Here is a 998,002-nt window from a genome sequence, read left to right as displayed (position 1 = left end):
TACCATTTAGGTAGTAAGGGGGAGGGTAAAAGGAGAGGAATGAATAGGGCTGTTTAATGTTGTAGCCCAACTTCCTGTTGCAAGAGAGTTGGAACTCAGGTAGAAGCTGGCCATTGTTGTATTCATTCAGGGGAAAGTCTTTTTGATGTTTCAGCAGAAAGGCTAGCATGTTTTGGGTATAGGCCAAAGCCCAGCCATTTCCAAAAAGTTGTTCCTAAATGGCTTCCAGTGCTTAGTATCTTTGGGGCAGGAGGAAACCTGGCCCATCCGTCACTGTGTAATTCTCATGAGAGGATTTGTTTCCACTCTTCCTTCCTTCAGTTTCCACCCTTCCTCCTGTTTTGCACCCCAGTGCCCAGTTTGGCCCCCTTAATTTTTCTCTTGGCCATGTTGCTCAGCTTGCGGGATCTTAAATTCCCCAACCAGGGATCAAACCTGGGTCCGTGACAGTGAAAGCGCCAGCCCTTACCACTGGCGTGCAGGCATGCTAAATCATTTCAGTCGTGTCTGATTATGCGACCCCATGAACTGTAGCCTGCCAGGCTCCTCTGTCCATGGGATGGATTCTCCTGGCAAGAATACTGGAGTGGATTGCCATGTCCTTTTCCAGGGGATCTTCCCGACCCAAGAACTGAACCCGTGTCTCAAGTCTCTTGCATTGGCAGTAGATTCTTTACCACTAGCACCACCTGGGAAGCCCCCTTACCACTGGACCACCAGGGAATTCCCAATCCCCTCAAGTTTTTAGTAGGGGAGCTGGTGACATTCCCTAATGAGACAGTCTCCCATTGCCCCACCATTCATCCTAACAAAGCTCTACATATATACACAAATCTAAGAGCTATGAAGATCAGTTCTCTGACCTTACAAAGCAGAAAAGTAATAAGATAGGGGAAAAGGTGTGAAGTCAAAGTACAAATATACCAGGTCCCAAGTCACACATGCCCTAACCCTTCAGGCCTGACTTCTCAAACTATGCATGTCGTCTTAGGAGAGAGCTTTTCACCTACTACAGTTAAAACAAGCGCAAAGGGAGAAAGTCAGCTGTGCAATGAAGAGGCAAAGACAGAAGACTAAGTACACTCAGGGACACACTGCAAGATATTCACAGATACTGTGTGTCAGTGTGTACCAGACACTGGGCTCTCCTTGTAGCCAAGGCCAGGGGACCTTTGGTAAGCCAGAGTGGGATAAAAGGTCATAGAGTTGAACTCAATCCCACAGTGATACATGGAAAAAGTAAAGCTTGGCTCTTTCCCACCATGCTGGATGTAGCACGAGAGATCCTAGGACCATACAAGCATCTGTGAGGGTACTGATCTACCCATTTTAGAAAGGTAGGTTCCCAGATAATCGTATTTTTCTAATACGGGAATTAAGTGGATTTAAGGCTGGGTTAGCAAAGTGAACCTGATGCCTGACGAGATCAGTCTGAATGATGAGCAGGATTCCGAATTACTTTCTTAGAGGTGTATCCTATAGGGCATGCATTCAATTGCAGTAAAGTGGGCTCCCTGGAGCTGGAAGTTTTCACCTAAGTCCTCATCGGCCTTCCTCTACTCCTGGTGAGCTGATAAAGGACCTCTCCTAAACCTAAGAAACAGACAGTCAAGTTCAACCTTCCCATTCACCGACACCAACTTCCTCTTCATTGGCTCACGTGCTGTCAGAGCTAGGAGAGTTGGGATCACCTAAATCAGTCTCCCAAGTGGTGTTTTATCCAAGGTCACAATGCTGCTTAGTGTCAGCTGGGGTGAGGAGTGGCTTGGTTCTCCTCTATGTGGGACAGCCCAGCATAGGGAAGTGGGTCCAAAAACCTCCCTGCAATGGCTGATGATGGGGAGCTGGCTAAAGACAGAATCACTGACTTTGATTAGCAGGTGAGTGAGAAGGCAAGGAGAGAATTAAACTTAGGATCCAGGGGGCTCAGATGACCTCTGGGGACGCTGTAACTGCCTCAGGCTGCTCTGAGGAATGAAGAGCTAGCCTGGGTCGACAGCCATTCCTCGCTGGCGCTGTCTGGCCTGAAAAGGTGACTGGGGGAAAGGGGCAGATTTTTATCCAGGCAGCCGCCCTGGGTGTGGACACTGAGTAATAAGGAAAGAAATGCAGTTCAGAAGCAAATAGGGAGGAGCTACACACACTGAGCTCTTCTGAGAAACCAAAGAGGCTGGCAAGCAAGCTATGCAGCTAGAGAGATGGGGGCTGTGGATGACTAGGGAAGGAGGAAGCTGATCAGAGTGGAAAGACAGATGGGAAAGGTCAAGGACTTCGGTTACTCCTTTGAAGCAAGAAAAAAAGAGGCAGCTTCATGAGAGTAAGTTAATTCAGGTCATGGGAGTGAGACTGGGCAAAGTTATTAGTAAAGACAGGCAGAGTTTTTGCCATGTGAGTCAAGAGCCAGCTGGATCTGAAGGCTCCTCCCAGAGCAGAGGGGCTGGAATGCAATCAGCACCCCACACAGAGGACTCTAGGTCCCAGCCAATCCCAGCTCACAGGTAAAAACAAGGCTGCAGATCAACTTTTTAAAACCCAAGGTATCAGCTGCCTGCACTAATGACTGGTGCCCCCCAAGCCAAAAGAGGGTGTGACGCCTGGAGCAGTGGCCTCCTACTGGCTGGACCACCCTGATCCAGGGCACAGCTCCATGCCCACAATAGGATTTCTTACCAAGGGACCAGGGCCCATCAGGAGAGTCTATACGGGGCAGTGCTGGGGACACCCTACACTCTCCAGGAGCCATGTTCCAGCCAGTGACTCTTCCCACTTCGAGGCTGGAGGCCGGGATAGGACAGACTCAACCTGTTCCCCGGCCCCCAGCCCGCTTGAGTCCCTGTTCCCATCAGACACCTCACAGGGCAGGAAGGGCTAGAGCTCACCAGCCATCTCTCAGAAGAGTTACTCTGTGGTAACTCTAAACCATTCACTAAACACAGTTAGGTCCTTAAAACTTCCACCACACACCAACATAAATGCAAGTGTTATATGCAAAACAAAATGTCAAAAGAGCCATAATAAAATATAGGCAAACATTTTTCGGCTCCAAGGGTGATGAAAGAGGTATCTACCCATAAAGGCAAAGAAAATATGAAAGGAACAGTTTGACACATTTGATTATATAAACCTTCTAAAAGCTCCTTGACTGTAAAAACAAAACCACCATAAACAAAAGGAAAAGGTAAATGACAAAACGGAGGAAGATACTGGCAAGCTATGCCACGGCAATTTCAGTAACAAAATGAACACTTGGATAGAAAAGAGAACATAGGACATAATTTAAAATTCACAAAACAAAAACTATATGAACTTAAATATATACGTGAAGATGTTTGACCTGGCAAATACCATAATAAAACTAAAACAATGAAAATATTCTTGCCGATCAGTTGATAAAGGATTTTTAAAAATTAGCCTTCTGGTGCTACCAAACATGTGGTAAAGACAAGCACTTGTGGAAATGGTAAAGGAGAACAGCTTTTTCAGTGAGCAAATTGGTAATATACGGAAAAGCCTTTAAAAGCACATTATCTTTTCTGCTTCAGTAATTCTTACACAAATTTATCCTAAAGCAGGAAGAAAACACACAAACATTTCTGTACAAAGATATTCACTAAAGCATTGTGTACAAAAGTGAAAACCAGAAAATCTCGATTTCCAATAAGGAACAACTGGTTTCATGAAGTGCCGCTCACAACACGGCATGTGAAGGAAACAGGATATAAACCAAAATGTTACCGCTGCTTGTCTTCGGGCAGTGCAACCTCTAGTAACTTTCATTTTCACAAGTTTTCTGACACACAGGTTAATTTTATAACCAGAAAAGTTATCACAACATATTGCTAAATGAAAACATTTATAAAACAGTAACACAGATCGTTGATTCCACATTTGCTGTTTAAAAATATATATGTATATAAAAATGCTAAGATAACAAAATGTAAAACAACTCCATTTGAGTAGTGGAATTGTCAACTTTTATTCCTTCTTTTCTAAATATCTTCTAATGAAAACATTGCTTTTGTAAAATGAAATTATGTTAAAGGGGGGAAAGTTCTGGTGTGCTTGACCAGGAAGAGCCTCACACGAGTCTTGGTCTCAACTAACTTGACCTGTGGTGCTGGGTCTACTTCCCATCCTAGTTTTTCTTCTTCTTTCTTTACTCCTCTCCCCAACCCCTTCCCAGCCTGCTCTTCCTGCTGCTTAACTCTGAAATCCCCCAGCAACGGTTCAGGCTACCCTCACAATCCAGGTGAGAGACACAGAAGGGCACTAAGGTGGTGGTACCAGGGTTGGAGGAAGAGGCTGGAATTGGGAGGATCTTTCTCAGGTGAAAGAATTTTAGACCCTAGTGGTGAAGGAGAGGGAGGAGCCGAGATTTCTATTCTGGACAGCTGGCTGGATGGTGGTGGAGAATACTGGAGACGCAGGTGCAGATCAGTTGAGTTAGCACAGCCATGGTACCGGGGGTGATGTCCGACAGGCAGTGAGGCATGTGGAAGGTGAAAGTTCAGGAAAGGCCTAGATTTGCATGTGAAGAATGCAGGAGTGAGCAGTATAAAGTCATGGAGTGGATAAGGTTGGCCACGAGTGAGAGAAAAGCACAAACCAGGCCCATGGCTACTAGAATCTTCGGGATTCTCCCTGTTAAGAGGTGAGGAGAACTTTTTAAAGAGGTGGGGGAGGCAGCAACCGGACTTCAGTGTGGAGGCAGCAAATATTAGGTAAATTCTACCCCTTGGTGGTAGAAGAGGCCACAAACTGATGGTCGACCAGGTTTCTGTAAAATACTGAATTCGTTGTCAAGATTTACCATCAAGTAAACTCATAAATCTGGATTTCCGGCTTTCCTCAAGAAATAAGAAGTTCCAGCATCACGGGGCAGCTACCTCTGCACGGCAGTAACCAGCAGGCATCGAACACAAGTTACTGGATAGTGGCAGTGCTCCACCAGTGGGAGTGGGAGCTCCAGCCCTTCTTGTCTGGCCCCTGGGGTAGAAGATGAGGAAATACTTCCCTTTGTGAATCAAAGTGTCCATCAATGAAACAGAGGCCGGTGTTTGCTCCAGAAGCCCCACATATGGCCCCCTGAAGGCAAATCATGGGACAAAAAGACTTCAATTAGGGATCCTGACCAGACTGGGAATGCCCACTTCCCAGCAAGAGACATGGAGCCACTGGAATCACACACGTAGGGGGGCAGGTTACCCACTGTCCCAGGCTCAGCGGTGCTCGCAGGGCAGCTTCCCCTGGGGGCGGGCTGGCTGCTGGAGCCAGCCAAGGCTCCCCTAGCTGGGAATTTCCTGGCTCCATTTCTTCCACTCTCAGCCACACTCCTTGAATTCCCACCAGATGGCACGCAGCCTTTCCTTTTCTCCAGATTCACACGGTCCATTCCCTTACCTGGGGAAGACGACTTGCTATTTTTTATGATGAATGTTACCCTTCTGTAGCAAGATCTGAGAGTCTATTAGTTTTTCTTTCTGTAAGTGAAATATTTGATGCTGCCTAAAATTTAAAAAAAAATCCTTCTTCCCCTTACTATACAATTATGCATTGTCAAAGAGTCATTACCTAATTATCAGTTATTTTACATTGACTCCCATCCAATGTGTGCTTGCACTAGATTGTGGTTTCACTATCGACTTAATTATCTGTACTACTGCCAAATAGAAAATTCTATAAAGATTTGGTAGTGTAAGTTAAGAACTAATTATAAGCAATTTCACTTTATTAAAGCTTGCTCATTGATCAAAGGCTAGAAAATAATATGACCTTCAAATGCTCAATGGCAAAGTTGGTTAAGACTTGATTTTCTCTTCCCTGTGTCGTATCATCGACGCTTCCTTCCCTAGAGATGGGTCCATCGAGCCCAGGAGTCTGTTTCCATCCTAAGTGTAGCGCTTGTGACGAATCTTGAGATTGGTATGAAATCCCTATCTCCTATCTCTGGACCTGAGGTCAAGTCCCTGTAAATAACCTTAGGGCAAGTCATTTAAGCTGTCTGAGCTGCCACTTCTTTACGCAACCACACAGGGACTCCATGCCTCTTTGCGGGGATATTAAGTCAGACGATTGACATAGAAGACTGACAATCAGTATTGGTTCCCTGTTCATCCTCTCACTACACAGAAGTTTGGATTTCTGCTCTCAGTCAGAGTGGCAGTCTATACTTGCACTGACACACTTGAGGTCCTGGCTTTTTCACCTGAGTGAAAAGATGTTCTGACCAGAAACTGAAAACTCAACAGAGACTAAGAAGCAATGAGCCTACCCCTTGTTTATGGACTCTTCCAAGGGGCTTTAGTATTCCTCTCACTTAACTACTGTTACGACTCTTGGAAGTGAGAATCCAGCACCTTTTGTATGATGAAGTCAAGCCTCAGTGAGAATGACCGACCCTGTAAGTGGAACTGGAATGTAGACTCAGGTCTGATGAACTGTGAAGTCTGTGCCCTTCTGTTTTCCACGTCCCTGCACTTTCTGGCCCACTCTGCCTCATCTCAGTTCCCTGGATCCTAATCAGCACCTGTGATCCCCCACTTCCCTGAAGAGAGCCTGGAGTCTCTGACGGGCGGGCGGAGAAAAGGTTGCACCTCGGAGAGCATTCAGAGGTGCAAGGCCTTCAGTCACAACATGGTCCCCTGGAGTAAAAGCAAAGCCTCCAAAAGGCAGCATTAGCCGTTCCAAAAGGGAGCATTAGCTGTTCCAACCAGCAATTAAAAAAAATAAACTGCTGTTTTAGTCATTTGGGTGAGTCATAGCAGAGGATCTGAATGTCTTTGCAGAGCAGAACAGGAACCCTCTGGTATGTGTATGAGGTCCCTCTGCTCACAGGGTGAGCCCCCCGCAGGCTTCCTTAATATGCTGCTGGCACGAGCACCAAGAGGTTTGTACCCGGGAGCATGAGAAGGTTCAAGACCATCAACGCCCTGCTCCAGGAAGGAGGCAGAGGCCAACCCATCCTCACTAGTGAGCCTCCTCTGGGTTTTTACTGGGCTTAGTGCCCATTCAGCAAACTGATTCTCCTGAGCGCCAACTTCTCCAAAAGAGATGTGGCTGTGAAAGTGCTGCACCTTTGAGACTTGACTTCTCTCAGAGCACTCCTCAGGAAGGCTGAAAGCTGCTTCTTTCTTAAGATTCTATTATTCTTCCTGTGACACAAATAGTAGCTTTGGAAAAGTTACTATGTATTATCATGAAACTTCCCCCTCCAGCCCCCCATTAACTAGAGACCAATAAAAAGTTGATCCAAAGGACTAACATAGCCTGGGTATATTTTATAGTAGGACAAGTGGAAAGAAAAAAATTTTTTAAATCATCCGGGACCATAAAGAAACAAAAAGGTTGAAAACTTATGCCCAGACCACAGGGTGGTGAGTTTTTCCTTCTTTCTTTCATCTAAGTTTTTTAACATAAAAACATACTTGCTTACCATAAAAATATTTATCTGAGTAGTGACTGGATATTTCAAGAAAATACCAAGGACAAGATTTTATCCACACCCACCGTGAAGCTGATAAAAAAGCCAAATACGCCCTCGTGTGGCCGCAGCAGAAAACGCCTGGGTTCAAGTAAGAAGGAGGGGCTTCTTTTAGGAGGCCTAGAATTTTCTAAAGGCCTTTGCATCTTTTCCACCCCTTGCAATTTTACTACACTTCAGAGCTTAGAAGCTGCTGTACTCATATGGTAGGCTTTGACAGGTTTCATGTTTTTAAAAATACATACTAAAATTTTAAGTATATATCACCTACACACTCCCTTGAGATTAGCTGAAACTCCACCACAGAGATACCGACCCTGTGAGGACAAGCAGTGATGCTCTGGTGTGTGAATAGCTGGGCAAGGATGTGGGGTGAAGGAACCCACTGCTGGAAGCAAAGCAGATTCCAAAGAACAGAAGCAGCTTATTCCCCTCCTTGGAAAACAAGTCCTGCTTCTGTTCCCACTTTGGTTATCAAGAAATCAGATGCCCAGGCCAGGGACCAGAACAGAATTTAAGATAATACCACAAAGACTGAATTTCATACCAATCCATCAACATGAACTTGACCTCCAGACACTTAGGCAGTTATCACTCAACATTATGACACACAGGTCAGTAATCTACTTCTTTAAAAAAAAAAATTTCATTTTCCCCTTTTATCAGAGGTGTAGGCTACCCCATATCACACAATTATAAAATATATGCGTAAGTGAAAGGATTTTTAAATGTCTTTTAAAAATGTTTCAATGTTTTCTCATTAGATGGAAATAAACTATTCTTCTCAGAGAAGGAACTGAAGACACACAAATGCAAAAATGGCACTCACAGTTCTAGCAGTGGAAGGTTCTGTCGTCACATGCTTCTTAAATTCTAAGAGCATTAGCTTAAACTATAAAACATCTTCCACAGCACCAAGCCTCAAACCTGGGGCATCAAACATACACAGACATAAGACACCTCTTTTGTGCTTCCAGGTCCACAGAGGATCCTCTGGGAATCTCTGAGTACTAGACTTAACAAAGGCTAATGCTATGGCTGGAATACATTGTGAACAAATGAGGAGTATAAATAAATAATACACTCCTGTGACAACACGGAGGAAAAAAGCATAATGTGAATATACAGAATGAACACAACCAAAGTTGAACCCACACACTCACACACCCCATCTATAGAAAGAGATTAGTGACTAGAAGGAAACACTGAAATACCAACAGTGGTTATGCTCCTGAAGGTTGAGACGAGGGGTGACTGAAGCTGTTTTCTCCTTTCATCTTTCCAAATCCTTAATGAGCATATACTACTCCTTTACAGAGAAACAAACATGCAAACAGTGACGACTTTATTGAGTGAAGAGTTGTTACCTAACTCACTTATCCTAAAATTTGATCAAGATAGAAACTAGGCTTGGGCCCAGCATACGACTCTGATGTGTCATGAGAGGTGAGGAGAGCAGGATGGTGTGGGTGGATGGAGGAGATGACTGGACCACCGGAATCCAAGGCCCTCTGCTGAATCTTGGACTCTGTAGGACCCTGGGCATTAAGTTTCCTTTTCCTGTCAAAGATGAGGCTGAACCAGCATAGCAGTTCCTAATCCCCAGTGAGTTAGTAGCTCCTCTCTCTAAGTCGGGGACCCTTGTCTCCAGAAAAAAACCCAAACATGTCCACAGAGCTTTTGGAAATAACCTAGGAGGCTCTGGGTTCTCCAGAGGTCCAGGGACCAGGTTAGAACACTGGTTGGTTTGTATGTTCTCTTCTGCAGCTCTGTCTCCACTGCCACGAGGAGGTATGATATGGTCCTATTTCCGTTTCCAGTATCTTTGCTGAAGGACTGGTCTAGCTGCTGCCAAAGTATGCCAAGGTCATCAGTTTTATGCCCCAACCAACAGCCACCTTTCAAAAGTGTCGCTTAACTACCCCGCCACAGTCTTCTTTGTAGACAGTGAGGAGCACTGGCACTGTACTCAAAAATTTCAGGATAAATAGAACCCTCGGCTGCCGGTATAAAATCAAGCAGTGAAAGTCAAGCACAGCAGAGGGTAACCGAGACACCAAGAGGACTAAAAAGAGACGCCTTTCCCAGAGGTATTCCTGCTGAGCCCTGAACACAGTTACCCTGGCCTCAGAATTCTCCAATGGCAACAGGTAAACACAGAAGGGATTACAAACTCCCCTGCCAAAACTGTCTTTGATTAGCAATAACTTATCTGCAATAGATGACACTTTCTTAAGCAACTTACTACATGTAAGTATATCTTGCTCCATTTCTCATTTCCATCACCAATAACTTACCCATTCAAAGAGAAGAGGGTATCTTCCCCAACCCCAGGATTCAAACAGGATTGACAGTCTTCAATTCTGAATACTCTTATATTAGCTCCATTTCAAACATCAAAACAAATTAGAAAAAAAAATCCACACCAGTCAAACTGCTACAAAACAGTTCTTTAAACAGGTTGGAGGCATGGGTATGGCTTCATTCTGCTGCATCGCAGTTATATCTGGCAGTTTTGCTTACCTAATTCTATTTCTGAAACAAGCAACATCCAAAACAGACAAGAGTCAGGAATGTGCCAATTGTCTCCGACGTTTCCAGGCACTCCCTGGTCAGTCCTTCTTCCTGGCATTACTGAGCTTTCTCTCCCTGACTCTCAACAGGCTAGTTCCTTTCTCAGGACTGATACAGAGGTCATCAATCGTATGTACCCAAAGTTTTTAGTCTTGAAAGTGACTTTAGAAGAAGGTACAGGGCTATCCACCCTGGTATACCACCTCCATGGGGTGGAGGGGGAGGAGAGCAGGGGTGAGAAAGTCACCCCTTCTCAGGAAGCAACCAAGGCTGACACAGAAGGCAGGATGCACTGTTAAGTTCTGACCAGGATCAGACTGCAAAAATAATCGTTTTGGCCTCAGAAAACCAGTCTGAAGCCAAGGTGATCAGCTTAAGTCAGGTTTAAATCCCTTATGAGTTTACCGATGGCATTTTGTTGATGCTGATCACAATTCTTTCTCTGAACTACCACACTACAATGCCCTGTTTTTTTTTTTTTAAAGGAGGGGGGCGTTTAAAAATGGACTCATTGTTGGTTTTTTAAGACAACTCCACATAATGTCACTAGTGGGCTAATGATGGAATTCAGCTTGCCACCCCCCACTCTTCAATGCAAGCTGCTTTACAGAACTTTCCCAACTGTGCGAGAATTTTGGAGTTAACTAGCAACAAGCCTAAAAACTTGGTTACGTATATAAGTACAAAGCTGGTTCATCAGATCCCTGTTCTGGCCCTCAACCCAGTGCATTTCAACTAGGGCGTCATCTACCTCCTTCTTAACGTTTATCAGACACTTGAATAAGTAACGTCCAGCCACTCCCTGGAGATGGTTCCCTTTTTCAGACACTGGGCTGCTGAAGGGCTCAGGAGCATCGTGGTCCTGGGCTCCATTGCTAGAGCCTTTACAACCTTCCAGAACCTCCATGTCCCCCTTTTCCTCACTCTTTTCATCCTCCGTGGGTTCTGGGTTTTCCTCCTGGGAAAGTGAGTCCTGGCTGGGGCCATGGCCCTCCACAGTGGCAGACACACCTTCCAGTGGGGCAGGCCCCCCCGGGGTACTCTCCTGGGGGCCCTGGGCCACTTCCTGGCTACTGCCAGACTCTTTGGAGGGAGACTTTTTCTCTTCCAAAGCTTCGATCACGTTCTTGGGAGCTAAGGGCACTTCTCTCAGTTGTCTCACTCGGTCTCTTTTCTTCCTCCTTAAGTGAATCCAGGAGTTTTCTATGGCCGTTAGGAAAAGGCTGATTTCCTCCTTTCCACAGGGAACTCGTTTATGCTGGACCTGTTTGGAGGAAAAACAGAATTTTACAGATCACTTTTCTCCTCTGAAAACTCTTTTAAAAAAAAAGAAAAGAAAAAAGATTATTGTAAGTACTTCTTCAATGTGCTTATCAACCAGGTACCTTCAGATCGGTGAGGATTTTTTCAATCCATGTTGTCACAACCACGATGCCTTCCACTGTCTCAGGGCCCAGAGATGATGCTTTGAGGGCTAATTCTTTCATCACAGACCCCAGGACTACAAACGTAATGGGCTTCCTTGGCTTCTCTAGTTTTCTTCGCTTACTGGGTGGTGACTGAAAGAAAAAGAAGGCACAGGAGAATAGGGGAAGGTCATCCAAATAATCAAATCTCATGCATTATAATGAATTCAGCTGGGGGAATTTCCATGACCTTTGCTACCAACTGCAGAGCCCTAAAAAAGAACAAAGGCCTTGGTATGTTTATTTTTAATACTTAAAACAACTCTGCAAAATGGGTTTACCATCTCCCCATTTTATAGATGGGAAAAACTAAGATACAGAGCAGTTATGGAATCTGCTTGAGGTCACATGGTTAGTATTTGTAAAGTCAGGATTTGAATCCCAAACCCAGGTACTTTCTGCCTGCGTTCTATCGGTATGTAACTCCTCTGGTTACTAAATGTCCTTCATCTACCTGCTATGCCCAAAACAGGCCTATGAACTATTTCCTTCAAGGCAACTCAAGGACCCCAAGGGCACTGTGTTCCTTTCTATTAAAAAAAAAATGCATGGCTTAAAAAAAAAATGCATGGCTTAAAATCACCATCATGGAGCCTGAGTTGATACGTGCTGAGGCTTGTTGAAAGAGAGCAGCTGGTGAGTGGCAGTTTGTGAGATCACATGCTAGGAACGACCAGGGCACCAGGATCGCATGGGTGGAAGAGGACGCTGAATCCAGGCATGTCAGGGCCAAGCCAGTGCCCACCTATGCACTGCCTCTTGGCTGGGGAGAGGGGACACTAGCACCCACGAGAACAGTGGATTTGAAAGCTGATTCCACGTAACTCAAGACTGTCGTCTTTCTTTAAATTTCAAGCTTCAAAAGTGAATCACACTCTTACCACTAGAGGGACTCAAGTTCCATTTTAAAAACCAAATGACACTGCTGTATTTAAAGCTTATTTCTTTCAAGTAAAAGGTTGCTTTTTATTTTTTTTAGTTAGACTCTTAGCTAAGATCATATAAATTATGGACACTTTAAGAGACTGACCTGTAGACACATTTCATCAAAATTTGAAAAAGAATTTAAGCTAATTCTAAAGTTAGGATCAAAATGAGCAGGAATTATAAGGCTCAAAAAGAGACAATACCCTGTCAGCTCTGAAGATCTTTTCCTAAAAAAAAAAGAAGTATTTGATAATTGTGTGGCTGTGAACTCTGACTGTGCCTGGAAACAGCGACAGAGCACATAAATACACATACAGTGAGGTCCAGTTACTGAGTGAGGCCTTATAGGAACTAACTAGCAACTCCCTACCCCCATATACACAAGAAAATAGCCAGTTTATTCTATGCTAGAACACTTTTAGATGGTATTTCCTAGAAACAATCAACATTTTCTCTCTATACCAGATGTTAACTAATAAAAAAGGGAAGTTAGAGAATAGAAAACAAGCTTAGAAGAAACGGACCAAAAACAAAGGGTGTGTGTATGAGTAAGAAACCTGCTCTTGAGAAATGAACAGCAGACTCTAAGCCCTGAGGTCTGAACTTGCTCAATTAATGTTTCAGGCAAGATGAGACAAATTCATATGGGCACCAAGACAGCAGCATTGTTATTACTCAATCACCCAACATAAGAAACACAATTTCCCTAGTTACTGAGAGCCTAAACTTTGCACTGAGGAGCTTGAGATATGATTATTAAGCTAGGGGTGAAAAAAGATGGTGGTATGTAGGAGGAGGATGGGAGACAATAATCAAACTATTCTTTCCACTTCCCGACACCCAAGGCTGTTACCATGGAAAGGTCACCGTCGCAGGGTCATGCCTGACAGCACACCAAAGGTCATCTACAAATATGGCTGGAAGGATAGCGCCTCCTCTCTCTTTGGACAGAGGGCAATCATCTGTGCTCACAAATTCCAACCAGCAACGTGAAGATATTGCTGCGTCTGTCATTTCCTGCAATATTCTCCTCCAAAAGTAAGGATGGGCTTTTCTAGAACTTAAAGGACTTCTAGAACTTAAAGGAGAGAAATGCACCCTCATCAAACTTAACAAGAACTCTCTCAAGGACCCACTTTCAGAAACAGCAAAACAGACAGCTCGTTGCTCTATACAGTCGGTAAAAACAAGACAGGGAGCTGACTGTGGCTCAGATCATGAATTCCTTATTACCAAATTCAGACTGAAATTGAAGAAAGTGGAGAAAACCACTAGGCCATTCAGGTATGACCTAAATCAAATCCCTTATGACTATACAGTGGAAGTGAGAAATAGATTTGAGGGACTAGATCTGATAGACAGAGAGGCTGATGAACTATGGACAGAGGTTTGTGACATTGTACAGGAGACAGGGATCAAGACCATCCCCATGGAAAAGAAATGCAAAACAGAAAATGGCTGTCTGAGGAGGCCTTACAAATAGCTGTGGAAAGAAGAGAAACGAAAAGCAAAGGAGAAAAGGAAAGATATTCCCATCTGAATGCAGAGTTCCAAAGAATAGCAAGGAGAGGTAAGAAAGCCTTCCTCAGCAATCAATGCAAAGAAATAGAGGAAACCAACAGAATGGGAAAGACTAGAGATCTCTTCAAGAAAATGAAGACTACCAAGGGAACACTTTATGCAAAGATGGGCTTGATAAAGGACAGAAATGGTAAAGACCTAACAGAAGCAGAAGATATTAAGAACAGGTGGCAAGAATACACAGAAGAACTGTACAAAAAAGATCTTCAGACCCAGATAATCACGAGGGTGTGATCACTCACCTAGAGCCAGATATCCTGGAATGCAAAGTCAAGTGGGCCTTACAAAGCATCACTACGAACAAAGCTAGTGGAGGTGATGGAATTCCAGTTGAGCTATTTCAAATCCTGAAAGATGATGCTGTGAAAGTGCTGCACTCAATATGCCAGCAAATTTGGAAAACTCAGCAGTGGCCACAGGACTGGAAAAGGTCAGTTTTCATTCCAATCCCAAAGAAAGGCAATGCCAAAGAATGCTCAAACTACCGCACAATTGTACTCATCTCACACGCTAGTAAAGTAATGCTCAAAATTCTCCAAGCCAGGCTGCAGCAATACGTGAACTGTGAACTTCCAGATGTTCAAGCTGGTTTTAGAAAAGGCAGAGGAACCAGAGATCAAATTGCCAACATCCGCTGGATCATCGAAAAAGCAAGAGAGTTCTAGAAAAACATCTATTTCTGCTTTATTGACTATGCCAAAGCCTTTGACTGTGTGGATCAAATAAACTGTGGAAAATTCTGAAAGAGATGGGAATACCAGACCACCTGACCTGTCTCTTGAGAAATCTGTATGCAGGTCAGGAAGCAACAGTTAGAACAGGACATGGAACAACAGACTGGTTCCAAATAGCAAAAGGAGTACGTCAAGGCTGTATATTGCCACCCTACTTATTTAACTTATATGCAGAGTACATCATGAGAAACGCTGGGCTGGAAGAAGCACAAGCTGGAATGAAGACTTCCGGGAAAAATATCAATAACCTTAGATATGCAGATGACACCACCCTTATGGCACAAATGGAAGAACTAAAGAGCCTCTTGATAAAAGGGAAAGAGAAGAGTGAAAAAGTTGGCTTAAAGCTCAACATTCAGAAAACAAAGATCATGGCATCTGGTCCCATCACTTCATGGGAAATAGATGGGGAAACAGTGGAAACAGTGTCAGACTTTATTTTTCTGGGCTCCAAAATCACTGCAGATGGTGATTGCAGCCATTAAATTAAAAGACACTTACTCCTTGGAAGGAAAGTTATGACCAACCTAGACAGCATATTAAAGAGCAGAGACATTACTTTGCCAACAAAGGTCCATCTAGTCAAGGCTATGGTTTTTCTAGTGGTCATGTATGGATGTCAGAGTTGGACTATAAAGAAAGCTAAGTGCAGAAGAATTGATGCTTTTGAACTGTGGTGTTGGAGAAGACTCTTGAGAGTCCCTTGGACTGCAAGGAGATCCAACCAGTCCATCCTAAAAGAGATCAGTCCTGGGTGTTGATTGGAAGGACTGATGTTGAAGCTGAAACTCCAATACTTTGGCCACCTGATGCAAAGAGCTGACTCATTTGAAAAGACCTTGATGCTGGGAAAGATTGAGGGCAGGAGGAGAAGGGGACGACAGAGGATGAGATGGTTGGATGGCATCACCGACTCAATGGACATAGGTTTGGGTGGACTCCGGGAGTTGGTGATGGACAGGGAGGCCTGGCATACACGGTTCATGGAGTTCATGGGGGACACGACTGAACTGAACTGAACTGCTGCCTTGTTATACCAGAACAAAAATGAAAACTTCTCCATCTCATATATGGCTCCTTTACCTTGCATCCTGGATCCAATGTTCCATATATAATGGTCAATCAACAAATCTGGTATTTCTGAAGATTTTTAGTGAATTGTTTTCACTCTCTCACACACACATTCTCAGGATTTAGTTTTACTCTTGGCCATGCCACACAGCTTAGGAATCTTAGTCCCCCAACCAGGGATTGGACCTGCACCTTTCTTTGGCAGTGAAAGCGCAGATTCCTAACCACTGGACCGCCAGGGAATTCCCTAGCTTTATTACAGAAATTAGGTAAGTGCTCAACAGACAGAAAATTTATACTTTAGAAACTCTAAAAGCTTTTAAATGATTAAAGATTAACTTAAGTCTGGCTTATAGCAATCATTCCTCATCCTTTTTTGCTCATACTGCAAATTCTCAGTAGGCAGGGCCAGAGTAAAATACAGGAGCAGGTCCTAATAATTTAATAGTTAAATTCAACCCCACAAGTTCAACAGCAGGTAACTTTATACCCTCTCACAACACTAGTAAATAGAAGCTGTCTGTTTTTCCCCAATTGGATGATCTTAATTTGCTAATATGCTTTTAAATCTCAAACCACAAATATTTTCAGTGAAGAGTGCTAAACTCAAACTATCATAGTTTAGAAGACAAAGTAACAATGTAACATTTTAAAGCATAATTTTAAAAAATCAATAATGGTTAATTCAGTTTAATGTAAAAAACCAGAAGGTGAATTTACAACTGATTTGGGGTTAGAAGATGAACTACTATATCACCCAGCTGAAATTACAATGTGAAAGAAGTTTGGTGGGGAGTTGTAAATTCTGCAGAGAACACAGGCTTTGTATATTTTACACGGCAAGGATTCAATGAATAATCATCAATATGGGAGGAGCTTCAAGTGTTACCACACTGAAACCATGAATTGGACAAAAATAGTTCTTACATTTTTAAAATATGCTTTACCTAGCAGAGCTGTCTTTTTTTTTTTTTTTCTTTTAAAATATTTATTTGGCTGCACATGTCTTAGTTGTAACATGCGAATTCTTAGGTACAGCATGTGGGATCTAGTTCCCTGACCAGGGAACAAACCCAGGCCCCGTGCATTGGGAGTGCGGAGTCTTAAGACCTGTCTTTAAATTACTTAAATCTTCACTCTTCCTTTAATTTCTAGACCTCAGTGGTACAACCAGTCAGAAGCCTTTCAAATCAGGTGTAACCTGATACAAATCTATGTAGCATTCGCCATTCTGCTGATGCTCTGCTGCTAACTACGGCTAAGGTAGAACACAGGTCTCCCTCATATCTGCAGGACAAGAAGAGGGTCATTCACTAAGATCTGCTGAGCATGAAGCCACAGCCTCCACGATAAGACAGAGCAGCTTCCAGAATGGTCTTGAGGGGAAAGGCGTGCTCCTGCCCACCACATGGGGGTCTTCCCTGCTCTGCCACATTCTGAATGGCTACCGCTACAGGTCCTCCAGGAACAAGCCAAGTGTCTGTGAGCTGTTACTCAGCACAGGCTACTATTTATGGAAAAATAAAGCCAAGGGGCCACCACTGACACCTGGCTGGAATACACACAAGAGGTGCACTGGGATGGACAGTCAGATCATCTTGCCTTTTTCACATGTCTATTAGCTCTGCTGCCATGAAGTGGACTAAGTATTTTGCTCTCTAAAAGTGTGGCTTCTTTATTAACAGTCCAGTGGAATTTCTGTTGTTATCTAATCTGACTGGTTGCTGTTTTAAAAATGTCCTGTAATCATTCCTAGATATATGTAAAAACAATACAAAGTAAAAAAAATAAAAGGAAAAAAGTTTATGTAGAATGTTACCTATCTAAGAAAGTAGGTGGCTATAACTACATGTGTATTTTCTTATATTAAAACAACCAACCCAACTAAAAACAATGGAAGGATAAATTAGAAAATAGTTTAAATAGTAACCCAAGGAGAAGAGGAATTGATTGGGGTGAAAGAGACAAGAGAATGAAGCTTCACTTCTAACAGTATTCTTTTTGAGATTTGATTTTGAAACCACGTCTGAGTATCTTTTACAATTACCAAACAAAACTAAATACCACATACAAAAAAAGAGGCAATCCCTAAAAATACAAAGTAAAATGAAACACCTTTTGTAAATAAATACGAAAATGGTTACAGATGAAATAATACACTCTTAAGATTTGCTTTAGAATCATCAGGGCAGCTCAACATTACTGGGACATCAAATACAGAGGCGGGGAGAAGGAATGGTGGGAAATGATAATACCATATATTTTACTGAGCACCTACTATATTTATCAGGCACTGTGTTAAGTACATTTAATCCTCAAAACCTGATGTGGTAGGTACTATCAGAAACCCCCAACTTACATATGAAGAAACAAAAACTTAGCTCAACCTAAAGATAGACAGTTTCTATACACTCTGCAATAGTTTTAGCGTAATCTACCATGCCACTGGTAAACAAAATACCAATACAAACTATGTCAGAAGTAAGTTCATGCAGAATGCAAATGACTGAAAGAGATAAATCCAGGGACTTCCCTGGTGGTTCAGCAGCTAAGGCTCTGTGCTGCCAATGCAGGGGGCCACGGTTCGCTCACTGGTCGGGGAACTATATCCCACACACAGCAACTAAGAGCCCGAATGCTGCAACTAAAGATCCCGCATACTGCAATTAAGACCAGCACAGACAAATAAATAAATATATATAAAGATAGGTCCAGAGAGATTTCTATGGGCTGCATGGTTAAGAAGGCTTTATGCAGAAGTTGGAATTGAGCTGGGCTGCAGTGAAGGGAAGTCCACAGAAAGGATCAGACAGAGAAAGGGCTGTGAGCAAAGGCTGTAATGACAGTCAGCAATGACCCTGGCATCGTGAGAAAACTGTAACTTCTAATACCGTAGAAGGCAGCACAATCAGGAAAACAGGAAGTGATTAGGATGAAAGAGAAGTCAAAGACAGATTTGGGAGGAACAAGGAGCCACTGAGGAGCCATCCTTTCTTTGAAAGGCGAGCTCAGGATGAATCCAGGTGACCATTACATGAAAGGTGGCTGGGATGGGTTTACAGCAAGGTGCTGAGGGGCTGCTGAGTAGGTAATACCTGGTTAAACTGGAACAAAGGGCAGTCCTTGGGTAGCACAGTGACTTCGAGCTTAGGCTGTGAAATCAGACTAAGCAAGGCTTCAACCTGACTTTTTAGAGTCTCCAATTTCCTCATCTAGAAAATGGGGATAATACCACCCACTTGTTATTGTCAGGTTTGAATAAAATGACATAATGTGTGTGTGAAGCATTCACATCACAACAAAGACTATCTCTGGTGCTTGACATCTACTACACCGATTAACATTATGCTTGCAATGCTGTTCCTTAGTAGAAGTTCTACATCATATTCCTTTTAACACTCAACAAATACTCACTATGCACCAACCAAGAATTAGACATCAACAATTCCTCCTCCATGAAGTCCTCCCAGACTGAACCATTTTCTTTTCTGAATGCCCTAATTCTCCACCATTCTGGTTCCTACCATTCATTTCAGTACTCACTCATATAAACTCTTGTATCCATACTTCTTTTTCATAAAACTAATCACTGTAAGTAATAGGAAGTGGTATCTTATTTCTTTGGTATTATCACAATGAACATCACAATAAGAAAAGTAACAAGAGAAGGAGCCTTAGCTTTGGTTTTGCTAAACAGCTCAGATCCCTAACCATCACATCTGTTTTAGAGCATAATTTATAGTCTGGTATAGTACTGGTTTCTGAACCATGTCCTCCCCCCCAACCCTTTGCCACACTGAGCAGCTTGTGGGATCTTAGTTCCCCAACAGGGGACTGAATCTGCACCCTCAGCAGTGAAAATGCGGAGTCCTAAACACTGGACTGCCAGAGAATCCCCTCTAACCATGTCTTAACAGGAAAACCCCGTCAATAAATAAAATCAATACATAATACTGACAAAAGCAGATCAGCTCTGGTTAAAATGAGAGAGAGCCCTGAAGTACCAGCCTGATACCTGTCTCCAAGTGTCATCCCCTGAGCACCTACACGGAATCCCTCTTCTGTCTGGAATTAGTTTGAGAACATGTGGACTAGGAAGTGGAGCACTGTCAGAAGAACCCCATTCTGACACTAACAAGGCTACCTAATTAATTTGACCCCTTCCCTCCATCTGTTCTCCAGAAAGCCCTCTAGTTATGACTCCCTGGATAAGAAAGACCCAGGCTCAGAAGAAATGTGTTGAACAGAGGGGGCTCATTTTTTAAAACGAGAGTTCCTGGGCAATGCTCAGACCAAGAGTACACATCATTTACTAGAGTCATATTATTTCCCCTTTTTCTTTTAACAAGTGTCAAACTTCTGAAAGCAAAGCAAAGCTAAAATGATGCCTTGAGCAATGCAAGAAGCTAGGACAAAGAGGCATTCTAAGTGACTTGCTAAAATTCTGTAAGGAACAGTCCTTATGATATGCTTCCTTATATTTGTCATCAGTCGGAAATGAACAGACACAATTTTATCAACACTAGGACTCATCTTTTGGCTGTTAAAATAAATCCAGATGAGAGCAATGGGCTTAGTGTGGGCACTTGAATCAGCAGCAAATTAGACTTTTTCAGCATTCAGCACCAACAGAAGCAAGCCAGTAGGCCTGAGATAAGTGAAAACAGAAGTTGCCATAGTAACTTGCACATTTACCCTAAAAAGGCGGGAATGGGGGTGGGTCGGGGAAGTAGGTCAATGTTTCTGCTTAACCAGCTCCAGTCCTTGGCTTCCTCTCCTCACCTAAAGCAGCATGCTCCTTCCTCCCCACCGTGACCGACAGGAGCAAGAGGAGGAAATGAGATGACCACTTCAAAAAGCAGGGAGTACTGAGAGGTCCAGGTAGCGAGAAGGAGAACCAAGAGGACAGCCCACTGAAGCCCTCCCGAGTGCCCTGGGATTACTCCTGGGAAGGCAGCTGCTGATCAAGGGCACCAGTGCTAAGAAACTGTTGCTGGGTTACCACAAATCAGAAATTGCCATTTTCCCTGTAGCAGTTTAAGTGCATCTAATGGAACACTTGGGAATGCATTATTAACAGCTTTGGGTTGGGGGCAGTGCTGCGGAGGGATGAGTACTCTGGCATGGCAGAAGCCTGGGGCCCTTAGCAAGAGGCATTCTTTCATGGCTGAAACTATGAACAGCGCTTGAGGATGACCTAAAGGACAGGAGGGAGGGAGGAAGGCTTAGCTAATTCCTTTTCAAAGTAAGCTGGTTTTACTACCACAGAAACACAGTGCTCTTTGATACTCTGATCTGAAATAGCTGCTAATCCAAGAGGGCAAGTGTGTCGCTGGTCCCTGAGATGGCCTGGAGGGTGCCAGAGCTCATTATCAGCTCTTCTGCCTGTGGTGCCGACAAGTGCAGAAAGCAGGTTCAACAGAAAGCGCTCGGAAACAGGTGCAATTCCATTTTCCTGCAGCTGTTAGTGTCTACAAAGGGAAAAGCTAGGGTATTACTAACGATTTTAACCATTTGGTGGGAAAGCCCTGGTATGCTTATTCTAGAGGATGACAGAAAGGATAATCCCTCAGGGAGGTCAAAAAAAGCACAACCATCTTTGGTAATCAGTGAGTATTTCAAACACTAACCTCTGGATACCCTGTTGCATGGCACAGAGGCAAGTCTGGGCTCCCATCAGACAGGCCATTCAGACTTGACTGGGAAAACTTATTTCAATCCAGCAGCACACCTAGCTGCAGAGTACAGGGAGGGAAGGCTCAGTTTCAAATCTGAGCTCCTGTATTCAGAAACATATGCAAATGGTCCCCTCATCCTTCCGCACATCTCTAATCCTCTGCCCTACATGGAGAAGAAAAGAGGCTCACAGTTATAGCAACACTTAAGAGAGACTCTGGAGACAAAGTGTGGCCAAGATCTTGGGAAAGGAGCACCCAGGACAAGCATATGGTGTGGACAGGGGACTGGAGATGGTGGACAGGACCTGGTACGAGGCCTCCATAAATACTGTGGGCAGCAGCAGCTCAAGCTGAGCAACGTGTGAGTGAACATTAAGGCAGACCGCTCCAGGCAACAAGAAGTCAATCCTTCTTCCAGGGGAAAAGTGAGAACAAACAGATGCTATTCTATCACCACCTCTTACACAGCCTAGAAAAATTACTCCGGCTAAACAGTTCAGAAACATTTTTCTTTTGCGTATAGCAGCAAGCACAGAGGACATTGAGAATTTTGTGGATCATAAAATTACAGAAGAATGTTCACGGTCAAGCACATGCAAAGTAAACAAAATAGTATAATGAACTATATCACCCAGCTTCAAAACTCATCAATATTCCAGTGCTCATCTGAAAGTAAAGACAGGACCGTTTACTTGAACGATCTCTGAGTTTTACACATCAAAAGCCTGCATCCCAAATGGCAATTTCTACCTCCACAGGAACCCTAGGAGACAGCTACTCTAGGAAAACAGCAGTGATAAAAGAAAATAGACTTCAATTTCAATTCTTGAGGAATGTCCAACAGAAAAATCATACCCACAAGGTGTTTGTATTTGAATTTTTTAATTACTAAAAGATGCATTTCCAACTCATTTACATTTGCTGATTAAGAATCACTGAGTTGCACAGATTCAGAGAGAAAGGTTTTATGGTCACCACAGACAGCCTTCCAGGACTGTGCCTGGTTTACAACCACTTTCCACTGTGATGTAAGCATTTGGGGCAAACTTCAGGGAAACAAGACAGTACAGATTTAGTTGATTTATGACCTACTAAAACCCACCATGTACTGGATTTCAGCAAAGCTAAAGGAAGGTCTCAACTTACTGGTACTGTTACGTCATCATAAAAACTCCAAGCCAAAGCCCACCTCATTGTCCGACCCTGGCAGAATTCAGTATAGGTGACTTTAGGAACCTGAAACCAAAAAACACAGCATCGAATCATTCTATTAGTTCTACTAATATGTTTCAGGCTGCTGCCTCATTTTAAATTATAGGTTGGTCTTTCTTTTTATCAGTTAACAAACACTACCATTCAAAAACAGCTATGCCCAGCTGCCTAATAACCAATGAGTAAATCGTTGTTGTTCAGTTGCCCAGTCATGTCCGACTCTTTGTGACCCCATGGACTGCAGCACGCCAGGCCCCCATCCCTCACCATCTCCTGGGGTTTGCCCAAGTTCATGTTCACTGCATCACTGATGCCGTCCAGCCATCTCAACAAAGTTGTAGGCTTTTTTCGTCCCATGAAACATGAGAGACAATTTATAGTTCTGGCTTCAAGGTTAGATATATGAAACACTCAAAACGCAGCCCTTCAGAGAACTACTAGTAAAACGATTCAAACGTTCTTTTGTTTTCTTTTTTTAGGAAAGAGAGCCTCCAAAGCCTGGCTAGATATAGCTATGTAGTCTCCATTTTAAGACCTTAAAAAAAAAAAAAGACTTTATTTTAATGATTTGCAAAAAGTCCCTGTTAGCCCCAAAATGACATCATTAAAAAAAGTAAACAAGCAATGGACAAGCAAAAATAAAACAAACAAAAAACACATTTAGGGTTTTTTGGTGTACAGGAAAATGTTATACTTCAAGTACCATCAAATGTGGACACACCGGAATAGTAATGACAAAGCCTTACCCCTTGTATGCGAAGTTCTTCCTTCAGAGGAGCCAGGCTGCATTTCTTTCCCAGCATGCAGCTATACCATCTAGGGGGGAAAAAAAAGCAGCCAAGTCAAACACTGTTTATGTGGTTACATTTTTACACCAAGCATTACTCAAGCCAACAAGATGAGAAGAGTAGCAAACAAATACTGAGTTAAGTTACAAGTGACAAAAACAAGAATTGTATATAATGTATTTAGACAGAGAATAAATCTAGAGAAGGAAAACATGCCCATAGCAACTTAAACAAAAAGTCACTTAGCTTCTCCAATTATTTTAGGGCTATATGTATGTAGAAAGAGAGAGAGGTCTCACTTATAATGCTCAGAATGAAGGCCATTCAGCTCTGGGGCAGAAATTAGTTAATAAATAACAAAAACAAGGATACACACCCCCCTACACCATATTAAGACAAACTGTAAAATCTAGCATGATCTGTACTTTGAGATATGCACTCACCTGTAAATAACTTAAGAATATATATTGCACTAGTTTCAACAGAACATGAAATCAGTTTTCTCTATAACAAATATAAACCCAGGAAAGGGAGCATGAAGATGAAGTGAACTGGTTAAAACATAAAAGGACAGACTTTATCTCTTCTGATTATTCTAAAAAGTTTGTATAAAGTATAAAATTTATACGGAACTTCTGTTTCAGGCTATGACGGATTAGTAAGAAAATTGCCATAAGGAAACTGGACAAAACATATGAAATGATTTTTCAGAACTGAACAACTGCAGTGAGGACCTATGATCTCAGAGAGAAAAATAAGGTGAGCCTCACAACTGCCAGAGCTTACTGCCTGGAGGAAATTTCCAAGCTGCAATGCAGGGAAAGGAAACTAATATAGAACCCAGAAATCCTGCTGAATTGTTGAGACAGACTGGAGCTCAGAGAGGCTGAGGCAGTAAGAATTTGAAGAGCAAAAGAGAAGAGAAGGAGCTGCACAGGGAGAGAATTCTGGACGTCTGCAGAGGAGTTCCCTGGAATATTCTGCAGAATAACGATCTGTGTGTGTGGGGTGGAGGCTGGGGAAAGAATTCTCAGAAAACAGTAAGCTGAAAAACTCCTGGATTCCAGACAGCGAGGACTTAGTTTTGTGGTTAGACAGCTAGTTTGTGGTTCTACTAGCTACAGCAGAAAGCCCTTGTTAAAAAAAAGGGGGGCAAGTAGCAGAATCCTGAAAAGGATGCTCCTTTTAAGGGGGCGAGAGGCTGTTCTGTATCTGCACTAATAAAGCTTACAAAAACAAGACCTGAAAAAGGATCCAACTGATCACAAGTAATATAAGTAAGCAGCAAAACAAAGTCCAAAACTCATTAAAGGAATACAATGAAACAGAGCACCCCCAAACATCAGATACACAATGTCCAGCATTTAGTCAAAAACTACCAGATAGTAAAGCAGCAGGAAAATGACTCACAACCAGGATTTAAAAAGCAATCATTAGAAACAGATGAAGAAATAAGAGACGACGGAATTAGTAGACGAGGACATCAAAACAGCTATTAGAAATACATCCCATAATAAAACATGGACATGAAGAGGCAAAGAGGGAAGGTATAAAAACTAACCACATGGAACTACAAGACATGAAAATTACAATATCTCAAATAAAAAATTCACTGGATTGGATTAACAGCATATTAGACTCTGCAAAAGAAAAGATGTATGAACTTGAAGACATAGCAAAAAAAAAAAAAAAATCTGAAATAAAGCACAGGGGGGAAAAAAAGAAAAAGATGAAAAAAATAACATAGCACCAGTGACCAATGGGATAGTATCAAGCTGTACACATAACTTGAGTTTCAGAAAAGAGGCAAAAGGGGGACAAAAAGTATTTGAAAAAAAAATCAAAATTTTTCCCAAACTGATAAAAACTATAAACATATTTAAGTCCAATGAACTTCACACATTAGAAACATAAAATAAAACCACATTATATATTTAAAATAAATAACCAACAAGGACCCACTATATAGCACAAAGATCTTTGCTCAATACTCTATAACAACCTAAATGGGAAAAGAATTTAAAAAGAATAGATACATATAATGGAATCTCTTTGCTGTACACATGAAACTAACATGACACTGTTAATCAACTATAAAATATAAAATAAAAATTAAACCAAACCAAACCACACTAAGGCACTTCATAATCAATGTACCAAAAATCAGAGACAAAAAGGAAATCTTAAAATCAGGGAGAGGGTAGAGACACTTTTTGTTCAAAAGAAGAAAGATAAACATAAATATTTAGTATCAACCTCTCATCAGAAATAATGCAAACCAGAAGACAACAGAACATCTTTAAAGGACAGAAAGGAGGAACTCCCTGGTGGTCCAGTGGTTAGGACTCCATGCTCTCCCTGCCAAGGGCCCGAGGTTCAATCCTTGGTCGGGGAACTAAGATCCCATAAGCCATGTGTAAGAAGCAGGAAGTCACCACTTTGTCTTAACAAGAGCTGAACAAACTAAAAATCAACTCTTCTTAAACCCATGACAGAAGTACTCATAGGGCCTCTAAAATTGGAGATAGGCAAACAAATACAAAGAATCACAACTTAACTAAAGCAGAAACCCACCAGCAAACGTCTCCATGGGAACAACCAGTGCTGAGGCAGAGAAACCTGCACTGAAACTGACAACCTGCTGGAGACTCAGCACTGACGAGTCTGAGAAATAAAAACTCCAGGGGTACCCACTCATTAGGGTCCCCAAGCTTTTGTAAATATTATCTGGGAGCTTGACCAGGTTCTTACAGTGAGTAAAAGGAAAAATTCCCTTATGCTTCTGGCTGGGGAAGAGGAAAAGGAACCATTTTGAATTAGACTAGGGCAATCCTGTTCTTAAAAAAGTCTGCCCCAGGAGAAACTAATTAGCCAGAGCCTGACCTCTTGGGGTTTTATCAGAGCCTAACTGACCCAGAGGAGGGGTATCATCCAACTCCAGCCTACTCTAGGCATCCTTTCCCACCAAAGCAGGGGAAAAAAACTGAGAAGCATGTGTGTAGATCACAACCCAGAGGTACGGGGTCACTAAAAGGATAAAACCTACTCGGAGGACTACAGAATGCTTCCCCTCCTCCACATCTTACCATGGCATTACTAAAGACCTATAAGAGCAGTTCCTTTCACCAAGTACATCATGTCTTCCTATTTTAATTATAAGACACACTAAAAGGCAAAAAAACAAAAATAAAAACACAACAGTCTGAGAGGCAGAGAAAGCATCAGAACCAGACATGGCAAGGATATTGGGTGTTATCAAACTAGGAATATAATAACTATGATTAAGATGTTAAGGGCCCTAATGGATAAAGTAGACAGCATGCAAGAACAGATGCGTAATGTAAGCAGAGAGAAGGAGATTCTAAGAACCAAAGAAAAATGAAAGAGATCAAAAATGCTGTAATGGAAAAGGACAACACCTTTGATGGGCTGATTAGTAGATTAGAGACAGCTGAGGAAAGACTTTAGTCTGGGGATACCTCAATAGAAACTGCCAAAAGTGAAAAACAGAGAGAAAAAAAAAAACCAACCAGAATATAATATTCAGGAACTGTAGACAACTACAAAAGATGTAAAATCTGTGTAATGGAAATCTAGAAGGAAAAGAAAGAGAAAAGAACAGAAGAAATATCTGAAACAATAATGACTGAGAATTTCCCCAAATTAATTGGGTCAGATACTGAACCACAGATCCAGAAAGCTAACAGAACACTGAGCAGAAAAAAATATTCAGAAACTGCACCTAGGTGTATGACTTTTAATAAAATCAAAGACTTTTAAAAAAAAATCCTCAAAGAAGTCAGAAAAAGATACACCTTACCTGTAAATTAGAATTACATCCAACTTGTGTTAAGAAACTATGCAAGCAAGAAGAGAGAGAAGTGAAATACTTATTTCATACACAGCTGACTCCAGAGCAAGGCAAGTTATCAAGAATAAAGAGGGGCATCATTCTAAGCTAAAATGGGGACAGTCCTCCAAGAAGATATAACAATCTTTAATGTGTTTGTACTTAACAGAGCGTCAAGCTACATGAGGCAAAAACTGATAGAGCTGCAAGAAGAAATAGATGAATCTTCTATTAGAAATGGAAATTTCAATAACCCTCTATCAGAACAGACAGATCTGGCTGGCAAAAATAAGTAGAGACATAGTTGAACTCAACAACACCATCAATCAATTGGATATAACTGACATATATAAACTATTCATCTTCTCACACGGAATATTCACCAAGATAGACTGCTCTGAGCCATAAAACACATCTTAACAAAGTTTAAAGGAATAAAAATCATACATCTGCTCTTAGTCCACAAGGGAATTAAACTTGAACTCAGTAACAGAAAGAGAGCTAGAAAATCCCCAAGTACTTGGAGATTAAACAATACATTTCTATATAACACATGGGTCAAAGAAGCTATCTCAAGAGAAATTAAATAGCATTTTGAACTAAATGAAAACGAAAATACAATTTGTTAAAGTTTATGTAGTGAAAGCAGTGCTTAGAGGGAAATTTATAGCAGTGAATGAATGCATTAGAAAATAAAAATCTAAAATCAATCATCTAAGCTTCTACCTCAGGAAGCTAAAAGAGTAAATTAAATCCAAAGCAAACAGAAGAAATAATAAAAATTGAAATCAGGAAATCAATAGAGAAAAATCAATTATGTCAAAAGTTGGTCCTTTAAAAAGATCAATAAATTCAATAAGCCTCTAGCCAGGCTAAGGAGAAAAGAAAAAACCAAAAGAGAGGACATAGATTCCTAATATCAGAAATGAAAAGGAGCAAAGATAATCTTTTCAACAAGTGGTGCTGTAACTGGACATCATATGCAAAAAAAACCCCAAAACCCAAAACTATACACAAACCTTGTATCATTTACAAAAATTAACTCAAAATGGATCACAGACCTAAATGTAAGACATAAGACTCCTAGAAGATAATATAGGAGAAAATCTAGATGATGTTGGATTTGGCAGTAACAGTGATTTAGATACCAACACCAAAGGCAGGATCCATGAAAGAAATAACTGACAATCTGGACTTCATTAAGCTTTGTGAAAGATATGTCAAGAGCATGAAAAGACAAGTCACAGACTGGGAGAAAATATGGAACACCTATCTGTTATTTGAAACATACAAAGAATACTTATTAACTCAACAATATGAAAACAACCAATCTGATTTTAAAATGAGCCAAAGACCCTAACAAGATACCCATCAAAGAAGAAATACAGATGACAAACTAGCATATGAAAAGACGCTTCATATCATATGTCATCAAGGAAACAGAAACTAACGAGACACCCCTACACACCTATCAGAATGGCAAAAATCCAGAACACTGACACCACCAAATGCTGGTGAGTATGCAGAGCAACAGAAACTCTCATTCTGTCAGTCGAAAGACAAAAAAGGTCAAGCCACTTTGGGAGTCTTCCAAATATACTCTTACTACGTAATCTAGCAATCGTGCTCCTTGGTATTTACTCAAAGAAGTTGAAAACTTATGTCCACACAAAGATATGCACACAGATGTCTATAGCAGCTTTGTTCATAACTGCCAAAACTTGGAAGCAATCAAGATGCCCTTCAGCAGGTGAATGGATAAATAAACTGTGGTATGTTCGGACAATGTAATATTATTCAGCAATAAAAAGAAACGAGCTGTTAAGACATGAAAAGACATGGAGAAAACATATATACATAACTGAGTTAAAGAAGCCAATCTGAAAATGCTACACAGTGTACAATTCCAACTATATGGCATTCTGGAAAAGGCAAAACTATAGAGATGGTAAAAGATCAGTAGTTGGGAGGGACGGGTGAATAAGTAGAGCACAGAGGATTTTTTAAGGCAGTAGAAATATTACATATGATATTGTAATGGTGGATAAATGTAAATACACATGTGTCCAAACTCACAGAATATACAAGACCGAGGATAAATTTGAATGTAAACAATGGACTCTGGGTGATAACAAAGTGTCGAAGTAGGCTCATCAATTTTAACCAATGTCCCACTCTGGAGAGGGATACTGACTGTGGGGGAGGTTATGCATGTATAAGGGCAGGAGTAAATGGGAACTCACTATAACTTCCCCTCAATTTTGCTGTTCCTTAAACTACTCTAAGAAATAATCTATGTACACCCGAAATTAACACATCATCTAAAGTCCAATAAAATTTATATATATATATATATATGTCTAACACAAAAGAGAGAGAGAGACAGGAACGACCAATAAGCACATGCAAAGATGCCCCATGTCACTGGTCATCAGGAAAATGCAACTCGAAACCAGAATGAGGTATCACTATAAAACCAATAGAATGGATAAATTTTAAAGTAATGACAACATCAAATGGAGTCGGCTGGAACTCTCATACATGGCTGGTGAGAATGGGCAACAGTACAGCCACTTGAGAACAGCCTGGCAACCTGACTCAGGAATCCTATTCCCAGGTATTTACTCAAGATAGAGAAAAACGTAAGTCCACGCAAAGACTTGTTTGCAAATGTTCATAGTGGTGTTATCCATACTAGCCAAAACCTGAAAAGGGTCCAAATGTCCATCAACTGGTGAGTGGATTAACCAATTCTGGTAGATTCACACAATGGCATACTAAGCAATACAAAGGGAGGCACTATGGATACAATGCATGTTATATGAAAGCCTGTTTTGCATTGGGTCATTTACAGTAATGAGGAAACAGCCACAGAAAAAGTTTATTGTACTAACAAATCCTAGAGACCAGCAGAAATTGCCATGCAGGGTCATATGGGGAAGACACTAAAGTGGTCAGGAAGCAGGCAACGGGAGTGAGGGAAGTGCTTAGGCCATGGCCTCTATTGGGGTTTCCTCAGGACTAGCAAGGCAAGGCATGGGGTACAGTTTAGGAACAGCTAGTGTGAATAACCTCCATGGGCTCTGGGCTGTGGAGGAGTCCCCAGGCTCCTGGCATCCAGCCCTGGGATGATCAGGCAAAGGAAGATGCCTTCCTGGGCTGAGGGGGCAGATAGAGTAGGGAAGGTCTGGGCTTGCAGATCCAAGGCTCATTCAGGCTGGGTCCTTTGCTGTATCTAAGAATCGGTGAGCGCAGAGAGGGGCAATCTCCCCTAGCAAGAGCAGTCAAAACCTCATAATACATAGAAAATTAAAAATATTTACAATACAAAGCTAGACACAAAGATCCATTTATTTAAAAGTCTAGAACAGGCAAAACTACTGTGATAGAAAAACCAGTGATCACTAGCAGTTGGGTAGGGTAGGAAGAGACTGCATAGGGCCACTAAGGAACTTTTTTATGGTGATGAAATTGTTTTATATCTTGATTGTGGTGATGGTGATGTATACACTTGTCAAAATGCATCAAATCATACTCTTATATTGGAGAAAGTAACCATATGCAAGTTATACCTCAATAAAGCTTATTTAAATATACAAACTTCTAAATATGATCTACCTTGTATCTTCAAACATAAAGAGTAGTAAACAATGCAGTAACGCTTTGCATATTTCTTGCTTTACAACATAGCTTAGTTACACTGCTGCTGCTGCTGCTAAGTTGCCTCAGTCGTGTCCGACTCTGTGCAACCCCATAGACGCAGCCCACCAGGCTCCCCCATCCCTGGGATTCTCCAGGCAAGAACACTGGAGTGGGTTGCCATTTCCTTCTCCGATGCATGAAAGTGAAAAGTGAAAGTGAAGTTGCTCAGTCGTGTCCGACTCTTAGCGACCTAATGGACTGCAGCCTACGAGGCTCCTCCGTCCATGGAATTTTCCAGGCAAAAGAGTACTGGAGTGGGTTGCCATTGCCTTCTCTGTTAGTTACACTAGCAATACATAATCTGTATCCTCCTTTTTTCCCCAAGCATCATAATTACTCCTATGTCATTTGAAGTTCATCTAACTGCACATTATTTTTAAAGAGAAATTTCAGACTAAGGGAATACACATTCAACATTTACTTGTTTATATGTAAAGTAGCTACTATGAAGGTGAATTTTATAGTCACTAAACTCAAGTGGATTTAAGAGCCTCTAAAATCACATGCCAGGTTAAAACTATAAATAATTGTTTTTTCCCGCCATTTTTATAAGTTGAAAATGGTTGAAGATTGGCAATTTCATATGGTTCACCCTAATACATTAAATAATATGAATGAAAATCTTAATTATAAAAGCATGACAAATACTATTATACTGCTTTAGAAGTAGTGTGCATTAACCAATAATTTATTTGTTTTTATTGTTTATGGGTTCAACAACAGGTAACAATCCTTATTTTATATCATCAATCCTTTTCCAGGTTTGAAAACACAAATAAATAATTGTTTTACCTAAACTACTTTAAACAAACCTGGGTAAATTTACTTAGAGCCTAATCTATTTCATTTGGCAGCTTTACAAGGTTTGAAAGAAAAAAAATATGGTCCCTTTAAGAAGGCAGTGTATAAATGGAGAAATCATTAAGCAGGAATTAAAAGACTTCGTAAGTTAGGAAGGAGTAAGATGGAGAAATTAAAAGCAATTCATGCTCACACAGTAACAGTATAAAATAAGTTGATTAACACCTTTCCTTTAAAATTAGCATTCCTGAAAAGATTAAAAAATTTTTTTCATTGAAGTATAGTTGATTTACAACGTCTTAGTTTTGAGAAAAGGAAAGATATTCCCATTTGAATGCAGAGTTCCAAAGAATAGCAAGGAGAGATAAGAAAGCCTTCCTCAGCGATCAATGCAAAGAAATAGAGGAAAACAACAGAATGGGAAAGACTAGAGATCTCTTCAGGAAAATTAGAGATACCAAGGGAACATTTCATACAAAGATGGGATCAATAAAGGACAGAAATGGCATGGACCTAACAGAAGCAGAAGATACTAAGAACAGGTGGCAAGAATACACAGAAGAACTGTACAAAAAAGATCTTCATGACCCAGATAATCACAATGGTGTGATCACTCATCTAGAGCCAGACATCCTGGGATGCAAAGTCAAGTGGGCCTTAGAAAGCATCACTACGAACAAAGCTGGTGGAGGTGATGGAATTCCAGTTGAGCTATTTCAAATCCTGAAAGATGATGCTGTGAAAGTGCTGCACTCAATATGCCAGCAAATTTGGAAAACTCAGCAGTGGCCACAGGACTGGAAAAGGTCAGTCTTCATTCCAATCGCAAAGAAAGGCAATGCCAAAGAATGCTCAAACTATCGCACAACTGCACTCATCTCACACGCTAGTAAAGTAATGCTCAAAATTCTCCAAGCCAGGCTGCAGCAATACGTGAACTGTGAACTTCCAGATGTTCAAGCTGGTTTTAGAAAAGGCAGAGGAACCAGAGATCAAATTGCCAACATCCGCTGGATCATCGAAAAAGCAAGAGAGTTCTAGAAAAACATCTATTTCTGCTTTATTGACTATGCCAACGCCTTTGACTGTGTGGATCAAATAAACTGTGGAAAATTCTGAAAGAGATGAGAATACTAGACCACCTGACCTGCCTCTTGAGAAACCTGTATGCAGGCCAGGAAGCAACAGTTAGAAATGGACACGGAACAACAGACTGGTTCCAAATAGCAAAAGGAGTACGTCAAGGCTGTATATTGTCACCCTACTTATTTAATTTATATGCAGAGTACATCATGAGAAACGCTGGGCTGGAAGAAGCACAAGCTGGAATCAAGATTGCCGGGAGAAATATCAATAACCTCAGATATGCAGATGACACCACTGTTATGGCAGAAAGGGAAGAAGAACTAAAGAGCCTCTTGATAAAAGGGAAAGAGAAGAGTGAAAAAGTTGGCTTAAAGCTCAACATTCAGAAAACGAAGATCATGGCATCTGGTCCCATCACTTCATGGCAAATAGATGGGGAAACAGTGGAAACAGTGTCAGACTTTATTTTTCTGGGCTCCAAAATCACTGCAGATGGTGATTGCAGCCATTAAATGAAAAGACAGTTGCTCCTTGGAAGAAAAGCTATGACAAACCTAGACAGCATTTTAAAAAGCTGAGACATTACGTTGCCAACAAAGGTCCATCTAGTCGAGGCTATGGTTTTTCCAGTCATTATGTATGGAAGTCAGAGTTGGACTATAAAGAAAGCTGAGTGCTGAACAATTGATGCTTTTGAACTGTGGTATTGGAGAAGACTCTTGAGAGTCCCTTGGACTGCAAGGAGATCCAACCAGTCCATCCTAAAGGAGATCAGTCCTGGGTGTTCATTGGAAGGACTGATGTTCAAGCTGAAACTATAATACTTTGGCCACCTGATGTGAAGAGCTGACTCATCTGAAAAGACCCTGATGCTGGGAAAGATTGAGGGCAGAAGGAGATGGGGACGACAGAGGATGAGATGGTTGGATGACATCACTGACTCAATGGACATGAGTTTGAGCAAGCTCCGGGAGTTGGCAATAGACAGGGAAGCCTGGCATGCTGCAGTCAATGGGGTCACAAAGAGTCAGACACGATGAGCGACTGAACTGAACTGTAACCTAAATACTGTATCATGAGTCTTTTTTTTTCCCCTTTCGGGCTGCATGGTGTGGCATGAGAAACATCCCCAACCAGGGATCGAACCTGCACCTCCTGCAGTGAGTGGAAGCATGATGTCTTAACCACTGGCCTGCCAGGGAGTCCCTTAGCTTCACTTTAAAATATATATGTATATTTATTTGGCTGTGTCAAGTCTTAGTTGCAGCACACAGCATCTTTAGCTGTGGCATGCAAACTCTTCCTTAGCTTCACTTTTTAAAAAAATGTCTGCCCATTAGATCCTAACTACTCTCAACAGGCATCCTGTGACAACTAATCAAAATGTAAGTAGGAAAAAAAAAAATGAAAAGGAAGATCTAGTTACCCAAGAGACTTTGAACCCATTATGCTATTTTAATGATGAAAGTAGCACTCCACTCATTACAGCATTTAGTAATTCCTTTGGGACAGCAGGTTTCAAGAAAAATTATTTTGAAATTATTTCGAATGTACAGGAACTGTAAGATTAGTGCAAATAATTCCAGCATACTGTGCACCCCGATTCACTGCACTTCTCCCATTTGCCTGCTCTGTTTTTTCTAAACCATTTGAGGGTTAGCTACAGACATTATCATGCCCCTAACCTTAAATATTCTGGCATGTACAAATTAAAAACAAGGACATTCTCTCTTACAACCACAGAACAACGATCAAATTGAGAAAATTTAACACTCATACAGTACTATTATCTGGAATATGGTCCATACTCAAATTTCACCAATTATCCCAATAACGTCCTTCATGTCAATTTTCTCCCCTGATGTAAGATCCAATCTAGGATCATGCATTTCATTTACATGTCAAGTCTCTTTAGTCTTTAGTCTCTTTCAATCTGGAACAGTTCGTCTTTTTTTTTTTACTTTCATGACCTTAATATTTTTGAAAAATTGTCTTACAAAATCTCTCAAGTTTGGTGTGTCTGGAATTTCCTCATAGTCAGATTCAGGTTAAACATTTTGGGCCGGAAGAACACAAAGATGCTGTGTGTCCTTCTAGGCAACTTGTATCACATGGTGATCATCTGGTCAAGATGGTACCCTTCAATCTCTCCACTATGAAGTTACTATATATTTCTTTGTAATTGAGAAATGCTTTGTGATTAGGGAACTACTTTGAAACTATGAAAAATATACTCTCTACAAATTATCCATTGTTGACTCCTCCATGAATCAATTACTATAATGATTCCAAAATGGTGATTTTTCTAACTTGATTATTCTTTCTACATTTATTAGTTGACATTCTAATGTAATAAAGAGCTTTTCCTTTATCCCTTATGTACTTCATTTGTTTACCTTGCTCAATGTGTTACAGTCCATTATCATCATTATTCACCCTAACCTTGCACTATATCGTCCCATATTTTGCTTGAGCTGTCTCCATGTTCTTTTAACATTTAATACCATAAAAGGTATTATCCCAACTTATAGACAAGGAAAATGAAGTGACTTACCCTTTTATAAAGGCAAGTCAAAGTTTGCAGTAGAACAGAATAGTCTATCAGCTGGAAAATTAACTAAAAGTTCAGTTATGAAATTTACAATTGTTCCTTGCAACTACCACTTACAGCACCTTGTAACTATACTAGCATCTAGTTTTTAAAACCAGAAAAGGAGGCTGGCTCCACATTAGAATAAAGTAACAGAGTACTTTTAATGTTTCCTTTCAACATAGAAGACTACAGCAGTTAAATCTGCTGGATTGCTAAAACAGAAAAGAGTTAAAATTACCTATTTACTATTCATTATTATTATTTATTATTCATTATTATTATTAATTACATCAAATATATATTTATTTAATTACACGACTACCCTATGAGGCATGATGTAGCTATCATTATTTCACTTTATCAATGAGAAAACAACTTTTAAAAATCAAAGAACCATATTCCAAAAGGCCCAGATTGTTAAATTTATTACCTAGCACCTGGTGATGATCACCAGATATGTGGATTTTACCCACATCCAAGAAGTCCCCACCATCTGGCAGGGGGCAGTAGATGGAAAGGAAAAAGCAAAAATGGGGAGTTAAACCAGCATTAAGTTGAAACTTTGTAACTCTGGTTCCTGGAAAAATCATAGAATCATTGCCATAAAGGGTGTCAGCTATAGTCAGTAATAAGAGCGGAATCCAGGCCATGAGGCGTTTGATATAGTCTGATTTATTTAGGTTAGGTGAGTGAGTCTCTAAAAAGGAAAATGCTATTAAGTAAGCTCAAGTCGCAGGCACAAAGAATGAAAGGTAAAGATGACAAGCACTTGTAAATCTTCATCAATGATAAAAAGGCTGTCTAATAATGACAATATGTCAATTATATCTCAACAGTAAAGAAAAGGCTGTGCACTTAGAAGTCTAACTGCAGGCTGGGCTACAGCGGCTGCACGGGGTGGTGGAAAGGGGATGAGAGCAGAATTAGAAGATCTGGGCCCAGATTTCTAACCTGTACAACTAAGAGGCTGGATAACCTTCTCTCCCAAGGGTCTCCCAGCAGGAAAATTCCTTCAGATACAAAACTGCAGTTGCTGCTGAGCGTGACTTAGGTGAGGCACCTGGAGCACCACCACTGGAGATCAGTCCAACAAGTACAACTTATTTCACTCTGCAATGTTACACATTTGGCTTAATTTCTGTACTTCTTTGGGAACAAGAAGAAGGTTAAGAAGATGGTCGAGTTTAAATACTTTTAATCTCTCATTTTTTCATAGCTTCAAAATATGCAGTTTCACAGCATTTTAAAATTTGAGAGTTGCATAGTGGTATAAACTTTATGTCAACAAAAAAATATTCAAGAGGGCATGAACTGATTCCTTTCTTCCTTTTATCTTCCCTCTCAACCTACCTGAGTCCTAACAGAGCAGACAAGACGGCTGAACCCTTTCTTTAAGTGGACTGTAACTGGTAATTTTTCCCACATATAACACCAACCTTGAAATGGTCGACTCTTCAGAAACATGATTTGTTGTTTTCAATCCCTCAGTCATGTCTGACTCTTTGCAACCCCATGGACTGCAGCACGCCAGGCTTCCCTGTCCTTCACCATCTCCCGGAGCTTGCTCAAACTCACGACCACTGAGTTGGTGATGCTATCTAATCATCTGGCACTAGCAATTTACCCTTCACAGCAAACATTCACCTTTCATTCAATCTTAGGGCAGCCACAGAGCCAGGTACAGGCAGACTTGGAACACATTGACCAATTTCTCTCCCTTAGAATGGTGTTCCTTTACAATATACTTTTTGTAGTTCAAATGGAACTTTGGAAATAATAGAAATTTACTGATTAAAAGTCTCCTGAAAATGACCTTCCCCATTTTCCTGGGTGACTCCAGTTCCCTCAAAAGCTGATAGATACTGAAGTGGCCACATGGCCCTGTTTACCTACTATCATGAGTTTCAGTGCTGTTACTTTCTTCAAGTTTAATTTACTTACTCACACTCTTCTCAATACTCAGTATAATTTAAGTCTCATTCTTCCTCACACCCTAATGTATCATTGAAGAAATCGATTAAGGCAAAAATATATTAACCTTTGGCTTTAATATTGTGTCAATTTTCTGAGAGGCAGATCATCCAATAATCCAGTTGCCTTCCATGTTTAAATAAAATCACATTTAACAAATCAGGATATGTGTTGATTTTGGAACTGGCCTTCTACTAAAATAAACAACTTTAAATGCCTGTAAGTCCAAAAGAAAAAAAAGGTTTCCCTAATTAGGAATTCTAGTTCTGAGTATTCACCCAGAAGAATTCAAAGTAAGGTCTTATGAAATATTTGCACATTCATGTTCCTAGCAACATTATCCATGACAGCCAAAACATGGAAGTAACCCAAGTGTCCATCAACAGATGAATGGATAAACAAAATGTAGTATATACATACAGAGGAATATTAATATTATTCAGCCCTAAAAAGGAAGGAAATTCTGAAACCTGCTATAAGATGGATGCATATCGATGACATGATGCTAAGTGAAAGATGGCAGTCATAAATCATATATGATTCCACTTATATGAGGTACCTAGAACAGTCAAATTCAGAGAGACAGAAAGAAAACTAGTGGTTGCCAGGGGAACCACTATGGGAAAAGAGGGAATAGGGAGTAGTTGTTAATAGGTATAGAATTTTTTTAGTTTTACAAAAAGAAAGAGTTCTGGAGGTTAGCTGCACAACAATATGAAATACTTAATGCTATTGAACTGTAACTTAAAAAAAAAATGGTTACGAAAGCAAATTTTACATTATGTGTATTTTACCACAATTTCAAAAAATTCTTATGTCCCAAAGCTAAATCCCAGGACTGAGAGTCCTTTCAGTTTGAACCAGCACATTGTCCATCATTTCAACAACATTTGGCAGGGTGAGAAGTCAAGCAAGACAAATAGCTCTGAGTACCTTATGTTGCTTAATGACAGGTGTGTTGTCCGAAATCATTAGCTTTTAAAAAGGAGTAGCCTTAACTCTCTTCTGGAACTGGTTAGGGATCTCAGTTTCCCTTCATTAAGTTCCTGACAGTTCAATGTCCTCACATCTGTCACTGTTTGGGAGACTGATTCCAAGAACATGAATTGCTTCGAGGACCAGGCAACAAATTTATTCTGGTTCACAGGACAGAGCTGAACCCATCTGTTTTCTAATCAAAAGCCATATTTGAATCAGTTTTGCTCCATCACAGGACCACACTAATGGGAGCAGTACAATCATATGGTATTTTCCTCCTTTCTATCCATTAGTACACATGATTATGGGAAACACAAATCAATTAAAGGCATGACAGCACCCTCAGAAACGGGGTCTTTGCAGACTGTAGGACCTTCAACCAATTCCATTTTTATCTGTTAATTCTTTGGACCACAATGATTCATTTCCTCTAAGTGATTTCATTTTCTCTAAGTGACATGGTTTCTTTCTGAATTACACACGGGAAAATATTCTTACCAACTTACCTTAATCTTTTTTTAAGCTGTAAACTGTCGTGTATGATCCTTTTAACAAACTCTAATTCACCTCCTTCTGCCATGATCTCTGTGATTCCTCCTGTATTTACAGAACTGGGTGGGGGTCTTCGAGGATTTCGAGAATTGACTCCCTGAACAACAACAACAACAAAAACCCCAGTGAAAAATTTTTACACCTTAAAACCAGGTCTCTGTAACCTAGTTCTAAGTATGAAGAAGTAAGAATGCTAAGTAAGAATGCTTAGACATAATTTCAATTTCCAAGTACCATGCTAGACTTAGGATTTAAAAATCATATAACCACGGCATTTGAAACAACTAAATTCATGTAAATATTCCTTCCCTAAAGGGTCTTTACCTTCCATCTTTGTGATTAAACATACTAACATTGTATTTTTTTATGTAACAATTCTGTCACTTTTTCTTTATGTTTTCTGTCTTGGTATTATATACTGAAAATATTCTGCCCAAAGACTATAAAAACATTGAATTTTGTTTTCTTCTAGTACGATTTCACTTTTAAATTTTAAATATTTAATCCACTCCTACCTCACATCATATTTAAAAAAAAATCCAAGTAGAACAAAGATTTAAATATAAATAGCTAAAACAATAAAACTTAGAAGAAAACATAGGAGTAAATATGCTTCTTAGCTATGATACCAAAAGCATAAGCAACATCAAAAACCAGATAAACTGGTAAAAGTAAAAAAAAAAAGTAAAAACTTCCGAGCTGCAAAGGACACTGCCAAGAAAGTACAAAGACAACCCACAGAATGGGAGAGAATATTTGCAAATAATATACCTAATAAGGGGCTTCCCTGATAGCTCAGTTGGTAAAGAATCCGCCTGCAATGCAGGAGACCCTGGTTAATTCCTGGGTCAGGAAGATCTGCTGGAGAAGGGATAGGCTACCCAGTCCAGTATTCTTGGGCATCCCTTGTGGCTCAGCTGGTAAAGAATCGGCCTGCAATGCAGAAGACCTGGATTCCATCCCTAGGTTGGGATGATTCCCTGGAGAAGGGAAAGGCTATACCCACTCCAAGGGACTTGCATATAGAATAAAGAATTCTTACAACAATAGTCAGAAGAAAAATAGCCCAATTCAACTGGGCAAAGGATCTGAACAGGCCTTTATCCAAAGAAGATACACAAATGATCAAAAAGTATGTGAAAAGATGTTCAACATCATTAGGCATCAGGGATATGCACATTCAAACCACAATGAGGTACCACTTCATACCTCCTAGGATAGCTGTAACCAAGAAGATAATAACAAGTATTGACAATGATGTGGACAAACTGGAAGTCCCACACACTAGTTATAATAAAAAATGGTGCAGCCATTTTGGAAAACATTCTGGCAGTTCCTCAAACAATTAAACACACAGTTACCAGATGACCTAGTAATTCCACTCCTAGGTATCTACCTAAGAGAAGCAAAAACATGTTCATCCAAACACCTGTAAAAGAATACTCGCAGCAGCTTTGTTCATAATAGCCATAAAGTGCCTAAAACCCAAATGTCCATTGATGAACGAATGGATTGATAAAAGGGGTATCTCCATACAATGGAATATTACTTGGCAATAGAAAGAAACTAATACATGCTATGAAATGGGTGAACCCTGAAAAGATACTATGTTTAGTGAAAGAAGTTAGCCACAAAAGACCACAGATTTTATAACTCCATTTTAATGAAATGTTTGAAATAGGCGACTCCAGAAACAGAAAGTAGACTAGGACTAAGGGGGCTGCAGGGAAACCAACAGTAACTGTTAATGGATGTGGGGCTTTTTTTGGGGGTTGGGGGGAGATGATGAAAATGTTCTAAAATTAACTGCGGTAATGGTTGCACAATTCTGTGAATGTACTAAAAATAATAAAATTCTACCTTTTAAGTAGGTGAACTGATGGCATGAAAATTACATTTCAGTAAAGCTGATATAAAAAGATATTTAATTCTGGTGCCAGTAATAGTCTATTTCTTCATCTGGAAGCTCATTCTACAAGAATATTCATTTTGGAAAATCCAGTTTACACTTATGGCATGTGTACATTTATGTGTATATAGAATATCTCAATATTTTTCTTAAAAATGTACTCTAAAGTGAAGCCGCTCAGTCGTGTCCGACTCTTTGAGACCCCATGGACTGTGGCCTACCAGGCTCCTCCGTCCATGGGATTTTCCAGGCAAGAGTACTGGAGTGGGTTGCCATTTTCTTCTCCTAGGATGTGGCTATTTTAGTTCTTAAATTTATCTGCATCAAAAGCCAAAATTTAGATTTCCTAAATCCTGCCTTACTTCATGCTCCAATCTAGAATGTGTTATTGCTAATAAATTTCTGTCCACCTCACCCCCAACTCAAATTTGATCCATGTGGAATTTATTTTGTTATGAGGTATGTAAATGGTATTTTAGAGCATCTGAGTGATTCTAAAAACAATTTATTCTCTCAAAGTTTTAAGCATACACACTACACCTTGTTTCCTCTGACTAATATTTCTATTAACTTTTCTTTAGATGAGGAAAAATTAGGTTAAATCAATATTTTATTGATTTTCAACAGCTTAGCTATTTTCAGCCAATGTATGAGCTGCTTTTAGCCATTTTCATGAGCAAATATATTTTATTTTATAAAATCAATATACTCATTTCAAGTTGGAACACTAAATCAGCCATTTGTTTCCTATCAAATGATAGCTGGCTGTAAAAACAGTGATCTTTCCTTAGGCCAAAAAGCCCAATGCAGGAGTAGAATGTAACCTAAGTTGGTCCAATCAGAAGAAATCCAAACGTTCAATGGTTTGAGAAAGAAAAGAGCTCCCTCCTCACCCTCTCCCACTCCCCATATATTACTCTGCCACAAGTAAACCAACTTGAGAACAGAAACAACCAAGGGTCAGATCAGAGCCAAAGGGAACTTAAAAAAAGTCTCAGCCTTGATATTATGATGAACTCTTTGATCAGACTGTTTCTGAGGTTCATGCTATTACTAGATTTCTCAGATACATAAACATACAATAAAGCCTTTTTGGAAAGTCAATCTGAATTAGATTTTCAGGTGCTTGATACCAGAAGCATTCTAACTGATACAGCTTCCAAAATAAACATTGCTCTTATCTTTGCAAAAAGGAAGACTTAGATAAATATTCAACTACTTTAAAGGAGAAGATGTTTTACCTTGGCTTCCAACTGATTGGCAAAAAAGGGAGGGTTGCACATGCAAAAGTCATAGATTATCTCAGATTCTTCTTTAAGAGCATCCATCAGGAGTGTCTTCTGTGGTACTTTAACCACTAGGAGAAAAAAAGAGAGACTTAACTACTATTAATACTGTGACAGTTTTCAAATATGTCCACAAATTCTTCAACACTAGTCCCTTCAAGAGGTGATGTTTGATCTCCCTCTCCTTGAGTGCAGCTTCACTCAATGACTTGCTTTTATTGAAAAGAATGATAGAAGTAACAGGGTATCATTTCTGAGGCTAGGTCATAAGGAGCAATATGGCTTCCTCCTTGCCCTATCTCTTAAACAACTTGCTCTATGAGAAGCCAGCTGACATGCTCCAAAGATGCTTAAGTAGCCCTGAGGAGAGATCCACATGGCAGTGAACTAAAGCTTCCCGCCTACAGCCACGTAAGTGAGCCATCTTGGAAGCAAATCTCTAACCTCAATCTTTCAGACTACAACCTCATGAAAGACTCTGAACCAGAACCACCTGGCTAGGCCACACCCAAATTCCTGACCCACATGAATGATGAGGTAATAAATGTCTACTGTCTAAACTGCCAGATTTGGGGGTAATTTATAGTACAGGAATGGAAAAAAACTCATTAACAATATTTTAGGGGACTTCCTTGGTGGTTTAGTGGCTAAAACTCCACGCTCCCAATGCCATGGGCCCAGGTTCGATCTCTGGTCAGGGAACTAGATACCACATACCGCAATGAACTGCAACTAAGAGTTCATATGCCACAAGAGAAGACCCCACATGCCACAACAAAGATCGAAGATAAAAAAAAAATAAATAGAAGATCCTGTGAACTGTAGCTAAGACCCAGTGCAGTCAAATAAATAAATATTTAATATATATATTAATATCTCCCTTTATGATATGTTTAACACTAGTAAGAAAAGCCTATTTCTTAGATAGCCAGTGTAAATTTGCTGCATGACTCAGGGAGCTCAAACTGGGGCTCTGTGACAAACTAGAGGGGTGGGATGGGCTAGGAGGGAGGTCCAAGAGAGAGGGGACATATGTTTACCTATGGCAGACTCATGTTGATGTATGGCAGAAACCAACACAATACTGTAAGGCAATTATCCTTCAATTAAAAATAAATAACTTAAAAAAAAGAAAAGCCTATTTCTTCCAAAGAGAGACATAAAGTCTCTTTAATGCCAAAAAAAAAGAACTGCCTTTTATGTAGACAATAAGCACAGAAATAAAAGTAAAAGCTCTACTTGAATACACTGTTTAAATTAGGGCACCCCATCAGTCTCTTATGGTACTTATATAACTTGAAGGGGCTTCCCCAGTGGCTCAGTGGTTAAGAATCTGCTGCAATGCAGCAAACACAGGAGACAAGGGTTTGACCCCTGGGTCAGGAAGATCTCCTGAGGGAGGAAATGGCAATCCACTCCAATATTTTGGTCAGGATAATCTCATGGACAGAGAAGCCTGGTGGGCTGTAGTCGGTGGGGTCACAGAGTCGGAAATGACTGAGCGACTTAGCACAAAGGAGATTTGACTATTTGTAGCACAGTTCCATGTACTGAAATAAAAAAAGATGGTACAGCTTAATCAATAGTGGGATTTTCTTCCTTTTAAAATCTTGGTAACTAGGTTATTTCATATACAGCTGGTTCTCATTAGCAGTAAAGTCACCACAAACACTGAATTAGTGAATACTGAACCACTGACTCCTAAGAGAAATACAGGGTTAGGTAGCTTCAAGCCTCTGATCACATTTTCATCACCCGATCAATATATATCCTATTTTATGTATCTCTGTTTAAAGACACCTTATTTAATATACATTACTGACTCATCAACATTGAACTCATGGCCAACAGTACTATAATATGTCTGAAGAAAACTTACCTGACACACGTTATTTTCTGTAAGGCACATCACAGCCTTCTTGTACTTAGGAACACTAGTACTCAAGTACTATGTTTAGGGGCCATTAAAAACAGCAAAATCACCAAGAAACAGCACAGAATTGCAAGAATAAAAATAGTGGTACTAAATAGACCATGAAAAGAACACTTGTTTACAGTGTGGGAGTTGAAAGGAGACAGCAGGGAAAAGAAAAAAAAAGACAGCAGGGAACGCACACAGTGGGTGATTCAAATTTTTTCCCATTTTGCACATGTCTGTGAATGACCACAAAAGAACCACAAGTATTGATTTGGGGGCTAAAAATAGCCACATGTAAGCAAACTTTAGCAAGCAGGCAAATTCACAAACACAGAGTCCACAAATTATGAGGACTGACTGCGTTCACTCTGTTTCTGAGTTGATTCTGATAACAGCAGCAAACCCAATTACAATTGTACCAAATTTTAAAAAATTACCAAAGGTTGTATATTAAAGCAAAAGATAATGAGATGTGTTAAATTAGAAAAACAGGTTAACAAACAAAACTTGAAAGGAATATTGATTCTGCGGAGCTAACCTTTTATAAGATCAGATAAGTTATTCTGCTCCACATTCTTCTTTGCATAGTTGAAGCACATATCATCTACTTCTGTTGCAAGGAAATACCAGCCGTTTAAGGTTGTTCCAAGTAAAGGATAGATGCAGGATGCCCCAGTACCTAGTGAAATAAGAATTCAATACACATTGCACACACCTGAGCAGAAGGTGAGACCAATAAGCAAAAACACCATTCTTCTTTTCTTAGAATCCTTGTAGCCTTAACAGCTTAAAACAACAAGCTGGTACTGATTATACACATATTGCAGCTACTGGTTTCATGTATGTTAGTCTTACATCATAATTAGTTTCAAATTTCCTAGAGGAGAGAAACCTTCCTGCCCTCATTGTATGCTGTATGTAAAATGAAGTATGGCTGGTGATCAAGAAATACAAGACTGACTAACTGAAAACTGTCAAAACAATTTAATTTACTTTATAAAAAGTCTTCATTTTAAATCTCTCATGAAACTTAATTTTCTTGAAAGAAATCAATGTAATTTATTAAAACAGCACAGGAATATCTTAAAATAGATCAACATACACATCCCATTCTACAGAAGCAGAAAAAAATACACAGAGTATAAGATTTTTATAATATTAAATCACCCAATTTCCCACATATCTATCTGTAAGTTGTTACTTGAAGGAAACCAGAAGTAAAAAGGATTTATTTCTCAGATGTGGAAGCATGGAAAAACATTTGATCCAGGTCCAAAACATCAGTCACTGGCTGGTCCCACCAGAGTTTCAAGGCAGACCTTCAAAGGCAAATGCTCCAGGCAAATATCTCTCTGACAATTAGGGTTTTGTCCTAAACTTGCATGTAGAAACTCTAACCATAGACAAGCATATACTAACCACAAACAATTGCCACTGACTGATCTTGGCCAATGAGATCCTAAAGAGTATATTCAAGAGAAGAAAAGCCGGTGTTTTTCCCAGAGGCTTACAGTAGTCAGCCCACTTTCCAGGACCACATTTTGGTGCCAGTCTAGTCTTAGAAGAATTTAGCAGGAAGAACTAGAGGTCAGAGAAACACCTAACCCAGAGGAAAGTGACGGTCCTCTTACTGCTTCCTCATTAAGTACTCAGAACAGGCTAGTAAAAGACACGACAATGACTGATGGCCAGAACATTTAAGCTCTTTTGACAGTCACAGTGATGCTACACTTACAGTCATGTTTACTAATAACATCCTGGCCCTGATGCTACTGGGCAAACATCTCTGGGGGATGTGGGAGGTGGTGAGGGAAGGACTGGTAAAAGGTACTCAAGCTCCTCTCAGAATTCACAATTATGTAGACTCTGCTAATCATTCCGGAAAAACAGTCACTCAGAATAAGGAAAAGTAGCACTTCCAGCTCTGTAGGAAAAAAAAAAACTCAGAGCAGATCCCAGGCCCTTGAGTCTCACACAACAGCCTCTCTCTTCGTACTTCAACTTCATTTAAAAGCAAAAAGAAAAAGGACATCTCCCTTCAGCTGTCCAAAGATCAGGTGCCATCAGGGTAATTAAAAAAGGTGAAAGACCTGGCCTCTGCCAAAAAAATCAAGTTTCTCAATTCTTAAGACCAAAAGACTTGGATTCTAACATTCTAATCCCCTCAGAAAGCTGAATGGCATTTTTAAATGGGTAATAATCCTTGCAATGATAAATAAAAATGGAAAGTGTATAACATAGAATTAGAGCAAACTAATGGAGTCTGGGGGAAGAATTTATATAAAACCCTAATTAGAATGAATGTGATTTCAGCAAGAGTGCCCCTTGTGAAGAGCTAAAATCCATTAACCTTCTATATCCCCAAGTGCTATTTTAGAGGGTTTGGGGCATAATTAAAATAAATTAGTACTAAATAGGCTCTCAAGCTTTTTAAGCTTTTTATAACCCATCAGCCAATCTTCTGCGAGGAACATAAAAGAAACTTTTTTTAAACCCCATTATTTTTACCTAGTGCTTAGTTCATATCATGTGTTCAGAATTTTGAATGTTGAAAGAACGATGTATTTATCCATCAACATTCAACAAATCATTTAATGAGCACCTACTGTGTGCCAAAAACATTGCTAGGACTTTGAATGTTAAAGAATTAATAACAGACTCGGTACTTTGCAATCCGGTGGCAGAGAAAAACATTAATCAATCAGACAAGTGAATGTGGTTTTCAAAAAACTCCATGAAGGAAAATACAAGGTTTTCTAAAGTTCATATTCAAGGAACATATCTTATGCTGGAAAGTCAGAGAAGGCTTTCTTAGAAAATAAGGCTTGAGTTGACAGTTCAGTTCAGTCACTCAGTCGTGTCCAACTCTTTGTAACCCCATGGACTGCAGCATGCCAGGCCTCCCTGGCGTCCATCACCAACTCTCGGAGTTTACTCAAACTCGTGTCCATTGTGTCAGTGATGCCACCCAACCATCTCATCCTCTGTCATCCCCTTCTCCTCCCACCTTCAATCCTTCCAAGCATCAGGGTCTTTTCCAGTGAGTCAGTTCTTTGCATCAGGTGGCCAAAGTATTGGAGCTTCAGCTTCAGCATCAGTCCTTCCAATGAATATTCAGGACTGATTTTCTTCAGGATTGACTGGTTGGATCTCCTTGCAGCCCAGGGGACTCTCAAGAGTCTTCTCCAACACCACAGTTCAAAAGCATCAATTCTTCAGTGCTCAGCTTTCTTTATAATCCAACTCTCACATCCATACATGACTACTGGAAAAAACATAGCCTTGACTAGACAGACCTTTGTTGGCAAAGTAACGTTTCTGTTTTTTAATATGCTGCCTAGGTTGGTCATAACTTTTCTTCCAAGGAGCAAGTGTCTTTTAACTTCATGGCTGCAGTCACCACCTGCAGTGATTCTGGAGCCCAATGTTTCCCCAACTATTTGCCATGAAGTGATGGGACCAGATGACATGATCTTAGTTTTCTGAATGTTGAGTTTTAAGCCAACTTTTTCACTCTCCTCTTTCACTTTCATCAAGAGGCTCTTTAGTTCTGCTTCGCTTTCTGCCATAAGAGTGGTGTTATCTGCATATCTGAGGTTATTGATACTTCTCCTGGCAATCTTGATTCCAGCTTGTGTTTCATTCAGTTCAGCATTTCTCATGATGTACTCTGCATATAAGTTAAATAAGCAGGGAGACAATATACAGCCTTGCCGTACTCCTTTTCTGATTTGGAACCAGTCTGTTGTTCCATGTCCAGTTCTAACTGTTGTTTCTTGACACACATACAGATTTCTCAAGAAGTAGGTCAGGTGGTCTAGAATTCCCGTCTCTTTAAGAATTTTCCACAGTTTGTTGTGATCCACACAGTCAAAGGCTTTGGCATAGTCAATAAAGCAGAAATAGATTTTTTCCTGGACCTCTCTTGCTTTTTCGATGATCTAACGGATGTTGGCAATTTGATCTCTGGTTCCTCTGCCTTTTCTAAAACCAGCTTGAACATCTGGAAGTTCACGGTTCACATATTGCTGAAGCCTGGCTTGGAGAATTTTGAGCATTACTTTGCTAGTGTGTGAGATGAGTGCAATTGTGCAGTAGTTTGAACATTCTTTGGCATTGCCTTTCTTTGGGATTGGAATGAAAACTGACCTTTTCCAGTCCTGCAGCCACTGCTGAGTTTTCCAAATTTGCTGGCATATTGAGTGCAGCACTTTCACAGCATCATCTTTCAGGATCTGAAACAGCTCAACTGGAATTCCATCACCTCCACCAGCTTTGTTCGTAGTGGTGCTTCCTAAGGCCCACTTGACTTTGCATCCCAGGATGTCTGGCTCTAGGTGAATGATCACACCACTGTGATCATCTGGGTCATGAAGATCTTTTTTGTATAGTTCTTCTGTGTATTCTTGCCACCTCTTCTTAATATCTTCTGCTTCTGTTAGGTTCATACCATTTCTGTCCTTTATTGTGCCTATCTTTGCATGAAATGTTCCCTTGGTATCTGTAATTTTCTTGAAGAGATCTCTAGTCTTTCCCATTCTATTGTTTTCCTCTATTTCTTTGCACTGATCACTGAGGTAGGCTTTCTTATCTCTCCTTGCTATTCTTTGGAACTCTGCATTCAAATGGGTGTACTTCCCTTTTCTCCTTTTCCTTTCACTTCTCTTTTCACAGCTATTTGTAAGGCCTCCTAAGACAACTATTTTGCCTTTTTGCATTTCATTTTCTTGGGGATGGTCTTGACAAGTACAAGTATGGGAAAGAGTTGACAAGTACAGTAGAAATGAGAAATAATGAGGTGAAGGTGGGAAGCTCCAGGCAGAGGGAACAACATGTACAAAGAATCATCATGTCTGATTAGAAGAACTAAAGACAAGTGTAGAAACCAAAAAATAAGAAAAAGACTATAAGGAGAGGGTTTGAGAGACCTAGAGGGGCAAGAATCAGACAATGAAAATTCTAATAGGCCTACTAAAGGTTTTGGGTGTTTATCACAGAAGCAATAGAAAGTCATTAAAATGGTAAACATAATAATTAGACATAGGTTTATACATACTTTCTGGAATGGAGAGGCAACAGAGCAGATGAGAACAGAGTAGTTGAGAAGCTATTTTGTAGATAGGGAGACATGATGGTGACTCGGACTGGGATGGTGGCAACTGAGATGGAGAAAAGTAGATGATTTAAGAAATATTTAAGAAAGAAAAACTATTTAAGGGTAAAAGGTGATAGACACTGTCAGTGAGAATGGAGAGAAGCGAAAGTCAAGGATGACACAGTGGACTGTGAGGGAGCTGTTGAAATAAGGAACAAAGGAAGAGGACCAAGATTAGGAAGGAAGAATTTGAGTTTGGTCTTGGACACTGCAAAATCTGAGATGTCTTTGATATATCCAAGTTTCTCATATATTTGGGACCAGAGTTCAAGAAATGTAATCTGAGCTGGAGGAATAAACAATCTGTAGGTTGTCTGCATGGAGGTAAAAAATAAAGTCATAGACATGAATGAAATTGCCTAGAGGTAGAGTGCCAAATAAGAAAAGAGTTAAGACTGAGCTTCAGAAAGTCTCAATATTTAATAGCCAGATACAAGAAAGGAAGCCTGAAAAGGGGAAAAGAGTGACTAACAATGAAAAGGGAAAACCAGAGGAGTCTGGTGTCATGGAAGCCAATGGAGGAGAGTGCATTTAAAAGAGAAAGGAGAGGTAGGTAAATGCTGCTGGAAAGGTCATGTACTATGAGCCTTGAAAATGTCGAACATTTACTATCACCCAGAAGCTGTCTCCTATTAACTATATTTAGAAATAGAGCACAGAATTTTTAATTCAATTCTTCATTCTTTCTATAAAGAATTAATAAAGGCCAACAGATTAACAAATTTTAAACTCTATCAAAATGAAAACACTGGCTATGACAAACATATATTTATAATTGCAAAACACATCTGGCTTCATTTCCTTCTTTTTCTCTACTTATGTCCCCAAATGAATCAAACAGGACAGTCTTCTCCATTGTAGAAGTTTACAATTAAGTGAACAACTTAAAAGCCTTTTTCCTTCCTTTTAATTTTGGATTAAATACTCTCTACGAATAATCATCTAAGAGATTTCTAAAAGTATTCAGACCCACATGATCTTTTATTAAGTGGCCATCACCACAACATCCCAATATGGGGACTTCTGTACTAACACCAAATAACTCAGAGTAAAAATAGTGCCCAACAGACACAGATGTAAACATGGTGATCTGAAAAGCTAAGAAAACAGGAGCCCCACCTTCATTCTGCACTCTCTTACCCCCTTGTGCCCTGTTTGGGGTTGACAAACCCTTCTCAGAGAGACTGACAGCAGAAAAGCCCAAGTGTACCAAAAAAGGACAATGATATCTGTAGCCAGTTTCTTTTACACAACAAATACCCAGGAGTTTTCAAAGAACTTGTAAAGACCTCGCAAAATTTATGAAACTTAACAGTTAGCCAAAAGAGAATTTTAAGCCATGTACCTATGTCAATTCCTCTTCGGAGAGTACTTTTGTCAGAGTCCTGATGACCGATCAGATCTTCTACCCAGTGAATATAGTTGAGTCTCAAGGGAACTGTAGGAATCAGTCTCTCCAGAGGAATATCGATAGAAAGTCCAAAATCTTCCCTTAGCAGAGTACAAGTCAGAGCTCTGACTGCTTCAGGGTCTTTAAAATTAAGACTGAAAGGTGGAGAAAAAGAAGTAAAGCCGATTAGTAAGATATGCTATGCTGCAAAAGCTCTATGGCAACCAGGCAGTACCAAACACCCATTTGAATTTCCTAGGAGATCATGCATAAATAGTTATGCAGGTGCATTCAGGGCAGTGGCAAACACACATGGGTGTGAAACAGTCACAGTATATGAGAGGCAGCATAAATTTCCTCCAAAAATACTGCATCCTCATACATGAAGCATACCAGACCAGAGTACCTCAGTTCCAGTTCCTGCCAAGTTGTCTGCGTACTTAGTTATGTGACTTTGGACAAGTTATTTAGCCTCTATGAGGCCATTTTCTCCACTGTAAAATGGGGATAATAATATCTACATGTAGAGCTGCTGTGTGATAATCTGTGAAAAGTACTAGCATAATGCCTACTACATAATAACTCTTTCACAAATGCTGGCTATTTTTATATCACCAATTAACATGATTTGATAGTAGCAGCATTCTTTGAAAATCATACTTAAATGTGGAAAGAAACCAGTATAAGATGTTTAATAATGAAAACAGGTTAACATATTTAAATACAACAAATATTACAAATATTATATTTTAAATGTGACTAATTTTAGCAGGCTTCCTGAGTAGTAATTTACATACTACAAATTCATCTATAAAGATACAATCATTTCTCATGTATTCACGGAGATGTGCAACCATCACCACAATCCCATCCCATCACCCACAAAAATAAACCCTGTACCCATTTGCAAGTCATTCCTCATTTCTGCCCTTGGCTCTGGGCAACCACTAAGGTAACTTCTGTCTCCAGAGATTTGCCTTTTGTGAACATTTCATACAAATGAATCATATAACATGTGGTCTTTGCATCTGGATTCTTTCACTTAGCACAATGTTTGTGAGGTTCATCCATGGTGTAGCATGTATCAGTGCTTCATTTCTTTTTATGGCCAAATAATACTCCATTGTATGGACGACCACATTGTAGTTTATGTATGGGATGAATAACCACATTGGCGTTTTGTTTACCCACTTACCACTTGATGGCCATTTGGATTCTTTCTACTTTTTGGCTGTCATGAACAATGCCACTAATAAATATCCACATACAAGCCTTCCCACGGATGGGTTATTATTTCTCTTGAGTAGATATGGAAGAATATGTCATATGACATATTTACATTTAACTCCTTAAGAATAGTCAATGTAACTATTTTGAGAGGCAGGAAAAGTGTTGAATGAGATGAAGAAGTAACTGTGCAGCAACAAAAATGCTGGAATGAAATCAGGAAGATAAATAACTTCAAAAATGATTGACTTTACATTAGGTGGGGATTTATGATCTTTTAAAGACAAGTCTCCATAAAACAGCGGGAGTGGAAGTCTGCTGCATAAATATTTGCTAGCAATAAAAAGTCTCATTAAAATATATTAAGCCTATTTAACAGGATATTAATAAGGTCTATTCCTAGGCATCAGAGGTAGATATATATTAATTTTGTCAATTGTGGAGGCTGCTGCTGCTGCTGCTAAGTCGCTTCAGTCGTGTCCGACTCTGTGCGACCCCATGGACTGTAAGCCTACCAGGCTCCTCCGTCCATGGGATTTTCCAGGCAAGAGTACTGGAGTGGAGTGCCATTGCCTTCTCCCGTGGAGGCTGATAAAAGAGAGTTAATCCAAGGGCAAGCAACCATGAACACAGTTGTTGTTGTTGTTTTTTTTTCATGAACACAGTTTTGCTTCACTCAATAGCACAGCAATTGCCTCAATCAATTTTCACATTAAAAAATAAAAAAGAAGAAGGCTAGCACTGCCTTTGTATTCCTTCCTTAATGAAAAGCAGTACAAAAGCAGGTTCAACAAGATAAATTATGTAGCAAAAAAATAAAAAAATAAATCTATAAAAACTTAATTTTTAATTCTAACAAGAATATCCTATTTTACTCTTTTGAAATCAGTCAAGTATTCGAAAAAGATGGGCCAACTCCACTTCAGCCTTTGACTGTGTGGATCACAATATACTGTGGAAAATTCTGAAAGAGATGGGAATACCAGACCCCCTGACCTGCCTCTTGAGAAACCTGTATGCAGGTCAGGAAGCAACAGTTAGAACTGGACATGGAACAACAGACTGGTTCCAAATTGGGAAAGGAGTATGTCAAGGCTGTATATTGTCACCCTGCTTATTTAACTTATGCAGAGTACATCACAAGAAACGCTGGGCTGGATAAAGCATAAGCTGGAATCAAGATTGCCGAGAGAAATATCAATAACCTCAGATATGCAGATGACACTACTCTTATGGCAGAAAGGGAAGAACTAAAGAGCCTCTTGATGAAAGTGAAAGACGAGAGTGAAAAAGTTGGCTTAAAACTCAACATTCAGAAAACTAAGATCATGGCATCTGGTCCCATCACTTCACGGTAAATAGATGGGGAAACAGTGGAAACAGTGTCAGACTTTTATTTTGGGGGGCTCCAAAATCAGTGCAGATGGTGACTGCAGCAATGAAATTAAAAGATGCTTACTCCTTGGAAGGAAAGTTATGACCAACCTAGACAGCATATTAAAAAGCAGAGACATTACTTTGCCAACAAAGGTCCATCTAGTCAAGGCTATGGTTTTTCCAGTGGTTATGTATGGATGTGAGAGTTGGACTATAAAGAAAGCTGAGCGCTGAAGAATTGATGCTTTTGAACTGTGGTGTTGGAGAAGACTCTTGAGAGTCCCTTGGACTGCAAGGAGATCCAACCAGTCCATCCTAAAGGAGATCAGTCCTGGGTGTTCATTGGAAGGACTGATGTTGAAGCTGAAACTCCAATACTTTGGCCACCTGATGCGATGAGCTGACTCATTTTAAAGACCCTGATGCTGGGAAAGATTGAGGGCAGGAGGAGAAGGGGACGACAGAGGATGAGATGGTTGGATGGCATCACCGACTCAATGGACATGAGTTTAGCTAAACTGCGGGAGTTGGTGATGGAGAGGGAGACCTGGCGTGCTGCGGTTCATGGGGTCGCAAAGAGTCGGACATGACTGAGTGACTGAACTGAACTGAACCCCACTTCCTTCAATGACATAGTGATGACAGTCAATTTTTACACATGGAAAGAAGTTCACATCAGAGTACCATACTAAAAACATTCAAATAAGTTCACTTTCTTTATTCTACAACAGCAGCCCAATCTATTACTAATCTAGCCCAATCATTGCTAGACACACAAAAGGAATATAAACCCATTCTGATGTGTATGTCCAAGCCTTACAACCTGAAATGCAAAATTTCAGAATTTTTCTATCGAAGCAACAATAACCTAGATACCTTATAAAACAAATGATGAAAAGTATTCTCTAAGAGCAGTACCTACTGACAGAATCACCAACCTAACGTTTCTCAGTGTTATTATGCACTGGCATTTTGAATAAAATTGTGAAAATCAGGAACTGCAAACTGAAATATTTACCAGCTACTACTCAAAATGCCAATCCTTGACAAGATATGTCCTTGTGCCAGAACGTAAGTCAACACACCAAGGAGAGTCACGACCAAAGACATGTCTGCGGAACCACACCTGTGGCACAGGTCCTCGCCTTGGTGGTCAGTAACAAATAGTTTGTGGTTGAGCAGCCAGGCCAATGGCTACACCAGTAGCATTAAGCCAGGTGACATAAGCCACCATTTCAAAGGGGATGGTCACCAGGCAGTTCCAGGTAATTAATATCAAGTGGGTTTGCCAGCCCACCTTTGCCAAATCTCTAAAATTTTCTAATGAAACCAGGAAGCTGTATCTTTATATGAAATTTTTCTGATTCTTATAATCTATGTGAACAATAAATAACTTGAAGTCTCATACAACTCACAGGCTGAAAGGTGGCAACTTCTATTGTAGAGAGTGGAATAACAAAGTTGGGTTACCTGGCTACTCTGCACTTTCAAAGTAGTATAATAGTGTTTCACTCATTTTAAATACTACTTTGCTCAACCGAGTTATATGGACCAGGTCAGAATTTTTTTAATTTTTTATTTTTTTAGGTCAGAATTGAGAGGCTGTGATTGCTTCATTCCTTTATTTATTCAACAGATATTATATGTCAGCTATGTGCCGGCCATTGTGCAAAATACTGGAGATGTTGCAGTAAGCAAATACAATCTCTCCCTTCATAAAGCTGACAGTCTGGTAGGTATTAATTCCCAGAATCATTCAAATATACATAAAATTGTCACCATGATCAATATTATAAAAGTATAGCTACACTGTGCTATGAAACCTACATACTAAGTGGAACTGCCTTGGGAAGGTCAAAGGAGGCTTCCCTGAGGACTAAAAGTAGAATAAAAATTTAACAAAGAACTGAGAGAAGGGAATGTGGATGGCATTTTAGGGTCCTAAGTAAAGAGAAGAGCAAGCGCAAAGACCCTGAGGCAGGAGAGAACTTACAGGGTATCCCTGGTATTGAGAGACAGCCACTGTGTCTAACATGCAGAAAGCAAGGTAAGCACGCAGGGTTTAAAATGAGGCTGTAGAGGAAGAGAGAAGCTTGATTACAGAGGACCTTATAATTATGGTAACCATATAATTTTATCAATTAATCCAAGACTCTTCTGAAAGTGAAAGAGCTATTAATCACATCAGGATAATTATAATCTATGTTATGGAGTTAGGTCTAGTATGGAATCAAGATGGACCAAGTGGAAGCAAAGATGCCAATTAGAGAGCTACTGCATAAAAGGCTGGGCAATAGCAGAAGTGGCCAAGACAGGGAAAAGTGACAGCAATTTAGACACATTTACGAAAGAAAACTTACAAGATTTGTTGATGGACTGATACGCAAAGTGAGGGAGGATGTGTTTACAGACGTCTCCAAGGGGTCTGGCTTGTTCAACAGGACAGTGCCGTTTGCTGAATCTGGGAACTCTGGCAGAGAACCATTTTTGAGGAAAAACATATTTGAGAGCCGTGTTTGAGACATCCCAGTGCAGATATTGAGTAAACATGATCTCTAGGTATAGAGCTCAGAAAACTGATCTGCACAAACAAATGTATAAGCTATCTGCAAACAAACAAATGAGACCCTAGCATGGGTGACAGTGTCTAAGGAGAAAACACAAAGAGAGGAAAAGCGCTTCCCACTAAGCCTGGAAGAGTCCTTTAATGGCTGTATGTACAACTGTTACAGATGAAGCTACATCAGGAGACAGAGAGGGTGGAAGAAGGAAAACCAGGAGAGTGTGATCCGATGCCAGTGACACCAAGGGAAGAAGGTGTCCATGAAGGGTTAAGAGTGTCAGCAGAGAAAACTGCTTCTCAGAAGTCAACTGAAAACTGAAACTGGACTTAGTAATGTGACACCTTTTCAGGAGCTGCTTTTGGAGTGGTGGAATTTAGAATCTACCATGAAGTGTGCTAAAGATTAAGTATGGTATGAAAAAAATAGAGACCAATAAAATAGATAATTCTTCAAGAAGGTGAGTTATGCAAGGGAGAGAGGGGGCAGAGTGACAGGACTGATGGAGAAGTTTCTTTATTAATTTTTTAATGGAAGACTTAAACATGTTTAAAAGTCAATGGAAAGTCACATAGGCCACATACTCTGATGTGATTTATAAGAAACATCCAAAACATGCAAAGTTTTAGAGACAGAAAGCAGATTAGTGGTTTCTAGGGGTTGAGGAGACAGAGTAGTGGGGAATGGCTGCTCAATGTGTTACAGGGTTTCTTTTGGGGGTGATGAAAATGTTCTGGAATTAGATAGTGGTGATGTTTGCACAACCTGTGAACCTAGTAAGAACTGAATTGTACACTTTAAAATGATGATTTTATATGTGAATTATATCTCAATTTTTTTAAAACTCAAAAGGAAGAAGCTAGTTGATAGACTTTAAGTAAAGGAATTTACTGGACTATGTAAGGTTCTTGAGATGGGGGAGGGTAGGGAAGCCAAAGTACACATGGCGAATTTAATTGAATTAGAATATAATAATAACAGTTATAAAAATAGTAACAGGTTGTCAAACAGAAACAAAAGCCAAATGTATGGCCTTTTGTTTACTTTCCACCAACTCATACCTACCCACAACTAAATTTAAGAATTTTTTTTAACTTACCACACCTGTGGTCAAATAAGCAATGAGACAGTAATATCATATAAAAACAAAGACTCTGGAGCAGTTGTAAATGCCCTTTACTGTTAACCCTTTATTAGCCAAAGAACCAAATTCCTGTTTACAAAATAGTAAGAAACTACCTTGATCAATCAAGTTGATCTCTTAAATACAGATTCCTATTTTAGCTGACGAGCAAATGACAGGGAAGAAAAACTTAGTCATCTAAACTCTCATTTGCTCTTTCCAAGGACAGTTAAGAGTACTCCAATTTTTCTAGCTAAGGCCAGTGACTTACCCTAAATTTGGTGAAATGTAAAAAAAAAAAGTCCAAGAGTAAGGGAACCGGTTAAATATAATTAAGCTTTACAGAAAAATTAGGAACAACCTAAAAGTAGTCAACAGGGGAGTTGACTGAATGCATCCACACAAGGGAACACTTTTCAGTTGTGAAAAGCAGTAAGACTGGGCTGATCCACAGTCTTGTATGAGGAGGGTTCTTTAATACATTAAACTAACAACAACAAAAACAAAACCCCAAGTTTGGGAAACAGTATATATGTACATTATAATCACATTCTTGTAAAAATAAAAATAAGACAAAAAGACCCTCTATATGAATACACACAGAAAACAATCTGGAAGGGTGAGAACCACCTCTGGATGTGGACATTCTCATATTTTTGTATTATCTGCATACATATTACATAATATCACCTTCAAAACAACAGTAAGTGTTTTGTAACTATATGGAAAATGGTTAAGTCAAGTGGGGGTTAAAAAAAACTCCTTTGGGTATACTTGTATCAAAATCACAGCTACAAAAATTACCTACCATGTATTAGTAAGTCAGGGCTTAGAAAGCAAAAGACAAAGTAATTTGATCTCTAGGGTGGAAGAATTTTTTTTGACCTTTTTTTCTTTTAGGTATGCAACATTACCACTATAAATGTAGGTAGGAAGGATATATTTCCATAATTTTCCCATTAACGTAATGGGAAATACTTGTATAATATATAAATGTTGGTATAATAAATTTTAAAAATATCTTTTTCAAAAAAGGAAAACAGATCCTTGGTTCCAGAGTACCTGTTTTCTGTGAAAGTGGGCCAATTCTTTTGGAGACTAAACCAGAGTATTTCCCACACTGACAGCAATCACCAAGAGATAGTTGTACAGCTTGAACATTAATTACATGGCTTCATGAAACACTTGGAGCAAGAGAAACAGCAGTTAATTAATATTTTCCTAGTGCCTTCAAACAGAGTTGCTGTTTATATAAACAATTCTCATTATTTTAAAAAATGTGCTTACTTTGATGGGATAGAACATATAACTTACTAATAAGGAACTATATCCTAATCACCAAAAAGTATAAGACATCAAGCAGAAGCTAGTCTAATTGAAGAAAATAAACAAAAATGAATGAAGAGCTGATTTTCAGATTTTGTTAGCTACACGAGTGGTTGTTTACTTACTTCTAAGAAGTAAGTAAGTAAGTGTCTGTTTTAAATACAGACACTAATCTGAGGGTTGGAAATCTTTTTGTAGGACAGAAGTGAAGTCATCCGACTTCTCTAGTTAATTATCTAGGTCACTTTAGTACCCTGGGACATTCAAAATTCCTGAACACAGGCAAGATCTTTTTTCATTCTCATTTCTGAGAGCACAGGGAGGCACAGGGACTAAAATTAGCTCTCATGTGGAAATTAGCAATTTATTCCATCAGTCTTTGTTGTTCGCTTAACACATCCAGCTCCATAAAACAAAACAGCCTATTGTCAACAGGCTCATGCCTGATTTCCCCAGGATGACTCTTGCCCTGCTATTGATGAATACAGTATCACCATTATGGATGGAGTTTGGAAAGATACATTCTGTAACCATGGTTAAAGTAACAAGCATTGTAACACTGTATAGGCTGAACCTTATGTAACAACCGAGGCCTGAAGCCTCCCCACCTTACTCCAACACTGATTTCTATTCATTAGGTCTTCATTGACGTGCTAAAAATGGTACAGTCATAAACTATGATACAGCCCTTCAATACTGGGACTTTGGTTTTGAAAACAAATCAGTTAAGTGTCATACTCTATTCAGACTCAATTGACAGGGCTCAAGTAGACTGCAGGATGTTCCTATGGGGCTGGTTACTGTGGAAAAGCACAAACTGAAATCTAATTGCAATGGTCAGATATGATTACAGCAAAGCAGTGACAGATGCAGGAAAGAGAGAGAGAGAGACAAAGGGAAAGAGATCACACCAGCAATCCTTAATATCTTATCAAGTATACCAGGCTTAATAACAATAAGAATAAATATCTTTTACTAAGTGTCTCCAATGTGTTAGGTCACTTTGCACATGTCATTGCTAACCTTTATGACAAAAATCCAAAGTATGCCCTTTTATCCCTCCTTATGGGAAATTCAGTCTCAGTAAAGCTAAGAAAATTATCTAAAACCTCACAGCTGATAAGTAGCACTCTCAAGACTGGTCCTTAGGATAACTCATTCAGAAGTGCCCCTCTTTCAACACCACACCCTGGTTGCGTTCAGACAGCACTTCAGGGCTCAGCAAATAAATGACACTTCAATCCATCTCAGGTCTAATGTTCTGTCTGGTATTCCTTTTCAATCACTAGCTGGATTTGTATTTTGGCCATACTTTTTTGTGTATCTTCTTGAGTTAAGTTAAAGTAGTTAAGTGTTAGTTGCTCAGTGCCTGACTCTTTGCGACCCCATGGACTGCAGCCCACCAGGCTCCTGTGTCCATGAAATTTTCCAGGCAAGAATACTGAAGTGGGTTGCCATTTCCTTCTCCAGGGTATCTTCCCAACCCAGGAATCGAACCCGGGTCTCCTGTACTGCCAGCAGATTCTTTACCAACTGAGCTACAAGGGAAGCCCGTTAAGTTAAAAAGCCACTATAAAAATAAAGAACATGCTACTGATGCATATAATCATAAATGACTCTTACCTAAGTAAGCAAGAAGGGGGGTGATGTCCAGAAGGAGGTAGGTCGTTTACCCTAAAAAAAGGACATCTCTTCTACTTCTATCATTTGTGTGTTAGTCACTCAGTTGTGTCCAACACTATGTGACCTGTGGACCGTAGCCCCCCAGGCTCCTCTGTCCATGGGATTCTCCAGGCAAGCATACTGGAGTGGGTTGCCATTCCCTTCTCCAGGGGACCTTCCCAACCCAGGGATCAAACCTGGGTCTTCTGCATTGCAGGCAGACTCTTTACCATCTAAGCCACCAAATCACAGATCCCTTATGTGCTTATTGCCAACTTTAGATAAGCTCATAATCGCCCATTGTTAAAGTAAGAGAAGTTCTCCTCAAGTTTGCTTCATCCTCTTTCCATCCCCTCACAGACAAATTTGCTCCTCCTTGCAAAAACTTTTAAAATTACCTTTGCCGATCACAAAACAACCACTGTGAACACCAGGTTCGTGATTTTAAGTCCTTTTCTATGCACAGCATATCTGCAGATACTTTGGTTTCAGTCTGAAACAAAATCATGTTTTATAATCTGCAATACCCATTCCCTGGGCTACGTGGTATTCCACTGTAGGGAACTGCACTGTAAGAATATACAATTTTGGAAATATAAATTATTTCCAATTTTCCTTGTTATAAACAGCTTTGGAATAAACATCTTCAAACATACATTATTTCAGTTAAGTATGCTTTTAGAACTGTAAAAGCTGCAATCTTACCAGCATTTTATCACTATGCCTATTCAACTACATTTTTGCCATTGATGAATAGTGTATATTTTATCTTTGCTAATTTGGTCCATTTGTCTTTCTTCTTTTGTTAATTGCCTATTTTTATCCTTAACCTATATGTTAAGGTTTCTTCCCTTTTCTTCTTGTCTTCTAAGAGTTTTTCATATTAAGGGAGCTAATTCTTTGCTATATGCTGTAAATACTTAGACTGTATGTGTTGTCACCTTTTACTGTTTCTTGATATGTAAAAGTTTTTATTTCTTAGGTAGTTGAATCCATAAAATTTCTTTTACGAATTCTATCCTTGGAGTTTACTTAGAAAGACTATTATTCCTCTACCCAACATTCAAGAGTTCACCTATACATTTTTTCCTAGTATTTAAATAAAATAAATATACTGAAATCATTAAACCATCAGGAATTTAGTTTGCATAATACATAGGAAAGGGAATCTAATGCACTTTCCCCACAGATGTTCCAACTGCATCTATTAAAAATCCATTACTAAAATAAATAAATAGATAAAAATCCATTACTTCAAAAAAAAAAAAAGTTGTCTGTCTAGTTCCACCCTTAACAATCTGAAATGCTCTTATTCTACATTATAGTCTTTACATGGTGGGGTGGTATCTTACTTAGGAGTCAGGTTCTAAAGTAAGCATGTAGAATGAAAATCCAAAATAACAAACACTGTGACATCTCTTTAATCATTCACAGCACTGTTAACGTTCACATTATAGGAACACACAGGAGTCAAGACTGATTAAGAAAGCAAGATTCACCCTGTCCACTCTACACTCCCTCTGGGAGGTTCAGTACTGAGTAGAGTGCAGGCTGGACTCACTCTGTTTAATGTGCACAGGCTGTTTAGACGTGAACGCCACTTTGTACCAGACGATGGGGGCCCCATTCCTGTGGCAATACTTCGTTAATGTTTTAATTCCTTGAACTTCACAGTATACTAAATATCCATCTGGGAGAGTTTACACTCCTTCACCTTTCCATTATCTTTAGAACATTTGCTTTGAGCATCTTTTCTTTGAACAAAAGAAATGTCACGTCATTTTCTCTCCCAAAAACCTCAGGAGGATTCTGATTTGGGGAAGAATTGACATATTAACTTTATTGAGCCCTCCCATCCAGAAACACACCGTGTCCCTAGATTCACTGTCTCCCCTAGACCCCTGAGAGCAATTCTGTTGCTTTATGCACACTGTCTTAACGTATTCCTTTGCCGAGTGTCTGCCTATTTCTCTTTGTTACTGTGTACGGGATCTTTTATTGTAATTATATTTTCCAACAAGTATCTGGAAAGCTATCAATTTTCCTTTATTTACATACGTTTAAAAATATATATATGTGTGTATTTCGTTTAGTAATCATTTGAAAATTTTTAGGTGATTCTCAAATGTTTCTTCAGGTAGACAACAATCAAGCCATCTGTAAAACTGCAATTCTTTTTCTTTCTAATCTTTGAACTCAATAAATAAGAGAAGCAGGAGACTGAGTTAGTTCCAACTCAGTCACTTCTAGTGTTAGAAGCTTGTGCAAGCTATTTAAAAAGAATGTGTGTTCATATTTGTAGACTAAAAAGTTCAAAATATATTAAATCAAACCCACTGATTATATTATTTAGGCTCTCTATCAGTAGTTCTTAACCTTTTCTGGGTCAACTACCCTTTTAAAAGTGAAGTTCTAAATTACAGGTTAAAGCTTTAAGCCCTTCATGGACAGAGGAGCCTGGTGGGCTATAGTCCATGGGGTCGCAAAGAGTTGGACATGACTTAGCGACTAAACAACAACTCCAAGAAAAAGAGCATATATAAAGAGTATTTTTGCCTTATTGTCTTTGAAGCATTCACTGATCCTCTGAAAATCCCTAGGCCATTGTTGTTTATTTTTATCTACTTGGTTTGAACTACAAAGAAAAATGTCTCTGAATTACATCAAACACTTTAAGTCTTCTGAAAGTTATTCCTTTCAGAAGACAAAAGACAAACATGTTTTCTTTTTTTAATAAATTGAGGCTTTTTTGTCTTCTATTTTACTTTCCTTTAATTTGGAGGGAAGCCTCATTTCTAGCATGATTTTGCCCATTCCTTTATTTTTTATCGGCAAGTTTTAAGTTTTGAGCATGGCATCTATAAATGGCGTATAGTTAAGCTTTCAAATAATTAGGATCTCATGCATTCAACAAATATTTATTGAATGTCTATTACTTGTCAGACACCCTTAAACCATTCAGATATGTTGTGATAACAGATCTTGTGGTCTGCTCTGAGTGATTTTTTTTAAAAATACAAATCTTAAAGCCATCTTAAAAATCTAACCATTTAAAAAATCTTCTTCTGGTTCCTTAAAGTCTGAGCAATCAAGTTCATTCTTATTTGCATGCTACGAAAGGCTCTTTGTGACCTGTTCTTTGTCTTTCTTTCAGTCTCATCTCCCAGTATTCCCTAAGCTGTTATCCTATATCCACTTCAGCCCCATTTAATGCAGCTCTGCAAATGTACCAGGCCTTTCACAAAATTCTGTTCTCTACACTTGGAACTCTTCCGCCCTTCTATTCAGCCACCAGAATTCAGTTCAAAGACCAAGGCCTTCACTAACACCACCTCCAAATCACCGTGGGTCCTTCTCTTCAGACTTCCGTTCTCAATTGTCTACCCAATGTGCCCCCAAATGAAGATGTATCATCTCCCCTAAACCAGCTCATTCTGCCTTGTTCCTTACTGCAGTAAATAGCACTATCACCTAATCTCTTGCTAAATTGAGGTCACTTGGCTCATTCTTAATTTCTACCATGTCCTGCTAATCCTATTCATCAATTTCTCTCGAATTCATCCAGTGATCTATATCCCTCCTCCCTCTACCAAGTTAGGCCATCAGCATATCTAATGTGGATTACTGAAACCAGTCTCTACTTACTCACTTATACTTCCAGTCCTAATTCTCCCTGCAATCCATCTTCTACAGTGCTCCTAGATTACATCTATCTAAACAATTCTGGTCCATCCTAAAGGAGATCAGCCCTGGGTGTTCATTGGAAGGACTGATGTTGAAGCTGAAACTACAATACTTTGGCCACCTGATGCAAAGAGCTGACTCAACTGAAAAGACCCTGGTGCTGGGAAAGATTGAGGGCAGGAGGAGAAGGGGACGACAGAAGATGAGATGGTTGGATGGCATCACTGACTCAATGGACATGGGTTCGGGTGGACTCCAGGAGTTGGTGATGGACAGGGAGGCCTGGCGTGCTGCGGTTCATGGGGTCGCAAAGAGTCGGACACAATTGAGCAACTGAACTGAACTGAACTGAACCAATTCTGAATGCTACTGCCTTGCTTTAAAACTTTAGTAGATAAGGATGGGGATGGGTAATTCTGAAGACACAAGAACTCCCTGCACATGAGCCTAAGATAAATTCCAAACTTACGGCCTTATACAGCACTGCAAGCATCACTCTCTCAGCCTCACCTCCTGTCATGTGTCCACCACATCTCAGCAGCTTTTCCAGTCCCCCACCACTCTGTGCTCTTCGCACATGCCACTCCCTCTGCCTGTAACACTCTTCTTTCTACCTGGCTCATTTTTCAGAACACAACTGAGACCACCTTTCTGTTTCAAATTATTCTCTAAATCCCAAGGTTGGGGTCAGGTTTCTCTTCTGTATTATTTCACTGTGTGCTCCACAGGCTCGGCCACACTGAAGGCTAACTGCTTGTTTATTTGTCCACTTCCTCCACTAGTGTGTCAACTCCAAATATGGCCATGAGCAGGTCTTTCTTGTTTACTACAGCTTTCCTAGAACTTGGCATAAAAGAGTTAAAATCAATTGATATTTAATAATTAAGTACATAATTTTAAAAAAGCAAAAGAAAAAAAATTAAGTACAGAAATAAGTATAGAGAAGAAACAAAGAAAAACAAAACAGTATTTGTTCTAAAGCTACTAGGATAAATAAACCTCCACAGACAAAATTATGAAATAAAGGTTTAAGAACAATGGTAGAAGTGACCTAAACACAGAGAAACACTAATTCAGTATCTCAGGGTGATCTCCGAAGTAAGGTGTCAAAGATGAATCTTTAGATCTCTTATTTAAATATATTTTTAATTTCCAGTTTGAAGCTTGTTTTCTAAGATGCTTAATACAGTAACATGCTGAGTAATATAAGCATTCATACATGGAGCTATGCTCAACTTTCACTGAGTGAAACAGACAATAAATCACAGTTTGAAAGCACACTTGGAAATCACAGTTCTAGGGTATTTGAGCTAACCTTGTGTATTGGTGGGGGGGGGTGTCACAGATCTCTTTGAGAAACTGGTGAAAACCAAGGATTATATCCCAGAAAAATAATATAAATACATATATATTATATTTATATAGAGAGAGTGTTAGGATTTCTAGGATATCTTGGCCCCCACGTTCAGTCCCGCCCTGGGGCCTCCACTTCTATAAGAAGTCCGCCAGGAGGAAGGACGAGGTCAGCAAAATGCCTCAAGTCTTCTGACCCTATTGTTTCCGACCTTCCCACTTCTCTCCCCAAATCCGGCTCTTCTTCCTCCCCACAGGTGAATCAACACATTTTCCCCAGGCAGGCTTGAGATGTCCACCCTCCTCTGTAACTCACACAGAATTCAGGATGGCAGTTAAAGATCTCCTTCTCAAGGGTGTAACACAAACATCAGTTATTCCCACACCATTATCATCATCTCTGCCATTTCCTGAAGCATCATACTATTATTTTCTTAATTTTTAATAATTAACTTTTAAACTTGAATTTAGTGACATCCTAAGTAATACTGAAGTGAAATCAGTTTTGAGGTCCTGGTTATTATTCTCCTACCTCACAACAAAATAAATATACACTTAAAATAAGGACCTTAGACCCCCACGAGGTCTTAGGGCACAATCCTAAGGTTTCTGCAGTTACCCTGGTGAGTAAGCAATAATCTGGACATCAAGAGGTTTTTTTTGTTGTTGCTTTCTGGGGTTTTTTAGTCAGAAGGAAACTTAAAAGCCTTTGGTCCAATCTTCTTATTTAATAGATTAAAAAGCTAAAACCAAGAAAAGTATTCAGGTCTACTATCAGTCCAGTATGCTTTCCACTACATGGAGTCCATTCAAATTACACTAGAATAATACTGTATCAAGAATTCTTCATCTGTTACCTACCTCACTCTTCCATTCAGATTTATCTGAACATGCTGCTTAAAATCTGGATATTTGGTTGCCAGATATGCAAAGTCAGGAGGTTTGTCCTTGTATCTATTTCTTGCATGCATTGATTTACTCAGAGCCATCTTTAAAAAGAAAAAAAAGGGGGGGGGGCAATCAGCATATTTAGTTAAACAAAATCAACAAGAAAAGTTGTGGTTGCCAAGTCAACATTTATAGCCAACACATCTTTGCTAATCAAGTGAGAAAGAAGAAGCTATATTTTTTAAAGTATATAACAAATAAGCACATGAAAAGATGTTCTATGTCATTAGGGAAACACAAATCAAAACCATAATAAGATATCAATTCATACACCTTAGGATGGCTATTATTACAAAAGAAAAAAAGAGAAAATAGCAAGTACTGGCGAGCATGTGAAGAAACTGGAGCCCTCAGGCATTGCAGGTGGGAATGAACATGGTATGACTGCTGTGGAAAAGTTTGGTGGTTCTTTAAAAAATTAAACATTACCATATGATCCAGCAATTCCCCTCTCAAGTATAGATCCAAAGGAATTGAAAGCAGAGATTCAAATAGGTACTTGGAATGTTCACAGCCTTTCCATACTGTTCATGGGGGAAAAGCTGGCTTAAAACTCAACATTCAAAAAACGAAGATCATGTCATCCAGTCCCATCACTTCATGGCAAATAGATGGGGAAACAATAGAAACAGTGACAGACTTTATTTTCTTGGGCTCCAAAATCACTGCAGATGGTGACTGCAGCCATGAAATTAAAAGATGGTTGCTCCTTAGAAGAAAAGCTATAACCAACCTAGACAGCGTATTAAAAAGCAGAGACATTACTTTGCCAAGAAAGGTCTGTATAATCAAAGCTATGGTTTTTCCAGTAGTCATGTATGGATGTGAGAGTTGGACCATAAAGAAAGCTGAGCGCCAAGGAATTGATGCTTTTGAACTGTGGTGTTGGATTAGACCTGAGTGTCCCTTGAACAGCAAGGAGATAAAACAAGTCAATCCTGAAGGAAATCAGTCCTGAATATTCATTGGAAGGACTGATGCTGAAGCTTGAATACTTTGGCCACCTGATGGGAAGAACTGATTCACTGGAAAAGACCCTGATGCTGGGAAAGATTTAATGAAGGGAATGACAGAGGATGAGATAGTTAGATGGTATCACTGACTCAATGGACCTGAGTTTGAGCAAGCCTCAGGAGTTGGGGATGGACAGGGAAGCTTGGTGGGCTGCAGTCTACGGGGTCGCAAGGAGTTGGACACGACTGAGTGACTGAACTGACTGAATGTTCATGGCAGAGTTATTCACAACGATTAAAAGGTGAAATGCAACCTCATGTATCCACAAGCAGACAAATAATCAAAATGTGGGACGTATATACATTGGAATATTATTCAGCCCTAAAGGGATGAATTTGGACACATGTTACAACATGTATGAACCTTAAAAACATTATGCTAAGGGCAATAAGCCACACACAGGAGGGCAAATACTATATTATTACACTTATATGAAGAGCCAACAATAGGCAAATTCATACAGAGTAGAACAGAGGTTACTGGGGGTGGGAGGAGGGTGGAATGGTAAATTACTGTTTAATGGTATATGGTTTGTGTTTAGGATGATGAAAAACTTATAGAAATCGACAGTAGTGATGGTTGCACAACACTGTGAATATACTTAAAGCCACTGAATGGTACATTTGAAAAAGGTTAAAATGGTAAATTTTGTTATGCGTATTTTACCACAATTTTTAAAAACTTATATTCAACATACAATGAATCTTCTTCTTTTAAACCAAGGCAAGAAAATTGAAACTATTCCCTTTAAAAGCATCAAAGTGTGACTCCCCTGGTGGTCCAGTGGCTAAGACTCCAGGCTCCCAATGCAGGGGCCCCAAGTTCAATCCCTGGTCAGGGAACCAGATCCCACACGCTGCAACTAAGACATGGTGCAGCCAAATAAATAAATAAAAAATAAAAGCATCAATGTGGCAGAAAGCAATATAACCTACCACCAAGAATGCTACAGTCAGAGGTTAGTTTTCACAGTGGTCTTGAACGGACTATTTGGTTGTGCACCATGAAGTCACTAAAGTTCAAAAAAACATCTTTTTCTTTTTTTAACTTCCTGATTTCAAACTATACCAAAAAACATCTTCTATTCCAACTTCTTTTATAAATTTCAGTCTTGCCATTTCTAGGTAGCTAAAACCAATTGAAAACAAACATAGTAATTTTGTTTTCCTTGAGAATACACAGAAGAAAAAAGTTAACACATTTATAGCAAGAAATAAAAACCATAAAAAAAGTCACTGCAGTAGTTGAGTAAATCTCTAAGCAGTTGGTAATTTTAGAAATATTTTAGTGTGTATCTCTAGATGGTAGGTGATTTTTCTTTTCTTTATATCATTCTGCATTTTCTACTTTTTTCATAACACACATTCATCTAAATGGTACTATGTAAGTCAGAATCCTAAGAGTCACCTGATAGTTCTCTATCCCTCTTGTATTCCAAAAAATTAACAGTCGTATGGATTTTACCTGCTAAATATCTCTCAGATCCAACTATTTCTCCCCAGGCTCACCTACAGCAGCCCATACAAGTCTGCCCATACTGCTACAGCAGCCTCTTAATTGGTCTCCATGAACCCACACTTTTTCTCCCCATGCCTTTTTCCACCGTGCAGTGATCATTTCTAAACACAAATCTCACCGTGTCCTCCTCCCATGCCCACTTGCTCAAAACTTTACTTTTAGGAGAAAAACAAAAAACATTACTTCAGCATACATACAAGACCCAGCACAGTGTGGCTTCAGCATCAGCTGAAGTCTCACCCTTACTCTTCTTTCTCTCCCTCCACTCTGGCAATAGGGTCTTTACACAGATTACCCCTTTTGTCTGTAATGTTCTTTCCTCCCCCTCTTCACCTGATTAATTCCTACTCATCCTTACTACCACAATTCAAGCATCTCTTCTTCAGGAAGGTCTTTCCTTCCTTAATTTTCCCAGGTCAGCCATAGCAGCTACTGTAGCCCTCTCTGAGGGCATCCCTGGTGGCTCAGTGCTAAAGAATCCACCTGCCAATGAAGGAAACACGGGTTCGATCCCTGGGTTGGGAGGATCCCCTGAAGATGGAAATAGCAACCCACTCCAGCATTCTTGCCTAAGAAATCCCATGGCTAGAGAAGTGTGAACACTACAATCCAAGGGGCTGCAACTAAACAACAGAATCTCCTAGCAATAAGCACATTTCCTTTGCAGGCTTTGTTAGAGATGTAACTTTACATGGTTATAAATGTTAACACTCTAACTCAGGTTTTTAATAGATTTTCACATTTAAGAACCATTTTCAAAAAAAGAATTGTCTTCATTACCGACAATCGAAATCATGCAGCTAACTGCGCACCAGACCACTCACTTGAAAGGCTCAAAAGCACTTCATGCACAACATGTCCAAAATGAAACCATTTCTACCCACCCCAAATAGGTCCTGCTCTAATCTTCCCTATTTTGCTGAATGACACCAAGATCTTCCTCATGGCACAAAAGCAAGAAATCTTCAGCACCTTTTCTACCCCACCTCCTCCATTCCAAACATACTATGTCCTGAATATTCTGTCTCCTAATTATTTCTTGGCCCTATCCATTTTCTGGAGAAGGAAATATCTTCCTTCTCCAAAAGGATACTTCCAAAGTATCCTTTTTTCCCCCCAGAATTTTATTTCATTTTATAAAATTTCAATCTTATTTATTTTTTAATTGAAGGATAATTGCTTTACAGACACTCCAGTATTCTTGCCTGGACAATTCCATGGACACAGGAGCATGGGGAGCTACAGTCCATGGGGTCACAAAGAGTCGGACATGACTGAGCAACTAACACTTTCACTTCACTTTCATCCATTTTTCACCCTTTGCAACTCCACATTTCTAGGCCAGCGATCATAATCATCTCTTTCTTGGCTGACTACAATAGCCTCTAACTGATGTCTCTCTAACCACTCTTGCCCCAACAATCCACTTCATCCTGGTGACAACATACCCCTCCTCCCACCCCAATGCAAAACTGAACATTCCTAGGTAAATCCCTTCAGCGGCTTCCTAAAGCTTTTAGGCTAATGAAACTCAAAATAATTAACAAGGCACACATAAATCTATCCCTCCAAACTCATTTGTTGCCACTTTCTCCTCCCTGTCCGGTGTACATCACGGAACACACATGACACTCTGAACACATACGGACAAATTAAATTACAGATATGGTAGAATCACTTCCTTCATTATTCAACCCTTTTGATCCACACTGAATCAATAAAGCCACTTCTTTGCTAACGGAGCTCCCTATACAGGTAATGGGTTCTTAGCTAAATCTACCCCATTCCTCAGAGTTTAACTGAGTGTCAGTCCTTACCTGGCATCAGCCTTGTCACTCTCCACTTCTCTCCAAACTATTCTCTTTCTGGCTCATTCTGCTGTAGCCACACAGGCTTCCTTGTCGTTTCTCTACCAAGTCTGGCACACTCCTACCTCAGGGGTTCTTTACTTGCTGTTTGGTCTGCACAGGTTGCTCTTTCCCCAGAAGACATACATGCAAGGTACCCTCAGCTTGTTCAGGTCTTTGATCAAACCTCACTTTCTTACTGATACCTCTTCTGAGTACCCCCATTTAAATGAGTAGCAAGTGAACCCTTTGTCTCCCTTAGTTGCTTCAGTCTTCTTCATAGAACTTACCATCTGACATTCCATATATTTTACTTTTTAAAATTTGCCTTGCCAGTAAGCTTCAGGAGGGAAAATACTTTGTCTATCTTTTCCACTGCGATATCCTAGAGCCTAATGTAGGGTCAGGAGAGTAGGTAAGCAATAAGTGTTTTTTGATCGAAAGCACGATAGAACTCTTACACTGTCCAGGGCACTTAAAACACAGAACTCTCATTTTTGATAAGCAGTCCCCATCTTGAGTCTCTAAAAGGCTCAGGCCTAGGACTGGAACTTTTTCTTCCGGGTTACCCAAGTCAGTGCAGAAAGCCAAGGTGGCAGACCTTCATTTAAGTAAGCTGACGCTTCCACTTTCTTTAATCTTTCCCACCTCCATGCTTCTGTTTCCTTGGTTCCTCCTGACCCTTAATATTCCTCTTCAACTATCACTTGTTACTTAATACACAATTCTGTAAAATAATCTAAATTCTGCTGTTAGAACTTTTAATTCCTTATGCACACATCCCTACCACTTCTAATTTACATTTTCTCTCGTCTCCCTTTCTCATAAATCCGACTTTTTCCACAGTTTCGCCACTGCCAGTTCTCCATCTCTTCCACTCCTTTCACGTCCTCACCTTACCTACTCATACAGTCTTCCCGCCTCAGTTTTGGATCTCTCTAAACCGCCTCCGCCTAGGGGGTCTTTCCTATTCAATACTAGTCTCCATTCTATTTGCAAACTCCTCCCACCCACCCCACCACACATACGCCCCCGCGCGCGCACGCACGCACGCACACACTCACAATCAGATCTCTCTCCCTAGATCCCAAAGCCAGCGCCTCACAGGCCCAGAAACCGGGAATAGGGAACCTGGGTGCTACAAAGGGTAAGTGGACTCGCAACCCGTATGAGTGATATTAAGTGACTCACCTCTGAAGTCAAAAGTTCCTGCCAGACGACTAGTCTAGTGTGGACCTTTACAACTCCAGAGTCTTAACCACCCGCTGCGCGAAGATCCTAGAAACGCAGATGTTACGCTCCCAGTGCGCCGCCATCTTGGGCCTCCATTCAGCTTCGTGATTGGACAAGTAATCCTCGCGAGATCTGTGGCAGTTTCTGAAGAAAGAAGAAACTGTCGCGAGACCTGGAGTTTGCGGCTCTTTCTGTTAGAGGGAGGGGGGCGTGCTAGCAAGCTTTTTTAGAATGTTGTGTTAGTTTCCGGTGTACAGCATAGTGAAGCAGTTATCCATATAAATATATTCACTCTTTTTAGGATTCTTTTCGCATATAGGCCATTGCAGAGTATTGAGTAGAGGTCTCTGTGCTGTGCAGTACGTTCTTAGTTTATCTATTGATTTTTTCTATAGTAGTGTGAGCCAGAGGTGGCAAGAATATACAGAAGAACTGTACAAAAAAAATCTTAATGACCCCAGATAACCGTGATGGTGTGATCACTCACCTAGAGCCAGACATCCTGGCATGCAAAGTCAAGTGGTCCTTAGGAAGCATCACCACAAACAAAGCTAGTGGAGGTGTTGGAATTCCAGCTGTTGCTTCTAGGTTGTGTCCAGTTCTTTGCGACCCCATGGACTGCAGCACACCAGGCTTCCCTGTCCTTCACTATCTCCCTGAGTTAGCTCAAACTCATGTCCATTGAGTCAATGATGCCACTCAGCCATCTTATCCTCTGTCATCCCCTTCTCCTCCTGCCTTGAATCTTTCTCAGAATCAGGGTCTTTTCCAATGAGTTGGCACTTTGCATCAGATGGCGGAAGTATTGGAGCTTTAGCCTCAGCATCCGTCCTTCTAATGAATATTCAGGTTGAACCACAGTTCAAAGGCATCAATTCTTTGGTGCTCAGCCTTTTTTATTGTCCAGCTCTCACATCTGTATATAACTACTGGAAAAACTGTAGCTTTGACTATATGGACCAAATCCTAAGAGATGATGCTGTGAAAGTGCTGCACTCAATATATTATCAAATTTGGAAGACTCAGCAGTGGCTGGAAAAAGTCAGTTTTCATTTCAATCCCAAATAAGGGCAATGTTCAAACTACCGCACAATTGCACTCATTTCACATGCTAACAAGGTCATGCTCAAAATTCTCAAGCTAGGTTTCAACAGTTTGTGAACTGAGAACTTCCAGATGTACAAGCGGGAATTAGAAAAGGCAGAGGAACCAGAGATCAGATTGCCAACACCTGTTGGATCATAGAAAAAGTAAGAGAATTCCAGAAAAAAGTCTACTTCTGCTTCATTGACTATGCTAAAGCCTCTGACTATGTGGATCACAACAAACTGTGGGAAATTCTTCAAGAGATGGGAATACCAGACCACCTGACCTGCCTCCTGAGAAACCTCGATGCAGGTTAAGAAGCAACAGTTAGAACTGGATATGGAACAAAACTGGTTCCAAATTGTTAAAGGAGTACATCAAGGCTGTATATTGTCACCCTGCTTATTTAACTTATATGCAGAGTACATCATGCAAAATGCAGGGCTGGATGAAGCACAAGCTGGAATCAAGATTACTGGGAGAAATATCAATAACCTCAGATATGCAGATGACACCACCCTTATGGCAGAAAGCAAAGAGGAATTAAAGAGCCTCTTGATGAAAGTGAAAGAGGAGAGTGAAAAAGCTGGCTTAAAACTCAGCATTCAACAAAATAGATCATGGCATCTGGTCCCATTACTTCATGGCAAACGTATAAGGAAACAATGGAAACTGACAGACTTTATTTTCTTGGGCTCTGAAATCACTGCATTTAGTGACTGCAGCCAGGTAATTAAAACATGCTTGCTCCTTGGAAAAAAAGATATGACAAACCTAAACAGCATATTAAAAAGCAGACATATTACTTTGCCGACAAAGGTCTGTGTAGTCAAAGCTATGGTTTTTCCAATAGTCATGTATGGATGTGAGAATTGGGCCATCAAGTAGGTTGAACACTTCAGGAAGAATTGATGCTTTTGAACTGTAGCATTGGAGAAGACTCTTGAGCATTCCTTGGACTGCAAGAAGATCAAACCAGTCGATCCTAAAGGAAATCAGTCCTGGATATTCATTGGGAGGACTGATGCTGAAGCTCCAATGCTTTGGCCACCTGATTGGAAGAGCTGACTCAATGGCAAAGAGGCTGATGCTGGGAAAGATTGAAAGCAGGAGAAGGGGACAACAAAGGATTAGATGGTTGGATAGTATCACTGACTCCGTGAAGACTCCTGTGCTGCAGTCCATGGGGTTGCAAAGAGTTGGACACAATTGAGTGACTGAACAGCAACAAAGCGTGTATATGTCAATCCCAATCTCCCAATTTGTTCCCACTCTCCCCCCCTAGTGAATTTCTGTTCTGTACATAAATTTACGTGTACCTTATTTTTATATTCCACATTTAAGTGATATCATATTTTTCTTTCTCTGACTTCATTATGACAATCTCTAGATCCATCTATGTTGCTGCAAATAACATTATTTTGTTCTTTTTATGACTGAGTAATAGTCCCTTGTGTACATGTACTACCTCTTCTTGATGTGTATCATTTTTAAAGCCTTTACTGAATTTGTTACAATATTGCTTCTGTTGTTTATGTTCCGGTTTTTTGGCCATGAGGCATGTGGGATCTTAGTTCCCTGATCAGGGATTAAATGCACACCCTCTACACTGGAAGAAGTCTCAACCATAGGACCACCAAGGAAGTTCCCAACCTCTTCTGTGTCCATTCCTCTGTTGATGGACCCTGGTTGTGTCCATGTCCTGGCTATTTTAAATAGTGCTGCAATGAACACTGGGGGTGCATGTAGCTTTTCCAATTAATTTTCTCTGGATATATGCCCAGGAGTGGTATTGCTGGATCACATTGTAACTCTATTTTTAGTTGTTTTTTTTTTATAGGAACTTTCATACCATTTTCCACAGTGCCTGTACCAATTTACATTCCCACCAAGAGTGTAAGAGGGTACCCTTTTCTCCACACCCTCTCCAGCATTTCTTGTTTGTAGATGTTTTGATGATGGCCATCTGATACCTCATTTAGTTTTGATTTGCATTTCTTTAATAATTAGTGATGTTAATAATCTTTTCACTTTTTTTTTTTTGCCATTTATATATATCCTTTGGAGAAATGTCTGTTTAGATCTTCTGCCCATTTTTTGACTGCGTTGTTTGGGTTTTTTTATATTGAGATGTTTGTGTATTTTGAAAATTCGTTTTACTTTTCAACTTGGCTTTACTAATTTTTACCCTCCTCTGGTAAGTAGAGTGAGCATTTGTTTCCCCATTTTACAATTGAGACAAAAAGATAAATGGCTTTCAAAAGGCATGCAACTAGTTACAAAACTAGGGCCAAAGGCTGAGCTTCTGCACCCCTACCTAGTAGCTCTTTGTTTTGAAAAAAGCTTTCCTGGGTCCTAGTAATTAATGTGAAAGCTTCTGGCAAACTGTTGTATTAATAATACAATTGAGAGAGACAGTGAAGACCTCAGCTTCATGCATAACTGAATGTACCTCTCCTCTAGTTGTCACTAGAGGAGAGGTGAGGAAGTGTTTTCATTATTTGTCGTGTAATAAAACACCCCCAAAACATATAGTTTATTTTTTTTAATTAAAACTTTTTATTTTTAACACCAAAAACATTTTGTATTGGGGTATAGCCAGGTAACAATGTTGTGATACTTTCAGGTGAACAGTGAAGGGACTCAGCCATACATATACCTGTATCCAATATCCCCCAAACCCCCTCTCCTATCCAAGCTGGCACAGAACATTGAGCAGAGTTCCATGTGCTATACAATAGATTTTTGTTGGTTATCCACCAACAATAACCCAGGTTTTCCTGGTGGCTCAGTGCTGAAGAGTCCGCCTGGCAGAGCAGGAGACATGGGTTCCATCCCTGATCCAGGAAGATCCCACATGTCAGGAAGCAAGTAGGCCTGTGCATCACAACTATTGAGGCTGTGCTCCAGAGCCCAGGAACCGCAACTACTAAAGTCTATATACCCTAGAGCCCATGCTCTATAACAAGAGAAGCCACTGCAATGACAAGCCCACGCAAGGCAACTAGAGAGTAGCCCCCACTTGCCCACAACTAGAGAAAGCCAGTGCACAGCAAGGATGACCCAACACAGCCATAAATAAATAAATAGAACTGTTTAAAAAAAAAAACAAACACACTCCAGTATTCTTGCTTGGCAGATCTCATTCAGAGAGGAGCCCGGTGGACTACAGTCCATGGGGCTGCACAAGAGTCAGACACGACCTATTGACTAAACAACAACTCAATCTTAAAGAAATTCAAATTAAAATATCATCGTAAATATTTTATCTAAGGGAACTGGATCGGTCGTAAATGGAGACCAGTTAGGTAGAACATGGTAATGCAGCCATGAAAACGGTGTTCTTAGAATGTTTTAAAATGATGTGGGAAAATGTTTATGTTCTAATGTTAACTGTAGAGAAAAAGGGATTATCAATAGCCTGGGAAATCAACTGTGAAAAATGTGTGTACGTATGTAAATAAAACTAGAAAGAAGCATAACTGAAAATAAAAACAGTGACAGTTTAAAAACAACAACCATATAATTAGCTCACTGTGAAATCTAGTCTGGGATTGCCGCTGCTGCTGCTAAGTTGCTTCAGTCATGTCCGACTCTGTGTGACCCCATAGATGGCAGCCCACCAGGCTCCCCCGTCCCTGGGATTCTCCAGGCAAGAACACTGGAGTGGGTTGCCATTTCCTTCTCCAATGCATGAAAGAGAAAAGTGAAAGTGAAGTCGCTCAGTCATGTCCGACTCTCAGCGACCCCATGGACTGCAGCCTACCAGGCTCCTCTGTCCATGGGATTTTCCAGGCAAGAGTACTGGAGTGGGGTGCCATTGCCTTCTCCGAGTCTGGGATTAGCCCTGCCATTTTTCTGCTGGCCTTACTGTAGGTTGTAGCATCAGCTGGAGACTGGTTCAGCAGGAATGATTGGGCCTCTCTCTTCCCGTAGACTTAAATTCTCTCCTTCTCCATGTGACTTTTCTACATAATCTCTCCAACAGAGTAGCCAGATTTCTTACATGTTGGATTGCGTGTGTGCATGCTGAGTAGCTTCAGTCATGTCCAACTCTTTGCAACCCTATGGGCTGTAGCCCACTATGCTCCTCTGTCCATGGGATTCTCTAGGCAAGAATGCTGGAGTGGGTTGCCATGCCCCCCTCCAGGGGATCTTCCTGACCCAGGGATCAAACCTGTGGCTCCTGCGGCTCCTGCATTCCAGGTGGATTTTTTTTTACCACTGAGCCACCAGGGAAGCCCCCCATGGTGGCTTCCCAAAAAAGGCAAAAGTGGAAGCTGCAAGATAGCCTCAGGACTGGTGCTTTCCCATATTCGATTGGTTAAAGCAAAGGGCCAACCCAAATTCAGGAGTAGAGGACTATGTCAGGGTACCTTCCAGTACTGGAATGTATGGTTCATTGGGTCCCCCAGTGGAACAGAATACTACAGAAAGTTTTATGTCTTTAGTTGGTAGTGATTTTTTATTTTTAAATTATCTAGTGCTTGCTTCTGGAGAAGGCAATGGCACCCCACTCCAGTACTCTTGCCTAGAAAATCCCATGGACGGAGGAGCCTGGTAGGCTACAGTCTATGGGGTCGCTAGGAGTGGGACACGACTGAGCGACTTCACTTTCACTTTTCCCTTTCATGCACTGGAGAAGGAAATGGCACCCCACTCCAGTACTCTTGCCTAGAAAATCCCATGGATGGAGGAGCCTGGTAAGCTATAGTCTATGGGGTTGCTAGGAGTCGGACACGACTGAGCGACTTCACTTTCACTTTTCCCTTTCATGCACTGGAGAAGGAAATGGCAACCCACTCCAGTATTCTTGCCTGGAGAATCCCGGGGATGGCAGAGCCTGGTGGGCTGCCGTCTATGGGGTTGCACAGAGTCGGGCACGACTCAAGCGACTTAGCAGCAGCGGTGCTTGCTTCTGGAAAGGTAAAAACAGAAAATGGCCTTGGAGGTATGACTAGTAAAGTTGAAAGTGGACTGCTGGTGAATTTCTGTTAGCCTCAAACAGATTGCCAACTCCTCTGTGGGTCAAACCAGAAAGATAATAGCTCTGCAGACAGGGATTTAAATTAAATTAAAGCCAGGGCTTTAATTCTGCCCCCACCACTTACTAACCCTTTGATTATGGACAATTTACTTAAACTGTTCAAGCCTTGATTTGCTCATTGTGCAAATCTCATAGGGTTGCTGTGAGAGGTAAATTAAAATATATATATAAAACATTTAGCATAGGGACTTCCCTGGAGGTCCAGTGACTGTTTATCTTTCCCCCCCTCACAGCTTGGGGAATTTTGGTTACCTCACCAGGGATCAAACCCAGGCCCCTGGCAGTCGAAGGACAGAGTCCTAACCACTGGATTGTCAGGGAATTCCATGTATCATTAAAAAAATTAAAACTGTATTAAAGCAACAGGTCTTATCTAGGAGTGCACATCAGAATCCAGGGAAAGCTTTTTTAAAAATCCACATACTTTGATCCCACTCCAGGAAATTCTAACCCAGTGGGTCTGAGGTGTGACTGACAGCAGTATTCTGCATAGATATTCGTAAAAATCTCCACAGGTATGCTGTGTACCTTTGGTTGAGAATTGCTGTTTTTAGATAAACCTCATGAACTCCTAAATATCCTATATATAAACCTAATGTCCTGGGACTTACTTGGTGGTCTAGGGGCTAGGACTTGATGCTCCCAATGCAAGTGGCCTGGGTTTGATCCCTGGTCAGGGAACTAGACCCCACATGCCGCAACTAAGAGTTGGGATACTAAAACTAAAGATCTCGAGTGCTGCAACTAAGACCCAGCACAGCCAAATAAATAAATACAAATGTTAAAGCTAATGTCCTACCAAGTTTTGGCTCCCTGAGTGCAAGTCCTATGTCTCATTCATCAGCCCACCCGCCTCCCCAAGTACATAGCCCTATAAAGGGTTGGCAAGTACACCTGCATTGAATCAAGCTTGAAATGGTATTAAATGACAACTTTGCTCTATTTTAATATCTTTACCAACTTTCCACCTACTATTGACCATAGTCACCAGTCCAGGGCCCCCTCTTTGCACCCTGCAGCCCTGAAATCTGCAGCAGGCAAAAGGAAAAGCAGGAGAAATGCCAGCCCTCCTGGCATCAGTAGCTACAAGCCTGGTGCAGGAGCTTTAGGAAGGCTGGCCTCGGAAAGCAGGCAAGGCTGGGTTCTGCCTAACTCTGGCTCCAAACTTCATTTTCCTCACCTGTAAAATGAGAATTACAGCACTGGCCATACCTACTCCCCAAGGATAGTGTGAGGCTCAGAAGAGGGAAGAGCAATGAGTGTGCTCTGACATTGTCCACCAGCACACACACTTAGTGTGTTAAAAAGCAGAGATATCACTTTTCTAACAAAGGTTCACCTAGTTAAAGCTGTGGTTTTTCCAGTAGTCATGTATGGGTGTGTGAGAATTGGTCATAAGGAAGGCTGAGCACCGAAGAGTTGATGCTTTTAAATTGTGTTGCCAGAGAATGCTCTTGAGAGTCCCTTGGACAGCGAGGAAATCAAGCTGAGAGACTCCAGGTTAGACATTTACAACTGGCCTCCTTTTTGAATTTCAGGAGGCATGAAGAAGTGGGCTTCAAGCTGGATACTTAACAATTGTTAGCATTTCCTGAGACAAGAGATAGATGGGCTTCAGTTAAGGTATTTACAATTAGCCTTTTGTTTGACCTCCAAAATGGATGTAACAACAGAAACAGGGTAAATAGCCAGTGTTTGTCTCTTGTAAACACCTTAAGGTAGTAGTCATAGCAAGGACAAAGAGGGGCAAAACCCTGTTTGAGTAAAGGATCAAGGGATCTCCACTCCTCCCTCTTTTGGGACAAGGGAGACACTATACATGCGCAGAAAGATTCCTTGTAGGTAAAAAGTCAAGGGATAATGCCAGGCCATCAGGAGTCTTGCTCCTCCCAGAAGCCTTCACTTCAGGATCCATCTTGGCAGAGGGGTGCATGCACACCCAGAAGAGGATCCCAGGGGAAAAGAAACCAGATAATTTGCCTGAAGGCAGACAAAGGCCCATATGAACTGACCTATATGAATGACAACAGCCTCTTTACGGTGCTCTGCCTCACTGGAGGGGACATCCATACCCTTTCTCTCCGGGTGTGCATCTTTGTCTTGCTTCTCTCTTAACAAATTGTTTCTCCATGTGCTCTCCCACTTGTTGTTCTGCTGTGTCTCTAGTAATAAACTTTGTACCTGCAGTTACAGCTTTTGCCTCCAGGATAAATGCATTTTTCAGTGCGGACAAAGATCCAGGGGAAAATAGCTTCTAGCCTCTAACCCTTGCTGGTCTGGTGGCTAGGATTCCTGGTTTTCATCCAGGCTCAATTCAGTTCAGTCTCTCAGTCGTGTCGGACTCTGCGACCCCATGGACTGCAGCATGCCACTTCCATGTCCATCACCAACTTCCAGAGCTTGCTCAAACTCATGTCCATTGAGTCAGTGATGCCATCCAACCATTCAGGCTACCCAGGTTCAATTCCTGGGCAGAAAAGTAAGATTATACTTCACACCACTGCTCATTACTGTCTCGCCATTGATCAAAATCAGTCAATCCTAAAGGAAGTCAACCCTGAATATTCACTGGAAGGACTATTGCTGAAGCTGCAATATTTTGGCCACCTGATGCGAAAAGCCCGATTCATTGGAAAAGATCCTGATGCTGGGAAAGATTGAAAGCAAAAGAAGGGAGCAGCAGAGGATGAGATGTTTAGAGGGCATCACCGACTCAATGGAAATGAATTTGAGCAAACTCCAGGAAATAGTGGGGGACAGAGGAGCCTGACGTGCTGCAGGCCATGGTGTCACAAAGAGTCAGACACAACTTTGCCACTGAACAACAACACACACGTAAGGGATTGTAGTAGCTCTTAGTACTTCTGAGCCAGGGTCGCTCCCACAGTCCCTCCACCTCTGCTTCTAGAGTCCCAAGGGTCCGATATGCCTCCCAGCAAAGGCAGTTCAATCAGGCAACCATTCATCATGTACTGAACCACCAGCTGCGAAGAGGTTACCCTGTGCCAGGCACTGAGGATGTAGAAATAGACCAGGCCTGCTCTCAAGGAGCGCCGAGGTCTCTGCTGGCGTGCAGAAGAGGGACACAGTTTGGATCCTGTGTGCACTGTTTGAAACGAAATAAAAACAACTTCGGAAACAATCGCAGATCAGTGGAAGAGACAAGTGAGGAATCATAGCCTTGTGAACAGGGAGGGTTCGTGCGGAGCCCAAAGTGTGGGCTTTAAGGGAAGGGGGCAGAGCTCGGTCAAGGGCGTTTCGTGGAGGCGGGGCCGGCGGATTCCAACTCCCCTTTGGTTCGCTTAACCCTCTAATCCACCCCCACCCCGGGTTCCTTCAGGTCCCCGCCCCTCCCCCCAAGTCCCGGCACCCTTCGCCCCGCTCCCTGGCATCCCCCAGTTCCCTCCCGCCTCAGCCCCGTCCTCCTCCAGTTCCTGCGTCCTCCAGGCCCTTAAGCTCGGTTTTCCCCGCAGGCCGCGCCGCGCTGCGCCGGGCGAAGGCCTCTGGTTCTCCGCGGCCTTCGCCCACCCCCGCCGCCCGGCCCGGGACCAGAAGGCCGCGAAAGCCGCAGACCACTGCCGACAATTCTCCGCCCCCCGCCAGCCCCCTCCTTGCCGCTGGGGCGGGGCCGCGGCCGCCCGCGTCTCTGGTCCCCCGCGCATCTCTGCCGGGGGCGGGTGGGCAGGCGGGGTGCGTAGCGAGACGAGCTCACTCGCGGAAGGGCCTGAGAATCTGCCGCTGAGACAGCGCTCGGAAGAGATGAGCTAATGTTGCTTTTCTCTGAAATCCTCTCCTACCTGCTCTGCTTCATTAGGCTTAATTAAACTGCTCATTCTGGGAGCTGGAGGGGCGTTCCCATTCGTCCGCGTTCAGGAGGTTGTCCTCTACTAATATTAAACAGCTGTTCTAAGTGTTTATTACTGCCAGGCGCTGTTGTCTGGGGCTTCAAAGACGTTCTTTCTTCTCCTTCACAACCACAGAATAAGATGGGGACTGTGACTGCCCCATTTTAGAGAGGAGGAAAACTAAGAATTCTGCAGAAGGTGCGGCAGTAAGTTAGTGGTGGGAACAGAGCTCGAACCAGAGACTATCTGGCTCGGAGGCATCTATTTACCTCCACGATGTGCTGTCCCCCCAGCACCTTTCCAGAGCTTATGAGCAAGGGACTTGGAGCAAAGTGGGTTTGCGGCCCTTGAGGAATGGAAGTAAAATGTGCACATTGGATTGTTTTTGTTTTTAAGTACCTTCAACTCAAAAGACATCTTTTTTTAATTGTTTAAGGAAGTTTGAATTGGGTGTTACAATTGAACGTGTCCTTACTGCGACCGAATTTACATAAAGCTATTTGACCATTTTAAAGTCTGCAATTCAGTTTTTATTATATTCACAATATTGTACATCCATTACCAGAACATTTTCATCACCCCTAAGAGAAACCTCATAACCCTTAAGCAGTCACTCCTCATCTCCCTCTGCCCCTAGCCCCAGGCAACCACTAATATACTTTCCATCGCTATGGATTTGCCTATTCTGGACATTTCATATAAATGGAATCATACAATATGTGACCTTATCCACTCTATGGATATACCACATTTTACTTACCCATTCATCAGTTGATGGACATTTGGGTTGTTTCCGTGTTTTGGCTATTGTGAGTAGTACTGAACTATTTCTGCACAAGATTTTGTCTGAATACCTATTTTCAGTTCCATTAAAGTGGAGATGCAATGGTAAAGACATAAAGTCACTCTTAATAATTGTATAGCATTCCACTGGAAAGATGTACTGTAGTGAAACTGACTGGGCCTCTGCCAATAGGCAGCTATTTTCAGTTTCTCTTTACTGTAAACAGTGGTGGGATGCACATCTGGTCCACACAGATGCTACAATTTAAGGGGTCTTATCCCTGCTGCCCTGGGGTACAGTGGGAAGTACAAGGGTCATGAGAAGATGGGATTTAACTCTTTGTTTTTAAAAATATTACGTGTTTATTTAGTTGGGACTTCCCAGGTGGTGCTGTGGTAAAGAACCCACCTGCCAACGCAGGAGACATAAGAGACAGGGGTTCCATCCCTGGGTCAGGAAGATCTCCTGGAGGAGGGCATGGCGACCCAATTCTCCAGTATTCTTGCCTGGAGAATCCCATGGACAGAGGAGCCTGGTGGGCTACAGTCCATGGGGATCGCACAGAGTCAGACACTACTGAAGTGACTTAGCACAGCACAGCATTTATTTAGTTGCGGTGTGTGGGATCGAGTTCCCTGACCAGGAATCAAACTCGGGTTCCCTGAATTGGGAGTGTGGTGTCTTAGCTACTAAACCACCAGGGAAGTCCCTCAACTCATTCTGTCTGGAGGAGGTGTTGGGAGAGTGTCTGAACTTGCCTGGAGATGACCTTGGCTTGACCTCCCTGATGGCAGTGCTTACAGCAGCAGCTCCCAAACCTCAATGTGCACGTAGATCACCTGGGGAACTTGTTACAGAGCAGGTTCCTGAGATGAACCCCAGAGAATCTGCTTTTTTTTAATAACTTTTTTTTATTTTTTAACTTTTATTGGGGTATGAAATACCCCATTGTTACAAATCACAGTTGATTTACAATGTTGTGTTAGTTTCAGGTATACAGCAAAGTGAATCAGTTGTACCTATACATATACCCACTCTTTTTTAGATTCTGAGAATCTACATATTTAACAAGCCTCTCAGCCGACTTTCATGTAGCTAGCTGGTAGACCACACCTGGAGAAATACCTACAGTGGAAGAGAAAGTGGAGGGAGGTAAATAGTGTTCACTTGAGAAACAGGAGAGGCTGTTGGGGGGCAGATAGGGAGGAAAATTAATCAGCCTTCTTCAGTTACCCCAGGGCTCCAGTGTGCTTTGTGTTAGGACAGAACTAACAAATCTACCCACTGGCCTTCATTCTCCAAAATGATCCAGGAATTCTGATGGTCACGTAGACCCTAAGACCCCCAGTCTATCTCTAACCTGTCATTTCCTCTCTTGTGCTCAGTGTTACTCAGCTAGGAGCATAGGGATACACAGAAACATCTCACCACGTTCACTGGGGCTTTAAAAAGATCATGGGCTCAGGCTGGGAAAGATGGGAGCGCCCCATGGTCACCAGCAGAGATAACCAAGGTTAGGGATGCTGCTGGAAAGTGGGAGAACACCTCCGAGCCTCAGTGAGGGGATGGAGTGCAACAGGAACTCTAGTGAGTGAAACATAAATGGGTCTAACCATTCAGAAAAACAGTTTGACCCAATAACTCCACTCCAGGGTATATACTCCTTAGAAAGTCGTATGCTTGAACTCCAGGAAACATAAATATCCAGGATGTTCTCAGTAGAATTTCCAGAAGAGGAAAAAAAAAAAAACTTGAAAGAATCTAAATGCCCTTGGACAAAAGAATGGACGTATTAATAGTGGCATAGTCACACAGTGGAACACTATGCATATTTCAGTTGAGTGAACTGTACACACATCAGCGTGGATGAGTCCTGGAAACATAATAAATGAAAACAGTCATTACAGAAAAAAATACATTCTTGTTAAATTAAAAATATAAGCAAAACTATGCAATTCATTGAGGATTTACGTGTGAGTAAATATAAAGGAAAGCAAAAGACTGTGGGATGGCCTTCTCTGATGCTCCATGGTTAAGAACCTGCCTGCCGATGCAGAGGAAACGGGTTCGATTCCTGGTCCGAGAAGATACCACTTGCCTCAGGGCAACTAAGCCCTGTGCCACAACTACTGAAGCCCGTGACCTAGAGCCTGTGTTCCTCAACAAGAAAAGTCACCACAACTAGAGAAAGCCCGTGTGCAGCCATGAAGACCCAGGGCAACCAAAAGTAAATAAATAAAAAGATCGTAGGATAAATTCAGATTAGTGGTCACCTCTGGGCAAGGTAGGGGATGAGAGCTTTGAACAATGGTGGTGTGTTCTAGCTCTTAAGTTGGGTGGTGAGTTCACAGGTGTTTGTTTTATTATTATGCATATGACTCTATATGGGCTTGCCAGGTGGCACTAGTGGTAAAGAACCTGCCTGCCAATGCAGGAGATATAAGAGACATTGGTTTGCTCCCTGGGTTGGGAAGAACCCTTGGAAGAGGGCATAGCAACTTATGCCAGTGCTCTTGCCTGGAGAATCCCATGGAGAGAGGAGCCTGACGGGCTATAGTCTATAGGGTTGCAAAGAGTCGGACACAACTGAAGCGACTTAGCACATATAACTCTATAACATATATTCTTTTGGCTATATCAAACATCTTGAAATTTTTAAAATGAAGAGAGAGAAAGATGAAATCCTCTAGCCACTACTGTGTTCTCTCAAGGTTATTTAATTCTTGGGTCCCCCCATCTCTCCTCCAACAGGCACTGTAGACCAGAAAGCAAGATGTCAGGCCCAAAGAGACCAAAGGAATGTTGCTCAAACCCACTTCCATCTCATCATTCGGAGACCAGGGCAAGCCCCTGTTCTGCCCCTTCCCAGTCTGTTTCTCATAGACTGTGTCTATCACTAAGTAATGGAGAAGGCAATGGCACCCCACTCCAGTACTTTTGCCTGGAAAATCCCATGGACGGAGAGGCCTGGTAGGCTGCAGTCCATGGGGTCGCTAAGAGTCGGACACGACTGAGCGACTTCACTTTCACTTTTCACTTTCATGCATTGGAGAAGGAAATGGCAACCCACTCTAGTGTTCTTGCCTGGAGAATCCCAGGGACGGGGGAGCCTGGTGGACTGTCGTCTATGGGGTCGGACAGAGTTGGACACGACTGAAGCGACTTAGCAGCAGCAGCAGCAGCAGCAGCACTAAGTAATGGCTTTTTTTTTTTTTTAGACCTAGTCAGGCTGACTCCATGCTTAGTTAATAGGGCATTTTTTCTCTGCTGATAGCAGGACTATACTTAGGATATTGTTCTTCTAAACAAGCAAGCCATCCTACCACCTACTTTTCTTATCTGAATGCATCCCTAGCAGCCACTCTACTGAATCTGCCAGTTTCACATCTGTCTGCTTCTCCAGGCTTCCTTTGGCATCCCTGATGAAGTGCTTTCTCTCTTCCTTTCTTCCCTGCTTGTGAGCTCAGCACATCTGGAGCTCTCCAAGGCCTTGATTTTTCTCCTTCTGCCACGTTTCCTAATTCAAAGACCACCTATCTGTCAGAAGAGGGCAGAGCTCCTGAGACGAGGTTTTGCCTTGACCAAAGCAGTTGAATGGGTTAGGTGGGTTTCAATGCCCTGTCTTCCTCCTACCTGACTGTGTGGCCTGGGGTAGGCCCCTTATCTTCACAGATCCTATTGGTTTGCCTGTAAGATAGAGAGAGGTTCTTTTTTTTTTTTTTAGTTTCACTGCACAGCATGTGGGATCTTATTTCCCTGACTAGGGATTGAACCCTGCCCCTTGCGTGGGAAGTGTGAAATTCTAACCACTTGACCATGAGGCAAGTCCCCAAAGATTTCCTTCTTTCTTCTTTTTTTTAATTCTTTATTTGACTGCACTAGGTCTTAGTTTCAGGGCTTCCCAGGTGGCTCTAGTGGTAAAGAACCTGCCTTCCCATGCAGGGGACATAGGAGATACAGGTTTGATCCCTGGGTCAGGATGATCCCCTGGAGGAGGGCATGGCAATCCATACCAGTATTCTTGCCTGGAGAATCTCAGGGAAAGACGAGCCTGGCAGGCTACGGTCCATAGGGTTGTGTAGAGTCAGACATGACTGAACCAACTTAGCAACAGCAGCCAAGTCTTAATTGCAACACAAAGGATCTTTTAGTCATAGCATGGGAATTCTTCCTTGCAGCATGTGGGATCTAATTCCCTTCCCTGGATTGAACCCATGACCCCCTGCACTGGGAGCTCTGAGTCTTAGCTGTCAGACTAGGGAAGTCCAAGAGAATATTGTCTTTGGGGATGCTGATAATGTGTGAGAACCATTAAAAGATGGATGTTAAAGGATTAAAAATGGATGTTAAAGTTCATCTAGTTTCACCCACTTGTCTTCAATGGAAAAACTAAGCTGAAGGTGAGGAGGAGACCTGGATGGACTGGGGATATTTAGTTGGCAGGTACCTAGAACCCAGGTCTCATACCTCTCCATTACCTTGCCTCCCTGATACTTGCTGAGACACAGAGGTGTGGCAGGAGAAACCTACAGCCAGTTGCCCTGCCCTGCCCGAGCTCCATCCAAGGTCCAGGTATTCAACCTTAGAAGATGTTGCTTTTCAAACTACTGATGCTGTCTGGGGGTGGCAAGAGCTCGCCTCACCTGTCAGCTGGTCCATTGCACAACTTGGCAAGTTAAGGCCTGAGACTCTCCTTCCCACACCAGGCTCAGCTGTAGAACAGGTCAGGTTGTAGGGAACAACAAAAGACTTGGGTACTCCCCGGGTGGTCCAGTGGTTAAGACTCCACGCTCCCAATTCAGAGGGCCTGGGTTCAATCTCTGGTCTGGGAACTAGATTCCACACGTTGCAACTAAGAGCCTGCAGGCCACAACTAAGAACTGATGCAGCCAAAAAAAAAAAAAAACATTTGAACACTACCCCTACCTTTCCCTCAGACCTTACTCCCCACTCCCTGCAGGGGTTGTGGTACACTGAGGGTAAAAGAGGCCTGAGGAGAGGAAACAGGAGTGGGGAAAGCAAGCTTTCTGCATGAGCTAAAGGGGACGGGGCCACTCCTCCTCCTCACCCCTAAATGGATATTCTATTTGGGGGAGGAAATTTGTGGACAAGGTAGAAAGGAAGAAGAAGCTTTTGGCCTGGTCCTGCTTTCACTCCATGAGCTGCGAATTTGTCTTCAAAATGGAGGTGAGACATTCTCCATTTCAAAATGGAGGAGGAGGTGAGACAGAGAGCTGAGTTGGTCTGTGAGGCTGCCAGTGTGGACTCTAATGGAGGCAGTGGAAACTGGACTTGGTGCAAAGATGTCTGGGGTCCCAGTTTGACCCCCTGACCCATGAGGCAGCAAACATGGAGGCCAGGGTTGTGCACAGCCTCTCCAAGCTCTGGACTCATGCAGGCTGCCATACTTCAGCCCCAGTCTGAAACAGAAGCCCTATTCAGGAGTTCCAGCAAAGGCACTCAGCAATCCAATTAGAGGTTGTTTTTTCTCTTCTATTTTTTTTTTTTAATTATTCAGCTGACATACATGACTACAGCACAAAAGGGAGTTCTTTTTTCGTTTAAAATTACAGTATACACAGCAAGTCTGGGCTAGATCTTCCAATCTGAAGATCTAGAAAAGGTATTAACCTTTTCTATGCTGTTCCTGTCTATAGTGCGCAGAAGTCCTGTAATTGAAGCCATGCCTTTCAGTCACTAGAGGAGTCTTTGTAGCTGCCAGAGACTTCAGCTCCCAAACTCAATTGTATTAAAAACTAGAGCTCAGTTTTGGGGAAGTTTCCCAGTCCCATAGATTATGTACAGTTTGGTGGTGGTGATTTAGTCGCTAAGTTGTATCTGACTCATGCAACCCCATGGACTGTAACTTGTCAGGCTTCTCTGTCCATGGGATTTCCCAGGCAAGAATACTGGAGTGGGTTGCCATTTTCTTCTCCAGGGGATCTTCCCAATCCAGGGATCGAACCTACCTCTCCCGTGTTTCAAGTGGATTGTTTAATGCTGAGCTATCAGGAAAATCCAAGTACAGTTTGGGGAAGGCTTTTGTTGGGGTGGGGGTGGGGGGGCCACCAGGTCCTCAGGCATTGATCCCCACAGGTTGAAGTGCCTCTGTCAACTGTTTCCATTCCAACCTGGGGACCTGGGACTCTGTCCCTGGATGCAGTGAGCGGCCGCAACCTCCCTGAGGACCCAGCCTTCCTGCTCTCAGTCTCACAGCTCTTTCCTTCTTTCCTTCCACCAGCCTGAGGGGAAATACTGATGTACGATTATTAAAATATTTTTTAAAAGACTTATGGTAGAGTAACGTATGGGTTTTCTCAAAAACATGTGAAGTACTGAGATCTAGTGGCAGATCTAATAATTTCATACTTTTGAGGTAGTGATATACATAAACAATATTTTAACATATTGCAATAATCATAAAAAGATCTGAAAATAGCTCATTTCTCTGGTAATGAAAGCAATTTGTTGCCTACACTCATAATTGAAGGAAACGCTATTTTTCAGATACAGGTTAGTGAAAATAAAAAATGCAGGTTTTTTCCCGTCCAAGTTCAAGAGTCTAAGGTCATAAGAAACCTTGGTCAGAAGAAATTCCTCTCTTCTCAATCTTTATTTCTGTTGCCAAAATCTTGGCTCTGTGCACCAATGCCAAATAGGAATGTGGAGACAGAGTTATGGAGGAGAAGGAAAGAAGTGGCTTTATTACTTTGCCAGGCAAAGGGGGAACACAGTAGGCTAGAGCCTCAAGAACTGTGACCCCTTCCCTGGTGAGTAGGGAAAGGTTATATAGTCAGGCAGGCATATGTACAGTGACAGTTATATTCTTCTGCAAAATTTTAAAGGGTGGGGTTGCTGACAAGATTAGGATGTGTGCAGGGCCTTAGGAAAGACCCTGATGCTGGGAAAAATTGAGGGCAGGAGGAGGCGGGGGTGACAGAGGATGAGATGGTTGGATGGCATCACTGACTCAAAGGACATGAGTTTGAGCAAGCTCCAGGAAATAGTGAAGACAGGGAAGCCTGGCGTGCTGCAGTCCATGGGGTCGCAAAGAGTCAGACATGACTGAGTGATTGAACAACAACAACAACAAAGGGCCTTAGGTGGTCTAGTCTCCTAATATTGATGAACCTTGGGGCTTCCCTCGTAGCTGAGCTGGTAGAGAATCTGCCTGCAATGCAGGAGACCCCGGTTTCATTCCTGGCTTGGGAAGATCTGATGGAGAAGGGATAGGCTACCTACTTCAGTATTCTTGGGTTTCCCTGGTGGCTCAGCTGCTAAAGAATCTGCCTGCAATGTGCGAGACCTGGGTTCGATCCCTGGATTGGGAAGATCCCCTGGAGAAGGGAATGGCTACCCACTCCAGTATTCTGGCCTGGAGAATTCCATGGACTGTATAGTCCATGGGGTTGAAAAGAGTAGGACACGCCTGAGCGACTTTCACTTCCTGTTCTGGTCCTTTAGTCTTGCTGCAGGTAGTTTAACTGCTTTCCCTTCTTTGATTAGCAAATGTTCTGCCCTTTGGAACTGAGAGGAAGGTCCTGGAGGCTGGAGTTTTGCCTATAAGAAATGGGGGACGAAAAGACTTCTGGGCCCAGGAGTCCCACAGGGCCCTGCTTGGCATCATTTCTTCAGAGGGAGTCACGAACGATCCCTGAGACTAGTAGCACAAGACCTGTTATCTGCTTGATTGAAGGAGAAAGTACATGCATAGGTTAATACCTTAACAAAAATTTTCCATCTTTACTTTCATCAGGGTTTATTTACTCCTAGTTTACACATACTTCCCTGGTGAATCAGATGGTAAAAAAAATCCACCTGCAATGCGGGATACCTGGGGTCGATCCCTAGGTTGGGAAGATCCCCTGGAGGATGGCATGACAACCCACTCCAGTATTCTTGCCTAGAGAATTCCTATGGACAGAGCAACCTAGCGGTCTCCATGCGGTCCATGGGGGTCACAAAGAGTCAGACACAACTGAGCGACTAAGCACACAGCACACCACACAGCACAGTTTTCGCACAATCCTAACATACCTGAGAGTCTCATTTTTTAACTCATAGAAAAAATAGGAGTACATTTCAAAATGGGAAATGTTGCTATTAAGAAAACACGTTTGTCATACCCAAGGTGTTTGCAAACAGCCTGAAATCAGAAAATTGGAAAGATTTAGTGTAGAAGCAAATAACTGTATTTTGATTTCTCTGAGCTAATAATATCTAATATTCATCACTATGACCCTATATTCCGAAGAAAAAGCTAAAGAATATATACTCGTTCATCTGTACTTCGGAAAGAAGGGATAAAGTATACTTAGCATAATGTCCAAGCAAGATGGTTTTTAAAAAGAGTTAAAAATAAAATAAAGTAGCATCTTAAAAAAAAAAAAGATACCCTCAGCAGGTTTTTTGTTGTTACTGTTAGCATATGCATGGTGAAACCCTCCTCCTTTTTACTGAAAAATCAGTCAACTCACCAATACTTACTTTCTGGGTGTTTTTGTTTTTATTCTTGTTTTTTAATAGTAACCATCATAATGATAGTAAGATAGTATTTCCTGGTGCTCTTGATTTGCATTTCTTTAATGGTTATGATGTTGAGTGTATTTTCATGAGCTTGTTGGTCATTTGTATATTTTATTCAGAAAAATGCCTACTTAAGTTCTTTGCCCATTTTTTAACTGGGTTATTTGGGGATTTTTTTGTTGTTGTTGAGTGGTATACCTTTTGGGATTATTTTATATCCATCTTTTCTGCATCCTGATATTTAAGGTGTGCCTACTATAAGAAGCATATGCTTCCTTGTTAATTCGTTTGAGAATCTTTTTCTTTTAATTGCAGTATTTAGTCTAATTGTGATTGTTATTGTAATTGTTATCCATTGTTCAGTCACTAAGTCGCGTCTGACTCTTCGAAACTCCATGAACTGCTGCAGGCCAGGCTTTCCTGTCCTTCACTATCTCCCAGAGCTTGCTCAAACTCCTGTCCATTGAGTCGATGATGCCATCCACCATTTCATCCTCTGCTTTCCCCTTCTCCTCCTGCCCTCAATTTTCCCCAACATCAGGGTCTTTTCCAATGAGTCGGCTCTTCGAGTCAGGTGACCAAAGTATTGGAACTTCAGTTTCAGCATCAGTCCTTCCAATGAATACTCAGGGTTGATTTCCTTTAGGATTGACTGGTTTGATCTCCTTGTAGTCCAAGGGACTCTCATGAGTCTTCTCCAGCACCACAGTTCAAAAGCATCAAATGCTGCACTACAAATTACTCACAACTGAACAGCTTAAAGAACAATAAACATTTATTGTCTTACACAGTTTCTGTAGGTTATGAATTTGGGAGGAGCTTAGCTGGGTGGTCCCATTAAAGGATGTCTCAGGGTTATTTCATGACATCGAACATTCAAAGGGTAACATGTGGGAAGCTGATCCAAACTTAGAAAGGGGTATAACAATTGGCCAAGTCATAGAAAATGTGCCTGCTTTGTATCACAAATTATATGAGAAGGCAAGCACTAATAATCTTTTACAAAGAAATAAAACATCTTAATTTTCAATGTTTCTAATGTTTTAAATTAGTGTACTGAGTAAATGTTAACTTTCCTTGTATTTTTTTCATTTTCTTAAACAGTTATAATGGGCTTCCCTGGTAGCTCAGATGGTAAAGAATCTGCCTGCAGTGCAGGAGACCAGGGTTTGATCCCTGGGTCAGGAGGATCCCCTGGAAAAGGACATGGAAACCCAATCTAGTATTCTTGCCAGGAGAATCCCATGGACAGAAGAACCTGATGGGCTACAGGCTATGGGGTTGTGAAGAGTTGGACACGACTGAGCGACTAACACACACACAGTTATAACTGACAGCAGAGTTTTTAATGTTTTAATCAAACTAATTAAAGGTCACAGAACAATGATACTTTTTCTCACTGATGTTTTTTCTCACTGACTATTAAGATTGCTATGCATGATTTCAGCTTTCTCAGTCATTTTTATGGTTCTGCTTTGCCACGCAAAGCAGAGATTGTCTGTATATATTTATTACCGGGATTTGGATTTACATAATCTTGGGAGCTGGTTAAGCAGTTTCTGGAAGGCTTTTGTCTTCACGTCTGATGCTGGAGCTTGAAGTCCACAGAGCAGGCAATTGGAAGGGGAAAATGGTTGTTATGTGGAGAAGAACAAGACTAAGGTAGAATTTACAGCATGAGCTGGAGCCCACAAGGACCTCTGAAGTCCATGTTGGTTCTTATTGCCTCAAATGTTGATAGTGTGGGCATTCTGCAGAAGCCAGGGCTCTTTGCACAGAACCAAAGGCACACACCTGGCCCAGGAGTCAGAGAAGCTCAAGGAAGAGTAAGGAGAAGGTGAAGCAGTTACACACATGGCTTCTGCCTCTTGCTGATGAGGTGAGGCAGCAGGTAACCAGCAAAATGTGTCAGCTACAAAATGGCTGCTGCTTCACTTCCACCCCTCCAAATCTACCACAAGAAACTCCTGGTGGCCCATGCTAACTGGAAACATACCAGAAAGGGAATTCTGGGAAATGCAATTCAGCCCAGCAAAGTTAATACATTTCAAAGCCATTGTACTTACTGTATAGCTTAATAGTTATGGACTCAGGCCCTAGAGTCAGACTTTCCAGGTTTGAATCACACACAGTTCCTTTATTTCAAGCTGTGTGTTCACGAGCAAGTTACTTAGTTTTTCTGTGCTTAGTTTCTTTGACTCCAAGATTAAGATATAGTAGTAGTACTTATAAAATTTGTGTGAGGTTTAAATAAGATAGTATAGAGACACTCTTGATATATTATCAGTAAGACTTAGCCAATTGGAACAGTTCAATAAATATCAGGGTTTGTTTTTTTTTTCCCTTAATCTTAGGCAAATTATTTATTTATTTATTTAAGATTGTTCCTCTCAAAATACAGGATCTTAGTCCCCCAACCAGGGAATGAACCTGTGACCCCTGCAGTGGAAGGGCAGAGTCTTAACCACTGGACTGCCAGGAAAGTCCCTTGGGAAAATTATTTAATCTTTCAGAGCCTCAGTGTTGTTTGTCTGTAAAGTAGGGAACTTCTTGGCCTATTTTAAGACTTCTATTGAGGATCTAATGAAATAACCGGGAGAGAGAGGATACCTATGGCTAATTCATGTTGATGTTTGTCAGACATCAATACAATATTGTAAAGCAATTATCCTTCAATTAAACATTAAAAAAATATTACATAAAAATATATATTTTTAAAATGTGAACAGAGGTGATGGTGACGACAAGCACCTTTCTTAGCTCCTTCCAGCCTGAGGACTTATACCTACCCCAGTGACGAATCTAAAGCAAGCTGTTTTGTGAGTATTCATTAGAAAAGTGGTTCTCCAAGTGTGCCATTTTAACGTAAGATGTTAGGTGGGAAGGAGGTGGTGTAAGAAACTCTGTGCTATCTTTGCAGTTTTTCTGTAAATCCCAAACTATTCAAGGTTTTACAAAAAAATAACAACTTAAAAAAGAAATGGAAATAAAACTTAAAAGAAGAAAATGATTTTCAAAGTTTAGCAGGTATCAGAATCGCCTGCAGGGCTTGTTGAAATATACCTTACGGGGCCCCACTCCTAGAGCTCTGATTCAGTAGGTCTGGGGTGGGGCCAGAGAAATTGTGCTTCTAATCATCAGAGCCGAGACTGCTGATCTGTGGATCACACTTTGAGAACCACTGACATAAAACTGAGACTATATGAATTTTCCTGTATTTCTCGTGAACACAGACTTGCATTCATCATGGCCCGTCATTTCTTGGCTCATTCAGTCTATGACATCAGCCAACATTTACTTCCCGGGCAAGAAGAAGGAGACAACTCATGACCTATTCAGTCACTCAGCAGAACAGTTAAACAAGGCCTGAAAAATCCTTTTTATCTTCCCCCTCTTTTCTCCAATCTCTTTAAGTCTCCAGGCTGTAGATCAAGCTATGCTTAAAAAAATACACACATATATGTATTTAGAGATATAAGTTTCACTATAAGAAGAAGGTGCTGATGGAGGAGAATTAAGAAAAAGAAAGAAGAAAAAAAAATTACCATCTGCTTTCCCATCCGAAGACAGCCAATTAATATTTAATTTTTGTACATTTACTTCTTGAATTTGATTTCAACTATATGTTATGAGGTTTATCTCTTTTTTATTTTAATTTTTCTTAATATACATATTTTATTAAAGTACAGTTGACTTACAAACTTTCAGGTGCACAGCAAGCGTGGTTCAGTTATGCATATACACATATATTATTTTTTTAATTATTTTCCATTATAGGTTATTACAACATAGTAACTATAGTTCCCTGTGCTATAAAGTTTTTCCTTTAAACATTGTTATGATCAAAAAGGACATATATTTTTATATTCTGCTTTGTCACTGATTATAAACATTTTATATTACTATACAGTATTTATACAGTACTTGTATCATAATACAAACATTAAATGATTGCACAATACTGAAATTGTTCCTCTTTTATCGAATACTCCAGGTTTTGCTATTTTTCACTATTGTAAAAAGTAAAAGAAGGTTCAAATTTCACAGTTGCATGAACTCAAGTGCAGAAAAATACAACTTCCTTTATTTTCCTATAACTGAACTAAATTTCTTTCTTAAACCCCAGTTCTCTAGAACAAAAAACATAAACAATAACCATAATCATTTCTAGGTAAACCCAGTCAAAATCAGAATCTTTCTACTCTTTCTTATTCTTCACCTCTCTGCTGCAGAAGGAATTATGCAAATATCACAAAGGAGTAAATGAAGAGGGGCCAACCTCTCCTTGATCTTCATCTGCTTTGTCCCATGGTGGCCTCTTATTCAGTATAACAGGTGAGCCCTCCCTGTCTCACTCATAGAAAGGGGGCAGTGGTGGTGTTGTGCCCGTGGAAGTTGGGAAGGGTCGGTCCCCCTAGTATCCTGACAACCTGTTGATGTGTAGCCACATCTTATCTGCCCATGTGACTTCTCCTAACCCAGCCAGGGGTCCCCACCTCCCACCCCTGCCAGGAGTAGGGTGTAGAAGCTGGGAGAATCTGTTTCCAGTCCCAAGCCTAGACACCCAAAGCTGTCATTTCAACTCCATGGTGTCTGCACCATAACAGAGGGAGATTTGCCTAATAAGGCTTCTTTGTTGCCTGCCTAAACCTTGCCTCAGAAACAATAAAAAAGGTTTACTGAACTTCAGGTGGGGTCAGATACACAGTTCCTGCTGTTCTGTTTCCTCTTCAAGCTCTCCACCTGCCTTTCCTCTCTAAATAGGTCTTATTTTCTCTAATGTGGAGGTGGGGAAGATTCTTTTTCACAGTAGTTTTGACCTGTCTCTTTCTTCATCTTTTGGTCTTATACTTGAGTTTAAAAGCCAGCTCCCCACCCCACACTGTGCAGCTTGCGGGATCTTAGTTCCCAGACCAGGGATTGAACCTGGGCCCACGGCAGTGAAAGCACTGAGTTCTAACCACTGGATCACCAGGGGATCCCCAAGAGCCAATATTTTGTGGACTCTTTTTTTTCTAGGTGTCCTCAAGTGAAACTTGAGGAATGGAGGGGCAGAGGGAGGTGAGGATGAAAACAATGGAGGGATGGTGATCTTGGACTGAAAGGGATTTTGGGGAAGGGAAAGAACACACCAGTTATGCTCTTAAACTATCATCCTGCCTCATAAAAATGCTGCAAAATACTGGGGTAGCATCATGGCACCTTTGACAGACAGGGTGGAGAAGGTGTGAATGAAGGCCTGAGGTCATTAAGGGAGACAAGGGGAGGTTCTGGAGAATGAGGGTGGAGAGAAAGACATAAACATATGGTCCACCCTTGGAACAATGAACTATGAGTAATTGCCTGCCCCTCCTCCCTCAGTGAGTAAAGACCGGGAGAAGGCTTTGACACACTTAAGGTTGCCCTTTCCAGCCCACAAGGCCAATGATGATTGCTGAAAACAACTAGTTTATTCAGACAGTCCCTGCTCCTCACAATCTGTCATTCACTTATCAATCAATCAATCTACATAAACTCCTTACGTGTATGTAATTTAGATGTTTTGTTTGTTTTTTATTTCCTTTAAACATTGTCCCAGAAGTGAAATTACTGGGTCAAAGGATAAAACTTTTTGTAATTCCCATGTTAAATAATTCGATGTCTTAATACAAAAAGTGTAGAACTGTTAACTCAGAGGGGATCAAGCATCAGACCCTGGTGGTAAAGAATAAATTGGTATGATCTTTCTGCAGGGAAATTTGTCAACATGTCAATATATGTACCACAGTTTGACCTAGCACTCCACTTTCGGGAATTTATCTGAAAGAAATAATTAGACAGATATACAGGATGTATATGCCAGGAGGTTCAAAGAAGCATGTGTATAATAGTTAAAAGTAAACATGGTTTAAATATCTAATGATAAAGGATTGTTAATAAAAAAAAGTACATCCGTATGATCAAACATCATGCAGTCATTAAAAATTATGACTGTTTCAGAATCAGTATTGACTGAGAAGAAAAATATATTCAAGATATAGTGTGCAGTGAAAAAAGCAGATTAGAAACAAAATCTTACATAGTATCACCCCTTTTAAATTTATATTGTGTTGTTGTTGTTGTGTAGTTCCTCAGTCATGTCCAACTCTTTTGCAACCCCATGGGCTGTAGCCCACCAGGCTCCTCTATTCATGGGATTTTCCAGGCAAGAATACTGGAGTGAGTTATCATTTCCTTCTCCAGGGAATCTTGCTGACCCTGGGATCAAACGCACGTCTCCTGCATTGTAGGAGCCACCAGGGAAGCTCCTCACGTTGTGTAGATATGCACAAAATAAAAGACCAGAAGGAAACACACCAACATATTAATAGTGGTTATCACTAGGTGGTGGAATTATTTTCTTTTCTTGGTTATTCTTTTCCATATTTTTTACCTTAAATTACTTTTAAAATCAAGGGAAATAAACACTGAAAGATAGCATATATAATTAGGCCACTTGGAATGTTATTTTATACATTTTAATTTGCTATTCACATAATCACCTATCTGCACTGGAATCTGTCTGCACTAATTTCTTGGGCTTCATACTATTTTTTTTGGCCACGTCCCATGGCATGTGGATCTTAGTTCCCTGACCAGGTCTAGAACCTGTGCCCAGTGCATTGGAAGTGCAGAGTCTTAACCACTGGACTGCCAGGGAAGTCCCCTTGGACTTCATACTTCTTTTCATTTCATTCAACTCAAGCCCTGCTCTTCCTCTGGCATTAAGTCGGGAATCCCCCACCCTTGTTCCCCGTCTCTGGTTGCCTCTGCCTCCTCCCACAGGCCCCTGTTCTGTCCCTACCAGGCTTCCTTACTCCATGTTCTTTTCAGAAGTGGTGATACCTCACTGAAGTGGTTCAGCCTGGAAAATCTCCAAGGACAGTTGTCCTTAACTGACCTTCACTGCAGCCAGACTTGGAGGTCACAGTCCTCTGCATTGTGGGGCCCTGGCGTGAATGAGGGTGCCAGCCAAAGTGGCACTTCTGGGGCACTTAATAGATCAACCAAAGTTCACTGTCAAGTAATCACCTGGGTTGGGCCATTAATGGGTGCTGATAAGTCGCTGAGAAGGTCTGGTCTTCAACCCTTGGACTCTAGCCATGGGAGGGAGGACTCAGCAGAACTCAAAGTCCTGCTAACTTAGCTGGCCAGCTCTACACTTAAATCTGGACATTGAGACTGAGGCAGGGACAAACAGCAGGGAAGCTTCCCACAAGCTCAGGGGGCCATCAAACCTCTTCCCCCAGCTGAGGACATTCACTTTCCCTTCTGATTTACTTCACAGTGAAATGTTAGGGCTGATATCTTCTTGGTGACTATCGATCACGGGCTCATATAGGACTATGGAGTTAGAAAGGCCGTTAGATACCACCTGCTCCAAGCCTCTCCTTCTGCAGCACAGAGAAGCCAAACCATATGCCCAGAGCTACTCAGTTTATGATGCAGCAGGTAGCAAAGCCCAGGTTTCCTGACTCCTAACTCAGAACTCTTGCTTCACTGTAATACTGTTTGCCTTCTTTGCAAATGGGGTATTTCTAAAGAACACTGTTGTGCTTTGTGTCATCTTACCCTCAAATCAACACTGACTCAGTATGAGACTGTAAACCATCAAAACTAGAAAATAAATGAGTACAATCTAGTCATTTTATTTTTTAAAACTTTTAATTTTATATTGGAGTATAGCAGATTAACAATGTTGTGAGTTTCAAGTGGACAGCAAAGGGACTCAGCCATACATATATGTGTGGCCATTCTCCCCCAGACTCCTCTCCCATTCAGGCTGCCACATAACATTGAGCAGAGTTCCCTGTGCTATACAGCAGGACATTGTTTGTTATCCATTTAAAACGTAGCAGTGCTATACCTATGACTGATTCATGCTGATGTACAGTGGAAACTAACACATTATTGTAAAGCAATTATCTTCCAATTAAAAATAAATAAGAAGAAAAGAAATAAAAATAAATAAATTTAAAAAAAACGCAAAACATACCAATGTGTATGTTTTGATCCCAAACTCCTTAACTGTCTCTTCCCCCAGAGAGATTACCCAGGATCCCTTGGCTGTGCAGGTCTGGAGCCAGACCCCTAGTGTCATTCACAACTGTTTCCACTACAAACTGCCCAGGCCTCAGCCAAACAGGACTGGACCCCACAGAAAGCAGACTTTCTGCTTTCTCCAGGTACACATAGTCAACAAGAACTTCTTAAACAGATAACTCTTCTCCACTTCTTTTTCCTCCTTCCTTTAGTTTCATGTCCTTGTCTTTAATTCTTGGGAAGATAAATGACCCAGCTTGTGCAGATAGTGGTGCTAAGGAATGCAGATCCCAACCTAGGAAGAAAGAAGTAAGAGCAATAAGAAGCAGAGCTAGGATGTGTGTGTGTGTGTGTGTGTGTGTGTGTGTGTGTGTGTGTGTGTGTGTGTGTGTGTTGGGGAGGAAAATCAGGCTGAATCTGAAGGTGTTATGGGAACAATATTTTTCAACTATTATTTCTTTTTCATTTTTTGTGACACTGAGTGGCATGTGGGATCTTAGTTCCCAAACCAGGGATCAAACCTGTGTCCCCTGTATTGACAGTTCAGTCAGAGTCTTAACCAGTGGACCACCACAGAAGTCCCCCTTTCAAATATTACTGAGATTGTGATCTAATGCTTCATTTAATTAAAGGCAGAATGTTTGAAATCAAGATTCTTTTCTTTGTAGACAGTTTGAAACTCTGAAAGATATGTGTGAGTGATTTGCTCATCTGTGTCACCAAGGACAGACAATTGCTAAATTGTAGCACAGAAAATAGAGAGTCAGTATTCTGCCTCCAGGTTCTAGGCTGGTACATGTCTCCATAATCCAATATAAATGACTGCCCTTTCTTTTTCTGATGTCTCCAGGGATACGATATCATATCCCTTCAAATATTCTCTGAAGGATTACATGCTGAGCAAGAGCAGGAGATGGAATACTCTCGTTGCCCAGGGCTAGTTCATGTACCTCTTTTGGGACTGAGGTCTGAGATCAGCCTCACCAAGCCACACGGATTGAAAGTGAGAGAGGTGATCCTCCAAAGGAAAACTGGGGGAAGTAGACAGCAGGGCAGGCAAGAACAGCTCTTCCCATAACAGAGACAATGATGAGTCTCTAGAGGTGATCATGTGTTAGATAGGGTTGATGGACTCTTCAGCATTTACTCCAGTGGTCCTTCCTCTGTTGCAGAGGCTGAAAAACTAGAGCTACATTTACTTCCCAGATTGTATGCAGCAAGGATTCTGGGTACAAATTAAGCCCTGCCACTTAGATGCATTTCTGTGATACTTGAAAAGCGGATGTGACGTGGAAGTCATGCCATGTTCTTGTTGTTTTGGACTGTTTGCTTCTGGCAAACAAAGCCATGAGATGCCAACATCCAGTCTCCAGGTTCAAAGATGTTGAGAGGAAATTGTGGGGGCAACAATGGCAGAAATCCACATTCCTGTGTCCAGGTTGGTTGGGGTGAATAGCAACAGCCTTGTGGTCTCAGCTTTCTGGTACTTGGTTTCTAGCTAGAGAAGTATGTCCTAGGACTCACCGTTCTAAAGGAAGACAGAGGGACTGACTCCCCCTGAGCCTTTTCCACGTGCCCATCCATGGATTTGGTTATTGCTGATTTTTGTACTGAATCCATTCTATTTAAACACTGGAGGGGACTTCCTTGGCAGTCCAGTGTTTAAGATCACCTTCCAATGCAGGGGTTGTGGGTTCAATCCCTGGTCAGGAAGCTAAGATCCCACATATCTCATAGCCAAACAAGCAAAAACAAAATATAAAACAGAAGCAATATTGTAACAAATTCAATGAAAGACTTTAAAAATGGTCTGGTTCAAACTTTGCACCCAGAACTGTAGTAAATATCAGAAATTGAATAGCAATAACGGCTTTTGAAAATGGTGCAATACACAAATAAATGCTTTTCCTTATTAAAATAAATAAATTAGTTACTTAAAATGGTCCACATTTATATATATATATATACATATGAAGTAAAGTGAAAGTCGCTCAGTCGTGTCCAACTCTTTTCAACCCCATGGACTATATATATAGTCCATGGGATTCTCCAGGCAAGAATACTGGAGTGGATAGCCTCTCCCTTCTCCAGGGGATCTTCCCAACCTAGGAATCGAACTGGGATCTCCTGCATTACAGGTGGATTCTTTACCAACTGAGCTATCAGGGAAGCCTGACATACATATGTATATATATATAAGCACTGGAAGTGATTGTGTTTGCTCACCTGATCCCTGAATGATACAGCTGTGTGGGTTGAAGAAGCACCTGTATGGTTTGATATGACCTCTTGCCTTCTTGAGAATTACTGATGTAAAAGAATAATGACATGGTTCAGGATACGCTAGAGATAAAAGGAAATTACAAAGTTACCAATACTGTAGTCTGAGTTTCTGCTCTCCTTCCTTAATGTGCTTGAGTTTATAACCCAGATGTCTGCCTCCAGAGATTGCCTCTATTTTCAGCCTTCAAGAGTCATGCTTTCCTGACTATCCAAATAGAATGACTCCAGCCTCTATTCCATGTCCTCTAGTGACCATCCTCAAAAAAACTCCTATGATTTTTCAAGGGGCTCATTAGTGTCCTGGACAACTTGCAAAATTCTGTATCTTCGCTTTGTTTTCACCCTCAATTTTGTTCCTTGCTGGACCACCTCATTCCTTCATTTCTCCAAAAACACTGCTTCGCCAACCTCAAACTGTGTGCAGCAGATTTTTACTAAAGATGTGAGGCTTAGAATCACTCTACAATCTGGGTGATAGCTCCAAATTCAATATTACACATCAGTGCGTTTTCCCTCCCTAATACACTTCTTGATCCCTATGTGTTTGCCACCTCCCCTGGGGCTGCACACTAGCCTACCATGTGACTTTGTGCGAATAAAAGGAAGATACCTGCTTTGAGTGGAGCTGATGTAAAACATGCCCCAAAAGAACATGTGGGCAACTGGAGATTTGTGCTCCATCTTAACTGGGCAGTTGCTACTCCATTCCAGCCGATTGCAGCATTGCAGGAATTCCAGCCAGGGTTGCTAGGCATTACAAAAAAAAAAAAAAGCCAGAAACCTAGATTTTTATTTAGAAATCCTCTACTTCATTTGTTAGTAACTAACAGGCAAATCAAGGTATTTATTAAGTACTTACTATATGCCAGGTACTTCCTCAGCACTTTATTTATTATTTTAAACATGAATTTTAAAAAATATATTTATTTTTATTTATGTATTTGGCTGAGCCGGATCTTAATTGCAGCAGGCAGGATCTTTAGTTGCAGCATGTGGGATCTAGTTCCCTGACCAGGGATCAAACCCGGGCCCGCTGCACTGGGAACAGGGAACCCCAGCCACCGGACGACCAGGGAAGTCCCCTAATTACTTTATAGGTATTAATTATTTTGTCTTTAGAACAGCCTATTAGGTAGTTACTATCATTATCTGCACTTTACAGATGAGGAAACTGAGACATAGAGGTTAAGTTGCTCAAAGTCATATGGATAATAAATGGCAGAACACGATTTGGTTCTAGAGACCACCCTCTTAAACTATCATGCTTTTCTGCTATGAACTAAATTTGGCCAATGTATTGCAAGTTTTTGCTGTTCGTTTAGAGACCAGTGCTATCCTATAGGGAGAAGGCAATGGCACTCCACTCCAGTACTCTTGCCTGGGAAACCCCATGGACGGAGGAGCCTGGTAGGCTGCAGCCCATGGGGTCGAGAAGAGTCGGACACGACTGAGCGACTTCACTTTCACTTTTCACTTTCATGCACTGGAGAAGGAAATGGCAACCCACTCCAGTATTCTTGCCTGGAGAATCCCAAGGACGGAGGAGCCTGGTGAGCTGCCGTCTATGGGGTCGCACAGAGTCGGACACGACTAACGTGACTTAGCAGCAGCAGCAGCTATCCTATAGAGTTTTCTGCAATGACGGAAACATCTTTCTCTGTGCTGACCAATAGGGTAGCCACTAGCCACATATATCTGTTAAGTACTTGAAACGTGGCAAGTGCAACTGAGGAACTGAATTTTTAACTTTATTAAATTTAAATAGCCTCGTGTGATCAGTGCCTACTGTGTTGGGTGATGTGGCTCTAGACTCTTTTCCTCTCTCAAACTCTCTCTGTCTCAGTTTGTTTCATGCCTTAATTTTTAAATTTTTTTAAATTTAATTTTACAGTCCTTAATTACTACCATTTTATTGCTTGCTTTTTTTTTTTCAAAAATACTGTCTCCCTTTTCTTAACCATACTCTGGTGGGGCAGGAGGAGGTGGCATTTTTTATATTTGTAGATTCATGGGGTCCAACAAGCTATTTTCCTCCACGTAAGAATTATTACTGAGATAGGAATCAAGCTACTCTCCTAGGGGTAGAAATGCAACAATCATGGCCTTTATTTTCTAAACAGCACTTTCCCTCTTTGATGTATTGAGAAATATAGGAAAGATTGTGAAGCTATACACCAAAATGTTAATGGTTATGTTTAAGTAGAAGAATATATTATCTTTCTTTCTTGGGCCTTTAAAAAACTTCTACGATGAACTTAGGCCTTTTGAAATCATTTAAAAATAGCTATAAAACAATTCTCTTCAGAGTTCCCAGGAGGTCAGCAAAGGAAAGCCTCAGGAAGGGAGCCTCCGAGGGGCCCAGAGGGCAAGGTGGGGGAGGGGCTGCAGGATGTAGGGAAGGGGGCCTGCGGGGGGAGTGGTCAGGGAATGGAATTTAGAGTCATAATAATCAAGACATGAGGTACAGCTTTAACCAAAATTGGCTTAAAAAAACATTGAGGAGGTAGAAGAAGAGGTGAAGGAAGAGTTAAATTCTCTTCCCACTCCAGTATTCTTATAGCCTGGAGAATTCCATCGACAGAGGAGCCTGGCGGGCTACAGTCCATGAGCTCGCGAAGAGTCTGACGTGACTGACTGAGCACACCAGAAGAAACAGATAAAAAATGGGTTAAAAGTGCTTGGATCTGAGGAGCTAGACTTGGGATGAAAGTTATGGGAGCAGAGAACTGCTGTTTCACCTTTAGGCCTTTTTCTTTTATTTAAATTTTTAGCTTTTGAGTTCTGTACATATGTTATTTTATCAAAGATAAAATTTTTAATAGAATGTTTTAAAATTCCCTTTGATGATCAGAAAACAGGTGTGGCGCTACCTCGGATCCTCTCCTCCCAGTGATGTCAAGCGGATCCCTGCTTCCTGCTCTCATCCTGGTTGGGCCACATTTTTGTTGGGCACTGTGACCAGGATGAGACACCTCGCCCATGCAGGCTGAATGACTAAGCGGGCGGGAAAGGACTCCCCCACACATCCCTGCGGCTCTGACGGCCACATGGCAGAGGCCCTTTCCACAAAAAAAAAATCCAATGGTTGAGGCTCACACAGCAGCAGCACGGTCATCTCAGGAGGACCTCTAAGGCCAGAGGACACTGCTGGAGAGTAGAGGAGGGAATGAGCCCAGGCATGGTTCTGTTTGTTCGTTACTTTGACCCTGTGTGTCCCATTGGGGCCCAGTGGTGAGCCAGCTGCAGCTGGAGGTGGGAGAGCTTCAGGGAGACAGACAGGACCTAGTGTTCCCTTGGCTTTCTGCTAAAGAACCCAGGGACCCAGACAAGTTCACAACATCCACCTAGCCCTTCTGTCTCCCTCCAAGTCCCTGCCTCAACCCGGCTGGAGGCAGACCACTTAAGGAAGACAGGACAAGGTGCCTGGACAAAGCTCCCCTTCTTCTTTTTTTTTGTAAAGGAAATTTGCTTTTTTTTTTAAAATTTTTCCAATGTTTTTAAATTGGAGTATAATTGCTTTACAATGCTGTGTTAGTTTCTGCTGTACAACAAAGTGAATCAACTCTATGTTTACATATATTCCCTCCCTCTTGAACATCCCTCCAACTCCTTAAGAGCTCCTTTCTTGCTTCTCCACTTTCTTGCCTCTAGAAGCATAGCCAAGGAGTCCTTCTGGGAACACTGATTTTGTGTGTGTGTGAAAGAGAGAGAAAATACACGTATCATAAAGTTTGCCATTTTAACCATTTTTAATTATGCAGCTTGATGGCATTAAGTACATTCAGAGTGTTGTATGACTATCACAGCATCCATCTTCATTCTCCCCTCCTCCAGCCCCTGACAATCATCATTCTACTATCTGTCTTTATGAATCTGACTACTCTAGGAGCCTCATATAAGTGTACTCATAGAATGTTTGTCCTTTTGTAACTGGCTTCTTCACTTAGCATAATGTGTTCATTCATGTTGTAGCATATTGAAGAATGTCTTTCCTTTTTTAAGGCTGAATGATAATTCCATCATACATATATACCACATTTGGTTTATCCATTCATCTGTCTACAGACCCATGGATTGCTTCTACCTTTTGGCTATTATAATTAGTGCTACTATGAACATGGGTGTGCAAATATCTATTCCGGTTTCACTTTCACTTTTTTTTGAGTATATAGCCAGAAGTGGGATTGCTGGATCACATGGTAATTCCATGTGTAATTTTTTGAGGAATTGACATATCATTTTCCATAGCAGGTACATCATTTTACATTCCTACTAGCAATAACAAAAGGATCCCAGCTTCTCCACACACATCCAACATGTGTTATTTCTGATTTTTTTTTCTTTCTTTTTTTTTCACTAACAGCCTTTTTTTTTTTTTCCGGCTGTGCCACATGGCATGTGGGATCTTAGTTCCCCAGCCAGGGATCATGCTCACAGCTCCTGCATTGCAAGCTTAGGGTCTACCACTGGACCACCAGGGAAGTCCCATAATAGCCACTCTAATGGATGTGAGCACTGATTTTTCCCCCTCTTCTCTCCCAGTCTTTCTCCATATGTCAGAAGTTTAGTTATAATGGAAGACTATGTGTTGATTTAGACTGAGCTGTCTGGAGATGCCAAGGCTGCACTGGGAGATGCTGAGCTAGCTTGAGACTGATAGGCAGGACTAGAGGAGATGAGGTTTACCATTGCAGCCTCATCCTGAAACAGACTTGAGCAATGGTTAATGGCACTGACATCAGAACCAGAGTCTAGTTCAAGTCCTCACTCGGCTTCTTCCCAGCAGTGTGACCTTGAGCAAAACATGAGTTTCTCTAAATCACAGCTTCTTTCTCTAAACAAATGCAACTCTGTCATTTGCACCTATATTTGCAGGAAGGTACGTAGTTCCATAAGCAGATGTAACATGCTGGGGGTCTTCTTAGAGGAAGAGATGCTTGGATTGAATTAGCCAAGAAGAGAGTGGGATGGAAAAGATTTTCAAGCAAGGGGAAAATCCCATGCAAAGCCCCCAAAGTGAAAAGGAATTTGGTGAGTTGAAAGGAAGAAAAGGAAGACACCCAAGATGTGGGTTTGATCCCTGGGTCAGGAAGATCCCCTGGAGAAGGAAACAGCAACCCACTCCAGTATTCTTGCCTGGGAAATCCCATGGACAGAGGAGCCTGGCAGGTTACAGTCTGTGGGGTGGCTGGGACAGAAAAAGCAAAATGGGAAGTGAAACAAAATGAAGTCAGAAAGATGACCATCACAGAGTCTCATAAACCAGTTAAGGCTGTTGGTATTTATCCCAAGAGTAATAGGGAGCCATTGAAGGGGTTTCTGTGAGGGATTATGGGATTAGATTTGCTCTCCCCCGGCTGGTAGTTCTATTCACCTGGAATATAGTTCCCATCCCCTGGACCCCAAAATGGCAACCCACTCCAGTATTCTTGCCTGGAGAATTCCACAGACAGAGAGGCCTGGTGGGTTGCAATCCATAGGGTCGCAAAGAGTTGGACACAACTGAAGTGACTTAGCACAACCCCAGAATTTCCTAGAGGCCAGAACTGTTTACTTGTGGATAAGTTTAGGTTTTGTTTTTTTGTTTTGTTTTTTTATTATTTTACTGTTGTTGGAAAATATATAACATAAAATTTGCCATTTTAACTTTTTTTTTTAGTTCTACCAGTTTTTTGCTACCAACCCATCTCCCTCCACCCTCATGCACGTGTGCTCAGTCATGTAACCCCATGGACTGCAGCCTGCCAGGCTCCTCTGTCCATGGGATTCTCCAGGCAAGAATACTGGAGTGGGTTGCCATTTCCTTCTCCCATTTTAACTATTTTTAAGTGTGCAGTTTAGTAGCTTTAGTTACATTCACAGTGTTGTGCAACAAATACCAATATATAACTCTATTTTTTTTTTTTTTTGAGGTTGAACTTTTGCACTTGTTAATCATTTAACAACTGATTGTTGGATTGCACTGTATTATTGCAGCAGTCACTGTATGTGAATTCCTAGAAAGTGGGCTGTGGGCTGCGAGGAGAAGTTGACCAAGTCTGAGACAGCTGCGGCCAGCCTGAGGAATGTCTCACCCAAGCCAACAGGTTTGCCAATCCATCAGCTGTCACCAGATGGGTCATCTAGTGTGTGCTTTACTTATGAGGAGGAATTTTTTCTCCAAACTGGGTAGAAACCAGAGTTAACTGATGCTTGATCAGGGAGGCCTAGCGTGCTGCGATTCATGGGGTCGCAAAGAGTCGGACACAACTGAGCGACTGAACTGAACTGATCCCTTCCAGGGCTTCCCTGGTAGCTCAATGGTAAAGAATTTGCCTGCCAATGCAGGATATATGGGTTTGATCCCTGGATCAGGAAGAGCCCCTAGAGAAGGAAATGGCAATCCACTCCAGTATTCTTGCCTGGGAAATCCCATGGACAGAGTAGCCTGATGACACAGTCCATGGGGTTGCAAAGGAGTCAACACGACTTAGCGACTAAACAACAACAACAACAGGATCTTAGGAAAACATTCTGCCCTTGTTGATCTACCAGAGAATGCCAGCGATGCAGGGAACCGATTGTCTGTGTCTATCAACCTGGGGCAAGCAATTCTCCCAGTATATACAGTAGTGTGTCCAGGACACTTGAAGCCCCAGGATAGACAAAGAACATCTGCCTGCAGCATTTACTTGACTTGATGGGAAATTATTTTCATGCTTTTATTTTTAAATGAATTTCATGTATTAGGAGACAGAAAGTAACTTCTGATGCATTTTAAGGGTGAACTGGGAAGCTTTAAAGAAATCATATTTACTTCTTTGGGGCTTACTCTCCAATTTCCAGGAATCTGTCCCATTCCCCAGATGAGAGTGGTATTTTCGTATCACAGTTTTTGAATAGACTCTTAAGCCAAATGGCACAGAGTCAGACTCTTCTCTGTCACTCCTTAGTTATGATATCTTGGGGAAATCATGAGTCTCTGTTTCCTAATCTATAAAACAAGAAGAATCACTGTATCTAACTCAGAGTTATTTATATGCTTAATACTTGTAAAATGCTTAGGACATACCAAGGATTCATTTAAAGCATTATTACTCGTATTAGTAGTAGTATCGGTTAGAAATGTTTCAGATCTGTGACTTTTAAAAAAGTTTTTAAACTAAGGTGGGACTTCCCAGGCAATCCAGTGATTATGACTCTGTGCTACCCCTGCTGGGGGCCCAGATTTGATCCCTGGTCTGGGAACCAGGATTCCACAAGCCATGCGACGGCCCGCCTCCAAATTGTTTTAACTTAGAGTACTAGCAGTACACTCTGCTGATTGTAAAACATTCAACTAACAAAGAAGCAAGTATAGGAAATCATGAAATTTCCTGCTCCCCCTAGATTCTGGTGACGAGATGAGAGGTAAACACAGATAACTATTAGGTATCTATTCCTCTTTCTGAATATTTTTTGAAAATTCAACAATCACTTATCAAGCAGAAAGTGTTTATGTACTCTGCACCACTGTTACATTTTCAACCCCACTCCTCTGTAGAGCTGTAGGGCATCATGGCTGTAATGTTGATAATGCCTTCTTGCAGAAACTTATGACAAGTGGCATCACTGAGAACGAGTGGCAAAGAGTGTCTCCAGACCCAAATCTGTAAGCAGCAGCCACTCTGCCTACAAGCTTAGTCTGGGAAAGTCACCTTGACAAAGGATCTTTTATGGAGAATGTAATCTGATGAGACTTTGAGAGACTGGGGAGCCCCAGGAAAAACGGTCTTGTGTTTTTCTTTGGTTCTGCTTGACTTCAGACTTTCATGGTGATTTCATGATTCCATACTTATGTGCAAAAGGAGAATGATTGGAGACTGAAGCCTGACTAAAGCTACTAGTCCCTTTTTTTAAAATCTATTTTTTATAGAAGTTTGATTTTCAATGTTATGTTAATTTCTGCGATAAAGCAGAGTGACTCAGTTATACACACGTATGCATTCTTTTTTAGATTCTTTTCCATTATGGTTTATCCCAGGATATTGCATATAGTTCCCTGTGCTATAGCATAAGGCTGCTGGTTCTGCTTTTTTTTGGCCGAACCCTGTAGCACACAGGATCCTTGTCCCCTGACCAGGGATTGAACTTGCAACTGATGCATTGGAAGTGGAGAGAACCACTGGACTGCCAGGGAAGTCCCTTTCTTTCCTTTTCTTTTCTTTTTTAAGGCTGCTAGTTCTTCACTTCTACTATTCCATTCCCTCCCTCTCTACTCATTGAGAAAGCAAAGTAGAGAGGGTCTCCAGACTCTTTACACCAGTCACTTCCTCCAGGCAGCCTTCCTGTGTCCTCCACCCAGTGTGAATCATGTGGCCTCCCATCTACTTGCATAGTATCCTCTAAACTGTGTTGTGACTTCAGCTGCACTGGAGTATGATGTTGGTTTGTCTGTTTTCTTCGTCAAATCACATCTTTTTTTAATAATGATTTTATTTATTTTTGGCTGTGCTGGGTCTTGGTTGCTGTGGGGGCTTTTCTCTAGTTGAGGTGAGTGAGGGCAACTCTCTAGCTGTGGTACTTGGGCTTCTCATTGCGGTGGCTTCTGTTGTTGCAGGCACCAGCTCTAGGGCACACAGGCTTTAGTAGCTGTGGCATGTGGGCTCAGGAGTTACAGCTCCCAGGCTCTAGAGCACAGGCTCAATAGTTGTGACACGTGAATTTAGTTGTTCCATGGCATGTGGGATCTTTCCAGATCAGGGATTGAACCTGAGTCTCCTGCATTGGCAGGTGGATTCTTTAACACTGAGCCACCAGGGAAGCCCCATATCTTCTTGAGGACAGAAAATATTCCTGTTTTCTTTTTATACATAGGTCCTAGCATATGGCACATGATATTTACTGAATGAAAATATATTGACTAGCTGGTAGGAGTGGCCATTTGTTTACAAAGATGGCTGCAATAATTTTTCCCATCCCTATATGCAAGTCCCTTTGCAAAATGACTTTGCACCTCCCATCAAAGAATGGGAATTAGTCCTTTACTTCTTGAGTCTGGGCTTGATCAATGAGACATTAGCAAATATGAAGCAAGCAGAGACTTGAAAAGTGCTTATGCAAAAGGGCTTACTCAGTTTAGGCTGTGGCTATTACCCTGAGACCAAGATGTGAACAAGCCTGCGCTGGCTTGATGAAGAGGCCATAGGTAGGAGAACTGATGATGCCCAGCCAGCAGCTTGCCTACTGGCCAGCTGCCAGACATGTGAATAAGACCATCTTAGACCATTCAGTCCAGTTAAGACCCCAGATGACTACAGATAGATGAATGACTCCAGGAAAGGCCAGTAGAAGAACCAAGCATCAGATGATCATCATATAAAAGAGTCTCCTTGAAAACATCCCTGGATGAAGCATTCCAGCAACAACAACAAAATACCTCTAGCAGCTTTGAGATACACAGGAAGTAATGTGACTTAAAACAGGTTTGATGTTGATAATGTTTAACAGATATATACATATGTCAAAGCTTATAAATTTTCATACTTTAAATATGTGCATCTTATTGTATGTTAATTATACCTCAATAAATCTGTCAAAAATTTGATAGGGAATATAAATATAAGCTTGGATTTTACTGATCTAGGGACAGTGGTGTGCTGGAACTGGCTCATTCAGCTTGTAAGAGCTGATGGTTATATTTTGAGTAAGCCAGTTGTTAAATGCAAACATCATTCAGATGAATTTATATACCCTTATTATGATGTTATATTATATTAAAAACAAAAGTAAGAATACTAAAAACTCATTTTACTACATTTTACTATTATCTATGCTTGTGAGGTTATTTACATCTATTTTAATATGCATGGTAAAAATATATAACTGTGTCCTGTTGTTCCTCTCTTTCTTTCTCCATGTCCAGTGATGTCACGTTGGAAGCCTTGAATTGGCCATGATGAAAATATTTACATCATGGAAATTGAAAAACATTACAAATAAGGGCTTTCCCCGCCCCTCAGTTGTTAAATATTTATCAGCACTAGACTATTTAGGGGTAACCAGAGGAGAATGAAAATAGATGTATCTTTTAAATCAACAATGGAGAATTTACATATCAATATATATTGAATTTATATAGCAGTAAATAAATAATTAGAGGAAAATGTGTAGCTTTGTAATAAGATAATAAATTTGGTTGCTTCAAGCCACGAAAGTTTTTGCAATTTGTTATAGCAGTAATAGGATACCAATACACAATGGAAGCAACAAAATTATTATTATTTATAGATAGTATAATCATCTATATATAAACCCAACAGAATCAACAAATTCTCAGAGGTAAATAGAATTTAGCAATAAGGCCAAATAGAAGATCAATGTGCAAGACTCAATAATAATAGATGACTAGATAAACAAAATGTGGTAATATATCCAATGGAATATTAATTAGCTTTTAAAAAGGGTAAAATTCTTGTTTCTTAAATTTTATTGATGTAGGGTTGATTTAGAACATTGTGTTAATTTCTGCTGTACAGTACAGTGACTCAGTTACACACACATATATTCTTTTTCACATTCTTTTCCATTATGGTTTATCACAGGATACTGAATAAAGTTCCCTGTACTGTACAGTAGGACCTTGTTGTTTATGCACCCTATATGTAAGAGCTTACATCTGCTAATCCCAAACTTCCAGTCTTTTACTCTCTCTTGGCAACCACAAGTCTGTTCTCTGTGTCTGTGAGTCTGTTTCCTTACAGAGTTCCTAATGACCTTGTCTCTGCCTCACTCTTAGAAATAAAGAGATAAGAATCAGACATTTGGTGGAGCTCCAGTGAAACAGAGATACTGCAGAGAAGATACTTTACAAAAAACCCAACTATGATTAACATTCCCAAAGTGCTTGGAGAGATATCACATTTATGAAATAAGAACAGGATGATTTTTTTAAAGGAATATTTAGCAAGTAAGAAGCATTACTTTAAATAAAAAATATATAAACAGAATGCATTGGAAGGTAAAGCTCAAGAAATCTCCTAAAATGGAGGCCAGGGAGTGTGATAAGGAGAGGAAAGAGAAAAAAATTGCTGGTTTAAAGGGTCCAACAACTAAATAATAGAAGTTTCAGGAAATACAAGAACAGAGAATAATAATTGGGAAGAAGGTATTAAAGCATGAGGTAATTTTCAAGAATTAAAGGATGTTTTCAAACAAAAGATGCTGACCAATTGCCCTTCATGATTATTGAGGAAAGACCCACGCTCAAGCCAATCTTCATGAAATTTCAAGACACTGGAAACAATGGAAATCTTAAGAGAAATGAGACAGGTCACACACAAAGTGTCAGGCATCGGAATGATACTAAATTTATCATCATAAATGTTGGCAGATAGAACACAGTGGCAAAATACCTTCAAAATTCTGATGAAAAATTGATTTCCAAACTAAAAGTCTGAACAAACCGTAATTCAAATGTGAAGAGATAATAAAAACATATTTGAACATGCATGACCTCCAAAAACACATCACCCATGGAAGTAAATTTCTCAGTAAGCTCCAGGAGGAGGATCTCCACCATCACGATGATACCGTGGGTCTATGTAACAGGGGCTCCAACAGAGACCAAGGATGGACCTGAAAGGACGTTCAGTTTTTCAGTGGATCCTTAGAATCACTCATCTATTTTGGAGCAGGAGGATGGAAAGCTTCAGAGGCAACATCGCCAAGACAGCTGTGTTTGACTAAGCCGAGAACAGTTTTAGACTCTCTCTAAACTGTTCTCTGAGAGCAGTTTTAGAGCTGCTGCAGACTTTGAGCATGTGATAAGTACGTGGAAAACCAACCAACAGAGCAAAGCAAGGTCGTTTTAATGTCAGGGAAAACAGAAAGCTGTTAAAGAAAGGACACTTCAGTGTGGCATATTACTATATGACTCAGCTGTATTACATGGTTATAACAAGTTATGCCCTAAGTACCCATTTTTAAAAATTGTAAAACTATATTGGGAGGATGAGAAAGGATGTGTTTATGTGTCTACATCTACTGTAAAATAGAGCAAAATCCTATTTCGATAGTAAGAAAGCAATAGATAATATCTAAAATAGGAACATTATAAAATGACAGAGTAAACATCTTGTTTAGAGATATGGAGAGAAACACCAGGAGAAAGAGCTAAGAGGGTGTAAGTGGTGGCTTGTGGGGACTCTGGCTTGAGATATGAGGATAGGGCAGGGGATTGCTGAACCTTATTATAAGCCTTGTAGTTCTGATTTATTTTAAATATGTGCACTTATATTACTTTAAAAAATAAATTCTCCCCAAAGTCTGTCTATAAATTAAATACAATTCCATGCAAAATACAATCAGGATTTTTTTTTTTTTTTGAGAAATTGGACAAACTCACTCTTCTCAGAGTAACTAATTTTATTTTGGAAACAGAACAACAAGAGGGAACTAGCTCAATCCAGTTTTATGCTATAATATAAAGCCATAGTCATAAGGTCAGGATGGTGATGCTGCGAGATTAGATACATGAACCAGAGGAACAGAATAGAGTTCAGAAATAGACCCACATATCTATGGGAATTTGATATCAGATGACGATGACACCACAAGTCAATATGGAAAGGACAAATTATTCAGTAGATGATGTCAGAGGAACTATTTCACTATTTGGAGAAAAATAAAATATGATTCTTATCACCTACCATACACTAATCTACTCTCCAGAAGAATTAAATATCTATATGTGAAAGACAAGAGACCATGGAGGGAGGGAGGAAGAGAAGGAAATGAGCTAGAAAAATGGACAAATACTGTCAGTGGGTAATTCCCAGAAGGGGAAATGTAGGTGACTCACAAAAGTAAGAAGCGATGCTCAAATTCACTGGTAATCAATGAAAGGCAAATTAAAGCAATGAGATATAATTTTATATCCACCAGAGGGACAAAACGAGAGTTAGAAAATAGTGGGTGATTAGGAGAATCAGAGAAATGAAAATCCTTTTGTCATGCTGGGAGTGCCAACGGGTACAGATGTTCTGGAAAGAAATCTGGCAGAACTGGGGACGTCGAGGATGCAAAAACTCAACAACCAGCCATCCCAGACTGGGGGATGTGCTCCAGAGAGGTTTCCGGTCCATAAAGAACCATGTGCAAGGATGTTCACTCAAGCTCTGTTGTGAAAATGAGGCGTTGGGATCATCCATGGTGCCATCACTCTTGGAATATTTGGATGCATCCTGGGCAGTGCTGTTCAGCAGGAGGATCTATGAGTTAGATGTACATGCAGCAGTGTGTGTTGAGTACTGAAACAAAGGAAATAGAAAAAGATCCTCAGACCAATACAATTATGTAAATTTAAGACACATGACAGGGCAGCAGTATGTGCTTTATAAGAATACATACACATCCAAGAGCGCATTTCAAACACATAGCTCTGCGTGTTTCTGTGGGAGGGGATGGAGGTTGTTTACCAAGGATAAGGGAGAGGTTAAAATAAGCAACGGCCTTGCTTACAGGACCATGGTCACTCTGAACTGAGGAATCTAATGAACTCAACTCAACATGCAAGGTATCCCCCAGCCCCCAACATTTTCAGCAAAAATCTCAGGGGAAAGCCTTGAGGATTTTGCAACATAATTTAAAGCTTTACTGGAAGGCAAAATAATGAAGAAAAGTTAAGAAAACTTTGAAAAAGAAGACCATCTAAGAATGACTTGGCCTCCCAGATAATAGAATGTATAAATAATGCAACAGTCACTAGAACAGTATGTTACTGGCACAGGAGTAGACAGAACAATCAATAGAACAGAGAAGAAAGGGCAGAAATAGACCCAAGGACTTAGCAAAAACTACTAGATGGTAAGAGTGGCATTTCAATCAGTGAGGGAAATGCTGGATTTAACAACAGATGACTAATGATTCTGGGAGGAAATGAGAAAATATACACAGGGTTTGAATGTCATTTTTGCCACTGATTAGCTGTGTAATTGTAGACAAGATATTTAACCTCCTTAAGCCTCATTTCTCCCATATTTAAAAATGAGGTAATAAAAGTGACAACCTCATATGATTATGAGGATTAAAAGAGATAATGGGTGTTAAAAAATAAAAACATGGTGCCTATCACACAAAACATGCCTCTTAAATGTTAGCTATTATTATATCTACCCTATCCCACATGCAAAGTAATGTACAAAATGAAACCATAAACGTTCCAGGAAGAAAATAAATGAGTATTATTATAATCTTGGGGAGCAGAGGGACTCTCTAAATATGACCCTAAGGGTGGGAAACATGAAGGAAAAGATAACAGTTCTGACTACAAAAAAACAACAAAAACTTTTTTATGCCAAATCCCACCACCAAGTTAAAATACAAACGGCAAACTGGGGGAAATAGTTGCAATACATATGATAGACTAATGGTTAATAGTCTTATTAATCAACAAGGGAAAGATGGGAAGAGCAATAGAAAAATACACTAAGAACATTAAAATTAAACAAGTGAAAAGAGATTACAAATACAGAAACAGAGGGGGAAATGTTTAGTCTTCCTAATAAAAAATGCAAATTAAAGTGGAATCTCATTTTTCATACATCAAATTAATAGGGTAGATTTTTATGATAATATTCACTTTTACTAACTAGAAAATGTAAGGCACTAAACCTGATAAGCCAAAGAAGGAACACCTTATCTGAAGGGAGTCAACCCACCAGCAGGTCAGCTTTTTGTGGTTTATGTGGCCAGGTTGGAAAAGATGAGCTTGACCTAACAGAGCCCTCTCTCAGGAAATAACTTAGAAGGAAATTGTTAATTCAAGACAGTCAGTTTAATGGAAATGCCTGGTAGAATCAAAGATGGTGTAGCATGTTTGTGAGCATGTGCAATCCTGAGTTGGGAAGAATTAGACCAGGGGAAGACAGTTCCAAGGGAGCTAGAAGGCTGAGCAGATATACCTACAGAAGCAGATTAACCATCACAGAGAGGTTCAGAGGATCACCGGTCCCAAAATGACTGGCTCCCGCCCTTCCTCGAGGCTCCTGGCTCATTTGTGCTTTTCTCCAAGTAATTTTTTACACTAAACTTTCATCTAGCTTTAGCTATTTCTTCTCCTTACAACCGAAGGAGCTTTGACTAGAACACAGCACTGGTGAAACTAGGCAAAATGGTTGCTTTTATCTGTGTGGAGTCCAATATCAGACATCTTAAAAAACACAGATCTAGGGGACTTCCCTGGAGGTCCAGTGGTTATTAAGACTTCACCTTCCAATGCAGGGGGTGCAGGTTTGATCCCTGGTCAGGGAGCTAAGATCTCACATGCCTCATGGCCCAAAAAACCAAAGCATAAAAACAAAAACAATATCATAACAAATTCAATAAAGACTTTAAAAATGGTCCACCTCAAAAGAAAAAAATCTTCAAAAACAGATCTTGTAATTCCACATCTTGATCCTCGGGATAAGATGCTGGAACTGGATGGACTGTAACAATTTTTTTTAATGAAGATATAATCAATATATAACACTGTGTAAGTTTAAGGTGTATAACAGATTGATTTCATACATTTACATTGCAATACAGTTGCCATTGTTAGCTAACACCTCTATTGTATCACATAATTATCCTTTCTTCCAGTGACTAGTGACAGGAACAGTTAAGATGGAGTCTCTTAGAAAGTTTAAACTTATAGTATAATTTTGTTGTCTATATTCCCTATACTATAGGTCTCCAGGACTTATTTGTTTACTAGTTACAAGTATACACCTTTAAACAACATCTCTCCCATTCTCCAACCTCCCAGCCTTTGGTAACTATCCTTATACTCTCTGGTTTTTTTAGTTTGTTTTTTAAAGATTCTGCATACAAGGGGTATCATACAGTATTCACCTTTCACCGTCTGATTTACCTCACTTAGCATAATGTCCTCAAGGTCCATTCTTGTTTCACAAATGACAGGATTTCCTTTTTTCTCATGGCTGCAAAAACAGAATAATACATACACACATATATCTTCTTTATCCATTCATTCGCTGATGGACACTTGTTTATCTTGGTTATTGTGAATAACACAGCAATAAATGTGAGAGTGATCTTTTTTCTATAACTTGTTTTCATTTCCTTCGGATATATACCCAAAAATGGGATTTCTGGATCATACGGTAGTTCTATTTTTCATTTTTTGAAACATAACAATTTATTGAGGTTTCACGATATGTACTAAGTGCTTTACTTATATCATTTTATTCTTCACAGCAACCTGAGATTAAAAAATGCTTATGCTTATTTTACAGACGAACATACTGAGTTATGCAACATTCATGTGCTCCCCCACGTTTCCCAGTCCCTTGCAGTTGGGTGGACCAGAGGTGCTGGTAGAATAGAGCCCAGCGTGGTTCTCCAGCTCTCCTCTCCCCTTGCATAGTGCCCAAAAGGTCAGTGTCCAGATGGGGCAGTGGATTCAGCATCGGCCGGGCTTTTTGAGCAGAGTCCCTCACTTCCCCCACTGACCAACATTACATGTCAGATAAACACTAAAAATAAGAATAAATCTTTGTCTGTTAGGCTACCAAGATTCAGTGTTTGTTTTGTTTGGTTTTAATTGCAAAACAACCTGACCACTTTCACATATCCAAGAGAGTCTAAGTAACTTACCTAACAGGACACAGCTGGTACATAGCAGAGTCAGAATTCAAACCCAAGTCCACCTGTGTTCTTTTTAAAATGTTGTGGCAAAATACGCTAACATAGCTTCCCAGGTGATGCTGGTGGTAAAGAACCTGCCTGCCAATGCAGGAGATGTAAGAGACACGAGTTTGATCCTTGGGTTGGAAAGATACCCTGGAGAAGGGAATGGCAACCCACTCCAGTATTCTCGCCTGGAAAATCGCATGGACAGAGGTGCCTAGCAGCTACAGTCCATAGGGTGGCAAAGAGTCGGACATGACTGAAGTGACTGAGCACATGCTAACATAAAACTTACCATTTAAATACTTTTTAAAATATTCATTTATTTATTTAGGTTGTGCTGAGTCATCATTGCTGTGTGCGGGCTTTCTCTAGTTGTGGTGAGTGGAGGCTACTCTCTAGTTGTAGCACACAGGGTCAGTAGTTTTGGCATGTGGGCTCCAGACCACAGGCTCAATAGTTGTGTCACCTGGGCTTAGTTGCTCCGTGGCAAGTGGGATCTTCATGGATCAGGGATCAAACCCTCTGTCCCCTGCATTGGCAGGCAGATTCTTATCCACTGTACCACCAGAGAAATCCATAAACAATTTTTGTTTTAATGTATACTTTTAAGTGGTGTTAAGTACATGTACAATATTGTGTAACCATCACCACTTCTCATTTCCAGAACCTCTTTTATCATTCCGAAGAGAAACTCTGTACCCAACAAATAAGAATTCTCCACTCCTCTCTCCTTTGGCCTCTGATGACCTATTCTACCTCCTGTCTCTATGACTTTTCCTTTCCTCGGTGCCTCATATAAGTAGAATCATACAATACTTGTCCTCTGCACTCTCACGTTTATTGCTGTGTTATTCACAATAACCAAGATAGAGAAACAAGTGTCTATCTACGAATGAATGGATAAAGAAGATACATGTGTGTATGTGTGTTTTGTTTTTTTTTTTTTGGCCATAGGATCTTAGTTCCCTGACCAGGGATCGAACCTGCACCCCATGCAGTGGAAGAATGGAGTCAACCACTGGACTGCCACGGAAGTCCCTCTGGTATGTTTTTTTTTCATATAGCATAATGTTTTCAAGGTTCATCCACATTGTAGCATGAATCAGAGTTTCATTCCTTTTTAACAGTTGAATAATATCCCATCATTTGTATATACCACATCTTGTTTATCTATTCATCTCTTGATGGACATCTGGGTTGTTTCCACTTTTTGCCTATTGTGAATCATGTGGCTGTATGTGTTTTAGTCCAGCTTTCATTTCTTTTGGGTACATATGCAGGCATAAAATTGCTGTGAAAGCACCTCTCTATCCTTTAAAAATTGTCCTTTTTATCTGAAACTTGCTCAGCTGGGTTTCTGTTACTTACAACCCAAGAGTCCTAACTATTACAATGGAGGTAAATTTAGTTACCACAGAGTAGAAAGACCTGGCCTTGAACTGACTTGTGGGGATTTACAAAGAGAGCTGGGGACTTCCCTGGCAGTCCAGTGGTGAGGACTCCATAATTACAATGCAGGGCTCTGGGTTCAATCACTGGTCAGGAAAATAAGATCCCTACTGCCACATAGTGTGGCCAAAAAATAAAATAAATAAAATAAATAAAAATAAAAAGAGAGCTGACTTTTTGGGCAATGGGTGCTATACTGCTACTGCTAAGTCTCTTCAGTCGTGTCCGACTCTGGGTGACCCCACAGATGGCAGCCCACCAGGCTCCACCGTCCCTGGGATTCTCCAGGCAAGAATACTGGAGTGGGTTGCCATTTTCTTCTCCAGTGCATGAAAGTGAAAAGTGAAAGTGGAGTCGCTCAGTCGTGTCCGACTCTTAGCGACCCCGTGGACTGTAGCCTACCAGGCTCCTCCGTCCATGGGATTTTCCAGGCAAGAGTACTGGAGTGGGGTGCCATTGCCTTCTCCAAATGGATGCTATAACCAGGAGACAAAAAAATCTCTCCTCTTTTGTTATTTATAAAATAAATTAAATGAAAGGATTAGGCCAGCTGAGTGAACAACAGCTTGTATAAGAAGAACAAGAGAGAGTATTACCCAGCTTAAACTAGTATTTGTTTCCAACTGGGAAGGAATAGGAAGGAGGAGTGAAGGAAGAAACTGGAGTAGAAGGGAAGCCAGTGGAGGAAGTAAGGAAAAGTCTGACATGGTGTGGTGCCCAGAACATCTTTACACATTCACATCACATTTGGAAACACCTCCACCTTTGGATAAAAAATGCTGGTCCACTGCCAAGAATTATTTTGTAAATTAGATACTCTCTGTGAAATTAGCCTTTTGACACATTTCCAGCCGTTTCTCTGAAGCAGCCCTTGTGAAATCCTGATTCTCTCTTTACAAGCAGAATTTAACACTGGGGCCTCGTGTTTTCTTCTTTGCCCAGAGTCTGGGTTTCTTTCCTGTGTTCCTGCTTTGGCCATTAGCTGTGATGAACAGAATGAATGATGCACAGAGGCGGGTGGGGACAATGGGGTTGATTCATGGTTTGGGAAAACAGGCAATTGTCACAGAGCAAACACTGGCCCTCCTTTTTGCCGGGGACATTGCAATGTGGGGCTGAAAGCATCTTGTTTGGATTCTTCCAACCACTGGATAAGCTTCTAAACGACAGGTGCAGTGTAGGGTCCCCAGGGTCCCCAGGGGCGTTTATAACAATCCTGAGATATGCTGGCCCAGTTTGTGTTCTTTGTAAACAAACAGAGAGAGGTTATTCAAACAGCTGTTAATTTCATTAAGAAGCCTCATTTTTAGGTCCCAGAACAGGCTTTCTTTTGATGTCAGGATTATCTCTGAGTTTTATATTTGCCTCCACTCTTGTTAACTTAGCTAGGATGTCAGGTGCTCAGCTTACATTTGGGTTGGTGTTTTGGCTTGGACTTCAAAATGAATTTTCCTTTAGAGCAGATTGAATCTGACCAAAATTAATCTGATTGATAATATAGCACTATATATATGTTTATCGACATCATATTATGTGTGTTGTTTGGTGGTCTTTTTCATTGAGCACCCTAACATGAAAATATTCATTTGTCAACACACTTTAATCTACAATATCACTTCTCATGGGTGTGTTGTGTGTGACTATATCAATGAACCATCATTTCTTTAACTTGTCCTTTGTTGTTGGACATTCATATTGTTTTCAAGTTTTCATAGCTATAAACCATGAATCAGTAAAAATTATTGCAGCTAAGTCTTTATACATTTCTTTATTTCCCAAGGGGAAAAATCCTGGATTTTGATTACTGGGTCAGAAGAGATGCATGTATTTAATATTTTTCACTCATGCAGAGAAATTGCCCTCCAGAGTACAATTCATACTTCCTCCAGGTATGAAGTACTTTCCTTCACAAACAGACTCTCTAGTCTAAACTTTATCTAGCTTATTTTGTTGGTTTTACCTAGTAAAATGATCATATAATATTCTCATAATGACTTTAGGGGGGTTTAACTTACCAGGTGTGCAAAAGTGCCAAGAATTATAATATTTCATTGTTGGTGAGAATATGGATAAGTGGGTGTTCTCAAACCCTCTGACTGTAAGTATTTTTGAAGGATAATTTGAGAGTATCTACAACAATTTTCAAATTGCATATCCTTTGGCTTAGCAATTTCAATTCTAAAAGACTATCCTTCATAAGTGAATAAAGATATGTGCATAAAGTCGTTTATTGAAGCACTTTTAATAGCAAAAAAATTTAAACAACTTAAAATTTATCAGTAAGGTATGATTAAATTATAGTGCATTTATACTATGAAATACTGTGAAGCCATTAAAGAGAAAAAGATAAATCTCTAGTACCAACCTGGAAGTCTATGCGCTTAGTCCCTCAGTTGTGTCCGACTTGTCTATGCAAGTCCTTTGTCCATTATTTTTAAAACAGTTTTTGATACGGACCATCTTCTTAAAGTCTTTTATTGAATTTATAGCATTGCTTCTGTTTTATGCTTTGTTTTTTTGGCCACAAGGCATATGGGATCTTAGTTCCCTACCCAGGGATCAAACCCACACCCCCTGCAATGGAAGGTAAAGTGTTAACCACTGGGCAGCCAGGGAAGTCCCCCTTTGTTCATTTTTAACTCAAATAATTTGATTTTGCATTGCTGAGTTGTAGGAATTCTTTATATATTTTAGATATTAACCCCTTTATCAAATATATGATTTGTAAATATTTCCTCTCATTTCACAGGTTAACTTTTCACTATATAATTACTATTCACTATATACATAACTATATCTCTATATAATATTGGCCTATATTTCTTCAATGTTATTTTTGACAAGCTTATTTACTACTGTGCTTATACTAACATCATTGATATCTTTCCTTATTCCCACTTGCAATTGTTTTAATTGCAAGTCAAATTCAAACTAATTTAAGAGGAAAAATTATGGGAGGGGGCAGTGATTTACTGGCTCACTTCTAAATCTTAAAAAGGGAAGGGATGGATGTGACCTCAGTCATGACTGGACCCAGAATGTAGAGTCCATCAGGTTCTTTCTTCTCTTTGTTTCTTGTCTATGCCAGTTTTCCTGTGTGGGACTCGTTTTCTCCTATCGGCATTTGTCATAGACAGGAGCCACAGGCAGTTCTGGCCCCAGTCAGCACAAAGAACACAAGAATACGTTCTCCTTGTAACAAAATTCAGATAACATAGAAGCTCAAAAGTAATCAGTGTAAATTTCCCCTCCACACCAGCTGAACTGCACAAATTCAGGGAGTGCCATTTCTTCATAGTTTATGTGAAAGGCTATATACTCCCCAGAGAAAAGTGTGTATTTGTATTCCAAAGGGGTAAGCCCGTTTTTGCCTGCTCAAAGAGCCATCTATAACAGATACAGTCTCTTGGGTTGTCAGCCAAAGGATGGGCATGTTCATGACCCCAAGCTCAGCCAATCAAAAATCTCCTTCCTTATAATTTGAACATTGATTTGGAAAATGAAAACACCTATTGGAGTGTGTTCATTCCAAAAGCGGTAACATGAGGAACCTATCCATTGGTTATTTCTCAACAGTTCCCTCGGGCAGCACAATTTCTGTTTTTCTGAGACCCAATTCTTAATATTTTCTTTAAGTCTCTGGGGAACCCTAATTATTCAATAAACTCTTTCTATTGTTGTTTTCTTAAATTAGCCATTCTGTTTGTGTTGTTTGCCAGGAAAGAGCCCTGACACATAAAACTGTATATTTATATACAATATTTTTGTTTTTGTTTTGCCGTAAATGGGATTATACTACATGTATTGTTCTACAATTTGATTCTTTTCACTTACTTATATATCTTGGAGATTTCTCAATGTCAATACTTCTATTGATCTACCTCATTCTTCTAGATCTCTTTCTTGGGGTATGTGTCTGTGTGTCTGTGTATGTATTTAAAAACTGGGATTACTCTGCACACATGGTTTGTTATCTGCTTCCTAAATTTAAAAAACTATCCTAATCATATTTCTGTGCTCATGTATGGATATAAGTTATGAGTTTTAATGGATGACTACTATGTCATTGACTGAATATAAATTAATCTATTTACCACTTCCTTAATGGTGGCTGGGTTGTTTATACTTTTTTTGATATTATAAAAAAAAGCAACAATGAATATCCTTGACTAGACACATAGATGTGCATTTATCCTATTTTTCCTTTAGGATAAATGCCCAGAATTAGCCCTGCTCATTTATAGTTGTATACATTAAATTTTTTTAAATGATTAATTTTTAATATGTATATATGCCCATGGTAAAAAGTTCAAACAAAACAAAATATTCAGAGTATCAAGGGAGTTAATACTAGGAATGCAACATGGTTTAACATTAAAAAAATGTAATTCACCTTATTAGCAAAATTAAGGAGAAAATGATAGGATCATCTCAATAGATGCCCCAAAAAAGCACTAACAAAATTCAAAACTATACATTAATGATTTTGAAAAACCTCAGCAAATTAGAAATGGAGATTTTTAATCTGATACAGAGCATCTGAAATAAACTTCAGCTGACATGGTACTTAATAGTGGACCATTTTCCCCTAATACTGGAAACAAGGCATAATGATTAGACAGAAGAAGTAAAACTGTTATTATTTGCAGATGACATGATTGTGCATGTTGAAAACACTATGGAATCTACCCAAAAAAGCCCTACTAGAACTAATAAATGAATTAGCAAGATTACTAAACACAAGATCAATATACACAAATCAATTGCATTTCTGTATACTTACAAAGGAACTGGTTTACAATTCAGCAATTGTAAAACAAAACAATATTTACAATAGCATTAAAAAACATCATATGGGGACTTCTCTGGTGGTCTGGTGGTTAAGACTCTGTGCTCGCAATGCAAGGGGTGTAGGTTTGATCCCTGATCAGGGAACTAGGATCCCGCATGCAGCCTACCAAAACAAAATTAAAAAAACAAAAAAACACAATATGGAGAAATAAATCTGATGAATCTGCTGAAAGATATGTAATTTCTTCTAACTTAAAACTACTGAGAGAAGTTGAAGAAGATACAAATAAATAGAGATATACACCATTTTTTATATGTTGGAAGACTAATATTAAGATATCAATTCTTTCAAATTTTGTATATATATTTGCTGCAATTCCAATCAAAATCTCATCTAAGATTTAATTAATTAATTTTTAAAATATTTACTTACTTATTTATTTGACTGCACTAGGTATCAGTTGTGGCATGTAGAATCTTTAGTTGAGGCATGGAGGACCTTTTTAGTGGCAGCATGTGGGACTGAACCCAGCACTGGACCCCCAGGGAAGTCCCCAATTATATAACATTCTTAAACTGACAATTAAGGGAAGTAGCTGTGACTATAAAAGAGCAACATGGAGGATCCTCTTATTGATGGAAATGTATCAATGTCAATATCCTAGTTGCGATATTATACTACAGTTTTGCAAGATGTTACCATTGGAGTAAGGGGTAATGGTGTAAGGGATCTCTCTATTATTTCTTATAACTACATGTTAAACCACAGTCATCTCAAAATAAAGTTTAATAAAATATTTAAAAATAATGAAGGATTGTTCTATCCAAAATGCCAAAAGTGAGAAACACTAAATGACAGGCAATTTAGCAATCATTGAAAGATGGTGCTTTTGTAGCACAGGGATCTCTCCTCAATACTCCGTAATGACCTATACAGGAAAAGAATCTAAGAAAGAGTGGTTATATGTATATGTATAACAGTCACTGTGCTGTACAGCAGGATCTAACACAACATTGTAAATCAACTATGTGTATGTGCTCAGTTGCGTAGTTGTGTCCCACTCTTTATGACACTTGGGACTGTAGCCCACCAGGCTGCTTTTTCCACGGGATTTTTCAGGCAAAAAAACTGGAGTGGGTTGCTAATTCCTCCTCCAGAGGAGCTTCCCTACTCGGGGATCGAACGTGCACCTCTTATGTTTCCTGCACTGCAGCTGAGTCGTCAGGGAAATCAACCATACTCCAATAAAAATTAATTTTGAAACGATTGTGTTTTAAAGACTGCTTAATGACATGGGAAAATGTTGATTTTTTAACCTTCAATTAAAAATGATTACGATTCAAAACTTCATTTAAACCAATTTTGTAAAAATATGACTTACATATCTGCAAAAAAATGGGCAGGTGCATATGATTTTTTCACTGTGGTTATATCTGAATTGTGGGATTACTTGTGACTTTCTCTTTTAATGCTCTCTGAACTTACCATTTTCTTTTTGCTATGGCATAAGTCATAAAGAAATGAAATAAGGAAATAAACATATATCTAGTGACATAGAAAAAGGCAGACTCACAAATAAGCATGTGGTGGTTTGTGAGACAAACAGGCCTTCTGTTCTGTATGAATTACCATCTCACCTGTGAGAGTGCTCCTATTAACCTGTCTGCAGTCCTAGAAGATGCAGAAGTGTTTAAAACAATCTCCAATTCATAAGGAAGAAGTCTGGAACAAAATTTTGTATACTTTTAAATATACATGTGTCAAAAGTGATTATAGAGAAAAGAATATTATCTTTATCTAAGGACTGTGCACTGTGGTCCAGGAAAAAATAGAAAGTTCTGGATATGTAGCTGCAATCTGTTCACTTTAAAGAAAGATGGAGTTAATGTACTAAATTTTTTTTAAATGAAGAAATGCAGAATTCCCTGGCAGTCCAGTGGTTAAGACTCGTTGTTTTCCCTGCCTTGGGCTGGGGGCCAGGGGTTAAGTTCCCTAGTCAGGGAACTAAGATCCCACAAGCTGTGCAGCACAGCCAAAAATAAAATAAAATAAAATGAAGAATCTTGTATGAGTTCTGAATGCTGTCACAGATGCACAGTGAGATGACAGACATTTCGTCCTGTTGGTGTAGTATATCAGAGGGGGTGTCAGTTTGTGCCTCCAAACTCCTATTTCAAACAGGGAAATTCTGTTTTAGTTTACATGTATATGCGCATTCTGTACCATATTTTGTTTGAGAAAAAAAAGCTTTGGAAAAAAAGAAAGCATAAAAACCACGATGTAGGGTCTGTCTTGATGTAACTTAGCATTAGTGGTTTTTTCTGGACCATCATTTAGAGACCTGGAATTCAGTTCTGGCTTTCTCTGCACCGTCAATAGGGGAAGAAGGGACAGTAGGAAGAGCAACAGGGAGGAGGAAAAGAGGACACTACTGAAGAGAGAAAAGTTCTTTTTGGAAGATGAAGGTTATTGGTTTATGGTCTGTGCATGCTTGTTCGCTCAGTAGCGTCAGACTCTTTGCGACTCCATAGACTATAGCCCGCCAGGCTCCTCTGTCCATGGAAGTCTCCACACAAGAATACTGGAGTGGGTAGCCATTCTCTTCTCTAAGATATCTTCCCTACCCAGGGATCAAACCCTGATCTGCGTTGCAGGAGGATTCTTCACCATCTGAGCCACCTGGGAAGGCCCTTATGGACTTCACAAAGACAACTACAAGCATCCCATTAGCAAACAGGACAGACTAGTGATCAAAATACTTGAAATCTTCCAGTCCAGTCTTCCAGTCCATACATTTCTACCTTCTTCCCTCTCCAACCCTTCACCCTCCTCCTATCCCTCTCTCACATGCCCATACACTCGTTTTCATCTACCCTGGAATCACTTGTTTCCAGAACTTTCTTGCCTTCCACACTTATAACTCCACGCCTTTGCTTAAACCACTTTTTCCACTAGGATCGTCTTTCCTTCAGACCTGTACTGCCAGTATGATAGCCACTGGCCACATGGACTACTAGGCACTTGAAATGTGGTTAGTGTGGACTGAGCTATGTTGTAAGCATAAAATACTCACTGGAAGGACTTCCCTAGTGGTCCAGTGGTTAAGACTCCATCTTCCAATGCAGAGGGTGTGGGTTTGATCCCTGGTTGGGGAACTATGATCCCACATGCTTCATGGGCCAAAAAAAGAAAACGTAAAACAGAAGCAATACTGTAATAAATTCAGCAAAGACTTTAAAAATGGTCCACATCAAAAAAATCTTTTGAAAAATATACACTGGATATCAAAGAGTACAAAGAAAAGATAGAAATTAATTTCACCTCTTTAAACTTCTTAAAATGTGGCCACCCCCAAATTTAAAATATATATATATGGACATGTTACCTCAGCATTTGTGAGCCCTAGTATTTTAATCAGAATTATACCAACCTCAGTTATCTTTTAGGGCAAATGTGTTTATTAGAACAGACTATTTAATCAAATTAATTATCTGATCTATTCTCTACTTTGCAGAGTTAAACCACTTCCAGTTTTTCTATTTTTACTTTTATTTTAATAAAATTATTTCCACTGGGGAAAAATTCTGGTAATTTTACAAAGGGAATTTGATTTACTTATCAAGGTTTTTCTTTCAGTCTCTTGTTTATCTTTTCCTATTACTATGAGTATCCTTTTGTGGCCATGATTTTCACCACATACAATTCTCTTTGGTTAAATTTCACTGTGTGCAGTTTTAGCCATCCTGTGTATCTGCTATGCTATGCTTAGTCACTCAGTTGTGTCCGACTCTTTGAGACCCATGGACTGGGACCCGCCAGGCTCCTCTGTGCATGGGGATTCTCCAGGCAAGAATACTGGAGTGGGTTGCCATGCCCTCTTCCAGGGAATCTTCCCAACCCAGGGACAAAACCCAGGTCTCCTGCATTGCAGGTGGATTCTTTACCATCCAAGCCACCAGGGAAGCCCATTCTGTATATATGTCATGCAAATTATTTCTACTAGTAATATTCATTTTAATTGGATAAAGGACCAACTATTTACATTAATTTTTAAACTTATTCATGAGAAAATAGTGGGAGATCTCAAATAATTCAGGATAGTTCTACTGTCAAAGATTGCTTGACTGCATTGCTTGCCCAGTTTCTCCAGAACTTTTAATTACTCCATGCTTTTGGTGAGCAAAAATCATACGGCAGGGGGACTTCACTGGTGGTCCAGTGGTTAAGACTCCATGCTCATAATTCATAGGGTCTGGGTTTGATACCTGGTCAGGGAACCAGATCCCAAATGCCACAACTAAGAGATCCCACATGCTGAGTCAAAGATCCCATGCAGCCCAATAAATAAAATAAATATTAAAAGGGAAATAAATATTTAAAAAAACGAAAGACCAGGGTCAAAATATCCTAAGAAGAGTCTTTTTTCTTTTAGAGATACATACTAAACTGTCAATTAGTAAAATAATGTGGTATTTAGAATGTGCTTCAAAATATGAAGGGGGAAATGAGTGAATGTATAAATGAAATAAGAACAAGATTAGCCATAGTTTATAATTGTAGAGCCTGGTGACGGGTATATGAGGGTTAACATACCATTATGTCTTTTATATATTTGAAAATTTACATATGAAAAAGATAAGATAATATGTAAAAGGTAAGGACTTTTTAAAGTCTTTAAGGTCAAAAGACATAATCAAAATGTGTTCTTGTTTTTGGTCTTTACCTTTATCAACAGCTTCTAAAATAAAATCCAAACTCCTTACTATGTTCTCAAGGCCCTGAACTATCTAATTCCTACCTGTCTCTCTTATCTTCTCTCCTGCTACTTTCTTTTCTGGGCTTTTCAGGGAATAAATCATGAAGGGTGTCAACCTAAAAAGATGCACCACGTGAGAGTTGCAAGTTAAGTTTTATTTGGGGCAAAATGAGGACTGCAGCCTGGGAGACAGCACCTCAGACAGTTCTTAGGAACTACTCCAAAGAGGTAGTGGGGGAAGGTCAATATAAGATTTTGGCAAAGGAGGAGATCAATTCAATCAAGTGCTTATTTTACAAGAGGTTTCTTCTAGTCACAAGGAGCTGATATCATCATGAAGGGATTTAGTGCTTTTCTAGATATGAGGACCATGAAGAAAGCTGAGCAGCGAAGAACTAATGCTTTCGAACTGTGTTGCTGGAGAAGACTCTTGAGAGTCCCTTGGACAGCAAGGAGATCAAACCAGCCAATCCTAAAGGAAATCAACCCTAAATATTCATTGCAAGGACTGATATTGAAGCTGAAGCTTCAAAACTTTGGTCATCTGATACGAAGAGCCAGATCATTGGAAAAGACCCTGATGCTGGGAAAGATTGAGGGCAGGAGAAGGGCATGACAGAGGATGAGATAGTTGGATGGCATCATTGACTCAGTGGACATGAGTTTGAGCAAACTCCAGGAGGTAGTGAAGGACAGGACAGGGAAGCCTGGCGTGCTACAGTCCATGGGGTCGCAAAGAGTCAGACATGACTAAGCAACAACAACAGATATGAGGAGATGCAAGGATTGGGATCATGAAAGCAGTTCCTGAAAATATCTAACTTTCTAAAGACCTGTTCTACTAGTTTCCCTGGAGCACAGAGTGCCTAACTCTCCACCCTGGACTCCCTTCAGGGCATGTCGAAGGTCAACAGCTGGAGCAGCACAGGGTTCAATCTCCACAGAGGCAGATGGCAAATGCCCCTGGCAAGCGCCAGTATGTAATTGACAAGGGCATCCCCTGGACCATTGCAGTTGAGGACTCTTTTCTCACTATCATTTCATTCCACCTGCCTGGACTTTCTTTAATTTCCTGGGACACAGCGATCATCTTCCTGTCTCAGGGTCTTTGCCTTTGTTCCTTAACCTAGAATGTTTTAGCTACATAAGTCTCTCACTCATTCCTCTGACATGTCTTCTCTTACCACCCTCCCTCATGTGATCCTTTCTATTTATCTCCATTCCAAAGTTGTTTATTGCCTACATAGCTTTGTCTTTTTTTTTTTTTTAACTTTAGGGTTCACTTAAAAAAAAAATTTTAATTAGAGGATTACAATGTTGTATTGGTTTCTGTCATACAAAAACATGAATCAGTCATACGTATACATATGTCCCCTCCCTCTTGAATGTCCCTCCTATCCCCCACCTCATCCTACCCCTCTAAGCTGTAAGAGGTCACCAGCTTGAGTTCCCTGTGTTGTACAGCAAATTTCCCCTGGCTACCTGTTTTACAAATGGCAATGTATATATTTTAATGCTACTCTCTCAATTCATCCCACCCTCTCCTTCCCCCACTGTGTCCGCAAGTCTGTTCTCTATGTCTGCGTCTCTATTGCTGCCCTACAAATAGGTTCATCAGTACCATTTTTCTCCTTATTGTCACCTTTTTTCTGCCTTCTACCAGAATATAAACTCTGTGAATTCAGGGATTCTGCTTGTTGCATCCATTGTATATTTTCAGCATCCAGCACAGGGTCTGGTACATAGAAGATACTCAGTTAAATATTCGTTGCATGAATGAATAAAAATTGTAGCCATTTTTATTTTTTATTTTATTTTTTTGTAGCCATTTTTAAAAGTTTGCTTTACATCACCTCCTTCATAAAGCTTTGAGTCCTCTAGGTAAAAATTAATTTTTTACTTTACAAGGTATAGAGACAAGCATAAAGGGTAAGAAAGTTTGCCTGGTCTACTGTGGTGACATCTAGAATGAATTTGATGCATTTTTTGTATTATGTTAGCATTTTAACAATTATTATAAATGTGTGTCTATATCATATGTAACATATGATTTCAGATTATGAAGTGCTGCTTCTAAATATTTCTTCTATGTCCAGGCTGTGAGTTTCACCTCCTTTAATAGTCTGTAATTTGTTTCTGTGGCCTCCCAATGTACATGACACATGAGGGTGTCATGATGCTGAGATGAAGAATGACTGGTTTAGTTGGACTTGCCCTCACTGACATGTTCTTGCTTTGGGGAAATGCAGGTACGCAAATTATTTAGCCAAAATGAGTCTTGCCCAGTTGGGTCATGGTTTTCTTTCAAATGGGACACATATGCCTGACAGACACTGATACACATAACCTGTATGCCTGAAAGCTACCCTCTCACAAATCGCTAATTGCTTTCTATCAAGTACACACATACAACAATGTACACTTACCCATAAACAGAGGACAGTTTCATTCTCAACGTAATGTTTAACATTTGTGCCCATTGTAAACAGATTTTTGCTCTGGAGCTACTTTTAGAAGACATTTTGTCCTCTCTCCAACAGTAATATTTTTAGAGTGTTTCTTCCAGTCCGCTTATTTGCAGAATTGTTTAAACTAACACTAATTTTACTGCAGCAACCGAAACAAATGTTTCCATTTTGAAAATGTCTGCTGGAAAAACAAAGATTTGCAATTCAAATGAATGGGGAGATTGTTACATTGTGGTAAGTAAAATGGATGTTTACACTTACTTTTTTTCAAGAAACATCATCCAAAATATTCGTTATTAAATGTATCCTGAATGGATATAGTAGGTTCTGTAGAAGTCTTTCTTATGAATTATGATTAATAGCACAGATGGCCTAATTCTCCATTCTCAACAGACAAATGTTTATTAAGATGGATCTATCACTTTAGAAACTGAAAAGAAAGTGCACAGAACCAGAACACATCACTCCATATTAAGTTAAGCACACAACAGTTTTCTTTTCAGAAAAATTATAATCCAGGGACAGTTTTTATGCATTTCTCCCAAGTGAGTCTATTGTTTTTTGAAGGATTGCTATAGAACTAAAACCTGATCTCAATTTAATTCATAATTACCTAATATACATTTTAAAGTATTTTGATTACTTGAGTCTACGAGCTCAAGGTATTTGGGTTAGTGCTACCTATTTGTATTAAATCAGTGTTTATAAATGTGATTCTGATTTCTGGGCAATTTTGTTGGCTTTTAGAACATTCATTTAAGAAATAAAGAACTGATATACTCAGGTGATTAAATTTTAATACTGTGATGTCAGGCAATAACACACACTTTAAAAGGTAAAAATGAACTAAAGATGGATTCCTAGGACAAGGGATGTTAATTTATTTCAACTTCATTGACTGTTACTGGATGTGGCGCAGAACAAACTTCTGTGCCTCATTTTGTTGTCCTTGCCCAACCAGAGAATCCCAGAACTGTAAACCTGGAAAAGCCATTCCCGAGACCATTTGATTTCCTTCCCTGCCTTCAGGAAGGGGAGAACCCAAACCCTCCAGGCAATTCATTCATATTCCTCTTGAACATCTGCCGAGTTAGAGACTTACAACCTTCTTGAAAGGAAACTTATTTTGCTATCAAGTAAAAATAATTGTTACATGAGTTGCCTGTGACTCCCTACTAAAGCCATATACTATACATATGCAGCATTTCCTAATTCTCACAAAAGCCTTACAATTTATATATTAGGTCTATTTTACAGAGAAACTGGGGCTAGAGAGAGTAATTTAACCAAGGCCACACTTCCTTTATGTGGCTGATCCAGGACACACATTCAGGTTCTGTCATTAACCCAATAGTTCCTCAAAGGTAATGTATTTACCTACAAAAGGAAAACAATAAAATCAATAAACACAAGCCTAAACCTGTATTTCAGGAAAAGAGTTTCTTCGGACAATATAAATTAGTGATGAGATGATCACACTAGATAACTCTTAATAAAAGAATATTCCACATAGGATAATTTAGAACCTCAAATCTGGCCTCTTTTAAATCAAATGTCTGTGTGGAACACATTTGACTACAAATCTCCAAGATCTGCCATCTATTTCAACCCCCCAAACAGCAAACACACACACACACACACACACACACACACACACACACACACACACACACACACACACACACACACACACACACACACACACACACACACACACACACACACACACACACACACACACACACACACACACGTGAGCGCGCGCGCTCAAGCCTTGTAGGGATAGGTTCCAGGTCTTTCTTTGGGCATCAGTTTCGAGACTTCCAGAGTCGCAGATGTGTGTATGCCTGCGTGTGACTAAGGAAAAGAATAGCTGAATCACATCTGAAAGCGAATTTTCTCAAATTAAAAAATCTCTAACAGCCAGGCATCCCAGCAGGCTTTTAACCTCAACAGCTCTTCTCCCCGAACTAACCCAATCTACTCCCCCTCCCCGGTCCGTGAGAAATAAACCCGAAGGCCGAAGGTAGAAGGGGCGACATCCTGGCCCGGGCTCCGCTTTCTGAAGCCCATCCGGGCCCGGAATCCACGGTGCCAGATGGTCCCTGCTGTTGGCAGGGGAAAACGGAGAGATCTCCGTTCGCGAGCAAGAGCAGGGCGTGGAGGTGAAGACAGCCGGAGTTCGCCAGGGGCCGCAGCAGTCAAACGAGGGTATAGGAAAAGGTTACTGAGAACCTTTGCCCAGGTTGCAGAGGCGTGCTGGGAGCGAAAATAAGCCCCTCTCGCGCACACTAGTCCGCCCGACCTCTCTACACCGCCGAGCCGATTCAGCCCGCCAGCCCGCTAGCCCGCTAAGCGGAAGGCAGCGCGGCTCAGGGCCGGGCCCTGGCCCGCGCATGCGCCGCAGCCCCTCCTCCGCTCTCGACCCCCCTCCCCTCCCTTTTCCCCGCAGGTCTGGGGCGGCGGCGGCGGCGGCGCGGTGACGTCAGGGCGTTGGGGCAGCTCCTGTGACAGACGGAGCTGGAGCGGCGGGGCGGCGGCGGAGTCCGGCGGCCGAGATAGCGAGTGAGCGAGCGAACGAGCAGCGACCCCGGGGTCCAGGGAGCGAGAAGAAGAAGGAGGGGAGCGCTCGGGCGCGAGCTTAGAGCCACCGCGAGCGCCGGGCTTGGGCTCGAGCCCCGGAACGGCTGAGGAGCCCGCCCGCTCCCCTCCCCTCCCCCTCCCCGGGACCGGGCCCAGCGCGCCATCCTCCCCCTCCCTCCTTCCCTCCCTCCCTCCTTCCTCCCTTCCCTCTCCCTCTCCCCCTCCCCCGCCGGTGGATGGGAGTGAAGGACGGAAGAGGCCCTGCGGAGGCGGCGGTGCAGCGCTCCGGTAAGACGGGCGAGGGTCTGCGCCCTCCCTTATGTCTTCTCCACCGCGCTCGGGCGGCTGCGGGCCGGGCCCGGCGGCCTGACGATGTGGCTGCGCCGGTCCCCTCCCTCCCATTCTCCCCTCCCCCTGCCGCCGCCTCCTCCTCCTTCTTCTTCTCTCCTCGCTCTCAAAATGGCGGCCGCGACGGCCGTTGAGTGAGAGACACGGGAGGAGGGGGGGGACAGGCCGGGTAGGGCGCTGCCCTCGCTCCCCTCCTCCCTGGCCCGGGTTCTGGGGGTGCCAGGGCCGCCGCGGCTCCACCCGCGGCCTTCCCCGGGAAGGGATCGCCTTCCTCCCTTGGTGACTTAGCAAGAAAAGTATTCTTGGGTAGGAAGGGCGTGGGGAGCAGGTCGCTCTCAGATCTTGGGGAAAGGGTTCGGCTCTCCTCTCCCTGTCCGCGGAAGACAAGCTCCGCAGTCCCCACCCCACCCCGCGGCTGGCGCTCAGGGACCGGGCTCAAGCCGCCTCGGCACTGTCCACCGGCCTGCAGGCGTTCCGTCCCCCACCTGTCCTTAGGATGGAGTTGACCTGAGAAGGATGGTCCAGCCTTTCCCTGGCCCCCCTGTGCGGTGGTTCAGCCCCTGCACCCACTGAGGAGGAGCGGCCTGACCCCACCGAACGATCCGCAGCATCCACCCACCAAATCCGGCAGGGTTTTCTTTTCTGCCGTCGGCTCCTTCAGCGGGAGCTGCCTTTTGACGTTGTAACACTGAGCTTCGAGGCCCTCAGCCATTCTCCTTCGAATCTCCCCACTCGTATAGGAAACGCACTGCCTGCCTTAACCTCCCAGGTGAGAAAATGCCTTTGAGGTGGTGGGCAAATTTTAATAGTACATCTCTAAACAGAAGAGTGGAGAGGAGGAGGTTTTTCAGTATCTGAGACAAGAGAGAAAGGTGGCTTGGCTTTATTTGTTGTTCTGCCTTTCTTCCGTGACTTAGCAAGAAACTCCTTGGGAGGAAGACAGGAGATTTTCTTTTGGGGTTGCCGTTTGGGTCCAATCTCTATCAGTCTTTTGGTTAAGAAATTGTGCTTTGGAAGCGAAGAACCAGATTTGTGGTCTCCATTCTCAATGGGCGATGTCATGCCAAGGTCCCCCCCTCCCCCTTTCCTTAAGAGGCAATCGGGAGAGAAGAAAGATATTACTGTTATTCCTACCTCTACTTTAACACACAATCCTTGAGATTTATAAGGTTTTAAAGGCTAAACAAAACAATTGTGCCGTTTTTGGTAATTCTATTTTTGTTGGGGGGTGGGTTGTTTTGTGTGAATTTGATTTTGAGCCTAGGGCGGAGGAGACCGTGCTTGGGCCTTTCGTGCCAGTAATGTCATCTCTCCCTCCCCTTTTGCCACGGTAGTATTTGCTTGAATTTTTTTTTTTTCTTCCAATTCCTTTTTTGCTTCAGCAGAGCTTGATTGCTGCGGGGTTCAGTCTTTTAATCAGGAAAATTTCCTGGTTGGGTAGGTCAATAGTGATATAATGTTGAATATATTAAAAGCTTTTACTTAAAGAATTCTGATCTGGGTCTAAAGCATTAGCTACCTTTTAATCTCTCGTGGGTATCTTTCAGGACACAGTTTTGCAAAATAATTGGCAGTTGCAAATTGCAGTTTTTATTAAAGCATAAGAGTGATCTCTGTCTAGAGTGATTTATTCTTTCATGTTCTATTATAAATGATCATTGTTTGGATTGTTCAAAAGGGGAGGATCTATCTCCTAAAACAAAGCTGTTATTTTTATAAATCAGAATGGAACCTAATTTTTCACAAAATATTTGTTTATCTTGATTTTGATGGAGCTAGCCCTATTTCCGTGCCTCTCCCACCTCTTTTTTTAAAAATGGGCTAATATTTGTGGATGCTGTGAACAGCCATTGAGCTGAGGAGACTGGGTGGAGTAAGAGAGCAGAAGCTGTGAAATGCTAGATTGCCCTTTCATAGCATTTTTCTCTTGCTTATGTTTTGTAAGGTTATTTGATGCTAATTGGTGCTACAAAGGCATTTCTCTGTAGTAAATCTTAAAATCTCATGTTTTTAGTTTCTACCTTTTTTTTGCAAGGTGGAGTAAAAAGCACTGTCCCTGCTCTAACGCTAATACTTATTGTCTGTATATTACCTATATATATACGTACACATACACATTCATATATACATACTTAATTTTTTTTATCGTTTTGGTTAAGTAAATATAAATTAATGAATGCCAGAAATATTGGCAAAAAACAGAAATATTGTGAAAATCTAATAAGGACATTACAGATGTTTTCTTTAGGTTTATTTGCATTGAAACAGTAAAATCGGTGATTTTTAAATAATGAACAACAAAATGAGTAAGAGAGGATAAGGTAGTTTGTGTCAAATGTTCTTTATATAGACCCTTTCTCTTGTGTTGTCCTTTCAAAGAGATCTTTTAGTAAGGTACTGCCCTAAGAGGGGGTAGGTAGGTCATTATAATGTCATGTATCAAGCATTCGTGTGAATAGATGTTCTCAGAAGGATGTCAAATTGATGTTGTAGATGTGGTTTTGATGGGCCTTATGACTGTCAGTGTATGATACATTTTTTATTTTTGTTATTTTTAACGTGATTAAAAAGTAGAAGGGTTCATGTGGCAAGGAATGAGGGTAGTGTTATGTGTCTAACATATCCTAACCCTTAGTGTTTGTAGCTATAAAAGTGTACTAAGAGCCGAGATTTTTCAGTAGATGACTAGTTGATTAGGAGTTTAAAATAATTTGACTTAAGTTTGAGAGCTTTTACTTCCAAATATGTATCTGGATATGTTTCTGATACATGTGGCAGAATCTTTTACTTAATTTGGAGATCAATTTTTTTAAATTCTTAATAATCCTATACTTATGAAACTTTTAATGAGATTGGGATGGATTAATTTTTTAGTAGAATTACTTGGTATCTTTTTCCAGATACAGTTACTCTGATATATAAAAAATCTAGAGATGTTTCTGGAAGGGAGAAATCAGTATAATTTTGGTTTTCCAGCTAGAACATCCATGTTTCATTGTTGATATTTTTTCAGTGTAAATGTTTCTCCCTCTTACGCAATAAATGATACTGTATGTATGACTTTATCTTACAGCTCATATTTTCAGTGTCCAAGAAAAAAGAGGATCTTTTTGTTTACCTGTGATTCATATTCTTCACAGTTTGTCCTCTTAATAAGTAAGCCATAGAAACTATGGAAGTTATCATCATTAGGATGGAGATATCTTAAAAAACAAACGCAAAGTAAAATCTTAGGACAATTGGAATGAATTTTCCAATTCTTCCCATTGAGTTCTAAAGCAGTGAGTCATGCACCCTTCTGCCAAAGGGACCTGAGGTTCGGTTGGTTTTAAACCACGCCTGTCATGTCTACTGTGGTCCTAAAAGAGATTTCTTTATTTCTTGCCTGTAACTTTCTGTTGTGAAAATGTTTCTTTATAACTGGTAATCTGTTTTCATACACTTTGGAAAGAGAGATAGTTTAAAGTAGAAATTCTTTGCCACTTTTACTGTACAACTTTTTTATAACTTAAAAAGTTGCTGTATTAAAAATAAACTATACAAAAACAAACAAAAAACTGATGGTATATGACTTCTGAAAAGAAAAAGCAAACCTGTTCTTCTGGTGCTTAGCTTTAGAGTGAATCTTAGTTGCTGAAGGCCAAATGTTTTGAGAAATGTGTATTTCAAGAAAGATGCTGTATTATATAAGCCTACTACTAGGTAAGTGCCGTGAAGGCTTTTTGAATTTTAGCTTTGTTGCTGGTTTGACATGGCACTTTGGCTAGTCATTTAAGTGCAACCTTAGTTTAATTTCTGCTATGTGTATAATTTTTAACCTTGTCGTGGCAGTTACAAATTTTAATTGTTATTTGTGAAATGCTTTATGGTCTTTGGATGCAGATACTATAATGACTTGCTATTTTGATCTGTTGTTTTCTCTTTAAAAGATGGTGGCTTTTAGTTGAAACTTGCCTAGTTAGATTGATCTGTGCATTTGTCAAAGATACTTCTGGAAAAGTATCCTCTGAAGCTACTGTCATCTAACCTAAACATTTTCCTAGAAGTTTGTAAACATTTGAACATGGCATTTCATTTGTTCTGTCAGGTACTTTTTGTGAAAGAATGGTATTTTTATGGATAAGAGAACTAAAATTTAGAGAATTTCTTTTCCCAAGGTCACATGTTGGGTTAGTAGCTAGAATGAGGTAAATACTGTAGTCAGTGAACCACTTGGGTATTGCCTTGCATAATCAAACATTCTTTTTTCTTTTGACAAAATGGACTCTTTTCATAACTTTTTATGTTTGCTAATTTCTTTTCTAAAATGGTGAGAACTGGTAGCATTTATTGCTTGCATCATTTAAGTTGGCATTTATTCACATGATCTTATATTGCTATTTTGCTTGTATAAGGCATTTGAATAGGAACTTCCAGAAAATGCCTAATACTGCTTTATCATAGTATATTTATAAGTAAATAAGTGCTGCATACATACAAGTAATATTAATAAGTTAATATTAAATCAGTATTTAAGTACATACAAGTGTTATTAATAAGTAAATAAATACTTTTTAAATTTGATTGAGTATGGGGTTCTGTGAAAGGATATGTGCTATCCTGTAGTGGCTAACTTCCAGGGATCTCTCTGGAATTAAGGTGAATAAAGGAAAAGTGTTCATATTTCCTTTACAGAGATTTTATGTTGTCCCAGGAACAAGGTAGCACTTCTGACATAGTTGTTTCAGGGCCACAGAACACTCACCTATAAGAAGTGAACTTACCCAGCTAGACAAATTGCATTTGCATTTCTGCTGTTTGCATTTCAGTTATCTGTTCCTTGAGCTCTTATGTGCTGACTAGAATTACTGACAGTTAACTGAGGCTGATAAGATTTTTCTGAGACTCTTTTGATAACTGTGAAATTAAGAATCTGGGAAATTTTTAAGGAATTTAGCTGAAAGCTTATGTTTTAAAGGATTTGTATGTTGTAGATTTAATTCACTTTTAATCTCTGACAAAGATACAAGGATATGTTTTATGATATTAGTATTTTGTGTGTGTGAGGCATCTATTTTCTCTCATCTTTCCTTCCATGTTTGTTTATTTTATCAAAAATATGCTAACTGCAGAAGAAAGGAAGGTGAAGATTAAGAGTCAGTTGTATTGGGAACTCCCTGATGGTCCAGTGGTTAAGCCTCTGGGCTTTCACTACTGAGGGCCTGGGTTGGGGAGTGTTGGGGAGCCTACAAGCTGTGCAGTGTGGCCAAAGGAAAAAAAAGTTAATTATATTGATTATTATTTACTATTATTTTTGTTATTTTATTTTTAAAGGGTGGGGAAAAGCAATACATTTAGCATTAGCAGAAAAAATTAAACAAAGCTGTTGACTAAAACCGAAATGAATATTTTAGATTCTAATTCTAACTCCATCATTTTTATCAGCTATGAAAGTGTGTTAGTGGCTTAGTCGTGTCTGACTCTTCATGACCCCAATGGACTGTAGCCTGCCAAGCTCCTCTGTTCATTGGGATTTCCCAGGCAAGAATGCTGGAGTGGGTTGCCATTCCCTTCTCCAGGGGATCTTCCTGACCCAGGGATCTAACCCAGGTCTCCTGCAGTATAGGCTTTACTGTCTGAACCACTAAGGAAGTCTCTGTGAGCCATGAGCAATAAGCCTGTTTTTTTACCAGTAAGTGGATAATGTTGACAGTATCTAACTCATAGGGTGGTTGCTATTATTGTATAAAAGGCCTATAAACCCTTCAGTAGATATTTTTTATTGTTAGAGACTTTTTTTAAGTAAGAGAATTAACATACTGTTTACTCATAGAAGTAAGCAATAATATAGCTCTTATAGTTTAAGTAATGTGCTTATTTTATTATTTTATTTTGGGCTGTACTGGGTCTTCGTTGGCTTAGTTGCCCTGAGGCATGTGGAATCTTAGCTCCCCAACCAGGGATTGAACTCATGTCCCCTGCATTGGAAGGTGAATTCTTTACCACTGGACCACCAGGGAAGTCCCTTGTTTGTGGTTTTAAATATTAAATAACCCCACATTTTTCCTGTTTTCTTTTTTAGAATACCTTTTTATTTTGGGATAATTTTAGATTTGTAGACAGGTTGTAAAGATAGTGCAGAGAGTTCTTGTATATACCCTGCCCCTAATTTCCTCCATTGTTAACATCTTATATTTCTGTGGTACATTTGTCAGTCTTGGTATTTCCTATTAGCTAAACTCCAGACTTGATTTGAATTTCGCTGGTTTTCCCTTAGCGGCCTCTTTCTGTTCTAGATTTAATCCTGGGTACCACCTTGCCTTTGGTTGTCTTGTATCCCCAGTCTCCTCTGGTCTGTGACAGTTTCTCAGTCTTCCCTTGTTTGTCATGACCTTTACAGTCTTGAGGTCCTGGTCAGGTATTCTGTAAAATGTCTCCCAAACTGGGTTTGTCTGATGCTTTTTCATGATTAGATGGGTTGTGGATTTTCGGAAAAAAAAAATACCACAGAGGTGAAGTGCACTTCTCATCACATCATGTCAGAGGCTGCATGATTGCCACAAAACATCACTGGTGATGCTCACCTTCATCACTTGGTTAATGTAGTGTTTGTCAATTGTCTTTTAAAGTTACTATTTTTCCTTTACCTTTTGGAAATGAGTCCCGTTACATGCCCTGGCAGGGGGAGTATCGGTTTACATATGTCATTTGGAATTCTTCAGTAAGATAGATTTACCTCCTGTTCCCCATTTATTAAAACAATTTACATCCATCAAGAAAATTTTGTTTAGGATTTTAAATATTAATTTAAGTAATCCTCGTTTTATTCACATATTGTTTAAAACATTTTAACAGTGGTTTGAAGAATAAAGATCAGAGAAAGCCTTTGAAGGAGCTACATTTAAGTGAATTATACATCCCTGTAGAAATTACTCTTGAGAGTAAAGTTCAGTGTTGGGATTTTAGAGAAGAGCTGCACGTTTTGGGACTTGTTTGGAGGGAAACTGCTGTGATCTGAGAAGCAAAGCAAATAGGGCATCTTATTCATTGGTGCTGTGCTAGTATTTGAATCGTGCTAGTATTTGAATCCTCCTTGTTCTTCCCTTTCCCTCAGAAAACTTGTAAATACTGAAGCAGAAAACAAAATATTTTTGACTGACTGGACTCTTTAAAAACAAAACTGAGATCTATGTCCTGAAGGAGATTTATTTTATATTAAGGAGAATTTATAGTTTGAGTGCAAGATAATTCTTGAGCATTGCAGTTATTACAGTTCTTGGCAGTTTTTTAAAAATTTATTTTTATATTTTATTTTTTAAATATTTATTTATTTATTTAAATATTTATTATTTGCCAGGTCCTAGTTGTGGCATGCGAACTCTTGGATGCAGCATGCAAACCCTTGGTTGTGGCATGTGGGATCTAGTTCCCTGACCAGGGATGGAACTCAGACCCCCTGCATTGGGAGCTCAGAATCTTAACCATTGGGCCACTAGGGAAGTCCCTAAAATTTATTTTTAATTGAAGGATAATTACAATATTGTGTTGGTTTCTGTCATACATCAACATGGGTCAGTCATAGGTATACATATGTCCCTTCCTTCTTCTGCCTCCCTCCCACCCCATCCCACCTGGCAGTTGTTTTTATATCTTGCCCTTCCACTGTATTACTTGTACAAGGGTTTTTACTTTTAAAACCCTTATTCAATACTATTACTTGTTTTTGTTTCTCTTCTAAATTTTCATCAATTTTTCTGTCCAGCAAACATTTATTTAGATATATTCTAAGCATTGGTGATGCAAACATGATTGTCAGCCCTTGCCCTCAATGATCTTAGAATTTATAAACACATACTTAATGTGCAAAGGTAGAATAATGATGCTAAAATCAAAATATATTCTTGGCGAGATGTTTTCAAGGAGGTCTTCACAAAGATGTTGGTTAAACACTTTTGAAGAAATCTTGTTGCGTTGTTTGGGGAATTAATTTGTACCTAGGAGAAGCTCTATACAGTCAGCAAAAACAAGACCAGGAGCAGACTGTGGCTCAGATCATGAACTGCTTATTGCCAAATTCAGACTTAAATTGAAGAAAGTAGGGAAAACCACTAGTCCATTCAGGTATGACCTAGATCAAATCCCTTATGAGTATACAGTGGAAGTGACAAATAGATTTAAGGGACTAGACCTGATAGACAGAGTGCCTGATGAACTATGGACAGAGGTTCGTGACATTGTACAGGAGACAGGGATCAAGACAATTCCCATGGAAAAGAAATGCAAAAAAGCAAAATGGCTGTCTGAGGAGGCCTTACAGATAGCTGGGAAGAGAAGAGAAGCGAAAAGCAAAGGAGAAAAGGAAAGATATTCCCATCTGAATGCAGAGTTCCAAAGAATAGCAAGGAGAGGTAAGAAAGCCTTCCTCAGTGATCAGTGCAAAGAAATAGAGGAAAACAACAGATTGGGAAAGACTAGAGATCTCTTCAAGAAAATTAGAGATACCTAAGGAACATTTCATGCAAAGATAGGCTCGATAAAGGACAGAAATGGTATGGACCTAACAGAAGCAGAAGATATTAAGAACAGGTGGCAAGAATACACAGAAGAACTGTACAAAAAAGATCTTCACGACCCAGATTTTCACGATGGTGTGATCACTCACCTAGAGCCAGACATCCTGGAATGTGAAGTCAAGTGGGCATTAGAAAGCATCACTACGAACAAAGCTAGTGGAGGTGATGGAATTCCAGTTGAGCTATTTCAAATCCTCAAAGGTGATGCTGTGAAAGTGCTGCACTCGATATGCCAGCAAATTTGGAAAACTCAGCAGTGGCCACAGGACTGGCAAAGGTCAGTCTTTGTTCCAATCCCAAAGAAAGGCAATGCCAAAGAATGCTCAAACTACCGCACAATTGCACTCATCTCATATGCTAGTAAAGTAATGCTCAAAATTCTGCAAGCCAGGCTTCAGCAATACATGAACCGTGAACTTCCAGATGTTCAAGCTGGTTTTAGAAAAGGCAGAGGAACCAGAGATCAAATTGCCAATATCCGCTGGATCATCGAAAAAGCAAGAGAGTTCCAGAAAAACATCTATTTCTGCTTTATTGACTATGCCAAAGCCTTTGACTGTGTGGATCACAATAAACTGTGGAAAATTCTGAAAGAGATGGGAATACCAGACCATCTGACCTGCCTCCTGAGAAACCTGTATGCAGGTCAGGAAGCAACAGTTAGAACTGGACGTGGAACAACAGACTGGTTCCAAATAGGAAAAGGAGTACGTCAAGGCTGTATATTGTCACCTTGCTTATTTAACTTATATGCAGAGTACATCATGAGAAACGCTGGGCTAGAAGAAACACAAGCTAGAATCAAGATTGCCGGGAGAAATATCAATAACCTCAGATATGCGGATGACACCACCCTTATGGCAGAAAGTGAAGAAGAACTAAAGAGCCTCTTGATGAAGGTGAAAGAGGAGAGTGAAAAAGTTGGCTTAAAGCTCAACGTTCAGAAAACTAAGATCATGGCATCTGGTCCCATCACTTCATGGGAAATAGATGGGGAAACAGTGGAAACAGTGTCAGACTTTATTTTTTTGGGCTCCAGAATCACTGCTGATGGTGACTGCAGCCATGAAATTAAAAGACGCTTACTCCTTGGAAGGAAGGTTATGGCCAACCTAAATAGCATATTGAAAAGCAGAGACATTACTTTGCCAACAAAATTCTGTCTAGTCAAGGCTATGGTTTTTCCAGTGGTCATGTATGGATGTGAGAGTTGGATGGTGAAGAAAGCTGAGCGCTGCAGAATTGATGCTCTTGAACTGTGGTGTTTGGAGAAGACTCTTAAGAGTCCCTTGGACTGCAAGGAGATCCAATCAATCCATCCTGAAAAAGATCAATCCTGGGTGTTCATTGGAAGGTCTGATGTTGAAGCTGAAACTCCAATACTTTGGGCACCTCATGCGAAGGGTTGACTCATTGGAAAAGACCCTGATGCTGGGTAGGATTGGGGGCAGGAGGAGAAGGGGATGACAGAGGATGAGATGATTGGATGGCATCACCGACTCAATGGACATGGGTTTGGGTAGACTCCGGGAGTTGGTGATGGACAGAGAGGCCTGGTGTGCTGCAATTCATGGGGTCGCAAAGAGTCGGACACGACTGAGCGACTGAACTGAACTGAACTGAGTCTCATCAGTACCCCTTAGTTGGTGAGGAAGTTACACATAGTTATAGTTAAGTATGGCTGGAGTGATGGTGAGTATACAGAACACTGCCCTGATATGACCTGTAAAGCTGGGTGGCATGTGGACCATTTTCATTTGCAGACTCCGTCTTAGACTCAACGCAATACAAATTCCGTGGTTGGGGGGGCACCAGGGGATATCTGCATTTTCAGTAAGCTTCTTAGTTGATCGTTTTTGAGAAGAACTGTTTTTGTCCTTGAGGTGGCAGAGGGTGATTTTAAGTTGTGATCAGTGACATCATTATATTTCCCTTTTAAAAAGGCAGCTGTCAGCATGGCCGAGGATGCAGCTATGGAGTGGATGGAGGCAGATAGACCTGTAATAACTATTTAAGAGACAGTGAAGGTTTAAAGAATGGATTCAAGAGAGATTGAGTATGTATAAATTGGTAACTGATTTGATATGGGAAGTGAGACAAACAGGGAATGAGGAAGGTGAAGAATTGAGATTTGTTTGTTTGTTTTGGTTTGCGCTGTTGAGCAAATATGGGTGTTTGGAAGGAATGAGAAAGAGTTGAAGGAGAACCAAGGTTGGGGGAAGTGTTTTTGGTTGTTGTTTATGTATGTTTTAACAGGATAACCATTAGGTGTATTGGAGACTTGAGTTCTAAAATATTTGATATTTTTTTGTTTTATATGTCTATCAGTATAATTAATAGTAGGATTTTTTTATTTTTGCTTACTAACCTTATGAGGCATTAAAAATTCATTCTTTCATCAGAATGTATTCAGTGCACTCTTATGAGAACTGTGCTGAGGTGCTAGAAAGTACTCCAGACAGGGGGCAAGCAGTAGTAAAATAATAAAGGTGTCAAAGTGAGGAGAGGGAAGGCGTGCATTACAAGGTACTCAGTGTTAACTAGAGTTTGAGCAAAGTGGGGCTTGATTAGAAGTAAGACTTGAAATGTGGGAAGGGACCAGATACTAATCAAAGACCTTATACACTGTGTTAAGCATGTGGACTTTGGGAAATAGGTGCAGCCTAATGCAATGATTAAAGGCCCTAACTGTGGAGACCAGATGCTTGTGTTCAACTCTCCTGCTTACATAGCTCTGTTGTATTACACACACACATACACAGAGTATAAAAGCTCCTTATTTAAATTTTCATAGGTAGTTATGAGGAGTAAATAAACACTTCTAAAACACTTAAAGCAGTGACTAGCATACAGTAAGTGCTATTTAAATATTTGTTAAGTAAAAAACTAGTGTGCCAATGAACAATTGTTTTTAAGTAAGTGATATGGTCAGATTGTATTTTAAATAGATAATACTAGGGCTCAGTATAAGATAAATGTTAATAGGCCAAGACTAGATTTCGATAGACCTGTTGGAATTAAATTAGGCCAGTCCAAGGACTTCCCTGGTGATCCAGTGGCTAAGACTCTTCACTCCCAGTGCAGGGGGTCCGGGTTTGATCCCTGGTCAGGGAACTAGATCCCACATCCCACAAGTAAGAGTTGTGCAACTATTAATCAAAGATCCTGTATGCTCCAACCAAGACCCAGTGCAGCCAAACAAGCAAATACTTTAAATAAATTAGTCCAGTCCAGGTGAGAGCTGATGGTGTGAACTGTGGTGGTACTATTAAGGACAGACAGAAAAATTCAACAAACATTGAAGTGTTCAACCTGGCAGATACAGTTAATTTAATATAGAAAAAAGAAAATCAAAGCTGACCCCCCTCCCCAACAATATTCATTAAAGTACTTTAATGATATCCTCTATGCTAGTGATATTTGAGGCTTTGGTGTATATTATGATACTTCCATAAAAATGAGAACTAATGACCTCAGATAGTTTTTAATTTCTCTGAATGTGTAGGCCTTTGCTGTTTTTCTCAGTAGATGGAGGGAAATTTCTCTTTAAAGATCCACTACTATGTGTAAAACTCTCATTTAACCCAAGTTCAAAGAGCCAGAAAGCTTAAATAATGATTTTATTGTGTTGTTTTTATGTTATAACTTTATATTAACATTTATGATTATAAAAATATAGCACCATAGTAATGCTGTAAAAATTTAAAGTGGCTGCTGAATCATTAAAGAAGTTAAAATTTGTTAATTCTATTATAGCTATAATTTTTCATTGTTTATTCATATATGATAAATAAACTTGGATCGGTACAATAACTCATCACGTATTCATTCCTTTGATAAATCTTACTTCTCTCTTCCCTACTTTTAGATTTGTCAAATTCTAAGAATATTTTTTCATGCCATTCAGTTTTACAAAAATAGGAAAACTTGATTGAAATTAGAATGTTCTCTAGAGTCTTAATGAAATAATTAAATGGGTAGGAAAGTCAGTATCCTTCTGTAGTCTTTTAAATCTGGGTCCTGGGTCATAGTGGTGGACATCATGTATGATATGTGTCACGCTGTTTCAGGGCTCATCAAATCTCCTTACTAAAGATGGTTGAGAAGGATATTTAAACCAAATTTTGAATGAGTAATTGGAGTGGACATGGGAGAAGGTCATTTTAGGTAAAGCGAAGAGCAACATATACAAGTACAGAAGCATGAAAAACTATTATGTGAATGCTGGAAGTAATTTGCAGAGGGAATTGTATAGTACATGTCAGTATGAGACTGAAAAGGTACGTATGAGCCAGATAGATAGAATTTATAAATTCTGGGTTGTTCCGAATTCTAGGCAATTCAGAAGGCATAGTTTCAAGCAAGGTGAACATTATAATCAGATGTAGAGTTAGGTAGTTTAGGTGGCAGTGAGGAATATAGATTGGAGTTTGAAGGTCACTTAAGAGGCTTTTTCAGGAAAGAATGATTAGTGCTTGAAATAGTGACAGTGAAGGTTGTTGACTGGAGACAGGTTTAGGAGGTAGAATTGTGAATGGGTAGTGTGTAATGTGCTGCAGTGGGAAAGAAATCACCTGCCAATGCAGGAGACGCCAAGAGATGCAGGCTCAATCCCTGAGTAGGGAAGATCACCTGGAGGAGGAAATGGCAACCCACTCTGGTATTCTTGCTTGGAGAATTCCATGGATGGAGGAGCCTGGTGGGCTACATACAGTCCATGGGGTTCAAAGAGTTGGACATGGCTGAGCAACTGAGAACACAGTGTGTGATGAGGAGAGGGAGGTATCAGAAGACCTCTCAGATTTGTGGCTTGGATGTCTGGGTGAAATTGAGAAGCTGAGTGTCATTAGCCATCCATAGCAGAGAATAAAAGGAGGAATTATGTGGAATATTACATAAAGCACCAGATTAATTTTCCTGAACCATAGTTCTTCTCAAGTTGCTTTCTTGCGAAAAACCCATTGCCAGCTTTTTACTGTATTTATTTAGTCAGCTTTGTATATGAAAATGCAAAGGGTACTTTGCTAAAAACATATTTTTTAATCCTAAATGGACACTCAAGGACTTTTCTTTTGTGTCCTAGCTCACTTTTTCATGTGATGTCCTAGCTCACATTTCAGCAGCTTCACCTGTTTCTTATTGCCTGCCTTGTATATGGTGATTCAGCCTTAAGATACTTTCTTTTCCTTATGGCATTTTCGCTCTTTACCACTCCATCCATTCTCTTTTTTCTCTGTGTACCTTCTGACATATATATCCTTCAAATTTGCATACCAGGTTCTTCTTTTCCAGGTAACCTTCTCTAATTTTTTTTTTCACTTGAAAGAAATTTTCTTTGAATTCATAATTTTAAGGTATCTGCAAGTATTTTTTTCTTGTTATTGTTGTTCAGTCGCTAAGTTGTGTCTGACTCTTTGTGACCCCATGAGCTGTAGCATGTCAGGCTTCCCTGTCCCTCACTATCTCCCAGAGTTTGCTCACTCATGTCCATTGAGTCAGTGATGCCATCCAACCATCTCATCCTTAATCACCCCCTTCTGTTTTTACCTTCAGTTTTCCCCAGCATCAGGATCATTTCCAAAGAGTCAGCTTTTTGTATCCAGTGCCAAAGCAGTGAAGCTTCAGCTTCAGCATCAGTCCTTCCAATGAATATTCAAGGTTGATTTCCTTTAGGATTAACTGGTTTGATCTCTTACTGTCAAAGGGACTCTCAAAAGAGTGTTCTCCAACATCATAGTTCGAAAGCATGAATTCTTTGACACTCAGCCTTCTTTATGGTTCAACAGCAGTACATGACTACTGAAAAAACCATAGCTTTGACTACACAGACCTTTGTTGGCAAAGTGATGTCTCTGCTTTTTAATATGCTGTCTAGGTTTGTCATAGCTTTTCTTCCAAGGAGCAAGTGTCTTTTAATTTCAGGGCTGCAAGTCACTGTCCACAGTGGTTTTGGAGCCCAAGAAAATAAAAGTCTGTCACTGTTTCCACTTTTTCCCCATTTACTTTGAAGTGATGGGACTGGATGCCATGATCTTAGTTTTTTGAATGCTGAGTTTTAAGGCAACTTTCATTTTCCTCTTTCACTTTCACCAAGAAGCTCTTTAGTTCCTCTTCGCTTTCTGCCATTAAAGTGGTATCATCTGGATATCTGAGGTTGTTGACATTTCTCCACAGTCTTGATTCCAGCTTGTGAGTCGTCCAGCCTGGCATTTCACCTGGTGTGCTCTGTGTATGAGTTAAATAAGCAGGGTGATGATACACAGCCTTGACATACTCCTTTCCTAGTTTTGTTGTAGCTTATATAAATTTTTACCTGACATACCAAGTGAATACTTATTAAAGAGCCTAGAACAGTACCTTGCACACAGTACTCAGTAAGTGGTGCTTGATATTTGGTGATGTGAAGATGATTAAGACAAGTTGACGTAATAGCAATAGGGCTGTCTACTTTCTGCCTTCTTGTGGTGGCAAAACTGGTTTGTTTTCTGTCCTTGACACTAGAAAAGCAGTATCTCTTTTTATATTGATGATGTATGTAAGAATGCAAAAGGTAGTACGCCATGTCATCTTCAAAGTGAAATTATAATTTTCTCTTTGTATATCTTCACTATTCTAGAACTCTATGGAGGAAGGTAAAATGGTAGACAAGCCCTTAACACTGATGAACTCCTTAAGCTTCACCACAGTTGTTTGATTTATGTGGACAAACAGGCTTAGGAATTTTGAAAATTTGCCTGAGGTCAGTTTGTAGTTGATATTTGAACCTCTACTATTTGACTTGAAAATTCTACACAGTAGGACCTCAAAAGTGTAGGCTTGATTCCTTCAGGGCTTTCATACCATTTATATATTCAGCTTGTTTTAAGAGGGCCCGTCATGGGATCTAGACGTCATTTCTTTTAAATTTTATTTTACATATTTACAGTTTATTTTTATTATGTATTATGTCAAATATGCAGGAGAAATACCTGCGATGATATAACAGAATATCCACGTAACTACTACCTGAATTAACAGATGTTAACATTTTGCTTTAAAGTTTTTGTTTTTAAGAAATACGGCTTTATTACAGTTAGAGTTGATACCCACTTTCCAGTCCTACTCACCCTCCCTCTTTCTAGTAATAAAGTTCTTCCTAAAGTTTGTATATATTCTTTTATTCTGTTTTTGTACTTTTTCTATTCATAAATGTATCCATAAACAGTGTATAATTATGTTTAGAGTTTACATGAATGTTATACTGTATATTCTGCAACTTGTTTTTTTCACCTAGAAAATGTTTTCTAGATGTATTGATATATGTATATCTAGTTTATTGTGCTAAATAATTTCTTATATATAATCGTCTCTAGTTTGTTATGCCTATAGTACAGAAATAGGCCTTTAAATTGTTTTCAGATTTTCACTGTTACATACAATGTTGCAGTGACCATGAAAAAGGTGTGTACAGATGATAAATTTTGTTTTTGTTTCACAGAGTTTTATCTTAAGGTTGATTAAGTATTTGTTCTTTAGTAATTTTTATGCTTTGAGTTGAATAAATAGAATGGGTAATATTGTTGACATTGGTTTTAGACCATAAATTCCTAGATTTTGTTGCATTTTCCTCAGTCTGTTCCAGAAAACCTATGTTTAATTCAGTATTGAGCCAGGGGTTGCACACTGATGGCCTTTATGATGAACTAAGTGTAAATGCATTTCACTTGTCCTTGCATAGTTAAAATTTTTTTTGAGTCATTATCTTAGAATTAGGTTTTTTGGATTATCCTGAAAAATTGGAAGCTTTGGCAACAGTGGGGCCCACGTTTTCCTGTGGCAGCAGTTGACCTAAGCTGAGTCACAGCTGCCCTCCTTTAGATGGGCATAAACTTTCCAGTGAAACAAGTTCCTACCACTCCGTTATTGTTTATTATTGCCCTTGTACTGTTTATAGTGAAGAAATACTTTCCTGTTGATGTCTTTATAAAACATGGGGGAAAGGTATAGCTAGAGAACTGCAGTAGTCAAGAAAAAGTACTTTATTCAGAGGCTGCAAATGGATAGTCCAGGATTCAGATTAAAAATATGTTTTGTCTGCTCGGTATTTCTGTTTTTAATTAGATTTACTTAAAAAAAAAAAAATGCAGTTCTACCACTGTTGCCTTATTTCTGGCTGATTCACACTTTTACCTGCCTAGTTAGTCTCTGTATTTGATTTGTAATCTATTTAAAGCAGTTTATAAAGATACATAAACTACAAGATACCACAAGTTAAAAACAAAGAGAAAAAAGAAACAAAGGGTAGGGATAAAACGGAATCAGAATCTAGGCCAGAAAGGTCTATCACAATGGTCTTCCTGCAGGCAGAGAGCACAGATTCGACTGAGCTTTCTATGAGGTGGCAGGAGGAAAAAAATACCCGTTAGGTTGTTTTTTATAGTGTCCTTAAGATAAAAGTGTTGAACCAGTTAGTTCAGAAAGGTCACTAACATTTGGCACTCTGGAACTGTAATTTCTCATAGGCGTCCTCATAAAGAAGATGATGTGTAATTATTTCCATCATCAACATCTCTAAGGTAGATACATGTCTAATGTTTAACAACACTCAATATGGGAAGACCAACCACGTCATATGAGAGTCTAGTCTGAATGAGTGGGTAGATTGTTTGACCAATGGATATAGTTTCCCTCAACCCAGTTTTGATACATATTGAGATTAAGCTTCTTGGCAAGTACCTGAAGTGCGGGTGTTCCATACATCAGGCACAAACCATTTATATGTAGGATTTAAGTAGTTTTTTGAAAACTTAGTTTTACCCAAATAAACTTTGTGGGAGTGCTTGTAGATTCCTATCTGCTACATTCCTACCTTGTTCGAAGGTGTAAGGAGCAGCATTCTTCCATGATATCCCAAACTGGTAAAGTCATTAAGAAACAGAGTTAAAGAAAAAGGGGATCAGTACACAGGTCTGTTTTATGCTGCTGAAAACCAATTGCTTCAGCAGACCATTCCTATGACACTGGACTCCTGGTAAATACAAGGAGGTGTTGTTTTTATTTATGTCGGGTAATAGATATGGCCTCAGCTTTTTAGCAGTACTGTATTTTTCAACTGCTTAAAATAATTCTACATTTGGTTATTTTTTTCATATTCAACATATTATTTTCCCTTCTTCTAAAACCTGCCTTAGAAAACTGCCAGTCATTTCCATCTTTAGCCTTTCAGTTCACAAAGCTGAATTGGTCAGTCCTTGGCTCACATTATACTCCATCACCCCTTCCCTGTCCCCACTCTGCCATCTCACTATTAACTAGATTGTACATTCTCTTGGGGATGGATTGCATTTTATTCCCCTTTATTTACAGTAAAACTTCATATCACAGAGTCCAGCAGCATAGTCAATGAATGATTGAAAGGCTATGTATATATAGCTCACATTTTCAACTGTAGTGTAAGTTTCTTAAGACAGGGACTATCTAAGTCACATCCAGCTTTTCATAGATGAGACGCAGGTTACATGGGACACAGATAATGTTGTTTGATTTGTATGCTTGGTACCTGGTAGATCCTCAGTAAAAAAAAACCCTGAATAATTGACACTAAGAATATAGCTACTTCTCAGTTTTCCAGTGGAGGAAAGCATTGAATGTGGATAGTAGTAAACTGGAAATCAGTTCAGTTGAGATATAATGAAAGTTTTCCAATTGGATTGTGGGCAGTAGTCTTTGGTGGTAAAGATCCTCTAAAGGGGATCCACCTTTAAGACCAAATTCATATCCTTGAGAAATCCATCTTTAAAACCAGGAGCAAGTAGTAGACCAGGTCAAAAAGAAAAATCACACTTTTGCATAATTCCCTTTTGACTATAAAGCTCTTTCCCCCCCCAAGTCATTGTTAACTGCTTCCATCCTAGTCCAGGCCTCTCATACCTTCTACTTGTAGCCTGCCCTTTCTCTTTTATCTCCTGTATGTTATCTCCAAAACAATCATGGAACATTAATTTTAGAACATTGATCTGTTCTTAAGGATTGCAGTGATTCCTGCATTGTTATAATTTCTTTGGGCTGTCTGCATCAGTATTCATTGTAACTTGTACTTTTTTAAAAAAAAGGCAACAGAACAATATGTTTTCTGTTATTGTTTGTATGCCTAGAAGTATTAATAAACTTTTTCCTCTGAATTTTAAGGTAGTGGATTTGTGTGTGTGACTTTGATTAAGTTTATCTAATTGTCACTTGTCCTTTGCATTTTTAAGCAAAAACCAGAAGAGTAGTTAATATGTACATTAGAAGATTAAATGGTCTTTAATTTTTAAAGTTTTATTATCAAGTTGAGACAGCCAGTTGATTTTCTACAGGAGTTTTAAATTGATTTACTTTTATGACATCAGTGTTAAATATTTTAAAAGAAAAAAATTATATCAAATCCAGCTCTAAGCAGCTGGATTTAAATGTATTTTATTGCCCATATTTCAGAATCTGAAAAAGAATGATGAGAATAAAGTGATACAGTACATCTTTTATTTCTGAGGACATGGTAAATTTTTGTCTCAGTTTTACTGTGATTCCTGTAGCAGACATTTAGAAATGCTCACTCGGTCCCTACTGTGTGTGGATTACCATAATATTTGGTAGAGACACAATGAGGAATACATCAGGTTTGCAGCTTTGGAGGGGTGTTGAGGAGACAACATCAAGGCAGATAATTACTGTGTGCTGTGAGAAATGTTAAATATGTGTATGTACAAAGAACTATGAAATCTCAGGAGGGAATTACTCTGGCTGATTTTTTTTTTTTTTTTGTCAAAACTAAGTCCCTCAGCTAATTGCTGAGAGCTTTGCTAGTGGTGTTTAAATACCATTGATAAGCATTAGATTGAATCTTTGGAATTGCCATTATTGACAGTTTTATATGATTTAACTCTAATATGTATGGCAATTAAAAAAACATAGTTAATACCATTTGCTAATACTACTTGACAGTGGCTATATAATTGATATTTTATTAAAATAAAGCTTTTGAATGTTGAAGAATACTGAAGAAATGTGCTGTTTTTGGAAAACATTTTAAAGCTCACTTGGTTTTTTTTTTTAATCATATATGAAAGAATTTTATTGACTAAATTGCTTTGGAGTTATAAGTTATTTTATAATTGCTTATAACCGTGGAAATATACTTAGTTGATTTGGAAAATTTTGCTTTCAGGGCTTGACTCCGTTCAAACGCTAGAGAGGCAGAGAGATTCAGTTCAGTGTTTGCCCCTGATGAGATCAGTCTGGTACTAGAGATGGCATGTATATAGTTATAAAGAATGTGGGAGGCAGCCCAGGGTAAAATCAGTGATTTTTCAAATTTATCTTAACAGTGGAAACTTCTCCAAAAAAACTTGCGTGCAGAAATCCAATACATGAACAGATTAAAAAACAGAATCCTGCCCTCTTGGCTTCCCTCTGTCCTCATTCCTACTGTTGGAAACCTTTTGTGTGGAAGTAAAAAGCAAACTGGATTTGAATCCTGGCCCACCCACTGTTTAACATTTTGACCTTGAATACATGCTCTAACCTTAGTGAACTTGTTTCCTCATCTGTTAAATAAGTGTAAGTGGTGTTTTTTTGTTTTTTGCTGAGAGTTGTAAGAATTAAATATTTCAGGGAAAGAGCCTAGCCTATAAAGTCATTCTGTAAATGGTAGCTGTTAGGATTATATGTACATGGCACAGTGAGATTAAAGACTAGGCAATAGGCTGCTCCAATGAGAATGGTCTAGCCAAAGAAGGTTTCACAGAGGTGGTGATGGGTTGCCTTCAGGGTGAATCTTGAAGGGAAATGGAAAATTGCAAGACATATGGGTGAGGGGGCAGATACCCAAAATGAAATATTTCTATAATGAAGACTTGGTCATGAGGAATGCTGCCTCTTTATACCTTTCTGGAGATGATGACCTCACCTGAATTCTGCCTGACTTTCCCTTGCATACTTTGACTCACACTTTAATTTTAGGCAGACTTAAGCCAGGGTGAGAGTCGCTGACTTTCCTTGGTTAATTAAATTGGCTACTTAAGTAAAGGAAAAAATATGCTAAACCTGAATTTGTAAGCCATGTCTTGGTTATAATGTAATCATGCATTTATAGACAAGTTCTTCCTAACTGCAATTGCATTGTGTGCTGTGCTTAGTTGATCAGTCATGTCTGACTCGTTGTGACCCCGTGGACTGTAGCCTACCAGACTACTCTGTCCATAGGGATTCTCCAGGCAAGAATACTGAAGTGGCCATGCCCTCCTCTGGGGGTTTTCCCAACCCAGAGATTGAACCCAGGTTTCCTGCATTACAGGCAGTTTCTTTACTGTCTGGCATACCAGGGAAACCCACCAGGGAAGCAATTGTATTAGTGTATTGAAAATTAGAGTCCTATGTCCTCCTTTGCGGTCTTAGTGTAGATGTTTGTAAATATTTACTTCAGTAGATAGGAAAGGTGTTTTTTGTTTTTTGTTTTTTGCTTGAGATTCAGATTAATGAGACTACTGCTGTGAATAAATTGCAGATGGATGTATTTGGAGGAAAAAAACTTAGAAAATTAGTTCCTAGGAAAAGCTAATAAACTCATAATTGGATACTTTTTCTGCCTCAACAGTGATTTTTCTTTTTTATAACAGTCAAATTTTAGGTAAAACATTTCAATATGATAACAAATGAAGGGGTATTAAAGTAGAGGAGATATGGAAATATTTATTTTAGTTTCTTTATCTCTTCCTCTGCATCTGTGTGTGTAAAATTATATAGCACTTAATGTGTACCAGGCACTGTTCTAAGCACTTTCTTTACATATGTCAAATCATTTAATCTACCTGACAACCCTATGAAAGAGATTCTACTGTTATTAACATTTAAAGTAGCCTCTGCCGAGTAACTTCATTTATTTAGATAAGGGGGCTTGCAAGCTATGCCTGACAAGCTGGGTCCTCCCTGCAGTTTTTAGTGGTTGGAAAGAAGCAAAGTAATCTTTTGTAAAAATTTATTTTGTAAAAATTTGTATACAATTCCGCTTCTAAAATAATTTCCGATTTTAATTTTATAAATTAATTAAGTTACATGAAATTGAGATTTCAGTGTCTATAAAATTTTGTTGATACAGAGACACAGATATTCCACATATTGTTTATTGTTGCTTTCTTGCTGCAGAAAACATAAGGTCAGCAAAACTTAAAATATTTATCAATACTGTCTATCCATTTATAAAAAGTTTGCCAACCTGGTCTAGATACAGAGAAGAGATAGGATGAGACAAAAGCAACAAAGTAATAAAGTTACAAAAGAATGTATCTTTATTAGAACATTCCAGGAAGACTAAGACTAGATAGAGTTGTGTAATGAACAAGCCAGCAGTATTTTCTTCTTGAAGGATTAAAAAAAAACTTTAATAGCAGCTTAACTATAATGAAAAATGCTTAGTTACTTCAAAGTGTTGTATTGACCTTTTTTTCCTGTTAGTATAAGATGTCTCCTCAAGATATATCTGAAGGGCTTTGTAAATATTTATTTGAATTTGGGTGACAGTTGTTGCAGTTTCCTTTGAAACCTGAGTACCTTGGTCTCCTTATTTGATTTTTGCCCTTGGAACTCATCTGAGTTCTGACTTTGAAGATTACTCGATTTCCCCTTCTTTTATAATTTTGCCTTTGGCCCTTTAGGACTGGTTACAGTCTGTAATGTTGAGTATATGGTTCTCTACTGAGGATGTGCATCAGAATCATCTGGAGAAAAATTTAAAATCTCTATGGCACCTCAGAATTGCTAAGATAAGGCCTAACATGATTATTTTCAGAAAGTTTCTCAGGTGGTTCAAATGTAGACTCATGGTAAAAATCCATAGTTAAACCCACTTCTCCTTCAACTACTTTTAGTAAATCTAATTTGAAAAAAATACAAATGTGGCATTCGTTGTTTTGTGTCCCAGAGGTGTTTCTCAGCCTAAAGAATCATTGCCTAAATTTATGTAAACTCATAGTAGAGGTCACCAGCATCAGTTTGGTGAATTCATTTTTTATTTTGATGTCATTCAGTATAATAATAGAATGCAAGTTGGAATTTTTGTTAGAGAGCAGGTAGTATAATTCAGTATTGTTTATTTTTATGAGAGACATATTTGACATCATAGAATCCCAGTGAATCTAGAAATAATGGATTCAGTGAAGTAGAACACAGTTTATAGGAGACTTAATATTTTAAGGAGGAATAGTTTATATTCCAGGACTTTTGTTTTGTCAGTGGTTCTGTCAGGCTGTATGTCTGTAAAACAACCTTTTAAATAGATCTTTTCCTCTTTCATTTAAGTATATTTTGACATCAGAGTGAATTTAAAAGAAAAAAAGTGACCTGCAATTTCTAAAAGCATATTAAAACAGCAGATAGTTGTCTTTTTTCACGTTCTGTTTCACTGTTCATAGACACAAACAGTTGTATCACACAGAAAGCTGATTTGAGATAAAAAGCAGTAGGAAGGGATATACATATAGTCAAATCTAAGCAGGTCAGAATTCCACTTGCAACCCTCAGGTGTTCAGAATGACTTCATGCCTTAAGTCAAAGAAGAGAAAGATTTTAATAAACAAAGAAGCAATCTTTGAGCATGTGTCAACAGGTGATCAGTGTGGGGACAAAGATTATATCTTGCATGTGTTTGGTGGGTGTGCTGTAAGAATGAGAAGGCATCCTGGTTAATGTCCATAAAGGAAAAGCCAAGAATGATGAGGTAGACAGGCCAAGAAAAAAGAAACAAGGATAGGAAAGAGAAGAGCTGAAAAGTCAGCAGTAATGAGATGGTGCTTATAAGTTGCAGTGGCAGTGGATATCAAAGACTCCACTTGCAGTGGAGAGAGTGACAGTGAAACAGAGGATAGGAGAGTTCTCAGTTATCTGTTTTGCACCTCAGTAGCCTTTTGTTTGATGCTGAAGCTGAAGCTCCAATACTTTGGCCACCTGATGCGAAGAGCCAGCTCATTGGAAAAGACCCTGATGCTGGGAAAGATGGAGGGCAGGAGGAGAAGGGGGCAAAAGAGGATGAGATGTTTGGATGGATGGCATCATTGATCCAGTGAACCTAAGTTTGAGCAAATTCTGGGAGATGGTGAAAGACAGGGAAGCCTGGTATGCTACAGTCCATAGGGTTGCAAAGATTCGGACACGCTGAGTGACTGAACAACAAACAAGCCTTTTGTTCAGGATGTTTCTCTTGTCTATTTTAAGTAGGACTCAGTTTTTTATATTTGATAATCCTTAAGGGCATTGATTTACCTGGTGAGTATCCAGGGAGTAGAGTTTAAGCAGTATGAGGGGTGAAGAGTATTCATTCCAATAGAGTTTAGTGATAGGCTAAGGCTATCATATTAATGTCTGCTACATTATTATAACAGAACTGAGGGCTTTGAGGCATATTATTAGGGTTCTCCAGCCAGACACCCAGTAGGATTTATGTATATATCGAAAAGAAAAAGTGACTGCAGTCAGTCTCTGGGAGAGGGAGAGAAGGGAGGGAGAGATTTTAAGGAATTGGCTCGTGTGGTTGTGAAGGTTGGCAAGTCCAAAATGTAACTGGCCGGTGACCCAGGGAAGAGTTGATGTTGCAACTCCCAAGTCCAGAGGCAGTCTGCTGGCCTTGCAGATCTTTCTTTTTAGGCCTTCAACAGATTGGATGAGGCCCACCCACATTATGGAGGGTAATCTGCTCTACTCAGAGTCTGCTGATTTAAATGTTGATTTCCCTGGTGGTCCACTGGCTATGGGTCTTTGCTTCCAATGCAGGGGGCCCAGGTTTGATCCCTGGTCAGGGAACTGGATCCCATAGGCTGCAGCTACGAGTTTTTAAAAGAGAGAGAGAACAAAATACTATTTCTACTTTCTTCAGATTTATAATCTAAAGCAGCAGAGCATCTATTTGCAACACTTGCCTTTAATACTAAGAGTTACTAGACTTGATATTGGTATGAGTAATTCTCAGTGGAAAAGGTGGTATCTTAATCACTGGCCCAAAACTAATTGAAAAAATGCAGAATATTTTGAATGTAAATTTTGGATGAGTGACTTACATCTTGCAAAATGAGATATCAGTTCAGTTCAGTCGCTCAGTCGTGTCCGACTCTTTGCAACCCCATGAATTGCAGCACGCCAGGCCTCCCTGTCCATCACCAACTCCCAGAGTCTACCCAAACCCATGTACATCAAGTCAGTGATGCCATCCAACCATTTCATCCTCTGTCGTCCCCTTCTCCTCCTGCCCCCAATGCTACCGAGCATTAGAGTCTTTTCCAATGAGTCAGCTCTTCGCCTGAGGTGGCCAAAGTATTGGAGTTTCAGCTTCAACGTCAGTCCTTCCAATGAACACCCAGGATTGATCTCCTTTAGGATGGATTGATTGGATCTCCTTGCAGTCCAAGGGACTCTTAAGAGTCTTCTCCAACACCACAGTTCAAAAGCATCAATTCTGCAGCGCTCAGCTTTCTTCACCGTCCAACTCTCACATCCATACATGACCACTGGAAAAACCATAGCCTTGACTAGACGGACTTTTGTTGGCAAAGTAATGCCTCTGCTTTTCAATATGCTATCTAGGTTGGCCATAACCTTCCTTCCAAGGATTAAGCGTCTTTTAATTTCATGGCTGCAATCACCATCAGCAGTGATTTTGGAGCCCAAAAAAATAAAGTCTGACGCTGTAGTCAGCTATAACTAATAGGAAAGTGAGGAAATGGTGTAGCTATTGGAAGAATTTTACTTTTACCAAAAGTGAACTGTGCCTTCACTTAGTCCATCCCTCAATGATGACCCAACCTGGTCCTTTTTTGCTTTAGTTTTGTTATTGCTTGCCAACAGCAGGTCCCAGTGAATCGTGGGTCTCCAAGCTGAAGGAGTGTAAGAACAGGTGGACAGACACTAAAGCCTAGGTATTTGATGAAGAACTTTCAGTGATCTAGCATTTTCAAATTTTGGGGGTGGAGAAAATCTAACTTCTTCATATTAATTAATCATACAGCACAGGATACTGCAGGGACCATTAGTGTTTTAATTACTTTTGACACTTTTGTTTTATTAGAAAACATCCTCAAAACTCTAGAAGCTTATCTCTGTAAGTGGAGAAGTGAGGAAATCACAAAAATTGATGTAAGGAAATGAAGTTGCTCTTGGGGGTACTTTGTTGTCTGATTCAGTCTTACGGAATTAAACTGTAAGTTTAAAATTTTAAATTTGGGGTGTTTTTCAGAATAGGCAATGCATTAATTTCATAGGTAAATATACTTTGTTTTATTATTTGACTGTATTGCAGTATAGCATTAATGATGTAGTTTTAAACTGTTTTTACGTAGAATAATAGTCAAAGTCAAATATTGAGAACTTAGAGAAACCAATAACCTCATGTTTGGTGCCATGATACTGAGCATTACTTGGTGAAGTGATGAAGAATTTGCTGGCACACCCAAAATGTCCACCACTATTTAAGTGGATGAGTGATGGTCCTCCTTTTTACTTCTGTACAGTGAGGACTGTGCAAATCAGAACATATATGTGTATGTTCTGTTGGGTTAATTATACAGAAATCAGGATGATTTTGATGGTGCACACAATTTGGGAATGATGAGGGGAAGAAAAGACAGAACAAGTGAAAAAAAATTTTTATCCAGGGAGCCAGGACCTTGTTTTAGGAGATGACCAGTTTTCATTTCTCATGAAGCACAGAGTTTATTGGCAAACAGGATATTTTTATTTAACTCTAGAAAACTAGTATGAAAAAGGTACTCAGTAATTCTTGACAATAGCTTCTGCCTTTCCTCATTGCTGTATCTGGACTGTATTATTTGTATTAGGGTGCAGAACTATAACCTGCTGTTCAAGGAAGGTAGATAATCTGCATTGCTGCGTGACAGTTTCATGAGACCAGGAACCATTGGTAATCCCTTAGTGTAAAAGTCTTAGGTGAGTTTCTTAAACTCTTCTACATCTAATATTAATAATAAGTAAACCTGACAACTAGCATTCTTTATGTCAGTACACCTCTACTGTTAACATGTAATTGGCTGTTTATGTTTTCCCTCATGTACATCCTCTATATTCTATATTGTTTTCTCTGTTTCATAAACTCCTAGTTAGCAAGAAACAATGTACAAAATAGATTATTGATGAAATAGTATTTTACAAAAGTTTTGATAAGTGTGAAACCTATGTTATTAACACACTGAAACAAAAGGAGAGGAACTTAAATTAGTAATTCACTCACTCCGGTTTTCTTGCCTGGAGAATCCCAGGGATGGCGGAGCCTGGTGGGCTGCCGTCTATGGGGTCGCATAGAGTCGGACACAACTGAAGCGACTTAGCAGCAGCAGCACTACTAAGATTATTTTTTAATACTCTTATTTCCTGTTGTCTTTTTTTACTTTTCCCCTTTCTCTTTCTGTGGTGAGGTACTTACCTAAGCCATAATAAACAATGTTGTCTAGGAGAGTTGCTTAGGTATAGCAGAAAACTGTATGTTGTGTTAGAATATAGAATGTTTAAGAATTCTGCATTCCAAAAAACGTACCGAAGAAGCCTCTGTTTCTAGTGCTCAGGCAACACAGATCTGATCTCTAAGAATGTCTGGATATTGACATGCATGCTAATGGATAAACCAAACTCTTCTTTGAAATATGTTTGTGATATATACAAGTAGCTTAGAGGGGATTGTTGGAGTACTGCCAAAATATATTTCAAAAATGATAAGTCTTTTCACTCATTATGTTGACTTTGGAAGGATTTGTGAACCCCCTTAAAATGCATGCATGTATTAATAATATTTTATCTTCATATGTACTTTTTTGAGGGAAGAGGTCTTGCCTCTTCATCACATTGTCAAATGAATTTAGTGACTCCCCAAAAGATTTAGGATTCCTCCCCAGGTTGTATGAAAATACTGCCTAGTTTATTTGTACTGTTGGTTATAAATATAGATTGATCATAAATTGTAATGAAAACATTACTAACCTATAGTAGTAAATAATAACATATAATTATAATTAGCAAATCGAGAAGTTTCAAATTTAATTATCCTACTCTCTGACATACCACCTTTCAAGTAGTCTCCTGGGAAATAGAAAACTCTGCTTTCTTGATCCCTCTACTCACTGTTGGCCTTTTCAATTTTCACTTTCTGCACAATGGCGTTTAGGCTCTTTGATCCATTGTTTCCAATCTTCTCAGTATTCATTCATCACACATACCCTGTAAACTTTCAACCCAATCCTAGATCTCTAAATGTGTGACTTTTTTGTGTCTGTAGCCAGACAACTGCTAAAGAAAAGTCACACGTTTGTAAGATTGTCACCACCAAAAGTTCATGGTCTCCAATCTTAAAAATGTCCATCCTGTACTTGCTGTTGTGTTTCTTTGCCCTCTCTCTTCATAGCAGCTATTTCAAGCCACTTAATGCCTTCTTCCTTACTCCCCCTACCCAGCAAGTGACCTCATTTCCTGTTTTCCTGAAATAAAAAGATTTCACATTTTTCTTCTTCATAATACAGTAGAAGAGGTAAGTCATCTTTGGATCTAGATCTCTCATGCCATTTTCTTCCTCCTCCTCCCATTGAGTATTTCTCTATTCTGATTTTTTTTTTTTAATATGGAAAACTTCAGACCCATAAATGAAAGTAGAGAAAATTACCCATTCACGTACCCATTACCCAGCTTCAACAGTTATCAACTCAAAGCTAATATTTTTTCATATATATCCCTCCATCCACTCTTCCAGAATTTTTTGAAGCAAATCCCAGACATATCATTCTACTGATAAAATTTTCATTGTATATTTTTAAATGACTTAAAAATTAGCATAATACTGTTATCCCTTGAAACACTCACAGTTATTCTTTAATATCATTAGACATTCAGTCAGTGTTCACATATCCCCAAATGTTTAATTGGTTTGTTTTACAAAAATTATTTATTTTATACTAAAAATTTTAGATTTAAGTAAGGTCAGTGTATTCCAGTGGTTATATCAATTATCTCCTTTAATCTGTAGGTTTCCCTTTCCAGCTCTCTCTCTCTGTCTCAATTTCCTTGGAATTTATTTGAAGAAACTGGGTCATTTATTTTATAGGGTTTTTCACAATCTGGATTTTACTGTTTATATCCCCGTGGTGTTTTTAACATATTCTTCTGCCCTTTATGCTTCTTGGTAATTGATAGTTGGAGCTGGAGACTTGAACAGATTCAGATTTGATTTTGTGACAAGAATACCTTATAGGTGTGTGGTGTTATTCTGTCAGGGGATGCATCATGTCTGGTTGTTTCTTTGTTTGCCTTTGGTTAATTAGGTGGTGAAAACAGTGATACTAAAATTATTCATTCCTTTATTTCTCCTGTGTCTTGTTTTCCTTCCACCATTAACATTTAAGCATCTTGCTAGGTTGAGAAAAACAACAATCCATAAAACTGCTTTTCAATATTTCCATCTGTTTCTCAGATATTTATGGTACCATCATCTTTACTTCATCTTTGTGCACTTATCAGCCCATTTGTTGAACCATGCTGAACCATGCTCTTAGCATTTTGCTGAAACCATTCTCATCAGTGTTATCAGTGAGCTCTATAATGAATGAAACAGACCCATTTCATACCTTATTTTTCTTGACAGTTGGGTAACTTTGGGTACTGTTGATTGTCTCTCCTTGATATTTCCATATTGACTTGTAACATATTCCGTCTCTTTTTACTTTTATCTCTTTAATTGCTTCCTCTCAGCCTCTGTTGTAGACTCTTTAAGTGTTGGTGTTGCTCTGCCTGGCTCTAGTCTAATTATACCATCTCTAAGCAGGTAAGTAACAAATCTTTTTTTCCCCCTTAGGTTGGCTCTTTTTAGAGCTGACATATCTAAAGATGGAATGAGTCACACTTCTTCATCCCTTCAGGGGTAGTTCTACTTAGTTCAGCTTGTTTCTAATCTAGAAGTTTTTTGGGTTGACTCCTTGACTGACCTTTTACTCTCAGCCTCTAGTTCTCTTTACTGCTGCTATTCTAGTGTAGATCTCCATCTTGATTGCTGCAAACATCTTATCTAGTTTCTTCCTTTCCCGTCTTTATGGTTCGAGAGTGATTTTTCTTTAAAAGGGGGGGGGCTCCCCATTATTCCTAGGATACATTGTAAAGACCAGAGCTTGTTTTCTGGCCTAGCCTGTGCTTATTATCTCTTCAGCTTTATGTTGAATCATCATCATCTGCTATTTGGAAATACTTGTCACACATTTCACACAGTTTTAACTGCTTGGCTGACTCTTCCAGAAGACTGTAACTTCTTGAATGTAAAGACCAAGAAGTCTTTTCTTTTCCCTCATTAAACATGATGCCTGGTTCATTGTGTTTAGTGTATGTTGAATGGATAAATTTGTGCAGTACACTATTATATTCAGTGATTTCTTTATGTGTATATATATATATATATATATATATATATATATATTTGGCTGCTCCAGGTCTTGGTTGTGGCATGTGGGATCTAGTTCCCTGACCAGGGGATGAACCTGGGCTCCCTGCACTGGGAATGCAGAGTCTTAGCCACTGGACCACCAGGGAAGTCCCCCAGTGATTTCTTTATATGTTAGTTTTATCCTGATTAGGTCATGCTAGTATTCTATTACTATTGTAATTCTTGTACATTAATTTGCTTTTTTTGTCTAGAGGTAGTCTCTCCATAGTTAAACTGAACCTTGTAATGTACATACTATTGTGGAGTTTTTTCAATTTTGCTGCTTCTTTTTTACTCTGATTTATATGATTAATGGCTCTGTCAGTGGGTTACTGTTGCCCCAGATAATAGAAATCTGTAGACAGTTCACATAGTCACCAGCATAAAATAATCCTATTGAACCTTCTTGTCAGAGTATGAGTTCCTAGGTGGTTTGGCTTGGTGTGACAATTAAGACTTAGAAAAGTGAGGCTAAAATTTAAGTATTCAAACCTGTGTTGACCCATGCAGTTCAAACCAGTCTTGTTCAAGGGTCAACTATATTTCCCAATTACAGTGGAAATTCTGTCTAGCTATTTTTTTTTCCAGGATATCACATACTTTTGTTTTCATATGCCTGTTCTAATGATTTATCTTAGTAAGAGTGATAGTAAATAGTTGGTGTGATAATGAGATCCTTCCATGTTTAATTTTTTTCCAGACTTATTTTTAATTGAAGGAAAATTGTTTTGTCTAGCTATATTTGTACAGAGTGATAAGACAAACTACTTAAACTTTTACAAAATAGAGGAGATTGAAGAATAATTCTTCAAGAAATAATTCTTGATTTTTCTTTTACCTGCATTTATTCTCATTGAACCGATCATGTGTTGCAGGTATAAAGGGCTCTGAAATACTAACAAGAGAATTGGGTTGTTTGAGTACAAAGACGTATGTATTCCATTCAGTTTAAATACATACTTCTTAAGCATTGAACAATGCTGAATTATTTCTTGATTAAATGTATTGGTTAAGAAGGCATTAGATTGCTAAATAGTTTGTTTACATTATAAATAATATCAGCTATTGTAAGATTAATAGTTGCTAACATTCAATCTTGAATTTACTGTATTTATGGTTAGAACCTTTGACTTGTGGACAGTTTGTGAAATGCTTATATTTGTTACTTTTTTCAGGTAATACTTTTTGTAAATTAGAAAATTTGTTTTTGTCATTAAGTAAAAACTGTTTTCTTCTCTAGAAGTTATATGTTCATATTTGAAAGTCAGTAAAATTGAATAATGTTGTTTTGGCTCAGTTAACTGTTAAAGATCATTTAAAATACACAAAATGACTGTTTTGGCATTGATTTTCACAGTAGGTTAAAAAACATCATCTGGTATTCATATTACCATTATAGTAAACCTCACCTTTGAAAGTGTATACAGCAAATAATAATTTAAAAATAATTTAAATTCTAAGTGAAAGAAATAATCTTTCTCTCTCTCTCCTTAGGTGGAATGAACCTTACTTGTTGAATATCTCCTGGTTACGCGTTGGATTCACTTGTGAAAGAATCATTTTCCCCTGCGTGGAAGCCACTTAGTGGCTTATTTAATTATAAATCCAGGGATTGCAAAGCTTTTGGATTTTCCAGAGGAGGGACATACCACTATATCAAATAAGCTTGATATTACAGCCAAAATGGTGCTGTCCCAGAGACAACGAGATGAACTGTAAGTTTCTCTGTTTTGTGTGTTGTTTTTTTTTTTTAAAAAAAAAACTCTCATAGAAGACAAAGTAGTAGATTAAAATACAGCTTTGAGAGATGTATTCTAAATTAAAACTGTTATAAGAGCTCAGATATTGGTTTGGGTTACTGGTCTGACTATTAGAACTCGGTCTTATTTTGACATAGTGTTATTTACTCTTTTGACATTATCATGTGTACTTTTGAAGCAGAACAAACAAGTAAGTTATTTGGGATAAGTTTTATTCTAAGCTTGTCTTAACTATTTTATGTTTAATAGGAAGGTAGGTGCTTCAAAGCACTTCAAATTTTTTTTTGTCTGGAATCCATGTATTAGAAAAATGAAATCTTTTATGTTATTGTCACTGCTAATGCCTTTCCTTTTTGTCTTACTATGTTTTTCATCTTTTATCATCCAATGGCTATTGTATATGAATTTTATAAAGTGGCTAGTATAGTTAATGCAAGAGCATTAATGAAAACAGCATGAAATTATGTGACTACTGCTATTTTATAGTGTCTTAAAGCATCCTATATTTTATAGCATTCTGTTTTTATAGATGAGTATTGGAGGAACATTTTAACTTCATATTCCAGGTTTTCTTAGGATTTTCCTGTGGGTTTTAAAGAACTTCATTTGGAAATAATTTCAGATTTATAGAAAAGTTGTAGCATTAGTTCAAAGAATACTTACTATACGTTTTATCCAAATTCACCTGTTATTTTTTTTTTTTTACCATTTGTTCTATCATTTGCACCCTAGCCATGTGTAGTTTTTTAAAAACCATTTGAGAATAAATTGCATGCATGAAGGACCTTTGCTCCCAGATACTTCATTGTGTGGTTCCTAAGAATAACTATACTCTTCTATAAAACTACAGTACAGTTAGCAACTTCAGTAAAATTTAACACTGTCACTATTTATTTAATGTACTTCAGTTTTGTTGCTTGGGCCAATAATATCCTTTGTAGCATTTTTTCCCACTCTCTGACATACCATGAAGTCCAGGACAGGGTTTATTTAGTTGTCATGTCTCTTTAATCTGGAACATTTCCTCAACCTTTCTGTGTCTTTTATGGCATTAATATTTTTGAGTAGTATTTAAAATTTTTTCTTGTTGAATGAGAGATTCTTTAAATTCTGTAGTGCTTTATAATTTTCAGATATTTCATACATACAGTTTCATATACTTCCATGATAACCCCTTTTGCCTCTCCCCACCGATGACCAACCACTGGCTTATTCTCTGTGTGAGTCTGCTTTCTCTTTTTTTTGTTCCATTCACTAGTTTGTTGTATTCTTTCAGATTCCACATATAAGTGATATCATACAGTATTTGTCTGACTGCCTAGTGCCCTCCAAGTCTGTCCATGTTGCTGCAAATGGCAAGGTTTTCCTTTTTTGGGCTCAGTATTATTCCATTGTATATATACCACATCATCTTTACCTATTCATCTGATGGTGGACAGGTTGCTTCCATACCTTGGCAGTTGTCAGTAATGCTACTGTGAACATTGGAGTGCATATACCTTTTTGAGTTAGTGTTTTTGGAGTGGAATTGCTGGGTCATGTGGTAGTTCTATTTTTAGTTTTTTTAGAAACCTCCATACTATTTTCCACATTGGCTGTACCAATTTACATTCCCACCAACAGTGTTTAAGGGTTCCCTTTTCTCCATAACCTTGCCAGCATTTGTTATTTGTGAGTCTTTTATTTTTTTTTTGGCTGCATCCTGTGGCATGTGGCATTTTAGTTCCCTGACCAGGGATCGACCCATGCCTCCTGTGTCGGGAGGATGGAGTCTTAACCATTGGACCAACAGGGAAGTCTTTTTTTTTTTTTTTTTCAAAATAGAGTGTTTCTCATTTTATGTTTTTTTCCTCATAATTAGATCCAGTCTATGCATTCTTGGACAGAATACTACATAAATAATTTTGTATTCTTGTCAGAATATCATATCTAGGTGCATATAATGCCCTTCTGCCCCTCAATGATGATGTTAATTTTGATCCCTCAGTCTCAGTGCCTGTTGTTTCCATTGTATAGTTACTGTTATTTCCTCTTTAGCAAATAAGTGGGGAGACACTTAAAGATGATGCAGACATTCTTCTTCCTATCGATATTTCTCCCCTAGATTTAACATCCATCAATGATTCTTGCCTGAATGATTCTTTACTACAGTGGTTGTAAAGTGATGATTTTCTAACACTGCTACTCATTCTGTATTTATTAGTCAGCACTCAGCATTTTACTATAATCAGTGCACCTTCTTTTTCTTTCTTTTATATATGTGTCTTTTCATTATTGGTATTAATTCACGGGTTCTTAAATTTCCAGTTGTTTATCGTTCATTACTATTGTACTGTTTCGGTGCTTGAATTGTCACAGATTTCCCATAGGAGCCTCTTCAGTTTGCTCTTTTATGTGCCTCTATCGTTTTTTGTAAGCACTTCCTTACTTTCTAGGATAATAGAATGTTCCAAGCTTATTGTTTACCTTAACAATTTGTTTACGGTAACAAGGGTTTGCCTTAACCCTAGAATCAGCCATGGCTCCAGGAAGCCCTGGTTCTTCTTAGTGAAAGTGAAAGTCGCTCAGTTGTGTCTGACTCTTTGCGACCCCATGGACTATACAGTCCGTGGAATTCTGCAGGCCAGAATACTGGAGTGGGTCGCCTTTCCCTTCTCCAGGGGACCTTCCCAACCCAGGGATCAAACCCAGGTCTCCTGCATTGCAGGCAGATTCTTTACCAGCTGAGCGATATTTGAGATCAAGATATGGGCATTAAGTGTACTCATTACTAGGGATGTCTTTGCTTCTGGGCCCTTTAAGTAGACAGAACTAGGAAATACATATATGTGTTAACACATTCAGACTCCCTAGCTCGTATTTGTGCTAAGGTTTCTCAGTCTTTGCACAGTTGACATTTTGGGCTGAGTAATTCTTTGCTGTGGGGGCTGTCCTGTACATGCTTGGTTGTTTAACAACATCCCTAGCTTTTGCCCACTATATGCCACAACCAAAAATATTTCCAGACGTTGCCAGTGTCCTCTGGGAGGACTGTAATACTTCTAAAATAGTTTCAGAATTATTATGCTCATACCAGTGAAAAATCTCCTGGAAAGGGTCCAGAGTTTGAATGCAGTTCTTCCCCCATCCATTCTACTGAAGACTGAGAGTATATAATGAAATACTCAGTGTGTAAGTTACGTAGATTCATTTTGTTTTGTGTTTTCTCTCCCTCTTCATGAAGTTACATCATTCATTTGAAATACAGCTGGGTACATCTGTTCTGTTAATAGTTTTTCCAGTTTCTGTGTTTTACATTGCACCTGCTTCCCATCTTTATTATATATGTTTTCTTGTTTCTCCCTTCTTTCATAGTTAAAAGGTAGCATACTGTATGTTCTCTTTTGCATTTTACTTTTTTTCACTTAACAGTGTCTCCTGGAACTCACTCATGTCACTTCATAGATATCCTTTTCTTCCCGCACCCCTCCAATAGCTGGATAGTACTCCACTGTTTATACACCAGTTTTTCAACCATTCTACCATGTTTTAACATACAGGTAGTTTCCACTATTTTGTAATTGCAGAGAATATTGTAATAAGTGACCTTGCATATGTACTTTTATCTTATAGAAGGCATATCTGGTTTTTAATCATTCTTGTTTCTATCTTTTCTTTAGATAGATTTTTTTCTTCAAGTAGAAGATTCTTCTAAATAACTTGTGAGAGCTGACTGCAAGTCTTGCTTATCACCCTCATAATCAGGATGAATATTTAAATTATGGCCAAGAATAGAGCTTTTAATTTGTCTAAAAATCAGTTGAGAAGGGAAGAACCTAATTTCAGGTGGCTAAGTGTTTACAGAATTTGAGATAAGAACTGACTTGAAAGTGTTCATCAAGCAAAGCAGATTTGTCCCACAGATCTAAATATAAATTTAGGATATGGATTTAGTGTCCTCCAGTTTTTAGGAAGGAAATGAAATGAAGGGTTTTGCTTTTTTTTCCTGTTTTTGAAAATGATCTGAACACATATTTACTATGATAGCAAGAAATAAATGTTTATATGCTTCTTACAAATAAGATAAATTTTGGCACCTCAGTTGGCCTTTGTAACATTTTAGCATTTCTAAAAGTTGGCTAGCAGTTAGACTATAAAATTCTTTTAGTTTTTTTTGGACTAGAAGTGAAATTGATTTTTTTACAAACTTGAAACATAATTTGTGATTCAACCCAGCAAATGTGTATTGCCTACCTTCTGTGTTCTTACTACTCTAGGGCATATAAACATGAGTAATAACATGAAACCATTTATGTGGATATGACAGACATCTTTATAGATAAATCAAGGATGGGAGAAATTAAAATGATCCAGTTCTACAGCTAGTAACAGAGGTAGTTTTCTGACTTTAAATTCACTATTCATTAAACAAAATTCCGTTACCAAAAGTAATGCATGTCAAAATGTAAACCTAACTCCCCACTTTCTCAGCCCAACTTTTGAGAAGTGGCCACCATTACCCCTATATAATTTTTTTAAGATATTTTTCATATGTTTACAAAAATTGCATGAAGATCTTTTTTATCCTTAAGATTTATAAGATAGACTTATACTCTACAACCTGTTTTTAATATTTTTTGTCACCCTTCCTATCTGTTACTGGTTCATCTAATAGCAACTTTTATACATCTTACACCTCTGTTTCTTTATCAGATTTTATGCGTTGATTCTCTCCGATGGAAGATGAAGGGAGTCTGTTATTTTTATGTTGTCCTGGTTGATGATATTTGTCCTGTTTGATGTTCACTCCCTAATTCTTTTGTGCAACAACTTTCCTGTTGTATTTTTTAACACCTATATTGAAGTATAGTTGATATATAAATAACTATACACAGTTAATATGTACAATTTGATGAGTTTGGACCACTGTTATATTCTTATTTTGATTACTCTATTGTTGGGTAGAGTTTGTCATTATGTACCTTTTCAAGATGGACTCATAGATGGACCTCTGTGGGTCTTTGCATGCCAGAGAATACTTTTTTTTGCTCCCAAAATGAATAAGTAAAAAGTGAAGAATTTTTAGATTACACGTTTTTCCTACTCAGTTATAAGTATTAAGGGAAAAAATTGCCATGTTTTAGATTGCAAAGAAAATCTCAAATTCCAAAAAAGCAGAAATCACATAGGCCTCATTTGCTGATCATAATGATATAAAAATGCAATCTATCCATCTAAGCATTTAAAATATATACTTCTAAATAACTGGAATAAAGAGAGCAAAATGAACCTTAGGAAGTGAAGAAATCAATAATAGGGTACTCACATCAAAAACCCCTAGGATATATAGCCCACATAGCATACAGAAAATTAGATAGTCTTTAATGAATCTTAAAAAAAAGAGAAATGAACTTTCAAGAAAAAGAAAAAGCCTAAAGGAAGCAGAGAGTAGGAATTAATAAATAAAAGCAGAAATTAATGAAATAAGTTAATTATGGCCAAGTATGATTTATTGCAAGAATGTAAAGGTTTTTCAGTGTTTAGAAACCTGTTAGTGTAATTACTATATTAATAAACAGGAGAAAAAAATATGGTTAGTCCAGAGAATATAGAAATTGTATTCTTAATACCCAATCCTTACTGTTAGAAGTTTTTTAGAAAATAAGAAATTGAATATTTACTTAATTTGATTAAGGCTTGTTGCCAGAAACCTGCAGACATTAGAAATATCAAGTGCATTTCCATTAAAGTCTAGAACAAGTTCAGAGTTCCTATGTTCCTGCTACCATTTAAATTTGTATTTGAGATTCTAGCCAATGCAGGGAGGCAACAAAAAGTATTAGAACTATAGGAAAGGAGGGAGACCAAGTGTGTTTGTAGGTGATAGCATGTGCTTAGGAAATACAAGAGTCAACAGTAGCTTAAAAATATGGTATATTTATGTGTGTCTCTACACATAAAGATGTCTATAAGATCTTTTGATAAGTCAAATAATCTGGTTGCTAAATAAGATGGTATAATACATTTCTGTTAAATACCCCCCCACACAACTGTTCATTTCTTTTGTGCCTGTATCTGTGTAGATGCACAGATAAAGGCCTGAAGTGTTAAGCATGGTTACTTCTGAAGAGAAGAATGAAATTGGATAAATGTAGAATGAAGATGTGTGCCAGTATTGTTTCAGTATTTTAGAAGACAAAATATATTTATTTTTTGTGTGAATAAAAAGTAAAAATTTGATGGGTTTTCTTCTAAACAAAGTAACTATAGATGATGATTAGTCTCTGACATTATAGGTTGCAATGGAGAAGTGTTAGATCAGCCTATTTCTTTTTGCTTTTTTGCCTAGGTACCCATTGTATCTGTGCACTTGTTCATGTTCCCCAAGCTAGTTTTTTTTTTTTTTGTCTGTGTGGCATGCAGGATCCTAGTTCCCCTGATCATGGATTGAATTCCTGTCCCCTTGCAGTGGAAGCATGGGAGTCCTAACCGTTGGACTGCCAGGGAAGTCCCTAGATGTTCTTTGGTTATATTGTATTGTGTCTTTTGGATTCCTTTTATTTTAGTTTTATGTTACCTTAGATTTTTTTTTGAAAGTGTAGAGTGTTCATCTATAATTTTCTGCTGCTTCTAGGGGTTATTCTTTCTCTCTGTAGCATGCTTTCCTCTTTTTACTTGCTTTGTTACTTTTCCTCTTCTCTCAAGAAAGTTTGCATGGGTCCTATGTGGAATTTTTGAGTATAGTTCTGTTTTGTGGAAAGAGTGATGAAGCTGGAATATCTTGAAATTGAGTGTACTTTCTACCTAATTAGTATAGTCCTTTGCTCTTGGGGCATTTTACCTCTTAGTTTTCCAGGTCCTTCTTAAGTGAGCTAAATCTTCCTCAAGTCATCTCAGGCCTTTTTTGGATAATTTATTGTTTGTCTTTGTTGGCTAATTCTGGCTGGCACATGTAAAGCTAATTCCCTTAACCCTTCTCTTAAATCCCCCTTTACCTGTAGACAGTGTCACTGCCCTAAAACTCCCCCTTGATTGCTTGTCCGTTGGCGTCTCCAAAGCTCCTGGAAACCACTGATCTTTTTACTCTAGTTTTGCCATTTGTGGAAAGTTGAAATCACATGGTATGAGGCTTTTCAGAATGACTTTTTTCAATATGCATTTTGAGGTTCCTTCATGTCTTTTTGTTACTATATTTTTAAGCTGTGTTTTGTTTTAGAAAAGACTTCCCTGGTGGCTCAGACGGTAAAGTGTCTGCCTACAATGCGGGAGACCAGGGTTCAATCCCTGGGTTGGGAAGATCTCCTGGAGAAGGAAATGGCAACCCACTCCAGTATTCTTGCGTGGAAAATCCCATGGACGGTGGAACCTGGTAGGCTACAGTCCTGCGGTCGCAAAGAGTTGGACACGACTGAGCAACTTCATTTTCACTTTCATTTTTGCTTTAGAAAACTAAACCTCTTCAGTTGTTTGAGGGATTCAAGTTTTTCCTATGCATTTATTGTAACATTGTATATATTTAGTGTCTATTAGAAAGTGACTCTGTCCTGGCCTTTAAAAAAAGAAAGTAAACATCACAAACTAAAATTATATCTGTACATAGGAGTACACTGCTACTTGTATGAATTAGAATCTCTTAATACTTGGCAACAAAGGCAAAATATATGAATTGAGTGCTGGGACTGAAATGAGACTATAACTGTAGTTCATACCCTTTCAATTTCAAATTTTTTATGTTAAACTATATTTTCACTGACTATAAATATAAGTATATATTTAGACATACAATTCTTAATATGTTGCTTTCATCTAGCTTGTTTTGAAGTTCTGCTGCCTTTATATTTCCTTGGGGTGATAGAGTATGAGCCCTTCTGAGTCTTCAAAGGAAGATTAAAGTATTCTCAGTTTGTGTTATATTTAATCCCTTTATTCTTTGAAAGCTTTTAATTGAAATATTTCATTCAGTAGAATGCATCATATTCTGATCATTCCAAAATAACAAATAATGACTTACAGTCCATGGGGTCGCAAAGAGTCAGACACGACCTAGAGACTAAGCACACATACTGTAGGAGGTACTGGTATTTTCTCCTGTTGTTAATGTTAGACTTGTCAAAACAGTAACAGTAAATAAAACATTTCATTTGTGAAATTAAACCAAGATTATAAAATTGCTTAATGTTTCAAGATATACATTTCAGCATTTATTGAGTGAGATGTAGGCATCTCTAAAGGTAATAAAGATGTGGTCATCAATGTCAAAATTGTTGATTTTCTGTCGAACTTATACAGAGCTGCAGAACTTTTATTGTGTCGTGACATTTCGTTTCACTGAACTATTTGACTATATTTTAGAAGATTGTATTGAAAGAGAAGTCATACTGAAGAGAGGAGGGCAGTGCCACAAACACAATTAAGGAAGTTGAGAAAGTTGTATGCTGAGTGGCTCCTGTTTTTTTTTGTTAAGTTGACGGTCAGCTGAAAGGTGGGATACAATTAGATATTTGAGAATACAAAAAGGGGACTAGGGACAAGTGAATGATTCATCAGGCAGCACTGGAATGACAACCATATATTATGACTTGACCCATACCAGTTTTTTTAGCCAGGTCATTGGGGATGTCTGTTGTGAATATGATCTGATTTTAAGCAATCTTTACTTTTATGCTTTAGGGCTTACTTATGGTGCTCTTTGTTTATTTAGTTAGTATCCCATCTAATCTTCCTATATGCTTCTGATAAGTAAGTCTTTTAAAAATGTCACTTAAACTGCTTTTTCTTGCCTTGCATGTCCTTCCTAATGTTTCTGTCCTATCTTTCAGCCATTTCTGTCATACCTTAATCTCATTTCCAGTATTTATATCTGTTATTTACGTGGATCACTTTTGGAACAATTTTAAATAATAGTGATTATAGGCATTCTTTTCTTGTTCTTGGCTTTAATGCATATATTTCTAGTGTTTTGCCGTTAACAATATTATTTATTGGTTGAAGGTTTGAGGGATTTCTTTTTAAAATATTAGTAAGATATCTTTTTTAATATTAATGAAGACCTTTCTGTTGTTAAGAAATGTTCTAAAATCAAGAATGTTGAAGCATTTGATCATATAGACATTGAGATCTTCATCATATTCTTATTCCCAGTTGCCCTCCGTATACCAGGTACCTGTTTTACTTAATGATGAAGATAAAAGTCCACTTACCCTGATTTACCTAAATTTTATTTTCCTTTACTTCATCACTGCCAGAATTAGGTCTCATTGTAACCTCTTGCTGTGCTTTACTTGTCCCAGGACTGATAGTAGTTGAATCCTGGCCTACCCTTTTGAAATATATTCAAGTGTGATGATAAAGGATGATTGTTACAATCCTTTGTCAGAGCACAGGAAGTTGGAGAGGTATAAGACCTATGGCCAAGAACTTACCTTATCAGTACTGCTCTTTCCCCAAAGTCTCAGTGGGTGACTGTACCATACTTAAGAAACCATGTTACCTACCTGTCTGAGAGTTGGTTAATGTTGTATGGCAGCAGTGTGTGGAATGACCTGCAATAGTGTCTCTGCACTTGCAGTGAACTTTATTCACATCTTCACCAGGACTATGTAATTCATCTTGGTGTTTGTCTAAAATGGCATTGCCTGGGTCATTGTGAGGGTTGTCTTCTGGAGCAGGGCACTAAAGAGGATGATGTGCTCCTGGTGGCATGAACCTGCATGCTTGATCCTGCTCAGTTTTCTCATTATCCTGGTGGTGTGCCCTCCTAGCCTGGTAGGGCTCCCACTTGCATAGGGCCATTGCTGCCTATTAGAGCAGTGCACATTAACCCCATTGCTTTCCTCATTCCTAAACAGGTGAGATCAGTGTGTCTTTTGTAATGGACCTGGTAAGAAGACATCTATTTGTCAGTTTTTAACTTAACCTTGTTTTTCCTCATATAAACAATAAAATTTAACTATTTATAGAATTCCTAGAACATTTTTATTCAGCCTTAGAGTACTATAGTACACAATTTGAAGAAACACTGTTATTGTCATTTTGGTTTCAGAAGACCTGAATTTTGATTCTCAGCTTCATCATTTATTAGCCAAAAAAAAATCAGTTAAGCTCTGTGAACCTCGGTGTCTTTACCTTTGAAAAACAGCTTCCACCTCAGTCCCCTGTAGTGCATGCTCTATAATTCTCTCTGCTTCAGTTTATGTTGGTAAGAAATGCTGGGGAAGCTGAAGTATTCTGCTTTTATTGTTGGTGTTATCCAATCTTTAGAGTCGTTTTTGTTTAACTAGCAGTTCATACATTTAGAATAACTTTTGATACTCTTATCTCTGTAAGAATATGAGGTTGTGTATGGGTTGGTAGTGGTGGGATGTTATGTATAACTGATACTACAGCTACAAAAATTATCTTGGGGCTATAAGAATGAAGAGCATGTAGGAAGTCAACTAAAATGCTTAAAATACAATCCTTGCATTTTTAATAAACTCAAGAATAGTTTAGAAAAACAAAATCTCATTTATTATTGTAGCAGTTTCAAAGGAGAGCAGTAGACTATGTCCAGTGTGGTACTGTTCCATATGTTAGTGTAAATTCTAATCAGTTCTGTTTGTTCATAGATAAAGTCCTTCATCTCAGTTTGTTCTATTGATTTTAGCCATTTTCTGTGATTCTACGTGGCTTTATTGGTTTTGGTTCTACTCAGAATGACCTGTTGCACTTCTGTGTGAATTTTCTTTGATTCTAGTGATACTTGTTTTTCTTCATCTCCAAAGGCTTAGTAGATTTACTGAACTTGTGTATTTTCTCTGAGAGATTACTATAAACTTATGCTTTGATGCCCTCCTGTTTTCAAGGGAATGTATGCATCTTACATCACTTATAAGTGATGAAGATCAACTGTGAATCAACAACTGAAATTAGTAGCAAACTTTAGAAGCACCCTTTAGGCTTTTGTTAGAACCAACAGATTCTTCAGTCTTATTTATTCTTTCTTTATGTGACAGTGGTACATCTTGCCTGCGTTAGAGGTTCCACGTTCTCTGTATCAGTTTAGTTGGCTTAGATGTTGAGTGGCGAGATAACAGGGGCAGCGTTGCTAGTTACTTGGCCATGGGAACCTGGTATTTGATGTGGAAATAGAATTGACTAGACTGTTCTGGGACTGGGTTGTAGATTTTGTGAATCATCAGTATGTTGTACTTTCCCTAATGATATCATACACATTTAAACTTCAGTTTTATTTGCTGTATTTTTGTTTATATTCCCTTGATCTTTGATAGTTCGGTATTATGATATTTTAGACCATCCCCAAGAAAAAGAAATGCAAAAAAGCAAAATCGCTGTCTGAGGAGGCCTTACAAATAGCTGTGAAAAGAAGAGAAGCAAAAAGCAAAGGAGAAAAGGAAAGATATACCCATTTGAATGCAGAGTTCCAGAGAATATCAAGGAGAACTAAGAAAGCCTTTTTCCTCTTTGCCCTAAAGTGATCAGGGCCAAGAAATAGAGGAAAACTATAGAATGAGAAAGACTGGAGATCTCTTCAAGAAAATTAGAAATACCAAGGGAACATTTCGTGCAAAGATGGGCTCAATAAAGGACAGAAATGGTATGGACCTAACAGAAGCAAGAAGAGGTGGCAAGAATACACAGAAGAACTGTACAAAAATCTTCATGACCCAGATAATCGTGATGGTGTGATCACTCACCTAGAGCCAGACATCCTGAAATGTGAAGTCAAATGGGCCTTAGGAAGCGTCACTATGAACAAAGCTAGTGGAGGTGATGGAATTCCAGTTGAGCTATTTCAAATCCTAAAAGATGATGCTGTGAAAGTGCTGCACTCAGTATGCCAGCAAATTTGGAAAACTCAGCAGTGGCCACAGGACTGGAAAAGGTCAGTTTTCATTCCAATCCCTAAGAAAGGTAATGCCAAAGAATGCTCAAACTACCGCACAGTTGCACTCATCTCACACGCCAGTAAAGTAATGCTCAAAATTCTCCAAGCCAGGCTTCAGCAATACATGAACCGTGAACTTCAGATGTTCAAGCTGGTTTTAGAAAAGGCAGAAGAACCAGAGATCAAATTGCCAACATCCATTGGATCATCGAAAAAGCAAGAGAGTTCCAGGAAAACATCTATTTCTGCTTTATTGGCTATGCCAAAGCCTTTGACTGTGTGGATCACCACAAACTGTGGAAAATTCTGAAAAAGATGGGAGTAACCAGACCACCTGACCTGCCTCTTGAGAAACCTGTATGCAGGTCAGGAAGCAACAGTTAGAACTGGACATGGAACAACAGACTGGTTCAAAATAGGAAAAGGAGTACGTCAAATCTGTATATTGTCACGGTGCTTATTTAACTTATATGCAGAGTACATCATGAGAAACGCTGGGCTGGATGAAGCACAAGCTGGAATCAAGATTGCCGGGAGAAATATCAATAACCTCATATGCAGATGACACCACCCTTATGGCAGAAAGTGAAGAGAAACTAAAGAGCCTATTGATGAAAGGGAAAGAGGAGAGTGAAAAAGTTGGCTTAAAGCTCAACATTCAGAAAACTAAGATCATGGCATCCGGTCCCATCACTTCTTGGCAAATAGATGTGGAAACCGTGGCTGACTTTATTTTTTTGGGCTCCAAAATCAGTGCAGATGGTGACTGCAGCCATGAAATTAAAAGACGCTTACTCCTTGGAAGGAAAGTTATGACCAACCTAGACAGCATGTTAAAAAGCAGACAGATTACTTTGTCAACAAAGGTCCATCTAGTCAAGGCTATGGTTTTTCCAGTGGTCATGTATGGATGTGAGAGTTGGACTGTAAAGAAAGCTGAGTGCCGAAGAATTGATGCTTTTGAACTGTGGTGTTGGAGAAGACTCTTTAGAGTCCCTTGGACTGCAAGGAGATCCAACCAGTCCATCCTAAGGGAGATCAGTCCCGAGTGTTCATTGGAAGGACTGATGCTGAAGCTGAAACGCCAATACTTTGGCCACCTCAGGCGAAGAGCTGACTCATTTGAAAAGACCCTGATGCTGGGAAAGATTGAAGGCGAGAGGAGAGGGGGACAACAGAGGATGAGATGGTTGGGTGGCATCACCAACTCAATGGACATGAGTTGGAGTAAACTCCGGGAGTTGGTGATGGACTGGGAGGCTTGGCGTGCTGCGGTCCATGGGGTTGCAAAGAGTCGGACACGACTTGAGTGATTGAACTGAACTGAACTGAATGCCGTGTAATAGCTCTCTTTTTCTAATCTGTTAAATGTAAATACAGTTACTAACTAGATATTTAACTTTCATTGGATAGAGAACACATGCCTGATATTCTCAAGTCTCACTGCTCCTCCCCAACTCCAGTATTTTAGTGTTCATTTACTGTAGAGTGGAATACTGAGGCTACTTTAAGTTCTGCTAAAGTCAGCAGGGACCTCTGAATAGCCAGATTGCTTAGACACTTTTTAAACTATACTTGACCTCTCTCAGATCTTTGTCACTGGTAGTGATTTCCATTTCTTTGAAACATCCTTCTCCATTGGCTTGCTGATGTCTCTTAATTCTTGTACTATAATAGGATTCTTCACTTTCTGATGGCTTCTTAAAAAGTTTGATATCTGTCAACGTTCTGTCATTTACTTTCTACTCTCCTTTTATCTTCCCATTATGTACCTTCTTCCAAAGTGTCTTTAACCATTTATGGTTTGAAACACTATAACCTATTTACTAATTTTCCCAAATTCTTTTCTTACATCAAATCCATCTCTTAAGCTTCTGATCTGTATATTCAATTACCTTCTTTATCATATATCTTTACTTAAATGTCTTATAGCTACTTCAGGTCAAAAGGTTTAAAACTGAACTAATTATATTCCTGTCTCCCCCTTTGTTTTTTTCCTCTTCTTCTCCTATGTTTTCTGTCCAAGTAAATGTTACTACCATGAACCAAAAACTTGTGAATCAACTATTTTCTCCCATCTCCCACATCTAGTCAGTTACCAAAACAAAAGCCTAGTGGTTAAAAGCATGAGTCATTCTTAGTTTCAAAATTTTGTGTGTAGGCTGGTCAGAATGCCCATCATTAAAAAGTCTACAAATAACAAATGCTGGAGAGAGTGTAGAGAAATTGAACCCTCCTATGTTGTTGGTGGGAATGTAAGTTGGTGTAGCCACTATGGAAAACCGTATGGAGTTTCCTTTAAAAACTAAAAATATAATTACTGTATAATCCAGCAATCCTACTTCTGGTCATATACCTGGACAAAACTATAATTCAGAAAGAGGGTACCCCTATGTTCATAGCGGCACTATTTACAAAAGCCAAAACATGGAAACATCCTATCCATTCATTGGTAGATGAATGAATGAAGAAGATGTGATCCATACATACAATGGAATACTACTCAGCGATAAAAGAGAACGAAATAATGCCATTTGCAGAAACATGGATGCAACTAGAGATTATAATACTAAGTGAAATAAGTCAAAAAGGGAAAAACACTATATAATATCACTTATATGTGGAATCTAAAATTATGGCACAGATGAACTTATATACAAAACAGAAACAGACTCACAGACTTAGAGATCAGATTTGTGGTTGTCAAGAGAGAGAGGGGGAGGGAAAGAGATGAACTGCGACTTGGAGGTTGGTAAATGTAGACTATTTCATTTAGAATGGATATACAACAAGGTCTAGTATATAGCACTGGGAACTGTATCCAATCTTCTGGGATAAAACATAATGGAAAAGAATATTTTAAAAAAGAAGCGTGTGTGTGTGTATGTATAACTCAGTCACTATGCAGTATAGAAGAGATTGGCACAACATTATAAATCATATAAATCAGCTGTATTTGAATTATTAGAAGTTTGTGTGTTGGACTTTTTAAATTGCAATATAGATCTACTTTAAAAACATTTATGAAGAGGTTTAGTATATGGAAGTATATGAAAATGGAACAACTCCAGTTAAAGCAGGGAGGTGTAGTGTTCCACCTACTTGGCCAGTTTCTTCCCCACCTGCTCAGTAAATATTGATGGGAATTATTATCCTAAATTGCTTCACTACCTGTTTTATGACCTTGAATGTATCAGTCTCTCAATTGTGTAATATAGGGGTTATACACTTTTCTACCTAATTTAACAGCATGATTTTAGGATCAAAAGAGGCAGTGAATGCTGTTGTTTAGATTTAAAGCTTTATAAAAAGTTTTTATACATGTTATACCTCCTCACATAGGCCTCTCTTCCAAACACTGTTACTTGGGGGGTTAGGTTTCAACATAAGAATTTGTGGGGTATACAAATATTCAGTCTGTAGCATCTTTTGACTTAAATGTGAAGATGTTTGGAAAGCTCTGACTCTATGAATACTTATTGGTAACATTATTTTAAATGCTGAAACATTGGAAACAACCTGTAAGTATAGCAATAGATGATTGGTTAAATAAAATTTGGTACATCTATTTAATTGTTTGAATGTTAACAACTATGATATCATAAATGAATATTTACTGACAGATTTTCAGTATATTGAATGAAATGAACAGATTAAGTTACTTGATTAAAGCGTACATGGTGATGTGAATGTATAGGCAAAGAACATGGTATGAGTGACCTATGCTGACCTTTGTTAGTGTTAATCTCAGAATATTGGGATTTTTTTTTTTAGTAAGGAAAAGGATATAGTTTCTTCTCCTTTTAATATTCTTACCTAGAAAAGTATCATCATTTATCTATCTTTCCTTTACCAAAAAAAAGTCCATTAAGATAACAATTGCTATAATTTGTACGTGTTACATGTACATATTGTCTGTTATATGAGCTTCAGAATTGTAAGCTGTGAGTAGTGTGTTCAGGCGAAGTTCCAGCACTCAGGCTTGATTCTGAGGAAGGAGTAGAGCTGCAGAGGAATAGTGAATATTTACAAATACTACATAAGATTTTTTAAACTCTTGACGTTTTTCCCTTTATTGCCTGGAGAAGGAAATAAAGCTAATCGATAGATGTATTTTAGTGTCTTTGTTTTCCTTACCGTTTGGGATATTCTTACCAAAGGGTAATTTACTTGTTGAAGGTTAGTTTGTTTGTAATATAGGCTTTGACAGCACAGTATTTGAAATTATTTTGAGAGAGCCATTGCCTTCCTATTTGTATTACTTCAGAAGGCCCAAGTAGAACTGCTTGGAAATTACAAAGTAGTACTGTTTACAGGTTCATGTAAAGAATTTATTTCTGAATGAATCAAATTATCCATTAGTAAAACAGGCCAGAAGGTACAGGCTTGTAAGAAGCACACACAGACTCACAATAATACTACTATACTTTCTTCAATCCCACGACCCACAAATGTGATGTTCTAACCTTGTAATTCTAAATTAATTTCTCATTCTAGGATACTGTACTGTTTGTAGCTTGTGCCTTTTTCCCACCCACTCTCATGGTTTAAAGTTGTCTCTAATATTAAAATACTAATTATAATTTTACCAGAACAATTCTCCCTGCAAAACTGAATTTCATTTGCTAGTCCTTGAGTGTCTGTAAGAATAACAAGTATTAATAGTAAGAGAGGGCTAAGTGTAAACATGAACAAAATTGATAATTACTGCCGCAAAATGATAACTAGTTATATAAGCCAGGTCTTGATCTTACAGCTTGTAAGGTAAGCAATGCATTAGAAATATAACTAAAAGTTCAAGAATAGTGTTACAATCTTATGGATATGCTATGAAGGGTTAACTATTTTAGAGGCTTTTGTGGGGGTGGTGGTTCATTTTCTTATGAAATGCTTGTATGGTTTGAAGGGTAATCCTCTTAAAAAAGAGTGTCTTAAGGTTTATGAGAGTTTTTAAAAAATACTTTCTTCAAAATAGAAATGAGAGTTTATTAAGAGGCATTTGAATTTGTTGTCTTTCAGAAATCGAGCTATAGCAGATTATCTTCGTTCAAATGGCTATGAAGAAGCATATTCAGTTTTTAAAAAGGAAGCTGAATTAGATATGGTATGTTTGACTTTTCACAGTTGCTTGTATAGTTAATGAGTAGATTTTACTGAAGTATCAGTTGTTAACAGTCACCTCAGTTATTCACAAATCTTGTCATTTGTTATTATGGTTTTACTTGCCACTAAACCTGAAATTCACCCACCGACACACACCTTCTTTGTATAATCAGATAATTTTAATAATGTTTGGGCTTAGAGATTGAATGGTGTGTATGGCTTGAGCTTTTGTATTTAGCCCTTTTTTCTTTCTTTCTTTTTTTTTAAATCTGCTTTTTTCTCTAGAATGAAGAATTAGATAAGAAATATGCTGGTCTTTTGGAAAAAAAATGGACATCTGTTATTAGATTACAAAAGAAGGTAACAAAATCTTTTTCTTTTAGTTTTATTCAGAGTATTGTATTAAATATAAACTTTGAAAGTATGAACATAATAAATTCTTTTCTGCATTAGCAATTATGTTTAACCTTAAAAAGGTAAATAAAAATACATTTCTATGCGTTATGACATATACAGACCATTCCTGGTACATTGCTAACTTATGCAAACAGGAGTACTGGCTGGGTTGAATGTAGTACAGCCCTGACTTCAAGGAATTGATACTGAAGAACCCATTTATACACCTAGATGGGAAGAACACATGGAACCAATATGATGCTAGGAAAAGAGCACTAAAATGTGCTTTTAGACATTTCATTTTCTTCTCTGAGCTTTGATCTGTTAAGTGAGGGCAATAAGTAATATTCTGGCCCTAAAATTTGTACTTTCAGTAGGCAAAGTTAGAATGAATAATGTTGTTATAACATGATTTAATCCATAAAAAGCCCTTATTAGGAAAGTGCCTGGCACATAGATGTCAGTAATGTTAGCTTTTATTACGAATATTCTGATTAACACGTACAATGTAAACAAAGTTTGGAAAGAATTTACTAAGGGTGGCAGAATTAGAAGAGATCGAGATAGGTTTCCTACTCTTCCTCAAGTTGTATCCAGCACCTTCCAAATTCTTCTTTGAGTCAAGGGGTTAAGACACAATTGTATTGAGTTTTTCTCAGTGTGCAGTTTTGTCACCGCACTGATTTTAGTGATGTGTAATAAAGATAATTTTCAGTTAAATCTAACAAATGCTTTGTAAATTGCTAAAATTTTATTCTGCATATGTGGATGCAAAATAAAGGCAGTTTTAACAAATACCAAATATACAATTTTTATCAGAATCTACCTGTATATAACTGCTGTGTATTCATTCTTAAGGTTATGGAATTAGAATCAAAGCTAAATGAAGCAAAAGAAGAATTTACGTCGGGTGGACCTCTTGGTCAAAAAAGAGACCCAAAAGAATGGATTCCTCGTCCACCAGAAAAATATGCATTGAGTGGTCATAGGAGTCCAGTCACTCGAGTCATTTTCCATCCTGTGTTCAGTGTTATGGTCTCTGCTTCAGAGGATGCTACAATTAAGGTGGTTTTTCTTTCAAAATTGAAAGATGTACAATAGGAAAATTGTTAAAAGCAACTTTAATGTTAATTTGAGAAAATTGGGTGTCATCAATTTAACATTGGACAGTAATAGGTCACGTAGCGCTTGAATAAATTTTGTTCTTGAAGACTGGAAGTATAAGTATTTGCCTTATTTATAAGCAGAAGTGATAGATGCAAATATAGGATTATAAAACTAGTAATTCAGGGGATGAATATATTGTGCAAAGGAATTCAATAGAGGACTTATTTTAATATTTTTTAAATCAGGGAAAAGTTGTTTCTATAGTTTCCTTTGATTCAGACACAAGACAGTGACAGTTGTATAACCACGTACAGAAAGATAAGTAAAACATGGTTTTAAAATTTTAAGTAGGTTTCTCTAGCTAAAGATTATTTCAGATTAAGTTCTAGATTTTAACTTTCATTTGTAGAGATATAGCTAAGAAAATGTGAGTAGAATGCCAAGATTGTATTTATCATATAGCAACAGTCAGCATATAATGCAGGCATGACTTAAATGTATATACTTAACCCATTCTTCAAATCAAACAGGTTGTATGTTTTCCTTTTGTGGTTTCTTTAGTTTCTAAATCAGTGGCTTCCTTTCTTCCTGTGGGCTGGTGATTGATGGGGCGTGCTGCCAAGTGATTTGAAGAGAGTCTTGTATACATATTTGCATTACGTATTTCTGTAGGCTGAGATGACTACCTATCTAATACACTAATATGTTGCTATCTTTCAAATTATGTTGACATGTATTTAATTTATTAACTTCATGATGGTCTTGTCTACTAAAAACTGCACCCCTGTCATGAAGCATGGGGTTAAGATAGGCTTGTCAAATAGATGGAGAGCTCAGTCTTAACCTTTGATTTTGCAGCAGTGATATAAAAACATAGACAAAACTGCTAAGGTGCCATCTATTGGGTCAACTTGACAATATTACAAATGGAAGTTTTAGGAGCTTGATATATAACCATAACGCATATCTCAAAAACTATTAGAATTCTCTCTTCCATTTAGTCTTTATTTAATGTGTACACATAGCTGTTAATGACAAGCATTTGTATTATTTATTTCCTTTTTTGATTAAACTTATTTTAGAAATACTTTTCTTTGTTTCTAATGATCATTTTTGGTCATTTTTAATGACAGTATTTTAATTGCATCATTTAAATTTCTGAAACATTATTTCTGGTTGTCACTTAGAATTAGTTCTTAAATATTAAGAAAAATAAACAGCAAACAAAACTGAAAAAATACCTTCAATTAGTAAAGCAGAGGACGGATTGCCAACTTTATAGAGTTCAGACAAGTCTGATAAACAGTAACATCTCAATAGAAAAAAATGGACTATAGGACATGAACCGGTAATTCATAGAGGAAGGAAAAATAACCCAACAATAGAGCTTTGGCCTCGTTACTAATAGTAGAAAATGTTAGTCACTCAGTCATGTCCAACTCTTTGCGACCTCATGGATTGTAGCCCTCCAGGCTCCTCTGTCCATGGAATTCTCAGCAGAACCAACAGTAGAGCTTTGGCCTCATTACTAAGAGTAGAAAAAATGTAAATAAAAATACATGTCAAATCTAGCAAGCTATTTTGCTTTTTATTTTTTACTTTTTGGTTATCTTATTTTATTTTTGTCTGCTGGGTGGGCATTGCTGTGCTGGCTTTCCTTTAGTTGTGGCAGACAGGAGGTACTCTCTAGCTGTGGGCATTGTGTGAGCTTCTCGTTGTGATGGCTGCTCTTGCTGTGGAGCGCGGCTGCAGCAGTTGTGGCGTGTGTGCTCAGTAGTTGTGGCTCACAGACGTCAATGGGCTCCACAGCATGTGGAATCTTGCTGGATCAGGGATCAAACCTGTGTCTTTTGATTGGCAGGTGGATTCTTGACAACTGAGCCACCAGGGAAGCCCCCAATATTTTACTTTTTAAATGAGAATTCCCAGTTGTGGTAAGAATTTGATGAAGCAGGCATTGTCATTACATTTGATATAGTCTTACAGGAGAACAATTTTAGCAGAATATATGAAGGGCTAAAAAACTTAGTTTTTGACTCAAAATTCTTTTTTAGGCATCGCTGTCTAACCTAAGTATTGCAGAATGAGGGTGGATATTTTTCAGTGTTCAAAGGTTTTCACTATAATATTTTCTATTGTAATGAAAAAAATTTAAACATAATTTAGAAAATAATATGAATTACTTCTAAAAGAACATTTGCTAGTAAGTTTTTAATGGCATGGAAAAATTCTTACGATAAGACACAAAGGGAAAAACAGGTTAATGAAGTATACCGAGTCACTGTACTTTTTAAAAAAAGAGCATAGAAAAAATGGAAAAATCATGCCATTGGTAGGATAGTGAATATTTTTATTGCCTTTATATCAGTACAATACATATTTTTTTATTATGAGCATTTATTTTATAATCATACAAAAGGTGAATATCCAGTACAGAAAAAATTGATTATCTTTAATTCCTGACATTTATAAACACTACATTACCGTGTTTGCTTACCATTTATGAAGAGACACGGTTCTGGGTATATTTATTAATATTTTAGAGGAAGATGCTTCAGTGTTCTTTAATGAACGCATGGAAACAAAGTTAACTGAAATGGAAGTGAACTTCAAGGTCACACCTTACCGTTCAGAATGTAAAGTATATTCACCTGAACTCGTGGTGTTGAAACAATAGATATCAAAATGGGTAAAGATAATACAAAAAAAAACCCCTGTAGACTGATACAATAACATTCATGAACATAAATGCAAAATCCTTAACAAATTATAAGCAAATTGAATCCAGCAGTTCATAAAAGGGGTAATTAATATATCATAACCAAGTAGGGTTCATCCCAAAATGCAAGATTGGTTCTATATTTAAAAATTAATTGGTGTGATATACCATATCAGTTAAAAAAACATAATAGGTTCAGGAAAAGCATGATAAAAACAAGGTAGGGAGGGAGCTTCCATAGCCTGATAAAAGGTAAAGGTATCTGGTAAACCCACAGTGGACAAAATGTTAATACTTAATGGTGGAAAGCAGTTCTTCCCCCTTGAGTTCAGGGATCAATGACCACTTAAATCCACCTTTGTATTAGAGTGCCTAACCAGTGCAGTAGAGAAGAAATAAAAGGCATACAGATTGGAAAGGAAGAAATAGTACCTGCAAATGTTACTTGCAGATAACATGATTTTCTGTGTAGAAAATCCCAAGGATTCTTCAGAAATTTGCTAGAACTATGACTGAATTTAAACAGAATGCCAAGATATACGGTCAGTATATGAAAAGTAATTATTTCTATAAACTAGAGTAATTGAAAATTGAAATTCTAAAATGCTATGATAACATCAAAAACTCCTCCAGAATAGTTAAGAATACATTTAAAAAGAAGAAGAAGAATACATTAACAAACTGAAAAAAAACCTAAACATACAGTAATCACTTCCATGTGGAAATAGTTGAACATTTAAATGATAAAATTCTTACATGTTTATTTTGGGGAGGATACATAAATTTTCTATAAAAGAAATGTTTTTAGAGGATATTTTTGTGTGCAATTTTTTTTTTTTTGCGTAGTAGTAATTGTGTAATTTTGTGCTTTTTTATGTAACATTATTGTACACATGCCATAAATTCCTTACAGTAGCAAATTTTATATCTATGTGGGAATTTCCCTAATATTGGATGTTTAAATTGTTTCTAGATTTCAAAATGCATTTTCTAAGTTTCTTTAAATTGGTTGAAATACACCCTATCACAGATATATTTATTATGATAAGAATGGAATCAGCCATTTGATTTTAGAGCATGTACATAATTAGTGTTAGTTACAGACTTAAGACTAGCATTTGACCACCAGAATAGAAGTTTAGTGTGTTCTTGAGATGTGTTTATAATAATAATTTTTCTTGATAGTTCATTATTTTTATCATAGAAAAATTATCTTTAAAAATGTGACTGTGGCTCAGTGCTTTTACATCAAAATGACATATGCTTCTGTTAATCTGCTATTTAAGGACAGTTACATCTTGTGAAGTCTTTCCTTGGCTGCTTAAGATGTCTGAGCTCTGCTTGTCTAATAGAATTGGGTATTCCTTTATCATTCCCCTAATACTCTACATATAAATTCACGTCATAGGCTCATGAAAATTTTTTTTTTTTCTTTTTTTGGTACTTATATTTACTTTTTAACTTGTCTGTTGCCTGCTGTCAGGCTGAGCCGGGACTCTGTTCTGTGGCAGTCACTAGCATGATTAGATACATGGTGGATGCTTAATAAATGTGGTTTTAGAGGTTTATTTAATAATTGTTTTTCTCTATAGAGAAAAGACCAATTTATGCTTGAAGATGTGGTGATTCTAAGACAGTTATCCTTTGTTACTTGCTCGGTTAGTCAGTATAGCGCCAGACTGGCCTGCCGAATGCAAATGTGAACTGAGAAAGGAATGATGTGATGCTAACCGATTTTCTGTTCACTTGACAGGTGTGGGACTATGAGACTGGAGATTTTGAACGAACTCTTAAGGGGCATACAGACTCTGTACAGGATATTTCATTCGACCACAGTGGCAAGCTTCTGGCTTCATGTTCTGCAGATATGACCATTAAGCTATGGGATTTTCAGGGCTTTGAATGCATCAGAACCATGCATGGTAAGGGGTAGAGGATAGCATTTTGATATTGGTTTCTACCATAGTATTGCAGGGGGAAGAAGGATAATGTTTTCTGACGGTGTGCAGGTTCCCTTCATTCAGTCCTTATTGTGTCAGTGGAGGAGCATATGATATAGATAATCCATGGATAGTCATGGTCATTGAGAGTTGTCTCTGTTTCGAGGTTTTAAGTATCTCTTCGTGCTTGCGTGCTCAGTCGCTTTAGTTGTGTCCGAGTCTTTGTGACCCTGTGGATGGAGCCCACCAGGCTTCTCTGTCCATGGGATTCTCCGGGCAAAAATACTGGAGTAGGTTGCCATTTCCTTCTCTAGGGGATCTTCCCGACCCAGGGTTTGAATCTGCGTCTCTTGTGTCTTCTGCATGGCAGGTAGATTCTTTACCTCTGAGCCACTGGGGAAGTGTCTCTTAGTGGTTATAAAATACTTATTTTCGCAAATATTTTTGCATGAGAAAAATTGGCAGGGCATGTATCTGTTCTTGAGAAAAAGAGAAAATGAAGTTACTAAAGTTGTTTTTTTCTTTCTGTTTTTCATTTTTCTCAATTGGGAAACTGAAGTTAGAGAGTAGATATAGTAAAAGCTGGAACCCAGGTTCCCTTGCTCAGTTTTTAATATCACACATACACTGTAGTCTCATTGTTATCTTCTCCTTGTCCTGGAGACTATTTTCTGAAGCAGTTTGGCTTTCTGGAAAGAGCATAGGCTTTGAAATCAGATACCTGGATTCTGAGTCCTACTTGTTTACTTATGGCAGTAGGAAATTTTAACCTCTTTAATCTGTAAGTTTAATATATTGAATTAAGAATTGAAGCCATAAGGCCTGTTGTGAGGATAAAATGAGATTGTATGATTGAATCGTCTGGTTTAGGACCTGGTACATAGGAGGTGGTCACTACATAAGGATTTTTGTTTTTTAAAACATGATGATATAATATGGATGTTTGGATTTTATATAAGGAACACATACTGTGTTAATAATAAACTATTTTTAAATAGATTATCCAGTGATGTTAGCACGTGAGAAAGCTATGCAATTACATAGATGGTGTAATTTGAATAGTATGCCCCCCACTCCCTAATTTAAGTGCATTAGGGAAGTTTACCAATTAAAAGAGTTTTATTGAATCTTTTTGTAAAATCTGTTTTGTTAGGTAGCCTGTATCTTATTGCTCTGACTTAAAGAGTTCTTTCCCATCATTGTGTATTCCTTTAAATGATGTGATATTTAAGAGAATATTCTGGGGCTTTTTTTTGCCATAAGATAGCTAACTAGCATTATGAATAATGTATTTTATTTTATTTTTTTGCTCCTGTGCACACCAACACAAAAAAGAAAGCTTTCAACCACTACTTTCTACATAGAGGCAAATGCCCATTTTTCTTATCTATTCTGTTCTTCTCTGTAAATCTTATTTCTATTTTATATCTTAGAATAGCAACCATGGAAATTTTTGTTTTTGTTTTTGTTAGTGCTCAAAAACATCCAGTGTATTAATATATTCAAATGCTGATGGCACCAATTGCCTGTGATTTTAACACATTGACTGAGGGTTTTTGCAGAAATGAACACACTATGGCGTTAATAGGTCTCCAGTCAATAACGTGTTAAAACAGTTTTGCAGGTTGAAATGTAAATTGAGCTGGCTGCTTATTTCATTGTGAATTGTTTTATTAAGTTACTAATTCCTTAACATTCCATTACGTTTTTGTGTAAATCCAAGTTTCTTACAAAAATATATGGACTCCATTGTATTTAAAGTAGCTGTGATACTTGAAATCCCATGATGAAATCTCATGGTAAATTAAGATTTAATTGCTCTTGGTGATATATTGCTTAATATATTAACTGTGTTTTGTGTTTTAGGCCATGACCACAATGTTTCTTCAGTAGCCATCATGCCCAATGGAGATCATATAGTGTCTGCCTCAAGGGATAAAACTATAAAAATGTGGGAAGTGCAAACTGGGTAAGTAAATTTAGTTGAAAAGGCATCAGCTTAAAGAAATAATATTCAACAAAAAATCCAAAACTATGTTCTGATTGTTCCAGTAAATTTGGCTGTAACCCAGAATGATTACCATAACAGCTACATTTCAAAACTTGTTTTAATCTCTAAATGTCTACCCAAAAGGAACAGAGAAATTATGAAAGAAACTCTATATCCTTGAGAGCCATTTTCTATGTAATGGCTTATTTTCTCTGTGGTCTTCTTTTAGGTGATCTCTCTGAGTTGAATTAAAATGTAAATAACATTTGTGCAGGTATGCCCCATTAGGCTTAATTTGGTTGTGCTTAGAATTACATGATTGTTATAATAAAACCTTAACCTACTGGTTTTGTCCAGATTAGTAAGAGCATGCCTTTCCCCCAACATGGCTAGAAATATTTTTGTTAGGTTTATTGTGTGTGCTTAGTTAAAAGATTATATTTCTATTTTTTTTCCTTCTAGATTTTGATTTGGTTAGCTCCTTAATGATACTTCCATCAGCTTATTTTAACTGATGTTTGACTTTCCAGCCTGTCTCCCTCTTTTATTAACCAGGAATGTATGTGTATTCTGTTGACTTGCATATGATACCAATTCTCTTTGTTCCGGTGCATAGCTAGTTTTGTATCGCTTCTGGGAAGGGTCCCAATGATTGCCATTCACAATGTAAATTATTATGTATTTTTACAGCTACTGTGTGAAGACATTCACAGGACACAGAGAATGGGTACGTATGGTGCGGCCAAATCAAGACGGCACTCTGATAGCCAGCTGTTCCAATGACCAGACTGTGCGTGTGTGGGTCGTAGCAACAAAGGAATGCAAGGCTGAGCTTCGAGAACATGAGCATGTGGTAGAATGCATTTCCTGGGCTCCTGAAAGCTCATATTCTTCCATCTCTGAAGCAACAGGATCTGAGGTACTATATGATTTGTGTTATTTCATGATTTTGTGGCTGTTATTATTTGAGAACTTTAAATGACCTTCCCCGATTCTCTGTTTCATGCCATTAATGCATTATAAAATCTGCATCCAGAATTCTGAGTCTTGAAGTTCTTTCCAACTTGCAGATAAATGTGTTTATATTTTTTAAGTAGTGGTTATTGTTGCTGTCAGTTGACCCTTGATGTGCTAGGATTAGGGTAAGGAAAGTGGTCATTTAAATTAATCATGAATTAATTATAATTGTCCCTGTTTTAAGAGTATACCAATAGAAAATAAAACTTATGGGAGAAGTTAAAGTCATCTTATAGGAGAATAGCTTTTCTCAGGACTTCAGTGGTGGTCCAGTGGTTAAAAGACTCAGCTTCCTGATCAGGGAACTGAGATCCCACTTGCCATGTGGCATGGCCAAAAAGTAAAATCAAGAATAGCATTTGTTTTAAATGAAGAATATTTCATATGGAGGCCTCTGATATTCTTGATCATTTGTGCTCCTCATGATTTCATTCTTTGTAATTAATACTTCTAAAATTACAGAATAATTATTTCTGTAAATAAGTTGTATGAGTCAAAATTGACATTTCTTTTTTATAGTGACGTTCCTGTTGTGGGTTTTTTTTAATTTTAATAAATGAAGACTGTCTCACCCTCACCTACCCCCACCAGTTATTTTTCAAAATGAAGCTTTTTTGGTAATCTCTTCCTAATTGGCTGGCTAGTTGCAGTTTCAGGTTTGTTGTTGTTGTTGTTTTTTTTTTTTTTTTTTACTGCCACCTGGTGGTGGTTACTTGCCACGTCATAGACTCATTGCGGCTGGGATAGTAACCGCTGCTGCTGCTGCTAAGTCGCTTCAGTCGTGTCCCGACTCTGTGCGATCCCATAGACGGCAGCCTACCAGGCTCCGCCGTCCCTGGGATTCTCCAGGCAAGAACACTGGAGTGGGTTGCCATTTCCTTCTCTAATTGGGGTAGTAACAGTAGTATCCAACTCTTTGTGACCTCGGATGAGTAAGTCCTGGATGTCTAAGGTACAGCGTGGTGACTGTAGTTAACAGTACTGTATTGTAGACTTGAAATTTGCTGAGAGGGTACATCTTTAGTGTTCTTTTCACAGAACACACACAAATGTGGTAATGTGAGGTGATGATTGTGTTAATTAGCTTGATTGTAGTAATCATTTGTATACATAGCTCAGAACATAAGTGGTATGCCTAAAATATGTATAGTTTTTATGTGTCAAAAACTGTGTTTTTACAAAATTAGAAATACAGATCATTGTTGGGTAGTTGTCATTTAAGTCACCTAACTTCTTGCCCAGGAAATTTGATTTTTATATGTTTTCTATAGACTAAAAAAAGTGGCAAACCTGGGCCATTTTTACTGTCTGGATCCAGGGACAAGACCATCAAGATGTGGGACGTCAGCACTGGCCTGTGCCTTATGACCCTGGTGAGTCTGCATAAAGTCACGGCTGCTTCCGCATTTTTACTCTGTGCATATCTTTTGGGGTCAGGTGCCCTGTGATTTCCTAGTAAATCTGAATTGTTTGAAGTTCTAAAATAACTTCTTTATAAAGATACTTTTTGGTTAAGAGCATGGTTACAGTGATATGGAGGTTATTTCTATAGAACATTACATTATACAGTGGATCTGCAAAGCCAGTCAGTGCTAGGAGGGAGAGAGTCAAGCCATTGTATCTCTAAAATTATCTCCTATGGAATATGTGGAAAACAAATATTACAGACTCATTTATATTTTTTGAAACTGTGCTTCTTGATCTCATTATATTTACTTTTAAAATGAATCCTTTTAACTTACTATCTATTCTCATGTTCCAGTTTTATTTGGTTATTTTAAGCATTCAGAAATGAACAGTATTATTAGCTCTATGACTTGGAAATCTTTATTTCATTTAGGAGCTTGTTTCATCTAGGTTTTAGTATGAGGGTATATAAATTATAAGAAGATATTATGGACTTTCTTGTTTGCCTTCAGGAGTTCTAAGGGAGTCCATGGACATTAATCCAGTGGCAGCTTTTATACTTTGGCATGCATGTTTGTTTAGAGGTTCTTTAGGTGTTAATCGTATCTTGAAGTGACCATCTATCTATGGGATATGGTAGACACATATGGAAGTATCATCAGGACCTGACTGGCATTCTTAGAATGCTAGATTTCTAATTAAAAAAAAAAATAGATACGCAGTATATTTTAAAAAGAAGAAGAAGAACTGATTAGAAAATTAAGCTTCCCTCTTAGTATTCTGAGCTGAGTTCAAATATACTATCTTGCTGTTTGAAAACATGATCTACATTTAAAAATCAGAAAGCATTTCCTCTCTTCTTCTGGCAACACAGGTCACCATTAATTTCCCTGGAGGTTTCTGCCTCCTGTTTTTCAACTGAAAGAAGATTCTTTTTTTCTGCTTTATTTTGGTGTGGCTCCAAGAAACGTGGTTTGATTTTCATTGAATCTTCTGCAACTCTAGTGATTGATGGTGGCTTTTAGAGATCACTGTAATATAAAAGTGTTTTAAATAAGAGCAAAGAAGGAAAAGTAAACCAAGGCCAAAGATGTATTGCCTTGGTCATCTTTTTTTTTTTTAACTATTAGCTTTTTTGGGGGGTTCTTTTACAAAAGCAGTATAGTTTATTTACACTGTAGAAAATTTGAGAAATAAACAGAAAAAGGAAAGAAAAAAGAAGAAAATCACCCTCAGATCACTTTACCATACCTACTAATAACTACCAAGTATATTGGATTAGAGCCGTCCATTAGAACTTTGTGTGTTGATGTTCTGCGTCTGCACTGTCCAGCATGGTAGCAACTAGCTACAGACAGCTATTGAGCATTTTAAATGTGGCTGCTGCTGCTGCTGCTGCTAAGTCGCTTCAGTCGTGTCCGACTCTGTGCGACCCCATAGACGGCAGCCCACCGGGCTCCCCCGTCCCTGGGATTCTCCAGGCAAGAATACTGGAGTGGGCTGCCATTTCCTTCTCTAATGCATGAAAGTGAAAAGTGAAAGTGAAGCCGCTCAGTCGTGTCCGACCCCTAGCGACCCCATAGACTGCAGCCTACTAGGCTCCTCCGTCCATGGGATTTTCCAGGCAAGAGTACTGGAGTGGGGTGCCATTGCCTCCTCCGTGAAATGTGGCTAGTGAGACTGAAAAACTGAATTGTTTAATTTAATGCTAGTTTATATTTAAATAGCCATACATGGCTAATGGCTATCCTGTTGGACTGGACTATTCTAAACTTTCTTCTTAAATTACTATGTAGATGAATATGGTGGCTTTTTAAAAACGTGAACATGGTATACTATACATACTGCTTTGCAGTAGACTTTTAACTTACAAGGTATGTGGCATTTGCTCATGTCGTTAGATATACTCAGTACATACAGTGCTTTGTTGAACATCTTTGTTAACTAGTTAGTCACCTGACACATTCTTTATTATTTCTTAGGATAAATTGTAAAAAATGGAACTGCTGGACAGGGGATATAGGTAGATGAATGGATGAATAAAGATATGCAATAAATACCTACATATCCTTCATCTAGAGTTGCCAGTTGTCAACATTTTCTTTTCTCCATGTGTGTATTGTAGATTTTGCTGAACAGTTTGAAAGTTACCTGTAGACACCATGACACTTGACCCCAAATATTTTAACATGTATTTCCTAAAGGGTATTTTATAAAACCTTTATAAAGTTGTCACACTGAAGAAATTTAATACATTATATATTTAAATTTTTTCTAGTTACCCTAATAGTGTCCTTTATAACTATTTTAGCCACTATCCAGGAGCTATAAGTATTATTATGTGTTGCATTTACTGGTCGTATCTTGTTAGTTTCCAGTTTCCTTTAATCTAGAAGGATTCCCTAGACTTTTTTCCCCTTTTGCCTTTTTGGCATTGATGTTTTTAGTGCACGTAGTTTCAATCCACTTTGAGTAATGCCTTAACTATTTTCATAGATGCTGTTTAAACTATTTATCCCTTTATTAAGTCATACACCTTTTTGTTTTTAAGGTGGGTCATGATAACTGGGTACGTGGAGTTCTGTTCCATTCTGGGGGGAAGTTTATTTTGAGTTGCGCTGATGACAAGACCCTGCGTGTGTGGGATTACAAGAACAAGCGATGCATGAAGACCCTCAATGCGCATGAACACTTTGTTACCTCCTTGGGTATGTACGAGTTACGTGGTTTCTGAGCAGTTAGGTTTTGGAGTGCCAGACCTAACAGTTTAATCTGACCCTATGGATGTTTCCAGGTAAGAAATGAAGATGGGCTTTCAGGGCAGAATAGAGAAGACAGGTTAAAGAACCTTATGGATTCCTACTGTTTGTTTGAAATTCTCCTTTCCTTAACTCTCTCCATCATCAGCCTTATAATAAAAACAATTACTTTCTCCATTGTATAACATTGGTTTTGGAAACTAGAATTATGAAGAGGATGCTTACTGACCACTCTGATGGGTAATTTTTCTTCCCTACTAGTTTGTAAGTTTCTCAAAGGAAATCTTAACCTTTTTCCTCTGGCACGTATATACTACCATGTCTGGGAACTCAAGAGAATTGTATTTACAATTAATAAACATCCTCAATATCATCTGGACCTGAATTTAGAATTTAAGATAGTAAATATAATACACTAGGGTATTATGGATCTAATAATGAAGATGGAGCAGTAGAATAGAGCTAATGCTTAAACCTTATAGAATTGTTGGGAGGATTAAACATGAATATAAAGCATTAGTACTAAGCCTTGAACATAGTAAATGTTCAGTAAATGGCTGCATTGAGGCTGTCCCTGCTGTTAGAATTCAGTGTTTATTCAACCTCAGTTGGAAAGAGGATAGCGGGGGAGGTTATTTTTTTTTTTTTAGAGATTTAATATAGGATTTCAAAATTGTTTCAGTTTCCCTTACCTAGTTGGTAAGCTTGTGATATATCTGCTTGGGGTGGATGTGTGGCTGAATAGAGGAAAAAATGGGTATTCCTGGCATTTGAACGTGTTATTTTGTGCCTTATTAAACATTGTTTGTGACTCAGTCTGATTTTAAAGTAAGCCTTTTCTTTTTTTTTTTTTTTCAGATTTCCATAAGACGGCCCCATATGTGGTAACTGGCAGTGTAGATCAAACAGTAAAGGTGTGGGAGTGTCGTTGATTGAGTCTCATTTGGCCCCTCCTCCCTTTTTTCCTCTGGATGCACTCTGATGATACCATGGTTACCCCATCGAGCTCTGTTTAAATAAATATTGTCCTTTCATGTAAATTATTCTGGATGTAGATTGAGCTTATTAAATGTTACACACAAAGTATTCATGCATGGTGAATCCAAATTGTATACTGTAAATTTACATACGTTGTCTAGAAGTACCATAGGGTTTAAAAACCTGGGCTGGCATTGGTCACACCAGGCCTAAGAAGGCAGAAGTTGAATAAATTGAACTAGGGCACTAAACTGAATAGTTGACAGTGTCATTTTATGTTGGATTATTAATTCCTGTTTTTCTTTCTGCTGTCTGTTGGTGCCTGACTTGATGGCCTCATTTGGGGGAAAGTGGTGGTTATTAGGGCTTTTTCTGAAATGTGTATCTATGTAACATCACTTAAGTGTGCTTAATAAATCTTCTTTAAGGATGTTAGATAATAAGGCTACAATTCAAAATCTTCTGAACCATCTATGTAATTAATGGGGATTACATATTGGAATTTTTGTCATGACACATTTGCCAAATCAATGGGATACATTTGTTTTGGCAGCCTATCAAGCAAAGGCTAGTGGTATATTTATGTAAGAAAATGACTGTAAATCTGAAATAAGAAAAATCTCAGCAACTAATAACAAATCATTTATTTCATTTGGGTCTTACTGCTTTGTAAACAGGTTAAAAAAACACTGTAATACTCTAAGCTTCTCTTTTCCACACTAGACACACTTCTAGCTGTATTCTCCATACTATTAGACTGTATAGTGATGTGATTTCCCAAGTAGATTTTAATCTTCCCATTGAGTGTGTCATGGTACAAATCACTATTTGTTTTTGATGTTTTTTAGGGATGTGCAATGTGCATAACATTAATGACAAAGAAATATTGAAAAGGTTATGTTTGCCCATTTTAAGGGAGTGGGAGAAATACAGCAGTTTGTTCTTCAACATGAATCTGATATCAATTTGAACTGTGTTTTACAAGTTTATTAAAAAAGACAGGGTTTAATGGAGCGTGCATAAAAATGTACTGTGTTTTCACTTTTTGTTTATATATAAATGTTTATGAGTATATAGGCCTATCTGTAAGTGGATAAGTCTGTATATATATATATATATCACACACACACACAACCTCCATGTCCTTGGGTCCTGGGTTTTTGAAGAAGTGCTAAAACATATAAATAGAATAAATCTTGCTGTGGAAATACCATGCTTTAGAACAAATCCTTTTTGATCCTAACGCTTCTGAAAACTAGGTCTGACTCTGTGGGAATTTTTCCCAACTAAAGAAAATCACTTCCATTATTACCCCCCACCCCCAATTTGGCTGTTGAGCATTTTACACATCCCTGATATATTGTATATTGTGATCCAAAGTTACTACAAGTAGGTTTAAGAGAATTTTTATCTGTGACTTTGGAAACAATATTCCATTGCAGATTAATAAATAATCCCACTGCTTAGCTAACCAACATTTTTTTTTTTTAAGAAGGTCATTTGAAAAGTTAACAGAACAATGAAATAACAAAGTTTAACAAAGAAATTTATCTTGGATTGCATTTATCCGTTTGTGTAATAAATGATTTTTTTTTTTAATATTCTTTTTAGTATTCAGTGGAAATTTGGTTCCTGAAAAAGACAAAGGGTTAGAGTTAATGTCCTGTAGATACACACACAGAGAATAGGCCATATATTTACTAGAAGCAGCTTTATGTCTAGCTTGTGTCTTTTTGTTTGTTGGCTTGTTTGTTTTTAATAATTCCTGAGCGATGTCTCTGGAAGGAAAAGTGTTTTGAAAACTAATGACTATTTTTGAGGACAAAAATGACAACTTAAGCTAATTTCTTAAATACAGTAGGATAACTTTCAGGACAATATTGCCTCACAACCCTGCTCACATTGAGAAATCTTTTTTTCGTTTCCCCTTAGCTGTTCTGACTGGATTTTTCTACAGAAGCTATGGAAGATTATCTTTGTTCTCGTTTGCTGCTATTTCCTGTCCTACTTTAAGAAATATAAATACATAGAAATGGTGCATCTTTAACATTTGTTTGTACATGTATAAATGTCTTGTATTTTAATTCGTTTTTAGCATGTAGCAACACGAATTGTTCAAGGGTAAGCCACAACATCTAGAAATCACTCCTAGATACGAACAATAAAGGAAAAAAAATGGTACCGATTTAGGAGGAAACAAAGCCGCTGTCGCTGGGTTTTCTGTGCAGCCTGCAGTGACTGACACACGAGGAGAAACTGTCACTGTAAACCAAGTCATCCTTGTTGGGAGAGTGCCACAGCCTGCTGCTTAGTTGAGTTCCCAGACATCCTCCACTTTCGAAGCAGCGAACGTCGAATCTCAGGGATGGTCCTCAACTGGATCCAAGTGTAATGAGCCCTGTTTGAATAATAAGGGAGGGGGAGAGTGATCCATCCACAATCCGGAAGCAGATTTGCAGAGGTTTCCTGCACTGTTGTTTGACACTGCCCTGTTGATGCCCTTTCTTCCTGTTTCCTGCGTTTTCTCTGTCTGCTGTCTAACCCTGTGCCTTGCCTGGGATAAGTACAATGATGAGGTTACTGGTTTGGATTGTAAGTAGAGGAATTTATTAATTGGTTTAGAGGTTCACTGCTGCTTTGTCACTTTCTCAATCAAATTGGCCACTTATTTAAGAAATAAAAAGCTGGTAGAACTGCATCCTCCAATGATGATTGACCTTTTGTGTGTGTGAAAAACAGACATTCCAGTGCCACCCTGACATAACGTGCCCAAGACGTGCTGGCCGCACTCCTGGCAGTGCGAGCCACGGAAGCTGGTTTTAGACATGGCTTGGAGAATAGTTGCTTTTTGACATGGCATCTTGCACTTTAGTAGGAGACTGAGACTGTCCTGTTTTGTCTGTTGTGGTGTGACCAGTTGTGTGCCCAGAGCACTGCTGTAGAACTTACTAGTGTTAGCACATTGTCCGGGCTGTGGGCACTCGCTGTAGTCTCCGGAAGCTTTGGCTTTAGGTCACCAAGCCCAGTCTCCTTACTGCCAGTGCCCTGCTCTCCTGTTTGCCTCTTCTGTTTCTATGTGAACTTCCAGATAATATCACTCATTAAATAGTTTTTTTTTTAATTTATTTAAAGAAAAACTATTTAGAAGAATATTTCGTTTTGTTGAGTGGTGGCTTGATAATCCTTAAGCAACTGAAAATAAAATTGTCGAAGGAAACAACACTGAAAAAATAGTTTCTTCTCTGTCCAGCTGTATATAAGTCCAGTGTGTTAACTAATCTAGATGATACAAAGAAGAATCACCTGGTAGAGAAGCAACATGTACAAAATCAGTGAAAAAGGTTTCAGTTTTTTTCAGTGGGGTGGGGGGAGGGCAAGCTGGATTTGCAAGTCACGACTGGACTGAACTGGCCTTTTAATCTTTCCACTCTATCATGTAAGTAGCTGCTTTCTTGTCCTGCCGATCCTTCAGGCGTCCCTAAAGCTCACTCTGAAGATGGTAGAAACAAACACACAATCTTCGAGTTTAGAAGTTGATCCTGACACTGACATGAAGGCGAAAGTTGATTTCATGCGAACGAACAGTTACAGAGGTGGAGATTGGAGAAAACCGTTCCCCAGATTCTAAGAGTTAACTGAAGATATTGACACAATTAAAAAAAAAAATCAGTAAAGGAATGTATATAATATTGCTCTTGTGTTTTACAGTAAGATTTGTTGCTCTCAGACTGTGTAAAACAAGATTTATTCATGTTTTCTGCATATTAAAAAAATCTTATTGTACCAATTGGTAAACTATTAAATGCCTATAAAACTAGATGCGATTTTTATTTTTCCGGTCTCTTTGTGCACAGATTTAAAACCTTTTAAATTGAGTCCTAATAGGAAGCAGGGTTGTGTTCACCAGTCATGGGGAGAGTAAGAACCAAGTTGCTGGCAGGGCAGCAGGGCCTTACCTTAGGACAGGGCCAGCACTGCCTTTGCTGTCTGCTTCCTTCACCCGATTTGTGGCAGGGAGCTAGGAGTACAGCTGCAGCGGCTCGCACAACCCCTGGGTCGAGCAGTTTCAGACCGCTTTCTAAGGCTCTGCCCTTCCCTCCAGCAGCTGTTTCTGACAGTGGCTACAGCTGAGGCCAGGAAGGACCTTTTACAACCCCCTTGCAGGGCCCCTGGGAAGAAGTGACTCTACTGCCTTTTGTCTTGCTTGTGAGTGAGCCTTTTTATTTTGTGCAGTGGTCTTGGATTCTTGGAGATAGTTAAGTCGCTCAGTTGTGTCCACTCTTTGCAACCCCATGGACTGCAGCATGCCAGGCTTCCCTGTCCTTCACCATCTCCTGGAGTTTGTTCAAATTCCTGTCCATTGAGTGGGTGATGCCACCCAACCATTTCATCCTTTGTCACCCCCTCCTCCTGCTTTCAGTCTTTCCCAGCATGAGGGTCTATTCTAATACTGTTTTAAGTTTGGTTGAAATGTACCAAGAATCCCACCCTTTTTTCCCAGATGCCTCACAGCTTTTTATGTGCTGTCTTTCATCCCTGTACTACTGCCCAGCTAGCACCCATAGCGTCTTTCGGGCACCTGTGAGGTCTCTCAGCAAAGGGCAAGTTGATGTAGTGGCTTCTCACTGCCCAGTTGTCATCCTTTTAGGAAAGTGGACTATCTACCTCCACCCCTCCAAATGAGAGGCTGGGCCAAGAGCACCAAGTGATTTGCTTGAAGATGACAGTTTCCTGGGCTTTGCAGCTTTTCCATTTCCTCCCAGGGCTCCTCTTTTCCCCTAATCTGAGATTCAGATGATGAGCCTGACCACATTCCTTCAGGGTGGAGTTCCAGCTTGTCACTATCCTGAAGTGCACCTAGCTGTTCAAAACCTACTGGTTTGTCACACACCAAGCTTAACAAGACTGATGGTTGCATGTGTTCCTGGTGCAGGATGAGGTCAGGAAGACTTGGTGGAGAACAACTGGTGCTGCATCCTGGGTGTGGCAGCTCTGCCCGTTAAGTCAGGTGAACCTTGTCTCGCGAGTAGACGGGCAGTTTTCCACTGCTGAGGAACCAGACCCCTTAGGAAATTGACTCTGTGCTCCCCATTCCAGCATCAGCGTCACCTGGGACCTCATCAAAAATGCAAGTTTTCGGGCTCCAGCTTAGACCTACTATATACAGCACATGCTTAGTCGCTTCAGTTGTGTCTGACTCTGCGACCCTATAGACAGGTGTGGTGGTGTGTGTGTATGTGTGTGCAGTTGTGTCCAACTCTTTGCAACCCCAGGGACTATATAGCCCACCAGGCTGCTCTTTCCATGGGATTTTCCAAGCAAGAATAATGGAGTGGGTTGCCATATCTTTCTCCAGGGGATCTTCCCGATCCAGGGATTGAACTCGTGTCTCCTGCATCTCCTGCATTGGCAGGCAGATTCTTTACCACCTGGGAAGCCAATGGACAGGTGAGATCCCCCAAATCTATTGTAACAAACCATCCAGATGATTTTGATTCTGGTAAGTTTGGGAAGCACTGATCTAAATGGCTGAACTACGTTTTCATTGAAGAAAACATTAAGACAAAAGTCACTGGTCCAGGGGCCCTCCAGCTGGGGTTTGAACTCAGACCTCTACTTTTTCACTGACAGTTTGACACATGGCTTTGTTCCTTTGTATTTTTTTTCTTCCCATTCCCATCTCCAGTTTATTTCTTATGTAAACACATGGGATAGTTACATTCAAGGAAAAAGGGCAAGCATTTTCTCTTACACCAAAGCAAAGAACTGCCTTTCCAAGATCTTTTATACGTAAATCCAGTAAATGAAGGGGCTGAACGGAAACACTTCATTTTTTTCCTCACCGTATCAGAAACGTAACTAAAAGTGAATTTTTGAGTGGATAAATTCAACACTTTACTTTGCCATCCTCACATTTAAAAACTGCATTTTCCTGAAACTGTTGAGACACATCATGCAGACACTCCTAGCAATGTTTTGAGATCACTCTTACTAAGAATAATAACCATCACTTTCTCAAAACACTTGGTCATCATCCCCACTTGGTCACCAGTCCTCTGAATAGAAGTGAGGATACCTAAAATTCGAATGCCTGTCAGGTGTCAACACTTCTCAACACATCCTCTTCCTCACATAGAGCCCCCTGCTGGTGGATATTAGCACATTTTTACCTACAACCTACAAGAAAACAGGCTCACTTAGGGTGAGGCCATACACATGCCAAGGGTATGGAGCTAATGAAGGAGTAAACTAGGATTTGAACCCAAATGCACTAGCTCTTTCCCTTAACTGGTTCTGCTTATATTAAGCATAAGCATCTAATTAGCTATTTAAGTGTAAGGAGGGCCTTCTGACATCTTTCAAACATTCTTTAACCTACTTTTGCTGCTGCTAAGTCGCTTCAGTCGTGTCCAACTCTGTGCGACCCCATAGACGGCAGCCCACCAGGCTCCGCCGTCCCTAGGATTCTCCAGTCAAGAATACTGGAGTGGGTTGCCATTTCCTCCTCCAGTGCATGAAAGGGAAAAGTGAAAGTGAAGTCGCTCAGTCATGTCCGACTCTTAGCGACCCCATGGACTGTAGCCTACCAGGCTTCTCCATCCATGGGATTTTCCAGGCAAGAATACTGGAGTGGGGTGCCATTGCCTTCTCCCTAACCTACTTTTAGTAATACAGGAAAGACCCTCATCCCACCCATCCCTGAGGCCCTCTCTGTTACCACACAGCCAACTCCACTGTGGGGTGACCATTAGGAATGGGGTAGGTAGAGGCTGGGAATGGGTGAGAACTGTTGCCCACACATGCAACACAGAAAGGCTCCTCAGTCATTCTATCCGAAATGACTATTCTTAGGGTAATTGTGCCCTGAATGGCCTGCATCTCAGTGAGTTCTTTAATCAATGGACTTGCCTGTTTAACGTGGTTGTTTGTTTCCATTTGAGGAGGCCCCCTGGTCCTCTGTAAGGTATCCTGATCATGCATCCTTTGTTTGATTGCTAGTGTTGACACTGGAAGTCGGGACCAGGAAATACTCAGGCCACATCAGGATACCTTATTCTCACCTTTAGGATATGTAGGAATTACTCAACTAAGTCTACCAGTTTTCTCAATATTCATATTTAAAATGAAAATGATGCCACCGACAGGGGCTTAGTTTCCAAAATTTACAAACAGTTCATACAACTCAATTACATAAAAACCAAACAACCCAATCAAAACAGGGGCATAAGAACTAAATAGACATTTTCCCACATACAGATGGCCAACAGGCACATGAAAAGATACTCAACAAAGCTAATCAAGAGAAATGCAAATCGAAACTATAATGTAGTATCACTTCACACCAGTCAAAATGGCCATCATTAAAAAGATTACTGGGACTTCCCTGGTGGTACAGTGGTTAAGAATCCACCTTGCAACACAGGGGATGCTGGTTCGATCCCTAGAGGGGGAACTAATATCCCACATGCCGTGGGGCTACTAAGCCACAACTAGAAGGTCTGTGCACCACAATGAAAGATCCCATGTGACATAGTGAAGATCCTGTGCACTGCAACTAAGACCTGATGCAGCCAATAAATAAAAAAAAAATTAATAAATGTTGGAGAGGACGTGGAGAAAAGGAAAACCCCCATACTATTGGTGGGAATGTAAATTGGTGCAGCTAGTATGGAAAACAGCAGGGTGGTTCCTTAAAAAGGTAAAACGGTTGCCACATAATCCAGCAAATACCATGTATCTCTTATGTGTGGAATCTAAAATACAACACAAATGAACTTATTTACAAAACAGAAACTTACTCAGACATAGAAAACAAAGGTTACCAAAGGGAAAGGGGGGTGGGAGAGGAATAAATTAGGAGCTTGGGATTAGCAGATACAAACTACCATAAATAAAATACATAAACAAGGTCCTATTGGCATCTTCTTGACCCAGCGATGGAACCCAGGTCTCCTGCATTGCCACCAGATTCTTTACCATCAGAGCCACCAGGGAAGCCCCCATTGTGTAGCACAGGGAACTATATATTCGATATCCTTAATAAAACATAAGGGAAAAGAATATGAAAAATAATACATAGATCTATGCATAACACTTTGTTGTACACCAGATAGACAACACTGTATTAATAAATCAACTATACTTCAATTGAAAAAAAAACAAACAAGACTTCCCTGGTGATCTAGTGGTTAAGACTCCACACCTCTTCTGTAGAAAGCATGGGTTTGATCGCTGGGGGAGTTCTCCATGTAGCCTGGTGCGGCCAAAAAAAACTGAGTTTGGAGGGCAGGAGTGAGTGGAGACAGATGATAGAACTTAGAAGTAATAATTCTTTTAAAACTATTTTTTAAGTTGCAAAAGTTAACACCATGTTAAAAGAAATGCAACCAGGGAAGAAAAGGAGAGCAGAAAGTGCAAAGCCAGCCTGGGGGCCACGAGGAGGCACAGGTGGGCGTGGCTCACACACCTTCCACCTCATCTCCACGAACAGATCTGCATGCCAGTTCTCACACTAAATCCTTCCTGGATGCCACTGTTCACCCTTTCTTAAAAAATCGAACTCTGTCAACCAATAGGAGAAAGGGTAGATATCACACCTCTCTGTCCTTCATAAAACAGCCTCTTGTCATTTGGGTTGTCAAAAGGCGCTGGCCATCGCTAATAAGCTTAAGGGATCAACCATGAAAAATGGGCCTCTCAGGTAACTGGACAACGGTAATTAAACCTGATCCCTTCTCAGCTTTTACAAGGTGATGCCCCGACGTCCACCTGCTGTGAGACACGTGACTAGTGTTCACAGGATAAAGGCTACAAGGGGCGCATGTTCAGAATACAACCGGAGACTGTAAAGGGGTGGGAAGCGGGCGGGAGGGAGCATCGCTAAGCAGAGCTTAGGAGGAAATCTCATGCTGTCAGGGACGTTTCTTCCAGTTGGCTCAAGAAAACTAACAGACATCGGGACTGGAATTTTTGTTTCCATAATGTCACACACAAAGCACTCTCCAAGTATTCAAAGAGGCATTCGAGTTCCGCACAAGGCTGCGCGCCTGTCTGCGCAGAACTACGTAGGGCTGTAGACACTTCTCGAGATAGGTCTCCCTACAACCCTTTCCTCCTCTTCACAGGTCTTGCCCCTCCAACCCACCTAAGGTGGGCTCTGCTTCACCCAGGACATTAGATCTCAAGGGCCTACATAGGATGGCGAACTTTAGACATCCCTCTACTCCAGTCCTCTGGGGCAGGGGGGCGGGGTTGGTGCCCAGTCCTCCTGGCAAGCACAGGGACAAGGGTGATGCCCAGTTAGATGTGCAACAGCCTATCAAGGCCTGGGGGCTCACTTGGAAACGCCCCTCACCCCAGCCAGCACCACACAAGAGTTCTTTAGAGGAGACAGTCTCCTTGTTTCCTCTCTGATGTTCATCTGTGTGCCCTTGCCATAGGTCTAGTCACCAGCAGACTGGTAAACCCCAGCTGGGCACCTGCGGCTCTGTCCACCCCCTTCCTCCCACTTAAGTGACATTATAAGGATAACCCTGAATTTGACCTAAAGAGCTTTCAACTCCTTTTACTAGGTACCGCTTCTGGCAACAATCCTCACCATCGAACAAGACTGGTACAGAACACGCAGGAGAGGCTGGGACAGCAGGTTTCAAAAACTCACTTTATTCCAATGTGAAATGAAGACGTGATGGTTTAAAAACAAGAAAAAGTTCTTGATCAGCCGTGGGGATGCCTCACTTGCTAGCTCCCACCCACTCCCTTTGAAACAAGGTGTTCGGACAGACCATACTCATAAGCAGCTCCCCGCCAAGCCACCAGGCAGAGGCCCCAGCATGGGGACAGCTCCCTCCAGTTCAGAAGGGCGGCCGTCTCCCCCCACCCGCCGAGAAGCAGCACAGGCCAGCAGCAGAGGGGGAGCTGGGGCCCGTGGGGGCCACAGCCTTCTGCAGGCCCCTCCCTGCCACCCCCAGGGCTCCTCTGTTGAAGGCGCCAGTGTGACCGAGGTCCAGGTAGGGAGCTAGGCTCCACCAACAAGTAATCACTCCTGTATTTGTAACTCTTCCCCCAGGATCCATGATTCAGCCCTAATTCCCCTAGCCCCCCCACCCCACCCCCACTGTGCGTTAGGCAGCTGAGGTTCAACAGGGAGAAGGATACATTCAGACTAGACCCCAAGGTTAGCCCCAGCTGGGGTGCAGGGAGCAGGAGGCAGCATCTTCTGCTGGGGCAGAGGGCCAACAAGCCAGGGCTGGGCACAGGGGTATCTGGGGAATTGTCCCTGCCCACCCCCTTCCCCACTCCCAGCACAGCCAGGCCAGGTCCCAACCACGATCAGTAAAGCTGCTGCGGCCCTCACCCCGCCACAAAGCTCAAGTGCTCCCCAGTCCTCCGGCCCTGCCACAGAGCTCAGGCCACCCCTCAATCCCAGGACACAGGAAAGCGCCCCTCTTTTTGGCTTCAGACCTGGACTTAGCCACGTCGGACCCAGGGGCAGTGGCAGCAGAAGCAGCAGCCGTAATGTCACACATACAAATGACCTGAGAAATCCCATCCGCACGTCACTCACTGGGGACTGGCTTGGGGCTATGTACAAGTCAGGAAGGACGGATCAGGGCACTCGCGGGCACGGACGTACTTGCACACACCTGCTCGAGGATAGGGACCCGCAGAGGCACCTGTCCCCCAGCTGGGAACTGATGCCCACACACTCTGTTCGCATGTCTTCCATGAGGCCTCTGCAGCATGTATTCATTGAACCAGTGCAAGAACATCTCAGGGGTTCAGGCAGGCCTGGGTCCCAGGAGGATGCTGGGGGTGGGGATGGGGTTGGAAATGTGGAGGAAGAGGGACTTGATTCCTCTCCTGATGTGCAGGGCGTGCCACCTTCTCCTGGAGTCTGGATCACCGGGGGCAGCTGACTGACTGACTGTCCGTCTGTCTCTCCCTTTCTACCCCTGGAAGCTTGGGGAGGAAGGATCCTTGGCAGCCGGGGGCCGGGCGACCGCATCCTCTGAGGCCCCCGCGGGCTCCGGCTCGGTAGCCATGGGCTCCTCAGCCTTATCCCTGTTTCTGCTGGCCTCCTGAAGCTGCTGCCGCCGCGCCACCTCAGCTTTCAGATTCTCCAAGTCTTTTTGGCTGAGTAGAAGGATGGGGCGGAGGGTGGGCATCAGGGTGGGCTTGGGCCCTCCGTCACCTTCCTGGCTTTGCTTCAACTTAGGGCAAGATCAAGCTCTGCACTTTCTGCAGTGAAAGTAAGAACTCCACCCACCTGCCAGCCTCCAGTGAAGGCCTGGCTCCCATCCAGCCTTCACACCCAGCCTAAACCCTGTGCACTCTGGCCGCTCCTATTGCTGATCACACCCAGAACACAGGTGCAATGTGGAGCAGGTCTGCTGTAAATGCCTTAAAGCTGACTGGACCAAACCCAGGCCCCATACCGGTGAGAGGGAGACAGGATAAGGGTCTTTGGAGGGCAGGGTTGTTGCTGCTTGTAGAAGAGCTGCACAGGGACCGCCGGGGCCCAGCGCTAAGGCACGTCGCTACACTGACAGAACAGGAGCTCAGAGAAAGAACGAAGCTGCTCTTTACATGCCTGCTGAGTAGCTTCAGTTATGGCCAACTCTGCAACCCTATGGACTGTAGCCACCCAGGTTCCTCTGTCCACGGGATTCTCCAGGTAAGAATACTGGAGTGGGTTGCCATGTCCTTCTCCAGGGGATCTTCGCAACCCAGGGAACCAGCATTTCTTTAAAGTCTCCTGCATTGGCAGGAGGGTTATTTACCATTAGCTCTTTACATACTGACATGAAATGATCGCCAAAATAGATTTAAGTGCAGGAGAAAAATACCTATGTGCCTGGTTTGCTACAATTTTGTGCCTTAAGGGGGAAAAAGGGGCAAAAAAGATGACAAATCTGTGTTTGCACCATAATGCAGAGTATTTCTGGAAGGAGTCACTGAGGGCTATACTTCTCAGTCTGAGCCACCTCAATCCCACAGTTAATAAATCAGGAAAGTAAAGGCCAACGTCCAAGTGGGGCCTCACCTGAGAGGAATGAAGAGGATGCCGTTGATGACGTTCAGCTGCTCCAAGACACTGGCCATGCTGGGGGCTGTGAACTGAGGGGCGCGGGGAGCATGAGCCACCGAGGCCGGGGAGGGGAGGAGCCCACCCAGCCCCGCTCGGAAATCCACCTTGAGGGGCGGGATGTTGGCGCTGGAGCCGTTGCGGTAGATCTCGTTCATGGTGCGCTGCAGGGCCACGGCCTGCTGGGTCAGGCACTTGAGGTACTCGGAGCTCTCCTTGGTCTTCTCGTGGTCCTCGCCCAGCTGCAAGGGGCGGGCGGGAAGAGATGAGGGCCGCCCTCATTCCCACCCTTGACCCCGCCACGCGCCCCGCCCTGGCCCACCTGCGTCTTGTAGATGGTGTAGCCTTCCTTCTCGTGCTGCAGGGCGGAGCGGAACTCGGCTTTGCTCTCATAGACCCGGGCGACCAGGTGGTGGCTGCAGGGAGGCAGGGTGCGGGGTGGGGGGCGAGGGAAGGACGTGAACGGGCTGGTGGGCACTGAAGGGGGTGTGTGCGGGCTACTCTAGATCCCACTCCGGGATCTCTCCAGGGGGAAAACGCCAAGTCCAGGACTCAGAGAAGAGATGGAAGGTGAGAGAAATTTCCTCAGGAGTCAGATGGAGGGCAGAGTGCTGGATCCCGCGCCCTCCCTCGATTCAAGTGCTTTCTGGGACTCTGTGGCCCGGGGTCTCCCTGCCCCCTGACCCAGCACAGCCTCACCTGAGGGCCACCTTGAGGGACTTGGGCCCGTGGTACTTGGTGCTGACGGCCAGCGCATTCTCCAGGAAGCGCAGCGATAGGTCATACTCCATCACTCCGTGCAGCACCAGCCCGATGTTGTTCTGGGGGCAGTCGGGAGGGCCCTGGTCAGCTCCCACTCCCCTGGGATGGAGGCTAGTCCCGCTGCCCCTCCCCAGCACTCACGTCCAGCAGCGCCATCTCAGGGTGGTCCTCCCCGAACACGAGCAGTGTGAGGTAGCGGGCGCGGTACAGCAGGCTCAGGGCGGTGGACAGCTGGCTACTGGCAAAGCAGTACAGGGCCAGGTGCATCTGCAGGGGCAGACCCGGTCTGGTCAGGGCGGCCACCGGCCCCGCCCCCTGCGCCGGCCCCGCCCCAGGCGGCTACTCACATATTCCTGGATGGTGTTGGGGTGCTCGATGCCCATCACTCGCTCGCTCATTAGCACAGCCTTCTGCTGGTTACTGAGGGCCTGGGAGAGGTGGGGGGCTGTCATCCCCAGGTGGCACCGCCCCACACCCCATCTGTGTGTCTTGCCCATGAGCCTCCACAGCAGCTCAGGCCTCTTCATCTCTGGCTGCAATTTCTATTTTTACTTTGCACCAAGGAGGCAAAGAAGTCAAAATCCAGCTGCTGTGACCAGGGAAGTCACATCCCACCCCGAGGCTGCTTCACATTTTAAAACACTTGTCTTAAAAAAAAAAAAACAAAAAAACCCCACTTATCTTAGTCTATGCAAACACATTCATACAAATCTAAAGTTGTGCTAAAAATAAAATATTCATATTAAGACAGGGAGACATATACAGGCAAAAAAACACAAGAAGTCCTATGGCTGGAGGCGGGTGGAGCACCTGCAGTGTGCCCGCATGGGAAGCAGTCTCAAACCCCGGGGCTAGCAAGGCAGGTGAACACCACCAGGCCCCGGGTACAGCCAACAGCATAGACCCTGAGCAGCTTCCAGGGCACTTACAAGGTACTGAGTGAGAATGTGCCTTTGGTTGTCCCTGTGAAGGGAAGGAAGGCCCTGCCATCACTCCCACTGTGTCCATGGGCACCACAGCTCACCCCAGGACACAGCGGTTGGGGCAGAGGGACCTGGGGGGCGGGGGAGGGAGGTAGAGGCAGAGCAACCACATCCCAGGGTTTCCACCTGCTCCTCCAGGCAGGGCCCGGAGTAAGCAGCATCTCTGGGATGACAGGGCTCCAGTTCTGCCTGCCTGGACACCCCCATCCTGCTGGGCCAGGGGGGTGAGAACACAAGCTGGGGCCCAGCTGACCACCCCCCAGAAGGTGCACAAGCCCACCTCGGCGTAGTCACCCATGATGTAGTGGAGGCGGGCAAGCAGGCGCAGGCAGGCACAGATCTCCACATGCATGGCCCCGTACACGTTGTTAAACAGGTTCAGGGCCTCATTGATAAGCTCACAGCCCTCCTTCAGGAAGCCTGCAGGGCACCCAGGGGCAGAAGGTCAAGGCTGGCCTGGGTTTGGGCTGGGGAGCCCTCTCCACCGCCCCACCTCAACCCCCACCCCCCCCTGCCGGCCGCACCTGGCACGCACCCTGCTGTACTTTGGCCTGCCCGCTCTGGAAGAAGTGGAAGGCGTCTGAGGCCTTGGGGTTGACGTGCTTGACCACGGGGAAGATGTTGAGCACGTCCTCCTCCGTGAAGGCGGGTTTGTGGCGGCTGTCGAAGCTGTACTCCTTCAGCAGGATCTGGGGGCCCCGCCCGACACCCACAGGGAGCCTCAGCCCAGGCTCATGTGGCCAGCACCGCCCCACCCGCTTCACCCGAGGCCCTGGGGACCCTGCAGGACGCTCTGAACCGGGCCCACCTGGATGCCGGTTTTCAGGGAGATTTCCCGCAGTAGCGTGATCTTCTGCAGCCCGTAGGTGTCCACGGCCTGGTCCACCGTCTCACTGGGGAGGAACAGAGGGTGGGCCTGAGCAGCCCAGCACCCGTCCACCCTCCGCCACCCGAGCCCCTAGGCACGGGGGGCCTCTCTCCCACTTCCCCAAGCAAGCGGTCTCCTGCAGCTCCCCCTTTCTCTTCTCCCATTCCTCTGCTGGAGACCTGCACCGCCACACCCACTCACGCACCACTCGAGGCTGAAGTCAAAGTAGTTCTTAGCCTCTTGGCAGATGTTCTTCCAAAGCTCCTGGGGGGTCATGACGGCCCAGGCTGTGTTATCCGCTGCCCCTGGGGGCCGGTTTCGCCTCCTCCTGTTCCTCTTCTTCGAGATGAGCTCGTCGGCGGGCAGGTGGGCCACGGGGTTGGGGTAGGAGCTCAGGAAGCAGTTCAGGAAGTGGCTGATGGCGGCCGAGAGCCCAGAGAGCTCAACCCCCTGCAAGGGAGGTGGGACCGATGTCACCACCCGGGCTCCCCCAACACCTCCTGAGCCGGGCTGGAGGGAGCGGCAGTACCTGTAGGTACGTCTTGAAGATGTGCTTGGCAGAGCGGGTGATGAGCTCTCCGATGCCAATTTTCTGCACAGGTTCAGAGAAAAAGTGGGGTGTCTGGGTTGGGCTCCAGGTCTCCAGCCCAGCCCCCCGACCTCTCTCCATCTCCCAGCCACCCCAGGCACCACTCACGTAGATGTGGTCCAGCTGGTTGCGGGCCGGGCTCCGCATCACCAGGTCCAGCACCTTGCCCAGGTAGCGCATGTTGATGCCACGCTGGCGCATCACCTCGGCCAGCGTGGCCCCATCCATGGGCAGCACCGCGTGGTCTGTGAAGTCCTTCACCTGTGGGCTGCAGCAGGTCAGGCCCCCCCAACCCAGGCCCTCTGCCTCCTCCTGCCCCGGGTATTCCCAGTGGGGGCTCCCGCTATTCTGGGGCCCTGAGGAAGGAAGGGACTAAGAGCCCCTGCTCCCAGTCAGGAAGAGGAAAGGGGAGAAAGGATGCAAGCAGTAAGGATGTGAGCTCTCATCCCTGGTCTTCTGCACAGGCCATGGTCACCCCTGTGACTGCTGGGTCCACCGGCGGGGAAGCAGCAATGAGGGGGCAGCAAGGCTCCCCTGTGACGGCACAGGAAGGAGCAGGGCCACAGCTTCACTCTGAGACTGAGCCTTGCTTCGTGGGCCCTGGAGCAGCGGGCACGGCAGGTTCGGCTCAAAGATCGGGGGACAAGCACGACACCCGAGCTCAGGGCCACCTCGGCAGGGAGCAAGCCCTCTGTACACACACAGGGACTCCGTATAAAGCTTGTTGGGGGTTAGGGGTGGGTAAAGATGCTCCCACGCCCTCTGTCTGCCATCCCCTCACACGGGGGCTGTAGAGGACCAGACCCCCGCTGCCAGCCCCCAAGGGAGGGCACCCAGAGCACAACTGATGCCTCCCTTGGCCTCTTTGTGTCAGAGGCCCTATTCCGGGAACGAGAACTCCCCCTGCCTGCCTCGGAGGTCAGGAGGCTTAGGTCACTCCAGCAAAGGCTCCACGAGCTCCCAGAGGCGAATGAGGCCCCAGAGCCTGAAACCCCCGCCACTCCACCCCCACCACCCACTGCTCTGTGCCACCCCCTGCCCCACCCCCGCCCTCACCAAGCCAGGTATCTGGCAGGAGAGCAGGAAGGCAGCCGCGTCTTTCAACAGCTGCTTCTGGTCCCGAACCTCCTCCTGGCAGGACTCGGGGAAGCGCACTCCTGCAGGCGCGGACAGCAAGGAGGTGTTAGCCGGCAGAAGAGAGGTGGGCACCAGACAGACACACAGATAGACAGCAGCACTCAGGTAGGCAAGCAGGCCCCCAGCACCGGGGCCCCGGAGGACCACTCACCTGGCGAGAAGATGTCAGGGTTGAAGCGGACATCGAAGGCCGTGCTGCTGATGGAACCCACTGCCTTGCATGCGTTGCGGATCACCTCCCGACTCCGAGGGTCTGCTGTGAAGACACAGCCTGTTAGGAGCTGCCCTGCCTCCCCCACGGGTTGGGGCGGGTAGCAGCCTGAGCCTCCCCTGGCCTGGGGCTCCCCCAGCAGCCTCACCTGTCCCGTCGTCCGAGGCAATCGTCTCTGCCAGTTCCTTCACCTTGGCCAGGCCACTAGCACTGCTGCCCTCCTCCTCGCCTCCCGCCTCAGGGGCTGGAGGGTCTTCAGGCTTGGACTCCGAGGACGGGGTGTCACCGTTCTCCAGTGACGTGGAGCTCTCCATCTTGCTGGCCTTCTGCTGCATCAGCTGTAGGGCTGCCAGCTTCATGAAGAGCAGGTACCTGGGGCACAGTGGGTGGGACGGAGCAGGGGATGGGAGAGGAGCGTCTAGGAGGTCACCGGTCCGGCAGCTTCCTGCTAGCTGCGGGCGGACCTGAGCCAGGCCCCAGCTCCCGCCCTGCTGGGGTTAAGGATGTTGGGGCCAAGGACACATCCTGTCCTGTCCAGGAAGCAAGTGTCCACACATGCGTACACATGCCAGCCCAGCCATTCTACCAGGTGGTGGCAAGTCACAGCAAAAATGGGGATCTTCCTAGACAGGAAGATAGTTGGGTGTGTATGTGGGGGTGGGGGGCTGGCTCACCACCCAGGCCAGGGCTCCTGAGAGCCAGGGACCCCGGTGGCATTTTGAGAGGGAGAATTATTCCTGGCATGGGACATTTGATGGGCTGACTCCTAAGCACTGACCACCAGCAGCAGGGACCCCACCCCAGGGCCACAGCACTGGGAGGTTCAAAAACACCCAAGCAGATTTCCACATGCTTCTTGAGGAAACAGCACCACTTTAGTAGAAAGCCACCCATCTCACGTTTCTCATCTACATGAAGCACTTGGGCGTCAGTGTGGCGGAGTTTGATGCCACAGGATGGGCCCAGATCTTGCTCCTCACTTCCCAAAGCCTCCCCCATCTGGGCTCAGACGCCAGCACCGCCCTCCCTGCCCAAGGCTGCAGCCACCGGCCCACCCCCCACCTGTGCTCCACGAAGGCGTCCACCAGCTCCTGGCGCAGACAGCACAGCTTGTGGCGGTGCGCACGGGGGAAGCCGGCGCGGGTGCACTCCTCAAGCAGTGCCTCGCCAGGCACAGGCAGGAAGTTGAGGTCAGGGGGGAAGGTGCGCAGCAGGTCCAGGATGTAGTGGCGCCCGTCGTTGCCAATGATGCCCTTGCACTCCACGGAGGAGCAGAGCTCCACCTCCTCATCCCGGTCGTTTAGCACCCGGTGCCTCAGGATCTTGAGGGGCCGGCTCGTGCGCTCCAGCAGCTCCAGGTACCGAGGGTGCGACACCACCGTCTTGCCGAAGTCAATGGAGCCATAGATGACACTCTGCTCCTGGTCCCGCTCCAGGATGCCGGGGATGATGGACTGGGCCGTGACCCGGTAGCCGCGGTAATCCACCACCACCGTGCCCAGCGTGTACAGCCCCTCCACGTCCACCGCGTTGTACGTGCGCACGCCGTTCAGGTCATTGGTGGGCGCCACATAGGCCGCCACGTCCCCGCCGAAGTCCTTGTAGTGGTCGCGAACGTCGAAGCCCAGGCTGAAGAAGATGTTATTCCAGATGAACATCTGCATCTTGGTCTCCTCGCTGGGGTTGATAGCCATCACGTTGCCATCAATGACCGCCATGGCGCCCCGCGTGGCTGCCGCCGTGAAGTCGCTGTGCACCTGGGGGCCGGAGGTCAGAGGGTAAGGGAGCCGCGGTGTCCGTTCATGTCACCTGGCCAAACTCACCCGGGGCTGGCGGAGGTAAGCAGGACGAAGTTTGCTCACACTTGGAAAAGTGCCAGAAACCCGTTAGGAAAAAATGTAACGCATGGCTTCCCTGGTAAAGAATCCGCCTGCAATGCAGGAGGCCTGGGTTCTATCCCTGGGTTGGGAAGATCCTCTGGAGAAGGAAAACAGCTACCCACTCCAGTATTCTGGCCTGCAGAATTCCATGGGCTGTGTAGTCCATGGGGTCACAAAGAGCTGGGCATGACCTGAGCGATTTTCACTTTTATCAAATACTCAGAGAGACAGCAGAGCTCAGTGATTACAGAGGGCAGGAGGACTTGGGTGGGTCTGGGATCCACCAATTATGTGCCAGGTGATCTCTGCTGGATCACCTCTCAGATCTGTCTTCATGTCTATAGATGACATAAAAGTATCGACCTTCAGGGCATTCCTTGCTGGTCCAGTGGTTAAGAGTCCACGCTTCCACTGCAGGGGGCATGGGTTCCATTCCTGGTAGGGGAACTCAGATCCCATATGCCTAGCAGTGCAGCCAAAAAAAAGCCATCGCCCTTTATAAGGTGTCCAGGAGATTACAAGCCTACACGGCACCTGGCCCAGCTCCTGGCAAAGTGAGCACCCAGGACATTTATATTCCTTCACCATTCTCATCTCTAGTAAAATTATGGGAGATTTTAAAGCCTTTTTTTTTCCCCCTGAAAGCACTGCTTTTTCCTAATCTCTGTCAGCAAAAGCACTGAGGACATCACAGGAGGACACGTGTGCCCAGGTCCCCATATGGCTGCGTTGGGAGGGAAATGGGCATGGGCACCACTCAGCCCATCCTGGAAACCAGTGGGAAGGTGGCAGGCGGGCCTGAGGCTGCTGGTCAGGCCTGAGGGGCCACGGGCACCTTGAATATGGCTCTTTCTCGCAGCAGTCGCTCAGGCAGGTTCTTGCGAGGCAGCTCCCGTGTGGTCTGCAGCTCCTCGTTCCAGTCCCGGGTCTGCAGAGGGACCAGGAGGGACAGGCCAGCTCAGCCTGAGCCCCCACCAACTGCTCAGGGCAATCCTGCCGCCCACCACCCTGTGCAGCCCCACAGGCCCCGAGAACCCAGCCTGGGCCTCGCAGGGGAAGGGAGAGAGGAGCCGGGGATGGCTGCAGGCACCTGTCCGGGAATGTGCTCCTCGTAGCCCAGCCGGGAGGTGTAGGCATCCTCTGCCCGCACGCAGTCCATGGCATGCTCCGCCTGGGGGGCTGTCCAGCTGTACACCTGGAATGGGGTGGCAATCCTCTCGAAGGGGTGGCGCTGGACCCTGCGGCGAGCAGAGGAGAGATGGGGTGGCCCAATGAGCCCAGAGCCCTTCCCTGGGCCCCTTCTTTGAGGCCCCACCGTCTCCCCACCAGGGCTCTGTCCCTGGAGAGTCCAGCAGGGGCGCACAGCCGCCTGTCCCAGGGCTGCTGCCTCGGGTGGGAGGCTCTGCGGTGCTGCAGGCCCAGCTTCTTAGAGCAGAAGTGCTAGATTCCAGGCCGTCCAGGTCACCCACCCTGGGAGATGAGGGACCGATGGGCCGAGGCGCTACCTTTTCTTCTGTAGGGCAGCAAAGTTTTTTTTGAAGGTTGGGCTGATCTGGTTGAGCAGCTCCACCAGGGAATGGCTGAGGAAGCGGGGGCTGGCAGGCTTGGGGTTGAAGTGGTACGCTGTGGACCTGCAGAGACAGGGCGATCACTGTGCCGTGTGCCCCCCAGGCGGCTCCCCGCGGGCTCCCCACGGGCTCGCACAGGGACTCACTGGTTCAGGTAAAATCCCCGAGTGGAGGCCGTGATGCTGACTTGCCGGTCCTCAGCCGTGATCACGAACAGGTACATGAGGTCCCCGTGCATCCTGCGGTTCCCGGGGGGCGGGTTCCAGCCGCTCATGGTGAGCACCTTCAGGCACTGCAGGGGCTGCAGCAATGGCCAAGTGTGAGCAGGCTACACTTCCTCGTGGGCAGGCCCCTGCCCCCGTGCCCAGAGACCAGCTCCCACCTTCCAGTCCCGGTTCTGGGGCTGGAGAGGACACAACGGCCGCTCCCGGCTCCCAGGAAGGATGTACTCAGGTGGTGTGCAGTCGATGGGGTCCATCTCCAAGCCCTTCTTCCGCTTCCCGCTGTCTGAGGGACCCGAGGCTGGTGGTCAGCACACGACCGCCAGGGTGGCCAACACCCTCCCCAGCTCAAGTGGCCCTGGCCTGGGTGCCTCCGGCACTGCCTCCCTCCAGTGGGAAGGCTGAGGCCCCCAGGCCCCTTCGCTGGCCCCAATTCAACTTGCTCCTAGCCCCTCTGCCCAACCGCCAGCCCCAACGCCTCCCGCACCTCCCAGGTCGCCATCGGTAAAGACGCTCAGGAAGGACAAGGAATTGCAGTCAACCCCATTGAAGGCATCGGAGGGGTCTAGGCTCTTGAGCAGGTCTCGAACGTGGCGCACATGGATGCGGGCCTCTCGCACTGTGTACGGCTCTGTCGGGAGGGGGAGGGGCAGGGCGTTACCAGGGCAACAGCCTCCCCAGTGGAGAGAAGTCGGCCAGATCACAAGCAGGGATGGCATTGATTTTCAATTTTAGGTTTTCACTTGCAGATTCTCTTATGAACACCTAGGCTGGAAATCTGCTTTCCACACACATATCTGCCTATCAGCAGGGATCCTTGTTTGCAAAGAACCTTCTGCCAAAGGGCACAAGAAGTACCTCTGGAAGTGCACACAGGCCGTGGCGGCCCACAGAAGTCCACTAACTCTCTGTCCACGAGTGTCACAGTGGCTAGTTCTCCGCTAGCTAGTTCTCCGCTTCACAACAGGCTCAGTCCAGTTCTCCCTGGGCAGCCCTCCCCCGGAGCAGCCAGAGGATTTACAGGACTCAACCTTGCTTCCCAACTCACGTTTCAGGAAATCATAATGAGGGCTCTTCAGAGGCAGGTGGGAGGACCCATAATTGGATAAGTCTGGGCACGGCCGAGCTACTTTTCCCCCACATTCGTTCTTTGGGTTACATGCCTGGAACTTCTGTGCCACTCTCCCCAGGTGACCCAAGTTTATGGGATCTTTTCTTTTTTATTTTAATAAACAGACCAGCCTCATCATGCCAGCTGATTGCTCCACACAATTGGGCCTGACTTTCCTACTCACGAGCCATGAAACTTCAGTTTCCTTAAGAGACTGAACTTTTATCGCTATACAATTTGTATGGGCTGATTTCAAGTACTTGCTTGTTACTGGTTTTTTTTTTTTTTCCAAATCATGACTCTGATAGTTAACCCCTGAAGTTGGAGGGTGTGCCGGAGAGGACCAGAGAAGCAGACCTGTGCTCCTGTCCTGTTGCCACAAGTCCAACACTGCCCCAAGCCTCTACATGCTCATCCATGACACAGAGATACCAAGATGCCAGCAGGAGGGGCGGGGTGGGGAGAGTGCCCCCTGGCCCCACCTCCTCGTGTCCCGTCCAGGCAAACCTTCCACCACGCGTAGCACCGAGCCCTCCTGTAGCCCCTCCACGCTGCGCAGCTCTGAGAAGTGGTCCAGCATGTTGCCGTCCAGGTGCAATGAGAAGCAGGTGCGGTGACATGTGTCTTCACGGTCCATGAGCACCTGGTGGATCTCCTGCACCATCTCCTGGGGGGATACCTGCCAGGGAGAAGGCCCCCACCACCCTGGTGAAAACATACTGGTTTCCCCCAGCCCAAAGTACCTGGGTCCCTAAAATCAATGCTTCAAATACCATTTTCCCCTTTGTGGCTTTTAAAGTCCAGGCCCTGCCCATAAGTACTGTGCCCATCTGCACTTGTGTGTGTGTGCATGTGTGCAGGGTGTATATACATGTGCAGGACAGAGCCTGGCCTCATTACTCACAGGCTTCAACTATTCCTGCAGACTCTGAACACAGCAGAGATGTAAGAACAAGGAAAAGAAAACAGCCATCTTGCCTCCTCCCTATGACTTCCCCTTTCAGGAAAGTGTAGCCTGGGGCTGAAGCATGTGGGTCCAGAAGATGCAAGAGGCCTCATCTGGTTCCCCAATGAATCCGTTTGCAAGACCTCTGGGGAGGCTCTGCTCTTGGAGACGCCCAATTCCTCTCTCCTCCCAAAGTAAAAGTGTTCGTTGCTCAGTTGTGTCTGACTCTTTGCAACCCCATGGACTGTAGCCCGCCAGGCTCCTCCATCCATGGAATTCTCCAGGCAAGAAAACTGGAGTGGACAGCCATTCCCTTTTCCAGGGGATCAAACCAGGGTCTCTTGCATTGCAGGCAGACTTAACCCTGAACCACCAGGGAAACCCCTCTTCTCCCAAGCAGACAGTCAAACTCCAGCCAGAGAGTTGACATACCCGAGGCTGGGGAGCCCTGGGACCCCAGCACTACCCAGCCACTACTGTACCCCTCCCTAGACAGGGCTGGCAGTCCCAGCTGGGATCTGACCCCTAGCAATGGGGCGACAGTTTGAACCTGGACTCCCACGTCCACCACGTGAGTGACCTTGGGAGGCAGAGGACCCTCAGTTTCCTGCCTGCGACCCCGTCCTCATCCACCCTCACAGGCCCTGGCCCCCAGCACCCCTCCGCTATCTTACCTGGAGGGAGAAGGGCTCGATCCCGGGAGCCAGGATCTTCACTGAAAAGCCTGTGTCCTGAATGACGATGACTTCCTGTCCGGGGGTCTCCTCTCCCGGCTCGGTCTCGTCAAGCCCGTTTTCCCGGGGTGGTTCGGCAGCCCCCTCTTCCTTCTTCAGGCTCTCTGGGCAGTCCCCATTCAACAGCATGACTGAAGGCAGCTCTGCAGGGGACAAGGGGGCTGAGTCAGATGGGCCTTGCTGGTGAGGTCTGCCTCCAGCCAGGGTGGGCACCGCCCTACAGAATGGTGTCTGCCTGTCCTCCCCAGACCTGGCCCTGTGTCAGGCCCCGGGCACACAACTCCTCCCAGCACCCCTCCTCTGGCCACCTGCAGGCTCCTGCCTGCACCCTCCATACCCTGGGCACTCGCTTCCCATTTCTCCTCAGGAACCCCATCTGGCATCCATGTGATTAGGCCCCCCAGACAACTCTCCTAGAGTCACCAATGCAAATGGCTTCAACAACCCTCCCCACATTCACTTCCCCCTCTTCCCTGATGGACACTCTGGTCCCATTCTGTCCAGCTCGACTTCTCCTGCAGTCCAGCTGTGGGTGTCCCAGGTCCCAGCCACTCCTCATTTCCATCTCACCCTTATCTGTGATTCCAAATGCCCTCCCACCTCATGGCTCATGTGACCCATCCAGGCTTCGATCCAGGTTTTCAACGTGTGGCCATCCCCAAGGCCTTGCTAGATTCATCTCGTCAGGGTGGAATTTACCATCTTCCACAAACCAGCCTCTGCTCTGCAAATGCCCCCGCCCCGACCCCAACCTAATCGCAGGACAATTGCAGGCCATTTTCCCTATTTCAAGAATACCACTTGCTCTACACCTGAAATTAATAACATCGCAGGGACTTCCCTGGTCGTGCAGTGGATAAGAATCAGCCTGCCAATGCAGGGAACACAGGTTCGATCCCTGGTCTGGGAAGATTCCACATGCTGCGGAACAGCTAAGCCCGTGTGCCACAACACTGAGCCCATGAGCTGCAATTACTGAAGTTTGTGCGTCTAGAGCCTGTGCTCCGCTAATAAGAGAAGCTAACACAGTGAGAAGCCCCAGCCCGTAAGATAAAGTCTGCTACATATTACGCCAGATAAAGCCTGCGAGCAGCAATGAAGACCCAGTGCAATCGAAAAAAAAAAACAAACACCTTAACACTGTAAGTCAACTGTACTTAAAAAAAAAAAAAACACCCAGTATATGTACTAGTCCTAACTATGTGTGTATATGCACATTTACATCTTTGCCAGTAGAAAGACTAAAAGACCCAGGATTCAGTGGCTTTCCTTGAATAGGATTAAGAGTGATTTAACCTTTTCCTTATAAGTCTGTACTTTCCTTATCGTATGACACAATTGTTTAACTAGTGTTTATTTTAGGGCATGATTTAGGAAAAAAAATGTATGAGGAGCTTTTTGAGAAAACGAGGATCCTGAAACTATAGGGAGCAAATTCTCTGAGCAACTTTGTGAACTGTTCATATTTTGTACTTGAAATCGACAAGTAATCTTCATTTTCATGGTATGACTATATCCTTAGATGAGTAGCTTAAATGTGATCCAAAGACAACACTTGTGCTTCCACGAATGAAATTCTGGTCACTAGAGATAATCGCTTTTTGAAATAAAGTGCTTTTTAAGTTGATGTTAAATGTGACCATAGTAAAAACATAAAATGTTTCAATTAATGGTAAACCTGCATAATTAATGGTTAATATGAGTAAATGAAAACCCACAGAATCAAATAAACACAGCCAGTTTGCCTCTTCCATAAACAATAAAAAGGTACCACTTAGAATGTTATAACACTCTCCACTGTTGACAGGGTCCAAATGTCTTGGGTCTAAAGTCCCTCTCAGCTCCTGCGTTCTCTCCACAAGGGTAGCTACCCCAAACTACTCAGGAATCTCAGAACAGGCCACACATCTTGCCCCCTACCTGTACTTTGGTGTGCTGCCCCCTACATACCACTCCGTCTGGCAGGCTCCTACTCATCTGTCAAGACCTAGGTGGAATAAACCTCCTTCCTGGAAGCTTGACCAATGACTCCTGACAGCAGTGTCCCGCTGCACTTGGGGTGGCTGTTCACACTAGCAGCTTGGTCTCCCTCCTTCAGTCCTGCCCACTCAACAGAAAGGCACTAAACTAATGAATTAATTACTGTAAAAGCCTAACATCTGTGAATAGCAATGGACTCACATGTGGGGAGAAGAGGCGCAGGTGACAACACCTTCCATTTCTCCCCAGGAACTAGGGGGAACAGAGACCCCCCACCCGACCCTGGGGAGCAGAGGAGGAACTCACAGAAGCCCTCCAGCACAACAGGGTGCCACCTGGCTGCCCCGTCGGCCTGCGGGGCCTTCCCTTCTGGGTTCACTTCGCAGCCAGACTGGCCCCGCGCTTATCTGTGAGCTCCAGATAGACCAGCTCACCCAGGTCTGCTCTGGACCCCAGTGATCCCCTCGGGACTCCACCTACTCGTCCCTACCCTGCTGTGAGAGGCAGGGATGGGGCACATCTCCACAGAGCTGTGTGGGCTCTACCTAGACCCATCATCACCTCAGGAAAGGGTAGAAAAGTCCAGATAAGCCTGGCATGTAAGGGCACACGGGGGGGGGGGGGGTTTGACGTGGAGAAAAGCCACTTCCTCTTACCGCGTCCCTTCAACTTAGTGATAAACAGAACTGCCAGGCACCCAGATACAGCCCCATCCTCCTCCCAGCAAGAACCACAAGGACCTCCCCTTTGAGTGAGCCCACAGCCCCAGGCAGGGTGACCCCCAGCCCCTGGAAAGTGAGCAGCCAGCCCAGAAGGGAGAACCTGGCTGCCTCCATGACAATGCAGACAGAATAGGGGGGTGAGAGATGGGTGGTGGTTGGTCAGTTTTCAAAATGCAGCAAGAGACGTGACAGACATGAGGCGGCCTTCCCCCCATTGAGTCCTTGAGAAAGGCTGTGCTGGCTGACGAGCTTTTGGGACGAAGGCGCCCCCGCCCAGTATGGCATAGCCGCTTTGAGGTCTGAGACCCCAGAAGTGGGAAGTCAGAGACCTGGACCCAGACAGGTGTCCTGTGCTCCCTGAGTCCGGGTCGGGAGGACAGAGGAGGGCCAGGGTGGTCATAGCTCTCGCTCCCCTTCCCTGGCGTGGGTACTCTGCCCAGGAGGCAGGCACCATACACCAGGTTCCCCCCCAGGGGGCACGCAATGCCTTACCAGATTTCAAAGGCACGTGGCTGGTTTCCAGGGGCCTCCACTCCCCTAAGGACAACCCGCCCTGCACTTCCTCTTTCCTCCAAAGGACCCTGAGGGTCTCCCTACAGCCAGATCAAAGCTCAGTGACCTCCCCACAAAAGGCCGGCTCACTGCCCCCACAGCCCACCTGGTGTGGTCGGCCGCCGCCCCCTCCTGGGTTCTGGACTCACAGGACCTCCATGGCAGCGAGGCCCCCCACTCTGCTGCTCAGGCCCGGCACTGCCCGTGTCCCTCGTTCCGGGCTGTGCCTCCACCCTGGCCCCCAAGCAGCTGGTCGGCCCCGGGCTGGAGCTCTGGTTGGCTTCGGGTTTCAGTGGGGCCAGGCCTGCTGGAGCGGCCCTGGGAAGGGCACACTCCCCCTGCCTTGCATCCCGCTCAAGGTCGGCCAGAAGGACGGCCGTGGGCCAGGAGGCCCTGGTGGCTCCAGGACCCCGAGTAAAGCTGCCACCAGGGCTCAGGCCCGCCTCCCTGGATCCCTCCCAAAGGGGGTCACTGCTGGTGAAGCAGCTAGTGGGGCAGGAGGACCCGGCGTCTGGACTACCTGGGACCCTCCGGATCGAGGGCCCCGGCGACTGGCTGGCAGAGGTAGGGCCCAGCAAGGGGGTCCTCTCCTCTGCCCCGACCCTAGTGGAGGTGGGCAGGACCGCTTCCGCCAGCTGCCGGCAACAGCTGGCGCAGACCCGGGCCCAGGCCATGAGGTGGCCACCCCTTGTCCACTGGCTGCCGCTGAGCGCCCTGCCTGCCTCCTCCCTGGGTCAAGTGGCCGGCAGGGGCCTCTGGCTCATGCTGCCCCCTGCAGGTGACCTGGCAGCTCTCCCCTTCCTGGGAGACACCCGCTCTGGTGGGAGGGGGGATGGGCCCCCAGACTCCCAGAGGACAACTGCACCGGTGCCCCGGTGCCCCGGCCTCCAGCTCCACCAAGGAGCTGGCAGGCTCTGACTTCCCTTCCCAGCAGCCCCTGCGCTGCCGGGAGAAAACCAAGTCTCTCCCCTGGGGAAAACAGAGCTGGCAACAAGAGACCCAAGGCCGAGCGGCGGTGGAGAAGGAACATGCCCAGCCTCGCCAGGGCGCCTTCCCAGGGCCTCTGACTTGTTGCCAGGGCCCAGGCAGGGCTGCTCCGGCATCCATACTAACCAGGGTGGGGGCAGGGAGCCAGGCCTCTTCAGGCCCCCTCCCCTCCCTTCCAGCCCTGAAGGGCTGGCATGCAGCAGGCCCTCGGCTCCCTGCAGCCCCCACTAAGGGTTTGTGGCTCGCACACCCTAAGCAGATGGTACAGAGGGCCAGGCAGGGCCCCTCTGCTGCCACTACCCTCCCCAAACACGCCCTAACCCTCTGGAGAGGAGGGCGGGGCAGGGAAGCCTGGCAATGACCCCTGAAGAGCTGCTTCCACCACCCCCATCCTGGTTACCACAGAGCCAAGGCTCACTCTAGGCCCAGGTCACGGCAGGTCCCTCCATCAGCTCGACCAGCCTATCTCACTTGAGGACACTGAGACTCCAGAATGTTAAGTACGAGCAGGCTGCCCAAGGTTCCAGAGGCAACAGGCAGCCAGGCTAGGTCAAGAAAAAACCAGGTCTGTCAGCTGTCCAAGCCCAGGCCTGAATGCCACCCCCTAGGCTGTAGCCCCCACCAGGTAAAGAGGACCCCCTTCCTCTATCCATACCCAAGCCTCCACACCCACGCCTTCTTACCCCAGGAGGAAACCCCTGAGGATCTGGGCTGTAGGGAAGGAGAGAGTGATCCTCTGCAGAAGGGGGAGGGGTTGCCCAAACAGCATGGTACACCCCCCCAACCCCAAGTCTTCACTGGCCAGACCAGAATGAAGAGATAAAGCACAGCCCTGCCCTGGCCTGGAAGAAAACAGATCCAATGGGCAGCAGAGAGGAGTTAGAAAAGAAATGTAAGCCATCCCAAGTGGCTCCTGTGTGCATTCTCCAGCCTGGCATGGCCTCACTCAGTAGACTGTGCCAGGGCTAGGCCCCGCCCCAGCCAAAACCTCCGCAGGTGAGGCTCCGGGCAGGAAGTAAGGCCTCATAAGGGATCATCCCATCCCAGGAACCTGGGGCTTCAAGAGAAAGGGGTAGGGGCAGGTAGCCTAAGGAGGGCCCCAAAGAAGTAGGCATCTGCTTGCCTCCTTCCCATCCCCACCCAGGCCAGAATCAGGTCTGTGGGGCCTGGGAAGGATCTAGTGTTCCCTGAGCTGCTCTGCTCAGGCCCACCCAAAAGAAGAGCTCTGGGGGGTACCATCCAGGAACTCCCGTAAGCCCCCAAGCTCCTCTCCAGTCTGCCAGCCTCCTGCCTCTCCGCTCCAGGCCTCAACTTCAAGCAATCCTCCCCTAGGCAGAAGGAACTCACCACCATAAACTTGAAAAACCTGCCTGTTCTCTTAACCCCTAAAAGCAGTTTTATTCCCAAGAAGCTTGGTGCCCCCCCACCAACTCCCTCCACAAAAAGCCTTGATCATTTCCTCAAGGGGGCTAAAGAGTCTTCCAGAGCTGGGTTCTGAGGTCAGAAACCTGGATGAGGGTCTGTTGGGAAGAGTCTCCATAAAAGCCCCATCCTCCTTTGAATCAATTCAGGCTGGCTGGAATTCAAGTCCTGGCTCTATACAAGCTTCCCAGAGGGTTCGAGAGGGTTCGAGAGCCCATGTTCCACCTGCTAGTAGGCTTCCAGGTTCCCCTAAATAAACAGCTAGCTGGGTGTGCCCCTGACCCAGACTGCCCCGAACAGAGTCCCTCAGAGAAATTCTCCAACCAACTCTCCCCTCTCCTGAGCCCTGAGTTCTCAGCAACCCAGCCCAGCCCACATGCTTCTCCCAGCCTCCTCTAGGACAGGCTAAGGCAGCCTTGGCAATCTGGCCAGGAGCTGGAAATCCAAATGCTAAATGGCTGTGCGACCTTGGGCAAGTCGCTTCATCTCTTCGGGTCTCTCTGCTGGAGAGGAAACCATCCTGCTCTTATCTAGCGTGCTCCACTGATTCAGACAGAACCTCACTGGGGTGAAGCCTGGCAGGTTGGAGTCATCAGCATTTGTCACTCTGCCCAAACCTTGGCCTTCTTCAGGCAATCAGCGAGGCTGCCACAGTACCTATGCCCCACTACCAGCGAACCTGGCTGTGGTCCATTACAGGGCCAGAGAGCCCATCTAATGCTGCTCTGATCCTGACTCACTGAAGCTGGGGAGGGAGATGAAGATGACAAGTCTCTTTTGAGGAGAGTTGTGGGAGTGGAAGGAAGGGTTAGTTCCGCACTCCCACGGCCACCCAGGGCAGAGAGGAACATATCCCAGTTCTGAGGCTCTGAGAAAGATTTGGAGAAGACAGCCCAGTGGCTGGGAAGGGGCTTCCGGCCTCAGGGCTGCAGTCAAAGGTGTGATGCAAGGAACAGAGGAAGCCCCGGAGAGAGGCAGTCTCCACCAGAGAAAAACTGCAGCCACTCCCAAAGTCAGTGCCACACAGTCCCCACGGGGAAGAGTTGAGAGCTAAACTCCATGCTGACGACCTTTGCCTTAAAAACAGCAACTCTGGGCTGACCCACTTTTCGCAATAAGGCGGGTTAATGATCAAGTTCTGGCACAAACACTACCTCCTGCCAAGGAGTTTGGCTTTGCCCCCATACACAGGTAGACATCGCCCCCCAAGTCTGTCCATCAGGCCTATATCTAACAGGGCGGAAATCAGAGTCTGCATAACAGGGGTTAAAGCCTTGCCTCTGGGAATGAACCACAGAAACCCCCTCTCAAAACACACCCCACCAACTTGCGGTCTTCCCACAGACCAAGCCTGAGAAGTCCCAAGCTAAGCCTAACTCACAAGGCTGCAGCCAGGTGCACAGGGAATGCTAGGGATCCTGACGGCAAGGGGGTGCTAGACGGAGCAAGTGTCAAGTGACCCCAGTCGGGGGAGTTCCCCAAGCCCGAGCGCGTAGGGGGTGGGGCCGCCGAGTCCACCGATCTGCGGAGCCGGCGCACCCCAAAACCGCGTGTACGCGCACGTGTCCCCGCGATCTGGCACGCGTGTGTTCGCCGCCGCTGCCCTCCCCGGGATCCCACGTGTGTGAAGTCCGGGCCGCAGCCGGGGGCGACAGTGAAGGTGACCTTCAGGGCGGGGGTGCCCGGTGGAGGGCTCGGCGAGATGCAACCCTGTCAGGCGCGGAGAAAAGGCGGCGGTCCCCGCGCCACCCCAAACCCACCCGCGCACTCGGCCCGGTCCAGCCTCCCGCCCGGCTGTCCCCTGGCCCCGGCCCCACTCACCCGCTGCGCCTGGCCGCCCCTTGCCACCGGCCTGTGAGCTGGGCTCCCGAGCGCTGTCCGCCGGAGCTGCCGCCGGCAACTCGTCCGTTTTGATGACCATGGCGGCGGGAGCCGGCGTCCGCCTCGGCTATCCGCGCCGCCCGCCGCGCCACTAACCCAAGTGCCCTGCGCGCCGCTGCCGCTGCGGGAAGGACGGAGTCACCGGCCCACGTGGTGCGCGCTGTAGCCTTTGACCCCACCGCCGCTTCTCTGCCCCGCCCTCGCGCCCGGCCCGGCCCACGAAGGCCCGCGAGGGACAAAATATGCCACGCCTCGTTCTCTGTGTACCAACGCGGTGAGTTTCTGGAATGCCTTAAAGGGAACGCGCCCTGACTTTGGCGAGAAATAGGCTTCGGGAGCCCTCGAGGGGCGGGGCTACGGAGAGGCGTCCTTGCGGTTCACCGCCCGTCGGGCGGGCGCCTTGACCTTGGGTGGAGACTAGTCTAGGACTGCTATTGCATACTGTCTCCTCCCCCAATGGTTTCCTGTTGCAAGTCTGCCAAATGACCACGCGGTCTGTAATCTGCAGTGGTAACCTGACCCTCAGCGACCCCTCGCCTAGCCTCCCGTTGCCCCTCGAAGGGGTGGGGCTGGGGTGCCCAAGGTTTCTTGAGGAGGGCGTGGAAGGTAGCCAAAGACATGGCGACGAGAGGCAAGGTGTTAGGTGGCTAATTGAAGTGTCAGGGCCCACGAAACTTTGTGCTGAGCCACAACGGGGCTCAGGAGCCTGGACGCCCCACCTCCCTCCACCAGAGTCCTTGCATCTGGGCTGGTACTTATCTCCAATTTTGAGTGGAGGAAGCTAAGATCAAGGTAACACGGAGAGAAAGACTTTAGCTGGGCCAGGCTAAATCCACAGCCTGGACACTTTACAGTCATTCATGCTTTCAGATGTTTGCGGCCTGTGGGGACTGAGAAGTTAAGTCAGAGAATGCTGCCCAGTGACATTTTACCAGGTCTTGCCAGTGAGTTGAAGTTCTTCAAGTAGAGAGTGGAAGGGTCTTCCTTGCACAGGGCCAGGAAGCCATGGGGGAAGCCCTTAAGACATATTCCAGAACTAATGGGAATTGGGAAGCTGCAGCTGCAGAGGTGGGCTGGGGCAGGGCTAAGGCCTCATAAAAATTGCAAAGGAAAGTGGACTTTGTCCTGGAGTACTGGTGATGGGAAGGAGAACCAGTGAGAGGCATTAGGCATTTAAGCAAGAGAAAGGAAGATGAGAAATGCTTTGGTTGCTGTGTGAGGGATAAGGGGCACTGAGCGAGAGAAGAGGGAGATGAGTTTGGACTATTACACAAGAAGGCTGGAAATAAAAGCAAGACCTGACTACAGCCCACCACATGGAAGGGGCACAGTCAGGTGGTACATGAACCTGACACAGAGTTGGACTGGCGATCTACATCCTGCAACCTTTGCCTTGTCTCTTCTCGAAAACTTGAGTTCGATGCATGATACAGAGTGCCCAGGGCTGGTGCACTGGGATGACCCAGAGGGATGGGATGGGGAGGGAGGTGGGAGGGGGGTTCTGGAAGGGGAACACATGTACACCCATGGCGGATTCATGTCAATGTATGGCAAAACCAATACAATACTGTAAAGTAAAAAAATAAGAAAACTTGAACAAGTCACTTAACTTTCACTCCTCTGAATTGCAGGAGCTTCCTCGGTCAAATAAAAACATCCATTTGTTTAGCCTCTCACCTAGTTGTTGGGAGGAGATAATGGTCATCAAAGCACTTTAGATAGTGTAAAATACTTCATGATTCACTCTATCTTGTAAGCGAAGCTTTCGAGAGCTCAGTGCTGCAGGAAGATCAGAGATGAACCAGACCAGGGGACTTCTTGAAGTCAAGAACTGTACTTTATTTATCTGGGTATCCCCAACATCTCCCCAGAGCTTGCTACATAGTAAGTGTTTAATGCACAGTAGTTGGTTAAATGGAGCACCTGGGTATAGGCAGAGTCAAGCCATCCTTTAGAGGCCTCCATGGGGTTTCACCTTCAACCCCATCATTATTTATAATATCTGGGCTTTCCGTGCAGATATTCCTTTTATGTGCTGTATCCTTTGACCTTTGTATCCAGAGCTTCAAACTGTTTCTATGATGCCTAGTTGAGACCCACCAGGCAGAGCACCAGCCTCTACCTTGCCCTAGCCTTACTCCTGTGTCCTCCTTATGATCAAGGTCTGTGAGTGCCTGCTGTCAGTGAGAGCGCTAATGACCAGTCTGTCCAGGGGCCTAGTGACTAAGCAGTCCCGGCAGCCTGAGAACCTGCAACTTGGCTCTAATGAATCTTCCCGTTTCCCTGGCAGGCTCCTGTTAACTCCCTCTCCATCCTCAAGGCTGCCTGCCCGGGTGGCACTCCCTGTCTCTGTCTTTATGGCCCCTGGGTAAAGATGCTAAGTAAATACAAAGGGGGGTTTATCAAGGTTGAGATCTAGCCTATATAATTAATCTGTTTGAAGCTTCCCACCTTCCTAATTATTGTTAAAATGGATGGGCCCATTCAGCTGGGCATAGTTACTTCCCCCCGTCATTTTCAGAGTTCCCAAGAGGGTGGAGAGGTGAGCTGGAACCCAACCCCACCCGATTGCAGGAAGGAGTCCCCTAGCTCAATGGCCTGATTCTAGGAACCCATAAGAGAGGAAATGCTCCACCTCCCTTAACCCCAGCCTGTGCGGGCAGAGCTGCCTGGAGGAAAAGGGTGACAGTCAGTCTCCAGATCTATGAAATGAAAGGATTGAAAAAATGATCTGGGACTTATCTGGTGCTGACACTGCACGTCTCTGCTCTGCGGTGTGACTCTGGGCTCAGCCCAGCAGCCCCAGAGGAGTCTGGGAGGACCCTAAGGCCAATCCCTCTCCACCTCTTCCTCTCTCCTGTTTCTCTACTTGAACATGGGGATCCCTGAGTCCTGGGTAGGTGTTTACACAGTGGGGGGGCCGTCCCTTCCCTAGCTGCCTGAGATTAAAGGCCAGGGACAAACAGAGGCTTGGGCCATACTTCCTGGACTTATTACAGGTCTGATCTTAGCTCATCCTGGGCTCAAATCTGATCCCCAGAGGCTGGAGCTAGGAACTGAGATGGGGTGGCCAGGGTTGCCTGTCTCCCGCACCGGGGTACACTGGGTAGGAATCAATATGCAGGTAGGCCCTTTCACATCTGTGGGATCTACACAGGCAGGTTCAACCAACTGTGGATCAAAAATAAATAAATAAATTTTTTGTCGGTACCACGAGGCTTGAGGGAATTCCCAGAGCAGGGATTGAACCACAGCTATGAAACTGCAAACACTAACCACTAGACCACCAGCGAAAGTCGCTCAGTCGTGTCATGGACAGTAGCCCGCCAGGTTCCTCTGTTCATGGGATTTCCCAGGCAAGATTACTGGAGTGGGTAGCCATTTCCTTCTCCAGGGGATCTTCCTGACCCAGGGATCAAACCCTGGTCTCCTGTAGTGTAGGCAGATTCTTCACCGTCTGAGCCACCAAGTAGTCTAGACCACCAGGGAACTCCAGAGAACTCTTCAAAATATATATATTTTAAAAACATTCCAGAAACTTCCAAAAAGCATAACTTGAATTTGCTGCAATGGCAACTACTTACATAGTATTTACATTGTATTTACAACTATTTACACAACATTTACTTTTTATTTACAATTATTTTCACAACATTTACTTTGTATTTAGAACTCTTTAGGTAGCATTTCCGTGAATGCTACACAAAGAACTATTAGTAATTTAGAGATGATTTAAAGTATAGGGCAGGACTGAGTATTCCCAGCAGTCGAGTGGTGAGGACTCCGAGCTCTCACTGCCAGGGGCCTGAGTTGGATCCCAGTTCGGGGAACTCAGTTCCCACAAGCTGAAAGGTGCTGATCTCGGTGAGGCAGCCGTGAGCAGTGGTGTGAAGTGAGATCTAATTCCCTACCCAGGTATTGAACCTGGGTAGCCCGGATGAAAACCAGGAATCTTAGCCACCAGACCAGCAAGGGCTAGGAGCTAGAAGCTAATTTTCCCTGGATCCTTGCCCCCAGTAAAAAACGCATTTATCATGGAGGTGGAAACTGTAAATGCAGGTACAGTTTATTATTAGAAACATAGCACAACAACAAGTGGGAGAGCACACGGAGAAATGGTTTGTTCAGTTGAGACAGGAGCAAGGCAGAGATGCACAGAAGGAGAGAAAGTGTGTGGGTATCCCCCCTAGTGAGGAGGAACAGCAAAGTAAAGAGGCAGTGAGCTCACATTTATAGAGGTCAGTTCTTCTGAGTCTATGTCTTCCTTCAGGCCAATTATCTGGTTTCTTTTCCCACACCTGACCTACCCTGGGACCCTCCCCTGGGGTGGACATGCACCCCGCAGCCAAGTTGGGTCTTTGAAGTGAAGGCTTCTGGGAGGAGCAAGACTCAAGATGGCCTGGTGTTATCTCTTGACTTTTGACCCACAAGGAGCCTTTTTGCCCATGTGTAGTGTCTCCCTTGTCCCAAAAGAGGAGGAACTGGACATCCCTTAATCCTTTACTCAAATAGAGTTTTTCCCCTCTTTTGTCCTTGCCATGACTATTACCTTAAGGTGTTTACTAGAGACAAACACTGGCTATTTACCCTGTTTCTGTTGTTACTTCCAATTTAGAGGACAAACAGGAGGCTGATTGTAAATGCCTTAACTGGAGCCCACCTATCTCTTTGTCTCAGGGAATGCAAACAAGAGGCTAGTTGTAAATGTCTAACCTGGAGCCCATCTATCTCCTACATCGGTGTGGCCAAGAATAAATAGATGAATCCAGCATAAGGGAAAGTGAAAAAGCAAAAGTCACTCAGTCGTGTCTGACTCTCTGCGACCCTATGACTCTTAGCCCGCCAGGCTTCTCTCCATGGGATTCTCCAGGCAAGAATACTGGTGTGAGTGTCCATTCCCTTCTCCAGGGGATCTTCCCAACCCAGGGATCAAACCTGAGTCTCCTGTATTGCAGGCAGATTCTTTACTGTCTGGGCCACCAGGGAAGCCCACAGTATAAGCCCACAATGTGCAAATACTATGGCTTTTTTTTTTTTAGCCTCACCACAGGACTTGAGGGATTAGTTCCTCAATCAGGGATCAAACCCAGGCTCCCAGCAGTGGAACTGCAGAGTCCTAACCACTGGACCACCAGGGAATTCCCAATACTATGTCACTTTATATCAGGGACTTGAGTAACCTCAGATATGGTATCTGCAGAGGAGGGGGGCGGGGGATAGAGTTTGGGGGAGTGTCCTGGAACCAATCCCCTGTGTATGACTATATGTGACCTGGTCTATCTCCATCCCTGACTCTTTCACTATGTGACCTTGAATAAGTTACTTACCTTTTCTCAATGCCAACTTCTGTGGGAGAAGCATCATGGGAAAAGAGGCGAAAGTCTCAGGTTTGTGAAATCAAGCTCAGATACCACTGAGTCTGCTAAACTACTTTTCAGTCCTGATAGCCGGAAACAGTCACTCCTCCCCACCCCCCGCCCCAGAGTTCTGCAAACATTTTATTCAGTGTACTTTATTAGTTGGGGTCCACTTGTTTCTCCCCCAGTGATTGCTCTTGGATATTGTCAGGACTCATGGGATTTGTTGTTGTTGTTTATTTGCTAAGTCACATCCGACTCTTTCGTGACTCTATGGACTGTAGCCCGCCAAGCTGCTCTGTCGATGGGATTCTCCAGGCAAGAATACTGGAGTGGGTTGCCATTCCCTTCTCCAGGGGATCCTCTCAACCCGGGGATCGAATGTGTGTCTCTTGCATTGGCAGGTGAATTCTTTACCACTGAGGCACCTGGGAAGCCCACTCATGGAGTTCACAAAGCACTAAAATCCAACTCAAAATGGCTTTTAAAAGTGTGCCCCGAATTGGAGGAGGCTAAGAAAAATATAACTAAAGGGAGTGAGACCCCAGATGGGATCCTGGAACAGAAAAAAGACCCTAGGGGAAAACCTAATGAAATTCAAATAAGGCTATGGTTTAGTTAATAGCCATGTCAGTTCAGTTCAGTCGCTCACTCGGGTCTGACTCTTTGCGACCCCATGGACGGAAGCACACCAGGCCTCCCTGTCCATCACCAACTCCCAGAGCTTACTCAAACTCATGTCCATTGAGTCGGTGATGCCATCCAACCATCTCATCCTCTTTCGTCCCCCTCTCCTCTCACCTTCAATCTTTCCCAGCATCAGGGTCTTTTCAAATGAGTCAGCTCTTCGCATCAGGTGGCCAAAGTATTGGAGTTTCAGCTTCAACATCAGTCCTTCCAATGAACACTCAGGACTGATCTCCTTTAGGATGGACTAGTTGGATCTCCTTGCAGTCCAAGGGACTCTTAAGAGTCTTCTCCAACACCACAGTTCAAAAGCAACAATTCTTCGGCACTCAGCTTTCTTTATAGTCCAACTCTCACATCCATACATGACTAGTGGAAAAACCATAGCCTTGACTAGGTGGACCTTTGTTGGCAAAGTAATGTCTCTGCTTTTTAATATGCTGTCTAGGTTGGTCATAACTTTTCTTCCAAGGAGTAAGCGTCTTTTAATTTCATGGCTGCAATCACCATCTGCAGTGATTTTGGAGCCCAAAAAACTAAGTCAGCTACTGTTTCTACTGTTTCCCCATCTATTTGCCATGAAGTGATGGGACCGATGCCACGATCTTCGTTTTCGGAATGTTGAGCTTTAAGCCAACTTTTTCACTCTCCTCTTTCACTTTCATCAAGAGGCTCTTTATTTCCTCTTTGCTTTCTGCCATAAGGGTGGTGTCATATGCATATCTGAGGTTATTGATATTTCTCCTGGCAATCTTGATTTCAGCTTGTGGTTCATCCAGCCCAGCGTTTCTCATGATGTACTGCATATAAGTTAAATAAGCAGGGTGACAATACACAGCCTTGACGTACTCCTTTCTCTATTTGAAACCAGTCTGTTGTTCCATGTCCAGTTCTAACTGTTGCTTCCTGACCTGCATACAGATTTCTCAAGAGGCAGGTCAGGTGGTCTGGTATTCCCATCTCTTGAAGAATTTTCCACAGTTTATTGTGATCCACACAGTCAAAGGCTTTGGCATAGTCAATAAAGCAGAAATAGATGTTTTTCTGGAATTCTCTTGCTTTATCGATGATCCAACTGATGTTGGCAATTTGATCTCTGGTTCCTCTGCCTTTTCTAAAAGCAGCTTGAACATCTGGAATTTCATGGTTCTCATAATGCCATGTACCAATGTGAATTTCTTGGTTTGGATAATTGCACTATGATAAAATAAGATGTTAACACTAGGAGAAGCTGGGTGAGAGACATACAGGAAACCTGTATCATTATTGCAATTTTTTTCTATGTCTAAAATTAGGTTAAAATAAAAAGTAGAAAAACCCCCACAAATTAATGCTGATCATTTAAAAACAAAAGTGGGAGATGAGCTTATTGGTCTATATAGCTGAAAAGGGAACTAGTATATGGATTGCAGGCACAGCTGGGTCCAGGCAACTTAATTATCAGGAATTGTCCAACAACAAGGTTCCTGCTGTATAGCAAAGGGAACTACATACAATATTATGTGATAAACCATAATGGAAAAGAATAGGGAAGGTAGTATATATATACACACACACATATATATTTCAATCATTTTGCTGTATAGCAGAAATTAACACAACATTGTAAATCAAATGTATTTCAATAAAATTTTTTTAAAAGGTAGAATTAAATACTCATGACAAAAAAAAAAAGAGTTCTCTTTCTCTGTTTAATTTTTGGCTGCATGGCATGTGGAATGGCATGCGGGATCTTAATTCCTTCTACCAGGGATCAGACCCACATTCCCCTGCATTTTAAGTGCAGAGTCTTAAACACTGGACTGCTGGAGAAGTCCCTGTCTCCCTCTCTCTTGGTTTTACTTTTTTGTGGAGACTCATACTCGGGTAGCTCCACCCCTGGGGCAAATGGCCAGTCTTCCAGGATGATGTTCTGCCATTTTAGCCACCGAAGAATTTTCCTGCAGTAGTCCTGTTTGTTTCCCTGCTGTATCCCTAACACCTAACTTGTATGTTAAATGAAAGGTTATAGTATGGGTTCTCATCGGCTTAGAGCTGCATGCCCACCTCTAACCCAATTAGTGTGACCTGGGTCACATGGGTGGGGATAGTCCCCACCCCCAACACATGCATTAACATGCCTGCATGCTAAGTTGCTACAGACGCGACTCTTTGTGACTCCATGGATTGTAGCCCTCCCCCAGGCTCCTCTGTCCTAGGGGTTCTCCAGGCAAGAATACTGGAGTGGGTTGCCATTGTCTTCTCCAGGGGAACTTTCCAACCCAGGGATCCAACCCCATGTCTCTCTGTGTCTCCTGCATTGGCAGGCAAGTTCTTTACCACTAGAACCACCTGGGAAGCCCATGGACTAACATGGGAGAAGGTACTGTTATCAGAAGAAAGGTTGCAGGCAAAACCCACATGTCCTCTGCATCCTTACACTGCCAAGCTGGTGCTTTTTCTCCAGGAGCCATCAACAACACAGACCTACACTGAAGATGTGTGGGTCTGAAGGTGCTGAGTGTGCTGAGCTCCCAAACGGCAGTCCCAGGACAGCTCTCAGGAGCAGAGGATAAGATTAGGGCTCTTCTCTGGGACGCTGGGCTTCTCATAGCTGCATCAGATGGAGATGGGTGTCAGGGAAGGAGAACCAGCGTTGCCAAAGATGTCCAGAAGCCCAGGATTGCTTTTCTGCCAGAACAATGGGCAATTCTAGGCATAAAACCCTTCTGATCTATCCCTGCCAACCCTAGCCAGGAGCCTCTGATCTAAGGTCTTGCTTGTTCCCTTGGGTTGGGGTGGTATGGAGAGAGACAGGGCTAGCCTGAGCTTCAGGACATCTCAGATGAGCCTTGTGCCTTATGTGAGGGTTACCCATAAAGGGACTCGGGAGTCTCAGCTCCCAGTCTCACCACTGCCTCCCCCGCAACTGGCTAACTCCCAAACCATTCTATCTCCTCCACGTCCTTTCCACAGACCTGCCCGATCAGGTGGTGGGTGGTGGGGTGGAGTGCCCAAAGAAAAATGTTTGACTTCTGTGTTTTTCAGGTATTTTATTAAGAATAAGGCATATGACAGTCACCCCTAAAGCACAGGGCTCTATTTCTGTAGGTGAGTGAATACACTCTGAAAAGCATTGGATTAAAAAGCGCAGCCAACAGAGAACTTGGAGCAGGATCCCTCTGCCGTGCCTGTGGGGCTCCTGCCAGGTGGTTCTGAAGCCTCGCAGGTCCCCTACTCAAGGCTAGCCGCTCAGCAAGAGAGTGCTTAGAAAATCCTGGCTCCCCACAAAGAGAAGGTGCTGCTCCACACCTTGGCTTCCTTCTGCTCCATCAGAGGGACCTCTAGTCTGCTGCTTGTTTTGGGGAAGGGCTACCCCATTTCAGCCCCGGACTGGTCCCCCAAATTGCAGGCCACTGTGAGCAGGGGCAGGGGCACAAAGCCTCACGCTGTATTGCCCACAGATCCCTGGCTGGCTTCCAGAATGGGGAGGGGTCCCCACCTGCAGCTCCTGGCTGCAACTAGGGCCCCTGAGTGTCCGTGTCAACACACCCCTCCCCCAATGGGATTCGTGCAGCAAAGAGGGGAGAGGTGGAGAGGTGGGGGGGACAGGGAGAGGGAAGGCAATGTCCTTTCTAGTCACCCAAACTTTTCAGGGGCTCGAGGAGGTGGGTCTCTCCTTTGGCAGGGTGGGTCCCCCAGGCTAGCAGAGGGGGAGGGCCAGAAGCTGAGGGCAAGGCTGGGGAGTTCCCTGCCACTGAGGCCACAGGCAGACCACTGACCCCCAGTCTTATTCATTTTATTTGGCGCCCCGAGGGCTCTGGAGGAGGAAAGCTTCTCATCTATTATTTCCAGGAGAGGGATGGGGAGGGGGCATTTCTGTTGCAGTTGGAACCCTGTATTTGCTTTGGACCTTCCCCCAGCCTGCTGAGTGGAGGGGGGAGGGATGGTTGCGTTATTTCCTTTCCCAGGCACCGCCCCCCACACACACACCTCAGCTGAGAGTCAGTGAGTCAGCTACCCCAGCACTCCGGACTTTCATGGGGGGCGGGGGGCAGGGATCTCCAAGTAACAAGAGTCATCTCTGATTGCTGGAAGAGGGACAGCACAGGAGGTGCCGATGTATCACTTGGGGAGAGGCAGGCAGGCCTCCAGGGAGAATGGTGGGGCACGGGTGTTGTGGTGGCCCCCAGCCGGGCTCCTTGGGTACAGAGGAAGGAAGGAGGAAGAGGGCTATTGCTATAGAGCCGGGGGAGGCCAGGTGGGTGGAGCTATGGCTTTTAGCGGGTGGGTGGGTGGATAGAGTACTTCACCATCTCTGTAGAAGAACTGATGTCACAGTCACCCAGTTCACCCCAAAAGTATGGTTGTGGAAGATGAGGGTTTGGGTGGGCGCCTCCAGAAATACCCCCTTGCCCTCCTCCTTCCCAGGGTCCTAGGCCCCTTCAAGTGAGCGCAGCCCCGAGCAGAGAGAGAGGCCTCCTCAGACATGTTCTGAAAAGGAAGGCAGCAGGTCAAAGGTCAAGGGGTCCTGAGTCACCCACACCTGAGGGGAGAGAGAGGGCAGAGGTACAACCACAGAGACTGGGGAGCAGAGAGGTGGGAGCAGGCAGAGCAAGGACCCTAGGCCACTCCCGCGGCCCATTAGACTGGACAGCACTGTCCGTCCCCAGGGCGCCCCAGTGGCGGACACAGACCAGGCCTGCTTATTGCTCAGTGGTCTCAGCAGTCCCGAGCCGGGAGGGGGCTGCACGTTTGTCCTGCTTCCTCTAACGTATACAGTGAAAGGGGGTGTAACTGGGGATCTTCCCCCCTTTTCTTCTTGGGCCGTGATGGGCAAAGGGTTCATCACCCCCTGGAGACCTCCCAGACCTCTGGGCAACAGGCAGAAGTCTCAGCCCCAGGCAGAGGGTCAGGACCTGCTGGGATGGGGCGTCGTGAGTGAGGTCAAGGCCTCTTCCTGCCCCATGTCCTCCCTTCGTGGCCCCTGCAAGACCTCACAGGCACTTCGGACTTGATGCACGACCAACAAAAGAGGGATGGCACGAGACGACAGGGTTCTAGGGATTTGTCTTTCCAGGCTGGACTCGGGTGGGAGCAGTGAACCGGACTGGAGCTGCACTTCCCGCCTTTGGTCGTGAGGGGGAGCTGGGGAGAAACGCGTTAGGAGGTGGGGCAGTAGTCTTCCCGTCTGCCACTCCCCAACCTAGACAAAGGGCACTGAACACCCCGCCGCTGTCAGGTCTGATAGGATGGGGGCAGTCCTGGCGAGGGCGAGGCTGGGGCCTAACCTGCGTTCCCACCATCCCCCCGCCCACCGCCCCCAGCACACTCAAACTTCTATCAGCAGTTGCCACTTCCAAGAAGCAGGGCCTCTCTTCCTGCCTCAGGGTGCAACCAGCTAATTAGGAAGCTGGGCAAAATTAGCACCAATAAACAGGACTAGGGAAACTCCCAAGGCAGCCTTCAGGTTCCCAGCTACCTCCAGAAAACAGTTTCTAACCCTCCCATCAGCCCGACTCTGGCGTGTCCTTGGAGTCTACATACCCGGGAAGAACTGAGAATTGGGAGTTATCTGCCACCAAACCCATTCTGTAATCTTCTCTAAGGGTCTATGGGTGCTAATTTCCAGAAGTTCAAACTTCCATAAGTCCACACTCCCCTCACCAGAGGCTGTGGGGGAGGCGTCTTCTAAAGTGTTCCGTGCTCACCTGTAAGGATCTATTAGCAGGTTGGGGGAGGGGGGCGGATGTGGGGAAGAAGGTCCAGCCTCTAGACCCCAGCCCGAACCGCCCCTCGGAGGCAGGCTGGGAAGGAAGGGCGGCCGTGCAGGTCTGGGGGAGGCCTCCTCGCAGCGGGGAGCTGGAAGGCCTAAGGATTCTAAGGGCCATTCTGGTTCCTTTCCGTAGGCCAGCCCGGCCTCCCCGCTATGGCCAAACGATTGTCACTTTCCTGGGTCAGGGCGTGACTCCCGCCCCGTCCCCTCCCAGTGGCAGGGTGGGGACCAGATAAGGATCGGTACAGTGAGTCCTCTCCAAGGAAAAACAAGTGCCTTCGCTGGGCCCGGCGGAGGAGCTCCCAGGCGGGAGAGGAGAGCTCAAAGCTTCGGCGACAGCTCAAAGCTTCGGGAAATACAAAAGGCGGGGGCGGCTGGAACGCGCGGGGGAGCAGGTGCCGCCTCCGCCCGCTCCCTGGGGGAGGGACTGGCTTCCTCGGCCCCAGGGACCCGCCCCAACGCTATCCGCCCTGGCTCGAGCTGAGTCGACACCCGGGCCAGCCTTTCCCGGCTCCCCGCCCGCCCGCCAGCCCCGCGCCTACTCCGGGTCCGCGGGCTCACTGGGCGGGCGGCGCGCGGCCGGCGGGCCGGCTTGGTCCGAGGGTTCCTGGGGAGGCGGCTGGCGCAGGCTGCGGCCGCCGGGCCGCTGGGGCCTCCGGGCGTAGAGGAAGAGCGCGGGGTCGGGCATGGCTTCGAGGTCGTCTGGGACGCCGGCCGCACGCTCCCAGGCGGCCCAGTCCCGGCCGGGGCCCTTGGCGGCGGCCTCGGCTGCGGGCGGGCGGCGGGCCCGCTGTGCGCGCCGGCGGATCCGGGGCTCGGCGGTGGAGGCGGCGGCGCAGGGCCCCGGGCGCGGAGTCTGCAGTTTCTGGCGCGCCGCGTGCAGCTGGCAGGAGAGGTAGGCGGCCGCCTCGGTGTGCTTCTGCAGCTCCGTGCTGAGCACGGTGGCTCGGTGGCTGCGGCGACGCAGCTCCTCCAGGAAGCGGCGCTCCTCGGAGCGCAAGCTGCAGCGCAGCGCCGACACCAGCGCCTCGCGCTGCGCCACCTCCCGCCGCAGCTCCGCGTTGGCTGCCGCTCGCTCCGCCAGCTGCGACTCCAGCGCGCGGCACTTGCTCTCCAGCTCCCGGGACGCCAACTCTGGGCAGGGGAGAGGGAGGGGAGAGTCAGGGTCCACGCCTGGCCGGACCTGCGCAGCTCACCAATCGTCGGAGCGAAGCCCCGCACCTCCCCGATTGCAGGTTCCGCAGCGCTCGGGCTCACTCCTACTCTCCTACCTACCTTTTTCCTCCTCCCGGCTCTTGCCTCATGCTTGCCCGAGTCTCTAACTCTTCCGTGCAGCCCTTAAGAGCAAACCCTTCCCAGACCAATTATTCACTCCACGACAATTTGTTGAGCCCTGACTCTGTGCGTCGTGTTGGGGATTGCGGATAGGGTGGATAATAATTCCTCACGAAGCTCTCAGTAAGGACAGTGGGAAGTGTACATAATCACAAAAGAATGTGTAGGTGCATGTGTGACACCTGCCAACACCACGACTGTCACAGGAGACTGTGACCTAATCGGAGAAGGCTTCTCAGCAGAGAAACGAAGAGGCTAAGCTCTGACAGATGAATGGGAATTGAGTAGTGAACAGAGAAGAGAAGGATGCTTCCCACGGAAGGAAGGGCTTGTGTAAAAGCCCTGTGGCAGGAGAGACACAGGAACAAGGGACTGAAAGAACTGGGAGTGTGAGCGGAAAAGGGGAATCAGTGTGCTGTGAACCTTGCTTCCTTCATAAAGAGCATTTATTACACGTTTTACTTGTTTATTGTTTGTCTTTGTCCACTGCACTCGGCTTCAAACCTGGATGTACACTGGAAACATCCAGAAAGGTTTATTTATTTTGAACTTCGAAGCTGTAGCTTCTGAGATTTTAGTTCCCTGACCAGGGATCCAACCTGGGCCCTTGGCAGTGAGAGCGAAGAGTCCTAACTACCAGGGAATTCCCTAGAGAGTTTTAAAAAACAGTTTCCTGGGCCCTAACAAATTCGGACTGAATCAGACTCTCCCGGGGTTGGACCAGCACACTGGTGCTTCTTAAATCTTCCCTGGTGATTCTAATACGCCCCCAGGGTTGAGGACTCCTGCCTCCTGAATCATAAGCTCCATCTCAGCCAGGACTGTATCCCAAGACTGGCACACGTGAGTACGGGGATATCAGTAGCCGAAAGGTGACCAAGGGAAGGTAAAAGGTGACTCTAAAGGGGATAGGAAAATTCCCAAGTGATTTTCATAGAAAATGAGAACAAAGCAAAATAGCTCTTAGGCCCAGTGACAGAGAGGATAAAAACCAGGACACTGGGGACTCTTCCCTGGTGGTCCAGTGGGTAAGACTCTTTCGCTCCTAATGCAGGGGGCCTGGGTTCAATTCTGGTCACGGAACTAGATCCTGCATGCTGCAACTTAAAAAAGAAAAGTCTTGCATGCAACTAACACCCGGTGCTGCCAAATAAATAAATAATATTTATTAAAAAAAAAAAAAAAGCAACAACCCAAGGCACAGGGTCCAGATGATCCCAAAAGCCGTTTCAGAGAAAGGACAGTAGGTAGAGTAAAAGCTACTAGTATGAGTGCATGCTCAGTCATGTTCGATGCCTTGCGACCCTATGGACTGTAGTCCGCCAGGCTCCTCTGTCCATGGGATTTTCCAGGCAAGAATACTGGAGTGGGTTGTCATTTCCTTCTCCAGGGGATCTTCCCAACACAAGAATCAAGCCTGTGTCTCTTGCGTCTCCTGAACTGGCAGGCAGATTCTTTACCCCGAGCCACCTGGGAGGCTCCAAAGCTACTGTTGTCACATAATTGTTCTTTCCTGATATCTGAGGATGCGCCTCCCCTTCCTCCAAGCACTAGGCACCAAGAGGTTGCCCACAACTGCCGCTTATAGTGGGAAGAATTAGTTCAAGTCCATAAGTATTTAGATCTTTATGCATGAACATGTAGGTAATTTGTAGGGCTTCTAACATTTTACCTTAACCTTCCAGCCTTTCCTGTGCCTAACTCTTGGTCATGTAGCTGTTGATCTATAAGCAGCACATCCACATGGCAAAAAGTCCATTCTTAAAACCCTTCTGGCCAAAGAAATACTACTTTTGTGGTTCATTTTAAATCAAGCATTTATCGAGTCCCTCTCCATGTCAGGTAATGTGCTTGTACTGGAAGGCAATGGGTAACACCCAGTCCTAGTTCTCAGAGATCATACAACCTGGGGATTAAGATCTGAACAATCCAATCCCTCCCTTTAAAAAAAATTAATTGTAGCAAAAAACTAAATAGCTAAATGTACCATCTTAATCATTTTTAACTGTGTGTTAAAAATGGTTAAGGATGTGTGTGCTTCGTCAGTCAGTCATGTCCAAATTCTTTGGGACCCCCGTCAGGCTTCTCTGTCCATGGGAATTTTCAGGCAAGAATACTGGGGTGGGTTGCCATTTCCTTTTCCATTTTTAGCTCTTAAGTACTATTAATATACCCACATTGTTGTGCAACAGATCTCTAGAATTTTTTTTTCTTGCAAAACTGAAACTCTACACTCACTTGAATGCTATCTCCCCACACCATTCCCCATTTTATGGATGAAGTGATAATCTATAAACAAACACTTTAGTGGAACTGCTACACTCACAAGAAGTCCTGTTTCTGTAAAATAAAGAATTGGCTAATGTGCAGTTGTCTCTTTTCTCCTCTTCTAGACTAAGTTCCTTGAAGTCAAAGACCTCCTATTGCCATCATGTTGAATCTTGACATTCAGCATCCTGGCGAGTGTGAAAACTGACCATAAGAATCACTTGCACAAGAATGGGAAGATTGGGGAGGTGGGTCACAAAGGAATGAAGTCAGGCACGTGGACTTCCTGGAAACCATCTCCTTCCTGCTTTCATTTTCCCAATTTGGATGGAGATAGGGATACCAGGCATGTATGTATGTATAGTGGCACTGGTTGTTCACTGCAAAAGGTCACCCAGCTGAGTGGGCATGTGAGGCTATCCCCAAGTCTCGACTGGGGATGGAGAAGGCTTGGGTCCTAAGTGGTGGAGAAATGGTGACCAGTTGTTCTCTTACCTTGCTGGTGCGATTGGGCTTCTCTCATTTCCAGATCATGGGTCAGTTCTGGGGGCAGAGATAAGAAAAGGCAGTTGTGTGTATGTTAGAAACAGAGAGCGAGTTATGTGTGTGAGATTAAGAATCACAACCCAGTAAAAGTGGCAATAAGGATGCTCAGAAACCATCTAAACCACCCCCATACCTATTTTAATGCAGCCCAGAGGGAAAGAGATGAAAGAGAGGTGTCAGAGGCACAACCTAAACCTGATCTGCCTGATTCTAAGTCCAGAGATCTTTCCAATAGATCTTTCCAACTCTGTGTCCTGAATTTGGGGATTAATTCAATCCTTGTGGGACGGAGGCTTGTTTCTGGGACTGGTGGTGGGGGGAGTATTTGCCCCTTTCCAGAGGTGATGTACAAATATTTAACACGCCAATCAATCAGAGCCAGTCTCGGGGACTCCTGCTGTCCAGGGCACAGACCTTTCAGTGTCTGTTGGTGGGTCTGGGAAGGGTCCTACTTGGCGTAGTCGGTAAAGAATCCTCCTGCAACTCAGGAGACTTTAGTTCGATCCCTGAGTCAGGACGATCCCCTGGAGAAGGAAATGGCAACCCACTCCAGTATTCTTGCTTGGGAAATCCCGTGGACAAAGGAGCCTGGTGGGCTACAGTCCACGAGTTGCAAAGAGTCAAACCCACCAATTCAAACAAAACAAACAGACATTTCTCACCTCCCACTATGGTGGTGGTTTGGTTAGTCTGGGAAGGCTGGAGTGTCCTGGGTGGGCTGCTTGGGGACACTAAAAGGGGATTCAGGGTGGTGGCTATTTACCAATAGGACACATGTGTTTCACTGGTTTCCCAGCCAGTACTGCTGTGCCTGGGTTCTTTTCTAAACACAAGCCCTGCCCTTTCTAAGTCTTGGTTTTGCCACATTCCATAGGGGAGGGAGAGGAGCTTCAAGGAGGACAGAGCTACCTAGTGAAGCAAAGCCTGCGTGGCTTTCAGCCTGGTGCTGAGGGCATACGCCGGTGGGGGGTGGGAGAGTGGCGGGGAGCAGCCAAGGGGCCCCCCAAGGGCACTAGTGTAGGAGCAGTCTCCTCTGCCAGTCCCCAGTCCCCATCCCTTGGAGCCCAGCATGCCCCGCCCCTCAGCCAGCTGAGTCTGATTGTTTTTCCAGCCCACTCCCTACTCCACTCCATCCTGAACTCCATCAGGGCTCAAGGGCTGAGAGAGGGGCAGGAGGGAGCCCAGGAGGGGCAGCTGCCTGTGACAGAGGGCACCTCTCAGGCTCACCTGCATGTACCTGCGGGAATGCTGTCTGTGCCCAAAGGGAGAAGGTGTGAAGATGGGGGAAGGTAGCGGATCCCCGGGTCCACTGTCCGGCAGTACCAACAGAGAGAGAGACTCACCTTGTGGGCCCTCCGCCTGCCTCTCCTCGCTGCCCTCACCAGGCTCTTCTAGATACCAGGGGCATTACCGAAGGTGCCTTCCCTGGGGAGGCCAACTGTTTCCAGGAGACAGAGAGCCTGGAGTGCCTGGGCCTTCTGCTGTGACCAGAGCCTAAACCTCCCCCAGGGCTTCCTGGGGCCAACTTGGCCTCTCCTCCAAGGCCCTGGGATGTAAACCCGGGGTGGCCCTGGACTAGGTTTGGGGAGTAGCCCAAGGGACTCTGGCTCTGTCACTAACTCCCTATGGGCTTGTTTCTCCTTAGCCTTTAAGCACCAGAGTTGGGGGAGGGGAGACAGAATCCTAGCTGGGCTCCACTCCCTCATCCATCAAATTTCCCTGCCCCTCTTCCAGCCAGAGTCCTGGTGGTTTAGATGAGTGTGCTGTGAGGGCATGGGCTTCCCAGGCGGTGCTAGTGGTAAAGAACCTGCCTGCCAATGCAGGTGATGCAAGAGATGTGTGTTCGATCCCTGGGTCTGGAAGCTCCCCTGGAGGAGGGCACGGCAACCCACTCCAGTATTCTTGCCTAGAGAATCCCATGGATAGAGGAGCCTGGTGGGCTACAGTCCATTAGGTCACAAAGAGTCGGACACGACTGAAGCGACTTAGCAGGCACCACACTGTGAGGTCAGATACACTGTGTGACCTCGGGCCAGTGACAACGCCTCTCTGCCTCGGTCTTCTCGGTCTTCTCACCTATGAAAGTGAAAGTGTTTGTCGCTCAGTCGTGTCTGACTGTTTGCGACCCTGTGGACTGTAGCCCGCCAGGCTCCTCTGTCCATGGGATTCTCCAGGCAAGAATACTGGAGAGTGGGTTGTCATTTCCTTCTCCGGGGGATCTTCCTGACCCAGGGATCGAATCTGGGTCTCTGGCATTGCAGGCAGATTCTTTACTAAAAGAAAAGAAAGAAAGGGCTCAGTCTAGCTGAGTCAGCTCTTATTATCATCCAAGCTACCTTCCCAACCAGAACACACCCACCTACCTCTCAAGCCCCTTTATTTTGAATTATCACGCCTTCTTGGGCAGGTTCTTCCCTAAGCCCTGCCCTCCTGGTTCCTATACCAGCCCCTTCTCACTCTTATCCTTTTTCCACTCTCTGGATCCCTCTTTAATCTCCTTTTAAAAACATCTCCTTTGTCCTCTCTCCTCTCCCCGTCTCTCCTCTACCCCTTTGAGGGAGGGCCTTATTCAGTCATTTCAGCCCCAGGAGTGGCTGCTCCAGGCCAGCCCAGAGTTATTTTTATCTCCTAATCAATAACCAAGAGGCTGCAGGCCCATACTTGTCTGAGAAGGAGGGTGGGGGCTGAGGGCCCTCTGTTCCTGCCTGTTACACTTTCTTACAGAGGACGAGATGGTTGAATGGCATCACTGATGCAATGGACATGAATTTGGGCAAACTCCAGGAGATGGTGAGGGACAGGGAAGCCTGGCATGCTACTGTCCATGGGGTTGTGAAGAGTTGGATACAACTTGGTGACTGAAAAATAGCAACCCATTTTCTTGGGATCCTGGCCTGCGTCCTGAGTAGAAGGACCCTGGTCTTCATAATTATTATGGAGCAAAAAGAAATTAGAGAAACAGCTACAGGGTCTTAGGGTTCACTTGTGTCAATATCCCTTTAATGTCATTACTACAGTAAAAAAGTGGCATCAGGCAGGAGTGAGATGGTGTAGGGCATCCATGCCCCTAAGGGCTGGCCTCTGCTGCCTGCCAGGCTTTGGGAGAGAGGACAAGAAGTCTGGTCTTGGCAGGTGGCAGCTGAACCCATATATGGAGCTAGAGGGGACTGTGGTAGCTGAAAGTCAGGACTGGTGGTTTCTCATGCCATACAGTGAGAAGCCAGGTGGGTCACTCAAACCCTTTGAGCCTCAGTTTCTTTCTGGGGGAGGGGGAGACTCCCATGAGTAGGGGAGGGAAGGGAGGTGGAAATCTGAGTATGCAGAGGAGAAGATGGGTGGAAAGCAGCAGAGGGGACTTCCCTCCGTGGTCCAGTGGTTAAGACTCGGTGCTTCCACTGCAGGGGGAGAGGGTTTGATCCCTGGTCAGAGAACTAAGATCCCATAAGCTGCGTGGTGTGTCTAGAAAAAAAAGCCACAGACGCTTCACGACTGGGTATGTGGAGCCCGAGGTTCTAATCCTGAATCTGATACATTGTGAGGCTCACTCTCTCTCTCTGGGCCTCAGTTTACATATTTGTACAATGATGAGACTGGGCTGTTCCAGCTGAGACACTGAATCACTGGCTCTAAAGCCTGTATTTAAAGATGTAGGGTGAGTATTTGGGCCAGAGCCAAGCCTCTGAGAGGGTCATGCAGCTGAGACTTGAGGTCCAAGAGTAGAAGTCAGGCATGAGGTTTACATCATCTCTGTCGCCTCCCTCTGTTCTGCTTACAAATCTGACCGATTGCCAGGTCCCTCTGCATCCCACTGGTCCTCCCCTTTCATCCCATCCCCCTTCATCTCTCCCCTGGACCTGTCACTAGTCCCCCTGCCTCCCTCTCCCACCAATTCATCTGCCATACAACTGCTGGATTGAGTTTCTTAATGTAGCTTGAGGTTGCTCAAGAACCTTCAGTGGCTCCCTACTGCCCAGGAGGACAGGCCAAACTTCTTAGCCATCCTGATACTGGTCAAGGTCTTCCATGTTCTGGCTGCAGCTGTATTTCCCATCAGCTTTAAGTAGAGGGTAATCCAGTCAAATAGAACTTTTCATGAACTTTTGATTTCCTACCTTCTGGATGTTGCCTTGCTGTTCCTTTGCAAAGCTTTCTCCATTCTCATTGCACCATAATATCTCAGCATGTCTAAATCTTACTCAGCCCTCAGGGAGAGGAAGTGCTTACTCCTCGGGACAGTGTGGGATACTTGGCCTCCTCATCACTTATGCCTCAAGCTGAACATGAACCTGCCTATGAACTGTCAGCTCTCTTTATTTTTGTGTATCTCTTTTAATAAGTTTATCTCTTGATCATGACACACAACACATGGGATCTTAGTTCCCCGACTCGGGATCGAACCTGTGGCCCTTGTGGTGGAAGCATGAAGTATCAACCACTGAACCACCAGGGAAGTCCAAGACTGAGGGCTTCTTAGGGCTGGGAGGTGCTTGAACGTTCCGCGTGTCTCACTTCCCCAAGACTCAGTTTCTTCACCAAGAGAAAGGGGTGGTGAACACCTGCCTGGCTTAGGGAGGCTCAGGGTGGACACGCCATCAGAGACAGTGCTGCTGCTGCCAGCGGCCCCCCAGCATCCCTCCAGGCCTCACCCGAGCAGCGTTTCTGCAGCCTCAGGATCTCCAGGTGCAGGTCTCGCAGCAGGGCCATCTGCTCTTTTTTCAGGAAGCTGATGTGGCGTTGCACGCTCTGGATCTGATGCTCCAGGGACACGGTATCCATGGCAACCCAGGCCTGGGCCCCACCTGGGGAGGATAACGAGATGAACCCACATTTCCTGGGCCCATCCACCCTGTCCACCTTCAGATCCTTTCAATGATCTTCAATCTGGGGTCCTGCTCTACTAGATAGATGATTCTGCCCCTGAAGTCGTGTCCCCTGTATTTACTCACTGAAACTTCTGAAGCAAGTGGGTGTGTTGGCAGGAAGTATCATTATTCCCATTCAACAGATGAAGAACCAGAGGCTCAGAGGGAATGACTTTAGTTCCTTGCCCCCATGGAACTTTAGCCTCTTCTATATCTCAGCAAGCAAAAGGAACAGAGCAGCAAAGTCAGTACAGAGAGACAGAGATTTGGGTTCTAGTCTGTTTCTTAACCAGCTGTGTGACTTCGGGCAAGCCCTCCCCTTCTCTAGGCTCTTGGTTTTCTCTTGGGTAAAATTAAGGGATTGTCGAGAGGGTGAATCCTGAACCCTCTCCAGCTCTGCCATCCCTCAAGTTCAAGGGTAATCATCAGTTGGCAGGACTGATGGTTAGAGGGCTTCCCACGTGACTCAGTGGTAAAGAACCCGTCTAGTAATGAAGGAGATGCAGGTGATGCAGTTTCAATCCCTGGGTCAGGAAGATCCCCTGGAGGAGGAAATGGCAACCCACTCTAGTATCTTGCCTGGAAAATCCCATGTACAGAGGAGCCTGGTAGGCTACAGTCCATGGGGTCGCAAAGAGTTGGACACGACTGAGTGACTGAGTACAGCACTTGATGGTTACAGCACAACCCTCCTCCAATTCAATTCCATTTCTTTGACTTAACCTCAACCCAGGGCTCTGGGCTCTTCTAGATCACAGAGGAGGAAGGTCTGATGAATGTTTCACTAACACTAAGTCTGTGGGCTGAAGTCAGGTAGTAGAAGCCCTTTTCCCAAGGGGAGTGGGGGAGGGTGATAAGGAGACCCAAGGAGTAGATCCATGGTGGAAGCTCTGACACCCTGATGGGAGAAGAAGACTTACATCCCTGAATCCTAATGATGGCCTGGCTCACCAGCGCCCCCTCTTCTGACCCTGCCCCTGTCCCCGTGAGTCTCTTCTGTGATGATCAGCGTCTTGGGAAAGCATAGGCAGAGGGCAATGGAAGCCCAGACCTCTGACGTCCAGGACTCAGAGCTCATGCCTCCTCTGCCAGGGACTCCCAAAGCTTGTGGAGGCCTTTCCTCCACCTGCCCTAGGAATGCCTGGCCAGCAGAGAGGAAAACCAGCTGATGGATTGTTCTGTTTAGCAATGGTTCCTTCAAACAGAATTTCTGGTAAGCCTCTGCAAATCCAGATTGTCATTGGTAGAAGCACAGCCAGCAGGACTGAGAATGAGAACCTCACATTCACAGGTTCCTCTCTCAGGACCCCCTTTTCTTGTACCTCCAAGGCTTTCCTAATCCAACCAAGTGAGCTTTCATTTCAGCTGGGTGGGGGCATTCTTTGGTTTGTGGGAATCACTGGTTACATTTACTGACCACTCTGCTACGTTTAGGGAACATCATGCACATTAATTTACTTCTGCCAACCACTCTTCAGTAGGTATTACCACCTCCGTTTCACAAAGAAGCAGACTCAGAACGGAAGTGACTTGTGCCAGTTCACACGCCAGTAAGTGACAGCAGATCCAGTTCTCCAACCAAGTCTTATGAATCCAAAGAAGTTTCCCAGTGTTTACACTGAAAACAGTCCTGTGTTTGAATCCTAGATCTTTTGGTTCCCTGCTGTGTATTTTTGGGCAAGAAAGTTAGGGACTTCCCTGGCAGTCCAGTGGTTAAAACTTTGCTTTCCAATGCAGGGGGTGAGGGTTCGATCCCTGGTCAGGGAGCTAGGATCCCACATGCCTTGGGGCCAAAAAACCAAAACCTAAGAAACAGAATGAAGATTGTAACAAATTCAATAAAGACTTTAAATATGAACCACATCCAGAAAATAATCTTTTCTAAAAAAAAAAAGAAAGTTAACTTCTCTGAACCTTGCTTTCCCTTTCTATACAATGAGGCTACTCATAGTAACAGTCCCAGGATGATTGTGAGGGTTAAATGAAAATAGAAATTACAGAGCATTTAGCAGAGGACCTGGCTCAATCAATGCTTCATCCCTTCTCCTCTCTGTCTAATGTGTAAGGAGGTTAATTTAATCCTTGCCCACATTTGCTCATTTGCTCATCATTCATTCATTCAGTGATCTAATATTACCAACCACTGTGCTGGGTACAGGGACACAGTGATGAACAAAACAATATTCCTGCTTTCTATTCTCATGGAGCTCACAGGGTGAAGAGGAGAGAATCAAACAAATAAATAGGTGCATTCAACAAACAAATAATAAGGACTTCCCTGGTGATCCAGTGGTTAAGAATTTGCCTTGCAATGACAAGGATGCAGGTTTGATCCCTGGTCGGGGAGCTTAAGATCCTACATGCTGAGGACCAACTAAGCCCACACTACAACTAGAGAGTCCGTGCACTGCAATGAAAGATCCCGTATGATGCAGCGAAGTTCCTGCCCACCACAACTAAGACCCGATGCAGCCAAATAAATAAATATGAAGCAAACAATACAAATAAATTAAAAATGACAACCTATAAGAGCCATGAAAGAAATCTGCAGAGTAATGTGTAAGAATATAAAGTGGGACCTAGTTTAAATTAGGGGTCAGGGAAGGTCTCCTTGTGGAAATGATTTTAGGCTGAGACCTTGTGGCAAGAAGGATTCCAAGATGATCCCCAAGATCCCCAGCCCCTGGAAGACACACTCTCTTACCTTATCCCCCCTCCTTGGGTGTGGGTGGGATTGTGAATATGACGGGTTTCACTCTTGTGATTAGGTTATATGGCAAAGGTGAAGGATTTTACAGATGTAATTTTACAGAGATCTCCAATCAGTTGACTTTGAGTTAAAAAAAAAAAAATCAGATTATTCTGGGTGAGGCAGGTTCAAAGGGCTCTTGCTGTAGGAAGAGATCTGAAGTCTGAGAGAGATTTGGCTGCTGGCCTAGAAGCAGGAAAGGCTTCCCAGGTGGCTCAGAGGTAAAGAATCCTACTGCCAATGCAGGAGATGCAAGAGACACAGGTTCAATCCCTGGGTGGAGAAGATCTGGAGTAGGAAGTGGCAACCCACTCCAGTATGCTTGCCTGAAAAATTCCATGGACAGAGGAGTCCATGGGGTCACAAAGAGTCATGACTGAGTGACTGAGCAGGCATGCACACTAGAAGGGAAAAACTGCCCAGCTGTGAGAGAGCCTGTGGAGGAAGCCACAACAGGACCTGAGCGAGGCTTCTAGTTGCTGAGGATGGTCCCTGATTGACAGTTAGCAAGAAAATGGGGACTCCAGTCCTACAGTTGCAAAGAAACAAATTCTGCCAACAACCGATGGGATCTTGGAAGCAGATCTTTTGCTAGATGAGTCTTCAGAGAAGGATGCAGGCCCACCTTGATTTCAGGCTTGGGAGACCCTGAGTGGGACCCAAGTAGAATCTGCCAGACTTCCCATCCTTGGAAACTGTGAGATAATAAATTGATGCAGCAATAGAACACTAATACAGACTTGAAGGAGGAGGAGGAGTTAGAAGTAAAGGGAAGGACATCTCAAACAGGGAATAGCATCTGTGAAGCCCAGAGATAGAATAATCATGATAGCTTACATTTATTGAGTGCCTATTATGTGCCAAGCTTTTTTTTTTTTTTAAGTTCATTAATTTATTTGGCTGTGCTGGGTCAGTTGTGGCACGTGGGATCTAGTTCCTTGACCAGGGATTGAACCCAGTCCCTCTGCATTTGGAATAAGGAGTCTTAGCCACTGGACCACACTGGAGAAGTCCTCCAGCTTTGTGTTGAAGTGTTTTATGTGGTCTTGAGGAAGGGAGACATGGCCGCTGCTGGTGAAATTTGAAGTGTAAAGTATTAGGGGAGAGTAGCAGGAAGTGAGGTTTGACAAGTGAAAGATCTCCCAAGGACTTGTAAACTGTGTTAAGAGTTGTGGATTAATGCTAAATGAATTGGGAATTTACTAAAGGACATTAAGCAAGAGATGAACATGATATGATTTGCATTTTTAAAAGACCATTGACTGTCATGTGGAAGGCAGATTAGAGGGAGCAGAACAAACAGACTCGAGGAGGCCAGCTGGGAAATAGAGCGGTTGTCAAGGTGAGAGATGATATAAGCCTGGACCTGATGATGGAGGCAGAGGTGGAGAGAAGGTCCAGGTGTATTCTTGGGGGTAGAACTGGCAGGATGAGGGAATGGGCTGGATTAGATCATGCTCATGGCGAAAGGGACGTCTAGGATGTCTCCCAGCTTTCCAGTCTGGGAAACTCAAGTATGAAGGCACATTTACTGGATCTTTCCTCATTTCTTCATCTTTCCCACTGGACCTCTTCTATAATCACTCCCTCCATGATCTCATTTAATCCCATGGCTGTAAATGCTATAGGATTGGCCAAAAAGGTTGTTCAGGTTTTTCCATAACATCTTACTAAAAATCCAAATGAACTGAATGAAAAAAAAGAACGAAAAAATCCAAATGAAATATTATGGCCAACCCAATATTTATATGCTGACCCCTAAATTAAATCTCTTAACACCACCACTTGGGTATCTAATAGGTCCCTCAGACTTAACTCTCAACGCTCTCAAGACCATTCCTCAAGTCTCAATACTGAACTCTTATGATTCCTCCTTCAAGTCTGCTCTGACCAGGTGTTTGCCATCTTGATAGAGAGAACTCAGTTGGTCAGGCCAAAAACCTAGGAGTCATCGTTGATTCCTTTCTTATATTTTACAGCAAACTTGTTTGCAAATCCTGTTGTCTCTACCTTCAAAAAAAAAAGCCTAAGGACTTCCCTTGTGGTCCAGTGGCTAAGCCTCCGTGCTCCCAATGCAAGGGGTCCAAGTTCGATCCCTGGTCAGGGAACTAGATCCCATATGTCCCAACCAAAAGTTCACAAGCTGCAACTAAGACCTGGGGCAGTCAAATAAATAAATAAATACATTTGTTGTTGTTTGATGTTTCCCAGGTGGCTCAGTGGGTAAATAATCCACCTGCAACATAAGAGACACAAGAGATGTGGGTTCGATCCCTGCGTTGGGAAGATTCCCTGGAGAAGGGCATGGCAACCCACTCTAGTATTCTTGCCTAGAGAATCCTATGAACAGAGGAGCCTGGCAGGCTACAGTCTATGGGGTCGCAAAAAGTAGGACATGATTGAAGGGACTGAGGACTGTTGTTCAGTCCCTAAGTTGTATCCGACTCCTTGTGACCCCATGGACTGCAGCACGTCAGGCTCCCCTGTCCTTCACTATCTCCTGAAGTTTGCTCAGATTCATGTCCACTGAGTGGGTGATGCTATCTAACCATCTCATCCTCTGCTGCCCTCTTCTCCTTTTGCCTTCAGTCTTTCCCAGCATCAAAGTCTTTTCCATATATACACACATATGGGCTTCCCTGGTGGCTCAGATGGTAAAGAATCTGCCTGCAATGCAGGAAACCCAGGTTTGATCCCTGAGTCAGGAAGATCCCCTGGAGAAGGGAACTGACAACTCACTCCAGTATTCTTGCCTAGAGAATTCCATGGACAGAGGAGTCTGGCGGGCTACAGTCCATGGGGCTGCCGAGAGTTGGACATGACTGAGTGACTAACACACACACACACACACATACACACACACTCCATACATACAAATAAATACCTACACACATAGTAAAAAAAAAATCCTAAATCCAGTTGTTAGGTAGTTAGAATAGGAAACAGGAGTCCAAAATGGCAGTGGCTGAAAGACAAGGAAGGGAAAAGCCCGCGAAAATAGAACAAAGGAAGGTTGAAGGAAGGTCCGAGGACTGGAGTGAGGACTTAAGGTAGAACAAACAACATTCCCGGCTAGCCCAGTTTGCATAGGGCAGGCCCAGGGGGAGGGGAAAACACATAAAAAGAGGAGCCACAGCTCGCTCTCTCTCCCGCGTGCTGGGGCGCTCTTCTCTTCGCGTCTTTGGGTTGACATGCCCTCACGCCTCGAGGATGGATTTTCCTGCTATTATCTAAATAAAATAGAGCTGTAACAAGGAGCTATAACACTGATTTGTCTAAGAGCTATAACACGGTCCGTTCGAGACCTGAGAGCTATAACACGGTCTAAGACCCGAGAGCTGTGATGTGCCGAGGGCTCTAATGTCCGTCACTCCAAATCTTTATTGTGACGAGACAGAACCGAGGAGCATACACTAGCCTGACACAGTCAAGTCTCACTGTCTCCATTGCTGTCACCCTAGTCCCAGTCCCTGCCATCCCTCTGGTGAAAGTCGCTCAGTCGTGTCCGACTCTTTGTGACCCCATGGTCTATACAGTCCATGGAATTCTCCAGGCCAGAACACTGTGATGGGTAGGCTTTCACTCCTCCAGGGGATCTTCCCAACCAAGGGATCAAACCCAGGTCTCCCGCACTGTAGGCAGATCCTCTACCAGCTGAGGCACCAGGGAAGCCCAAGAATACTGGAGTGGGTAGCGTATGCCTTCTCCAGGGGATCTTCCTGACCCAGGAATTGAACCGGGGTCTCCTGCATTGCAGGCGGATTCTTTACCAGCTGAGCTACCAGAGAATCCCGCCATCCCTCTGGTATACCCCTGCAGTGGCCTCCTTCAGCGAATCTGATAACATCTCTCTGCCCTCAACCAAAACCCTCCCATCTCACTTAAAACCAAACCCAAAGTTCTTCCGAAACCCAATCGCCCCTGGCTCTGTTTGCCCTCTTCTCGGACTGTTCCGTTACTGGCTCCACCCTTCACTTTGGCTTCCTTCCTTTTTATCCAACTTGCCCACCACACTCTAGCCTCAGGGACTTTGTCAGTGCTGTTCCCTCTTCCAGAACTGTACTTCTCCAGGATATCCTCAGGGCACATTCCTTCCCTGCATTCAGGACTTTAGTTCGGGGCTCTTTTCTGATTTGTTGTTGTTTAGTTGTTCAGTCACGTTGGACTCTTTTTGACCCCATGGGCTGTAGCCCGCCAGGCTCCTCTGTCCATGGGATTTCCCAGGCAAGAATACTGGAATGGGTTGCCATTTCCTTCTCCAGAAGATCTTCCCGATGCAGGGATCGAACTCTGGTCTCCTGCGTTGGCTGGTGGATTCTTTACTGCTGAGCCACGTCTCTGATTACCTGATTTAAAACAGAACTGTTAGGCAGGACGTCCCTGGTGGTTTGGTGGTTAAGACTCTGAGCTTCCACTGCAGTGGATGTGGGTTCGACTGCTGATTAGGGAACTAGGATCTCACATACGGAGTGGCACAGTCAAAAAAAAAAAAAAGGAAAAGAAAATGATATAGCATTTATATATATAATAGAACCACTGGGAATTCCCTGACAGTCCAGTGGTTAGGACTCCACACTTGCATTGCTAGGGTCCAAGTTTGATCTCTGATGGGGGAACTAAGATCCCACAAGCTGTGTGTTGTGGCCCCCAAAAACAAACAAACAGAACCCGCTGTCACTCTCCATTCCCTATTTTTTTTTCTCATGAACTTACCATCACAAGAATATATCACATTTTTGCTTATTATCTGTTTCCCTGGCCAGACTGTTGGCAATAAAAGATGAAGGACTCTGTTTCATTTCTTCCTGTTCCCTAGTACCTGGCATAGACTCTGGCAAATAGGAGCTACTTAGTAAGTATGCATAGAATCCATGAATGAGTGAATTTGTGGAGCTGGGACAGACTGATAGAGAAGCAGATTTACAGAAAAGGTAGGTTCCAGCCTGAGACATGTTAGATTTGACATGCTCAGGAGACCTCAAACAAGGAGAAATAGATGTCAAGCAGACAGTCAGTAATCTGGTGCATAACTGGTGAGAAACAGGTGAACTATGTCTGTGCTATTGTATATCTACGTTGTGATGTGCATGCCTATGTGTCTGTACCTATACCTGAACCTGTGTGCATGCCTCCAGGAGTGCACGTATGTGTGTGTGTGCGTGTGTGTGTGTGTTTTGGGAGAAGGTTCCTGCTTTTCTTGCATCTGTCTGTCTACTGTCATGCACCTGGAAGATGAAGGCGTGGGGACCTATGCTTAGGATGAAGAGAGAAAAATGTCTGTTCCCTGCTGCTGAAATGCAAATATTTCTGGAGGGTAAAGCCCTCTCCACACAGCCCTGGAGATCGGACCCTGGCCACGGTGAGAGACTGAACCAGCCAGCTGTTTCTGCACCTTCCCAGAAGGACTTGAGTGTTTGCTTCCAACCAGGCAGGCTGTTCTTCTCAGGGCAGAAATTTGGGTCACAAACGATCTTGGCAAATATTCTTTCTTAGACATTATTGTTTAGTTTGTTTGGGGGAGGGCAGGGGATGGGGTGAGGAAGGAGGAACCAGGGACAACACAGATTGCTGTGTTGCTGGGGAATCACAGGCGCTTCAGAAGGCCCAAGCCAGGAAAATGTCAGATTTTTGCAAAGACGCTCAGTGCTGGAAGCTCCAGGTTTCAGAAGATGTTCTTGCCTGAGGACTTGATCCAGGCCAGTGGCAGTGGATGAAGGGTTAGAGTTCTCAGTGCCATCTTCTCTCCACACCCAGCCTGAGATGCTCAAACTCACAGATAAAAAGTGCTTGGTGAGAAGGGTCCCTGGCCTCTGTCCACTGTCCTGACCGCCTCAGGGCCTGCATTGTTTCTGCTGCCCACCTTCTCCTACTGCGCCTAGTTCTTTCTTTGAATTTTCTAGTTTGATTAAAAAAAAAAAAGTTCATTTTTAAGAACTGTCATCAAGAATGAAAAAAGATCTGTAATACAAGCTTCATAATTTATAGAGTTAATTCCAAGTATTACATTAAGAGAAATTGTTTTTTTGGCCGCATTGTGTAGGATGCAGGATCTTAGTTCCCTGACCAGGGATTGAACCTGCATCCCCTGCACTGGAAGCATGGAGTCTTAACCACTGGGCTGCCAAAAAAGTTAAAGTGTTAGTCGCTCAGTTGTGTCCGACTCTTTGAAACGCTATGGACTGTCGCCCCGCCAGGGTCCTCTGCCCATGGAATCCTCCAGGCAAGAATCTGGAATGGGTTGCCATTCCCTTCTCCAGGAGATCTTCATGACCCAGGAATCAAACCCAAGGTCTCCTACATTGCAGGCAGATTCTTTACCATCTGAGCCACCAGAGTCCAAGTATTTTTGACATGCTTCTCTGTTTGAAAGTTACAAATATTTTTCCCTCTTGGTGAAGTTGGTGGGAGAAATCTCTCAGGTCTCCAACCATCAACAAAGTGTCAGGCCCAGGAACTCTGTGACCTTGGCAAATTCTAACTTTGAAATTCTAACTTTCTAATAACTTAGAAATTCTAACTTTCTAAGGCAAGGGCTCTTGATCTCTGAAAATGAGTTCATTTCCTGCTTACCTTTGTGGAGTTTATGGGTACCCCTTCCTTCTTCAGCTATCTGCCTACCACAGACTGGACAAGGAAGAAACTGTAGTTCTCTCTCCTCTCCAGTTCTTAGAGCTTGTTGAGTTGAAAGAACCACAGAAAGTACAGAATCATAGCACTCAGGGCTCAGAGAATCATCTCTATCAGTGTTTTTCACATTTTGCTCCATAGAACCTGAGTTCTGTAAAGGGGTCTCAGATGTTGCCAAGAGGTTTGAGAGCAAAAGACAGGACTGGAAGCTTTGCTGTATTTATTCTTCTTTATATGATGGGCTTGTGCATACAAATTCATTGGAGAAAGGGCTTCCGCTAACCAAAAGTCTGAAGACCACTTATACAGCCCAATTTTTCCTTGAGTAGCTGACTTCCTCCTTTCCTTAGACCTCCTTCCCTTGGTCTCTGCTGCCCCCATCTCTCCCTCAGGCAGACACCATGGCTGGGAGATGAACCAGAATTGAAACCTCTTGCTTTCTGCTTACGTGGAGTTTGTATTGTCTGCCACGCTGCAGCCCCTGACTGTTTCTCTTGTCCCAGTTTCAATTTCATACTTGGGTTTCTTTTCTCTTTGGGACTGAAAATATTTATTGAGTCAACACATATCCTTGCACTGTTCTGAACACTCAAATACCCATATTTTGTTCAGATTCTTTAAGTATGCATTCTTGTTTCGTGTTAGCTGCTCAGTTATGCGCAACTCTCTGCAAACCCATGGATTGTAGCCCGCCAGGCTCCTCTGTCCATAGAATTCTCCAGGCAAGCATACTGGAGTGGGTTGCCATTCCCTTCTTCAGGGGATCTTTCCAACTGAGGAGAATGTTAAAGTATGCTTATCATTCTTATACTCTGGGCAGGTATATTAGATAAGATAGGCATGGTAATATATGGATAAATAAATGAATTAGTATGTTCTTTATTTTTCTTGGCCATCATTCCTCTTCACTACCTAACTCTCAGGTTTGGAGTAGGAGGGAGAGCAGGAACTCAAGAACTCTTTCTCAGACATGGATGCACAGGTAACAGTATTTATTATAATAATCATCAGGGGAATTCCCTGGCGTCCAGCATTTAGGACTCTGAATTTCCACTGGAAGGGGCCTGGGTTTGCTCTTCAGTTGGGGAACCATACAAGCCATGTGGCTAAGTTGAAAGAAAAACATCAGTGCATAGGTAAAAATACCTATATAACAACGAAAAATGGGTGACACTGCTCTTATTTTATGAATATTAACTTATTTATCATTTTTTCTTTTTTCTTTTGGCTGTACCCGCTGGCTTGCAGGATCTTAGTTCCCTGACCAGGGATTGAACCCAGGCCCTCAGCAGTGACAGGACTGAGTCCTAACCCTTAGACCACAAGGGAACTCCCTAACTCACTGATCTTTACAGCAACCCCGCATTGAAGGTTCTATTAGTATATCCTCTCCATAGATGAGGAAGCAGAGGCTCAGAGAAGTTAAGCAGTTTGCTCAAAATATACCACTACAGTGCCTGGTAACTGGGAGCACCCCACTGGGGGTTCACCCTGGCATTTAAGACCCTTCACAATCTAAACACAGTCCACATTTGCAGTCTGAACTCTTCTTTCAGATTCTACCTCTTACTGCTAGCCATGGACATCCCCTCACTATCCCCCACCCTGTTGCTGCCTCCTGAAACCTGACCCATCCTTCAGGGCCCTGCTCCAGCGCTACCTTCCCCATGGAGCCTTCCCTGGCCCACCACACCAGGCTGGCTCTCCTTCCCTATGTTCCCGGGTATTTTGCCTTGTATCACACTTTACTCTGTGTGTCTGTGCTCCTGTGCATGTGCAAATCTGGCTTCTGCTTTAAGCCATCAGCTTCCTGAGGGCAGGGCTTCACCAAGCCAAGGCAGTACAGGTATTAAAAAATAATTACTCCCCCTCCCCCAAGTCCTTGGCTCTCCAGGGGACTTGCCTTGGGAACAAAAAGTCAGCCCTTGACAAATGTCTGGGACTCTCTGCAGGGTGGGGGTCACTTGGTCAGTTGTGGAGCCACAGTTCCGGGGTGGAGGTCTTGTGGTCTTCCCCACTCCGGGGCCCCTCCTCCCCCCAAACCTCTAGGCTATGGCTCCCCTCTCCACTGAAGATCCCTAGAGCCCCGACCTCGGTGGAGCTGAAGATCCAGGGACACGGGGAGTGGGATGCCTGGGGAAACGGGAGCCCCCACCCCCTCAGTCTTAATGTTCTGCCCTGCTTATGCCTCGAATATGACTCCCAGCGAAGGCAGTGGGGGGATGTGGAGACTAAGGAGGACGGGGAAGAGAGGTACCCAGGGAGGACAGGGAAAGGCAGGCGGAAAGAAAGATGTGTGCGGTGGCAGAGGGCAGGGGGTGGCGGTGGCTCCACCTCGGGCCGCTGTGGACTCTTCGCCAGGGCCAGGAAGGGTCGGAGTCTGGGCGGCGGAGGACAACTTCTGCCAGCAGCCCGCGGGTCCTGTCCGCCTCCCGCGCGGCTGTGCGCAGCCCCGCGCCCGCCCTCCCGGGGGAGCAGGAGCCCGGGTCGTGCGGTTCCCCACCCGGGCGCCCACCCCCCCCGCCCACCGGCCTCCTCACCTTCGGGACCTGAGGGAGAGACGGGCCAGCGGGGCCCTGAGTCCGGGCCAGGCTGTGTGGGAGGAGGCGCTCTTCTTCCCCGCGCTAGCTGCGCCCGGGGTTCCGCAGCGCCAGCCCGAGCTGTGGCGCCATCAGCTACTGCGAGGCTGCCGAGCGATCGGGCCCGGGCTCCGGGGGGCTCCCGGGCGCCGAGTGCGCGGGGCGGTGGGGGGGGTCCGGGGCGGGCTCCAGGCGTAAACACCCAGCAACGTGACCGGAACTGGCGAACGAGCAGTAGGGGGGGAAGGCGGGGGGCGGGAGAGATAAGGGGGGAGGGGAGGGACCTGGGACTGGCGGGGAGGGGCCGTGGGCGGGGCAGGGGGGAGGGGAGGCAGACTGAGCGCGGCCGGGGGAGGGGGAATCCCGGGAGTCCCGGGAGCCCCGGGAGCCAGGCCTAAGGACCCCGACGGACTGCCGAACTCTCGGAGCCGCCTTTGACTGAAGCTGGAAGGGAAACCCGGGGAACCCGCCGGCCACTTGGAGAGCAAGGGCGCGGCGGGCGTATCAGCACCGTGGACAGCACCCAGGCCGGCAGGCCGCGATCCGCTCCGCCCCTCTGCCCACCCGCTGTCGTAGAAACCTGAGACAGTTCCCCACCCCTCACTCCCACCCCCGCGCCAGGTCCAGGGAAGGGTTGGGATTGGGGGATGCGAACCGACCAAGGGTGAGAACATCTACCCTGTGCCTCAGATCTCTCACTAGCTGTGTGACCTTGGGTGAGTCACATCACTTCTCTGGGCCTCAGTTGATGAGACATCCTCTTTCCCTCTATTTGCGGGATCCTAAGAGCCAAGAGAGAGGATCCTTTTGAAATCCTAGAGTCCAGAAGATTGGAGTTGATCCGTTCTCACTATGCCTTGGGAGGTTTCTGGACTGCTTGGCTTCTGTTTCTGGGTCTACCAATACCTTCCTCCTTCCAGGGCCCAGTCCCCTCATCTGTAATATGGGATGATGATGCTCTATGCAGCTCGTAAGATCTTTGGGTTGTCGTGAGGATTAAATAAGTTAATACATGTTAAGTGCCTGAAACAGTGCTGAGTGCTCATTAGGCATTGGTGCTCATGATGGCAAGGGACCAGGTGCACTGAGTGTGTGGCAGGTGGTTCAGAACTGTCTCTGGGTAAGTCTTTTCCATCCCTGCCTTAAGGGACTGGAGGAAGGGAACGAGGGGCTTCAGACTAAAGGGTTGATCTGGCTTTTCCCACTCTGTTGCCAGCCAAGAACTTTCCTCCCTACCCTCCTGGGCCAAATGTCCAGAGAAATCTTCTGCCTTTGTCTCTGGAATTGCGAGACCTTTGCATGAGGGCCTTGGGGCAGGTTCCAACAAATCACTGGCCTCAAGGTCATCCTGTCTTTTCTCTATGGATCTCTTTGCTCCGTCTCCTTCCTGGTCAACTTTTTTTTTTTTTCACATTAAAACTTTATTTTTTAAAAAATTATTTTCTAAACTTTTTATTTTGTATTGGGGCAAAACCAATTAACAATGCTGTGATAGTTTCAAGTGAATAGCAAAGGGACTCAGCCATACATATGTATGTATCCATCCTCCCTCAAAGTCCCCTCTCCCTAGTCCATTTTTAAACCTTAACTGGACTTGGATGTCAGTAGATGAAGGTTTTAGCTGCTCTTGGCCCACAAAATTGAAGAAATCACCCTCTTAGTTGGCTTGACAGGCAGTGGTGTTCAAAGGCATCTCAAATCCCACTGCGGGAACTCTAGCCTCCGGCCGTGCTGTGAGTAACCCCTCTTCAACCCTTCTCCTCTGAGGAAACCCTCAGAGCAGAAAGGCCAGCCCAGTCCTGCTTCTTCATCTCTTGCTGTCCCTCCTGGGGCAGCATTCCTGTGCCATGTATTGTATGTGTGTGTGTGTATATGTATGTCTCCAGCAGGGCTATGGGTCTGCTAACCCATTGATTTATCAGTTCTGATGAACTGAGATATTTCTAAGAAGAATGAAAGGTATGTTTTGTATCCTGAAAACTTGGGCTCTGGTCTGAGCTCTGTTGCTTATTAGTTGGGTAATTCTGGGAAAGTCTTAACCTCTCTAAGCTCTACTTCCTCTTTCAAATATTAAAAAAGGAACGGCAACATCTACTTTGCCAACAGGATCATCGAGCTGAGAGTGAAAGGGTTTTGTAATGTTAATGTGTGTGCAGATGGAATTGTTATAACTGGACATCAAATGGTTTTCTCCTTGATCAGTATCAAGATGGATCCCGGGACTCTGGTTTTTTACCAGCTGGAGGAAACAGCTCCAGATGTCTGTCTGAGGGGTGGCCCTGACTGGTCATGGGTGGGGGACCTCCAGCTTTGCCACAGTAAGTTCTTCTGGCAGAATCCTGCCCTGGGCCAAGCTCCCAGCTGGGCTTCTAGGGCTGTCCATAGGACACTTGCAACATCTTTGGCTGGAAAAAGATCCATGTGTGAGACAACAAAAGATGTGCACAAAAGCATCCAAGGAATAACTGAAGATGATGAACCAGCAGAGTTAGGGCTTGGACTTGCCAGCAAGGAGACTTAGGGGTTCCTCCTGGGAGGAGGTTAGCAATCAGTCAGTTAGCACATAGAGTAAAGTAATGTTGAGCAAAGCGGACTGCATGGCCCTATATCTGATGTTATGGGGACACTTAGAGATATATGATGACATATGGAGATGATGATGTTGCAAACGATAATGTTGATAATAACAACTTTATTAAGCATGTTCTATATGCTAAGTCATCTACTAAATACTTTAAAAGAATCTTATTTCTATTTTCAAAATTAGACTTGTAACCAAGTCAAAGAAAACTAAAGTGTATAAAAACTGAATCTCTGGCCTCAGAAGTTTTGAGTTGAGCACTTTACCCATATAATCTCTCTCAGAGACAACTTCCCTGGTAGTACAGTGGATAAGAATACACCTGCCAATGCAGGGGACACGGGTTTGATCCCTGGTCCAGGAAGATTCCATATGCGAAGGAGTAACTAAGCCTCTGTGCCACAACTACTGAGCCCAAGCTCTGGAGCCTGAGAGATGCAAGTACTGAAACCCACCTGGCTCGATCCTGTGCTCTGCAACAAGAGAAGCCACTGCAATGAGAAGCCTGTGTACTGCAACAGAGAGTAGCCTCTGCTTGCTGCAACTACAGAAAGCCTGCACCCAGCGATGAAGACCCAGTGCAACCAAAAATAAAAAAAATTAATGTAAAAAATTAAAAAACAAGAAACTTCAGGGAAATCCTATAAGAAAGATTTATTCCCATTTGTAGGTGGAGAAAATAAAGCTCAAGGGAGGTTATATTTGACACCACCTAGCTTGTAAGCAGCAGTCAGGATTCAAACTCCAGCCCCATCAAGGTCAGAGGTGGGCTTCATCAAGCCCCTCAGTGAGGAGGTGACTCCAGCTGTAGCAGAAGGCACCCACAGTTGCCAAGGGCTTTAGTGGAAGGTAAAAGCTTTGAATACCAGTGGGGAGAGTGAGGTCTGGGTGGCAAAGAAGGCTCGGAGTTTCCCTGTATCTCTTCATGACAGTGTGGAATAGTGACTTTCTGAGTTCTGTTTGGGTAACAGCGCTATTGGTTGGTGTCCTGAAAGTAACAGACAACACATTTAATCCTTTTTTTTTTTTTTCTGGCTGTGCCAGGCAGCATGTAGGATCTTAGTTCCCTGACCAGGGACTGAAACTGTGCCCCCTGCATTGGGAGCTTAGAGTCTTAACAACTGGACTGCTAGGGAAGTCCCAGACAGCACAGTTAAAATGAATCGTTTGAAGAGAGTTAAGAGACTGTCTACAAGGCTATGGACAGAGTTTAGGAAAGAAGAATACAAAGAGCATTACCATCCTTAGGCTTAGAAGGACAAGACAAGGCAGTGATGAGATTTCAGAAAGGATGTATTTGGGGAGAGGGCTACCTGGCAAGAGCTGCGGCTTCCCTTAAAAGAAAGTATCTGGGGACTTCCCTGGTGGCCCAGTGGTTAAGCATCCGCCTTGCAATACAGGGGACAAGGGTTCAATCCGTAGTCGGGGGACTAAGATCCCACATACCTCAAAGCAACTAAGCCGGTGTGTTGCAACTACTGAAGCTGCTCTGGAACCTGCATGCCACAACTAGAGAGTCTGTGCACCATAATGAAAAAGGTCTTGCCTGATGTGACAAAGATCCCGCATGCCGCAGCTAAGACCGAAAGTGTTGGTGTTAGTGAAAAGTGTTAGTTGCTCAGTTGCGTCTGACTCTTTGCGACCCCGTGGACTGTAGCCCGCCAGGCTCCTCTGTCCATGAAATTCTCCAGGCACGAATACTGGAGTGAGTTGCCATTCCCTCCTCCAGAGAATACCCAGGGATCGAACCCGGCTCTCCTGCATTGCAGGCAGATTCTTTAACATCGGAGCCATCAGGGAAGCCCAAATAAGTATTTTTTTAAAAGGAAATGTGTGGCGCACAGGGACCTGGGAGGGAGCTGAGGAATCAATATGCAACCTCACTGTCCTCTTGCTCCCAGTCTCCTTCTGGTGCCTTCTTCAGCCAGTCCCAGTCAGAAGTCAGCAGTTAAGGGAGTCCACTGGCACGGCCTGTACAGGTAGACTTCCCAGGACACAAGCAGAGTAGACAAAGGTGTGGAAAGTTTCCGGAGAGAGGAGATATCTGGTACAACGTTCTTCAACTTGGGTCCCATTTGCTGTTCTCTGCCAGGCTGCTGCCCACCAGTGATGGTGGGCACCAAGATGCTCCAAACAGGGGGGCAGGTGGCAATGTTACAGGGATACCTTCTTTTCTTCAAAGACTCTGGCCATCTGTCCTCACCCCCAAAGACTACCCAATCTGGGGCCCTTGGGATGTGGTGGCTAGGATTGGGAGCTCTGAGACCAGACACCCAACCAGAGGTTACTGTGGATAAGCCTCTTAGTCAGCTTACCTAACAAATGAAAGATCAAACTGAGGCAAGGCCGCACTCTCCTCAGATGGCTGATTTGGATCAATTGTTGTTGTTGTTTAGTCGCTAAGGCGTCTCCGACTCTTTTGCGACCTCATGGACTGTTCTGCAGCCTCCTCTGTTCATTTGGAGAAAATGGTCCCTAACATCTCAGCAGGCTTTTGGAGTTTCAGATCATTCCTAAATCACTAGAATGGCAAAAAGAATGAGCTCTGGGTGTGTGTGTGTGTGTGTGTGTGTGTGTGTGTGTGCGCGCGCGTGTGGGTACACTAGGTTGCAATTCAGGTTCAGACACACCACCTCTGCCTCAACCCTGCCCACTTCCTCACTCCTCTAGGGCACAGAGCTCAGACACTCAGCTGACGGGCTTCACCGAAGGGATCTGAGAGGTGCCACTGCCTGTGCCTGAAATTCTTCCATTCCAGATCGCTCTCCATGATCTTGGGCAACAAGCTCCCCAATTCTTTGATGATCTGGTATAATTGTGACCCCTCTTTTCCTTTATTTTTCCCTAATTTTGTATTAGTTTTACCACATGTAATGCTCCACATTTTGCCTAAACGTATCACTTCCTTCAGCCAGGCTTTTAAAACGTATTTATTCATTTATTTGTGTGCACTGGTTCTTACTTGTAGCATGTGGCATCTAATTTCCTGCCCAGAGATGAAACCCAGGCCCCCTGCATTGGAAGCGTGGAGTCTTAGCCACTGGACCACCAGGGAAGTCCTGTCAGTTCTTTTAAATATTGTGTTTTATTACAGAAGCATTTACATGTCTTCATTCACTCGTCAATGCGTGTGTATTAAAATTAAAAAAAAATTTCCCTCATTATTCATTGTAGAAATCTTTGGAATTCTTGATAAGCAAAGACATAAAAATAAAAGTTCCCACTTTACTTTCCAGGCCTAACAAAAAGTAACATTTGGCATTAAAAAAACTCTAACTATATAAAATCTTAATTATATATAATTTTATCATCTCATTTTGTAGTCTGCTTTTTGGCTTAGCAATATAGCATGAACATTTTTCTCCTGCTGCAGTGTTGTTCTTTGTATTGATAAAGTACAGTGTACTGTATCTATCCATATTTTTATTGTCTGATAATTCGATTTTTATATTTTTTAATGGTATAAGCAGTAATGTTGTGAGTATCTTGGTAGCTTTATCATTTGACAAGTAACTTGTTGTACTTCTTCTTATTGCACAAAATGTTTGCTTAGAAAAATTAGGATATATGGGTAAGAAAAACAATAAGATAAAAATCACTGTAACTTCACCTACCCAGAGATAAATCACTTTTTAAATATGTAGTTCTTCCAGATTTTCTGCAAGTATATTAATATACTAGTTCTACTTGGTAACACTTTTTTTCATTTCAAAATACACCTTGATTTTTTCATGCCAATAAGTCTTTCTTAGTAGCTGTATAATGTATAATGTTCCATCACATGGGCATGCTTCTTCATTTATTTAATCTCCTGTTGGACTTTTGTGTTGTCTTCAGTTTTACTCTCTTTGCAAACAATGTTGCAATGGACGTTCTTCTACAAAGACTTTTTACCCCCCCATTTCTTTTTTTTTTTAATTTTTATTGGAGTATAGTTGATATACAGTGTTGTGTTAGTTTCAGGTGTATAGCAAAGTGAATCAATTATACATATACATATATCCACTCTTTTCTAGATTCTTTCCCCATATAGGTTATTATAGAGTATTGAGTAGAGTTCCCTATGCTAGACAGTATGTCCTTATTAGGTTATCTATTTTATTTTTTAATTTTATGTTTATTTACCTTTTAAAATTTTGGCCACACCACGCAGCATGTGCAATCTTAGTTCCTTGACCAGGGACTGAACCCATGCATTGGAAGGCAGAGCCTTAACCACTGGACCACCAGGGGAGTCTCTCCTCCACATTTCTAATTATCTCCTTAGGATGAATTTCAAAAAGAGAAAATTACTAAGTCAAGGGATACACACATTTGTTGACTTTTGATCATACTGTCAAACTGCCATGAACAATAGTTGGACTAATTTGTACATCAATCTCAGTCATAACTGGGAAAGTCTACTTCCCTTCTCCACACAAGCCCTGCAAGGGATAATTAACAACAATACAGCAACAATCAACTGTTCCAAATTTGACAAGTAAAAAAAGTACTGTCACACTTAAATTTTCAAGTACTTAATTTACAGTAATATTAAATTTAAAAAATGTGTCTACTATCTATTTATATTTCTTTTGTGAATTGTGTGTTCATGTCCTTTGCCCCTTTCTCTATTAGAACATTTATCATTTCTTATTTCTTTATACTAAAAGCTTTGAACATTAAAATTTTTTACTGTATAGTAAAATGTATACAACATAGAATTTGCTACTGTAACTATTTAAAACAAATAATTTTATTTGTTTATTTATGGCCATGCTGGGTCTTTGTTGCTGCATGGACTTTTCCCTAGTTGCAGTGCACAGGCTTCTCATTGTGGTGGCTTCTCTTGTTGCAGAGCTGGGCTCTAGGACACCTGGGCTTCCATAGTTGCAGCACATGGGTTCAACAGTTGTTGCTCCCAGGCTCTAGAGCACAGGCTCGGTAGCTGTAGTGAATGGGCTTAGTTGCTCTGCCATATGCGAAATCTTCCCAGATCATGGATGGAAGCTGTGTCTCCTGAATTGTTGAGCCAATTCCTTACCACTGAGCCACCAGGCCCTGTTGGCCGCCGCCCCCGGCCCCCGGCCCCCGGCCTGGCCTAGCTCCTCTCGGCCACGCTTCTGTGCCGAGCCGTCAGCAATACGTGAACCGTGAACTTCCAGATGTTCAAGCTGGTTTTAAAAAAGGCAGAGGAACCAGAGATCAAATTGCCAATATCCGCTGGATTATTGAAAAAGCAAGAGACTTCCAGAAAAACATGTATTTCTGCTTTATTGACTATGCCAAAGCCTTTGACTGTGTGGATCACAATAAACTGTGGAAAATTCTGAAAGAGATGGGAATACCAGACCATCTGACCTGTCTCTTGAGAAACCTGTATGCAGGTCAGGAAGCAACAGTTAGAACTGGACATGGAACAACAGACTGGTTCCAAATAGGAAAAGGAGTACGTCAAGGCTGTATATTGTCACCCTGCTTATTTAACTTATATGCAGAGTACATCATGAGAAACGCTGGGCTGGAAGAAACACAAGCTGGAATCAAGATTGCTGGGAGAAATATCAATAACCTCAGATATGCGGATGACACCACCCTTATGGCAGAAAGTGAAGAAGAACTAAAGAGCCTCTTGATGAAGGTGAAAGAGAAGAGTGAAAAAGTTGGCTTAAAGCTCAACGTTCAGAAAACTAAGATCATGGCATCTGGTCCCATCACTTCGTGGGAAATAGATGGGGAAACAGTGGAAACAGTGTCAGACTTTATTTTTTTGGGCTCCAGAATCACTGCTGATGGTGACTGCAGCCATGAAATTAAAAGACGCTTACTCCTTGGAAGGAAGGTTATGGCCAACCTAGATAGCATATTGAAAAGCAGAGACATTACTTTGCCAACAAAAGTCCGTCTAGTCAAGGCTATGGTTTTTCCAGTGGTCACGTATGGATGTGAGAGTTGGACGGTGAAGAAAGCTGAGCGCCGAAGAATTGATGCTTTTGAACTGTGGTGTTGGAGAAGACTCTTGAGAGTCCCTTGGACTGCAAGGAGATCCAATCAATCCATCCTAAAAGAGATCAATCCTGGATGTTCATTGGAAGGACTGATGTTGAAGCTGAAACTCCAATACTTTGGCCACCTCATGCGAAGAGTTGACTCATTGGAAAAGACCCTAATGCTGGGTAGGATTGGGGGCGGGAGGAGAAGGGGATGACAGAGGATGAGATGGTTGGATGGCATCACCGACTCGATGGACATGGGTTTGGGTGGACTCCGGGAGTTGGTGATGGACAGGGAGGCCTGGTGTGCTGCATTCATGGGGTCGCAAAGAGTCGGACACGACTGAGCGACTGAACTGAACTGAACTGAGCCACCAGGGAAGCCCTCGTAACTATTTTAAAGGGTGCAATTCAGTGGCATTAAATACATTCGCATTGCTGTTCAGCATCACCGCTACCCATTTCTAGAATTCATTTCATCTTGTAAAGTTGAAAAGCTGTGCCCATTAAAACTAACTCCCCATTCTTCCCTTTCCAACCCCAGACCTTGCCAGCTATCATTCTACTTTCGGTCTTTGTAAATGTAACTACTCTAGGTACTTCATGGAAGTGAACTCATCCAGTATTGTTCTTCGTGACTTGTTTATTTCACTTAGCATAATACCTTCAAGGTTCACCCATGTTGTAGCATGTGTCAGAATTTCCTTCCTTTTTAAGGCTGAATAATATTTCGTCTTATGTGTAGACCACATTTTGCTTATCCATTAATACACTCATGAATACTTGGCTTGCTTCCACTCATTTGCTATTGTGAATAATCTGCTGTGAATATGGATATTCAAATACAGGCATATATATTTTTAAATCAGTTTGATATTTGCCTTTTAACTTTGCTTACTTTACTTTTGTGATGTGCTAAGTTTAAATATTTTTATTTTAGTCAAATCCATTACTCTCTTTCCATAAGACTTCTGTCATTGATGCCAAGCTTAAAAAAGTCCATCCCTATTTTAATATGACAATACTTACCTATGTATTTTTTTGAGTCCTTTTTATATATCTATGCATTTACATTTATAATTCATCTGAAATATACTTTGTGATGTGAAATAGAAGCCTTTTTTCCCCCCTGTAAATTGTTAATTGTCCCATCACCATATCCCTCACTAATTTGAAATACATGTACTACACATACACACATCTGGGGATGTTTTTAGACCTTCTATTCTGTTTCCTTGGTTTCTTTGTTAATTATGTTGGGGAAGCTTAAAGAAAGGATACTCAAAGGCAATTGCTAGCCTCATGCTGGACACTATACTTAAAGGTCGAAGGCGAGCTGCCAGTCTTGTCTGTTACTCTTTCCCTGTTTCCTTTTACATATTGTTTAGGTTTTTCATTCCTTGTTGCTTCCTGTCAGTTCTTTAGCTGAGCCCTACTGGAAAGCTCAGATAAAGATTCTCAGGATTTATGTAATCTTGATTTTTGTTGAACCTTGGGGAGGATGCCTATGGATACGGTGACAGATGTCAGTAGCATTTGGATTCCCCTGGAAACGTGTGCTGCGCTCCTGAGTAGGGGCCCCCAGTCCCTAGTGGGAAGATAAGCTTCCAGAGCTCTACATCCAGAGCAAGATCTTCTCCTCTTTGCGTAAGTTTCTCTCCTGCAAAGGATGTGGACTGTCCTGACATGAGAGGCAGGTGGACGGCACTCTGCAGCCTGCAGACAATCTCTATAAACATGTCTAACACTCAGCTCCTTCAAACCAGGCTCCAGTAATGCTGTGGGCCAGGCTGGTCTCTACTCAACTCAAATTAACGTTCTGGGATGAAAGTAGTTTGAAGGCCTGGGTAGAGATGATCCTAGGGTTTGGCAACGTTCGGGGCCAATGCCATAATATTTTATTGTGAGTACTGTGCTCAGACGCTTCAGTCCTGTCCGACTCTTTGTGACCTCATGGAACTATAGCCCGCCATGCTCGTCTGTCCATGAAAATTTCCAGGCAATAATACTGGAATGGATTGCCATTTCCTCCTCCAGGGGATCTTCCAGACCCAGGGATGGAACTGAAGTCTCCTGCCTCTTTTGTATTGGCAGGCGGATTCTTTACCTCTGAACCACCTGGGAAGCCAATGACTGTCGTCTTAAAATAGTTCAATAATCTGTAAGGAGCATCAGTTTTTATTTAAGCCATTTATAGTAGTTTATTTGGGGGCATAACTTTCTGGGTAGGTGGAACAGGTGTCATAGGAAGTGAAACAGTGAGATTAAGTGAATTTCCTCGAGTCACTCAGCAAGTCAGGTAGAATTTGGAGAACTTGACTCCTCGTCCAGTGCTCCAGGGCGAGTCCGCTCCTCTGCGCCTCTGCTCAGGCTGGGCGTGAGTGAAGGCAGTGGGGGACCGGCTGCGGTCTCGCGGCCGCGGCGAGGAGCGCGGTGACCCAGCCCCGACCGACTCCAGGGGCGGGGCCGGCGGCCGTCCCGGGGGGAGATCCGCGCGGCTGGCCGCACCGCCTGGGCTCCAGTCGAGTCGCCTCGCTCCCGCCCCGCCCGCCGGACCCGCGCTGCGGAGCGCGCCCTCGGCACTGGCCTGCGGCAGCCGGAGCTGCTTCCACGGTGCGGCCGGTGGCGGGTGGGGAGCGGGCGGCGGCCAGGAAGCATGGCGGGTCGCCGGGCGCCGGGGGAGAAGCGCTGGCAGCTGGTGCGCTGGTGAGTGGGCACCCGGTGGGCGCGGGGCCTGGTGCCGGCGCGAACCCGCGCGCTGAGGCCGGGCGGAGCGCGGGAAGGAGCGGGGGCGCTGGCTCGAAGTTTCTTCCCGAGCGGAGGCGGCGGGGCCGGGTTTAACTAGAGGCGCTGGGCTGCCTGGTCATCTCCATCCGGCGACCCTGAGCCTGGTCTTCGCGGTTCTCCAGAGCGATCGTCGCCCGGACCCCGGACCCTGCCCCCGACGTTAGGCTTTGGGGGGATCTCGGTGTTCGTTAGCTCTCTTTCTGCAGAGGGACTCCCCTTCCTACCCTCAAACCTTCTGCCGTTCTGATTCGGGCCACGGACTGGGCCCCGAGGGGGTACAACCTACAATTCTCATCTCGCTAGTTCAAGGAGATGCCTGAGTTCACCTACAGGCGTACTCGCGGCGGTGGGCACCCTGGGGATGGGGGTGTTTGAGAAGGGGGGTCCTAGGAGGTGAGGGAAGAGGTCCCTGGGTAGCTGGTCGTTGCCCCTACCCCCACCGCAATCCTGTCCAGGCTGGGAAATCAGAGCCTGCGGTGTCAGGTTGCCAGACTGCAGGCCAAGAAGGTTTCAGACGCATCACAGAGGAGTCACCCGGGTTGGGCCCAAGTCCCGGTTGTCCTAATGTTCAGGGCTGTTTCATTCAGGGATCTGACCTCTACTTGGCGGGACTTAGAATGCAGGGCAGCCTGTTCAGCCCATCCCTGTCCTGGAAGGATTCTAAGACTGTCTGGCTGGGACCCCTCCTCATCTCAAATCCTCCCATCCACACTAGGGCCAGGGGCATCTTTGAAGAAGAATTCCAGGACACTGCTTGCCAGCTACATTCTGTAGCCTGAATACAAAGAACACCAATGATATCCTTAATAATTGCAACCTGGCTTCCAGAGCCCTTCCTGCTGGCTCTACTACCATAATCAGGCATTGATTCAGTTACTCTTTACAGCGATACTCAGAGGAAGGTATCGCTGTTGTTCAGACCTTTAAGTCGTGTCTGACTCTTTGTGACCCCATGGACTGCAGGACACCATGTTCCTCTGTCCTTCACTATCTCCCGGAGTTTGCTCAGATTCATGTCCATTGAGTCAGTGATGCTATCTAACCATCTCATCCTCTGCCACCCCCTTCTCCTCCTGCCTTCAATCTTTCCCACCTTCAGGGTCTTTTCCAATGAGTCCTCTCTTTGCATCAGGTGGCCAAAGCATTGGAGCTTCAGCTTCAGCATCAGTCCTTCCAGTGAATATTCAGGGTTGATTTCCTTTAGGAAGAGGGCATCCCCCTCTTACAGATGAGGAAACTGGGGCTCAGAGAAGGAAGGTAGTTAATCAAGGTCACCCAGCAAGCAAATGACAGAGTCAGGGTTTGAACTCAGGGTTTCCCCAGGGGCTTAACTCCTCCTCTTCCTTTTTTTTTTTTTTAAAGTGTTTATTTATTTAGCTGTGTCTTAGTTGCAACAGGCAAGATCTTTTCATTATGGTGCTCAGACCCTCTAGCTGCAGTGCAAGGACTTAGTAGTTGCTCACTGGCTAAGTTGACCCTCAGCATGTGGGATTTTTATTCCCCAATCAGGGAGGGAACCTATGTCCCCTCCATTGCAAGGTGAATTCTTAACCATGGACCACCAGGGAAGCCCTTCCTCCTCCTTTTTGCTTCTTAATTCCTGAACGCTGGGCCTGGCTGCCATTCCAAGATCACATTGTCAAAAAAATCTCAGCATGTCAGAGCAGGAGGGGTCAGTGGGTTTCCAGCCTGCTCAGTCCATCCTGCTCTTCAAGAATTCCAAGAATCAAAGTCCAAATAATCAAAATTATCATTTAGCAGTGGAGTTACTCTTCAGATGAAACCCCAATACATAAATCAGATAAAAATAGAGTTAATCTGTCTGAAGAGCTGGTGGGGAGTGGGTAGTTACTTGGTGCCCTCTCCCTGTAGAGAAGGCACCACCCTAGGACCCCAGGGCCTTCCAGGTCAGTTTGTGCAGTTTGATTCCTTTCCTCCCTCCACGGAGGAGGAAACAGGAAGAGTCTTAAAGGGGCAAAGCTTGGATTCCTGGTCTGACTCTCTCTGCCATGATGTGTGGCTGGGTTGGATCTTGGGTTGGACCGGATGAAGCATAGATCGTTATTAGTACCCTAATTAGGTTTTGGATCACCTTTCACTCTTGGGTAAAAAAAGCCTATGGCTTTGAGAAGGTCTTGAAGACGTGACTTGAGTGGTCAGACTGCTTGGCAGGGAGCACTCTTGAGGACAAGACACCTTCTGAACTCCATGGCATGCTCCCCACATGATCAGCCTTGGCCTCTGCTTCCTGGATCTCAGAGTGAGTCCGTTTTCTCAAGTTAAATTGGCTTAAGAGTAAAAGGGAGTATTGGCTCCCTTTTAAGAGTATTGGCTTACAGATCTGAGAACATAAGAACTTTCCATGTTTCAGACAAAACTGGATTCAAGTGCTCAACTAATGTCACCAAATAACGTCCTACTCTCTCTGTCCTTTCTCTTTCCTCTGTTCCCTCTTTATTCCCTTGTGGAAATAAGGTGGCTCTCAGGAGTTGCAGGCAACCCTCCAGATGAGCAAAACCCTTCCGGAAAAAGAGCCTGTCTTTCTCAGTGGTTCTAGCAGAAGTTTCAGAATGTCATTTCATTGACCTATTTTGCGTCACATGGCCATCCTTCAGCCAATCACTGTGGAGTGGGGGATGGACTGCTTAGATTGGCCAGGCTGGGTCATGTGCTCACCCTGGAATCTGGGGGCTGGAGTTCCACCCAAACCACAAAATTTTGAGTGGAAAGGAGGGTGGGGTATATTCTTTGGGCAACAAATATGTCTGATGTTTACTTACTCTTTTAGAACAGCTCTTGCTTTGAAGGTTCCTCCTCCAAATTCTCCATAAAGTACCAAAAACTAGGTTAGGATTTGGTTGGGTTCATCAGATCAAGTTATTAAATATGTAGGACTTTTTGGCATTCCTCTTACTGTCTGAGGGCCTGTTGCCCAGTTTTTGATGGTGGGGTTTTGGATCTGGGGGAAGGAACTGACAGAGGCTACAGGCTAGGGTTGTGTGAGTACTTGAAAAACAGTGCAGAATGCTCTGGCAACATCCTTTTGACTGGCTGTAAGGTATTCCATTCACAGTTGAACCATAATTTCTTCGTCTAGCCTCTATTGATGACCTTTCAAGGAATTCTGAATATTTTGATATTGTAAACATTGTTGCAGGGAACCTATACCCATGCAAACATGTGGAAAGATAACGGTTGGATGTATCTCCAAAGTGAAATCGCAGAGTAAAAGGACGTGTACATTGTGCCAGGCCAACTTGATCACCAAAGAAACTGCACCATTTTATGGGCTTCCCTGTGGCTCAGATGGTAAAGAATCTGCCTGTAATATAGGAAACCAGGGTTCGACCCCTTGGTTGGGAAGATCTGCTGGAAAAGAAAATGGCAACCCACTCCAGTATTCTTGCCGGGAGAATTCCATGGACAGAGGAGCCTGGTGGGGTACAATCTGTGGGGTTGCAGAGAGTTGGATATGACTGAGTGACTAACACCCACACTCACATATTATCTCCAGTGATGTGTGAGTTTCACATTCCCCACAATTTTGCTCATACCGGGAATTATTAATCACAACCTTTTAAACCTTGGTTCATGTTGCTGGTGAAAAATGGTTTTTCGTTGTTTTAATTTTCATTTCTTACAGAAGTTGATTTTTTTATGTTTATTGGTCATTTGTGTTTCTATTTTTGTAAACTACTCATTTAATTTCCTTTTTCCTTTTTCCTCCTGTTGATTTCCTCTTTATATATTTTTTTCACATTGATCACCAAAAGCTCTTCATCATGGAGATTAGTATTTTTTATTTTTTAGTAAATTTTGCATTTTATAACAGCTTTGCGTGTGTGCATATATAGTTGCTCAGTTGTATCCAACTGTTTGCGACCCTTTGGACTGTAGCCTGCCAGTCTCCTCAGTCCTTGGGATTCTCCAGGGAAGAATGCTGGAGTGGGTTGCCACACTCTCCTCCAGGGCATCTTTCCGACTCAGGGATTGAACCCAAGTCTCCTGTGTCTCCTGTATTGCAGGTGGATTCTTTACCTGCTGAGCCATCGGGGAAGCCCTTAGAATGGCTTTAGATTTACAAAAAAATTGAGAAGATAGTACAATGTTTCCATATACCCCATACCCAGTTTTCTGTATTATTAGCTTCTTACACTAGTATGGTACATCTCTTACGAAAATGAACAAATATTGATATATTATTATGGACTAAGCCCCATAGATTATTCAGATTTCTTATGTCCTTCTTCTGTTATAGGGTCCCATATAGATATCACATGGCATTTAGTAATTAGTGTAATTTACTCCTCTTTGTTGTGACAGTTTCTTGGACTTGTTTTTGATGACTTTGACAGTTTTGAGGAGTTGTGGCCCTATTTTGTAGGATGATGTTCCTCAATTGGGATGTATCTGATGTTTTTCTCATTATTAGATTGGAATTATGAATTTGGGAGAAGAAGACCACAAGGATGGAGTGTCATTTTCATACATCATATCAAGGATACCCACTGTCAACATAGCTTATCAAGGGAATTCCCTGGCAGTCCAGTAGTTAGGGCTCTGTGCTTCCACTGCAGGGGGCACAGGTTTAATCCACGGAGGAGGGGGGACCTAAGATCTTCCCTGCGACTGGGGTGTGGCCAAAAAAAAGCTTGTTGATGTCGACTTTGACCACCTGGCTGAAGTAGTGTTTCTCAGTGTTACTCCCCTCCCCCTTTCCATAGTGTACTCTTTGAAGGAAGTTACTCTGTGAAGCCCGCATCTAAGTAGAGTGGAGCTGTGGTCCACCTTCCTGGGGGTTGAGTGTTTACATATATTGTTTGGAATTCTTCTGCAAGTGAGATTTGTCTCTTTCCTCTCCATTTATTTAATTATTCAATCATTAATTTATATCAGTGTGCACTATTAGATATTCACTTATTTTAACAGCAGCTTTATTGAAATAGGATTCACGTGCCACACAACTTACCCAAACTGTAAAATTCAGTGGGAATATATTCCCAGGACTGTGCAACTATCACCACAGTCAATTTTAGAACATTTTCATCATCCCCGAAAGAAATCCCATAACCTTCAGCAGTCCCCCTCCCCCCACCCCCAGTCTTAAGCAACCACTAATCTTTCTCTCTTTATGGATCTGTCTATTCTGGACATCATTTCATATAAATGGAATCATACAGCACGTGGTCCCTTATGACTGGCTTCTTTCACTTAGCAAAATGTTTTCAAGGTTCAGGTTTCAGTGCCCGCCTGACCTATCCCAGTGTTAAACTGAAAAAATAGGTGTAACCTCTGAAGTGCCTGACCCTTCTCTCTTTTGGTGATGGATTGCATCCTCCACCCTGGCGGTTTCTGCTCCTTCTCTTCTCATTCCTTTCAGTGTCCCTGATCGTGCCCAGGTCTTGACTCCTACTTGCCCAGCGATAATCTGAGGAGCTGGTTCTTGCTAAAGTGTAAATGGCTGTTAGTGACTTACAAGGTTGACCCTCTGCAGTATTAATCTCCTGTGTACTGTTCAGTAGAGTTTCAGGTATGAGACAAGTTAATAGGGAAAATATCTGGGGAGGGATGATGTTCTGTTTTCTTATAGTCGATGAAGTCCAGTGCAGCCAATCCTACCTCCTAAGTTAGTAAATTGGATTCATTAATGGAGATCATCTATGTCAGAGCAGTCTGTGGAAGAAACTTCTCAAGAACATAGTGAGTTGATGACTGTGACTGTTGTGATTTTTTACGGCAAACTGGCTCAGTCGACTGGGGAGCTGGGTGAGAGTGTTACAGGGACTTCAGAGATGATCAGATACAATCTTTGCACTCTAGCAGGGAGACAGATAGGCACATAAATAACTCACGTACGAGCGGGCAGAGAGCAGCGTTGTGATCAAGGTTAACCAAAACATCCCCGGAAACTTGGAACCACTTTGGAGGCTGGCTGGGGGCTGGGGACAGATTTTTAGAGGCAATGTGGTTTGAGCAGCTGGGCAGTGTGGAGCAAGACACAGATGGAGGGAGGGCAGCTGAGATCTGGGCACCGCCTGAGCAAAAGCTCCAAGGTAAGAAAAGGCAGGGCATCTTTAGAGAACTACAAACAGATTGAGAATGTAGGGGTGGGAGTGGGAGGGAAGGCATGTCATGGCAGGAAAGACTGGAGGGGAGCAAAGTGGGGAAGAATTAGACCTCTCAGGTGAGCAGTTTGGAGGACATTTGATATGTGGTGGGAAGCCCCTAACCTTTTTTGGCCAGAAGAGAGGGTGACAAGATCTGTGTTGGGAAGTGGGGGCTGGTATGGAGGAGGAAGAGGATGTGTGTGTGTGGAGAGAGGACTGGATGCCAGGGGATGAAGGTACAGAGGAGGCTGCTGCTTCCTGTGTGTGTGTGACCTTGGATGAGTTCACTTCCATCCCCCAAGTCTCTTCTTCCTTGTCTCTGAAATGGGATCAGCCAGTTCTGAGGGATTTCATGTGAAGCTTGGAGCAGAGCGTGCAGGGAGAGGGTTTGTCTGTCATGAGTAAAGCAGGTAAAGCTGATGACTGGTGAGGACAGATGAGGATGTGGTGGGGTTTAGGGGGAGAGGGGAGGCGATAAGGATGACCAAGTGGCAGGAGCTTTCCTCGAATTATCTCATTTAATCCTCTTAACAACCTTTCGAAGTGGGTGGTGTTCTTACTCCAGTTTTGCAGACGAGGAATCCAGGACTCATAGTGGAAAATCATTTACCTGAAGAAGGGAGGTGGAATCCAGGTCGAGGTGCCTGCAACGAGAGGATGACAGTCCCTTCTGCCCTGCCTTGGGGAGAGGAGAGGAGGGGTGGCTGGGGCAAGGAGGAGGAGCACATTTGGAGGAGCCCGAGAATGGGGAAAGGCATAGACATTCATCATCACAATAGGATGGGATTAATCAGGGAAGGCTTCCTGGAAGAGCCAAGTTATTATTTTTTTTTTTTCAGGAGTCACGTTTTGAGCCAGGTTTTACAGGACAGGAGTCATCTTGAGGCAGGAAGCAGAGGAAGGTCATGTCCCACAAAGGAAAGTCATAAAATCATGATCTTCCCTCCTAAACTTGTCCTTGTCCAGTGAGAATGACACTGCAGCCAGATGCCCACACAAACCAGAAACTCAGGAAAAACTTTGTTGCCTGTCTCCCCTTCACCATGTCCAACTCGTCCCCAGGTCCAGATGACAATTCTTCCTTCTCTTACTTGAGTCCTGCCATGTCTCTCTGTTCCAGCACTGTCTCCTGTGCAAACCAACATTGTCCCATCTGAACCCCTGCGAGAACATCTAACCTGGCTGCCTTGCCCCTTTCCTCCAGGACGATCTTCCTAAAATGCCTGTCAGATCATATGGAAGAGAGTGAAGGGAGGCAGGTGGGGACCAGATGCCCTGGTTTGGGAGACCATAGGAGCAACGGAAGCCCTCTGCCCTCCAGCAACCCGCATTCTGGGAAATCTCCCTCAACAAAGAGCCTGTGCCAGATCAGGCAGTATCAGAGTAGCTGCACAATTTGTTTTTTTTCATAGCACTTTATACAGTTTGTTATTTCATATACATACACATAATTAAAGATTTGTAATAATAGGTAATACCTCTCCTGTATAAAAAGGAAAGTCGCTCAGTCGTGTCCGACTCTTTGCGACCCCGTGGACTGTAGCCTGCCAGGCTCCTCCGTCCATGGGATTCTCCAGGCAAGAACACTGGAGTGGTTTGCCATTTCCTTCTCCAGGGGATCTTCCCAACCCAGGGATCGAACCCAGGTCTCCTGCATTGGAGGCAGACGCTTTAACCTCTGAGCCACCAGGGAAGTCACACATTGTTAAAAAGTTACTCCCTCCCTTCATTCCCCCAGCTTGTCCTTACTCCTACCTAGGTAATTACTTTTATTAGCTTTTGTGTCTCCAGAATTTCTACATGTAAAGATAAGCAAAGAAAAATTCTTACTTTATTCTTTCCCGCTTTTTAAAACAATGTATCAAAAAGAAAAACAAAAACTCAAAAAAAAAAAGGAATAAAACAATGTATCCTGGAGATCTTTGCATGATAGCACACAGGGAACGTCCTCAATAAAAAACATTTTGTATGGTTGCACACTGTTTTACTATATGGATCCACCGTTATTTATTTAACCAGCCCTCTACTGATGGGTGCTTGGTCCATTCCTTGTCTTTTGTTATTAGAAACAGTGCTGCGGATAACCTTGTGCACATGCTAGAATCCTTAGATAAATTCTCTGAAGAGGGATCGTTGGATTACAGAGGAACTGCATCTGTAATTTAGACGGATGTTGTCAGACTGTCCAGCAGAGGGCTTGTACCAATTGACAATCCCACTATGTGTGAGGGGGCCGGTTTATAATGATATATTAGTTCATGTGATTATTTGATGGCTTCTCTTCCTACAAAACTGTAGGCTCCAGGATGTCAGGAATTATGTCTCTTTTGCTCATTGTCATAGATGTTCAATAAATACTGGATTAATGGACGGATTTATGATTCTACCAGGAGTTGGTGGCCAAAGTGAATGAGATCCTTTCGTGTTCACCTTGTCCAGTCCAGCCTCCCTGCTCCTTCCTCTGGGCTGAGTGTCGATCCCTAGGGTGACTGGAACCCTGGAGAGACACTTGAGGTTCTGGAAGATCTAATCCTGACATCTGACTCATGACCCCCGTTCCAGAGCATGCTTTCTCCTGCTATGAGCTCAAGAAGTCCAACGTGTCAGTCTTATAAAGGGCTTGGAGAAGGGACCATGTCTGATGCTTGTGTTCTCTGCCCAGCCTCTGCTTACATACCTCTGGTGACAGGAAACTCACCCTTTCCAACTGACTCCTTTCAACTTCAGACAACTAACACTTAGAAAGTTTTTCCATCTATTGAGTCGCTCCATATAGCTGCCTCTTCTTCAGGGAATTTAAATTGTGGCTCTTTGGAGATAAGGCTTTCTGGCTGACGAGCAGGAGTATTTGGGGACAGGTATCTCTCATCTATCATTTTCTGGCACGTAGGGCCAACTCCCAGAGGACCCCTTGCAGAGCCCTGCCTGCCCACTGCCTCACTCTCTCCCGTCTCACCCGCAGGTACGTGCAGGAGGGACGGTTCCGAATTGAGGAGAGGACGCTGACAGCCTTCCAGTGGCTCTACAGCCCCCAGCAGCATCGCATCCTCAGTCGTGCTGACCTGGAATCTCCCTCCAGGTAAGAACACCCACTGCCCTTCCTGTCATTCTTCGGCCAGGGCCAGCTCTACACTGGTCCGTAAACTCCCAGTGGGAACCACTGTCTTCTGTGGTGGAGAGGCCTTCTAGGGTCCTTCAAAGTTTATCAGCTGTGGTGCTGATCCAGCCGAGAATATGCTGAGTGAGTGATTTGAGGCCTCTGCTTTCTCCTCTGTAAAATGGGTATGATCATATTTTCCCTGCCTTCTGTTGGGAAGATCGTGAATCTCAAGTGAAATGATGCCTAGAGATGAGCTGGTTCCTTTTTTTCTTTTTTAAATTTATTTATTTATGGCTGTGCTAGGTCTTCCCTGCTGTTTTCTCTAGTTGTGTCGAGTCGGGGCTACTCCCTAGTTGCAATATGCGGGCTTTTCATTGCAGTGGTTCTTCTTGTTGCAGAGCACAGGCTGTAGACACACAGGCTTCAGTAGTTGCACCATGTGGGCTCAGTAGTTGTGGCACACAGGCTTAGTTGCTCTGCAGCATGTGGAATCTTCCTGGACCAGGGATCAAACCTGTGCCCCCTGCATTGGCAAGGCAGATTCTTAACTACTGGACCACCAGGGAAGCCTGGCTGGTTCCTTTTTAAGAGGGAGAGCATCTGGCAAGTTTGTTGGGCAGTCCCTGCTTTGCCCTGGGTAGAGTCAGCCCTTTCTTGTCTCCCTCCTCAGTCAAGTCAGCTGGGATCCTGAGTCTGGGGGAGGGGCACCCAGATTCCTGCTCCCTGGCCCCCCGGCTCCTTCCTCCACGCTGTGGACAGGCATGACAACTGTTAATGGTCTTGATGGAGACATGCTGGGAAGCCCTGCTGCCGCCACACCCCTTCCCAAGGCTTCTGCCAGACCTGACCCTGGAGCTTTCTTCCCACTTGCTCCATCAAAACCTCTTTGCACCAGCTTCTAAAGTAGCAGGACTCTTGAAGCCAAGGGGCTTCTGTGGTGGCTCAGATGGTAAAGAATCTGCCTGCGATGCAGAAGACCTGGGTTTGATCCCTGGGTTGGGAAGATCCCCTGGAGAAGGGAATGGCAACCCACTCCAGTATTCTTGCCTGGGAAATCCCATGAACAGAGGAGCCTGGTGGGCTACAGTCCATGGGGTCGCAAAGCGTCAGACACGACTGAGAGGCTAACACTTTCACTTTTGAAGCCAAGAATGAATAGATCTTTCTTCCCAGGGGTGGCTGAATAAAAGGAGAAAGGAAGTAATGTCATTTGGGGGAACACCCTGGTCTGGCCAGTAAGTAAACAGAGACCATGCTCTTACTGCATCTCCCCAAACCGGCCCCAGGAATAAGGTTCAGAGATGCTAGCAGACCTCACCTCCCCAGACATCTGCTGGGAGTCCTACTTAGCTAAGAGCAGTGTATCTGCTCGCTCTTGTCTCAATGATGATTTCAGAAGGTACCAGAAGCAGTGAGGGGAACAGGAACCCTGGATCCAGTTCTGCTCAAGGAGGAAGAATTACTTGAATGATGATATAGAAATGATAGTTCCCCAGGTGGCGCTAGTGGTAAAGAACCCGACTGCCAATGCAGGAGATGTAAGAGATGTGGGTTCGATCCCTGGGTCGGGAAGATCTCCTGAAGGAGGGCATGGCAATCCACTCCAGTAATCTTGCCTGGAGAATCTCATGGACAGAGGAGCCTGGTGGGCTACAGCCCAGAGTTGCACAGAGTTGGACACGACTGAAGTGACTTAGCACGCATGCACATAGAAGTGATAGGAACCCTGGGAAAGGTGACTCAGGCCACCCAGGAACTCTTGGTATTCAGGAAATGGGAGGTTAGACAAGTGCTCTAAACTCCAAAGGGCAGATTGCAAATAGCACAGAAAAGAGACTGAAAAGCCCCTCAAGCCTGAGGCAAGAGTATGAGGAAGGCAGTGTGATCCTGAGCATAGGTTGTGAATGCGTTCAGAGACAGAGAAGAAGGCTGCCTTGCAAGCATGCTGGTGAGACAGAGGCATGAAGGGCAGATGGCTGGAGTCAGTTTCAGGCAACCTGCAAAACCCTATTGCAGGCTGAGCACCATCTGACTGACGGAAAGCAGCTTCTCCCTCACCTCTTTTCCTTTCATCAAAACTCTCATGCTACCTGACATGATTTTATTCGCCTATTTGTTCATTGCCCATGGCTCCCCTGGAATGTGAGCTCCATGAGGACAGGCCCTTTTCCCTCTTGTCCTCGTCTGTATTCTGAGGTCCTAGCCCAGAGAAGGAGCTCATTAAACAGGCACCAGGTGAAGGACAAATGAATATAATGCAGACTCACAGGTAGGAAGGCTGGAAGGGAGGCGAGTTCCAAGACCAGGATGGGTCAGCTACACCTGCCCAAGATACAAGGAAACAAGAGGGGGCTGAGACCGCCTGCCCATGTGGGTGGCTTTAGGCAAACCCTTTTTTGAGCCAAAGAAGAAGAATGTTCTTCAGAGTCACAGGAGCCTAGCTGAGTCCATGGAGGAGGGAAGCAATCATAAGATAGGATGGAGCCGTTCAAAATAACTTTAGCTTTCATACCTGAGAAGGCTACCTCCCAAGGGACTTGAAGAAGAGGCTGCCATAGCTCTGAGACTAAGCACTCAAAAAACTATTACTCTTATATCACGAAAGTTGTACTAACTTATTATGTGTATTTATTATGCGTCATGTTATAAATGCTTTGCAGGCATACATTGATCAACCCTTCATAACAATGCTATGATCTAGGTAATGTTGTTCTCCCCATTTTTCAGATGACAAAACTGAGGCACAGAGTCAGTGGCAGTGCTCACAACCACTATGCACATTCCCTCTCAGAGAATAGGACAAGTGCCCCAAAGTGGGAGATGGTGAAAGTAATTTGTATCTTTACAGAGAGGAAATAAGTCCACAAACCATAAACAAATGAGCTTAGCATCAGTCCTAATCAGGTTTCAGAGTCTGTTATTAAAGAGATGGTTTGGGGGCACTTAGCAAGGAAAGAGATAGAGGACCACTGGCAGCGAGTGAATTCCCTGGGAACCCATCCTGCTGGGGAAAGCTTATTTGCTTTTCCAATTAGTTTTCCAGACTAGAAGTTAGGTTGGGGGTGGTAAAGCAGGAGACAATGGTTCTGCATTTCAGCAAGAAATTGTTCTTGTCTTCCCATCAAAGCCTTACAGATGACACAGAGGAATGTGGGCTGGGGGCGGGCACAGCTGGGGAGGTTGATGAGTGGGCTGCGCTTGCTGAGTCTGCTCAGTGCGTTCATGAGGGGCTTGGTGAGGAAGGATGTAGACAGCATGCTGGTGACGTTGCTGATGGCAGGAACCTGGACACCATCCCAATGGACAAAATGGCAGAACTGGACTTGAAGAGTCCTGGAGGCTGGAGTCCAAGTCTAGAAGGTACAGTTTAACAGAAATTAAAGGAGAAGTCTATTTTAAGCCTCCAATTTTGTCTGCACCTGGATAGCAGGCTGAGCTGATCAGCTATCTGAGGGCTTCCAGTTGACAGAAGCTTGGGTATGATTTAAGAAAATGCTCGCACCTTGGGGCTTCAAGAGCTCAAGGCAGAGTCCAGAGCTGCAGAGGGAAGGTCCTGCTTTTTTGTCTCAGATGGTTGATCCCCCTGGGTTGGGAAGATCCCCTGGAGGAGGCCATGGCTACCCACTCCAGTATTCTTGCCTGGAGAATTCCATGGACAGAGAGCCTGGAGAGCTACAGTCCATGGGGTTGCAAAGAGTCAGACGTGACTGAGCGACTAACACTAATATACCACAGGAATGCTGTATCATTTCCTCATTTATTTTGTGGACAGAGATTGAGCACATTTCTCTGCTAATACCATATTGGATATTACCCTCGAATGGCTGAGCAAGTTGTGTTTTGGGGTGATGGGTCAGGCTGCCGAAAGGACTGAGAGGGTGAGTTGGCAACTTGCTTTCCTTTTGTCTTTCCACCCTGCTCCAGGTCAGGCCCTGGGGTTTTGATGCCTTGTCTTAAGGAAGACAAGAGTTCTGTCTCTAAGGGACACACATTCTAGTGGGAGAGACAGTCTGTGGACACATAGATAAGAGAATTTCCTGAGATGATCAGAGTGCTGAACAAACTCAAACAGGGCATCAGATAAAGACTGACCAGCAGGTAGGTGGGAACTCTGGACGAGAGGGAAGGCCTCACTGGGAAGGAAACATTTGAGCTGAGAGTCCTGCCTGAAGGACACAAGAGGGCAGCCATAGGGAGAAGCTGCTGGCAAAGGGTGTTGAATAAATGCTGGGGAGGGGAAGGAAGATGGGAAAGAGAATCTCAGTTACAAGGCCCTAACTACGTTCTAGATTTTGTGGCCAGAGCAGAGTGAGGCCTTGGCCAATAAAATGGACGTGATGCAGATGTCCATGCAATTAAAGAAAGGGCTTTTTAACATTCAGAGCTGCCTGAGTACAGCGTGGGCTGCGTCCTGAGGGGGTGAGCTTCCCATCACTGAGACGTGCAAGCCATATTCAGAGGCCAAGCATCTCAGGGGCTCCACAGGGCACCCTTCCTGCCTTCAGCCCTTTCAACTTTAGGAGCATCCTTGGTTTGGCCAAAGCTGGGAGGATGTCTGTGCAGCGAGTGAATGAAAGCTCCAGGCTGCCAGGTCCAAGGCAGAGGTAGTTTTAAGGACTCCTGCAGTCCTTGAAACCTCCCACTTCCAAATCCAGAGAGCACTGCACCCCCTCCCCGGTACTAGCGAACCCCCTCCCCAGTCCCGCCGCACCCAGAGCTGGGGAGAACCCCAGTGTCTTCCCGCAGATCTTTCCCCATTTCCGTTCCCCACAGGCCCGGGGCCCCATTCCCCAGGAACTTCTGCGGGCAGGTGGGCTGTCCCCTCCTCCGCTCCCCTGGGTCCCTTGGGCGCGCCTGCCCCGCCCGGCGCCTTTGTTCCGAGGAGCTGCCTCGGGCAGTCCCCTGGCGGCAGCGACGCGAGCATCCCCGGCGCCGCACCCGGGACTCGCCGTACCCACCTCCTCCGCCCCCGTGCCCTCTCCGGCCCCGCGTGCCCGCCCCTCCATCTCCCTCTCATTCTCCGGCAGCTACGCGGCTGCGGCGCCAGGCGAGCGGAGTGGGCATCGCCGGGACCTGGGCGCGGACCCGGGCGGCGTCGTCGCGGGGGGCGGCAGGAGAGCCCCGCCTTGGCCAGGCGCGGGCTTGTGGGCGGTGAGTGCGAGGCTCCGGCGGTGGGGCGCGCCCGCCAGGTGTGCGGGCGGCGGCGGTCGCTGGAGCCGCTTTGTGCCGCGGCCGGGGTGCGCGCGCGCGCGCCGCGGTGACGGTGCGCGCGGGGGGGCGGGCGGCCGGGGGAGCCCGCCGCCGAGGAGGAGGGGGCTGGCGGCCGGATGGAGACGGGGGACGCCGCCGCGACAGACTGCTGCCGTTCCGTCCACGTCGAGCAGTGAGCCCGCGGGCGCCGGTGTCACAGAAGGTCAGAGGGGCTGGGGCTGGGTGGCGACCCCGTAGTCAGCGGGGATCAGAACGCGGGTCTTGCTTGGGTGGGACCGGACCCAGGGTGCAATTGTGGTGTATGCGGTGAGTGTAAACGCGTGTGTCTGCAAAGAGAGATCAGCTCGTGTGGACGTGAGTGAGCTCTGTTGCGATTCCACGGAGCAGTTCAGCGTAATGGGTTGTTTGGGAAGTGGGGTGACTGTCCTCAGACACCCTACCGGTGGGGCATGGCGCACACACTTGTCTGGGGTGTCTATGCGGTGAGGGAGACGTCAGCCCAGCCTCTGTCAAAGTCTCTGGCTGGAGAAGCTGACCGAGGTGGAGGTCAGAGGTGGGGTGTTTACAGGTGGTGGTGGTGAAAGGAAAAAGCCAGGACCCCCAACGAGGACCCTGGAGCTAGGCTGGGTTGGTTGGTTGTTTTTTTTTTTCTCCTAAAGGACATAAACCCCACCCCGGCCTCACTCCAACCTGTGCCTGTTGCAGGGAGGGGAGCCAGGACAGTGGGGGCGCTGTCTGAGAGGCCTCTGTGGACCTTTGGGGCAGGGCTGGGCTCCAGCCTGATGCTCACCTTTGGAGGCCCTGAGTGACGAGTGTGGGGGTGCCTGCCCTGGGTGGGGGTCCGGGGCATACTGGGAGCCTGGTTGAGAAGGAGTCCTGACCTGGGAGCTGGTTGAGGAGGACACCCTTCTTTCTCTCCATCTGTGTGGCTCCTCTACACCCTACTTAACAGACCAAAGGGCATTTATATGCAAGTGGGGTTTGGGGTCTGAATGCTGGGATCTGCCTCTGTTGAGTGGCCCCCATCGGAGCAGCCTCTGTAGGGAATAATAGGGTTGTCCTGGGCTGGGTGCCAGGGCTCTCTGATTCTTTTCATGCTTGGAGACCCTGGGGCAGTTCCTTAAGCTCCACCGGCCTCAGTTTCCCATGGAAAGGGGAGAAGGCACCCATTCCCCCCTCCCCCGTTCTTCCTGCTGCAGAGTAAGGAGTAAACAGAGAGCTTGCTCAGCTGCGGGGGAGCCGGGAGGCAGAGAGTGACTCAGGGCATGTGAGGTCTCCGTCAGTGATTTCCCCCAATAAAGTCCCCGCACATCTTTGAGAGGTGGGCAGCAGCTGGGGAGTGTTCTGCCCTCATCTCCAAGCAAGTGTGTTGGATGTTCTGAGTCTAGGAGTGGGGCAGGGTGGGCGTCTTCTAGATCCGGCTGCTCAGGCTTCCAGAAGCTACCTCAGGTTCCTCCTCCTTTCTAAGATGTTGAGAATTGTGGAGGGATTGGATGGAATAGGGGCTTGGAGTCACCGAATTTCTGGGCAGAGGCAGATGCTAAAGTTGAGTAGGCGTGGGCACATCTGGCTGGGATTCTCACTCAGCCTGCTTAGCCCAGGGTATTGGGTGATTTGTTGGGAGGCGGCCTCAGTTCCGGGCTTCCCAGGTGGCGCTAGTGGTAAAGAACCTGCCTGCCAATGCAGGAGATGTCAGAGACATGGGTTTGATCCCTGGGTCGGGAAGATCCCCTGGAGAAGGGCATGGCAACCCACACCAGTATTCTTGCCTGGAGAATCCCATGGACAGAGGAGCCTGGTGGGCTACAGTTCATGGGGTTGCAAAGAGTCAGACACGACTGAAGCAACCTAGTACACACACGCACGGCCTCAGTTCCAGAGAAGACAACCCTCCTGCCACAGGCATCCTTACCACCCCCCACCCCTTCCCATGACCTGGTCTGGATCAAGTGTGGCTGAGTCACTATGGTTCAGAATGACTTGAACCTTAAGGGACGGGGACGTCGGCGTGGATGGTGGTGGCAGCAGCAGACAACAAGGCTGTGTTGTGACCCAGACCTGGGTTGAATCCCAGCTCCACCTCTCACTCTCTCGCTGTGTCTCCACCTGTGTTTTCCCAAAGCAGAACCGAAGGATGCATGCTTTTAATCTTCCCACCACTCTTTCCTGGGAGGTCTCCCCAGGAGCGTGCATTTTCGAACTGCCCTGTTTGGGAGAGAAACAGGAAAGTGTTCAGCCATCAGCTCTGTCCCGTCCATGGACGTTAAGTCCCGCATGCTTCCAGGCTGCACGTGTGAAGCCCCAGCTGGTTGGTGTGGGCATCCCACACTGCAGCTACAGAGAAGATCCCGCTAAGTCCTCGAGGAAGCCTTGCCACGTGGCTCCGTAGGCTGTTGCTCAAAGCCTGCAGGAAACCAGTCATTGCAGAAGTGGTTGGAGTAAGATGTGGGACCGAGATGGTTTGAAGTACTCCTTGAGGTGTCAGACTCTGGGCAAATTTCCTATCTTCTCTGAGCCTCTGAGTTTTCTTCTCTAGGGGTTGTAGGTATTTACTAAATTTTTGAACATGGCAATGGGTCCATAGTGAGGGCTCTGTGATGGAATATTTCTGTGTATTTGGGAAGACAGTATGTTCAGGTGGTTCAGATATTCATCACTTAAAGTGGAGAAGGGGGTTGGATTAGGTGACCTCTAAAGACCCCCATCCTGATCAGAGAATTTGGGACCAGGGGTCTGGCCCCTGACCTGGTCAGTTCCTCCTGGAATGTGGCACAGTCTCCCAGACCCCCTGCATGGTTCTGCTCCGCATTCTGTGAGTTGGAGGCAATATGCCAGTTGCTCAGACGTGCCTTTCCCTGGGCTCTGTCCATTGGAGGACATGAGAGCCTGGAGGGTGGGCAGAGGGGGTGAGGGGAACAAGCATCTCGGAAGCAGGTGGTTGAAGGAGGAGTGGCAGGAGGGTGGATGCTGGCGTTTGGAGTTGGCAGATGGTCATGGGCACTGGTCTGGGCTACAGTCAGTGGGGAGGAGAGGGCACAGGGGTGGGGGAGGGCGAGAGAAAATGGAAAACGGGAAGCGCGGGGAGAACGGATTGGCAGAGGGTGGCCCAGAGTGATGGAGGAACCAGGGCTGTGGGACAAGTAGGGCAACCTTGGTGGCCAGGGATTGGGGGTGTCTGGAGTGGCGGGGATAGGCTGGGCCGGCGGGAGAGCGATGGTGTGAGGCAAGGGATGGCACTGGTTGAGGATTAGTTGGGGGCCCTCTGGTATAAGCTAGGGCAGATGTCATATTTCAGGGAATAGCACCTATAAGCCCCCTCCTTCTCCTTGCTCCACTGCATCTGCCTCTGCTTCCTGGGCCACCACCCACATTGGCAGGTGAGGCACTGTCTGCAAACACTCGGGTCCTATTGTGATCCGTGATTGGAGAAGGCGAGGATGTGCCTCTGCCAAGGCCTGTTGCCATGGTACCATGGTGACCCTTGTCTCCTGGTCCTCTCCCATCTCTGAGCAACGTGGCCCTCCCCAGGGGGAGGTCGTACAGTGGGGAAGGTGTTCAGCTGCCTCTGGCTTGTGCAGGGGCCGCTCAGGCTGGCCACACGACGGTCACGGTGTCCATCCTTCTGCCTTCAGGCAAGGTCACACCCAGCCTAGGATGGGCGGTTGCAATAGCCACTGTCTTCCCTTACAATCGTTTAAAGACTCCTCTACAATTTGGGGTTCCTCTTATTTTTAACAAGTTTAGTTTAAAAACAAAGTCAGTAATGCCAGCCTATCCATTTCTCCCCCCCATTAAAATATGTTTATTTATTTATTTGGCTGCACGGCATGCGGGATGTACGTTGCAGCATGCCGGATCTAGTTCCTGAACCAGGGCCCCCCTGCATTGGGAGTGCAGAGTCCTAGCCAATTGACCACCAGGGAGGTCCCATGTCCTCCCCTTTTAAAGAGCCAGATGACACTCTCTTCTTGCCCACCCCTTTTTCAATGCTTTGGTGCTTCTCTAGAGGGGAGTTCTGCATCAGGTCTGCCATGCTACACTTTTTTGTTTGTTTTTTACTGTTTGCCACCATCCTTAAGTAGATTCCACTCTACCTGCTCAAGAGTGCAAACCAGCTGTTGGGGCTCCCAAGACAGGTGGGACACCAAGGCAAGGACTGAACTCTGGGGAACCTGGCCTGAGACCAGGCCTGGGTTCTGAATTTGCAGGATGCTCTCCAGGTCGGCTGGGGTTCCACCTCTTTCCCTAGTTCAGATCCAGGGCTGTCAACCTCCTTCCCGGATCATGCTGGGCGTGTGAGCTGGGCCCTGCCAGGCCTGGCTCAGCAGATGGCATTGGGTCTGGGCACCTGGGGGACCCTGCCAATTAGATGACTGGTGGTGAGCAAGACCTGGAGGGGAGTGACAGGCATTCAGGCACAGTGAGTCCACCTGTATGTGCGTGCACGTCTGTGCATGTGGGTCCCTGGAGGGCATGTGGCTGGATCGCCGTGTCTGCACATCTCTGTGTGATTAAGCAGTGCTCTTCTGAGCTTGTGTCTGTGTGCGCTGCTGTGTGCTCTGACTTATGCGTGTTCTTTCTCTGGGGAAGTGAGCTGGCCACCAACCCAGCGCTCTCCAGGTCCTTGAGGGTGTGCCTGTCTGATGGCAGATGAGGTTTTACCCAGCAGGATTTCCTGGTCCCCTGAGGTCCCTGAGTCTTCTGCCCTGCCCAGCTCTCCAGCATTCCTGTCCCGGTCTCCCTCCCTGCCTTGAGGAGGTTGCATCTTCCCCACTGGCCATGTGGCTGCCCACTGCTGTTCGGGCGGGGCTTGCTGTGAGACAGCCAGTCCAATCTCCAGCTCCATCCTTCAAGCTCTGAGTTGAGGATGATGTCTGGGTGAGCCCTGGGTGGAGGAGATGAATCAGGATGGCTGCAGCGGGTGGGCGGAAGCTAGGCTGGGTGTCAGCATCTTCAGGCAGAGGTGTGCACCCCGTGTCCACTTGACCCATCCTCAGTGGCTTGGGCACCAGTGCGGCAGTGGGAGGGTCCCTCCACCTCCCCTGCCCATATTGTCTTCCTTCGGAGCCATGCCTGGCAGTGTCTGATGGGGAGCTGAATGGTCTCTGGGGCTCTCGGCAGCCCACCCACAACCTTGGCCTTAGCGTAATCATTGAAATTTATGGAGCTCCTCTTCCTGGGCCAGGCCCTGGTCACACGTGATCCATGTTTTAGTTCAGTGGCTCCTCAGAACAATCCTATGAGGTGGGTTCTGAAAGCATCCCCATCTTACGAGGAAGTGGTAGCTCAGAGAGGCTGGGTCACTTCTGCAAGGTCACACAGCTAGGAAATAGTGGAGGAAGGATTGTTCTTTTTTTAAAAAAAATTTATTTATTTATTGGCTGTACTGGGTCTTCCTCTGCTGTGCGGGCTTTTCTCTAGTTGAGGCCAGCAGGGGCTACTCTCTAGTTGTGATGCACAAGCTTCTCATTGAGGTGGCTTCTCTTGTTGAGGAGCACAGGCTCTAGAGTGCACAGGCTTGAACATGCGGGCTTCTGTAGCTGTGGCTCCCAGGCTCTGGAGCACAGGCTCAATAGTCGTGGCACACGGGCTTAGTTGCTCCAAGGCATGTGGGATCCTCCCGGACCAGGGATCAAACCCGTGTTTCATCCTGCATTGGCAGGTGGATCCTTTACCACTGAGCCATCAAGGAAGCCCCAGGTCTGTTCTTGACACTTGCTGCTGTCCCCTCCTCTCTTCCCAAAGCTACGTCCATCTCATCCTTACAGTCTCCCCTTCAGAGAGGCCAACTCAGATCATCCCCTCTAAACAGGGCTCTCTACCCACCCAGTCCCCTTTGGATCGCATCATCCTATGTAAATACCTGTGTAAAGTTATCCCTCTCTGGTACTCCACTCCCCTGCCCTCCCAGGCTGTCTATCTTGTTCACTGGAATACCCTCCACACTAGTGGAGAGCCTGGAACACGGTCGGGATGTGGTAAACATGTGATGAATGGATGAATGAATGAATACATGAAGGTATATCTGTACCCCTCCTTTATGCTGTCTCTCACAACAGGTACCACTGCTGGGTGGCCAGGTGCACAGCTCTGGAGCCAGCTTGCTTGTTTCCCTGTTCTGGTTATATGGTGCTGCATAATAAACCACCCAGAAGCTTATGACCTGAAACAACAGTGCTCAGGAATCTACAGTTTGGGTAGGGCCTGAAGGGAGACCTGTATCTGCTCTGCCATCGTCTTCTGGGGCTGGAAACGTCTGAAGGCTCGGTGGCTCACATGTCTGGCCTTTGATCCTGGCTGTTGGCCTGAGGTCTTGATTCCTCGCCACACGGGTTTCTCTGTGTGCTAGATTGAGCTTCCTCACTGTGTGGTGGCTGAATTAAGGGGCAAGAAAGAGCCTCTGTGCTTAGTTGCTCACTCATGTCTGACTCTTTGCAACGCTATGGATTGTAGCCCACCAGGCACCTCTGTCCATGGGAATTCTCCAGACAAGAATACTGGAGTGGATTACCATGTCCTTCTCCAGGGGATCTTCCCAATCCAGGGATCGAACCTGGGTCTCCCACATTGCAAGTGGATTCTGTACCGTCTGAGCCACCAGGGAAACCCAAGAAAGAGCCAGGCAGAAGTTATTTCACCTTTTGTTACCTGGCCTTGGAAATGATGCAACCTCACTTCTGCCAGAGTCGCAGATCCACATGGATGCTAGAAGAGGGGGAACATATACCCCACCACTTAGTGGAGGGGTATTACTGTCACAGGGTAAGGAGAGCATGTGGGATAGGGGATATATTATGGGATGGACAATCTGCCACAGTCACTTCTTTGGAGTGTGATCTTGAGCACATTACTCAGTCTCTCTCTGTGCCCCAGTTTCTCCATCTTTAAAATGGGGACACCATCAGTATGTACTGGGTTATTTCATACTCACTGGGCTATTTCTTTGGCAGTGACTATACTTGGGAGGATCCCCTGGAGGAGGAAATGGCAACCCACTCCAGTATTCTTGCCCGGAAGATTCCATGGACAGAGGGGCCTGGCAGGCTACAGTCCATGGGGTCACACAGAGTTGGACACGACGGAGCGCGGAGGCACGTGCACTTCCAGCCACAGATCCCCTTGGCCTCAGATGAGACATTGGTCCAGGTTTTCACTGAGCTGCACGATCCAGCCCCAGTCCCACCCCCAATTCTCATGTAATACAGGAGGCACCTACCTGTGCAGCGTCCTTCTCAGGGCAGGGCTGGTGATGGGGAAAGAAGAGGGGACCCTGAGAGGAGTAGGCCTTTTCTGTCTCTGTTTGTTATGTGATTCTAAGTCAGCCCTTCTCCCTTCAAAGGAGCAAAGGACAGGGTTGGTGGAGGTGCCACTGAGTCGGGGCTCCAGCAGGGTTTCCCTTGGGCTTGGAGGCACAGATCCCACGAGGACCCCCTTCTTTATCCGGGGAAGTCAGGATAAATGCACATACTGGCTTTGAGCTGCAGGTCATTTTTTTTAAAGTGTCAGAGAGAGCTCCCTCCTTTTGCCTGTCCCTCACCTGGCTGCCTCCGCCTGAGTCACTGTTCATCTGCTAGAAGAGTGACTCCCACCCAGCTTGCCAACCCTGGGGATCTCAAGGTTTGCTCATCCTGGCCTGGGCTGGGGCTGCTTCTCAGCTGGGAGCTGGCAGGGGGCCAGGGAGAGTCTTGGGCTTTGCTGGTGCCCAGCCTGGCTGTATCTTGCATCAAGCACTGCCCTCATTTTCTGTGGAAATGGCAGAATTGTTAAAAAGCAGGGGCTCTAGGTTTGAATTCTGCTATAGCTGCTTATGGGCCCTGTGACCTTGGGCAAGTCCTTTAACCTTTTTAAAAAATTTATTTAATAGAAATTTATTTATTTATTAGTTGTGCTGGATCTTTGTTGCCATGGGGGCTTTTCTCTAGTTGTGGAGAGCTGGGGCTACTCTGCAGTTGCGGTGGGCGGGCTTCTCATTGTAGTGGCTTCTCTTGTTGTGCAGCAGAGGCTCTAGGCGCATTGGGTTCAATAGTTATGGTTCCTCGGCTCTAGAGCACAGGATCAGTAGTTGTGGCACACAGGCTAAGTTGCCCTGTGGCATGTAGGATCTTCCCAGATCAGGGACTGAACCCGTGTCTCCCGCATCGGCAAGCGGATTCTTTACCACTGAGCCACCAATATTTTTTTATTATTATTTAAAAAATATTTTTATTTATTTGACTGTGCCAGGTCTTAGTTGTGGCAGTCTAGATCTTTAGTTGTAGCATTCAGATTCTTAGCTGGAGCATGTGGGATCTCACTGCCTGACCAGGGATCAAACCAGGGATCAAACCAGGGCTCCCTGCATTGGGAACATGGAGTCTTAGCCACTGGACCACTAGGGAAGTCCAATCTTAATCTTTCTGAGATTCCAGGATGGAGGACATGGTTGTGATAAGGATTAAATGAAATAAAAATTTATGGCACAACTGGTTCATGGGAGATTCTCAAGAAATGTTGGCAGTTATTCTTTATAGGTGGACAAAGTGAGGCGACAGGAGTCTACGTGATTTCCCCACAGCTACATTTACAGTCAGAATCAGGGCTGGAACTCATGTATTCTGACACCAGGTGGTTGCTGCTTGTCTCCTGCCATACAGAGGATTCCTCCATCCCTCCATCCCTTTTGCCAGAGGCAATATGGTTGCCATCCTAGAAGCAAGAAGATGCCCACTTTTGCTCCTTGCACTACCCAGACTAGCCTGTAGAGGGTGCTGACGCCCACCTTCTCACCCAATTTGGAAGGGAAGCACCCAGGTGAGGTTCTCAGTAGTAGGGGGAGGGTGGGAAGTGACCCAGCTGAATGGGGGAGAGTGAAGAGCTGCCTTTGCCATCTCCTTTAGGAAGAATGCCCTTCAGACAGCTCCTATTGCCCAAGCTTTCCTGTAGATAACTCCTGGGAATCCCAACGTAGATAACTTCAAGGGCCACCAAACATAAAGGGAGTATCTTAGTGGGTTTCCTTCCAGTGTTTCTCACTGGATGAGGATCATTTGGGGAGTTTGTTAAAGATGCAGATTCCATGGCCCAACCCCAGAACGATGGGATCCGAATTTTAGCCATTGCACTGGCTAACAGGTCTACAGATCTGTGCCAGGCACCGATTTGAAGGCTTACCACGCATTAACTCATATACCCTCCTCCCAAGAGCCTGATGAGGTAGGTACCATTAATATCCCCATTTTATAGGTCTGCTCTGAGGCAACAGAGAGGTTGAGAAACTTGCCAAAGTTCACACTGCTTGCAAGCCTCAGGGCTGAGGTTTGACCCCATGCTATTCAAGCTCCAGGTGGTTCTCACACCCATAGCATGTGAGAACCACTATTTTATTAATATAACACAGGGCCTGTCTGCTTTCTTGTTTCCTTTTGCTACCTTTTATATGTCATTATTTTAAATAGCATTTATTGTGTTTTTCTGACTCTAAAGCAAAACCTGCTTATTTAAGATAACTTAGCAAGTTTAGGAAAGCACAAAGCAGGGAAAAAACCATGATTTTTTAATCTCGCCTCCTGAACAACAGCTTCCCTGGTGGCTCAGTGGTAAAGGGTCCGCCTGCCAATGCAAGAGACTTGGGTTTGATCCCTGGGTGGGGAACATCCCCTGGAGAAAGAAATGGCAACCCACTCCAGTATTCTTGCCTGGAAAATCCCATGGACAGAGGAGCCTGGCAGGCAACAGTCCATGGGGTTGCAAAGAGTCAGACACATCTTATCAACTAAACAGCAACAACGACCTGAACAACGTGGTTCTGAGAGCGTTAGCCTGTTTTATCCTATTCAGAGACTTACCATGACTTGCTTGCCTGGCATCACATATGCAGTTGTGCCCCAGTATCTTTGGGGATTGGTTCCAGGACTCCCCACCCATCTCCACTCCCCCACAAGGTACCAAAACCCTGCATTGCTTAAGTCTCTTATATAAAATGGTGTAGTATTTACGTATAGCTTCTGTCATTCTCCCTTATAGTTTATTTTTAAATTAAAAATTTAAAGATTGTACTCCATTTAAATTTATTATAAAATATAGTTTGTACCTCTTAATCCCCTACTCCTATCTTGCCCCCTACCGACTTCCCTCTCCCCTCTGATATCTACTGGTTTGTTCTCTACATCTGTGAGTCTGTTTCTGTTATATTCATTCCTCTGTTTTGTTTTTAGATTTGGAATATAAATGGTAACAGCCTATCTCTGTCTGACTTGTTTCACTAAGTGTAATATCTTCCAGGTCTACCCAAGTTGTTGCAAATGGCAGCATTTCATTGCTTTTTATGTCTGAGTAGTACACCACTTCTTCTTTATCCATTCTTCTATTGATGGTCACTTAGGTCTCTCATATACTTTAAATCATCTCTAGATTACTTATACTACCTAATACAACGTAAGGGCTTCCCTGGTGGCTCAGACGGTAAAGAATCCGCCTGCAATGCGGGAGCCCTGGGTTCGATCCCTGGGTCGGGAAGATCCCATGGAGGAGAGCATGACAACCCACTCCAGTATTCTTGCCTGGAGGATCCCACAGACAGGGAAGCCTGGCGGGCTACAGTCCACAGGGTCGCGAAGAGTTGGACATGACTGAGCGACTAAGTACAAGCACACGATACAATGTAAATGCTACGTAAATAGTTGCCAACATGGCAAATTCAAGTTTTGCTTTTTGGAATTTTAAGGAAACTTTTTTCCCCACATTTTTACCATCTGATTTTTATTGGCTGAGTTGAGCTGTATTGCTGAGAGATGTCTTTCTCTCACCTATTCCTACTGTTGGAAATTTAGATCATCCCCAGGGTTTCATAGTTGTGGTAACAATTAGCTGGAGACCCTCAAAAGTACAACTTGGCACATAGCTCTGATTTTTTCCCCCTTTGGGATTTCAAGGTCAAAAGGCATGCATTTTTTTTTAAGCTACTTATTGAAGCATCATATACATAGAGGATAGTGCACATATAAGTATGCAGATGCCCAAACTGACCCTGATCTGCACTCTGGAAGCTTCTGGGCATGTACATAAGGACTCCGATGTGTGCTGTCAAATTTCCCCCAGAAAAGTGGTATATTGCTCTTGTTGGAGTTTTCTTACTTGAGATGGAGACACAAACTCTTTGCTTAAAAGCAGAGTGGATGGGGAATTCCTTGGTGGTCCGGTGGTTAGGGCTCTCTGCTCTTACTGCTGAGGGCCCCGTTCATGGTCGATGAACTAGATCCCACAAGCTGAATGGCACAGCCAAAACCAAAGCAAACAAATAAAAAACAACAACCCAGAGTGGGTGGAAGAACCATGTGGAGTCAGACTCTGAGGGACTTGAGTTCTCCCTCTCTGGGGTAAGACAGACTTATCTTCAGGGTAACAGACTTATCATCAGGATAGAAGAGGTGATCTCAGGTCTGGGATCAGCGGTCAGTTTGCGCTCTAAATAGCTTAAGAAGGTTTTAAAGAAATCAGCTTTTGTAGCTTCCACCCCTCCCCTCCTCCTCCTCTTCTTCATCTTCTTTCTTCTTAGCAAACCATATGTTTAACACTTTTCCTTTAAATTATAACATGTTCTTGATAAAAAAAAAAAAATCAAACAGCACAGGAGGACATAAAGTGAAAAGTTCCTTCCCCCCAGATTTCCAATTCCAGTTGCATTCAACCAGTCCTGGACCAGAAGTTGTCTAGGCATATGCAAGCATTTACATATTTATTTAAACTAAGGGGATCCTCTTATATGAGCTCTTTGGTATCTTTTTGTTTGTTTGTTTAGTTTTTAGGATATCTTTATGTAGTAACACATATAAATCCTACCTCCCTCTTCGTGGCTGCATAGTGTTCCATTGTGTGCTTGTTCCACAATGTAGTGAAATAATGGTTATTTATGTTACTAATTCTATTTGCTATTATAAACAATGATACGGTTAACATCTGTGTGCATAGGTCTTGTCAACTTATATGAGTTTACCAGTGAGATAAATCTATAAAAACAAAATTATTGGCACAAACAGTGTGTGCACTTAAAATTTTGATAGATCTTGGCTTTTCCTTGGTGGCCCACTGGCTAAGACTTCGTGCTCCCAATGCAGGGGGCCCGGGTTCAATCACTGATCAGGAAACTAGATCCCACATTGCTGCAACTAAGATCAAAGGTCCTGTGTGCCACAACTAAGACTTTCTCACAGCCAAATTAAAAAAAAAAAAGGATAAATCTTGTCAAATATCTACACACTAATGGTGGGGTGCCTGTTTCCTTATATCCTCACACTATTATTAAGTTTTTTTTTAACCTTTCTTATCTGATGGGTAAGTGTGTTAGTTCCTCAGTCATGTCTGACTCTTTGCGACCCCATGGATTATAGCCCATCAGCCTCCTCTGTCAATGGAATTCTCCAAGCAAGAATGCTGAAGCAAGAATGCTGGAGTGGGTTGCCATTCCATTTTCCAAGGGATCTTCCCAACCCAAGGATCGAACCTTGGTCTCTTACATTGTAGGCTGATACCTTATTATTATTTAAAAATAATTTAAAATAATGGTACATGTTTCAGCTTCTACAGTCCACAGTCACGTTGCTGGGAGTTCTCTTGATAGACTAGGTTACAGAACAAATCAGAGTAAATTGCACAATCATTGTATGTCAAGGTCCTGCTCTTGGAACCCAGCTTTCTCAAGCACTCTTGTAATTCTTTTGGTCATCGTCTTGCTTTTCAGAACTTGTGCAATGGGAAATTCAGTCTAACCCTTGAGACAGGGTGAGGGGGAGGTGACCAGGGCACTGTAAATCACCAAGCGGATGTGAGATGTTTAATCTTCGTCCCAAGGCGTACATGCCCAACCAGTGTGGGTCTGCTGGCTCCAAATGCCATGGTGCCCTGTTCTCCTGGGGGCCAGAATGTCCTTCTGTCATTGTGCTTTGTCCTCACCTGGCTTATAAAGGAAGCAGAGGCTCACCTAGCGTCCCCTTTGAGGCAAGGTGAACTGAGGCCTCCTAAGAGCATGTGACTTGCTCGAGGTGATTCAGTGGTCGAGCCAGGAGGAGAGCTGAGCCCTGCGGGGTCAGTACTGATGCCAGCTTATGCTGTCTGGAGTAGGGGAGGATCCAGGCCGAATGATCTAGTGCCTGCTTCTCTAGGGGCATCTGTTTCCTTGGCTTCCTGTAACTGCCTCATCCCCACGCCTGGGAAAGGAGCTGCTTCATCTTTCAGCTCCCGCTGGTGGCTGTGAGGACAGAGCTGCCCAAGTGGAGGAAACCACATTGTCTCACCCTTCCCTCCTGCCCCCGAGGACCTGCAGACACGATGGAGGGGCTGCTGGCGGGGCCTGGGGCTGCCTCTCCTCTGACCCCAGCCAGCTTTCTCAGCTCCGAGTTTCTCTAAAGCCCAGAGAACTGGGTGGGTTCCCTGAGTCCTGTCCTGGGGTTGGGACTCTGGCTGGGACTTGCTTCCTCAGATGGACCAGAAACACCCACAGGCCTCCAAGAGGGAAGCCAGGGCTCTGGGTCTTGGTGACCCAAAGTGGGCCCTTCCTCTGTGGAAGGATGAGGAAGCAACCTCAGGAGAGAAGGACTTGGGTATGTGCTCCTTCCTGCTTCATCATTGTTCTTTCCCAGCTGTTGAGATGAGTCTTGCTTTCAGGGCCTTAGTTTCCCCATCTGTAAAATGGGCTCTGCATGAATTGGCTATTTCTATAAGTTCCCAGAGTCATGGGGGCAGGTTTGATTTGCTGATGCAGATCATTGTGCAGAACAGCGGCTGAGAACTTGGGCTCTGGAGTCAGACCCAGATCTGTTACCTTCGCACTGGTTCCTTAACCTCTCTGTGCCTCCGTGTCCCCAACTGTAAAATGGGGAGAAAGTGGTGTCATCTCAGAGACAGTGGTGAGATTGAAAGGTCAGTGCTGGCCTACAGTCAGCTCAGACCCAGTGCTGCCCCGGCTGCCCTGTCCCGGTCGCCTGTCCTCATCTCCCCCTTGACTGCCCGCATGCTGAGTCAGCAGAAGTTTGGGAGGAAGCTGGGCTGTGCTCGGTGAGGCAGGAGGGCTGGGCCTGGCACCCAGAGTGCTTCTCTTTTCTCTCGACTCACAGTCCTTCTCAGGGAGCCGTGGGCCACTCACTGCCCACCTCCACCCAGAAAAAAAACCGAGGGGTCAGAGCAGGGGCAGCAGGAGGCTGAGTGAGACGGAAGGAGAAGGTGGAATCCTAATAGACAATACATGTAACAGCTCCGGTAATGGTGTGGGAGCCCTGTGCTGTGTTAGTGTTTATAATCTTGTGAGGTTGGTAGCAGCCATCCCCTATTGTTGTTGTTTAGTTGCTAAGTCATGTCTGACTCCTGGCAACCCCATGGACTGCAGCATGCCAGCCTTCCCTGTCCTCCACTATCTCCTGGAGTTTTCTCAGGTTCATGTCCAATGAGTCGGTGATGCTGTCTAACCATCTCATCCTCTGCTGCCCTCTTCTTTTGCCCTCAATCTTTCCCAGCATCAGGATCTTTTCCAGTGAGTTGGCTCTTCACATCAGGTGGCCAAAGTATTGGAGCTTCAGCTTTAGCATTAGTCCTTCCAATGAATATTCAGGGTTGATTTCCTTTCGAATTGAATGGTTTGATCTCCTTGCAGTCAAAGAGACTCTCAAGAGTCTTCTCTAGCACCACAGTTCGAAGGCGTCCATTCTTCGGCGCTCATCTCCTATTAGGGAGGAGGAAACGGAGGCCTAGAGAGGTTAGGTAAGTTGCTGGAGGTCACACAGCTCCAAAGCTTGGGAACCTGAGTGCTGAGGAGAGGAGAGTAGATGAGGCTCTAGAATGGCTGTCACCTCCTTCCCAAGCTTATGGGGTAAAATTAAAAGCTTTCTGGGAACTTTGCTTCTCTCTCTCTGGGCCCTGGGGGGCTAGGAGAGCACAGGTCCTTCTGGACTCTCAAGTTGAAGTCCAGGCTGTGAGTTCTGTGCCCTTTCCTGCTGATGCAGCCAGGCCATTGCTGCTCCTTGGCCAAGTGTCTGAATCCCACGATTCCAGGTCTTCTGTGATTGCCATGCAAGGCGGGAGAATCCAGACTGTTCTTGAAATGCTCCTCCCTGCCTGGTCCTTGGGCTGCCCTTCTGATCTTCAGATGCTTGGACCTGGACCTGTGTCCCTTCTGGGTCTGTGAACACTTGGCCCAAGTGGCCCCCTACCTGGGTGATAACCTGGATGTCTCTGCAGACTGTAGGGGCCTGAATGAGAGCATCTCTCAGCCGTGTCTTCCTTAGAATACATCGATGGACAGCAAGCACACATGGTACATGTGGGTACTGATAAGGACAGACAAGACAGGGGGCCGGAAGTGTCCAAACTTGCTGTGACGGCAACCCCACCTCTCTCTCTCTCACTCGAAAACACATCAGATGATGTGCTCCAATGATGGGCTCGCCAGGAACTCCCTCTAACTGCTAAAGTAAGTACTTTGCAAAAGGAATTTTGTTATTATTAATAGTCACCCCACATGACTCCTGGGCCAAGGCTGTGAGTTGCATCTGGTTCACCCTGGGGCTTCATCCTGTGGTTCAGCAATTCTAGGGAGGAGATGGGGGAAGTGTTCTGGGAGTGAGTCAGGGTGGGTTTGCTTAGGTCTCCTGCCCACTCCCGAACCAGGAAAATGAAGCCCTGGTTGGCCCCGCCTGGCCTGATGTTCCCCCCAGAAGCTGATGGAGCACAGAGCTGTCTCGCTCAGAGAGACGCCTAATGGATGCAAGACAGGCAGGACCCAAGGTGTCCTAGTACCTGCTGAGTGTCTCCTGAGTCTGAGGTGGGTGTAGTAGGGATGACAGATCCAGGTGTGGAGTGGACGTCCAATGGGAAGCCAGTTGTCTGTGCAACCCTAGAAGGTGAACCACGTGATTCTTCCTTTCCTGGTGAATGTGGGGGTGGAGGGTGCAGCCTGAACCAAGGCCCCCCAGGCTCCTGCTGAGCAGCCTGCTGCCTTGGAGCAGAGGACCCCACACTGGGCACTCCCAGTCCTGGACTGGGCCGGCCCCTCTGCTGTCCCCAAAGGGCTGAGGCTTCTTCTTGCCTTCCCTGCAGAGGAGGAGTCAAGAAAATAAAAAAATGCCTGTGCCCTCTGTCTACGACCTGGGTGTGGCCCTCTGGCCCCAAAACACAGACCCGACTCCCAGGTCCAGGGAAGGAGGGCCGATGGGAGAGGCCGTTGCTTGGTAGAGGAGGCCTGGCAGCCCGTCTGTGACCCTCTACCCTTCCAAGGTGGCGCTAGTGGTAAAGAACCTGTCTGCCAATGCCAGAGACCTAGGAGATGCAGGTTCGATCCCTGGGTGGGGAAGATCCCCTGGAGGAGGGCATGGCAACCCACTCCAGTATTCTCGCCTGGAGAATCCCATGGACAGAGGAGCCTGGTGGGCTATAGTCCATGGGGTCACAGAGTTGGACACGACTGAATGACTGAGCATGCACCCTAGGCTGCTGCAGTGTATGTGCCACGCCCTTCTACGGGGCTCTCATGAGTGAGCGTCTGCCATGTACCGGGCAGGGTCAGCGCTGGTGCAGACGGAGATGAGGACTCACTCGCCTGTGGTTCCAGAGGGAAAGACAGAGACAGGGTGCCACCTGCCGCCTCTGCCTCTGTCCGAAGGAGCTTGGCACTGCTGGCCTCTGTCTAGACGCTCCAGGGCGGTGTCTGAGCAGCACAGATCGGTGCCTGTGTAAGTGAGGGCGCTGGTAGGAGCGTGTGTGTGATCTGAGCGTGTGCCTGGGTGTATGTGTACGGGGAGTTGTGTGTACTTGAGGTGTACACATGGGTGTTTTTGTCTGCATGCACCTGCATATGAGTGTGCAGGACCTGTGTGCACATGTGCGTGAATGTCTGCTTATGTATGTGAGCATGCGTGTGCCTGTGTGTACCCGTAGGCCCTGTGTATAGCTATGTGCCTGTGTGTGTGTGTGCCCCGGGCCCACGTGGGTGCACATATACTGTGTCCACATGCGTGCAGGTGTGATCACAGGTGTGGGGCTGGTTTATCTGGTAGGGTGAAGTGGAAAGGCCAAAGTCCCACCTCTGGCAGCCCCAGGGAGTCGGTGCGGGGACCCCTGTCTGCAGGGCTCCCAGCCGGGTCTCTCTCCCCTCCCATCCTCACCCAGGCACAATCATGGGAATCCTCAGCCTCTGTGGGTTCCAGGAAACCCGGGCGGTGTGGGGCAGAGCTGCCAACTTGGGCTGTGGTGCAATCTGCCAGCCGAGCCCCTTCCGGAGCTGCGGGTTCCTCCGGGTGAGGGGAAGCTGCCCTCTGCGACCTCCTCTGCCTGTCTTGGTGCGTCCTGGGGGCCAGGACACACCTCCCACCCCACGGCCTCACCCACAGGAAGCCGGGTTGGGGGGCAGGCGATGGGGGAGGTGCCACAGTGGGTGCCCCGCCCCTCGTGGGAGGCTGTGGACCCCGCTGCTCCCAGGCTGCAGCAGTCTTGCCAACAACTCCGGGGACATCGCTGGACAAGGCGCCCCTCGGCCACAACCATGTTTGGCAGGAAGCGCAGTGTCTCCTTTGGGGGCTTCGGATGGTGGGTAACAGATGGGAGGGCTGGGGAAGGGGTGGAAGAGAACTTGGCCATGAAGCTTGGTTGAGCCTGTGGCTGGGACCTGGTCGGTATTGCGAGGGTGGGCGGGGGGTACTTTCAGGTTGCCTGGGCCAGATGGAGATAGAAGATCCTGGGGGGATGAGGGGGCATCAGACACCAGGCTTTTCCTCACTGTCCCTTGGGTACAATCTTCGAGGGAATTCAGAGGTCAGAGCTGGAGGCAGTATGACTCTGTGGCTGAAGAATGTGTGTGTCTGTGTCATGCATTTTCATATATGTGTATGTGCACCTGTGAGGATTGCGAACGTGGGTGTATCTGAGACTGTGTGTGTAGGTGTGCATGTCTGTGTGACCGGGTGTGAGGTGTGTGCCTGGCCGGGTGGGTGTGTCTACATGTGTGACCTTGTGTGCCCTGTGTTTCTGGGTGCACTTCTGAGCTTATGGACCTGCTCGTGCTCTTGCCTGTGCCTGTGTGTTATGCTCCCGTCTGGGTCATCTTTGTGACTTTGCTGCAGGGAGAGTGTGTGGCCTGCACGGGCCTTTGGGCGGCCTCCTCTGGGCAGGGGTGAGTGGTGAGCCCAGAGCGGGGCAGCAGGCTTGCCTCCCGGGCCCGCCCCCTCCCGCCCCCTGCAGCCAGTCCTGGCTCTGTCCAAGCCTTAGCAGCTGGTTCTGTGCTCCGACCTCTCGCCTCACCCTCTGTGCCCCGCTTTTGCCCCTGAAGTTTCTGTCTGAGACCCGGGAGAGGCTCTTTTCCGCCCTGTAGGGCCAGAAAGTGGGGGAAACTGAGGTCAAAGACTTGTCTCTGGTCACCAGCTGCTGGCAGCTTCTCCTCCGCTGGGGAGCCGGGTCTAGTGGTTTTCATTATCGGTTTCCTTTCAGCTTCTGGGCTGGGAGCGCTGTCAGAAAAGAGGTTCCCAGTGCTGGGGTGGGAGGAGGGTGGCCAGGGCTGTCCTGGTGTGGAAGCTGGGTGGCCCATGGTGGGGGGCGTGAGCAGTGAGGGAGAGTGGGAGGAAGCACAGGGGCTCCCAGACATGGGACGGGCAGGGCCTCCCGGTGGGGCTGGGGGGTTCGGGTGGGCATTGTGCCAGGATGGCTGCTAGCAGGGAGGAGATGCTGCAGTTGGTTGAGGGCTAAATTACAGATTCCTGGAGCCCTGGTCCACCCCAGACAGTACAGAGAATCTTGCGGGTGGTATTTTCAGAGCTCTGTTGGATGCTGGGGTGAGTGTCCACTAGCTCTGGGGTGGACCAGGTGATGTGAATGAATGGCATGGGGCGGGGGAGGAACCTGGGGGCCTTGGTTTCCTGAAAGGGAAAAGCTCAGTTGTCACGGCTGCCCTCTCTCCCCATCTCAGCCCTGCCAGACCATCGGCCCCGCCCTCGGAGGCCACACCCCAGCGTGGGAACCCTATTGCCTGAGTAGGTGTGGATGTGGGTGCAGAGACTGAGCTGCTGTGGCCCAGAGTGTGACCCAGAGTGTTGGTGGCTGGCGGGTGGCCGAGGGGAGCGAGAGGGAGCTGTGCTGGGAGCCCAGGGTTAAGGTGCTGCCACACCTTCGCTCTTTGAAGAACCCAGATGGGACACTTCCGCTCTCCAGATCTCCGTTTCCCCACTGTATAAGTGGAATATTTCTGCCTTACCCACAGCACAGGGATGTTGTAAATAAGGAAAAAAGATTCCTTGAGAAAATGTAAAATCTAAGGGCTTACGGATCGGGGTTGCACTTGGGTCGCTGTGGATGACAGATATTCCAGCAGAATGCAAGGATCTGCTTCCTGGGTCCACCTTACTCCCATTCGGTGGGTGGGATGGGAGAGGAGGAGGGTCTGCATTCCAGAGATGGGAATGGGACCCCTGGGGACCCCATGGAAGCCCCGAGGAAGGGGCCCAGGAGGCGCGTGGAGAAGAAGCTGGGAGGAGGGACCTGGGCTAGGAACCTCGGGTGTGGCTTGTTTTGCTGTCGGAAACCAAGACCCAAAGGTGCTGGGAGTTTACTCAGAGTGAAAGGACCCCGCCCCCAGCTCCAGGGCTTGGTGCTGACTCGAGATTTCTGGGGCAGCTCTGTGTCCTCACCATGTGGCCCCTGACACCTGTCCCCTCCCCCTGCTGACCCCAGTCATTGAGTGGATGGGAAGCTTATGGCAGAGCTGAGCTGCTGGACAGGGGTGGCTGTAAGAACTTTCCAGGGTCTCTAGCTTGGTGGCACTAATAGTGATGATTGGTGATGGTTGGATGGCATCACTGACTCAACGGACATGAGTTTGAGCAAACTCCAGGAGGTGGTGAAGAACAGGGAAGCCTAGCTCGCTGCAGCCCTTGGGGTCGCAAAGAGTCGGACATGACTTAGTGACTGAACGACTGAAGAACAAACGTGGTGATGATGACATGGGGCAGTGGTGACGCTGATGGTGATGTGACACTGGTGTTTGTAACCCCTGAACAAGAAGAGACACAGACAGTGGGAATCTCGCCTCCCTTTCTGTCTCTGGAGAGAGGAAGGGGCCTCTTTTACCAGCCATAAGGGCTGGCATATGCAGAGGGTAAAAATAGAAGCCTCGAAGCCCTGCCTTGTCTTCCAGCGAGGGTGGGCGCAGGCTGGGCGGAGTTGCTGGCTGCGGGGACCGTCTGCCGCAAACGTGATCTGCTCTGAGCTCCTGTGCCCGACAGATCCCACCCGCCATGCACCCTGCAGCCTGCTGTCAGGTTCTGTCCCAAGAGTGGCTTGTGCTTTCTTGGGGGGTAGTGGCAGCTCCCTGAGGAGGAGGGTCCCTGGCACTGGAGGTTGTGGCATCTTTCTAAAGCAGAAATATCCATGCATCGATTGTCCAGCTGCTGTGACCCCCTGAGGCTGGGTTGCAGAGTCCTCTAGAGGAGTGTGGGTTACAAAGGGAGATGACATTCAAAGTGGTTAGGGTCTGGAGTCAGGTACTGGGATCCAGCTGGACCAGTGATTTTGAGGCGGTTTCCTCATCTCTAAGATAGGGAGAATAACAGGACCCATCTCACTGGGTTATGAGTGGCTCCAGCCCTCCCAGAGCTCCCAGTTCTCCCTTCCCCAGGCTGGAGGAGAACTTCAGCGTTGTCTCCTGCAGGGCTCTGCAGGGCCTGTGGTCTGGGCTGGCCATAGGACCTGTCACCTGCAGGTGCTAGGTGGGAGCCCTCAGCCCCCACACTGACGGAAACCCTTGCTTTTCTCTTGGCAGGATCGACAAGACCATGCTGGCGAGCCTGAAGGTCAAGTAAGTAGCCACTTCCTGTTATGTAAAGGTCAGAGGTAACGGCAGACAGAGGGGCGCTGAGGCCTCCATTTCCCTCCTGGTTGTGGAAACTATGAACTGGGCTGTTGCATGTCAGATTCTCCATCTCGGTCCAGGGGCTCATGGACTGGGAGGAGGCTGGACTGGGTTTTTGATTCCTGAAATATCTGGGAAAAGACAGATGCTGGGAAGAGAGCAGGGGGACCAGCATGGGGAAAATGTGAAATGTGAAAAGCAGTGAAACTTTCAAGCCACAGCTCAATGGTGTAAGAGAGATAATTGTATTTTCCATCACTTTAATTTTTATATGGAGTCCTAGTCCCATAGGGCTGTCTTTCTGACATTCCCACCTACTTGGAAAATTGTGCCACACAGTTCTAGGACCTGAAAAAACACCCCAGTATGTGTATGTGTGTATGTGTGTGTGTGTGTGTGTGTGTGTGTGGGGTCAATTGGTCGTTGAATCATCTGTTACCAGACGTCTGTTATCCTGAACAGCCTGGCCCTGGGGGCTCTCTGAGAATTCCAGCACCAGATTCAGGGTCTGGGAATTGTCTGCCTCGGTTTACCATGTGTCTAACCATCTGTCTGGGGAGCTCTGAACAAGCACCCCTTTGTCCTAGAACTCCTGAATGATCCTCTCTCATCACCTTGGTTCCTTTTCCCTCTGTGTTTTTGGCCAAACATTTTGTCTACTTCTGGATCTTCTTTCCCCCTTGCATGTCCAACTCTTTGCAACCCCATGGACTGTAGCCTGCCACGCTCCTCTGTCCATGGACTTTTCCAGGCAAGAATACTGGAGTGAGTTGCCATTTCCTCCTGCAAGGGATCTTTCCGACCCAGGGATTGGACCCGTGTCTTTTGTATCTCCTGCATGGGCAGGTGGGTTCTTTACCGCTGCGCCATCCTGCATGAGATACTAGGTAAGAAGCTGAGTTACTAAGGGGTGTAGAGTAGTAGAAATGGTGTTTTTTTTGATGCTGTCTTGGGATGTCTAATTCAATTTCACAAGCGTTTATTGAGGGCCTGGTTGTTTTATCTAGCAAAGATGATACATGTAACCCAGAAGGAGACTAGTACAAGGCAGAGTGAAGCATTGGGGGCCAGTGTTGAGATTGGGACCTCAGTGGGGTCCCTGGGGTCTGAGGGCTTAGGCCTTGGGGAGGTGGTGTTGAGAGGGTTGTTTGGGATAGCCTGTAGGACCATGTTCCTTCATATGCTTGGTTAAGAATCTTTTAATTGCAAGAAGCAAAAATCCAGTGTGATCTGGTTAAGCAAAAGATGAAATTTATGCAAAAAATCCCGGGGTGCCTCAGGGAACCTTGAGGTGGAGCTAGAGCTCAGCAAGACTGAATAGGAACTGGAAATCCATCCCCCCAAATCCGAACTGACTTCCCTGTGGAAACTGATAAACTGATCCTAAAATTCACATAGAAAATTCAAGGATAGTCTTTTATTTTTTAATTAATTTTAAATTAAAATTTATTTATTTTTGACTGCATCAGGTCTTAGTTGTGGTTCAAGGATAATCTTGAAAAAGAAGAACAAAGTTGGAGAATTATACTTCCTCATTTCAAATTTACTACCCAGTGACAGTAATCAAGAGAGTTTAGAACTGGCATAAAGATAGACATATTGATCGATGGAATGGAATAGAATTCAGTCTAGAAATAAACCCTCACATTTGTGGCCAGTTGGTTTTCTTTTTTAAAAAATACTGATTTATTTATTTTTGGCTATGCTGGGTCTTGGTTGCTGCGCGCAGGCTTTTTCTAGTGGCTGTGAGTGGGGGCTACTCTTTGTTTCGATGCGCGGGCTTCTCACTGCGGTGACTTGTCTTGTTGCAGAGCATGGGCTCAAGGCATGCGGGCTTCAGTAGTTGTGGCTCACAGGCTCTAGAGCACAGGCTCAGCTGTTCTGATGCATAGGCTTAGTTGCCCCCTGGTGTGTGGAATTTTCCCAGAACAGGGATTGAACCCATGTCCCCTGCACTGGCTGGTAGATTCTTATCCACTGTACCACCAGAGAAGTCTGTCAGTTGATTTTTTTTTTTTTAATTTACTTGGCTGTACTGAGTCTTAGTTGTGGCATGTGGGATCTAGTTCCCCGACCAGGGATCGAACCCGGGCCCCCTGCAATGGGAGCATGGAGTCCCAGCCTCTGGACTGTCAGGGAAGTCCCCGTCAGTTGATTTTCAACAAGTGTGTCATGACAGTTCAATGGAGAAAAATAGTCTTTCAACAAATGGTGGTGGGATAATTGATATCTACATGCAAAAGGATGAAACTGAATCCTCCTCTCACACCATATATAAAAATTTACTCAAAATGGATCAAAAACATAAATGTAAGAGCCCAAACTATCAAAGAAGAAAACATAGATGAAAATCTTTGTGACCTTGGATAAGGCAATGGTTTTTTAGCTATGACACTAAAAGCACAAGCAACAAAACCAGTAAGAATAGCAAATTGATTAATTTAGCTTCATCAAGATAAAAAACTTTTGCATTACAAAGAACACCATCAGGAAAGTAAAAAGACAATGCACAGAATGAGAGGAAATATTTTCAAGGCACATAGCTAATAAGGGACTTATATCTAAAACATATAAAGAACTCTAACAACTCAATAATACAAAGGCAAAAATAATTTAAAAATGAGCAAAGACTTGAGAGTTCCCTGGTGGTCTAATGATTAGGATTCTGGGCTTTCACTGCTGTAGCCTGGGTTCAGTCCCTGGTGGGGAACTGAGATCCAGCAAGCTTCATGAAGTTGTCAGAAAAAAATAAAAAATGGGCAAAGACTCTGAATAGACATTTTTCTAAAGGAAATGTATAGATGGCCAATAGGCAGATGAAAAGGTGTTCAATGTCATTAGCCATCAGGGAAATGCAGTCAAAGCCACAGTGAGATACTAACTCACCCTCATTAGAATGACTATAATAAAAAAGACAGATAATAACGGTTTTGTGAGAATGTAGAGAAATCAAAGCCTTATATACATGGTGGAAATGTAAAATATCACAACTGCTTTGAAAAACAGTTTGGCAGTTTCAAACCTCATGGTGACGCAGTGGATAAGACTCTGCCTGCCAATACAGGGGACATGGGTTTGACTCCTGGTCTGGGAAGACTCCACGTGCCACGGAGCCACCAAGCCCGTGAACCGCAGCCATGTGCTGCAACTCCTGAAGCCCGTGCGACCTAGAGCCTGTGCTCCGCAACAAGGGCGGCCACTGCTACGAGAAGCCTGTATACCGCTTCTAGAGAGCAACCCCCACTCTCCGCACTAGAGAAAACCTGTGCGCAGCAACGAAGACCCAGCACAGCCAAAAATACATAAATAAATAATAAAGCAGTGTGTGCATGTCAAAAAGAATTTGGTGGTTTCTTAAAAGGGTTATACATAGAATTATCATGTGACCATCAATTCCATTCTTAAATATACATCCAAGAGAAACGAAAACATATGTCCATACAGAAACTTGTACATGAATGTTCATAGCACATTATTAATAATAGCCCAAAGTGGATATAATCCAAATGTTCATCAACAGATGGGTAGATAAACAAAATATAGTGTCACCATGCAATGGTATATTACTTAGTCATAAAAGGGAATGAAGTAGTGACTCATGCTACAACATAGATGAACCTCGAAAACATTACACGTGAAAGTTAGTCATAGAAAATCCACATATTTTATTATTAAACTTTTTATTTTGTGCTGGAGTATAGCTGATTAACAATGTTGTGATAGTTTCAGGTGAACAGTGAAGGGACTCAGCCATACATATACATGTATCCATTTCCCCCCACATCCCCCTCCCATTCAGGCTGCCACATAACATTGAGCAGAGTTCCATGTGCTATACAACAGGTCCTTGGGAAACCGCATATTATATAATTCTATTTATGTGAAATGTCTCTATAAGCAAATCCATGTGTGCTGAGTTGCTTCAGTCATGTCCGACTCTTTGCGACCTCATGGACTATAGTCTGCCAGGCTCCTCTGTCCGTGGGATTCTTCAGGCAAGAATACTGGAGTGGGTTTCCATTTCCTTCTCCAAAGAGACAGAAAATAGATTAATGGTTTCCTAGGGCTGAGGAAGTTGTTGGGAAAATAAGGGGAGTGGATGTAAAAATACAGGCTTCTTTTTGGGTGATGAAAATGTTCTGGAACTAGTTCTTGGTACAAATTCTTGGTTCTTGGTTGTACAAACTTGTGAATACACTAAAAACCATTGAATTGTACATTTACAAATAGTAAAAGTGAAAGTTGCTCAGTCGTGTCTGACTCTTTGCGACCCCATGGACTATACAGTCCATGGAATTCTCCAGGCCAGGATCCTGGAGTGGGTAGCCTTTCTCTTCTTCAGGGGATCTTCCCAACCCAGGGATCGAACCCAGGTCTCCTTCGTTGCAGGCTGATTCTTTACCAGCTGAGCCACCAGGGAAGCCCAGAAATGGTGAATGTAGTAAATAACTACATATAGGAAATAAACTACATCTCAATAAAACAGTTAAAAAAAAAAAAGAGGGAATCTGATTGGCTCAGCTTGGTCCAATCAGTTTAGCCGGAGAGATGGGGTTTATGGATAAAAACATGGCTGATGCAGCCACCTCTCCCTGTGGGAAGGGTTAGTTCTCAAAGAAGAAGGATGAGCTGTGGGCTGGATGGGCACCATAGTAGGTTTTATCCAGCCACCCCCATGACCCTTAGGACCGAAAGGAAGATTGGTACCCACTCCCTCATCCTCCTCCCAATGAATGCCTAAGATGAAATTCTGCCCGGATGCCCAGGATATGGCTCTGTTTATTGGCAGGTCCTTAGGCTGCCAAGGGCATGTGCTTGGGCTCTGCCAGGTACCCAGATGCTACCTTCCTCTGCCTCTGCTGGGTGAGACATCTTTCTCTACTAGTGCAGCCCATTGGCTTCTCCACTGAGCACCATGTACCCCTGGGTTGTAGCCAATGCTCCCAATTGCTTCAGGTCCTCCCCCAGGGACCTGGTGTCCTTGACATGAAGACAGTCAGCCAGGTAACTCCTGAAAGTGTCCCTGAGCTATGCAGCTCTGAAGATGGGGTGTTCCGGCACCACTGTTATTGAGCACTTACTATATGCTTGCTTTTTTTTGTTGCTTATTTAGTTGCACCGGTCTTAGTTGCAGCATACAGGATCTTCTCTCTTCACTGTGGCATGTGGATCTTTAGTTGCAGCCAGTGGGATCTAGTTCCCTGACCAGGAATCGAACCCTGCCCCCCTGAATTGGGAGCTCAGAGTCTTAGCCAGCAGACCACTGGGGTGCTCAGTTTTCATCACACAGTTACCCTGAAGTTTCACAGCCACCTGGTGAAGCAGCTATCACTACTGTCTGCATTTTACAGAAGAAAAAGGGAAGCTAGGGAGGTTAGGGAACTTGGCTCAGGTCATCAGTGAGTAGGTCATGGAGCTGGGATTTGAATCCAGATCTGTTCTTCATCCCTGCTTCAGTCCAGGCTGGAACTGGATCCTTCTCAGCATCTTCCCCTGCCCTACTTGCCCACTCCTTCCCCAATGTAGACAGAACGCACCTCTGCCCCCACAACGCTGTGGATAGGAGGGTCTAGCCCCCTGCTGGAAGCCCAGGTTGAGAGGGCTCTGGGGTATCTGAATGATAAAGACCCCCAGAAGCAAGAGGTGCCAGGTGTCCTGGAGCCATAGAGGAACAGCGGAGAGGGGAGTGGTGGCAGCACATGCAGAAGGAAAAATTGGGAGGTGGAGACTAACAAATTGTTCACCTCTCCAGGCTCAGTTTTCCCATCTGTAAAATGGGAGAGTTGGACTGGTGTCCAGTCTGTTCTCTTCAAGTTTTGATTTTCTAGGGGTTCACTTTCATGACGTTTGTCCTTTTGCATTTATCTCAGGACCTTGATGATGGTGGGTGCTCACTGTTGAATAAGTGAATGCAGGCATGAATGAATGAATGCCTTTGGGAGCAGAGGCTCTGCATCCTTCATCTCTGGCTCCCCACAGCCTAACACCTTGCCTGGCATGTAGCAGGTTCTCAGTCTGTATTTGCTGGATGAATCCATTATGGGTCATCATGGTTATTCTAAGCCCATCACAGTAGGTGGAGGGCTGGAGAGAAAAGGAGGAGAACCCCCCCTTCTCCAGCCTGCTCCCAGGCCAGCTTGGGATGTGGTCTGTGTTACAGTGGTTGAACCACCATCTGAGTGGATTCCCACAGAGCAGAGACCAGGTTGGCAGGGCCAGTGTTTGCTCGTGGAGGTCCTTGAAGCAGCATCCAGAGGGGAGGACCTGAGAAGGGAGCCTCAGATGCTTTTCCCCATTCTTTCTCTGCTGCCTCTTGCCCTCCCTCTCAGAGACTGCTGCTGCTTTGCTAAAGAAAGAGATGTGAGGAATTCCCTAGTGGTCCAGTGCTTAGGACTGTGCTTTCACTGCGTAGGGCTTGCGTTCAATCCCTGGTTGGGGAACGAAGATCCCATAAGCCCAGTGGTGCGGCTGGGAAAAGAAAAAAAAAAGAAAAGAGATGGAAAGAAGTGTGTGTGTGGGCTGTGTGTGTGTCTGCCTGCTGCATGGGCTGGCCAAGCCGCGCTCCAGCCATTTGAGATGACCATGGTACACAGGCAGTGGCCATCACAGGACTGGTTGAGCATGGAGGTAGTTCAGGGCAGCTTGTCTCTACTGCTGAACACAGCGTCATGCACAGTCCTGCTGATGGGGCAGTTAGAACCCATTGCTCTGTAGGGAAAAGAGTCCACCTTTTAAATTGATGGTCCCCATTCTCGGGCTTCCTGGGTGGCTCAGATGGTAAAGAATCCACCTGTGATTCAAGAGACCCAGGTTTGATCCCTGGATTGGGAAGATCCCCTGGAGAAGGAAACGGCTACCCACTCCAATATGCTAGCCTGGAGAACTCCATGGACTCTATAGTCCACGGGGTTGCAAAGAGTCGGACACGACTGAGAGACTCTCACTTCACTTCCCCACTCTTGGTCAGTACACGTGGGCGTCTCTAAATAGAGAGAAAACACATAAAAGGACCCAGAGGTCACGGTGCCGTCTTATTTCTTCTTCAGGAGAAGGGAGGAGAGGACCTGGAGGAGCTGTGTTCCCAGCAGCCTGGCTGGTGCAGCATTTCGGCTATCCTATGGTTTGGCCAGACAATCCCACACAGCCATCCCTACTTGACGCTTCAGATTTCACCAGCTAAGAATTCAAAATCCTATTAGAAGGGAGGGGACCACGTAGACCAGCAGCAGATGCTGTGTCTCAGCGTACCTTCCCTTGGCCCCTGGGATCCCTGATGAAGTGGCTGGAGCCACTGTCCATGCAGGAGCGGGGCTTACCACATCCAGAAAACTCAATTTCTTGCTGTGTCACAACCCTTTCAAACTCAGGGCTTCTGTCCCCATCCTGTGAGGATTCCTTACAGAACCTGGTGATTCCCTTACAGACATATGCCTCTCCAGGTTCTCTTGGTGTGGGTAGCATACATTCTCAGGGGTAGTGGGGGAGAGCAGGGCCAGGGCCCAGGCACCTGTGCATTAAGTCTCTGCCTGCAGCTTTCCAGCCTTCCTTCTAGAAGTCCTGTCCCTCCACAGCCCACCCCTTGATTCCAATATAATGCCTCTTTTTCAAGCATTGGTTGAGGGCCATGGTCACCAATTCGTTTCTCCCATCTTTGACCACCAAGTCTTTGTTTACTGTGGATTATAAGAATCCTGGAGGCACCACAAAGATGTTCTAGAAGCTTCTGAGGCTGCCCCATCTCCATCAGCTCTTCTTCTGCACACTCAGGGCATCTGCTGAGTTTGCTAGGGTTGCCAAGGATGGGGCGGGGGGCTTAATGTTTTGGGGGTTAGAAAGCTAAATCAGTTGAGCTCACATTTACTGGGCACCTATAATCAAAACCCAGTGCTGGGCCCTGGGGCTGGTGGGGAAATAAAGATGAAAAAGACTCGTCCCTTCCACTGCAGGGAACTTGGGTTCGATCCCTGGTCAGGGAACTAAGATCCCACACGCTGTGCAGCAAGGCCAAAAAAAAAAAAAAAGAATGACAGTCTCTGCTCATGAAAACTTATCCTTCCATAGGGAGACAGACAGACAGTTGCGATGGGATGTGACAAGTGCTAGCAGAGATTCCTCAGAGAGGATGCAGGGGCTTTCTTGAGCTTGGTGGTACCTCAGCTGCCTCTGACAGTGAGTGAGGTCAGCTCCCCAGGCAGCAGCTCCAGCCTGCAGGCAGTGAGGTGTGAATGGTGTGGGCTGGGAGGGACCTGGGTGCCGTTATTGCACCAGACAGATCACCAGGTGCCAGTTTGGGGACAGACTGGGCCAAGTGCAGGAGTGTGGGAGGATTGTGTGGCTGGCCAGGCTTGCCTCTCTGCGTGGCCAGGAGCCGTGGAAAGACTTTCAGGCAGGGGAGTAACATGGCCGGATTTGAGTCTGAAGGCCCTGCTGGCTGCCATCTGCTGACCCATTGGAGAGATTGGAGGCTGGAGCTGGGCCAGTGGAGTTGGGGAGGGGGGACAGATTGGAGAGCGCCCGAGGAGGTGGACTTCCCACCCTGGAGCTGGTTTGGATGTGGGAGGTGAGGGCCAGGGGAGCCGTCGAGGTGAAGACTCAAGTTTCTCAGCTAGCCCTTGAGTGGATGTTGGTCCTGTGTACGGGGATGGGAGAATTTGGGCAGCTAGGGATGGAGGAAGAGAGTAAGGCTTTTTTTTTTTTTTTAATTAATTATTTTTGGCTGCCCTGGGTCTTCATTGCTACTCACCGGCTTTCTCTAGTTGCGGAGTGGGCTTCTCATTGCGGTGGCTTCTCTTCTTGCGGAGCACAGGCTCTGGGTGTGTGGGCCTCAGCAGCTGTGGCTTGCAGGCTTAGTTGCTCTGCGGCACGTGGGATCTTCCCTGGCCAGGGATGGAACCCGAGTATCCTGCCCTGGCTCGAGGATTCTTAACCACTGGACCACCAGGCAAGTCCGAGAGTAAGGCCCTGCGTATACAGTCTCTGCTCCTCCTTTCCTTTCTCCCCTCCCATGCGGCCAGCTTAAGTCCCGACCTTTAAGCCTACCGCCCGCCCCCCAGAGACAGGCGTGGAGGAGAGAAGCAGCATTTGAGGGGTGCAGGAGCTGGTGGATTGCCAGGGAAGTGGGCTGGGCAATGCCCTCTCCCTGTCCTTGCAGGCGGAGCTGGTGGTGGTCCTGGACTCTCTGCCCCACCCCTTGTGCCAGCACCAGGTGTGCCTCTGGCAGGTGAGCACCAGGTGAGCACTCGTTGGTTCCACTGCACTTGTCACCGGCAGCTGGCCGCACGGGGCGTGCAGGGAAGCCACTTGCAGACACGTTCCAGGTGGCGTGGAGAGGGACATCCCTGGTTCTGTCTCAAGCATCAACTCTGGTTCATTGATTCTTTAGGATAGTCCCCTGGGCCTGAGAACAGCACCGGCGTGTGTAGGTGTGTGTAGGTGTGTGTGCATGCTTGCCTGTGCAGGTGGACATGAGCTTTGACGGCCCGTGTGGGAGACTGTGTGGTGCCTTTTTTGGCTTTAGCAAGTTCCTATGGTAACCACGAACATGCCTGTTTTGGGATCTGGAGTCGTGGGGCGTGAGTGGCTACAAGGAGAACAAGGCGGGCGGGTGCTTAGCTGGCATTTGGGCTGTGGCCTGATTTCATTGCCAGGCACGCGGGAAGCACCTGGAGGTGCTGTTTGCCAGGCAGCAAGGTCTGCAAACCCTGGGCTGATTTGTGTGCTCCTGGCCCTCCTCCGGGCAGGTCCCCACCATGCCCAGGAAACCCTGGTGAGTCCCTGTTCTGATTTCTTGACGAGCAAACAGCTCCCTGGGTCTTGATCAGGTCTGGTGGGTTATCTGATGATGGGCAGCAGGGAGCCAGCTGGCAGCTCTGGCCAGTAGGTACTGGACATTGGGACTCTTCTGAGATGGGTGTGGGAAGGCGGGCAGGAGGGGCTCTGCTTATTCCCTGGGCCCTGTTGGGGGTGTTTTCCGTGTGGCTGCTGAGCTGAATGGTGCTTGTTGATCCCGTGGGACAGGGCTAACGGGGACAGGATCAGGGATATGGGAAAGCAGGATGCAGATGGGGCAGCCTGAGACCTGCCAGCCCAGCTCCAACCACCCTGGGGGGTTCCCCCCACTCCATTCAGCTCCCTGAAAGTCCTTGTGGACCTCCGGGGCTCTGGCCATGCCCTTGAGCTTCCTCAGAGGCCTGCTGGCCTGTCCTGGATGGGAAGGCTCAGAGTCCCGAGGGGAGGAGGCTGGGGGACTCTGCCTGGGTCACCAGGAGCCGGACGTGGCCAAAGCTGGGGGAGAATTGCTCTCACTGGGCTTTGGTGAGAGACTCTGATACCCACCCTGTGTGTCCCTGTGCTTCCTGTCCACACACTGTGGACCTTGGGGTGGGTCAGGACCCCTGGCATCCCCTTGGAGAGGCTGCTGATGGATGGGTGCCCGGGAGACACTTAGAGGTGTGTGGAGATGGGGGGAGGGTGCCTGCTTCTCTCGCCTTCCTCCTGCTGGTTCCTCTGGGGCTGGGAGCAGGGAGTGGGGATGGGGGTGTCAGGAGGGGAGGTAGACGGCCCCCCTGGCTTGTGCTAGGAGGCCCCTTCAGGAGCTGCTGCTCCTCCTGTCTCTGAGGGGTCCCTCGGTGAAGCTGTGCTGGGGATGGGGGCCATGTGGCAGGGGTTGCTGGGTCTCACTGGGGGGCTGTGGTCCTGGTGAAGGGCTAAGGGGAGCAAGGAATTAGACATTCTATGCTTTTTCCTGACCATCTTGGCTTTCCCTCTTGAAGGCCAAGTCCAAGCCTAATCACCAACACCTTTCCTTGGGAGCCTTAGAAAAGGAAGACAGGGAGCCTTCAAGAGAGATCCCCAGCTCTCTGGAGTCCTTGAATCTTAGGGCTTGAGATAAAAAGGTCAAATTAGCCACTATGTGAATCCCTTGTGCCCCTAAAACCAGTCACCCAGCTTGAGCTTGATTACCTCCAGTGACAGGGAGATCATTACCTTATAAATATGCCTGTTCTATTCCAATATGGCTCTGATTGGTCAAAGCTGACCATTATTTTCATCTGGAATCTCTGTAACTGCCACTGCTTGGTCCCTTATCTCCTGTCCCTAAACAAGGCTAATAATCCTTTCTCTTGAGAGCCCCCCGGACTTCAGAAGGTGGCTCCTGTTCCCTGATTTTTCTCTTCTGGGTCATCCCTGGCCTCTTTGGCTCTGTTTGGGACTTCTCACCGAAGTGTCCAGGTTTTCTAGGCTTCATTTCAAAGCCTAGATGAAGGAATTGGCCTAGGCAGCTTGCAGGAGCCTGATGGACCTGATGATGGACCATGAGAAGTCATTGGCTTCAACCTCCTTATTTACAGATGAGTACATGGAGGCCCCAAGTGGGGATGTCCCAACCTGAGACAGCCCAGCACAGAGGTGGTGGGTGCAGGGCCAGGACATGAGAGTTTGGTTCTGTGTGTCTGTGCAGTGCCTGACTCCATTTCTGCTTCCCCATCCACTCCTCCATCTTTGCCACTTGCTGATTTAGGACCTGGTCTTGTCTTTCTGAAGACAGACCTGATGCCTGCAGGGATTTGGCAGGGCTGGGAGGGGCTTGGGGGCACTGGCAGGCACACATCAGTGCTCTGCCACAATGCCACCTGTCTCCCCAGACCTTCCACGTTACAGGAGAAGCTGGAAATCTGGAGTTTTCGGCAACAACTTGACAAGTAGCTCAAGAATTAAAAAAGACAAAGCCACATGTGACCCATCCTGCAGGCCAGATTCACCCCACCTGTATGCCCCTTCTGCCGCAGGGGGGTCAGCACTGCGTGTCTCAGCTCCTTTCTCCCTGGGGTCGATTCTGTGATCCCTTCTCCCCAAGTCACCCCTCCCTGGTGCTCTCACCCCCTGCCTTCAGCTGTTGACTAGTCATTTCCTGCCCTGGCCCCAGACTGGACTCAGTCTCAATTAACCTTTTCTCTCTTCCAAATCCAGTTCTTTCCCTGTCACTGGATTGTGAAGCCCCTGAGTCACGGGGGATGGTCCTCTCCCACCCTCCTCCCGGTTCAGGCCCATTATCTCCTGCCCAGACAGTGACAAAGCCTAATTACCTCCTTCTCGGGCCTCCGCCAGCTCTGACTAATTCATCATCCTCACAGCCGTCTCTAACTGCACAAGGAGGCCTGGATCTGCATCCCGACCTTGTTAGGGCGATTCTGGACTTGTCCCTGAGACCTTGGTTGGGGGCTGGGCAGTCTCTGGTTGTGTTTACTCCTCAGTGACATCTCTTTTTGGCGTTAGCATCCGCTAACTTTTTGTGGTCCACAGCAGATACTTGGATCCTCCGTGGCCCCCAACCAAAGCACTGGTTCCCAAGCTTTTCTGGGAAGCTTAAGAAAAGAAAAATTAAACTTAGACATAAGAAAAATTCTCGTGTCCAGATTGCACTCAATTCCAGATTTGGAAACCAGTGCCCAGGGTGCCCAAATTTGGAAATCAATTCCAGATTTGGACTCAGTGCCAGCACTTTATTTATTTATTTAGCTCAATCTTCTTTCAAAAAATTTTTTAATTAGAAAAGTTTTTAATTTATTTTTGGCTGCGCTGGGTCTTTGTTGCTGCGTGTAGGCTTTCTCTGGTTGTGGTGAGCGGGGACTACTCTTCGCCGCAGTGCACAGGCTTTTCTTGTGGAGCACAGGCTCTAGAGCGCGGGCTCGGTAGTTGCAGTGCCCGGGCTTAGTTCCTCCTCGGCATGTGGGAATCTTCCCGGAGCCGTGTCCCCTGCACCGGTGGGCAGATTCTTAACCACTAGGCCACCAGGGAAGCACCTGGTCTTTGTTGCGACGTGCAGGATCTAGTTCCCTATCAGGGATCAAACCTGGGCCCCCTGCACTGGGAGCTTGAAGTCTTAGCCACTGGACCACCAGGGAAGTCCCATGCCAGTACTTTTTAAAGATTCCCAGATGATTACGACGTGCAGCCAGATTTGGGAACCCCTGTCCCAAGGAGCAAACAAGTGCAGTGACTGTCACTGTGCGTATGGGCTGCAGGTGGTGAGTCTCTCTAGCCCGAGGTTTCTGTCGACATCTGGGGCTGGAGGATTCTGTCTTGGGGCCTCTCCTGTGCCCTGTAGGGTGTTGAGCAGCATCTCTAACCTCTGCCCTTGAGATGCTAGCAGCTTACCTCCTAGTAGTGACAATCAAAAATGTCTCCAGGCATTGCTGAGTTTCCAAGCGCTCCCCCAACCTACTGAGAAACACTGCTCCTGGCCCAGCCAGATCCACCTCTGTGCATTCTATAATTTTATTTATTTATTTATTGTTGGCTGCACTGGGTCTTTGTTGCTATGTGAGGGTTTTCTCTAGTTGTGGAGAGCGGGGGCTACTCTTCGTTGAGGTGCAGAGGCTTCTCTTTGCAGTGGCTTCTCTTATTGCAGAGCACAGGCTCTAGGCACACAGGCTTCAATAGTTGCCGCTTGCAGGCTCTGGAGCATGGGCTCAGAGGTTGTGGGGCACGGCCTAGTTGCTCCACAGGCCTGTGGAATCTTCCCGGACCAAGGATTGAATGCGTGTCCCTTGCATTGGCAGGCAGATTCTTAATCCACTGTGCCACCAGGGAAATCCCTGCAGCATTCTAAACTATGTGCAGAAGACAAAGCTACCAGCCAGTGAACCTCATCTTAGTGGTTAATCCATGGGCTTTGGAGCCAGGCAGCTTATGTTTAAATCCTGATTCCACCAGCTTGGTGACCTTGGGCAAGTTATTTAACCGCTCTGGTGGGCTGCCGTCTATGGGGTCACACAGAGTTGGACCCAACTGACGTGACTTAGCAGCAGCAGCAGCAGCCTCAGTACATGTCTAGTTTTGTTTTTCTGTTTTTGTTTCTGTTTTCTTCTCTTGGCCTTTAACTCCTGCCAGATGATGAGATTTGCCATTTCCTGGGGTTTCTGCCTTGATGTCTGCTTATGCTGTTCCCTGGGCGTGAGAGGCCTTCCAGTCTCCTGCCCCATCGGTGTCATCTCACCCATCCCACCAGGACCAGCTTAGATGCTGCTTCCTCTGTGAACTCCTTCCCTTTGAGAACAAAGCACTCCCTTCCCCACACTCCCAGAGCAGCTGGAACCTCAGGGGTCATGTTTAACTCCTCCCCTGTGTGGTTTCTAGCTGTCTGTGTCCCTCTCCCCTTGAGGGCTGAGCCTGCAGGAGCCTCTAGGGTGCCCGGCCCTGGTTGTTTGTTGTCCAGGTGAGGTGGCTGACCCCTCCCTGAGCTGTGAACGGCGCATTACCACGCTGTCATCCTCCACCCTGGGGCCTAACTCATTCTGAGAGGGTGGAGTGGGCGGAAATCCGAGCCTGGCAGGCCACAAAGCCACATAACTGAATTTTGGAGCCCTGCCCTGGGGTGCGTGTGTGTGTGTGTGTGTGTGTGTGTGTGACAACAGCTACTACCTCTTTCTCGTCACCGTGTCACTAGCAGATGCCATCTGGAATTGAGCAGCTTTGAACCGCAGACTTTCCCTGGCCTGTTTCCGGGCCAAGGAACGGCCTCCCCCCACCTCCATCCCCACCCTGCCTTGCCCCGTAGGTCCTGAGGGTCAGCTCCGCCCAGGGAACCAGTGGTTGTCCACCTTGGCTGCAGTGTAGACCCACCCTGGAGACTGTGCTTCCTGAGGCCTGGGTGGGGCCCAGGAAATCTGTGTTATCAGGGCCAGAGGTGGTGCTTCTGATACAGCTGGGTCTGCAGCTGTTTGGAAACTAGTGACATTTAAATCGCTTCTTCCTCACGGTACAGATTCAGCGGTTAGGTTCATGTGTTCTGAGTGATCTTGGGCAAGTTCCATAACCTCTCTGTGCCTCGATTTCTTTTTCTAGGGATAATAATAGTACCTACATGAAATACTGTTGTGAGGTTAAAAGGAGATAATCCAAGTAAAGCATGGAGCATAGTGCTGCCCGGTAAATGCTGCCTGCCTTAACATTTCTGATATTGGTGATAATGGTCCTGGGCTGTGTGGATAACACATAACCATGTGACAGGCCCACATGCATGTAAAGCAAGAAGATCCCCAAGGGCAAATCAGAGCGATGTGCAACCTGCTGCAAGGCAGAGCCAATTCTGACCCCAGGAATGGATCTATTTCTTTGACTTTAACCTTTGTTTTTCATTGCTTTCATTATTATAACCACACATGTGAAGTGCTCATTTGCTCTGGACAGGTAGCCCGCCAGGCTCCCCGTCCTTGGGATTTTTCAGGCAAGAATACTGGAGCGGGTTGCCGTTTCCCCCTCCAGAGGATCTTCGCGGCCCAGAGATGGAACCTGCATCTCCTGTGTCTCCTGCACTGCAGGCAGATTCTTTTACTGCAGAGCCATTGGAGAAACCCCGAAATAAAAACCCCTGAAATAAAAAGCCTTGGGGTACCCTGCCCCTCTGATTAACACATCCCCTCCCTGAGGTTGGCCATTCCAGGAGATATTTACAAGATAATGGTCTTTACTTCCTCAACTCCTTCCCATCTCTGTCCTATAAAAGAACCTGGCACTCAGACTTCCAGTAAGACGGTTATTTTGAGACAGTAGTCTTTCATCTTCTTGGTCAGCCGGCTTTCCAAGTAAAGTCATATTCCTCGCCTCAGCACCTCGTCTCTCAGTTAATTGGCCTATGTGTGAGCAGACCAGGGCTGGACTGGATAACACATGCAACCCAAGCCTGCTGAGGACAGACATTTGCAGGCGGCAGTCACTGCAGGCTCACGCACAAACACACGATCCTGTACTAAACATACCAGGAGGGACGGAGGTGTACACGCGGCCCAGGTCATCCAGGATTTTATTTCATTGACACTCTGACATTATTCCTGGAGTTAGCAGCACCTGGGCCAAGCTCTGGGCTCTCAAGGTGCCCCTTGTTTCCATAGCAGCCACAATGCAGTAAAAATAGGAGGAGAGAAGAAATGGAGGAGGACTGAGCCAGCTGTGAGGGGCATCCTGCCTGCTGTGGGCTTGGTCTCCACGTCCTCGGCCACACCAAGTGTCCTGTTTTGTTAGTTTATTTTTAGAATAACGGCATGGCACACCTCTGAGTATTCACGACCCAGAATTGACAGTTGTTAACATTTTGTTGCATTTTCATCCAACCTTTTTATAAAAAAAATTGTGGTAAAATATATACAGTGGCATTGAGTACATTTTGTAATGTTGCCCAACTATCACCACTATCCATTTCTGGAACTTTGTCATGATCTCCAGCTGAAACTCTGTCCCCATTAAACACTAACTCTCCATTCCCCCTCCTGCCAGCCCCTGGCAGTCACCTTTCTGCTTTTTGTCTCTGTGGATTTGACTATGCCAGGGACCTCATATAAGTGAAATTATGCAATATTTGCCCTATGGTGACTGGCTTATTTTTTTCGCATAATATACTCAACGTTCATTCATGTTGTAGCATGTGTCAGAATTTCCTTCCTTTTTAAGGTTGAGTTTTATTTTATTGTTTGTCAATGTCACATTTCGTTCATCCAATCATCAGTCAATAGACACTTGGGTTGCTTCCACCTCTTGAGTGTTGTGAATAATGCAGCTGTGAACATGGGTGGACACATATCTGAGTCCCTGCTTTCAGTTCTTTTGGGTTAAACCCAGAAGCTGAATTGCTGGATCATGTGGTAATTCTATTTTTAACTTAAAAAAAAACTTACTTTTATATTTTAGTTGCACTGGGTCTTCGTTGTGGTGCACAGGCTTTCTCTAGTTGCTGAGCAGGGCCTCTTCTCTAGTTGTGGTGTGTGGGCTTCTCTTGTTGTGGCGCATAGTCTCAGTTGCTCCTCAGCATGTGAACTCTTCCTGGACCAGGGATCGAACCCATGTCTCCTGCATTGGGAGGTGGAGTCTTAGCCACTGGACTATCGGGGAGGTCCCTGGGTTTCTTTTTGATTCCACTGACCTGTCGCTTGAATCTTGTACAAGCCCAGAGGTGAAAGACAGCAAGGTTTGCTTAGGGAGTTGGTATGGCTGGAGTCTCAGAAAAGTGAGGATTCCTGTCCAAAAATGTGGGGGCCTGGTCGTGCTGGTGGGCCTGGGAGGTCAGACTTCAGAGTGTTTATTTAGTTTACTGAGCTGTGGGGAGGTAGATAGCTGGAGGTTTTGAGTCAAGGTCTGGAGGGTCACTGTGGCTGCTCGGGTAGACCCAATAGGATCCTGGAAGCAGATGGACATGGACCAGCAACTGCTCAAGAGAGAGATGAAGGTGGCTTCAGGTATGATGTGGAATCAAGATGCTAGCAAGATGCTCCAAGATGGAATCTGCAAAATGTGGAGTCTGGCTGGACTTGGGTTGGGGAGAAATGAGGGAACCAAGTACTGTGCTCCAGTGTGGCAATGGGATGATCCAGATAATTGTTCTGTTAATCATGTTTTGTTTTTTTCAAGCTGTAAAAACTTACGTGATGATGGTTTGATATAAAGTTATGTAGGCCTAATAGTCATTTAAGCAAATATTGAGCGCTTATTCTCTGCATCTGTACTGTATGAAAGGGGCTTCCCAAGTGGCTCAATGGTAAAGAATCCACCTGCAATGCAGGGGACATGGGTTCCATCCCTGGGTCAGAAAGATCCCCTGGAGAAGGAAATGGCAACCAACTCCAGTATTCTTGCCTGGAGAATCCCATGGACAGAGGAGCCTGGTGGCCTACAGTCTATAGGGTCACAAAAGAGTCAGACATGACTAAAGTGACTAAACAACAACAACAACAACAACAACAAATACTGTGTGAAACACTCTTACATGCATTATCTTGATCCTTTCCCGATCTCTGTAAGATGTGTGCTCTGATTCCTATTGCACAGATGGGGAAAAGTAGCCTCTGAAGCAAGAAAACTTGCTTCAGATCATACAACTGGCAGCTTAGGAACTGCACCAGGTTCATCTGTCTCCAAACCCTTGCTTGTGCCTGCAGTCAAAAAGCACAGAAAGGTCCTGGGGAGCTCTTCAGTCATGTGGGGTCCCAGCTCTTCCAGGATTGGGGTGTGCAGCATTCTGGAAGCATGGAGCCCTGCCTGGTACCCACCAGTAGCTCCAGGAGCCTGGGCCCTCTGTCTTGCAGTTGCAGGTATTCATGCCTTCCTTCTGCCTTCCCTAAGTGTGTCTTGTATTCATAGGCCCTAGAAGAGGACCCAGTTGGTGATGATCCTCAGTGGAAGTGGCCAGAACCCAGGTCTAACCAGCCTACATGAAAAGGGAATGTCTTGGTTTTCATAACTGAAAGGACCAGGGAGTCAATCAATCTGGCCTGAGACATAGCTGGATCCCAGGCCTCAAACAATCCTCCACATCAGTGCTGTCTAATATAGTTACATGTTGCAATTTAAATTAATGAAAATGAAATACAATTAAAAATTCAGTTCCCCAGTCACAATATAGCCCCATTTCCAGTACTCAGTGGTCATCTATTGATGGAGATGCACAGATACAGAACATCTCTCTCATCACAGATAGTTCTGTTGAACAGCACTGGACAAACTCCCCTGGAGGTCGTCCAAGGGCCAGACAAACCCAGAGATTCTACTTAGTCTGAGCTAGCTCACATGCTGCAGAAATATTCCCAGACCTTCAGGCCAGAAGATGTCTGAGCTGCCTCAATCTTGGCCACTAGGTGGCGCCAAGGAGGCAGCCACAAACTGGATCTTTGGATCCTGCAACTGTCCCCTGAAGCAGCTTCTGCTGTTTTTCCCATTTTAAAATGGAAGAAACTGGGAATTCCCTGGTGGTGCAGAGGCTAAGACTTGGTGCTTTCACTGCCGTGGCCTTCGCTTCCGTCTCTGGTTGGGGAACTAAGATCCCCTGTGCCATGTAGCATGGCCCAAAAAAAGGCAACTGGAAAGAGCGCAAAACAACAGAGAGCATTTACTGATTCAACAGAGTAGGGAAACAACGAAATTGAATATGAAATAATGTATTGGAAGGACATTCTATTGCCTGAGCAGAAGTAAGGAGGCTTGACTAGAGAAGAAGGGGTAGGTAGAGACACCAGTGGCTATTCTGGAAGGAACATCTGGAACTTTTGCTGCCAAGGTCAGTTCTGAGTGCAAATCATACGAAAGGGGACCATTCAGACCTGATGGGGCCTCTCTAATGGGGGAGGCAGACAGGAACCGAATGAAAAATCCAGGTGGTCTCAGATGATTACCAGACTTGTAAAGGAAACAAGAAGGGTGAGGTGGTGGGGGAGGCACACGGGCTACTTTAGGTGGGGGTCAGGAGCAGCCTCTCCGTAGAAGTGACGTTTGAGCAGAGACCTGAAGAAAGAGAAGGAGCCTGCCGTGAGATATCTGGGGGAGAGGCATTCCAGGTGATGGGAAGAGCAGGTAAAGAGGCCTTCAGGCTTGGCAGGTGTGAAATGAGGGAGCAAGAGGTTGAGGGAATGGGATGGGGAGTTTGCTCCCTCCCAGATGGGGACACAGACAGTTCTCCCCAGCACCAGCAGGTGGCGCTGTTAGCACAGCCCTGCCAGCTCTTGGGTGTGGCGAGTTGGCAGGTGCTTTGACTTCAGCTTTGTACAATAATTTGGAACCTGCATCCCTGCCCTCTGGGGAGATTGAGGTGGGTGCATGTGGGTGCCCTGGCCGGGGCCCAAAGACCAGGTGGTGATTTCCTGACTGCTCTGCTCCCTTGGCTGTATCGTTTTCAGTGTTTCTCTGCTCATCTCTCTTCGCTGTCCTCTGCGTATCTGCCTCATTCCCTTGTCCCTTTGTCTCTCTGTCTCGCTCTCCCAGTCTCTGCTCCTCCTCTCTCCCGTCGCTCCCTGGCGCAGCTGGTTCCTGTCTCAAAGATTAATTACTTGCTTTCCTGATGGTAGCTCTGGTGAAGGGCGTGTGAGTTAGAGTCAGGAGGAGAATGCTCCTTATCTCTGTGCCTGCCTCTCCTTTCTGGGGCTTCAGTTCTCCAGGGCAGGCCAGGACTTGGGTGGTGAACCTCATCAAAGGGGTCCCTCCTCCCAGTGCCAGGCCCGGCTTACCTCCAGCAAGCAGCCCTGGCCTCACATCATTGCTGACAGTGGGAACCAGGGCTTGAGCTGCGACCGGAGATCTGGATGGCAAAGCGTAAGACGGCAAAAGAGTGGTCCCTACAGGGACTTTTATGATGGGTCATTTTAGCTGGCAAAGATAAAGCATCTCCCTTACCCCTATTAGGACCTGCTCTTTGAGTTATTTCTCAGTGGAGACTGAGCTGGTTGCAGCCTGGAGTTGACCTCCTGGTTGTCATTGTCAGGGTGAAGGCTGTTGGGTGAGCTCAGTGGTTAAGAGCTTAGTGTCTTAAAGCTTCCTGTTGGGTGGGAAGTCCAGCTCTGTACCTTACCATGGGCACTCCAGCCAAATGCTTAATCTGTCTGTTGGCTTAATCTTTCTGTCTGTTGGCTGCTTCATCTGTAAAATGGGAACAATAATAGTAACACCATGTAGGTTGTCATGAGGACTGAGTCAACACAGGTAAAGTGCTGCCACACACATGGTAAATGCAGTGAAATTACTGTCTCTCATAAGTACATCACTTTAATTAATAATTAAGACTGTATTTTACTTACAATACATTATTAATGAATTGATATTAGTATAATAACCGCAGTGGAATAGTAATGTATTATTAGTGTGATACACAGAGCTGGGGCCTCAGTAGTGGTGGCACCTGGGCTCAGGAGTTGGGGCTCATGGGCTTAGTTGCTCCACGGCATGTGGGATCTTCCTGGAACAGGGATTGAACCCACATCTTCTGCATTGGCAGGTGGATTCTTTACCACCGAGCCACCAGGAAAGCCCTGCATGTAGTTTCTTGCATGTGCAAGATATATTTCCTTAGGTATAGTCCTAGGAATGGAATAACCGACCCTTTAGGCCTGAATTTCTGTTTTTCTGACTATTGCTAATTGTTTCCACAATACGATCTAATGTGTTGTGGTTATCTGACTAGTCTGTTTCTTTATATTTTATCTTGAATAGTAATGTATTTATGTGTATTTGGTTCAGAAACCAAAGTGATTAAAAATTATGTATAGTGAGAATATTTGCTCTCACTCCAATCCACCCTGACACCTCTTAAATCCACTTACCAGGTTCTTTCCAGTGCTTCCGTATTTCTATATTATATGAACATTTATTCTTCTTATCTCATTTCTTACATAGGAAGTAATATCCCACACAATATGGTTTCACATCTTACTTTTATCACTGGAGAATACATCTTACAGATATTTCTATATCCGTCCATTGAAAGCTTCTTCCTCCACCTCCTTTCTTTTATAACTCTGTAGCATTTCACTGGGAGAAGGAAACCCTTTTCCAGTATTCTTGCCTAGACAATCCTGTGGACAGAGGAGCCTGGTCAGCTGCTGTCCATAGGGTCACACAGAGTCGGACACGACTGAAGTGACCTAGCAGCAGCAGCAGCAGCAGCAGCAGCAGCAGCATTTCACTGTGTAGACTTACTTTTAGAAATTGATGATTCTTTTAAGAAATTTAATTTTACATCACACAAGTAACATAAGAATACATTTTCTTTAAAAAAAAAACAAAACAAAATCAGAACATCAATGATACAATTTCCAGGCAAGGGGAGAGATAAATTAGGAGTTTGGGATTAACACATACACACTATTATATATAAAATAGGTAAGCAACAAGGACCTACTATATAGCACAGGGAACTATACTCAATATCTTATAAATGAATATATATATATGTATATGTATAACCGAATCACTTTGCTGTACAGTTGAAACTAACAGAATGGTGTAAATTAACTATATTTCAATTAAAAAATATGTTACAAATAACGATGCAGTCTTCTGTGGCCACAATGCCAATTACTTCTTCTTCTCCTCATAGTAGCCACTATTCAGAGTTTGATACATACTTTCTAAATATTTTTGCATGTGTCTTAAGTAACGGTTGATGTCCATATATACATATTTAGTTCATTCCTTCCAAACATTGTATAGTATCTAGCTTTGAGTATATCACATGTGCTTAGCAGTCTCTGTTCTAAATGGCTGCTTCTGATATTATTTACTCTTTACAGAAAGTGCCAGAACAGCCCGGCACTCACCTCTATATACACATGCGAGTGTTTGTCTAGATCTGAGTAAATCTTAGAGGTGACATTGCTGGGTGATGGGGTGGGTGACTTTTTATTTTAATAATACTGCTAAATTGCTTTCTGGTTTCTATTTCCACCACTAGTAGGCATGTGCGTTTGGGTGAAACATCCTCTCTGTTGTGGCTGCATTTTTCCGATTACTCTGAGTTTCTCCAGCTGTGTTGCCTGTCACACCCTCTGCCCCTTCCCACACCATCCTCCCTAAGTCAGTGAATTGTTGCCCTCTGAGGTTCCTGCAGCCACCTGGAATCATTGTAGGATGGTGTTTTGCTGAGAGTATCTGCAGCATCTCCTTTTTCAGGGGCTTCCCCGGTAGCTCAGCTGGTAAGGAATCTGCCTGCAATGCAGGAGACCCTGGTTCGATTCCTGGGATCGGGAAGATCCCCTGGAGAAGGGAACAGCTACCTCCAGTATTCTGGCCTGGAGAATTCCATGTATTGTATAGTCTATGGGGTCGCAAAGAGTCAGACACGACTGAGCAACTTTCACTTCACTTACTTCTCCTTTTTCAGAAGCCTGAGGCTCCAGAGAATTTTTTTAACCAGAGGGGTGGCCGGCATGTTGTCTGTGAGACTGAAAGCACTGACTTCCCTGGCCAGGTTCAGAGGGGCTGGCCTTGGCTTTTCATTGGTTCATCCTTGTTAAGGGATGGGTTCTGCGCTGAGGGTCCCTTGGACACAGCTTGGAGTCCAAACACAGTTCCTCTGCCGATTGAACCCAGAGGCCAGTTCTCATTGGGCTGGTCTGGGGTGTTGTCTGTTGATCTCAGACCCCAAGGTCAAATTCTAAGGTCCCTGAGAGGCCTAGAGCTGGGCAATTGAGTGGGAAGGGAGTGACCACGGAGGCAATTTCTGTCACCTACGCCCACTTCCTTAGAAAGGAACCTTGAGATAGAAAAGACCATCTTATCTGTCTTTAGTTCTTAACCACTTCATGTACTACTCCATCCATCTAAATGCTCATACTGCATCTTGTGGGTGTATAGAATTTTCAGCCCTCACTTTACAGCTGAGAACATGGACTAGGATAAAAGGAGGTATGGGTCCCGGGCGGACAGATCTGTGCAGCAGTTGGTTCTGCTGACTCAGGCCCAGTGCTCTTTGCACACCCATCTCTTGGATCACAGAATGCATACACATGTGTACAGGCATGCTCCCTGCACTCATGCACATATGTGTGCAAATTTAAGGACAAGTATTGGCAAGGGTGATGCGGTTTTTTTCAACTTTTTTCTCTTTAAAAATATTTTTATTTATTTGGCTGTGCCTGGTCTAATGTGGGATCTTCAATCTTTGTTGTGGCATGAAGGATCTTTAGTTGTAGCATGTGGGATCTAGTTCCCTGATCAGGGATCGAACCCAGGCCTCCTGCATTGGAAGCCCAGCCTCAGCCACTGGACCTCCAGGGAAGTCCCTTTTTTCAACTTTTTGTTTTGAAAATTATCAACCTATGCAAAAATGAGAAGGATTGTACTTTGAGCAGCTGTATTCACCCAGATTCACCACTTATTAATATTTGCAAGCTGTCCTTGCTTTCTCTGTAGAATGAGAGAAAAACAGAAAGTAAGTGGCAGACATCATAATACTTCATATGTCAATTCTTCAGCAGGTGTCTCCCAAATAACATCATTTTCTGATGTAACCACAATACTATGATCACATGTAAGAAAATGAACGTTAATTTAACAGCATAACTTAATATACAGTCCATTTCCAAATGTTCCCTGAGTTGAAATGTGGATTGTATATTAGATTATGTTATTGACTTATTATTAATGGGCTTCCCTGGTGGCTCAGATGGTAAAGAGTCTGCCTGCAATGCAGGAGCCCCGGGTTAGATCCCTGGGTTGGGAAGATCCCCTGGAGAAGGGAATGGCAACCCACTCCGGTATTCTTGCTTGGAGAATTCCATGGACAGAGGAGTCTGGTGGGCTACAGTCCATGGGGTCACAAAAGAGTCGAACATGACCGAGTGACTAACATTTTCGCTTTAATATTAATGGTCACTCTTTGTACTTGGTTATTGCATCTGTTTAGTCTTTTTAAATGTGGAACAACAGACCTAGCAGAGTTGTTTTGTAGAATATCTCACATTTTAATTTTTTTAAGTTTATTTTTAATTGGAGGACAATTGCTTTACAATGTTGTGTTGGTTTCTGCCATACAACAAAGGAAATCAGCCATAATTATATATATATATGTATTTACATGACACACACACACACGCACACATATATATATATATATATGTATGTATGTATATATGAGCCTTCCTCCCCCATCCCAGCCCTGTCCCACTTTTTTAGATTTGTCTGAATTTTTTTTTCCAGTGTTTTCTTTGAATAAACCTTGATTTTACTGAAGAAAGACAAAATGAATGACCCACATGCTGACAGTGAGGAGGAAGGGAGAAATTCCTGTTTTATCTTCAGGTTCAGATTTAAGCCATCTTGCCTTCCCCTTGAGTAGGGTCAGGAGGATTATCCCCAAGCCTGCACTCGTGGGCTGGGCTGGTGCAGCCAGGTCTGTTTGGTGTTCCCAGGGGCTCCTCCTGGAAAGACTTTCCTGTGGCCCGTTTTGGGGGATGCTCCCCTTGGATGAAGGACTTATGTGCTTTTTTTACTTGTCTAAAGCTATTATTTTGCTTCTTCATGGGTTTTCTCGCCCATTGGGTAGAGAGCTCGTATGTTAATTTTACCTAGTTTACTAGTGACAGAACTCTAACTCATACTAGTTTAGAAGACTAGTTTAAAAAAAAGACACCTGAAGGAATAACTGATCTAAGAAAATGGCTTCAGGAATGGCTGGATCCAGGTGGGTCAGACAACACCATCACTCTGTCCCTATCTCTTGGCTCTGCTTTCCTTTGCATTCACGTCACTTGCAGGCAGTTCTCCTCTCATAAGACAGCCACTGACTTTGGAAATCCCGAGGAGTAGTAAGCTTCTTTCTGTGGTGCCAACAAAAATTCAGGTCTTCATTTGCTTGCACCAGCTCAGTTTATATGCCCATCCCTGTAGCAGTCACCTTGACCTGATGAATAGAATACGTGGATTGGCCATGCCTGGACCACATACCCACTCTAGAACTTGGAAAGGGACAGACCCATCTGAACCACAGAAGCCAGCAGTGCTGTCAGGGTACTGCCCAAGGGAAAATCAGGGCCTGTCAACCAAAACAAGCGGCCTAGGTGCTAAGCAGGCAGAAAAGTAGGCCTCACTTGGTCTGGCGACAAGTGTGGTGAGCCTCTGATTGACTGCATCATTTCCTAATCCCCTTGGGTCTCCATCCTTTTCATTTTGGGTTTTGTGGGAGTCAGTAACTATGGAGACCACTTGTGTCTGGGTCTTAGCACTGCTTCTCAGGAGCTGTGTGATCCTGGACAGAAGAGTTAACCTCTCTGGGTCTCAGTTAACTCATCTAGCAATTGGGGATGATATTAATGTTTCTTCCGTACAGACTGTGAGCACCCAGTGGAATAAAAGATGTGGATGTGCTTGCATCTGTCAAATGCTGCATTGGGGGGAGGTGTTTATTACCCTCTGAGGTGATTCTCGTGCTTCAGGGGGAGCGGGGCCTGCCCTCGGAGCTGCGCTCAGACCCTTGAGATGGTGACCTACACAGGGCCATGGACCCTCAGGATGGGTGGGTGATTTCTACACCGGTGACCATAGAAGGGGGCATCGCCTTGTCCCACAAGGCAACCATCTGAGCCCTTTGGCCATTCTTTGATGAGGAATGGAAGATGGTGGAAGTAAATGGGCTGGAGGAGAGGGCTCCAAAAATCCAGCATTTCCTGCCAATCCTGGAAGAATTTTTCAAAAGTACTTTTAGAAGAATAAAGGAATGTAACTTGTTTCTTCATACCCAAGGGTGGGTGGCCAGACCCCTACCTGTCACTCAAGTGTGGGCCCCAGAGTCAGACTGGGTCTGTCCAGGGCTGGCCCTAGACAAGTTCCTCCGCTCATCTATAAACATGAGAAGGATACTGATACCCTTCTCTGTAGGGTTATCTAACAGTCGAGGGGACTTTCAGGTGCCCTGAAAGAGACCTTGGAGTTGGACCCACTGCTTTGAGGTTTCTCCTTGCCAGACTCACGAGCTATGCCAACCTGGAGTGGGGCTTTCAGTGTAGGAGTTGTTGTTTAATTGCTCAATTGTGTCTGACTCTTTGTGACCCCTATGGACTGTAGCCCGCTAGGTTCCTCAGTCCATGGGATTTCTCAGGCAAGAATACTGGAGTGGGTTGACATTTCCTACTCCAGGGGCTCTTTCTGACCCAGGGATTGAACCCATGTCTCTTGCATTGGCAGGTGGGTTCTTTACCACTGCACCACCTGGGAACCCCCATTCTTTTATCCTTTTAGCCACATTACCTGAATTTTTGCACCTATGAGAAGGCAGAGAGTGGGTCTCCATCTCTGGGACAGTAATGCTCTGCCCTCCCCTCCGGCCAGTCCAGCTTGACTCCAGGAACATGATCCTCCTAGTGGGAGTTGCCTCCCTCACTTTCTTTCTCTCCTCCTCCTTCTCTCCTTCCTCACTTCCAACAATATTTATTGAGGGTTATAGTGTATCAGATGGCATTCTGGGTGCAGGATAAAGAGGAGGAGGTGATGGTGACCTTTAAGATAGGTACGGTGTCTGCCCTCATGGAGCTTACAGTCCATTAGGGCAAAGAGACCAAAAAACCAGCCAACAGACAAATCAATAAAACCTCCTCAAATCCCTTCCTTAAATTAGAATAATTGCCACAAAGGAAACAAACCAAGGGCTAGGTGCAGAGTAACTAAGGGATGTACTCCAGGTGAGTGGTCAAGGAAGGCCTCTCTGGGGAGGGGACATTTGGGACAGATCAATAGCTGACAAGGTTAATTTCCACTTTGGATCATTGGGGATTACACTGTCAGTTTCTCCTCCTACCCTAATTCCCACATATCCCACTGTGTCTCGCAGACTGGATGCATTGATTGCTTCTGCTCCAGGTTCTCCATGAAGGGACCCTCATGAAGTCACTGCCGGTCTTGAGTGGAGACGGCCTTACAGCATCCTCTTATACGTCCTTTGCATGACAGGATTGATGGATGGTGTTCACATACAGCTGGCTACTGAGCCCAGCTCCCTGTAACCTTGAACCTGCTCTCATGCATTAAGAAGAAGAAAATAAGGGAGAAACTTTGGTCTTTTAGTTATTAGCTGTGACCCATGCAGCCTCATGACTGAGTGGAGGGGGGAGGGGGGGAAATGTATGGAAATTTGGAGCCTTGGGGAGAAAGGGAAATGGCTGGTGCAGTTTCTGCAGCTGCTTTGGGACTTGGAGGAGGGGTAAGATAGTGGGCACTAATTGGGGTGTTCCCTCAGGATGGAGGAAGTTGTTCACCAGAAGAGCTTAGTTACAGCAGGAGTGATGCAGGCTAGACAGTTGGGAGAACTTTCCTGGTAGAAAGAGCAGAAAGGCCCCAGAAAGCAGAAAAGTTTGCAAATTGCAGACTCATAGCCACTCACCAGGAGGCTCAAGGCTTAGCCCTCGGCTTCGAGAAGCTCAGGGAATCTGCGTCTACATGGAAGATAAGCTTTGTGTCTGTTTTTTTTTTTTTAATTAATTAATTTTTTAAATTAATTTATTTATTGTAGTTGGAGGCTAATTACTTTACAATATTGTAGTGGTTTTTGCCATACATTGACATGAATCAGCCATGGGTGTACATGTGTTCCCCATCCTGAACCCCCGTCCCACCTCCCTCCCCATCCCATCCGTCTGGGTCATCCCTTTGCACCAGCCCTGAGCACTTGTCTCATGCATTGAACCTGGACTGGCGTTCTGTTTCACATATGATAATATATATGTTTCAATGCTATTCTCTCAGATCGTCCCACCCTCACCTTCTCCCACAGAGTCCAAAAGATTGTGCTATGCATCTGTGTCTCTTTTTCTGTCTTGCATATAGGGTTATCGTTTTTTTAAGGCTGCTGCTAAGTCGCTTCAGTCGTGTCCGATTCTGTGCGACCCCATAGACGACAGCCCATCAGGCTCCCCCATCCCTGGGATTCTCCAGGCAAGAACACTGGAGTGGGTTGACATTTCCTTCTTCAATGCATGAAAGTGAAAAGTGAAAGTGAAGTCACTCAGTTGTGTCCGACTCTTAGCGACCCCATGGACTGCAGCCTATCAGGCTCCTCCATCCATGGGATTTTCCAGGCAAGAGTACTGGAGTGGGGTGCCATTGCCTTCTCCATTTTTTAAGGCTAATGGGACTTAAAGTCACAGTGGGAAACAGCAGTTAACACATTAATGCATTAGCGTCCAGAGGCCATTGTGAAGCAAACTCCAGTTGGGGTTAGGTAGAAAGCAGTTGATTACAGCTGCCCATAGGCGCAGTTTCTCTCTAGAAAGGAGTATCTGACCCAGAGTTCTTCCAGGACCCACAGAAGCAGGAGATGAGTTCAGACAACAGGAAAGAAAAGTAGGATCTATAAGGAATTGGGTCAATGGGGCCACAACCTATGAATTTTCTGGTTGACCAGGCTTGTGTGTGATCTGCAGTCTACACAATGTGATCTTCATGTTCTGCTTGGTACACACACACACACACACGCACACACACTGTTGGGCTGTACCTTGCAGGCCTACAAGCCTTGTACTTGCCCAGCCTTGAGATGGAAGAAGGAGCCCAGAGTCAGTGAGGCAGACATAGACAGTTTAATGGACAGGGGGATCCTACATGTTTGGAGCAAGGTGCTGGAGTGACACCTCCCTGTGTGAGGCAGATGAGTATAGGACAGGATGGCAATAAGAGGGGGAACTGATGTCTAGTTGGCTCATCAGTTACCAGGGAAACCAGCAGAAGAGCATGCCCATCACCCCCTTTGATAAGCTATTGTACAATCATTAGCTGGGGCCAAGGGCATGCATATAGGCATTTACTGTTAGGAAGGTCAGTCATATGAGTAGGGTGTAGGTGAAGCAGGGGCTGGTTGAGCAGGGGATGTACAGAGAGCACAAGAACAGCCATCTTGGGGGCCTCATCATATTCTGTTCAGGATGTGTAAGATCTGTGTGTCTGTTAAGTGAATACTCACCTGCTTGCTGGTACCCACGATGCTTGCCCTCATTTTTGACAAGCTCAGTTACAAGCCCACCTCATTTTGCTGCACTTTGCTTTCTTGAGTTTCTTAGATATTGCATTTTATTTTTTAAAATATTGAAAGTTTGTGGCAACTTTGTGTTGTCAGATGATGGTTAGCATTTTTTAGCAATAAAGTGATTTTTAATTAAAGTATGTGCACTTTTTTTTAGACACAATGCTATTGCACACTTAGACTACAGTATGGTGTATAAAAAACTTTTACATCCACTTGAGAAACCAAAAAAATTGGTACAGATCATTTTCTTGTGATACTTGCTTTATTGCACTCGTCTGGTACTGAACCTGCCGTATCTTCCAGGTACACCTGTATTTAGGGCTTCCCAGGTGACTCAGTGGTAAAAGAATCTGCCTGCCAAGCAGGAGATGCTGGTTCGATCCCTGGGTTGGGAAGATCCTCTGGAGAAGGAAATGGCAACCCGCTCCAGTATTCTTGCCTGGAAAATCCCATGGACGGAGCAGCCTGGCGGGCCATAGTCCATGGGGTCGCAAAAGAGTTGGACACAGCTGAGTGACTAAACAACACCTGTATTTGGTTTCCCAGGGAGCGGTCACTGTGAGCCATGACTCAAAATAGCACAGTGAGAAAGGCCACTTGAACAGTACCTGTGAAGTGCTTTTACATGCATTCTCCTTTAACTGATGATAACATCCATCTGTTAACTTATTAAAACTAACATGTAGTTATATTTATAAAAAGAAGAAAATGCAAAGACAATAATAAAAGTCATCATAATTCTAGAGATAAATGGTATTAACCTGAACATGTAGTTCATGTAGTAATAAAAACTGATCCTGTAATTATAAATAGAAGAAAATGCAAAGACAACAATAAAAATTATCATAATGCTAGAGATAAACACTATTAACCTTTTCCCCCTACTAAGAACTTCTTCTTTTTTCTTTTTTTGGACCATGCCTTGTGGCCTGTGGGATCTTAATTCCCCTGCCAGGGATAGAACCTGGCCCTCGGCAGTGAGAGCATGGAGTCCAGTCCACTGAACCACTAAGGAAGTCCCTGGACTGTCTATTTTGAATAAAACCACCATGAACATTTTCATACAAGTCTTTATTTGGACCACACATGCTCACTGAATCCTTGGAAGAACCCTAGGAGCAACACACTGTTGTTATTCCCGTTTTACAGATGATCAAACTGAGGCTCAGAGCCTCAGTTTGTAGTCCACAGCCACAAAGACAGTAAAAGCTGAAATCAGGATTTGAGCTCAGGTTTGTCTAACTACAAGGTCTTTTAGTTTTTATTCCCTTACTGTAGTATCTTTCCATCACAGCTGATTGAAGTCATTAAGTCTAGAAACAAATGGGTCCTCATCTCAATGACCTGTTGTTCATAACAATTTTAGCTCAAGTACAGTGGATGATATTGACAATGGTGGCTCTGAGTCACCCAGAAAAGATTCTGTTAAACCTGTATTTGAAGTGGGCAAAAATATGTAAGACGTCTTAGAAAAATTTCTAGCCAAGGCCACTACAGTAAAAGCAAGCAAGCAAACAAAGAAAAGTTTTGCTACTCAAAGATCTGTTGTCTGGAATTCTCACTTAGGTGTAGTACGTCCTCTTCCAAGGAAGCTGGGCACAGAAGGCATTACTGACTATACAGAACAGTATATAAATAATGCATGTATAAGAAACCACTGTGTTCTTTGTAGAGCCAAACAGAATAGGTTTTTGGAGAGTCTGTCGGTTCTTGCTTTGAAAGTTGTTGCTAAGCGATGTTGCTAATATTATGGAAAGACAGCTTTCCTCACTTTTCCACTCAGCCCCAGAAAGCCTAGTGTTGGAAGTGGCTCCAGTGGTAGCAGTAGTTGGCAGGATTTGCTAATCAGTGAGGTGGGGACCGACCAGGGACCCTGGGTGTGAGATGACTGTGCTGCAGGCCACCCACCCTCGGCCTCATCTGCTCCCAGTTCTCCGGAATGACTCCTGGGCAGCCTCCATGCAAAATCTACATCTTTCTGTTCATCAGGAATTTCACACACGGAAGAATCCTTTTGAATGTTTCTACTGTGGGAAAAATTATAGTCATGCTGCTTAGATTCATCAATTCAAAATTCCATAAACAGGGACGTCCCTGGTGGTCCAGTGGTTGAGAGTCCACCTTCCAGTGCAGGGGACACGGGTTCGATCCCTGGCCAGGGAGCTAAGATCTCACATGCCACAGGGCAATTACTGAACCCCTGCCACAACAACAGAGCCCACGCAGAGCGACTGAGACCTAACACAACCACATAAATAAACAGACTGGGTTCCAGGATCATTCTTAAAAAAATTCTGTAAATAAACCAAAAAGAAATATTTTAAATACCTTCAGGAACCCAAGAAAAAGATGAAAAACTCCTTTCTTCTTCCGCTTACCGCCCCCCCCCTTTGTAATTCCTGAACAGGAAATCAGCAAAGTTCTGATGGATATTGTCCATTGCAGGCTCTGGATACCAAATGATGTGTGGCCCAAGGGTTGGATGCCTGCCGCTGAGTGGGATCTGTGGGTTTCCTCGGGCTTGGTTTCCTTTGCCTGGAGCTCGGAAATGCCACACAAGTCACTAAGATCTGTTTCCAAAATCTGAGCCAGTTTCTCGGCAGATCCTCTGTTCGGTAGGATGTGTGTGGCTCTGGGGAGGTAGGCTGAGCTGCGGTTCCCAAGCTTGGCTCCTGTGCCCAGCGTGGGCATGGCCTGTTGCTGTCACGGAAGGACCCTGTTGTGGGATGGACTCTTTTGGGGGGCTGGTTGTGAGCTCTGAGAGAGGGGAGGTTAGGAGAAGGGAGGAGAGTCAGCGTGTTGGCGAAGATCTCTCTTGCATCTCTCTCTCTCTCTTTTCAAAATAGAAACTGCTTCCCCACCTCAAATGACCTTCCCAATCTTTCCCTTCCCTCCCCTTTCCCTCTCCCCTTCCTCTCTGCCCCTCCTCCCCTCTCCTCCGCTTCTGCTCATCTGGTGATGTCCCAGAGACGCAATAGTAACGTGATCCAGTAGGGGGCGCTGACGTACCTGCCACGAATGAAAGTCAGTCTGGTTCTTTGCAAGCCCAGGTGTGAGTGCTCTGCAGAAAGGAGACATGGGGTTGGGGGTGGGGGGCTTCTGAGTGATTTCTCTGAGCTGGAGCTGGTGTGTGTGTGTGAGTGTACCTCAAAGGCATAAGAGTGTGAGGGGTGCTGACCCGTCCTGAGCAGATCTAATATTGTATGGTTTTAACTCTTGAATTGCTCCAAAGTTGGTGTGATGGCTGGGCACACTGTCCCCTGCAGAAGGGGACATGTAAGACATCTAAAAATAGCTGGTTTTCATAAAAGGCCCCACCCCGCGTGGCTCCGCAGCCCCGGTTGCCCAACATCTACCCACGATCCTAGCCAAGAAGGGCTGTGATCCTTTTGGAGAGTAGTGGAGGTGGGGTGGGGCATGGAGGGCACGCTTGCTTTGGGCTCTCTCTCAGACCTGGGCCCTGGCAGTGGGGCTGAGTCCTGGTTTCACACAGATGTGTCTCCTGGAGCGGCTTCCCAGGCACAGAAGGCTCTTTTCTTTAGGACCAAGCATGCGTGTCTGTCTGCCTCACCCCACTGGCCCCTTAGGAACAGGGCTGTGCAGCTGTCTGCCCTCTGTTCATGATTAACTCCCCCATCCCCTCCTCATCTCCGGCTCCCACCTAGGTGCACCACCCCCCCCCCCCCCGCAGCCTTTGGGTTTCCCTGGATTGGGGGCAGAGACCCAGACTGGCAGCTGCCTGGCACTTTGTTCTCAGGGACTGTTGACTGGAAAGAGGGGAGGGCTGGAACAGACCTTGGAGGTCCTGGGAGCTGGGACACCTCTGCGGATAAACTGCTGCTAAATGACTTGGGATCTGGGAGGAGACCCCTTCTCTGCCCACTTCTGTCCTCACTGACCTCATTCCTTGTGGTCTGGAAGCGTCCAGCCTTCTCGGTCCACCCCAAAGTGTGCCATGGATGTGGCCCTAAAGGGCCTTTGAGTCACCCATCTGAAAAATTGTTTCCTTTTGATTCTCTTTCAAACTTTCTGATTTCTTTAAGGACAGTGTCTTCGTTTTGCACAAGTGTGTAGCTAACATCTAATGCTTATCTTTTAACGAAGGTGCTTCAGGTGCCAAACCTTCACCAGGCAACGGTATTGAGCTAGGATTTAATAAATTTGTATTTGTTTTTATGGGATGAATGACAAGCGGTAATAGATTTTCACTTTTAGGGTGGTAGTAATGTTTTCTTTTAAAATTAGTTAAGAAATGAGTGGACTTAAAGCAAAATAATAAGTAAATAACTGAGTAGTATGGTATTAAGACAAAAAATTGTGAAGGTGGTATGTGAATGGCCTGATTTTGGGGGAATAGTGGCTGGGTCACAGTGGATAAACCAGCTGGGAATGGATGGTTTTGTGGTTTCATGTGTGTTAGCCCTGTTTGTTTTAGCAAGGATGGTCTTAACTTTCTCTTAACCCTGGTTTCTTTCACAAAGCTGGATGCATCCTAATTGTTTCATAATTGTTGGGTGGAATGGGCCCATCTAGCAAATGGCCATTACCTTCTCTGCTGTTGATGGATTTGGTGTTTCCAAATGCTTTGGTGTTTCCTGTGTGGGGTGTGGGCAAAAGGTAGGACTCTCCATCCCCAGGAAACGTCTACATCTTAGGCCACTAGGAATCAGATCAGGTCTTTTGGGGACAGCCTTATATTTTCAGCCACACTGGAGCTGGAAACATTGAGGTAGTAGATGAGTTGAGAGGGCCTGGAACCCCAGAATGGCAATGAATAAAGTTACCTCCTCGGTGGAAAGATTTTTCACTTTCATCCCAGTGTCCTGTTTCCCACTGATGCAAAAATACCTCCCAGGCAGTGGGGCTCAGGTGGGAGCCATTCATATTCACCCACCTGGGAGCGGATCAGGTTTTGCACTGAGATGTACTCTACCCCTGTGTGTGGATAAAATACACCCCACGCTGGCCTAGACCTACAGCCAGTTCCCCCAGCACCCTCCTGGCTATGGAGAGGTTCTGTGAATGGCAAAGGCTGGAGAAGCCGTGGGCTCTGGTGCTGGGGCTCTGCTCTCTTGCCCACTGAGGATGCACTCGTTTCCGCATCCTTCTTCCAGACTGATTCTCAGGTCACTTAACTTGTGTAGTCCTTGCAGCCCGCCTAGCTGCAATCCCAGGGGAGGGGCCTGGGGCACTGTTTTCTGGCTATGAATAGATGGCCATGGCTATATCTGTGATCTCCCACCACCCAGCTGGGCTCAGGGGGGCTGAGGCCATTGCTAATGGATGCTTCATAAATAACCCAGGCACAATTTGGCATCCCTCTGGTGTTTCCTGCCCTACCCCCATTCCAATGCCAGCAAGAAGCTGTGCCCACTGGAGAGGTGGGGTTGAGGCCACAGGCCCTTGAACCATTCACTACCCCGGTCCCCTCTCCAGCAAGGTCCCTTTCCTGTCTGGCTTTTCTCTGCTTGCTTGAACAGCAGACTGTATTAAAAAAAAAAAAGGCAAATTGCCCGTGGGACCTCTTTGGCCGCAACAGGACTGTTTCCCAAGATGGACTAATTGGCTTGTTTTAATTCCCTCTAGCCCTCTGCCCATTCCCTTTCCTGGGGGTGGTGGGGTGGTGGTGGAAGGAGAAGCCAAGCCAGTAGTTAGGCAGGGGGTGGGGGGAGTTGGGGTGCTGAGAGGGGGTGAGGCTTTCTGGCAGCAAATGGAAGTGAATGAATGGGGCTTAGGAGCACCCTGCGCCCCGCAGTAGGGACCCGGCCAGGGCCCTTTTCCCACGGCCTGGCATGACCTTCCTTTTGCGTCTGGAGGGAAGATAAAGCATGTACGCGGTGTGGGAAGAATGCAGGCAGGGTGCACGCGGCTGGTGCTGGGGCCCCGGCTGCTGGTGGACTAGGGTCCCCCCTCCCTCAACTTGCATCTCCCTGGCAACTTGGGATGTGAGGTGCGGTTGTAGCAGCCGGGAAATCGATCATGGACCCTAGGTTGTGTCAAACTCCCAGGGCCGGGAGAACAAATGTTAACCGGGGGGACTGAGCCCAGCCCACATAGACGCTGACTCTGTAGTAGATCCCTCCAGCCCCAGCACGACGAGCCCTTCCCAGATCTGGGGAAAGGTGCGAGTTAGCATCCAGTCGAGTCAAAGCGCCAGGGAGCCCCGGCCCGGGAGGGCGGGCGCCGCGCGCTGGGCGCGGGATGCGCTTCTAACCGCCCGGCAGCCTGGCTCGGGTGGGGGAGGCCCGCGGCGGTGCCCGCGCGCGGAGGCAGTTTCGCTTGGACTGAGGACGCGCCGTTTCCTCTCGGTGCATGTTTTTCTCCCTCTGTTTTAAAGACAGTGACAGCATCGGAGAAGTATCCCGGCGGGCCGGGCTGCGAGAGCGCGTCAGCCGCCTTTGCCTAGGGAGGGAGCCCGGGGCCGGGCCAGCGGGGGCGGGCGACGCGGAGCGCAGAGGAGGGGAGCGAGGAGAGGCGAGGGAGCCCCGGGGCCCGGCCGCCCGGCAGGACGGGGAGGGGCCAGGGCGCGGGGCAGAGGGCGAACGCCGGCGCCGAGCCCCGCGAGCGCTGAGCGCGAGCCGGTCGTCGCCGTCCCCCCGGGGTGGCCGGGCCGCCCTTACCGCCCGCATCCGGGGCGCCCCGGGCCCGGGCCCGAGAGGCGGGGCCGGGGTGGTGTCCGGGGCGCGGGCAGCGCGTCGGAGCCGGAGTCCTGGAGCCGCCCGTCCGGGCCGCGCCCCGAGCGAGCCTTGGAAATGCCCGCGCTGGGGGAGCGGGCACCGGCCGCCCGGCGGGCCCCGAGGAGACACTGAAGGTCGCCGGGAAGTGAGCGCCCGGTCACCTGACCCCCGGGGTGCACCTAGGCGGGGCGGGGCCCATGCGAGGCGAGCGGCCGGGGACCCGGGCGCGGGCGCAGGGGCCGAGAGCGGGCGTCGCGGAGCGCGCGGAGCCGGGCCGGCGGGGGCGCGCGGCGGGCGGGCGAGGGCGCGGCCGGGCACCGCCGGCGGCCTCGCCATGTCCCAGCCGGCGGGCAGAATGCATTGCCGAAAGGCTGGGATCCGCGCCGCCGTGGTGCTCATCGGACTCCTGCACAAATCCCGAAAGCAGAGTAAAGAGAAAAGGTAACGCCTGGCGGCGCCACCTCCCTCTTCCCGCCGCTTTCGGGCTCAATCCTTGTTTTCTTTGGGGTGGACTTTTGCAAGAGAGCGTTTGGCTCCCAGCTGGATGGGAGAAAGCCTCCACTCCGGGCTCCGTCAAGGGAGCGAGTTCGGAGCTTAGTCCCGGACACTGGCTATTATGGGAAAGCCCAGGCAGGGCATTGGCTGAATGGGAGGGTAGGGGGGACGGTGAGTGAGGGCGGCCGGGAGGACCCTTTGGTCTCCATCCCCCACAGAGGGGCACCAAGTCCTTCACCCCCACTCCTCGAATTTGCCTAGCGCGGGGTCCTTCCCAAAGCCTGCAGCGCGGGTACCATTGATCCGAGCCGGGCGACCGTCCCTGGCTCAGGTCCCGACCCGAGTGGCCCAGTGCGCTGGAGATGCCATTTGCTTCTCTGCAACTTGGCTGAGCCCGCGAGGTGCCGGCCAGGTTGGGATCTGCTAGCTTCTCGCACGATGCCGGCAGGCCAGGAACAAGTTTGGAGGTTGTCTATCACCTCCACCCCCGCCTCCGGTGTCTCTCTGTCTTTGGGTTTCTCTGTCTTTCACTATTCTTGGGTTTACTCTCCTGTTTGCTCCTGGATGTTGAAAATCGTCCTCCCAGGCTGTTTCAGGGATAGGCTGGAGGACCCATGCAGGTGAGAGATGTGGGGTTTGGGATGGGCAAAGGAGCTTTGGAGGCAGCTTCCTGGACTCTAGCCCACAAGACACCAGGAAACTGGCCACACAGGCTGGCAGAGCCTCTGTCCTCTATAGGGTACATGAGCCCAAAGTCTGCTAGCAACTGAGGGTCATTAGAGTTCACTGTCCACAGAGATGTGGTGGGGGTTTGGGGCAAGCTCTGGTGGCCCTGCTGTATTCTAATTTCCAGAGACGTTCAGAGTTAGTGCTGCGTTCTGCATTGGTCAAGGGCTCAGACAAGGACAATGGAGCCAGAGATACCTGGGTGGTGACTGGCGGCCCCTGGACTCACCCAGAAGCTGGGTGTGCCTGGAGGAGGTGGTGGGCAGTGAACTGGAGCACTTGGAGAAACCGGCATGGGTTGCCCCCTATGGTCCCGTTGTCTCCCATCCCTCTCGTCCCCCTTCCTATAATGTAATTCAGTGTTTCCCACAGCCCGGGATGAATCTCCAGTGAAGTAACTGAAGGTGGTTAAGCATGAAATAGCATTGAGTCACCTAGTGAGAAAGTTCTTCCCTTTTCAGTTCTCTGCTAGTCCTTGTGATTTCTTCAAGGGGCAAGTTTCAGGTTGGTGCTAGTCTGACTTTAACACCTTTTAAACACTTGCTAATCTCCCACTTACAACAAAGAGAGAGCAGACCTCTGGCTCAGGGCCTTTAAGTGGGGGAGCAGTGCCTGCCTGCAACTTAGGTTGTTTTTGCATGGTTTATTTTTAGGATTCTCTCCTGGTTATGGCCACTGGTACTGATGTTCTCTCTTGCAGTGGTGATGTGAAGCATCACTTTAAATTAGTTGAATCAAGTCACAAGAATGAGTCTATTTAGTAGAAATAGTACAGATGGTGTAGAATATGGCACAAATTCTGCAGGTGATCTAGGAATGAATGATGCTCAGGACACACTTGTCTAGCAGGAAAAGCTGCCAGCCGGACTTGGAAGCTCAGGGCTCCAGGTCTGGACCCCATTCTCCCCTAGACTTTGATTCTGATCCATTCCCTGCTCTTTGGCATACATACAGGGAGATGAGCAAGCCAACCCTCTACAGTCAGAAAGCTACGGGGTGGCTGTTCCAAGACAGCCTGGACTTGTTTTGAGGGAAGAGAAGGGAGGCATGCTCCATGGAAAGGCAGCTAGTTCAGAACAGCTCCTGTCTCTGAGTGTTGAATGTAGAAGTGTGGCAGAGGCCCTGCACAGACGACTGGAAGCTCTAGTCCCCCCTCCTGTCTTGACTGTGACATGATAGAGTTCATCTCTCTGAGCCTCAGTCTCTGCATCCCCACAAAAGGCATGCAAGGCTCAAGGGAGATGATGTGGGTCACAACGCATCTGAAAGGTAAGAAGTACTGCATGAGGATGGAGGGATTTGAGCAGATCACTCCCATTCTTTCTCTGCGCCTGTGTCCTGGAAACCACGGTGAGATGGCGGGTGGTGACAGCCCCACCACTGGTCCAGATCAGCCGTGTGTGGACTGAGAAGGCAGCCAGGCGGGTGTGGGCCTGAGTAGAGAGAGTCTGGGGTTGGGGGGCTGCAGTGAGGCACAGGGCAGGACTTGGACAGGGAACAGGAAGGGATTGGCCCGGGTGAGGATGCCCCAGGCTCCTGGTACTTGTGTTTCCTCCTGGATGCTCTGTGCTCTTCCCTGCGATGCAGGCAGACAGTGGTGACCCTCTCAGCCTCTGCCTTCGTCCTGTTGTTGTGTTGCTCCTGCCATGCTGATGGCTCTGGCCATGGATTTAACCTACCGAGGAGAGAGAGGGCTTGCTTTCATGCTTGTGCTGAATGACCTTTACTTCCCTTGCTGTTTGTTATCTGGAGTTTCTTTGTCTCTGAGTGTCTGAAATCAGTGCCGTGCACACAATTGACCCTTGCTCTGCAGGCACTGGCCATGGGGGCCATGGAGTAGGCTGCAGCCGCCAGCCTCTCTTAAGCACTTCCATGCTGAGTGTGAAATTTGCCAAGTTCCTCCATCCTCCCCGCTCTTATCACAGGGTCAGGTCAGATTCAGGTCCCCTTGTCATCCATCCCAGAAGGCTTGATTCACCCATCGATCTTCCCAGCACCTCTAATTGACAGCCCTGTGCAGATGATACTCCCGGCTGTTGGCCACGAGGGATGTAAGCTACTGTGTGTCTTGTAGTAATGGCCCAGTGGTCCTTCATCTTCCTGCCCTCCCCAGGCCACTTGGAAATATTGTATGGGGCAGGGGGAGGGAGGTATGCCAGGGAGAATGGTGACAACATCGGTAATCCATATGGGTGCAGAAGCAGGAGACTCCCAGGCACTCTTGGTAGGTCCCGAGAACTGTACCGGAAGCTCCAGCCTCAGTTTGCCTCCTGGAGAAATGGGAGTGGGGCTCACCAGCCTTGATCTGACGGCTCTATGGGAGTTTTGGGACAACCTGGAGGTCCTGCTTCTTTCCCACCATCTTCCAGGAATTCTAGCACCTGTGATCCTATGGAAACAACGTTGTATTTGAGAGGGGATTGAATTTGAGTGTGGTTCCAAGGAGGCACCTGAACAAAGCCTTCCTTGGTGATGGCAATTTGGAAACCCCTGTAATGGAGAGCACCTTTCTTTTCTTTTCTCTCTTTCTTTATTTGGCTGCTCTGGGTCTTAGTTTCGGCACTCAAGATCTTTTAGTTGCTCCATGTGGGATCTCGTTCCCTGACCAGGGATCAAACCCAGACCCCTTGCATTGGGAGCACAGAGTCTTAGCCACCAGACCACTAGGGAAGTCCCTGGAGAGCTGCTTTAGAGCGCTCTAAAGAGCATACAGATGTGGCAGAGCGCGGTAAGATCCAGAGCATGGCTTTAGTAATCATAGAAGCGGGTGATGAGGAGGATGGTGCCCTCTGATGGGGTGATAGCTTACGGTGAACGGTGTCAGATCCGTGATCTCTGAAGAAGATTTAGCTTCGGGACCAGGGACCAAGCTCGATCGCTCAAGAGCTTTTGTGTAATAGTATTAAAGTATGAAAAGGGGCAGAGAAAGCTTCTGACATAGACATTAGAAGGGGGACAGAGAGTGCCCCCTCGCTAGTCTTAGCAAGGCTTTATATACTTTTATCAGACCCACTCCCACAACATACATCTTAAATGAACAAGATTAGAACTAACAATAGAAAGGTCTTACCAGACGCACTCCCATAGTGTACAAGTTTTAAGATAACAAGATTAGTCAGAAGGTTCTTGTTAAGGAGAAACATATCCTTGAGCAAGATACATTGTTATATTGACTAAGACAAAGCAATGTAGAAAAAATATTTGTCCTTTTCTCCTCCTTGAGAGCCTCAGACCCCTTTCTCCTCCTCCTCCTTGGGGATCCTGGACTTCTTATCAACCTGCCTAGGAATTGACTCAGGGGCAACGGGCATCTTTGGCAGTTGGTCTGAAACAGGGGAACATAATCAAAATATTTACCTTCTGAAACGTGTGGATAAAGTCAGTGTGGCTGCAGGTGTGACGTTCTGAACTGGAGAGAGGTCAATTAGCACAAATGAAAGAAAAATCCACATCTTACAGGGGGTAGTTATTTTGGGACAACTCCCACCATGGGGTTTACGAGGAGGAAAATATAAATTCACTCATCATTCAGCAAGTCACTCATGGCAGGCTCTGTGGGGCAGAACGGTGAATCTAATGAATCTGATCCTTCCATGGTGGGACGTAATGTATAGAGGGGCAATCCTGTATAGGTTATTAGAAAAACTCATCCTTGGCTTAAAAAAAAAAACAACTTTTTATTGTGGAACTTTTCAAGCATGCACAGAAGTGGAGAGAATGGTCTAATACAATACCCAGTTTCAGCTTTTATCAACTCATGGCCAACCTGGTTTCATTTATTTACTAATTCACTCACCCGCAAGATTATTTTGAAGTAAATCCCAGACTTTATATCATTTCATTCTTAAATATTTCATGCATCTTAAAGATAAGAGTTCTTCTGAAAAACTAGCAATGATCATACCCCCTAAGTTAACAATAATTTCTTAATATCACATTCAGTCAGTGTTCAGATTTCCCTAATTGCCTCTTAACAGTTTTATTTTTTATTTAGATTTTATGGTTCATTTACTGTCTCTCATTCCCCCAGTCAAAGGTGATTATTTCTCTTTTTTGCCTCATAAAAGTTTTTCTTAAGTGTTTTGGGATTAAGATTCAAAAATCCAGTGTGATTGGTGATACGTCTCATTATAAGTTTTCTCCTACAACTCTTTTTTTTTTTCTTTCCTCCTTACAATTTCTTTATCGGAAAAACTGGGTTGCTTGTCTTGAGGAGTTTCCCACAATCAGGATTTTGTGGATGGAGTCTCTGGGTGTCATTTAACATGTTCTCCTGTCTCCTATGTAAGTGTCAGTGGTATTTAGTTTTAGAAGCTACAGTAGATTTGGGTATTTTTTTTTTTTTTTGGTGAGACTATGCTAGTGAAAGTTGGGCTTCCCTGGTGGCTCAGATGGTAAAAAATCTGCCTTCAGTGCAGGAGACCTGGGTTCGATCCCTGGGTTGGGACGGTCCCCTGGAGAAGGAAATGGCAACCCACTCCAGTATTCTTGCCTGGAGAATTCCATGGACAGAGAAACTTGGTGGGCTACGGTCCATGGGGTCACAAAGAATCAGACATGACTGAGTGACTAGCACTATGTTAATGGAAGGATTCCCAGGTGGTGCAGTGGTAAAGAATCCGCATGCCAGTGCAGAAGATGTAGGAGATGTGGGTTCGATCCCTGGGTCGGGAAGATGCCCTGGAAAAGGAAATGGCAACCCACTCCAGTATTCTTGCCTGGGAAATCCCGTGGACAGAGGAGCCTGGAGGGCTACAGTCCATGGGGTCTCAAAGAGTCAGACATTGACTGAGTGACTGAGCAAGCATATATGCTAGTGGAGGTTGTCCAGTTGTCTGCTTTTGTGATATTAGCAGTCACTGATTGCTTTGTCCTTAGGGTTTGAAGGCTGGTGTCATGGATGATAGCTGGGTTCTCACATGGGAGAGCTGGTGACAGCCCTTCGAGCTGCGTGGAGTCTGAGTGTCCAGCAGTCCTGGCCTTGGAGCCCCAGAGTCCCGGGGCTGGAAAGGGCACAAGGCAGGAGCTGGTCTGCTCCCAGGGCCCAGAACAGATGGCCGCTTGTTCTCATCTTAGGAGGTGGCTTGGTCCTGCCCTCTGCAGAAGGGCCTGGTGCTCACTCTTTCTTGTCTCACGCTTGAGCCAGTTGCTATCGTTGCTTTAAAGAACAAACCTCTCCCTTTAACCAGCTTCCCATTTTTCACCTTATTGCAAGTCTGAGGAGTTAAGGAACAGAATTTGAGGCATAAATGAGTGTATTAGATTCCTTTTGAACCATTATTTCAATCTCCTAATTGGTCTCCTCACTTCTTGTCCCCCTTACCTATTCTCCTGATAGTGGCCACAGTGGAGTTTTAAAAATTCAAATATAAAACAATACAAAATTTCAAATACAATCAAGTCTGCCTACTGCAAGAAGCTCTCCATGGGCTTTCCATTATACTTTATTTTTAAAATTTTATTTTTTAAAGTTTTTTTTTTTAATGGCTTTATTTATTTTTGGAGCTGTGCAGCATGTGGGATCTTTGTTTCTTGATCTGGGATCGAACCTGCACCCCCTGTGTTAGAAGCATGGAGTCTTAACCACTGGACCACAGGGAAGTGCCTCCATTACACTTGAAATGAAATCTAAAATCTGAAGCTGGGTCCACGTGTCCTCCCTGGTTCTATGAACTTACCTCTGACCTTGCTCCCCCTCCTTCACTGTGATCATTGTACTTCAGTTGCAAAGGCCTTCTCTCTGTTTCTAGAACATGCCAAGCTTGCTTCTACCTCAGGCCCTTTACACATGCTATTTACAGTGACTTCACTAACTATGCTTCCTCATCACCAGGCTCTCAACTCAAATATCATCTCCTCCAAAAGGACTCCTCTGACCATCCAACCTAAGCAACTCACTCCAGCCGTTACAACTTTATCTTGATTTATTTCCTCCATGGCACTTACCGTTAACTGATATCATCTAGCATGGGTAATAAACAATTTATTGACTATCTCCTCCCCTAGAAGGCGAGTTGTCTGAGAGCAAGGACTTTGCCTTTTTCACATCATTGCTGAGACTAGGAGCGCTCGGTAAATATTTACTGAATGTATGAGTGGGTGCTCATGAGACTCAATGACCCCCCAGGCAAAATGTGTTCCTTGCTTCTTACCTTGAAGTCCTCTTAATACTGCAGTGCTCTCTGAGATGGGTTTCAAGATGTCCCTTTTCTTTCTCTCTTTTTTTTTGGCCACACCATGTGGCATGCAGAACTACCCTGACTGGGGATGGAACCTGCACCCTCTGCTGTGGAAGCGTGGAGTCTTAACCACTGGGCCACCAGGGAGCTCCTTTCTTGTCTGAGATTTTCTGCCTTGCCTCTTGTTCCTTTCCTTCCACAAGAGATTTTGGGGAGAAATGAACCTGATCACTTGCATGTGTGTATTTCCCATGTTATTCCTCTGACTCCTTCCTGCCTCTGCATGGTTCAGGGACCCATAGATGTGAGGGTTCCGTCTGAGTCCAGCCCATCCTAAAGCTGGGACTGGGACACCAGGACTGTCCTGACTCTGGGTTCCTAGATTTCAGGTCCTGGAGCTGCTACCTGATAGGCAGAAGTGGGGTCCCTTCATTCATGCCAAAGAGGGGCCAGTGGGAGTCTGAATTAGCGAACAGTCTCCATTAGCAAATATATATATTTTTTGAAATGTAGCTTTATCTCTTGGGAGCCCGTGTAGCGCACAGATGGCTGGTTACCAGGATGTTGCCAGATAGAGGGCTTGCCAGGCTCACTTGGTTAAACCAGCGAGAATCAGTTCTGTGCGCTGTGGGGCTGCTGAAGGGCTCAGGAAGTTTCTCAGTCATTTTAAGCAGATGAGCCCCTGCCACCCCTAGCCTGGTCCCCACCCTGCCCCACACCCGCCCGACAAACGGAGTTTATTTGCTTCCAGAATCCATAAAAAGTAAAGGAGGTAGGCAAGATGATTTCAGGTGGACAAGCATTTTTTGTTTTGATAGCTATTTAAAAAAAAATGAATTCTGGCAAGTGATGCTGGTTTTCTACGTATGACACTTACATAATACTTTAAAAAAGTAAATTTGTTTAAGTAAAAAATTGCGAATCAATTTAAAGAGAAGTGTTAAGAGAAGTAATAGTCAGGTGGTACATGGATTTGGGGAAGATGGGGAAGGTGGTGCTGACATGCCTGTGGCTTAGGGAGCACTGTTGGTAGGAAGGGCGCCTGTTTCTCGAATGTTAGAATGGATGCTCCAGCACTCGGGTTGTTGAGGACTGAATGGTTGTCACAAGCCAGCACCTTTTGAGGCATACTGTTTGCAAGGCTCTTGGCTGAGGGCTCCGGAGAAGGCAGTGGCACCCCACTCCAGTACTCTTGCCTGGAAAATCCCATGGACGGAGGAGCCTGGTAGGCTGCAGTCCATGGGGTCGCTAAGAGTCGGACACGACTGAGCGACTTCACTTTCACTTTCCACTTTCATGCATTGGAGAAGGAAATGGCAACCCACTCCAGTATTCTTGCTTCGAGAATCCCAGGGACGGCGGAGCCTGGTGGGCTGCCGTCTGTGGGGTTGCACAAAGTCGGACACGATTGAAGTGACTTAGCAGCAGAAGCAGCAGCAGGGCTGAGGGCTCATGTGCACGTCTATCAATTCTACCAGTTATTATCTTTGTCTTCTAGCTGAGGGACAGAGGCTCAGAGGTCGAGGATCATGCTAGGACAGAATCAGAGGTGGAGAAACAGGGATTTTTAACCTGCTTCTACTGCAGTCCAAAGGCTGTGATCTTAACTATTATATTATCTGGAACCCAGGATAAGCATTTAGGCAGTGCCTGGCTTCTGAGAAGTGCTTATTCCGTGCCAGTGCTGTTACTATGAATGTACTGAGGTGTAACATCCATATAGTGAACGTACAAGTCTTAAAGGTACCGCTTAGTGAATTGCCACGTATGTATCTGCCTGTGTAGACACCACCCGGGTCAGATGTAGCACTTTCCAGCACCCCAGCAGGCTTCCTCAGGCCCCTCCGCAGTCCAGTTATAATTACTATGAAGTCGGCCCATTGCCTTGCATCTGGGTGGTACCTGGGGTAGCCTTGACCATGATAAAGGGAACTCATGTCATGAGTTGGAATTTCTGAGTGGGGAGCCCCAGTTTGACCATGGTGGATGGTGCCAGACTCTGCACTGGTTTCTAGGGACACATGAGCCTGGATTCACCTTCCCCTCTCCTTCCAGTCATGCTCACTGGGGACCTGGAGCCCGTGCTGTGTTTATTCACTGCCCTTGGAGAGGCTGGGTTGAAAAATTGTCACTTGCTTTTAAGCTTATCAGTTATGCACACTCTGTTTCATGAAAGCTGGAGCCCTGGCCACGTGCTTCCTGGAGCCCTTTGGGGGTGGGCTGACCCTGCGGGGCCACTTCTCTGAAGGTGGGAGGTTCGGGGGGGAGCTGGTTGTTGGTCAGAGCTGCCCCTCCCCATCCTTCCCTTCCTTCCCACTCTTCTGTTTTTGTTGTAAAGATCTTTACCAACCACACTGAATGCGTGTGGTACAATCAGCACGGTGCTGATACTTGTCATAAATGCTTACTCTCAAAGGACAGACTTGTGGTTACCAGGGGGAAGGATGGAGGTAAGCGATTGTTAGGGAGTTTGGGATGGACAGGTACACACTGCTATATTTTAAATGGATAACCAACAAGGACCTACTGTATAGTACGTGGGACTGCTCAATATTATGTGGCAGCCTGGATGGAGGGGAGTTTGAGGGAGAATGTGCTGGGGTGCTCAGTTGTGTCCAACTCTTCGCGACCCCATGGACTGTAGCCCACCAGGCTCCTCTGTCCGTAGGATATTCCCAGCAAGAATACTAGAGTGGGCTGTCATTTCCTCCTCCAAGGGAATCTTCCCGACCCAGGGATTGAACCCATATCTCGCGTCTCCTACATTGCAGGTTGATTCTTTACTGCTGAGCCACTGGGGAATGGATACATGTATATGTATGGCTGAGGCCCTTCACTGTCCACCTGAAACTTTCACAACATTGTTCATCAGCTTTAACCCAATACAAAATTAAACGTTTAAAAAGTAATAATAATAAAAAAACCCTGAAAATAAGCGCTTACTCTCAGGGCTCAAAAATAGCCCCTGAGCAATGTGCAGCTCTCACTGGGTTTATAGGAAAGACCCTTGGAAGGGTGGAGGACGTCCCCACCTCATTTTTCGCTGTCATGTGCTTCATAACCAGACTGTCCTGTCTGCAGAGAGTGGGGACAGCTAGCACCTGGGGGTTTAGAGTCGGAGGCAGAAGTCAGAAATGGCCCCTCCAGACTCCTTAGGTCTTCGAGAAGCCTCCACTCTATGCCAGACTCTGTTGGAGGCACTGCGGATGCAGCAGGGAACAGCGCAAAGCCTTGCCTGTTCTCCAGGGACTTGTTAGACCCACATATGTTTTTCACTTTTAAGTCGGTATTTTTGAATTGGAAGGTTCCATGTTACTAATGTGTATTTCAGCCTTCTATGGAGAAATCAGAAGCTCTGGCAATGTTGGCCCGGTCTGCCTTCCCTTCCTTTCCACTGCCAGTTGCCAGCTCCATGTGGGGCTGGTGCCCTCCCGCTCACCCCAGCACCCATACCTGGCTGCCCCTCTGTCACCTACCCCCGCTGTGAGGGATTGGATATAGAGTGTGGGGAGCAGGAGGCTTAGGGTTGGGGAGCTCTATGTGTAATTAATGAAACATGCAGGCTGGGTGTTGGGTCTTAGCCAGGCATGCCCTTGGGTCTCCTTGGTTTGAGGCTAGTCCATTGTGACCAGAAAGGAGGGGTCCTGGCAGTGTGGCTGAGTGCCCTGCAGGAGCTGGGCTGGAGAATGGCCTCTGTTCATTTGCCTGTAGATGTTCCTCCTGTCTTACCCTCCCTAATTACCCCCCAAACAAAATAACAGAAATGATGGGAGGCTGGGTTCCATAGAACACAGACTCAGGAATTCCCGAGAGAAAGGACAGGGATGAAAACTAGTATTGAGCTCCACTCTGGGCATGGCACTGAGCTGGCACCTGAACCTCACTAGTTTCATTCTCTGCAAGACTGCTTATCATGATTTCCACTTTTCACAGAGGAAAAAGCGGAGGTTTAGAAGAAGTGACACATCCAGTGTCACTCATCTCGTATAGGAGAGCTGAGATTCAAACCCCAGCCTGATGCCAAATTCTAGGCTTTTGTCCTTTTGCCTATCACATGGTGACCCTGGCCAAGTTCCTTGACCTCTCTGCCCTTGACTTTCACCTTCTATGAAGGGGACTGTACTGTATCTCAGGTGTATGAGACACCTACCAAGTGTATGAAAAGGCTTCAGATTATATTGAACCATGACACTTTAGCGTATTTTTATTATTTTGTAAGGAAGGGACTGGATAGGTCTCTTGGGCAGCTGGGCTTCTTTTGAACCCCAGGCCTTAGCTGATGGGCAGCGGGGTGGGGCGGGGGTGGGGCGCAGTCCATGGAGCCTTAGGTGGAGGAGGATTCTGTCCTGTCAGGCGTCAGATAAGCTGAAAGGCCTCTTGGCTGTTGTCCTCACTAATTAGAATAGAAATTCCCGCTCCTTTATGAGAACGGGAAGGTCTGGGCCGGAGCCTGGGTTCACCGTGCCATCTGTATTTTAATAGAATATTTATTTTAATAAGATACTTAATCCGAGATGCAAAAGCAGGAAGAGTGTGTAAATCAAGGGGTAACCGAAGCAGGCTGTCTGAAAACTCTATCTGCAGATATGCCAGAAAGGGCTTTTGAGTGCGACTTCAACCAAGGCCAGTTGCCGATAGCTGACAAGGTCCCCCAAGGGCACAGCCACGTGGAGCAGGACACAGGCTGTGGTACAAGTGATGGGAACAAGGCCACCTGGCTTCCGCGTCTCAGGTCCTCTGACCTCCCCCTGCTGCTGGAAGGTGCTGCCACCCCCCTCTGCAGCATTTGCCCTCTCTTTCTCCTCCATAAATGCAAATGCAGGTGGCAGTCCTGCTTCTAAATGAGCTGGGTTCCAGACGTTCACTTGTGCTGCTTCAGTTCACGTCCATCACTATACGTGGAGCACAGGGTATGTACCAGGCCCTGGACGACAGGGTTCAGGAGGAGAATGAGATACTCTTCCTGCCTCAGGCAGTCTGTGCCCTGGAAGGAGAGATCAGACATGTAGTGTGAACCCAAGACCAGAGGTGGGGGTGCTGGAGAAGAGGTGCCTGGCGCCCTGGAGGCCACCCGAGGAAGGCTTCATGGAATTGGTGGTGTTTGAGGTGGGCCGTGGGCTTCCTCGATGGCTCAGTGGTAAAGAATCGGCCTGCAATGCAGGAGACACAGGAGACGTGGGTCCCATCCCTGGGTCAGGAAGATCCCCTGGAGGAGGAAATGGCAACCCACTCCAGTATTCTTGCCTGGAGAATTCCACGGACAGAGGAGCCTGGCGGACTACAGTCCATGGGTCACAAAGAGTCGAACATGACTGAGTACGCACGGTACACGGTATGGAGCCTGAAGATTTCAGAAGGGAGTGATGAAATGGGGAATTACATCCTAGTTAAATAGCATGTGTAAGCAAAGGAATGGAGGTGGGAAGGGCGGGGGACACGTTCAGGACCCAGTTGGACTGTGATGTGGATTTCACGGTGAAGAATAGCGGGAAATGAGGCTGTCAAGGTCGTCTGTGTCCATTTTGTGGTTGGTGCTGAATGGCAGGGAGGGAAGCACAGATTAGGCAATGGGAGGCTTCACTGCTCCGTGCCCCCCGCCCCCAAACCTATGTGGTAGTGTGGAACCCCGGTTAGCATAGAAACAAAGACTCATTCAAAATTACAGGTGAAATAGAGTTCTCTACCATTTGTTTTTTAATTTTTTTTCAAGAGACCAAAGCTTTTTATTTAATAGTGAATAAATCAGTTTGTGACTCAGTTTCCTTGTCCGAACAACAACCAAAAAGATAATTTGCCATGTCTTATGGAAAGATTGTAAGGAGATGTAAACTTCAAAATGATCTTTGAGTTTTGAAGAACAATGGTCTAACATTTGTTTTAATGCCATCTGTTTAATTAGGGGTTTCAGGTTAGAGGGTCTTTGTGTTGGAGGGTGGTACCTCCAAAATGACTCTTTTTAAAAAAAAAATTTTTTTTAATTAAAAAAAAATTAAAATTTATAGCATGTAGGATCTTAGTTCTTTGATCAGGGCTTGAACCCATGCCCCCTACAGTGGAAGCACAAGAGTCTTAACCACTAGACCACCAGGGAAGTCCCCCAAATGACTCCTTGATTGGAAATTGAGCTGAATTAGTCAGGAGTCTTTTGGTTGTAAGTGACAGACCCCCATTCAAATTAAGCTAAAGGATGAAAAGAGGTGTGTTGGCTTTGGTCAGTTAGAAAGTTCAGGGGGCGCGATTCAGGGATGGCTGGATCCAGGGCTTCATTCGTGTCCCTGGACACTGGTTTTCCTTCTCAGTCTCTAGGCTATGCTTTCTTTTGGGTTGGCTTCATCCTCAGATATCCCTCAACTTTATTCACAAAGTTGGATGATGGCTGCTGCAGGCTTACATACTGCCAGTTTAGCAACACCATTAGGAAGACCAGTAGTATCAGCCAGAGTCCCAAGGGTGACTCACCCTGGATACAGTGGTTTGTGCCCCCATCCTTGACTTTGGTTAGAGGGATAATATACGTTTTTTATTTTTTAGAGGAAATTTCTGTTCAGGAGGAAGTGAAGTTTTATTAGAATGATGTTCAATCCCCATCCTCATAGAGTAATTTTTTAAACTTTTTATTTTGTGTTGGAGTATAGCCGATTAACAATGTTGTGATGGTTTCAGGTAGACAGTGAAGGGACTCAGCTATACAGATACATGTATCCAGTCTCCCCCAAACTCCCCTCCTGTCCAGGCTGCCACATAACATTGAGCAGAGTTCCCTGTGCTGTACAGTAGGTCCTGGTTGGTTATCCATTTCATTTATTAAAAAAATATATATATTTATTTATTTGACTGTGCCAGCTCTTAGTTGCAGCATGTGGGATCTAGTTCCCTGACCAGGGATCGAACCCGGGCCTCCTGCATTGGGAGTGCAGAGTCTTAGCCACTGGACCCCCACGGAAATCCCTGGCTATCCATTTTAAATACAACAGTATGTCCCTGTCCGTGCCAAACTCCCTAACCAGGATAGGTACACTGATTAGCCAAGTCTGGGTCTTGTGCCCACTCTGGATCCCAGAGGTGAGTCACCTGGGCTGAGACAATAGGAGGGGTGGGTCATCTGAGGAAATTGGGTATGTTGCTATCAGAAGATCAGGGGATGGAAGTGGGGCGGGACAAGACCAAACGCTGTTGGTCCACTCTCCTGGCTCTGCTGGTTTAGAGAGATGTGGGTTCGATCCCTGGGTCAGGAAGATCCCTTGGAGAAGGAAATGGCAACCCACTCCAGTATTCTTGTCTGGAGAATCCCATGGACAGAGGAGCCTGGCAGGCTATGGCCCATAGGGTTGCAAAGAGCTGGACAGAGATGAAGTGACTTAACATGCACGCATGTATTCCATTTCTTACATCTCCTGCATTGGCAGGTGGATTACCACTAGTGCCACTTGGGAAGCCCATACAATGGAATGCTGATACCACGTGGATGAACTTTGAAACATTATTCTGGGAGTTCCCTGGTGGTCTAGTGTTTGGGACTCTGTGCTTTCACTGCAGAGGACATGGGTTCACTCCCTGGTTGGGAAACTAGATCTGGCAAACCATGAGTTGTGGCCAAAAAAGAGAAAATATTGTGCTAAATGAGCTAAGCCAGACACAATGCTACAGAGAGTGGATGATTCCACTTGTATGAGGTACTTGGAATAGGTAAATTCAGAGAGACACAAAAATTCAAAGTAGAGTAGAACTTGTATGTGTGTTAGTCGCTCAGTCGTGTCACCCTTTGTGGCCCAGTGGACTGTAGCCCGCCAGGCTCCTCTGTCCATGGAATTCTCCAGGCAAGAAAACTGGAGTGGGTTGCTATTTGCTCCTCCAGAGGATCTTCCCTACCCAGGGATCAAACCCGAGTCTCCTGCGTTGCAGGCTGATTCTTTACCATCTGAGCCACCAGGGAAGCCCTAGAATAGAGGTTACTGGGGGCTAAGGGGGTGGGTTAGGGAGAATTATTGTTTAATGTATACAAAGCTTCAATTAAGGGTTCTGAAAAAAGTTCTGGAACTGGATTGTGGTGATGGCTGCACGATACTGAATCGTACACTTAAAAATGGCTACAGTGGTTAAAAAAAAAAAATCTTATTCAGGATCCTAAAATGTGCAGCAGATAAAAGAGTGTTTCCCTGGGTGGAGATGGGGTGGGCAGGTGGGGGCGGCTCTAGTCCCATTTCTGTGAAAATGAAGATGCATTTGGAACCAGAGTGCCTTGGGGACTCCAGGGAAGCGGCAGTCCTTCCTTCCCTGACAGTCCACGTGCTGAAGTTTGGGGTCCCCCAAGCTTCTGTCTTGCCCAAGCTTCACTCCCCACTGATGGTCACATTTGCTGGGGAAGGTCAGTCCAGGGAGCAGGCGCTGGAGGGACGGGGTCCCCTCCTGTGAGCTCTCCTTGTAACCCACGTTTTTTTCCCTGTGATCAACTGCTCATGGACAGGCATTTGCCAATGCGTTTTGGGGCTCTCCTCAGGGCTTCCCCAGTGGCTCAGATGATAAAGAATCTGCCTGCCAATGCTGGAGACACAGGTTTGATCCCTGGGTTGGGATGATCCCCTGGAGAAGGGCATGGCAACCCACTCAGTATTCTTGTCTGGAGAATCCCATGTTCAGAGAAGCCTGGCAGGCTACAGTTCATGGGAGTTGCAAAGAGTTGGACATGACTGAGTGACTAACACACACACGTGCGCACACACACACACACACACATGCTGGGCTCTCATCAGAGGCTGAGGGGACTAGGGATGGGTGGGAACTATGGGAGGGGCTCAGCATGGTCTCAGTATGAAGAGAAGAGCCTTGACCTTGTGCTGACCTTGGGGCACAAACCAGAGCCTATGCAGCCACACAATGGAAGGCTGGGGTCTGCACACAAAGTGGCCACCCTCAGTGACCTGCCAGCCGGCCCTGAGACGGGCAGCGGCCACCCCAGGGTGCGTGGACCATGCAGAAAGGGTATCTCTGTGGCTCCTGACCATAGCACATGCTCAGAACCTTCCTCTGAGTGTTTTCTGGGCTGCTTCTCGCCAGTTGGATTTTTTTTTAAAGAAACATTTATTATATTTTTAAAATCCATGTTCTTTGCAGAAAAATTGGAAAACACAGAAAAGTACAAAGACTAAAATAAAAATCATCTGCAATCCCAGATGGGGGATTTGCAGAGATAACCACTATTAGCATTTAATACATTTTCTCTGGTCTTTTTTCCTATTCAAACATACAACCTCCCACACAGTATATTTACATCTGCATCTACACCTGTTTCTCTGTATTATAACACAATTGAAATTATATTTTATACACAGTGTATTAGTCAGGACTCTTGAGGGCAGGCAACAGAAGCCCACGTTGAATTAGCCAAATAAGATCAGAGAATATATTGGCGGGCATAACTCATTTTCAGAAACTGCTTCAGGAACAGCTGGATCCAGGACCACGAGCTGTCTGTCTTCCTCTCTGTCTCTTGTGTCTGTGTCTCTCCCTGTGTTGGCTTCATTCTTTTGGGACATCTCTTCCCATGATATTGAAACCATGGTGGCAGACCACTGTGGGTTTACATTTCAATCCCTTTTCCTCCTGAGAGGGAAAAAAATAGTATCTCCTTTTCACCAACTTCAGTTAGATAAATCCCAAGGAGTAGTTCTGATTGGCTTGGATCATGCACCGAGCTCTGCATCAGTCCCTGTATGGGGGTGAGGGTGGGGGATGACGATGGCCCAGCCTGAGTCAGGGGCTCATCCCTGTGGCTGGTGTTGGTACTGTGACTGTAAGAGTCCTTTTCAGTGGGAGAGGATCAGATCCCCGAAGTAGGGGTGGGGAGTTTTATTACTAGAGGAAGGGATATGAGTGAGTTGGGCAGGTAAAACCACACACAAGCTGCTTTGGTCCTGGTTCCAGACACAAGAGCTAGCACAGTGTGTTGGGTGAGCATGTGGGCCTTCTTTCTTTTCTTTTGGCTGAGCAATGCAGCATGTGGGATCTTAGTTCCCTGACCAGGGCTCGAACTCGCATCCCCGGCATTGGAGGCACAGAGTTTTAACCACTGGCCCACCAGGGAAGTTCCAGGTCCCTTTTTCTTGTACAATTTTAACAGATCAAGTGGTACCATCCTATAAGCAGCACAGTTTGGCAACACTGGTCATCATTATGCATGCATATCCCCTTTGACCAAGGGGATATTTCCTCTTGTATATTTCCACATGTGGAATGGTGCAGTACAAGATCAATTCACCATGATATTATTTGAAATAGCAAAACGTTGGAAACAACCAATTTCCTATCAATAGAGAACTGGTTACCTGAATTTCACATTCATGCTGTGGGCTACTATGTTACTTAATAAAGAATGGTGAAGCTTTCTATGTAGCGATAGGAAGTTCTCCCAAGATATTTTGAGTAAAGAAAGCAAGGTACAGAATATATATATATTTAACAGAATATATGCAGAATATATTTAACTTTTGTGTTAAAAAAAGGGGAAAATGGGATGCTGTCTTTGTATTGTTTTATATTTGCATAAAGATGCTACAGAAGGATGTGTAAAAATCTTTTCATGGGCCAAGTGGGAACTGGACAGATTGGGACAAAGCTAAGATGAGGCCTTTCACTGTATATCTTCTAATAATTGTCAGCTTTTGGACTACATGAATGTATTACTCATTCAAAAGTCACCAGGTCAGTTTCCTTTGGGGTGATGAAAAAGTTCTGGAAATAGAACTTTTGTGGTGGTGATAGCTGGACAATGTTGTGAATATCCCTAAAGCCACCGAATTGTATACTTTAAAATGGTCACTATGGAATTTTGTGTTATGTGTTTTACTACAACTGAAAAAAAAGTGAAAAATTAAACAGACCAAAAGAAAAAAATAGAAAAAACTGAAAAAGCATGGCATGAGAGTCTGGCGTCAGACTGCCTGGGTTTAAATCCTGACTTTGCTACTTCTTGGTTTTATGATTGGATAGATACATTACTTAACTTTTTGGAGAATCAGTTTAGTCACTTGCCAACAAAGGTCCGTCTAGTCAAAGCTATCTATGGTTTTTCCAGTAGTCATGTATGGATGTGAGAGTTGGACTATAAAGAAACTGAGGACTGAAGAATTGATGCTTTTGAACTGTGGTGCTGGAGAAGACTCTCGAGAGTCCCTCAGACTACAAGGAGATCCAACCAGTCCATCCTAAAGGAAATCAGTCCTGATTATTCATTGGAAGGACTGATGCTGAAGCTGAAACTCCAATACTTTGGCCACCTGATTGCAAAGAACTGACTCATTGGAAAAGACCCCGATGCTGGGAAAGATTGAAGGTGGGAGGAGAAGGGGACAACAGAGGATGAGATTGTTGGGTGGCATCACCGACTTGATGGACAGGAGTTTGAGCAAGCTCCAGGAGGTGGTGATGGACTGGGAAGCCTGGCATGCTGCAGTCCCTGGGGTCCCAAAGAGTCAGACCCGACTGAACGACTGAACTGAACTGAAAGAGTGGATTATGAAAGACTGTATCCTGAGAATTGGGTGAGAGGTAAAGGATTTAACTGGGGAATCATAGGCCTCCCTGTGGGTTAAGGATCCAGAAAGGTGAGGATTGTTAGGGCTGCCTTCCTTCTGGCTAGCTGGGACATTTGCATTTTAATGGAGACTCTTGAAGACTAAAAACATTCAGACTCAAAGGGAGGAATGGTTGGAATTTCACAAAAATTTATAGCTCCCTGACTGGGGAAAATGAGATCTTTTCTTTTTCCTGGGCAGAGTTAAATTTTTACTTTGTCCTCACCTGTGGCCCCAGGTGGTGGAGTTGGAAGCAGAAGAATGAATGGCCAGCTAGCGGGAAGGGGAAGAGGTGGATAGGAGAAAGGAGAAAGGAGAGCTGAGGACCAGACCCAAGGCTGACAGAGCCCACGCGAAGCCTGAGATTTGGATCTGCAGAAAATGAGAGCACCCGTCAGTCAACCAAGAAACCCTGTCACTCCTAACCCACGCCACCCAATCCCATATCCACCTCCATCTACTGCCCCTTCTAGAAATTGCCCCTGGCCCTGCTCCCCACCCCTCCACAGTGCTGCTCTGGTTACCAAATCCAGTGGTTACCTTTGTGCTCTCAACTTAGAGTCATTTGACGCTGCTTAATACTTCCTTTTTTCCCCTTTGTTGTTGTTCTGTCGGTTAGTTGTGTCCGACTCTCTGTGACCACGTGGACTTGCAGCGCGCCTTGTGGTGCGCCAGGCTTCCCTGTCCTTCCCTATCTCTCAGAGTTTGCTCAAACTCATGTCCATTGAGTTGGTGATGCCATCCAACCATCTCATCCTCTTTTTCCCCTTAATATTTATTTATGTATTTGGCTGTGCTGGTTTTAGTTGCAGCATGCGGATCTTCGATCTTGTTGCCGTGTTCAAGATCTTTTATTTTCGGCGTGCGGAATCTAGTTCCCTGACCAGGGATCGAACCCTGGCCCCCTGCATTGGGAATGTGGGAGTCTTAGCCACTGGATTACCAGGGAAGTCCTGTGAGAACCTGCATTTTAAACCAGCTTCCAGGTGATGCTCCTGCCACAGGTCTGTGGAGTCACCGTGGGGTTGGATGTCAGGCATAAGGCAGGAGGAAGGGTCAGGAGTACTCAGGGACTTTGATTGGGAGACAGAACCCGGCAAGAGGAATAAGCTGGGGGAAATGATGAGGTCACCTTTGGACACGTTGAGTTTGAGGTGCTCAGAGATCCTAGGGAGATGTCCAGCTGGCAGTGGGGTCTGAGGCTCAGATGAGAGGCCTGGGTTGGAGGCAGAAAATGGGGTCATTGTAGGGATGGCAATCACAGCCCTGGCTTGCTTCAGGCTGAGTGCGGAGAGGGTGTGCTGAGGGTGGGCAGCACTGCTGGGAGCCCTCTCTCTCCCTGGAAGATCCATTGTCAAGGGAAGGGCCTTGGTTAAAACACCCAACCGACACCAGCTGTGGGACAGGTGTTTTCTTCACTAAGCTTGTTCAATACCACCTTGACATTGCTGTCAATACCCCACAAAGAAAACAGCTCCCTGGGGGCAGCATAATTGCCTGCCTGTCCATCCATGTTCCCCATCACACATCAGTCCTCGAGGCTGGGTAGGGGCTGAGGATCCAGCAGGAACAAGGCTGGCCTGATCGCTGCCCTTATGGAGCTCACGGTCTGGTGGGTGGAGCTGAGGAGCTGGGGACAGTGGCCTTTCGGTGAGGGTCTGACTTGATGGGAGCCATTGAGGGCTGAACTGGCAGCTCTGAGGACAGTGAAACCTGTTCTGATCTCCCTAGGTTTAGGGAGGAGGGGAAGCACTTCCTGTCTGCTGGTCCCTGGGATGTTCTGGCAAGCCCTGCCACTCAAGGGGGTGCACTGAGGGTGCCAAATGGTCACCTTCATTCTTGCTGCTTCTACCAGAGTTCTGGGAGGACCAGAAGGACCTACTCCAGCACTTCGTGTGGTTGTGTTGATGCTCCCACCAAAGGTCTCAACTCTGGGTGTTGCCCTCCCCCGCACCCCCGCTGGGGCTTCTTCAGCTCCGTGGCCTTTTAACTGATGGATTCTGGCTGCGATGGAGAGGGGAGTGTCTTCCATCTAAAAGCTTCCAAAAGCTTCCATTTTCTCTCTTCTCTGTCTATCCACCCTTCCCCCTCCCTCCTTTTTCATTTTCTGCCTAGCCCCACCACCGCCTAAATTTGTAAAACAAACCCATTAAAAAAAAAAAACTCACTTACCTATTCCACCTGCAGCTCAGAGCAGGCAAAAGCTGCTGCCTCCCTTGGGAGTTGGCCTTTTCGGGTTGGCATCAGTCAGCTCTGTTCCTGGGGTGATTGGCAGAGAGTCCCAGGGCCCTGCCACATGGCCTGGGGCCCCGTCAGCCCTGCCTCAGAGACTCTGACCCAGATAGGCAGGTGGGTGGCTCTTTCTGTTCACTCTCTGCTCACTTACTGGCCTGGAGAGGGACCCAGAAAGGACAGACAGGGGACTGGAGGCCTTGGCAAACCTTTGAGTGATAGCAAAGCCAGGACGGGCTACTGCAGTCACTGCTGGTCTGTGTGGACCCTGGGCCCCTTGACAGACTCAACCTCTTGCCTGCTGTCCTCTCTTAAGGGAGAGCAGGGGCGATTTGTGGGGGTGGGAGGACACCTCCACTTGATGGCTTATGTTCCTGGCCTAAGCTGACAGCCCATGTGCTGCCCCAACAAGGACACAGCCAAGTCCTCTGCTCGGCCAGACAGGAATTTATTGTTCAGCACTGTTGGAGGTGTGGAGGGTGGGGGGTGGCTATAAGGAGATCAGGGTGCGGTCCTTGGAAACCTGCCTGGAGTGTGCACCGCAAGTGAGAACCGTCCTCACTTGGCGGGACTTGAATGAGAAAGGAAAAACAGGTGCACTGATTGCCACGCTTTGCTGTGACATGGCAGAGGTGGAAGAGGTCAGTTGTCCTTTACTTCATTTATTTTTGAAAAACTGATTTATTTGGCTGCGCTAGGTCTTAGTTGGAACATGCAGGATCTTTTTAGTTGTGATGTGTGGGACCTAGTTCCCCAACCAGGGATCGAACCTGCGCCCCTTGCATTGGGGGTGTGAAGTCTTAGCCACTGGACCACCTGGGAAATCCCCCTTTCCTTCATTCCTTCTTTCAGTCTACACATAAACAGGAGAGCTCAGCCCACAGATCTGGAGTCATTCTTGAGTGTGAGTTCTAGTCTCTCCACTAACTCGCTGTGAATCCTTTAGGAAATCCTTCCACTTTCTCCAGACCTCTACTGACTCATCTATAAGATAAGATATAAAACATGATGATCTTCACCAAACCGTGAAGATCACGGTTGTGCTGATGATCTTCACCAAACCGTGCTTGGCAGAGAAGGTGATCATAAACGTCCCCAGTGCAAATTGTTATATGAATGTGAGGTTTTAGTATTATCAGACAGTTTTGAGGGTTTGCGGTGCTCCAGCGCTGCCCTGGGCCCTGTGGGCTCTATGGAGGTCACCAAGACCGTTCTCGTCCTCAAAGCCCTTCCAACCTCATCTGCAAGTAGACTTGTTTCTTGGAAGATCTTCCTGGAAGGTTCTTGTTATGCTTCCTCAGGGGCACTGACCCATCATAGCCCTCAAGCTCTTCAATTCATTAAACAGATAGTTACTGAGTGCCCGGAGGAGCCAGTGGATGTGCAGGGCCCGATTGGAGGCTGGCACAGGGCCCTGGTGTCTCACTGAGTCTTGAAGCTGTGCCCAGCCCCTCTGGCAGAAAGACCCATGGCAGAAAGTCCTCTGCATGTTGCTCTTCCCATCCCATCACACACACTAAGTTCCAACAGCGCCTGTTTCTTGGGTGATTTTCTGGCTGGCCCAGGAGTGGCCTCTTCCTGTCACTCTTAGGTCTGGCCACCTGGGACCAGGAGGAGATCTGGGAAGGGACAGGGGGTCCTGGGCAGGGGCCCTTACTTCTCAGGGGACTCAGCTGTCTGTCGAGGCTGACTTCATGCCTCCTGGGGAGAATAATGCCCTGTCCATGGACAGACCCTCCCTGCGTTATTGATGTTGATGTATCATCCTGTCACTTAAGTGACCAGGGCAGCTGGCAGTGATTCAGCAGGAAGGCTGAAAGAGCAGCCTTTTCTCAGCCCTGATTCCCCGCAGCAGATGCTGGGTCTGATCCCCGGGGCCTCGCGTGCTCTGGTTTGATGGGTTGCATCAGAAGAGCAGAGAGCAGAGATAGGAGGGAGGTAGGAGGGCCCCTCCTCTCCCCACCCCTTCCCACCCCTCCCCGCCCCCAGTCCACTTCATGAGATGCCTCTGGATCCTCTGAATTTGTTCCCAGTGAGTTTCTATTAATATTGACAAAACGTGAAACTCAGAATGATAGCCTCTCACTCTCGGAGTCCTTTGAAACATCCATAATAGATTATGTATATTTAGAGGGATATTTTGGTAGACATTTAGCAAATAAAAAGCAACTTTCTCTTAAGAAGATATTCATCTTAGGCCCCTTTCCTAAGCAGCATTGTGTTTGGACCCCAGGTTGGTGTAGGAGAGAACCTCAGGGCTCTTAAACTACCTTTTCCCCAGCAGAATGTTTAATGAATGATCCCAGTGCCCTGGCTGCCAGCTCTCAGAGGCCAGGGCTGCAGGGCTGCAGGGGTGAGGAGCGGCACCAGTGCTGACGACCTTCAAAGCAAGAGTGCGACAGAAGGGAGCTATCCAGAACTTGCCGTCCAGGGTCCCTTAGAATCCCAGCTTTGCCACTTACTTGCTGTTGGGCTTTCCGCAAGTCACTTAACCTCTCTGAGTCTCAGTTCTTCCTCTGTAAAATGACAGAATAAGCCTGTATCTATCCCATAGGAATAGGTGAAATGAAATAATGCATCTAAGGATCTTCGCATAGAACTAAGTACATCTTAGCTGGGAGGATGAGGATGAGGATACTAATGAAGGATGCTTCTTTGATGTCCACTGTCCATGTCCAGAGAAGGAATCCAAGGTTGGAAACAGAATCAGTTACCAGGGAATGACATGAGCTGAGTAACACATCAAACTGGTGGGGAATGGGTTAATTGTGTCTCAGACTTTTGAGCAGGACATTGAGGTCAGTCGAAGCCACAATATTGAACAAACCGGATTGCAGTGGAGACAGTAGCCTCCTACCCCATGCTGCTCCAACTTAACTCTCTACTCTGAAGGTCTGTGAGTTCCCTCGTTTTCTTATTCTTATTTACTTGGCCATGCCACGTGACATGTGGGATCTTAGTTCCCCAACCAGGGATCGAACCTGTGCCCCCTACATTGGAAGTGCAGAGTCTTAACCACTGGACCACCACCAGGAAGTCCCTCTTGTTCATTCTTAAGTTCATTTAGTGCCAGTTGCTATGCTCGAGGTGGGCTGGTAGGCAGGGTACATGTTAGAGAACTGTGAAGGGGTCACACAGGGGTGGCTCATCATGGCCTTCTGTTCTCACTGATTCAGAAGAGGGGCTTGGCCTGGGAAGTAGGTCCCTGCTCATCACTTGGGGTTCTTGGTTATCCAGGTTGCTCCAGGCTGCCAAGCTCTCTTTTTTTGAACCTTCCAGTCATAGAATACTTGCAAGGATCACACCCAGATTCCAGGATTACCTTGGAGGTTCTCATAATTATCCTTCCTTTCCTAGTGCCCGCAGGAAAGAAGTCAATGCTGGCAGAAGGCCAGGAGGTTTGATATCCCTGGGTTTGGTTCATCTGCCTGGGCTCTGTAGGCTAGGTTAGAGCACATTGTTGGTCAAATGAGATTGTAGCCTTTGCTCCTGTGGGCTGAGTCAGCTATAGGTGATTACTCGGCCCCAGGTGGATCCCCCTTGCCCAGAACATTCATCTCCCAGTGATGCTGGAATGAGGGAGGGCCATGTGCCTTGTCTCAGTCCCGGAAAATAGCTCCAAGCGTTTGTTTTTTCTAATGAGTGAAACTTTCAGATAGGGAATAACATTATTAATTGATAAAATCAGATATACATACTCCGAAATACTATGATGTCTCCCCCTGAGACTATCATTTAGTTTGAACCAATGTTGAAAATCCTTAATCTAATCCTTAATCCTAGTCCTAACCAAGTAATAACTTCTTCAGAAGAGTTAAGAATTAAGAGGCAGAGTCTTCTTCAGACTCTTCTTAATTAAGAGGCCGAGTCTTCCCAGGTGGTCCAGTGGTTAAGAATCCATCTGCCAACGCAGGGAACACCGGTTTGACCCCTCACCTGGGAAGATTCCACATGCCTTGGGTCAGCTAAGCCCGTTCACTGCAGCTACTGAAGTCTGCATGCCCAGAACCTGTACTCTGCAACAAGAGAAGCTACCACAGTGGGAAGCAAACTGCAATCAGGGAGTAACCCCTGCTCGCCACAGCTAGAGAAAACCTATGCGCAGCAATGAAGACCCAGTGCAGCCAAAAATAATAAATAAATAAAAATTTTAAAAATGTTTAAAAAATAAAGAGGCAGAGTCTTGGAATGATGGATTAGCTGAGAGGCTGGCATGCTCGGTGATTGGGTGACTTCCAATGCTGACAGACTGTTGGGTGGTTTAACAAGCCCTGGGCTGGGATCTCTGGAGGTGGATGGGTTGGTGGGGATGCCTCTTCTTTCCCAGGTCTTACCAGGAATTCAGTAAAGACCTGCGGTCCCTTGGTAAGCAATGTATCCATCCACTAACACCATTTTTTTTGTTGTTGTTCGATTCAATAGTCCATGTTTACTTATTATAACTGTGTAAATATTATTTATTGTTGAGCCAAGGAGGGTGCTATAAATGGGTGTTCCTTCTTGTATAACCTTGTATTTTTCCTCGAGTTAGTGATTAACTCATGTTTCCCCTATTCGTGTAGTTTTCTATGTACCTTTTTCCATTTTCTATTTTTATTTATTCTACCATAATTTCTTTAATAGCATTTTTTCCCCCACCAAAAGCTTATACCCATTGGACATTCTGGCAGTTCTATCTAACAGGAAATGGTGCAAGGTGGTAATTTTTGGGGGCTTTTCATATTTCAGAATATCTTTGTTCTGCTCTCAAAGTTGCTTAATGGTTTGCCTGGGTATAAAATAGTAGGTTGAAAATAATATTCCTCCAGAGTTTTGAAGGTATTGTATCATTGTTTATACCAGATTCTGGAACTGCTATTGAAAAGTCTGATGATATACTGATTTACACTCCTTTGTATATGGTGTGTTTTTACATTTTCTTTCTGGAGTCGTTGAGGATTTTTCATTTACCCAGGCATTCTGAAATATCCTGACAATGTCTGGGGTGGATCCTTTGTCATTTGCTGTGCTAGCTATTTAGTGGACGCAGACATTCAAGTCCTTCCTTCAGTTCTGGGAAATGTGCTTGTACTGATTCTCTGATGAATTTCTCCTTTTAAGGTGAAATAATAACCATTTAAAAAATTTATTTATCTTTTATTTTTTTAGACTTTTAATTTTGTTTTGGAGTATGGCTGATTAACAATGTTGTGATAGTTTCAGGTGGACAATAAAGGGACTCAGCCATACATCTACACATATCCGTTCTCCTCCAGGCTGCCACATAACATTGAGCAGAATTCTCTGTGCTATACAGTAGGTCCTTGTTGGTTATCCATTTTAAATATAACAGTGGCTACATGTCCATTCTAAGCTCCCTAACTATCCCTTTTCCCCACCCTTCCCCCTGGCAACCATATGTTTGTTCTCTAAGCAACAACCATTTTATTATGCTCAAATTCTATGGGTTAGGCTTTCAGATAGGGCACATTGGTGACGGATGGCTTATCTCTGCTCCACAGTGTTCGATACCTCATTGTGGGTGGCTCAGATGGATGGAGGTGGTTGGGATGCTCAGCTGGGGCCATATGTCTTGAACCTTGGTTCTGCTTTGATTCCTTGGTACTTTTTGTGGCATCTGCCGGGGCTGAAATGTCCAAGATGGTTTCTTCACTTGTGTGGACTGAGAGGTCTGGGACATCTGAGAGTGGGCTGGGTGTCTCTCCATGCAACCTCTCCATCTGTTAACCATAGCTTGGCAATCTCAGGATAGTCAGGCTTCTTACATGCTGCCTTGCTTTCCCTAGAGCAAATGTTCCTAGAGATCGCGATGGAACCTTCAAGGGTTCCTATGACTCAGCCTTGGAAGTTAAGTAATATTACTTCTTTCTCATTCTGTCAGTCAAAACTGAGTTACAGGGCCAGCCCAGATTCAAGGTGGCAGCGGGGAGGGTCCAAGTACATTAATACCAAAAGATTCACTTATCAGGAGGCCACCTTTGGAGGCTAGCTGCCACACCTCTACTCTTCTATTTTCCTCTTCCTGGAAACTCTTTGGGGCAGATATCGGATCCTCTGATGTTTTTACGTTTTCTCTTTTATTTTCTATATTTTTATCTTTTTGTCCTACTTTTTGGAAGACTTCCTCAACTTAGCCTTTCAATCATATTTCTGTTTCTTTCTTGATCATTCCATCTTTATAGCATTCTTTCCTTGTGCTGTGCATATGAACTCTTGTCTCATATCTGAGACTACTACTTTATAGTGTATTTGGAAGTTTCCATCGGTTCCTTGCCTTGTCTGTTTCTTTCAGGTTCCACTTGTTTATTTGGATGTCTCTTGCTTGTGTTGGGGGACTTCCTCAAAAGTCTAGCCATCCTTAGCTGTACCTCAGTCATCAAAGTGAGGTACTGAAAGTGGGTTAGAAGCCCTGTGTATTTCTGCTGGCGTGCCACCTGGGGGCTTCCATGCAGGGTGATGACTGGGTAGCAAGCTGCCCTTTCCATTGGGGGAACTCAGATGTTGTCTTTTCTCAGGGATGGTTCAGTTTCTCATGGTGGTGGCAGTTGGTGAAGTCATGTGGTTGGTGAGGAAGTGAAAGGTTGGGGGAGGGGGTCCAAAGACTTTGTGTTTCAAGTATCAGACATTAGCTCAGGTCATACATCCCCCATCCTTCTTCCAGGCACTTGTAATCTCTTCTGGGCTGAATTTTCCTCTTCTGTTGCATTTGCTTTTGTCATTTCACACTTTTTAAGGGGCTTCCAGAAGAAGCAAAACAAATGCATGTGATCAGTCTGATATGTTCATCATAAAGTCTCAGCAGGCTTAAGAGTATATCTGTCTCAGGAAGGAGAACTATCATGTGATAACCCATATATGTGGAATCTAAAAAGAAATGATACAAATGAATTTATTAAACAGAAAGAGATTCAACAGACTTAGAGAATGAACTTATGGTTACCAGGGGAAAGGATGAGGGGGAAGGGATAGTTACGGAGTTTGGGATGGACATGTACACTCTGCTATATTTAAAATGGATAACTGACAAGGACCTCTTGTAGAATACATGGAACTCTACTCAATGTTATGTGGCAGCCTGGATGGAAAGGGAGTTCAGGGGAGAATGGTACATGTATATGTATGGCTGAGTCCCTTTGCTATTCACCTGAAACTCTCACAACATTGTTGATCAGCTATTCCCAACACAAAATAAAAAGTTAAAAAAGAGCATATCTGTCTTTATCTCTACATCTATATCCATATTTCTATCCCTCTCTCCTAAAAGAGATGAGAGAGAACTGCTTAAAAGTTTTTTTTTACTGTGATACTGTCCTGTGTCCAAACTGAGTCATGAAATAAGCACCCACGAACTTTCCATCTGGGTCAAGAAATACTCACTGGTTGGGAAATGCTGATATTCTGTGCCTTTGTGACTCCATGGCTTTATGATTTTGATTCTGAAGCTGTCTGGGGCCATGACCTTGTGAGCTGGCTGCCTTTGCTGTGACCATGATGTAGCTCACTCAATTGAGGCCAGGCAGTGCCAAGCAGAACCGCTGACCACGTGAGCGCAGCTGCTCACTCAGCAGTTTTCAAGTGATGCAGTGCGTTAGGGGCGGGATGACACGGCAGGTAGGTTATCTCCTCAGCGCTTTGGAAATAGAGCCTCTTGGATAACGGGGTGGCTTGCCTGCCTCTTCGGCACTTGCCCTTCCCTTGGCTTTCAAACTCCATCTGGGCATGGTCCTCCCTCTTACTTCTCCTTTTCTGTCCTGCTGAGGGCTTCTGTTCCTTTTTGCCTTTTCAGTCCTCTTTGTCCTCCCTGGGGGCCTTCTCTCCTCCTGTGGCCTCTGCCTCCGTTCTCCTTACACCTGTCTCTCTGTTTAGGCTGCATGTCTTTTCTGATCTAACCTGGGGCTCCCAGGGGGCTCCTGAGCTACAGAATAGATGCTTTATCTTCCACCTCTGCAAACCCAGCTCTCCTCCTCTGTCTGTGTCTTGAAACATCACTCATTCAGTTTTCTGCTACCCAAGTCTTTGCACATTTTCGGCTGTCTCTTCCTTGTTTTCTCAGTCACCAGGTGCTCTTCATTTTGCTTCTGAAATCCTGATGAGTATGACCCTTTTGTTTCTTTTTTGTGACCAAAAGCAGAGTGGAGCCCCTCCCACTCTGGTCCTCCCTGTGCCCCTCCCCTTCCGGTCACTGCATCCTCCTCTGCTCCCTGGAGCCCTCCAGCAAAGCCCTGCAGGGCAGCCGCCTGCCTTCCACGACCCCGCTCCCCTCAGCCCACGAGACAGAGTTCAGATTGCTCAGTGCCTGTTTCCCAAACCACCTTCACTGCTTCTGTCATGTCAGTGTGACACCTGTATCTGTTACTTACTAGTTGCCTTGAACTGGCTCAGTTTTAAAACCTTGAATGAACTCGTTTTAGAAGGCAATGTTATGTCACTACCCTGAAAAGAAGATCAGGGTGGCCTGCCACAAGTAGAAGGTCAGTGTAAAAGATCAATAAGTGACAGTTGCAGTAAAGAGTGCCCAGATCACCTTGGGTGCCCGCAGGGAGGCGTGCCCCCCACTCTGGGCAAGTGTAGTGAGAATGCTCTTCATGAGTGGGCTGCTGCTTTTGCAGGCAGTCCTATTGGCACCGTGGTAAACATCCTGGACTGTGGAGCCAGACTGCATGGGTCTAAGCTTTGCTGCTTCCCTTCTCTGGGACCCTGGGCAAGTAACTTAACCTCTCTGAGTCTCAGTTTCTCCATCTGTGAAGTGGGGTTAATGATATTTGCTGCAGAGGGTTTTGTTAGTATGAAATGAGAAAGGATATGTGGGTCATTTTCAACAGTACCCAGTACATGAGAAGCCCCAGGGACTGCTTGCTGGTTTTCACTCTTCCTTTCTGGGGGCCTGCTACGTGCCAGGTGTGTGTTTCTTCGGAGGCTCCATAGTCTCCTGGCTTCCCCTGCTCTGTGCCTCTGTTCAGGGCCTTTCTCCTTCCTCTTTCTCTCCCCAGCAGGTGCTGGCCCTTCCCTCCAGGTCTGGCTTGGCTACCTTAGCTGATCTCCCAAGGAGACCTGGTCCCTCTTGCCAGTGTTCCCACTGTACTTTATTTTGTATCTGTTTTAACCTGTAACCCACAGCGCACATTTGGCAGAAGGGTCTTTCACGTGGGTGTGCTGGGCCTTCAGGATGGTTTCTGCATTTTTACTTCTCCCGCTCAGACTGTCTTCTCAGATGCTTATAAATAATCCTGACATTGCCTCCTGCACTGACACACAACCCACCTTTGGTTTGCAGGAGCTCAGGCTTAAAGGACGTGGGAAGTGCTGGCCTGTGTTCCGCTTTCAGATTATAGATCTTGGGCCGGGCAGAGCTGGTTTTCCCTTTGTGACCGGGAGGAGCCATGGAACTGGAGTCAGAGATCTTGGGGTGGAGACCCAACTCTCCAATTTTCTGGCTCCGTGAGCCTCAGGCCCACACAGAACCCTTCTGAGTCTCCGCTTACTCATGTGTGAACCCGACGGCATCAGTAGGTTCTAAAGCTTGTCTATTCAGTAAAGGCGTGTTTTCCCAGGGGTATGGAGGTTTGCCCGTGTGGGCGGGTTGGTCCATCAGCGCTGAGCTGTCATGCCAGGGTGGAGGGAGGCTGCGTCATTCCCCCTGCCGGCCGGGAGCCACGGCCAATCCTTGCGGCTGGTTTGCCCTGTCGTGTGCTCATCTTGGCACCTGCCCTTTTTCCTACCCAGGCTCAATGCAGGGACTCCGGGGCCTCCCGGGAAGGGCAGTGCCATCCTCTCCCTACACACCCATAGAGAAACCAGCGTGTTCCCTGCAGCTGCACGCAGGGAGCATCACCTGGGCATCCCCTGGTCCCACGTGATGGGCCTGTGGTCGAGTCACACCGGGCATACCTCCTGCACACCAGCATCTCCAGGGCCCCTGCTCAGCCCCTCCCTTCACACGGGGCCCTGGCACTCGTCCTTTACAAATGTTTGTCCAGGAACCAGCCATGTTTGGTTCCTCAAGTTCTTCCTGAGATGTGACCTGCTCACCTCCCACACTCATGCTAAGGGGACTGGGGAGCCATGCCTCTTCCCAGAAGAGAGAGGCTCGCTGCAGGGCTTGGGCATCTCCTTCTGCCTCTTTGGGCCTCAGTGTCCGTGTCACCGTGATTAAGTGATAGGGTGGCTTCTCTTAGTTTCTTCCTGGGCTGCTGGTCTCTGCATGAACCCTGGGGTTGGATGGGCACGGTGGGATGAAGTGAGTGTTGTACTCCCTGGGGGAGTTTTATGTCCTCAAAGGTCCAGAGGTGTGCTTGACTCTCCTGGCTCTTCTCAGAGTATGCCCAGGGATGGGCTGTATCACCAAAGCCAGCCTGCCAGGTGCTGACAGGTGAGCAACAGCTGCTCTTTCCCAAGGGGCTCTCAGAGGGGGATGGGGACTCAACCTCTCCACCAGTTGGAGCCTCTCATTCCTGAATCCTGTACCCGATTCCCTCCCTCTGCCCCTGGCCTGTTCTGCTGGTCTGGCATCCTTCTCCTTTCTACATCAGCCTCAGCACAGCGCAAATAGTAATGTCCTCACCTCCACGCCTGTGCCCCGGGGCCTTGGAATCAAGCCATGTGCACAAACCCAGGACCTGGAGGCCCATACACAGTGGCTGGACTCGCCTCCAAGTTCCCCCAGGTTTGAAGCAGGTCCTCCTGCCTTCTCTCTGCCCTCTGATTGACTCTCTGCCTTGGCGCCCCCTCCCAGTCCCCCCCAAGGCCATTCCCTCTGGGTCAACGAGGGCAGCCTTGGCAATGACATTGGTGGCCAGGTATTAAATTTTTGCCATGTACCAGACGCTGAGCTAAGTGCTTTCCAGGCCTTATTCAAACCATCCAAGGGGGCAAATATTATTATACCATTTTACAGATGAGGAAGCTGAGGTGGGGTCAGGCGAAGTAACCTGGTCAAGCCCACACAGCTTGCCAGGGGTGGCGCTGGAATTCACATCCAGGTCTATTGGGCCAGAATGCCTACCATTTAGGTCCACTGTGCACATTGCCTGCCTGCATCCCTGAGGCTGGAGCCTGGCCCTCTACTCCAGTATCTGCCAGGCTATCCTGCCATGATGGACAGAAATTCTCAGATGTGTTTCCCAACCACGGGAACTTCCCAGCACTGCTGGTTGCTGGAATGAGGGCTACATGATTGTGCCGCTGACTTTGGGTCTCTGTAGACAGCAAAGTGGATTCCTCTGGGCAGGGACCCCCAGCCCACACCCAGCCTGGTCACTGTTTGTCCCTACCCCTGGCTCGCCTTGTCCAGTGACCACACAGTTCTTTCTCTGCCAGTATGAAAGACTAAGACTCTAGTCATGTTGAGGAGTTGAGCGCAATTTCCCTGTGGAGGGAACAGGAGTTGGAGTTAGCCTGCTTGTTCTGTAGAGAGGAAAACAGAGATACCAAGACTGAGGTTTCCAGTTTGTCAGGGTTAGGGCTGGCGGGAGCCAGTCCTGGCTTCTAATTCCCCTTTCTTCCCATTGTGTCTTCTTACTATGATTTCTCTGGAAGTTTTTGAAAAAATTTGTGTTATGTTATTTCCTATTGTTTATGGTCTAGTTGGTTATGCAGGATATGGAAGTGTGAAAAGTTGGAACTCTAAAACTCTCTCCTAAGGTCTTAAGTACTATGTTGCAAGAATCAGTACTGAAGAATGCTGGAATGGGAAGAAAGGCATTGCTTTCAGTAGGTGGGACTGGTCAGGAAACCATACTCAGCGTCTTTAGCATGGCCAGAAAGCTAGAATCTGCACACAGTCTGGGGCCCCGGGGACATCAAAAGGCAGCCAGAGAAGAAAATTAAGCAGGAGGAGTGACCGAAATGGAACCCATTCAGCCTCTTCATTCTTATTTCTTTCTAAAAAACTGAGATATAATTTACAGACTATGAAATTCATCCTTTTAAAGTGTGTGATTCAGTGATTTTTAGTATTTTCACAAAGCTATGCAACCATCCCCACTGCATAGTTCCTGGACATTTTTATCACCTCAAAAAAGATACCTTGTACTTAAGAGCAGAGCCTCTCCATTCCTTCTCCTTTTGCCCCTGACCCTCACAACTACTCATTTACTTTCTCTGGATTTGCCTATTTTGTCTTACTTACATTTGTCTCTGGATTTGCCTATTTTGGACATTTCCTAGAAATGGAATCATGTAACGTGTGGCCTTTTGTTTCTGGTTTCTGTCATTTAGCGTGCTTTTGAGGTTCGTCCATGTCATAGCATGTATCAGTGCTTCATTCCTTTTTATGGGTGAGTAATAGTCCACTGTGCGGAAGGATCATGTTTTGATTGTTCATTCTTCGATTGATGGACACTTGAGTTATTTTCATCTATTTTGTGATAAAGTGTGTCATTCCCTTTGGTTTGGTTTTCCTGGGAAGCTCCGCATGGCAGCCAGCTGTCTGCATCTCTCTAGGTTGGCTACTTGGAAAGCAAGAGAAACCAGGGTGGAACCTGGGAGGGGGGCTGTGGAGCTGGTGTAGTGGTCAATGCCGACAAGGGAGTGTGTTTTGGGAGAAGCTCTGTGCCAGAGGGAGGGCTTAAACCTGGCCCCAGAGCTACCTGCCATTACAGGGGTTTTTTTTTTCCTCTTGTTGATTATTAACTGATGGTTATGACCCTGGCGGTAGATCCCTGGGGCTAGAACTGGTGCTTATTTGAGATGCCAGAGATGTTTTTGAAGATGTGTAAACAGCCCTGGACCCTTGCTTCTCCCTTTTTGCTTGGAAACCTGATCACCATTGTGTGAATTATAGTAATAATGGTCTCCATTTGTATAGGACTTCCTATTTTATTTCACAGCCATTATGGCAACCCACTCCAGTATTCTTGCCTGGAGAATCCCATGGACAGAGGAGCCTGGCGGGCTACAGTCCACAGGGTCATATGGAGTCAGACGCGACTAAAGCAACTTAGCATGCACATACACCTGTGTTTAATGCCTCAGAACGTTATCACCCCATCTTTGCAGAGGAAGGAAGTGGGACACAGAGAGATGAGGTAACTTAACCAAGGTCACACAGTGGGGTAGCAGGTAAACACAAACTTGAACCCAGGAATCTCTTGATTCTTAGTGTAGGTCACCTTTCATAGAGATGTGGGAGAGATGAACTGCAATGACTTCAGATGGTCAGGGGCAGGGTCATTGGAGGCTAGAAGTGAGGACCTGGGGGCCCTTGGCCTGGGGGGTTCTGCCCAGTTCCCCGTGACCAGCCCTATCTGGGTGAATCATCCCCGTGGTTTCTCCTCTTCCTCTCCTGGATCTTTGATTATTTCCTCCTGAGACTTACATTTGACCAGGGAGGCCAGCTAGGGCCTCCCTGCCATGCAGGAGACCTGGGTTCGATCCCTGGGTTGAGAAGATCCCCTGGAGGAGGGCATGGCAACCCACTCCAATATTCTTGCCTGGAGAATCCCCATGGACAGAGGAACCTGGTGGGCTACAGTCCATGGGATTGCAAAGAGTTGGACACGACTGAGGAACAAAGCACAGCACAAAGCCAGCTAGGACCCCCCCCCCCCTTCCCCTGGCCCCGGGTCTCCTAGAGCCTTCTCAGCTGGGAAAAGAATCCCAAAGTAGAGGACCAGGTAGCTCTGGGCAGGGGGATGCTAAGTGGGCAACATCTCCAGGACCCCCAGAGGTTCTCCTGACCCGCCTGTTCACACCTGCTCTCACCACCCTTCTCTTTTAGCTGCGCATGAAATATCCCTCCTTCCCTCCTCTGCCTCCATCACCAACCCTTCCTCTTGTGGGTCCCTTTGTGGGTGTGGGAGCCTGACACCTTAGGGCTGCCTGTGAGGTGGTTTGGCTGGAGAGGCAGTTTTCAACCTCACTGTGGGGTTGCACAGAGTCGGACACGACTGAAGTGACTTAGCAGCAGCAGCAGCCATGACACGTGTCAAGATCACTGTGGGTTACAAGAAAGTCATTACAAATAATAGGGAGGATACCACTTCTGCTAATAGTTTACCTTCGGCTTATAGTACATTAGAGCAGATTCAAGGTTAATGCTTGATATAATCATGTCACTTTCACCACCTGGTCTGTGTGATACGTTTGCTTGAGAAAGGGCTGGAATTGCACTGAGCACCGTGTTCTTACTCTGCCTTATCTCAGCACCAGCTGGTGGTGAGGCCGGGCCTGGCTGTCCTTGGGAGGGTGGCTCACACACAAATGTCGTTGGTGGTGAAGGCTGGGGCAGCTGATCATAGCAAGGGGAGTGAGGCTGGAGCAGGGATTTCATCCTTTTTGTTTTTGGTCCTCTGGTTACAAAGCCAAGGTTAGAACGTGGAGCCTGGGCACTGTATTTTTTTCTGAGGGCTGCTCTAACCGAGTACTACAGGCCAGGCAGTTTAAAACAACAGATATTCATCTCCGTTCCGGAGGTTAGAAATCCAAAATCAAGGTGTCAGTGGGGCCATGTGCCTCCTGAAGCCTCCAGGGAAGAATCCTTCCTTGGCTCTTATAGCTTCTCATGGTGGTCTGCAGTCCTTGGCAACTCTTGGAGTTCCAGCTACATCACTTCAGCCTCTGTCCCTGTTGTCACATGGCATACCCCTGTGTGTCTGTGTCTTCACGTGGCCACCTTCTCCTCTTATGAGGACACTAGTCATACTGAATTAAGGAGTCATCCTAATGACCTCAGCTTAACTTCCCTACATCTGCAAAGACCCTATTTTCGAAACAAAGTCATATTCACTTGTGGGTTAAGACTTCAAAATACCTTTGAGTTCACAGTTCAACCCATCACTAGCAGTTGCTATTTTTTCCTTTTTTTGGAGGATAATTGCTTTACAGTGTTGTGTTGGTTTCTGCCATACAACAACGTGAATCAGCTGTAAGTATACATACGTCCTCTCCCTCTTGAAGCTCCCTCCCACCCCCACCGCATCCCACCCCTCTAGGTCTTCACAGAGCACCGAGTTGAGCTCCCTGTGCTATACAGCAGCTTCCCACTAGCTATCTGTTTTATGTGTGATAATGTATATGTTTCAATGCTACTCTCTCAGTTCGTCTCACCCTCTCCTTCCCACACTGCGTCCACAAGTCTGTTCTCTATGTCTGTCTCTATTCCTGTCCTGTAAATAGAATAGATTCAATAGGTCCTGTCCCATTTTTCTAGATTCCATATATTTGCGTTAATGTGTATTTGTTTTTCTGTTTCTGACTTACTCCACTATATAACAGGCAGTTAGCTCTTAAATGAATACTTTGGCTCCTAGAGGGAGAGCTGAAGTTGAGAGTAGGGTTGGTGCAGTGTAGCCCGTCCCCTCCCATAAGAGCCACTCCAAGCCATCTAGGTACCAAGGCAGGGTAGATTCTAATTTGTAGCCATCGGTGCCCATGTGCTCTGGCTTCTGATCTTTTTGAGGGCAGTGGTCATGCCTTCTGCCCAGCCAGGTGTTCCCTCTGGAGCCTGGGATGGTGCTCGCAGGAGGCTGATAGCCACGGATGCTCCTTCCTGCTCCAGCAGCTTCCAGCTGTAGGCATCATTTGGGAAATCACACTGGCAGATGCCCCGTGCTCCCCACCTAATAGTCCTCACCACTCCCTGGAGACTGGTCCAGGGAGAACAGGCTGGCTCAGGGGAGAGGAAGGCTTCCCAGGTGGCTCAGATGGGAAAGAATCCACCTGCAATGCAGGAGACCTGGGTTCAATCTCTGGGTTGGGAAGATCCCCTGGAGAAGGAAATGACAACCCACTCCAGTATCCTTGCCTGGAGAATTCCATGGACAGAGAAGCCTGGTGGGTTACAGTCTGTGGGGTCACGAAGAATTGGACATGACTGAGCACCTAACACATGTGAGAGGGGCTCAGCCCACCAAAGGTTGGGTAGTGGACCCTTTGCCTGGGACTCAGAGACCTAGGTGATAATCTTCTCTGCTCTGGTTCTGAGGGACTAGACATCTCCCACCGTATGGAGAGAACTGGACAGTGTGACTGTGGATAAAGGGTCCCCTGCTCTAGGGTTTGTTTCCGGAGAGCCAGGGTGGCAGTTGGTCAAGTGGGCCCACAAACCGTCTCCAGCAGAGTAAGCCAGGGGTCCTCAGCGAACCTCACACAATCCTGTAAACTCCGAGTGGCAGCTTGACTCTCCTCCTTTCCCTGCATGGTTTTCCCTTCCAGGCTGCCTGTCCCACCAAGAAGCTGCCCAGTCCATCCTCATCTCAGGGGATCTGAGGGTGATGCTCCTGTTCCCTGAGCATCCTTCCCCCCTTCCCTTTCCCTCTTGGGGTGCAGGCCCATTGAGGGGGAGCAGGGGCTGCTTGGAGAGGGTAGAGTGGCTGGAGGAAGCGAGCTTGTTCCCAACCCAGCTCTGTTGGATCCACAGGCAGGCGAGGGCCAGAGCAGAAGGGCACTGTCCACAATGGTAATACCCAAGGCCTTAAAAGGAAAGGGAGGCTGGTGGCTCTGAGCAGCAGAAGGAGCTGCGTGTGTTCCATTGTGTGTGAGCGTGTGTGTGCACAGACACAGGTGTTGAATGTTGGCCCTTTGGTTCTTGCCCTAGTTACAGTCTGGATCAGGTGGGAGGGGACCCCGCTCTCCAATTATCAGCGTGAGCCCCAGGTCCGGGAAGAAAGGAGGAAGGAAGGCAGATAGAGGAGCAGAAAGGGGGATTGGCAGGGATGAGGTTAACGGGGTCACAAGGATCCTCTGCGAAGCCAGCTGTTCACTCAGCCTGCTTGCCTGGCATCCTGGAGGACGGGCTTCAGGGATGGGTGGGGGGGCGTGCCAGGGTAACTGGGCTTGCCTGGCTGAGGGGAGCTGGCCTGGGCTGCTGTCTGAGCCCTGGGGCCAGGGTTTCCTCTGGAAAGATGAAGGGCGGGGCTCTGTAGGAAATGTGGCTTCTCTCATGAAGGGACCTCGGGGTTGGAGCTGTCACCTCGGTTGGCAGAACATGGACTGAAACAAAGTACAGAAGCGTTTTCTCCAGGTGGCAGTGGGCGTCCTTTGGTCATTTAAGTGGGACCAGGTTGGGGTCTGACTCCTGGCTGCGTCAGGGTGAGGCTCTGGAGAAGGAAACAGTTGCAAAACTGGGGGCTTTGTGGCTCAGCCCAGTCTTCTTCGGTTCTTAGTGTCCCAGGAGATAGCCAGGGCATGTCCCGGACAGCAGAGTCCCTCGTCCGGGGAGTCCCCCGGTTCTGCCCAGCTGGCCCTGTTGTATAACTGTTGCTCCGAAGGCTTATCCACGGCACACACTCTATCCACGGCACACACTCTCCCTGCTGATTGGACTGTCAACCAGCACTCCCTGGTCACCAGCAAGGGCCAGATGGAAAGTGGGGAGCGTGTGAGAGCAGCGGACTTGTCGCAATTGTGTTGTCATGGAGACACAACTCTGTTTAGCTGCCTCTCCATGGTCCTAGCCCACATGGACTAAAATAAGTCTTACCTGCAGCTTACACAGCAGGCAGCCCTGTCTTTTCAAAGTCAGCTGTCTGACCAGGATATGTGTGTGTGTGTGTGTGTGTGTGTGTTTAAGGACAGTGGGGACCCCAGGGAGGATGAATTGAAAATGTTTACCCCTCTCTTCTTTTTTTCCTTCCCAGTCCCATGTCTCTTTAGCCTCATGGTACTCAGACCTCAGCATCACAGTCACCTGGAGAGCTTGTTAAAACACAGGTTCCTGGGCCCCGCCATCAGAGAGTCTGGTGTGCATCTGAGAATGTGTCTTTCTAACAAGTGACACTGTTGCTGCGGGTGCAGGGGTCACTCTGGGAGTAAGCCCTGCCTTAGATTTTAGTGCATCTCAGCCAAGAAGCGCACTGACTCTATTTTCTGCACGTGTCAGCCTGTGTCCTTAAGACCAGCTGCTGATAGAGGAGAGGGAGGAGGTGCAGACAGGCCCCTGCTCACTTCTGACCTCTTCTATGTTCTGTGATCTCCTCACAGGAAGCAGGAGCTGGCCAACAGCTCGGATGTGACCCTCCCAGACCGGCCGCTGTCCCCTCCTCTCACGGCGCCTCCCACCATGAAGGTAAGAGGCTTCGGGCTGGTAAGTGGGGAGGGGACGTTGCAGGGATGGGGGTGGGGGGACGTCCTCTTGCTTTGGCCCCAGGCCCAGCTGCTTCTGTCCCCTCCGTGGGGGCCATGGAGCCTCCCCGCACCTCTGGATGCAGTGTCCACTTGAGATAACCAGTGCGGGAGGAAGGTGTGACTGTGAGATACAGGGGTGTCAGGGGCTGGTGAGGAAATAGACTGGGGCTGACTGCGGTGGGCAGGGTGCCTGGTGATTAGGAAGAGGCCTTGTGGAGCTGTAGACTCTGGAGCGAGGGGCCCAGGCGGGGCACTTACATGGGGACACTCAGAAAGCGGCCGGGTGCCTTATGGGGCCACCTGCTCAGAAGGGCTGCCTGGGGGTGGGGAAGGAGGGGTCTTGTGGGCTGGGACCCTCCTGGGACTAGGATGACTCTTATATGCTGGTCAACCTGCCTCTGACTGGCCCTCCTAGGTGGCTCTGTCACCCCAGTCTCTATGGGAGGGTTGCCCTGGAGGTTCTGGGGAACCCGTAATTCTTCTTCCGTTAGCACTTCATTCGCAAGTCTCTTTCGTGGGAAATTGCATCCCAGGACCCCGAGGGGCCTCATCCTCCCCACACGGAGCTCTCCCCCCTTTCTGTCATCTAGCCTTCTGGCTGGGTGGCCGCATGTGCCTGGGCTGGCCCTCAGGGGGACTTTGGCTCAGCTGGTATTGCCGTCTAGGCAGCAATGCGCCTCCCTCCTTCCCTCACCCTTTGCCAGGTGAGGGCCAGCTCTGAAGAAGTCACCTGCCTCCTGAGTCAGCTGAGGGGACATCTAGGCCAACCCCCACCCTGTCCTGAGGCTCTGCTACCCGGTGACTCACAGGGAAATAATTAGGCATCTCTTTCCTGCAAGTCCCTGTTGTACCCCCTCTTCCCTGACCCAATCTGTTGCAAAGTGATACCCTCAAAGGAAGTAGATTAAAACTATCTTCCCATTACCATCCCACTTTGAATGCCCACCACGCACAGAGTGGTGTGGTATGCACTAGGGGGTGATATCCTGGAATGGCAGTCAGAGCTTGCGCCCTGGTTGAATCAGGAATTCAGGTGTGGGTGGGGTGCAGGGCCCACCTAGGAGAGCTCTGCTCTCCTCCTGGTGGGGGCACCCGGGGCATTGAAATCCAGACCATCTTCATCAGCCTAGTCACAGTGCTGGCATCTGAACCAGGTGTCGGGGTGGCTTGTTGGCACAGGGCAATACTGAAACGTGTCGCCATTCTCAGTTTCAGCCCCTTGCTCTGCAGAATTGGGTGGGGGATGCTCATCTCTGTGCTCACATACTGTGCTGTGCTTAATCGCTCAGTCATGTCTGACTCCTTGAGACCCCGCCCGCCAGGCTCCTCTGTCCATGGGGATTCTCCAGGCAAGGATACTGGAGTGGGTTCCTATGTCCTCCTCCAGGGGATCTTCCCAGCCCAGGGATCGAACCCACATGTCTTATGTCTCCTGCATTGGCAGGTGGTTCCTAGATGCCATATGTCACAACTAAGACTTGGAGCAGCCAAATAAATAAATAAATATTTTAAATAAAGAAAAAAAAATTGGGGCTTTATCCTAACTAGAGGCACTGAAGTCATTGAAGATTTTAGTCTGAGGAGTAAGATGACTGTTGAAGAGTCACCCTGGCTTGTGTGGGAGGGAGCAGAGCAGAAGTGGGGTGGGTTGGGAGGCCCCTGCAGGAGTCCAGTGGGGAGAGGATGGTGGCCTGATTCCGGGGGGCCCGTGAGGTTGTTTGGAAGTGGTCAGGTCTCACATTTCCTATGTGGTGAGATGTGAGAATTTGGGATGAGGTAGGGGGCAAGGAAGGCCCCAGGTTTGGAGCAACTGCATAAATGTTACAGTCATTCTCTGAGAGGGAGTGCCCCGGGAGAGAGAATGAGGGCTTAAGTTCCACGTGCTGAGTTGGACAAGCCTGAGACACCAGTGGGGGTGTCAGTGAGCAGCTGGCTATTTGGGGGCCAGGCTCAGAAGAAGGGTGTGACTGGAGGTAAAAACACAGAGTTATTTTTGTCGACATGGGGATTGAAGCTGGGGGTGGACGGGTGGGTGAACTCTCCAGGGAGAGAATGGAGCCGGCAGATGAGAGATTCCTGGGGTGGCCTCCCCAAGTTGAAGGCTGGTGCGGAGGAGGCTGGAGACATGGTGGGAGGGACGGGCAAATCTGGGTTAGTGGTCTGGCGGCTACTCAAAACCACAATGCTCACTTATGTCTCAGTCTTCTCAGCACAGGGGAAGCGGCCATTTTGGGACTGCACTTACCAAGTCATGTTGCCAGCCCAACGCGTCCCAGCGTTGAGCTCAGGGCAGCAGTTGCATCCCGTTCTGTGGGTCCCTGATTCTGGTGGATGGTTTTCTTTTTTTAAATAATTTTATTTATTTTTATTTTGTGCTACACTGGGTGTTTGTTGCTTTTTGTGGGCTTTCTCTATTTGCAGCGAGTGGGGGCTCCTCTTTGTTGCTACTCTGTGCATGGGCTTCTCATTGCAGTGGCTTCTCTTTTTGCGGAGCACAGGATCTAGGAGCACGGGCTTCATTAGTTGCAGCTCACCAGCTCAGTAGTTGTGGCTTGAGGCTCTAGAGCTCGGGCTCAGTAGTTGTGGTGCACAGGCTTAGTTGCTCTGCGGCATGTGGGATCTTCCCGGCCCAGGCATCGAACCTGTGTCTCCTGCATTGGCAGGCAGATTCTTATCCCCTATGCCACCAGGGAAGGCAATCTGGTAGATGTTTATGGTGTGTTGATGATACTGGAATCCTGGTTGGAGGAGCAGGCACTTACCTTCCACGCCTCTGGTTTTGCTTGAGTCTCCTCTGCCATCAGACACTTTTCTAAATTAAGCCCGGATATATGTGTTCTTTGATATGTGGACTGACGTCCCCTCCCTTCCCATCAGTTCCACGTGGAGTCACCTGTGAAGACCTGGGCTCCCACCTGCGATGTCCTCTCCAGGGTGGGATTGGGCCCAGACTTTGAGGTCTGAGACACCACGGGGTGGAGGCTGGACTCTCTCCAGGAGGTCACTGGCCCTGAAGTTCCATCAGCCCCCCTGCCCTCCCAGCATCTGGACAGGGGAGGAGGGTCTGACTTGGTTCCCTGGCAGTGCAGGCTTGGGGCAAGGATGGCAGGGAAACCCCTTTGGTGTTGATTAGCTTGGGAATCACAAAATCTCAGGGGTGGTGATCCATTTCCTTTCCAGGTAAGCTGGAGGCCAGGAGGTGGGAAATGACTTCCCCAAGGTCCCACTGAAGATAGCTGTCTTCTTCCTATGGCCATAGAGTCAGTTCAGTTCTAAGACACAAACCATTCTTGATGTGATGCTCTCATCCCACCCCACACACCAGGGACAACCCTCCTCTAGTTGCTCCCCGCACTGGGAAGGGACTGATGGAGCAGAAGCTGGCCTCCAGACTGAGAAGCACCCTGCAGACCCCTGTCCCCAACTGGCATGCCTGCTGCAACGGGTCCTCTCTGCCCCCTCCCCCACCTCTTTGTGTTTGTGGTTTACAAGGCTTATTTTTTTTTCCCTCGCTAATATGAAACTGAGAAAAAGCCACCAAAGAGATGCTGAGCAGATGGGCAGAATGAGAGCCCAGTTCCCAGCCAGAATTCAAACTGTGGATGGCGCAGGGTGGGCTGGGAGAGGGGTTTGGGGCTGTCTTCCTGGGAATGCAGTGGATCGTTTCCAGGCTCACATTTTTTACGATCCAGTTTTCATGCCCAGATGGATCACCCGGCACCCAGGAGAGCCGTGTGTGTCTCCTGCGCTGTGCCAGATCCCGTGGGGTCAAACTAAGGCCGCCGTCCTTGTCCCTCAAAGAACCTGCTGTCTTCAGGGGGCCTTAACTGAGCAAAAGAAACCATATGGCTCAGCATGTGACAAGCTGCAGTGTGTCCAGTGGCTTCTCAGTGGGGGGAGAGAAGTGAGGATGGCTTCGTGGGGAGGCCGGTGGGGGAGTTGGAAGGGACCCTAATGTCTAGCACGGGGGTTGGTCGACACCCCCAGGAATGACCGTAGAACAACCTTTTGGGCTTGAAGAGGGTGGGGTTGACCCTCCTGATTCTTTCCTAGCTTGCGATAAGTACATGGGCGTTCTGTTGAGGGTGGTGATGCCGGGGCCATGGTGTGACCCTGATCCGAATTATCGCACTCATCTCTGGAGCCCCACCAGGCCTAGTCAGGGAGGTGACCCTCCTCAGCCTCCTCCCTCCCTCTCTGTGCTAATCCAAGGGCAGCCCCCTCCACCCCAAACCTTCCCGTTTCCCGAAGACAACAGGGAGGCCTGAGGTGCCCATGGTGGGGGCAGCAGAAAGGCTCGTTTCTGCTTCGTCCCTTGGCACTTTGCTCTGCATTCCTCACTAACGCCCTCAAAACCCCAGTGGTGGGTCAGGCAGGTGTGAAGTCCACAGAGGTGGGGAAGAAAGTGGACGTTAGAGGAGCCTTCTCTGCACTTCCTGCAGTTCCTGTGGGCAGGGCTATGCTGGGTCTCTGTCTCCTGCCCTCACGAACTGCCCACTAGCCACCCTCTCTCCTGGCCGGTGGGGGTGGGGGCGCTGGCGTTTTTTTTCCAGCTTGGAGCCCAGCCCCAGGCCCGATGCCAGCTCTTTCTTTACCTCCGGTTCCTGCCCCTAGTCTTCTGTTCTCTCTGAAAAGAGACCACACCTCTCTGTCAGGACTGAGTGAGGGGGTGTCACCTCCCATCAGATCCGCCAAGTTTGTGTGGGCGAGGTGAGGGGGCTTTTGTGGGAAGGGTTGGGACCCCTATTGGGTGGGGCAGGAAGGGCTCAAGGACAGCTGCAAGGGGCTTTGGTTCCCCCTCGTTAAGAAAGCCCTGCGTAGGGTGGGGGGCATAACAGTCAGGACTCGCATTCCCCACCCCCAGCCGTGACCACCTCCCAGGAGTTCAGCTGGCTTTCTCGCTGGCGCTCCTGAGAGGTCTGTCCCTGGTCTCCACGCGGACCCTGTTTATGTTGCTGGTCCAGATGCCATCCTCTCAGGAACCACTTCCCAGGAGGCCTCTGATTGCGTGCAAGCCAGTGGACAGGGGAGCCGGAGGGCAGTGCACATGTGATGGGGGGCTTCCTGGCTCTGCATCTGTCGAGGGTACACCTTGGAGGCTTAGCGAGCCAGGAGACATGTGTGTGTGCGCCACCTGCATGAACCCACCCCTCACGTGTGCACGTGGGTATATTGTACCTGATTTTGTTCATCGTTTTAAGGCCAGTTAGCCTACATTTCTTTTTTTCCTTCTCGAAGACATTCTATTTTTTAAAACTTTCTTTATTTTAAAAATTTTTATTGGAGTATAGTTGTCTTTTACTTTTTAAAAAAATTTATTTATTTTAATTAGAGGATAATTGCTTTATAATATTGAGTTGGTTTCTGTCATATATCAACATGAATCAGCCATGGGTATACATATGTCCTCTCCCTCTTGATGGAGTATAATTGCTTTACAATATTGTGCTATTTTCTCCTGTACAGCAAAGTGAACCAGTTACACATATACACATATCCCATCTCTTTTGGGTTTCCTTCCTGCAAATGACTTTAGGTGTAACCGGATTTAAAACATTTACATACATGGAAGTGCATGAATCTTAACTATACACTTTTATTAATGAGCACACCCATAGGACCCATACTCTGATTCAGGAATAGGCTCTTTCTGTTTCCCCAGAATATTCTATCATGTCCCTTCGTTAGTCAATCCCAGCCACCCCCTTCAGAAGCAAACAGTATTCTGAGACTTTTTTTTTTCCAATGTAAATTAGTTTTTACCTGCTCTAGAACTGAATTTAAAAGAGATCACATATAGTCTCCACTTGTTTGTATCCAGCTCAGCATAGTATTTTCTGTGAGATTCACCCATGCTGTTGAGTATATCAGTAGTTTGTTCCTTTTTATCCCCACTGTGTGACTACAGCACAATTTGTTTTATTCTGTTGCGGGACCTTTGGGTTGTTTCCAGTTTTGAGCTATAATGAATAGCCAGATGCTTTGACTATTCTGGCATATGCTTTGTTTTAGACACGTGTTTTCGTTTCTCTTAGGTAAATATCTAGAGGGAAACGGCTGGGTCAAAGGGTAGGTGAATGTTTAACTTTATAGGAAGTCGCCAAACTTTTGGCCAGGTGGTTGTACCATTTTATGTCCCTACCAGCAGTGTTATGAGAGCTCTGACTGCTTGACATCCTTGTCAACATTTGCCATTGTCAGTCTGTTTAATTTTAGCCACTTGGGTGGGTGTGTAGGGAGAGGGTATTTCATTGTGGCTTTAATTTGCATTTGTCTGATGACTAATGACATTGAACACTTTCTCACATGCTTGCGGACCATTCTTACAGTTCCTCTGTCCCTCCTACTCCTTTAAAATGGGGTTGTTGTCTTCCTGTAGGCATTCTTTGCATATTCTAGATACAAGCTCACTCCTTATCTTCATAGCGTCATTGATGAACAGAAGTTTTAAAATTTTGATAATGTTCAATTTATGTGGGTTATTTTTTGTTTTGTGTCTATAGCTTTCTGCATCCTAAGAATTCTTTGCTTACTCTTTATCACAAAGATTTTCTTCCATTTTTTCTTCTAGAAGCTTTCTAGTTTGAGCTATGGATCTAAGATCGATCTCAACTGTGTGCCATGATCCAGGGGCCCCCAACCTCTGGGATCTAATGGCTGATGATCTGAGGTGGAGCTGATGCAATAATAACAGAGATTAAAGTGCACAATAAATGTGATGTGCTTGAATCATAACGAGACCATCTCCTACCCCCCAGTCTGTGGAAAAAATTGTCTTCCATGAAACTAGCCCCTGGTGCCAAAAAGGTTGAGGACCACTCAATAGGCATTGTTGGGCAGCAAGCCCTGTACTTGCCCAGCCTTGAGACTGAACAAGGAACCAGAAGTCAGTGAGAGAGACCTCCACGTCTTAATGGACAGAGGATCTCATGTCTGAAACAAGGTCCTGGAGTGACACTCCACTGTGTGTGGCAGACGGAGGGCAGGACAGGCAGCACGCTTTGCTCTGGGAGGGGAGAGAAAGGTTAACAGTTATAGGTGGAATTGACATCAGGTTGACTCATCGGTTACCAGGGAAACCAGCAGAGGAGCACATCCTTCACTGCCTCTTTGCCCCTTTGCTAAGGTATCATGGTGAGGATGCTCTAATCTGAAGATTAGAACAATCACTAGCTGGGTCGGGGGGCAAGTACGTAGGCATTTACTGATTACACTCTATGACTAAGAGGGAAAGTGTGTATAGGGTGTGTAGGGTGTAGGTGAGGCAGGGACTGGTCAAACAGTGGGGGATGTACAGGGAGCAAAAGAATAGCCATCATACTGGTGTTGAGGTCCATTTATTCTCATATGGATATCCAGTCATTGAAAAGACTGGGTTGCTTTGAGACCTTAGTCAGAAACCTGCTGACTGTATCTAGGCACCCATGCATGTGTATGGTTTCTCTATAAGCCCTGGTGTTTCTCTAGATCAGGGATGGTAAATGAACGACCCTTGTGCCATCACTCCAGCCTTCTGCCCTGATGGCAGATGTCAGTAATGATCACAGCATCCTTGCTCATCAATTTAGACATGGTCTCAGGATCCTCTCCAGCAAAACCCTGTAGGCAGCCACCGCCAGTCGTTTGGAGCTGACATTTGAGATGAATTGTTCCTGGCATCTCTGATTGAACTTGGTGAAGAGGTTAAATTGTTTGCTCAAGGTCCCACAGCTGGTGAGAGCAGAGCCAGGATTTGGACCCAGGTCTGTCTGTGTGGCTCGGAAGCCTGTGCTGTCTTAACCACGCTCCAGACTGCTTTCTGTGAGTCGTGTGAGCTTGTTACTTAACCTCCCCGTCCTCCGGTTTCTTCCCCTGTAAATGGGGACAGTGACCAGCTAGAGGAGCAGGTATGAAGGGTAACGAGGTACACCACGAAGCAACTAGTGGAGTGCTTACCATATAATGGGGGCTCAGTAAATGGTTGTGATAATGATGATGGTGATGACAATGGTGATGATGGTTAGTAGTTCTTGCCCTGAGACACATAAAGAGGACTTTTCTCTAGGGAACTGAGAACCACCAGCTCATGAGTGTCCCTTGCCTGCTCCCGTGGAGACTTCTGAGCTGGAGGCCTTGGGGCGAGGGAAGCCCTGCTTCCTAGAAATTGCTAATGGAGCTCAAACTTCAGGTCTTGGCCTAGGCATCTGGGCCGCTTGGACCTTATTTCTTTCTCTCCTTTGTTTCAGGGAAATAGGCCATCTGGGCTTCCAGAACGATCTCTCTGGGAGCCCTCTCCCCCTCTCCTTTGATTCTCTAGCCCATCTCCCTTTCCTTCTGATGGACCACATGGTCTCCTCCATCCAGGAGGCTCATCCAGTTCCTGTGACCTGAACCCCTATCCCTTTGAGGCTCTTCCTCAAAAGGATGACACAGTATGGATAGCAGTTAAGGACATAGTTTCTGGAGCCCACCTGCCTTTAAGGCTTTGCCATTTCCTAGCTGTGTACTGTCTCAGCTTCATTTCCCTCATTTGTAGAGGAGGATATGAGAGTACCTGCCACGTGTGTTTGTAATGGGGATTAACTGAGATGATGTGCTACAGAAATGTTAGTCATTATTATTCCTCCAGAGAACAACAATGCTCAGAGGGAAAGTCAGAAGGGAAGTACCCTGATTTTTCTGTTGTTAATGTAATACCTCCTCATTTCTTCTCGATTTTCTGCCCTTCCTGGTACCCAGGACTGAGTGCCTCTTCGTATCCAATGAACAAAAATTGAAATTGCATCATATGTGATTGGCCCCACCTGAGCCCTGTGTATCAGACCCAAACCCTGCCTGGTAACTGTGGATGATACTGAGGGTATTGGAAAAAGGCCAAAACCCAAGATCCTGCCCAGCAAAGATCAGATGGACCTGGGGGAGGGGTCTTTAGGGAAGGAGCATCCTTCTGGATCTTGTTCCCGACCCTTGAAGTCAGGCTGCTCTGGGCCAGTCAGGGTTCACAGGCCAGGTGGTCCCCACGGTGACAGGGAGAGCCTGCAGAGCCGGAGTCCTCATGAAGGATTTGGGGATTGGACTGAGTGGAGACCTGATAATTCAAGGCCATGGAGAGTCCCAGGGTTGGCCTTAGAATGCATTTTATAATCTGTTTATTCCCATCAGAAGGTTCCTTCCTAATTCCTTTTGCCTGACGCTATATTGAAAGGAGTCTATATTTCTAGACAGACACTGACCTTGTGCTTTGATAGAGTCCTTGGCCTTCAGGGCATCTGCTTTTTTTTAAAAAAAATTTATTTGGCTGTGCTGGATCTTCCTTGTTGCATGGCGGGCTTTCTGTAGTTGCAGTTACTCTCTAGTTGTGGTGCTCAAGCTTCTTATTCCATTGGCATCTCTTGTTGTGGAGCACGGGCTCTAGGCACACAGGCTTAAGCAGTTGTGGTACATGGGCTTAATTGCTCCATGGCATGTGAAATCTTCTGGGACCAGGGATCAAACCCATGTCCCCTGCATTGGCAGGTGGATTCTTAACCACTGGGCCACCAAGGATGTCCAGGGCGTCTCCCTGGGGATGCTTCTCTTGTGTGATGTTGTGCAGTTCAGTCATCTTCTAGGAACCTCAGTTCCTCCATTGCTAAGACTGAGCCCACCCTGCAGGGTTGCTGTAAGGATTATAGGAGGAAGCAGGTAGGCAAGGGCTTCAGGAAACACCAGGCACCCACATACGTATTATGTTGTTATATGACTGATACTTGTGGTTGTTATCGTGGGCAGTGAGCTAAATGCTTGTGGGGTGGTTTCATTGATTATCCTACTTGTCTTCTCTTCGGGCTGCCATACACACTATTAAACTGAGACCGGCTCAGGAGTGGGGTTCTGCCAGATTCCGTGCCCCGCCTCCCGTCCCAACCCGCCTGCATGCCTCGATGGGGGGGCATGTCATTGACTTGACACTCAGGTCCAGTGTGCCTGGCGCTCTGGGGGACAGTGCACAATGGGTCCTGTGTTTGTTCCTGGGGGGCATCACCCCTGTACTTCTGAGCCCCTTCGGTACTCCCTGTGTGTCCCCCGCTTAGTAGATTCCCTGCTCTTGGCTGAGTATGGAGATGGAGTTTCAGGCCTCAGGGTGTGTATTCATTTCCTGGGGCTGCTGTAACAAGGTCCCGCAAACTTGGTGGCTTAAGACAACAGAAATGGATTCTCCCACAGCTCTGGAGGCTAGAAGTCTGATATCAAGATATTAGACGGAAGGAGCTCCCTCCGAAGGCACTAGAGAAGGAGGATCCTTGTCGGTTTCTTCCAGCTACTGGTGGCTGCAGGCATGCCTTTTGTTTGGGGCTACATGATTCCACTCTCTGCCTCCGTCATCATGAGACCTTCTCTTCTCCCTGGGTCTGTGGGTCTTTTATGAAGATTTAAGGCCCACCTGGCTCTACCTGGATCTCATCTCAAGATACTTGATTATACCTACAAATAAGGTCACATTCACAGAATCTTGGGTGGACGTATCTTTTGAGGGGGCCACTGTTTAACCCACTGTAGGAGCTGTGATGGGAGCCTGGTGAGGCTCCGAAACTCTGCCAGCAGCTGCTCGCCCTTGTGTGGTTAGAAGTCACTCAGGTGTGACCACAGGGGTGTGTTTGTGTGTGTGTGTGTGATGGGGTGGGGCGTTGCTGGCACAGGGCTGGAAGGAACTGGCCCAGAGCAGCCACAGCTCCACGTCCTGAAGGGCAGGACGTGCTTTCCTATTCTTGCTGTCACAGAGCTTGGTACATAAGGAGCCCAGAGTAAGTGCTTCACCAACCCTTAGTGGTTGGTTCTTAATACATACTCATGGTGGTAGTTTAGTTGCTCAGTCATGTCTGACTCTTGTGAACCCATGGACTGTAGCCTGCCAGGCTTCTCTGTCCCTGGGATTTCCCAGGCAAGAATACTGGGGTGGGTTGCCATTTCCTTCTCCAGAGGATCTCCTCAACCCAGGGATCGAACCTGGGTCTCCTGCATTGCTGGCGGATTCTTTACTGACTGAGCCACCAGGGAAGCAATACATACTCATAATAGGTGATTTATGAATTCTTATGGACTGATCCAGCCTTGAGAATGTGGCATTGAACAAAAAAAGCCCAGTATTTTCTTGGAGAGTTTTTATTAGATTTTTTTCTGAAAATAAACAGCACACCCTGTTTTAATTAAAATGATATATGCTTCTTATTAAAAACGTAAGCAATTGTAAAGTATAAAGAAAGTAAAAAAAAAAAAAGAATCTAAAACAAAACCCTAGTAATATTCCCACCATCCAGACATATTCATCATTACTATTTGCTAAATCCGCAGACATCTTGGCATCATGCGCACATTTAGAGGCATAAATAAATGGGATCGGGTTGTTTTTGCTCATTTATAATAAAAGGAGTCAAATTTGATTTTACTTGCATTCAACCAGTGAAGAGAAAGCCAGGTGGCTCAGAAGGAGTCACTGAAGTTTAGATAAATGTTTTTACTCTAGAAGTGATAGTAACCCCTGTAAGAGTCCTCTGAAGATGAGCTAAATTGTTTTATTAAATTCTTTTATTGAAAACAGACAAATCTTTGAGGGTGGAGACATTCATTTTTAAAAAATATTTGTTTGTTTATTTCTGTCTGTGCTGGGTCTTCCTGGCTGAGAGCAGGGGGCTCTCTCTAGTTGCGGTGAGTGGGGGCTATTCTTTGCTGTGATGTGTGGCCTTCTTGTTGCAGTGGCTTTTCTTATTGCAGAGCATGAGCTCTGGGTGCACAGGCTTCAGTAGTTGCAGTTCCTGGGCCCTAGAGCACAGGCTCAATAGTTGTGGCGCACGGGCTTAGTTGCCCCGCTGGCATGTGGGATCTTGCCGGACCAGGGATTGAACTGGTGTCCCCTGCATTACAAGACGGATTCTTAACCACTGGACCACCAGGGAAGCCCCCGTTAATTTTTTGAAATAAATTATTTCCACTTTATACATAGTGTTTGGCTCCCTGTTTTGAAATGTGAGAATCAGGTGGCTTTGGAGGCGAGCTGGTGCCGTCTGTGAATAACCTGGCTCACTCACTGTTTTTGAGGGGAACTGCTGGGCCCTTGATAGCAGCCTGGGCAGAAAGGATCTGCGTCTCCAGGTGTGTGGAGAGGTGGAGGGAGCCTTTCAAGAGCCCCGGCTCAGTTCCACGTGGAAATCAAGCAGAACCCCTTGTGGGAGTGAATCGGGTTTGCTAGCAAATGACACGGCTGAGCTGATTTGATTTGGCGGCAGGCTGGAGAGGTTATGTGTCACAGAACATTTCAGTTTTGCAGGGTCGAGACATGATGCTAGAGAGTCAGAGTTCCTTCCTTCCCATGGATCTGTCAGAAGGTTTGTGTTAGTTTCTTATAGCTGCTGAAACAGATGACCACAAGCGTAGTGGCTTAAGACAAATGGATTTCTCATCTTCGAGTTCTGGAGGTCAGAGGTCTGAAATGGGTTGCATGGGACTAAAATCGAGGTGTCCATGGGACCACATTCCTTCCGGAGACTGTAGAAGAGAATTTATTTCATTGCCTTTTCCAGCTTCTAGAAGGCCTCCTGCATTCCTCGGCTCCTGCCCCCATTACTCCATCTTCAAAGGGAGCAGCAGTGATCGGGCCAGGCCCCTCCCACACTGCCATCTCTCTCATCCTCTCTCTTCTGTCTCTTTCTATTATAAGGACGCTTTTGATTATATTCCTGGATAATCCAGGATCCTCCTCTCACCTTAGGGTTGGCCGATTACAATCTTAATTCCACCTACACCTGAATCCCCATTGTCGCCCTTAACCTCACACACTCACAGGTCGTGAAGATTAAGGACAAGAGTGTCTTTTGTAGGTGGGCGTTGTTCAGCTCTGACAAGCTCAGGCCACCTTCATCATTCAGTAGGGGAGGCTGGGTCCTGTTAGAGCTAGGTTCCTCTTCTGTAAAGTGCAGGAGATTTTTTTACCCCACTTCCTAGCAGAAACCCTTGAGGCCCAGCACACAGTAGGTCTTCCTTCTATGGGCTTCTGTGGCTCTGTAACTGATCTTTTGCCTGCCTGATTTCATTACTTTGTGAGATCATGACTGATTATATGATTTCAAGTGTCCTCCCCTGACCATTGGAGAAAGGAACGGCAACCCACTCCAGTAGTGTTGCCTGGAGAATTCCATGGACAGAGGAGCTTGGCAAGCTCAGTGCAAGGGGTCGCAAAGAGTCAGACACGACTGAGCGACTAACGCACACACCCCCCTGACCGTGGGATTTGACGTGTAGGCCATGGAATTTGACTTCCACGGAGAAAAGAAGCCCACACAGCACTCATATTGTCAATATAGAGCTGAGATGTGACCTTGATTTTGTTACCTTCAGTCAGCAACTTGCTGATCCCCCATCCAAGCAGAAAGCTAACCCCTCGTGGAGGGAGAAAAATGACACATGCGAACTTCCAGCCCTGATTTGAGTTGTCCAGTCTTTCTTTGAAAGGAGGTGCCATTGCCTGTCTCTATCACAAGTGGTTATCTTCCTCCTCTCTAACCTGAATCTTTCTTACTGCGATCTCAGCCTGGTGGCTCTCAACTTGGCCGGTAGGGAGACAGCCAAGTGGGTCATCAGGTCGATAATGCATCAAATCCTGGTGATCTGTTTTTAACAGATCGCATTCTAAGTTGTCACCATGTCTGTCCCAGGACCATGTTCTCGTGCTTGCTGTTAGAGTGGACTGTCTGTTGTGGATGTGAGGTCACCTGGAGGTGAGGGTGGGGAGGGGTGAGCAGGGGGGTGGTGTGGGAGGCCCATCATTGTGCCGAGACTGGCCGTACTTAGATAACCCTCCCCAGGTGACCTGCCTGGCATGGAAAGTCCCCCTCCTGGTCCCTCAGGTCAGATAGTGTTGCCTGGCTACAGGGCAGCCAGCGAGGCTCTGGCAGCGAAAGTAAACAGGCACACATGTTTAAAACTCAATATCCCTGGGAGGGTAAACACCCGATCAGGGCCTTCCAGCCCACCGATAATCTCTAATTCTCCTCGCTTCATGAAAGAGAGAGAGAGAGAGAGAGAGAGTGTGTGTGTGTGTGTGTGTGTGTGTGTGTGTGTGTTTGTGTGTGTGTTGGGGTGGGGGTGGGGTGGCACTGCACAGAGACCCAGATGGTCTCTTCTGGGAATTGGCTATTAGCTGTTGTGAGGGATCGGCAGGGGTCATAGAGTTACAGCCTCAGCCCCATGAGGACCGTCACCCTGGTCACCCAGGCAAGGCTCCTGGAAGTCCCTGGGGGTAGTCTGGACTCCTTGCTGGATGGAACCATTGAGGGCCCGGGGATCTGGGCACAGCTGGACCAGACTCTGCTTGGACTACAGAGAGATCGCTGTGGTGGGCTGGGTCCCTGTGGAAGGTGTGAAGCACGTGGACCACCCAATACTGCGGAAGAGTGGGGGTTGAAATTGACAATCTGCTGGCCAACTGGGTATCTCGTGAGGGAGTCTCTGACCAGAGGGAAGGATGGACCACCCAATACTGCGGAAGAGTGGGGGTTGAAATTGACAATCTGCTCGCCAACTGGGTATCTCGTGAGGGAGTGTCTGACCAGAGGGAAGGATGGACCACCCAATACTGCGGAAGAGTGGGGGTTGAAATTGACAATCTGCTCGCCAACTGGGTATCTCGTGAGGGAGTATCTGACCAGAGGGAAGGATGCCTTTTTCCAACTGGTCCAGCCAGAGGGGCACCCTGTTTTAATTCACACAAAGGCACTTTGTAGGTGAGCTTTGGTCCTGCCAAAGGGAAACTCATTGTGCTGGTTGAGCCCTCAAGACCTCCTGCGGGATGCTGAGCATCACATGGCTTGTTCCTAGGCACCCCACTTGCCTCCTGAGGAGGAGCAGGGGTCCTAGCAGCTGTGGGACAGAGGGGAGGTGGGCAGACTTACTCCCTCGTGCGGAGTGGGAAAGTGGGCCAGCATCCTCTTAGATGCAGGTACAAAAATGGCTGCTTGCGGCATCTCCCAGCACTTAGTTGGGGAGACCCTGGGGTGGGGCCCTAGTGAGGTCATTCCTGGCCGGGCTCATTAGATGGTAATGGGTGGTCTGCAGCCAATGAGGCTGATTATTTTCCCTGCATGCATTTTGTGCTTGCTCCTCTTCTGTTGCTTGGGCTTCTTCCTTGCCCCCCCCCCCACCCCACAACCTTCCTCCTTCTTTCTAAATCTCCTCAATCAAAGGTGCAGCTTGTGCATCACCTCCTCCATGAAGCCTTCCCTGAATGCCCCTAGTAGGAGTTTGTATTGCTTGCTCTCCTGCATGGGAGCACCTTACAGGTGGAAGTGCCAGTGAAATCCTTTCATTCACTTGGCAAATATTTATTGATCACCTGCCATGGATTGGGGACTGCTTTAGGGCCCAGGGACCCAGCAGTGAGCCTGACAAATATTATTGCTGCCCTCACGGAGCTTGCTGTCCAGTGAGGGAGATGGACGGTAGGTAAGAAAGTCGTCAGACAACAGCAACTTCTGATCAGTGCTCTGAAGAGAGACACAAACTTGGTGTTTGTGGGGTGGGCATCATTTTAAGGGTGCTCTTTGAGAATACGGTGTCTGTGGGAGGGAGAAATGGTTTTGCCTGGGGCTCAAGGAAGACCTGGAGGAGGTAACATTTAAGCTGAGCACTGAAGACCCTGATGTTGGGGTAGATTGAAGGCAAGTGGAGAAGGGAACGACAGAGGATAAGATGGTTGGATGGCATCACTGATTCAATGGATGTGAGTTTGAGCAAACTCCGCGAGATGGTGAAGGACAGGAAAGCCTGGCGTGCTGCAGTCCATGGGGTCGCGAAGAGTCGGACACGACTGAGCGACTTCACTTTCACTTTTCCCTTTCACGCATTGGAGAAGGAAACGGCAACCCACTCCAGTGTTCTTGCCTGGAGAATCCCAGGGATGGCGGAGCCTGGTGGGCTGCCGTCTATGGGGTCGCACAGAGTCGGACACGACTGAAGAGACTTAGTAGCAGCAGCAGCAGCATAGTTGATTTACAATGTTGTGTTAGTTTCAGGTGTACAACAAAGTGATTTAGTTATAAATAAATATATATACATATTTATATAAAATGTATATATGTGTATATATGGATACATTTTATACATGTGTAACATAGATATGAGTATATAAAATGTATGCATATATATGTTCTCTTTCAGATTCTTTTCCATTATAGGTTATTACAAGATATTGACTATAGTTCCCTGTGCTATACAGTAGGACTTTGCTGTTCATCTGTCTGTGCTTTTGAAGAACACAAAGGAGGCCTGTGTGGCTGGGGTAGGGTGAGCAAGGGGAGGCTGCAGAGAGGCAGAGTGTGCCAGTCCTGTGGGTCTTGAGAAGGGTTTGGAACCTGATCAGCTGGGCGCTGTGATTCATCTCTGACTGCCGCGTGGCTATAAATCAGCAACAGTGGAAGGAGGGAGACCAGATTGGAGGCTGTTGCTCTAGTCCAGGCAAAAAATGAAGGAGACTTGAACCCGGCAGGGAGGCTGTTGGCAGTGGAGATGGAGAGAAAGAAAGGGATTAGGCTTACAGTGAGAAAGTCAGGACCATGGGAGGTGCTGGTGGATCGGACCCGGGAGGTGATGGAAGGGAGGGATCTCCATGTCTCATCATCCCAGGTGGGGCTTGAGCGATGGGTAGGTTTGGGTCCCATCTTAATGAGGAGAAGCCCACGGAGAGACAGGTTCAGAAGAGCAAATCAGGAGCTCTATATTGGACATGCTGAGTTTGAGATACCCATGAGACTGCAGATTTGCTAATTTGGAGATCCAAGGAGAGGTCAAGGTTAGAGACATTCAGGTGGAGGTAGCAGTGTGCAGCTGGAATTAAATTCAGATGGATGGTTAAGTACCTTGGGAAGGCAGCAGAGACAGAGATGAGGGGAGATCCCAGCCTGAGCCTTGAGGGTCTCCAAGAGGAAGAGGAGGAGCCTGCGAGGAGAGCTGAAGGAGACCCCGGTACCCTCAAAGGAGGAGGAAGTAGTACTGAGGATGAAGATGAGGGCAGAAGTTCTTCTGGGCTTTGGCAACATGGAGGTCAGTGGTGACCTTGACCAGAGCAGTTTCAGGGGAGCTGTGGGGCCAGGTTGATTGACGGATGGAGGCAGGAAGACAGTCAAGTAAGAGGTGCAGAATTTTGCAGGGCTGACCAGAGTGGCCATGCGTAGAAAGACAGTGTTTCTGTCTGCTCCAGTTGGAGCTGGGGTCTCCTGTGTGCACGGCCAGGCACACAATCCTCCCGGTAGCTAGGACCCCATGACCACCTTGCCCCGCGAAGACACCAGGCTCTCTTCACAGCTCGGCATATGGTTTCCCAGGGCAGAACATATCCAAGCTGCGTGGTGATTCTAGGAGGGGATGGTCATGAGGGTGAGAGACCAGCCTGAGCTGTACACATTCAGCCAAAATCCTGAATGCACCTTCCTTCTGCGGTGGGCATGGCCTGTCCTTTAGGCCTGGGAGAGCAGGGTCATGATTTCACCTCCTGGAGTCCCTTTGGGACTGGTCACTCCCAGGGCTCCAGTTCACTCTCTCCTCTGGATAGCCGTGTGGCCAAAGGAATTCCCAATTCAGTGTAAACGGGGCCGTGTCTTGGGACCAGAGCACATCACCTGCCCTCAGGGGAGCTGAGGGGGGCCTGGAAATGTGTCTGAGGCTGTCTCGGCTGCATCCATCTAAGGAGCTGGGAGTTGACTTGGTTCTCCAGTTGGACCTTCCATACTGCTCACCTGGCCCCCTTGTGGCCTCTACTGTCAACACCAGGCTGGAGGAGGGGGAACTGAGGAGCAGTGACAAACCCACCAGCTGCCTGCTAAGCCATCTGGGTCAGGCTGCCAGGAGCTGGGGCCCCTCCACTGTGCCCACTGCCATCCTCGCTGCTTGGGTGCCCCTGGAGACCTCCTTAGGGGAGACCAGGCCTCGGTCAGGATGATCCCATGTTCGCAGCATCGCAGGCTCCTCTGCTTTTTTGGTCCTGCCCTGCTGGCTTCAGGGAAGGTCTGGAAGGTGACATCAGCCCTCGGAGCCAGGCGCTGGCACCACTTCCAAAACATCCACTGGATGCATGGACGGATCTCTTCTGGTGGGAAAGGAATGGACTGTGAGAAGCAGGCTGAGGTCTCTAACTTTGCACCTCCTTCACTCAGCATGCCGCCTTTGTTGCTGGTCTGCTTTTGAGGAGGGGACCACTGGGCAGGCAAATTGCAAACAGCAACAGATAACTGTCTATAGCAGGAGGGCGTGTGCAGCTGGCTAATGGTCCTGGCCCTGGGGTCTCATAAACCTCCCAAGGACTGGGTGTGTGTGTTTGCATGAATGAGTGTTTATGGTGTGTGGGGTGAATGTGAACGTTTGGGTAGGTCTTTGTTGTACCGTCATGTTTCGGGGTGCTGTATGGGGGGGGTGCTGGGGGACTCTGCATTGATGGGAATATTTTTTGCCTTTTGAAGGCCTGCATTTGCCCCAGCACCCCATTTTATCAGTCCCAGCTGGCACAAGGGGGCAGAGCAATTGTGTTATTTGACATATGGTTTAGGGGAAAGAGAGCTGCTTAGCGTCACAGTCCCCTGCATTGTATACATATAATTAGGCTCTTGGAGCTCAGGGACTGATTGTAAGATCACTTGGGACCGAAGCGTTTATTTAGGTGATCATTAACGAGAAGATAGGGAAGGAAGAGAACATGCAGTTTGCAAATATGCCCTTCCCGCAGATTAGTCTGAAATGAAACTCCCAGCAACCTTCCTCCTGCCATCTCCTGCCTTCTGGAGAGGGCCAGGTCAGAGTCTTTTATGGGCTGCCCAGGGTTGAGACTAGTTTCCAGGTGGCGCTAGTGATGAAGAACCCGTCGACCAATGCAGGAGACAAAGAGAGGCTGATTGATCCCTGGGCTGGGGAGATCCCCTGGAGGAGGAAATGGCAACCCCCTCCAGTATTCTTGCCTGGAGAATTCCCATGGACAATAGGAGCCTGATGGGCTACAGTCCATAGAATTGCAAAGAGTCAGACATGACTAAAGCAACTTAGCACACATGCAGCATGCACAGGGTTGAGATGGGGGTGCCTTGGATGGCATCTCCTGGGGAACATCTGGGAGCAGGAACCCCCAAAGTTGCCAGTTTCCCATGACTTCTTTCCTGATATTGTCCTTTGCTCAGCCCAGCACAAAGCATGTATTGGTTTATTCGGTTCTTAGCCCCAAACATCTGATGAGAATTGGCTGTGTGCTAGGCAAGTACTGGCTCCAGCAAAATCCCAGTAACCTATTGTCCTGGGTGGAGGCGAGTGCTAACAGGAAGAGCCCAGATAAGTTTGGACTCAGATAATCGCTAAACCTGTTTTTTTGCCACTTACTAACAGTGCCAATGTGGGCAGCGGGAATGGAGAGCTTTGTTTTATAGTAGACATGGGTCAGTTGGGACATTTTGTAGGCAGGAAGGTGCTGGGGGAGGCAAATAGCTTGCTGCTGGCTATAGAGCATCCAGTGGTCCCTCTGGGGCGACAGCTCAGCCCCAGTGGAGGGGAAGGGAGAGCGGCCACCTGCATACCCCATAATGAGCGTGGAAACAGAGGAGGCACAGAGATGGGAGAGACCTGCTGAGAAGGTTGGTATATGGTGGATAACTTGGTATATGGCGCCTCCTACTTTACAAATAGGTGAGGTTGCACCCTGGCACTCACTCAGTCTTGCCTGAACCGCCCTGGGTGTGAGCTGGGTAGTGAGAATAGGATGAATGGCTATTTTGGAGATGAGTGAACCGAGCTCTGATCACAGTCACGTGACCGGCTGCTGGTGGACGCCACCCCAGTGGTGGCCGGTTATGTTCACGAGTCCCTGAGATGATGCTAGACTCTGCCAGGAGGACGGGGACACTCTCGTGGATGGGTGGGGGACCTGGAAGGGGAGCCTTGGGCAGGGGACAGCTTCTGGGATCAAGGAGGGAGAGCGGGGTCTGCTGGGGGGCTGCAGGTTCTGTGTTTGCTCTGTGACATGTTCTCTGTGAGTCGGAAACCCAGGAGCTTCTGCAGCCTCTTTTTTCTTCCAGGTACATGTCAGGGCTGGGATTGAGGGAGGAGGCTAATTGGTCCCACGGTCCTTAGTGCTTGGTTCTTTTGTTTTTTTAATTGAAGTATAGTTGATTTACAATGTTATGTTAGCTTCAGGTGTACAGCAAAGTGATTCATACATATGTATATATATATATTAATATGTCGTTAGTCACTCAGTCGTGTGTGATTCTCTGCGAGCCCATGGACTATAGGCTCCTCTGTCCATGGGATTTCCCAGGCAAGAATACTGGAGTGGGTTGCCATTCCCTTCTCCAGGAAATCTTCCCGACCCAAGGATTGAACCTGGGTCTCTTGCATTGCAGGCAGATTCTCTACCATCCAAGCCACTATATTATGTATTAATATTCTTTGGTTCTTAAAACTCATTTGATGGGGGGAGAGATGGAGAGGTGGTGGCAGGGCTTCTGCTGCTCTTGCTGCAAGCTTCAGAGTCCTGGTATGTCGGTAGCAAGGCTGCAGTTCCCACCCTCAAAGAGCCAGCAGGAAAATAGGCAGGATCTGGAGAGCAGGGAAGAAGGAGAGGATAAGTTGGAAGGATGCTGGCTATGCAGGAACCTTGCCTGGGGAACAAGGGCCACGAAGGAGTGAGGAAAGAGAGAGCCATGCTTCTGACACTCAGCCAGACACCCACCCTCACCCGAGCCAGTTAGGAGAGACAACAGCTGTGAAGTGCCAGCCACTGCATTTCAGGGACAAGGGGGTTGGGAGGGAAGCAGACATTTTTCTAGGAGGCCAACACTGTCTTTTGTCCTACCTTCTCAGCTTCAGTGTTGCTTTATTTTCTATTCCTCTGGACAGACATGAACTGGGGGAGCTGGGCCTCTTGCCTGGACCACAAGTATGGTCACTGGTGAGACCAAAGCCAGACTAACCCCCTCCTCACTCTCCTGCCATGAAGGCTTTGTTGAGGCTGTTGTCTCCCCCAGGGTACTTAACCCTCCAGTTCATCCTGTGGCAGACCCATCAAGGCTTATCTTGGATCATCTGATAAGGTTCATAGGCTGTTTTTTCAGTGCACCCACGGTGAGGCTCGGAACTGAAGCTGACCCCAACTTTATTGGGAAGACTAGAAGTTTCAGGCCACAGGCTGGATCAGAAGCAGAAGGTCTGTGGACTGGCACCCCAAAGCCTGACTTGGAGAGCCTCCAACGGTGTGGACACCGTGATCCCTTCACCAGCGCCGGGCTGTGAATCTTGTGGTTGCAAGGGAGGGACAGCTTGGAAGCAGCAGTGCCAATGATTTCCTAGAAAACGGGGCTGGATTGCTCCATACAGAGCCCCTTGCAAACACCCACAGGGTCTGCTGGTGTCGCTCATAACCACTGATGGTGCCCCTCATCGTCTCCTTTTCATCCTGTTTACCCTGTAGGTTGGTACAGTGCCTTCCAGCTTGCAAAGCACTTTCTCAAACTCCCCTGGTTCTCACAGCCACCCTAGAAGAGAAGAATTATTTTGCCCACTTTAGAGATGAGAAAATTGAGTCTTAGAGAAATGCGGCATTCCCCTTAGCCAGCTGATAAGACACAAACTTGAGGCAGACAAAATTTCAAGTTAGCACTCTTTCTCCTACTCTGAGAAATAATTACTGAGTACAGATAATTACTGCGTATCTACTACTATATTTCATTGTTTCAAAGACACGTTTCCCCTCTCTCTCCTTTAACATCTCTGAACTCACACTGCATTCCCCTAGCAATAGTTTGCAATTGGTGGTGTTTTTGCTTTGTTTGTGTTATACAAAGTAAAGTATCTCTTATGATGGATGTCATTCAAGATTTGATGAAATGTGGCATGTGTAGTATGTGTAGTATGTGTAGACATGACTTCTGCTGGCCTGGAGTTCTAAGTTTAGGGGAGATATCAGACAGTCCTAGTAGCCATTCAGATAAAGCAGAATATTAGAGAAATTTCCTGGTGGTTCAGTGGTTAGGACTTGGTGCTTTAACTGAAGCAGGGCAGTGGGTGGGGGCAGGGGGCGCCCAGGTTCGATTCCTGGTCGGGGAACTAAGATCCTACAAGCCATGTGGTGCAGCCCCAAACCCAAACAAACAACAAAAAACAAAACAGAATATGATACCCAGATCAAGTCACGTGCCCTGGGAATTCTGGCTGAGAGGTTTCAGAAAGATTTGAGAGAGGTTGGCAGGGATTTGAGTACCCTGCTTCTTATGGACCAGCCATGTACCTGAGCCCTGTTAGTGTGGTGGTTCGAAGCTTGGATGCTGCAGGCTCTCTATGTTTGTATTGATGATACAGTCTGTTGCCTAGTTACTTAACCCTCAGCCTCAGTTTCCACATCTGAGAGTGGGGATGGTAACAGTGACTGCCTCTTGGGTGGTCAAGGGGATCAGCTAAGAGGATGCACATAAAGTACTTTGTTAGGGGCCTGGCACCCGTAGTGAGAGCTCAGTAAATGTCAACTGCTCCTGTCACAAAATTAATCCTATAAATCCGATAGATTCAGAGCCGGCTGACGTGTGTTGATCAGTGACCGTTCCTGTATTAGGTGCATTCACATTTGTCATCTCATTTCATCGTCACTGGGAAGATGGGTATCATCATTCCAGCTTTACAAATGAAGAGGATGGGGCCCGAGGTCACAGCTGGCCAGAGGCTGGGCTGGAATTTGGATCCTGGTCTGTCTGATTCCCAGTCGCATACTCTTTCGACTGGACTAGAGCTGCCGGCGAAAAATTACATGCAAGGGAGGAAACCCTGCTGATCCCAGTGGCCTTGCTGCAGGCAGGTTTTTTATAATCAGATTACTGTTGGGTGCTCTTAGTAGTGGCTTTTCTGGCGCTGAAGGAAGAGAGCCCTCATTCAGAGGCGTGGGGGCTAATTTGACAGACGGGAAATGTGCTCAAACCTTAACCTCCCCTTCCCGGCTCCCAGCGGTCAGCAGGCACTTTTGCCCCACCTGGACGGCTGTTGGTCTCTCTGGTTCTCGTTCCATCTTCTGTGCTTGCCTGTCCTTGGACTCACTCTTGTGGTGTGTGGGTTCCCCCATCCCTCACCCACCCTGGAGAGGCTGCCAGGGTGGGGTCATACTACCACACCACTGCTCATGACCCTGCCAGGGGAGGCTGTGGGCCTCCTCGTCTGGAGTCTCCTTCCTGCCCCTTGAGTTGAGCTCAAACACTCTTACCTTCTGTCCTTCCCTGACCCCCTCTTCCCCTCTGTTTTCTCCACCAAATCCTGTCTTTCACCTACAATGCTTGGCTCTGCTACTAGCAGGCCATGTGACCTTAAGCAGGTCAGTTGCTGCCTCATTTCTTACCTCCTCCCCACCTGGGTTATCCTAAGGGTCAAGTGGGAGGTAGTGGGAATGAACCCTGGGCCTGGATCTTGACTCGTGCTCTGCTGCTGCGTGTCCTTAAATGCAGGACTTGGTTTTCTTGTGCTGCCATGACTCTATCTGCAAGATAAGGAAAGTAGCTCCTTTGGGAAGGTCCCTCCTTTGCAGTGTGGCTTCCCTGGTGTTTCAGCTGTAAAGAATCTACCTGCTAATGTAGGAGACACATGTTCGATCCTTGGGTGAGAAAGATCCCCTGGAGAAGGAAACGGCAAGTCACTCCAGTATTCTTACCTGGAGAATCACATGGACAGAGGAGCCTTGCGGGCTACAGTCCGTGGGGTCGCAAAGAGTCAGACACAACTTAGCAGCTGAAAAACAACCACAACTCCTTTTCAGCACAGACATTGTCCACTCCTCTGTGGGTCCGTGCAGGCATCGGCTCACCACCATGACTGCTCCTCTTTTATTGGGTTCTAATTATTTACTAGTGTGATTATCTTAGTCACTAGATGGAAGTCAGTTCGTTTATTTGGTTCTTCATTCATCAAATATTTATTGAGCACCTATGTGCTGGGTGCTGAGGTTAACAGATGAAGTGGGGGAAACAGATAATTAAATGAAAAATTAGAATGCAGAGATAAGTGACCCAATAGGGCACATGCTGGATGCTTACGGAAGTACTACTTGGGGGAGGGGTGGATGCTTGGAAGGCTTCCTGGAGGAGGTGATCTCCAAGCTAAGGCCTGAAGGACAAGTAGGAGTCAACCATGTCAAGGGGAGTGGGTAGAAAGAAGGAGAGGAACTGAGGCTGATTTTCCCAGGGTCCACAGCCCAGAGTCAGTGCCAGGCCCAGAGGGGATCAGTAAGTTGTTGCCTGTCTCTTTCCTTCCTCGCTGCCTCTGAATGCATTTCTGCACAGAGGCAGAGATTTGGGACCACAAGGCTTCCTGTACTGGGTCCTGGTATGCTGTGGCCAAGCAGGTAGCAGAAGTATTCTGGATGTAGCATGTCCTGGACAGCTTGGCTGCAGGGTGGGGTAGGGGTGGGGCCCTGGTATTGACTCACGACAGGCCCAGAGCAGGAATGCAGATGAGCCAGAAGCAGGTGTGGGAGGATGTTGAGGACACAGGAGCCTCATCCAGGGTTCCTTTCTCCAGGGGCAGGAGAGAAGGGCTCATTAGGGACAGCCCAGTGGGGCCCCTTTAGGGACAGGGAGGGTGGTAAGCTTGACCACTCCTTTCTCCTGACATGGGCTTCTCTATCAGGTTTGTAAGAGCTGGAAGGGACACTGCCAGCCTTCTCCGTGGCCAGGGTTTCCTCTGGCATGTGATGCCTCCAGATGTGTGAGATGGCCCAGTTCACATCCTAGAACCCTCCTACTTCCCCCCTTCCCTGACCTTCATTGTCACTTGATGCCCCCAGGGATGGACTCATGCCAAGACCTTCTCTGACCTCGATTGAGCTGTGTCCTCTCCCAGTCCCTGGGGACATTTCCTGGCCTCTCTGATCTCCCGTGGATGCTGTTGGGGTTTCTGGGCTCGAGCAAGCGTAGGATGGGGCTGAACTGGACAGAGGGGGTGGGCTGTGTGTCTGGCGGCAGGCTGGGCTCGAGGAGGGGAAGCAGAGATAGGATAGGCTTCCTGGGGACTTCCCTCGTGGTCCAGTGGTTGATCCTTGGTCAGGGAACTAACATGCCACATGCTATGTGGCACGCCAAAAAATAAAAAAGATCAGCTTCTGGGTGGGGCTGAGCAGGTGATGAGGTACTTTTCACACTGTCTCTGGGGGCCAGGGCATGAGGAGTGAGCATTGGGGGAAGGCTGGTTGCTCAACCTCTGAGCCTCAGTTTCCACATCTGTAAAATGGACAAAATCTGACCCACTTTGCACAGTGACTGTAGAGAAGGGTATGATATATATACTACATCTAGGGAGCTGCTAAGTCGCTTCAGTCGTGTCCGACTCTGCGACCCCATAGACAGCCACCCACCAGGCGCCCCCGTCCCTGGGATTCTCCACGCAAGAACACTGGAGTGGGTTGCCATTTCCTTCTCCAATGCATGAAAGTGAAAAGCAAAAGTGAAGCCGCTCAGTTGTGTCCGACTCTTAGTGACCCCATGGACTGCAACCCACCAGGCTCCTCCGTCCAAGGGATTTTCCAGGCAAGAGTATTGGAGTGGGGTGCCACTGCCTTCCCCAAGTGAGGCACAAACACCCTCAGTATATGGCCACTATGATGATCTTCATTCCTTCCCCCAGTGTTTGGTGAGAGAAAGCCATTCACCATGCCTCTGTTCCCTCCTACCAGGTGGTGACGGTTTAGTTGCTAAGTCGTGTCCGACTTCCCAACCCAGGGATCGAACCTGAGTCTCCTGCAACGGCAGGCAGATTCTTTACCTGCTGAGCCACCACGGATGCCCTCCCTCCTACTAGACCCACCTGCAAAGGAACCATGTCTTCCTCTTTTAGCTGTTTCTTCAAATCTTTGAGTAGGAGATTTAGGGCTCTATGGGGGCCACGTGAATGCCTATAAGATGCAGGCACCTGCTTTCTTTCTACTTCATTTTTATTCTTCTTATACATAGGACTTCTCAATTCGCAGATGGGAAAATTGAGGTCCCAAGCCAGTGGGCCTGCCCTGAGTCCCACAGCATCCTGTGCCTGAGTCTTGCCTCCCGTCATACATCGTGGGCCAGCGGCATTGAGAAATCACTCAAGATGAGGATAGAAGGGGGCTTCCCTGGTGGCTCAGTGATAAAGAATCGGCCTACCTATGCAGGAGACACAGGTTCAGTCCCAGGTCGGGAAGATCCACATGCCGTGGAGTAACTAAGCCCATGTACCACAGCTATTGAGCTTCTGCTCTAGAGCTTGGGAGCTGTAACTAGTGAAGCCTGTGCTCCACAGCTACTGAGCCTGCACTCTAGAGCCCGTGTGCCACAACTACTGAAGCCCTTGCACCCCAGGGTCCATGCTCCACAACAAGAGAAGCCCCTGCAATGAGAAGCCCAGGCACTGCAACTAGAGAGAAATCTGTGCGGCAATGAAGACCCAGCACAGCCTAAATAAATAAATAAATAAAATTAAACAAAAAGCAAGGCTGGAAGGACAGTAATGCTTCCAACACCCCCAAACGAGTCTCCCCTGACAACCTACGGCGCCTCTCCCCTGGGGGGACCTCTCGCTCTTACTACATACGCTATGCGGTGGCTCTACCAGCTCTGGGTTCCCCAGAAAAACAGCAGCGGCGAAGGAGGGGTCAAAGGTCAGGTCCAGTCAATGTGGAATGACAGCTCCGGGCGGACACCCAAGTCCTGCAGTTCCTTGTTTGATCTTAAGGAAGTTGTTCAACGTCAGCAGCAGCTGGGGTGCTAGCAGCCACCACTACAGTGTTGCTCAGGCAGACAGTCAGGGCCCCCCTCGACTCGCAGGGGAAGGCACTGGTGGAAGATGATGGATTTCTTAAAGAACATTTTGGTGAGTGTACCTGGGTTATGAGGCTACACCTGTCCACACCGGCTGCCCAGAGTGGCCCAGTCAAGGGAGGAGCCAGACGACCACTCCTGCTGTCACCTGGCAGGGAGCCCCTGGTGGGGTGTGGAGGCCACCTGTCACTCGGGGAAGGAGGGACAGAGACCTGGGACAGAGGAGATTAGGGGTGAAGAGGGGGTGTGGGCAGAGTCAGGGATCTCAGCCTTTCCTCCTTGGCCTGGAGGTGTGAGGTGGGGGTCCTGGCATGAGACCGGGCAGAGCTCACGACTGTGCTCCTCTGTCAAGGCTTCCTGATGCCAGGTGAGGGCCTGAGGGGACCCTTACCCACCTGCAGGCTGTGCCAGGTGGGGTGCCAGGGTGGGAGAGGGAGGGACACTGCAGCTGCCCTCCTTCTGCCTGGCTCCAGACACTTGGAGCTGGCAGGCCAGCCCTGTGGCTGCAGCCCTCCCTGCCCTGTTCTATGTGCCTGGGAAGGCCCTAGCAGGGGACCGTGTCCTGTCAACAGGGCCTTGGGGCTGTTAGGGTGACACTTGGGGGTGGTGTGTGTGGCGTTTCCCCCTGGTCTGGGAGTCAAGGTCCCTTCCTGCCAAGTCAGATTGTCCCTGGAGGCTCTGTGGGCACCCCCTTCTTTCAGTTCTGCCAGGCCTTGTGCCCCTCCTGGTGAACATGGGGGCCCAGGCTGACTCGGTGGGTCAGGACTGCTGTCTTCTCATGGGGGGTCGGGGGAGGGGTTGGGTGGGCTGTGTTCTTTCTTTCCCTTCCGGGACTGTGACTGTTTAGGCAGTGTGGGGAGTGATAGGATACTTGTTTGAGGGTTGGTCGAGAAGTCCCCCAATCTCAGGCTGAGCCACCAGTAGCTCCAGAACAGGGGGCAGGGTGTGAGCCTGGTGACCTTTTACAAACCGAAATGTCCTGACACCCCTGGACCTTGGCAGGGTGTGGAGTGGTACACTGGAGGGAGATGGGTGTCATCTTTATCTTCCAGAAAGACTGTGTGGCTGATGTCTGAGGGGGCTGGGCTGATTGGGGAGGCGCTGCTGTGGAAGGCGGGAACTGCCGAGGAGGCTGCTACATGGTCCTGATGAGGGGCAGTGGAGATGATGGGAGTAGGGGTGCTGTTGAGAAGTGCTCAGACTTGGGAGATATTTTGACATTGGACTTGCAGGCCTATCAGGGCTTCTGCCTGCAGTGCAGGAGACCCGGGTTTGATCCCTGGGTCGGGACGATCCCCTGGAGAAGGGACTGGCTACCCACTCCAGTATTCTTATCTGGAGAATTCCATGGACAGAAAAGCCTGGCAGGCTACAGTCCATGGGGTCGCAAAGAGTTGGACACGACTGAGCAACTAACACTTTCACTCTGCAGGCCTATTGGGTATGGAGAATGAGGAAAAAGAAATCAGTGATGATCCTAGGAATTTTGTCAGGCTGGGTGGACAATGGGGAGACTGTCTAGGGTGGAGGAAAACTTTTGAGGGGAAGAGTTAATGATTAAAAAAACAGAGTTTATGAGTGTTCTGTTGGGCCTAGTTCAGTCTGAGATGTCTGTCAGGCACACAATGAGATATGGAGTTCTCAAACCCAGATAGATCTGAACCTGAATCTGGCTTCTGCCTTTACTGAATGTGTTCAGTTTGGGCAAGTTGCTTAATCACTCAATGCCTTCCGCTCCTCTAATCTTCCTTCCCTGGACTGATGCAGTAGTATTTGTAATGTGCCTGATCCAGTGCCCCAGTGCCTGGCATATCACAAGTACCCAACAGATAATATCTTGGGGCTCCCTAAAGTTTTCTTGTATCTTCTCATTTTCCAGCTCAGGAGCATTCAATGGTTCCTTGTTATACAGAGCAGAGCTTGGAAATTGTGACTTGTGGACTGACTTGGCTCACAGACACATTTTGTTTGGTCCATGTAGAGAAAATTTGAATTGGTTATCAATGTTTAAAAGGTGGGAGTTTGCATAAAAATTTGGATTTCTGGCTTATCTTGAAATGTTGAAAACTCTGGCAACATTAAGCTGGCATTCCTGCTTGCAGCCTGGCAGAGAGGAGCAGCGGTTGCCCCTTTTGCAAGGGATGTGCATTCTTCCATTTACCATTGTTTCACTCTCCCAACTCTTATTTTCATTGAGGGAAAATTTACACAACATAAAATTAATCATTTAAAGTGAACGATTCATTGGCATTTAGTATATTTACAGTATTTTGCAATAGTTCTAAATAGTTCTAAACTATTTCTGTCACCTCCAAATAAAATCCCATTTAGCTATTGCTCTCCATTCCGCGCCCTCCGCCCCACACCTCCTCCAATTCCAGCCCCGGGCAATCACTCATCTGCTTTCTCTCTCTATGGATTGATTTGCCTATTTCTATTTTGTAGAATTGGAGTCATACAGTATGCGACTTTTTGCGTCTGGCATCTTTCACTTGGGATGTCTTTCTGAGGCTTATTCACCTTGTAGCTTGTATCAGCACTTCATTTCTTTTCATGGCTGAATGATGTTCTGTTGTGTGGATGCACCACAATTTGTCGATCCATCCAATCGTTGATGGACGTTTGGGTTGTTTCTACCTTTTGGCAAGTGTAAATAGTGCGACTCTTCAGTGTACGAATGAACAACATTCGTGTGCAAGTATTTGTGTGAGTACTTGTTTTCAGTTCTTTGGGTATCTACCTAGGAGTGGAATTGCTGGGTCATATGGCAACTCTATGTTTAACTTATTGAGGAACTGCCAAGTAGTTTTCCACAGCTGCTGTGCCATTTTACATTCCCACCAGCAATGTAAGAGGGTTCCAATTTTTCCACATGCTCACCAGCACCTGTTATTTTCCATTTTTTGACTATAGCCAACCTAGTGGGTGTGAGAGTGGTATCTCATTGTGGTTTTGATTTGCATTTCCCCACAACTTGACTGATGTTCAATAATTTATGTTTCCTTTTTTGTTGGTGTCATGTCTAAGAATACATTACATGATCTAAGATCATGAAATTTTAACCCTATGTTTTCTTCTAAGAGTTTTACAGTTTTAGGTTTAAGTTTTTGCTTTCTGGATGTGGTGTGGTGTACAGGTGTCCAACTTTGTTTATTTTGCATGTGGGTATCTAGTTTTTCTAGCACCATTTGTTGAAAAGACTGTTCTTTCTCTGTCTATTGGTCTTGACCTTGTTAAGAGTCAATTGGTCATAAATGCATGGATTTATCTCTGGGCTCTACATTTTATTCCATTGGTCTATATGTTTATCCTTATGCCAGTACTACACTGTTTTGATCACTGTAGCCTTGTAGTAAGTTTTGAAATTGGGAATTGCGAGTTTTTTTCCAAGAATGTTTTGGCTATTCTGAGTTCCTTGAGTTTCCACGTCAGTTTTAGGAACAGCTTGTCAATTTCTGCAAAGAAATCCAACTCGGATTTTGATAGGGATTGGATTGAATCTGTCGATCACTTTGGGTGGTTATTGCCATCTTAACAATACCGAGTCTTCCAACCCACAGACAAGGAATGCCATACCATTTATTTAAGTCTTCTTTAATTTCTTTCATCATTGTCTTTTAGTTTTCAATACTTGAATCCTTTACCTCCTTGGTTAAATTATTCTGGGTATTTTATTTTATTTTTTTGATACTCTTGTAAATGGAGTTGTTTTCTTAATTTTCTCTTCAGATCGTTCATTGCTGGTGTAGAGAAGTACAAATGACTTTTGTGTGCTGATCTTGCACTCTGCAATTTTGCTGATTTCCTTTATTAGCTCTAGTAGTGTTTTTGTGGATTCTTTGGGTTTCCCATATTGGATCATGTCACCTGCAAATATAGTTTTATTTTTCCTTTTTCATTTCTTTCTCTTATCTAGTTGTTCCGGATAGAGTTTTCAGTATACTCAATAGTAGTGGAGAAAGTGGGCATCATTCTTTGTTCCTGATCTCAGGGAGAAAGCTTGCAGTATGCTTTCTGTATCATTGAGCATGATGTTAGCTATGGATTAAAAAAAAAGCCCTTATCATGTTGAGGAAGTTCCTTTCTATTCCTAGTTTTCTGAGTGTTTTTTTAATCAAGAAAGGGCATTAGATTTTGTCAGATGCGCTTTCTGCATCGAGATGATTTTGTTTTTTTTCCCCTTAATTCCATTAATGTGATATATTACACTGATTGATTTCCTTAAGTTGAACCAACCTTGCATTCCTGGGATAAATCCCACCTGGACACAGTGTGTAACATGCTGTTGGGTTTGATGAGCTAGTATTTTGTTGAAAATTTTTACATCTGTGTCCATCAGGGATATTGGTCTGTAGTTTTATTTCCTTGTGGTTTCTTTGTATGGTTTTGGTAATGATGGCCTATAGAATGAGTTAAGTAGTGTTCCTTCCTCTTTGCTTTTTCTGGAAGAGTTTATGAAGGATTGGTGCTAATTCTTCTTTAAATGTTTGTTGGAATTTACCATGAAGCCATCTGACCCTGGACTTTTCTCTATTGGGAGGTTTTGGATTACCGATCCAATCTCTTGTTATCTCTTCATTTTTTAATGTTACTTGCCTGGTACTTGTAGTCATTTGCATTTTCAAATCCTCTTTCATAGATTTAAATATGAATCTGCCTAATTTTGAAGATGTATTATAAAAACCAGCCATCCTCCCACCCTTCTCCCTGTCCTATCTCTGCTCTGGCCAGTTTGGTCCCTTTCACACCCCCTCTGGATTGAACATGATAATCCCATAGGTCAGTGGTTTTCACAGTGTGGTCTCTGGTCAGGAGTATCAGTATTACCTGGGAGTGTGTTAGAAATGCAGATTCTCTTGGCGGCAGTGTGGTGGTGGTGGTGGCGGTGATGGCAGGAACCTGGGTTTTAACAGGTCCTCCACATGGTTGCATTGTATCACCATTGCCATAGGTAATAGAGAGTCTTGCAGGCTCCTGGTCCAACTTGACATAGTTGAAGCTGTGCCATTGCAGGACTCCAGCAGCCAAGGATCTGTATTCAATGTGAGATGGTGGGAAGGGAGACCAAAGCAGGGAAGGAGAAACATGAAGTCTGCACAGGAGAGAGGAGGGTAGGAGGATTCATTGGAATAGGACCTGTGTCTGGATGGAACTTACTGGGGACAGGTGTCCCCAGTTGGCTGTCCAGGGTGAGGGGTGCAGTCTGTGGTCAGAGAAGAGACAGCGCTTAGGAGCACATGCATTGGCCTGTTCTGCCCTGACTATAGCCATCCTGAGGAGGTAGCCCCAGTCACTCACAGTCAGTCTCCCCTGCCCACTTCATTCTCATCTTGCAGGGCAGGATTTTGAGTCATTCGTTCAGGAAATGTTTCCTGAGCATCTACTCTGTGCCAGACAGCTGTAAACCTGGCGATATAGCAGTGAACAAAATAATCAGAGCCCTGCCCTCGAGGGCTTTCTGTTCTTGTGGGCCATCCTTTGCCTTCCTCTACAGGTTTCAGCAGCCAGGCTGGCGTCCAGCTGGCCCTCATCCTGCTGTCCTGCAGATAGGGGCCTTTGAACCAGCAGCTGAGCCAGGACAGCTCGGTGTGTGGTGTGGTTGGGCAGCCCTGGGACACATCTGATCTGGTTCCCAACGGGGTGTGTGCTCTGGGCTCTCAACTCCCCAAGTTTCCAAAACTCTCTATGAAATTTTGCAGGAATCCTTTTCTTTAGTGACGTCTTCCTTCCCTGTGGGATGAGAAACCTGCTCAGACCCCTGTTTTCTCCCCATCCCCGACAACCCCCAGCCCTCATCTCCATCCTGTTTTCGTGGGACCCCTATGGGCTGGAAGACACCTTGTCCTCCATCCTTGTCTGGTTTTAGCCCTTCTGGTTGCTGTTGACATGCCTTGGCCTCCTTATGCATGTCCTGGGTTGAGGCTGGATCAGGAAACATTCGCTGCTGCCATGCATGGAGTGAGTCCTGCGTTGGGTGCTGTCCCCGGCTCTGCAGACTGGCTCACATTATCCGACCACAGCCCTGTGAATCGGCGTGGTTCTGAGCCCTGTTGCAAGGCTCAGGCGCTCACAAAGCCTTGTCCTGTGTGTGAGCAGTGGGTGGGTGGTACCTCCTAGGCAGGAATGTAGAAAGGCTGCTCATACACAAACACAGTCTGCCTGCAGGAGGGGAGCAGAGGAGCCCAGAGTTAGGGTAGGACCCCCAGCAGGGATCCAGTGGGCAGCAGATGGATGGCGGTGGGTGTTACTTCTCCAGCGAGGTTCAGAGAGGAGGAGGAAAGAGGGGGGGGGGTGTGCTGGTGGGGGCCTCTGAGCGGCGATGCTGTAAGAAGGAAAGAACAGGTGGCCACCCATCTGCTGGGAAAGGCCGCGTCCACGTGTAGAGCTGCTGTGGACCAAAGGGAGGTAGGCCAGGCCACTCCTGTCCCCAGGAAGGGCCCAGGGTGCTGAGATGGGGCAGTGGCCCTTCTGTACTGAATTTCTTCCATTGCTTCTGCTTCTTCACCACCTGGGCAGGGGGCTGGCACCTGAGTGAACAAGGAGGAGTGCCGGGAAGATTCCTCAAGACTGGCCTTGCAGTTCCTGTTCTCTCCTGCCCATTACCACGGACCTCCTCTAACCCTCTCCCCGCAAGGACTCGCTTTGTCCTTCTAAAGGAAGATCGGGTAGTTTCTATACGGGGAGGTGGGAGGACACGGCTTGAACCTGGACGGAGCCTTGGGGCCCAGCCTGTGAATTCCTTGGCTGGGCTCTGGCTCTTGGTGATTATTTTACAGACTACCCGACTGGCTGTTAAAGCAGAGCCCATGGGGAAGGCTGGCCTCTGCTCAGATTTGGGTGGTGATGGCTATTGCTGATACCCTGCTGCTACTGGTGAGGAGGCTGAACTACATTTCTTGCTAACTGATGGAGGGGGATCCCCTTGTGAAGGATGCTCCCGGCAGGGCTTCATTCTGTCCTGAAGAGCCTGTGGGATGATGCCCGTGAGTCAGTGAGCATTTATTGCATGCCTGCTGTGTGCCCTTGGCTGCGTGAAGCAGTCTCAAGGGGTGTGGACAAGGGTGGGACTGGAACTGCTGTCCCAGGCTGGCCTGAGTCACCTTGCTTCTGGGTGGAAACAGAGGCTTGCTCTTTGCCAAGCCTGGAACCGTCCCTTTGGAAAGTTCAACAAGTCACCATGAAGTGGGGCCAGGTCAGCCCAGGCCGAGTTGCCACTGGCTGATTTCTGCTCCTGGACACTGTCCACGCCGCAGTTGTCCACCCAGTGCATTACTCAGGGCTGAGGCTGAGTCAGCCCTTTCATCTCACCACCTGTGCCAGCTCTGAGGCCATGGAGCATCTTCCTTCAGGAAGTAGACCCATTTTTAACAGTAATCAAAACACACTGCCTCTGGGAAGATGGACGAAGTCAAGAAAAGCTTAATCAGGAGAAGCTGGGACTTCTCTGGTGTTCCAGTGGTTAAGACTCCTTGCTTCCACTGCAAAGGGCACGGGTTTGATCCTTGGTTGGGAACTAAGATCTGGCATGCTGCACAGCGAGGCCAAAAATTAAATAAATAAAAATTTTCATAAAAATAAAAGGAAAAGCTAACTACTTAAAGGTACTAGATCATCTCCCAGCAGGACACAGTTTATTTCCAGGGTGAAGTTTCTCAGAGTTCCTTATAGAAGTTGCTGTTTTTCCAGTAATCATGTACAGATGTGAGAGTTGGACCGTAAAGAAGGTTTAGCACCGAAGAATTGGTGCTTTCGAACTGTGGTGTTGGAGAAGACTCTTGAGAGTCCCTTGGACACCAAGGAGATTAAACCAGTCCATCCTGAAGGAAATCAACCCTGAATATTCATTGGAATGACTGGTGCTGAAGCTGAAGCTCCAACACTATCGCCACCTGATGCGAAGAGCCCATTCATTGGAAAAGACCCTGATCTGGGAAAGATTGAAGGCAGGAGGAGAAACAGGTGGCAGAGTATGAGATGGTTAGATAGCATCACCAACTCAATGAACATGAATGTGAGCAAACTCCAGGAGATAGTGAAGGACAGGAGAGCCTGGTGTGCTGCAGTCCATGGGGTCATAAAGAATTAGACACAACTTAGCAACTGAACAACAACAAAAGCCATGGACCAGGCTCTGGTACTTCTTGTTCATATTCTTACTTCATCTTCACGTGAGCCCTGAAAGGCAGGGGCTGATTCTGCCTTCAGGTGAAGGAAGTCAGAGAGATTGAATCACATGCCTTGTGCCACACAAACCAGTCAGTAGGATGTCGGCCACTCTCCAGACCTGGATTTGACCACTGGATTCTACCGCCTCCTGTTGAGTTGACCCTCTGTATCCATGGGTTCTGCATCCACAGATTCAACCGAAGATTTTGATTTTGATCCCCAGCTGGTGGAACCTGTGGGAAAAGGGGGCAGCTATGCTCCGCCATTTTCTTTTCCTAAAAAAATTTTTTTTATTCATTTATTTAGTTTTGGCTGCGCTGGGTCTTCAGTGTTTTGTGGATTTTCTCTAGTTGTGGTGAGCAGGGGCTACTGTCCAGTTGTGGTGCACGGGCTTCTCATTGCATTGGCTTCTTTTATCTTTTTGGAGCATGGGCTGTGGGGGGTACGGGCTCAGTAGTTGTGGTATACAGGCTTAATTGCCCCGGGGCATGTGGAATCTTCCCGGACCAGGGATCAAACCTGTGTCTTTTGCATTGGAAGGCAAACTCCTAACCACTGGACCACCAGGGAAGTCCCTGTGCCATTTTCTATAAGGGACCGGAGCATCCTTGGATTTCAGTATCCCCAGGGATGCTGGAACCAGTCCCCACAGATATTGAGGGAGGACAGTCTTTCTACCACACTCAAACCTCAGTAGCTTTCCAGGACCTTCCAGATTAAGCCCAAATTCCTGGCATTCAGAGTCTCTCAGACCTGCACCCTCCTTTTCAGTCTGAACTTCAGGATGTTGACCCAGAGGCCTCGGGCAGCCGAGTTGATCCACTCACCGTTCATTGAGCACACACCGTGCTCCTTCACCTTTGCCCTCACTGTTAGCACTGCCTGTAACGCCCTCCCCACCCTCGCTATTGGGTTTCCCTAGTAGCTCAGATGGTAAAGCGTCCACCTGCAATGCAAGAGATCCGGGTTCAATCCCTGGGTTGGAAAGATCCCCCCCAGAGAAGGAAATGGCAACCCACTCCAGTATTCTTGCCTGGAGAATCCCCATGGACAAGAGGAGCCTGGTGGGCTACAGTCCATGGGGTCGCAAAGAGTCGGACATGACTTAGCGACTAACACACACTCCTTCTCTATCAAGTGATTCCTGTTTATCTTTTAAGGTCTGGTTGCATTTACAACCAGAAGCCTTACAAGAAGCCTTCCTTGATGTGGTCGTTTTAAAACATGACCTCAAATTCTTGACACTTCTCTCCTGTAGATGTGGAACCTCATTCCTATCCCTTCGAGTGCAGGCTGGTCATGGACACTTGCTTCTAAAGAATAGGACAGGGACTTCCCTGGTGGTTCATTGGCTAAGAATCTGCCTTTCAATGCAGGGGACATGGGTTCAATCCCTGATGAGGAAACTAAGATCCTCCTGCCACAGGGCAACTAAGCCCACAGGCTGCAGCTTCTGAGCCTGTGTGCTCTGGAGCCTGTGCACCACTACTAGAGTGAAGTCTAAGTGCTGCAACAAAAGATCCCACATGCTGCAAGGAAGTTCCTGCACGCTGCAACTAAGACCCAAAGCATCCAGATAAAAAAATAAATATTAAAACCATAAAGAATAAGGAATAGGATAAAGAATAAGGATAAAATAAGATAAAAATAAGGACTAGAATAAGGAATAGGTGTAAAGGTACTATAGCTTCTTTTGTGGTTTCTCTCTTGGCTGTCTTGCTCTGGGTGGGTTGGGGTGGGGGAGGGTCAGCCGCCATGTTGTAAGGACACTCAAGCAGCCAAAGGAGAGGTCTGTGTGATGGGAACTGGGCCCTCCTGCTAACAGCTTTGTGACTAAACCATCTTAGAAGCAGATCCCCTGGCCACAATCAAGCCTTCAGCCTCTTCTGACATCTTGAATGCAACTGCCTGAGAAATCTTGAGCCAGAACTGCCCAATGAAGCAGTTTGAATTCCTGACCCATGGACATTGTTGTGAGTCACTAAGTTTTGGGAGTAATTTGTTACATAGCAGTAGTGAACTAATATCCTTACCTCCCAGCAAGGAGTGCTGCCTGCCTGCTCTGAACCACTGATCACCTACAGCATCACCCTGCGTAGTTTTGTCTCATAATTAAGATCTGTTGTGTTGTGTAGTTACAAAGTCATGTCTGACTCTTTTGAGACCCCATGAAGTGTAGACCGCCAGGCTCCTCTGTCCGTGGGATTTCCCAGGCAAGAATACTGGAGTGGGTTGCCATTTCCTCCTCCAGGGGATCTTCCCGACCCAGAGATTGAACCGGAGTCTCTTGCATGGCAGGCAGGTTCTTTACCACTGAGCCCCTGGGAGGGGTTCCTTCCCCAGTACTTCCAGTGACCAGTGCTTAATCATGTGGGGTTAATTGATTAACTAGCACAAGAGCATCGTGTAAGAACACACCTAAGGTTTTTTTTGGTTGCCAGATTATATAGATACCAATGGGTAAGTTGGATATGGAGGTGACTTAAGAGAGTTTCTTTATCTATAATGCACAGGGTCATGATTAGACCTGGAAATTAATTGGCCTGAATTCAGGGGCTTTCTGTGGGCACAAAAGGCTGTAAAACGTGTGTTCCTGGGAGTGCTGTCTTATGAAAGTGCCGGACGGGGGATAATGTAGCAGGAATTAGGGGAAGTGAAGAGAGGCATGCTAGAGCCTCTGATTATGTGTTGACGTCTTTGCAGTTGATTAATTACAGAAATAATTTATAATTGTTATAGAAAATTGAAAAAATACTGAAAAGCAAAAAGGAAAAAAATTATCCTTAGCCTATAACTCAACTTGGCAAATATTCTTCAAGATATTTTTCTCTGGATGAGTGATGTGTACATCCACATGAAGATATATATGTTGGAAAAAAAAAGGATCAGGACTTCCCTGAGTGGTCCAGTGGTTAAGAATCTGCCTGCTAAAGCAGGGGACACGGGTTCAATCCTTGGTCTAGGAAGATTCCATGTACCTCGGAGCAATTAAGCCCATGTGCCACAATTGCTGAGTCCACACTCGAGAGCCCATGAGCTGCAACTACTGAGCCTGTGTGCCTTAGAGCCTGTGCTCCTTAACCAGAGAATCCACTGTGGTGAGAAGCCCAAGCGCCGCAACTAGAGAATAGGCCCCACTCGCTGCAAGTAGAGAAAGCCTGCACTCAGCAATGAAGCCCCAGCCAAAAATAAATATGAAAGTAATAATTAAAAAGGGGCCATATTGTTCTGATCCTTACTTTTCTCACATGACATGAGGTTTCATACCAGCGTAACCAACACAGATCTCCTTTTAGAGTTATTTTATTGTATGGGCATACTTCCGTGTATTATTTATTTTTCCCTTATTGATGTGTACTTCAACTATTTCCACTTTTTTTTAACCCATAAACAGTGTTTCTACAAATATCCTTGTATACATATTTTTGTGTAGTTGCCCAAATATTGCTTTAGCGTAAATTCCTTACGGTAGTTTTATGGACCAAAATACCTGAACATTTTTCAGGCTTTGGACACATTGTACCAAATTGCCCTTCAGAAAGTACCAGGCACACACTTATCTATAGTCCTTGCCAGCACTGAATTTTCTTTTTAATCTTGTCCAATCTGATAGGTGAAAGATGTTATCTTCTTATTATCTTAATTACTTTAATAACTAGGGAGGCTGAGCATGTTTCATTGGTCATTTTATATTTCTCCTGGAGCAAATTGAGTCCTTTGCATATTTTTGTTTCCTTTACAAAACTTATTTCTTTGGAATTGAACTATGCAAGTAATATAGGTCTACATGCTTGTGAAGCATCCCATATATAAAGTAGAACTCCCTTCCCTACTCTCTCCCTCTTCTTGTTATAATAACTTTTTGACAGTGTGAGGTATATTCTTCTGTATTATTTTCTGTTCATTTATATACATACCTATACATAATTTTAGGTTTTGTTTTTACTAAAATGGGGTCACATTCTCTGTGATGTTCTGAATTGCACCCCTGCCCCCTATATTTAATAGATCTTGGAGAGCATCTTATGTCAGCAATATGGATCTACTGCTTTCTTTTCAAAACATATTTGTTTTGGCTGCATCCGATCTTAGTTGCAGCATTCAAGATCTTTCGCTGTGGCAGGCAGGCTTCTCTTTAGTTGAGGCATGGGCTCTGTAGTTGTGGTGTGCAGGCTTAGTTGCCCTGAGGCATGCAGGATCTTAGTTCCCCAACCAGGAATCAAACCTGAGTCTCCTGTATTGGAAAGGGAATTCTTAACCACTGGACCTACCAGGGAAGTCCTCAGATTTCTTTCCAAATAATTGAGCAGTTTTTTTGAACAGCTTACCATAAAGCCACCCATTTAAAGTGTACAGTTTAATGATTTTTAGTATATTTACAGAATTGTGTAACCATTACCACAATCAATTTTAGAACATTTTTCATCAGCTCAAATAGAAACCTTATATCCTTTAGCTTCCAAATCCCCCATTTCTCTGAGCCCTAAACAACCACAAACTTATTTCTCTCTCTATAGATTTGCCTATTCTGGGCATTTTATATTAATGGAATCACATAATATGCAGCCTTTTATGTCTGTGTCCATTCACTTAGCATAGTGTTTTCAAGGTTTATCCGTGTTGTAGCATGTGCCTATACTTCATTCTTTTTTTTAACAGTTGAATGCTGTTCTAGTGTATGGATATACTGTAATCTGTTTATTCAAAAGTTGATGGGCATTTGGATTGTTTCCACTTTGGGGTGTATTACAAATACTGCTGCTGTGAACATGTGTGTACAAGTTTTTGAGTGGACGTATGTTTTCACTTCTCTTGGGGATATATACCTAGAAGTGGAATTACTGAAATGGTAGTTCTTTTTATGTTGCTGGATTCAGTTTGCTAGAATTTTGTTGAGAATTTTTGCATTTATTTTCATAAGCTGTATTGGTCTGTAGTTTTCTTTTCTTGTGATGTTAATTTTGGTGTCAGCATAGTACTAGCCTCATGAAATAAGTTGGGAAGTGTTCCCTCTTCTATTCCTGGAAGAATTTGGGAGGAATTAGTATTACTTCTTCTTTAAGGGGTAGAATTTACAACTAAAGCCATCTGGACCTGGGCTTTCCTTTGTGGGTAGTTTTTTGACTACTAATCCAACCTCTATTATTTATTATAGGTCTTTTTAGATCTTCTGTTTCTTCCTGAGTCAGTTTTGGTTGTCTGTGATTGCAGGGGATTGTCCATTTCATCTGTGTATGTATTAGTCGCTTAGTTGTGTCCCACTCTTTGTGACCCCATGAACTGTAGCCCACCAGGCTCCTCTGTCCATGAATTCTCCAGGCAAGAATACTGAAATGGGTTGCCATTCCCTTCTCCAGAGATTGAACTTGGGTCCCCCGCATTGCAGGCAGATTCTTTACTGTTTGAGCCACCATGGAGGTCCCCATTTCATCTAAATTATCTAAATTATTGACATATGGCTTCCCATAGTATTTATATCTTATTCTATGTAGCTTATTCTGATCAGTTTCCTGTAGATCGATATTTAAGTTGTTTCCACTTTTTTTTTTTTGCTGTTACAAACAATGCTGCAGTGACCATTTTATTGTGTCTATCTTTGAGTTCATGTGTCAGTGTATTTATAGGATATGTTCTAGAAGAAGAATGGTTGGGTTAGAGGTCTGTGTATTTAAAATGTTGATGGTTTCTATCTTCTTATCCCCTTTCTTCTCATCTTTCTATCCTTACTAATTTGTATAAGTTCTTTTTTTTAAAAAAATATCTATTTATTTGGCTGTGTCAGGTCTTAGGTGTGCATGCAGGTCTTCTGTCGTGGCTTGAGGGCTTCTCTGTAGTTGTGGTGTGCAGGCTCAGCTAATTGTGGTGCATGGGCTTAGTTGCTTTGCAGCATGTGGGATCTTAGTTCACCAGCTAGGGATCCAACCTGCATAGCCTGCATTGGGAGGCGGATTCTTAACCCCTTGACCACCAGGGAAGTCCCTCTGTAAGTTCTTTATGTTTATTATTCTTGGTGTCCTGTAGATTGGAGTTGGTAAGAATCCATAGAGCAAATGGGAAGGATAGATTTGAGAGCTGGATGTTTGATGGCTGCTTCTGGTCAAAGGTGCTTGATGTGGGTGCCCTAAGCTTGTCCTCAGCCCTGAACATTCACACGTGGGGTTTCCAGACCCTGGAACCTGAACTTCGCAGAGGTTGGAGACTCTTCGCCTCTGATGGGCCAGTTTTAGCTTGGGAGAGGTCACTTGGAGTCTGCAGCAGGGCCAGGTTTCTGCCCGTGACTCTGCAAGGGTCCTTTCCATGGTGGTTCTCTTCTGAGAATGTGGAGGGTGATGGGGGCATCGGGCAGTTCTGGCCTGTGGGTGCCTGCAGAGGAAGGCAGGATGGATGCCCTACCTCTATGTGGAGAGGCGACAAGGACATGTTTCCTTTTCACTACTTTCTTTTGTCCCCTATTTATCTGGGGACTGTCTGTTCTGTGCACTGATTAACTCAGGGCTTGCCAATGCCTGGAAGAAAGTAGAGCTCTTTTCACAGAATGGGAAGAGGGGACACTTCTGGTGGAACCTCTGCCTGTATTTTGTTAGGGTACAACTTTCAGCCCCTCACCCTTCCATTCCACCTTCTTTTTCTCTTTTTGGTCTTATCTGGAGTTTACAAAGTTGGCACCAAAGTAGGTTAAAATTTTGGACTTACATAGTTTATGATTTTAAAAATAACCCATCCAGGCTCCTGGAGGCTGCAGTTTTCAGGCTTTGCTCTCAAGTTCTTGGGTTCCCAAAATGTCCCTTGGGGACAGCGGACAGGGACAGGCAGAGGCAGCCCACCAGGGGCTCAAGCTTCCACAGCTGTCTTGGCCAGGGCAGCATGCTTTAACTGGTTTTGTATGCTGGAATTCTAAGTAAGACTTTTATGAGGAGACAGAAGGGGCTGTGTGTTGCCACAAAACTTGGAAATCTATTTGTGTGGGACATCTTGGCCCCACTATTGGGTTGAAAGCATCTGAAACACGAATGCTGCTGGAGGATGAATCTCCAAGCTTGGGGAGACCTTGGCTTTTCCCAGGGGCCCCTCCCTCTTGACAGAGACTGAGTAACTGTTCTCTCCAGGGCCATGTGCCAGCCTGGGCGTGCTTTGTTCCCCCTCTTGTTGTATGGGGCGTTCTGGCTCTTCTAGCCCTGCAAAGGCGAAATCAAATTATCTTCTCTCTTGATCCAAATGAATTTCGTCCCTGGGGAAGCCCGGGTTGTACTTCCAGACAGTCAGCAGGGAGACTTTTTCTCTCTACCTCCTGGCTGACACCCTGTCTTTGTCTCTCTGCCCTGTTTGTGTCTTTCAGTCAGCGGAGTTCTTCGAGATGCTGGAGAAAATGCAGGTAAGCATCCTCAATGTGGGGGTAGGGTGGGGCAAGTCTCGGGTGGGACAGGGCGTCAGTGACCTCAGGACACAACACCAGGAGAAACCCACGGGCAAAACTCGGGTCCTTGGAGGGAGGGCAGAGAAGAGAGCACTCACAGTTCTGATGGCCTGGGCCACCTGAGGCCATTTCTACGTGAACGGCACACAGGATTCTGGAATGGCTCCTGCCTGAAAGATGGAGAGAAGATAAACAGAACCTGCCAGCTGGGCAGACGGATGTGGGGAGGGTTTGAGAGGGTCCGTCGTTCCTGGAATGGGTCGGAAAGAAAGCCCCTTCTTAGAGGAGTCATCTCACGTCTGGGAGGCAGAGCAGCCAAGTAGGAGACAGACCTGAGTTCAAATCCTGCTTCTAACACTCGCTAGCACTAGTTCCTACCCTTTTCTGAGCCTCTTGTTCCTGTTTTCTGTCTACTCACAGCACTATTCTTGCCTCACTCTGATGCCAAACGCGTGGCCATTTTCCCACACTAAACAATTCTGCAACACCAGCTGGGTGCCCTACACTTTCACCCAGTTCTGACACTGTCTCCCTGGAGATCTCACAGGTGAAGGGCTCAGTCCCATAAGACCACCCTCCTCCAACTTCAACCCCAATCCCAAGTCCAGATTATCACCTGTGTTTTGACTCACCGGCTATAAATCAGAGGTTCCCATGATCGCTCCTTGGTTCCATTAATTCACTAGAGCGACTCACAGAACTCAGGAAACCCACTGACTTACTAGGTTAACAGCTTATTATAAAAAGAGATAACTAAGGAACAGCCAGATGGAAGAATGGCCAGGGGCAAGGTATGTGGGAAGGGATGCAAACTCCCATGCCTTCTTCAGGCACAGTGTGTGTTCACCAGCTGGGAAATCCCCCAAGCCCTGTCCTTGTGGGTTTTTGTGGAGGCTTCTTTACACAGGCATGATTGATTAAATCATTGGCCATTGGTGATTGATTGAATCTCCAGCCTCTCTTCCATCTCTGGAGGTTGGGGGTGGGGTGAAAGTTCCAACCCTCTAATCAGGGTTGGTTCCCCTAGCAACAAGCTCCCATCCTTAGGGGCTTCCCAGAAGTTACCTCATTAACATAAGCTTATGAATAACAAGACACCCCTTTCACCTTTCTGGCTCTGGAGCTGTTTCAGGAATGAAGGACAGGTTCAAATGCTGTAAAAAAGAGATGCTCCATTGCTCTTAGCACCTAGGAAATGCCAAAGATTTTAGGTTTTTCCTACATTTATAGTTGGCTTTGTACAATCAGAAAGAGCTTTCCCTTTTCTCCATTCATTTGTTCATTTGTCCATCTATCCATTCATCCATTCATCCATTCACTCATTGGTATGGACTCATGGATTCTTATTATACTATAGTTTATAGCCTATATAATAAAATCTTTGTTTATTTTAATGCTCAAGTTGTCTTAGATTTGGCCAGTGGGAGCCCCTGGGACCTGGCTGCTGTACCAAATATATATTAATATTTCTCATAAATCACAATATCACAGCTTCTATAAATAAGAATACGAATACCCACTTACATGGTTGTCAGGATGAAATGAGAAATAACAGTTACAAATGGGAAGAAGATACTGATGATAGCCTCCATATTTTAGGCACTTCTCTGGGCTCAGAGATTGATAGGTGTCACCTCATTTCTTCCTGAGAAGGCCCACAGGAAGAAGGTATATTGTTATCCCCATTTCACAGATGAGAAAACTGAGGCACAGAGCTATTAAATAAAGCACTTGAGGGCCGATAAGTTATTATTGTAGCTTTGGAGCCAGAAGGCTTAGCCACTATGTTGTGGTGGCTAAGTAGACACTCCAGGCTCCAGAAAGGAGGATTCTGTAGTGATGGTTTGGAAGCTCTAAAAGGGAGGCAAATGAAGTGCCCACAGTCAGCCTGAGATGCAGGTGGAGCTGCTGAGAGGGTGACTGCCACCAGCAAGCAATCAAGCATGGTCCTCATGGGAAAGCTAGGTCACCCTAAGGGTGGGGAGAGGTAGGGATGGTTTAAGGGAAAACTATTATTAGTGGTTGTGTTATTATCCAAGCAAGTTATTAAAATCTCCTTCTGTGCCCAGCAGTGTATGGACTACAAGCTAATTTATATGTATTTAGGGAACTTACAGTCAAGTTTTGGAAACAGGGAGGGTCCTGGCCTTGACAGTGAGTGGTGGGAGGCAGCATATTATTAAGTAAAGTTGAGATTTCTACCTCAGTCCATGGAGTCCTGCTCTGCACTCTACCAAGCTGGCAGGGAATTTGCAGCTCACCCTGCCTTCTCTCTGGTTGCTCCTGCAATCCACTCGCTCTTCACCCTTTACCCACTTCCCTTCCCCTAGAAGGCCTCCCCACAAAGGGCTTCTCTGAGCACAGAATCCAGCCCCACTCAACTGACCTCATCATTCTCTTATTTCAAGGCTGCTGAGTTGTCTTCTCAGCTAGATTGGGAGCCTGTCAAGGGCAGGGTGTCTGTTTTATTTTTTCTGGCCATGCTACGTGGCTTGCAGGATCTTAGTTCTCTGACCAGAGATGCAACCGTGCCCTCTGCAGTGAAACTACAGAGTCTTAACCACCGGACTACCAGAGAATTCCCAGGGGTCTCGTTTTTATGCTTCCTTTCTGTCTCCATGGCAAGTGGCTGACCCCCGTGGGTGGTTGGTCAATTTCATCTCAATTGAGACTACCTGGGGCTGAGACCAGACTTCCCAATGCTTGCGCCTCTGCCAGGTACCCACTGGGCCCCAGCCTCCGAGGGGCCACAGCTTCCAGCTCTTCTGTGTGTCTGAAAGTCACGTGGGGAAGTGGCTGGTGTGAAGTGTGGCTGGAGTCTGTCCTTGAGTGTGGGCGCCCTCTTTCATGCTGCGGGTATGGAGACAGAGCCTCGAGCATCGTAGCATCCAGGGCACTCTGAGAGTTGTGAAGAGCTGAGACTAAGATCCAGGACTCCTGACCTCCCTGACCAAGAGTCTAGGGATTTGAAGAAGAGCGCAATCCCTTGATCCAACAGAAGTGCACAAGCTTTGGATCCCTTCAGTCCTGGGTTCAAGTTCTAACTCTGACACTCTCTAGCTGAGCATCCTTGATCAAGTCACTCTACCTCTCTGAACCTCAGTGTCCACATGGCCAGGGATGAGGGAGGGGGCCATAATCATGACACCTATAGCAAGGAGATCAAACCAATCAATCCTAAAGGAAATCAACCCTGAATATTCATTGGAAGGATTGATGCTGAAGCTGAAGTTCCAATACTTTGGCCACCTGATGTGAAGAGCCGATTCATTGGAAAAGACCCTGATGCTGGGAAAGATTGAAGGCAGGAGGAGAAGGGGGCGACAGAAGATGAGATGGTTGGATGGCATCATCGACTCAATGGACATGAGTTTGAGCAAGCTCCGGGAGATGGTGAAGGACAGGGAAGCCTGGTGTGCTGCAGTCCATGGGGTCGCAAGGAGTCGGATACGACTTAGCGACTGAACAATAGCAAAGGATGACACATGGAGAGGGCCCAGTGCTGGGCGGTGGCTCTGTCATGGGGGAGGGCACGGGAGGAGGTTTGCTCACCTGCCCGGGTCTGTTTCCAGGCAGGGATGACTAATGAAGGACAAACAGACCAACTCCTGACATCACCCCAGTCTTCATCCTCCCAGTTTGCTTCCCTGGTCAGGGACTTCTATCCACTCAGGTGGTTTTCTCCCCATGTGGGGAAAGGACGCCCTGTCGAGCAGAAGGGACCCTCCCCACGCCCTCCTGGGCAACACTGCTGGTGACTCAGTCCCGCCAAGTCCGGAGAAGCCCAAGTCTAAATCCACCCAGGGAGTGAGCGAGCAGGAGTCCTGAGCTCTGAGGGCTGCGGGACAGGACTGTGCACTGTGGACACACGGCCCAGCTTCACATCCAGGTGCTGACACCCACTAGCTCCAGGAACCTTCTCCCAGGGCTCCCGTTTCCATGTTGATAAATAGGTGCTGAGGGTTTTCAGAGGAGACTGAAGGAGGGAGCGCTGTGCAAGGTCAAGTTCCTGCTCTGTATTATTATGATTGGGCAGGGGCTGCTGCAGGACACTCTTCTCTCCAGAGGGACCTGCGTGTCCCAGTGTGTCCCAACATCTCACACCCTTGTCGGAATTTATTCAAACAGTCTTGGGAACACCATGTACCCCACTCCCTCAAAACCCACTTAAGTCAGAATGTGGCACCACTGGACCGGGCCCTGTTCCCCAGAAGAGCATCTTCCAGACACCTGCAGATGATGCCCTTTAATCCAGGCCCAGTGAAGGTGCCTGACCCTTGTGGTGACACCTCTGTGAGATGGATGGGTGGGTGTTAGAATCCTCATTTCGCAGTTAAAGCTGTGGAAGCTGCAAGAGGCTCAACTTTGTCAAGGGTCACTGACAGTAAGACAACAGCAGAGTGAGGACCAGGCCACCTGCCTGTCAGCCGTGGGCCCTCCCACCAGGGAGGGGTGGAGCTGGTGTGGCATGAGGTCCAGCCTGCGGGTGCCGACACCCCAAGATGCAGATTCCCATCCCTCACCCCTAACCTGTTGGCTTTGAGAGATCCTGGTGGAGATGTTTAAGTGCTAAAATAGGTCTTGCCTGGTGGTACAGTGGATAAGAACCCACCTTGCAATGCGGGGGACATGAGTTTGATCCCTGGTCCGGGAAGATCCCACGTGCCATGGGGTAGCTAAGCCCATGAGCCACGACTACTGAACCCAAGTGCTGCAACTACTGAAGCCCATGCACCTAAAGCCCATACTCTGCAACGAAGACTGCAACATTCCGCTGTCAACTAACCCCTGCTTGCTGCAACTAGAGAGAAAGTTCATGCAAAGCAACGAAGACCTAGCGCAGTAAAAAAAAAAAAAGCACCGAGATGAAAAAGCTGTTTACCTATAGCTTTTACCATATAATGACCACTCTTCCAAGGGTTCAACACGTTCTCAACATTTAATTTTCATCACAAGAGTAGGTGCCATTTTCGTTCCCATTTTATAGATAGGAACACTGAGCTACAGAGAGTTTTGTGACTTATCCAAGGTCATCCGGTCATAAGTGGCAGTGTTGCGATTTGAACCCCTGTATCTGGCTTGAGCCTATGCTCTTAACCTGCTGCCTTGCTGGAGGCTGCTGTGAGGCCTGAGTGTGTAAGGGCCCAGCACACGCCAGCTGCTGCTGCTGTTGTCACTAACCACCAGCTAAGGCAGCTGCTTCTGATAGACTCCTCTGTTTGGCTCGTCTTCTGTGACCTTTGCTTTTCCATGGATCCTCTTTTCCTTGTTTCTGCAGGGGATCAAGCTTGAAGAGCAGAAGCCGGGACCCCAGAAGAACAAGGTGGGCTGGGCGGGTGACAGGCAGGGGACACAGCAGGCTTGCTGGGTTCTGCTATCTTACGCTGTCTATCTCAGATTTTCACCATGAGCCACTTAAGTGACCACACCATGTTGACTGGGGCACAGTGGGCAGCAAGGGGGGCCCTGGCTTGATGCCTCTGAGGCAGCTTCTGGGTGGACTGGGGTGGAGAAAAGGCTTGAGGCTCAGCCTGGCTTCTCCGCACCCACTCCTGTGAATGGACCACATGCCATGTGTAGGGGTGTCAGGCTCTGTGCTCCAGGTTCCAGAGGCATCAACTCTCAGCTTCAACTTCCATTGCCCAGGCCCAGGGGTGCAGCTCATCACTTGGAGGTCAGCCCTCTTACCTGGAGGGGGCTGGATGGGACCAGAGGTTACCTTCCTGTCATAGCCTCCTAGGGTGAGCAACTGGGTCACCAGAAGCGTGGGCCTCAGTGCTTTGCATACTGCGTCTTCAGCTGGCAGGGTCTGCACTCAGGTTCTGTCACTCTGGGGAAGAACTCAAGCCAGGTTCCAGAGCTGCCTCCAGGCTGTTTTTCTGTCCGGTGTTCTGCCCGCTGATCCTCCCAAGGCCCTGCGGCAGTCCGCCAGGCCCCCAGCCCATGACCTCCCCCATCTGGGAGAGGGGAATGGAAACAGTGATCAAACCTGCTGGGTGTTTCGGGGATGGATGGTGACATTGTCTGGTTTGTCTTGCAGGATGACTACATTCCGTACCCCAGCATCGACGAGGTAGGAGCCCCCTGGCTGCCTTCAGCTCTGGGTCCTGTCTCTGGGGCGTAGCTGGGGGAGCTGATGGTGATGATGTTGATGGTCCCTGCCTGGCCCCACGTAGAGAGAACGCCGGCCCTGGAACTTGAGGGCCTGAGGTCTTTTCCCATTATTCCCTTTGTGACCTCAGCTTTTCCATGTTTAAACTGGAGGTACCTGCCAAAGCTTTGCACCTCTGTTGCTCCAGGGTTGGTGAAACTGGAGGTGTTGCAGGGCTTAGAGGAGGGGTTCATGTTACTGCTTTTGGCCTCAAAGATGGGATCCCCTCCTTGGAGTGGTTGGGAGGTTGAGGGACACCCCACTGGCACCCCTCCCCTCCTTCTGTAGACCCAGGACAGGCAGCAGTGCCAGACCCTCCCTCTGCCTTCAGGTCGTGGAGAAGGGAGGCCCGTACCCCCTGATCGTCCTGCCCCAGTTTGGGGGCTACTGGATCGAGGACCCCGAGAACGTGAGCACGCCGACCTCCCTAGGCAGCAGCATCTGTGAGGATGAGGAGGAGGACAGCCTCAGTCCTAGCACGTTTGGCTACAAGCTCGAGTGCAAGGGTGAAGCCAAGGCCTACCGCAGGCACTTCCTGGGGAAGGTAAGGCCCAGGGACCCAGGGCAGGGAAATAGCTGCTAGAGGTGGGGGCAGTGGGCAGGGGGTGGGGGCAGGAGCTTGGCGTTCCTCTCCAGGCCCCCTTCCTCTCTGTCTCTCCTCTTCCAAGTCCTGCTCCTATCCTTGCTGCCTGCCAGTGTCTTGACTGGCTCTGCCCCTGGGCGGGGGTGGGGGTGAGGGTGGGGCAGATGGAATGTCTGCAGAGCCAGGAAGGCTCATGTGTGATGGGTCCAGGTGGGGAACACCCCCAACACATATTTTAGAAGGTGATGGAATGGGTAGTGTTTGGAGGTGAAGGAGAGTGGAAGGAAAAAAAAAAATGTTCTCACACTTTGGAAGTCTGTTTCCATCAAAATAGTACAAGTCTCCTGTGTCCTCATTCCAGCAGGTCCCCCTGGGTACTTGTACCAGATGATGTGCTGTGAGCCTCTGATGGCTTAAAAGTGACGACTTTACATTTCTTTAAATATATTCTGCCCACTAGACTTGCCAGGTTCCGGAAGTCCCGAGGGCAGATTCTGGAAATCTCCAGCCTAAGGCAGCTTTGCAGTCTTAGGAGCTGTGTGTCAGCACCTCCTGGGGAATGTGTTAAAATGCAGATTCCAGGGCCCCACCCTGAGATGGCTGGTCCAGAGTGGGCTCCCTGAGCCAGGGAGAGACCCACTGTCTAGAGGACCAACTTGCTCCACCCTCCCAGCTTTATTCCTGCAAATAGTTTGAACTGGGGAGGGTTGCCCCTGGGAGCGAGGCAGCGGACTAGGTATCTTGTAGTGAAGAACTTGTGCTTTGCTCAAGACAGATGTGGAACCCTGGATCTTTCACTTATTAGTGGTGTGACCTTGGATAGTTAACGACTCTGAACGTGGTTTACCCATCTGTGAAATGGGTACGATGATGTTTTCTTCTGCATAAAGTTAAAAGTCAGGATTAAAGGAGTGAAGGGATATTGGGCTTTTAGCCCAGTGCCCAGCAGGTCATGGGACTCTGGGCAGTTGGAACCTGTTACTGTGACCCTTCTCCTCCTCCCCCTCATCTACGCCTCCCCCTACCATCACCAGCAGCAACCACAACATTAGCTTTTGTCTCCTCCTCGTTGCTGTGGGGCTTCTGACTCCTGGTGAAGGAGGTGATTTGGGAGAACATGTCTGGAGGGTCTCCCTCATCCCCGCTAATACCTGATTTCTGTCTCTAGGATCATCTAAACTTCTACTGTACCGGCAGCAGTCTGGGAAACTTGCTCCTGTCCGTCAAGTGTGAGGAGGCCGAGGGTGTTGAGTACCTTCGGATCATTCTCAGGTGGGGCTTCGGTGCTGTTGAGGCCACGCCTCTAGTGGCTGGTACCCAGAAATACCGGTCTCACCAGTCTGGTCTGGGTGTGCTGGGGAAACAAACCTGGCTGGAGTCTTGGGGCAATGTGTTGAGTTGCCAGGCGGGGAGACCACGTGTTTGTGCCAGCTGGCTGACTGCAGGAGTCAGTGTGGTGTCTGGTCTCAAGGTCACCTAGACCGTATCCCCACCTGCTTCTCTTGTGGGGACTGGGACTCTGAGGAAGATGGTTCATCCTCCTGAGATACAGCTCCAGCCTGTCCTGGGAGAAGGTTTGCCAGAACACTGCCTCCAGTGTGCATCCAGTCAGGGAAAATAGGTCCCAAAGCATCTGTGTGTACCCTGGGTTCCCCAAAAAGGAATGGTGGTAACAACCGGAGCACTGATTCACAGCCAGGCCGGGGACCTCTCTCCGGATTATGACCTTCTCAAGGGCAGGAACTGGAATTGGTTTCTGTTGGACTTATGTGATTTTTAGAACATCTTTTGCAATAATGACAGCGGGATGGTCCATGTTCTCTGCAGGCCTAGTGGTGAGAAACACAGAGGATTTTAATGTATGGCACAAGAATTATTTTATTGATTTGCACAGGATGCTGTGGGAACACAGAGAGTCAATCTTAAATATCTGTCCCCGTTGGGCTGGTGGAGAAGTGGGGAAAATCAGCAATGGTGCTTAGCAGTGTGCTGTGAACCTGTCAAGCTCCCAGTCCATATTTGTGAATCTAATTGGAAGTCCTTGATGGTATTTGGAAAAGAGCAATAGCATTTTTTCTCTGCCCAAGTTTTGAGATAAAAATGGGATGGAGAGTGACACCCAGCCTTGCTAGGAGGAGGGGGGAGCTGGTACAAGGAAGTTGTTAGCACTCATCCAATTTTGAATTGCTCTTTCTTAAGAAAGGAACCAATTTTCTTTGCTGAGGTTCACCTGGCTAGAATGGTGTTTGCAAGGCAAGGAAGAGTCCATTAAAACGCTAGCACCAATATTCTGAGAGAGTAATACCTGGATCCCCATATCCTAATAAGATTTCAAGTTGGTGAACCTCTGGGAAGAAAATTACTTCCTTTCTTAATAAAAATCAGACCCAGATGGGGTAGCATTTCTGAGTAAGAAGATAATTGAACACAGGATCTAACCCTCTTTTTCTGATACCATATCCTGTCTGAAATGCCACACCTGGACTAAAAGAGAGAGAAAGATGCTTGGCACACAGCACATTTTGATGATTTTTTTATTCTTTGGTAATCTATGGGGTGACATTGAGAACTGACCTCAGTGCCTCTTCTTTAGAAAGAAGTGTAATGAGGGAATAGATGAAGTGAAAATTGCTCAGTCGTGTCTGACTTTGCCATCTCAGGGACTATACTGTCCATGGAATTCTCCAGGCCAGAAAAGGAGTGGGTAGCCTTTCCCTTCTCCAGGGGATCTTCCCAACCCAGGGATCGAACCCAGGTTTCCTGCATGTTGGAGATAATTCTGTGCTGTTTAGAGGTAAGGGTGAGCCCTGGAACATTCAGGGGTCTTTCCATGTGGAACCGCTTTTGTTGTTTCGGGTCAACAGCGTTTGAGATCAATGCCTAGGGGAGTGATTTCCCTGGTGATCCAGTGGCTAAGATTCCACCCTCCCAGTGCAGGGGGCCCGGGTTTCATCCCTGGTCAGGGAACTAGATCCCACATGCTGCAATGAAGATTTCGCATGCTGCAACTAAAAAAATCTCGCGTACGACAAGGAAGATCGAAGATCCCTCGTGCTACAACTAAGACTAGGCACAGCCAAATAAATAAATACTAAAAAAGAAATGCATAGGATTCTTTTTTTAAAAATATGCCCTGGGGAGTTAAGCTCAAATGTGGCTCTCCCAGTAGAAATCCAGTGAGCGGGGTGGCAGAGAGAAGCCATTCACCAGCTAGGAAGTTGGGTAATCACATGGTGTACTGAAAGCCAGATGTAAAAAAAATTGGCCCCACGGCTTAGTAACTTCACCAGGCACAACGAAGAAATTATGCAGAGATGAAATTCCCCTGCTGGCAGTGACTCCTATCCCAGCTTCTTCCTCATTCCCTGTTGGCTTCTGGATTATTTAATTGATGTCTTAAAGCAACCAGCTCTTCAGCTAAAATCTGAGGATTCTAACAACATCTGTGTGTGCTGTGAGAGTTGCCCAGGAGAATCTCCTTACAATTTGGAGATAAGTAACAAGACCGAGTAGATGTCACCTTTTTCAATGTGTGTGTGTTCAGTCGCTAAGTCATGTCCAACTCGTTTGTAACCCCATGGACTGCCCACTAGAGTCCTGTGTCCATGGAATTTTCCAGGCAAGAATACTGGAGTGGGTTGCCATTTTCTACTCCAGGGTATCTCCCCGACCGAGGGATTGAACCCGCGTCTCTCGTGTCTCCAGCATTCTGCGACACCTGGGAAGCTCCACCTTTCTTAAGTTTGGATATAAAAAGAAGGAGAGGGAAAAAAAAAAACCCAAACCCAAATAGTTTGGTGAAAGAAAAGATCCTGCATCTAAAAAAGCAGAACTTAGCGTTTAGAGGGCAGGAAAATATCCAAGCTTTGGAAAGGATTTATTATAGCAAGCCAAGTTAAATTTCGATATCCATTAACTTTGTATTTTCAGCAAACTTCTAGAAAAAATAAACTGTTTTAAAGACAAAAGATTAGGGACGTCCCTGGCGGTCCAGTGGTTAAGACCTGGGGATCAAACCCACATCCCTTGCATCTCCTGCATTGGGAGGCAGATTCTTAACCACTGAGCCACCAGAGAAGCCCATTGTGTTCAACCCATGCTATTATATGGGAAATTTCATTTGAAGCAGATGCTTTCCTAAGAGGGCATACGTGACTAAATTTAACACGAGGTGAAAAACCTGACCAGATCAATAACAGTAATGGAATAAGTTGAAAAGTTCTCAAAGAATTCTTTCTCCAGAAGTTTCTAGATCTAGATGGTTTGCAGGTAGTTATTTGAAACTTGTAAAGATAGATTTCATTTAGAACTTCAAAGATAAATAGGAATTTTTAAAGCTACCTAGAAATAGATTATCTATGAATGACAACCAGGCTGAGAGCAAGTTTCTTATCAGCCATGGGACAGTGGGACGGTAGCTTTAAAATGGTGGAAGAAAGCTGTTCAGACATTTAAAAAAATGAAGGGAGTACATTATTCACAGAATCTAACTGAAAGAATCACTAAAGGATGTACTTCAGCTAGAAGAAAAGAAAAACCAAAAGAAAAGATGTAACTAAAAAGTAAGAAGAAATAGATAAACTATGTTGATAAATTTAATTACTGACTGGAAAAAAGTAATTTTTTTAAAGAAAAAATTCTTGAATTAAATTTATAAACAAATATAGGAAAGACAGTGGGAAGGAAAGAGTTCAGTAGCTCTTGTGTCTCCTTCCTTCCTCAGGAGAGAGATAGCAAGTAAGTTTAGAGTTTGTTGGAAAAATATAAATAGGTGTATTGGAAGTTATAGAAATACAATATATAACTCTTAAACGATCAGAGGGGTAAAAAGAACTTTAAAAATTTACCAAACTGAAGGCAGGGAAGGAGAAAAAAGAAAAAAACACAGGGTTATTAAAAACACAAAGTGATAAAAACAATTCCAAGTATATTAGTAAGCACAAGTACAAATAGTCTATGAAAATATCGGGCTATCGGATTGAACTAAAATGCAGCTGTATTCTACTTATAAGAGTCATGTCTAAAGAAAAATGACATGGAAAGATTTAAAATGAAGAAATAGAAAAAGATATTCTGGAAAAATACTAGGTAAGAAATCTGGCGTAGCAACAGTACTGTTGGAAAAAAAATAAAATTTCAAGGAAAATGCATCAGTAGAGATAGAAGGAGCACTCTTGTAACTTGGGAATCCTTCCCTGCTCCTGATTTTCTTGCTTTGTGAAGGGAACACTTCTGTGTAGCACTCTAGGGTCTCTCCACCCTCTTGGTAGGTAGATTTGCAGTAAGAACTTGATGTACGTAGCTGTGTCCTTTTTCCTTTCCCTCTTGGAGCTATCTGCCCGTGGGGCACTCCCTCTGCTCCCTGTATTGTAGTCTCACCTGAGCAGGAGAGGAGCTTTGTCCCTGCCCCGCACTGTCTGTGACTGGTGTTTAGTTTAAACATCCATTTCACCTTCACTCTAAGCTTCTGTGCTTCCTCTTCACCTTTGTCAGTAACAAAGGAGTTATTTTCATTCCCAACTGCCTTACTTTTTTTTTTTTTTGGCCGTGCTGTGTGGCATTTGGGATCTTAGTTCTCTAGCCAAGGATCGAACCCAAGCCCTCTGCAATGGGAGTGCGGGGTCTTAACCACTGAACCACCAGCGAAGTCCTCAGCTGCCTTACTTTTAATTTCTTTTTTTCTCTCTGAATTTGTTCATAACTTGGGCCAGGAAAGATGCTCTTTACTGGACCCCTCAGAGGCCTCAGCCTACATGATGATCAAAAGAACAGTCTACCTGGAAAGTCTAACAGTCATGAACTTGTACTTAGTAACATAGTCTTAAGTTTAAAGAGGCAAATGCTGATAGGAATGTGAGTAGACAAATCCTCAGCTACAGTGGGAGATTTCAGGAATGCCTCTTAGATACTGATGGACCAAGCAGACACAAAAATTGTGAGGATATAGATTTGAACAACACAGTTAACAAATTTGATCTTCTAACGTACATTCCTGAACTCAACAAAAGAAAAAAAGATACATTCTTTTCAAGCTCACATGGACATGAAAAAAAAGTCCATGAATCAAGGTAGCAAATTTCAAATAATAAATATCATATATAGGGGCTTCCCTTGTGGCTCAGCTGGTAGAGAATCTGCCTGCGATGTGGGAGACCTGGGTTCGATCCCTGGATTGGGAATATCCCCTGGAGAAGGGAAAGGCTACCCACTCTAGTATTACGGCCTGGAGAATTCCATAGACTATATAAACCATGAGGTTGCAAAGAGTTGGACACAGCTTAGTGACTTTCTAACTAATGTAATAAGTTATGTTCCCAGAATATACAAAAATTAAATTAGAAGTCAGCAATTAAAATACTGAAAGATAAAACTCATACATTTGAAATGGTAAAAAAAAAAAAACAAAGAAAACTCTTTTAAATAACTCATGTACTGAAGGGGAAATCACAAAAGAACTGACAAACTATTTAGAACTAAGTGACAGTGAAAATACCACCTATAGTATGTGGGATGCAGCTAAAGTGGTACTTAGGGAGAGATGTATAGTTTTAAAAGCATTCGTAAAAAAGAAGAAAGATTCAGTGTGTAAGCATGCAGGTCAGGATGTTAGAAAAAGAATGTTGTTGTTCAGTTGTTAAGTTGTCTCTCACTCTTTGCGACCCCATGGACTGCAGCATGCCAGGCTCCCTATCCTCTACTACCTACAGAGTTGGTGATGCTATCTAACTATTTCATCCTCTGCCTCCCGCTTCTCCTTTTGCCTTCAATCTTTCCCAGCATCAGGGTCTTTTCCAGTGAGTCAGCTCTTTGCATCAGTTGCTCAGTCGTGTCCAACTCTGCGACCCCATGAATCACAGCCCACCAGGCCTTCCTGTCCGTCACCAACTCCCAGAGTCCACCCTAACCCATGTCCATCGAGTTGGTGATGCCATCCAGCCATCTCATCCTCTGTTGTCCCCTTCTCCTCCTGCCCCCAATCCTTCCCAGCATTAGGGTCTTTTCCAATGAGTCAACTCTTCGCATGAGGTGGCCAAAGTATTGGAGTTCCAGCTTCAACATCAGTCCTTCCAACGAACAGCCAGGACTGATCTCCTTTAGGATGGACTGGTTGGATCTTCTTGCAGTCCAAGGGACTCTCAAGAGTCTTCTCCAACACCACAGTTCAAAAGCATCAATTCTTCGGCGCTCAGCTTTCTTCACTGTCCAACTCTCACATCCATATGTGACTACTGGAAAAACCATAGCCTTGACTAGATGAACATTTCTTGGCAGAGTAATGTCTCTGCTTTTCAATATGCTATCTAGGTTGGCCATAACCTTCCTTCCAAGGAGTAAGCATCTTTTAATTTCATGGCTGCAATCACCATCAGCAGTGATTTTGGAGCCCCCCCCAAAAAAGTATGACACTGTTTCCACTGTTTCCCCATCTATTTCCCATGAAGTGATGGGACCAGATGCCAAGATCTTAGTTTTCTGAATGTTGAGCTTTAAGCCAACTTTTTCACTCTCCTCTTTCACTTTCATCAAGAGGCTCTTTAGTTCTTCTTCACTCTCTGCCATAAGGGTGCATATTTGAGGTTATTGATATTTCTCCCAGCAATCTTGATTCCAGCTTGTGTTTCTTCCAGCCCAGCATTTTCTCAGGTGCCCAAAATATTGGAGCTTTAGCTTCAGCATCAGTCCCTCCAATGAAAATTCAGAGTTGACTTCCTTTAGGATTGACTGGTTTGATCTCTTTGCTGTCCAAGAGACTCTCAAGAGTCATCTCCAGCACCACAGTTTGAAAGCATCAGTTATTTGGTGCTCAGCCTTCTTTATGGTCCAACTCTCACATCTGTACATGACTACTGGAAAAAAACAACCATAGCTTTGACTGTATGAACCTTTGTCAACAAAGTGTTGTCTCTGCTCTTTAATACACTATCTAGTTTTGTCATAGCTTTAGGCAAAGCAGAAACCAAAGAAAATTGAAGGAAAGAAAAAAGGCAAGCATAAGCTAGTGAAGTAGAAAGCAAAAAAAGAAAAAAAAGAGTAGAGATAGTAAACAAATCAAAAGCTATCTCTTTGAAAAGATTAATAAACTAAACCCCCAACAAGGGCTGATAATGAAAACAGAACAGATACCAACAGATACTATTTCTGCAGTGAAGGAAGGGATATGACTACAAATAGAAATGAAGTCTTAAGAGAATACCCAAAACAACTTTATATCAATGCATTTATGTATAATTTTATAGAATAAAACATAAATTACCAAAATTGAATCAATGAGGAGTAGAAAACCTAAACATTCACCGTTAAAGAACCTAATTGGTAGCCAACAGTATCCTCCAAATGAAAAACAGCAGGCTCAGAGATTTTACAGACAGATTTTAGCAAACCTTTAAGGGACAGAAAATTCCTGTGGTATACAAACTATTTCAAAGGATGAGATGCTTCCTAGCAATTTTTTGAGGCTTGATATTAAAACTTGACAAGGGAAGTACAAGAAAATAAAATAGGCCAGTGTTGCTACTGAACGTAGATATGAAACTCTAAACATCAACAAGTTAAATTCAGCAGGATATGAAAAAAATAATACATCATAAGCAAGTGGAGTTTTACCCAGGAAATGAAAAGATAGCTCAACAGAAATGTAATCCACCAGGTTAACAGATTAAAAACCATATGATGATCTCAGCAGATGCAGGAAAGCATTCGGTAGAATTCAACACTTTCATAATGTGCTGAATGAATCAGGGGAATGGACTAAATTTAGAATCTTATGGTGAATCTCTTTAGAAAGCAACTTGCATCCCATTTATATTTTGAGTAAGTCCAGATTTTCAAATATTAGGTTTTCTTTTCTGAAAGGTTTAATTGCATGTCAGACCCGAATATATCCAGAAGCTCTGCCCACTTCTTCTGGAGAACACAAAAAACCCACCAAGAAGCCAAAAAATAATGTTGAATTTGAGGGTGACTATTTGCATGTCCTGTGTTTCAGTTGCAGTCAGCTGTACCCAGCAGGTTCTTTGAGTATCCATTTGCCGTGGGGTCCCTAAGTAGGATTCTGTTTTCTCATTTAAGTTGGGGGCTCCCAATGCCTGGGTTGGGTGGCATGAGGCAGGTCTGACCCAGGGGTGACATGAATCAGGTACCTGCTTTGTGGCCTGTTGTGAAGTCAGCCACCTTCCTTATTGACTCCATTTCTGTGGATGCCCCTCTCTCATCCTCATCCATCTCGTGAAAGGTGATCTTCACCCCTTCTCATCTTTTGGACATGTGTAGGTCCAAAGTGAAGACGGTGCACGAGCGGATTCCCTTGGCTGGACTGAGCAAGTTGCCCAGTGTCCCTCAGATTGCAAAGGTAAAAGCTGACACCAGGAGGAGGGGGCTTCCTCTTTTAGGCTGGGTCTTGGGGGTGCAGGCTTGTCCTGGGTGGGCTCTACCCTTGGGAAGGAGGGCCACTGTCCTCTTGGACCCTTGACTGCATGCATGGGGTGAGGGAGCTGTTGGTGGATACCCCCAAATCCCTACTCCATCTCATCCTCGCTGCTGAGGCTGCTCAGGGAACAGGCTGCTCTTACCCCAGGTTCTTACCCCAAGTTCGCAGCTAGTTCAGGAGACCAGAGAAATGGAGAGACAGGCCTGGATATGGAGAGTAGGGTGGGGCTTCAGAGGAGGATGGAGGGGAGGGGTCAGCTGGGAACCTTCACAGCAGAGGATGGTTGGGGTTGAGGGATGGTCAGGTGGTTGATCCAGACGGAGGAGCCCTTCAGGTAAGGAGCTATCAGTGGGTGGAGGGGCCTGGGTCCCTTCTCTGGGATGCTAGGAACTAAGTCAGAAAAGTGGGGCAAGAAGGACGATCAGCTGCATTGGGTTGGACCCATGCTCCGGGAGTGGGAAGGCCAGGCAGAAGTGTGCTGGATACCTTTGGTGGCCTCACTGCAGCAGGAAACCCCGGGAAGGTTCCTTGACTTTCCTGACCACACATGCTGCTGCTGCTTCAGTCGTGTCCGACTCTGTGCGACCCCATAGATGGCAGCCCACCAGGCTCCGCCGTCCTCGGGATTCTCCAGGCAAGAATACTGGAGTGGGTTGCCATTTCCTTCTCCAATGCATGAAAGTGAAAGTGAAGTCGCTCAGTTGTGTCCGACTCTTAGCGACCCCATGGACTGCAGCCTACCAGGCTCCTCCGTCTATGGGATTTTCCAGGCAAGAGTACTGGAGTGGGGTGCCATTGCCTTCTCCGGACCACACATGAGTGACCAGCAGTGCCCAGCATCTGACCCCAGACCCCTGGGCCCTGCAGGTCTTGGCCTCATGCTCTTTCTCTTGGTGGGCAGGGCAGCCCAGGTGTGCTCCATGGACGTGGCCCCTGAGCTGTGTGTTTCTCTCTCCCCACTCAGGCTTTCTGTGACGACGCAGTGGGGCTGAAATTCAACCCTGTCCTGTACCCCAAGGTGAGGACCTTCCCCTTCCCCCTGACTCAGGCCGCTGCCTCTTGGCTTGGATTTTGGATGCCTGTGGCTCTGTGGGAAGTTCTCTGCATCTTGGGGGTTTTTGTGGGGTCTCCATGACAAACCTCCATGTCTTCCCCTCTCGCTGCCCACCCCTTCACAAACTGATCTGCTGGAAACCCATCCTCAGCCATGGCTGGGTCTCCATGAATTGGTCCCCAGTTTCGTGGAGACTGCAGATGAGTAGCAGTTTCTCCGTCTCACCCTGATTGAACCTCCTCAAGGCTGGTGCTGGGCTGGGGAGTGATTCTGCCTCTAGGTGGGAGGCTGCTGCAGACCTGGTCAGCCATCAGCATGGAGTGGGGGAGTGAGCAGAAGGCAGAACCCCACTAAGAAATACAAGGCCAGACCTCGGCTCCCCGTTGCTGACATTATTGCAGTTCTGAGGCCTCACAAGCTAGGCCTCTGCCACCGGGCTCTAGTTGATCAACTTGGCCGGCCCTCTGTTAACACCGTCTTTAGGACTGGCCTGATCTTGACACCACTTCTGATGTGGGGGTGCGGTTGGGGATAAGAACAGTACTAACAAAACAAACTCATAAACCCACTCAAGAACAGCTCGGTGTGAAAGGACCTAAATCACGCATGGACAGTGAACTGCTTTAAATCGGTCATAGGCAGATTTCCTTGATGGTCCAGTGGTTAAGACTTCAAGTTCCCAATGCAGGGGGCATGAGTTTGATCCATGGTTAGGTAACTAAGATCTCGCATGCCACATAGCGCTGCTAAAAAATAAAAATACAATTTTTTTTTAAATGAAAAAAAATTGGCGATAGGAAGAGACCCGGGGCATTGGCTATTGCTTTGCGCACCTGCAGGGTGTAGGCAGAGATCGTGCAAGCTGGTTGGTGCTCCCGAGCGTCCACTGTGGGCCAGCTGAGGCTGGCTGGGGCTGGTCAGTCCATTTCCTGAGTCCCGGTTCTGACAACCAGGAACCAGGAGGTGAAACGTCTGGTGGGGGTGTGTGTGAAGAGGGACCTTGTCCTGGCTGGGACACCCCAAGCCCCTAGAATCAACACCTCAGATCTTCACGATTGTGCTTGACACACTATCTGTCCCCATGTGGTGGCAGAGTTAATGGCAGAATCTTCTCCCATGTGGAGAATGTGCCAGAGTCCTTCTCTAAGACAGCTCTTTCACCCCATCTGAGCATCCAAGGCACTTCCCTGTAATATGCTGCGCTCCATCGAACATTTTCTACAGCTCAGACTGCCCTCCCCTTTGTAATTAAAGCTGAATCACTGAGGTTTAACCAAACATCAAAACCCCATCATAAAGTCCTAACTTAACTACAAATTTGGCAATTTTTGTTGTCAAATCATAGCCCCCGATGACTCTCATTTTTGTAGAGTTTTTTCTGTAGCTTGTAAAGCCTCTGGCTCTGGGAATAATGGAAGAGCAGCTGTATTTTCATGTTTTCTAGATTGGAAGGATTGCTTCGTCCGGCTGGGATGTTCATCTGGCTGAGATGTGTGCATGTTTTTACAGTTCACAGAGTTTAGAATGTTCCTTGGAGGGTGTCCATGGCTCAGTGCCTCTTCCCGGGCAGGGCAACTGCTCCGAGCCTTTGACTCATCCCAGGCAGGAGTTGGAGGGTGCCCTCTGGGGTCAGGCAGTGCTGCTCTTCCAGGTGAAGCTGAGACATGTCCATTTCTTCAGGCAGCTGAGAGTCACAGAGAGAGAGAGATGTCAGGGGTGACAGCTGACATGGGTCACGTACTCAGGCCAACAAGTTGTGCCTGGTTTGTTCTTCCTGTAGCATCTCATGTGGTCGAATCCTTCCTTTTTATTGCATAGAATAGCCACCAAGTCTTCTCTTTCCTAACAATCTGGTCCAGCTCTGATCTTTCTAGAGGGTTTACCTAGATATTGATGATAATAGCCGCTGTGTGCTCTGCACTTCATGTGCCCCATTTCCCTGAATCTTCACAGCCACATGTCTTCATTGAACAGATGAGGAAACTGAAGCCCAAGAAAGTTAAGTGGTTTAATCAAAGCTGCACAGGTAAAAGCAGTGGACTGAAAATTAGAGATTAGTGTTTCTGACCAACTCTTTGAAACACAAGAGACAATTAGATGGAACCAATGGTCTGGATTTTTTGTTTGTTTTTTCTTTGCATATTGAATTAGGATATGTTCCTCCTTAGAGAGCTCTCATTTTATGGATAAGGGGGATTGAAGTCTGGACAGGAGCAGCGCCTTGCTCAAAATCACTCTGCTGGACTTCCCTGGTGGTCCAGTGATTAAGAATCTGCCTGCCAATGCAGGGGACATGGGTTTGATCCCTGTTCGATCCCTGATGCAGGAAGATCCCACGTGCTGTAGAGCAGCTAAGCTTGTGTGCTGCAGCTACTAAAGACTGCATGCTCTGGAGGCCATGCCCTGCAATAAGAGAAGCTGCTGCAATGAGAAGCCCATGCACCGCAATTAAGAGTAGCCCCACTTGCCTCAATTAGAGAAAGCCCATGCACAGCAGTGAAGATCCAGCACAGCCACAAAAAAAAAAATGTCACACTGCTGATTAGAGGTGAAATTAGATCTAGCATCATCCTTGATGACTACGGTTTTGGGGTCCCAGCTTCACTTTTTACTCCCCAGATAAAAACACTGGGGTCAAGTCAGTTCCCTGTGTCCTGCTGGACTCTGTGTGCACAGGCATTGGCTGGTAGATCTAGATGGAAATGGAATGGGTGACCCAGAGGTTTTATCACTGGGGGAAGCCCAGGGGCTGGAAGCTAGCTGAGACCTTCGGAGCTGCATCCTGACTGTGTACTTGACTTCATCTCTTCTCTTCCTCCGCGTGTGGACATCTCATATCAACCGGAGCCCGTCCTCCACTGAAACGGGTACTTCCCCTTCCACCTGCCTCCTCGCTCTACCTCCAGGTTAATAATCTGATTTCTTTTATTCCCACGTTTTCCAGGCCTCCCAAATGATTGTGTGCTACGACGAGCATGACGTCAACAACACATTCAAATTCGGGGTCATTTACCAGAAAGCCAGGCAGGTAAGCATCACAAATCCACACTGCTCACTCGAGCCTGTGCTCTCTCCCTGGGGACGCTTGTTTTCCCATTCTCCACACACAAGAGCACCTGGATTAGGTTCTTACACATTGTGAGCACAACCATCCTGTCCACATAAGAATTAGACTGGAGGTGGCAGAGTCTTCAAGGTAGGCTGCTGCTCTCAAAAAGGCTTGCACATCCTTGAAACAGCGATACAGTTTTTCATTCAGTGAATTCTAGTTTTTCCTGACTGACTTCTGCTTGTGTTTAACAACGGGCTGTTGGTCACAAGAAAAATCAGATGAGGTGGAGGGAATGGATTAGTGAAGGCTGCTTTCTTTCTGCCCACCACTCTCCCCGCTGGGAATTCGCTTTTGCTCCCCAGATGTGAGTAGCGTCCTGGCATCGAGTGTGTGCTCTCTGACCAGGTCTGTGTTCATTGATGTCATGTTGGTGGCTTCCAATAAGCCATGATGAAAGTATTCACACCATAGAAATGGGCAAACACCAGAGCTTCTGTTTTTTTCTCTCTTTGGAGAGCAAGTTGTTAAAATTTTTGCCAGTACACACTGCTCATCCTTCTCTGTCTCTTGGGGTGCTTCATGTCCTGCTTTGGAGTCAGTTGACCAGAATAGTGTTTCTCAAAGTGTGTTCTGTGAGACCCTAGTTGACCAGAATGGTGTTTCACAAAGTGGGTTCCATGAGACACTAGTCCGGTGAGGTACTCTATGAACAAATGAGTTCTGGGGGGAGTGATCAGTTGTGTGGGAACATTTTAAAGGTTCTGAGAACTCTCAAAGTAGATAACTCTTTATAACTTTGTTGAACTCAGTATTTCCCATACTCATTTGACCACAAACTTCCCATCTTTCCTACCATGAAGATTTATTAACATCCTGAGAAGTGGTTGGCCTAACACACCACTATTTCCTCATCTGTGTTGTATGGGAGAAGGTTCCGCATCCATTTCATCTTCGTATCATCCAAGAGCCCAGCACAGTGACTTTATAGAAATACACTCAATTTTTTGTTATCTGAATGAATGAATGAATAAAAATTTTGGCCCTCCTGATGGTAGGTCAATGGTATTTTTCAATATTACCTCGTCATCTCTTTGCATGACAACATCTTTCTCAGCTGGATGATAGCTGACTTCCTTGTCTGAAGATATTAGACCACAAAAGGCATTTGTTCGCTTAAAAACACTCTAATTAATGAAGGCTTGAGGAGCTGAAAGACTAACACAGATGAATCTTATAATGTAAGGGAATTATTCAAGTAGCTGCTCTAATTATTTTCACATATTGCATTTTTATTTTGCACAGCTCTGATAATACAGTCCCACTAATTAAAGTTCTTTGCTTGTGAAATTTACCAAAGCAGATCTCATAAGGTGATTACAGTCCAATGTTCCAGCAAAATTATAATTACTGAACATTAACCATCCACCTCAGAGAAGGAATTTGAGGGAGTCTGCATGTTGTTTATGTACCTGACATAACTGAGGCAAGGAGTGGGTGCAAGGACAGATAAAAGTCTCTTCTTAAAAAACATGGATTGTTGTTTTACAGACCTGCATTAGGAGGGATTAACATGAACATTTGTTGTGTGCAAGCCCTATGCTGGCCCTAGGATATAAATAAGCCCCATCTGACTCTGTTTGTCAGGCACTTTGCTAAGCACTGTGGAGGATACAGCAATGACTAGGAACCCCTCCCTGAGTGCATGATCAAGCTCAAGGCCAATACAAAAATAAAGACAGTAATCCCAGACAGAGTTAAATCCTGGAAAGAGGCACACACCCCAGAGCATAAGCTAGATTTTTTTTTTTCAGGAGAAGATGTACATTGTCTGGAAGCGATTATTCTACTGAACGCTAGCTTCCTGACCTGAGGCAGACAGCATATTGAGCTAGAGTTGTGATAGATCAGGCATTGGGAAACATTTTCTGTAAAGGGCCAGACAGTGAATATTTTAGACTTCTCAGGCCATACTGTTTGTGTTGCAACTATTCAACCCTACCTTTGTAGTACAGAAGGAGCCACAGACAATATTAAATGAATTGGCCTGGCTGTGTTCTAATAAAACTTTATTTATAAAACAGGCAGCGGGCCAGACTTGGCACCCCGGGACAGTCTGCTGGACCCTGCTAGAGAGCATTGTTTCTCAAACTTTAGACATTTACAAACCATATCCAAGATCATATCATTCTACTCTTCTGTTTTTTTTAATTGCACCTTTACCGTACTTCCCAGGTGACTCAGTGGTAAAGAATTCTCCTACCAGTGCAGGAGACATGGGTTCAATCCCTGGGTTGGGAAGATCCCCTGGAGAAGAAAACGGCAACCCGCTCCAATATTCTTGCCTTTGAAATCCCATGGACAGAGGAGCCTGGCGGGTTACAGTCCATGAGTTCACAAAAGAGCTGGACATGATTTAGCAACTAAACAACAAAAACAACAACCACAGTCTGTGTAACCATTCACCCACTGAGAGACAGACTGCTGGGTTGTTTTCAGTTTGGGGCTATTATGAATAAAGCCACTGTGAACATTTGTATACAGTTTTTTATGTGAGCAGAAGTTTTCATTTCTCTGGGATAAATATTTAGGAAGACAATTGCCTGGGTGTGTGGTGATTATATGTTTAGTTTTATAAGAAACTACCAAGCTGTTTTCTAGCATGGTTGTTCCATTTTACAGTCCTACCAGCAATGTGTGAGGGATCCATTTTCTCTACATCCTTGCCAACATTTAGTGCTGTTACTATTTTTCATTTTAGCCATTCCAGTGGATGTGTGGTGAGATCTCATTATGGTTTTAATTTGCACCTCTCTAATGGCTAACAATGGGGCTTCCCTGACGGCTCAGTGGGTAAGGAATCTGCCTGCAGTGCTGGAGACATGGGTTTGATCTCTGGGTCAGGAAGATCCCCTGGAGGAGGAAATGGCAACAGACTCCAGTATTCTTGCCTGGGAAGTCCCATGGACAGAGGAGCCTGGCGGGCTACAGTCCGTGGGGTCACAAAGAGTCAGACACACTGAGCAACTAGCACATGCGCAAGCACGATGGCTAATAACATCGAACGTCTTTTCTCATTTGAACATCATATTTGCCATCTGTATATCCTCTTGAGTGAAATGACTGTTCATGTCCTTTGACCATTTCCTAATTGGATTTTTTTTTTACTGTTGAGTTTAAAATTTTTAAATAACAGCTTTATTGAGGTATAACTGACATACCATACAGTTCACAACAGTATGTGACTCAATAAAGTGTACAATTCAGTGGTTTGTAGTACATTCACAGAATTGTGCAGTTGTTACCACAAACTACAGAAAAGTTTCATCACCCCTAAAAGAAACTCCATACCTAATAGTCACTCCCATCATCCCTATTCTCTGTAGCTCCTGTCAGCCACATATATATTTCTACTATCTCTGTGGATTTGCTGGATATTTCATATAAATGGAATCATACTATGTGGCCTTTGATGTCTAGTTCTTTTACTTAGCATAATGCTTTCAAGGTTCATTCATGTTGTGAAATGAATCAGTACTTTATTCTTTTTTTATGGCTGAATTATATTCCATTGTATGGATATACCACATTTTAGCTTCCCTGGTGGCTGGTAAAGATGGTAAAGATTCTGCAATGCAGAGACACACGGATTCAATCCCTGGGTTGGGAAGATCCCCTGGAGAAGGGAATGCCTACCCACTCTAGTATTCTTGCCTGGAGAATCCCATGGACAGAGGAGCCTGGAAGGCTACAATCTGTAGGGTCGAAAAGAAGCAGACACAGCTGAGCGACTGTCACTTTCACCACATTTTGTTTATATGTTTATCAGTTTATGGACATTTTGGTTGTTTCCACTCTGGGACTATTATGAATAATACTATTATTAACATTAACATACAAGCTTTTTTTTGTATGAACTGTTGTTTTCATGTCTCTTGGGTATATTCTCAGGAGTGGAATTGCTGGTCATATGGTAACTCCATGTTTAGCTTTTTGAGTAACTGCCAGACTATTTTTCAAAGAAATGGCACTATTTTACATTTCTACCAGCAATGTATGAGGGTTTTGATTTTTCCATATCCTCACCAACACTTCTTGTGGTCTTTCTTTTTGATTATAGTGTGAAGTGCTGTCTCACTGTGGTTTTGATTACTATTGAGTTTTGAGAGTTCTTTATGTATTTTTGATACAAATCCTCTGTCAGGAGTCCTATTATGAATTTTTCAGTTTTGGATTGGTTTATGGTATCAAGTGTAAGAATTCTTTCCTTCAACTTTATCCTTTTATTTTTTTTCTTTTGAGACTCAATTTATTTTCTGTACCTTCTACACAGTGTTGTTGTAAAGACACAGTGGTGAAAGCATTTTGTAAATTCTCAAGTACTTAAAAAAGTCACATATTAATATTATCCTATAGTATGCAATGAAATCATGGCTAACTAGATTGGAAGTTATCTATCCATACACTTGGGAAAATGCATTATCTGTTAAACTTTGGAAGCTTCTAAAAAATCAAGATATCTGAATACTGGTCATGCCTTTTTCTTTTTAAAGTGGTCAGTGAGCAGTAGCTCTTGTTCAAATAGAAATCTTCATTAATTGCCCCCCAAAATCCAGCTCTGTCGAGTGAGCCGCATTAGTCCTTCCTCCTGAGCGTGACAGAGCCACTGGGTGGTGACTGTGCGGAATGGGGAAAGAACGAAAGGGACCAGGTACCCGGACAACCACGTTCCCTCCCTTGATAGCACCAATAAGCCTTTTTCTTTTCCTGAACTCTTGTCCCTGATCCTGTTTCTCTTTCAGACCCTGGAGGAGGAGTTGTTTGGGAACAATGAAGAGAGCCCAGCTTTCAAGGAGTTTCTGGAACTACTAGGAGACACGATCACGCTGCAGGATTTTAAAGGGTGAGTTTTAGCCAAGTGATGGTTCTAGCCCCATTGATGAAGCCCTGGAGGAAGGGTGAGAGCCAACTGCTGAGTTTCAGCAGGGTGGGGGCATGTGAGAGTTAAAAACACACACAAGGAACATGGGATTACTTTTCAGTAGGTGCTCAACATTCATTGATTGCATCTCTAAGGAATTTGTGGTATAGGTGGTGGCGGTGGTTTAGTCGCTAAGTTGTGTCCGACTCTTCCGACCCCATGGACTGTAGCCCACCAGGCTCCTGTGTCCATGAGATTCTCCAGGCAAGAATACTGGAGTGGGTTGCCATTTTCTTCTCCATGTGGTACAGGGGATAATCCTGAATGGCAGATGACCTGAATCAAGGCATTGACTTTTGCCCTTGGGATGCATGATGAAATCGTTCCACCTGAGATTTGTCTTGCTAATTACAGTTGGCTCAAACTGAGAGTTAAATGAATCCATCTTCCATTCCAGATGAGCAGGTCATTCACCTGCTAGGCATTCTGGAAAGAGAGTCCTGTGTAGTTTGGTGGGGGGAAGTGACCATTTTAGATAATACACAAAAAAATTGGATAATAGAGTTGGTGCAAATACCATAATCCTTCTGGCAGGAATCTGTGCAACAGCCTGTGGTTCTGTAAGTGGACAGAGAGAATATTGGGGTGGTTGCTTTGAAAGCTCAGCCCTTTATTTCCTTTGACAAAGGCGATACTTGGGGAGGACCTTCAGACCTGGCCAGCCTATTGTTTGCTTTGTGGCTGGAGCACGACTAAACCCTCAGATTTCTCCACCTCAACAGCCACCTTAACAGGATTTCCTAACATGTGAATGCACCTAGCTCCATGGCTGGCATGGCATAGGTGTTCAGTAATCACTTACTTCCTCTGCTCCCTTCTCTCCTCCTCTTCTTTCTCCTTTTCCCTATTCCCCTCTTCCTCTCCCTTCAAGGTCATCACTGCTGTCTAGAGTCAGTCACACATGGGTCAAAATCTCATCCCTGCCACTTATTAGCTCTGTGACTTTGAACAAGAGGTTAAGAGAACTTAACCTCTGCAAACCTTAGTTTCCTTGTCTATAAAAAGGGAGATAAAGATAGCACTGACCCTACAGGCTTGTTGAAGAATTAAAATAGATAATGTACAGGAAGCACTTAAGCCAGTTTCATACACAGAGTAAGCACTGGATGTCATTATTATTGTTCGTATTATACCACTTTCCATTGGCTCTAAGATGCCATCCTTACAATATATATCCTGGGACTATCCTGCTGGTCCAGTGGTTAAGATTCTGAGCTTTCACTCCAGGGGGCAAGGGTTGGGGAACTAAGATCCTGTATGCTTCAGGGAAAGTGAAAGTCACTCAGTCGTGTCCAACTCTTTGCGACCCCATGGGCTATACAGTCAATGGAATTCTCCAGGCCAGAATACTGGAGTGGGTAGCCTTTCCCTTCTCCAGAGGATCTTCCCAACCCAGAGATTGAACCCAGGTCTCCCGCATTGCAGGTGGATTCTTTACCAGCTGAGCCACAAGGGAAGCCCTTGTGCTTCACAGAGGCTGCACAGAGTGGCCCCCTAAATAAATAAAACATAAAAAATAAAATATAGCATATATCTTGATTTCAGAGATGTTAAAATGTCAAAAAATGTTACATCTTGCAGTTGATGAGATAAAGTATATTAAAAACCACAAAGGACCCTGGAGATCATATAACCCTATCCCTTTATTTTCTGAGTCCTGGAGATATTAAGTGATGTGCTCAAGGGTGTGTGCTGACTTTGTGGCAGAAGCTGGTCTAGAACCTGTGGAGCTCCTAGCTCCCGGCCTCCTGTGCTTTTCTCTATGTGGAGCCAAGCACATTTTTGGCTTGGATTGCAGTGTTTGGGGGTTGGGAAGGACTTGATGTCCAGGGTCTATTTTATTTCATTTTCTTAAAGGAACCTGTATCTCACTCCCCTTGCTAAAGAATATGATCACTACTAGCAGCCATGTTTCTATAAAGGAAGAAGGTGCAACTCCTAGAAGCCAACCCAGTTCCTTAGTACTTTTCTTTCCTTCCTGTGAGAAGGTAGCCAAAGAAGGGAGCCCCTGGGATACCTCCCAGCTAGGTGTTGCCATGATGGGGAAAGGGGGGTCTCCACTTCTGGGACTGACTGGGTAGAAGTCAGGTGTCTGTCCCCTCTTCTTGCTGACTCTGGATACTCTCGGGGGGGCTCACCACCATCAGGACGGCCGACTGCCCTGGCTCAGGGCTGCGGACCTGCCCTTGCAGAGAGAAGGGCTATGCCCAGGCTTGGGTGCCCCTAGCAGCTGGGACGGTATTTGTCTGAAACTGTGGCTGGACCTCCGTCTTCCCATGGTGTGGAAGGGACATGGCCAAGGCTTGGAATGGACGGTCTTTTGTCTTTTAAATAATAATTTATGGTTGGAACACCAGGGCTCATCTGCTCAGATGAGGGTTATCTGCTTTCCCCACATGGTAATCTCTCTGCCCTCAGCTCTTCCATATCTTCCCATTCATTCTCCTGCCCCTCTGTCCTTAGGGAAGGTTGTGCCAAGTCGCCCACTTCCCTTTTCTTTCTCTCTCCCTGCCGCCACCTGCCTGTTTCCCTGACAGTTTCCGAGGAGGCCTGGACGTGACCCACGGACAGACGGGGGTGGAATCAGTGTACACGATATTCCGGGACAGGGAGATCATGTTCCATGTCTCCACAAAGCTGCCGTTTACCGAGGGAGACACCCAGCAGGTAACTGTGTTCAGGATGGCTTTGGGAGCCCGGGGCGTGTGAGGTGAAAGCCTGGATCCAGGCTGGTGTCCCCAAGGGCCCGAGGCCCCTTTCTCTATTTTCATAATCCAGAGGCCTGTCTGTTCAACTTTGTTCCTCTTATCAAAACCTGTCCTACTGCATTATCTCACCAAGGCCGCAGGTCACCAGCCTGCGTGGGAGGTGGGACAGAGTTCTTGGATATCCCTCTATGACTGATGGGGAAACAGTAGTTAAGAGACTGTTTCCCAGGTGATAGGGGCAGAGTTGGGAGCAGAGCCCAGGTGCCCCGATCGTGCAGGGTGGTGATGAGAGTACATCATGGGGTCTGCACATGGCAACTTGAAGCCAACTCTGCTATCTTAGGGCTTTGTGACTCTGGACAAGCTGGTAACCTTGTGGTCTCATTCATCTCATCTGTAAAATGGGGGTTATACCACGAATGTCAGAGGGTAGTGGTAGAGATCACGTAGGGTTCTGATTGTAGGGCTCAGTACAATGCTTGGCTTGTGGGAGACTTCCCACCTCGCAGCTGTTCACTGCTCACTCTTCTCGCTCAGAGATGTAACGCTGGTTATTGCACGAGACACCCCCTCACCCCTCTACGGCTTTTCTAATCACACAGCCTCACCTCTCAGCGTACCTGCCGTGGGCAGGAACCCAGCCTTTTGCTTGACTGGAAAACCCTGGATGAGACCGCTGCTTCATGTGTGTTCCCTCTTTCCCTCTCATTTTGCTGCACAGACAGTTGCATGTCCTCAGGGAGGACCTGGCCTTTTTTTTTTGGTTTTGTTATTTTATTTATTTTTTATTAGTTTTTTTCCAGGTTATGATTTATTGATTTTTTTAAAAATATGTTCTTTGACAAGCAGCATTTTAAAATTTAATGATGTGTAGCTTTGAATTTACTCCTTTACATTTTTAATGCATTTTTGGTATCTTGTCTAAGAAATATTTGCCTTTTCTCAAGTCATAAAGATATTCTCCCAGTTTTATAAAAATATTATTTTTAATTGGAGGATAGTTGCTTTCCAATGTTGTGTTAGTTTCTGCTGTACAACAACATGAATCAGCCATAAGTATACACGTAACCCCTCTCTCTTGGGCCTCCCTCCCACCTCCCACTCTCCATCCCACCCGTCTAGGTCATCACAGAGCACCGAGCTGAGCTCCCTGTGCTATACAGCAGCTTCCTGCTAGTTATCTGTTTGATACATGAGGTAGTATGTATATGTCAATGCTACTCTCTCAATTTGTCCCAACCTCTCCTTCCCTTGCTAGGTCCACAAGTCCATTTTCTATATCTGTGTCTCTATTCCTGCCCTGCAAATAGTTTTTTTTTTTTTTGAAGAGGAGTTGTTTTGATGGTAAAATAGAGAAATAGCAATTTAATTTATTTCTTTACTTATTTTGGCCGTGCTCTGCGTCATGCAGGATCTTAGTTCCCTGACCAGGGATGGAACCTGGGCCCTTGGCAGGGAGAGCCCAGAGTTCTAACCACTGGACAGCCAGGGAATTTCCAACCTAGCTTTCTTCCTCATTGAGCCCTGAAACCAGTAGCTGGTCCCTGCTGTGGCCCCGTTTGCCCCGTCCCACCCTTTGTACCATTTTAATCTCTAGGAAGATAAGGAAAGAACTTGGGCCTTTCCCCAAACTCGGACTTTTTTGTTTCTGAGCAGGGAACCCAGGAGGGAGCACAGATGTAATATTATAAACATAGTGCCTGGCTTCTTAGGAAAAAAGGAAATTGGCAAAGGAGACTGTGATTTGGCTCTAATATAACTACTGAATGTTCCAGAAACAAATAGGAGCAGGATTCCTTTTGTATCCAAAGTAGGTTTTTGCTCAGTGTTTTACCTTCAGCTCTGTTCCTTCATGGCCCCCCTCACCCCCTGCCCCAGCCTAGGACTGAGGGCCGTTCTCTGCCTGTTTTGCTCTCAGTGTCTCCTCTGTTAAGTGGGACGTGCACAGGGCTTGACTCTCAGCAAGGCCTGAATAAATATTAATTTTCCTCTGAAGAAATAGGATGATGTGTGTGGAATAAGTGAGATGATTTGTAAAAGTGCCTAGCACAGGGCTCAGTATACAGCAGGTGCTCAGTAAGTGGGAAACTCAATGGGAAACAGTTTGCATGCACTAGGTGCTTAATAAAGGAACAAAGCTAGATAAATACCTAGCCAGGATTTGGTATACAGGAGGGCCTCAACATTTGAAATCATGCATGTGAACAGCCCAGCATGGTTCCTGGCACACAGTAGGTGCTTGGTGATTGATATCTCCTGTGACAGCACCTGGCAGAACCTGGGATCCTAAATCGGGGTCAGATTTTTCTCTCCCCCATGACCACCACCAATCCAGGTTGCCCATATTTCTCTAAGCCTGGTTCTTCTCCCTTCTGGCCCCTCCTTCCTGCTCATCCACATTTCCATCAAGTGCTCCCTTCTCTCCCAATCTCCTCTTCCAGGAAGTCTTCTCAGATTACCATTAGGCCTCTGACTTTGTCCCCTTCTCTGCCCCCATAGTATCAAGCACTTTGTGGGTAGTGACTGATTTAGCGATTGCTAAATCGCTTTGTTAGTGGCTTTGTTAGTGTTCTCAGGTGGCTCCACCAGTGTTTTTGTCCCTCCCAGGTCAATTGTGAGCTCTCCTAGGGCAAAACCCAGCCTCACTTTTTAACCATTTTCCCTGAGTCCTGAGTCAGGGCTCTACATGCTGTAGAGCTTGGTCCTGACAACTTAGGCATTTTTCTCATTTTTTTCCTTTTTAGTGGCTTCTAAAGATTGAAAGAAAAAGCTCCCTGGAGAGAGAGGTCTCCGTGTTCCAGGGTTTATGTATAAAGATAGAATAATGAGGAATTTCCTATATAGACCTGTTCTGTTTTCATGATGTTTCTAACTGGCTTATAATAATGGAAACCTTTTTGTTTAGCTCCAGAGAAAGAGACACATCGGGAATGACATTGTGGCCATCATCTTCCAAGAAGAAAACACACCGTTTGTCCCAGACATGATTGCCTCCAACTTCTTACACGCCTACATTGTCGTGCAGGCTGAGAACTCGGGCACAGAGCCCCCATCCTACAAGGTAAGGAGAAAGTCCCGTTGGAGGAAGGACATGGAATAAGTAATATCGAGGAACACCAGGGCTTCATGGCTTCTCAGACCATTCTCCAAAAATGTGATAGATTTCCCATGAATTCTCGAGTTTCTGGGATTTGGGAGCAAGACTCTTGGAGAGCGCCTACTGAAGTCACCTCATCCATCTTGCTACCCCCTGGTCTTCCCAACCTCTAACTCAAGGGTTGAAGAGCTCCCTGGGTCCTTATCTGGAATCTGGTAATGCTGTTTGCTAAAGCGGGGAAGAGCCAGAGAAGAGTGTAAGAGAAAAAGGGGAGAGGACTATCAGGAAAGGGGAGAGAAAGGAGGGTGGTAACAAACAAAGGGAAGAAAGAAAAAGGAGAGGTGTTCATGGTGAGAAGGGTGGAGAGCAGGGGACCTGGTAGACCCTGGGTGGGCCCCTGGGTGAGCCCCTGGATGGGCGCTCTGGTTTAGGCATCCTGGGCAAATGATCTCGATTTGAAGACTCGCAGGGGCTGGGGTTGTGGACATCTGGGTCTAAGCCTCCTGACGCATTGGCTCAGAATCCTTGAGGATGTAGCTGAGCCTCAGCTGCCCTCACCTGACCCACTCCTTATGGCTGTGTTGCAAACCCTCTCCTTCACTTATCCTTGAGGAATGAGTCCAGCCCCCTGGGTAACAGTTTCTCTATATCACAGGGGTGTTGGGATGCCTGGGATCCTAGGGAGATAGACTGAGGCAGAGTTTTTAATGTGGATGTTCGATAGTCTTTGAACTCCTTGTAGATAAGGACAAAATGTCGAGTTCACATGCTTCTTTGTGTTTTCTGGGGAGAGAGGCCATAGCTCAAATTCTCAGAGAGCTCCATGCTCCCTGTTAAGAATCACTATTGTAAGGGAGAGGGAAAAGGAGCCTGGGAAAAGGAAACTGTAGGCCTGAAATGTTTCCTGTACATTTATTTATATTTATTTTTGGTTGCACTGGGTCTTTGTTGCTGAGCTCCAGCTTTCCCTAGATGTGGCGAGCAGGGGCTACTCTCCGTTGCGATGTGCAGGCTTCTCATTGCGGTGGCTTCTTTCATTGTGGAGCACGGCCCCTAGGGCGTGAGGACTTCAGTAGCCGTGGCACACAGGCTCAGTAGTTGCGGCTTGTAGACTCTAGAGCACAGGCTCAAAAGTCATGGTGCATGGGCTTGGTTGCTCCACGACATGTGGAATCTTCCCAGACCAAGGATCGAACCCATCTCCCCTGCTTGGCAGGTGGATTCTTATCCACTGTGCCACCAGGGAGGTCTCTGTTTTCTCTATAGTAGCTGAGGCCAGTGCTGGTCTCTGGGGTTCCTGAGGCCATAGCACTTCATAGCCATCTTTATACAGTATCAATTTTGCCTGAATATTTTGGGAAAGAAAATGCTGTTATATAATCCTGTTATATAATTTTTATAGTAGTACAAACCCAAGTGTATTAAGTACAAAATTCATATCAGCTTGAAAGCCAAATAGGAGGCTACAGAATAAAATGCCCCCACCCCTTGTTGAGAAGAGCTGATTCCTTTACATGCCCATGTTCAATCCTCTTCTGGTGTTGAGCAGTTTTAGCTGAAAAGTTAGAGAAGCCATGGTTTGGGTGTTTCCTTGAAGGCTTTGACTGACACGGGTGGTCACTTCAAACAGCGGCTTGATTAATTTGTCAGTGGAAGTGAGTGTTTTCATTCAGTGCCTGCCACGTGGACACTTGGAAGTGACATAAAAAACCAGTTTCAGGGAAGGGACAGAAGAGGCCGTGAGTGCAGTTCAACCATTGGGACACTCAGACAGCCACCTGGGTCTTCTAACAGCCAGTGGATGCCTAGAAGGAGCCTCAGAGATGTGTGATAGGAGGGCTCCCAGGCCCTGCCAATCAGTCATATATGTACGTATGGCTCGTCTGCTGGCCGAATGAAGCCTCTTGTGGATGTTTTGTATCTGCTTTTAGTTCCTGATAGGAAATGGGGTTCGGCTAACTGGCTCTTCAGTTTCCAAGAGCTTTAGCAGAATGGGAAAATAGAAGACAAGAAAAAAAAATCAGAGATCCAGGGAAGTACCACCCCACCTCCAGTGGTGATGCTGGAAGTCTTTATAAACCAAGTCTCCCCAGCCACAGTCTCTGGTCCAGGGAAACACACTGTCCTCAGGGAGAGGGTGAGAACCAGAGCTCATAAGGAGAGGGGGCTGCCCATGGAATGTGGGACCTCGGGCTCCACCTGCCAGACAGAACTGAAGCCAGAAGGCAAGACCTGTGAGTGGGGGTTGGGTCCGGGGAGGGGGCGGGGCAGGGAGGAAGATTAGCCTTTCAAGGTGCTCCCCAAAACTTTGTTTATCCATGCCCCCAGCAGCACTCCAGTGATGGGCAAACTGAGGAGGACATGGTTAGATCCTTCAGGGGGTCCAAGTGTCACCCCTGTGGGCCTAAGGGCTACGGCAAAGGAGGGTGAGATTTCCTTGGGGGCTGAGCAGTGCCCCAGGGGCCCCCACTGGGGAGGACAAACAACCGGAAAGAAGAGGAAGGGATGAAGGACAGAGGTGGAAATATGCAGGAAAGGTCCCTAGACTGAGAAGCTCTGAAATCCGGGATTTGGTCCTGGCCCTGCCTCTGACTGCTGTGTGACCTAGGGTAGTTCCTTCCCTCTCTGGGTCTCTGTTGCCTTCTGTGTGAAATGAGGAAGTTGGAGTAGGCAATCTCAAATCCTTCTAGTTCTGACATGCTGAGCAGGGGAAGTAGGGGGAGTTGAGAAAGACGGGCGTGTGTGTGGATTAAGAAGTGGTTTGGGGGAACTCTATAGTATTTCGGGTGTCCTTTATTAGGTGCAGGTCAGCATGGAAAATAATAAAAGCTTCACGTGAAAATGGTTACCCCTTACTGGGCATCTGATCTGTGCCAGACACTGTGCTCGGCCCCTGAGAGCAGTCTTCTGGAGTTCTCCCAAGCCAGGAAGGCTTCCATTAGCCCTGTTTCACAGTGGGGCAGATTGAAGCTGAGAGCTTACGTCTCATAAGGCCTGAGGCCACCGAGCCTGGAGACAGTGGAGCTGGAGTCCTGTCCATGTCTGACTGTGGTCTTCGTCCCAGAGCTGTCAGGGCAGATGGGAATGTGGACTCACAACCTGGGGTGTGAGTTCCAGAAACATGAAACATCACATCGGAGTGTGTTTCACGTGTGAATATCATCCTTACCCTGCTAACTTGAAACTCCAGCTGAACTATCACTAGGAGTCCCTCCCCTCCCAGACTCTTCAAGTCTGCAAAAGCATCAGGAATCTTGTGTGAAACAGACCACGGAAGTGGGCTGCTATCTGTGTATCCCCTTCCCTTCACTACTGGTCTGTTGCTTGGGCAACCTTGTGGTCCCCTAAGACTTCCAGGCCACGCTTGGACAGGCAGGATCTTAGTAAGCCTGGAGTCCCTGGAGGCTCCCCGCCTCCCTGGTGCATCCTTGTTACCCACAGGCCTATGCCTCCTTCTGCTTTCTACTCCTGAAGAGTCTCCTCCCCGGAGTCACCTGCTGCCTTTCTCCTTCTGAGCCCTGCCCCCACCCCTGCTGGAAGACCTTGGCTGAATTTAGAAAACAGGAAGGTGAGGTTGTCTTTAGGCAGCTTCTGCTTTCAACTCAGCCACCCAACCGTCCCCAGGAGGAGGGAACAACAGAGGCCCAGGCATGTGGCTGGAAAGGGATCAGGAGATGGAGCACGTAGGGGTCGAGAATGGCCGTCAAAAGGAAGGCTCCTCTGTCCTTTCCATGGGCTCGCCTGGCTGGGCGACTGGGGTGGATTTAAGAGCACGTCTTCCCCAGTCAGCACAGACCACTCTAATGCAAGCTTGAGAAGGAGGGGGCGTCGGGATGGGAAGAAGGGAGAGCTGAGCCTGGCCTCTGGCCTCATCCCCATCAGTAGCCTCTCAGTGGCCTTCCCCTTCGCTCCCCCCAGTTTTGGCTCCGCGGGTGGAATTCTTGACTTGTGCCACGGGTGCACGGTGGGTGGTGGAGGGGGAACAGTTTGGCAGCTGGAACTAGCCAGAAATCACGTCAGTCAAACACACACCATTCCTGACTCTGGGCACTGCAGGGGTTGGGGGTGGGGGGTGGTGGCAGCTGTGAGGACAGCCCTGTGCTTGGGGAGAGAAAGTCATATTGACTGGCCCCCTCTGGCTCCCTCCCCCTCCAGACCCTGGCAGGGCCTTTCCTTGGCCAGGCTCCTAGCTGTCTGCTCACCCCGCCTGGCAGACTCTCTGCATCTGCCCTACTTCACAGGCCCGGGAGGCTGGCGGCAGACCAGGGCTGGGCTCACGTCAGCAGCTGCCAGGGGAAGGGAGAGGGCAGAGTCTCCAGAGAAGCTTGCAGCCTCATGGGCTGAGAGCAGGTGAAACCAGGGCACCTCTGTGCAGAGATGGAGAAGAGGTGCAGGCGTGGGGGCTGTTCTGAGCCTGGGAGACCCCAGAGCACCTCGGTGCCCCCTCTCACTAAGTTCCTGCTCATCAGGAGGGCCAGAGGTGCACACCCCACCCAGAGTCTGGGATACCCTCACGCAGAGCACCTTGGTGTCCCTCCACCCCTAATTCCCAGCTTCCCTGTGTCCTCTCTGTAGGGTTAGCATCCCAGTCGAATGAGGTAATGAGATAGCATCTCCTGGGCTCTTGTTACTGCCTTAGAATTAGGACTCCCAGCCTGGGCTCTGATGCTCTGTTAGTTCAAGCCTCACCTAGTCTCACCGACCCTTTGTGTCTGAGACCAGGGCTCCCGAACACCAGTCCACTGATGGCACAGAAACTCTTAGGTGCATTTGAATAGTTACAGGCTCCTGGCTCTACCCCAGAGCTGCTGATTCAGTAGGTTCAGGGTGGAGCCCATGCCACTGGTATTTATTTTTAAACACTTGAAGGGATTTTGACGTCTGGCCAGGTTTGGGAGTCAGTGTTGTGGGAGAGAGCCCCAGAGCAGGATTGGGAAGCTTTGGATTCTCTGTTCATCTCTGAGGTTCATCTCTGGAGCCTTTGCAGGGCTGGCTCCATGGCTCTGGGCATCTGGTTCCTCATCAGGAATCCAAGGCTGATAATTCTCTCTGTGTCCTCTCTGTAAGGTTAGCATCCCAGTCAAATGAGGTAATGAGATGCCATCTCCTGGGCCCTTGTTACTGGCTTAGAATTAGGGTTCCAGGCTGCTCCTCAACCCTGTCCCACTGTCTCGCTTCCGGCCTCGGGAATGCAGAGGAGGGCATGCGGATGGCTCTGTGCCGTCCCACTTCTAGGAACAGTGACTCCGGTGTGCTGGCGATGGCTCAGGAGGCACCTTGTTGTATTCTTGGAAGGGGCAGAGGGAGAAGGGAAGTAGACCCCCCGGGACCGGGGCTCCGGACATTCGTCATCCTCAGCTTGCGTTTCCTCCCTCCTGGCCCACACCAAGCCCCTCTGTGTTTCAGGTCGCAGTTACCGCACGGGAAGACGTGCCCGCCTTCGGCCCACCCCTGCCCAGCCCCCCTGTTTTCCAGAAGGTAAGAAATTCTCCTTTCTGCCCCTCTCATATCTGAGACTCTAGATTTCCACACCTGAGTGGCAGGGACTGCAGGGGGGCCGAATTGGGCTAGAACATTCAGGAGAACCTTCAGCAGGGTCAGGGGAATCTCCTCGTGTGGGGTCTCCCCCCACCTCTCCTTGTGCCTCCAGCCTGGCCTGCACAGGGCCTTTTGTCAGGCTGTTTGACCCTGGGGTTGCCTTTCTGCTAAAAGAAGGGTTTTTACGCCATGATCCAGTCCCAGGAGCCCTGGGCACAGATGGCTTGCAGTCATGGAAGTGCCACTGTGGGGTGCGAGGATTGGTTTCCCAGCCCCAGGGAAGCTGGTTTCTGCGATGGTATCTTAGCAGGTGGGCTTGGGCTGGGCTTGAGATGATGAGGTGTCAGACCTTTGAGGGGCTCTCCCCAGACCCCTGTTCTGCCTGCCTCTTTCTGTGGCTGAAGCCCTTTGGGCAATAACAGCTATAAGAATGGGATGTTTTGTCTATTCCAGGGCCCAGAGTTTAGGGAGTTTCTGCTCACCAAGCTCACCAACGCCGAGAATGCTTGCTGCAAGTCAGACAAGTTTGCGAAGCTGGAGGTGAGAGCGTGGTTTCTGATCTTCCTCCTGCCCTCCTGGACAGCCTTTTCTTGGTGTGGTGGGGGTCTGTTCTTGGTGGCTGTTTAAGATGGGGAAGCACCACGTTTGCCCCTCTGAGCCTTCAGCCTTGTGTTGATATGGAGCTCTTTCTTCTTGTGGGAACTCCATCCAAACTTTAGGTCTCGTCAGCCATTCACTGATCAGCACCTACTGTGTGTTGGACTCTGTTCTGTTCACTGGGATCCTGGGATCCTGGAGACACAGTTTCTGCCCTTAAAGAGCTTGTAGGCTGGTGGGACACAGGTAGGATACAGCGCACTGGACTGTGATGGAGACTAGTACTGAGGCCGCTTTTGCATCTGGGGAATGGAGGGTATGTTCAGGGAAGGCTTCTTGGAGGAGGTGGCCCTTGAGCTGCTGAATCTGGATATCTGATGAATCTTTTGCCAGGAAGAAAGAATGAAAATGGTTGTTCTAGGCTTGAGAAACAAACAGCATGAGCAAAGGCCAAGTAAATTCAGAGCACGACTTTGTGACGGACTCTAGAGGATTGAATGTGGCCTAAGCATTCATGTGGGGTCTGGAATGGTGGGAGGCCCCTTTGGTAATGCTGGGGGATCAGATCAAGAAAGGCTTCCAGCTAGAGGTGATGGGGCCCTTATAAAATACAGGAGGGTGTGGGAGAGAGGGGAGATTGAAGGGGAAGAGGGCAGGAAGGGTGGCCAGTTAGAAGCTATATGAGAGTCCAAAAGACATAGTGACAGCTGCTTACACTGGGCATAGGAAATGGTTAAAATCAGAAAGACATGATGTTTATAAGGATATGGGGTAGTGGGTTTGTGAGGTGGCTCTTGAGCCTTTGGCTTGGGCTCTTTGCTAACATGGGGACCCCTGGAGATGGGTTCTATGTAGACCTGCTATTTGGAGGTGCTCACAAAGGCTAGATTGCTGGAAGGGCTTGTTCTGGTCTGTGTGAATGCCCTCCCTCCACCCCTCCTCCCCATGCCCACTGAAGGCTATATACATGGCTCTGGATGAACATTTGGATGGAGAAGAGCTCTGGGTAATTGGGTTCATGGAGGTGGCACCTGGGACAGAGATCTGGGTGGGGAGTCATCAGGGCAGAGCCATGGGAGGGTGGGATGGTCCAGGGAAAAGGGGCAGAGGGTAGAGGGCAGAAGGCCTGAGTTAGCTGCAGCATTTGTAATTGTGGATCCCAGACAGGAGGTAGGTCCACACCGTCGCCCGGATGCAACTGATCAGAATAGCAGCCCTTGGGCCAGATGTCTGGAGCACCCCAGGGAGAGGGCACACCTCTACCACCAGTGCCAGCTTCACAACGCCCCTCTTCCCTTACAGGACCGGACGAGGGCTGCCCTCCTGGACAACCTTCACGATGAACTCCACGCCCACACTCAGGCCATGCTGGGACTGGGCCCAGAAGAGGACAAGTTTGAGAATGGGGGCCATGGGGGATTCCTGGAGTCTTTTAAGGTACAGGCACAAGAGTGGCTGGCTATTGCTAGGGCAGCGAGGTGTGTGTGGGGGTGGACCCAGGGAAGACAGCAGGGCAAAGTCCTCATGATCCTGACCCCAGAGCCCAAGTGCCAGCCAGAGAGGCGCGGGCAGCAGGGGCATCACAGGTATTTGCAGAGGGCAGGGGCATCGGGGAATGTGCGCGGTCAGAGCACCAACAGTGTCTCTGGCCATCTTCTACCTCCTTTCTTTGATCTATATCATCTCCTCCTGGCCTGGTCTTGTAGGCAGAGACAGGGGAAGTGTTAGCAGCAGGAGAGGAGCCTGTGCAAAATAAGAACATTACTGCTTTCATCTGCCTCTCTCTGTGGTTGGGACCCCAGGGCAGGATAGCAGAGGCAAGGACACAAGCCTTAGGGGTCTCTGGCAGCCAGTGTGGGAGACTGCAAGGGTTGTTCCCAACTGACAGGGCAGTGGAGAACCTGGCCAGGGCCGGTGGGATGGAGTTACAGGCAAGTCCTCGTGGACATTGTAAAGTGGAGACTTTTCTAACCAGAGAGTGCTACTAAAATAAGTAGTGAACCTTCTGTCTCTGGAAGTATTCAAGTTGGGCTTTGACAGACACTCGGGATAAAAAGGTTCATCATCACATGCTTGCCAAGTGCTTGTTGGTCTACCCAGTACTTACACCCATCTTCTAATTTGATCTTGGCTGTCATCTTGTACAGTTGGCAGAACTTGGGTCTTATTATTGGATTGGTCAAAAAGGTTATTTGGATTTTTCCATAACATCTTATGGGAAAACCCGAATGAACTTTTTGACCAAATCATTATTTTTCACTCACATACCAGGTGATAGACGAAGTGAGGCCGAAGGGCTGCTCGAAATGTTACCCCTACAGGAAAGGTAGAGCCTTGTTTCAAACCCAGGTTTTCTGGTTTTTAGGTCCGTGTTCTGTTGGATTGCCCATTGCAGAATGATCTGTAAAGCTGCCATTTTGGTGGCAGTATGTGTGGGTTGGGTTGGACCTGCCCATATTGGAATCCCAGCCCTATGTGATCCTAGGCACGGTCTTTAAAGTCTCTGAGCTGTGGATTCCTTACCAACAATACAGGGATGATCAATAGGACCTCTGTCATGGAATCAGTGGGAAAACTCATAGAAATAATGCCTGGAAAAGTGCATGTGGCCTGGAATACAAGAAGTGCTCAGTGGAATTGTTAGCTGGTATTACTGTTTTCATGGAAAGTGAAAGCTTAATGCACATTATCCCATCAAAAGCCTCACGACTGCCCTCTGTGCCCTATGAGGAAGGCTGTTATTATGGGCACGATAATTTTGGTTTGATAATTCACACTCAGTTTTAATAATGATGGGTGTGATTTTACATGTGAGGAAGCTAAGACTCAAAGAGACAAAGCAGTTTGTCCCAAGTCACCCAGCAGACATGGGAGTTAAATCTGGATCTGCCAGATTCCAAAGGCTCGTGTTCTTAACAGCTACATGACACTGCCTCCTGGTTCCCGACTCTGTTAGAACTCCACCCATGCTAGCCTGGCCCGGGCAAGCCTAGGGTCTGTCCCTGGCTGCCAGGCTGGACAGCAGAGAGCAGGGCAGGGCTCTGCTGGCCTAGTTAGGGCCAGCTGCTGAGATTCCTCACGGGGGCGAGGGTAGGAGCCAAGCTGCTTGCCGAGGCTGGTGGGAGATTCCTGGGGCATCTGTTTCAGTCCTGATGGTCAGAGCCAGGCAGGGTGAAATAGAAATTGGGAGATCAAGAAGAAAGGGGGATGAAGGATAAGAGATGAGATGAAAGGGGAGGAAGGAGGGAGCCAGGTTGGCTAGCCCAGCCAAGAGAGGGGTGACCATGAGACCAGGTAATTGGGAAAACCTTTGTAGGCTCCCCCCACCCCCCATCACAGCAAGCACATCAAGCTGTTCCTGAGTCCCACCGTCAATGTAATTCATGTAAGACTCCGAGCTGCAATCGGCTAGCCAACATCATGCTGTATACTGGAGACATGTAATGAAGCCTTTGTTGCTTTTGGTTTTGCAGGTTATTTTTTTTCTGTATCAAGGAGTTAATAATTAGTTTTTAAGATTTCAAATGTTTCTATAACCTGAAAAAGCTTGTAGGCTGTGGATGGTGGATACAATGGCCCCAGCAGCTACAGACAGGTTGTGGGTCTAAGGGAGAGAGGCCTGAGGCCATTTGTCCAGGCTCTTGCCTCCAGCTGGAGAAGCAGTAGATCTATCTTTGACTCCGGGGGGTCCGATTAAAAGGCTTTTCCAAGAGAGATGCTTCAAGACTTTATCATTGCTCGTCTTTGATCCCATAATCCAGGGAATCCATCTTTTCAACCCTAAATCCTTCCAACTGTAGGCTGAAGATAGACTCGCTTCTGCTTTCTGCTTTCCTGTCTGTCTTTGAGGTGGCACTGTCTGGTAAGGGGAGGGGATAGTCATGTCATGGTCAGTCACACCGGGTAAGCCTTCAGAGCTCTGCCAGTTATGATCAGCTTTTTTTTTCAAACCTTGCTGGGAACACGAGCTTTTTCTCCCTGTCCCTTCCATCGTTGCCCTCATGTCTCCCAAGCTGGGGGCAGGCCAGGTGTATTGGCATGAAGCCCAGTAGATTGGAGGGTTCTGATGTTTGGGCCGTGCCTGTGACCTTGCCTTTGGTCTAACCCAGCTCAGGAAACTGTCTCTAGTTTTAGTATTTCTTTAGGGGCCACTTGGGTGGTATTGGGTGTCAAAATCACTGGCATTCCCTTGGAACTCCTCACCCAGACCTCCGTGGAATCATTCATAGGAATGGTGCAGGAAATGACCTCAGGAAGAAAAGTTACGTGTTTCATCTAGCTCCTGTCAAATTTCTCATCTCACAGGCACGTGGAAACAGAAGTGAGAATTCCCAGGACTGAAAGCCATCTCAGCCCTCCCTCCCTTTGCCTCTGTGATCGTTCTTCCTCCACCTCCAGGGCAGACCCATCACTGCCCTGGGCTGTGCTGCCTGGCACACTACTTAGAATAGCTCTTCATCTGTTACTTCAATCCCCTTGGCTCTCATTTAAGCTTTTCTCTCATGAGAAACAGAACCGTTCGTTTATGAGCATCTAGGCATGATGCTCAGAGATATTCTGAGGAATCTGCCTGTTTTACAAACACTTTGAAATTTTGTACTTTTGCTTTAGATGAGTATCTGGTGCTTCGCAGGTGGTGCTAGTAGTAAAGAACCTGCTTGCCAATGCAGGAGGCATAAGAGACATGGGTTCAGTCCCTGGGTCAGGAAGATCCCCTGGAGGAGGGCATGGCAACCCACTCCACTAGCCTTGCCTGGAGAATCCCATGGACAGAGGAGCCAGGTGGGCTACATTCCATGGGGTCGCAAAGAGTCAGACACGACTGAAGTGACTTAGTACTCATGCACGCATAAGTATCTATCTATCTGTATGTGCATATTTCTAATTATAGAGGCTAAACTTTTACCTTAAAACTCACCATTAAAAGATATTTCTATGGACTAGGTAGTATATTGCAGATACAGTCCAGTGACCACTGTTGTTGGAGGTCTGTGAACATATTTTTGGAGTCTTGCAAGAAGACTTTTCTTTAAAAGGAGTGTATGTTACTGAAAAATACTGACCTCTCAACTACTGTTCTCGAATGCCATTCTCAGCCACTGCCAGCTATTGATGAAGTTTTTATTTGTCCTGGCGGGCTACAGTCCAAAGGGGTGCAAAGAGTCGAGATGACTGAGCGACGAAGCATGCACTCAATAAAAGGAAAAGAGTGATGATACTTGATGTATCCACATGCTATGTGAAAGAAAGTGAAAGTCTCTCAGTCGTGTCTGACTCTTTGCAACCCCATGGACTGAATTCTCTAGGCCAGAATACTGAAGTGGGTAGCCTTTCCCTTCTCCATTGGATATTCTTGACCCAGGAATTAAACTGGGGTCTCCTGCATTGCAGGCAGATTCTTTACCAACTGAGCTATCAGGGAATTAATACCCCAAGCAAGAAACACGGAGCTAGCCCTGCTAGCTAGCTAACGCTCTGCTGGCCTCATCATGAGGAAGGGGGATGAAGGACCATGGAGGGGATGGTCACCCAATGTCAGTGGAACTGGGACCACGGCAACCAGGGAGTGGTCAGGTGACTTCCTCCCAACCTCTGAGGGTATGTGGTAGGTGATGCACTGGTCTTCTCTGACCCCTAGTGGCAGGAGAGGAGCACCGAGCTGCAGATATCCCTGCAGAAATCCCTACAGGCAGGGCAGCCCTGTAGCTTGGAGCTCTGGTCTGTCGAGGTGGAGATGCAGAGGGGTATTTCTTTATCCTACTGGGCTGCTGGAGGGACCGAAGACCCATTATGGACCTCAGTACTTCCTGATTAGGAGCCATCTCAGCAGGCCAGCAATTAGCATCTTTCTCTCCAAGGCCCCTGCCTCTGGTGCTTGCCTGGTACCAGTAGGCATGTCCCCATTAGTGCTCATGTCTGGGCACTGTGTCTTGAGTTTGTTAAATTGGAACACTCACAAAACCCATCTGTAAGCATGCAAGGTTTATGGTTGACCCAGAGGAGACATGCTTCCTCCATGATGCTAATTGGTACTCAGCTCCCTTCCCCAGCTGAAATGAAGTGACGTGAGCAGGTACCCAGAAAGTGACTCCTTCTCTCTTTTCTGACTCCCCAAGAGGAGAACTCATTTGAAGGTAAGCCAGGTGGTAAGCTGAGGGCTGGGAAACCCTAGTGACTGGGGATGGCGATGTAACCGGAGGTGGTTGGCTGGGAGGAGAGCAGACTGTGAGGACAGGTAGGGATGGTTGTGTGGATTGAGAATAGATGAGTCAGAGACTCCAAGGGCTGGAAATGTTAAGATTTCAGATCAGTGCACAGAAGACCTTTCCAAATGTCATGCTGTCCGCTGCTGGCACAGGCAGCCTTGAAAGCAGTGAGCTTGTCCCTGGGAAGCAGAGGGGTGGTGCACTGTGGCCTGGATGTACTGGGGTGAGTGGGAACAGGTCCAGTTGGTCACTGCAGAGCTGATGCTTCTGCAAAGGCTTCATGTGCCTTTGCCCCCTTGTCTTTTTCTTTCTACAGCACTGCCCTCTGCTCTTGTCTTCACCCTTTACCTTCTGCCCAACTTGAGAAGCCTAGCGCTTCCAGCTGTACATCAGGTTGAAACTGATGGAATACTTTAGACCATGTCACTGGGTGATTTTGCCCAAATCAAGCATTATTTTAGGGTTTGGAGGGAGCCATTGTCTCGCTCTTCTTCGGTCCCTAAGGGTGGAGGAGGAGGGCTGACCCTGAGCACGCAGGTATCACACTAGGTGTCCATCACACCCATGTCATCCTCATGTTTATGGACAAGAGGACTGTCTCCGAGAGGTTCACATGCTCTACTGGGAAGAACCAGGATGCAAACCCCTTCCTATTTGCTTTGAGCAGCCGATGGCTACCCTGCACATCACTTGAATTCCCTGTCAGTCCATTATCTATCATTCTTGTCTTGTTGACTGAGACAGTGGCACCAGGGACATTCAAGAAGATTCTTCCCTGACGTCACTGTTGGAGATTTTTTTTTTTTTTTTTTGTGGTGGGGGTGGAGGTGCTAAAGTTCATGGTTTCTGATCACCTTTAGTCCATCAACAAGTTGAATTATGTGTTGAATCTGAACCACTTTTGGGATCCTGGAGCCCTTCTATTTGGAGCTCAGGTTCTGAGTTTGGGTCCTGGCTCCATCTCTTACCTACAGTGTGACCTGGGTCATCATTTACCTCTGGGGGCCTTTTCTATTGGTGCTGTCCTCTCTGCATCTGAGAGTGGCAGGATTCCATAAGATTATATATGTGGAGCTCAGTAGACCAGATACCATCACACAGGGCTTATTACCCATGTCAGATACTCTCTGGAAAGAGACAGCAGGGAACACATCAGAACATAAATGATGAAGTGACATGGTGTTGTTGATGACTAGTAGTGGTGGCACCTGAGGGCACTGATGAAATGAAGTGATGCTGAGATTTATGGAGCACTTGATTCATTTAAGGATCTTTGATGTTTATCTGGGGACTCCCTAGCATGATACCCTACTTCCCTTGCTTTCAGTTCTCCAAAGGGTCCATGACTTAATGTTCTTTGCGTGATGAAATGAATAGAGTGTGGTGGCTGTTTTAACCATGTTGCAGTAAACTGTTGCTCAGTGACTCTTGTCTTGTGGCCTAGAAAGGGAGAGAGGAGGAGAGAGATGAGATCCCTTAAGGGGTGTCTTTGGCTCAGACGGGAGAGGCTATGTGGCATGAGGAATGTGAGGTTGGTAGGTTCCATGCTTATTTGCAAACAGTGCTCCTTCCTGAATCAGCTTCCTTTATCAGGACGGAAAGCCAGGCAGGTCGTGGTTCTCAGCAAAGCTTGGAGAATTCCTGACCTTGAGGAGACACCCCCAGGGGGTCTGCTGTGTGGGTTGGGGGCACCATTCGTGCTGATTTCTTGGGACCACCGTGCTGCAGACCAAGCTCTTCTCTCGATACTTTAAGGGAGGGAAGGAGGTTAGCTCTTCCACACGAGACCATCTGGAGGTTGGCTCGTGGCGTGTTTAAGCTGACACATGCGTGTGCAAGTGTGGGAATGAACCCCGTGAGGATGGGAGCTGTGTCCCCATGTTCATCCTTCCATGTCAGTTTTCTGAAGCTGAGGTTCTACTGGCTCACACAATAAAGAAAGTCCATTAGCTCACTTAAAACAGGGCCCAAGGTGGCTCATGGTCATCCAGATTTCTTCTCCTTTCCCTTCTGGCATCCTCAGCTCATCAGCTTTGTCCCTCAGGCTTGACCTCTCATGGCCCCAAGGTGGCTGCCATGGTTTCAGGAGCAGACATGTCACTTCTCTTTTGGGGGTCATTGAAACCTTTCCCCAAAGGCCCCAGAAGTTGTCCAATCATGTTCCACTGGCAGAGGGATGGGGGGTCATGATTTATTCCTTTGTCTCAAGGAGGAAGAGGGGATATTGAATCAATGGTGGCTCTGCCACCAACAAAGGACATGGCAGTGGAGGGGAAAGGCACCTATTTGTGAGCAACTAAGGATATCTGCATCCATATATGTTTGTATGTGGACCTGAGGTCCTGGGTCCCTGGACAGCTAATGAATGCAGAGGGTGCCCCCCACTGGCCCTGGGTCTTTGGCGTCACTCTACTTTTAAGGAACGTGTCCTGTTCTCCCAGCTGACATGTATGCTTCTTGGGGGTAGGGGCTGAGTCTTCTACTTCTTTGACTCCCTTCCCTTAAGTCTCCTTATTTCTGGCACAGTTCTGGGCACACGGGAGGCACACAACAAATGCTTATGACTAACAGTAGAGTAGCCACATATGTGGGGTATTTATGATGTGCTTGACCCTCTGTATATAAGCTCACCACAGCCCCGCGATGTAGAGCTCCTCCATCCCACTTCACAGGTAAGTCTCAGAAAAGCCGAGGAACCTACTAGGGACACCAGCTGTTAGGTGGTGGAGCAGAGAGTCCAGATATAGGTCCTGGCAGTTGGACCCTGGCACTCCATGCTGGTGACCTCTAAGCTGCATTGCCTCCTGGACTGAGTCACCGAATGAGTGGTTAAAGGGAAATGATGGGAGAGAACTTCCCTTCCTAAACATTCAGGTCATCTTTGAAGGTGTCCAGAACCAGGGAGTATCATCCATGTGGTGAGTGGGATCCTGTGGGCCTTCCCTTGACAGGAAATCCTCTCCTGGGTCAAGCTGAGTACTGCCTCTGGAGGACCACTGCCTGTGAATCCGATTCCAGAACCACATTGGTCTGCAGAGCCGCCTGAGGGTGTGGTCATCACCTCCCTGGCCCATCCCTGCTGAGGGCTCAGCAGTCTTGATTTGAGCTCTTCTCATCCCTGCCTGCTCTGTGACAAGCCCCTGGCCATCCTGGTTGTCCCCTCCTGGACATGTCACTGTTTGCCTACATGCCCTTTGGGCTTCGGTGATCCTATGTGGGCCTGAGCAGTTCCATGCCCCCACTGAGAACCCGTGTCTCTGCCCAGTCTGAGCATGTCTCTCCTCTTCCAGCAGCTGTGTCAGGTTGGGGGGTTGTCTTCATAGTCTCTTAAGCCCCTGCAAGTGTGAGGGAATGCTCAGTGTGTGGATTAGTAAGAGCTCCTTATGGTTCAGCAAGGTGAATGTATTCCGCATTGCATACAGCACACTTTGGGATGACGGTGGAAGGGCTAGCCAGTGCTTAAATATAGAAGTACACTTAATTTCTGCAAGAAAAGGTCAGATTGGGGTCAGGCACATGACCATATTTAGTCCGCACGTGATCCTGCATGGAGCACATCATTCTTGTTTTACAGATGAGGAAGCTGTAGCTTGGAGAGGTGGTAACTAGACAAGGGTCACCTGGGTTTACTGGGCTGTCCAAACCTCTCTTTCCTCACCTGTAAGATGAAGATAACAGCCTTCATCCACCTTGCCAGGAGCTGGGACATTGGCCCCTCAGACTCCTTCTGGCTGGTGTCCTCTCTGACCTCTGCGTGCAAACAGCCACCCATGCCCAGAGCATGGTATATATGAAAATACTTTGCAAACAGTAGTGAGTGTGGTGTGGGCCACACACAGCGTGTGTGTGTGAGTGTGTGTGTGTGTGTGTGTGTATGAGATTATGTGCGTACATGCTGAGGGCTGCGTCTGCAGACCCCGTCAAGCGGACAGGGTCATTGAAAGGGACCAGACTCCAGCCCTTAAGCCTCTGTCATCTGCTCTCCCCGCAGAGGGCCATCCGCGTGCGCAGCCACTCCATGGAAACCATGGTGAGCAGCCAGAAGAAGCAGCATGGCGGGGGCATCCCCGGCAGCCTCAGTGGGGGCATCACTCATAACAGCGTGGAGGTCACCAAGACGACCTTCTCGGTGAGAGCCACTGGCCCCGGGGGTGGCACACGGGTCCTCCAGGCCCCAGTGGGGGAGGCTGGGGCCAGGCGACTTAAAGCAGGGACGACAGAGGGAAACTGAGGCTGTTTGGGGAGTAAGCCCAGGCCCTGCCTCTGAAATGTAGCCTGCATCCCTGGGGTTGGCCCAGCCTAGAGGCCCTTTTGCAAAAGCATCCTGTTTCTGAGTTTCCTTGACCACTGAGCCAACCTCAGGGCCAACCGTGCAAAATGGGCCTGAAGTGAGTCTCTTTGCTTGGGGGCTTGGGACCCCTGACTGTGAGAGACGTGTCCTTGCTTTGTTCTTATTAATGATAACAGTAGCTGTCTCCTACTCCCTCACCCCCTGCCCCCCTGGCTTGCTGTGCACTAGGCACTGAGCTATATCATCCATGAACATTATCTTGTCCGTTCCTGTGACAGCTGTCTGATGTGTTGGTTCTCCGTTCCTCTTGGAGGAAAAGGAGGCCCAGAGGGTTTAAGTGACTTGCTACAAGTCACCCAGCTAAGCTGAAGAGCTGGGATTTGAATGCAGGTCTCCCCGATCCAAAGTCTGAGTTCTTAGTCACTGTGTAGATGGTTGCCAAGGAAGGAACCTGGCAGGTCTGTTGGTTTTAGTATGGTCCGCTCACACCAGAGGCTGGCCAGGCAAGGAGCCGGTCAGTTCTTTAAAAAAGCAAAGTGACTTTGGATTTGCATGGATTAGACTTTTTTCTTTTCATTGAAGAACATATCCACCACAATACTAATTGTTAGTATTATAAATAATGTCCCACAATTTTTTTTTTTTCGGCCATACTCCATGGCACATGGAACCTTAGTTCCCCAACCTTAGTTTCACGCTTCCTGCATTGGAAAGTGGTCTTAACTGCTGGACTGCCGGGGGAGTCCCTCACATAATTCGTTTAACTTATCAAATATTTTCATAGCTATTATCTGGTTCCTCCTCCAAGTTCTGTGAAATGAGAAGAGCAGGGCAGTTTTATCTTTATTCTGTGGATGAAGAGACTGAGGCCCAGAGGGTTTTGTCACTTGCCTGAGGTTGAACAGCACATGGAGGGCAGAAGTTGGGACCTGGGTTAGGAGCCTGGTGGGCTCTAAAGGTTGGCCATAGGCTCTCGTCTCCCCCTCCACAGTCTCCCAGCTCTCCATGGTCCCCTTGCATGTGGCTGAAGCAGAGCCACATTCTTGGGCTCCCCCTGCCTGGGGCTGTGTGTGCACCTGACTCTGCTGCTCTCGGTCTGTCTTATTATTGGGTCCAATCTGTGACACCAGCTTGGACCCATTTCTTGGTAGAGTCAGGAGCCCCGGGCATGTGTGCTTGTCTGTTGGAGGTTTGCCATATGACCTAGGCCAAATCTCCTCATCCCTGGGCTCCTCAGCATCCTCATTGGTAAAAGCCAGAAACTGGTCCAGGTCTCTCTCAGGACTCTCAGCTCTGTGGTTCTCAGTCTGAGCCATCCTGTCCTTCTAAATATGTGGGACTCTCCTTAGGGTGACCCTGACCTCCAGGAATTCTGGTCTTTAGTAGATTGTTACCTGGGTAACAGGTTTGGCTTAAGAACACAGGAAAACAGGATGCAGGTGGCTTGAGTCTCAGGTCCCAGCTGCCATTCCCCCATTATTAGATCTCACCTTCCTGGCTGGCTTGCTGCTTTCTGGGATCTCCTCCAGACCAGGGCCTATTTGTAGGTGGGAAGGGGGGAGGAGGGGAAGGAGGGCTGAGTTTGGGGGGTCAGTACTCACTCTGGCAGTTTCATTGGCAGCCTCCTGTGGCAGTGGCAACGGCGAAGAACCAGTCACGGAGCCCCATAAAGCGGAGGTCGGGGCTCTTCCCCCGTCTGCACACGGGCTCTGAAGGCCAAGGGGACAGCCGGACACGATGGTAACTGTCAGTTCTCACCACTGCTGCAGCCATCAGAGGCCAACCTTGGGGAGGGCTTGGCATAGATCAAGAGATGGCTTCCTGTTGAACCTGGTCCCCACTTCAGACACCTGCACACCCCCTGTCACTCATTCAGCTCTTTATCCACCGAGGCAGATTTGGGCAATCTCTGCACAGGACTTTCCAAAGCTGTCCAATATGCATTTTGACCCAAACTAGAAACACTGTTGGGCTTCCCAGGTGGCGCTAGTGGAAAAGAACCCACCTGCCAATGCAGGAGGCATATGAGTTGGGAAGATCCCCTGGAGGAGGACATGACAACCCACTCTCTTGCCTGGAGAATCCCATGGACAGAGGAGCCTGGTGGGCTACAGTCCATAGGGTTGCAAAGAATTGGTCATGACTGAAGCAACTTAGCATCCATGCATGCAGAAATGTCATTGCAATTCTTTTCTTTCTTTGCCTCCTCCTTCAGTGCTTACTCAAATGTCAGTTCTTATGGAAACCTTTGCCTGATTCTAACAGGCAAAGTTCATCAAACCTCCTCTGGGTTTCTAGAATGCTCTTTCTCTCTCTTTTTTGTTTTAAAACAACTGTCTTATTGCATCATACTTCACCTGTTCCTGCTAATGGTCTTTCTGATCATTTAATCACTGAGCCCACTTATCATTTAATTCAGTAAGCAGCATCATTGAGTGCCTGCCCCATGCTGGGCTCCGTGCTCTGTCAACAGCTACAGAAGATGAAAACTTGCCTTGCAGAAGCTTACCATCTTGTGAAGGGAAGGGAGGCATTTAGGTTGATGTCGAGGCCTCCAAGTTGTCTGTCTGCAGCCCTTGATGGTGCACCATCCCCTGGGCTTGAGCATGCAGGACCAGGGGCAGTCTTATAGAAGGGGCTGAAAAAGCTCTATCTGAAACCTGTAAATGTGAGTAAGTCCTTGTGGGCCCCCCAGGAGAGAAGGGCAGAATTGGGAGTGATCAGACTGCAAGTCTTGAGCTTAGGGGAGAGCTCTTGACTGGAGAAGGAGAGACAGGAGGGAGCTCCTGGGGTGGAGGTGATGTTTAAAGAGGGATCAAAGAATATGGCCACACCACAGGGTGTATAGAATGCCTGGGGAAGACCTGCGTTTAGGGGCAAGTGGAGAGAAGAAAGCCAGTAAGGAAGGTTGGAAAGAAGATGAAAGAGGAGAGAGCCTGGAGATGCAGGGGTAGGGGACGGATCTCAGAGGCCAGGAAAAGAGACATTCCTGGAGGGAGAGTCTGCTGTGCCAAGTATACAGAGAAGTCCAACTCAAAGACCCAAACCCCGGCTTGGGTTGACAACCAGGAGATCACTGTGAAAGTGTTAGTTGCTCAATTGTGTCTGACTCTTTGAGACCCCATGAGACTGTAGCCTCTGTCCATGGAATTCTCCAGGCAAGAATACTGAAGTGGGTAGCCATTTGCTTCTCCAGGGGATCATCCGGACCCAGGGATTGAACCTGGGTCTACCACACTGCAGGCACATTCTTAATGGTCTGAGCCACCAGGGACGCCTAGGAGGTCATTAGCACCTCATTAAAAGTACATTGAGGCACTTTTTGCCTCTGGGATGGCTCTAATAATAATAATAAAAAGACAAATAATAACACATGTTGGTGAGGATATGGAGAAATTGGAACTCCTTTGCATAGCTGGTGGGAGTGTAAAATAATGCAACTGCTTGTAAGAACAGTCTGGCAGTTCCCCAGAGGGTTAAACACAGTTACTGAATGACCCAGCAGTTCCACTCCTAGGTATGTACCCAGGAGAAAGAATATATATGTATCATGCAGATATTCATAACATCATTCTTCATGATAGCCCAAAGTGAAAACAGTTCAAATGTTCATCACTCGAAAAATGGATAACTGAAATGTGGTATATCCATAACATGGAATATTACTTTGCAATAAAAAGTAGTGAAGTTAGCATAGAGTATTGCTTACAATAAAAAGTAGTGAAATACCATAGTACCTACTACAACATAGATGAACTTTGAAAATGCTATGCTAATTGAAAGAAGCCAGTCACAAAAAGACCACACTATGTTATATGATTCCATTTATATGGAATATCCCAAATAGGCCAATCCATAGAGACAGAGAGTTGACCAGTGGCTGTCAGGAGCTGCGATTGTAAGTGTGTCCAGAGTTTCTTTCAGGGAAGGCTGAAATATTCTGAAATTACATTGTGGTGATAGTTGTACAACTCTGTGAATAGACTAAAAACCATTGAATTGCACACTTTAAATGAGTGAATTGTATAAGGATTATATCTCAATAAAGCTATTATAAAAATTAAAGTGCATTGAAGACAGGGCCATCATGTCTCCAAAAGTGAGCAGGGCAGTGGGTGTCAGGACCTGGTCTTTGTTAAGCTACAAGAGGAAGAAACCCTGGAGCCCCAGACTGAAAGTGACCTGCTTCCCAGCACAAGGGCCACTTCATCACCTGGAGCCAGGGAGCTCATTTTACAGCCTGTGTGAAGTGTGGCTTCTGGAGTTGAGCAGTGGGAGGCCTGGATAGCACCCTGGGGAGCCCATGTGCATTGTTTTTTTTTTTCCCATTGGGGGGTGGTTGTCCCAGACCCCCTCCATTCCCTTTGTGGCCTGCTCTTGACCTAGAGCTCTGCCGCATGAGATGGCCAGCCTGGGGTGGGGGATGGTGGACTTGGGCTTGGGGGCACCAGCCTAGAACTCTTGCTTGATGGCTCTTGATTCTCACCCGGGAGCCTGGAGTAGCCTCTGATGGAGCAGAGGGTTCGGTGGTCTGTTGCAGTGTCTGAGGCGGTCTGGGTGGGAGTGGAGGTCCTGGTGGCCATGCTGTCAGGGGGGCACTGTGACCCTGCAGGTCCCCATGGTGCTGAGCGCTGGGGGGGTTGCAGACTGGCCCCCTGGCCTCACTCCTCTTCATCATCTCCTCAGTGACAGTGCATCTAGCAACCCCAAGACCCCGGAGGGCGGACACTCTTCTCAGGAGATAAAGTCTGAGACCTCATCCAACCCCAGTTCTCCGGAAATCTGCCCCAACAAGGAGAAGTAAGAGAGTGAGGGTGGGGGTGGGGTGGGCTTTAGCCACCCGGGGCCCCAGAATATGTGCTCTGCTCCCGGCCGGCCGACAACCAGCTTCTCTTGCCTTGGGAGCTCTCTGGAACACAAAAGCCAACACCAAAGCAGGGACCTGCTGGGGGGCTGCTGGTGGGCAAGCTCAGGTCTGCTGGGCCTGCCTTACCCTCAGTCTCAGGGAGGGCCTGTGGGGGCGCTTCTCAGTGCGTGACCAGGGCCTGCCTGCCTTCCCGTTCCCTGCAGGCCCTTCATCAAATTGAAGGAGAACGGCCGAGCCAACATCTCCCGCTCCTCCTCCAGCACCAGCAGCTTCAGCAGCACGGCCGGGGAGGGCGAGGCCATGGAGGAGTGTGACAGTGGGGTAGGTGCGGCCCCGTCCAACCCTGGGGAGCAGCAAGGGGCACCCTGGGCCCAGGCAGATGCTGCTCTGTGAATTAAAATAGCTCCTGTGGGCAGAGCCTCATGCAGGCTCCGCAGATAAAAGAGGAAATGAGGAAATGGGAGAACGCCCAGTCAGCCATCTCCACCCTTCTGGGAGCAGAGGTTCAGGGTGGGGTGGGGGGGTCCTCCCTCAGAGTGACACTCTCTCCCTCCTCAGAGTGACACTCCCTCAGGAGTATCAGCAGCGGGGGTCAGAGGTCAGACTGAATGGTGCCCCAGCTGTGGGCTTCCCAGCTGAAGGAGGGCTCAGCCCTCTCCATGGGGCTGAGTCAGGGGCAATTCCTGGGGGGCAGGGGAGAGGTTGGAATCGAGGTTGGAGGCAACAAAGGGAAAGAGCAGGTCCCAGTGGGGTAGTAGGAACCTATCTCAGGCCTGCCCAAGGTGGGACTGCCCGGCTCACCCAGCCTCTCTCCCCAGAGCAGCCAGCCGTCCACAACCTCTCCCTTCAAGCAGGAGGTGTTTGTCTACAGCCCGTCCCCAAGCAGCGAGAGCCCCAGCCTGGGGGCAGCAGCCACCCCCATCATCATGAGCCGGAGTCCAACAGGTTGGTGGTGTCTCGTGGGTGATGTGGACCATGTGGCTGGCAGGGGCGGGGCTGTGGCCTGGCCACTGTTGGTGGGGTTCGAGCCCCAGGCACGCTGAATTGTCCTGTTTCCATTTCAACCCCAAAGTGTTAGGGCCTCCAGCTCTGCTGGCTCACCGCATCTGTTCATCACCCTTCAGAGGCTGTGTTCTCATCCCCTCCTTACTTGTGGGGAAACTGAGGCTCAGAGAGTTCAGTGCTTTGCCAGAGACATTGAGACTGTGTGACTGGAAAGCTGAGGCTCTTTCCCCTGACTTCTCTGTTACCCCATCACCGACCCAGGGCCTCTCTATCACAGAGACCATCTTGATAATAGAGCGATAAGGAGCGGGAAGCGTGGTGCAGGTGGACGGAACAGCAGTGGGAAAGCCTGGGGGGGAGCCCAGAGGCTGTGTTCTGGACCCACATGTGGTTCAGTGCTGCTGGAGTGCGCGGAGGGGACGTGTCAGGGAGGAGACAGTGGTTAGACAGTAGGACCACCATGGGGACCCTGGGGAGGATTTTGCTTCATCCTGCCCCCAGTGGGAGACATTGGAGGGCCTTCAGTCTTTAAAGGTCCTTAACTAGAAGGAGGAGAGAGACTGTTTTGGTTGCTGCAGCTGGCTGAATAGAAAGGGTTGGTAGGGAGTGGATACAGGGAGGGAGAGCAGTGAGGGGTAACGGTGAGTAGTAGGGGGTCACAGGGCCATGGATGGAGTCTGGGGTGATGGGAGAAGGATGTGGATTCAAGGGGTGCCCAGGTTCAGTAGTGAGGGCTCAGGGAAGACAAATAGTGTGGGCCTTTCAGGGTTCTATGATCCCTGCAGTCAGGCAGAGAAGGAGGATCTGGATCTGGGGAGCGAATGAGGGGTTGGAGCCCAAGGGGTGTCCAAGAAGACATGTGTGGTTGGCACCACTGGGCACTGGGCGTGCCTGGGAATCAGAGTGTTTGTCTTGTCCCAAGGAGGGCAGTATTATGTAGTGGAGGACTCTGGAGCTTGGCTCCAAATCCTGGGTCTTCCACTTACTAGTGATGTGCCAATGGGCAGGTTACTGAGTCTTTTCTGTGCCTCTGTTTCCCCAAACAAAAAATGGAGGGAGGGGAATATTTCCTACCTCATATGGTTGGTTGTGTGATGAGTAAGTGAGCTTATGGTTGTAAGAGATGCAGAACTGTTAGTCTAAGTATTTGTTGAATAACAGGAAGAAAACAATAGTGTAATGAGTGGTTCTCAACCGGGGGTGATGTTGCTTCCTAGGGCATGCTTTTCAGTGTCTGGAGGAATTTTGATTTTCATGATTGTGGGAGGGGAGTGTGCTGCTGGCATCTCCTGGGCAGAAGTCAGGAATGCTGCTAAGCACCCTACAGTGTACTAGGCAACCCCCCTGCCCCACAACAAAGAGTTATCTGGCCCATAATGTCAGGCTGGGGTTGAGGAACTTTAGTCTAAATGATAGAAACATTTAAGGCCAGTGGGCCAGCAGGGTCATTTAAACCATGGTGCTTCTGGGATTCTCATGGTGAAGAATATTGACAAATGATGACGTGCAATGTTAGGAATAAAGAGAAGGCATGGTGCCCAAGTAAACAATTGTTTTTGTTAGGGCGGCAACCCGCTGTGGCTGAGCAGCTGTGGAGCTGAGTTCGGATCCCGGTGCAGTGTTGACTGGCCCACCTCTCTGAGTCTCAGTTTCCTCATCTATAAAGTGGGGTAGTAATGTGAATTCCCAGATTTTTTTTTTTCAACAATGCTTATTAATTAAATATTGAAGGAATGATTGAATCTGTAACCAAGCCTGGATCCTACTTGATATTAATAAATATCAAAATAAATAAGGTTTTGAATAAAAGGAGATTTAGAGTGTGACTTGCTGAAGGTCACCTAGGGCAGAAGGGGACCTCCAATAGGTCTGCGACTCCTGCCGGTGCTTACTGCACCCCTACCTCCCATAGAGTGTTTAACCCCGAGGGGGGCCGCCTCTCACTCCCAGCCCCACAAGAGTTGTGCTTTGTACCGGTAGGACTGGAGTGGGCTTGTGGAGATCTGGAAACCTGTTTTAAAGGAAGAGACAGGGCTGAGGGGAGGGAGGTGGCTGGGAGGGCTTGACATCTGGTCACTCATAATCTCCAATCCCGTGGTCATTGGTCATTTCATACATGAGCTCCCTGGGGTCCTGAGAGGGTGCTGGCGGCTCACACTGAAAGGTAGTCATAGCACCGAGTGGAACCCTTGAATATAAAGCACCAAGAGTAAGTCAGCAATTTCTAGACGAAGTGTACTGAGCTGTAGATTATCTCAGCCAGAGGAAAATCAGAAAGCCAAGTGAGCGCCCTGCCAGTGGTGTGCTGTCAGTGTTTAACAACTGGCTGTCCCACCACACACACACACACACACACATGTTTACTGTAAATTTTACTGATACAAAGGATCTGAAGTACATAATTTATAAATAATGATATTAACTAAATATACAGCATTCTTTACTATAAATTCCTCAGAGTCAATTGATTCTCACAAAATGCTTTTATTGATATTTGCCCAACCTTTGTATCCATAGGAAACATAGTTCCAGATGATGAATGAATGTAGTTTTGACATGAATGATGATTGATATTATTTTGTCAGTAATGTGAGCAGCTTCTCTGCTGAATCAGATAATAGTTTTCAAATACAAAAAGAGTATTTTCTCAGTTTTTTTGTGCCATTCACAATGTAATGAGTAGAGATCAAACACATTTTCAAGTGTAATCTGTTCTATTAACATATGCTCCATGAGTTTCTCACGTCTAGACAATAAAACATTAAATTAAGCTCTGATTTGTAGTGTTTGCTGACTTCCGTGGTGTAACTATTCCTGGCTGATCTCAAGCATCCATGTGGCATGGAGTTGGGAAGAACTACCTGACATAATGGGGGCTTCTCTGATGGCTCAGTGGTAAAGAATCCTCCTGCAGTGCAGGAGGCACGGATTGGATTCCTGCATCAGGAAGATCCCCTGGAGGAAGACATGGCAACCCACTCCAGTATTCTTGCCTGGAGAATCCCACAGACAGAGGAGCCTGGTGGGCTATAGTCCAAAGGATCACAAAGAGTCGGACGTGACTGAGCGTTGTGTGAGCGACTAAGCATGCACATGCACCAGACATAATAGATGTAAATAATCTTAGGAGAATAAATAACAGTAAAATGTAGTGAAATAACTAGATGACTTCTGAGTATTTATTACCTTTGATGAATATCATTTGTCTAATTGTAAGCTTGTAGAATTAAAAAAAGATAACTGTGTGTAACAACCAGCTCACGACATTTCTAAAAATGTGAGAGTTGGCTCTTGTGAATCGGCACAGGTCAGCTAGAGTGCCTAGTGGAGGACGCCCCCTGCTTCTCTGGGGCTCCCTATTCGGCTCCTACCTGCCAGCCCCAGTGACCTCTGTAGCCCCACCCTCCTTTCAAGGGCATTCTTCTTTTTCCTAGATGTCAAAAGCAGAAACTCCCCGAGGTCAAACCTGAAATTCCGCTTTGATAAGCTCAGCCATGCCAGCTCCAGTGCGGTAAGGATCTAGGGATGTAGGGGGAGCCTTCCACCTCCATGTGCCCATCTCCTCCAGAAGCCAGCCATCCTTCCTGGGGTTGGAGGAAGAGGGTGTCTCACACCTCACATAGGGGCAGGGAGGAAGCTCTGGTCTGATCTGAGGGTGCCATTGGTCCCCCATTGGTCCCCAGGCATCAGCCTGGGGTTCACCAGCCACCTTTCCACGCCTCCTGTGTCAGAGCCACACCCTTGGACACAGGCAGATGCAAGTTGGAAACTGTTGGCTCCTGGGGCCTCATGTCCCTTCCCAGGCTCTCTGGAGAGATGAGCACCAAATATACAGAAGCTGTAGTCAGTGGGGATTATGTGGTCTAGTGATTTAAAACTCTCATATGTATTTTTCTTGAAACAGGGTCACTAATGTGAAAGAGGAGTCCTTCGCTTGTCAAAGGTGGGTCAGGTGTTGGTACTGCTGTGGCCACTAGGGAGGGTGTGTCCCTAAGATCGGCGTACTGGTGTTCTGATACCCAGAGAATGGCCAGAGAGATCCTGACTGCTGGGCAGGGCTAGTGCCTCTTCCCTGGGGTCTCTATGATGGGACTCAGGTCTGGATGGGGAAGAGGGCACGTGGCCTCAGGTGCCCATGGGAAGGGTTGCCTGATTGGATTGGACTGGGCTCACCGAGCGCATCTCCCTTCCCTGGAGCAGCCTGTTCCAGCATGCAGAAGGCAGTAGCCCAGAGCCCTCCTTCCTCAGTTGGCCCCTGGCCTTCCTGTTTTGGCAGCCTTTCTCTCCTTGTGTCTTTGTCCAGTTCTCTGAGATGAGATATGTCTTCCCTGTGTGTCCAGAGATGCCTTAGTCTCCTAAACATTGTGCAGGGTGAGCCCAAGGAGAACCCTACTCCCAGCCTCAGTCAGGGACTCATGAGGTTTTCAGCAGAGCAGGGCATGGGTCCAGCTCTCCACGGCCTAGCCTGGCCTCCTGCTAAGGAAGTTACTAGAGACCCTTCTGACTGCCCAGCCTTCTCCCTGCCATGGAGCTCCCAGGGGTGTGAGTCACATTTGGAACCAAGGGGAGGAGCACAACTGAGCACTCATTATGTAAACCTGGCCTGTGTAAATGGGGATGTTGACACTCATTACCACATCCATCATGTACTTCAGATGCCTTGTTCGGGCAGTGGCAGCTCTGCACCCTTGTATCTGGCAGCCTCCGTCCTAAGCATATGTGGGCACAAGCATCTCCTTCTCTTCCTTTACCTGCTGTTCGATCATCTTCTCTCTTCTTGTTTTTTCCAGGGAAGCCCTGATTCTGTCTCGGAGAAGGCTCCTATTCCAGCAGTTTGGGGGTGCCGTCCACTACTCTGACCGTCACAGGCCTGCTTTTCCACTGGCCGCCTGGCCACCAGACAAACTGTCTGTCCCAGTGTCCTGACCTGGCCACAGCCTTGCCCATCCCTGCCAGCACCTCCCCATCTCTGGACAAGGCCTCATTCCTCCAGGCTCCCCCTGCTCCTGACCACCCGATGTGATGTGTGTCTGGGTCATTTGTCGTCTCGTTTTGTCTGCAGGGGAAAGAGTTGGGCAAGGGAAGAGGGGGATCTGGGTACCAGTCAGAGTCCAGAGAGGCAGAGAGAGTGGGGAGGTGGGCAGCCGAGGCTGACAGCAGGGCATTGCACCCAGGCAGCGGCAGCGCCGTGTCCTGGACATGGTAGGCAGGAGGCTGCAGCCACACTGAGCATGTCTCCCTTCCCCAAAGCAGATGCACTTAGTGGTGGTGGAGGGAGCATTTTTCCAAGAATCTAGATTAGTTGCCGTCCTTGAAGGCGTCCTGATAGAAACTGGTTCTGCCGCTCCTACGTGTCTAGAGCTCCCAACATCTACTTGCTTCTGTGCTGGGAGTTTCTTACCCACCTGCTGACGTCAGACCAGACTGCTTTTGTCCCTGCTGCCCCTGGACCTCGAGCCATGCAGCCGGGTGAAGCTGAGACGCAGCTGGGCACGCATGGGAGCAGGCGCCGTGCTCTTCTTGGACGGCTTCACTTCCTGTAGGAAAGTGGTAGCTGCCGGGCAAGTCGTCAGCCTCTCCCCTTTGAGCAGATGCCTTTCCCACGAAGGGGTGGGCAGTGGGAGTGGGAAGGTATTCAGGGAGAGCCAGGAACATGCAGGGGCCTTGACCAAAGAGAACCTCAGGGCCAAGGGCTGGCTGGGTGCCAAGTTTCTGCTGGTTGTGGAGGTTCATGGGAGGCATAGAGAGTTACTTCCATCTCTCACCTCGCGGGGAGCCCAAGAGGCGGGGTGGGGGCCAATTGAATGGGTTGGTCTAGCTTAGGAGTGGGGATGGGTGGCGTCCTTCTGCAGTTTAGATGCCTGGCCTCTGCCAGTGCCCTGGGGGATTCTTTCCAGCTACTGAGCCCTTTGGTTTTAGCAGGGCTTGATGCACCCTAAATCTTAAATCCTTCCCTTCTCCTCTCCAGCCACAAGTCTGTAAGCATTTGTCACATGAGTGGGATTCCTGCAACCTGGGTCCCTGCTGGGTATAGTTCAGACACTACTCGTTATCTGCACCCTCACCCTTTGCTGAGCTGAGCTGGCTTGCTCTCTGAGAAGTGGGCCCTCCTTTCTTCTCAGCCATCTGAGTCAGCAATAGGTCATTTCTGTTGACTGGCCATGGTGGGGTTTAAGGTGAGGAGGTGTCCTCCAAGTTAAACAGAGTCTGAAGAGCAGACCCTTGAGGAGTGCCACAGCTCCAAGTGTGTATGGGGCCTCAGTGGCACACAGCTGCCAGGGTGACACCGCTAGGCTCCTATTTCAATGAGCAGATTACATGGACTTCCAACCAAATGCTATGTTTGCATCAGGATCTGGGCCTATCCCCAAGGCAAGACAGAAAAATGATACACTCGTTTTTTGACTGATGTGACAATTTCCCCATTGCTTTTGCTTTTAGAGCAAACTCTTGGTCCTTCATCCCTAACTCACGTGAACTCTGTGGGATCCTATTTATAGTCTGGGTAGACCTCTCCATTTCACGCTATCTGGGAAATGTGTTTACTTAAAGTACTAGTCTGGTTAGATTTATTCTGGTTAGAAGGTCAACAATGTCTGTTTAGCTTTTATTAAAGATCCCCGTAGCAGTGCCCACGGCTGGAATGAGGTCCGTGGATCCTGGCAGCGTTCTCTTGGCTGGGCTTCTGAAGGAGCTTGAAAGGTCAAACTCCATTTCTTTAAAAACTGTTCTAGGTTCTGGCTGGCTTTGTGAGCAGCTGGTATCTACAGCCGCCTGGTGGTTGTGCTGTGCTGTGTTTGTCGTGCTCTGGGGGTCCCCTGGGGTTTTCAGGTGTTCCGCATTCTGTCCTACTTGAGAACCTTCCACCCACTTTCCCCCACTGCTCTGGCTGCTCTCCCTGCAGCCCCCACCTCCCGGGAGGGCTCTGCCCCCTGCCTCTGAGCCAGTGGCCAGGATGATCACTCATTATGACCAGAGAAACTGAGAGGCGTATGTGGACTCCCTAAGAAACAGACCTGAGAAGTGGCCTCCACCCTCTGTGTGCTGATGGAGATGCTCTGGGCAGGATCTGAAATGTCCCTCCCTCACATCATCTAGGAAGTTTATTTTGTGACTTCTAGAGTGTTCCCCACCAGTCCCACTGAGGTCCAGGGCTGTGGAGAAGAGGGAGAACAAGGACGGGGCTAGTCTGCCTTTGTCCCCTGGACCATGGAACTGGCAGCTTGGGTTCCTGAGGGCTGCTCGCTCCATCTCCCTCTTGCATTGCTCCAGAATGTCTTTCCTTTTATTGCCCCATCTAGTCTTGGGGCTCAAAGGTTGCTCCAACCTCCTGGGTCCTTATGATTAGACTCATCCCTGATGGTGTTCTTGCTGGTATTTGAGGCATCCCATCAGAGACTTATTTCCTGGATGTAACTTTGGCTCTGGGACCTCATGGAAGAAACTATACTTTTCAGCTCTGTTGGGCATCCATATGCCTCTACTGAGCTGAGGCTTAAAAACAGATGCAGAGAGAGCTGGAGAGAGAAGGTCTTAGCTAGAGTTTCTATCTCTGCTAATGGATGGAAATGGGAAAAATATTCTGTGGTTCAGCCTTGTCAGCTTCATCTCCATGTCCAAGCCTTCCGGGCCCCTTTTAGCATCTAATCCAACCGTGTCATCTTCCAGATGAGAACCTTCAGCTCTAGTGAAGGGAAACAGCTTGCTTGAGGTCACATAGCCAGCTGGTAGCAAAGCTGGGATGAGAATCCACAACCCAGAGCCCTTTCTTTGGCACTACCTATGTGGTTGGTGGAACAAGAGACTGGATTTACCAGGGCCCTGAGATCTGAGGAAGCCAGTGAGCTAGTTTCTCGGCACTGGCTGGGATGTATCAGCAGCCACAAGTGCTGGTGGGTCTCAGTCTCAGTCTCTGTTCTTTTCAGCAGGAGGGATGTTCTTTGGGATTTTTTCAGTGAGGGCCCTGGGGTTTGGCTGCAGCTCGGGCAAAGAAAACAAAGAGGGAAAGAGATTTCAGAGGACTGTTTCTCAGTGACATTAGTTCTTCAGTCCCTATCTGTAATGAAGGCATTGGCCTGGGCAAAGATGCAGTTAACCAAACCTCACTTTCCTTTTTTTTAGTTAAGGAGAAAAGTGGTAAAAGGAAACTCTTTGAACTCTCCCTGATCGTTAAACAAAGGTAGTCAATAAAAACCTCAGCTCAAGGGATGACAGCCCATTTCATGTTCTTACCCTGACTGTTTAAGGTGCCAACTCAAACACTACCTTCATTCATTCTTAGTCAACAGAGACAGGTCTGTTGTGGGGGAACGGTCGAGGTTCAAACAGATCTCATGGCTGGCAGGGGCCCCATGGCTCCTCTCCAGCCTCCAGGTACCCCTCTCTCAGAGCTGGGTGAGTCAGCAGTTTGCCAGGGCTGTTCCTACTGCCTGGGGGCCCCCACTGGGGCATTCTGTTCTGCTCTGATGGCTGTTTCATTGCCAGTTCCTTACCCACCTCAACCCCACAGCTCCCTCCTTTCAGCAGGACCATGTGCCTCTTTGGGAGAAAGGAGAAACCCCCCACTAAGGCCAAGGACAGTGGAGTCCTGCCTAGTGAGACACTACTGGGGGGCAAGGGCACTGTCCTGTGCTTATCAGTCCCAGGGAGAGAGTGTGTGGCTGGAAGACTGGAATTTAAATGCCATTGTTTCTGATTTTGTGACATTTCTACTTGGAAGGGTTAATCCCCCCCCTTCCCACTCCTTAGCATGTGTGTCAGCTCTCCCCTATCCCGGGCGTTGCCCTTCCACACTCCAGCCTGGAGAGTGCCGCTGTTTAAGTGTGAAGGGATTCCTCTGTGTGCTAGAACCTGCAAAGTGTAGCTTGGAGATGATGATCCATGTGATGATGACTTTTCTGTCTTTCCTCTTTCAGAGGAGGTGATTTGTAGACACCACCCCCCGACCCCCGACTGCCTATGTAATGTAAATAGTGTACATTTAATTTATTGCTATGGTAGCATATTGTATTTGTTAATGTATAAAATGAATTCTAAAAGGTTGACAAATGTATATTTTGTTGCTTAAATGTGTCTTTGCAGAAATTGACAATAAATAAGATATTTTGTGTCCATCAGTGTTCAGACTTCTTTGCCTAGGGCCCCCATCTTGAGCATCTTTCAGTACATCAGAGACTGAATCCATATTCCCATGGGCTGTATCTAGCCTGTAGATGTATTAATCAAGAAACATCCCTCTGACCACCGGCACCCACCCCCACTCCCAGCTTCATTCTCAATAGCCAATCAAGTTGCTCTTCCCTCACCTTTGATACCTAACCAAATTCCTCTTAATAATTTTCCATCCAATTCTTCACCCTGCCACTGGCTAGAAATCCCCATTTGTCCCTGTTGTATTTGGAGTTGAGTTCAGTCTCTCTCCCTGATTGCAATAGCCTCAAATCCTCAAATAAAGTCTTCCTTGTCTTTTGAACTCTGGGGCAGTTTTTCTTTGACAGGTGGCTAACTTGTCCTCCCCTGCCCCCCAACCCAGCTTCTCCTCCTCTGCACATCCGCACCAGTGTTAGAAGGGAGAAGAGGGAGGCAGAAGAGACCTCTCATTTTGAGACTGCTCCTGAGTGAGTACAGGGTTAGTTGTGGTACTCTGTGAAGCAGACACCAAGACAGGAAGAAGACATTTATTAGAAGAAAGACCTGTGAGAGAAAATGGAGAGGGAGCTGAAGAAAGTTGAAGAATTGTCAGACTGCCATGCAGGTCTGACCGTGAGTGAAGAAGAGATGGGAGGAAGCAACATGGCATGGAGGCATCTTTGATGCCAGTTCATTTCTAAGAAAATTCTAAGCAAGGCTATTGCAGAGTCCCCTAGCCACTGTCACCATCTCCCCGCAGGTCTTCCATTGCAGGCAGATTCTTTATCGCTGAGCCACAGGGCCCACATTAATGTAGGGGGTGGTTAAAGCCTCCTTTCTCTTGGTTCTCTCTGCCTCTCTGTCTGATATAAACCCTCTGTTGGCTCCTTGTGCTTGGCAGGTATTCAGATGCTGCCAATTTGTTATAAATTCCCTTGTTATGAGAGAAATCTACACGCATACAGTCTTTGCTTAATAGTGTAAGAATTTTAAGTTTGGCTACTTCCTTGGTGTCCACTCAGCTCTCAGGATGTCCCCTTATCCTCACCACCTTTGCAGGTAGCAATATCTGCTGCTCTATGTCACATCCTAGCACTCTTTCTCTTCACCCTGCATCTACTTTCTCCTTTCTCCAGACACTAGCCGTGACAAGTGTTTTGGCAATGTTAAGACAATCATCACACATGACTCATTGTGGGATGAGTTTGGAAGACCCTAAATCTTGTAGGAATAAGCAGAGACAAGCCAAATGCTCTCCTTTCATGGAGTCAATCCCCCTCTTATACTGCCTGGAGAATGAGGTGGGGTGTTGCTTTTGTTGCTGGTTCTAATGAAATGGTATCATTCTGCTGGCCTGGTGGGGCTCCGTGGTTGGCTCCAGTGATCCAGTGGTTCTCTGAATTTGAAATGCAGATTTGGAAGATCACTGCTATGGCTCATTCAAACCTCTGTCCTCCAACATTCAATGGTGCTCCTGTGCTCCCATGACAGATACTATTTATGGGAACCAGAGTTAAGTTCCAAGGAGGAACTCTGAGAAGTAGTTATGACACCTAAAGGCAGTGATCCACTGAAGGAGGCCACCAGACTCCATTTCTTCAGGCAGAGATAAAACCTGTTGGGAGCATCAGGTCATATCCGCTTTAGACCAGCTCCCTCTACTTTCAGAACAGGAAACTGCTCCCATTCAGGGATGGCTTCTCAAGCATTTTAGTTTTAGAGTGCATAAAAATCACCTGGAGAGACTGTTAAAAATGCAGATATCAGGCACCATTCCAGAGGTTCAAATTTGATTGGGTCCCAGAAATCTGCATTTTTAATGAGCTTGTGAAGGATTCTGATGCACTGATCTGGTTTGCAGTCTCTATATACATCCCTTTACTATTACAATAGTCTCAGGTCCAGTGAGAAATGGATGGGGAACAGTGAGGGTGTGGGGGGTTTGAGAGATGCCAGTCCCCCACCTAAGGGAATTGTTATTATCATTATCACAAATATGGGAGAAATGTCTGTCCCAGCAATACACAAGCTCTTACAGGCAAATGAAAGGAAATCATTTAGAGAGAAGAGAATAGAGAAATATAAATAAAGCATGAAGCTTGTAAGGAATAGTTTAAGATGAAAATGCATTATGGCTGTGTGAATGACCAGGGTCTCCTGTAATAAGACTGGGAGAAAAGATGAGGTCATGCCTGAAGCAGAGAGAAAGAACTTGGTGAAAAGAAATAAAAAAAATCAGATCCTGAGGATTAAAAATTAAATTAAAATTAAAAATTAAAATACAGCTAGAGCCTCTTTCTCCAAACCAAGACGAATTATCAGATGAAAGATGTGATGGGAGACTTTGGAAACCCACTGGCAATCTAGGAACAAATCAGCTGCTGGAAAGGGCTGAAGATAGCACTCCTGGGTGACATGTTCCCTGTCACTAATGATGTTAGAGGCAAAATAATCTAGTAACTACAGTAGGTAAATGAAAGGATGTGGTTGATGAGTTGACTCCATCAAGGGGAATAATAACACAAAACAGCCCATATAAAAGAACTAGCAGAAACAAACTGCCACCTAAATGACCCCACACGAAGACATACAAATGATTCGACAGACATATGTTAGACTGTGTTACAGAAAAATGCAGACACTTTATGAGAAAGATGGGAGAAAACGTACTCAAAGTATTAGATCAGATAAATTTTACTAATCACCTTTAAAACATTATATTAACATTAAAAAATATGTATAAGACTAACAAGGAAGTCTTCATAGCCTTGCTCTAAAATATCAATTGGTGGGTTTTACAAGAATCTATCACTAATAAGGAATTTGAGGAAAAGTTCAGGGAAAATGAACAACAAAGCCTGGATGAAATCCATCTATGAAACTCAGTATAATAGTGTACGTAATGGGAAAGGATTTTAACTTGTTTAATTATAGGTTTTTTTCTTTCTTTTTTTTTTTAGTTGTGCCTCATGGCTTCTTAGTTCCCTGACCAAGGATTGAACAGACCCATGGCAGTGAAAACACTGAGTCTCCTGGACCTCCAGAGAATGCCATAGAATTTTCTACTAAGGAAGAGAGTTTACAAAAAAATAGAAAGGATGAATTTCCAGCAGATATAAACAACTGGAATCTATTACAAGGATTCAGCAATGATAAAATTATTTCTAAGATTTTAATTCAGTGACTAATGCTAGCCCATGTACACTAGGATGACTAGGTTGCAGAACTTGAAGCAGTCCAAACTAGTTTAAACTGACAAAAAAGGAGGCATTTATTAAAAAGAGATAGGGGTCTATACAAAAAATTGATGAACAACAGAGCTTAATGTACAGCACAGGGAACTATATTCAGTATTTTATAATAACCTATAACAAAAAATATCTGAAAGACAAAACTGGATCAATTTGCTGTACATCTGAAATTAATGCAATATGGTAAATCAATTATACTTCATAAAAAAATGAGGAAAAAAAAGACACAAGGTTTCTCCTAGATTCAAAAGGACGGGGATACAACTAGGCCAACAGTAAAACAACAAAGGTCATCAGGCCTTATGCCTATCTCTCACTTCTTTTTGCATTTCTCTGTATTTCTTTTCTCCCTATTGTGTTGTATCACTTCCTTATGAATATGTGAAGCCTTTTTGTTTGGTTTATTCTCTCTCTGAAGACCAGCTAAGCTGGTGTCAGCACCATTTTGTCTTCACTGCCTAGACCTTGAAATGGATTTGGGTCCATGAATTGTTTCCTTTTTCAGCTGGCACGATGTTAGGCATTGTCAGTAGAGGGTGCAAGAGAGGCACTGCAAAGGTAAAGGAGTTTTGTTTCTGGTACACCCGTGCAGGTTTTGTTGTTGTTCAGTGGCTGAGTCATGTCAGACTCTGCGATTCTATGGATTGCAGCACGCCAGGCTTCCCTGTCCTTCACTATCTCCTTGTGCAGGCTTGGCAAGCTCTTAGACCTCACTTGGAAAACCCTTGGAGCACAGGCACATGCACTAGCTCCAGGCCATTTGCGGTTTCTCCTCATAAGGAGCTAACTGCTTGAAGCAGAGAACTGGAATTCTGGCCATTCTCCTCAGAGAATCCCTGTCAGAGGGGAGAATTGACAATCGGGCACTTCTCCTCTGAGAGCTCTATTTGAAAAAGGAGCTGGCATTTGGAAATTGCTTCAGAGCGCCTTGTGTCTGAAGAAGCCTGGCTCTCCAGCTCTTAACGTCCTAGAGCGCTGTCTCTGACTAGATGGTAGGTCCCAGGCTCCTGCCTTTTTCCTCAGAGAGCTATTTCTCCATGTGAGCCTGAAGGCTGCCTATTGAGTGTTTCTCCTATTTTTGTGGTTTGCTAAAGAAAATAGACGACCAAGCATTTCTCCTCTGTCAGTGCTGCCAAGCTGTGGAGGGAGGAGGGTTGAGCCTCTGGCACTTCACTCCAGAGAGAGCTGTCTCCCTGTACAAATAAAGGAGCTAGACATCTGTCTTTTCTCCTCAGAGCAGTTTGTCTGATAAGAAAGGCTGAGCATTTGAGATTTCTCCTCAGAAAGAGCTGTGTCCTTTTCTGAGGCAGAGTGCTGGCAATCTGGCATTTCTCCTCAGGGTATGGTCTGTCTGAGGTGGAGGACCAACCATCAGGCATTTTCTCCTCAGAGAGGTCTGTCTCTCTGTTTGAAAAAACCTGCTGACTCCTGAATTTCGCCTCATAGAGACCTGTCTCTGTCTGAAATCTTGCTGTCTAGCCTTTCAACTTCTGGAGGGCTATCTCTGACTGAATGGTAGTTCTGAGCCTCCTGCCTTTCTCCTCAGAGGGCTGTGTTTCTGTGTCAGCTGGAAGGTTGACCATGGGGCTTTTTTCTTCCTGAAGGACTGTCTCTCTGTTTGATTAACAATACTGACCAACTAGCATATCTCCTCTGATGAGATGTCTGTCTGTTCAAGGGGCAGGGCTGAGGCTCAGGATTTCACCTCAGAGAGAGCGGTCTCCCTGGCTGAATCAGACAGCTGGACGTCTTTTCGTCACAGAGCTCTTTATCCTTTTCGAATTAGAAGGCCAGCTATTTGAATAAATATGATACAGATTATGTCAACATGCAGCACTCCTTTTTCCTAGAAGCTGTTTTCTCCCTTCTTTCTCCTACTAAAAAACCATACATGAGAAAAGTAAAAGAACTGACAACAACAACAAAAGAGGAGGCCAACTATTTCAGATTTCTCCTCAGATAAGCCGTCGCCCTTTCTGAGGTAGAGCGTTGGCAATCTGGTGTTTCTTTTCAGAGCGCGGTCTTTCTTTGTGAGGTGGGGAATCGGCCATCGGGCTAGTTTCATCACAGAGCTCGGTCCCTCTGTTTGAAAGAGTGAGGTGGCCGTCCTGAAATTCTCCTCTCAGTGTGCTGTGTATTTCTGAAGCCAAAGCCTGGCTCTTTCCTGTTCTCCTATGTGTGCTCGACAAGCTCTCAAGCCTCACTGGTCAAGCACTTGCTGCGCATGCGTAGCCTCCAGGTTAGGCTGCCGGCTGCTGTCTCGGCAGGAGATGCAGGCCTTGCCCCCAGTTTCTCCAGTGCCTGGGCCCGCGATGTGCCACGGCCAGGAGCACCCATTGGCTTCTCCCAGCAGCACCCTCTTCCTACACCTGCTGCTTCGTCACTTCAGGAGTTTCCCGTGAAGTGTGAAACTGTCACTGTCTACATGGAGCACCGGGAGAGATGGAAGAGGCAGACCGCTCCAGACTGGTAAGTGCAGGTTTAATACGCAAGGAAACTTAAGACGGTTATCTTGAGTGACTGCTAGAGAAATAGATCTCTGCACCCACCTGCTGGAACCTTAAAAATGTATTGTTCCTGTGTCGTTTAGTCGCTAAGTTGTGCTGGACTCTTTTGTGACCCCATGGACGGTAGCCTGCCAGGCTCCTCTGTCCCTGGGATTTCCCAGGCAAGAATTCGGCAGTGGGTAGCCATTTCCTTCTGCAGGGGATCTTCCCAACCCAGGAATTCGAACCTGTGTCTCCTGCCTTAGCTGGCATATTCTTTACCACTGAATCATTAGGGAAGCTTAAAAGTGTATACAGAGGTCTTAACAGGTCAAATCTCTACTTCTTTCCTCGTATACTCAAACACAACACATTATACACAAATATGCCTTTCTTCCAGTTACCTCGCTGAATTCTTTAGTTTTTAGTGGATTTTTCTGGTTTTTCAAGTATAAATCATTTTACCTGACCTAATTTAACATAGTTTCTTTTTTCTTTCCACTTAACTGCCCTGCCCTGCCTGAAATCTTATAGCTTGGTCAGACTCTTCTAAAACGTTAAACGAAATGGACGACAGTAGGGGTATTAATATCCATTTAGACTTTAGCAGGAATGCTTCTGGAGTATCATACAGTTTGTGATTCACTGTGGTCTTCTAAGTCTTTATTAAATTAATTAAGGTTTCTTTGAATCCCTAATTTACTGAAAATTTTTTGTTTTTAAACTCGCGATCGATGTTAAATTTTATCAAATGCCTTTGCTCGTTTAACTATCTGATTGTTGTCATTGCACGTTGTTTCACAAATATAATCCTAGACTTACTCTGCTCATATTTCATTTAGAAGCTTTGCATCAATTTCCTTGACAAAAGACAGAGCTGTGGGAGTGGGTGCTTGGTGCTGGTAGGAAAGAATTACTTAGTTTGCATGTGTGCTAAATTTGTGTCCTGTTTGTGTCAGACTGTTTGCAACCCTATGAACTGTATAGCCTGCCAGGCTCCTCTGTCTGTGAAATTCTCCAGGCAAGAATACTGGAACGGGTTGCATGCCCTCCTCCGGGGGATCTTCCTGACCCAGGGAGCAAACCTGGGTCTCCTCCGTCTCCTGCATGGGCAAGCAGGTTGTTTATCACTAGCGCCACTTGGGAAGCCCATTACTTAGTTTAAGGAAGAGTAAAAGGACTGTTTTGCTCCCCAGTGGACCAGGAGGGTTGGGAGGGACATCCTTTCTTCTGACTTGGCCAAACACTAAGCAAGAGTCGGACGTGGTTTAGTGACTACACCACCACGACCGCCACCACAAAGATGGGAAACTAGATTTAAGTTTCTATAATGACACTTATAGAGACGTTATTTTGCTAACAAAGGTCCGTATAGTCAAAGCTATGTTTTTTCCAGTAGTCATGTATGGATGTGAAAGTTGGACCATAAATATGGCTGAGTGCTAAAGAATTGATGATTTTGAACTGTGGTGTTGGAGAAGACTTGAGAGTCCCTTGGACTGCCAGGAGATCAAACCAGTCAATCTTAAAGGAAATCATCCCTGAATATTCATTGGAAGGACTGATGCTGAAGCCCCAATACTTTGGCCACCTGATGGCAAAGAGAGGACTCATTAGAAAAGTCCCTGATGTTGGGAAAGATTGAAGGCAGGAGAAGGGGACGACAGAAGATGAGATGGTTGGATGGCATCACCGACTCAATGGACATGGGTTTGAGCACGCTCCGGGAGATGGTGAAGGACAGGGAAGCCTGGCGTGCTGCAGTCCACGGGGTCGCAACGAGTCGGACACGACTGAGCGACTGAACCACAGTAATGACGCTGGAGATCTCTGCCCAGCCGCCACTGGAGGGCGCGCGCAACCAGCGGAATCAGCAGGCGTCGCTCCGCGGCGGTTGGGAAAGAATAATTAGAGCGCCGACTTTTCCCGGCTTTTCATTAGCTGGTTCTGCGGGAGTCTTGCTTTTCTGACCTCCTCATTGGCTGTTGGCCCGGTGTAAGGCTTTGGTCAGCCCCTCCTGGGGGTTTGAAAGGCGTGTAGGAGAGACCCAGAATTCCGGGTTTACAAGGACCAATCAATCAGGGCCTCCCATTGGTCTCTCAAACAGGAGGCTCAACCCCTCCTCTCAAGATTTTACAGTGGCTGCTGCCTTGTTCCGGCGGCTCTCGCTTTGGGGTGGCAGAGGTTCTCTTTGGCTTTTTAGCCGGCTTCCGTGGCGGAGCTGATGCACTCCGCGTGGTTGTCATGTCTTTTTAGCGTTGTTTGCCTCAGACCCACGGCACACAGGGCTGGATGAGCTTCGAGAGACAGCTGTAACCGGGGTGGATTTGGGGGGCTCAGCAGTGCCATCCCTGTAGAAAAAGGCTGGAGCAGGGGAAGGGGTGTCTTGCCTTGAGCTAGGGATCTGGAGTCTGGGTTGGAGTCCTGAATGGGGAAGGAGATCACTGTAGACAGCCCTTACCCTTTGCTACCAGAGCTGGTCAGGAGGTATTCCCTTCGGCTGGAATCTCCCAATGGGAGCATCATACCTTTGAAGGCCCCTTAGACATTTGTATTTGTAGACATTGAAAAAAAAAATTTAGTAATTTTAACTTTGACATTTTAGTATTTTGGAGTCAATTATTTATATATATATATACACACACATACATACATACATACATACATATATATATATATATATATATATATTTTTTTTTTTAGGAGTCAGTCATGTTATTAGTTCTTGGAAAATTTGTAGGCCCAAGGCAGTGTGCCTGTAGTGGGTAATGGAAAAATTATGGTGCTATCCCACCCTCCAACACACACACACACACACACACACACACACACACACACACACACACAGAGCTTTCAGAGAAAAACTGACTCCCCAGCTCTCTGCAGCCCAGGGCTTGGTGCTGCTGAATAGACATTTGTAGGTAAAAGGCTGAAGGAGCACACTAGAATGGGAACTGGGAGGATCCTTACTAAACAATAAAATTCAATATGGAAAATGCTCTACAAGCCAGTCTGGCACTGATACTATGGCTTCCCTGATAGCTCAGTTGGTAAAGAATTCGCCTGCAATGCAGGAGACCCCGGTTTGATTCCTGCTTTGGGAAGATCCACTGGATAAGGGATGGGCTACCCACTCCAGTGTTCTTGCCTAGAGAATTTCATGGACTGTATAGTCCATAGGGTCGCAGAGTCAGACACGACTGAGCGACTTTCAGAGTTAGTGGTCTAATCATGTGGGCTTGGGTCAGGAGGTAAGATGCTTATTGTGGTGGGCGCTGCCACCCTGGCAACCTGGCAAAAGCCACTCCAGCAGCATAGGTCACTACCTGTCTGAGTCCCTCTTCTGTTGCTCTGAACTTTGAACTACGAAGATAACACAGAGTCTTATTGCTGTGTCTAGGTAATTTTAAGTAGTTTGTTCCGTAAACGCCTAAGTAGACATAGACAAATTGTTGGGCCAGAAAACTCTGTGGAGGAAAGGATTAACTGTGGGGTACTCTTTGGATATCAAAGCAGATATGAGGGTGTGGAAGGAAGGTTGCAGACTTATTTTTCATTTTACTTTTGACAGTTTTTTTTAAAGTAACATAAACATGATAAAAAAAAGCTTCAGAAATGAATAATTAGTGAAAAGTTTCTTTCTTACTCTGATGTCCCTATTTTCATATCCAGAGGGAACTTCTAAGTTACTTGAATGTCCTTCATAACAGTTTATGCAAAGAGGCATTTATGTATACAGAATAAAATCTGAGCTTTCTGACAGCTATAGGTGGCCCTCGAAGACAATGCCTCTGCATTGAAAAAATGGAGCTGTGCTTCCCAGATCCCTCTTCAGTGACAGGCTTGAGAGCCTCTAGCTGTCAGCTCTTCGAGGGTTTTCTTCAGCTGCACATACCTTCCTTGTCTGCAACTACATCTTTCCCAGGGTAGTCCACACCTGGTGGTTATAAAGCCTGTCCATTTTGGCTTGCTGTGAGACAAATCTGATGGTCAGTGTTCACTCCAGATCTCTGTGCTGGGTTGGTCGACACTTTGTGGGCTTGGTTGTAATTTGACTTTCTCCTCTGCCCTATCAAGCTTCTTCCCTTGTTCCTTCATATACGTCTATTCCTAACAAACACCTTGTACTCCAAACTCCATCTCAGCACCTACTTCTGGAGAACCCAGCCTGTGATGTCTTGATGGCATTGTCGTCCACCACTCTCATTATTTCAGATTGCTTAAATTCTTTGCATATACCCTGCTACATATACCCTCCCTGGCAGTGTCTCTGGTAAGGGGCAGTTTTGCCTATGACACCTGCAGTGGGGGCAACACAAATCATCATCTGTAAATGGCTTGCAAGCCATTCTCCTAAGAGAAGGTCAGAGCTCAGAAATTTGAGTAAAAGTGTGTTAGCATGAGTGAACTCCTTAGGCTATAATTGAATATATCTGTATGAGGCTTGGATTGTGGTCTTGTCTGACAAGTTGAAGGATTTGACCCTGCAGACTTCTTCCGTTAGTCTTAGTGTGCCCTTTTTTTTTATTGCCAATGCTGGTAAAGTCTAAGGGTCATTGAGTTACACATACATGTCTTTTCTTTACTATAAAGCAACAAATTCCTTCTGAGCTGGATCTGTGTCTTAATTAACTCCTGTATCTCATACAGGATAATGCCTTGCACATGATGGAGGAAATTCCCAGACTCCACTTCAGTGCCTCAGTTTCCTTCCTGTCAACCTCTGGAAGGCTTTTCCTAAGAGGAGTCTTCCCAGCGCCCCATGCATGTCCTTGTTCCTCAGGCTGTAGATGAAAGGGTTCATCATGGGAGTCACCACAGCATACATCACTGTGGCTACTGAGTCCTTCATGGAGTGGGTTTTGAGGGGCTGCAGATATACCATACCAAGTGTCCCATAGAAGAGGGAGACCACAGCCAAGTGGGAACCGCAGGTGGAGAAAGCTTTGTATTTGCTGGAGGCTGATGGTATTCGGAGGATGGCTCTGACAATCCAGACATAGGACATGACCGTGATCCCTAAGGGGGTGAAGAAGATGAAGCAACCTGTGGTAATCTGCACTGTGTGAATCATCTGGGTATTGGAACAGGTGAGCCTCAGCAGGACGTACATCTCACAGAAGATGTAGTGGATTCTCCAGGACCCACAGAAGGTCACCTTGGTCATGAGGAGGGTAAGAAAGAGACCATACAGGACAGAGAGTGCCCAACACAAGGTGAGGAGCAAACTGCAGAGCCCAGGGCTCATGGCTGTGATGTAGCGGAGAGGGCGGCAGATGGCCACATAGCGGTCATATGCCATCGTGGCCAAGATGAGGTTGTCCAGGGTCACCAAGCAGACCAGGAAGTAGAGCTGGGTCAGACACCCTGTGTATGAGATGGCTTTGTTCTGGGACTGAAGGTTCACCAATGTCTTGGGGATCGTATTGGTGACAAAGAAGAGGTCAGTGAAGGAGAGGTTGGCCAAGAATAAGTACATGGGAGTGTGCAGATGGGAATCAAAGCTGATGGCCAAGATGATGAGCACGTTTCCCATTACTGTGACCAGATACATGGACAGGAACATCCAAAACAGGATCTGCTGCTCTTCAGGACTCTCCAAGATCCCCAGGAGTAGGAAGTCAGAGACCCCACTCTGGTTGCCTCCATGCATTTCCCCAGCTGTCTGCAACATCAGCACCAACATATATTTACTAATTGCCTTTGATCGAGTAAGGACATTCAGATAAGCAAAATCAACTATTTTCTTAACAATAAAAATACTTCAGGCTGGATTTCAGAATTTTTTTTTCCATAAGCAGCAAAGTAATACCAGAGAAAAAACATAATGTAGAAAATCTTTATGCAACCTAATCATTCTAGCAACTTCTAATCTGGTATATTCAATATTATGGAAATAATGTCTATGTCTTATTTTAAGTCTTGTCATCTTACAATATTCTTGAAGTGCCTAAAGATTTAGTATGCTATATTTTGATACTGGAGAAGGCAATGGCACCCCACTCCAGTACTCTTGCCTGGAAAATACCATGGACGGAGGAGCCTGGTGGGCTACAGCCCATGGGGTCGCTAAGAGTCAGACACGACTGAGCGACTTCACTTTCACTTTTCCCTTTCATGCACTGGAGAAGGAAATGGCAACCCACTCCAGTATTCCTGCCTGGAGAATCCCAGGGACAGCAGAGCCTGGTGGGCTGCCGTCTGTGGGGTCGCAGAGTCGGACACGACTGAAGCGACTTAGCAGCAGCAGCAGCAGCAGCATTTTGATACTGCATAAATTTGAAAATAATATTTGAAACAGGTATATGCATTATAGCAAATGGATATTGTACAGTTGGACAAAGAGGGGAAAAGTAAAAATATTGGAAGGGAACAGAAAAATGTATCACTGTTTACTGATAAAATGATCTGGGAAGCCTAAGATGGTCAATCAAAATGCCATTGAAAATAAACAAAGGGACTTGAGGTTGTGCAGTAAAAAGTACCCCAGATCATGCTAGCCTTGTTAAGATTTTTAAAATTTTATACTGTGTAAAAGTTTTAAGCAGAATGACCAATATAAACGGATTTAAGTAGCGGTGTATGTATGTATTAGCAACTATCTTTGTATTTTACCAATAGTGTTTCAAAAATCAGGTGTAGCTGTTGCATTTTTAACCAGATACTTTTCAGTGCCTATCATGAGACACTATGTTAATAGCTTTTCTAATATTTAAAAATACTGCCAAGGGGCAACTAAGCCCATGCACCACAAACAGCACATGTACTGCAATGAAGACCTAGAACAGTCAAAAAACAGAAACAAAAAAATATGTTAACACTCCTGGTTTAAATTACTTGTCATGTTTTATTTAGGCTTTTGTAGTTGTATTTATTAATATAAATGAGGTTTATCTATAGTTTCTTTTTTGTACGTGTCATCTTTATCATTTTTTGGTATGATTTGGTATGCATTAGATTCAAATTAAACTTGATTTCATTTATTGTCAATTTCTAATGTTTAGAATTTGGTGGAATTCCTTCAACAGCTTAAGATATGCATTTTAAAATATATTACATGAAATTATTTTTCCAAATAAAAATAGCTTCTATACTCTGTTGGAATCTATCGATTAAAAGCAAAAAATTTCCAGTGTGAATCATTCAAGCAATACAGAAAAATTAAAGCTAAAGTGAAAGCTTAATTTAGCCAAGATGATTAGTCAAGAAAAATGATTAAAAGACATCTAGATTGGAAATGAGGAATTACAGTATCTCTCTTCACAGATGACATGATCTTGCATATAGTAAATCTTACTAAATATTCCTGCTAAAAAACTACTACAACTAATAAATGAAGTCAGAAATATTGCAGGAGCAAGATCAATATAGAAAAATTGATTGCATTTTTATACTTGCAATAAATAATCAGAAAATAAATTAATAATTTCATTCATAATTGCATCAAATAGAAAATGATCTTTAGGAATAAATTTAACAAAAATTCAGAATTTATACTCTGAAAACTACAAATATTGTTGAAAGAAATTAAAGATCTAGATAATCAGAAAAAAAAAAACCCATGCTCATGGATTGGAAGAGTTAATATTCTTAAGATGGCATAGTCCCCAACTTGATCTATAGACAAAATACACCCTCTGTTAGAATCCCAGTTGACTTCTTTGTAGAACTCCATGTAAATTGATTCAAAAATCCATGTGAAATTGCAGGGGACCCAGAATAGCCAAAACCATCTTGAAAAACAAAAACAGATTTGGAGGATTCCACTTCCCAATTTCAAAACTTACTACAAAGCAATAAAGATAGACATATAGATCAATGGGATAGAATTGAGATTCCAGAAATAAACTCATGTGTCTGTGGTCAACTGATTTTCAACAAAGATGTCAAGATCAGTGGGAAAAAGATGTTTTCAACGAATAGTTCTGGACCACCAGGATAGCCATGTGCCAAAGACGTGAACCCTTACCTCACACTATATGCAAAATTTAACTCAAAATTGATGAATGACACAGATATAAGAGCTAACACTGTGAAAGGCTCAGAAGAAAACATAGGCAAATCTTCAAACCTTAGATTTGGCAAAGAGTTCTTAGATATGACACCAAAAGCAACAGAGAAAAAAATAAATTCAATTTAATCAAAATTTAAAATGTTTGTGCTCCCAATGACACTATCAAGAAAGTACAAATAATTCCATAGTGGTAGAAAATATTTGTAAATTATATATCTGATAAGGCATTACATGTAGAATGTATAAAGAACTCTAGTAACCGAACAATGAAAAGAAAAATGATCTAATTAAAAGCAGGCAAAGATTCTGAAGGCATTTCTCCAAGGAAGATATACAAATGGCCAATAGGCACACCTGAACATTGTTAGTCATCATGGGAATGCAAATGAAGGCCACAACTTCACACCCTCTGGGAACAATTCAGATAATAAACAGTTCAGAAAATAACAAGCCTTTGCAAGGAGGTAAAGAAATCAGAACACTCCTATACTGCCAATGGGAATGAAAAATGGTGCAGCCATTTTGGAAACAGTCTAGCAGTTCCTCAAAAGGCTAATCACAGAGTTACCAAATGACTCAGCAGTTCCACTCTAGGTATCTCCCAAGAGAAATGAAAACATAGGTCCACATACAAACTTGTACATGAATGTTTATATCAGCATTATAAGTTCAAACGATAAGGAATCTGCCTGCAATGTGGGAGACCATGGTTCCATCCCTGGGTCGGGAAGATCCCCTGGAGATCATGGCAACCAACTCCAGTATTCTTGCCTGGAGAATCCCACAGACAGAGGAGCCTGGTGGGGTACAGTCGATGAGGTCGCAAAGAGTTGGACATGACTGAGCAACTAACACACGAATAATGCTCCAAAGGTGGAAATAATCTATATGTCTGTGTCTTGGGCATGGATAAACCAAATGTGGCATATCCACACAATAGAACATTATTCAGCCATAAAAAGGAATGAAGTACTAGTACATGCTGCAACATGGATGAACCTTGAAAGCATGAAAGAAGCCAGTCACGAAAGACCACATATGATATTATTCCATTCATATGGAAGGCCAGAATAGGGAAATCTATAGAGACAAGAAGTAAATTAGTGGTTGCTTATACCTGAGAGAAGGGTGATGGGTAAGAAGCAGACAGCTGAAGAATACAGGGTTTCTTTTGGAGGTGATGGAAACATTCTAAATTTTTTTCTTCTTAATTATTTTATTAAATTTTTTTTATTAGAGTAATTATATGATTTACAATGTTGTGTTAACTTCTGCTGCTGCTGCTGCTAAGTCGCTTCAGTCATGCCCGACTCTGTGCGACCCCATAGACGGCAGCCCACCAGGCTCCCCCGTCCCTGGGATTCTCCAGGCAAGAACACCGGAGTGGGTTGCCATTTCCTTCCCCAATGCATGAAAGTGAAAGTGAAATTCAGTCACGTCCGACTCTTCGCGACCCCATGGACTATAGCCTACCAGGCTCCTCCGTCCATGGGAGTTTCCAGGCAAGAGTACTGGAGTGAGGTGCCATTGCCTTCTCAAGTGCACAGCAAAGTGAATCAGTTATACATATATATATATATCCACTCTCTTTTAGATTCTTTTTTCATCTTTTTCCTCAGCATCCTATTGTCTTCATAAAAGGGAACCATGGGATTGAAGCTGTAGTCAGTGCCTTTTTGCTCTGAGCCTGGGGCAGTTTCTGACATATTTTAGGGTGTCTTTCTCCCTGTCCCACTGACTGCTTCGTCCCCAGTCCTTGCTGTTCCTTACTTACTGATTTTCCAGGACTGCATTGAAGAGAATCACCACCCATTTTCTCCCAGAAAAAACTTTGCACTAAATCTGCTGGGTCTTTTGACACCTTACAGCTTGTTCCTCAATCCAAGCCCATTGCTCCACATCATGCAGTGATTCCTCTTAAGTTCTTCATTTATGATGTCACCTGTTCTCCAGAGTGGTTTTCAACTTTTAAATTACTTTTTAAATTTTTTTGATTATTTTGAAGTGGGATATTTGCAAAGGAGGGAAGTGAATATCATTTCTGTTTTTCTCTATTACGTTGTTTCATTAGGAAAAAAAAGCTTTGATATGGGAACTATCTTCACAAGAATGGCATTGAAGGAGAAAAATACAATGAAAAATTAACATCATATTTTATTTCATAAAAGTAAAAGACCTCCTTCACCAAAACACCATAATACAACAACAAAATGTGAACAAACAAGAATGCCAGAAAGGAAGAATTCTTGCCATGGATATGATATGCAAAGGCTTAAAATGCTAAAAAGAGAAAGATCTAGTTAAGTCAGTAATAAAATTACCCCCCCTCCCACTGGAACAGAAAGGAACATGCAATTCATAAAAGAAGAAATTCCAAGTCGTTAAACACATGAATAAACATTACTTATCAAAAGATGGGATGAACAGGCAGTTTTATATCTGATGAAAGGAAATAATTCAGAACAATGTTCTAGAAGGAAACTTGACATTCCATGTCATAGGCTCTTAAATAGAGTATCCCTTTGAGCAGTTCCAGTAGTGGTAAAGAACCCGCTTGCCAATGCAGGAGATGTCAGAGATGTGGGTTCGATCCCTGGGTTGGGAAGATCCCCTGGAGTAGGAAATGAGAACCCACTCCAGTAGTATTGCCTGGAGAATCCCATGGACAGAGGAGCCTGGCAGGCTGCAATCCATGGAGTTGCAAAGAGTCAGACACGACTATGCATGCAGCAACACACAGCTTTAAAGATTTATCTTGAATATAATCGGACAGAAACATAGATATGTATGTGTAAGGTGTTTATTAGGACTTCACTCTGAGAATGAAGTCATTTTCAGCAAGCCTTCAATGATTCTGATTGTGCACTTCGGGGAACACTGACCTGAGTCTGTTTACGAGTCAGCGGGTTCTGAACACTTGTGTGGTCAAATGGTCATACAGACACAAACTTCAGTGCAGTGTGGCTGGATGGAGAAGGGAGAATATGGGGAGAGTGTGGAAAAGGTCTCCACACATGATGCTGGAAAGCTGACCTCCTGTTCTCTCTTGCTCCCCAACTGCATGATCTTGAACTGGGCATGCAACCTCCCTGAGCCTTCTCATTGCACCAATGAAGACTTCTTTGCTGTTTTGAGAACTATATGCAACAGGGCATGAGATGACACTTTGAAATCTCTATGTGTGTGTGTGTGTGTGTGTGTGTTAGTCACTCAGTCATGTCCAACTCTTTGTGATCCCATGAACTGTAGCCATTCCCTTCTCCAAGGGTTCTTCCCAATTATTTGGACCCAGGGATTGAATCTGGGTCTTCTGCATTACAGGCAGATTCTTTACCGTCTGAGCCACCAGGAAAACCCTTGCAACCTGTGCATGCATGCTAAGTCACTTCAGTTGTGTCTGACTCTTTGTGACCCTATGGACTGTATGCCAGGGCCTTCTGTTCGTGGGATTCTCCAGGCAAGAATACCAGAGTGGGTTGCCATGCCCTCCTCCAGGGGATCTTCCCAACCCAGGGATGGAACCCCCATCTCTTACATCTCCTGCATTAAGTTACAAATTGCAGGGACGATCATTTTTCTTTGACATGTACACATCACTTTATTTTTTAATTTATGAGTCTTCATTGCTGTATGTGGACTTTCTCTAGTTGGGCTACTCTCTAGTTGCTGTGTGTGGGCTCTAGGGTGCTGGGCTTCAGTAGTTGTGGTGCACAGCCTTGGTAGTTGCAGCTTGAGGATTCTGGAGCACAGGCTCAGTAGTTGCAGTGCACCAGCTTAGCTGCCTCTTGGCATGTAGAATCTTCCCGGACCAGGGATCAAGCCCATGTCCTCTGCATTGGCAGGCAGATGCTTAACCACTGGACCACCAGGGAAGTCCTGGAGGGATGATTATATCACCTTCAAATACAAAGTGGTTAGATTATATGAACACTTTCAAAGTATTTGAGTATGTTTGTGTGAGAGAGAACATGGAGAAGAGAGATATAATAAGAAAGGGAGAAAAGACAGAGCGTAAGCCAGAAATGACCAGGTCTTACCCACGGCTCTCTGCTGGTCTCAGAGTTCCCTGGTGCTGCCACCTACACTTTCATCTTATGTAGGATGCAATTTCAGTCAGGATGGATATAAAGGACCTAAGACATTGCTTTCTGTATAGAACTTGATGACTCTTCCTTTTGGCTAAAGGTGGGAAGCAGAGCAGTTGGTGTCTGGATAATCAGCCCATGCAGACGAGGAGAAAACAGGTAAGCAGTTCATGCCTTGATGAGAATGGGGAACCCAAGAACTGATGGTTGGATCCTTAGTTTATAAGAGAAGGGGCTGAACTGAGACCACATCAGACTTATTTATCAGCTTTGGTGAGGCCTTGGGGAGGTAGTCCCAAGACAGCTTGTTGAGATGAACCTGGATAATTGCTTCAATGTTAATATCTATAAGCAGAGATCTTGGGAAATGAATCTTATTTACAAGGAGTAAACCAATTCCACCTTGGGCAAAAATGTTAAAAGTTTTCCTATGATTGGATTAAGCCAGAAATAAAGAAGACTTCACATAGAGTGCAGCCTGGCTTTGGATCATCAGAGGTTCAGAAAGTCTCAAGGACTACATTTGGATTAAGATGATCCCAGATTGCTGGTGACTCCAAGTACTCCATCAAATGAATTTTAAAAAATTGTACTTGGAGGAAAATAACATCACCTTAGACCTCAAATATTTATCTTCATCACATTTTCAATCATAACATCAAGCACAAAACCAAAGATAAGCAGACACACAAGGAAGTAAGATTCCTAAAGCAAGAACTAACAGCTGAAAGGCATACAGGGGCTCCTCTGTATGTCCATGGGATTCTCCAGACAAGAATACTGGAGTGCGTTGCCATTTCCTCCTCCAGTGTATACGTATAGCCTTTCTTTTTTGGATTTCATTCCCCTTCAGTCTCACTGTCCTCACCCCAATCTCTGGAAAAGGGTGAGGGGCTGGAGGTTGAATTAATAACCAGTGGCTGGTGATTTAATGAGTCATGCCTATGTAATAAAGTCTGTATAAATACTGCAAAGGACAGGGTTCAGACAGCTGGGTTGGTGACACATAGAGGTTTAGGTAGAGTGCTGCACCCAGAGATGGCATAGAAGCTCCATGCCCCTTCCCACATACCTTTCCCTGTGAGTCTCTTCCATCTAACTGTTTCTGAGTTATGAATTTTTATAATAAATTGGTAGTCTGGTAAGTGAAATGTTTTTCTCTGAGTTCTGTAAGCACCTCTAGCAAATTAATTGAGCCCAAAGAAGGGGTCTTAGGAACCTCCTGTCTATAGCTGGTCAGTCAGAAGCACAGGTGACAACCTGGACTTGAGATTGTCATCTGAAGTGGTGGGGTGGGGGTGGGGAGGTGAGCCCTTAACTTGTGGAATCTCATGCCATCTCTGGGTAGACACTGTTATAATTGAGGAACTGTAGGACCCCTATCTGGTGTCAGAGAATTGCTTAGTGGTATGGACAGAACTTTTGAACTGTGGTGTTGGAGAAGACTCTTGAGAGTCCCTTGGACTGCAAGGAGATCCAACCAGTCCATCCTAAAGGAGACCAGTCCTGGGTGTTCATTGAAAGGACTGATGTTGAAGCTGAAACTCCAATACTTTGGCTACCTGATGCGAAGAGCTGACTCATTTGAAAAGACCCTGATGCTGGGAAAGATTGAGTGCAGGAGGAGAAGGAGACAACAGAGGATGAGATGGTTGGATGACATCATGGACTCAATGGACATGAGTTTGGGTAAACTCTGGAAGTTGGTGATGGACAGGGAGGCCTGGTGTGCTGCGGTTCCTGGGGTCGCAAAGAGTCGGACACGACTGAGCGACTGAACTGACTGATGGACAGAACACATACACATTATAATTGGCATCCGAATCATAGAACCTAAACAGAGATTGGATCTCACAATGACCTCCTCCCCTTCTGCTCCCTCCACCACCACTCCTGTTTGTGAGCATGTGTTGAAATGTTTGAGAGTTTTGTTTTGAGGTAATGAAGAAGAGATGGAAGGTGAAGAGCCACAGAAATAAGGGACAGGATGGGCTTCCTGAGGACAAAGTCTGATTTCTCTCAGAGGAAAAAAAATGCAGGAAAAAGGTAAGAGATGTAGTACGGCTTTGGAGTCCAAGGGATCAGCCTAGAGCAAAACACAGAAATATCTTCGGCCTGAATACCAGGGGCTGTGTCCAGAGGGACTGTGGGTCAGAACTGAAGCAGTGGGAGCTGTGTCTGGCAGAGAGAGCATCCGGCAGGGGGTGGCCTCACTCAGGGTACCTGCAGTGCATGTATTGTCAGGTGTATTCTATAAATGGCTTGAAGGCAGAAGGCTTGTTAAAGAAGTTCAGAGTTCAGAAGAATATGAGTGAATGTATGTTAGCAAACACGTGAGATCCACTAAGCCATAACTGGGTATATCTGGATAAGGCTGGGACTGCAACCCTAGGTTAGTGCTAGTTGAAGGATTTGATCCTGCAAACTTCTACTGTTAGTGATGTGTGTGTGTGTGTGTGTTAGTCACTCAGTTGTGTCTGACTCTTTGCGACCTCATGGCCTGTAGCCCACCAGACTCCTCTGTCTGTGGAAGTTTTTAGGCAAGAATACTGGAGTGGGTTACCATTTTCAACTCCAGGGGATCTTCCCAGGGATCAAACCTACATTTTTTGTTAGTGGTACCTTATTTATTGTCAGAGCTGGTCAGATTTGGTGGACATTGGGTTGTACTTTGTGTATTTTTTCATCATAGACATATGAGATTGTTTTGAGCTAATCTATCCTATATCCCACATAGGATAATGCCTTGGACATGCTGAAGGAAATTCCTAATCTCCACTGTAATGCCCTTTCCAAATTTATCCTCAAGTCAATCTCTGAAAGATTTTCCTAAGAAGAATCTTCCCAGAGCCCCATGTATGTCCTTGTTCCTCAGGCTGTAGATGAAAGGGTTCATCATGGGGGTCACCACAGCGTACATCACTGTGGCTACTGAGTCCTTCATGGAGTAGGTGTCAAGAGGCTTCAGATATACCATACAAAGGGTCCCATAGAAGAGGGAGACCACAGCCAAATGGGAGGCACAGGTGGAGAAGGCTTTGTACTTGCTAGAGGCTGAGGGTATTTGGAGGATGGCTCTGACAATCCAGAAATAGGACATGACCATGAACCCAAAGGGGGTGACGAAGATAAAGGATCCTGTGGCAATCAGCACTGTGTGATTGATCTGGGTGTTGGAACATGCGAGTCTCAATAAGACATACATCTCACAAAAGATATACTGAATCTTCCCAGACCCACAGAAGGTCACATTGGTCATGAGGAGGGTGTGAATGAGGCCGTAGAGGACAGAGAGTGCCCAGCACAGGGTAAGGAGTGAAATACAGAGCCTAGGGCTCATGGCCGCGGTGTAGTGGAGCGGGCGGCAGATGGCCACGTAGCGGTCATATGCCATCGTGGCCAGGATGAGATTGTCCAGAGCCACCAAGGAGACCAGGAAGTAGAGCTGAGTCAGACACCCCACGTATGAGATGGCTTTGTTCTGGGACTGAAGGTTCACCAGCATCTTGGGGATTGTGTTGGTGACGAAGAAGAGGTCTGTGAAGGAGAGGTTGGCCAGGAAGAAGTACATGGGAGTGTGTAGGCGGGAGTCAGAGCTGATGGCCAAGATGATGAGCACATTTCCCACCACTGTGACCAGGTACATGGATAGAAACATCCAAAACAGGACCCTCTGATGCTCAGGACTCTCCGACAGCCCAAGGAGCAGGAACTCAGAGACTCTACTATGGTTGCTTCCATCCATTTCCCCAACTTACTGCAACACAACACAGATGTTTACTATATGCCCTCAAGTGAATAAAAGCATTAAAATAAGCAAAGTCAACTGTTTTCTTAACATGAACAGTTATCTTAAACTAAATTTTATACATTTTGGGGGGTATAAGAGACTATGTAACAAACACAAAAACAAGACATGGAAAATCTTCATGCAATTTAGTCATTCTGGCAAGTTCTAGTCTGGCATACTCAATATAACAGGAATAATGCCTAGGTCTTATTTTAAACCATATCTTGTTACAACTCTCTTGATGTGCTTAAAGATCAGTATGTTATGATATTCTATAGATTTAATGATATTTAAAACAAGTGTCTCCAGTAAAAAAAAAACTGATGTTACACAATTGGACAAAGGGGGAAAAGGTAAAAATGTTAGAAAGGAAATGTAAAAGTTACCATTATTTGCTGATAAGATGATATATTCAGGAAATCTAAAATGATCAACTGAAATACTACCGGAAATAAAAAGCCATTTCAAAACAGTTGAAGTTAAGTCTGGGCTCTGACAGTTTCTAATTCTGAAACCTCAGGCAAGTAACCTGCTCTTTTAAGATACCATTCCTTCATGTGAAAAATGGGTTAGGATGAGAATAAAATTAATAAAGTGCTTAACATAGATAGCTGGCCTGCAGTGAATGCTCAAGAAATATTCCTTATTATTGTTGTACAATAACAATACTCAGGAATAATAAGATTAAAATATAATGTGAAATAATCACATCCACATCAACAACTGCAAAAACCCATGTGTTAAAATGTTAACAAGAATCAGGGCTTCCTTAGTGACTCAGTGGTAAAGAATACGCCTGCCAATGCAGGAGACACGGGTTTGATCCCTGATCCGGGAAGATCCCACATGCCACTGAGCAGCTTAGCCCGTGCACCACAACTTTTGAGCCAGCGCTCTGGAGTCTGAGAACCGCCACTACTGAAGCCCACACACCTGGAGCCTGTGCTCCACAGCAAGAGAAGCCACGGCGGTGAGAAGTCTGTACACCGCAGCTAGAGAGTAGCCCCCACTCACCTCAACTAGAGGAAAGCGTGTGTAGCAACAAAGACCCTGCACTGCTCCCTGCGAATGTTAATAAGAATCAGTCAAGTTCTTTAAATTCTCCAGAGAAGCCTACGATAAAAACTCAATAAATGGGTAAGCACATTAAGATTCCAAAGATACATATTCTACTGAATTAATACAAATTTTAACTCATTTGAAGTCAAAATTCTAACAGGTTTTTTGAGAAAGAAAAATCTCATCTAACGTTAGTCTAAAAATAAGTGTAAGACTAAGTTAGGAAAATGCTGGAAAAGAGAATAATAAGGAGATTCTTCCTCTGCCAAATATGAAAGATTCTGAAACAGTGTGATATTGGTGGAATAAACAGATTGATAGAATTCGACAGAAACTCAAATGTAGGCCAAATAACATGGAGGGTTTAGTTGATTATTATGGGAGCACTTTTACCAGGAGATACGTTTTGTATTAGTCAGTAAATGGCATTGAGACAGTTGTCTATTTAGGAGGAAATGTGAGAGCAGTGGACTTCCCAGGTGGCGAAGTGGTAAAGAATCTGCCTGCCAATGCAGGAGATGCAGGTAATGTGGGTTTGATCCCTGGATTGGGAAGGTACCCTGGAGAAGGAAATGGCAACCACTCCAGTATTCCGGGAAATGGACAGTGGAGCCTGGTGGGCTACACTATAGTTCATGGGATTGTAAAAGGGTTGATCACAACTGAGTGTCTGAACATACACACATGAGATCAATGTTTTGTTTCTTACCAAATACCTTTCAGGCATACTGAGGATGAAAATAGCATACTGTGTATTTTTTCCTTTTGAAAACTTAATATGTAAGAAATAAAAATTTTTTAAATTCAAAAAATAAAAAAGTATGTAAATCAGATACATTGAATATACTTTATGGAGATAGATAACAACAGTTTATATTTGATATTTTTATTATTTGGGATGTGAGGGGTGGAAGAAAAGTCAGTCTATGAAGTGTTGAGAGCATTGCAGAAAGAGAGTTCCATGTGCAAAGGATCCAAGCTGTGCTTTTGTTGTATTTAAGGAATTAAATATAGTTTGGAATGGCTGGAGAGCAGAGTGGTGAGATATGGGATTGTACAGGTAAGCAGGGAGTCAGGTCATTCAGAGCCTAATTACGAGTTTAGAAATTATTCTAAGTGCAGTGAGGATCATTAAAATTTTTAAGCACAGGAGGATGTATATATTTAGTAACTATTTTGGCTTGTGCAGTGTTAGTTCCCTGACCAAGGATTAAACCCATACCCATGCTCCCTGCATTGGGAGTGGGAAGTCTTAACTGATGGCCCACCAGGGAAGTCCCTCACAACTATTCTTTTATTTGTGTTTTGGTAACATTATTTTAATAATTATCTATGTATTTTCATTTCTGATCAAATGATTTTTCAGTGCCTGTTACATTAATTGCTCTGATAATATTGAAACACTTCCAATCCTGGTATAAAATACTGAAATTGATTTCCAGTTGTTTAATTTAGACTGTTGTAGCCACATTTATAAATGAGGTTTATCTATTATTCTGTATTTCTTTTTTTATATGCCATCCTTCTATGATTTGATTTTTTTGATATGATTTGTTTGCGTTATCCTCCATCTTAAACTTATATTCACTTATTGTCTATTTCTGTTATCTGGAATTTGTTGAAATTTCTTCAATAGTTTCGGATGTAAATTTTAAAAGAAGTCCCATGGAATTCATTTTCCCAAAATAGTTTCTAATACATTGCAATCTATTGATTATAAGCAAAAAATTCCAGTATGAATGAGTCAAGCAATACAGAAAAATTTAAATTGAAAGAAAGTAAACGTCATCCCAAATTCTGCCATGCAACTACTGTTAACATTTTTAGTGAGCATACTTTTTTTTCCCAGTCATCTTTATTCAGTCGACAATGAGATAAAGAGCTTTCTCCAATTCAAAATTGTAATTTATTACCTATTTTTCCTCCTTAAATAAACCATATTTCTACCTTCATAATTTTTTTCTTTATTCTTAAAGTTAAAATTTACCAACTCTGTTTAGGAACTACATTGTATTCCACTATGAGAAGATAGATAACAGCTATTTATATTTTGCTAATTTTAAAATTTGAAATGTGAAGGATGTTTCTCCTTTGTTGATTTATCTGACTTGTAATGTCTTTTCCAATCTAAAAATTACATCTCACCTCATTTAATGAGAATCTACTTTCATTTTTTTCTTTCTTTTTTTTTTCTGCTACATTTCTTGAAATTTATCCTACATATTGGGTAATAATTAGCATTTCATTTTGAGATTTTTTAAAATTTATTTTTTAATTGGAGGAAAATTGCTTTACAATGTTGTGATGGTTTCTGCCATACAGCAATACAAATCAACCATAATTATACATATGTCACCTCCCTCTTGAGCCTCCCCTGCCCTTCCCCATCCCACCCCTCTAGATCATCACAGAGCCCCTGGCTGGGCTCTCTGTGTTATATAGTAACTTCTCACCAGCTATCTATAAAATGGTATTGATGAACCTATTTTCAGGAAAAGAAAGAAAACGCAGATCTAGAGAACTGACTTGTGGACACAGTGGGGGAAGGAGAGAAAATGGGCAAATGAAAAAATGAGACAAATGGAGAAAGTAGCATAGACACATATACACTGTCATTTTGAGATTTGAAGTCAGAAGTTTATGTCTAAACCCCAAGTAACACATACAACTCTTTAAAAAAAAAAACAACACTGCCCGATTTGCTCAGATAATGTGTTGTGACTATCTATCTATCTATCTATCTATCCATCTATCTGTCTCTTCTATTTAGTCTGCACAACAATACTATTTGTTTTCATTATCCCATTTTGTGGATGAGGTGACTGAGACTTAGAAAGGTAATGAATTTCCGAAATTCTTTCTACTAGTTAGTGACCGAGTTGGGATTTGAGTCCCATTCTGTCTCTGGAGTCCACACCCTAGCCACTCTACCACACATTAAACAAGAGTAAAGATGCCTACCTCAGACTTTCCTGGTGGTCCAGTGGTTAAGAATCTGCCTGCCAGTGCAGGGGACACGGGTTCCATCCCTAATCCAGGAAGATGCCACATGTGGGGGAGCTACTAAGCCCGTGCGCCACAACTACTGAGCCAGCACTCTGGAGCCCTTGAGGCACAGCTGCTGAGCTCACGTACTGCAACTACTGAAGCCTGTGTGCCTAGAGCCTGTGCTCTGCAACAAGAGCCACAGCAATGACAAGCCAGCACACTGCATCTAGAGAGTAGCCCCTGCTTGCCTCAACTAGAGAAAGCCCATGCGCAGCAACAAAGGCCCAGAACAGCCAAAACAAAAAATGCCTACCTCACTGTGGGTTTAGAAAAGATCTGAAATGCTAGATGTGGAAACATTCCTCCATCCTTAAAGCCCTGTGTAAGTGGATGGAGAGATGATGTTATGGGGGGGGGGCGCTCAAAAGGAGTCCTATTCTTTACCATTTCTCAATGTTTCTGAGTAACCCCCGACCCTCCCCCCCCACCCCCCTGCTCAGTAGGAAACCCTGCTCTCAGAAGCAGGAAGAATTAGTGGCCCCAGTCTTGACTCCATCCTGGGCATGGCTTTTCTCCCCACTCACCTAGGTACAGCCTCAGCCCACCTTGTCTGCAGGAAATTACCCAGAATGTCAAGGTGGAGACTCATGTGTGGCTGTCCTCTTGGTGCTATCTACATGGAGGAGAGAAGAGTGAAGAAAGTATTATTGTGGCCTTCATGTGCAAAGGGTTGTGGATTGTTCAGTTCAGGAGCTAGAAAATATAAAAGAGACAGAAAGGTCAGGTTATATTCCAGAAGACTTCAGTGCTGTGCCTACAAAGGGATTGGCAGAGGGAAGGTAATTCACAGAAGGCTTTTGAACAGCCTGCATGATAGAGTCAGCTCAGTGATCATTTCAGAGGTGATTCAGACATTTGGTGGAGGTGGGTGATGGTTCATTTCTCTTTTACCATTAAGATTCCAAATTATAGAGTAGTCATATGGTGGTCCTTTGGTGTTTGAGTAAAGTGGGAGTGATCCTTAGGACATTCTCTAGAGACTTTTTTGCATGTACAGCTTCCCACATCTGCTGTTTGATACTCATGTCATTCACCTATGGTTCTATACTGTGAATGAGCTCATTTATCTCTCACAGTATGTAAGTGAGACTTCGAGTTGAAGAGGATGCTTGTCTATCAGAAAACAGAGGTTCAATGAGAAGGGGGGACTGATGGGCTCATTGCAAGACCCCCCAAACTGACCTGAGAATGAAAGGTGCACCATGGTGACTCCCCGGGTGACCCCAACCCTAAGCACATCTGGCCACCACCTGTTTCTGCCATGAAGACAGAGGTCTTCCACCTCCTTAGACCTCATCAGAAACTATTTCCTTTCACAACGTTTTGCGTGGATTCAGGATCCTTTGGGACATCTGCCTGATAGGAGGGAGGGAGGGAGGCAGGAATGAGGGCTGGGAAAACTTAGAGGACCTGAGGAATCTCTACCTCTGCTTCAGCCCTCAACACAGGAGTCTCCTACACTTTAGTGTCCATCAGAGTCACCCGTGATGCTTTAAAACTAAATAAAAGCCCATTTTCTGGCTCCCTTCCTTGAAATACTGGCTCTTATTCTGCGAACAAAGTCCTTTTTGAAATCACCTGATGGTTCTGGTTGTACACTTTGGGAAACACTGATCTTTTTGTAAGAGCCAGTGGATTCTGAGCATGTGTGTGGTCAGCTGACTTTAGAGACACAAACTCCTCTGCAGTGTGGCTGGATGGAGAGGGGAGATAGTTTGAGGTGTTATGGAAAAGGGCTCCAAACTCAGCCTTAGAAAGCTGTCCTTTTGTCTCTCCAGTGCTGCGTTTTAGTGGAAGGACCCTGAGGAGGGCATGAAACCTCCTTGAGCTCTTCATCCCACCTGTAAAGCCTTTCTTATACGTTTGAGAATCATGTGCCACAGGGCTAGTAATAGCACTTTGAAAACTAGAGCGCTAGCAAGATAGGAGGGATTGTTAATTACCTTAAATACTGAGGAGTTAGACGATAGTGAAGATTTTCAAAGTATGTGAGTATATTTGTGAGAGAGAGTAAATGGAGAAGAGAAGATAAGAAAGGGATGAGAGAGGCAGAGGATATGAATATTTCTGAAATGTGCAGACCTTTCCCACTGTTCTGTGTTGGTCAGAGGGCTGCCTAGTTCTGCTGCTTCCACTTTCCTGCCAGACGGATGAAAATTCAGTCAGGATGTGGAGGACACTAAGGCACTGTTTCTGAATAGAACTTGGTGATTCATTCTATTCGCTGAAGTTAGGAAAGATAGAATCGGTGCCTGGAACTTCAGTGCCTGCACAAAAGGAGAAAAAGACTGTGGTTGTTCTGATGAGCTTGAGGAATCTGAGAGCCGACCCTTGGATACCGGGTTCATGAAGAGAGGAGCTGAACTGAAGCCACATCAGATCTATTTATCGGTTTTGGAGACGGCTTGGGGAGGCAATCCCAAGACAGCTTGTTGAGATGAACCTGGAAATTGCTTCCAAAGTTAGTATCCATAAGCAAAAGTCTTGGGAAATGGGTCTTGTTTACAAGGAGTAAATCAGCTTCACACCGGGCAACAGTCCTATAGGTGCCCTAGGTGTAAGAGTAAACCATAATTGAAGATAACAACACACATATGCTCTAGCCTGGGTTAGAGTCAGCAGAGGTCCACAGAATCTCGAGAACTAAATTTGGATTGGGATGATTCTGGATTGCTGGTGACTCCAAGTACTAAGGAAAAACAATTGAAAAAAAATATTTGGAGGAAAATAATACCATCTTAGAGTTCAAGTGCTTTCCCTTCAATACACAGTATCTGGCACAAACCCAAAAATAAACAAACACGTCAGGGAATAAGATGCTAAAGCAGGAACCAACAGCTGAAAGCCTACAGGGAGTCTGTGTGTGTGTGTGTGTGTGTGTGTGTGTGTGTGTGTGCGCGCGCGCGCGCGCTCAGTTGCTTTAGTCATGTCTGACTCTTTGTGACCCTATGGCCTGTAGCCTGCCAGGCTCCTCTGTCCATGGGATTTTCCCGACAAAAATAATGCATTGGTTTTCATGCCCTCCTCCAGGAGATCTTCCAGACCCAGGGGTTGAACCTGTGTCCCTGCATTGCAGGCAGATTCTTTATCCACTGAGTCATTGAGGACTCTAGATAGCATAATAATCGGATATGGACTGAAAAACCAATGATGCTTAGGAAGTTTTTAGATATAGAACCAAAGGTGAAAATTTTGGCAGGGCTTTTTACAAACTGAACAAACATGAGTAACCAGCAGTCAGATCAAAAACTTTACTACCCTGTAGGAATCCTGTCATGTCTCTGCTAGTTGCTGTTCCTGCAGGGGTATTCACTCTCTTGCTATTAAATTAATAGTATTAATTTAATTTATGCTATTAAATTAGTTAATTTAATAATAATAATAATAAATATATTAGCCATCTAAATATTAGTTGTTAATAATTAATAACCAATTTACAGCATAAATCAATTTTGCCCATTTTTGGACCTATCTGAATGGAAGCACACCTTTTGTTCTCTTTCTTGTCTCCCTTTCAGTCAGTGTTATGTATGTGAGGTTCATCCATGTTGCTGTGTGCAGTGGTAGACTGTCCGTTTTCATTGCTGTGTAGAGTTCTATTGTGTGAATAAGCCATTAACAACATCCATTCTACCACCGATGAACAGTTTTGGGCTGTTATGAATCCTGAAGCTCCCTGTTCTTCCTGGGTATCTCTACAGAAGAGTGGGACTTCTGGATTGTAGGGCAGGTGCTTGTTTAGTTTAGAAGACAGAGCTAAGCAGTTGCCAGTCACACTTACCCCCCTTTGTAACAATGGAATCCTCTTGTTCCACATTCTTAACATGGTTTGGTATTTTTCCCATCCTTTTCCTATGAGCTTTTTGGTAAGTGTATAGTAGTATCACATTGTGGTTTTCATTTCTATTTCCATGCTGACTAACAAAGTTAAGCACCCTTGCATATGGTTATTCTCCAGAGCTATATCCTCTTTGTACATTATCTGGCCAAGTGTTGTCTGGTTTGAAATGCATCATTAAAAAAACTAAGATCATGGCATCTGGTCCCATCACTTTATGGCAAATAGAAGGGGAAAATGTGGAAGTAATGAGATATTTTTTTCTTGGCCTCCAAAGTCACTGCAGATATGACTGTAGTCATGAATTAAAAGACGCTTGCTCCTTGGAAGGAAACTTATGATGAACCTGGGCAGCATATTAAAAATCAGAAGCATCACGTTGTTGACAAAGGTCTGTATGGTCAAAGCTATGGTTTTCCCAATAGTCATGTATGGATGTGAGAGTTGGACTGTAAAGAAGGCTGAGTACCGAAGAATTGATGTTTTTGAATAGTGCTGAAGAAGACTCCTGAGAGTCCTTTGGACTACAAGGAGATCAAACCAGTCAATCCTAAAGGAAATCAACCCTTAATATTCATTGGAAGGACTGATGCTGAAGCTCTAATACTTTGGTCACCTGATGCAAAGAGTCAACTGATTGGAAAAGACCCTGATGCTGGGAAATATTGGAGACAAAAGGAGAAAGAGGTGATAGAGGATAAGATGGTTAGATAGCATCACCAACTCAGTGGACATGAAAACTTGGGGAGATAGTGGAGGTCAGAGAAGCCTGGTGTACTACAGCCCACGGGGTCACAAAGAGTCAGACATGACTTAGGGACTGAATAACAACAACAAATTGCAAAACAGTCCAATTTAGCAATATTTATTTTATAATTAGTGTTTAAGGATATTTACTATATCTTTGTCAATGTTCTCTATATTTTCCTCTAAAGGAGGAAGGCAAGTACTTCAGGAGTGAAAATAATATAGAACCTAGAGAAGAATGAGCTCTTTTGGGCTATGGTAGCCAGAGGAGTGGAATTCCCAGGTGGCACTAGTGGTAAAGAACCCGCTTGCCAATATAGGAGGCGTAAGAGAGGCAGGTTCGATCCCTGGGTTGGGAAGATCCCTTGGAGAAGGAAACGGCAACCCACTCCAGTATTCTTGCCTGGAGAATCCCATGGACAGAGAAGCCTGGTGGGCTACGGTCCATAGGGTCACAAAGAGTCAGACACAACTGAAGCGACTTAGCACAGCCAGAGGAGTATTCCTGTGGGATTAGGGCATGAGCTTGCATCCTCTGCTGCCTGTTCCCCTATCCAAAGATGATTAGTAATTAAGAAATATCTGCTTTAGACCTCCTAGGGGATTTGTCCCAGAGAAGCAATAAAATTTACTTTGTTATTAATGAGTTTTTCCAAGTCCTAGTATCCGTTGGGACCCAATGTCCCTCAGGCCCAGGAAGACAGAATGACAAAAGGGAAGTTGTAGAATCAGGTGATGACTGCAGAGTCTATCTCCATATGCCTATAATGAATAAAAGAGTGAATACCCCAAGGTCAAAGCCCTGAAGTCATCCTCAGACATACTTGGTATGTTAGGCTGAAGAGTCCATGCCTTTGCTCAGTTACTCAGTCATGTCTGACTCTTTTGCAACTCCATGGACTATAACCTGCCAGGCTCCTCTGTCCATGGGATTCTCCAGGCAAGACTACTGGAGTGGGTTGCCATTTCTTCCTCCAGGCCTTAGGGATTTTGCAGCCTGAATATCCAGACTACTGAGATTCTATGATATGACTCTACGGGATTTTTCTTCAGGCCGTCTAAAAAAACCCCTACTCAACATTCTAGAAAGTCTGTGTTGATTAGCATCTACCATATTTAACCTCTCTGTCAATATAGTATTTGTAAGTATTTCATAATGGAGTCCTCTATATTTTGCAAGAGAGTCTCAAAAGAGATTTCAAGTTTACAGAAGCTTTGAAAGATAGGCAGGAACATGTCAGCATTATCATCTTAAAACTGAAGAAGGTAATATGTAGAGAAATGTAAGGAATAGGTAATTAGGAGTGAGTTTCTTCAAGGGCAGCATTTAGTCCATGGGGTTGCAAAGAGTCAGACACAACTGAAGCAACTTAGCATGGACGCACGCATAACCTCTAAACTTCAACATGAATTTCACATCAATATTGACATTGTATAGGATGAATTTCAAGGAAAAAAATGACAGCCTTGCTTGGGTACATTAATGTTAAGCCACATAATAAGATAGCTTGAGATGGGGTAGTTTTCTAACCTGGAGAGAGAAATTCTAGACAGTCTACAATGCAGTATTTGGAAATCAACACAAATGATTTAGATAAGGGAGCTGTGATTTGGAAAGGCTGTCAGTGGAAGTTTCTACCTTCCATATTTTTGGTGTCTGTTGAAACAATTCAGTAATCTTTTGGATGGCCTGAAGGTTTTCTTTTTGTACTTCTCATTGTCCTAGATGTTAAAGTTCATCAGTGAACAAAGTAGAACCTTTTTTTATCTTTAGCATCTAGCAAAGAGCAAATAATCCATGTTTAATGATCTGGAAGATGAGTTCCTAGGAGAAGGAATGGAGTGGGATAGGGATAGCATGCATTCAGGTAATGGAAGCATGATGTGCTATGATGGGTGAAAGTAGTCTGCCTTTGAGAAAATGAGAGATGCCTGGTCTACTTGGAGTAGAGTGAGGGTTGGCCATGAGCTCATTGCTCTGATGAAATAAGGGTCTTGTGGACCATGTCAACCCTGATGAAATAAGGTCTTTGTGTTAGTGGAAAGGGGAAACTCTTCAGTCAGAATAGTGACATGGAAATGTTTGAGTTATAAAAAGAATGATTCTGGATAATGTCAACGCATTGTAGGGAAGTGAAAGTAGAGAGAGTCCAAATTTGTTGATGTTGTTCAGGTGAGAATAGTAACTGAGCTAGATGGTGGCTGTAGGATGTCAAGAAGGGCATATATGAGAGATGTTCAGAAGGTGGGACTGGAAATATATAGTAAGTGAACAAGGAGAGATGAGGAGAAGGAGGAGTCAAGGATGGCTCTCAGGTATGGGTTGTCTATCTTGTAAGTGGTATTGTCAATCACTGAGGTAGAGAACACTGGGAGTGAAGCAAATATGGGACTGAAGAAGCAAAAAGCCTAATATTGGGAAGATTTGTCTTGGAGTGAAGGTGAAACATGCAAATAAGATAGTCATCAGGGAGCTAAACACCCAGGTCTGTAGCTCAGAAGAATGGTGTGGGCTGAATAAGAGTAGAAGGACAATACGCTGAGGATCCCCAATATTCAAATGATGACTTGGCATGAAGACTTCTCTAATGACTGTGTGAAGAAGGCATTGTTATGGAGGCCAGAATAGAAGAGGAACATGAGGTATCACCATGGCCAAGAGATGAGAGAGTCCTGCAAAGGAAGAAGTGATCATTAGCACTAAATGGGATATGTTATTGGATTTAGAGACATGAATGTCATTGGAGACTTTGAAGGGGTAGTTTCAGTAGAGTCACATGCCGCCTGTCCCCAAATTCTCACTCATCCACCATTTGACAATAAGCCACATGCTATATGCATTATTTATTTTTTACATTTGGTTTAAAGTCTGTGATTTTTTTTTATAAGTAATAGAGTTATAGAATGACAAAGAGAAACCAAACCATCATCTCAGAGTTCCTCCTTCTGGGCCTGCCTATCCAGCCAGAGCATCAAAACCTGTTCTATGCTCTGTTCCTGGCCATGTATGTTACCACCGTCCTGGGGAATCTTCTCATCATCGTCCTTATTTGCTTGGACCCCCACCTCCACACACCCATGTATTTATTTCTCAGTAACCTGTCTTTCTCTGACCTCTGCTTCTCCTCTGTCACAATGCCTAAGTTGTTGCAGAATATGAAGAGCCAAGTCCTGTCCATCCCCTACACAGGCTGCCTGGCCCAGATGTATTTTTACTTGTTTTTTGGAGTTCTTGAGAGCTTCCTGCTTGTGGTCATGGCCTATGACCACTACATGGCCATCTGCTTCCCCCTCTACTACACTGTCATCATGAGCCCCAGGCTCTGTCTCGCCCTGCTGGTGCTGTCCTGGGTGCTGACCACTGCCCATGCCATGTTGCACACTGTGCTCATGGCCAGGCTGTCCTTCTGTGCTGACAATGTGATTCCTCACTTTTTCTGTGACGCATCTACTTTGTTGAAGCTGTCCTGCTCTGATACTCAAGTCAACGGGTTGGTGATACTTTTCATGGGAGGACTCATTCTCGTGATCCCATTTCTACTCATCATCGTGTCCTATGCATGAATTGTCTCCTCCATCCTCAAAGTTGCTTCTGCCAGGAGTATCTGCAAGGCCTTCTCCACCTGTGGCTCCCACCTCTCCGTGGTGTCTCTCTTCTATGGGACAATTATTGGTCTCTACTTGTGCCCATCAACTAATAATTCTACTGTTAAGGAGACTGTGATAGCTGTGCTGTACACTGTGGTGACCCCCATGTTGAACCCCTTCATATACAGCCTGAGGAACAGAGACATGAAAAGAGCCCTGGGAAGAGTCTTTTGGAAAAAGAAAATATCTTTCTAAAATGGTAGCAATTGGAATTTTTACATTATTTAATTCAGTGGGTATGGTAATGTTGCCAGTGAAGTATTACTCTAAATCAGTGGCTTTCTTTTTTCAGTTTTAAAGCCATTAACCTTTTTATTCAAGCAAAACCCCACGATAAAGGCTAATATGAAAATATGATGATCACGAAGCTGTGTTTGAAGTAGAATTGAGGTCAGGAAACCATCTCTTCTGCATCTTTATTTTCCTCTTCCCAGGTGGAGTTCATGTTTGAAAATAAGATTTATATATTTTTGTGCAGAATGTTTACTATCCATGTAAATTCAGGAATTAGGTTTTCAAGCATCACTGGAATCATTGCTTTCTTCCTGCTCAAAAATCCTCAATGATGCTCGCAAATGAAGAAAGAATGAAATGTAAGCTTTCTGGCTCACAGAAGCACAGAGACTCCTGGAGTTCTCTATTTCTGATACACCTTCCCTTTTTTCACCATGATTGAAAGCATTTGTTACTACCTTATCTCCATGCATATGCTTACAGCATTTTATTCTTTAATTTTACTTTTTGGGCCCAGATCAGAGCAACTTTCCTTTAAGAGAGATAACAAATAGAAAACACTTACTGAGTGTTTTTGTATGTGTCAGGCACTGTCCCATCTATTAATCTACCACCTCTATGACGTTGCTCCTATTGTTTTCCTCTTTACAAAGTGATAGAAACATGAATTTACTGTCCAACATCACATAAGAAGTAAGTGGTGTAGTTAAGATCTGAACTCAGGTAGTTTGGCTTCACAGCTGTAGATCTCCATGACCATACAATACTGTATCTTCAGACTATAAAATCTTACTCCCTTCCATTTATAACAGTGGATTCAGTCCAGTTCCAATCACTTGTCAATCAATCATGCCGATTTTTCTTGTCCTCTTCGTATGTCTTATTGAGGCATCTAACTGCTATTTTCTTCGTACACAATAGAAATTATAGAACAGAAGTTGTAAACTGTATTCCTGGGGAGCCAAGCAAGAAATATGATGAGTATAAAGTGTATCAGATTTAAGAAAACTCAACTGCAGGGTTATGGCCAAAGATATTTTATTTTATGAACACATGGAGTATATGTACCTCTACCATAACTCAAAAATCTATGCTACTAGAGATGATATAACTTTCATATTGAATAAATTCTAATTGAAAATAGAAATATTTAATCATGAAATATATTATTGTATCTTGTTACTCCTTTGATTTAGAAACAAAATTTGGCAGTTTTCTTTCTGACTAGTGTGGCATCTTTTGTTTTTCTCTTGAATTACCTAGTAGAAAATTCAGACTTGGGTCTAATAACCAGGAGTGATATTTAGAGTTTTTTTCCTGTTTAATAATAGATAAGAGCTGTTTGCAAATGCATGCACTTTGAATATAGGTCAAATTTTTGCACAAGCATTTTTATATTTAGAGTTTCTTTTCTGATGATATAAATAGAATTTTGATATTCTGAGGTTGCTATATATTTTTCAATATTACATTGCACTGTATCATTAATGTTATTTTTTTCCTCTTTATTTATACCATCATATTGAGAGAAGTGAGCTAAAATGTTCATATAACACATAATATTATTTTATTGTCATATAATTGGTAATAAAGAAATCTTTTAAAATAATTCATTCTTCAACTCTATAATTTTAGGTATCTCGACAGATTATTACTTTCATTTCTGTAAATGCATTTTAGCAATTGTGAGTAGCTTGCATTATTCTTTGCTGAATTAAGTTTGCAAAGACAGTTTTAAAAAAAGGAATCAGTCAATTGAATTATTTATTTGTGCAATTATTTGTGAATGCCTTTGCAGAGAAATATTCAGAGTGGTTACATGATTTTCAGTGTCAAACCAAGGCCGTGTATTTAATCAAAGCTTTGCAAATATTAGAGTTAAAATGTTTTTTTTGCTGCACATGAGTAACTCATTTTCTTTAAACATTTCCAAAGCCTTTTTGGCCCCATGATGCCTAACCTCCATGCAGTACCAAAGGCCACCATCTTGTGTATCCAAGTTATTAAGGAGAGGGTTGGATGACCAGTTCAATTCTTGGGAACACATTCAATTTATGATATTAATCACTGTTCTGTGACGGGCTTCATTTTTTACTTTTTAGCACTGAAAAATTACTGAAGAAAGTAAACTCATATTCAGTGTCATGCAAAATATTGCCACTTTGGATTTTATTTTAAAAAATGTTTGATATTATTACCAATATGGCCAGAGTACAGTTTGTAGCCAGTAATTTCAACCATCTCACATTAAAAATTTGAAGCTTTTCTTTCCCCCAACATATTTTCAACTAATATCTTGATATTGAACCTGTTAGGAGAGTCTTAGCCAAAATTTCTGAGAAATAATCAAACTTTTCATCAACAACACAAACAAATATGGTGAATTGAGGGATATTATTTGCCTATATTCTCACATGGCAACAGACATATGAATGCTTGTCTCTGTTCGAAGCACAAAATTTTTGCTAAATCCTAAAGATCCTCAAAAATCTCTAAAAGATTTGATGCCCAATTATTTCATTTAATACAACAAAATTTCACAATATCATTGTTCATTTTATAATTACTTGGAAAAATAAACCATTTAAACATTTAATTTTAGTTTCTGCTTGTTAAATTTTTCATGTCATAACTTTTCTGTACAGTGGTCATTGTAAGATTTGCTTAAAGTAAAATAGTTTTGACACAGATTCATTTTGCTTATTTACTAAACATGTTGGAATACTGTATTTTTCCAGGAAGAAATATTCTTGGCATTGTAGTACTGTGGTCAGGTAAATTGAAGGATGCATGCTGTGTGCTTAGTAGCTCAATCATGTCCGACTCTTTGTGATCCTTTGGACTATAGCCTTACAGGCTCCTCTGTCCATGGGATTTCTCAGGCGAGAATACTAGAATGGGTTGCTATTTCCTCCTCCAGGGAATCTTCCTGACCCAGGGATCAAACTCATCTCTCCTGTGTTTCCTGTATTGCAGGCGGATTCTTCACCCGGTTAACCATTCGGAAAGCCTAAGTAGAAGGATCTTATGCTACAAAATTCTGGTATTAATGTTGTGCTGCGCTGTGCTTAGTTGCTCAGTTGTGTCTGACTCTTTGCAACCCCATGGCCTGTAGCCAGCCAGGCTCCTCTGTCCATGGGGATTCTCCAAGCAAGAATGCTGGAGTGAGTAGCCTATCCCTTCTCCAGGTGATCTTTTCAACCCAGGAATCAAACTGGGGTCTCCTGCATTGCAGGTGAATTCTTTACCAGCTGAGCCACCAGGGAAGCCGGTACTGGTTACCGTGTTAGTGTGATCTTATTTATTTCCAAGACTTTTGTGCTTGGGGATTTGGTTTATATGTGTATTTCTTTCCTTCACCACAGATATATACATTCATTCTGAACTAGAGTTTTGCCCTAGTCATGTTGTTTATTTCATAAGATGTCTTGTACATGGAGGAAGAAATTCCCAGTGTCCACTCATTGCCCTTTTACAATATTGCCCTTGTGTCAATCTCTGAAAGCCTTTCCCTCGAAACAGCCTTCTCAGAGCCCCATGCATGTCCTTGTTCCTCAGGCTGAAAGGGTTCATCATGGGGCTCACCACAGCATACATCACTGTGGCTACTGAGTCCTTCATGGAGTAGGTTTGGATGGGCTGCAGATATACCATACCAAGTGTCCCATAGAAGAGGAAGACCATAGCCAAGTGGGAACCGCAGGTGGAGAAAGCTTTGTATTTGCTGGAAGCTGAGGGTATTTGGAGGATGGCTCTGACAATCCGGACATAGGACACCATCATGAACACAAAAGGAGTGAGGAAGATTAAGATGCCTGTGGTTATCAGCACTATGTGAGTGATCTGAGTGTTGGAACATGCGAGCCTCAGTAGGACATACATCTCACAGAAGATGTAGTAGATCTTCCGGGACCCACAGGTCACCTTGGTCATGAGGAGGGTGAGCACGAGGCCATAGAGGACAGCAAGTGCCCAACACAAGGTGAGGAGCAAAATACAGAGCCCAGGGCTCATGACTGTGACATAGTGGAGGGGATGGCAGATGGCCACATAGCGGTCATATGCCATCGTGGCCAGGATGAGGTTGTCCAGAGTCACCACGGAGACCAGGAAGTAGAGCTGGGTCAGAGACCTCACGTATGAGATGGCTTTGTTCTGGGACTGAAGGTTCACCAGCATCTTGGGGATTGTGTTGGTGACAAAGAAGAAGTCTGTGAAGGAGAGGTTGGCCAGGAAGAAGTACATGGGCGTTTGCAGGCGAGAGTCAGAGCCAATGGCCAAAATGATGGACACGTTTCCCACCACTGTGACCAGGTGCATGGACAGGAACATCCAAAACAGGACCCGCTTCTGCTCAGGATTCTCTGAGATCCCCAGGAGGAAGAAGTCAGAGACCCCAGTCTGATTGCCTCCATGTATTTTCCCAGCTGTCTGCAATATCAGCACCAACAAACATCTGTTGCTGCTGCTGCTGCTAAGTCGCTTCAGTTGTGTCCGACTCTGTGCAACCCCATAGACGGCAGCCCACCAGGCTCCTCCGTCTGTGGGATTTTCCAGGCAAGAGTACTGGAGTGGGGTGCCATTGCCTTCTCCTAACAAACATTTGTTCAGTTCAGTTCAGTTCAGTCGCTCAGTCGTGTCCGACTCTCTGCGACCCCATGAATTGCAGCACGCCAGGCCTCTCTGTCCATCACCAACTCCCGGAGTCTACCCAAACCCATGTTCATCGAGTCGGTGATGCCATCCAACCATCTCATCCTCTGTCGTCCCCTTCTCCTCCCGCCCCCAATCCTTCCCAGCATTAGGGTCTTTTCTAATGAGTCAACCCTTCGCATGAGGTGGCCAAAGTATTGGAGCTTCAGCTTCAACATCAAACCTTCCAATGAACACCCAGGATTGATCTCTTTTAGGATGGATTGATTGGATCTCCTTGCAGTCCAAGGGACTCTCAAGAGTCTTCTCCAACACCACAGTTCAAAAGCATCAATTCTGCGGCGCTCAGCTTTCTTCACCGTCCAACTCTCACATCCATACATGACCACTGGAAAAACCATAGCCTTGACTAGACGGACTTTTGTTGGCAAAGTAATGTCTCTGCTTTTAAACATGCTATCTAGATTGGCCATAACCTTCCTTCCAAGGAGTAAGTGTCTTTTAATTTCATGGCTGCAGTCACCATCAGCAGTGATTCTGGAGCCCAAAAAAGTAAAGTCTGACACTGTTTCCACTGTTTCCCCATCTATTTCCCATGGAGTGATGGGACCAGATGCCATGATCTTAGTTTTCTGAACGTTGAGCTTTAAGCCAACTTTTTCATTTGTTAAGTGCCCTCAATTGAAAAAACACATGCAGATAAGCAAAGTCATCTGTTTTCTTAGCATTAAAGTATCTTAGACTCAGTTTTATAATTTCTTTTTATACTGGAAAGAAAGTAATAACAGATACAAACATAGAACATGAGAAATCTTTATGCACCTTTAGCATTCCAGGAACTTCAAATTTGGCATACTCAATATTATTGGCATTATGTCTGTGTCATATTTGAAATCCTATCATCATAAATACTCTTGAAGTGCTTAAATATTAGTATGTTGTTCTGTGATATTACATAAGTTTTCCAGTGGTATTTAAAGTAGGTATATCCATTATAAAAATGGGTGTTATACAAATGAGCAATGAAAGGGTAAGTGAAACTATTGAAAAGGAGAAGGAAAAATTGTCACTGTTTGCCTGTGGGAAATCTAAGATACTTACCTGAAATGCCATTCGAAAAAAAGAGGGTTTTAAAAAAAGGAAAATATTGGTTTGGCCAAAAAGAAAAACCAAACAACCTTTTTGGCCAACCCCCCCCCAAAAAAAAGGATTTACATTAAACTGGACAATCATACAGTATATGGATCCCAAACTAATACTGCTCCCATAGTCATTTTTTGCAGTTACTTAGACTATATTGTTGGAAAATTTGAATTCAAGTGTGAGTGTATCCACTTGTGAATTCTCTAGTAAATTACCTGAGCTCTTTAATAATCCATTTCTTCATGTGTAAATGGATCAGGACAAGGATAAAGTAACAATACGCTTAACATGAAGAGCTGGTCTGCAGTGAGCAGTCAAAAAAACATTGCCTATAGTTATTATGTATAAAAAATAATCAAGAAAAATTAGGATAAAATATAACGTGAAACAATCCCATTACACTTCAACAAAGTGCTCAGCTTCTACGGGTTGTGGGGTTACTCAGAAAGATTGCTGTCTCCTCACCCCCAGCTCCAGAGCCATGGCTTAGCGATTTTAACTGGGCAAAGAAACAGCCCTAAAAATAGCTCTTGCTGCTGCTGCTGCTGCTGCGTCGCTTCAGTCGTGTCCGACTCTGTACGACCCCATAGACGGCAGCCCACCAGGCTCCCCCGTCCCTAGGATTCTCCAGGCAAGAACACTGGAGTGGGTTGCCATTTTCTTCTCCAATGCATGAAAGGGAAAAGTGAAAGTGAAGTCGCTCAGTCGTGTCCGACTCTTCGCGACCCCATGGACTGTAGCCTACCAGGCCCCTCCGTTCATGGGATTTTCCAGGCAAGAGTACTGGAGAGGGGTGCCATTACCTTCTCTGAAAAATAGCTCTTAACCAAGTTTATTTGCAACAGAGCATGGAAGTTCAGGCCAAAAGATGCTCTCAAAACTGCTGAGTTTGTGGCAAAAGGCAATTGAGAGGAGATTCATGGATTTAACACTGATACAGCCTAGACTATAGGTCAGCTCATGTGGAAAACTGAGGAATAAGACAGCAGGGAGGAGCCTTTTTGGGGACAGAACAGATATTAAACTCTGACCTACAGTATTATTCCTTCAAAGGAGTCACAATTTGATTGGATTATTTTGTAGAGCAATTTATGCCCCAGAGAATTGTTAAAAATAATAGAGCATCCAGCTGCTAATTAGTAGCGTTTAACAGCTGAGTATTTTGAGGTAAAGAGAAGAAGAGCTCTACCAATATTGCTGTCAGTTCAGTGTTGTAAACATATCCGTGGTCATGCTGCCCTAGGAGCAACATCAGAGGCTTAACACTGTGGAGGTAAAATTGACTATCATAAAATAATTCAGCCAACACTAGACAAATAAGTAAATAACAATAGTAAGATCCAGAAGGGAGGTTCAGTATTCAGAGTTGTTACAGTGAGTTAGTTAAAATGCCTCATTTCGAGCAAATGATTATGTCATAAGAATAAACAGAAAAATACGACCCATACAGCAGGATAAAAAGCAGGCAAGAGACACTGCCTCTGAGAATGACCAGATGACAGGCTTAACAGAGAGAGGTTTCAAAGTAGCCATTAAAATATGTTAATGGAACTAAAGAAAATCATGACTGAAGAAGTAAAAGAAAGTATAATGGCAATGCCAAATCAAATCAAGATTATCAATAGGAGGAAGGAAATTTTAAAATATAAGCATATGGAAATTGTGGAGTTGAAAAGTAAAATAATTAAAATAAAAAATTCACTAGAGGGCCTCTACAGTAGGTCAGAACTGGCAGAATTAGTAAACTCTAGATTGATGGATATAGATGATGCAAGTTGAAAACAAAAGAGAAAATAAATAATTAAAAATGAAGAGAAATGTAAAACACCATTAAGCACACCAACATATATGTAGCAGGAGTACCAGAAAGAGGGGGAGAGAAAGAGAGAGAAGCAGAAAAATATTTGAAGAAATAATTATTGAAACTTCCCAAATTTATTGGAAAATACACATCCAAAATCTTAGCAAACTCCAAGTGAGATAAACAGAGAGATCCACAAACATACACATCATAGGAAAAATGCTAAAAGGCAAAACAAGGAGAAAACCTTGAAAACAGCAAGAAACAAATGACTCGACTTGCACAAAAACCATATCGGCTTCCCAGGTGGCACTAGTGGTAAATCTGCCTGCCAGTGCAAGAGACACAAGTGACTAGGGTTCGATCCCTGGGTTGGGAAGATACCCTGGAGTAAGGAATGGCAACCCACTCCAGTATTCTTGCTTGGAAAATTCCATGGACAGAGGAGCCTGGCAGGGTACAGTCCATGGGCTTGCAAAGAGTCAGACACGACTGAGCACATATACACACACACACACAGAAACCATAATATCAAGAGTTGACAGAAGCAGTTCTCCAACCCAAATGGGAATGATCATAAAACGAGTCCTATTCTTAACTATTTTCTCAAATTTCTGATTATCGCCTATGTTTTCCTGTTGAAAAAACTATGCTCTCAAGATAAAGAAGCATCAGTGGCTCCAGTCTCCACAATTCTGGACCTGGTTCTGCCCCCTATATAGACAGGAGCTGCCTCACCCTACCTGTGTCTGCAGGGAATGGTCCCGATGGAGACTCTTTGTGGCTGGCACCTTAATGATATCTACAAGGGGAGACACAGAGTGAAGGAGTGTATTAATATGGGCTTCCCATATGCAAGGATAGGATTTGTCCAAGTCAGGACCCAGGTAATAAAAGATCATCCGGACTCTCTCCCAGAAGACTTAAGCTAATGAGGAGAGTTGGTGTGGGTGTAAATTCCTCATCACAGAAGGCATTCGAACATGATCCCACCAGCTGAGTGATTGTTTCAGAGCTGATTCAAGCTTCTGTTGGAAGTGGGTGATAGTTAAACTCTCTTTTAACACTAAGAATCCAAACTATAGGACTAATCATGTGGTAGTCCAGTGACATTTGAGTGAAAATGGGCCTAACTCTCAGCACAGGCTCTAGAGACTTTTGTGTATGTACAGCTTCCCACATCTGTTGTTACCATAAAATTCACCTGTGGTTCTACACCAAAAATGAGCTCATTTATTTCTCCTAGTGATTAAAGGAAGGTTTTAGCTTGAGATCTGTCCCCAAGGTCACCAAGCAATATGGTGGCAGAGATGAGGCTTTGACCAGGAGAGTTCCAAGCTAGGTGTATGCACTTTGTGTTAGCCTAGAGCTGGAAGGACATAGAAAGCCTGGAAACTTGAGGCTAGCAAAACGAAAGCTGCCTGCCCCCCTAGAAAAACAGAATTGACTACTCCAAGACCCACAGACTGGCCTAAGAAGGAAAAACTGACTCCCCAAGTGATCCCCAACTCTGAGCATACCTGGCCGCTACCTGTTTCTGCCATGGAGAAAAAGGTTTTCCACCTCCTTAGATCTCATCAGAAAACTGCTTACTTTCACAGCCTATTGTTGGAAGTTCAAGACCCTTTGGGGCATCTTCCTGATGAGAGGGAGGGTGGGAGGCAAGTATGAGGGCTGGGAAAAGTCAGAGGACACCCAGAGAAATTAGTATCTTTGCTTTTTGCCCTCAAGGTAAGTGTCTCCCACACTTTAGCATGCACTGGAATCACCAGTGATGCTTTAAAACAAAAAGCTTGTTTTCTCATCTTTTCATTTCTCCTTCCTTGAAATACTAGTTCTGTTCTGAGAACTAAGTCCTTTTTAAGCAATAACCTGGTGATTCTGATCATTCACCTAGGGGAACCACTGCTCCGCGTCTGTACAAGTCAGTGGTTTCTGAACACTGGTGTGGTCAGATAGCCTTAGAGACACAAACTCCACTGAAGTATGGCTGGGTGGAGAGGGGGAGAATATGAGGTGGTATGGGAAAGTATTCCATACTTGATGTTGGAAAACTAGTCTTTTGAATCTTTTGTGTTACCCCTAGCTGCATGACCTTGAGGAGGGCATACATCTTCCTGGAGCCACTTCATCTTGTCCATGAGGACTTTCTTGCAAGTTTGAGAAGCAGGTGCAACAAAGCATGTGACAGCATTTTATAGTGTGCTGTAAGAATTAGATGACTTTTTATATTATCTTTAAATACTAAGGAGTTGGGTTGTATGAATGCTCTTTCAATGTTTGTGACTTTGTTTTTGAGACAGATAAACTGGAGAAGAGAGAAGATAGGGAAAGGAGAAAAGAGACAACATGAGCTTGTGATGTCCATACCTTACTCTCTGTTCATGTGGCTCTCAGAGTCGCTTGGTTCTGCTGCCTCCAGTTTCCTCCTATATAGGATGAAAATTCAGTCAGGACACGGAGGACCCTAGGACATTGCTTTGTCAATAGGACTTAGTGATTTGTCCTACTGGCTAAAGATGGGAAGAAGGTGTTAGTGCCTGGATCTTCTGTCCCTATGAGAGAGGAGACAGAATGGAAGGCTGTGGATGCCCTGATGAGGATGAGGAATCTGAGAAATGATGCTTCAATCTCACATTCATAAAGAAAAAGGAGTGTACTAGGAGCACGCCTGCTATCAGTTTTGACGAGGCCTTGGGGAAGCAATCCCATGACAGTTTGTTGAGATGAACCTGGCTAATTGCTCCAGTGTTAATATCTATAAGAAAAGGTCTTGGGAAATAAATTTTATTTACAAGGAATAAACGAGTTCCATATGGGGAAGCCTTCCTTTTAGGAAGCCTTCTTAAAAGGGTTCCTAGAAGTTTAAGAGTACACCAGAGTTAAAGAAGACATCGGGCATGTGCTCCTGCCTGGCTCTGAGTCACCAGGGGAATGGAAAGTCTCAAGTATGAAATTTGGATTGGGATGAGCCCATATTTCCTGGTGGCTCAGTAAAGAATTTGCCTGAGATGCAGGAAACCCGGATTCGATCCCTGGGTTGGGAAGATCCCTTGGAGATGGGCATGGAAACCCACTCCAGTATTCTTGCCTGGGAAATCCCATGGACAGAGCAGCCTGGCGGGCTTCAGTCCATAACATCACAAATAGTCAGACGTGACCGAGCACATGCTAACAAGCCCACATTGCTGGTGACTCCAAATGCTAAGTAAATGTAATTGAAAGAAAACCATGTTTAGAGGAAAATAAAGTCACCCTAGCCTTCAAATTATTTCTCTGAATAATTTTTTCAAACACAATATCAAGCACAAGACCAAAGAGAAGCAGATACACAAGGAAATAAGGTATCAAAAATAAGAACCAGCAGATGAAAGACGTAAAATGACTCCGGGTAGTATAATAATCAGACATGGTAAACATTGACATTTGCCAAGTTTATGAAATTAAACCAAGTCTGAAAATTTTGGCAGGAATTTTTACAAACTGAAAAATATGAGTAACCAGTCCTCACATAACAAACACATTTTCCACACTCTGTAATTCCCCTCATATTATCTTGTCATTCTTCCTGCAAGAGTAATCACTCCTAGCAGTATAATTTAGTTTTACCCATTTTTGTACTTTATATCAATGAATTTATGTTGTTTATACTCGTTTGTCCGTCATATATTTAATTTTAGTAGATAGCGCTAGACAGTTTCCCCAAGTTCTTGTGCCAGTTTTCCTCCCCTTTCACAGCATATGAGAGTTCCAGTTGTTCCTAATTATTTGACATTTTTCCATCCTTTTCATTTAAGCTGTTTTGGTCTGTGTGTAGTGTTACTATGTTTTAAATTTGCATTTCGTTGATGACTACTGAAGTCAAGTGTCTTTTCACGTGGTTACTGTTTTAGTATGTATATTTTGTTGTGTAAATCCTCTTTTCAGGCCTTTAGCCCATTTTTCTATTGATATTTTCAGGTTGATTTTGTAATTATATGTTGCGGCTATGAATTCATGAGATGTTGTAATAAGAATACAACTGGTTTTTACTCAATTAATGATGGAGAGAGAAGATTTTAATGTCAGTATAGGCCAATTTATCATTTTATCATTATTCCTTTTTGTATCTTTTCTAAGAAATCTTTGCTAAATCTTTAATAATGGTCTCCTATATTTTACTCCTGAACTATTTATTGCTTTCCCTTTAACATTTAGATCTATTATTAATCCAGTGTTGATTATGATATTGGGTGAGGTAGAGATCAAGAAGATATGTTCCCCCCCACAAATATTGGTATCTAACTGATCCAGTCCCATTTATTGAAATGACCATCATTTTCCTGCTTATTTCCCGTTAGTCAGATGACTGGACCTGCGTGAATCTGTTTCTGGACTCTATTCTGTTTCGTTTGTCAGTTGTTCTTTGCGTCAATACTCCACTTGTTAATTACTATATCTTTTAATGGCGTTGTTACATGGCTTAAATTCTTTAGTTTTCTTTAGTATTTCTTTGCCTAGTTTTGACTCTCAATTTCCATTTCCATTTTGGCTGGTTAATTTCTCTAAAAAAAAAAACCAGCTAGGATTTTGAATTGTATTGCATTGAAGCTAGATTAATTTGGAAGAGAATGGGTTTCTTTGCAATATCGAGTCCTCTAAGTCTTAGACATGGTGTATTTCTCCACTTTTTTGTTTAATGTATCTCAATAACACTTTGCATTCTTCTCAGTAAACATCTCCCAAATCTTTTGCTAGGTTTATTTTTGTGGATTCATTGCCTTTTATTAAATTTAAATTGTATATATTTAAGGTGTACAACATGATGTTTTGATATACATGTATATACTGAAATGATTACTACAATCAAGCTAATTAATATATCCATCTCCAGCATTTTCTTTCATGATGAGAGCACTTGAGGTCTCTCTTAGCAAAGTTCCAATATATAATACAATATTATTAACTATGCTGTAATTAAATCTCTAGACCTCATTAATCCTACATAAATGCAACCTTGGGCTCTTTGAAAACATCTCTCCTTACCCTCATCCTCCCACCCTGGTAGCGATGATTCTGCTTTCTACTTCTATGAATTTAACTTTTTTAGAGTCTACATGTAAGTGAGATCATTCAATATTTTTATTTCTGTGTCTGGCTTATTTCATCCAGCATAATATGCTTCAGGTTGATCCATGTTTTGTCACAATGGCAGGAGCTCCTTTTTTAAAGCCAGCTAATAGATGTGGAAACAGTGGAAACAGTGGCTGACTTTATTTTTCTGGGCTCCAAAATCACTGCAGATGGTGATTGCAGCCATGAAATTAAAAGACACTTACTCCTTGGAAGGAAAGTTATGACAACCTACACAGCATATTAAAAAGCAGAGACATTATTTTGCCAACAAAGGTCCGTCTAGTCAAGGCTATAGTTTTTCCAGTAGTCATGTATGGATGTGAGAGTTGGACTATAAAGAAAGCTGAGCGCCGAAGAATTGATGCTTTTGAACTGTGGTGTTGGAGAAGACTCTTGAGAGTCCCTTGGACTGCAAGGAGATCCAACCAGTCCATCCTAAAGGAGATCAGTCCTGGGTGTTCACTGGAAGGACTGGTGTTGAAGCTGAAACTCCAATACTTTGGCCACCTGATGCGAAGAGCTGGCTCATTGGAGAAGACCTTGATGCTGGGAAAGCTTGAGGGCAGGAGGAGAAGAGGACGACAGAGGATGAGATGGTTGGAGGGCATCACCGACTCAATGGACATGAGTTTGGATAATCTCCGGGAGTTGGTGATGGACAGGGAGGCCTGGCATACTATGGTTCATGGAGTCGCAAAGAGTCAGACACGACTGAGCGATTGAACTGAACTGAACTGAATATTCCAATGTGTGTTTATACCACAATATCTTAATCCATTCATACATCAACAGACACAGGTTGTTTTCATACCTTACCGAACCAGATTCATTTGCCTGATTTACATCAAGCCAAATCCTGTGATTCCATTGCAGCAGAGAAACGGTTTATACATGAGGCAGCCAAGTGAGAAGAACAAATCTCAAATCTGTATCCCCTAAGGCTAAAGGCTTGGGATATTTACATGATAAAGCTGAGGCATGGAGAGCAGAGTGTGTGAAAAGGTAATAGGAGAAGAGAAAAAAAGTAAGGTAATCATTGTTCTGTGCAAACATGACTAGGCTACATGCTTCTCCATGGGACACAAATTCAGAAAATAGCCCTGAACTTTTGTGATGTCAGAAGGAACCATATGCTTCGTTTACAAATGTCTACTTATTAAATATTTTGGTGGGTAAGAAGTAACAATACAGAAGATGTGCTGTAATCATAGATGATAGAAATAATTTTCCATTTTCAATAACTCTACCAATAATTTTATTTTGCTATAAGAGAAAGGGATAACAGAGGATGAGATGGTTGGATAGCATCACCAACTCAACGGGTGTGAGTTTAAGCAAACTCAGGGAGATGGTGACGGACAGGAAATGTGGGGCACTGCAGTGCATGGGGTCATAAAGAATCTGATATGACTTAGCGACTGAACAACAATATTTATTAAGCTAGTAAAATGAATAATGATAGTGATGCAGTATTGGTGAGATCTTGCAGAAACAGTTTTATTTGATAGCAGTTTGGCAGTATAGAATATGAGCTTTAAAACAAGCAATAAGTGTATGTGAATGTATTTATTTTTAGGACTCTAGGCTAGGAGAATAAACCACACAATAAAGTAATGTTTGTTGAAATGATCTTTTTTTCATATTCAAAGATGTGAGTTAATCTTCAAACAGCACAGTAAAACAATCTTTGACAAAACTATAAAATCTTTGACAAAACTATGGTGTAAGGGTGTATTGACACACCTCAAAAGATATGACAAACATGAAAACTGGGTTGTTACATGAAAATTCATATACAAAATGTCAGTGTGAAAGAGTAACACATAATTTAAGTTAAAAGGTAGAATTAAAAATACTGGTGAATGTTAAACAGTGAAAGACGCACAACTGTCAATGAATTGGGAGAGAATATGAGATGTTGCAAACCTGTGTGTTTAAGTAGGTAAAATTTCACCTTAAATTTAAGTACCCCAAGTGGGTAGCTGTTCCCTTCTCCAGGGGATCTTCCCGACCCAGGGACTGAACCTAGGTCTCCTGCATTGCAGGCAAATTCTTAACCGTCTGAACCACCAGGACATGCATAATTTCAAAGGTAGACAGAAATCTTCCCTGCATGTGAATCCCAGTAAGTGAGAAATCCTGCATTAAATCCTACGATGTGCTTCAAAAAAATGATAGGATGCCGTCTAGTTTCACAGTGCAGGCCATAGGCAATCCTTAACAGCAGTGCTTGAGAGTGAATTCACATAATCTGATGCTTGCTCACCTTTCATTTTAAAAAGAACTACTACTACAATAGCTAACCCTTATTGAAAATATACTATATTCTAGGAAGTACATGCTTACATTCATATCTAATTCGTTATAAACTATGCTTTAGAGACAATACCACATTCAAACTTCCTGACAACACAATGAGGTAAGTTATACTCGCTCGGAAAAGTTAAGGAATTTCCTAGGGTCACACAGCTTGCAAATGGCAAAACCAAGATTTGAACTTGCTTGTCTAACTCTGGAGCTAGTGCTGTCTACCACTTTGCTATACTGTATTTTATTGACAGAAGATAGTGTGTGAACTTACTCTCAGGTGAATAGGGAGTAGGTGAGCTAGCAACAGGGGCTTCCCAGGCTGTGCTAGTGGTAAAGAACCCGCCTGCCAATGCAGGAGATGTAAGGGACACGGGTTCGATCCTTGGGTCAAGAAGATCCCCTGGAGAAGGGAATGGTTACTCACTTCAGTATTCTTGCCTGGAGAATCCCATGGACAGAGGAGCAAGGTGGGCTACAGTCCATAGGATTTCAAGGCGTCGGACATGACTGAAGTGACTTAGCATGCACCCACAAGCTATCAACAACTGATTTCCACTGGAAAAGATATTATCAGCAGAAATCACAATCTGTGTTATCGAAGCTTATAACCTAAAGAGAATGAAAAATATCACCCTGTAGTAACTTTTCATTTTCCTATAGAATCTAATTGGTCTTGGGGCACCTTATTGTATGTATATTTGCTCCAATGTTTACTGACTTAGCTTTTTGGTAACCATCAATAATAATCAGCATAATGGAGATATTGGCTTGAGTTGATCTTGGGAGAAATACAGAACAGTGTGGGCTCTCTGTGGGTCATATAAGTTATGAACTGGTGATGGTAGACCTAATGCTTGGGTAAATCGTTTGAACTTTATTCTGCAGGCAGCATAAAACGATTTGAGTTTTCTAATAGAGTTGTGTTGATATAATCATATTCTATGAAGATTCATCTGAGTATGGTGTACAGAATGGATGGAATGAGGAGAAACTGGGGACTGGAGAATATCTGGGAGGGGTTTCAATCATTCAGGTGAGAGATTTGAAATATTCATAAAATCATTCTTTCCTGATCCCTAACATTATGATTGCAACCATGCCAGTGGGATTTAACACATCTTAATGGTGCCAGGCATTATGCCAAGTGATGCAAGGGTGAAATTGACTTGCAAAATTTTTCCCAAAGATAAAAATGAAGTTTTCAAGTGAAATTTAAGGTGTTAGGAGTAATGGGGATTTGGATGCCTGGTAAAATATCGTAGTAGGTCTAGCTAAAGATTCCATCCCATCAAACCCTTCCCAGTCCCAGTGTCTATTCTTTCAGCCTAGGGGTGTCACAGACATGAGGAGTCTCAGAGTTAAAATGTTATTGGTAGGGGTCCAAGTCACCAAGGTCCCAGTGATGGCAGGAAAAAGTTATCTTTTCCTGGAGTTTATTCTTGGCTACATACAATAGCACAACCAAATATTCCCTTATTTTGGCCGTGCACTATCATCTCATGTGGTTTCAAAAGATTCAAGCACATCCTTTATGATATTATACAACTGGATGGCTATAATTCTAGAACATTATGATCGTAGGAACTTAAGCTAATGATATTGCCCTGATAATGGGTTTGTTCTAATGTGTCCTGTAGCTTAGGCATGAATATTTCAAGTTCACAGGTGGTAGAAGTGAGATTCCCCACTTTTTCTCCCTTTCTCATTCTTCCCTGCTTAATTGTGGTGAATGTAATTGGGTAGGGACCCCCATATTAGATGTGAAGTCATTCCCACTAAGAGGAATGAATTTTCCTAGCCCACATTAGCTTTGTCAGGGAAGACTTGATGTCTCTGTTCCTCAAAACTATAGATAAAGGGATTTAGCATCGGGGTGACCACCGTGTACATCACTGATGCAACTGCACCCTTCTGTGCCGAGTGGTTGGAGAGGGGGCTGAAGTAAACAGAAAAAGAACTCCCAAAGTATAGAGAGACCACAGAGAGGTGAGAGCTGCAGGTGGAAAAGGCTTTCTGCTTCCCCTGAGCTGAGGGGATCTTCAGGATTATCAAGAAAATGTATGCATAAGAGATAACCAGGCAAAGCACACACACCAGACCCATAAGACCCCCTACAGTGAAGACCACCAGTTCATTGATGAAGGGGTCTGTGCAGGACAGACTTAAAAGGGGGTTGATGTCACAGAAGAAGTGTGCAATCTCTTGGTCTGCACAGAAGGACAGGCTGCTCATCAACAGTGTGTGTAGGAGGGAGTGGAGGGCATTCATGACCCAGGATGCAGACACTAGGAGGACACAGAGGCCAGGGCTCATGACCATGATGTAATGGAGTGGGTAGCATATGGCCACGTAGCAGTCATAGGCCATGACAGCCAAGAGGAATGCCTCCAGCATCCCAAACATCAAGAAAAAATACAGTTGTGATAGACACCCTGTGTAGGAGATGACCTGATTTGGGGCCCACATATTTGCCAGCATCTTGGGGACTGTGGTAGAAACAAAGCAGGTATCAGTGAGGGAGAGGTTGGCCAGGAAGAAGAATGTGGGAGTGTGGAGTTGAGCATCAGCAATGATGGCCAGAATGATGAGGAGGTTGCCCATCACTGTGACCAGGTACGTGGACAGGAACAGACCAAAGAGGAGCCCCTGCTGCTCTGGCTGTTGGGAGAGTCCCAGAAGGAAAAATTCTGAGACACTGGTCAGGTTTTCCCATTCCATTTGTCTGTAAGCAGAAAGTAGAGTTAATTGAATGAGATTGGTAAGCCCTGGATTGTGAACTCTGAAAATTATGAGATATTCCAGTGTTGATATTCTAGGGTGGGGTTGAATCATATAAAATCTCCAGTATTTAACTGCTTGTTGTTCAGTCACCAAGTTGTGTCTGACTCTGTGCTACCCCATGGACCGTAGCCTGCCAGGCCTCCCTGTCCCTCAATGTCTTCCGGAGTTTGCCCAAGTTCATGTCCACTGAATCGGTGATGCCACCTGCAAAAATGTCAGTTTCATCTAGTTCAGCTGACTGTTTGCAAATGCTTGTGCTTGGTGCCATGGAAAACTGAAGATTTGTTTGCAATGGGAGAAGAGGTTTTGAAAAAACTTTATTATATAAGTGTTAATCCAATATGGGTTTTCCTGGTGGCTCAGACGGTAAAGAATCTGCCCACAATGCAGGAGACCCTGGTTTGATCCATGGGTTGAGAAGATCCTTTGGAGAAGGGCCTGACAATCCAATCCTGTATTCTTGCCTGGAGAATTCCATGGACAGAGGAGCCTGGTGGGCTACAGTCCATGGGTTTGCAAAGTTGGACATGACTGAATGACTAACACTTTCACTTTCACTTTTTCACTTTTCAATCCAATACATATATCTGGGGGAGTAGGCTGGACATGTTTGTTTGCTTAACTCTTATGGTATTCGTGTGGACATTATGATAATCCATCCTGAGATTTCACGAGTCAGAAAAGTATTTAACATATTTTCCCAATGCTTCAAAAGAATAACTGCTGGAGAAGGGGCTTGGGAATTGGTAAAAAAAAAGCACATCTAATACTGAAAGTGACTAAACAACAACAACAATACTGAAATCATTATCACCACTATCTACACAGCTCCTCTGACCAGAAACCTGGGTATCATTACTGACCTATTTTCCTTCCTCCGTGTTTCCATTCAAGTACCATCAAATCGTGGTAATTTTATTTTCTCAATATAGCTGAAATTTACCTATTTATCTCTATTTACACACTTCCCTCAGGCCTAGCTGCCACTACCATCATCAAGGACAGTAACATTTGTTATTTAGATTTTGGCAATTGTTCTCCTTGCCTCCAGGCACACCCACCTGCCATCTGTTCTCACAGCACAGAGAATGAGCTTTCGACACATCATATCTGATTTTATTGCTCAAGCTGAGAAATCCTTCAGGGGCTCCTCTTTACTCTCAGGATAGACTCTAAACTTCTTAACATGGCCTGAAGACCCTTGACCCCACTGGTATTTATTATAGATGTTTCCCTTTCTCATGAACCTCCCTCCTGCACTCCATACCTTGTATACCAGTTATACTTTGAATCATTTAAAAGATCCAGATACAGTCTCACTTTGGACTTTTGCCCATCTTATTTTTTGGGGCTGGAATAGTCTTCTCACTCTCATTCAGCAGACATGCCAAACTTCAGATCTTGGCTTAAATGTCAGTTCTGCTAGGAAGCTTTCCCTCCTTGGGTGGGTGGTTTAGTTGCTAAGTTGTGTCCAACTCTTCTGACCCCATGGACTGTAGCCCACCAGGCTCCTCTGTCCATGGAATTTTCCAGGCAAGAATATTGGAGTGGGTTGCCATTTCCTTCTCCAGGGGCTCTTCCCAACCCAGGGATCAAACTTGCATCTCCTGCATTGCAGGCAGATTCTTTACCAGTTGAGCCACCAGGGAAGCTTCCCTCCTTACTCTCACACAAAAGAATCAGGTTCACGTCCCTCCTGCCGCGGTGCCTCCCCCATCACAGCATGTGTCACTCTGGATTGTGACCATCTATTTACCTCTCTATGCCTTTCATTCTACTGTGGGCACCACTGAGAGTAGGCAGAGATATCTATCTTGTTCCTCCTTGGACCCTAACATTAGCCCTGAGCCTAGTACAACATAGGTACTTAGTAAATATCCATCATGTGAATAAATAAATCCCAAAGAGTAGAAAGAATGGAAAGGGAGATTGTGGAGAGGTAACATCAGTCATAGGGAAGAGCCTGAACCTTTCTGTCAGTGGTTTCACCCTTAGCTTTGAGTAAATAATGTCCTGGCCATAGGAATATGTAGGAAACATTATGGTTACAGAGACATAAAGATGTCAAACAAAGCAAAGGCACTCTTGGTGAATTTAACTTGAATGCCTTCTGGACTCAGGTTCAAGTTTGAGAACGAAAATGAAGTTTAAAGAGTCCAAGTTCCCCATTGATAAGGAAAGAAACATCCAGGGAGGACTTCCTTGTTGGTTCAGTGGTTAGGAATCACTTGCTGGTACAGGGGACATGGATTCCAACCTTAATGTGGGAAGCAGCTAAGCCCACATGACACAGCTACGGAGCCCGCACACCCTGGATCTCATACTCCCCAGCAAGAGAAGCCACTGTGATGAGAAGTCCACACACCGCAACTAGAGAAAGCCCATGTGCAGCAACGAAGATTCAGAGCAGTCAAAAATAAATAATAAAAAATTTAAAAAATATATAAAAAAGAGAAGCATCCAGGGAGGAATGGAGTAAAAGCTATAAGTTTAAAAACTGAGAGAATTGGGTGGTGGTGGTGGGGGTCGTGGATTGGAGTGATTAGGACACACCTCAAACTCATTCTCATTGTGGTTCCAAATATAAATATTTTCATCCCACTTCTAGAAATAATATGTAAATAGATAATAAATAAGTAGTAGTAAATGGTTGACTAGTATGTTCATTAAAAGTCTCTAGAAGAATAAACAAGACACCAATAAGAGTAATTACTTGCTGGAGGTTTGGGAATTGCATGAATAAGACACAGGGGAGGGAAGGACTTTTCATGTGTATGTGTGTTAATCACTCAGTCGTGTCCAACTCTTTGCGACCCCCTGGATTGTAGCCCTCCAGGCTCCTCTGTCCAAGGGGTTCTCCAGGCAAGAATACTGGAGTGGGTTGCCATTCCCTTCTCTAGGGATCTTCCTGACTCAGGGATTGAACCTGGGTCTCCTGTATTGCAGGTGGAGTCTTTACCATCTGAGCCACCAGGGAAACCCTTTCATGTGTATATTTTAGCATATTTTGAGGTTTGAACCACTCAGTGACCATACCACTTGCTGAAATTTTAATTAATTAACTGAAAAAGAAATAAATTAATTTCCCTTAAAGCAAACCATAAAAATCTATAAAATGGAGACAATGCGGCCACTCTTTGATGGAGATTCCATGAATAGCAGAGAAACTTGTTTTACTGGAGCCATGTCCTTTTAATGCCTTAATGTGGTGTGTGAGCATGAGTGTGTATGTTTGTGTGTTTGTTCATATGTGTGGGTGGGTACATGTGTGTCTCCTGCAGAGGCTGGAGGTTAATGGAATCATCTTGAATTATTTGTGGAGAGAAGTTGCCATTGATTCCTGTGCCTTGTTCTTATATTTCGGCTTGGAAGATTAAGGACCCAGGCGTCTGCCCCTTTTGTCCACTAAACCAGAGATAGGTTCCCAAATGACCATAGGGTAGGACAGACAGAGGAGAAAAGGGGGAAAAAAAAGAAGCTACATGAAGTCGTGTATCTTCCTTTTCTAATCCTTACCTGGCTGTTCTTGCTGATCACTGAGGGTATTACTGGCAGGCTTCTGTCTGCTTCACGCGCATCTCTCCTACAGTGGACCATCAGAAGAAGACAGAAACTGCTTTTAAAGGCACAAAAGGAAATTTGCTTCATGCTCTGGGTGTGTTAAATGATGATTGTTGCTATTGCTTCATCTGCTCAAATTTTCTCTTTGGTCTCACAGTATTAGAGAACTTTTAATTTTTGTCCGTTCTGAGAATGAAAGGCAATAGCTCCAGGTCAAGGTTATAGTCATACCAGTATGTGACATCCCAGAAAGCTGCATTCACAGAATACCACATAGAGCCTAACAACCACATAGCATCATAGCATCCCTTTCTATTTATTTCAGAATTTTCTTCTCATGTTTGTCCCTTTTAGTTGTTCATAGAACCCATGAGAAATGTGTTCTTGCAATTTCATACTCCAGGGATGATGATGAAATTGCAAGAACACATTTCTTATGGTCTGTGGGCTTCCCTTGTTGCTCAACTGGTAAAGAATCCGCCTCCTATGCGAGAGACCTGGGTTTGATCCCTGGGTTGGGAAGATATCCTGGAGAAGAGAAGGGCTACCCACTCCAGTATTCTGGCCTGGAGAATTCAATGGACTGTATAGTTCATGGGGTTGCAAAGAGCTGGACACGACTGAGCGACTTTCACATTCTTAGCTGTAGGTTGGATTGATCTCAAGATCTGTTAAACTGAAGTTAATTAATTCTGTCTGGTGCTGAGAAGCCATGAGAATTGAAACCCACTGATGTGTTCCTGCTGTATACTGGTTCAAGAGAGGCTAAGGCAGGAATTCCCTGGTGGTCCAGTGGTTAAGATGCCAAGCTTCTAACGCAGGAGCCAAGGGTTCCATCCCATCCCTGGTTGGGGAACTGGGACCCCATTTGCTGTGCAGTATAGGCAGAATAAAAAAAAAGAGAAGGGGGCAGGCTAAAGCACGAGGGACCTGTCTGTAACACCTCTGTGGGCCCAACAGGATCCTAGCATTCCTTTCACTAGCTAAGAAACCAACTATATTTACTGTTGTGATTTTTTTCTGTAACCTTTCCTGGAGGTGCCGACAGAGGCCTTCTGTACCATGAAAAAGGCCCGATAAGTTGAACCACTCTTGACTCAGGGAGTACCTTACTATCTTGTCTTCTAGACTTGATCATCCTAGTCCAGGTGAGGCTAAGTTGGTGTCCACCCACTTGTCCTATTTATCCCTCCTTTGTGCTGGAGAGACCAGGGGTGAAAAGCTGAGATTCCTTATCATGGCAGGTAACCAGCAGCCTGTTCATTCATAAGTTGCATAAGCAGATCTGTGGGGCACGTGGAAGCTGAAATGACACCCAGCAAATGACATCTCTTCTTTCTTTTAGAAATGGTCACTTAATAGTCCATCTTCTCCAAGCTCACCTAATTAAGGACACAGAGAATAAAGCAACACTGAGTATGGGTGACCTGTGAGTATGGGTTATTCTTGGAGTCTCTTTAGAAAGTGGAGCTTCCCTGGTGGTTCAGATGGTAAAAGAATCTGCCTGCAATGCAGGAGACTTGGGTTTTATCCCTGAGTTGGGAAGATCCCTTGCAGAAGGGAATGGCAGCCCACTCCAGTATTCTTGCCTGGAGAATCCCATGGACAGAGGAGCCTAGTGGGCTATAGTCCATGGGTTGCAAAAAGTCAGACATGAACAAGCGACTAACTTAACTGGAGTCTCTTTAGAAAAGTGGGCAACAAGTTCATATATGTGCTAGAATTGCTGGCATGATACACCCTTAAATCAGTAATTTAATGGTTTAAACACATTATTCCATTGTATTGAATAAAATAACCACATAATTCTGTGCTGAAAAATCTGCTTCAGTTTCTTTTCTACCATGGGCAAAAGTTAATTAGTAAACTGATCCTTTAAGAAGGGACGTAATATGACTTGGAACACGTGGTCTTTGACGCTCAGACTCCATTCACCATGCAGGACTGGCAGCTAGCGCAGCTGCATGGACAGAAGCTGGGAAGACAGAGATGTAGGTGGTTCTGTGCTGGTTTCTGCTTTTTCCCCTGGGGTGGGTGCTTTGGATATAATGGGATTGAGTGGAGGGCTTGGTGCAGCACTACTGAGGTGTCTCTGCTCCATGCCTGTTGCATGCATGCATGTGCATTATTGTTAAGGTGGTTTTCACCCTTGCTCAAGGATTGGCCAGGACCTGGGCTGGTTCTGCTTCTTGTGCATGCGCATGTGCATGCTAACAACTGTGGTCTCCACGCTGGCTGCCTGCAGGGCCTTGCTGAACCATCTCCACTTCTTCCACGGTGCAGCATGCACTGGCAATTGCAGTCTCTGTCTGGCTAGAGGCAGGGCTGGGTCCTGACCTGGCTCTGCTCCTTCACTGGTGAATGCTTACGTGTGTGGGCAATGGTAGCCTCCTCTTTAGTGGGGAGCAGTGCTGGAGCAGGAGTCTGGTGTGGGCTGAGGGATGTGCTGGAGACTTCCTGGAAGGTTGCCCAGAGCACCAAGAGGTTTCCTATCTGCTGCCTCCTCACTGGGATTAGAATATCCAAATTTGTGCACAAGCTCTTTAAGAGCAGTCTCAGTTTCTCATAGCCCTCTCATAAGCCCCTCTTGTTTTTCAAACCGTATATGGGGGCTTGTCTTCCTGGTGTTGGATCCTAGGTCTGGGTTGCTTAATATGTGGCTTGAATTCCTCCATCCCCACAGAGGATCATTGAGCCCGTGTCCCCCGCTTCTCTGGTTCACCCGTTATGGGTGTGGGCCCTGACTAGATATCTTCCCTTCCCCTCCTACCAGACTCCATGTGGTTTTCTTTACAGCTTTGGTTGTAGAAGAGCTATTCTGCTAGTCTTCAGGTCATTATCGGTAAGAGTTATTCTATATGTATTTGTAGTTTTGATGTGTTTTTTGGGGGGAGGTACGCTCAGGGTCTTCTTACTTTGCCATTTTGATCCCACCTCAGCACATAAGGATTTTAAACCTGCTATTATAACTATGTTCCATGGAGTAAAGGAAAATAGGCAGCCAATAAATGCAATTATAATCTCAGCAGAAAAACTAAAACAAAACAAAAAAGAAATAGACATTCTCGAACTGCTGATGGCTGATTCATGTTGTTGTATGGCAGAAACCAACACAAAATTGTAAAGCGATTTTCCTCCAATTAAAAATAAATTAAAAAAAAGAAACTCTAGAGCTGAAAATTGCAGTTATTTGAAATAAAAACGTACACTGCTGTTTTAATTTACATGGCTTGGTGACATACTGGATGAAAACCCCTTAGCACAGCATAGGACCTAACAGACTGCAAAAAATATATGTATTAGTTAAGTGGAATTAATCATAAACCTGTCCTCTGGAGCTACACAGGATAAATGTAATACCCTTGATATTAGAAAGATTCTAGATATTGAAAATCACAACCATCAGTTATTCTAAGAGGAGTATTTTATATCTCCTCTGTGGGTTAGCTGTAGAGTCTAAAGAACAGCATTAAGCATGAGGAAACTGGAGTCAGATTCTAGAGCAACATCGCATTAATTGAAAGGTATTTAGGGCTTCCTTGTGGTCCAGTGGATAAGAATTCACCTGCCAATTCAGGAGACACGAGTTCCATCCCTGGTCTGGGGAGATCCCACTTGCTGCAGAGCCACTAAGTGCATGTGCCACAACTACTGAGCCTGTGCTTTAGAGCCTGAAAACCACAACTACTGAAGCCTGGGTGACCTAGAGCCCTTGCTCCACAACAAGAGAAGCCACCACAATGAGAAGGCCATGCACTACAACTAGAGAGTAGCCGCCACTGGGGGCAACTGGAGAAAAGGCTGCACAGCCAACAAAGACCCAGCACAGCCAAAAATAAATAAATAAATAACATTTAGTAAATAAGTCACTTCAACTTTCAGACATACCAGTTTTCTACCTGTAAAGGGGGACTATTTCCATCTATGTCCCAGGGCTATTTTGAAAATTAAGAGACAATACTATATGTAATGTAGTAAATACACATGACCATATACATATGCATATTCAATATTTAATAAAATATCTACTTTCTCTAAACCTGCATGGCACGTTTTGCATTTCCTTTGTAGATCTTACCATTTTCTACCTTGTGTTGGCTATTGTTTTTTTTTAAAGTCCCATAGGAACCCTTGAAAATACACCCAAAATGGAACTAATTTTTCTTAAATTGCTCCCTTGTTAATTATTTTCATTAAAGGCATCATTTTCCTTTTAGTGGCTTAACCTCAAATTCTTGAAGACATCTGCTTACTTACTAGTTTCATAAAATTATGCATTTTGTCTTTATTTCCACATGACCTTTACATCTAGACCCTCTATCTTTGGCTTTACTGTCTCTCCTCTAGATTACTCTGTGTGCATGCTAAGTCGCTTTAGTTGTGTCTGACTCTTTGTGACCGGGTAGACTCTAGCTCACCTCAGGCTCCTCTGTCCACAAGATTCTCCAGGCAAGAACACTGGAGTGGGTTGCCATGCCCTTTTCCAGGGGATCTTTCTGACTCAGGTGTCGAATCTACATCTCCTACGGCTCCTGCATTGCAGGCAGATTCTTTACCGCTGAGCCACTGGAGAAGCCCCTAGGTTGCTCTAGGAGCTGCCTAATTAAACTTCAGTCTCACCACTCCTCCCTGCTTTCTTACTGTTATCCATTCAATCTTAATTAAACAAAAACATTCACCATTGCTTCATGCAGATTTTGTTATCCATCTATCTAGCATTGTAAATCTTCCTAGGACGACCTGGCAACTGAAGAGTTTGGACTTTAGTAGTCAAGTCCATCTAACTATGTGGTACCCCCAGTTGCATTCTCCTGACTCTCCCCTCTTGAATTTCCTCCCATCTTGAATCCTATGCTTCTCTTTGCCTTGCTTTTATTTTTAATACACTTTTATTGCATATATGTCTATTCCCAGAAAGTTTATTATTTGATTTCTTTAACTGTTTATAATCTTACAGAAGGATATCAATAGTAATCTTTGGGGATATATATTTTTAAATAGTACTAAGATCCAGGCAAATTGTAGCATGTCTCTGTGGGTCATCCAGAAAAGAAGAGATTTCTCTACTGGCTGGAGTGACTAATCCAATTACCAAGGACATTGTGTTGCTTCTACAATTTGTCTAGAACTCTGTCCGGAATGCTTTTTCTATTTACATACCCAGTAGCAGAGACTACTAGCAGCTGTGTCAACCAAAAAAGCAAAGAGCAGTTCTATTGAGGACTCAGACCCCTTAGGAACCAAAGTTCTGGTCACCTCATCAGGCAAGGACCAAGTGGCAGCTATTCAGTACCTCCACTCAGATATCTGAGCATCAGATATGTGGTCATTCCATCTTGTGTGCTCCTAGGTTCTGATAGCATTACCTTCCACTTCTGTTCCCCTAGCCATACAAGAGTTAAATTCCTGAGTTAATAATTTCTGGGTTACCTTGGCAACCACCTTTTTTCTCCTTTAGTCTCTTTCAAGATATACCTGTGTATTTAATTCCTTGTTTTTAATCTTCTTGGTTCAAAAATATCTAATGTGACTTTTGTTTTCTGAATGAACCCTAATTTTCCTGAATTGCCATATCTACTATGCAGTCTTTTCTGGACAGTCAATCTCAAGATATTGGAACTTGAAGTAATTTAAATTGCAATGTTAACATTACCCCAGGAAAGCATGTTTGACAGAATCAAAGGGAGATGAGTAGGGCAGTGACTAGACATGTTGATGCAATGATTTTTATTTGCATTTAAAGTTACAAACATACATATAGATTCTTATGATTGTTGTAGGGAATTTAGTAGAGGAGATCAACTTGCCTTATCTAAATTCAAACAGAAGAATAACATGAGAGGGATGGGACAATTAGGTGGCATGGGATTCTCCTAAGAGTCTACATCCATTTACCCATAACATCAAAATTATGCAGTCATCAAAATTGTTGCATTCTTTATTTAAACATAATATTGAAGTAATCATTTATTCATTTAATATAAATTTATTAAGTAGTTACTGTATATCTGCCCTAAGTGTTGAAGATACAAATCTTCACATTAGTGTGGGAATAACAGGTAAAAAGATTATGTAATATTTTTACTGACCAATCTTGAAAATTCTCTACATTAAATACCTTCATTCCCTCCATGATTTGGTCATTCATTCACACAGATTCATATGCATTTGTAATCAAATCTTTTTTGATTAAAAAGAAGATAATTGGGGTAAATCTCATCCTTGGTGTTTCAGAGACCCAGAAAGCATTGAAAGGTGAATAATGTCATTATCCAATGCCCCTGGTCAAATTCTTGGTGATCTGAATGATCTACAGAAGATAATAATTTTATATTTTTACTGGCAGTTATTATAGTAGATACAAAACAGCTTGCACATTGTTCCAAGATACACTCAATCTAACTATTCAAAACATTATCCTGTGTGGACATACTATATTTGAGGACAATCATTTGTATATTATTAACATTTTTTTTTAAGTTTTATAATTATATCATGAACAGAATCAAATCATAGAATGTAGAGTTCCTTAGTGGTATTTAATGACCTGCTGGATTAACTCTTTCTTTTTGAGGAATATGACTTACATGATGAGAGCTGGTCATCCAGAATGAAAGCCTCATCCTTTCCAAGCCATGATGGAAAAACATGATCTCATCATTTTCAATACTGCTCTCTTTTTTTTTTTTTCATTTATTATTTGGCACTCAATTTACTTGCCACTGTAACTTTATTTCATGCTATAATTAAATCAGCACTTTATTATATTAATTAAACCAGAATACTTATTACTTTTAGATGCAATGACTCTATTGATGAGTGTCATTTTAGTAAGATTTTAGAGAGAATCTTATACTCTTTCGAAACAGTCTAGTTTAATTAACAATACAGAAAGAACAAAAATATCCACTCGAGTAATTTCCTTTAAAGATTTCAAAGGTTGGGTAAATAGTGTCTCTGGTGGCTCAGTGGTAAAGAATCTGCCTGCCTGCCAGTGCAGGAGATGTGGATTCAGTGCCAAGGTTGGGAAGATCCTCTGGAAAGGAAAATGGCAACCCTCTCCAGTATTCTTGCCTGGAAAATCCCACAGACAGAGAAGCCTGGCGGGCTGTAGTCCCTGGGCCACAAAAGGTTCAGACACAACTGAGCAACTAAACAACAACAATAGATAGTATCTAGTCTGATTATGTCTCTCATTGCGTGCATATGTGCTAAGTCTCTTCAGTCATGTCTGACTCTTTGTGACCCTACCCTATAGACTGTAGTCCACCAGGCTTCTCTGTCCGTGGGATCCTCCAGGCAAGAATACTGGAGTGCATTGTCATTCCCTCCTCCAGGGAGTCTCCCGACCCAAGGATTCAACTGGCATCTCTTATGTCTCCTGCATTGGCAGGCAGGTTCTTTACCACAAGTGCCATCTGGGAAGCCCAATGTCTATCATTATTAGATTACAATTCTGAGACTGATATTTTCATTTGTTCATCCTACTTTTTACCAAAAATTATTGGATACACTTTATATAATTGAGGTTGTAAAAGGTACAGTGATATAACAGCTCCTGCCTCAGATATTTGCAAGCATAGTAGGTCTGATTAACATCATAGTCCAATTAAAATTGATATTCAAATAGTGATTTATATCCTTCAAACCATGGACTTCTGTGATCCTCACACCTGTGACAGTGGTGGGGCAGATATTATTATTCCTAATATGTAGATGTAGAAGCTGAGCTTCAAACCCTCTCAAATTTACTCTGATAATCATACTGATAGTCATAAAGATACTCGTATCTTTGCTGGGATAAGAACCTAATATTCCTGGGCTTCCACTCTGCTAAATGGACAGTGATAGGTACAAAGTGATCTATCATAAATTGTTATAAGATTTCTGAGAAGAGGACTTTCTAGCTAGAAAGATCAAAGACAGCTTCTTGGAGAGGAATGACATTGGGGTTGGATTTCCAAGTGCACCCTAAACTCTAAGGGCAGTCGCCAATGTAGGATGACCTCACAGTGGTTGTGAGAAAATTCTCCTGCTGAAGAGTTTCCCCAGGGCAGCCTTCATGTCCCGATTCCTCAGACTATAGATGAAAGGATTTAACATCGGGGTCACCGCCATGTACATCACACTTATCACTGCATCCTTTAGGTTGTAACTAGTCAGAGGGCGGAAGTACATGCCCATGACTGTCCCATAATACAGAGAAACAACTGTGAGATGGGAACCACAGGTGGAGAAGGCTTTGAGCACACCTTTGGTGGATGGAACCCGTAAGACTGTGGAAAAGACCAGAACATAAGAGATGATGATGCATAGTAGTGGCACAGAGAAAACACCAACTCCCAGGTACATCATCTTCACATTAAAGTGGATGTCAGAACAGGACAGCTTGAGCAAAGAGGCAACGTCACAGTAGAAGTTGGCCACTTCCTGGTTTCCACAGAAGGACAGGCTAGCTGTGAGCAGAGTGTGCGGGAGGGCATTGGCATTTCCAATCACCCAAGACCCAATGACTAGCAGGACACAAGTCCATGGGCTCATAATTGTTGTGTAATGAAGTGGGCGGGTGATGGCCACAGCTCGATCATAGGCCATTGCAGCCAGGATGTAACTATCTGTGTTACCCAGGGCAATCATGAAATACATCTGTGTTAGGCATCCTCCAAAAGAGATGGCTTTGGTGCCCAGGAGGTGGTTGGTCAGCGCCTTAGGGATGGTTACAGAGGAGAAGAAGATGTCAACAAAGGAGAGGTTGGCAAGGAGAAAATACATGGGGTTGTGAAGGCGAATGTCAGAGCGAATGGCCAAGATGATAAGCAGGTTTCCAATCAATGTGATGGGGTAAATGAACAGGAAAAGTAAGAAGAAGTCTTCCTGTTTTTGCTGGCCAGTAACTCCCAGGAGGATGAAATTGAAGGTAGAGGACTGGTTGTCTTCTCTCATGGATCCTTCAGCAGGAAAGGGAAGAGGAATCCAGAATTATTAGTATGGTGACTGTGTGTAATGATCTTTCTTATCCACCGTTTTTGACTCACATGACCTACCATCTCTACAACTGAGTTAACTAATTCTGGAGATAACCAATATTTTGGGGGAAATATCTTTATGGATTAGTAAGATCAGTCAAGAATTACCCCTGGACACTCATGAATAAAAACTGAGCAATCTGTGAATCAGAGATGCCCATCCTCCTCCACCCCAGACCCATCACCCAACATCTAGGGTTTAATCAGTTAACAAATATTAATTTTTACATTGCATGTGCTACTTTGTCAGACATGTGGAAAACTGCAAAATGCGAAAAGCATAAGAATTTCATCCATGGATTCAATACAGAAGATGCTAAGGTGCCATCGCAGATCACAGAGAGAGATGATTTCTGCTGAAATCTTGAAGGGAGAAGTAAAAGAACCATATGTCCCCAACAGAGGAGCCAGGAGGTGCATCAGCATGAATGCTATGAACAGAGACCCTGAGTCAGAGTTCCAGGAAATGCTGGGCTGCTGAAATCCATTTTCCTGGAAAGTGTTTATGTTCTAAGATACTTGTCTCATGAGTGTGAAGATGCTGAAGACAGTTTTTCAGAAGAAGCCAAATTCTTCCCTGTGGGATCAGGGGTGGTAGTTCAGGTGAAAGAAATGCCCTCGTAAGTGCTTTGACCTATTGTTGCTTTACCAGAGAAATAACTTATTTTTCTTAAGGGGTCTGTTAACATGCACTGTTGAATATGGGAGTGCAAGGTTTGTAGCTTCTCTCTGAGGCAACAGGCTTTTGTGAGTTCATCTGCATGCATGCATATGTACACACACAGAGTATTATTTCAGGAAGTAGCTGAGAAATGGCATAACCAAATCAAAACTACCCCTTCCTCACCTGGTTTTCATGGATAAGGCCGAAGAATAACCATTGTCAGAAGGGGAGTGTCTCTCTCCCTCTCTCCTCTCTATCCCCCTTCTCTCCTCTCTCCTCCCTTCCTCTTTTTCTGTTCATCCAATCAGGAGACCTTGGGTTCTGAATTCAGGCCAAGGTTTGGGTCCTTGTTTTGCCTCTACATCTGTGAAGACAATTCAGTTCACCATTTTTTTCCATCTGGTAAAATGACAATAACTCTGCTTACCTCTCTCTCCTGGTATTGTGAGGGTCAAAGGAGATTATGCATGTAGTGCAGTTACTGGCTATTTAATCCCCTGGTATTACTGTTGTAAAAAGTTTCTTCTCCAACATCCACAGCTTCTACCTGGGGAGTCAGTTCAGATGCTTCCAAAAGGGACTTAGTCCTGTGGCCTTCACTCCTCTTCCATGAAGAGAGTTTATAGGCAGCTGGTCCAGTCAGTACCTGTTAGCTTTCCTTTCTTCAGGCAGGCATGCTGGAGAATGTGTTAGTAGTAGTCCTAGAGGAGGGTCTCTGGTCCTGTGTTTCTGAGGCAGAAGACACAGGACTGGAATGATTTGGAAAGAGGAGCCCTGAGTCTTCCCACTGTGGAGCAGAAGAGCCAGAAGGAGTTGGCCTGGATGGGGGCTAAAGATGAGGACTCTAGTTTCCTCCTCAAGGAAGCAGGATGGGTCATATGATAGAGAAAACTGTGAGTGGTTCACTAGGTTATAAAGTCTCTGGAAACATGACTCTCCCATGTCTTAATTCGGGCCAAAGTCAGACTAATTGTTGAGACTCATTACATGCTGTGCCTTGAGGGGATATAGTCGTTCTCATGAGTAATTTTGTCAGAGTTCTTTTCTAGAAGGAATGATGGGCAACAGTTTCCCAGAGAGTGTGTCTCCAGGGTCCAGGCTTTGGGCTGACCTATTCCGGCCTCTCTGTTGAAATGTGGACCCTTGTCCTCTGCTTTAGCACAAACTGGAACCATCCCTCGGGATACAAGGAGTGTGGTAAAATGGAACTCCTGGGCTTTATTCTAGGCTACACTGAAGCCTTTCTGATGTTAAATGTGAAAAGAAGAGTAATTATATTTCATCTTTCATCTGTGATTTGTCTTAGGGGAGGCTATGAGGGAAATTAAACTTCTTTTTTCTTGTGCTTTGATAGTAAGTCTCTGAATTTTTTAGATTCTTAGAGAAGAAAAGGTTCTAGCTGTTATCTAGTCCACCTCATGTATGTATCACCTTTGTAACAGCCCTGATTAATGGTCATTATGCTATGACTTAGCCCCTTCTGTAGTAGCGGTCTGTAGAGGACCATGGTGAAGGCTGTGAGCTGTGACTGGGTTTCAGTCCAGGCTCTGCCTCTTTCAGGCTGTAAGTAACTTTGCATAGTTATTAAATGCACTTACTCATTTCTGTGGTGCTTCCCAGGTGGCGCTGTGGTAAAGAATCTGCCTGACAATACAGGAGACATAAGAGACATGGGTTCGATCCCTGGGTTGGGAAGATCGGGAGAAGGGCATGGCAACCCACTCCAGTATTCTTGCCTAGAGAATCCCATGGACAGAGGAACCTGGAGGGCTACAGTCCATGGGGTCGCAAAGAGTCGGATGCGACTGAAGCAACTTAGCATGCATGCACTCATCTGTATAATCGAATAACAAAGCAACAGCAGCAACATCCTCAGAAATTTGTTATGAGGATCACATGAACTGATATCTGAAAAGTCCTTAAACCAGAGCCTGGTATATAGTTAGCACTTAACAAATTTTAGCTGTTATTTTATTATCTGTGCTACTTTTTTCCTCCTATAATACTACCTATCAACTACCTCTTTTACTACTTAGCCATGTAGCTGTTGAAAGACTCTCCAAAATCTTCAGATTCTACCGATCTTGAAACATTTGCTGAATTACATTTTCCCTTGGAGTTGTTTTAGGTAACACCATCGTATTTGCTCTGTTATTACTGTTACTCAGATCACAGTCCATTGTCTAGGACTTGGGCTTCACAGACATGGATAATATAACATCTCATGATAAATATTTTCATCCTAGTAATCACATTTTTTCTCTTTATGTCCTTTTCAAAATATCTTACTAATTCCACTTTTTATTTTCTGAGGGCTCACTAGGGGCAAGGAACTGTGTAATGGCATCAGAGAGAACTATGAAGAAAACCATGCTTTAACCTCAAACATTACAACTGTTTCTATGTAAAGTGTCTACAACTTTCCTTAGCTGATAAAAGGAATCTCTTACCTCCCATGTGCTAAAGAGAAAATCCTGTGGATTGTCACAGAAGCTAAAATTTATTGTCTGTTATAAAATCTCAAGCTTTGTTAAATCTCTTCTAAAGATACTAAAAACTGATCTATGCAATGTATTTGCAGAATAACAGAAGAGGAAAAATACCTTAAGTACTTGGATGAAAAATTGTATTAGAAAGTTCTTTAAAGAAGAGAACAAAAAAAGATTTTTCAAATTTTAAAATACTTTAAGGCCTTTAAAATAAGAGAGTATGAGACAGAAATAAATTTAGATGAAAAAGAAATTGACATAGAAACAGCAAACAGAAGTGAATAAGGAGCAGAACATGATTGTACTTGTTGTTTTAGGCAGAATTGATAACATTTCAGAAAATAAATGAGCAGTATTCAGGACAATCCAGAAGTTGTCTTAATCTCTCCAGGCGGATTATTTGACAGCTCTCCTTGGAGATATGAGCATTAGATATGTGGTCTTCCCTCAGAGCTCCAATGTTAAGGTAACACCACCTTTTGCCTTTTGCTCCCTTGATAGATTGTAACTTCTTGCAGTTTTTACTCTGGGTTAGCTCAGCATTTTCTTTTTTCACCTGTAGTCTCTTTTAGGATATATTAATATATTAATACTATATATCTAATTGCAGTGGTCATGTACGGATGTGATAGTTGGACCATAAAGAAGGCTGAGCGCCAAAGAATTGATGCTTTCGAACTGTGGCATTGGAGAAGACTCTTGAGAGTCCCTTGGACGGCAAGGAGATCAAACCAGTCAATCCTAAAGGAAATCAACCCTGAATACTCATTGGAAGGACTAATGCTGAAGCAGAAGCTCCAATATTTTGCTCACCTGATGCAAACAGCCGACTCATGGGGAAAGACTCTAATGCTGGGAAAGATTGAGGGCAAAAGGAGGAGAGGGCAGCAGAGGATGAGATGGCAACAGAGGATGAGATGGCTTAATTGGATCACTGACTAAATGGACATGAACTTGGGCAAACTCCAGGAGATAATGAGGGACAGGGAGGACTGGTGTGCTGCAGTTTATGGGGTTGCAAAGAGTCAGAGGCGGCTTAGCAACTGAACAACAACAGTCTAATTCCCTGTATTAAATCTTCTTTTTTTAAACTTGCTGTTCCTTTTTTTATATAACTTCTTATTGGAGTATAGTTGATTTACAATGTTGTATTAGTTTCAGCAAAACGAAATCAGTTATACATATACATACTCTTTTTTTTTTAAGATTCTTTTTTCATATAGGCCATTATAGAGTACTGACTAGAGTTCACCGTGCTATACAATAGGTTCTTAATAGTTAGCTGTTTTTTTAAAAAATTGTTTCTTTGATTGTGCTGGGTATTTTGTTTCTGTGCGAGCTTTGTTCTGGTTGCAGCGCATGGGGGCTACTCTCCAGTTTCAGTGTGTGGGCTTCTCATTGCAGTGGTTTCTCTTGATGCAGAGCTCTAGAGCACTCAGTCTTCAGTAGTTGTGTTGTGTGGGCTCAATAGTTGTGGCTTCTGGGCTCTAGAGCACAGGCTCAAAAGTTAAGGCACACTGGTTTAGCTGTTCCACAGCATGTGAGATCTTCCTGGATCAGGGATTGAACCCGTATCTCCTACATTGGCAAGTGGATTCTTTACCAGTGAACCACCAGGGAAGCCCCTGGTTATCTATTGTATATGTAGTAGTATGTATATGCCAGTCCCAATCTCCCAGTTTATCCCTCCTTCCTTATCCTCGGTTAACCGTGTTTGTTTTCTACATCTGTGACTCTAGCTCTGTTTTGTAAATAAGTTCGTTTGTACGACTTTTTTTAGATTCCACATCGAAGTGATATCAACCATTTTGTGGGAGGTGAATCTTCTTATTTAAACATATCTGTTATGATTTCTTTCCCAGAATGAATCCTTTTTGACATACGAGGTACATAATGGATGCCATATCCACTATGATTGCATATAATCATGATTATATTACAGTTTAGAGACTAATAGCTTCATATATTTTGCTTTCCGCCAGTATTCATTGGATGCACTTTATATGACCAAGACTATGAAAGATATGGTGATATGTTAAGACAGCTCCTGCCTTAAGAGGCTTGCAAACAGTAGAGGTGATTAAATGTAGTAATCTAATAATTAGCATAATTATTTTAAAAAATCTAATGACATTTGAATAGTGATTTATAGCCTTCATAGTCTGAACCATAGTGACCCTTGCACCTTATGACAGTGACTGGGCAGGTATTATTACTCTTTACATGTGGATGTAGAGGCTGAACCTCAGTCTTTCTCAATTTTCCTCTCACAGTCAGTTGTTTAGTTGGGACATGAACCCAATATTCCTGCCAAAGCAAAACAAAATGTACAAAGTGGTGATATGAGTAACGTGGTACATAACTATTACAAGATTTCTGAGAGAAGGAATTTCCAGAAAGAAAGATCTGGGCAGCTTTTTGGAGGGGATGATGTTGGGGATGGGTCTCCAGGTATTCTTTAATTGGTGACTGCAGTCTTCAGTGTATGAGCTCATGTTGGCTGCGAGGACATTCTCTTGCTGAAGAGTTTTTCCAGGGCAGCTTTCATGACCCTATTTCTCAGAGTATAGATGAAAGGATTTAACATCGGGGTCACTGCGATATATATCACTGTTATCACAGCGTCCTTTAGGCTGTAATTAGTCAGAGGGCGGAAATACATGCCCATGACTGTCCCATAATACAGAGAAACAACTGTGAGGTGGGAACCACAGGTAGAGAAGGCTTTGAGCACATCTTTGGTGGATGAAACCCGTAAGACTGTGGAAAAGACCCAAACATAAGAGATGATGATGCCTAGTAATGGCACAGAGAAAACACCAACTCCCAGGTACATCATCTTCACATTAAAGTGGGTATCAGAACAGGACAGCTTGAGCAAAGAGGCAACGTCACAGTAGAAGTTGGCCACTTCCTGGTTTCCACAGAAGGACAGGCTAGCTGTGAGCAGAGTGTGCGGGAGGGCATTGGCATTTCCAACTACCCAAGACCCAATGACTAGCAGGACACAAGTCCGTGGGCTCATAATTGTTGTGTAATGAAGTGGGCGGGTGATGGCCACAGCTCGATCATAGGCCATTGCACCCAGGATGTAACTATCTGTGTTAGCCAAGGCAATCATGAAATACATCTGTGTTAGGCATCCTGCAAAGGAGATGGCTTTGGTGCCCAGGAGGTGGTTGGCCAGCGCCTTAGGGATGGTTACAGAGGAGAAGATGTCAACGAAGGAGAGGCTGGCAAGGAGAAAATACATGGGGTTGTGGAGGCGAATGTCAGAGTGAATGGCTGAGATGATAAGCAGGTTTCCAATCAACGTGATGGGGTAAATGAACAAGAAAAGGACGAAGAAGAAGTCTTCTTGTTCCTGATGACTACTAAGTCCTAGGAGGAAGAAATCCAGGGCAGAGGATTGATTTTTTTCTCTCATAGCTCCTTTGTTAGCAAGGGAAGAGAAGAAACCAGAATTTTTAGTGAAGTGCTGTGCCTAATATATTCTTTGTCCACCGCATTGGATTACCTGTGTTTATACTTGGGTATGCTAAATTCAGAGATAATTAATATTTGGGTAAAATGATCATCCCTTTTCATCAATCTAATTGTCAGAGAGCCTTTGACACATGCTAAGAAGATCAGTGATGCCCATTCTCCTGATTTGATTTAATCTCCTCCTTTGATTTAATCATTCAACAATTAAATTTCAATTTGTATGTGCTAGATACTTTGTAAGGCCTTGTGGAAAAACCATGAGCATGTCAAAAATATGGTTGTCTGTTTATTTATTCAACATATATGACATTGTCTCTGCTCTTAGGGACCTTATAACTTCATGGAGAATCCTAATTGTCACAGGAATTTTATTGTACATGATAGGAAAAGGACAGCATTTTAGAGCATTTGAAGAAAAAACTTCAGTACAAAGAATGTGTTGTACATGGAGCATCCTGGGTAATTAGAAACTGTTCTATTGACTGATCCCAGAGCCCAGGTGGTATCAGGTGTCTGCACTGGTGTTCAGTCAGTTCAATTCAGTCACTCAGTCATGTCTGACTCTTTGCAACCCCATGAACCACAGCATGCCAGGCCTCCCTGTCCATCACCAACTCCTGGAGTTTATCCAAACTCATGTCCATTGAGTCGGTGATGCCATCCAACCATCTCATCCTCTGTCGTCCCCTTCTCCTCAATCTTTCCCAACATCAGGGTCTTTTCAAATGAGTCAGCTTTTCGCATCAGGTGGCCAAAGTATTGGAGTTTCAGCTTCAACATCAGTCCTTCCAATGAACACCCAGGACTGATCTCCTTTAGGATGGACTGGTTGGATCTCCTCGCAGTCCAAGGGACTCTCAAGAGTCTTCTCCAACACCACAGTTCAAAAGCATCAATTCTTCGGCACTCAGCTTTCTTTGTAGTCCAACTCTCACATCCATATATGACCACTGGAAAAACCATAGCTTTGACTAGATGGACTTTTGTTGGCAAAGTAATGTCTCTGCTTTTTAATATGCTGTCTCGGTTGGTCATAACTTTCCTTCTAAGGAGTAAGCGTCTTTTAATTTCATGGCTGAAATCACCATCTGCAGTGATTTTGGAGCCCCCCAAAATAAAGTCAGCCACTGTTTCCACTGTTTCCCCGTCTATCTGCCATGAAGTGATGGGACTGGATGCCATGATCTTAGTTTTCTGAATGTTGAGCTTTAAGCCAACTTTTTCACTCTCCTCTTTCACTTTCATCAGAGGCTTTTTAGTTCTTCTTCACTTTCTGCCATAAGGATGGTGTCATCTGCATATCTGAGGTTATTGATATTTCTCCCGGCAATCTTGATTCCAGCTTGTGCTTCTTCCAGCCCAGTGTTTCTCATGACATACTCTGCATATAAGTTAAATAAGCAGGGTGACAATATACAGCCTTGACGTACTCCTTTTCCTATTTGGAACCAGTCTGTTGTTCCACGTCCAGTTCTAACTGTTGCTTCCTGACCTGCATACAGGTTTCTCAAGAGGCAGGTCAGGTGGTCTGGTATTCCCATCTCTTTCAGAATTTCCCACAGTTTATTGTGATTCACACAGTCAAAGGCTTCGGTGTAGTCAATAAAGCAGAAATAGATGTTTTTCTGGAACTCTCTGGTGTTAGAAGATTGTAAATCAAAAGACGGGCTTCCCAGGTGACTCAGTGGTAAAGAATTCACCTGCCGATGCAGGAGATGCAGAAGATGAAATTTCAATCCTTGGGTGGGGAAGATCCCCTGGAATAGGAAATGGCAACCCGTTCCAGTATTCTTGCCTGGAAAATTCCATGGATAGAGGAGTCTGGTGGACTACAGTTCATGGGGTCACAAACAGTCAGACACGACTGAGTGACTGAGCACACATGTACTCAGATCAGAAAGACAACTGGGAATAGGTCCTAGCAAAGCAAGCCTAGTAAAATTCCTCCTCAGATGTTCCATTTTCAAAGTATATATTTTCTACTAGCTCTTGGTAGGTTTTGCCTCTTTCCCAAACCCTTAGTTATATATAAGCTCAATGCTTTCTGTTTTCCCTCCCTTTGCTGTGTTATTTCTTTTGGTGACTCATTCAACCCCATTGTGGCTTCAGCTACTGCTTAGTAGACTGTCTGAGCTACATCTGTACACTTGATCTCTCTTTCCTTTATTTCCACATTTGTTGTACTGTAACATGTGTAAGAATCCCTATATGCTGCATATGCAACCTAAATAGTTTGCAAGGTTTTTTGAAAAGGAAAACCTTCTTTATTTTTATCTCTTCCAGAGAGACCGTTGTGAAATAATGTTCATTTTGGTACCTATAAGTTTACATTCAATATTTCTTGAATTATACCCAGGTTTATTATATGGGTTCCCCACATGTGGTGTACTCCTGGGCACACTCATCCAGTTTTCCCTCACCTCTACATCTGATCTTGTTGATTTAATTTCAAATAATTGATCTGTAACCCAAATTTTCTATTTATTGTCTCTGTACTTTAGTTTTTTAAAATTAATTTTTAATTGGGGTATAATTGCTTTACAGTGTGGTGTTAGGTTCTTCTGTACATGAAAGTCAATCAATTATACATATATATATCCTCTCTTTTTTTAGATTTCCTTCCCATTTAGGTCGCCAAGGAGCATTGAGTAGATTTTCCTGTGCTATATAGTAGGTTCTCATTAATTACCTATTTTATACATAGTAGTGTGTGGATGTCAATCCTAGTCTCCCAATTTATCCCATCTCTCCTTCCCCGACTGGTATGCATAGTTTGTTTTTATATAATGTAGTATCGCTTATATGTGGAATCTAGAAAAGTGGTATAGATGAATTTATTGGCAAAGCAGAAATAGAGACTCAGTGCTTTAGTTTTGACAACCATCACTTTTTATCTGATATATTATAATTTATAAGTATAAGTTCTGAATAGGAGTATATTATCAACTCTAGAATTACAGTTATTGCTGGAATGAAAAGGAGAAAATTGAGATTTGGGGTGGGAATAAATGGAGTTTTGAATGTATCTAATATTTATTTCTTTAAAAAATTTGGAGCAAACTGAATCAATTTGCTGTATACCTGAAACTAACACAACACTGTAAATCAACCATATTCCAAAAAACAATTGGAGTAAATTTGACCAAATCTTATATTTGTTAAATCTAGATGATAAGTTTTTTGTTATACTCTTTGTCATTATGATGTTTTAATAACTTTATAATAAGTAAATTTAACTTAAAATATAGATTTCACAGGTTGGATGATAATTGGGTGTAGAGTGTAGCCATGAAGTTGGGTGGTTCAAATCTATTTTTCAGTCAATGTAGGAGATAGAATGTTCCTTGTCAAGAGGTTAAAAATAAATGGAAGTTATTTAGACTGGGAATGGGGACCCAGATGCCAAATACAATGCTCATCTAGGCTTATTTATAGAGATGGCTGCTTATTGAACTCACAATTATATTATAAAATACAAATGTGATTGTGTCTATCTCTTTAAAACCACTTATTTTCTACATATCACCTAATAGATGAAGTCCAAGTTTCTTATCATGGAAAAAATCTCAAGGACCAATTGTTTAGACAGTGAAGGGTACCTTCAGGCAGAACCACATGTTGTATATCTTTATCAGAAGCTGAGGGTTCAGGCAGGGGAATAAGAAGAATTCAATCAGGAAAAGAAATTTGGGGTTATATTGTGGGGAGTTTTGACCAACACAGGTAATTTGTACTTTATTCACTAGGTACAAAGATAATATAGTGGATGTGAGTAAAATTAACGTTTTTGGATAATACAGATATGCAACCTTTCATTCATGTAAACAGAGAAATTTGGACGTATATATTAAATGACTGATTCATAAGGCAATGTTTTGAATGCTTATCTTGTGCAAGAACAACCACAAGGAAATAAAAATGGTAAATAATGAAAGAATGTAAGACTAGCGCCAGAAAAGAAGCGGTTGGTATAATCAACACAGGAACCAAAGAAACGGAATGAGAGCAGAGAGACTCCTGAGCACAGGGATTGATGATAGAGATCCTTAGTGGTGGATGTCAGTGTCATCATGGGGAGAAATGATTTCTGCAGAAACCCTAGAGAGAGAGGTAAAAAAGCATATGCCCCCACAGAGAGGAGCCAGGGATGGGAAAAAGGGGGCAGGTAGGGATCAGTGTGAAGCTACAGGCAGAGTAAGAGCCTCGAGTTCCCTGGAATTAAGCCAGAGTCCCAGGAAATGCTCCCTGCTCAAATCGACTTTCACAGGAGGTGTTTAGACTCTGTGATATCCGTGGCATGAGTGTGGTGATGCTGAGGATAGAAGAAGCCAAATGCTTCCCCTTGTCCTATGAGGCAGGAAACATACCAAAAAGCATCCTCTGAGTGCTCTGAGACTCTCCGATAGGTCGGCGCATCAGTGCTTTGACAAGGAAATAACATAATTTCCTGGAGGAGCTTCTTAGCGTGCACCATTGAATGTGGGGGTGAAAGGAGTGCCATCCTTAGCTCTTTTCTAAAATAATGCACTTGTGTGACTGCTGGCATGGGCACACACAAACAATATTACTTTAGAAAGTGGACTGTTCAAGGCTGAGACAACCAAATCAGAGCTACTCCATCTCATCCTGTTTTTTTTAGAGAAAGCCCAAGGAGAAGTATTATCAGAAGGGAAGCATGTTCTCTCTGTCTGTCTGTCTGTCTGTCTCTCTCACCACACCCATCAAATCTTGAGAACTTTGTTTCTTGAGTCCTAGTTTTGCTACCATCTCTATTTGACTTTAGGTGATTCAGTTAATTATTTTTTTCATCTGATAAAAGCATATAATAATTCTACTCACCTCTTGAGGGTTTCATGAGACTCAAAGGAGATAATACATTTAGTGCAGTTGCAGGTTACCTATCTCATGCTGTCACTGTGATAGAGTCACTTCTCCAATATCCAAAGCCCCTACCTGGGAAGTCAGTTCAGATAATGTTCAAAAAGGGTCCTGGTCGTGTGGCCTTCTGGCCTCTTCCACAAAAGGGAATTTTACAGCCACCTGTTCTAGCAGATTCCTCCTGGGGAGTAGATGTGCTGGACAAAGTGTGGATAGTAGCTTGGCAGAGTTGGTACTCTCTTCTTGTGGGAAAGGAGATAGGACTGGGGTGGTTTGGAAAGAAAGACCCCAAGTTTCCTAATTGTGGAGCAGAAAGGGTGGGAAGAGCTGTCCTGGATGGAGACTGGAGATGAGGATTCTAGCTTCCTCTGTAAGGAAGCAAGGTGGTCACAGCAAGGAGAACATTTGGAATTGTGCAACAGGTTATAAAGTCTCCTGAAACATGACTTGCTCAGACCTTCATTCCAACCACAATCAGAGTAATTGTGGAGACTCTGAATGCTCCTAGCTGTGCCCTAATGGGACACAGTGGTTCTCAGGAGTAATTGATTGCAGAGTTCTTCCCTAGAAAAAAAGGATGGGCAACATCTTCGCAGAGTATGTCTCTAGGGTCAAAGCCCTGGGTTGACCTATTCTGGCCTCTTTGTTGGAATGTGGGCCCCTGTTCTCTGCTTCAGCAGAAAATGGAGCCAGCCCTTGGGAGCTGTAAAGATTATGGTACAAGTAAGCTACTGTCTTACTTACAGCCTACACAGAAATCTTTCTGGTGTTAAGTGTGAAACATAAGATAATTCTATTTCATCTTTCTCTAGAACTCTATCTGAGAAAAGAGTAGAAATTTATATTTTAGAAAAACCTTCTTCACATGTAGACTGGAGGTGGTGGTCTAGCCACTAAGTCGTGTCTGACTCTTTGTGACCCCATGGACTATATATAGCCTGCCAAGCTCCTCTGTCCATGGAATTTCCCAGGCAAGAATACTGGAGTGGGTTGCCATTTCCTTCTCCAGGGGATCTTCCCCACCCAGGGATCAAACCCCATGGACTGCAGCACGCCAGGCTTCCCTGTCCATCACCAACTCCCAGAGCTTACTTAAACTCATGTCCATTGAGTCGGTGATGCCATCCAACCATCTCATCCTCTGTCGTCCCCTTCTCCTCGTGCTCTCAATCTTTCCCAGCATCAGGGTCTTTTCAAATGAGTCAGCTCTTCGCATCAGGTGGCCAAAGTATTGGAGTTGAAGCTAGACATGCTTTAAACTGCTGCTTTTTCCCTGTGTCCTGGGACAGGTGAGTCTGTGCTCAGGCTCCTCAGTAACATCCCTCCCTCCTGTAGGTTGTTGCATAGGGGCTGGGGTTCCTGTGGGTACCACGTCTCTATCTTTCCTACCCATTTCTTTATTTTTTTAAAGATTTCTTTATTTTGTTCTTTGGCTGTGCTGAATCTTCATTGCTGCTCACGGGTTTTCACCAGTTGCAGCATGCAGGGGTTATTCTTTGTTGCAGTGCGCAGGCTTCTCATTGTGGTGGCATCTCTTGTTGCAGAGCACAGGCTCTAGGGTGCATGGGCTTCAGTAGTTGTGACACGTGGGCTCAGTAGTTGTGGCTCTCAGACTCTAGAGCGCGTGCTCAGTGGTTGTGACACATGGGTTCAGTTGTCCCATGGCATGTGGAATCTTCCTGGACCAGAGATTGAACCCATGTCCCCTGCATTGGCAGGTGGATTCTTAACCACTGGACCACCAGGGAAGCTCCCCATTTCTTTATTTTTTAAGATTTTTTTTTGAAATGGACGGTTTAAAAAGTCTCTATTGAATCTGCTATAGTATTGCTTTTGTTCTATGCTTTTTTTTTTTTGGTTGTGAGCCACGTGGGATTTAGCTCCCTGAGCAGGGGTGGAACCCGAACTCCCTGCATTGGAAGGTGAAGTCCTAACTACTGGACTGCCAGGGAAATCCCTTTCCTACCCATTGCTGGGTGGCCCTTCTGTGTGCAAAAGCCACTCTATCAACCCTCAGCTCTTTGGAAGGAATTGCTCTGTTTGTATTAATAGGTATAGTTTGGTGTGTCTGTGCGTGATGCCATCTTGGTCCCCTTCTCTTTAAGGAAAGTGTGATTTTAGAGGAGAAATACTTCCTCTGCTTTTATTTTTTTAACCCCAGCCCATGGCCCAATGTCACATCCCTGAACAATTTACATGACTTCCTGGGAAACCAGAGATATAAATGAATGTGACAGCTGTGGTTTATGTTACTAGCATTCTCTCCTTGTGGATTTCCTTGGCATCCTCTTTAGTGACACCAGATATATTTAGATGGACTGAACGATGGTGTAAGGATAGACACTGAGACTAGAAGAATCACTTCACTGCTTTAAAGTTGGTAACTTCCATGTGAGCCCATATTTCCCATTTCTGTCCTATAGTTCAACTAGCGCTATGCCCGGAGTGCCCTCTCTAATTGTAAAAATTCTAGCCAAGTCTTCTGCCAGTGCACACATTCTGACATGCTTATATATCTATCTTTATTATTTTATGTCTCCTCTGTGGGTCAGCCTAGCCAGGGGAGTGTACTGGTCATGAGGAAAACTGAATTTGAATCCTTATCTGCCTGTTGTTTGTTGTTCGGTTGCTAAGTCGTGCCTGACTCTTTGCACGTCTGTAGACTGTAGCCCACCAGGCTCCTCTGTCCATGGGATTTCTCAGGCAAGAATACTGGAGTGGCTTGTCATTTTGTCCCCCAGGGGAATCTTCCTGACCCAGGTATGGAACCTACGTCTCCTGCACTGCAGGCAGATTCTTCACCATTGAGCCACCATCCTCTTGAGACACATCAACGAAGTCATTTCACTTTTTGGAGGTTTGGTGTTCTTGTCTGTATAAGAGGGCTACAATTTTGTGCTGCAGGGCTCTTTGAAAATGTAAAGAGATAATAATGTATGTGATATAGTTAGAGAACATACACACACACACATGTATTGTGTTGGCCAAAAATTTCATTCAGTTTTTCTATAACATCTTAATTAAGAACTCTTAAAAATTAATTTTTATTGGAGTATAGTTGTTTACAATGTTGTGTTAGTTTCCATTGTATAGAAAAATGAATCAGCCATACATGTACATATATCCCCTTCCTTTTGGACTCTCTTCCCATTCAGGTCACCACAGTGCATTAAGTAGAGTTCCCTGTGCTATACAGTATGGTCTCATTAGTTACCTATTTTATTCATGATATCAATAATGTATGTGTGTCAGCTGAGTTTTTTTTGCCAACCCAATATATTTGATCTTTAAAGAAATATCTACTTTTTCTGAAACTATATGGCGCATTTGGAACTTCTTTTGTAGCACTCATCACATTTTTCCTTGTGTTGACTATTGTTTCATCTTTTTTCCAAAACAAGCATTTGCATGCCCACTCAATGTTATTATGACAACACAATAAAAATACACTGTGCTGTGTGCTTTGATGAATAGAAAATCGAGAGACACATAGCTTGACTCATAGGAACATCAAGTCAAACTTGTACAAGTTTCTTTTTCCCCCCACCAGAATCCTCATTCTCCATTATGCCCCTCTTTTCTCGAAACTTAGTCATTCTACAGAGGCTCCCAGACTTTACTTATCAGTGCCACTCTGATTCATGCTCTGTTAATTTTGCTGCAAAGCTTCGTATCTTCATTGTATGATTTATCGAACATTTCTCTGAGTGTGTTCCTCAGAAACCTTTAAAGTCTGCCCAAAATAGACCTGGTTTTCTTAAAATTGTTCTCTTATTCATTATTTTCAATAAAAGCATCATTTTCTAGGGGCTTCCCAGGTGACTCAGTGGTAAAGAATCTGCCTGCAGTGAAGGAGACACGTTGGGTCAGGAAGATCCCCTGGTGAAGGACATGGCAACTCACTCCAGTATTCTTTCCTGGAGAGCCCCATGGACAGAGGAGCCTGGTGGCTACAATCCGTGGGATCGCAAAGAGTTGGACATGACTGAAACGACTTAGCACACACTCATGAGGATTCAGAGCCCCAGGAATGAACATCTATCTGCATCACCTCCATGGGTGAGGACCAAGTAAAAGCAGGTTGGCAGCTCCTCTCAGAGATGTGAGCTTCAGGCATGTGGTCATCCCTCTACTGAACTCCTAGGTTCTGGTAACACCACCTATCCCCTTCCTTTCCTCAGTTCTAATGAAAACAGCTTCTTCTTGCAGTTAGTAACTTTTGGATTATATCAGTATTCATCTTTTATCTTGTTTTAGTCACTTTCAGAATGCATCTATGTATCTAATTCCTTGTGTTAAGTCTTTATAATTTCTGCTTCCTGAATGGTTCCAAAATTACTTTATAATGTACCCAGTATAGGATAGATGGTAAATAATGTCAAATCTGTTCATGTCTAATCATTATCAGATTAAATTTATTCACTTACATTCACACATTCTACCTTCACAAACAATTATTGATTCCAATGACCAACATTTGTAGAAAAAGAGCAAAGTATTGAGACAACTCTTGTCCTTAAGGTTTTCAAGCAAAGTAGGGGTGATATAACCCAATAATTCTCCAAACTGATGTTTAAATAATAACTTGTAGACTCCAAAGCATGAAATACTGCAATAGTTACCTTCTCAGACAGAGACAAGGCAGACCTTTTCTATTTATATTATGTACACCTTAAACCATGACTGAGACATTCTCAAGGCTTCCTAGGCAGCTCAGTGGTAAAGAATCCACCTGCCAAGCAAGAGACGCAGATTCAATCTCTGGGTCAGGAAGATCCCCTAGGGAAGGAAATGGCAACTCACTCCAGTATGCTTGCCTGGGAAATCCCATGGACAGAGGAGCCTGGAGGGCTGCGGTCCATGGGGTCACAAAAGAGTTAGACAGGACTTAGCAATTAAAACTGGAGAAGGCATTGGCACCCCACTCCAGTACTCTTGCCTGGAAAATCCCATGGATGGAGGAGCCTGGTAGGCTACAGTCCATGGGGTCGCTAAGAGTCGGACACGACTGAGCGACTTCACTTTCACTTTTCCCTTTCATGCGCTGGAGAAGGAAATGGCAACCCACTCCAGTATTCTTGCCTGGAGAATCCCAGGGATGGCAGAGCCTGGTGGGCTGCCGTCTATGGGGTCGCACAGAGTCGGACACGACTGAAGCAACTTAGCAGCAGCAATTAAAACAACAACAACAGACATTCTCAACTTTACTCTGCCAGTCAGTAGCCTCGTTGGAACAAGATCTAATAACCTTACTGCCACTCTGCCAACAGGAGCAATAACATGTATAAATGGATAATAGGATGTCTCATTAAACTGTTACCAGATTTCTGAGAAAAGAAATTTAATGTCTGTACAGAATAAGGAGGGGGAGAATATTAAGGCTGACTTTTCCAGTATATTTTAATTGGTTTAGTGCAGTCTCTAACATTATCTCACATTGGTTATGAGAAGATTCTCCTGCTGAAGAGTTTCCCCAGGGCAGCCTTCATGTCCCGATTCCTCAGACTGTAGATGAAAGGATTTAACATTGGGGTCACTGCGATGTACATCACTGTTATCACAGCATCCTTTAGGCTGTAACTAGTCAGAGGGCGGAAGTACATGCCCATGACTGTCCCATAATACAGAGAAACAACTGTGAGGTGGGAGCCACAGGTGGAGAAGGCTTTGAGCACACCTTTGGTGGATGGAACCCGTAAGACTGTGGAAAAGACCTGAACATAAGAGATGATGATGCATAGTAATGGCATGGAGAAAACAGCAGCTCCCAGGTACATCATCTTCACATTAAAGTGGATGTCAGAACAGGACAGCTTGAGCAAAGAGGTAATGTCACAGTAGAAGTTGGCCACTTCCTGGTTTCCACAGAAGGACAGGCTAGCTGTGAGCAGAGTGTGCGGGAGGGCATTGGCATTTCCAATCACCCAAGACCCAATGACTAGCAGGACACAAGTCTGTGGGCTTATAATTGTTGTGTAATGAAGTGGGCGGGTGATGGCCGCAGCTCGATCATAGGCCATTGCAGCCAGGATGTAACTATCTGTGTTACCCAGGGCTAACATGAAACACATCTGTGTTAGGCATCCTCCAAAGGAGATGGCTTTGGTGCCCAGGAGATGGTTGGCCAGTGCCTTAGGGATGGTTACAGAGGAGAAGAAGATGTCCACGAAGGAGAGGCTGGCAAGGAGAAGATACATGGGGTTGTGGAGGCGAACATCGAAGCGAATGGCCAAGATGATGAGCAGGTTTCCAATCACTGTGATGGGGTAAATGAACAGAAAGAGGATGAAGAAGACATTTTCCTCTTCCTGCTGACCGCTAACTCCCAGGAGGATGAAATCGAGGGTAGAGGATTGGTTGTCTTCTCTCATGGATCCTTCAGCAGGAAAGGGGAGAGGAATCCAAAATTAATAGTGAAATGCTATGTATGTTCTTTTTAAGTCACTACTTTTGACTCCTGTAGTTGCTGTGTCAATACCTGGGTTTACCAAATCCAGAGATAGGCAGTGCATTGCCGGTAAAAGATCACTGTTGGTCAGTGGGGCTAGCTGACAGTTAGCCCTGGACACTCATTCTAAGAAGTAAGTCATCTATGAAGTGTCCATCCTCCCCAGTCCCAGCACCATACCCAAACACGTAGGGTTTAATTATTTAACAGGCAATTAAGTTCATATTTGATGTGCTAGAAACTTTGTTAGTTCTTGAGGCAAAAGCATAAATATGGGAAAAGCACAACTTATCCATTTTTATTCATGTGTGGCAAAGTCTACTTCAAGGACCTTAGAACTTAATGGAGAAGCCAGAATCATACGCTAATCTTATCACACATGAAAAGCAAAGGACAATATTTTGGAGTCTCTGAGAAAGCATTCCAGTGCAAAGGATGGCTACTATAAGAAGAACGCTGAACGACTGGAAAATGTTCCACTGACTAAACTGAGAATGAAACGCAGAGTTCAGAACATAATAAATGCCTACATTGGCATCAGAAAATTGCATATCACAAAGACCATCTGGGTTAGGTCATAGCAAAGTGAGATCAGTGATTTACTTCTTGGCCATCTCATTTTTAAAGTAAACATTCACATTTGATATGTTTTTTTCTATATTCCAAACTCTTAAATATATGTGATCATAATATTTTTCTCTTTGACCTTCCTTACCTTTTATTATTATTATTATGTCCTTTGGTGACTCATCCAATTTCATGGTGACTTTCAACTACTACTTAGTAGAAATGGATAGAACAAAGTAGATAGAATTCAGAGTTGTTTTCAAGGAAAATTCAAGAGAAACTCTAGATATACTAAAAGATTTAGGCAAGTTAGCTGCATAAAAATCAATATTAAAATATCGATATTGTCTTATACTTTTGTTGTTAGTCATTCAGTCATGTCCCATTCTTTGCAATCCTGTGGACTGTAGCCTGCCAGGCTCCTCTATCCATGGGATTCTCCAGGCAAGAATACTGGAGTGGGTTGCCATTTCCTTCTCCAGGTGATCTTCCTGACCCAGGGACTGCTGGTCTATTCCCCTTAGCAGCACTTACCTGGCCACTTGTCTTATACATTAAAAATTATAATTTTTAAAAGTTATTCCCATTCATAATAGCAAGAGAAATTTTAAGAAATAGAGAAATAATTCTTTAAAAAAGAAGAGGTCCAGACTGGCTGGGGAAAGCTACAAAATGTTACCAAACAACAAGAAACAAATAATAAAAAAAAAATAGGGAAATACATATTATTAACAGAAGTTTCAATGTTGTATAATTGAAATGTCAGTTTCAGTTCAGTTCAGTTCAGTCGCTCAGTCATGTCCGACTCCTTGCGACCCCATGAACTGCAGCACGCCAGGCCTCCCTGTCCATCACCAACTCTCGGAGTCCACCCAAACCCATGTACATCGAGTCAGTGATGCCATCCAACCATTTCATCCTCTGTCATCCCCTTCTCCTCCTGCCCCCAATCCTACCCAGCATTAGGGTCTTTTCCAATGAGTCAACTCTTCACATGAGGTGGCCAAAGTATTGGAGTTTCAGCTTCAACATCAGACCTTCCAATGAACACCCAGGACTGATCTCCTTTAGGATGGATTGATTGGATCTCCTTGCAGTCCAAGGGACTCTCAAGAGTCTTCTCCAACACCACAGTTCAAAAGCATCAATTCTGCGGCACTCAGCTTTCTTCACCATCCAACTCTCACATCCATACGTGACCACTGGAAAAACCATAGCCTTGACTAGACGGACTTTTGTTGGCAACGTAATGTCTCTGCTTTTCAATATGCTATCTAGGTTGGCCATAACCTTCCTTCCAAGGAGTAAGCGTCTTTTAATTTCATGGCTGCAATCACCATCAGCAGTGATTTTGGAGCCCAAAAAAATAAAGTCTGACACTGTTTCCACTGTTTCCCCATCTATTTGCCATGAAGTGATGGGACCAGATGCCATGATCTTAGTTTTCTGAACGTTGAGCTTTAAGCCAACTTTTTTACTCTACTCTTTCACTTTCATCAAGAGGCTCTTTAGTTCCTCTTCACTTTCTGCCATAAGGGTGGTGTCATCCGCATATCTGAGGTTATTGATATTTCTCCCGGCAATCTTGATTCCAGTTTGTGTTTCTTCCAGCCCAGCGTTTCTCATGATGTACTCTGCATATAAGTTAAATAAGCAAGGTGACAATATACAGCCTTGACGTACTCCTTTTCCTATTTGGAACCAGTCTGTTGTTCCACGTCCAGTTCTAACTGTTGCTTCCTGACCTGCATACAGGTTTCTCAAAATACCATAGGTTTCTTTAAAAGATGATATTTACTAAACTGATCCAAAAATTCGTGTAGTCTGAGAATAAAGAGCCAAGAGAACTAAGAGAGTTTGAGGCATGAGAATAAGGAGAAAGAAACTGACCTGTCAGTTATCAAACTGATTTACTCTGGTAATTCAGACAGTGAAGTGGAACTGGCATAGGAATACACCAACAGATCTATGTAATATGTTAGAGAGTTAGAAACAGATCCAACACTTATTAGAAATTGATACTAAACATAGTTGGTTTAGTACTAGGCAGGGAAAGGATAGACTGGTCATTTGGTAAAGAGTGCTGGGACAGTTGGATATCTATAAGACATGTGTGCACTGCTATATTTAAAGTGGGTAACCAACAAGGACTTACTGTATAGCACAGGGAACTCTGCAATGTTATGTAACAACCTAAATGGGAAAAGAATTTGAAAAAGAATAGAAAAATATGTATACATATAACTGAATCACTTTACTGTACATCTGAAACTAACACAACATTGTCAGTCACCTATGAAAGTGAAAGTCACTCAGTCGTGTTCGACTCTTTGAGACCCCATGGAATAGTCCATGGAATTCCCCAGGCCAGAATATCGGAGTAGGTAGCTGTTCCCCTCTCCAGGGGATCTTCCCAACCCAGGTCTCCTGCTTTGCAGGAGGATTCTTTACCAGCTGAGCCACCAAGGAAGCCCAGAATCAACTATACTACAACACAAAAAAGTTGTTTCCTGAAAAAAGAAAATATAGAAAAATAATTTTTAAAGGATTAGTTCAAAAAAGCAAAGTTCAGAAAATTTAGAGAGAGATTATGTTTATGAAATCAGGCTTCCTCCACGCTATTTCTCCTTGTGCTGGCTGGATGGAAATGTCCAAGAGGCTGAATTGGACGATGGAGTCACATGGTGGAATGAGCCTGTGTCCCTTGGAGAACCATCATCCACCAAGGACACCCACTGGGACTGTTACATAAGGAAAAAAACGTTATACTGTTTAAACCATTGCATTTGTCATGTATTTGTTACCATAGTCCGGAATATCCCAAGTAATTCACTAATTTTTACAAAAGGACTTCTAATCAGTGATTGCTTCTGTAATAAATTTATGCACCTATTCTGAATGTCTCTTATAGTACACATCAGATTTATAGTACACATATAGGCACAGGGAATTCTGATAAAATTATCTTTCCCCCGAATATGATGTGCTTTTTCATCTCTGCACCTAAGTGAATTTGATTTTCTCTCTTGAATGCCTTTCTCTATATTCACATGAAATCATAATACCTCACAATTGAGAGGGTTAGTAAAACTGGAAGGTTCAGAGACTACGGTTAGCTCATATGGCAAAGAAGGGTAATGCTTATAGTTGAGGCTCTTGGCAACATGGCAGACTTAGCCAATGTCAGCAGGTCCCATTCCAATGAAAACACATAGAAATTATAAATAAGTTTAATAAGTAATTGGTGGTGTTTGAGGTGGGCCATGGGCTTCCTTGATGGCTAAGTGGTAAAGTATCTACCTGCAATGCAGGAGAGGAAGGAGATTCAGTTTTGATCCCTGGGTCAGGAAGATCCCCAGGAGGAGGGCAACCCACTCCAGTATTCTTGCCTGGAAAATCTCATGGACAGAAGAGCCTGGTGGGCTACAGTCCATAGAGTTGCAAAACGACAGAGCACACACGCACAATAAGTAATTAAGAATGCATACCCAAACCTAAAAGAAAGAAATGGGAACATGTAGCCATGAGAAACAGAAAGAACAAGAGTTGTAAGCAAAGCTGATGCTGCGATGAACCCTTGAGGTTTCAACCAGGAGTTTGGTCTGAAGGCTGGGATCTGGGGTGTTAATGATCCTTACACAAGATGTGGTCACAGACCTGCATGAAGCAGGAAATTTGATTTGAGTCTCTGTGTAAAACACTCAAGCATTGTCCTGTTGATGAAAAGAGCACTAGGAAAAAAAAAATTGCCGTATAAGACTTGGAAAGGAAAAAACAAAATGGATAGAATTCAATGAAAATGTGATTGCTTCCCAAGAAAATCCAAGAGTTTCTAGATGAACCAACAGGTTTCAGCCTATGTGTGTGACGTAAATCAATATTATAAAATCAATAATGACAGTCTACCAAAACTTTTGTGGTTCTCCTCAAACCCACCATGCTCCCTACATCAGTACTCTCCCAGTAACACAGGTGTCAGGCTTCCCAGGTGGCTCATTGGTAAAGAATCCACCTACCAGTGCAGGAGATGTGGGTTCGATCTCTGGGTCAGGAACATCCCCTGGAGTAGGAAATGGCAACCCACTCCAATATTCTTGCCTGGGAAATCGCATGGACAGAAGAAGCTGGTGGGCTGTAGTTTATAGAGTCACAAAGGTGTCAGACATGACTGAGTGGCTAAACAACAACAACAATAAAACATAGGTGTCACATCCCACTTCACTGAGACACTTAAACCCTTAAGGAAATATTTCCTCAATATTTGCCCCAGAACATAATTTCCATACACGTACTTCCATTCTGTTCTTTCTCTTCAAAAACTTAGAGGAAAAGTGTAAATGCATCCGTATATTCACACCTTTATTCTCTTCAGCTTCCTTAGCTATATAACTCCACCATTCTTTCAGCTGTGGGATTTTCTTTCTCCAGTTTCTACCTTTAAACTAGCTCTTTCCCATTGACTGGTAAATACCATATCCTCTTTCATCATTCAACAAATGTTCCTCAATCTTACAACTCTTTCTACCTACTATCCCATTTTAAACCTATGCTCTTCTTTTTCAGGCAGGCTTCTTTATAGAGATGTCTGCCTCCTGGATCCAAAAGTATATTTTAATCTGCTTGTGATTTTGTCTGTCTCTTTAAATCACTCACTGTCTACTTATCCCCTAAGATGAAGTCCAAGTTTAATTTCATGGAGAAAACTCAAGGACAAAGAATTCATACAATGGAAAAATACATTAGGCAGAAATGGATTATATATCTCTTTCTTGACTGTTCTGGGTGATCGTTGTAGTGCGTGGGCTCTAGAGTGCACAGACTTAGTCGCCCCATGGCATGTTTTATCTTAGTTCCCCAGCCAGAGATCAAACCCCTGTGTTGGAAGGTCGATTCTTAACCTCTGGACCACCAGGGAAGTTCCAGATTATGTATCTTTAATAGGGGCACAGGATACAGTGGGAAAATCAGTCTGGAAAGGAAGTTTAGATTCTTTATTGTCTGAGCCATCAGGATTCCAGGCAATTCAGTTCACCATTTTTCCCTGTGATAAAATGACAATAATTCTACTTAACTGTCGGGACCAGCCCAACAACGAACTGACCCAAGGGAGCGGTGCCGCAGAAGAATAAAGAAAAAGAAGACTCAGAAATAAAGTGGGAATCAGGGGGCTGATGCCATTCGCAGGCAAAAGCCCAGATCCTAATCCTCACATGCCTTTTATTGTTAACTTCTACTTCCTTATTCATGCTCTAGAGATATATATTCTTTACAATCTTGGATCAGGGATAAAGATATACAATGCACAGTCCTCAATGTCAAACCTTCAGGCCTTTCATGACTCTGTTTAGCTCTTCAGCTAGTGAAGACCTTTCTCAGTAACTCTCTCAAGGCTCTGGTCACGAGAACAGTCATTGATGGTTTTCCATCAGTCACATCAGTACTTCAACATCTTGTTTTCAAGATGTCTTTCCATGATGTACTTTTTACTGCTCCCAGCCTTCGCCTGGGGGTGATGAGAAAGTCATTCTTATTTTTCAAAGAAGCCCTGTTAATTATAGTACAGGCCTGTGCATAGCATATTCCCTTCACTTACCTCTTGGAAGTTTAGTAAGACTCAAAAGAAATAATGCATGCAGTGCAGTTGCTGGCTATCTATCCCTTGCTGTGTCTATCATAGAGTCTCTCCTCCAGTATCTGCTGCTCCTACTGGGCAGTCAGCTCAGATGCTGCCAAAAAAGCTCCTGGTCCCGTGGCCTTCCCTTCTCTCTCATGAATGGGAAGCTTGCAGCAGCCGGTTTAGCACTGTTAGCATTCCTTCTGAGGGGCAGGCACACTGGAGAAAGTGCTAGTCAGTCATAAACCAGAGATCAGGTTTTTAGCCCCCTGTCCCTGATGAAAAGGAGACAGGACTAGGGTGGTTTGGAAAGAAGAGACTCAGATTTCCCAAAACTTAGAGCAGAAAAGACAGATGAATCTGTCCTGAATGGAGCCTCCAGATGAGAAATCTGGCTTCATGGAAGGAGACTGTGTTACAGCATAGAGAAAATTGTGACTTATTCACCACATTATGAAGTCCTGAAACAGGACTCCTGCGGGTCCTCTTCAGGCCGAATGAAGTCAGACCATTGGTGAGATCTGTTGATGTACTCCTATAGCTATGCCCCAAGGGGAAAGAGTGGCCCTTAAGAATAATTATTCTAGAGTTCTCCTTGAAGGAAGGATGAGCGAGATGGCTTCCCAGTGAGTGTGTCTCTAGCGTCCAAGCACTGGGATGACCTGTTCTATCCTATTCAGCACGAACTTGGAGCTACCCCTTGGGAGCAACAAGGACTGTGACACCACTGAGCTCTTGGTTTTACTTCCAGTCTACACCAAAGCCTTTCTAGTATGAAGTGTGGCAAAGAAAAATGATTCTATTTTATCTTTCCTCTACCATTTGATTGGGGGGGGTAGTCATGGTGGGAATTATACTTTAGCATGCTGATGGTGGGTCTCCTACTTCTTTAGATTCTTAAAGCTGGAAAGGGCCTGATGTTATCTAGTCCATTTCATGTATGTGTTACCTTTATAACAACCCTTGGTTAATGGTTGTTATCTTATGACCAAGTGTCTGTGGCAGAGAGGTCACTGAGTTTCTGTAGGGGAGCATGGTGAAGACAGTGAGCTCTGGCTGAGTTTCCATCCTGGCTCTGCCTCTTACTGGAGTTTCCCAGTTGGTGCTAGTGGCAAAGAACCCACCTGCCAATGTAGGAGACATAAGAGATGCAGGTTTGATTCCTGGGTCGGGAAGATCCCCTGCAGAAGGAAATGGCAACCCACTCCAGTATTCTTACTTGAAGAATCTCATGGACAGAGGAGCCTGGCAGGCTGTATGCCATAGGTTCACAAAGTGTCAGACAGGACTGAAGTGACTGAGCATGCATGCATGCCTCTTACTGGCTGTGACTGACTTTGGATAGTTATTTAATGTACTGACTCATTTCTATAACTGGAATAACAATGCAGCAGCAGCAACAACTACATCCTCATAAAGTTGTTATAAGGATCAAATGGATTAATATCTGAAAAGTCTTTAATAAAACAAAGCCTAGCACAGAGTTGTTGTTTAGTCACTAAGTCTTGTCCGACACTTTTGCTACCCCATGGACTGTAGCCTGCCAGGTTCCTCTGTCCATAGGATTTGCCGGACAAGAATACTGGAATAGGTTGCCATTTCCTTCTCCAGAGGATCTTCCCAACCCAGGTTCAAACCCACATCACTTGCATTGCACGTGGATTCTTTATTGCTGAGCCAGCTGGAAAGCACATAGTTAGCAGTTAGTAAAGATTAACTGTTATTTCACTATTTATTTTTCTGCTTTCTTCATGTAATTGTATAACTCTCCAAAATCTTTCATTAGAGGCTACACATGGTAGTCATTGGAAACTTTGTTTAATTACATTTTCTTGTATATAAAGTTTGGGTTATATTTCCTGTTGCTCTGTTGTTACTTGCGGTGGGTTCAGATCATGTTTCAAAGTCCATACCATGACATCCCATGGTATACTTTCTTCTTAGGAATAACATTTTGCTCTTGGTGTCATTCTCAGAATGTCTTGTGATTTCAAACTTTATTTACTGGGGTACCCATTAGGGCCAAGGAACTGTGGAATGATATATAAGAGAACTGTGAAGGAAATAATGCTTTAACACTCAAAACATTTGCAAATATTATCTGTGGGCAGTGATTACAGCTTCATTAACGTATCAAGAAATATCTGACCATTCCTTTCCTCCCAAGGAGAAATGAATCTCTGAATAGAGAAACAGGCTAAACTGAACAGTTTGTTGGCAAATTCCAGGCTTGATTAAATCACTTCTCCTTTTAAGATGTCTTTTAAAAGTAGAAATGATATATGAAATATACTTGTAGAGTAAGAGAAAGGAAGTAACACCTTAAGTACTTGGAAGAAAAAGCTATCCTTGCAAACAGTTTAAGAAAGTGAAGAGAATAATTTTTTATATAAATTATTTTTTCATGAACTTAAGATATTTTAAAAAGACAGAGCATAAGTCAGACAAAAATTTAGAAGACAATGAGACTGCTCTGCCGACAGCAGACAGAAATGAAAAAGGCCAAAAACAGAGATTATAATTGACATTTTAGGCGAACTTGACATCAGAAAAATAAATTTGTAAGAAAAGTGAGAGGGGAAAAAAAACTTGTAAAAGAGAGCTCCTATAAGGCTATCAGAAGATTTCTCAGCAGAGATCTTGCAGATCAACAGAAAGCAGGATGATATATTCAAGGCCTGAATGAAAAAAACTGCCAACCAAGAATAATTTACTCAGAAAAGTTGTTCTTCAGAAACAAATGTGAGAGAAAGACTTTTTCTAACCAACAGAAGCTGAGAAATTTCATCATCTTCAGACTTGCTTTACAAGAAATGCTGAGAGGAGTTCTTCAACCTGAAATGAAAGGTCACTAATTAGTAACATGAAAGAAAACATATAAAAATATCCAACACATTGGTAAAGATAAACACAGAGTCAGATTCAGATTCTATAATGGAGTGGTGTGTCCTTTAATGCTGGTTAAAGGACAAAAGTATTAAAATAGTTATAGGCAAAATACACAATTTAGAAAGAAGTAAATGATAATATCAAATATATAAAGACAGAGAGTGAAAGAGCAAGATTTTTGTTTGTGATTTAAGTTAAGTTGTTATCAGTGTAAGATAGACATTTACATCTATATGATGTTTTATGTAGGCCTTATGGTAATCACATGGTAAAAATCTACAGTAGATTCACAAAAGATAGAGAGGAAGGAATAAAAGCATATTACTACAGAAAAGCATCAGTTGACAAAGGAAAGCAGCAAGAGTGAAACGAGCAAGAGAACTACAAAACAACCAGAAAACAATCAGTAAGATGGCACTAGTAAGTCCTTGTTGCTGTTGTTGTTTAGTTGCTGAGCCGTGTCTGACTCTTTTGTGATTCCATGGACTGTAGCCCACCAGGCTCCTCTGTCCATGGGATTTCCCAGGCAGGGTTGCCATTTTCTTCTTTAGCGGATCTTCCCTACCCAGCGATTGAACCTTTGCCTCCTGCATCTCTTGCATTGGAAGGCAGATTTTTTATCACTACGTCACCTGGGAAGCTTATGACTCAGAGCTTAAAGCAACAGAAGAGATGGATACACAATGTCAAGCTTCTTCTGCAAACAAGAGGCAGTTAGGGGACATGTGGCGTCTGCCCCTGGGGAGACCCCACAGGGTTCTGCTCAGTTACAGAGATGCAGAGCAAAAGATACTGTCTCTTAGCACAGATACACCAGATGTGTGAAAAGGTGAAGCCATGTGTTGCTGACACTGTGCCTGCTTTTGGACATGACAGAATCTCATGGAACCTAGCAGACCTGAATGACCTTGCCCTGAGAGATCAAATATGTCTTCTGGGAAGGGGGAGGACGTTGGCGAATGGATTTCAAAATGACTGCAGCCTCTGATATGTCCTCACATTGGTTATGAGGAAATGCTCTTGTTGAAGAGTTTCCCTGGGTCAGCTTTCATAGCTTGGTTTCTCAGACTATAGGTGAAAGGATTTAACATTGGGGTCACAGCCATGTACATCATGGTTATCACTGTATCCTTCAGTCTGGTTGCTTAAGTTCAGGCTCATTCTAAAAGCTCTCAAAGCACTTACTTCCCTCACCATGTTTTACACTTTGGGAGTCAATTTTACATTTCAAAATTTTATGTATCACTTTAATGATTTTAGATTCAGATGATTTTTACTACTTTCGTTTTTTAACCTTCATACTAACTTCATAGGCGATTGGCCCATTAGCTTTATTGTGTGTTTGCTTTTACTGGTGAGATTCTTTCTTTTTTTTTTTTTTTATAAATTTATTTATTTTAGTTGGGGGCTAATTACTTTACAATATTGTAATAGTTTTTGCCATACATTGACATGAATCGGCCATGGGTTTACATGTGTTCCCCTTCCTGGACCTCCCACCCACCTCCCTCCCCATCCCATCCCTCTGGGTCATCCCATTGCCCCGGCCCTGAGCCCTTGTCTCATGCATCGAACATGGAATGGTGTTCTGTTTCACATATGATAATATACATGTTTCAATGCTATTCTCCCAGAACGTCCCACCCTCACCTTCTCCCTCAGAGTCCATAAAATTGTTCTATGCATCTGTGTCTCTTATTCTGTCTCGCATATAGGGTTATAGTTACCATCTTTCAAATTCCATATATATGCATTAGTATACTGTATTGTTGTTTTTCTTTCTGGCTTACTTCACTCTGTATAATGGGCTCCAGTTTCATCCATCTCAGTAGAACCGATTCAAATGTATTTTTTTTAATGGCTGAGTAATATTCCATTGTGTATATGTACCACAGCTTCCTTATCCATTCGTCTGCTGATGGACATCTAGGTTGCTTCCATGTCCTGGCTATTGTAAACAGTGCTGCGATGAACATTGGGGTACACGCGTCTCTTTCAATTCTGGTTTCCTCGGTGTATATGCCCAGCAGTGGGATTGCTGGGTCATATGGCAGTTCTATTCCCAGTTTTTTAAGGAATCTCCACACTGTTCTCCATAGTGGCTGTACTAGTTTGCATTCCCACCAACAGTGTAAGAGGGTTCCCTTTTCTCCACACCCTCTCCAGCATTTATTGCTTGTAGACTTTTGGATAGCAGCCATTCTGACTGGTGTGAAATGATACCTCATTGTGGTTTTGATTTGCATTTCTCTAATAATGAGTGATGTTGAGCATCTTTTCATGTGTTTGTTAGCCATCTGTATGTCTTCTTTGGAGAAATGTCTGTTTAGTTCTTTGGCCCATTTTTTGATTGGGTCGTTTATTTTTCTGGAATTCAGCTGCAGGAGTTGCTTGTATATTTTTGAGATTAATTGTTTGTCTGTTGCTTCATTTGCTATTATTTTCTCCCATTCTGAAGGCTGTCTTTTCACCTTGCTTGAGATTCTTTCTTTTATAATTTTCTTGTTTCTAGTTACAGCCTTTTCTTTGCTATTTAAAGCAGCTCCTTTAACATTTCATGTAAGGCTGGTTTAATGATTCATAAATGAACTCCTTTAGATTTTGCTTCTCTGGGAAGTCTTTATCAACTTTGAATTATAACCTTGCCAGATAGAGTATTCTACGTTGTAAGTTTTTTCCTTTCAGTACTATAGTTAAGTCCCCTACATATGAACGAGTTGCATTCCAAGAGTGCTTTTGTATGTCCAATTTGTTCTTAAGTCCAGCAAAATTAGCCTAGGTACCCAACTAACACAATCTGATATAAAGCTGGAGCATGCTGCGTGCATGCTAAGTCACTTCATTTGTATATGATTCTTTGCGATCCCATGGACTGTAGCCTGCCAGGCTCCTCTGTCCATGGGATTATCCAGGCAAGAATGCTGGAGTGGGTTTGCCATGCTCTTCTCCAGGGGATCATCTCAACCCAGGGATCAAACCCACATCTCTTACAACTCCTTCATTGGCAGATGAGTTCTTTACCACTAGTGCCACCTGAGAAGCCCATATAATACTGTACTGTAAAAGGTTTTTAATACCTTTCACATAAATAATACATAAAAAACAAACACAAAAAATAAAACATTTTTAATCTTATAGTACCGTTCCTTGAAAAGTACAGTAGTACAGTATAACAGCTGGCATATAACAGGCTGGCATCAAGTGAACAGGCAGGAAGAGTTACTGACTGGAGGAGGGAGAAGGGGTGGGAGATGGAAGAGCTAAAGGATTGTCAGCATAGCAATTGGAAGGCAAGCTGCATTTTCACTCAACGCCTGATGTTGATGACACAGCTTCTGGTTCCTTGCTGGATTCAATTCTATCTACTAACTTATGTGATTGGACATGAAAACGCACATTCGCATCTTCGAAAGTTTGAAACTTAAATGTTTGTATGTAGGGGACATACCGTATCATGCTAATCCCTTCTGGCCTATAAAGTTTCTGATGAAAAATCAGCTGATAGTCTTATGGGGGTTCCCTTGTACATAACTAGTTGTTTCTTACTGCTTTTAAGACTCTCTATATGTCTTTAACTTCTGGCATTTCAGTTATAATGTGCCATCATGTGGGTCTCTTTGGTCATCCTGTTTGGGAGATTCTGGGCTTCTTGGATTTGGATGTCGGTTTCCTTCACCAGGTGAGGGAAATTATAAATTTATTTTTGGCTGTGCTAGGTCTTCGTTGCTACATGCGGGCTTTCTCTCATTGTGGTGAGCAGGAGCTACTCTCCAGTTGCAACGCGAGGGCTTCTCATTGTGGTGGCTTCTTTTGTGGTGGTGTGGAGCTCTAGAGCTTGCAGGCTTCAGTAATTGTGGCATGGGGGCTTAGTTGCCCTGTGGCATGTGGAATCTTTCCAGACCAGGGATTGAACCTGTGTTCCCTGCATTGGCAGGCAGATTCATATCCACTGGACCACCAGGCAAGTTCCTAGGGAAGGTTTTAATCAGCCCAAGAGACTCAGTTAGTAACTTTTCTGAAAGGAAATCCCAGTGCTGCTGGACCACATCCTTACCCCTTTTCAGCAATGCTCCTGAGGGGATGTAAAGGGCATGGGGCAATTACTAAGTTTCAAACTCCCACAGGACCCCTGAGAGGGCTCTCACTGAGGCTACCTGGGAAATACATAAATAGCACAATTGCCCTAATAGCCCAAATCTGGAAACCCTAGGGTTACTCTGGAGGTCCTGGTGTTAGTGAACAGAAACACCCCCATCTGCAGCCCTGCCCCAGAAGCAGACAACCTGGACATGAGCCTGTTATTATGTTCATTGCTCCACATAGGAACAGCCTCTGAGTGCTCAGGAAGATTTTTCATGTTAATTTCCAATGATGTAGACCATTGAAGAAGAGGCCTACCTACATTGAAGAAGTAGGTTGTCCTTGATGAACATGGGCAGGAAGGTAAGCTCCACAGCTGGGGTGGAACACAAGCCCCAGTACAGCCCCCATGCACAATAACAAACACTACCCAAGCTGTCCTGGTGCAATGAGGACTGTGAAGGTAGATAAAGCATTCTCTCCATCTCTGAAATGTCAGGTCAAAAAGGGAGGAAAAGACCTAAGTATTTGTTAAGAAAAGCATAATGAAATCTTGACACTTGCATAGGTTGGGAGGAAGGATGATGTAAACCTAAAAGTCTTTTAACCACCAGATGACGAAAGATTCCCCAGGCAGTTTATGGGAGCTGCCTAAAATGAGGCGCACAGTAAACAGGTGATGGGAGAACCAGGCAAAGTAGTTTCCCTGCAGGCTGGTATGCCCAGAAGGGCTCCACAGAGACAACAGGGGGATTTATTATTTATTGATTTATTTATGGCTGTCCCGGGTCTTTGTTTTCTCTAGTTGCGGCGAGCAGGGGCTACCCATTAGTTTCGGTGCTCGGGCTTCTCACTGCAGTGGCTCCTCTGGTTGCAGAGCACAGGCTCTAGGGCATGCAGGCTTCAGCAGTCGCTGCACAAGGGCTTGTAGTTGCAGCTCCTGAGTTCTAGAGCACAAGCTCAGTAGTGTGGTGCACAGGCTTAGTGGCTCTGCCATGTGTGACGCCTTCCCAGATCAGGGATAGAAACCATGTCTCCTGCATTGGCAGGCAGATTCTTAACCACTGAACCACAACAGGGAAACCAGGGAAGCTTAGCAGGGGAATTTAGAACAAGCCTGCCTGCCCCTTGGACAGTGTGAAGGACAGTTTCTTTTACACACAGAAAAGTCCAAGGCGAATCTTCTAGGATGGCTGAGGATTTCATATTTTATTAATAGCCCCTGCAGGGAAACTCAGAGAGCTGGGCACTCTGAAAAAGGGGAGTCTGTGTTTTGACTGAGAAATTCCTTCCCATGAGACTGATTCTTGATATTTGATGGCCCAAGCTTGGATGGGAATTGGGAATGTGCACTCCCCATCAAGGTAAGGCTGAAGCTGGTCTGCTGTCAGTACAAGGTTCTGGACTCCTTGAATGTAGGGCCCATGGGTACGGTACCCCTCCTTCCATCCACACAGGAATTCGGGGAAGCTGCCTCTTTGTGTCTTTTGTGTTTGTGGAACTCAGTTTTCTGAAGGTAAAATGGAGGCATTGGATTTTGCCTCCTCCAGTGTTCATGCCTTCATACACTCAGAAATGGTCAATTTCTTGAACATTTTTTGGTGCCAGGCGTTATCTTAGACACTGAGGAAGCACGTGGTGAACAGAACACACAGGGACCCTCAATTCCCAAAGGTTTCATTCTGGTGTTGAAGCCTGGACTTAATGAAGCAGGTATTGTAAATTATAGTGATGTTGAAAGAGGGGTGTGAAGGTTAACATCGGAACACGCAGCAAGATGCAGGAAGCTGGAGAAGTCCTCCTAGGGATGTTTGTGCTGAAATCTCAGGGATGAGCAGGACTTGTTGCAAGAACAGGTGGATGGGAAGTGGTGCAGAGAGTGTTCCAGGCAGAAGGAAGGATAACTGAGAACATCCAGTCGTGAGGACTGGGGGGAGGGTGATGTTGAGGGGATCTTGTGTGTTTAGGAAGCTGATAAATATCATATTTGGTGCTAACAGAGCAGAGTGTCATATGGTAGTATTGAATGGACAGGTCACAGGGAGATAGTCAAGATCAAGTGGGCACCAATGGAGGGAACTCGGGGCGCCCAGGATGGTGTCTGTTGGCCATCAGAGGAAGAGCATCAGGAGGAAGCTGGATGCTATTCAAGCCCAACTGTCCGCTCTTCCTGGCCTTTCTCCCTTCTAAAGTACAGTATATCAGTGGCAGTAGGAGTCACAAGAGTAAAGAGCAGGTCCAGATTCTGCTACTGATCAGAGTTTGACCTTGGGGCAACTCACTCAGCATCTTTGAACCTCAGTTTCCTCTTAGCAAAGGATGACAGCAGTGTCTGCTTCCAGTGGCCCTGGGAATTTAGGATATTCTCGGGTCAGGGCTTCTGGTCAGTTCAGTTGTTTAGTCATGTCCAATTCTTTGCAACCCCATGGACTGTAGCACACAAGGATTCCCTGTCCATCACCAGCTCCTGTAGCTTGCTCAAACTCATGTCCATCGAGTCGGTGATGCCATCCAACCATCTCATCCTCTGTCGTCCCCTTCTCCTCCCACCTTCAATCTTTCCCAGCATCAGGGTCTTTTCCAATGAGTCAGTTCTCCGCATCAGGTGGGCAAAGTACTGAGCTTCTGGTAGGACGCACTGAATGGAAGTTCTGTTCCTTTAAGACTGTCCTCCCCCTGCTCCCCCTTCCCCCTTCCCTGTATCCTTCCATTCCTTTGCAGGGAGGCTCTGGCAGGAACATGCTCTGCTGTTTGACTCTTTTTTTTTTTTTAATTGCAGTATAATTGCTTTACAATGTTGTGTTATTTTCTGCTGTACAACCACATGAATCAGCTATATTGCTGTTTGACTTTATGGGAGATGCTCTTTACTTGGGAGGGTCTTGCTCTGAGCCTGTGGAGTTAGACATGCAGCCCGGTGTGCTGCATCCTGCCCTGTCCAGGTGAACGGTCACTCCTTCCTGGCGTGTCAGGCCCTCCTCTTTCTGGCCTCTCTAGGAATCATTTACCCTCCTCCCCTCTCCCTGCTTCTGTGTCTTGCTCTTGGGGACACGTTGCTGACAGACTTGCTCGATTGTACTTTTGATGTCAGTTTATTTCTGCTTTCTTCCTTTTTCGGGGAAGGTAGAAAAAAAAACTTCCCTTGTTCTTTGTGTTACTTGCACTGCCTCCCTGTGGGAGGCTGTGGTTCTGCATCCCTCTGCTGTGTTTTTACTGATGAAGCTGAGTGACTGTGATGTGTGCCAGTTCCAAGCAAAAACTGTAAGAATTGCTGTGACGGGACTTCCCTGATGGTTCAGTGGCTAAGAATCCATGCTCACAATTCAGGGGGCCTGGGTCTGATCCCTGGTCAGGGAACTAGATTCCACATGTCACAGCTGAAGATCCTACCTGCCACAAGAAAGGCCTAGTGCCGCCAAGTAACTAAATATTAAAAAAAAAAAAAAGAATCACTGTGTGTTTCCATAAGCTCCCTTGCTCGTTCCTCTTTTTCCTTGTGAACAGCATGTCCCAAAGATGGGCTGCTTCGTCAGCGTGGATCTCAAAATGAAGAAGATACACAAAGCAGTGCTAGTCAGAGTCACACGCAACTTGCAGCTGACATGTAACATGCGTGCGTGCTCAGTTGAGTCTGACTCTTTTGAGACCCCGATGGACTGTAGCCCGCCAGGCTCCTCTGTCAGTGGAATGTCCCAGGCAAGAAGACTGGAGTGGGTTGCCATTTCCTACTCCAGGAGATCTTCCCAACCCAGGGTTTGAACCTGCGTCTCCTGTGTCTCCTGCATTGGCAGGTGGATTCTTTACCACTGAACCACGTGGGAAACCCTGACATCCATCATAAGTGAGGAAATAAATCTTTGTTTATGTAAGCCGCTGAGATTTGAGGGCAGTTCCTATCGTGATATTACCACAAGAAAAATGATTACCACAGCTTTTTTTTTTTTTTCTTTCTGGACTGTTGTTGGCTCAGACTTTCCATCTCTACCAGGGTAATTTTTGGTACATTTCATTTTCCAAAGGAAAATGTGAATTTACAGTGGAGGAATCATTTCATTTAGAATTACACATTTGTTTGCATGGCCTCTTGCTAAATAGTATGGTGACTTTAAATAATTTGCTTTTTCAGTTTATATCCCCCTTGTCATTTCTTGTTTTGTCTAGTTGTGTTTTTTCTCCCTGCTCTCTCATTTTTTCTTGAGTAAGTTAGAAAGTGGCTTATCTCTTTTAGTAAGTTTTTTCGAAGAAGTTAAAAAGTTTAAGAGCTTTATTGATATGCAATTCAATAAATAATATATAATATATATAATACAATTCACTCATTCGAAATAAACAGTTCAATGACTTTTTGTGTTCAATATCCACTGAACCGTGCAGTAATCACCACAACCAATTTTACGTTTTCATCACCCCTGAAATGAAGCCATACATTCCTTAGCCACCCTGCCCCAACTCGCCCACCCCTCCCATCCTTCAGTTCAGTTCAGTTCCGTCGCTCAGTCGTGTCTGACTCTTTGCGACCCCATGAATTGCAGCACGCCAGGCCTCTCTGTCCATCCCAGCCTTAGGCAACCACTAATCTGCTTTCTGTCTCTATAGATTTGCCTGTTAGTATATTTCATATAAACTGAATCACATGATACATTGTTCTTTGTGTCTGGCTCCTTGCACTTAGTGTAATGTTTTCAAGGTCCATCCATGTTGTTAGCATGTATGAGTGCTTCATTTCTTTTTATTGACAAACACTGATTGATTGTACGGATATGCCACATTTTATTAATCCATTTGCCAGTTCATGATCCTTTTCAGTTTTGGTCTATTATGAATAATGCTGCGATGAACATTTGTGTACACGTTTTTGTGTGGACATATGTTTTCATTTCTCTTGGGTATATACCTGAGAATGATATTGCTGGGTCATATGAAAATTCTTTAGTTAGCCTTTTGAGAAACTTCCAGACTGTTTCCCAAAGAGACAGAACTATTTTACATTCCCATGAACAGTGTTTAAGGGTCCCAGTTTCTCCATATCTTTGACAACACTTGTTATCTGATTTATTGACTCTAGGCATCCTAGAGGATGTGACGTGCTATCTTGTGATTTTGATGTGTATTACCTTGAAGTCCAATGGTATTGAACATTTTTTATATGCTTATAGCTCATTTGTATACCTTCTTTGGAGAAATGTCTGTTAAGATCCTTTACTCGTTTTAAATTTGGGCTAATTTTCTTTCTATTATGGAACTATAATTGTTCTTTTTATTTTCTAGATAAAAAATCTCTGATCAGTGCTCGCTTTGGCAGCACAAATACTAAAATTGGAATCATACAGAGAAGATTATCATGACCCCTGTGCAAGGATGACACACAAATTTGTGAAGTGTTTCACATTTTTAAAAAGATATCTATCCAGTATGGCAAAATAAATTGAAAATTGGCATAGTATATCTTTGGAAAATGAAATATTATAGACTATTTTATTTATTCACTTATTCTTTAATTCCTAGATGATATATTAAGCACCTACTGTTTATTCATTAATCCAATAAATGTTTATTAAGTCCACACACAGAAATCTCTGATCAGATATATGATTGGCAAGAATTTTCTCCCATTCTGTGGATTGTCTTCTCACATTCTTGATGGTGTACAAATGCTTTAAAAATTGATGTATATTTACATATGGAAGGAAATATCCTAAAGGCAATCAGTCCTGAATATTCATTGAAAGGACTGATGCTGAAGTTGAAACTCCAATACTTTGGTCACCTGATTCAAAGAACTGACTCATTTGAAAAGACCCTGATGTTGGGAAAGATTGAAGGCGGGAGGAGAAGGGGAAAACAGAGGGTGAGATGGTTAGATAGCATCACTGACTCAATGGACATGAGTTTGAGTAAACTCTGGGAGTTGGTGATGGACAGGGAGGCCTGGCGTGCTGCAGTCCCTGGGGTTGCAAAGAGTCGGACATGACTGAGCGTCTGAACTGAACTGAACTGAGCATATGGAAGAGTCCCATGATTGTCTAGCTGAGCCTGTGAAAGGGGAAATAGATTTAATTTTGGAAGTAATTAAAAAGGTCACCTAGTGAACACAGCTAAGATAAAATCTGCAACCTAGTCTTTTTCAGTAACAAAGGTGATTTTTTTCCCTCCATCTGACTGACTGACTCCTTGTCTGACCCTCAGTTGGTTTCACACATGGGACAGGAACAGGGTTTTCATGAACTGGACCTACTCAGGTACCGACATCACTTCCTACTCAAGTAGCTTTCTGTACGTGCTTTGTCGCTCAGTCATGTCTGACTCTTTGTGACCTCGTGGACTGTAGCCCACCAGGCTTCTCTGTCCATGGGATTCTCCAGGCAAGAATGCTGGAGTGGGTTGTCATGCCCTCCTCCAGGAAATCTTCCTGACCCAGGGCTTGAACCCAGGTCTCCTGCATTGCAAGCAGATTCTTTACTGGCTGAGCCTTAGTGGCTCTTTATAACATACAGAATTAAGTTCCAGATCCTTTACTTTCCATTCCAGATATTTCCAAATTTGGCCCTCAGTTCCCTTTCCAGCTTTTACCTCAGCCTGCAATCCGTCCTCCACCTTATACTCAAATCTCCAGCTCCCTAGCCAGCTGACAAGATCTGCAAGTACATTTATAGCCCAGAAAGCCTTCCTTTTCTGCCTCAGTCTGCTTTGTATTAGAGGGGTGTGTGTGTGTGTGTGTGTGTGTGTGTGTGTGTACATCCAACCAGGTTTTGAGATTTTAGAAACTAGAGATTATGTTTTCTTCTTTGTTGTTATAAATAACTTGAGTTATCTTACATATATTTACTAAATAGCTGTTTGATTATTGGTTTCTGGTGGGATAGATAATAGGGCTTCCCTGGTGACTCGAGTGGTAAAGAACTCGCTTGCCAATGCAAGAGATGTGGATTTGATCCCTGGGTCGGGAAGATCCCCTGGAGGAAGAAACAGCAACCCACTCTAGTAGTCTTGCATGGAAAATTCTATGGATAGAAGAGCCTGGAAGGATATAATCTATAACGTCACAAAGAGTTGGACACAACTGGGCGACTGAACATGCACACACTAGAATAGATAATAGATCGTGTCTTCAGAATGTTGACTTTTGGACATGATAGACCAGGCCAGGTGAAGTCTGGTGTCTGAGAGTGATTTGAAGGCAGCTGAACGGGGGTGTGTGTGTGTGGGGGAACCCTGAATCAAAATTTTATAGAATTTTAGAATAAGCAGTTATGTCTATCCCATTAAATTGAAATTTTTCTGAATTTAAGGATTATCATTGTCTTATTTATCTAGCATGCTACCAGGTCCAGAGTTAGCACCTAATATCTGTGGAATGAATGAATGAAGGGTTCTAGACTTTCCAGTGAATACAGCTGAAGAAGAAACTACAACTAAAGAAATTTGGGACAGAAAAGAATATAGAGAAATAGACCAAGAAATCTAGTTTAATATCCTTAAATTGTGTTTCTTACACTTCCTAGAATATTGTATCTGGTAGATTTCTGTAAAAATGTTTAGTGCACATAGTATGTGATCAATACAAGTAAATTAAGATCATTCTTGTTTTTTCTTCTCTAGAACTAAGAGACTGGCACACTTATGGTTCGTGTAGAGTGAAATATGCTTAGAGAGGGTTAATGGGTCTCATCCAAGGTCCCTTTCTCTGACTTCTGGGCTTATGGCAGGAGGGAACCAGAGCAGCGTCTTTGAACTCCTCCTCTGGGGACTCTCTGAGCAGCCGGAGCAGCAGCGCAGGCTCTTCCTGCTATTCTTGTGGATGTACCTGGTCACAGTGGCTGGGAACCTACTCATCATCCTGGCCATTGGCACTGACACACGTCTTCACACTCCCATGTACTTCTTCCTCGCCAGCCTGTCCTGTGCAGACATCCTTTTCACCTCCACCACCGTCCCCAAGGCCCTGGTGAACATCCAGACCCAGAACAGGTCCATTTCTTATGTAGAATGCCTGACTCAGCTCTACTTTTTCTTGACATTTGGGGACATGGACATATTTCTCCTGGCTACAATGGCCTATGACCGCTATGTGGCCATCTGCCACCCTCTCCACTACGCCATGGTCATGAGCCGCCGGTGTTGCATCATCCTGGTTACTGCCTGCTGGACCCTTACGAATCTTGTTGCCATGACGAACACATTCCTCATATTCTGACTTTCCTTCTGCTCTAAGAAGATCATTCCCGACTTCTTCTGTGATCTGGGAGCCCTGATAAAGGTGTCTTGCTCTGACACTCATGTCAATGAGCTTGTGCTCCTCTTCTTGGAGGGAGCAGTCATTTTAATCCCCTTCGGGTTCATTCTGGTCTCTTATATCCGCATTGTTTCAGCCATCCTCAGGGTCCCCTCTGTCCAAGGAAGGTACAAGGCCTTCTCTACCTGTGGATCCCACCTTGCTGTTGTTGCCTTGTTCTTTGGGACTGTGATCAGGGCTTATCTGTGTCCCTCATCCTCTTCGTCCAATTCAATAGAAGAGGATATGGCAGCTGCTGTCATGTACACGGTGGTGACTCCTCTGCTAAACCCTTTCATTTACAGCCTGCTGAACAAGGACATGAAGGGGGCCCTGGGGAGACTTCTCAGGGGCAAAGTCGCCTTCTCCTGGGGTCAGTGACTTTACAGAGAAGCTGCAGGTGTCTTTTGTCCGCTCAGTGTGGAACATCACAGAAATTTCTACCTCAAGTGTCTCATTTCTAAATCCCACGTACATACCTCATTGCCACTCCCTTCCCCTGCCTCTCCACCATGAGTTTGATATTACTGAAGAAAATCAAGACTGCATCTTTCTTTAATCTGTTAAGAGTTGCTTTTTTTTCACTTATTTTGCTTATAAAATGACTTTTCACAGGAGTGAATTTCTTTTGCAATGTCCATAATTCTTAAAGTTTGCATAACCTCTTATACTAATTTGTCAAAAGTTGACCATTCACTTTGCTGTATAGCAGAAACTAACACAACATTGTAAAGCAGCTATACTCTAATTAAAAAAAAAGTTGATCCTTCTGCAGCTGAATTCCAGAAAAATAAACGACCCAATCAAAAAATGGGCCAAAGAACTAAACAGACATTTCTCCAAAGAAGACATACAGATGGCTAACAAACACATGAAAAGATGCTCAACATCACTCATTATTAGAGAAATGCAAATCAAAACCTCAATGAGGTATCATTTCACACCAGTCAGAATGGCTGCTATCCAAAAGTCTACAAGCAATAAATGCTGGAGAGGGTGTGGAGAAAAGGGAACCCTCTTACACTGTTGGTGGGAATGCAAACTAGTACAGCCACTATGGAGAACAGTGTGGAGATTCCTTAAAAAACTGGGAATAGAACTGCCATATGACCCAGCAATCCCACTGCTGGGCATATACACCGAGGAAACCAGAATTGAAAGAGACACGTGTACCCCAATGTTCATCGCAGCACTGTTTACAATAGCCAGGACATGGAAGCAACCTAGATGTCCATCAGCAGACGAATGGATAAGGAAGCTGTGGTACATATACACAATGGAATATTACTCAGCCATTAAAAAAAAATACATTTGAATCGGTTCTACTGAGATGGATGAAACTGGAGCCCATTATACAGAGTGAAGTAAGCCAGAAAGAAAAACAACAATACAGTATACTAATGCATATATATGGAATTTGAAAGATGGTAACGATAACCCTATATGCGAGTCAGAATAAGAGACACAGATGCATGGAACAATTTTATGGACTCTGAGGGAGAAGGTGAGGGTGGGACGTTCTGGGAGAATAGCATTGAAACATGTATATTATCATATGTGAAACAGAACACCATTCCATGTTCGATGCATGAGACAAGGCCTCAGGGCCGGGGCAATGGGATGACCCAGAGGGATGGGATGGGGAGGGAGGTGGGTGGGAGGTCCAGGAAGGGGAACACATGTAAACCCATGGCTGATTCATGTCAATGTATGGCAAAAACTATTACAATATTGTAAAGTAATTAGCCCCCAACTAAAATAAATAAATTTATTTAAAAAAAACAACAACAACAAAAAAAAAACTCTACACCCCAGCCCTCCAGGGCCATTGTCTCCCTTGGCCCAGCCCGTCTCTCTCTTGAGGTAGTCTCTCTTTCCTTGTCTTCAATAAATTCTCTTGTAATGGGAAAAAAAAATTAAAAAATTAAAAAATTAAAAAAAAGTTGATCAATGAAGTCATGGAAAGTAGTTCATGATCAAAATATTAGCAAGTCGATATTGGGTGGCAAAGAGTTTGCAACTGTCAGTCAACAAGTGTATTTTTTCCTATAAGAAGAAGAAATTACATAAATATTACATGAAGGTTATGAATCAAAAATCCTTGCAACTATTAAAACAAAGCTTTCAGCAGTACAGGAATGATCTATGTTATTTTCCATAAATAGGCTTATGAACAGTTTATAATGAGAAGATAAAGGAATCTTGTGTCCTCTCAAAGTTCTTTCTGTTGAAATGTGTGCCCTCTAGTCTCAACCAAGACTGAATCAAAGACAGTTGGAACTTATGATTTTTATTTCTACAGCATAAAATTCACAAGTCCAGATAAAGACCAAGAGTGAAGGCAAAGACATTGTCTAAAGTCAAGACCATGGAACAAATTCATCACAGTTTCATAAGGAAAGTGAGTCCTGAGTAGTTCCCAGGAGACCTGGATCCTAACATAAGTACCTCCTTTTACTTTGTATAAGTCTAGTCTTCTCATCTGTGGAATGAAATTATTGATATTTTCCTGCCTACTTAACCAGGATTTTGTAGGGAAAAATGATAATGGTTTGGCTATTGTAAGAGAGAAGCTCTAAATAATTGTAGCTTTAAGAAAATCGAGCATTTATTTTCCTCTCGTGTACAAATAAATAGTCTCATGATATGTTGACTACATAACCATCAAAGATCCAGGCTGCTTCTCTCTTGGTTCTCTGCCAACCTTAAAAAATAGTTCCAGGGATTTCCATGGTGGTCCAGTGGCTAAGACTCTGCACTCCCAATGCAGGGAGCCTACGTTGGATCCCTGGTCAGGGAACTAGATCCCATATGCCACATTTAAAAGGTTCCGCGTGCCGAAACTGAGACCCAGTGCAGCCAAATAAATAAATAAATATTTTTTAAAAAAGAATGATTCCATATTATGGTCCAAGGTGACTGTTAAACTTCTGCCAATAAGTCTTTATTTCAACCAATAGGAAAGAGGAAAGGTCACCTGGAGAATGCATGTACCTCTTCCCTTTATATCCTATTGTCCAGAATTTGATCACTTGGCCTCAACTGGCTGCAGTTGAGCCTGGGAAATGTATTCATTATACTTGGTGCCTGTATGCCCTGCTAACATTATATTAGTATGGAAAAAGCAAAAACTTTGTATCAGGGGAAAATCAGCTACCTCTGCTACAATGGGGTGTCATGGTGGTAGTTAAAAACCCTGCTAGCTCTGTGGGATAAGGCGAGGGTGGGATGATTTCAGAGAATTGCACTGAAACATGTGTATTATCATATGTGAAACAGATCACCAGCCCAGGTTCGATGCATGAGACAGGGTGCTCAGGGCTGGTGCACTGGGATGACCCTGAGGGATGGAATGGGGAGGGAGGTGGGAGGGGGTCCAGGATGGGGAACACATGTACACCCATGGCTGATTCATGTCAATGTGTGGGAAAAATCACTACAATATTGTAAAGTAATTAGCCTCCAATTAAAATAAATTAATTAATTAAAAAAAAAACCTGCTAGCATGAAGAGCTGATGAAAATAGGTGAGCACTCATTTGGCCACTCTCTAAATCTTTTAAGACTTTTGAAGTTTAAACTAAGATACTTTCTTCCTAGTGATCATAGAAATTTTCCCATGGAGTGGCAGAAATGAGAATGGCTGATAATTGTGTGGTGTCTGAGACATTCTTCTCTTATCAAGAAAGAACTACAGTTGAAAACAAATGACCTAAGTATCCAGAATAATAAGTTGGAGACAAAGCAATAAGAGTAATCCTAAAGAAACAAGGAAGAGAAAAAAGATAGTGAAAGAAATCAATAAAACAAAGAATTGCAAAACTGTATTCAACAAACTAAAAAGCTGTCTCTGGAAAGATTGATAAACAGATTTTTAGTAAGACTGACCAAGAAAAAATAGGATAATACTATGCACATTAGTCCAATAAGTTATATAAAATGGGCCAATTCCCTGAAAGAAACAAACTACAAAAGCTTACTCAGAAGAAAGATATAGCCTGAACTTCGGTGCTATTAAAGAAATTGTGTTTGTGGTTAAAACATTCTAATGAAGAACATCCAGGCTCAGGTGCTTTTGTTGGAGAATTAAAATGTTTAAAGAATAAATAATACAAATTCTATTCAGTCTTCTAGAAACAGAAAAGGAGAGGCCATATTACAGCTAAATTTATGAGGCAAATGTTACATTGAAACCAAAACCAGACAAAGCTATTTTTTTTAAAGGATACTGGAAATGAATATCCCTCATGATTACAGACACAAAAATCCTAAACAAAATATTATAAAGTAGAACTTAGCAAATTTACAGTTTTACTTAAAAAGTTAATATATCCTGACCAAGTAGAGTTTATCCTCAGAATGTAAGGCACATTGAAAATTAAAAATTCAGTAATTTAATTCACCATATTGTAAGATTTAAGAAGAAAAAATCCCATAGAATTATCTCAACAGAGGCAGAAAAAGTCTTTGACAAAATTTATCATTCATTCATGATAATAATTCTAGAAATAGGAGGGAATTTCTTGAACCTGATGAAGAGCATCTTAAAAATGGCATCTTTAAAAATCTAAAGTAATATACTTAATGGTGAAAGACCAAATGCTTTATCTCTAAGTCTGGAAACAGACAACGATGTCATCAATCATCATTTCTATCCAACATATTGGAAATCCTACACAGTGCAATAAGGCAAGAAAAAAGAAGTCATACAATTGGAAAGGAAAAGTAAAACTGTCTCTATTGGCAGATAATATGATTGTCCATGTAGAAAATCCCAAGGAAACTGTAAACAGCAGATCTTGAGACAGTTATTAAAATGCTGACACTTTGTTTCATAGGTACAAACCTTACTCAGGATGACGAGGAAAAAAGGGAAGAAAGGCAAGGAAAAATGTGAAGAATTGTAGTGTGTGATCCATTAATGTACTGATTGCTGCAAATTCAGTTCAGTTCAGTTCAGTTCAGTTGCTCAGTCGTGTCCGACTCTCTGCGACCCCATGAATTGCAGCACGCCAGGCCTCCCTGTCCGTCACCAACTCCCGGAGTTTACCCAGACCCATGACCATCGAGTCAGTGATACCATCCAACCATCTCATCCTCTGTCGTCCCCTTCTCCTCCTGCCCTCAATCCTACCCAGCATTAGGGTCTTTTCCAATGAGTCAACTCTTCGCATGAGGTGGCCAAAGTATTGGAGTTTCAGCTTCAACATCAGTCCTTCCAATGAACACCCAGGACTGATCTCCTTTAGGATGGACTGGTTGGATCTCCTTGCAGTCCAAGGGACTCTCAAGAGTCTTCTCCAACACCACAGTTCAAAAGCATAAATTCTTCGGTGCTCAGCTGTCTTCACCGTCCAACTCTCACATCCATACATGACCACTGGAAAAACCATAGCCTTGACTAGACGGACCTTTGTTGGCAAAGTAATGTCTCTGCTTTTAAATATGCTATCTAGGTTGGTCATAACCTTCCTTCCAAGGAGTAAGCGTCTTTTAATTTCATGGCTGCAATCACCATCAGCAGTGATTTTGGAGCCCAAAAAAATAAAGTCTGACACTGTTTCCACTGTTTCCCCATCTATTTCCCATGAAGTGATGGGACCAGATGCCATGATCTTAGTTTTCTGAACATTGAGCTTTAAGCCAACTTCTTCACTCTCCTCTTTCACTTTCATCAAGAGGCTCTTTAGTTCTTCTTCACTTTCTGCCATAAGGGTGGTGTCATCTGCATATCTGAGGTTATTGCTATTTCTCCCGGCAATCTTGATTCCAGCTTGTGTTTCTTCCAGCCCAGCGTTTCTCATGATGTACTCTGCATAGAAGTTAAATAAGCAGGGTGACAATATACAGCCTTGACGTACTCCTTTTCCTATTTGGAACCAGTCTGTTGTTGCATGTCCAGTTCTAACTGTTGCTTCCTGACCTGCATACAGGTTTTTCAAGAGACAGATCAGATGGTCTGGTATTCCCATCTCTTTCAGAATTTCCCACAGTTTATTGTGATTCACACAGTCAAAGGCTTTGGCATAGTCAATAAAGCAGAAATAGATGTTTTTCTGGAACTCTCTTGCTTTTTCGATGATCCAGCGGATATTGGCAATTTGATCTCTGGTTCCTCTGCCTTTACTAAAACCAGCTTGAATATCTGATAGCTGCAAAAGGAAATAATAAGTCATTCAGCTTATAAGTGAGTTTGGCACAGATAATTTATTTAGAGGGTTTGCAAGGGGAAACTGCACCTCAGAGTAATCCACAGAAGGGAGAAAGGAGAGGGAATTTTTCTGTCCAGAGCCCTCCTATCTTCTGTTTTCCATTGAAATTTCACCCTGCATGATTCTCTCTTCCTCAAACTACCCTCAGCACTTGAAGTTAGATTCTATGTCTGATTCGTGACATTTCATCCAAGTCTGTAAGTTGAACTTAAAATAGTTTGGCTGAACTCAGAATAGTTTGGCTTAGTAAAAGCCTTTCAAAAAGTTGAGGGAAGAGCTTCCAGGCAGGAGGAAAGCAAAGGCAAAAGCTCTGAGATGACAGAATTTTGTGAATTTGAGAACTGAAAGAAAGCCAAGATGACAGATGTTTTGGGAACCAAAGAAAGCAAATGACACTGGTTGAGATTGCCGATTACATCTAGGAGCAAGACCAGATAAGCATATAGGCTGTTTTTCATTTTTCTAATTTCAGTAGCACATTTTTGAAATGATTTAAGCCAGAAAGTGATCAGGTTTAATTTAAACATTAAGAAAAATACTCTGGTGAGTGTAAGAGATGGATCGTAAAGAGATAAGAGAAGCAGGGGTTGTCCATAGAGCAAGGAGAATGAATCATAAAAGTAGTATTAATGCAAAAGTTAAGAAACCTAATAGGCTTTCCTGGTGGTCCAGTGGTTAAGAATCCGCCTGCCAATGCAGGGCACATGGGTTCAATCCCTGGTCCTGGAAGATTCCAGGGCAACTCAGTCCACCGGCCACAACTACTGAGCCTGTGCTCTAGGCCTGTGCTCCACAACAAGAGGAGCCACCACAATGAGAAGCCTGCACTCCGCAACAAAGTGTAGCCCCCACTTACTGCAACTAGAGAAAGCCTGTGCACAGCAGTGAAGACCCAGCACAGCCAAAAATAAATAAAGCTTTAAAAAAAAGAGAGAGAGAGACAATGAGATCTACTGCATAGTATTATTTATATATATAAACATTTGTTGTTGTTGTTTAGTTACTAAGTTGTGTCCGATTCTTTTGAGACCGCATGGATTGTAGCCCACCAGGCTCCCCCGTCCCTGGGATTCTCCAGGCAAGAATACTAGAGTGGCTTGCCATTTCCTTCTCCAGGGGATCTTCCCAACCCAGGGATCAAACCCACGTCTCCTGCATTGTCAGGCTGATTCTTTACCACTGAGGCACCAGAAAAGCCCTGTGTATAAATATACAGACATACAACATACAGACATATAACATACAGATGTATAAAACATGTATTCTTTGAGGATATATGCATCCTTGAATGAGGATAAATATGTGGGGGAAGAGGAAGGGAGTAGAAATTGGAGGTAATGAAAGACAGTAAAGCCAGAGAGATGCTTTCCAAGGACTGGTGGGGATAATATTCATAAACTGAGGCATATGATTTACTCAACTGTGCACCCACAAAAACAGAAATCAAAACAACAGCAGCCACCCAATTCCCTACCCACTCTCCTCATGGTGACCCATGTCTGGGAGGGGAAAGAGCAGAGATAGGGCCGCACTTTGCTGCAGAGGGTAATCATAACTTGCTGCTCTGAGGGCTTCCGGGACCACGTTCTCCAAGAGACCTTTGAAATAATCCAAACTTTTACTCATAAAATGGGCTGAACATGACGCAGAGACCTTCCCTAGTAATTAATTCAGCATCTAAGTCAGGGAACCTGAAGGCTAGAGGAAGCAGAACCTCCCTGGAGCCTCATTAGTTAGGAAACAGTTGGGGGTATCAAGGCAGCCTCATAACTGATTCTGCTGGGATGCGCCTGATGCGGCATCTCAGCCTAAATTCTCATTTCCCTGCGGGGCTTCATGGAGCCAGGTCCTGTCTCTGGGCTCTGAGAGAATCCAGGCTGAGAGGTCTTGCTATTTCCCCTTTGCATAAGTTCATGTCTTGATCCGGAGAAAGCCAGATACCGAACTTCTACCATGTCCGATACAGCTCTGTGCCCTCAGCTCCCAGGGCAAGGGTGAACACCCATTAGGTATCAATCAATGTCTGTGGACTAACAGTGATTAACAGTGATTGACAGCAAGGACCTTGAGATTATCCTTAATATTTTTTAAAAATTGCTCAGAGAAGCATGTGGCACATTCTGCAAATGCACTTGAACAATTATTCATAGAGTTTGGTAAGGTGACTCTTTTGTTTCTCTGTCTAGCCTCGAGAGACTTTTAAAGTCCTGGTGGCCAGAAAATATATTTCAGGATCCATGTAAGTCAGATTTATCCAAAGGTATGACACTCTGAGGAACTCCAACGCCACCTTCTCAGACACTGTTCAAGAAACTCCAAAATCCTAAACTTACTTACTGAGCAAGCTATTGGGGCCATTGTTGTTGCTTTTGTTGTGTTCATTTGTCCAGTCATGTCTGACTCGTTGCTACCCCATGGACTGCAGCATGCCAGTCATATATTTTTGGCATTTACTACAGCTCATGAGGTTCTCATGGCAAGTATACTAGGGTGGCTTGCCATTCCCTCCTCCAGTGGATCACGTTTTGTCAGAACTCTCTGCTATGCCTGTCCATCTTGGGTGACCCTGCATGGCATGGCTCATAGCTTCACTGAGTTATGCACTCCCCTTTACCATGACAAGGCAGAGATCCATGAAGGGGTTTTAGGGCCATAGTAGTTTCTTAATGATTAACATCTGAGCTGAGGAGCATGGAGGAAGCCAAACCTTGAAAAGTGAAAGTGTTAGTCGCTCAGTTATATCCACCTCTTTGCTACCCTGTGGACTGTTGCCCTCCAGGCTTCTCTGTCCATGGAATTCTCCAGGCAAGAATACTTGAGTGGGTAGCCATTCCCTTCCTCAGGGAATCTTCCTGACCCAGGGATCGAACCTGTATCTCCTGCCTTGCAGGCAGATTCTTTACCATCTAAGCCACCAGGGAAGCCAAACCTTACTGGAGCCTTGATCAAATACTCTCCCAATTGTTGCTACTGTTTATTTTCTAAGTCATGTCCAACTCTTTACAACCCCATGGACTGCAGCCCACCAGGCTTCCCTGTCCCTCATTATCTCCTAGAGTTTGGTCAAACTCATAATGAGTCAGTGATGCCATCCAACCATCTCATCCTCTGTTGCCGCCTTTTGCTCCTGCCTTTAATCTTTCCCAGTATCAGGGTCTTTTCCAATGAGTCGGCTCTTCACATTAGATGGCCAAAGGGTTGGAGCTTCAGCTTCAGCATCAGCCCTTCCAATGAATATTCAGGGTTGATTTCCTTTAGGATTGACTGGTTTGATCTCCTTGCAGCCCAAGGGACTCTCAAGAAACTCCTAGTAAGCAAACATTACTAACTTCTTCGAGGCATGTCTAGGTGTGCTAAAGTCTTGGACTGGGCCCTGGGGACATTGAGAGGAGTGTGCAGTGCTACCCAGGTGGAGCTCTAGAACTCAGTCCAGTGGGAAACAGGGAAACAGACAAAAATTACCTCCAATCCCTGTCACCGAGAGACATTTCCATGAATTGGAAGGTCTTGCTCAATTCTTATTAACATCTTAAAGCTTAGATTATTTTGCTGATAATATCATTGTTCACATTGTATTTTCACCAGACAATTATTTACCTATATATAATATTTATAGCAGTAATAGGCAATATTTATTGCATGTCCACTACATGCTAATACTTTGTGTTCACCACTTTATTCCTTAATTTTACCCTTACCACAACTCATTGTTTACAGGGAGAATGCTAGTGTTAAAGAGCTCAGGTAACTGGCCTGAGGTTTCATAGTGAGTGACAGAGCTCAGATAATGAGTTCCAGCATCTGAAATATTCATCTTAATTCTTAATCACTGCACTGTGGGTGGACTTACTGGGCCCACTGTTAGTTTTGAGGTCTATTCATTCATTGTGTGATTGGCCACTTTACTGAGGCTGATTTTTATTTCTAATGGCATTTCAGTTGATTGTCTTAGATTTCCCCAATAAATCATCCTATCAATGAAAATGATAATTTTTCCTTCTTCTTTCCAATATTTTTACTCTCTCCCTTTGTCCAGTTGTATAATAATCATTTCTTATAGTGCATAAGAAAGAAAGAAAGTGAAGTCACTCAGTCGTGTCTGACTCTTTGTGACCCCATGAACTGTAGCCTACCAGGCTCCTCTGTCCATGGGAGTTTCCAGGCAAGAGTACTGGAGTGGGTTGCCATTTTCTTCTCCAGGGGATCTTCCCAACCCAGGGATCGAACCGAGGTCTCCCTCATTGCAAGCAGAGGCTTTACTGTCTGAGCCACCAGGAAAGCCCTTTTTATAGTGCATAACCTGTTTTAAATATTATTTAAAAATCTGTTCAGCTTTGCACAGTGGCAGTATAATTGCCAATGAGGTTTATCTGAGGCTCAATTATTGCTAACTAAACATCTACTCAATATCATGATGTACTAATCTTTAAGCACTTCAAGAATATGGTAAGATGGTAGAATTTAAAATAAGACATAGACATTATTCCTGTAATATTGAGTATGGCAGATAAGAAGTATGGCAGACCATATGACCCAGCAATCCCATTGCTGGGCATACACCCTGAGGAAACCAGAATTGAAAGAGACACGTGTACCCCAATGTTCATCATAGCACTGTTTACAACAGCTAGGACATGGAAGCAACCTAGATGTCCATTGGCAGACGAATGGATAAGAAAGCTGTGGTGCATATACAAAATGGAATATTACTCAGCCATTAAAAAGAATGCATTTGAATCAGTTCTGATCAGGTGGATGAAACTGGAGCCTATTATACAGACTGAAGTAAGTCAGAAAGAAAAACACCAATACAGTATATTAATGCATATATATGGAATTTAGGAAGATAGTAATGATGACCCTATATGTGAGATAGCAAAAGAGACACAGAGATAAAGAACAGACTGCTGGACTCTGTAGGAGAAGACGAGGGTGGGATGATTTGAGAGAATAGCATTGAAACATGTATATTACCATATGTGAAATAGATCGCCAGTCCAGGTTTGATGCATAAGACAGGGCACTTAGGGCCGGTGTACTGGGATAACCCTGAGGGATTGGATGGGGAGGGAGGTGGGGGGGGTTCAGGATGGGGAACACATGTACACCCATGGCTGATTCATGTCAATGTATGGCAAAAACCGCTACAATATTGTGAAGTAATTAGCTTCCAATTAAAATAAATAAATAAATAAAAGAAATATGGCAGAGAAGAAGTCAATCCTAAAGGAAATCAGTCCTGAATATTCACTGAAAGGACTGATGCTGAAGCTGAAGCTCCAATACTTTGGCCACCTGATGCGAAGAACTGACTCATTGGAAAAGACCCTGATGCTGGGAAGGATTGAAGGTGGGAGGAGAAGGGGATGACAGAGGATGAGGTGGTTGGATGGCATCACTAACTCGATGGACATGAGTTTGAGTAAGCTCTGGGAGTTGGTGATGGACAGGGAAGCCTGGCGTGCTGCAGTCCATGGGATCACAAAGAGTTGGACATGGCTAAGTGACTGAACTGAACTGAGAAGAAGTTGCTGGAATGACTAGAAGTTGCACATTGTCCATGTTATATGTTTATGCCTGTTATTACTTTGTTTATAATCTGTATTAAAATATTATAAAATTTAGTTCAAGATATTTTAATGCCAAGAGAATAGTTGATTTTGTGTATGTGAATGTCCTTGTTTAATAGAAGTAACTTGGTAAACAAACGTTTGTTGGTGCTGATGTTGCAGACAGTTGGAGAAATGCATGGAGGCAACCAGAGTGGAGTCTCAGAGTTCCTCCTCCTGGGGATCCTCAGAGAATCCTGAGCAGCAGCGAGTCCTGTTTTGGATGTTCTTGTTCATGTACCTGGTCACAGTGGTGGGAAATGTGCTCATCATTCTGACCATTGGCTCTGACTCCCGCCTACACACTCCCATGTACTTCTTCTTGGCCAACCTCTCCTTCACAGACCTCTTCTTCGTCACCAACACAATCCCAAGATGCTGGTGAAACTTCAGTCTCAGAACAAAGCCATCTCATATGTGGGGTGTCTGACCCAGATCTACTTCCTGGTCTCCTTGGTGGCTCTGGACAACCTCATCCTGGCCATGATGGCATATGACCGCTACGTGGCCATCTGCCATCCCCTCCATTACACCACGGCCAAGAGTCCTCAGCTCTGCATTTCACTCCTCACCTCGTGTTGGGCACTCTGTGTCCTCTATGGCCTCATCCACACCCTCCTCATCTACATCAGTTTTGCCCTCTCAGACCTCAAAGCAATACTGACTGTGGCTTCCTCCTATTTTCCTTTTCCTTGTGGAAAGGCCTCATCCCTGAGCAGCCCACCCTATCCTGTGTTATGCCAGCTCCTCACTCGATGGTCCCACCTCTCCTGGTTGCAACCACTGTACCCTTCACTCAAAGCAGAATGTTCAAGCATGATAAACACATGCTAATGGACAGGATTGGTGGTGGAAGCAGAAGTGGAGGAGGTAATTGTGAGACCCTATCTCTACTTAGGTTCCACCAGCCTAGTGTCAAGTGCAATAGATAGAAAAGGAGAAGTTACTGATGAGAAGATGAGTCCCTGGGCTCTGTCAGTGTGAAAGAGGGAGAAATCCTTTACAGAAGAATCAGTGGAGCCAGCACTGACCTAGACTTTGAGAGAGAGGGAGAGTTGAATTGATCTGAGGTTCAGTTCATTCCACTGATAATGACTGAATGCCTATTAGTGGCTTAGACTGTTTTACAAACATGAATCAGGAGCTCATAAAGGACCAAGGAGGGAGGCTACCTTAATTCTGTGTCTGAAGGCAGTGGTTATGCTCTGGGCATGAGGGTTGGGGAGAAGGAGGAGGAAGACGCGCCTGGCTTGTTAGTGATGGGGAATTCAGGGAGGGCTTCCTTGAGATGGTAAAAGCTGAGCTAAGAATTAAGGCATGCCAATGATTACCCAGAAAAGTGAGTAGAGCGAGGCAAGGTAAGATCACTGGGTGAATGGTATGGGGGTAGTATTCGTGTTTGCAGCAGATAGCCAAGCTCTCACACCCTGTTACTATAGCAGAGCCAGTCTGGAGGAAGAAAGACTCCTCTTCTTTCCTGGCAAGGACTCATCCAATGAAAAACCATAGATCCTTTGTTGACCACAGCCCTCTTAACTTTTCCCTCTATGAAAGCTGAGAGGTCTTTTCTCTAGTTCCAGCAAGTGAGAGCTACTCTTCGTTTCAGTGCCCGGGCTTCTCATTGTGGTGGCTTCTCTTGTAGGGCTCAGGCTCTAGGGCATGTGGACTTCAGTAGTTGGAGTACGTAGGCTCAGTAGTGGCAGTTCCCAGGTTCTAGAGCAGATGCTCAATAGTTGTGGCACATGGGCTTAGATGCTCCATGGCATATGGGATCTTCCTGAACCAAAGATTGAACCAGTGTTTCCTGCATTGGCAGGCAGGTGCTTTACCACTGAGCCACCAGGGAAGCCCCCCCTCCTTGGTCATGAGCTCCACCAAGTTTCCAGTCTCCTACCTGGATCCCAAATCCCCACAAAGTCACTTTTGTCTGCATGTGTGTGTGTGTGCTCACTCAATCGAGTCCAACTATTTGTAGCCCCATGGACCGTAGCCCACCAGGCTCCTCTGTCCATGTAATTCTCCAGGCAAGAATACTAGAGTGGGTTTCCATTTCCTCCTCCAGGGGATCTTCCTGACCAAGGGATTGAACCCACGTCTCTTGTGTCTCTTGCATTGGCAGGTGGATTCTTTACCACCTGGGAAGCCCACTTTTGTCTGCATGAAGTGAAGTGAAGTGAAAGTTGCTCAGTTGTGTCCAACTCTTTGCGACCCCATGGACTATACAGTCCATGGAATTCTCTAAGCCAGAATACTGGAGTGGGTGGCCTTTCCCATCTCCAGGGGATCTTCCCAACCCAGGAATTGAACCCAGGTCTTCTGCATTGCAGGTGGATTCTTTACCAGCTGAGCCACAAGGGAAGCCCAAGAATACTGCAATGGGTAACCTATCCCTTCTCCAGCAGATCTTCCTGACCCAGGAATTGAACTTGGGTTTCCTGCATTGCAGGCAGATTCTTTACCAACTGAGCTATCAGGGAAGCAGTACATTTGTTTGCATATGGCTGCTAAATGGTTGTTGCTGAGGGCACACAAGCAGAGGACCTCCTATTTGCTTTCTTTCTCAGTCTTTCTATATGGTTCTTTTCTCACTTTGAGGAAGGAAGGCACCACATTTTAAGAGGCCCTGGGGTCAAGGAACTGAAGGCAGCCTCCAACCTCAGGCCAGTGAGGTCCTGAAGCCCTCAGTCCCCTAACCTGCAAGGAACTGAGTCCTACCAGTGACCATGTGAATGAATGTCAAAGCTTTCCCTTCCTCAGTCAGGCCTGGAGACAGTTACACCACTGGCTGATGGCTTGATCGTAGCCTTACGAGAGGACTCAAGTCAAGTATTTTTGATGAAATTTAGCATCCATATTGAGAAGTTCTGTAAGTTTACAATATACACGATTCTAAGGACAGTATGAGAAATAAGAATGTAAAATATCTCACTTATAATTTCATAATATTGATTATATGTTGAGATGATAATGTTTTAGATATATGAATAAAAGAAAATATATCATTGAAATTAATTTCACTTACTTAGTTTTGCTTTAAAATGGCCCCCGCTACAGACTCAGAAACAGTCTTGTCCCCATGAGGCTTCTAGAAAATTTAAAATTACGTATATGGCTCAGATTAAGTTTCTGTTGCGTGGCTCTGGATGATATCTTCTTCCTCCAAAAATTATTTATTTTTGCATCTATTAGGCACTAAGATTAGATCACTTTTGTTCAATGTGGACCTGACCTGATTCAAAGCTGAGTTTCATTGTTTGTGAAGTTACAATTACAGTTACAATTTCCTAACAAAAAATCCAGTGGAAAAGAGGGCAAAAGCTGTCAAAATGCACTTCTAAAAGAAGAAATACAACTAGCCACTTAATATATGAAAAGATATCCAACTGCAGTTTTAACTGGAATTAAAGATCCAAATAAAACTTCTGCCATTTCTCAACCTTAAGTTTGTAAAAATTAAAGATATTTATTTATAACAACCCTTTATGAAAGGGAAGTGGTAAACAGACACTGTCATAACTTAGTGGATGTACAAATTAGTGCTAAGTGCTCACGGGGTAGATAAAGTGGTGGACGTGATGGTGGTAAAGCTCTCAAAATGTTTTCTGGATTCATCCTCAGGAAAAAGTTCAGCTAGAAAATTATATCAAAGGTCATTTAATGTGAAGAACCCGGGAGAGATGATCTCATCCCAGTTCTTTATGGTACAGGTAGAAACAAGTCCAGCCATGGAGAAGCACTTTCTAAGGTCACAGAGCAGTGGTTACAGCCCACACTCATGGTTGTCATTCTCAAGAATTTTTCCCTTTGAGAGAAACTCATTCTCTTTAACCCCAAAGTGTCTGGAGACCCAAGAGTATCAGGAAAGAGACCGACTTCATCTGTGTTCTTTAGACTGTCACCAGGTGCTGCACCCAGAGGCAGGGAGGCTGTTGATTTCGATGACCCAGTGGGGTTATGGAGGATGAACCCTCAGCACACACATCTTTCCTCACTCTTCTCCATCTGTCAGTCCTACCCTCTGTCTTTCTAGGATCATCTCCTAGCCAGAGGAAGCAGAAGAGGAATACCTAAACTCCCTTGTATCATTACAACTTCATCAAAACTTAAACTTTTCTTTTGCTGGTTGGAGGGGTGGGGCCTAACAGCAACATCAAAGATTCTAGTTATTCCATGGCCATATGCTAGTAGGAAGTGATTCTATAGCTGAATTTTATTCTCATCTCCCCTCCTATTCATTCTTCATTTCTCTACACCCATCCTTGACCTCATCAGCATTCCTTAGGCATCTAGTTTGATACCCTTAATTCTCTCATCCTTTCTCATCTCCCATCCTCTCATGTCCTTTTCCTAATTTCCATTTTTCCTTCTTACTTCTTTTGCTCACCATCCTGTCCCATCCCTCCACATGTCCTCATTTTCATCTTCAGTCCTCTACTTCCAAGCCTTTCTTACTTCTCACTCTCATGCCTTTTCTTCCTTTATCTCAGCCTGTCCTTCCACTTTCTTGGCTCCAAAAGAGATTACAAAGAAGACAAGCTCCAGGTGTAGCCATGGACAGTTTTGGGAATGATAAGAGTAGAGAAATATCAGAATTACCAGGACAGGGTAAGCAGCCTTTCCAAGGGAGGATGAAAAAAGGTTACAAATCAATAATGGATTAACTGAATGCTGCATGAACATCAAGATGAGGAAATTCTCTGTGTTGCAGCTGTACTGATGTGTTAAGAAAAATTAGAGGTGTCACTCCTAGGGACTACACTTATGGATATTTTTTGAGCTAGGAGGTTTGGGAGAGAAAAGTAAGACTTTTGAGAAAGTTATTTTGGATATTCTACATGGAAAATTCTAAGGAAATTATAGTACAAATGCCTCTTTCAAAGACTTTATCATTTATATGAGGAAGGAGACATCAAATAGGAGAGGAAGACAGTAGAGGATGGAGATAGAATGTTCCTTTTTTGATCTTAAGATATATCATGAATGCTTTAATATAGTTTTTATTTAGTGGGCTCGTTGTTTTTCTAGACCCAACCTGTGCTCTAGATATACTCTGGGATTCCTGTGTGGTTGTGAAAAAAGGAAGTGATTTTCTGAGAGGCAAAAGGCAAATAATAAAGTAGAATAATCCTTGGCACTGAGCCCACAATTTAGGACAGCATTCTGCACCCTGATCTAGAGGGAATCTCACATCCCCACCAGAAGAAAACTTATTATTGGTTACTTAGGCTGCGGTTAACCAAATAACCCTTCCCTGTAGGACATTTCTACACAAGACCTACCAGACTTCCAAGTCCTCAACTCTATGTGGAAAGTGAGCACAGCCAAAAGCAAGGTAGCAGCTTGCCCTGGAAATTTTCACTGCAGAACCTAACTTCATATCCCTCTATTGTGTGTGTTTTTTCTCTACTTCACATATCACTATGTGATCTACCATATAGGATGCTTGTTTATACTTGATGAATGTTGTCTCCCTTCATTAGAATGTGAGTTGCGTGAGTGCTGAGACTTCTATTTTGTTCATCAGTGCCCTAGAAGAGTGTCTAGGTCACAGAAGAATTCAATAAATACCTATTGTATAAATAAATGAATGAATTCTGTAGGGTTTCTTTGCAGAACAAGCACACAACACAAATCATCTGGGAGCAGAGCTAGGTACTTGGTTATGAAACATTTTTCCAGGTTACTGCCCTCATGGGAAATTTCCCACAACCCAGAAAAGGCCAGAAAGGAAGGACCCTACCACCCCTCATGTCAGTGACTGCCTCCCTACAAGTACCCGCCACAGGGCACCCTGAACGTCAGGGTTTCTAAGGCTGTAGATAAGTGGATTCAGCATGGGATTGATAACTGTGTTGAAAACTCCAACTCCCTTATCCTTATCTGAAGCCTCCTCTGAACCCAGGCGCATGTAATTGAAAATACCGGTCCCATAGAAGAGGCAGACCACAGTGAGGTGGGAGCCACACGTGGAGAAGGCTTTCTTCCTGCCCTCCACTGAGCGGATTTGTAGAACTGCAGCAGCCACATGGATGTAGGAGATGATGATGAGAACCACAGGTGTACCTGCCATTATGAAACCCACGCCAAAGAGCAGCAGCTCATTGAGCTGAGTGCTGGAGCAGGAGAGCTGGAAGAGCTGTGGGAGGTCACAGTAGAAGTGATTGACCTCATTGGTACCACAGAAGTTAAGCGTGGTTAGGGAAATAGTGTGGGTCAGTGCATTGGTGAAGGCACAAGCCCAGGACACAACCACTAGTATCCTCTGGACCGTCTGGCTCATGCGAGTGCTGTAGGTGAGAGGTCGGCAGATGGCCAAGAATCGATCATAGGCCATGACTGTCAACAGGAAGCAGTCCATCCCAGCCAGAAGGTGGAAGAAGAAGAGCTGGGAGAGGCAGGCTGCATAGGGAATTGTGCGCTTGTGGGACAGGAGACGACCCAGCATGGCAGGAACGGTGACGGTGATGCACCCAATGTCCAGCGCTGATAGGTTCCCCAGGAAGAAGTACATGGGGGTATGGAGTTTGGGTTCCACCAAGATGGCTGCCAGGATGCTGAGGTTGCCCCCAACAGTGACCAAGTAGGCAGAGAGGAAGAGTATGAAGACCATAGGCTGTAGATTTTCTGTTTCCACTAAGCCCAGTAAAATAAATTCAGTTACATCTGTCCTGTTGGTTCTAGCTTCTGGCTTCATGAGTCTCTGTAAGGAAGTGTCACAGGAGTGGAAGTTTCGATCTACTTAATGTACTTATTCAACATAAATATTTTAAACTGTATATGTTCAAAGCCCCATGGTAAGTTCCTAGCTGTCCAGGTGATGGTTTTCCCACTCCCTAGGGTCACTTACACCTCACTCACTGACTTCCTTCATCCCTCCATGTCTTTAACCTGCTCTTGCCTGAGATGCCCCAAACCACCAGAACTTTGTCCTTCCCATCTTCTCCCAGCTGAAAAATGTTAGAATACTTGGGAAAGTAAATTCGGATAAAAGCAAACTTCCTCTTTGAATACAGTGAGACTAAAATGGAATTTCCCCAATTTACTCTGAGGAATCAGCCCAAACCAGTAAACAGATTTCAAAATAGAAAAATTAATGGTATTTGCAGAGAAATATCTAGAAAGCATTTGAAAGCACAGCTGAGGTTCCAAGTCTTCTAGAAATAATGATGATCAAGCCAAGGTATGGCAAGAGTCAAAAAGAAGATACCCATGACTGTGGCTATCAGGTACTCCAGCCCTTTCTCCAAGGTGGGGGACATAGAAGAATAAAATTCAAAATCTTTATGTCAATAAATTGCTAGTATTATTGTTGCTAATTAAGCCCTTACATGAGACTGAATAATGGCTTATTTTAAAATAATTTATTCTTTTCATAGTATCTGCTACTTGCCTCTGGAATCAAAATTTTAAGCATGACCTGTGAATTGGTTGCTACTAGATGCAGTTAGTTTTCTGCACAGCAAAACCACCCATTGTCCACTTGCCCTTGTTTCAGGCATGGTAGACATAGCTCAGTCAGTAAAGAATCTGCCTGCAATACAGGAGACCTGGGTTTGATTCCTGGATCAGGAAGATCCCCTGGAGAAGGAAATGGCAATCCACTCCAGTATTCTTGCCTGGAAAATCCCATGGACAGAGGAGCCTGGTGGGCTACAGTCCATGGGGTCGCAAGAGTCGGACACGACTTAGCGACTAAACTAACTGCTACTACTACTAGACTAACCAGTAGCTCTAATGGCATGTATGCACACTCTGCAGTGTCTGACTCTTTGCGACCTCTTGAATTGTAGCCCTCCAGGCTCCTCTGTACATGGGATTTCCCAAGCAAGAAAACTGTGCCTATTATGCAGGTGCATAATAGAGAACCAGATTGAGCTAAGTCTTTCAGATCTTACAATAAACTCTTGATAAAAAAAAAAAATCCATGTCTCTCTATTGCCCATGGAATAAGCAGAGCCAGGGCTTCACTAAGAGTAACATTGTTTCCCTGCATAGAATGCACTGGATCAGAGGCTGGGAAGTAAGAACAGAAGGGAAAGGGTGATGAGAGCCTGCGCTCTGGTGAAAATTGGATATGGTGATCTCTAGATACCCTTAAAATTCTGAGATCACACGATCGGTGAGATATGGGGATCATCTTCGGGCCTGATCATCATTGATGAAATTGATAATTGGTAAATACAGAAAGGCAAATCACTGGATGGAGAGTAGTTCTTTTCATATATTATATTAAGGAGCAATGACCTGCTCTCTGTTTTTGCTTTGGAGTCCATTTTTACCCAAGCATTGATTGTAACCCTGTGGTTTTCTAACCTCCTTTCTCATGCTGTTTTCTGTACTGGTGATGGCTTCCTTCCAACTCCACATGCCCAGGTGTTTCAAGAGTTGACTCCAATACTGACTTCTGAATGAATCCTCCCTGGAAACTTCTCCATCTCAAAAGGAGCTCTGTCTCTTCTAAACTTCCACTACACATTATTTTATTGAACTTATTACAGTTTCCCTTCTAGCTAAGTCATTTTTCTATAGAATATATCTCCCCTACTTCTCTGTAAGCTACTTGAGGACAAAAATATTCATACATGTTTGACTCAGTTTTGCAGCAACAGTACTTAGCACAATACTTCCCTTATGGTAGATACTCAATATTTTTAAATAAATAAATGGATGAGTCAAGTGTTCATAGGACTTCGGAGAAAGAAAATACCAGTGTGAGCTAGAGTTGTTATGGAAGGTATGAGGCACCAGTTGTCATGCTCTGGTTGTACTGGAACCTGGGCTAGAATTTTGTGTGTGTGCACGCTTAGTTGCTCAGTTGTGTCTGACTCATTTCGACCCCATGGACTGCAGCCCTCCAGGCTCCTCTATCATGGGATTCTCCAGGCAAGAATTTTATGGATTAGTATAGTTTAAGGAAGTTCCAGGCATGTCCAACGACTACTGTTTTCTTTGGTTTTGATGGGAGAAGCAGACAGAAATCTACCCTGACATGTTCCTTGTCATGTAAACCACTCAACTAGGCGCTTAGGAGAGGTGTACCTTACAGACAAGCAAGTTATGGCCAGGGATAGAAGAGTAACAGAACAGCTGCTGCCAACCCTCAGTTGGCTGGAGATGCAGCTTGTTTGGAGAAGGCAATGGCACCCCACTCCAGTACTCTTGCCTGAAAAATCCCATGGACTGAGGAGCCTGGTAGGGTACAGTCCATGGGGTCGCTAAGAATCGGACACGACTGAGCGACTTCACTTTCACTTTTCCCTTTCATGCACTGGAGAAGGAAATGGCAACCCACTCCAGTGTTCTTGCCTGGAGAATCCCAGGGACGGCAGAGCCTGGTGGGCTGCCGTCTATGGGGTCGCACAGAGTTGGACACAACTAAAGCGACTTAGCAGCAGCAGCAGCTTGTTTGAAATCAGTGGGATTCTTGGACAAATTCAGATCCTCCAGAGACATCTAGAGTGCCTGATGGGTATCATGCCCATCACTGAGGATTACCACTCTCAGGGCTTCATAATGAGCCTCGGCTTCTCCCTACTGAGCCATGACAACTTCCTACTCTGGAATTCCACCCAACTCCTCCAAGATTCCAGTGATGAAACAGTTCAGCAAGGCCTCTGACTGGAGTCAAGTTTCTAGCTACCCGATGAAGTAGATCCTGGGCAGCAAACTGGACTCAGTGAATCCCCTTAATATTTACTCCTAAGAGTTACAGGGGTTCCGTGGTAGCTCAGCTGGTAAAGAATCCGCCCGCAATGCGGGAGACATGGGTTTGATCCCTCCGGGTCAGGAAGATCCCCTGGAGGAGGGAATGACAACCCACTCCAGTATTCTTGCCTGGAGAATCCCCATGGACAGAGGAGCCTGGCGGGCTATAGTCCATGGGGTCGAAAAGAGAAGGACACGACTGAGTGACTAAGCACAGCACAGTGCAAGCATTGCAGAGAGCAGGCTTCATCCAAGAGAAGGAGACGTGGACAAAAGGGCCCAGAAAAGGAGCCAGGGTCTTTGGGTTACAGTCCCAGATCTTCTAAAAAAGGCTCCCCACTTCAGGTGCATCAGTTCCACCAAGTGTCAAATCAGGTTTGAGCTGATGGCAGCAGAAGCCCCATTTCTGTTTTGTAAGAGCAGAGGAAGGACCTATGAGTACTCACCCTGGCACAGGCATAGACACCAAAGAGTGTTTTCAGGAGAAGATGAGGAGCTCTGCAGACCTAGTTATCCACCCAAAAAATCCAGGAAGGGGCTTTTTGTAAGAAAATGAGGGAAATCATAGGAATGTCTTCTTGATGGTATCATCCCCTGGTGGCCTCAGAAATTAGTCCTCCCAGGAAAGCAGAGACAAATAGGGGAGTGAGACAAGTTGTTTTATAAACAACTCAAGCTCTTCATAAATAACAGCAGCAGTGCCTCATACCTTCTCATATTTAGACTTTCCTTTAAAAAAAAATGGTTATCTCTAGCCTTGGCTTTATGGCAGGTCATTAAGGCCAATGATATATAGTCCACTAATGGTGGGGTTGCTGAGATCTGCAGGACTTGTCCATATTCTCCAAGTCACCCGGGAAGTTAGAGGTGTAATTGAGACTAGATATGGGTTTCCTGAGGGAGCAGTTTTCTTTCTCAGATGTCAGCCCCAAGCAGGGCCTATGAGCAGAGAGCAGCTAATTTCCAGACTTGCTGTGGACCTGGGGATGTGGAGGAAGCCTCAGCAGAGAGGAAGAGGGAGAAGCTTTCTTCAAATCCAGTTTCCTAATGAGTCCTCAAGAATGTGGGGCTTCAATATTTTCATTACCTCCGTTTTGAACTCAGTATTAGACTGAAGAGATCTCTGTCATTGTTCTTTCAGGGGAATTCTCTTGGTCTTTGAACTGGGAGTTGTTCCTCTGCTTCTTCATTTTTCTTCTATTTCTCTTACTCTGTGAAAGTGAAGTCGCTCAGTTGTGTCCGACTCTTTGCGACCCCATGGACTGTAGCCTGCCAGGCTTCTCCATCCATGGGATTTTCCACGCAAGGGTACTAGAGTGGGTTGCCATTTCCTTCTCCAGGGGATCTTCCTGACCCAGGAATCAAACCCAGGTCTCCCGTATTGCAGACAGACGCTTTACCCTCTGAGACACCAGGGAAGCCCTCTTACTCTGTGAGTTTGGGAGAAATAGTTATCTTCTGTAGTCCTGGACGGTGTCTTATATGAGAGAGTGCCTGTGGGTTGCTTGTGTGAGTTTCATATTTTTTTGGCATGAGGACAGTTCCTGGTCTGGGTGCTTGCTGTCTCTTTCCTCGGCGTGTGCTGGCCGTTATCCCCTTGACAGAGGATGTGCAGGTGTGTGACCTGCACAGGCTCCAGGAAGGCGGGGGCAGCAGTTGGTGCCCGATCCTGGGACCCTCAGCAGCAGCAGCAGTCTGTGTCCGCCTCTGTGAAAGTGATGACAAACACAAGGAACATCAAAGTGGTAAATATGAAGATGTAGAAAAGGACACGAAAATCATAAAATGTGGGGAAGGAGAGTAAGAAAATGCACATTCTGTTTTTTAACATGTCTAAGCCTATATGACTATCAGACCAACGCAAGCAGATATAGGAAGGGACAAACATACTTGAAAAAGGGCAACCACAAATCAAAAACATACAATAAGTTCACAAAAACCAAAAAGACGACAAAAGCATAAAATAAAAGGAAATAATCAAACTACAAAGAAAAAGAAAGGAACAATGGGGAAACAGAATCAACAGGAAAACAAAGTTCCATGTTCGATGCATGTGACAAGGGCTCAGGGCCGGGGCAATGGGATGATCCAGAAGGATGGGATGGGGAGGGAGGTGGGTGGGGGGTCCGGGAAGGGGAACACATGTAAACCCATGGCTGATTCATGTCAATGTATGGCAAAAACTATTACAATATTGTAAAGTAATTAGCCCCCAACTAAAATAAATAAATTTATAAAAAAAATAAATAAATAAAATAAAAAGAATGTGGGGCTTCCTCCCTCAGAGCCTCATTAGTGGGGCCTCTGGGACTGTGTCTTGGGGATCTTGTAATGATTCTGGAAGTGCTTTTAAAAGAGGTATACTGAGGGACTTCCCTGGTAGTTCTGAGGTAAAGAATCTGCTTGCTAATGCAGGGGACATGGGTTCAATGCCTGGTTGGGGAAGATCCCACATGCCACGGAGCAACTGAGCCTGTGCGCCACAACTGTTGAGCCTGTGCTCTAGAGCCTGGGAGCCACAACTACTGAGCCCATGTGTTGCAGCTACTGAAGCCTGCACGCCCTAGAGCCCATGCTCCATAAGATAAGCCACAGCAAGGAGAAGCCCGCTCACTGCAGCAAGAGAGTAGCTCCCAATCACCGCAGCTAGAGAAACCCTGTGCATAGTAACAAAGACCCAGCACAGCCAAAAATAAATAAATAAAATTATTTTTTTTAAGTTTGACTCACTATTAAAAAAAAAAAAAAGACGTATGTTGAGCTTGAAAGACTTCTGGTTAGGTCTCACATACTCTGCGAAAGGAAATACCGTTTATGTTCAAAAAGAAATAACTTACTCATTAACAATAATTCCCATACCTGGCTGTGGTAGGGCCCCAAAGATATGCAGGTATTAATCCCTGAAATCAACTTTAAATCATGTAAAAGGGACTTTGTAGGTGTGATTGTTAGGGGTCTTCATCTGGGGAGATTATTCTGGATTATCCAAGTGGGCCCTATGTGATGTGTAATGATAAGAGTCCTTTTAAGAGAGAGGTGGAGAGATATTTGACTACAGAAACGAAAAAGGCAATGTGGGGACTTCCCTGGCAGCCCAGTGGTTAAGATGCCGAGCTTCCATTGCAGGGGTGCAAGTTCGATTCCTGGTCAGGGAACTAAGAGCCCAAATGCCACAGGCTGTGGCCAAGAAAAGAAAAAGACAATGTGATGATGGACATGGAGACTGGAGTGATGTGGCCACAAGCCAAGGAATGCCAGAAGCCACCTGAAACTGGAGAAGACATGGAATAGATTTCCCCTGGAGCCTCCCAAGAGAACTCTTCCTGCTGACATCTTAAAGTTAGCCCTGTAAGACTCATTTTTGACTTTTGGTCTCCAGGACCTTGAGAAGATATATTTCTGTTATTTTAAGTCACTAAATTTGTGGTACTTTGTTACAGCAGCAACAGGAAATTAATATACTGGCCAATATATCCTGACAGGAACTGGAATTTCCTCCAGTTTATAGAGGAGCAGTGTGGGAGTGGATCATGAGGGCCCAAGGAGTGGGGTAGAACATAAGGCTGAACAGGGAGAGTTCATTGACACGGGAGCACCTGTCATGATTCAGAATTTAACATCCAGGCAAGGGTGCCTGGGGCAGGTTGTAATAGACTGCTGAGGTTTTGGTTATAGGGCCTCTTCAAGATCTGGCAGACGGGGACTTCCCTGGTGGTCCAGTGGTTAAGGCTCCATGCACCCAGTGCAGGGTGGCTGGGTTTGATCCCTGGTCAGGGAACTAGATCTCACATGCTACAATTAAGAGTCCATGTGCCGTGACTAAAGATCCTGGATGCCACAACTAAGACTTGGTGCAGCCAAATAAGTAAATAAGCAAAAATAAATATTGTTTTTCTTAAAAAAGATCCATCAGACCCAGTTTGGCTGGCCTACATCTGGGAAGGTGTCTTCCTCCAGGTCCCTGGGTTGGCGGAAATGTTCCCAGCCTATGGTTTCAAGGAGTAGAAGCTGGGTTATGGGGTCACTTCAAGATCTGCAGTCAGACAGAAGTCAGTGGGCCTGCCTCTGAGGGCACAGAAGACTGTGTTTTCTGATGGGTCCCTGGACAAGAAGGTGTGTTCTTGACCTATGACTACAAGGCTACAAGGTGCTGGAGGCAAGTTATAGGACTGTGTCAGCGTCTGCAGTTGGACCAAGGTTGGACAGTGTGTCTTGGGGCGTGGATGGGCATCACCTGCCTTGTCACTGGGTGGGCAGGACTGGCAGCTAAAAGGGGCTAGGAATGGGCCATGGGCCACTTCAGCATCCACAGCCAGGGATGAGGTTGATGTGCTCATTACCTAGGGCACAGGTGGGCCTGACTAATGCTTGACAGATGTTGTTGGTGACAGAATCAAGGCCAAGAGGGGCTGTAGCTGAATCCACAGAGCTGTTTCCAGGCCTGTATCCAGGACTCCTGTCTGCAAGCCTGCCAGCTTGGCACAGTCTTGTCTTCTCAAAATAGCCCTCTTTGGACTTGACTCCACTGGGGTCTCATAATCTCTTACCTAGATCCCAAAGCTCCCACAAAGGCACTTTTTGTATAAATTATTGTTTTTAAGGGAGGAATATGAGTGAGGGAAACTCTTCTTCTTTTCTGCTATTATATATCTATAATATCAGCCTTCCCTGGTGGCATAGTGGTAAAGAATCCACTTACCAATGCAGGAGACATGGGTTCACTCCTTGGGTCAGTAAGATCCCCTGGAAAAGGAAATGGCAACCCACCCCAGTATCCTTGCCGGGGAAATCCCATGAACAGAGGAGCCTGGCATGTGGGATCTTCTTGAACCAGGGATTGAACCTGTGTCTCCTGCAGTGGCAGGTGGATTCTCTACTTCTGAGACACCAGGGAAGCCCTGTTCCTTTTAAAGAATAGGGTTGTTTTGGGAATGATGTAAAAGAGTGATAATGACATTCTGTATTGTTTAACCTTTTACAACATAATATATTACATGTATTGGATTGGCCAAAATGTTTGAGTTTTTCCTTAACAGCATATGGAAACAAACAAACTTTTTGGCCAACCCAGTGTGATACATTTTTAAGTAGCAAAGAGATTCCCAATTTGGAATAAAAAAGAAGAGACAAATTCCAAAGGAAAGGAAATCTCCCAATTGTTAAAGAAACCCTGTGTTCCTGAGTGGTGGGAACCTGCGTCCTTGGTCATCCTTTATGATGCTGAACCAGCTGATGCCTTCCACCCAGGGATGATGTCACACAGAATTATCCCTTGATGTGACTTGAGATGAGTGTTCAGATGGGAAAAAGGCCAGAGGCACAGGAATTCAGGGGAGTAAACAGCAAGCTCTGTTTTGCAGCAGTGTTACTTGCTGTAGGTAGAAGAAGTGATGGTGGAATTCGTTGTGTTTCTTCAGGGTCAGCAGTGAGACAGTCTTTCTGTTCATTCCAAATCAGAGAACATTAGAGGTGAAAGAACATCGACCATTATCTTGGGCTTCTGTCAAGTTCAGGCCCAGGGAAAGTAAAGGACCCGATCAAGGTCAGAAACACTGCGGATGAGAGGAGCCTGTTGGGCTACAGTCCACGGGGTCACAAAGAGTCAGACACGACTGAGCATGCATGCAATGCCTCCATCTTTCCTTCTCAAATCCTTTTGCTTACAATTCTCTCTCCCTGTTCCTCATTTTTCATCTTCATTTCCCACAAACTCTCTGCCTCCATCCAATCTTGTTTTGCTTCCTTCCCTCCTGTCCTTTCAGTCTTTTCATCCCCATAAAGTATCATGAGAAACCAAGCCTGCAGGTGCAGGTCAAAGGGACGTTTTAGGGAAATTAGTCAGAAAACACCAATGGCACAGTAGAGATGCCAGGAATGGGCAATTAATCTAGAAGAGACCCTAGGGGACTTCTCTGGTGGCCCAGTGGTTAAGACTCCAAACTTCAAATGCAGGGGGTGTGGGTTCCATCCCCGGTCAGGGAATTAAGGTCCCACATGCCACATGGTGTGGCCAAAAAATAAAAGGGGCTCTAGAAGGGAAATATAGCTAGATAATGACAGGACTAAAGGCTAGTAGCACACATGTCACCATGTGACTTGTATTTATAGAAACAGATTGTCTTAGCTAGGAGGTTTGGGGACTGAGAGTGAAAATTCAGAGGGGAATTTCATGTTGAGTATTCTGGGTTTTTTAAAAATATTTGAATAATATTTAGGTATAATTTTTTCAAAAGATTTGAAACATATATGGATACATGAGGAAATTTCATTCTTGTATTTTGAGAATGATCATATTTGTTAAAGTTTTGAAATTAAAAAAAAAAAAATTTAAGTTGTAAAAATCTTCACAGAGCAAATCTTCACACACTTTCCAGAGTTACTCAAGAATACATGACCATACAGTTTCCCATCTGTTCCCTCCGCATCTGGTGGTATTGATATCTTGTGTGATAGGAGAGGAATGAGCTGCTTTTTTTGGCTTGTAGAAGCCTGATGGGAGAAATAGAGTCATCCTGATCTCTAGGCCTATGTTCTGTAAAAGATTAACCATTCCTGAACTTGAAGAAGTCATATGACCACCTGGGAAGTTACTGGGATAGTCTTGGCTATATGCAATGAAGAATCATTCCCTATGGGACATGCACCTGAAGGCGTTCAAGGCTTCCCAGGTTTCACTTCCACCCAGAAAAGGAGTGTACAGTGACTGAAGTTGTAATTTGTCAAGGAGACTGATCTGGCAGAACCTACCTGTCCATTGCCTATATTGAGCAGGGCTCCTTTGTGAAACAATAACTATCGGTATTATCCCCTATAAAAAAAAATCCAAATGCTCAGGGAGATGGAGAAGGTTCTGGACGATTGTCCCAATTACTGGCCCCAGAGAATTTTTCCTTTAGTCCAAAAAGAGAAAGGGAGAAATTGACACAAGGCCTCATCACGCCAATGACCACCTCCCCTTGAGCACCCGCCGGAGGACACCCTGAACGTCAGGGTTCCTGAGGCTGTAGATGATTGGATTCAGCATGGGGTTGGCTACAGTGTTAAAAATTCCAACAGCTTTATCCTTATCTGAAAGCTTGGCTGAACCTAGTCGCATGTAGTTAAAGATACCTGAACCATAGAATATGGCAACCACAGTGAGATGGGAGCCACACGTGGAGAAGGCTTTCTTCCTGCCCTCCACTGAGCGAATTTGTAGAACTGCAGCAGCCACATGGATGTAGGAGGTGACAACAAGAGCCAGGGGGGTACCTGCCATTATGAAACCCACGCCAAAGAGCAGCAGCTCGTTGAGCTGAGTGCTGGAGCAGGAGAGCTGGAAGAGCTGTGGGAGGTCACAGTAGAAGTGGTTGATCACATTGGGACCACAGAAGTTAAGTGTGGATATGGCTACAGTGTGAATCAGTGCATTCGAGAAGGCACAAGCCCAGGACACAGCCACCAGTATCCTCTGGACTGTCTGGCTCATGCGGGTGCTGTAAGTGAGGAGTCGGCAGATGGCCAGGAATCGGTCATAGGCCATGGCTGTCAACAAGAAGCAGTCCACTCCAACCAGGAGGTGGAAGAAGAAAAGCTGTGTGAGGCAGGCTGCATAGGGAACCGTGTGCTTGTGGGACAAGAGACGACGCAGCATCGAGGGAACGGTGATGGTGATGCACCCAATGTCCAGCACTGATAGGTTCCCCAGGAAGAAGTACATGGGGGTGTGGAGTTTGGGCTCCACCAAGATGGCTGTCAGGATGCTGAGGTTGCCCCCGACAGTGACTAGGTAGGCAAAGAGGAAGAGTACAAAGACAACTGACCGCAGCCCTGGCGTCTCCACCAAACCCAGCAGGATGAACTCAGTAACAGCTGTTCCATTGGCCCCAGGTTTTGTCCGCATTAGTTCCTGCAAGGAAATATCCAGTGAGATAAGGAATAATTCCTCTCAATATATTAAAAAAGAAGAAATAGACTTCTTTCTATGTCCTGAGCCCTCTACTAAGTTCTCCCTTTCCAAGTAAGGACTTTCCCACCACCCAGTCCACACCACACTTGTTAACTTACTACATTTGCTACAACATTCTCAGCTATGTGGGAATCCTTTCACCATGTAAACATATATCAAATGATCATGTTATACTTTGACAGTTTTACTTGTTAATTATACCTGTATTAGGTTAAAAAAGTAACATTTTAAAAGCTTAAAAAAACTGAAAAGTCAAGGAATAGACCTAAATTTATATAGGAATTTAGTATATAATACAAGCAGCATCTTAAAGGAATGGGAAAAAGTATTATTCAATAAGTGCTTATGGGGGCAATAGTATAGCTATGTTGGAAAACTATAAGTCGTATGCATACCTCATATATTTTGCAAAAATAAATTCTAAATGGATCAAAGTTTTAAATGAAGTATTAAACCACAAAGTTATTGGGGAAATGGAGAATTTAATAGTAGTAGTGCAAGGATAACTCAAAATATAGAAAGAATTTTAATAATCAAAAGTAATGTTCTAATTATTTTAAAATTCTGGCCAACTGGCTAAATGGAACCACTTCTTCCCAAACCCCATTCTCTGCATGCTTCCAGATTAGGGTAGGCCACAAGGGGAATTTGCATAATATCTGTAAGGCAGAAGTGAAAAGGAGAAAGGACAATTTGGCAACATCTTTCAAATTATAAATGTATTTTTCTTTTTACCTGACAATTCCATGTCTGGAAATTTATCCAACAGATATATGGTCACAGAAATGATGGTCACACAGAAATGATGTCTGCATGAGCTTATTTGTTGCAGCATCGTTCGTAATAGCAAATAATTAGAAATAATCTATCTGTTCATTATTAAAGGGCTTACTAAGTTAATTATGGAATATTTTTCCAAAGGAATATTATGCAGCTGTAGGAAATAGCTCTATCTGTGCTGATTTGAAAGACATCAAAGCAGTATTATTAAATGTAAAGTACAGCTTGTAGAATACATATACCATATACTATGCTTTGTTTGTTGTACGGCAGAAACCATCACAACATTGTAAAGCAATTATCCTTCAACTAAAAATAAAAATTAAAAAAGCCCACAGCTCTGTGAATATGAATTGAATTGTATGCTTTAAGTGAGTGAAGTGTGTGCTCAGTCACTCAGTCATGCCTGACTCTTTGCGACTTCATAGACTGTAGCCCGCCAGGGTCCTCAGTTCATGGAATTTTCCAGGCAAGAATACTGGAGTAGGTTGCCCTTTCCTTCTCCACGGGATCTTCCCGACCCAGGGATTGAACTGACAGAATTCCCTTGGGAGGATTCCCTGCTAATAATTACAAGGAGACTTACCCTGGGCTACAACAGTGTATAGTTTTAAGTACTTTGTGTGTGGTTAACTCATTTACTCCTCACAACCTCCCTATGAAACAGATGCCATTTTAATCTGTGTTTTACAGAAAGAACATGAGTCACATATAGCAAGTGGCTGAAGGCAAGGTCTTAACTAGTATATTCTGACTTTTAACCTGTTCTTAACGTTTACACATACCATCAGGACACCTCAAGGATCATAAAGCCATGTCTTTCTCCTGCATCTCTCTCTCAATGTATTTCTTTTTTTTCCTCTCAATGTATTTCTGACCCATTCTTATGACTCAAAGACTTAAGCATGCTCATGATAGCTGTGCTCTTGTAAATCCCAGTCTTGCCTTGTAGGCTGCAGTAGCTCAAGTCCATATCAGTGCCTTGGATGGATCATGGCCATGGTCAGCAGCTGCCCCCTGATTTCCCTTTTTATTTTAAACCATGTCTTAAGATTGCAAACTCTGTGAGTTCCTAGATTCCCACCTTTGCTTATGCTATTTTCTCTGTATTGAATGTCTTTCTTCCAGTGCCACATGTTCAAAGTCTTCAAGAGTCAACTCAAATGCTATCTTCCTCCAGAAATGCTGCCCTGATCTGTGCCCATTTTAAAGTGATATTTACATCTTCAACATTCCCATTGCACTGTAATTGTATTCTACGTGGCACTAAGCACTGTACATTCAGCCAGTCATTTAGTGATTTAGTCATTTAGTAATTTAAGGATGAGGTTCATGGCTGACTCAACCTTAGGAACTATATGCATAAACCCATTGTAATTGTGCATCATTTTGTAAATAAATGAATAATCGCACTGGTTGACAAAGAGGTTTTCTGGCAAAAAGGGCCTCATTGTGGGCTAAGGTGGTGAGGAAAGGATTTGTGGATGAGTGGGAATTGTGCTAGACTTTGAAGGATTGACGTGATTTGGAGGAAGCCGAGTCGAGTGAAAGGCACAGGGTAACGGCTGTAGGGATGATTCCTCCATTTGTCTTGATGGGCATACAGTGGTTGTAGCATCCATACATTGACATATAGCTCTTTGTATGAACTTACCACATATTTTCTACAATCAGAAGAGAGACTCTTCAAAAACAACTAAGTCATGAGCCAGAATACTATGCTCTCCTAGTGGCTTCTGTCCAGTCCTCAATCAACAAGGGACGAAACTTACATACAGTCTCCTAAATTCTGGTTGTTCTCCAGACTAGCCGTCCAGGGCTTCTGTGGCTGATGAAATCACAGGTGTAATCATTAATGAGGCGACCCTTCTAAATCACCATTCTTGGGGATCCGTGTGAGTCCTGGGCTTCTCTCATTATGCTGTGACCACTCCCTGCTCTGAATTTCCAGTAGATCCTTCATGCTCTAGGGTTGGTCCCAGGCATCTGGTCAAGTTGCCCAGTAAGGATTGAGTTCTGGGCAGGGACATTGAACACTGAATAAAATCAGAAAACAAGCTTTATCTTAAAAAGAAGGAAGAATTGGTAAACGTGCCTGCAAGGGAAATCTCAAGCTTTGGATGATAGTCCCAGCTTTTCCACTCACCTGATATGTCATCCTGTGAGTCTCTTATTTTTGCTTTTGAGACCTTGGTTGCTGCATCTGTAAAACCAGGAAGCTTGACTTAGTGACCCCTGAAGTCCCTTCTCTGTTACATGGGAGCAGACGGAGGGTCATGAAAGAAGTAATTTTGCTATGGCACAGAGGCCAGCGAGGTTTCATGGAAAGGGTTGTAAAAGGCGGGTGAGAATGTGTAAAAACTCAGTCTGCTACTCTGGGGGAAAGAAAGGGGCCATATATACAGAAATGAGATAAAGAGAGGCTGAAGCCATCTCTGTCATGGGACTTCTCCACCATGGTGTTGTCCCCTTGGGACCTCGAAATTAGCCCAGGAAAGGGAAGGAGACAATGGGGAGAGCTAAGGACAGGTACACAATACAAGCCCTAATAAATACTGCAGTGGCAAATCAGTGGTGCCTCATGACTCTGTTGACTTAGAATTTTTTCAAACATCTTCATCGCCATCCCTCATGTTAATTTATGGAGCTGGTTAGGGCAGCTGTCCTAATAACTCTATTTAACAGATGGGGACGTAGGCAGCTATCAGCTTCCCCCAAGTCATGAGGGAACTAGAGGCAGAGCCAGGACTGAATCTGGGGTCCCAGGTTGGAGGTTTTGCTTTCCCAGATGTCTGGTCCAAACAGAACCTTGGGGGTATAGAACAGCTGACTCCTGAACCCCGGGATGAGGAAGAAACCCAAGAAAGGAGGCAAAGGCTCCTTTTCCAACTTCAAATTTGTAACAGATCTTCAGAAAGAAAATACATCCCCATCTGGGGCTTATTAGCAAGGGCCACACACTCTTGGGGATCCTATAATGATCCTGAGGGTGGTAGAAGCTGAGGATCCCCTTGGGAAGTTGCCCCTCACCATAATTTTCTGGGCCAAGTCTTTAGAAAATGAGAATCTACTGTTAGAGATGACAGAGACTGAAAATTGGAGAGGCTGTGTAATGCAACCCCTGGATTCTTATGTCCTCCTAAATTAATTACACCAGAGCCCATATGACAGCACACTCTCTGGAGGAGCCTGCTGGACTTTCTAAAGGAATAGACCTGCTCATCCAGTTATGAACAACTACTGAACCCCATTGAACTCCAGTTTCCCTATTTGGAAAATGGGTAATATTCTCTCTCAAGATTGCTGGGAGGATTAAATAAAGTAACACACATAAAGTTCCTGTTAAGAGACCACCGATGATGTTAGTAGCATAATAATAACATTTATTATGCTGTGTACATGACACTACGCCATGAGCTTTATATACACGGAATCTCAACCAACCCTTACAACAATCCTATGAGGTAAAAATTGTGAAATTTTTTGTTCTGGTTCTGTGAAAAGTGCCATTGGTGATTTGATAGGGATTGCAGTGAATCTGTACACTGCCCTGGGTAGTACAGTCGCCTTTACAATATCGATTCTTCCAATCCAAGAACAGCAAGTGCACCTTAGCCCAGGGCTCCGGCTCCTCTCCCACTCCGAGTGTCAGCCCACCAGACCTGGCGCCAAGAGGGATCCCCGCAGCTACAGCTTCCCCCCATGGGCAAAATGGAACAGGAGGATACCTGCAGCCTTTGCACCCAGGACCCTGATGGGCTACTATGGTCACCCACAGGGCTCCCACGGTTTTGGCTACCAAAGACCCCCAACATTGTTTTTGCCAACATTGACTTCAGTAGGAAAAGCTATACCAACTAAAGTGCTTCTGCACAGCAAAGGAAGTAATCAATCAAAGGCAAGCTACAGAATGGGAGAAAATATTCACAAATCCATATTTGGTGGCTTCCCAGATGGCTCAGTGGGTAAAGAATCCGTCTGCAATGCAGCAGACACAGGAGACAAGGGCTCACTTCTTGGGTCAGGAAGATCCCCTGGAGATGGAAATGGCAACCCACTCCATTATTACTGCCTGGAGAATTCCACAGACAGAGGAACTTGGTGGGCTATAGGCCATGGGGTCACAAAGAGTCAGACACAACTGAGCAGCTAAGCACATGTATCTGATAAGAGGTTAATACCCCAAATCTATAAAGATCACATGCAACATAATACCAAATAAAAGCGAAAAGTCCAACTTTAAAAATGGGCAAAGGACCTGAATAGAAACATTTTTCCAGAGAAGACATCCAAATGATCAACATATACATGAAAAAGTGTTCAACATCACTAGTCATCAGGGAACTGCAAGTCAAAACCACAGTGGTATCACCTCATACCTGTTAGTATGACTACTGTCAAAAAGACAAGAAATAACAAATGTTGGTGAGGATGTGGAGATAAGGGAGCCCTCACACACTGTTGATGAGAATATAAATTAGTATAGCCATATGGAAAACAGTATGGAGTTTCCTCAAAAAATTAAAAATAGAACTGCCATATGGTCTAGATCCTCTGTCCATGGGATTCTCCAGGCAAGAATACTGGAGTGGGTTGCCGTTTCCTTCTTCAGGGGATCTTCACCAGCCAGGAATTGAACCTGAGTCTCTTATGTCTTCTGTGTTGGCAGGCAGGTTCTTTACCACTAGCGCCACCTGGGAAGCCCAGTTATATACCGAAAGGAAATGAAATCATTAGTAAAGAGATATCTATGCTGTCATGTTCACTGCAGCATTATTCATAATAGGCAAGATATGGAAACAACCTAAATGTTCTTCAGCAGATAGTTGGATAAAGAAAATGTACACAGAGGAGTATCATTCCACTGTGAAAAGGAAAGAATGCCTGTCACTTGTAACAAAATGGGTGGAATTTGAGGGCAAGCTCGTCTGTCCATGGACTTCTCCAGGCAAGAATACAGGAGTGGGTTGCCATTCCCTTCTCCAGGGGATCTTCCCAACCCAGGGATCAAACCTGCATCTCCTGCGTTGGCAGGCAGATCCTTTACCACTAGCACTACCTGGGCAGCCCTAATTAATCTCATTTAACCTTAATTACTTTCCAAAGACCTTATCACCAGATACAGTCACATTGGGAGTTTTAGGGCTTCAACAGATGAATTTTGGTGAGACATAATTCAGTCCACATCATGGATATTAAACATTTGAAAATATATTCAACTTAATGTGAACATCAAAGAGATGAATATTGAAACACCCATTGGTAATTTTCAACCTTTATATTGTGAAAAATTAGAAGCATTTATTTATAGCAGACGGAGAAGGCAATGGCACCCCACTCCAGTACTCTTGCCTGGAAAATCCCGTGGACAGAGGAGCCTGGTAGGCTACAGTCCATGGGGTCGCTAAGAGTCGGACACGACTGAGAGACTTCACTTTCACTTTTCCCTTTCATGCACTGGAGAAGGAAATGGCAACCCACTCCAGTATTCTTGCCTGGAGAATCCCAGGGACGGCAGAGCCTGGTGGGCTGCCGTCTATGGGGTCGCACAGAGTTGGACATGACTGAAGCGACTTAGCAGCAGCAGCAGCAGCAGCATTTACAGCAGATGACAAAGTTATGAGGATGAAGTGATTTCACTCACTATTGGAATAACAGAGTAGTGCAAATATTTTGTAGAATAAGAGTGAAATACCTATCAAAAATCTAAATTTTTATTTTACTCAACTCAGGAATTTTATTAATTAGAACTTATGGAAATGTTTGCAGGATAATAGAAACACATCTCTAAAAAATAGTTTTTACATCATTGGTAATTGCAGTAAATTGGTAATTGTAATTGGTAATTGTAATTGCAGTAAATCTAGAAACAATCTAAACTCCATCAAAAGGAATATGGTTAAACAAATTATGATTAGCTCATAAATTAACACTAGGCAGTCATTAAAATGGATTAAGTAAGTTTTTAGATATTTACCATGTAGAAAAGTCTACCATGTAATGTGTAAACATAAAACACATATATGCCTCTGTTGATATGAATATACATAAATATGTTTATGTTGATTTAAAAATACATAAATATATTTATGAATGTACAAAAAAAACTAAAAGGGTAAGTACCAAATTTTCAACAGTAGTTTCTTCTGGAAAATTGCATTATGAAGAGTGAGGACAGAGAGGATGAAGGTTTTGACTTTAATTTTTCACTCATAAAATTTTGTTTTGTTTTCATTTCTATAAACATGATTTCTAAGAAAAATTTTAAATCAATGGATATTTCTATTTTAGAAAAATAGAAAGAAATGCCACAGGAAATATAAATTCTCCACTGTTAAAAACCCTAGAATCTTGATGTATAGGCAGGGTACTGGAAATCAGGGTCTCAAATTATAATGTACTAGGTCTACATCCTTGTGTAGGATCCTTGTGTAAAAGCAGTTTGGGAATGCTGCTTTCAGAGCAAGCCTGACAGGAGGATGTGCTAATACTTGGCACCAGGCTGTGACTTTCCATATTCCAGTCTAGATAGAATCTCTGCTGGTGTATTTTGGGGAACCCCAGCAGGAAAAACTAAAGGTTCTTCCTATAGGGTTATGAGCCTTCCAGAATATAGAACTACCTGGGTTCCATCTCCATCTGGAGTGTGAAGGGTAGCTAGGAACAAATGGCAACTAGTCAAGGGTTCTGGTCTACAGAACCTACACATCTATTATCAGCTTGAGCCTCCTTGAGGAACAAGAAGTCTCACTTCCTAACAAAAGTCAACTCGCTCAAGATCTAGGAAGGACAGGGACATTTGCTACGGTTTCACCCTCTTGAGACATCCCTCATGCAAAGGCTCACTTCCCCACGAGCACCCTCCTTAGGGCGCCCTGCACATCAGGGTTCCGGAGGCTGTAGATGAGTGGGTTCAGCATGGGACTGATAATGGTGTTGAGGATGCCAATGCCCTTGTCCTTGTCTGAAGCCTCCACTGAGCCCAGCCGCATGTAGCTGAAGACACCTGTGCCATAGAAGATGCCCACCACGGTGAGGTGGGAGCCACACGTGGAGAAGGCTTTCTTCCTGCTCTCTGCTGAGCGGATCCGCAGGACTGCAGCTGCCACATGGATGTAGGAGGTGACAATGAGAATCACAGGTGCACCTGCCATGAGGACACCCAGACCAAAGAGCAGCAGCTCGTTGAGCTGAGTGCTGGAGCAGGAGAGCTGGAAGAGCTGTGGGAGGTCACAGTAGAAGTGGTTGATCACCTTGGGACCACAGAAGTTAAGTGTGGATATGGCTACAGTGTGAATCAGTGCATTCGAGAAGGCACAAGCCCAGGACACAGCCACCAGTATCCTCTGGACTGTCTGGCTCATGCGGGTGCTGTAAGTGAGGGGTCGGCAGATGGCCAGGAATCGGTCATAGGCCATGGCTGTCAACAAGAAGCAGTCCACACCAGCCAGCTGATGGAAGAAGAAAAGCTGTGTGAGGCAGGCTGCATAGGGAACCGTGTGCTTGTGGGACAAGAGACGACCCAGCATCGAGGGAACGGTGACGGTGATGCACCCAATGTCCAGCACTGATAGGTTCCCCAGGAAGAAGTACATGGGGGTGTGGAGTTTGGGTTCCGCCAAGATGGCTGTCAGGATGCTGAGGTTGCCCCCGACAGTGACTAGGTAGGCAAAGAGGAAGAGTACAAAGACAACTGACCGCAGCCCTGGCGTCTCCACCAAACCCAGCAGGATGAACTCAGTAACAGTTGTTCCATTGACCCCAGATTCTGGCTCCATAGGTCCCTATAAGAAGATATCCCACAGGGGAAGGATCCGTCTTTCCAAGTTAGTTGATAAGTAGAAATATATTACTCACTTTCAGATGTCAAGCCTCAGGGTAAATTCCCAAGTGTCCTAGTGGGTATTTTCTCTTCCAGGCCACACCTCACTCATTAACCTTCTCTGTCTTCATCTCAGTGTCCTCACCCAGCGTCCAGGTGAGTTACCTGCTGCCACAACTACATTGGACTTCCCCCCTTCCTCATGAAAGATAAAAATCCCTTTCTTCCTTTGATCCCTAGAACCAAGGAAGGAGGCCCTCCCACTACCAACAACCCATATGAGAAGATTTGGGGAAAACATAATGGTGGAGTAAAATTGAACAAATAGCAAAATAGAAAGGAAAAGAACTGATCATGTTGTTGTTGTTCTTTAGTTGCTAAGTCATATCCGACTCTTTTGCAACCCCATGGACTGTGGCCTGCCAGCCTTCTCTGTCTGTGGGATTTTCCAGGCAAGAATACTGAAGTGTTGACATTTCCTTCTCTAGAGGACCTTCCCAAGCCAGGGACTGAACCCTCGTCTCCTGCACTGGCAGGCAGAATCTTTACCACTGAGTCACCAGGGAAGCCAGAATTGGCCATATTTATAAGGACTTTATAATTCATAATTGTCCTTATAAATATATTACAAAGGAATAAATATCTGGCCAACATCTAAGCAAGAAAAATATAAAGGTACACAAAATTAGGAATTGAAAGGGCCACAAGTAAATAAAATAGTAATGGAACACTATTTGTTCCTAAATTTGAACAATCAATTCAAGAGTAGTCCCTAAACCAAATAAACCAACTGAAAAATGGAAAAAGTGATTGATAATGTACTTCCATTTTAGGCTCCAGGCTCATATGCTTCTTTGACCAATTATTTTTTCATATAATTATAATGTAATATAAACTCTTCTTAACTTACAAAATATGAAAGTCTTCCAATTTATATTTTTAAAGTTAGCAAATCCTGATATTAAAATGTAACAATGGCAGCAAAAAAAGGAATTATTCTACACTACCCTTGTTTGATACTATGTATGTAAAAATCTTAAGTACAATACATGAATCCACCATTATCTGGTAGATTTTATAGGAGAGGATGGTTTAATATTGGTAAATCTATTAATATATTGTAACATATTAGTTGGCTTAAAAAGAGGAAAATTTTATAGAGGCAATTCTTAAACATCTGCACATATACTGGATGTAGAGAGAAAAGAAAAAAAGAGAAAAACACACTTGTAGTTACTTGAAATAGAAATATATCACTTTATGTTACAGAGCATATCCATTGCAAATCTGAATCATTCATAATGGCAGAGTAGTAGTGATATTTGTATTAAAATCAGGAGCAAGGAAAGCTATGGCCTTTGCTACTTCAAATATTTCTCATTCTAAAAGTTTTGGGCAAAGGAAAATAAAATGCTTAAGTAATAAAAACAAGAAAGAAAAGAGTAAGTTAAGAACAATACCATTGCCTAAATAGAAGAAATAAAAAACTTGGAAACTTGTGGAATTATTAAGATATTAGCAAGTTAAATAAAAAGTAATTATACACAAGTCAATAGATTCCTTACGTGCCAACAGAAGTCTGTCAGTGTTAGTTGCTCAGTCGTATCTGATTCTTTGCGACCCCATGGACTGCAGCCTGTCAGGCTCCTCTGTCCATGGAATTCTCCTGGCAAGAATACTGGGATGGGTTGCCATGCCCTTCTCCAGGGGATCTTCCTGACCCCAGGGATTGAACCTGGGTCTCCTGCATTGCAGGCAGATTCTTTACCATCTGAGCCACCAGAGAAGCCCATACGCCAACAATAGTCAGCTATAAAACTCAAAAGTTCAATTGTAGGGTGAAATCTTACAAAATGAATCAGATTACTTTCATAATAATATATCTTTCAATGTTCTGCTTTCTCCAAATTCCAGAGATCTTTAAAGGTCAGCAGTAGTAGCTCAGTAGTTCCTCCTATCATATTTCCACCAGGTTCAAGGTGCTCAAGTCCCTTATATAAAATGGCTTAGCACAGTCAGTCCTCTGTATCCATGGGTTTTGCATCCATGGATACTGAGAGCCAACTGTTTACAACTTTTTAAACTGTACCAAGGTAATCATCTTACCAGGAGCAAATTTTTAGTTAAAAGGGCCTGATTCTCTTTGTCAAAGGAAAATATATAGCTATAATGTAACAGAAGCAGAAGATATTAAGAAGAGGTGACAAGAATACACAGAAGAACTATACAAAAAAGATCTTCATGACCCAGATAACCATGATGGTGTGATCACTCACCTAGAGCCAGACATCCTGGAATGTGACATCAAGTGGGCCTTAGGAAGCATCATTGCAAACAAAGCTGGTGGAAGTGATGGAATTCCAGTTGAGCTATTTCAAATCCTAAAAGGTGATGCTGTGAAAGTGCTACACGCAATATGCCAGCAAATGTGGAAAACTCAGCAGAGGCCATGGGACTGGAAAAGGTCAGTTTTCATTCCAATCCCAAAGAAAGGCAAAGCCAAAGAATGTTCAAACTACCACACAATTACACTCATCTCACATGCTAGCAAAGTAATGCTCAAAATTCTCCAAGCCAGGCTTCAACAGTGCATGAACTGTGAACTTCCAGATGTTCAAGCTGGATTTAGAAAAGGCAGAGGAACCAGAGATCAAATTGCCAGCATCTGCTGGATCATCAAAAAAGCAAGAGAGTTCCAGAAAAACATCTACTTCTGCTTTATTAACTACGCCAAAGCCTTTGACTGTGTGGATCACAACAAACTGTGGAAAACTCTTCAAGAGATGGCAATACCAGACCTATCTGATCTGCCTTCTGAGAAACCTGTATGCGGTCAGGAAGCAACAGTTAGAACCGGACATGGAAAAACAGACTGGTTCCAAATTGGGAAAGGAGTACGTCAAGGCTGTATATTGTGACCCTGCTTATTTAACTTATATGCTGAGTACATCATGCAAAATGCCTGGCTGGATGAAGCACAAGCTAGAATCAAGATTGCCAGGAGAAATATCAATAACCTCAGAAACACAGATGACACCACTCTTATGGCAGAAAGCAAAGAAGAACTAAAGAGCCTCTTGAAGAAAGTAAAAGAGGAGAGTGAAAAAGTTGGCTTAGAACTCAACATTCAGAAAACTAAGATCATGGCATCTGGTCCCATTACTTCATGGCAAAGAGATGGGGAAACAATGGAAACAGTGAGAGACTATTTTCTTGGGCTCCAAAATTACAGCAGATGGTGACTGCAGCCATGAAATTAAAAGATGCTTGCTCCTTGGAAGAAAAGCTATAATCAACCTAGACAGCATATTAAAAAGCAGAGACATTACTTTGCCAACAAAGGTCCATCTAGTCAAAGCTTTGGTTTTTCCATATGGATGTGAGAGTTGGACTATGAAGAAAGCTGAGTGCCAAAAAATTGATGCTTTTGAACTGTGGTGTTGGAGAAGACTCTTGAGAGTCCCTTGGACTGCAAGGAGATCCAACCAGTCCATCCTAAAGGAGATCAGTCCTGGGTGTTCTTTGGAAGGACTGATGTTGAAACTGAAACTCCAATACTTTGGCCACCTCATGGGAAGAGTTGACTCATTGGAAAAGACCCTAATGCTGGGAAGGATTGGGAGCAGGAGGAGAAGGGGACGACAGAGGATGAGATGGTTGGATGGCATCACTGACTCGATGGACATGAGTATGAGTAAGCTCTGGGAGTTGGTGATGGACAGGGAAGTCTGGTGTGCTGCAGTCCATGGGGTCGCAAAGAGTTGGACACGACTGAATGACTGATCTGAACTGAACTGATTATGTACTTCAATCCGGGCTTCCCTGGTAGCTCAGTGGTAAAGAATTGGCCTGCCAGTCCAGGAGATGCAGGTTTGATCCCTGAGTTGGGAAGATCCCCTGGAGAAGGAAATGGCAACCCACTCCAGTATTCTTGCCTGGAAAATCCCATGGACAGATGAGCCTGGTGGGCTACAGTCCATGGGGTTGCAAAAGAGTCAGACATGACTTAATGCCTGAGCATACACGTTAAAAGCACTTATCTCTGTTAACCTGCTGCATAGTCATTTCTCTACAGAGCATTCCACTGTTGTTCTATTCACTATAAATGGCTTCAGGACAGATTTACGCCTGACTCAGCTTTGCATTCTCAGTGCCTATCCATCACACTTTGTATACAGTAGGTGCTTAATATTTCTGAAATAAGTAAATAAATGAATTCGGCAACCAACACCAAGGAGTTGGGAAAGGATTTCTGAATGAGCTGGAATTTATGCAAGACAATGAAAGGTTGATACGATTTGAAGGAGACATGGGTTTGAGTGAAAGGCAGAGCAGTACTGCTGTGGGAATCGCCGATTCTTTAGCTAGATTAGACATCAGGAACCATCAAGCAACAGTTAAAACAATCTTGGTCACTGCACATGTCTTTTCTTGAAAATGCCCCCAAATCAGGAGGGACAGATGCTGTGAATGAATAAGCCTAGGCAAGAAGAGTCCTTCCCAGATGGCGCTAGTGGTAAAGAACCTGCCTGCCAATGCAGGAGATGTAAAATATGCAGGTTCGATCCCTGGGTCAGGAAGATCCCCTGGAGGAGGAGTAGATTATACCTCACAGAGATGCCATGGAATCCTCACTCTAAGTGGTGAAGCTAACTTACTGCTTGCTACCAAGATTCTAGGATGATCACTGGGCTATTCATCTAAGAATTCCATCTTAAACAAGATCACCATGATGACCTTAACTGAAGAGGTTCTCCTAGATTATGACTCTCAGGTGTCCAGAATGAGCCCCAGGCTGTCCATACTGAGTGTTTACAGCTCTCTGCTATGACATTCAAACTAAACCCTTTATGCATCTGATAAAGAAGGCTCAATCAGGCCCTCTGATGGAGGGGTCTGGTCCACGGTTGCCTGAGGAATGGGTCCAGCGGGAAAACTGGATTTGATGAATGCCCTCCTGCTCACTCCAGTAAAGACAGAAAGCGGGCTTTATCTAAGAATGACAAGCTTTGGCAAAGGGACCTGGAATGGGAAGTGTCAGCTCTTCCCCTCACCTGATGTGTTACCCTGAGTTAAGACTCTTTCTCTACTGAATCCTCTGTGAAAGAGATCTGACTTGCTTGATGACAACTCAAGTGCCATCTCCATTACTAGGGAGCAGAGGGGAACCCAGGAGAATACTCACCTTGTTACAGGTACAGAAGCCAGGGAGGTTCCTGGTGAAGAAGGTGCAGCACTGTGTGGACCCTGGCCCCAGAGAGCAAGGAAGGGGCCATATATAAGAAAACTGGTGAAGGAGAGATGAGATCACCTGTGTTGTGAGGCGCTACCCACTACAGTGTCACCCCTGGGGCCCTCAGAAATTAGCCCTCCCAGGAAGGGTTGGGGGTTGGGGAGCCACAGACCAATAAGCAACCCAAGTCTCTGCTGAGCCCTGTAATGATGCTTCACAACTGTGTGATGCTTCTGATTTTCTCAAAACAATCTCCCATCTGACTCCTTACTCCACCTCTCCTGTTGCTTCCGTGGGGGTGACTGAGGGATATTATTAATCCCATTTATCACTCAAGGGCAGTGAAGTCCAAAGAGGTTTCCAAAGTCACCCATGGAGCTAATGGTAGAGCTGGGATGAAACCAGAGTCCAAACTGAGAGCTTTGCTCTCCTAGAAGGAGAGCTTTGAGCAGAGTGCAGCCGACTCCCCAAGCTTGCCTTGACTTGGGGATGAGAAGAAGCACAAGAAAGGAGGCAAAAGGGAGAAGCCTTCTGCAAACTCAGTTTCCTAAGGAATCCTCAGGAATGCAGTGCCTTCTCCCTCAAGACTTGTTAGTGGAGGCCACTGGGATTGCATTTTGGAGGGTCCTGTAATGAGTCTGGAAGTAGCAATAGAAAAACTGAGTTGTATTATGTCCACCCTTGACTCAGTCGGTAAAGAATCTCCCTGCAATGTGGGAGACCCAGGCTTGATCCCTGGGCTGGGAAGATCCGCTGGAGAAAGGAAATCTCATAGACAGAGGAGGCTGGTGGGCTACAGTCTGTGGGGTTACAAAGAGTCAGACATGACTGAGCAACTAACACTTTCACTTTTTTTTCCCTTCATGCCCACCATAATGGAGAACTTGCATTGGTTTAACTGTAGAACCCCTGGTCCTCACACTTTCCCAGGGCAACCTGATGCAGCATGAAAAGCATGGATGTGGTCTATGGACTCACTTCTCCAGTTCTTAGTGGTATGACTTAGGACCAGCTGCTGAAGAACTTTGAAGTTTCCTCATCTGTAAAATGAGAACAATATCTTGACCACAGAGGGAGGGCTGGTCTAAGAATTAAATGAAATAACATACTTAAAGTCCCTGGGGAATCTGGGGATCAACAAATAATAATAATAATATCAATCGCTAATATTTTCTACATTTTAATGTGTTAAGTTCCTTAATCCTCCCAATAACTCTAAAGTAACTTTGTTATTTTCCCCACAATGCAGAGGAGGAAACTGAGGCTTGGTGAGGTTTAGTAACTTGCTTAATGCTGCACAACTAGGATGTAACAGAGCTGGATCTCAAACCCCATAATATGGTTTTAACAACTTTCTAGAAAACTTTCCATCCTTACTGGAGTTGGTTACCATTTCCTTCTCCAGGGGATCTCCCTGATCCAGGGATCAAACCCATGTCTCTGCATTGCCTGCATTGGCAGACAGGTTCTTTACCAGATGAGCTACCAGGGAAGCCCTCTCTTCTTCCAACTTTTTCAATAAGCACCTACTGTGTCGTTGGCCATGACTGAAGCGACTTAGCAGCAGCAGCAGCAGCCATGTCATATGCCCCGTTGACTCTGTCTCTGCTGCCAAGATGGACTTCTATGTTGGTGCCAACCTTTTTCAGCTCCTTCATGGTCAACTGTACATGATGCTTCCGTTTATAGGATATTAGCCATTTGCAAAAGTGTTCGTGGGCATATTTCATCTTCCGATGCTTGCTGTCTATCTCACAGTTGCCTGGTACCTGTCATGCCATGGATGAGCTTGAGGCTTTCTGTCCAAGCTGTGCTCTTTCTGTCCAAGCCCAGTTCTCAACTCTGGCCTCTAATTCTAGCTAAAAGCTGCTGCCAGCCACGGTATGACTCTCTTACTGTCACACTAAACTGCTCCTGCCTGCCCTATAAGGCATCACAACATGTTTTTTAAGGTATAGTAATTAAGATTATGCCGTATTTGAGCAAAACAAGAGAACAGGCTTCCCTGATGGCTCAGTAGGTAAAGAATCCGCCTACAACGCAAGAGATGAAGGAGACACAGATTCGATCCTTGGGTCGGGAAGATCCCCTGGAGAATGAAATGGTAAGCCACTCCAGTATTCTTGTTTGGGAAATCCCATGGACAGAGGAGCCTGGCGGGCTACGGTCCAAAGAATCACAAAAGAGTCAGACATGACTGAGCCGACTGAGCACGTCAGAGGAATGAAGCAAATGAACAAATTAGAGAGTCTGAAAGTAATATGTGAGAATTTGGTATGTGACATGGGCAGCCAACAGAGCAGTACGAAGAGGACGTGCCTTTCAATAAACGATGCTGGGGTGATCAGATAGCCATAGGAAAAATGACATCACTGTCTTTCTCCATGCACAAAAATCAGTTTCAGGAGAATGAGATACTTATATTGAAGATTAAAGATGTTCAAACTGTAAAAATAGTCTATGGAATACCTTCATGATCTTCTGGGAGTTCAGTCATTCTTAAAGAAGTTCAAAAAGGGACTTCCATGGCAGTCTAGTGGTTAAGACTCCATGCTCCCAGAGCAGGGGATGCAGGTTCAATCCCTGGTCTGGGAACTAAGATCCCACATGCTGCGTGGTTTGGCCAAGAAATAATTAAAAAAAAAAAAGAAGTCCACAAAGCTTTAGTCTTTTTAAAAAGACTGAGAGATTTGCCTGCATTAAAATGTAAAAATCTCTACACACCACAGGATAACTTTTTTAAAGTGAAAATACAGTTACAAATTAAAAGAGACTTGTGGACTTCCCTGGTGGTCCAGAGGTTAAGAATCCGCCTGCTAGTTCAGGGGCCGTGGGTTCGATCCCTAGTCTGGGAAGATTCCACATGCCTCAGGGCAACTAAGCCCATGTACACCAACTACTAAAGCCCAGGTGCCCTAGAGCCCATGCTCTGCAACAAGAGAAGCCACCACAATGAGAAGCCACTGAGAGTAGCCCCAGCTAGCTGCAACCAAAGGAGAGCCCACACAGCAATGAAGACCCAGCACAGACAAAAATAAATAAATAAATACATACATAAAAATGTTTTAAAAAGTAAAAGAGACTTGCAATATGTATATAGCTCTCCTAGAGTATCCAAAATATATCCAGACTTCTACACTCAATAAAAAAAATACAACGGATCTGATAGAAAACAGACAAAGGATATGAACAAAAGAGGAAACACAAATGGCCAGTGAAAGGAAGTTCAGCCTTATTTGTGATCTACCAAATGCAAATTAAAATCACAGTGGAGACACCATTTCACACTATATCGGTCTAAATAAAGAAATGAGATAATGGCAAGTTTTAATGAGAATATAGAATTTTAAAAAATCTTATACACAACTGCTAAGACCCTAAAGTGGTATAAATCCTTTGGGAAACAATTTGAATTTATCCTTTAAATCTGAAGATGCACAAACTCTATTTCTAATTAACAATTATACAGAAGTTCTTGCATGTGTGCACCAAGAAATATGTACAACAGTGTTCACAGAAGCAAAATATCTTAAAGAAGCAAAATACCTTGAAACAGAAAAGAAATGATAAACTTTGGTGAATTAATAGCCTGCAATGCTATACAGCCTTAAAAAAAATAAATGAGCAATAGCTGTAGATACTAATATGAGAATCATACAAACATAATAGTAAAATAAACAAGTCAAAGAAGAATAGCTATTGAAGGATTCCATTTATATAAAGACCAAATATAATGGTAAAGTCTAAATGATAGGTACATGGGTGTTCATTGTATAATTTTTAAACTTTACAATGTGCTCTAAAATTTTTACAATAAAATATTAGGGGAAAACTGTCTGTCATTTTTTTAATATTTTTTTTTTGATATGGACCATTTTCATAGTCTTAATTGAATTTGTTACAAAATTGCTTCTGTTTTTGTTCTGGCTTTTTCGCTGAAAGCATGTGGGATCTTAGCTCCCCAATCAGGGACTGAACCCTCACCCCCTGCACTGGAAGGCAAAGTCTTAACCCCTGGACCACCAGGGAAGTCCCAGTCTGTCACTAAAGAGAAGATCTGGCTAAATATCTTGCTATTAAATATACCAGTTTTTATTACCTTTCAAACTAATTCTAGGAATCTGTTCTAAATGTAGGAGAGCCATAATAAAGGGAAAATTTAACTTACCTACCAATAAGGGAATAATCAAGAAAATTTTATATTCACCATCCCTTTATTGAAACTCTCTTCCTTGACCCAGTGTGAATCTGGAGGTGATGCTAGGGAGGAAATGTTATCAGGAGATGAGGTTCCCTCTGATATTCTAAGGGGCTTCCCAGGGGGCACAGTGGTAAAGAATCCACCTGCCAAAGCAGTAGACCTAGGAGATGAGGGTTCGATCCTAGTCAGGAAGATGCCCTGGAGTAAGACAGGACTACTCACTCTAGTATTTTTGCCTGGAAAATTCTAGGCACAGAAGAGCCTGGTAGGCTACAGTGCATGGGGTCGCAGAGCTGGACACAACTGAGCATGCACACACTTGCACTGATATCCCACCCATTACGTTTGGCCTTGGGCATGTCAATGCCCTGCACCCTCTTCTGGGAAGCTCTTCCATCTCTCAGGCAAACTGACCTCAGTAAGACCTTCCGTCACTGCCATATTTATCTAACTTCTAAGGTGAAGTAACTCATTCTCAAACTGAGAATACCACTGCTTTTGCAACATTGTTATATAAGTGTTTTATTTATGAAACATGTTAAAAATAAAAATGAATGCCCAAAGCATTATTAATGAAATAAAAAATAATCAGAAAGAGAAACATTATAGCATTTTTTATCTAGTTGGGAGCTGAAGTCTTGACTTGTAGCAAGATAGTATCGGGTAGTAAAAGGTTCAGTTTGGGTCCTGGAACCTTGAAGTTCCTTTTGTGGACAGCTGTCAGTAGAGATGTCAACTCATTCTAATTCCCTGTCAATGTCTCCTTGGCCTCTGGCAGTCCTGAGTCACTGTGAGGCTCTTCCATTGATCCTGCGAAGAACTTCTCTCAAACTCGCTAATGAGAGCCAGTGGGAAAGCATTCTCTCTTTTTTTTTTTTTCCTTTCTTTTTTTTTTGGAGTCAAAATTGAGATCCAGATCACTTTATTTCATCACCAAAGTGGCCTAGTGAAGTCAGACTCAACAGCCAGCTGGGATTAGAAGTAACTGAAGTGAAAACGATGTCCTAAACTGCTGAGACATAGCAAGAAGAGGGCTGCTCCACCACACCAGAGTGCTTCTCAGGAAGTTAAATATCTCCAACAGCTCACCAAGAAAGAAGTGACTCTGACATTAATTAGGAATCATTAATATTTTTTAAATGCCTCAAGCCACTTTAGGAGCAAAAGTAGAGTGGTCTGGGTCTAGAAGATACTCCAAACCTTTGTCTTCACTCATGAAGTTGAGGGCGCAAAGCTAGAAAACATTCAGGGTCAGGACAGTAGAGGGTCTGGAGTAAGCTACAGGAGTGGAGGAAGGGCAAGATATTTGTTTGAGACTAGAAGAAGAGCTGGGTTTGAGGATGGCAGTAGTGACAGGATGTGTGAAGTGACCTTGTGAGATGATGGAGTGGGTGAGATAGGAGCAAATCCTGCTCCAATTCCCCCCGCCCCCAGCCCCACATGGCAGGCAAGGCTAGGATGTCACAAGTCACTGCTCCTCCTCTCCCAAGATGGTAGGCTGGAGTAAATCAGAAATCCAAAGTCCCAACTCCACCTCCAATGCAGTGTAAGCTTAACTGCCTTTTAAGACTCTCTGAGATTTATTTTAACTCCATAAAGTGCTGAGATGGTTACAAGGGAGAGAAGGATGGGGGGAAGGGATAGGCAGAAGTTTGGGATCAACATATACCCACTACTATATTTAAAATGGTAACAAAACAAGGACCTACTATATAACAAGGGGAGCTCTGCTCAATGTCATGTGGCAAGCTGGATGGGAGGGAAGTTTGGGGGAAAATGGATATGGCTAGGTCACTTTGCTGTGAACCTGAAACTATCACAACATTGTCAATTGGCTGTACTCCAATATAAAATAAAAAGTTTAAAATTTACAAAAAAAAAAAAAGACTTAGAAAGAATGTCAGTTCACAGTAATTGCTCAAAAATATTTTTGTTAAATAAATGAATGAATGCTGCTGAGTCCATGAAGGTCATATTTGGAAACATTTTCAGAAAAGTCCAGAACATTTTAAAGATACTAGAGATCATTATGTCTGTTTATCCAGCTTTTGCTCCCCCTGGAAAGTCTAATTTCTGAGGCCTCCGGGGTAACAATTGGGTGGAGAAAAATCCCACTGTGAGGGTGATGTCACATGAATTGTTTATCTCCTTGTTTCTGTGTCCTTGATAAGCTAGTCCCACTTGGAGGTCTTTGGGCCAGCATGACTGTTCCCTGCTGTTTGCCCAAGATGTGTTCAGCCCCTTGACTGGGTGGGTGCCAAGACCCCTCACTGCATGCTCCCAACTTGGATTTCATACAAGCAAAATAATGGCTTCTCCCTTCTCCTGAAAAAAAGGTGGGACTCAGTCGCTTGAATGTAAAGGTTAGAGACAGGGAGAAGTCAGTTTTAACCAAGGTTTAAAGCCTCACTAACTTGGAGGGGAGCAAGGCTGTTACCAGATAGTTAAGTCCGGAGCAGATTTAGAATGAAAACCAGTTCCTATCTGGAGAGATGGAGCTGATGGTCAGAACATGTACACGCAGAAAAGGTTGGACCATTAGATGGAGGTTGACCCTTTGTGGACTTGACATTATTCTTAATCATCAGAAAACATTTTCCTCTACTCATGCCTTATGCCTTTTTCCCACCCCTCACCCACACGCCACCCCTCTACCCCTCACCCACCCTGTGCCTCCCTACCCAGGAAGCTCCAACTCCAGCCTCTTCCCATTTGAAGTAGACTCCGTGTGAGTGACTTCAATATCCATCCTTCAGCCAGAGGTTGTGGTGGATCACTGTGTGTTTTATTAGTGTGACCACCCAGGGGTGGGAAAAGGAAAACATTATGTAAGTGATCAAGCATGTGGGCAGGTCACAGCACCATAAAAGTCTTTAGCCTCATGTGGCCACCAGGTCCATGACAGTATGTGTGTTGGATGATGTGCAGTTAGAACCAGGAGACAGAAGAGCAAGAAGCCAAGTGGTGGTGGAGTTGGAGAAGAGAATTCGGAGTCTTGGTGTCTGCTTATCTGGCCTGTGAGAGCGCTCAACTGGGCATCCAGGGAGGCAGCTGAGTTGGGTATCCTCTCACCCCACCTGGATCTTAAGCCTGGAAACTCACACTGCTCAAAAGCTCCTTTTACATTTTTCTCATTCAGTAGAAGGTCAATACTTTGGAGCCCAAACTTGGTGCTCTGTGATGACCTAGAGGGGTGGATGGTGGGTGGCGTGGGAGGGAGACTCCAGCGGGAGGAGATGTATGTATACATAGAGCTGATTCACTTTGTTGTGCAGCAGAAACTAACACAACATTGAAAAGCAATTATACTCCAGTTAAAAAAAAAAAGGTCTAATTCTCCATTTGTCACCATTGGCACCTTCTAGCTTTGCTCGGTTCTGCTGCCGGTGGGAGAGAGTCATGGATCTGGGAGCCTCAGGAAATGATTCAGTTGTCACTGAGTTTGTCCTGCTGGGCCTCACGAAGACCCCAGCTCTACGGCCCATCCTCTTCGTCATCTTCCTTCTCGCTTATGTAGCTACTGTGGGGGGCAATTTCAGCATCCTGGCTGCCATCCTCACTGAACCCAAACTCCACACCCCCATGTACTTCTTCCTGGGGAACCTGTCCCTGCTAGATGTTGGGTGCATAAGTGTCACTGTCCCTGCCATGCTGGGGCATTTCCTGTCCAATAACAGAAGCATTCTCTATCAGTCCTGCCTCTTGCAGCTCTTCTTCTTCCACCTCCTGGCCGGGGTGGACTGCTTCCTGCTGACCGTCATGGCCTACGACCGCTACCTGGCCATCTGCCAGCCCCTCACCTACAGCACCCGCATGAGCTGGGGAATCCAGCGAGCCCTGGCTGGCATGTCCTGTGTCTTTTCCTTCACCAACGCGCTGACTCAAACTGTTGCTGTATCTACTCTCAACTTCTGTGGTCCCAATGTGATCAACCACTTCTACTGTGACCTCCCACAGCTCTTCCAGCTCTCCTGCTCCAGCATCCAGCTCAATGAGCAGTTGCTCTTTGTAGCAGCAGCCTTCATGGGTGTGGTCCCTTTGTTCCTCATCATTGTGTCCTATGGACACGTGGCAGCTGCAGTCCTGCGGATCCGCTCAGCGGAGGGCAGGAAGAAAGCCTTCTCCACGTGTGGCTCCCACCTCACCGTGGTGGGCATCTTCTACGGCTCAGGCGTCTTCAGCTACATGCGGCTAGGCTCAGTGGAGGCTTCAGACAAGGACAAGGGCATTGGCATCCTCAACACTGTCATCAGCCCCATGCTGAACCCCGTCATCTACAGTCTCCGAAACCCCGATGTGCAGGGCGCCCTGAGACGGGTGTTCACAGGTAGACAGCCCCTCACGTGAGATCTCTTGCTCTGGCTTTAAAGAATATCATGGCTCCACTTACTGCTTCCAAGAGGTACTGTGATTAGTGCAAATGGAATGTGAACATGGTGAAATCAAATCAAACTGGCTTAGAAAGGAAAGTGCAATAAAAACAATAGTAGCTGTTACTTATATCATGATTACCACGTGCCAGGCCACTCTTCTAAGTGACTGACATCTATTAACTCATTTAACCTTCAGAACAACCCTATGAAGTAGGCACAGATTTACAAATTACTGAACCTCAGAGAGGTTAAGCAACTTTCCCAAAGTCACACACCTAAAGAATGTCAGAGCTGTGATTTAAACCTAAGTGGGCACTATCTCTATTGCCTCTTAAAAGTAATACATCATTCCAAAGAAGAAGGGTATCTGTAAGGTGGGATGGATGGGACAGATAAGAAAGAGGGGATAAATACAGTATACTAATGCATATATATAGAATTTGAAAGATGGTAACGATAACCCTATATGCGAGACAGAATAAGAGACACAGATGCATAGAACAGTCTTATGGACTCTGAGGGAGAAGGTGAGGGTGGGACGTTCTGGGAGAATAGCATTGAAACATGTATATTATCATATGTGAAACAGAACACCATTGCATGTTCGATGCATGAGACAAATGCTCAGGTCCGGGGCAATGGGATGACCCAGAGGGATGGGATGGGGAGGGGGGTGGGGGGTCCAGGAAGGGGAACACATGTAAACCCATGGCTGATTCATGTCAATGTATGGCAAAAACTATTACAATATTGTAAAGTAATTAGCCCCCAACTAAAATAAATAAATTTATTTAAAAAAAAAAAAAGAAGAAAGAGGGGATAAAAGAAGAGGAAGGTCAGTGTTATAGGAAAAATATTAAAAAAAAAAAAAAACATGGAGTAAGAAGTTTTGTTTCTTTAACAAACTGACAGTTTGTTCCAGAGCAGCTGGAAGAGGTTGGTAGAGGAATTGCTGAAGACTGACTTCAGCAAATAAACCAACAAAAGAGAACAAAGTTTAAAACCAAAATCCGAGGGGCAAGGCATTGTTTAGAAAAACCATAGAGATGAGGTAGAACGTTGGGCTGACAATAACAAAAAATATGTGTAGTAACAGTAATTAAAGAGTTTCAGCTCTCCTTAAAAAGTCTCCCTGACTGTCTGACTGGAGATCTTTGCCTTCTTGGACATAAACCAGAACCGAACTCTCCTTCTGCATTGCTAAAAGGAGAAAACTGCTTCATTTAGTCCATTTATAGCTTTAAACATCTTTTTACATAATGCAATAAAAATTCATGCTTATTAAAAATTAGAAAGTATGAAAAGAATAAAATTACTCATAAGTTCATTTCAGAGATAATCATTTTAATATTTAGTCTGTAATTGTTTAAAAAGCTTGTACCTAATATACATTTGTAAAAATAGAAAAACCTGATTTTTTCACTTAATAACATAGTGATAACATAGTAATAACAGAATTACATAGATGGATATCTTTCCATGACATTCAATAGAGATCTTATTCATCTTTTTCTAGATTCCACAGCATTCCTTCGAATGGATAGAATAAAATGGGTTTTACAACTTTCTCTTAGCGAATGTGCTTTGGTTGAAATAATCTTGTTGGATGGAGTGCTGCAATGAACCTAGAAAGAACCTTTATTTAATTTTCAAAGGAATAGATTCATTGATTCTTTCCCCACTGACACAAAATCACCCTTTCACTATCAACTAAATATCCTTCTAGTTTGAGGTCTGTTGTTGGACTCTCTTTTGCTCTTCTTAATCATTATGGTATTAAAACACAAGTTAATATGTAGTTAAGGTATTTCTTATTACTTTTATTTCCCTGGAATTGGTCTGTCTTTGCCATACTCATTCCTGCAACTACTTATAATCATCCTTCCAATTAATTTTAAAAATCTGTTTGTAAATTTCTACTAACAGAGTGTCAATGTATAAATTTAGGAAGAACTGACACCTTTGTATTACTGATTTTCCCAATCTAGAACAAGGTATATCGCTTTAATTACTAAAGTCTTATTTTATAGCTTAAGAGTTTTGTTTTTTTAAAAAATAGAACTGTATGAAACAGAAAGCTAAATTTCCCTTGCCAGGAGGCAGATTTATCCAGAGTGATTCAGGAGGCCAAGAAGGCATGTCCCACAGATAGGGGTTAGTGAGTATACACTCAAATTGCTGCAGCTGGCTCTGGAGAATCTCTGATACTTAAACACACCACTTGGAACCTTGGGAAAAAGGTTCTGTGTGAATTTGTTATTCTGATAGTCAGGAAATTTACACTTAGAAAAGCAATGGAAAGGAAACATTTTTGTGTGCTTTGTCGAGTTCACTGGTTTTTAGACCCCCAGCTCTACCTGGAGCACAGACATGTAGTTTATAAGACTTCAAAGTAATCAGGAAGCTTCCCCGGTGGCTCAGGTAGTAAAGAAGCCGCTTGCAATAAGGGAGACCTGGATTCAATCCCTGGGTTGGGAAGATCCCCTGGAGGAGGGAGGACATGGCAGCCCACTCCAGTATTCTTGCCTGGAGAATCCTCATGGGCGGAGGAGCCTGGCAGGCTACAGTCCATGGGGTCACAAAGAGTCAAACACGACTGAGCAACTGAGCACACGTGGTTTTCAGCTCTTATAGAGTGAAATCTGTCAAGAGTGGACCCACATCCTTCTTTGTCAGCAGTCATCTAGGACTAAATTTCTACAGACCTCATTAGAGAGGGCCAGTACCCTCCAATTTGTCAGGCTTCCAACTCACCACACCATTTCCCTTGCCCTTGTAGGCACTGCAGTTTGTTATCCCTGATCCAGACATTTGATGTTCTAGCTGTCATCACTGTTGAAAAAAGTTTTGATCTGTAATGTATGTGTGTTTCCTAGAATTTTCTGATTCTTTCTGAACCATCAACTTATAGGAAATTCTACTAGCACATAAGGCACTCAAGTAATATCAATAGGATGAATTATTGTCTAATTTTGGGGGTTCCCAGGTGGCTCAGTGGTAAAGAATCTGCCTGCCAATGCAGGAGACACAAGAGAAGTGGCTTCAATCTCTGGGTTGGGAAGATCCCCTGAAGAAGGAAATGGCAACCCACTCCAGTATTCCTGCCTGGAAAATCCCATAGACAGAGGAGCCTGATGGGCTACACTACAGTCCATGGGGTCACAAAGAGCCAGACATGACTGAGCGACTGAGTACACACATACAAACACACACACCCACACACACCCACACACATTGTCTTATTTTAAGAAAGATGGTCTCAACAGTAGGGCACTATCTAGGGAGAAGAAAAGAGGTACAGACTTGTCACTAAATTGGACCTGACACTAAACAAAACCTGACCTATATCCATAAAAGTACGATTTTGTTAAAGTATTAATTGATTCCAAAAACTTTCATTGAGTACCTAAAATGTAGCAGGAAAAATACTACCTGCCAATCTGGAGTGGTCTGCCTCTTTCTTTGGTCTCTCCTTGCCTTCTCTGTGTGGAGCCAGTTTGCAAACCAACACAAAAATTCCTTAGATAATATACAAAAGTCGTGAATCATAAAAGAAAAAAATGATGAATTGGATATCATCAAAACTTTAAATGTTAGTTATTCAAAGGACACTGTTTATGAAAATATAAGTCACAGACTGAGGATCTATTTGCAAAACATGGATTAAAGGCTAGTATCCTTTATATTTAATAAAATATAGTTTAAAAAATAACTCAATAAGAAGCAGAAAAACAACTAATTTTTTATTGAGGGGGAGCAAATTATTTAAATAAATAATCAATGACATACAGATGGTAAATAAACACATGAAAAGATGCTCAATATCATTAAGGAAATACAAAGTTAAACCACAGTGAGATACTATTGCACACCTAATAGGATTAATATTAAAAAGACTGATGATATTAAGTGTTGATGAACAACTGGCAATCTCATTCATTGCTGGGAGGAATTCAAAATGGTACAGCCACTTTGAAAAACAGTTTGACAGTTTCTTTTAAAATTAAACATCCACTTACATATGTTTCAGCAGTTATACTCCAAGGTATTTTCCAAGGAGAAATGAAAACATGTCTCCACACAAAGAATTGTCTGAACATATTTATATCTTTATTTGTAATGGCTAAAATCTGGAAACAACCCAAATGTTCATTAACTGATAAATAGCTTAGCAAATTGCAATACATGGAATATGACTTGGTGAAATGTACTACTACTACAACCAACATGCATGAATCTCCAAAGGATCATGCTAATAGAATGAATCCAATTATTTAAAAAGTCTACATAATGTGTGATTCCATTTATGTGACACTGTGAAAAAAAGCAAAACCATAGGGAAAGAAATCAGATCAGAGGTTGCCATGGCTATGGTGTGGATAGGGGATTGCCTGCAAAGGTGCAGAAGGGAAGTTTTTGGAGCAGTTGGAGTGTTCCATATATTGATGGAGGTGGTAGATACATGACTATATATTTTATCAAAACTCATCAAACTTCACAATTAAAATCACACCTTAGTTAACCCAACTTTTTTATCAGCTTTGTAATTACTTTTTTTTGCTTGAATTATTTTTTTAACTTTTTATTTTATATTGGAATATAGCCAATTAAAAATGTTGTGATAGTTTCAGGTGCACAGCAAAGTGACCCAACCATGTATCCATTCTCCGTCAAACTCCTCTCCCATCTAGCCTGCCACATGACATTGAGCAGAGTTCCTTGTGTTGTACAGTAGGTCCTTGTTGGTTATCTATTTTAAATAAGCAGTGTATACATGTTGACCCTAAACTTTTAAAAGCCATACCTTTAAAAACCCAGTGTAGAAAATAAATGAGAGAAAGAGTACCAGAATCATTGAATCTGGAATCCAGCCTGAGCTTCACTAGGGACACCCTCTCTGGTTTTGCCAAGTCAACTAAGCCCTCCGATTCTTATTTTTCCCATCAGTAATATGGAAACTGTATCCTTTCTCAAGAGCATTAGGAGCCTGGAATGAAGTTATGACTCTAATGTTCCTTTATTAAAGTCCAGCATACTAGGCAGATGAGAGAAACTCTTAAGGACTGAAGGACTGAGGTTGTCTGCCTCTGGCTTCTTGTGCAATCCCTGGGGAGTGTATCATTTTTAGGGCCCCTAAGGGCTTGTTAGCTCCCAAATGCAGAGAGAGCACCAAGACACACTCTCTCAGCCCCTGCGTCACTCCCTTTATAAGGCTTCTGGAGACAGGCTACTTTGGGTCAGCTTAGCATTCGCTCCCCTCTCTACAAAAACTCTCTACCTGGGAACTTGGAGTAGAAAGGTAAGTGCCTCTGCTCCAGGGCTCCTGATTTCCTTCCTTCATGAGTAAGTGTGGATGAAGATCCCACATGATCTTCAGGTAGCCTTTCCCTTGGTGCTAGAGAATAAAGGACTGAGTGATCATTGGATTTAGGGAGTGCTGGTGAAATACAATGGTGATGCTCTTTACTCTTAGTGACAAGAAGAATGAAGGGCAGAGCTGGCAAATAGAAGAAGTCAGAAGAGAAGAGATTAGGGTCAAGAATGGGGAAGTGAAAAGTCTGGGGAGAGCCAAGGGTGGGTATTTAGGTTGATGGGGCAGAGAAATCAATATTTATAACATCTTACAGCATATTAAAAAGCAGAGACATCACTTTGCCAGCAAAAGTCTGTCTAGTCAAATCTATGGTTTTTCCAGTACTCGTACGAATGTGAGAGCTGGACCATTAAGAAGGCTGAGCTCCAAAGAATTGATGGTTCCAAATTCTGATGCTGGAGAGGACTCTTGAGAGTCTTTTGGACAGCAAGGAGATCAAACCAGTCAATCCTAACGGAAATCAATCCTGAATATTCATTGAAAGGACTGATGCTAAAGCTGAAGCTCCAATACTTTGGCCAAGAGCAGATGCGAAGAGCAGACTCATTGGAAAAGACCTTGATGCTGGGAAAGATTGAAGGCAGGAGGAAAAGGGGGCAAGAGAGGATGAGATGGTTGAATGGCATCACTGATTCAATGGACATGAGTTTGACCAAACTCTGGGAGATAGTGAAAGACAGAGAAGCCTGCTGTACTGCAGTTCATGAAGTCACAAAGAGTTGAACACGACTTAGTGACTGAACAACAAATACCTCTAAGTAAACTTAGAGATAATACAATACAGCCTTTTATATTGCAGAAGGGAAAATGGATGGACATATGGATAGATGATAGATAGATACTGAGATATTGGCAAAGGGGTTGGAAAAAATAAAAGCACAAAATACAAGTTCTCCAGAACAAACTCTTACATATGTGTACTTAAAACAGGATATAATTTTTGAGTTTCCCTTTTCTCATTTTAAAATGATCACCTATCTTCAAGAATTTCTGTGAAATTTAAATAGAGTAAAATATTTGGCAAAAGTTTATATTCAAGTAAATGTTGGCTTCCTATTTTTTCCTTCCTTCTTTCTCTCCTTCCTCCCTTCCTTTTATCTTTTTTCCCCATTCTGTTATCCTTTCTCCAAAGTCCTGATGCTAGTTAGTAGTAGAAGCTTGTTTATAACACAAGCATCTGGACTGTTAACTCCACAGCTCTTTCCACTGTGCTGAATTGTCCTTATATACCAGGAGAAAGAAAGGGAGAGAGAGAGACAGAAGGAAGGAGGGAAGAGGGGAGGATGGGAGGGAGGGAGAAAGAGAGAGAGACTGTGAACGTTTTTGTGTAGAGAAAGAATTACTTAAGGCAAATTGGACCACAGGACCTGAGACACACTGAACCTTGCATGGAGAGGCAGGGTGGGGATGACTGGAGAAGTGGGAGTAGACAGATGCATCCAGGAGAGAGATGAACCTCTGCTCAGAGCAAGGCTGAACTCTTGTCACTGTGTCATGAGACACTGCTGTCAGTTCATACCCAGATTGGCTGTGCCTTAATGTTAACTTAGGAAAATCCGCCTGTGATGACATTTCCTAAGGTCAATCACTCTACACTGATACAACCTTCATAGTTGTTAAAATAGTGAAATCCTTCCATCCCATTTTGATCAATAGCCACCATCCTGGGTCCTCAGAGCAGTTTCCTCTGTTCCAGCCCCTTTCCTGAGATCCTCTGGATCTCAACCTGAGCTGGAAATTCAAGAGTTAATGTCTAGCATTGTAAGGGCCATGGGGATCCTGCTCAAGCTCTAATCCAGTACCCATTCCATCAATAAATGTACATGCCCTATTATCCCAGCATCCAGCAGACACAGATTAAGTGCCTCCATGTACCTCTCTCCCCCTTTCAGCAGGTCCACATTTTCTTGCTCTACATCTTTCAGCAGTGGCCTATGGAGCCAAGTGCCTGGGGCAACAAGACTGTGGTCACGGAATTCATCCTTCTTGGCCTAACAGAGAACACAGAACTGCAACCCATCCTTTTTGCCATCTTCCTCTTTGCCTATGTGATCACGGTCGGGGGCAACTTGAGTATCCTGGCCTCCATCTTTGTGGAGCCCAAACTCCATACCCCCATGTACTACTTCCTGGGGAACCTTTCTCTGCTGGACATTGGGTGCATCACTGTCACCATTCCTCCCATGCTGGCCTGTCTCCTGACCCACCAATGCCGAGTTCCCTATGCAGCCTGCATCTCACAGCTCTTCTTTTTCCACCTCCTGGCTGGTGTGGACTGTCACCTCCTGACAGCCATGGCCTATGACCGCTACCTGGCCATTTGCCAGCCCCTCACCTACAGCATCCGCATGAGCCGTGACGTCCAGGGAGCCCTGGTGGCCGTCTGCTTCTCCATCTCCTTCATCAATGCTCTGACCCACACAGTGGCTGTGTCCGTGCTGGACTTCTGCGGCCCTAACGTGGTCAACCACTTCTACTGTGACCTCCCGCCCCTTTTCCAGCTCTCCTGCTCCAGCATCCACCTCAATGGGCAGCTTCTTTTTGTGGGGGCCACCTTCATGGGGGTGGTCCCCATGATCTTCATCTCGGTGTCCTACGCCCACGTGGCAGCTGCAGTCCTGCGGATCCGCTCGGCGGAGGGCAGGAAGAAGGCCTTCTCCACATGTGGCTCCCACCTCACTGTGGTCGGCATCTTTTATGGAACCGGCTTCTTCAGCTACATGCGCCTGGGCTCCGTGTCCTCCTCAGACAAGGACAAGGGCATTGGCATCCTCAACACTATCGTCAGCCCCATGCTGAACCCACTCATCTACAGCCTCCGGAACCCCGATGTCCAGGGCGCCCTGAAGAGGGTGCTGACAGGGAAGCGGCCCCCGGAGTGAGAAGGCAGCGGTGTCAAGATGCCCCTCCCTCCTTGAGCAACCCCCCTCCCCCCCGCTTTCTTGTGCTGAAAGCTTAGTTGTGGGCAGGAGGATATTCAAGGGTGAACTAAGAAAGAAAGTAGCTAATTCAGGCCAGGGTAGAATGTGGTTTGCCTTGGACTGGGGAGAAAGGCTAAAGCTTAGAGAAGAGAGTATCTAAATAACTGATGAAAGATGGATTAGAGACAGATGGGAGAAGGGACTTTCCTGGTGGTCCAGTGGCTAAGACTCCATGTTCCCAGTGCAAGAGGCCTGAGTTCAATCCCTGGTCAGAGAACTAGATCCCACATGCCGCAAATAAGAGTTCACAAGTCCCAACTAAAGATCCTGCCTGCCACAATGAAGATCAAAGATCCTGCAACTAAGAGCCAGCACACCCAAATAAATATATCAATATTTTTTTAAAGGACAAATGGGAGAAAATTATACTATGGGTCGGGAAGTGGGAGACAAATTATGCTGTATTTTTAAAATTCAATGACTGTTCAGTTGAAGTACATTAAAAGTATTAATTAAAATGTTTGCCCTCACCCTTTTAAGATAAGATATATTTGTATCTTAGGGCTTCCCTAGTGGTTCAGATGGTAAAGAATCTGGCTGCAATGCAGGAGACCCAGGTTCGATTCCTGGGTCGGGAAGACCCCCTGGAGAAGGGAATGGCAACCCACTCCAGTATTCTTGCCTGGAAAATTCCATGGACAGAGGAACCTAGTGGGCTACAGTCTACGGGCTCCAAAGAGTCAGACACAATTGAGCAACTAACATATTTGTATCAGAGTATTGGGTCTGGGGACTTCCCTGATGGCTCAGTGGTAAAGAATCCACCTGCAATGCAGGAGATGGAGGAGACTCGGGTTTGATCCCTGGGTTGGGAAGATCCTCTGGAGGAGGGCATGGCAACCCACTCCAGTATTCTTGCCTGGAGAATCCCATGGACAGAGGAACCTGGCAGGCTACAGTCCATGGGGTCACAAAGAGTTGGACATGACTGAAGTGACTGAGTACGCACGCATGCATGGAGTCTGTTGTTTTTTTTTTAAAGATTCTTCTTCAGGAAATAAACCCATGATTGTGGAATTAAATTAAGGTTTGGCATAGCCTGGGAGCAGGATGTGGGGACCTCTCGGAGTACCTTCCAGCATCTTCTTCAGAGCAACACTATCAAATACCTCTTCCTAAAACCAGGGTCTCCATCCCGACTAACCATGAGTGGGAACAACACATTTTCATGTCACTGTGTGAACTCTTTGCCCCAACCTCTCCACTGAAAACTCGAGACTGTGTCATCATTAATTTCCTGAGAAGAAGCATTCAGAATAGTTAGTTTAGTTTTTACTTTTCATGGCAAAGTACACCGATTTATAAAAGGGAATTCTATCTAATATGTATAGAAAATCAGTAAAGTTGAAAAATGAAGGGAAATAGAAGTTTGCAATTTACCACTGAATGAGTACTGGAAACCAGAATTTTACCAAAAGAGCGAGACTAAAGGAACCCATGGAAGAACGGTGACTAGAATGTGAGTTGATTTCACATGCAGTTGTGACTGTTTCTAGAATTTTTTCTGTGAATCTTTCAGACACTTCCTGGTCCACAAATTGGAAGTCTGAGAAGAGGGACCTTACCTAACATTCTTATTAATTGATGAGGAGGGCAGCTTGGCCCCCTCAAGGTGTCTGAGAATATTCCCCAGTCAAATGAAGGTTCACACCATCGTTCTCTCTGTTTTTCCTGAGGACAGCTGTCTCCCACACCAGGACCGGTGCCCCTGCCAGGTGCAGTGGTCAGTGGTAGGCCCTGCAGCAGCCTCTGGGCCTGGGCCTCTCCGGCACTCAGGCCACCCACGATGCCTGATTAAGCCCCTGGGGCAGTGTCTGTCCCACTCCACGCCATCCGATTTCTTTCTGAGGACCACTGTATCACATCCAGACCTTCTCCGGGGATGTCATGTCCCTCTGTCACTCATTTCTTCTCGGCCTCTCCCCTCAGTCTTTCTCAGCCACAGCCTCTAGCTCAGCAAGGGCTTTTCTTTGTCAGGAGACTCATGTATCTCTTCACTTTTATTGCACGTTCGTAATCTCCTCCGAAAGAGTGTGCCCTGCTCAGCAAGAAAGACATCGTCATCATTTCTGTATTCCTCGCAGCTTTTTTTTTGGCTCTCCCTGACTAGATTGTAAGCTCCTTAACGACAAGGACCATGTTTTCTATTACACATGTCTTCAAACTCACAGCACAGTGCTGAGCACATAAAGCCATCTCACGGATCCATCAACTGCTACTAGGAACTGATAACCATCAACTGGTATTCCTGACCTGTGACAGGAAATGTGTTTTCTACATGGGAGGTCAGTGAACAGGCCAGATGTTTTCTAAATGCCCCAAATCCAAGATCTTAAGATATAATGGGAAAAGAAAAAAAGAAAGAGACGCTTTCTTCTGAGGACATAGTCAGTCATTGAGCTTGCCATAATGGGAAGAAGCTTTCTGGATTTCATGTGTGAACTGCAATGTTATTTCTCCCCCAGAACTAAGAGAAACTGCCTGAAGTTAGAGCCAGAAAAGTGTCTCCCTCTTGCAAAAGAATGGAAGAGAACATTTAATTAGCAAAAGTTAATTGGAGCTTGGAGCCCCAGGGTTCTGAAATCTGCAACATCCAAGACTGGGATCCATTCTACTTGGAGCACATTAAGCGGGTGGGATGATAATAATAAATAAGTGCTCATCAGTATGGCAAAGTGTTGGTCTTTCTTTAAGTGATGTCCTGAAGTGAATAGTTTTTAACTCTGCTCTGCAAATATGAGCATATGTGGTATAAATAATTTAATGAAAAGTATATTTTTGTTTAAAAAGAAGAATGAATATATTGACATGAAAAGATGTACAGCACATATTGCTGAATTTAGAAAGTGGTTATGATGTGACATGTAATGTGTATCGGGCAAAAAAAGTGCAGCGGAACAACTCCCAAGTTTTAGATGGTGATTTCCACTGCAGAGGAGAATTGGACTGGGCAGAGGGGTGGGAAATGCAGAAGGACGTTCAGTTTCTACTCCACTATTTTTTTTATATTGTTTATTATTTTACTTGCAATCCCATAGAATGACCTACTGTGATGAATGAGGATATTTTTTGTGTGTGGGGGGAGGAGTGTTCCAGGGATTGAACAATGCCCCCAGAAGTAGAAGCATAGAGTCTTAACCACTGGACCACCAGGGAAGTCCCTCCGCTTATTCTTATTTGAAGTTTCTCACTGAATTCTGTGGCTTGTCAGGTGGCTCAGCGATAAAGAATCCGCCTGCCAATGGAATTGCTGCAGGAGACTTGGGTTCCATCCCTGGGTCGAGAATATCTCCCGGAGGACGAAATAGCAACCCACTCCAGTATCCTTGCCAGGAAAATTCCATGGACAGGGGAGTCTGGCGGGCTGCAGTCCATAGGGTCACAAAGAGTCAGACATGACTGAGAGATTGAGCACACATTCACTGAATTCTGTAAGCTAAAAAAAAAAAAAAATTTTTTTTTAATAAATGCTTTTGGTGGATATGGGGGTTGGGGTGGGAGGAGTAAAATGAATTGACCACAATATTTTCTCTCCAGCCTTCAAAGTGTCCTCTGTCATCCTCATCTTTGAGGAAAAAAAAATAGTAAGTTGCTTGTCCATCCAATATAAGGCCACTGGCTTCACTTGATCAAGATTCACAGACTCCAGAGACATAAAGTAGTTATCGGTCATCTCATCCATGCCACCTCTTCTGAGATGAGAGCCAAACCCAAGCGTCTCTAGCCTGGAAAAATACTCCCGGTGGATCTTTCCCCTTGTCCCATCTCCTGGCCCTGAAAATTCAAATTTCACCCTCCATTCCACACGAATGCTTACCTTACACCAGCACCAGCACACCTCCTCCCCCCAAAACTGCTGCCTAGTTTTGAATCTTTTTACGTAATTCCAGTCAAAGGTAGTGACTCATCGTGGTGGGGACTCATGTAGATTTTCATGATTCCTTGTGCCACAGACATAGGGTCATGGCCTCTAGGAGCTTAAAGAAACCTCTAGAGATATTTTGGTCCAGCCACCCTGACTTCAGAAAACTCACATCCAAAGAAACTTGTTCCAAATGTTCTTGGCCTTCAACACAAATATGAGCTTATTGAGGACAGCCAGGATCCATCTGCTAAGCTCAGCTAATGTCATTTTATAAATCATAAGCATATATAACACATATGCCTACTTGGACAAGTTCTCAGAAACATTTTCACATTGCTTCTTTCTCCCACACCCATCTCACTATCTAGAGGCCCACCATATGTGTCACAAAGATAAAGGCACTGTTAGAACCCAAGAAAATTATGAAAGTAGTATGAGTCCTCATTATACTACTGGCACATAACAATATTCACAGAGCACTTTGAAATCTGTGTTCTCATTTGGATTTTGCATCTGCACAGTTGAGTATCATCCACAATCAGGACCAGGATTAGAAAATATCAATAAGAAGGCCAGTTTTTATTATCTTCACTTTGCAGATTAAAAAAAACAACAACAACAACAGAAGCTAAGTGATTTTCCAAAGGTCATGGGGTTTGTAGGGCTTCCTAGGTGGTCCAGTGGTAAAGAATCATCCTGTCAATACAGGAGACACAGAGATGCCAGTTCGATCCCTGAGTGGGGAAGATCCCCTGGAGAAGGAAATGGCAACCCACTCCAGTATTCTTGCCTAGGAAATCCCATGGACAGAGGAGCCTGGCGGGCTACAGTCCATGGGGGTCGCAAAGAGTCAGATCGACTGAGTGACTGAGCACGCATGCACAAAGGCTTAGTTAGTAGGGCAGGCTGCAAGCGCTGACTCACAGCCCAGTGTTTTTGCCTTCCTCCATGATTGCCTCTAGTAAATCACTAAAGACTTCTGAACAAAACAGAGTGATGCTGACTCTCAGCCCGGTGAGTCTTGGAAATGGGAAATGACAGCTGAGAGAAGAGAGCCTTAGGACATCCGGAGACCTGCTTTCTAACCCAGCCTCTACTTAAGGCCACATGAGCTTTCTAAGCCATTCCTTCCTTTGATACATCTTGCACCTTTTCTCATTCACCTATTCTATGATAAATACTCAGACCCCCTCCTCCCACGGGATGCCAAAGGCTAGGGGGAAAAAGGGGGCCTTGGGCAATTAAATTAAATGGACAGGTGATAAGATTGAGAGCAGGAGGATATGCCCAGGAATAATTCATGCACAGTGGAGCTCTGATGAATAAAGGCTGGTTCTTGGGCTGTGGCAACTGGAGAGATGCCCAGACTGGAGGCAGTAGCAGTGGGCCAGGCAGAGATGCGACAGCCCGAGAGGCAGTGGTCACTGAAACTGAAAGAAGTGAACTTGGGAAGGAATCTTGGAACATCAGCCAGAAAATATCTAGCCTTGTTTTCAGAGTTTATGTTTGTAGGATCTGAAGAGTTTAGGATATTAAGGCACTAAAAGACTTCAGACCTTTATTTGGTATTTACAAATAGTTGCCCAGGCCAGGGTATATGGAAAAGCAAATATGAATCAAGCTTCCTCCATGTGCTGGGCAGCAAGCTGAGCAACCCATGTTCCTTGTGCATTAAACTAGCTGTGATCAAGGGAGGTCAGCATTGGACCCAGAAGTTGGGAGACCTGGCTTCTGGGCAGACACTGCTATTTGTTAGCTATGTGACACCGGACAGGTCAGTTCCCCTCCGTGGGCCCCAGTTTCTCATTTATGAAACGGGAATCATAGCACACAATTCAAATGATTATTCTGAGAATTAAATGAATTGAAATACAGAATTAGTGTGTTGATAAGTATAATGTTCCCTGGTGGCTCTTTCCTGGTGGCCCTTCTCTGGTGGCTTACTTGGTAAAGAATCTACTTGCAATGCAGGAGACCCAGGTTCAATCCTTGGGTTGGGAAGATCCCCTGGAGAAGGAAATGTCAACCCACTCCAGTTTTGTTGCCTGGAGAATTCCATGGACAGAGGAGCCTGGTGGGCTACAGTCCATGGGGTCACAAGAGTTGGACATGATTTAGAGACTAAACCAGCACCACAAGTATAATGTAGAAGGTGTTAAAAATCCATTGGGTTTTGAGTTGCGTCTTTCTAGAGTTTGTGACCTCATGCTAGAAAGCACCAGAACAGGAACTTACTACCCCAAACTCCAGCCTTGCCCGGCCAGAGTTAATGTCCTTTGTATCACCGTGGCCCTCACTTCCCTTGAATGAACTAGTGAAAGACTCAGAACAACAGAAGCTTCTGCCCTGCCGTGGACACTTGGAAGGAGGCATGATTAATTTCCTGGGTCCCAAAACACTTTGCTGACTTCTCAAGCTCAGCGGAGCCTCAGGAGGTTCACCCATCTTCATGGATGTTCACCCATCCATCCATCTTTCTCGCAAAGTTTCCCACTGAGACAGTGGTGACGGGGATGGAAATGAAGTCCTTGAATGTTCCACAAACAGAATCCTCTAATTAGCTCCCAAATGAGAGTTCAGGATAACTTGGCTGAGAGGTGGCTGGGGATTTGCTAATTGTCTTCTGCATCTCTGCTAACAAGGCCAGAGGGAAGGGACACCCAGAAAAGATTTTGCTTTCATTTGTGTCGTTTAGAAAGAAATCAGACCTTAGAGAGGAGAGTGGAGGAGGCCAATTAGTGATGGATGGTTTCAGTAGTGTCATTAACAAGAGTCATTAGCAAAGTTGCCAATAGAGGGAAGATATGTTCAAAACAAGGTTGCCTGGGTGTGAGTCTCAGCCTCTCTGCAACACCTGCCTCCATTTCTTCACTTTTTTCTGACTTTTGGCATTGTGTGCTTCCACTCTCATCACATCCCAAAACTCTCCTGTCCACCCACCCCTCCTCCATCACAGCCTGGTTTTCTTCAATCCCATATTAAATAAATGTGCCTACTCTGTTGTGTGTATTGGCTGTATCATCTTATACCTGCATCAGGATTTCCTTAATCAATGCTATCTTAACCCTTTAGATTGTTTCCAGTTTTCCATTATTAAATGCAAAGTTTTATATGTCTCTGCACAGCTATTTCCTTGATCAGACCATATGCATGTATATATCTTCAACACACTTAAGAATATTGACAAATTATCAACTAGATGCATTGTACCATTTGAATGTTCTGCCAATTCAATGCAAGAGGGCCCCTTTCCAGACCTTAAGCAACTTCAGGTATTATCATTTAAACCAGGGATCCCCCAACCCCCAGGAACTGGGCCACAGAGCAGGAGGTGAGCAGTGGGCAGGTAAGCAGGTAAGCGAGTGAAGCTTCATCTAGCACTCCCCATCATTTCCATTGCCACCTGAACTATCCCCACCATTGCTTGCATTATCACATTAACCACTGCACACTCCCCTTTTCTGTGGAAAAAACTGTCTTCCATGAAATTGGTCCCTGGTGCCAGAAAGATTGGGGAGCTGAAATCTTTACAATGTGATAATCCCCATTTCCCATTACTGTTCTACTTTGCATTTATTGTAAAGGTTCTTTTTCTTCTTCTATGAGTACAAGTTTTATCTCTTAGCTGCAACTATTTTCCTTATCTATATTTGCCTCTCATTAATGCTAATTGTGTTTTTGACATACAAACTTTTATCTTCTGTAGTCAAGTAGTATATAAATATTTTACTTTATGACATCTGTCTTTGCTGCCATACTTGAAATTACTTTCCCCATCTCAAGTTTACGTAAATACTCATCTATTTTTCTGCTATGTATTTTATAATTTTATTTTTTACATTTTCCATTTTTCCAACCAAAATTTTAGTACCTGATTTGACATAGGGATACGATGCTATGTTTTTTAACTCTATAGCCTGTGCTCCCAAGACAGTTCCCAATAACTTGAAGAATGCTTTTGCCAAATATTAAATGTCAATTAAATGCTTCTGAACAACTTCATATTCTGTTCCACCATTCTGTGCTGTGCCACAGTGTTCCAACCACCGTAGCTGTGGAACGGATGCACAGTTCTGAAAATCTCATATTCACATCACATTCTCATTACCCTCTTTCCTCCCAAATGTATTAATAGTTGATTAGTATCACATGTTCTCTCTTCCAGTTTAGCTGTAGAATCATTTTTCTCACTGGAATCTTCTACCATTGGGTTTTTACTTAGAATGTGTTGAATTTATAATTTGGGGATAGAAGCTTTACAGTATTGGATCTTTCCATGGTATGGTCTATCCCTTTATTCAAGTGTTGTTTCTAAAGAAAAGTCTTGAAGGTTTTTTTAAAAATGAATTTCCATGTTTTTATTAAATTTATTTTGAGATATGTAATATTTTTGTTTTCACAAAGTAGATATTTAACATGAGATATGAATATTTTAAGACCCTTAATCTGTGTTGTTAAACTATCTAATAACAGAAAGGTGATGCCTTAATCTCCATTTAGAAGTTGTCCATATCCATTTTACCATGTCATCACAAATATTAATTATATTAATCATTTCAAATTTGAGAGGCAAAAATATCTTAAAAATTTACTTTGCTTTTTCTGTTTCCTAGTGAAGCTGAGTATTTTCTTCTATTAAACATGATAACATTTTTCTCTTTTGTAAGTTGCCTTTTATATTCTTGGCTTATTTATTCAGTGAGATGTCAGCATTTTCACTTCAATATTTTTATTTTTTAGTTTGTTTCAGATTTCTATTAGATCTTTACAGGTTAAATATACTAACGTTTTCATATTTTCTGCAAATATTTCTCCAAATTTGTTGTTTGTCTTTCAATTTGGGTAATTTTTACATACATTTAAAATATGTTTATGTAGTCAGATCTATTGATCTTTTCCTTCATGCCTCCTTCCATTGCTTACATGCCTAGAATGCCTGCTATCATTGACAGTTATATAAACAGTCACTTATTTATTGTCTTGGGTTTTTAAAATTTGGAGCTTTGTATTTAACTCTTAAATCCACCCTGCATTTATTTTGGCACATCGTGTAATGTAATATATACATCCAAGAGGTCTTTGTTTTTCAAATGAGCAATCAATTGCCTCAACAAGAGGGAATAATCCATTCCCTGCCCCACCCTCACTGACTTATAATGCTTAATTTATGATGGGAATGCAAGTTGTTGCAACATCTTTGAAGATCAGTTTGTCAGTATCTAGTAAAGATGAAAATGTATATACCCTGTAACCCAGCAGCGTCACTCCTAGGTTTATACTCAAGACAAGGGCACCAATGGGCACACGCATAAGAATGCCCACAAAAGCATTATTCATAATGGTCCATTGAAAACCCAAATATCCATCGTCAATATAATAGAAAAATATTCTGTCGTGTATTAATACAATACAGTCATGAACATGAACTTGTTAAAAACTTATGAACAGAAAATTCATCTGTTGATAGAGTTGAGAGACCAGAACGGGGAGCTCTCGAGCCCTGTGTGGATAGCAGACCCCAACCGAAAGAAGAAAGACTCCTGTTCTTTCACTCAGCCAATGAAAAGCAATGAATTCTTTGTTTGCTACAGCCCTCCCGACTTCCTTTCGCCCCCATGATATTATTGTCCTTCCCTTGCCATAGGGGGACTTGCACTTGGCTCTCCGTGATTGCAGACTCTGAACTGCAATTCTCTGCTAATCCCAAATTAACCCATCTTTGCTGGAGAAATGTCTGGCAGTCTATTTGTTTAAGGTCAACAAACTAAATCCATACCTGAATACTTGGAAGAATCTTGGAAGCATATGAAGGAAAAGAGAATACGTATTATATGAATTTTATATAGATAGATAGATAGGCAGGCTTCCCAGGTGGTGCTAGTGGTAAAGAACCCGCCTGCCAATGCAGGAGACGTGAGAGATGCAGGTTCGATCCCTGGCTCGGGAAGATCACCTGGAGGAGGGCAGGGAAACCCACTCCAGTATTCTTGCCTGGAGAGTCCCAGGGACAGAGGAGCATGGTGGGCTATAGTCCATAGGGTCACAAAGAGTCAGATACGACTGAAGTGATTTAGCATGTATGCACATACATATATATGTGTGTGTGTGTTATATATATATATATATATATATATATATATATATATATATACACCCCAGAAAAGTGTGTCCAACTGGTCTGTCTTGGATCATAAGCCCATTCCTTAAGCCAGAGGAGAACCTGACTGTGAGACTCATCAAAGCTATCCACATGGAAGAGAGAAAAATGACACAACAGGAAACACGGCAGAGATTAAGAGAGAATGAATGGTATTAGAAAAATAAATATCTATTATAACCTTCTCCTTATCTTTTAATTCATCATTTCTAATTTTTTTCTCTTCATTTTTCTGTAACCCTTTCCATAAATCTAGACCATTCTACTCAAAATGTGGTCTGCTACCCAGTAGCATCTGTGTTATGTGAAAGTTTGTTGGAAATTCAGAATCACAGGCCTTCCTCAAGCCTTCTACATCAAAATCTGCATTTAAACAAGATATCCACATAATATATATGCATAGTGTGAAAGGAAAATCAAAATGGAGTTGATATAGCTAAGAGAACTCTCTCAAATGGAGCCTGGAGGCCATTGAAGAAGTGTGACAATGAATGTCGCAACCCAGATGGAGTCTGAACTTTGACCATTTACAGTAAGTCCCCTGCATACATACCTTCAAGCTTTGAACTTTCAAAGATGTGAACATGTGTTCCATCCCATCGGGCATGAGTGAAATTGCATCTTGCCCTCTGTCTCCTGTTGCTGACAATCCTTCAGCTCTACCATCTCCCACCTCCTTTCCCTCCTCCAATCAGTAACTCTTCCTGCCTGTTCACTCGATTCCAGCCCCTGAAGCCAGCTGTTGTACCATACTACCATACTTTTCAAGGTATTGTATTGCAAGATTTAAAAAGGTTTTCTTTATTTTTTGTGTTTGTTTTTTATGTATTGTGTGAAAAGTATTATAAACCTATTACAGTACAGTCTATACAGTCTATTGTGTTGGTTGGGTACCTAGGCTAACTCTGTTGGACTTATGAACAAATTGGACTTACAAACACACTCTCAGAATGGATCTCAGACATACTCTATTGTCTTACTGCAGACAACCAGAAGATTTGCCCAATATTCCAGAAACTCAAGGTACTTATTGGACCTGTGCCCTAAATAACTCCTAACAAACTGTCTCTTACAGACAAATACTTCCTTGCATCAGTTCATGCTTAGTCACTCAGTCATGTCCAACTCTTTGTGACCCCGTGAACTGTAGCCCACCAGGCTTCTCTGTCCATGGGATTCTCCAGGCAAGAATACTGGAGTGGGTTGCCATTTCCTTCTCCAGGGGATCTTCCCTACCCAGGGATCGAACCTGGGTCTCCCACCTTGCAGGCAGATTCTGTACAACTGAACTATATTCAAGTTAACTCTAATTCTTGCCAGACAACTTTAACAACCTTATGGCTTTTGCCTTTCTAATTCCCCTGCCCCTTTCTCTTCCCTGAAACACTCATTTTACCCAAATCTGTGTCTCCAGAATTGCAGCTCCTAAGACCTCAAATAAACTTTCTTATTTGCAGCCTTCTCTATTTCTTGGTAAACAATGGTAAAGTTGGTAAAGTTAAAAATGGTAAAGTTCTTGAAGTTGGTTCTAGAGTCTTAATTCAGTTTTCTTCAGTGATAACCCATATTCTTTATTTTAAAAATTGAAGGGGATGGGACTTCCCTAGTGGTCCAGTGGTTAAAAATCTGTTTTCCAACGCAGGAGACATGGGTTTAATCCCTGGTCAGGGAACTAAGATCCCACAAGCCATGGTGCAACTAAGCCCATGCTCAGCTAGAGAGCCTGTAAATACTGAGCCCACACGCTCTAGAGTCCATGCTCTACAACAAGAGAAGCCACAAGCTGCCACAAAACAAAGCCCACACACTGAAACGAAGATCCAGCACTGCCAAAAAAAATTTTTTTGGAGTAGATGATTTTCCCAAGAACTTTTCTGTTGAGCCCTTTTGCAAGCTTTTCTTTCTTTAACAAGATCTTTCAGGATCACTGGGAACATGCCTTGGAGCTTTTAAGCATTCTCCTGTGTCCTCCATTAAGTCTTCCCCAATGGGAACCATGTATTCAGATTATTCAGCTTGGCTCTCCCTCCTAGCTGTCTACTAACCTTCCTTTGTTGATCCTTGCCTGCAGGAGTCCAGATTTAGAGCATTGGGAGCAAATATGAATTCCTTAAGCTTCTGTGCTGGTCCAGCTTCATAGAGTTCTGGGTGGAGTGGGGTGGTGGTGAGATGTCAGCTAATGGGCTGACAGTGCCTCCAAAGAGCAATATAGGAAAGCCCTCTGTGTTCTCTGGGTTATCATCGGGTCCTAACCTTAACTCTGGGCTTCCCAGGTGGCTCTAGTGGTAAAGAACCCATCTGCCAGTGCAGGAGACCAAAGAGACTAGGGTTCGATCCCTGGGTCAGGAAGACCCCCTGGAGGACATGGCAACCCATTCTAGTATTCTTGCCTGGAGAATCCCATGGACAGAGGAATCTGGGAGGCTACAGTCCATGGCATCGCAAAGAGTTGGACACGACTGAGCGACTCAGCACACACAGTACAAACCTCAACTCTGGCTTTGGGCTTTGCATAACCCTGGAAAGGGAAGCATGGCTCTTGGGAAGGTCTGAAAATGGGAGGACCTACTCTGTGAGAGTGTTTGTCTCTGTCTCTCTTTTTGTGTTTCAAGCTGTTATTTAAGGGCACTGATCCATGATGGATTTTAGATTTTGTTGAACACAGCCACGACCATAGACTGCACGTCCTCATCAAACGCAGTGATCTACTCCTCCAACTGATCTGTTGCAAATTCATTGTCTTCAACTACACACTGTATTTGGAGTTTTTTAATTTCTTACCCCACCAGAGCTAGTTTAGGAGAGCCCCAGACTAAGCCTTCTGCTTGAATACTTCTGATGCACTTCTCTAGTTTTGCCATACCTGTCTCATCATCCCAAGGGTTCATGTCTAGTAAGACAGAAGACTTGGCAACAAGTGATGGTTGTTTGGCTTTCTTTGACTCATACTGTGTAAGGGGTCTTCTCTTAGCCTCTTGGTTTCTTCACTTCCCTCCTCTTCATTAGATACAAAGAGATCAATGTCCTCATCATCACTTTCTGTGGTGTCTTCCACATTAGCAGGGCCATATTTGCCCAAAGTTTTCTTCACCCCTGGCAGGCTGGTCTTTTTGTAAGATTGGATGTGATTATACCTTGGGCTTCCCTGGTGGCTCAGACAGTAAAGAATCCACCTGCCAATGCAGGAGACCCAGGTTCAGTCCCTGGATTGGGAAGATCCCTTGGAGAAGGGAATGGCAACCCACTTCAATATTCCTGCCTGGAGAATTCCATGGACAGAGGAGGCTGATGGGCTACAGTCCATGGGGTCGTGACTGAGTGACTTTCACTTCATATACCAACATATGGCACGACACAAGTCAGGAGGTGGTGGGGTCGGAGACAGCTTCAAATTCTGCCACGTTTGCTTGTGATGACATAGACCCCTAGATGTAGCTCTTGTCTGCCAAGGAGTCATTCAGCACCCAGAGGTGGTCAGGGCTTTTCAGGTTTTCAAAACCCATGATGACAACTGATGGAGAACTGGGTGGCAGTGGAGGAAAAAAGAAGCGCAGGCAGTTGCCGCCGAGCACTAAGAGGAAAAAAAAGGAGTGATAGCATCTCTGTTTGACACTTCACATGCATATACACCCACCTTACATCTCTTTTGTGACCCTCTTTTGTAAACCCTATGAGATAGAGTTATTCTTTCAGAACCTCCTTATTTTCCCTATCCCATGATTTTAAAACTTTGATCTTGAGTGTTCCCAAGACATCATAGAGGCAGGAACTTCTGGGTCTAGTACAAGTCTCTTGTGGGTGAGTCTGTTTTGTGGATGGATATCACTGAGTTCTGCCAACCAGGTTTAAATTCCCATTAGTGAATTTTGTCACACTAACTGTAGATCTTTTATTGATTCTACCAAAATCAACCCCTCGATAATAGGAACACATACAGTGTTCCAAAGTTTCTGCTCTCATCTCATTAAATGTCCATGTGAGTGAAAGTTGCTCAGTCTTGTCCGACTCTTTGGGACCCCATGGAATATACAGTGTATAGAATTCTCCAGGCCAGAATACTGGAGTGGGTAGCCTTTCCCTTCTCCGGGAATCTTCCCAACTCAGGGATTGAACCCAGGTCTCCCGCATTCCAGGTGGATTCCTTACCAGCAGAGCCACAAGGGAAGCCCAAGAATACTGGAGTGGGTAGCCTATCCCCTCTCCAGCAGATCTTCCCAACCCAGGAATCCAACCAGGGTCTGGGTCTCCTGCATTGCAGGCAGATTCTTTACCAACTAAGATATCAGGGAACCCCAAATGTCCACAGATTATTTTATCTATTTATGTATAATAATTCAATATATAATAATAATAATATTATTATATTATATTATATATATTATATATTTTTATTTATTATATATTATATATATATAGTATATTGTATATTATAATATATAAATATATTCTCTTTAAATATTTAAATATAATATACTTATATATTATATATTATATATAGATATATTTATATTATATATTATATTATATATGTATCATATATCATATATATCATATATAATATTTCATATATATTTATTTATATATATTAATATATAAATATTATATATAGTATATAAATATTATACATTATTATACATTATACATTATTATACATTATACATTATACATATAATATTATACATATATACTATATATTATATATATAGTATAATGTATTATAATATATCAATAATATATATTAATATATTTATATATATTAATAATATATAATATAATATCTTATAATATATAATATATCATATTATATTATAATTACATATAATATTATATGTAATGTATAATATATTAATATATATAAATATTAATAATATATAATATGATATATTATAATATATATCATATTATAGTTATATATAATATATAATATAAGATATATAATATATAATAATATATAATATATGTATAATATATAATATAATATAATAATATATAATTATATAATATAATAATATAATATAATATAATATATAATATTATATAATTTATATTATAAAATATATATTATATACTATAATAATACAATATATTATAATATAATATATATAATATAGACTATAATATAGAATATAGAATATATATAGCATAATATATAGAATATATATAATATATAATATAATAATATTATCATTAGTATAAATACAATAATATATTATTATCTATAATAATACATTGTTATATTTATAATAATATATTATGTACAATCATTTATGTATAAATATATAAATATTAATATATTATTATATAATAATAAATAAATAATATAATATTATATATTATAATAATATAAGAATTAAAAATATTCATAGATTATTTTAATTCTTTAGGTAAAAGCCATTGCAGGAAATAAGGGCTATTATTTTTAGAGGAAATTATTCCATCTGAAGCTGTAGGTTCAGTGTGTCTGTGGGAGGAAAGAGTTCAGGATCTTCCTTCATCACCATTTGAACCAGAACTGGCTATTATTTTTAAAATACAAAGAAGAAAATACTTGTAATCCTACTATTGTCATTTTACTATACTACCTTCCTTTCTTTTTCCCCAGTGTTATTGAGATATAATTGACCTATACATTCTTTTTTTATATAATAATTTTTAAAAATTGCTTGACTCAGATGTCAACCGGGGCCCTTCTGATTTACAGATCCAGGTAAAACTGCCCTGGACTTTCAAACTTTCAAAGATCATACCCGGGGAAAATTCCAAGTCAGCCACAAGACTTCTGAGGCTTCCTGGAAAACTTGACAAAATTCCGACTTCCGCTGGGGTTCTGCTCACGGAGGCAAATTCCTGCTGCATCCGCTCAACCCAGACCTGAAATAGATGCCTCCTTTGAATTCCACGTTCTCAACTCAGTCACTGCAAAAGTATCTCAAATTATGCAGGTTCATATCTGTTTCATCATTCCTGCAGTTGATATTCTTATTTTTCCTACCCTTTTTCCTGATCTCCTGTTCTTTCCTCTCTTTTCTCCCAAGTGTGAGGAAGATCTCATTCCAAGAACATATGGTGGTACAAAGCCTCTATAAGTAAAGTCTCAGGGGCGCTAGAATGGGGTGTGTGTGATCAGGGGCAGAGAGGTGGATGAGGAACCCGACCGGTTTCTCAGACAATGCCCAGAGGCAGAACTCAACCTGACTTCTCTGTCTTAGCACCTCTTTAATCATCTAGTAAACTTTTTCATTGTACTTAACTACTTAAGTTATATTTTTGAGGATCCAGTTGTTCACATCCGCTGCATGTCAACTCCTTTGGGTTGAATGCCACTTTCTTTTAGATATATTCTTTCTGAAGTACTATGTTTTCCTTCTCCACTTTACACCTTTCATGTTTGTGGTTTCAAACATATGCTTATCAGTTCTATATAAAAGTGCATGCCAAAGAGTCCCCCATCCCGAGTATGTTTATAAGAACCTGACGTTGTTCATATATGTGATTTTAATGTATTCTAGTTCCCACGTTGCCTTCTCCTTCAAATTTTAAATTGTAAAGCAATGTGAGTTCTTAAAACCAAGTTTAATCCTACCTGTTTCTTAGCATGTCTTTTCCAGGTGACCTGTCATTTTATCCTTTTCTGTGGGATTATATTTTCAAATGTTTTGATTGACAACAAAAATCAACAAGTTGTTTCTGTTAGGAAAACCCTCAGAATTTTTTGGAAACTAGTATTATTTCTTTAGGGTCTGCCTTCCAAGAAGTCTTGATTTCTGTATTGCAAATTTTCTACATCTGATAGTACTCTCTGTGTGTGTGTTTCAGAGATACTAATACATGTGTTCTTTACTCTAGTGTTATGGGTGACTCAACTCTTACTTAAAATAGCAATTTTGGAAGCAGGTCTACATATTCTAAAATGTTGGATTTAACTTATTTAGAATGATGTGAGCTAGAAGACATAAAGATTGCCCTCAGGAGGCAGTTCAACACTGATGCAAAATTTTCTCCCAGGGAACGTTTACAAATTATAGCATTCTCATAGCTCAGAACCATAATGCATATTATATTATTTAACAAAGTCTTCTAGGTTTATTCATAATAAACTATGTTCTTAATTTAGCAATATGTTACAATATCCAACCAACACTACTAATTCCATTTTCACTAAAGCACATTCTAAGACAAGAAAATATTCAATATAAATTCTTGCCCTGAAGCATTTACAGTTGCATGTAAACTCCTCAGAACATGAAAAGTCTTTAAAAAGAATCCACAGAGAAAATTCAACAACCTAAGTCCGTGACTCCTGGAAGACGACTCTGACATACTTCACAAGTTGGAATCAAATGTCTGGTTGTATGGAAAGTCATGACCTGGCATCTGAGGTTTTTCCTCTAGATTCTGAATTTATACTCTTTCTAAACACAATTAAGTTCAGTTTGTTCTCTGATCCTTAATAAAGATCATTTACAATTTCAGCTTCTTTCTGTTTACCCAAATAAGATTAACACAAATTAATGTGATATCCTCTTTACAAAATAATAACAATATTAATAATTGTTCATAGAGTATAATTTCTCACTTGGGTGAGAAAGTAGAAAGAAATATGAAAAAATATTTATTTTTATAAAATAGAAATATAATGTTATATTTATATTATTGTTGTAACATAAAAACATATATATTTAAAACAAAACATTTACATATATTTATATTGTTAATTATTACATTAATTAATAATAAATATTTATTAAATAAATTAATTTCTTTAATAAATTAATATAAATATTTAAAAATATTATATACATATTTCTTTCTGTGTTCATGTAGCATCGTATATATTTGGAAATCAGTCCACAAGTCAATTCTAACCCATACAAAACTTAGTGATATTCATCTTGTATTTATTCATTTGTCTGAGAATTATAACTATGCTAATATAAAATAAAACTTATTTTAAATGGTTTACACTAAAGAAACAACGCAAATATTAGATGTCTCTTTTTTAACTTTTTATTTTATTTTGGAGTTTAACAGATTAACAATATGGTGATAGTTTCAGGTGCATAGCAAAGAACTCGGCAATACATATACATGTTTCTAAACTCCCCTCCTGTCCTAGATGTATTGTTGTGCAGCTTATTGCTTTTCAGATGCAAGGCCCAAAACAGGCCAAGACCCTGATTCAGAGTTGGCTACACTCTACTAGAAACAGGTAAAGCCATGATTACAGCTCATGGATTTAACAGCCAAAGGAAATGAAAACAAAGTTCTGTTTTCCACAGAAGCTAAAATCAAGAAAAGAAAAACTAATACTAAAAATCACAATAGCATTTCACAGTGAGGAGAAGGCACACTCAGCCATTGGTGATGGCTTGTGAAATTTGTAGAAAAGCTTGCATGATGAATTTCTTCTCCACATTTGTCAGCAGCCACAGAAATATTCACCTTTTTGACCCTGGATTTTTTTCTCTGGGATCTTAGGAAAGCTTCCTGGAAGAAAGTAACACTTAAGTTGACATACCTCCCTTACTTTTTGTTCAAAATTACCACAATGATTAAGTAACTTGTGGCATGTCCACTGCATGAAACATGCAGTCATTAGCATGAAAGTGAAAGTGAAAGTGTTAGTCATTCAGTGTCTGACTCTTTGCAACACCTTGGACTGCGGCCCAGCAGGCTCCTCTGTCCATGGGATTCTCCAGGCAAGAATACCAGAGTGGGTAGCCATTCCCTTCTCCAGGGGATTTTTTGGAGCCAGGAATCGAACCTGCATCCCTTGCATCTCTGGCATTGGCAGGCATGTTCTTTACCCCTGTGCCTAAATCTCTCTCCGACCTGCCTGTTAACCACTCAGGGTGCAATCTCAGAATGTCCCACCCTCCAACACGAAAGGGAAAGTCAGACTCTACCAGTTCATCTCTCTTCATTTACCAAAGAGGAAACAGATGCAGAGAGGAGAAGAGACTCACTGGGGGCTCCTCACTCACTCCAAGACTTCTCTGACGCTCCTCAGAGCCCAGCAGGGCCGGCACCCCATGGACCCCAAGCAATGTTTTCAAATGAATGAACAGTCAAGCTAAAGAGGCTCATCCCCTGAGATGTGGCTATCAGTCCCGCAAGTGTTAAAAGGCACACCAGGATGTGAAAAGGGACAAAGAAGGACACTACATAAAGATCAAAGGATCAATTCAAGAAGAAGACGTAACAATCATAAATATATATGCACCCAACATAGGAGCACCACAATATATAAGGCAAATACTAACAAGTATGAAAGGGGAAATTAACAATAACACAATAATAGTGGGAGACTTTAATACTCCACTCACGCATATGGATAGATCAACTAAACAGAAAATTAACAAGGAAACACAAACTTTAAATGATACAATAGACAAATTAGATTTAATTGATATTTACAGGAGTTTCCACCCCAAAACAATCAATTTTACCTTTTTCTCAAGTGCACATGGAACTTTCTCCAGGATAGATCACATCCTGGGCCATAAATCTAGCCTTGGTAAATTCAAAAAAATTGAAATCATCCCAGCCATCTTCTCTGACCACAATGCAGTAAGATTAGACCTCAATTACAGGAAAAAAACTATTAAAAGTTCCAACATATGGAGGCTAAATAACACGCTTCTGAATAACCAACAAATCACAGAAGAAATCAAAAAAGAAATAAAATTATGCATAGAAATGAATGAAAATGAAAACACAACAACCCAAAACCTATGGGACACTGTAAAAGCAATACTAAGGGGAAGGTTCATAGCAATACAGGCGTACCTCAAGAAACAAGAAAAAAATCAAATAAATCAACTAACTCTACACCTAAAGCAACTAGAGAAGGAAGAAATGAAAAACCCCAGGGTCAGTAGAAGGAAAGAAATCTTAAAAATTAGGGCAGAAATAAATGCAAAAGAAACAAAAGAGACCATAGCAAAAATCAACAAAACTAAAAGCTGGTTTTTCGAGAAGATAAACAAAATTGATAAGCCATTAGCCAGACTCATCAAGAAACAAAGGGAGAAGAATCAGATCAACAAAATTAGAAATGAAAATGGAGAGATCACAACAGATTCCACAGAAATACAAAGGATCATAAGAGACTACTACCAACAGCTATATGCCAATAAAATGGACAACTTGGAAGAAATGGACAAATTCTTAGAAAAGTATAACTTTCCAAAACTGAACCAGGAAGAAATAGAAGATCTTAACAGACCCATCACAAGCACGGAAATCGAAAGTGTAATCAGAAATCTTCCAGCAAACAAAAGCCCAGGACCAGACGGCTTCACAGCGGAATTCTACCAAAAATTTAGAGAAGAGCTAACACCTATCCTGCTCAAACTCTTCCAGAAAATTGCAGAAGATGGTAAACTTCCAAACTCATTCTATGAGGCCACCATCACCCTAATTCCAAAACTAGACAAAGATGTCACAAAAAAGGAAAACTACAGGCCAATATCACTGATGAACATAGATGCAAAAATCCTTAATAAAATTCTAGCAAACAGAATCCAACATCATATTAAAAAGATCATACATCATGACCAAGTGGGCTTTATCCCAGGAATGCAAGGTTTTTTTAACATCCGCAAATCAATCAATGTAATACACCACATTAACAAATTGAAAGAAAAAAACCATATGGTTATCTCAATAGATGCAGAAAAAGCCTTTGACAAAATTCAGCATCCATTTATGATTAAAACCCTCCAGAAAGCAGGAATAGAAGGAACATATCTCAACATAATAAAAGCTATATATGACAAACCCACAGCAAACATTATCCTCAATGGTGAAAAATTGAAAGCATTTCCCCTAAAGTCAGGAACAAGGCAAGGATGCCCACTTTCACCACTACTATTCAACATAGTTTTGGAAGTTTTGGCCACAGCAATCAGAGCTGAAAAAGAAATAAAAGGAATACAGATAGGAAAAGAAGAAGTAAAACTCTCACTGTTTGCAGATGACATGATCCTCTACATAGAAAACCCTAAAGACTCTACTAGAAAATTACTAGAGTTGATCAATGAATATAGTAAAGTTGCAGGATATAAAATTAACACACAGAAATCCCTTGCATTCCTATACTCCAATAATGAGAAAACAGAAAGAGAAATTAAGGAAACAATACCATTCACCATTGCATCAAAAAGAATAAAATACTTAGGAATATATCTACCTAAAGAAACAAAAGACTTATATATAGAAAACTATAAAACACTGATGAAAGAAATCAAAGAGGACACAAACAGATGGAGAAATATAACGTGTTCATGGATTGGAAGAATTAATATAGTGAAAATGAGTATTCTACCCAAAGCAATCTACAGATTCAATGCAATCCCTATCAAGCTACCAATGGTATTTTTCACAGAACTAGAACAAATCATCTCACAATTTGTATGGAAATATAAGAAACCTCGAATAGCCAAAGCAATCTTGAGGAAGAAGAATGGAACTGGAGGAATCAACCTGCCTGACTTCAGACTCTACTACAAAGCCACAGTCATCAAGACAGTATGGTACTGGCACAAAGATAGAAATATAGATCAATGGAACAAAATAGAAAGCCCAGAGATAAACCCACGCACATATGGACACCTTATCTTCGACAAAGGAGGCAAGAATATACAATGGAGAAAAGACAACCTCTTTAACAAGTGGTGCTGGGAAAACTGGTCAACCACTTGTAAAAGAATGAAACTAGAACACTTCCTAACACCGTACACAAAAATAAACTCAAAATGGATTAAAGATCTAAACGTAAGACCAGAAACAATAAAACTCCTAGAGGAAAACATAGGCAAAACACTCTCCGACATAAATCACAGCAGGATCCTCCATGACCCACCTCCCAGAATATTGGAAATAAAAGCAAAAATAAACAAATGGGACCTAATTAAAATTAAAAGCTTTTGCACAACAAAGGAAACTATAAACAAGGTGAAAAGACAGCCTTCAGAATGGGAGAAAATAATAGCAAATGAAGCAACAGACAAACAATTAATCTCAAAAATATACAAGCAACTTCTGCAGCTGAATTCCCGAAAAATAAATGACCCAATCAAAAAATGGGCCAAAGAACTAAACAGACATTTCTCCAAAGAAGACATACAGATGGCTAACAAACACATGAAAAGATGCTCAACATCACTCATTATTAGAGAAATGCAAATCAAAACCACAATGAGGTATCATTTCACACCAGTCAGAATGGCTGCTATCCAAAAGTCTACAAGCAATAAATGCTGGAGAGGGTGTGGAGAAAAGGGAACCCTCTTACACTGTTGGTGGGAATGCAAACTAGTACAGCCACTATGGAGAACAGTGTGGAGATTCCTTAAAAAACTGGGAATAGAACTGCCATATGACCCAGCAATCCCACTGCTGGGCATATACACCGAGGAAACCAGAATTGAAAGAGACGCGTGTACCCCAATGTTCATCGCAGCACTGTTTACAATAGCCAGGACATGGAAGCAACCTAGATGTCCATCAGCAGATGAATGGATAAGGAAGCTGTGGTACATATACACAATGGAATATTACTCAGCCATTAAAAAAAATACATTTGAACCGGTTCTACTGAGATGGATGAAACTGGAGCCCATTATACAGAGTGAAGTAAGCCAGAAAGAAAAACAACAATACAGTATACTAATGCATATATATGGAATCTGAAAGGTGATAACGATAACCCTATATGCGGGACAGAATGAGAGACACAGATGCATGGAACAATTTTATGGACTCTGAGGGAGAAGGTGAGAGTGGGACGTTCTGGGAGAATGGCATTGAGACATGTGTATTGTCATATGTGAAACAGAGCACCATTCCATGTTCGATGCATGTGACAAGGGCTCGGGGCCGGGGCAGTGGGATGATCCAGAGGGATGGGAGGGGGAGGGAGGTGGGTGGGGGGTTCGGGAAGGGGAACACATGTAAACCCATGGCTGATTCTTGTCAATGTATGGCAAAAACTATTACAATATTGTAAAGTAATTAGCCCCCAAGTAAAATAAATAAATTTATAAAAAAAAAAAAAGAAAATAAAACATTCAGTGTAAAGCAACAAAAAAAAAAAAAAAAAAAAAGGCACACCAGGTGGAGGAAGGGCAGGTGAGAGAGGGAGAAAGATAGAGACTGTCCTCGAGAGAAATTGATCAGCCTGGGAATCAGTCTGGGCCCTCCAGATGCAGGAGGGCTGCTTTGCCAGGCCAGTGAGGACAAGACAGTCAAAGGGCTTTGGAACAAGCAGTAGGAATCATCTTGCCCCAGCACCAGCTGGTCAGGGCTGAGATTCTGGCATCTCTGACCTCGGCTGTGGGCTCACAGAGAGCAGCACCCTTGAAGTCCATTAGGAGCAGCTCCATGCATGTCCCATGATCTGCTTTCCTGGGGTGAATCTGCAATCACCTCCAGCCCTCCTGCCTCCCTGGGATTTCAGGTTAGATGGGACCTCTAGGGCTGCTCCCTGGGGGTTGGGGTAGAGGTTCTGGGGTCCATGCTGGGACACTGGGCATCAGAGTCCTCAGCTCCACTTTACCACTTTCCTCACAATGGCATCAGAAGAAAGAACTCTTTTCTGTGCAGAGGAATCACAGTGAGGTGGCAGGTTTAGGGGGGATAGTTGCAACTCGGCATAGGTACCACCAGAGAGAAGAGACCAGGGTCTCCTGGCTGTGTGGTTGTCAACAAACCCTGCCCCTCTCAATGACCCCTCAGAAGGAGGCAGAGGAGCAATAGCATCCTTTGAGGACACGCGGTCAACACAGGTGTTACCACATGGAGGGGTGTCTTCCCAGTTCTGGGCTCCCAGATCCCCGCATTCCCTCTCTCCCATTCAATCTCTCTAGAAGGGTAGGAGAGAAGGCACCATGCTGGCTGAGAACAGAGGGTCCTCCTGGGGCCAGTGGGTGCAGAGGCCATAGCTCTCCATGGAGTTGCCTGTTTAACTTGTTAGTGACCCCTTTGCTACCAGCCTGCATGGCCTTAGGCTATTGAGGTAACTCTTTCTCTCCAGGGCATACCTGCTTTAACTCCCAGCTAGAAGCAGAATAGCATCTGGTATGTGGTGTGGAGGGCAAAGCCCACTTGGGTTCACAGGTGAGCAGTCAGGCAGGAGACTTGCTGGCAGAGAGTGGAATAATCAAAGGCAGGAAGGCAAAGTGGGTAAACCGAACACCTGAGTGGCAGGGAAATGAGAAACCGCCTCCAATGCATGGCAGACAGGATGGGAAAGTGCATGAAAACTTGGGTAGGATCCGAACCCCAGATTCACATCCTGGCTTTGTCACCAAATTACTGAATGGAGTCAGACAGTGTTCTCTGGGTCCTGCTTCCCGTTTGTGACATGGGTGTTGGGGGAGATGAATCTTAGAATCACTGCCGGTTGGCTGATACCGAGGTAAGAAGGAAGGTGAACTCCTTTTTAAAAAAATTTATTTATTTATTTAGCTGCATTGGGTCTTAGTTGTAGCTTGCATAATCTTCATCGCATCATGCGGGATCTTTCATTGTGGTACATGGACTCTCTAGTTGTGGTGTTTGGATTCAGTATTTGTGGTGCATAGGCTCCAGAGAGAACAGGCTTCAGTGGTTGCAGCAAGCAGGTTTAGTTTCCCTGCGGCATGTGGGATCCTAGTTCCCCGACCAGGGATTGAACCCATGTCCCCTGCATTTAAGGCAGATTCCTAACCAATGGACCACCAGGGAAATCCCTGAACTCATAAGTAAGGATGTCTTACTCAGCTCTCAGTGTTCTCACTGCCTGGCACAGAGTAGATACAGCAGGTAAGACGGCTGTGTAAATGATTAAAGAAAAGTGAATGAGAAGTTGGCAGAGGAAAGCAGAGAAGGAGAGGAAGCCCTCAGGATAGAAAGGGTTTGTGTTGTTGTGCTTGGTTGTGTCTGACTCTCTGCAACCTTGTGGACTATAGCTCCTCTGTCCATGGGATTCTCCAGACAAGAATACTGGAGTGGGTTGCCATTTCCTCCTCCAGGGGATCTTCCCGACTCAGGGATTGAACCTGCATCTCCTGTAGCTCCTGAATTGGCAGGCAAATTGTTCACCCCTGAGCCACCTGGGAAGCCCTAGAAAGAGTTCATCTTGGGTTAAAACAGGAGTTGCAGAGAAACCTATTTGGGTCACCACTGAAAGAAGAATCTGGGTTGATCAGCAAGAGACCGGGGTCAAGGAATTGGATAGACACTCCCAAAACTGAGAGACCTAGGGCCCACTGACCACTCCCCTCTCTGTTAAGGCAGATGGAGACCTGAGACAAGAGAAAGGAAGGAAGAAGCTGTTGGTTTTGTGTGCAAATTCCTGCATAGGTCTCAGTGTGCCCAGGAAGATCCACGGAGGTCTCTTTGTGTCTCTGGCATTGGTGGGAGTTGGAGGGGGTATGTGTCTGGGCCTGAGTCTTCATATGTATGTGGCATGTACATCTATGGATGGGTCCATGTGTGCATCTGTGTGTGTCTGTCCTACCTGTAAACACATGTATGTGAGGTGTTCACATATGGAGGTGAGTTTGTCTCTGGCATGTCTGTGTGTCTGGATTTATCAGACTCACATCCCCTTGTGCTTCTGTGTCTTGGTGCATCTGAGTATTTCCTACAAAGGCAACCTTTTCTGTATAAGATTTAGGGCTGTAAGCTGCCTGGGAGATGGCATTCCCAGTCTTAGATCTTCAATATCTCTGACTCTTTTGATGAACAATTGTCTGTCCACTGAGCCTCAAGCTGGTCCTACTCAAATGCCGCCTCCTCATTGTAGCCTTCCCTGACTATCAGGACAGTTCAAACAAGTTCTCTGAGGGAAGATAGTTAGTTGTCTGTTTCTATAAGGCTTAGCAGACAACTAAATATCTGCCCTCAGAGAACTTGTCATCTAGTGGGAAGATGAGCATCACAGCAGCAAAAGTCACTGTAATACCAGCAAATGAGGGCTGAGTTCCAAATGAGGGTTACATGAGATGGAGGAGAGAGAAATCCATGAGGGTTGAAGAAGTCAAGAAAGGAGATGGGAGCTGAGAGAGTAGCACTGACATATACACACTACCACGTGTAAAACAGATAGCTAATGGGAAGTTTCTCTATAGCACAGGGAGCTCAGCCTGGTCTCTGTGATGACCCAGAGGAGTGGGAAGGGGGTGGTGGGAGGGAGGCCCAAGAGGGAGGAGATATATATATATATAGCTGATTCACATTGTTGTACAGCAGAAATTAAAACATTGTAAAGCAATTATACTTCAAAAATGAATAAATACATAAACATTTTTTTAAAAGAAAGGAAGCAGGGCTTTCTGGAGGAGGTGAAGCTGGGGTTGGGTATTGGGATGGGATAGGAAGAGCACTGCAGGTAGGGAGCCATGTGCAGGAAAGGCATGTGAGAAAGATGTAAGCAAGAGACAGCGACAAGTGCTTCCCTGGTGGTTCAGTGGTAAAGAATCTGCCTGCCAATACAGGAGCCACAGGTTCAATCCCTAATTTGTGAAGATCCCACGTGCTGTGGGGCAACTAAGCCCGTGGGCCACAACTACTGAGCCTGCACTCCACAAGAGAAGCCACCACAATGAGAAGCCCATGCACCGCCACAACTAGAGAAAAGTCCATGCAGCTACAAAGACCCAGCAGAGCCAAAAGTAAATAAATAATTTTTTTAAATGACGGAGGTGGCAAACATATTTTGTAAAAAAAAGAGACAGAGACAGTGACAAGACCATCCTGTCTGGGGTTGGGAAAGGGAATAATGTGGAAGCAGCTGGAGCTGAGGATGGAGAGGAATCTTGGGAGCCAAGTTGGAAAGATTTGGGTGCCAGGCTAAGTCAGTTCACACCATATCCAGTGGGCAATGGGGACACTGGCAGGACAGCAGAGCTGAGTGGAAAGAGCATGCCCAGGAATTCCTGGGGCCCTTACAGGTCTGGCTTTCTCTCTCTCTCTAAGGCTGCTGTTCCAGCCCACAGGAAACATGCTGAAGTCCCTGGGAAGAGATGGGTGATGGTGCATCTGTCCTTAAGACCAGGAACCTCTGGCCAGGAGGGGGACCAGCCCACAGACTCTGCAGACAGCCCTGAGACCTGGCATGCTGTCCTCCAGGTGACAAACCCAACACTCCTCTGCTGTCTTCTCACCTTGGGTTCTATTTTCCTCCCCACTCAACTCCACTCTGCCTTCCAGGGAAGAAGAAGCCACATGTTCACTCTCCCCCTTATCTGACATTCTCTTCCTATTCCCAAGTCTCTGTCTGATGATCTCCTACTCATTCTTCCAACCCCTAGTTCAACCCTTCTCTTTGGAATCCTCCCTGAATCAGCCAAGCAGAGGAAATCATTCCTACTTTGTTCATAGTTAGTACTGCTTCTTACATTGTGCATGATTGGAGGTCAAGGACAAAGACTGACCTACCTTCATAGTCTGAGAAATCAACACAACACCTGACCCAAGGCAAGCACTTGATAAACTCATGTGAGGTGGACTGTTGAACTGTTTAGTGCCCCCACACAGCCCAACTCCAGCTAGAGTACTGTGTCCAAAAACGCTGACAATGCAGAGGGTAATCAGAACAGAAAAAGACCTGGAAACTGAGTCCTATAAGAAAGGATCTAGGGCACCAGGGGTGTTTGGACTGGAGAAAAGAAGACTCAGTGGACCTCAAACAGATTTCTTCGAACACGATGTGAAAAGCTGCAGAGAAAGCAGATTTGGTGTGTGGCTCCCAGCAGCCAAAACTGGGGCCACTGTGGAAGTTACAGGGAAGCAGGTTTCAGATGAGATTAAGAAAAAAACATACTTAAATAACTAGAACCTCCCTGAACTACCAAATAATATGTGATGAATTCATGAAAGGCAATTATAGTAATGTTTCTTGTGAGAAAACTTCAACTGGTATTCAGATAGACTAGGTCTCAATTCTGCCCCTAACTACTGGTTTGACTAAGCAGATGACAAACATGTTGTTGAAGATATAGATAGACAGATAGATTGCTGTTGTTGTGTTGTTGTTTAGTCACTAATTCATGTCTGACTATTTTGTGACCCCATGGACTGTATGTAGTCCGCCAGGCTCCTCTGTCCAAGGGATTTCCCAGGCAAGAATATTAGAGTGTATTGCCAATTTCCTTCTCCAAGGGATCTTCCCGACCCAGGGACAGAATCCACATCTTCTGCATTGGCAGGTGGGTTCTTTACCACTGAGCCACCTGGGAAGCCTGGATAGATAGATGGTAGATAGATAGATACTTGATAGACAGATGATAGATGACAGTCTTTAATGCCTATTATGTGCTGGGCAGTGTGCCAAGTATTTTAGATTTATTATCCACCCTAGCCTCACAACTGTAGAGAAGGAAATGGCAACCCACTTCAGTATTCTTGCCTGGAAAATTCCTTGGACAGAGAAGCCTGGCGGGCTACACTCCATGGGGCTGACAAAAAGTGGGACACGACTGAGTGATTAAGCACATCCTCACAACTGTAGGAGTAGCAACTAGTATTTTTCTCACTTAAAGAAGAAGCAACTGAGGCTCAGAGAGCCCTGAACGATAGAGCCGGGACTCAAAATCAGGTCGGATCAACTCCAAAGCTTGAGACACCCGAGTACCCAGAACACCCTTCTGAGACTCAGTTTCTTCACAAAACTAGGATTATTGGATGAACAGTGTGGTCCCTACACCATTTTAGCAAGCAGAAGTTTTAAAAATATTTCATAGTTTACAACATGCAGAAATCTAGCTAGAGGTGCCAGAATTTACGTCGGGCTGTCTCCTCTCTCCCCTCAGCGCCCCCACCGTGGCGGCCACTCCATGGCCCTGGCCAACCTCACCTCCCGCCCAGAGTTCCTCCTCCTCGGCCTGATGGACGGCACAGACGTCCACCCGCTGTTGTTCCTCCTCTTCCTTGGCGTCTACCTGGTCAATGCCCTGGGCAACCTGAGCTTGGTGGTGCTGGTGAGGTCCGACGGGGCCCTCTGCTCCCCCATGTATTACTTCTTGGGTCATCTGAGCCTCGTGGACATCTGCTTCACCACCGTCACGGTCCCCACGCTGCTGGCCGGCCTGCTCCACCCGGGCCAGGCCATGTCCTTCTGGAGCTGCTTTGCCCAGATGTACTTCTTCGTGGCTCTGGGCATCACCGAGAGCTACATGCTGGCGGCCATGTCCTACGACCGCGCGGCGGCCGTGTGCCGGCCCCTGCACTACAGCGCTGTCATGACCCCCGGGCGCTGCTCGGCGCTGGTGGGGGCGTCCTGGGCCGTGGGGCACCTGCACTCGCTGTTGCACATGCTGCTCATCTCCAAGCTCTCCTACCCGCGCACCGGCCCCGTGCGCCACTTCTTCTGCGACATGACGGTGATGCTGAGCTTGGCCACCTCGGACACGTCGGCGGCGGAGACGGCCATCTTCTCCGAGGGCCTGGCCGTGGTGCTGACCCCGCTGCTCCTGGTGGCCCTGTCCTACACGCGCATCCTCATCGTGGTGCTGGGGGTACGGTCGGCAGGGGGCCGGCGCCGCGCCTTCTCCACCTGCGGGGCCCACCTGGTGGTGGTGTCGCTTTTCTTCGGCTCCATCCTCTCCGTCTACTTCCGGCCGTCGTCTGCCTACTCGGCCCGCTACGACCGCCTGGCCAGCGTGGTCTATGCGGTGGTTACCCCAACCCTGAACCCTTTCATCTACAGCCTGCGCAACAAAGAAGTCAAGGGCGCCCTAAAAAGGGGGCTCCGATGGAGGGCTGCACCCCCAAGAGGTGTGAGGGGAGGTCTGGACTCACTGGCATCTCAATAATAATGATTACAGAAGAACTCGACCCTTCCCTCCCCCTCCTTCTTATAGCTTTCCAAAACAGGAACAACTTTTAATCCCGCAGTGTCTTATTTCTTGTTAAATTAAAAATCAGATCCGAAGCCAATGAGACAAGGTGTTTATTCACAGGGATGGGGACAGAGCAATAAGCCAAATTCATTTCTGTATTGCCTGAATGTCTAAAATAGAGTCTACTTTGAAATTTTGGGAAAATGGAAGGGGAACAAGCAGGGGAGCAGGAAATGAATCTTGTGGAGAGAGAGAGAGGAGTGAGTGACCAGCAGCAACCCCGTGGGTGGAGAAGAAACTGGAGAAACAGAGCAGGTCTAAGATTTTTTAAGTGGTTTTTTAAAGATGCCTTGCAATGTAGTCCATATCCCTACAGACTCCTTTTCTAGAAACTTTAGGAAAGATCTAGTTATTTGAACAGATAAATATTCTGAAGGGCTTCCCTTGTGGCTCAGCTGGTAAAGAATCTGCCTGCAATGTGGGAGACATGGGTTTGATCCCTGGGTTGGGAAGATCCCCTGGAGAAGGGAAAGGCTACCTGCTCCAGTTTTCTGGGCTAGAGAATTCCATGGACTGAAAGTCCATAGGGTCACAAAGAGTCGGACACGACTGAGCGACAGAACAACAACAACATATATTCTGAAAGCAAAATACTCAGCATTGAGAATATCGTAAAGAAATGAACACTCTTGTTTAATTTTGGAAGGAGTTTACCTGAGAAGAATTCCTTGGAGGCAGTTTGGCAGTTTCTACCCAATTATAAATTGTTCATATCCTGTGACTGAGTACACCCATTCTAAAAATATGCCCACAGAAACATAACGTAAGTCCACGAAAAGCATATGAATCAGTAAATAAAATTGAAGCATTATTCAAAATAATAAAAAACTGAAAACAACCCAAATGTCCACCAAGAATCAGTTCAGTTGAGTCGCTCAGTCGTGTCCGACTCTTTACGACCCCATGAATTGCAGCATGCCAGGCCTCTCTGTCCATCACCAACTCCCGGAGTCTACCCAAACCCATGTCCATCGAGTCGCTGATGCCATCCAACCATCTTATCCTCTGTCGTCCCCTCCTCCTCCCGCCCCCAATCCTACCCAGCATTAGGGTCTTTTCCAATGAGTCAACGCTTCGCATGAGGTGGCCAGAGTATTGGAGTTTCAGCTTCAACATCAGACCTTCCAATGAATATCCAGGATTGATCTCTTTTAGGATGGATTGATTGGATATCCTTGCAGTCCAAGGGACTCTCAAGAGTCTTCTCCAACACCACAGCTCAAAAGCATCAATTCTTCGGCGCTCATGTTTCTTCACCATCCAACTCTCACATCCATACATGACCACTGGAAAAACCATAGCCTTGACTAGACGGACTTTTGTTGGCAAAGTAATGTCTCTGCTTTTAAATATGCTATCTAGGTTGGCCATAACCTTCCTTCCAAGGAGTAAGCGTCTTTTAATTTCATGGCTGCAGTCACCATCAGCAGTGATTCTGGAGCCCCAAAAAATGAAGTCTGACACTGTTTCCACTGTTTCCCCATCTATTTCCCATGGAGTGATGGGACCAGATGCCATGATCTTAGTTTTCTGAACGTTGAGCTTTAAGCCAACTTTTTCACTCTCCTCCTTCACCTTCATCAAGAGGCTCTTTAGTTCTTCTTCACTCTCTGCCATAAGAGTGGTGTCATCTGCATATCTGAGGTCATTGATATTTCCCCCGGCAATCTTGATTCCAGCTTGTGTTTCTTCCAGCCCAGCGTTTCTCATGATGTACTCTGCATAGAAGTTAAATAAGCAGAGTGACAATATACAGCCTTGACGTACTCCTTTTCCTATTTGGAACCAGTCTGTTGTTCCATGTCCAGTTCTAACTGTTGCTTCCTGACCTGCATACAGGCTTCTCAAGAGACAGGTCAGATGGTCTGGTATTCCCATCTCTGTCAGAATTTTCCACAGTTTATTGTGATCCACACAGTCAAAGGCTTTGGCATAGTCAATAAAGCAGAAATAGATGTTTTTCTGGAACTCTCTTGCTTTTTCGATGATCCAGCGGATATTGGCAATTTGATCTCTGGTTCCTCTGCCTTTTCTAAAACCAGCTTGAACATCTGGAAGTTCACGGTTCACGTATTGCTGAAGCCTGGCTTGGAGAATTTTGAGCATTACTTTACTAGCATGTGAGATGAGTGCAGTTGTGCGGTAGTTTGAGCATTCTTTGGCATTGCCTTTCTTTGGGATTGGAACAAAAACTGTAGTATACAGTGGAAGTGACAAATAGATTTAAGGGGCTAGACCTGATAGACAGATTGCCTGATGAACTATGGACAGAGGTTCCTGACATTGTACAGGAGACAGGGATCAAGAAAAGCCCCATGGAAAAGAAATGCAAAAAAGCAAAATGGCTGTCTGAGGAGGCCTTACAGATAGCTGAGAAGAGAAGAAAAGCGAAAAGCAAAGGAGAAAAGGAAAGATATTCCCATCTGAATGCAGAGTTCCAAAGAATAGCAAGGAGAGATAAGAAAGCCTTCCTCAGCGATCAGTGCAAAGAAATAGAGGAAAACAACAGATTGGGAAAGACTAGAGATCTCTTCAAGAAAATTAGAGATACCAAAGGAACATTTCATGCAAAGATAGGCTCGATAAAGGACAAAAATGGTATGGACCTAACAGAAGCAGAAGATATTAAGAAGAGGTGGCAAGAATACACAGAAGAACTGTACAAAAAAGATCTTCATGACCCAGATAATCACGATGGTGTGATCACTCACCTAGAGCCAGACATCCTGGAATGTGAAGTCAAGTGGGCCTTAGAAAGCATCACTACGAACAAAGCTAGTGTAGGTGATGGAATTCCAGTTGAGCTATTTCAAATCCTCAAAGGTGATGCTGTGAAAGTGCTGCACTCGATATGCCAGCAAATTTGGAAAACTCAGCAGTGGCCACAGGACTGGAAAAGGTCAGTTTTCGTTCCAATCCCACCAAGAATAGATTATTTAAATAAATTATGGTAAATAACATCCATTTAACAGAACATTATATAGCTTCCAGAAGAATTACATGTCCTTATGTGAAATGATGAATTCAGAACATACTTTAAGTGATAATGAAAAAATGGCAGCTACAATTTAGTCCTATTTATTTATAATATATAAAGTTAGTCTGTGCATAGAAAATATCTAGAATAGTATGCCCTAGCTTTTAATTGCCATCATGGGAGGGGTAAAGAACAATGGAGGGCCCACACATTCCACTTTATTACTTATTTCTTTGTTGTTTGGATATTCCTTGATGAGAATTATTATTTTTAAAATCAATAAAAATTTTTAAGAAGAAATGAAGTAAAAGTTGGCATTATTAGGAAGACTTTTTTAAAGGTGAGATCTTTTAAGACTTGAATTCATTTCAAGAAACACATCAGAATGCATTCAAATCAAATCAATAAATGTTTATTCCCTATATCTAGCAGATTCAAGGCACTGAGTTAGTCACCGTAGAGAGTAGAGGGCACCTGTCTTCAAGATCAAGACACTTGTAATATATTTGGTAAGAAAAGAAGTAAACAAAGAAAGCACCAGATAATTTCAGCATAATATTCCAGAGGAAAAAAATCTACCTCAGAGTTCATAAATAGACTTTAGTCTTTCTGTCTCTATCTGTGTTACCTTGGGCAATAGGTGAGCCACCATTTTAATGTCTATAAATTAAGCAATTCATAACAGAACTCTGTGGTTCAATCCATATGATTTTAATTCAAAAGATGAATTCTCATATAAAACATAGATACTACCTTGGACTTTCCTGACAGTCCAGTGGTTAAGACTTTGCCTTCCAATGCAGGAAGTATGGGTTCAATCTGTGGTCAGGGAGCTAACATCCCACATGACTCATGGCCAAAAAAAAAAAACAAACCCAAAAACAAAAACCCAAAACATACAAAAAATAAGCAACATTAAAACAAATTCAATAAAGACTCTAAAAATTTTTTAATTAAAGTTGAGATGGATGAAACTGGAGCCCATTATACAGAGTGAAGTAAGCCAGAAAGAAAAACACCAATACAGTATACTAATGCATATATATGGAATTTGAAAGATGGTAACGATAACCGTATATGCGAGATAGAATAAGAGACACAGATGCATAGAACAGTCTTATGGACTCTGAGGGAGAAGGTGAGGGTGGGACGTTCTGGGAGAATAGCATTCAAACATGTATATTATCATATGTGAAACAGAACACCATTCCAGGTTCAATGCATGAGACAAATGCTCAGGGCTGGGGCAATGGGATGACCCAGAGGGATGGGATGGGGAGGGAGGAGGGAGGGGGGTTCAGGATGAGGAACACATGTAAACCCATGGCTGATTCATGTCAATGTATGGCAAACACCACTACAATATTGTAAAGTAATTAGCCCCCAACTAAAATAAATAATAAAAAAAAAACCAAAAATAAAAAATATAGATACTACCAGAAGAAGTAGGGCTTCCCAGGTGGCACTAGTGGTAAAGAACCCACCTGCCAATGCAGGAGATGCAAGAGACTCAGGTTTGATCCTTGGGTTAGGAAGATCCCCTGGAGAAGAGCATGGTTGCAAGATCCATTCCAGTATTTTTGCCCCAAGAATCCTTTGGACAGAGAAGTCTGGAGGGCTATGGTCCCTGGCATCGCAAAGAGTAGGACACTACTGAAGTGACTTAGCACAGCATACATCAGAAGTAATTAACTTGCCATTAACTGACAAATGATTGGTACAGTTAAAGGAAACAGAAATAATTTTAGAATGTGATCATTAAATGGATGAATCAATCAACACCTGAAAATAAAATTAAAAACTGAATAGATTAGCAAGGGGAAAAATGATGCTCCTGGAGCATAAAGTTACAAAAGTAATATGTAATAAATTGGAAGATATTCTTCACAGAATAGACATGTTTGGCAGAAGCAAAGCACAGAAGTGTCTGAGAAATTTGGATTTATTTCTTAGAGAATTAGAAACTACTATACTGGACAGAGGAGCCTGGTGGGCTACAGTCAATAGGATTGCAAAGAGTCAGACACAGCTTTTAACAACTAAACAACAATACATTCCTTGTGTGCAATAAACACCAAAATACAGTGGTATTTATTCAAAAATTGAATAATAGTCATTGAGTGTCCACTACATATCGTGGTGCATCACAACCAAAATTCAGTGATAAACCAAAGAGGGACAATGTGACCTTCCCTTTGGGGGAAACTCTTCTTGGGAGCGCTATGCAGGCTGCACTAGCAGCACCAAGCTTGGGTGCTACCTAGGCTGTTTAGAATACTATCACTGTCAGTATTACACCTACTGTTTGAAAACATCCTTTAATCTTTAAAGACACTGGTTGAAAAAAAAGCTAATTGTGAAAAGACTCTTCTCAGGGCTCCCTTTATGTCTTGATTCCTCAGGCTGTAGATGAAGGGATTCAGCATGGGGGTCACCACAGTGTACATCACAGCCATGACAGTCTCCTTGACAGTAGAGTTGTCAGATGAAGGGCAAAAGTAGAGGCCAATGATTGTCCCATAGAAGAGAGACACCACAGAGAGGTGGGAGCCACAGGTGGAGAAAGCTTTGTGGATACCCCTGGCAGTGCGGACCTTGAGGATAGAGGACACGATTCAGGCATAGGATGAAAATATCAATAGAAATGGAACAATAATGACAAGCCCTCCCAAGATAAAAATCACAATTTCATTTATCTGAATGTCAGAGCAGGCCAACTTTAGCAGAGCTGACATGTCACAGAAGAAGTGGGGGATCACGTTATCAGCACAGAAAGACAGCCGTGCCATGAGCAGGGTATGCAACAAAGAAATGGAGATGGTCAGCACCCAGGACAGCACCAGCAGGGAGAGACAGAGCCTGGGGCTCATGATGGTGGTGTAGTGCAGGGGGAAGCAGATGGCCACATAGCGGTCATAGGCCATGGCCACAAGGAGGAAGCTCTCCAGGTCTTCAAAAAGCAGGAAGAAGTACAACTGGGCCAGGCAGCCTGCAAAGGGAATGGATGGGTCTTGGCTCTGCATGTTCTGCAGCAATTTAGGGATAGTCACAGAGGAGAAGCAGAGATCAGAAAATGACAGATTGCTGAGAAACAAATACATGGGTGTGTGGAGGTGGGGGTCCAGTCAAATCAGGAACATTATGAGGAGGTTCCCCAGGACGGTGGTAACATACATGGCCAGAAACAGAGCATAGAACAGGTCTTGCTGATCAGGTCCAATGGGCAGGCCCTGGAGGAGGAATTCTGAGATGACTGTTTGGTTTCCCATTTTCATGCTGCTTTTGTTTTACCTTTTGAAAATTAAGAATAATCTGTATGAAAGTATAAGCCTAAATATATATATATATATATATGTTGCAGAACTCTCAAAAATATTTTCAATAAATGCCCATAAGTCATGGCAGTTGTTTAATACTTTATTTGAAATCTCCCAAGTACGTAAATAAATATTAATGTAACGGAAACCACAAACACATATGAAATTATGGGTCAAATTTGATCAAATTCCAAAATTCTCTATGAATGTTCCATAACAGAACCGTGGATGGGGTCAGAGCAACGTGATCTGAAAGAAGACAGGAAGTAGTCTAAGTCTGTATGCCTCTCGCTTAGGGATACAAACAATATACTATCAACCAGAAAACTAGTCACCATCCTTACCACTCAGGAATGATGCTGATGGTGAGTAAGATGATGGTGCTTGTGGTGGTGATGATGATGGTGATAATGATGATGATGATGATTGATGACAGTGGTAATAAAAGCATGAAAACATTTTTCAGTGCTTGTTCTTGCTAAATACTGGAATAAAAGCATGATATGCGCTGACTCATTTACTCTTCACAGCAACCCGATGAGATAGGTACTGTGTGTGTGTGTGTGTGTTAGTAGCTCAGTCATGTCCAACTCTTTGTGACTCCATGGATTGTAGCCCACCAGGCTCCTCTGTCCATGTAATTCTCCAGGCAAGAATACTGGAGGGGATTGCCATTCCCTTCTCCAGGGGATCCTCCTGACCCAGGGTTCAAACCTGGATCTCCTGCATTGAAAGCAGATTCTTTACCATTTGAGCTACCAATGAAGCCCATGAGATAGGTACTAGTACCTTCATTTTTTAGATAGAAAATAAATAACTTGCCCAAGGTCACATACCTATTAAACAACAGATCTGGGACTTAAATCCAACATCTAACTTCAGAGCTTAACTTTTAACCAGGAGGGTTTCCAGAACTGGTTACACATTGCAGATGAGTATATATTATTGAGAAAAAGTCTTATGGAAGAGAGCACAAGAAGAATGAGTTCTGAGAGTAAACTATTCTGCAAGAAGGAGTGGGAAATGTGTGGGGTTTTGTTGTTGTAGTTGTATTTTGGCAATGCTGAGCAGCTTGTAGGATCTTAGTTCCCTGACCAGGAATCAAACCTTAGCCCTAGGCAGTGAAAGCATAGAGTCCTAACTACCAGACAGCCAGTGAATTCAAGAAATGTTTTTTATTCATGCATCTGAACATTAAAGAGAGATACTTGCAGTCAACTTCAGAGTATCCATAAATACAACCGCCTTTTCCTTTTGGTCAGAGAACAGAGCAGGAGGGCAAACAAAAGACTTGCCTTGGTGGACACGAACAAAAGCATCAGAAACCAGGAAAAATGAGAGGCAAACCAACCAATTCAAGGGGTGGGTAATTAAATGATCCTTGAACTCTCTCAGTCTGTGAATATCTCAAAAATTGTGTCTGGAATAATTTTGAGACATTAATCTTTGAAAGATGTATTTCCTTGCATCGCACATTCACTTCCCCCCATTCAGGTAGGTAGTCAGATCTATATTCATTGCCTCAGGATAGAGATGTGGGAGGAAAGCAGAAAGAGTCCACGTTTTCCTAGCTTTTATTTCCAAAAGCCTGAGCCCTAGAATGAGGACTGAATTTTCTGGTAAAGGAAAAAATGATTTGGCCAGAATTAGGAGGTGAAGTGAAGTTTTGTCCTAGCAAATCAGAAAGAGATTGCCTTGGGCTTGGGGGAGAGGAAGAGTGGGAGGATGCTCAGTGGACCCAAAGAACAGGGCACATCTGGTAGCCCAGATAGTGAGAATTTCCTCTCAACTTATGAACTGAATTTATCCAGAGTTAAAGATATTAATATCAGGGCAGTTTGATGGAGGGTGAGGAAGACTGGCTTCATGGAAAGGGGCTACCAAGATGGTCTCTTTCTGTTTAGCTCACCTGCAAGCAAAATATTCTGGAGCCCGGAGGAGTCAGATTCCATCATTTACTGACCCAGGTGGCTCAGTGGTAAAGAATCCTCCTGCCAAGCAAGAGATGCAGGTTTGATCCTTGGGTCAGGAAGATCCCCTGGAGAAGGAAATAGCAACCCAGTCCAGTATTCTTGCCTGGTAAATCCCATGGACAGAGAAGCCTACAGTTCTTGGGGTCACAAAAGAGTCGGACACGACTTAGAGACTAAACAGCAATAAACATCAGCAGCCGATCTTGGCAAAATGCTGAACTTTTCCAACCTTATGCTCCACCATCAGTGAGTCTTATATACCCTAAAGAATTGTGGGTTTAGAGTGATCGTTGTATGCAAAGTATAACATATTCTGCAAATATATAGCTTATTAGTTCCCAATAACAGCTTTGGTGATTCTCAACTACATTTGAAGATGGGAATCACTATTGAGGGCAGAAAACAATGAGAATGATGACTTCTAAATCATCCAGCAGGAGCTGCTCTATAGAATTAGGGTGTCCTGTTACCTGTTAAAAGGGATTTTAGAATAACTACCTCCCCTACACTCCCAGCTTACCCAGCTTGTCTGAGTGTGGCTCCAGAGCCTGCTTCCTGTATGCTACTTCTGCATCATACATTTCCAGCCAGAGGCTCTGCCATTGTCTTCTGACTCCTCTCGCCTATGATGCCCTGACCCCTGGGATCCCTGGGTCCCAAAGAAACTCATTAATAACAAACCTAGTACTTGATCCCCCTTACTGAGCCATAGTTCTGAGCCACATTGCTGAGTAAGTCATGTCCAGGGACAGAATTCTGGGTTCACCCCAAGTCTGAGCTTCTCCAGGAAGCATTCCTTGATCATAACAGCCCACAATAATATCTACCTTCTCTATTTTCCACAGTGTCTGGGCTCCTACAACAGGTATCAGAGTCTAAGTACTGTAGCACTTCATTACCACTGTTTCATGTCATCCAATGATTGCTTCCAAATATACCAATCTTCTCTCCTCCAGTGGACTTTAAGCTCCATGATGGCAAGTCATGTGTAGACAGATTCACCCAGGAAATAATCTATTAAATCATTAATGCATTCCTTCAAGAAATATTTACTGGGTAACTGCCATCCACCAAACACTGAGCCATGTGATACAGGGAAAACAGTGGCCAAGGAAGACATGGTCCCTGCCCTCTGGAAGCTTATTGTCTACCTGGCAGACGTCACAACAAAACAAGCTACTATTGAGTGTTACAAATTTTATCATGCGGGGATACAGGATGTGATAAGGGTATATAGCAAGGCACCCAACCTTAACCAGCGGGTCAGAGAAGACATTTTTTTTTCAATGAAGTTTAAGTGGTAGCTGAGGAGTCTTCCAGGAAAAGGAGATGAAAGTATCCAGAGAGAGAAAATGGTAAATGGAAAAACCCAGGGGTGAGAGAACCTGGAGCTTCCGACAAAGTGAAAGAGTTTCATTGTGGCTGAAATACAGTGTGTGGGTTTGAAGGAGAGTGGAGGATGGGGGTCACTGGAAGAGGGTAAATGTGAGTGATGTAATTTGGAGATTCCTCAAAAAGTCATATATAGAATTACTGAATGACCCAGACATTCCACTCCTGGGTATATACCTGAAAAAAATTGAAATACAAATGTATGTTTATGAATGGACATACTGGCACTATTCACCATAGCCCTCAAGTGGAAAGAAGCATTCATTGATAGCTAGGTAAATAAATGTGGTGTATCCACACAATGGGATATTATTCAGCAATAAAAAATAAATGAAGTACTGATAAACACTACAAGATGCATGAACCTTGAAAACATTATGCCAGTCACAAAAGTCACATACTGTATAATTCTAGTCATGTGAAATATCAGAATAGGCAAATCCATAGAGAAATAAAGGAGATTGGCAGTTGCTAAGGGAAAATGGGTAGTGGTTGTTAGCGGGCATGGGATTTCTTTGGGGGGTAATAAAAATGTTCTAAAACTCTGGTGATTGTTGTGCAACTCTGAATATACAGAAACATTTAATTTTATACTTTAAATGGGTGGATTGTATGGTATATAAGTGGGCTTCCCAAGTGGCTCAGTAGTAAAGTGTCTGCCTGCAGTGCAGGAGACATGGATTTGATCCCTGGGTTGGGAAGATGCTCTGGAGAAGGAAATGGAAACCCACTGTTGTATTCTTGCCTGGGAAATTCCATGGACAAAGGAGACTGGTTGACTATAGTCCATGGGGTCACAAAAGAGTTGGACATGCCTTTGGGACTAAAACAAAAAATGGTATATAGTTAATATAACAACAAGTCTCAAAGAACAAACCTTTATCATTGGGGGAATTTGTATACAGATTGTATATTAAATATATATGTATTAATGTTAAATTTCTTAGATGTGATAATAGTATTACAGTCATATATGAGACTGTTCTTGTTTCTAGGAGCTCCCAAATGCTGAATTCTGTAGTTAAATGTCCTGGGGTTTGAAAATTATTTCAAGCACTATAATATATAAAAAATGAGAAAGGAAAGAAGAAGGAAATAGAGAATAATCAATACAGGGAGGAAAGGAGGAGAGATTGGCATGTGATATAAATATAAACAAATGACATTGTGTTTCATTTTTTAAATCCATGAGTTCAACAATGTATCTTGCTTCTGCAGTGATAATATTTATAGAATCAGTTCAGTCGCTCAGTCATGTCCGACTCTTTGCAACCCCATGAATTGCAGCACGCCAGGCCTCCCTGTCCATCACCAACTCCCGGAGTTTACTCAAACTCATGTCCATTGAGTTGGTGATGCCATCCAACCATCTTATCCTCTGTCATCCCCTTCTCCCCCTGCCTTCAATCTTTCCCAGCATCAGGGTCTTTTCAAATGAGTCAGTTCTTCACATCAGGTGGCCAAAGTATTAGAGTTTCAGCTTCAGCGTCAGTCCTTCCAATGAATATTCAGGACTGATTTCCTTTAGGATGGACTGGTTGGATCTCCTTGTAGTCCAAGGGACTCTCAAGAGTCTTCTCCAACACCAGAGTTCAAAAGCATCAATTCTTCGGCGCTCAGCTTTCTTCACAGTCCAACTCTCACATCCAAACACGACTACTGGAAAAACCATAGTCTTGACTAGACAGACCTTTGTTGGCAAAGTAATGTCTCTGCTTTTTAATATGCTATCTAGGTTGATTATAACTTTTCTTTCAAGGAGCAAGCATCTTTTAATTTCATGGCTGCCATCACCATCTGCAGTGATTTTGGAGCCAAAAAAATAGTTTGTCATTATTTCCACTGTTTCCCCATCCATTTGCCATGAAGTGATGGGACCAGATGCCATGATCTTAGTTTTCTGAATGTTGAGTTTTAAGCCAACTTTTTCACTCTGCTCTTTCACTTTCATCAAGAGGCTCTTTAGTTCTCCTTCACTTTCTGCCATAAGGGTGGTGTCATCTGTGTTTCTGAGGTTATTGATATTCCTCCCAGCAATCTTGATTCCAGCTTATGCTTCATCCAGCCTGGCATTTCACATGATGTACTCTGCATATAAGTTAAATAAGCAGAGTGACAATATACAGTTCTGACGTACTCCTTTCCCAATCTGGAACCAGTCTGTTGTTCCATGTCCGGTTCTAACTGTTGCTTCTTGAGCTGCATACAGACTTCTCAGGAGGCAGGTAAGGTGGTCTGGTATTCCCATCTCTTGAAGAATTTTCCATACTTTGTTGTGATCTACACAGTCAAAGGCTTTGGCATAGTCAATAAAGCAGAAGTAGATGTTTCTCTGGAACTCTCTTGCTTTTTCGATGATCCAGCGGATGTTGGCAATTTGATCTCTGGTTCCTCTGCCTTTTCTAAGTCCAGCTTGAACATCTGGAAGTTCACAGTTCATATACTGTTGAAGCCTGGCTTGGAGAATTTTGAGCATTACTTTGCTAGCGTGTGAGATGAGTGCAATTGTGTGGTAGTTTGAGCATTCTTTGGCATTGCCTTTCTTTGGGGTTGAAATGAAAACTGACCTTTTCCAGTCCTGTGACCACTGCTGAGTTTTCCAAATTTTCTTAAATTGTCAATTATGTGGTCATTCAATTACCACTTCATGTTTTTTCCATTTGCTTTTCCCTGGTTAACATTGACTTGAGCATATTTTCGTATTGTTTATTCTTTATGAATTTTATCTTAATGTTCTTTATACATTTTTTCTGTTCAGCTGTCATTTTACTCTAATATGATTTGTAGGAGCTCTCTGGATATTTTGAATTTTAACCTTGTGTCTGTTAGACATGTTATAGTCTGTCACTTCTCTTTCTTATTTTTTCTTACTATTTTCATGTTTATGCAGTCAAATATGTCAGACTTCTCTACATCAAAATAAGTTTGTTGGTTTCCAAAAAATAATTCCATTGAGAATTTGATTTGACTGCATTGTATCTGAGGAAAACCAATGTTAAAATTTGAGATTTCAAAGCTTGTCAAAATGAGCTGTCAAAAAGAACTTGTCAAATGGATTGATTTTACTATATAAAATTGACTCTTCAAATGTAAATCAAAACTACAATAAGGCATCATCTCACTGCAGTTAGAATGGCCATCATCAAAAACTCTATAAGTAATAAATGCTGGAGAGGGTGTGGAGAAACAGGAACCCCTCCTACACTGTTGGTGGGAATATAAATTGGTGCAGCACTATGGAAAACAATATGGAGTTTCCTTAAAAAACTAAAAGTAGAGTTACCATATAACCCTGCAATCCCACTCCTGAGCATATACCTAGAAAAAAATTAAAACTATAATTTTAAAAGATACATACTCCACAGTGCTCACAGCAGCACTATTTACAATAGCCAAGACATGGAAGCAACTTAAATGTCCATTAGCAGATGGATAGATAAGAAGATGTGATACACACACACACAAACATACAAACACAATAGAATATTACTTGGCCATGAAAAGGAATGAAATACATGGATGAACCTAGAGATTATCATTCTAAGTGAAATAAGTCAGATAGAGAAAGACAATATCATATGATATCACTTACATGTAGAATCTAAAAAAATGATAAAAATGAACTTATTTACAAAACAGAAACAGACTTGTAGACACAGAAAACAAATTGATGGTTACCAAAGGGGTCAGAAGGAGAGGGATGCCTTAGGAATTTGGAATTAACAGATATGATGATCCCAGATGGGTTGGAGCCAGATGGTTGATGATATTGACTCTTGGTTACCTCATCACCAACAAATCAGAAAACTGTCCATGAGCAATCATGGACCCCATAACCCTGTCCCCAGCAAGTAATCCCTTCTTCTTTTCCAGATACAATCTCTGAGCAAGACCTGGCAAGTGGGAGTTGGTTCTTTGGGACATGATTTCACATTCTCCCCAGGATTGCCAACATCCTCAATAAAGAAAGCTTTCCTTTTACCCAACACTTGTCTCTTAGCATTGGATTCTTGAGCAATGAGGAGCTGAACTTGAGTTTGGTAACAAGGTCAGGAAAACATAAGGTAGACACAAAAATAAATCAGAGGGAGAAAAAAGCTAAGATATAAAATGATGTAAAAAATGTGCATGGAAAAGTGAATAGGACACATTTAGGGGAGGCTGGGAGGTTATGAAGTGTGGATCTTATTTAGCACTGATCTAAGAGTATAACTATTTTAAAGTAATACCAGAATCAAAGCAAAGTTCTAACTTAAAAAAAAAAAATCTCCTGCATTAAATTAGTGTAAGCATGCAAGGCGTGAAATCATTTAAAAAACTGATCTTAAAATGTGCTTTTAGAGGGTCCCGTAGGGAAGAAAAAGAGGAAGACCTTGCTACAAGATCATCAAGACCTCCTTCCCTAGTTCAACTATGCAACTACACTTCACCTATTGAATGATTATGTTCTATGTCATTTTAACAAAAGTTTACATGGTGACAAAAAAATCTGAAATAATATTCAATATTAACATATCTACTAGATAAAATTGTGTAGAAATACCAACCTTACCATCAGAGAGAGAAGTGAATTTTCTTTCTACAAAAGACTCTTCTCAGAGCTCCTTTCATGTCTCTGTTCCTCAGGCTGTAGATGAAGGGGTTCAGCATGGGGGTCACCACAGTGTACATCATAGACATGACAGTCTCCTTAACAGTGGAATTATTAGCTGATGGGCATAAATAGAGACCAATAATTGTCCCATAAAACAGGGACACCACAGTGAGGTGGGAGCCACAGGTGGAGAAGGCTTTGCAGATGCCCCTGGCAGAAGGGACCTTGAGGATGGAGGACACGATTCGTGCGTAGGACGTGATGATGAGTAGGAATGGGATGACGACAATGAGCCCTCCAACGAAAAATATCACGAGCTCATTAACTCGAATGTCAGAGCAGGACAGCTTCAGCAGAGCAGACAAATCACAGAAAAAGTGGGGGATCACATTGTCTTCACAAAAATGCAGCCTGGCAATGAGGAGGGTGTGCAACATGGCATAGAATGTGGTCAGTATCCAGGGCACAACCACCAGGAAGAGACAGAGCCTGGGGCTCATGATGGTGGTGTAGTGCAGGGGGCAGCAGATGGCCACGTAGCGGTCATAGGCCATGGCCACAAGGAGGAAGTCCTCCAGGTCTGCAAAGAACAGGAAGAAGTACATTTGTGTCAGGCAGCCAGCATAGGGGATGGACAGGTCTTGGCTCTGCATGTCCTGTAGCAATTTGGGCATTGTGACAGAGGAGAAGCAGAGGTCAGAGAAAGACAGGTTACTGAGAAACAAATACATGGGTGTGTGGAGGTGGGGGTCCAAGCAAATGAGGACGATGATGAGAAGGTTCCCCAGGACGGTGGTAACATACATGGCCAGGAACAGGACATAGAACAGGTTTTGATGTTCTGACTCGATGGGCAGTCCCAGCAGGAGGAACTCTAACACAATGGTTTGATTCCTTCCTGTCATGCTCTGTCTCCAGTATCTTTAGAAAGAAATAATAGTGTCCACAAAAACCGGAATTTCAGAATGAACTTATTTCTATGATAAACTGGCTCTTAGATGCTTTGCAAAAATATTTAATATTTTTCTAATTACAATCTTTACAGGACTCCAGTTCTCTATAATCAGAATCTCTATGATTGGAAATGAATTATTTTCTTCATTTCTCTTTAACATGAAACAGTATTCCAACTTTCCTTAAACATTCTTATCCCTTAGCTTCTGAGACACATAACATTGGTTTTTTCCCATACTTTCCTGGTCAGACATCCTCAATACTCTACTGGCTTCTGTTTTGTCTCTATCTTCAACTTGATTCATGTTCCAGGGTTTTTTCCTAAACACTGTTCTCTTTTAATTTTGGTATACCATAAGAAAAGGGCTTCCCAGGTGGTGCTAGTGGTAAAGAACCTGCCTGCCAGTGCAGAGACAGTGGAGCCTCGCGGGTTACAGTTCATGGGGTTGCAGATTTGGACACGATGGAAGCGACTTAGCACACATGCACCAAGAAAAACTCATCTACTTCAATGGCTTGATTACCACTTAAACTTCAGTTGTAGATGTCTCTCTAAACCATAAAAGAATATACTCAATTGCTTGAGTAGTATCTCTACTTGGATTATCACACACATCTTCAGTTAAACAGATTTCAAAAGAAACACACGATATCCCTTTGTGCCTCTCCCGATTCCCTCCTCCTCAGGTCTTCCATATCCCGGAAAAAGACTTTCAGGTTACCCAGATTAAAGCATGAGAGTCTTTCATTTCCTCCTTTCTGTTATCAATACCCAATATCTGTCAACAAGATCTAGAAATTCTTTCTCCTTCACCACTCCTTATCCACACTGTCACCACCTTAGATCAGCCTGACATCACATCTTGTTTGTACTATTGGAAAAATCTTTTTGTAAAAAAAAAAAAAGCTATTGGAATATAGTTGATCTAAAATGTTGTGCTAGTTTCAGATGTACAGCAAAGTGAATCAGATGTGTGTGTGTGCATGTGTGTGTGCACACATGCTCAGTCATGTCCATGTCTGCAACTCCATGGACTGTAGCCCAGAAGGCTCCTCTATCCATGGAATTTCCTAAGCAAGAATACTGGAGTGGGTTGCCATTTCCTACTCCTGGGAATCTTCCTGACCCAGGGATCAAACCCGTGTCTCTTGTGTCTACTGCATTGGCAGGTAGAATAAGTTATATATATATATATATATATATATATATATATACACTCTTTTTTAGATTCTTTTCCCATATAGGCCATTACAGAGTATTGAGTATAGTTCCCTGTACTATACATTAGGTTCTTATTAGTTATCTAGTTTATATATAGTAGGGTGCATATGTCAATCTCAATCTTTGGAAAAACCTCTTAATTTATCTCCCTGCTTCCATACTTGAAACCCTCTACATCGGTATCTTTCATCATAGTAAACATTCTAAGATGAAAAATGGATGACCATGCTCCATAAAGTCTTCATGGATTCTCATTGCTCTTAACATAAAGGCAAATTCCTTTCAAAAGGTGACTCATGACCTGACCCTTACCTAACTCTGAAACTTCATCTGGCCCTACAACTATACTCACATTTCACTCTCCATCAAAGCTGGACTTAAATGCAACACTCTTGCTCTAGCACTTTGCACTCACTGTTCCTCTTCCCTAATGTTCTCTCCCTTCTGCTCCCTCTTTACATGGCTTCCCATATTTTCCTTCACATATATTTCATGTCATTCACCCTACAAACCTTCCCTGTCTCCCCCAGACCAGCAGAGAATGCACTGCTATGTTTCCAAGCATCCTTCTTGTCCCCACAGCACTCCATGACAAAGGGATTATTTCTTTACAGCTGCCTTCTCTACCAGATTATAAACTCCATATAGGAAAGGATCATGTCTGCCTTCACAGCTGCCACAGAGCCAGCACCTGGCCAAGTGCCTGGATACAGGTGGTGTTTCATAAATATCCATTGGTTATGCTTCTGGTTGAGATGTGCATTCCTCCAACTTTAAACCCAGCAAAACTTCTTTTAAGTTAGAATCACTACTCTTACTAACTCCTCCCAGGACAGAAACTCACTACCCTCAACCATTTAGCACTAACCTTGACACTGTATTACAAAATGTATGGAGCAATGTTGTCCCAATGGTATTTATTCTTGTAACTCAGACACACTGTATGCATGCTCAGTCTCTGGTCCGTGTCCAACTCTTTGCAATCCCATGGACGGTAGCTTGCCAGACTCCTCTGCCCGTGGGATTTCCCAGGCAAGAATACTGGAGTGGGTTGCCATTTCCTTTTCCAGGGGGATCTTCCCAACCCAGGGATTGAACCCATATCTCCTGCGTCCCCTGCACTGGTAGGCAGATTCTTTACCACCGAGCCACCTGAGAAGCCCTTTCAAACACACTACTATTACACTAATACAGATGATATAGATAATAGACATAAGCATGTATATGGATAGACATTGATAAAATTCTCTATTGGATCTGTTTCTCTGAAGAAGCCTAACACTCCATAGTGCACCTCAAAGTGGACAAAAAAGCAGAGGAGAAGCATCTTAGATGTGGGAAGCTCCTTCATTAAAGACATAACTGAATCCAACAGCTGAGATTTCACCCCTTGATGCTGGCTGATCCAGCAACATCAGTAGGTTTTCACATGGATATTACATAGAGGCAAAACACTGGGAAAAGACACCTGGTTTCTCAGAATTTTGTCTCCCTGGCAAATGAGCAGGACCCCATTTGTGTGACTGGGGATCACTTCTGTATTAAGAGTGTGACTAGCGATCACAAACCAGAGACAGGACTTGGGGATGTTGTCACTGATGGTGCCATGAGCGTCTCACCTTCTTCACCTGTTAAGTCAGTAGTTTTCAGCCAGAACTGCATTTGAAGAAATCTAGGGTAACGCTTCTTAAATTTAATATCCCTGAAAAATCCCCTGGGAGTGCTTGTAAAACACTGATTTTGATATAGTAGGCTTGCTTCTGCATTTTAATCAGCACCCAGGTAATGCCCCTTCTCAGTCCATGGGGTTCACGGTGAGTAGCAAGAATACATGACACTGTTAAAAATAAAGATCACTGGACCCCTCAGATAAATATAAGCACAGTCTTTGAGAGGAAGCCCATACAGAGTTGTCTTAAAGCTCCAAGGTAATTCTAAAATAAAACAAGGGTTCAGAAGTATGGCATTAATGCTTACCTCAAGAGTTGTTAGTACACTGAAATTACACAACGTTCTGGGAATAAATGATGTGGTAAGAAATACATAAGAACGTTGTCGTTAATAAAAATAGATTATAACATGTGAACCTTAATAAAATCTTCTCGAATGTAGTGAAGTTTTGGGAAGCAGAGAGGTGGAAAAGGAAAGCATTACCATACTTCAAAAATTCTCCTGGAGAACACCACACAACCTGAAAAATCAAGACTCTCAGGTCGGAAAAACTCTAAGAGACCAGCTTATTTACTCTCTGCCCAGCTTACCCAGTGTGAGAGGACTGTGACCCAAGATCCTGCTCCCTTTTATGCACTAAGGCATGTGAGATAACGCCTCTAAAATTATCCCTGGCATGTGCAAAATCCTATCCACATCTCCCATTCTGCACATCCTTGGGCAAAACGGGCCCTGGATCCCAGAGGAGTCTGGATCCTGGAGGAACTCATTAAAGACAAAGTAATTGCTCAAGACCTCTCTAGGATACCACCTCCCATGGTGGCTCAGATGGTAAAGAATCAGCTTGCAATGCAGGAGACCCAGGTTCAATTCCTGAGTCAGGAAGATCCTCTGGAGAAGGGAATGGCAACGCACTCCAGTATTCTTGCCTGGAAAATCCCATGGACCGAGGAACCTGGTGGGCTACAGTCCACGGGGTGACAAAGAATCAGGCACGACTGAGCGATTAACACTTTCGCTTTCTCTAGGACAAATGCTCTCAGGGTCCTGGAGCAGCAACTGATTACAATCACTAATCACACCTGACTATACTCTGGGGGAAGGTGAGGATGGAGAGAAGCTCATACATGAAAGCTTAATCACTGCCTGTTTAGGGAACGGACATGGGGTACTTGTGGTTGGAGCCTACATTTCCAGAGGTAAAAGAGGATGGTTTGTGAAGTCATAAAACAAGCAGGAACCATACGGTAGTATCCTAAAAATTCGGAGGAGTGTAACAGGCTGTTTTCTGTGGGCAACAAGAAAGCTTCAGTGGTTTGAGTAAAGTGCCAAGAAAGACATTGTGTTTTGGGTTTTCTGTTTTTGTTTTCTGACCATTCTGGGCAGCATGTGGGATTTTAGTTCCCTGACCAGGGATCAAACCAGCACTCCCTAAGGGGAAACTCAGTGTCTTAACTGCTGAACTGCCAGGAAAGCCCCAAGACACATATTTTGGAAAGATTCTCAAGGTGGAAGAATCTCTCAGTAAAAGGCCATTTCCCATAAATGACCTGTAACTAACAAGGAGTAGTTACCTACATGACACAACCATATGCAGATATATAGGAAGTACTAGAATAAGAGACAAGAGAAACACTCCCTGATCATATTCAATTCTTCCTCAAGTCAAGATAGAAGAGAAAACGCAGTTTGAATCCCACTGAAGTACTTCTGCCTTCTTACCTCTGTGGGAAAACATACTGGCACCTGTCACCTGCATCGTCTCTAATACTCCCCAGATGTGCCAGAATACCTCCTAGATTCCAGCTCGTCCTTAGGCTGCAGTTATCTATGGCCACAAAACCAGAATTAACTTTTTTTATGGCTGTGCTGGGTCTTCGTTGCTGTGCAAGGGCCCTTCTGTGAACAAGGGCAACTACAGAAGGGCCCTCGCACAGCAACGAAGGTAGGTGTGGAATGTGGGCTTCTCGTTGCGGTGGCTTCTCTTGTTGCAGAGCACAGGCTCTTGGTGCACGGTCCTAAGTAGTTGTGGCACATGGGCTTAGTTGCCCTATGGCATGACAGAGGAGCCTGGTGAACTAAAGTCCACGAGGTCAAAAAAGAGTAAACACAACTTAGCGACTAAAGAACAACAACAAAGATGAACTAAACTATTGTAGCAAAGGAGATAGAAAGCTCACTTGAGGTTCAGGGCAGGTCAAGACGACACTGGAGACATGAAAATAAAACAGAGGAGAGAAGGTTAAGAGACAGAATAATGCAAACCCTTGCTCAAGAAGAGATAAATAAATATCTATATTCAACAATTAAAAGTCCAGTTTAGCAGAGGTAAGCAGGGGAGAATTTTGCATTTTAAATAGTATTGACCTCAAGGACACAGTATTATATAATGCATGTTTTTTGTTACTTTTTTTAAAAACACAATAAATTAAGTGTTTAAAAAAGGGACACAGACACTGAAGCAAAAGCTCTCTTCTATACCTTTAGTGTGGCAGATCTGGGTTCTAAGTGGCCTTCCTAGAAGCATGGCATGGCCTGGATGGTGGCCTCACACATCCAAAAGGGCCAGGTTTAGAAAGGGACCACTGGCCCAAGAATTTGCTCCCATAGCGGCACACAGTGGGCAAGGAGGCAGCACATCCCAAATTAATGCTATTTTACAAGCTATCACAGCTGTGCTCTTTCTTTAGTCTCCTCCATATTTTCAAATCAGAGGATGAGAAAAGTAATTACATTGGGGGTTGTCTGGTTCAGTAAATATTAATAGGCTACTATGGGCCCAGGTTCTGCAGTTTCAGTCTCTTCATTCATGGAACATCTGTCCAAGGTGGTGGGTCAAGGACAGAAGGGAGAGGGTGTGTCAACAAGTAAATGAGTAAATGCTCAGTAAACAGTAGTGTTTATTTCAGCAATAAATAAAACATTGAAAACAGTAATGAAAAAAAGGTGGAGGGAGGGCACAAAGTTAATTGGAAATTTAAAAATGAAGCTTCTTTGAGTAACCTGGAGAGAAAAATGAGAAAGATCCTGCTAGGAGGTCACCAACATCCCCTTTCCAAGTCCTACCACATACCTCCACTGTATCTCTTACTTATTGGACAATATCCTAAGTAATTGCAAAAAAAGGTCATTGAAAACAGAAATCTGGGTAAATATCCCAATATTGATATCAATATACCTACTAAATCAAATTGTGTAGAAATCCCAACTTTATCATAATCCCAACTTTACAGTCATAGAGAGAAGGGAGTTTTCTTTTTGCAAAAGACTCTTCTCAGAGCTCCTTTCATGTCTCTGTTTCTCAGACTGTAGATGAAGGGGTTCAGCATGGGGGTCACCACAGTGTACATCATAGACATGACAGTCTCCTTAACAGTGGAATTATTAGCTGATGGGCATAAATAGAGACCAATAATTGTCCCATAAAACAGGGACACCACAGTGAGGTGGGAGCCACAGGTGGAGAAGGCTTTGCAGATGCCCCTGGCAGAAGGGACCTTGAGGATGGAGGACACGATTCGTGCGTAGGACGTGATGATGAGTAGGAATGGGATGACGACAATGAGCCCTCCAACGAAAAATATCACGAGCTCATTAACTCGAATGTCAGAGCAGGACAGCTTTAGCAGAGCAGATGAATCACAGAAAAAGTGGGGGATCACATTGTCTTCACAAAAATGCAGCCTGGCCATGAGCAGGGTGTGCAACATAGCATGGAATGTGGTCAGTATCCAGGGCACAACCACCAGGAAGAGACAGAGCCTGGGGCTCATGATGGTGGTGTAGTGCAGGGGGCAGCAGATGGCCACGTAGCGGTCATAGGCCATGGCCACAAGGAGGAAGTCCTCCAGGTCTGCAAAGAACAGGAAGAAGTACATTTGTGTCAGGCAGCCAGCATAGGGGATGGACAGGTCTTGGCTCTGCATGTTCTGCAGCAACTTGGGCATTGTGACAGAGGAGAAGCAGAGGTCAGAGAAAGACAGGTTACTGAGAAACAAATACATGGGTGTGTGGAGGTGGGGGTCCAAGCAAATGAGGACGATGATGAGAAGGTTCCCCAGGATGGTGGTAACATACACGGCCAGGAACAGGGCGTAGAACAGGTTCTGATGCTCTGACTTGATGGGCAGTCCCAGCAGGAGGAACTCTGAGACAATAGTTTGATTCCTTCCTGTCATGTTCTGTTTCCAATATCTTTAGGAAGAAGTAATAGTGTCCTTGAAAACCTGAATTTCAGAATGAACTTATTTCTATGATAAACTGGCTCTTAGACACTTTGTAAAACTATTTTATAGTTTTCTCATCACAATAATTACAATCTTTTACAGGACTCCAGTTCTCTATAATCAGAATCTCTATCATTGGAAATGACTTATTTTCTTCATTTCTCTTTAACACAAAACAATATTCCAACTTTCCTAAAACATTTTTATCCCTTAGCTTCTGAGACACATAATACATTGGTTTTTCCCATACTTGCCTGGCCAGATATCCTCAATAATTCTACTGGCTTCTGTATTGTCTCTATCTTCAACTTGATTGATGTTCCAGGGTTTTTTCCTAAACACTGTTCTCTTATAATTTTGGTATACCATAAGGAAAGGGCTTCCCAGGTGGTGCTAGTGGTAAAGAACCTGCCTGCCAATGCAGAGACAGTGGAGCCTCGCGGGTTACAGTCCATGGGGTTGCAGAGTTGGGCACAACTGAAGCGACTTAGCACACATGCACCAAGAAAAACTCATCTACTTCAATGGCTTGATTACTATTTAAACTTCAGTTGTAGATGTCTCTCTAACTCATGAAAGAAGATACTCAATTGCATGAATATTATCTCTCCTTGGATGTATTACAGGCATCTTCAGTTAAACCGATTCCAAAAGAAACACACGATCCCTTTGTGCCTCTCCCGATTCCCTCCTCCTCAGGTCTTCCATATCCCAGAAAAAGACTTCCAGGTTATCCAGATTAAAACATGAGAGTCTTCTTTCATTTCCTCCTTCCTGTTATCAATACCCAACATCTGTCAACAAGATCTATAAATTCTTTCTCCTTCATTCACTCCTTATCCATACTGTCACCACCTTAGATCAGCTTGACATCACATCTTATTTATACTATTGGAACCATCTTTTTTTAAAAAAAAAATTTTATTGGAATATAATTGATTTACAGTGTTGTGCTAGTTTCAGGTGTATAGCAAAGTAAATCAGTTATGTGTGTGTGTGTGTCCAGCTCTTTGCAACCCCATGAACTGTAGCCTGGCAGACCCCTCTGACCATGGAATTTTCCAAGCAAGAATACTGGAGTGGGTTGCCATTTCCTACTCCTGGGGATCTTCCTGACCCAGAGATCAAACCCGTGTCTTTTGTGTCTCCTGCATTGGCAGGTAGAATAAGTTATAGACTTCACCCCTTGATGCTGGCTGATCCAGCTACCTCAGTAGGTTTTCACATGGATATTACATAGAGGCAAAACACTGGGAAGAGACACCTGGTTTCTCAGAATTTTGTCTCCCTGGCAAATGAGCAGGACCGCACTTGTGTGACTGGGGATCACATCTGTATTAAGAGTGTGGCTGGGGATCACAAACCAGAGACAGGACTTGGGGATGTTGTCACTGACGGTGCTATGAGCCTCTCACCTTCTTCACCCATTAAGTCAGTAGTTCTCAGCCAGAACTACACTTAAGGCAATCTAGGGCAATGCTTCTAAAATTTAATATCCCTGAAAAATCCCCTGGGAGTGCTAGTAAAACACTGATTTTGATATAGTAGGCCTGCTTCTGCATTTTAATCAGCACCCAGGTAAATGCCCGTGCTGTAGTCCATGGGCTTCACAGTGAGTAGCAAGAACACATGATGCTTTTAAAAATAAAGATAACTGGACCCCTCAGATAAATATAATCACAATCTTAGAGGGGAAGTCCATACAGAGTTTTTTTTTAAAGCTCCAAGGTGATTCTAAAATAAAACAAGGGTTCAGAAGTATGGCATTAATGCCTACCTTAAGAGTTATTAGTATACTGAAACTACCCAATGCTGTAGGAATAAATGATACAGTAAGTAATACATAAAAATGCTATCATTAATAAAAATAGATTAAATGAGTGAACATTAGTAAAAAAAAAATTCTCCAATGTAGTGAAATTTGGGGAAGTAGAGAGTTGGAAAAGAAAAGCATCACCGTACTTGAAAACCTCTCCTACTGAACACCATTCAACCTGGGAAATCAAGACCCTCAGATTGGAAGGACTCTAAGTGATCAGCTCATTCACCTTCTGCCCAACTTACCCAGTGTGTGAGGGTGACTCCAGGGCCCTGACCTGAGATCCTGGTCCCCTTTATTCACTAAGTCATGTGAGGTATCAGCCCCTGTAGTCATCACCTGTGTCTGAAACCTCCCTTCTCACATCTCCCGTTCTGCATATCCTTGGGCCTAAGGGGCCCTGGATCCCAGAGGAGTCTGGATCTTGGAGGAACTCATTAAAGTCAAAGTAATTACCCAAGGCCTCTCTAGGACACCACCTCCCATGGTGGCTCAGATGGTAAAGAATCTGCCTGCAATGCAGGAGACGCAAGTTCAATCCCTGGAGAAGGGAATGGCAATGCACTCCAGTATTCTTGCCTGGAAAATCCCATGGACAGAGGAACCTGGTGGGCTACCGTCCATGGGGTCACAAAGAGTCAGACACGACTGAGCACCTAACAATTTCACTTTCTCTGGAACAAATGCTCTCAGGGTCGTGGAGTAGCGACTGATTACAATCACTGATCACACCTGACTATTCTTTCGGGGAAGGTGAAGATGGAGAGAAGCTCATACATGAAAGCTTAATCCCTGCCTGTTTAGGGAATGGACGTGGGACACTTGTGGTTGGAGCCTACACTTTGGGAGGTAAAAGAGGATGGTCTGTGAAGTCATAAAACAAGCAGGAACCCTACTGTGAGTATCCTAAAATATCTGAGGAGTGTAGCAGATTGTTTTCTGTAGGCAACAAGAAGCCATCGGTGGTTAGGGCAAAGTGTCAAAAAAGATGCATATTTTGGAAAGATTCTCAAGGTGGCAGAATCTCTCAATACAACACCATTTCCCAAGAATCACCTACAGCTAACAATAAGTAGGTATCTCTGAGACACCTATATGCAGATAAATAGAAAGTACTAGAATAAAAAAAAAGATAAACTCTCCCTGGCCATGTTCAATTCTTTCTCAAGCGAAGACATGAAAGAAAACCCGATGTGAATCCTGTTGAGGTACTTCTGCCTTCTTGCCTCTGTGAGAAAACATTAATGGCATCTGCCACCACCATTATCTCTGCATGTGTGTGCGTGGTCAGTCACTCAGTCATGTCTGACACTTTGTGACCCCGTGGACCGTAGTCCACCAGGCTCCTCTGTCTATGGAATCTTCCAGGCAAGAATACTGGAGTGAGTTGCCATTTCCTACTCTATGGGATCTTCCTGACCCAGGGATCAAACCCGCATCTCCTACATTGGCAGGCGGTTTCTTTATCATTGCACCACCTGGATAACCCACCACCATCCCCAAATGTGTCAGAATATCTCCTAGTTTCCAGCTCTTCCTTATGCACCAGTTAACTATGGCCACGAAGCCATAACAGCTTCTTTCACCACCCATTCCATGTTCTCCTCGGCCACTATCTCAGCTGTACTGGGTTCTCACATGATCACATAATGCAAACCTTCATTCCTAGTGAATCAGCATCTTCACTGGTCTTGCCTTATCAACTTGTTATAGTTTTATTAATATTTATTTTTAAGTAGAAAATACTTAGTGACTCTCAGAGAATTGCTCAGAATTGCAAACATGGTCCTCTCTGACCCAGTTGTGTGGAGAAACCCAGTTTTCCCTTTCTAATCTATAGCACCCACCCAGGCTCAGGTAATGTTAATCTTTGCATATGGGTTCACCTAAGTGACTTCCCTGGAGGCTCAGACAGTAAAGCGTCTACCTATAATGCAGGAGACCTAGGTTCAATCCCTGGGTCAGGAAGATCCCCTGGAGAAGGAAACAGCAACCCACTCCAGTACTCTTGCCTGGAAAATCCCATGGATGGAGGAGCCTGGTAGACTGCAGTCCACAGGGTCGCCAAGAGTTGGACACGACTGAGCGACTTCACTTTCTTTCTTTCTTTCACATAAGGGCCACAAAATGTCCAGGTGATTTGCTCAACTTCCAATTCAATGAAACCACTGTTATATCCCTTGGTAGAAGCACTCCTCCCTTGAGACCTGCATGAGACATTTCTTGTGCATCTTTTCAATTCTCTCAGCTTCATCTCCTGTTCCAGCCATGGCTTAGTAACCAGCTCTGCCCTGGCTTCGGCAAGCTTTAGTAGTGCAACCTGATGGCACCTCACCTCCATTCTGTTCCACATGCTTCAAGCTTCTGCTCTGGGACTTCTCTGACTCTATGAAACACAGTGTCATGGGAAACCGTCTCAGTATTCATACTAATATTTAGGCAAATGATCCATCAAGAGTGAATTGTTTTTGTTAACATGATGTGTGGATTGAAGTGTTTTTTTTCACATGGAAATCCAAGTTTTCCAGCATCATTGGCCGACAAGACTATTTTCTACTGAATCGTCTTTGCACATTTGTCAGTGATCAATGGACGATACAGGATTGAATCTAGTTTTTGGATTCTATAAGGTATTCTATACTCTCTATAATGATCCATGGAGAAGGCAATGGCACCCCACTCCAGTACTCTTGCCTGGAAAATCCCATGGACAGAGGAGCCTGACAAGCTGCAGTCTTTAGGGTCGCTAAGAGTCGGACACGACTGAGCGACTTCACTTCCCCTTTTCACTTTCATGCATTGGAGAAGGAAATGGCAGCCCACTCCAGTGTTCTTGCCTGGAGTATCCTGGGGACGGGGGAGCCTGGTGGACTGCCGTCTATGGGGTCGCACAGAGTCAGACATGACTAAAGTGATTTAGCAGCAGCAGCAGTATAATGATCCATATTTCTCTAATGCCACCATTTTTAATCTTTTAGCTATAGTAAGTTTACTTTTTTAGTTTCTTTGCCTTCACACGTGTATTTTGCAATTTTATTGTCAATTTATACTACCAAAAAATCCTCTGGAATTTAACTGGAATGTGTTGAATCTCTAGATCGGTTTCAGAAGAATCAACATCTTAACAATGTTGAGTCTTTCATTCCATGGACATGCTGTGTCTATCAATTTCTTTAGTTCTCAGTGAGTTCTCAATCAGAGCTTTGTGATTTCAAGGTATAAACCTTGTATATACTGTGTATGATTTATATCCAAGCATTTAAAGTTTTGGTGCTATTATATCAATAAGATGGTACTTTAAAAATATGGTGAGGAAGAAAAGTCTCTTCAATAAATGGCACTGGGGAACTGGAAATGCAAAAGATTTAACTCAAATGTGTTAATGCTTGAACTAAGACCTAAAACTAAAAAAACTCCTAGAAGAAACATAGGCAGTAAAGTTTTGACATAGGTCTTGGTGACTATTCTTTCACTATGACACGAAAGACAGAAGCAACAAAAACAGAAATAAATGGGAACTACATCAAACTAAAAAACTTCTGCATAGCAAAGAAAACCACCCAACAAAATGCAAAGGAACATACCTAATGGGAGCAAATATTTGCAAATCATATACCTGATAAAGGGTTAATATCAAAAATATATTTTTATAAAACATATAACTCAAAGCAAAAAAAAACTCATTAAAAATGGGCAGAGAATATGGACAATTTTTCAAAGAATACATACAGATGGCCAACAGGCCCATGAAAATTAGCCCAACATTGCTAATTATTAGCGATAAGCAAGTCAAACAGCAATAAGATATCACCTCACACCTATCAGATTGGGCTATCATCAAAAAGAGCACAAATAAAAATGCTGGGGAAGATGTGGAGAAAGGGAACCCTTGTACACTGTTGGTGGAATGTAAATTGGTGCAGCCACTGCAGAAAACAATATGGAGGTTCATCAAAAAATAGAAATAGAACTGCCATATGATCCAGCAGTTCCACTCCTGTATATATATCTGGAAAAAAAAATACTAATTCAAAAAGATACATGCACCCCAGGTTCATGACAGCACTGTTTACAACAGCCATGATGTGGAAGAAACACAAATGTCCATCAACAGATAAATGGACAAAGAAGCTATGATGTATACATGCAATGGAACATTATTCAGCCGTTAAAAAGAACAAAATTCTGCCATTTGCAACAGTGTGGATGAACCTAAAGAATGTTATGCCTACTGAAATAAGTCAGACAAAGACCAATACTATATAATGTCACTTACATGTGAAATCCAATATATATATACAAAACAGAAACAGACTCACAGATATAGACAACAAACTAGTGGGATATTGATCTGCACTTTTCATATAATGTTCATCTGGTGTAACTATCAGGGCCACTGTGACAGTTCTCCAAAAACATAAATAAATAAAACTACCACATGATCCAGAAATCTCAATTCTGGGTGTATACCCAAAGGAAATGACATGAGGAATATGAAGAGATACCCACTCTTCAGCATTCATGTCAACAATATTCACAAGAGCCAAGATATGGAAACAATTCAAATGTCTATTAACCAATAAATGGATAGAGAGAATGTGGTATATGCATATAATAGAATATCACTCAGTCTTTAAAAAAAGAAATATTCAAATTGGCTGACTGTATGAAACCACAGGACATGGCACTAAGTGAAATAACCCACTAACAGAAGGACAAACACTGAATGATTCCATTTTAGATGTGAGCTATCAAAGTAGTTATATTCATAGAAGAGAGAAAAGAATGGTGGTTGTCAGGAGCTGGAATGAGGAAAAAATGGGAAGCTGATTTTTGAAGGGTATGAAATTTCTGTTATATAAAATGAGTGAGCAGTAAAATACAAGACAGTACCTACAGTTAACAATATGGTGTTGTACATGCTAAAACACATTCAAAGTAGAGAAGTCATGCTCAATAAAGAGTGTTATTCATTCTATCAGTAAATTAAACATTGGAAGCAGTTTTAAAAAGGGAGGATGACACAAAGATTAAATGAAAGTTTAAAAATAATTCTTCTTAGGGTCTGCTGCTGCTGCTGCTGCTAAGTCGCTTCAGTCGTGTCCGACTCTGTGCGACCCTATAGACGGCAGTCCACCAGACTCCGCCGTCCCTAGGATTCTCCAGGCAAGAATACTGGAGTGGGTTGCCATTTCCTTCTCCAGTGCATGAAAGGGAAAAGTGAAAGTGAAGTCACTCAGTCGTGTCCGACTCTTAGCGACCCCATGGACTGTAGCCTGCCAGGCTCCTCCGTCCAGGGATTTTCCAGGCAAGAGTACTGGAGTGGGGTGCCATTGCCTTCTCCGCTTCTTAGGGTCACCTGGAGAGAAAAAAAAAGAGGAAGACTTGTAGGTCACTGACATCCCCTTTCCGAGTTCAACTACAAACCTCCACTTTATCTCTTGTACTTATTGGAAAATATCTTATTATGAAATTGTAACAAAAATATCATTGAAAAAAAAGTCTGGGTTAATATCCCAACATTAATATCAACACATCTACTGGATAAAATTATGCAGAAGTTTACCATCATAAATTTTACCAACTTTACCATCACAGAGAGAAGTGAAATTTTTTTTTACAAAAGACTCTTCCCAGGGCTCCCTTCATGTCCCTGTTCCTCAGGCTGTAGACGAACGGGTTCAGCATGGGAGTCACCACAGTGTACATCATAGCCATCACAGTCTCCTTAACAGTAGAATTATTAGCTGATGGACATAAGTAGAGACCAATAATTGTTCCATAAAACAGGGACACCACCGTGAGGTGGGAGCCACAGGTAGAGAAGGCTTTGCAGATGCCCTTAACAGAAGGGACCTTAAGGATAGAGAAAATGATTCTTGCATAAGACATGATGATGAGTAGGAATGGCAGGACAATAATGAGCCCTCCGACGACAAATATCACCAGCTCATTAAGTCGAGTGTCAGAGCAGGACAGCTTCAGCAGAGCAGACATGTCACAGAAAAAATGGGGGATCACATTGTCCACACAAAAACACAGTCTGGCCATGAGCAAGGTGTATAACATGGCAGGGACCGTGGTCAGCACCCAGGACAGCACCACCAGGGAGGAACAGAGCCTGGGGCTCATGATGGTGGTGTAGTGCAGGGGGCAGCAGATGGCCACATAGCGGTCATAGGCCATGGCCACAAGGAGGAAGTCCTCCAGGTCTGCAAAGAACAGGAAGAAGTACATTTGTGTCAGGCAGCCAGCATAAGAGATGGACGGATCTTGGCTCTGCATGTCCTGTAGCAATTTGGGCATTGTGACAGAGGAGAAGCAGAGGTCAGAGAAAGACAGGTTACTGAGAAACAAATACATGGGTGTGTGGAGATGAGAGTCCAGGCAAATGAGGACGATGATGAGAAGGTTCCCCAGGACGGTGATAACATACATGGCCAAGAACAGGACATAGAACAGGTTTTGATGTTCTGACTCAATGGGCAGTCCCAGCAGAAGGAACTCTGAGACAACGTTTTGATTCCTTCCTGTCATGCTCTGTCTCCAGTATCTTTAGAAAGAAATAACAATGTCCACGAAAACTTGAATTTCAAAATGAGCATATTTCTGTGATATATGGGCTGCTAGATGCTTTGCAAAAATACTTTATATCATTGTCATCACAATAATTACAATCTTTACAGGACTCCAAATCTCTATAATGAGAATTTCCATGATTGGAAATGATTTATTTTCTTCACATTGCTTTAAAATGTAGCAATATTCCAGATTTTTTAAAGCACACTCTTATCCACTAGGTCCTGAGACACACGATATATAGGTTTTTCTTCATACCCCCACTAACTGTAATTAGTTTCTGTTTTGTCAATGTCTTCAAGTTGATTGATGCTCCAGAGCTTTTCCTTTTTACCTGTTCCTTTTTTTAGGGAAAAGGTAAACTACCTGTAATTCTATATATACCATGAAGAAACACTCATCTACTCCAATGGATTTTATGATTATTTGAGCTCTAGTTGCAAATGCCTCTTTAACCTATGAAAGAGGATACTCAGTTGCCTAACTGTTATCTTCCCTTGGACATTACACCCTCATTTTCAGCAAAGAAACTCATGATATTTCCTTAAGTCGCTCAGTCTTGTCCAACTCTTTGCAACCCCATGGACTGTAGTCTACTAGGCTCCTCCCTCCATGGGATTTTCTAGGCAAGAGTACTGGAGTGGGCTGCCATTTCCTTCTCCAGAGGATCTTCCCAAACCAGGGATCGAATCCGGTTCTCCTGCACTGCAGACAGATGCTTTACTGTCTAAGCCACCAGGGAAGCCCTTGTCCCTCCTCCAATGTCTCTTTGCCCCTTCCCCAATTCCCTTCTCCTTTAGTGGCTCATATTTCAGTAAAAGGGAATCCAGGTGCTCCACGACCTGAAAGTTTTCTTTCATTCCCTCCTTTGGTCATTGTCAGCTTCCTATCTGTTGGCAAGTCCTACAGATTTTCCTACCCTTTCAGACACTTCCATTAGCCACTCTCAGTACCCTTGATCTGGCTGACATCATGTCCTTTCTCTACCATTGAAATGGCCTCTTAACTCGTCTCCCTGCTTCCATGATTGAACCCTTCTCCTTCGGTATCCTGATCACAGTGTTTATAGCTTTCTTCTCTACCGAATGGTAGACAACCCGTAGGAAAGGCCGTGTCTGCCGTCACGACTGGAGCAGTGCTCGCAGCTGGTAGAGTGTCTGGATGTAGTTGATGTATCATAACACTCACTGGTTGTGCTTCCAGCTGAAACATGCATTCTTTCAACTTGAAAGACAGCAAACTCCTTCTAAGTTAGGAGTTTGCTGTCTGCTCCTACTAAATCCTCCCAGAACAAGAAGTACTAGACTCAACTACTAGTGCTAGCACTTTCGCACTGAATTTGACACTGTATTACCGAATTTATGGATGTAATTTGTCCCCATGGAAAATGTCCCCACACCAGATACACTATTCTTTTCACCGTTACAGAGGATATAAATAGAGATATTTATCTATATAGACAAAATAAATATAGGTATAGATGTACTCTCCAACTGGTTCATTTTCTTTCAAGAATCCTGATTTATCCACCCCAGCATGCCTCAAAGCTGGAAAAAAAAAAAAAGCAAAGGAGAAACGTCATTAAATGTGGGAAGCTCTTTCATGAAAGACATAACTGAATCCAACATCTGGAATTTCACTCCTTGAAGCAGGTTGAGCCAGCCACATGGATATAGGTACTGGCATCACAATGGGATGTTGTCACTGATGATGCCATGAGCCTCTCACTTTCTTCACTCGTTAAGTCAGTAGTTCTCAGCCTGGACTTCATTTAAGGCAACATAGTGCAGTGGTTCTAAAATTTAATAACCCATGAAAATCCCTTGGGAGCTCTGGTAAACCCTGATTTTGATATAGTAAGTCTGTGCCTGCATTTTTTTGGTAAGTACTAGTAATTTTATTATGGCATAATGCTTCTGCAATTTAATCAGCACCCAGTTAATGCCCATGCCACGGTCCATGGACTACACAGTGAGTAGCAAGGATACCTGGTACATTTTGAAAAATAAAGATTACTGAAGCCCTCAGATAAATTTAACCACAGTTTTTTATTGGAATATAATTGCTTCAGTCCATGGCGTTGTGAGGAGTCGGACACAACTTGGAGACTGAACAACAACATAATTGCTTCACAATATTGTGTCAGTTTCTGCTGTGCAATATCCATGCAAAATTTTCTAAAGCTCCAAAGTGATTCTAACATAAAATAAGGGTTCAGAACTATGACATTAATGCCTAGATTGAGCTGTCAGTATGCTGAAATTATTCAATATCATGGGAATACATAATACGGTGAGCAATACACAAGAATGCTGTCATTAATAAAAACAGATTATAACTAGTAGAATATCAATAAACATTTCTCAAACTTAGTGAAACTTTAGGAGGGAGCAAGGTGGAAAAGACGAGCATTACCATACCTGAAAAACTCTCCTGCAGAACATCATACAACCTGGGAAACCAAGACCCTCGGGTTGGAAGGTTTCTAAGGGATTAGCTCATTCACCCTCTGCCCAACTTACCCAGTGTGTGAGGGTGACTCCAGGACCCTGACCTGAGATCCTGCCTTCCTTTATTCACTAAAGCCTGTAAAATATCAGCCTCTGTAGTCATCACCTGTGTCTGAAACCTCACTTCTCACATCTCCCATCCTGCACATCCTCGGGCCTAAGGGGCCCTGGATCCCAGAGGAGTCTGGATCCTGGAGGGATTTATTAAAGACAAAGCAATTACCCAGGACCTCTCTAGGACAAATGCTCTCAGGGTCCAGGAGCAGTGACTGATTACAATCACTGATCACACCTGCCTATACTTTGGGGAAAATTGAGGATGCAGAATTCATGCAGGAAAGCTTGACCACTGCCTGTTTAGGGAATGAACGCCTTTGTGGTTGGAGCCCACAGGTGGAAAGTAAAAGATGATGGTTGGCGAAGCCATACTATGAACATCCTAAAAAATCTGAGGAATGTAACAGGCTGTTTTCTGTGGACAACAAGAAGCCTTCAGTGGTTTGAGGAAAGTGTCAAGAAAGACACATATTTTGTTCTGCTTTTTGTTTTTATTTTTGGCCCATGTTGGGCAGCATGTGGGATCCTGGTTCCTTGACCAGGGATCAAACCCATGCCCCATGAAGTGAAAGCACAGAGTCTTAACCACAGGAACATCGGGGAAGTCAATACACATATTTTGGAAATATACTCAGGGTGGCAAAATCTCTCAGTAAAACACCATTTCCCATAAACCACCTGACACTAACAAGGAGTAGATGTCTATGACACAACTCTATGCAGATATATAGAAAATACTAGAATAAGAGACAAGAGAAACTCTCCCTGATCATATTCCATTCTTCCTCAAGCCAAGATAGAAAAGAAAACCCAGTTTGAATCCCACTGAAGTACTTCTGCCTTCTTACCTCTGTGGGAAAACGTTACTGACACCTGCCACTTCCATTGTCTCTAATACCCCCCAAATATGTCAGAATACCTCCTAGTCTCCAGCTCTTCCTTATGCTGCAGTTATCTCTGGTCACAAAGCCATAATTACCTTTTGGGGGGCTGTGCTGTGTCTTCGTTGCTGTGTGTGAGCTTTTCTATAGTTGCGGTGAATGGGGGCTACTCTGTAGTGGTGGTGCGTTTTCCTCTCATTGCGGTGGCCTCTCTTGTTGCAGAGCACGGGCTCTTGGCACACAAGCTTCAGTAAGCATGGCACATGGGCATGACAGAGGTGCCTGGTGAGCTGAAGTCCATGGGGTCCCAGAAGAGTCAGACATGACTTAGCAACTAAATAACAAAGACAAACTCAACTATTGTAGCAAAGGAGATAGAAAGCTCACTTGAGGTTCGGGGCAGGTCAAGAAGACATTGGAGACATGAAAATAAATCAGAGGAGACAAGGTGGATGACAGAATAATGCAAACCTTTTCTCATGAAGAGATAAGTAAATATCTATATTCAACGATGAAAAATGTAGTTTAGTAGAGGTAAGCAGGGGAGTGAGAATTTTGAATTTTAAAGTATTGACCTTGATGACAGAGTATTATTTAAAGCATGGTTTTGGTTATTTTTTATCAAAATAAATGATAAATTGTTTAAAAAAGGAACACAGATACTGAAGAAGGGGCTCTCCTTTCCACCTCTTTATGTGGCAGACCTGGGTTATAAGTGGCCTTTCTAGGAGCATAGCATGGCCTGGATGGTGGCCTCATACATCTGGAAGGGCCAGCTTTAGGAAGGGACCACTGGCCCAACAATTTACTGCCATAGCGGCATGCAGTGGGGCAAGGAGGCAGTGCAACCCAAATTAATGTTATTTTACAAGCTATCACAGCTATGCTATTTCTTTTAGTCTCCTCTATATTTTCAGGGCTTCCCTGGTGGCTCAGATGGTAAAGAATCCCCCTGTAATGCAGGAGACACAAGAGATCCAGGTCGATCCCTGTGTCGAAAAGATCCCCTGGAGGAAAATATGGCAACCACCTCCAGTATTCTTGCCTGGAGAATTGCACGGGCAGAGGAGCCTGGTGGCTACAGTCCATGGGGTCACAAAGAGTTGGACACGACTGAGCAACTAACACTTTCTTCACTTCCATATTTTCAAATGGGACCTCGGGGGTTGTCTGGTTCAGTAAATATTAGTAGGCTACTGTGGGCCCAGGTTCTGCAGTTTCAGTCTCTTCATTCATGGAATTTCTGTCCAAGGTGGTGGGTCAAGGGAAGAACGGAGAGGGTGTCTCCACAGTAAATGAGTAAATGCTTAGTAAACAGTAGAGTTTATTTTATCAGTAAATAAAACACTGCAAACAATAAAGAAAAAAACAGAGGGGGGATACAAAAATTAATTGGAAGTTTAAAAATGATGTTTCTTAGAGTAACCTGGAGAGAAAAAATAAGCAAGATTCTGCTAGTACGTCACTGACATCCCCTTTCAAAGTCCTATTATATACCTCCACCATATCTCTTTTACTTATTGGACAATATCTTACTATGGAATTGTAACATAAAGATCATTGAAAAAAGAAGTCTGGGTTAATACCCCAATATTAATACCAATATACCAACCACATAAAATTATGCAAAAATCCCAACCTTAACATCACAGAGAAAAGGGAATTCTTTTTCTACAAAAGACTCTTCTCAGAGCTCCCTTCATGTCTCTGTTCCTCAAGCTGTAGATGAAGGGGTTCAGCATGGGGGTCACCACAGTGTACATCATAGCCATCACAGTCTCCTTAACAGTAGAAATATTAGCTGATGGGCATAAGTAGAGACCAATAACTGTCCCGTAAAACAGGGACACCACAGTGAGGTGGGAGCCACAGGTGGAGAAGGCCTTGCGGATGCCCCTGGCAGAAGAGACCTTGAGGATGGAGGACACGATTCGTGCGTAGGACGTGATGATGAGTAGAAAGGGGATCACAAGGATGAGCCCTCCCATGATAGATATCACCAGCTCATTAAGTCGAGTGTCAGAGCAGGACAGCTTCAGCAGAGCAGACATGTCACAGAAAAAGTGGGGGATCACATTGTCTGCACAAAAGTGCAGCCTGTCCATGAGCAGGGTGTGCAACATGGCATGGAACGTGGTGAGTACCCAGGACAGCACCACCAGGAAGAGACAGAGCCTGGGGCTCATGATGGTGGTGTAGTGCAGGGGGCAGCAGATGGCCACGTAGCGGTCATAGGCCATGGCCACAAGGAGGAAGCTCTCCAGGTCTCCAAAGAACAGGAAGAAGTACATTTGTGTCAGGCAGCCAGCATAGGGGATGGACAGGTCTTGGCTCTGCATGTCTTGTAGCAAATTGGGCATTGTGACAGAGGAGAAGCAGAGGTCAGAGAAAGACAGGTTACTGAGAAACAAATACATGGATGTGTGGAGATGAGGGTCCAGGCAAATAAGGACGATGATGAGAAGGTTCCCCAGGACGGTGGTGATGTACATGGCCAGGAACAGGACATAGAACAGGTTTTGATGCTCTGACTCGATGGGCAGTCCCAGCAGGAGGAACTTGGAGACAATAGTCTGATTCCTTTCTGTCATGCTTGGTCTCCAGTATCCTTAGGAAGAAATAACAATGTCCATGAAAACTTGAATTTCAAAGTGAGCATATTTCTGTGATATATGGGCTGCTAGATGCTTTGCAAAAATACTTTATATCATTCTCATCACAATAATTACAATCTTTACAGGACTCCAGTTCTCTATAATCAGAATCTCTATGATTGGAAATCATTTATTTTCTTCACTTTGATTTAAAATGTAGCAATATTCCAGATTTTTTAAAGCACACTCTTATCCACTAAGTCCTGAGACACAGGATATGTTGGTGTTTCCTCATACCCCCCACTAACTATAATTGACTTCTGTTTTGTCAATATCTTCAAGTTGATTGGTGCTCCTGGGCTTTTCCCTAAACCTGGTTCCCTTGTAATTCTATGTATACCATGAAGAAAAACAACTCCTTCAATGGCTTTGATGATTATTTAAGCTTTAGTTGTAAATATCTCTTTAACTTATGAAAGAGTATACTCAGTTGCCTAACTGTTATCTTCCCTTGGACATTACACCCTCATTTGCAGCAAAGAAACTCAGGATTTCTCTTTGCCCTTCCCCCAGTTCCCTCCTCCTCTAATTTCTCCTAAACTCATGATTTCTCTTTGCCCTTCCCCCAGTTCCCTCCTCCTCTAATTTCTCATATTTCTCAGTAAAAGAGAATCCAGGAGCTCCACAACCTGAAAGTATTCTTTCGTTCCCTCCTTTTGTCATTATCAGCTTCCTATCTGTGGGCAAGTCCTACAGATTCTCCTACCCTTTCAGAGACTCCCATTAAGCATTCTCAGTACCCTTGATCTGGCTGACATCATGTCCTTTCTCTACCATTGGAATGGCCTCTTAACTCGTCTCCTTGCTTCCATGATTGAACCCTTCTCCTTCGGTATCCTGATCACATTGTTTATAGCTTTCTTCTCTACCGAATGGTAGACAACCCGTAGGAAAGGCCGTGTCTGCCGTCATGACTGGAGCAGTGCTTGCAGCTGGTAGAGTGTCTGGATGTAGTTGATGTATCATAACACTCACTGGTTGTGCTTCCAGCTGAAACATGCATTCTTCCAACTTGAAAGACAGCAAACTCCTTCTAAGTTAGGAGTTTGCTGTCTGCTCCTACTAAATCCTCCCAGAACAAGAAGTACTAGGCTCAACTACTAGTGCTAGCACTTTAGCACTGAATTTGACACTGTATTACCGAATTTATGGATGTAATTTGTCCCCATGGAAAATGTCCCCACACCAGATACACTATTCTTTTCACCATTACAGAGGATATAAATAGAGATATTTATCTATATAGATAAATATAGGTATAGATGTACTCTTCCACTTGTTCATTTTCTTTCAATAATCCTGATTTATACACCTCAGCGTGCCTCAAAGCTGACAAAAAACACAAAGGAGAAGCATCACTAGATGTGAGAAGCTCCTTCATGAAAGACATAACTGAATCCAACATCTGAGATTTCACTCCTTGATGTGGGTTGATCCAGTCGTGTCAATAGGTTTTACACATGGACGTAGGTGCTGATATCACAGTGAGAAGAATCATTGAAGAAAATCATAATTTTCTCAGAAATTTTTTCCCTGGCAAGCCAGTAGATCCCAACTCTTGTGTCAAGAGTGTGACTGGGGATCACAAACCAGAGACAGAACCTGGGGATGTTGTTACTGATGATACCATGAGCCTCTCACATTCTACACCCGTTAAGTCAGTAGTTCTCAGCCTGGACTTCACATAAGGCAACATAATGCAGTGGTTCTAAAATTTAATAATCCATGAAAATCCCCTGGGAGTTCCGGAAAACCCTGATTTTGACATAGTAGGTCTGCTCCTGCATTTTTTTTTTTTTCGCTAAGTACTGGTAACTTTGTTATGGCATAATGCTTCTGCACTTCAGTTAGCACTCAGTTAATGCCCATGCCGCAGGACATGGACTACACAGTGAGTAGAAAGGATACTTGATACATTTTAAAAATAAAGATTACTGAAGCCGTCAGATAAATTTAACCACGATTTTTTATTGAAATATAGTTGCTTCACAATATTGCGAGGAGTCAGACACGACTTGGCGACTGAACAACATAATTGCTTCACAATATTGTGTCAGTTTCTGCTGTGCAATATCCATACAAGATTTTCTAAAGCTCCAAAGTGATTCTAACATAAAATAAGAGTTCAAAACTATGACATTAATGCTTACATTGAGTTGTCAGTATGCTGAAATTATTCAATATTGTGGGAATATATAACACAGTGAGTAATACACAAAAATGCAGTCATTAATAAAAATAGATTATAACTGGTGGAATATTAATAAAAATGTCTCAAACGTGGTGAAATTTTAGGAGGGAGAAGGGTGGAAAAGAGGAGCATTACCATACCTGAAAAACTCTCCTGCAGAACATCACACAACCTGGGAAACCAAGACCCTCAGGTTGGAAGGTTTCTAAGGGATTAGCTCATTCACCCTCTGCCCAACTTACCCAGTATGTGAGGGTGGCTCCAGGACCCTGATCTGAGATCCTGCTTTCCTTTATTCACTAAAGCCTGTAAAATATCAGCCTCTGTAGTCATCACCTGTGTCTGAAACCTCCCTTCTCACATCTCCCATTCTGCACATCCTCGGGCCTAAGGGCCCCTGGATCCCAGAGGAGTCTGGATCCTGGAGGAATTTATTAAAGACAAAGCAATTACCCAGGACCTCTCTAGGACAAATGCTCTCAGGGTCCAGGAGCAGTGACTGATTACAATCACTGATCACACCTGCCTATACTTTGGGGAAAATTGAGGATGCAGAGACGCTCATGCAGGAAAGCTTAACCACTGCCTGTTAGGGAATGGACAGCAGACCCTTGTGGTTGGAGCCCACAGGTGGAAAGTAAAAGAGGATGGTTGGTGAGGCCATACTGTGAACATCCTAAAATATTGAGGAGTGTAGCAGGCTGCTTTCTGTGGCAACAAAAAGCCTTCAGTGAGTTTGAGTAAAATGCCAAGAAAGACATTTTGGTTTTTGGCCACGCTAGGCAGGCAGCGTGTGGGATCTTAGTTCCCAGACCAGGGGTCTAATCTGTACCCCTTGAAGTGGAAACTCAGAGTCTTAACCACTGAACTGCCAGGGAAGTCCCGAGACACATACTTTGGAAAGATTCTCAAGACTGCAGAATCTCTCAGTAAAACACCGTTTCCCGTAAATGACCTGTGGCTAACTAGGAGTCGTTACCTATATGACGCAACCATATGCACATATATAGAAAGTATCAGAATAAGAGACAAAAGAAACACTCCCTAATTATATTCAATTCTTCCTCAAGCCAAGATAGGAAAGAAAACACAGTTTGAATCCCACAGAAGTACTTCTGCCTTCTTATCTCTGTGGGAAAACGATACTGGTACCTGTCACCTGCATCGTCTCTAATACTCCCCAGATGTGCCAGAATACCTCCTAGATTCCCGCTCGTCCTTAGGCTGCAGTTATCTATGGCCACAAAACCAGAATTAACTTTTTTTATGGCTGTGCTTGGTCTTCACTGCTGTGTGTGGGCCTTTCTGTAGTTGCCGCGAACAAGGGCTACTCTGTAGGTGTGGAGTGTGGGCTTCTCGTTGCGGTGGCTTCTCCTGTTGCAGAGCACAGGCTCTTGGTGCACAGCCCTAAGGAGTTGTGGCACATGGGCTTAGTTGCCCTATGGCATGACAGGGGAGCCTGGTGAGCTAAAGTCCACAGGGTAGCAAAAGAGTTGGAGACAACTTAGCAACTAAACAACAACAACAAAGACAAACTAAACGATCGTAGCAAAGGAGATAGAAAGCTCACTTGAGTTCAGGGCAGGTCAAGAAGACAATGGAGACATGAAAATATATCAGAGGAGAGAAGGTTAAGAGACAGAATAATGCAAACCCTTGCTCAAGAAGAGATAAGTAAATATCTATATTCAACAATTAAAAGTCCAGTTTAGCAGAGGTAACCAGAGGAGTGAGAATTTTGAATTTTAAGTAGTATTGACCTCGAGTACAGTATTCTTATTAGTCACTCAGTCGTTTCTGGCTTTTTGCGACCCCATGGACTGTAGCCAGCCAGGCTCCTCTGTCCATGGGATTCTCTAGGCAAAAATACTGGAGTGGGTTGCCGTTTCCTCCTCAACAAAGAAATCTGTAACTGGCTGTGATCAGTTAATTGCAAACACCACTGCACTTGGACCAGCCTGACCTCGAGGACAGGGTATTATTTAAAGCATGGTTTTGGTTATGTTTTTAAAAAACATGATAAATTAACTGTTTCAGGAAGGGACACAGATACTGAAGAAAGGGCTCTCCTTTCCACCTCTTTATGTGGCAGACCTGGGTTCTAAGTGGCCTTTCTAGGAGCCTAGCATGGCCTGGATGACGGCCTCACACAACCGGAAGGGCCAGCTTTAGGAAGGGACCACTGGCCCAAGAATTTGCAGCCATAGAGACATGCAGTGGGGCAAGGAGGCAGTGCAACCCAAATTAATGTTATTTTACAAACTATCACAGCTATGCTATTTCTTTTAGTCTCCTCTCTATTTTCAGGGCTTCCCTGGTGGCTCAGATGGTAAAGAATCCCCCTGCAATGCAGGAGACACAAGAGATCCAGGTTCGATTCCTGGGTGGAAAAGATCCCCTGGAGGAAGATATGGCAACCACCTCCAGTATTCTTGCCTGGAGAATTCCACGGGCAGAGGAGCCTGGTGGCTACAGTCCATGGGGTCACAAAGAGTTGGACACGACTGAGCAACTAACACTTTCTTCACTTCCATATTTTCAAATGGGACCTCAGGGGTTGTCTGGTTCAGTAAATATTAGTAGGCTACTGTGGGCCCAGGTTCTGCAGTTTCAGTCTCTTCATTCATGGAATTTCTGTCCAAGGTGGTGGGGTCAAGGGCAGAAGGGAGAGAGTGTCTCCACAGTAAATGAGTAAATGCTCATTAAACAGTAGAGTTTATTTTATCAGTAAATAAAACACTGGAAACAGTAAAGAAAAAAGGTGGGGTGGGGATACAAAGATTAGTTGGAATTTTAAAAATGATGCTTCTTAGAGTAACCTGGAGAGAAAAAATAAGCAAGATTCTGCTAGTAGGTCACTGACATCCCCTTTCCAAGTCCTACTACACACCTCCACCATATCTCTTTTATTTATTGGACAATATCTTACTATGGAATTTTAACAAAAAGATCATTGAAAAAAGAAGTCTGAGTTAATATCCCAATATTAATATCAATATACCTGCTGCATAAAATTGTGTAGAAATCCCACCTGTAGCATCACAGAGAGAAGGGGGTTTTCTTTCTACAAAAAACTCTTCCCAGAGCTCCCTTCATATCTCTGTTCCTCAGGCTGTAAATGAAGGGGTTCAGCATGGGGGTCACCACAGTGTACATCATAGCCATCACAGTCTCCTTAACAGTAGAATTATTAGCTGATGGACATAAGTAGAGACCAATAATTGTCCCATAAAACAGGGACACCACAGTGAGGTGGGAGCCACAGGTGGAGAAGGCCTTGCGGATGCCCCTGGCAGAAGGGACCTTGAGGATGGAGGACACGATTCGTGCGTAGGACGTGATGATGAGTAGAAAGGGGATCACAAGGATGAGCCCACCCGTGATAAATATCACCAGCTCATTAAGTCGAGTGTCAGAGCAGGACAGCTTCAGCAGAGCAGACATGTCACAGATAAAGTGGGGGATCACATTGTCTGCACAAAAGTGCAGCCTGGCCATGAGAAGGGTGTGCAACATGGCATGGAACGTGGTGAGTACCCAGGACAGCACCACCAGGAAGAGACAGAGCCTGGGGCTCATGATGGTGGTGTAGTGCAGGGGGAAGCAGATGGCCACGTAGCGGTCATAGGCCATGGTCACAAGGAGGAAGTCCTCCAAGTCTCCATAAAACAAGTAGAAATACATTTGTGTCAGGCAGCCAGCATAAGAGATGGACGGATCTTGGCTCTGCATGTCCTGTAGCAATTTGGGCATTGTGACAGAGGAGAAGCAGAGGTCAGAGAAAGACAGGTTACTGAGAAACAAATACATGGGTGTGTGGAGGCGGGGGTCCAGGCAAATAAGGATGATGATGAGAAGGTTCCCCAGGATGGTTGTAACATACATGGCCAGGAACAGGACATAGAACAGGTTCTGATGCTCTGACTTGATGGGCAGTCCCAGCAGGAGGAACTCTGAAACAATAGTTTGATTTCTTCCTGTCATGCTCCGTCTCTAGTATATTTAGGAAGAAATAACAGTGTTCACAAAAACAGGAATTTCAAAATAAACATATTTCTGTGACAGAAATATGTCTGTTAGGTGTTCTGCAAAAAAATATTTTATATCATTCTCATCATAGTCATTATAATCTCTACAGTACTACAAATCTCTATAATCAGAATCTATGATCAGAAATGACTTTCTTCACTTTTTTCTAATGTGCAACAATATTTCATATTTTCTAATATACTCTTGTCCATTAATTTCTGAGACACAAAATATGGTGGTTTTCCTCATACCTGCCTAGCCAGACATCCTCACAAACTGCAATTGGCTCTTGCTTTGTCAGTATCTTACATGTTGATGTTCTGGGGCTTTTTCCTGAATGCTGTTCTCTTATAACGATGGTACATATACCACCAAGAAAAATTCATCTACTGAATGGCTTTGCTTACCATTTAAAACTCACGTGTAGATTTCTCAGGGCTTCCCAAGTGGTTCAGTGGTAAAGAATCTGCCTGCCAATACAGGAGATGCAAGAGACACAGGTTCAATCCCTGGGTCAGGAAGATCCCCTGGAGGAGGAAATGGCAACTCACTCCAGCATTCTTGCCTGGGAAATCCCATGGACAGTGGAGCCTGGCAGGCTACAGTCCACGGAGTCACAAAAGAGTCAGACACAATTTAGCGGCTAAACAACAGCAACAACAAATATATACATTTTCAGATCAACAGATCACTGAAGAAATTCATGACCAGCCCCCTGCCCCACTCTAAATTCCCTCACCTCTAGTCTCCTTTATTCCCAGAAAAGAGTTTCAGGAGCTCCAAATGAAAACATGCGAGTTTTCTCTCATTCTCTCCTTTCTTTTATCCTCAACATCCAATCTGTCAACACATCCTATATATTAATTTTGTTTCTCACTCATCCATTCTTTATCCCTTTGGTGCTGGTTGATCTAGCTGTGTCAACAGGTTTTACGCCAGGACATTGGTACTGGCAGACTTCCCTGGTGGCTCAATGGTAAAGAGATCTCTAGTCTTTCCCATTCTATTGTTTTCCTCTATTTCTTTGCATTGATCACTGAGGAAGGCTTTCTTACCTCTCCTTGCTATTCTTTGGAACTCTGCATTCAAATGGGTATATCTTTCCTTTTCTCCTTGGTCTTTCGCTTCTCTTCTTTTCACAGCTATTTGTAAGGCCTCCTCAGACAACCATTTTGCCTTTTTGAATTTCTTTTTCTTTTTGCATTTTCTTCTTAGTCCATCTTAAAGGAGATCAATCCTGAGTATTCATTGGAAGGACTGATGCTGAAGCTGAAACTCCAATACTTTGGCCACCTGATGTGAAGAACTGACTCATTTGAAAACACCCTGGTGCTGGAAAAGATTGAAGGAGGGAGGAGAAGGGGACAACAGATGATGAGATGGTTAGATGGCATCACTGACTCAATGGACATGAGTTTGAGTAGGAGTTGGTGATGGACAGGGAAGCCTGGCGTGCTGCAGTCCATAGGGTGGGAAAGAGTTGGACACGACTGAGTGACTGAACTGAACAGTGGTAAAGAACCTGCCTGCCAATGCAGGAGAAGCAAGTTTGATCCCTGGGTCAGATAGCTCCCCCGGAGAAGGAAATGGCAACCCACTCCAGTATTCTTGCCTGAAGAATCCTATGGTCAGAGGAGCCTGGGGGGCTACAGTCCATGGGGTTGCAAAGAGTTGAATACAACTTAGTGATTAAATAGCAACAACATAGTTACTGGCATCACAGTGGGAAGAAACACTGAAGGAAAATCATACACTCGGTTTCTCAGAATTTTATTTCCCTGGTAAATGAGCAGGACCTTACTCTTGTATCAAGAGTGTGACTGGCAGTCACAAACCAGAGACAGGACTTGGGGAGGTTGTCACTAATGGTGCCACGAGCCTTTCACATTCTACACCCATTAAGTCCGTAGTTTGCAGCCTGGACTGCATATAAGGAAATCTAAGGCAGTACTTCTAAAATTTCATATCCATGAAAATCCCTTGGGAGTGCTGGTAAAACACTGATTTAGAAATAGTAGACTTGTTTCTGCATTTTAAATTAGCACCCAGGAAATGCCCATGCTGCAGTCCATGGACTACATAGTAAGCGTAGTAAGTAGCAAGAATACATGACACTTTAAAAATGAAGATTACTGGATGCTGCAGAAAAATGTAACCACAATCTTTGAGAGGAAGCACATACAAAGTTTTTAAAGCTCCAAGGTGATTCTAAAATAAAGCAAGGGTTCAGAAGTATGGCATCAATGCCTACCTCAAGAGTTGTTAGTGTGCTGAAATTACACAATATTGTGGGAATAAATGATATGGTAATACATAAGAATGTTATCACTAATGAAAATAGATCGAATGGGTAAACATTAATAAAAAATTCTCAAATTCTCAAAGTTTTTTTTTTTGGGGGGGGAGGAGTGTTAACCATACTTGAAGGGCTTCCCTGGTGGCTCAGATGATAAAGAATCCACCTGCAATATGGGAAACCTGGGTTCAATCCCTGGATTGAGAAGATCCCTTGGAGGAGGGCATGGCAAGCCACTCTGGTATTCCTGCCTGGAGAATCCCTGTGGACAGAGGAGCCTGGCAGGCTACAGTCCATGGGGTTGCAAAGAGTTGGACACAACTACACCATACTTGAAAAACTCTCCTGTGCAACACCACACAACCTGGGAAGCCCTGATCTGATTCTGTAGACCATTTCTACATTTTTAGTTAGCAGATAATGCCCATGCTGTGGTCCATGGACTACACAATAAATAATAAGAATACATGAAGCTTTAATTAATAAGGTTACTGGGCAGTCTCAGAAAAATTTAATCACAACTTCTGAGAGCAAGCCTGTGCTGTTTTTTAAAGCTCCCAGGTGATTCTAAAATAAAATAAAGGGATATCTCTGGCTGTTCAGTGGTTAGGACTCCACACTTTCACTTCAGGAGGCATGGATTCAACCTCTGGTCAGGGAACTGGGATCCCACATGCCTTGTGACATGGCCCAAAAAAGTAAATAAAAATAAATTTTTAGGAAATAAAATAAGATGCTCAGACCTTTTATATCAATGCCTACCTCCAGAGCTATTATTATGTTGAAATTGTGCAATCTTGTGAAAGTACATTATGCAGTAAGTAACACTTACAAATGCTATCATTAATGAAAAACTAGATTCTAAATGGTGCGTGCGTGCTAAGTCGCTTCAGTCATGTCCGACTCTTTGCGACCCTATGGACTGTAGCCCACCAGGCTCCTCTGTCCATGGGATTCTCCAGGCAGGAATACTAGAGTGGCTTACCAAGCCCTCCTCCAGGGGATCTTCCTGACCCAGGGATTGAACTCAGATCTCATACATCTCCTGCACTGGCAGGTGGATTCTTTACCACTAGCACCACCTGGGAAGCCCTGTAACTGGTAAATATTAATAAAAATATTTCTAGGATGTGGGATAGTTTGGGGAGGGAGAGAGGCGGAAAAAAGGAGGGTTATCATACCTGAAAAATTCTCCCGCAGAACATCACACAACCTGGGTAATCAAGACCCTCAGGTTGGAAAGACCCTAAGGGATTAGTTCATTCACCCTCTGCCTGACTTACCCAGTGTGTTAGGGTGACTCCAGGACCCTGACCTGAGATCCTGCTCCCCTCTATTCACTAAGTCATGTGAGATATTAGCCCCTGTAGTCATCACCTGTGTCTGAAACCTCCCTTCTCACATCTCTCATTCTTTATCCTTGGGCCTACGGGGCCCCGGATCCCAGAGGAGTCTGGATCCTGGAGGAACTCATTAAAGACAAAGTAATTACCCAGGACCTCTTTGGGACAAAGGGCTTCCCTTGTGGCTCAGCTGGTAAAGAATCCGCCTGCAATGTGGGAGACCTGGCTTCGATTCCTGGGTTGGGAAGATCCCCTGGAGAAGGGAAAGGCTACCCACTGCAGTATTCTGGCCTGGAGTATTCCATGGACTTTATAGTCCATGGGGTCGGCAAAGAGTGGGACACAACTGCGCGACTTTCACACTTTGGGACAAAAGTTCTCAGGGTCCAGGAGCAGTGGCTGATTACAGTCACTGAGCATACCTGTCTATACTTCAGGGAATGTAGAGATGGTGAGAAGCTCACATATGGATGCTTAATGGGAACAGACAGTAGTATGTGTGGTTGGAGCTTACATTTTGGAGATGAAAAAGAATGATTGGAGTAACCATTAAAATAGGCAGGAACTAGACTGTGATTATCCTAAAATAGCTTAGGAATTTAGGAGGCTTATTCCATGGCAAAAAGAAGTGTTTGGTGGTCTTTGAGCAAAGTGATGAATATTTTTGGAAAGATTTTCAGGGTAGTAAATCTCTCACTACCATCCACTTCCCTATAAACACACCACAGAGGAGAGTTAAGAAAGATTAGACTTCTATGAGCCAAACATACGCAGATATATATATATAGTACAAGAATAAGAGAAAAATTAAACTCTCCCAGAATATGTTCAATTCTTCTTCAGTTCAAGATAGAAAAGAAACCTAGATTTCATTCCACTGAGGTATGTCTAGCTCCTCACCTCCCTAGGAAAAACTCAACAGCACCCTGCCCACCATTGTCTCTGGTAATCTCCATATGTGTCTGATTATCTCTAGGTCTCTAGCACTTCCTTACCCCGAAACTGACTACAAGGCCATAAAACATTTATAACTCCTTTTTTTACTACTGATTCCATTTTCGCCTCGGCCATCATCTCAGCTGTACAGAGTCCTTAGTTGTTGTTTAGTTGCTGAGTCGTGTTGACTCTTTGCAACCCCATGGACTGTAGCCCACCAGGCTTGTCTGTCCATGGGATTTCCCAGACAAGAATACTGGAGTGGGTAGCCAATTCCATCTCCAGGGAATCTTCCTGACCCAGAGGTCGAACCCACATCTCCTGCATTGGCAGGCAGTTTCTTTACCACTGAGCCACCACTGAAGCCTTATGGGGCCCTTTACGAGCTGGTATAATGCAAACCTTCATTCCTAGGGAACCTGCCCCTTCGTTGGTCTTGCTTAACTGGGTTGTTATAGTTTCATTAGCATTTATTATGGTACATGAAAATACAAAGTGGTTCTCAAAGAATTTTCCAGAATTTCAAACATGGGCCTGTCTGCTCCCTTGGTAGTTAATAGTGCCACCCCAGGCAGAATGGCAACCCTGTCAGTTCATGTAACAACCACAATTGTTATATACTAGAAAATAATACAATATTATGTTAATTGCACCTCAATTTTAAAAAAAGAAACTCGTCCAATAATCATTTTTTTAATTAGTTTATTTTCTATTTTTTAACTTTACAATATTGTATTTGTTTTGCCATACATTGACATGAATCCACCATGGGAGTACATGTTTTCCCCTTCCAGAACCCCCCTCCCACCTCCCTCCCTATCCCATCCCTCCAGGTCATCCGGGTGCACCAGCCCCGAGCGCCCTGTATCATGCATTGAACCTGGACTGGCAATTCGTTTCACATATGATAATTTACATGCTTCCATGCAATTCTCTCATATCATCCGGCCCTCGCCCTCTCCCATAGAGTCCATAATACTGTTCTATTTATCTGTGTCTCTTTTGATGTCTCGCATACAGAGTTATCTTTACCGATTGACTAAATACCATATATATGTGTTAGTATACTGTATTGGTGTTTTTCTTTCTGGCTTACTTCACTCTGTATAATAGGCTCCAGTTTCATCCACCTCATTAGAACTGATTCAAGTGTATTCTTTTTAATGGCTGAGTAATATTCCATTGTATATGTACCACAGCTTCCTTATCCATTCATCTGCTTATGGGCATCTAGGCTGCTTCCATGTCCTGGCTATTATAAACAGTGCTGCGATGAACATTGGGGTACACGTGTCTCTTTCAAGTCTGGTTTCCTTAGGGATTGCTGGGTCATAAAACACTGGCGAAAGAAATCAAAGAGGACACAAATAGATGGAGAAATATACCGTGTTCATGGATCGGAAGAATCAATATAGTGAAAATGAGTATACTACCCAAAGCAATCTATAGATTCAATGCAATCCCTATCAAGCTTCCAACGGTATTCTTCAGAGAACTAGAACAAATAATTTCACAATTTGTATGGAAATACAAAAAACCTCGAATAGCCAAAGCAATCTTGAGAAAGAAGAATGGAACTGGAGGAATCAACCTGCCTGACCTCAGGCTCTACTACAAAGCCGCAGTCATCAAGACAGTATGGTACTGGCACAAGGACAGAAATATAGATCAATGGAAGAAAATAGAAAGCCCAGAGATAAATCCACACACCTATGGACACCTTATCTTTGACAAAGGAGGCAAGAATATGCAATGGAGAAAAGACAATCTCTTTAACAAGTGGTGCTGGGAAAACTGGTCAACCACTTGTAAAAGAATGAAACTAGAACACTTTCTAACACCATACACAAAAATAAACTCAAAATGGATTAAAGATCTAAACATAAGACCAGAAACTATAAAACTCCTAGAGGAAAACATAGGCAAAACACTCTCCGACATAAACCACAGCAGGATCCTCTGTGACCCACCTCCCAGAATATTGGAAATAACAGCAAAAATAAACAAATGGGACCTAATTAAACTTAAAGCTTTTGCACAACAAAGGAAACTATAAGCAAGGTGAAAAGACAGCCCTCAGAATGGGAGAAAATAATAGCAAATGAAGCAACGGACAAACAATTAATCTCAAAAATATACAAGCAACTCCTGCAACTCAATTTCAGAAAAATAAACGACCCAATCAAAAAGTGGGCCAAAGAACTAAACAGACACTTCTCCAAAGAGGACATACAGATGGCTAACAAACACATGAAAAGATGCTCAACATCACTCATTATCAGAGAAATGCAAATCAAAACCACAATGAGGTACCATCTCACACCCGTCAGAATGGCTGCTATCCAAAAGACTACAAGCAATAAATGCTGGGAAGGGTGTGGAGAAAAGGGAACCCTCTTACAGTGTTGGTGGGAATGCAAACTAGTACAGCCACTATGGAGAACAGTGTGGAGATTCCTCAAAAAACTGGAAATAGAACTGCCATATGACCCAACAATTATTTTTTTTAATGTCCAGGTGGTTGGCTGAATTTCCAGTTCAATGAGAAACCACTGTTGCATCCCCTGGTAGAAGCACTCTTCCCTAGAGACCTACATGAGACACTTCTTGTGCACATTTTTAGTTCTCTCAGCCTCATCCCCTATTCCAGCCACAGTTATAGTAACCAACTCTGCACCAGCTTCAGTTAACTTAGTAGATGCAACCTGATGGCTCCTCACCTTCTCCTCTGAGCTCCCTGCTCTGGGACTTCTCTGACTTCACAAAACACTGTCATGGGAATTTTCTCAGTACTCATACAAGGTATTTAGATGGATGATCTGTCTGGAGTGATTTGTTTTTGAGAATGTGAGGTATGGATTGAGGCATTTTATTTTTCATATGGAAATCCAACTTTTTCAGCACCATTGGTTAAAAAGACTATTTTCCACTGAATTGTCTATATATCTTTGTGAAAAATCAATGGACGATTGAAAATTGCAAATCAATATATTGTACACCTGAAACTTGAATAATATTGTACAACAACTGTACCTCAATTTAAAAAATCAATGGATGATACATCAGTAGATCTCTTTTTGGACTCTATATGCTATTCTACATTCTCTATACTGATCCATGTTTTTATATTTTCACTAATACCACACTTTTCTGATTATTTATCTTAATGGTAAGTCTAGAAATCAGACAACATGATTCCTTCTATTTGTTTTTTGTTTCCAAATTCAAATTTGCTTTTTAATTACTTTGTCTTTATATATACATCTTACAACAAGATTGTCAATTTATACCCCCAAGATCCTGTTGGTGTATTGATTTGAATTGTGCCTAAACTTGGCTGAGTTTTGAAACAGTCAATTTCTTAATATTAAGCCTTCCAATTCATGAACACATTCCGTCTATTCACTTCTTTAGACCTTTATTATTTCTTCAATTAGTGTTTTGTGATTTTCCACATAGGTCTTGTATATATTGTGTAAGATTCATACCTAAGTATCTAACCACTGGAGAAGGAAATGGCAACCCACTCCAGTATTCTTGCCTGGAAAATTCCATGGACAGAGGAGCCTGGTGGGCTACAGAGTTCATGGGGTCACAAAGAGTCACACATGGCTGAATGACTGAGCACAAGTATTTAATAGTTGGATACTATCATAAAGGGTACTTTAAAGGTTTTCTTTTTAACTTTATGCATGTTCATTGCTAGTTTATACAAATATAAATATGTTAATACTATTTTATATGCCGCCAGGGAACCACATATCCTACATTGGTAGGTACTTTACCATTGAGCCACCAGGGAAGCCCCATATATTAATATGCAAATATATAATTTTTAAATATATTGACCTTGTACCTATGATATTATTAAACTCACTTAGTGTAATAATTTAAACTAGTTCAATAAATTAAATTAGTTACTGGAAACTTTTATTACATTCTTTGGGATTTTCTACATACATAATCACACTGTCTACAAAGACAGATGGTTTCTTTTCTTACTTTACAATCTGCATACTTTTTACTTCTTTTTCTTGCCCTTTCTCATTTCCTAGGACTTCCAGTAAAATACTGAATAAGAGTAGTGAGAGCAACCATTTTTACTTTGTTCCTGATCTTAAGGAGAAAAGGGCTCAATGTTTTACCTTAACTATGATGTTAGCTATAGTTTTTTCAGAAGTTGCTCATCCATCAAGTTGAGGACATTTTCTTCTATTCCCAATTTTTGCTGAGAAGTTTTATAAATTTTCCTTCAACACTGCTTTAGCTGTATCCTGCTAATTTTGATATACTGTCCTTTCATCTTAATTCAGAATATTTTCTAATTGTCCTTATGATTTCCTATTTGAACTATAGGTTATTTAGAAATGTATTGCTTACTTTCCAAATATTTTGGATATAACTACTTCATACCAAACAGAAAAATCATTTGTAGGCACACTGTGGATCTAAAATAAGAATTTCACAGTAGAACAATAAAGCTAATATATAACATAGAATATCATCAGGACTTGGGAGAAAGAAAAAATTTTATTACAAAGTAATTAAAAACACTATGACACTAGCAATATAAAGGGATATATTGCTTAAAAAAGAATTATATTTAATTTTTTAAATTCTGTCATCAAAAAACACCATTAAGAGTGAAAATACAACAATATATTTACAACACATATAACATACATGGTAATCTAGAGCTGTCTTTAAATTATTATATCCAGAATAAAGAACTCCTATAAATCAATAAGAAAAAGAAAATTTAACAGAAATATTAGAACTGGGGATGAAACAACAGATTGGTTCTGGACATTAGAACAGTTAGACTGTTCTGGACATTAGAACAGTTAGAACTGGACATGAAACAACAGTTCTGTTCAGTTCAGTCACTCAGTCATGTCCAACACTTTGCAACCCCATGGACTGTAGCACGCTAGGCTTCCCTGTCTATCACCAAATCCCAGAGCTTGCTCAAACTGACGTCCATCAAGTCAGTGATGCCATCCAACCATCTCATCCTCTGTTGTCCCCTTCTCCTCCTGCCTTCAATCTTTCAAAAGCATCAGGGTCTTTTCCAATGAATCAGTTCTTTTCCATTGAGAACCCCATGCAACAACAGACTAGTTCCAAATTGGGAAAAGAGTATGTCAAGACTGTATATTGTCACCCAGCTTATTTAACTTCTATGCAGAGTACATCATGCGAAATGCCGGGCTGGATGAAGCACAAGCTGGAACAAAGATTGCCAGGAGAGATATCAATAACCTCAGATCACGTGACACCACCTTTATGGCAGAAAGTGAAGAACTAAAGAGCCTCTTGATGAAAGTGAAAGAGGAGAGTGAAAAAGTTGGCTTAAAACTCAACATTCAGAAAAATAAGTTCATGGCATCTGGTCCCATCACTTCATGGCAAATAGTTGGGGAAGCAATGGAAACAGTGACAGACTTTATTTTGGAGGGGGGTCTAAAATCACTGCAGATGGTGACTGCAGCCATGAAATTAAAAGACGCTTGCTCCTTGGAAGAAAAGCTATGACCAATCTAGACAGCATATTAGAAAGCAAAGACATTACTTTGCCAAAAATGGTCCATCTAGTCAAAGCTGTGGTTTTTCCAGTAGTCATGTATGGATATGAGAATTGGACTATAAAGAAAACTGAGCACCAAAGAATTGATGCTTTTGAACTGTGGTGTTGGAGAGATTCTTGAGAGTCCCTTGGACTGCAAGAAGATCCAACCAGTCCATCCTAAAGGAAATCAGTCCTGAATATTCACTGGAAGGACTGATGCTGAAGCTGAAACTCCAATACTTTGGCCACCTGATGTGAAAAATCATCTCATTGGAAAAGACCCTCATGCTTTTGAAGATTGAAGGCAGGAGGAGAAGGGGACAACAGAGGATGAGATGGTTGGATTGCATCACTGACATGATGGACATGAGTTTGAGCAAGCTCTGGCAGTTGGTGATGGATGGGGAAGCCTGGCGTGCTGTAGTCCATGGGGTCACAAAGAGTTGGACATGACTGAGTGACTGAACTGAACTGAACAGAAATATTAACAAAGGGTTTGAACAGATGTTTTACAAAAGAGAATATCTGAATGACCAGTAAGCATATGCAAAGATACTCAACTTCATTAGATATCAGAGAAGTATAGAAAAGAAATACCACTAAGCACTCACCATAGTAACTAATCAAAAAATATTGTCAGTATTATCGTTGGTAAAGATGTGAAGATACTAAACTCTTAGACACTGCTTGTAAGTGTATATTTGGTATGATTGCTTTGGATATACCTTTAGTAATATCTACTATTAGAACATAGGTCCCCTGATGGCTCAGTTGGTAAAGAGTCTTGCTGCAGTTCAGGAGACCCAGGTACAATCCCTGGGATGGGAAGATCCCCTGGAGGAGGAAATGGCAACCCACTCCAGTATTCTTGCTTGGAGAATTCCATAGACAAAGGAGCCTGGAGGGCTACAGTCCATGGGGTCACGAGAGTCAGACATGACTGAGCTACTAAACCTATGAGAAATTTTACTCCTGGGTAAAATTCCAAAAGAAGTGAAGTGAAAGTCTTGTCTGACTCTATGCAACCCCATGGACTATAGAGTCCGTGGAATTCTCCCGGCCAGAATACTGGAGTACGTATTCCCTTCCCCAGGGGATCTTCTTGACCCAGGAATCAAACTGGGGTCTCTTATATTGCAGCAAATTCTTTACCAACTGAGCTACCAGGGAACCCCTCAAAAAATGTGTACACATATGCAAGAAAAAACATATACAAAAATATTCATAGTAGCATTACTTGTAAGAGCTACTCAGAAATCAAAAAAGAACACATTACCAATACCACTGTATGGATGTATCTCAAAACATTATACTGATCAAAAGGCCACCAAAAACTACAAAGGAGGATATACTATATGATTTTCATTTATATGAAATTCAAAAACAGACAATCTAATCTATAGTGATAGAAAACAGATCAGTAGATGACTGGGTCAGAGGATGGATGACTGATTGCTAAGGATCACAAGGGAATGGTGGGGTGACAAACATTGTAGATTTGGACCGAAATTGAGGTCACCCGAGTGCTTACATTTGTCAAAACTCTTTGAGTGATACACTTAAAAGGGTGCATTTTATTGTATGTAAATTTTTCTTTCTACAAAAGTTATCTTCAAAATACATGAGATTCTGAGCAAGGAAAGTTATCAGGGATAAAGAGAGGCATTACATAATGGTAAAGGGTCATAACAATCTTAAAATGTATGCATCCAACAGAAGGGCATCAAAATGTGTGAGGCAAAAAGCTGCAAAGAAAAGTAGATGAATCCACACTTATAACTGGAGACTTCAACACCCCTCCCTCAACATCCCTCCAGAAATGGACAGATCCAGCAGGCATAAAATCAGTAGGAACACAGTTGAAATTGATCAATACCACCATCGACCAGCTGGATACAATAGGCATCTAAAGACTACTTCATCCAACAACAGCAGATTATACATTTTTCTCAAGTTCATATGGAATATTTACCAATGTTTACCATATTCTAAACCACTAAACACACTTCAAAAAAATTTAAAGGATATATGTCCAACAATGTCTGTTCACAGACTACAGAGGAATTAAACTAGAAATCAACAACCAAAAGATAGCTAGAAAATCAAAAAATATTTGGCAATTAAACACACATTTCTAGATAACACAGGAGTCAAAGAAGATTGCTCAAGATAAATTTTAAAGTATTTTGAACTAAATAAAGCACAATGTATCAAAAACAGAACTTCAAGAGAAGCTTAAAGTGCTGAATGCTTATGTTAGACAAGAAGAAAGAACTAAAATCAATAAGCTTTCACCTTAGGAAACCAGAAAAAGAAGGGCAAGCTAGGTTCAACATATGCAGAAAAAATAAATAACAAAACTTAGAAGTCAATGAAATTGAAAATAGGAAATCAAGAGAAAATCGATGAAATAAAAACTGACTTTATTAAAGAGATCAGTAAAAATGGTAAGCCCCTAGACAAGCTAAGAAAAAAAAAGAGAGGACACAATTTGCTAATTGAGAGAAACATCATTACAGATCCCCTGAACATTTAAAGGATAATAACAGAATGCTATGAATAACTCTATGCCCACAAATTTGATAACATCAGTGAAAAGGACTAATTTCTTGAAAGACACAATTGGCAAAAACTCACACAAGAAAAACTAGATGGTTTCACTGGTGAATTCCACCAAAACTTAATAAAGAAGAATTAACACCTATCCTTCTGAAAAACTGAAGAGGCGGAAGCACTTCAAAACTCCTTTCACGAGGCTAGCATTACCCTGATTTCAAGACCAGAGAAGGACACTACAAGAAAGAAAACTGAATGCCAACATCCCTGATAAATATAGATGCAAAATTGTCAACAAAAATATTAGCAAACTGAATTCAACTGCAAATTTAAAAGATCATATAATGTGATCAAGTGGAAATAACTCCTGGGTTTATTCATTCTGATTCTATCTCAAACTAAAGCTTCTGCACAGGAAGTAAAACAATCAATAGAGAAAAATGGCATCATGGAAAGGAGAAAATGTGTGCAAATCATCATCTTTACAAGGAGTAAATGTACAAAATTTATAAGACTCTTCTACATCTCAAAATCAAAAAACGAATAATCCTGGACTTCCCTGGTGGTCCAGGGGCTAAGATGCTCCCAATGCAGGAGGTCTGTGTTGGGTACCTGGTCAAGACCCCATATGCAGCCACTGATTTCGCATGCCACGACTGAAAGACTCCCAACTAAAACCTGGCGCAGTCAAATAAATATTTAAAAAACAAATAATCCTACTAAAAAATGGGCAAAGGACTTGAACAGATATTTCTCCAAAGAAGACATGCAAATGGCTGCTACATGTATGAAAAGGTGCTCAACATCACTAATCACCAAGGAAATGCAGATCGAACTATATTGAGATAAAACCACAGATGTGTTGAGATGGATGCTATTTTTTTAAAAAGATAACAAATGTTGGAGAAGATATGGAGAAACTGGAACCATTATATACTATTAGCTATATATCCAAAGGAAGTGAATTCAGGACCTCAAAGTGATATCTGTGTCACCATATTTATTGCAGCATTATTCACAATAGCCAAGATTTGGAATCAACCCAAGGATCCATCAACAGATGAATGGACTTTTTAAATGCATATACACATACAATGGACTATTATTCAGCACTTAAAACAAGAAAGTAATTCTGCCATTTGTGAGACCATGGATGAAGCTAGAGGACTTTATGGTAAGTGAACCTGCTGAGCCATTGGGAAAGCCCATAAGGTGTGTTGATCAATTCCAAATAAGTAAGCAGAGAGACACACACTTGAAGAGTGAGGCTGGTAACTAGACTCTGGCTTCCTTCCCCATACCTGAGGGAATAACTTTTAGGACACCAGCTATGAGTTAGTTCTCAGGTAAACACAAACTAAACTATTGTAGCAAAGAAAATAGAAAGTTCACTTGAGGTTCAGGTCAGGTCAAAAAGACAATGGAGTCATGAAAATAAATGAGAGGAGAAAAGGTGAAGAGAGAGAATAATGTGAACCTTTGCTGAAGATGACGTAAGTAAGAATCTGTATTCAATAATGAAAAGCTTCTTTTAGCAGAGGAGTGAGAATTTTGAGTTTTTTTTTTTTTTTTTATAAATTTATTTATTTTAGTTGGGGGCCAATCACTTCACAACATTGCAATAGTTTTTGCCATACATTGACATGAATCAGCCATGGGTTTACATGTGTTCCCCCTCCTGGACCCCCCACCCACCTCCCTCCCCATCCCATCCTTCTGGATCATCCCATTGCCCCGGCCCTGAGCCCTTGTCTCATGCATTGAACATGGAATGGTGTTCTGTTTCACATATGATAATATACATGTTTCAATGCTATTCTCCCAGAACGTCCCACCCTCACCTTCTCCCTCAGAGTCCATAAAATTGTTCCATGCATCTGTGTCTCTTATTCTGTCTCGCATATAGGGTTATCGTTACCATCTTTCAAATTCCATATATATGCATTAGTATACTGTATTGTTGTTTTTCTTTCTGGCTTACTTCACTCTGTATAATGGGCTCCAGTTTCATCCATCTCAGTAGAACCGATTCAAATGTATTTTTTTTAATGGCTGAGTAATATTCCATTGTGTATATGTACCACAGCTTCCTTATCCATTCGTCTGCTGATGGACATCTAGGTTGCTTCCATGTCCTGGCTATTGTAAACAGTGCTGCGATGAACATTGGGGTACACGCGTCTCTTTCAATTCTGGTTTCCTCGGTGTATATGCCCAGCAGTGGGATTGCTGGGTCATATGGCAGTTCTATTCCCAGTTTTTTAAGGAATCTCCACACTGTTCTCCATAGTGGCTGTACTAGTTTGCATTCCCACCAACAGTGTAAGAGGGTTCCCTTTTCTCCACACCCTCTCCAGCATTTATTGCTTGTAGACTTTTGGATAGCAGCCATTCTGACTGGTGTGAAATGATACCTCATTGTGGTTTTGATTTGCATTTCTCTAATAATGAGTGATGTTGAGCATCTTTTCATGTGTTTGTTAGCCATCTGTATGTCTTCTTTGGAGAAATGTCTGTTTAGTTCTTTGGCCCATTTTTTGATTGGGTCGTTTATTTTTCGGGAATTCAGCTGCAGAAGTTGCTTGTATATTTTTGAGATTAATTGTTTGTCTGTTGCTTCATTTGCTATTATTTTCTCCCATTCTGAAGGCTGTCTTTTCACCTTGTTTATAGTTTCCTTTGTTGTGCAAAAGCTTTTAATTTTAATTAGGTCCCATTTGTTTATTTTTGCTTTTATTTCCAATATTCTAGGAGGTGGGTCATGGAGGATCCTGCTGTGATTTATGTCGGAGAGTGTTTTGCCTATGTTTTCCTCTAGGAGTTTTATTGTTTCTGGTCTTACATTTAGATCTTTAATCCATTTTGAGTTTATTTTTGTGTACGGTGTTAGGAAATGTTCTAGTTTCATTCTTTTACAAGTGGTTGAGAGAATTTTGAGTTTTGACCTGAGAGGAGAGGGTATTATTTAAAGCAGGGTTTGGGTTTAAAAAAAAAATACAACACAATAAATTGTAAGGTGAGTGCAGAGAAAAAGAGAGCGAGCGGGAAGTCAGGAAAGAAAAGGAAATTTAATAGAGAGAAAAGAGAGGGTGATTGGCTCTTAAAGAGAACCAGCATCCTCCCTTTCTGACAGAGTCCTTCTTATATCCCACCAATGAAAAATTCTCTGAAGGGATGGTCACGTAGCCGGAGGTCTGGCATCTGGTGGTCTTGCAACTTTGAGAAGCTAGGCACCAGTGAGATAACAGGATGCCATTAGGGCAATTTGGTCAGTCTCACAGATCACTGTGATTTTATTTTTTCTTTGCGAGGTCAACATAACAAGCCATCTTATCAGTGAGACCCCATGTGGGCCCTATCATAAATCAGTTGTTTAATAACTTCAGACAAAGATCAAGTAAAACTTTTTAAATGATGCTTCTTAGAATTACTTGGGAAAAACGAAGAGAAAGCCCTTGCCTGCAGGTCACTGACATCCCCTTTATGAGTCCCGCTGTTGTAGCCACGAGTTCCGGGGAAGAAACTCACTCAGAAGGACAATGCAGATAGTGGAATGCAGTTTATTACACCTGCAGGCTTAAGGCAGAGTCTCCTCTTAGCCAAGGACCCAGACCAGTTTTTATGAAAACCTTATATACCCTAAGTGTACATGCTCAAACCCACCTCCTCAAATTCCCTGAAACTAACCTGAACAAAGGAAAAGAAAGATGCAATTAAAGTTAACCCGTGATTCACATGCCTTAAGCCTAGGTAGTTAACAATGGACAGTTATCAATAGGTCTGTGGTCATACCCCAGTAAGCATAATAGAATGCATGATTCTATTCAGTTACACAGATAATTAGGGTATTCTTTGGAGAGTCTAGGTATGAGCCCTGGGGCTCTTCCTTCCGGGGGTCTGGTTTTCCAGTTGGTATGTCATTTCCATAGACACTGGACATATAGCTCAAAGTCCAGAGTCCAGCCCAAGATGGAATCTTGCTTTCAAGATAGAGCCTGTTTTGTGTGTTTCCTCCTTCACAGCTACATATCTCCACTTTAGCTTTTACTTTTGGCAATTTCTCGCTATGTAATTTAACCAAAAGACCATTGGGGAAAAATAAGTCTGGATTAATATCCCAATTTTAATGTCAATATACCTACTGAATAAAATTGTGTAGAAATCTCAACTACCATCACAGAGAAAAGGGAGTTTTCTTTTTGTAAAAAACTCTTCCCAGGGCTCCCTTCATGTCTCTGTTCCTCAGGCTGTAGATGAAGGGGTTCAGCATGGGGGTCACCACAGTGTACATCATAGCCATCACAGTCTCCTTAACAGTAGAATTATTAGCTGCTGGGCATAAGTAGAGACCAATAACTGTCCCATAAAACAGGGACACCACAGTGAGGTGGGAGCCACAGGTGGAGAAGGCCTTGCGGATGCCCCTGGCAGAAGGGACCTTGAGGATGGAGGACACGATTCGTGCGTAGGACGTGATGATGAGTAGGAAGGGGATCACAAGGATGAGCCCTCCTGTGATAAATATCACCAGCTCATTAAGTCGAGTGTCAGAGCAGGACAGCTTCAGCAGAGCAGACATGTCACAGAAAAAGTGGGGGATCACATTGTCTGCACAAAAGTGCAGCCTGGCCATGAGGAGGGTGTGCAACATGGCATGGAACGTGGTGAGTACCCAGGACAGCACCACCAGGAAGAGACAGAGCCTGGGGCTCATGATGGTGACGTAGTGCAGGGGGAAGCAGATGGCCACATAGCGGTCATAGGCCATGGCCACAAGGAGGAAGCTCTCCAGGTCTGCAAAAAACAGGAAGAAGTACATTTGTGTCAGGCAGCCAGCATAAGAGATGGACGGGTCTTGGCTCTGCATGTCCTGTAACAATTTGGGCATTGTGACAGAGGAGAAGCAGAGGTCAGAGAAGGACAGATTACTGAGAAACAAATACATGGGTGTGTGGAGGTGGGGGTCCAGTCGAATCAGGAACATTATGAGGAGGTTCCCCAGGACGGTGGTAACATACATGGCCAGGAACAGAGTATAGAACAGGTCTTGATGCTCTGGCTCAATCGGCAGACCCAGGAGGAGGAACTCTGAGATGATAGTTTGATTTCTTCCTGTCATGCTCTGTGTTCAGCATCTTTAGGAGAAAATGGTGGTGTCCATTAAACACCTGAATAAAAATGAACTTTATGTCTGTTAGTTGGTGGTCAATGACTGATTTCACCCTCATTATCTGTAACAACATTTTGTAACCAGAAATACACTACGTCTCCAAATCCACACCACTTTTCAGACATTCCCTTCATTTCTCATCAATTGGCATGTAAAAGAATATTAACTCTAATTTCCCTTCTAAAACACTCTCATCTTCTATATTCTATGTGCTCACACTGGTTCTCCTGATAGTTTCCTTACCATTCATTCTCAGTCACTTTGGTTTCTCCTCCAGTCTCTTATATATTGGTGTTTTCCTGGGTTTTTTCCTAAATACTGTTTTCATAATTTTATAGCTACAGCCCTGGAAGAACTCACATACTCCTTTGGCATCCATTACCATCTAAAGCTCATGGGTAGACTTTTATCACCTTCATCAATGGCTTAGTGATTATATTCCCCATGGAATATCACAAGCCTCTTCAGCCATCCACAGATCCCATGTGAAACTCATGAGCCCACCCTGCCCTTCTTCCGATCCACTCCTTCAGGTCTATCATACTTCAGTGAAAGAAATCCAGGCCCAAGATAGAAACCTAGGAGTTTTCTTTCAGTCTCTCCTTTCTGTCACTATCAGGACCCACTCTATCAAGTGCTATAGATTCCCCCACTCAATTCTCTAATTCATCCACTACTATCCCAACCCTCACTACCCTGGACCAGGCTAACATTATAACTTGTCTGTATTACTTAACAGCCTCTTTATCTCCCTGCTTCCATACTTAACTCCCCTTGAATCTCTTTACACTGTGGCATTCTAAGATAAAAATCTGATCATTATTCTCATAAAGTCCATGGATTCTCATTGCTCTTTCAAGGGCCAAAAAGCACTTCACCTTGCCTCCACATCTTCATCCAGTCCCATTATGACACACATACCCCACTCTCCCCAAGACTGCGCTTAAAAGTCACAGTTTCTTGCTCCATCCTTTTGCACTTGCTGTCCTTCTTGCCTAGCACCCTCCTCCCTCGGCTCCCTCTTCACCTGGTTTGCCTGTATGTATCCATCAGGCATATTACATGCCACTGGGAAATGGAATATTTCCTGCCATATCAGTAAACAAGGATGTCACAGTCATCAGTAATTCCAGCACTCCAGGGCACTCAGGAAGGAGAACAATACCTGTGCCCTGGCAACCGTCAGGCTTCAGCCACTCCCTATGGTGAGCACTGAAGAACTCAAGATGTGAAAAATCACAGGACACTGGGGATCCAGATAACTAAGATGCATAAGAAAGGAATGATTTCATTGAGCCCAGATTCTTGCATCTTCCCATACATAGAAAAGTTCTAAATTCCTTAACTTGAGGTAGCTGGTTTTCTTTAATTCACAAAAATAAGTTTTTATTTAAAAATTATTTTTGGCTGTGCTGAGTCTTCGTTGCTGCATAGGCTTTCCTCTAGTTGCGGGGAACAGGGGCTACTCTCTAGTTGTGGTGCACGGGTTTCTCATTGCGGTGGCTTCTCTTGTTGGGGAGCACAGACCCTAGGAGCACTGGCTTCAGTCGTTGCAGCCTGTAGACTCAGTAGTAGCGGTTCTCGGGCTCTAGAGCACAGGCTCAGTAGTTGTGGTGCGTCATCTTAGCTGCTCTGCAACATGTGAGATCTTCCTGGATCAGAGACAGAGCCTGTGTCTCCTGCATTGGTAGGCAGATGCTTTATTACTGAGCCACCAGAGAAGCCCTACAAAAATACTTTTGATGCTCAGACTACCTGCCCTTTGTTGCAAACTTTTCTATAACCTCTTTCTCCCAATCCCCGCCTCCTCCTCAGAGCAATGCTCTCAGGGTCACTTGAGATGCTGTCTCCTGGGCCTGAAGCCCTAAAAATTCCCACCGAATAAAACATAAGTCAGTTTTTAGGTTGTGACTATTTTTAAGTCAGCACCATTTACTCAGCTAAACCCTCCTGTCATCCCAGACCTGGTAAGAACCGAGTGCTTTGCTTCCACAGCATCCTGTGCTTGTTCCATAGCACATGATGCCCAAGGGTATTATTTGTTTACAGCTGTCTTCCCTATCAGATTGTAAATCCCATGCAGGTAAAGCCATATATACCTCCATGACTGCAGCAGTGCCGGCATCTGGAATAATGCCTGACTGTAGCCAATGTTTCATTTTTTGAAATATTTATTGGCCGTACTTCAGGATGAGACATGCATTCCTCTAACTTTAAAGACAGAAAACTCCTGTTATTTTAGAATATCTACTCCTACTTAATCCTCTCAGAACAAAAGCTCACTAGTTTTTGACACTTTTTTTACAGAATGCCTGGATGTAACCTCAAACTCATGGAAGTATTAGACTATCCCAACCACACTACTCTTTTTTCTTTTAAACTTTTTGTTTTGGGGTATAACTGATTGATTCAGCTTCCCTGATGGCTCAGATGGTAAAGAATCTGCCTGCAATGTGGGAGATCTGGGTTCAATACCTGGGTTGTGAAGATCCCCTGGAGGAGGGCATGGAAACCCACCTCAGTATTCTTGCCTGGGGAATTCCCATGGACAGAGGAGCCTGGCAGGCAACAGTCCATGGGGTTGCAAAGTCAGACATGACTGAGCAACTAAGCACAGCACAGCACATAACCGATTAACAACCAATGTTGTGATAGTTTTAGGTGAACAGTGAAGGGACTCATCCATACATATCTATGTATCCATTCTCCCCCAAATCCCCCTCCCATTCAGGCTACCACTGAGCAGAGTTCCATGACAACCACTCTACTTTTTCTCCTGAACAATCAGAATCTACACCCACACTGTATTCCTTCCATTGATATCCATAGGATTCAGGGATACCGGTAATGAAAAAAAATTAAATCTGACAGATACGTTTAGAAATTTGGGGAGAAAAGGAGCGAATAATGATAATTTCTACCCCTGAGACCTCCTTCCAATTTTTTTCCAGATACAATTGTGCCTCCGAGCTGAGAAAACTACGGAGTGCTAGGAATATGGTTAAGTTCCATCCCTCAAAGAGATCAATTCCAGATGCTGGGATTTCACCCTGCTGATGCTGTTTAATTGAGCCATATTAATAATTTTTTACACATGGACTTAATGTGCTGGTTGGTGTTGCATCGAGTTAGGCTTTGTGCACCTGATTTTTCAGAATTTTGCTTCCCTGGAAAACCAATGCTGCTCATTTCTGGTGTCAAGAGTTTTTATTAGAAATCACAAACCAGAGAGCTGGCACTTGCAGATGCTCTGGCAGATGGCACCAGTGGCTCCGTTAACAAGCAATGCCTCTCATCTTCAGCTGGTCAGTTGGTGGTTCTCAGTCCTTGCTGCCCATAGTCCTTGCTGACCACAAAGGGCAGTGCTTCTAAAAATTAATTTACATATGAATTACACAGGGGTCCTGTTAAATGCTGATTTTGATTTAGCAGGTTTGCTGTGGTGCCTAAAATTCTGTATTTTATGAGCACAAATTTTACCTTCAGTGATTCCCAATTCTGTTGGTCTGTGGACCATGCTGTAGTTAAAGGCACAGATTACTGTACCCTTGCCAAGTAAATATAAATCAGAACCTCTGGGGAGAGGGGTTTGCTATCTAAAACACCTTGCTTGCATGTGTGCTAAGTCACTTCAGCCTGACTCTTTGTGACCCTATGGATTGTAGCCCGCCAGGCTCCTCTGTCCATGGGATTCTCCAGGCAAGAATCCTGGAGTGGGTTGCCATGCCCTTCTGCAGGGGATCTTCCCCACCCAAGGACCAAACCCGTGTCTCTTAGGTCTCCTACATTGGCAGGTGGGCTGTTTACCACTAATACCATCTGGGACACCCAAAGTTCCTTAAGTAATTCCAATATGTAGTCAAGGGTTACGGACCTTTGCATTTAATGCCTGCCCTGCTGAGATGTCTTCTTTTGAAATAATATAATCTTATGAGATATAATATAGTAATATTTATACACTCTATCATTAATAAAAAGGCTAATGAAACTGGTGAACCACAGTCAAATTATTTCTAGAATGTGGAGAAATCATGGGAGGTTGAGAGGTAGAGGAGTATCATCCCTGAAAAACTGTGCTGGAGATCACACAACCTGGGAAATCAAGACCCTCAGGTTGGAAGGACCCTAAGTGACTAGCTCTCTCACAATCTGCCCAACTTACCCAGTGTGTAAGGGTGACTCCAGGACCCTGACCTGAGATCCTGCTCCCCTCTATTCACTAAGTCATGTGAGGTATCAGCCTCTGTAGTCATCACCTGTGTCTGAAACCTCCCTTCTCACATCTCCCATTCTGCACATCCTTGGGCCTAAGGGGCCCTGGATCCCAGAGGAGCCTGGATCCTGGAGGAACTCATTAAAGAGAAACCAATTACCCAGGACCTCTCTAGGACAAATGCTCTCAGGGTCCAGGAGTAGTGACTGATTACAATCACTGATCACACCTGACTATACTTTGGGGAAGGTGGGAATGAAGAAAAGCTCATATATGAAAGCATAATCCCTGCTTATTTAAAGAATGGATAGTAGTCCTGGGGAGCCTACATTTTCAGCAGGGAAAAAAGATGGAGATGCCATAAAAATCAGGGACAAAAATGCAAATAGCTTAGGAGTCTAGGAAATCCCAGGGACAGAGGAGCCTGGTGGGCTACAGTCTATGGAATTGCAAAGAGGCAGGCACAACCTAGCGACTAAACCAACAGCAGTAGCAGCTAGGAGTTTAGGCTTTATCCTGCGGACAAAAAGAAGCCAGTAGAATACTATCATGAAACACATACTTTGCAAAGATTCCCAGGGTGGCAAAATAAGAAAAACACATCAAAAATCGTAGTACAAAATTCTGTTTTTTTCCAGAAGCTTCCCAGCGGTCCCAACAACATTTATTGAATAGTCAGTCTCTCTTCTCTACTGATTTCAGGTCCTAAGTTTTCTATATACTTGGGTGTATTTTTATACTTTAAATTGTTATACCGTCCTGTCTATTCATGAGTCAGTACCATATTCTGCATGAATAAATATACCTTCATAATATGTATTTAGTTTTTTAATGTCTGCCATTTCTGACACTCTTTCCTTCATGTGGTGGAGCCTAATTTCTGTCCTCCTAAAAGTGGTCCATACTTAATGGTCCATTCCAACAAATATAATATAGTGAAAGTGATGCTTTGTGACTTCCAAGGCTAGGTCATATAAAGGATAATTCCACCTAGTTAACTCCCTGCTGAATTACTCGCTCAAGGGGAGTCATGAGGACTCTCAAGCAGCCTTTTGGAAGGCCCACCTTGGAAGTGAATCCTCCTAAGAAACCCAAGCCAGAGCTGCCCAAACAAGCCACTTCATAAATCCTGGCCTACTGAAACTGTGAGAGATAATAAATGCTTGTTGTTTAAAGCCACTAATTTGGTGGGCAACTGGTTATGCAACAACAGATAACTAATACATGTTTAAGGCTTTATAATATTTGATAAAACTATCCTCTACTATTCTTCTTTTTCAGAGTATTCCTGACTATTTTCATTTTCTTATATACATAACCTTTACTATTCATTTGGCTAATGTGTGTGTGTTTGGTTTTGTATACAGAAAGAGAAAGAAATTACATGTTACAAATTAATCTTAGAAAAATCAACATCTTTGTCTATCCAAGAAAATGATTTTATTTTTCCATTTGTCCAAATCTTCTTTTGTGTCCTTCATTAGTAGGTATTCTAAAGTTTTGTTCATATATTTCCATATTTATTATTTAGTATTGGTTAGTCTTAGATATTTTTTAAATGGTATCATTATCCAGTTTACACTCTAATGGTTCAGATCATATACATAACATCTACTAATGATTTCTGCATATTGTTTTCTATTCCAGTGCCTTACCAAATTATCTCATTTTATAGTAGTTCCTCAGCTGATTCTCTTGGGTTTTCCATATACACAATTGTATCATCTACCAATAGCAATATTTATTATTTCTCTTTTATTTCCCAATTATTTCTTTTTTATCTAACATATTCTATGGGTCCCAGAATATAAATCCCATAAATTCAGAGACTTTTGTTACTTTGTTAACCGCTTTGTTACAAACAAGGACATGAAATAGTGCTTGGCACAGAGTATATGCCCACTAAATATTTGAATTAAATGAACTGCATAGTCTAGCAACTCCAGTACAATGCTCAGTAACAGTACTGACAATGGGCACCTGGTCTTGTTCTTGACTTCAGTGGGAATGTCTGACTCAAATGTATTATTTTCTCATATTAAGTTAGTATCTACCTATTCCTATTCTTTTGAGCATTTTTATCTGAAGTGGTGTTTTAATTTTAGCAAATGCACCACTTTTATAAAAACAGTAAAATTATTTTTCAAAAATTCTTTCCACATTTAAAAGGATTTAAATATTTTAATTCAACAAGTGAAATACAGAAAAACAGTAGCCAAAAAACCATGGAGATGATAATTTAAACAATAACAGAAAAATGCTTACTTTATACTATTTAAACTTCCTTCATCACTACTTAAACTTCATTCATTATACTAGTATAATATCTCATTTCAGCATCTACAATTTTAACAAATGCTTGGAAAGTTTTTTGTTCAGAAGCAGATGCCGGTCTGACAGAAACACATTTAAAAATATTCTTTTTCTGGTCGTAGTTTCCAACACATCTATGAACTCGGCCTCTAATCAGTCTGGGAAGTTCACGATCCTGTTTTTAAAAAAATAAATATCAATAAATAAATATCAATAAGTTTGAACTTAAATTTTTTTTAACTAATATGATCAACTAAATACGAATCACCACAAAATGCTGTTAATTCCCTTATGTTATTTAGGGCCCCCCTACTGACAAGACCGTAATAGATGGCCATAAATGGATGCCCTGTTACAGAAGAAAGACCTTCATTTGGGTGGGGCTTCTTCCAAGCAAGTGAGCTGCTGCTTCTTAAAAGACTGAATAATTCCCAATATAACAGCACATGAATACTTACTTCTATTAGACTGCCAGAGTTCCCCTTTCAGTAGTTGGCAGACTAGCTAGTTCAGACCAACTTTCCCACTAAAACCAATTAGAATAGCTGGATGGAATAATTATTTAAAAATATCCTCACAGACATCAGAGAGATACCAATGGCAGTGAGGAACTGCACAGACCCTAACTTGGGGGAGGATAGAAGTCCAGAACAGGCCCTGATATCTGGGGATACCTTCCCCCTCTGAGGTAACTACTGATCACAATCAAGGCAGTTTAAGAGTCTAATAAACTGAGCAGAGCTTCTATGAGCTTATAGGGCTAGGAGAAAAAATGGAGTCCAAGGTTCTCCAAAGAAAAGAGATTCTGGTAACCACACCACCCCCACCCCATGCTTAGGGTTGGGAGGTTCAAAAGAGCTATGTCCTAATAGAACTCATAAGCCAGGAAAAGACAAGCCAGCTCCAAAACCTCTCAGTCAAACCACAGAGTGTGAGAAGATTTGCGATATACATAATAGACAAAGAACTTGCACTCAGAATAGATTTTTCAAAAACTCCTATAAATCAATAGACAAATAATTTAATAGAAAAATTATAACAGGCCTGAAGAGACTTGTCAGAAGAATGTATCTCACTGGCCAGTAAACATCAAAAGTGCTGAACCTCAATTAGTCACCAGGGAATTGGAGAGAAATGAGATAGCACTAAACTGACCCATTCAGTTCAGTCCAGTGGCTCAGTCGTGTCCGACTCTTTGCGACCCCATGAATTGCAGCACGCCAGGCCTCCCTGTCCATCACCAACTCCCGGAGTCTACCCAAATCCATGTCCATCGAGTCGGTGATGCCATCCAACCATCTCATCCTCTGTCGTCCCCTTCTCCTCCTGCCCCCAATCCTACCCAGCATTAGGGTCTTTTCCAATGAGTCAACCTTTCGCATGAGGTGGCCAAAGTACTGGAGTTTCAGCTTCAACATCAGACCTTCCAATGAACACCCAGGATTGATCTCTTTTAGGATGGATTGATTGGATCTCCTTGCAGTCCAAGGGACTCTCAAAAGTCTTCTCCAACACCACAGTTCAAAAGCATCAATTCTGCGGTGCTCAGCTTTCTTCACCATCCAACTCTCACATCCATACATGACCACTGGAAAAACCATAGCCTTGACTAGACGGACTTTTGTTGACAAAGTAATGTCTCTGCTTTTAAATATGCTATCTAGGTTGGCCATAACCTTCCTTCCAAGGAGTAAGCGTCTTTTAATTTCATGGCTGAAGTCACCATCAGCAGTGATTCTGGAGCCCAAAAAAATAAAGTCTGACACTGTTTCCACTGTTTCCCCATCTATTTCCCATGGAGTGATGGGACCAGATGCCATGATCTTAGTTTTCTGAACGTTGAGCTTTAAGCCAACTTTTTCACTCTCCTCCTTCACCTTCATCAAGAGGCTCTTTAGTTCTTCTTCACTTTCTGCCATAAGGGTGGTGTCATCCGCATATCTGAGGTTATTGATATTTCTCCTGGCAATCTTGATTCCAGCTTGTGTTTCTTCCATCCCAGCGTTTCTCATGATGTACTCTGCATATAAGTTAAATAAGCAGGGTGACAATATACAGCCTTGACGTACTCCTTTTCCTATTTGGAACCAGTCTGTTGTTCCATGTCCAGTTCTAACTGTTGCTTCCTGACCTGCATACAGGTTTCTCAAGAGACAGGTCAGATGGCCTGGTATTCCCATCTCTGTCAGAATTTTCCACAGTTTGTTGTGATCCACACAGTCAAAGGCTTTGGCATAGTCAATAAAGCAGAAATAGATGTTTTTCTGGAACTCTCTTGCTTTTTTGATGATCCAGTGGACCTGGACTGACAGGAAGTGGTCCACTGGAGAAGGGCATGGCAAACCACTTCAGTATTCTTGCCTTGAGAACCCCATGAACAGTATAAAAAGACAAAAAGATAGGACACTGAAAGGTCAACTCCCCAGGTCAGTAGGTGCCCAATATGCTAATGGAGATCAGTGGAGAAATAACACCAGAAAGAATGATGGGATGGAGCCAAAGCAAAAACGATACCCAACTGTGGATGTGACTGGTGATAGACGCAAAGTCCGATGCTGTAAAGAGCAATATTGCATAGGAACCTGGAATGTTAAGTCCATGAATCAAGGCAAACTGGAAGTGGTCAAACAGGAGATGGCAAGAGTGAACGTTGACATCCTAGGAATCAGCGAACTAAGATGGACTGGAATGGGTGAATTTAACTCAGATGACCATTATATCTACTACTGTGGGCAAGAATCCCTTAGAAGAAATGGAGTAGCCATCATGGTCAACAAAAGAGTCCAAAATGGAGTACTTGGATGCAATCTCAAAAACTGACCCAGTGGAATACCTAAATTAAAAAAGACTGACAGTACTAAATGCTGATAAGAATGAAGAAAAACTACAACTCTCCTATGCTTATTGAGTTCATAAACTCTTATAACCCTCCGGAAATTTCTTTGGCAATAACTTCATGTAGAACATACACATGCACTACAATTCAGCAATTTTATTTCTAGGTATATACACAATAGAAATGCATGCATGTGCACAACAAGAATGTTCACAGAATATTATTCATAATAACAAAAAAAAACTGGAAACCACCAAGACGTCCATGAACAGAATAGAAAATCAAATTGTCCTATATTCATACGACATAGAAACATAAATAAATGAACTTTAGCTACATATAACAACATAGATAAATCTTACAACATTTCACTGAGTGAAAGAGATCAGACATAAAATCAGATATATCATATGATGCTATTTATAGAAAGTTCAAAAACAGGCAGAATTAAATTATATTAAAAGTCACAACGGTGTTTACTTTAATGCAGAAAACAGGTAGTGAATGAGAACAGGCACAAGGATACATAGGGTGAAAGCAATGTTCTATTTCTTAACCTTGGTTATGTTCACTTCTATGATAACTTCATAGAATTGTACAGCTTTTCTGTATATGATATACTTTAATAAAAATCTTTTTAAATTTAGAGAAAAATAATAGCATCTAAGATATTCTAAAAATAACATGCAATTACTGTTTCTTGTCATCTGCTGTGTGTTAGATGCTATGCATTCATATATTCTATAACCTAATATCCAAAACAACCTTTCAAAGTGGGAATTAATCTCAATTTACTGATTAGAAAACTGATGCACAGGAAGTGTAAGCAGCTCACTCGAGGTCAGAAAGCTAGTGAATGGTGGGGTACAAACTGGAATCCGAGTGAGAGTTCAGAATTAAGCTCAATTTCAGATTTAATACCAAACTCTTTTACAAAGTATGTAAGTCTTAAAAGGTTTCCATTCTCCTTTGTTACCAAGCCTCTTCCCTACATCCCAGCCCTCTGTTTCTGCCTTCCCCCAGGTTCAGAATGACTACCCTTGCCCCTGGCACTTACTAACTGCACACTCTGGTAATTGTAAACTGTTTGCAGTTTCCTGAACAATCTAGGCTCTATCAGTGCTTCATGTCTTTACAGGATCTGCTCCCTCAGTTTACAATGCATTCCTTTCACCTCTTCCCCTAGTTTCCAACACTTTGGCTTAATTTATTAGACCTTATATATCTTAGGTGAGATAGGTTACTACATTCTTCAAAAAGCTTTCCCTGATCTTACCTATCCTCCCTATCTACTTCTATAGAACTGTGCACACATCTCTGTCATACCACTTATGATATACAGTGTAACATTTATGTATCTGTCTCTCTACCTGAGATTATAAACTCTGAGAGAAAGGGCCATTTACCACTTACATTCCATTTTGCACCCCTTGCATCTAGCATAGCCCCTGTAACAGTAAGCTCTCCCCATCAGTTGAGCAAATAAGCAATTTTAACATCAGAATTTAACAAACAAAATGTCAAAAGTACTACTAGTTAACAGAATTTCTACTACAGTGGAATTATAGCCTGCATTTGTAAGTTTTGTTGGCATAGGCTTTGCAAAAAATACTCGAAACAAATACTCACTATTTCATAAAATACACATGGCAGAGTATGTTTCCCATCTCTCATAAGAAAAGTCTTTGAACAGTATGGGCCAGGTGTAACAGCTGAATCGAGAACAGCTAAGCAACATTGAAACAGAGGGGGGAAAAATCAGTGCTGGTAAAACACAAATAAAATTTAACAAAAAGAAGATATTTAAATAACTATTCCCATACCAATCTCTCATAGTTTTATTTATACAATAATAAGAAAACATTTTAAAAGGGAAAGATATTCTGAAACCGTTTTATTCTAAGGAAAACAAAATTTCTGGCCCTCTCCAACTCAGGAACTGATTATATAACAAAATTTATATAACGGACAATAATTGACCATCTGAAACTTTCTCCTTTGTTGTTTTTTTTTGTTTGTTTGTTTTTATCTTTCTATTTTTTAGCCACGCTGTGTAGCATGCAGGATCCTAGTTCCTTGACCAGGGATCAAACCTGTGCCCGTACAGCAGAAGAACAGTGTCCTAACCACTGGACCACCAGGAAGTCCCTGAAGTTTTGTGAATGTGTTCAATGCAGTGGTTAAATCTTCAGACCAATCTACTACATACTACACACTGAAGTGTGTGTGTTAGTTGCTCAGTCATGTCCAACTCTTTGCGACCCCACAGACTGTAGCCTGCCAGGCTCCTCTGTCCATGGAATTCTCCAGGCAAGAATACTGGAGTGGACTGCCATTTCCTTCTCCAGGGGATATTTCCGATCCAGGGATTGAACCCAGGTCTCCTGCACTGCAGGCAGAGTCTTTACTGTCTGAATCACCAGGGAAGTCCACATATTAAATACACACATATAACAAATAAACATCATGATTTAATGAAGAAAAAACACTGAATCAGAATCAGAAGTCATGCAATTGAGTCTCAGTTCTTCAACTTACTAAACTGAAAAAACTTTAACCTCTTTCAAATTTGTTTCATCTATAAAATTCAAATGATAATTAAGCTTAATCTTAAGAAGTCACTATCAAATGAGACCACTATTCATTCTTAAATAGCCATCTATTAGGTACTGACAGTAAACACTTATTGTTTTGAGGTCAGTCTCCATTTCCCCTAATAATACCCAGATTTTCCTTTAGGAAATTTCCCCTATGCCATTCTTAGCTGTATGATTTGGATTGGATGCATCCCCACCCCCAGACCCAGGAGTGACCTGAGGCTAATGTAAGCCAGTCAGTGTATCCCCTTCCCCAGCTACAGAGTTCAGGGTGACAGTGAGAGCCTTGCTGCCCAGTCAGAAACACTGATATGCAAAGGGTCATTTACTAGTTTCTGGAAAAGAGCAACCAGAAGAAACTATTAAAGAATGTGACGATGTGGAGTAAAGAAGAATGTATGGTACAGAGAACTTTGATAATCCTCTTAATATCACACGGGAAGAGTCAGAAGCTGCTGGAAAAACCATAATTGGAGCCTCAGAATGAAGCTAACACTGTGACAGGACAGAAAGATGGTTAAATCTCAAAAACGTAATGCCAAATGAAAATGTCAACTCTACAGTTTAAAACACACAAAAACAGTGAATACATACATATAAATTTATGAAATCAGATGTACAGAGCAAAATTATAAAAGCATGGAAAGGAAAGATACCATAGTGACTGTCTCTAGAGAAGAATAAAAACAGATAGGGGTGTTCAAAGACATCTATAAGATAGATATGTGGATATTTATTATAGTCTCTGTACTTTTCTGTATGCTTAAAATATTTCATAATTTAAATTAAATTGAATATTTTATTTAAACTATGGAAAGAAATGTTTTGACTCTCTACTTGTTGTTTATATCTTTATTCTAAGTAAAATTAAATTCCAGAAACATTCTAGAAAACTCTCCTCCCTTTTGAATATTAATTCAGAAAATTGTAGGGATAAGTTAATTGTTGGGTGTTTACTCATATCAATCAAGGATCCTTTGCAAATGTTCTTTTAGGATATGTAATTTATAATTTAACTTACACAGAAATTGCTACTGGATTTAGGGTAATATAGTAGAAAGAATACTTTGAGAATAAGGAGACTTGGTGCCTAGATCTATTTTTGCTGCTAACTTTGTGATTTTTAGTCAAGTCTATTTTAATTATTTGCCTCATTTCCTCACCTACTTCAAGGGTTGAGCTAGATTACTTATAAGAATCTTTCCAGTTTTAACATTACAAATTAGAATACTACTAGCATGAATAACCAAGTTCATCTTAAGTCACACAAATCAATGAAGACACAGGAACTGAAGAAAATCCTAAAAAACCATAATCTCCTTTTGTAAAGTTTTATTTTTCTTTAGGATCCCCTAGGTATTCCTATTAACCGTTCAAAACAATTGTCCAAATGGTAATACTGGAGTATTTTTGAAGTAGTGCGCCTACCTAATATTTCAAAAAGAAGTACACTTTTCTGTGCATGGTCACGCCAGTACTTCATGCTTTCAATAACTGCAGATATAATTCTTAAAGAATTGTCTTTTTCCCTAAGCTTTAACTGATATGATGAGGCTTCCTTCTGAAAAAATAAAAACACAGCAGTAGAAAAACCTGTTATTTTTTTCATCATATTCATTCACTTTCTATGTAAAGATTCTAGGTTCTTATAATAGGAAAAAGTGCAAAATATGTTAAAATACTATGTAAAATATGAAAATAACTATTGAAAATTTTAGTACAGTTACTCCCCTAAATTAAAAGTATCACTAGTACTTTATAAAGGAGAAGAAACTAGAATACATTTGGAGATAATTAAGGTTTTTTTCTTTTTATCTCTTATTTTACATGAACATTCATTTACTCACTCATTTGTTGATTCTTTAAATATTTTTAAAGCATCGTGTGCCAATTCTGTGACACAGGTAAGTCAAATACAACTTCTTTCCCTAACGTACTCACACTCTGAGGGAATCCAGACACATTTATTCATTCATTCCAAAAGCAATTATTGGCACCTACCATGTGCCAGACATAGCTAATGAGGAAACAATACTGAAGGTGGGCAACCTATCTACCTTCACAGATTTTACAGTCTAATAGGGGATTCAGAAGATTAATAAATATATAATAAAATGTCAGAAATTGATATATTCTGTGCATTTTAAAAAGCAGGATAAAAGGATAACAAGAGACAGGGATTATTATTTTAAATAGGCTGTTGACTGAGGAATAAGGGAATAGTGAATGTAAAGGCCTTGAGATAGGAATGTTTTGGCATTTTCAAAAATCAACTAAGAGAGCAGGATGGCCACAGTGGTGGATTAGGAAGACCCTGAGCTCACTTCCTCTCATGGGCACACCAAAATTACATTTATTTACACAGCAGCCATTCACAACCTTTAAGAAAATATATTGGAAAAAAACATTCATCTACTCCAATAGAACTGGCTATTTGTGCTAATCCAGTAATGTATGCCATGGGAGTGATTTCAAATGCTCTTATCTCTGTAACTTCCTAAATACTTATCTCACATTTTTTAATTGAAATACGAAAATGCAAATAACATTGAAAAGTTTACCTTGAGGGTGTTTACTTCTTGAAAACCATCCAACATTTTTTTCTTAAATTGATTTTGTTGAAAATTGGGCTTAAATGCCTGCAATGTGCTGTTTTTGTCTAGACTTCTCATTGTGGAGCCAGGTATTTCTGACCACTTTGTTTGTCTGAGCGCTTCACTTTCTCTTTGGTTAGGTAAGTTAGTAGATTCAGATACTCTTAATTGTTTCTGCTGTTGAGTTCCCAAATTCACTGGACCCGAATTTATTCCATTATTTGTCATTAGATTTCTTCTTTCACACTGAGGTTTAAAATCATTTTTATCCCAAGTTTTTAAACTGGTATTTTTGTTGCCATCTCTGTAGCTGTAACAGTATTTTTAAAAAATTGGTATCAGTTTTGTTTCTATACACTTTTTCTTAATTAAAAGAAAATTATTAATGAATTATTTAATCTGCATTTATATGGTAATTTGTGGTTTATAAACTACTTTGCAACTACTGACCAGTTAGAAATTCTAAACACATCATCACAGCAACCCTAAAATATATTAAGCCTCTCTTTTCAGGTGAGGAAACAGAGTCTTAAGGAGGAAGTAACTTGCCAAAGTCATATAACAAGTTACTGACAATCCAAAACCCAGAAAACCCAAGTCAAAGTCAAGTGCCAAAGAATTTATTTTTAAACTATATAAGAATATATGAGTAGAAAGATTTTTTCAGCATAGGAAGATTTTGAGGATGTTTGCTTCCTTTCCTATACATTTATTTTTAAATTTTCTGCGAAATAAAATTTTCAAAAGTTAAACTATGGCTTGTCAGTGATTTTAAATCACAAAGAAAACAGATACAGGCAGGGTGGATAGCTGTCTGATTAGAAATTTTGTACTTTTCTGAGTAGATTAAAAGTCTTACTTATGAATTTCTTTCAGCATTTTACTAGCTACATTAACCTAAGTGAGTTGTACCAGCCAATCAGAACGTGATGTTAATGAGGCTAAAATTAAAAGCATAATTTCAGAGCAGGCTAGGTAAAAGTTCCACAGGGAAAAACTAACCTAAGTCACAAATATTTATTTCTGAATAATTTTCCTAAAAATACAAGTACCACAAGAGGGCAAACAATACAACTCAACCTTGTTAAAGAAAATAATACAAAACTATTTATTTCAGTAGTTACAACTTACCCAAGAATACTAAAGTCCACCTAAAAAACAACCCATGTCCTTTTTCTATCTACTCATTTTTTTCACATTATTTAGACATTGAACTTAGATACCTCTGACAAGTGCCCTCACCATCTTAACAGAGGCTTATGCATTTTGTGCTCCATCTTTCTTTCTTAATTCCATCCTGTTTACCTTGGAGCTGACTATCTTACTATGGTAAGATTGAGCATTCTATTTGGTTCTCAATTTCTAAATATATCCACCATTTAGATACAGTTATTCTTGACTCTTTACCTATTGTCAATTAGACATTAATGACAAAATCATAAATTCATGGTGATAAATATTCACAGAAATTTCATTACAATATGAAGTACTCTTTGGAAATATAATCACTGCCAAATTGCCTATTTTTAAAGTTTATATGGCATGTTCTCTTCTTTCATAAAACACAGCTAATATCACTATAGTTAGTTATTAAGTACAGAAATTTCCTAAATGTCAATTCTGTTTAAGAAAGGAAGAAAAGATAGAGGAGGAGAGAAGGCAGTAAAGGAGGAGATGGGAAGGAGAAGAAGAAATAGAATAAGAAAAATCTTAAGTAGACTCACCTCCAATCACTCTTGCTTCTCTCAGCATTTGATTGAATAGGTTTAGACACAGAATCTTGACTTCTTAGGGGATTAGAAACTGAATGTGGTATTTGCCTTTCAAGGAAATATGTCTTATTAACTGTTAATAATTTGTTCCCCAATTGATAAATATAAAATATACATAGAAGACTAACATCAGTCAGTAACAGACACATGCATTTATTGGTACACATTTTTTTCACACACCTCATGTTCACTGTTTTTGTTAAAGGAGGCAACTCCGGATTCGCAGCTTCCCAGGCCCAATCTCAAAAGATATAAGTAACACAGGTAAGGGTAAGTTAGGTAGCATTTGGGGGAAATAATTCTTTCATATTTAATTAATATGTGAGGGAGGCAACAGAAAGCCTGAAGGAGAAAAAAACTTGAAAATGTGGACATGTTCTTTAAAAGTACTTTGTTGTGGAATTAGTCACAGTCTGCCTTACTAGTTTTTTAGATATCTCCCTTTCCCACTGTATTCCAAGCAAGGTATTTAATCTGTGTATCTTCCACAGTCAATCCTAGTAAAGAATCTTACACTTTGTAACATAAATTTCAGTGTAATCAATGTTTCTTAATTCCAACCCACAGCAAGAAATACATCAAAACCCAGACAATATACACACACAGCATGCATGTATGTGTGTGCACGTGAGTGCCTGTGTGTGTTTGAGAGAGAATATAGCAATTTTACCATCCATTCTTTTTCTTACTATGTGTACACACTCTGACATTTTCTATTTTACTCTATTCAGTTCTGTTTATTTTTTTAAGAGATTGGTTATTTCCAAAACTACTAATGGATCAAGAAAAAAAATTGAAAAACACTGATCTAGTCCTCCCGTCTGTGGGGTCGCACAGAGTCGGACACGACTGAAGTGACTTAGCAGCAGCAGCAGATCTAGTCCTCTCTCTTACCACGATAAGATATTTTGTTGTATCTCTGACAGATAGTAATCCTGGTCAGAGCTTGAAAAGTTCAGTACTTCAGGAGTATGCACATTTGCCTATGGAGTAACTCAAATGGTTATTTTTCAAGATCATCTATCATTCATGCTACTTATAAAATATTCTAAATAGAGGAGAATTTTTTTTAAATAGCAGAATATGACCAGATAAATGCCCACTTTCACATACCCACATGAATTTTTTAACCTTTTATCTATAAAAATGAGAATAATATGAAATTCATACTTTCAATTCCTCAAATGTGGAAGAAAACAAAATAACTATAGATTTAAAATTAGATTAAGGTCTACTGTTGCACACTGGATGAAATTAATAAGTACTGATATATATATATTAAAGGATTTTAGAATAAAAGTTGCAGAAAATCCTGTTAAAGCTTTTTAAGTGTGCCCCCGCAAAATGTAAATGTATATAACCAGCAGGTACCAAGTATATTTCAGAATATCTGACTGACCATGCCTTCTTCCAAAGAGAAGTAAAAAGTAAGTAAACATTAAGACCTCCCAGGACAAACCACCACAGCTAATTATTTCAGAGATGAGAGGCCTAACCATAAGGTTAAATTAAAGAATGAAACTAGAAAACTCTCTAACACCATATACAAAAATAAACTCAAATTGGATTAAAGATCTAAATGTAAGACCAGAAACTATAAAACTCCCAGAGGAAAACATAGGCAAAACACTCTCTGACATAAATCACAGCAGGATCCTCTATGACCCACCTCCCAGAGTAATGGAAATAAAAGCAAAAATAAACAAATGGGACCTAATTAAACTTAAAAGCTTTTGCACAACGAAGGAAACTATAAGCAAGGTGAAAAGACAGCCTTCAGAATGGGAGAAAACAATAGCAAACAAAGCAACTGACAAAGAATTAATCTCAAAAATATACAAGCAGCTCCTGCAGCTCAATTCCAGAAAAATAAATGACCCAATCAAAAAATGGGCCAAAGAACTAAACAGACATTTCTCCAAATAAGACATACAGATGGCTAACAAACAGATGGAAAGATGCTCAACATCACTCGTTATCAGAGAAATGCAAATCATAACCACAATGAGGTTCCATCTCACGCTGGTCAGAATGGCTGCTATCAAAAAAAGTTTACAAACAATAAACGCTGGAGAGGGTGCGGAGAAAAGGGAACCCTCTTACGCTGTTAGTGGGAATGCAAGCTAGTACAGCCACTATGCAGAACAGCGTGGAGATTCCTTTAAAAACTGGAAATAGAACTGCCATACGACCCAGCAATCCCACTGCTGGGCATACACACTGAGGAAACCAGAATTGAAAGAGACACGTGTACCCCAATGTTCATTGCAGCATTGTTTACAATAGCCAGGACATGGAAGCAACCTAGATGTCCATCAGCAGACGAATGGATAAGAAAGCTGTGGTACATATACACAATGGAATATTACTCGGCTATCAAAAAGAATGCATTTGAATCAGTTCTAATGAGGTGGATGAAACTGGAGCCTATTAGTCAGAAAGAAAAACACCAACACAGTATATTAACACATATATACGGAATCTAGAAAGATGGTAACGATGACCCTATATGTGAGACAGCTAAAGAGACACAGATATAAATAACAGACTCTTGGACTATGTGGGAGAAGGCAAGGGTGGGATGATTTGAGAGAATAGCATTGAAACATTTATATTATCATATGTGAAACAGATTGCCAGTCCAGGTTCGATGCATGAGACAGGGTGCTCAGGGCTGGTGCACTGGGATGACCCTGAGGGATGGGATGGGGAGGGAGGTGGGAGGGGGGTTCAGGATGGGGAACACATGTACACCCATGGCTGATTCATGTCAATGTATGGCAAAAACCACTACAACATTGTAAAGTAATTAGCCTCCAATTAAAATAAATAAATTAATTTAAAAAAATGATTTCAGTGACCTCATTTAAAAACCTGAGTTGAAGTCGGGCTCGTTGTCTCTAGAATTTGAATCAAGAGAAACAGAGGACAGCCAACGATGGGCTCTGAGTACTAGAAGTAAAAGGCTATGTTAACACCCGGTAAAGGCAACTTAGTTCACATACCAGTGGACGATAAAAGGAAGCCAGCTGGATGAAACAGTGAAAAGTCAACAAACAAAATAAGGCAAAAATTACGTAAGAAGAGAAAAAAAGACTAGGGTCAAGCACAAGAAATTCCTTGGCTTCTACCTTCTTAAGTTCTATTTTCTTCCATTTTTCCTGTGTTCCCATTCATATCCTTATTCCTGAAGCAACTTGAGTTTCTCCATTCTTTACCACCAAATGTTTAAGTCACAATATCTGTATGTGTTTTGTAATAGAAAAAAAAACTCTTTCCAATATAGGTTACTACTTCACTAGAACAAAGGCTCTAGATTTAAGATACCCCATTTAAATGCTAAGTCACCCTTGTAAACAAGGAAACTCTAACTGTTGTGCTGGAATGCTCTGAAAGAGCCAAGTAATCCCTACAACTGGATAGTGGAAAGAAGAAAAAAATACACTTTCTTTCTGTTTCCATTATAATACAGTAGAAATTACCATTTTCTGTAATCCTCTTTCTTATTTTCTGAGAATTTTCACTTTCTTACCTGATGGGAGAGGAGGGAAATCGTAACTGTCAGAAGCATTACTAATACCTGGATCATTTTTAACTGGATTGGATGTTAACGGCTGTCTATTCCTCTTTTTCTGATTGAACAATGGTACAGGCAAACAGCCTAAATTGAAAGTACCAAAAAATTAGTACACAATAGGCAAACAATCAGATCTAGTTATAGAATAATTATTAGTACATAATAATATACTACTTGAATTTGTCTATTTCTATATGTTACTTTTATATTTATTACAGATATATTTATATAGATTTGGATTTATTTTTATACTCTTTTAAAGATCCAAAATAGCCTTATCTGTCTCTCTAAAAAAATCCTTTCTTATTCTGTTACCATCACCTTAATTCCTCTTATTTGGCAGTAATTCACATCTCCTTCTTCATCCCTCAACCCTTTCCAAACAAACTTTTTGCTTTCTTTACTTCTCTCCTGTGCTTGCTTATCACCGTATCAACTGGAAGGAACCCTCTGAGTACAATACACGTAAAGGAGAACCAAAATTTGACCCATGCTTTCCAAAATCCTAACCACTCTCTGACTATAGTAGCAGACCCTTTAAGGTCATGGTTCTTTCACTTTAGTTTGACTAAGATTTATCTGTAATTATGCTTAGCATGCCAGTTCCTAGACTCCACTCTCATAAATTTTATTTCAGTAGATTTGCTTTGGAAGTCAAAACTCTGCAATTTCACCAAGAACTCCATGGGTCTGTAATATATATTTTCTATGGATCATTCATGAGAATGACTTAGAGTGATGGGAATATAGCCAATCTCCCTGGCCATAAATATTTCAAATAAGTCACAAATAAAAATTAGATGATTATTAATTTCTTTATTTTCAGCTTAAAGCACAAATCAATCACATGGGGTTTATAAAAAGAACACAAGAGCAAATCCAGAAAAGTCTGATTTTACTTACACCTAAACCAATTAAGTGTTTTGTCCTAAGTTATTTCCTTCGACCTAAAAGAGGCTAGACTATATGTTCATTATTTTTAAAAGTTCCTTCCAAAGTGTTGTATCTATATGCTACACAAACTATATACATATATATATACATATATATATACAAAAAGCTTTATCTATGTAGGCTATATATATATATAATATGTATATATGCTACATACAAACTACAGAAATTTTAAAAATAAAAGTCAGTCAATACCTGCTGTACTTCGAGTTGAATTTTCATTTAGGTTTCTCTTCATTTCTTTCAATATCAGTCTCTAATTTTTATTCTCCAGTGCTCCAACCTTACAACATGAAGTTGTCTGACTAAACCTTCAAAAAAAGAAATTTATACCTCACATTGTATCAACAACAAAATCAAGTGCTCAGCCAGTAACTACTGAAATTATGGTTTAAAGCTATGACTTCAAACCTGATTAACACTCTACAGAGTCTTTCCCTTTCCAGGTAAGAATTTACAACATGACACATTTTTTCAAATTAGTTCGAAGTTAAGACTAGGGTGGCTATAATCTTGTTTCCTAAACATATGTGAATTTTCACAGAGTCTATGTAATTTACTTCAGAATCAAGGACCCAACATGAGAATAATTCTGAACGAGATGTACATAGAGGAAAATGGACCACAATATTGGCAAACGTGCTTACAAGGCCAGGGAGGAAACATACACAATTGAACTAGCCACGTGAGAATGTGTTGTCTCACTTTAAAACACCATGCAGATCATGTGCTTTAGTCATTAGTTTGAGATCTCTGGATTATACAATACCAAAGACTAAGGCCTCACTTAATATCCAGAATAACTGTAATGATAAGTTTCAACTCTGTTTCTGTAATTCCAAGTGAAACGAGATCTGTTTTTTTTTCCTTTTACCACAGGATTTCTTTTGTAGTTTTTTCCATGTCCAGCCTCTTATATTTCAATCTCATTTAATACATACTTGCCTATTTTGTGAAAAATAAAGATTTAAACCTAAGTAAGACCACTTCTGCTCCCAAGGACCACCCCATGAGACAAAGAGACATGAACACCACTGAGTAATGATGCAAATCATACTGGGGTAAATAGTACCAATCATAATTTCCAGAAATAAAACTTGGGAAACATGAGGTTAGGCACTGCCTCAGCTTTGTTTCCACAGCTTGGCCTTGAACCTGGATATAGCAGGCCCTTTAGAGAATATTCCTGACGCCATTCTAGGGACGAAAATATAAGTTAAGCGACCTTTTCTCAGCCCAGAAATACCAACGCAACACACCTGAAACTAAAAGGGGACAGCAAGGGCTATTACGGTTTCTGAGACTTGGGCAAACAAAAGCGCCACATCCTCCCGTAGACCACCAGCCCCGGGAGCACAATACCCTGAGGGGTCCCACCCCAGCTTACAACAGGGCCCTAATTACATTAAGGCAGGTGGTGACACAGATGGGCAGAAAGTTTGCTCAATGCGCAAACACACATGCACACACCCGCCCCAAAAACCGCTGCCTCAGATCGAGGCCATCGGGCCTACTTGGGCGCCTCATTGAGAAGAACACAAAGCTCCAGTCAGGGCTCATGTTCTCTTCCAACAATCTCTCCTGACTCCGGAGAGGGGCAGTTTGGTAACTAGGGCTTTCTCTGCTTGGCCCTCCGGCCAACACGACGCGTAACTTTAACCTTCAGTTTCCTGGCCTCCCGTCAACCGTCGCCCGACCTCCGTCAACCGTCGCCCAGCCTCCTTTCCGCCTCCAAAAAGCCTCGAAAGTCGCTCTGTGCGCATGCGCACCTCGCCACGCCCCCTTCGGCGCGGGCGCAGAGGCGACCACCTGGGTGCGCGGCAACGTGGCGTCATCGCTTTGGTGGACAAGGAGAGAAAAACTAGAGCAAGGAAACATGAACGCGCCTCTCCTTGCATTCTCACACTGTGGGGTACTTGGCATAGGGAAGGCTCTGCCTCTTTAGATTTTCGCCCGTAGAGGGACAAGCCTTTTCACTATAGTTGCCTGTGGTGCTCAGCCAGTCTTCACCCCAGCTTCGTCTGGAAGTTGGGCCCAGGGCTGATCACCCAACTCTGTTCCCACACCCCGAGGTCATTTTTTAAGTTCTAGACATCAGTTTGTGAGATGCTGGTGGCTCCCTGGAGTGTGCCTAGAATAGAAGAACTCAAGGGCCATAGACCTCAAAGCCAGGCCAGAGGGATCTTGCTTGGTCTGGCCGAGTTTCAGAGTAAGGTCAAGCAGATGGGACATGGAGTCTCCAGGAGGCTGGGAGAGCTGAGGCCTGGGTTTGAAGACAGCCCCGCTCAGGAAGGCGGGGCCAGTGCTACACAAGCTTGGGAAGGGAAACAGCACATGCCTTAGAGATCCGGGACCCCAGAGAACAGAGGGAAGGTGCAGTGACCCAGGCTCTGGCCCTCAGCTATTGGATTGCCCCTCTCTGGTCCTTTAATCTTGGACAAGTTACCCTCTCTAAACCTACGTTTCCTGCCTCAGTAAAATAGCAATAATAATACTTACTTAATTGCCCTGAAGATATTAAAAGAGAAAATGAACAGTTCTGGCACACAGTAAATGATCAGTAAATGTTAGCCCTTTTTAATAACAGTGGCTGCCATTTATTGAGTACTTACTGGAGGCCAGGAATAATAATTCTACTTCTCTCTGGGTTCAAAGACCATGTTTTGCTGTTACCCTGTCTTCTGACCATTTGGAGACTAGGGGAGATGAAGGGAAGGAGTGCAGAGGGGCCCAGAGATGACGGGAAGGTTGTTAGTAAAGTCCTAAGAGTATGAGTGAAAGTGACTCAGTCATGTCCGACTCTTTTTCGACCCTGTGGACTGTATATACAGTCCATGGAATTCTCTAGGCCAGAATACTGGAGTGGGTAGCTCTTCCCTTCTCCAGGGGATCTTCCCAACCCAGGGATCAAAACGGGGTCTCCCACATTGCAGGTGGATTCTTTACCAACTGAGCTCTCGGGGAGCCTTCCAGACTGAGTGACTTTCACTTCACAAGGGTATGAGACCATGAGATATATTAGTAGTTTCTTTGAAGATTAGGTCAAAGAGAATATTAGGGGTTAGGATTAGAGGTAGATTGAGACCAGATGATAAATATTCAACCTCATCGTGAGACAGTGACAGCTAAAAGGAGTCTCAGTTTGAATACTATCAGTTCTCTGAATTTCTCGAAAAGAACTAGACTAATAAAAATTTGTAGTTTTTGTAGGGTTCAGATATTTAGAGTGCTTTGGGAAACAGGGAGTTAAAAATCTTTCGGAAGTTAACTTGGTATAAGAGTATGAAAAGCCTCTGTTGCTCTAGTTCTAAGGAAATGCTCTCCTTTTTTTTCTAATAAAGCTTTCCACAGAAGACAAACTCTGTGCACAATAAACAAGGTAAGTATAGGACAGAATTATTACAATTCGTTAACTCTCAAAAAAAAGTTATTCATTTTGACATGTAAAGGAGACTTTATGAATGTTAGATGTGCTTCAGAGTGTTGATCTGTTAAAATTCCATAAAACAAGCCTCGAAATGCAAGTCATTTGTGCCAGCTACAAGTACATAGCTGAAGCAGCATTTCCAGAGGGACTAGGGCAAAGGACAGAACTAACCAGAAATTGGCAGAAGAGAAGCAAAACATAATCGAGTGTTAATAATTTACCATAGTTACTGCTCTTGAAACCAAAGTAACTAAATAATACGATCACCATCTGTTTACATTTATGCTTGATTTCTGCATCTCTGCACTGAAGTGTTCAGTGTACATGGATGTGGACAGAAAATCAAAAGCTACAGGGTTTTTTTTCTGAAATTAGAACAGCAATTTCAATGTGTGCATTTTAATTTTATTGTTACGCTTTCTCTGAATTATAATTCTTAAAGGAAGAAAACAGGTATTGGTGTATTAACTATTTTGAAGCATTCACATTTTATATTTCCATCATGTGTTTTGTTTGTAAGCTTATTTGTTTCCTGAGCACACTGTTGTGACTATTTATGTGAATTTGGAAAGAGCAAAATTAGAATTTTGGGGAAAGCCAAAAATAACAGGAACACCGTATTGTTCTGTGAAAAACACTGGACTTGGATTCAGAAAACTTGGATCTCAGGCCTGGTTTTCTCCTGGAAACTCGGCAACTTAACCAGATTAGTCTTTTTTTCTCTTACCACTGCACTGGGGATGTCAATTGCTAACTCTTCCTATTGCCTAAAGTGGATATGTGAATAAACTGAGAAAACAGATGGCAAAAAACTTTTTAAATTAAACTACTCTGTAGTTGTAAGGAATCACTCTTGTACTCCTTCTGAATGATCTCCCATTACTAGTACATAATGTTTTCAGTACTGGAACATATTTGACTTTCTGGGTGATTGAGCATGAAATCAAATCAGATATGGCTCAGACTCATTTCTCCAAAAGAATGTAATCATCTTAGTACAGTATTCTTCACAGTTTCCCCTAATAAGACCCCTTCTTGAGTAACACATTCCAGTGGAGAGTCTCTGGTGCCAGTAAATTAGACTGTGTCTGTATAAACTCTTATAATCTGGTTAGTATATAGAGCATGTCTCAAGACATTTTCGGGTATTACAATGTCTTGAATATTACTAATAGTTGTTTGTCTTTTAGTATTCAGGCAAAAAGAGGAAGATCCCTAAGAAAGTCGACACAGAATTGCTAATAACTTCATGAGAAAGAAATTAAAGTGTTTCCAAAAAAAGTCATGTTTCAAAGTAACTTTTTAAGACCCAGTGATCTCTGATTTGGTTCTTGTGTCTCTAACCATGGGAAAGCTTTCTGAAAGAAAGGATAAAAAAAAACCCAGTGTGATGTATAATCTCCAAAAAATTACTTGAGTCAGCTTAATAATATGGTAGTAGGTTCAGTATTTTAATTCACTATTTAGAATTCTAGGTCCTTTATCCCAAGTCCACATAGTTTATACTGCAGACTGTGTATGGAGGTGCAGAGCCGGTGGTAACTTTGCCTAAAGTTGTACAGTGGTAACGTGTTCCAGTCTGAGCACAGGCTGACCGGGGCTTGCATCTGTCTGCTCACTCCAGTGCTGCCAGTGAGCACTGGATTGCATGCTCCTCTCTCCCTGTCATTGTCACTCTTCCTACTTCTGTGGTGGCTTATTTGATGCCTTACTAGTTCTACACACTGATAATTGATGTGTTAAATGTTGTAAGGGAAACCATGACCCTGCTCAGCTTGACCACTTGTCCAGTGGATGGGCCTGTGGCACCTGAGTGGATTGGCCATCCTTTCCAAAGCACAGATGATGCCCCCAAAATGACGCAGGTGACATTTACAAGTCATGGGTTCTGAAGAGGCTCAATTACTGAAAAGTCTGAGGTTCTGAATCAAAGTGAGTATCTTTAATCAACACTCACAAACTATGTACTATGCTGGTTGGAGGCCAAAGGTCAGTGTTATTATACTACACTGTAATTGGAGGGAGGGGAGGGCCAGCCAGTCCATCCTGCTGTTGTAAGAAGCCGTTCAGTTGCATAAAGTTCTTAGATACACAAAGACAGGCTTTGGTACTGAAACTGAAGAAATTGTGTACTCAAACATCTTCACAGCTTCTACTGGACATATTTTTTCTTTAGGAATGAAGGAATATCCTCCCATTTTTGATCCATTCTTTTATGTCAGTTCTATAAAACTGCATGTAACTTTATATTTTAAAAAGATTCTTAAGTATTTAATATTCTGCTAATTTGATTTTGACTTATAAATGTCAGTTCAATTGAGGGTTTTATGTTTTACTATGTTAAAAAGGAAAAAGTGTACATTTTTAAGGATTTTTTGTGAATAAATTTAATGCACTGAAAATAAAAAAAAAAGAAAGGAGAGTGGTTGCAGAGGAGTTCTCTGAGGATCTGCCGCTGGCTGTTTATAGAGCTGAAATTCAGATGCCTTCAGAAGATAAATAGGGCCTGAACTCATTTCAGAGAAGAAATGGTTTTAAGCAGAAATATAAATATTGAATAATAAGATGCATACTATGGGCCAGTCTTTTATATTTTTGAGGATAAGAAAAGTGTAATCTGTTTTTACTACCACAAATAATCATGAAAACACTGTTAGAAAACATTCTGGCTAAAGAGAAAGCAGAAGTTTTGCTTAAGTGTGAGATGGTAACTTATTATTGCATTTAGGTCTACCGACCATTTGAGGGAGTTAGAAGTTAAAGTAAACAGCTGCATCTCTAGTTGATCTCTGCATATTTTAACCCAAATATGGTAAAGGGCAGGGCTAAAGAAGGGAGTATCCCTATAATAAACAGAGCTCAGAACTTCTAACAGAAAATTAAAATATACTCCACTCAAGAGAAGTCTGTACTTTGCACTTAGGTTCAAGTCTCATTTAGATTTAAATTTCTAAACTTTGCTTAAGAAATTAAGTTTTCTTTGATCTCCTCTCTTCTGAATTGCCGAAATCAGATAAACCTACTTGACAAAAATGACTTCATGTCACGTTGCTGAAGACCCTATAAAAAAGGTGGCTATCTTTGGAGGAACTCATGGGAATGAACTAACAGGAGTATTTCTAGTTAAGCATTGGCTGGAGGACAGCACTGAGATTCAAAGAACAGGGCTGGAGGTAAAAGCATTTATTACCAACCCAAGAGCAGTGAAGAAGTGCACCAGATATATTGACTGTGACCTGAATCGAGTTTTTGACCCTGAAAATCTTGGGTAAGACTATATTTTGTGTTGTGTGTGTGCACATGCACACGTGTGTTTGTATGTGTGTGAAAAGTAGTATGTGTGGAAGCACATGTATATACATATGATATTCATGTTCACACAGAATTGCTATTGTGAATAAGATCACTTTCACTTTTAGTCATACTATATGATGAATTAATTACCTAAACTGGACATTCATGTACTCTTTAACAAACTTTTTTAAACATCAGACACTTCTTAACTGATTTACTTTTTAAAATATATTCTATCTAGACTGGGACAACAAATAACAAAGGAACAAAGGTTTTTATTTTTAAATTGTATCTTTAAAGAAAGAGATTTAATAAGTCTTTTGCATTAAATTAATATGTGACCGCTATGCTTAGGTACATATTTTTTAGCTTTCTAGGTGATTCACTACTGTGTTTTTTGCAACTATGTTTTGGTAGTTCCTGAAGTTCTGTTAAGAAAAGTGTAATATTTCAGTTAATGTTTGTTTAATGAAAGAGTGAATAAATGACCATCATCAGAAAACATTAGGCCGCTCTGTGATCTGAGGAGTACATGGACTACCTTCAGTAGTGGGTCTCTGAGACTTGAATTTTCTGAATTTAAATGATAGCTGATGATACATTACATATAGTGTATACAATCATAATGCTCTATGTCATTATTTTTGCCTTTGTTTACATCATTGTAGCTACTCCTGTAGATATATAGGCCTCTAAGCTTTTTACCACTTCTTTTATTTACATAAAAATATTATTAAACACCTACTCTTCATGGGGCACTGTGCCAGATACTTTTGGAATACAAAGTTGTGTACAAAATGGTTTCTGCTCTCAATGAGCTAACAGACTAAGCTACAAGCTAAGATATAAGTCATGCCCAGCAACAACCAATGTAACACTGTTTCATATACTCATTTTCTATTAAATCCTGTTTTGAGTTTAAAGAGTTGCTTTAATCTCATCACAGATCAAAAGATGGTTACTACATTTATACAAATTTGCCTCACTTTATGGAATAAATTTTCTGGGGCAATTATACATTAGTCATAGCTTGCATATCAAACCATATTTTTACTAACATAAATTTTAAATTCAAACATGCTTTATATTCATGACTGAGATTATGTCAACACATTAAGGTTTATCTATTCACCTAAAATAGCTATTAACTAACTCTTACATTACCACTAAAGATTTGTTGAAGAATAACTTTTAGTTGGCATGTTGACTTGCCAAATAACTCTGAAATGGACTAGATTGAGTTTTCTTATTATGCACTTATTAAGCACTCGGTGGCTTGCATTTCAATGAGAGTATTTTAAATTAAACTCACTTTCTACTTCTTATATTTAACACTTATCAGAGGCTGGACAGTTTTTTTTCAGGGTGTTTATGGAAACTTATAAGATAGATTAGTCAATTACCTTCTCCCATCCTCCATCTCCTAAATTGTGCTGCTTTTCCTGTATTCCTCATCTCAGTGATGTCACCATTACCCACTAAATCACTTGTGGAAATCATCTTAGAACCTTCCACATTCTTTATTCCCTACATCTGCTGCTGCTGCTAAGTCGCTTCAGTCGTGGCCGACTCTGTGCGACCACATAGATGGCAGCCACCAGGCTCCACCGTCCCTGGAGTTCTCCAGGCAAGAACACTGCATCTACAGCTAGTGGGTTACTAAATCTTCCAATTTTTCAAATACTGAATAGATGTTTATTATCTTTCAGGACATCATTTCTTGACTCTGAGCACCTGGGTAGCTGGTGGTGTCATTTACTCACATGGGGGAGAAGGAGAAGCAAATCAGTTGTGGCAAGGAGGGAGGAACTCATGGAGTTGTGGCATTAATTAACTTTTAAAGTGCATCTGTAGCCTTTGGGCTTCCCAGGTGGCACTAGTGGTAAAGAAAGTGTTAGTCACTCAGTTATGTCCGACTCTTTGTGACCCCATGGACTGCAGCCCACCAGACTCCCTTGTCCATGGAATTCTCCAGGCAAGAATACTGGAGTGGGTAGCCATTTCCTCCTCCAGGTGATCTTCCCGATCGAGGGATTGAACCCAGGTCTCCCGCATTGCAGGCAGACTCTTCTGACTGAGCCACCAGGGGATCAGTGGTAAAGAACTCGCCTGCAAATTCAGGAGACATAAGAGGTGTGGGTTTGATCCCTGGGTCGGGAAGATCCCCTGGAGGAGGGTATGGCAACTCACTCCAGTATTCTTGCTTGAAAAATCATATGGACAGAGGAGCCTGGTGGGCTACAGTCCGTAGGGTCACAATACTTCTGAAGCGACTTAGCCCGCACACACATATGCATGTAACCTTTAGGAACTATCTGGTTGCTTGCAATAGAAATCTGAAAACAATGACTTAAACAAATAAGGGTTTCTTTTCCACAAATAATAAGTCCAGAGGTAGGCAGTCCAGGCAGGTACAGTGGCTCAGTGATATCATAAAGGCCACAGACTTCTCCTGTCTTCCCACTGTGCTGTGCTTAGTCGCTCAGTGTCCCACTCTTTGCGATCCCACAGACTGTAGCCCTCCAGGCTCCTCTGTCCATGGGGTTTTTCCAGGCAAGAATACTGGAGTGAGTTGCCATACTCTCCTCCAGAGGATCTTCGCAACCCAGAGATCAAAGCCAGGTCTCCCACATTGCAGGCAGATTCTTTACCATCAGAGCTATCAAGGAAGCCCAAGAATACTGGAGTGAGTAGCCTATCCTTTCTCCAGGGGATCTACCCGACCCAGGAATCGAACTGGGGTCTCCTTCATTGCAGGTGGATTCTTTACCAGCTGAGCTACCAGGGAAGCCCCAGTCTTCCCACTGCACTAGCCTTAATATGCAGCTTTTGTCTTCATTACTTTTCTTCATAGCTGAAAAACTGCTGCTCCAATTTCTTGATTGCATTCCAGGCAAGAATTACTCAGGCACAAACTGTAGGTCTTTTGAAGATGCTAACAAAAATAGTTAGAGAATAGAAATAAATGGAATTATAGAGAAATATTGTTGAATGCTTTCATGAGAAAAATAAATTTTAATTATCATGTACATTAAGAAAAAATGTATCCTAACCATTGAGGTTGGAGGTAGAGGGGAGCAGGTAGAGACTCATTTGAGAATTCAATAAAAAATATCAACCCTCATCCTAGAAAAATGCATATATGCATATACCTGCAATGTTTTGCATTTTCACAGGGTTTTGAGACTCTTCTCTGTAAACCTTGACCCTGGACCACTAGTGGGTCCTAGAATCACTTAAGAATCCCTGATAAGATGATGTGAGCTCCTAAGTTTGACTGTTCTTGTGCACTAGAATTAGCTAGAGTGTAAAAAATAATAGGTGCGTTTGATGGTCTAGCTTCATTATAGCCCAGTGCACTTAACTACTAAGGGACTCTTGATTAAATTAATGGATGAATTTCATTCAGAGTTAAAGTCAAATGATAAATTCTTTGAAATGTCCTTCCTGTGATCAGCCACATAAATGAACTATTATTTGCAAGCATGTCAATGCAACATTACTTGGAATAAAACAGAGGGGAAAATGTAGTTTTTCATTGATAAAGTTTGCAAATAAAGTTCCCCTTCCCTCAGAGGTTTTTCATATTAAAGGTTTGGTGCCAGGTTTTTTATATACTGTGTTATCATTGTATATTTATGTTATCTTAGCTACAGGTGTTGTTAATCTTTTTCTTTCTGCTAATAACAGCAAAAAAAAATCAGAGGATTTGCCATATGAAGTGAGAAAGGCTCAAGAAATAAATCATTTATTTGGTCCAAAAGATAGTGAAGATTCCTATGACATTATTTTTGACCTTCACAACACTACTTCTAACATGGGGTGCACTCTTATTCTTGAAGATTCCAGGAATGACTTTTTAATTCAGATGTTTCATTATATTAAGGTAATGTCAATGTTATTAATTTACAAGTTAGCCTAGGACCTATAATTTTAAGTTGATTATAGATGTTGAAACAACCAGAAAAGGGTGAGGATGGAGGGTCCAAGAGAAATGGGGGGCTGAGGGGAGCACCAGAATAGAAGTAGCAGTGACAGGCAGAAGAAAAGGAGAAGAAATGAGCAAAATAATAAATATAATGAAAAAATAATAAAACATATGAATCATTGTGTCTGTAAAATTTTAAATCTTTTATTAAGACTATAACAGTAATCATGGGTTTTTCAGTAAAATTAATACCAAAATTTTGAAGTGGTTGAAGTGGCTCAATTACAGTTTTAAGAAGCTTAAAAGATAGTCATTTAATGTTGACTAAAGACCAACGATAAAAAGATTGACTGTCTTTAGCCCTGTCCTTGTCTCCATTTGATTCATATACCCCAGCATACATCTGATCTTTCGGTTCATATATAGCTAATCATCTTAAGGCTCAGAAATCTACAAGATGAAAAAATCAGCAATCCAGTGCCTATAACAAGAAGAACTGCTAGAAAATAACTGTCAAGCAAAACGCAATAAACTGTATGATTATTTCTATGTAATGGATAGCCTTCCTTCCAGAGAGCTAGCATGAGCTAGTATGATTTAATGAAAAGTATGTGACCCCTATAGCCAGTACCTGGGTTCAAATCCTGATTTTCTCACCCGCTAACCTTGAACAAGATAATCAACTTCCTTGCTTTCCTTGTTTTATAAAATTGGCATAATAACAACAGCTATCCCATATGACCGTTATAAGCCTTAAATAAGAAAAAAAAATTCTTAATGCATTTAGCTGAGTGCTTTTAGCAGATAGTAAGGATTAACTATTATTTTTGTTTCCTTGAATTAGTGACATTGACTAGATAGTAGTTCTGGTATGAGATCATAATGCAGTATGTTTGTTGCTCTTTGAAGGGAGAACTGAATACTTTGTATGCTGCCAAGAGGCCTGTCTTGAATTATTCAGATAAGTGGGGGAGTTACCATCTGTAGAGACCTGGCCCACAAGGGTAGAAACAGAATTCTTTAAGAGACCCATAGCAAGCTAAATACTCAGTGTAACCAGTGATGAAAACAAAAATAACGAAAGCCATTCAGAGGAAGAATTTATTCATATACTTTGTTCATGGTTCTGGAGAATTGTTTAATGTACATTTTATCCAGAAAGTTACATATAATCCAATTTTATATGTAGTTGGAGTTTAGAATGTGTTTCATAAAGTTGTCTTACTAATCCTAGTTGATGAAGTTAAACATACTGAAGGCATTATTGACTCTGACAAGGCATATGGTCTTTACATAATAAGAACGTGTTTTAAATTCTTTTCAGACGTCTTTGGCCCCATTACCCTGCTATGTTTACCTTATTGAGCATCCTTCTCTCAAATATGCAACCACTCGTTCTATAGCCAAGTATCCTGTTGGTAAGTCACATTTCCCACTGTCACAGTTAAACAAAATATATCTGAGATGAAACTCTGAGAAAACTAATTTAAAGACTATTTGCAGCTACTTTGCTTATCATTATGGCTTATAATTGTCAAGTAATAAGCAAACTATCCCCAGGCTGTCTCCAACTATATCAGATTTCCTCACTTTCATTGACCAACTTTCTACATTCCAGAAAGAAGCACTGAGCTAAAGGAATTTGAGTCTTTTGTAATGGGTAGTAAGCAACCTGCTTTTTGCTCAAGCAAGACACCAGCCCTATCTTCGAAGGGTATTCACTGTACAGAATTCTTAAAACAATAATCTGGAGCCAAGGCAGTCAGTATCTTGCTGTCAAGACATGCAGAAATACAGAAGACCCATGGAAAATTCTCTCCCAGCATCCCTCTTAGCACCTGCTTTGCAGTAGAGTCTCTGATAACCTGTGTTTCTTATCCATTCACTTGTTTGCCCTGTCAGTTACTGAGCTGTGAATTTGTCTTTACCTTCTGGTAACTTCCAGCACACAGGCTTGCACTCTCATACACCCTCTCCAACAGTCTCTTTTTTTCTACATTCCATTCTCATTCCTGAGTGACATACTAGCATAATTGTTTGCAGACCCCACTGTAATCATTAAAATTGCTGTTGTCCTGCAGTCCATGGGGTCACAAAGAGTTGGACACAACTTAGCGACTGAACAACAGCAACACAACTTAGAAGTAGATTTAAAGTTATCTTGGTTATTTGGTTTTTGATAATTTTGGTGCATAACCAAGGGATCAGTTGAGGCAAGTTAAGTGACCAAGTGTAGGTAATTATTTGAAACAAACCAAGTGCTTAAAAATAAAGGATAAAGATCTATGACACCAAATAAAGCATACGATTTCCAGGCCTTGGTCTATTACATTTATGAGCAATGTTGCTCTTAGCTAGAACGAATATCTGTTGATATATTTGGCTCTTAAAAATAGATCCAGGGACTTCCCAGGTAGTTCAGTGATTGAGACTCTGCCCCTCTACTGCAGGGTGCCTGGGTTTGATCCCTGGTTGGGGAATTAAGATCCTGCATGCAGTGTGGGAAAAAAAAAAATCCCACTCCTCTGAAAATAGAGCCAAACATTTCAAACGTTTCAGTGTAGGGGAATAGTAAGATCATTATAAATAATTAGAAATATTATACCTACTTTACTATATTATTTGGAATATTTTTATATTATCCAGTCATGGGCAGAGGGGACACTTAAGATCAGAGAGACACTCTCTCCAGCTCAGTATTTTGTAATACTTCTATGGCTTTAACTGCGCATCCCTGGTGGCTCAATGGTAAAGAATCCACCTGCCAATGTAGGAGTCACGAGTTCAATCCCTGGGTTAGGAAAATCCTCTGGAGAAGGAAATAGCAACCCACTCCAGTATTCTTGCCTAAGAAATCACCTGGCAGGCCATAGTTTTCTGAGGTCTCAAAAGAGTCAGACATGACTTAGTGACTAAACAGCAACAAAATGACTTTAGGTGGCACAAGATGTGTACTGTAATTTCAAGCATCATGTGCCAACATGGCAGTATCTGGTGGAAGAAAGGAGACTCCCAGGAACTCCCCTGTGGACCTTCCATTATGGCCAATTGTTCAGAACTGAGTCATATGTGCATTTTTCAATTAATTACTAGGGCTGGTGGAGTACTGTGATTGAGCAAAACTGTTCTGTGTTTACCCCTGAGTTGGAAACCCAACCAAAATCAGGACTCTGTCAGCAAGGAGTAGATGGAATGAATTTTGGGTAGGGAAGCAATAATACCTTGTACAGTACGCATACAGACATATCCACGAACACATTTTCACATATTTACAAATCATTTATGCATCTCTGCATAGCTTAGCCACACTTATACCATATTCTTAAAAATATATGCCCAAGCATATATCCAGAAAGCTAAACACAAAAGTGAAAAATGAAGATAAAAGAGAATACAGTTAAGATTTTGTGAATGGGGAAATAACAGAAGTGGGTGAAAACAGGATAGGTGGAAAAGAATGTATATGAATTGATGGAAAGGATTGGATGATGTTATATTGGTAAATGGTTTTATAAATGAATAAGGTGATGATTGGAATGATAACAGTGTGGAGACTTGGACAGGAGGGAAAGGACTAGATAAGTGGTTTAGAGAAAAATATTTTGTAGGTTTATGGAAGAATGCTTGACAACCACAGGAAGTAGACCTGATAGTATGGGAATTGATTTTATTGGGATGAGAAGAAATGAATACAGATTTTTTCCACAGAAAATTAAAACCACTGACTATCATGGCAGGATGGGTTGTTATGTTAAAGGAAAGAATATTGCTCCAGGGTCACATAGATTGTCATTTGACTTAAATCCATGGCTTGTTTAGTTTAGCTTTCTATTACTAAACAGATGTGTTTTCTCCTACAACCTGTGTTTATGACAGTTTCTTTTTGTGGTCATTTATTATTTTGTCGATATAAAGCTGTCTGCTCCTTTTATTATATTATGTAAATATATATTATTCTTTTAATATATTACCATATTATGATTTTTAAATATTTTGACAACATTGAAGGAAATTTGGAGAAAAAAGACCCACAAGACCTTACTACTATAACACAACTCTTTGATTTTCTTATGTTCTCTCCCAGTCTTTATTTTCTATGCATATAACTTGTAAATGTTCTGCTTTATTTATTGCCTAACATTATGTCTCACATATTTTCCATTATGCTACATGGTCTGCCTTTTTAACCATTTTTAATGATGCAATTCTAGATCTTGATGTATGAAAATGCTCAATCTTATCTTCTAACACATGTAAATGTGACTATCTCCCCTTCTGTACCTAGGTATAGAAGTTGGTCCCCAGCCTCAGGGGGTTCTGAGAGCTGATATTCTAGATCAGATGAGAAAAATGATTAAACATGCTCTTGATTTTATACATAATTTCAATGAAGGTAAGTAGTAGGCAGAAATTATTTCTTTAATTGTTAGCTTGTGTGTGTGCAAATAAACCAGGAAAGGAAGATGAGATGGAGTAAACATAATGACTTAAACCACTAAATATTGAAATAACAATGGGACCTAGGTCAAATTTGCCACATTTGTGATATTAGTTTTTTTTTTTATTTAATCATCTCAGCCATTCTTCAATGACCAATGTAGACACATTAAAGAAAAGCAACTACCAAATAAAGTTTCACAAATGAAATGCTCGTTTTCCTGTTAATGTCCATTTTGAAAAGCAAATACCAGGAAATACAGATGTCCAATAAACAGATGAAAAGATGTCCAATATCACTAGTAGTCAGAGAAATGCAAATTAAAATACAAAACCATTTTCTGCCATTAGATTGGGGAAATAATCTCTTTTCTGCCTTGGATAAACACCTGGAGACCTGTGAATGAATTCTGAATACATACTTCAGGAGAACCATCTTATAGTAGAGGTTAGCTAAGGAGATAATTCAGAATATTGAAGAGTTTGAAAACCATAATAAAAATAATCCCAAGGATACACAGAGAAGTTCAGTTTACAGAGTACCTTCACATGTATCCTCATGTATGTGACGATATTTGAGTGCTGGCTGATAAAATTAAAGGCACTTAGACTGGCAAAAAGGAGTCTTAAGGCCAATTTTATTTTAGAGTTTAAGAAGTGTTATATTGGAAAGGAATTAGGCAAGTTTTCTGTGACTCAGAGGGCAGAATAGAATCTGTGGGATAGTGTTATCTAAGGACAGAAATTTCTGATTAACAAAGCTGACCAACAGTGGAACAGACCACACTTTGTGAGGCTGTTCAAGCAGGAGCAAGATGACTACTTAGCCAGAAAGATACAGAGAATATTGAAGCATTAATGGAAGTTAAGCATTTGAGAGTCATTCCAGCTCTGAGATTCTAAAGTAGCAAAAACATGTTCCTTTGTGTTCTACCACTTTCTTCTTTCCTCCCAATGGACCTTCTGGTTTAAAGAAATGGTATCTGATGTTTCTGTCTTCATCTTGGAAGATTTGGTAAATTATAAAAATGGCCACAAATTCTTCCCTTCCGTGCTTCCATGTCCTAGCTAGAGGTAGAGTCTGTTTTCCTACCACCTGGATCTGGCTTGGCCATGTGACATGTTTTATACCACAGAAGAGATTTGAAAAGAACTTGCATGTTGGGGCTTGCTGTCTTGCTGCTCTTAGGAACCTTGCACTGTCATTTTGTAGATCAGTTCACCTAGGCTGCTGGATGATACAAGACCATGAGGCTGAAGACTGAGACCTCCCAGCCAATAGTTCTGCAGCTCCAGCTGAGGGCCCATCAAATGCCCAGATATGAGAGCAAAGTCATCTTAGATCATCCAACCTCCTGCTGACCTGCCTGCTCACCACAAATGCATGAGCAAGCCAATTAGAAATCAGCTGGTCCAGCCTAGACCAGAGGGACTGCCCAGCCAAGCCACAGAGTCATGAGCTAAACTAGAGGGTTGTTGTTTTACGCCACAAAATTCTGGCATAACATATTATGCAGCAAAAGCAAACTGGTACAGAAGTGATGGTAGGATATCTGAATTCCACCCCAGCTGCACTTTCTGCACTAAGGGGAAAGGAAGATTTTCCTTTGGATTGCAACCATAGCACACTGTGGGCTCTATGCTGGATGAAAGTTCATCCTGTTTATTCAGAGGTTGCCCAGTATAAACGTAAACTACCCCTTTTCCAAGTTTCTGGGCACTGGGTTGTTTAATGCTGCTGCAGCATTGTAAGTTTCACTCCACTATGGGCAGACTGGCTATATCCCAATATCTCACTGTTCAAGAGCTGCCCAGATGTTTAACATACTTAGTTAAGAGGAGGAGCACAATGGTAAAGTCATCTAACCTGCTGAACGTCCTCCTGAAGTTACACAATCACAGGATGTCAGAGCTGGAAGGGGCCCTCCAAGATAAACTGATGTGAAACCTTCATCTATCAGGTAAAGAAGGTGAGCATCGAGAAGTTAAGCATCTTGCTCAGGTTGACACAGCTGGGAGATTAGAGCACAGGTGTCCTGACTCTCATTCCTGGCCTCTGTCTCTCCCCTGCACTGACTTTTTAAGTTCTGCTTTCCACCTCTGTCCTGCCTCAGTGTACTTGTGGACCCTGTGCTGGTAGGGATCATTCAATAACATCCTTTGGTTTAGTGTTGTTGTGAACATCCTTAACTAAAATTTTATGGAGCCATATAAGACCCTGAATAGCCAAAGCAGTCTTGAGAAAGGGGAACAAAGCTGGAGGCATCACACTTCTGGACTTCAAAGTGAAAGTCATTCAGTTGTGTCTGTCTCTTTGCGACCCCTTGGACCATACAATCCATGGAATTATCCAGGCCAGAATACTGGAGTGGGTAACCGTTCCCTTCTCCAGGGGATGTTCCCAACCCAGGGACAGAACCCAGGTCTCCCACATTGCAGGTGGATTCTTTACCACCTGAGCCACCAGGGAAGCCCCCAACTTCATATTACAAAGCTGTTGTAATTAAGCCATATAGTGTTGGCATAAAAACAGACACACAGATCAATGGAATGGAGTGGAGAGCCCAGAAGTAAACCCATGTATATATGGTCAATTAATAAACAACAATGGAGCAAAGAATCTACAGTGGAGAAGGGGCAGTCTCTTCAATAAGGGGTATTGGGGAAATTGGACAGCTACATGCAAAAGAATGAAACAACCACTATCTTAAAGACCATACACAAAAATTAACTCAAAATGGATTAAAGACTTGAACATAAGAACTGAAACTATAAAACATATAGAAGAAAACATAGGCAGTGAGCTTCCTGTAATAAGTATAGGTCTTGGCAATTTTTTGAATCTGACACCAAAATTAGAAGCAACAAAGGCAAAAATAAATGAGACTACGTCAGACTAAAAGCTTCTGCACAGCAAAGGAAACCATCAACAGAGTGAAAATACAATCTACTAAATGGGAGAAAATATTTGCAAATTATATATCTGATAAGGCACTAATATTCAAAATATATAAAGAACTCATACAACTCAATAGTAAAAAAAAAAAATACTGATTTAAAAATGAGCAGAAGGTCTGAATAGACATTTTTCCAGAGAAGACATACAGATGGCCAACAGACACATGAAAAAAGTGTTTGTTCTACATCATTAGTCACCACAGAAATTAAAATCAAAACCATAATGAGAGGGGAAGGGGGTAGGATGAAATGGGAGATCAGGATTGATGTATGTACACTACCATGTGTAAAACAGATAGCTGGTGGGAACCTGTGGTGTAGCTCAGGGAGCTCAGCTCAGTGCTCTCTGGTGACCTAGATGGGCGGAATGGGGCAGTGGGGTGGGAGAGAGAGCTGAGAGACCAGGGTTATTTGTATATGTATAGCTGATTCACCTCATTGTGCAGCAGAAACACAACGTTGAAAAGCAACTATACCCCAGTAAAAAATTAAATTAAAAAATAAATTATAAAAAACCATAATAAAATATCACCTCTCTCCTCTTAGAATGGCTATTATCAAAAAACAAGAAATAAGTTATGTTGAAGATATGGAGAAAAGGGAACCCTTAGGCCCTACTGGTGGGAATCTAAGTCGGTGCAGCTGCTATGGAAAACAGCATAGAGGTTCCTCAAAAAATTAGAAATAGGATTACCATATGATCCCAGCAATTCCTCTTCTGGGTGAAATTGTGTTTTATGTACTTTCTGAATGTTATATTTCACAATAAAATGGTTTAAAAGCAAAAAAGATACTGTGTTCTCCCTATAACTGTTTTCAGTTTTTGGTTGTTCTTCATTTTTTTGAAGTATCAACTTCCCTTTTATCAGGAGTTTTTTTTTTTAGTTGCTATTTATATTTATTTGTTTATTTATTTATTTTGCCACAGGAAAAGAATTTCCTCCCTGTGCTATTGAAGTCTATAAAATACTGGAGAAAGTTGATTATCCCAGGAATGAAAGTGGAGAAATTGCTGCTATTATCCACCCTAAACTGCAGGTAAGGGTTACTATTTCTTTTAAATATTCAAAATAATGATGCCCTACCTTTGAGTGGAGGGATTCCCAGGTGACTCAGTGGTAAAGAATCCACCTGCCAATGCAGGAGACACAGGAGATGTGGGTTCAATCTCTGGGTTGGGGAGATCCCCTAGAAGAGGAAATGGCAACCCACTCTAGTATTCTTGCCAGGGAAATCTCATGGACAGAGAAGCCTGGCAGGCTACAGTCCACAGGTTTGCAAAGAGTCGGACACAACTGAGCATGCTCGCAGCTCTGAGTAGACCTTTACAGACTGGTGGTTCAGACGGTAAAGAATCTGCTTGCAACGCAGGAGACCCTGGTTCAGCCCCTGGGTCGGGAAGATGCCCTAGAGAAGGAAATGGCTATCAACTCCAGTATTCTTGCCTGTAGAATCCCATGGACAGAGGAGCCTGGCTGGCTACAGTCCATGGGGTTGCAAAGAGTCGGATATGACTGAAGGACTAACACTTAACAGTCCATTAAGCATTTTACATATGTGAGTTCCTCAATAGATGGTCTCAAAAACACTGCAGTCTAGAAAAGGTATTCAGATCATCGCTGAGTAAATATTTATGGAGTAAATCCTGTGCTGGCTCTGGAGGTACATCAACGAATATGGTTTACATAAACCATATGTGGAACTTATAGTCTAAATAAGTTTAGACTGAAGTCTAAACTGTGGTCTTGAAATGAAGATAATCAGATGCTATAACAGAATAATGAGGTGTGGATGGGGGTCAGAGAACATGAAATTCCTTCTTAAGTGCAATGGGTAAGAATTATTATATCTATTTTAATATAAGAAAAAGGAGGCTCAGAAATTAGATCCTTCCCACAGTCCTATAGTTATTGATGGCAGATCCAGAACAAAGGTTCTTTGCAGTTGGCCACGTGGCTACCACCTCCCTGTGATCACTACTGTAAAAGTTAGAGCAAACCAATCAGAACCTCCTCCTTTGGAATGTTTTCTGCCTTTTTTCCCTGACCCCTCAAAACCCCAGTATCTATCTGCTCTTTGTCTGGTTTGATCAATAATGGTGTAATGAAGGGGAAGAAAAGGCTCGTAGGAAAGAATAGGAAGTTTAAATCTGGAAGGGGCAGCAGTAAAAGCAGAGAGGAGCAAAGATTCTATAAAGCTAAAACATCCATCTCCCCACCTCAGAAATGGAAGGGAGCCAATGGATTGTCTAGCCTGGTGCATTCAACCCTGGAGGTACATTGCCTACAGTGCCTTTTAGAAAATAACAATGCCAGGTCCCCACTCTGGGATAATCTGATCTTATTGGTCTGGGTGATTAAAGTGGGAAACCACTGATCCAGTTCAAACTGCTATTTAATGACCCTAATGATAGTCATTCAGACTTACAACTTAATAAAGCAGCCTGCCCCAAAATACAGACTCGTGGAACAGATCCTGCTTTGTGCCTTAGTGGGATCCAGGTGGAAACTTGAAGGAGCCTGAGGCAGTGTTTTAAAGGACAGAAAGATCAAGATTGAGAACCTCTTAAATGATTCAGTTGTTATCATAATGTGGGAACACATATAGGAAATAGTCACCTATCTTGTGCTTTTCCCAGACTTGTCCCAGCCCATCCCCACCTTCTCCCACCAATCCCCACCAGAATAGAGCCATCTAGCATGCAGGCACAAGGTCACTCATTTTTTATCCCCAACAGTAGAATGTCTTATATACAGAAGACTCTTAATGAATATTTCCTAAATTTTGCTGAGTGGAATTTAACTTCAGCTAGCAAGTGATAAAATTTGCACTTAAGAACATGTGCATGTAGTTTTGGGTTTTGATATTGTAAACCTCTTCAGCAACATTCAGGTTGAACTTGATACCGAAGCAGACTAATCATGTGTCAGTTATAAAAATAAAAAGGGGAACTCTTAAAACTGCTGCCAAAACAAACTGCTCAATCTCAGTTTAGTCACATACCTCTAACTTGTCTCTTTTAAGAGAAGATAGTGCTGTCATTTTGGTTGTTTAGAACCTGACATAAGAATTTTTAAATTTATTTTTTATTGAAGTATAGTTGATTTTTTGATGGGACTTCCCTATAGCTCATACTGCAAAGAATCTGCCTGCAATGCAGGAGTCCTGGTTTGATCCCTGGTTCGGGAAGATCCTCTGGAGAAGGGAATGGCAACCCACTCCAGTATTCTTGCCTGGAAAAATCCCGTGAACAGAGGAGCCTGGTGGGCTATAGTCCATGGGGTCGCAAATAATAAGACACAACTAAGCAACTAACACTATTATTACATATAGTTGATTTACAATGTTGTGTTAGTTTCTGGTGTACAGCAAAGTGATTCAGTTATATATATTAATATATAGAGATAGATATATACATATATGTCCTTTTTCATATTCTTTTCCATTATACAATTTGTAAAGTAGGAGAAAAACCAAATGTAATTTATGTATGTTGTTTCCTGAAAGGATCAAGATTGGAAACCCTTGCACCCTGAGGATCCTGTGTTTTTAACTCTTGATGGAAAGACTATTTCATTGGGCGGAGACCAAACCGTGTACCCAGTGTTTGTAAATGAGGCCGCATATTACGAGAAGAAAGAAGCTTTTGCAAAGACGACTAAACTAACACTCAGTGCAAAAAGTATTCGCTCCTCTCTACATTAGAAATCACTTGTAGCTCACTTGTTAGAGAGTACCTTGAAAAATTCTACTAGTTTATAAGCTCCTGAAGAGCAGGATTGTGCCTTACTTATCATCATTTCCACAGCTCCTAGCCTGGTGCCTTGCACACAGTGGACATTCAGGTAAATTTCTTGAATGAATGAATGTATTAATGAATATCTTTTAAAGATATCATATGTAGCTTATTCAAAGAAATGCATTTCTTATTTCTCTATAGCTTTATATACCTTATACTTTGATAGTTTAACGTTCTTAGTAAACAGCCTTAGAATTCAAATTTTAACATCGAAACAGTCCATGGGATTGCAGGGTCAGACACAACTGACTGACTCAGAACAGCACAGCACAGATACTATATACAAAAAACTATTAACTTGAGCATAGAGTTAAATATTGTATGCTTTTAATTAATATAGAAATACTACTAGAAACTAATAGCACAGGCTCACTATTTAAAATTTTTTCACATTTGAATTAATGCTAAAGTATTAAAATCAATCAGCAGCAGTTGTGATATCTGTAGATTTTTAAATGCTCTTATGATGATGAAATGTGAATGAGAAATGAGGGCTGATTGTAAAGGTGACATTATGAATAAATCAAGAAACTCTGAATGGTCCTTTGTCCACTGAGAGTCACCCACACAAAGCATCACAAAGCATTGCTGCTCCAGCATGCCCACTTGTTCTGCGCTGACCCCAGGAAGCCAAGAGCCTCCTTCAGACCTCTCACATGCCCCCCCAGAAGCTCATGTTCTTTCCCAACTTGGAAGGCATGTCCTTCCCAGCTGTCCCTTCTTACTTTGAAAGAACTCATTTGTCCTTCTTCCTAACCAATGTATGAGAAAGTCTTTGGGCTCCAGCAGTGTAGGTGGTAAAGACAGAGCAGAGGGCAGTGGATACTAGTAGAAATGTGACCCAAACCCATCTCTGGTTCACAAATGCATTCTTTTAAGACATTCCCTCCTGTCCTAAATGCCCAAATCCCCTGCTCTCAAGATTCTTCTCCTCAAAGGTCCTTGGTCTAATTTTCCACCTCTCTCCCTCTCCAATCCTTGCAAGAGCCTCCCCTCCCCCCTCTCTTCAGCCATGGCAGCCAAGTAAAGAACGTTTTATCCCACGATTTGGACCCCAAGGAACGCGTGTTTACAGTTTCAAATATATTTACAAAATCATACTAATATTGTCATTATCTGTAACATGTATATGTCTATATATATAATTTCATTCTTGCAAAGCAAATCCCATTAAGCCAATTTCATTCCATATTCAGTGCTCTTATCAGTTCAGTTCAGTTCAGTTCAGTCGCTCAGTCATGTCCAACTCTTTGCGGCCCCATGAATCGCAGCACACCAGGCCTCCCTGTCTATCACCAACTCCCGGAGTTAACCCAAACTCATGTCCATCGAGTCGGTGATGCCATCCAGCCATCTCATCCTCTGTCGTCCCCTTCTCCTTCTGCCCCCAATCCTTCCCAGCATCAGGGTCTTTTCCAATGAGTCAACTCTTTGCATCAGGTGGCCAAAGTATTGGAGTTTCAGTTTCAACATCAGTCCTTCCAATGAACACTCAGGACTGATCTCCGTTAGGATGGACTGGTTGGATCTCCTTGTAGTCCAAGGGACTCTCAAGAGTCTTCTCCAACACCACAGTTCAAAAGCATCAATTCTGCGGTGCTCAGCTTTCTTCACCGTCCAACTCTCACATCCATACATGACCACTGGAAAAACCATAGCCTTGACTAGACGGACCTTTGTTGGCAAAGTAATGTCTCTGCTTTTTAATATGCTATCTATGCTGGTCATAACTTTCCTTCCAAGGAGTAAGCATCTTTTAATTTCATGGCTGCAATCACCATCAGCAGTGATTTTGGAGCCCCCAAAAAATAAAGTCTGACAGTGTTTCCACTGTTTCCCCATCTATTTCCCATGAAGTGATGGGACCAGATTAAACTGCTTTGAAACTTTCAGCATTTATTTTTGTACTTTACCAAAATTATTTTCTTTGGAATCGACTGTCTTCCTTCTGAATTCTTTAGTAAAAAAAAAATGTTTTTATCAATTGGCTTTTGTATATAACAAACTTTACTAAGCTTCCTTCTCCCACTGTGAATGTTTCTTTGTGTCCTGTACACAAGTTCAATTTTTCTAGGTCAAATTTTCCATACATATACTTTGGGAAAAATACTTTATTTTCCCATCAAATTTTAGTTAGTTACAAAATTTACAATATGCAGTTTAGGCCACTGTGGTTTCAGTTTTTGTAATGATTCTATCAAGTCTAATTTTCTCTGACTCAATATTTATAGTTATTTTTTTTATCTGTAACATATTGCTATGTGGCTTTAGCCACTTTCAATTTCATTTTGATTATTTCTAACAGTCTATAGATTCGGTTTTCCCATTTGTAAAATAAGGATATTCATAATAATAGTGTCCCTTCATGAGATTGTTGTGAGGATTAAGTGGGCTTGGGTTAATGCATGCAAGTACTTACCACAGTGCCTAGCACAGAATAATAAATTATTCAAGTTGAAATTCCTAACACAAAAAGCCCTTTATGATCTGTCTCACCCTCCCCACAACCTCTCTAGACTCATCTGCCTTTAGCTCTTCTCTGTTCCAGTCAGCTTTGCATTGTTTTATTCCTGTGTGTCTTTGCGGAGTCTGGCCCTTCCACCTAGAATTTTCTTCCTTCTCTTCTCTTCCTCGATCCCTGACACCCACACCAGACCTCACCTTACTGAATTCCTATTTTTTCTTCAAAATGCAACTCAATTCTCATTTCATCTATAAAATCTCTCTTGACTTGCCCCTCTGCCCCTCTCTGCTTCTATCCCATCTCAAGGATATTACCAGTGTCTTTTTCAGTACCTGCAATCTAGTACATGCCCTGTGAGTTTAGCTGAGTAAATGAGTGTGCTCAGACATTCCTTCTCTACTGAAGTGTCTTCATGTTCCGCCAGCGGCTCTGCCTTCTCTTTGCCTTCTTCCCTTCTTTCCCAGTCACTTCCCGAGTTATCTCCTTCACTGTCCGTTGGAAATCTCTCCTTCCACACTCCAGACCGTTACTATGTCCCAAATGATAGCAGATGAAAAAATACACCCTTTTAAGTCTGTAACCCTATGAGGGGAAAAGGAAGTGTTCATATCCAATAATACCCTTGTGTGAAACCTTTTAATGGTTTCCCCTAACTCTCAATATGAAATCTCAAAGCCTCCCCCACAGCTGGACGAGTCCTGTGTGCTCTGGCCTCTGCCTACCTCTCCAGCCCTGGTCCTAGAAATTTGGCCTCACAGACTTCTCCATCCTCAAATTCACCCTGTTACCTTGGGGTCTTTGCTTCTCTCCATCTATGGTGCGCAGGTTCAGCTGCCCCAGGGGATGTGGGATCTTAGTTCCCTGACCAGGGATCAAATTTGCATCCCCTGCACCAGAAGGCAGATCCTCAACCACTGGACCACAAGGGAAGTCCCGACACTTATTCTTAAATGTGGTTCAAGGACTTCCTTTGTGGTCCAGTGGCTAAGACTCCACACTCCCAATGCAGGAGACCCCAGTTTGATACCTGATCTAGGAACTAGATCCCACATGCTACATCTAAAAGATCCCTGTGTACCACAACTAAGACCCAGTGCAACCAGACAAATTTGTTTTAATGTGACTCAGGCTAGGCTAACCCACTCTGTTATACAAGCTCATTGACACTACTAGACTAGCACGTACCAGCACACCTCAGAACACCTGGATCCTTGGCCCAGGAAAAAGCACTGTGACCTCAACTTGTCATTCTGTCTCTCTCCAAGTCTCAAATTCCCCAAGTCTCAATTTTCTCTGTTGAATGGCAATAGAATACTCATCGAACCATCTACAGAATTGTGGATTAAGATAACCAATATGAATGAAAGTACTTTATAAATAGGGAATTTTACAATTCCAAAGGCTGAAAAAATTGCAAAATATCTTTTGGAAGGTCATTTTTCATAATATCAAAAGTCATAAAACTGTTCATCCTCACTGACCTAGGCATCCCACTTTGAGAATACATCCTATGATGGGGCACCCACACTTTCTCTATCAATCTACCCAGAATGTTCCCATGGATGGCACATTCCTAGATTATAGACTGAAGCCTGTTTGAACTAGTATGTGGATTATGTACAAGTCCCATTTCCTTGCCAGTCAAGAAAACATAGCCCAGTGAAGGGTGTTATTCTGGGAATTGTTTGGATGAAGTAATTGACCAAATGCAGCATATTGCTTATTAATAAATTGTTTGCAAGTTCTACAACCCTTCAAGACACAGCAGCATCTTGGCATTCAAGTTGAGAACTGCCATTCTTTCAAAATAACTCAAAAGAATGAAAAAACTGCATATACATATACATTGGGCAATAATGATAGTAATAATATCAGCTCTTTCCTATCCATTCCCTTATTGCCTCCTCATAAAGGTTCTGTGAGGTAAACAGGAGGGATTTCTACTTCCTGGTCTCCAAGTGGAGCCATGAGTTCATATGCATGCAAAGTGGAGAGCCAGCAGGCATGATGGATGGACCCTCCTGCTTGAGGTCATATGACCTGAACCTGTAACATTTTCAGGCTATGACTCCTTGCACATGTCGCTTCGAATCTCTAGGTCTCCTTTTACTCAAATTCCTCCCAGTTATCGAGTGGTTTAGATGGGGTACTGGATGTGATGTACTTTGAGATGTACACATTTGCACAAAGGTGGTATGTCTTAGCACGCTGAGCTGGGACCAATAATTGATTCTTTAAGTCCAAAAAGTGGCCTTCCCTTTATCCATTCATGTTAATCAACACCATAAGATTTCAATCATCATAGTGGCCCTCTTAAGACAAAGATAAAACATGATCATAACAAGGCAAAATAAATATTTATTAGAAATCATTAAAGCATTCTTCAATGACACTAAAATTTTCTTATTCCATTTATGACTTCTCGCACATAGAGTTTCACACACATATGACACTAAAAACAAGGATGTAAATGGAATTTGAAAAGATTTGGCACATTCAGTGAGAACAAGGTAACAATTCTATGTTTGGGACCGAGATCACAGTAAAAAAAAAAAAACTAAATCAACACAGAGATCAAGTATGGCTTACAGGCCCACATGACGGTCCATCTATCTGGCCCCTACTCAGAGCCAAAGGATTTAGTCCACTAGGCCTTGTGGAAGGAAAAGAAGGTCAATAACACTGGGCTCCAGGGCAGGAGCCCTCTAAGAGCTTAGTGACTTCACAGTACAGCCTTGAACTCCTTCTCCCATCCCACACCCAGGGAGGAAGGTAAGCACCCTTTTCACTCCAGACAGATATATACCATGATTTCTAGAGTAATGGATTCTTCCTGAGGCAGAGTTTAGCTAAAGGAAAATTTCCAGCCACAACTATTATCTGGGCATGTGAGATTCTATTCCTGGAAAATACTTTCCCCTTAAATTAGTGAAATGTGAATCACTTAAGATATCCTGATACATCTGTGGATTCAGCGTGGTGTGGTGTGTGTATGTGTGGTTTTGTGCACATCTGTATGCACACATTTGAATTTAAAAACCCATCATAGGGATCACAGGGACAATGCAGACTGCCAGCATGAACCATCTGAGCAAAAAACCTAATCCCCTGATACATGCCAACCACAAAGGCAGACTCAAATTTACCAAAGAACTGTGCCAAAAAACTAAAATCACACAGGAGGACATCTGTGGTCCAGAATCAGAACATTCCAGCTTCAGCAGCTCTGATACAATCTCCTGCATGACTTTGAACAAGTCCTCTTTCCTCTCGGAGCTTTGGTCCCCAGGTGTCAAATAAGAGAACTGGTCCTTTTAAACCAATGCTCTTTGACTCATCACCTTCCTTGGTAAATCTGCCTAGGTTGAGACCATCTAGGATAAAAGCCTTTGGGGGACACCACTGTCAGGAGGAAGATTCAGTATAGAAAATGGTCCTGCCAACAAATTCCATCCAGATCCATAGACAGGTCTCCATATGCATAAGAAGACAAAGATCCAGTTACTGACTTCTGTCTGTCTAACCTCCCAGCTTTTGTTCAAGTGGGAAGTGAAGAGTTGTACAGTTTTATCCATGCATATCCAAATCAAAACAATTCTGAATTTCCAGCTGCACAGAGTAGAGAGTGGAGCCATGGATCCGAGTTGCTGCCCTTCAAACCAAGACATCTGTCTGTTCAGGATAAAGGCAAGAAGGTAATTCCAGATACAGGATGCTACTCTCCAGGCTAAAAGGAGCTTCAAGTTCATCTGATGATGATCTTTAACAATATCCCTAATATATGCTCACCCAACTTCTGCTTAAATATCCCCAGTATCACAACTTCCCTGGAGGTCCAGTGTTTAAAATTCCATGCTTCCAAGGCAGGGAGTGTGGGTTCGATCCCTGGTTGGGAGTGAAGATTGCAAATGCTCTGGGGGGTGTGGACAAAAAAATTAAAAAACAAACAAACATATCCTCAACATTGAAGAAGTTGTTGGACTACATTGAACCATAATTGTTTTCCCTAAATCTTCCAACTTTTGGGCACTAGTCCTGTTCATCTGCAACACATCTGGTCCTCCTGCCTCTGTGATAATCCCCCTAAATCTTCCCTTCTGCGAGAAACATGCCTAGCCCCTTCCTCCCCTGCTCACACCTGAACCTGGTCTGACCACTACAGCCTGGGGCACTGGGCAGCTCCCTGGGTCATCTGAGAGTACAGGGGCTGCTGCAGATTGCAAGGCTGCATATGGGACTCATCCGTCCCTGACTCAGCCCATCAGGGACACAAGGGCCAAGATTCTGCCCATCCAGGTAAGCTGGTGCACAGAGCAGCCCAGAGCAGAGAAATGGGCCAGGAGTGGACTGCGTGGCCCGCACTCCTTAGTTTGCTTCTAGTCAGATTAACTAGCCAACAGCCAAGCTGTCTAAAAGCTGGATGATTTTGTGCCATTTAAAATTAAAGTTCGTGGTTAATATTGTTACAATTTTCGCCTCAAAAATCCCACACGACTGTGATGACCTAAAGGGGTGAGATGTGGGGGTGGGGGGCAGGAAGGAGGTTCAAGAGGGAGGGGATATGTGTATATTTATGGCTGATTCACATTGTTGCACAGCAGAAACTAACACAAATGTAATGCAACTGTACTCAAAAAAATTTTTTGTTTAAATTCCCACACGAATCTTTTACCAGATAACTGAGTCAGAGTGGATTTTCTGGTTGTTTAGGTTCCTATAGGACTTCTCTACTGGCTCAGATGGTAAAGAATCCCCCTGCAATGCAAGAGACCCGGGTTAGGAAGATCCTCTGGAGAAGGGAATGGCTACCCTCTCCAATATTCTTGCCTGGAGAATCCCATGAACAGAGGAGCCTGGCGGGCTACAGTCTATGGGGTCACAAAGATAGGGACACGACTGATGGACTAACACACTTGAGGCTCCAATAACCTGGAACATTTATACTCTCTCCACTGCACCTCTGTCCCCAAACTGAGTAATTTCAGGGAAGAAAACCAGAGGATGAGAATCTAAAAATAAGCCCCACCTCTTGGCTCCTCCTCAGACGCCTTACTCTCTGCTTCAAAATTCACAGTTAAAAAAAATACTGAATACCAGAGCATTTCAGATATTCTGTAAAATTCCTCCAGTGAAAAATACTGATGTGTAAAAGAGTAATCTCTGAGATTCAAGACCATATAAATAGAGCAGCTGCTATTTCTGTTTCAGATGAAGCCACTATCCCAGCTTGGAAGCCTGCACTGTGCCAGGGCTGGGACAAGGAAACCAGCCAAGATCTTTCACCCAGATTGCAGGTCCTGCCTGGCATGTCTCATGTAGTTTTAAATATGTAAAGAAAAGCTTTTTGTCCTTGTTCTGGCCACCTTGAGGCCAAGTATATAATACTTATGTCCAACCCCCAAATCCTAAAATCTATTTCTCAGCTTTTAAAATCACACACTTCATTTGAAGCCATTTTCATTTAAAACTGAAATGTCCTTTCTCTACTGAAAAGAAAAGCCCTGTGTTAGTTATGCTTCTAGAATCTTCTCTCAGTTGGAGACAGTCTGAGCCTTGAGTACCAAGGCCACTTATTCCAAGGGTGTTTTCCTGCTCCCTGAAGATTCCAGAAGCTCATTCCCCTCTGGCCCCAGGATACCAGGCTCAGTTCAGTCCCCTGTACATTTTTAGGATGGGATTAAGAAGCCCTTAAATTCAGGAGATCCAGTCACAGTAGGGGAGATGGTAGAATATTAGGGCTGGGGCTAGGGGCTATCAAGACATTGACAAGACATTGTCAAGACTTTGGGAGAAGAAAGACTCCTCTCCATGCTCCTTGGGCCCCTGCTCCTGCCCTGCCATCCTCTCTCCCAGCCAAGTCGACCTGCAGTTGGTGAACACAGGAGCTTCACCCAGGATTCAGGGCTTCTGGAACTCCCAGGCTCAGGATGGCTGGCCATGGGTTTTTACAAGCTCTTTGCCGAATAACAAACTCCAGGGTGTTTCCCACTCAGACAAACTGACAACTGCCCCTTGGTTCAGCTACCCGCTCAGTGTGAGGGTGTGTTCCTTGTCTCTTCAGGCGGAGCCAGGCTCCATTGCTCTGCAAAGCCCGCAGCACCAAGTCCAGCATCCAGGCTCCAGCATCAGATGGCCCACACGCACGTGGGCTCTGGATCCTGCTTTTACACTGAAGTTTCTGGAAATTCATCTATTTCCTCAAATGCATTGAGGGTGGTTTTGCTGTTGCTCCTGGAAGAATCTTGGATTTTGTTGGAATCTGTTTTAAAGACAAAACACTATTTTACAAATACAGCACTCTGCAAGTTGTGCCTCCAGGTCAGTCTTGGCCCACCACTTGACTTTCAGAAATGATTCCAACTCAGGTTATAAAATGATAGAGCTGGAAGGGATTAGTTTAACCCTCCTCCCTCATTTTACAGATGGGGAAAATCAGGGTCCCCTGGGGTCACATGGTCAGGCAGGAGCGGGCATCGTGCTTCCTGACAGCGTGGTACCTGTCCGTCTCCCGGGCCCCGGATCTTCATTGAGGAAGGAGACATGAGTTTTCCATTCAGTCCACTTCACCTCGTTGATCCTGAGGGTGTGATAATCATTCTCACTATTCCCCAAGCACATTTTATGAAAATACAAACAAGTATACCAGCACTGCATTTGGGGTGTCCTCCATGGGGATCAGGAACACTCCTGACTCGTGTGTTCATATCAGTGTTACTGGGGCTTGAAACCTGCCTAAGTGTTTTTCCCAGGCCTCCAGGATCAGCCTCCTCCCAGGATATGGGACCCAGGAGCTCAGAGAGGCATAAGTGGTCCCCTGTGAACCCACACAGGGGAGACAGAAGGACAAAGGGTGCCAGGCTGGCAGATCTCTTCTAAGGCAGGTACCAGGCAGGGAGAAGCCACAGAGGCACCTCCAGAAGGGCAGAGTCTCCCCCTTCTCCCTTCTGAGGCTCAGGAAGCCTGTCCCAGGGCCAGCGACCCCAAACAAGCAAACTCCATCTTCTGAGGAGGTGGAACAGACCATGGCCATGGTCCGACAAGCAAATGGCAGCACCGTTTCGCTAACGGTCTCTTCGCATGTCTCTTCACCCACCCAAAGAGCACCAGCAAAGTGCCCTCCTCCCTCTGTTACCGCAAACACAGCCGGAAATCGTCCTCTGCCACTTTACACAGCTCCCCCATCCGGAATCTGCTCCTCAGCCATTCTGGTAATATTTTCTCAAACTCCAAGATGGTCCTGGCTCTCTGGGAACACAAAGGAGCCTAAGTGTGTCACCGAGGAGCCAGCGCCGAGGTGCCGCATGACTGTGGGTGTGCCCACACACGTACACACACAAACAAGAACTCGCACACACAAGAACACACACACACACACATACACCACCAAACAGCCCACTCCACCTGCACAGAATGCTTACTTAGATGCATAGATCCTGAGGATCTGGCTAACCTACAGAATTCAAAAACCCAGGGTCTTCCCCGATGGTCCAGTGGTTAAGACTTCACCTTCCAATGCAGGGGGTGTGGGTTCGATCCCTGGTTGGGGAGTTAAGATCCCACAGGCCTCAAGGCCAAAAAGCCAACACATAATACAGAAACAGTATTGTAACAAATTCAACAAAGACTTTAAAAAATGAAAGAAAAAGAAGGTACAATAAGTTTGGGAAAGGTGTTAAAATTATTTTAAACATCACATAAACTATGTTTATGGGAGTCCAGAGTTTCCTAACTGAAAGATAGGATTCTGAGCTCCCGTGGTGAAAGGAAGTTCAGACATCACACAGTCCTATCCCATCTCAGGCTGGGAATCCCCTCAGCAATTTCCCCAATCATAATTTGTCCAATCTCCCCTGAATATTATTGACAATCCATTAAGAAGGCCCTAACAATTAGTAACTTCCTTGTATCAGATCAAAGCTTTTCTCCCTCTTGTTCCCCATATGTCCCATTTCTGCCTCTGGGATCATAGAAGAAAGCTGCTCCCTCTTTCCCAAGTAGCTCTGCAAGAAGGGATTCTCACCTTCTTCAACCCAGTTTCAATACCGTCTGTTGTGAGGCATGGTTGCCAGGCCTCTCCCATGCCTGGACCATTCTGTGGGTTAGTGTCCCTAGTGTGTAATGCCCACAGCATATAAGGAGTATTGGAGAGAAGCAGAATTGTCACCTCCATTGTCCTATACTCTATACTCCTCTTAATGCAACCTAAGGTCACACTTCAACACCCACATATCACACCATTGACTCTAAGCAGAGCACAGGCATAAACCTGAGTACCTCTCATACCTGCCACTGTCCAGCCACACTCCCTGGACACTTTACTGCACGAACCTTCCTTCCTCGAACCTGACCAAACACAGGGAGCTTATGCAGGTTTCCAGGCCCCAGCCTAGATCCACTGGTTCTGTGTGCTGAACTGAGTTCCCATGACAGGCCCCCCCAGAGGGGACTCTGCCAGGCTTACCTGTAGGCGCCAGATGCGCTCACTCTCCTTGGAGACGTTCTCCACGGTCTCCCCCATCAGGGCTATGAGCATGTTGAGGAGGAGGACGAAGGTGAGGATGACATAGGTGATGAGCAGGAACAGGAAGAGGATGGGGTACTTGGAGTTCTGCTGGATGTTCAGGTCACCCAGGCCTATGGTGAGCTTGAAGAGTTCCAGCACCGCGTCACTGAAGCTGCCGTAGGAGCTGCAGTTCTCATGGCTCTTGGGGCACTTCTCAATCAGCGAGGCCAGGGCTGTGAGGACATAACAGGGTGTTCTCTGCAGCCTCCCTGTCCGGTTAATTACTCAGTGAACTCGTGCATACCTGCATGTACACATATGCACACATGTACACACATGCACACACACACACTGCTGTCTTCTTTCTGGTTATTGAAATCGCATCTCCAGCCTCAGTTCCTCCAGAAGCCTCATCAGGCTGTTGTTATGCCTTGACTGACTGCAGAAAGACCTTTCTGCCTAACAAAGCCCAAACTCTTCTCTCCCTTCTCTACCCCACCGTTCAGCCCTTGACCAATCAAGGGCTTGCAGAGTTGATAATTATAATCTATAATCTGTGTGTCCCTGGCTCCTCAACCAGGCTTGGAGCTCCCAACTTCCGGTAGCCTGGGTTGTCTCTCCCAAGACTGGAAGGTCCTGAGTCTCCTTCTAATGCTGTGTGGCATGATCTCTGGTCACAAGCTGGGACTCTTTCTTCTCTTCTTCCCAATGCACTACAGCAGTGGCTCATTACTGAATGAATGGATGGATGGATGGATGAATGATCAAATTAATCAGCGAGGAAATGGGTGGATGAATAAACAAGCAAATGAAGTAGCAAATGAATAAGCAAACTGTGACCCAGAAAATGTACCAGGCAGATTGAATCAGCTGCCTAGTTTCAAATGCCAGTGATAACTGGAGAAAAGAACTGGCTTGGGAAAACAAATTCATATCTCTTTAGGCAGAGGTTAGAAACAAAATCAGGTTGTGCTTTTCCCTCTGTTGTAAACAGAGAAGTTTTTAAGAGGGTTTCCCTTCCCTGGTCCCCAGCAGACCAGAGGCTTTCACAGATATATCTGAAGCAATCTATGACAGTAACATGACGTGGAGGGCCAAAGAAGGTTACCTCGATGCATAACTCTACTCCTATTTTTCAAAGACCATCAATCACATTTCTGCAAACTTTAGCTTCCCTATCTGTCATTTTGGGCCAAAAACACCTGCCAAACCTATCTGAAGCTGCAAGGGACACATACGATGGATGTGAAGGTGGGAGGCATACCACACAGTGTGGTTGGATAAAAGCAACCTGGTCAAATCCTGGAGTCTCTAAGCCTCAGTTCTCTTATGATCAGAGATGATGATGACTCCTGCCTTGGTCAATACATTGTGAGAAGTAAAGAGATAATCGTTGTTGTTGCTCAGTTGCTAAGTTGTGTCTGACTCTTTGTGATCCCATGAACTGCAGCATGCCAGGCTTCCCTGTCCTTCACTATCTCCTGGAGTTTGCTCAAACTCATGTCCATTGAGTCAGTGATGTTATCTAAGCATCTCATCCTCTGCTACCCACTTTTCCTCTCGCCCTCAATCTTTCCCAGCACCAGGGTCTTTTCCAATGTGCTGGCTCTTCGCATAGATAATCGTTGGGAAATGCTAATCACAGTGAGCATTCCACTGGTGACCAATATAATTGTTGCTGAGGCTTCTGCATGCTCTGTCATGTTAACATCTATATAAAGGGCTTTACAAATGTGGCAGTTGCTATTATTTGTAAATCATTTACCTACTCCAAATCCAAGTAAGAACACGATATATACAAACAAGAACTTCAGAACATCATGCAAAATGACCTACAAAGAAAGAAACATGATTCAAGGGTAAGGTTTGAGCACATATTCACTATAGATTGATCTCCTGCTTCCCACCCTCTCCTGGGTTTGCACCCCAACCATGCCCTCATTCACTCGGGCCACTCCTCCGTGACCCTCCCCGATCCTCCTGACGCTCCCTCCACAGCTCGGCACTGGGCTCACCTGTTCCAGAAAGACTCTTCTATTCGTCCTCTCCACCCTCCTCCCTCCTAGAACACAGTCTGTTTCTGTCCTTGCTGATACAGGCTGCACATCAGCATCTCTCCTCATAGAATCTCACACCAAGAATCCTCACTCTTCCTGGAAGTAGCCATGTGCTGGGGCCAGCTCACAAGAGCTGACTGTCACACTCTTGTGAATTTCCTGAGCTGGTTGCTAAACAAGCCGTGACTAAGAATTGAATTGTGTAAACATAATTAAATAAATTACATTAGAAACAAAGATAATAAGTAGTCAAAACATCACTTCAAAGTGACTTGACTACATTTTACAATTATTTAGGCTTTTTTTTTCTTTTTTGGCCACTCCATGTGGCTTGCAGGATCTTAGTTTCTGGACCAGAGATTGAAATCGCGTCCTCCGCAGTGAAAGCCCAGAGTCCTAACCACTGGACTGCCAGGGAAGTCCTAACAATTACCTAGAATTTTAAGGCTATTTATATCTATTGTAGCCATATGTTGGAAACACTATATGATGATGCTTTACTGTGCATCCTTGCCCGATTCTGTATTCATGTTGGTAACTGGAAATCAGCCATGGTGGGTGATTTACACCACAGATTTATACCATAGAAACAGGTGAAAGCTACAAGTCAAAGATTGTTGATTGTCTAGATCTGGACCTAAGACAATGATGGAAAAAATGTTGAGGCAGATAAAACTTTAAAAATGTATCCTATCTATGGCTGTTATATTGTGAATAGTACAAAAACATTGATGAAATATTCTTCTAGTATTTGAAAACAATTATTCAGTTCAGCAAATAAGTGTCTCAGCATCATTGACAAACAAATTCACTTTCAACACATCTTCATTGTTTCCTTTTCATCTTACTCCTTAAAGCAAAGGAAAGGACTTCCCCGGTGGTACAGTGGATAGGAATATACCTGCCAATGCAGAAGACACAGGTTCGATCCCTGATCCTGGAAGATCCCACATGCCATGGAGCAACTAAGCCCATGCGACCCAACTACTGAGCCCATGCTCTAGAGCCCACGAGCCACAACTACTGAGCCCTCATACCGCAACTGCTGAAGCCCGCGTGCCCTAGAGCTGGTGCTCCACAAGAAAAGCCACCGCAATGAGGAGCCCTCACACCACAACTAGAGAGTAGCTCCCGCTCACTGCAACTAGAGAAAGTCCATGCGCAGCAACAAAGACCCACGGTAGCCCCCCCAAAATATTGTAATTAATTAATTATTTATTTTTAAAAAGCAAAGGAAAATCTCAGGCAACATTTATATTGGCACAATGTTCACTTGTCAATTGCAACCACAGGTTGGCAACAGATACGAGTTAAACCAAAATCAACAAATTATTTGGTGAGACTCAACTAGCCATGTGGAATTTACAAAAAAGTATTGCATATTTTATTATTATTTGTAACTTGCATGCTACACCATCCTTTATATGGTAAACATCTATAATAAACGTATCTACATATATATATATTACACATGCATATTTTTCCTCCAAGACCCTGAGCAAGGACAAAGGGAGACCATGACATTTGAGAGAAAGAGCAGTGGCCTATCCTTTGGGTGAGTCTCTTTTCCTCTCCAGACCTCAGTTTCCCCATCTGAAGAGTGGGCTTTCTCTGAGGGGCCCCTCCCTGCCCATCACTGATGCTCAGCATCCCCAACGTACCTTCTGGATCATGACGCTGTACATGCCCATGGACTGGAACCCCCGCGTGTAGTAGAGCATGTTCGCCCAGCCCAGGGCCATGGCCAGCACAAGGCAGGCGAGGTACTCTTTGTAGGCAAACAAGTACAAGAAGACAGACAGTATCACAAGCACAGCTTGGGCAAAACTGTTCAGGAAACACAGGAAACAAGGGCCTTACTTACTTCTCCTCGGCATCAGGGCAGAGCTGTCCAAACCCTCCGACCTCCCTTAACCCCTGAACAATGACCCTGGTGAGTGGTACCAAAGAGACAGCCGAGGCTGCCTCAGATGTGCTGGACCACGTCTAATACCCAGCCTTGCGGACTGCATTGTCAAATGCAAGTTAGGGCTGGTTGCAGTTGACAAGCACTTTTTAAAGACAGAGTTCCCCAGGGCCCAGTAGATTTTGGTTCAGATAGCTCAGGGTGTTGCCAGGAGGCTGGATGTTTTTTAAATCACCCATGTGATTTCTGATTCCCACAGAAATTGGGGAACTCTGGAGTAGATGAAGGATGCAGTGAAAGATGCCATTTTTAATCAAAATGACAAAACTGACAACATGTATACTCAAACGTCAATCATAACAAAAGTCCCCCATAACCTACTTTGAGAAGTCTTTTTAAAAAACTACAAGACATGCCATGTAATAGATATGCTAAAAGGAGATTGCACACCAATGCAAACATACCTAACAGTACTGAATTTAAAAATAGTTAAGATGATTTAACTTTCGTGTTACATGCATTAAACCACAGTTTAAAAAATTTAAAGTACAATATATACCAAACACACAAGATCAAAACCTATTCCTAAACCTTGTCATCAGCTAGGCAGACATCTGGATAGAAACCTCTCTTGCTTACAGCATCAGGCAGTCTCCTCAATTACAAAATACCTAACTAGTTAAAGCTGGGCCACAGTCAACCTCAATTTTGTGCAGTGAAAAGCAAACATTTGGGTGATCAGTGTATCTGGTGCTGAAGTGAGGAAGCATGTTAAACACCTTCCTCCACACGAAGAAAACAACAGAAAAGCAGATGAGCAGGACAAGGCCTTTCATTTGCACCAAAGCCAGTGGTGGTACAAATGGATTCTTCTCTGGGATTGTCATACTTTCTCTAAGGTGCCAGGCTCACATGTGACTTGTGCCATGGGCAGTACTGCACCTGGCCTATTCATTCACTGCAGTGTCGGGGCGCCCCAGCTGCCCACAGGGATGGAGAACTCGGTTCATGCTTCTGGAAAGCATGTGCCTACTTAATAAGACAGCTATTAATAAATAGGTATTTGGAAACATCAGGTCAAGATTCACGGTGCTATAGACACACCCAAAGGTTCAGAAGATGGACTTTGGTGGGGTCCACAGAACCCTGAAGCCCAATGTGCTTTACCCCTTGACGCAGATCCTGTTCTATTCATGTGGCCACGATGCTGAATCAGCCCTCTGTTATTTAGAGACAGGGTTACGTAATCCTCTGACATCAGCTGAACATGACCTCATTCAGAGAAGCTGCTGAGCTGGGCTTTCTGGCTGGGGCCTACAGTAGTTGACCCCACACTAGCTTGGGGTGAAGATGACTGGGACACTGGGCTGGCTTCGACATGCCCGAAGCTCCGCGTGACTCAGTGATTCACTTCCCAGCTCTGTGTCTCAGTTTCATGAGATCAGACACGGTGATTTCTCAAGCCCCTTCCAGCCCTGATCTGCCAGGGTCCAAGACGGCAGCTGGGAGGAACTGGCCTGGAATGTCTCCTCGTTAAAACGTAAACACACTTTCTCTATGCTGCCTGCCCCCCGGGGCTCTGGGGCAGGGTATAGTCAGCTCTCCCTGTGACCAGACGGTGGGCACTGTCCCAGTGTTTTCTGGTCCTCCCCTCTGTGCCTCTCTCACCAGAAGGGAGAGAGGAGGTCCCTGGCCACATGCCTTGGCATAAGGACTGGGACAGGGTGACACAGTAGGGTGGCCATTGCAGAGGGACATAGCAGTCCTCATACAGGACTTTGGCCCTGTCTGTGAGGTGGTGACCAAGGGGACAGACCTACTTACAAAACAAAGTGAAACCAAGCATCCGAGAGAATGGACTGCAGATCTGACGGTCTCAGCAGGAAGATTGCGATGCCCTGTGGCCAGAAAGGAAAGAAAAGCTGCCCCCTCTTCGTGCCCCTCTCTGGAGGACCTGGGAAGGGGGCGTTTCCCCAGGACTGAGACTCAGGGACCAGGGGATGTGTGAAGGCCCAACCAGAGCCCAAATGAAGGATATGGAAAGGGACTGGTGCCTGGGGGACAGAGACAACCCCAGGGTAAGAGTGGATGCTCCCCCCAATCTTCTTACATCTCTTACTTTCATCCCCATCATCACTCCAGAAACCACAAAGCAGCAGGACCACACAGTTACCTGTCATTCCCCAAATATGACCTAGCTTTGCAACCTCTGAGCCTTTGTACGCTGCTCCCCACACCTGCCCTGTAATACCTTCCCCACAGTGTCCTCCAGCCAACCCCACCCTACCACAGTAAGTGACATCTCTACCTTCTAGCCTTCCTAACCTCCCCCCATCCCCAAATAAAAGTCATCTCTCTTCTGAACATGGGTCTGACCCCAACATCAGGCCCTTTTCACAGTCTATCTTACAGTCTTGAATATTTGTGTCCATCTGAAATCCCTACCAGGCAATAACCTCAAAAACGGCAGACTCCCTCCATTCCTATCATCTCCCCCAGGGCCCCACACGTTGAAGGTGTTCAGAATATACCTGCTGATTCATCAGCTGGATGGATGAATGGATCAACTGACAAACAGATGTAAAGACAGTTGGATGAAGGATGGAAGGACAATAGGTGGGTGTCTGAATGGAGGAATGAGCAGTTGGGTGGATGAGAGATGGCAGGTGATTGGATGGCTGGATGGAGGGGAGGGGAAGATGGGAGGGACACTGAGTGACTGGGAGTGTAGACAAATGGCAGAGAGATGGACAGATGGATGGAGGGATGGATACATGAAGTAGGTAGGATAAGCCTGCTTATTTATGTAAATCTAAAATTAAAGAGGAAATGAGTCCCCAAAGTCCCCCAGCAGTAGTAGCAGACAGAGCTTGCTGCCCCCTGCCTGCCTCGCAGGCCAGACCAGGAGGACTCAGTGACCCACTCACCTCTTTCACAGAAATGAACATGGCCCAGATGAGCACAAACATCCTTCCTAAGAGCTGCAGCCACCCCATCTTGTGCGTGAGGGCCAAGGGGTGCGGCAGGGCCTACGGAGGAAGGGAGAGGAATGGATGGGTGCAGGGTGCAGAGTGAGGAAGGCAGGGGTAGTGCCCCCTCTGGGGCGACCATGCTTATACACATGCCGGGCCCTCGAGCTGGACCAGAGGCCAGCATGAAGCCCATTCTCTGTAAGGGCCAGCGCAGGAAGGGCAGCCCCCAGCCCCTGTCTACCCCACCCACAGTGGAAACCCAGAATTCTATGGCGAGAAGCATGATTCAATCCATGCTAACAACTTCCTCATACCTCTTGGCATCTGTCTGTCCGATCTGTATCCAGACACTCACAGGGCCCCACTACACAGTCAAAGCCAAGACTCTGTGCCTCACGTGACCGGACAGGAAACTGAGTCCCAGATTGGTAGGAAAGCTTCTCCAAGTGACCTCCACCTCCTTGCCTTTCCTCCCACAGCAGATCAGCTCCAGATTGACACCTGGAGCCTGGGCAGGGGCTGGGGCTCCTAATTCCCTGAACCTCCCTCAGCAGGGGTCCGCCCCGAGCTAAGCACCTAGGGTTGAGCTCCACTCAGCATTGGAGACGCATTCCATGTCCAAGACACTGTAAAGCGTGACAATCGAGGGACCCCATGCAAATCTCTTGGCTTCTTGGGGCCTCAGTTTCCCCATATGCACATGGGGTGGATCCCATCTCCTGCAGCTCTAATCACCTCATCCCCTACTTCAAGGGGCCCAACATACCTCTTCCTCCCGCGGGCGGTAGTAAGAAACGAGGGTCAGGGTGATGTTGTAGAAGAAATAGAAGCAGAAGGACAGGAAGAACATGTACTTGGCGAACTTCTTCCACTTCATATGCAGCAGCGTGTGCAGGGGCTCCAGGGTCAGCATCTCATGCCGGTTCTGGGGATAGAACAGCACCGGTCACCATGGAGATGAGAGGGCGAGAGGGACCATTTTCAAAGGGCCCTCATTTCAAAGGGAACTCTGAGTCAGCAGTGCCCCCGGCAGGAGGGGCCAAAGAACTGGTTTGGCTGGAAATGTTGAGAGGGTAATTTCCAGCTCCTGAGACCCCAGTGCAACCGGGCTAGCCAAACGCCACAGGAGCCTGGTGCTTTTGGCAAGAGGATCTGATGCAACGGTGGGGAGTGAGGGCTAGAAGCGGGGCCAGGGCCACGACTGGGGTTCTGGCCCCTTCTGGGCCCCCCTTCACTGTGTGACCCTAGGAAAACCCTTGACCCTTTCTGGGCCTTGGTGTCCTCTTCCATAAAACTGATTTCAATCCCTGCCCTACCAGTCAGGCTGCTGTGAGAGGCCAGGGAGACCCCGGAAAGACAGGTGCTGGGAGGCATGAGTCTTGGTAAAACATAAAAGATGTGTTGCCTCTGTTCCCCCAAGAGCCAAAAACTTCCCACTGCTGATCCTTTCTTTTCTCCTTCAGCTTCACTGACCACCCCACCTTGCCTCCTCCAGAAAGACCTCCCTGATTGCTCCAATTGTACACTCCCTGACCCCCATTTGAGGCCAGGTTTAGGGAAGAGGGGATTCTAAGTTCAGCCATAAGGAACCAATAAGAGGAGTTGGGGGAAAACAAGATGGAGAAGATCTACACCCCCACTCCCACCCTGCCCAGGTTTACACGGCCAGGAGACCCCTCCACAGGGTCAGCTGGGAACAGGTGTCCCCAGCACCTGCTCCACCCACTGAGGCTAAGGAACGGGAGCGGCAGACACGGCCAGTGAGTAGCATGGGGTCTCCCAGGGCCCCTGGCCTGAGGCCCAGCCTGCCGCCCCCTCCCCTCCCCCAGCCCAGCTGGGAAACCCACGTCGATGTTCGTGTTGTAGACGATGATCTCCAGCACCGAGTTGTCGGTCGTGGTGTCCACATTGGTGAGGTCGTAGAGCGAGGACGACACAGGCCCATACGCCCAGTCGGTGAACTTCCTGGACAGGCTCCGGAGCCGCTTGTCCTTGATCTCTCGGCTGAGAATGTACTTCAGGATCTGGGGACAGGAAGAGGAACGACTGTCAGCCAGTGGACAGGGCCCGGGACCAGCACAACTTGGACCCCCCCACCCCCACAACAGACAGGGCCTGGGAAGAGTCTCCCGCCAGAGCTTGGCCAAGCTCCTGTTGCTGTGACCCCCGCGCCCCGCTTTATCTGAGGAATGAGCACAAAGCTTGCTGACCTGTGCATTGCACCAGAGATTGTGAGTACCAGAGACAAAGGGGTGACGGCCCTTTGCAGACTTCAGAGAGTTGCACAGTCAGCTCACAGATCCTTCCACTGGCTGGGAAGTCTGTTCAGGGAAGAATCTAGGAACTGACCATTTTGAGAAGTAATTTCTGTTTGACCTGAGCTTGAGTTATCAGTTTCTCCAGCTTTTACATCCCACTCTCAGTCAAGACCCTGCCAGTTGAGGCTCACTGCTCTGGACAGTCAGGGAGTGATACAAGACACCAGCCTTGGGAATTCCCTGGCATTCTCGTGTTTAAGACTCTGAGCTTCCTACAAAGAGGCATGGGTTTGATCCCTGGTCAGGGAACTAAGATCCCACATGCCACATGGCACAGTCAAAAGAAGATTAAAAAATTAAATTTTTTGAAAAATTAAGAAGCACCAGGGCTTCCCTGGCAGCTCAGACAGTAAAAGAATCTGCCTGAAATCCAGGAGGTTCAATCCCTGAGTTGGGAAGATCCCCCAAAGAAGGGTATGTCTACCCACTCCAGTATTCTTGCCTGGAGAATTCCACAGACAGAGAGCCTGGTGGGCTACAGTCCACAGAGTCGCAGAGTCAGATATGACTGAGCAACTAACACACACGAAGCCACCAGGGTTTTTCAGAGAGACTCGTGAAACCTAGGTCAGCTAGCCTCGCTCTCTGCTGACTGTTAGAGTAACTGGGTTGCATTTAAAATTCCCACACCACCAACTAATTCAATCCAGATCTCTGAGGGTGGTGTCCACCCAGTCATCTGCATGTTGTAGAGCTTCCTGGGTGGTCCCAAAGTACAGGCGAGATGGAGAGCTTACTAGTTCCCCAAAGCGAGCCCGGGGGCCACAAGATGTGGCAGGACGTCCTGGGGCACCAACCCAAGGCCCAGGAAGGGGGTCTTGATGGGGAAGACAATGTCAGGGCCCTGATCTCACGTGACCAGTAGGATTCCCACGTCATTTCACACGAGAGCCTAGTCTCTACAGACCAGGCAGGGAGCTTCTGGGGACAGGGCCATCTCCCCTTCCTGCACCCCAGCCTAGAAGAATCCAAGGACAGGGACTGTGTCCTAAGCATGTCCTAAGCATCTCTATGCCCAGCACAGTGACCAACTTGAGCAGCATCCATAAAGATGTCCAAAGAACAGTGAGTGAAGGAGAGAAGGGGAGCAGGAAGGGTGCGGGGGACTCCCCAAGACTGACAAGGAATGGTTGGGGTACGGGGAGGGCATATTATCCTTCAGGGAACCAGCGGGTCATGGGGCCAGGCTGCATGCAGGAAGCTTCATCTTGGGCTCTCCCCAGGGACCTCACATGCCACAGCAGTCCTATGAGAAGGTTCCAACTTGGCAACCACAATCTGACCCTCCTCAAAGCCCCCAGGAAGCTGTGTCCTTCCAGTAGGCAGGAGACCGGGTAGGCAGGCATACACACAATTGCTCCTTTATCCAAGCTGTTCTGTCTCCCTCCTCCTCCCGCAGAGAATGAAAAGGTCCCTTGTGGGCACCAGCCCTAAGCACTGGGATGGGACCCAAGGCCCTCGGGGCACCGCCTCCCTCAGCAGCCACCCTGAGGCTGGCACAGCTGTGCCACTAGGGCTGCTCAACAACCCTCCCTCACCCCACCCCCACCCCCATGCAGCACCCCCTTGCAGCCTCCCCAGAGCCTTGGCCCCCTCCCAGGGCTCAAGATACGAAGGCGAAAGAGGCTCTGCTATGACCCCAGCCCCAACCTGAGCCCTGCCCTTGAAATCGGACCAAGCCACGGCTCCAGCCACTTGGAGAGATGAGAACCCTCTCCAGCTGAGTCTTCACCAGGGCTCCCAGTTAACCTGAGTTCCTTGTCCCACATCACAAGGGCACAACGGGTCACCAGCCACCGTGTCCTCCACTGGGTACTTGGACCCACGTTTCAATCTGACAGACAGGCTGGGGTCTCCCCAGAGTCGGGGAGCAGTAGCACATTAGCTCTATATCCAGAGCAGACATTCTGGGCCTCCTGTCCTCACAAGAGGCTGAAGGCCCTGAGGGTCAGACACTCAGCCTCCGCGTGATGCCTCGCCACATAGGAATCCTCGGCCACAGAGCTTGCATCACCGTAGCCCTAAGGCTCCTCCACCCTGGCCCAGGCGACGGGGGTCCCAGGACAGGAGACAGAAACCTAGAGTGTCAGGGCCTGAAGTCCTGAGGGTGGGCCCACGAGCTGCCTGGCCAAGGATCTGTGTGCTTGACCACTCAGAAGGGCCCCCGGGGGGAGCGTGCCTAGTGCCCTCCCTCCTGCCCTGCCCCCAGCCTCGCCCACCTCGGCCTTGCCCATCTTGGCAGCCAGCTGCAGGGGCGTGAGGCCGTCGTTGTTGCGCGTGGTCTCCAGCTCCCAGGTGCCACTCCTCAGCAGGATCATGTCGTACATGCGCTTGACGAAGTCATTCTGTGTCTTGAAGTCCTCAGCCACGGTCACCAGGGCGTGGAGGATGTTGTTTCCCCGCGAGTCCTGCGAGGTGATGTCCGTCTGCTCGTTCTCCATCAGCATCTGCACAATCTCTGGCTGGTTGGTACAGGCTGCCAGGGCCAGGGGTGTCTCGCCTGGGGGAGGAGGGCACAGGGGCTCAGTTCTCTCCTGGGCCAGATCTTGACTTAGATCTTAGTCAAGATCTAAGATCCAGACCTTAGATTGTGGTGATCGCCAAGGTCTAGGACTGGGGCTTCTCCTGACCATCTCAGTGAGAGTGGGAGACTGAAGTTGAATCATTGCTTCAACTTCCTAATGGTTCTCCCTGCTACCACCCTGGCCCTCCAACCTTATCCTCAGCACAGCAGCCAGACTGATCCTGTTAACACAAAAGGCTCGCCTCACCCAGAACAAAAGCTCAGGTTCCAACAACAGCTTACAAGGCTCTACACCTTCTGACATCATCTCCTCCTCTCCCTCCCTACTCACTCCCCTCCAGCCACAAAGGCCTCTTCCTTTCCCCGCCCCCCTCCCCAGCACACATGGGTGTTTTTCTACTTCAGGGCCTTTGCACATTCTGTTCCCTCTACCAGGTGTGCTGTTCCTTCTGCTGCATCACTTCCTCCCTCACTACCTCTGAGTCTTTGCGCAAACATCACCTGTTCAACGAATCACCCGAACTTCCCTGTTTAAAACTGAAACCTGCCTTCCTGCCCCGGAAATCCTGATCACCTTCCCTTGCTTTGCTTTGCTATGCTGTGCTCAGTCATGTCCAACTCTTCTAGACTGCATGGACTGTAGCCCACTAGGCTTCTCTGTCCATGGGATTCTCCAGGCAAGAATGCTGGAGTCGGTTGCCATGTCCTCCTCCAGGAGATCTTCTCCAGGGATTGAACCTGCATCTCCTGCATTGGCAGGTGGATTCTTTACCACTGAGCCACCTGGGAAGCCCTCCCCTTGCTTTACTTTTTTTTTTTTTCAACAGCACTTATTATTTTCTAACCTACTACATACCATTCTTAGTTATCATGTTTATTATTGATGGTCTCTCTCCCATCTAGAATGGAAGTTCCATGAGGGTAGAAATCTTGGTTCTGTTCACAGATATATTTCAAATACCTAGAACAATGCCTGGTGTATGTAGTAAATGACAAATGTTTATTGAGAAAAGAGAGGGCAAGTGACTCACAGATGGTCACGCAGCAAAGCAGGGGACAGAATCAGGGCTGGACATCGGGTCTCATGCTGTTTCCCTGCCAGTCCCCATCCCGTCCCCTCTTCTCATCCCACCTGACGAAGGTTTCCCAGCCAGGTCTGACCAGAGGCTGCCAAGACCCATCTAGTCCTGTAAGCTAACTAGTCCTACAGGTTAAAAACAGTAATAATAACAAAAAAACACCCAGAAGAGAAAACAGATCCATGGCCATCAGTCAGGGCCTTTTAGAAAGAGGAGTTAACTACAAAGTTGTACTTGGAAATTTTTTGGTGGGATGAAGCTCTTTGCTCCCTGTCCTGATCACAGTGGTGGTTACACAACTGTATGCATTTGTGGAAATGAACAGAACTCTACATTAAAATGAGTAACTTCATTGTATCTAAATTACATATTTAAAAATTTTAATTTTTCATCTGGGATAAGGCTTCCCTGGTGGCTCAGATGGTAGAGAATCTGCCTGCAATGCCGGAGACCCAGGTTCCATCCCTGGATTGGGAAGATCCCTTGGAGAAAGGAATGGCTATCCAGTCCAGTATTTTTGCCTAGGGAATTCTATGGTGGGCTACAGTCCATGGGTAGCAGAGGGTTGGACACGACTGAACGACTTAACACAACACAGCCTGACCTCAATTGTTTTTGGACTCCCTAGAGTGTTAGCCGGGGAATTTTCATCTTGTCACTTGTTACTCCCTTTTGCAGTCCTGAGAGGCACTAGACACAGGGAACAGAGGCCAGAGCTGGTAGCCTGAATGCCTACATCAGCTCCTTGCTACACTGGGACAAGTCAGTTCCCTTCTCAGAACCTGTCTCCTCTCCCATCAACTAGGGTTTAACCTGGGGTTCTCTCCTTGCCCTCCCTCCCGGTCCTGGTTCCCTGCAGAGGGCTGCTCAGGTGAATACCTATATCCCTTCTAAGACCCCCATGGGACACTTCTGGAATGCAGGCTTCCCATCTTTCCCATGACTACGCCGTTTCCTCTCTGGTCCAGCCTGGTGGTCCCATTCGGATACATCAGCCCCTGCCGCCTCCCTGGTTACAGCTCTGTCCTCCAGGGTCCTCCCACACAACCCAGCAGGCAGGGGCTGGCAGAGGGGTCTCCAGCCCTCAGTCTGCTAGCGTGCTTCTCAGGGAAGGACCCCCGCCCCTCCTGAACTCCGGACCCCAGACCCTGAACCCCAAGCCGGACGGGGGCGCACCCACCGAAGTAGAAGCCTTCGTGCTGGTACTTGGGGTTGAAGAAGACCCCCTTGGCGGGGGCGTTGACATCCGCCCCAGCCGCGATGAGCACCGCGGTGATATCTCCCTGCCGCCGCTCGATGGCGATGTTCAGCGCCGTCTGCCCTGTGGACCGGACGGGGTGGGTGAGGGGCGCTCAGCGGCTGGGAGCCGGGGTACCACACCCTCTCTGGCCGTTCCCCTCTCTAGCCTCTGTGCCCTCCATGGAACCATGGAGAAATACTAGCTGCCTGTCTGGTTGGCGTCGCCCAGCTACCAAGAGTCCCAGCTTCATTCTTTGCTTCATTCACTCTTGCCTGGAAGCAAGGATTGTCCTTGGACCATCTGTTCTGTGCTCCACTGGGGACACAATGGGACAGGGCTAGAGTTTTAATTCTCGTCCTCTGGAAGCTCACAGTCTCCCTGAGAATTAAGTGCTATGATGGGGGACGTACAGGGGCTGTGTTACCCAGAGGTGCTCTTAACACAACCTGGAGGACCTGGGTGCTTCCCAGAAGTGGCCTCTCAGCTGGGATCATAAAAGTGTAGCCAGGCTGGATGGGGCCGACTCAAAGCCTCCTAACTCAGGATAAGAGGTTAGAACTTCAGGGACTTCACCAGTGGTCCGGTGGCTGACTTCATGCTACCAGTGCTAGTGGCCTGGTTGAATCCCTGGTCAGGGGACTAGATCACAAATGCTGCAAGTAAGACCTGGGGCAGTCAAATAAATAAATATTACATTAAAAAAAAAAAAAAGAGGTTAGAACTTTATCTTAAAGGCTACAGGAAGGCATAGAAGGCACTGAAGCAGGAAAGTGACATGACTGAAGTTTGGGGTTTTCTACATATGTGGTTCAGATCACTCTGGCTGCGAAATTGGAAGATGTGTTAAAAGGAGCCCAGACATGTGAAGAGCTGTCCATCCAGTGCACCCAAAGATCCTTAGGAGGAAGAGTCCTCAGGATGGTCTGTGGGGTTTGGAGGAGGCGTGCCTCAGGTAAGAACCAGGCATCTAGCCTGGGTACTGGGTGCACAGTGCCCTGATGACTAAGAAAGAGAAAAGGGGAGAAGAAGCAGGGAGGGGGCAGGGGGACATTGACCCTGTTTGTGGAGCCTAGAGAACCTCCAGACAGAGGGAACCAGAAGCCTGGAGGGTGGGGAGGCCTCAGAACTTTCTACCAGAAATAGCATTTTCCAAAGAGCTCCCATCATGCCATACATAAAAATAAAGCCTGGTGGATTAAAAAACTAAGTGTTTTTAAAAACTGGTAAATTGTTTGTAAACTAAACTTTTTTTAACTTGTTTATTTTAATTGGAGGATAATTACTTTACAATATTGTGACTTTTTGCAGGGAAAACCTTCTTAAGCAAAATCCAAAATGTAGAAACCATAAATAAAAAAACTGACATATTTGCTTACATAAAAATTAAACACATTTCTGTGTTTCAAAAGACATCTTAAAGAAAATTAAACAAGTGATAGGCTGGGGGAAATATTTGAGAAGCATGAAAGAGGCCATGTGTTTTTAAGAGTCCATAATGGATTAAGAGCTGCTACAAATCAATAAAAAGACAAGCAGCCTAAAAGAAAACTGAGAAAATGTTATTAACAAGTACCTCCCAGAGAATAAAACACACACAGCCAATACAGAAAATGAAAGATATTTGGAATCAGTGGTAATCAGGAGGAGGAAATTTTCAACCTAATGATTTAACACTTTTCACTCACCAGACTGGCAAAAACCAATAATAGTAATAAAATATATGTATATATATATATATATATATATATATATATATATATACATAAATAGATAAATATAAATAAAATTACTCTCTCCCATGAGAAAAGTTAAGTTCCCAAACCAGATTCCCACCTGCAAAAAGCTGACATGTTTAGCACCCATGACATATCAGCAAAATGACATCCAGTTATTCTTGGGCCAGTCATTTTTGTCACAAGCTTATCATAAGATCCTAACAGGATGTTTATTGACTCCAAAAAATCAAAGACACACCTTTTATTGATAATTCACAATAGATTTCCTGAGTAGGAAACATCCCAATTTTGGTCTCACTGCCCCAACTCCAGCCCACCTCAGAGAGAAGCCGTAAAACCGAGACCCACATGGGGCTGTAATAATGATAACAATGATTTGACTTCCCTAGTAGTCCAGTGGCTAAGGCTTTATGCTCCCAGTACAGGGGGCCTGGGTTCAGTCCTTGGTGGGGGAACTAGATCCCACACAGACCACAACTAAAGATCTCACATGCCACAACTAAATTTCCCATGTGCTGCAACTAAAACCAGGAACAATAAAAAATATTTTTTTAAATGGAGTGTCTTATATTTTAGACATGGTGCCTATGATATATTTTTTTGAAAAAAATGTTGATGATAATGACAATACTACTAGTTGCCATGTGTTAGCCCTGCCCAGCTCTCTAGCCTCATCTCCGGCCTTCTTGCCATCACTCAGCTGTGTCAAGTTCAGTCCTGTCTCTGGGTTTCGCCCTTGTTTTGTCCTGGATCCTTATGCTGGCTTCAAGTCAAAGGTCACTTCTCTGACCACCCACACTAAAGTTGCCCATGTCCAATCACTTTTGATAACATTATCTTTTCTTTTTTTTTTTTAACTTTCCTTTTCATAGCATTTTCCATCAGTTTTGAAATTACCTTATTTAGAGCCAAGAAGCTTCATCTGGCCTTGTTCAATCCTGTGCTCTGGGGCCAAAAGCACTGCCTGGCACATGATTGTTTGTAGAATGAAGGAAGGTGCTGGGCACCATGTTAAGTGCTTTGGGCTTCAGAGACAGCGGTGCTTGTGTGTGGCATGATCCCCGCCCACACAGGCAAGTACCTTCGTAGGCCTCCTCCGTGTACTCAGCGTTGATGAACCTGTCTAGGATGTCATTTTCCTCAGCAAAGGCAAGAAGGATCCGCACGATCTCCTTGGTGTTGGGGTTGATGTTTAACAAGGCCTTCATCAGGCAGGTCTTCCCCGTGTCCAAGGCCGTCAGCTTGTGCATGAGGAAGTCTGCAAACAGAAGAGCAGGATGCAGCCACAGTACAGTCAGACCCCAGCTGCCCTTGGCCCTCCTAGCCTGGAGGAGGGGAGACTGGATTGTGGGGGCTGCAACCCCAGACCGCAAGACCCTGCCCAGGCCCTCCGCCGGGCTCCCTGCCCCAAGCTCCTCCCCTCCCTCTTTCCTGTCCAGTTCTTCCTCCTCCAGCCCCCTGGCTGGCCCCTCCTTCTCCTGGGTGAATTACCCAAAGTCTTATCAGAGACCTTTTGCTCTTGGCCTTCTGCACCATCTCCCTGTTAGGGGGAAGTCCCATCCACTGCCTGACTTCCCATTGTCCACCTCAGAAATCTCAAGCCCACCATCCCTCACCCTGGCTGCTTACACATAGAGCTATCCACCTCCCTTTAACTCGCTACTTCCCTGGTCCCCAAGATGGCTCAGGCCCCTCCAGCCACCAAGTCTCTCAAGTCCAAGTGGCACCACCCTGGATTCACTCCTCACATCTTTGAGTCCACAAAGAGCTGCCCTCCATCTCCTAGGCCTGCTGCTGGGGTCCCAGCTCTGCCTGAACAGCGGCCTTCTCCGGATTTACCCCCATCCTCTGCCAAGTAGCCAGACCATGACCACACCTGTCTAAGCCCTTCCATGGCTCCCCATTGCCCTCAGAATCAGGATCAAAGTCACCAGCCCAGCATTTAAGGCTGTAGGGCAGGGCAAGGGGTAGGAGGAAAGGAGGGAGATGGACTGCAGGGGCCGAGCAGGACCCCCAGTCCTGAGCCCTGGGCCAGGGGCGGGCACTGACCGGGCACATCCAGGCTGCGGCGCCGCTTGCAAAGCTCCTGCAGCTCCCCCAGCAGCTCTAGCAGCTCCTCCACGCAGCCCTCCGACACCGCCGTGAAGATGCGTTTCTTTAGCCGCTTCTTTTTGCGTCTTTGCTCTTCCTTGGCCAGGTTTGCACTGAGGCCAGAAAATGTTTCCAGTTCACCACGCATACACCGCCCCTCCCCAGGGACTCACCTTCCTCCGACAGAGCCACTGTGCCCACAGGCTGTGCCCACAGGGCGCTGCACCAGCATTTACATCTGCACGTGGCCATCACAATGCCTGACATCCCCTCCCTTAGTGCTGGGGGGAGGAATGGGGGGGATTAGTGTGCTGCTCCCCTTCTAATCCAAAGGCAATAACGTTTTAGCAAACTGTATCTCTGGTTCCACATTGTAATGATCAGGAAAGATACGTACCTGACCATTCATTGTGATTACCTCGAAAGCATGAGATCACAGAAAGAGAAGTTGCACTTCCATATTCTGTGTTGTTTGAATATTTTTAATATATTCAAATATTTCTCTCCCCACCCCTACACTCGAAAGAGACAGCCATAGTAACGCATTGCTGCGTAATCCTTCCTTGTGTGTGTGTTCTTGCAAAATGCACATTTATGTTTGATGGTTGCATGCATGTATTTTTAGTTTAAGTATATGGCATTGCATTAAGTTCTCATTCTGTTGCATGCTGTTATCCCAGAGTTTTATGATGAATGGATATTACTTTTATAAAATGTAATACTCCCTCTCTTCCCCCAAAAATTACCTACATGCCACTGCCACGGGCCCAGACATTTGTCCCAGCACCCAGCAATGGAAGCCTCTTTCTCTCTTCTGCAGAGTCCTGGTGCCTGCCCCTTTAGCGCTGTCTGGGGGCACAGTGGGAGGAGGGGGAGGGCCTGGCTCACCTGGGACTGTTGGGATTGGACGGGGTCTCTGTCACGTCATCCTGAGGAGATTGTGGGGAATCCATGTCATCACAGTTGCCGGAGACACTGGAGGGGAGTGGGGAGGGACAAGTTTTTAAATGGGCAGTAGTAGCATGCCACAGCTAGGCCTGGCTGTGTGGCCCAGGGCGAGTCCCTGCCTGCCCGCTGAAGTCAAGGGCTGGAGTACTCACCATTGCCGGATGTTGGAGTCCATGGGCTTGGAGAAGATTGGAGGAGAGGTCTTGGCAACCGTGGGGTTGGGCTCAAAACCTTCTATCTCCAGGAAGAAGTGTGAACTGGGGGGACACCCAAACAAACCCATTAGAGCTGGGGCAGGGCTTGTTCACCTGTGTGTCCTGCAGCCCCGCTGCCAAGGGTGCCCACCTCTCTGAGTGGTCACTCCTGGTTAGGCCCAGACAATCCTGGAAGGCTCAGAGCTATTCTAGAAATGGGGCATAAAAGAGGTGAGGGCAGGGCTCACTGATATATTGGCCCCTACCTTCCTGTCTCCTGTCCATCAAAAGGAACCTTCTGACTTGACCTAAAATCAAATCGTTCTTCCAAAAGAGAGGAGCAAACCCCTAGTTGAGAGCCTAAGGCCAGGGTTCTAGGCTGCCTGTGCCTCTCCTGTTGTGTGACCCCAGGCAGTCACTCACTTTCTCTGGGTCAAGTGTCCTCAGTTAGAGAGACTGGGCTAGATGCTCCCTAAGGCCTGGACTCAGGAGCAGTGCTGCTCCAGAACTGTCTCCTTATGGACAATCCCAGTTGAAATGGGCATCAGAGACCACCGTATGCAATCAATCACCTTTCTCTGCACCCCTACAGTCCCCCAGAACTGTCACCCCAAGTTATCCCCACACCACTACAGCAGCTCTGACCCAGAAACTACAGACACATCCGCTAGCAGCTCAGCCCCAAAACATCCTGGCCGAGATGTGCTGACTGTCTCCAGGCAGAGCCCGATGACTCTCACACTGGCAGCTCTTTTCCCAATTGGTCCAGCCCCTGCCCTGTCCTCCATCCCACCCTACCTCTCTGGGCTCAGTAGTTCATTTACTAACAAACATTTACATGTACAATGTGCCAAGCACTATTTTAGGAGCTGGGAAACACTGTGGTGAACAAGTAGACAAAAATGCCTCCCTTGCAAAGCTCCTGTTCCAGTGGGTTGGTAAGAACAGACCAGGTTATAGCACAGTGAAGCCATTGCTTTCCTTGCTCTAGACAACAACACACTGTCTTTTCGGCCGTAAGTTCTTCAGTGACGGAAACTACAGTTGCAGCATCCTAATTCTCTAGAACCCAACCCTGATGGTGACACTCAGAAGACCTAACAATGGATGAGTGTAAGGATGGATAGGTGAAAGATAAATGCGTAGAAAACAGAATGACTGGTTGGACAATGAATGGATGGTTGAATAGGTAGGTAGATGATGGATAGTGGAAAGGATGAATGGATGGATGGATGGGTGAGGAATGAATACTTGGCTGGATAAACAGGTGGACAGATGGAGAGACCAATAAGGAAACAGACCAACACAGCCTTAAACTGTAAACTGTGGGAGGTTGCTTCCCTCAACAGGAAGATGAAGGCTGTGACTGAGGAAGGAGGTCTTCAGTGTCTGGGAAGGAGGATGATGAGAGTTGAGCTGGAAAGGACCCAGTTGTGGGTCAGGAGCTAACTCCTGGGACGGCCTGTCCCACATCTGCCCTGCCTGCCACTGCACGTGCCGTATCTCATCCACCAGCATAAGCAGATGTCAAGGTCTTGGCCAGGTGACATCCTGGCTCCTGACCTGCAGCAGGTACTCTTTGTTTACTCCTACCTTTGACCCAGCACAAAAGGAACCACCACCCATGTGTTGTTAACTCAGGTAGGCAGACAGCCCTGCATCCTTTCTCCTGCATTTCTATTTCTTTGAAGGCAGAGAATGATCCCTAGGCAACCCCTGGGCTGGGAAGGAACTTATCTCTCTTACTTTGTCCCATGGAGAGCACAAGGGCTCTGAGCTTCAGAGCCAGCGCCTCAATAGCCTTTGGCCTGTGCCTGTGTTCCTGGGCAAGGTGAGGCCCAGGGGCCAGGAACCCCAGCAGCCTCTCACAGAGAGGGGCGTGATGCTTCAGGAAAAGCTCCAGGTCCAAAAATTTCTCTCAAATCTGGAGTTTTTGGTGCCTCCAATTTCACCGTCATTACATATTTCCTTAGCAGTCAGAGCTGCCATCTTTATTTATATATAATATTTAATTTTCTTTTTCTTTGTAAACCTGAGTCCTATGCTCAGTTCTGAGGGAGATGCCTAAATCTTTGGGATCTGGAGAGAAGTAGGCACGTGAGGGCCCTCAAAAAGCCTTGGGAAGGAGAAGGGATCACCTATTCGGAAGACTAAGGTCACACCTCGCACCAGGCCCTTGGCTGGGCAGGGGTCATGGGCAGAGCTGACCCTGGAACTAAGTTCATGAACCAGGCTGGGCCCAGAAGGGCAGCCTGACTGCATGAAGAATCTGGGATTTTCCTAGAACGCTGTCCTCAGTCCTTCTCTGAGGTCCAAACCTCCCCTGGGAAAGTGAGAGGGGAGGGAAGGGGAAAGGGAGGCAGAAAGCTTAGTTCAAAGATATCTCTGCTCTAGGACTTCCCTGGCGGTCCAGGGGTTAAGACACTGTGCTTAATGCAGGAGATGGGTGTTCGATCCCTGAGGGGGGAACTAAAATCCCGCCTGCCATGAGGAAAAAAAAATACCCAGATATCTCTGCTTCTACTCAGGCAAGCCTCTCCAGAAACAGGCTTCCCCTACAGGCCTCTGACATCTGTCTGATCTCCATGTCCACCCAGTTTTCTCTCTCATGCTCCAGACTGGAGCTTCCACCCGAGCGTGCCTCCAGCACCTCTCAGCCAACATTTCACACCTGAACTTAGCTCTTTCCTCCTGACCTTGTTCCTGCTCCTCTGAAGTAATGATGTCAGAGACAGCCCTGTCATCTATCCGGGTCCCACCATCAGGACTGGAAATGTCTCTCAGTCCTCCTTCTCCCTCCCCTCCCATAGTCGATACTTCAGACTTCATGATGATAATACCTCTTTGATTCCTGCCTGCTTCTCCATGCCTCACCTCCAGGCTAACCACCTATCACCTGGGCAACAATCACAACAGACTCCCTTCTGATCCATCATCCACACAGATCACCCAGAGTATCCTTTCCACAACGCAAATCTCACCATGCCATCCCTTTCACACAAAAGCCCTCCATAGCTCCCCACTGCCCCAAAATGTCTAATCTCAGCTGACAGCCAAGACCCAGCCCCGGTGGGGCTCATCTCTCCCGCCTACCCAGCACTTTAGCCACGTGGGACTCCTCACAGGTTCCTGCCCCAAGCCCTGCCTGGGATGCTCTTTCCCTTCCTGTCCACCCACCATCATCCACGGTAACACCAGCTCCTCTACAAAGTACCCACAGAATCAGAACAACCCGTCCCTCCTCAGGCCCAGCCCACCCTCTCTCCAGGCCACTCCCCGCATTCTCGCTGGGGCCCCCCTCACCATCCAGACTGTGAGCCGAGGCGGGTGTTCTTTCTCTCGTGTCCCAGTCTCCCCAGCCTGGGCCCAGCCCTGGGCCTGGTGCTCAGAAGACCTCAGCAATTATCACTCGAACCAACAGAAAGGAAAGCACCAAGCTCACCTCAGCCTAAGAGGGGCCTGGGACGGGGTAAAGGAGCGGGGGCAAACAGGCCAAGCCAGACCCGGGGCCCACCGGGGTCCGAGGGAAGCACAGCTGGGGCGAGGTGGGGCACTCAGGTTGAAAGTGAGAGTGTCAGTCACTCAGTCGTGTCCGACTCTGCAACCTCATGGACTGTAGCCGGCCAGGCTCCTCTGCCCATGGGATTCTCCGGGCAACAATACTGGAGCAGGTTGCCATGCCCTTCTCCACGGGATCTTCCTGACCCAGGGATCGAATCCTGGTCTCCTGCATTGCAAGCAGATTCTTTACTGTCTGAGCCACTACTCAGGCTGAAGGGCACCAAATCAGCTGAAGGGGTGGGGGAACTGCAATGAGGGCAGCTCAGGGGCCAGCTATGACCCCAGAAAAGTACTTTCTCTGCTCCCACCTCTTCCGTGTTCTCATCTGGGAAGTGGTCATAACTGTCCCAGCCCTGCCCCATTCCCAGGGGCCCTGAGGAGTGACGATGACAATAACGACAAGGAAGACAAAGTTCAAGGCAATAAAACACCATCAGGACCAACAAGTTCTGTGCCAAGCACCTTGTCAGTACAATTGCAATTAACCATCACTCTGTGGACTGGTGTCCCCCTTACACAGGTGGAGTTGGAGAGCTTGAATTAACTGGCTGGGCATCCAGTGGCTATGAAAGTCCCCCAGGGGACATGGAAAATGTACTCAGGAAGGCGCCCCTGCTAACCTGGAATTTCCACACACTTTTCAGCTCCTTGTCTCAAGATGACTTCCAGCAACACCCTGCCTCCCCAGAAGCCTTTCTGAATGTTTCTGCCTCGGCGTCCCCGGTTTCTCCAGGGAGGCCTCCCTGATTACTCCGGTCGTACTGACCTCACCAGCTCAGCCTGAGTATGCAGGGCTGTCCCCCCTACACACACACACATCCCCAGTTATACCTGGCTGGGCACCAGGCCACCCCAGATCAGATGAGAATGGAGTCTCAGGTCCACCCCCAAGAAGGCACTCCCAGGAAGGGCTCCCTGAAAGTGGGCACCATGCCCCTCCTGTGCCTCTCACCGCAGCACCCAGGCCCAAACCTACTGGCCCTACCTCTTCTTGGTGGGGGTGATCTCTGACGGCCTCTTCTCCTGCAGGATGGCAGGGTTCACAAAGGGGATGGTGGCTCTTCTGGCTGTGAGGGGCACCATCTCCTTGGGGTGGGCATTCATGGCTGAAACACAATTGCAGTGCAGATGCTCAGGTTGAGGGGACAGGGAGGAGCTTCAGGGGGTTTTAAGACCATGTGGCCCCTGCTCATACCCCCTAGGATGGGGAGCTCATTCTATCTTTCCAGGCTGCCAACCCTGCATAGGGTTGACTTTCTTGGTGACTCAGATGGCAGAGTCTGCCTGCAATGCAGGAGACCAGGTTCAATCCCTGGGTCAGGAAGATGCCCTGGAGAAGGGCATGGCAACCCTCTCCAGTATTCTTGCCTGGGAAATCCCATAGACGGAGGAGCCTGGAGGGCTACAGTCCATGGGGGGAGTCACAAACAGTCGGACACGACTGAGAGACTAACACAACTCTGCATAGACTATCCCTACAGTTTCTCTTGCTCCCTGCTTCAGCACCCCTGCTCCTGAGGGCCCTAGGAGAGCCCATCAGAGCTTCCAGGTAGAGACCACCATACCCTTGACCTCTCTCCAGTCATCTGCCCCAGCCCCACCCATCTCCAGGTAGATTCCTGAGAATTAACTCTGCTTTTTAAGTGTCTCAGTTTCTGTGTTCAGAATGCTCCTTGACAGAGCAGGACGGTCACCTCCTTTGTTCTAGACACTATGCTCCTAGTAACACAGCCCAGTTCTCTCTGGTTTTTTAATTTCTCACACCCCTGGTGCTCTCTTCTGCTAACACACAGATCATCTTTCTCCCCTACCCAAAGCTGAGTGTAACCAGCCTCGTGGCTGTCTGTCCATTGGAGGGAGCAGCTGAGCCTCACCCTGCTCAGCATAGACCTGTCTTACTGATGCTCATATGGGCTGGACCCTATGTTGGGCTGGAGGGAGTATTGGAAAGAGGAACTGATATGTCTTCCAAGGAAACTGAAAGGAACTTAGAGGTTTCTGTGGATGGGGGAAGGCTGTCCAGGCAGAGGGGATAACCTGAGCAAAGACCAGGGGTCAAGAAAGTTCAATAAGGGATGAGGAACTGGTGTGACTGGACCTGTGGGCAGTAAGAGGCTCAAGAGCATGTCGGGCCTGGAACAGCAGCAAGAGTTGGCTGAACCTGAAGGCAGGGGGAACACGAGAGGGATCTGGGTCCTGCAGGAGACAGCGCCAGGGAGATAGAGGAGACCAGAGGCCAGAGGGAAGCTGCCGCCGGGGCCAGCCGGATGGGGATGGTGGGCTGGCCATAGAGGAAGAGGCGAACAGGGGAAAGGGTTGTGTGGACAGGAGGTGACTCTGCAGTTAGCTTGAGCCACCCTCAGAGACACAAAGAGGCCAGAGCGGGGTGATTTCTATAAGAAGAGCCCAGCTGGGTGGAGGGGGGCCATTGGTGATCCTGACCCACATAGGAGAGCTCTCTGGAGGAGGTGTCTGGATTGTGTTGTGTTCAGACTGTGTGTATTAGTGTTAGTCACTCAGTCATGTCCAACTCTTTGCAAGCCCATGAACTGTAGCCCACCAGGCTCCTCTGTCCATGGAATTCTCCAGGCAAGAATAGTGGAGTGGGTTGCCATTCCCTTCTCTAGGGGATCTTCCCAACCCAGGGATGGAACCCAGGTTTCCTGCATTGTAGGCAGATTCTTTACCATCTGAGCCACCAAGGAAGCCTGATACGTAGAATTACACTATTGCATGATTTTATGTTGTATTTTTAGCCATATATGTTTTGTTGGAGGCCTGGGTATAGACTGGGTATTGTAAGAGACCACAATCTTATAAATTAGACAAGATATAAGTAATGCATCTAGTGACATTGAAAAGACACAGAGCAGCAGGGAGGCACAAAGCACAAACAAATTTGAAAACAAATTAAAACAGCGATTAATCAGTTTAAGGCAAAGATTTTCCTTACCCCTGGAAAACAGATTTAAACCAGTATTTTTTAAGATAGAAACCATAAAATTATAACCACATCTACCAGTTCACTCAGTCCCCTGTAACTCATCCTTTTCGTTAACAGCTTTATGAAGCCATCAGGTTTCCCATTAGAATTATTTGCACTGCTCCGAAAGTCCCTTTTATAAATCTTGAAGACGAGGCATTTTTGCATCAGAGTGAAACCACAGCTATCTAAAATGACAGAAAGACTTCAGAAGGCACGTTTAAAGCAACCAGGTTACTGCTGATGCAGATATTCTGGAGATTATATGGAATTCTGATGTGTCCTGATAAAGTGTTCAGTCATAACTGTAGTTATTATCTGAAAGTGCTATGCATCGCAGCAGTAACCTGGTTCAGACTGTAATGAGGTTTAGAAACGAGAGAGCTTCATTACTGCCCCCTCGGCACCGCCCCCCCCGGCCCCGCCCCAGCCTAAACATGAGCAGCCCTGGGAGAGGAGAGGAGAAGAGGGTGGGGGCAGGGGGCATCAGCCCTGGAGTGCAGGCACCTTGAAGCAGGGAGCTCCGAGGGGGGGCCTCAGGCATTCCACTAAGAAAGACCTATTAGCACCAGGTCCCTGGCCATATCCACAGTCATACCACCTCCATCAGCCCAAAGCGACCTGTGGACAGATGGGGCTAAAGGCTGGGCTGGGCCAACACTGGAAGAGAGGAATGGAGGGCAAGTCTCTTATCCCTCCCTGAGACTCAGTTTTCCCTTCTGAGAAATGGGCTAAAGGGTCTCCTATGTCTCTCACCTATGACCTCTGGCTACTCCATCTTCTCTTCCCTGGCCAGTCAGTGTAGGGCAGTCCCTGCCCGAGCAGGAGAGGGTCAGGAGAACTGTGGCTGGGGAGACTGCAGCAGCTATAATTAGCTGTCTGAGTCACCTCGTAAACCTGTGTTCTCACCTGCTGGACTCTCTCGTGGGCCTGGCCCTCCCTCTCTCAAGGATTGGGCTTCCTCACCTGGGAAGTGCCTCCCAAGCCCCGGCACTGACTGGAATGGCCTTTCCTGGGAGATGGTGCAGGCCCGGGGCCACAGGGCCCACCCCCATCCAGGGCTTGCTGGCTCAGCCCCTGTGAGACACCTGGGCCCCATTCTTCTCAGGCTCTGGGCCTTCTCATCCCATCCTGAGTTCCCATCACACTGCTGCCCTGGAGTTCATGTCCCCAGGGCCTGCTAGAGGTGTCAGGAGCCTCAACTCTGCCCTGGGCAGGGGGCATCAGCCCTGGAGTGCAGGCACCTTGAGGCAGGGAGCTCTGAGGGGGGGCCTCAGGCATTCCACTAAGAAAGACCTGTTAGCACCAGGTCCCTGGCCATATCCACAGTCATACCACCTCCATCAGCCCAAAGCGACCTGTGGACAGATGGGGCTAAAGGCTGAGCTGGGCTCCCTCTAGCTGCCCAGGGAGTGTCCTCCCTCCCTGAGACCCCCAAACCTCGGTGAAAGGTGCCCACTTCCATCAGAGCCTGTGCTCTCACACACTCCCGGTGGCCAAGAGCTCACATCCAACTTTGCCTCCCCTGCTAGAGGCCCAAGCTTTCTCCCAGTCCCACCTGAGACCAATCAGCAAAGGGCAGGCATGGTCCAGAGGGACCCCTGAGGTCCTCGCTCTGGGCCCCCTGGGACCTTGGAGAGCACTCGATACCTGTGCGGCAAAGACTCATCTGGTGAAGTCCAGGTGTGGCAGTGGCTGCCTTGTTCTCAGATCACCGCATATCCGGGGCCCAGGGCCCCCCGGCGGGACTACAGCAGAGATGGCGAGAGGCTCTCATCGTAGTCAGAGGGATGGCAGGAATGAGGTGTCAGAGGCAGAACTGGCTGGGTCACCTGCCTTTGGTGCCAGGCAGGCCACGCCCACCAGCCACAGCTACAGCGCCAGCCCACCACCCACGTGCACTGCCTGAGTCACCCCCACGCCCACAGGGCAGCCTCACCCCAACCCAGGAGAAGACAGGGAGATGGCAGATACCAAGGCTAAGGGTCTGGTCCAACTCTTCTCTGGTATTTGATGCTTCACATCACGACCCTCATCACATTTACTTCCCAAGGATGCTGGGAGAAGTCAGAGATCCTGCTGGCAGGAAGGCCAAATGAACTGAGAGCTCAGGGCCAACCCTGGGAGGCAAGGCCTCCACCAAGGCTTAGTTTCCATCCTTCAAAACCTGGAATCAAGTCCCCCTGGAGACAGAGGAAGTCTCCATTCAATGCTTCCCAGCGGTAATTATGCACCACAGACCTGGGTGTCAGACAGCTTCACCCCTAGACTGTATGACCTTGGGCAAGTCATTTCTCATGAGACTCCATTTCTTCATTGTGAAATGTGCATAATAAACCCACCTTGCAGAGGTACCATGGGGCTTACATGCGAGAACACGTAGAAAGGGCTAGAACAGGACCAGAGCACAGAAAGAACTCTATAAACAATGACAGCTATGAACTGTTATTGTTTTATCCTGCATTCAACTGCGAGGCCACCTGCTTCCAAGGCCAGAGCATCAGGGGAGACTCTTGAGCCCTCCCTCCTCGCCCAGGCCACAGCTCTGAAGCAGGTGGAGCAGGGCTGGGACAGCCCTGACAGTCTCTGCATCACTCGGGAATTACACACCTGTTCCCGCAGGCGAGACAGGACTGGGATGGAGCAGGAAGTCTCTACTGACAGGGACGGTGCCAGTGACCCATGTGGCAGGGACTTCCTCGGGTGCCATGGGAACAAAGCCCTCCATCTCTCATCAACACAACCTGCCAGGCCTGGGCAGAGGCAGGAGGCAGGTCAAGCTTCTGACCGTGGGACAGCAGGACCTGTGGCCAGTAAGAGGCAGAAAACCAGGATCCATGGCCAACAAGCTTCAGGTGTGGGTGAGGAGGGGGCCGCTTCTGCAGTTTAAGTCAAGGGGGCCCCAAAGCTTCCCAGGTGGCCCAGTGGTAAAGAATCTGCCTACCAATGCAGGAGACACAAGAGACAGGGGTTTGATTCCTGGGTCAGGAAGATCCCCTGGAGTAGGAAATGGCAACTCACTCCAGTATTCTTGCCTGGAAAATTCCAAGGACAGAGGACCTGGCGAGCTATACTCTAAGGGGTTACAAGGAGTCACACAACTGAGCACATGCACGTGCACACATCCCAAGCACACATCCCAACTTCATCACTCCCTGAAACTCCATTAAAGCCCCATCTTAGATCAAACATAGTCTGTCCTCTATTACTCCAGTAATTGCCCCTCCTGACTCAGCCCCCACCCCTCCCAGCTTGCTCCTCCCTGACTGTCTCGGAGCCCTAAGGGTGAAGCTGTTGCCTAACTTCAGTATTTGCATTTTGCCGTGTGTGTTAGCACATTTTCTCAAAGGCCAGACTGGCTAAAATGGCCCCTGTCTCCCTCCCAAAGGCAAGCAGTGTGCCCAGCACGGAGAAAGGGAAGGCCCCCTCTGCTGTGTGTGGAGCAGGGGCTGGTCTACATTCAATCTCATTTAATCCAACACATCATGGGAGCCCACAGTGAGAGGCCAGACAGGAAGCCAGGGCTCAGTGTAGGGTTCAGAAATGGGGAAAGTGGTCTCCACCCTCGAGGAGCTGTGAGCCACAAGGGAGGCAGGCTCGGGTAGAAAATCTAACCCCACCAAACAGATTTGAGGACAAAGAGGACTCAGGCTACCCAGGAGGAGGGAGCGCCTCTAATGGGGGCTGGAGGAGGGATTCAGTGAAGAATTTTGGGGTTGGACTTGGAAGGAGGGAGTGATAGGGACAAAGTAAAAGGACAAAGTAGGTGACTAAATCACTTACCTGGTGGCACAGTGGTAAAGAATCTGCCTGCCAATGCAGGAGACTCAAGAGACATGGGTTCGATCCCTGGGTTGGAAAGATCTCCTGGAGGAGGACATGGCAATCCCCTCCAGTATTCTTGCCTGGAAAATTCCGTGGACAAAGGAGCCTGGTGGGCTACAGTCCATGGGGTTGCAAACAGTTGGACATGACCACAACTGAGCACACACAGGCGATTAAATAGTTAATCCCACTAGGAGACTGTAGGTATAAAAAATATGGGAGACCCCTGTAAATGAATGATTACTCAAGAAAGGTTTGCTTAACCACAAAACCAAGCAGGCTTGCTTAGCAACAAAACCATGCAACAGAAGCATGAGACATGCCCCCAAACAATAAAATAATGGTGGCATGAGCCCCACAGCCTGCCTAATGAGCTCAGTAAGTTCATGATTCCTAGGACATGCTCTCTGTACACCTAAAAAACAATACTTTGTGGGCCTAGATTGACCATGTAGGAACAAGAAAATCCCCCTGCTCAACCTGGAGGAGGAGCTGATGATGGAAGCATGATGTCTACTCAAGAAAGATAAAGAGGTTCTTCTCCTCCCTACTGTGCCTTTGATTATAAAACTGTAGCCCACTAAGTTCTCGGGGCATGGCATCTCTCGTCTGCCAATTTGTAAACCTCAGAAGCCTCCTATTCTAATAAATCACTTCTTATCTATCACTTTGCCTCTAGCTGAATTCTTTTCTGTGCTTAGACATAAAGAACCATGGTACTGAAACGAAACCTGATGGTTTCAGGAGGACAGTCTAAACGGGAAGAATCGTGGAACAGAGACTTGGAGGCAAGAGACTCGGGCACATTCAAGGAGTGGTGACAACCTTGGGGAACGTCTAAACTCAGGGGGGCATCAGAGGTGCTCCGCCAAGTCTGGCTTCAGCCACTGAGTGGCCCCAGGGCACTGAGTCAGCCCTGACCCCTAAGGGGGACACAGCAGGCAGGTGTTGAGCAGACCCCTCTCCTCCCCACATCTTCCAAGCCCTGCAGACACCAGGCCCAGGTTGTGGGCTCGCAAGTATCCCCTTCTCCAGGAAGGAGAAGGGAGAAGAGGGTCTCTGTGGGGTGGGTGCAGCCAGGGAGGGACAGACCTCTTGGACTGTTCTGGGAAATGCCCCACTTGGTGCAGTGAGGAGGGAGAGGGGGACCAAGAGCCAAGCAGAGCTCCATCAGCAGCCTTAGGCCTGAGCAGACCCACCTGAAAGTCAGTGGAGGGTCTGTCTATGTCCTGGCGGCCACAACTGTCCCTGGGCTAGCAGAGCTGAGCAGCCTGCCCACAGGGGATTCTGGGTGGTGACTCATGCTACCTCTGAGTGATGGAGAGCAGGGGACATGGGAATAGAGAGAGAGCTCAAGAGACAGCAACAGATACAAAAAGATCAGGCTGGTTGCAGGTGTGTGCTCCTTTAAACAATGCAAGTTCACACAAAAGGTTGTAATCGTTCATTTTGCAAAGGAACACCCACAAGATCCCTCTAGAACTAAGTCTGAAAGTTGATCCAATTTGCAGAAATTTAAAAACATCTGACATCTACATGTTTTCTGAGGAAGGCCTACAAGTAAAGCAAGGAGTCCCAAACCAAACCAGGAAACAAAAGCTTGCATGTCTCCCTTCTTACCCAGGGATAGGCTGGTATGCCCCAGCTGGTTCTCTACCACTCAGCCTAGCATCACAGTCAAGTTTGAGCTCTGGAGTCCGATTTGCCTGGGGTCAGACCCAGGCATTGAGGTTTACTGGCTATGTAACCTTACTAACAGTCCCAGCCTCAGTTTTCTCATCTATAAAATGGAGGTAATAATAAATCTTCATGGGCTGTTAGGAGGCTTAAAGGATGATGAACATGGAGCACTTTGTATAAATACTCCGCAAATTCTAGCCAGCAGTGTTTCTCCACTGAACTCATTTGCTGTGGTCTGGCCAAGGCTCACTTCATGCCCAGCCCCTTCGTTAACCAGATCCAGGCTCCTCTGCTGGGCTTGTGTGTGGACGTGTACGTGCTGCTGCAGAATTTGGAGGAGGGCGACCCAGTGTTCCCTCTGGGTAGACCTCTCACAAAGGACCAAAGCCTGGGCTCAGATGTCATCCTTCATCTTGTGGACCAATACTCAACAAGTTCATGACTGGGCAGCTCATTCCACACTCCACAGACATAACGAAACCCATCAGTGTCTGGGACAGAGTGCTTTTCTAGATCATCCCTTCTTAAGTTCTAGTCCATAATACAGGGGTCCTCAAAATTTTCAGAAAGGTCCAGCTTTGCAGCTATTTGCAGGCTATTCAGTCTCTTGCAGTTTGCTAACTATGGTAGGAGGGGTGCCCTCACCCAGAGGTAACAACTAAAGCATGACCAGAGGCTAGCCATACAGGGTTCCACATGCATGCACATGGGTACACACACAGGCACACACAGACCACATGGAACCAAAAAGCTACAACTGGCCCAATGACTGACACGAAGTTCACACTTGATATGACATATATGTTTATTTATGTATTTATTTGATGGATGGAAAGTTGACTGGAGATGGAAGTAGGTACCACTGCAGGCAAGCAGGGACTACGGCCACTATAGATGGAAGATTATTAAAAAAAATTCTTGCCACATGGTTTTGGGACACGGTCCCGTACTTTTATTTGAACAGCAGCAGAGCTAATATTTTTGGAACTATGATGCATCACATAGAAGGAGGGAGTCACTCCAGAAACACTTGATGCTGGCAGAGCTGAGAAGCGGGCCAGGTTCCCCCACCTTCTCCAACTGAGCAACCATCACCATCCCAGACCACTTGGGACAGGGGAGGTACTAAGCACGACATAGACAGGTGCTTCGGCATTTTATCTCAAAGGAAGCATTTTGTTCTCAAAGGTGTTTCCCAGGGCTTCGCCGCCTTTCACTCCCAGGAATAGAAAATCGAAGGGTCATTGCATACGTGCATGTGAAGACTTCTCATTCACATGTTTGATAAAGTCAGTAAACACCAGAAAGCAAGATCCTTTTGCCTTAGGAGATGCATTTGGGGACAGCGAAGGTTGGATGACTCTCGTCCTGGGCATCCAGCAACGCCTCCCACAGCTTGTCGCATGCAGTCCAGTAAAGGCTGGGAGGCGACGCTGGTGGGGCCGGGCTGCTGAGATATCCCTAGAGGCCCCTACAGCCCATCACCAGTGGCAGTGGAGTGCCCAAGGCCCACGGGGTGGAGAGCACCCTGCGCAGTCCCTCACTTCTCCCCTAAAGCAGCAGAATCTTTGATGATCTCAGCATCTTCTGGCTTGAGGGACCCTGTGAAGTGCCTCAGGTGAACTTCTTCAGGCTGGGCAGGGTGCCTTTCTCGAGTACTTGCATCTCTCAAGAGGGGAACCAGGGCAAAGTTCTTCCAGTTCCTCCCTGCAACTGAACAATGATGAAACACTATTACTGCCTTCATTGTTGTTTAGTCTCTTTGGTCGTATCTGACTCTACGACCCCATGGACTGTAGCCCGCGAGGCTCCTCTGTCCATGGGATTTCCCAGGGAAAAATACTGGAGTGGGTTGCCATTTCCTTCTCCAGGGGATCTTCCTGACCCAGGGATGGAACCTGCGTCTCCTGCATTGCAGGCAAATTCTTTACCACTGAGCCACCAGGGAAGCCTAATACTGCCTTGGAGGCATCAAGGTGATATACCAAAGAGTTGTTTGGCATTACCACTCTCTAGATAAAGTGGGGTGTAGGCACCTCAGTGCTTCCGGGACACAGGGATGGGGGCCGTTTCCTCTTCCCTCAGCTGCTCCAGGAGCCTCATCTGCTCAGGCAGCTCCTAAATTCCCCTCCTCGACTCCACTCTGACTTGCTTGTGGTCCCAGGAGAGTCCAGGGCTTGCTACTCTCAGCCTCTGTTTCCTCCCTGCCCACGTGGGAGGGAAAGAGGCACTGGGGCTGCCCTGGGAGCAGCTCCACACCAGATCAGCTGCAGGAGGATGAATACCAGCCAGAGAATCAGGATCTGGGGCCCAGACCCTACCAGTGCACAGCGGATTGGGAACAATGCCAAGGGAACCATAGTGATGCTGGGCCTTGACCTGGGCTCTCATGTGTGGCCTGAAATCCCAGGAAGGCCCTGAGGAAGACCCCACTGTCACCCTCACTGGGATCTCCAGCCGCCCCTCCTCCCCCAGGGTGACCCTCAGAGAAGTGACAGCCAAGAAGGACAGCTGTACAAGTTCTTCTCCCACTTGCCAGAGCCCCAGTCAGCCAAGCCCTCTGGCTGGCCCTCTCGGGTCTGATCTCTCTAGAAAACCAGCCTAAATCACACCTTCTACCCTCAGGCCACAAATCATTCCCCTCCGCTGGTGTCCTGTCCTGGCCACATCTCAAAGGCATCAGGAATATGGGAAGCTAGGCCCAGCTGAATTCGCTAGGTCCTGGGTTTCCCCCCGGCCCGCAGGCTGACCCTGGCCTGCTCCCCAAGCCCCATCTGATACCAAGTAGATGGCTGGAGGAGGTTTTAGGGAAGACATAGAAGGAGGCGGGCTCCACGGGGAGATAGGCCAGGTGCTCACTGAGACACTGCCTCCTTCCTGCCTGGCTGGCTGGCTGGCTGGGGATACCCAACCTCAGAGACTGCTTGGCCCAGCTCCAGTTCCTGGGTCCTCAAAGAAGGCGTGGGGCTCCCAGCGCTCACTTCCCTCAGTCCTTATGGCAAGACCCCCTCACATGCTCTCCCTGGCTCAGCCACTGACCATTATCTCCCCTGCCCTTTCTCTGATGCATTTCCCCCACCCCTTCCCAATCACATGGGCTAAGTGGGTGGGGAGAGTTCCTCATTATTAAATGATCTCACTACTTATTACGGGAGTTTCCACTGTTACAAAGTTGTTTAGGAAAGCAAAATCTTCCGGAAATGCTTCCTAATTAATCATATGTGTGAAACCAGGGAACCTCGAACCATCTCCAAGCCACACCCCAAGTAACATGAGTTGCATGTGTATCCCTGCCACTGGGTCAATGGTTTTATTAATAGCACAGTGAATGAGCAATGTCATGCAAGCACAACTGCAAAGCGAAACAGCAAATCTTGTCAAAGGCGCATGGTTTCATGAAATCAATAAAAGCAATGTCAGAAAACGGCTCATATCACGTGCAAAGCCATCTCTGAATGGCTCTGTGGTGAAGCTGGACCAGTTAACAATTGAAAAACAGAGCATCAGTAAGTATTCTGACATGACACAGGGAATGCTTCTAATGAAACTTGAGGTGGGCAAGGGGAAGTATAGAGGACCGAAGGAGGCCCTTGGGAAAACCGATGAAGCCCTTGAGTAGTTTTCCAAAAGTAAGCCTCTTAATAAAATAGATTTCCACTTCTAGCTCTGATGGCCAGTCATCCTGCTGTAAACAACTGTAAAACAGGACAAAATACATGCAGCAAATGTCTTCAGGCATAAGACCACAGACTGAGAAGCTGAGATTGCTGAGAGAAATGAAATTCACAAGGTGAGCCCCATAATCACCCTAAAGTACTCTTTAGGGACGAGTTCTCAGACTACAGTGCCATGAGCTGGAGTCTCAGCAGAGGGTGGAAGTGCCTCTGAGCTAAGGAAGAAGAGAACAGAGTTTTGAGCAGCCGAAGCAGCTAGAATCCCTGGGACAGGGTGCAGGAGGAGAGGAAAAAGGGAGCTGTGGGAGTAGAGGTCCAGAAGTCCTTGGTATAGGGTTCCCCTCAAGTCCTTGGCTCAGAGATACTTGCACAATCTTATCAGAGAGTGGCTGTTGTTGGGTTGAAAGTGGGACAGAAACATCAGAATCTGAGCAGTACTGAAGAATATTGGAGATCCAGCCCAACCAGGGGAGAGGCCTCCTTACACCCTTTTTATACTCTGAGGATCAAGCTAAAATACCAGAAATGCCCTACTTATTCCACACACACTAGAATAAGGTCTACTCAAGACCCACCGTAACTTCCCTGGAGGTCTAGTGGTTAAGACTCCATACTTCCAATGCAGGGGGCATGGGTTTGATTCCTGGTCAGGGAACTAAGATCCTACCTGCCTAGAAGCTTGGCCAAGAAAAAAAAGAAAAAAAAGAAAGAGAGAGAGAGACCCACTTTAAAAAACCTAAAGTCAAGCACTGACAAGATCCACAGTGGAAAGAGTCTGGAGGTTGAGTCCCGCAAGTTTAATGGGATTGGTAAACACCTTGACATTTCCACAGATCTACCATAATTAAATGTTAAAGCTAAGCATACACAAGTTCAAAGTGATTCATCAGTAACTGAACCTCCAGATAGAATGAAAATTCAATCAAAAGTCTTTACAACATATTATTACAATGCCCAGTACACAATTAAAAGTTACTAGACACACAAGAAATAGGGAAATGTGACTCATAGTCAAGAAAAAAACCAGTCAATAGAAACTAACCCCAAGATGGCCCAAATGTTGGATTTAGCAGATTTAGTAGGTGGAGAATCAAAAGCAGCTATTATAAATACATTCAAAGAACCAAATGAAAGCAATCTTTTTTTTTTTTTTTGGTCACACCATGCAACATTTGGGATCCTAGTTCTTAACCAGAGATCAAGCCCATGTTTCTTGCATTGGAAGAATGGAGTCTTAACCACTGGACCGCCAAGGAAGTCCCAGGAAAACATAATCTCAGTGAAGGAACAGCTAAGGAATCTCAGGAGAGAAATGGAAATTATTTTTTAAAAGAACCAAATAGAAATTCCAGAACCAAAGAGTCCATTCACTGGATGGGCTTAATAGCAGTTTGGAGATGACTAAGGAAAGGGTAAATGGACTTGGAGACAGATTAGTAGAAATTATCAAATTTGAGGAAAAATGAACAAAGCCTCAGAAGCCCACAGGACAATATCAAATGGTCCAACATGCCTGTAAAATAAGAACATAGGGAAAATAAAGCGAAGTGTATATAATCTCCAAAATTTGATGAAACATATTGATGTACAGATCCAAGAATCTCAACAAACCGCAAGCAAGATAAAACCAAAGAAAAGCATACCTAAGCACATTTTAGTCAAAATGCTGAAAACCAAAGATGAAGAGAATATTTTGAAAGCAGTTTAGGGACTGAGGGCAGACACACTACAGACAGGAGAACAGCAGTGCAAATTATGGGTGATTTTTCATCAGAAGCAACAGAGGCCAGAAGACAGCAGAGAATCATAGTTTAAGTACTGAAATTAAAACCAACAACAAAAGGGGACTTCCCTGGAGGTGCAGTTGTTAAGACTCTGGGCTTCCACTGCAGGGGTATGGGTTCAATCCCTTGTTGAGGAACTAAGATCCCATATACCCTGTGGCACAGCCAAAAAATAATTTTTAAAAAATTAAATTAAGATATACAATTAAAAAGTGACAAAAACCTATTAACCTAGAATTCTGTATCTAGGAAAATATCCTTCAAACATGAAGAGGAAATTAACATTTTCAGGTAAACAAAAGCTGATGTAAAATTAATCTATAGTAATAGAAATTAAATAGTTACCTGGGATAAGGAGGGTGGAAATGACCACAAAGGGGCATGAGGGCCTTTCCGAGGTGATGGAAACAGTCTATATCCTGAATGAGGTAGTGGTTGCCTGAGTGTGTGGTGGTGGTTTAATTGCTATGTCCTGTCCAATTCTTTTTGACCCCATGGACTGTAGCCCACCAGGCTCCTCTGTCCATGGGATTTCCCAGGCAAGAATACTGAAGTGGGTTGCCATTTCTTTCTCCAGAGAATTGTCAAAATTTATCAAAGTGTACACATAAAATGTGCGCATTTTATTGGATGCAAATTGCATCTCAATGAAGGATATTTTTTAAAAGTTTGTAAAACAGAAAAAAATGAGCTTCTCTATAAAGCAATAGCAAATCTAAAACCTGCAGTATCATGCTATCAGGCAAGTTTACCTGAAAGATCATGCCTTTCCCCCAATGAACCAAAAAAAGAAAAGAAAAAAAAAAAAACCTATCAACATTTGATTCATTCTTTGTTCATTTAAGAATTAGCAACAATAAAAACAAAATTAACAACATCAGCAAAATGGCAAAGTAGACAGCTCCAAACATGCATGCTGCCACAGAAACATTTTTTTAAAGGCAGAAACTTTAGAACCAACACAGCCAGAACTCTGGGAAACAGCCCAAGGTTTACAGAAACCAAGAACATGCTGACTCAAGAAAAAGGCAACTTAAAAATGGTAGGGAGTGGGTAGGAAGGAGGCTCAAGAGGGAGAGAATATATGTATGCTTATGGCTGATTGGTGGTGTTGTACGGCACAAACCAACACGACATTGGAAAGCAATTATCCTCCAATTAAAATTTTAAAATTAATTTTAAAAAAGAAAAGATATAGGAAAATGGTAGGGAGCTAAAATTAGAAAACTCACTAAAAGAAAAAAACAAACCAGAGGGAACAATATTCCTGATGTTGGACTGGATTTGACAGTGATTTCTTGGACATGACACCAAAAGAACAGGTAACCAAAGAAAATAATAGATAAAGTGGTATGTATACTGATAGCTGATTCACATTGTTGTACAGCAGAAACTAATACAATATTGTAAAGCAATTATCCTCCAGTTAATTAATTTTTAAATATAGATCAATTGGGCTTCATCAAAATAAAAGCTTTTGTACATCAAAGGGCAATTCACAGCATAGAAAAGATATTAGAAAATTATATATCTGATAAATAATTACATTTGGCAGATACAAAGAACTTCTATAACTCAACAATTTAAAAAAAATTTTTTAATGGGCAAAGAGCTTGAATAGGCATTTCTCCAAGGAACATCTATAAACGGCAAATAAGCGACTGAACTGAACTGAAGCACATGAAAAGATGTTCAAAATCATTAGTCATTATGGAAAGGCAAATCAGTGAGATACTACTTCATACATGTTAGGATGGCTATAATCAAAACAAAAACAGAAAATAACAAGTTGTAGATGAGGATGCGGAACCCTGGTACCTTGCTGGTGGGAAGGTAAAATGACTCAACAGCTTTGGAAAATAGTTTGGCAGTTTCTCAAAAAAGTTAAACATAAAATTAACATATATCCCACAATTCCACTACCATCCCAGAAACTGGAAAGCAGAGAATCAAGAAGAGTCTCATACACTAGCGTTCACAGCATTATTTACACCAGTCAAAAAGATGGAAACAATTCTAATGTCAGTGAACAGATGAATGGATAAATAAAATACAGTATATACATACAATGGAGCACTATTGAGTCAGACACAAAAGGACAAGCATTGTGTAATTCCTCTTATATAAAGTACTCAGAATAGGAAAATTCCTAGAGACAGAAAGTAGGTTAGAGATTACGAGGAACTGGGAGGAGGGGGAAATGGGATTAATTGCTGAATGGTACAGAATATCTGTTTGGAATCTTGAAAATGTTTTGGAACTAGATAAGGGTGATGCTTACCCAACATCATAGATGTAATTAGTACCACCAAACTGTAAGTTTTGGGGAAAAAAAATGGTTAAAATGGCAAATTTCATGTTATATATTTGACCACAATTAAAAAAAAAAACTAAAAGAATTAGTGCAGGGTTGTAATTATAACTCAAAATGTTTTCAGTATAAGAGACTAGGTTTGCCTCACTTTTAGGTGAGTATCTTCCCCTGGACCTTTCATTTCATGTCTACTCTTAAAATGTTTACGGTTAATGGTTTAAAGGGCCGGTTTCTGGTAGTGGTTTTCCACAGGGCTCCTCTGCTCCCCCTCTTCCCTCCTCTGCCTGCCGGCGTGTGAGCCAGGTGAGAGTCCCTGTTTGTGTCCGTAAGCCTCGCGTTGCTGAGTGCAGACGCTGGGTGCAAGGACCAGGAGGGAGGAGACACGGCAGCCCACAGGAGGCTGGATGTGGGCTGACAGCTTCCTCTGGGGCACTGATGACCAGAGACCCTGGCAGAGCCAGCAGGTACGGGGCCGTGGAGCTGTGGGCTGTGCAGACATGCATGAGCGCCTGTGACTGAGTGTGCGGGTGGCTGACCCCCGAGGCTGCCCCAAGGGGTGGGGGACCCCAAGGCTTCACCCGCCCCCCTTCCCCTCGCACCTCACCTCGGCTAGACCGCAGGGAGAAGCTCAGGGTGCGCTTGATACCCTCGCAGTTGCCCGGGTCTTCATTGATGATGCCCACGTTGGTGTTCCAGGTGGTCCAGTTCACCTCGTCCACCCTGCAGGGGGAGGAGATGGGGCAGCAGGGAGCTGGCGGTCCACAGCCCCGCAGTCCCAGTGCCCCCGCAGACCAGGACGGGGAGACACAGCTGCCAAGAGGAGGGCCCGGAAGGGCCTGACTTTTGTGTTTGTTTTTGCCAAGTGCCTCCATGCTAAGTCGCCTCAGTCATGTCCGACTCTTCTTGACCCCATGGACTGTAGCCCACCAGGCTCCTCTGTCCATGGGATTCTCCAGGCAAGAATACTGGAGCGGGTTGCCACACCCTCCTCCTGGAGATCCTCCCAACCCAGGGGTCAAACCCGCGTCTCTGGTCAAACCTGCGTCCTTGGCAGGCAGGTTCTTTACCACTAGCACCACCTGGGAAGGCTGCCACAGCAAGCAGCTTACGGGATCTTAGTTTCCTGACTAGGGATTGAATCTGGGCCCGCAGCAGTAAGAATACAGAGTCCCAATCACTTGAACTCCCAGGGAATTCCAGGGAGGAGGGGACCTGCCTTTTGGACACCACCTCTGGAGATGTGTCCTCTGACTACACCTTGGGGCCCAGGGATTTTAAAGACTGGATTCCTAGTTCTGACTCTGATGGCTAGGCTACCCCTTCTGGACACCTCGTTTTCCAGTATTTCACGTCTGGGTCCCACAGTCTGGGATCTATGATGGATCCCCTGTACTCACAGCCAACCCCAGGGCAGCCCCTGTACCTATAGCTGGCCTTGGGAGAGCCCCTTACGCTCACGACTGGTCCCAAGAGACCCTAAGAAGGGCTTCTGTTCCCACAGGTGACTCTAGGTGGTTCCCCCAGGTTCATGCTAAGCCCCAGAATGGCCCCCTGTACCTACAGCTGGTTCTGGGTGGGTCCCCATGCCCACAGGTGAGCCCTGAGGCAGATCTCTGTCCTCACAGCTAGCTCTCGTGGGTCCCCATATCCTTAGCTGAGCCCCCGAGCTCCCCAAGCTTTGATCCCTGCCTCGGAAATTACCTGAAACACCACCTATAGTCGTCCTTGCCATCAGGTGTGTACCCCACCTGCAGCAGCTTGCCTGAGCGAAAGGCCTTCCTCATACACTTAAGGAAGCTCTTCTCCGTGTCTAGGATGGTGATGGCTCTCTGCAGGAAGGAAAACGTGAAAGGCAGAGGGGCAGAGGGCTCATCCAGGGGCCACCCCGGCTGCAGTGTCGCCTGCCCGGATCAGCGTCTTCAGGGTCTCTCCTGTCCCTGTACCTCCAGGATGGACGTCCAGTACCCTCTGCACCAGGCTTGGTCTTCACAGCCTGGCAGGTACACACTCTGTGGATGGAGCTCAGACCTGCACAGGCACAGCTAGCCCCAGACCTTTCCCCAAGGAGCTCAAGAAAGGGCGACATAATGTAGCAGTTAAGAAAACTATTACAATATTGTAAAGTAATTAGCCCCCAACTAAAATAAATAAATTTATAAAAAAAAAAAAAAAAAGAACAGAGCCTCAAAAAAAAAAAAAAAAAAAGAACAGAGCCTCGAGGGTGAGACTTTCCGGGGCTGAGTCCTGGCTGGGCTACTTACTGGTTGCCTTGGGAGACAGATACCTAACTTCTCTATGCCTCGTTTGTTGTTGTTTAGTAACTAAGTCGTGTCCGACTCTTCTTGCAAACCCCATGGACTGTAGCCTGCCAGGTCCCTCTGTCCATGGGATTCTCCAGGCAAGAATGCTGGAGTGGGTTGCCATTTCCTACTCCAGGGGATCTTCCCAACCCAGGGATCGAACTCACATCTCCTCCACCTCCTGCACTGGCAGGTGGATTCTTTACCACTGCACCACATGGGAAACCAGTGCCTTCATCCAAAACTGGGGATAGTGAGGGTGCCCTCTTGGTAGCAGTGTTACAGGATTAAAGACAGTATGTAAGTAAGATACTTAGAACAGTACCTGGCGTAGAGCCAGTGCTACTTAGTAAGAATGATGCTTTTATTATTTGTTGGGAAGGCACAGGTGGATGAAGTAGCTCAAAGATACACTTGTCAGGGGACTTCCTTAGTGGTCCAGTGGCTAAGACTCTGTGCTCCCAATGCAGGTGGTCCAGGTTCGATACCTGGTCAGGGAACTAGATCCCACATGCCACAGCTAACAGCCTGCATGCTGCAACTAAGACCCGGCGCAATAAAAAAAAAAAAAAAAATACAGCTCTCAGGGCCCATCCCACCTTAGCTGCTCCCAGAGTCTGGATTCTGGTGCCCAATCAAGACCAAGATCCTCTGCTACAGGCACCCCATGGGGCTGAACCCTCTGTCTCCTCCTCCCAAGGACTGCCCAGCCCACAGTAGATGTGGAGTCTACGATCACCCGCTGGTGACCCTGGGCAGGCACCCCTGCGGGGGGAGCCAGAGGGGAGACAACTGAGGGAGGCTGCTGCCTGAGCCTCTGGCTGGGCTGTCTGCCCCCTCCCCAAAGCATGCCCCGTGCGCCCAACTGTGTGGAGCAGCAGCCAGAGCAGCTGACCCCCTGGTGCTGCAACCCACCTGCAGCTTCCAGATGTTCTTGCTCTCCTGAGCGATCTTGTTGACCGTCTCGCCCATGAGGGCGATCAGCATGTTGAGCAGGAGGATGTACGTGAGAATCACGTAGGCCAGCAACAGGATGACGAAGACAGCCTTGAAGTCATAGTTCTCAGTGAACTCCAGGTCCCCCATGCCGATGGTGAACTTGAACAGCTCCAGACACGTGGAGTACAGGCTGTTGTAGGAGCTGTCGGCCGACCGGCAGCCAGGCCCTCGCCACCTGTGCGGCGACGACTCAACCGACACTGAGTCCTTCTTTCCATCTTCAATCAGTGTCACCACCGCTAGAGGGCACAGGGAACATGTGGCCAGATGGAAGCCTAAGACCCCAGGGTCCCCAACCCGCACACCCACTGCCCCAGGATGGGTTCTCAGCAGGAACTCTGGCTTGGCCATGTGGCGTCTTTGTGTGAATTAAAGGAGAAAAAAAAAAAAGGTACTCCCTTCCTCAGAACTATCAGTTTGTCATAATCTGCTTGATGCAACTAGAGAGAGCCCGTGTGCAGCAACGAAGACCCAGCACAGCCAAAAATAAATGAATTAATTTAAAAAACCACAAAGTTAGCATTGCTAGAAAGGGACAGACAGACATCATGGGCACCTGATATAAGGAAAACACACATTCCTTCCTTGATATTTTGACCAAAAATGCACACCTGAATCTAACTGTGAAGAAACATCAGCCAGACCCAAACCAAGAAACACTAAAAAAAACTGCCCTTTACTCAATAAAAATGCGAAGGTCACAAAAGAGAAGGAAAGATTGAGGCAACTGCTCCAGACTGAAGGAGACTAAACAGGCTTGACAAGTGAGTGTAATGTGTTATCTGGGATTTTCCTTTCTATAAAAGACATTATTAGGACAATTCATGAAATTTGAAGAAGGCTGAAAGATTAGCTAATAGTCCAGTATTGATGTTAATTTCCTGATTTTGATCATTATGCTGTGTTTATGTAAGAGAATGTTCTCGTTTTCAGGAAATACACACTGAAGTATTCACTGGTAAAGGACTGATCATATCTGCAATTCTGGTTTGTTTGTTTTTTTCTAAGTATGGTGTAGTGTGTATCCGCCTGCAATGCAGGAGACCTCGGTTTGATTCCTAGAGAAGGGATAGGCTACCCAGTTCAGTATTCTTGGGCTTTCCTGGTGGCTCAGACAGTAAAGAATCTGCCTGCAATGCAGGACACCTGGGTTCGATCCCTGGGTTGGGAAGATTACCTGGAAGAGGGCATGGCAACCCACTCCAGTATTCCTGCCTGAAGAATCCCCATGAACCGAGGAGCCTGGTGGGCTACAGTCCATGGGGTTGCAAAGAGTTGGACATGACTGAGCAACTAAGCACACACTATGTATGTGTGTATAGTGTGTGTATGTGTGTGTAGTGGGAAAAGAAAGTGATTTTTAAAATGTGATAAAACTAGGGGAATCTGGGCAGAGTATAGATATCTTGTGACTAGGGTGGGGAGGGAGGCCCAGGAGGGCGGGGACACATGTACGTCTATGGTCAATTCATACTGATATATGGCAAAAACCATCACAATACGGTAAAGTAATTCTCCTCCAATTAAAATAAATCAATTAAAAAAATTTTTTTCGAGTCAAGATGCAACTATCCCACAGGCAAGCAGCACTTTATACTTCTAAAATGAACTCAAACCTTTTATGAATCAATTTCCAGGTTCTCCTACTACTATTATTTCAGCATGCTCCTTGTCCATCTGCTCTGTCACCTGCAGACACACACCCCAGGGGGCATCTCCCCACGCAGCCCTGCAGAGTCCTCAGGAAGCCGAGGTCAGTGGGAGCCCCGGCCTCCCACCAGCCCTGACCACACCCGTTACCTGTGGAAAACCCGAACAGGAACACGAGGTAAACAAACATGAAGCGACACAGGTCTCTGAGGATCATCTGCAGGAGAGAGTGGGCTTGTCAGACCCTCCTCCAGGCCCAGGAGGGGCCAAGGCAAGTACTAGGGCTATGTCAGCCTGGGGGTCTTTCTTGAGCCCAAGTGAAAAATCAGAGAACAGACAGCTAGGTTTGGTTCGGTGGTTTTCAGCTCAGGAGTTGTGAGGGACTTACCACGGTGCCCCATATTGCCCTTTTTCTGGTGGGAGAGGGAGCCTGGCAAGGGGGGGTGGTCAAGTTTCAAGGGAGCCCCCAACCCTGGGTCAAGGCCAGATTGCCTGATTGTTGGGGAAATTCTCTGGGAAAGTGGGTATTAAAGCAGGACCTTTCCAGACAATGCAGAGAGGATGGATGGAGTTTGTGGGGCTGGGTCCCACACCCCCAGGAGGTAGTCAGGCTCTGCGAAGGAGCCCTGGGGCACCGGCACCCACCTTCTCAATCATGACAGCATAGATGCCCATCTGCTGGAAGCCACGGGTGTAGTAGAGCATGTTGGTCCAGCCCATGGCCAGGGAGAACACCATGGAGGCCACGTACTCCTTGCAGTGGCAGAAGTACAACACCACGGTCGCCAGCATGAACAATGACTGCATGAAGCTGAGGAGGAGGGACAGCAGGCCCTGTCCACAGGCACCCTCACAGACAAGACCCCAGATGCCCGGCATGCATGCACATTAAGTCTCTTCAGTCATGTTTAGCTCTTTGAGAACACGTTCAGCTTTATGGCCCACCAGGCTCTTCTGTCCATGGGGATTCTCCAGGCAAGAATACTAGACTGGGTTGCCACGCCCTCTTCCAGGGGCTCTTCCTGATCCAGGGATCAAACCCACATCTCTTACATCTCCTGCATTGGCAGGTGGGTTCTTTACCACCAGCGCCACCTGGGAAGCCCCAGGATGCCAGGGCCTCGCCTCAAAGGCCACAGGGGGAGGTGGGAGAAGGGATGGCCATCCTGCCTCCTTTAGCCCTTGAGTCTCAGTGGGAGCAATATTGTCCCAAAGAGGCAAAAATCAGTTCCAGGTGCCGGTGGGGGTATAGGAGGAAGGGTGTGTGCAAAATCTTATTCTCTTCACACACAATGCACAGATATAAAGACAGTACTTCCCTGGTGGTCCAGTAGTCAAGAATCCACCTGCCAATGCAAGCTCAGGGGTTTGATCACTGATCAGGGAACTAGATCCCAGACGCCATGGGGCAACTAAGCGTGTGAGCTGCAACTACTGAAGCCCATGCGCCTAGAGCCTGTGCTCTGCCACAAGAGAAACCACCACAATGAGAAGCCTGGCACCACAACTAGAGAGTAGCCCCTGCTCGCTGCAACTAGAGAAAGCCTGAGTGCAGCAGGACCCAGAGCAACCAAAAGTAAATAAATAAATTTTTAAAATAAATAAATACAGTACATAAACAGATATACAGTATATCTGTGGTAAGAGATTTCATGGGAAGAGCAATTAGGAAAAAACAAAAAGGAATCTAAAAGCAACAATGAAAACAGGCTGAAAAACAGGGCTTTAGCTCCAACAACCTCCCTACCCAGTCCCTGGGAACAATAGCCTCACAGACCGCAGAGAATCTAGAAGGCCTAGGCCCGTGAGGAGAACAGGCTGTGCACTCCCAAAAAACCACAGGTAGAGTCTGCTGGTCACATCCTCAAACTCAGGAGCAGAGCCAAGGGAGGTGTACTTTTTGCTCCTCAGTCTGGTGCGGGCTGCCCATCGGAGGCCTGGACAGGCTTAGAGGGCATCTGGGCACTCCCATGACAGGGTCTGCTCAGTGGTCCCTTTCCAGATGGATGGATAAAAGGATGGGAAAAAGGAACAAGGGTACATCTAACTCAGACTGTAGACCACAGGAGCCTGGGGAACTGGTTGGTCATTCCCTAGTACCTGGAACATACCTGGCGCAGAGTGGACCCTCAGTATTCACTCACCCAGCAAAGGTTTTCTGGGTGCCTTCCATCATTCATTCAACTTATTTGTGAAGCCCTACTAGTTTCCAGGCCCAGTGTATGTGAGAAAATGAGTGAGAATGAGCTGACTGCTGCCATCCCAGGTCTCGTGGCCAAAAGATGCTGTAACTACAGAGGCATAAGAGTCAGTATCACTTACAAAAGCATCTCACTATAGCTGTCCACAAACAAGGTTTTCAGTGACGGCCGCCTTTGCAGGAAATATTGAATCTGCAGGCAAACAGAGAATAAGATCTCAGGAAAGGTTAAACACTGAGCAACTAGAATGTTTTCTAAACAGCACCATGATGTACCACAGAGGTGCAGCAAAGCAAAGATAATGAAGACAGCGGAACAGCCTGGGTCAGGCTAATGGGGTAATGTTGTATGACTCGGGCAGGAGAATTTTCTTAAATAGAGTGAAATTACAACCGTATCTAGAAGTAAAGATGGGAAGGAAAACCACCAAAATAGTATCAATTGCCATGCTTGAATGATGGGATTGGGCAATTTTTTTCCCTATCTTTCTAATTTGTGCTTTTTTAAACTAAGTTTGAATTAAAGTAAAAGTTCTTTAACCAGCCTCCATTGAACTAACTCATCGGATAAACCGTGCTCTTCACTCTCTGAAAACATTTTGCCTGATGTCCATGGTGAATGCTCCTCTCCAGGACACTCACATGCTCTGTGCCCTCCCAGTGGTTAATCCTATTTGCTTAAGAATGCTTTTTTGCCCACTGCACTTGCTACTGCAGTTTCGTACTTTATGATAATATAAACCATGAGTGTGAAAATAAAGATGGTTGTTTCTGTGAAGACAGAGTCCAATGATTAGGAAAGACTCTTTAAAGATGAGTTACTAAAAAACAGGGTGTGGCTTAGAGCAAAAAGATTAAGGGGAAAAAATCATAATAATCTCAAATTCTGCATTCAGAATCCTTTGTACATGAAACAGTGGTCCCACATGTATTAGAAGAATGGCCCAGGAATATGCATGTTTTGGGATTTTAGTTAAAATGATTCCAGGGACTTCCCTGGTGGTCCAGTGGTTAAGACTTTATGCTTCCACTGCAGGGGGCACAGGTTTGATCCCCAGTCAGGGAACTAATATCCCATAAGCCATGTGGCATGGCCAAAAAATAAGGGGGGTCTTTTAAAAATAAATAAATAATAAAATGGTTCCAGTATATATATATATATATATATATATATATATATAATATATTTCATTATTCTGAGCTTTAATGGACTGTTTCAATTAATTAAACAGCTACCAGTCACAATCCTGTCTCTTAGGAGACTTGCACTCTACCTCTGTAATTAAATATTATGTTCAGTGGACAGTCCTGCTGCCTGTCTTCAAGCGTGACTGACCTGGGTCTGCAGTGGGACACACTGGGCAAACCAGTACCCCCACCACAGCCGTGAATGCCTGAGGGTTCTCATCTTAACCTATGCAGCTCTAAGTTTCTCAAGCAGGGCCATTACGTGGTTGATGAATTAAAAAGTGGGTGAGCCACTGCTGTAATTTAAAATGGATAACCAACAGGGACCTACTGTATAGCACAGGGAACTCTGCTCAATGTTACGCGGCAGCCTGGATGGGAGGAGAGTTCGAGGGAGAATGGATACATGTATGTGTATGGCTGAGTCTCCTCGCTGTCCACCTGAAATTCTCACATTGTTAATCAGATATACCCCAATACAATATAAAAAGGTTTTTAAAACAGTGGTGAGCACTGAATGAGTCTCTTGATTTTTTGTTTAGGTGATGATGGAAACTCACAGTGTGAGAAGGAATGCTTACCCCTCGGAAAAAAAAGTAGATACCACCTGCCACAGAAAGAATCTCTCCAGTGACTCGGAAATAGTCCCCTACAGTGTGTTTCAGCTTAAAAGGAGGCTGCAAAGGACAAAGAGATTAATGATTCCACTCACTCACTCATTCATTCATTCAGCAAACATTTACCAGGTGCAAAGCCTTGTGATTAAGACCCAGCCCCTTCCGGAGAGGATTAGTATCCATCAGGAGAGACACAAACAAAGACAATGCATTACTATGGAGATACCTGCAAGGAGACAGGACCTGATTCCCAAGTGGTAAGAGGAAAGCCTCCAGGTGGTAAGAGGAGCACCCTTGATGTACTGTGCTATCTCCTGGATGATGCCCTAGTCTAGAGCTCTGCTTGGCTGGGAGGACAGTGGTGGCATAGGTGGAAACACCCTTACAGACACAATGCCATGTGCTTCCTGCTGTTCCCACAGCCTGTGGTGAACCCCTGATCTCCCAGGACTCTCAAGGTTTCCTGCAGATGGTGAAAGGAGTGCGGTCACACACATAAGCATGTGTGTGTTGTCCTTGTGTTTCAGTCACAGTTTTCTAGGGTGGGTTTCCTAACAGCCTACCATCCATATTTCATAAGCACTAGTTCACTAGCTCGTTTCATTAGCACATTTCTCTTTTCTCTTAAAGTCAACCCTGGCAGCCCAGTGATTAAGACTCTGTGCTTCCACTATAGGAAACGAAGATCCAATCCCGGATTGGGGAACTAAGACCTCATATGCATTCAGCGAGGCCAAAATATAAATAAATAAAGTAAACTCATTAGATGGCCTTAATAGATGTGTAGAAATCAGATTCTACCTAACTAGGAAGTTGAATTTTTCAACCAAATTTGTAAGCCAGGCACCCTGGAAATAAAGGCAGCATGTTAAGTGCTGGGATATTGAATGAAGGACTCAGTTAAGAAACTTGAGGTAGCCTATGCTTCTGATAGCAGGAAAAGTCTGATCTTAGGTTGATCTGATGCATGGTCCAGGGCCTTGCTTAGAAGAAGTGCTCAAAGTCTGTGTCCAGGGAATGAATCATGTGTGAATGAGTGAACAAAAGCGGGCAAGAGAGAGAGTTGGCAGTGTGCTCAGGGCTTGCACCACCCACAATCCTGAAGACTCCCAGCCCAGCCGAGAACTGCTTCCAGCCCCTTAATTCCTGCATCCTTTCCAACCTAGTTCATTCCCTCTACAATCAGGTACCTCAGCAACCACAGGTTCAGCCTCTCAGAACCAGGAGGCTGAAGAAGGGGCTGAGAACACAAGGCAGGTGCAGGACAACCAGGAGAAGGAAGACTGAGCACAAGAACATAAGATCTCCAGGCAACCCTTCCATGTCTCCAGGGCCCAGCCTGGGTCTGGGGTCTCGGGGTCTTCTAGGAATGCCCATCCCCTCCCCTCTTTCCCCTTGAGGCCCAAGCCTCAGGCGCACCCGGCCTCCCACAGGTCTGTAGTAGGCGACCGTGGTGAAGATGATCATATACAAGCAGTAGACAAAGAAGTTGAAGTAGAAGATGCGCTTGACGAATCGGTCCCACTTGTCCTGCAGGAGACGGTTCAGCGGCTCCACCAAGAGCATGTCATGGCGATTCTAAGGGAAGCAAAGAGAGATGAGGCCCACTCCTCCCAGTAAGATCCACCTTGCAGGTCCCCTTCAGCCCCAGGGACTCTTCGTACCCACTCTCTGAATGACCACACCCTTGGCTTGAGCAGCAGCAGAGGATCACAGGTCTGGACCAGCAGGCTTCTTGAATGGTCCACCCTCTAGTTGTGTAACTCCTGTTGTGTAGTGAAGCAGTGAAGAAGAGGTGTAATTGGACTAGTGACTCTAAGATGGACCCAAATGATGCAAATGAATTTTGTAAGAGGCTAGGAGACTAGGAGAAAATAAAACATCTGAAACATGGGCAGTAGAGAAAGGACCAATTCATTTTATAACAATAGCCTCTACACACTAAAAGGATGAGGCAAATAGTCCAGTAGAAGAGATGGCAAAGGATAATGAATGTTCCTATTCTACCAAAGAAATATAAATGGTTGAAACATATGAAAAAATTCTAAACCTCACAGCAATCAAGAAAACAAGAATTAAGTCATCAATGAAATAGCTGTTTGGGCTCCATGGACTTAAACTAGTTTTGAAAAAAAAAAAAAAGGTGATACCCAGATTGGCAAGGACTTGGGTAGATGTGTACCTACTGATGGTGGGCAAGTGCATTCATGCAATCTTTTTGGAGGACATACATTCTGATTTAGCAATTCTGATTCCAGGTGTCCTTCATAGAAAAATTCTCAAGCCCATGCCAAACAACCTGCAGCATGTAGTAGGAAAAAACTGGAAATAACTCAAAAGTCCTCCTATGAATATTAACCCCTCATCCCTGTCATGGAATACTTACAGTGCTGCTGCTGCTATTCAGTCGCTAAGTCATATCCAAGTTTTTTTGTGACCCCATGGACTGTAACCCACCAGGCTTCTCAGTCTATGGATTTCCCAGACAAGAATACTGGAGTGGGTTGCCATTTCCTTCTCCAAGGGATCTTCCCAACCCAGGGATTGAACCCACGTCTCCTGCATTGGCAGGCAGATTCTTTACCACTGAGCCATCTGGGAAGCCATATTTGCAGTCATTTTTTAAAATAAAGTAGACCCATATGTACTGATGTAAAACTATCTATAAGACATGCCACTAAGTGAAAAAAAATGGTTGTTCTGTACTATATATAGTATGATCCCATTTATATAAACAAAATGAAGCTACATGTTTTCATGTGGTATAAAAGGAGGATTCTTTTTTGTCTATGTACTTTTGAAATGTTAAAGTTTTATTGTAATATTATCGTGTATTGAGTGTATGAAACATGAAGACATTCGGTGGGAATGAATGGGGAGGTGAGGCAGCAGGGTACAAGCCCCAGGTAGCAGGTGATGGGAGGACAGGCAAAGTCAGATCAGGGCCTGGAGAGGGGGCTGGGGTTGCAGTGAGACCAGAAGCCCTCCCTGCAGTGAGACCGGAAGCTGGGTCCCGGCCCCGGTCCACTCACAGGGGTCTCGCTGCTACTGTAGGCGATCACCTCCAGCACTGAGTTCTTCTCGCAGGTGTCGATACAGGACAGGTCGTAGAGTGAGGAGTGCACGGGCCCGTAGGCCCACTCGGTGAACTTCCTGGACAGGTGCCTGCACTCAGGCTCCTGGATCTCCCTCTGGAGAATATAAGCCAAGACCTGCCCCGGGGACACGAGAACCTGTCAGAGGCCAGCCTGAGGCCCTGCACAGGCTGCACCCCCACCGGGCCACTAGCTCTGTTCCAAGAAGAATTCTGCTTCGGAGCCCACTGAAGACCCTGCCCAAGCCCCAGGAGGGTCCCCACCCACATTCGGCAATCTCTTAACTGCCTTCTAGATCAAGCTACCCAATGCCTCAGACCTATCACCTGATCACACCTGGCCCCCCAGTTCTCAGTGAAGGACTGCAGTGTTCCCCTCTAGAAAACCTCATGCCAAAAGGAAATAAAGAAAATTCAAGAAATAAAACCAAAGTTATAAAGCCAGGCTTCTCATCCTAAGAGACTCAGTATGGGCAGGGACCAGCTCCTAGAATCCCCTGGTACTGAGAAACTCCCACCCACCCCCAATTCCCAGCTGCCCAGCCCCACCTTCAGCCTTCCATGGCCTGACATCATCTACAGACTTGGAAGCCTGTCCTACCCCATTAGGACTCCCTATCACCTAAAAAAAAAAAGCATGAAAAAGCACCAACAGTTTCTCTTTCCATTTCACTCTTGGCTCAACCCACCCTCACCCCATGGCTTGTTGGTGATGCTCAGAGTTGAAAATCAGAAACAGCCGCATGTGGGCAGCCTGTACAGGAGGGGAGTTTGGCGGAGAATTCATACATCTATATTCACGGCTGCGTCTCTTCACTGTTCACCTGAAACTATCACTGTTTGTTAATTGGCTATCCATGCTTGTGTGCTCAGTTGCTTGAGTCATGTCTGACTCTTTTTGACCCCATGGACTGTAGCTCGCCAGGTTCCTCTGTCCATGGGATTCTCCAGGCAGGAATACTGGAGTGGGTTGCCATGCTCTTCTCCAAGGGATCTTCCCAACTCAGGGATCGAACCATGTCTCTTATGTTTCCTGCATTGGCAGGCAGGTTCTTTACTGCTAGCACCACCTGGGAAGCCCTAATTGGCTACACTCTAATACAAAATAAAAAGTTTTTTAAAAAATAGTATAGGAAAGAGAAAAGAACTGGCCATACGTGTGCTGCTGGCTTCTGTTCAACATCTCACAATTCCTCTGGCTTACTTTAACTCCTCAACCCTCCTACCCCACTACAGGCTGATGTGGCAGCATCTTCTGATGCCAGAAGTTCAGTAAGGCAGGCAGACCCCCTCCCACAGCACCCTCAGCTCAGGCGTGACCCCTCCTCCCTACCCCGATCTTCCCACTCCGGGCAGCCAGAGCCAGTGGCGTCAGCCCCTTCTTGTTGGTGAGCTCCTCCAGCTTCAGCGTAGGGTAGAGTTTGGCCCCCAGGATCAGAATCTCATTGTACATGCTTGTCACGAACTTGGTGTTGTCAGCTGTGTTGTCGGCCACCTCCACCAGCGCGTGCAGAACCGTGTTGCCCACCGAGTCCCTGGCGCTGATGTCGGCCGGCTGCCAGGAGTTCTGCAGCAGGAACTTCACAATGCCCAGCTGGTTGGTGCACGCGGCCAGGGAGAGGGGCAACTCACCTGCAGCCAACCACAGGCACAGGGTGGGCCTCCCCGGAAAGAGACTGGCTTGGCCCTTGCACCACCTGGCCTCCAACTCCCTCTGTCTCCACCCCAAACTTCCAAGATGCTAAGTGTCTACCACATGGTCTCCCTACCAAAATAGAAGCCAGGTCGCCCTTTGGTTTTCTTAAAGAAGTCCCCGTTGGCCGCAGCCTGGACATCAGCCCCGTTCTCCACCAGGAGGGTCACCAGTGCCATGTTCCGCCTCTCGATGGCTATGTGCAGCGCCGTCTGGCCTGCGGAGGAAGCATGCTCTTGGCTTGGGGCTGGTAGTCCTGAGGGGGTGACTGGCCAGGTGCTGAGGGAGGGCCTGGACAAAATGTGTGGGATGACTCCCCCAACAGAGGAAGCCAGGATACCCTAAAGATGCCCAAGGAGTCCCTGAGCAGGAGTAGAGACCTCCCAGGAACAGGGAACACCAGACTGGGAGCTGAAGGACTCAAAATTGCCAAAGAGCAAGGAGCAGCAAGCCAGAGGTGGGAGAGGCAGGGAACCCCCAGGACCAGGAGATACTGATTCAGTGGCTGGGAAAGGGAGTATGGGGCTCAGAGGCTTGTCAGGGGTGTGAGGGTGCCCCCTCACTCCAGGAGAGCATGTAGGTAGAGCCATGCCAGCCCTGGCTGCCTCACCCTTGTAGTAGCTGTCCGTGTAGCTGGCGTTGACAAGCTCCTTCAGGCTGTCTGTCTGCCGGGCTATCTCCAGGAGCAGGGGGATGGTGTCGTTCTGCCCGTTGTGCAGGTTGAGCATGGCTTTCAGCAGACAGGTCTTCCCTGTCTCCGGGTCTGCAAGACAAAGCAGGGGTCAGAGCAGGTGCTGCGGGGAAGCGCCTCCCGGGAACCCAACAGCCTCGGGGCCACCTTTGAACTCGCTGTCCATAAGATGCTTCTTGCTCTTCTGCAGGAAGAGCAGCAGGCTCTCCAGCTCCTCACAGTTATTCTGAGCGACTGCTTCAAAGATCTTCCTGCGATCATAGAGCTTGAGGTTCTCGGTGGCAGCAGAGTCCTGGGACAGCTGCCTGTGGACCAGAGAACACCTTTGTCTCATACCCTGGTCTCCCCTCAGCCTTGAGACCTTCAGAACTGGTCGGGGAGAACCACTAGACCCCAGGACACACCAAAATGGGGAAAAATGTAATAAGAAAGCCAACCCTTAGTCCAGGTTGTAAAAGGGAACAGTGGGGCACATGTACCCCCTTTCTGTCTGTAAGCATCAGCTAGAAAGTCTCTGCAGCCACCACTTCCTACAACACCCAGGCCACTCACTTCTCTGCCCACTCAGAGGCTGGGGTAGCCTGGAGGGGGTTGGTGACAGGGGTTCAGCTAAATGGAAGAGCATCCTCACAGGGCTCCAGGAGTCAGCCAGCCCACGGGAGCCCCTGTCCTGCCTTGGAGATGGTGGGAGGTTTCTGAACGCTCACTGGAGTGGTCTTGTACTCTGTCTAAAAGCATCTTGCCCTTGAGCTTTCCAACTTGAAGTCTACATGATTAAGGCTGGCATGCCTTCAAAGCCTGGATCCAGAGATCAGCCAACAGCTAGGATCAGCATACATGCCAGCATGTGTGACCACACGTCCTGAACCTTCTGTGAGTACAGACACTGGACCATCTGGAGGCCCCCTCAGCTCCCCAGCTCTGCGACCTTCTGCCCATAAACTCAAGTACCACGTGGAGTCTCCATGGCTGGGATCTCAGCCAGCTGGGCCAGTTAGGCTCCTGATGGAGAGGGAGGCTGGGCTCCGCATGCAGCTTACCTGACACAGGTGGGGCCATCCCCAGGCCTCTGGATGATGACTACAGGGCTGATGGTGATGGCTGGGCAGGATGCCAGCTGGCCTTCCTCATAAGAGCAGTCCATGAGGGATGTGTCCTCCGAGTCACCCTTGCCAAAGAGCCGGCTGCGGCTCTTGGCTGTGGGGAAGCTGTAGGGCTTGGCTGGAGCTGGCCTGGAGTTAGGGTCTCCATCCAGGGGGTCTGGGCAGGAGTCCTCTTGAGGCAGGTCCTGAGATTCCCGTGATTCTGAGCTCCCCCATTTCTTCATCCGTGCCAGATTCTCCATGGCCCAGGAGGCAGCCTGTGGGCAGCCCCCAAGATCAGGCTTGTTCCCAGCTGGAGGACTGCATGACCCTGCCCCCAGTGGCCTTGTTGCAAAGGCCCCTGTGAAGCAGGAACCCCCAAAAGTCCAACAGCTGCTACTCCCAGCCTTCCAAAAAGAAAGCTTTTGGGGTGTAGTAACTCCCACCCCAGAGGCCCCAGTGGGTAGCAGACCTAGCAGACCCCTGGCCATCAGCCTCCAGAGATGGAAGAGCCCTCAACTTGGAGACATCAGATGGATGGATCACTCACCTTCTCTGGGCCTCAGTTGCCTCGTCTGTAGAATGGGGATGCTAACAACTGCCCTGACTCCCCCAAGATGAGAATGGGGAAACTGGAAGGAGAGCTTATCACTGGTTATGCATTCGGGAAGGAACTGAACAATGAAGATAGCTCAGACCCAAAGAGCCAAGCATTCTGCATTTCCAGGAACAAGTTGGCTGGCGAAGACCGACCCTCACACTCCACTTCCTCCGTGATCAGTGCAAAGAAATAGAGGAAAACAATAGAATGGGAAAGATTAGAGATCTCTTCAAGAAAATTAGAGATACCAAAGGAACATTTCATGCAAAGATGGGCACAATAAAGGACAGAAATGGTATGGACCTAACAGAAGCAAAGATATTAAGAAGAGGTGGCAAGAATACACAGAAGAACTATACAAAAAAAGATCTTCATGACCCAGATAACCATGATGGTGTAATCACTCACCTAGAGCCAGACATCCTGGAATGCAAAGCCAAGTGGGCCTTAGGAAGCATCACTATGAACAAAGCTAGAGGAGGTGGTAGAATTCCAGTTGAGCTATTTCAAATTCTAAAAGATGATGCTGTTAAAGTGTTGCACTCAATATGCCAGCAAATTTGGAAAACTCAGCAGTGACCACAGGACTGGAAAAGGTCAGTTTTCACTCCAATCCTAAAGAGTGGTAATGCCAAAGAATTTTCAAACTACCCCACAATTGCACTCATCTCACATGCTAGCAAAGCAATGCTCAAAATTCTCCAAGTGAGGCTTCAATAGTACGTGTGTGAACCATGAACTTCCAGATGTTCAAACTGGATTTAGAAAAGGCAGAGGAACCAGAGATCAAATTGCCAACATCTGTTGGATCATAGAAAAAGCAAGAGAGTTCCAGAAAAACATCTACTTCTGCTTTATTGATTATGCCAAAGCCTTTGACTGTGTAGATCATAACAAACTGGAAAATTCTTAAAGAGATGGGAATATCAGACTATCTTACCTGCCTCCTGAGAAATCTGTATACAGGTCAAGAAGCAACAGAATGGGATGTGGAACAATAGACTGGTTCCAAATCGGGAAAGGAGTACGTCAAGGCTATATATTGTCACCCTGCTTATTTAACTTATATGCAGAGTATATTATGCGAAACGCCAGGCTGGATGAAGCACAAGCTGAAATCAAGATTGCCAGGAGAAATATCAATAACCTCATATATACAGATGATACCACCTTTATGGCAGAAAGCGAAGAGGAACTAAAGAGCCCCTTGATGAAAGTGAAAGGCGAGTGAAACAGCTGGCTTAAAATTCAACATTCAGAAAACAAAGATCATGGCATCTGGTCCCATCACTTCATGGCAAATAGATGTGGAAACAATGGAAACAGTGACAGACTTTATTTTCTTGGGCTACAAAATCGCTGCAGATGGTGACTGCAGCCATGAAATTAAAAGATGCTTGCTCCTTGGAAGAAAAGCTATGACCAACCTAGACAGCACATTAAAAAGCAGAGACATTACTTTGCCTGCAAAGGTCCATTTAGTCAAAGCTTTAGTTTTTACAGTAGTCATATATGGATGTGAGATTTGTACTATAAAGAAGGCTGAGCGCCAAAGAACTGATGCTTTTGAACTGTGGTGCTAGAGAAGACTCTTGAGAGTCCCTTGGACTGCAAGGAGATCCAACCAGTCCATCCTAAAGGAGATCAGTCCTGAATATTCTTTGGAAGGACTGATGCTGAAGTTGAAACTCCAATACTTTGGCCACCTGATGCAAAGAACTAACTCATTGGAAAAGACCTTGATGCTGGGAAAGATTGAAGGTGGGAGGGGAAGGGGACGACAGAGGATGAAATGTTTGCACGGCATCACCAGCTCGATGGACATGAGCTTGAGCAAGCTCCAGGAGTTGGTGATGGACAGGGAGGCCTGGTGCGCTGCAGTCTGTGGGGTCACAGAGTCGGACACAACTGAGCGACTGAACTGAACTGAACTGGGGCTGAACGTTTAGACTTTAAGTGATTTGGGGCTGATGGACCTTTGACATGTGAACACCTTGAGTTACACGGGGAGCTGGTGCCAGCACCTATGGCTGTAAACATGTTGATACTGTTTTCTACTCCCTAAACTCTTCTCCTACTCTTCCCCTCCCGACTGGGCATCATCACTCCCTAGTACCCAGGGATGTCCCACATCTCGGGGGCCTTGGCCTCCCTGGTGCCTCCACGTGCAGTGCTTTTTCCTCCTTCTCCTCTTGTCCGAACCCTGTCACCTCTCAGATGCCACCTCCCCACTGATGCCACTTCCTCATGCCCCCTAACTCTGCACTGATGATGCTCTCCTCCCCCTCCAGGGTGGCCCAGCTTCTTTCATCCATCCTCATGACCCTATAAGCACCATATACCTGCTGTCTAGCGATTTCTACCTGTTACTCTCCCCCTTGCCCTGTGAACTCCCAGGCAGCAAGCTTGCCTGATCCACCCCTTTATGTAAAAAAGCTGTGCTGGGAAATGAGCGAGATCAGTTACAGACACTTCTAGCTCCCGTTTCCAAAGGAAGTTAGAGAAATTCATGTTCCAGCAGCGGCCGGATTCCAGAAAAACAGCCACTGAAGAAATGGAAGGCTTCTCCTCCCTTCATGGTCAGGTGAAAGTTTGGGCAGTGAAAACTCAGAGCACATGGCTAGACTGTGCCAATAGATCAGCTATGATCTGATGCCCAGATTCATGCAGGAAAAAAAAAAAAGGCAGCCTCACCATTTCACAACCTGCAAGCAGGACAGACACTGACTGTTGGCTGCTTTCCCCTCCTGTCTGTTGTTCTGCATTCAGGAGGGCCTGAGTCTTTCTCTGATTCATCCATCAGGTAGAAGCCTTGCTGCAGAAAGTATGCCCGGCCACACAAAGCCCCACTTCCAACCAATATCCATGTGTGCATCCCATCACTCACCCTCCTTCCACTGACCCTACCGGGTGGCCAGCCCAGTGCTGGGGGCACAAAGAGGACCAAGACTCCCTCAGAGACAAAAACCAGGGGCTGGCTGGGGCAAGGGGAACCACAGGAGGGCCCGGAGTGCTGAAGACGGCATCATGGAGGAGGTGACAGATGAGCTGGGCCTGGAAGTGAAACGAGGCTGGGCTGGGACTAGGGGAGAGGATGAGGAGCCACAGAGTAAGTGATGAAGAAGAAGCCAGTGGGATCAGAACCAGATGGCTGTCGGCCTTGAATGCCAAGGAGCAGGATGTAAACGTTATCGCTCAGATGGCAGGAAGCCATGAGAAGCTTCAGAAGCAGGGACACAGTGTACTATCTGTGCTCCCAGGAGACAACTTCCCATCAAGACTTATTCGTAGTATGGGGGAGCCTATTGGCAATTAAAGGGCACAGGAGGCTAATGAGAATGAGAGTAGTTGATGCTTTGAGCATGTGCCGTGCAAAGGAAAGCACTGCTCTAACCCTTCACATGCATTTGCTCACTTTATTCTCACATCTCTAAGAGGTAACTGCTTTACAGATGAGGGAACTGAGGCACAGAGCAATTATATGACTTACCCCGGGTATGCATAGTTAGGAAAAGTTGGAACCTGGATTTAATCCCTGGCCTCAGAGCCTCTCCAGCTCTCTACCACCTTTCCCAAAGGCTCAGGGCTCTTTCTCAGCCATTAAACTCAGCCCCAGACCCCACACTAAGACCCAGAGGCCAATCAAACCTGGTCCTCCCAGCCCTGGGGCCAGGCAGGTGGGGAAAAGTGTCTTCGACTCAGCAGCCCCAATTCTGTAGCACCCTCCTGCTCAAAACAAGCATCCTAGGAAGCTGAAAACCTCAAAACAAACACAAATAAGGCCCAGGCCATATGCCAGGCCTGGGTCTCCCAAGAATGTTTCCCCTTGGACAAGGCTGGCTATAGAACCAGGAATAGACCTGCTCCCCAACTAGCAGCTTTAACAGCCTAGCAAGAGAGCACCCATTAGCAGAAGCCACTGCAAACCTTTCAATGATGTCCTTTTTTGCAGTTTTGCCTGTTTCTCTGACTGGTCCCAATCTAACCAAACGCAGTAAGCGTGAAGCAACCCACACAATGCTCCCAGTCAGTCAGTCAACAAACTCTGAATCTGCCCTGCAGGTGCTGCACCTGATTCCCTACTGGAAACCAACCTTCTCCCTGGACAGAGGGCGGGACAGGGACTAACAGGTCAATTGCTCTAGACTAGGAGGGTGAACGGTCTTCTCTGGTGGCTCAGACAGTAAAGAATCCACCTGCCATTCAGCAGACATGGATTTGATCCCTGGGTCGAGAAGATCCCCTTGAATAGGAAATGGCAACCCACTACAGTATTCTTGCCTGGAGAATCCCATGGACAGAGGAGCCTGGCAGGCTACAGTCCATGGGGTCGCAAAGAGTCAGACATGACGGAGCGGCTAACGCAATTCTTAAGAAGGTGAACAGGGACAAGATACTCTGCACTGCCAGTCCTGGGGTGTGCCCAGCATGGGAGCCCCAGAGCTGTTCACCTGTCATAGCCAAACATGCTACAGAGATGGGGCAATTTCCATGATTTAGGGGTGTTTGATGGAGATGGTGGTTCTGTTTAACACAAGATTCACAAACTCACCAATCTGTACTGAAGAGTGGTCTTGAGAAAATGACCCTCCCAGCGAAGCCCTGGTTTAGCCTCAGGGTCTTTCTCAACTCCAGAGCCAGGAAGGACACTGCCCACCAGCTGGGACAAGCCTCCCTTACTCTCTCCAGTCCAGGTGAGACATCGTGGGATATAGGTCTCCTCGTCACCTCTCCGCCCAAAGTATCCATCTGCATCTGGCCTCTCTGCAGGCTTTTGGGAGTTGGTCCAGGGCCCAGCCCTGATCATGCTCATCCCAGCACCCTACCTGAGCATTTCCTAAGAAGGGATGCAGAGCTGGGGACTTTGCAACCCATGGATGAAGAGCCAGAGGAACCCAACAAAAAAGAGAGGTTAGACAAGAATCCAGGGCTCCTTCCTCCTGGCCCAGCATTCCTTTACTCCAGAGAGGACTACATACACACTGAATCCTCCAGCCACAAACCAACTGCCAGCCTCTGCTGCAGCCAAAGCCTCTTGGCCCCAGGATGTCCCTGGCACAGGTAATGGCAGCCTCCATTGTCACTTACCAAGTGCTCATGACTAGCCAGGCCAAGTTCCCTAGTGCACCACGGCCTTTGAGGAAGCCACTGTTATTACCCCTGTTTTCAGATGAGGCGCCAAGAGGCTCATTGAATGACCCATAGTCACACAACTAGAAAAGGCATGGCCCAGCTTTAGACGGCTCACTGTGCCATTTCTGAAAGCAAACGTCTGCATTGGCCATCCCACTACAAAAGGGACTCACCAGCTGGATGCAGGCACACCTCAGGCCCGGCAGGTGCGGCGAGCTTGAAGGCTGTTCTGCTCCAAAGGAGAGCTGAGCTGGTGTGGCGAGAAGAGCCGCCCCTGCCCTGCCTCCGTGAGGGTCCTTGGCCCCTCCCCGGGTCACAGCTGCTCTGACTGGCAGGGACGGGCTGTGGGTGCGCTCTGGCACTCAAGGAAAATGTTTCCAGCAACAGCAGCAACTGCTGTTGCCGAGGCTCCGATTCCCAGAGGATTCCAAAGCCTTTCCCATCATTTTTGCCCTTTTTTTCAGAAACCACTCAGCTGATGCCCCTCCTCCAACCATGCCAGGGCCGCAGTGCACTCAGCCACACGCAGCCCAGAACCAGCCAGAGCTGGTGACTTCAGCTCTCAAGGAAGGAGGGGGGTGCTCAGGCCTCCCAGACCCACTAGCCTGGCAGACAGTGTGGTCTGGGGTAACAGTTTGACAAACAGCATGACCAGAGATGTCAAAGCCAGGGCTCTAACACTGCTCCATTTCCCAAATGTGGAAGGAAAGGAAAGGGTTGTGTCACCCATCACAGAATCCTGACCTGGCAATCAGGGACCTCCTGGTTTTGGGTGCTGCCTTTGCCACCAACTCTGAGTGACTCAGAGCCAGTCCCTGTCTCTCAAGGGCCTCTCATTCCCCGTGTGTCCAAATCTGGTGTGGGAATGGCAGTCGGGGCACTTCTGGGTCTGTCAGGTCCAGCCTTTCTCAACTGGAGTTCCTCCTGGAACACACGGAAAACAATGAGGGTTGATTTTCTAATGTGTCCTAGTATGGCCCTAAAGGAACAGGAGAAAATTCATCAAGTTAATTCCCTTCCAGAAACTGCCTGAGGAAAACCTCAAAGTCTTTCCAGGTACACACCTTATAAGGTTGTATAAGGCTCACTAGGGCTTCCCAGGTGGCATAGTGGTAAAGAATCTGCCTGCCAGTGCGGGAGACGTGGGTTCAGTTCCTGGGTTGGCAAGATCCCCTGGAGTAGAAAATGATAACCCACTGAAGAATCCCATGGACAGAGGACCCTGGAGAGCTACAATCTATGGGGTCGTAAAGAGTCAGACATGACTGAACGCTCACACAAAGTTTACACAGTCTGCAGCCCCAAAAGCCCAAGAAGCTGCTCTAGCAGCTACCCATGGGAACCCTACAGCACTCCAATAAGTTTTGGGAGAGACACAGCCTGAAAAGGGCAGCCACGTGCCGTAGAGGCCCACTGCAAGAAGCTCTGACCCCTGAGTCAGGATGGAAGCGCAGATACCACATGGGTCCTGCATGACTCTCTACAGTTTACCAAGAGCTCTTACCGACCCCGTGCCCAGACCACACCACAGCCCTGCACAGCAGGAGGATGGAGCCTGTCGTACCCACTTTACAGACGAGAAATCTGTGACCTCTAGCAATTAGATGGCTGCCCGGGTCACAGTGCTGGTCGGGCAAGGAAGCTGGGCCCATTTCACTATGCAATACCATGTCCCCTGCTTGCACACTTTTTCATATATGTGTCATTTGATAGATGCCATTTTAGCTTCAATTTAAAAGAAACTTGGAACAAATAAGGACCTACTGTATAGCACAAAGAACTCTACTCAGTACTAGACAATGACCTATATGGGAATAGAATCTAAAAAAGAATGGATAGGACTTCCTTGACAATCCAGTGGTTAAGAGTCTGCCCTTCCAATGCAGGAGATGCAGGTTCAATCCCTGGTCAGGGAACTAAGATCCCACATGCCACATGGTACAGACAAAAAAAATTAAATAAATGAATAAATAAATAAATAAGCATGTATGTATGTATGTATAACTGGTTCACTTTGCCCTACAGCAGAAAGCTAACACAGCATTGTAAGTCAACTGTACTCCAATAAAAATTAATTTTTAAAAACTGAAACTTGGAATTCATTCTTTTCTTTGATAAAACATGTACAATATAAGCTACCATTTTAATCACTTTTAAGTGTACAGATCAAGAGTTTTAAATACACTTCAGTATGGAGACTGTGACGTGCAGACACTGGATCAGGTACAGCCCTGGCTCACACAGAGCCTGGGCCCAGCTGGGGTCCCAGCCGTGGGCAGCCCCCGGGCACAGGTGGAACACATCTGAGAAAGGTGCTGAGAACACTGGCCAGCCCAGGAGCAATGTTCAGGAAAGGGCGGGAGGGGGATGTCGGGGAAGGGGTCACTCCTCTCCTCCATGACCGTCTCCTTAGTGTCCAAAGTGATTTCTGCCTCCGGTGAGGACAGCACAGATCACTAAAGGTGTTCTCTTCGCAAGAGAGGCACTGAAAGTTGACAACATCCCGGAGTCTACGTGGTACTGTGCATGCTCCGAGAGCTGCAGGAGAAATCCTGGCCCTTCTCTTCCTTCCCTGACAGCTCCTTCTCCATCTCCTTGGTCTCTTGCTGCCAAGCCCTTCTTTCCACACGGGGACCCTTACCTTCTCCTTCTCTGAGATTCTCATCCCTCCAAGAACCCATCTGACATTCCAAGACAGCAACTCTTTCACCCGGGGGTCCAGCCCAGCCCTCTCCCTCAAGCTCCATCCCTGCCTCCTGGAATCTCCAGGTGAAGACTCTGAGTGCCTTCCCCTCAGCACCTCCCAAGGTGGCCTCCACTCCCCTCACTCTCCCCCCCATCCCCTTCCCACCACGTTCCTGCCTGAAAAGGAACCATCTTCCTTCTGGTCACCAAGTCCAGCATCTTCGTCCTCTCCTCCTCTGCCCTCGCTGTCTGGGCTAAGGCAGAACATCTAAAAATGAGTGGATGGGATTCCCTGATGGTCCAGTGGTTAAGAGTCCGCACTTCCAATGCAGGAGACGCAGGTTCAATCCCTGGTCAGGAAACTAAGATCCCACTTGCCACATGGTACAGACAAAAAAAATTAAACATCATCTTTATCTTGCCCCCTTACCCAACAAGGCCCCGCCCCTCCACCTGGCACCCTGAGTTCACAGCCCCAGGCCCCTCTCCCACTGTGGTCCACCCTCCTGTCACCTAGACACACCTCCTCCCCAGCCACACTAATGGTGCCTGCCCTCCCTCTGCTCAAGACCCATCCCACTGGGCCCAGGTGGCAGGTGAGACCTACAGATGCTGAGATTCTATCATTCAAATCCCACCTCCTACAAAGGATGATTTCCTAGGACTATTGGTGCATTTGATCACAATGCCAACAATAAAGGCAGGCAGAGTGCCTGGCACTGGGATAAGCAATTTATATGCACTATCTTATTGGACCCTTGCAAAATTTCACAAGGTGAATACAACTTTGTGCCCACTTTACAGATAAAGCAATGGAGAGCAGACAGGCCATGCAAACTGCCCAAGGACAGTGACAACTGTCTCACCTGGAGCTTCCTAAAACTTGTATTTAGCTTTAACTTCTCTAATGTTTGTATATGACTTTGCAGATTTCAGTGGCTCCAGGGAGTCTCTGGCATCCATTTCCCTTCTCAAGCCTAGCTCCGTTCCTTTCCAAAAGGTGTGTGCTGGCCTGGCCTTATCTGAACAGCGCCTGCCCTGAGTGGTTCTACTAAAGCTCATAAAACAGCATTGGGACAAGACCTCAGGACTGAGCCTTGCCACCATCAGTGTGGTTTCTGAGTCATTATTTGAAACACAGTGTTCTTGGATCTATGTAATGATGCATCTATTAAAACTCCTTGTAAGTAGATCATGTTTTTGTAAGGGCGCCCCCTCCAAGTTCCAGTCTGATGGGGACCAGAGGCAGCACAGAAAAGCAATGGAGGTCTCACAGCACATGACTGAGCCAAGTCTGGTGTGGCCTAGGCTAAAATTACCAGCATCCCTAATGGCCACAATTCTCTGTCTCTGTTTCCACCATAGGGCACACTGTCCCCGGCAGTTCAGTGTCTCAGTCGTGTCTGACTCTTTGAGACCTCATGGACTGCACTGCAGCTTGCCAGGCTTCTCTGTCAATGGGAGACCCTGGCAATAGGAGACTAATGTATTTTCTTCATTTACATGGGTTCCTCTCGGATTTGAACCCAGACTTTCTGGTACAGCTAAAAACCAGCAAACTTCCCTGTGCTAAAAGAGCCTGATTGCTAACGTCCAGACCTGTCAGCCTGGCACCTCGGGAGGAGCCAAGGGGGAAGCAGGTGGTAGACCCTGCCCAGAAGGACTAGGGAAGGCACTACTGTAGGTGCCTATACCACTCAAGGACAGTGATGACAGTATAGTCTTGTCTCGAGCTTTCTAAATCTTGCCCTGAGATTTCTAAATCTCATCCTGATTTGTGAGTCTTGCCTTCCAAATTTTGAATGGCTTCAGGGTCCCAGATCCAGAGGGAAAACAGCAAACCAGGAAGAAAACGACCTTCTTTTCTGCATTTGGTCGGTGCGTGAGTGTCCCCAGGGACCCGCATAAGTCAGCTCCCGTGGAGGATGGGGATCTGTGAAAGGGGTCTGTGTGCTGCAGACACAGATGGGGGTGGCCATCTGAGCTGGGGAGGAAGCAGACACCCTCTTGGCTCCATGCAACTGAGCCCTGCCCTAAAGACCTGGGGCCCTGGGGAGCAACCAGAGCAGAGCGAGAAGCGAGAAGCGGTTGGAGGGCCAGGGATGCAGGCAGAGAATGGAGGCAGGAGGGAAGAGGCCCCGCTGCGCCAGATGCCAGCTGCATGAACTTAGTCGGTAGCTGAAGCTTCAGGCCTGCTTCAGCCACAAAACAGGTGAGAGCACCTGCCCGGCCGGGGCTTTGCTGGGGATTAGCGGAGATACGCATGTGAATGGGCTTGTGAACTGGTACAGCTCTGGGCGGCCCTGGGGGTTGTACATCTCATTATTTCAGCCCACATCTGCTGACTGCTAAGCTGCATCCGGCCATTAGCTTGAGGTGGTGACTAATTGTTTTCTGGTAAAAAAAAAAAAAACAAGATTTCCTTAATGTTTCATGAGCCACACAATGAACATCTCTAAACTAAGAACATCTCAGTTTAGAGATGTAGCCTGTTCATCTAATCATGCCTGAGAAGCAGTCAGGCATAACCAACCTTCCTTCCTGAAGCTCACTGTGCTTTGTGAGCCCAGAGTGATGAAGAGGGTGAATAAGATCACCTGTGCTCTCCAGGAGGCTGGGATGGATATGGAGGGAGACCTGCTAGGCTCTCTCTGATGCTTACAGGGTGGGGCTCCCTGTAACTGACACAAGCCAGGGGCCAGGAGGTCGTGCCAGGAGCAAACACTGAGCAGTGTACTGGAGGCAGTCGTGTGTGTGTGTGTGTGTGTGTGTGTGTGTGTGTGTGTGTGTGTGTGTGTTAGTTGCTCACTCATGTCCAACTCTTTGTGACCCCAGGGGCTGTAGCCCGCCAGGGTCCTCTGTCCATGGGACTTCCCGGGCAAGAATACTGGAGTGGGTTGCCATGCTCTCCTCCAGGGGATCTTCCTGACCCAGGGATTGAACCTGGGTCTCCTGTATTGCAGGCAGATTATTTACCATCTGAGCCACTAGGGAAGCCCTGGATACAGTCATCACCAGTGACAAATACGCTGCAGGGGGACTGAAGCAGTGACATCAGATAAGGCATAGGGCTCTGCCCTGTGAGGTGGACATCAGCCCAACTTCAGAGGCAGGAGGAGGAGAAGGCAGAGAACACCTAATAGGGACGCTGCCATCAAGGGGCTTTCTTGACCAAAAAAAAAAAAGAATACAGGGAACGTGAAAGACACATAAATGTCATGTGCATGTAGCCAGAGGCCAAAGGAGCCAGGTGGGGGAGGTGTGTGGCCCTGGGAAGGGAGGTGAGCAGCGGGAGAGCTGGCATTCACTTCTCTGCTCCTGGCTGGTTCCGGACTCACCATCTCTCACAGGCTGTTTTCTCGGCCCCTCTAACTGGGACGCACCTCCTATAACAACCAGCCTCCAATTCAGAGTCCATGCTGCTGGCTAATCTCCCAAAGCCCGAGAAGCCCCAATCGCCTCCCTACCCACCTGCTGTCTACAAGGAGAAAGTCCAAAACCTCAGTCCAGCATCCACCACCCTTACCAACATTCCTAGCCACCACTCCCACGACACCCTTGCATCTGCCCTACAACCAGGTGACACCAGACAATTCATCAACCCCTGTCAGGCCAATCACTTGAACATAAATACATTTCCCTAGCCAGACCTCACTGCCTAGAATGCTGAAGAAAGTGGGCTCTGGGTTTGGAATCCTAGCGTTGTGATCTTAGGTAAGTTACTTAACATTTTGTGTCTTGGTTTCATCATCTGTGAAATGGGGATAATAACCCACCTTCTAGGATTATCATGACAATCAAGTGAGTTCAAGCAAGTAAAGTCTAGATTAGCTTCTAGTCCATCATAGGCACTCTAACACTAACTGGTGTTAGTATTGATGGACTGAAACTCTCTGAGGTTTAGTTCAATGTTGCTTACATGAAGAATGAATTGCTCCTCCTTCGGGGCATGTGGATAAACCTGTTATGGCATTTATTTCATTCTCTAGTGATGGGAATTTGACAACACATCACTTTGCCTGATAGAACCCCCAGCGCTGAGTAGATGATTCATCTGGGTCTATGCTGTTGACTTTTCAGGCACAGTCTCTACCATGGCTGTAGCGGTCAGGAGAAAGTAAGTGAAGCTGCAGTAACAAACAGCCTCCAAATCTCAGCAATATCAAACGTCAAAGGTTTATTTCCTAGTCACAGCACGAGTCACTCACTGGGTGAGGGCTCTACACCACGTTGTCCTCACGTGGGGCTCACGCCAGCAGAGCCTCCTCTCTGGGACACCTGGGGTCACTTACAGCAAAGAGAAGGGAGTGTGGCAAATCTCAACACTTGCTCCAAAGGGATTCTGCCTGGAAGTGACACACTTCTGGGAGAGTCAATTCCTAGGCAGGTTGATAAGAAGTCTGGGGTCCCTGAGGAGGAGAAAAGGTTCTGGAGCCCTTGAAAAGGAGAAAGGGGTATGGGGCTCTCAAGGAGAAAAAGACAAACTTTTTTTCTACATTGCTTTGCCTTAGTCAATATAACAATGTATCTTGCTCGAGGACATGTTTCTCCTTAACAAGAACCTTCTGACTTATCCTGTCATCTTGAAATGTATATGATGGAACTGGGTCTGGTAGGATCTTTATATTGTTGGTTCTAATCCCATTATCTTAAGACATGTGTTGTGGGAGTGGGTCTGGTGAGACCTATATTTGTTAGTTCTAATCTTGTTAATTTAAGATGTATTTGTGGGAGTGAGTCTGGTAAAAGTATATAAGCCTTGATAAGACTAGCTGGGGGGCACTCTCCATCCCCCTTCTGATGTCTATGTCAGAAGCTTGAAGCTTCTCTGTCCCTTTCACTGTAATAAAACTCTGCTATACAAAACTCTTGAGTGATCAAGCCTGGTCCCTGGTCCCAAAGCTAAATCTTCTTTGGAGATCGTGAATCCAACATTGTTCACCCTAAGCTATCATCTTAGGGGCTCATCCGGGATCTTCAGGACAAGGTAAGAACACTCAGAGCTCTATCCTCTCTGCTCTCTCAGTATACATGTTTTCTGCTTTACTTTACTAACTCTACAGCGTGTTTGTGTGAATGAATGACACACCCTGCGCAAAGCAAGTGATGAGCCCTGCTCTGTGGTTCTGCGGTGCCTTGTAATGACTGAAGGCAGCCCCCAAAAGGGGAGCCTTGTTGGGGGTTTATACCGATCTGCCAATGCTAAGAGGCACCCAACCTCCCTGAGAGGGGAGTGGACAGAAATGGGTGAAGTGTGTGCACCGAACTTTCCTTTTCTTGATCCCCTTTTCCAGGTCTCTTTGATCTTTTCATAATTTTGTGGGGAATTAGAACTATTAACCTAATCTGTCGGATCATAGGCTTTCAAGGGACCTGTGATCCATGCATTTACAGTGTACTTTTACTTAGACCCAAGCTTGGTAGTCACGGGGAACCCAGACTTTCTAGGAGCACGTTCCGGAATGAGGTGGAATTCTAGCTCCAGCAGCAGTTTCAGAGCAAGGTGGAGCTCTAGCTCCAGAACCGTCTCTCAGGCTAGAGGTCACTTTCTTGGCTGCCTGCCTCAGGGGCCAGCGACCTGAAAGTGAGTCTTTGTCACAGTTGTGCCTCCGATCTATGTGGATAGAAGCATTGCTGGTGACCATGAGGTTTTTGAGGACCCTGATCAGGAGGTGCAGGATCTGGTCAGACTGGGAGTGCAATGGGCCTTTTCTGTTGGTAGTGCTAGCTCTTAGCAGACCAGAGAAGGCTCTCTGATGGCTTTTGTATCAATTCCCTAGTATCTAGGTAATTCCTTTTGTGGAATCTGTGGAAATGAACCGGAAGGATTGGTCCTAGTAGCTTGAGGACAAAAATCACTTTTTCCTCACTGGCCAACCCTTTTGCTATCACATATACTGGCATGGCGACACTCAGAAGGGACATTTTGGTTGCTGTTTATCCCCTTATGACTCACCATTTCTACTTCAGTCAGGACTGTACTCAGGAATGAGCAAAGGCACATGTAAGACAGATGCTTACCCTAGTAGTCCTAGCTTGGGAAGCATTCCAGAAAACTACTCTGCTCCACCCCGGGTGGCATCAAAGGAAAAGGGCAAATCAAACAAAGATCTTGGTGGTAAGGAACTAGAAATCAATCTGGGATGCCATCTGTTCATCTCCTAATGCCTGGTGCATCTCCACCCCGCCTCAGTGGTAGAACCAGGAGGGATGGGTAAGGCACCTGTGTCGGTAAGGGACAGACTAAATCTGACCAGGGAAGGAAAGCTTTGGTGGAAAGTCTGCCTACACCCCCATCTAGAGCAGGGAGGGACGCCTCCAGCGGAAAGAAGCCTTGGCTGTGGATGCCGCTTTTTCCTCTCTTACATATGGGAGTTAGCAGTTCCAGAACCACTCCTTTAAAAATGTATTTTTTAAAAAACTGGGACAAGTTTTGATTCCCAGAATTTAAAAAAGACACGCCTGATCTTCTGTGATACTGGATGGCCATAATCGTCTTTGGAGGATGGGGAATGCTGGCCTGTTGAAGGATCTCAATTACAATACTGTTTTACAATTAGACCAGTTTTGTAGAAAATAAGAGAAATGGGTAGAAGTGCCATATGTGTTGCTCTTTATCTCTCTGTGAGACATGCCAGACTTGTGTCCTAAGGGTACAGATTTGGGTGTGAAAACTTCAGCTGCCTCCTGTTCTCTTACTTTGCCCGTGTATCTGGGGCTCCCAACTGAACAGGCTGAGAATCAGGGCAGCCTTTTGAGAGGGGTTGCCTCAGTCTAGGTAGAAATTCAAACAGTCCCAATTGTGGTCGAGACTATTTAGAGGATACAAAGGGTACATAGAAGCCTTTACAGGACTAACTTTACTTTATGACCTTATTGGAGAGATATAATGCATGTCTTGGGACAGATGCTGACTCCTGACTCAAGAGTTTTGTTTTGGGGGAAGCTACTATTTTTGGAGATGAATGACTTGAATGTGAGACAGGGGAAAGAGGGAACATGAAACAGCCCTCCTCCCTACTGGGAGCCAAGTGGTTCCCATAACAGTGCTAGACTGAGACTATAACATGGTTAAAGGAAGTAAGATCAGAGTCACTTTGTCAGATGTATTCTTGCTTGTGTCTCAAGCAAGTGTGTGCTAGGACTTTAGACTATGCTAAGTTGGCTGACATAGAACAGGGAGAGAAGGAAACTCCTGGTATATTCCTAGATAGACTATGGGAGGTTCTCTGAAAGTTTACTGATGTTGATCCTGAAAATGAAGAAGGAGGAATAATCTTAAAAGATAGATTTCTCACTCAGTCAGCTCCAGATATCTGCCGTAAGCTACTAAAACAGGCATTTGGACCAAATCAGTCTTTAGAAAGAGCTGTTGCAGCTGGCTTAGACGGTATATTATGGCAGAGAATACGAGGAGGAAAATAGGAGGAAAAAAAGAACCAGGCAAAAGACTGGAGCCCCAACAACAACTGTTAGATGCACTCTGAAACAGCCTGAGAAAAATTCCCAGAGGGACCCAGGTGAAAAGGGACGGGCTTATTATTACTGTGGAAAGGAGGGGCATCTTAAGCAGGATTGCCTTGAGGCATCTAAGCCGCTACCCAGCTCCATGTCTGGTCTGTAAAGGACCACAACTGAGAAGAGACTGTCCTCTGAGGCGTAGGCCCCAGGGGTCCTCACACAAGCCCCTGTCCTAATAACCCCTGAGGAGCCCCGGGTATTAACAACTGTGGGGCCAGTCAGTCGGTTTTCTTTTGGACACTGGGGCAACTTTCTCAGTGCTCACTGAAGCCCCTGGCCCCCTTCCCTCCAGATCCACTACCATAATGGGACTGTCTGGATGAGTGAACGTTATTATTTCAGTTGTCCTTTAAGCTGCAACTGGGACTCTGTGCTGTTTTCTCATTGTGCCAGAGGGAGGTGAGGTCTGGGTCCAGACCTGTTTTCATGAATATGGAACCTGCTCTTCTTAACTGAACAAAATGTAAAAGTATGGGCTGATGAAAAAACTGAGTCAAGCACAAAATACTGTTCCTGTTGTTATCAAGCTCAATGACCCTCACTTATTTCCACGTCAAAAGCAGTATCCACTAAAGCCCGAGGTTAAGGAATGGGCAAAATCTTACTGTAATGACTTCTCATGATGTAAGTGGGATCTTAAGCTCTAAAGTTCAGAGTGATAATGGTCTGCCTTTAAAGCTGCTGTAATTCAAGGGGTGTTGAAAGCTTTAGGAATAAAATGTCACCTACACTGTTTCTGGAGACCCCAATCTTCAGAAAAAGTTGAAAAGGCTAATGACATTATTAAGAGGCATCTGCTAAGCTAACTCAGGAAACACAAGACAGTTGGTTTAAAGTTTTACCCATAGCTTTAATGAGGGCTTGAACTGCCCCAAGAAGGGACTGTCTCTATGACAGACTGTTTTTGCATACAGATATTGTCATATATCCTGAAGCCTTAGAATTAACTATGTGACTCAGCTTTTCAACATCCTCCTCAACTGAACGCTTCCCATGGTGGGTTTCTCTACTTCAGGGAAAGGACTTTCTTCAACTCTGCAAATACCTTCACCAACAACAATCATATGTGATGCTCTTCTTGATCTGATGATATCTAATGATCCTAAGATGGACTGGTATAACATATTGTACCTTAACTATGGGCATAGTGTGACTTTTAATTTTGAATATGTTTTAACTTGGTTTACTTACTATTTTGCCTTACATCTGTAACTGTAAAACGGGGTTTGTTTCTAACTGTCTGAAAGCTTTTAGGTAACAAGTGGTTGTCCAAGCTCCTACAAGTGCTACAACCTCTTCCAATTGTTACTTTGAGGCCCTTGGATCAGAGACCCTCAATATGAGGGTTAGGAGAATATGTTGCCTCAACAATTTAGGGATGATGCCCCTCAACAGCAGGAAGTAGTTATGGAATGAAAATGACACCCCTTTCCCCTGGCAACATAATTCTCCTAAAAGAAAAGAGGGGAATGAAAGAGTCAGTTCCTAGGTAGGTTGATAAGTCTGGGGTCCCTGAGGAGGACAAAGGGGGCTGGAGCTCTCAAGGCAGGGGTCTGGAGTTCTCAAGAAGGAGAAAGGGACAAATGCTTTTTTCTTTAAGCCCAGAGCTGATGATTACACAACAAAACAACTCATCCTGCTCAAGGATATGTTTTCCCTTAAACTCTGTACCAATGTATGACTCTGTACCAATATGACAACAATGTATCCTGCTTGAGGACATATTTCTCCTTCTTGAGAACACTTTGACTAATCCTGTCATCTTAAAATGTGTATTATGGGAGTGGGAACTGAAAAAGTATATAACTCCCTTCCTAAGACTAGCAAGGGGGGCACTCTCCGTCCCCCATCTGATGTTTATTTCAGATTTCTCTGTCCCTTTCACTGTAATAAAACTCTGCTATACAAAATCTCTTGAGTGATCAAGCCTGATCCCTGGTCCTGAAGCTAAGTCTTCTTCTTTGGAGATCACTTCTGTTGATGTTTCGCTGACTGAAACCAATCAGGTGGGAAAGTCCAAGTCTACTTTGTGCTTAAGATCAAGATGTTGACAAACAGCACTAATGACCCAGTTCCTCAGCTGAAGCTCAGTCTAGTACCTCCTAAGCAAGGGAGCAGAAGAAGTAAGAAGTTTATTACTTCAGACTGGAGAAATGAGGCCCCGGCAGCTGTACCCAAACTGCTGCACAGGCTCCAGGCCACCAGCAATAGAAACAGCAGCAGGACTGCTAGCTAACAAACTTGGACTGTGCAAGGCTCAGCCCTGAGAGATACAGTGGACATGCAGAAACAGAACAGAGAGTTTCAGTGCTTTGCAGGACACCTATCCAGCTCCTGATCCTATATTTACAGTCTCCACCTCGAGAATCCTGGGAATGCAAGACAGGCTGCCTCCCTGACATCCGCTCCTCCTGATGGACAGGGCTCTCTGCTATTCTTCGGTACATCCTGAGGTGCCTTCTCTCTCAAAATGATGCTGTCGACATTCTGGCCAAGAGAAAAATTCCATGACTTTCCCGAGTGATCTGCAGCTGCTTGTCTCAGTAGAACTGTGGGGCAGGCAGGGCTTTGCATGGGACAACCTACAAATGATTCCCAGAGCCATGTCCAACCTCCCAAACTCAGTTCTGCAGTAGTGCCAGCCTGGGGCATCAGGACAAGGGGTTCTCTCTGCTTTCTCTCTGGCAGGAGCACATGCAGCTGCATCCCTCCCTTCGGAAGGCCTCCTGGGGACGTGCAGGGGCAAAAACACACTGCTGCACAGACACACTCCTAGAAAAGGGTCTTGCTGCTGTCTGGCCAGACTCTTGGGAACAATATGCCTGAATGATGGGGCTATACAGCATCTGTCCCCCTTGCTGGTCATGCCATCCACCTTTCCTTCCCTCTTCCATGCCTTCAACCAGCTGTGTTGTGAGAACATAGGATGGGGTGTTCTTAGTTGGAGCCCACAGCCACCAGACTATATTTGGTGTCTGAAGCCCACATTTATTTTGTCTACAGATGAATCACAAATGACGCTGTTGACCAAGATGCTGGGTTACCATTCCTTTTCCTTCTCTCTTTCTCTTTCCTTCCTTCTTTCTTTCTCTCTCTCTCTCTCACATTTACATTTGCAACCAGCTCTCAGGTGAGTTTCTTTCAGAAGGCACTGATTTAGGATCTGGTTGATGATTCCTGGCTGCATTATGAGTGTGTGCCCCAAAGATTGATTCTTTAGGGCCTAAGAACAAGCATTGCTTAAAAGCTGCCCACAGAGCTGTCCAGGAAAAGGATGACTCCCAAGATCGGGTCAGGGACATTAATTAGATAAAATTTGCAACAGTCCTCTGGACTTGGGGAAGGGGGAGCCTGAGCATGGGATTTTGTAAAAGTTCCTTAGGTGGGACTTCCTTGGTGGTCCAGTGTGCTAGGACTTCTGTTGGCTAAGGCTTCTCTGGAGCATGACCAGAGCAGCCCCCACAGCCGCGTCTACATCCTGTCCATAGGACACCGGCAGAGGGAATGCCCTCTGCACCTCCTGCTTCAGCACTTCGTTCCTGGACAGCGCACTCCCACTGCCAATCACCCGCTCCACACCCCACTCTCGGAGCTGCCAAAATGGAAGCATCGAGTGCAGGTTCTGAACGATGCCTCTGCACAGGGCCCGGGTCACGTGCCCCAGGGAGAGGTCAGAGGAGGAGATTCCGGTCACTGAGGCCAGCTGGTCTGGCAGGTGCCTCTCGCCCAGCACTGTTGGAGTGATGGTCAGGCAGGTGTCTCTCTGCTGGGCAGCTGCCTGGATCATGCATGAGTACACCATGGATTCTTCAACCTCCAGGCCTGCCAGGGACAGAGAAGGTCTGTGTGAGTTCAGGCACCCCCTCACTGCAGGCTATCGAGTTCCTTGGGGGGCAGGAATGGTTGACTTGCTGCCCCTCCTCACTGTGGGGGGCTGCTTCCTGGCTCAGAACTCACACAGTCTGGCTGTGTCCTTGGCCCCAGACTCCGGCCAGCTCTCTCACTGCTCACCCCAACCCAGCCTTCAGGGAGAGATCTTGTATGCTGTGTGAGTCCTAACCATCCTGCAGCTGTGGGATGTTTGGTCTTAAGTGCACCAAATGCACACACTGATCAGTAAGTATCATCACAGCTGCTATTAGACTTATTAGCAGTGTCAGAGAAATCCCAGGACCACTGTCTAGCCTGCCCCTCTGCAGAGGTTGAAAACCACCAGTCTAGACCAGAGCTTAGAGTTCTGAATTGCTCAAGGATCTTATTAAAATACAGCTTCTGGCTCAGTGTGCCTGGGATGGGGCCTCAGCTTCTGCGTTTGTCATCAGCTCCCAGAGGAAGCCAGTGGAGCTGGCCTGAGGACCACACTTTTTGAGTAGAAGGTTCTAGGTCAGTGCTTACCACCACGTGAGAGCATCAGAATCACCTGGGGAACTTTTTAAAAATATTTTATTCACTTATTTGGCTGTGCCAGGTCTTAGTTGCAGCATGTGGGATCTTCGATCTTTGTTGTGGCATGCAAACTCTTAGTTGTGACAGCATGTGGGATCTAATTCCCTGACCAGGGATTGAAGCTGGGTCCCCTGCATTGGGAGTGCAGAGTCTCAGACAGTGGACCACCAAGGAAGTACCACCTAAGGAACTTTTACAAAATCCCATGCTCAGGCTCCCCCTTCCCCAAGTCAGATACTCAGCATTTCTAGGGATAAAACTAGGACAGTATTTCCAGTGCTGAGAACCTCCAACCAAAAGCCACTGTAGAGTCTCATCAGTAACACATTTAACTCCCATCTGCTGCAACTAAGACCCAATGCAGCCAAATAAATAAAGGATAAAAGAAATAAGGCAAATCTCAAATACATGGGACCCAGGGGGTTATTGACCTAGAAAGTAACACAGTGGGGTGAGGGAGAGCTGGCAGACTATCAGGATACTCCACAGTCAAGGTTAGGGAGAAGGTGCCACTCAAAAGAGAGTAGGCAATGGCAGCTCAGAAGATGAGAGTAAAGAAGGCTATCAGCTCAGATCCCTACAGAAGGAAGGAATGTGCCAGAACCTGGTTGAGTCTGAGACATGAATCTAGAAGCTCATAGCACATTCAGCACCAGGACACTGCCACACAGAAAGGACAAGCAGAGAACATACCCCTGAGTGGACCACCCTTACCTAGATCCGCCATCCACTGGGTCAGCATGTGGACAAACGTGGCCAGCACGTTGCCCCCATTGAGTGACGCTGCCACAGCCAGGTAAGTCCTGTCGAAGTACGGGAAGTAGGTGACTGGGGCTGCAGGATCTGGAGTCTGCGCCGGCTGGAATCCTGAAGGCATGGAGGCTACCAGCTGAACCGAGGTGCTGATGTTGAGAACTGGGGTCCGAGGAAAGCAGAGGTTAGGCCTGTTGGGCTAACTCAGAGGCCACAAGTCACAATGGGGCTGGGGAAGTGTGCCACAAATTCTGGATACTCCTCCTTTCAGGAGGCAGAGACTAATTGAAATAAATCAACTGGACTTCCCAGGTGGCACTAGCGGTTAAAACAAAAAACAGCTCTCCTGCCAATACAGGAGACATAAGAGACACAGTTTTCATCCCTGGGTCGGGAAGATCCCCTGGAGAAAGAAATGGAACCACCCACTCCAGTACCCTTGCCTGGAGAATCCCATGGACAGAGGACTCTGGAGGGCTACAGTCCATGGGGTGGCAAAGAGTCAGATATGACTTAGCAACTAAACAACAACAACAACAGAGGATAGTACTGGTCAGTTTTTAAACTAAAGTTCGAATTGTAACAGTTCTAACTGATGGAGGAAAAAAGATGTGATGACAAAGAAAACCCAAGTAAGATGAATGAATTCTCTGTTCCCCTTGATAACAAGGTAGGGCTCTCAAAGTGGGCCCACTCAGCCTGGTTGCCCTGAGGATCAAATGAAACACACAGTCTGCCACCACCTTGCTGGGGCAGACAGGCCCAAGGTCCAAGGTCTACTTCATCCCAGGAGGGGCAAATGACAGCCCCCAGGCCATATCCAACCTGGCTATCTGTTTTTATATGGCCTAGGAGCTAAGAGTGGCTTTTGTATATATATCATTTTTAATGATAAGTTTATTGAAATGTATTATAATTCAAATAAATTCACCATAAAATGCACCCTTTTCAAGTGTACAGTTCTGTGCTTTCTAGTATATTCACTATATACACTGTATATAGTATATACACAGGTAAACATCACTGTGATCTAATTTTAGGACATTTTTACCACTCTGGAAAGAAATCCCTCACAGGTTAGCAATCAACTCCCACTCCCAGCCCTTGACAACCATGAATCATCTTTCTGCCCCTCTGAATTTGCCTATTCAACTCTGGACATTTCCCAGGAATGGAATCATGCACTATGTGGCCTTTCACTTTCCTTCCCATGTTGTAGCATGTTATCTCTGTGGATAGACCACATTTTAAAAATCCATTTATCAGTTGATGAACATTTGGGTTGTTTCTATCTTTTGGCTATTATGAATAAGGCTGCAAGGAAAAATTGTGTATAAGTTTTTGTGTGGACACGTGTTTTCAAATCCCTTGGGTATACACCAAGGCGTGGAATTGCTGGGTCATGCTAATTCCATGCTTAACTTTCAGAGAACTGTCAGACCGTTTTCCAAAAGGACTGCACCATTTTACAACCCCAGTGGGATATTCTTACCTTTTTAAATGGTTGAAAAGAAATGAAAAGGAGAAGACTATTTCATGAGACATGAAAATTTTATGAAATTCACATTTCAGCCTCTATAAACAAAGTTTTATTGGAACACAGCTACACCCACTCACTTATGCATTAGCTAAGGCTGCTTTTCTGCCCCAACAGCAGGTAAGTAGTTGCGGCAGAAACTAAATGGCCCACAAAGCCTGAAATATTTACTACCTGGCCCTTTACAGGAAAACTTTGCCAACCCCTGCCCTGGAGGGCAGCCTCCACCTCACTGACTCTCTCACACGGAATACAGGAAAATCTGCACTTCTAACCAGATCCAAGAGAACTTTCACTGACACACACACCGTAACAAAAACCTTAATCTACTCATCTGTTTCCTTGGTCACGGAGACACACAGAAACCAGCTAATTAGAGAGAGTCATTTTCCGTATCTGGCCCTAGAAAAGAATGGTACTGGCTCCGCTCAGGGCAGAGCTAGTCGTGCTAGATGATAAGCTCCCTGAGCAGGGGCTTCACCTGTAGGGATGATGGTGGGGTTTTTTGTTTGTTTGTTTTGTTTTTTATTGGACTGTATTGCGGCCTGTGGGCTCTTAGTTGTGACATGCAAGATCTAGTTCCCTGATCAGAGATCAAATCTGGGCCCCCTATATTGGGAACACTGAGTCTTAACCACTGGACCATCAGGGAAGTCCTGAAGGTATTTCTCATGTTTGCAGGACAAAGGTCAAGAGCACACTGGGACGGCTGGCTGTGTGTGCCCCTCGGACCCTCACACAGAGCTGAGGCTTATGAGGCCCCAGTAGAGTCTGAGGAGGGAACCAAAGAAAGACTTACCTGCGTCGGTCTTTTGGGCCATGCAGGAGTAGACGGAGGCCTGCAAATCACCCAAGGCCACACCCACCTGCGTCCCCCTTGGGATCTCAAACCAGGCCTGCGAAGTTCTTCCTGCCACACTGCCAGGCTCTGCTACATCTGGGAGCAGCTGGACAGGAAAGCCGGCGGCACTCAGTCTGCAAATCGAAAGTGGACAGCTTATCTACCCTGGTCCTGGGTCTTCTGTCTCCTGGAAGAGAGACAGATGTCTTCTGTCTTCTGCTTCCAGAAACTGAGCAAAGGAAAGTGCTCTGGGACACACGTTCAACAGGAGAGGCAGAATCCAGTGGTTGTACAGAGGGCCCTTTTGCCTTTTTTTAAAACCATGAGATGTCTTGAGTTTTTTAGAGTGAACACTGGCTTTGAAGAGCTTGGGATGGGCCTTCCAAGGAAGAACACAACCAGTTTAAGCAGAGGTGATTGGAAAGGATTGGCTAAGAAGCAGATTGGTATTTGGCCTCCTGTGTTTGCAGGGAGCACAAACACTGCAAAGGTGGGCAGTTGGAGTTTTAGAGCCAAGTCACAGCTGGTTAGCACAGGCCAAACCAAAGTCAAACCCATCAGTCTCCTGAATACCAAATGTAGTCACCACTCAGGGTTAGTGAACATGGGGCTGTCAATTTCATAAAACATGCTAGAAAGTCCTTTACCTGAACTACCAGGCACTTTTTGTTTTATTACAGAGTTCAGAATTTGGGACTTGGAGTAAGTGAATTTATGGACTTCTGGACCTGAAAAGGCAAATGACTGTTTCAAAAGAACTTAAAAGGTATCCCTCAAGCCTACTCCTTCCATTTCTTAACCCTACTTTTAAATATATTATGATAAAAATTAATTAAAAAAACAAAAATGCATTTAAAATATTATCAAAAACAGTCAAATACCTACAATAAACTTAATAAAAGATGTGCAACTCTATGCATACAAACCATTATTAAAAGAAATTAAAGATTAAAAAATAAATTAAATAAATGCTTTTAGAGGTTTGTGTCATAAAATATATATAATGGTGGTGGGGAGGTATAGTTAGGGAGTTTGGGATGGACAAGTACACACTGCTATATTTAAAATGGATAACTGAAGGACACACAATTTTCACGGTCAGGAGCCTGCCGTGTACCCCTTTGCCTGACAAAGCAATAAAGCTATTCTTTTCTACTTCAAAAAATAAATTAAATAAAATGGAACACCAACAAGGACCTACTGCACAGCACAGAGAACTCTGCTCAATGTTTCGTAACGACCTAAATGGGAAAATTATTTGAAAAAAAAATAGATACACAATTTTGTATAACTGAATCACTTTGTCACACTCCTGAAACTAACACAACATTGTTAATCAACTATACTCCAACATAAAATAGAAAGTTAAAAAAAATAAGATAAAAAGTATTTAAAAATGAAAGTTGTTGTTTAGTGTCTATGGGCTGGGTCCAGGGTTCAGAAAGAACCAGGGAGTACACCCCAGGCCCGGGCAACAGTGGAGGAGCAGGAGAGCATGGCGTGGTGGGCAGCGCCCCTCCCCAAGGACTTCACTTACGGTCAGGCCCACCCATGCCCAGGGGCTGAAACAGGCTGGGGGCTGTTGGAACCTGTTTCTTGGCCTTGTGGCATCCTCCACTATTCCCAGATGGGAAAGCCCCACTGAAGCTCCCGCTTCAGAGATTCTACCTTTCAGCCTCAAGCCAGCCTGCAAGGTTATACTCACATCTCCAAGTTCCAGCTTTGGCTCCTGGTGTTGAAATAGCCCCAGCTAGCAGCATTCTGGTCGGACATCAAGGGTCTTGCCAAGCCACACAGCATGGCAACCACATAGTCATGGATGGTGCCAGCTGTATCATAGGACTTGAGGAACTCAGGGCTGTTTGTCATACCCAAAACAATTCAGCGTGGTTTAGTATATTGACTGGAAAGCATGAGCCGCAGCTAACTGAGGGCAGTATGGACTAGACATGGCATAACTGGGCAGCAACCAGAATCCCACAGTCCCCCACAGCTGAACTTCCCAAGGTGAGGAACTCCCAACGCCTCCAAGCCAAGCTGGCTGGAGTCAGCCTTAGGGGAGGGTATTCATAGGAGAATACACCATGCCTGGGAAAGCAGGACATCAACCGTTCTCAGCAGTCCTGACCCCACTATGAACCCATCATGTGACCCTTGGCAACTCCCTTCTCCTTCCCCTCTGGGTTAGAATTGGATAACCAACAAGCCTCCTCTGCAAAATGAAGAGTGGTAGACTAAGTCTAGGTTTTGAGACTGTACCCTGTGCAGGGCCACGCTCACTGAGGGACAGTCCAGTGTGGAGATGCTGACCGGCTAGAGGTACAGCTCCCTAGCCACTCTCTTGCATCAAAATCAGAGTGCTTGGGCTCAGTTGTGTCTGACTCTTTGCGATATTTTGGACTGTAGCCCACCAGGCTCCTCTGTCCATGGGATTTTCCAGGCAAGAATGCTGAACTGCGTTGCTATGTCCTTCTCCAGGGGATCTTCCCTGACTCAGGGATCAAACCCATGTCTCCTGTGTCTCCTACACTGCAGGTGGATTGTTTACCCATTGAGCCATTGGCTAGCCACTCTCATTCCCCTGAAAATCCATCCAATTCAAAGAACAGTCATCCGTACCTATTTTTCAAAAGCCAGAAGATGGTTGCACAGCCAAACCCCGTGGCCACGCTGAGATGGGACTCCGGCTGGGGCAGAGAAGCCAGGAACTCGCTGCTACACCGTCCATCCTGCCACGTGACCAGGTGGCTCACGGCTCTGGGCTCGAACACAGGGGCGGCCCCTCCCTCTGTCCATGCACAGCCTGAAAGGAAGATGACCAACAAAGGAGAATAGGGCAACTGATGGGCAGCAGCATGTTCTTGAGACTAGTGAGGTCACAGGACAAACTTTATCCCCCGTGACAACGCTTTATTCACACACAGGGGTCCTGGCCAGGACCCAGAAGAGCAGGGAGTGGATGGACCTAGAGATAGTTACAGTGAGTGAAGTAAGTCAAACACAGAAGGATAAATATCATATGATAGCCCTTATATGTGGAATCTAAAAAAAAAAAAATGGTACCTATGAACTTATTTACAAAACAGAAATAGAGTCATAGATGGAGAAAACAAATATAGTTACAGAGGAGGAGGGGAAGGGATAAATTGGAAGGTTGGGATGGACAAATACAAACTACTATATATAAAACCAATACCTAGAGACTTCCCTGGTGGTCCAGTGGCCAAGACTCCATGCTCCCAGTGCAGGGGGCCTGGGTTCCATCCCTGGTCAGGGAACTAGATCCCACATGCCACAATTAAAGATTCCGCATGCTGCAGCGAAGATCAAAGATCCTGCGTGTCACAACAAAGGCCTAGCGCAGCCAAATAAATAAACAAAATTTTTATTTTTAAAAAACAGATAACTACTGAGGACCTGCTATATAGCACAGGGAACTCTACTCAAAACTCTGTAATTATCTATGTGGGAAAAGAATCTAAAAAAGAGTGGGTATAGGTATATGTATCACTGATTTACTTTGCTGTACACCTGAAACCAACACAGCATTGTAAATCAACTATACTCCAATAAAAATTATTTTAAAAAAAAGAAAAAGAAGTAGAGCAGGGAGGTGGTCACAAATGTATGCACCTGAACCTTTTTAAGTTTCATCTGGAAAATAGGGGTATGCGGGCGATGGGATGGCCCCACTTAGGGTAATCTACCCTCAAAACCACATTTCTGCCTAAAGCTGGGAGTCTAACCCCTGCACTAAAGCTGGACATCTGCAGCTTTTTTTCTCAACCCTTTTATCTGCTTCCAAAACTCTTTTCACCCTTTTTAAAAAACTTCTAAGACTATCATTTTTATTTTGTCTGCATTATAAAACAGAGTTCTTACCATGTACCAGGGATTGTTCAAAGCACTTTCAAAATATTAATTTATTTAATCTACATATTAGCCTTACAACATACATGTGATAAAAGCTCTAGAGCACAGGCTCAACAGTTGTGGCTCATGGACTTAGTTGCTTGGAGGGATGTGGGATCTTCCCAGATCAGGGATCAAACCCGTGTCCAGGGAAACCCCCAGGAACAGTATTTTAAAAAACCAATTTTCCACCCCCTTTGCCAACTCTTGACATTCTCAAAGTGATTTCTTACAATCCAGTGAGTGGAAAAATTATTTCTCACTGTTATTTTCATCTGCATTTCCCTAATTAATAGTGACACTGAGAATCTTTTCATGTGCTTATTAGCTATTCGTACTTTCTCTTCTAGCATCTGCCTATTGGTTTCCTTTGCCCATTTGTCCATTGGTCTTTTCTTTGTTACTCATTCTTCATAGGCCCCCAGCTTCATCCTTTGTCTACTATACACTAGTGAAAATTTTCTCCCTGTCTACTGCTGGCCTTTTAGCTTGGTTTTATGATCCCCACTTGTCTCCTGCCATTACTGAGCCTGAAAATGGAATGTGGAAACCGGCATAACCACAAGCCTCTCAAAAGACACTAGTCACTCCCTCGCCTCTCCTCCAATGGGCTTGCCTGTGCCCTCATGGAGGCACTTAGCTCTCTGCTCGGGTTACTGGTGCCTGTCTGTGCTGACCGCCCTGAGTGAGCCCTGGCAGAGGAGGGCTGAATCCCCATTCCTATGTCTCCCGTGGGGCCCAGCACGGAGCCTCATGTATTGCAGATTCTGAAATCAAACCGAATTATGGCCGCTGTTAAAAGCAGAACGACTTGATCTCAAATAGGATTTCACTTGCTCTGCTAAGTGGGTTATCATCATGGTCAAATGGTGGCTCTCCTCCTTCCCATAAACAGAAACCAAACCAAGTAGGTGGGCAGGCGGGCTCCATGAAATATTGAGAAGCTCTCTCCACCCATATGGATGATGGTCTGTGTGGTTGTTAGAGAGTCCAGGAGATGGGCAGAAGGGAAGGCATGTGACCAGACCACAATCATTAGATTTCTGCTGTCCTCTTTGGGAAGGGTTTTAGTATTAAAAGGATGTTTATTCTCATTAATGCAAAATTAAGGAGTTTAAAAAGATTTTACAACCTAGACTCTCCCCAAGAGGTCAGCACTAACACCCTGACCAGCCTTTGGCTCTTGCTACTGATTGAAGCCAAGCAGCTCCCTGCTGGCCTGATGATGGGCAGACAATGGAAGAGGAGGAGGGGGAGAGCCTGGGCTGGCTTCTGCACTTACCCAGGCCCATCCTGGGGACTGATCAAAGGCTGCATCACCAGACCCCCATCAAGCTGCTCAAAAGCAGGTTGCCACTCACTTGGCCCAGGGGGATCAGAATCAGAATGCAGTGTGTGGGCTTCTCATTGCAGTGGCTTCTCTTGTTGCAAAGCACAGGCTCTAGGGGAGTGGGCTCAGAAGTTGTGGCCTACGGGCTCTAGAGAACAGGTTCAGTAGTTGGGGTGCACAAGGTTTAATTGTTTGGCAGCATGTGGGATCTTCCCGGACCAGGGATCAAAACCATGTCTTCTGCATTGGCAGGTGGATTCTTTACCACTGAGCCATCAGGGAAGCTCCGAACGTTTTAGAATTAAAAAAAAATTTTTTTTCATGCTTGCCATAACAGAAGCTCACAACTTCCTACAGGAGCCTGATCCTTCCTTCCTTGGACATTCGGTTGGGCTGTCCCTCCCTTCACTGAGCTAGTGTATCCTTCTGTGGCTGTGGTCCTCCCAGAGACTTTTCAAAGTTCAGCGTCTAAAGTCAGACAGACTTGGGTTTGAAAGCTGGAGTCACCACTTGCTGTCATATGGCCCTGAGCATATTATTTTATAATCTCTCTGAACCTCCACGTCTCATCTGCTCAAGAGGGACAATAATGTCACCTATGTCATAAGGGTGTTGGGAAAATTCGATGAGATCACACAGGTAATGCCCTTAGCTCTGCACCTGGCATGCAAAGTGCTCATTGCTGTTTTTCTGGCTCAATTCCCCTCCTGGAGGCCAAACAGAACAAGCCACCCACCTCTACACTGTGGCAGACCTTCTGAAATAAATAACCAATAAATAATGCTTAGCAACGGTGCCCATGAAAAGGACGTGGGACTGAAAATTCATGAATATCTGTGATGATGTTAAACAACAAAAAGTATGCTCAAATGCAGAAAGGTTTCCTCTGTGTCTTGACATCTCCTGCAGCTACACTAATCTCTTGGTGTTGGCACTGATGCTCCAAGATACTGGTACAAAGAAAGAGAAAGCTATGAAAAAATCCGCTCGACTGAATCCAACAGAGAATCAGAGAGGACTCACTCTTCACCCTCTCCCTGTTCATGTATAATGTGTGAATGGACAGTTCAGTTTATTACATCTTTGAACAGGACAGGATGCTCACAAAACCCAAGAGGACAGCCTGACCCTTCACAGAGAGTCTTTGGCAGCACGTTTCTGGTTTCTGGTGAGGCAGAAGATAGATGAGCCCCAGGCTGAGCAGCTGGAGTTTGTCCCCTGTGGACAGACACTCCAAGATGAAGATAATAGCAGGAGCTAAGGGGAGCTGAACCCTGCTCAGATAAAAGATTAATAAGAGACTGAGACTTCCCTGACAATCCAATGGTTCAGACTCCGTGCTTCCGGTGCAGGGGGCATGGGTTTGACCCATGGGAACTAAGGTCTGGGAACTAAGATCCCACAATCCCACATGCCTTGTAGCCAAAAAAGAAAGAGAGAGACCACATATTTCTTGTTCTTGAGGTCAAGGAGACCTTCCCAACTACACATGAGTATCAAGGCTCCTCGGAGGTCAAAAGAGGAGGGAGTGCCACTCCATAGTAGGTGATGTCAACCTTCCCATAGGCCTCTTCCCTAGAATCCGTCTTGGCTAAGAGATGCGCACTCACACAGGGGAGGACCCTGAGATAAACTAAACATGGCAAAGCAAGATGATTGGCAGCCAGAGGAAACCCAGAAGAAATGCCCCATATAAGTGATTCAAACTACCACGAGGGCACAACTCTTTCCCTGAGCCCACTCGTGCATCTATCCACACATACCCTTTTTCCTCCTAACAAACAATTTACTTGTTTCACTATGTTTTGTATCTTTGTGGAAATTCCTTTCTACAAAGCTGACAGGCCAGGCCTTGTCACTGGCTATGGGCCTAGGGGCTAGGATTCAGCTCTCTTACTGCCTCACCCTGACTTCAGTCTCTGGCCAGGGAACCAAAATCCTGCTTTAAGCCGCGCCACAGGCTGAGGTCATCCAAGATCACAGGGTGACGGCTTTTGCTTTGTTTTGTTTCGATGTGGACCATTATTAAAGTCTTTATAGGGCTTCCCTGGTGGCTCAGTGGTAAAGAATCTGCCTGCAATGCAGGAGATGTGGGTTCGATCCCTGGGCTGGGAAGATCCCTTGGAGGAGGAAATGGCTACCCACTCTGGTATGCTTGCCTGGAGAATTCCATGGACAGAGGAGCCTGGCAGGCTACAGTCCATGGGGTTGCAAAAGAGTTGGACATGACTGAGCAACTAAACAACAACAACACTGAACTTGTTACAATATTGCTTCTGTTTAACGCTGGGGTTGCTTTTGTCCTCGAGGCATGTGGGATCTTAGTCCCAGAACAGGGATAGAACCCACGCTCACAGGGTGACTGTTAACAGAACGTGATTGCCCCCAAGCCCAGCATACCTTGGCCTGTTTTCCAAAACATGACTCCATGCATCTGCCCTGACACACCAATGCCACAGACCTTCCGGAGCTGCTGCCGGGGAAGAGCAGCGAGACACTCATGGAGGGCCTGGATGATTCTCTTCACATCCTGTTCTTGCCCCTGGAAACAGAATAGGACACGTTAGGCAGAGGTAGGCACACAGGCAGGAGAGGAGGGCAGAGGGGGCAGGGACTTCCTGCATGGGGACTGCCTAGTTAATTCCCCCGAGGTCACTTCCAGGGCCTGCTGACTGGGCCTCAAGGGGGAGATGTGGGCCTGAGGGGTCTCCACCACCTCCTCCTGGAGTAGGACTGTCATGGGCGAGGTTCTACTCCTCCCTTTACTGATGAGGGAGGGCTTGACCCAGGTTTGATCCCTGGGTCGGGAAGATCCCCTGGAGAAGGAAATGGCAACCCTCTCCAGCATTTTTGCCTGGGAAATCCTATGGAAGGAGGAGCCTGGTGGGCTACAGTCCACTGGGTCGCAAAGAGTCAGATACAACTGAGCAACTGCCCTTACCGATGAGGAGCCGCTGCAGGTCAAGGTCAGCCAATGGCTGGGCTCTGCCCCCTGCTGTGGAACAGTCTGAGCTGAGAAAAGCGCTGCCCTGCCCTACAGGCACTTACAGTCCAGCTGTTCTGTGTGCTGTGCTTAGCCACTCAGTCATGTCTGATTCTCTGCAACCTCGTGGACTGTAGTCCGCCAGGCTTCTCTGTCCATGGGGATTCTCCAGGCAGGAATACTGGGGTGGACTGCATGCCCTCCTCCAGGGAATCTTCCCAACCCAGGGATCATACCCAGGTCTCCTGCATCACAGGCGGATTCTTTACCAACTGAGCCACCAGAGAAGCCCAAGAATACTGGAGTGGGTAGCCTATCCCTTCTTCAAGGGGTCTTCTGGACCCAGGAATCGAACTGGGATCTCCTGCATCACAGGTGGATTCTTTACCAGCTGAGCTACCAGGGAAGCCCTATAGTCCAGCAGGACAGGAAAACACAAGAAAGATGTGTTGCAAGCAGAAATAAGGCAAGGCACATGGAACGCTGGGGTAGAAAAAGGGTGGAACATAGCAGGAAAGATGAAGACAAGAAAGGTTTCCTAGGGACTTCCCTGGTGGTCCAGTGGCTAAGACTCCGAGCTCCCAATGCCGGGGCTCAGGTTCGAGATCTAGTCGGGGAACTCTATCCCATTTGCCACAGCTAACAGTTTGGATGCTGCAACTGAAGATCCCTCGTGCCACAACCAAGACCTGGCACAGATAAATAAATAAATAAAAATTAAAAAAAAACACTTGTAACATTTTAAAAAAGAAAGAGAAGAAAGGCTTCCTGGACTAAAGCAACTGACAACAGGCACTAGTGGTTGCTTCTGATCACATTCAGGCAGGCATTTCCTGAATGTGCTGAGGGGCCAGAATTTGCTCCAGGGGCAGTGCAGGCCTCCCCTCCTTGGAGCAAACGCTTCTTTTGTCAGCCTGCTGGCCTTGGGCTGTGGCAGTTCTTGGCTAAGAACAGATATGACCAAAGGATTAGAAAGAAGGAAGGTGAGGAGGGGTAGGATGGGGGTAAGAGTGAGCAGGGAGCACAGAGAATTTTCTTGACGAGGGAGCCCCACATCCTAACAAGGCTCTTTTTTGGACCACACCACTTGGCATGGTGTGATCAATTAACCAGTCAATCCTAAAGGAAATCAATCCTGAATATTCATTGGAAGGACTAATGCTGAAGCTGAAGCTTCAATACTTTGGTCACCTGATTTGAAGAACTGACTCCTTAGAGAAGACCCTGATGCTGGGAAAGATTGAAGGCAGGAGGAGAAGGGGACGACAGAGGGTGAGATGGCTGGACGGCATCACCGACTGAATGGACATGAGTTTGAGCAAGCTCTGGGAGTTGGTGATGGACAGAGGAGCCTGGCGTACTGCAGTCCATGGAGTCGCAAAGAGTTGGACATGATTGAGTGACTGAACTGAACTGAACTCAGCATGAGTGAGTGAGTGAGTGAAGCTGCTCAGTCGTGTCCGACTCTTTGCGACCCCATGGACTGTAGCCTACCACGCTCCTCTGTCCATGGAATTCTCCAGGCAAGAGTACTGGAGTGGGTTGCCGTTTCCTTCTCCAGAGGATCTTCCTGATCCAGGGATCGAACCTGGGTCCTCCCGCATTGTAGGCAGATGCTTTACCATCTGAGCCACCAGGGAACTCGGCATGAGGGAATCTTATTTCTCAGACCAGAGATCGAACCCATGCCTCCTGCAGTGGAAGCATGGAGTCTTAACCACTGGACCACCAGGGAAGTCTCCTAACAAGACTCTTTATGCAGAAGAGACTACAGGAGAACTGACTGAGCAGTAAAAGACGGGGCAAAGAGGAGCTGCATAGCTGAGCATGATCCCCCAGGAGGGAAGAACTAAAACAGCAGGCAAAGGAAGAAGGAAGCAGGGAAGAGACATTTGTTTACACCTGCCCTGTCCAACACAGCAGTGATTAGCCACATGGGGCTAGTCCACATTGAAAACTACACACCAGATTTCAGATTTAGTAAGAAAAAAATAAAGCACAATCTCTCATTAATAATGTCATATTATTACATATGGAAATGATACATTTGGGTACATTGGGTTAAATAAAATAGGCAATGAAAATTAATTCCAGGGTTTCTTTTTACTGTTTTTTTAATGTGGCTGCCAGAAAATTGAAAACTACATGTGGCTCGCATTTCCATTGGACAGTGCTTGTTTACTGAGTTCCCACATGGCTGTCAGATGGTGTATGAACCCAGAACAGAGAAGCTGTTCTCTATATGGGCCCAAAGTGGGTGAGCTGTGTGCATGGGGGCAGCGGAGGAGGGGAACAGGCTGGATGGAGTGAAGACAAGGAGGCAGTCAGTGTACAGCGAGTTTTAGTGGTGAGTGTGACAGGGGAGTAATTCTTGGACAGACAATGGGTACACCCACAGTGTAACATGACAGGTGCTGCTCCCATTCCTTGGTTCGGAATATCAAGTGGTCTATATCCAGATCAAATCCTAGAACTTCAGATTGGAAAAAAAGAGCTTAAGAACTCATTCAACCCTCCTCCTCCCCACTCCTTTTACAGATGGGTTAATGGAGCCCCAGAAAGGAAAAATTAATAGCACACAAAGAGTCGCAGAGGGAATTTCCTGGCAATTCAGTGGTTAGGACTCTGCACTTTTACTGCTGTGGGCCTGGGTTTGATCCCTGGTCTGGGAACTAAGATCCCACAAGCCGTGCAGCACAGCCAAAGAAAAGGGGGGAGACAGAGTTTCCCTCAAAAATCCTGCTATTTTAAAGTTGCAAAGAGCTAAAAGTCTGACCTTCCACATAGTTGCCAAATTTGGCCATGGAGTACACAATGCTTCTAAAGAGTGAGAAATCTGGACAGCAGGATGGAACAGAACCATCAGGGGTTTCTATAGATCAGTAGTTCTCACTCCAGGGGTTATTTTTGTCCCCTAGGGGGCATTCAGCAATATGGAGATATTTGGGGGTGTTGCAACTGGGGAGGAGGGTTCTATCAGCATGCAATGGGTTAGAGGCCAAGGATGCAATTAAACAACCTACAATGCACAGGACAGCCCCTCACAACAAAGAATCATCCAGCTGCCAAATATCAACAGTGCCAAGGTTGAGAAATCCTGCTCCAGGTGAAATTACAGTAGTGCTGTTTGTCCCAGAGCACAACACACATGCGGAGGATGCAAGGGAGGGAGCTATTATGAACATCTCCTAAACCCCTCCTTAGGCAGGTGTGGAGCAGTGGGTGTGCCTGTAAACAGAGAAAAGCATGGTGAACACTGGAAGAAGTAGGGAATGTGGCCCTATGTCTAGAGCCAAGAAGTGGCACTATCTCAAGAGGAAAAGGGCACTGCCTAAAATCCACTTCCTGGAATCTTGGCTCTGCTGCTCACCTCAATGGGGTCCAAGCTGAGGTTGCCTCCATGTCAAGGTCCATGAAGTGAGATAACGATTCTAAAATGCCCTGATGCCCCCAATCAAACTAATTTTGACTCTGTGAAAATGAGCTCCTGAAATCTTTATCCTCTGAAGTGCTTCTGAGCAAGGTGGACTCTGGGGACTTTCCTGGCAGCCATGTGGTTAGAACTCTACGCTTTCACTGAGGAGGGCCTGGGTTTGATCCCTGGTTGGGAAACTAAGATCCAACATGATGTGAAATGCAGCCAAAAGAAAGATGGAGTGTGAACCCTAAAGAACTGAGCCCAGTTATGTAGCAAGAGCTTGTGAAAAACAAAGTTCTTGGGAATGGGGTTTGGCACAGAAAACCAAGGTTGTGGCTGGAAGAGACCATAGAGGTTATCTATTTCAATTATAAGAACAAGCAGAGATCCAGAAAGTCATGAGGTTACAAAGAAAGCTCCTTGATATTAATTTCTATTATCAATTAATTGAACATTGAGCTACCTTTTTCAGGGAATTAATGGACTCCATCTCTGAGGATTAACATCCTTTCTGAACCCACCTCTTACAACTGAGCCCACTGTGGTGAAATTCTCCATTTCTATCTTGTAGCTTTCACAAGACACTTGTTTTTGTGTAGAAATATCAATCTGAACTTCTCAATGCTGACCTGTCCTAATGTCTTTCCTCCAAGCTCTCTCAGCCTTTGGGGTCAAGGGACTTTTGCTAGCCAAATGTTTGAGTCCCTCCACCCACAATCTATACCTGTGGGATGAGAGAGGGGCAGGTTACACCTGGTTTTGCATCTGATTTCTCAAGGAAAACCCAGACACTGCCCTAGGAAACAAACTGAATCCTGAATTTGAGGACACGGGGCAGATGTAAGGAGCAGAGAGCCACAAGAATAAGAAGGCGGCCTGCGATCACTCCATATGCAGGAGAGCAATTTTCCCGCAGGTCAGGGTACAGAAGGTGAAGGGCAGAGAGCACGGGGATCTATCGCCGAGGGCAAGGCTCCCAAAGAAGGCCCGAGAGTGGGCAGATCGGTGCCAGCACGTGGGAAAGCTCCCGGGAGGAGAGCTATTGGATCGAGGGAGTTGCATCAGGCAGGCAGAGATCAGGCAGGCTGGAGCAGTCAGGGAGACTTCATGGAGGAGGGAGAGGGTGTCCGGAGGCTTGTGGAGGCGGCGCGGCTACAGGGAGCTGCCTCACCTGGGGCCCCGCCGCCGCGCTCTGGGCCGCCGTCTCGGCCCGCGCAGCCCGGGCACAGCTCGCCAGTACCACGAACCCGGAAGGGTCGCCGGGCGCGGCCTCCACCAGGGCCGCCTTTACAGACGTGGTGCCCAGGTCGATGCCGAGAGTGACAGATCTTGCAGCCATGACAGCGTCCGCGCCAGCACCCTTCACCCTGGACCTAGGCGCCGAGGCAGACCCTCGCCTGCCAATCTTTCCAGCCACGCCCAACACACAGAATTCTCGCCTTCCCATTGGTTGAGGAGGGCTGAGTTCCGCGCACTCCGCGCGACGGGCCCCAGTTATAGGCGGAGCCGCGGGGAAGACGGGACCTAGAGGCCCCGCCCCGCAAGGCTCGGTGTGCAACATTGGCCGAGGCTTCAGTTTCGCTCTCCAAAGTATCTCGGAGTTCCCGGACAGGCCCTGGAAGATTCGAGAGCCCCTGTGGCCCTAACAGTGACTTAGTCATCCCACATACCGGAGTCCCCAGCCCTGCCAAGTTGCCTGAGCCCCTCCGCTCCTCACCAACCCCCCAGGTGTCTCACTGAGACCCGGGAAAACTACAGCTCCCAGGTTGCATCGCGCCGAGGCCTGTAGTCCGCGAATCAGGCGGCTCGAGTCAGGTGACTTCTGGCCAGCCCCAAGGTATGTCAAGCCGGCCCCGGGAAGCGGGTACAGTCCGAGACGACTGCCGCGTTCCATCTGGTCGGTGCCCTGAGCCTAGAGGACCTCAGGTGAGAGCCGACAGCCTCCCTCGCCTTCCCCACCTCATTTCCCAGGCGGACCCCCTGAGGTCCAGAGACTGGCACAGCAAGTCAGTTGGGCAGCCTGCCGCGCATCCAGCCTCCCTCAGCCGCGCCAGGGTTCCTTCGCCGGCCACCAGTCCCAGCCTCTTGGCACCGGAGAGCCCCCGGGTTAAAGGGCTTGGGTAGTAGCGAGCGGAGGCAGGGGACACCGGGCTGTCAAGGTGGTTTGGGAGGCTCTGTTCCAGTGTAGGTTAGCGCCCCTTCCCCGCCTTCTGCTTAGTTGTCGCTTGAATCCGGTGGCAGAGTTTGCAGATGGCTTTGCAGAGAGGAGACACTGAGAGGACAGACCACTTCAGGAACTCTTTCTGAGGTGCTGAGCACCGGCCTGGGCTCCAAGGGGAGTGGGGCGGACGAAACCCGACTTCGCTCTCCGGGGCTTTCAATCTGGAGGAAGCGAGGACTACTGGTCCCTGCCTCTTTCAACAATATTGAGGAAAATAACAACGTAGGCCTTATGAGAGCTTGCTAAGTGCCCTCGACAAGGGTTGTATTTATCAATACTTGAAAGCATTGTTTCTCAACCGTTTTTTCTTACCAACCTCTTCCTCTTGAAATTTTAATACTGCTTATAAAAGGGCTGTGGACTTCCCAGGTGGCTGGTGGTAAAGAATCCGCCTGCCAATGCAGGAGACACAGGAAATGTGGGTTCAGTCCCTGGGTGAGGAAGATCCCCTGAAGGAGGAAATGGCAACCCACTCCAGTATTCTTGCCTGGGAAATCCCATGGACAGAGGAGCCAGGCGGGCTACAGACAGTCCATGGGGGTGCAAAGAGTCAGACACAGCTGAGAATGCACATGCATGCATGCATGCATGCATGAAGGGGCCACAAATTGTGCTTCATGTTTCATCTAAGTCCTGTGATTTAGTTTCCACTGTCCCTGTTTTCACTTTAGGAAATTGGAGCTTGAGGAGGTCAAGTAGCGCCCCAAAGTAGCCCAACTAATAAATGGGGAGCTCGGGTTCAAACCTGTGCGGTCACTCTCCAGGACACACATTCCTTGCCACTCTCTGTATTACTTCTCCAAGAGAATACGATCTAGGGAGTTCCAGATGGTAGAACAGGCGACAGGATTAACCAGATACCTGACCCCAGGGAGCCCCAGGGAGGGGATTGGGAGTGGGAGACTTCTTGAAGCAGGTGGCATCTAGGGAAGGCCTAGAATATAGAAGTTACATAGGAAGAGCAGCATGCCACACAGGGCCCATCATGATGAAAGTCTCCACTTCCACTTTGTAGCATTTGGAAGACACTAGTTTTTGTGTAATTATTAACTTGATCTTTTTTGAACATTTTAATCAACCACATATCTCTCAAGGTCTCTCTCTCTCCTGATGTCTTTCCTCCCACGTGTGTCAGCCTTTGGGACCAGGGAACTTTTGTTGTCCAAGAGTTTGAGGTGCTCAGTCTACATTCCACTCCTGTGGAATGAAGGAGGAGCCAGTTAGGCCTGATTCTGCACGTCTGAGTCCTCAAAGAAAACCCAGAATCTGCCCTGGGGAACACACTAAATCCTGAGCTTGAGGACATCGGCAGGTGTGGAGAGCAGAGAGTGGCAAGAAGAGGTTGGGCGGGGGGGTGGTCATTCCACATAGACCAGAGAGCAATTTCCTGCTCAGGTCAGGGTACAGAAAGCAGAGAAGGGAGCATGGGGATACACGGCCAAGGACAAGGTGCCCAGAGGAGGCCAGAGAGTGGGGAGATAGATGCTGGAGGGTGGGAAAGCTTCTATACAGTGAAGCAGCTTGTAGAAACCAAGTTATGGATATTTACGCTGATCTGCCCCATCTTGACCTTTGGTTCACCTCTCATGCGTGGGGGTTATGGGTACACAGCAACCCATCTCCTTCACTTAACCAATAAACTGCTCCAGGACTGATCTGGGGTTTGTTCCACACCAGGTCCCCTTTGTCAGTGATCCCTGACGGTCCCAGAAAAGTGACACCTGTCAAACGAAAAAGTCCTAATCAAGGGTCTGTTGGTGTCATTAACCTATAGATGCTTCTCCCAGGACAGGAAATGAAGTTAATTTCCCTAAGGTTTGGGGCTTCCCTGGTGGCTCAGTGGTAAAGAATTTGCCTGCCAATGCAGGAGACAGGGGTTTGATCCCTGATCCGGGAAGATCCCACATGCTGCAGAGCAACTAAGCCTGTGCACCACAACTATTGATACTGTGCTCTAGAGCCCAAGAATTGAAACTGTTGAGCCCACATGCTGCAACTACCAAAGCCCTCTCACCCTCGAGTCTGTTTTCCACAACAAGAAAAGCCACCACAGTGAGAAGCCCACACATCACAAGAGAGTAGCTCCCGCTCACTGCAACTAGCAGCGAAGACCCAGCACAGCCAAAAATAAATAAATAAAGTTATTTAAAGAAAAAAATCTTCCTTAAGGTTTATAGGTTCATGAAGTCAAATATCTAACTACAGTTTTAATATCTTCTGAAAAATAAAAGAACCCCCAGCCAATAAGGCTGCATCTTTCTTTCTGTTATCTAGGTTGAACAAAACAGTTAAAGAGGGAAAAATTCAGCATTTGTCCACTTCCTCAGGCTAGGGCCTTACACAACCCACTGAGCATCGCAGAGCCCATTTCCCCACATATCAAAGAAAGATAGATCCTCTCTGGGGTCCTCTTCTCCAAGCTGATGATGCAAAGCCTATGAGGTCACAGGTGTGAAGTGAAAGTCCTTTATGAACTGTCCATGCATGGTTCCAGGTGGCTTATTGTCCACTTGTCACTAGGCAGATCTGACTTTAACCTGAACTTCTCTTCCTCTTTGTGTTTCTTCCTAGTTCATTGAAATCGAGGAACATGATAAGGAGGTGGCTGGTTATTTTTATCCTTTTCCCCCTGCAGCTCATAGAGAAATGTGGTAAGTCTAGAAATGGGTTATCTGCTGTGTAGAGGGAAATGGAGGAGGTAGCCTTACTTGTTTGCAGCCAAAGGCTTAGGACCATCCAGACAGCATGTGTCCATCTGCCTCTTGGCTAGGTGGCCACCCAGGTAGTGAAACAGACCAAGGTCTGGAGTTCAGGAGTTTTACAGGGAGCCAGACGGTTCACAAATAATTGACCTTCTGCCCCGGGGGCCCTTTTCCCTTTTCTGTATCACCAATGTCAAACTGTGGAGCTCCAAAAATCTGGGATAATGTCTGTAGAGAACAGCTTGTGTTCCACCCCATGGACCTCACAGAGTGAGTTATGGCTCCTGGGAGATGCTGCAGAAGCAGCTGAGGTGGCCAACTTGTTACCTGGTTCTGCCAAGCAAAGACACCTGAGGAGCCTGCCCAGCATCCCCTGGTAAGATGACAGAGCCCTTCCCTTAGAGAAGGACAGAGGAACTGGGCTCACCGGGGCTAGGGGCCTTACAGAATCTGGGCTGGTTGTCGAAAAACACATCAGGGTTTGTGTATCCTTGTGAGGCGTGACCTTCAGCGCAGGGCCCTTTAAAGGCCTGTATCATACCATCAATTTTCCATTTCCCAAACATTGCTGAAATTCTTTGCATGAAAGCTGCGTAAAGCCTCCAAGGACACCAGGCCCATTATTTTGATCATCTGGCTGTTGTCAAAAATCAAATACAGGGACTTCCCTGGCAGCCAAGTGGTTAAGAATCCACACTTCCATTACAGGGGCATGGGTTCAGTCCCTGGTTGGGGAACTAAGATCCTGCATGCCACTCAATGAGGCCAAAAAATAAATGAAAATAATTTTTTAAAAAGTACATCTTGGGAGTTCCCTGGTGGTTAGGACTCCATGCTTTCACAACCAGGTGCCTGGGTTCAGTCCCCAATTGGAGAACTGAGATCCCATGAGCTTCACAGTGTGGCCAAAAAAAAAAAAAAATCAAATACACCTTAAAACCCTCAACCAAAGTTTCCAGATTAACCTTGTACGAACTATGCAAACGCTTGCCGAAGCTTGCCAAGAGCTACGCACAGTGGTTCCACTGCCAATCATTTGAGCTCTTGAGTGTCTGAGCAAACACTGGTCATCTGACCAGCTCTTCCAGGTTTGTTAAACAATCAGTCATGTTCCTTTGCAGTCACACCTTGTGGGGAAGGTGTGACTTGTGGGGAAGCAATTTCCGAGAAAGAAGAGGTTTCTTCCAAGAAAGAAAGAGCACCATGGAGCCTGGTGTTTTTCAGTGCGGATGCCAGGGCCCCAACTCCAGACCTGCTGGGTCATATTCTCTGGGACTAAGGCCCAAAAGTGTGCACGCATGCACCTTGGCTTGCTTTAAATAAAGTTCCATTAGTCATGCTAATTCATTGCCCTCGGAAAGAAGAACAAATTCGGCTGCTGCTGCTCAATTATACAGAGGGCTTACAGGCCCAGAGAGGGTGGAAGTCTCTCCCAAAGTCACACAGCCACAAAGTAATGGGACTGGGACCCCTGCTGCACTGTCACTGAGTCTTTTTTCTTAAATGTCATAAAGGAATAGTCAGAAACCACCATAAAATCAAGGAGCTAGAATTGGGTTTCTGACTTCATTCTGCCCTGCCTGTCTTGTCTTCACTTTGGGGAGTGGTCAGGGAGCTGACTCAATGGAAAGGACTGATGCTGGGGAAGATTGAGGGCAGGAGAAGAAGGGGGCGACAGAGGATAAGATGGCTGGATAGCATCATTGACTCAGTGGACATGATTTTGAGCAAACTCCAGGAGATGGGGAAGGACAGGGAAGCCTGGCGTGCTGCAGTCCATGAGGTCTCAAAGAGTCAGACAGGACTGAGGCTGAACAACAGGGAGGACCTACGGTGAGTTCACTCACCTTCAGTTTTTTTTGCCCCTGCTGGCTGTGGATGGAACCTGGAGGTGCTGCCACCTAGTGGCAAGGACCTGAGCCGTGGACCCGAAGCCACCCTAGGTTTGCATCCTGCCTCTACCATTTCTGAGCTGTGTGAACACAACACTTCCCCTCTTGGGATTCTCTGTTTTCTTCTGTCTGCAGTAGGCGTCACGTTGCCCACCTCTCGCTGGTGTAGTAATTAGAGAACGGCAGTGGCTGGTGTGGAGTGGGAGACATGCCAATGAGGATTCGTTTTCAAAAAGCAAAGGCTCTTCTTGGAGGAGCCTTCAGGGAGTCTCATTTGATTATTCCAGTGTGGTATCCAGAGCCTCCTGCCCCGGGGGCAGACTCTAAAATGTGCTTTTCTAGGATACTATATGATGCCAGCTTCCTAACTGCCTCCCATCTTAGGCTAAAAGATGTCCTTTGAGGACAGAGCCTGCATCTGCATCTGCATCCACACGTGGGGCTGGCAGGGAGAAGGTGGCTCAGGTAGAGTCTGAGAGGCCCCAGGTCCCAGAGCCAGGCCCAGAGTGTGAGTTTCAGGCTGGCCAGTTCCCTTGTGGGAGATGAGTTTACTCTTCCCTTTCCCTGCCTCTTCCCCATCTCCCCCCCTCCCCCGCCCCGCCACTGGTCCAGGTGTCCAGCCAGAGGAAGAGAAACTGCCAGGGAGGAGTATTGAGAAGGAGCTCAGACAGTAGAGGTCAAATTAGGGAACTTTTAAATTCCTTCTCAACCTGAGCATCTAAAATTTCATTTCTTCATCTTCTGCCTTTGAGGGGTCTGGGGAGGGGAAGACCTGGGCCTCACCTGGTCACAGCCACAGCCCCCGGAAGGAACCATGTTCATCAAATGGAGCAGCTGCTTCCCCCTGTGGGCCCCCTTCCCAGCCCAGTCTAGATTCACGATCACACCTTAGGCTGCGAGTCACCCTGAAGTCCCTCAGGTGAGGGAAATGAAGTCGACACACCTGGGGTGGGAGCAGGGATGGGGCAGGGCTGCCCGGAGAACACAGCAAGAGTCCGAGAGAAGGTAACTCCTGTGCCCAAATTGCCCCGGAGTGTTTGGCCTCCCACACCTGCTTCCTCCTTCACCCAGAGGCCTATCTGTCTGCCTCCTCCTCAGTTAACATCTTAATGCCAAGAAGAAATCTCCGGTAGTGAAACCCTGTGTTGTTCGTCAGTCTCCCCCAAGTCCCCAGCAGGGTCATCCTCCAGAAGGGGATCAGTGAATGGGGTGAGCTGGGCTTTTACAGGGAACCAAAGGCAGTTCTTTAGAAACAAATTAACTGGGCCACAGGTGTCTCTCTGAGACTACAGGAAGGGGCAGGACTGGTTCTGCAGGGCCATTTTAGCTCCACCGACAGAGGAAACCCTTGTGCTTTCCATCTGAAGAGGTGGTTTAAGCCCACGTGTTCTAGTCCCAGATCGTGGCTGAATTCCTTTGTGACCAGTTTTTGGGCTCCATGGTTTCTATTTCCAGGTGACTCCTGCAGACCATTAGAGCTCATCCATGGGGGAGGAGTAAGCTTCAGCATCTCCTGGTCAGGACTGTGTCTCCCTCTGTCTCTGGCAGCAGGAGGAGAAAGTGCATAATGAGGGCATTTCCCACCCAGTCACTTAGCTTCTCAGAACCTCAGGAGTCTTCGCCTGGGGATAGAGGTGGTTATGAAGCATAAGTTCAAGTGTCAGGACCCCTCCTCCCAGTGTCTCATGGGCCTGAGCTCTCAGTCATAACGACTCATATTATTGATTTGGGTTGTTCCAGAGTCAACAGTTGACTTCTCTGTACCTCCCACTGTGAAGCTGGAAAACGGAAGCTCCACCAGCGTCAGCATCTCCCTCCCGTAAGTTTCCCAGGCCCAGCTCTGTCCTCAGCCCAGCCCGTTTGCCCTACAGCTGGGTCAGGGCTGACCCCTGCTCAGTATATTCATATTTTAAGTGTGATGCCCTTACCTCTTCACATTAAGACAAGACAGGGAAAGACAGGCCGCGGCCCTGGGCTGCAGATCGAGGTCCCAAGGTGTCTCTCTCTCCCCACAACTGATGAAACCTTGTTTCTGGTGGGAGGGGGAAGACACATGAGGCTTTTTCTTAGCTCCTTGAGTGACCAGCAGTTGATGCTGGACTTCAAAGTGGTCCTTTGCAGGGCTCTGAATATCTGAAGAGAGTCCTGAAGATTGCTAGTGGAGGTGATGGAATTCCAGTTGAGCTATTTCAAATCCTAAAATATGATGCTGTAAAAGTGCTGCACTCAATATGCCAACAAATCTGGAAAACTCAGCAGTGGCCACAGGACTGGAAAAGATCAGTTTTCATTCCAATCCCAAAGAAAGGCAATGCCAAAGAGTGTTCAAACTACTGCACAAGTGCACTCATCTCACCTGCTAGCAAAGCAGTGCTCAAAATTCTCCAAGCCAGGCTTCAACAGTATGTGAACCGTGAACTTCCAGATGTTCAAGCTGGATTTAGAAAAGGCAGAGGAACCAGAGGTCAAATTGCCAACATCCGTTGGATCATCGAAAAAGCAAGAGAGTTCCAGAAAAACATCTACTTCTGCTTTATTGACTATGCCAAAGCCTTTGACTGTGTGGATCACAACAAACTCTGAAAAATTCTTAAAGAGATGGAAATACCAGACCACCTGACCTGCCTCCTGAGAAATCTAGAGGTCAGGAAGCAACAGTTAGAACTGGACATGAAACAACAGACTGCCTCCAAATCAGGAAAGGAGTATGTCAAGGCTGTATATTGTCACCCTGCTTATTTAACTTACATGCAGGGTACATTATGCAAAATGCCAGGTTGGATGAAGCACAAGCTGGGATCAAGATTGCTGGGAGAAATATCAGTAACCTCAGATATGCAAATGACACCACCCTTATGGCAGAAAGTGAAGAAGAATTACAGAGCCTCTTGATGAAAGTGAAAGAGGAGAATGAAAAAGTTGGCTTAAAACTCAACATTCAGAAAACTAAGATCATGGCATTCGGTCCCATCACTTCATGGAAAATAGATGGGGAAACAATAGAAACAGTGACAGACTTTATTTTCTTGGGCTCCAAAATCACTGCAGATGGTGACTGTAGCCATGAAATTAAAAGATGCCTGCTCCTTGGAAGAAAAGCTATGATCAACCTAGACAGCACATTAAAAAGCAGAGACATTACTTTGCTAACAAAGGTCCATCTAGTCAAAGCTTTGGTTTTTCCAGTAGTCATGTATGGATGTGAGAGTTAGACTATAAAGAAGGCTGAGCGCCGAAGAACTGATGCTTTTGAACTGTGGTGTTGGAGAAGACTCTTGAGAGTCCCTTGGACTGCAATGAAATCCAACCAGTCAATCCTAAAGGAAATTGGTCCTGAATATTCTTTGGAAGGACTGATGCTGAAGCTGAAACTCCAATACTTTGGCCACTTGATGCGAAGAACTGACTCACTAGGAAAGACACTGATGCTGGGAAAGATTGAAGGTGGGAGGAGAAGGGGACGACAGAGGATGAGATGGTTGGATGGCATCACCGACTCTATGAACGTGAGTTTGAGTAAGCTCCGGGAGTTGGTGATGGACAGGGAGGCCTGCTGTGCTGCAGTCCGTGGGGTTGCAAAGAGTCTGACACAACTGAGCGACTGAGCTGACTGACTAACTGAAGGTTGGGAGAAGGAGCTGAGTCACTTGGCAGCACTTTCTGAGATGACATCCAGCTCCCTTCGGTGGATCCCACTGTGCAGTGCTCCTAGCCTTATCTGAGAGTCTCTCCAGCTGCCCTCTGCTGGTTCCCGCACAAGGGTGCCCGCCTAGTCCAGATTGTGCCAGAGAGCCCACCTCCTCTGTACCCTTCCCTGCTTTCCCCAGCTTGTGCCTCCCAGCCATGAGGATGCCCCAAGATGAAGATCTGGAACCCTAGTTTTGTTTTTTTTTTCTCTTTACCCTTCTCCCTTTTCCTCACCTCTCCTAGGATGTCTGATCTTAAACCAGAGCTTTGGAACCAACACGTCCTAACAGACCTGCATCCCACCCTCAGATCCTGCCACTTCTGCACACTGATACCATATAAATACCACAGAATCCTTGAGCAGCTTCCCACCCCCTTCCAGATTAACTCCAGGCCTCTAAGCCCAGACTTGAGCCCCACAGGCTGCTCCCACTCAGACATGTCTCACCGCTTTCTGGGGACGCTTGCCTGGCCCTTCTCAGAAGTCTTTCCCAGGAGAGCAAATACCATGGTCCTGTAGGCCTCTGAACACCTCGTGTGGCATTCACAAACTATTTCCCACCAGCTGTGTTTTCACTTGGCCAAAGGGACCCCACCTCTCAAACCCCCTAAGCATATAGCCCTAGGTCACCCTAATTGCCTGAGATATGCCAGGCCCGCCACAAAATCCAGAGGGCAGGTTGAGACCTCAAGGATTCCAGCTTCTCAGCAGTAACCAGACTCTTTTCCTCCACAGGCGCCCTTTAAATGCAACCTTGGTGATCACTTTTGAAATCACATTTCGTTCAAAAAACATTACTATCCTTCAGCTCCCTGATGAAGTAAGTAATCAATCTTAACAAATGGATAGAAAATGACTAGATAACAAAACACATTTTAACTAAGTGCTTGTGGAAGTAGGCCACCTTGTTTTTATACCGGGGGCTGCCCCTGACCTGTTATTCTAGAAATCTCTGATTTGGGGCTTTGTTAGTCTCTTTGACCATGGATGTTTTATGCTATCAAGATGGAATTAGGAAGATGATGGTAAAAAATGTGAGGCAGAAATGGTTTTGAGAATGTAGAAGAAATTCTTAAGATTTTTTTTTAAGACCTTGCTCCTCAAAGAGCATCCATGGATCAGCAGCATTGTCTCTGCTTTAAAACTTTTTTTTAATTTTATTTTTAATTGAAGTATAGTTGATTTACAGTGTTGTGTTAGTTTCAGGTGTATGTACAGCAAAGTGATTGTTATACGTACACACAAATATATATTCTCTTATATACTTTTTCAGATCCTTTTCCCTTATAGGTTATTACAAAATATTGAATATAATTCCCTGTGTTATACAGTAGACCCTGATTGGTTATATATTTTGTATATAATACTGTGTATATGTTAATCCCAGACTCCTAATCTATCTCTCCCCCTTAAAACCTTTTAGAAATGCCCCATCACAGACCTACTGATTAAAAATCTGCATATGAGTAAGAGTCCCCAGATGATTTGGGTCCACATTAAAGTTTGCAGAGCTCCCTTCTGGGATTCCATTGGTTGAGTGTCTGGAAAAACCAGTGCCAGAGGCTGTCTGGCATAATAGTAATAGCTATTTATAGCCTTTATACATTTATCTTTTAATAAACACTGCTTCCACCTTATGGAGGATTTGAGCCAATTACCAGTCAACTTGATTTAAAAAAAAAAAATCAAAAAAAAAAAATCAGTAGGGAGGGGAAAAAACCAGATGAGAGATAAACACAGGAATGAAGCCACTTAGAAACAGACAAACAATGCTGCCAGCAAAACCTGCTAAAAGTAAGAATTGATGAGGATAGGAAAATAAAAGAGCCAAGAGCAGTACGCTTCGTGAAAATGGAGCTCACAAGACACTGGCCACGAATTGGATCCCAGGCTTTGCAGCAGCCACTTGCACCATTTCAATTGTCCTGCCAAAGCCTCCTGATTTCAGGGGATAAGAGCCAGAATACATGTTCAAGGGTCCCTGAAGAAGCCACTGCAACCCAGTGAGCCACATCTTCATGGTGCCCACGACATGGGTGGAAGGTGGGGCCCGGGCATGATCCAGGAAACAGAGAGATGGGAGGAAGGGGACAGTGTGATCCAGGGAAGGTCTCATCCCACTCCCTGCCTCACTCAGAATTCGAGAGCATCAGGAGGCGTGATGAGGGGTCAGATATTACAGGCAGGCCTCCAGGTTCTGTCTCTTAGAGCAGAGCTTTCGATGAACATTGGACAGAAATGAGAGTAAAGATGTTCTCCCTGCAGTGTCTGGTGTGTTGCACCTCTTCTGGTTTGTCTCTCGGCAGCCAGGCTGGGCGTGGGGCAGACATCTCTCTGTGGATCTGGAAAAGCCGTCCACAGTAAAGGAAGTCGAGCTAATAGCAGTCATCATAGGGTAGTAGTGATGGTAAACAGTTCACCTCTTGCTGTGTCGGTGCCGTAAACTTTATGGACATCACATCGTTCAGAGCAACCCTGTAAGGTAGACCCTTGTGTTATCCCCTTTTACAGATGAGCAAACTGAGATTAGAGCTCAAATAGCTTGTCCAAAATCAAATATCTAGTGAGAGGAAGAGAGCCCTCCCACCTTCCCTCAGAGATAAGCCAGGGGAGGGCCCTTCTGCTCATAAAGTCTAACACTGGAGTAGGGGGAATTCCGGTTGGCTGATTGGCCTAACATTTCTCTCTCCTGTTAGGAAGCTCCTAGAAGGCAGGGGCTTGTGTGACCTGTCCCTCCATTCCCTGGTGAATAGCTTGGAGCTGGACGTTCTCTAAGGTCCCAGGAACTACGGGGCTCTGGACTTGATTCAGTTTTCTAACAGGTCGTGGTGCCTCCCGGAACGACAAATTCCTCTTTTCGAGTGACGTCTCAAAGTGTTGGACAAGTTACCGCTTATCTGCATGGAAATCACTCCAACCAGACCAGGTAGGATGGCCTCCACCGGTGGGGGCCCTAAATGATGAGAAGGGAGCCAGTGCCAGCGTGTGGGGTTTCCTCCAGACACCCAGCCCCAGCTCATCCCAGTCCCCACGTTCTCTCCAGCCCAAGGATACGCTTCTTGGTGATCCACAGCAACATCGTCAGCATCATAGACCAGGTGATCGGCTGGATCTACTTTGTGGCCTGGTCAGTCTCCTTCTACCCTCAGGTGATCACCAACTGGAGGCGGAAAAGGTAACCCATGGAGCTTTACAAGCAGGTTCACTTGGGGTCAGTAGGACAGGCATTCCAACGAAGCATTAGGCGGCCTGGGTTCCGACTTACCCCTCTGCTCTTCTGTCTTCCTACCCACTCCCCACCCCAGCCTTTTTTATTTTATTTATTTTGGCTGCACTGGGTCTTTGTTGCTGTGCGTGGGCTTCTCTCTAGTTGTGGCGAGCAGGAGCTACTCTCTGTTGTAGTGGACGGGCTTCTCATGTTGCTGAGCACGGGCTCTAGAGCTGGGTCTTCAGCAGTTGCGGCCCACGGGCTTAAGCCCGTGCAGGGCCCACCCTTGGCATGTGGAATCTTCCTGGACCAGGGATCGAATCCATGTCCCCTGTATTGGCAGGCAGATCCTCATCCACTGTACTACCAGGGAAGCCCCTGCCCTTTCTTAAAAGTGGTCTGATGTGAAAGTTCTAAGAGCCCACGTAAGAGTTGCAGTGCTGGGCATTTGGTCTTTTGCCCAGTTCAGCCCCTCTCTCTGAAAGCAACCAAATGGGGCTTCTCAGTTGAGATGGAGAAGGGGCTAGGTAGGGGGGTCCACCTGCAGCTGCTGTGCTCCTGATCCCTGCAGCCCTAGAGGAGTTCATGTCAAGTTGGAGAAGAAAATTGGCCCACCTGATTTTAAAGACCCAGGCTTCGGGCACAAGGCCAACAAGGCACGTGGGCCTCTGAGGGGCTGCTGAGCTGGGAGCCAGAGTGGGAGGCACTTCATCTCTGCAGGAGGCCTCCAGACAGTCCCAGGATGAGGAGGGGGTCAGATGGCATGGGGTGGGCATGGAGAGGGACTCAGGACTGTGCTCTCCTTGGGGAGCAAGGCCCTCCTCCCGAGGTGCTGGGAGCTCTGTGCCCTCTAGGCCCCAGCGGCCCCCAGTCTCATACCCCACTCTGCTTGTCTCCCTACCCCTCCCCCCCAGTGTCGTGGGTCTGAGCTTCGACTTTGTGGCCCTCAACCTGATGGGGTTCGTGGCCTACAGCATGTTCAACATCGGCCTCTTCTGGGTACCCTCCATCAAGGTACAGCCCTGCCCGCCCCCGCAGCCCCACCAAGCTGGCCGGTGGCCAGGCTGCCCCTCACCCCCCAGCTTCTCCCCACCCCCACACAGGAGCAGTTTCTCCTCAAATATCCCAACGGCGTGAACCCCGTGGACAGTAATGACGTCTTCTTCAGCCTGCACGCGGTCGCCCTCACCCTGGTTGTCATAGTGCAGTGTCTCCTGTACGAGGTGAGCCGCGACCCCTGCACCTGCTGCAGCCTGCACTGCCCGGGCCCCCACCTGCCCTTTTACACAAGACACGGAAGCCCCCAGAAGGGAAATGTGTCCGTCCACTCACAACTGCTTCCTGGATCATCGACCAGACCCCATGCTGGGCACAGGGAACACCCCGTGAGCCCAAACCCTCGGGTACCCCCAGGTCTGGGGTGAGGGACACAGACGGAGGCAGTGATGACCCAGCAGGCTGAGAGCTGAGCTGGCAGGGAGAACATGGGCAGTCCATGGGCCCCACGACTCAGCAGGGAGGAGGGAGACGGAGGGCGCTGAATTGTGGTCCATGGGATGAATAGTATTCCGTTGTGATGGGGAAGAGGGCCAGAGTGGACCATCCCTGCAGGGGAACAGACCTGTGAAGCCCAGGGAGCAGCTAGAGGAACTGGGAACAAGTGGGTGTGGCCGGGACTGCAGTGGAGGGAGCAGGAGGGGGGGCCTGAAGGGCAGAGCTGGGAGCCTGGGCACAGCTGTGTTGCTGGAGTACCACCATCCGCTGTCTCATCAGGGAAGGACAGTGTTAGTTGGTGCGTGTTTCAGGGCATCGTTGATGCCACTATTCTCTTTCGCTTCCCTGTGGGTGCGCCACTTCCCCCAGGGAGTTCTCTTCCCACCTTCAAGGTCAGCCAGGGCTGCTGGGCCCCCACCTTCACGAACCGTCTGAGTTTTCTTACCCTTTGCTGAGAAGGTTATATGAGGGAGGCCTGCTTTGGGGAATGGTACACGGGTTGGGGAGAGATTCCAGAGTTGAGCAGGCTCCCTCAGGTGGCCGAAGGAGCCTGGGCTGTGGTGAGGTGCCAGGCCTCCAGTGTGATAGGGGCCAGGTCCTCGCATCCCTCACTGCTGTTGAGTTCTGAGAGGGACCCAGTTCTGCAGCGTTGGAACAAGAAGCAAAAGGGCTCTGCTAAGTCCAAGAAGGATGGAACCAGAGGCTCTGACAGTGACAAGGTGTGGGTAGTACTGGGCTCTCCGCACCCCACCCCCATCCCACCCATGTCCCTCCCTTCCCCCTCCCCTTCTGATCCCCAGCGAGGCAACCAGCGTGTGTCCTGGCCGGCCATCAGCTTCCTGGTGCTCTCCTGGCTCTTCACGCTCATCGCCCTGATCATGGCTGCGGTCGGGGCAACCACGTGGCTGCAGTTTCTCTTCTGCTTCTCCTACATCAAGCTGGCAGTGACGCTGGTCAAGTATTTTCCACAGGTACCTCCAAGGTCTGCCCGCCTTTTCCCATGGCTGTTAGCATGAGAGGGACACGGATCCCTTGGGGGCAGCTTCTGACTGGGGCGAGGAGATGTGGGTGGAAAAGCTACTAGGAGGAGGCCAGCAAGCCCAGCAGGAGCAGGACATCACACCAAGCCAGCCATGACCTCTGCCTGCTATTCCCTGGGCCCAGGAATCCCATGGGGAGGTCGGTGGCATTTCTCTGACTCACGCTCAGCTCTGAGAGTCAGGGGTCATGCAGGTCACTCTCGTCTCTCTCCTTTACCACCTTTCTAATGACTTCAGTCTTGCACGCCACCCTACCACTGCTGCCCATGACCACCAACTGATGTCCCTGACAAGCCACAGAAGGATACTGGGGAGATGAGATGGGAGGAGGCAGCCCACCAGCACCCAGGGTCCTCCTTGTGGTCCCTCACACCCTCCCTCAGGTGCTCAAGACAGTCCTACTCAGAGTCGGGGACTGAGAGTCACACACAGCTTCCGCCACAGCCAGAATGGCCTAGGACCAGTTCAGGTATGAAAGAACTGACAACCACAGGCTCTACTCATGAATCTGGGACCTCATTTAACTTGCTTCCCCAGCACAGGGAACCTTTTGTTCCAGGGACTCAAGAAGGAGAACGTTTTGGCCAGAGTCAGGGCCAGTCCCCTGGAGGGCATGGAAATAGCCATACCCTTAAGGATCAGCAGGACTCAGTTCCAAGGACCGGGGAGGAGGGGCCACTCCCGGCCAGTGCATTCTGCACAAAGGCGCTGTCGGAGGAGGCCTTGCTGGTGGAGCAGTGTGAAGCTAGGAAGGTGGGATCAGGGCCCAGGGGGCTTGGGAAGGAGGCTTCAGAGTAGGGGACGGGCCTGGGGGAAGTAGGGCCTCAGTCCTGAGTGTGGGAAAGCTTGGACCTGGGAAACGTGGGAGGCAGGAGCCTCAGTTGGAGATGTCTTGGACCATCCAGGACTGGAGAGGTGGCAGCAAGCATGAAAGATGGTGGGAGAGGGCAAAGAAGGGGACCTGACAGGTGGCTGACTGGGAGAAGACCACTACAGAGGCCAAGCGGTCCCTCAGGTGGTGGGAAGAGCGGTCGCATAGAGAAGCCCAGAGGGGGCTGGTGTTGGAAGAAGGGTGTGGGGCCCTGATACCTGGAAGAGGAGTGATGTCCAAGTGGACTGGACCTGGGAAGCCCACAGTGGAGGCCCTAGAGCCTCAGCAGGGCTGGGGCAGGAGTTAAGTCCACTCTATAGGTGGGAAAACTGAGGCTAGGGGAACTCAAGTCACTCTCCCAAGGTAACACAGCTCCCATGGTGGAGCTGGGATTCCAAACTAGGTCATCAGACCTCCCAGGCTGTGTTCATAAGCCCAACATGAAGTCCAGGCTGAGTTTGGGGAGAATCTCCATTTGAAGGTGAGAAGGAAACAAATCAGAGTTGCCTGAAAGCCAGGATATAGGGAAGGATGAAGATGGAGAGACAGCATCCACACACACCCCTCTCCCTCCCCCCCCACCCCCCTGGCTGGAGTGGGGAGTTTGGGAGGGAGGGAGGAGGAGAGCTCTGTTCCGCTTAGCTCACAGAGACCCCAGGACCCGCCCAGACTGTGCCTGCAGCTCCGAGTCCAAAGGTCATTGTGTTTTTGGTCCTGAGGTCCAAACAGAGGAGTAGGAGGCTTGAGAGCCGCTCTTGTTTGGACAAAGTCACAAGGTACAGGAGGCCGCCGCTCAGCCCCCTCACCGCCCTCCATCTGTCTGTCTGGCCCAGGCCTACATGAACTTTCACTACAAAAGCACAGAGGGCTGGAGCATTGGCAACGTACTTCTGGACTTCACTGGGGGCAGCTTCAGCCTCCTCCAAATGTTCCTGCAGTCCTACAACAATGGTGAGTCAGTCCGCAGGCTGCCACCCACCTGGATGGCTGGAGGCGCAGGGCGGTGGGGGAGGGGCTTCCTGGAAACCACCCCTCCCCCAGTCTGGAATCCTAGCCAGTCCCAGGCCCCTAGGTGAGGCTCACCTAGGGAGCATTTCTAAATTTACTTGGCTGCATCCGTTCGTGGGCTTCCCAGGTGGCGCAGCGGTAAAATACCGGCCTGCACTGTGGGAGACCTGGATTTGATGCCTGGGTGGGGACGATCCCCTGGAGGAGGAAATGGAAACCCACTCCAGTATTCTTGCCTGGGAAATCCCATGGGCAGAGGAGCCTGGCGGGCTACAGTCCATGGTGTTGCAAGAGTCAGACACAACTGAGCATAGCATGGTGTGTGATCTTAGCTCCCTAACCAGGGATTGAACCCACATTCCCTGTATTGGAAGGTGGATTCTTAATCACTGGACTGACCACCAGGGAAGTCCCCTGCCTAGGGGATTTGGCAGCTAGAGGATTTGTGGTTTCCTGGGCAGAGGAGGGACACCCCACCACCCACCACGCCCTGCCAGCAACTCCCTAAAGCCCCACGTGCTCCAGCTGTTTGAGCAGCCGCCAACCTAAAACCACAACCCATCCTGTCCCCTCTGGCTGTTTACAGACCAGTGGACACTGATCTTCGGAGACCCAACCAAGTTTGGCCTCGGCATCTTCTCCATCATCTTCGATGTTGTCTTCTTCATCCAGCACTTCTGCTTGTACAGAAAGAAACCAGGGTATGACCAGCTGAACTAGCTCCCTGGGAACCAGTGGAAAGAGCCCAGGTCTGGGCCCTGGTGGGGAAGTTTCCATCAGGAAGGCTGGAGAAGCCGTCTGGAGAGCTGGGCTGGCTCCGTGTGGAGCACTCTCTTCCTCAGGGCCAGACGCCTTAAACTTGAACCAGCCTGCCTTCATCCTGGACTCTCCCGGGCCAGGGAGGACCCTCCCTCTGGGATAGGCACCTTGACTGTGTGCAGAGATTAACAGCTGGCGGCCCCTCCTGGTCTCCCCAGAGGTCTGTTGCCCCAGGCCTTTCCGGTCAGGCGCCTGGCCCTCCTGCATCTTGATGCTGCATCTCTGTTTTCTTTAAGGCTTCAGGCAGCACACAGGGCTTCTGGCAGCCGTCCCAGGCAGGACTGAGCACTGAGCTTGGAGCTGAAGGCCTTGCCCTCCCTCCACCCAAGCAACCAGTGTCTGGGAGCGGCTTGAAGGACTGGCCTGGCAGCTGGGAGAGTCAAGGGAGCCTTGCTGCCACTGCTGTGTTCAGAGACCAAGCAGCCAGGTGCTGTGCCCGATAGACCCGGAGGTGCTGGTGTTGGTGGCAGAGGGGCAAGTACTTTAGGGTTAGGCCTTGGGGTGCCTCCTCTGAAGACTGCGTTCTCTGAGCACTCACCGTGCGGACACTCATCCTACATCCAGGTGGCCCTGGCCAGGCTCTTGTAAAGAACCAGTATTTCCAGACCTTGAGGTGCTCAACAGATTGGTTCGGAACCGAGCTCACGTCTAGCTCTCTCCGGACCCTTATCACACTAACGAGCCCTTTGGGATTTTTCAGAGGGATGCTTGCTTCAGAAGTGAGTGGCTTACTTTCTTCTGCCTCTGCCTACCTCCGCTTTCCCATATTCGGGCCACACACTCGCTCCCTACCCTGAGTTTGGAGGACAGGACACACACGTACACACATACACACACACCAGTCTGTGCCTTAGAGGCATGTTAGACCTGCCAAGTGGTGAGAGCAGCCCCATTCCGTCACTTTCCCAGACTCCGACCTGAGACTCACCAACTTGCGACTGTTCCAGAGCCTTAAAGGACTTGAGACCACCTCACACACTCCTCCTTGTGGGCCCAGCCTGATCCCAGAGCCCCTCCCTTCCCACCCCAAGCAGTCATGGATGTGCCTTGTCCAGGCCTCAAGCTTGTCGATCCATGAGATGAACGAGGGGCTTCAGTCCTCAATTAAACCTGATTCGTTTCCTCTCCACACACTGAGCATTTGCCAGATGCAGGAGGCAGGTGTGTTGGCTTCCAAACCAAGTCCTTAGGGCTTAGGGAGACGGCCTCAGTCATTCCACTGTAAGGAAATGCGTGGGATTTCGAAGTTCACTGATCCTGAAATGGCTGTGTGCCAACCCAGTGTGTCACCGGGGGAGCCTTGCTGGGCAGCCTTGCTGGGCAGCACTGTTGGATGCTCAGGGCCAGGCTGGTCCCACAGGGACCATCTGCATGACCAAGGGCATGGCAGTCCAGCCGTGGCCATAAGCAAGGGTTGGATGCGTTCTTTAAGGGTATGTGGGAGAAGGGTCAGGGGAGGCGGGTGGTAATAAATCTTCCAGATTCTTCCTCTAGCCAGCTGTACTAAGTATCAAAGAATTTAGGAACTTGTTTCCCTAAAGCAGAAAGTGCAGCCTGACCAAGCCCACATGCCTGACTTATTTGGGCCACCCAGCGTGTGGTTGGGTAACACACTTTAAAGATGGGAGATTGCAAAAATCTGACTTGCCTAGGCTAGGTGGGTCCATGAGTGGCGGCAATTCCTAGAGCCAGTGTTCCAACCAGTCCTGGGCCAGGCAGAGAGCACAGTGCCCCCTAGCTCACTCCCATCATCCCATCAAACTACAGCCTGTGTGTCCCTGGCATGGATAAACTGAGTTCTCTTATGTCTTAGGGGGTGCATGTCTGCCCTTGGTGTCCATGAGGCCCCTTCCAGATGGGAGCTGAGGCTAGGTTACACAAGGGTAGTGCGGGTCTCCTTGGCCCAGTTCCAGTGAAGGGACTCTCAGACATTCCCACAGAGCAGCCCTGGCCCAGTACAGCATCAGTGGGTTTGGGAATAGATGGGCTTCGTCCATGGCCAAAGCCCTCTGACAATTCATCTCCAAGTATCCCTCCCCTGTGTCTCAGGAAAGACCCCTGATTAATGAATTCCAGCACTGTTTATTGGGCACAGGATGTAGGGCAGCTTCCCACTGCCCCATTTCCACAGTAACCAAAGTCAGGCCAGTGCCCTCAATAAGAGTAGCTCCCATGTGTGAATTAGTAAGCTTAAATTCCAAAGTTGAACTGGCACCTCCAAAGAGTGAGATAAAAAACACTTTGTATCAAAGCTGTGATTAAAAAAATATAAAAGTTAAACCCACAGGCATAGAGAAAAATGGCAATCCTGAAAACTGCCCTGAAATGTTACCCTCGTCTAAATCCTGTAAGCAGGTGAACCCCGGGGGAAGCCAGCGCCCCTTGTGGGGTGGGGGTGAAATGGGGTGACTTATGAGCCTGCCTGGCTTCCATCCAGGCAGACTTTTGTAGTGTCTCTGGCAGTGAATTGAGTCCCCTCTGGGGAATGCAGGGAAGAGCATGGGGCACAGGCACTGTGGAGCTGAGAAACGGGGCAGGGCCAAGACCTGTGTTTCTCAGCTACGAGGTGCTGTCAGGAAGTGGGGCCCCTCATCACCTGGGCACTACTGTGGTCAGACAGCAAGGTCTGGGGGCCAAGACTGGTCACTGCAGACTGACTGTGACTTGGCTCCAGGCCCTGTTGCCAGTCCTCAGCATCCAAGGGGGAGAGATGGTCCCAGAGCCTTGGGCCAGTGGTGGGAGGGGGATCAGACCGGGCCAGGAATCTGCTCTTGCCCTTCTGAGCGGGGACCCAGCAATGAGCAGAAGCCAGGACAAGAGGCAGACAGAGCATGGAAGTGGTGTCACTGTACAAAGGGCAGGCAGGCACGAGTCAGGGACCCTGGCAGCTGCTAGGACAGCATGGACTGCTGCACGGCCTTCTGCAGCGACTGCCGCGTCACAAGCAGACGCACCACCTCCTCCGAGCGCTTGGTGAGCCGCTTCCGGGCCTGGTCGTGTGTGACCATGGTCATGTCCCAGCCGTTCACCTGGCCCAGGGAGAGAATACAGCCCACTTCAGGTCACTGCCTTCTGGGATCTGAAAATAGGATGGGCTTTGGGGGGCCTGGGTCACCCAAGCTGATGTCCCTGGGCTGGGTACACACATAAACACACACACACGAGGGATCCAGCACAGGCTCCTAAACTACTTTGGTGCATCTCCCAGATGCCCAGGGAGGCAGGCAGGGGCAGCCCCACCACCCCCAAGGGCTTTACACCCTCCAGCCCAAGCCTTGTTTTCCTCCTTCGGGACACTGGTTACCTGCATGATCTTGTCCCCGATCTGCAGCCCAGCAATTTCCGCAGGGCCTCCTTCAGATACCCGTGTGACGTAAATGCCCTGGGAAGAGGCAGCCCACGTCAATCCCTGGGGTCTCTGGACTGGCCTCCTGGCCATAGAGCAAAGCCCAGCAGAGCATACTCCTAGCCATCTATTCCACACCCAGGCCATGCTAAGACAGCCAAGGGGGAAGTAGGACAGCCCCACGGATGCTCCAACCTCTGCTGGCCACCTGGGCTCTGTCTAAGCAGGCCTTCCTAGTGCTGGGAGGGCTGGGAGGCCCACTCTCCCCCACCCAACCCCTATTTACTCCCACCAGATCATTTCTTGGACCTTCCTTTTTTTTTCTTGGATCTTCTTAAGAGAGGACCATTTTGAGAGAGATGAGGTCTGCTCCTTCCACAAAGGCCCAGGATGCAAAGAGCCACTGTCTCAGGCCTCTGTGCCCCACAGAGAGGTCCCCAGATCCTAGTCCAGCTCACCTTGTCTGTCTTATCTTCTGAGAAAGGGTTCTGGGAGGGATCCTGGTCAATTCCGCCTCCAATGCTGAAGCCCAGAATTAAGTTCTCACCTTGACGCAGCTTGTGAATTTCAACTCTTTGCTGGCAAAGATGAAAAAAACGAGTTGGGGATGAGTGGGTATGGGGAGCAAATGGGGTCTGTGATCCCTGAAGCAGCCTCAGGCGGCTGGGTAGGCTCAGAGCCATGCCCTGGGGGTAAGGCCCAGGGCCTCCTGCAGGAATCTAGCTGGTCACCAGGCTGGGAGGCTGTGGGGTTGAGACTCAGAACTCAGCCACACCAGTCCACCCCCACTACCCTCTGTCCCAACCTCTCCCAGCTTCCTCTGCCTCAGGCACCAGCCTTCCTCACACATGTTAAGCCCCTCCAGGCCCAAAAGCCAGGCTGCTGTGGCTGCTCTGGATGGGCTCCTGTGTCCCAAGGGAGGAACCACACAGGGCAGGAGTGGTCAGGCCCTGAAAAAAAATGCAGGCACCTGGCTGAGCCAGTTCAGATTGCTGAGCCAGCCCTGTCCAGGGCAAGCCAGGAGATGCTCGGGAAAAGCAGGGACTGGACTTGCACAGAAAGGAGGAAGGGCTGTCCTGGCCAAAGGAACAGAAGCAGAGGCTTGAAGGTGCTGTGGATACATGTCCATGAGACCAGAGTGTACAGTGCAGGGCTGGAACTGAGAGGTGAAATGAGGTTGCGCCCAGATCAAGAAGGCTGGGGAGGAGAGGAGGGAGGAGGCATCTCCCTAAGCCTCAGGCCCTGACTTGTGCAGTGTTGGAGACAGAGGAGGGATCTAGAGCTCTCCCACCATACTCTGAGGTTGGGGGTTCCCATCTGTGCCAAGCTTCTTTCAAAGTCCTCAGCAGGCACCTCCGGTCACCAGATGCTGGGAGCCAGACCAGGCAGCCCCCACCTCCAAAGGTGAGAGTCTTAACAGGAAGAAGAAAAAAACGAAAGCAAAAGGTGACTGGATCTGGACCGGAGGGGCTTCACGAAGGAAGTACTGTTTGCACCAGGCCTTGGACTGACCAGGAATTTGGCCTACCTGATCTCGATTCTGGGCCCACTGGAGCTCTTAGGAGTTGGGGAGGGCTGCGTGATGGTAGATCGTAGTCAGATTTGATGCTAGAATGACCATTCAGGCAGAAGGGGAACAGATGTCTCACCAAGGTGGGATATGGAGGCCAGGGAACGTGAGCCACCAAGAAAGTGAGATCCACAGGTTCCAGGGACTTCACTGGCGACACAGTGTTTAAAACTCCTCACTCTCAATGCAGGGGGTCCAGGTTTGATACCTGGTCAGGAAACTAGATCCTACAGGTCACAACTAAGAGCCCACATGTTGCAACTAACACCAGGCGCAGCCAAATTTAAAATAAAATGAAAAAACAGACTCCAGACTACTCGTGGCAAAAAGCATCAAGAGAAGCACCAGGCCGGCCACCTGGCCTGGCTGAACACAACCACCTCCCAGATGGGGACCCCAGAGGAGAAGGAGCATGTTGAGCTGGAGAGCCAGGAGTACTCCAGGCAGGTGTCCAGAAAGCAGACCAGCCTACGATGCCAGAGTTCAGAAGAGAAGCCAAAATGTTCACTACATGGGAGAGGACATGGGGTAGGGAGGAGCTTCTTCCACCCCATCCTAGATTCAAGACACAAGAGGGAGAGGCCAGATCCCACCCACCATGTTCAGACATGTTCCTAGTATGAGAAGAATTGGAAGGTCAAGGTCCTAAAGCTTTGAGGAAGGCCCGGGGACCAGCCATGACGTGTGAGAGGGGTTGTAGGAAGCGTGATACCTGCGGCCCACTGGCCCTACATCCTCGTGCCCAAACGTGTGAGCTCCTCCGGGCCCACCTCCACCTCCTCTGACATACACCTTTGCACACCTTTGACACATTCCAAGGTCAGAAAAAAGTACAGGCTCTAAGACTGGGAGATAAGGTCCTATCACTGATTTGCTGGGCGAGGTCAGGCAGGTTACTGCCCCTCTCTGGTTTCCCACCTGCACCCTTTTTTTTTTTTTCCCCAGCTAAGGAGCAAACTTGACCCCTTCTCTTTAGGGCAGCTAGAGAGCTGGAAAAAGTGGGCTAGTGCAGCTAGGGTGAAGCTGAGGACTGCTGTCAACAGGTCCAGCCCAGGCTGGTGCTGGTGCTCTAAGCTCACCCTCAAATGTCAGCTTTATCAGTGGCTGCCTGGTCACACCACCTGACTGCAGGAGCCCCCAGCACCGCCATCTGAAATACTGCAGCCAGTCCCAGGCCCCAGGGTTGGGACTTCCCCCCAACCCGTTCCCTGCCTAGAAGGCATTTCTTCTCAGCGACCTGGTTCCTTTCTGAGGGCTTCTTTGCACAACTAGGCATGACCAGACTTCTCTCTAGGTCTCAGTTTCCCCACCTCAGCCACAGAGTGGGGCCTGCAGGTCCCATCCGGCTGTGGCATTAACATCTGGCTCTAATGTCCCCGCCTGCCTTTACCTATTCTAATAGTACTCGGCACCCAAGACGAACCAAGGGAGGAGAGTAGGACCTGAGTGGACCCCAAAAGGTCTCCTCAGGCCACAGATGCCAGCTAGGGGGCCTGGACTTTGCCCCAAGGGCTGGGAATCCAGGGAAAGTTGGATCAGGATCGAGCCCGTTGCATGAACCTTTACTCTGGCCCGGGCGGCGGTGGGTCCGAGAAGGAAAGGCTGCACAGGAGGGGTGAGGGCCTGGATGCTACGCTGGCCCCGGCCACCTCCACCCCCCAAGCTTCCCTCTGGGCGGCGGCGGCGCCGGCTAGAGCGGAGGAAGCACTTCCTCATTCCAGAAGCTGCGACTCATAGACGTCGGGGCCGGCGTCCGCCCCTCGCGGCTGCCCAGCTGGGGACACAGATCCAGGAAAGGGCCGCTTCCCCAGACTCCCACAGCCGGAGCCTTTCTCCTCAATCTTCCCTGCCCCCGGCTGGCTGAGAGAAGTCCAAAGCGGTGGCGGTAATACGCGGGATCTGGCCTGGATCCTGGCTCTTCAGGAGGCTTCTGGCTCCCAAGTACTTCTGTTGCACAGCTGGGGAAGACCGCGGCCCGGCTCAGGCAGAGCGGGAATCGGAGCTCTGGCTGCAAGTTTGCAAGAGCTCCAGGCTCGACGCTCTGTCAACCTGTTTGGGGTGTCAGTTTACCTATCTGCAAAATGGGGACAAGCCAAGATGAGGAGGAGCCCGCGCGAGCGCACTCACCACCACGGCGGTGACGGGCTGGCCCGGGACGTAGGACATCTCGACCCCAATCTGGTTACCAAGTGTAGCTTAGAGAAGCCCTCAGCGAAAATCCCCGCGGCCGCGCCCTCTCTTGGTTAACAAAGGCGGCCCAACCGCGCCCGCCCCTTTATGAATACTTAAGAAGTCTCCGGCCAATCACCGACCGGAGCGCTGTTCGGCTTTCGGAAGTCACGGCGAGTGCGCAGAAAATCAGTGAGCGGATGGAGCGTACTCGGGGCTACCAATGCGCATGCGTCGGAAGGCTGACACGGGGTCCAGGCGCCTGCGCAGCCTGGGCCGTCCCAGCATCCTCCAGCGCAAAATGGCGTCGCGGCGATCCCTACCCGAGGCTTCCTGAGAGAACGTCGAGTGACCGCGTCCGCGGCTGGGTTCCAGGTAACTGAGCGAGTCTGGGCGGGATATGCAGATGTACCGTCGGCACCCCGAGCTTTCAGCCTTCTCAGCGTCTTTCGAAGGTCCGAGACCGAGGGGTGCGGGGTCTCGGCGGCCCCAAGGGGAGGGGCGGCGTGAACGCAAACTCGCCATGCTCCGGGTGCCACTTGTAACTTGGTTCTCTCCGCAGCCCCGCGTTGCTCCACGAGAAATCAGGCTGAGCCCGGGAGGGTGCGATGGCCGCAGTGGTGGCCAAGCGGGAAGGGCCGCCGTTCATCAGCGAGGCCGCTGTGCGGGGCAACGCCGCCGTCCTGGATTACTGCCGGACTTCGGTGTCGGCTCTGTCGGGGGCCACGGCCGGCATCCTCGGCCTCACCGGCCTCTACGGCTTCATCTTCTACCTGCTCGCCTCCATCTTGCTCTCCCTGCTTTTAATTCTCAAGGCGGGAAGGAGGTGGAACAAATATTTTAAGTCGCGAAGACCTCTTTTTACAGGGGGTCTCATCGGAGGCCTCTTCACCTACGTCCTGTTCTGGACATTCCTCTACGGCATGGTGCACGTCTACTGAAACGGGGGCAGGGATGATTTTTTTAAAAAAACAGATCGGGAGGACTGTTGCCAGAAATTAACACCGGGTAGATTTACCTAGTTTTTAAATTGTTGGAATCGCTGCTTGTTCTGTAACGTTATAAATAATTTATATCTGAAGACGAAGAGCCTGTACAGTTCTTCAGATTAAATGAAACGTGAGACCCTTTGTGGAGTTTTTTCCCTCCCTATCGCATAGCCCCTGGCTGTCGGGGGTGCAGAATCCCGAGTACTGACTCCGGAAGAACTGGGACTGGGCCTTAGCTTTCTGTCTTGATTCCTTACATGTATGCATAGGCCACCCAGAGAGAGGACACGAGGACCTGAACAATAAGAGAACTTACCGTTAACATCCTGAGAACTAGTAACAGTTAATATTTATTAAGTGTTCCCTACATGGACAGAGGAGTCGAGCTACAGTCCATGGGGTCGCAGAAGAATCGACTTAGCAATGACAAATATGCCAGGCATTGTACCTTGTACCTTTTACACTTGTTACTTTTTTACACTTGTTATTTTACACTTGTAACTCAGTTACTAGGTGCTGAGTTCCTCAGTCATGTACCAGTCTTTGCAACCCCAAGGGCTGTAGTCCACCAGACTCCTCTATTCATGGAATTTTCCAGGCAAAAATAGTGAAGCAGGTTGCCGTTTACTTCTCCAGGGGGGTCTTCCTGATGCAGGGATCGAACCCAGGTCTCTTGTGACTCCTGCATTGGCAGGCAGATTCTTTATCACTGTGCGTGTTGCCTCCCTGTGGGGGAACAGTCACCAGTCCCCAATAGGTGAGGATACTCTTATCATTGTACTCAACCAGGACTGCTACCTGATGTCACAAATAGATTATGATAAGAACTATGAAGAGAGTACAGAGGAGCCCCAAACCTAGTCCAGATTATTTGGGGCGGGAGCGGGGCGTGGGTAGATTCCTTGAAAGAGTAATATTACAATTGAGACTCAAAATTGTGGAGAAGGGGGTTATGTGCAAGAAAGTGCATGTATGAGGGCGATTGGGAATGAAGGACTTTGGCCTGGGTGTTAAGTTAAGAGGCTATGAGGTAGGCCACAGTGGGGAGTTCTGATTTCAAACCAAACTTGGGTCCAACCCGCCCACCCATGCACAATACAGCTAATCTGCTGACACCGTGTAGCAGTGTTTTATCACAGGCAAGAAGCAAGACCAGGCAGCTAGTGCGCAAAAGGCCTAAAGCTGCCCGCCAGCTTGCAGGGAGAGGTTTTTTTGAGATAGGGTGAAGGAGAGGGTTTCAGGGTGTGTTATTAACTTGAGGACATTCTTCTGGTTGCTAATGAAGTGACCAGGAGTCAACACAGTCAAATGGTTCTAACCCATCTGGGGTCTATGTGCTTGTGGGCAGCATGCAGTTAACTTCCCCCTGGTGAGGGTTCCAATATCTGCTAAACAGCTCAAAAAAACATGGCTCAAAATATTATCTATAGCTCTTGGGAAGGATCTAAAGGTCCTGAACTTGGTTATTGTTGGCCTAACTATTGTTATTTTGTCTTCCTTGACTGTTTTCATTTCTTTCTGCATTTTCTCACTTCTCTGATTAATTCTTTGGAACTCAGGGAAGGCTCAGAGGCAGAAGTTTCTACAGACAGGAGGCAGGTAGAGGACAGTCTGTCCTGGGAAGGCCACATAGAGGCTTGCTCAATTACAGTTTGACCTTTACACTAACATATAAAGGGGGAGCCTTTGAAAATTTTAGTTAGAAGTGATGTGATCAGATTGGGACTTTTAGAAAAAGAATCACTTTTTGATCAGAAGGGGATCTGAAAGCTTGAGGCCAAGTCCCCTTTTACAGATTACAGGTGGCCTGTGACCAACAGCGGAGGCCCAGGCCTCCTGAATCCCATTTGGGTTCTGTACCAGATGCTTTCACATGAAGCTAAGAAGTGGCTGAGGCAATAGCTTTGCCCCCGTCTCCTAGTGACCACCTCTGAACTCTCAGTGGGGAGGGGTCAGTCCTGACACAGAGTAAGGGGGAAGCAGAGTGAGTCTGATTTACTTAACCTTTCCTCTCTTGCTGGGCAGGAAGATTGTTTGAGATGCTCACTTTTATAAAAAAATAAAATACTGCAGTGCATGTCTGTATCATTTTGAGGGAGTGTAATCTACTAGAGCAGAAGCTAAAAACCTGATTCTAAATGCTAAGTACCAGTTTTATCAGTGCCTTCCTGGTCCTTTAATGTTTGCACATTTAAGAAGTTTCCTTACTTAATTTGAATTTCTTTGCAAAGACGGTAAGGAAGGTAATATGGTGCTCAGTGTTTCTTGTGTCTGCCTCTTTTGGTCATGTCTTTACATTTTCCTCTAAAACATAGGGTGTCCGTGAAAATATGAAAGATAAAAAAAGAGCACATTTAAAGTTAACACCTTTTTATTATCTTATAGCCAAATTAAAATGTCGGAGAATGCATGTGTTGGGCAGGACCCAGAAAATGCTCGCCATCCTCCCCGCTTTGATTCTGTGAACGGGCCTAAGGGGAAAGAGCTGGAAGAAAGGTGTCTTTTGTAGAGAGCATTCTTGGCTCCCCTGGAGAATATGCTCTGAGGAAAGTTGTATCACTTGGGGAGGAGAGGGGCAGGTTGGAACCAAGTAGACCAGACATCCAAGATGCCTTTCCACATGGGGTGATGTAAAGACTTCCCGGGGCACTCAGAGACACTTGGAGGAAGTCACATTCCCTGTTTATGACTGGTCCCCCAGGGGGCAGCTAGCCACTGAGAGAGGAAATGATGGGGTTGAGGGGGACACAGAAAGGCATCCATGACGGATCAGTCCTGATGACCCTGCATCAGGAGTAAAGGGCACTCTGCTCTTTCAGTGGCTGGTCCCCATCATGTCACACTAATAGCACTTAATTTAAGACTTTCCTGTTGGCCAGCATCATGGTACTCCAAAGACATGGAATAAGTCTGATTGTCAGGAAGACGTTAGGCAGATGGCTTTTAGGCCAAGGCTTGAACATAACCGTAGACAACTCCTGTGATACTGAGATGTCAACATGGACAGATCCTGAGAGGCTGGTGTGGTCATCTTCCTGCACCGAGGGAAAGGGGCTTTCCCAAGTTTGAAAAGCGCATAGATTCCTGCTCCTTTTCTTCCCTCTTCAGAGTCAAGATTATGCGGGCAGGGGGGAGAACTGTGCAAAAGCCAGGGAACTGGCTGTGTATGACTATCCAAAAGCTGTGATGGGGGTCACTGGGCCGTCTGTGCATGGGGCCCCTGACATGTAGTGGGGAGGCCACCAGGAAGGTTTTGCTGGACTTGAAGAAACAAGTCCTCTATGGCAGGAGGTTTAGAGGGGCAACTCTTAAAAGTAGTGAATGTCCACTTGAAAGCGTCACAGAAGCTGCTCCAGGCACACTGTTCATCCAGTTCCTCGGTAAGTCCTCCTCATGTCTTTTCTACCTGTGGTTCCCTGACCTGGATGCTTCCCATCACCTAGTTAGACTGCTACTGACCTTTCAGATTTCAACTCACATGTCACTTCCTTGTGGCAATCTGGCCGTGCCTCACTGAGGCCTCTCAAAGCATCCCATCCTGTTTGTGACTGATGTGTGACCCCTAGACACTGAGCACCTGGGAGCAGAGACCATTTCTGTGCCACTCGCCACTGTCATCAGCATTTAGTCCAACATGTGACACAAGAGGTACTCAATAAATATTTACTGACTGGATGAATAACTGCAGGGAGACATTTCCATTCCAATGTAAAACAAATAGCACAACTGTCTGCAAATGATGTGGCTGCTGCCAAGCGATTCCAAAAACAGGTTAAATGAAACCAGACCAACTTCTAAGCGGCTGGGACCCCTGCCCTTTGAACTCCCTTCAGACATACAAGTAACATGCTGTGTTATCAAATCCAAGGGTTTGCCTTAGAGAGGAAGGAGATACCACAGCAGATCACCTGCGTTTCTCACTTTCTTGTCAGAGCAGCAGTTTGGGCTTACTGACAGGTTGCCTGGCAGCCCAGGGGGAGGAGCTGCTTGCTCTCCAAGGGGTCCTGATCTGGGGACCATACCCCTCTGACCCTGTTCCAAAAGCCCCAATGGAAGAGGGCTTACTGCCCGCTCTGGGCAGAGGAGAGCCAGGGTCCTCACAGAGAGAATGCTCCCTGGAGGCAGAGCAAGTGCTCAGACAGCACCCGGGCTCGCAGGGAAAGAGGCAGCATTGCAGGCCTTGGCCGCCCGGTGGCTCCAACAACAACAATGGCGCTCTAGGCCCTTCCCCTCACGCGGGGGCTCCCTAGCCACTGCAGAGGGAGAGGCAAGCCAACCGGCTCCCCAGCCCGGCACATTCCATCACATCCAACAGCAGGGACGTGGTCTGACTGCAGGCGGCAATGTTCATTTCCTGAAGGAAGACGTGAGTAACCCAGTGGATTCTCAGCAAGACAGGTGAGCCTCTTGGAATTGGTAACACAGATTGCCTCGGAGAGCAGGGGTGGAAGAGAAGCTTTTCACTTCTGTTCCCCTGTACCTCTTAAGTTTTGAATCATTTAAGTATGACTTACTCAAAATAATTTGAACGAATTGAGCATAATGTCACTTTCCCAGGGCAGGGAAGGAGGAAATCTGCTTGGTCTCAAAGTAACTTGAGTGTCAGTGTGACCCAGAAATTGACACCACCCACCAAAGCAGGCCTTTTCAGAACCAGGTCTTGCATATCTCCTCAAGCACTGCTTCTCAAACTTTCACGTGCACATGAATCACCTGGGAATCCTGTTGAAATGCAGGTTCTGATTTGGGGGGATGAGGGAGGGGCCTGAGACTGCATTTCTAACAAGCACCTAGGTGATGCCAGTGCTGCTGGTCCACAGACCACAGGAGTAGCAGTGCTTTACAGCGACTGAGGGAGGGGGTCAAGGACCAACTTACTTAAAACTGTTTCCACTTGACATTGAGCACCATCCATCATCTCATTATCCCTACAGACGGGGCCTTAGAGAGAGGAGGGGAAGCTGAGCAGGGAAACACAAGCCCCACAGAATAGCAAGAGCCCAGCCACACACGCAAAACCATCTCCCATCGGGGTGAAATGCTGTCCCCCAGGCTTCCCGGGGTTCTCCTTCTCCCCTCATGGCCGGCTGCCTCCTCACAGGTCCAGTCCTTCAGTCCTTTCCCGGTTGCCTCCTTGGCCACCTTTAAATTTCAGCCCTGGGGGCAAGGCCAAATGTCCACTTGGGTGTTGGCCAAGGTCTTTTTCTGAGGAGCCATCATTCGCTCTGAGGATTTCAGAGCTAATGGTGCAGGTTCTCAGCTAGCGGCTGGAGGTAGGCCAGAGTGTGGGGCCCAGCTGTCATGTCCTTCGTCTCCGAAGGGAATTAGATGAGTGCTCCCCTCTCTGAGGGCCAGGTCAGTGTCTCATTCAAGCATCTTTTGGACAGGGCCCAGCCCACAGCCCGCATCAAAAACTGTGCACCACATGGATGAATGAGTAACTGAATGCACTTTAGGGCCTCTTCTGCATGAGCCACTGGGCCCACTGGGAGGCCCCCCTCCCCACACACATAACAAGAAGCTTGTAGCAAGATCCCAAAGTGCAGGAGAGGTGCTGTCCCTGGAAGCCCGGTCCCATGTGGGCGACGACGGGCCTCTTCCCATTTCAGAGGTGTGGACAGTTCTGCTCCCAAATCTGCTCTCAGCCAACACCTCTGGCTACGCCTCCACGGTCTGCAGGCTCTGCAGCTGCTCCACATTCACCTTTCCGTTCCCCTGGTGGCCAGACCTGTGTGGGCGGGTGGGGGCACAGAGGACGGCTGCGGCAGGGATGGTCTCCCTAAGGGCAGACTGGGCCGCAGAAGCTTCTGGCAGGCAGCGCTGCAGGTGGTGAGCACTGGCGAAGAGTGCAGTCTGCGGGCTTCCTGGCTGCAGCCCAGGCACTGGAGATGCTCGGGCGCCTCTGGAGCTGGAGCAGCAATGAGCAGCAACCACCTCGGGGTGGGGGGCCCTCCTGAGCGCCCCCACCCCCACTCACAGCAACAGTTGAGGTTTGCCAAGACCAGCAAGGCAACCACTCTTCCCTCCCGCATGTGAAGGAGCTCAGGCAAGCACCCAGGAAGTGGCAGTCAGCTCAGGGAGCGTGTGGGAGGGCTGCTGGCACAGGCCTACCCGGCTGGTCCCCTAGCCTCTCCCTCTGTCTTTCCCCACTCCTCTCCCTACTTGCCTCCCCTCTTGTCCTGGCCCACTTCTCTCTCTCCCCCTGCCCATGCTCAGCTCCCCACTGGAGGCTGCCAATCGCTGAGTCAGCAGAGAACGAACGCTCAAGGCAGACGGCATCCAGCCCAGGTCGGTGAACCCCTCTGACACAGTTGACAAGAGGAGAGTCATGGAACCCTACTTACTGAGCCAGAGGGGCACCTCTGTCCAGCACCCCTGGATCAAAGGGTAAACAAGCCCAGAAAGGGCCAGGTGCCTGCCCAGGGGCACATAGTGAGGCAGAAGCAAAGCAGGCCCCAGGGCTGCCTCCCTTGCCAGGCTGCCCAGGGCAGCGTTCCAGGGAAGGGTGGCCTGCAGGCCACCTGTCAACACAGCCACTGCCATCCCAAGGCTCAGGCAGTTCCAGAATGTCCACATCAGAGAGGAGCTTAGGGAAGGCAGCTCTTGACAGTAGAGGAAGGAAGGGCTCACTAAGGTCAAATAATCTGATGGAGAACAACTGGACTCTAGGAGCACGCTGCCCAGGTTCAAGTCCCAACTCTGCCATTTATTAGCTGTGTGACTTAAGCAAGTTACAAGTCTCACTTTCCTCATTAGCAAAATAGGGAATATCAGTGTCCATCTCATTAGGTTGCTGAAATGAATTCACAGAGCTCAGAGCAGTGCCTGGCAGAGTAAGCCTGAGTGACTGTTAGTACATTACCGTTGTAACGCTGGGACAGCATAGCAGGCAAACAGGTTTGTGGTCACTCAGGGGTGTTGGGGGATGATGGGGATCGTGGAAGAGCTAAAGCACCAACCACCAGCACCCCTCCTCCCAGAGTCCAGCTTGGATGGGCTCTGTGAGGTCCCCAGCACCCTGCCTTGTGGCCAGGTCACCCAGAGCAGGGAGCGCTGTGGCAGCTGGGCTGTCGCCACGGGCCTTCTTCCTGGCCCTTGGCTGGGCAGCCCCTCACCTGGTGGGCTGGAGGAGCTGCCCACACACACAGCCATTCTCCTTCTGGGCGCCGCCTTCATCCTGCACCTCTGGCTGCTCCGCCAGCCCCGCTGCATCTGGGGCCACGCTCTGCTGTGAGGACTCTGCCATTTGGGCGAGGACCTCTAGGTCCCTGGGCAGGACATGACTTGTTAACCCTGGCCTGTGGGCCCTGAGCGTGACCCCCTCCCTGGGACTGGCGTGCCACTTGCCCTGCAGGGGGCGCCCCTCTTCCTCCAGCAGCTCTGCAGGGTGGCAGGTGCAGTCAGGGCTCAGGGCTCAGCCTGAGAACCAGGGGTGGGGGTCAGTCCAAGCAGAGGAGGCAGGCTGGCCCTCTGTCCCATCCCAGGGTGTGGCAGGGCTGAGGGAGCACCCAGTGCCTGTCCCAGGCCTACCGGCTACAATTCCCCATTCCCGTCCCACTCCTCAGAAAGCCTTCCCCAAGGCCTGGGCCAGAGCCCCTTGCCCCTTCCTGTCTGCCCAGCCCTCAGGACTTCCCACTCACACTGTGGTCCGCTCTTCTGAATACACACACACAAACCCCACTGAGCCCACTGCCCAGGAGAGCCTGGAAATAGGCCTCCATAGTGGGGGGTAGGGGGACTCCCATTTATTTTTCCTTCCTTTACCACTCCAGCTTCCCTCAACCCCAGCCCACCAGGACCACCAAGTCCAAGAATCCTAAAATTACAGGTGCTGGAAGACACTCTATGTAAGCCAACACTCTTGTCTCACATAGAGAAACAGGCCCAAGGAGGCCTGGGGAGACAGTGGCAGAGCCAGGCCTGGAAACCAGTCTCCTGCCCGTGGCCTTTGGCAGCCTTCTCTTCTGCTGGATGCTCTGAAGCAGAATCCGGTTCTGTAGAGCCGGTACTCAGAACATTCCACCTTCCCCAGCCCTTCCAGACAGCTCCCAGCATTCAGCTCTGCCTCTACCCCACAGACGTCAACAGAAAACCAGGGTCGGGGTTCTGAGCCATGGAGGGAAAGGCTGACCTAGTGGGCTCCCCTAGGGCTACTGGCAGGAAGCATAACTGACCTCACTTCCTCATATTTCTTGTCTCGATAAAAGTGGCTCTTTTTGATGAAGTAGATGAGTACCAGGTCACAGAAGAAAGACCCCTGTAAAAGACGGAGGTCCCTGATTCAGTGCATGGGTCCACTTGACACCAATAGATGAGGGAGCTGAGCTCAGAGGCTCCTTTGTCCAAGGCCACAAAGCTGGCCCACGGTGCAGCTAGTTAGCCTGTGGTCCATCTGATCCATCAGGCTAAGCACCTCTGCACTACCTTGACCCCTTGGAATCACATCTTCAGCCAGTGTTTGCCAAGCACTCGCCAGTGCCAGGCACTGCCCTGGGTACAGGGAGAAGTAAGACAATGAGACCCTTGGGGGACCCCCCACCTCGTGTGCAGGAGACAAGCATGTAAATGATGAGCGACCTGTCCCATGATGGGAAGAGAAGCAGAGAGAAGATGGAACTTTACTCAGCCTGGGAGGGTCCTCTGGGCTGAGTCTTGAGTCTCAACTGGATTTTACTTAAGACAAGGAAAAAAGCTCAGCAAAGAACCAGCCTGTCATGCCTGGGAACCCGGGTAGGACACACAAATGCAGCATTGTAGGAAGATCCCTCTAGTAGTCATATGGATTGGAGGGTATCTGAACAAGGACACCACAGCAGTGGTCAAGGAAAGAGGAGGAGGCCTGAGCTAACCCAGCAGACCCACTGACACCTGAACATGAGCTCTTCAGACCAGAGCGGATGGTGCAAATACCAGTCTCCTCCACCAGAGGGTAACTCCACCCAGAGTGCAGAGCGGAGGGGGTGGGAGAGGATTGATGGACAGTCCCACAGGTGAACCTGGTTCTCTGGCCCTGGGCACTGCACACCTTTCCCCCCCCTCCAGATGTCAAAAGGGTTATCAATTCCTTGTTCCATAGAGAACACTCCTCCCACCCCCACACCCAGCCTCTACCACATCTCCTGTTACCTTCATTCCACAGGTGTGTCCCCAGATGACCGTGTTCTGATATATGCACATCATAAGAAAAAGGCCTGAACATGGCCCCTCTCTACATATGCACACATACAGGGCTCCCCAACAATATTGTCTGCAGTCAAAGAGGAGTCCCTTGGGGCCCATTTTGATCCACTGACCCGTCTCTCAGGAGCATGGCCTCGTTGAGTCCTGTTATAGGACATGGTGTTTCTGATCTCAATTAAAAGTCAGTCCTAGGTCCTCCTGGAAGCCTCCAGGGGAGCTGTTGTGACCTCCTAGGCAGAGGAACTAGGGACAAAGCTGCCAGAAACCTCAGCAAGGGGCTTGCTGGGGTGGGTGCAAGCCACTCACTGATAACTCCCTTGTCTTTAAAACACTTCCAGAAAAAAAAAACAAAGGGGCATGAAAGATCAGGAATAAGCCTCTCCCTGCCCTCCAGTGCTACTTCCCCTCCTGTGGCCCCTCTGCCCAGCTGAAGTTCGGAACAGACCTGAGGAAGGACTACAGCCCGACTTTCCTGCCTCTCATCTTTTTAGTCCCTGTGATTCACAACTAGGGGCAGTCTGGCAATGCCTGCAGACATTTTGGGCCGGCACAACTGTGGGGGAAGTTGCTTTTGATACTTCATGGGGAGAGGCTGGGGATGCTGTTAAACATTCTACAATGCACACGATCGCCCCACAAAAAAGTTATCTGGCCCCAAGTATAAACAGGGCCATGGCTGAGAAGCCCTATATATCGCTGGATCTGCCTCATTTTAGTGGAAGTGGAGACAAGGCTGCGGAGGATCCTGGAGAACCCCCAGCTGCCGAGCCACAGGCAGAAGCCTCTCTAGCTCTGGAAAGCGAATCCCAGGCAGGCGCTGACACCCAGGGGCCGCCAGAAGGGTGTGAAGTCCCGGGAAGCCCTCTTCAGCCCCGCACTGACCCCCCAGCTCTGATTCCTTATGGAGCGCTGGGACAGCTCGCTCCCCTGGGCAGTGCCCCCTCCCTCTGCGGTGCTTAGAGGGTCAAGGGGGAGGGGAGAGGTACTCACCACTCCCATGAGCGCCACCCCTGAGCCCACGTTGATGATCGTGGGGATGATGTTGAACTTGCCGGCCTGGAGCAGGGAGACACAGGAGGGTGAGGCACAGCGGGATCCCCAGGGACTCCACCAGAGCCAGCCCGGACACCCCCGGCACGGCCCACCCTCCCAGAAGGGGAGCCTCACCCACACACCTTGCCATTTACCATCACATCGAAGCGGATCCCGTAGGCTTTAAACAGCGTGCGGAACTCTACCCCGGCTGCATCTCGGTAGTACTTGGCAAACCTGGGGGAGACTTGGCTCAGCCTGCCTGGGCCTTTCCTGTTTTCAGTGCAGGCTCGGCTGCCTCGGAGATTTATAAACGCACCCACCCCGGCACCCTGGCTCTCAGCAACCCCAGGAAAGGCTGGAGACCCTCTTGCTTATGTGACATTAAAGGTTCATTCAGATCTTTGAAGTTCTTGCTAGACAGTCCCCAAAGGGCGAAGGCTTTCCCACCACTGCTGGACCAACCTGGGGCCACCAGGCACTGATGAACCTGACCCAGCCCTCAGCTCCAGGGCAAGTCCAGAGCCATGACAGATCCTTCTCCTTTCCCAGAGGCACCCTGGCTGCCTCCCTGCACCTCCCACTCTGACACCCACCCCCAGGAAGGGGTGTCATAGCACTAGCACCCAGGGAAGGACAGGAAATGTGGACAGGGTCATAAGGTGGCAGGCTAAGCCCCAGTTACCTGAAGTTGTACCCGGAAGAGATAGAGTTTCCTGAAAATCTGTTGTCCAGACGGTTAAAGTAATAGCGAGGGTAACATTCAGAAGGTGCTTTATCAAGATCACAGTCCCACTCAATCTGAATTCCTATCACACCGCCCTTGATGCAAAAGAGACATGAATCAAGGCACAGAACTTTTGGAGGTGGACAGAAGTCACAGGCTAGCTCTTCATGGAGAACTCGGATAAGGGCTTGGCTCCACTGCAGCATCCTTCCAGGAGGATGGTGGAAGGCCCAGGGTTCACACCTCTGGAGTGGCTGAGAAAAATGCATCACCCACAGCCCACATCTCCTGCTCCACGCCCCAGGGAGAAGGGAACGACCGGAGTGAGCCCCTACTGTGGCACTGGCAGCTCACAGCAGAGCCAGGGTGCCACGGGGGCTTCTGTCTTGGTCTCAGCTGGTGCCCCAAGGACTTAGAACCAAACGCAGGAGCGAGTGTGCCCCTCAGCAAGTGTAGCACAGCTGACTGCATCACAGCCAATGCTGAGAGAGCAGATCCCTGGGCAGGTTACTGCAGGGCCAGCTCCTCCCGTGGGTCCTCCTCCACCCACCTCTTCATTGCAGAGCCCAGGCCCACAGCCCTCGGCCCCAGGGAGGGCTCCCTGAGCATGCACCACCCACCTGCACCGCTATCTCCTGGAAGTTGCTCCCCGTCCAGCTGACCACAGAGCCCAGTCGGAAGATGGGACAGTAGGGGTTCTCAGGGCTAAACTTACAGGACTTCAGGAAAGTTCTGTCTGTGGTGTCCAGCACATTTGTCCTTGTTGGAGGCCATGAAGAGCCAGGAAAATGAAGGTGAGAACTTGCTGTTCCCAGGCCACAAACTGGGCCCGACCCAGGAGTCACCAGACCCTTCACCCAGCCCAGACCAAGCCCTTGACTTAGCCCCTACCCCGGTCCTGATTACTTCCTCCACCCCAACATCCTCCAGTAAGATCCCTGCGGCCACAGCAAAGGAAAGGGTGCCCCTTCAATGCCCAGTGGTTCATTCACACATAGCATCAGGTACACCCCATGCACATGGGCCCACGTACTTGGAGAAGTTGAATTTGGGGAAACGAATGAAGTTCTTTATGTAAACAGTAAAGTCTTTAGCTTCGCCCAGGAGTGGCTTCCTGAAAACAAAGGCAGGACAGCCTGTTTAGGGGGCCCTGCCCGCTCCATGCTGAGGCTTGGAGCCTGCCTGCCCCTGGGTGCCCCAAAGCCTTTGCAAAGGACAGTTAATTCAATCATGTTGGAGTGGTTGTTGGGCCTTTGTGGGGTGTCCCAGCTCCTCCCCTAGAATGAGGACTCTAAGTGGACGTGTCTCCACCATCAGGCTGGGACCCACTGCCCAGGACTGGGTGACTCCTCAGGGTTCTGAGGTTATGGCCACTCACGTTGGCCTGGACCTTGTCTCCACCGGGCACCAGGCGAAGATCTCACAGGTGCCCTTCTGTGCGCTCCCCTCCCACAAGCAGCGGCCCGTCCTCACTCCTGCAGGGAGAGGGGGACAAGGACAGTGCCAGGAACCTCCTGGCTCCAGCCCCTCCCCGGCCCCTAGCCCTGGCCGCTTCAGGCCTCACCATTTCCAGCTGCAACAGGCTCCCCAGCAGGGCAGTCACTGTCCTCATAGCACAGGGCATCGGGAACGCTTGCACTCTGCCAGGAGAGAGAGCACCTGGGCGGGGGTGCCCCTTCTCAGAGCCAGGTCCCACCTCATGGGGAGGACAGGGGCTCCTCCCCTGCCTGGGGCCATACACGCCTTGGGAAACTGCTTCTTCCCTGAACCATGCAGGTATGCACACTGGTACACACATTCCCCCTGGAACCCTGGGTAGAAGTGGGTAGAAGCCCCTGCTTCAGGAGAGAGGTGGACCCCAAGCACTGCCTGCACCTCTCCCATCCCCACTCCCTGCTCTCAGCACCAAAACACACCTCAGCACAGGTTTCCTGCCGCTGGTTGGGGGTCACGACCAGGTTGGTGATTACGAAGAAGACGTTCTCTCCCTGAGAAACCAGAGTGGGGTTGAGGAGCCCCTTCCTGTTGTCTGGGGTCCCTCCTTCCCGGAGCTGCCTGGCAGGTGGTAGGGTCTCTGCATGGGTACTGCAAATGCTGGGACCACAAAATCAGTGGATCCCACCCATGTGCCCACTGGTCTCAGAGTCCCTGAGCAGGTCTCTTTCACGCCCACAACCCCAAACCATGCTGACCTCATCCCCCAGGGTCCAAGCTGAACTCCAGGAGGAGAGAGAGAAGGGACAGTGAGGAGCAGGCCAGCCCCTGGACCTGGGAACTGTGATCAGGCCAGGGAACTGCTGCCAGGGGCAGTGGCCAATATAAAGGCTCTTGATGTCAGACCTTCCGACTCACACGGACATGGAAGGTCTCTGGGTCCCACTTGGTCTCAACAGACTCAGGGTTTGTTGCAAACAGAGCATCCCCGTAAGGCACAGTTGAGGAGTACAGGGGTTTGATGCAGGGGGAAGGACCTGGGCAGAGTCTGTCTGCAAACCTTGCAGCCGTCACAGGCCAAGGGAGACAGTGAGTGGAGGCCCCTGAATCCCCAAGCAGCTTCCCACATGACCCGTCCAGAGCCAGACCCTGCCGGCCTGGGTCTCCCTGTGCTGGGTGGGGCTCAGACCTGGGGTGGGATGACGTAGTCAGCAACATCCCAGAGCCGCTCCCCAAGCTCCGAGGTGTTGGTGAAAGTCACGCCCTTGACTTTGGTGATGATGCTGCTCTGCAGGGACGTGTCCGTGTCTTGGTAACACTTCTTCACCAGGAACACCCAACTGCAGGGAGGGGCAAGCAGGTGGGCATCAGCCTCGCGTTGCCCTCAGGAAGTCTCCCCAGGCCCCCAGGGTGCAGAGGGGGCAGGCTTGGGGCTCCACCCTTTCCACCCGCTCCTGGGCAGGAGTCACAACTCCCACCGCTGCCTGAAAGCCAGCCCTGCAAACAGTGGAGGAGACAAACAGCCCCAGAAGGGAGAGGCTGCTGCTGTCAAGGGCCAGGGCCCTGCAGCCCACTCACCCCCACTTGTCACATGACTTCAGGCAAGCCAGTGAACTCTGGAGGTCAACACAGGGCTAATGGCACCTCCCTCCAATTAAAGGGCATGGGGTACAACCTAGAACTAATCACGAGGAGACCTCAGACAGATCCAAACTGAGGGGACTCTACAAAATTAGAGTGCAAAATCCTACACTCTGGGGCTTCCCTGGTGGTCCAGTGGATAAGAATCTGCCTTGCAATACAGGAGACGCCAGTTCAATCCCTGGTCCGGAAGGATCCCGCATGCCACGGGGCAACCAGGCCCAGCACCACAATGGCCTAGACCCTGAGACAAGAGAAGCCACTGCAATAAGAGGCCGGGGCACCACAACTAGGGAGTAGCCTGTGTGCAGAAGTGAAGACCCAGGGCAGCCAAAAGCAAATAAACAATTTTTTTTTAAAAAATCCTATACTCTGACACCCAAAACACAAGCAACAAGTGGAAAAAAATAGAGAAAAATAATGGACTTGGTCAAAATTAAGAACTTTTTTTGTGCATCAAAGGACACTATCAACAAAGTGAAAAGACAGCCCACAGAATGGGAGAAAATATTTGTGAGTCACATATCTGATGAGGGTCTAGTACCCAGAATACACAAAGTCTTACAACTCAATGATAAAAAAGACAAATAATCCAATTTAAATATGGGTTAAGGACGTGAATTGGGAAGATTCTCTGGAGAAGGAAATGGCAACCCACTCCAGTATTCTTGCCTGGAGAATCCCATGGACAGGGGAGCCTGGCAGGGTCGCAAAGGTTCATAGGGTCACAAAGCATCAGATACGACTGAAGTGACTTAGCACCCAAGGATGTGAATAGACTTTTCTCCAAGAAAGACACACAAATGGCCAATATGCCCCTGAAAAGATGGTTAACATCTTTAGTCATTAGGGAAATGCAAGTAGAAACCACAATGAGATAGTACTTCATACCCAGTAAGATGGCTGTAGTCCAAAAAATGGAAAATAACAAGTGTTGGTGAGGATGCAGAGAAACTGGGACTTGCCAGTAGGAATGTACAACTGTATAGGTGCTGCGGAAAGCAGTTGGATAGCTGCTCAAAAGGTCGCCATGTGACCCAGCAATTCCATTCCCAAGTATGTACCCAAGACAATGGAAAATGTATGTCCACACAAAAACTGACACATGAATGTTCTTGGCAGCATTATTCATAATAGGCAGAAAGTAAAAACAACCCAAATGTCCAACAGATGAATGCATAAACAAATATGGTGCCTGCATACAATGAGATATTATTCAGCCCTTGGAATGATTCACTGACACAGGCTACAACATGGATAAACCTTGAAAACATGATGCTAAGTGAAAGAAGCCAGACAAAAAAGGCCACATGTTGTAATGATTTGATTTATATGAAAAGTCCAGAATGGGCAAATCTATAGAGACAAAAAGTAGATTAAGTGGTTGCCAAGGGATGGGGGTAGGGGAGAATTGCAACTGATTGTAAATAGACACAATCTATTTTGAGGGTGATGGAAACATCCTAGAATTAGATAATGGTGCTGGCTGTACAACACTGTGAATGTACTAAAAACCACTGAATTGTATAACTTAAAATGGCTAAAATGATGAATTACATGCTATATGAATTTTACTTCAATTTAAAAAATGGTTTCAAAAAGACCCTGTACTCTAAAAAATGTCAGAGTCATAGATACAAAGACAGACTTGGGAGTGATTCCAGAGTAAAAGAGACATGACAACTGAATACAAGACATGATTTCAGATTTTCTTTTCCTATAAAGGTAACTTAGGGGACAATTTACAAAAGGTCTGTTGCTTAGGGGATAATGTTATTTCGATGTTAATGTCTAAATTTTCATGCCTGCAACCTACTCAACAGAAAAAATTGCACATGTATATACACACACATAGAGAAACAGATAAGGACAACACAAATGAAGTGCAATGTTAACATTTGGGGGAATAGAAATGAAGGGCATTAAAAAAGTCTGTAGTACTCTTAAAACTTTTCTGTAAGTACAAATTAATCAAAATATAAATATAGATATACATTTTTTAATAAGATGGGACATGTAAATTGCTTAGTACAGTGATTGCCAGGCACAGAGGAGGAGAAGTTCAATGAACACAACACATCAACTTATTACTGATGTTACTGTTAGTTAGAGATTGTGCAGGTGAACCCCTTCGGTAAAGCTGGAAACACTGAGGCCAGGAGAGAGCAGGAAGCCACCTTCCGGAGGTCCCGCAGGATGCCCCACCCCTCCAGGGTGCCAGGAAGAGTTCTCTGTACAGCAGGCACAAACCAGGATCCTTCCACCCTCGTCTCTGGGGGCAGAGCTGGCATGTCCCATCTCCAAGGACCTCTGAGAGGGTTGAGACCCTTGAGCCAAATAGCTGTTTTAGTGGGGACACAATGGGCCCAGCCTGGACACAGACATTCAGCAAATACTCAAGGAACAACATCCACTCATTCACTTCACACCTGGTTCTCCAAGCAGTTCAGGGATGCCAGGCAGGCCCTGCCCTCAGGGCATCCCCAGAATGGCAGGGAGTCAGCACAGACACTAAACAAATGATCCCCTGAATAAGCATATAATTACACTGTGGGATTGCTGGGGAGGAGCCTGTGAGAAGCCATGTGTGAAAGGGACCCCTGGCTGAGGAGCAGCACCGAGAAAAAGCCTTCAGGTGGAGGCAGCCGGGTGCCTCAGGGATGAAGCCCCAGGATAAGTGAGGTGAGGTCAGGGCTGCCCTCCCAAAGGGGCAGGAAGTAGGAGGGACTCCACAGCAGTTACTGAGGGAGTAAAAGAGGCGCATCCACATCGCAGTTGTCTGGTGTCATTTCCTCTCCACCTGTCCCCTCCCTGCTTGGGGGTGAGGGCTCTGAACCCCTGGCTGACCCCAAGGAACTGCCCCCTCAGCTGATGGTGCCGGCTCCTGCCGGGTGGGAAAGGGAGCAGATGGAGAACTGGGAGCTAGGGAGGGTCGAGGGATCCCGGCAGGACCCCTGGCCCTGGCTGAATACCAGAGAGGCCAGTCCTGGGTGGAGCGAGCTGATCAGCAGGGAGTTCAGGGACATGCCAGGCTCATGAGTTGCCCAGCCCCAAGCTTGGCACTGAGCTCAGTGATTATAAATAAACTACCGGGTGCCTGGGCCAGTCCAGACCAGGCCCAGGGAGGCAGCAGGGACAGCTGAAGCCCAGCCCCCTGCATCCTCACCCCCTGCCCAAAGCCCTAACGCTGGAGCCCCAGCCCTGAGGAAGGAGCTGCCCACAGAAAGCCTGAGAATTGGGAGGACCCAGGAGCCCCTGGCGCATATCGTCGTCTCTCGAGCCGGTGGGGGAGTCAAGGCTTCCTTCCGTAGCCCCTACCCTTACACCCAAGGGTAGGAGAAGGGCCCCCTCCAGAAGCAGAGTCCCAGACCCCAGTCACAGGGCACCCCAAGCGCCCACATACCAGTTCCCAGGCCCCGGAGGCCACCGCTGCCGCCCCCGGCTGACCCTGCCCCCTCCCCAAAGGCCCCAGAGAACTCACACCACCAGGTAGGTCAGGATGGAGACCTGCAGCAGCCGGTAGAGCAGGCCCACCTTCTTGTTCTTGGCAATGACGTACTTCTCGGTCTTGTAGTCGAAGAGCGACTGGTAGAGCCCCTTGCAGCCCGCCTGCCCCATGGCTCCGGCTCACCTGGCCGGCGATCGCGCGGCCGCACGTGTGGCGCATGGAGCCTCCCCCGCCCGCCCGCCGCCCGGCCCCCAGCGTGGGCCCCGCGGCCGCCGGGTGCGCGGCTCAACGCGCGGGGGCCGGCTGCTGGCGAGGCTGCGGCAGCGCCGCCGGAGGCCAGGCGGGGACCTCGGACCGCGACCTTGCCGCCTCCTCCCCTGACAGTGACAGCGACAGCGCCGGACCGCCGCCCGCCCTGCCCTGCCCTGCCCTGCTGCGGCCTCCCAGCGATCGCCGCGCGGGAGGGACGCGCTGAGAGGGGCTTCTTTGGAAACAACCCCCGCTCTCTCCACCCCCCAAAGAAATCCCGGGGGTTCCTCCTATTGAACAGATCGGGAAACTGAGGCGGCAGGGGCGGGGGGTGGGGGCGACCTACAGCACAGGAAGCGCGGGCGGGCGGGATAAAGAGCAAGCTGGAGGAGACTAGACTTGTCAGACCCTCGGCTACCGCGTCGGCTGGAACGAGGTGCGTGTTCCTACCGCAGCAGCTGCGGCCCGGTCTAAACCCCGCAATCCCCGGGAGTCGGCGGCCAGGACAGGGAGGAGGGGTGGGGTGGGGTGGGGGCGGGGAGACAGGCACCCGAGGCCTGGGATCTTAAAATATGCCTGGAGAGAGGGCGGGTGCCAACTGTTTGAAATGTTCCCAAAGCAAGAGCGGGGACCTAATCTAGGTTGCTAAATCTGTCACCCTCACAACACGTGAAATTAAATTAGAGGTGGTGCCCGTGGAGATGAGGGCACCTCTGAGATCAGGTTTGGACCGTGGGGCGGCCACGGAGACAGCCTCGGGGTCCTGGGTGAGTTTCCAGTGCATGTGTGTTGGGCTGTGCACGCTTTGTTTTCTGCATCTCAGGCATTACAATCCTGCAGTCTGACTGAAAGCCGCCCTGCCCCTCTCCATGGCCTGGCCCTCACACACCAATGAGAAGTCCCTTCCCTGGACCACAGGCTCTGGGAGTCAGAAGTGGGAAGGGACCCTAAAGTTTATCAGGTGTGATCTTCTCTCAAAGCAAACGCCCCAGGGCAGCAAGTCTCCAGTTTTAGCGAGCCTGGGCATCATTTGGAAGAAAAATGCAAATTCCTGGGCTCTGCGCCTAATATTGTCATTCCCTTAAGACTAGGACAGGGCCTGGGAATCTGTATTTTGCTCTAAAACTGCCATTTTGGAAGCAGTGATTTTTGCATCTATTCATCAGTTTCAACTCAAATGCCAGTTCCTTTAAAAAAACAAAAAACAAAAAAAAGCCTGTTCTTACTACCACTCACCAAAGCAGCCTCCACCCCAACTACTTTCTATCCCATTACCCCTTCTCATTCCCTTAGAGGCCCTATCACTCATTTACTTATTGCCTGTGTCCCTCTCTAAGACCATAAGCTCTAGGAGGGTGGGGACCTTGCCTTTAGGCACCTCTGCACCCCACACCCACTGCTGTGCCTGCCATAAAATAAGTCAATGTTTGTTGAGTGAATTCAGGCCTGATTTTTTTAAACCCAGAGAGGATTCCAGCTGCTGCTCCAATTATGACTGGGGATTTTGGAAGTTGACATCATCCTGGCAGAAAAGCTTAGGAATTGTGACCAGGCCTCCCTCCCTCCCTCCCTCAGAGCCTCTCAGCTGGTGCAGTGGTAAAGAATCCGCCTGCCTCTGCAGGAGATGCAGCAGACGTGGGCTCGACCCCCCGGGCTGGGAAGGTCCCCTGGAGAGGGAAATGGCAACCCACTCCAGTATTCTTGCCTGGAGAATCCCATGGACAGAGGAGCCATGGGGTCTCGAAGAGTCAGACATGACTGAGGACGCGCCATATACTCCCTCCCTCTCCTGCCAGCTTCTTCCTTAGCCCTCCCTCACACGGCTCTCTGGCTCTCCAACAACCTGCTCATTTGCCCTCCAGTGTGGGCAGCCCCTCCTGATCTCCCCATGGCCCAGCTAAGGCCAGGCTGCAGTTTCTGACAGAACTCTCTAGAGGTTTCTGAGGACGTGAGGGACGTCCAGAGGTGAAAGGGCTCTTCTCAGAGCTGGGGCCAAACTCTCCCTTGTCGGTGCCCTCACAGCTTCTTAGGCTAAACCCAGACCCATTAGCAATTTCCTGGGTTCCAACCAGCATATTCACACACACACACACACGCACACACACACACACACACAAAAACATTCAAGTGTGTTTAAGGAAGTATGGGTAGACAGTTCTGTGAAACTTCTGTTTGAAGTATGTGGGTGCATATGACGTGTAATGCATTTCTTCCTGTGGGTCAAGGGCAAAACAACGTGAAAAATACTTCCCTTAAGCTGCAAACCCAAGTATCTGCAATCTACCTCCACGTGGCTGGGACTGGCTTACCACCCCAAGTTCAGATCTAATCCCCATTGTACCCCAAGCAGGAAAAGGGGTCTTTGCTTTTTGCATAGGCATTACTAGAAGTCCAAATTCAGGGATGATTCCAAAACCAAGATGAATTCAACCACTTGAGTGAAAACTGCCTGCTGTCTTTGAGGGATGGTTTTTCTAGTCTCTACCTAAACCCATCTCACCAGGCACCCTGTTCAAATGATCTTCGCCACCATTACTGTGATATTTGCCACCATTACTGTTCGAATGAGTATCAGCTTAGCAAATAGTTAAGTCAGCGGTCAGGGTGAATAGTCAAAGCCCCTTTCTCTCTCCTCCCCCCAAATCATCCACATCATGCTTCATTGTAACGAGTGTCGTCCACCTGAAAGAAAGGGACTGGCTGTGAAGGGACTGACCAATCTCATCTGGTTCGTAAGGCTGTCTCAGATGATTTAAGGTAACTGCGGTGAAGTGATGGGGAATTATAAAATAAACTCAGAATCTATTTTCCAAAAAATTAAAGGAAGCACAAGAGGAAACACAAACTGCATAAAACAATCTGGTCCTTGGAGGAGATGTTACTTATACCTAACAAACAAGGTCTCATTTCCCATCCCAGAGGAGAGGAGGGCTCAGTCTGTCTCGGGACACAAAAGGAAGTCATCGCAAGGCAAGGAGAGCCCTTGATTCAGAGCCCAAAGGATGTTGGATGACCTGGAAGGGACAAGAGTGGAAAAGCCATGGTGGCATGGAAAGGGTTTCACAAAGCAATTTATCCTTTAATTCTTCTTTTGCTCTGGAGAGTCTTGCTATGATAAACACATTCCATTAATAGACATTAGTAGTCCATTTAAGAAACAGCAGATGTATTATTCATGTTGCTTCAAAGAGTCAACAGGAAGAAGGAAGCCCATCTCTGCGGGAAGCATTTCCGAGTCCATCAGCCGCCTGGTGACCTGTTGTAATTGATGGGTTATTCCTCATTACTCAGTTCTCAGAATGTGACCTGGGGAAAAACTCCACTGAGGTGGCACTTAAAAAGAATAAACTGTCAAATGCCGGTCCACTTGGTATCGAAAAGGATAAAGGTTCAAACTCAAGTCAACCAAACCTTCCAAGTGGCGCCAGCTCAAACATGGTACTTGGTAGAGAAAGCTGATCTCACTCCTGCTCCTGCTCCCTGCAGGGGTTTCCCCACAACCTGCATGCAGTCACCCTGGTCCATCCCCTCCTCTCTCACCTTGAGTTCCCAGGACAGAGGTGATGAACCCACAGCAAGTGGGACATCCTCCTGTGAACCTCGAGAGTGGGTGTGGCTTCCGCAGCTCCTGCACTCAGTCCTTTCAAGGCTCTTCCTCTTTATTGCAGTCACTGTCCCCGCCTGCCTTTCAGGCTTGACAAGCCAGTTAAGCACACTAGCTTCAGGAGGGTTGGCTGACAGTTTCATCACATCCTGCACTTTCCAAACCCCGGGCCTTTGCTCAGGCCGGTTTCTCCCCAGCACCCCGTGGCTTCAAGATTCTGATTACAGGGGTGTGTAATCTTCACAGATTCTTCACAGTCTCCTTCACAAAGGCCTCCTGGATCCTTCTCCTCGAATTCCCAAAGGACAGGATCCACTCTTCCGGGAGTTACAGCTGAGTGCTATCTCATCTGTCCTGTAGGGCTATGAAGGCAGGAAAGGCTTTACCACTTCTGCCCCACCTGCCTATAAGATAGATGATCATCCAGGAGAGAAGTGGGGGGGGGGAGCGAGGGTGGAGGGAAGGTTGATTCCTGATCATCCTGCCGCTACCCATTAGCTTGCACATTTGAAGTGTCAAGAGTACAGTGACTAAGTCTTTGAGTGTAGATTCTTGATGATTTCAACAGAGATCATTCTGCTAGAGCATTATGTTAAATCTGTCTCCTGAAGCAACTTCTTAGTCATCAAGACTCTGAGTCTGTGCTACCCATTGACAAAGTGTAATCAGATGAACAAACTCTGATCTAACTAGTGTCTCACAGGGTGTGGCTCTTGCATCAGGGATCACTCAAGAGAGCTTGCCTAAAGAGCTGATTCCCAGGACCAGAGCATCAGCATCTTCCGCATCCCACCCGCAGCCTGGGAACTGGAAGAGCTGAGCTCCACCTGTGCCTCTTCCCCAGCAAAGCCTGTAAACCTCCACTCCGCCAACCTACGCCTTGCCCATCTGTAATGAAGCTTTTGTGGAAAAACATTAGACCTGGAGTTTCTTCCTTAAACTAGTTTTAAGGCCTCAGGCAAGTTGTTTCCTCCTCCATGAAACAGCTAATGGGGCCTGGAGTGACTGTGAGATGAGCTGCCAAAGTACAGAGCCTGGGGTAGAACAGATGTTCTTATTAAATGGACCAGAATATATGAAGGAGGTCTGTGAAGCTGGATGCAGAAAGTGTTCCACATTTACTTTTACTTCTCTTTATCTGAAATCTAACATTTCCTTCAATGACGAATGCAGACAACAAACCATAGGAGTGTCAGTAGTACCTGTATCTTTTCGTGTTTTTTTGGCAGTACCTGTATCTTAATACCAAAAGAAATTATAGTTATTTTCCCATCACATTATAGGTATGCCTTAAAAAATATTTTAAGCTCATCACTTCAAAAGTAGCACAGTTATTAGATGTTGCTTTAATGCATTTAATGCATTAATAAAGAACACAGGTATGGAGATACAAAATTTTTTAAATATTTTGATCATTGTTTTAATACAACTGGTTCTTTATAAACTGTTATATATTTAAAAACAAGCTGTGCTGCTTCACATTTACTAAAACTGGACGATACAGAGATTAACATGACCCCTGCACAAAGATACACGCATATTTGTAAAGCGCTCCATATTTTTTTTGAAAAAAGAAAGAAAAATTAAAAATAGAATAAAAAATAAAAACAAGCTGGTGGATGGATAGCTGGAAAAATATGTGATAAAGCAGGCATAGTAAGATGTTAATGAACAAGCCAGGTGTTCGGTGTAAAATTTTTTCTGTACGTTTGAAAATTTTTCATAGTAAAATGTTGGGAAATAATCCGAGAAGGCGTCCCTAGGCTTCACCAGATCGCCAAAGGAGTCTGTGGCACACAAAAAAAGTTAGAAACCCCTGACCTAGAGGTATGAGTGTCCTTACTGTGCTACAATACCAGTGGGTTCTTCATCTCGGAGGCAAAGGACCCCAAGCCCCAGTGCAGAACCCAGGAGTTAAGACTGGTAGCCTTTCCTAGTCTAGGAAATGTAAAAGGTTTGCAGAACCACAGTGGGCCAGTGGTCTTTTCTCCCACTCCAGCAGGCCAACCTTAATCTCAAACCTCAGCTCTAAGGAGAGGAAAAGTTAGTGCAGGGGAGAACACTAGTCAGACCCAGGAACCAAGGGGTCTCAGTTCCCCAACCAGGGATTGAATCCTCACAGTGAAAGGGCTGAGTCCTAACCACTGGACCGCCAGGGAATTCCCTGGACTCTGTTTCTTCATAGCTTTTCCATTGACTTCAAAGCCCTGTCTGCACATAATGGTAATTTCGAGTCTTTCTGATATTTATACCTTTTCTCATCCTTATTTCTCTAACTAGGACGTATAAGGGTCTAAAAAGTTACCTCTGTGCCTACTTTTTAAAAAAATAATTTTTAGGGGTTTTTATTGGCTGTGTTGAATCTTTGTTGCTGCGTGCGGGCTTTCTCTAGTTGCAGCTAGCGGGGACTACTCTCTAGTTGTAGCACGTGCTTCTTATTGCTCTGGCTTCTCTTGTTGCAGAACACAGGCCCTAGGGCACGCAGGCTTCAGTAGTTGCAGCTCATGGGCTGTAGAGCAGGGGCTCAGTAGTTGTGGCACATGGGTTTAGTTACCCCTCAGCATGTGGAATCTTTCTGGACCAGGGATTGAACCAGTGTCCTTTGCATTACAACACAGATTCTTAACCACTGAAGTCCTGGCATAACTTTTATATGTACTGGGAAACCAAAAATCTGTATGCCTCACTTTATTGTGATATTTGCTTTGTCATGGAGTCTGGCACCAAACTTGCACTGTCTCTGAGGTATGCCTTTGAAGGAAAAGAAAGAAGTAAATTTGCTTAGATATTTCCCTGTTGTGTGTCCAGCTTTTCATTATTATAGGTGACTTGCAGTCTCTGCTTTTATACTTGTTCGTTGCAAATAAGATCCCACTGTGATTACAACAGTCAAGTCTTACATTGACTGCCTATAAGCTATTGACTGTCTGGCCTATGACTGGATTAGACCAATGTCATAGTCAGGAGACTTCATAAGGGATCAGTCCGTGAGGCTGAGATCCCAAAAGCCTCATAGCTCAGTCAAAGACAAACAAAAATAATGAAAGCACTTGAATTAGATAAAGAACACCAAGGGATCATAGGATTGCTTTCTACATTATATACTCCTGCTTCGCTTGTTTGCAATATTATTTATCACCCATGAAAACAAAGACTGTGCCACTGCACGGTTGAGAGTGGAGAGATGCGGTCAAGTTTTAACAGCATGGGGCATATAAATAAAATAAGGATACTAAGGGCAAAGTCAGCCTATAATGAGGCCCTAATCTCAGTGCCCCCAACTCCCAGGCCAGGTTCCCCCCCCCTGCGGACAAGCATGTCTCTCATTGAGACACAAAGGTCCCCTGAGCAAGTCACTCAGCAGGAAGCCAGGCTAGGACCCACACAGGATGTTAAGCAGACGATACAGAACAAAGTCCTGGTCTCCTTTCCCTCCTTGTTCCTGTTTTGGTAACCCCTGTTTTTCTACTTTTTACTTTTGTTCTGGGGGATGCTTTTTCGTGGCCTGATTTGAAATAACAGACCGCATACTTCGATCATAAAAATGCCAGTCTAGGAACTGCTTCCAACCACTGTCCCCCACAAAGATGTACTTCATGGAAGACTATTTTGGAATATGTTAATAGAAACAGCATGAAAAAAGTGCTCTTAGGCAAGTAAGGCTGGGAGATGCTGTATAACCTCCTCTGGGGGGGTGGGAATCACAAAGTATATCATATTTGCATATTAAAGGCGCATCTGTAAAGAAAATAGTTTAACTTTATTTACCACCAAATATTTCCCAGGTTTCTTTTCTGCACAATGCACAGGCACCTTGGGGACAATGTATGGTTAAAAAACACTCCACCAACAACTTGTTAGATTCCACACTCGGTCATCCTAAAGGGAAGGTCGTCTGTACAACACCCGGTCTCTAGAAGCTTCCGGACTGGCTGATACTCTCTCCGGATGGATGAGGAAGCTGCTCCTAATTATCTTCTTCCAGCAGACTCTCTGATTTTAGCTGGTCCCTTCTTATGCTCTCCAAGTTCAGCTCTCTGTATTTTCTTTTAAAAAAGCCACACTAAAACAAAGGGAGGGAAGACCAATTACAGGCCTAAGCTATCCATCTTTAGAAAACCATTTATCTTTTTGTTGCCAAATATCGCCAGTGTCCTCTGCTTCTTCTGCTTCCTCTGAATCTCCCCAGATGATCCAGTCCTTCGAGATCCATCTTACACGCTGCCTTCCCACAGCATTCTGTGTTCGGTCCCCAGTCAGAAGTGGTTTTCCACCTTTCTCTGAACCCCCACCCCACTTTCGCCTTTTTAGTTTAACTATTCTGCTAAGTACTATGGTTTCAGCTATACTGGATCTATTTATGACAAAGATAGCAAGAGATCAAGTACAGCCCCCTGCACATCAAGAAACTCACAATCTAGTGGGAAGAGAAATAAGGACAACACAGTATAACCACTGGTCCTTGGAAGGGTTTCTAGAGGGCAGTTCAAGGGAAAAGCATAAAGGTCAGCTCAGAGGACTCAGAAATCTCTGGGCTGAGTTTTAAGGGAAGAGCGACAGCAAGTTAAGAAGGAAAGGGCTTGGGAGGCGGGTATAGAGAGCCTCACTGCAAACACAGAGACACAAAGCTATTCAGTTCAGTGTGTTGAGGAAAAAAGCAAGACTTGAGGGTGGAGAGAGTAGAGGCAGACGTTAGATGCCTTGAATAGCAGTGGAAGAGTTTGAACATTAAATCAGGGGAAGGAAAGGAAGGATTTAAATAGGAAAGGAACAACAATCAGGTCCCTTTTAGGAAAATATCTCTGTACTCCAATTCTTCAATTAGATCTTGATCTTTTTCAGACAGAAACTGTCTGATTCATTTGCCTCAACAGGTGTGTGGCTGAAGAAGGAAAAGGGGTCACAAGGCGAGGGTAGCTGCTAGAGGTCAGGGGCTGGCTCTCTAAGCAGAATTCTGCCCAACACCAGAACCTTTATGAATGCGGGGGGAACTGACCTTGACTAGGATGACTATAATCACGATCAAAACCAGAAGGCCCCCGACACTGCTTTTAATGATGAGAGACAGAGAATACGCCTCCTCATCTTTCAGGAGGATGACAGTGATCTGCAACAAAACACAGAGATCACCCTGTAAGTCAGGTGAAGCAAAATGAGGTAAAAATTCCACATTAGTTTAAGTGAAACATGAGAACTTGGCAACATACCGTGTATTGATCCAGACTGACAACAGTAAAGCAAAAAGCTAAACCTTTCCTGATACAGTATTTAAAATTATCTAATGAGATTCTGGTTTCTGGTTCCACATGTAAGGGGCTTAGAAGTCACCACTCCATGCTAACAAGGAAAAAGGTAACCAGACTGAAAAATCAACAACTTTTCTTCACATGCCTTAAGAGAGGGGAGGACACCAGGCAAACCTGCTGCCACCAAGAGCAGAGGGACAGACAGACAGATGGACACAGAGAGCAGAGGCTCACCACGGCCAGGGAAGGAAATGCTGAACTGCAACTGATGGACTGCTGCAAGCACAACAGTAATGACTCTGGGGCTACAAACTCCAGGGAACCCAGCCACTGGGGTGAGGTTTACTCCAAGAGCTGGACCAGGTTCCCATAGTCAATGCTGGAGAAAAAACCCTTCGTACTTCCGGCAGGGGGAGGGGAAAGGGACCCACTTTGAAATAAGCCAAAGAACTCTGATCTGAACAAGGTCTGGGCTCGGGGGAAACTAGTTAACCCTAGCCTAACCTGCTGGATATAATGAGAACCTAACTGTTCTAGGGGAAGGGAAGTGCCCAACTCAAGCCCACTCTAGCCATCCTGTCCCACCTAAGGCGGTTGAAAAACACAGAAACAGTGAGGAAGTTCACAGGCCAGAGGCCCAGGCTCATTAAAAGACTGAGACCTAATCACAGAACCACAGAGCACCTCCCCTCCCCCACACCTCACCACATTAATGAAGGTCTGTCTACAGAAGTTCCTTTTACCTGGTACAGAATTTCCAGCTATCAAAAGAAAACTACTGGGCATACCAAAAGGCAAAAAAACAAAATTCGAAGAGAGAGAGAGAGAGTAAGCACCAGAACTAGATACGGCAAGAATGTCGGAATTATCAGACTGGCAATTTAAAACAGCCACAATGAATATGCTAAGGGCTCCAGAGGATAGAACAGACAGCACACAAGAACAAAGAGCGGACGGGTGATGTAAGCAGAGAGACGGAGACCCTAAGAAAGAACCAGAAGAAATACTAGAGATGAAAAGCTGCTGTGACAGGAACAAAGAATGCCTTCGACGCACTCATCAGTAGACTGGACATGGCTGAGGAAAGAATCTCTGAGCTAGATATAACAACAGAATCTTCGAAAAACAAAGAGAACAAAAACTGGAGGTGGGGTGGGGGGAGGGGTAAACCAGAGGACAGGAAAGTGATCTGATGACCAAAATACTTTATACAAACTATTCTGGTCTCTTATCTAAAAGTCCGCCAGGAGACTGTGACCTTCTGGTTGTGTGTGTGTGAGAGACAGAGTCTGAACCTGGCACGGGTTCAATCCCTGGTGGGGGAACTAAGAGCCCGCATGCCACATGCAGTGTGGCCCGAACAACAAGAAAAAGAAAACAAAAGGCATGTGAAGAAAAACTTTTGCTACTGACCTCTTGGCTTCCTATTCTGTATTCTGCCATGTGAAAATGTACCCCTGGGAGAGGTGGCAATTTTGGGCCAGCCATGAGGGAAGGCATCACCAGCACATAGTCAGGAGAGCCCAAGATTCGAAGGAGCCCGGCCACTGACCCTCCTCTGCCTCCACCCCCAGATAAACACAAGAGGCCTTTAAGGCACGTTAGCAGGAGGTGGGTTTTTTTTTTTTTTTGCAGCTGAAATGCACTTAAAACTTTGCTTCAGGTACTGAATTTTAAAAAAGGAAAATCACTGTGGGGACTCTACAATAAAAGCATCAGTAAGTAAAGGGGGAACATTTATACATAAATAAATGACTTAAGAATGTGCATATAAGACACTGTTAACAGGAACTCCTTTGGGGAGGAGGGAATCCAGGGTGTGGGAGACAAGGAGTTAAGGAATCACTATTTCCATTTGGGATCTTTGCATAAGACTTGGATTTTCTTGCTTTTCTTTTTTTTTTTTTCATCTGTGCAATGATATAATGGGGACACTTCTCTTTCTTCCACATCATTTTCTGTATTACACACACTCAAAAATAAACAAATGTTATTTCTGACATGTCTAGAGAACTGTGCCTTTCCCCTCCTCCAGGGAGCAAATCAGAGGAGCTAATGTTGAGCGATCCACTCTCACCCTCTTGACACTCAGGCTGCACTAAAGAGCTCACAGATGGACCATTTCTGGCACCAGCAGCCGCCTAGGTGAATGTCAACAAGAACGACAGCCCTGGCGGGGCACACACTGTTTTCAGCCCACATATCACAAAAGTATGACTTGCAGTCACACGTAAAACCTCTGCAAAACGAATCCAAGGGTTCCAGGACTTATTTTAAGATGTATAAGAGAATTCTGCGCTCCTGAGTATTGTAACCGTGGGACACTGTAACTAAACACTGGTATCACACACTAGGAAGCAAGTTAATACATATAATAAAAAAAATTCTCAACTAGGAAATTAAAAAAAACTTTTTCAAACCAAAGTGTATATAGGTGTTGATTCCAGCCTAGTTATAACAACCGAGACTTCCTCTGCTTAGGCCTCTTATTCAGTTGCCTCATTTCAGAGACAGAAAAACTTAGGCAGAAGCTGAGTAACTCAAGGTCATGGAGACAGCTGGCTGCAGAGTCAAGAGCAGAGGTGATAAGATTGAAACAGGAAGAGGGCAATAGCAAGTGCCTGTTTGTACAGGGGCGCTAAAGCCAGGCACAGGTTTCCCAGGACAACACCCAGAAAACCAGAAAACAGCCGGGGATTACCTTAGTTCTGTGGTTCTCTGTGTTGAGCCCCTCATACAGAGATTTGTTGAAAGATATTTCACCAAGGATCTGCAGCTCAGTCACATCTCTTAGTAACTATAAGATGGGGGAGAAAAAAAATGAAACATATTTTAGACATGGACCTACTGTACTTTTTTTGGGGGAGTTAACTTTTTTTAAAATTGAAGTATAGTTGATTTAAAATAGACTTCTAAAAAAATTGGGCTTACAATTCCTGGATAGCATCATTCTTTTTTTTTTTTTCCTAAGTCTTTATTGAACTTGTTAACAATATTGCTTCTGTTTTACGTTTCTGCTTTTTGGTCGAAAGGCATGTGGGATCTTAGTTTCCCAACCAGGAATCGAACCCATACCCCCTGCACTGGAGGGCAAAGTCTTAACCAGTGGACTGCCAGGGAAACCGCCCCTCCCCTCTCATCTTTCCCTTTAAATGTGTTCCTTCTCCAGTATTCCTCAGGTCTAATGAATGGCCTCAGCAACCACTAAGTTTCCCAAGCCAGGAAGACCTCAACTTCTTTTCCCTTACCCTTTACCTCACACCACACTCCCATCCCAAGTCAGTTCTTAATGATTTTTTTTTCCAGTCTCTCTTACACCTGTCCCTTTTCTTCCATTCTCATTGCTACTTCTTGAGCTCAGATCCCATCATTCTCACCTCGATCATCGCAAGATGTTAAACTTGACTTTAGTTCCTACTTTTGAATGAGTGCTCTGGGAAAGTCTCGCTAAGAAGGTAACATGTGAATTAAATATAAGAAAAAAAGCACACACATGAAGATCTAGGAGAAAAGCCGTCTCATGAAGAAGGAACAGCAAGTACAAAGGTCCAGTGGGCAGAACAGTATCGGCAAGCTGGAGTCTAAGAAGCAGGGAAGAGGAAAGTATTAGGAGGTGGAGGAATAGCGGAGAGCAGATTATAGGGTGCCTGGGACATCACTGAAAAAGATAAATTTTAGTCTAAGTGTATACAATTTTTTTTTTAAAGCAGATAAGTGGCATAGTGTTTGCTTTTAAAAGATAGCTGTTCCATGAAGAATGTCCATGGAGGGCATGGCAAAAGCACAGACAAGAAAAGCAGGGAGGAGGATACCGCAGTGAATCCAGCAAGAGGTGGTGACCTGAACAGCAGCAGCAGTGGAGATGGACAGAAGTGAATGGATTTAGAATACATCTGGGGGTGGGGATGGGGTAGAATGACAAGAGTTTGCTACTGGAACAGATAAGGGGATGTAAGAAAAAGGAGTTGGGACTTCCCTGGTGGTCCAGTGGCTAAGACTGAGCTCCCAATGCAGGGAACATGGGTTGGATCCCTGGTCAGGGAACTAGATCCTGCAAGTCACAACTAAGACCTGGAGCAACCAAATAAATAAATAAATATTAAAAAAAAATTTTTTTTAAGGAAAAGGAGTCGCCGCAAGGAATTCCTAGAATTCCTAGTAAGTCAGCAGTGTAAGGCATCCCAGATGGCTCAGAAGTAAAGAATCCGCCTGCCCATGCTGGAGCAGCAGGAGACGCGGGTTCCATCCCTGGTTCGGGAAGATCCCCTGGAGGAGGAAATGGCAACCCACTCCAGTATTCTTGTCAGGATAATCCCATGGACAGAGGAGCCTGGTGGGCGGCAGTCCGCCGGAACGCAGAGACGGACACCGCTGAGGACGCGAGTAACTCGTAAGTTACCCTAGTTAGTTACCCTGAGAGAGTGGGGAAGCAACAGGCTGGAGCAGAAGGTGATCAACAGACCTGTTTTGAACACGTTCTATTTGGAGATGCTATTAATATTATCGTTTCCAGGGAAGATGCCAGAGAAACGAGGATTAATCATATCTTACGTACCTGCTTTGGCTGATTCAAGGAGAGCTCTGCAGCCACGGTTACATTTTCTTTATCCGAGGTGACCTTACAGCTCACTGAATGCCATTCTTCCACAAGCTGGAAAAGGATGGGTGTTAATTAGCACGATCTCTTTATGGGGTGGAAAAGCTGGGAATTTTAACACTTAGCACACAGACAACCTCAAGGTCGAGGAATAAAGGGTGTGAGCAGTTTCTGCCCTCATTTGGTTCCAGCAAAGCCGCAACCCTGGCAAACGTGAGCCGGTGAAGAGGCTAAGGGACGCCTCGGGAACGCTCCGCCTGTACTTTCAGGGGAAACCTCGGCAAAGTACAATCCGGGCGTCTCACGTCACCAGCTTCAGGCCCTCCTCTCTCCCCAACGACCCCCTCTCTCCGGTCTTTGGGATGACTGCGCTCACCTGAACCAGATCGCTCCCACAAACGCGCTCGTGAGCCTGAGTGCACACAGTGAGGGCCTGAAACGACAACCATCCCAGTCCATCCCCGCAACACATTGAGAAAGCCAAGGCGCCATAATTATCCGCCCCCTCCCACTTCTCGCGAGATCCGTCGTGATTGCACGGACGCCCGGGCGCTAGGACCCGGCGGGCAGGCGTGTCTGCGTCTCGAGAAAGTCTCGCGGTGTTAGCATTTGAACTGCCTGGCGGGTGCAGGCCATGGCGGCGTCGTTCTCGCTACCCGCGAGTGGGCTCTTCCGAACGTACGGGGCAGCCGGCGGCGGGGGGCCGCGGCGGCGGCCGGGCCTAGCAGCCGTACAGTGGTTCCCGCCGCAGGACCGGAAGCGTTTCTTCAGCAGCAGTAGCAGTGACGCCAGCAGTGGTGGCCCCTCGCAGTCTATCGTCTCCGACGATCCTGACGACCCCGACTTCCCCGGCAGCCCGGTGGGTCAGCGGCGGAGGCGCGCTGGCGCCCGACTCTCCAAGGGCCAGCCGAGTCAGATCGCGACCCCGAGACGCCTGAGGCTGCGATCGCGGTGCCCGCAGAAGTGCAGCACCCCCTGCGGCCCTCTAGGACCGCAGTCCTTCCCCAACGGCAACCCGGGCTGCCTGAGCCCGGACCTAAGTTTGTGCGGCCGCCCCAGGGACGTCGGCGAGCTGGGCACCAGTGCCTCCCTGTTCAGCTCTCCGGCCTCTCCCGGCCCCGGGTTCCCTGCGCCAGAAGACAGCATCTGTACCGACCCTTCCACCTTTCTGGATGCAGCCTCAGAAGCTCCGAGCAACTTCCACCTCCCAGAAGCCTCCCTGGACCAGGCACCCCTCCCCTGTTCCCAGGATGCAGCGACAGGAGGAGGCAGGCTCACCAGGTTGGCCCACCAAGCCCAGGCCAGCCTCAGGTCAGCTCTCTTTAGCTTTTTGGACTCAGGAAATCCTGAGGATTCTGAGCTTGGGACAGATGGGAAGAATATGCGGGAGTTCTGCTGTGACAGGGAACTGGTGGGGAGGAGGCTGGAGAGCCCAGGTTTATCAGGCAGGGGTAAGAAGAGGGCCACAGACCAGGACTCTTTTCGAGAGATTGAGTCTCAAGAGTCTGTCCAGATAGAATACGAGGAGGCCCGTGGGTGCAAGGGCGGAATCACACCTGGGAAAAGCAACTGGCCTGAGAGAACCAGGCTAAGCCGAAAAAGGAAGCATCAAGGGACAGCAGAAACCTCCCTACTCCATCACTGCCAGGTTACAAAAGGCCAAAAGATGGAAGACGATTCATGTGTAGTCACCCAGGACCTGACTCGTTTACAGAATGTCTGCTCTTGGACCAAAGCCAGGGCCTCCTTCAGTTTCCACAAGAAGAAGATTGTGAGAGCTGTGTCTGAAGTGTGCATCTGCGACACCCTGGCCAGTTCTTTGTCTGAGTCCCTCATGTCAGAATATTCACACCACCCTGTCAGGAACAGAACAAGCTGTGCCCTGTCCCCCTGGCACTCCTCCTCTATGTATTTGCTAACTCCCTTAAAGACACAGCAGGTCACAGACAAAAAGACATATGATGCAGAAAAGCTTTATGAGGAATGCAATCAGGTGAGTCCCATCCCCTTCAGCGACTACCTCTCCGAAGAAAAACTGGAATGCTGTGAGAAGATCGGAGAAGGGGTGTTCGGCGAAGTGTTTCAAACAGTTGCTAACCACACACCTGTAGCCCTAAAAATCATTGCTATCGAAGGACAGGACTTAGTCAATGGATCTCATCAGAAAACTTTTGAGGAAATCCTGCCAGAGATCATCATCTCCAAAGAGCTGAGCCTGTTATCTGAGGAGGCATGCAACCGCACAGAAGGCTTCATTGGGCTGAACTCGGTACACTGTGTTCAAGGATCTTACCCTCCCTTGCTCCTCCAAGCCTGGGATCACTATCACTCAACTAAAGGGTCTGCAAATGACCGGCCTGACTTTTTCGGGGAAGACCAGCTCTTCATCGTGCTGGAATTTGAGTTTGGAGGGATCGACCTAGAGCAAATGAGAAAGAAGCTTTCCTCCATTGCCACTGCCAAGAGCATTCTGCACCAGATCACCGCCTCCCTCGCCGTGGCTGAGGCCTCACTGCACTTTGAGCACCGAGACTTGCACTGGGGGAATGTGCTCTTAAAGAAGACCAGCCTCAAAGAGATCCACTACACCCTCAATGGAAAGACGAGCTCCATCCCCACCCGAGGGTTGCAAGTCAACATCATCGACTACACCCTGTCCCGCTTGGAGCGGGATGGGATTGTGGTTTTCTGTGACATCTCCAGGGACGAGGACCTGTTTATGGGAGAAGGCGACTACCAGTTTGAGATCTACAGGCTGATGAGGAAAGAAAACAACAACTGCTGGGGTGAATATCACCCATATAACAATGTACTCTGGCTACATTACCTCACAGATAAGATCCTGAATCAGATGACCTTCAAACATAACACCCCTGCCTTGAAGCGAGTGAAGAAACAGATCCAGCATTTCTTTCAGACTATGCTGAACTTCAGCTCTGCCGCGGACCTGCTCTGCCAGCACAGTCTATTTAAGTAAGCCGGGGGTATTGACCATCCCCAAAGGAGAGGGCGTGGGACTGGAAGCCCCTGATTCTGTTTTTAACCTCTGTCCCCACAGCAGGGTGGGATTCCTGTTCTTACAAGTTTCCAATCAGCTGTTCAAACAAGAATTTTGTCTCCAAGTGGAAACTGAAATGTTTAAACCTAACAAATATTCTTTAAAAATAAACTATATGTGAGAACACCGTTTACAACTGAAAAGCCCTTCTTCTGTCAGCAGACTTCATTTTGTAAATTCCTTTCCACAGTTTCCTTTTTGAGCCTTGACACTTTGTGTAGCCTGGACAGAAAAAAAGAAAAATCAGGAACACCCAAGGCTTCTGCTGTCACACTGCTAAGAGCCTGTTGCTGTAGGTGTCATAAGGCTGGCTTTGGGAACCACACTACAGATGAGTCAACTAAGAGCAAAGAGGCTGTACCACCTAGGCAGACAGACTGGGAGACAGGAGGAAGAGAAGATGGTAGACAGTTTATAGGGAGAAGTGCCACATGTTTATCAATCTCATTTGCCAATCACAGAAAAGCAGAATTTATCCATGATTTTCAAAGGGAAAATAAATGTCTCCATGGCTACTAAAAAGGTTGAACTTTGCTTACTTTTTTCATCAAAGGAAGAAAAATTGAAATGTCGGTTTGGGCTGAGTAGTTAATATTCCTTATGAATATGACTTGGGTAATTTACTCCTAAAATGCATTCCCAGGTTAACTCATCTTTTTTCTACTCCTTTTTCTACAGTTCTAGTTTTTATACATTTGAGAATCCATAGTCACTCTGGAAAGAGATGTGATCGTCATATAGAACCACCTCTACGTACCTGAGTCTTGGTCAGGTTCGTCACTGTTAGGAACTGAAAACCTTGTAATTTAAGTGGAACACAAATTTGCAGCTGGAACTCGGCTCCAAAGAGGTTCTCCCCATGTATCTACAGGATAAAATCCAAGCAGAAAGTCACGGCTGGTGTTGTTTTGCCACCTATTGGCTTTGCGATGATGAGCAGAGCACTTACATTGAAGAGGAACTCTTTGTGGTGGGAAGACCCCTGGCTTGTGTTCATGTACATCACTGAGGGTCTGCAGTTGAGAGGACAAGGGTTAGGCCTCAGGGCCCCTTTCTCATTTTAAATAAACCTCAGTGCTATCAGTTGGATACACTAAGAGGGCCCCTGATTCTTAAGAGAGATCAAAGTTGAATAGCAAAATGTTGAGCAGTGGTAGGGCAGTTGGGATCAGGTTAGAATATTTGAATTTGGTCTCTTCACGCTGGTTCTGTATCTGATTATCATTCCTCAGGGAGGCCTTACTTTTTCTCTTCCTTTCTTCCCAATCCCTTAAGTCCTCTCTTCCCTCCTTAGCATCCCATCAGGTCCCTTTGGTATCAAGGCCTGTTGGCACTGTTCCTCCTTTGATTACAGCCACAGGGTTTCTAGGACGTAACAGTTAGTGCCCTAGAGATCAGTGGGAGCCTGGGTTCTAAGCATCCTCCTCTCAGGGAAAGGCAATGCCCACATCTACCCTGACCACTAGACCCACCCACAAAAGAAAATGCCTGAAGCTGTCCCGCAGGTGTGGGGTCCCTTGGAAGTACTTACTTGGGAAGAACTGCAATGAAGGCATGTTTGATTTGAAGGCTGTGAGTTTTATTGACCAAAGACCTTCTTTCATTGGAACTAGGAAATAAGAGTGTCAGTTTATAGCACCCCTGCTTTGTTCTCGTGGCTGCTTCTTACCTTGGCTTCCCAGGATCACTGGGGGTCAGATAGAAAAGACTCTTGGAGATAAACAGAGTACAGAAGACTTGCTGGAAGACCAGACTTGGAGAAACACTGATTTTAAAAGGGTTTCCCCAGGACTTCTCTGCTAGTCCAGTGGTTAAGACTCCATGCTCCCAATGCAGGGGCACGGGTTCAATTCCTGGTCAGGGAACTAAGGTCCTGCATGTTGCACGGTGTGGCCAAAAAGACAGTGTTTCTCAACCTTGAAAATATTGACACTTGAGGCCAGGAAAGTATGAGTGGCTGTCCTGTATATTGTAGGATGTTAACATCCCAGGTCTCTACCCACTAGATGTCAATAACACCCCCCACCAAAGTCATGCCAATCAAAAATGCCTTCAGGCACTGCCCCTGGGAGCAGAATCACCCCTGTTTGAGAACTTTACCAACTGTGTACCCCACCCTACCCCAAACATAGAGGTTTTGCAGAAGACAGAGCATCTCTGAGGTTAGATGAACCAAAATGAGTGCTCCAGTGCAAAACTCAAGTCTACCAGGCTATACCATAGTTTTACTTTGTCAATAAAGGAACATTTTAAATATCTCTGATAACAAGGGGAAGCCACGTCACTGCAGGGACACAGGTGCCTTCCTGGGGCTCCCTGAGGCTTCCCTTCTGGGGCAGTGAGGGAGTCATACCCCTGATGCACACACGTGGGAGGGAGCCTTTTTGCTGGACCACAGCCCAGGCTCCCTTGACCTAGGCATGACTTACTTGGTGACCATCACAGTGACGTTGGCTGTCCTGTTTGGAAAGGCACTCTCCTCCAGCTGCCAAACTAACGAAAAGTTTGCCTAGTTAAACAAAAAAAGGTGGATTGATTCCCGTTTATACCACTCACAATTCAAACTGCTTCCTACTAACTAAACAGACCTGGAAAACGTAATTCAATACTCCATGCTTCTGTAGCACAGCATGCTTTGAGGTCCATTATTCCACATAATACTCACAGTGTCAAGATGGGGTGAGCAGGGCAGACAGCATTATTCCCCCTTTACAGCCAAGGAAGCCGCTCGAGAGGTCTCCCACAACACAGAGATCATCAGTGGCAGGTCAGGGACTCCTCTCAGGGCTAATAACCCAAACCACCCCCAGCTTCACTCGGCTGTACAGGGGTGAGCCAACCTTGTCTCTGTGACTGTACCCTCACCTCCACCGCTCCTTACTTCCAGAGCATACTGGGCAGCTTTATACTCTGTTACAGATGACGGTATAGTCAAGGAAAGTGTGGAAACTGCAACTGGGAGATTCTAATGAGCCTGGGAAGTAGAAAACACCAACCCTAGGGTAGTGAGAAGAGTCAGCTAATCAAAACAGGCTCACGGGACTTCCCTGTTGGTCCAGTGGCTAAGACTCTGAGCTCCCAATGCAGGGGCCCAGGATTCCATCCCTGGTCAGGGAACTAGAGCCCACGTGCTGCAACTAAAAGATCCTGCATGCCACAACTAAGACCCAGAGCAGCCAAATAAATAGAAAAAAACAAAACAAAACAGACTCACAGATGACCTCTTGAGGATGGGGTGACCAATCTTGCAGTTCATGACCAGGACAGAAGCAGCTGGCTTAGGGTCACCACACTGAATGTCTGGAGAAGGAGGCTGTTAACACAAAAGACATGGTTTTGAAAAGGCCAAAAAAAAAAACAAGGCTCAGTTTCCTCACAACAACATGTCAGACACCCTGCCAGGAGCTGGGGATGCAAATAAACCAGTCTTTGTCCTCGTCTCCTTCACAAGTTGGGCAGGCAGAAGGGCTCAGTGCTAGATGGTTGAGGAATTTAAACACAAGGCTTCAGGAGGGCTTCTGTGAGAGCAGCACAGAAACAAGCAGTAGAGAAAGATGAGGTCCAACCAGGAGGAATCAGTCTTCCTGGGGAAGGAGACGTTTGAACCGAACCTTGGACCAATGGAAGGCCCCCTGCATTGCCACGCAGCCTTTTTCAGCCATGGTTCCTCATCTGGACCACTGAATACAGAAAATGGCTGAGTGACCAGTGTTTTCTTAATTCTCCCAAGGATGGTGGGTCTAGTTCCATTCTAGATGCTTAGGAGATCATGGCATGTAATGGGTGCTGTCCTAGCTCAAACAGCCTCAGACCACCAGGGACACACCCGTGGTAAGACAGAGCCAGGTTTGTTGACTCAGTAGAGTGACAAAAACTGCACTGTGGTGTATCTCACCAAACAAAGGAAAAGATAGTTATTAAAGGATTCTGGGGAATGTTAGAGTTTGGGGAAATATAAACAAAGCATTGTTTTATAGGCTCAAAATAAAGCAGGGATGGGACTTCGCTCACGATCCAGTTCAGGTTTGATCCCTGGTCAGGAAGCCAAGATCCCACACGCCTTGCAGCCAAACAACCAAAAGGTAAAACACAAGCAATATTGTAACAAATTCCATAAAGACTTTAAAAATGGTCCACGTGGAAAATAAAAAATCCTAAAAAAAAAAAAAAGCCAGGGCTATGTGTAAAAGGGCCACTCAACATCAGTTCTGGGCTGCAAAGTGGACCCAAAGACCCACTTCCTTGGAAACTATTCAGGTGAATGTGAAAATCTGTGTAGAGAAACATTTTATCTGAAGTTTCAAGCCTCAGATGGAAAATGAGAATGCTTCTCTTTGTCAAAACAGTTTAGACTCTCCAGGCAACAGTAAGATGGTTGCATAATTACAGATAAAACTTCAAACAGCAGCTCTTTCCCTGCCGCCTCGGAGCCGCGCGGAGGCGGAGGCTCGGGTGCATTCAAGATTCGGCTCCACCCGTAACCCACCGCCATGGCCGAGGAAGGCATTGCTGCTGGAGGTGTAATGGACGTTAATACTGCTCTGCAAGAAGTGCTGAAGACAGCCCTTATCCACGATGGCTTAGCACGTGGAATTCGCGAAGCTGCCAAAGCTTTAGACAAGCGCCAAGCCCATCTATGTATGTGTGCTTGCATCCAACTGTGATGAGCCTATGTATGTCAAATTGGTGGAGGCCCTTTGTGCTGAGCATCAAATCAACCTGATTAAGGTTGATGACAACAAGAAGCTAGGGGAATGGGTAGCCCTCTGTAAAACTGACAGAGAAGGAAAACCCCGTAAAGTGGTTGGTTGCAGTTGTGTGGTGGTTAAGGACTATGGCAAAGAATCTCAGGCCAAGGATGTCATCGAGGAGTACTTCAAATGCAAGAAATGATGAAATAAGAAACTATGAGTTCTTGTTTTTAAAAAAAAAAAAAAACTTCAAACAGCAAAGTTTCTGACTGCCTATGATTTTAGAGAGCAAAATTTCTCAGTGTTACAATACTTTACAGCTGCTGGGTGTCCTTGGGAGAAATACTGTTTTCCGGTATCTTGCAGCTGGCTTTGAGTCTGTGCTCCCAGGCTGAGGTTATTACTCAGAGCAGAGGAGACTTTTACTTTCCAGTCAAGCTAATTTATTATAGATTATTTCTCTCTCAGAACTCTAGTTAAGAAAGTCTGCAGGCAGAAGGAGTGATTGGGCTGCAAAAGAGCACCATTGATGTTTAAGGCAGAGAATGATATGACTGGATCCATGGCTTATTGTTGGATTAGAGGGAATTTGTCTAGTTAATAATCATTTATTGGATGGACGAGGATGAGGCAGGAGGCAGAGTTAGGAGGTTTCCATAACCAAGCAGAGATGCGGAAAGGGAAAGTCATGAGCCATGTGGTTCCAAAACTGCTGTCATAGTTACCTTCTGTATCCTCTTAAACTGCAGGTTTCTGGGGAAATTCAAAGCCACGCTCGTCATGTAGGAATCTTCCCCAGAGTTAGTCAGGCTAATGTTCATGGTCAGCTCTTTTGTGAGACCCACCACCAATTCCTGCCTGCACAGGGTACCCAAAGAGATAAATGTTACCAGTTTATTTAATCTGCGAAAACCTCAGTGCAAAGCAATAGCACCTTCTTAACTTCTTAGATAAATTGCCTAAAGGATACATTTAGCCTAGATCTTCTTCCCCACAACAGAAGCGAGCACCTGGACTACCATACCCACCTCAGTTGCTGTGTGACATGACCATTTATTTAGTGTTTACCATGTGTTGGGGACTGTGTTAAATGTTTCACACTCTGCTAACCCTGGTGATAACTCTGTGAAATTGTTGGGTTACTCTCTGTGCTGCAGTGAAGGGAACAGAAGCCAGGGGAGGCTCACTCACTTGCCTGAGGTCCAACAGCCCTGAAAAGGAGTTGGGAGAATCAGATCTAAATCCTCTTTCTACCACCAGCTCACTGCGACCCCAGGCAACGTACTTTGAGACACAGATTCATCCATTTCACGTACGTTTACGGGGGACTTTGTGCCAGACACTCAACGCAGGAGAAACAGCATGCGGGGGACAGACGCTGCCCTCACCCCTGCCTTGGCCTCAGCTTTCCCACCACAAAATCACCCCGGCCCCAGGTTACAGGCTGTGAGTTAAGACACGAGTCTGTTTAGCATGGAGAAGAGAAGATGTGGGGACCGGTGAGGGCTTCCTTCACTCTGAGGCATCGTGGGGACCCGGAATGCACAGCTACTCTCAGTAATTGAGACCTACAGGAAAACACATTAACGACACGAAGAAAACTTTCTAACCATCTGAAAAGTCTTAAAATAGAATGTGCTGCTCTGGGGAGAGATGTGACCTATGTCTTATTGAGTCATTTTCGTTTTTTATCGCAGCTGAGAGGAGGATAGCGGGCAGTGACAGAGCCTGTGTGGGGATCCATCTGGGAGATGACACAGGCCTGAAATAAGACAGTAGTAGTGGCGATGGGGAGGGTGATGAGGCCATGCTTGCAAGCAGAGCGCAAAAGAGACAGGAGCTGGGGACTCCTCTGCCAGTGCAATGGTTAAGGCTCAGTGCTTCCAGTGCAGAGGGTGTCGGTTCGATCCCTCATCAGGGAACTAAGATCCTACATGCCATGACCATGGCCAAAAACTGAAAAACTTTTTTTAAAAAAGAGAGTCGAGGATGTGTCCTGAGTTTCAGTTTCAGAGTTTCCAGCTTGGATGACCCAGTGGGGCTAGTCGTGATGGGGAGAACACAGCGGGAGACCAGAGGGTAGAAACTGACGAGATGAGTTCAGTCCGGGACATGACGAGAAGTGCTCAGAGGACAGGAAGGCAGCGACATTGAAATGTCAGTTGGGTGTCCTGTCTCAGAGCCCAGCAGAGAGATCTGAGAGTCACTGGAATATGTACCAGGGATTCTTAACTCGAGGTCCAGGGACAGTTTCAGAGTTCCCTGAATGCAAACATTTTATGTTTGCAAGTGTGATCTTCTAAAGACAAGTGTCTGTAGTTTACCTTAGATTCTTCAGGAGATTCACGTCCACAAAAAAGGTCAAACCACTGAGACATTTGGATGCTAAGGATTAGGCTCGATACTTTGGGAACAAGACGAGACTGCCAGCTGTGGACACTAGGGGGTGATGTAGGGCCAGCTGTTTCACAGTCTATTCCACAAGGACTTGGCTGGGAGGGTTTTAGGGGCTGTAATGAATTCCCTGTTAGAAACAAGTCTTGTTGGGCTGGATTCCAAAGCACTCAAAAGCCTTGACTTGGCTCCTCCATGACTGAGACAGGCAGCGCTAAGCTATCCACATCTGAAACACAAGTCCTGCAAATGTCTATGAAAAGGTTTCTCAGGACTCAGACAGAACAGAGCTCTTCTTCAGGGATGCCAACTCAGCCAACTGGCCATCAGTGTCATGTTCTGCACACAGCACTAGGTGTGGGGGAAAGGGGCATTTTAAGGCCAGCACATGTCCAAAACCAAACTCATGCAACCCACTCCAGTATTCATGCCTGGGAAATCCCATGGACAGAGGAGCCTGGCGGGCTACAGTCCATGGGGTTGCAAAAGAATCGGACACGACTTAGCGACTAAACAACAACAACAAATCATATTAACAACAGAAATGATAGACAATTACAAGGGAAATGGGAAGGAAATCCAAAAAAGAGGAGATATGTGTATATGTATAGCTGTACAGTAGAAATTAACACAACAATGATTAGCAACTATAATCCAATCAAAATCTATTTTAAAAAATTACCAAGCTCATGACCTCTTCTCCCCACCTTGCCTTCCAAAACCATTCTTCCAAAAGCTTTCCTAGTTCAGTTCTTGGCATCAGCATCATTCTAGAATTCAGCATGGTCCAATAGAACTTCTGAAGTAATGGAAATGACCTATTATATATCTGTGCTGCTCAAAACCACCAGCCATATGTGGGTATTGAGCATGTGAGATGTGCCTAGGGCAACTAAAATCTTCTTTAATTTTAATTCATTTCAATTTAAATAACCACATGTGACCAGAAGCTATTGTGTTGGACAGCACAGTTCTAGATGCTCGGGCTGGAACCCTGAAAGACTTCTTAGACCCCTCTCTCTCACTCCCCACATCCAATCTGTCATCCAATCCTGCGGGCTCTACCTTCAAAATATAACCACCTTCATGGCTACCACTCTGGCCCAAGTCATATCACTTCTCGCCTGAGTTATCACAATAAGCTGCCTAGTGTCACCCTGCCTCCACCTCTGCTCCTACAGTCTATTCTCAACATAGCAGCAAGAATGATCCTATTGGGACTTCCCTGGTGGTCCAGTGGTTAAGAATCCACCTTCCAATGTAGGTGACGTGGGTTTGATCCCTAGTCGGGGAACTAAGATCCCACATGGTGCAGGGGAACTAGAGAACCCTAGCGCAGCAACAGAAAGAATGCACACACAAAAAGAATGATCCTCTTAAAGTGCATGGTCATATCATTCCTCTGACTTCCCAGCTCACAGTAAAAGTCCTCATGGAAATGGAGCCACATATGATTTTTCCTCCCTCACATGGCAACATCAATTCAATGGACATGAGTTTGAGCAACCTCCAGGCGATAGTGAAGAACAGGGAAGCCTGGCATGCTTCAGTCCATGGGGTTGCAAAGAGTCAGACAAGCCACCCACCAATTCACTCTGGTGTCCTGGCCTCTTCCTCCCACCTCCAAGTGCCCAACTCAGGGCACGACAGGTGCTCTTCCTTCAGACACCCACAGAGTTCATGCCTCCATCTCCTCTTGCATGAACCCAAACATCACCTTCTCCATGAGCCCTTTCCAGACCACTCTATTTGAAACTGCAACCTCAACCTCATCTCCGGCACTTCCCTCCCACCTTCCCTGTCTTCTTTTTCTTCATAGTACATCTTTTCAACACAAAGTTGACTTACATATTATCTTGTCTCCCTAATCAAAATTGTGAAAATGAAAAAGGGGCTTCCCGTATCTCCCAGCACCTAGAGTGCTGGGCACAGAGGAGATGCTCCCTAAGTATGTAATTAATTAAGTAATTTGGTTAAGCAGTGAGCCAGGGAAGAAATTATCTCTAAGTGAGGGGGTCCTAGGAGTGAAGGACACTGGGTTATGGAAAGAAATCTGGGTGTAAGTCCATCCAGTGATCACGGGACCCCACACAGGCCTGCAACTACTGACTCTTCCCAAATTTATAACATAAAAATACAAATCTGTCTTGCCTCCCTCACTGGGTGGCTCATTGGGGAAGCAATGATATAATAAGTGCAAAAGCCCTTTGTGGGCTACGAGGGAAAGAAGGAGGAAGTGAGTGATCCTGGTGAGGGGTTTGCCCCAGTAAGCCTTCAGGAGGAGAGTTAACTGCAGAAACCATGACGACTGGATTCAACTCACTGAGAGATGGTGGTGGCCAACTGTAACTCCGCGACACAAAACAGCTTATTCTTGCAGTTCTTCTCGTAGGGCAGCTGTAAGCAGACAGAGAGGGGCAAGATCAGCCCAGGGACCCCGCCATCCCCAGCGGCCTTGCTTCGTGATCTTCTCCCTAGGACATGTGTGTCCCTTCCACTGACTCTGAGAAGTATAGGTGAGGCTGACAGGCTAAGGTTGTGTCCACATGGCTGTGAGAGATGTGACTGTGTCATTTCTTGATTTGTCAGGCACGGGGGTGTACTTGGTCCTACAACACAGGTATCATGCATCAGGCCACTGGCCAAGGTCAAAAACAGGGTGACCTTTGTGAAATGGCAGGAGTAGCTGTCACTTGCATATTATGCTAATTAAGTAGCAACACTCACAACTCACTACTCTGAACATTTGGGGGTGGGTGAAACCATATGAAGAAAAGCCTCCTTAGTCCTCTTAAGTAGAGAAGGAACAGCAGGGGACAAATTGCGGGGGGTACCTAACCGAATATTGTCAAGGTTCAGTCCCGTGAGCTAATCTACCCCCATGGCTAGTCTTCTCTGTAGGTTAAATATTCCCCCTTGCAGTCCTGCCTACACCAAACAAATTCAGAAACTACAGTGGGCCCCAAAGGTCCAGGTAAGATTGAAAAGCTCCAGCTCAGGTTGCAAAGTCACGTTTTCTATAGGAGCAGGTCTATTTTTTATTATGAAGGAGACATAGCCAGTTCCCTACCTGGGGAATAGCTGCATTTATCTTCCCAGCAGCCAGCGACCATCACAGTAGCTTTATGCAAGGACTGTTTCCCTGATTGGAGCTAGAGTGAGAGCCCAGAGCAAGAAAGAATACCTTCCACTGCCCAGAGAAGGGAGATGCAGATTGCAGAAGTCAGAGCTTGGGGCTCTATCTGACTGGGTCAACAATTGAGGGCTTTTTTGGTTTTTTTAGTTTTGCTTTTAATATAGCCAAGCAGCTTGTTCTCTTTCAATAGTATTAAAACATCCTAAGCTCCCAGCTAGAGCTCATTCTCTAGAAACATCTATGTGCTTGCTGCTGCTGCTGCTCAGTCATGTCCGACTCTGTGACCTCATGGACTGTAGCCCGCCAGGCTCCTCTGTCCATGGGATTCTCCAGGCAAGAATACCAGAGTGGGATGCTATTTCTTTCTCCAGGGGATCTTCCCGACCCGGGGATTGAGCCCACATCTCTTGCATCTCTTGCACTGGCAAGCACATTCTTTACCACTGTGCCACCTGGGAAGCCCATCTATGTGCCTAAACACCAAATAATTTCCCCTCACACATTTCCTCAGTGGGATAATTTTTTTTTTAATCTCTTTGCCAAATCATCAAATTAATCATCGATTAAGATTAGAATCCTGAATGGATGTTAAACAGGATACATCATGGCTCAGCAGGTAAAGAATCTACCTGCAATGCAGAAGACACAGGAGATGCAGGTTCCTGATCCCTGGGTCAGAAAGATCCCCGGAGGAGGGCATGGCAACCCACTGCAGTATGCTTATCTGAAAAAATCCCATGGACAGAGGCGCCTGGCAGGACACGACTGAGTGACTAAGCACATGCAAATGTAATCTCAGAGCATCTCCTCATAATATACTTATTAATTACAAAGGGAAATAGCCCCTGTGTGACTTTCTGTGTACAGGGCAGGTGGGCTCCAGTCCTGTCCCCACACAGGCCTTCCATTATAAGAGACCGGTGCCAAGTATCCCTATGCTTCATTAAATATGTAGCAGGCACCTTTTGTGAACAGAAAAGAACCAGCCTTGGGAGTCATTTGGAGACACTTATTACCCACCAGTGAGGTCCTGGGCAAATTAACACCATCTCAGGAGCTCTATTATCCCCGTCTATGCAGGGAGGGTCCTAAACGTTGTCTGAAGACCCTCCCAACTTTAATATTCTTTGAAGATAAGGGAGCAGGGACTTTTACAGGGGTGGCACCCGGGAGAGTCTTGTCCTAGCCAAGTCACCTGGAAGATGGCAGAGGGCTCAGCATAGAAGTCCAGGATTGGTTGGGGTTGGTCCATCCGGCCCTCCGGGGTCTGGAGGTGGTAGCTGACCTTGACAGTGATATTTGAGAAGCAGTCCTCCTGACACAGCTGCACAGTCACCAAGGAATGCGGGGTTGGAGTTGGATGTGGGGGAGAAGATGACAAAGAGAATACTTTTAACTTTGATGTGGTTACAATATTAAAGAATGACAGGGGTTAAGCTAGGAGTCCTAAGTCTCTTCCAAGTAAGCCAGGCTGCCAAGAGCATTGGGAAAACCTCCCTTGATCTGCCACGGCCTCAGGCCTCCTAACTCCTTATGTTTCCTATCCTAGTCACAGAGGGGTTCTGGCCAGCAGGAGTTAAACACCAGCTTGGACTTAGAGAACAAAGGGGAGTCAAGAAGAGGAAGAGTCATGGTCTCAGCTATGTTTACAAAGATCTTTCTTGAAGTGGCACAGAGGACATATTAGAAAAATAAAAACTGTAGACCAGAACTTCACTGGAGGTCCTGTGGTTAAGACTCCGTGCTTCCAATGCAAGGGTCATGGGTTCAGTCCTTGGTGGGGGGACTAAGATCACACGTGGTGCACAACAAAACAAACAAACAAAAGAACCCTGAAGACCAGGAGATGGCCTGGGATGCCACTTGCCATTCTCTTTGTTTATGGAGACTTTTTGCCAGGTGGGAGCTTTGAACACCTGAGAATAGGTGAGCAAAAGCTTTGGCTGGAAAAGCTAGCTATGCTTGTCCTTAAGGAAGCCACAGACTTGCTAGAAGTCTTAATCCATTTAACAACCAGAACAGATGTTGAAACAGAAGTGTAGTCTGAAGCATAATTTATGAGTTTATTGGAATACATGATCCTTTGAGGTCCACAGTTTTGGGTGCTGGCAGACTCTGAGTCCTGACAAATACATTTTTTCATGTTTCTAGGCACCTTTGTCAGGAATAAACTTTTGTAAATGACAACTTTTGTCTTTCTGTTTCTACTTTGCCTCACTCAGGTTTTCCAATGTCGTCTCACATAAGGACCTTCTGCCCCACCGTTGTTATCAGGTGGGGGAGGGAGCTCTGTTATTTCCCATGTATTACCAAGAAAAAAGGCAGCAATTACAGGATTTCCCTTTTTGTCCGGTTTCTAGGAAACTCAGAGATTTACTTAGTGTTCAATCTCTGTAGGTTGCTTTAACTTGGTTTTCTGGTACCAAAACCCCCATCTCTCACATCATCATGTGATTCTTGATCTATTATGATTGTTTTAGTTGCCTCATTTGTGCGTATGGATCCCTGTACTTCACTCCATGCACCTCAGTTCTTTTCTCAACAATACAGACCCCCTCTGGGAACTTCCCTGGCGGTCCAGTGGTTAAGACTCCTTGCTTTCCCTGCAAGGGACACAGGTTCGATCCCACATGCCACGCGGCATGGCCCAAATAAAATAAAACAGATAACCAACAAGGACCTACTGTATAGCACAGCACAGGGAACTCTGCTTAATATTCTGTAATAATCTAAATGGGAAAAGAACTTGAAAAAGAACAGATACATGTGTATGTATAACTGAATCATTTTGCTATACACCTGAAACTAAAACAACATTGTTAATCAACTATGTTGCATGCTCAGTGGTGTCTGACTCTTTGAGACCCCGTGGACTCTAGCCCCCAGGCTCCACTGTCCATGGGATTCTCCAGGCAAGAATACTGGAGTGGGTTGCCACTTCCTTCTCCAGGGGATCTTTCTGAGGACCCAGGGATAGAACCCACATCTCCTGCACTGGGAGGCAGATTCTTTAGCACTGTGATACCTGTGAAACCCCTGTTAGTCAACTATACTCCAGTTTATACTCCAGTATAAAATAAAAATAAAAAAATTTAAAAAAAACAATGAAACAAAGAAATCTTTAAAAAAAAAAAAAAGACAAACAGACCCCTCTGGACTCTTGGAAACTCCTCCACTCACCTGTCCATCTGTGGGGATGAGCGAGAAGGACTCACAGAGACGGGGCCTCCTGCCCCACTCCCTAAGGGAGCTCTGATCCATCTTCTTGTCTGAATGCTGCAGCCGTTTCCTCTGCTTCACCACATCCACGTCCAGCGTGAAGTTCAGAGAGGTCCCATCAAGGCCTGGGAATGAAGATGAGATCTTTCCGATGAGCCAGGGAGGTCAAACTCCAGACCAAGGGCTCTCCTGTGAGCCCCTCTTGAGTGGTGTCCCCCACGCAGGCACTTCCCCGAGTTTCTTCTTCATTTCAAAGGTACTTTTCTCATGTCTTCTGTCCCCTGGTTAGGGTCCCTCAGTGCCCCAGACCCAAACCTGGGGCAGAACATCCCCAGGGCTAAGTCACTCTTCCCTATGGGAAGAGTGCTTTTAGGGAGGAGGCTGGGATTGAGGGGAGAAATATGGAGGAGGAAAAATTCAAGGAAGGGAGAGAGAGAGGCCATAGAGTAAAACCCGAGGAGAGCAGAGCTGGAAGAACCTTGTGGATTACCTGGGCCAACTCCCTAACTGTAGAGAACCATAACTGGGACCCCAGCTTCCCTGGTGGCTCAGTGGTAGAGAATCTTCCTGCCAATGCAGGAAACAGGGGTTCAATCCCTGGTCCAGGAAGACCCCACATGCTGTGGAGCAACTAAGCCTGTGCGGTACAACTATTGAGCCAAGTCTGAGTGCCCTAAAGCCTGTGCTCTGCAACAGGAGAAGCCACCACAATGAGAAGGCCACACACCACAACTAGAGAATAGCCCCCACTTGCCGCAACTAGAGAAAAGCCACACGGCAACGAAAACCCAGCACAGCCAAAAATATATAAAATAAATAAATATTAAACAAAACAAAACACCAGGCACGGAGAGTGAAGGACGCCTGCCCAGTGTCATATGACCACCCAGCAGATGCTGTTCAGGCTCTGTGGCCCAAACCTTTCAGCCTGTACAGCTAGAAATGACAGGGCTGCCCTTTTCTAATGATCAGACTTGATCCTGGACTCCTGTGGTAAGGCCAGGACACCTGAGAGGGTGCTTTCTGACCTGCAGGAAGTAGAGCAACTTCTCGGGGATGGTGACTGAGAGACGAAGCCCTGGGGACTGTTTCTGGGGATTTGTGCTGAAGGAGACCTATTGGGTTGGCAGTAAGTACCTGGGCTGGGAAAGTCATGCCTACCCTCTGCCTTCCAGAAGGTCTCCCAGCCAGCACCAGCTAAGGGGATGGGAAGGGAAGCCAGGCCTCCAGCAGATTATCCAGTCCCCCTGGACTAGGGAGAAAGTGGAGGGAGGGAAGGGGAGAAGGTGTAATCAGAGAGAAAGAGGAGAGGCACCTACGCACACACAGGCGTGGGCACAGTAGCTGGAGATGGAGAAGTGCCTGCCTTTTTCCAAGTCTTCTTTCAGAAACTCAACCCTTCAATCCAAGGATGGGATCCAATGCCCCTCTTCCCAAGAGGATCAGAAAGACTCCTTCAGAATGTAGACTTAACAGCAGGTCACCCTTTTCTGGGGTGGTTCCCATTAAACAGAACCTAAAGTCAAAGGAGAGCCAAAGAACTGATGCTTTTGAAATGTGGTGCTGGAGAAGATTCTTGAGAGTCCCTTGGACTGCAAGGAAATCAAACCAGTCAATCCTAAAGGAAATCAACCCTGAATATTCATTGGAAAGACTGATGCTGAAGCTGAAGCTCCAATACTTTGGCCACCTGATTTGAAGGACTGACTCATTGGAAAAGACCCTGATGCCAGGAAAGATTGAGGGCAGGAGGAGAAAGGGGAAACAGTGGATGAGTTAGTTAGATAGCATCACCGACTCAATGGACATGAATCTGAGCAAACTCCAGGAAATGGTGAAGGACAGGGAAGCCTGGCGTACTGCAGCCCATGGGGTCAAAAAGAGTCGGACACGACTTAGTGACTGAACAACAGGTCAAAGGAACTAAAATCTAATAGAGGGATTTCATAACACCCCACCCCTACCCAGCCCTCTTTCTCTTCCCCTCCCCCCACTGAAGCCAACAAGGAGTGACCACAGCACTGGACAGGTCAGCTAGGCTGCCTGTTACCTGATTCGGCAGCTAGGGTTGCAGAGTTGATTTCAAAACACAAACACACATTCACGCTGCTGCTGAAGCCAATGGGCAGTGCCTTGGGAGTGAAGTTCATGGACACCTTGAGATGAACCACAGGTCTTGAGCTAAGGAAGACAGCAAAGGGGCACATGAGAAGTGACCACAGGACTTCTGGATCAGTGTCTGGCTCTCCTATTCATTCAGTGAATATTTACTGAACATCTCTCATATGCCAAGTGCTCTTCTGAGTCCTCAGAATATAGCAGAGAAAGAGACAAGCCTTGCTCTAGTGGGAAAACAGACAACTAGCAAATAAACAAGAAAAAACAGGAAAATCCTCTGTGCAGGAAAAGGTATGTTAAAAATAAAATAGGATAAGGTAATAGAGACTAGGGGCTACTGTGAAGTAGATGCATTGTTATTCCCATTTATAGATGAGAAAACTGGAACTTAGAGATTCTGCCCAAGGACACACTTAAGTGCAAGCTAAGGTTCAAACCCAGTTCGACAGAGCCGATGCTCTTAAACAGCGCAGTCATTCCCTCCCGTCAGTGCCTTGTCTTGGGGTCATTTAGGGCAGGGCAACGGGGTGAAGCTGCCCAGAAGGCAGGACAGACCCCTACCGGAGTACAGTCGCCCGGCCCAGCGCACCCACGGTGATGTCAGCAAGGCCATCGCCATTGAAATCTAAGCCACCGGCCACGGACGTGCCGAAGTACTGGAGTCCTGGGGCCACTGCTGAGGCTCTGATCCTCTGTGGGGGAAAAACACAGGGTGTCGAGGAGGGAAAGGTTTTCCTTTCGGTTTTATTCAGTCAACAGATTGGCCCACTCCAGGGACACTGAGGCACTGGAAAGAAAAAGTCAAGGTTCTCCCAGGGGAAGTGGCATTTGAACAGAGGCTTGAAGGGGGTGGGGCTTGACAGAGAGGGTAAGGAGAGCAAGGGGTGGGGAAAGAGTCAGGGGTCAGTGCAGTGGGAAAGGGGAGACTGGGTGCCAGGAGGCCTGATGTGGGGCTGGGGTGTGTCTAACCAGAATTACATTTCAGAACCCCACTGCAGACACAGGGTGGAAGATGGGGAGGATGTAGGAGTCAGGGTGTAGGTGATGGGGATGTAGAGGAGGGGCTGGATTTGGGAGATGATAAGATCTTTAGGATGTGGAAGCTGACAGGCTGAGCTGGGGGCCTACAATTAGCCCGGGTTTCTGCTGTGAGCTGTGGAGGGATGGGGCCCAGAGGAGCAGCAGGTATCAGGGAAGAGGGTGCTTTCAGTGGGGCATCCTGGGAGTGAGATGCTGGAGGCCATTCAGGGTAGGGGCTCAGGAGCAGCTGGACACACAGGACTGAAGCTTGGAGAGAAACTGCAGCTGGAGGTGGGTGGCAGTGCCCGTAAAAGATACAGTGTGGAATTTGGCAATGGAGTCCAGGGGGGTGAGGGTTATGCAATGGGGTGGGGGGAGTGTAGGGACAGGAGCCAGAGAAGGGACAGAGAGAAAGAGGATCTGGGGCAGGTCCAAGGTCAGGAATGCCGAAGGAGACTGTCATAGGTCAGGAAAGAAGATGGATATTGCCACAACCTCTAGCCCCACTGGAAGGATGTGGAGGTGAGAACCTCCCAGTGACTTCTGTCCCCCCTGGACCCTCTCAACCCCCTGGGACCTGCCTGACACTTAGGACTGGAGCTGGCTCAGGTCTCAGGCCCTCATGTTTGGGGAAGATCAAAGTCCCAGGACAGAGGCAGGAGGTCACCTGTGGCTGGTTGGGAGAGAGGTCAGCCAGCTGGTTGGTAAAGCGTCCATTGTAGATGTACACACTGCCGAAGCCTGCACCATCATCTGCCCCAAAGTCCTCCAGGGGGGCCCCAATGGCCACGTCTGTGAGCTCATCCTGACTGATATCTCCCACTGTTGCCATGGCAAAGCCAAATCGGGCATAAGTTAGCCTGGGGTGCCCACTCAGTGTGCGTGCCAAGGAGAAGGAGCCCTCCTGTAAGGCAGAGAGACAGCTCAGGCTTCAAGACAAGGAGGCAGTGAGGTCCCACCTCACTGCCACCCCGGGAGGCAGGCTCAAAGACTCATTGATCCTGACTCTCCAGCTGGGAGTCTGAGGCTCAGAAAAGGCAAGAGACCTTCCCAAGTTTACACAGTGGGTGACTGGTGAAGCTGGGGTCCTGCTGCCTTGCAGTCCCGGACCCAGAGCTGTGCCCCTCTGCTCCCACAATTGGGGTACCAGACTGGTGATGAGGAGGCCTGGCTTCTTGGCTTGGCTCCACCACACACTGGCTCTGTAAACCGGGGAAAGTCTCAAACATCACTGAACCTCAGCTTCCTCATCTGTAAAATGGGAATGACAGCCACCTCCCACAGTTACTATGAGAAACAAGTGAGATCACAGACAAAATATGCTTTGTCAACTGTGCAGCTAGGTGGAATGTCATCATCATCAACATGAGATGGTAGGGTAGGGAAAGTAAGAAAGAGGGGGAGGGGACGGAGGGGATCAGCCACCCCACCAGGCTGCCATCCACCCTGAGCTCCCCATCACCGCCCTCCAGTGCCAGGCAGGGCCAGGGTGCCTCCAGCCTCTGTCACCTCAGCCCTAGGCTGAGCGGCCACAGCCTCAGCCACCTTGTGAAGATGGAGATCTCTAACCTGCTTGTTCACACGGTACATGTAGACTCTGCCCTCCTCTCCTTGAATGTGGTAAAACGGGGCCGCCACCAGCAGCAAGTCTGTGATGCCATCCATGTCGATGTCCACAGGGCACAGCTCAGAGCCAAAATAGGACCCCAACTACAGGCCAGTGGGATTGCAGCTCACGGGAAGTGCCAGGGACCCCCCCCAACCCCCACTGCTGCCACCACCACCATACCCCTCGACAAGGCTAGACCCCTGCTTGTGTTCTTCCTGGACCATCAGATTTGGGTCAGACCAGGTCAGTATGTTCACCGGAATAACACAGGAGGCTGGGTAAACGGCTGGATCCCCCACGATGGGGAAAGTCAGCCGGCACTCGGGCACACAGAGCCAGGGCCAAGGCTGAGTTCTGCTCAGACAGGGTCCCCCAGCCGCTGTGTGCCCAGGAGCCCACTCCTTTCCCTCTGGGGTCTCTGGATCCCCTTCTATAATAATGGTGGGGGGGGTTCCTTCTCCAACAAGTACCTGCTCGCCCTCCAGCACTGGCACAAAGTTGTTGGTCTCTCTGCCCACCTTCTGGAGCTCAAACACAGCCCCCTGCTGCTTGTGCCTTGGGGCCCCCGCCACATAGGAGAGCCCATAGGCCTTGTGCAGCACGGCCACCGAGTAACCTGCAGGGTCGGGTGGTGGAACTGTGATCAGGACCTCCCACCGGGCAACTCTTTTCTCCTCCACCTTCCCAGTCAGGCCTTCCAAGTAGCTTGGGCAGCGGGGCAAAACTGGAGACACTGTCTCATCCTCTTATCAGTGGTGGCTCCCAGTTACCCATGTGCCCCGCCACACAGATGTGATACACACACATTACCACACATACAGTTTCGCTCAAAATGCTCTCCACACATATGCACCACCCACGTTCATCACAAACGCAGTATATGAAGACCGAGGACAGGGTGAAGGTTCACTCACCAGTATTACTAATGGAGAGGCCCCGCCTCCCTAGGCAGCGGCCCAGGACCTGGCACTTTGGTATCAGCCTCAGGGTCCATCCCTCAGTCCATATGAACAACCAGGGCCCTCTCCAACTAGGAATCCTACCACAACCTGCGTCCCTATTTAGGCCCCGCCCCGCCCCAGGCAGCCTCCGGGCCCCGCCCCTCATCCAGGCAGCCTCCGGGCCCCGCCCCTCATCCGGGCAGCCTCCGGGCCCCGCCCCTCATCCGGGCAGCCTCCGGGCCCCGCCCCTCATCCGGGCAGCCTCCGGGCCCCTCCCTCACCCAGGTAGCCATACTGTGCAGACTTGGTGTCCACTGCTGTCTGGTTCAGGAAGCGGCCCTTACATCTGTGTGTGTCATACAGCAGTGCGCCCCCGGACCAATCAAAGGCCCCTACGGTTCCGAGCAGCACCTGCCCCTGCAGGGGAGGAGGGTTGGAGGCCATCTGAGTGGGAGGAACTCAGGGCCAGCCAAGGTGGCCGCGGGTCTACCTGGCAGCACAGCGAACCTTGCAGGGGATTGGGGGAGGGGGTGGTGGAGATAGTACCCACCGGCCCAGAGACGCAGGACAAAGGTGAGAGGTAAACACTGGGTTCCGGCCTTGTACCCAGGGCTCTACCAGGGCAGCTGTCCCTCCAGTACCAGCAGCCCCTGGCACAGAAATCCAACCCGGAGGGGCCCAGATGTTGAGTGTTAAAAAAGGATGTGCGTGTGTATTCGGTCACTTCAGACTCTTCCCGCGATCCTATGGACTGCAGCCCGCCAGACTCCTCTGTCCATGGGATTTCCCAATCAAGAATACTGAAGTGGGTTGCCACTTTCTATTCTAGGGGATCTTCCCGACTCAGGGATTGAACCTGTGTCTCCTGCGTTGGAGGCAGATTCTTTACCACTGAGCCACCTGGGAAGCCCACATTAAACAAGTATGGCTCAGCAAAATGGGGCTTATCTCCCCCAAGGCTGCACATCTGGGCCTGGCACCCAAGGCCCACTTGTGCTGAGTGACATGCTAACCATGCTCCCACCACACTTGTGGACCATGTCCTCACGGCCTGTATCCCACCCCATCGGTGGGGAACAGGGCCTCCAGGGGGGAGAAGTAGCCGGCTTGGTGGGCAAACCCACCCAGGCCTGGGGGTTCCCAGTCTGTGTTAAGTGAGCCACTTAACCCTGGAGCACAGGACGGAATGACTCCCTGTTATAAACAGGGTCACTCTCTCCTTGACCGCACAGGTCCAGGTTAGGGTGAGCACACAGAAGTGTTTTCCTTTGTCCTAAAACGGCTCCTTCAGATGCCTCACTACAGGAGGACCCTGTAAGCCGGGTGGGGGCAGGGGAGACGCTGAGTTCCTGGGAGTCCCTGGGGCCCCTCCTCTGTGCTGAGCTTGTCTGGTGCTCAGTCAGCCACGTACCTCATCCAAGATCTGGGCGCTGAACCCAACCTGTGCCAGCTGGTAGTGGGGGGCATCTCCAACCGTGCCTGAAAGCCAAGAAGCCCAGTGAGCCCTCTGTGAGTCGAGGCGAAGGGAGAAACCAAGTCAGGGAAGGGTCCAGCATGGCCTCCTCCCAGAGGGAAGGATGTTGGCTACAATGGGAGAAGCACCAGGCTGCTGTGGAGATCGAGGGGCCTTCTTTAACAGCTGCTGGCAAAGTAGGCTGGGTTGTTCCCTCCCTCTTCCTGGGCCTCGGTTTCCTCATCTGTGAGCTCCTGGGAGCAGGAACCATTCCCCAGTCACCCTTCTTCTTCCAGCACCAGAAAGAGCTTCTCATCAGAGCTTCACAGAATTTGGGAGTGCCGAGGATGGCTGGGACTATTGTTACCCTTTTATTTTGATTTTTTAAACTTTTTATTTTATATTGGGGGCTTCCCTGCTGGCTCAGATGGTAAAAAATCCACCTGCAATGCAGGAGACCTGGGTTCGATCCTTGGGTCAGGAAGATTCCTCTGGAGAAGGGAATGGCTACCCACTCTAGTATTCTTGCCTGGAGAATTCCAAGGACAGAGGAGCCTGGCAGGCTACAGTCCATGGGGTCGCAAAGAGTTGGACATAACTGAGCGACTAGCACTTTCATTTTATACTAGAGTATGGCTGATTAACAGCGTTGTGATAGTTTCAGGTGGACAGTGAAGGAACTCAGCCATACATATACACGTATCCATTCTCCTCCTCCAAACCCTCCTCCCATCCCGGCTACCACATAACATTGATAAGAGTTCCACGTGTTATACAGTAAGTAGGTCCTTGTTGGTTATCCATTTTAAATATAGCTGTGTGTACCCATCGATCCCAAACTCCCTAACTATTCCTTCCCCTCATCTTTCCCCCTGTCAATTGTTGCCTTTTTAGAGATGGAACAGCTGAGGCTCAGAGAGGTGAGGGGAGTTGCCAAAGTGCCACATGGAGGGAGGACAGGGACAGGGCCGGAGGGCGGGGCTTGGGCCTCCTGCTGAATGCCAAGGGGGCCGCCCACAGGGTGGCCAGGACCCTGGAGCCTCACCTTCCACGCGAATGATGCTCTCCTGCAGTTTGTTTAGCAGCCCATCCAGAGCCATGTAGTTGGTCACCTTGAAGGCATGATCCTCATCGGGGTCCGAGGCAATCAGCTTCAGCTCATTGTACGCTTTACTTTTATTAAATGCTTCTCCCACCTGCACAGAGGCCCCAGGTCAGTGGGCCAGCACCGTGAGTGGTCTCAAGGCCCAGGGAGAGAGCTGAGCCCCTCCATGTGGCCTTCGGGGTCCCCCATCACCTGCTTCCTTCTTTCTCTGTACCTTGCTTCCCCGCACACTCTACCTGTATGTTCCTGAACACACGAGGGCCCCCACCTCTGCCCATGCTGCTTCCTGTGCCTGCAGTCCTTCCAGCCTTTTCCGGGCACTAGGTCAGAGGCTCCTCTTTGTCCTCTGAGACTCGGCTCTGCACCAGCTCCTCCAGGAACCTTCCCTCCCGGGGGCTCCCAGGGTATCCAGTGCTCTCCCCATAACTTCTGGGAGAGTAAGCTGTGACCACCAGTGGGAAATGAGCCATCTGGGGGAAGACCCTGAGTGGGGTTGGGGGTGCGGGGAGCATGGGACACAGGGGCTGAGAGAAGTTGGTGTTTGTGACTGGAGCAGGGTTTGGGTAAGCTGCTTTCTGATGCCCCTCGAGGAACCCTGGCTCCTCACTGCCTCAGGCTATACAGAGTCACGAGGTACCCCCAGCTCCTGGCTCTTACCCCAATGGCAAAGCGCTCAACGCCGCGCATCTGTGGGGAATTGATGACAGTCGTGAGGTTGAGGGGGTCCTGGAAGATTTCCCCATCGGTGAGCACCACCATGACCTTGGATGCCTTTGCTCTCGAGCCTTGGTTTGGTGTGAAGATGTTATCTCTAAGTCGGGGAGAGGGAAAGGGAGAGAACTTTGCCAGACGGTTGACTGAGCCCTGGGGAGGTTTTATTCACTGGCTTGTCTTAGAATCGAAGAGGATTAAGGAGCCCTCCTAGGAGAACAGAGCCCCAAAGAGGGGAGGTGATGTCCCTGGGTACACAGCAGCACAGGTGCAGGAGGTAAGATCACAGCCCAGGTGTTCTTACCCCTCACCTGCTCCCAACAGACAGGTGACACCAGAGGACAGCACTGGAGTGTATGTCAAACTAATAATGATATTAATTACAGTGGCTAAGATTTACATAGCACGTATGTGCCAGCCACTGTGGTAAGAACCATATATATATTTTTTTGGTTACACCCTGTGGGATCTTAGTTCCCCAACTAGGGATCGAATGCTCTCTGCATTGGAAGTGTACAGTCTTAACCACTGAACCAGCAGGGAAAACCTAGCACTGAACATATTTTAACCCATTTATCCTCAAAAACCTATAAGGCAAGTACAATTATTATTATTATCATTTGGCCACCCCTTGCAGCTTGTAGGATTTTAGTTCCCCAAACAGGGATTGAACCTGGACCTCAGCGGTGAAAGTGCAGAATCTTAATCACTGGACCACCAGGGAATTCCCTATGATTCTCATTTTTAAAGTGAGGCAGTTGAAGCACAGAGAAGTTAAACAGCTTGCTCAAAGTCTCACAAGTGCAAACTGGAGCTGGCATTGAAGCCAGGGAGCCTGCCCACTCACTCCTCTGGTAAGCACTGTGCCCCACTGCTGCTCACAGGAGGAGTCTTTGGAAGAATTTTTGGAGGACTGTCCTGGGGTGTCATCCATCAGCCAAGGCTGGATTGGAAGACCTCACAGTCCCCTTTTAGCCAAGGAAGAGCCTGAACCCTGACCCTGTCCTCTACATAGTCTATCCAGCCACCTTCTCCAAGCAGGATGTCTCAGAGCCTCTGGGCAGGGGCACAGGCTGGCAGCCAGTAGGTCTACAGATAACTCACAGGACGTGCTGCATGGCAGAGGCAGTCTTGGTGACTTTCCCCACTTGACTGATGTTCTTGACTCTGTCCAAGGAGGCTCTAATGTCTTGGCTGTCCAGAAGGTCAAGCTCAGTCTGGATGACTTCGCCGTATTGCACCACGGCAAATCTGCACTGCAGGGCAGGGGCCAAGAGGGCAGGAGTTTGGCAGAGCTGCCCAAGGCTACCCCCCACCCCTTAGATGGCTCCCCTTGGAAGAAGTGGAAGAATCCACTCATTCCTCCTAGTCTCTGGACAGGAGGAGATGCCCAGGCAGAGGGGAACCTCTAAGCCAGTAGGGGTGGAGAAAGGTGTGATAGTAATGGCTTCTGGTGAATCATGGGCTTCTCCCTGAATCTATGTCCCTGTGTAGCCCCCTTTTCCACATTGACTCCAGGATAGGCTGTGGTGACTTGTTTTGGCCAATGGACATCAGCAAATGTGATGCAATCAGAGGATTGGAAAGTGCTTGCCATGAAAGAGTTGGGCTGGGCTGTTGGAGACACATGGCCCAGAAAAGTGAAGGCAATTTAGGGTCCAGTCAAGCAGGTGTCTGCCTCTGTAGGAATTAACTCCAGGTAAGAACAGCAGAACCACCCAGCTGAGCTCAACCCGAATAGCTGACCCACAGAAGGAGAGCAGATCCTTGGTGGATGTTTTGAAGCAGTTTGTTCGTGGTGGTGGTAGACAACCCACAAGTTGTGTGAATCCAGCTCTAAGGGAAGCCCACCTCAAAGCACTTCTTATAAAAGTTCTCCATCATGTCGTAGATGAAGTCTTTGGCTTTCTGGAAGTCTGGGGGATCAATGCTTCCTGAGCCATCCAGGACGATGGCGATCTCGGTGCCTGGGCCAAGACAGGGAAGCAGGTTAGGAGTGGGTGTGGCGTTTGGAGTGAGGGCAGCTCTCCCTGCTCTGAAGGGCACCCACCCGGTCAAGCCCTGAAGGCTCAGTTCAGAGAGGACTCAAGTGCCACTCCCAAGATTGAAGCCTTTGTCTCTGAGGCAGAGAGAGCCAGAACCTGCTCAGGCTCTGATGCTGTATGAGTCTCTCCTAGCACCCCTGCTCCCTGGGCCTCAGTTTCCCCATCTGTAAGACTGGGGGAGACAGAGCTGGGACTGGTCAAGTCTGCAGAATCCAGCCACTGCTCCCCACCTCTTGGAAAAGGCACACCTCACCCCTGGAGGTCGCCAGCCTAGGGGTCAGCTCTGACAGCCTCTGGGAGCAACCCAGATCTGCCTCTTCTCACCAGCTGCCTCCTCCTCCTTTTCCTCCTCTTCCACCTTCAAATCCCGTCGCCTCCTGGCTGTGTTCTCTGTGCTGCCTTTTTTGTCCCTGGAGCAGGCTCCAGCATCCACAGGGGCGTCGGGATCCAGAAAATTTTCTTTAAAAAGTCCACATGGAAGAGCTCAGAGTCAGACGGCTTCCTGGTTCACCTCCAGGCCAGCCCTCATTTAGCTTTCCCTCGTGTCCTTCACAGGGGGCCCAAGGCTGCCCTGCCCTCTCCGGGCCTCTGTGTCCCTCCGCATCTACCACAGGCTGGTGCCTCTTCATGCAGACCCCAGGAGAGCCCTCAGAGCTGTCCAATGCCAATGCGGGTCCAGTCCTTACCAAGGTCGGAGAAGTAGACCTGGGCCAGGGGACGGAGGTCAGAGGCCAGCAGGCTGCAGTTGCCTGTTAGCTCTGAGCTGAGGCTGTGGGGCTGCCGGGTTGGCACTTGAATGCAGACCTGGTGGAAGGGCGGAAAAAAGAAGGGGAAAGCCTGGGTCACCCCTGACCCAGGCCACACCCACACCCCCATGCCAGAACCCAGAGCCTCAACCAGGTAGGGGCCACAGAACAGCCTATTCACCCCTCCCCAGGGGGAGGAGGAGTCAGTGCCAGCGTCAGTGTGCTGGGTCAAACAGTGTACCCAGGTCAGAGCCACCATCAGCCCTGGGGTTGATCAATGATAGAGCTGGGCTCAGCCCTGAGAATAACACACCAGCCAGGACTAGTATCCACAGGGGTCAGCCACAAGGGTCACCACCAGCTCCCCGAGGCCCTCCATCCCCTATGCCACGCACACTCACCAAAACACCGTGGTGGTTCCGGACAGCCGTCACTCCCTGGTACCTCCCCTTTGGGATGGGGACATGCTCTGAAACAGTGAAGCCCAGGTAAGGGGGGAGGGATGCTGGGAGGCAACCCAGGAGCCAAGGATGAGGCCACAGGGCCATCTTGGTCAAGGCCCCATGAGGACCAGCTGGCCACTCAGAGCAACCTCTAGAAGCTGGATGGGGGAGCCTTCAAGGACAAGCCTCTCCCCCAGGCTCACTCGATGTCTCATTCAACATGTGCCCCATGATGTCTGCTCTATGCTTGGCCCGTGACAGATGGTGATAGGGATCCAGAAACACTGAGACCTGCTGCTGGTCCTCAGGGGCCCCTGGGCTGGTGGGCAGGCAGGTAGAGAAGCAGCAGCTGGCGTGTGTGCGCAGCACGGGGGAGGAGGGCAAGAGGCTGAGGGACTGGCCGTAGAGTCCAATGAACCCTCCCCTCTCCAGGTCCTGTCCCTGGGGAATCTTATTGCCCTACAACCCCAGGGGCATAAGTGTAGCTCCTTCCCCTCTCTCCCTACTGTGGACCTCAGCAGACTCTCATATTTGAGTCACAGGATCACTCAGCCACCATGCGGGACCGTGTCCCTTTCTGATGCAGAGATGGAGGCTGTTCAACCCAGGGCCTCCCACACAGTCTAGGACTCCACCTGACATGGCCGAGTGGTCGTCAGCAAAGATGGGCCTTCAGCTCGACTGGGTGGGATGGGGAGTGTTTTGTCAGCGAGTGAATGAGGTCCATTCCTTTGTTCATTCAAATACCATTATTGAGCACTTAATATAGGGCAGGCCCCATGCATTGGAAAAGACCCTGATGCTGGGAAAGATTGAAGGCAGGAGGAGAAAGGGATGAAAGAGGATGAGATGGTTGGATGGCATCACCAACTCAATGAACATGAGTTTGAGCAAGCTCCAGGAGATGGTAAGGACAAGGAAGCCTGGCATGCTGCAGTCCATGGGGCTGCAAAGAGTTGGACACAACTTAGCGACTGAAAAACAACAACATGCTGGACGATAGGATGGCCGCAGTTAGATGGGAGGGGGAAGGATTGGGTCCCACTGAGGTGCAATGAATTGGGGTAGGTTGGGTTTTGGAATCAAATGGAGTTGGGTTCACATCTTTGGTACTACCCAGATATGTGATGTTAGTCATACTGGAAGCCAGAGGCCTTCTCTGAACTGTAGCTTCCTCTTCTGTAAAAGGCTGTGGTTTTGAGAATTAAAAGTACACGAAGCATGTAACAGAGTGTCAGGCGACCTGGTGAACACTCCATACATTTTGGATTTCATTTTCATTGTTAGAACTAGGTCTGGAAAGATGGGTTATGGGTTAGGGTTGGGTAGGGATGGGATTGGGCACCAGGGTGGAAGGCTTGTTGTGGTGGAGTCTATGGTGGAGCGACCGGATTAGGTGCGCCCGGGGCTGGAATGATTGGCCTGGATGAGTGGGATTCCTAGAAAGGAGATCCTGGGAGCATTCCCTGGAGTGGGGGCTGACTTACCTACTGGTTGGCACTGGAGCTCATCCTGGATGAGAGAACACCGATGCAGGGGCTTTGCTGTTCGGCTGGTTCTGGGGCTGGTGACCAGGAGCCTGAGCAAAACAGTCGAGCTTGTCAACGATCCCCTGTCTCCTTCCCACAGCCCAGGCTCGGTCCTTCCGTCCCAGACCCACAGACCCACAGGCTCCCCATCCGGAAAATGCTGGAAAAGACCAGACCAGGACAGGCAGGCAGGCTCCTAGCCCAGGACAGTGGATCTGCATTTCAAGGGAGGCACGGGCTTAACCTTCACACAGTTTCTAGCAGGCAATGGCTAAATACCTCCCCTCTCTGCTTGTTGGCCCACCCTGACAGACATGGGCTGATATTGATGATAAATAAAGATTCTCTGCTCTTTGATGGTGGTGGCGGGGGGGGCACCAGGAAGCCACCAGCAGCGCAGTCGTTTCTGTTGCAGGCGGTGCTGGCTTCCTGGGGGGGATGCTGGGGGGGCCTGCCCCCACCTAGCTTCAGTGACCATGCTTCCTGAGAAGAGCATTCTAGTGCCCCCTTGCCCGGGGGCTGGTCAGAACTAGAAGTTCTGGGCCCCTCAGCCTGGTTAAGGCAGCCTCAGGAGACGTGATTCCCGGTGGCAAACTCTGCCCCCCACCCAGAGCCCAGAGAAACACAGAGACAGTGTCGGCCTAAATATTCTCAGTGATAGCCACCCGGGGAGGATAAGAGCTGCCCCACGACAGGGAGGTCTCTCTGTCTTGAGGGCTGTGAGTAGGGGGCATTGGGGAAGGGTAACAGGGAAGCAAGTCCGAGGTTTTATACCAACGGCTGTGGGAAGCCACAGAGGGCTTTATGAAGGGGAACCACACGCTTAGACAGGTCATGATGAGCTACAGTGGGTTGGGGGCCAGAAACAAGGTTGTGTCTCTACTTCTTCACCTCTTGTTACTTGACATTTTAGGAAGTTATGAAAGATGTTCACTTTATCTTTCATGGTTGACAAGATAATAATAAAATCTACAACTGTGTGTGTGCCCTCCCCAGCTTACCCCACCCCAAGCTGACTTCCACCCCAACAGGACTCCTGTCAAGGTCCGCGGTGGTCCCCACATTGCCAAGTCCAAGGGACACCTTTCTGTCCCTGTCTTCCTCAACCTCTCAGCAGCCCTGGACTTAAGGGACCATCTCCCCCTTGAACCACTTTCTTTTGGATTTCCCCTGACCTCCCTCACTATTCCTTCTCCCAATCCTTGGCTTGTTCCTTTGCTGTCTGACTTCTAAATGTCACCTGGGCTGGGTGTGTCCCTGTATCCCTCACCACACGCTCTCCCTATTGATCCCCTCCAATCGCGGGCTTCAATACACCTACAAATGCTGACATCCCCATCTTTTTATCTGCAATGCTAGGATCCCTCCACCAGAAGCCAAATGAAGGACTTGCCTGACAGTCGAATGGTTAAGATTCTGCACTTTCAATGCAAGGAGTGAGGGTTCAATCCCTGGTCAGGGAACTAAGATACCACATGCTGTGTGGCACAGCCAAAAAATAATAAAAATAAGAATAAATAAAAATTAGCTTCATCCTTGGGAAAAAATAAGAAAAAAAAGTCAGATCAGCATAGCTATAGAAAATAGAATAATGACCCTTCCGTTCCCAGAGAAGTCCATGTCCTAATTCCCAGAACCCCCAAATAAGCTACTTTTTATGGCAAAAGGCACTTTGTAGATTTGATTAAGTTAAGGATCTTGTGACGGGGAGTTTATCCTGGATTATGTGGGTAGGCTCAATGTAATCAGGCTTTCCCGATGGCTCAGCAGGTAAAGAATTCGCCTGCAATGCAGGAGACACAGGAGATTCAGGTTCAGTCTGAGAGTCAGAAAGATCCCCCAGAGGAGGAAAATGGCAGTCCACTCCAGTATGTTTGCCTGAAAAATCCCATGGACAGAGGAGACTAGTGGGCTACAGTCCAAAGCATCGCAAAGAATCATACATGACTGGGAGACTAAGCAAGCACACCAATGTAATCACAAGGGTCCTTATCAGAGGGAGGCGCTGCTGGCCTTAAAGATGGAGGAGGGGGCCACAAGCCAAGGGATGCAGACAGTCCCTTGAAGCTAAAAGAAGTGAGGGTACAGATTCTCCCCTTGAGCCCCTAAAGGAACAAAGCCCTGCTAATGCCTTGATTTTAGTTCAGTAAGACCCGTGAAGGACTCTGACCTCCAAAACTTTAAGATAATATTTTTTTTTTTTTCTTTTTGGCCACAGGGCACGTGGGATCTTAGTTCCCTGACCAGGGGTCAAACCTGTGCCCTCTGCATTGGAGAGGCAGAGTCTTAACCACTGAACTGCCAGGGAAGTCCCAAATGTATACTGTTCTAAGCCACTTAAGTTTGTTATGAATTTTTAAAATATTTATTTTGGCTGTGTCGGGTCTTAGTTGCTATATGGGGGATCTTTTGTTGCCGAACATGGACTCACTAGCCGTGGCTTGCAGGCTCAGTAGATGCAGCACACAGTAGGTGTTGCCCCACAGCATGTGGGGTCTTAGTTCCCTGACCAGGGATTGAACTCTGGTCCCCTGCACTGGAAGGTGGATTCTTAACCGCTGGAGCACCAGGAAAGTCCCACGTTTGTGGTGACTTTGTTATAGCAGGCCTAGGAAAGTAATTAATAACCTACTGCCTGTTGTCTAACAGGTCTCTCAAATTTAGAATGTCCAAAACAGAACTATGTCTTGTCCTCCCGCACCTGAACTAAACTTTCCATCTCCCCGCCATAGATGCATGTCACCCCTGACCCCCACGTTCTGGAGTCCGAGGCCTGGAGGGCACCCTTGCTTCATCTTTTCACTCATCCCCTCCATCAAATGCATCAGTAAACCCTATTGGTTCTTCCTCCAAATTATATCTAGAGAACATCTCTTCTCTCTGTTTCCCCTGCCACCATCATCTCACCTGATGTGTAGTAATAGCTTCCTAACTGTTATTTCTTTTTTTAAATTCAGTCTTGTAAATTATACCACATCACTCCCCTACATCAACAACCTCCCATGCCCTTAGGAAGAGAGTCTATCCATACCTCTTGCTGCAGCCAACAGGGCTGTGCACCATCTAGCACCTTCCCCAACCCTGAGACTCCCCTCCGGCTCCTTCACTCCTCAAACTCTAACTCCATACTGGCTGGCTGCTGTTCCTAGGCTGCACCCAGCTCTTTGCTGGCTTGGGCCTTCTGCCTTGCTGTCCCCTACTCTCCCCAAGCCTGGTCCATTCTCATTCCTTGGCCTCGCTTAACTGTCACAAATGCTTTCTCCAACCAGCCTCACATCACAACCCAGTTTCTCTGCTTTTCATCAGCCCATTCATTCCTTTCCCAAAACTTGTACCTGTCTGATGGCATCTTGTTCACTTGTTTACTGTTTATTATCTCTCTCTCCCCCTAGGTGATAAATTCCCCAAGGATCTTGTCTATCTCGTTTGTTGTATTATTTAAGGCGGCTGGAATGTGGCGCAGAGCAGGGGCTTGGTGAATATTTGTTGAGTGATGATTGAACGACCGTCCAGGCAGCAGGTGAGGAGGCCAGTGTAGGGTGAGGCTGAGGAGGGCCACGTGCAGCTCAGCTCTATGGGCTTACATCTGAGCCCCCAAATTAGGTCGCCTGCTCAGCAACCTTGCCTTTTTCCCAGACCCTGCCCAGCCCGAGTCTCAGCCCTGGGCCCAGCACCTTATTCTCTGCTCCCCCACAAAGGTGGGCTCAGAACTGGGCTCTAACCCAGACCACATTTTGGTGGTGTAGGTGCATGCCTGGAATAGCCTCAGGTCTCCTTCCTTCTTTACGCCTTGGCTCAAGCTGTTATTTCCACTTGTGGTGCCTTTCACCTCCTTTTCCTGCAGAACAGTCTTCCTAAATATCAGCTCCTCAAGAAGCCTTCCCAAAAGAAGGAGCACCTTGACCTCTTCCAAGCCTTCTAGGAAGCCCTCACTCCTGGACACTTATGCTTATCCCTGACTTTTGTTCCCACTTAGACTGCAAGTTGTGGTGGGACTACCATGTACAGTTGCACAGATTGCACACTGTAGAACCCAAGGTTGCCTTTCATAGTCATGCAGTGCCATGGCCTGGGGCCCAGTCTGAGCTGCTTCTGCTGCTCACCCCTTTAACCAGCCCCTCCATGGTGGGTGGTCTCTTGATCTCCAGGTTTATCCACTGAGAGACTGGCAAACTAAAGTCTAACTGACTTTGCCATCAGCTGATAGTCCCAGAGACCCTATTACACCTGGGCTGAGTGCAGCCCATCTCCTGCCTTCACCCAGCTCTCAGAGTCTATTCCCATACATTCTGGGTAAAGTGAAAGTGAAGTTGCTCAGTAGTGTCTGACTCTTTGTGACCCCATGGTCTGTCAGACTCCTCCATCCATGGAATTTTCCAGGCAAGAGTACTGGAGTGGGTTGCCATTTCCTTCTCCAGGGGATCTTCCTGACCCAGGGTTCAAACCCGGGTCTCCCGCATTGCAGGCAGACGCTTTTACCATCTGAGCCACCACAGAGGGAAGGCCTTACTTATATCCCACTCCACCTGCTGCAGCAGCCAAGTCCATGATGCTGCCAGCTCTGGCTGTTACATCTTACAGAGCAATGACATGAGGGAAGGAGGGGACACGTCATCCTTGCCCAGGGACCCCAGCTGGTTCCTCTGTGGCCCAGACGACAGAAATGCATTTCCTGCCCTGTGAGCAGCCCGTGGTCTCAGGCTCCAAGGTTTGAAACCCAGAAGTGCCTCCCACCACATCCTCCTCCCCTGCATGTTCAAACCTGTGAGCCCCTCTCTGCTCCAGCAGGTGTTCAGGGAAGTTTTCTTGAGCCCAAGAGGGCTCTTCCCCCAGCCCTCGGGTGGGAGGTGGGGTGGCTCAGAGCCTTCTGCTCTGGGAACTTCAAAGACCCCTCCTCCTCTGTGGTCTTTTGGTTTAGCTTCTGAGAGAGGGGGGTTAAAGTCTGTTGGGCCTGAAGCGAGTATGGTGAGAGCCCTGCTGGGGTACTGGTGGGAGGGGGTCTGGGCAGGAGACAGTCACCGATAACTCTGGCTGAAACCCAGCCTTGACCTTGATGAGCTGGGGGAGCAATCAGAATGTCATGCACTGCAAACTTTGTTAAAACTGAACACTGACCCAACACAGAAGCCATGATCCAGCAATTCCACAGCTGGGCGCCCCAGTGCCTGATAAAAAAATACGCCCAGTGAAAGAAAATGCAGAGCTGTGCTGGTCGTCACAGCCCAAGGAAACTGCCAGAACACCTCTCATCAGCACTGTTCCCACAAGGGAAAACTCTAGCAATGACAATGGGTACCACTGTCACAGGCAACACTGATGAAATTCCTAGACTGGGTGTTGAGGGAGAGAAACCTGACCGTATGCCTTGTTTATGATAAGTTCAAGAACAGGCGAAGCCAGTCTATGGAGACGGGGGAGGGGCTGGGGGGGCGGAGGGGGGCATGTGAGGACAGGGGTTAACTCTCGCCCAAGATGTGCCTGGTAGGGAGCACATGGCTGTAGGGGGCTTGTGGGGGAGCAGGTCCTTTTCTGCCTCTTGTATGGATGCGGCTTACGTGGATGGCTCCTTCGTGAACATTCGCTGAGCGGCACGCTGATGCCAGGTGCAGTTTTCTGTGCAACAATGCAGCAGTAGAACTTTACCAGAACAAAACACAACAATGCTTACCTTTAATTCATCTTCCTGCAGCCAGAACATGCCTAACAACCTTCTCACCACCCTCCCTGCTTCAAGCCCTTCTGGCTCCCCACACCTTTCGTGCAGGGGGACAGAGCACAGCCCACTTCCTCCATCCAATTCTCATCGCGCTCGGCCTCAGCAGCCAAAGACTTCCCAGCTCCCTGACTTGCTCAAGCTGGCTTCCAGACTTCTGCCCAAGCTGCTCTCAGCCCTGACACCCTGCCCTATGCTGACTCCCTCTCCTCTGCCTTCTAATTCCTACTCAGCCCCCACGTCCCAGTGACGTTGCATATCCTCTGATTGAAGGACACACATGACTCTATGTCACCAAAGTGCCCTGCACATCGCCACAGAGCAGTTATCCTTCCTCCCATCATCGACCAATGGGTCTTTTTCCCGCAAGAGCCTGGGAGCTTCCTGGGAGCAGGGACTGTGTCTCCTTCTCTCTCTTATGCCCCAAGCTTCATCTGGCCCTGAGCAGATGCCCCATAATTACTGCTGAATGAATGAATGAGTGAATGGGCCCTGCCCTCACCACTTAAATCTAACAGTCACCAGCCTCTTCACTGGACAATGAGGAAACCAAGCAAGGGGTCCAAGCCTGCTTGGCTGGTATGGTCATGGCCCAAGTTCAGGGCTATGAGGCTGCCTCAAGGGCCATCACTGCCCACACATCCTCCACCAAATAGAGCTCCACTAAGTCCGACCCCCTGAGCGACTCTGCCCCAAAGCCATCTGGACCCTGGGCTCATCAGGTGTGTTGGGTGGGCAGGAAACCCTGGACCACTGACCAGAAGCAAAGCAACTGAGGTGAGGATGAGGGGTTAGGGAACCAGCCAGGGGCAGCTGGGCCTTGGAGTAAACACAGAAAGAGCCCTGTGACCATCACAAACAAGACAGGGAGAGGAGGGGCTGCGCTGCTGTAGATAAAGAGGTACAACAATGTCAGGCAACATAGGAACCTTGAGTGAACCCTGGCCTCAAGACAAAGCAGCTTTAAATATCTTGGCGACAACAGGGGACATTGGAGGGTGTGTCGTGACCCTTGACTGCGAAACTTCTCTTAAAACCAGACATGTCTCTACACACCACCACTACCTCCAGCTGATAGAATCCACATTTGATCTACTTGCTTATTGTCTATCTTCCTTGAGCATAAGGATTTGTGTCTGCTTTGTTCACCACAGTACCCTCAGGGCCTGGCACACAGTAGGTGCTCTGTATGAATGCTTGTGAAAGCACTCTGGTGGTGCAATGGGTCCAATGCAGGGGGCCTGGTTTCGATCCCTGGTCAGGGAACCAGATTCCACATACTCCAAGGAGAAACCCCACATGCCGCAACTAAAGACCAGTGTGGCCAAATACGTAAATATTTTTAAAATAAATAAATGCTTGTGGAGTGAAGGGCCATGGTATAAATCATTCTACAACCCACCTTCTCCATTTTACGATATGTTTCGAGATTGACTCAGTTCATAACCATCGCACTCAATTCATTCATTTTACCAGCTTTTGGCATCACATTAGACGATTCACACCTTATTTCTTTCACTTTCCAGTGATGCTTATTTCAAAACAGGGTCACAATCAATACCTCTACGAGTATCTGAGAATATCCCTGGGGTTGGTATCTAGGGGTGGAATCCCCAAGTCAAAGGCCATGTGCATCCTCAGACCTGCTTGATATGCAAAATGATTCTGCCAGGAGATGATACCAACTCACATTTCCACAAGTTCCTCCTTCACCACATCCTGGCCAACAGAATGTTATCAGACAAAATGTTTTGCTTGTCTACTAGGTGGGTATGGATGATATGTTTAAAATACAAAGTGATGTGTATTGATCTTAAACTTGGCCATAAATTGTGTCAAACCCTTAACGTGCATTAACTCAAACAGTCTTTGCAACAACCCTGTGAAGTAGGAAAATATCACCCCCACTGCAGAGATGAGAAACTGAGGCTGGGGGTTGAGTGTCTTGCTATAAATACAGGGCGAAGCTGTCACCAAACCACGGTGGCCAGACCCACAGCCTGCCTCGCTAGTAACCACTACGCCTGCCTGCCTCATAATTTCCATTTAAAAAAATATTTTTTTGTCACTGCCCAAAATTTCTATATTGAGCATGTATTACTTTTGTAAGAGACAAAAGAGCCTTGATAAACTGTATTTTAAGAGAGATTGTTAGTCTCCCCCTCCTCCACCCCACGAGAGGCCACAGTGAGGTGAGGGGCCAGCCTGCAAGGACTGACCCTGGGCTCACGGCCTCTCCCCTGCAAGCCCTTCTGAAAGGGGTTCTCCCAAGCTGTAGAGTGCGGTGCCGCAGCCTTCTCTGGGGCCTTCTCCAGCTCTCCGAGAACCTTTGGTCCTCACTGCCCATCCCCTACCCGCTCACCAGGTCTGCTTGGTGCTGGAGTCCTGATGCAGAAGGGAGCTAAGCACATAGGGGGCGCCGCCCTCGGGAGTCACCCAGGTCCGGACCACGTCCACATTGAAGGCGGCCAGGGGAGCCAGGCCTGAGGAGGAAAGAAGAACAATTAACAGGAGAGGCATCGTTATTCCATCACCTCCTGCTATGCTATTATCCCCACTTTACAGATGAGAAAAGCAGGACTCCCAGGGATTTTTTTTCCATAAGAATGGGACTGGAACACAGGCACATCTAACCCAGAGCCCTTGATCCTCCAGCTAAACTAAGCTGTGTCTGTACTAAGGCTCCTTCCTCCAGGAGGTCTTCTTTTTTTTTTTTCTTTTGGTCATGCCTTAAGGCATGCAAGATCTTAGTTCCCTGACCAGAGATCAAATTAGTGCTCCTTGCAGTGGAAGGGCAAAGTCTTAACCGGGGACATTCAGGGAAGTCCCCGCACCCCCAACCCTCGCTCATCAACCAAGAGTCTTTTTCCATAGGAATAGGACTGGAATGCAGGTGTGTCTGACCCAGAACCCCTGACCCTCCTGCTAAACCAAGCTATGTTGGCACCAAGGCCCCCTCCTCCAGGAAGCCTTCCTTGGTTCTGTCCCAGAGCACTTCCCACCTTCTCACACCTCCCACTGTTCACTTTCTGTACCTGCCTCAGAGCACATGCTCATCACTGTGTCAGGTACCAAAGTTAAAATAGACTATGGGCCCAGTGGAGAGGATCTGCTTACATTCTGTCTACATACACCTCCATCAATTGACCCAAGAGAAAAGATGCATCCTCAAAAATACCTGTCTGTAACAATCCCAAACTGGAGCAACCCAAATGACCATCTGCTGGGGAATGGATAAATTGATATTTTCAGACAATGGAATACTATTCAGAAGTAAAAAGAAACAGACAATTGACATACACAACAAGATGGGTGAATCTTCCTCAGTTGGTTCATTGGCTAAGATTCTGAGTTCCCAATGCAGGGAACCTAGGTTCAATCCCTGGTCAGGGAACTAGATCCCATATGCTGAACTAAGAGTTCCCACAACTAAAGATCCCATGTGCTGCAGCTAAGACCAGGCACAGCTGAAATGAATAGAGAAAAATAAATATTAAAAAACTGCAGCAAAAAATATTGCCTGGAGTAGTGAGAGTGGGGGTGGGAATTAACTGAGAAGGGGCAGAGAGGAGCTTTTTGGAGTGTTGGAAATAGCCTACATCTCTATAGGCATTTGGATTACAAAGACATGCATTTGTCAAAAATACATCAAATGATCCACTTAAAATTTGTGTAGCTCACTATGTAAATTTTACCTCAAACAAAAAAAAAGAACCATAAGCAAACATTGAATTCTAGTTAACATGTATGCTGAAATGTTTAGGGATAAACTGTGCTGATGCCTGCAATTTACTTTGAAATGCATCAAAATGTAAGACAGCTTGATAGGTGGATAGCTGGATATATATATGGATGGTAATTTACATAGAGATGGATATAAATAAATGTTCTTATATACATTAATTACAATTGTCAACATTTTGTTGTATTTGCACTATCACACATATTTTACATCTATATGACATACAAATATATATATATTGTAAAATCTGTACATTGTCAAGTCTGTCATATGTGGTTGTCCCATTGCACAAGTTTTTCAACTTTTCTGTATGTTTGGAAATTCTTCACTAAAAATTTGGGGGGAAAACTTGGGGAGGCAGAATTGATATGGATAGATTGCTCCCCAAAGAGGCTGTGCCAATGTGTACTCCAACAACAAAATGGAAGGCCTATTTCCCACAGCATTGCTTGAGCTGACTGTGCAGACCTCTTCATCCTTGTTTTAAAAGAGTATCTCATCATTTTCTTCCAAAACTACTTTTTAATTAGGAGTGAAGTCAAGCCTCTTATTATATGTTGTTTTCTGTCTATTCATATACATTACTCATCTTAAAGAGGTCTTTATTGTTTTCTTTTTTGTTCTTTTGGCCATATAACGTGGCATATGGGATCTTTAGTTCCTTGACCAGGGATTGAATCTGCACCCCCGATAGTAGAAGTTTGGAGTCCTAACCACTGGACCACCAGGGAAGTTTTCTTATTTAATATACAACAGCTTTTTTTCCAAAAGAAATTGTCAGTGTGTTACTTAGCTGTTTGTTCAACTTCCTTATATTTTTTCCCAAACCTACGTTTATTATGTAGTCAAATTATTTCTCCTGTGTCACTTGAGCTTTGTGTCATCCTTTCCCACCAGAGATTATTTTTTAATTCACTCTTATTTTCTCCAGTATGTTATTTGTTTCATTATTTTATGCCTACATCTTTGATTCATCTAGACTTTTTTCTTTTGGCTGCACCATGAAGCTGTGGGATCTTAGTTCCCTGACCAAGGTTCAAATCCATATCCCCTATGTCAAAATACAGTGTCCTAACCACTGGACTGCCATGAAAGTCCCAGATTTTATTTTTGCATATATCCAACTTTAATTTTTCTTCCCCTCAAATGAAACTGTCCCAGCATTCCTTCTCAAATAGCTTATATTATTCCCATAGGTTTGAAATACCACTTTATCATTCTCAGAATTCTCACATGCAATTTGGTGTCCCCAGGGACTCAGCTCTGCCCCATTGACCTCACTTTCTCCTGCTTGGACACATTCATTAGTCTCCTGACTTTCTCTTTCCAGATTTGTCCCTCCAGGTACATCCTTTCCATACCAGTAGTCAGAAAGAATTTTCAAAAGCATAGTTTGACTGTGCTATGCCACTGCTTAAAATTACAATATATGTTTGCATGGGAAAAAAAGGCAAAGTGAAGTTCAGTCTATAGACTCATCTGTTCAAATACTGCTCAATTAACAACTTTTTGTCACAATGGCTCTTGACAAGCTATGCCACTTCTCGAGTTTCGCTCAATTTTTTTTTGCTTTGCCACACCCCACAGCTTGCAGGATCTTAGTTTTCAACCAGCGATTGAATCCAGGACCATGGCAGCTAAAGCACCAAGTCCTAACCACTGGACTGCCATGACGCTCCCAGCTATGCCACTTAAAAAAAGGACATTCCTTTTTTTTAACGTTGATACGATGACTTTTTTCACCCTGGAATACACCAAATAAACATGCTATAAGGCAGCATATTCTGACATTACATTTTCAGGCAAAAACATATGCACCAATTTACTTACATGAGAGTTTCTAGCCCAACAATATCAAGGAAACAAATCTGCATTGCTTGCCATGTTTGGGTAAACCTCAAGTATTTGTTTTGCATAGACATGCCCATCGAGGAGGCTGAAGAGATAGTATTTTCTATGATTCTACAGGCTACTGAGTGTACAAGCTATTTCCATGTGTCTTGAAGTGATTTTAAGGTTTAGTATTTATTTTGGCTTCAAAATATTTCTCTGTGACTTTATTTTTAAAGGGAGTTTGAATGTAAGATAGCCATGGGTCCCCCAAAAGTTAAAAAAACAGTAAAGAAATGGTACAGAAAGCAAAAATGTTTTTTCAATAATGACCCCCTCACACCCATCCTCCACCACCCACCCCTAAGTCTTCATTTCCTCCTCTAATGAGGACAGCAAGCCTTCACTACAATAAGTTGTATCTATAAATTGTAATTTTATATTCAAATGATTGGGTTTTTAATATACACTTGTTTTGTTTGTAAATTTATAAATTTTTCTGTCATTAAAAGTTATTTAGATATTGGGGTGGCTGGAATGCATCATAATTTTTCCTTTGAAAAACCAATGGAAGTTTTTTTTTTCCCCCCAATTAATGGCTTTTCACTTGGCAGTAGAGATTTTAGGAACAAAATAAAATCCTTAAGCAACAGACAGGTATAAACTATTATTTTAACTAAAGAAGAGAAGGAAATACAAAACTTACAACTATGTGGTTCTTCACTCCCTAAAGAAGATATAAAATTTTAAATATGTATGTCTCCAATAACATTACTTCAAACTATACAAAGCAAAAATTGATTGAACTAAAATATTTAACAAGTCTTTCACATTAGGTATAAGAGCAGACCAAAAAAAAAAAGCAAAAAACCAAGCCCAGTAAGTATTTAGAAGATCTGAACAACATAATTAACAAACTTGATATAATTGACTAACAGAATATTATAGCCAACAATGGCAAAGTAAACATTTTTTTCAAGTACACATGAAATATCAAAATTGACCATAAGTGTGCCAGGTCATAAAATAAACTTCAGTAAGTTTCAACGGATATACATAATCCAGAGTATGTTCTCTGACTGTAGTAGAATTAAACTAGAAATCAATAACAAAAAGAAAGCAAGAAAAATCTGAACTTCCTGGAAAATAAGCAATGTACTTCTAAATAAGGTAAGGTCAAAAATGGACACCTTAAAATATTTTGAACCAAATGAGAATTAAGCTAGGACAATTCAAAACTTGTGTGATACAGTTAAAGAAGTGCTTAGAGGAAACATACAGCATGATATGCATATGTTAAAAAAAAAGAAATAAAAACTGAAAACTAGTTATCTAATATTCCGTCTCAAAAAGCTAAATGAAAAGCAAATAAAGATATGAGCATAGCAATGAAATGGAAAACTAACCTACATAGAGAAAATCAAAGTTTGGTTTTTAGAAAGAGTAATAAAACTGATAAACCTCTAGCAACACTGATTAAGGAAGAAAAAAAAAGAGAGAGAGAGAGAACATAGAAATTACCAGTATGAATGAAAAGACTATATCAGAACAGAGCCTAAGAGATTTATGAAATAAAAGGATAGAATATACAACTTAGGGCTTCCCAGGTGGCTGTAATGGTAAAGAACCCACCTGCCAATGCAGCAGACATAAGAGAGATGCAGGTTCGATCCCTGGGTCAGGAAGATTCCCTGGAGGAGAGCATGGCAACACACTCAAGTATGCTTGCCTGGAGAATCCCATGGACAGAGGAAAACTGGTGGGCTACAGTTCATAGCCCAAATAAAGGCAGCCAAATAAATAAATAAAATAAAATTGATTAGTTAAAAAAAAATCCTAGCAAATTATTGTGGGGAAGGGCGAGATGTTAGCAAGCCATTTAAAAATTTTATGTGAAAATGCAAAGGGCAATATAATTATGGCTGATTCGAGTTCTATGGCAGAAACCAACATAACACTGTAAAGCAATTTTCCTTCAATTAAGAAATAAATTAATTTTTTTAAAAAGGAAGACAGAGCTGACATTAAAAAGAAAAGAAAGAAAGAAACACAATGGGCAAGAATAGTCAGGCACTCTTGAAGAAGAAGAAGAAAATTTTTGGATTTATCATTTATCAAGATTATTATAAACTTACAGTTATTAAAACAGAATTATATTGGCATAAGCATAGACAAATAGATCAATGGAACAGAGAGTCCAAAAACATATGGTCACTCAATTTAGGACAAAGGTGACAGTAAGGAACAGTGGTGAAAGAATAATCTTTTAAATAAATAGTGCTGGGTCACTTGGATATCAACATTGAAAAAAATTAATCTTGACTTATGTTAGACACAAAAAACTAATTCCTGATGAACTGAAGATTTAAATGTGGGTTTAGATGGACCATATATCTAAATATGAAAAGTGAAATAAGAAAGATTTAAGAGAAAACAAAGGGCCTTGGGGTAGTCAGATACTTTTTAAAAAGATCACAAAAAAACACTAGCTATAAAGGAAAGCATTGATAAGCTGAGCTTCATCAGACTTAAGAACTGTTTATCAGAAGACATCACTAAAAGAGTAGAGAGGCAAGCCACAGAGAGAGAGGAGGTGTTTGCAACACAAGCATCTGACAAAAGATTCATATCAGAATCTGTGAAGAGTTTCCACAAATCAATATGAAAAAGGTATGTAAGCTAACAGAAAAAAAGGACGTTTCACAAAAGAGACTATCCAAATGGCCAGTAATCACGTGAGAAGTCATTGTTAGACTTCACAGAAAGGCAAACTGAGACTATGTGATATTGAAACAAAGCAAGATCTTATGGGTCCTCACCCCCCACCCTGACACCTCTGCCTGCCTTTTGTCTGTGGAAAACTTTAGTTAAAGAATAAGTTTTATCTGAGAGGTGAGAAACGCAAGATCAAAGGGAAACTGTCAAAGGAGACTAAATAATAATAATGTAGTCATTAAGCATAGTCAAGGACTTTTAACTCTTTCTCAAGGGCTATAGGTAATACTCTGATCCGTGTCCTGTGAGCTGTCTTCTAGATGCACCAGGCAGAGAAGTTAACTACATGATGACCAGACTGTACCCAGGACATAAGCTGCCACAATTCCAAGAATTAGCCACAAAGAAATGGGAACAAATGGACCCTGGAACTGAAGATTAACTGTACCTAAAACAATCAAGATGACACGGGTCAGACCACTGATGACAAATCTGAAGATGACTATCAGACCTGACTGTGCGGTTTCTGCTTGTAGCCACCCCCACCACCCCGTCCTGTCTATAAAAGCTCTTGCCCTACTGGTTGCCGGGGGTTGGGGGGGGTCAGACTTTGGACAGACATCCACCTCCCCCCACCCTCCAGCTACTGGCATCTGAAATAAAGCAAACTTTCCTTTCCACCTACTTGGCCTGTTTTATTGGCTTCTGAGCGGCGAGCAGCCAGACCTCACACACACTCTTTCGGTAAAAATACCGCTACATAACCACCCAAATGGTTAAACTGAAAAAGATAATACCAAGTGTTAACAATAATGTAGAACCATTAGAATAGTCATATACTGTTGGTTGGGGTGTAAATTTGTACAACTCCTTTAGAAAATCGTTTGGCTATTATCAACTACAGCTGAATATATGCATAATTCATGACTCAGCGATTCTACCCTTAGGGATAAGTCCAATAGAAATATGTTCATAAATTCATGAAAAGACATGTACAAGAATGTTCACAGCCTCACTATTCATAATAACCCCAAACTGGAACAACCCACATGTCAACCAACAAGCTGAAGTATATTCACCAAAGGAATACCCTACAGCAACGAAAATAATTGATGACAAGGTGGGTGGATCTCATAAACACAATGTCGGAGGAAAAACGCTGGGGACGAAACAGAACATACCGTACAATGTCATTTATGTGAAGTTCAAAACAGGTAAACTAATCCATGATATTAGAAGTCAGGAGGGTGGTTACCCTTGGAGGCAAAGTAACGACTGGAGGGTCCATAGGAGGTGTTTCTGGATATTGGTAATGTTCTGTTTCTTGAAATGGGTATCAGCATGTGGATGTGATTTAATTTGAAAATTCACTGTTCTGACTTTGTTTGTTTTTGTGTATGTCTTCAAAAAACAGCCTACCTTAAAAAATAATAATTGCAGGGGTGGGAAGGAATAAATTAGGAGTTTGGGATTAATACACTGCTATACTCCAGTATTCCTGCCTGGCGAACCCCATGAACAGAAGAGCCTGGCAGGCTACAGTCCATAGCGTTGCAAAGAGTCAGACACAAATGAAGCACACGTACATAAATAAAATAGATAAACAACAAGGATTTATTGTATAGCATAGTGAACTATATATATATTCAGTATATTGTGATAGCCTATAATGAAAAAGAATGTATATGTGTAATGTCTTACGGAAAAACGTGAAAGAGTTTTTTGGCCAACCCAATAGAGTGGAATCATTTTGCTGTACATCTGAAATTAACTCAACATTGTAAATCAACTATAGTTCAATTTAAAAAATAATTGCAAGTGTCTGAAACACATTTAGTATATAAAAATTCCAGGGATTCTTAATGATACTTAAAAGACAGTTGTTGTTGTTGCTGTTCAGTTGCCAAGTTGTGTCCGAGAGGAAACAAAAACAAAAGAAATCAAAACACTACATTGTTCACCATTGGCAGTAATGAGGGCATCGTTCCCTAACTCTGAAAATTGACTATTAAAGGGAAAGTATTAAACAATCTTCTTGCCTTTCCTGTATGCACTACATTTCAGGGTCACCAAACAGTCTTGGTGAGAAAAAGTTCTTTAAGGAAGAATCATTACGAACAAATGGGGAAGAATCATAAAAACAGAATTTTGCAGAACATCCCTGGCAATCCAGTAGTTAAGTGGTTAAAACTCCAAGTTTCCAGTGCAGAGGGCACAAGTTCAATCCCTGGTTGGGGAACTAAGATTCCACATGTCATGCAGTCAAAAAAAAAAAGTGCACAATTTTACAAGTGCAGTCAATTCAGGCCACAATCATCAATGGATGAAACTCCTTGGATGGAAGTTTGATGTAGCACATTACAATTAGACTGACACCTCTAGCCCATTAGTTCGTCTTAGTGGGTCCCCCAGGCATGTGTGCCTCCTAGTATGACTCCCCAGGAAGAATACTGGGGCCCAAGACTTTGCATTTCTAACAGCTCTGTGATGTCCAGGCTGCCAGTCATCAGACCATATGGAGAAGCAAGTCTTTAAAATACCTCAGCAAAGGAACCCGAAAAAAGGAGCAAGAGAAATGCAGGAAGAATGGTAAAATCCTCCTGATTGTTTCAACTAGGGGTCCCTAAACTTGCGGGATCTAATGCCTGATGATCTGAGGTGGAGCTGATAATAATAGAAGTAAAGTGCACAATAAATGCAATGTGCTTGAATCATCCGAAACCATCCCCTCACCCCAACCGACCATGGAAAACCATGAAACCAGTCCCTGGTGCCAAAAAGGTTGGGGACGGCTGGTGTAAAGTGCGCTCTTCAAAAAACTTAAACCCACATTTAATGAAGGCATTAGGCCTAACTTCCAGGTTTCAGGAAATACAGGGGGTTGAGGGACAAATCACTCAGAGAGGAAACCAACACGCAAATCTTTCATGAAAATTTGTCTGCAGGACAAGCGTCCGGGCTCTGCAGTAAAGCAAAGATTTGAAAGACACACAGACGCCCAAATGAGCAAGGGGGCCCCTCTGGACTAAGAAAGGCATAGCAACCGCACATGATGTGTGGGCCTTGTTAGGTTCTTGATCTGAACTCATCAACTGTTAAAAATAGACACGTGGAGACAGCCAGGAAGCTTCGAATACAAACTGGGTATTAGCAAAAGGAGAAGGAGGCGGCTGAGGATGAGAGGGTTGGATGGCATCACTGACTCAATGGACATGAATTTGAACAAACTCTGGGAGATAGTGAAAAGCAGGGGAGTCTGGCGTGCTGCGGTTCATGGGGTCGCAAAGAGTCGGACACGGCTTAGAGATTGAGCAACAACATTAGACGTTAACAAAGAATTACTGTTCATTTTGTTAGGTGGTGAGAACATTGCCACTGTGAGAGGATATCACCTGTACTTTAGAAATTCATATTGAAGCATTTGAGGGTAAAATGACTGACTGCGGGGATTTTTCCTTCAAATAAAGCTTCCAAAACATGGAAGTGCAAACAATCACCCAAGTATCTTCTTAAAATGCAGGTTCTGATTCAGGAATGGGACTGAGATCCTAGGCTAACAGGCTGGTAAGTGATGCCAGGCTGCACCTGGTCCCCAGACCAAACTGTGAGCATCAAGGCTTTAAAATACTTTGGTAAAGCGAACAAAAAATGGCAGGTGAAATCAATGCAGCAGGTGTGACAAGATCTTGATAGCTGTGTCATCTGGGTGATGGGCATATTGGGTTTACTAATGTCATTTTCTTTTGGCCACACCACTCAGCATACGGGATCTTAGTTCCCCAACCAGGGATTGAACTCATGTGCCCTGGAGTGGAAGGGCAGAGTCTTAACCCCTGGACCACCAGGGAAGTCCCTTCATTTTCTTTATTTCTGTACATGCTTGAAACTTTGTTAAAAACCAATTTTCCAAAGGCTGAAGGAGCAGGCTCCCTCTAAGGGGCAGTGTCTGCTCTCACCCTTCAACTCTCATTTCTCTTCTCTGAGCCTGACACAAAATCTGTGCTTTATTGCTTTCCCTTTATACCTCTGCCTTGCCCAGGATGATGGGTGGTGATTCATAAAAATATATCATGCGCTAAAATAAAACTTGTTTTAAAATAATGGAGCAGGTAAAAAAAACTAAAAAGTGAAGTGAGAACTACCCACTTCTTACAAGGAGAGAGTGGAAGGCCTTCTTTCCCCTTTTTATCATCTGTGTGACTCACAGACATGAACTGAAACCGCTGTGACAAGTCTAGTCTCCTTTCCTTCCCGGACATCCATGATATCTCCTGCCCAGCCCAGTACCCCTTCTGACCACTCTGTTCTGCAGCTCCTTGATACCCCACTTCCTGAACACCTTCTGCACATCTCCCACCACAGGGCCTTTGCACAGGCGGCTCCCTCTGCCTCATGTGCCTTCCTCATCACTCTCCCAGGACTGCCCCATCCTTTGGGGCCCTATCAGGCACTCCCTGCCCCAGGAGCCAACTAGATTCTTGACCAGAATGCCCTTCTGGTCTCTGAGCCCCCTCAGCATCCTGGGCTGTCTCTGTCTGGTTCTGACTAAATCCTGTCTGGGTCAGAGTGATCTGCGATGAAGTTTGTTTCCCCCAGACAGTAATCTGATCTGTCATCCATGACACCCCTAACCACAAAGTCCCACTTGACACCGTGCCAGGCCCAGATTAGAAACATCAGATAGGGCCAGAGATTTCTGATCTCCCCTGCACCCCCATTTTTTGCTTTGTTCAACTGAGGGGTCTTGGCTCAAAATCTCTGAGGGGTGGGAAAGGGGAGGAGACTAGCATAGAGACCCTCATGGCCACCTTCCTGGACCACCCGCTCTCTTCCAGGCACCATACACAAGTGCTGGGGCTCAGAGAGGTCAGGGGATTGCTTTGTGGCCTGTCAGCAAATTGAATTTTGTGTCTGGGGCCCAGGTCTGCCTGATTCTAAGGTCTTCAGTAAAAGCCAGAGGCCCTGGGGACAAGGGTGTTGGTGTAAATAGAGACCAGGCTCCCTGTTGTGCCAGCAGCTGAGAACTGGGGCAGAGATCTGGGTTAGCTTGCTGGTAATTAGGTCAGTGAGAATATGTGTATGTGTGCGTGTGTGTGTGTAGATGTGTCAACAGGTCTGCTAAGCTGAGAACATGTGCACGTGTGTAGACTGTGTGTGTGTGTGTGTGTGCGCGCGTGCACTAGGGTGTCACTGGGTCAGCTGAGCTGAGAATATGCACACATGTGTGTAGGGTGTGGGTATGTGTGCAAGGGTGTCACAGGGTCCACTGAACTGAAGAACACACGCCTGTGTGTGTGTGTGTGTGTGTGTGTGTGTGTGTGTGTGTAGGTGTGTCAACGGGTCCGCTGAGCTCTCTCAGAAGGCCAGCCGGTGCCTGGGGTCCACCAGGCATGGGTCACCTTGCCGGAGCAGACTCTGCCCCCCAGCCGCTGTCGCAGTCCCTTTACCCAGGCTGTGCATCCATCAGGGACACCCCTCCCTTCCCACTTCCCCCCTAGACTCAGAGAAACGAGCATGAGCCCCGGAGGGAGACAGTGCTCGCTTTGCCACAGAGTCCCTGAAGGACCTGCGGTCACCTCACTGCCATCTTCTCATCTATGATGTGGGACCGTGCACACCAGCGGGGTGATGCCGTGTGTAGGGCCTGACATACTGAAGGCTCCGTAGGTGGGTGCTAATGTCAGTGTTATAACCACAGAGGGCCCGTCACATTCTCTGATGTCTTGCTCTCCTGCTCAAGCCCCCTTCTAGTGCTGTCAGAGATGAGAGCCTGGCTGAACCAGAGTCTGTCACCATACCACCCACAGGGCTGCCTCCCCAAGCTGCTTCTGCCACACGGGCCTGCTGAGTCAGACACCGCTCCATCCTGTCAGCCCCATGGCCCCCCCACCAGCCCCCTTTCTCTCCCATCACACTAGGTCGTTTAAATACACATTCTTACAGTACTGTTCCCAGCTTAGCAAACTGAACCTGGGGGGCATGGTCTCCCCAAATTAAGCAAGAAGCCCGGCCACAGAACTAGGACTAGACTCAGCTGTCCTGACGCCTAGCCGAGAGCACCCAGAAAGGTCTGCAGCCTGCCTGTTCCATGGGGCGGCTCCCCTTGCACTCACCCACCTGGGCCTTTAAAGTTGAGCCTCATCATCTCAGCCCCAAACCTCATACCTGCCCTCCGACTCCCTTCACAGGCTACCTGAAGACCACGGCCAGCAGGTCTGGAGGAGACTGGGCTGGGTTCCATGCAAAGTGCTTGTGGATTTTCCTCCTAAATCTTCCCTGTAAGTGTCTCCTCCTCCCCACACCCTTCTGCCTCAAGTCCCCTGGACTGGCCCTTGGCAACTGCCTCTTCATGGGCCTCTCTGCCTCCCTTTCCTCCAGGACACTGCCTTCTACACAACAGGCAAGTCTAACAGTCACCTTTGGGCTTGGGGTCTACTGGGCTTCCCCCTGCCCTCAGGGTGCAGCCAGAGCTCTCTTAGCCTAGCATTCTGGGTCCCCCACGCTCTCCACCACCTCCCTGACCACCTGCATGGCCCCTGTCTACACTCCCCAAAAGCCAGCCTCCCGGAGGAGGTCAGAGGTGTCTGGCTCCCGAGTGGCCTGCCCATGCACACTGCATCTGTCTTATCTCTCTGCCTGGGGGACACTTTCCCCATCTCCATGTGTTGCCTGAAGGTGTCCTTAGCAGGCCCTCCAGCTGGGGACAGACGGTCATGCTGTGCATGTGGCCTGCTTTCCCCTAGGGCCCAGGTTGTCCTGGCTGTGGGGGGTAGGCAACATCAGGGAAGACAGCCCTCTGGTCCCCACTCAGATCTCACCCTGTGTCTCCTTAAACATGATCCTCACACCAGGGTCTCTGTCCATACTGCTTCTCCTGCATAGAAGCTCCCTCCCACCCCCACCACCGGTCTGCACTTGCTAAGGACCTCCCCCATCCTATGGGCCACCTTGGACACTACAGTCCTCCACCCTCAGTGGCTAAGGTTTTCCATCACAGACTTGCCCTACTGTCTGGGTTGTGCCCTGGGCAGAGCCAGGTCTGACACCTCCCCTATTCCCCCAGCAGGACCCAGAGGGGACCCCAGGCTCCATCCTGAAGTTGATACAACAGCAAAGCCAGCCCTGGACTTCTGGTTTCTGTACCACTGTAAGGTTTTATAGACCCATAGCATAGTTCCCTTCTTCACCTGAGCTATGTAGATGCAATCTGTAAGAGCCTGGGAGGAGAAGTGAGTGGCTGTGGTCACTGAATGAGTCAGGGTGAAGACTGACCCGGGAGAAGCAGGCTGCAAGGAACAGCCCCAGGGCTTCATCACAGTGGGAAGGGTGGAAGGTCAGACCAGGAACAGTCTGGATTCTCTCCAGCCTAAGGAGGTGTAGCCAGGATGCAGGGCCTGGGCTCACAGTCTGAGGGGTTCCTACGCCCTCCCTTGGCCTCTCCTTGTCACTTTCTCAGACTCTCTCCAGCTCTTAAGACTCAGCACCAGTCTCCCCTCCTCCAGGAAGCTCTTCATGATTAGTCCACCCCTAAGTCTCAGGACCTCACTCTTGGAGCAGAACTGTCATGGCTCCATTTCTCTCACTCACACTGGTGCTGCTGGGGCCCTGCTCTCACCCCCGGCCCGCAGCATAGCCAAGCTGCAGGCTCACGGATCTCGTTGCAACTCTGCTCCATCTTGCTGTCTGCTGTCCATCCCCCTGGGGGGTGCCTTGGCCTCAGAAGGGGTTTTGTAAACCTCACGTGACTTGACATTCCTGAAAAAGGTGCTGGGGTGATAACTGATCCTTCCAGAGGCCGCAGGAGAAAGAGACAAGCAGGAGCCCAGAGTGACACCAGGGTTAGTATCCCAGGCCATGGGGTATTCTGGAGCTTCTAGAGCCAGGAGGCAAGCAGAGGCTTGGGCTCAAGCTTCGTTTCCACCAGCACTTGCTTGTAACTATGGCAAGTCACTACTCCTGTCTGGGCCTCAGTCACTTCTTTCGTACTGGGAGGGGGAGTGGACCAGGGTCTAGTCTAAACATCATCTATGGACACGCTTGGTGATGCAAGATCAAAAAAGCATGAAACCACACACCACATGAAACTGAAAATAAAGGGAAGTCTAAACTATAAAATAAGGAAAAGGAAGTTCAACAAAATTTTGATCTTTCCATGATAACTATTTTGATTTTTTTTTAAATAATCAACTATTAAAAAGAGTCCAGAAGTGTATGCTTTGCTGGTGTACATTTGGCCCGCCTCTTGGGTGGCCTGACCCTGTGGTGGGTGCTATCAGTAATTCTGAGCCCCCTCCCAGCCTGGCCTACTTGGTGGCTCCCATCCATCCTTAGGGAGAACTCTGGCTCCCAGGAGCCTTGAAAATACATCTGCCTGATATCCAGTCTTATTCTTCCATCAAGCTTCTGACCAGCACAGGAGGCCCCCAGGAGCCCTGTCAGATCGCTAGCAGGACCACCTGGTCTCAGGCTTGATCTGAGCAGCCCCCTCTCTGCCCAGGGCTCGCTGACCACGCTTATTCTCCTCCCTGGGGCCTGGCAGATGGGGCGGGCTCCTGGCTTGGCTTGCTCCCAGGGGCTTCCACGGGCGTTTTAAAGGCCAGACAGGGACCCCCTAGGCAGTGTGGAGAGGAAGCGCCCCCTCCCCCACACAGGTTCTCATAGGGCCTTAACGTCAGGAACAGGAAGCGGCCCCCACCCTTTACATTCGTCCTCCACCACACAGCCCACCACCTCTCATCATCTCTCATCAGCGTTCACCTGCTCACAGGGTCCTTACCCCCTCCTCAGCTAAACCCGTGCCGTGAAAGAGAAGGGGGCTCTGCTGGGCGGGTGGGCTTGCACGCTCTGAGGAGAAGCGCGGCATAGACCCGAGGGGCTGCCTGACATGGACGCCTGGTTGGACAGAAGGGGACGCATGGGGAAGGGAGGTGGCAGGAGGAACAGGAGGCAGAGCCCCGGAGTCCAAAGTCATAGGGAGCCTCAGGGGCCCTTCGCAGCCCTGGGGGGTCTGACCAGAGAGCAAGAGTGTCCCCCCGGGGGAGGCCCCCCTCTTCTCTAACCTCGGGCTCTGAACCCCACCAGACACACAGATGGACAGGCCGAGCTGAGGGCACAGCAGCCCCTTGGGGGGCAAGGGGTGAGGCTGACTTACTGGTCACGCAGAGCAGAGAGGGAAAGAGCCACATCCTGGCGGGAGCGCAGGCAACGGCCGGGGCCTCGAGGGTTCAGCTTCCCTCCTGGGCTCCTGGGCTCGGGCGGGCAGGAGGCGGGGACAGAGGCGCACCCACAGGCCAGGACCACAGACAGACGGGCTGCGTGGCTTCCTCAGTAGAGGAGGGCTGGGTCCTGGGAGCCCAGAGACACTTGCCAGCCCTGCTCCATCTCTACCACTTTTGTGGAACTGGGAGCCGAGGTCTGGCCTGGGAACAGGGCTGAATGACATCAGGAGCAGGTGTTTGAGGTACAGAAGCAGTGTGAATCCAGCAGTGTGTTGTTTCTCATCCTCGTGGACGAGTCCCAGCCCCCTTGCCTTGCTCCATCACCCACCACCCATCTCAGCCCCGCAGCCTGGCCCAGGGTCCCTCCCACAGGAAGCACCCCCCACAGCTAGAAACCCGCCTCCACACTCAAGGCCCTCAGACTGCGGAGGACCAGGTGAAGGGAAAGACCCAGGCACTGACTGAATCACTGCCTCAGTTCAGCTTTGGCTGCATTCTCTTCATTTTTTTT

General features: G+C 45.2%; 36 protein-coding genes, 2 long non-coding RNA genes, 2 other non-coding genes and 6 pseudogenes across 93 annotated transcripts; 17 read left to right on the top strand and 29 right to left on the bottom strand.

Moving 5' to 3' along the window:
- Positions 1-8,808: 8,808 nt before the first annotated feature.
- On the bottom strand, positions 8,809-71,679 carry METTL16 (methyltransferase 16, RNA N6-adenosine). 3 transcript variants are annotated; one of them, XM_081579999.1, is made up of 11 exons: positions 71,243-71,333; positions 70,313-70,470; positions 65,877-66,004; positions 50,658-50,857; positions 44,696-44,836; positions 42,195-42,310; positions 38,999-39,141; positions 23,470-23,539; positions 22,658-22,747; positions 11,440-11,613; positions 8,809-11,318 (listed from the first exon to the last, which is right to left on the bottom strand). In XM_081579999.1, exons 3-11 carry the CDS (start codon positions 66,002-66,004, stop codon positions 10,695-10,697), a joined length of 1,686 nt encoding a protein of 561 aa, XP_081436125.1. In that variant the 5' UTR covers positions 70,313-70,470; positions 71,243-71,333; the 3' UTR covers positions 8,809-10,694. The 3 variants fall into 3 exon arrangements, with proteins under 3 accessions (XP_081436125.1, XP_081436122.1, XP_081436124.1); XM_081579996.1 differs by lacking the exons at positions 70,313-70,470; positions 71,243-71,333 and adding an exon at positions 71,534-71,679; XM_081579998.1 differs by having other exon boundaries at positions 70,313-71,390.
- A 30,869-nt stretch (positions 71,680-102,548) lies between these two features.
- LOC145542030 (uncharacterized) lies at positions 102,549-113,527 on the top strand. The gene is made up of 3 exons (XR_014079511.1): positions 102,549-106,238; positions 107,184-107,293; positions 111,964-113,527. It is a non-coding gene; the product is annotated as an uncharacterized LOC145542030 (long non-coding RNA).
- A 20,293-nt stretch (positions 113,528-133,820) lies between these two features.
- On the top strand, positions 133,821-200,017 carry PAFAH1B1 (platelet activating factor acetylhydrolase 1b regulatory subunit 1). 8 transcript variants are annotated; one of them, XM_081579991.1, is made up of 14 exons: positions 133,821-134,196; positions 134,752-135,025; positions 159,877-159,944; positions 160,646-160,754; positions 165,772-165,992; positions 182,923-183,007; positions 183,292-183,366; positions 184,261-184,467; positions 188,982-189,150; positions 191,035-191,137; positions 191,849-192,077; positions 193,447-193,548; positions 196,134-196,290; positions 197,200-200,017. In XM_081579991.1, exons 5-14 carry the CDS (start codon positions 165,961-165,963, stop codon positions 197,271-197,273), a joined length of 1,233 nt encoding a protein of 410 aa, XP_081436117.1. In that variant the 5' UTR covers positions 133,821-134,196; positions 134,752-135,025; positions 159,877-159,944; positions 160,646-160,754; positions 165,772-165,960; the 3' UTR covers positions 197,274-200,017. The 8 variants fall into 8 exon arrangements, with proteins under 8 accessions (XP_081436117.1, XP_081436118.1, XP_081436120.1 ...); XM_081579992.1 differs by having other exon boundaries at positions 159,877-160,008; XM_081579994.1 differs by having other exon boundaries at positions 134,726-135,025.
- A 6,944-nt stretch (positions 200,018-206,961) lies between these two features.
- CLUH (CLUH binding protein of NUMT mRNA) lies at positions 206,962-228,086 on the bottom strand. Of its 8 annotated transcripts, none has more exons than XM_081579962.1 (26): positions 227,902-228,086; positions 220,281-220,560; positions 219,245-219,442; positions 218,114-218,257; positions 217,788-217,912; positions 217,552-217,706; positions 217,343-217,468; positions 216,928-217,075; positions 216,673-216,765; positions 215,020-215,714; positions 214,106-214,329; positions 213,898-214,002; positions 213,666-213,766; positions 212,718-212,870; positions 212,550-212,612; positions 212,226-212,470; positions 211,961-212,045; positions 211,688-211,841; positions 211,433-211,572; positions 210,517-210,597; positions 210,311-210,436; positions 210,107-210,228; positions 209,730-209,823; positions 209,515-209,649; positions 209,366-209,439; positions 206,962-208,455 (listed from the first exon to the last, which is right to left on the bottom strand). In XM_081579962.1, exons 3-26 carry the CDS (start codon positions 219,399-219,401, stop codon positions 208,269-208,271), a joined length of 3,732 nt encoding a protein of 1,243 aa, XP_081436088.1. In that variant the 5' UTR covers positions 219,402-219,442; positions 220,281-220,560; positions 227,902-228,086; the 3' UTR covers positions 206,962-208,268. The 8 variants fall into 8 exon arrangements, with proteins under 8 accessions (XP_081436088.1, XP_081436089.1, XP_081436085.1 ...); XM_081579963.1 differs by having other exon boundaries at positions 220,323-220,560; XM_081579959.1 differs by having other exon boundaries at positions 218,114-218,299; positions 219,170-219,416; positions 220,358-220,560.
- Positions 227,577-487,597, top strand: RAP1GAP2 (RAP1 GTPase activating protein 2). 20 transcript variants are annotated; one of them, XM_081579966.1, is made up of 27 exons: positions 271,267-271,440; positions 279,013-279,095; positions 281,136-281,252; positions 307,252-307,287; positions 382,406-382,490; positions 424,853-424,888; positions 430,209-430,253; positions 430,971-431,003; positions 431,413-431,625; positions 432,833-432,936; positions 440,935-441,013; positions 442,056-442,109; positions 445,090-445,173; positions 449,997-450,097; positions 452,713-452,842; positions 455,789-455,944; positions 461,387-461,458; positions 461,972-462,058; positions 463,418-463,552; positions 472,313-472,450; positions 474,234-474,352; positions 477,299-477,412; positions 477,683-477,800; positions 478,298-478,424; positions 481,919-481,995; positions 482,389-482,427; positions 483,275-487,597. In XM_081579966.1, exons 2-26 carry the CDS (start codon positions 279,079-279,081, stop codon positions 482,395-482,397), a joined length of 2,286 nt encoding a protein of 761 aa, XP_081436092.1. In that variant the 5' UTR covers positions 271,267-271,440; positions 279,013-279,078; the 3' UTR covers positions 482,398-482,427; positions 483,275-487,597. The 20 variants fall into 20 exon arrangements, 18 of the variants coding, with proteins under 18 accessions (XP_081436097.1, XP_081436096.1, XP_081436110.1 ...); XM_081579975.1 differs by lacking the exon at positions 279,013-279,095 and having other exon boundaries at positions 271,261-271,440; XM_081579965.1 differs by lacking the exons at positions 271,267-271,440; positions 279,013-279,095 and adding an exon at positions 271,694-271,985.
- Positions 237,023-248,702, bottom strand: CCDC92B (coiled-coil domain containing 92B). The gene is made up of 3 exons (XM_081579986.1): positions 248,556-248,702; positions 243,859-243,906; positions 237,023-240,894 (listed from the first exon to the last, which is right to left on the bottom strand). The coding sequence occupies exons 1-3, from the start codon at positions 248,683-248,685 to the stop codon at positions 240,299-240,301; spliced, it is 774 nt and encodes a 257-aa protein (XP_081436112.1). The 5' UTR covers positions 248,686-248,702; the 3' UTR covers positions 237,023-240,298.
- Positions 279,795-279,866, bottom strand: TRNAW-CCA (transfer RNA tryptophan (anticodon CCA)). Its single transcript has one exon. It is a non-coding gene; the product is annotated as a tRNA-Trp (tRNA).
- A 5,493-nt stretch (positions 487,598-493,090) lies between the features above and the next one.
- OR1R1 (olfactory receptor family 1 subfamily R member 1) lies at positions 493,091-681,775 on the top strand. Its single transcript, XM_081579985.1, has 3 exons — positions 493,091-493,333; positions 678,815-678,967; positions 680,650-681,775. Exons 1-3 carry the CDS (start codon positions 493,307-493,309, stop codon positions 681,649-681,651), a joined length of 1,182 nt encoding a protein of 393 aa, XP_081436111.1. The 5' UTR covers positions 493,091-493,306; the 3' UTR covers positions 681,652-681,775.
- Positions 498,044-499,003, bottom strand: LOC145542377 (olfactory receptor 1D2-like). The gene has a single exon (XM_081581050.1). The coding sequence runs from the start codon at positions 499,001-499,003 to the stop codon at positions 498,044-498,046; it is 960 nt and encodes a 319-aa protein (XP_081437176.1).
- Positions 508,208-512,244, bottom strand: LOC145542187 (olfactory receptor 1D2-like). Its single transcript, XM_081580514.1, has one exon. The coding sequence runs from the start codon at positions 509,192-509,194 to the stop codon at positions 508,259-508,261; it is 936 nt and encodes a 311-aa protein (XP_081436640.1). The 5' UTR covers positions 509,195-512,244; the 3' UTR covers positions 508,208-508,258.
- Positions 520,836-521,774, top strand: LOC145542612 (olfactory receptor-like protein DTMT; annotated as a pseudogene).
- Positions 524,270-527,579, bottom strand: LOC145542376 (olfactory receptor 1D2-like). Its single transcript, XM_081581049.1, has 2 exons — positions 527,568-527,579; positions 524,270-526,313 (listed from the first exon to the last, which is right to left on the bottom strand). Exons 1-2 carry the CDS (start codon positions 527,577-527,579, stop codon positions 525,225-525,227), a joined length of 1,101 nt encoding a protein of 366 aa, XP_081437175.1. The 3' UTR covers positions 524,270-525,224.
- Positions 538,630-539,667, bottom strand: LOC145540885 (olfactory receptor 1G1-like). Its single transcript, XM_081576087.1, has one exon. The coding sequence runs from the start codon at positions 539,665-539,667 to the stop codon at positions 538,630-538,632; it is 1,038 nt and encodes a 345-aa protein (XP_081432213.1).
- OR1A1 (olfactory receptor family 1 subfamily A member 1) lies at positions 549,860-552,598 on the bottom strand. The gene has a single exon (XM_081578237.1). It carries the CDS (start codon positions 552,118-552,120, stop codon positions 551,185-551,187), a length of 936 nt encoding a protein of 311 aa, XP_081434363.1. The 5' UTR covers positions 552,121-552,598; the 3' UTR covers positions 549,860-551,184.
- Positions 557,848-558,783, bottom strand: LOC145543779 (olfactory receptor 1A1-like). Its single transcript, XM_081586445.1, has one exon. The coding sequence runs from the start codon at positions 558,781-558,783 to the stop codon at positions 557,848-557,850; it is 936 nt and encodes a 311-aa protein (XP_081442571.1).
- On the bottom strand, positions 569,162-570,091 carry LOC145540296 (olfactory receptor 1A1-like). Its single transcript, XM_081574553.1, has one exon. It carries the CDS (start codon positions 570,089-570,091, stop codon positions 569,162-569,164), a length of 930 nt encoding a protein of 309 aa, XP_081430679.1.
- On the top strand, positions 588,605-588,711 carry LOC145543879 (U6 spliceosomal RNA). The gene has a single exon (XR_014081125.1). It is a non-coding gene; the product is annotated as a U6 spliceosomal RNA (small nuclear RNA).
- On the top strand, positions 591,012-591,971 carry LOC145543417 (olfactory receptor 1P1-like). Its single transcript, XM_081584841.1, is given in 1 exon segment — positions 591,012-591,971. A coding segment is annotated over 1 exon segment (954 nt). The 5' UTR covers positions 591,012-591,017.
- Positions 602,132-602,263, top strand: LOC145543845 (U4 spliceosomal RNA; annotated as a pseudogene).
- On the bottom strand, positions 609,157-610,113 carry LOC145543281 (olfactory receptor 3A2). Its single transcript, XM_081584326.1, has one exon. The coding sequence runs from the start codon at positions 610,102-610,104 to the stop codon at positions 609,157-609,159; it is 948 nt and encodes a 315-aa protein (XP_081440452.1). The 5' UTR covers positions 610,105-610,113.
- LOC145540983 (olfactory receptor 3A1) lies at positions 620,050-623,879 on the bottom strand. Its single transcript, XM_081576144.1, has 2 exons — positions 623,616-623,879; positions 620,050-621,003 (listed from the first exon to the last, which is right to left on the bottom strand). The coding sequence occupies exon 2, from the start codon at positions 620,995-620,997 to the stop codon at positions 620,050-620,052; it is 948 nt and encodes a 315-aa protein (XP_081432270.1). The 5' UTR covers positions 620,998-621,003; positions 623,616-623,879.
- Positions 628,496-629,699, bottom strand: LOC145540865 (olfactory receptor 3A2-like). Its single transcript, XM_081576077.1, has one exon. It carries the CDS (start codon positions 629,619-629,621, stop codon positions 628,686-628,688), a length of 936 nt encoding a protein of 311 aa, XP_081432203.1. The 5' UTR covers positions 629,622-629,699; the 3' UTR covers positions 628,496-628,685.
- On the top strand, positions 642,499-643,446 carry LOC145540982 (putative olfactory receptor 3A4). The gene has a single exon (XM_081576143.1). The coding sequence runs from the start codon at positions 642,499-642,501 to the stop codon at positions 643,444-643,446; it is 948 nt and encodes a 315-aa protein (XP_081432269.1).
- On the top strand, positions 650,781-651,728 carry LOC145543277 (olfactory receptor 3A10). The gene has a single exon (XM_081584323.1). The coding sequence runs from the start codon at positions 650,781-650,783 to the stop codon at positions 651,726-651,728; it is 948 nt and encodes a 315-aa protein (XP_081440449.1).
- Positions 664,495-665,352, bottom strand: LOC145540903 (elongation factor 1-beta-like; annotated as a pseudogene).
- Positions 681,776-687,033: 5,258 nt separating the features above from the next.
- Positions 687,034-687,990, bottom strand: LOC145540403 (olfactory receptor-like protein DTMT; annotated as a pseudogene).
- A 5,846-nt stretch (positions 687,991-693,836) lies between these two features.
- LOC145541975 (olfactory receptor-like protein DTMT) lies at positions 693,837-696,896 on the bottom strand. The gene has a single exon (XM_081579818.1). The coding sequence runs from the start codon at positions 696,894-696,896 to the stop codon at positions 695,952-695,954; it is 945 nt and encodes a 314-aa protein (XP_081435944.1). The 3' UTR covers positions 693,837-695,951.
- A 6,175-nt stretch (positions 696,897-703,071) lies between these two features.
- Positions 703,072-704,016, bottom strand: LOC145542531 (olfactory receptor-like protein DTMT). The gene has a single exon (XM_081581427.1). It carries the CDS (start codon positions 704,014-704,016, stop codon positions 703,072-703,074), a length of 945 nt encoding a protein of 314 aa, XP_081437553.1.
- Positions 704,017-711,475: 7,459 nt separating this feature from the next.
- Positions 711,476-712,420, bottom strand: LOC145542496 (olfactory receptor-like protein DTMT). The gene has a single exon (XM_081581411.1). It carries the CDS (start codon positions 712,418-712,420, stop codon positions 711,476-711,478), a length of 945 nt encoding a protein of 314 aa, XP_081437537.1.
- A 5,136-nt stretch (positions 712,421-717,556) lies between these two features.
- On the bottom strand, positions 717,557-718,501 carry LOC145542023 (olfactory receptor-like protein DTMT). Its single transcript, XM_081579955.1, has one exon. The coding sequence runs from the start codon at positions 718,499-718,501 to the stop codon at positions 717,557-717,559; it is 945 nt and encodes a 314-aa protein (XP_081436081.1).
- A 5,293-nt stretch (positions 718,502-723,794) lies between these two features.
- Positions 723,795-724,739, bottom strand: LOC145542022 (olfactory receptor-like protein DTMT). Its single transcript, XM_081579954.1, has one exon. It carries the CDS (start codon positions 724,737-724,739, stop codon positions 723,795-723,797), a length of 945 nt encoding a protein of 314 aa, XP_081436080.1.
- Positions 724,740-741,030: 16,291 nt separating this feature from the next.
- LOC145542020 (olfactory receptor-like protein DTMT) lies at positions 741,031-749,355 on the bottom strand. Its single transcript, XM_081579950.1, has 3 exons — positions 749,133-749,355; positions 745,798-746,022; positions 741,031-742,619 (listed from the first exon to the last, which is right to left on the bottom strand). The coding sequence occupies exon 3, from the start codon at positions 742,601-742,603 to the stop codon at positions 741,659-741,661; it is 945 nt and encodes a 314-aa protein (XP_081436076.1). The 5' UTR covers positions 742,604-742,619; positions 745,798-746,022; positions 749,133-749,355; the 3' UTR covers positions 741,031-741,658.
- On the bottom strand, positions 745,698-765,260 carry SPATA22 (spermatogenesis associated 22). 9 transcript variants are annotated; one of them, XM_081579945.1, is made up of 10 exons: positions 765,171-765,260; positions 763,706-763,821; positions 762,512-762,640; positions 759,160-759,220; positions 758,932-759,027; positions 757,175-757,517; positions 756,042-756,171; positions 753,646-753,743; positions 749,133-749,355; positions 745,698-746,022 (listed from the first exon to the last, which is right to left on the bottom strand). In XM_081579945.1, the coding sequence occupies exons 2-9, from the start codon at positions 763,746-763,748 to the stop codon at positions 749,164-749,166; spliced, it is 1,092 nt and encodes a 363-aa protein (XP_081436071.1). In that variant the 5' UTR covers positions 763,749-763,821; positions 765,171-765,260; the 3' UTR covers positions 745,698-746,022; positions 749,133-749,163. The 9 variants fall into 9 exon arrangements, with proteins under 9 accessions (XP_081436071.1, XP_081436066.1, XP_081436073.1 ...); XM_081579940.1 differs by lacking the exon at positions 745,698-746,022 and having other exon boundaries at positions 749,029-749,355; positions 756,042-756,174; positions 765,025-765,260; XM_081579947.1 differs by lacking the exon at positions 745,698-746,022 and having other exon boundaries at positions 749,029-749,355; positions 756,042-756,174; positions 762,560-762,640; positions 765,025-765,260.
- Positions 765,261-765,289: 29 nt separating this feature from the next.
- On the top strand, positions 765,290-785,888 carry ASPA (aspartoacylase). 3 transcript variants are annotated; one of them, XM_081579952.1, is made up of 8 exons: positions 765,290-765,417; positions 766,852-766,889; positions 769,951-770,205; positions 773,922-774,117; positions 775,484-775,577; positions 778,445-778,552; positions 782,483-782,592; positions 785,062-785,888. In XM_081579952.1, the coding sequence occupies exons 3-8, from the start codon at positions 769,970-769,972 to the stop codon at positions 785,257-785,259; spliced, it is 942 nt and encodes a 313-aa protein (XP_081436078.1). In that variant the 5' UTR covers positions 765,290-765,417; positions 766,852-766,889; positions 769,951-769,969; the 3' UTR covers positions 785,260-785,888. The 3 variants fall into 3 exon arrangements, with proteins under 3 accessions (XP_081436078.1, XP_081436077.1, XP_081436079.1); XM_081579951.1 differs by having other exon boundaries at positions 765,290-765,422; XM_081579953.1 differs by lacking the exon at positions 765,290-765,417 and adding an exon at positions 766,443-766,508.
- A 4,267-nt stretch (positions 785,889-790,155) lies between these two features.
- TRPV3 (transient receptor potential cation channel subfamily V member 3) lies at positions 790,156-823,598 on the bottom strand. Of its 2 annotated transcripts, XM_081579938.1 has the most exons (18): positions 823,580-823,598; positions 819,932-820,052; positions 815,344-815,448; positions 815,132-815,218; positions 814,202-814,356; positions 813,234-813,410; positions 810,357-810,497; positions 807,793-808,073; positions 805,103-805,279; positions 804,022-804,180; positions 803,211-803,312; positions 802,108-802,181; positions 800,039-800,204; positions 798,086-798,152; positions 796,279-796,553; positions 794,950-795,062; positions 794,315-794,394; positions 793,726-794,076 (listed from the first exon to the last, which is right to left on the bottom strand). In XM_081579938.1, the coding sequence occupies exons 1-18, from the start codon at positions 823,596-823,598 to the stop codon at positions 793,982-793,984; spliced, it is 2,394 nt and encodes a 797-aa protein (XP_081436064.1). In that variant the 3' UTR covers positions 793,726-793,981. The 2 variants fall into 2 exon arrangements, 1 of the variants encoding a protein (XP_081436064.1); XR_014079508.1 differs by lacking the exons at positions 815,132-815,218; positions 815,344-815,448; positions 819,932-820,052; positions 823,580-823,598 and adding exons at positions 790,156-792,572; positions 814,994-815,070 and having other exon boundaries at positions 793,843-794,076.
- A 4,762-nt stretch (positions 823,599-828,360) lies between these two features.
- TRPV1 (transient receptor potential cation channel subfamily V member 1) lies at positions 828,361-857,378 on the bottom strand. Its single transcript, XM_081579936.1, has 16 exons — positions 856,628-857,378; positions 850,679-850,998; positions 849,786-849,943; positions 849,558-849,710; positions 849,024-849,164; positions 848,588-848,886; positions 847,193-847,372; positions 845,580-845,738; positions 844,125-844,220; positions 842,478-842,548; positions 840,801-840,966; positions 840,306-840,372; positions 838,422-838,744; positions 836,908-837,035; positions 835,811-835,926; positions 828,361-829,147 (listed from the first exon to the last, which is right to left on the bottom strand). Exons 2-16 carry the CDS (start codon positions 850,981-850,983, stop codon positions 828,975-828,977), a joined length of 2,535 nt encoding a protein of 844 aa, XP_081436062.1. The 5' UTR covers positions 850,984-850,998; positions 856,628-857,378; the 3' UTR covers positions 828,361-828,974.
- LOC145542017 (uncharacterized) lies at positions 830,773-846,302 on the top strand. Its single transcript, XR_014079507.1, has 7 exons — positions 830,773-830,940; positions 831,099-831,224; positions 835,446-835,670; positions 836,070-836,162; positions 837,021-837,206; positions 840,201-840,333; positions 844,086-846,302. It is a non-coding gene; the product is annotated as an uncharacterized LOC145542017 (long non-coding RNA).
- A 12,249-nt stretch (positions 857,379-869,627) lies between the features above and the next one.
- Positions 869,628-887,255, bottom strand: SHPK (sedoheptulokinase). 2 transcript variants are annotated; one of them, XM_081579923.1, is made up of 7 exons: positions 887,052-887,255; positions 881,880-882,021; positions 876,857-877,040; positions 875,943-876,095; positions 874,196-874,371; positions 871,821-872,021; positions 869,628-870,482 (listed from the first exon to the last, which is right to left on the bottom strand). In XM_081579923.1, exons 1-7 carry the CDS (start codon positions 887,217-887,219, stop codon positions 870,070-870,072), a joined length of 1,437 nt encoding a protein of 478 aa, XP_081436049.1. In that variant the 5' UTR covers positions 887,220-887,255; the 3' UTR covers positions 869,628-870,069. The 2 variants fall into 2 exon arrangements, with proteins under 2 accessions (XP_081436049.1, XP_081436048.1); XM_081579922.1 differs by lacking the exon at positions 875,943-876,095.
- Positions 887,256-887,688: 433 nt separating this feature from the next.
- On the top strand, positions 887,689-905,952 carry CTNS (cystinosin, lysosomal cystine transporter). The gene is made up of 12 exons (XM_081579930.1): positions 887,689-887,806; positions 890,673-890,752; positions 894,436-894,514; positions 897,119-897,203; positions 899,206-899,309; positions 899,427-899,558; positions 900,506-900,605; positions 900,695-900,814; positions 901,886-902,056; positions 903,830-903,947; positions 904,591-904,705; positions 905,060-905,952. Exons 2-12 carry the CDS (start codon positions 890,692-890,694, stop codon positions 905,106-905,108), a joined length of 1,134 nt encoding a protein of 377 aa, XP_081436056.1. The 5' UTR covers positions 887,689-887,806; positions 890,673-890,691; the 3' UTR covers positions 905,109-905,952.
- A 937-nt stretch (positions 905,953-906,889) lies between these two features.
- TAX1BP3 (Tax1 binding protein 3) lies at positions 906,890-911,960 on the bottom strand. Of its 2 annotated transcripts, XM_081579932.1 has the most exons (4): positions 911,867-911,960; positions 908,628-908,747; positions 908,128-908,205; positions 906,890-907,852 (listed from the first exon to the last, which is right to left on the bottom strand). In XM_081579932.1, the coding sequence occupies exons 1-4, from the start codon at positions 911,903-911,905 to the stop codon at positions 907,715-907,717; spliced, it is 375 nt and encodes a 124-aa protein (XP_081436058.1). In that variant the 5' UTR covers positions 911,906-911,960; the 3' UTR covers positions 906,890-907,714. The 2 variants fall into 2 exon arrangements, with proteins under 2 accessions (XP_081436058.1, XP_081436059.1); XM_081579933.1 differs by lacking the exon at positions 908,128-908,205.
- A 221-nt stretch (positions 911,961-912,181) lies between these two features.
- On the top strand, positions 912,182-913,033 carry EMC6 (ER membrane protein complex subunit 6). 2 transcript variants are annotated; one of them, XM_081579934.1, is made up of 2 exons: positions 912,182-912,283; positions 912,471-913,033. In XM_081579934.1, the coding sequence occupies exon 2, from the start codon at positions 912,517-912,519 to the stop codon at positions 912,847-912,849; it is 333 nt and encodes a 110-aa protein (XP_081436060.1). In that variant the 5' UTR covers positions 912,182-912,283; positions 912,471-912,516; the 3' UTR covers positions 912,850-913,033. The 2 variants fall into 2 exon arrangements, with proteins under 2 accessions (XP_081436060.1, XP_081436061.1); XM_081579935.1 differs by having other exon boundaries at positions 912,182-912,363.
- Positions 913,034-915,250: 2,217 nt separating this feature from the next.
- P2RX5 (purinergic receptor P2X 5) lies at positions 915,251-930,786 on the bottom strand. Of its 4 annotated transcripts, none has more exons than XM_081579924.1 (13): positions 930,393-930,786; positions 926,460-926,610; positions 925,753-925,824; positions 925,401-925,476; positions 925,215-925,311; positions 924,870-924,950; positions 924,457-924,595; positions 923,795-923,931; positions 923,253-923,346; positions 923,068-923,133; positions 921,072-921,154; positions 920,013-920,165; positions 915,251-918,625 (listed from the first exon to the last, which is right to left on the bottom strand). In XM_081579924.1, exons 1-13 carry the CDS (start codon positions 930,527-930,529, stop codon positions 918,556-918,558), a joined length of 1,356 nt encoding a protein of 451 aa, XP_081436050.1. In that variant the 5' UTR covers positions 930,530-930,786; the 3' UTR covers positions 915,251-918,555. The 4 variants fall into 4 exon arrangements, with proteins under 4 accessions (XP_081436050.1, XP_081436051.1, XP_081436052.1 ...); XM_081579925.1 differs by having other exon boundaries at positions 923,265-923,346; XM_081579926.1 differs by lacking the exon at positions 920,013-920,165.
- A 4,894-nt stretch (positions 930,787-935,680) lies between these two features.
- On the top strand, positions 935,681-935,775 carry LOC145543932 (U6 spliceosomal RNA; annotated as a pseudogene).
- A 2,176-nt stretch (positions 935,776-937,951) lies between these two features.
- On the bottom strand, positions 937,952-997,519 carry ITGAE (integrin subunit alpha E). Of its 2 annotated transcripts, XM_081579910.1 has the most exons (31): positions 997,425-997,519; positions 982,349-982,469; positions 974,232-974,323; positions 972,703-972,770; positions 972,242-972,359; positions 971,880-972,014; positions 971,362-971,477; positions 970,615-970,766; positions 969,457-969,610; positions 968,740-968,890; positions 967,653-967,720; positions 966,523-966,658; positions 965,771-965,916; positions 965,261-965,401; positions 964,359-964,595; positions 963,233-963,363; positions 962,604-962,734; positions 960,515-960,678; positions 958,530-958,658; positions 956,522-956,595; positions 952,530-952,662; positions 950,328-950,426; positions 949,543-949,622; positions 948,645-948,722; positions 948,063-948,126; positions 947,871-947,978; positions 944,432-944,488; positions 944,014-944,109; positions 942,160-942,255; positions 939,209-939,319; positions 937,952-938,275 (listed from the first exon to the last, which is right to left on the bottom strand). In XM_081579910.1, exons 1-31 carry the CDS (start codon positions 997,456-997,458, stop codon positions 938,180-938,182), a joined length of 3,516 nt encoding a protein of 1,171 aa, XP_081436036.1. In that variant the 5' UTR covers positions 997,459-997,519; the 3' UTR covers positions 937,952-938,179. The 2 variants fall into 2 exon arrangements, with proteins under 2 accessions (XP_081436036.1, XP_081436037.1); XM_081579911.1 differs by lacking the exons at positions 937,952-938,275; positions 939,209-939,319; positions 942,160-942,255; positions 944,014-944,109; positions 944,432-944,488 and adding an exon at positions 944,657-947,335.
- Positions 944,690-947,635, top strand: HASPIN (histone H3 associated protein kinase). Its single transcript, XM_081579912.1, has one exon. It carries the CDS (start codon positions 944,690-944,692, stop codon positions 947,030-947,032), a length of 2,343 nt encoding a protein of 780 aa, XP_081436038.1. The 3' UTR covers positions 947,033-947,635.
- LOC145542013 (small ribosomal subunit protein eS12 pseudogene) lies at positions 951,528-952,051 on the top strand (annotated as a pseudogene).
- Positions 997,520-998,002: the final 483 nt, after the last annotated feature.

The sequence above is a fragment of the Giraffa tippelskirchi genome, chromosome 3 (assembly GCF_054371585.1).
Source record: "Giraffa tippelskirchi isolate mGirTip1 chromosome 3, T2T-mGirTip1v1.2.pri, whole genome shotgun sequence".
Lineage (NCBI taxonomy): Eukaryota > Metazoa > Chordata > Mammalia > Artiodactyla > Giraffidae > Giraffa > Giraffa tippelskirchi.
This window is presented reverse-complemented; position numbering and strand designations above follow the sequence as displayed.

What these genes read in the sequence shown, in the direction of transcription:
- METTL16 (XM_081579996.1), bottom strand. Translation starts at nt 66,004, where the DNA reads ATGGCTCTGAGTAAATCAATGCATGCAAGAAATAGATACAAGGACAAA. An exon ending in CCAATCAGTTGGAAGCCAAG is followed by an intron (nt 39,142 to 42,194) that starts GTAAAACATCTT and finishes GTTGTTGTTCAG; the next exon opens with GGAGTCAATTCTCGAAATCC. An exon ending in AAATCCTCACCGATCTGAAG is followed by an intron (nt 11,319 to 11,439) that starts GTACCTGGTTGA and finishes TCCTCCAAACAG; the next exon opens with GTCCAGCATAAACGAGTTCC.
- PAFAH1B1 (XM_081579988.1), top strand. Translation starts at nt 165,961, where the DNA reads ATGGTGCTGTCCCAGAGACAACGAGATGAACT. An exon ending in AGGAAGCTGAATTAGATATG is followed by an intron (nt 183,008 to 183,291) that starts GTATGTTTGACT and finishes TTTTTTCTCTAG; the next exon opens with AATGAAGAATTAGATAAGAA. An exon ending in GCCTGTGCCTTATGACCCTG is followed by an intron (nt 193,549 to 196,133) that starts GTGAGTCTGCAT and finishes TTTGTTTTTAAG; the next exon opens with GTGGGTCATGATAACTGGGT.
- CLUH (XM_081579956.1), bottom strand. Translation starts at nt 224,345, where the DNA reads ATGGCCTGGGCCCGGGTCTGCGCCAGCTGTTGCCGGCAGCTGGCGGAA. An exon ending in CCCAGAACCGGGACTGGAAG is followed by an intron (nt 217,707 to 217,787) that starts GTGGGAGCTGGT and finishes CCATTGCTGCAG; the next exon opens with CCCCTGCAGTGCCTGAAGGT. An exon ending in TGCCTCGGACGACGGGACAG is followed by an intron (nt 214,003 to 214,105) that starts GTGAGGCTGCTG and finishes GTGTCTTCACAG; the next exon opens with CAGACCCTCGGAGTCGGGAG.
- CCDC92B (XM_081579986.1), bottom strand. Translation starts at nt 248,685, where the DNA reads ATGGATACCGTGTCCCTGGAGCATCAGATCCAGAGCGTGCAACGCCAC. An exon ending in GCTGCAGAAACGCTGCTCGG is followed by an intron (nt 243,907 to 248,555) that starts GTGAGGCCTGGA and finishes CTCTGCCCCCAG; the next exon opens with AACTGACCCATGATCTGGAA. An exon ending in AGCCCAATCGCACCAGCAAG is followed by an intron (nt 240,895 to 243,858) that starts GTAAGAGAACAA and finishes TCCCCTGCCCAG; the next exon opens with AGTTGGCGTCCCGGGAGCTG.
- RAP1GAP2 (XM_081579965.1), top strand. Translation starts at nt 271,936, where the DNA reads ATGGCGGGTCGCCGGGCGCCGGGGGAGAAGCGCTGGCAGCTGGTGCGC. An exon ending in CTGGCGAGCCTGAAGGTCAA is followed by an intron (nt 307,288 to 382,405) that starts GTAAGTAGCCAC and finishes ATCTCCTCACAG; the next exon opens with GAAGCAGGAGCTGGCCAACA. An exon ending in GCCCCCCTGTTTTCCAGAAG is followed by an intron (nt 461,459 to 461,971) that starts GTAAGAAATTCT and finishes TGTCTATTCCAG; the next exon opens with GGCCCAGAGTTTAGGGAGTT.
- OR1R1 (XM_081579985.1), top strand. Translation starts at nt 493,307, where the DNA reads ATGGAAGAGGCAGACCGCTCCAGACTG. An exon ending in AGGCAGACCGCTCCAGACTG is followed by an intron (nt 493,334 to 678,814) that starts GTAAGTGCAGGT and finishes TCTCTCTCTAAG; the next exon opens with GCTGCTGTTCCAGCCCACAG. An exon ending in CCTGGCATGCTGTCCTCCAG is followed by an intron (nt 678,968 to 680,649) that starts GTGACAAACCCA and finishes CTCTCCCCTCAG; the next exon opens with CGCCCCCACCGTGGCGGCCA.
- LOC145542377 (XM_081581050.1), bottom strand. Translation starts at nt 499,003, where the DNA reads ATGCATGGAGGCAACCAGAGTGGGGTCTCTGACTTCCTACTCCTGGGG.
- LOC145542187 (XM_081580514.1), bottom strand. Translation starts at nt 509,194, where the DNA reads ATGGATGGAAGCAACCATAGTAGAGTCTCTGAGTTCCTGCTCCTTGGG.
- LOC145540885 (XM_081576087.1), bottom strand. Translation starts at nt 539,667, where the DNA reads ATGATTCAACCCCACCCTAGAATATCAACACTGGAATATCTCATAATT.
- OR1A1 (XM_081578237.1), bottom strand. Translation starts at nt 552,120, where the DNA reads ATGAGAGAAGACAACCAGTCCTCTACCTTCAATTTCATCCTCCTGGGA.
- LOC145543779 (XM_081586445.1), bottom strand. Translation starts at nt 558,783, where the DNA reads ATGAGAGAAAAAAATCAATCCTCTGCCCTGGATTTCTTCCTCCTAGGA.
- LOC145540296 (XM_081574553.1), bottom strand. Translation starts at nt 570,091, where the DNA reads ATGAGAGAAGACAACCAATCCTCTACCCTCGATTTCATCCTCCTGGGA.
- LOC145543281 (XM_081584326.1), bottom strand. Translation starts at nt 610,104, where the DNA reads ATGAAGCCAGAAGCTAGAACCAACAGGACAGATGTAACTGAATTTATT.
- LOC145540983 (XM_081576144.1), bottom strand. Translation starts at nt 620,997, where the DNA reads ATGCGGACAAAACCTGGGGCCAATGGAACAGCTGTTACTGAGTTCATC.
- LOC145540865 (XM_081576077.1), bottom strand. Translation starts at nt 629,621, where the DNA reads ATGGAGCCAGAATCTGGGGTCAATGGAACAACTGTTACTGAGTTCATC.
- LOC145540982 (XM_081576143.1), top strand. Translation starts at nt 642,499, where the DNA reads ATGGATCTGGGAGCCTCAGGAAATGATTCAGTTGTCACTGAGTTTGTC.
- LOC145543277 (XM_081584323.1), top strand. Translation starts at nt 650,781, where the DNA reads ATGGAGCCAAGTGCCTGGGGCAACAAGACTGTGGTCACGGAATTCATC.
- LOC145541975 (XM_081579818.1), bottom strand. Translation starts at nt 696,896, where the DNA reads ATGACAGGAAGGAATCAAACCATTGTGTTAGAGTTCCTCCTGCTGGGA.
- LOC145542531 (XM_081581427.1), bottom strand. Translation starts at nt 704,016, where the DNA reads ATGACAGGAAGGAATCAAACTATTGTCTCAGAGTTCCTCCTGCTGGGA.
- LOC145542496 (XM_081581411.1), bottom strand. Translation starts at nt 712,420, where the DNA reads ATGACAGGAAGGAATCAAAACGTTGTCTCAGAGTTCCTTCTGCTGGGA.
- LOC145542023 (XM_081579955.1), bottom strand. Translation starts at nt 718,501, where the DNA reads ATGACAGAAAGGAATCAGACTATTGTCTCCAAGTTCCTCCTGCTGGGA.
- LOC145542022 (XM_081579954.1), bottom strand. Translation starts at nt 724,739, where the DNA reads ATGACAGGAAGAAATCAAACTATTGTTTCAGAGTTCCTCCTGCTGGGA.
- LOC145542020 (XM_081579950.1), bottom strand. Translation starts at nt 742,603, where the DNA reads ATGACAGGAAGAAATCAAACTATCATCTCAGAGTTCCTCCTCCTGGGT.
- SPATA22 (XM_081579940.1), bottom strand. Translation starts at nt 763,748, where the DNA reads ATGAAGAGAAACCTAAATGAAAATTCAACTCGAAGTACAGCAG. An exon ending in TTCAACTCGAAGTACAGCAG is followed by an intron (nt 762,641 to 763,705) that starts GTATTGACTGAC and finishes CTTTCAATTTAG; the next exon opens with GCTGTTTGCCTGTACCATTG. An exon ending in AAGAAGTAAACACCCTCAAG is followed by an intron (nt 756,175 to 757,174) that starts GTAAACTTTTCA and finishes TTATTTTTTCAG; the next exon opens with AAGGAAGCCTCATCATATCA.
- ASPA (XM_081579952.1), top strand. Translation starts at nt 769,970, where the DNA reads ATGACTTCATGTCACGTTGCTGAAGACCCTATAAAAAAGGTGGCTATC. An exon ending in AGATGTTTCATTATATTAAG is followed by an intron (nt 774,118 to 775,483) that starts GTAATGTCAATG and finishes AATTCTTTTCAG; the next exon opens with ACGTCTTTGGCCCCATTACC. An exon ending in TATAGCCAAGTATCCTGTTG is followed by an intron (nt 775,578 to 778,444) that starts GTAAGTCACATT and finishes TTCTGTACCTAG; the next exon opens with GTATAGAAGTTGGTCCCCAG.
- TRPV3 (XM_081579938.1), bottom strand. An exon ending in TGTTCATTTCTGTGAAAGAG is followed by an intron (nt 802,182 to 803,210) that starts GTGAGTGGGTCA and finishes TTCTGGCCACAG; the next exon opens with GGCATCGCAATCTTCCTGCT. An exon ending in GGGGCCCGGGAGACGGACAG is followed by an intron (nt 794,077 to 794,314) that starts GTACCACGCTGT and finishes TCTTTAAAACAG; the next exon opens with ATTCCAACAAAATCCAAGAT.
- TRPV1 (XM_081579936.1), bottom strand. Translation starts at nt 850,983, where the DNA reads ATGGAGAATCTGGCACGGATGAAGAAATGGGGGAGCTCAGAATCACGG. An exon ending in GATGGCCCCACCTGTGTCAG is followed by an intron (nt 849,944 to 850,678) that starts GTAAGCTGCATG and finishes TCTGGTCCACAG; the next exon opens with GCAGCTGTCCCAGGACTCTG. An exon ending in ACAGACCTGTGGGAGGCCGG is followed by an intron (nt 844,221 to 845,579) that starts GTGCGCCTGAGG and finishes TGTCCTTTGCAG; the next exon opens with CCTCCTTTTAAGCTGAAACA.
- SHPK (XM_081579923.1), bottom strand. Translation starts at nt 887,219, where the DNA reads ATGGCTGCAAGATCTGTCACTCTCGGCATCGACCTGGGCACCACGTCT. An exon ending in TTCTGGCTTTTGAAAAATAG is followed by an intron (nt 876,096 to 876,856) that starts GTACGGATGACT and finishes TATGACAAACAG; the next exon opens with CCCTGAGTTCCTCAAGTCCT. An exon ending in CAAAGCTGGAACTTGGAGAT is followed by an intron (nt 874,372 to 875,942) that starts GTGAGTATAACC and finishes TTCGATTTGCAG; the next exon opens with ACTGAGTGCCGCCGGCTTTC.
- CTNS (XM_081579930.1), top strand. Translation starts at nt 890,692, where the DNA reads ATGATAAGGAGGTGGCTGGTTATTTTTATCCTTTTCCCCCTGCAGCTC. An exon ending in GCAGCTCATAGAGAAATGTG is followed by an intron (nt 890,753 to 894,435) that starts GTAAGTCTAGAA and finishes GGGTTGTTCCAG; the next exon opens with AGTCAACAGTTGACTTCTCT. An exon ending in TGCAGTGTCTCCTGTACGAG is followed by an intron (nt 900,815 to 901,885) that starts GTGAGCCGCGAC and finishes TCTGATCCCCAG; the next exon opens with CGAGGCAACCAGCGTGTGTC.
- TAX1BP3 (XM_081579932.1), bottom strand. Translation starts at nt 911,905, where the DNA reads ATGTCCTACGTCCCGGGCCAGCCCGTCACCGCCGTGGTG. An exon ending in AGCCCGTCACCGCCGTGGTG is followed by an intron (nt 908,748 to 911,866) that starts GTGAGTGCGCTC and finishes CATCTTTGCCAG; the next exon opens with CAAAGAGTTGAAATTCACAA. An exon ending in CAGAAGATAAGACAGACAAG is followed by an intron (nt 908,206 to 908,627) that starts GTGAGCTGGACT and finishes GCCTCTTCCCAG; the next exon opens with GGCATTTACGTCACACGGGT.
- EMC6 (XM_081579934.1), top strand. Translation starts at nt 912,517, where the DNA reads ATGGCCGCAGTGGTGGCCAAGCGGGAAGGGCCGCCGTTCATCAGCGAG.
- P2RX5 (XM_081579924.1), bottom strand. Translation starts at nt 930,529, where the DNA reads ATGGGGCAGGCGGGCTGCAAGGGGCTCTACCAGTCGCTCTTCGACTAC. An exon ending in TCTTCCGGGTACAACTTCAG is followed by an intron (nt 923,347 to 923,794) that starts GTAACTGGGGCT and finishes AGTCTCCCCCAG; the next exon opens with GTTTGCCAAGTACTACCGAG. An exon ending in ATGTGATGGTAAATGGCAAG is followed by an intron (nt 923,134 to 923,252) that starts GTGTGTGGGTGA and finishes TCCCTGCTCCAG; the next exon opens with GCCGGCAAGTTCAACATCAT.
- HASPIN (XM_081579912.1), top strand. Translation starts at nt 944,690, where the DNA reads ATGGCGGCGTCGTTCTCGCTACCCGCGAGTGGGCTCTTCCGAACGTAC.
- ITGAE (XM_081579910.1), bottom strand. Translation starts at nt 997,458, where the DNA reads ATGTGGCTCTTTCCCTCTCTGCTCTGCGTGACCA. An exon ending in TTTATAAGAAGTGCTTTGAG is followed by an intron (nt 970,767 to 971,361) that starts GTGGGCTTCCCT and finishes CCTGCCCTGCAG; the next exon opens with TGCAGATTTGCCGTGGTGCA. An exon ending in TGCACAGTATGGCTACCTGG is followed by an intron (nt 965,917 to 966,522) that starts GTGAGGGAGGGG and finishes CCGACCCTGCAG; the next exon opens with GTTACTCGGTGGCCGTGCTG.